Source organism: Aythya fuligula, chromosome 1 (assembly GCF_009819795.1).
Source record: "Aythya fuligula isolate bAytFul2 chromosome 1, bAytFul2.pri, whole genome shotgun sequence".
Classification (NCBI taxonomy): domain Eukaryota; kingdom Metazoa; phylum Chordata; class Aves; order Anseriformes; family Anatidae; genus Aythya; species Aythya fuligula.
The window spans coordinates 133371652-134525084 of NC_045559.1; positions in this window are offsets into that span (position 1 = coordinate 133371652).

The window sequence follows — 1153433 nt, forward strand, 5'->3', positions numbered from 1 at the left end:
ATCAAGAAAAAGGGATTCTCTCAAAAGTTTGCTGCTCCAACTTCCAGCAGACAGTCCTTCAAACACAGAAACGAAGAAGATTCTGACCAGGATTAGGGGGGCCCTGCCTCCAGCCAGGGGGAGGAAAGGGACAATCGAGTTTATTGGACTGTGTGGATTCGATGGCCTGGCACGTCAGACGCACAGAAGTATAAGGCTTTAGTAGACACCGGTGCACAATGTACTATAATGCCATCGAGATATAAAGGACCAGAGCCCACCTATATTTGTGGAGTGACAGGCGGATCTCAGCAGTTGACTGTATTGGAGACTGAAGTGAGTCTGACTGGGAATGAGTGGGAAAAGCACTGCATTGTGACTGGCCCGGATGCTCCATGTATCCTTGGCATAGACTATCTTAGAAGAGGATATTGCAAGGACCCAAAAGGGTTCTGGTGGGCTTTTGGTATAGCTGCCTTAGAGACAGAGGGCATTAAACAATTATCTACCTTGCCTGGTCTCTCAGAGGACCCCTCTGTTGTGTGGTTGCTGAGGGTCGAAGAACAGCGAGTGCCAATCGCTACCACAACTGTGCACCGGCAGCAATATCGCACTAACCGAGACTCCCTGATTCCCATCCATAAGCTAATTCGTCAATTGGAGAGCCAGGGAGTGATCAGCAAGACTCATTCACCTTTCAATAGTCCCATATGGCCAGTGCGAAAGTCTAATGGCGAGTGGAGACTAACAGTGGACTATCGTGGCCTGAACGAAGTGACGCCACCACTGAGTGCTGCAGTGCCGGACATGCTGGAACTTCAGTACGAACTTGAATCGAAGGCAGCCAAGTGGTACGCCACAATTGATATCGCTAATGCATTTTTCTCCATCCCTCTAGCAGCAGAGTGCAGGCCACAATTTGCCTTCACTTGGAGGGGAGTCCAATATACTTGGAATCGGCTGCCCCAGGGGTGGAAACACAGCCCTACCATTTGCCATGGGCTGATCCAGTCTGCGCTAGAGCAGGGGGAAGCTCCTGAACACCTGCAGTACGTCGATGACATTATTGTGTGGGGTGACACAGCAGAGGAAGTTTTTGAGAAAGGGAAGAAAATAGTCCAAATCCTTCTGAAAGCCGGTTTTGCCATAAAATAAAATAAAGTCAAAGGACCTGCATGAGAGATCCAGTTTTTAGGAATAAAATGGCAAGATGGATGTTGTCAAATCCCAATGGATGTGATCAACAAAATAACAGCTATGTCTCCACCAACTAACAAAAAAGAAACACAGACTTTCCTAGGTGTTGTGGGGTTTTGGAGAATGCACATCCCAAATTACAGTCTGATTGTAAACCCGCTCTACCAAGTAACCCGTAAGAAGAATGAGTTTGAATGGAGCCCTGAACAACGACAAGCATTTGAACAAATCAAGCAGGAAATAGTCCATGCAGTAGCCCTTGGGCCAGTTCGAACAGGACCAGATGTAAATAATGTGCTCTACACTGCAGCCGGGGAGAACGGCCCCACCTGGAGCCTCTTGCAGAAAGAACCTGGGGAAACTCGAGGTCGGTCCCTGGGTTTTTGGAGTCGGGGATACAGAGGATCCGAGCCCCGCTATACTCCAACTGAAAAGGAGATATTGGCAGCATATGAAGGAGTTCGATCTGCTTCAGAGGTGGTCGGTACTGAAGCGCAGCTCCTCTTAGCACCCCGACTGCCGATACTAGGATGGATGTTCAAGGGAAGGGTCCCCTCTACGCATCATGCAACTGATGCTATATGGAGCAAGTGGGTTGCACTGATTACTCAGCGGGCTCGAATAGGAAACCCCAGTCGCCCAGGAATATTGGAAGTGATTATGGACTGGCCAGAAGGCAAATACTTTGGGATATCATCCGAGGAGGAGGTGGGTCGTGCTGAAGAAGCCCCACTGTACAACCAGTTACCAGAGAATGAGAAGAAATATGCCCTGTTCACTGATGGGTCCTGTTGTATTGTGGGGAAGCATCGGAGATGGAAGGCTGCTGTATGGAGTCCTACACGACGAGTTGCAGAAGCTGCTGAGGGTTAAGGTGAATCGAGCCAGTTTGCAGAAGTGAAGGCCATTCAGCTGGCTTTAGACATTGCTGAACATCGCTGCCCTTCGTGTCTTGAAAATGGAAATTAAATACAATTACTTTTAAGCATCAAGTCTGACATTTCTTCTGGAACAACAACCTAACCCTTTAGTTCAGAGAATAAGCAAATTAGACTGCTGCTATTAAGCTGCTGCTAGATGCATAAAGTACTTTTCTGAACTTCTAAAATGTTCTTTTTTTTTTTTTTAATGTTGTTTAGTTACTTACATATAAAAATAATTAAATTTATACTCACTGAAAATACTGTTGCAGTAAAATATTTTTATAAGTAGAATACAAAACAATAATAAAATACTTTGAAATAAAATGTGCTTGAAATTTTTATGAAGTGAAACAGAAAACAAATTCTGAATTCTGATTTAAATCTTAATCATATTTACTTCTCAAACATAAAAGTCATCTCTGTCAAATAGCAAAATATTTTTTTGAAATATTAAATAGAAATAAATAAACCCTCAAGTAGGGTTTTTTAAAAAAAAATTAAAAAGAAATAAACCTTCAAAACACAACAGCCAAGCTTCCATACAATTAATAAGGTTTTCTGTGCTTCATATGTGGCTTTACAAGATGATTAACTTATACAAATGTGTTACTTTATAAACATCTAACCTAAGTCCAGACTTTTAACAACTTCATTCAAATTTCTAAAGAGTCAGGAAGGAAGGAATTCTTAATTTAACTATCCTGTTTTAGGTGATTTTCTTTCATAATACCCCATCCTTCCATTTTCATACTGTTACTCTTACACTCATATACGTTTTTTTAATAGATGCTTATTTCATCTTGATACACTTTTTAACTTCAGTTGTAAATCCTACAGTAGAAGTTAGTAGATGTGTATTGTACATTTTTACCTGGTTTGATACTGCAATTATGGTCCGTATGTTGATTAATTTAACTAAGTTTCCTTATTTATTTACTCAGTATTTTTCTGAATTCCAAATACGATTTGAAACAGATTTTCCCATTGTTGTAAAAAAATACCAATTTTCAAAGCATGTTACTGAAAATTATGTTTTGTGCATATTTTCTAAGACAGAACCTTGTGATTCAGCAAATGAAGCTGTGAATGTCTTGCATACCTTAATTTATCTGCTGAATCCCTTTTACTCAGAGGCATAGCTTGGAGCCTATTCTATTAATTTTCCAGAAATCAAAGTTTCCCAGTGTTTTGAGATATACTAGAAACCAAACTCCTTCAGAATTACTAAAGCCTTTTTACTCTCCACTCCAAATAAACAGATTTTAATAAAAAATGAACTGGAGTAGATTTTTTAAACAGTCTTAACTGACCAAGTCAGTTAATAAAGTGTGTGTTTGGGGGGGGGGGGGGGAGGAGGAGGAGGAGGAGGTGATTTAAGACAGCTCTTCTCACTATTGCCTCACCACTGCATCCTTGAGAGCAAAATGATGCTTCCAGGTTTCATTTTATTCAACTCCATGGTATTCTGAATTGCAACAAACCCACCAAACACCTCTATGATTTCTAGGAAGGAACTTATTTCCATAACATCAAAGTTTGTTTTTTTCACAGCTGTCAGCAATCTCTTAATCTCTCAACATGATTTCCCAGCTCCTTACCATAACTTTCCATCTTCTCTTCTACCCAAAGCTCTTCAAATCTTTTCCTGAGCATGCTACATTGTTATTCAAAGAATGACATTCTCCGTGCCCTTCTTTTAAAGGGAATCCAAGTTATTACATCACTTTTCTTCAAGGACCGCTTCTTAAAACCAAAGAATTACTCAGCATCCAGATTGTATTTTAAACAAGAATTCACATAATAGTTGTAACAGGTATTGGTTAAACAAACAAACAAAACAAAAACAAAACAACAACGACAAAAACAACAACAAAAACATGGGGAAAAAATCAGGAATTTTATTTTCTAATGTTCATTTTGCAGTTAATAAATAAATCTTGTTTTACTTAAACTTTATGCAGGTTTACAATAACGTATTTGCAGACAATCAACTTATACAAGCCTATAATGAGTTAACAGATACTCTTTTTTGTTTTTATGTTTCTATAATAAAGGAGTAATTTGACCCCATGGTCTTGATACCACGTACTCATGCCTTAAATAAAATTAACATAAAGTGACATACGTTGTCTTGTCTAGGTTGGAGGACTTAGAACTGCTGTAATTTAAGAGAAGAAACTGAGAAAGTTTTATTTATACCCTCGTCTTTGCTTTTGATGAAATATTTGCGCCATAAGTAAACTGCTAGACTAAACAACGTAGGTCTCTCTAAATCAGAGAAAAACTATTACTTGTGACAAAATATTCCATCATTAGTATAACTGTCACTGAAAGGATCTCAATCACCACCAAATTTATAACAACTGATTAATAGAGGATGTTTTTTAACCCAGACTTAATGAAAATCTCAAAAACACATTATAGAGAATAATAAGGACAAACTTGATATTTTAAGAGTCTACGTGCAGCTAGAAAATGCATCTTATAAAATATACAAAAATATCCTTATTTTCCTGAAGTTATTCCCCCATAACATGAATGCTGTATTCAGATAACATTATTCATTAATGACTACAGAATACAATTTATTTTCATATTTTCAACTCTTACTGTAAGACATGAGAACATTCTGATGTGAAACTGTCATTACCACAGTTTCATTTAATAGATAATAATAAAAACACGTTTTCCTCCTGATGTCTTTTTTCCCATTACACTGTAAGATATTCTATAAAGAAGGAAAGTCCTTTTTTGTGAATCAGATAAGGAAAATACAATTTCTTTTTTTTTTTTTTTTTTCCTATTTGCAATGAGAGTTAACGATGCATATTCCACCTCCCATTGTTTGTCATATACACATTTTTATTATATTAATGCAGAGAAAATCTTTCAATCTTACACTGAATTTTCCATTACAGGATAGTAATTAAAAAAAATAATAATAATAATCCACAAGTTTCTTTATGGGAAAGCCAATTTCCCATTTAACCTAAGGAAATATGTTGATATGCATCTTAGTATATTAATGAAAATACATTAAAGAAAGTAAATATAAAAAAATAATATTCACAGAATCACAGAATTTCTAGGTTGGAAGAGACCTCAAGATCATCGAGTCCAACCTCTGACCTAACGCTAACAGTCCCCACTAAACCATTTCCCTAAGCTCTACATCTAAACGTCTTTTGAAGACTTCCAGGGATGGTGACTCCACCACTTCCCTGGGCAGCCTGTTCCAATGCCTCACAACCCTTTCAGTGAAGAAGTTCTTCCTAACATCTAACCTAAAACTCCCCTGGCGCAACTTTAGCCCATTCCCCCTCGTCCTGTCACCAGGCACGTGGGAGAACAGGCCAACCCCCACCTCGCTACAGCCTCCCTTGAGGTACCTAAAAAGAGCGATAAGGTCACCCCTGAGCCTCCTCTTCTCCAGGCTGAACAAGCCCAGCTCCCTCAGCCGCTCCTCGTAGGACTTGTTCTCCAGGCCCCTCACCAGCTTCGTCGCCCTTCTCTGCACCCGCTCAAGCACCTCAATGTCCTTCTTGTAGCGAGGGGCCCAAAACTGAACACAGTACTCGAGGTGCGGCCTCACCAGAGCTGAGTACAGGGGGACAATCACTTCCCTAGCCCTGCTGGCCACACTGCTTCTTATACTAGCCAGGATGCCTTTGGCCTTCTTGGCCACCTGAGCACACTGCTGGCTCATATTCAGCCGACTATCCACCATCACTCCCAGGTCCTTCTCTGCCTGACAGCTCTCCAACCATTCTTCTCCCAGCCTGAGCTCTCCAACCATTCCTCTCCCAGCCTGTATAATATTCTTATATTTCAAATGAATGCTCTCACAAATATTTTTGTGAACATTAAAACATCCACAGTGTTAAAACTAGTCTTTAAACAAAAACAAGGAGGCAAAATGCCTGAAGTTTATGAATTATATCATACACAAATGAACTTATTAAGGTTAGACTATTCCCCCATTGTCTTTAGCTTTTTAAAGAAGCTCAGGGTTAATTCACTTGTCAAGAGGCACAGTTGTTTTAATGCTTGCAGTTTGTGATAATGCTTTGGCAGCTTCACAGTGATTTCTTAATCCTTTGGGTAGTGGACATGCTAAAAATAGATCAGCTTTTTTTTTTTTTTTTTTCCTTCAGGAAAAGCAAAACAGTAAAAATAAAAATATCCTCAGCAACAGTGCCCAAGTTATGTTAAATAAAACAGTCAGTGAAATCTGTTAAAAAATGAAAACTTTTAGTTGAAACAATGCCAAATTTTAATGAGGTAACGGAACAAAATAAAACAATAATAACAATGTTTTGTTAAGGTTCTGCATAAATTCTGTACCCTTCCCTTCCCTTCCCTTTCCATCCCATTTAAGATGACTTATCAGGCTGGTTAATTAATTTAACAAGCTTTAGAGGGCTTTCTTTATTTTTATTTTTATTTTTATTTTTATTTTTATTTTTATTTTTATTTTTATTTTTATTTTTATTTTTATTTTTATTTTTATTTTTATTTTTATTTTTATTTTTATTTTTATTTTTATTTTTTTTAATTCATTTGTTATCATAGCTCTCTCTTTAAGCAAGCCAATGTACTAACCAACAAATAACTTCTAGATTACTTTTATCACATGAAAATCAAAGTTTTTTATTTTTTGTTTGTTTGTTTTTTTTTTTTTTTTTCTGCTCCCATGTGTCCTCTCTTTTCTGGAGTTCAAGGGGTGTAACATTTCACCATAATTTAGAAAATTATATTTTAGTTTCCTTTCTTCTTATAATTTCTTAGTAACTCTGATGTACAAATTAATTAGGATTGTAGTGGATCTGAGCTTCATAAAAAAGTTCACAGTGTAATTTATATAAGTTTTATAATGAGTAATATCAATTTTATGGTTCATCCTTAAAGAATTACTGTGTTGAAATTGGAGAAAACATTACATGTTATACATGAGATTTAAGAAAAACAAAATCCCTGAGTATACTCTTTTCAGAGAGCATAAAATGTTATTAAAATGAGGTGTAAGTATCCTTGACAATGCTATAGTTAGAAGTTATAGAAAAGAAGAGGAATCAAAGGTTAAACATTGGTTTTCTTCTTTGAATATATCAGTATATTTCTCTAACTAGATTCAACTACCATAACGGACATTTCCATTGGGCATTTTCTATTTTGATACAAACAAAATCCATAACAATATACAGAACATGTGATAACAATACTTCAGAAGTTATTGGAAAGTAGGAAGGTCATTTCTATAAACTCGTAGATAAATATAAAAACTTTTATCACATACCTTTTTAATTATTTTCATTTTTGTCTACTTAAAAAACATTCAGGTGTGTTAAAGAAAATTATATGTTGTTTTGCCACTGTTGTCAACAGTAGAATGAAGTTGCAATTACGTGACTAACATAGACACAGTTAGATTTGACATAGAAAACATACACACCATAGAAGTACATGAAGAAAATTACAGATCTCTGTGGTGGGAATGAAATGCATCAGGACTACTGTTTTAATGTGGTCACACCACTGTCATCTAGACTGTGGTGGCAGGGAAGTTGCTTTTCTCTCTGGGTTTACACAGTATCTGGTAGCTTTGTCTTGTGACAAGATCCTGGGATGGCTAGGGCTTTGAGGTGGCTGTCAGGATGTCCCTCCCCACAGAGCAACACAGGGATTTTAAATAAGAAAAGCTAGGTTTTATTGGGATAAGAATGAGAAACACAACTCTTTAAATATAAAAACCTCAGGGTACGTCTGAGCTGTCTGACCCCTTCAACGGGCACAGACATATTGGAATAAAGAAGCAGATAATCTTGGAACATAGTAATGTTCCATTACTAGGTCTGCTAATGCTACTGTATGAGAGTATTAATGGGACAACAAAGGTAAAATGACCAGCTACAACTTCAAGACAAATCATGAATATTAATTCAATGTAATGGCAACCTGTCTAAAAAAACACCACTGTGCTTATTTAATGTTTTGATCAGTTAATAACATTTTGTAGAGAGATAGTTAATTTAACTACACATTATTAAGACTATAATTTTTCCAATATTTTGGCTATGACATGTATTTTACTTGCATGTATATGTGTTTAAAATCTGTTTAAAAAAAGAAATTTCATGATGTATATAAACAAGTTTCTTTGTGGAAGAAAATTTGTTGACTCCTCTGTGTTGTTATTGATTTGATCTTGCTGCTTGAATAATACGTTAAATGTAAGCATCAGAAGCAAATTATGCACCATAAATAACTTGTCATATCATGTACTATATCACTATAGTGTTACCAAGCAGTCTTGTAAAAAATTGATGAATCAGCAAAAAAGTTTCAAAGAAACTCTTCATTCTATTTATTTACTTTAAAGAAATTACTGAATAAAATATAAAAAAGATCAACACCCGAGTATTTCTGCTTGCACAGAACAGAAATGTAACTAGCTCTTTCAGAGACATAAAAGAATTAAAGGTTTTATTTAAAAAAAAATATATATTCATTTTTTTATTTTAATAATTGCAGAGTGAATTTTAACTGTATTGCCACTTCTACTAATCTAAGGGATGAAGCAGAAAATTTCATCCAAGCAATACCTGTGCTGTCACAGAAGCTTCTAATGCATATTCACATAATACATCTAAATCATAGAAAAAAAAAAAATGAACAGAATGAATATGAATTAACTATGGAGTTTTATGTCACTAAGTAAGAAATTGATAATGCCAAATGGTGTCATAAATCCTTGAGTGAGGACACCTCTACAAAGTACCGTGCCAACATACTTTTCACAGTGTAGATAGTGAATTTTTATTTTATCTGAGTGACTCAGAAGAAAGCTGCCACCACATGTGATTATGGGTGGCATAGCATATACATAGCCCTGTGATGGTGTGTTACTGATATTTTAGCATATAGTGATATACCGGGGAGTATGATTTAATCCTGCCGGCCATAAAGTGTCTGCCATATTGGCCAATTTGCCCAAAGAAATGTTTGAATGCTGTAAATTAGTTAAAGAGAAGAAAGGCTTAAGAAGAGGACTTCTTCCCAAATAGTATTGCCAGGAACATGTAGGTCTTTTGATTACAAAAAAATAGTCCTTTTTTAAGGTACCCTCCTGATGCACACTAAAAGTCCATCTTGTTATCTAGAGAGAGTTCTGCATTGACATAACTTGCTCAAAATTTTAATTAAAATCTATAGAAAATATAGACAATATTTAAGTCTGTTGATCATTGTTTCACCTTTTTTCTTCACTTTGGCTTGCTTTAAGTTTTCATTTCCAAAACAAACAAACAAACAAAAGCCCACCATATTGAAAAAAAAAATTATTAACAGAAGTTTCTTTCAGCTGTTGAAAAAAAAAAAAATATATATATATATTATATATATATTTTTTTTTATTATTATTATTTTTTTTTTTCTGGTGGTTTTGTGTGTGTTTTTGTGTGTATGTGGTTGTTGTTTTTTTTATTTTGTTTTTCCTGTAGTATTAGCATGTGAGCAATCAACAAGCCTTTATGATGGAAGGAGGCTCAGAGAAAATGGGCACAGGTAATGTCTGTGAAGGTAAGTGAAGAATATAGGGAATATACAGCTGCTGTAAAGGAAGCTGAACTTAACATAAAAGGGACCAGAGGGTAACTTTTGCTTTTGATAAAGAGCTGTGTCAGATCAACTGGCTGTGTAAATGTCCTTCCCCAATTAATCTAAAAGATTTGAGTGTCTTCCTGAGGTAGCCAGACCAGCATGGGGGAATTGTACTTGTGGTCAGCCCAACAGAGAATGCAAAAACTAATCAAACACCAAAGTGGATTTTGAAAAGAACAATGTGCTTGAGTTGGCTTCAACTTACATATTCATTCCTGGTGACAGGGAACATACAATGTCATAACAGTAAACATGTAGGGACTGATAATGAGCATCACATTAGTGTTGTGATCCAATGGTACATTGTAATTGCAATTGTATTATGACTGCAGTGTATTGCTCTATCACCCTGATAAATCAAAAACCCATGTGCCATCCAATATCTTCAAATGAGCAAATATGATATTAAAATGTTAAACCTTCCTCATGTTATATATATAAAAGAACCTTGTCAGAAAGTATTGGACACAAACATAGTAGTAAAACAATTGACAGACTTATAAAATGCAGTGCAGGAGGTCTGATTAAAGGACTGACTTTCTCCTGAAGTTGCTGAAAATTGGTTTGCTTTAAAAAGGTCATACAATGGGTTTGCATTAAGGAGTATGATATTTTCAATTATTCCCTGGTAAGACTCCATCTCTGAGGAACTTATTTTTAAACTTCTGAATTCTAATACAGCCCATCATACTGATTAAATTGTATCTGTATTTCCATTTCTCAATTTCAAGGTTTCTTAAAAATTACCATCCTGATCCTGATCATTTTTATTGCCACTTCTCCCACCTACATGTCTGTGTTTAGTGCTGATGCTTATAAGAATATAATTTTTTATCTTTTGTTAAAAAGGCTTTTTCTTTTTAAAATCAAAAAGATCAGATGTACAATTTTTAATGCAATCTCAGAACAGCAGTTCTTCTGGCTGTAACTCCCTTTATGAATGGACAAAAGTAGTAATAATTTCATTGACTTTGATGTTGAAGAATTTGGCTCAATTTCCTATTCACATGGAGTATTAATGTCTTGGCATCAATGACTAGGCCAGCTCTGCAACTCAGAGCCAATACATTAAGTCAGAAAAATAATTGCATTGAGACAAAATCTCTTTTATACCAGATAGAAAATTCAGTACGGGATCTGAGCCCAGGTGGACAGTGCCCAAAAATGCCACCTGTTGGTTTCACTAATTTTTGCTCCCTTACAAGCTGCTTACACAAACAGGAACACAGTAGCTGATCCCTCCACTGTAACTGTTCTACCCTGACCTATTTTCACTCTTGGGAATAGGACAGGAGTCTAAGTGTATCTGTCAGCTCTGTGCTGTCTCTCAGTGAGATCAATATTGTGGAAAGCTGACTTATAGGAAAAGGAAAGAAGCTGATTATTGCATTACTGCATTATATGGCATCAAAGTTTGTGTATGTGTTTGTTGTTGTTATTGTTTGTTTTTTTTTCCAAAAAAAAAAATAAAAAATGTTAGGGGATTATTACCATCCCACACCTACCCAATCTCCAAATCGTAGAAATATATTATTCATAACAAAAAAGGCTATTTGTTATTACATCCTGATTAGTTTATTTTATTGAACGATTTGATTTTATTCCTGAGAAAAGAGTTTACAAACCACCTTGATGACTATTTATGTAATATACAGGCATGTTACTAAGATTATCTGTTTTTATACTCTTAAGTATACCTGTCCATAAAGATACAGGTCTAGAAATGTCAAAACACTTGCAGATGTTATAGGATATGTGTACATAAGAAGATACTTTAAGTTCTGAGACAAATGGAAGGATAGTTTTCAAAGCAGGATCAAGAAAATGCAAATTGAAAAAGTGGAGTCATAAATTACAAATAAATACATAACAACAACAAAAATATTTGGGAACTCCTGCTGATACAGAAATAATATTGGACAGTAGTGCTGTGTATTGCATACTTCTAATAGTATGTATTAGTACTTCTATCTCTTGGAAGATAGGCAGTTTCCACATATCTATAGTTTTAGAACAAATTGGGCTGTGGCAGGACTGGTCAAAGATATTATACAGAACTAGAGACAATTCTGAATTTATTTATTTTTTTCTCTTTCCCCTACGCAACATTAGATGGTGTAGTACATGCCTTTCAATTTTACTAGTTTTGCCAATACATTTTGTATTATCTGGAAATTTAAGAGATTATTAATTTAACCCAGTTGTAGAGTTGTGGAGGATAATTGGTATTTTCAGCATGTATTTTCTGCTTTGTCTATGAAATATATATGAAACACATGCAGTCCCAATGTCACTTTTCAGAGCCCTGTAGTTGGTTGACTGTGAAAGAGAAATGTATTCACATGCACTCATGGCATCCCCCATAATGGAAGGTTTGGGGAATAAGAAACTGTCAGCACAGTTGTGTAATAAACAATTAAAAAAATCCATCTTAATATTCTACAAAATCTTGTTTATATACATAACAAAATGCTGTACTGGGTCTGGCTGGAATGTTAACTTTCCCGGCAGCAGCCCATACAGTGCCGTACTCTGTACTTGTAGCTGGAACAGCAGTGTTATCACACCAGTGTTGTGTCTACTGCTGAGCAGCAGTGGCACAGCATTGGGCCTTTCTCTAACCCTCCTAGGGGGTGGGCAAAAAAGTGAGGAGAGAAACATCACTAGGGCAGCTGACCTAAACCAATCAAAGGGATATTCCATACCATGTGGTGTCACACTCAGCAATAAAAGGTGGAAACAGGAAGAAGAGGGGAGGGGTGGGCTCTCGTTGAGAAGATGTCGGTCCTCCTCTCGAACACCGGCTGCGTGCGTTGAGGCCTTGCTTCAAGGACGTGGTCAATCATCGCTCATTTGTGGGAAGTAGAGAGTAATTTCTTTCCTCTGCACTTCCATATAGCTTTAATTTATTTTGTTTGTTTGTTTTCCTCCCTTTTTCCCCTTTCCCTTTTATTTCCCCTTAGTTAAATTGTTTAGTTCATGGTAGTCTTTATTTAATTATTATAATTATTTCCCTTTAATTAAATTATCCTTATCTCAACCCGTGAGTTGTTCTTTGCTTTACTTCTCCCCCTCCTTATCTAAAGGAGGGGGAGTGAGAGAGCGGTTATGGGGTTTAGCTGCCCAGCACGGTAAAACCACCACAAATGCAAAGAGTAAATGACATTTTATGACAACATTTTAATAAAAGAGATGGGTTCTTGTCTGTACTTTACAGCAATATAGAAAAACAGTACAAAATAAAGGGAAATATGTTACTTGCACAGAAAATACTTTGTTACGAGAAATTATATATACACTTAATGTCTTTCCCTACACTAATTTATGAAACTAAGCATTAAATTTAATAAATGTCCTTGAAGTCATAGATACAAAGCAAAAGCAGCTGATTGTTTGCAGTTGAGAGGGTAGAAGGGACAATTTCTTTATTCTAAGAGAGTATCATCCACAGATGATTAGTAAACTTCCTGTTTTTGGACTAACAGAGGTTAGAGGAAGTAAGGAAAGAGTAATCACTATGAAATGAAAGCAGAGGAATGTAAACTATTTAATAGTTTGCAAGCTAAAGAAGCTATATTAGATAACTAAAAAATAAACAATGATTGAAACAGTAGAAAACTTTTTTCTAATAATGAATGAAAGTTGAAATAGGAAAGAAATCGCTCATTCATAATAAGTATATCAAATAACTTAAATTTTGGTCAGTGTTTGTGAAACAAGAAACAAAGAATCCTGAGTGCCACATCCACAGAACATCTGAATTCTGGAGCCAGTAAACTGATGGCAAAAGAATGTGTTAGCTCTTCCTTGGCCATTGCTTGAGGGAATCTGGTCAATGAATTGAACTACAAAAATGCTATAGAGAAATCTGTACTTCTTTCACTGGAAATGAGCTTTAACATACGTTTTCCCTCTAGGAGAAATGCTCTGCTTAATAGAGGCATGTAATAGCAACAAGAAATCTTATCATTAGAAATACATATGTTTAGTTTGTATTTGGATATAACAACTGTGATTTCCTTGTTGAAACCAAAGCCTGCACTCAGGAACTCTAATGAGAATGGCAGTCTTGTATTACATACTGTAAAAGCATGTACAAAGTCATCCATCAAGAGAACAGATATCAAGTAACATGATTTTTTTTTGTTTCCTTTTTTTCCAGGTTGAAGATTTCTTCATTGTACAGAATTGGCTTCTGTTTCAAGGCTGTAATTTCACATGCAGAAAAACAAACAAAAAAACAGAGCAATAACAGGTAGTTGTGGTATAGTGTTAGCTCTTTGCAAATAAGCTTTGGTCAAAGAAGTCACAAAAACAATCTCATTGGCTCTAAGTCTATATAATTGCATAATTTATGCTCAATATTACAGATTATTGTTGTTTCCTATATTAAAAAAAAAAAAATCTACAAAGACCATGTGCCATATGTACTTGATCTCAATTAATGATTTCCATGACACTTCTCATTCAATTTTTGTTGCATCCTAATTTTCATCTGGAGACTCAGTCTCCACAGTTTTATATTCAAAATGTTGCTATGGGCAAAAAGAAAGCACACTTTATAAACAAACCCAAATAGTTATTGTGCATGATAATAACAGCTAAAATAATTATGCACATAGTTTTATGTCTATGCTTTTTCTGATATTATTCCCAACCTTCCCCTGCCTTTCTGGACTGTAAGGTCTGTACTTTCAGTTGGTGAAAGAGTACTCAGCATCCTGAATCCCTTCTCTGGAGGAAGTATGATGATGACGATTTCTTCCTCCTCACATGATCCACTGATAGGTTCATCTCTATATCTTTGCTAACATTCTCTACATTTTGCAGAGTGGCCTGAAAGTTGATGCTACATCTGAATTTATTGGGCTGTTTTCACACACGTCAGAAATTTGTTCTTTCTTCTTTTTGTTTTGTTTTGTTTTGGTTACCACTAAATCCAGTTTTGCCCAGGTCTACATTTCTTTAGTAGACACTTGTGAGCTATTTATTTCAATGCCAGTCCATATGTCTTCTTAAAAATTTTATTTGTTATCCCATACTTACTGTTCTCTGTAGTAGGCATAGAAGCATATCTGTCTGGATATACAATGAAGGCTGAGGTACTTTCATTATAATCAGGTCACTTGATAGAGAAATTAGTAGATGAAAAGATGACAATATATTTTATAGTCTCTCAGGACATCATGGAAAGTTAAACCACGGCTAAAATACTGTTGTAACATAGCTGGTATAACCTTTAAAGTGACCTTTCTCTATTGTTTAATAAAAAACAATGATGGCTTGATAGAAAACAATATTAACGTTATTATTATTATACAGTAAACAGTATAATAATCTTTAGCTACAGAAACTCCATTAATATCTTGCAAAGAAGATAAAATTTATATTAAAATTTCATATGATTACTCCAAAAAACATTGTCATTACCAGAAAAAAAAAAAAAAAAAAAAACAGACTAAAGGAAACAAATATATTGAGTTTTACCATTGTAGTATTGACATGCATGACATATACTGATATTGTAGTACCAACATACATGAAAAATGAGTTTTTCACAGATCTGTTGAAGGGTGACAGAAGAATACAGGTGCAAATCCTACTCATTTTCATTTGTATTTCAGATATTTGTTCTCATACACAATACAGTTTGCATATTGATTTATAACTTTATCTTAAAGGAATATTCAATGTCTTACAAAATATAAAAACAAGCCTCATATGTTTGAGTTCAGTGTATGCTTATGTGTTTGTGTGACAAGTGCAAGTAAGACTTAAATACATAGCTTATTCCTGTGAGTCAACACATCTGAAACTAAACTCGGTCTTTATTAAGAGAAGGTTTAACTGTGATTCTACAATTTTAGCTAATAGTTTAGACTATTTATACTGACTTACTTTCTGTTACCTTCATTTATGTACTTCATCGTAGTCTCCTTTATTGAAATCCCATGCTATGGAACAGTGAGAAACAAACAACAAAACAACCAAACCAAAAAGAAAAAAAAAATCAAAGCCAACAACAATAACAAAATAAAATAATCAAAACAAACAAAAAACTTAATATTTTTCCATTGACTGCTTGAACAGTAAGTCCTTTGACTAATTCTGCTCATTCTGGCCCACTGCTATAAAATGTAGCAGCAAACTCTTACAGATTCTGTGGGCTTATAGTGGTCTTTAAGTGTCTAGTGGCCAGTACAGTACAGTAAAATACACTCTAGCCAGTAGCTATCTAGATAGACTGTCCATCTAGGTAGACTGTCCTGCATTTGAGAATTATCAGGAAAAAAAAGAAGAGAGAGGAAAAAAAATATTCTGGATAATGCTTCAGGATGACAGAAGTGCCTTTTTTTTTTTTTTTGCTGGTACATGACACCACCTTTCAGAGCTAATTAAGGCTGACCAGTTGAACAACATTTCATCCTCAAGTAAAAAATTACAACAGACTTACAGCTGCTCTGACATTAATTTTCTAATTTTCTAGTCAAAAAAAGCACCTGTTGAGACTAGCACTGGTTATAATAAACTTTAATAAGACTTGTTATAATTGTATTAATAATGGAAAAGATTTTCTGCTTGTACTCGGTTTCTGAACCTTAGCTACTATGACAAAAGACAGCCTGAAAACAAGCCAGTTGCCCTTAACGGTTCTAGTAGTTGCTGATCAGCTGTATAATCTAAATTCAAGCAGGACAGTCAGTAGCAAGATAGAAAGTAGACATTTTTAAGTTTTTTTAGAGAGAACTTGAACCTTCCACACTCCTTAACCTTTCTTCCTCCTGTCTTGTTGTGCCACTTACCCCTACAACACAGTTAAGGGAAAAAAGACAGCAGTTATTCATGATGAAATTATCATTGAGGAGATTGAAATTCAACCCTTTTGATACACAAGATGCACAGGGCTTGATTATTCAAGATATTTTACTTGTAAGACCTGTCATAAATGAAACAGAAGACATTCAAATAATGAAAATAAAGAGAAAATTACCCTTGATTCCATGATGCTGTACATCAAGAGAAAGTTACTTGGAGTAAAAATGGTGATTAACAAAAGGAAGGAGATAAGAGGAGAAGCAGGAAAAGTATTTAGAAGAAATACACAATCCTGTATCTACATATGAGGCAAATTGTGATGGACACAATGACATCAATTGTTTTGATACTGCAAATGGAACCATACTTCATTAGAAACAAAGTGGATATAACAATAATTGTAATTTATTCTTTTCCCATTTTCATAACTCATTTTATTTGGTACAGAGACAACATCCACTTCTATATGTCATCCTATATATGTCAACCTTCTGTATGTCATTACTTGCCATTAGGTGGTACTTTAATGCATTTTTTTTTTTTTTTTTTTTTTTTACTAATGTGCATGCAAATCTCATTTCTAAAAGTTTATTCGTCATTACTGATCTCATAAAAACTTAAGCAAAATTTACAAGTAACCTTCCCCCCCCCACACACACATTAAATATATACCTCATTTAAATATGTATAGCAGTGACCACTTGATATTACATTGATCTGATGAATAAAACACAAATCAATAAAACACAGATCAATAGAACATACAGCAAAAGTATAAGAAAACAAAACACTGGGGTTTGTTCTCCCTGTCCACAGATCTAAATAACCAAAATATTAATACAGAAAATCTGTATCAAAACCATCTCTATCCACAGAAACATCTGTATCTGTGGACACAAGTAATAACTTTCACTTTAAATTTGGAACATCATTACTGTACAGCTTTGGCATTCCATTTTCTACTATACATATATATATATATATATATATATATATAGTCCTTCCAGTCACAGATTTTATGAGAATGCAAAATGCTTCCAAAGAATAATTAATATACAACATTTTTTTTTAAATCCACTTTGTCTTAGTTGTCACTAGTCAGAGTCACAGGCAATTAAATTGAAGAAAAAACACTGATTTATTGAATGTTGCAGACTATTCTGGATACCTGAAATTTAAGTATGATCTTTACTAACTTGTTTCCTTCCAAAGAGCTTCCTAGCTCTCTGACAACTAGAAGCCACTTCTTCTTTACATGTTTTCTCTGATATAACACCCAAAACTGAATATCTTGCTTTGTGTTATGTGGGGTGCTTACATGACAGCTAGACACTTCTTGGAGATTAACTACCCTCATGTCAAATTCACAACTTCATGATAATACACTAACTCAGACCAGATTAAAGGAAAAGGTAAATATCTGAACAGAGAAGGGTGATCACAAACATTTGTAGATGAAGACATGAAAGAAAACCTTTCTTGACCTATTCACATATGGATAAATAGGAAAAAATAGGAAAATTCCATGCCCTTTGATTTAGCTGAGTAGTTAGAGATGTTTTTCTGACACACCCAGTTCCTTTTTTTTTTTTTTTTTTTTTTTTTTTTCTGTAGTGAAATCGTGCACTTAGCACAGTTATTTCTCCTTGGAAATTATTTTTTAAGAACACTTATTCTAGTTCTAATTTGTTTATAACTTTCAATTTCTCACCCAATTCCTTTGATATGATCATTTGTAGGGTGGGTTATATTATCAAATATATTCAGCTAAAAATAAAATCACTATTTATTTTATTTTATTTTATTTTATTTTATTTTATTTTATTTTATTTTATTTTATTTTATTTTATTTTATTTTATTTTAATTTTTCATTTTTATTTTATTTTAATGTTTTTTATCTTAAGGTATTTTATTTTATTTTATTCAATTTAGTTTACTAGAAATGGATTTATTTCACTATATCAATTACCTGTATGAATCAGCAAACATTTTTGATAGCTCCATAGAGATGTGGAACAAGAAAAAGAAATAGAAAAGAAAAAGTAGGGGTGGAAAATTATTTAGTGGAAAAAGGTGGTGAGGGGAATTTGTAAAGTTAATGCTACTGTAAAGGAAAAAGTACACTGGATAATTTTGAGAACACCATTCTAGTGGAACATGAGTTCTTCACCTGGCCCAGTCTACCTCCTTCAAAATAAATTGTACTTGAAATTATTCTCTTAGTTAAACTTTCTTAATGTTGGGATGCAAATATGGTTCAACACACCATGTATCTTCTCTGTACAATAGTGCCTTATTAACTATTTCTGTTTTTGTGGTCCTTCCATATTACTGGATGATTCTACAAATCACTTTCTTCGAACTGGCCCAATAGCTGGAAACTTTAATTTTATACCAACCGGCACACTGACAAATGTTTCTCAGTCACTATGAAACAGATGCATAGAGTTCACTAGGGTCCTGAGTGATGACTAGGTGCAGTGGCAATCGTTACTTTGAGTGATAATGGGTCAAGAGATTGAGTTGAGAGAAGCTCGTTTTCCTGGGCACTGTGACATTATCATTTTTGCAATCTGAATTTAATTTCATCATAGAGTGGCTGACAGAACATTGCTGTAGAGAATCATTACAAACCCAGCTTTGTGGCAGAACAGCCATGTCAGCCTGACACCAGTTTATGTGGGAATCCAAAAAGTGGCTTTGTTGCATATTGCAGCTTGAATTAGCTTTCATAAACCAATAATTATATACATAGAAGTTTCATTTACCTAGATATTTGATGGAGAGAGAAAGAACTTTTTACACTGTCTAGAGAGAAGTCACAGGTATATTCATGTAATTGCTGGCCTGTCATTTTCTATTGTTTCAGTCTGCTATAACATTGTCTATTTTAGGAACTTTTTCAGGATGATCCTAATGACATTCAGCTTTCTAGACATCAGAGTCTCCCAGATTCAGGGTGTCAAGAAGTGCCAAGAAGTTCAAGATGAAGAAAGTAGCAACTAACATAAAAAAAAAAAAAAAAAAAAAAAAAAAAAAAAAAAAAAAAGCTTGCATGAGAGAAATGAGAAATTGTTGGTTATCTCTGTTTAAATAGAATTCTTATCAATATATTTAAAAACAATTTTCTGTTTTCTTGTGAGAAAGTTACTTAAAGAAAACTATGAGTGAATATTTCCACAAACCTGAAACACCCCCAATGTCATACTGTGAAACCACCAGTGTTGTTCTCTGCAACACAACATGATATTCTAGATAATTCATCAGTACCAACCCTCTGCACACACACACTGACAAAAGAGATTAGGCATTTTCAGGGTACGGATCCACATGGGGGCCTGAAAAATGTGAAGCTATGTTCTAGGCAGCACAGAAACCATTCCTTGCTAGATAGAGCTAATGAGGAATTGTCTAGGTTTGTTCCTTTCACAGTGTCTGTGTCAACTAGTTCTGAGTGTATCAAGCCATTTCTCTTTCATTTAGGAACATCAACATATCTTGGGAGTTAATGTCATTAAGCTCATTCTACAAACACTGGCTTCTTCTCTTCAACTCTGAAACTTCACCCATTCTACAGGTGTGTTCTCTACAAATCTGATATTTTCTAACCATACAAGCCTTCTAACAAACTGTTCTCTTGATTTTATGCAGATTTTTTTTTTCTTGTTATGCTGTTACATTGTAATGTAGCTCCTAAGCTATTGAATAGACCTCAAAACAACCAGTAATAATAGACCCATTTACTTTACAAATAAAAAATGGATTGTATTTCTCTTCAAAATTTGCATCACTCTCTATTTTCTGTTGCTGACATTCTTATGTTGTGTTTAATGGAGAGTATTTAATGAGCTTTTGGGTTAAACAAAAGTCCCCAGACTGACATTAGGCTGACGTTTATCCATTTAAAATTTGCTCTCTATGCTGTCTGCATGCAAATATTGCTCCCCTTTCCCCAAAGGGTGGAAAGATATTTTATAACACACAGAAATATAAAAGAAAAAACAACAACAAAAAAAGGTAAGAGGGTTTGTATTTTTTTTTTTTTCCTGTAAGGTACATGTATAAGTTCCCTTATGAACAGGACAATGCAACACATTCTGGCCTATCAGAAGTATACTGTTTGTATGAATATCCAATATCATCAGCTTCTTCTCCCTTTACTGGACTCCTAGGAGTATAGAAGCTAAAATATTCTATGTTAAGAAATGTAAAAAAATATGTAAAATATTCTATCTGCTTTTCATCTTTAGTTATTAATTGATCTGCATCCCATTCTGTTAGGGTATGATGAAATTACTGATAACGTGAAATTCCTGTACAAATGCCTCAAGGAGAGAGTAAATAATAGTCCTTAAATACTAGTAAATTTTGTCTTTGTGTCATGGTATGTATGAATACTAACCTGGTAAAGTATTCAAAGAAAATAATTTCTATAAGTATGAGGAGAGAAAGCTGCTATACTTTTTATTACTTTGTTGTTGAAGTCTCCTACCTCTGGATGTGGGAACTGAAGCAAATTAACCGCCATTCAAGAGTGAAATTTCAGGAAATAGTCATAACTGACTTTAGAATCTGTTTTTCAGACATGAACGGTAATTTGATTCTTAAAATTTGCACTTGATGGAACTGTGGTGTTTTACATGTGTTGCATGCACAAAAAGTATGCTGCAGTTAATATGGAAATGGAAAATGTGAACAAAGTGTGTATGAATATATGAATGTTTACATAACAGATTTTTTATTTTATTATTATTATTTTTTTCTTTAAGGTTTGGGCTCTTTTAAATTCAAAAACAATGACCAAGTGAAAAACCTTATTATGACCTTGCTATAGATTTCAGAAATCATTTTGGGAAATGTTTTACACAAGTACATAATTAAGTTAATGAATCAAATTTACTGTTTTTTTTTGTTTTGTTTTTCCTCAGAGGGACACTGAAAATTTACCCCTGAGTAAGTGAAGATTAAATGCTGTTCTGTTTATAGTTTCTTTATGGACTTAAGGCCAATAAATGAAGCGCCATGATCCCAAATAGCCATTTGACTAACTGTAATATCTAAGGCTTAAAAAGTACAATAATAGAAAGAAAAATAAATATAAAAATGAGAAGCAGACTTTAAAGACAGACAAATTTATTTATTTGTTAATCTAATGTAAACCAGTACTGCCTAGTCTTGAAAATGTAATATTTCAAATAAGTTTATGTCTTAATAGCTGTTAGCCATAACATAGAAATTGTCCTTAAGAATTCAGATTGTCTATTTATAAATTGACCTATATCAGTTTGAAGACAAGATGAAGCTCTGGAGATATTGCACTTAAAGATAACTTTGGGGTCCAAAATTCTGTGGTGAGTTAGCCTTGACTGGTCTCCAGGTGCTCATGCTCACTTTCTCACTCCCCTTCCTCAGAAAGATGATGTACATCATCTACAATTACATTCATGGGCAAAAGAGAATCAACATAAAGGAGATTAATGTAATTTATTGCCAACTATTAACAGACTGGAGAAGAGAGAAACTAAAAGAAAACTCTTTTCCCCCAACCACCCTCTTCTATGTCTTCACCCTGAACAGTCCAGGGGAATGGGGAATGAAGATGTGGTGGTTTTAAACTGCTGGGCAGCTGAATTCCACCACAACTGTTCTTTCACTCCCCCTTCTCAAAAGGAAAGGGGAAGAAAATACAATGGAAGGGGTCCAAGGGTTAACAGGGAGATCACCCACCAACTATAATCACAGGCAAAACAGACAGCATAAGGAGATTAACATGATGTATTACCTATTACTAACAAGCTAGAGCAGTGAGAAACTAAAAACAATTAAAAGCTCCTCCATGGACTGTATATGTGGTACATCTGCTCTGCCATGGTACATTGTGGGCTGTAGGGGGATGGTATGATCCACCATGGACCTCTCCATGGGCTTCAAGGGAAGCCCATTTATGCTCTGGCATCTGGAGCATCTCCTGACCTTCCTTTACTGACCCTTGTACCTGAAGGGTTGTTTATCTCTTCATTTCCCTCACTTCTCTCTCTCTCAGCTGCTGCACAGCATTTTTTCCCTTTCTTAAGTATGTTGTTGGAGAGGCATCGGAGTATGGCTGCCATCGGAGCCATCAGAGTATGTCTGCTGGGCTCAGCTTTAGCCAGTGGCAGATCCTGTTGGGCCCAATGGAGGTGGGCTGCTGGGCAGGCTGGAACCAGCTGTGTCTGGCACTGGAGCAGCCCCTGTTTTTTTTCTCACAGAACAAGGCCAGTTCTCCAGTCCAAAAGCTTGCTACTTAAATGCAATAAAATGTCCTTTCACAAAGTGTTATATTCAGTAAATTCTGAAAGTTTGCTAGACAGAAATAAAAACAGAAGAAATATGTGAACTGAAAAGTATTTGCTGGTTTCAAATGTCTATATTTTATGAAAGTAGATTTTACTTTAAAAACTTTGCATAGAATGGAAATTCTGCATTCAGTAAAGGCAGCTTTTGTCTAGAATACCACAAAGTCTGTGTTAAGTATTGAAAGAATAGAATAGAATAAAATAAAATAAAATAAAATAAAATAAAATAAAATAAAATAAAATAAAATAAAATGAAATAAAATAAAATAAAATAAAATAAAATATAATATAAAAAATTTCTAGGCTGAAAAGCTTATTTGAATGAATTTAACACTTTAAAAATAGGAAACATTCTAGAATGTTTATATTATTTTATTTGGATATTTAAAACTCTTTAAAAATAAGTAGCTTAAAAATAATAAATTATAATACCTTGTTTTATCTTTATCTTTTTTTTTTTTTTTAATTTGAAAATTAATGTCAAAACTATCTACAAGATATATAACACAAGCAATTTAATGGTGACACTGATGACATCTTTACATGAACTGCAGCAGATGTCATTTGTTTGCTTGCTTGTTTTTCTCAAGTTTTAGACTTATTTTCACTGCATTTCATATATGTATTTTCTCAGATTTGCTCTTAATTCTGATTCTGAATTTCTACTAGATGCTTGCCACACCTACATAGCAGCAAAATTACTGCTGGAAGATATTTAAAAATGTTTTTTATTACATTTTCATGTAAGAATATGTATGTATGACAATATATGTGTACGGAACATATATATAGACATGTTCTGCAGCATGATTCAACAAACCTATTCTCCCTATAGAGTCATCAGCTCAGGTCACTAACACTGAGCTCAATTAATAAAGATGTTTGAAGCTAGGATTAATGCAAATACAATAACATTTTGTCTGATTTCATGGATTAAGCCATGTTTTTTTATTTATTAAGCCATGTTTTTCATTATTTTTGAAAAATAAAAAAAGGCTTATTGGCAGAAATATGTAAGTAGTTTATAGTCAAATCTCTTTCTCAAAAGCTACTCAAACACTTGTCACCACTTGTTGAAACCTGTATTTATTCAAAACCAGAAAAAAGTGGATTAAATTTTCTAAATGCACCAATCACTTCAAATATATATATGTATTTTCTCATCAATATATCTAGAAAGTAATTTCCAGAACTACTAATTTAAATTTTCTATTCATGTCAGGTAGCATAATTACATTGTTACTGTTTTATGCAATGTCATGAGGTGAGAACTGTACTGTGCATTGTGCACTTACCAACATTTTAATTTCACTACTTTTTTATTATTCTGTATAACAATAACTTAACTGTAAATAATTTTACATGAATTACAAAACTTTTGCATTTAAAATGAGTTACTAGAATACAAATTAGTAATGTTTTCACTTTTGTTTTAAATAAAATTGTCAACTGGTTTGTTCTCATTCCCCTAACAGACTTAGAGACATGCTTATGACAGTGGGTAATTTCACTGCAAAAGAGCAACACAATGTGACATTACAACATTACTTGTTGCAGGTCTTTCATTTCAATGAGAGACAGATGTTTCATTATTCATGTTTTTCAAATTCAGAATCCAGGAGTCATTACATTCTGAGGGTTTAGCAATACCAGGAGAGTACTTAGGGGGAGCTGGATATTTACTGAGAAGAACATTACAGAAAGTAATGTCCTGCTTTAAATAAGCATAAACAGAAGGAGTTAATAACAGTCTTTAAAAATTGACGTGTGAAGTAGAAAATGGAATTTGGAGATATAATGAAAATGCCAATACATTTAAAGTTTGTGTCATCCAAATAAGCTGATATTGACATTCAGTGTGAATTCATGGGTACTCCATTATCTTCATTATATTCAAAGTTTTTTCTTCCAAGATATTGAAGGTAATGTATGTTATTTATCACCTCTGTTATCATAACATTTTTCACGGATGTGAGACATATAATTCAATTTCCATGCTTCATTAACTAATTTATTCTCATGGCATAGCTATGATTTGGGAAAAATCTATCAAAATCTATTATGAAGAAGGTGAGCGATCTAAGAAAGGTCATGGCCTGAAGTAAGAAAACACATGAAAGAGAATCAAGAGAAGAAATGTAAGAGGGACATAGAAATAAAAGTGTAGTCATATTTCATAATATATTAAGTGAATATATTTTTAATATATCTTCCAGATCTATCCATCACATCACATCTCATGGTGAGAAGATGTGTAGAACCTATAAGTAAATGAACAACAACCACAACAAATGATCTACACTAATTACATATTATATTTCCATGTATTTACAAATATATAGTATTCATAATATACAGATATGATATGATATATGATATATGACATGTTGATATGATGATATGATATGATATGATATGATATGATATGATATGATATGATATGATATGATATGATATAAAATCTAACCTGACAGTGAGATTGCCTGACCTATAGTTCCTTGTGTCTTTCTTCTTCCCTTTTTAAAAATGGGGATTATGTTTCCCCTTTTCCAGTCAGCGGGAACTTCACCGGGCTGCCACAATTTCTCAAATACAACAGACAGTGGCTTTGCAACTTTGATCCACCAATTCCTTCAGGACCTGAAGATATATCTCATCAGGTCTTGTGCACCTTCATGTTCCTTAGTGTCGCGTTAAGGGGTGTAGCTGATTAACCGTTACGGGCCCAGTCGGATTCAGGGTACTGAACAAGTCGGACATTCACCAAAAACACATTAACCGTCTGGGGGTCCAGTCAGACATTCACCAAAAATGCATTAACCGTCTGGGGGTCTGGTTAGATTCAGAACATTGAACTATCACGGATAACCACCCTCACCCTCGTTGCACTTAATGAGAGTTATCACAATACAATCAAGTATGGTTTATTACAGCAACAGATAATCAGGTTCTTTTGGATTGCCGGAGATAGGGACTGTCTGCAAAAGCAAGCTAGTATGCATGAAATACACAGGTGTTATAGGTGTTACAGATGTTACAGGTGTTATAGGTGTTGTAGGTGTTATAGATGTTTGTAGTGGGTTTACGTGGCAAGGTTTTGGTAGCAGGGAGCCATAGGGGTGGTTTCTGTGAGAAAGATCTAGAAGCTGCCCCATGTTTCGGAAGGGCCCCATTGTTTTCCAGATCCGAGCCAATAAGCGATGTTGTTTTGCGCCTCTGTGAGAGCATATTTAAGACAGGGAAAAAACGCTGCGCCACACAGCAGCCGGGAGAGTCAAGGGAGTGAGAGAATAGCCTTGCACCAAGGTCAGTGTAGAAGGAGGGGGAGAGGTGCTCCAGGCGCCGGAGCAGAAGTCCCCTGCGGCCTGTGGTGAGGACCATGGTGAAGCAGGATGTCCCCCTGCAGCCCATGGAGTACCACGGTGGAGCAGGGTTCCACGCTGCAGCCCGTGGAGGAGACCACGGTGGAGAAGGTGGCCCTGCACCGACGGAGGCTGCCGCCTGTGGAAGACCCCTGCCGGAGCAGATTCCGGGCCGGACCTGTAGCCCGTGGAGAGGAGCCCACGCAGGAGCAGGTAACCTGGCAGGAGCTGCTGCCCATAGGGGAGCCAGGTTGGAGCAGTTTTCTCCTGAGGGATGGACCCCATGGTACGGACCCATATCTGGAGCAGTTCTGGAAGAGCTGCTGCCTGTGGGAAGCCCACGCTGGATCAGTTCATCAGGGACTGCATCCCGTGGGTGGGACCCCACAGCACAGGGGACAAGAGTGACCGAGAAGGAGCGGCAGAGAAGAAGTGCTGTAGACTGACCATAACCCCCATTCCCCGTTCCCCTGCGCCGCTCAGGGGGAGGAGGTGGAAGAGGGTGGATGGGGGGGGAAGGTGTTTTTGTTTTTTTTTTTTCCTTTGTTTTCTCACTTCTCTCGCTTGTTAGTTGTAGGCAATAAATCTTACTATCTCCTTATGCCGAGTCTGTTTTGCCCGTTACAATAATTATTGCGTGATTTTCTCGTCCTTATCTCAATCCTTGAGCCCTTTTCACATATTTTCTCCCCATTCCTCTTTGAGGAGGGGGAGTGAGAGAGCGGCTGTGGTGGAGCTCGGCTGCCCACTCGAGCGGAACCACGACAATGTTACAGGTGTTACAGGTATTTACAGGTGTCACAGGTGTCACAGGTGTGCAGCCTAGAAATAAACGCGTTAAAAGGATCAAAGACTCTATAGAGATTTATAAGCAAGTATTCAGATCTCACCCAAAGGCATCCCAATGGGGGGGGAAGAGAGGCTCAGCCCGTCGACTGATCCCAGGAGTCAGGAGGTCCTAAGGATGTTGTATTTCCTCGGGATGGTATCTCCCCTGATGGTGGTATCTTCCCTAACATCCCCTTTCTCTTGGGCCAATTTATATTATTTTCTATCTTTTAGGTGGAGCTTGAATGGCTCTAGTCAAGCATATCTTAGTTATGATTGGTGTAAAGTTTTCCCGTCTCCGTTTAAAGTAGTAGGCTCCGAGAAATTCAGGGCGCATGCTCAGTGAGGGGTGGTCGCACCTTGGAGGCGGGTAGCTTTTGGGATGGAGGTGTGTTTTGGTATTATAATGATATTATAATGAGCAAAAAGTACACTAGGGTACAGCATTTGTCAAAACATGACAGGTCTTTGGCTTAGGGTGGCAAAAAGTGCAGCTTTGTGCACAAGAACAATTGAGGCCCCACTTGATTACAGAGCCTAGCCGTGGTGTCTCCACTCCACTCTACGCTCTGTACTGTTCCTTAGGGCTAGCACACCAAGTTTCCCCAGCGCGATAGCATCTAAGGTTGGGAGCCTAGGAAACGCTCAGGTAATGCAGTTATGCCCTACCCTGAAAGCCTCTTCAATGCTGTACCTTTTCCTTAAAAATGTGAATGTTAGTTTTATTTTGCTAGTTACTTCAGGCATTTACACCACACTTAGATGGTCTCAGACCTGATCTCCTACTGCTAATGGTTCTTCATTCTCCCAGTCCCTGACTTTGCCTTCTGGGGCTTGGGCTATGTAGCTGGAGCTAGTCAGTGAAGAGAGAGGGAAAACAGCCATTGAGTACCTCAGTCTTCTTCATATCCCATGTAACCAGGTCTCCCATTTCATTCCAGAGAGGTCCCAGAGCTTTCCCAGTCTTCCTTTTATTACTGACATACCTATAGAAGCCTTTCTTGCTGTTCTTGATGTCCCTGGCCAAATGTAATTCTAACAGGGCTATGGTTTTCCTAACCCAATCTCCAGCTGCTTGGACGATTTCTCTGTATTCTTCCCAGGCTACCTGTCTTTGCTTCCACCTTCTGTAGGTTTTCTGCTTGAGTTTGGCCAGAAGCTTTTTTTTCATCCATGCAGACCTTCTGGATTTTTTTTGCCCAGCTTCCTCTTTGCTGGGATGCATTACTCTTGAGCTCAGAGGAGGTGATTCTTAGATATTAGCCAGCTTTCTTGGGCTCCTCTTCCCTCCAGGGCTTTGTTCTGTGGGACTCTACCAAGCTGATCTTTGGAGAGGCCAAAGTCTGCTCTTACCAAGTCCAAAGTCCAGAATAGCAAGCTTGCTGTGCTCGCACCTTGCTGCTCTCAGGATCCTAAATTGCAATGTTCTGTGGCTACTGCAGCAAAGGCTGCCCTTGAGCTTCACTTTCTCCACCAGTCCCTCCTTGTTGATGAGAAGAACATCCAGCAGAACACCTCTCCTCCTTGGCTCCTCTATCACCTGGAGAAAGTGTATTTTTCAGGAACTCTTGTATTACCTATGCCCTTCTGTGTTATCCCTACAACAGATATCAGGGTGGTTGAAGTCCTCCATGAGCACCAGGGCTAGTAAACATTAGGATACTTCCATCTGTCTATAGAGGTTCTTATCTGCTTTGTCTTCCTGATCAGGTTGTCTGTAGCAGATTTCTGCTATAATTTCCCCTGTCCCTTCCCTTCCTGTAATCCTGACTGGTAAGGTCTCTGTCAGCTCCTCACCAACCCCTAGGCAGAGCTCCATGCACTCCAGCTGTTCATTGACACACAGGGTGATGCTCTTTCCTTGTCTCCCCTGCCTGTCTTTCCTAAAGGTCATTCCTAAAATTCTTCCATAGCTTTTGGACTAGGTCAAATGCATGTGGATTCATAAGAAAATATACTTCTTAATAATGCTAAAAGATAATATAAAAATAACGGAATAGAATCATAGAATAGAATCATAGAATATCGTGAGTTGGCAGGGAGCCATAAGGATCATGAAGTCCAACTCCTGGCACCGCACAGGTCTGCCCAAAAGTTTAGACCATGTGATTAAGTGCACAGTCCAATCACTTTTTAAATTCAGACAGGCTTGGTGCAGTAACTACGTCCCTGGGGAGCCAGTTCCAGTGTGCAACCACCCTCTCGGTGAAGAACCTCTTCCTGATGTCCAGCCTAAACTTCCCCTGCCTCAGCTTAACACCATTCCCGTGGGTCCTATCACTGGTGTTTGCAGAGAATAGGTCACCTGCCTCTCCACTTCCTCTCGCGAGGAAGTTGTAGACCATGATGAAGTCCCCCCTCAGCCTCCTCTTCTCCAGGCTGAACAGGCCCAATGCCCTCAGCCTCTCCTTGTACATCTTTCCCTCTAGGCCCTCCACCATCTTCGTCACCATCCTCTGGACACTCTCCAACAGTTTAATGTCCTTCTTGTACTGTGGTGCCCAGAACTGTACACAGTACTCCAGGTGAGGCCCGACCAGCGCAGAGCAGAGCGGGACAATCACCTCCCTCGACCAATGAGCGATGCTGTGCTTGATGAATCGCAGGATATGGTTGGCCTTCCTGGCTGCCAGGGCACACTGCTGGCTCATACTCAACTTGCTGTCAACCACAACCCCCGGATCTCTCTCTGCAGGGCTGCTCTCTAGCGTCTCATTGCCCAGTCTATATGTATAGCCAGGGTTGCCCCGTCCCAGGTGTAGGACCAAGCACTTGCCTTTGTTAAACTTCATGTGGTTGGTGATCACCCAGTTCTCCAATCTGTCTAGATATCTCTGCAAGGCCTTTCCACCCTCAACAGAGTCCACAAATCCTCCAAGTTTGGTGTCATGGGAAAATTTGCTCAAAACACCTTCTAGTTTTACATCCAAATCATTTATAAAGACATTGAAGAGGACCAGCCCTAAAATGGAGCCTTGAGGGACCCCACTAGTGACCATCCACCAGCCAGATGTGGCACCATTAACCACAACCCTTTGAACCCTGCCCATCAGCCAACTGCTCACCCATCATACGATGTTTTTATTAAGTTGTATGCTGGACATTTTGTCCAGTAGAATCCTATGGGAAACCATGTGAAAAGCCTTGCTGAAGTCCAAGAAGATCACATCAGCTGGTTTCCCTTGGTCAGCTAGATGGGTGATCTTAAAATATGGAAATAAGAAATTTGAAAAATATGAAAGCGTTAAAGAAATATTAGTTACAATATATTTGAAACTGTTACAGTGTTTGAAAAACAGATCCAAAGCAGAGAACATATTGCTTGTTTGCTTAGGATTACAGTTGCATTTAACTCTAACTACTAAAAAAGAAGTCACCTTTTCCCATGCAACTTGCAGTCCAAGGCTAAACCTAAATGTAGTGTTGCCCATGGGCTTATGGAATTCACTGTAGTTTAAAACTAGGGGTGTAGTTTAAAAGCCAGGGTTCCAAAGCTTGTGCTGAAAATATTTAATCCACTTTAAATAGGAAGTTTAATACTTCCTATTCATAGACACTAATTTTAAAAACACTGAGTTAAAACTTTTTTATCTTTAGGTCCCAGTCCTGAATGCATATCTATGTGGGATGCATTAGTGTCTTGTTTGCAGGATTGGATGAGACTTTGATATAATGAATGGACTACACAGACAAGCCAGTCTTTTATCCTTCACCTTAGTTCTTACTGATTTACAAAAACTTTTCTGCATCACTGGAATGAAGTCAGGAAGGGGGACAGACACAACATTTCTTTCTGTCTACATTATCACTTGCAGTGATAATTTGGGATCTCAGTCAGTACATTTTCTCAGTATTAGTAAGGAAAAGACTAGGCGTCCAATATACACTTCAGGAATAATTTTGTTGTTGTTGTTTGTTTGTTTTTGTATGCCTGAGCTGTCCTTAGAAGTAGAAGACCCAAGCAAATATGCACTTTGAGCTAAAAAAGAATGAAATTCACATGAAATTCACAGTTCATTATTACTGGTTGTCAAATTACACTTCAGAGCACAAACTATTATTTCTTTCCATTTTTAACCCTATTTACAGACCAGGGTCTAAGACACTGAGAAAAATTCCAGAGCTTTTCAAGGAAATGGACAGTTACTTTTTTACTTCAAGAGACAGCAGCTCACCTTATTCACCTGACTTTTAGAACACAGAGCCAAATCTCAAGACTCTGCTCTGTATTTAGTAGCACCCTTTTTCAAAGATTCACTGATCTTACTGTGTTTGTCCTCAAAGTATGATAGATTTCAAAAGCTGCCTCCCTTTTAAGAACCAGAAACATTTCTCTGGTCCCATGTTTGACACATCCTCATATTATTTCAGAGTAAAATTTGAATGCATGACAGCCTTTCCTGTCACCTGGTTTCTGTGAACAGAGAAACTGCTTCTATAGGCTAAAGTGAGCCCAGGGATACTCAAATGTGTTTTTCATCCTTTATTACTGGGGGACTGGATTCTTAGCTTTCATTGTGAGGCACCGTGCTGTAATTTAGTCTCGACACAGCCAATGTGTTGCATCAGACTACCTCAAAGGAAATCGATATTGTTTAAAAATATCCCTATGTGTTAGGAACAAAAATGTTTACATTTCTGTGTGATGTGTGATATTTATTATGTATTAATAATAATAATAATAATAATAATAATAATAATAATAATAATAATACTGTCTTTGTTAAGATAGTTCCTATGATAAGAAAACAACAACAAAAAATGCAACTTTTGTCAATAGAGTAAAATGCAGACAGAAAGACATTAATCTTCCTTCAGTTTTGGTAGGCAGGAGACTGCAGAAAAACTACAAGTCAGTCATAGTGTAATTCACATTTTCTAGTTCAGGGTGAATGGGAGGGGAGTGGGAAGGGGAATAGTAACAGTTGTGTAGTATGATGATCATGTATAAATATTTCATTACTTTAAGTTTTCTTTTCAAAGTAGTCTCCTGCTATTACTTTTGCATGGTAATGTAGTATACTAGTAGGATACTAGTCATGTCAGTGTGGGCATACAGCATTGGAACATTAACTGTCTCTGTAACTCAGTCCTCATTCTTCCCTGTTGAGAGAATAAAGTTGGGTCCAAAAAAGAGCTCCTTTCATACTTTTTGTCTGCCTCTGCCACAAATAAACTTTGCAGATTTCTATCAGTCAGTCTTCCTCTTTTCCCATTTAACTACAGAAAACATCAAATCTTCCTAAATTGGTTCCTACTTAGAATAGCTAACAGAAATTACCTGGACCAACTTTACTTATCAATCGATGGTCTTCTGAGAATTACTAATATTAGTTAGAAAAATAACAATATAGTTAGAAAAAGAAACAAACCAAGAACAATTTCTGAGTTCTGTACAACAGAAAAAAATACAATAAATTAAAATACATTTTTTAGGAAAATAATAACTAGAAATTAATAATGTAATTGGAAAAAATATGAGAATAGTTAATCTGGAAAAATGTACTTTTTACATAAATAATGAAGTTGGGAATAAATGAAGAAATGAAGAAAGGAAGAGGAAATAAACTTATATTACACAAGCTAAACTGGAAAGTAACATGAAGCTCAGCAAGAAAAAGAGATAGAAAGAGGAAAATATCAAATGGAAATGAAATAGAAAATGAAATAGAAAATGAAAAGAGGACAGAAAATGATAAAACCTTAAGCCTTCAAAAAAACTCATAAACCATAAGGAAAAAGCAGGGAAAAATCTTCCAGGAATGTTTATATGGGGTTAATGAAGAAAATAAAGACATAAAAAGAAAGAAAACAAAAATGAAGTATAGGAATAATTAATTGTATTATATTAGTTACATGTGGAATGAGCTTACTTTTGGAGTCATGGAAAGATCTGTGCACTGATCTGTAATATTCACTGTCATAAAAGAGTGAGTAATGGCCAAGTTATACAGATGATAAACATTTTTCCAAGAAATTAAAAAAAAAAAAAAAAAAAAAAAAAAGTGACAGTAAAATATTGCAGAAGCTGATAACAAATAACAGAAATAACTCAACGTTCATAAATTCAAAGCATACATACATAAAATTATTAGCTTAACTATGGAGATGGAATGATAGTCTTCAGACTATTAACTAAAATAATCTCAATATAATATTACATGCATTGTAGCATAATAGTCAAAGGGATTGTGCTAGTTAAAATATGCACGTATCACATTATGGTTTATAAAATGGTAAGCTGAATGTGAACTTGTCATTTAAAAGCTTCCAAATAAAATATAACAAAAATAATAAAAATAGTCCTCCATTATATTTTTCACTGTCTTCATTTAAGTGAACACCTTATTTAATCTGCTTAATTTAATAGCAATATGTCAAATGGATTTCAGCAACTGAAGATCATGCAAATAGGCAACATCAATCTCAACAGTAAACATACCTTGGAAAATAAGTTTCCATCAGTACAGTGAATAAACAAGCTGCCATTAATAAAAAACAAAATACTCTCTGAGCAGAGAGACACGTGTTCATGATTCTGTTTCCAAAGACGGAGGGTCATGTTCCTCTGCATGAGTCATTAAAAATACCAGATGGTTAGGGGTGGTTGGTATAAAGAGTGGGCTTATTACTTCTGTTCATAATAACAAAATTTGATCATTATGCTTAGCAGAATAGATGTGTGAGTTTTTAAAATTTACTTAATAGCATACAAAGGGAAGCATGGAACATGGTTTGGGAAATACTACTCTAAGGATCTGCAATTACAGTTGGGGCAATTTTTGTTTTTGCTGTTTGTTTTTTAAACAAATCCAAAACAACAACAACAACAAACTAGAATATAATATGTTTAACCCCTCTCACATCCAAAGTTAAATGTTTGGAAGTTATTTTTTTTTAATATAACTAATACGCTAGGTTTTGTTTGTTTGCTTGTTTTTGTTTGTTTGTTTGTTTTCATTTTCTCTTCCTTTCTGGGTACTCTAAGTCTGTCCAGAAATAGAGTATTCACATCCTGGAGACTACACAATGAACACTTTTCTTGAGGTTTTCATGTTCTTGTAGTAATGACAATAATTTTAAAATTCTATGCTACAAGAAAGGATAAAGCAAAATAAGGCAACAAATGAAAACAACAATGAAATACAGGAAAACAAACAAACAAACAAACAAACCAAAAACTGTGTTTTCTGTGATCACTACTGACATTGTGATCAATTTTTTAGACATTCTTGTGGAAGCAGTCATAGAATGGCTTGGACTGGAAGGAACCTTAAAGATAATATAACTCCAACCCCTTTGCCAGTAGGTGGGGATACCACCCATTAGATCAGGTTGGCCAAAGCCCCATCCAGCCTGGTCTTGAACAACTCTGGGGATAGGGCATCCACAGCTTCTCTTGGCAACCTGTTACAGTGCCTCACTACCCTTACAGTGAAGAATTTATTCCTAATGTCTAGTCTAAATCTATCCTCTTTTTGTTTAAGATCATTCTCCCTTGTCCTATCATTATTTGCATAAGTAAAGAGTCTTTCTCTACCTTTTCATAAGACCCCTTTAAGTATTGAAAGGCTGCAATGAGGTCTTCCCGGAGCCTTCTCTTCTGTAGGCTGAACAGCTCTCTCAGCTTTTCTTCATAGGAAAGGTGCTCCAGACCTCTGATAATCTTTTTAGCCTTCCTCCTTGCTCTAACAGGTCCACATCTGGGGGGCCCAAGCCTGGAAGCAGTACTCCAGGTATGTCCTTACAAGTGTAGAGTACAGGGGGACAAACACCTCCCTCAACCCTCTTTTGATGTAGTCAAGTGTGCAGTTGGCCTTCTGGACTGCAAACACACACTACTAGCTCACGTTGAGCCTTTCATCCACCAAAAACCCCAAGTCCTTCTCTTCAGGGCTGCTCTCAAGGAGTTCTTCTCCCAGTCTGTACTCCTGTCAGCCCAAGTGCAGCACCTTGCACTTGAACTTGTAGAACCTCATGTGGTTCACTGGGTCCCGATTCTCCAGCCTCTGCAGGTCCATTTAAATGGCACCTCTTCCTTCTTTGGTATCAGCCATACCACTCAGCTTGGTGTCATCTGCAAATTTGTGGAGAGTGCACTCAAAGTTGTTAAGCAGCTCTGCCTTCTATACATACAAATTTTAAATGAAATGTTTGAATGAATCCCATCTCTATAATTGTGATGAATACAATCACAAATGTATGATCAGTATAAAGCAGAAGCACATTTTGTGTATTTCCTGCATCCCAAGAAAACACTTCTGCTGTGTTGGACAACTGCTACTTTAATCAGCTATAACTAGCACAAAAATTAGAACATCATTCTTCCTTTGCTCATGCTATGGAACATCCAAGACAGTGACAGCAGTGGATATTTGGACCACAAACAAATATTTAAAAAAGCACCATTTTTAGACCTTATGTGGTGCATTGAAGTTACTATTTGTCTACATGTTACATTTTTTTTTTTTTAAATAATTTGAATTTTTTTTATGTACATACCTCCTTAACTTCTACTTTTTTCCAAGTTTGTTGTTATGCTATCTTCATAATCCACATTTTTCATAGTTTACCTGGGAAATAATTTTATTAGCTCTATGAATTTCAGTGTTTCTTAAGAACTGAATGCCAGAGAGTATCTCAGCAAACTCCACAGAATTGAGGAACTTATGCATTAAAAAGAGTAGAAAGGAATAGAAACACTTTTAATGTTAACAAAGTAGGTTTCTGTGACCAGATACTTCTACATTACATCTGAGTAGTAATTGCACTGCTATGTGGCAAAAATATGACTTTTACATAGCATTATAAAAACCACATCTTAAATTAACCCCATCAAAATAGGGGCTATAATAGGGATATACACATTATAAACAAACATAAGTTACTTTGTTTGTTTGTTTTATTTGTTTGTTTTTAATGACAATGCACTTCACACTTTTTGTTACCCAGGGAGTGAACATCAAAGCAGTTTGTATAAACAGTTTGAATAAACTTGGGGCTGAGGCGCTTGATTGTGTGAATGTCTTGTTTTTGTTTGTTTTATAATTTGAATTGTCTATGTCTGTAGTAAATTGTTTTCAGCTAATTCCTTGCAGCTGTTACTAAATTACAGGCTCTGCTTTCCAAGGCCACTTAGGGAAAAAAAAACTAGTGCTATTTAACCACTAATCTGACTATGTAATGATCTGAATGAAAAGAGTAAAATCATTTGGTATTTCTAGTTGTACAACAGAGTCTGTGCCAGCTAATCATGTGACTGAATGGTTACAATTTACTTACTGTGAAAAGTAAATAATAATATATTTATTTTTAAATAATAAGATATTAAGAAAGATAAATTTGGTTCTTCGTTCTTTAACAGAAGAGGGGTTAGCCAAACCGTTTTAGTAGTAGCCAGAAGTAGCGAAAACATAATATCTTCAGTAGTAGCTGAAGATATAAAGGTCATGATGTTATAAAAGGCGGAGCATTTACATATATATATATATGTAAATACATATATATTTATATTTATTTATGTATATATAAATGGTGGAGCAGAGACTCCCGGCACACCCAGCGCTGTTTGCTTACCTCTATTCCTTTAATAAATTGTAAACTTTGATTATAGTCCTATTTTGAAGACTGAGCCATTTATAACAATGATCATAAACTGACTTTAGTTACAAGATTCAGTGCAAGCACTAATGTACTCGGATGCATAGAATTCACCTGAGGTCTCTTCCAACCTAGAATTTCTGTGATTCTGTGATCTTCAGATTATTTCAGACTCATTAGCCATGTCTTCTGCAATATTTAAATGTAAGAACTAATAGATTACTTTTAGAAGAGTTTCCAGAATAACAAGGGCTATCAAAGAAATCTTAAAAATAATAGATATTTAGTTTTATGACCTGATAATCTAGACTACAGAAATGTTACTGTTTTTTCTTATTCTACCCAGACCAACTGATTTCACAATCACAAACCATCAGTCCTGTTATCTCTTCCAAAACCACTAATACTTTTGAAAACCATGTGTACTCATTTGATACATATTTTATCTGTGAAGAGAAAGAAGGAATTATATTTATATACATAATATATATACAAGTAAATGTAATGTGTTTTATATATATATGTGTGTGTGTGTATATACATATATATATATATGTATATATATATATGTATATATATATATATATATATATATATAGTGTTATATAATTACCTATGCCTATTATTTTTAAAAATGTCTTTGGGGGCTCAGCTCTTTTGAAGTTGATAGCCAACAATGTTCTTTTCTTTTCCTTTTACATAGTAATGTTGCTGTATGTTCCACTGAATTAACAAAATTACTTTTCTATCAAATGGTTCCAGTAATCTGAAGCATTTAAATAAGATTTGAATATTTTATTCTATATGATTTTATCACAAGGAAGTATGTGTATATTCTTAAAAAAAAATAGAGTTAAAGTTAAATCCTTGATTTTTTGTTTTCTCAGAGGTACTCATTTGCCCTGTTTGGTTTTAAATAAACTGATTTCAAAGACACTTCAACAGTAAAATCTCTGTTAAAAACTCAGTCCTGAGTCTAATGCAAATGGTAATAATAATCAATGGGTACAGAAAATTTCAGAAAATTATGCTACTAATGTTGAATGCATTTCTATACGAGAAGTTTTTCATTCCCTGGCTTTGGTACACGGTAAAATATGTGCAAAGATTAAAACCAATGTAGATGTTTGAAAGATTTTTCTAACTAGAAACATAAAAATTTTGCCTATTTTACCATCTGTTCAAGTCAGAGGAAAGTATTTCTACCTTTCCAGCTTTATAGAGTATGTACAGTCAGTTCAAATCTTCTGAATTTTACCAAAAAATTACTGTAGTGTTTGTTTATGCATTTCAGGAACTTGTTCAGAAGAATACATAAATATATTTCATATATGTTTTTACTAAAATATTCTCAACTTTCTAGTTAATAAGTGAAAGTAAACTGTTCAGTGAGAGCTACTGTATCATGTATTCCAATATCACTTCTTTCCAAAACATAATAAAAAATACTTAGAAAGGAAGACATTTTATACACATGTATTTTTGTATCATGAGAAAGGCATTTTTTTTTTCAATTATCCAGTAAATCAAGACCACATTTTTCTAACTGCAATGCAAGTAAATCTCATTGGATGTTGGAAAAGGAGAAGAAATTAATGAAAGTATTTCAGAAAGGTATCTACAAAGAAAAATAAAATAATATAACCAGCCATTGTATAACCAGAATTCCTGTGCAATAAAAATGTGTGCAACAGTCATAGAATGAATATGACTGAAAGATCAAGAACATCATCCCTATAGTTATCATACACTAGGACATGGAATTTTGTTAATTCAGGAAACCATGTGACATGTGACCTGGATATCTTTAGGTAAGACTAAAGACAGAAATTCCACAACTTAATAAAATAATCTATTTGATTGCAGGGCTTTTGTTTCTTTGATTTTATTTTGTTTTGTTTAGAAAATGCTCTCTAATATTTAACTTGAAGACTCTTGGCTGCAAGGTAATCCTATGAACACCACAATTATTTTTGCAACAGCCTTCTCTATTTGTCCCAAGACTGTCTACTTCAGATTTCTCTGCTCTGAGCAAAAGCAACAAAAACCACATTTCCTTACACTTTTTTGCAAGGCATCATTACTAAATTTCAGATAATTATTTCTCTCTGAGGACAATCTTCAATTTGTTCATTTCTTAACTGAAGGGCAATACCCAAAACTGGACACAACTCCAGATGAGCCTTAGCACTGCTTAGAAAAAAGAAAGGCCTACTTCTCACATCATACATTCTTTACATTTGCTGTTATGTCACAGTGTTATATCTTCCGTGAGAAACTACATATATTATTCATATCCAATATAATATCCACAATACCCTGTGTGCTTTTCTGATAGACCCAATGCCAAGCCAATGGTTTCTAAAGATGTATTTGATCAAGTAATTATTTTTCCATTAAAAAACACCTTTTTTTTTGCTGATGAATTTCATTCAGCTTCCTCTTTGTGTGTATGTGTGTGAAAATGATTTATTTTCTTTTAATTTTTATCCATTTATTGAGGAGATTTTCAGTTTCTTCCTGCTTTATGCCATAGCTAAGCATATTTTCTATACCATCAGTCAAAACATTAATGAAATAATATGAATAGAATCAAGATAGAATCCTGAATGATTCTATCCTGATTCTGTTTACTCACAGAATCAGAGAATAAGAGAATGGCTCAGATTGGAAGGGACATTAAAGAAATTATAGTTCCAAGCACCTTGCCATGGGCAGGGTTGCCACATACTAGATCAAGTTGCCCAGGGCCATATACAGCCTGGTCTGGAACACCTCAATATATGAGGCATCCACAACCTCTCTGGGGTTCCAGTGCCTCACCACCCTCTGAGTGAAGAATTTTCTCCTCATCTCTATTCTAATTCTCCTCTCTTTTAGGTTAAAACCATTCCCTCTTGTCGTATCATTATCTGATTGAACATAAAGTTGCTCTCCATCAAGAACAAGAAGAGAAGAGAAGAGAAGAGAAGAGAAGAGAAGAGAAGAGAAGAGAAGAGAAGAGAAGAGAAGAGAAGAGAAGAGAAGAGAAGAGAAGAGAAGAGAAGAGAAGAGAAGAGAAGAGAAGAGAAGAGAAGGGAAGGGAAGGGAAGGGAAGGGAAGGGAAGGGAAGGGAAGGGAAGGGAAGGGAAGGGAAGGGAAGGGAAGGGAAGGGAAGGGAAGGGAAGGGAAGGGAAGGGAAGGGAAGGGAAGGGAAGGGAAGGGAAGGGAAGGGAAGGGAAGGGAAGGGAAGGGAAGGGAAGGGAAGGGAAGGGAAGGGAAGGGAAGGGAAGGGAAGGGAAGGGAAGGGAAGGGAAGGGAAGGGAAGGGAAGGGAAGGGAAGGGAAGGGAAGGGAAGGGAAGGGAAGGGAAGGGAAGGGAAGGGAAGGGAAGGGAAGGGAAGGGAAGGGAAGGGAAGGGAAGGGAAGGGAAGGGAAGGGAAGGGAAGGGAAGGGAAGGGAAGGGAAGGGAAGGGAAGGGAAGGGAAGGGAAGGGAAGGGAAGGGAAGGGAAGGGAAGGGAAGGGAAGGGAAGGGAAGGGAGAAATGCTTTAACAAGTTTATACTGAATATTATTTAATGTAAAAAAAAAAAACTATGTTAATATTAGTCAATTAAAATTCTATGGGGTTTACTAATAATTTTCTAATATTTATTTTTTATTATTTTTATTATTTAATTCCTTATTATTTTCTGATAGTCTTCATAGTTGTTGATCTTCTCTGGTTAAAAAAAGAAAACACAAACAAACAAAAGGAATGTATATCAGTAAAATTAATACTGATATTCTTACTCAGAATCCTAAACTTAACTTCTGTAGTAGAGGTAGGTGGAGCCAGAGTTCAATAAAGCTGTCTGTCATAGAAAGGAGAATACAGCACAATGACAAATCTTGTTGCAGTTCTGTGTTTACCTTGGCATGTCTTTTTCAGCCTAAGTGCACCTTGGACTCCAAGCTTTGTCACTCTCTGAACCCTAAGCCTAACTGTAATGGTAGAGGTGGGCTGAGCTGGAGGTTATGGGAACAACAACTGGCCTAAAAGAGAAAGCTGTCATGGGACAAAGCTTACACATGCCTTCAGCAGCCCCAGTGTCCATGAAGCTCTAGTATATGTCAGTCTCTGAACCCTAAACCTAAACTTAATGATGGAGGTAAGCTTATCCAGAAATCTCAAGCCATCATGGGTCTGCTGGAGAAAGCTGTGAGGAGATAAACCTTTTTGAAGTCCTGGGGTTACCTTGGCATGCCTTTTCCAGGGAAATACATAAAAATAAAAAATTAAAAAATCCCTGCAGCTCTAGGCTATGCCTCTCTCTAGCCCTAATCTTAACTCTAATGGTAAAGGTGGACTCATCTGGAAATCACAGACATCATCATTAGTTTGGATAGGAAAGCTGTGAGGGGATATATATTGTTGCAGTACTTCCTTTGGCGTGTATTTTTCAGCTCTAGTGTTGGAGCTTTAAGCATTGTCACTTTCTGAATGCTAACCTTAATGGTAGAGGTGGGCTCAGCCAGAACTCACAACAGAGCTCACGTCATTGGCTCAGAGGTCAAAGCTGTTAGGGGACAAAGCTTGCTGTAGTATGGTGCTTACTTTGTCATACCTTTAGCAGCCCCAGTGTCATTGGAACTCTAGGTTATGTCACCCTCTGAATCCTAAGTTTAACCCTAATTGTTTAGGTGGGCTCAGCCAGACCTCTCAAGCATAATCACTTGCCCAGAGCAGAAATATGTGAGGGGACAAGTCTTGTCGTAATTTTTTGCTTCCCTTGCTGTGCCTTTTTCAACCCCAGTGTCCCTGGGGCTATAAGCTTTGTTACAGTCACTTGGATTGTTCAGCCTAGAGAAGTGAAGACTGAGGAGAGGCCTCATGGCAGCCTACATCTTCCTCATGTGGGAAGCAGAGGGGTAGGTACTGATTGATCTCTTTTCTGTGGTGGCAGCGAGAGGACTCAAGCGAATGCAAGGAGCCACAACAGTGGAGCTTCAGGCTGGATTCTTTGGTTGTCCTGTGCAGAGCCAGGCATTGGACTCAATGATTCTTGTGGGTCTCTTTCAATTCAGGATATTCTATGATCCTATGATTCTGTGAACTCTACTCTGAACCCTAACACTAATCATAGAGGTGGGTTAGGCCAAAGTATTAAGGTGCCATCACTAGGAATAGTCTGGGGGGTACAAATCTTGTTGCAGTCCATTATTTCTTTTTGCATGTCTTTAGCAACCCCAGTTCCTCTTGGGTTTTATACATTTTTTCAGCCACATTGTTTTAGGAGTTCTTGTCTATGTCAATTTGTGAGCTGTAACCCTAATGGTAGAGGTGTGGCAATCTAAATATCTCAGGCACAATTCCTGGTCTAAAGGAGAAATTTACAAGGAGACAAATCTTGTTGCAGTCACTTGTTTCATTTGACATGTCTTTATCATCCCCAGTGTTCCTGGAGCTCTAGGTTTTGTCGCTTTCTGAACTCTAATTGTAGACGTTAGCTGAGCTGTGTTAATTGAAGCAGAGAGCACAATAGCCTCCTTCAGCTGTTCTGGCCCAGGACCACTCCTGCACATCCACTGGAGCCTATGCGAATGGTTGTGGATCTGTGGTCTCTGCCCAGCTTGGGGTATGTGTCTGTCCCTTTCCTTTTTACAGAGATAGAATTAAATGATTTAATGAGAAAAGGTATAAGAAGATAAGACATACTATAGCAATGGAGTTGTAACTAGATCTTCTTTGAGGTCCCTTCCAACCCAAGCAATTCTATAATTCTAGGTGTAGATACTGCCTTTCTATATAGCATTACAATGTGGAGCTCTCGGGCACCACAGCTGGTCCAGTGGAAAAAGCTGTGACCAGACAAATCTTGTTGCAGTCCCATGCTTCTCTAGGCATGTCTTTTTCAGCTCCAGTCTCCTTGGAGCTCTAGGCTTTGTCACACCCTGAACCATAAATCTAATCTTAATAGAAGAGGTAGGTTGAAATGCAGCTCTCAGGCACCATCAGATATGGAAGCTGTAAGAAATAAGAAATGACAAGTTTGGGCAATGTTACTGCTTCAGGCCATATGAAGGTAGAACAAGTAGGTAGGTTGTTTACAGACAGATATTTTCATGAGGTACTTCAGCCACTGATGTCTGTTGAAGGGAAAACACAATAGGTCATAAATGGTGGAAAGGTTTAGCTACTGAGTCCTTTCTTTGCTTCAGTTTTTACGAGTAAGACAAGCCCTCTGGAATCCCAGGTACAAGAAACCATAAGGTAAAACTGGAGCAAGAAAGATGTGCCCTTGATGGAAGAGGATCAGGTCAGGGAATGCTTAAACAAATTAGACATGCCTAAGTCCATTGGCCCTGATGGGAGTGGACTGATTTGAGTCCTGATGGGCCCTGATTTCCCTCACAAGTGTTAAGGAAAATGTCATGTGTCATTAGAAGACTACTCTTGATAATCCTTGATTGACTGTGGAAACTAGAAGAAATACCTGAAAGGTTCTCTGAGGAACCTTATTTGGCAGAGGGGCTGGACCCGATGATCTTTCAAGGTCCCTTCCAACCCCTACAGTTCTGTGATTCTGTGATCTGAAGACTGGAGGAAAGCAAATATCAATCCTATCTTTAAAGAGAACAAGAAGAAGGACCTGGGGAACTGCAGGCCAATCAGACTCACCTTGATCCCTAGGAAGGAGATAGAGCAGCTAATTCCAGAAACCATTTCCACACACATGGAAGACAAGAAGAAGAGCAGGAGTAGTCGGCATGGGGAATAGGGGAAAGTCATGCTTGAAAAACTTGATAAGCTTCTATAATGAAACGGCCTGATATAAAAGCAGTGGATGTTTTCAGCCTGGACTTAAAGGCCTTTGAAGTCTTTGACAATGGCTTCCATAAAATTCTCATAGACAAGCTGTTGATGAATGGGTTGGATAGCAGACACTGAGGTGAATCAAAAACTGGTTAAATGAATGGGCCCAGAGGGTATTCATTAGTAATTCAAAGTCTAATAGGAGACCAGCAACCAGAGGTGTACTCCGGGGATTGGTACTGGGTCCAGTCCTTTTTAATGCTACTACATTAATTATTTGGTTGATGGGGCAGAGGGTAGCCTCAGCAAGTTTGCAGATGACGCAAAACTGTGTGGAACCATTGATTCACCAGTTAATTGTTCTGCCATCCAAAAGGACATGGACAGACTGGAGAAATGGACTGAAAGGGTCCTCATCAAGTTCAGCAAGGAAGAATACAAAGTCCTGCACCTGGGAAGGAACAAGCCTATGCACTAACATATGCTAGGGCCTATCCAGCAGGAAAGCATCTTGTCAGAAAAGGACCTGGGGGTCCTGGTAGACACCAAGTTGAACATGAGTCAGCAGTATGCCCCTGCTGCTAAGAAAGCCAGTAACATCCTGAGCTGCATTAGGCAAAGTACTGTTAGCAACTTGAGGAAGGTGATACTTCTCCTTTATTCAGCATCAGTGAGGTCCCATCTAGAGTTCTATGTCCAGTTCTGGGTTCCCCAGTGCAAGAGAGACATGGACATACTGGAAAGAATTCTATGTATGGTCATTAATATGATGAAGGGACTAGAGCACCTCTCCTATGAGGGAAAGCTGAGGGAGCTGGAACTCTTCAGCCTAGAGGAGAGAAGGCACAGGGGGGAATCGTAAGAATATCCATAAACACCTGAAGGGAGGGTGCAAAGAGAACAGAGACAGGCTCTTTTTAGTGTTGCCCAGTGACAGGACAACAGGAAAACTGAAACTCATTCTGACATTCTGACATCAGAAAACACTTTACTATGAGGGTGACTGAGCACTGGAAGAGATTGCCCAGAGAGGTTATGGAGTGTCCCTCCCTGGAGATGTCTAAAAGCTACGTAGACATGGTCCTGGGCAACCAGCCATAGGTGGCCCTGCTTGAGCAGAGAGGTTGAACAAGATGAGCTGCAGAAGAGCTTCAACTTTGATCATTCTGTGATTCAGAGAAGATAGTTGTGAAGTGGGTTAGCAGAAGATATATATGTTGTAATAATAACAATAATAAAGTTATTAAATTATATTGTAAGTACATTTTACCTTCAGCAGATATTTTATTTTATTTTATTTTATTTTATTTTATTTTATTTTATTTTATTTTATTTTACTGACTGCTCTTGTGGGAATTGATTTTGTACAGAAATAATTGAGTAAACATTAGAAAGTGGATTTTTAAAGGAATTTAGAAGGGAATTTAGGATTTCTAAATTTCTGTTTAAGGAATAAATGTATCATATTATAGCAAAATGTTTTTCAATTTTATTTAATTATGAGTGGTTGCATGATTTTTTTCATATTTGTAATAGAAGAATAGGCAATATACCAATATTCTTACTCAAGCAAAGATTCAGTTTGTGTTCTCCTTGCATAAAGACTAGCTAAGCACAGAATTAAGTTATGAAGGTCTCCAGCAGAACTTATACTTGACATTGTAGTTCTATGTCTTACATGATTTTATTTTTTAGTAAGCATTTCATACATATTGTTGTATGTATGTGTAATGTGTATGTATAATGTACATATAATAATATTATATATATGTGTATATATATATAAATCAGTTACTTATCAATGCTTGTATTGTTAGCATTATCTTGCATTTAACTTTATGCATTCTGTGTAGTGACTTAACCATAATTTCTCTCTCTCTTTATTTATTTTTTTTCTTTTAAATTGAAATGGTATTATAGTTTTAAATGGCATTTTAATCTTGCATCATGACTTCTCAAGACTGTAACAACACCACTAATTACTAATCTCTACATCACAGTTTCTAAGATTGTTTCCGTCTCAAATAAAGAGGTTTCTTATTTGTTTAACAGTAATAATAAGTATTATCATTATACAGTTGTTAGCTAATGTATTAGTTAAATTTCTGTTTAAAGTAAGTTTTCATTACATTTTTGATGTTGCGTATGTGCTCGCTGAAGAATATTAAGAAAGAATGAATGTTCGTAATGGGTGTAGAGATGAGAGTATTAAAAAAATGGTTAGATCTTTTTTAGCATTCCATCCACAAGTTCATATTTGTATTCGTATTTGTACTCATTTTGTATGTACGAAATATGTATGAAGTATGAAATGTTTAATAGAAACTGTGTTATATTTTTATCTTCAGATAAAGTTGTTAAAGTTGCTAACAAGAAACCTGTGCACACCTGGATCAGTAGAAGAAGGGTGATAGTATCTTGTACTTTAGAAAAATCAGCTAAATCTTCCTAAGTGTACAGATGATGAATTGTGGTGACTTCACCCTGATGAGCAGCTGAACTTCACCATAATCACTCTCTTACTCTGCCTCCTCAAGGAAGAGAGGGAGAAAAAGGGCTCAAGGATGAATAAAGACAGGGAGATCACTAACCAATTACTGCCATGGGGAAAGCAGAAATTGTAGGGAGATTAATATAACTTGTTTCCTATTAACAGACTAGAGCATTAAGAAACTAAAAGCAAACTAAAAACACCTTTCCCTCCATCCACCCTCTTTTATTGGTCTTTGAGCACCTCCTTCCCCTCCTTCTTTACTAATCTCAGGGCCTGCAGGAGTCTCTCTATTTTTTCTCTTTCCCAGTTGCTGTTTCTCAGCAGTTAGCAGTTTTCCCCTTAAATATGCTCTCATAGAAATGCAAACATTGTCAAACATTGGCTTAGCTTTGGCCAGTTACATGTCACTTTTGGAACTGGCTAGATGTGGCTCTTATCTGACATGGGGAAGCTTCTGGACTCTTCTCACAGAGGCATCCACTGTAGCCTCCCTCACTAAAAAATCTTGACATGTATACCTAATACAGATATACTTCAGGCATATAAGTTTATCAAATGAACAGATGAAAGTGCAGGAAATTTTTAGCAGTTATATCTGCTTGCCTTGTGCCTTACCCTTCCAAATGTTTTGCCAAGCTGTGTTTCCTGTTTGACAGGGCACAGCTTCCAAAAGAGCTGAATAAAGGTCATAATTACATCTTCTAAATTTATATACTTTAAACAATGACATAGAATTGTAAACACTCAGCAAGTTTGCAGATGATACCAACTTGAGTAGTGGTGCAGCTAGTACACCAGAGAGAAGGTGTGCCATAGACCCTGACAGGCTTGAGAAGTGGATCTATGTGAACCTCATGAAGTTCAACAAGGTCAAGTGCATCATCCCGCACCTGGGTTTGGGCAATCCCTAGTATGAGTAGAGACTGGGTGATGAATGGGTTGAGAACAGGCCCACAGAGAAGGCCTTGGAGATACTGATGAATGAAAAATTAGATATGAGCCAGCAATGGGTACTTGCAGCCCAAAAAGCTAAGTTTATCCTGGACTACATAAAAAGAGGTTGAGGGAGGTTATTTACCCCTTCTACTCCATTTTTGTGAGACTCCACCTGAAGTACTTCTAGTTCTTGTGTCTCCATTAGGAAAAAGCCATGGAGCAGTTAGAGTGGGTCCAGAGGAGGGCCACAAATTGACCAGAGGACTGAAACAACTCTCCTATGCAGAAAGGCTCATAGTTGGGGCTGCTCAGCCTGGAGAAAAGAAGGCTTTGGGGAGACCTTACTGCAGCCTTTCAATATATAAAGGGGGCTTATAAGAAAGATCAATAAATACTTTTTTTTTTTTTACCAGGGCAAGTAGTCTTTTACTTTTTAAAGTAAAAGAGGGTAGGTTTAGATTGGATAAAAGGAAGAAATTTCTTATGGTGAGAGGTGTGAAACACTGAAACAGGTTTCCCAGAAAATTTGCTGATGCCCAGAGATTTGTTGATGATTGAATGTGATGAGATTCAAGTTGGCTGGGGCTTTGAGCTACCTCATCTAGTGGAAGATGTTCTTGCCCATGGCAGTGGTTGAACTAGATGATCTTCAAAGGTCCCTTCCAATCCAAACTGATTAATTCTGTTTTCCAAACATTGAAAGTTAATCTATTCTTTCTAAAAGAAGATATTTAGTTAATGGCTCTTAAAAATGTATTTATTTGTTGTTCTTCATGGAAGGAAGGAAAAGTGAAAAACAACCACTAAAGGTTAATTATTTATTTTTTTTTTCTCCCCTTTCTGAATCACTGATGGCATAAAAGCAATAAAGGGCAAAATTCACATGAATTTTGACTTGATTTGATATTTCCACTGACCACACTGGAAATGAAATTTATTTGCAATTATTAATACTAGTCATTTACATACCTCAGTTATGTGACATACAGTAATGGATAAAGGTTCCATTTTAGGCCAGATATATCATAAGTAGAAAATAAGAAAAAGTATTAAAGAGAGAAGTAGTAAATATGTAATAATTTGTACAACATATTCATAGTACTCATCTGTGATTCATGAGATCCATTTAAAGTTACACTGTGGGGAAAAAAATACATATATATATATATGCATGTATGTATATATATCCTCTTTTACTATATTTCCCCTTATTGTTATCATTGTGAAATATATATATTTAAAAATTATTTTTTAAAAGATCCTGCTCACAACTAGAATTTCTCTTGGACCATATAAGCTGGTAGAAGATTTGGTAACGTCAATCAACACTAGCAAAATCTGATAGCGATTAGAAATCTTGGTATATTTTTAATTAGAAACTGCAGGAAGTATGAGAAGTGCATGTTTATAAAAGAACAGTGTATCCTGAGGGCAAAATAATTCTGTATAAAATATTGATATTTTCACTGAGTATTTTGTTGAGAAAAGTGATTTAAGGAAAAAGTAAACTATAACAGAAGTGCTCTAAAAACCTGGAATGCTGAATTGAGTAATATGTACTGAAGAGCTTATGTCCACTAATGTATTGCAATGAAGTTGTTAAACTCACTTATATCACATAAATTCTTTTTGCTGTTGGTGGTGGTGGTGGTGGTGGTCACAATCACAGAACCACAGAATCATCTAGGTTGGAAGATACCTCCAAGATCACGTAGTCCAACCTCTGACCTAACACTAACCAGTCCTCCACTAAACCATATCACTAAGCTCTACATCTAAACATCTTTTAAAGACCTCCAGGGATGGTGACTCCACCATTTCGCTGTGCAGCCCATTGCAATGCCTAACAACCCTTTCGATGAAGTTCTCCCTAATATCCAACCTAAACTTCCCCTGGAGCAATTTTAGCCCATTCCTGTCACTAGGCATGTAGGAGACTAGACAAATCCTCACCTTGCTACAGCCTCCTTTAAGGTACCTAAATAGTGAAAGGTACCACAATGGTGAAATTTCATACCACTCCACATGATAAACAAATTCAATTTTTTTAGAAAAGTTTAAGGAGCACTAAAAAAAAAAAAAAAAAAAAAAAAAAAAAAGCAAGAAGAACACATAGCAATAATTAGTACTGGTCCTGTTGTTTCCCTTATAATTGCAACTCCATAGATTTGTTCTAAAATTAAACCTGGAGCCTCAGATACTCTTTGTATAGGATGCTAGATTCTTATTTATTTATTTTGTTTTTAATTTAGTTTATCAGAGTCCTACGTTATATATGCTTTGCATACAAAATTACCTTTGCATCATTTGTATTCCACCTACCCCCTACTGCACGTTTCATCTGCAAAACACTGAATGAAAATTAGACAATGTTTACCATTTTTTCATGTTAATTTCCTGAGAATCTTCACCTATTAGGTCTTGTACAAGTTGTAACTTATTTTATTGACCCCATAGATCTTTTCAAGGACTCTTCTTTTTCCAGAGTGGAGCTGTATGTTTCTTTGTTTTCTCTTGAAAGGCTGGCACTGCTAATCCTTCAATAAGTAATAATAATTATTTTAAATAATAAATAAATAGGAAATCAGTTTAAATAAATTCTTTGATCCTGGCTATTGCATTGAGTTAAAAAGTGTTTTATAGTCATTGTATAGTCAGTTAATACATCAGGTTTTTACATACCTTAGGTATGTCTATTTTTATTTATTTCTATTATAATATTCTAATTAATCTTTCCTCATTTGAGGTTCTATCTTCCATAAAATTTATTATTTGCTTTCCTGAATATATTAGGATTCATTTCCAGCTTTGCTAACAGTTAAAATGATGTTAAAAAATAATAATAATAATAATAAAGTAGAAACATAAATATATATATATATATAACTTTTTTCATTAACAAAGATTTCCATTAAACATCCTCAATACAAATACACGACCAATGTAATTCATCTTTTTCTTCAAATTTATGTAAGATTTTCTCAGCAATATCATCTTGGCTTGGTCAACAGTTATTCAGAAAGGATTTGATTTTCATGCTCTTAATAGTTAATTTGCTGTTTATTTCAGATATTTTAGATTGCAGCCTCTCAGCACTCATGTATGACCTTTCTGCAAAGTTGCTGTTTTAACCAGAGTTGATTTAATTGCAGCATTGAACTCTAACTTCTGTAGAGTCATAATCCAGTCATTTGATGCATATGCAGTTATCTTTCTTGTACTCTGCAACAAAAGTATCTTATTAATATTCAAAACTGGCTGGTCAGGTTTCTGATCCAAAAGAATATAAAATCTTTTTACAGTGCTGTCTTGCTTTTTATTCTTAAGACATTCTGTGACATTATTACAGAAGTTTTCTAGATCTCTCCTACACATACACACACATAACAGAAGATGTTAAAATTAAATAGAGATACCTCACTAAGTCAAAAGGTCACATTTACATTATCTTTCACTTTAGTAACTCAACACACACACAAAAAAAAAACAAAAACAAAAGCAAAAACAACAACAACAACAACAACAACAACAAAAACAAACAATAAACATGATGTTCTTCACCAGGATCAGAGGACAGTCAGATCTTTCTATATCTCAGTAAAAAATTATTGACAAGCTGCATAACAAAATAGTTGTTCAAATAAGATAGAATGAAAAGAAGAATATAGACAGGAAGTGAATTTAACATCTGTTGAGGCACTGGCATTTCCACTATCAAGCAGCATCAGATGGTCCTGGATAGATTTTGCCCCAGCACTCTGAACAGATTCTGTTCATGGAGAGGTTCCCCCACTGCAGAACACAAGACTGTCTCTTTTAAGCATATATGTATTTTAAAACATCAGTTAAAATATGTGGCACATCAATAAGAGGAACAGGGACCAAAGTTTCCCTAGGATATACATGTATGTCAATGTGTATTGAATGTCAGCTCTGGACAGTAAGCATAGTCAGTGTCTGCAAAGGACATTTAATCATATGTGGTGGGAGCATTCTAATTGAATTGACTGACAAGTTCAGCAACACAAGTTGCTGAATATTAGAAGTTTGATGCAATACATTGACCCAGTGCTAAGAGTTTGCTCAGAAAAAAAAAAAAAAAAAAAAAACAATTATTTTGATAGGAAGGAGTATTGTCTTAAAAAATTGTGTTATTATTTTGTTACACACAGCCATACCATCACTGGGTTTAATCCAATTGCTACAATATTGAATTTGAAATAAAATAAAATGTAAACTACTTTGGGGAATGGAAATGGAACACTCTCCTCTCTGTATGGTGCCACAGAAGTCAAGCATTTAAGAGAGAAATATCTTTTACCTAAACAATGGTATCTTGTGCTTTTCAAGGTATGGAGGCATGGAGGCCTCAACATGGAGCTGAAAGCATCAAACCTATGGGTGTCTTCTGCCATTCTGGAGGGGCAGTTGCTGGTCTGCCCAGGTAATGCACTAAATCAAAAGTGGCATGTTTATGTTTAGAATGAATCTGCTCTTTGCAATTTGATTTAAACCCATTTAAGTTAAAGGGAATCTTTATTTTAACCTCAATAAAATGTTAAGGAATGTTCAGTGAAGGAAGCGACTACTAGAACAGACCAGAAGCATTCCCTGAGACCCTGTCTGCTTCATAACCAATCTTTAAAGATACTCTGACAACATACTGTGAGCTTTAATTATGTATTTTAATTGCCAAATTTTATTTATCTTCCACATGTATGTACTTAATGCAAGCTGACTCAATAAAGATTGAATCTTTGGTTGAAAGCATTAAAACAGGCATATCTATTCCTAAAATACAATTGTTTTTGCTTCTATGAAAATTTCTGATTAATATAAGAGGAGAAAGTCATTGTTTATTGCTTATTCATTTGCAGAAAGAACATTACTATCATTCCCACCAAAATTATCCTGGTTATTTATTGAATTTGTGCATTAAGTAATTTTGCAGCAAGGTAAATGCAAATTGTCATTATATACTACTGGAATTCTAATTGCATTGTGTATAAAGTATTGATATCAACAAAAAGAATAATCTTGTATGTAAGGCCAAATATCTGACTTTCAGAATCATGTAAATCTTAAAAATCTAAACAAAGATTAGTGTGGATTTCTGTAAGAGAAAAAGGGAAAATAAACAATACTATTACAGGAAAAACACAGTAGCAGTAATTGTAGTAACAAGAACAGTAACGTTAAAATTATATTTGATTTTTCTTTCCAGCCTTCTATGATTCTAAACCAAATGACAGCAAAGCTCAAGAAGAGTTCAGAGAAAATGATCCTGACAACCTGCTTTCCAAGGGCCTTGAAAATTTTTCTTCTGGCTTGTTACTAACAATGGTAATATAGTATCACTTTGATACAACACCACTGCTGGTCTCCCTCAAACATGGCTTTGCTAATCGTTGTAATCTGCTTCACATAAGAAATTTTTGGCATTTTACAGGAGTCAGCTGAGAATTTTCCTGGATTTGAACCTTAAAGATTTTGCTGAATACTTTAATCTGTGGACTGTGAATGACTTTATATTTTCCTTTCATTTTGTTTTGTTTTGTTTCTATTTAAAATGTTGTTAGTTTCTAGTGTGTTCTAATGTGTTTCACATGTGTGCACATCTATATTTATTTATAAATGTATGAAAAAAAAAGCCTATCTATCAAATCTATCAATATCTCAAAATCTATCTATCAAAGATTTCACTTCATACTGTGTTCTGTACTGTGAGTCACTTCACAGAATCTATGGTTGTATTTTCTGCCACAGAAAAATAAGAATATGCAAAATAAAGTAGAAATACAACCTGACCTTTTACTTCCTAGGCTTAAGTCTGAAATTCTAACATTCCCTCTAAACATAATCTTTTCAAGCTTCCAGTACATTTTGTCACGCATCTGGCATTTTACATTACTTTACATCATTAAACACTCTTTGTAAACAAAGTAACCATCAAATATCTGTGAGAAGACATTTGGCTTAAACATTGGAGTTCTCTGACAAGCTAAAAGGAATAAAAGGAATTGTGAAAATGAACTGTGATGGAAGGATTCAAGGTGTCAAATTTCATGTGTGTGAAATATAGCTTAAGCTGATGGGTTTGGATAGCTACTTTTTACAAAGATGAGGTAGATTAATTTATTTACTTATTTACTACTTAACTGAATTACATTTTAGGCAAAGGAATGAGAATGACTGGACTTTACAGAAACTGATAAGTTATGTCTTCAAAAATTATTATAAATAGTTTTTTAATACATTTGAACAAATACATACATGCGGATATAAAAACTGAGAAGATTGCCCTAAACTGATCTTTTCCATATACTCAACATTAATGAAATCTTAACGTTTAAGCTGATGATTCATTTTACAATGAATAGGTTCATATTTTTGATTAAATGCAACTTTCTGAATGTTAATTCTGAAGTATTTATTTTTTTAATAAAAATTAAAAAGGAAGAGTGGTTTAGAGTCTGTGAAAGAAAGATGCTTAAAGTGAGTCTTACAATGAATAAAAGCAGTAAGATAAAGCTATTATCACTGTTAATTAATGTTTTTTTGTTTGTTTGTTTGTTTGTTTTTTTTTTTTTCCCAAATCAGGATAATTATAAAGAAAGGTTCTTACATTTTTAATTGAAACAGATTACTGTTTAAGCTTTTAGAAACATGGCACTTGTACAAAAAAAAAATCCCAGGACTGAGTTGGCTTGCATTGCATATTTCCCTTTCTATATCTGAAGTATATTAGAAATGGCTCATTGGAATATAGCCAGGGCATGAACTAACATCTAGGGGTGGTGGCAATCAGTGGTTCTTAATTTTTCTTCTTGGTACTTCACTTTTTAGCAGTATATGCACTCAGCTGGTTGTGGTCCTGGGTTTAATTCATTCCAGAGTCCTGATGAAAGAATAGATGAAAACAGACAACATATTGCTTTCTATACACTGTACAGTTATCCAACTATTATCATATTTTCAATTTCCAGTGTCCTCTTACCTATTTGTACTCTGTGAAATATGTACCCTTAGTACCTCTGCTTTGACAAGCTGCATAAAGAGTTCTATTGTTTCAGAAACTTTGAAATGAAAGAAAAAACACAAAACCTGATAATATATTGTGGGGTCACAGGAGTATCCCACAGGATAACCTAAGCCAATTTGTATGTAGCTTGCACATGCTAACCTGTTCCTGAGGAGTCCAGCCTTAAACTAGCCCTAAAAGAGAATGTAGGACACTTTGTAACTTTTGGAACACACAGAACCAGGTTTATCTCCTTATGATGGAGATAAAACGTGACAGTTAACCATGGAAACATAGACACGGTTTATTCTGCAGAAGTGAGTATCTCTCCTCCACCCTCCAGCTCCCCCACATCCCCATACTACATGACCGTAGTAGAATTTTAAAGGATTCTTTCTTCAAGGAAAGTTCTTAAAAATATTATTCTTCTTTAGAATTACATTAATGTAATGTTGGAAGTAATCAAGCAATGTAATTTCATTTTATTTCTTCATCTTTTACAATAGGAGAACTTGAATTAATTGAAGTGATGCCTGAAACTATCCAAAAACAAGGCAGCAGTTCTGCACATTGTGGGGTGTGAAATCAGAATCCTTTGGTAGTGAAATCACAAACCTGCAAACACATAAGGAGTGATAGATATCGTATCATGATGGGCAATTTGAATCTTTCACTCCTTACTAACAGCTAAGCAATTTATTCTACCAAAAGAAGAAAAAGAGCAGAGTTAAATTATAAGACTGTGGAAAATACCATGAAGAAAAACAAGATCCTGATTTCTTTAGGCTTAAACTAAAACCAGAGGAAAGATAAAATAAAATAAAATAAAATAAAATAAAATAAAATAAAATAAAATAAAATAAAATAAAATAAAATAAAATAAAATAAAATAAAAGTTGCTACAAGGAACTAGGTTCCTTCCCAGCATTCTGAGTTCTCAGATTTTCACTACAGAAGATAAATAAAGTGGAATATTAGATAATATATCTACTTGTCATAAATGGGCAATGAAACTTGTGATTACAGTAAGAAGTTTAAATAGCTAGTCAGGAATATCTACTATTCTATTGGGATAAAGTATATAATGATCTTTTTTCTTTTCTTTTCTTTTTTTTTTTTTTTTTTTCCAGTTACAAAATCCATCAGAAGAATTTGTTTATGTGAAGAAGAGCACACTGACAGATATCTAAAATCAAACTTTATTAACAATGTGATATATATTACATTCTGTGTTTTAAATTAAAAATATTCTTAATCACTTGAATGTATATCATTTAAGGCAATGGTTTTTAATGTAAAACTAAAATTCCTTGTTTCCAATACACTTTTTGCCATAACCTTTAGAAAATTGTGTTTGTCTTAAATTAACTGAACTGGGGTCTTGAGGATAACATTAACCTTCCATATATAAATATAAGGTGTTATATATATATATATATATATATATATATATATATATAAGGTTAATACATATATATTATATATATATTCAAAAAATATATTTTTATATATATTCAAAAGATCCTTAATCATGTATATATATAATCATGTATATATACAATCATGTATATATATAATCATGTATATATATGTATGATAGAACAGGTTCTTCCCTGACCTATTAGTAACCTGAGAGAGGACTGTAAAGGACAGTGACCTGAAATAATTAATTTCTTTTTAGCTAATAATTCCATTTTGAAAATCAGCCTGAAAAAAGAAATGGACACTTTATTATGTATGATATCGATTAATTTCTTAGGTATCTTTAATGATGTGATTTTACAGCAAAGTATTTGTCAAGGAAAAAGTGTTGTAAAAACAGTTAAAAAGTTAAAAATTGAAAAACCCACTCGTTTCTGATGCGTTACTAGTGATAGTGAAAATTTTGTCAATTGGAAGTTCATTTGCAAGAAAGAGATTCTATAAAATAAGAAATGCATCACTGAAATTCCTGATGATTTTCATCTGAATATTCCTTCCATTATTTTCATACATTAGTATGAAATGTATGTTTGTTTGTTTGTTTGTTTGTTTGTTTTTAAAAAAAAAAGCAAAATCTACCTTCCTTCAAAAGAAGATGGGTAGTTAGCCCTTAACTGTAACTTAGGGGAAAAAATAATAATAATAATTAAAGATAAAGATATATACCGTATTTCTGAAACTTAGCCACTTAGAGAAGAAGTAAGCTAAGAAACTTTGAAGTACATTATTATCTTCAATCTATCAACCTTAAAATAATTGTATTTGTTTATCCATCTTCATTAATAAAACAACAGGAGTTATAATATGTAAATTGTAGCCCAAATGCCATCTTATTCATGAGACATCTTCCCATTGCCTATGATCAAAGAGAGCTCTCTGTGGCTACATACATAAATGCAGAGACATAAATGGATTTTTCCACTATCTATAAATAAATAACCCATACTGAAGTTCACAAGCAGAGCCTTCCACATGCCACCACATGCAGAATAGGAAGCTCACTCTCATAGAAGACAGTATGCAGTAACTGGTGGAGCTCTGACAGCAAAGCATGCCAACCAGCATCTCAATTACGTATGACCAGCTGATCCCTTTTATGCCCTTCATTTCCCCAGGCCTGTTCTTTCCGCATTCTTCTTCTATTGATGTCTCTCTTTTTCTACTCTTGTCCATTCTCAGATAAAAAACATACCTCTACCCTCCTACTGTTTTTTCCCTGTTGGTCCTAGTTTTCTACATCTGCATTGAAGATTAGTATTTCTGATACCATTACCTAGATCTTCTCAGCTTTGCATTGCACTAACCTTGCATTACTAATGAGGTTACTTAGGCCCTGCTGGTCCTTCAAGACACTGCTATTCAAAAGATCCTTAATCACATCCTCCAAATATCTGTGATGTTTGATGTCTTTCACAAAATTTTCTTTAACAATCTCTAAAATCCATCTATTCATCACATCATTATCCATAACTTTGTTAGTTTTTTTTTTGTTTGTTTGTTTGTTTTTTTTTTTTTTTTTTTTGTTAGCAACTCTGTCTGAGGTCAGGGAGTATAAACATCTAAACATCTTTGTCCAGTGTATTGACCTAGAGAATATTTTGTAATACTGAAAATTTATACCCTCTGTCGTTGCACTAAAATGCCTTGTCAAGTCTTTAGTGGCATGAAAGGTTGCTCCTTGGATGTACTTATACACCAATAGTATATAATGGCTGCCAGTCAAAGGTTAAACAAATGCTTCTGGAGTATCTCAAAATCCAAAGTGTAGTAAAGTTTTATGTAGCATCCAATCAGTATTACATCTTCTCTATTTCTCTCTGTCTTTATATTTTGAAATTAATCATTAGAGAGATGAACATACATATATGAGACTTTAGAGATTCCAGAAGACTTTAAACAGAACCGTCTTCAACAATTTCTTATCTGTATTTCATGTAATACTGAAAATGAATAATCCTTGTTGATGGTCTCTTGCTTTTGAAGTTTCCTGACAGAATGAAAATAGAGTAATTCCACTGTTGGCTACTTCGTAGTGACAGCTTTGTGAACTCATTGTGAACACTGAACATAACTTTCCATATGGCAAGAATTCCTAAATTTTTGTTTGGTAATCAGCAGTGTATGCTCATTAGTAACCAGAGCTGCATAATCCTACTGGAAGTAATTCTTGGATTAGAAATTCTGTTGTGTTGAATTTCTCCACAATAAGGGTCTAGGTCCTAATTCTTGAATTCTGATAGAGATTCTGATCATTGAAGGTAGAAAATGTATGTATTTGGATCCTTTTCTCCTCTGCTTCCCTTCCAGTCTCCATTCTCATTTAGATATGAAATAAAAAAGTAAATTCTCAGTCAAGCTCATCAGCAGTTGACAGTCAAATAGTGATTTCACCATTTTTGTTTCTTTCTGCTTCATTGAAGTCTTCCAGCACAGGATTACTAGTGTCAAGGGTACCAACTGAAATTCCATATTTTGCAGTTTCTTTCAGACTGTTTTTCCCTGGCTATATTTATATAGCCTGGCTATATTTCAGGCTATATTTATATAGCCTGAATCAAGTTCTCATTTTGAATTTTTAATATTTCATAACAAATAGTGATTGAGGTAATAAGAATAGCTATTTTCCAAAGAGGCTATATTATTGCAACAGGATATGGTTTCTCATCACTACAATACAATTTTATAATATTTTAAATTTCATTAAGATATTAAATAACAGTTTAAAAAGCACTGAGAAAAAAAAAAAAAAAAAGAGAAAAGAGAAAAGAGAAAGTCAGAAGCAAGATATCAAAACTAAATGAATAGCTTTTCTACTGTCATAACTTATTGCTAGTCAATATTCACACTTGAGAAATGAAACAGAACTATTTAATTATTTTACACAAATAATCTCTCAAGATAAATATTTTCTTTTTAGGATTGGCATTGTAAAGTTTCAGAAATACAGCAGAACATTAAATATTCATTGGCTTAAAAAATATTAAGAAACAAAATCTTAATATCTAGTATATGGATTTTTTTATGTATTATCAAATAAGGATATTTCACCAATCCTACAATCTGCAAACAAATGCTTCCCCTTCTTCCCCTATTAAGATAGTAAAAACCTGTATGAAAATCCTGCCTTCTTTTCATTAAGGCACACAGAAAAAAAAACAAATAATTTTTTTTCCAAGTTATATTCAACACATTATAGAAAGGCTTTAAACAGAATTGGCTTAATTAGCATATATTTCATCTCATTCTATGCCACATGCTATACTGAAATTTATATTAGAATTTTCTTATTTTATTGGTAGTAGAATGTTTTGGATTTTCAGGAGACTGAAGAAAAGCTAAATAATTATTCTTCATTATGAAAAATAATTATGCAGTGAAAGTCTTATGTTCTAATTCAGCCTTTTTCCTCTCTATTAATCAAACATCCATAGGATTTTCTTTAACTAGAGATGACATTACTATTCCTAGAATCACAGAAAGACTTTGCTTGGAGGGATCTTAGAAGGTCACCTAATTCAACATCATGTTCAAACCAAAGTTTAGATTAAGCTGCTGAATGCAGCTTGTGTGGCTGAGTTTTAAAGCCTTTTTTTTTTTTTTTTTTTTTTTTTTTTTTTTCGGTATTGTTTGTTTGTTTGTTTTCTTTTAGGGACAGTTCTCTTCAGTGATTTTATAAATTATCTGGATGTAGGACTCAAGCATATACTAAGTTTGTTGATGATACTAAATTAGGAGTAGCTGTTGAGGGTTAAGAAGCTTTTCTGAGAGATCATGGCAAATTAGAAGGTTGGGCAATCACCAACAATTAGCAAGGGCTGGTGCTGGATTCTGCACCTGGGACAGAGCAACCCTGGCTATATGTACAGACTGGGGGAGCAGCCCTGTGGAAAGATATCTGGGAATTCTGAGTCAACAGTGTGCTCTGGAAGACAAAAGGACCTGTGTCCTGGGATGCATCAAGCACAGGATTCCTAGTTGGTTGAAGGAAATGACTGTGTCACTCTACTCTGTGCTGGTGTAGCTTCATCTCAAATTTGGGCACCATAGTAACAAAAAGAGAATAACACTAAGAGAGAATGTCCAGCATAAGGCTACAAAGACAGTGAAGGGTCTAGAGGAGAAAATATATGAGTAGCAGCTGAATCCATTTGGTTTATTCAACCTACAGAACAGACTGAAGGTATAATTCATACAGTTCACAGCTTCCTCACAAGGGGAAGCAGAGGGAAAGGTGCTAATCTCTTCTGTCTGGTGACAAGAAATTGGGCCAAAGGGCCTATTTCAGCATGAAGGGGCTGTTGAATGGCAGGACAGGGGAGGTTCATATGGGATATTAGGAGAAGGTTTTGGTGATTTTATCCTTGTTATGCAGATGAACTCCACTACAATTGCTCTCTCATTTCCTGTCCTCAAAGGAAAAGGGGGAGAAAATGTGATGGAAAGGGCTCAAGAGTTACAGTAAGGACACCGATTCTCATCACAGGAAAAACAGACTCAGCATGGGGAGATGAATATAATTTATTGCCTATTACTAGCAGACGAGCACAGAGAGAAACTAAATGCAAATTTAAAAACCTTCCCCCCATTCATCCTCTTCTATGTCCTCCCCCTGAGCAGTGCAGGAGGATGGGGAATGGGGGCTGCAGTCAGTCCCTAACACTGTCTCCGCCACTCCTTCACAGTCCCTCTCTGACCCTGCTTCACATGGGGTCCCTCCCACAGGATGCCGTCCTTCCTGAACTGAACCTGCAGGGGCTGCCCACAGGCAGCAGCTCTTCAAGAACTGCTTCCACATGGCTCCGTACTACGGGGTCCAGCCTTCATGAATGAACTGCTCTAACATGTATTGCCCATGGGTGGCAAATCCCCCAGATCACCTGCTCCTGCATGGGCTCCTCTCCACGGGCTGCAGCTCTGGCCTGGGTCCTGCCCCTGTGGGGGTTTTCCATGGGCTACAGCCTCATGCAAGCCAGATAGACCTGCTTCACCACGGGCTGCAGCATGGAAATCTTCTTCAGAATGGTACACCACAGGCTGCAGGGCAACTTCTGCTCTGGCACCTGGAACACCTCCTCCCCCTTCTTCACTGACCTTGATCTCTGCAGGCTGGTTTCTCACTCCTCTCTCTCCCAGATGCTCTTGTACAGCAGTTTTTCCCTTTTCTTAAATATGCTCTCACACATATTTAAGCACAACCAACATTGTCCCTTTTGGAGGTGTCTATAACTGGCTCTTACCTGACATGGGTCTGGCTTCTGGACTCTTACAGAGATCACCCCTGCATGTCCCCTGCTGTCAAAGCTGTCAAATCCTTGCCACATAAACCCAAGATAAATTTGTTCAATGTGAGAGAGTGATCAGACACTGGAACAGGCTTCCCAGAGAAGTGGTTGCAGCCCCAAGCCTGCCAGAATTCAAGAAGCATTTAGACAATACCCTCAGATATACAGTTTAATTTTTAGGTAGTCCTGTTTGGAGCCAGAAGTTGGACTCAATGATTCTTGTGGGTCCTTTCCACCTTGTAATATTCTTTGATTCTATAAGTTTCAAAAATCCCCAATGGCAGAGGCTCCTCAGCCTAAATAGGAAAATTTTTCTCAACATAGTCTAAGATTATTTCAGTAATTTTCATATCTTATCTTCATAGTCAAATCTTTCCAGTTTACAGTTAATATTTGCTCTTGTTTTTGAAAATAGGAGGAAATTATGTCATTTTATAAAGATAAAGACTGGCACTTAGGCCACTTAAATATCAGATTAAACAGATTTTAGGCATGACTCTCAGAAGATCTATTTAAGTTTAGTATCATTGCCAAAGAGGAGGCAAGAATGTACATATATGAAGATGATGTAATGAAAGACCAAAACTAGATCAAAAGAAAAAAAAAAAAAATATATATATATATATATTTCTCTCTTCCTTTTTGGATATAGTTTCAATATCCTTTAGCTAAAAAGCTTACTCTGCTTGTTTTCTTTCTATAGCATCACTCTTTATTAACTGGTACATCTCTTGATTCTGCAGAGGACACTGGTGCTCTGGCAGGAGTCACCTTAGGTAAACAAGGAGAACATCTTTACTTCCTGTCTCATGAATTCATCAGTTGAAATGACAATTCCATTAAAAAATCAGTATACAGAAAGCAAGAAAATTTTCAGATTTTCATGTGAGCTCATGAAAACAGACCACTCCATGGTCACAGGGCTAACTGAAAAAGCTGTTTTAGATTTCAGTTGAATCTCCGAAAACAGACATATACACATCCAGTTCTTTGTGTTCTCCATTTTAAATGACCTCTTTTATCAAGTGACCAACATGAACTATTTTTTTTCCAGTTTTTCCTCTTCATTCTATTTCTAACTGCATAATCTGGAGACTATAAATAGATTTAATGCTGCATATCACTATAAAAAGTTTCAAGCTTGTGTATCACTATTGCGTTTATGTATTTTTCCAGGGTTAAGTGTATTTCCTGAATGCTTAAAAAGCAAATTAGATAGACATTATGTATTATTAAAAAATTAAATATTTTTTAAAGAAGTTTTTAGTGTGTGACATGTAGTAGAGTCATTAATAGGTAGGGCCATCAGGGATAATTTCCTTATTAATGAGATTAGCAATGTTGGAGTGAGTCCAGAGGAGTGACACAAGGATAATCAGAGGGCTGGAGCACCTCTCCTATGAAGACAAGCTGGGAGATGTTGTTCAACCTGGAGAAGAGTATTTACAGAAGCTTTCCAGTACTTAAAGGGAGTCAGGGAGCATAGTGATAGGAAAAAGGATAATATTTATCAGGTAATTTATATTTTTCTGGTTATTTTGTGTTTTGTTCCACATCTTGAGGAAAAGCAGACCAGCATAGAAACATTTTCACAAGCCCTGGTCCTCTTGGGGGACTTTAACCACCCTGATATCTATTAGAGGGACAGAACAGTAATGCATAGGCAATTCAGGAGGTTCCTGAAATACACTGATGTTAATAGCTTCCTTCTTCAAGTGATAGAAGAGACAATGAGGAAAGGTGTTATGCATTTTCACCAACAAGGAGGGCCTGGTAGGGAATGTGAAACTCCAGGGCAGCCTTGGTTGCAGTGATCAGGAAATAACATAGTTTTGCATTCAGAGGGCAGCAAGGAAGGTGGAGAGCAAGCTCTCTTAGAAGAGCAGACTTTGGCGTCTTCAGGGATCTGCTTAGTAGAGTACCATGGGACAAAGCCCTGGAAGGATGAGGAGTCCAAGAAAGGTGGTTAATGTATAAGTATCACCTCCTTCAAACTCAGAAGCAATGCATTCCCACCCAAAAAAAAAAAAAAAAAGTCAGGCAAAAATGCCAGGAGTCCTGCATGGATGAGCAAAGAGCTTCTGACCAAGCTTACACAAAAGAATAAGGCATACAAAGACTGAAAGAAAGGACAGATAACTTGGGAGGGACACGAAGACGTTATCTGAGTAGTCAGGGATCAGGTTAGGGAAGCCAAAGCCCTTTTAGAATTAAATTTGGTCAGGGATATCAAGGGCGATAAGAAAAAGTTCTGTATGTACATCAGTGATAAAAGAAAATGGACAAAAAAAAGAGAAAGGTTAGGGAAATTGTGGGCCCTCTTTGGAAGGAAACAGGAGACCTGGTCACCTGGTGTATGGAGAAGGATGAGGTATTAAGGTACTAAATGACTATTTTACTTCAGTCTTCACTGACAAGAGCTCCAACCACATGGCCCCAGCCCCAGAAGGCAAAGACAGGAACTAGAAGAATGATGAATTACCCAATGCAGGAGAAGAGCAGGTTCAAGACCATCTAAGGAACCTGAACGTGCACTAGTCCATGGGACTTTATGAGATACATCTGCGAGTCTTAAGAGAACTGGTGGATGTAGTTGCTAAGCCACTATCCATCATATTTGAGAAGTTGTGGCAGTCCGGTGAAGTTCCCACTCACTGGAAGAGGGAAAACATAACCCCCAGTTTTAAAAAGGGAAAAAAAGATAGATGTGGGGAAGTATAAGTCAGTCTGTTACTGGCAAGATCATTTAGTAGATCCTCCTGGAAACCATGCTAAGGTACACAGAAAATAAGGAGGTGATTTGTGACAGCCAACATGGTTTCAGTAAGGGCAGACTGTGCCTGACAAATCTGGTGGCCTTCTACAGTGAGGTTACAGCACTCATGGACAAGGGAAGAGCAACGGACGTCATCTACCTGGACTTGTGCAAAGCATTTGACCCATGATATTATTGTCTCTAAATTAGAGAGACATGGATTTGACAGATGGACCACTCGGTGGGTAAGGAATTGGCTGGATGGTCACACTCAAAGAATTGCAGTCGATGGCTCAGTGTCCAGGTGGAGATCAGAAACAAGTGGTGCTCCTCAGGGGTCAGTATTGGGCCAGCAATGTATAACATCTTTGTTGGTGACATGGACAGTGAGATTTAGTGCACCCTCATCAAGTTTGCTGACAACACCAAGCTGTGTTGGTACAATCGACATGCTGAAAGGAAGACATGCCACTGTAGTGGTTTAACCTGGCTGGTAGCTAAGCACCCCTCAGCTGTTTGTTCACTCTCCCTTCCCCTGTGGGATGGGGGAAAGAATTGATAAAATAAAATAAGATGAAAGCTTGTGAATTGAGATGGAGACAGTTTATTATAACATAAAAGAAAGGATATGGACTCGATGATCTTGAGGTCTCTTCCAACCTAGAAATTCTGTGATCTGTGTGATCTGTGATAATAATAATAATAATAATAATAATAATAATAATAATAATAATAATAATAATAATAATAATAATGTACAAAACAAGTGATGCACAATGCAATTGCTCACCATCCGTTGATCAATGCCCAGCCTATCCCCAAGCAGCCAGTTCCCCCACCCTGGCAAGCCCCCCCATATTAATTGTTCAACATGATACCATATGGTATGGAATACCCATTTGGCTGGTTTGGGTCAGCTGTCCTGAGACTGTCCCAGCTCCCACTGCACCCCTAGCCTGTCCGCTGGCAGGACAGAGCGAGAACCTGAAAAGTTGTTGACTTAGTGTAAGTACTGCTCTGCCACTATTGAAACATGTTGTGGTTCCGCTCGAGTGGGCAGCAGAGCTCCACCACAGCCGCTCTCTCACTCCCCTCCTCAGAGAGGAATGGGGAGAAAATACGATGAAAAGGGCTCAAAGTTTGAGATAAGGACAAGCAGATCATGCAGTAATTATTGTAATAGGCAAAACAAACTCGGCATAGGGAGATAGTAAGATTTACTGCTTATTACTAACAAGCTAGAGAAGTGAGAAACAAAGGAAAGAAACCAAAAGCACCTTTCCCCCCTGCCATCCACCCTCTTCCACCTTCTCCCCCCGAGCGGCGCAGGAGAACGGGGGAATGGGGGTTATGGTCAGTCTACAGCGTTTCTCTGCCGCTCCTTCTCGGTCACTCTCATCCCCTGTGCTGTGGGGTCCCACCCACGGGATACAGTCCTTGATGAACTGATCCGGCATGGGCTTCCCACAGGCAGCAGCCTCCCTTGGTGCAGGACCACCTGCTCCACTGTGGTCTCCTCCACGGGCTGCAGTGTGGAACCCTGCCCCACTGTGGTACTCTATGGGCTGCAGGGGGACAGCCTGCTTCACCATGGTCCTCACCACAGGCCTCAGGGGACTTCTGCTCTGGCACCTGGAGCACCTGTTCGCCTCCTTCTACACTGACCTTGGTGCCTGCAAGGCTGTTCCTCACTCCTCTCACTCTCCCAACTGCTGTGTGGTGCAGCGTTTTTTTTCCCTGTCTTAAATATGTTCTCACAGAGGCGCCAAACAACATTGGTTATTGGCTCGGCTCTGGTCAGCAGTGGGGCCCTTACCAAACATGGGGCAGCTTCTAGATCCTTCTCACAGAAACCACCCCTATGGCCCCCTGCTACCAAAACCTTGCCATGTAAACCCACTACAAAACATCAGCATCATATCAACATTATTGTCATCCTAAATCCCAAACACTGCACCGTTCCAGCTACTAGAAGGAAAATTAACTCTATTCTAGCCAAAACCAGGACAGCCATCCAGAGGGATCTGGACAGGCTTGAGAGGGGGGCCTCTGAGAACCTCTTGAGGTTCTTGAGAACCTCAACCTCTTGAGAGCTGAACCTCTTGAACCTCTTGAGAACCTCTTGAGGCCAAGTGCAAGGTCCTGTACCTGGCCTGGGGGTGATTCTAAGCACAAATACAAGCTGGGCAAAGAACGGATTGAGAGCAGCCCTGAGGAGAAGGTCTTGGTGTTGTCAAATGAAAAACTAAGCATGAGCCATCAATAGGCACTTACAAACCAGAAAGACAACTGTATCTTGGGCTGCATCTAAAGAAGCATGGCCAGCATGCTGAGGGAGATGATTCTCCTTCTCTGCTCTGCTTTTGTGGGACCTTACCTTGAGTACTGCATTCAGCATTGGGGATGCCAGCATAAGGAGGAAATTGACCAATTACAGTGAGTCCAGATGAGGGCCCTGAAGATGATCAAAGGGCTGGAGTACCTCTCCTACAAAGACAGGCTAAGAGAGCTGGGGATGTTCAGCCCAGTGAAGTTAAGACTTTGGGGAGACCTTCCAGTACTTAAAGGAGGTCTACCAGACAGGGAGGTACTCTGTCAGGGATTGTAGTGACAGGACAAAGAGTGATGGTTTTAAACTAAAAAAGGGTAGATTTAGATTTAGGTGTAAGGAATAAATTCTTTACTCAGAGGGTGGTGAGGCACTAGAACAGGTTGCCCAGAGAAGCTGTGGATACCCCATCCCTGGAAGTGTTCAAGGCCAGGTTGAATGTGTTTTTGGACAAGCTGATCTAGTGGGAGTTGTCCCTGCCCGTGGCAGGGAGGTTGGAACTAGATCAATATATGGTAACATATTTATAACTGTCATACTTATTGTTAGACAGAATTATTTTAACACTATTATATATGTGTTTTTTGTTTGTTTGTTTGTTTGTTTGTTTAATTCTGTTTCTACTTTATTCTCAGTGTTCTCTGTGTTTTCCTACAAAATATTAGTTATTTCTTTATTATTTCTTTATTTTCAGTCTTACCTATAGAATTACTATTTTTTTCCCTCTCAAGGTCAAATCTTTCCTCCCCATGAGTTCTGTGTTGATTTCAGTACAATTGCATCACGTTGTAACATATATTGTTTTTTTGTTTGTTTCATTAGAAACTGAGATCTGAAATCAGTTCTCAGAAAATAACCATGCAAGATGTAGTCTTCTATCTAGACAAAAAAGTGGCGAAAAAACTGTTTAAATCCAAATTTTATATGTATATATGTATAAATTTTATATGTATGTATGTATACATAGAAATTTTATATGTATACATATAAAAATTATGCACATTTCATGTGGCATATCTCATTTATAATAAGGATTAATTATGAAATCATTTACTAGCTACCTTTAAAACAACTTATCAGTACTTCTCCTATCCTATATGTGCATATACAGAGAAAAAATAATATATATTTATAAAGATACCTAACATATAAGTATTTTTACAAAATTATGTCATTAGCATATATTTATGTTAATTTATGTTAAAAATATTATACATAATTTTTATCTGCACTCTCAGGACTAAAATCTATCATTAATTTCAGTTAAACCACATTATGAGAAATTTTTTTCCTTTTTTTATCAGGACTTTTATTCTTGCAGTTAAATGTCAATATAAATGACCTGTGGATATATATATATGTGATATATATATATATATATATATATATATCAGTTTTATGTCTGTATCTTTATTATGTATTTAAAATATAGTACATTGAATAAGCATTATTTACTAGGTATTTTTCCATAAATATTTTAATGAATAAGGCGTAACACAATAAACACTACATTTCATGCATATGTAACAGGAGACTTTATCATAATGTTCAAGCCTAAAAATAAAAACATGAATGCTAATGTTTTAATGCAATTTTAACTTGATCCAAATTAGAACAATATATTCTTTATATATACAAAGATTTCCATGGCATTGTTTGTTTTTTTTTTGTTTGTTTGTTTGTTTTTCACAGCAGATAAAAATAATAATAAAAAATAAAATTTGTTCTATGTAGTTTTGAAGCACTGCTCATAAAAAAAAAAAAAATAGACTTATGCTGTCATTACTGAGCAATGGGATACTTGTATGTCTTTTCCTTCAAACTATGTAAGACTTACATAGAAAGGAGATTCTTCCTCTATATTGTGAATTAGCATTTTTCTTCTGAGAAGTGCTGGATGATCTGCAGGTGGACAATAGGTTTCAGAATGGCTCCAAAAATCAGTTAGACATGAAAATACTGAATATTGGAATGACAATTAGACATGAGAATACTGAAATCTCTACAACTACCTGAAAGAAGGAAGTTGTGGGGAGCTGTTTTTTGTTGTTGTTGTTCCACAATAGAAAAAAGACATGAAAGAAAATGATACAGCCATTTAGCAGAAAAAGAATAAATGTTTTTCTGATGTAATACATAAATAATGACAGCATAATAGCTTGACACTAATGTTAGCCCTTATTGAAAATAATCACTGATTTTTTTTTTTGAAAATTACTGCTTTGTTTTCTCTTATAAAGTGACAGTTTTCAGTTTTCAACAGACAAAACTTGAATTTTGTTAAAAACAGCTCCTTTAACAAGATTAATCAGTAATATTTATTTATTTATTTATTTATTTCAGTTTAATCAGTACTTGAAGTAAATAAGCTGTTGTTGGTCAGTTTGATACCAGTTAATTACCTGCACATTTAACAGAAGAGTACTATCTGTAACACATTATAGTGTGAGTGCAATACCCTACCATAAGTAGGCATTCAATTAATTCAATATTAACATTCTGTTCTATTACAATACCAACAGTTAAAATTAAAGTGTATTAAGGATTCCTACATTTACTTACTCCTAAATAAATGTATTTAGCTGAAATCTGAACTGACTTTGTGGCTACGGTGTGGCTGATATTAAGGAAAGTTTGAAGTGAAGGGTGATCTGAAGCTTTCAGTATAGAATCACAGAATCATAGAATCATTAAGGTTGAAAAAGACCTCCAAGGTCATCTGCTCCAACTGTCCCCCTACCACCAGTACTACCCACTAAGCCATGTCCCTAAGCACCACGTTGAACCTTTCCTTAAACACCTCCAGGGTCGATGACTCCACCATTTCCCTGGGCAACTTGTTCCAATGCCTACCACTCTCTGAGAAGAAATGTCTCCTACTTTCCAGCCTAAACCTCCCCTGGCTCAACTTGAAACCATTCCTTCTCATCCTATTGCTAGTTATCTGCAAGGAGAGACCAACCCCCAGCTCCCCACACCTTTCTTTCAGGTAGCTGTAGAGAGCAATAAGGTTTCCCCTGAGCCTCCTCTTCTCCTTACTGTGAGAATCCCAGTTCCCTCAGCTGCTCCTCATAGGACTTGTGTTCCAAGCCCTTCACCAGCTTTATAGCCCTTCTCTGGACATGCTCCAGGGACTTAATGTCCTTCTTGTAGTGAGGGGCCCAAAACTGAATACCGTATAGAATAGTACCCTCAGCACCCTTGGTTCCTATAGACTTGTAACAGTCCAGGTGGAGTAGCAGGTCTCTAACTGCCTGAATCATGCAGGGGTTTATTCTGCTCCACATCACAGATTTCCAGGTCAGGAGGCTGAGTACCCTGAGGATAACTGATCGGACTATTAAAGACAGATGTAAAGAAGGTATGGAGAATCTCAGCTGTTTCCTTATGCTCAGTAGTCAATATATATATCAGTATAGCTGCACCTTCTCCAGTAACTAGCTCAGAATGATATTCTTTAGATAAAATATGAGATATACAAGGTAAATATTAATCTTTGATCACATGAACAGTTCCTGTGTCTTTGTGTAAATGCTACAAAGTAAGTTTCGTTGCCTGCTTTGATGAAGTGTTTATACAGTAAAAACATTTCATAGCATACTGAGCTCCTATAAATCAATTTGAAATTAGTTTACTGTCAAGTTGATAAATCTAATTTTAGCATTATATTTTGAAGGTGATTTAACAGGTATTTCAGTGTATAATTTATACTATATCAGAGAAAGATAAGAAAACAAGTGTTCCAAACCAATAATTGTTGTCACATTCATTTATAAATTCTGTAAAAGCTTTGAATACAGTTTTGAAAAAAAAAAAAAAAAAAAAAAAAAAACTTAAATATAGTTTATTCATATTCATAATTCTAGTGCATAAACTCTGAAACCTCTTGAGTTATATATAATTATAAGGTACTGTATTTTTTTGTGATGGATATAGCCTTCAGATCTTCAACTTTCCTGAGACTGGAACAAGCTACTTGTCAACAGTCAGTGTAAGTATATATAGCATCCAAACTTATAAAAAGGTCGCACACTAAGAAAGTATTTTTATGTTTCTTTATTTTTTTTTTGTTTGTTTGGTTGGTTGGTTGGTTGTTTTTTTTTGTCTGCAATAATCTAAATAATCTAAACCAATGGAAACACATATGCAAGAGGACATTCTCAGCTAGGCTGAGAAAGTGTGGGATAGATGAGTGGACAGCAAGGTGGGTGGAGAACTGGCTGACTGGTTGAGCACAGAGAGTGGTGATCGGAGGAGCAGAGTCTGGCTGGAGGCCTGTGACTAGCGGTGTTCCTCAGGGGTCGGTGCTGGGTCCAGTCTTGTTCAACATCTTTATCCACAACCTTGATGAAGGAATAGTGTCTGCCCTCAGCAAGTATGCCGATGACACAAAGCTGGGAGGAGTGACTGACATGCCAGAAGGTTGTGCTGCCATTCATCAAGACCTGGACTGGCTGGAGAGATGGGCAGGAAGAAAGCTTTAATAAGAGATTTAATAAGAGCAAGCGTAGAGTCCTGCACCTGGGAAGGAACAACCCGAAGTGTCAGTATAGGCTGGGGAACGACCTGCTGGAGAGAAGCTCTGCGGAGAAGGACCTGGGTGTCCTGGTGGACAACAGGTTGACCATGAGCCAGCACTGTGCCCTTGTGGCCAAGAGGGCTAATGGGATCCTGGCGTGCATTAAAAGGAGCGTGGCCAGCAGATCAAGGGAGGTGATCCTCCCCCTCTACTCTGCCCTGGTCAGGCCTCACCTGGAGTACTGTGCCCAGTTCTGGGCTCCCTGTTACAAAAAAAGACAGGGATCTCCTGGAAAGAGTCCAGTGGAGGGCCCCAAAGATGATATGGGGCCTGGAGCATCTTCCCTATGAAGGAAGGCTGAGAGACCTGGGTCTGTTCAGAGTGGAGAAGACTGAGAGGGGATCTCCTCAATGTATATAAATATCTGAGGGGTGGGGGACAGAAAGATGTAGCCAACCTCTTCTCAGTGGTTTGTGGGGATAGGACAAGGGGCAATGGCTGCAAGTTAGAGCACAGGAAGTTCTGCACTGACATGCGAAAGAACTTCTTCACGGTGAGGGTGACGGAGCATTGGAACATGCTGCCCAGGGAGGTTGTGGAGTCTCCTTCCCTGGAGATATTCAAGGCCTGTCTGGACGCCTACCTGGGCAGCCTGCTCTAAAGAACCTGCTTTGGCAGGGGGGTTGGACCTGATGATCTTTCAAGGCCTCTTCCAACCCCTACAGTTCTGTGATTCTGTGATTCTTATTGGTTTCTCATACCACTATATCTGAAGACATAGATGACAATTTGCTCTTATTATCATGTGTATATATTATTCCAAAATACAGTGTATTTTGAAATAATATATACACATGATAATGACTGGTTCCTGAAGTCTGAGAAGTGTAATGTATGCAGGAAAGTGAAAAAAATATATACAGTTAATCTACAGGTATGGATAAACAGAAGCATGGTATCGCGTATACTTGTGGTTTTTCTGGATTCCAAAAATCAGCAGAACACAGAACGGTGTAATCAAGTTCCAGATCTACCTGCAAAAACTGCAATTATGTTCTCTTTTCTCTGAAGGAAAATGATTTTTTTTAACGGACATTTGGAAGTTATAACTAGTTGATTCCATGAGAGCAGTTATTCCTGCATCTGTAAGTAGATGTGTTACTTTTCACACAGATATATCTTACCACACAATAAAATACAATGCAGAGATTTCTGGGTTCAACTGTCTGAGCTACCTACCAAACCAGCAGTGCTGTCCTAATGCAGAAATTACCCTTACTGATATTTAGTTAGTATTTCTGCATGTTTTTTCATTCAGTACAGAAAAGATCAATTGGTGTTTACTGTGTCATGACACCTTAGTGACCAAGTCCTGCATCACCATTCCTAATAACAGGCAACAGACTAAAATTTTTGAAACTTTCCCTTATGCCTTATTTCCTTATAGTGCTTTGATCTTTTGTAGTCCTCCTTTGGAAGCTCTCTAATAGTTATAAAACTTTCTTATATTGTGGAACCAAGAACTGTACACAGTACTTGAAGTACTCTGCACCACCTTAGAGCAGAGTAGGACCATAACTTTCCTTGACTGGCTAGAAATGCCATGTTTGATGCACCCCAGAATATGGTTGGCCTTCCTGACTGCCAGGGCACACAGCTGACTCATATTCAATTTACTGTCAACCAGAACTCACAGATCTCCAGCCTCTCATCCCTCAGACAGTAGGATTGCCCCATCCCAGGTGCAGAGTATGGCAGCACTACCTCTTTTTAAAACATATCGTTGCTGATTTCCTAGTTCTCTAATTTGATCTAATTTGATCTCCATGATCTCTCTGAAGGGCCTCTCCACCCTGGAGGGAGTCATCAGCTACACCTATTTTAGTATCATCCACAAACTTATTTAGTATGCTTTTGAGTCTTATGTCAAGATAATTTATTATCTGTCTGTGTGAACTGGAGCTTCATACCAGGTATACAAAGTGTAATGTATACAAAGTTTAAGTGTGAAATTGTAGTAAAGGTCTTGAAAATATAGTATACATGTACAAGTTGAAACAAAATCTTACTAATTGACAGTTACTCACCATTCAAGAACTGTTCCTTGAGAGCTGAGATAAAATGTCTTCAAGATTTACAAAGAAAAGAAGTAATAGCCAAGTAAGAATCAATACATATGGTGAAATTTCATTTAAAAAATAAAATTTATGCTAGAAAATAGATACCCACTTAAGATTATAAGTTACTTTGGAACAAATAAACCACATATTTCTTATAATCTTCAATAACAAATTGTTATCCAAACTGTTCAGTACTCTTTTCCTATTTTAAATAGATATAGATATGTGTTCTGTGTTGTATTTTAATAAAGTAAAGTCAGACATAATTAGAAAATTGTTGCTCTCCCTTTCTTTATAATATGTGTAATAGATTAGACAGATAAATACAAGGGCTAAACATCAGTGGGTGAAGTTCCATATGTATTGTGTTTCACTGTTGAAATAATGCAACGTTTAATAAATGGACATTAATTTTAAGAAAATACTGCACCTCAAACCACATTCATTGTTTTATTATGACATCTATTTTTTATTATTATTATGTACTTATATTTTTGATAGAAAACAGCAATATTATCACTAATGGAAATGGGAAAATAACGATAATGATAGAAGATAAAGATAAGGTAAGAGTACAACAGAAGAAGAGAAGAGAAAGATAGAAGAAGAGAAGGGAAAGAGGAGAGGAGAGGAGAGGAGAGGAGAGGAGAGGAGAGGAGAGGAGAGGAGAGGAGAGGAGAGGAGAGGAGAGGAGAGGAGAGGAGAGGAGAGGAGAGGAGAGGAGAGGAGAGGAGAGGAGAGGAGAGGAGAGGAGAGGAGAGGAGAGGAGAGGAGAGAAAAGAGAAGAGAAGAGAAGAGAAGAGAAGAGAAGAGAAGAGAAGAGAAGAGAAGAGAAGAGAAGAGAAGAGAAGAGAAGAGAAGAGAAGAGAAGAGAAGAGAAGAGAAGAGAAGAGAAGAGAAGAGAAGAGAAGAGAAGAGAAGAGAAGAGAAGAGAAGAGAAGAGAAGAGAAGAGAGGTTTGATTTTTCTCTACTTATTTTAAATGTATTTTAGAATGAAAAAAGAGCATTAAACCTCCTTTCATTTCTTAAAAATAAATATATGTTACATTGTTGCTTGTGGTTGTTTTCTCCTCTCATTATTGCCCAAGCATTTAGAATAATATAAAGTCAGTTTTTCACCATAAAAGGTCATAAATGAAATGGAATGCAGCAATGTTGACAACAAATACTTTGCAGATCTATTTGAGACCATTTAAAGGCCATTAGCTTTTTGATGAAAGATTACCTATTAAATCTGAAAAGGTTTTCAAGCTGAATAAATACCATCTAGTAGGGTCACTTCTTCTTATGTGCATGCAATGGAAGGAACAGAAATGTTCTAGGTAGATTGACAAAATATCGGATATATAAATCATACTGAAAGTTTTAGGAGACACTAAGATGAAAGAGCAATAATCAACTTTTTTTTTTTTTTTTTTTTTTTTTTTTTTTTTCCAGCAAGTATACTGTAAAAAAATAAAAAGCATAAGTCTTTAATCATAACAAAGAATTTATAAACTACAGTCTCTTACAGAAGGGGTGAAAGACAACATGTGATAAATAAAGGCAAAACAAATCACGGTGTGTATGTGTAAGCATGTGGCTGTACAAGATTGGTTCATATGATCCTCCTAAGTCATTTCATTGATGTAAGATGAAAAAAAAAAAAAAAAAAAAAAAAAGAATTTGGGGTTCAAAGATTGTTAATCTATATCCTGTGCTATCTACATGGGGAAAAAAGCAGTTCTACAATGAAGGAAGAATGAAAAAAAAAAAAAAAAAAAAAAGGTTTTATATGGATATGGAATTCAAATAAATATATTTGAATAATCCTGGCCAAGAAGGAATATTTGAGAAGTGGTCTGAACAAGGTCTGAGAGGAGCAACTTGCAGAATGTTTGCTGTTTGCTGTGTTTGAATGTTTGCTGTGAGAAACACTCTATCATGTTTATAAATTAAGTCTAGGTTATTGGGTATCTCTTAACTGATGTTTGACTGTCTTTTAAATCTGTTAAATTAATTATCAAAAAGATTTTCCTATATTCTTTATTTGACTTGCAGCATAGAGGTGCAACATTGTAAGTAAACTTGTGTTATCAAGTTATATGTCACTCTTCATCAATACTTAGGGAAGGAAACAATATGCATGTTATTCTGATGTCTCTAACAAATATACATTTTAGAGGGAACAAAATCCAGAGCATAATTACAAGAAATTTAAGTCAGTACCTCAAAAGTATCTGGTTTGTGATTTCATAAGAAAATTATTGGATGGACTTTTAAATATAGCAGACCTTCAACTATCTTATGATACACTATACTGTGGAAAGAATTTACACATGTACAAGCCTACTACTGATATTCTGGTCAGTGCTATAAACAGTACTGGATATACAATGAAAAATATTTGAACTGACCTGTAGATATTTTGCATATTCTTAACCTGATCTTCTAAGGAGATTTTAAAAATTAAATCTTTGCTTTTGCTGTGGGTGCTCATGTGGATGAGTATCTGACTGATAAAGTCAGCAAGAAATAAGATTCTTCGTAAGGTAACACTTTCCTGAAAGCAAGTGTATGATTAATTTACCTTCAGAACTAGATCAATGATGCCAGGTTATTATCCGTTTACACTGTTTCTTGTTTGCTTTCTTTATAAACAGGCTATGCTCAGTGGGAAAATTAATGGTAAATAGAAAATTTATTTTTCCTCACTTTATGCCAAGGGGGTTTAAAATTAGATAATTATGTTAGATTAGGTTGCTGGCATCAAGTCTTAACTCTTTCACTATTCTGTTTGAATGCATTAGAATGTATAACATCAGTGCCCCCTACTAGGACAGGTTTAAAGTGCAAGCCAATATGAACATAATGTTCACGCATTATGAAACAAATTCTTAAACATAATCTAAGAATTTCTATTACTTGACACTTTCAACAGCATCATGAAAGATATTTCATGTGTTTCACCGGATTTGTGTCCACTTGATTTTAACAGATTAAAACATAGTTTATGAAGGATTTTATCCTCAATTCTGTTCCTAAATATCATAATCTATTCATGATTTCCAGATTGCAGAATCAAAGGAGAAAAATAAAATAAAATAAAATAAAATAAAATAAAATAAAATAAAATAAAATAAAATAAAATAAAATAAATAAAATAAAATAAAATAAAAACCTATGTTATGAGTTTTTTTTTCTTTAGCTATGCTCAATGTGCTTTATTTTAAAAATTCTTTTAATTTTACCTTTCTATTTATATTTGTAGATTCATATGTAAATAAGTCAGAATTGCAATCCTCTTCTGTTTATATTTGAATATATTTTTAAATTGGAAAGGTGGGATAATTACTTATTTCTTCCAGTGATGTCAGAACTATTAATCTTTCCTTCAGCTCTGCCACCAATAATAGCCTAAGCTTTAGGCTGCAGTTGATCTCTGTGTTGAGTATATTAATATACATGTTATTGTTTATCATCACATTTACTCAAATGTTTTCAAGATAACCTACTCTTCCAAGAAAAATGGAAAATTATTTTCTTTGTACACGATCAAACTGTGTTTTGTTATTAGAAAATTAAATTTGTTTACGATCTTTAATGATTTTTATATGTCTTCTTGAATGCAGTTTCTCCCTAATCTTGAGTATCAGCCTCTTGTATTGTCACCCATTTGAATATCTTCTTACGTGTTTGTAAATAAAATATTCGTGGTATCCTTTACTTGTTAGTAGAGAAGTTTCTGTTACTTTCATATAAAAAACAAACAAACAAACAAAACCACATCAAATTATGCTGTGCATAATGATGCACAACGTATGTACTAGGTATGTATGTACATGCTGGGTTGTAGGGGTTGACTGACTGGAAAGAGCAATGCAGAAGACATAAGGGTCCTCGTGGACACCAAGCTGGACATGAGCCAGCAATGTGTCTTTGCAACAAAAAAGGTTAACAGACATTAACAAGAGCTACATTAGGCAGAGCATTGCCAACAGACCAAGTGAGGTGATCCTTCCCCTTTCTTCATGCCTGATGAGACACACCTGGAGAGTTGATACGAATTCTGGGCTCCCCAGTACAAGAGACAGAGCTACTGGAGAGAGTACAGCAAAAGAACATGGCAGTGATTGAGGGACTGGAGCATCCAGTGTATGAGAACAGCCTGAGAGAGCTGGAACTGTTCAGCCTAGAGAGAAGATTCAGGAGGATCTCATCCATGTGTTTAAAAGCCTGATGGAGATAAATGAGACTGTTTTATGTGATGCCCAGTGACAGAACAAGAGAGAATAGACACAAATTATAAAACATGAAATTCAACCTGAACACAAGGTATTTATTTGTTTGTTTGTTTGTTTGTTTTTTGTTTGTTTGTTTATGTGTGGGTGGTGAAAATCTGAAGCAGGTTGCCAAGAGAGATTGTGGAAACTCTATCGTTCATGAAGTTCAAAGTTGAATGGGCACAGTCCCAAGCAACATACTCTAACTGACTGTGCTCTGAGCAGGGTTTTGGACCAAATGATTTCAAGATATTGCTTCCAGTCTCTGTCATCCGGTGAGTCTGTGAACTTCTTTGGTAGTAATCTATAAATCATCACTAGCTTCTTAATCGGACTCAATTATACATAATATTTTACAAAGCTTTGAGGTAAAAATAATAATAATAATTAAAAAAAAAAAATCTGTCAGAATTCATTCCATAGAATAAAGCTACTGAAGATAAGATTATTGTATAATTAAATATTAAAGAAAATAGCAAATAATATAGACTGTATGAGCCCAGAGCTGTATTTGTACCTCAGTGATGCATAGTCAGTTTTTGGAACAGTCTGAGAGACTCTCAGTTGTATGAGGGCTCTCCTGGTATAGGCTCTCCTCAGATACTGCCCTTCTCTGGCAGACTAACAATTTCAGGTCAAGAACAACCTGGATATTGAAAGATTTTAAAATGGGTCTTCAGCAGATACTACCATATCCCTGGAGGTATTCCAGAGTTGTGTGTATGTGGCACTAAGGGACATGGTTTAGTAATGGGATTTGGTAGGTCAAGTTGATGATGGGACTTGATGATCTTGGAGGTCTTTTCTAACTTAGATGATTCTATGATTCTATTTTATGATTCTATAGCTTTATGTGTAGACCTATCAAGAGCCCAGTTTTAAACTGCAGATGGTGTTTTTGTTTTGTTTTTGTTTTGTTTTGTTTCTGTTTTGTTTTGTTTGTTTGTTTGTTTGTTTGTTTTTTCACTGGCTTTCTCATATAGCTACCTTTTAGCTCTTTATCAGCCTCATAATACTGCTCCTATGACTGAACTGAGAAATGCGTAAGGTAACTACCTTACAAATGGAACAAAATGAGCTTTTCAGATTTAAGAATTAAAATATGAATTTTCTCCTCTGGAAATAAATTATCTTCTGAGGATGTGTGGTCATATAAATACTCCTTAAATGTTACAGTATCAAAGAATGAAGCATTCCTGTTCATTGACCTACTCCTAGGTATTTTTCACTTGCCTAATTAGAATACCTCTTTCAATAAGCAACCTCATTGTACTGTCTAAGTTTTTTGCCTATGTAGCTAAGTAGCTTTATTTATTTATTTATTTATTTATTTATTTATTTATTTATTTATTTATTTATTTATGTACTTATGACGTGGATTTTGATGATGACTAGTAAATCATAGGAAAAAGAAAATATGTGAATATATATGCCCTAGATAGAAAGTTTAATAATGTAATTCATCTCAATAAATTTGTATTTATTGTTTTCTTTTCTAAAAGAAAAAAAAAAAAAAAGATGAGAAAGTAAACATGAAAAATTCCCTGTTTTTAAATTATTTCATTGTACCTTGTTGAAAGATAACATTGTAATATATCTTTTCATATACAGCAATAATTTACAGATGTTTGCTGTTTTAAATATTAATTACAAAACAACAAAGCCCCGTAAATGCTATGTCGTAGGAAAAAGCCAGGTTCCATGTAACTGAGAGCTTGCATTTAAGTGAGGGGAACAATCTATTTACAGATCATTTCCTTTGAATAGCTCCTGTGCATTAACACTTGGACAGGACTTTAAAGAGAAAAATCAATCCAATAATATAATTTGTTCTTCCTGAGACACTGAATATGGAAAGAATAGAAACCGATAAGAATTCACAGATAGCAGGATTAAAACTTTGTGTCTTCAACCTTAGACTCCCACAAATAAAAGGGTGGGAGAAACTACAACCCACTCACTTAAACGGTCTTTAAGATATTAATATATTTGAATAGATATGTATAAAAATAGCATAAATAGTTCAAGAAAGTGGATGCAATTATAAGTATATACTACTGTTCAGTGTCTGTTTCTGAAATGTGATGGGATCTCAGGCAAAGTGACAGCTTTTATAATCATTACTTTATACATCACCTCAAACTCAACAATTAAGAGCTGTGAATGAATCACCTCAAACTCAGTAATTAAGAGCTATGAATGACTACAAACATCAAAGCTAACTACATGGCATCAGCTTTGTGTTATCCTATACTCACAGCTAACTTAGAACATAAATATATAGCAGTGTTGTATGTGTAGTGATCACAGTTAATAACATGGAAGAATTAACCATTATAAGGAAATGTGTTCTTAGTGTTGTTAATGAATTTTAGTAAAGGTGGTTTTTGAAGTTAAAAACTGGCCTCATTTGGTAGTCATCTAACTAATCCTCCCAGTGACCCCTTCTAGTTCCCTCATGTCTCTAAGTAAATATAGTGTGTATATATATATTTATGTATATAGCATATATAGTATATATATACTATATATATATGCTAGAATATATAATGTGTGTATATATATACATATATATATATATATGCTAGAATACAGACATACAGGCAAGAATACTGTTACGGCAACCAAACTTGTTCATTAATGTATTTACTGAATTCACTCAATTACAAACAAATACATGGAATTCAAATCCTTGATATTATATGACATCTTTGGATGTCTTGACATCTATTCATTTCTGTATGTGTGTGTGAGCTGAATATTTGTTACACTCTTTAAACTGATGTTCTCTCACTGTGACAGCTTTCTATCCCAAAGAAAGGCTCCGTATTATTTCTTTTTAGAGTGTCATATTACAAACATATCATAAGTGTCTGTCCAGACTGTGTGTGATTTAATATTTCTTAAAATTATCATTGTTAAAGAAAAAAAAAAAAAAAAGACACATAGAGTTTAATGTGATCACATACTAGAGTGAACATGTGAATTAACATTTATGTGCTGTCAAAATGAAGACATTCTACTGAGACCTGGAAACTTTATTTTCCCCTGTAAAACCAAAGCCAATGTAAAAGCAAACAAAGATAAAAGAAACAGTGAATCTAGGAATCATAAATGATTGACAGAAATCGTGATGTGATTTTATGTGGTACATTAGGCAAAAAAATAAAACAATTATATTTACAAAAAAAAAAAAAATGAAAATATATAAAAAATAAATTAAATGAAATACTGGTATAAAGAAGCTAAAATACATATCCCCTTACATTAAAAAGTCAGTCTAAGTGAAATATGTGAATACGAACACAGAGTTCTTCCATTGGAGTTTCCTCTAAGCTGTTCAGTCTTAATTTTGTCCTTTCACATTGTTCAGACAAAATTGAATAACCCTCCAAAAATAACAACAATAAATAATAATAATAATAAAGACAATAATCCATGTATTTGTGCAGCTAGACTGTCTTATATCAGCTCTACACTGCTTGAATCTTCTTTGCAGCTGCCAACTTCAAGCTGCACAGAAGAGCCTTAAGCTTCCTCTTACCAATAAAGCTTTCTACTCTCTCATAGTTTTCCCTATTTTACGAAGTTCAAAGCTGAAAAGAATGTAACAATATACAGTATAGGGAATCATAAATCAGGAAAGTTTAAAGAATAAGTTGTGCTACTTAAAGGACTTTTACATATAGGTTATATTCCGCTTGTCAGATTTGTTTGACAATAAATTAAATAGGTAATAGTAATGGAAGCCAACTAAAATGACAATTTTCAAACTTTTTATTATATTCTACCTCCTAGCATATTATGCATGTATTTGTCTGGTTCCTACATTTGCACAAGACTGCATTAAAGTATAGTCTATCTTTTTCTAAACCACTCCATAGTTAGCACTGATTTTTCAGATGAAAACATTCCTCACAAGTTCCTGTTCATTGCCTGCCTTTCAACCACCTACTCATGCCATATTCAATGCACTCTTCATCTTCTACTGGCTGATTCTACATATATTCATGGAGGTGAGCAATCCATCTTTTTCCTTCTTTCCTCATTCCCTTTTCCAAATTATACCTAGATAACATTATCAGAATTTCTTCCACATCTTTTTAGGTTTTCATGTGCCTAACAGTCCATACACTGGACTGCTAGGGTGGGAGTAAAAGCAAGAAGGAGATAATGGAGCGTGCATTTGCAAATACACAGCTTTGGGTAAGCAGAGCAGTGTTTGTGTACATCTTGTAGGGCATGAGAGTCCAGACAGGCTGTATGAATACATGGTTTCACAAATCATGGAGAAGTACCCATTCTGGTCATTCAAAATCCTCCAGTAAATCACTTAGCCAAATGCTGAGGTACTTATGTGTCTTTTACAAACTTGCACAAAACTTTTGTATCCACTTCCTTTCTTGTAGAACTTTGTTTTGCTGCCACAGGATACCTTTCTGCAAGCTCCATGGATTTCCTAAAAGGTTTCACTTCTTTGACCCACTGGCCTTAAATTCCACTCCTTACTTTCCTGCTGCTTTGAGCCCCTCCAGGTATGAGACGAGAGTATTGGAAGGACCTACATGGAAGAGATGAATTCTATGTGGTTGGGTCACTCAGGGTCTGAATATGAAAACAGCTAAGACAGACTGGATAAGACAGACTGGATAGCACAGCACTGTTCTTCTGGCCACAATATCCTCAGCTTAGAAAAGAGGCAGTTTAGGTGTTGTGCTCTTCTGCTTATTTTCAGATGTTTTGATTTCCAGCATATGAAAGTGCCAAGATATTATATACATGATTTAAAATATATACATAATTTAATGTAATTTTCAAGGTGCTCAAGTACTCCACCAAAGATACATTTCCTTAAAGCAACTGCCAATGTCATGATAAATATTTATGTCTCCAGTGCAGGTTAATTTTTAAAACATACTTTCTTAAATGATGCTATTTTGTTTCAGTTGTTATTTTATGATTTTCAGAAGCATTGAGAATCTCAAGAATCTCAGTTTCCCTAGACATCAAAGGTAGTTAAAGATATTTGACATATTCTGAAAAACAGACATAAAATCTATATTGCTAAGTAAAGATATGTTATTTTCAAATGGCAGATTATTGGAAAGAAAGAAAGAAACAAACAAACAAAAAAAACAACAGTTCTATTGATTTCATGTTGAGAAATTTTCATGTGTGACTCTTATATCAGCTAATATCAAAACAGAGAAGGGAAAAAAGAAAACCCAACCAAGTCACACCAACCAAACAACCAAACAACCAAACAACAAAAAAATAGAATGTCCCCCACCCTGCTCCAAATTCCCAAATTGAGGTCACTTGAAAAATAAAGGACAACAACTATTGATGAGAGGAAGTAATTCAATTTTGGCTAGATACCTTTGTCACTGAAAACCATCTCAGTTAAGTAGAAGCTGAAAGAGCTCACTCTCTTACTAGAGCTGCTTGCAGTCTTAGCACTCATTCAGACTGAATACTGAATGAATCATAATCATCATGCCATAGGTAGGGAAGGTTATCAAAAATAAAGTGAGGAAAAAAACATAAGCAACACACTGTGTCTGAAAATTAACAGTGTACACAAAGGTTCAACTGTTATCTGTAAATTACAGTAATGAGATCTTCTGGGAATATTCCTTCAAAAATAGAAGCAGTCAGTCATGTTGTGAGATACCTCTGATGATTTCAAGCTTACTAGCTCATTCTTCTTCCTAAATTGCCACTACGTCTTGGGCATGAAGTATTTGGTCTTGATGGTGACAACATTATGGGCACCTTTTTAAGCTATTTATCAAACACAGTTGATTAGATGAGGTGTCCAGCTGATACTTGGATAACTGAGCAATAAATAACTAAGCAAGTCTCTTCCTTATTGGGAGGAGACACCACATCAACCAACAGAGTACTAGCGTGACCATATGGACTCAGACCCTTGAGTCATATAATCTCCTTTGTGTGGGAGCAGTTTGGCTCCAGTCTTTTGGCCCAAGTGACTCTGGTGTTTATATTTCTTTCTTGACAGAACTGGCTACGCTACTGGTTCTCTCATTTTTTTTTTTTATGATCATTGTATTGTTGTTGTAATGTCATATATCACCTTTCTTGGGCACCTCTTTCCCACTGTTCCCAACTGAACAACAGAATAGTATTTAAAATTATTATACATAAAATTATACACACACACACATACATATAGATAAGGAGACAGAAAAAGTGAGTATTTAGTATTTAAAAATTTATTTTATACACCCCATTGGTGGGGTCACAATCGAGGGTCAGTACTGTTAGTACTTCATCATTTTGCTTCTATCTAATTAATAGAGACAATAGTCAACACATTGGAGGGAAAGGATGCTATCCAAAGGGACCTTGACAGGCTTGAAAGGTTGGCCTATGCAAACCTCATGAAGTTCAACAAGGCCAAGTGCAAAGTCCTGCACCTTGGTTGGGACAGTCCCAAGCAGAAATATAGGGTGGGTGAAGAATGGATGGAGAGCGGTTCTGAGAAGAAAGAGATGGGAGTACTCATGGATGAAAAACTGAATATGAGCTGGCAGTGTGTTGTAAACTGTTGGAGAGTGTCCCGAGGAGGGAGATGAAGATGGTGAAGGGCCTAGAGGGGAAGGACTTATGAGGGGCGGCTGAGGTCACTCAGACCTCATCGCGGTCTACAACTTCCTTGCAAGGGGGAATGGAGAGGCAGATGACCTATTCTCTGTAAACACCAGAGATAGGACCCACGGGAATGGTGTTAAGCTGAGGCAGGGAAGGTTTACGCTGGAAATCAGGAAGAGGTTCTTCACCGAGAGGGTAGTTGCACACTGGAACAGTCTCCCCAGTGAAGTAGTCACTGCACCAAGACTGTCTGAATTTAAAAAGCAATTGGACTGTGCACTTAATCACATGGTCTAAACTCTTGGATAGATGTGTGCAGTGCCAGGAGTTAGACATGATGATCCTTATGGGTCCCTTCCAACTCGGGATATTCTATGATTCTATGATTAGTGTGCACTTACAGCCCAGAGAGCCAACAGTATCCTATGCTGTACAAGAAAAAAAAAAAAAAAAAAAAAAAAAAAAAAAAAAAAAGTGCAGCTAGCAGGTCTAAGGAGGTTGTTTTCTTCCTCTACTCTGTTCTTATGAAACCTCACCTAGAGTATTGCATTGAGCTCTGGGGCACCCAGCATAAGAAAAATATAGATCTGCCTGACCATGTCTAGAGGAAGACCATTAGGACAATCAGAGGGATGGAACACCTCTCCTATGAAGACAGTCTAAGAGAGGTTGAAAAAGTTTAGCCTAGAGAAGGGAAGGTTCCGGAGAAACCTTATAGTGGCCTACCAGTACCTAAAGAGGGCCTTCAGGAAATCTGGGGGAGACTCTTTGTCGAGGAGTGTAGAGATTGGACAACATTAAACAAGAAGGGGGTTGATTTAGATTAGATATAAGGAAGAAATTCTTTACTCAAAGGTTGGTGTGGCACTGGAACAGGTTGTGAAAGAAGCTGTCATTGTCCTGGAGGCGTTCAAAACCAGGCCGGATGGGACATTGAGCAATCTTGTTTAGTGGAAAGTGTCCCTGCCCAATGCAGAGGGGTTGGAAATGGATGATCTTTAAGATCCTTTCCAACCCAAACCATTCTATGGTTATATGCTATATTTTCTCTTTTGCATTTTGTATTGGGTTTATGTGGAAAGGTTATAGTAGTTGGTAGGTGGAAAGGTTATAGTAGTTGGTAGGTGGAAGAAGGGGGCATGAGAGGGGGGAAGGATGCTGCAGGGTTGGTTGCTGTGAGAATGGAGACCAGGACCTGCTTCATGTGCTGCTGGTTGTGCCTCTGTGATAGCATCTTCTAGAAAACATAAAAAATGCAGAGCTGCTGTGAGAGAGGAGTGAGAAACTGTGAGAGAAACAGTCCTTCAGAAGGTTGACTCCCACAAAAGTCAATGAAGAGGGAGAGCGAAGCACTGGAGCAGAAATTCCCCTGTGGCCTGGGGAGAGTCCCATGTTCCCCCTGCAGCCCATGGTGTACCGCTGTGGATCAAATCTCCACGCTGCAGCCCATGGAATGGAGCCCATCATGAATCAGGTGGATGTGGCTTTAAGGAGACGGTAGGCCATGAAGAGTCCCTGCAGAAACAGACACAAGGCCAGAGCTGCAGCCCATGAAGAGGAACCCACACCGGAGCAGGTGATTTGGCAGGAGCTGCCACCCATGGGGGACCTGTGCTGGAGCATTCCGTTCTTGAAGGATTTCACCTCATGGTATAGACCCACATTGAACTAGTTCTTGAAGAGCTGCAGCATGTGGGAAGCCCATGTTGTATCAGCTGGGAAGGATGGCATCCCTTGAGAGGGACCCCATGCTGGAGCAGGGGAATAGTGAGGAGGAAGGATCAGCAGAGACAAAACATTATGGAGTGACCACAACCCCAATTCCTCAGCCATGTGGAGGAATCACATGTGGGAGGAGGTAGTAGAGGGTGTTGGGGGGCTCGAAGCAGAGTATTTTTGCTTGCTTTTATTTCTCCCTGCTCTAATCTGTTAGCAATAGGTACTAAATTGCATTAATCTCTGTTATGCTGAATCTGTCTGGTAAGTGAACTCTGTGTCCTCATCTTAGCCCATGAGTTTTTTTTCATTGTATTTTCTTCCCTTTGCATATTGAGGATTGGGAGTGATAGAGCAGTGTGCTGGCACTTGGCATATACCCAAGGTCAACTCATCACACAAGTATGCGTTACTGTACATAATATAAAGGCAAGGGCAAAAACCTCTAGTACTGCATAATGCATATCTCCAATATAAAGTAAGCTTTTTTACATCACAGAGGTTTTTAACTGAAAGCTGTTGCCACAGAGCACAAGATGAATATGAGAAGAAGCTATTTCAGTACAGCATTAAAAAGTGCCATTGAGCACAGTAATTCACAACTAACATTAAGACCTTTGGGATCTGTTATGGATTCTGAGATAAATTAAGTGTTCACTTGATGTTAATGGCATTCCTGTTTTCAGAAAGTTTTGTATTTAGGGATATATTGCTTATATTTTTTCAGTAACTTCTCTCGTCTTAATTTGTGTAAAACAGTGAAGAATATCATGAAGTATAAATTATTTAGTGCATGAAATCTTCAAAAAATGCATAAACAATCCCATAATATTGCAATAAAGAGTAGTAATTGAGCATTCTAGCTATGCTTGAGTTTGATTCTGCTCTAACATTAGAAACTATTATTTCCACTGATAAATAGGTTGTATGAAATAGGTAAAGATGTCCAATTTTGTTTTTCAGTGATGTTTCCTTTTCCTGAGTTTTAATCTCTGTAATGTGGTAGAGCTGTTTGCATTCAAAACTGAGATATTTTGGATGCCCTGATTAAATTAATGCCCTAAATATTATCACAGATTTAGATCTCTTGAGATACCAAACATTAATAAAGTAAGTCCTTCTTACTAAGCATAGCTAGTTTTTTTAGCAGTTCTTTTAATATCTGGACCATGGGAAAAATTTGTATCAGCAGTTTATCTTATATCCTTTAATCAGTCTCAAAAAAAAAAAAAAAAAAAAAAAAAAAAAAAAAAAAAAAAAAAAATTCATTATTCATTATTAAAATAAAGTATTCATTATTAAAACAAAGCTTATTGGCAAACCTTTTCTGAAGGTTAGATCCTCTATTCTCATTCAAGGAAATGTACGTGTTAAGTGAAATTTAGCCTTTATAAAGGAACCCAGTAACAACTTTTTTACTATGTAGGTATTAGTAGAATATAACACTTAAAAATTATCATTATGAGTAAATAGATTATTATAATTTAATAATAATAATAATAATAGTCTCTGGATTTAAAAAATCAAGAATACAATATTTTGAATACTTAATGAAAAAAATGTATCAAGCTGTGTACTCTGGTAAGAGAACTCTGGAGGTCTGAAAACAACAAAATTGCAAAATTAGAAGCAGGTATTGAGAATCCTTTGAGGAATATGAAACGATATTGTGGTGTAAATGCCTGAAGTAACTAGCAAAATAAAACTAACATTCACATTTTTAAGGAAAAGGTACAGCATTGAAGAGGCTTTCAGGGTAGGGCATAACTGCTTTATCTGAGCGTTCCCTAGGCTCCCAGCCTTAGATGCTATCGCGCTGGGGAAACTTGGTGTGCTAGCTCTAAGGAACAGCACGGAGCATAGAGTGGAGTGGAGACACCACAGCTAGGCTCTGTAATCAGATGGGACCTCGATTGTTCTTGTGCACAAAGCTGCACTTTTTGCCACCCTAAGCCAAAGACCTGTCATGTTTTGACAAATGCTGTACCCTAGTGTACTTTTTGCTCATTATAATATCATTATAATACCAAAACACATCTCCATCCCAAAAGCTACCCGCCTCCAAGGTGCGACCACCCCTCACTGAGCATGCGCTCTGAATTTCTCGGAGCCTATTACTTTAAACGGAGACGGGAAAACTTTACACCAATCATAACTAAGATATGCTTGACTAGAGCCACTCAGGCTCCACCTAAAAGATAGAAAATAATATAAATTGGCCCAAGAGAAAGGGGATGTTAGGGAAGATACCACCGTCAGGGGAGATACCATCCCGAGGACAACATCCTTAGGACCTCCTGACTCCTGGGATCAGTCGACGGGCTGAGCCTCTCTTCCCCCCCCCATTGGGACGCCTTTGGGTGAGATCTGAATACTTGCTTATAAATCTCTATAGAGTCTTTGATCCTTTTAACGCGTTTATTTCTAGGCTGCGCACCTGTAACATCTGTAACACCTGCAACATCTATAACGTCTATAACATCTGTAACATCTATAACACCTGTAACACCTGTAACATCTATAACATCTATAACACCTACAACACCTGTGTATTTTATGCATACTAGCTTGCTTTTGCAGACAGTCACTATCGCCGGCAATCCAAAAGAACCTGATTATCTGTTGCTGTAATAAACCATACTTGATTGCATTGTGATAACTCTCATTGAGTGCAACGAGGGTGAGGGTGGTTATCCGTGATAGTTCAGTGTTCTGAATCTAACCAGACCCCCAGGCGGTTAATGCATTTTTGGTGAATGTCCGAACGGACCCCCAGATGGTTAATGCGTTTTTGGTAAATGTCTGAACGGACCCCCAGGCCGTTAATGCGTTGATGGTGAATGTCTGAACGGACCCCCAGACGGTTAATGTGTTTTTGGTGAATGTCCGACTGGTTCAGTATCCTGAATCTGACCGGGCCCGTAACGGTTAATCAGCTACACCCCTTAACGCGACAGATATATGAAACTATATATATATAAAATATATACAGCATATATTTGTATATATATATAATAGCTCTGCGTGTCCTATGAATAAACTGGCAAAAACATGTAATTTATGAACCCTATGATCAATACTTCAAAGCAAAACTTATTTTTTCTTAAGTTGTAATTTAGTTAAAGTGACACAAAAATTTGAACTTCACTTCGAGTTGTGTGATATTTTATACTGCGGTGATCAAAATGACAATGTTTTTACATTTATGCCATGACTTTCTTTTCTTCCGAGCAGTCAAGTAAAGTCTTGTGCATAAGACTTTGATTTAAAAATGTGTGTAGACAAAACATTCAAATGAAAATACATAAACAAAGAACCCTTGCCCTTTTGTGTCTTCTTTCTGCTCTTTCAGTGAACCTGTATTTTCTATGTGCAAAAAATCATCTAGATGCATCCCCACTAGGGCTGGATGTGTGTGTAATGGTTTTCTTAGAGTAGCTGGAAGGTGAAAATGTCTTGGCAGATTATTTGATATTTACTCAGAGAGCCTGCACAGTTCTTATTTTCAGTGTTGTAGAATATGCACATGTTCCTTCCTTTATCTGGTGTACATTTCTAGTTTGCAGGGGAGTATGTGTGTATATATATGTAGATGTATGTATTTATATAAAAATACACATGTATAATGACAGTGGTCAATAAATGCTGTTTGTACACAAGCTAAGAAACAAGTGTTTTGTTGTTGTTGTTGTTGTTTGTTTTTCTCCAACTCCCTTCTCTATCCTATTTTCCATAATGTTCTGTTATTCCAGAAATATATTACCCAAGTAAGTAAGTTACAAAACCAAGAATAATAAAATCCTTTGTAATATGGAGTATGACTTGCTATAACTGAAGAAATAAATTTCTCCTCTTAATGTTGGTAATTATATATATATACATATATATATATATATTATGTATATATATATATGTATTTTCTTTTGATGACCTTTCTGTGATCTTTCCAATTAACACGCCACATGGTTTAGGCCAAAATAATCTACTGCTATAAGACACTTGCATAAATTTCATTAGATTAATCTGAACACCACTAAATCAGATGCACAAAGTGACCATAGTAGCAGAAGAAGACATAAGCAACAAAAAAGTACAGGGAAAAAGAGTGGTCATTTCTCCTTCCACTTTATGCAGAAACTAAATCTGAGAGTCAGCCACAGATAATATTTAATAATAATAATAATAATAATAATAATAATAATAATAATAATAATAATAATAATAATAATAATAATAATTAAAGTAAAATGGCTAATATAAATTTTAGGAAAACTCTACAGAATATCAGCCAAGATCTTCTCTCAGTTTGGTTTCAGCTCTTATAAAGTCAGGATAATTAACTCTCCAATCATTTCTAGAGGCATAATAAATCTCCACTTCAATGTGCAAAGTTTTTACTGTTGCTTGCTTTTTTGTTTGTTTGCTTGTTTATTTTAAAAATATTTTGTTGTTAGAAAATGCATAACTTGGCCAGAAAAATCATGTTAATTCCCTCTACACCAACTGAACTGGAGGTATGAGGAACTTCAACACTGACCTTATTAGGCCACAGATTTGGTCCTAGTATAGCAAGTAAATCACTATATTGGACAGTCTTTAATAAAAACAACAACATAAAAATAATTTAATACATAATATATAAATTTTTATTCTGTTATTATTTTCTGATAACTGGAAAATAATAGGAAAAAGTAAGATCTGTTTCCTCATTTCCTCTGACCCACCATTCTCTTTATAAACAAACTCCTGCTTCCTTTTTTTTTGTTCCCTTAATTTTGTCTCTCTTGGAATAAGTTGCAAAGCTGCATGAACCTTAATAAAATATTTAAGGGTGAAGAAGAAGTTAGGAAAAACGTGGTGGAAGTGATTTATTGCGATTTCACAGTTAACTTAGTTCTTTATTAATGCATTGTCTATCTACTAATCAACTATCTACTATCAACTAATGATAAAGGGAAATCAAGAAATATAATACAATACAATACAATACAATACAATAAAAGTACATTTAATATAAATAATTAACCTCCCTTGCTCCCCCTCGACATAACAGGGGGACAAAATATGATGAAAAAAAAGATTTATCTGCAGAGATAAGGACAGGGTGATCTCTCACAAATTACTATCATCTCTTAAAACAGAATTAGCATAAGGGAAATTAATGTAATTTATTGCCTAGTGCTAACAGACTAGAGCAGGGAGAACCAAAAGCAAACCAAAAACACCTTCCCCCCATCCAGCCTCTTCTGTCTTCTCCCCGTGAGCAGCACAGAAGTATGAGAAATAGGGGTTATAGTCAGATCATAAAACTTCATCTTCCCCTGCTCCAACACAGGATCCCTTTCACCAGATGATTCTCTGTAGGCTTCTTCCAGACTACAGTTCATCAATAACTGTGCTAATATGGGTCTGTAACACAGGATGCAGTCCTGTGTTTAGAAAGAGACTGCTCCTGCATGGGCTTCCCATGGACAGCAGCACCCACCAAACCTTATGCTCCACTGTGGGCTCTTCATGGGCTGCAGCCTCCTTCAGGCCACCTGTTCCATTGTTGGCACCTTCATGAGCTGCAGATGGAATATCTGCTTTGTCATGGTGTGCCATGGGCTGCTAGGGGACTTCCTGCTCTATCATGGTCCTCTCCTTGAGCTCCAGGGTAATCTCTGCCTTGGTGCCTGGAGCACTTCCTCCCCCTCCTTCTTCATTGACCTTGATGTCTGCAGGATTGTTCACATTTTCTCACTCTTCTCATAGTTGCTGCTGTTGCACAGCCTTTTTTTTTTTTCGCCTTTTTAATAATGGTCTCACAGAGGAGTAACCAGCATTGCTTTTTGGCTCAGATTGGCCAGCAATGTGTTCCTCTTGGAGCTGGCTGGAACTGGCACTTACCTAGCATGGGGCAGCATCCAGGCTCTTCTCGCACGTCACTCCTGAAGCTTCCCCCCCACCAAAACCTTGCTATGTGAGCCTAAAATGGAACCATGTTTTTGAAATGTACCTTGGTCAACTTGACAACAAATCAAAAACAGATAGCTGCTGATAAAATTCTGAGTCATAGACCAAATTGGAATTTCTGGCCATGCATCAACAAAGTGCATATTTACTAGAAATCATGAAAATGACAAATAAATGGTGGGAAAAGAAATAGGGTAAACTTGACTTCAACAGTACATCTCTACTGAAAGTACAATATTAAGAAATGAGGAAAGGCACTCAATATATTTAGATTAATATTTACAGAAATTATTACTTAACCAGAGAAACATTCTTAAATGGCCTATGTCATTTAATATAAACGAAATTTTAATTCATTTTTCTCTTCACTGAATAGGAAATGGTTTTGATCATCTCCTTTAGTGTCTGGGGTAGGTTTTGTTGTTTGTTTGTTTGTTTTCCCCAAGAGAAATGTTTTTTTCTTTTAATTTTTCTTTTATTGGATGGTTTAAATGAAGTAGTGGCTAGAGCTGGAAATACTGTTCTTTAGAGAAAAGAGATTATGTTATAAGACTCAGTTCAAACATTAATCTTCACATGACTCTCCACCTACTTGAATGTTCATCGAACCCAGCAGGAACTTAGAGGAGTTCATCTACCACTGCTTACTCCTTCTGAAAGTGTTCTGGTGTAATTGCACCTTGTTTTAAATAACTTATGACATTGGGTGTCTAAAACTGGATTTCAAATAGGTCAGGTGATTTTCTGATGACCTAAAAATGGACACTATTGGGTCAAACATGAATCTTTCAATTAGCTTCAAATAACGTTGATACAGCTTTTGACAGCCTGGGAGGTCGGAAATGTGTTCTGTCTTTTGTTTAGGTGTTTCATACTTTAAAAATTCAAAATTTGTAGTAGCAAAATAAATAAATGTAATATTTTCTCAATAAAGCTGTTTCTACATGGTAAAGATATGATGAACATTCAGTAAAGGAATATCAAGATTGATATTTTATACGGTGATTTTATATTCTTCAGCACTCATCAATATCCATAATATAGAAAATTGTAATCATTTATTAAATAGCATATGATTAAATTCAACACAGCTCTAGAATATCACTTGACTCTCTCTTCTGCAAGTCTGAACATACCACTTGAATGGAAATAGTTTAGTTTGCTTTTAAGATGTAATATTCTGCTGTCATCACTACTTTTTTTCTCCTTAAAAACACAATGCAATCAATTTCAAATGCAAATCCCGCAAGCCTCCCACCTTATACTGGGAGCCTTTCAGAAGACATTGCATTTGGGGAATCAGTAATCTCACACGGGTCGCATCTGCTTTATTGGGGTTCATATTGCATGTTATTAACATAATCAGTAAGTTATAATATATCTTAGGAAAGGTAAGCCGTATGTAGATCACCAAGTAGAATTCAATGATCCTGACCAGGAGGGTGTTGCCCATGTAGGAGCTGATGTGGTGACCCACATGACAAATAACCTGAGCAGGAACCTGCAAGCTTGTGCTGCCCTGCACATACAGCGTGTTTTTTTCAGGCCCACATGGTGCTGCACAAAACCCTTGTACACAGGATAACTTTTGCATCTCACTGTAACAGAGGATCCTGCAGACAACTCCCACTTCATTACCAATGATTATACCACTTGCATGGCCTTGCCTTTGTCTAAAAGTCCAGTAAGACATTCTCATGTGAACAGCCTTTCAGGACAGTAATTTTCTTGTAAGAGAAGTATATAAAAGCTTGACACGCAAAAAGGGACAGCTTCTTTTCACAGAGAGGATCTGTTCTGGTCTGTGCAGTGCACTGTGGAAAAATCCATCTGGGAGCCACCTGATGCTGTGTGAACATGGGTGCCCAGAATCAGAAAGGATGCAAAATTTACTCACTACTTGTATTCCTGTTCTTATTCTGTCGTATTTAAGCAGTTATCTTACTAAGCCATTTGCTGTTGGGCTTTTTTTTACTGAGATCCAGAAAAAGTCCTGCACCATCTCTCTCACCTCACAAGTTCCACCTCCTTGTGAAGAACATTCTTGCCTCTATTTTAATCTCAGTTCCAGAACAAAAAAAAAAATATATTTGTAACATAATGCTAAATTAAGCAGATGCTAGACGTATTAAACCCGATTAAGACAGAAACTAATTTTTATTTTTTATGATTAAAAACATTATTCTGACCTAGAGTTGTTTGAAGGCAATTTTTCATCCCTCAATAGAAGCAAATTAGTGTAATAACAGAGCCCCTTACATTGCTAATGCTTTTTAGCTCTGTAAATAAACGACCCTTTAATTTTATTTCCCCCAAATAAATTATAATCACCTATGAAATTAAGACTGTACAGTTTTAACAGTCATTGGTTTGCCCTGCCAAGGGGCCAGTGTCAGTGTATTGTTTGGTGACAAAAAACTGATTACAAAGGTAACACAACATAAATTATTTTATCCCGAGGCTTCTCTTGTTTATAACAAGTTTATAACTACCATTAAGTTTTCTATTTATCTATGGCACAATAATTGCTTCATAATAAGATTACTGAGTAAAACAAAGGTACCAGACCACTTACACATCAGCTGCCAGCAGTAAGTTCTTTGTAAGATATTACACATTTTACCCCCAAGTACTTCTCTGGAGGGCTGCTCTCAATGAGTTTTTCTCCCAGTCTGTAGTCATGTCCAGGATTGCCCCAGCTCAAGTGCAGCACACTTGAGGATGCAGTTGCAGTTGCGCCAGGGGAGTTTTAGGTTAGATGTTAGGAAGAACTTCTTTACCGAAAGGGTTGTTGGACACTGGGAAGTGGTGGAGTCACCATCCCTGGAAGTCTTTAAAAGATGTTTAGACATAGAGCTTAGGGATATGGTTTAGTGGGGATTGTTAGCGTTAGGAAGAGGTTGGACTCGATGATCTTGAGGTCTCTTCCAACCTAGAAATTCTGTGATTCTGTGATTCTTTAACAGGCCTGTATTCCTCGAGATCACAAACTCAACCAGTGTGTGTCACTGCAGCCTAGACTGCCTACAGTTTTGACCTCTTTAATGAGCTCTTCCACTTTGGTAAGCATCAGGTCAAGTAACCCTTCTCCTCTGGTTGGTTGTTCTAATACCTGGACCAGGAAGTTATCCTCAGTGTACTCTAGGAATCTTCTGGATTGCTTACTGCCTGCTGTGTAGTTTTCCCAGCAGGCATCCAGGTGATTGAAGTCTCCCATCAGGATGAGAACATGCAAGCGCAATGCTTGCAGTTGAAGCAAAAATGCCTCATCCACTGGCTCCCTTTGATTGGGTGTCCTGTAGTAGACCCTGACCACAAGGTGTCCTTTATTGGTGTGGTCCTTAACTCTCAGACACAAGCTCTCAACCTGTCTGTGGCTGTTTCTGAGAGGCAACTCTTCATACTAATGTAGAGGGCAACACCCCCTCCCTTCCTTCCCTGTCTATCCCTTCTGAAGAATTTGTAGCCCTCTATTCCAATGTTCCAGTTATGTGATCCATCCCACCACGTTTCCATGATAGCAGTCAAGTCATATTTGTCTAATTGTGATATGGTTTCCAACTCTTGCTTTTTTCCCATGCTGTGTGCATTGGTGTAGAGACACTTCAGCATAACTAGAAACCATTTGTCTACTTCATGGTGGAGAATTGTCTTATAACTGAAGTATCTTACAAACTGTATGTGTAGAACATAAGGTTTCCTTTGGCTGATGTTTGTAATTAAGAAACCTTAGAGTGCTTTCAGGCTTTTACAGTCCCATGCATGCCCCAACTGAGTATAACAGCAAGAGAGTCCTTGAGAGATGACAGCTATTCACTGCACTTTTAGTTATCATACAAAAAGCTAAGCACATAGACAGTAATAAGAATGTGAGGACTTAGCTTCAACTCCTAGAAAATAAGTACACATTCATTCTTTGCCAGTGGAGGATTAATTCTTCTTTGGTTCCTCTTCCAGTCTTGTCATCATGGCTTGACATGCTGTAATAGTATTAAGAGCAGCAAAGGAAAGAGCGATTGCATTGGGTTACCTTTTTGCAAACGTAGGTGAAGAAGAAGATGCCCCCAATCTTTTTCAGAATACAACAATATTTGCTGTATGAACAAACATGCAATATTTATTTATTTATTTATTCGTTTGGCTAGATTGTATATTTGAGTGATAGACTTAACAGAGCTTTGCAAAGAAGTTTTTCTGTGTTCAACTTTTTATCTCTATACTGTATTATTACTTCTGCCATTTCAATCATGAATTACAGTTTATTCCCTTACAAACCCTTCAAAATTAAGTGGAAGTCCAGAACCATTGCTTAGAAGCAGAAGCATTGTTGAATCTATAGCTGAACTAAACATGTTGGTGATAACTGTAATCTACTATTAGACTGTAGTATTAAGAAATCATAGAATGTCTCTGTTGGAAGGGGCATTAAAGGTCATTTAGCTCCAACGCCCCTGTCATAGGCAGGGATGCCACCCACTAGATCAGATTGGCCAAGGCCCCATCCAACCTGGGAAATGAATGCCAATCAAGAGTGTAGAAGGTCTTTGCCTGGTTTGAAGTAAATAATACAAAATAAATTGATAAATAGATAAATGCACATTAAAGGAACTTTCTACTTTGAAGAAGATGAACCTTTCCTCACACTAAACTAAACAATATGAGAATGCTATTTTGGTAAGAATGAATGTCTCTCTAATTCAGTATTTTGTCTTCAGCCATAGCTAACAGCATATTCTGGAGGGAACAGTAAATAGGAACACAAGAAGTACATGGTAAAACTACTTACTCTACTCTTAGTCATCTATTGCTTAGGACTTTCTGTATTAGAAGCTTCATCTTTGAACTTGATAGCACTAAGTGGCCTTTTCCTCCATGAATTTGCCTAATGGCTTTTAAAACAATTTTAAATTATTAGCTTCCACAACACCCTTCAATATGTTCCCAATATAATGTTGGCAATATGTTCCAAAACAAAATTACAGTGTCATGGAGTATTGTGTAATGTGAGTAAGGCTCTGTTTTAAGACTGCAGCATAGCAGCAGTTATCACACAGGCAGATATGAGATGGAGTGGGATGATCCCTGCCTTTAAAGCAAAAGCTTAGGGTTGAGACCAGGTTGAAGATCAAGCAGTTACATAGAAGCAGCCTCCCTTCTGTGAGAACAAGAGCATCTGTGAGATATTCACTCAGAACTCAGTAGGGGAAGCCCTGTAAGGCCCGAACTGATGCAGGTAGTTTGTCTCGGCGCAAAAGCTAAGAGTTACTAGAGAAAATATGGCAAACTCATTTTCAACAGGCTTTTGCAATTTGGGTAGTCCAAAAATAATAATAAATGTAATTAGGGAAACAAGTTGTGCAAACAAGCAAACAAAACAAAACAAAACAAAACAAAAATGGTTGCTTCTGGTTATTTCTCAAAACCCACTTCCATGACTTGTAGAGTTGTGTAGACTTTTTTGTTTTTTGTTTTGCTTGTTTTTTGTTTGTTTGTTCTGTTTTTTTTTTTTTGTTTGTTTGTTTGTTTGTTTTGTTTGTTTTTTCACATTTTAACATTTTTATTATATTATGGAAGAAAAACTATAAATAAAAAATGCTGAATGATTATGAAAGATAATTAGGTACAGGTAAGAAGGGGAAAAAACATGGATCTATCTTGCAGTATGTAGATCTCTGAGTATACAACAAAAATCATGTTAATTGCCTTTGTTCTTTAGTTTTCACAGTAAATTTGAACTTGGATGTTTGTTTCTCCATTCTAGATGTATATTGCTATGGTAATCTAAAGAGGTGTTCCTCTATCTTTGTTTGTCATCCTTGGTTAGCCATCCATAACTATTGGTATTAAGCAAAAGCTACTGTCTATCTTGTCTGGAAAGTCTCACAGGGAATGTACTTTATGGTGAATGGTAATTAAAAACAAAATAATTGAGACTTAGATGAACAGAATAAAATAAGAAAATTATAATAAGAGCAGCTTACACGTCAGTGAGGATGTCTTTACTGGCAGATAAACATTTTAAAAAATATAGTTCTTTCATTTTTTAATGGCTTTTTGTAATTTTGAAAAAAAAAAATCCAAGGGAAAGATCAAGATTTCACATTTAAAGTAGTAACCTTTTTTTTTGTGTGTGTGTGTCTATGTGCATGATTTTTTACACAAATGATTTTTTACAGATGTGCCGATTTTATTTAATAACAAATCACTAGATGCATCATTTAGATTTTTATGTAGGAAACACTGCTGTTTCAATTGCTAAGGTTATGAAACCCCCTTCACACAAGATTTAATATTTGAAGACACATCAGCATAAACTTTTATAAACAGACCTGTGCTAAATCAAAAGTTTGCTCATCCAGAATATGTACATCCGTATTAAGTGTGGTGTAACTGGATTTATAACACATTTGAGCTTATAAAACTGAATTTGAAAACACTGATATGCTAATGCATTTGCCTGACCTTGGATTAAATCTGGTCTGGATTTGTTGAAATTAAAAAAAAAAAAAAAAAAAAGTCAGAATTCATAAAAGATAATCATTGAATTTTTGAATTTTTGAATCGAATATTTCCAACTTAAATCATTGCCTGATTTAAGTTGGAAATATCATCTAGTTCCATCCCCTTTGCCTTCCACTAGATCAGGTTGCCCAAAGTCCCATCCAACCTGGCCTTGAACACTTCCAGGTAGGTGGCATCAGCAACTTCTCTGTGCAACATCACTGTCCTCCCTGATAAAGAGTCTCTTCCCTGCTTTCCTGTAAAACCTCTTTAAGCGCTGGAAGGCCACTATAAGGTCTTCCCAAAATCTCCTCTTCTCTAGACTGAAAACAACAATAAAAAACAACTCACAACTCTCTCAGTCTGTTTTTGTAGGAGAGATGCTCCAGCCCTCTGATCATCCTTGTGGTCTGTGTTGGGTCTGTCTGAGCTGGAGTCACCTTTTCCCTGTTGTGGACTGTCATGGACTGTCGTGGTTTTGCTCGAGTGGGCAGCAGAGCTCCACCACAGCCACTCTCTCACTCCCCTTCCTCAAAGAGGAATGGGGAGAAAATATGTGAAAAGGGATCAAAGGTTGAGATAAGGACGAGAAGATCACACAGTAATTATTGTAATGGGCAAAACAGACTCAGCGTAAGGAGATAGTAAGATTTATTGCTCATTACTAACAAGCTAGAGAAGTGAGAAACAAAGGAAAGAAACCAAAAGCACCTTCCACCCCCATCCACCCTCTTCCACCTCCTCCCCCCGAGCGGCGCAGGGGAATGGGTGAATGGGGGTTATGGTCAGTCTACAGCATTTCTCTGCCGCTCCTTCTCGGTCACTCTCATCCCCTGTGCTGTGGGGTCCCACCCACGGGATACAGTCCTTGATGAACTGATCCGGCGTGGGCTTCCCACAGGCAGCAGCTCTTCCAGAACTGCTGCAGATATGGGTCCGTATCACGGGGTCCATCCCTCAGGAGAAAACTGCTCCAACCTGGCTCCCCCACGGGCAGCAGCTCCTGCCAGGTCACCTGCTCCTGCGTGGGCTCCTCTCCACGGGCTACAGGTCCGGCCCAGAATCTGCTCCGACAGGGGTCTTCCACAGTCAGCAGCCTCCGTCGGTGCAGGGCCACCTGCTCCACCGTGGTCTCCTCCACGGGCTGCAGCATGGAACCCTGCTCCACCGTGGTACTCCATGGGCTGCAGGGGGACATCCTGCTTCACCGTGGTCCTCACCACAGGCCTCAGGGGACTTCTGCTCTGGCACCTGGAGCAATTCTGCCCCTCCTTCTACACTGACCTTGGTGCCTGCAAGGCCATTCCTCACTGCTCTCACTCTCCCAGCTGCTGTGTGGCGCAGCATTTTTTTCCCTGTCTTAAATATGCTCTCACAGAGGTGCAAAACAATATCGCTTATTGGCTCAGCTCTGGAAAACAATGGGGCCCTTCCCAAACATGGGGCAGCTTCTAGATCCTTCTCACAGAAACCACCCCTATGGCCCCCTGCTACCAAAACCTTGCCACGTAAACCCACTACATGGTCCTCCTCTGGAAGTGCTCCAACAGGTTTATATCCTTCTTATGTTGCAGGTCCCTGGTCTGGATGCAGCTGGATGCAGGTAGCGGGGGGCACTACCACAACCAGGAGGGGGATCTCATGAATACTGAGTAGAGGTGGATAATCATTTCCTTTGACCTACTATCTACACTTATTTTGATGCACAGAATATGGTTGACTTTTTAGGCTGCAAGAACATACTTCTGGCTCATCAAAAATTTCATTTTGAGCTTTTTGTCTATCAGGACCCCTAAGTCCTTCTCAACAGAGATGTTCTCTATCCACTAGTCATCCAGCCTTGTAGATGTGGACATTATTGTGTGCTTGAAAAAAAAAAAAAGTAATAATGCAAGGGTTCTGCAAATCATTAGAAGAATGAACTGATCCTATACGTATTAGAACTTATGAAGTCCAATGGACAGGTAAGCACCACCACACCATTCTCTCACCCTTCTTCCTCAGTATAACAGAGGGAGAAAAACGATAACAAATAAAAAGATAACAGCTTAGATAACAGGGAGATCATTCACCAATTAACATCATAAGTAAAACAGACTCATCACAATGGAGATTATTCCAATTTAATGTCTATTGCTAACAGACCAGAGCAGTAAGAACTAAAAGCAAACTAGAAACATCTTCTCCCCATTCCACCCATTTCTACCTTCTCTCCCCACCCCTTATCTCCTCCCCCCTTCATCCCCCCACAAGCAGCACAGACACATAAAGAATGGGGTTGTGGTCAGTCCATAATGTTTTGTCTCTGCTGCTCCTTCCTTCTCACTTTTACTCTGCTCTAACATGGAGTCCCTCCCACAGGATGCCATCCTTCCCAAATTGATCCTATGTGGGCTTCCCACAGACAGCAGTTCTTCAAGAACTGCTCCAATACAGGTCCGTACTACAGAGGCAATCCTTCAGGACTGGATTTCTCCTGCGTAGGTCCACCGTGGGCATCAGCTCCCACCAGACCTAATGATCTACTGTGGTCTTCTCTACACAGGCTGCATCTCTGACCTTGTGTCTGTTGTTGTGTAGGCTCTAGATTCCTTCAGCCCACATCCACCTGTTCTTCATGGGCTGCAGAGGACGTATTTGCTTTGGCATGGTGTACTAGGCTGCAAGAGGACAGACAGACAGCTCTACCATGGTCCTCTCCTTGGGACACAGGTTAATGTGGCCCAAGGAGAGGAAGGTGTTCCAGGCATCAAGGCCTGGAACACCTTCTTCCCCTCCTTCTTCACTGACCTTGGTGTCTGAAGAGTTGTTTCTCTCACATTTTCTCTCTCTTCTCATAGTTGCTGTGGTGAAGCATATTTATCTTTTTCTTAAATTTGATCTCACAGTCACACAACCAGTGTCACTCGCTGGCTCAGCTCTGGCCAGCAGCAGTTCATTTTCAGGCCTGGCAGGAACTGGCTCTTACCTAAGTTGGGACAGCTTCGGGAGCCAGAGAGGCCACTCCTGCTACCAAAACCTTATCATATAAACCCAATTCAGCCACTAAGTCAGTCAGGAAGAATCTAAATGCATCCATTATGAATGAGCATTTTTGCAGAAAACTTGTTGACTTAATGAAATCTTTATTCATCAATACTTTAAAGTGACTATGTGATAAACTGATTGGTCCAAATAAATAGGTACTCTCCTGATTTTGTTGAATAAATCAACTCTGAAGATTACTATGCCATGCTAAGTATTATACACGTGTAGAACTCACTGACTTTTCTGGTAGTTCATATGATGAATTGATTTAATGCATCATGATGATTTTACCCTTCCACCAAGCTGAACTCCAACACAACTGTCAAGGCTTCCAATTTGCCATTGGTACTTTCTCGAGCTGGTAAAAGACAAAAAAAAAAAAAAAAAAGACAAAAAACAAAACAAAACAAAACAAAACAAAACATGGCACATTACCACCTTAGACACAGAGTCTCCCACTGCCCACTGTCTGGAACAGAACCTCTAGACATCTTTAAGATTCCCTGCCTTGGTGACAGCTCATGTCTATGTCAACTGCACTCCTGACACTCTCTACTCATCTGCATGTTACAAACTGCTGCTGGCCTTTTTTAAACAGGAAATCCTTTCAGGAAACAGCTAGCAGAAACTGCTGTCTCCAGAAGACCATAGGAATTTCCAGAAGCACCAGAAATCCAGATTTAAGAAAAACATAAACCAGAATTAAAATAAACCAGGAAAATAAAATATAAACAACACCCAAGAAATAATTAAGGAAAAAGATTCTGTAATCTTTTTCTCATCCTCGTCAAGCCATTTATGACTAATTTCAAACTGATTATGTATGTATATCTGTACAACAGCAATTTTGTTTCTTGACTTCTGGTGGAGATAGAAAGAGAAAGCTGTGGGAATTGGAAGAGAAATGGATTTCTGTTGTCCTTTGCCAGGAATGCTGGCAGTAACAGGAGACCATGAAACTTTTACTTCAGTTCCTTTTACTCTTTGCAATTTACTGTGGAGGATAGTTTCAAAATAACAAGTTATTAGAACTTATTCAAAAAAGGATTACTAATAACAGTGGGAAAAAAAAAAATAATAAAGTCATCAGAATTTAGCTGCTTAAACCTTTAGCTCTTCTATGTCAGAAGAGAGAAAAGCAAAGCAAGATCAAAGTCCTGGTCAGATATATTATAGTAACAAGAGTCAGCAGAGAAAGCAGGTTAATAGTCCATTAAAATATTCACATTAGAACAGTTAGTTTCTTTAGACTCCTAACATGTGATCCACACTATATAAAGTCTTGGGTGATCAAAAGTTTAAACTTCCATGCATAGGTTATTATTAATAAAATAAATACACATGATTTTGGAAATTCACAATCTCTCAAATTAGTACAAGTGTTTTAGTAGTTTTAAAATCATTTTATACTGAAGGACCCTAGAATTCTGATTACTTTCAAACACTTATAAAAATTTCTGAAGTACTCCAATAATTTTAAACATTGATAAAAACAACTGGATATATTGAGCTCCAACATTTCTAGAGTAAGATGCATTTTTAACTTTGAAGACTATATCCTGATCTCTCCAAGCACAGAACTCAGAAGCAGAGGAGAAAAACAGAAATATGAAAATGCACTCTGGATTGATTGTCAGTTAGTAAGAAAAATATATAAACTTGTGAAGTTTGCACTCATATCCATCAGGAAGATGATTTTCAGTTAGCATTGTTCACTTGGAATTATGAATAGTTTTTAAAATAGTATAAAATGCTATCACAACACAAAAAGTAAATGCTTGTGATGATGACTAATATTCAGAAAAGAAGAGAAATAAACAAAACAAAACAAAACAAAACAAAACAGTCATATATGTTCATTTAGAAGATGTTTTAGTCAAATAATTCACTTATAAAAACAATGAGCAACAACCTCCATGGAACAGCCCCATTGATGTAGCATAGCTCTCTGATCAAAGACCTATAAACCAAGCTTAACTCAGAAATCCAGAATTTGTGAGCAATAGATTTGACATTGCCATAAAGGGCTCAAAAATAATACAAGTACTGAGCCAGACAAGCAGAAAAAGTCTCTTTCATGTCTCCTCCACATGTAGGTTGCCATTACCATGAAAAAGGATAACCCTCACTGTTCCAGTCATGTCTTGCAAACTGCTATGAGAGATGAAGTCATTAATGCTGTTCATTACCTCCTCTTTAATTACTTGGCAGACAGAAGATGAATAGGAAATAAGGAGAATAACAAGAAAGGTTGCTGTTTGGAGCACTCATGTAACTGAATATTAGAAGAAAGTTTATGGAGTCCCTCTCATGTTAGGTCATGTAATACTCCTTACAATCTGGCCTTTAAAATTAGTTTTTAAATATGTAACCAGAGTTCTATTCCCTGTTGCTCTCACTGATATGCACTGAATGGAAAAATATACGCACATAGTAAATAAGCTGGCGATTTTAACACACTTAAAAATCTTTTTTTATTATTATTTTTTTCTATTTCTCATGTTATAATGATTTTGAAAGCTATCCTGTATACATCAGCTGGAAAAAGGCACTACTCAGATTCAGAATTATCTACTTGAAAAATGATTTCAGATATGGTTCCTTTTACACAGATTCCCATCAGCTTAAATGAAGCAAATTTAATTTCATTACTACAGATGCAAAAGCAGGCAGATACAGTAGGGAAACAACCAGGATTGCTCGTCCATTGTCTACTTCTACTGTAACAACATAACATACTTTAAAACCAGTAAGACTCTTTCAGAGCATGCTTCTAAAGCTAAGTAATTAATAATAAAGAGATTTTTTAACTTGTTCATCACCTATGAAACCTCTATTGGTACTCCTCAAGGCGATTATCTCTGGAGTAGGCACAATCTGCTGCTGAGCAAGGGATCCCTGCACACAGGGCAGTGTTCACGAGTTGAGGAAATCCCAGAGGAGCACAAGGACCTGTCAGCAGGCAGTGGCTCTCACAAGAGTGGTTCAGCAGGCATGGGTAGGGTCACCAGTAATGGCAGCCACTCTCTCACACCTAAAAATAGCAGCCCTAGGAAGCATTAGGAACCAGCATGGGCAAATAGTGTGTCATCATGGTATGGCATGGTGTTGTGCTTTGTGTAGAGGGCACCTACTTTGAAGGAGGACCATTCCACTGTGCGAGTGGGAGCCATGAAGTACATCCCACCAAGGTTATGAGCTCTGGTGCAGGGGCTTTCTGCAGGGGATCGCGGTGTACAGGGGTGTTTCCCAAAAAGTAGCCTTAGGGAGCACTAGTGACTAGAGTGGACTAACAGGCCACAGCACATCAGCCAGGGAGCGGCATGGCAGTTAGCATGGGAGGGTGCACCAAGAGGAAGCTGTCACTATGCCAGTTCAAATGGCAGTATAACCTGCTGGCAAGGAGTTCCAGTCATGGCAGGCACACGGCAGAAAGTTGTGTCCTTGAAGTCCCCTGTGGCCTCTCCAGCCATAGGAAATAATACAGCTACTGAGACAAAGCTCCCAAGGGAACAAGCAGCTGTCAGGGGTGTGCCCAAGTCAGTATCTGGTGACAGCAGTAGAACCTTTCTCAGAGAAGGGAAAGGATTTTTGCACAGGACTTAGCATGGCTGAACATAGGGCTTTAAACTAAATTTAAAGCAGGAATGGGATAAAACCAGGCCCTCTTGTGATAAACTATGGGACTGCATACCAAAATTTGAGGGATGTGTGCTAGTGAGATCTCACTGGCAATGACGCAGTTGAGAGCCTCTGGGTAAGGACTAAGGGACAAGCAAAGTGGATTATACCAAGGAATTATTCTTTAAGGAGCTAAGATCCTCAAGATCAGCTGCACTTGTCCTTTCAGGAGACTGCAGCTTGCCAGATGTATCCTGCGGATACCACACAGCTGATACAAACATGTCCAAGAGTTTCCTAAAACACCTTGATGATAAGGTTCTAAGGGAGCTGATTAGGAAAGGTACCCTCCAAGATGGGTTGCTTGCAAACAACGAACATCTTGTGGGTGAAGTGGTGATAGGTGTCTGTCTTGGCCATTGTGACCATGAATCAGTTGAGTTTAAAATCTTTGGTGATAGGAAGAAAACTGCTGCCAAAAGTTCAACCCTAAATTGGGTAGAGCAAACTTCAGAATGCTCAGGGGCCTAATCAGGCCCCCTGGGAAACTGCTTTTGAAGACCTTGGCATCTATCAGTGCTGATTAATTTTCAAGAACCATTTCTAATAAGCGCATGAACAAGCAATTCCAAAATATTGGAAGTCAAGCATGTGGGGCAGAAAGTTGGCTTGGATGAAGAGGGATCTTCAAGAGCTTTGGAGGAAAAGAAGGTATGACCACTGGAAGTGAGGTCATGAATATACTAGTCTGTCATTTATGCTAAGATACTTCAAAAGGTGCCATTGCTGTTTCCTCAAGACATTTTTTTACACAACAGCTTAGTAGAGACTTTTTTCTTTAGTGGGATATAAAGCAGCTAGAGTGACTTATAGGGTTAGGAAATCAACTTGCCTGGTCTTTGAAAAGTGCAGATTGTCATATTGATTATTCGTATACCTGTCTGATTCTGGAAAATAAATAAATAAGTAAATAAAAATCTTATCTGAAATTAACAACAGACTAAAGGAAAAAAAAAAAAAAACTCTTTAGTTTATTGATGAGAAGGTAGAGAGTTTAATTATTTTCATCTATAAATACCCACCTCCTAACAGCAAATGATCTGACAGGCATAGGCTTAGTAAGATCTAGCAGGAGAAAACTGAGAATATAATATAAAGAGGAAGGTGAGGAGATGCAGTTTCTGAGAGATAAGGTAGGTTCTTCTTCAACAGAAGTCTCTAAATGAAATCGGGTGATTTATCTCAAGGACATAGTGTGGCTTATAAAGACATTGCAGACTTGACATAAGCACCATTGAATGAATTTGTATTGTTTGTTTTTTTCAGGAGGTCAGGAAAGATGATCACAATGGCCTCCTCTGACCTTAAAGCATCAATCTTGTTATCAAAAATCGATTACAGTAAACTATCCCTGAATTTATGAGATAAGAAAGAAAAATATGTTTAGAGATGTTACTGTGCAACACAAGAATTTTCCGTGGAAACCAAGGAATTGTGTAATTTTGCTTTTTGTATGTCTTAGCTAACTGTTTCAGATACTTAATGGGTTTCTCTCTACTGTATTCTGGTAATTTTTGTCTGTCTTGCCATAAGTCTTGTGGGTTTTCATTTTTTATCCATTCCATAAATCTTCAGCAGGATGTCTGTTCAGAAGTAATCTTTTCAATCAAACTCCCATTGCTGAGAACACAAATCAGGGAAAGATTATCAGTATGTGAATTATCCAGCACATGTCCTGGTTTCTATACTCTTTCCCTAAAGCTAGGAGTTCTCACCACAGATCAGAAATAAGACAAAGCTTAAAGAGACCTTGGTTCCTTCATCTTTTACAGCTTCTCTTGTACCATTGAGCAGGGAAGAGTACCTGTGGTATAACCTTTAATAGCCTTTGCCCCTCCTCTTACTTTTGCCCTTACAATTTCTGAAAAGGCAACAAAGATTTTTCAGAAGATGTGGGTTTTATTTATCCATACATACAAGAATAGAGGTGATATGTAGGGAAGATGAAAGTCTAGAAGAAGCAAAGACATAGAGAGGCAAAAGATAATGGGATCAAATAAAAATGAATGAAACAGAATTTTTCAGGGACAACAAACAAACAAAAACCTGAGAGAGGAAAATACCACTGCTCCTCTATGTTTGTTTCACTGAAGAGTGAGATTGTGACCAACACAATTGTGACCAACGTGAGAAAAGTATCAGTAATTTTTTCAGGCAGGATCTTCTGTGAAGCTATTTTATTTGTGATTGCAATGGTGGGTGTCCTGCAAGCAGAAGCACACAGGAAAAGTATATCATAACCTTATATTCTCTATTTCCCAATGCTTGATTCCTCCTCTGTTTCCTTATTGGCTGAGTACTACAGGTTCACAAAATACTTGATGCTTATTACTATACCATATATGTACAATTTCATTTGTCCAACCATTAATTTTTCCTTTTCCTTTTTTTTTTTTTTTTTTTTTTTTTTTTCCTTTCTTTCATGATTTTTGTTTTTACTGATTTTGCACTGCTCATCTTGTTTTTCTTAGCTGTCCTCCTTATTTGGGGACAATAGGGCCTTCTCCTTATCTGCTTGACATATTCCCCACTGCTATGCTACTGTCATGCCCACACAATCACTTGTGAATCTGCAAGGTTAGTGGAATTTTCCACTGCAAAAACACTTTCTACTGCAAAAACACAACTTTGTTTCTCACACCAAGGCAGACATACAATGTTTAACTGACATCTTCATTTATTCATTTACTGGTGACTAATAATACTGTGTGTTTAATATTTTTAACCCATTTTTAAAAGTCAAAGGGACTTTGGTAAGATCTGTTAATTTCAGGCAGTGCCTTGTTAAGAAAAAAAAGTATGAGATACACTTGTGAGACTTAAAAAAATATATAATAATAATAATAATAATAATAATAATAATGTATACCTACAATTTATTTTGATGTTTCTGAAAAGTATTAGACTTGTAATGGAACTAGTTTTCTTTGATCATGCAATGAACACTTCCTAAGACAGATCTACCAGTGCAGGTGAAGACCCTGTTGTACTCCCTAGATCAGGGGAGACATAGGCACCTAAGCCATAGCCACTGCCACTAACCACGGCAACTTTAAAACAGTGTTCAAGATTGTATTGCAAAATCTACTAAAGTATTTCTCTTAGGAAGGATGTTGAAAAAATAGTCCATAGAAACAAAGATTCAAAACTAAGCTGAAACCAATGCACAAATGTAAAGCTTATGGAGGGCTGACAGGGGATGAATATAAGAAAACTTAATTTTTTAGTTTGCAAACATTTTGTGGTCCTGTAGTTTTGTTAAGAAAACAATACCAAAGGAATTTAATTGACAAAATCATATCCCTTGTTCATCTGCATTATTGAATCTAAATCGAATAATGGGGTACTCTAAATAAGTGATATACAGCAATATCATATTTCTGTTTGGATTGGCTTTAAAATCAAGCAACCCATTTCCATCAGGTTGCAGAAATGACAGTGTGACATAATAGTATTCATATCACTTCAGTACCCGTATACACTATTGTATATAACAGCCTTCCACATGCTGCCAAGGCTAGTAAAAAAAGTAACACTTATGAAATGTTTTGACCCAGACATCTTACAGATATGACAAATTCTATCCTTTGCCTTGGCTTGTATTACATACAGTTTCACATTATTTACTTGACTAAAACCTACGGGTCATTGCTGTCTCCATCTTTTAAAATGGCAACTTGTCACAATGCAGTCACAATTCTATCCTCCCTGCTTGCTCCTTCTCATGTCTCTTCCAAAATCCTAGACTAGTTTAGGTTTACTTCAGTGTAGACCCCACCAGAATATTAATAGAGGGGGAAAACAACAACATTGCTTAATAGATGCATATTAGACAGAAAAAAAAAATGTACACTAAAACTGAAGATTTTGGTGTCAGACTCAAGCAAATATACAAGCAAAGAAACTGGCTGCTTCTGCTTCTGGCATCATTGCCTCTGCACTGCAGGTATTCTTTTTATATCTCATTTGTCAGCATACTGACAGACCATAATTTTAAGTGTTGATGAAAAAATAAAATATTGTCAAGAGCATATAAGAGCATATAAGTTTCTTTTAATTACATGCAACTCAGTGTACTACATAGTGCTTTAATTTCTGTGTATGAAGAACAAATTCTCTTTCCTTTTTAAGTTAAAGAAAAAAAGTATTTTGTTATCAAAAGGCCTATATGATTTGGTCCAACTGGATGAAAAGAATAATAGTTTGTACACGGTCTTGTATCAATTGCAGATATACTCCAGTCAAATATATCTAATTGCTTACATTAAATTTGGAAAATATTCAGGGATATTATTTTATCCATATTTCTTTAATTAGATAAATATTTGAGACTGAACCTTTAATTTTTGTGATTCCGACTTTCATATTTAAATTAACATATATTCATAGAATTATAGAATCATAGAACAGTTTGCTTTGGAATGGACCTTAAAACCACCTAGTTCTAACCCCTCTGCCACCTCCCACCAGACCAGGTTGCTCAAAGCCCCATACAATCTGGCCTTGAACACTTCCAGGGATGGAGCATCCACAGCTTCTCTGGGAAACATGCTCCAGTGCCTTACCACCCTCAGAGTAGAGAATTTATTGTATTTCATAAATATTTTTGGTTACCATTGATTATGTGCAAATATAAGCACATATATAATTGTCATAAGTATACACGCTTATCTATATAAGTGAGAATAAGAGTAGGAATGCTGAGTAAGAATACTGTTTCCCACCTGTTACTCCTGAAGAAACTGGCTGCTCAAGGCTTGGACAGGTGTACTCTGTTGGATTAAAAACTGGTTGAATGGCTGGGCCCAAAGAGTTGTGGTGAATGGAGTTAAATCCAGCTGGAAGCTAGTCACTAGTGGTGTCCTCCAATGCTCAGTCCTGTGGCCAGTTCTCGTCTATAGCTTTATCAATCATTTGGACAAAAGGATCAAGTGCACCCTCAGTTCATTCACAGATGACATCAAGTTAGGCACAAGTGTTGATCTGCTTGAGTGTAAGGGGGCTGTGCAGAGGGATCTGGATAGGCTGAAGCAATGGGCTGAGTCCAAGTGTATGAAGTTCAACAAGGGTAAGTAGCAGGTCCTGTGCTTTGGGCACATCAGCTCCATGCAATGCTACAGTCTGGGGGAAGAGTGGCTGGAAAGCTGCCTGATGGAAAGGGACCTGGGAGTGTTAGCAAATGTCTGTTTGAATATGAACCACCAGAGTGTTTAGGCTGCCAAGAATGCCAAGAGCATCCTGGCTTGTACCAGAAATAGAGTGGTCAGCAGGACTGTCATCCTGTACTTGGCTCTGGTGAGGCCATACATTGAATACTGTGTCCAGTTTTGGGCCCCTCAGTATAAGGACACCAATGTGCTAGAACTTGCCCAAAGAAGGACAATGAAGCCGGTGAAGGGTCTAGAGAACAAGTGTTATGGAGATTGGCTGAGGAAAATGGGGTTGTTTAGCTTGAACAAAACAAGTTTCTGGGAATACCTTGCTGTATTATATAATTGCCTTATAGGAGGTTGTAGCATGGTGAGGATGAGGCTCTTCTCCCAAGCACCAAGTGACAAGACATGGGGAAATGTCCTCAAGTTGCACCAAGGGAGATTTAGGTAGGACATTATGAGAAATTTCTGTACTGAAAGAATTGTGTGGCATTGGAATATGCTGCTCAGGGAAGTAGTTGAGTCAGCATCTCTGGAGGTCAGCAAGAAGTAGATGTTGAACTTAATAGCATAGTTTAGTGGTGGACTTTTCAGTGCTAGGCTAAAGGTTGGACTAGATGATCTTAGAGGTCTTTTCCAACCTGAATGATTCTATTATTCTATATGATATGTATTTCATATTGTCGTGGTTCCGCTCGAGTGGGCAGCCGAGCTCCACCACAGCCGCTCTCTCACTCCCCCTCCTCAAAGAGGAATGGGGAGAAAATATGTGAAAAGGGCTCAAGGATTGAGATAAGGACGAGAAAATCACGCAATAATTATTGTAACGGGCAAAACAGACTCGGCATAAGGAGATAGTAAGATTTATTGCCTATTACTAACAAGCGAGAGAAGTGAGAAAACAAAGGAAAAAAAAAAACAAAAGCACCTTCCCCCCATCCACCTTATTCCACCTCCTCCCCCCGAGCGGCGCAGGGGAATGGGGGAATGGAGGTTATGGTCAGTCTACAGCACTTCTTCTCTGCTGCTCCTTCTCGGTCACTCTTGTCCCCTGTGCTGTGGGGTCCCACCCACGGGATTCAGTCCTTGATGAACTGATCCGGCATGGGCTTCCCACAGGCAGCAGCTCTTTCAGAACTGCTCCAGATATGGGTCCGTACCACGAGGTCCATCCCTCAGGAGAAAACTGCTCCAACCTGGCTCCCCTACGGGCAGCAGCTCCTGCCAGGTCACCTGCTCCTGCGTGGGCTCCTCTCCACGGGCTACAGGTCCGGCCCAGAATCTGCTCCGACAGGGGTCTTCCACAGGCGGCAGCCTCCGTCGGTGCAGGGCCACCTGCTCCACCGTGGTCTCCTCCACGGGCTGCAGCATGGAACCCTGCTCCACCGTGGTACTCCATGGGCTGCAGGGGGACATCCTGCTTCACCGTGGTCCTCACCACAGGCCTCAGGGGACTTCTGCTCCGGCGTCTGGAGCACCTCTCCCCCTCCCTTTACACTGACCTTGGCAACTGCAAGGCTGTTTTCTCACTCCCTTGACTCTCCCGGCTGCTGTCTGGCGCAGTGTTTTTTCCCTGTCTTAAATATACTCTCACAGAGGTGCAAAACAACATCGCTTATTGGCTCAGCTCTGGAAAACAATGGGGCCCTTCCCAAACATGGGGCAGCTTCTAGATCTTTCTCACAGAAACCACCCCTATGGCTCCCTGCTACCAAAACCTTGCCACGTAAACCCACTACACATATATATTTCAATGATTTTACACATTTTGGAGAGCTTTTATAAGATTTTTGTGTTTAGATTTCTGACCTCTGAAGGGTAATATTATTAGCAAGCATGCACTACTGAATTCACAATCTTGTTCCACCTTTCAATGAAAGATGTCTCCACGACTCCCTCTTAAATTTCTTAAATAGTTACTGTTGATGGTAATATATTGAGCGTCCATCTAGAAAATACTAAATTGACACTCATTTGCATGTCAAAAGGTGAAAAAGAGCTCCATGTTGACTTATTTTAGTAAAAAAAGTGAAAAGTGATGTATATGAATGGAGTCTATAACAGGTACAGACATTTGTTTTCTGAACTGGTTACCAGAGGAATTCATAAATGTTAGTACCACAGAAGTCAATGAAGGATTCATTTCACTGTTTAGCTGTGATTGCTTTCTATTACAGTATGGATATAAAATTTGCTAGCTTTCTGTTATGCAGATAGCTGGGACAATATAGCTAAAACTCACAGCAGAAGACATCTACTAAATCCAAAATCTGATTAGTAAAGAATAAATTAATAATAGATATTGCTATGGAAGCACTGCAAAGTCAGGCTGGCAACCAGATATCATTATACATTATGCGAGGCTTGTTATGAAAACTGTAGATTTTTTTTTTTTAATTTATTAATTTTTACAGAAAATACAGTTAATGAATGTAGATGAAGGTGAGTATAAACTAACATTTTAGCGTATGTCAAGGCTGCTTTTTAAATGGATCTACCAGTTGTCATTAGTTACTCTGATTTGGTCAAGTCACCGTTTTTTGATGAATGTATTAGATTGTACCTAGTCAAAAGCAAAAATAAATAAATAAATAAATAAATAAGTGAATATATACACATATAAGTCTGTCTGATAGCTGCATGTAGCTGCACAAGGCATGAACCTGGAATTCTATCAGACGTGTGGAGGTTTATGCAAATACTTAACAGCATCTTTGATTGTAAGTGTGCAAGCAGCTTCTCTAACTTCAGTGCAAACCGTAAGTCTGAGTTTCCAAGACTCAGTTTTCATGGAATAGTGAGGATGAAGTACAGAACGAAACTGATCTATGATGCACAATATTCATAGAAAATTGAATTCCCAGTGCAGTTTATGATGCACAGAGTCTGGATATTTGAACAGTTTATGGAAAATGTTTACTTGAGCAAAGAAGTTTTAGTGAGCCACTGCCCACATTGTATAACCGTTTGACAGTTGACAGCATAATGTCTATCAGGACTGGTTATTTCACTTTAGAAATGTCTCAGCATCGGTATTTCCTGAATGCCTCTTGTACTTGAACAAGAAACAATCTGGATTTTTCTATTTCTGGTAGCTTGAAAACCACTTATCCCACTAACAGCAGGGCCATAAGGTCATTATAGGAAAGGCCTACCTTTCCTCAACCACAGAGATTTCAGAGATATTGAAAGTAAGTTCAATAACTAGAAGCAACTAAAGTTTTTATAAAATATTTTTCCCATAAAAATGAAGCTTCAAATAAACTATTATTTTCATAAAACAATATCCTTGGTTTTAGAATTTCTGGGGTGCATTGAATCATTATATCCTGATAACTATCTCTTTTGTAGTTATTTCAGCCATATCAAGTTAAGCTTAAGTACCACCTGGCTCATTTTCTACAGAAGCCAAAAGTGATCACATTGGAGAAGAATATGACTACAAAAATATGGGAAGTGTGTAATGTTAGTAGAAGAAAGTTATTAGATATCATCTCCATTTTAAATTTTACATGTCCAATTTCTTGTAGCATTTCCCTCTGATTTTTGTAGTACTTCCCACCCCCCCAAAACTTGTATCATTCTTCATTTCTTATAACATCTAAAATTGGGCATAATGTTCAGCAGAATCCCATTTAGTACCAAGAATTATCTACTGCATATTACACATAAGACTTTATTTCAGAGAGCCTAGAATACTATTTGTTTTTGTAACATTGTTATATGCTTAACCAGATTTAGTTAGTGACTCATAGTAACCCTGAGATTATTCCTACCTATATCAGTATTCTTCAACACATTTTGATTCTGTTTATGCTAAAATATTCCAAATTATCCCCACTAAATTTTATTTTAACAATTTAAAACCATCAGAAACATTTAGTATGATTCTGAGATTTTCTTCCCAATTCCTTGAATTACTAACAATTTCACCTTGCAATTTAATATGCTTTCCAAGCATTGTAAACTTGTTAACTGCTATACCTTCTAAGTCTATGATGTAAGTAGGTGGAAACAAGTCTAGCATGAGGAGTACCCAGTGGTACTTAATATTCATGTTATACAGCTAATTTGTGTTCTTTTGAAAGAGAGAATAACTTTTGTTAGGCAAGACACGTTCATGAAAACAACAACATGCAAGGATCATATTATGCCTCTGTTAGGCATATAGAAATACATTTTAAATATTGTTTCCAAGAGCCTAAGCAGAGGCTGGAGTTACATGGACAAATCTACAACACCATGTAAACTTTTTTTTTTTTTTTTTTTTCTCCTTTTTAAAAGAAGCTACTGTTTCCCTTTCTTCAATCATATAAAATCTCTTATTCTCTGTAACTCTGGAAAATATAGTCACTAATGATCAAAACTACTACTAGCCAGGTCCTATAATATTTACAAATATTGTTTCCTCAAGATTTACCACAGCAGAACTAATATCCCATGACCTTATTTTTGTAACTGTGATCTAAAGTTTTTTTTCCTTGTTAAAATTAACTTTATGTTACCCTTGGTCATAATTGGTCTTTTATGAAGAGCTATGAAAGCAGTGAATACAACTGCCTTTCTCAAAATCTGCAATTACTTCCTACCCATTAAATAGTCAACCTTATTGTTTGTTACTTTTCTGATTACTAATAATTGCATTGTGTGAACCACAGTTAGTAAGTGCACATCACAAAGCTGTAGGAAGTTTTATTACTCTAACAAGCAAGAGAAAAGTCAGGGAAAACCTTTCTCCAACTAAAATAAATTAGTTCAATGCCATTAATGACTACTGAAAACTACAATTAATTGTGTTGTAGTTTTGTCCATGTTGAAGTAAAAAGCATGTAAACGAAAATAAAACTATTTATTTTGGATGTACAAAATCAGATAAAGTATATACCATAAAGTATATTGAAATGGTTTTGAAGGTACTTATTTAATATTTATGCCTGAAGATGTTAGACAGGATTAGCTAGGCTACAGAATAAAAACTAAAGCTTTCCATGTTGAAGATTCCTTCTAAGTAGAGTCTGAAATGAATGAATGAAATTTAATTCTTTCTAAAAGTCGTAACTTTATCCTCTGCTACGGATTCCTGACAGAGTCAGATGAAGATAATGGAAAGCAAAATTATTCACTTAGTTTCTTCCAGATAGGATTACTTGTTTTGAACAAGTTTTACTATTGCTATACTGATTTTATACCAATTTAATATAAATTTATGTGACCTTATTCCTCATTCCAGATAGCCTAAAGCTGATTAAAGTTAGGATCGATGTACATGTATTGTGAAATTAATTAAAGAAAACAACAGTATAGTTACTATAGGTAATTCACTTCCATTCACTTTATCTGGTCATACAGTTTCCACTGTTTAAAGCAGTGTTTGCTTTCTCCCTTCAGTTGATACTGAGAGGTATATGCTCAGTCTTGACTCATTAAAGTATTCATCCATACAAGGGTGGACTGAATCCTACCAAAGTATCATAATACACATATCCAGGTAAAATAAATTTATATTACATAAACATCCTAAAACTTCCACCTCTCTGTGCTCCTAATTACAGATTGAATATTCTTGTTTTCCAGATATTTTACAGATATTTTATACACGTACTTAGATGCATCTATATATTTTTATTTTATATAAGCAAAGTTAAAAATAGGCAAAATGTATCATTATATCTTATGCTAACTAATATTTATATACAATAGGGTGAGAAGTAGAATGCAACTGTAAGCTGAAATGACGCAGGAAATAAATGTCATGGTTGTACCAAATATTCAAAAAACAACTTGTGGTTGTAATGGGCAGACAAATCTGTCCCTTACAGTATCATTGTCTCTCTCTCTCTTTTTTATTTTATTTTATTTTTTATTATTATTATTTTATTTTATTTTTCTTGCTTGTTTGTTTGTGTTACAGTTCAATATTCCTGAAGCTTTGCAGCTGCATTTCTAAAGTCATTTATAATTATCATCCTGTATGTGTCTTTGCCTCTCAGATGTAGTTTCAAGAAAAGAAAGAGAAAAAAGCAAGGGAGGAAGAGAGGGATAAAAGTAGGGAGAAAGGGAGGGAGGAAGGGAGAGAGGGAGGGAGAGACCCCCCACATTCTTTTCCACTTTTGTTTCCCTATTATTGTCTGACTGACCTGGTTCCAATATTAATGGGATCTCTGTGCATTCTCCCTTCCCCTTCATAATGTTAAACTCTGTAAAGCTTCTTTAACTTAACGTATTTTAATTTAATGCATAATGATAGTATTAGTTTACCTGCCATGTTCTGGTAGTTTAAGGTACACATCGTGGTACACTTATTTCAGTGGTACTGCTGAGTTTAGTCTCTAACCTTGTGAACAACACTGATAAAATTTTTGCATTGAAAGACTGGTTTGCTGTGAGATCATTATTTAACCCAGTTCCCTGAAAAATAGTCAATACAATTATTTGGAGCTTAATTAAAATGTAGGTCCTGATATTGTTCTCCTTTCTAATTCCTTTCTTCATCTTTTTCATGCTTTCCACATTCATTCTACTATGTGACAGTGATATATGACCACCCTGCTGATGAGCTAATGCTCTATACAAAACGAGGCACATAGCAGGTAATTTCTTCAGGCAGTGAACACCTGACCTACATTTTTAAGGAACTGTACAGGTTGACTTTTTATCCTCTTATTGTCTGAATATTTGGATAGTAATGAAACAGCTATAATACGAAATCCAGGTTTATAAACCTAACCAATGTTTTTCGTAGTTTAGTGGTCTTTCAGCTTTAAATAATCTTGGTGGCTGGTAGTTTACTCTTTATGAGATTATAAATACATTATTTATGCATTTCATTTTCTACAGGTAGGAGTAACTGACTTGTAATTTTCTTGCTAAATATTTTAACAATGTGGCTAGAGAACTGTGAAATTGGATTGTTATTTCCTGTCTAGAAATATTTAAAGAAATTTAATCTTTTGTTTGCTATAAAATTCCTTCTAACCAGCAATATTTTCAGAGCCATCAATGACAGTATTTGCAAATAGTAAATGGTTACCTAAGAAGTAAAAATTATAATTCGAGAGGAGTCAGTAAGTGATCTGCAAGGGAAAATTAGTCATTCTAAAGACCCCAGAATACCGATGAAATAGAACTAAATTGTACTAAACTGTACTAAAAGTATTCATAGCCAGCGAAGTATGCATGTCTGTATTAACTTTATGAAGTTCAACAAGGGCAAGTGCCGGGTCCTGCACCTGGGGCGCAACAACCTACAGCCTGGAAGATGAGTAGTTGGAAAGCTGCCTGGTGGGGAAGGACATGGGAGTATTGGTTGATAGTTTGCTGAATATGAGCCAGCAGTGTGCTTAGGTGGTCAAGAAGGCCAACAGCATCCTGGCTTGTATGAGAAGCAGTGTGGCCAGCAGGTCTAGGGAAGTGATTGTCCCCCTTGTACTCGGCTCTGGTGAGGCTGCACCTCTAGTACTGTGTTCAGTTTTGGGCCCCTCACTACAAGAAGGACATGGAGGTGCTCAAGCGAGTCCAGTGAAGGGCAACAAAGCTGGTGAGGGGCCTGGAGAACAAGTCTTATGAGGAGTGGCTGAGGGAGCTGGGTTTGTTCAACCTGGAGAAAAGGAGGCTCAGGGGCGACCTTATTGCTCTTTATAAGTACATTAGAGGAGGCTTTAGAGAGGTGGACGTTGGTCTATTCTCCCACGTGCCTGGTGACAGGACGAGGGGGAACAGGCTAAAGTTGTGCCAGGGGTGTTTTAGGTTGGATATTAGGATATTAGGTTGGATATTAGAACTTCTTTGCTGAGAGGGTTATTAGGCATTGGAATGGGCTGCCCAGGGAAGTGGTGGAGTCACCATCTGTGGAGGTATTTAAAAGATGTTTAGATGTTGAACTTAGTGAAGTGGTTTAGTGGAGGACTTGTTAGTGTTAGGTCAGAGGTTGGACTTGATGATCTTGAGGTCTCTTCCAACCTAGACAGTTCTGGGATTCTGTGATTTTGTGATTTTTAAGTGAAAAAAAAAAAAAAAAAAAAAAAAAAAAAAGTTCAGAAACCTCTAATTTATTTTTCTTTGTTCACTTCTCTTACAAAAATTCTGTCATGATTTTACTTCTCAGATTGTAGTGGTCTTAAATGAAAGACCATCAGGGAGCTAGTGCTCATAACAAGTCAACCTGAGCACATGCACATACTTTGCTATGCCATACTGCTTTATATAATTTGACCTTGAGGACTGTTCTGTGCCATACACATTTTTTGATGTAGGATGAGCAAACCTCACCATGTATTCTGTATCTTGACTGGAGGTCTATCCAGTGCTGTACCATCCTAGGGCTCCTCACATCAGAAACTACATAAGATTTTATGACTTGCTATCACCTTTCTGGGATGTAAATTAAATAATAGTTCCTTCATGAGAGAGTTTTTGTGGGATCCAAAGGAAGCAATGCACCTGTTAGTGCACAGCATTTATGAACTGAAAGATCAGTTATTTGAGAAGGTCTAGTAGCAAGAAATCCAGCCTGAGTACCAGAAATTTCCCCAAACATAGTTTCAACAGTGAATAGTTTTTTCTTTCTCTTTCAACAAATGGAATCGGCAAACAAACAATTAATTGTTCTATAGACATACTGGTAGAATAATACAGAACAGCATTGATAATATTGCTGGAACCTTGACTTGTGCAGCATTAAATGTGCCAGTAGTCCAGGTGCAACACACAGTGGAAAGGCTACCTGACATTTTGGTCCTTTGAGCTCTTAGAGGATTTCTTAAACGAGGAGAACTTCTTGTCAAACCAAAAGGATGTTCACAAGACAACCTGTTGTTGCACTGTTACGTAAAGGCAAGGCACACAAGTGGTACTCACTGATACTCAGGGGGAGCTGCTGCAGGCTCCTCAGTTACAGGGAGCTGCTGAGCTCATCCAGCAGCCAAGATCTTTGTGCAGCACACCATGGAACTGAATTCATGCTGTAGGTGCAGCACAGTACAGACCTGTGCCTGATCAGGTTTGCTGTGATGTGGGTCACCAACTCCTCCATGAACAAGTGCAATCCAGTCAATATTGCTACATCCATGAAGACTGTATGAAAGCAAAAACTCTTCTCTCTATTTGACTACCTTTTTCCATTTGGATTCTCATTAGATGTTCCATTTAAATTTGAAAATTTCCGAAGCATAACACTAAAAAACAGTAAGAGGAAACAACAGTGGAAGGAAGAGGGAAGGTGATCTCCATCCAACCTGGCTGTCTTCATTCTATGTATTTCATATTTTCTGCATCCTCATTTACGTATAATATTTTCCAGTAAAACCAAAAGTTTATCAAAAAGAAAACACAATTTAATAATCAACTCTGTTGAGAATATAATACTTTGCACTGACTTAATCTGAGGAAGATGTTATTCAGCAATCTTGACATTTTGGTTTATAGAACCACAGCATGAATATAGGAAAATAATTATTGATATGCAAGTTTGTAAATTTCAACTATCATTTTGAAGAACCAAATTTGCATAAAATGTTTCCTTTCAAGTGCTTGGTTCTTAAAACAATTTCAAATACCATGTAAACTGTTACTGAAGCAAAATTACATTTCAAAGTGCTACACAATGAACTAGCTGCTCAGCTGTCACTGGCATTAATGAGAGTCACAAGGTTTACGTCCCTGTGCACCACTTTGGAAGTTTACTGCAGTGTTTCTCCAGTAATCACATCACAGAGGAAACATCCCATATCAGCTGTTTTGCTTTTTGTTTGTTTGTTTGTTTTTATTTTTTTTAATTAAAGCTCCATAGGTCCATTTAAATATTTAATCTTATCTAATCATTGTACAGAGACCCTCCCTCAAGCAATTATTTGCTATGAAATTTAATATTTATTCATATTAGCTATGACCTTATTCTTAGTGGAAAGCCCAAGGTAAAATTGTAATGTCACTTGGGACAGTAACTGTAGTTATTTTATGATTTGCTATTTTATGGTAACAGCCATCTGCAGTCTACTTATTTGCTTTTGCAATTCATTTAGTAAAGCAATTTTGTTTTGTTTTCTTTCATTTTGTAGGGTAGCAATGTTTGCCAGGAGAACATCTCTGTTTTTTGGATAGTCAGGATGAATGAGATAGAAGAGTGGAATAGCTGTGCTGATTACAAACAAAAAGGAAATTCTTCAGGTACCCCTTTGGCAACTTTACTTTTTTTTTTTTTTCTTCTCCCCTGGCATTTTCATTTCACATTAAAAGGCAGCAGAAAAATAGTGTATCGAAGTCTATCTACATCTATTAAAGAAAAAATGAAAGCGAGTAAGATCCTATTATCCTATGGCAGAGGGGTTGGAATTAGATGATCTTTGAGGTCCCTTCCAACCCAGGCCATTCTATGATTCATTCTACGATTAATGTACTTAAAGACACTTGAGATGGGTAAGCAACAGTTATTAAATTCTAAGAAAAAAAAAAAAAAAAAAAGGAAAAAAAAGTCACAAGAAAAAAAAAAATCAGAAGAAAAAAAATCACAAGAAACAAACAACACTAAAACTATATCTTTTCCCTCCTTTTACTTATATTATTATATTATGGAAAATGAAACTACAAAGAAAAGATATCATATAGCAGCAGATTAATGATTTTTTTTTCTTGGGGAAAACAATGTTAATTACCTGAATATTTCTGCACCATTATCACCTATATATTTGCACTATATCACCACTGATTTATTTCCTTGCAATGCATGGAAAGTATTTTTAAATATTCACTTTCACAGTATTTGCTAAGCAAATGATGAAGGTATTCTCAGTTTCTTGCAGAATAAACAGTGCATTTATCTTTAATAACTGAGATAAAATCATTTGTTGATATACAACAGTACTAAGTGTAAGTTTTATGTAATTTTCTAAATTTTGGTAAATCTCCCCCATGTTTTCTTACTCTTATTTGTCATTTTAAAACAAATTTTTTAAAACAAGCTTTGTCAAAACAAGTATTTCAATTGACTATGTGATGAAAAGAGGGCTACTCCTCCAGAGACTTAGAAAAAATATAATCCTCTGCTCAGTGAAAGGCTTCAAAATGATTTGGAGATGGATAAGGCTAGAGAATGAAAAATGTTTCAACACAAGTCCAACACTGTTTAATGAAGAAAATGTATGTCTGTAAACTAAATATATTTTTTACAGTAATTCAGAAAAAAAGAAACACTGAGTATAGTAATTATCTATACTGATTTGTTTTGGTGTTAGTTCAATCACTAGTACTGACTATGTGTATGTCCTTATGGCTGAGGTACTTGGATCAATATTTTACTGGCTGTGGGCACTTTTCCAGAAAGTAAATAAATAAATGCAGCATCAGCCCATGTATTAAATAGTATTGAATCATTTATCAATATCTTCTATTATTGGTTGTCAAGACTTTGTCCAGAAAGGGCTTTTTATCACAGAATCACAGAATTGTCTAGGTTGGAAGAGACCTCAAGATCATCATTTACTATTTGCAAACACTTGGCCTTGTTGAACTTCATACAGTTGACCTCATCCCATCAGTGCAGCCTATCAACATCTTCCTGCACAGCCTTCCTACCCTCGAGTAGATCGACACAGGCACCTAACTTAGTGTCATCTGCGGATTTACTGAGGGTGCACTCAATGCCCTCATCCAGATCATCGATGAAGATATTAAAGAGGACTGGCCCCAGTACCGAGCCCTGGGGAACACCACTAGTGACTGGCCTCCAACTGGATTTGACTCCATTCACCACAACTCTTTGGGCCCAACCATCCAGCCAGTTTTCAACCCAATGAAGTCCAAGCCAGAGCAGCCAGTTTCTTGAGGAGAATGTTGTGGGAAACGGTGTCAAAAGCCTTGCTGAAGTCAAGGTAGACCACATCCACAGCCTTTCCCTCATCCACCCAGCATGTAACTTTGTCATAGAAGGAGGTCAGGTTTGTCAAGCAGGACCTGCCTTTCATAAACCCATGCTGACTGGGCCTGATCCCCTGCTTGCCCTGCAAGTGCCACGTGATGACACTCAAAATAATCTGCTCCATGAGCTTCCCTGGCACTGAGGTCAAACTGACAGGCCTATAGTTCCCTGGGTCTACCCTTTGGCCCTTCTTGTAGATGGGCATCATGTTTGCTAGCCTCCAGTCAACTGGGACCTTCCCCGATAGCCAGGATTGTTGATAAATGATGGAAAGTGGCTTGACCGACTCCTCCGTCAGTTCTCTCAATGGGTGGATCCCATCTGGCCCCATCGACTTGCGTACATCCAATGTTGGAAATGTTTCTTCTTTTTAGTTTAATTTGCATCTGGTTGATGAGTTGGTCAATCTGTGTTGGACATTTATTGTGCAAATTTAGGATTGTTTCAACATGTCCCAAATAAGTACTAAAATACATATATATAAAGCCATCAAAGATTTTGTAAAGATTAATCATCACAATCAAAATGTTTGATTCATTAGTTTTAAGTTATTTTACTGGTGTGCAAATTTTACACACACGTAAACATGCATACTTGCACAGGCATGCACACACACACAGAGCATATGTTTTATTCATATTTACTTTAGAGTTATTCTTATATCTTTTTTTTTCATTTCCTATATTTTCCCTACTTAATTACTTGCCACCGAATGTTAACACAAATCTTACTTCTTTAAACAGTAGATCACTTTCTACTAAATTCTTTTTGACTGAAAAGAAAAAAAAATAATCTATGAAACTGAAAAACTGCAAACCAGTATAACTTCTGACTGTTCAGGCTGTGTAAATGCGTAAGCATGGTCAAGAGGTTATGCTGCAATTTCGCACTCTAAAGCAAGTATGCTTAATCTAGTTGTTATTGATATACTTACTCATTTCTGTGATGCAAAGCATAATTTATTTCCGGAATTTTGCTTAAAAAAAAAAAAAAATAAAAATAAAAGAAAGGAATGTGTAATGATAGTCTTTCTGGTTCTCCACATTCTGTTCTCTAATTATTTTATATCTTGTTAGCTGGTTTCAAAAAAATCTCATGGAGAGATAAGTACTCAATAAAATTTAAAATCTTCTTCATTTCTTTTCAGTAGAAAAGAGAAAGGCTGTATAAATGCTGCCGATGTGAGAAAGCTTGTCTGATTACTTGCACTTTCTAACACAACAAAGAAAGACAGAAACCTTGACTTTTGTGGGAAGTGTTTGGGATATATGGGGAAGGTTTAGATTGAAAAAGATGAGAACATGGAAACTGTGATCTCTGTCTGGCCTCAGCTAGACAATCTGTCTGCATCCAACTATCTGACACTATCAGTATCCCTGGCAACCAAATCCTGTTTTTAGAGGCTGATCAGTGGTGTTACTATTGCCTTTTTCAGACAATTCCATCCTTGACTGCTCAGTGTGCCTTTTGGGTACAGTTGCAATCATTCATTTCATTCCTCTCTTGACACATGCTTACTCATCCCTGATTCCTGGTTCCAGCTTTGGCTTGGCTTTCCTACAGCTGTTTATCCTCTGCTTGCTCTACTTTAAAAGGTATAATTAATAGCATATATAAATTCTCTGTTTTCCTCTATGTTAATCAGTTCCTGATTCTGCTGTTGCTTGGAATATGTGATTTACCTAATGACCCTGAAAGTACATCTAATCATATTGCAAGATGAAGAGAATCAAATAAATTGATGTTTAAAAGTTTAATAGTTACCATTTGCTCTACCATAATTAGATATTATGATGTTATTTATCAGCAGTATAAGAATGTAAAAGAATTACTAACATTTATCAGTAGAAATAAATTGTAAAATACTCACATGTACACATTATATATCTTAGTATGTATGTATGTATTTATTTATTTACACTTGTAGCACTGCAATGTAAATTGAATGTCAAAGAAGCCTGAGAAATCTGAGAACCTTACTGCATGCATGACCAAAAATGCATTAAAACTGTAAAATGCCATGTAAGTATGCAAGCAAGTCAATAAATAAATAAAAAAAATAATAATGAAATTAATCTGCAGCTGTAGAAAAATACACCTTGATGGGCAGCAAAAAGATGGCCCTAGAATTACTTACATAATATAAGAAAATGTACTGTTCATGAGATATGAACAAATCATCTGTAAATATTTACATTTATGAATAATATACAGAATGGATGATATCAAATTAAAGAAAACAGAAGCTTTTTGTGGGAAAGCCAGTTAATCTTGTATAGGGATCACAATTTAACCATGTGAGTAATCATAAAAAAGGACTATAAATAATAATACAGGTGAAGTCAGCTCTAGTTATCACTTAGGCTGCAGCAAACTACATTGAAAGGCACAGGAGCAGGCACTCCCTATGTGCCATACGATGAGCTGGAGGGGAAGAAGACCAGCATGGCTGAACAGGGAACTTTTACTGAGTGTCTGGGAGAAAAAGAGAGTTTATGTCTGATGGAAGAAGGGACAGACAACTTGGGGAGAGTACAAGGAAGTTGCCAGCATATGCAGGGAAAAAAAGCAGGAAGGACAAAGCCCAGTATGAGCTCAACCTGGCTACTATGGTTAAGGACAACAAAAAAATGTTTTATAAATATATTAATGGCAAGAGGAGGGACAAGGAGAATCTCCATCCCTTACTGGATGCAGGAGGGGACATGACTACTGAGGATAAGGAAAAGGCTGAGGTTCTTAGTGCCTTCTTTTCATCTGTCTTTACAAGTCAGAACACTTATCCTTGGGATGCTCAGCCTCCAGACCTGGAAGTCTGTGACAGGGAGCAGAGGAAAGCCCCCACGGTTCAGGTGGAAACTGTTAGAAACCTGCTGCTCCACCTGGACTGTCACAAATCCATGAGTCCAGATAGGATCCACCCGAGAGTGCTGAGGGAGTTGGCAGATGTGATTGCTGAGATGCTTTCCATCATCTATCAGCAGTCATGGTCAACCAGAGAGGTTCCAGATGACTGGAGACTTGTTAATGGGACGCCCATTGATAAGAAGGGTCGTAAGGAGGACCTGGGGAACTACAGGCCTGTCAGCATGACCTTGGTGCCATGAAAGGTGATGTAACAAGTTGTCTTGAAAGCAATCTTGCAGTGTATGCAGGACAACTGAGAGATCAGGCACAGCCAGCTTGGTTCTTGAAAGACGAGTCCTGCCTGACCAATCTAATCTCTTTCTATGACCAGGTGACGTGCCTGGTGGATGATGGAAAGTCTGTTGACATTGTCTACCTAGACTTCAGCAAAGCCTTTGACACTACTCATACTACTCTCCTGGAGAAGCTGAATGCCCATGGTTTGGACAAGTACACTCTTTGCTGAATTAAAAAATGGCTAGAAGTCTGGGCCCAGAGAGTGGTGGTGAATGGAGTTTAATCCAGCTGGCAACCAGTCACGAGTGGTGTCCCCCAGGGGTCAGTGTTGGGGCCCATCCTCTTGAATATCTTTATTGATGATTTGGACTTGAAGGGAATTGAGTGTAAGTTTCCAGGTGACATCAAGTTGAGGGTGAGTGTCGATCTGCCACAGGGTAGGAGGGCCCTGCAGAGGGTCCTGTACAGGATGGATCAATGGGCAGAGGCCAGTGGGATGAGGTTGCACATGGCTAAGTGCCAGGTCCTGCACTTTGGTCACAACAACCCCATGCAATGTTACAGGCCTGTGGGAGAATGGCTGTAAAGGTGTGCAGAGGAAAATATCTGGGAGTGCTGATTGATGCTCACCTGAACATGAGACATCAGTGTGCCCAGGTGGCCAGGAAGGCCAATGGCATCCTGGCTTGTATAGGAGTAGTGTAGCTATCAGGACCAGGAAGGTGGTCCTTCCCTTGTACTCTGCTCTGGTGAGGCTGCAACTTGAGTACTGTGTTCAGGTTTGGGCCCCTCACTACAAGAAGGACATCGAGGCCCTGGAACGTGCCCAGAGAAGGGCTACAAAGGGTCTTGTGAAGGGTCAGAGCACACTATGAGGAGCAGCTGAGGGAACTAGGGTTGTTCAGTCCAGAGAAGAGGAGGATCAGAGGAGTCCTTATTGCTCTCTACAACTCCCTGAAAGGAAGGTGTGGGGAGATGGGAGTCACCCTCTTCTTGCAGAAAACTAATAGGACTTGAGGGAATGGCCTCAAGTTGTGCCAGGGGAGGTTCAGGTTGGAAATTAGGAGACATTTCTTCTCAGAAAGAGTATTCACGCATTAGAATTTTTTGCCCAGGGAAGTGGTGGAGTCATCGTTCCTGGGGGTGTTTAAGGAAAGGTTGGACCTGGTGCTTAGGGAACCGGTTTAGTGGGAGACATTGGTGGTAGGGAGATGGTTGGATCAGATGATATTGAAGGTCTGTTTTCCAACCTTAATGATTCTATGAACTTTGCAGATATTCCTGTTCTTCAGAACCAACTATAAAAAAACAGGCATTATTATATGGGAATTTAATGTTAATACATTCTCCAAAGTATCAGTGGTTCTGTTTGATTGATCTCATTACCGGTCTTGAATGTTTGTTGGGGCTAAGTCTGAATGCAACAATGTCTGTAAGCACCTAGGTAAAAGAAGTCCCACTGTGAGCTTATGGGTCTGATCAAATAGTCCCAAAATTTGGAACTAAGCTTCCATCTGATATCAGCTTCCTATTAAAGAAGCATATTGTTTTATTCTTATTTCTCATTCTCTCCAAGACATAAGCAATGCCTCACATTCTTACATCATGTCTTATATCTCCCTGTCAGCAGTATGAACTTCCTCAGGAGTATTAGTATCTGAGGCTCTAGACTTATATTATTAGTGGTGAAATAACTGATTTAAATTATGAAGACTTGTTAATGACTAAACAGGATATTTACATGAATTGCTCAATCTGGACTGTTGTGATAAGGGATAGTCACACTAGGGAAGACTTCCCAGAGGCCTTAATAAATTCTTGGTTATTCCACGTGTCAGTCTCATAAAGTAAATCTATGAGAAAGCAGGTTTAATCACTTTCAGAACTATAGAAGTACCTGCTTAAAAACACCAGTATGCTTTTAGAATTTTATTTTTAAGATTATATGTCAACTTAATTTAAATATATTTATTACATGTAATCAATACTAATGCAATTTGTGTCAGAATAGGGGTCTGTTTCCTCAGAATATTGAAATAGAGAGAGTTACTGTCCAAAACACTTACAACCAAAAACAGATGAGTAATGGTTAGGGAAATAAATAAAATAATAATAATAATAAATATACATAAAGACTGATCACTGAACTATATGCTATTAGACTCATATCAGTTTTCTGATTCTGATTTCTATCTGGTTTTAAAAATCATTTCATCAGAATATATCTTGAATTAAACATATTTCCAGATGCCAGGACATATGCCTCGATCACCTTCAGAGGCTTGCAAAAGAAATATCTGCAGTCTTGGCAAGGTAGTGGCTCTTAGATAACTGTCTGAATATATGCTGTTGTCTGATACAGTGTTTGGATTAATTATTTTTTCCTTTAATTTGGAATGATGTTGTCAACCACTCTAGTCAGAACTAGATATGAAGACAGGAGACAGGGAGTATTTTGGCAGTGAGGAAGCACTTGTGATGCATAGGAGATAATAGAAAGTCCTTAGAGCACTCAGAATGTACATTTTGAAGTAGAAGGACAGCAGCTGTTCAGCTGCTTCTGTCTCTGACTTAACTGTTTTCCATTTGCTTCACCAAAGGTAAAGACAAATGAATAACACTATATGGATTATAAAGTTCAAAGAAGTTTGATCTACTTGCACAAATTAATACAAAAGCTAAGATATAGAAAATTGTTGCCTTGGTAGCATGTTAATTTGTTTCTGTTTCATTTGTTTAGTTGATTTCTTATTCAAATTCTATTTTGAATTATTTGATCATCTGTTTTATCTTTTTGTTTCAATTGTCTTTTTTTTTTTTTTGTCTATGATTGTTCAATTTTTGCTGTTTTTATCAGTAGTTATTGTTCTGTCAAATTGTGATAAAATTATTTGAGCACTTGCAGACAAAACAGATGAAATACAGTCGTTGCATAATTAAATGAACCATGGACTCACTGTATATCAAATTACAAATGAAAATAAACTAGTGAATAAATTATTTTCAAGTTTAAGAAAAATATTAGAGAAAATGCAAATTGTTATTTGACTTCATTTGTGCTGAGTACTGTATTATTGTAGGTGCTATGTTCTCAAGCTACAGAAGTGGTAACACAATGAATCCAGACTATATAGATTTCATATTTGTATACCATACAAGTAGTATTAGGAACACGTTTTCATACTGCCAATTTGTATTTCTTCATATTAGTGATTAAAAAATATAAGGACAAAATTTATATTCCTTATTGCTCATGGAAGAGGCTGGTTACAGAAGAAACAGATAATTTATTAGTAAATAAATTAGTAAATAAATTAGCAGATCTTCCAACGTGTTGTTGTAATTAATATAGTATAGTTATTGTAATTATGACCTCTATTTTTCATGAGTGACAAGTTTCATATTACATTGGGAAAATATAAATTATTTTGCCAAGGTTTAAATATGTCTCAAAATAATGAAAATAATTCTTTTAGGCATTTAGCAAAATGTAAACTCAATTATCAGATTCATGGACCAATGAAGACAGTACATTCTTATTACAATAATTTCCAATCTGAAACAAACAGGTATAAGTGTTCCAACTTAACATGTGTGGGATTTACTGCTCCATGTGAATGCATATAAGTCTACGGAGCCCAATAGGGTTCATCACAGAGTAATCAGAGAGCTGTCTGATGTCATCATGAGACCTCTCATTTTTCAACTGGAGAGGTCCCAGTTGACTGGAAGCTGGCAAATTTTGTTCCAAATGTCAAGAAGGGCAAGAAAGAAGACCCTGGTAATTACAGGTCTGTCAGTCTCACTCCAGGGCCTGATAAAATTATGGAGAAGATAATTCTGGAAGTTGCTGAAAAACACCTGAAAGACAATGTGGTCATAGGTCACAGCCAATATGGGTTCATGAGGGGAAAGTCCTGTTTAGTGAACTTAATTTCCTTTTAAGACAAGGTTACCCACCTAGTTGACCAAGGGAAGCCAGCTGATGAAATCTTTCTGGATTTCAACAAAGCTTTCAATACTGTTTCTTTCAATACAGTATCTTTCTGGACAAAATGTCCAGCATATAGCTAGATAAATACATAATATGATGTATTTATCATGTATTTATGTCTGACCCAGTTTGCTGACAGGTCAGACTCAAAGGGTAAATGGGGAGGCATCAGGATGGCAGCCAGTCACTAGTGGAAATTTAATTCAATGATAATTATAAGTAATTATTAAGAGTCAAACCTGTGCACCTAGAGGAGATGTTACCTAAAGCACCTGATAGGCATATTTGTATACAAGTAGATTTGAAATTTTTATTTGAATATGGCATATGATATTTCATAGTGTTCCATGGCCTTGTTTCTATATATCCTTATGTAAAACAACAGTAGTAAAAAATAAATAAATAAATAAATAAAGTCTTCAGTTCGTTGTTTAGAAAGATCTTGTAAACAGCATTGACTTCACATGATGGAAATGCATACTACATCAGTAGATCAGGTTATATAATAGATCATACAGTGAGTATATATGACAGTGCTTTTTTTCTTCATTTTCTTTAAATTGTCTCTTAATTGTTCAGAAGGGTGAAAACCATCATCTCAACATGAAATCATCAAGGACAGAAAGGTAGCTTCAAGATGAATTGAGGTATGCAGTTTTTCTGCAGATCATAAACGGCTTGTGTTGGAAGGAACCATAAGGACTATCTAGTTCTACCACCCCCCAGCCTAGGCAGGGATGCCACACACTAGATCAGGTTGCCCAGGGCTGCACCCAATTTGGTCTTGAACTCCTCCAGGGATGGAGCATCCACTACTTCTCTGGACAACCTGTTCCAGTGCCTCACCACCCCTTGAGTGAAGAATTTCCTCCTAAAGATAATGTGTATATAGTTTTAAATTAAAATGTATATGTTTTTGAATATAAAGTATTCTGGAGTGTTAGTCAGAATAAAGTTTGTGCAATGAAAACTGTAATGATTTCTAGCCTGGGGGAAATACAGGCAAAGCATACTTTTCTTCAATGTATATTTCCTTTATTTACTTCTTGTTTCAATAAGTTATGTTGCAAAGCTTTATTTTACCATGTGTGCTAGTTTGTCTAGCATGAGGAGAAGAAAACACAGAAAGGCTGTTGATATCTGTAACATTCTGGTGTGGATAAGACCACCATGGCACCAATATTAGGGCCCAGCTCCACATCAGCAAGATACATTGCCAGGCCTCGGCATAGCTGTAATGTGCTCAGCAGGGCAAAGGTGAGGGTCCACACTTAAGTGTAGCATCTAAACAAAAGTAGAAATCCCTCAGCAATAAGTCTTACAGTTCTTTTGCACTGTGTTTTTTTGTTTATTTGTTTGTTTTCTAACAGCTGTTTCATTCAAGGCTAGACAGTAGCAATACATCACAGATGGTCTTGAACACATACAGCTAAATCCCTAGACTTGGGAGGTCTAGGGAGGTGCCCTCAAGGCCCTGACAACAACCGTTCTGGATGTTCTAGATATTAATATAAATTGGTCACATTTTTCCTGTAATTTATATAGTTGTAAAAATTAGGAAATCTAAAGTTTTCCTTGATAAATGTTTTCTAGAGTAATATATATTATTATATCTATATTCTTGAGTATAATTGAGTAAACTCATGGGAAATATTTAGATTTAACAATCTTTACAGCCTGTCATTTTGCTGTGCTTTCTCATTTTAGACAACGTCAGGAATATGAAGAGATCATGTAGGCACTGCTGATTTCAGCTGTGTTTAACAACTAAAGCATCATACACAAGCCCTACTTATTTGTACACAATGTTGTTCTTCTAAAATTTACCATATTTATTTATTTATTTATTTACATACCTTCTAAATGAAAACACTTTAAAATCATCAAGTGATGACACCTACTCAAGGAAATAAATTCCATTGGGAATCTTGCAAATGCATTGTTTTCTCATCTGCTTCAGCTACATGAAAATGTGATTCTGTTCTTTATATATACATATATTTCATATATGTGTATATATATATATATATATATATATACACCAAAGTTACGTCAGGACTTTCTTCACCATCTGTTTGTATTAAATTAACTCATTTTTATTACAATGTATAATCAATATGTGGATTTGTTTATCTAGAGCATCAAGTTAGTTACCTGATTCACTTTAGACCCTGAATAACCATGCTGCTTATACCCCAGGCTACACCACAAACTGAAAAACATCACTCAGAAGGATTATTGGAACAGATTCTTCAAAAGTCCTCTCTTGTTGAGAACAAGAACACTAACATGGACACTTCAGTTTCGTTGGTTTCTGAGCTGTTTTCTGGAGAAAACCAACAGTGTTTGCGACCAGTACAAATGAAGTCTGAATAGAATTCACTCCTGTCATTTCTTAACAGCAGCAAGAATGAAACTACAACAGATTGCCCCTTTCTCTATCTTATCAAGGCTCTCAAATGCAATCCTACAAGCATTGGATCCATCTGTACATTCATATTTTCTCATACAATTCCCTAGAGCAAGAAATGAATGCTACCAAAACAAACAAACAACAACAAAAACCCCACGACTTCTTTAGCAAGCTGATGCATAATTATTGTTAGGATTTTAGCAATGGCACACCATTGTTAGAAAATATATTGGATTTTTACACATTGCCCTCAGTGTGACTGATTAGAAACCCCTACATTCTAACTAAAGGGCAATAATATCCATTGGGGGTTATACTTAACCACTCCAGCAGTACAAACAAGTATACATTGTATGGACTGTACAAATCCACATCTTTTTGAATTGTTCAGGATTCTCCTTATAACTTACAAGCAATTAACATATACCTTGTGCCACTGTTTGGTGATGTTTAACGTTCTAACACCACCAGCAGTGCATAAACTATCACAAATTAAAGAGGTATTAAAACAAGACAACCTTTGGCAGATTACTTATACACATCAAAGACATTTATCCACTTGGTTATATATGTAATACTCTTGTTCTTAAAAATAAACAAACAAGCAAACAACAAAAACAAACAAACTGTGAGACAGTAATTAAAACCTAAAATGATGCATCCAGGCTGCATTAGTTACTGTGACATCTGTGACATGTTGCTGCAGAAAGCTGCAGAAGGTGGGAGTCAGCCTCTTCTCACAGAGAAATCACTAGTTAGGACTAGAGGGAATGACCTCAAGTTGCACCAGGGGAGGTTCAGGTTTGAAATTGGGAGAAATTTCTTCTCAGAAAGTGTGGTTAAGAATTGGAACAGGCTGCCCGGGAAGGTGGTGGAGTCAGCATCCTTGGGGGTGTTTAAGGAAAGGCTGGACATCGTGCTTAGGGACCGTTTAGGGGGTGAAAGGGAGATGGTTGGACCAGATGATCTTGGAGGTCTTTTCCAACCTTAATGATTCTATGACTCTATGTCAGCCCCAAAGTAGTCTAACAGTTGGACTCGGTCTTTGTAGGTTCCTTCTAGCAAGAACTATTCTTTCTATTCTATTCTATTCTATTCTATTCTATTCTATTCTATTCTATTCTATTCTATTCTATTCTATTCTATTCTATTCTATTCTGTTCTGTTCTGTTCTGTTCCGCTCTGTTCTGTTCTGTTCTGTTCCGCTCTGTTCCGCTCTGTTCCACTCTGTTCTGTAAACTTGCCTACAGTGCTTTCAAGGCTCTGCAGAGAGATCTCAGTGTTCAGTTTGGTTTTATCATCAGCAAAATCCTTTCCACAAACAATGAACACTGCAGTTTTCATTGCCAGTGGCACACAACAAAGTCTATTTTTGCTCTAGCCTGAGGTGCTTTACTAGGGCAGATCAACATTTTCTTTTCTATAATTTGTTCTGTCTTGCTGTTTCATTCAGTTATGTGTCAAACCCATCTCTTGATATGGCTGATGGAACTGGGAATGACGTGTCACATCATGCACGGTGATAGCTGACCAAAAGAGAGTTTGCATTTATTTCAAAAATTTCCTGCTTCCAGGCATAGATTTAAGAAGAAGAAAAACAGGTTTCCCCTGTTTATAAGATTTACAAAATATTTTTTGTTCTGTGGCTGTTAGCATCTATATTTTAAATAACAAGAATGTTCAGAGATAGGCAGGGAATTTCTCATACTAGACTCAGTTCAATGATTATACTAATAAATAGGTTGCTAGGTGTGGTTCCTTAATATGAATGTTAGATTCAAAAGACAAGTTTTGGAGGAAACCCTATCTTTTGTGGAAATTAAGATAAATTACTGCAGAACAGTTACTTTTAGGGAAGATCAGTTCTCAGTGGAATTTTGAAATATCAGCAATACAGAAATAAATACAAAACTATCTTCTTTAGTAGATCATTTCTTTATGTAGCACTGGTATAATTATGAGTCTAATGAAACGCTGGGGTTAACGACAAAAAAAATACACAAATTCTCATATACAGGAATCTTTTTACTCATTTCTACTTGCCAACACTGCTTATTCAGAATGTCTTTATTTGTTAGTGACACAGTAACTTTGATATTTTTGATATTAGTTTTTTTTGTTTGTTTGTTTGTTTGTTTTCTTCCTGTAATAAACTGTAGTTTCCAACTATTTATTTCTAGTTTTCCAGGAATGGGGTAATAACACAGATGTTTATATTTAGTAATTTAATTTTATGGTCACTGTCTTTCATCACTTGGTAATAACATTTTTGCCTGAAAACTAGAATATAACCATGTGACTTATGATGTCAAGGATAATCTGAGGACAGAGAGGAAAAAAAGCAATTTATTATTTGTTTTATTTGTGGAAACTGATATGATCTGAAACTTACTGTCCCATAGTCTGAAAATGTAAAAAAAAAAAATCTTGCACACTCATCAGCATAAACATGCCCTCGTGTATTTATCATGTTTATGTCTATGTGTATGCAGAGTAATTCTCAAATCTTAGCCAGATAAGTCTGGCTAGCTAAGAGGCAATATGGACGTTATGAACAGGGCTAGGAATCTTCTGTACAGAATGGGGAAATGAATTGCTAAGAGAGGAAGAAAGTAATCTGGTGATCATAATCTGCATAAACTCCTAAAACACTACAAAATACAAATTACTTTCAGTCAGTGTGTCCAGTAACAAGTTTGGATTACTAAATGATGCATTGCATCACATTATAACCTTGACCAGCTTCATATGTATGAGCATGCCTACATACTGCATATTGAAAGCACAATAATTCATTCAAATAACCTGCATTGCAGCTGAGCAACTGTTAAACTCCTTTGAAATCCTACAGCATTTCATGTTACCTTCAGCCACGTAGAAAGCAAGTTGTCACAGGATCATATAATTCATTTCTTGTGCAGTACACTGGAGACAAAAAATTACTGTCAGTACTCAGTACTGCAGTTTTTATCATCTTCTAGAACAAAAGGCTCTTTTAAATTTATTTATTTATTTTTATTCTCTCCAAGGGAGGAAGACAGTGAGAGCTTTGTCAGCCTTTTTGGTCTTGAACCTTAAAGAACTCACATCCTTAACATCCTTAATATCTTTGCAGCACTATACATTAGGATCTGTTTTCCCAAGGTATATGGCATTTCAGGAGCAGACACAAAAGAGGAATGAAAGAAGAGGGAAAGCAAACAATGATGGTTGAAACTTGGCAATCTCCAAACTATCCCTTTTGACATTGAGGATGTCAGCTTGCTATAAATTATCATTCAATTGAAGAGAATTATATTTCATATACACCAAGGTAGTTTAGATAGAGAAATTGCATAACATCTTTTCTAGCAACACAGGTGACCTTATTTTATCAAGTTATTACAACTTAAAGAAGCCAGACGTGGAGCACCAGCTGTCGGTAGTTGTTCCCCTGCAGTAACTGACACTTCAGAGTGAAATTCACAGGGCAAGTTTTTTGAATTTTCTTACCCCTCACAAAAGGCTACCTACTTTTTATGTAAGTTGAAATATCTTGCACTTTCATTACTGGAAAAATAGATGCCCCTCACAATTTCTTCCATTCCTGTACATCCCTGTACAACATAAGGGCTGATGTGGTCAGCGTGTTCATTTTCACGACCGTGTTTCAACCTCTCTCCCATGAGCTTTGTTGCTTGCTTTCCAGTAGTGATTCCCCTTAGAGCATCAGGGCTTCAATATTGCTTCAGGCTTCCTAACATTACAGCTTTGCAAATGTCAAATGTTATTCTGGTGAAGCCTGCTGGCTCAGTGGTATTCATTTGCTTGGATCTTTCCCCTCAGGGCTCTTTCTAGCTTTCTCTTATTTTTCCCTCTGCCCTCAAGAGCATGATGCTTGGCATATTTCTCAAGTCTGCATTAGTCATGCCAGAAATGGAACCACATATTCTCAATTGAGCTGGTTCCACAAGCTCCTCAATAGCCCTTATGAGGACAGCAGACCATAAGGCTATGATAATTTTGCTAGAAATGTAGTGCTTATGGATGAAGAAGCCGTAATTGTGTATTTCAAGCATTTTTTTGTAGATTTGTTATAGTGACAACTGTAAAGTTTGGTGTAAACAGGAAACTTCAGTTATTGCTTAAATATATTGATTTACATAGACTTCAAACCAGTTTTGGTAGTCTAGGACCTTATATTTTTAAATACAAACCTATTTGTACTTGGCTGTCAACATATGTGCTGTTCCTTTTGTTCCTAAGGAGATGTATTCCAGCTTTTATGCTATATAAATATATATCTGTATTAAAAGTAATAAAAAATCTGGTGGGGAAAACAAACAAACAAACAAATAAATAAATAAATAAATAAATAAATAAATAAATAAATAACCAATCTGAAAATCAGGAATTTTATGTGGAATGTTTAGTGTCCAGAAATAAAGTACATACATAAATGAATAATTTCACCAATTAATTCTTTGCAGAATTTTTTCCTCACATAATTCCTTCTAAAGGCTACTGCTGATAAACTTCAGGGAATGTCAGGGAGATGTATAGCTCTATGCAGATGTCTGATTTACAATCTTGTATCAATATCTGCTGAGTTTGCATAACTATTCTAAATGAAATCGAAATAAATCCACAAGCTTAAAGTCTACCTTCATGAAACAATGGGAAAAAAAAAAAAGAAGGAAAGAGGTTCTGCAGAAGAAAAGTAAGACCAAGAAATACGTTTGTCTATTTAGTAGGCTGGGCAGCTGCATCTGAAAAACATAAAAAGTATTATCATAGTATTTTTTAACCCCTGCTTTGTAAACAGGAAAGAAAAAATGAATATTTATGGTGTGATATTTAGGTAGTGGGAAAAAAATTGTTTCAAGGGTAACCTAGAAAGTTTATGGAAAAAGAAAATATTATGGGAAAGACAAAAGAATCCAGGGCTGTAGGAAGTTGCTGGAGTACATCAAAGATGTTAAAGAAGTCCATCAAAGATGTTAAACACTAGAGTAAGAAACAAGTCTGCTTATGTAGATTAAACACAAGAGACTGCTTACAGACTTGGGTTGAAACTCTTTTGCTATAAAAGGGCTGGTATTAGTTTCTATCTTAAAAATATTTTCCATCTCTTTTCCTAATAGGGGAACAAATAAATAAGTAAATATTTGGAAATATAAGGCAAGGGAAAGAAAATTTTAAGTTTTTATTTTGGTCTGTTCAAAAACCTGCATCTCATCTGTGCAAGATCCTGTATCTCATGATATCTGTTCACGTCACATTAAGTGATGGAAGTGGCACTTGTCATCTGATATGTTTTTTTTAAGCCTTCCCCAAGAGACTATATCCACTACTTTCACTAGATTTGAAAACTGAAGAAATTTGAAAGCTTTTGGGTAGCTTGACTTGAAGTGAGTTTTACAGATTTCAACAAGTTCAGAAAGACTTCGACTAAAAATAAAGAAAAATGGCTATAAAATCAAAGGTCTCAGAGTCTCTGACTGGAATGAGGCACAGTCCCATGATGTAAATTGCAACAAGATCTCTGTTAGTACATAAAGCATAAAGCTGAGAGTTAACAACAATTAACTCTGCATTTCTCATACAGGTTACAAGGAAAATAATAACTATTTAGTCTATTTAAATAATAAAATCATAGAATCATTTAGGTTGCATAAGACCCTTAAGATCAGCAAGTCCAGACATCAATCTAACACTATCAACTCTACCACTAAACCACATTTTTAGTGCCATGTTCACATCTCTAAATAAGTTGTTGATATTGTAAGATTTTTATGGTAATTATTTATGACAATTAAATACAACTAAATGTCAATATGACTTTTTCAGTAAACAAACACTTCGGGCACCACGAATAACACCCCAGTGGCAGCGAAAGCTTTCTAACAATTTACTAGCAGTAAAGCAAGGATGTTCATATGAGAAATGAATGGAACATTTTCCTCAAAATATGTATTTCAACAAGAACTGAAACGTTTCAGTGCTGAATTGATTTTTCTGACCTTTTCAATAAGAATTATTTCAATTGTAAGATACAGAATCAATCACTTTCAGAGAAAGAGAAAGGAGACAGACAGAGACACAAAGAAAAACACTTTCCTTCTCAGTGTGAAAGTAGTCTTTTTTTTTTTTTTGATGTCTATTTTGTTAAAAAAGAAAACTAGGGGGAGAAATTGCAAGATTGTGTTCCCATCTGAGCCTGTAATAAAAATAAATAAATAAATAAATAAATAACAATAAATAAATAAATAAATAAATAACAATAAATAATAGACTCTCCAAAGTACATTTTTTCAGCCTTCTTTATTTGGGAAAATACTATTTAGTACGGACATTTTACCAAAGTATGCTGGTTTTGGCTTCATGGAGTTAATTTTCCTCATAACAACTGTATGGTGTTCTGTTTTAAATATATAACCAAAATGATGTTGATAACACAACCATGTTATAGCTGTTGCTAAACAGCTTGCACAACAATTATTGCACCGACTTTCTCCACTTCTCACTCTGCCCCCAGCCCCAGGCAAGAGGCTAGAGGAGAACGTAGCTGGGACAGCTGACCCAAATTGACCATAGGGAGTCAAGGATCTACAAACTAGTGTAGACACATGTATTTCAGCTGTTTAAGTTAAGCAAAATTAGTACTACTCCAACTTGTCGTCTAGTTTTATCTACAACAGATTTTTTTTTTATTATTTTTTTTTTCCCAGAAAGCCATGTCAATAAAGATATGTATATTTGCCTATCTTGGACTGAGAGCATAGTTTTTCCAGTGTTGTCCAAGACTTCTAACAAAGCCCTGTTCCTGTTTCTAGGAATTCATCCATTCCATTACCTTTTTAATTTCCTGATTATATGTCTTCAAAAAGATTAGAATTGATTGTATATGAGTTAAATATAAATTATTTTAAAATAAAATCCTCTTTTGTTGTTATTCTATTGTGTTGTATTGCAAAAGGTTAATTGCAGAAATTTGTTGGATTACTTAAATCAAAAATGCTTACGTAAATTGCTAACAAATCTTAAACATTTTTTTTTCCTATAAAGTTTTGAGAAAGCAGTCTTTAAATTTAAAATTACCTAATTTTTGTATTTTCAAGATGAAAATTATATCAATCAAAATTATTTTTTTTCTGTATTCATAATTACAATCAGAAGTGAATTATTTTAAAAAAATCTAATTGAAATATTTCATTAACTAAAATTTTTGAAAGCTATTTTCCATTGTAAAATATTTTTAAATATTTTAATATTTTCACAAAGAAAAACAAAATTTTGAATTTTACTTTAGAAAGTATCATAGAACAGGGAATCCCTCTTATCCAATTGCAAGTCAAATAAGTATAATATGTCTACTGTACAAACTTTATAGTGTAATCCTTGGTATTTGAGGAAAAAAAAAAAAGAGATTACATTTTGAAAAATAATTTGTGTCTACAGGGTTTTCATCTAGGCAACTCCTTCTTTAACAACACTTCTTAAAAACACAGCACATCCATCAAGTGCAGTTAATTTTAAAATAATAAAAATAAAAATAAAGTAATAAAAATAAAGACTAAAGAATAAAAATAAAAATAAATTAAAACTAAAACTAAAAATAAAAATAAAAAAGAGCAGTGTGTGTACATATCAGAATACTTAGAGCTGATCCCTAAGCAGAAATTGATGTTAAATCATAACTATAATCAGTTATAAATGGGCATTTTTTATCATGTTTACAAATCATTAAATAAAATATTAATTCCTCAAATTGTACCACTGATATCTTCAAAAATGGATTAATAATAATAATAATAATAGTTCCCTTATTTTTTTTATTATTATTTGTTGTTGTTTTCCCCTTCTGTAATTGTCAGGAAAGGCTTAAAGACAAGGCTTCTTTTTAATACAAGTTATCTTAACACATAGTTAGTTGTCAGGGATGCATATATATATTTATAAATATATATTTATATTTAATATATTTATATTTAATATATTTATATTTTAATATATTTAATTATATATATATTCATATATATATAAATTAATTATTAACTTTCTTTCAATGTTTTGATGTAATTTCCATTTTCATATGTGTTTTTTGAAACAAGGGTTCAGCTCTTACTGCCACTGGACTCTTTTTGAGGACAGAGGACTTTAGGTAACCAAAGGGAGCAAAAGCACCTTTTCCAACAGGCTGGCCAGCAGAGGTGAGAGATGATGACCCACGATTATGGGAAGAAGTGGTGTGCTGGCTAGCAAAGGATGCAGTCTATTGAGGACAAGAAAGATACCGGAACAGAACAGGGAAGAAGGATCCTATGAAGAAAGGCTGAAAGAGTAGGGGATGGTGGTGAGGCTCTGGAACAGGTTGCTCAGAGAAGCTGTGGATGCCACATCACTAGAGGTGTTTAATGCCAGGTTGGATGGGGCTTTGAGCAACCTGCTCAAGTGGTAGGTGTTCCTGCCCATGGCAGAAGGGTTGGAATTAGATGATGCTTAAGGTCCCTTCCAACCAAACAATTCTATGATTCGTTCTATGACAAGAAGAGAAGTCTCCGGGGAGACCTCACTGCAACTTTTCTATACTTAAAGGGGGCTTATAAAAAAGATTGTGAGAAACATCTTGCTCAGACAGATAATGATAAGATGAAGGGGAATGGTTTTAAACTAACAGAGCGGAGATTTAGACTAGATGTTAGGAGGAAATTCTTCACTCAGAGGGTGGTGAGGCACTGGGAAGAGGTTGCCCAGAGAAGTTGCAGATGCCACATCCCTGGAGGTATTCAAGACCAGACTGGATGAAGCCCTGGGCAACCTGATCTAGTATGTGGCATCCCTGCCCATGGCAGGGAGGTTCAAACTAGAATGTCTTTAAGGTCCCTTCCAACCCATGCCATTCTGTGATTCTGTGATATTTTGATTCCACCCCAAGCACCTGCACACAAATAAAATTACCAAGAAACCACTCTTACCTCTACTGGGAAATCAGCATGACTGGATGCCTCTCTGAAACTGAACACTAATGCATGCAGCATGGAAAACAAACAGAGAGTTTTACCTTTTATGTGAAAGAGTAGTGAGACTGTGTGGATCTCTGTGTTGGTATGAGTGACGAACCATCCTACAGCTTGTGAGTCAACATTTGTGTGCTGAATGACATAAGTAACATTAAGCTATGTCTGCTATAGAACTCTTGATCAGGAGGAAGAAATAGCCAAGGCCTTCTTCAGACAACTGTAAGAAGTTGTCCTTGATCCTCACAAGGGATTTTAACTGTCTGATATCTGCTGGAAGAACAGAGCAGCAAAGCACAAGTAATACAAGGAATGGTCTGTTCAGGCATCTTCTTTGATGACTCCCTGGAGAAGAGGGGTCTGGGAGAGCTGGAGAGTTTAAAAGATTACCTCAGTCAAGCTTAAGAACCATCCATACCCACACAGAAAAAAAACAAGCAAAGGTGACAACAAACCTTCATGGATGGAGAAGTTCCTGACTTATTTCAGGCATTACTAGGAAGTGTATAAAGGACAGAAACAAGAGAAGGTAACGCAGGAGGAATGCAGGTCTTCAGCAAGAATTTCAAGCAGTCTCTTATAACACCCTATTTAACAAACTGATGAAACAAGGGATAAATAAATAGACAAACTGATGAAACAAGGGTTGAGTAAATGGACAAATTATGGACTTTGGATGAATGGGATGTGGACAAAAGAAATGAAAAAGAAAATAAAACCTTGAAGGCCTAAGTGGTAGAAAAGATGTGGTTATTAGCATTTTCCAACAACCAGGATCATCTTAGAGCCAGACTACAATGCTGTAGTATTAGAGGCATTCAAGCATACTCAAGGCACAGTGTTCCTCCTGATCTGTGACACAGAAATATAATGTTTTGATGTTTATATTTTTGAGAATTTGATTTTGTGTGTGTGTGGATTCATTATGTTTGGGGTTTTTTGTTTTGTGTTTGCATTTGATGGCAACAAGGAGAATGGAATTTTGACCTTTTAATTTACTTCCGTGTTTCTTTATTTCCTTCCTTCCTTCCTTCCTTCCTTCCTTCCTTCCTTCCTTCCTTCCTTCCTTCCTTCCTTCCTTCCTTCCTTCCCTCCCTCCCTCCCTCCCTCCCTCCCTCCGTTCTTTCTTTCTTTCTTTCTTTCTTTCTTTCTTTCTTTCTTTCTTTCTTTCTTTCTTTCTTTCTTTCTTTCTTTCTTTCTCTCTCTCTCTCTCTCTCTCTCTCTCTCTTCTCTCTTCTCTCTTTCTCTCTTTCTCTCTCTCTTTCTCTCTTTCTCTCTTTCTCTTTCTTTCTCTCTTTCTCTCTTTCTCTCTTTCTCTCTTTCTCTCTTTCTCTCTTTCTCTCTCTCTCTCTCTCTCTCTCTCTCTCTTTCTCTCTCTCTCTTTCTCTCTCTCTCTTTCTTTCTCTCTCTTTCTTTCTCTTGTTTTTTTTTTTGTTTGTTTGTTTTTCTTTTTCTCTTTCTCTCTTTCTTTCTTTTCTTTTTTTCTTTTTTTTTTTTTTCTTGCCTCCTTTCTTTCTTTCCTCCTTTCCTCCTTTCCTCCTTCTTTCCTTCTTTCCTCCTTCCTTTCCTCCCTTCCTGCCTTCCTTCCCTTTTTCCTTCATCTGTATGGATCTTTAATTTTTGGACATTTTTGGCATTTTAATTCAGGATTGGTGTGAAGTAGAAAAAAGAACTATTTAAGAAACATATTTTGAAACATTGTGTTTGAGAAATGATGTCCTTTAACTTCTTTTCTTTTTTGGAAAATATCTTCCTGATGAATTTTCCTCTTCTCCAAAACCTAATCAAATTCTAGAAATGTTTTGTTGTTGTTGTTGTTGATTTTTTTAAATTTTTTTTTAGAGTTTTGGGATTTGTCAAATTCAACTGAGAATGTGAATTAAAGCACATGAAAAAAATCTTAACAGTTAATTTATTTTATATGCTAATGTTTTTGATGTGTCCAAAGAAAAACTTAAAAGTTCAGTAAAAATAAAAACAAATCATCCATCCTCACCGGAAAAAAAAAAAAAAAAATCCCTCTCCACCTATGATATTAGAAAGATGTGGAATGTTTGATGTTCTATAAAGTATATATAAGGTTTGGATGGTATTATGTGTTTCTGTTTTCCTGACCCTCCTACAGCATTTATGCTCTAAGAAGCAGAAAAGAGTAAAGATTTTATAGAACAGAGATAAATCCCAAAGCTCTTTTTTTTTTTTTTTTTTTTTTTTTTCTCACTAAATCTTATTTATTTTCTCTTTTATGTTAAAGTATTTGCAATATTTATTTCTCAAGAAACCATAGCATCATGGAATGGTTTGGTTTGAAAGGAAACTTTAAAGATAATCTATTTCAACTATCCTTCTATGGGTAGGAACATCTTCCACTAGATCAGGATGGTCAAAGCTCTTTCCAACCCAACTTTGAATTCTTCCAATGATGGGGCATCCACAGTTTCTCTGGGCAATCTATTCTAGTGTTTCACCACCCCCATCGTGAAAATTATCTTCCTTATATCCAATCTATATCTACCCTCTTTCTGTTTAAAACTGCTGTCCCTTGTCCTGTCATTTTTTATACCCTGGTAAAAAGTTTTTCTCCATCTTTCTTATCTTTCTGTATCAAAAGGCTGCATTAAGATCTTCCCAGAGCCTTCTATTCTCTAGGCTAAATAACCTCAACTGTCTTTGCTTTTCATTGTAGAAAACGTGTTACAGACTTCCTGATCATTTTTGTGGCCCTCTTCCAGGCCTGGTCTAACAGGTCCATGTTTTTATTACACTGGGAACCCCAGAAATGGTAGCAGTAATGTGGAATAATTGCCTAAGATGACTTGGAAATTAAATTGATATGCACATTTTAAAGAAAATGTACAGCATTGAAGAAGCTTCAAGGTTGAAGTGTAGCTGCACTACCTAAATATTCCTTAGGCCTCCAGCCTTAGATGTTAATCACACTGGGGGAACCTGGTGTGCTGACTCTAAGGAACAGTACAGAGTGTGGAGCAGAATAGAGACACCACGGCTAGTCTCTGTGACAAGATGGGAACTTGATTGTTCTTGTACATACTGACACTAACAAACTGCACATTTGCTACCCTGGGCCAACAGCCTGTCATGTTTTTGACACAATGCTGTACTCTAGTGAGCTTTTTTTGTTATAGTATCATTATAATACAAAACCGCACCTCCATCCCAAAAGCTACCCACCTCCAAGGTGTGACTCACTGAGCACATACCTTTAAATAAAAGCAAGAAATCTTTGCACCAATCATAACCAAGACATGCATGACTAGAGACACTCAAGCACCACCTAAAAGATAGAAAATAAAATAAATTGGCTTAAGAGAGAGGGAAACTTGGGAAAGATACCTTTGTGACTTCTGGGATCAGTCGATGGGCTGAGTCTCTCTTCCCCCCTATTGGGACACTTCTGGGTAAGACCTGAACACCTGGTTATACCAAGTGCCTCCCTGGGAATCTTAAGAAATCTCTATAGAATCTTTGTGCATTTTAATGTGCTTTTACCCATGCTGTTTTACTCATACTTTTAGTATTTAAGTGTGCTTTGCAGACAGTGAAGTTACATGTATCACCAGCAATCCAAAGAACCTGTATACCTGTTGCTTTAATAAATTGCACAGGATTGCATTAAATCTAGCTGTGATAGTTTTCATTGAACACAACTAAACTCTTTAAATGCAGCTGTGGTAGTTCATGGAACATGACTAGAATAAGGGTGCACTATGTTATTTGTGAATTGTGACAGTTCAGTACCCTGAAAACAACTGGACTTATAATGTCTAATTGACTACACCCTTAATGCAATAACTACTCCAGGTAGGGTCTCACAAGAACAGGGAAGAAGACAAAAGTCACCTGCTGGCCATGCTTCTTTTGATGCAGCCCCGGATACAATGGCTTTCTAAGCTGCAAGCACACATTAACAGCTCATATCTAAGCGTTGCTCAATAACATCCTGAAATCTGTCTCCACAGCACTGCTCTCAATCTGTTCCACAGCCATTCTGTACCAATAACTGGGATTTGCCCTGACCCATCCTTGCACATTGTCTCCTCAAACTTCATGAGGTTCACACACGACCACTTCTCAAGCCTGACTAGTTCCCTCTGGATGGCATCCCTTCTCTCTAGTGCATTATCAGCTGTACTACTTAGCTTGGTGTCATCTGTGAACTTGCTGAGAGTGCACTCAATCCCACTGTCCATGTCATCAATGAAGATATTGAACAGTGTTGATCCCAAGATGGACCCCTGAGGGATACCACTTATCAGTAGTTTCCACCTGGGCACTGAGCTGTTGACTGCAAAACTTTGGATGCAGCCACCCAGCCAGTTCCTTATTCATCAAATATCCCATCCATCAAACCTATATCTGTTCAATTTAGAAACAAGGATGTTGTGTGGGACAATATCAAAGGCCCTACAGAAGTCCATGCTCTTCAGTTGCTCTTCCCTTATCCACCAAAGCAATTAATCCATTGTAGGAGGCCACCATATTAGTCAGGGATGATTTATCATATTTGAAGTCATCAGCCATCTGACATTCCATATGCCTTAACATAGCTTTTAGGAGGATCTGTCCCATGATCTTACCCAGCACAGAGGAGAGGCTAACTGGTCTGTTGTTCCCTTGGTTATTTTTAACCTTTTAAAAAATTGAGTCTAATGTTCCCCTTTTCCAGTCACTGGAGACTTTGTATGACTGCCATGACTTTAAGTATAATGGAAAGATGTCATTATACTTTTTCAATCAAGTTAAGTTAATTAATAACAGGTAAGTATTTTTTATATATTTGCATTTTTTGAGGATAAGAATATTTTTAGTTGCAGTCTTTTTTCTAGGTCTTAAATAAAATATCTTAATCATAAGGTGAAAATTTCTTATTTAAAATCTTTTAAATGCAAAATCTTAATATTATATAATTTGTTATAATGTGAAAAATAGGTGGAAAAGTATATATATATAATTTTATTTATTGCTAGTTTAGTAATTATAATTGCTAATCTTTTTATTGCTATAAAGAATTTGTTGAAAAATTAAAACTGTTTAAAAAGGGGGATTTTATTTTGTTTTGATAAAGTAATTCATATTATATACTGGAAGTGAGACAATAATAATAGAAAATACTGATAGTTGTAATGACTAATGTCAATGTCTAATGCATCAGGAAGCATTTTTGTTTCAGATTAGTGTCATTTAATTGTTAATTATATTCTGTGGCAGTATTAGAAGCAGTAACATACCATATATAATAACAATTTGAGAGCCCTACCCTATACTATTTGTACATTTTTATTTCAAATTATGTTGACAGAGAGTTATGTGTGCAGGAAAAGAGAGGAAATATAAGGGGTGCAGGCCTTGTTATTTCACTTTGAAATGATGATGATAGAATTTACTCCAAAATAGTCCCTTCTATTGCCAAACTCAGCTCCAATCTTTGGTATTAAAAGACTCTGCACTAAGGAAGCAAAAGTAGACTCCAGATTTTTGGAGGGAAGTGTGCAGTTTAGAGATCATAGAGTCCTGCATTTATTTATTTTATATGCCTACTCTAGTCTTTACTTCTGTCCAATGTCCAGAACCATTCCTATCTCCTGTTTACTTTCTGCTCTGCTTCCTTTAAGTCTCTGACATGTTCTTTTAGCTTTCAGATTAATTCAACTCTTTGTTTATTGGCAGCTTTTACTGCAAGGACGGCATCCCGTGGGAGGGACCCCACGAGGAGCAGGGGCAGGGAGTGACTGTGAAGGAGCGCCGGAGACGAAGAGTTAGGGTCTGACCACAGCCCCCATTCCCCCTTCCCCTGTGCTGCTTGAGGGGTGGAGGTGTAAGGGGTGGGGTGAGGGGGAAGGTGTTGCAGTTTCTTTCCTTTGTTCCTCACTTCTTTACCTTGTTAGTAATAGGCAATACATTTCTCTACTGTGCCTACTCTGAATCTGTTTTGCCCATTGCAATAATTGTTGAGTGATCTCCCTGTTGTTATCTCTACCTTTGAACCATTTTCATTGTATTTTCTCCCCCTTTCCCTCTGCTGAGGAGGGGGAGTGAGAGTGGTCGTGGTGGAGTTCAGCTGTCCAGTTGAGTAAAACCACCACAGTTATGTAGATTTCTTTCTTTTTAATAGATGGTTTTCCTTTGTATATGAGCTGAATATTCCAGGATATCAAACTTTGAGTCTATGACATGTTTAGGAAGCCTTCTATGTTCCTTTTTTAAGTTTATTTCTGTGTAGCTTCCCATATTTTTTCCTGCTGAGTCTTATAAACCTACCTTCCACAGGTAAAACAGCTCAATACACTGCAGTTTTCTTTTCCTGTACAAAATATGAAATATATAGGCTGAAGGAAAACAAATCTTATTAGTTTTAGTTAGAATGATCTAGCTCAAAAATTACTTTATGTAAATAACAAAGCAATCACAAACACTAACTTACAAAACCATCTTGCAACATCAAATCCAGCTACATTTTCAAGGATCATTTTATAATTTCTAAATAAGAATATCACTGATATCAAATGCTGTAAAATTGTTTTTGAACAATGAAAAATTGTTGTTGTTTTTTTTTTTTCTATAGATTTTTATTTAAATTAGATTTCTCTTGTATTTTTTTTATTATCTAGTGCGTTAGAAATATAAAGAAAGTTTTCGAATAGACACATAACCAGAGCAAAATACATTGATATATAATGGCAGATATAAACATACTTTATTGTGCTTTTTTTTTTTTTTTTTTTTTTTCTCCACTGTCTGGTTGGGAGGTAATTGAATGACTTTTAATATGTTTCATACAAAACATATAATTTTTTTTTCTTGAAGTAGTTCTATTGGTACTTAATTGCAGTTTATTTGCAGTTTTAATTAAAAATTTCAATTACTATATCAGGATATTTAAATATAATAATAATAATAATGATAATGATAATAACAGTAATAAAAATAAATCATCTGAATAGAATTCAAACAAGAGAAACTGAATTCCAGAAGTCCTTACAAAGTTTCACACTCTTTCAAGATATATAAATTAGTGTGTGTCAAAGGGGAACTCTTCCTCTTTGCAGCATTGTTTTTCTGGGCTATTTTCCCAGGATGTAACCATAAAAAATATATTACACGTGTTAGTATATTACTGAGGTTTCTTTTGCATTTTCCACTTTGTGCTTCCAGTCAGGAACTGGTACTTGGCATCACTGAGGGAAAGAGATTTCAAGGATCATTGGATGGACTGTTTGATTTCTAATGCCTGTTAAAAATGAGTAGGAATTGGGTGTCCACATACATTTGTGTTATTCACCCCTCATAAATGCTATTCACTCTGTTTTTCACAAAAAATATAATACTTGCATTACATAGTGAAGGACAAAAATAAATAAAGGACTAAAGAGAGACTGAGATAGAAACAGTTAACATTAGTAACATTCATATTGAAAAGCTGGTTAATACCAATTTTTTGACAAATACTGCATGTTAGTTTTTGCTGATCGATATACAGATACATAAAAATAGCTGAAATTGAAAGGTGTTGAAGGAAAATTGAAGTATATAGTGGAATTCAAATAGAATTTAACTACCAGCTTCTAAGGAACTGTCTTCATAATCTTCATAAAGAGCTTCTGAAATCTTTTTTTTTTTTTTTCAATAATATATATATATTTAATTAGATGCTAATTATTTATGGCAATTAATTTCTTCCTATGTTGATCCTCAGACCTTCACAAATGAGACTTCTGTCTGCATGGTTTGAATCAGCGACATATACTGCAAAGCTGAACTTAGAATGGATACAGTGCTGGTGGTAATGATGTTGTCATGATAATTATGCATGAGTATACTGTGTGACTGATGTATTCACATCAGACTCAAGAGAAATAAGTTCCAAGACCCTTTTTTTTTAAATTCATACAAGCCATTGTATGAATTACATATGCATTTTTTAATTCATACATGAATGTATTTTTTAATTCATACAAGCCACAGATGTTGGAGCAGAGGTAAAGTTGAAGTAAAGGGATGTCTCCTAATAGCTTTGTACATAAAGACAGCTTTGAAAGCTCTCTCATTTCTTTGACTCGGACAAGAAAACTGTAAACCCCAATATTACCCCCTTCATCATATTTTAAAACAAGATACTATGGTATGAACTGAAAGGGAAGACTGAGATTAATGCACTAGTAGTTCAAACTATGAATTTCAGTCTTGGGGTTACATTTAGGAACACATGTATCATTGATGAGGTGTTAGTATAGGCATGCATCCAATAAACATGCTTATTTCCCATTATTTCTCTCCTCTTTTGTTGTTGATCTCTCAGAAAGCACTGAATAAAGAATTTATCTGTTACCTACCATCTCAGCTACATTAAATTCCAGCAACAAAACCCCTGGACTTAATTTTAGAGTCCATTTTTTAGTAATTAGTAATAAATATTCCTGTTAATGGCTGTATATTTGAATTTTGAATACATTAAAATCTTGTGAAACAGAAAGCTCATTCATTTAGTAATTATTCTAAAGTCAAACAAGGCAAGAAGACATACTCTTTCTTTATAAAATTATTGGTCTAAACAAATTGGTTTAAAGAGAGAGAGAGAGGGATAAAGGAGAGAAAAGAAAGAACTATGGATTTACTCAACTTCTTTTGCAAATGTATCCAGACACAACAAGTATTTTCTTTCTTTTTTTTTTTTTTTTTTTTTAATTTTTTATTATTATTAACATTTTCAGTTTTCTAGTACATGTTCCATGTTACATGGATCAATGCCTATGTTTGTATCCTACATGGAAAGAGGATACACAGAGATGGAAACTGCAGGGTAAAAATTGGCTTGGCAAGAAGCAGCTGAGATAATTAAGAAAAAATACATATATGTTTATATATTTTGTTTATATATTTTCAGTTATGACAACACTACAATAAACTGAAGACATCTGAAGTATTTGAGGTGATTTAAAGAAGAAAATTGTCTATAGACTCCTGAATTAGTAATTTATTTTTTTTTTCCACCATAACACACCATTAAAATACTTAATTGAAATAGTTTCCATTATGTTAGCAGTTAAAATCAATAAAATATTTCAGAGGAATATTTTATTTATTGTCAACAAGATTTACAAGTGGAAATACTACATTTTTACTCAAATACTTTTTACTAAACCCAGGAAATTAATCCATGATTTAATTATTTTTGAGGTACTTGAGAGACCAGTCTCATTAACGATAAAGTACATATTTCTCACAAAAAAAAAATTATGTTCCTACTTATATTTATTATCTCCACCTAACTTTGTAGATTTCATAAAAATGACAATAATTAATCGTCCATTAATATCAAAGTATCCAATGTTAATAGGTTTGTCTAAATAATTTTTAAGAAATCTCATGAGAAACTTGGCACATGATATTTTCACCAGCTCCTTCTATAAATCCATAGTTCCCTTTGACTTTGTAGTCTGAGAGATATTCTCCATTAGAACCACCAGTAAAATGGATCTCTCCAGATAAGTACCTACCATCATATCACTCTTTATGTGAGAAGAATTTAACTTGGTTAGTATTTCATAGAATCATATGGTTTGGGTTGGAAAAGACCTTAAAGGTCATCTAGTGCCATGAGCAGGGACACCTTCCACTAGACCAGCTTGATCAAAGCCCTGTCCAACCTGGCCTTGAACATTTCCAGGGATGGGGCATCCACAGTCTCTCTGGGCAAGCTGTTCTAGTGTCTCACTTCCCCCTGGGAAATAATTTCTTCCTTATCTAATCTAGTTTAAAGTCATTACCCCTTGTCCTGTTACTACACTCCCTGATAAAAAGTCTCTATCCAGCTTTCTTGTACCTTCTCTCCTCTAGGCTGTACTGAGAGGTGTGCCAACACTCTGTTCATTCTCATGGCCCTCCTCTTGACACTAACAGTCCATGTCCTTCTTATACCGAGGGCTCAAGAGCTGACTGCAGCTTTATTTATTGACATACAATATTCCATACAGACTAAATCCTAAGAGTCCCAAGAATAGGAATATGATGTTACTATTTACATATTTTTTGACATAAAGAGGGATTAATTTTGTTTGACTGTGTCAGGGTTTTGATGGTACAGTAGCTAAAAAAGAAATAAAATTGACACAATTCTAAAAAGAAAAAAAAAAAAACTTATTCGATTTAAGTTAAAAGTTTAGTTCATACAGTTTTTAATTAAATTGTCCTTTTCTGTCTAGGATCATCATTCTGGTGAGAGGAAATATGTCTTCACATGGGGAAAAAATAAATAAATAAATAAAAATTTAAAAATTCCACTAGTAGAAAGTGGAACTGTAAAACCTCCAATAATTTTAAATAGCTTAGTTTTTGTTTTATCCAGCATCGTGCCATTTGCTTCCAAAGACATTTGACATGGATCAATGCTCTACATTCTTAAATAGATATTGTAACTCCACCATTGTAAATCACTTTTTTCCTCTTCATTGATTATTACTGGTTTTTGTATAAAGTCTTTGCAAAGATCTTATATTGAAGATAACAGGGTCTATTTCTGCCAGACCTTCAAAAAAGAAAAAAAAAGTCTTTTTTTTTTATGTTGACGTTCTTTTTTAGTGACACATACAATACATATACATACAATATAATACAATGGCAGCATAACTCAACTGAGGTATAAGAAAACAGTATCATGTGAAAAAAAAAAAAAAAAAAGAGTACTAATGAGGAAATATTTAGTAAATTTGGCTTAAAAAAATGGCTTGAAGGTCTAGAGGCGGGAAATGATTTAATCTTGCAGACTCCAACACACTTCTTCTCCCCAAAATCACAAAAGTTTTATTAGTCACAATTTGTTCCAACATACCAAAAGTTTCATACTGGTTTTAGTAAGCACACAAGGGAGCTCTCATGCATTTGTTCACTTGCACAGCAGTCCTCAAGTGAAACTTGTTGAACTATTGTCTTGCCATTACTATTTCTAAATTACTATTACTATCAAATAACCTATGCTGAATTTGTTTTGTATACCATTCTTTGAAATCTGCATTAACTTACATAGACACACACACGTGCAAAAACATATATTTGAACTTACTAGTCTTCCAGAAACTCTTCCATTGAGATTTCCTAGCAGCTCAAAATATTAAAGCTGTCACTGATCATCACATCTGCACACAAGGTGTGCAGGCAAGCAAGCATGTCCAGAGTATTGTCTTTCTGACACGTTGTGTTATTTTTTCACCTTCATAAATTATTTTTATTATATTACTTGTCATGTAAATTTATTATATTCTTTGTTTCATCGGCAGTTAATCACATCTTTTTATCCTGTTAGATTAAATTCTTTAAACCTTATCTGTACTTCAAGCTCTATCTCTAACAGTCCATGTCTCTGACATAGATTTCTATAGTATTGATTGTCTTCAGCTGATAACCTTGTACTACCCTCCTGTATCAATTGTAGATTAAGCTGTCTTTTCTGTGGCTTAATATTTTCCACATTTTGACACGTCGCAAACTTACCTCGTCTTAACTTCATTGAATTGTTCATTTCCTTTAATCTTTTCCATCAGAACTGAATTAATTTGATATTTGTCCTTTGACATTTGAGTGGTACAACATAAAAACAAGAAATCTGCATATTTTTATGTGTATTTTCTTCACCTCACAGATTTTAAGATTAGCAGTACACATTTTTACTTCAAATAAAGAGGTGTATGTACATTCCGGTTTCTCATGTCAGTTTCACTGCATTGCAAAGCCAGGTTTAGTAATAAATAACAAGTAGTTCATTGATAACAGAAGCATACTGATTTCTTTACAATTGTGTGGAAGAATTATTAAGTTAATGGACAAGAAAAATATATTTTAGTTTAATGCTCATTTTGATTTAATTTACTGATTTTTTTAAAACTTTTACTTGCTAAGTAACTTCACCGTAAATAAGATCAGAAATGGAGAGAAAGCAGCAGTTCTAGTCTTACAGCTGCTTCTCAGAACCCAGTCCTGATGAGCACATGAAACTAAACACGAGTTACTGATTTTTCAAAATCTTGCATGTTCTACCATATATGAAAGAGTGAGTTTTATAGAGAGTAAAAAGCTAACACATACTGTTAATGATAAATGCAAACATGCATCCAAGAACCTTTGAACCTCATGCCTCTAAAACTAATAGAGAAAAGAAAAAGTCTCTGCCCTGGTTTTGGCTTGCTAGAATTAATTTTCTTCCTAGAAGATGGTGTGCTGCTGTGTTTCAAACTTAGGATAAAAATAATGTTGACAGTTGTAGCTGAGCAGGGCATACACGAAGTCAAGGACTTTTCAGCTTCTCATGTTTCCCTGCCAGCAAGGAGACTGAGGACACACAAGAAGCTAGCAGTGGACTCAAAATGAAGCTGGGAGGGGACAACTGACACAAACCGAACAAAGGACTATTCCATACCATGTGACATCATGTTGAACAATAAAAGTGGGGGAAGTTGGCCATGAGAGCTAACATTGCTCAGGGAGTTGGGCATCAATCTGCTAGTGGTGAGCATTGTGAACCACTTTTTTTTTCTTCTTCTTCCTTTCTTATTAAATTGTCCTTATCCCAACACACAAATTCTCACACTTTTATCTTTCTGGTTTCTCTCCCCTGTCTCACTGGACTGAGGGTGGCTTGAGCAAACTGATGTGCTGAGCTACCTAAGAGGTTAAACCATGACAGTCTCAAACACTGGAAAAACAGGTGTGCCTTCCAGGACTGACAACTGGTAAAATGCGTCTCCACTACAGAGCTACTGTCACACAGGGCAGCAATTTCAAACTGTTCAGAGGCTGCTTTATTTACAGTGAAGTTACTGAGGAGCTGGCAATCACTACCAGTGCAGCTGTGCAGTCTGGCAAGACAGCACACCACTGTGCCCTTGCCTGTCTGGTAGTCAAGGTACATCAGTATTCCTTGAATGTGAAAAGTTCACCCAGAAAGGTTCACCCAAAGTGAGGAATTTTTAATGTAGCATAAAAAAGGAATGCCCACGTCCAAATAGTACTATTAGAAGTGGACCGAATGCTTATAAGGCAATAAAAAATGTAACAGAAGGAAACAGAATGTTTTAAAAATAGTTGATCTTCCTACCCAAATATCTACTACATATAGGTCAGAGCTAATTTTCTGGTCAATAGTTCCTAACACTTAAACAAATAAACAACAAGATCCACTCCCCTTCCCCAACACTGTGCAGGAAACAAAAAAAGGGTGTGGGGGGTGGGGGCAGAATCAGAAGTGAAAGGTAGTCATACCTAATATGATATGGCTTTATTCATACCACTGACATACCGCTGTCTTCAGCTCTCCACTAAGAACTGTATCAGTATGTTTGCTAGAACAGTCCTTAGTTTAGGTTCAGCATTGACCCTGGAGATTAACAGCCATAGTCACCGACTACTCAATTTTTTAGAACTGTTACTTGTTGCAGGAAGCACGGCCAAAAGCACGACAGACACCAGTATGATCAGATCATGCTCCATTTTATTGCCCAAATAGCCTAACTTTTATAGTGAACTTACCAGGGGCGGATAGTGTTTCACACAAGATTATTGGTCAAAAGCACTCAGACAAACAACTACAAGAAAACAACCCCACCTGCAAGAAAACAACCCCCTTGTGATTAGCAGTCATGTAGACCTTGTCCTTGAAGCCAGACTCCCTGCTCCTGCATGGGCTTCTCTCCACAGGCTGCAGCTCTGGTCTGGGCCTGCTCCTGCGGGGGCTTTCCATGGTCCGCAGCCTCCTCCAGGCCACATCCACCTGCTCCACCAGCGGCTCCTCCATGGGCTGAAGCATGGAGATCTGCTCCATGTGGAACCCATGGGCTGAAGCCTGCTCCACCAGGGGCCTGTCTGGAGGCCACAGGGGAACTGCTGCTGCCTGCCTGGAGCACCTCTTGCCCTCCTGCTGCACTGACTGATCTTAGGGCTGTGGTTGTGATTTTTTTTTTCCCCTTTCTTAAATCTGCACTCAAAAAGGCACAAACAACATTGCTTATTGGCTTGGCTCTGGCCAGCGGCAGGTCTCTTTGGAGCCAGTTGAAACTGGCCCATATAAAATGGGTCAGTTTCTGTATTCTTCTCAAAAAGGCCACCCCTGAAGCCTCCAACTACCAAAACCTTTCCACATAAACCACTAGATCTGCAAAAACTTTGAGCCAGCTCTTTGGCAAGCTAAGGAGAATTTATTTTCAAGGTTCACTTTAAAATGACAATAGTAAAAGTCAGAAAAGACAGGAGTTTTTCATGGTGACTAACAATGTTCTCTTACAGCACAGTTGTAGTTTGACCACTATGGCATCATCAGTAACACACAAATCCAATTACTTCTGCATATTTGCAGGGATTTAACAGACTCTAAATTTGTTTCTAATAACAATTTAATATTATTCTACTTTCCTAGTCAAAACATGTATTCAAGAAGTCGTATCATTGTGATTTGTCCCTTAAAATGCAAAGATCTTTAAAAAGAAGTAAATAAAAACAAAAAACCTCCTCTATTACACTCAGAATAAATGTTCTGCTCTTCCTCATACCTTTTTCACAATATATATAATATCAGTGTTAGACATTTAGTTTCCTGAGTCATTTGTAGGGAAATATAATCATCCTCTTTGTTTCTCCATGGGTACATCCATATTAATGTAATGCCTCCAAAGATATCTAATCACAACATTGTAGTATATTATGCTTGATATTTGAGAACTATTTTCATTCAGGTTAATTTAGCCCTTCAAATCTCTTGAGAAAACAACCACACCAAAGACTAACTCCCGAGTGATTATTTGAGTTTAAACCACAGGTACACCAAATCTTTTTATTTTGCCTGCAGAGAAAACTTTGAACATTCCCATATCCATTTCAGCAGCAGTAATTGGTTTATAATAGCAGTCCTGGACAAAATATTCACAAAGTCTTGAAAGCAATCCAAAAATCCAGTTTCTGCTATTTATTGCATAATGTTGTTTAAGAAGAATCCACTGTATTATGAGCTTATGTTATACTAGTTAAAAAACAGAAATTCTGTTTTGCTGCCGTATTAAAATTTGTCTTTGTAGTACAGTCCTGAAGACAATATTTTGTTACTTTTCTTTCCCTTTCATTGACCATCTTGAAAAGGAGTTATCTTTTGCAACACACTAAGAGATACCTAATATTTGGTTTTAGCCTGACTTTAAAAAATAAAAGACAGAGTTAATTAAACCCATTTCTTCAATCATATTGAAATTCAAAACAGTGTCAGATTATTCTTACAGTTTCTCTACAGTCTGAAAAGACTTCCAGAAGGTAAAGAAGGAAAAAAAGATCTGTAGAAGAAGTAAGAAACAAATAAAGAACACTTAGCTCACATTGTTACCAACCTCTTATAGTTGGATAATATAAAATTTTCCATTTGTCATAGAACCATAGATAGCATCATTAAGGTTGAAAAAGACCTTCAGGATCATCTGGTCCAACCGACTCCCTGCCACCAATATCACACATGAAACTAGGTTCCTAAGGACTATTTCCAGCCTTTCCTTAAACACTCCCAGGGATGGTGACTCCACCACATCCCTAGACAGCCTGTTCCAATGCTTAATAACTTTTTCTGAGAATAATTTTTTTCTAATTTCCAACCTGACACAACTTGAGGCCTTTCCGTCTTGTCCTATCACTACCTATCTGCAAGAAGAGGATGACCCCCTGTTTCCCACAACTTCCTTTCAGGTATCTGTGGAGTGTAATAAGGTCTCTCCTGATCCTCCTCTTCCCCAAACTAAACAACTCCAGTTCCCTCAGCCCCTCCTTAAAGGACTTGTGTTCTGGACCCTTCACCAGCTTTGTAGCCCTTCTCTGGACATGCTCCAGGGCCTCGATGTCCTTCTGAGGGGCTGAAAGCTGAACCCATTATTCAAGGTGCAGCCTCACCAGAGCAGAGTATAGGGGGACAACTAGCTCCCTGGTCCTGCTGGCTACACTACTCCTGATACAAGCCAGGATTCCATTGGTCTTCCTGGCCACCTGGGCATACTGATGTTTTACGTTCAAGTGAGCATCAATCAACATTCTCAGATCCTTTTCCTCTGCACAGCTTTCCAGCCACTCTGCCCCAGGTCTGTAACATTGCATGGGGTTGTTGTGACCAAAGTGCAGGACCTGGCACTTAGCCATGTGCAACCTCATCCCACTGGCCTCTGCCCATTGATCCATCCTGTACAGGTTCCTCTGCAAGGCCTTCCTACCCTCTGTCATATCAATCTGTACTCGGCTCTGGTGAGGCCGCACCTCGAGTACTGTGTTCAGTTTTGGGCCCCTCGCTATAAAAAGGACATGGAGGTGCTTGAGCGGGTCCAGAGAAGGGTGACGAAGCTGGTGAGGGGTCTGGAGAACAAGTCCTACGAGGAGCGACTGAGGGAGCTGGGCTTGTTCAGCCTGGAGAAAAGGAGGCTCAGGGGTGACCTTATTGCTCTTTACAGATACCTTAAAGGAGGCTGTAGCGAGGTGGGGGTTGGTCTATTCTCCCATGTGCCTGGTGACAGGACGAGGGGGAATGGGCTTAAGTTGCACCAGGGGAGTTTTAGGCTGGATGTTAGGAAGAACTTCTTTACCGAAAGGGTTGTTAGGCATTGGAACAGGCTGCCCAGGGAAGTGGTGGAGTCACCATCCCTGGAAGTCTTTAAAAGACGTTTAGATGTAGAGCTTAGGGATGTGGTTTAGTGGGGACTGTTAGTGTTATGTCAGAGGTTGGACTCGATGATCTTGAGGTCTCTTCCAACCTAGAAATTCTGTGATTCTGTGAACACTTCCCCCAGCTTGGTGTCATCTGCAAACTTCCTGAGGATGCTCTCAATTCCCTTCAAGTCCAAATCATCAATAAAGATATTCAAGAGGATGGGCCCCAACACTGACCCCTGGGGGACACCACTTGTGACTGGTTGCCAGCTGGATTAAACTCCATTCACCACCATTCTCTGGGCCCAGTCTTCTAGCCATTTTTTAATTCAGCAAAGAGTGTACTTGTCCAAACCATGGGCATCCAGCTTCTCCAGGAGAGTAGTATGAGTAGTGTCAAAGGTTTTGCTGAAGTCTAGGTAGACAATGTCAACAGCCTTTCCATTATCCACCAGGCAGGTGTGGTATAATTGCCTGAAATAACTAGGAAAATAAAACTTAAAGAAAATGTACAGCATTGAAGAGGCTTTCAGGGTAGGGCACAGCTGCATTACCTGAGCGTTTCCTAGGCTTCCAACCTTAGATTTTATCGTGCTGGGGAAACTTAGTGTGCTAGCCCTAAGGAACAGTACGGAGCGTAGAGTGGAGTGGAGACACCATGGCTAGGCCCTGTAACCAGGTGGGGACTCTATTGTTCTTGTGCACACTGAGACTGATAAGCTGCACTTTTGCTACCCTGAGCCAAGAACCTGTCATGTTTTGACAAGCGCTGTACCCTAGTGTACTTTTTGCTCATTATAATATCATTATAATACCAAAACACACCTCCATCCCAAAAGCTACTCGCCTCCAACGTGCGACCACCCCTCACGAGCATGCACTCTGAATTTCTTGGAACCTATTACTTTAAACAGAGACAGGAGAACTTTTCACCAATCATAACTAAGATATGCTTGACTAGAGTCACTCAAGCTCCACCTAAAAGATAGAAAATAATATAAATTGGCCAAAGAGAGAGAGGATATCAGGGAAGATACCACCGTCAGGGGAGATACCATCCCGAGGAAATACAACATCCTTAGGACCTCCTGACTCCTGGGATCAGTCGACAGGCTGAGCCTCTTTTTCCCCACCATTGGGACGCCTTTGGGTGAGATCTGAATACTTGCTTATAAATCTCTCTAGAGTCTTTGATCTTTTTAACACATTTATTTCTAGGCTGCGCACCTGTGACGCCTGTAACACCTGTGTATTTCATGCATGCTAGCTTGCTTTTACAGACAGTCACTATCGCCGGCAATCCAATAGAACCTGGTTATCTGTTGCTGTAATAAACTTTACTTGATTGCATTGTGATAGCTCTCATTAAGTGCAACTCGGGTAAGGGTGGTTATCCGTGAGTGTGATAGTTCAGTGTTCTGAATCCAACCAGACCCCCAGACGGTTAACGCGTTATTGGTGAATGTCCGACTGGTTCAGTACCCTGAATCCGACCGGGCCCGTAACGGTTAATCAGATACACCCATTAACGCGACAGCAGGTCACCCGGTCATAGAAAGAGATCAGATTGGTCAGGCAGGACTCGTCTTTCAAGAACCAAGCTGGCTGTGCCTGACCTCTCAGTTGTCCTGCATACACTTCAAGATTGTTTTCAAGACAACTTGTTTCATCACCTTTCATGGCACCAAGGTCAGGCTGACAGGCCTGTAGTTCCCCAGGTCCTCCTTACGACCCTTCTTATCAATGGGCGTCCCATTAACAAGTCTCCAGTCATCTGGAACCTCTCTGGTTGACCATGACTGCTGATAGATGGTGGAAAGCATCTCAGCAATCACATCTGCCAACTCCCTCAGCACTCTCGGGTGGATCCCATCTGGACTCATGGATTTGTGACAGTCCAGGTGGAGTTCAATCAAGGTTGCTCTTGCATTTCTTGGCCACCAGAGCATGCTACTGGCTCCTGTTCATCTAGTTATCAACCAATACCCTCAAGTCCTTTTCCATCTGACAGCTTTCCAGCCACTCTTCCCTCAGCCTGTAGCACGGGATAGGGTTGTTCCCCTAGTGCGGGACCTGACACTTCCCCTTGTTGAATTTCATACACTTGGCCCCAACCCACTAGATCAGCATATCCAGATCCCTCTTTACAGCCCTCCTACCCTCGAGCAGATCAACACTACCACCCAACTTAGTGTCATGTGCAAACTTACTGAGGATTCACTTGATTCCGTCATCCATATCAGTGATAAAGGCACTGAAGAGAACTGTCCCCAGTACTGAGCCTTGTGGGACACCACTAGTGATTTAAGTCCATTCAACATGATTCCTTGAGCTCAGACACCCAGTGAGCTTTTAATCCAACCAAGCGTACACCAGTACAAGCCTTGAGCAGCCAGCTTCTTCAGGAGAATGCTGTGGGAAATGGTGTCAAAAGCCTTACTGAAGTCTAGATAGACCACATCCACAGCCTTTCCCTCATACACTGATATCATAGTGTTTGGCACAGACCAACTTGCACCTCAAATAGGTTATATGGCAACATATTCTAGAGATGTAGGAAATAAAATATGCGTGGTATAGCTCGAAGGCCATAGTTAATTCTGATAAGAAGATTTTTAGAAAACTTTTTTTTTTTTCTTTTAATGTGAAATCCTTACCTTGTATTAAAGGAAAAAAAATAATTGTAGAGATTAAAAAATCATGTTGCAGTTTTTCATATTATTATTAACTATTTGCACCCTACACATTAAACTGCCTAACTTTCTGTTCTATTTTTATACCTTGTGTAATAGCCTGAAAAGTCCTCTTCTGTAGCATTTCTTTTTAGTTTTTAAACAGTGTCAACAACCTTAACAATTTTTTTGTTTGTTTCTTGAACAAACTGTCCTCTTGGGTCTTTTCTTCACATGCCCACAAATCTTTAATCCTTCCAGTGTCTAGGAAGAAAAAAAAAAGAAAAAAAAAAAAAAAAAAAAAAAAAAAAAGTTAAAAAAAAAGTTTGTGGCTGTATTTGAAGGGTTATTTTTTCCCACAGTAAAGGAATAAATATCTTTAAAAGAACAGTCCCAATCCTTAAGCAGCCTGTTTATTTATAACCATTTATTCAATTTTACCTTTCTCCTCATAATCATCTTCTATGCCTCTTCTATGGGAGAAGGTTGGGGGAGGGAAGGGGGAAGGAGAGAGGGTGGCAGGAGGACTGGGTTGAGGAGACAGCATCTATACAGACTTACCAAAATCCATCCAGCATTATTTTCAAGGCATTTAAATACAGAAAAGACATGCTTATCATTAGCTACCTTAAACTGTTTCTGCCATTTTAAATTTACACTTCAAGAGCCATTGAAATCAGGTGGAAATTTTCGTCAAATGTTGGTTATGCAGTGATGACTATTCCAGGAGATATACATTGTGAAGTCTCTGTTGGCTGTTTTTATCCTAAGCCTGTTTCTGGTTCTTTTTCCTGAGATGCATGTGTGTGATGTCAATCTGAAGAAGGGTTTGGTTTTGCCACAGAAATCTTCATGAATGCAGCTCTGGTTGCAGAACTTCTCTTTAAACTAAGCATATCTTGGTGTTAATTAAAATTTTAATTCTAATTGATTTACATTCTAATTGATTGTCTTTCCTTCATGGAGTTAAAAAAAAAAAAAAAAAAAAGATAATCACAGTAGTTATACCTGCTCTTCATTTTCTATTCCTATCATAATTCAAACAGTAATTTTGAAGAAGAGAGAAGAGTTTAGAAAATTTTTGAAGTAAACAGGTTAATAAACAAATTTATCAACAGATTAACAGATTTCATTCTTGTGTCGAATAATGATGAAATAGTTTAGGGTAACTGAATTAGTTCTGAAAGAATAAGTAAAGATTTTTTTTTCTAATTATTACTTGTGTTTAATATAATTTGGGGGAGATTCTAGAATCTTGGGGTAAGTTTGCTGGCTTTTACCATTCATGATTTTCTTCTCTTTATTCTGGAACTTTAAATAACAATACCACAGCGTGTGAGATGTTTTCTCCATTCTCTGAAAATGGTGGACAACTAAGCTTTTTCAGAAATACTGCATTTTCTGGGTGCTTTTTTTTTGTTGTTGTTTTCAAAATTTGAGTTAACTTATCAACTCTGCTGACAATTTCTCTCAGATTTTCTCAATCGGTCACCAATTGATTCAAATTCAAACTACAATTATGCTGCTCAACAATTTCATCTTAGCATTCAATTCTATAAAATTAAAACTGTTAAAAAAGGGTAAATATCAAGAACATATGATAAGTATATTGTAAATAACCTTTTTCTTTTTCCTACTGAAGAATTTGATGCTAATTTTTCAATTCAGTTCAGAGAATTAGAAAACATATTTCCATATTTCCTTTCAGTCTTAACCTTGTCATTGACCTTGTTTTTTTTGTTTGTTTGTTTGTTTGTTTGTTTGTTTTCCCAATAAATCAAATGCTAAAAACTAAAATACTGTTCTATATTATGTTTGGCTATGATATTCTTCAAGCAACTTGACAACTTTTACTACAGTTCTATAACATGTTCTACATAACAAGAAAGAATTAATTTACAAGTGTCATTTCTCACTAGGAGATGCAGTGGGAAAATCTAAGTCGGATACACTTCTGATAGGCATGATGACTCACATATATTCTATTTTGACAGTGTTTACTCAGATGTTGTAGAAGTTGAATCTTCAGGCTGGCAATAGAAGACAATAAGTGGGTAACAATGTAATGTAACTCACACGACTGAAGTTATGCTGCAAATGTGTTACATAATCTAAATTAAGCTTAATAACAGAAGATATAAGCCTCTGAAATTACATACCTTGTTCTCTTATAAACTGTTTTACTTAAATTGACTGCAACAGATTTACTTGATAGATAAGGTTGGTATAATTCACAGAGATTACTGTCACACACAAAACAAACGAACACACACACAAACAGTTATATTTCCTATATATAGGAAACTTTCAATATGTAAGGCCAGCAAATTCTTTCCTGTCTTTCTCTACCCCTAATCCTTTCGTCATGTTCTTGAAAATTTTTTCATGCCATTATAACCCAGCTGCATATGTAGAAGACCAAACCATGCAAATTAATGTAGGTTCAGAATCATGTCCTTAATTCACTACCATTTATGAAGCTATCTTAAGAGCAAAGCATATACTCAAGTACAGTAACTAAAATGTAGTATCCACTAAATAACTCGGTCATGTGTTCTCTAAATTCACAGTATTGCTTTTGAAGAGTCTGTTATTTTAGAGCCACCTTAAAAAGTGAAGACCTTTGAATTCAGTTTAAAAAATATTGGACTGAGCTTTGTTTAAAATGAATAAGAGATCCAATGTTCAAGAGAACTCTGTTTATGTCATTTAAATTAGTTAACAGGAATAGACTAATAACTTTGGACTTCTTGAGTACTGAGTAGCCAATAATAACAAAACCAAAATGTATTTATCTTCAAATGTTTGTAATTGTAAAGACTAGAAATAACTAGTTGTGGAGATTTAAAAAGCACATTCATAGTTATTATTAACTGTAAACAAATCTTGTTCCTTCATTTCCGAGCTGAATCACATGATTTAAAATCAAACTAGTGGGTAAATCCAAGCCAAATCAAACTAATTCAAACCCAGAATCCTCCATCCTCCATTTTCAAAATGGTATATTATATAAATCACATGAAAAGATTTAGATTTAGAAAAGATTTAGATTTAGTCTCTTGCCTCAGCTTTGCTTTATTTTCCATGTACAAATGAACTTATTAGACATATTTGAATATTATGTTAGCTTCCTATGAAATTGGTTTATTCTTAAAATATCTAACTTAACAGCTTTAATCAAGTTTCACTACAGGATGTTTCTAATTAAATGAAACCTTAGAGACTGTTTCTGAGAAACACTAAACCCTCAAAATGGTTTCTTTATCTGGGATTAAAATTTCTTAGACACCAAAAAACAAAAACAACAACAAAGTTTTGTATCAAGTGTGCATTAGGATATATAAAAGCCAACAGTTTCCATTGACTGGAAATTACCAGTGAATTATGCTTTCTAGTCCTACGAGGAGCGGCTGAGGGAGCTGGGCTTGTTCAGCCTGGAGAAAAGGAGGCTCAGGGGTGACCTTATCGCTCTTTTTAGGTACCTCAAGGGAGGCTGTAGCGAGGTGGGGGTTGGCCTGTTCTCCCACGTGCCTGGTGACAGGACGAGGGGGAATGGGTTTAAGTTGAGCCAGGGGAGTTTTAGGTTAGATGTTAGGAAGAACTTCTTCACTGAAAGGGTTGTGAGGCACTGGAACAGGCTGCCCAGGGAAGTGGTGGAGTCACCATCCCTGGAAGTCTTCAAAAGACGTTTAGATGTAGAGCTTAGGGATATGGTTTAGTGGAGGGCTGTTAGCGTTAGGTTGGAGGTTGGACTCGATGACCTTGAGAAATTCTGTGATTCTGTGTGATTCTATGTTGGTCCTGAGAAGCAACTATCATTTAACAAGCCTTATTTATATATAAGAACATCCTACATTAAAAACTATGTTCTTGAAAACTAAACATAAACAATAAAGCTGAACTGCAAATTCTGCCATTCTGCCTGTTTTTTGTTTTGTTTTGTTTTGTTTTGTTTTTTTGTTTTTTGTTTTTTAACATTTTTCTTTTGAGAAAATAAATTTAATAGCAGTAGAAGACCATTAGTTTTCTACTCCTTGAGAACATAAAGATTGTTTGTCTAAGATTGTTTGTCCAGACTAGACAAAACGCATATTTTTCATTGTTTGCTGCTGTTGAAGGAGGATGAAAATGAAAGCAGAAAAAAAAAAAAAACAACACCACCACCAACAACAACAAAAACACAATACAAACATGTTTACAAAAATGCATCAAAGTAACTGCCTGAGCATTAGTGAAATTAAAATTAAATTAAAATTTCTTTCCATGGATGATGTTAGCAGCTTTTAGAGATAGGCAGGCATGAATTAAAATTCTTTGTAGCTGGGGAAAAAAATGAAAACAATAAAAAACTATCAAAAGTTGTTTTGAACAACTCTAAATATCACTACAATAAACACTTCTTAGATCTTGTATTTATTTAATGAAATATAAAATAAAAGCCCTTGATCGATTTCAGATACATACATGGAGTTTATATGGATTATATTGTCTAGCTGTATTGGGCCTGTATAGCTAGACTATGTGCATTATGTGAGGGATAATGTGCTAGCAAGGTCCTTCAGTATGCTCCACAAGGTGCTGGATATGTTTGAAATGTTTCTACACCAATGCACATAACATGAGGAATAAACAAAAGGATCTTGAAGCTTTGTCTCAGTCCCAGAACTACTACATTATCAGCATAAATGAGAGTTGGTGGGAAGAGTCCTGTGACTGGCGTGCCATGATGGGCAATTATAAGCTCTTCAGAAGGGACAGACAGGACAAGAGAGGTGTGGGGGTGTTGCTGGATGTAATGTTGGGGTTGGACTGCATGGAGCTTGCAACTGGTGATGAAAGAGTTGAGATCCTCTTGGTCAGCATTTAGGAAAAAGCAAGCAAAGCAAATGTTGTGGGATCTAATACAGGACACCTTGCCAGCATGACAATACCAATGAATTATTCTATAAAGAATTAAGATAATCTATATCTTTATCCTTATGGGTGACTTCAACTTCCCAGTCATTAACTGGGAACACAACATAGTCAATATAAACAGATCCAGAAAATTCCTAAAGCATGTTGAAGATAACTTCTTTTTACAGGTACTAGAGGAGCTGACTAGGAATGGTGCCCTCCTAGTTTTGTTGTTTGTAAACAGAGAGAGTCTCATGGGTTAATTGGTGATTGGTAGCCATTTTGGCCACAGCGGTCATGAAGTAGTCAAGTCTAAAATCCATTGTGATATGAGGAAAACTGCCAGCAAAACTTTGACCGTGCATAAGGGGAGAGCAAACTTCAGGTTGCTCAGGGAACTAGTTAGTAAGGTCTCCAGGGAATCTGACTTTGGAGGTACAGAGGTCCATTAGTGCTGCTTAGTTTTCAAGAGACATCTTTATAAGTGCAGGAGCAAGCAATTACAAAGTGTCAAGCAAGCAGGGCATAAAGTCAGCATCTTAAACTGGTCATTTGAGGGATCTTTTTCTACAGTGTAGGCAGAAATGTGTATGGACATTAAAAACAAAGATAAGCAACATAGGAGGACTACAGAAATGCTGTTTGCCATTTTAGGGAGAAAGTTTGAACAGCTAAAGCTCAATTAGAGTTGGAACTGGCCAGTACTGTGTGGGACAACAAAAATGGCTTTTTAAAGTATGTTAACAGCAAAAGGAGGACCAGAGATAACATTGGTCCATTACTTGATGAGGATGGTCACCTCACAAATAGGGATGTAGACAAAGCAGAGACGTTTAATGCCTTATAATCATAGAATCATTTAGGTTGGAAAAGACCTTCAAGATCATCAAATCCAATCATCTACCTAACACTACAAGTTCACTGCTAAACCCTAATCACTACATCCACACAGATATTAAATACCTCCAAGGATGGCGGCTCCACTACCTCCCTGTGCAGCCTGTTCTAATATCTAACTGTCGTGGTTTAACCCGGCTGGCAGCTAAATACCATGCAGCCGTTCACTCACCCTCCCCCTCCCTCTCTGGGATGGGGGAGGGAAATGGAAAGTGAAGCCCGTGAGTTGAGATAAAGACAGTTTAATAAGGCAGGAAAATAATAATAACAAAATAATAATAACAATAATAATAATAATAATACAATGGTGATAATAGGAAAGTAATAATAATATGTACAAACAAGTGATGCACAATGCAATTGCTCACCACCTGCTGACCGATGCCCAGCCTAACCCCAAGCAGTCCGGTCCCCTCCCCCCGGCTAGCCACCCCTATATATTGTTTAGCATGACGTCAGATGGTATGGAATACCCCTTTGGCTAGTTTGGGTCACCTGTCCTGGGTCTGTCCCCTCCCAGCTCTTACTGCACCCCCAGCCTGCCTGTTGGCAGGACAGAGCAAAAGGCTGAGATGTCCTTGGCTTGGTGTAAGCACTGCTCTGCAACAATTAAAACATCATGGTGTTATCAGCACTCTTCTCATCCTAAGCCAAAACACAGCATTCCACCAGCTACTAGGAAGAAAATTAACTCTGCTCTAACTGAAACCAGGACACTAACCACACTTCCCATGAAAAAAAAAAAATCTTCCTGATATCCAGTCCAAACTTTCTGTGGTGCAGTTTGAGGCTGCTGCCTTGTGTTCTATCACTTGTCACCTGAGAAGAGACTGACACTGTCCTTGCTGCATCCTCCTCTCTGGTAGTTGTAGTGGCCAATAATGTCTTCTTTTAACCTCCTGTTCTACAGGCTAAACAGCCACAGTTCCTTCAGCCACTCCTCATCTGTCTGTTTTCAAGTCCCTTCACTAGCTTCATTGCTCTTCTCTGGACACCTTCAAGCAACTCAATATTCATCTTGCAGTGAGGAGCCCAAAACTGAACACAATACTCAAGGTATGGTCTCACCAGTGCTAAGTACAGGGGGACAATCTCCTCCCTAGTCCTACTGACCACACTATTTCTGATACAAGCCAGGATGTCAGTGTTTTTCTTGGCTACCTGGGCACACTACTGGCTCATATTCAGGTAGGTGTTGACAAGCACTCTGAGGTCCCTTTCTGCCAGGCAGCTTTCCAACCACTCTTCCCTCAGCCTCTATCATTGCATGGGGTTATGATTACCCAAGTGCAACACCTGGCATTTAGTCTTGCTGAACATCATGAGAATGGACATGGCCCATTGATCCAGCCTAATCAGATGCCTCTGCAGGATCTTCCTGCCCTCATGAGATCAACATGCCCACCCAACTTAGTGTTGCCTATAAACTTACTTAGGGTGCACTCAGTCCCCTCATCCAGATTATTTATAAGGATATTAAGCAAAACTGTCCCAAATACTGAGCCCTGAAGAACACCACTAGTGACCAGCCTTCAACTGGATTTACATCCATTCACCACAACTCTTTGGGCTTGGCCATCCAGCCAGTTATTTGCTTAGAAAACAGTACATCTTTCCAAGCCATAAGCAGAGAATTTCATAGGCAAAAAGCTATGGGAAACAGTATCAAATGCCTTGATAAAGTTCAGGTAAACAACATTCACAGCCCACTAAGCAGGTCAACTTGTCATAGAAAGAGATCAGGCTAGACAAGCAGGACCTGCCTTTTGTACACACTTGTTAGCTGGACCTGATCACCTCATTGCCCTGTACATGCCATGTGACAGCACTCAAGGTGATCTGCTCAATGACCTTCCCTGGCACCAAGGTCAGATTGTCAAGCCTGTAATTTTCTAGATTGTCCTTCCTGCGCTTCTTGTAGATGGGCATCACATTTACTACTATCCAGTCAAGTGAGACCTCCCCTGATAGTCAGCACTGCTTGTTCATTACTGAAAGTGGCTTTATGAGCATTTCTACCAGCTTCTTCAGCACCTTTCAGTGGATTCCATACAGTGCCATCAATTTGCAGGTATCCACGTGGTGTACTAGGTCACTAATCATTTTTTCCTGCCAGAAGAGAAATAATGAAATCTGTAAAGATACCTGCATTAAGATATAAATTTACAGGGACAGCCTTTTTTGCTTACGCAGTTTTACATAAGTTTTAGTAATGAAAGTCTTCAGGGTTTGTAGTCATAGGTGACTCCCTTCTGAAGGGAATGGAGGGCCCAATATAACATCCAGACTCATAGAGAAGTCTACTGTCTCCCTGGGTCTTGGGTTAGAGACATCATAGAGACATCACCCAGAGAGTCACTCACCTGGTAAGCCCCTCTGATTATTACATTTTATTGCTTTTTTTAAGTTGGCAGCAATGAGCTGGCAAAGAGAAGCCCAAGAGCTATCAAAAGGGACTTTAGGCCTTTGGGTCAATTGGTTGAAAGTTCAGATGCACAGGTAGTGTTTTCCTCCATCCTTCCAGGAACAGGGATCAATATTGAAAGGAACAGGGGAACACAGATGATAAAGGGGAACGCAGATGATAAATATGTGGCTCTGAGGCTGGTTCCACCAACACAGTTTCAGGTTTATAGATCATGGGAAGGTCTATATGACACTGGGCCTACTGGATCCTTATGGGGAGCACTTTTCTGTGAGGGCGAAAAGGATTTTTGCCCAGGAATTAGCAGGGCTGATTGACAGGGCTTTAAACTAGATTTGAAGGGGGAAAGGGACAAAGCCAGTCCCACCAGTGATAAGCTATGGGACTGCGAACCAATTTTTGAGGAAGTAAATGCTGGTGAGGTCCTTCAGTTTGTCCCATGAAGGTCTAAGGTGAATGAAAGACATCTGACATGTTTCTATACATACACAAACAGCATGGAAATAAGCATTTCAGCTCCCTGAACTGCTTGTACACTAATGCGCATGGAATGGGAAACAAACAGGAAGAACTGGAGACCTGTGTGCAGTCGCAAGGCTATGATCTCATCACAATCAGAGAGACATGATGGGATAGCTCACATGACTGCGATGCTGTCATGGAAAGCATTGTAGAAAAGACCAGCCAGGAAGGCGAGGTGGTGGAGTTGCTCTTTATGTGAGAGAGCAACTGGAATGCATGGAGCTCTGCCTACGGGTGGATGAAGAGCAAGCTGAGAGCTTACGGCTAAGGATTAAAGGGCAGGCTACCGTGGCCATGGGTGTTTGCTAGAGGCCACCTGATCAGGAAGAGGAGGTAGATGAAGCCTTCTTCAGACAGCTCGAAGCAGCCTCTCAGTCACAAGCCCTGGTTCTCACGGGGGACTTCAGCTACCCTGCTGTATGCCGGGAGGACCAAGCAGCTAGGGACAAACAGTCCAGGAGGTTTTTGCAGAGCACCGATGACAACTTTTCAACACAGGTGGTGGAGAAGCCAACAAGGAGAGATGTGATGCTGGACTTTGTATTAACGAATAAGGAAGGACGAGTTGGAGATGTGAGGTTCGGGGCCAACCTTGGCTGCAGTGACCATGATATGGTGGAGTTCAGGATCTTGCGAGGAGGAAGCAGGGCAAAAAGTAGGATTGTGACCCTGGACTTGAGGAGAGCAAACTTCGGGGATCTACTTGGAAGAATTACATAGGTTAGGGCCCTAGAGGGAAGGGGGATCCAAGACAGCTGGTCAGTATTCAAGTATCAGTTCCTCCAAGCTCAAGCTCAGTGCATCCCTATGAGTAAGAAGGGGGCAGGAGACCTGCATGGATGAGCCAGGAGCTTCTGGCAAAGCTCAGACAAAAGAAGGAAGTTTACAGCATGTAGAAAAAAGGACAGGCCACTTGGGAGGAATATAGGGTGTCCTGGTTTCAGCTGTCAGAGTATGCAGGGATGTGACAAGGAAGGCCAAGGCCCATTTGGAATTAGATCTAGCAAGAGATGTAAAGGACAAGAAGAAGGACTTGTTCAAATACATCAGTAGAAAAAGGAAGACTGGGGAAAATGTCAGCCTGCTGCTGAATGAGGCAGGTGTCCTAGTGACAAAAGATACAGAGAAGTCAGAGCTGCTGAATGACTTTTTTGCTTCAGTCTTTACTGCTAAGGTCAGCCCTTGGGAATCTCAGATCCTGGAGACAAGAGAGGAAGTCCAGAGAAAGGAGGACTTTCCCTTGGTCAAAGAGGATATGGGCAGAGATCATCTAAGCAAACTTGACAACCACAAATCCATAGGCCCCAATGTAATGCATCCATGATCCTGAGGGATTTGGCCAATGCTATTGCTAGGCTACTCTCCATCATCTTTGAAAAGTCGTGGAGAGCAGGGGAGGTGCCTGAGAAGAGAGGTGCCAATGGGATCTTAGTGTGCCTCAAGGGGATTGTGGACAGCACGTCAAGAGAGGAGGATCCTCCTCCTATACTCAACTCTGGTGAGGCCATACATGGAATATAGCATGCAGTTCTGGGCTCCCCAGTCCAAGAGAGATGTAGAACTTCTAGAAAGGGTCCCGCGTAGAGCCACAAAGATGATTAAGGGATTGGAGCATCTGTCCTATGAGGAAATTATAAGTGATCTGTGCCTTATCAGCCTAGAGAAGAAGAGATTGAGAGAGTATTTTATCGACCTCTATAAGTACCTGAGGATACAATGTAAAGTGGAAGGGGCCAAACTCTTCTCAGTGGTGGAGTGAGAGGACAAGGGATAATGGGTATCAGTTGAACCACAGGAGGTTTCATCGCCAGAAGAGGAAGAATTTATTTACAGTTTGGGTGACAGAGCATTGGAACAGGCTGCCCAGAGAGACTGTGGAGTCACATTCTTTAGAGGTGTTCAAAACCCACCCAGATGCCATCCTGTGTAACATTCTCTAGGTATGCTTGAGCAGGGGGATTGGACTAGATGATCTCTGGAGATCCCTTCCAACCTTCACCATTCTTTGATTCTGTGTAACAATGCAGGTGCCTGAGGACTGGAAGAAAGCTGATGTCATGCTAGTCTTCAAAAAGAAGGAGAGCAGCTCTGCACAGAGAAAGCTGGGAGTCCTGGTGAACAGCAGGCTGACTAAGGAGGAGGGCGATGAAGATGATTAGAGGATTGGAGCATATGTCATATGAGGACAAGATGAGAGAATTGGTCCTGTTTAGCCTGGAAAAGAGAGGACTGAGGGGAGACCTTAGATGGACTCTTTTCAGTTGTGCCCAGCAAGAGGATGAGAGGCAACAAGCACAAACTAGCACAGGAAGTTCCGTCTGAATATGAGGGGCACTTTTTTACTCTGAGGGTGACAGAGCACTGGTGCAGGTTGATCCAAGAAGTTGTGGAGTCTCTTTCTCTAGAGATATTCAAAACCTGCCTGGATGCTATCCTGTGCAATGTGCTTTAGGTGATACTGCTTGGCAGGGGGATTGAAATAAATGATCTTCAGAGGTCTCTTCCAACCGCAGCCATTCTGTGATTCTGTGTCTTTTGATGAATAGACAGTTAAGTATGATAATCTTATTAGTTTTTCTGCTAAAGGGAAATGAGAGTCTGAAAATTCCAAAACTTTATGTAGCGAGTTTATATGAGATGTCTGGAGGTGATGTTCTGACTGTTCCATCCCTGACAGACTCCCTGAAATTCAAACTTATTATTGAAAATATTCCATATGAATAGTGGTGAAAAAGGGAAATAGATCCTGTTCTTTACTGAGAATAAGAAGACATCGCTTTATGCTATCGCTTTGTAAGGTCATGTATAATATCTATCACTTCTTTTGCAATTTGTTTTGCAATACTAAATACTGGGAAAAAAAAAAAAAAAGTTTAATATGATTGAATGATTGTTATTGTTACAAGAATTTTATGTATATGAACTATGTGTGTGCTGATATTAACTGCTATCATAGCAGGTACAAAAGGCAATGGGCATTTAAGAAGCAGTCTATTCAATCTGTTATCTGAAGTTTGTAGTCCACAGACAAATTAAAACTTTGAATGAGATTCTAGAAGAGGTAGGGATCACAAAGACTATAGTTTTCTATCTGAACAATTCCTGTCAGATTTTGCTGAGGATTTTTGCCATTTTTCTCCTTTTCTTGTCATAGGCATGAGGTAGACAACAGAGCCCTAGAATAAATGATGCACTCTCAGTCCCATACCCCGAAGTCTGAAGAAGTAACAATAACAGCCTCCAATAATAACCATCCTGAAGCTATCTTGATTTGATATTGAGAGCCTGGTGTGAGTATAAAGTGGGACAATTGTGTTTAATTCCCTTTTACACTTCAAAACCCATAGTCTTATTTCTTATTTCTTGCAGAGGCTTTCGTCATCCAGTTGAACTGGCTTCATTAAGATTAGTTGCTTTAAAAAAATCATGCTGAGTCAAGAAGTCTTCTTCTAGATGTAAATGTAGATGCCTTAAAATTCAAGGCTTTATCTGACTACAAGAAGAATCTTCCAAATTTTAAACTCATCAAGTCCTGGGCAATCTGCTCTAGGCAGCCTTGAGCCAGATGAACTGCAGAGGTCGCTTCCAATCTTAACCATTATGTGATTTTGTGATTCTGTAAATATATCTTCTGTGTCCTGACTATCATATTCATAATGAATATACATGAAATTTCTTATGTAGTTTCTCTGCAATCAGTCAAATCCTCTTTTACTCCAACAGTCTAGAGCATTTTCTGTACCCTCAAACCATTTTCAAGCCTGGCAGAAGATGTGCTATTCTCTCATAGTCTACCAATTTCAACAAAAACTGTACTTCAGCTTTTCCAGTATAGAATGACCAGAAAGAAATTAATTCAAAAACAATTGTAGTTATAGAAAAAAAAAAAATCTCACATGTTGTGCTGAGAGAGGGGAAAAAAAAATAAAACAAACAAACAAAAAATATTCATCCTTATCATCCTTATCAGTATATCAGTACCCATGTCTGAGATCAACAGGATCAACAAGCAGTTAGGACAAAAATTCTCATTCGTCAGTTAAATAATATTTAGAGATCTTGCCCTTCACATCTCCTTCACAGAATGCTGAGACACTGAAAAGATCCCATTAGTTTTACTGCTGTTCTATTAATAGCCTGAGCATTTTCATGAGTTACTGAATACTCTCTCAAATCACTCTTCTTTAATAGTCATCTTCAGGCACAGATCCGTCCCGGTTCATCAATACAGTCCCCACCTCCTTCATGCAGGCATATCTTTGTTGTATGTTTTAGTGATTTGTACTGCCTTTTAAGTTTGGTGTTTTATTTATTTATTTATTTATTTATTTATTTATTTTGTAGTTAAGCCTTTAATCCTACAACACATCCTCCTGGAATATACATACATATACATATACATGTATATATATATATAACCTTCTGTATCTTATATTTTGCTTTCTTAACTACTTACCCATGTTATTTATGATTTTACTGAAAAGTCTTATTCAAAATAGATGATAATTATAATAATAAATCATGGGACTTCTCCAGAAGTTAATGTGGTTTTTATTTTTTCATTTATTTATTTTCTTTGATTCTCTCCAGCTATCTTTCTCAGTTTCCTTATTTGTTATATTTTAATTACCTTTCAGAGATGCTGATAAATTTATTGTCTTACACAGTAATATATATATAAATGTATATCAGATGATATAAACCCCGAAAAGTTAATCTACATTTTTAATTTCTAAGACATATCTATCTGAGGGTGTTGCTGGACTTGATGGAAAACAGTAGGTACTTGAACTGATCTTCTCATTTATTTTTCTATATGATGTTAACTGAGGTGAAGAGTGTGTCCACTTCCTCCAGCTTTTCTAGCCCAAGACTTCTCCTGCCTGGCAACTTGGGCCCAGACCAGTCCCTGGGAACCCAGAGGTCCCAGGCTGTGGGACATGGCTGCCTCTTTCCTCTTTATGGGTTCATTGAGTGGCAATGCTGAACCTATGTCCCAGAGACACACAGACATAGGCAGAAAAATAAGACAGTGACATGACCTCTCACACAGTAGCACTTCAACAGTACGTACACACAGGGCTCACATAAAAAAAAAAAAAAAAGACACAGACAGGCACATCCTCTTCCTCCTCTCCAGATGGAAGAGGGAAATTCTCTGATGCAGACACACAGCACTCTTCAGGTTCTCAAGCACACACACACATTCATGGATCCCTTGAGCACTGGCACAGCCCCTCTGTCCATCCATCACCTCTTCCTGGATCCCAGCCCCCTTACCTGCTTTGTGGGCTCACACACCTGTCCCTCAGGCACAGCATGTTCTCAAGTCCCCCTGGATGTACCAGAAAGGACACCCTGGACCCAAGGACCCCCACTGCTCGCTGGCTAGTCCCTTTTAGAGTTTGGAAGTGAATACACAGAAGATTAAATGAGGAAATTATATATATACATATAAAAGGACAAGACAGGCTGCAGGCTGTGGTGGTCAAGCACGGGGTTCAGCCAGACAAGCATACTGACCAGCCCCATTTTACATGCAACCAGCCTATTTGTACCTTCTCCTACCTATCCCCCACTTTTTTTCCCTCTGCTCTCCCTTCTCTTGGCACACCCTTTCATGGCTTTGCAGAGCTCTACTGACTCCCACATCCCTCCCAGTTTGCCCTCCTCTGGTTCACAATCTTAGCTGCAAAGTCCAGGTTGATCTTCCTGGATATAGTGCCCGTAGTTTCTTGAAAACCCATTAAGTAGTGACTGACAGGTTTGTTTCTAAACATTCTAAATGTTCATGCTTCTCCATATTTGCTTTATCTAGTCTGTGTCTTGGTGTATTTTAGTTTCTGGCTTCCCTGTTTTTCTCTTGTTTCCCAGTTGCCAAGGTCCCCAATGAAATAACCTCACTGGCATAAACACTGTCACATTTTCATCATCACCTTCATCAATGAATGCGACATCATACCCTCATCAATGAATGCGACTGACCAGACTAGGTTTCTGTCACTGCTTCCCTTATTTGTCAGTCAGGTCTCTCCCATAGGTTCTGAACTATGGCTTATTCCCTTTCTTATTTTTCCTTACTGCATTAGAAAAAATCCTTGACAGATACCCTTAAAGGAGAAGACACTCCCTTTCCAAGTGACCTTACATAGCAATTCACTAAAGTTGGTCTTTTAATAAAAATTCACTAATACTGCAGCTTATTGTCACAAACTGGCTCACAGCCATGCCATTAAGATTTCAGCCCCCAGAAAAGTACGGGTTCATGAAAAACTGTCTGTTGAAACTCATGGCCTGTCTCCCAAACTGTGCAATGGATTTCTGGGGAGAGAAGTTTTAATGAAATAAAAGCCTACAAGGAGTTGCATTTAAAATTTATAGACAATCAAGTGCCAGTGCTAAGAATGTTCCATGGCACTGTTTAATTTATTAATTATGGCATAAACTAAAATTTCAAAAAGTGCCAGAAGCATTCAATTGTCATAAACCACCTAGCAAAGAGAGAATTTATTTATTTTTTGTTAGTGTGTTTCAGACTTAGATGTGATATCTATCTTTTATTCCAGGATTATGCCTAAAAATTGAAGTGAATTTATTTCTTTTTCATTTAATTTTTCAAGTGAATTTGTTTTGCATTATATTTTTTCCAGTTTATTGGTGGTTTTCTTTGTTTTTGTTTTGTTTTATTTTTACATATTCTTTTAGATCAATCAATTTTGGGATGTACCTCTGTATATCAAAATAATTCTGATTATTTAATCATTAATTGTTTTTCTTTCTTTCCAGATGGTCTTGAAGTTTGCTCTTTTAAATGTTCCACATGGATTTTCTTAAACTTAATCATAAAGTGAAAAAATATATATATACTTTTTGTTATACTTTTTGACCTGTTGATATGTCTCTTGGGACACAGTCTCTTTGGACATAGTCCGGAAGGGCAAAGGAGCCCAGGAAGACTGGACAATCTTCAAGAAAATCAGTCTGGCTGAACAGAGAGCAGTGGCTAGAACTCAGGAAGAAAAAGAATCGTTATGACCTTTGGAAGAAGGGGCAGGTACACTCAGGAGAATTACAGATGTGGAGGCTATGCAGGGAGAAAATTATAAGGGCCAAAGCCAGCTGGAATTCAATTTGTTTACTGCCATTAAAGACAATGAAAAAGGCTTCTATAAGGCTTTTAACAGCAAAAAGAAGATAAGGAGAATCTCTATCCTTTATTGGATGTAAAGGGAAGCTGTCGCGGTTCTGCTCGAGTGGTCATCCAAGCTCCACCACCACCAGCTGCTCTCTCACTCCCCCTCCTCAAAGAGGAATGGGGAGAAAATATGTGAAAAGGGCTCAAAGTTTGAGATAAGGACAAGCATATCATGCAGTAATTATTGTAACGGGCAAAACAAACTCAGCATAGGGAGATAGTAAGATTTATTGCTTATTACTAACAAGCTAGAGAAGTGAGAAACAAAGGAAAGAAACCAAAAGCACCTTCCCCCCCATCCACCCTCTTCCACCTCCTTCCCCCGAGCAGCGCAGGAGAACAGGGAAATGGGGGTTATGGTCAGTCTACAGCATTTCTCTGCCGCTCCTTCTTGGTCACTCTCGTCCCCTGTGCTGTGGGGTCCCACCCACGGGATACAGTCCTTGATGAACTGATCTGGCGTGGGCTTCCCACAGGCAGCAGCTCTTCCAGAACTGCTCCAGATATGGGGCCGTACCACGGGGTCCATCCCTCAGGAGAAAACTGCTCCAACCTGGCTCCCCCACGGGCAGCAGCTCCTGCCAGGTCACCTGCTCCTGCATGGGCTCCTCTCCACGGGCTACAGGTCCGGCCCGGAATCTGCTCCAGCAGGGGTCTTCCACAGGCGGCAGCCTCCGTCGGTGCAGGGCCACCTGCTCCACCGTGGTCTCCTCCACGGGCTGCAGCGTGGAACCCTGCTTCACTGTGGTACTCCATGGGCTGCAGGGGGACATCCTGCTTCACCATGGTCCTCACCACAGGCCGCAGGGGACTTCTGCTCTGGTGCCTGGAGCACCTCTTCCCCTCTTTCTTCACTGACCTTGGCAACTGCAAGGTTGTTCCTCACTCCTCTCACTCTCCCAACTGCTGTGTGGTGCAGTGTTTTTTTTCCCTGTCTTAAATATGCTCTCACAGAAGCACAAAACAACATTGCTTATTGGCTCGGCTCTGGTCAGCAGTGGGACCCTTCCCAAACATGGGGCAGCTTCTAGATCCTTCTCACAGAAACCACCCCTATGGCCCCCTGCTACCAAAACCTTGCCACATAAACCCACTACAGAAGCATAGTGACAAAGATGAGGAAAAGGCTGAGGTACTTAATGTCTTCTTTTTCTCAGTTTTTAGTAGTAAGACCAGTTGTTCTCTGGGTACCAAGCCCCCTGTACTAGAAGACAGGGGCGTGGAGCAGATGGGAGACCTTATTGCTCTCTACAACTGCCTGAAAGGAAGTTGTGTGGAGGTAGGTGGCAGCCTCTTCTCACAGAAAACTAGTGACAGGACTAGAGGGAATGTCCTCAAGTTGCACCAGGGGAAATTTACCTTGGAAATGGTGAGACATTTCTTCTCAGAAAGACTCATCAGGCATTGGAACGGGTTGCCCAGGGAGGTGGTGGCGTCACCATCCCTGGGGGTGTTTAAGGAAAGGTTCTATGTGGTGCTTAGGGACATGGTTTAATGAGTGACATTGGTGGTAGGGTGATGGTTGGAACAGATGATCTTGAAGGTCTTTTTCATCCTTAATTATTCTATGATTCTATGAAAGAGGACCCCATAATCTACAAGGAAATGGTTATTGACCTGCTAATTACCAATTAGACACACATAATATGGGGCCAGATGGGATCCAGCCAAGGGTACTGAGGGAGTTGGTGGAAGTACTCACTACAGTTCCCACCATTTACAAGCATTCCTGGTTTTCTGGGGATATCCCTGTTAATTGGATGCTAACAAATGTAATGGCAAGAAATGGCTACAAGAAAGGCCAGAAGAAGAATCTGGAGAACTACAGGCCTGTCAGTCTGATTTCAGTGCTGAGGAAGGTCATGGTAGATCATCTTAAGTTCCATAACACAGCATAAATGGGATAACCAGGCAATCAGGCCCAGTCAGCACAGGTTTACAAAAGGAAGATCTTGCTTGACTAACCTATCTCCATCTATGACAAGGTGACATGTTTAGTGGATAAAGGAAAGTGTGTGTTTTTTTTTTTTTTAGCTGGACTTCAGTAAGGCTTTTAACACTGTTTCATACAGCATTCTCCTGTGGAAACTGGCTGCTCATGGCTTGGATGGGTGCATTTTTCACTGAGTGAAAAACTTTCTGGGTGGACAGGCTTAAAAGGTCATCGGGAATGGAGTTAAATTATATTGGTGGTCAGTCAAAAATGGTGTTTCCCAGTGCTCAGTGTTGTTGATGTTTTTTTTTTTTAATATCTTTATCAATGATACAAATGAGGTGACTGAACCTCAGTAAGTTTGCAGACAAGACTAAGTTGGGTGGGTGTGTTGATCTGCTTGTGGATAGAAAGATTCTGCAGAGGGGTCTGGATAGGCTGGATCAATGGGCTGAGGCCAGCTGTATGAGGTTCAACAGGGATAAATGCCAGTTTTTGCACTTGGGTCATAATAACCCCATACAGTGCTACAGACTGGTCAATAGCCAGCTAAACAGAAGTCAGCAATGTGCTCAGGTGGTCAAGACTGCCAACAGCATCCTGGCTTGTATGAGAAATAGTGCATCCAGTGGTACTAGGGAGGTGATCATCCCCCTGTACTCAGATCTGGTGAGCCTGCATCTCAAATGCTGTGTTCAGTGCTGGACCGCTCACTACAAGAAGGACATCAGCGTGCTGGAGTGTGTCCAAAGAAGGGCAACAAAGCTGTTGAGGGGTCTAGAGAACAAGTCTTATCTTGTTTGTGTTCAGTAATAGGGATGAATTACCAACAAAGTGCTCTGCGTTATGTAGTAAGCTGTTTGCAGTTGATGTTTTCTGAAACAGTTGCATATAAAATTAATGTATAATAAATTTATCTCTGAAACCAGTGGTTTGAAGAGGACTTGTGGAGGACATTAGGTGAATCATCCAAATACAAGCTTCCAGTGTTTTACTATTATCTAAGTAACTGCTTCAGTTCTTGAAATTATGAAAGTTACATAAAAGGGGAAAAATACATTAGAATCATAGAATCATAGAATATCCTGAGTTGAAAGGGATCCATAAGGATCATCAAGTCCAACTCCTGGCACCACACAGGTCTACCCAAAATTTTAGACAATGTGACTAAATGCACAGTATGAACGCTTCTTAAACTCTGGCAGGCTTGGTGCAGTGACTACTTCACTGGGTAGCTTGTTCCAGTGTGCGACCACCCTCTTGGTGAAGAGCCTCTTCCTGATGTCTAGCCTAAAACTCCCTTGCTTCAACTTGACAATATTCCCACGGGTCCTATCCGTGGTCATTAAGGAGAACAGATTGGTGTTTTTTTTTTACATTACATTTGTATATGACCAAAAAGGGATCATTAGTTTTGACTGAAAAATTGAAGATGGCAAGGAACAGTCATAGAAAATACTGCTAGACTGGATTTTTTCCTGAGATTTAAAGCCAATTATTCAGATCTATTTCATTTATTAATAATAATAATAATAATAAATAAATAAAAATAAGAAATAATAATAATAAAAAAAAAAAGTTGCCAGTGGTTTGATCACATTCTTCAAGCACTTAAATTATGTTAATAGGAAAAGGTTAGTCAGGCAGAGAAAATGTAATGGGACTCATTGGCAGGAAACGGAGGTAAACAAATTCAGGCTTTAACAAGATAATGATGATACAAGAACTGTCCTGTAAGTTGTTAAGTGAATGTATGCACTGTACATCATCACAACCTCTAATGAAACAGACCTTCTAAATGCTCAAATTTAATGACATTTTTAGTTCATGATTGGACTGTCAAATGTTATTGCTCAGTTTATGTTTTCTGGGTTACTGGAGACATTCATAGGTGGCCCAGGAAAATTTATTGACCTCCTCTTTAGCTTCCACATATTTAGCTTTTCTATGAGTAGGTTTCCTATACTTATCACTTCGTTAGCTTTTCTGTGAAACTAGAATCTCATAACAAGACTATGCGCACATTCTTCTATTGCCTCAGCTTCCCCAAATTTCTTAGAATTGCTAAGATACATGACCATTCAGAAAGCCCACTCAATGACCGTTCTTGAAGTTACACTGAAAGTGCCCACTCCAAGCTTCTACAGACATATCTTGTCTGTAATGTTCTTATTTAATAGACTGAAGTAGCCTGTTTTAGAGTTTATTCATCATTTGCTATATTGTGCCCTTAGTTTTGTCCCAAGAGGGACAAAGGTTGTCTGCTTATCTGCAGAAAGGTTGTCTAGACCTGTGCAAAAATCAGTGCCATACTGCAGACAATGTAGGACAAGGTATATTGCAGGCAAAACTAAATGTTCACTAAAAGTGAACTAAAGAACTTCAGATCTTGTAAGGATGGTGCAATTATGTTCTTAGCATGAGGAAAATGGAAGCAAGGATGAAGAAATGGTAGTTTACACTGGAAGAGTGTATGAGAAATGTCCTTTTTGCCCCATAATTCTCAGAAAGGATCCTTTTTGAGGAACTAAATTAAATTGCTTAGAATGACAGGCCTGCTTTTAATCTAAAATTGTACATCACACCGACTGCAAAGAGATGGTATAACTATGGGATGACACTGCTTATGCTGTGTATCTGTTGCTGACAGAAAACAATCCAACTTGGTTTAAACCCGTTTGAAAACAATTATTGGTTGTGGCGTGGAAAAAATAAAGGAATATAAAGACAGTCTTCACTAAGTGCAGGAGACACAGTAGAAATCTACCTTTCATAAAGCTCAATTTGATGGGACGCTGTATTTGTTCTCAGTTGATTCAAAAATATTTATAGTAAATACTAGAGCCTTTTATTTGTACATACAATGCTTCTTTAACCTGTAAAGAAATCAAAGAGTGTTTCAAAAGAGAAATTCAATGATGATGAAGGAATCTATGCTACAGATAATTTAAGACTTTCTGATATCTGTATCTGTATTTCACTTTTTTATAGCATCATCTCGGGACTTCAAAGCAACAAAAAAACAGAAATTAAAGTACTGCAGATCATAAACTGCAGACACAATCACTATAAGATTATACAGAAAGGTTTTGATAAAATCACTGATAACATTCCCTGTTCTTTGGTGTTCTGGGATACAAGTAAAGTTACCTCTGTAGATATTATGCCAGTGTAAATTCAGCACATGCATTGCATTGTCAAACAATGGGTCATGATTGCTAGTTTTATGAAATGTCACTGCCATTATTCTTTGACAAAAATATATATATATATATTTAAGGGTTATTAAATAAGACATTTTTATACTAAGACAAATCATTGGAGTCTCTTATTCCCATTAGGACGCATGTAGGGCTTTCTGATAGCTCAAATACAAATTTTACATATATGAAATTGTTTTATTTCATTAGACAGGCAAATTTATTCTTCACATTGAATCATACATTAAATTTCATCTTTAGTAGTAAAAAGTTATTAAATTACTTTCAAACTAGTTCTAAGCCCAAACTGTTGCTTGTAATATCAATAAAAAATCAGCATCCAAGTGGCAAGATCTTTAAAAATTATGATCATATAACTGCTTCAGACTGGTATAGTTTCATGATGTGATCTAAAAATCATAGAATAATAGAAACATAGAATGGTTTGTGTTGGAAGAGACCTTAAATTCCAGCCCTCCCCCTGTGGGCAGGTACACCTTCAGCAAAACCGTGTTTCCCAAAACCCCATGCAACCTGGTCTTGAACACTTCTAGCAATGGGACATCCACTACTTCTCTGGGCAACCTGTTCCAGTGCCTCACCACCCTCACAGTGAGGAATTTCTTCCTGATGTCTAACCTAAACCTATTATTTTTTTAGTTTAAAACTGTTACCTCTTGTCCTACACTCCCTGATAAAGAACATCTCCCCAGTACCAACAGGTACTTTGCTACATACTTAGGGACTTTGCAACATGCTAAGGAAATAGATTTAGTAGATATCACAGGAAATTCTGTACTTACTACATAAAAAAAAAATAACAGGATACATTCCACAGATAAATCACTGTAAATGCCCTAATGGAAACAATGGAATAAATGGAAAAATCACAAACATATCTCCCTTTCCAGTAGACATTATGAAGTATATGGTATTCAAGTATATTTAAGGAAAAACAAAACAATTTTTTTTTCTACTTCTATTTAACTTTAATTTTACAGAGTGGTGGATCCATTAGAAGTGTAAGTGAGGCCTGGCAGGTAGAAAGCTACAAAGCTCACATCTACACTCATCATGAATCTGTTTAAAGACATGATCTCAAATTATGAAAAAGCCAAATCTAAATTTAGACAGCTATAGTGAAAACCTTTCTGCTCTTCCACTAAGGTAAATAACTGCACCACATCTGAGAAATATATGTATGTGTATATATATATATGTATACACAGGTGTATATATTTATTTGTAATATATGTATATATTTATATATTGGGTATCTGTGTATATATTTACATATTTGGGTATAGAAGACTGGTATTTGTTGTTTTTCTCCACACACATTCTGTGTTATCAATTGCATTTGTGTAAGAGTAACCTCTTGGTTGAATGATTCACAGCAGCGTACAAAGAATTGTCTTTCATGCTTGTATTCAGTGTGTGTATGCTGTCTTCAACCATATCCTTGGCTATGTCAACAGAGGTGTGAACAGCAGGTAAAGGGAAGTGTTCTTGTGACACCCTACTTGGAGTACTGCACCCAGATCTGGGGCCTCCAGCACAAGAAGGATATGGACCTGTTAGAGCAGGTCCAGAGGAGGGCCACAAAGACGATCAGAGGGTTGGAGTACCTCTCCTATAAAGAAAGGCTGAGAGAGCTGGGGCTGTTCAGCCTGAAGAAAAGAAGGCTTCAGGGAGACCTCATTGTGGCTGTTCAGTACTTAAAGGGACCTTATAAAAAAGATGGAGAGAGACTCGTTTCTCAGGTAGATAATGATAGGACAAGGGGGAATGGTTTTAAACAAAAAGAGCGGAGATTTAGATTAGACATTAGAAGGAAATTCTTTACTCAGAGAGCAATGAGGCCCAGATAAGTTTTGGATGTGCCATTCCTGGAGGTGTTCAAGGCCAGGTTGGGTGTGGCTTTGGGCAATCTGAGCTAGAGGGTGGCATCTTATTTAATGTAATATCAGGTACAATGTAATACCAAGATTTTTCTGACACTGAGGTGGAAAATATCAACCAGAATACACGCACGTAAGCATACTTGGTTCTTCCAGAGCTTGTGAAGGGGAAAAAAAAAAAAAAAAAAAAAAAAAAGGAATTATCTGTCAGAAAATTTCACTGCCAATGATTTTGTCATAATATCGCCTATATGTTAATTCAGGTCTTGTTTTTATTTTTATTAATTTCAGAATTATCTTGTCACAGACTAAAAAAAATGGAGGAAACGAGTAACTGGGTATATAACACATGGTAACAGTGTACCCTTCACACTGTGTAAATATAAGGTTGCATGGTTTTGCTTGCTTTATTGTTGTTGTTGTTATTATTATTAATCTGTTTTTCCCTTGGGCTTGTACTAGTCATAACAGAGTATTCAAAAGTTTAACTAATACCACATCTTAATTGGTTTTAATGGAGAATGGTTTCCAGTCTCTTTTCAAGCAAACTATCTCTGTAGTAGTCTAAGAGAGACCAGCTTGAAAATAAAACAAAATTTCTGGATGCATTTTCTGCAACATTAGTGAAGGGACAGGAAGAATCAAAAGCTCTTAGAGTTTGTCACTGTACTGTGAGCCTTTGGAGATACTGAAATTGCATCTATACACTCCCAAACTACTAGAAGTTATTCCTTCAAACATGCTTTCTCCTGCTATACCCACTTGTGTTCAACAAGAGTAGTGTTTGTTACCGTGTTACACACCAACTGTGAAATGGCCTTTTTTTTTTTTTTTTTTTTTGTATATTTTAATCTACAAATGGTATATTACTATTGTTTTGTAGACTACCAAACAGAAAGGTTGCTGCATTGTGTTTAATGACATGACTAGGTATTTAAACAAGGTTTCACAGACAGTTTTGCCACTATGCTCCTATATATACTATATATATAGTACATATATATAGTATATAAATATTATATATGTATGTATATATATATTATATGTATGTGTATAAATATATATGTTCCTCTCACAAACCCTAGGAATTTTGTTTCAGTGCAAGAAACTGTTTTCATTTTAGTGTATGTGTGTATGAGTGTGTGTGTGCACGCTTTTTAAAATTGTTTCAGAAAATATTTGGACACTACAACTGTAGAAGCCTATCAGATAAGGTTTATTAGAAAATAAATGTATTAACAATATAACTGTCATCTTCAGATTTAGTTCACGTTTTAAAATGAAATCCTCAGAATTAATTATGTGTATTTTCTCTAATGTGATTATATTTTTCCAAGAGCTGTAGCTGGGAAGATGTTGGTTTTTGTTAAGTTTAACTAATATTGGAAACACTTACTCTTCTTTAGGGGAAACTTGGTATTCCTTATGTTCTTTTATGTTGAAAAGTAAGGTAAAAAAGGTAAAAAACAAACAAAACAAAACAAAACATTACTTATAAAAGCAGAGTTGGTAATATTTAAAACAGTTGTATCATGCCTTAGCTATTGAAAGTTTTTAAGTTTTCACATAAAGGAATGTAACACATTGTAAAATAAAACTAATGCTTAACTTGTCAAGAAGCAATTTTCAAAAATTTATAAATGTCACACAGGTAACATATAATTGTAACCACTAACTTATTAAAGCAACACTGAAAATATGTCAAATAAGTCAATGCAGTGTATGTTGTATTTTCATGTGGCTGAGTTGATAGCAAGTAACACAAGAACAGCACGATATAAATATACTGCTTATTTCAATCCACTTACCGCAATTTTCCTTGTCATAGATAAATTATTTTATGATCCCTTGATTGTATTATTTAGTATACTTCCAAACACTGAAATATATCAAGGCAATATGAAGCAAAAGTTACACTTAAAAAAAAAAAAAAAAAACAAAAAAAAACACAAAAAAAAACACAGAATTTTTTCAGTAAATTGTGTTTCAATGTGAAACATGAATAATCAGTTTGATAGAGCAAGACATACAATGACATACAAAGAAATACAATGATATTCCATGATATTTAGTGTGTATTTAGTTTGTTTTGTGATCACAGATTAGATTTTAAATTAGAAATCTATCAGGAGCTGGCTATATTTCTGTGGTTATTCTTCTGTCTTTTCTTGGGACATAAGTTTATGTATTACTTTTATCTAATTTGTTCAAATAGATAAAGATTTTGTGCAACATCAAAAACTTGCAGCCGAGTTCAAAAGTTATTCTCCAAAGGCTACCGAAAGTAAGCCTTTTAGTTATTTCCTTCACCTATAAGCTACAACCTTCAGAACTCCTCCACAGCTGTATACCATTTGGCACACTATACTAAAATCAAACAGCTACACATTATTAGCTAAAAACTATTGTATGGATTTTTTTTTTCAGATATTGTGATATTATTTATTGCATATTTAATTCTGATAGCAACGTTTTCATCATCAGTCTCTATCTGAAAGGAAATAGATCTTTAACCTTTTTTTGTTGTTGCTGATGAGTGTTTGTTTTTTGAGTGTTCTCTTCTTCAGGCTGAACAGCCCCAACTCTCTCAGTCTTTCCTCATAGGAGAGGTGCTCCAGCCCTCTGATCACCTTTGTGGCCCTCCTCTGGACTTGCAAGGTCCATATCTTCCTTGTGCTGGGGGCCCAGAACCTAGATGCAGTATTCCAGGTGGGGCCTCATGAGGGCAGAGTAGAGGGGGACAATCACCTCCCTTGACCTGCTTATGGTCATGATGTTGTGACATTATGATATTAGAAAAAGGGTGTTTTTGTTTGTTTGTTTGTTTTATCAAAATTCCACCTCAACAACTCTTCTTTTTCCTGCACCACAAGTATTTATACTTGCCTCCTTGTTTTACCCTTTATAAGGAAAGGACTTTTAAGCATCAAAAATGTTCTAGATTGATAAAAATGTTTAATAATAATAATAATAATAATAATAATAATAATAATAATAATAATAATAATAATAATAATAATAATAATAATAAAAACAGCTGAGCAAAATGAGACAGTTTTAATTATTATTTTTTAGTATTCCATACATACTTTATTTTTATTGTATTCATTTGAAGGTCAGGTGCATTTAAGTGCTTAATTTTTAAATGGCAGTTTAACATGTTCATTAAGACATTTACAAGCTTGCAATACTTTTAGTCCATAAAAGAAAGACTGAAACAAATAGAACTTTTTTTTTTATTATTATTATTATTAATAAATCCTTAGTTCTTTTCAGTTGCTTCTCACATATTTGGCTATTTATTTTATTTTTTTTTTTTTTTTTATGGGAATACAAAGTGTTGGTAACTATAAATAAATAATTTTCTCAAATTGACATCCCAAATTATCCAAGATAAATTTCCATGTTTACATTAACCTGAAATAATATTTTTTAATGTCTTTATTGCTGAAATTAGCCACAATTGCAATCCTTCTCTCTCTTTTTTTTTTTTTTTTTTTTTAAATCTGTTATGCACAGTGATTATTGTATATAATAGATTCTGAATGATGACTACTACTGAAAGTTGGATCAGTTTCATTTAAGTGCCATGTATGTTTCTTACCTTCATTAACAACTTCTTCTTGAACTTCAACCATACAATCAAATTCCAGGAGTCTGAAAATTGCATCTGACCAGCATGAATTCAAATGTACTAAATCAGTGAAAAACATACATGTAAGTACTTCTCTTGGCATTCAGAACTATTCATTTGCATATGCTTATACATACACATATTCATATATACATAAGTATATCCATGTGTTTTACAGAAGGAAAAAGAAAAAAAAAAAAAAAAAAAGACGGAAGGAATGAAGGAAGAAGGGAGTGGGAGAGGCAGCAGGAGACGGAGCAGGAGAGCCAGAATGAACAGAGCCAGGTCTCTCAGCCTTTCCTCATAGGGAAGTTGCTCCAGGCCCTGTATCATCTTTCGGGCCCTCCACTGGACTCTTTCCAGGAGATCCCTGTCTTTTTTTGTACTGGGGATCCCAGAACTAGACACAGTACTCCAGGTGAGGCCTGATCAGGGCAGAGTAGAGGGGGAGGATCACCTCCCTTGACCTGCTGGCCACACTCCTTTTAATGCACACCAGGATCGCATTGGCCCTCATCGTCACGAGGGCACAGTGCTGGCTCATGGTCAACCTGTCGTCCACCAGGACCCCCAGGTCCTTCTCCTCAGAGCTCGTATCCAGCAGGTCGTCCCTCAGCCTGTACTAATACTTCAGGTTGTTCCTTCCCAGGTGCAGGACTCTACACTTGCTCTTGTTAAACCTCATTTGGTTACTTCCTCCCATCCTTCCAGCTGGTCCAGGTCTCACTGAATGGCAGCACATCCTTCTGGCATGTCAGCCACTCCTCCCAGCTTTGTGTCATCAGCGTACTTGCTGAGGGCAGACACTACTCCCTCATCAAGGTCATCGATGAAGATGTTGAACAAGACTGGACCCAACACCGACACCTGCGGAACACTGCTAGTCACAGGTCTCCAGCAGGACTCTGCACCGCCAATCACCACCCTCTGAGCTCAGCCAGTCAGCCAGTTCTCAACCCACTTTGCCGTCCACTTCTCTATCCCACACTTTCTCAGCTTTGCTAGTAGGATGTCATGGGAGACACTATTGAAAGCCTTTCTGAAATCAAGGTAGATGGCATCCACTGCTCTCCCTCCACCTACCCAGCTGGTGATGCCATCATAGAAGGCAACGAGGCTGGTCGAGCACCACTTCCCCTTGGTGAATCCATGCTGACTACTCCTCATAACCTTCTTCTCTTCCAATTGCTTGGAGATGGCATCCAGAACAAGCTGTTACAACACCTTTCCAGGGACAGAGGTGAGACTGACTGGCCTGTAGTTTCCCGGATCCTCCATCTTGCCCTTCTTAAAGACCAGAGTGACATTGGCTATCCTCCGATCTTCAGGCACCTCTCCTGTTTTGCAGGACCTTTCAAAGATGATAGAGTGGTTCGGCAGTCAGCTCTGCCAGCTCCCTTAGCCCACGTGGATGCATCCCACTGGGACCCATGGATCTGTGTGTGTTGAGCCCACTCAGATGCTCCCGAACCACTCCCTTGTCAACAAGGGGCGAGCTCCCCACTTCCCAGACTCTTTCTCCTCCCTCCAGGGTCAAGGAGTCCCAGGGGGAGTTCTTGAAGCAAAGACTGAAGCAAAGAAAGCATTCAGTATCTCTGCCTTCTCGGAGTCTCCAGTTACCAGGACACCCCCCTCGTTCAGCAAAGGACCCACATTATCCCTAGTCTTCCTTTTACTGTTTACATACTTAAAAAATAAATAAAAATAAAAATAATTTTAAAATACCTTCTTAGTATCTTTTATCTCTTTTGCAAACCTCATCTCTAGGTGGGCTTTAGCCTTCCTTGTCATGTCCCTGCAGGCCCTGACAACACTTTTATATTCTTCCCAAGAGGACAGGCCCTTTTTCCACATTTCATAGACCTTCCTCTTCCTTTTGATCTTATCAATGAGCTCCTTGCTCATCCAATGCGGGTTTCCTGTCCCCCTTCCCCGATTTCCTACTCTTAGGTATACACCGACCCTGAGCTTGGAAGAAGTGCTGTTTAAATGTAGGCCAGCTCTCACATGCACCCTTGCCTTCTAGCAACCTAGCCCATGAGATACTCCCAAGGAGGTCCCGGAAGAGGTTGAAGTTGGCTCTCCGAAAGTCCAAGGCTGCAATCCTGCTTTTAGCCTTACTTCTTCCACCAAGTTCCATCCTGAACTCCAGCATCTCACGGTTGCAGCATCCCAAGCTGCCCCAGACCTTCACATCCCTAACAAGGCCATCCCTGTTGGCAAGGACAAGCTCCAGGAGCATTCCCCCACCTCGTCAGCTCCTCCACCACCTGTGTCAGAAAATTGTCTTTAACACATTGCAGGAACTGTTTGGACTGGGTGTGTCTGGCTGAGTTGCTTACCCAATAGATGTCTGGATAATTGAAGTCCCACATGAGAACCAGAGCCCGTGATCGTGAGGCTACTACCAGCTGCTTGTAGCAGGCTTCATCGATCTCCTCCTCCTGATCTGGTGACCTGTACTACACCCCCCCCAACAGTGTCCCCCATACCAGCCCACCCCTTAATTCTCACCCACAAGCTCTCCACTTGTCCTTCACCCTCCCCCAGGTGGAGCTGGGTACACTCTAATTGCTCCCTCACTTGAAGAGCAACCCCACCCCCTTGCTTCCCCAGCCTGTCTTTCCTAAAAAGGACATATCCCTCCATGACAGCATTCCAGTCATGCAAGCTGTCCCATCATGTCTCTATGACTGCAATGAGATTGTGGCCCTCTGACCGAACACAGATCTCGAGCTCATCCTGTTTATTTCCCATGCTCCATGCATTGGTGTACAGGCACTTTAGGGAAGCAGCAGGCACAGTTACCCCTGGAGGGAGGCAAGATGAAGAAAATTCCAGACAGGGTATCAGGATCATTACCTTCTCTGAGGAGCCCTTGAACGATCCTATGGGACAACTCAGAGGTTTTTCCCTACTATCTTCAACAGTGACAGCAGTGGCAACTTCACCGAGCTCTCCTCTGTCAATTTTAGCTCCCCTCCCTTCCCCTATCAAACCTAATTTAAAGCCCTGGTAAACAGCCCATACAATATAGTTTAAATAGAAGATCAGAGGAATAAAATAGTGACAGATATTCAATAACTACAGTAGATTTTAATTGAATTTGAATTAAATTGAAGTATGAGCAAATTTGAAGTCTAACTAATGGAAAGACCAGACATGCTCTTTTCAGCTACCATATATCAATAAGAAAACCTAAGGCAATTCTCAGGAAACACATGCTGTCAGCTTAGAAAAGTATTAATAATAATAACGATAATAAAAGGACAAAGAAAATTAGAATTTATATCATGTTAGTATAGAAAATATATATATATATATATATAAAAAAAATAGTAAAGGAAAAATCTAATATGAAAACACAGTGAAATTCAATAAGACTTTCAAGGTAAGAATGCAAAGCTATCTACAGAAGTGAGAGATAAAGCAGAAATCCCAAGAAATAGAGGTAAGCAAGTCAAAAAAAATTTAGTTGTCTTCATTATGGGATGCCTGGAGGGTTGTCTAGGACAGTGTAGTGAGCATAAGGAAAATTCAGTGTATATATATACACAAATACATATACATATATTCTCTTAATGAGAAAATGTGGGTTTTGTTGTTGTTGCTTTGTTTTGTTTTGTTTTCCATATATAAATATAATTAAGAAATAGTTGCTAACTTTAGGTTAATGCAAAGAAGCTGAATAGAAAGATATTCTTTAACTTGCAGGTATGAGATAAAAATAATGATGATGGGAAAAGTAATGGACATTGCTGTCTTTAGTATACTTACCTTGAGCTGACAGTGGACCATTCAGAAAGAAATGTCAGACAGTCAGATATCCAAGACAGTACAAGAGAGCAGATGTCAGATGTGAGATGATATGAAAGAGATATTTTGTTTTAGAGAACACCATGGCAATGAATCTGAAGATGAAAAGCAGAAAGGATGTAAAAATGGCCAAGGGAATGGATGAGTTACATGTATTTTTTAAGCTCATCATTAGAAATTCAGAGCATTTTTGCACTGAACAACAACTACACATCTTCAAAAGAAAAAAAAAATAATTGATTTAAAGGAGTTCTAAGATGGAAAGAGAATTTGGTGGTTTTATTATCATTATGATATTGTATTTGAATTTTGCACTTTCTAATTTTTATTTATGTATTTTCAGAAAAATCACAGACATATGCTCCTATGAGGAATAATTCTTTAAGATAGCTCTCAAATCTATTTCCTGTAACAATATCATTCTGGTTTTCTTTTTCTGTAGTTGAAATTACAGGTCTCTATTAAGTTTGCCTATTAAGAATATACTGGGTCTGGCTGGAATGGAGGTAACTTTCCCTGCAGCAGCCTATACAGTGCTGTGCTCTGCACTTGTAGCTAGAGCAGCACCAGTGTATCACACCAGTGTTTTGTCCATTGCTGAGCAGTGCCAGCACATTATCAGGACTCACTCTAACCCCCAGCAGAGCCAACTGGCTGGGGGTGGGCAAAAGGTGAGAAAGGTACATCAGCAGGGCAGCTAACTTCAACCAACCAAAAGGATATTCCATACCATGTGATGTTACGCGCAGCAATAAAAGGTGGAAAAAGGGAGGAGAAGGGAGGGGTGGGCTGTTGTTGTGATGTCTGTCCTTCTGAACAGTGGCTATGCATGTTGAGTCCCTGCTTCAAGGACATGGTCAAGCACCGCTCGTTGGTGGAAAGTAGAAAGTAATTTCTTTCCTCTGTCCTTCCACACAGCCTTTGCTTTGTTTGTTTGCTTGCTTTTTATTTTTGTTCTGTTTTCCCTTTTTCACTTTCTTTTTTGTCTTTAGTTAAATTATGTAATTAATAATAATATTCCCTTAAGAATATTTTTTCCTTTAATTAAATCATCCTTATCTCAACCCATGAGTTCTTTCTTTCCTTTTCTTCTTCCCCTCCTCTTTTGAGGAGGGGGAGTAAAAGAGCGGTTGTGGTGGAGTTCAGCTACCTAGCCAGGTAAAACCACCACATATTAAAATTGCTGGTAGACATCAGTTACAATGATTTTATTTATTTTTATGTATTTTATTTTATTTTATTTTTTTGAGGGAGTGCGTTGAGGGAAAGAACAAGATTGCAAAAGAAATACAAAGAGAAGACTGGATAAGAAGCATGGGTTTATAGCTTATCTTGGTTTAAGATGAAGATTGATGAAACTGTGAATGGATTGATATATTTATCAGAAATCAACCAGACTATTTGATCCCAGAGATATTTTTTTTTTTTACCACTGTTTGCTATGATCTTATATTTGAGATGACCAAAAGAAGTCAGAAAATGTGCTGGGTCTCTATGGAACAGAGTTAATTTTCCCCACAGCAGCCCATACCATGCTATGCTTTGTACTTTTAGTTAAAACAGCACTGTTATTGCATCAACATTCTAGCTACTGCTGAGCACGACTTAACCTCCACTCTTGTCTTGATGAGGAGGAGTGAGAGGGCAATTGTGTGGTACTTAGCTGTCTACCAAAACAAAACAAAACAAAACAAAGACAAGCAAGCAAGCAAACAAAAGACAGTAAAATTAAAGTAATTGACGTTTTATATTTTCATTACATCTTCCTGTAAGAGATGTCCTTAATTTCTGGCAATCCTTATTTAGCAGCAGACCTTCCTCAGTGCCTAGTCACAGGGGAAAGAAATAATTTAATAGCAGATGAAAGTTCCAAATGAAAATACGTGGTATTTAGAAAGCAAATTAATGATGACCCAAATAGTATTTTTTATAACAAGAGGACCACTGCCCCACGCATTCCTTTACAAAGAACTCCAGTATGAAGGTGCTGAATAATTAAATATACTTTGATTAAACATTTCTGAATTATGAAGAAATATATAAAATGAACAATTTTATTGCTTTATTTCTCTGATTTATGTAGAAAGCATAAATGTTTACATGTTCATATATACATATGTGTATATATATGTTCATATGCACATATGAATAACATACATTCATGCATCATACATCTGTTTTAAAACTAAATGACAAAAACAGTGCCTGATTGAATCCCCATAGATTATCAAAGGTTGAAAGTTTATGCACAGGGAATGACACAACAATTCATGAACCCTTAAATTTTTGTAGTTGGCAAAAAAAAATAAAATATTTCTTTAAAGTGTTGAAATGATGTCTCTTGGACCACTAGAGTTGTATCACAGTTTCCATGTCAACGTCAAAGTAGAAATTTAAAGAAGGAATAGATAAAATCTATCTATCTAATCTATCTATCTATCTATCTATCTATATTTTTTTCACAGCAGATTCCTTATACCTTTATAAGTGTATATTAACTCACCTGACACTTAGAATCATAGAATCATAGAATATCCTGAGTTGGAAGGGACCCTTAAGGATCATCAAGTCCAACTCTTGACACCGCACAGGTCTACCCAAAAGTTCAGACCATGTACCTAAGTTCACAGTCCAATCTCTTCTTAAATTCAGACAGGCTCGGTGCAGTGACCACTTCCCTGGGGAGCCTGTTCCAGTGTGCAACCATCCTCTCTGTGAAGAACCCCCTCCTGACGTCCAGCCTAAATTTCCCCTGCCTCAGCTTAACCCCGTTCCCGCGGGTCCTGTCACTAGTGTTAATGGAGAAAAGGTCTCCTGCCTCTCGACACCCCCTTACGAGGAAGTTGTAGACTGTGATGAGGTCTCCCCTCAGCCTCCTCTTCTCCAGGCTGAACAGGCCCAGTGACCTCAGCCGTTCTTCGTACGTCTTCCCCTCCAGGCCTTTCACCATCTTCGTAGCCCTCCTCTGGACACTTTCCAACAGTTTCATGTCCTTTTTATACTGTGGTGCCCAGAACTGCACACAGTACTCGAGGTGAGGCCGCACCAGCGCAGAGTAGAGCGGGACAATCACCTCCCTTGACCTACTAGCGATGCCGTGCTTGATGCACCCCAGGACACGATTGGCCCTCCTGGCTGCCAGGGCACATTGCTGGCTCATATTCAACTTGCTGTCTACCACAACCCCCAGATCCCTCTCTTCTAGGCTGCTCTCCAGCGTCTCATCGCCCAGTCTGTACGTGCAGCCAGGGTTTCCCCGTCCCAGGTGCAGGACCCGGCACTTGCTCTTATTGAACTTCATGCGGTTGGTGATCGCCCAGCTCTCCAACCTGTCCAGATCCCTCTGTAAGGCCTTTACGCCCTCATTTGAGTCCACAACTCCTCCAAGTTTGGTGTCATCAGCAAACTTGCTCAAAATACCCTCTATTCCTACATCCAGATCGTTTATAAAAATATTGAAAAGTACCGGCCCTAAAATGGAGCCTTGAGGGACCCCACTGGTGACCGCCCGCCAGCCTGACACAGCCCCATTTACCATAACCCTTTGGGCCCTGCCCGTTAGCCAATTGCTCACCCATCGTATGATGTTTTTATTTAGCTGTATGGTGGACATTTTGTCCAGTAGGATCCTATGGGAAACCGTGTCAAAAGCCTTGCTGAAGTCCAAAAAAATCACATCAGCTGGTTTCCCTTGGTCCACCATACGGGTGATCTTATCATAAAAGGAAATCAGGTTAGTTAGGCAGGACCTACCCTTCACAAACCCATGCTGGCTGGGACCAATGACTGCTTTGTCCCCCAGGTGCGCCTCAATAAGTCCGAGAACCAACTTCTCCATGATTTTACCAGGCACTGACGTGAGACTGACAGGCCTGTAATTGCTAGGGTCTTCTTTCTGACCCTTCTTGAAAATTGGCACAACATTTGCCAGCTTCCAGTCTACCGGGACCTCTCCAAATTCCCAGGATCATTGAAAAATAATTGAAAGAGGTTCCGCGATGACTTCCGCCAGCTCTTTCAGCACCCGGGGATGAATCCCATCCGGACCCATGGACTTGTAGGGATCCAGGTGGAGTAGCAAATCCCGCACACGTTCAGGGTCAGTTGGGAGTTTGTCATCCCCACCGTCCCGGCCCTCCAGCTCAGGGCACCCTGGGTCCCAAAGCCCATCATCGGCATTGAAGACAGAGGCAAAGAAGGCGTTAAGCGTCTCTGCTTTGCCTATGTCATCGTCTGTGAGGAGACCTTCCCTATCAAGGAGCGGCCCTATGTATTCTTTAGTTCTCCTTTTTCCATTTACATATCTAAAAAAACCCTTTTTATTTCCTCTCACAGACACAGCCAGCTTCAACTCTAGCTGTGCTTTGGCCAATTATTACTTGTCCATTAATGTCTTTGGATGATAACTCTGGACTGGTATTCAATATCTGGATTGTAGAAATAATCTACATGAGTAGAATAAAAATTTCCTATAATATATTAAAACCAAAAATTGTTATGATGTCTTGTTCCACGTTTGTTTCCAGTCACTAGTGTTACACATGCTAACAAAAATATAAAAGAAAAACAACAACAGCAACAAAAAAGCCTTTCAATGTCCCTTTTTATGTTTTTTTTTTTTGTTTGTTTTGTTTTGTTTTTTTTTTTTTTTTTTTTTTTTTTTTTTGCCAGCTTTTAAGTCTCTCAACCAATTTTATTTACTTATTTATTTATTTATTTTATGCTTTGGTCATCTGAAGAAGATGTAAGACTATAAAGAGTCTGGTAAAAGTCTTACTAGCTGTCTTTCTCTTGATTTTTTCATTTATTTATTTTTTAATGCAGCTCTCTCAATAGATGTGACCTTGAATTTTTTTTTTTTTTTTCTTGGAATGATAGTTGCAAGTCATCACCTGAATTTTTGGTTTTAGGACACAATTAAAATCTTCTGTTAATCATGTATTTAATCCTTTTGAATAGTTGCTTCAATAACTAGGTGCTTTTATGTTTGTTTGTTTCTTATTCTAATTTAGCCTGAAATCTTTTGCAGAAGATTTACTTCTGTTGAATGTGACATAACCACATTTTCCAAAACTATTATTTTGTTCAACTCTTTTATTACAGTTTTGATACTCATCTAAACTGTGTCTAAAATGGTATTGATTTTTACTGTAGCAACTGTCTGTTAAAGAAATACACCACAGTACTGTGGCTTACTGTGGGCCCTACTATTTATTAACAGCATTTATTCTCTAATGTAAAGCTGTGAAACTAGAATTCTGCAATTAAGATAATTTATGACAGCATTTATTTCTCTAGTAAATTCATATGTATTCATTTCTTACACATGGGGATCTATAAGAGCTTTCCACTTCTGTGCAACACCAGCCTTAGGAGGTTTATTCAAGGGAAGCAGTTTTTACTTTTCAAATGACCATGAATTTCTTCAGCACAAATTGCACACAAACCTGAGCATGTTGTAAAAATGAGTTCAGTGACAGCTGAACTAAGGCAAGCTGTGCAAGTCTTTTCATACTTCCTTTCCCTTTGATGAAGAGCTAAACTGTGGAGAATGCAGTAAGAGAATGGCAGATCACTTCTAAATAGTTTTGATCCTTAGTACTGAGTTCTTCTTCTCATCTTAATTTTATCCAGGATAGGTAACTAGTGTTCATCAGTCTAAAATATTTACTTTAGTCCATATTTACAGAATCTTCCAAAAAATCCCATGTGTGATTAGGAGGGCTGTGAAATATTTATCATTTTCTAACTTGCTGCAATAAAAACTGTTTTTTTTTTTCCTTGAAGATAAAACATACTATTTCTGTTTTGCTTCAATATAAGGTCTGCACGTTTGAAACAATAAGATGGACTTTGCTAAATATAAATACAGCAAGGCAGTTATATTTACTTGAAACCAAGTAATTCTAAAATGATAAGTAAGACCATTTGTTGATTGCTGAGAAGGTTTACAGGCAGGATAAATGATAAAATAATGTCCTGCTACTTGTTTGCTAACACAGCTTAAGCAGACCATGTACAAATTATGTGGAGTCTGGGGACCTGGTGTTCTTTTTATAACTATCTCCTGGTTAGCTATATATTAATATGAAGGTCATCTGACTTTTCATTTCGCCTTTATTCAGCCAGTCTGTACACTCTACAGGAAGGGATTTTGTATGAATGAAGGTGTTCATACCACAGCAAGGCACAGTTATAATATACGATCCATAAAATCAAAGTGAATTGTGCTGGAAAAGCTTTAGAGAGATCATATAGTTCACAGGTTACCATATGGTAAACACTGGGCCAGAATCAGACATACAGATAGGCATCTCAGATCTTATTTCTTTTGAAACAACTGTGATGCATTCTATCATTTGAAGATCCAGGTTATTTACTGATTACTTCTCTAAGGACTGTGAAGATTACTTTTTTATGTTCTTTGAACATAGTGTCAAAGCAATGAGTTTAATAGTGTTTGGGTTTTACAAACCAGTAATATATCCATTGACATAAGAGTAGCTATGTAGGAAAATGTAGGAATAACAATGTAGCTGTCAGGATACTGACATGAGCTAAGATTTATTCATTTATTATTTACCCAACATGTTGCTCATATTTTTTAGCATATGATACCTTTTAAAATCCTTTAAATAACATAGGGATTGCAAACCACCAGGCAAGACGAAGCAGTTCCTAAAATCTCAGAGTTCAGAATTAGGAAATTCTTGCTTCAGCAGTGAAAACCAGAGCCTTCCTCTTCTTGCAGCTTTAGATCTGCCCCATCATGTATCAGTTTATGAGAATATTGCTGCTAGCATTTCTTACTGTGTTTTCACACAATTTTGCCAATATCATTATGCTTGGCACTCTTACACTACATATAGTCTGGACTATATATGTATAACTGGGCACTTTAGAAAATGAGTGATTGCATAATTTATGATGATGTTCAAGTCATAGAATGCACAAATCATATGAATGCATAAGACACATCATTTTACATCAGTGGCTGAGATTCCTAAGATGAGCCATGATGTGGCTTCTTATTTGTACATGCTGTGACCTTTTAGAGATGCTTCTTCTGCCATAAGCTAATTAGATCAGCCCAATGATGTGAAGCAAATGTTTTAGGCTATGTAATTGGCACTGGAGTTCCATCTTCTAAAAATAATATTTATCTTTTTTGTTGTTGTTTTTGTTTTTGTTGGGTTTTGTTTTGTTTGTAATTGTTATTGTTGTTTGCTTGTTTATATATTCATTTATTTATTTAAAGTTCTGCAATGAATTTTTCCAAACAAGCTCATATTTTTGCATGAAGTCCAAAATAGCTGAAGTCTTGAAAGAGAAAAGATAAAAAAAAAAACAAATAAAAAATTACAATAATAAAAGCACAAGAATGATGAAGAAACTGTTATCAACAACTGTTATCAACAACAACAACAACAAAAACTGAGACTAGAGACATCTCTAATCTCTTATGTCGATCACTTTCAATCCTTCATAATCCCTAAACACCAGATGTGACAAGGGCAATGCTTTTAGAGAATCATAGAGCAAGGAAGAGAAACTGAAGTAAAATCAAATTCAGACAACATAATGTTAAATGCAACAACAGGTGGTCTATAATGATACTAAGTCTTTCTTATCAATTAACTGTTAACAAGATAATTAAAGAAGAAATATTTTGCAGAAACAAAACTGAGTAAATTAAAAATACTGCAAAATAAACTGGAGAAGAGAAAGCTAAACTGATACCTTCATTTTCAAAATAGTATTATACCAGCATAACATGAAAATCTCATTAAAACATCCATCATAAGCCTTTCCAGAAATAGACCTTTCTAAGATTATGACCCTTTAATAAAAATAGGGTTAAAGAGAAGGCATGAAGAGACACAAACCCATTTACTGCAGTCAATGTAAATTTAGCTGAATGAGACATTTTCAATACAGCTCAATGAGGAGACAGTGTTTTCTAGATTTAGGCAGACCAAATCTTAAAATAAGACCAAAATAATTACTGTAAGTATGATGCTGTTCACCTGAAGATAGACTACATATTTTTACAAAATATTACTGATTTAATGATCTTTGTCAGAGTCTGCAAATCATCTGAAAGATATTTTGGAGGCATGAATGTCTCTGTTTCCTAGAGGAAAAGAAGAGAAGGGGAGAGGAGAGAAGGGGAGGGGAGGAGATTGGATGGGAGGGGGAAGGGAAAGGGGGAAGGGGAAGGGGAAGGGGAAGGGGAAGGGGAAGGGGAAGGGGAAGGGGAAGGGGAAGGGGAAGGGGAAGGGGAAGGGGAAGGGGAAGGGGAAGGGGAAGGGGAAGGGGAAGGGGAAGGGGAAGGGGAAGGGGAAGGGGAAGGGGAAGGGGAAGGGGAAGGGGAAGGGGAAGGGGAAGGGGAAGGGGAAGGGGAAGGGGAAGGGGAAGGGGAAGGGGAAGGGGAAGGGGAAGGGAAGGGAAGGGAAGGGGAAGGGGAAGGGAAGGGGAAGGGAAGGGAAGGGAAGGGAAGGGAAGGGAAGGGAAGGGAAGGGAAGGGAAGGGAAGGGAAGGGAAGGGAAGGGAAGGGAAGGGAAGGGAAGGGAAGGGAAGGGAAGGGAAGGGAAGGGAAGATGTAAGAATGAAAATGTACATAGAAGATACTCACCAAGACCAAGAAGTAGAAGCAAAGCAGAGAAAAAAGATGAAATTAAGATCAAATAAGTATTACTTTCCTTAATAGATTTGGTATCCATAGTTTCTTGACAAGAGAAGTTGAGTTGAATATCGATTGTAGTTGTGAATTGATATGTAGGTTGATAATTTCTATTTATTTATTTATTTATTTATTGGTTTCTGTAAAGCAGAATTATTCTCTAGTTCCTGTGGTAAACACATCTGTAACATTATGAAAGGGTTAAAGAACATATGTCCTGGTCCAATGCTATAGAGTTGAACAAATTATTGGGGAAAATGCTCTACCTTGTACTTCCTTTCTTCTGAGCACATTAGAAGCTTTTGTAGTACAATGCTGTTGTAAATATAGAAGAGGCTTCATAACACAGAAGGACTGAATGTGCTTCATTACAGGGAAATGAGATATCAATTTGCATGCAGATATCTCCTAATTTAGGAGATAAACCTAAGAAACCTAATTTATTTTGTTTCCTAGTAGAAATCTAGCTGCAAGAGCATAGAATTTAGACAGCGAAAACACTAAATGGGGAACTGGTGAAATTTTGAATTAGATCATTCCACCATGACTGTGCTGAAGATTAGTATCTACAGTCACTTCTTTGAACTAAGTATATGAAATATACAATCATATATATTAATATATATGTATATTTAGCAAGGTATTACAGAGTATAAAAATACTCAAAAATGTATTAAAAAATACACACAGTGTAGAAATAATCATCTCTCACCCCAACTTCAAGGTTACCTCCTAATGAAAAAAAATATACTTATTAAGTTAGAGAAAGAAGTAAATTATTTTACTCCCCTCTCCCCCTCCAACACACACACACGCGCACACACACACACACACACACAAACACTTAGGTCAGCTTACCTAAGAAGTACATACAGTATACATGTATGTTGCCAATAGTTAATACATCTAAATATCAGTAGAGCAACTATGCATCGAAACCTGGATAAAGATGATGAAATCTCTATGACTCGGACATATTCTTTAGATAAGTTTAACATCTAGACATAGCTGGGCAAAAAAATACTTGAAAATTGCCCTCATATTCTATGGCTCTTTGCTAACCTTTAAAAAACATGATTTGTTTTCCTGAACAGCAGTTATCTAAGGGAGTCTCTTTCATATGTGTATATTTTGCTGAAAAGAATGAAATGAATCTTAAAAACTACATAGATGTCCTGGTTTCAGTTAGAACAGAATTAATTTTCTTCCTAGTAGCTGGTGGAATGCTGTGTTTTGGCTTAGGATGAGAAGAGTGCTGATAACACCCCGATGTTTTAATTGTTGCAGAGCAGTGCTTATACCAAGCCAAGGACATCTCAGCCTTTTGCTCTGTCCTGCCAACAGGCAGGCTGCGGGTGCAGTAAGAGCTGGGAGGGGACAGGCCCAGGACAGGTGACCCAAACTAGCCAAAGGGGTATTCCATACCATCTGACGTCATGCTAAACAATATATAGGGGTGGCTAGCCAGGGGGAGGGGGCCGGACTGCTCGGGGTTAGTCTGGGCATCGGTCAGCGGGTGGTGAGCAATTGCATTGTGCATCACTTGTTTGTACATATTATTATTACTTTCCTATTATCACCATTGTATCATTATTATTATTATTGTTATTATTATTTTTGTTATTATTATTTTCCTGTCTTATTAAACTGTCTTTATCTCAATTCACGGGCTTCACTTTCCATTTCTCTCCCCCGTCCCAGAGAGGGAGGGGGGAGGGTGAGCGAACGGCTGCGTGGTATTTAGCTGCCGGCCGGGTTAAACCACGACAATAGCATACAGGTAAGTTATTCTAGTCACTTTATTTATGTCATATCTGTGTTTAGTCTGTGTACTGAACTAGAGAGTTTCTCTGAAACATGGACATCTTTTCTCTGAAATAACTTTGGTTTTGTAAATATTGGATAATTAATATTGCCATATTTTGTTGTTGTTGTTGTTGTGTTGATCAATGTACATCTCAGTATTTCTTTTGTTAATGTGTATATAAAATTGATCTCTTTAATCACAAAAATAAAAAAAGAATGGAGGGGACCTTTGGAACTCATCTGGTCCAACCCTCCTGTGCAAAAAAAGACATGTAGAGAAGATTGCCTAGGACCCTGTCTTAGCAGCTTTTGAAGATCTCCAAGGAGAGAGAGACCCCACAACCTCTCTACTCAACCTATTCAAGTGCTCCATCACCTGTACCATAAAGTGATGATGTTTAGGCTCCATTCCTGTGTTTCAGTTTGTGCCCATCACCTCTTGTCCTGTCACTGGGCACCACTGAGAAGGCTCCATCTTCTTTGAACCTTCAGGTGTTCACAGACATTGATAAGATCCCCCCCAGCTGTCTCTTCTCCTGTCTCAACAGTCCCAATTCTTTGTCTCCCCACAGAGATGTGCTCAAGTTCCTTGATCATCTCAGTGGCATTAAGTTTGACTCTTTCCAGCATGTCCATGTCTCTCTTGTACTGAGGGCACCAGAGCTGGGTGCAGTATACCTAGATGTGGCCTCACCAATGTTGAGTAGAGGGGAAGGATCACCTTTCTTGACCTGCTGGTGATACTTTGCCTAATGCAGCCAAGATTACCATTAAGCTTCTTAGTGTCAACGGAATATTGCAGCAATCCTACATTGTTTATATTTTAACAGACACACACACACATACACACACAAACACACACACACAAAATCACTACTCATGGCTGTATCTTTACTGCATAATTGTGGTAGTCTGTTATTCAGAGTCAAGATGTTTTCTCCAAGCTCATTAACCTTTGATTGTAGAAATAATAGATTGTTTATTGTCTGAGTACTTTATTAAGAAATAAAGTAAAATAAGTCAACTTTCCAGTTAGTTGATTTATAACTTCAAATCACTGAAACTTTGAACTGTTAAAAAAGAGATGCATCATCTACAACACAAGCAATGTTAGAGACATTACATTGTGCATTTATTATCAGCAAGACTGTTCTACTGTTCTACTTATGCAAGTAAAATATCTTAGAGCATAAAAGGTTTATGTGCTTCTTTAGTTTCACACAGTGTGCAAGTTTTTACCTAGTAGAGTCTAAATTGTCATTCCCCTGTACGTAATGCTTACATCAAATTTTTTAAAATCAAACCTAAACCAATCAAACAACTAACCAATGTCATGTGATATATTACATTACACATTAAGAAACATTTTTTTTTAACATTTTTTTTCCTTACATACCTTTAATTAGCCCTTCCATTCTCTGACAAGTTGCCTATTGTACTTTATGTTCCTCTGAATTCAGATTTCAGTAAAAAGCTATCAGCCTATGGGAACAAAACCTAATATCGTTGAAGTTTATCAATATTCAAAAACTATGGGATACCTGCCAGATATGTTACTTCACATTTAATTGAGTTATGGAACAGCAATGCATTATTTCAAAATTAGAATCAGAATGGGCTAATCAGCAAATGTCAGATTCTGATCAAAATTCTGATCTCTGTAAAGATAGTACACTCCATGTCTTTGTGGATATTCTCTAAATTAATAAAAGTCTGTAGTCATCTTCATGTCCTCATAGAGTTGAAAAAGTAGCTGCAAGAATGAAACAGACATCTTGTCTTGAATGAGCTGAAGTGTCACCTGAATCACTCCACCACTCACAAGGAACTGAGATCGCTGTATCCTTATCCTGTACACCTTGAAGTATAAATCACCCCTGCACTTATTATGCCTTAGTAAAACACTATTCACACTGTTTACCCAAAGTACAAATGAAGAAGAATTAATACTTTTTTAGTTATCTATTGAATAAAAAATTTAAAAAAAAAAAAAAAAAAAAACAACAACAAACAAACAAAAAAACAGCTAAATGTTTCAATGAAAACATAAAAAGAAATAAGGAAAAAATATAAACCAAATAAAATTTCAAAGTCAAATATCAAGAAATGTTATTATTTAAGATTCTGTAGATTTTCGCAGTCCTGAAGTTACATTCCTCTGAAGGTAACTTTGCAGGACGTTGCATTTTGTAGAATAAAGTGCAGGAGTAAAACAATAGATTGCACTACACAATAAAATATTATTTCCTTCCCAGTCTATGGTGACTGGAAGTTTCCTTCACCTAGGTTGACAAAGAAGAGCAGTTGAACATCTAAGAGACTTCTAATATTTGATCTAAACTTAATTAAATAAGACCTGTGATTGGTTGAAGTAGAAGAATCTTGACAATGACATATTTAGTCAGGGTTCTGTATGTGTTTATTGTTTATATTTGACATTTTAAATTTAACGATGTAATTTTTTGACATTTATTATTTATATTGACATTTTAAATTGTCCTGTAACAGTAAATAAGTACATGTACTTTAAATTGTGTAGATCTTCAGTTCTTTGTTAAATTTATAGAAAGCCTTGATTTTACAAAAAATAAAATAAAAACTAAAATAAAAAGCAAAAATAAAATATGTAATTTTCATATTAAGACAGGCTACTAAACTAAATTAAGAGGTTCTTGGTGTCACAGAAGTGGACACGTCATTTTGGATCAATTTACAACTTCAGGAAGTTAAATTCTGGTCACCTAATGCAGTTTCAATATACAGTAATTATAAAATATTTGATCTGATTTATATTGCAGTTCTTGGTTTATCCACCACTACCTATGGTAGTGATTCAATGTTTAATTATCTTCAGTACTAGAAAATGGTATCTTATGTAAAAGTTAATTTTATCTAACCTCAAATTTAAGATTGGGTCACGCATCATGGTTTTGGCTGGAACAGAGTTAATTTTATTTGTAGACACACAGAATGACAGAATCATCTAGGTTGGAAGAGACCTCCAAGATCATTGAGTCCAACCTGTGACCTAACTAACACTAACAAGCCCTCCACTAAGCCACTAAACCATATCACTAAGCTCTACATCTAAATGTCTTTTAAAGACCTCCAGGGATGGTGACTCAACCACTTCCCTGGGCAGCCCATTCCAATGCCCAACAACCCTTTCCGTAAAGAAGTTCTTCCTAACATCCAACCTAAACCTCCCCTGGTACAACTTTAGCCCATTCCCCATCGCCCTGTCACCAGGCATGTGGGAGAACAGACCAATCCCCACCTCGCTACAGCCTTATTTAAGGTACCTAGAGAGAGTGATAAGGTCACTCCTGAGCCTCCTCGTCTCCAGAAGAGCTCAGCTCTCACCTAAGCGATTGGCTCCCGGGCTGATGCTTTTTGCAGTGGAGCGGGGGATCGAGGTGGGCCGAGCTTTTCATCTAGCACCGAGGCCAATCGAGGCAGCCGCAGACCACCAGGACCCGGCAGCTCTTGCAAGGGAGGCTGAGGAGGCGTGAACGAAGCCAGCAGCATCAGTGGCAAGCCATTTAAATTGGGCGTTGCTGCCATTTTGCAACCATTCGCAGAAAGAATCAGTTTTGGGGCAGGGAAGTTCTGCAGCAGAGTAGAGTGGAGCACAGCAGAGCAGGGGGTCGATGCAGGCAGGGCTTTTTTTTTTCAAAGTATCTAAAGTTATAAAGAAACATGTTATTAATTTCATTTAGGAGATGTGTCTAATACACATACCAAAAAATCTCCTGAAAATTTTCACATGTTCATTTAAAGTAATAGCAGAAACTAAGCAATAATCCATAATCTATGGTAAACTATTCATTCAGGATAAAATCGGGGGCTCCCTAGAAGAACACCTCCCTCTCAACATCTTGTCCAGGGCAGAAAACACACCCTCCAAATATCTTCAAAAACAATTCCAATGTTTCCACAAGAACACCCCGCCTGCTTTTTTTTTTTTTTTTAAACTTTTTGCTCTGATTTGTTACTCTAGTAGCGCCTATTGGAGCATGCTCTAATTTGCAGAAACTGCAGAGTTAAGTTTTAAAGCTTGTGCATGTACATTAATGAGATATGCTTATGGCTCTCTATAAATACCTACTTTAATAATGGTGTCCATTAAGTTCTGTTTATTATCAAGTATAAGATTATAAACTAAAAATTATAAAGTAAGGTGCTTAAAAAGAGGAGGGGAAAGAAGAGACCATTCAAGTGTTAATTGTATTTGTTTCCTTCTAACCCTGTTATAGCTGTCATTACAGCTATAGCAATGTTTTCAGAATATGCCAGTGCAACACTAGAAGAATGAGCACTTTTTTGGAATGTGAGTGTAAAAATTACTTCCTTGGATGTATGTAGGGGTATGTGTGAGGGAAGTTATAAACATAAAGGAAAGACTACAGTGTTGTACAGAGTTTACATGGCTTTTATTTATTTACTTATTTATTTTTGGAGGCGAGTGGGGGCTGTTGCTGCTGCTGCATGGGTGCCATCTGTGAGAATAGTCCAGAAGTTGTCCCATGTTAGATAAGAACCAGTTCCAGCTGGCTCCAAAGGGTACCCGCTGCTGGCCAAAGCTGAGGCCATGAACAATGCTGGTCATGCCTCTGTGAAAGTATATATTAAAAAGAAAAAAAAATATATATAATAATAATAAAAGCTAATGACAAAAACAAAACAGAAGAAAACTAATGCACAACAGCAGCAGGGAGAGAGGAGTAAGAAAATGTGAGAGAACCAGCCCTGCAGACCCCAAGGTCAGTGCAGGAGGGCAGGAGGTGCTCCAGGAGCCAGAACTGAACTTCCCTTGCAGCCTGTGGAGAGGTCCCTGGTGGAGCAGGCTGTCCCCCTGCAGCCCATGGGTCACACATGGAGCAGATTTCCACGCTGCAGCCCATGGAGGAGCCCCCGGTGGAGCCGGTGGATGTGGCCTGGAGGAGGCTTCTGCCCATGGAGAGCCCCCGCAGGAGCAGGCCCCAGACTAGAGCTGCAGCTCATGGAGAGGAGCCCACGTAGGAGCAGGAAGTCTGGGGTTGGGGTGGGGGGGTGAAGGAGGATGCCACCCATGGGGGACATATGCAGGCACAGTCTGTTCCTGAACCGCATGCTACGGGCCCACATCAGAGCAGTTCTTGAAAAACTGCTGTCTGTGAAAAATCTACATGGAATTAGTTTGGGAAGGACAACATCCTGTGGGAGGGATCCCATGCTGGAACAGGGGTAGAGAGTGACTGTGAAGGAGCAGCAGTGACAACATGTTATGGACTGACCAGATTCCCCATTCCACATTCCCCTGTTCCACCTGGGAGGAGGAGGTGGAAGAGGGTGGATGGAGTGAACATGGTTTTAGTTTGCTTTTAGTTATCACAGTTCTAGTCTGTTGTTAGCATTAGGGAATGAATTACACTAACCTCCCTGTGCTAAGCCCATTTTGCCCATGAAAAAATTCTTATACGAACCTACGATTTTATTTATTTTTTTTTCTGGTTTGTTTGTTTTTTCATCATACTTTGTTCCCCTGTCCTTGTGAGAAGGAGGAGTGAGAGAGTAGTGTGGTGGTGTTTAGTTGTGTGAAATCACCACAAACACTATGAGCTAAGGACTTGTAACTGAGAACTCCTTAAGTGAGAGCAGTTTCCAGTAGAAATCTAAGCAATGAGCTTTGATGCAGATCTATTCTTTAGATGCTTGAAGCAAAGGGAGAGAAATACACGTTTCTCTGTTCCTTATTTAGAAAGGATGAGTGTCTTTTTTCTTTCTTTCCACCTTTTCACCTATTCAGGAAGACAGGTTGCCTCAGTCCTTTATTCTAAATTAATGTGTGATAGCTGCAAAATGGAAGTTCTTAACATTTCCATAATAAAATTAATCACGGTTTATTAGCACTATTCTTACTTTTTTTTTTTTTTTTTTTTTTTTTTTTTAAGTTCATAGGACTCATGAGTAGGTATACCTTTTGTCAAGATGTTTCATAATGTCATATACTCAGAAAGAACAGATAATTAGTAAAATCTTGGTCCTTCTGAAGTCAAGAAAACTGTCATTTCAACGTAAAGATGTGAGAATGACAGACATATTAGTAGTTCTCTTAAGTATAAGGAAGAGTGTAATGTATAATATGATTAGCCATATTATGTGAATGTGTGAATTTAAAGAAAGAGGCAGAAAGTCTGAAACTAACAGCTCAAAGTCTCAAACTAACAACAAATATGGAAAACAAACAAAACCTTTAAGTTTCACTGAACCACCAGCTGATTTCTAGCACATTAGAAATCTCAGAGATAAAATTATTTTGATGTTATATTACATTATTTTATTTTATTTTATTTTATTTTATTTTATTTTATTTTATTTTATTTTATTTTATTTATTTTTTTATTATTATTTTATTTTTATAATACATAAAAGCATGCTCAACTTGAAGAGAATGCATCAGAGACTCATCATTCTTTTTACATTTATGGTATGCTTTCTGGAAGCCTTGACTTTGTTTTCACTGTTATTTAAGTATTTCACTGCGGGAAAACTGTTCTTAATAACATCATCAAGAGGCATTGCACAAACAATTTCCCTTTAAATATTTGCAATCCAGAATATGTAATGATAGGATGGTTGTTAAACACATTGCTCAGCACTGTTCAACAAGAGACATAAATGACATTACAAATCTAAATGGCAATTATATCTCAAGAGGCTGACATTTATAGACAGAATAAAAAGATTTGTGTTGACAGAAGTAACCTGAATAAAAATAATTTTGGAGCACATAGATTACCATTCTACTTTGATATCATGCTAGAACATTTTTGATAAAGAAGTCCATTAGATGTTATTGTTACAATAGGCAGAAAAATAGTAGAGATTTAATCTTGTTCTCTATTTCTATTAGTATCTCATACTTTAATTGCTATTGTGACTTAAAAAAAAAACACCACCATATGGTATGTCTTTATACCATATATCAGGCCCTTCTTCTGAGGCAGAGAATGTACTCACCTTACTGCCTGTGATCTTCAGCAGAGTCAGATTAAGTAATTCAGAGGTATAGAGGTATGTTGCTTCGTTGTTCAGCTCCAGGGGAATATGGGCCTGAGATCTTGTTGCTTTTATTATTTGGTATGTTTTGTTTGTTTGTTTGTTTTTCCCCCATCTCTTTTATTTTATATTTTCCCTTCCCTCCCCATTGAGGGAGGGAAGATTTAGGCACAAAAATGGAAAAAGTCTTGTAAGTGCAAAGTGAACAGGTATGTTAAACAAGAAATGCCTGTCTTCACAGTCAATCTTTAGACTGTGAGTACAAATTAAAGTGCGGTTTAAAGCTATTACTTTTTTATTTTTATTTTTTTTTATTAAAATTCTCATTCAGGGTAAAAACAAGTGAACTTAATACTTGACTGTGGAGTGTCTTCTTAGCATTTTACTTTTGGTGTTTTGTACTACAGCCCAAGCTATAGTGCATCTTTTCTGTAGCTAAGATAGGGTAAGTCTATAAAGATAGAAAGTTTAGTTAGTTTCACCAGTTTTCTGTAGCAGCACTCTCAGCTAACATCACTCTCCATCAAATATGTACATGTATTTGCCCTGAAACATGTATTTGAAAGGTTAGCCTTCCTGCAAACACAACCTTACACTTACAGAGGCACTCCATAGAGAGAACAAAATGCTTTGGGGATTTACAGAAAAGCTCTAACTCATATGGATCAAGGATGTATGAACTCATGTGTCTTGAGAAAAGCTCAAAGCCTGACTTTGACTAAGTGAATAGAATTTTTTTGTTGTAAAATAATAGTAACTTCTTTAGCTTTCTGATAGCTGGAAACTGATAGCTGAGTAAAAATGGAAGACAAGAAAAAACATCACAAAAGAGTTATAAAGCAAGAGTTAAACTCAAATAGAAAAAAAAAAAAAAAAAAAAAAAAGGAAGAGATTAGTATAAAGGATGGAGGCAGAGTAAAATGGTAATGGAACAAATTGGTCTAGAAAATTACATTTTATTGGATTATTTATATATTTTTTTTTCATGTAATTGAAGAGAGAATGGTGAAGAGAGAATAAAGCAAAACAGAGTTTCTAAATGGTGAAGGAGATAAAAAAGTGTTTTATTTTCTGTCACTGTGCCAGAATATACATAACACTAATCCATAATAGGAAGGTAAAAGGGATTTCCACATGGTCTATGGAGTCACAGCCAATGCCTTTTAGACTTTTTCTGGTAATTCAGACAATGCCATGACTAGTGAATGACATACTGATCATACACATTAGTTACTTTTGTAAACTGTCCATAGGATTTATTTATCAAAGAGCAACATACTTTAATAACAATATCATGATGGGCTTGATCCGGAGTCTACCAAAATTAATATAATTCAAACAGGAGTTTGCTCACAACATTTTTTTAAAGTTTTTACTGAAAAAGGCGTGGCTGACAGACTTTGAGCTTGACAAGGTTGTTATCTCTAAAAATAATCTGGATATGACTTTTCCTAAATAACTTCATGAAATACTTTATGCCTTGTTTGCTTTTTGGTTTGGTTTGGTTTGTGTGGTTTTTGTTTGTTTGTTTGTTTAATTTGTTGTTGTTTTCACTTGGAAATGCACACTTCTAAAATATTAAAATAACGTTAAAAGGATAACACTAAAAACATTAAAAGGATGTTAATGTCATTTGAAAAAAAATGTCCTTAAAATGTGTGCTTTTCAGTCATCCTAAGCTTATGTTGCAATTCCTCTCTGTTTTAATTACTTGTACAAATAAAAGTAATTATACCCCTCCAAAAAAAAACCAACTATATTTTAAAATATGCTTTAATTTGCCTTTAATATTACTAATAAACCAGAGGATTAGATTCTTTAGCCTTCACAATAAATAAATAAATAAATAAATAAATAAATAAATAAATAAATAAATAAAATGTATTTATAAAATACACATCATGTACATTCTGTTAGGGTACATGAGAAGTTCATCTCCAGACACAGAAAAAACACAGAGGAACAATAGACAGATGATGCCCACATTGCACCCTGCCCCATCCCAACCCACTGCCCCATGAAGGCAGCCCAAAACGCCCCAGGGTGATAAGGAGACTGGGATCCTGAGGCAGCTATTGGGCATATTGAATATAAGAGCCCAGCTGCTCAAGCATGTATGTGTGTGTATATATATATATATATATTTATATATATATATATTTATATATTTATAAGTGTATGCACAACCCATGTTGTGTGTATATACATAATATATGTGCACATATATAAATATGCATTTTTATGAATATACTATTTACATATATATATACCTGTACATATACATGTATGTATACACAGATCAGTGTCTGAGCCCAAATGTATATATGTATGTGTATACATACATATATTCCCACTAACAGCTTCATCCTGACAAGTCCAAGAGGGGAATATGATGTAGCCATCAGAGTTTACAGTATTTGAATGTTGAGTGCATCTGCCAGTGTTCTGTATGGCTGGCTGTCTATATATATATATATATGTATACGTATATTGAGTATCACATCATTTACAATTCACAGGAACTTTAATGAGATAGCATTACACATTTTGGTAATTTGAAAGCATACATATCAGTAATTAAGTTTGTTTTCTTCTGTAATTAAATCTCATTTCACATACTGTTTTTTCTCTAAATAGACATAATTTCATATTTTTAAATTTTAGGTTTAACATCTTCATATGTGTATTTAATATCTATTTTAAATACTTCTGCATATATTAATTTAAGCACTTTTAATTTAATATCAATAATCTTAGTATCCTTTCCTCTGTGAAAGGAAGTTGTGCATTTTTAGTGAATTTCTGAAGGTCTTTACATGATATGACCTTGAGCTTTATATATACTTTTCAATTTGTTGCAGAAATTTTTATATAATAATAAACATTTTGTTTTTTTCACTAATCGATGATAAGCCTATATGACAACAGAAAATAAAGGAAAGCAATTTTGGGGAGAAAACATATTTGAGACATGATTCATTTGCCAAAATTTTGGTACCTACTGTAATTTGAAATAAAGCATTCACATGGAACTGGAAAATAAGGTAATGTTTGAGCAGCCCTTGACCTCTGGAGAATCAGATGAAACTCCTCAGGTCATCATCATAGGATAGCATACAATCTCCATGACAAACCAAGAAATCTACAAGCTCAGGATGCATATAGTTAGACATTCCCCTCTATTCAGCACTGGTGAGGCCACACCAGGAGTACTGAGTTCAGTTCTGGGCTGCCCAGTAGGGCCACAAAAATGATGGAGAGTGTGGAGCATCTCTTCTGAGAGGAGAAGCTGAGGGATCCAGGACTGTTCAGTCTATAAAAGAGATGTCTCAGGGGGTCTCATCAATGTGTATTAATACCTAAAGGTACAGCGAAAAGAGAATAGAGCCAGGTCCTTTTCAGTGATGCCCAGTAACAGGACAAGAAGCAATGGGCACAAACTGAAACATAAGAGGGTTTTTTACTGTGATGGTAGCTGAGCACTGACACAGGTTGCCCAGAGGGGTGGTGCAGTCTCTCTCCTTTGGGAGAGCCTCCTTTGAGAGGCTGTCAAACATGGTCATGGGTAAATGTTCTAAGTGGCATTGCTTGAGCAGGGTGTGTGGATCAGATAAGCTCCAAAGGTCCCTTCCATCCTCAGCCATTATGTGATTCTGTGATTCCACAAACTATCACCAAACTTCTCAAAGGAAATCCTGTATTTCAGTGTTTCTGACTTTTGGCAAATAATTTTTAAAACAATTTAAAGAATAAATATATGAATAAAAGTATTATTTGATTAGGAAATATGCTATATAGAAATTAATTTTTCCAATTTCATTTGCTGTTCTTAAGGACACTGAAAACAAAATTTCATAGCTCATGTTTAAAAGACATTCTGATGGGTTCTGATGGTAAAAACATTTTCATTTTGCATGTCAGATATTGAGCCTAGAGAATTTCAGTGACTGAAGCAGTCTTTTTTTGATGTAAATTTCTGTGGTATTCCTAGAAGAAAAATAATAAATAAAGTAAAGCAAAATAAAGCAAAATAAAGTAAAGCAAAATAAAGTAAAATAATAATTTTAATCTTGCTCTAATTTATTTACCCTAATGAGATTATTTATAAATATGAATTTTTGTTCTTATTTGAAGGACAAACAAACATATTTTTTTTTAAAGCTACAATAACAAAGCAAAACTTCAACATCCAGAGTATGTTCCTGAAAGACTCAGAAGTCCTATGCTTATGTGTATAGCTATAGGATTTCATTCTAATTAATCTTTAGAGCTTTAAGATAAAATAATTTTGAAATAAAAATTACATCTTCTATATTAAGTAATTACCTGAAAAAAATGTATGTATTCAGCTGAAGTGTTATTTACAATTAAATAAGTTAGATAAATTGCTAACACCAGGCCAATTATTTGTTTGACTACTGAATACAGTATCAGTGAATCAGTTTATTAATGACAAGATTTTCTGCACCAGTAGATGATTCCTTTAGATGACTGAAGGAGAAACAATAAAAAAAAAAATAAATAAGAATTTATAATGAACAAGAATCCAGATAGGATTTAGAGGTTGTTTTTTGTTTTGTTTTGTTGTTGTTGTTTTGTTTGGGTTTTAGTTTTATATATATATATTATAATTACATAGACAATTTGTGCAGAATGTAGTCCTATTTTCATCAGATTTTTTTTATTATTATTTCTGAATGCCTTCAGAAATATATATATATATATTTATTTTTTTCTAGCAAAAAGTATGTGAAGTCAATAAATATTTCATATACTTACTAAGGAACAATTGCCACTAAGTAATCACACACTTTTGATATCAAGGATACAAATTACAGCCTGTCATTAATGACAATTGACTGGAAGTTGACAGAACTTTTAAAAATAAATAAATATATAAAGCTTGAACAAAGTGCTTTGACTTAGCAACATTCTTTTAAATTATTTTTTACTGTAAAAGATGCTGGTTTGATATCTTGAAAGAGTATATGACTGGTTTTATTCAGAGAACAAACAGATATTCTAATGCACTAAATTCCCCATGCCACTCTGTATATGGTGCAAAGAGAGACATAATACTTACATGAGCTTTATCTTCTGGGTATCTCAGAAATCGTTGGGGAAAACAAGATGGTTATTCTAGAACAACAAAAACAACAACAAAAAGAGCTTATTGCTAATTTTCACAATACTATCAGTATTCTGGTGGCAGTAATATTAAAACTATCAACACAAATATTATTTAAAACATCTGAAAGACATTATGTATTTATTATTTTTTTAACTGGAGCATCCTGATTCCAGCAAAATTCATAAGCTGACATTACCCACCTTAAAAAAAAAAAAAAAAAAAAAAGCTGTTCTTAAATAAGTACATTAGGATGTGATTCTTTACAATAGAAATGTCAAGGATTTTTTTCCCCAAATTGCAATTAAAATTTAAAATGGCACACTTGGATGTCATTTAAATAATTATACAAATATGTTGAAAAGGCAAGATGCTTAAAAACTCATTTATCTTTTCCAAACATTATGATTTCATGTAATCAGAGATAATAGCACTCCACAGAAACACATTTTTATATCCTTTGACCTGCACAGCCTTGCTGGAAACCAAAGTTTGTGGAAATGTTGTGCAAGTTGAATGGGATAAAAGTTTAAGAGAAGAACTAAGCTGTGATTTATTTTCCAGATTTCTTTATGCTGAGCTACCACCACAGGAAGATCCACACAGATCAGATTCAGACAATACCTTGTTTCAAACTGTAGAATTGTTACTGGAACTAGGCTTTTGGATTTATGTTTTCAGTCTCAATAGTCAGCCTATGCATGTCCATATCCTGTATCAAAACATCATAAAACTGTACATGAGCCCACCTCAGAAGCATTTTTGTTTCAAATGAAGTGGAACTTTATACAGACAAAGTGGAATGAAGCATAATAAGAAGTATGTTCTCTTGCAGCCCAGAAAGCCAATCGTATCCTGGCCTGCGTCACAAGAATCCTGGTTGAGGAAGTTGATTATCTACTCTGCTCTTGTGAAGCCCCACCTGGAGTATTGCATTCAGCTGTGGGGCCCCCAGCACAAGAAAGACGTGGAAATATTAGGATGCATCCAAAGATGATCAAGGGGTTGTAGCACCTCTCCTTTGCCAAGAAGTGTTGTTGATAGGACAAGGAGTAATAGCTTCAGAACTAAGAGAGTATTGATTTAGATTAGAAAAACAAAAAAGGAGGAAATTCTTTACTCTGAGGGTGGTGAGGACAGGTTGCCCAGAGAATTTGTGGATGCCCCATCCCTTGAAGTCTGGAAGTGTTCAGGGCCAGGTTGGATGGGGCTTTGAGCAACCTGATTTAGTGGAAGGTGTCCCTGCCCATGGCATAGGTGTTGGAACTAGATGATCTTTAAGGTCCCTTCCAACTCAGCTGTGATTCTATGATAAGTACCCACAGTTCAAGAGGTACTCAGTGTTTATCATACATTATCCTTGACCCCTTCTCTCAGCCACTCCTTACAGTCTACAGGAGCAAGTTTTGGTGTCCCATACTTTCACTGATGTCTCCTTTGCCAACTTGCCCATGAGAGAGAGAAACTCAGGCTTTTATCTCGTAGCATTGACAATACCACCACAGGTCACCTCCATACATGCCACAACAGCATTTTGATGTGCATTTTGTGCTGATATTTAGTCTAATTCTTGCTTATTCCTAACTTTTTCTGGAGCTTAGCTACTGAACTTCAAACTAATATACAATAACACAATAAATTGTAACTGTGCAAAATAATTCCACTCTCAGTAAACCAAACAAAGACATGTAATACAAAGCTTTCATTTTTAGTTTACAAGACCTGCAGTCAGAGATTTTATTGTAAATATTGTTTTTCCTAATGCTTACAGAAAATGCACTTTTCATACAGTCTCTACTAGAAAGAGAACTTTGGAGGTACAAATTCAAGGTATGGGACTACCATTTAAACACACAACCTCTATTTTTTAATTTTTATGCAAATTAAACATATTTCTCATCTTGAGAGGGTTTTATCAGAAATAAATATGCTTAAATTCAGAATATGTAACAAACAAAGACGCAAAACAAACAAATAAAAACAAAACAAACACTATCAAACATTAATTTACAAACATGCGCATTGGCTTTCTTCTTCAAAGATGTTGGTGAATTTATCAGTAGTGACCTAAATAGATCTAGAAGTGATTTAGGAGTGGAATGTAGAATATAAACAATAATATGAGTAGGTTGAGACATCAAATGAAAAAAACTTAGGGTACAAGCAAATCTTGCTAATCCATCTTGATAAGACATGGCATGAATGACATTACTGTGAATAGTTTTAATTGAGTTGCACTTTTATAATTTATGCTTTCAACTTTAAAATTAGATAATTCAGACTAGCATTTGTACCTCCATGTGTATATAGAACATGAATATCAAATATAAGAAGTTTGATAACTCAGAACTGATAGAACTATTCAATTTTGCTGAAGAATTTATGATTTGTAGTTGCAATCATCATTTTCATGACTGTGTGCCCACGTCAGTGCTCCATCCAGATTTTGAACTTCTAACTTAATGAATGTGACCTTGTATCACAATGTAATGAATGCCTTCATCAATGTCCACACTACTGCATAAATTAGTTTACAATCAATAATACATTACCTATAACTGATTTTTTTTTTCTGCTACATTGAAGAAAACTATTTTGTTATTGGAAAAGGAGTTGTAACATACTAGTTTCCTTTCATATCTGACTACCTGATAATTGCAAAAGGTGAACTGAGAACTTCCTGGATGGCAGAGCACAGAGGGTTGTGCTCTGCATGCAGCAGCATGGTCTAATTGGAGGCTGGAAGCTAGTGGTGTCCCCAGGGGTCAGTAATGGGTCGAGTCATGTTAAATTTATTCATGAACGACCTGGGTGAAGGGACAGAATGCACCCTCAGAAAGCTTGTTGATGATACAAAACTGGCAGGAGTGGCTGATACAACAGAAGGCTGTGCTGCCATTCAGAGAGACCTTTACAGGTTGGAGAGATGGGTAGAGAGGAACTTCATGAAGTTCAACAAAGACAAGTGCAGGGTCTTTCACCTAGGGGGGAATAACCTCATGAACCAATATAAGTTGGAGGCTGACCTGCTGGAAATTAGCTCTGAAGAGAAGGATATGGGAGTCCAGGCGGACAAGAAGTTAACCATGAGTACGCAATGTGCCTTTGTGGCCAAAAAGGACAATAGTATCCGCTAAACTTGGAATTGAGCTCATATTATATAACCTGGAAACATATTTGCATTATATTTTTTTCTGCATGTTCCACTTCTAGCTGAAACCTATGGGATAGCCTGAGCAGAGTAGCTGGACTAGCTGATCTCTTCTGAACACAACCTTTCTGTGACTCTGTAATATTCTGATAGGCCAATGCAGTAGTGGAGAATTTTGAAGACAGAGAGTTGTGGGAAAACCAAGAATGGGTTGAAACATTAAATTGGTATGTCCCAAATGCAATTCTAGTACTCTAACTCCTGAAAAACCTCTCTGCTTGAAGAAATGATTTATCTGTCAGCGTTCCTTATCTGTACTAATGAAAAGTCAACCCATAATGAAGGATCTTGAAAAAAAAATATTTAATTTTTTTTAAACGGGTAGAAAGGAAAACCTGTGGAACTACAGATAGGTGAGCCTCACCTCTGTGTCTGGGAAGATCAAGGAACGAATCTTCCTGAAGGCAAAGTTAGAGCATACGCAGGACAAGAAGGTGATCCGGGACAGCCAGCATGGCTTCACCAAGGGTAAATCTTGCCTAACTAATCTAGTGGCCTTCTATGATAGAGTAATGCATCAGTCAACAGAGGAAGACTGACTGTTGTCTTCTACTTGGACTTCTGTAAGGCATTTGACACAGTCCCACACAATATCCTAATTTCTAAACTGGAAGATACGAATTTGACGGGTAGACCATTCTGTGGATAAGGAATTGGCTCAATGGCCACACCCAGAGAGTGGTGGTCAATGACTCTGTGTCCAAGTGGAGACTGATGATGAGCTGTGCCCCTCAGGGGTCTGTCTTGGAACCGGTGCTTTTCAATATCTTCATCAATGACATAGATGATAGGATTGAGTGCACCCTCAACAAGTTTGCAGATGACACCAAGCTGAGTGGTGCGGTTGATACCAAAGAAGGAAGAGATGCCATTCAAAGTGACAGGCTGGAGAAGTGGGACCCTGTGAACCACATGAGGTTCAACAAGTCCAAATGTAAGGCGCTGCACTTGAGCCGGGGCAATCCCACGCATGAGTAAAGATCAGGAGAAGAACTCATTGAGAGCAGCCCTGCAGAGAAGGGCTTGAGGGTTCTGGTGGCCAAAGTCTCGACATGACCCAGCAGTGCATACTTCCAGCCCAGAAGGCCAACTGCATCCTGAGCTGCATCAAAAGAGGTTGTGGTGGTTTTACTCAGGTGGGCAGCCAAGCTCCACCACAACCACTTTCTCACTCCCCCTCTCTTCAAAGAAGAAGGGGGAGAAAATACAACACAGAGAACTCGAGGTTTGAGATGAGAAAGTTTTAATTAAAGAGAAAGGGAATGGGGAGAAAAAGAAACAAAAGAAAAAGTAAGTCCACATGGAAGCACAGAGAGAAGGAAAAAAAAATATTCTCTACTTCCCATCAATGGGTGATATTCGGCCATGTCCTGGGAAGCAGAGCCTCAAAATGCGTAGAGGTTGTTTGGGAGGAACAGTCCCCCCCCCCCATCGCCCCCACGAGAGGTCCCCCTTTTTATTGCTGAGTGTGACATCAGGTGTTATGGAATATCCCTTTGATTGGTTTAGGTCAGCTGCCCTGGTGATGTCCCCTCCTAATCCCTTGCCCACCCCCAGCCTGCTGGCTCTTGGGGGCTTGGAAGGAGTCCTGATGCTGTGCCAGCACTATGCAGCAATGGACACAACACTGGAGTGATACCAGTGCTGTTCCAGCTATGAGTGCAGAGCACAGCACTGTGTGGGCTCCTGCAGGGAAAGATGACTCCATCCCAGACAGACCCAACACAGAAGTGTGGCCAGCATGTCAAGAGAGGCAATTGTCCCCCTCTACTCTGCTTTCATGAGGCCCCAGATGGAGTACTGTGTCCAGGTTTGGGCCCCCCAGTACAAGAAAAATGTGGACTTGTTTGAGTGAGTCCAGAGGAGGGCTACAAATATGATCAGAGGGTTGAAGCACCTCTCCCACGAAGTAAGACAGACTGCTGGGGATGTTCAACCTAAAGAAGAGAAGGCTCTGTGGAGACCTCATTGTGACCTTTCAATACTTAAAAGGGGCTTATATAAAAGATGGAGAAGAGCTCTTTACTCAGGCAGGTCATGACTGGACAAGGGCAAATGGTCTTCTAAAAGAGGATAGTTTTAAACTAGATGTTAAAAGGAAACTTCACTATAAGGGTAGCAAGACACTGAATAGGTTGCCCAGAGAAGCTGTGGATGTCCCATCCCTGGAGGTGTTCAAGGTCAGGCTGGATGGGACCTTGGCCAACCTGATCTAGTGGGTGTCATCCCTGCCTATGTCAGGGGGTTGGAGTGAGATAATCTTTAAGGTCCTTTCCAATCCAAGCTATTCTATGGTTCTGATTGATTCTATGATTCTATGACCTCACAATTTTTGACTCATTCTTGCAAAGAATATGACAGTGAATTAATTTATACTTAGAATACTTAATTTATAATTAAAACAGCACATGTGAAAGTTAACACATTAATATCAATTGTTATTATTGCAATTAAGAAGACCTCAACATAAGCGATACATAATTTTTAATAACTGTTTTTAAAAATAGATTGTCTATATGTTATATTTTCAGTAATTTGGAAAAAAAGAAATAGCTGCATCTTTAATGATTACTATTTACAACAAATAATTCAGACAGCACTCCTTATCACCATGGCTATTTTAAAATACTTCCTTATATAGAGAGATAACAGAAGGCAAGCTATAGTAGTTAAATGAAAATATACATGATATGATTAGGTCCAAGAATTTTTTAAATGTTCCTATACATGAAAAATCACAAACAAATTGTGATGAATTCTTTTCCTTTTTCATGCATTCTTTTCCATATTTTTTTCTATGATAGTCATATTATATAGTATCTGTTCTTCCTTTGGAGTTTGCGTATGGAGTGATCATATAATCATAGAATGGCTTGGGTTGAAAGGAATCTTAAGCATAATCTAGTTCCAACCTCCCTGCCATAGGCAGAGATGCTACCCACTAAATCAGGGTCTCCTGGGCCTCGTCTAAGCTTGTGTTGAATACCTCCAGGGATGGGGTATCCATACTTTCTCTTGACAACCTGTTCCAGTGACTCACCACCCTCAGAGTGAAGAGTTTCCTCCTAACCTTTGATCTAAATCTCCCCTCTTTTTAGTTTAAGGCCATTCCTCCTTGTCCTGTCACCATCTACCCTATCAAAAAGTGGCTCTCCATCTTTTTTATACACCCCCTTTAAGCATTCGAAAGCTGCAATAAGGTCACCCCTGAGCCATCTCTTCTTCAGGCTGAAAAGCCCCAGCTCTTAGCCTTTCTTCATAGGACAAATGCTCCAGCTCTCTGATCAACTTCACAGCCCTCATTTGTAACTGTTCTAACTTAACATCTTTCTTATGCCCAAAACCTGGATGCAGTACTCCAAATAGGACCTCAAAAGGGCATAGTAGAGTGGGGAGGGGGCAATTTCTTCCCTTGACTTTCTGGCCACTCTTCTAAGATGCAGCCCAGGAAGTAGTTGGCTTTCTGGGCTGCAACCACATGCTGCTGGCTCATGTTTAGCTTTTCACCCACCACAACTCCCTAGTCTTTCTCTACCGGGCTGCTCTCAATGAGTTCTCCCAGTCTTTACTCATGTCAGGTCATGATCATGTTGCAGTCCCATTTTCTACATAAGATCACTTTGAACAACAAATAAAAATCCATCAAGTATCATGCATTGTTATGTCAACCTTCACTATATTTTTTTGTCTTTCTCAGTGATAGACTTATCAAAAACAAACAAACAAAAAAACACATGTTCAGTGTGTCTGCTCTCATATAGCTTGTTCCATACAAAGTTCTGTAAGTGAATTTGGTTTACAGATCTGTTAGTGCTACATGACAGTCTGAAATCACATTAAATCTGCTTTATATTTTTGGTTATGTATTAACGTGGTAGGACATTCAAGCATTGGAATGGGGTACCAAATTAGGTGGAATAGGTTCCCAAATTAGGTCGTGTTGTCCCTGTCCATGGGGAGATGTGTAGATAAGGCACTAAGGGACATGATTTAGTGACTGAACTTGGTGGTTGGTCTTGATGATTTTGAAGGTGTTTTCCAATTCAGATGATTCTATACACCATTCTATGACACCAAATACAAAAATTCATACTTAAAAAAGTAAGACCTTAAATCAAAATCAATGCAGTAATTGATTTAGATTACTATGGTGTTAAAATATATATTTTTTTAAAGCAGAGTATAAAACTTTCACATTCTAAGATTAAGGCATTTTTGCATGATAAAGGACTTGTGTACATGCACACATGTATGTGTCCATATATATACATATATATATATTTGTACAAACATATGAGCACATCGGCATACAAGTATGTATAACTGGTAGAGAAGCTAATGCTTCTACAAAATTGCTGATAAAATTAAGTTATGCCTATAAATTTTTGAGTTCTGTCACTTCTGTAGAACCCAATCAGTGTTCAGGAAACTATATTTTACACTGCAGGTTATTCCAGTGTGCCACTATACCTGTTTGAGACTTCACATACCACATATTTATTTTATAATTCAGAAGTATACATATTGCAAGCATAGACAGTTTAGCAGAGTACCCATATATCCATCCTCACCAGGATGCAAATATCACCAATCCAGATAATTTGGACGTTACCACAGTATTTCTCAAAAATAAAATTAAATTAAAATTCATCAGATAAAGCCATCTGATATGAATTTTATGTCATTGTTGATATTCATAAGGAAACATTATTTTCTATTGCAAATATGTGAAAAGCATCAAAGTGGTTGTATGCTGTAACTGTAATAAGTAAATTCACAGGTTTATGTCATTTCACCCTCTGTTGCAATTCCACTGACTTTGTGATTTCTGATTTTATATATAATTTCTGGTTGTGTAATATGTAATCAATCCTAAGATAATGTTTATAATATAGAGTGAGAAAGTGACTCCAGATAATTCTTATCTTGGTTAAGTGGACAGAGTCCAAAAATATTTGTCTGTCTTAAGTCTGGTGAGGCCACACCTCGAGTACTGTGTTCAGTTTTAGGCCCCTCGCTACAAGAAGGAGATCCAGGTGCTCAGTAAAGTCCAGAGAAGGGCAATGAAGCTGATGAGGGATCTGGAGAACAAGTCTTACGAGGAGTGGCTGAGGGAGCTGGGTTTGTTCAGCCTGGAAAAGAGAAGGAGGGGCCTAAAGGAGTCTGTAGCGAGGTGGGGGTTGGTCTAGTCTCCCACGTGCCTGGTGACAGGACAAGGGGGAACAGGCTAAAGTTGCTCCAGGGGAGTTTTAGGTTAGATGTTAGGAAGAACTTCTTTATGGGAAGGGTTGTTAGGCATTGCAATGGGCTGCCCAGGGAAGTGGTTGAGTCACCATCCCTGGAGGTCTTTAAAAGACATTTAGATGTAGAGCTTAGTGATATGGTTTAGTGGAGGCCTGGTTAGTGTTAGGTCAGAGGTTGGACTAGGTGATCTTGGAGGTCTCTTCCAACCTAGATGATTCTGTGATTCTGTGAAAGTTAGGTTGTACAGCAGCCATATAGCCAAGACTTTTTAACTTTTGGCTTAAGATTCAAAATTTAACGAATAAACAAAAGAAATAAACATAAAAATAACTGCAAAGATGTCAGCTGAATTCTGTGAACTGCAGTCAAGGTATACTTGTTCAAAATAGAGATGATTTGTGAGAATTAATGATAATCAGAATATAAAACATTTTAATTTGAAGGAATAGTAATATTGTTTTCATGTTTACACAATAATAATCTTGTTTGAATGCTGTGTATTAAATTGGAGGCGTGAATTTGAGAAAAACAAGGTTCCTACAGCAGCACATCCCACATTTCCCTTCTTATTTCTATTGAGCTGGCTTTCTGTCACTTCATAAAATTTTCTACATCTTAATCTTGTTTCTCATTAGATTCTTCATTATGTTACATTTGTTTTGAGAGAGTTCACTGTATGGAGGAAAAAAAAATAGGAGGGAAGGGAAGAGAAGAGAAGAGCACATTTAGGAATCAGCTTTGAACTTATGAACAGTATGGTATAAAAAATGGAAGTCTGGCTCAGTGTTTTCACCATCTGGATCTACTATATTCATTCTCACCAGGAATCAGAATGTTTGTACGTTCTTCTCAGTTGGTAAAATGGTATGCCCCGCCTACCTTATCTAAAACTTCTATAATTTGATGTATTCTGGCACCAGAACTAGCAACTATTCTGAGTGTGGGAGATCAGTGAGTTAGGAAATAGAATAAGCAGTGTCCTCCCCACCCTCACACTATAAAATAAAATAAAAATAAAAGCAGTGAGTATAACTGTTACTGTAAGTTTGGACCTGGAGCTTAAGGTCTTTTGCTGCCCCTCTTCATAAGTGGGTCACTGTAAATATAAGATAAACAATATATGCAATGAGAGTATAGAAGATATTTTTATTCCTTTACAAATCTCTTCCTAAAACTGTAAGGCTTTTTATTGGTTTTACTTCCCTAAAACTACAGTCTATAAGAATTAATTAGCCAAACAAAGTACCACAATTGCATACTTGACAGATAACAAACGTGAACTGGTTCTAGTTATTAAAGATTTAGAGGTGAAAAATGCAATTTGTTTTCCATCTCATGGCACTGACCTCTTGAATAATAAATAGATAAATAAAAATTATAATTGCTTGGTTAAATATGAAAGGGAATTAATAGACTCATGATGAGTAGTCTATTTTTTCTTCTTGTAGTAATTGTCTTGGCTACCAAACTTTTGGTAAAGCAGAATTTTAGAATGTTCTTTGCTTTCTGTGGAGCCTTACTAAACATAATACACAATAGAGGCTGAAACTGTAAAAATAAGATTTTTTTTTTTTTTTCTGCTTTCTCTCTCTCTCATGATGACTGCAGAAAGATAAAAATTGAGAATTCTACAGAGGCAAGAAAAACCTGCTTTGATGTGGAAAATAACCCAGCGAGAATACAGAATACAGAAATGGGCACTGGGATGGAAAGAGACTGCTATAGAACATCAAAAGAAACAGGTCCCAAAGCGAACTGGCTGAACAGTAATTGGATGTTTCCTTCTGAAGGGCCTGATTAATGTTAGTAGTATAAATTTACCTTGAAGCTTCTCTTTTGTGAGCTTTACATACACAGAGATGTATATATGCATAAAGTTATTTCAGAGATTTTTAATATAATTTGTGCCATATTACAGAGCTGTTACACTGTATTTATTTATTTATTTATTTTTGTAACAAAAATTCTGCACTGGATAGATATCATACTTCAAGATCACATACAGTATTGCTTCAGAAACTACTGACTACTATGGTAAAAACACTAGGTTTACCTAGATATTGAATTCATAAGAATTCATAATTCTCCCTTATATATAAGGAGTATTAAAACACAGAGATTAGAGTTGCTACAGCACATTTATCCTAACTCATTTACAAAAATTAAAGAAAGCTAAAATTATGATACATTACACTTCTTTAATAATAAAAATGAGTAGGGCTCTGCTAAGTTCAATGATTTTGCAGAAGTTCAGAATGGAAAAGCTTGGATGTTGAACAGGCTCCTTGTAGGATATAATATCCTACATTGAATCACTGTTCTTAGCAAAGGGAAATTTCCCTATATTTTTCCAATTATATCTGCTCTATGTATTTTGAACACAGTTCAAAATAATTTCCCTGAATAGCAGAACTATTTCCAGGCCATTAAGTGTCTTTAAATAGCTACATGTGCCTTGCACTTTATGTGGAATATAAAGGGATCTATTTTAACAAGACACAGTATACTACAGTCTTTATTGACATAACTATTCCGTGTCAGGATGTTTTTCATAACTCTTTGAAAGACAATGCCTAGGGTCAGACTTTGTTTTTTCTTATATTCATTACTTTATTTGCATATTAAACATTTTCCAAAACACAATCCAAATTTATCCAAAACACTACTACATGCCATTTCGTGTTGTTTGCATGCAATGCTGCAGTTATGAATGGCAGTTTTTCTCACATCAGTCACAAGTAACTGTGTAGTGAGTGTTCTTTTAGACTTTTGAGTTGTCTCTTGTGAGATTTTTATCAGAGGTACATAATGATTATGTTCTCCTTGCTTTAGAAATAATGATCAAGGAGGCAAGTTTTGCCTGTGTAGAATCAGTGGGAGATCTATCCATTCCTTGACTTGACTGAAACAGGATTCTGCAGAGTATCATATTGAATACAAAGTATTCAAATCTGCTGTGGGCTCATCTGAGCAGAACAAAGTCCTGCCTTTGTAGCATGAACAGACATTTTCACACAGCAATCAATCTGAAAATTATTTGGTTTACCAAATAAATAATGGCTATTTCTATCATTCATTAATCTGTTGGTTTATTTTTTTTTTTATTTTTTTTGTTGTTGTTCATGTATTTGTTTGATATTTCAACATCTTTGTCAGAAAAAAGGGGAATCAAGCTTTTTGTATGACTTTGAGCACACAATGTCTGTTCCTTCCTATAATTACAGTTTATTATAAACCATTTTCAATATGTTATATTTTAACATGCTTTTGCACATGATAATTAATTTTTTTATTATTATTATTTTTTTTTTTCCCTTTTTAACCTTCAAATATCATTGTTAGTCAGGGAAACTACACAGCTAGAGAATAAAAGAATTCTTCTAGTCTCAAGATGGAGCTTGGTTTCATTTCAATGAATTTCAGCATGCATCATCTGGAACAGCATTTCTCTTTTAGCTGAATACAGACAGGGACAAGTCAACTAGTCTTCTAATTTAAGTATATTGGTTATTGCCATACAACATGCCATCCTCAGGTAATTTATTCTATAATCTACTTTCTCTACTTTTTAAAAAATGTGCTTATGTATAACCTGAACCATGCTTACTGTAGTTTAAACTCATTGCACCTGATACTATTAGATGTTAGCATGTAGAACAGAATTTTTACCTTTATTTTCTAGTAGATATTTATGTTAAATGCTTCCTCATACATACACTTACTCTTCTCTTTTCTAAGCAATGCCAGTTTATAAATTCTTTCATTAAAAAAAAAAAAAAAAAAAAAAAAGCACACTTTCAAGTTTTGTCTAATCTCTGTTATGTTTATCCACATATTTCTGGTAGCACTCCATATTGAATACAGGAATCTAAATAAAAACTTTACTATTGAAAGGAAAGGAGCTGGTTTAATATTCAAGGTAGAGTGTGGTAGTAAAAAGACTCACTAAAGAATATTTTATATACGTTTTCTTCTGTCACAAACCTTTAGGTATTTGAGCAGAACAGATTTCCAATTCAATATTTTTCTAAGTCATTCAATACCAGCATTTTCTTTCATTACCTACTACGTTTCACTCATTACCCAACGCAAGAAATGAGTCTTATTAAAGTATAAGGAGTGTTCTCAAAGGCGGTAATGTTTTGTTTGTTTGTTTGTTGCTGTTGTTTGTTTTTTGCTTGGTTTGGTTTGTAAAAATATAAGCAAAACATGATTAATAATAAACCATGTTAATATATGTTCTCATGGCTTTGAATTTGCTTGAGACAACTTTAACCTTAATAAGTAATCAGTATTTGATTTTCAGCACTTATGCTCTTCTTAAAACAAAAAGTGATTAACTTGGAATTATTTTGTGTGTTGAGGCTGAAATGAATTGACTGCATGAATCAATAATAGTTTTTTTCAACAAATGTAAGTTTAAAAGATCAACGTAAGCCTCATCTGTCTTGCTTAGAGTTGAGCGCTGCTTACTGTTATATCTTGAATAAGAGATTCTAAACTCTTCATCCCCACGCAGCATAATTTAGTCTTGGCAAAATTTTCCACAGAAGGAAAGAAGGAAGGGAGGGAAAGAGGAAAAGAAAAAGGTAAGGAAGGAAGGAAAAGCATTCAGTAGAATTTATTCATTATTATTTGTTAAGCTTCACTTCTTTGTTATGTGACTGCCCAAAGGACAACTTGTATAATGTCTTTAGGTGCCTTCTGCTGTGCCAGGTTATTTAAAGGCAAGCAGAATATTGGTTAATTTGAAAAGGTCTTGAAAAAAATCTGAAAGATGATTGCCTTACCAGGAAGTAAAGATATATCCAAGACATTCAGTTAAGAGGAAATTTATTGACTCAGATTTAATTTTTGTTTTATCTTTTTACTACAGAATCTTAAAGACAGATGAAATGTTTCTCTGGCTTTAATAATTATATAAAATAAGAATAACATTGATCTGCAAACTTGAAACTCTGAACAGGTTCTTAGCTGTCCTCTCACTGATGGGTAAATTCCAGTCTACGGCTGATAAAAAGTGTCATCTGATAGATAATGTTTTGTCGTTGCTCGTTGCTGTTGTTGCTACTGAGTTGTCAAATACATATAGTTACCATTTTACAATTATACTATTTGGCAATGGAATCTAACTGGGCATGGGCATTAAAGGAAAAAGAAAAAGGAGAAAAAGTAATTTATTTTGCTTACGGAACAGTGCAGATGTAATTTATTTTTTTTTTTAAGTTGAATAAAGTATTTATTTTTTCTGTCTGCTGATACCAGTTGGCCTGCATCACTTTTTTGAGATTTTTTCTATTAAAAGTTAATTAGGCCACAGAAGGTAGGGCTGGATCTATGAAGATATTTAGGTGCCATTGAAATTTATTAAAGTCATAGGATTAAATGTTTTGTGGGATTTTTGCTCTCTCTCTCTCTCTCCTTCTCCCTCTCTCAAAATTTTTCTTTGTTTGTTTCTTCTTCTTTTAAGGTATTCAAATTGGATGGCTTACTGCTAAGACTTTAGAAAGGATAATTCTGAGCCGTTAGAAGACAATCCATTACTGCAACAATAGTATTTTTTGCACAGTGATGATGCTGCCAATACGTATCTGTTTGAGGCAAGGAAATGTTCCATAGCTTTTGACCTTTCTTGCTTCCTTTTGGAAACTGGTCATTTTCTCTACAGAAGATATTCACAAACTCTCACTCTGTCTTATTTATTTTCTTCTCATTTAAATTGCGTTGCTTTCCTGAGTCTTAGAAGTTTTTTTTCTGTTACCTCACATACGCTGGTATTGTTCCTTCCATTTTTTTCAGAAAGAATATATATCTTGAAGATTGGAAATTCATTGTATGAAAGAGATTTTTGATGAGATGGCTTAATTTTCATATTTTCTATCTTTTCCATTAAACGTCTGAGTGTTATCATTATCTGCAAATCCTCTTGGATATACTATCTGCTATACTGTGTAGCATGACCAAAGTGCCTCAACAGCCACAGCTGCACAGTGCTTATGCTTTCATTCCTACCTGTATACATTACAACATGAGTTCAGTTACTCAGTAAAGAAATTAATCCAACAAATCTTCTATCTTAATCTTTAATTCCAAATTATTTTATGCATTGCTACATACCATGAGATGTACTGAAGTCTATGTCAATTATATATGCAGCTATGCTATTGTCAGATCTCATTGTCATTTTCTCTGTGAAAATTATATTATTGATGCATGACTATTAATCATATCTGACAGGCTGGCAATCCTTGCCCATATTACACTTGGAGAGCCTTTGTCTTTGGCCTAGTCAAATATTTTCAAACTAGTATGAACAATAAATTTCAGAACTCTCTTTCTAACCATCACCATATTTTATTAACCAGATAGTAGTGCAGATGTCTAAAGCTACCAAATCTGAGAAGTAATCCTTCAGGCTTCAAAATATGTTTTTCAGTAATGGAGTAGCAAATATCTGTGTCAAGGTATCTGAAGGGTTTGAGTAGAAATTATTTGCAGACTTAGTTTAGTTTAGTTTGTTTGATTTTTAATTTTCTTTCTTCCTTTCTTCCTACCTTTTTTTTTCTTTCCTTTCTTTTCTTTTGTTTTATCTGCTTCCCATTTTGGAATAATCAAAAATGGTACTGTGACTCCTAGTGATTTCTAAGTTTTCATCTGTGATGACTGATTTGTTTTATCATTTGTTCCTTCCTCTGGGAGAATTGTAGCTGTTTTCTTCATATTTGCTAGTAAGGATCATGAGAGAGAATTATTTTAAGACACCATAGTTTCTCACAGTGCTAGATTTACCATATATAAGAAATCTTGAACAAGTTAATTCTTTCCTATAAAGACTTAAATGAGAATTACGTGATAAGTAGTCCATGCATTGTGTAAGCATGTATCACTGTAATACAATATCGTTACTGCTAATGATAGGCCATATACTTTGTATGGAATTTGCAAAGCCAGAAGACTGTCTTGTCAGGTTTGCTCTGTCTGAGCTTTTCTTGAACTGTCTGTAAATTTGTTTTACTTGGTTTAGTTGTGATACTGATTTCTCTACTTGACTAAGTATTTATGGCTATTTTGTTTTCAAAAACAAAACATGTGATAAAATTATAGTTTTAAATAGGTAAAATTAATGAGCAGGTTTTCTATGTAGAAAGAGGTATTTACACACAATTTTGTAGTATTCAGAAATACTGTCCTGGTGCCATAGCAGAGGCCTCAAGAAGTGCAGACATGGAGTAGAAATGCAGCTGAAGATGAGCAAAACTGGTTTTGGGGGGTAAAAAAGAAAATGAACAAATAGAAACACACACAAAACTTGTGGTGTCGTATGGAGCTGCATACCAACAAATAAAAAGCATATGTGTAAAACTCCATTAGCAAATATGGAAAAGTGACACCAAGTTGATCCTAAAGTGTGGAAGAAATGACAAATATCAAAATTATATTACTTCTGGTAAAGGACTTCAGAGGCAGATTTTTCCTCTCCAGCAGCTGCAGCTAGTGCCTTTAAGACCTGGAAGAGCAATGGAAAGGAAAGTATGACCACAAGAAAGGTAGTAGTAACTAGAAGTAAGTTACAATGTCGGTTGTATGATTACTGAGATCTTTTCTGCATGGAAATATTATGTGTAAATACCATAATAATATCTAGACTAATAACAATTTTTAATTAGACATTTAACATTTCAATAATAATAATAACCATGAATTCTTGGCTTTATATAAAAGATGTGTTTACTGTTTGCACATAAAGTTTTTGAGCATAATAGGGCAGAGATAAACCTTAAGAATAAACTGGTTTATCTAGTAAAAAACATATTTCACTAAAAACAAATGATATTTGAAGTAGTGAAGGTATATGGAAGTGTATACCTGTATATGCCTGTACACAGGCATATACATATACATATACATATACATATACATATACATATACATATACAGGTATATGCCTGTATCTGTCTTGTGTGGTTACTAGCATCATTACTTTCCAAGCTGCTGTCTCCCACTTATGTTCAAGAGAAATCAATGCTGCTGGCAAAGATCTAATTTAACATATCCCAAGGTGTCAGTGCCTTTGAAACATAGTTTTTCTACATATTTTAAAGATCCCAGTTAACATTGCTATTAATTGATAATGATTGTTAATATTAAAGAAAATGTACTTCCTTTAATGCTTCTTATCTGTCCTAAAAATGATCTTTTTTGTAAAGGCACTCTGAAACAAGCTAAACAATATATATATATATATATATATATATATATATATTTTTTTTCTTTTTCTCTATTAAAATTTCCATGTAAATGACACTACCTTTACAGAAGTAGATTCACTGACCTTGGCTGGACTCAAATGGTTTTTTTTTTTTTTTCATAAACAAAAGGATCTTACCAGGAGACTTAGGTCCACTCTGCATAGCAGCAATTATATACATGTATAGTAAATGACCTGAAAGATGGACTTATTGTGAGAATCCAGATATCTGTTCAGGCTATGGCTGTAAGCATACAGAAATTTATATTTAGTGTTCATAAGCCATGACTAGAAGCAATTTGAATTACATTTGTTAATAGCAGAAAGCCAGGAGTTTATGTTCTTCTAAAGCCATTAGCCCTAAAAGACTCTGATAGATCCACTAGCCAGAATAAATCAACCCAGAATCAAGCCAGAATGAATCAACCCAGAATAAAGTATGTCATTTTTCCAGGGAAGACAGCGAGTCTGCAGAAAGCCTCTCCTGAGGTATGTTATCTAAGATAGCTGCCGCATTGGCATAAACAGCAAACAGAGAGGTTTGTGGAGTATTCTTCCTTTTTGGCTATCTCTAAGGATTTCTAAAAAGATAACACTGATCAGACATTGAACATGTGTTTGCATGCCACCATTTAACAGAAAAAGTCAAATAATTACAAACAGACTTAATATTTCAGAAAATACAACACTAAGGGAAATTCTAGTAAAAGTCCCTACACAAGGTCAATAAATATTGACAGGAAATCCTTACATTTTATGGCTTTGTTTTTCATTGAGAAATGGGATTATGTTGTAATGCTATGTAAGGAATTATATTACAGTATCTTAAAAGTCCTTATAATCTCTATTTAGAAAGAAAATATTCTATGAACACAGTGATGGTTTTCCCAGAAGATTTGTATGTGTATTTGTGTTTGGAGGGGTAAAATTCTTTTGCAACATTCTGAGAAGGAAATAGGAATGATTTCTGTCAGACATACCTGCAGAACCAGAATTCAGACCAAGTAGTCCGTATTAAATTGTACCTATAAAACAATGGACGGAAAATTAAAACTGGAATTTCCAATATCCGGGGGGGGGGGGGGGGGGGGGGGGAAATCCTTTAACTATGCACGACCTTTAAGTATGTTATGGAGAGCAACTTTTTTTTTTTTTTTTTTTTCTCCTACACTATAAACAACTTTTATTGGCCATTTGCCGAGGCGATCGGCTCCGGGGAAGACACGTTCTGCAGCGGAGCAGGGGATCGGGCCAGGCAGGGCTAATTTTTCTGGCATCGAGCCTACTTGAGGGAGCCGCCAGGACCCGCCAGGACCCGGCAGCCCTCGTGAGGGAGGCTGACGAGGCAAAGGCAGAGTCAGCAGCGCCCCCTCCCCCGCCGTTCAAAAGCTGCCCCTAGGGAGCACGAGCGACCAGGAGTGCAGTGAACAGGACGGGCAAACAGGACGTGGCACGTCAGAAGGGAGTGGCGCGGCAGTTAGCGCGGCAGTTCGCGCAGGCAGGGCGCGCAGGCAGGGCAGAGTGCTCCCCCCGCCCACACGAACACCTCCTGAATGACAGCCGTTAGTTAGGTGATAATGGTCTCCACCAGGCACCGTGGGCTCTCCAGGAAGTCGGTACACACCCAGACCGACTACCCGTTAAAAAATGCAGCAGTTCAGGTCACTGGATGCAAGGAGTGTCTGAGCCTGTTGCTGCCATCGGTGGGAGGCAGAGAAACTGCGTGCATGAGGTGCAAGCAGGTGGATGACCTGGTCCGCATGGTGGTGGAGCTCAAGGAGGAGGTGGAGAGGTTGAGGGATATCAGGGAGTGTGAGCGGGAGATAGACTTGTGGAGTAACTCCCTGCAGGGCCTCAAGGAGAGGTACCGGGGTGAGACTCCTCAAATGGGGGTGGACCCCCTGCCCTGTAGCCGTTGGGCAGAGGGAGGGAATCTGGGAGTTGAGGAATGGAAACAGGTCCCTGCTCGACATCGCAGGCGATGCCCTCCCCTTCCGGCCCCACCTTCCCAGGTGCCCTTACCCAACAGGTTTGAGGCCCTGGGGCTTGAGAGACCTGTAGCTGAGGAAGAGGTAGCAAGTGTTCCCCGGAGGATGCCTAGGGCGAGGAGGTCGACTCCACGCCTCAGGACTGCCTCCATCAAGAAAGACAGAAGGGTTATTGTTGTGGGAGACTCTATTCCTAGGGGAACAGAGGGCCCTATTTGTCGGCCTGACCCTACCCGTAAGGAAGTCTGCTGCCTCCCTGGAGCCAGGGTCAGGGATGTTGCCAGGATGCTTCCTGTCCTGGTTTCAGTTAGAACAGAATTAATTTTCTTCCTAGTAGCTGGTGGAATGCTGTGTTTTGGCTTAGGATGAGAAGAGTGCTGATAACACCCCGATGTTTTAATTGTTGCAGAGCAGTGCTTATACCAAGCCAAGGACATCTCAGCCTTTTGCTCTGTCCTGCCAACAGGCAGGCTGGGGGTGCAGTAAGAGCTGGGAGGGGACAGGCCCAGGACAGGTGACCCAAACTAGCCAAAGGGGTATTCCATACCATCTGACGTCATGCTAAACAATATATAGGGGTGGATAGCCGGGGGGAGGGGGCCGGACTGCTCGGTTAGGCTGGGCATCAGTCAGCGGGTGGTGAGCAATTGCATTGTGCATCACTTGTTTGTACATATTATTATTATTTTCCTATTATCACCATTGTATTATTATTATTATTATTATTGTTATTATTACTTTTGTTATTATTATTTTCCTGCCTTATTAAACTGTCTTTATCTCAACTCACGGGCTTCACTTTCCATTTCCCTCCCCCGTCCCAGAGAGGGAGGGGGAGGGGGAGCGAACGGCTGCATGGTGTTTAGCTGCCGGCCGGGTTAAACCACGACAGTCTTTTTGGCGCCCAACGTGGGGCTCGAAAGGTTGAGATAACGGCAGATCTGACCAGAGTGTGTTAAACTAAAATTGGTGTAAGTATTAGACCTGCTTAATAGTCACTTGTCATAATGCTGATTGCTTTAATCTCAACTCTGCTGCGCCTGTTTTCCAAATTGAGTATTATAGTACATTATTTTCCGTATTTGCTCTCTGTCATGTTGTTTATCCTCTCCGGGCCCTGGTTTCAGATCATTATGGTACTGAGTGTTGTAGCAATGGCTTATGAGACGATGAGATATCTGGTCATGACTCTAACTTGGTATTTTTACTCAGTAACATCATCGACTCTGTATTTTAGAAACTGTATCTTGGAAACTATTAGCAATTATACCTATTGTTTTTTTCCATTAGGGAGTCAATCTGTGGAGGGGAAAGGGGAAGATATTTTTTCTTACTTGATTACTCTCCCTTTCTCCTTCACCACCCTCTTATCCTCCGAGTTTGTTACAATAGCTCTCCAAGATATTGAATATTCTTGGGATACTCAGACCAGCATAGTCTTGTTGTTCTGCCTCCTGAATGCACTTCAGATTCTGCTTAAAGTTAAACAACTACTTAGGAAGCTCATCCGGAGATCTGCCCGGAGGCAGTATAGTTGTGGGTGGCAGGGAGTATGGGAGGATATGGGCAGGCATCTAGAGCAGTTGGCACCCCCAGTGTTTTGGAAATTCACCCCTGAACAACTGCAAAATCCTCAAAAACTGGCAGAATGCTTGAGAAAAAGGTGTCATGATTCTGGCAGTTCCAAAGTAACACAAATCATTGTAACATGCTGGGGCCTGGCTCATGCCTATCGAGCTGCCATTGATACTGCTATCAACTTAGTGACAGACCCTGCGGCCATTCCAAGCCCTGTGACAGATCCAACGGCCACTGTGACCCCTACGGTGGACTCTGCAGCCGCTCCAGTCCCATCTCCTGCAGCTGCTCCAGTCCCATCTCCTGCAGCTGCTCCAGTCCCATCTCCTGCAGCTGCTCCAGTTCCATCTCCTGCAGCCGCTACAGTTCCAGCTCCTGCAGCCACTTCAGTTCCAGCTCCTGCAGCTGCTCCAGTCCCAGCTCCTGCAACTGCTCCAACTCCAGTTCCTGCAGCCGCTCCAGCTCCTGTGGCTGGGTCAGAGAAAAGAGCCATAGCAGTGCAAGTTGACCCTGCAAAGGGTATTCCGACCTCTGTGGCAGACCCTGTAACAAGGTCAGAGAAACGAGCAGTAGCAGTGCAAGCTGCCCCTGTAGAGAAGGTGAAAAATTGGTATAGAGATTCAGGTCGTTTAGAACGCAGAGAGTCTTCTGCCAAATCTAGGTATAGAGACAACGGAGACGATGACGACGCTGGGCCATCAAGGATTCAGGAGGAGGAAGATGAGGATGCCGAAAAATCAACAGTAACTACCCGAAGCCTAAACGAGCGTGAGTTACGAGATGTGCGAAAAGATTTTGGTCGCTGTATAGGTGAGCAGCTTGTCACCTGGCTGCTCCGATGCTGGGACACTGGAGCCAATTGCGTGGAATTAGACGGCAGGGAAGCCAAGCGACTGGGATCCCTTGCTAGAGACGCAGGCATTGACAAAGCAATTGCAGATGGAGCACAATCTCACAGCCTCTGGAGGCGTCTCCTCTCAGCTGTGAGGGAAAGGTACCCCTTCAAGGAAGAACTTTTATGTCTACCAGGCAAGTGGACCACTATGGAGAAGGGAATCCAGTACCTGAGGGAATTAGCCATACGGGAAGTGATTTATGAGGATCCAGACCTCAGACAAACATCCAAAGATCCAGATGAAGTCAGGTGTACACGACCCATGTGGCGGAAGTTTGTACGGAGTGCACCATCATCATATGCCAGCTCATTGGCAATAATGGCCTGGAAAGAGGATGAGAAACCCACAGTGGATGAAGTGGCTAAACAACTCCGGCAGTACGAAGAAAGTCTCTCCTCTTCCTTACAGGCCTGCGTCTCAGCTGTGGAGAAACTTTCTGAAAAGGTTCACCAACTTGAAGAGAATCTATCATCCTCCCCACCTGAACCAACCAGTGTCCACCGACCAAAAGAAAACACTTGGGAGAAACTTTCTGAAAAGGTTCACCAACTTGAAGAGAGATTATTCTCCTCCGCACCTGTACAAAGCAGTGTCTCAGCTATCAGGGGTAGGCGTTCACCCGCACAAGGAAGACGATATGGTGGATACTCACCCCGTGCCACCCTGTGGTTTTACTTACGAGACCATGGAGAGAACATGAGAAAATGGGATGGAAAATCTACCGCGACCCTAGAGGCACGGGTACATGAGTTGCAAAAGAAAACAATCAAGAAAAAGGGATTCTCTGAAAAGTTTGCTGCTCCAACTTCCAGCAGACAGTCCTTCAAACACAGAAACGAAGAAGATTCTGACCAGGATTAGGGGGGCCCTGCCTCCAGCCAGGGGGAGGAAAGGGACAATCGAGTTTATTGGACTGTGTGGATTCGATGGCCTGGCACGTCAGACACACAGAAGTATAAGGCTTTAGTAGACACCGGTGAACAATGTACTATAATGCCATTGAGCTATAAAGGACCAGAGCCCATCTGTATTTGTGGAGTGACAGGGGGATCTCAGCAGTTGACTGTATTGGAGGCTGAAGTGAGTCTGACTGGGAATGAGTGGGAAAAGCACCGCATTGCGACTGGCCCAGATGCTCCGTGTATCCTTGGCATAGACTATCTTAGAAGAGGATATTGCAAGGACCCAAAAGGGTTCCGGTGGGCTTTTGGTATAGCTGCCTTAGAGACAGAAGGCATTAAACAATTATCTACCTTGCCTGGTCTCTGAGGACCCCTCTGTTTTGGGGTTGCTGAGGGTCGAAGAACAGCAAGTGCCAATCGCTACCACAACTGTGCACCGGCGGCAATATCGCACTAACTGAGACTCCCTGATTCCCATCCATAAGCTAATTCGTCAATTGGAGAGCCAAGGAGTGATCAGCAAGACTCATTCACCTTTCAATAGTCCCATATGGCCAGTGCGAAGGTCTAATGGCAAGTGGAGACTAACAGTGGACTATCGTGGCCTGAACAGAGTGACGCCACCACTGAGTGCTGCAGTGCCGGACATGCTGGAACTTCAGTACGAACTTGAATCGAAGGCAGCCAAGTGGTACGCCACAACTGATATCGCTAATGCATTTTTCTCCATCCCTCTAGCAGCAGAGTGCAGGCCACAATTTGCCTTCACTTGGAGGGGAGTCCAATATACTTGGAATCGGCTGCCCCAGGGGTGGAAACACAGCCCTACCATTTGCCATGGGCTGATCCAGTCTGCGCTAGAGCAGGGGGAAGCTCCTGAACACCTGCAGTACGTCGATGACATTATTGTGTGGGGTGACACAGCAGAGGAAGTTTTTGAGAAAGGGAAGAAAATAGTCCAAATCCTTCTGAAAGCCGGTTTTGCCATAAAACAAAATAAAGTCAAAGGACCTGCACGAGAGATCCAGTTTTTAGGAATAAAATGGCAAGATGGACGTCGTCAAATCCCAATGGATGTGATCAACAAAATAACAGCTATGTCTCCACCAACTAACAAAAAAGAAACACAGACTTTCCTAGGTGTTGTGGGGTTTTGGAGAATGCACATCCCAAATTACAGTCTGATTGTAAACCCGCTCTACCAAGTAACCCGTAAGAAGAATGAGTTTGAATGGGGCCCTGAACAACAACAAGCCTTTGAACAAATCAAGCAGGAAATAGTCCATGCAGTAGCCCTTGGGCCAGTTCAAACAGGACCAGATGTAAAGAATGTGCTCTACACTGCAGCCGGGGAGAACGGCCCCACCTGGAGCCTTGGCAGAAAGAACCTGGGGAAACTCGAGGTCGGCCCCTGGGTTTTTGGAGTCGGGGATACAGAGGATCCAAGGCCCGTTATACTCCAACTGAAAAGGAGATATTGGCAGCATATGAAGGAGTTCGATCTGCTTCGGAGGTGGTTGGTACTGAAGCGCAGCTCCTCCTAGCACCCCGATTGCCGGTACTAGGCTGGATGTTCAAGGGAAGGGTCTCTTCTACGCATCATGCAACTGATGCTACATGGAGCAAGTGGGTTGCACTGATTACTCAGCGGGCTCGAATAGGAAACCCCAGTCACCCAGGAATATTGGAAGTGATTATGGACTGGCCAGAAGGCAAATACTTCGGGATATCATCAGAGGAGGAGGTGGGTCGTGCTGAAGAAGCCCCACTGTACAACCAGTTACCAGAGAATGAAAAGAAATATGCCCTGTTCATTGATGGGTCCTGTCGTATTGTGGGGAAGCATCTGAGATGGAAGGCTGCTGTATGGAGTCCTACACAAAGAGTTGCAGAAGCTGCTGAGGGAGAAGGTGAATCGAGTCAGTTTGCAGAAGTGAAAGCCATTCAGCTGGCTTTAGACATTGCTGAACAAGAAAAATGGCCAGTTCTCTATCTCTACACCGATTCATGGATGGTAGCAAATGCCCTGTGGGGATGGTTACAGCAATGGAAGCAAAACAACTGGCGGTATAGGGGCAAACCCATATGGGCTGCTGCACTGTGGCAAGATATTGCTGCTCGGGTAGAGAACCTGGCTGTGAAAGTACGCCACGTACTCATGTGCCCAAGAATCGGGCTACTGAAGAACATCAAAACAACCAGGAGGTGGATCAGGCTGCTAAGATTGAAGTAGCTCAGGTGGACCTGGATTGGCAGCATAAAGGTGAATTATTTATAGCCCGATGGGCCCATGACACCTCAGGCCATCAAGGTAGAGATGCAACATACAGATGGGCTCGTGATCGAGGGGTGGACCTGACCATGGACGCTATAGCACAGGTTATTCATGACTGTGAAACATGTGCTGCAATCAAGCAAGCCAAACGGTCAAAGCCTCTTTGGTATGGAGGACGATGGCTGAAATAGAAATATGGAGAGGCCTGGCAGATTGATTACATCACACTCCCTCAAACTCGCAATGGCAAGCGCCACGTACTTACAATGGTGGAAGCAACCACCGGATGGCTGGAAATATATCCTGTGCCTCATGCCACTGCCCGGAACACTATCCTGGGCCTTGAAAAGCAAGTCCTATGGCGACATGGTACCCCAGAAAGAATAGAGTCAGACAATGGAACTCATTTCCGAAATAACCTTATAGACACTTGGGCCAAAGAACATGATATTGAGTGGGTGTATCACATCCCCTATCACACACCAGCCTCCGGGAAAGTTGAATGATACAATGGACTGTTAAAGACTACATTGAAAGCAATGGGCGCTGGGACATTCAAAAATTGGGATACGCATTTGGCAAAGGCCACCTGGTTGGTCAATACTAGGGGATCTGCTAACCGAGCTGGACCTGCCCAATCAAACCTGTTATGTACTGTAGATGTAACCAACCTGGTACACCTCTCTGATTATTATCCTCTTTTGATAGTCCAGGCGGGCAGTGACAACATTGAAGAGAGAAGCCTGAAGGCTATCAAAAGAGACTTTAGGGGGCTGGGTCGGTTAGTGGATGGAGCGGGAGTGCAGGTGGTGTTTTCATCCATCCCTACGGTGGCAGGGAGGGGTACAGAGAGGACACGGAAAGCCCACCTGTTAAACACGTGGCTCCGGGGCTGGTGCCAATGCAGAAATCTTGGATTTTTCGATCATGGGGCACTTTACTCAGCACCTGGCCTGATGGCCGCAGACGGGTCCCTATCTTTTAGGGGAAAAAGGATCCTGGGCCAGGAGCTGGCAGGGCTCATTGAGAGGGATTTAAACTAGGTAAGAAGGGGGATGGGGCTGAAGCAAGGATTGTTGGGGCTGTGCCAGGGGGAGCAATGGCAAGGCCGGGGGATCAGGTAATGGCCCAGCTGAAGTGCATCTACACCAATGCACGCAGCATGGGTAACAAACAGGAGGAACTGGAAGCCATCGTGCAGCAGGCAGGATACGACTTGGTTGCCATCACGGAGACGTGGTGGGACCACTCTCATGACTGGAGTGCTGCAATGCCTGGCTATAAGCTCTTCAGAAGGGACAGGCAGCACAGAAGGGGTGGTGGTGTGGCTCTCTATATTAGAGAGTCTTTCGATGTTGTAGAACTCAAGGCTGGGAATGACAAGGTCGAGTCCCTTTGGGTTAGGATCGGCAGGAACAACAAGGCTAGTGTCCTGGTCGGGGTCTGCTATAGACCGCCGAACCAGGATGAGGAGACGGATAAGGAGTTCTACAGGCAGCTGACAGAAGTTGCGAAATCTTCAGCGCTTGTACTCGTGGGGGACTTCAACTTCCCTGACATATCCTGGAAACACAACACAGCCCAGAGAAAGCAGTCTAGGAGGTTTCTGGAGAGCGTGGAAGATAGCTTCCTGACGCAGCTGGTTAGTGAACCTACCAGGGGTGGTGCCCCGCTTGACCTTCTCTTCACAAACAGAGAAGGACTGGTGGAGGATGTGATTGTCGGGAGCTGTCTTGGGCAGAGTGACCACGAAATGGTGGAGTTCTCTATTCTTGGCGAGGCCAAGAAGGCGACCAGTAAAACCGCTGTACTGGACTTCCGGAGGGCTGACTTTGAGCTGCTCAGGACACTAGTTGGTGGAGTCCCTTGGGAAGCGGTTCTGAAGGGCAGAAGGGTCCAGGAAGGCTGGGCGCTCTTCAAGAGGGAAATCTTAATGGCGCAGGAACGGTCTGTCCCCACGTGCCCAAAGACGAGCTGGTGGGGAAGAAGACCAGCCTGGCTCAACAGAGAATTGTGGCGTGATCTTAGGAGAAAAAAAAGGGTTTATAATCTTTGGAAAAGTGGGCAGGCCACTGAAAAGGACTATAAGGATGTAGCGAGGCTGTGCAGGGACAAAATTAGGAAGGCCAAAGCTCATCTGGAGCTCAATCTGGCTACTGCCGTCAAAGATAACAAAAAATGTTTCTATAAATACATCAACACAAAAAGGAGGACTAAGGAGAATCTCCAGACTTTACTGGATGCGGGGGGAAACTTAGTTACAAGAGATGAGGAAAAGGCAGAGGTGCTCAATGCCTTCTTTGCCTCAGTCTTTAGCGGCAATACCGGTTGTTCTCCAGATACCCAGTACCCTGAGCTGGTGGAAGGGGATGTGGCCCTCACCATCCACGAAGAACTGGTTGGTGACCTGCTACGGCACTTAGATGTGCACAAGTCGATGGGGCCGGATGGGATCCACCCAAGGGTACTGAGAGAACTGGCAGAGGAGCTGGCCAAGCCACTATCCATCATTTGTCAACAGTCCTGGCTATCAGGGGAGGTCCCAGTTGACTGGTGGCTAGCAAACGTGATGCACATTTACAAGAAGGGCCGGAGGGCAGACCCGGGAAACTACAGGCCTGTCAGTTTGACCTCAGTGACAGAGAAGCTCATGGAGCAGATTGTCTTGACAGTCATCACGCAGCACTTGCAGGGCAAGCAGGCGATCAGGCCCAGTCAGCATGGGTTTATGAAAGGCAGGTCCTGCTTGACGAACCTGATCTCCTTCTATGACAGTGACGCGCTGGGTGGATGAGGGAAAGGCTGTGGATGTGGTCTACCTTGACTTCAGCAAGGCTTTTGACACCGTTTCCCACAGCATTCTCCTCAAGAAACTGGCTGCTCTTGGCTTGGACTGGCGTTCGCTTCGTTGGGTTAGAAACTGACTGGATAGCGGGGCCCAAAGAGTCGTGGTAAATGGAGTCAAGTCCAGTTGGAGGCCAGTCACTAGTGGCGTTCCCCAGGGCTCGGTGCTGGGGCCGGTCCTCTTTAATATCTTCATCAATGATCTGGACGAGGGCATTGAGTGCATCCTCAGTAAATCCGCAGATGACACCAAGCTAGGTGCGTGTGTTGATCTGCTTGAGGGTAGGAAGGCTTTGCAGGAGGATCTGGATAGGCTGCATCGATGGGCTGAGGTCAACTGCATGAAGTTTAACAAGGCCAAGTGCCGGGTCCTCCACCTGGGGTGCAATAACCCCAAGCAGAGCTACAGGCTGGGAGATGAGTGGTTGGAGAGCTGCCAGGCAGAGAAGGACCTGGGAGTGATGGTGGATAGTCGGCTGAATATGAGCCGGCAGTGTACTCAGGTGGCCAAGAAGGCCAACAGCATCCTGGCTTGTATAAGAAACAGTGTGACCAGCAGGGCTAGGGAGGTGATCGTCCCCCTGTACTCAGCTCTGGTGAGGCTGCACCTCGAGTACTGTGTTCAGTTTTGGGCCCCTCACTACAAGAAGGACATGGAGGTGCTTGTGCGGGTGCAGAGAAGGGCGACGAAGCTGGTGAGGGGCCTGGAGAACAAGTCCTACAAGGAGCGGCTGAGGGAGCTGGGCTTGTTCAGCCTGGAGAAGAGGAGGCTCAGGGATGACCTTATTGCTCTCTACAGGTACCTTAAAGGAGCCTGTAGCGAGGTGGGGGTTGGTCTGTTCTCCCACATGCCTGGTGACAGGACGAGGGGGAATGGGCTAAAGTTGCGCCAGGGGAGTTTTAGGTTAGATGTTAGGAAGAACTTCTTTACCGAAAGGGTTGTTGGACACTGGAACAGGCTGCCCAGGGAATTGGTGGAGTCACCATCCCTGGAAGTCTTTAAAAGACGTTTAGATGTAGAGCTTAGGGATATGGTTTAGTGGGGATTGTTAGCGTTAGGCAGAGGTTGGACTTGATGATCTTGAGGTCTCTTCCAATCTAGAAATTCTGTGATTCTGTGATTTATTCCTAAGTATGTATTGGAGAACAACTTTTTTGCTTCTTCAGATAATGATTAGACAATGGTTTATGGCTTTAAACTAAAAGAGGAGAGATTTAGATTGGACATTAGGAGGAAATTCTTCAGGTGGCAAGGTGCTGAAGCAGGTTGCCTGGAAAAATTGTGGATGAGCAATCCTTGGAAGTATTCAAGACCATGTTAGATGAGGCCCTGGGCAACCTGACTGAGTGGGTGGCATCCTTTCCCATGGCTGTGGAGTTGGAACTAGATGCTGTTTCATGTTCCAAGACATTCTATGATTCTATAGTTTATAATCTAGTCTTAATACTACAAGAATACATATTTATTTATTTATTTATTTATTTTTATTTTACTTGTCTTTTCTGTATATATAGAATTAATGTTATTACTGATTCATTGATGCAGCTGGCCAAAACTCTGGTTACATGCATCTAAGGAAAAGCACAAAAAAACAAAAATGAAGAAAGATAAAATTGACTAAATTAAGAATTTGTGAAATCCTAATTATTAATGGAGAGTATGTAAATTAATTCCTTTAAATGAGTAAGAATCAAGCACCAAAATTTGTGTTTCTTTAATTATTCCAGGTATAAATGTATCCAGCACTTCATCCAGAAATCTCTTCTCACCTTTTTCCTGACAGTTTTCCTGTCAGTTACGTATTCGCTAGCTCTATTTCTTAACCTTTGCTCCTCTGTGTGACCCTTGTATTTCACACAAAAAGAAATACAATCTGTGCCTCATATTCACATAATTCACATTTAATTTCTAGTAATGAAATCTTAGAAAGATTCTACTGTTCCACTATCCCAGCATGTGACCTGTTCTTTCAGCTAATTAGTTGCTCATAGTGTTCAACTGGTTTTATATTAAAACTGAATGAAAGACTGTTATTATCATGATTAGACTCAAATTTACAATGCCTCTTCAATGCTGTACCTTTTCCTAAAAATGTGAATGTTAGTTTTATTTTCCTAGTTACTTCAGGCATTTACACCACATAATCCACCCCGTGACTATAGTCACTCAAGCTTCACGACAGTTGGAATATGTCGGGGATATCACATACATTCTCAGATTGAGGTTTATCGAGTGTATGTATATTGTGTAGAGATGCTAAGCGTTTCATCATAAACCAGAGTTTAACATACAAACTAATTGTCAGTATAAAACATAATACAGTGAGTATTAGCAGAACAATAACAGGGTGAAGCATCTTGTTGAAGATTCCCTCGGCAGCTGGTGACCATCCAAACAAAGTGTCCCACCAACGGTGTCTCTCATCTCTCTGCACTCTTTCCATCACTCGATGTATTTCTTGTGCATCATGATGGACAGTAATCAGAGTCTTTTGTCCATTTTCTCAGACCTGTGTCATCAGCTGCTTCAGGTCCTCATGTACCAGCAATTTCTTCACCAAGGTAAGGTTCATTCCAATAGGAGTAGGCAGCAGTTCATGAAGCAGAATATAATTAGATGCAATAAGTTGATAAGAAGTGACAAGTGCTGAGTATTTAAAATCACATCCTAGAATTTTGGTAAAATTGCAAACACAAACATTAGAGTGATTACTGGTATCTACCACTGCATTATCTACGACTATAGAATCACAATGAGTTCTCATGCAAACACAACCTTTCCCAATATATACAAGTACAGTTTCAAGGGTTTCATTAGGATGTATCTCAAAGTGGCAAATATTTTGCTCAGTGTCAAGACAAATGTCTTGGGATTCCAGCGTGTTACTTTCGCAGATGAAACCTTTTTGTTCACGCACAATACATGCATTTACATCAATTGTTTGCCACTTTCCTCCCTTTTGATGGGCCCATACTTTATGCTCTTTCGGATAAAGTATAGTTCCATTATGATTGAGTCCTAATGCAATGATTGGATATACATTGTATACGGTGGCATTACTTATAGTAAGTATAAAGGCAACAATTTTATCATTTTCTGCATAATAGGTAAAGTTGACTAATTGCCACTATGCTTGAAATTCTTTTTCAAATTCTGAAGCATTATCCCAAATCAATTTTTGAATTTCAGTGGGCAAAGTTCCTCCTTCTCCCTCTCTAATAATAGCTGCTAGTTATTGTATCCATAACTGTGCTTGGATACAGCTCAAGGCAAGGGAGGTATTGCCTTGGCTTTTTCCAAGGGCATGTACAATTAATTGATGATATAGAAGCCATTGATTTGCTCCTAAAGCCAATAAGGATGATTTTATTGGTTGTTCCAGTTTCCTTAGGTCATCTGTAGTAGCAGTTACTCTACTCATTAAAACCTCAGCATCAATGCTATTTAATATACCTAATCCTGTCCCCAATAACCCAGTTGCATCCCGTGGCATGTGCTGAGATTGTTTTAGAGAACGTCCATGTAACCAGCCGGTGTAGGCAGTTCTCAGAAAGGTGGTACATTTGGGTTAATTTCAGAGATATTAATGTGCAGCGCTAGCTCTACCCTTTTTAGGGACCAACTAGGGTTAAAGAGAATTTGTTGTTGCCCCACATTTTTAATTATGTAAGGACCTGTATTGAAGATGGAGGGAGTTAGACCAATGGGGGGCTGAGTTGGTTCATTTTCAAGTATCTGTGGAGGCAGAGGCTTCTTATCCTTTGTAGTTGATGATGTTTCTGTATTAACCATGAATTCAAATAATATTTCTGTGCCTCTGTAACCCCAAAGACAGTACACAATTATAATTTCAGTCAGCCGATTATAAGTGGATCCATTAGTTATTCGACAACCAATTTGTCTTAAAGTTCAGCCATTCTTAGAGAATCATTCCAACTCCATTCATCTTTTGAAAATATTTTGTTTCCATGTAGAACTAAAGTAGAGAGATTTAGGTCCTTTCTGTTTTGAGATGTTCCAGTGACTGTGCTATACTGTGACAATACATGGTTAAATGCCATGGTGAAACACCTCAGCTCCATGCACAGCCACAGTAGCTAAGTTTCCTTTAAGGTCTGTAATTGCATCAAGGTCAGGGTAAAGCATAGCATCATTAATCCAAACTGTTGATTCGTCATCTTCCAGCTGTCCCTATACAGTTCGCTCAGGGTTCCTGTGAACACAAAAGAAAATAAAATATGCTCGGTTGTATTCAACCGGCAGGGTTAGAAAGAGGGTGAAATAGCAATCTTTGATTTCCCATGCATAGAAATATTTGGGAGTAGTTAGCACTATTACTACTGTTAGATACACAGAGGGCTTTCACTATCTCTGCCATGTTTGGAACTGCGGCAGTCAAAGGTGTAGTGTTAGCATTCAACTGTCTGTAATCCACTGTAAAATGCCATTGCCTGGTTGGTTCCTTTACTGGCCACACTGGTGAATTATAAGGTGAATGGGTCCTTTTAATAATGTCTCTTTTTACCAATTCTGTTACCACCCCGTCAATCCCCATAAGTGCTGCTGCTGACAACAGATATTGTCGATCATTAATGATTTTAGCAGGGGATAAGGGTATGGATGTTTGTAACAGGCTCAGTCTCACGGTGCCTGAATCCCTTTGATGTGTCGCGAAACTCCACACAGTTCCATCAGGGAGTTTCCACATACGACCACGCAGTATGTCAAATCCTAAAATATTAGTATATGCAGCACCAACTAATACTTCTATCCTGGTTAATTTTTGTTCCTCTGGCAACCAGACTGAAATTTTTGCAGTGGGGCATTGTTTTTCCACACCATTGATTCCCGTGAATTTAACCCTGTGTTGACCAGGTGTTATGCTCAGGGTTTGTACTGACATTTGGGTCCTGGTGGTATCAATAAGAAAATTTACCAATATTTTTTGGGGGTTCAACAGGAATGGCAATGATAGGATCAGAGTGTTCATTAGAGAGCCATTGAATTGCTCCGACACCACAACTCACTCTGTTCCCTATTAGGTTTGAACCTCTCTTTGAATTTGGGGTATCTGGGATTTTTAGTGTGGATTTGGCAGACTCGCCGAGAGTGGTCTTGGAATTTAATGCTGGCTGAATTTATCCAGCCCATTCAGTGTCCGTACTTATCTATGTCTTGTACGAATTCACTCCAGGTGGGAATAGGGGAGTTAGGATTTCGCCTACAAGCACTATCAGCATCCCTACAAGCAGCTAGTATGTGATCTTGGGTGTTTTCTACAAACATCTTAAGACAATCAGGGAGTCCACGGATGAGAGGGGTTAATTGAACCGGGTCAATAGGAGCTAACATTGGGGAATTCCTTAATTTTATCTCTTTCATATATCGCCTGAATGCAGGCTGCTTTCTGTACTGCTACAGCCAGGTCAGCTCCTGGTGTGGTGGTTAAAAATACTCCAGGTCTCCAAAAGCCTCCTACTTCTTCCTTACACAACATCATTCGATCTCCTCCTTTAAGAGAAACTCGACACACATACTCAACTTCTGATTCCCCTGACTGCCTTGAGATTTTAACCAACTCTGCTGGTGACAACGGAATCGTTTGCACAGTAGTACAGATTTCATCATTATCAACAGTAGTCTCAGTCTTAACCAAAGGTCTCAAGGAAATCGATTGAGGTTCAGAATCAGAAATCTCTTCAACACCATCATCACTGTCAGACCAGAAATCACTGTCCCAGCTTTCAGGTTCTGCACTATGCAGCACTCCACGAATCTGCTTGACCGGAGCGCAAGGCTGTACTTTATTTAACAGATGACTAACCCTCTCCAGCAATTGTTTAAGATGATTATTTTCACTCACAAGTTTATCATTTTCAGTCACAAGTTTGTCATTCTCAATGGAAAGTTTATTATTTTCATCCAAAAGTTTATCCACTCTGATTCCTAATGTTTTTCCTGTCTCCCTTTCAAAGGCCAATGATGACTTCAGCACCTCAATCTCTGATTTCAAAGCTGTATGTTCCGCATCAGAGATCAGTTTGGGAGCAGGAGTTTCCTTAGCTTCTTGCTGAGCACAAGACAAACAGGCTCCTAACACAGCACAAATCGCACGTTTACCCTTTCTTTGACCAATCTTTCGTGAAGCCTGACAATGCTCAATGTGCTCTACCACTTTCTCCTCATCTTTCCAAAACTTTTGGGAAAACTCCTTCCCTGCCTGGGAAGGGGCACATTTGTATTTTTGCGGTAGTTTATCCATAGCAATCCTGCCGACTATGCCAATTTTACTGTCGCGTTAAGGGGTGTAGCTGATTAACCGTTATGGGCCCGGTCAGATTCAGGGGACTGAACCAGTCGGACATCCACCAAAAACACATTAACGGCCTGGGGGTCCGTTCAGACATTCACCAAAAATGCATTAACCGCCTGGGGGTCTGGTTAGATTCAGAACACTGAACTATCACGGATAACCACCCTCACCCTCGTTGCACTCAATGAGAGTTATCACAATGCAATCAAGTATGGTTTATTACAGCAACAGATAATCAGGTTCTTTTGGATTGCCGGCGATAGTGACTGTCTGCAAAAGCAAGCTAGTATGCATAAAATACACAGGTGTTATAGGTGTTGTAGGTGTTACAGATGTTACAGGTGTGTACAGGTGTCACAGGTGTGCAGCCTAGAAATAAACGCGTTAAAAGGATCAAAGACTCTATAGAGATTTATAAGCAAGTATTCAGATCTCACCCAAAGGCGTCCCAATGGGGGGGGAAGAGAGGCTCAGCCCGTCGACTGATCCCAGGAGTCAGGAGGTCCTAAGGATGTTGTCCTCGGGATGGTATCTCCCCTGACGGTGGTATCTTCCCTAACATCCCCTTTCTCTTCGGCCAATTTATATTATTTTCTATCTTTTAGGTGGAGCTTGAGTGGCTCTAGTCAAGCATATCTTAGTTATGATTGGTGTAAAGTTTTCCCGTCTCCGTTTAAAGCAATAGGCTCCGAGAAATTCAGAGCGCATGCTCAGTGAGGGGTGGTCGCACCTTGGAGGCGGGTAGCTTTTGGGATGGAGGTGTGTTTTGGTATTATAATGATATTATAATGAGCAAAAAGTACACTAGGGTACAGCATTTGTCAAAACATGACAGGTCTTTGGCTTAGGGCGGCAAAAAGTGCAGCTTTGTGCACAAGAACAATCGAGGCCCCATCTGATTACAGAGCCTAGCTGTGGTGTCTCCACTCCACTCTACGCTCCGTGCTGTTCCTTAGAGCTAGCACACCAAGTTTCCCCAGCGCGATAGCATCTAAGGTTGGGAGCCTAGGGAACGCTCAGATAATGCAGTTATGCCCTACCCTGAAAGCCTCTTCAGTGCTTTACCTTTTCCTAAAAATGTGAATGTTAGTTTTTATTTTCCTAGTTACTTCAGGCATTTACACCACAGCTCTAGCTAAAAAGTCCTGCTAAGACCTTAATAGCTTTAGCATATTTTTTAACGCAAAACACCACACTTTGTAGGGTGGAGTTGCCTCATGTCTATCTCAGTGATCTCGATCTGAGGCAGATCATGTGAATAAAACTTTGATAGAGGATTTCAATCATAAATTTGGGCCTAAGTTATGATCTCTGTACCATTTTCCCCACTGATATCTTTAATTACTTGTGAGGCCTGGGTAAGAACTTTAAAAATTAATGCATTTTGACATTATTATGAATGGTTGTAGGAATTACACTGTTGGCATTTTGCCAAATTAATATTACAGGAAGGCTGAAGGCAAAGATGTATACCAGGATTAGGGGAGGAAGGGAATTATCAACACTGACATAAATGCCTTATGGATTGTTCCTAGATAGATTCTTGATTGCCATGAATATTGAGAAAATGCTATAACTGTCTTTCATGTCAGTAAGCTGAAGGGTTATTATTTTCAGTTTAAAATTATACTTTCATAGCCACAATTTCTCTTACTTTTCTCTCAGGAATTTCTCATCACTAGATATTACTGATACCTTTCCTCTAAACCACAAAGCGATACTGCTGTACCTTCTAGAGAAAGAAAATACCATGTCCATAACAAATGTGCCAAGTATTCCAAATACTTTATACCCCTTCCTTCTCTGGAAGTCTGCCTAAGGGCTAAATATATTAGTAGTAGTAGTAGTAGTAGTAGTAGTGGTGGTGGTAGTAGTAATAGTAATATAAATTATTGAACTTTTATTATTACATTGGAATGTTTGTCCTATTATGTCATATATATCACATCATATCATATCATGTCATATTTTGTTAGTTGTACTAATGTATGTTATATTATTTATATAACATAGTAAAAAAGAGCTAAGAAAATTAGTACATATATTTGTACACATACCCTGATTTATACTACCTCACTATATCAGGCCCTTATGCCTGATCCTCAAAAATTATGCAATTCCAGTGAGATTCTTCTCCTGTCATTATTCATATTGTTTCTGAATAATCTGAGGACTAAGTTATCTCAGAGTTTTTCTAATCTTATTTATCTCTATAGCCTGCAAAGCTTTGCTGATGCTTTCTATAAGATAAATATTTATTTGGGAGCAAAAGAGGGTATAAGATTACGTGAATCAGGGTTTGGTTTTATACCATAAAAGAGCAACTGGTTTGATGAAGAATATTTGACAACCCTTAGAAGACAGGCACCATCTTTTTTCCCTCCCACATACATGAAAAAACCTGAAGGACAGCATCCAGCCCAAAGTTAGAAACTAGAGCATTGCTGTTCTCTGCTCAACAAAAAGCAAAACACAGAAATGGAAACAGTGTTGGGAGGGAAATTAGGCACATTTAAGATTCATGTTGTGTGTACGTTTTTTTGTGTTGTATTTTTGTTGTTGTTTTGGGGGCTGTTTGGTTTTGTTTGTTGTTTTCCTTGAATTACATTGTGCTTCAGTATAATAAGACCATTGAAGAAATCGGGGAAATATTAATCTATGTCCCTAAACATGAAATCCAACCTTTCCTTAAACAATCCCAGAGGCAGTGACTCCACCATCTCCCTGGGCAACCTCATCCAATGCCTGACTACTCTTTCTGAGAAGAAAAATCTCCTTATTTCCAACCTGAGATATCTTTGCATGATATAACTTTATGTTCAGGAATTACGTTGTATTCTGAGATAGTATATGCACAACTAAAACTAAGACAGCTATAGTAAATATTCATTCAAGATGAGATTCAATTTCTCCAGACAGAAAAAGGGATTTTGTATTTTTTTATCCATTCATTCAAATTCTGCTCATGCAGTGATCAATAATTTGTTGCTTGTTTTGAGATATAAGAATGTAAGTAACCATTATGGTTGAACTTCAATAGTATGTTCTTGTAAGAGATGGACATTCACTTGTCCATTACCATGCTGGTGGGTTCCTACAAAATTTCCTTTGTATGCTGAATAACTATAGATTGTTGGGCTAGGCTTTGAGAAACACACGCATAATTTGGCAACTTCGGCTATGAAAAATACTGAAAACAGTAAATCATTACAGCCTTCATGTGGGCAAGATAGTAACTATAATAACATCAAAAATAAGTGGCATAGTATCACATATGGCGTTCCGTCTCTCTTTCTTTTTCTCACTAGATTTTTCTCAAAGCATAGGAGGAAGTTCAATGCAAAGGGACAATTCTGGAAGGTCTAAAGGATCCTTGAAGAAAAATGAAGACACCGACCATAAAGAAGGCCAACGGCATCCTTGCTTCTATCAGGATCAGTGTAACCAGCAGGACCAGGGAGGAGATCATTCCCCTGTACTCTGATCTGGTGAGGCCGCACCTCAAGTACTGTGTTCAGTTTTTGTCCCCTCAGTGCAAGAAAGACATCGAGGCCCTGGAACATGACCAGAGAAGGACTACAAAGCAGGTGAAGGACACAAGTCCTACGGGAGCAGCTGAGGGAAACAGGGTTGTTTAGTCTGAAGAAGAGGAGGCTCAGGGGAGAACTTATTGCTCTCTACAACTACCTGAAAGGCAGCTGGGAGCTGGGGGTCAGTCTCTTCTAGCAGAAAACTAGTGATAGCACTCGAGGGAATGCCCTCAAATTGCACCAGGGGAGGTTTAGCTTGGAAATTAGGAGACATTTCACATTTCTTCTCAGAAAGAGTAGTCAGGCATTGGAACAGGTTGCCCAGAGAGGTGGTGGAGTCACTGTCCCTGGAGGTGTTTAAAGAGAGTTTGGACTTGGTGCTTAGGGTCTTTAGTGGGTGACATTGGTAGTAGGGTGATGGTTGGACCAGATTATTTTGGAGGTCTTTTCCAACCCTAAAAATTCTATGATTCTATGTCCAAAGAAAGAACACACAGTCTTCCTGCATCATGGCTTATTTATTCTAAACTTCCTGAGGAAGGATTTGTTTCTCTGCAGTAGCTGACATATAAACTATTGTTGTAAAACAAACTAAGACAATCTTCATTTCCAATTCTTCTATGAATATTCCAAACTTCATGTTTTAAAATCAGAACAACTTAGAACTGGAAAAATGATCAGTGACTAAATGGCTGTATATCTTATTATTAAAAATTACTCATTCTGAGTTTAATGATTGTAAAAATGGTTTTAGAACTCTTAACTATAATTTTGTTTTTACACCTGGATATTTGAAGCTCTTAGGCTCAGACTTATACAGACTACTGCTTTCACAGAATCAAAGAATTTCAAGGTTGGAAGAGACCTCAAGATCATAGAGTCCAACCTCTGACCTAACACTAACAAATCCTCCATTAAACCATAACATTAAGCTCTACATCTATACGTCTTTTAAAGACCTCCAGGGATGGTGACTCCACCACTTCCCTGGGCAGCCCGTTCCAGTGCCTAACAACCCTTTCAGTAAAGAAGTTCTTCCTAATATCTAACCTAAAACTCCCCTGGTTCAACTTCAGGTTGTTCCCCCTCATCCTGTCACCAGGCACGTGGGAGAACAGACCAACCCCCACCTCGCTACAGGCTCCTTTAAGGTACCTGTAGAGAGCAATAAGGTCGCCTCTGAGCCTCCTTTTCTTCAGGCTGAACAATCCCAGCTCCTTCAGTCACTCCTCATAAGACTTATTCTCCAGGCCCCTCAGCAGCTTCGTTGCCCTTCTCTGCACCCGCTCAAGCACCTCAATGTCCTTCTTGTAGCGAGGGGCCCAAAACTGAACACAGTACTCGAGGTGCGGCCTCACCAGAGCCGAGTACAGGGGGACAATCACTTCCCTAGCCCTGCTGGCCACATTGCTGCTTATACAAGCCAGGATGCCATTGGCCTTCTTGGCCACCTGAGCACACTGCTGGCTCATATTCAGCCGACTATCCACCATCACTCCCAGGTCCTTCTCTGCCTGGCAGCTATCCAACCACTCATCTCCCGGTCTGTAGCTCTGCTTGGGGTTATTGCGCCCCAGGTGCAGGACCCAGCATTTGCCCTTGTTGATTTCTAACTCCTTCAGCAATATTTTACAACACCTGCAGTATGGCTGGATATCTGAACGGTACGTGCATCAGAAATATGCTTGCAAGCAACAAGAGTGGAAATAACAACAACAATAATAATAATAATAAAGTCTTCAGACCTATAGAGGTCTTACAAAATTGATTACTGTACGAAAAAATCTGCTATATGCCCTCAGTAAAAAACAAACAAACATATTTTGACATCACCTTTGTATAACATTATTAAATCTTCCCAGGGAAATCCAAGCAATTTAATGAATTTACCTGCAAAATGCAATATGGGAAGATGCATTTATTTAAAAAGGAGGATAATTAGCAATTTCAACCATTTAAATAAGGAGACATTACATTGTGTTCTGTGCTTGCCTGTATCCTAGCTCATCCCAATACAACTATGTTCATTGCAAGAAGTGTTTTCTTTTCTTAAGGCCTTTCTTAAAGAAGAAGTCATTACAGAAAATATCAATACTGAGGTCTGACATTAAAAAACTTGTTTCTTGTATGTGTTGTTTCTTGTATATGGTTAATAATGATCAGATCATAGTACTTTACAGTTAGTGATAATTATTCATAATGACTTGAAAGAAACAATCAAATGCAGCAAGCTGACATATGGTCTGAGTTTTAGGTAGCCCTGTGTGGAGCTGGGAGTTGGACTCCATGATCTTTTTAGATGTATTGGGCTTATGTGGCAAGGTTTTGGTAGTGGGGAGCTGCAGGTGTGGCCTCTGTGAGAAGTATCCAGGAGCTGCCCCATGTTAGATGAGGGCTAGTTTCTGCTGTCTTCAAAGGGACTTGCCACTAGCCGGAGCTGAGCCCATGAGCAACACTGGTTGGGCATCTGTGAGAGCAGTTTTAAGGAAGGAAAAAAAAACTGCTGTGCAACTGCAACTGGGAGAGTAAGGAGTGATAAACAGCCCTCCAGTCACCAAGGTCAGTGAAGAAGGAAGACAGGAGGTGCTCCAGGCACTGGAGCTATAGTTCCCTTGCAGCCTTTGGAGAGGCTCATGGTGGAGCAGGATGTCCCCCTACAGCCCATGGTGTACCATGGTAGAGCAGATCTTGCTACAGCCCATGGAAGAGCGCATGGCAGAGCAGGTGGATCTGACCTGAAGGAGGATGCAGCCTGTAGAGAGCCCTTGCAGGAGCAGGGGATCTGGCAGGAGCTGCTGCCTGTAGGGGACCTGAATTAGAGCAGTTTTCTCCTGATGGATGGACCCTGTGGTACAGACCCATGATGGAGCAGTTCTTGAAGAGCTGCTGCCTGTCAGAAGCCCATGTAGGACCAGTTCAGGGAGGATTGTATCCCATGGGAGGGACCCCACATTGGAGCAGGGGAAGAGAGTGACTGTAAAGGAGTGGCGAAGATAAAGCACAGACTCTAGTCCCTGTTCCCCTGCACCTTGAGGGGAGGATGTAGAAGAAGGTGGACGGGCAGGGAAGGTACACTTCTCACTGCTCTAGCTTGTAAGTAATAGGTAATAAATGTCATTAGTCTCCTTATGCTGAGTCTGTTTTGCCCATTATGGTAATTGCTGAGTGATCTCCCTGTTCTTATCTCAATCCTTGAGCCCTTTGCATTGTATTTTCTCCCCATTTCCCTTTGAGGAGGGGGAGTGAGAGAGCAGTTGTGGTGGAGCTCAGCTGTCCAACTGAGTAAAACCACCAGAGCAGATCTCTTCCAACTTGGGGTATTCTATGACTAGGATTCTTTGAAAATGGAGTTTCTTAGATGTCAAATTGCATGTCAAAGGTTCCCCCTTCCCCACTGATCTTCAGGTTAATTGACTATTTTATTTTCCAGAAATATCACTTTTTTATATGTTGAAGAATCAAAACAAATATATACGAAATCTAAAATTACATTTTTCTGTAACAAGTTTTCTAGCTAATATATGACCTTAATTTGTTTTTAATAATTGTTTTCAGCTCTGATATCCATGATATCACATCCATATATAAAATGGTAATTGAAATAAACTTATGTTGGATTTTGCTAGACAGAACTTTACTAGAGAACAAAAAAAATATGCTTCACTCCTTTCCCTGTGGATTAGAATTACCCAAATGGTACAACTATTTTATTTTATTTTATTATTTTTTTTTTATGATGTAATCAAGATAGAATCTGAGCTACATAAACCTAGACAACATTTTTTAAAGAGGAAAAAATGCCTATTCCTAGATATAAATTGAAGAAATCAAGTGTTAAGAAATCTTTAAAGAAAAAGCTATATAGGAAATGAAGTAAGAAAAAATATCAATTGAATATGGTATATAGATACAACGTTATTCACCTATGTTCTGAGTGTCATAATCCATAAGGTGTACATTCAGAAAATTAAAATACAAAGCTGAGATTTCTTTTGTATCTCAAACAAACCTAACCCTTCATTTTTTCAACCTTCTGTCTCTGGAAATAACATTTTTTTCCTATTTCTTTTCTAACTTGCTTTAGAATTAAGACAAATTTAAGAATGATGAAGATCCTTTAATAGACTTGGTTTAGTGATTGCTTATAGAACATATTTTAAAGTTTTGTGGGGTTCATTGTAATAAATAGATTTATTGCTTCCACTGTTGTTTTTGCCTAGGATCATTTGAAAATGCTTCTGAATGACTAAGAGCAAATATTTGAAGGGCCTCAAACTTAACTGTAATTAAAAATAACCAGATTATTAACACAGATTAATAGCATCTCAATATATATACATCTGTCCTGGTTTTAGCTAGGATAGTTAATTTTCCTCCTAGTAGCTGGTAGGGTGCTATGTTTTGGATTTAGGATGAGAATCATATTGGTAATACACTGATGTTTTAATTGTTGTAGAGCAGTCCTTACACTAAGCCAGCTTCTCGCTCTGTCCTGCCAGTGGGCAGGCTAGGGGTGCAGCAGGAGCTGGGAGGGGACAGACCCAAGACAGCTGACCCAAACTGGCCAAAGGGGTATTCCATACCATCTGATGTCGTGCTAAACAATATATAGGGGTGGCTAGCCAGGGTGGGGGGTGGTCTGCTCGGGGTTAGGCTGGGCATCGGTCATTGGGTGGTGAGCGATTGTATTGTGCATCACTTGTTTTGTACATGTTATTATTATTATTTTATTTTCTGTCCTAATAAACCATCTCTATCTCAACCCACAGGCTTCAGTTTTCTTGTTTCTCTCCCCCATCCCAGAGAGGGAGGGGGGAGGGTGAGTGAACAGCTTTGTGGTGTTTAGCTGCTGGCCAGGTTAAACCACAACAACATCCTTATATATGTGTATGAAAACAGTAGGTCCAAACACTCATATCTAGATAGACAAAAACTAAATAAAAATGGAAGATTAGAGAGTCTATTAAAGAGTGAAAAAAGGAAGAATGAGTGTCATGGAATGCTTGATTCTGATGGAAAACTAACTGAATATCAAGCAAAAATTGAACATTTCAGAGTAACCTACATAAATCAACTTATGTTAAATTTATAGAACTGAGACATATGTTGTATGCCTTAAATATGTAATAGAAGATAATAGTTTTAAATTAAATATATATATATCAGAATAAAATATTTAGAACATCAAATAATTATTTAAACATTGAAGTAACTCAATTCCTATTTCAACTTTTAGGAATATACAGGATGCCAGTAATAACCTTGAAACGAAAATATTTTGAAAGTGTGTGGAATAATTGCTGAAGGTGACTTATTGACACTAAACATATGTCCATATCACAAGAGAAGGATCAGCACTGAGGAAACTTCCAGGGTGAGATTTGGCAGATATGCAAGGAATCTGTTCCATGATAGTCCCCCTGGCAACATAATCTGCACCCTTAGGTAATGGCAACACCAGGGGAGCTTGGTGTGTTGACTCTAAGAGATTCAGCACAGAGGGTGAATTGAGATGAAGACATCATGGCCAGGCTCTGTGTTATTGCTGCAGGGGTGGGGAACCTAATGGTACTGTGAAACTGATAGATTGCATGGCCAGCCCTAAGTCTAACTGATAACCAAATCATGTCCTCTTGGTGAACTTTTCTCATTATACTCTCATTATAGTGCCAAACCACAAATCCCAAAGGCTACCAGCCTCCAAGGGGCAACTACCCCTCACTGAGCATGTGCTCCGAATTCCTCTGAGCACATACCTTCAAAACTAAAGCAAGAAAAACTTATACCAATCACAATGAAGATACATATGACTAGAGTCACTCAAGCTCCACCTAAAAGTGTATAAAAATAGCTCAAGAGATTAAAATGTTAGAGAAGACACCACCACCACAGACAAGTCAGGAGGACATCGCTGACTTCTGGGATCAGTCAACATGCTGAACCTCTCTGCCACCCCATAGGGACTCCTATTGGGTGAGATTCAAACTCCAGTTATACCTGGTGCTTCCCTGAGAAACCTAACATTCTCTATAGAGTTGTTTCATAAGCTAGCACATGTAGTTGGTTATGTTTGTCATATTCTTGGTATTTGCATGTGTTTTGCAGACAGTGAATTTATCACCAGCAATAAAAAGAACCTGTGCTCCCATTGCCTCTATAAACAACACCAGTCATTTACTAGACTGAAAGTGGAGCACAGAGGAAGAACTGGAGATCTGCATGCAGTCGCAATGCTATGATCTCATCACAATCAGAGAGACATGATGGGATAGCTCACATGACTGCGATGCTGTCATGGAAAGCATTGTAGAAAAGACCAGCCAGGAAGGCGAGGTGGTGGAGTTGCTCTTTATGTGAGAGAGCAACTGGAATGCATGGAGCTCTGCCTACGGGTGGATGAAGAACAAGCTGAGAGCTTACGGCTAAGGATTAAAGGGCAGGCTACCGTGGCCATGGGTGTTTGCTAGAGGCCACCTGATCAGGAAGAGGAGGTAGATGAAGCCTTCTTCAGACAGCTCGAAGCAGCCTCTCAGTCACAAGCCCTGGTTCTCACGGGGGACTTCAGCTACCCTGCTGTATGCCGGGAGGACCAAGCAGCTAGGGACAAACAGTCCAGGAGGTTTTTGCAGAGCACCGATGACAACTTTTCAACACAGGTGGTGGAGAAGCCAACAAGGAGAGATGTGATGCTGGACTTTGTATTAACGAATAAGGAAGGACGAGTTGGAGATGTGAGGTTCGGGGCCAACCTTGGCTGCAGTGACCATGATATGGTGGAGTTCAGGATCTTGCGAGGAGGAAGCAGGGCAAAAAGTAGGATTGTGACCCTGGACTTGAGGAGAGCAAACTTCGGGGATCTACTTGGAAGAATTACATAGGTTAGGGCCCTAGAGGGAAGGGGGATCCAAGACAGCTGGTCAGTATTCAAGTATCAGTTCCTCCAAGCTCAAGCTCAGTGCATCCCTATGAGTAAGAATCACAGCACTGTAGGGGTTGGAAGGGATCTTGAAAGATCATCGGGTCCAACCCCCCTGACAAAGCAGGTTCCTCAGAGCAGGCTGCCCAGGTAGGCGTCCAGACAGGCCTTGAATGTCTCCAGAGAAGGAGACTCCACAACCTCCCTAGGCAGCCTTTTCCAATTCTCCGTCACCCACACCGTGAAGAAGTTTTTTTGCATGTCAATGTGGAACTTCCTGTGCTCTAACTTGCAGCCATTGCCCCTTGTCCTATCCCCACAAACCACTGAGAAGAGGTTGGCTACATCTTTCTGTCCCCCACCCCTCAGATATTTATATACACTGAGGAGATCCCCTCTCAGTCTTCTCTTCTCCAGGCTGAACAGACTCAGATCTCTCAGCCTTCCTTCATAGGGAAGATGCTCCAGGCCCTGTATCATCTTTGTGGCCCTCCACTGGACTCTTTCCAGGAGATCCCTGTCTTGCTTGTAGAGAATGTTAAGTCTATCCCAGCTAGACCAAGTACACTCCCTTCGTTGTTGCTGTTTGTTTCTTTCTTTCTTGTTTTTTATTGGTTTGTTTCCAGAACATAGACCTAAAAGCAGGCTGATACTAGTGGCCATTGACTTTTCTACATGTTTTGTAGCTATTGTCATTTTGGTAAAGTGCGTTCTTTTTTTTTTTTTTTTTTTTTTCCTGATGCTGAACTGCTATGTCATGTTTCAGTCAGGTTGGAAGTAATCAGGAGCAAGACAAATAAATGTTTTTGTTACAATGATTTGTTTTGGTAAATGACTTTGAGAAACACTATGTGCAATAATAATGCAAGTCAAAAGGAAAAGCAAAGCAAAGCAGTACAGAAGAATATATATTGACTTAGAGAACAGGGAAAACCAAATATCACCACACGGCACATACCATTCTGTGTTGTTGCTTTTTGCTCTTTTGTAGTTTAGAATCTTTCCTGAAGTTTTCACCTCAAAGTATAAATAGTTGAAAATATTGTGTCTAAAGACAAGCATTCAAGCAAATTTTCCAGCAGTATGGAAAGTATCTCCTGATTTCCCACAGGCAACAATAGCTTGCATTTCAATTTGAAATTGAGTATTTGAAAGAAAAAGATGCAGCTATGAATTTAATAGTTTAAGGAAATCATACATTATTTCTGAAAGTCACTGAAAAAATATAAATATTTCTCAGTTTATAGCACAAAATATTTTCCACAATATAATTAAATTGTAGTCAATTCCCAGATCGTTGAAAATTTCTGAAAATAACAGATATTAAAAAAAAAAAAAAAAAAAACACTATGAATCTGAATGTGTACATACACACATGTTATAAGCAACAGAAAGTTTTCAATACTGAGTATAATCACATCCTTTGACTACCCATTTATTGTGTCCTTGTTTTATATTTTCCAAAGCGTAAGCCATTCTTTAGAAGTTCTGCCATGTACTCAGTTTTCCTTGGAGAAGTTCTGCTGATGAAACTCTTTTATGAATAATGGATCTGATGAAGAGCCTTTAACACTGAAAGTAAAGCTACAGTTGCCTGGCATTCACTTGCTCTGTTCAATTTAATGGCAAGCTGAAATTGCGTGCTATATGAGTAGCAGTAGATGAGCCTGAAAGCTCTGCCAATTAAATTCCTCATATACATGAAATATTTTGGGGTAGTTTTTTTTTTTTTTTTTTTTTTTCCCTTTGGTTTGTTTGTATTTCTTTTTGTTTGGTTTTAGTTTATTATTATTTCCACATCCATAACATATTTTCATGAATATATATGATTTTGGAAATGCAATAAGTAAAGATCACGCTCAACTATATTGAAACTTAGAGCGCCACAACAGAGTCTGGAATCTTTAAAGTGACCCTTCTAATCTTGGGTTCACTGTCATGTTCAGTGCAGGGCAGCAAGACTTCACTTTTTTTTCCTTAGCATTTTCTGACTTCAAATCAGATTTTATTCAAACAGTGAAATTATTTCAAGTATACCTTACTTTTATTCCGAGAAAAAAATAATGTAAATGCTAATTATTATTATTAATAATAAAATTAAACAGAAAAACAAACAAACAAAAAAACATAATTCAGTTTAAGCCCTTCCCAGCTAGGATCATACAATCAGACAACACTTTAGAACTCACTTTAGAAAATAGAACTCTGAAAGCATCTAATCCAACTTCCAGCTGAAACCTCAGAATATTAGAAGAGATTACTCAGGGTCTTGTCTGGTTAAGCACTGAATTTCTCCAAGGACATAGATTCCACACCCTCTTTGAGCAGCAGGTTGCAACACATAATCATTCTCATATAAACCTTTTTCCTCATAGGCAGTCAGGTTTTCACTCCATGTGACCTGTGGCTGTTGCCCATCATCATTTTGCTATGTGCCTCTACCCACCTGAACTTGGCCTCTGAATCTGTCTTGAATTGTGAAAAGCAATCTCTCTTCTTAAAAGAGAGCAAGCACATTTCTCCAACCCTGTCCCTCCTCATATACAGTAAGTGTTAAAACCACATAAATATCTTGGTGTCACTCCACTCTACTTACTCCAATTCATCAACATCTCCCTTTTTACTCGGAGAACAAAGTTGCAGGCAATATTTGGCCTCATCAGCGCTGGATAATTCCCTCATTATGCTAGCAACACTCTTGATAATATAGCTCAGTGCGTGGTTTGCCTTCAGCACCACATTGGCACACAGCTGATTCACATTCACCAGGAACCCAGGTCCCTTCATGAAAAGTAGACACATAGAATCATTTAGGTTGGAAAAGACTTCTAAGATCATCTGGTCCAACCTTTAAACCACCCCTACGAAGTTTACCATTAAGCCATGTCAGTATGCTCTACATTTACATATTTTTGAAGACCTCCAGGGATGTTGACTCAACTACTTCCCAGGGCAGCCTGTTTCTGACAACCATTTAAGTGAATACTTTTTTCCTAATATCTAACCTAAATCTCCCCTGGTGCCCTCTTGTCTTAGCACTTGGGAAAAGAGACTGATCCCCACCTCACTATAGCCTCCTTTAAGATTAATCGTAGAGCAAGATAAGTTCTCTCCTGAGCCTCCTTTTCTCCAGACTAAACAATCCTAGCTCCCTCAGCTGCTCCTCGTAAGACTTGTTCTCTAGACCCTTCAAGAGCTTTATTGCCCTTCTTTGGGCATGATCCAGAACCTCAGAGTTCTTATTGTATTGAGGGGCTCAAAATTCTGTGGGCCCAAAACTGAACACACTACTTGAGGGGTGGCCTCACCAGAGCTGAGTATGGAAGGATAATCACTTCCTGGCCATGCTATTTCAGATACAATCCAGACTACAGTTGGCATTATTGGCCACCTGAGCACACTGCCAGCTCATATTCAGACAGATATTTACTGACACTCTGTCCTGGTTTCATTTAGAACAGAGTTAATTTTCTTCCTAATAACTGGTAGAATGCTATGTTTTGGCTTAGGATGAGAAGAGTGCTGATAACACCTCAATGTTTTAATTGCTGCAGAGCAGTGCTTATACTAAGCCAAGGACACCTCAGCTTCTTGCTCTGTCCTGCCAACGGGCAGGCTGTGGGTGCAGCAAGAGCTGGGAGGGGACAGAATCACACAGAATCACAGAATTTCTAGGTTGGAAAAGACCTCAAGATCATCGAGTCCAACCTCTGACATAACACTAACAGACCCAGGACAGGTGACCCAAACTAGCCAAAGGGGTATTCCATACCATCTGACGTCATGCTAAACAATATATAGGGGTGGCTAGCTGGGGGAGGAGGGCCGGACTGCTTGGGGTTAGGCTGGGCATCAGTCAGTGGGTGGTGAGCAATTGCATTGTGCATCACTTGTTTGTACATATTAGTAGTAGTAGTACTATTATCATCATTGTAATATTATTATTATTGTTATTATTATTTTCCTGTCTTATTAAACTGTCTTTATCTCAACTCATGGGCTTCACTTTCCATTTCTCTCCCCCGTCCCAGAGAGGGAGGGGGGAGGATGAGCGAACGGCTGTGTGGTGTTTAGCTGCCGGCTGGGTTAAACCATGACACACTCCCAGGTCCCTTTCCACCAGGCAGCTTTCCAGCCACTCTTCCCCCAGCCTCTAGCACTGCCTGGGGTTATTGCACCCCAAGTGCAGGACCCAGCAATTAGCCTTGTTGAACTTCATACTGCTGGCCTCAGCCCATTGGTTCAGCCTATCCAGATCCCTCTGTAGAGACTTCCTACCCTCAAACAGATCAACACTCCCACCTAACTTAGTGTTATCTGCAAATGTACAGAGGGTGCACTCGATTCCCTCATCCAGATCACTGATAAAGATATGGAAGAGAACCGACCCCAGTACTGAGCCCTGGGGAACACCACTTGTGTCCGGCCTCCAACTAGGTTTAACTCCCTTCACCATTACCCTTTGGGCCCAGCCACCCAGCCAGTTTTTAACCCAACAAAATATACACCTGTCCAAGCCATGAGCAGCCAGTTTCTCTAAGGGCATGCTGTAGGGAAACAATGCCAAAAGCCTTACTGAAATCAAGGTAGACAGCATGCACAGCCTTTCCCTCACTCACTGAGCAGGTCACCTTGCTGTAGAAGGAGATCAGGTTCATCAAGCAGGACCTGCCTTTCATAAGCCCATGCTGACTGGGTTCAATCACTTGGTTGCCCTGTAGTTGCCACGTGATGGCACTCAATCTGCTCCATGAGCATTCCTGGCACTGAAGTCAGACTGACTGGCCTGTAGTTTCCCAGATCCTCCTTCCATCCCTTTTTGCAGATGGGCATCACATTTGCTAGTGCCAGTCAACAGGAACCTTCCTAGATAGGCAGGGCTTCTGATAAATGATGGAAAGTAGCTTGGTGAATGCTTCTGCTTAAGTCCAGCAGTACCCTTGGGTAGATCCCCTCTGGCCCCATAGACTTCCTTATGTCTAAGTTGTTTAGCAAGTTGCTAACCATTTCCTCATAAATTATGAGAGCTTTATTCCACTCCTCATCCCTCCACCTACCAGCTCAGGGGACTAGGTACCGGAAGAACAACTAGACTTGCTGCTACAGACTGAATCCAAGAAGGCATTAAGTACCTCAACCTTTTTCTCATCTCTCATCACTATGCTTTACCCCACATCCAATAAAGGATGGAGATTCTCCTTAGTCCTCCTTCTGTTGTTTATGTATTTATATATATATAAAAAAAAAAAAAAAAAAGTTTTTAACAGTAGTAGCCAGATTGAGCTCCAGTTGGGCTTTGGCCTTTCTTATTTTCTCCCTGCACAGCCTTATGACATCTTCATATTCCTCCTGAGTTACCCACCTCTTCTTCCAAAGGTCCTAAACTCTCTTTTTCTTCCTGAGCTCTAGCCACAGGTCTCTTTTCAGAAAGCTGGTCTTTTTCCATGTTAGCTCATCTTTCAGAACATGGGGAAGGCCTGCTCCTGCAGCTTTAAGATTTCTTTCTTGAAGAGTGACCAGCCTTTCTGGACTCCTTTGCCCTTCAGGACTGCCTCCCAGGGGACTCAGCCAAATAGTTGCCTAAACAGATGCCAAAGTCCAGGGTGGCACTACTGCTAAGTCCCCTCCTGACTTTTCTGAGAATCTAAAACTCTATTAATTCATGATCACTAGTAGTAGTTTCACTGTCTGCCCCCAGTATGTATTGTTGCACTGCACCCCACATGCAGAACATTATCAAGCTTTTTTGAGTTTGTTTGTTCTCTTCTACAATATTTAATAGCTATCTCCAGCTTAGAGACTAGTTTCGTTTTTTTCATGCCAGTTAACTTTCTTGGCTTTTGAGTGGAGACCCTCTCATATTCTAACTATAACTTGTTTTTCCCAGTGATCCTATTTCAGCAGCATCTTCTACTGGTGGCAGATCTTTGCTCTGCATGTTGTTTTTTTGTCCTGTGACCCATCCTGAATATTTAAATAAAGCTAGAGTAAGGGTTGTTTCAATATAGAATCATAGAATGGCCTGGATTGAAAAGGACCTTAAAGATTTAGGTTGGATGTTAGGAAGAACTTCTTTACCAAAAGGGTTGTTAGGCATTGGAACAGGCTGCCCAGGGAAGTGGTGGAGTCACCATCCCTGGAGGTCTTTAAAAGACGTTTAGATGTTGAACTTAGTGATATGGTTTAGTGGAGGACTGTTAGTGTTAGGTCAGAGGTTGGACTCGATGATCTTGAGGTCTCTTACAACCTAGACAATTCTGTGATTCTGTGATCATATAGTTTCAACCCCTCTGCTCTGGGCAGGGTTGTCAGCCACTAGAGCAGGCTGCACAGAGCCACATCCAGCCTGGCCTTGAATGTCTCCAGGCATGGGACATCCACAGCCTCTCTGGGCAACCTGTTCCAGTGCCTCACCACCCTCTGAGAGAAAATCCTTTCTCCTAATATCTAACCTAAATCTCCCTACTTACTTAAAACCATTCCCCCTTGTCCTATCACTATCAACACATGTAAACAGGCATTCTCCCTCCTGTTTATACACTCCCTTCAAGTACTGAAAGGCTGCAATGAGGTCTCCCCAGAGCGTTCTCTTCTCCAAATATACCTTCTCTTCTTCAATATAACTTTGATAGGAAGGAGTCTCTAAGTTTCCTTAATTTAGCAGTTCATTTGTTATTCATGTGATGATGCAGGCCAGCGCTTATTAATAAAAACAGCCATTAGAATGGAAAGATACTTTCAATTCAACTATCCTTCTTTTCCAAACATCAAACTGCCAGAGCAGTTGACAACTGTTCAGACAAAAATGCCCAAATGAAGTTCATACAGGAACTTGTATTCCCTAATTCATCTTGACTCCAATTATGAATTATTCAATTATCTTTTTAATGAGTTTCATGTTTGTTTCCTATTTTGATATCTGAAGGAGGCTTTTCCATCTAAATAAACTGAAAATCTGCATAGTGTCTTTTCATTTTCCAACTATCACCCAGAAATCTGGGGTTCTGGAGTTTTTGCTTATGTTTCATTTCAGATGCTTGGAGTTTGCCTGCTTGTCATTTTTCACTCTTTTTATTTTATTTCACTAATCAGATAGAAAGAAGGGGAAAAAATACCCTAAAACAAAAACCTAAAGCATAGCCCCTGCTGTGAAATATGCTTTTAGAACATAAGAAAGAGTTTGTACCCATATCCTGAGTGGACTACTGCCATGAATGTTCTTGAAAGCAGGGATTTCATGAGGCTTTGAAGCTGGAATGTATTTATAGTCAGACTGAATACAACCACCAAGTTCAACACTTTCTACTTCAGGTTTAGATTTTACATATGCTCTAGGTTAAAATACACTATATTTTAAAAATAAAATAATGTAGTTGGATAATAGAAGTACCAGTTGACAGTGTCCTGTGTATTCTAATTTTTTATTTTATTTTATTTTTTTATCTCCTTCAAAATATCAAGGAGATGTAAAGGACGTGATTCAGTTGCCTGAACATAAATACCATTTGCGATACTTGTGATACCCAAGTGGTATTTGGATATCCAAGGATATTCAAATGAAAAACATGTGATCCTCAAAAGATACAATAGACCTCAGAAGAGGCCTGAATATTGAAGAGCAACAGGTGGGATGCACTAAGCAGTCATAGGTAACACTGAATATATGGGCCACAGACAGACTACAGGGGATTTGGACTCCAGTTTAAGACAATTTAAGGTTAAAGAAGGTTAAATGTCAATGAAATAAGACCAGTTATTATCTAGGAAGTTTGGTCTCTACCTACCTATCATCCAAATACAATTGTAGTCTTGAATACATGACCTACCTGTTGCTAGGCAAGACCAAGAAACACCAAGCCACATGTGGGCTCTTCAGCAGAATAAAGATCCGGACTCAAATTCATCTGTCTCTGAACTTCCTTTGACTCAGACTGTGAGATGTGAATACTGGGAAGAAATTCCATGCTTTCTGCAAGTGTTGAGGGCTCATAACCCTAGGATTAATTACTCATGAGCTACAACCATATAAAATGCATGGCACTGATGGCATTTAGCTCATATAAATAATTGAAAACACTGAGTAAAATAAGAGTTCTACAGCATCTAAAGAAAGCAATTTTTATTAGCTTGTATGTAACATGAAGAAATGCCTACATGAATTCCCAGATCATGAATAATTAGATTTGTTTCAAGGGCTTGTTCATTTGGATTTTAACTACACTCAGATCTCTGAATATCTTTGTAGGCTTCAGCCTTTGGGCTGGAATGAGGGGAAAAAAATGGCAGAAATTATTTCTACAGAACTGTCCTTTCAGAAAGCCATTTATGTATACAAAAGTTCAGGATTTCAGAACCCTAACTTCTCTTTTTGTTGATGTTATTTTAAGTATCCTGCCTATGAATGTCTTCAGTTCATGTACAAATATGGAAAAGTCAAGAAACTTCATAGTTCTCCCAGTCAAACATCTGAAATTCTAGTATCTTTTTAAAAAAAAAAATATATATATATATATATAAATATATATATATATATAAATATATATATATTATTAAGTTGAGCTGATACTTTACTTCTTTTAATTACAGGAGAGTACAAATCTTATCCATTTCCAAGCAAACAATAAATAGCATGTAATCGTATCTTGCACATGAAGGTTCATGTTCCAAAAATGTCTGTACGGAATCATTTATATTGTAGAAGGCACCCAAAAAGTAACTAATGGTCTTTTAGTTCCCCCATTGCTTTCTCATCAGTATGACTGAATTTAAACTGAAATATCTGAATTAAATAGAAACATTTGTTTCTGGCATAAATATTCAATAGTAACTTCAGAAACTGAAAAAAGGCTCTGCTATTGCTTTATTTATCATATGGGAAAGAACCATTTTAACAGCTTCCTTATTATGAGAATATACACAGATATGGAAACAAATTTTGATACTGAGAAGAAGTGTTACAATCACTAGTTCCCACATATGGGAAACTTCACATTAAACTGGATAGCAAAGTGGAAAATTCATTTATTTTCTGTCAGTAGCAGGGAGACTTTACAAATGTATAGATTATTCTTTTACTCTTTTATACTAAGAAAAGGTCAATTACACTTACTCTCAGTGAGTTAGAAAATATCCTTGAATGGTTATTTTGGCTTTTGGATGGTTATTTTTTGATAATTACAGATTCTTTTCTTCTCCAAAGCTAGAATTTTCTTGTTAAAGATGTGTATTTTTATTATTTCCTTCTACTCCGTTTAGAATTCAAAATTCTATTTGCACGTTAGAAACACTGAAATATGATATTATTACAAAGTCTGTGGTATGTTAAATTAGTTTAACTTTAGGAGGTAAACAGGTGTTTGTAATTAGCCATTTGCTTCACAGTTGCCTCATTATTTGCATTGGTATCAGGAATTTACAAGGTGAAGTCATAGAGAAGTAGCAAATTGAAATTAGGATGTAAATATGGAGTGTCTGAACCCATGCTTCCCTGTAGGTCATATTTAACTGTTGTAGTTCCTCTTAAACAAACTGTTTTACTCATGAAATTGTTTATTTTCCAACACATTATGTTGCACTGTCAATACTAGACTGGAGGCTTACCTACATTACTTTGTACAATTTGGTTTTAAATCACTCAAACAATTCATTTTCTTTAATTTCCCTTGGGAAGCTATTGCATGGTTTAATACATTCAAGTGTTAGCCAGTGTTTCCTCATTCAGTCCTAATTTTATTTTCACATTTTTTCTGATTACAGTTAATTATACTTCCACATAGCAACTTTAAAAAGTCTTCTAATTTCTTGTTTACAACCTATGAATAAATTGAAATAGCTTTATATACTTTTTTTCCCCCTCACTTAGCTAAAGTCAATAATGCATTTTTTTTTCTTACTACCAGAAGAGTTTTTTTTTTTTTTTTTTCCCCCTGAAAGAGAGTGTTTTTAACTATTAAAGGAGTCAAATGCTCAAAAAGTCAACAATTTAAGGTTAATTTTTCGATTGCAAAGCTTTCTGATAAAAAACAGCCACTAATGAAGAAATAGTTTAACATGTCACTTTCTATTTGCCTTCCTGAAAACCCGAGCTTTCTTGATTATCTGTATACAGTCAGTGCCAGAAAATGTATTCATTAAGTGAGATAAAGAGCAAAGTGTGGGGCCACCTCCTCCTGCCGAGGACCAGCCACACATGCCCAGCTAGGTGCATCCAGGGACCTACAATATGCATCTGCTGCTTTCCTCTTTGCAGGTTCATGCAATAGCAAAGCTGAACACGTGTCCCAGAGATACATAAACACACACAGATACTAAGACCAAACACTGACACACAGGTCACCACTGTTACGGGTCTGCCTTTAACAAGACTCAGACACAGACAATCATCCCAATCCTCTTCACTTGATGGTAGTTAGAAATTCACTGTTGCAAGTATGGGTGCACAGAACTCTCTAGGTGCACAAGCACATTCATAGATCATTTGCATACTTGACAATGTCCCTCTGTCCATTCAGCACCTCCCACACAAATCCTTGAGTACCAGCACAGCCTCCCAGCCACCCAGCACCCCTGCCTACTCACCATCTAGTTAAGGGCCCCCTTGTTCACAATCTTATCAGCTGTAAAGTTCGTCCTTCCAGGAAGCAGTGCCTGTACCTTGTTAGCCTGCCAATTAGTATGACTCGGAGATTTGTTTCTTGTGACTGTCTCCCACCTTAGAAATCTTTAAACAAATAATTCTGCTGGAATAAATATCACCAGTCCCACACACCCTAATTGATTAGCATGACTGACGAGACTTAGCTCCCATCACTACCTCCCTTTCTTATTATCCCCTATAGCCTTGGAAAAGGCCCTTGACCAGGTACCATTAAAGGAGCAGGCACTCTTTTTACATACCCTTATGGTATGTTTTTTTACTTGTTAAATTTTGAAATCTGGATGATACTTCTTCAAAACTTCCCTTAAAATTGGTATTATAGCATGTTATTGAATTTTCTGCATATAATCATCTTTAAAAGGTGAAATGTTTATTAATGCTTTGGCTAAGGATAAAAGTGTTTCTGTCTTTCATTATCCTCCTTTTAGTTTTCGAGATTCATGAACGCTAATCTCTTGGTTTTCAACCATTACATACCCTACATTCTCTGAAAATTCTCCCACAGAAACTTTGTTTTTAATGTTAGTTGTTTATTTGTTTTCTAGTTTTGTGGGTAGCAACCCATTTTTACTTAATTTATTTGGTGAGAAGCCCTGAGAATTACCACTTGGAAGCAGCAGGACCCAAGATGGTTTCTTTGTTGGAAGCACACTTCCAGCATAATAGTAATAGCTGTTATGATGGTTACTTTCAAAAAGGAATATAGAGATTTGTTGAGGGATTTTTGAAACAGCAAGGTGGCCATGACTTGCCGCAGCTGAGCAAACCAAGCTAACAGGATGACTGTGAGAAGTTCCCATGACAGTGTCCCCACATTGCCCTACTGAGGAATTTAGAAAAATATTGTTGCCTGCAGCTGCCTTCAAGGATGGGATCTACATGACTGCTAATCACAAGGGGGTTGTTTTCTTGCAGGTGGGGTTGTTTTCTTGCAGTTGTTTGTCTGAGTGCTTTTGACCAATAATCTTGTGTGAGACACTATGCACCCCTGTTAAATTTGCTATAAAAGTCAGGCTATTTGGGTAATAAAAGGGGAGTGTGATCTGACCATACTAGTGTCTGTCATGTTTTCGGCCATTCTTCCTGCAACAGAGATTAAATTTAAATTGAAGACTGGGACACCATTCAGATACCTCTGTGTACATGGCTACATATGAGATTTGTTTTTGAACTTCTCAGATTAGTCAGATTACATATTTAGAGTAATTTAGGACAGTGTCCAGCTGTCTGTACTGGGTCTGGCTGGAATGTTAACTTTCCCTGCAGCAGCCCATACAATGCTGTGCCCTGCACTTCTAGCTGGAACAGCAGTGTTATCATACCAGTGTTGTGTCTACTGCTGAGCAGTGCTAGCACAGCATCGGGACTCTCTCTAACCCTCCTAGGGGGTGGGAAAAAAGTGAGAAGAGAAACATCACCAGGGCAGCTGACGTAACCAACCAAAGGGATATTCCATACCATATGATGTCACACTCAGCAATCAAAGGTGGAAACAGGAAGAAGAGCAGAGGGGTGGGCTCTCGTGAAAACGTTGGTCCTCCTCCCGAACACTGGCTATGTGTGTTGAGGCCCTGCTTCAAAGACATGGTCAAGCATTGTTCATTTGTGGGAAGTAGAGTAATTTCTTTCTGCTGCACTTCCACATAGCCTTTATTTGTTTTGTTTGTTTGTTTTCCTTCTTTTTTTTTTTCCTTTCCCCCTCCCTTTTTCCCTTTCCTTTTTTTTTCCCTTTAGTTAAATTGTTTAGTTCATAATAATCTTTCCTTTATATTATTGTTATTATTAATTATTATTATTATTATTATTATTATTATTATTATTATTATTATTATTATTATTATTATTTCCTTTTAATTAAATTATCCTTATCTCAGCCCATGAGTAGTTCATTGCTTTACTTCTTCCCCTCCTCATCTAAGGAGGGGGAGTGAGAGAGCGGTTGTGGTGTTTAGCTGCCTAGCATGGTAATACCACCACACTGTCACTCCAGAATGGTCAGGCTATCATACAGTATTTCTACCTGTATGTCCTAGTCTCATGCAATATCAGTGTCATGAAACTTTCATAAATAACCTAAGACAGCTCCTTCAGCATTATACATCTAACTTTAAAACTGAATTCTGCTTTTAAGGGCATGGAATAACACTGTAGACTACCCTATGAAAAACTAGTACTCTTGAAATGCTTCAGGGTGCCACAGGGTATCATCTATGACATGAGATTTATGGGAAATGCAAGCCACTTCAAAAGGGCATCTGAATATCAGCTTGGATACATATTTCACATGGCAGTAGACATCTAAACTCAGGCAAATAAATAAATTCTTTATTTGACAATGGGAACTTACCTGTGTAGTTTACGTGTAGGTATCTGCATTGAAGACATCTGAGCTTACTTGTCTTAATCAGAAGTTGAATGTCACTCAAGGGGAAAAAATTAGTTACCTAAAAGCAAGGATTGCAACTTCATTTACCTTATTACTTCTGATCCAGAGCAATGCAGACATAGGGTCACTCCTGTCAGCACAATACAGGTGTTTGAATAACTTAAGGCTATCTTAAAAGACAGAGATACCTTTGCATAGGTTATCAATAGAACTGTGAGTATCCTCACTAGGCAATGGAGAGTAGTAATATCCTTAGTTAGTCAATGGAAATAAATTAATTTCTTTAGGGCACATATCATATCAGTTTCAGATTATGACATCAGAATGAAATTATGTACTAGAAATAAATATTTCTCTCCTTTTGGGACAGGAAGATTCTACAGCTTGGGCCTTGGCAGGCACACTGAGTTTGAGTGGTCACTGCATGGCTTCTAGTAGCTGCCTCTGTTGCAAACCTCCACAAAACATCTTCCTTAGCTGCCCAGGACCCCAAATACAGTTTGGCTGCAGAGAAACTATTCAAGAGCAATTTCCACTGCCTGTTGAGCAGTGTTTTCTGTGTGTCCAATGTACTCAGTCCTGAGGCACCAGCACACATGGGATTTCTGGGACAGGCAGATTATCCAGCTTGGTCCGACGCAGGCATACTGAGAACAATCAGCAGGCCTCAATAAACACAACTCTAGGAGTTTCTCAATAACTCCCAGAATAATTTAATCGATAGTGAAACATGACAATGAAGTGAGAATGACTAGAAGGAATAGCATCAAGTTGCACCAGGGGAGGATTAGGATGGAAATCAGGAGACATTTCTTCTAAGAAAGAGTAGTCAGGCATTGGAATGGGTTGCCAGGGAGGTGGTGGAGTCACCGTCCCTGGGGGTGTTCAAGGAAAGGTTGGATGTGGTGCTTGGGAACACAGTTTAGTGAGAGACATTGGTGGCAGTGTAATGGTTCGACCAGATGATCTTGGAGATAGTTTCCAACCTTCCAAACTAAATAGAGACAGAGTGAAAAGCCATCCGCACGTAGAATAATAAGCTACCCTGAGTTGGAAGGGACCCATGAGGATCATTGAGTGCAACTCCTAGGTCCTCCCAGGACCGTCCAACTGTCAAGCCATACGTCTGAGAGCATTGCCTGAATGCCTCTTGAATTCCAGCAGACTTGGTGCTGTGACCAGTTCCCTTGGAAGCCTTTTCCAGTGCCTGACCACCCTCCCAGAGAAGAACTGTTTCCTCACACCCAGCCCAAACCTCCGCTGTCGCAACTCCATGCCGTTCCCTTGGGTCCTGTTGCTGGTCACCAGAGGAGAAGTCAGCACCACCGCCTTCCGCTCCCATCTTGAGGAAGCAGTAGACGGCGATGAGGTTGCTCCTCAGCCTTCTCTAAGCTCAACAACCCAAATTACCTCTGCTGATCCTCATAATTTTTCCCTTCTAGACCCTTCACCTTCTTTTTTGGCCTCTTTAGTTGTTTTGTACCCTCTGTCTACTGTGGTGCCCAAAACTTCTGATTCCTGTTCAACTTACCATCAACCTGGCACTTAGGGACATGATTTAGTGAGTGAAATTGGTATCAAGGTATTGTTTGGACCAGACGATCTTGGAGGTCTTTTCCAACCGTAATGATTCTATAGTATGAGCATACTCTATGTTCTTTTAGCAATAGGGAATATGTGAGTGACCACATTAGCTGTACATGTGTTACAGCTGTATTTTTTACATGAATTCCAAGTGTCTCTACATGATAGATTGCAGAAGTATATAAACTTGGTGTTGAAGCTGTGCCTTAGCTACTTAAAAATATCTAAAATGAATAGTCAATAAGTACAATTTAATAAAACTCATGGAAGTTAAGAAATATATTTTCAGTGACATACTAGCGTACAACTTGTGCTTCAGACCTGCCAGGTGTGCAGCCAGTTCAGTGACTTAAGCACTCATTAAATAAATCTAATACCAATTTAATGCATACCTTTATCATTAATTCATGTAAATATAAGCTCTAACACTTTTTCTCTTGGGTAAAAACATGCACAAAGTTAAAATCTGGTTGCTGCCCAGATTTATGTGTGAGATTTGATTCCTTAATTAGAAACATATTCTATCATCTGAGACATTCACCAGTCATGAGACCTGCTGGAATCTTGCCCCGTGCACCAACTACTGGAGGTTAGATGATATGCTCAGAATTTTCTCAGAAAGCCCTAGCTGCTGATGTTCAGGATACCATTTTAAGTGCTCTTAAGAGTTGTCTGCTGTATATGGTAAGCCAACAAGAATAGATGTGCCAAACAAGAATAGATGTGTAGTTCATCTGAGCAACTCATTCCTTTTTTTTTTTTTATGCATGTACAAAATGAAACTCTCTCAGCTATGTACGCTAAGAAAATATATTCGTTTAGATGATTACATGTACATGGCAGTCTTTTCTTAAATGGCTACTAATTCCACTCTTGTCTATATGTCTATGGCTGAAACAAAGTCAATATGATTAAGTAAAAGAAAATAAATATTAAGGAATAGTGTAATTAAAAAAAAAAAAAAAAGAAAACAACTAGTCATTCAACAAAATACTCATGTATATTTTGTAAAGGCAAATTGTAAAGGCTGCTGAACAATTAATGCGGTATTAGTTGTAATGTCAAAAAAAAAAAATAGCAGAACAGAAAAAAATTAAAACATGACACTGATATGAAGCACTGTATTATGACTATGAATCTGCCGTGCTTCAAGCTTTCAAGGGAACTCTCAAGTAAAGTTATGATATTATTTCATTACTTATGATATTCTAGACATTTGAACAAATTTAATTTTTCTCCATTTCTACATTTTCTACATGTCTGCATTTCTACATTTTTTTGGTGGACATCAGAATCATTCTGGAGAAGCAGGTGATGGTTAGAACAACTAGTGTCCAAAATGGCACTAATGGTCCCCTCCTTCCCAAGGACTCCTTGACCCTGGAGGGAGGAGAGAGAGTCTGGGAAGTGGAGAGCTCCCCCCTTGTTGACAAGGGACTGGTTCGGGTGCATCTGAGTGGGCTCAGTGCACACAAATCCATGGGTCTCGATGGGATGCATCCACGTGTGCTAAGGGAGTTGGCAGAGCTGACTGCTGAACTGCTCTCTATCATCTTTGAAAGGTCCTGCAGAACAGGAGAGGTGCCTGAAGACTGGAGGATAGCCAATGTCACTCTGGTCTTCAAGAAGGGCAGGAAGGAGTATCTGGAAAACTACAGGCCAGTCAGTCTCACCTCTGTCCCTGGAAAGGTGTTGGAATCTGGATTCTGGATGCCATCTCCAAGCAATTGGAAAAGAAGGTTATGAGGAGTAGTCAGCATGGATTCACCAAGGGGAAGTCGTGCTCAACAAACCTCATTGCCTTCTATGATGGCATCACCAGCTGGGTAGATGAGGGGAGAGCAGTGGATGTCGTCTACCTAGATTTCAGAAAGGCTTTTGATACTGTCTCCCATGACATCCTACTAAAAAGCTGAGAAAGTGTGGGATAGAGGAGTGGACGACAAGGTGGGTTGAGAACTGGCTGACTGGTTGAGCTCAGAGGGTGGTGACTGGTGGAGCAGAGTCCTGCTGGAGACCTGTGACTAGCGGTGTTCCTCAGGGGTTGGTGTTGGGTCCAGTCTTGTTCAACATCTTCATCGATGACCTTGATGAGGGAGTAGTGTCTGCCCTCAGCAAGTACGCTGATGACACAAAGCTGGGAGGAGTGGCTGACATGCCAGAAGGCTGTGCTGCCATTCAGTGAGACCTGGACCAGCTGGAAAGATGGGAGGAAGTAACCAAATGAGGTTTAACAAGAGCAAGTGTAGAGTCCTGCACCTGGAAAGGAACAACCCGAAGTATCAGTACAGTATGGGAGGTGACCTGCTGGATACGAGCTCTGAGGAGAAGGACTTGGGTGTCCTGATGGACGACAGGTTGACCATGAGCCAGCACTGTGCCCTCGTGACCAAGAAGGCCAATGGAATAGTGGTGTGCATTAAAAGGCGTGTGGCCAGCAAGTCAAGGGAGGTGATCCTCCCCCTCTACTCTGCCCTGGTCAGGCCTCACCTGGAGTACTGTGTCTAGTTCTGGGATCCCCAGTACAAAAAAGACAGGGATCTCCTGGAAAGAGTCCAGTGGAGGGCCCGAAAGATGATACAGGGCCTGGAGCAACTTCCCTATGAGGAAAGGCTGAGAGACCTGGCTCTGTTCAGCCTGGAGAAAAGAAGACTGAGAGTGGATCTCATCAATGTATATAAATACCTGAGGTGTGGGAGACAGGGATTTGGCCAACCTCTTTTCAGTCGTTTGTGAGGACAGGACAAAGGGTAATGTCCACAAGAGGAAGTACAGGAAGTTCCACACCAACTTGCAAAAGAACTTCTTAATGGTGAGAGTGACACAGCATTGGAAAAGGCTGCCCAGGGAGATTGTGGAGTCTCCTTCTCTGGAGATATTCAAGGCCCGTCTGAACACCTACCTGGTCAACCTAAGGAACCTGCGTTGGCAGGGGAGTTGGACACGATGATCTCTTGAGGTCCTTTCCAAGCCCTACAATTCTGTGATTCTGTGATATGTCCCTGTTTAGGAGTATTTAGGAATATTATTCTTATGGTAGAATTTGGGTCAAGATTAAGATATATATATATAGGCGTAAATGATGCACTTGTACAAAACTTAGTGAAAGTGTAAATTAAACTATAAATGTGGATAATCTAATTAAATTTTTTATTAAGCTGCCATTATATTCTTAGCAGAACTAAACCTTGACTTAATCATCTAAACATGAGCATCCTGTACTCTTGAGCTAAATGTGAGAGAAACAACCATGCAAACATTAACCTCAGCAAAGAAGGAGGGGGAAGACATGCTCCAGGCACCTGAACAGAGATTCCACTTCAGCTCATGGAGACTATGGTGAAATAGGTTGTGTCCCTGTAAACCAGGGAGGACAACATTGGAGCAGATATCTGTAGTGGGTTTACGTGGCAAGGTTTTGGTAGCAGGGGGCCATAGGGGTGGTTTCTGTGAGAAGGATCTAGAAGCTGCCCCATGTTTGGTAAGGGCCCAACTGTTTTCCAGAGCGGAGCCAATAAGCGATGTTGTTTTGCACCTCTGTGAGAGCATATTTAAGACAGGAAAAAAAAAACGCTGCGCCACACAGCAGCTGGGAGAGTGAGAGGAGTGAGGAACAACCTTGCAGGCACCAAGGTCAGTGCAGAAGGAGGGGAAGAGGTGCTCCAAGCGTCGGAGAAGAAGTCCCCTGTGGCCTGTGGTGAGGACCATGGTGAAGCAGGCTGTCCCCCTGCAGCCCATGGAGTACCACGGTGGAGCAGGTTTCCATGTTGCAGCCCGTGGAGGAGACCACGGTGGAGCAGGTGGCCCTGCACCGATGGAGGCTGCCACCTGTGGAAGACCCCTGCCAGAGCAGATTCCGGGCCGGACCTGTAGCCCGTGGAGAGGAGACCACGCAGGAGCAGGTGACCTGGCAGGAGCTGCTGCCCATGGGGGAGCCAGGTTGGAGCAGTTTTCTCCTGATGAATGGACCCCGTGGTACGGCCCCATATCTGGAGCAGTTCTGGAAGAGCTGCTGCCTGTGGGAAGCCCACGCCAGATCAGTTCATCAAGGACTGTATCCCGTGGGTGGGACCCCACAGCACAGGGGACAAGAGTGACCGAGAAGGAGCGGCAGAGAAGAAGCGTCGTAGACCGACCATAACCCCCATTCCCCTGTTCCCCTGCGCTGCTCGGGGAGGAGGTGGAAGAGGGTGGATGGGGGGGGAAGGTGCTTTTGGTTTCTTTCCTTTGTTTCTCACTTCTCTAGCTTGTTAGTAATAAGCAATAAATCTTACTATCTCCTTATGCCGAGTCTGTTTTGCCCATTACAGTAATTACTGAGTGATCTTCTCGTCCTTATCTCAACCTTTGAGCCCTTTTCATCATATTTTCTTCCCATTCCTCTTTGAGGAGGGGGAGTGAGAGAGCGGCTGTGGTGGAGCTCAGCTGCCCACTCAAGCGGAACCACGACAATATCCACACTGCAGTCTAGCGAGGACCCCATGCTGGAGCAGATGGACATGTCAACTTCCCAGACACATCCTGGAAATGCAATAGAGCTCAGAGGAAGCAGTCTAGGAGGTTTCTGGGGAGCATGGAAGACAGTTTCCTGACTCAGCTGGTTAGTGAGACTACCAGGGGTGGTGCCCCGCTAGACCTGCTGTTCAGAAACAGAGAAGGACTGGTGGGAGATGTGGTGGTTGGGAGCTGTCTTGGGCAGAGTGACCACGAAATGGTAGAGTACTCTGTTCTTGGCAAAGTCAGGAGGGGGCCAGTAAAACTGCTGTCTTGTACTTCCGGAGGGCAGACTTTGAGCTATTCAGGACACTGGTTGGCAGAACCCCTTGGGAGTTGGTTCTGAAGGGCAGAGGAGTCCATGAAGGCTGGGCACTCCTCAAGAAGGAAATCTTAATGGCTCTGGAGCAGTCTGTCCCCATGTGCCCAGAGATGTGCCGTCGTGGAAGAAGACTGGCCTGGCTGAACAGAGAGTTCTGGCTAGAGCTTAGGAAAAAGAAAAGAGGGTTTATGATCTTTGGAAAAGAGGGCAGTCCACTCAGAAGGATTATAAGGATGTTTTAAGAATGTGTAGGGACAAAATTAGAAAGGCCAAAGCTCATCTGGAGCTCAATCTGGAGCTACTGCTGTTACAGATAACAGAAAATGTTTTTATAAATATATTAACACAAAAAGGAGGACTAGGGAGAATATCCATCCTTTACTGGATGCAGGGGGAAACTTAGTGATGAGAGATGAGAAAAAGGCTGAGGTGCTTAATGCCTTTTTTTCCTCAGTGTTTTGCAGCAAAACCAGTTGTTCTCTATATACCCAGTACCCTGAGATGGTGGAAGGGGATGGGGAAAAGATTATGGCCCTCACAATCCACAAGAAAATGGTTGTCGACCTGCTACAGCACTTGGATGTACACAAGTCAATGGGGCCAGATGGGATCCACCTGAGGATGTTGAGAGAACTGGCAGAGGAGCTGGACAAGCCTCTTTCCATCATTTATCAGCAGTCCTGGCTATCAGGGGGAGTCTCAGTTGGCTGGTGGCTAGCAAACGTGATGCCCATATACAAGAAGGCCTGGAGGGTAGACCCAGGGAACTATAGGCCTGTCAGTTTGACCTCAGTGCCAGGGAAGCTCATGGAGTAGATTATCTTGAGTGTCATCCCACAGCACTTGCAAGGCAACCAGGCGATCAGGCCCAGTCAGCATAAGTTTTTGAAAGGCAGGTCCTGCTTGACAAACCTGATCTTCTATGACAAAGTGACATGCTGGGTGGATGAAGGAAAGGCTGTGGATGTGGTCTACCTTGACTTCAGCAAGGCTTTCGACACCATTTCCCACAGCATTCTCCTCAAGAAACTGGCTGCTCTTGGCGTGGACTGGTGTACGCTTGTGGCATGGACTGGCGTATGCCTGGGCTAGGGAAGTGATTGTCCCCATGTACTCAGCTCTGCTGAGACCACACCTTGAGTACTGTGTTCAGTTTTGGGCCCCTCACTACAAGAAGGATATGGAGGTGCTCGAGTGAGTCCAGAAAAGGTCAATGAAGCTGGTGAGGAATATGGAAAACAAGTCTTATGAGGAGCGGCTGAGGGAGCTGGGCTTGTTCAGCCTGGAGAAAAGGAGGCTCAGAGGCGACCTTATTGCTCTCTACAGGTACCTTAAAGGAGGCTGTAGCGAGGTGGGGGTTGGTCTAGTCTCCCACATGCCTGGTGACAGGACGAGGGGAAATGGGCTAAAGTTGTGCCAGAGGAGTTTTAGGTTGGATATTAGGAAGAACTTCTTTACGGAAAGGGTTCTTGGGCATTGGAACAGGCTGTCCAGGGAAGTGGTGGAGTCGCCATCCCTGGAGGTCTTTAAAAGACATTTAGATGTAGAGTTCAGTGATATGGTTTAGTGGAGGACTTGTTAGTGTTAGGTCAGAGATTGGACTGGGTGATCATGGAGGTCTCTTCCATGATTGTGTGTTTCTGTGATTCTGTGAATCTGGAACCTATGGAAAGCCCATGCAGAAACAGTGCATCTGCCCCATGGGAGCACACACTGGAGCAGTCTGTTCCTGAAGTACTGCACCCTGCGGAATTGACTCCTTTTACTCTCTTTTTTGGATTCTTGATGCTTTCATCATCACATTTGTAATGTCTTAATTTAATTTATAAGGCTATGTAGAGAAATCTGTATTTATATTATGCACCTTAATCTCTCTTTTCACCATCTCAGTGGCATCATTTTAATTGCCCTTATTATATCAAGGATATTAATGACTTTCATAGTATTAAGAAGTCATTTCACAACTTGTGGCAGTGGCATATTGGTAGGTATCTATAATGGCACCTATGGCTGCTGCTGGAGGCACTAACTCCTTTACTCAATCTTTCACTTGCGATTTCTGTGGCTCTCGCTTAAATACAACATGATCCAGTCAATATCACATAATTTTGAAAAGATGTTTGCCTGTTTTTTTTTCTGGATATCATATACTTAGTAAGTTTTTTATTAATTAGCTACATTTAAACTTGTTAAACTATTTCCGTCATGCTTATAGTATTTACCTTTTATGAACATATTTTCCTGTTACAGGAGTTTGGATCCTCAGATTCTGATGTCTCTCTGAAAAAAATCTTGCTATAGTTGTTGGTCAGAAACATACTACTAGAAGAATTAACTCATTAAATAAGGTTGCTATATAACTATATTTTGGGATTTTTTTTAACTGTCCCTTCCAAATATATAAAAATCACCTACTTTCTGTTTATGATGACTGTCAGAAACAATAATTTTCACAGACAATCAGATAAAATTATTTTTGCATCAGCAAAAAATAAAAATTTGCCTGTATCAGAAATATCATCCCATGTGATATACCAAGAGTGGAAGGGCAAGAACAGTTATTATTTCCAGAAGCATGTAGCATAAACTAGATACCTGTGAGAAATTTAGGTTTCTAAACATTAAACGTATAATAGCATTTAAGATGTCTTGGATTTTGTGGGAAATTTTATGGGATTGGCAACTGGTGTAGTAGAGCCATGTGAGACTCCATTCTGAAATAGAAACTTTAAGTCAAATTAGAGTGTACAATCTGGAAAACAGTACTAGATGCCTAACTATGGGTATATTAGTCCTGTCTGATGGATTTTAGGGAAAAATAAATAAATCAGTGAACATAGTGCAAACCATTCTCAGGTATCTATTACCAGTTTTGCTAAATAGATTTCAATTTATTCCAACAGATATCTAGCCTACATAGAGATACACAAAATTGAGGTATTTTAATTATGAGACTGCCACTAACTTTCAGTTGATATAATATGGTTAACATGAAAATCAAACAATATTTGAGATCAAAATCTAGTGGTCTTATTTATTGTTAAATACTGTACATTTTCCAACTGTTTTTCTTGAACAGATTTCTCCCCCACTCCCCTTACAGGTAAAACATAGGAATGTCCTGGGCAGAATGGGCTCAGTCTCACTGCACCCATGTAGACCCATTGTCATGTATGATGATACTCATAATAATATTCCTCTGCCTCTCCAAGAGGACCTGGGTTCAGTGTATGTCCTGAGTAGTAAATTAATTCCTCATTTTGTTCTACTTCTACACACAGATTTTACTTTAACTATCAAACTGTCTTTATCTCATCCCATGAATTTTCTCAATTTTACTCTTCCAATTCTCTTCCCCAGGCCCACTGGCAGAGAATGAGCAAGTGGATGTGTGGGGATTAGCTGCCTACCAAGGTTAAACCACAAAATAGATTATTTTTGGTACAGTTAAGAACACATAAAGGTAATTGACACTACTTTCAAATTTGTTTTCTTTATCTAAAAAATATTTAGGAGCTGAAATACAATTGGAAATGTACTGAGATTCCACTGAAATATTCAGAATCTCATTTTTTAAATAATTATAAAAATTAAACATTGAGGGAGGTATACTTAATTTTATGAATTGAAAAATCAATTACAAACATTTTCATTACAAACATTATCATTACACAACAAACCACTGAACTTATGCTTAAGTTAAGCACAAGGAAGACAACACATCTCTTTTTGGTAGAGGAAACTTGAGTTATACCCTTGATTTTGAGAGAAAATCAGATCACTTGTAAAACACCCTTGGGGAAACTAAACTTACAATGAATGTCAAGTGACCTAAGGTGGACTGAGTTGCTCAGCTAAATATTTATATAAAATAAATTAAAAAAAAAAAAAAAAAAAGAAACAAAAAACACTTTGATTCTTACTGCTATTACAAAATAGATTCCATGGCATAAAAATAAGGGAGTATTTCTTTTCATTGCTATTACAGCTAGCCAATAGGAGAGAAAAGATTTTAATCTATTAACATGTATGGAGTTGAAACACATGAAAATAATCTTGAGAAAATGCAAGATTGAGGACAAAAAAAAGCATATATCTCCCAGCAAAGAAGATGGGATGCTGATGACTCACTGTAATAAAATGCAGGAAGGATGAAAATTTAAAATCAAAGAATAACAGCAGATTTTTTTTTCCTGTACTTTATTGTATTAGTAAGGATCCATGGTAGAATCATCTGTTCATACTTTGTCTAGGAAAGAGTGGTTGTTATATTTTCATTAAATTCTTAAAACACTAATTAATTTAGCAACAAATTCTAATTTTTGGATTCCCACATAAGGTATGTTCTTTTGGTTACTTAAAATGAAATTGTGTACCTGACTCTGACCAGTACCCCCTGCTCCTGACTCCTGTCAGGATAGTTAATATAATTAGCAATAAGTTAAATATCCAAAATATGTATGTGGGCTGTTAATGTATATCCCTATATCAAGACCCAAGTGCTGAGCCGAGAGAGTCAGGGGAGCACCTGTTGACAGGGTGGTTTGTGCATTATCAATGCACATGAGCATTATCAATGCTCAGATACTGGGTTGCGAGGAGATAGTGACACCCATCCTGGAACAAGGAAGCATGACAGCACAAAGAGTACTGTCTATAAAAGTATGTACTACAAGCCGTAAGCGGGACTTTGTCCAGAACTGCTACTGGATGGTCAAACATGTGATCCCCAGTGGCCAGGGACACCTCCACCATCAACATCTTCCTCTGAGGACTGAGTGAGTGACTTGTGATCTTTCACGTAAACTGAGTCTAGTTTATGATTGTATCATGTGCTGATAGCTAAGAATTTGACCTGATCTGCAGACATCCATTCCGAGTCCATGCAAGTGGCTGAAAAGCCTGTGCAACTGAAAACACATTCTGTGCTATATGCTAAGTTAAGTGTTAGAAATTGTATAGTAAGATATGCTTTTTTCATAACCATAACCCCTTTTGGCCAGAGTCGTTCTGCCAAGGATCCTTAAAGAGCCTGCCTGTCCTCAGTGTCGAGAGAAACCAGCAAGAGTCCTTCTCTAGGAGAAGAGAACACCAAGCTTTAGTTTTATCTCAAACTACCATAGCCATTCTTCAGTTATTTTTACAACCATGTGAAAAATATTACAGTAGTTTAACACACCATATTGTCAGAAACAAAAAATGGGATAGGGGAGGGAAGGCAAGAAAATCAGGTTTTCTTGAATTCCATATGTTATGAAATTGCAAGCTGGTCATAAATTTATTTTTATTTTTTTATTATTATTTTTTTTTCTTCTTTCTTTAATAATACTTGGCCATACCAGCATCTTTCAAGTCTTCTACACTTAATAGCCAAATATGCACTTAATTTGAGTTTCAGCTGACTCTCAGGTATACATTAATTCCAGGAGAAATATTTTTCAAGTCATACAAGCAGCTAATAGGTTTTTAATAACCAAAGAGGAGGTTAAAATTTATTCATTTGTCTAACTTTCAAATTTCATGGCATGCAGTGATTGGTCAAGTTACTGTAACAATCTGTGGATTCTAACTACATGTTTCTCACTGAAAATCTGACATTATATGCTTCACAAACAACTACCTTATTTTGACATAATTATCAATAGTCTTTTTTTTTTATGTCATGAGAATATTATTCTATTAAAATATATGTTATGGAAAAAAATCCAAAGAAAACAGAGAATAGCTTTAAAATTGCAAATTGAAAAAAAAAAAAAAAAAAACCAAGTGGTTAAATGCTAGACAGGGATGTCAGTCTTTACAGCATAAAGTATTTCAGTGCTTCACAAGGCTTTAAAGTAACTTCATGGACCAATCTCAGATCAACTGTTTTCAAAACAATGAAAATGTCTTTATATAAACCCATGCACATAAACTACTCTATACACATATGACAGCAACGGTAATTTAAAAAGACATTTAGTCTCACAACTGCAAAACTTTGTTTTATAGATCAGGAATCTAGCAATAAATTGCCATTTCTTATGGTGCCCATCAGCTAGGTGGGCTCTTAAAATATTCAAAACATGTATTCTCTTTCCACAAAGACCGTTTTACTTAAAGGAAAACATTGATTTTTGTAAAGAGGTATACAGAAAGACAATCAATCAATGACAGCTTCACAGGAAAGCTACTAGTAAAATTACCCTTGGTTCTCATTTTGTATTCCTTGAGGAAATGCTTCCCCCTCCACTCCCTGCCATCTCACCCTCCACCTTCCCCAATGATTGAGGGACAACCACAATTAGAATCAGTCTTAGTCAATTTTCATTTTTGCACAAACGACATAAAAGAAAAAAGAAAAAGTAATTTTTGAGGAAAACTTTCCATAGACTGAACACTTCCAGTTTGTTGCCTTTAATTGTGTTTTTTCTTCTTTATGCATATTTATATTTCAAGCTATGCTATCTGCTATATCCAATAGTAACTGTTTGAAAAAATTTAACTGCTTATGAAGTTCATCTGAAAAAAATGATACCTCCACTCTTCATAGCTTTTTTTTTTTTTTTTTTTTTTTAAGATGGAGTTATAGAGATTTTAATATCTTTAAACTTTAAACAGAATTTAATGTAAGACTGTAGTAAGAAATAACTATCAAAGTTCTGACTTTTTCTCCTGAGGAAAAATTTAGTTTCAGTATGATACAAATATTTGGATTTGGAAACAGATCTTGCAGACTATGTAATCCAACTGTAAAACATGTTGTCATCCAAAACTAACAGGTTTTTCTCAAAACAAAAACACAAAGGTAAATGGATAAACAAAGCCAACATAAACATCTCCTGACTTTAAGACAGCTGCAAAACTTCAGCACTTTAAATAAATGAATAATAATAATAATAATAATAATAATAATAATAATAATAAAAGGCAAACTTACTTGAAGAGACAACCTACATCTTTAAATAAAAATAAAACAAATTCTGGTCCTCAGATCGTATATAGCATGCTTCAATCATGATTGCTCATGATTGGGAATAACAATAACAGTAACAAACAATAACAGTAATAACAATAACATAACAATATAACAATAAAAAAGCTGGTAATAAATACTCACTGAAATAGAGTAAATTACATAGATCGCAGAATAAATGAATGTAAATAAACAAATATTAACTGTATACATTACACCTGTAATTAGCAGTTACAGATACTATGAAATGGAAAAAAAGTCAGTAAATACATACTGAAGCACTAGTTCTGAAACTTTCTCTAGAGTCAAGTGAAGTCAATGTCTAAAGCATATCAATACACATATGGTAATACTGAATACGGAATCCTGTCCTTTACTTCTTGATAATTCCCCCTAAAACTGTGTTACATATTTTATTATTTTTTTTAGTGATGAGCAGGTATGATTTCACAACTATATCATCCTGCAAAATAAACATATTTTAGAAAAAAATACCAACAAATTTGTGTTTTCCTTAGAAACCATTACTGCATGGAACTATGCTTATTTGAAATCTCTCTCCTCAAAGTTGTCAGACACTTAATTTCATTGTTAATCTGGGTTTATTCTTAACAGCTGGAATATTATTGAGAATTTAATCCAGACCATTTTAGTTTTAAACACCTCAAACACTTAATCTTCCACTCCTTCCCTTAAGAAATTATTCTATAATCTTGTTAAGAGGTGGGTTATACTTATCACTGCCAAACAACAGTGCTTGCAGATAGAACTGCAATGATACTATTTTTTTAAGACCTTAAATGATTTCCACTGAAAGATAATAGAGGTGGAAAAATCCTCTTAAATTTAATCTTTGAAGGTGAGGCAAATAAAGATACTGAGAGTAGAAACTGAAGACATTTGCCATGACTGTCTTTATAGCTCAAGACTGGTCATGGTGCTATTGTGCTTATTTGTTCCTGTTTCAATTTTCAATTTACTTTGCAGGCAACATGCAGGAAACTTGAACAATTTGAAGCTTAAGACCAGCTCAATTATTTCAAGTTATGTTTAGCTTATTTGTAGGTTATGTGAAACATCATTTTATACACTATTTATGAAGGAGTTGCTTCACAGCCATCATGGATTTTGAACAAAGAAGGATATCTTTATGTCACAAGTTACATAACATATGAAAAAGTCCATAGAAAGCGGTTTGTTTTCTTTTCAAATAGCAACATAGGATTGAATCCTGTTTGGCTGCTTGCGCATGTAATATTATTCATAAGTATATGAGTTTGTTGGGTTGGATCCCTGGAAACTAAGTAATGTGTAATGTGTAATGTGCATTTGAATAGCTGGCAGTGAGGGCGAATGTATTTTATACATTTTAGAGATACTCATTTACATGCATTGATTATGGACACTGTAACAAAAAAAATATCTTTTTTAAGATCTTTGTGAAAATTATCACAATCAATGGCTGAAAATTATCAAGAATCAGGGCTTCTGACTCCTTTCAAAGTAGAATAATTCAGAGTTACAGTTTTCTGTCAGTTATGAAGTTAGTTTTTGGTATGATGATATTCAAAGTAAACCTCAAGATCATTTCAGCTTCAGTCCATGGTCTATAGAAATAATAAAAAAAAAAAGTGACAGCTGTTTGACATCTGAAATATTTCCATCTACCCACATCTTTCTTTATGCTCAACAGTATAAAACAAAACAAAACAAAACAAAACAAAAATTTATTGATGAGACAATTCCAAAACCATAGCAAAATTTCATCATTTTTGTGTCATTTATCTGAAGTGTCAGGGTGCTGTAAGGGCTCTGAGTAGGGTCCTGTCCCACAGCACCCAGAGAGAGAGTAGGTCTGAGAGAGTGTTTCGGTGGTGTTTGTTTTTCTTTTTTTTTTTTTTTTTTTTTTTTTTTTTTTCAAAGAATGTGCATGTTTTCAAGCCTGTTTGAATATCAGCTGATGAAATCTAATGATACACCTGAAATCTTATAACACCAGTTTCAAGCACCTTATATTGATTATACTGATATTTTCTACTGCTAATTTGCTTTGATTTAAAATGATGGCCATTTATCCAAGATGAAAGCATTACTTTCTGTGCTATGTGTAATCAGTAATGTTTTTATTAAAATTCTAGGTGATGGATCAGTAAGGTTATTCCAGATTTCCATTACTAAACAAAAAATAAGTAACTAGACTTACATGAGTAAAATCTTTTTTTCTTAAATAACATCATTGCTGTTCTTTGTGTGATGGTGTATGCATTGGTATAAGGCATAGAAACTGATACTTTTTTTACACTCCTTTTATTCATGTGTGTATCATAGAATCATAGAATCATAGAATGGTTTGGGTTGGAAGGGACCTTAAGATTCTCATTAATGGTAGGAAGGATTCTACCATACGAATACGACCATAGAATAAAAAAAAAAAAAAAAAAAAAAAAAAAAAAAAAAAGTTGCTTAATTTTTATCATAGAAAAAAAGAAGTTCTTAATTTTTTTAGGTGCAAAGGAGGCTTTCATGTGTTTTATGTCTTCAGTCAGAAAGTCAGAAGAAAAAGTATTGCACCTGGAGAAAGATAGGATTTTGTTTTGTTTTGTGTTACCTGTGGGAATGTTAACATTGAACCATAACTATGATAACTTAATTAAGGTTATCATTTGGAAAGTATTCATAGCCTTCCTAATATGAGTTATTTCTCTCCCTAAAAATAAATAAATAAATAGATAAATAAATAAATAAATAATAAAAGGAAACAAAAGGCAGCTTAAAACCACCACAACTTCCCCTCCTCAGAGGGAAATGGGGAGAAAATACAATGCAAAGGGCTCAAGGGCTGAGATAAGGACAGGGAGATCACTCAACAGTTACCATTACGGGCAAAGTAGACTCAGCATAGGAAGATTAATGAAATTTATTACATATTACTAACAAGCTAGAGCGGTGAGAAACTTAAAACAAACTAAAAACACCTTCCCTGCCCATCCACCTTCTTCTACATCCTCCCCCTGAGTGGTGCAGGGAATGGGGGCTGCAGCCAGTCCCTAACACTTCGTCTCTGCCACTCTTTCACAGTCAGTCTCTGTCCCTGCTCCAACATGGGGTCCTTCCCGCAGCGTGCCATCTTTCCAAAACTCATCCTATGGGGGCTTCCCAAATGCAGGCAACAGCTCTTCAAGAACTGCTCCCACATGGCTCTGTACCATGGGGTCCATCCCCCAGGAGCAAACTACTCCAGCATGGGTCCCCCACGGGTGGGAGGCAGCTCCCCCCCAGACCCCCTGCTCCTGCCTGCATGGGCTCCTCTCCACGGGCTGCAGCTCTGGCCCAGGGCCTGCTCCTGTGGGGGCTCTCCACGGGCCGTAGCATCTTCCAGGCCACATCCACCTGCTCCATCGGGGGCTCCTCCATGGGTTGCAGTGTGGAGGTCTGCTCCATGTGGGATCCATGGGGATCCATGCAGGGGGACAGTCTACTCCACCAAGGACCTCTCCACAAGCCCACAAGCCGCAGGGGAACTGCTGCTGTGTGACTGGAGCATTTCCTGCCCTCCTGCTGCACTGACCTTGAGGGCTGTAGGGCTGTTTCTCACTCCTCACTCTCCCAGCTGCTGTTGTGCCGAAGTTGTTTTTTGTTGGGGTGGTGGGGGTGCTGTTTCTTTTCTTTTCTTTTCTTTTCTTTTCTTTTCTTTTCTTTTCTTTTCTTTTCTTTTCTTTTCTTTTCTTTTCTTTTCTTTTCTTTTCTTTTCTTTTCTTTTCTTTTCTTTTCTTTTCTTTTCTTTTCTTTTCTTTTCTTAAATCTGCTCTCACAGAGGTGTAAAAAACATTTCTTATCGGCTCGGCTCTGGCCAGCGGTGGGTCCCTTTGGAGCTGGCTGAAATTGGCCCTTATATAATATGAGGCATCTTCTGGATTCTTCTCACAGAAGCCAAACCTGCAGCCCCCCCTCCCTTCCCCCCCCCCGACATACACACACCAAAACCTTATCATGTAAATCTAATACAGTGATACAGTGTTATATCAATGTACCAATCCTTCCAGACAGTTTGGTAGATCATTCTCAAATCATGTGAATGAAGATTGTCATTATCTAACTTTGTGCTCACCAGTCTTTGTTATGAGTCTCTTTGTGCTTAGGCACTCATGTCTCAATACATAACAGTATCATTTTAATTCCAGTTGAAATGAACACTTTGAAAAAAAAAATGTATACACTAAGCACAGTGACAAAGCATTATCTTTTCTTCCTGAACTCTTTCTTTCCTTCCTCTCAAGGACCATATTTCTTCAGTCATAAGTCTTTGCTTTCAAGGACAGGAACTTCCATGAAGCATTTTGACATGATGTTTTTTTTTGTTTGTTTTTGGTTTTGGTTTTAAAAATATCTTGCACTTTTCTATATACATTTTAGTTAGTATTCATATGTGAGCATTATATATTCTTGTTAAATCCAAGTTTCTTTTTAATACCTGATTTCCCCCTTTAAGTAACCTTCCATCTAGTATACATATAGGATTATGGGATAACATCCTGCAGTTTATATTCCCTATGGTCCGATCACTCTTTTCAAAGTAATTATTTTGCATTTTGTGAAACAAAGTATTTGGTGATTTTAACTATTTTTGGTATTATGGGCCTGCACCTTCAAATTAGAGATGCAAATTAAATTATTTAGAAACTTTAAATAACTTGTTTGATTACAGCCACACCCTTTTATTTCCAGCTGATGAATCTCCAGTACATTACTCAGAAAGTGAGACAGCCAAAGGGTAAGTATGAGCAGACAAAAAGTTAGAAACGTGTGATGACTAACAGCTGAAAAAGATTGTTTTTCTACGGATGATGTACACTTATAGAAAAGGTTTAGTGTCCTGGTGACAGCTGAGAAGGAACTATTTCCCCCAGGATAGGCATACAGGCCATCCGAGTCTCATTCATGTATTCTGGCCAGTCCACAAAAAGACATGGTAATATGTCTCAAATGACTTAAGACATGGTAATATGTCTCAAATGACTTAAGTACCAGGGATGAATACAGGTTGCAGAATATCTGACAAGTAGGAATTACACAAAACAGACACATAAACAAACAAATAACAAGTGTAGATCTCTGTTCTGATAAGAATTGTAAGCCAATCAATAACTTATGAATTGAGATGCAAGGACTGACCAATATCAGTGAAATACTGGTGGGTCTCTGCTACAAATCATCTAAAAAACATAAGGAAATTGATTTTTACACAACCAAAAAAAGCCTCACAATCACAGGCTCTGGTATTCACAAAATGCTTTAACCACTTAGATATTTATTGCATGGGGAAAGTAGCTGGGTACAAGCAAAGTGGAAGATTTCTGAATTGTGGTGATTACAGTTTCCTGATAAAGGAAGTCAGTGAGATGACTATGAAAGAACTTCTGGTGGTTAGAAATAGTCATTAATAGCCTGATCTGCAATAACTTTAGCTACAACAAGGTGAACCTCCCCTGAACCTTCCCTGTTGCAGCTTCACACTGTTCCCTCGGGTCCTGTTTCTGTCACCAGAGGAAAGAGATCAGTGCCTGTCCCTCCGTTCCCCTTGTAAGGAAGCTGAAGGCTTCCATAAGGCCTCCTCTCAGTCTCCTCTTCTCTAGGCTGAACAAACCATGCTATTGTCAGTTGTTCCCATATATCTTCTCCTCTAGACCTTTCACCAACTTCATAGCCCTCCTTTGGACACTCTAATAGTTTTAGGTCCTTCTTATATTGTGGTGACCAAAACTACACCCATCACTTGAAGCAACAGCATGGAGTAGAGCAGGACAACTGCTTCCGTTGACTGGATAGCAATTCCATTCTTGATGGACCCCAGGATATGGTTGGGCCTTCTGGCTGCCAGGGTGCACTGTTTACTCATATTTAATGTTCAATAAACCAAAACCTCTGGATCCCTTTCTGTGGGGATGATCTCCAGCCTCTCATCCCCAGTCTGTATATATCTCCAGGGTTACCCCTTCCCAGGTGCAGAATCCAGAACTTATTCTTATTAAACTTCATATGGTAGGAGATTGCCCAGCACTCTAATATGTTGAGATCTCTCTGAAAGGCCTCTCAACTCTCCACAGAATCAACAGCTCCTCCTAATTCAGTATCATCTGCAAACTTTCTTAGTATGCCTTCAAGTCCTGCATCCAAGTCATTTATGAAAACATTAAAGAGAACTGTCCCAAAAATGGAGCCCAGGGTAACACCACTAGTGAATGGCCACCAGCCTGATGCATCCACATTTACAATAACCCTTTGAGTATGACCCATAAGCCAATTATTCACCTATTGCATTATATTTTTATCTAGATGTATGATGGACATTTTGTCTAGAAGGATACTTTGAGAAACAGTAGAAAGCTTTGCTGAAATACAAAATAATAATAATAATAATAAAAAAAAATAAATTACTCTCTTCCTTTGGTGAAGGAAATGGGTAACCTTCTCATAAAGGGATATTAGGTTCATTAAACAGGACTTTATCCTCATGAACCTGTTGGCTGTTACCAATGACTGCATTACCCTTCAAGTGTTTTTGAATATCTCTCAAATTTATCTTCTCCATAATTTTAATACAATTATGGAATCATAAAAAGGTTTGGGTTGGAAGGGAACCCAAAGATCATCTAGTTCCAACTCCCCCTGCATTGGGCAGGAATGCCACCCACTCAATCTGGTTGCCCAAAGCGCCATCCAACTTGGTCTTAAACACTTCCAGGGATGGAGCATCCACAACTTTTCTGGGTAATCTGTTCCAGCACCTCACCACCCTCTGAGTAAAGAATTTCTTCTTAACATCTAATCTAAATCTAATCTCTTTTAGTTTAAAGCTATTATTCCTTGTCCTGTCATTATACTCCCTGATAAAATCCTTCTCCGGCTTTCTTGTAGGCCCCTTTATGTACTGGAAGACCACTGTAAGGTCTCCCTGTAGCCTTCCCTTCTCAAGGCTGAACAACCCCAGCTCTCTCAGCCTCTCTTCATAGAGATGGTGTGCCAGCCATCTGATCATTCTCCTGATCCTCATCTGGACTTGCTCTAATAGCTCCATATCCTTCCTATAGTGGGGGCCACAGAGCTGAACACAATACTCCACATGGGGTCTCATGAGAGCAGAGCAGAGCGTGAGAATCACCTTCCTTGAGTTGCTGATCATACTTCTTTCTGTGCAACCCAGAATATGGCTGGCTTTCTGCGCTGTAAGCACACATTGCTGACTCATATTCAGCTTGTCATCAACCAATACATCCAAGTCCTTCTCTTCAGAGCTGCTTTCAACCCGTTCTCCAGCCAGCCTATTTGTGATTGGGATTGCCCTCACCCAGGTGCATGACCTTGCACTTGACCGTCATAAGGCTCATATGACAAGCATCTCAAGCTTGTCTAGGTCTCTCTGGATGACTTCCCTTCAGTGTGTCAACTGCGCCACACAGTTTGGTGTCATCAGAAAACTTGCTGAGGGTGCATTCAATACTACTGTCCATGTTACTAATGAAGATGTTAAACAGAACTGATCCCAATACCAACCCATTTGTCACTGATCTCCACTTGTCTCCAGCTGGACATTGACTCTTTGATCACAACTCTTGTTGAATGAGACCATCCAGCTGATTCCTTTCCCACTGAACTCTCCATCCAAATCAAATCCATGTCTCTCCAACTAAGAGACAAGGATATCATGCAGTACAGGGTCAGACACTTTTCACAAGTCCAGATAGATGATGCCACTTGCTCTTTCCCTATCTACCGGTGCTGTAACCCTGTTGTAGAAGGCCACTAGATTTGTAAGGCACAATCAACAAAGCCCTGTTGGCTGTCACCAATCACTTCCTTATTTTCCATGTATTGTAGCATAGTTTCCAGGATGATCTACTCCATGATCTTGCTGGGCACAGAGCTGAGACTGACTGGCCTGTAGTACCCTACAACTTCCCTTTTTCCCTTTTTAAAATGGGAGTTATATTAACCCAGTCAGTGGGAACTTCACCAGACTGCCACAGCTGCTCAGTGTGATGGGTGGTGATTTAGCAATTTCATCTACCAGTTCCCTCAGGACCCATGGATGAATCTCATCAGGTCCAATGGACTTGTGCACCTTTCACATTCCTTAGATGGTCTGAAATGTAGTTTTCTCTCCTACAGTGAGCAGTTCTTCATTTTCCCAGTCCCTGATTTTATCTTGTGGGGCCTGGGCTATGTGGTTACAGCACTTGCCTGTAAAGACTGAGGTGAAGAAATCATTGAGTACCTCAGCCTTCTCCATGTCCCAGGTAACCAGGTCTCCCATTTCTTTCCAGAGAGAGCCCACAATTTTCCTACTCTTCCTTTTATCATTGACATACCTATAGAAGCTTTTCTTTTTGCCCTTGATGTACCTGGCCAGATTTAATTCTAACAGTGCTTTAGCTTTCCTAACTCAATCCCTGGCTGCTTAGACAATTTCTCTGTATTCCTCCCAGGCTATCTGTATTTGTTCCCACCCTCTGTAGGATTCTTTTTTCTGCTTGAGTTTGGCAAGAAGCTTCTTGTTCATCTATGCAGGCCTCCTGTTTTTTTTGCCTGACTTCCTCTTTGCTGGGATGCATCACTCTTGAGCTTGGAGGAGGTGATCCTTGAATTCTAACCAGCTTTCTTGGGCCCCTCTTCACTCCAAGGCTTTGCCCCATGGTACTCTACCAAGCAGATCCCTGAAGACACCGAAGTCTGCTCTTCCAAAGTCCTGGTAGTGAGCTTTCTGTGTTCCCACCTTGCTGCTCTCAGGTCTACCATTTCATGGTCACTGCAGCTAAGGATGCACTTGAGCTTCATATTCTCCACTAGCCCCTCATTGGTGGTGAGAATGAGGCCCAGCAAAGCATCTCTCCTCATTGGCTCCTCTATCACTTGGAAAAGGGGTTACCACAAATCCATTTCAAGAATCTCCTGTATTGCCTATACCCTGCTGTGCTGTCCCTCCAACAGATGTCAGGGTGGTCGAAGTCCCCATTATAATGTCACCTGTCCCTGCCTTCTCTTTAACCCTGACTCATAAGCTCTCTGTCAGCTCCTCATCCAACCCCAGGAAGAGCTCCATGCACTACAGCTAGTCATATTGACATAGATGACAATGCCTCCCTGTCTCCTTTGCCTGTTCTTCCTAAAGAGCCTATATGTTTCCGTTCCAACACTCCAGTCATGGGAGACATCCCACCACGTCTCCATAATGCCAATGAGGTCATAGCCCTACAGGCATGTGTACATGCAAGCATCTCTAACTCCTCATTTATTCACCATACTACACATTAGCAGAGATATTGAGTTGGGCCCCTGATGAAGCTGACTTACTGGCTGGAGTAGCTGGAATTCCTTTGTGCTGCTCTTCAGGTGCTCTCCTGCTGACCTGTTACCCTTCTCCAGGCTCTGGACATCTATTACTGAAACTGGCATCAAAATGGAAAGAACAAGGTGGACTGAGGTTCCCCTCTCCTGGCAACTCTGGTTTAAAGCCCTTTTCACCCTCTTGGCAAACCTATGACTGCTCTTCCCCTTCCGTGACAGAAGGACCCTAGCAGTCCTAAGCGGACCAGGCTTCTCAAAGCAAGTCCCATAGTCTAAGTAGCTGAACCCCTGTCTGTGGCACCAGTCCTGCAACCATCTGTCGATTTCTGAGACTTGATCGGCCCTTTCTATCCCCTTCCCTTTGACTGAAGGGACTGATGAAAAACAACTACCTGCATTCCTGAGTCCTTTACTGCTGTTCCCAGGGCTCTGTAATCTTTCTTTATATTCCTCTGACTGCTTCTGGCTTCACCACTAGTGCCCACATGAAACAGCAATGGGTAACAGACATTAGACTGGACTTGGTAGTCTCTTGGTGACCTTCCTGATATGAGCTCTGTGTAAGCATCAGACTACTCTCAAGAGCAAGTTGAGCCTTCTTTCCTAGAATCTGTTGCTTTTGCATCCAAGTTTTGTTTTGTTTTGTTTTGTAGCTGTAATATGTAAGTAATTGTGATATACTTTGTCATTCTAATATGAAATTAGTTTCTTATTTTGCTGTCTGAATGGAAAGGTTGCTATATTTTAATAGAAATATATTTTTTTCTGATTAAAACAAAAAAAAAGGAAAAAAAAGGAAAAGAAAAAGAAAAAGAAAAAGAAAAAGAAAAAGAAAAAGAAAAAGAAAAAGAAAAAGAAAAAGAAAAAGAAAAAGAAAAAGAAAAAGAAAAAGAAAAAGAAAAAGAAAAAGAAAAAGGAAAAGGAAAAGGAAAAGGAAAAGAAAAAGAAAACATATGTTGTCTCACAGTGATAGAATAGAGTCTATTCTTCTCCTTTTTCAGATACATCTTCACTGACATTAATGGCAGGCCCTTAACATAGCAAAGTCAAATCTTTTAGATCTTTTTAAACAATTAGTGGTGGTGAAGTCAACTTTACACTCTAAGCTATTTGAATAGTCTCTCTTTTGTTCATGGTATTTTGGAAGCAAAAGCAATTTATAAATTAATGCCGAAATCACTGAACCATTTAAGGGTTTCAGAGTCCTGGTGAATTCCATTTGCATCTCTTACAGAAACTTATTTCATAGTTAATAGTATGGGGGCAGCACAGAGAAGTTCACTGCAATTTCAGTAGGACAGGGTTCATCTTTGTATATCTTCATTATTTATAAGTTATACAAATGCATTTGACTGTAATGTTTGTGGGAAGGGTTGCTAAAGTATTTGAAATATGTAACAATTTTCAGGCTAAGATTCTGAAATATATCTGAGGAAATGGAGAGGGAGCTTTATAAAGCCTAGAAAGGTGAATGTATAATATCAAATTTAGAAAACTTTTCTTTGATAATAACATTGGTGTATATCTTGTAGATAAATAATTATTTTATTGTAAATGACCCCAATCTCCTTTCAGTAACATGACCTTCATTGTTGTGGTAATCTGAGAAGACATTCTGTTGTTTTTTAATTATACTATTTTTCTGCCCTAAGACCTCAGAAGATGGAAAAAAAAATATATAAAATACTACAACTAATAATAATACTACTAATAAAAGCATAAACAATCCCAACCTTTATGGTTATTTTGTGCTACAGAGTCCTGTTTGTAATAATTTCTCTGTGGAAATCCTCACACTGAAGGCCATTTATAGACGTATTACTTAAAGGATGGATATACTGAACTGAATCTCCTTGTATTTGACTGAAATCAAACTTCTGAGGGGAGGTCTTCAAGGGAAAGAAGAAAAAGCACAGCACTGTCAGGTAAAGAAAGAAGACAATGAATTTCATTCAATAGAATTGTTTTATGGTTCTCACAATACGTATATGAAATGTATGAGAAGCTTGTTTTTACACAAACAGAGACAATGTGCTTTGTCTTGAGCTACAAATATCTATATTTCATTTATTTATTTATTTATTTATTTTCATATACTAATGAGCATAATGAGGAGAGTAAGTCATTAAATTAAATGTTAACTTATTGGGCACTTCAAAATAAAACAGTGCTCTGCTGCTGAAAACAGTATAACATATCACTCACAGTGCACAAGTCCTGCAATTAAAATACTAATTAACACTTTTATTTATAAAGAACAAGGTTATTTGATTATAATCCCATTCCCCCTGCTCCCTTCAGCAATATGAATTGCTCAACCAGAATAACAACAACCCATCCCCGTTGCCTGAGGAATGATTTTACTTTTTCTCTCTCCATAGAGATCTAATATACACCACAAGGAAAACATTAGACAAATTAGTCAGAAACAACTTAGAAGAAGTTTCTTTCTTTCTTAGTGTTTTCTCCGTATATAAACTGCAGTTGAATTTGACATTTGCTCAGTACAACCTGCAGAGAGCTTAACTGGAGACAGACCCATTGGTTAGTTACTGAAATCATAGAGTATATGTCTTTCCTGACCAAAAGCAAGTAAATAGTAATTTATCAGGTCCATGGGACCTAACAAGATGCATCCACAGGTCCTGAGGAAACAGGCAGATGATGCTGCTAAACCACTATCTGACATATTTAAGAAGTCACAGTGGTCTTGTGAAGTTCCCACTGATGGGAAGAAAGGAAACATAACCTTCATTTAAAAAAATCTTTCTTTTTGATCTTTCTTCATACATACTTAAGGCATCTAGTACAGCTTTATGAATTCCATATGTTATAGACACAATAGAATACTCTTTCCTTATGCCCTGTAGGAAAAGATCTTGTTTCCTACAGGGAAATACAAATAAAAAAATAAAACACTGGTGTGTGGCTTTTTTTGTTGTTTGTTTCTTTGTTTTGTTTTGTTTTCCTCTTCTGGAATGTACTGTACCTCCAATTTAGAATGTATGGGTAAACAGAATCTTTACTTGATCCTTAATGTAATGAGCACAACTCATTAAATATTCAAATGTTGTCATCATTTTCTTTTTACGTCACTGTTTTGCTTAGCTTATATATGCAAAAATAAGTTCTGTAGTGATGGAGTTGCAGAATGGGACTTCCTGCTTTACTTATTTCCATCAGAGTAGCTAAAAACAAACAAACAAACAAACAAAAACTGAATAAATAGAAAGGCGGGGAAAAATTGTGACTGGCTCCTACAGTTTTCTCACGCACCTCGTAACCAATTGTAGCCTTTCTGTTTTAATAACGGCTGACTTCCTAAGGTGAAGTTATGAATATAAGAGAATATTGGACTAGACCACTACAAAAATTAAAAAAAAAAAAAAAAAAAGTAGAAGAAATTCCAGCAGATACTATCTTCTGTTCGTAGTCCCTGAATCCCTTAAATACAAGGGAAACATCTTACCCACTGTTAGATTCAGCAATTTCATATATAGAATAGATGTATCTGTATGCATATATATGTATATCACAGGATAATTACTTTTCATAAGGGGCTGATAGGTTTCTTTACAAAGGAGGGGAAATTTACAATTTCCAATGGAAGTGAGATATATTTGTGGCATTTTTGTTTGTTTTGTTTTGCTTTGCTTTTCTATCTATTTTTTGTGCTTTTTGAAAACTGGGTTAAGTGGAAAGATGAAGTTTTGTGTTTTTATTAGTACTGCTGAAGCTGAACTTTTTACATCTATAACTTTGAATATTTATGCATAATTAACCATTGTAATATGGTATTGTTGACTGCTGTGCTTTATTATTCATGCTCCAGTCACTACTGCATGTAGATGGAACATATATAAGGGTAGAAGCCAGACCTTAAATATTTTTTATAATTATTTTTATTTCAAAAACAATTCATCCTATTATCTATGTAATTTCCATAGAAAGTTTCATGAGTGGCAAATACAACATCCAGGTGAAATGGTTGTCTCTTTTACTCATAAAGCTGTGTTTTCTAATATTCTTCCGATACTGCCTCCCCTCATTCCCTTTGTACATAATAATATTTACTTTGAATGCAAATAGTTATTAAATGCTATTATATTAAGATAGAGACTAACATGAATCAAGATGAATTCATAAAACTAAAAAGCACAATTGTAACTGGCTATGATTCAGCTGTCTTTGAAACCTTTTTGAAACCTTCACTGACTTCAGTGCTATCACAGATATCACAGAATTTCTAGGTTGGAAGAGACCTCAAGATCATTGAATCCAACCTCTCACCTAACACTAACAGTCTCCACTAAACCATATCCCTAAGCTCTACATCTAAACGTCTTTTAAAGACTTCCAGGGATGGTGACTCCACCACTTCCCTGGGCAGCCTGTTCCAATGCCTAACAACCCTTTTGGTAAAGAAGTTCTTCCTAAGATCCAGCCTAAAACTCCCCTGGCGCAACTTAAGCCCATTCCCCCTCGTCCTGTCACCAGGCACGTGGGAGAACAGGCCAACCCCCACCTCACTACAGCCTCCTTTGAGGTACCTATAGAGAGCAATAAGGTCACCCCTGAACCTTCTCTTCTCCAGGCTGAACAAGCCCAGCTCCCTCAGCCGCTCTTTGTAGGACTTGTTCTCCAGGCCCCTCAGCAACTTCGTCGCCCTTCTCTGCACCCACTCAAGCACCTCCATGTCCTTCTTGTAGCAAGGGGCCCAAAACTGAACACAGTACTCGAGGTGCGGCCTCACCAGTGCTGAGTACAGGGGGACGATCACCTCCCTAGCCCTGCTGGCCACACTGTTTCTTATACAAGCCAGGATGCCGTTGGCCTTCTTGGCCACCTGAGCACACTGCTGGCTCATATTCAGCTGACTATCCACCATCACTCCCAGGTCCTTCTCTGCCTGGCAGCTCTCCAACCACTCATCTCCCAGCCTATGGGAGTGTGCTTTTTGCTATGAGTTTTGGATATCAAGTAATATCACACAATATAAATAAATAATATCAAATAATAATTAGAGTGGTTTGGGTTTTGTGTAATTTCATATTTTCAGTTTCTCCTAAATTTTTATTAGCAAAGAACCCCGGATATAGTTCAGAGGGAAATAAATAAATAAAATTATATGAAAATAAATTCTCAGAAATTTGGCAACGTCTGTAGCCAGATGATACTCTCTTCTTGACTGAAGTGTCAAGAAAGCATAGTGGTGAATAATTCTGTCTGGGCAGCTGAAGGAATTTCCTTGAGAACAGAATATATGTATGTATATACCAGATAGGATGTATCTGAAGGGAGCTACATGCTATCATTTTTTTCTGTCTGTTCTGAAAGGTCAAGGATGACAGAGGAGCTTCCCAATGACTTCAGGTAGACAAACATTGTACTTCAGAAAAAAGATGAGGTCAGCTCAGGGAATTAAACATTGGTTGGTTTAACTTCAGTCCCTGGTAAAAATATAGAGAAAGTCCTCTTGGAGCATGTTTCTGAGCACATAAATGAGAAGGTGACTAGGAAGAATCACCATGGATTAATTAAGGATAAAAAACCTGACCAGCCTGACTGACTTCTATGATGAAGTGACTGGATCTGTGGATAAAGGGATAGCTGCGGTTGTAATTTACCTTACCTTGTCTTTGGCAACAAGTTTGAAAGTCTTTTACAAGAATCCTTCTATCCAAGGCTGGACATTCCAGTCTGTATTGGTAAACTAATAGATGGGTGAAAAACTGGATGTATCATCAGGCTCAATGTCTAGTGGCTAGCAGTTCATATTCTAGCTACAGTCTAGTTACAAATGGAGTTTCTCTGAGGATTATTCTGTGGCCTATTCTGTTACCTACATCAGTGATCTGGAAGAAAAAGAAAAAAATAAAAAGAAAAAAGAAAAAAAAAAAAGTGCATGTTCATTAAGTCTGGCTAACACCAGTTTGGGAGCAGCACTTTATGCAAGACTGGGATTGTCTTTCAGAGACACTCAGACAAGTTGGAGCAATGAACCAACAGACAACTTAGAAAAGTCAGCGAGAAGACATAAGAAGTTCTGAATCAGGGATGGACTAATTCTTTGTAGTGCGACTGGCTGAGTACTGATTGACTGGAGAGAAGTTCTGCTGAAAAGGATTTTGTGGTTAAAGTATCAACAGGACCTGCAGGGCATGTAGGACTTGTTAGTTCTGGAGTAATAGTCCCCAGCTGTGCAATATGCATACTGGATAACAATTCATCATCTTGATACCCGGACAATGAGAACAACTGAATTTATCTTGGATTTAAATGTATCAGCTGGAGAGATGTTACAAGCTATGTGCAGAGCTGAAAAGAACAAGTTGCTGCTCTTGACAAGGGAAGCATTTCCCACCTGAGAGGCAGAACCTGGGAGCTCCTGTCTCTTTATTCCTCTAGAAGCATCTGCAGACAGATCTTCACAATATATTCTAACAGATATATATATCTATGTGTTTGTTTGTTTGCTTGTTTGTTTGTTTGTTTTCTACTCTTATGGGTACAGACAAGGCAAGCTATCCTTCTGCAAATCAATCCCAAAGGCATTCTGAAAAATACTGGGAAGTAGAGAAGCCAACCTGATACTTGTTAGTAATTTTAAAGCATCTGGGAAAACTCTGTATTAAGGAAAGTGGTAACTGAAAAATTGATACGCGTTTCTTGTAGGGAAGTTGAGTGTTGAAGTTATGGCATTTTGTCCTGTGTAATATCTGTGAAAAAGATATTGATTTCTAATGATTTGCTGGGAATCCTTCATTTGTTAGTTGTTTCATGATATATCCATGAAGATGCTTTAGAACACATCTTTGCAAATAGTAGCTTATCTACTAAATACATTCTAAAAATATTGACTACATTTTATATTTATTACTATTTTTAAAACAATTTTAATGTCTGTTTTGAAAATAAAACACACCGGATCCCTTTAACCTCTGCCAAATATTTTACATTCTTACACAATTCCTGTTAAAAACAAATCTGGGTAAGACCTTTATCTGCTATGAATTGTTGTGTATCTTTGTAATCAGTAGCACTTTATTCATTTTCTCAAGTTTAGGAACAGACCTAGACATTTTCTCCACAGTCATGAGAATATTTTAAAATAAATAATTGAATTTTAACAACACTACCTGCTTATTACCAGCTAAATAATGAAAATTAATAGCTTATAAATAGGTAAATATTAGGTCACTGATTACAGAATGTGACTATAAGTAGAATATCAATTTAAATAAATACTAAAGAGTCACTTGATTGACAGAATTTTGTCATTGTCTTTCTTCTTTTTGAAGGTAAAACTGATTTTGCAATGAATGATTTAACAGTTCTAATATGCTTATCCTGCTGGAGGCTGCAAGTCACGTAAATGGCATCTTTTTCAATACATTATGTAAATGTAACACAAAGTTTGGTCTGCCTTGACATGTCTTGGATAGCTACTTAGTGTGCAAGACAAATCACAATTTGGCCCCAGAAAATTAAAGCACTGTGTCATTTTGGACAGAAAACTCAGCCTCCCAGAAGGTATCTCCAACATCATACTCCTGCTTCAGAACCTAAAATCCATGTTCTGAGAACAAATATTTTATCTTATTACAGGAAATGAAAATAAATAAATAAAATAAAATAAAATAAAATAAAATAAAATAAAATAAAATAAAATAAAATAAAATATACAAAATTTGGTTAAATAATAATTAGTATTTATACATTTATTTCAATACTTAAAAATATATATAAAAATATATAAATATATTTTCTACATGAAAATATATTTAAATAAAAATATAATCTCTTTTGTTTATTTCAAGTTGATCCAGATGCAAAAAAAAAAAAAAAAAAAAAAAGTCAGAGCTTTCCACAATCTGTAATCTATTAATTTTAGCCACACTTGTAGTGAGGTTTGACTCACCGGCCTGGATTGTACAGCTTCTTTTTGCTGACATTTGGATGATGATTTGAGCCTGCATTCATTAACCACACACTTTAATAATCTTCACTTATTCTAATTCACATTGTATTCTGGATTTAAACCTGGCATTTGGGGGGGGTGGGGGATGGGGAGGGAGTTACTGTGGAATGATTACTGAAATTTGATGATACAATGTACAGCACCCCTTGCACACACACATACCAGGTTTTGTGGACCTGCTGGACTTAAGGGTCTGTTTTGCTGACAGTTATGTGTGCAGACCTTTATTAGCCCTTAGAACACATTTCAGAACCAACACTGAGTAGACTCATTGCCTCCAGCCAGATGGAGCTACTGAAGGAAGAGTCTGTTGTGCAGACCTAGGCCTTCCTCCTGGGGTGAGTGGCTGATCTGCCTGTAAAAAGCCTGCCCAGGTGGGAAACCTGCAGCAGGTGTCTGAGCAGGAGGCACAGAAACATTGCTGAGAGAAGTAAAATATTGACTGTATCTGTCCAGCTCTAACTCGTTAGATGATCCTGATGTGTGCTGGGAAAATAAACAATACTCAGAGAAATATCACAATTAGACTATTTATTTATTTATTTGTTTATTTTTCTGTGACAGTTTATGCATGCACAGGAATAAAGCAAAGAAGCATGGGATAATGAATTACTTTAAACCTTATAAAACATTTGGCATTGGAAAGCAGAAGGTGGTAGTAAACTCTATAATGACAGATTATATATATATATTTATATAGAGAGAAAAGAGATTAGTCTCGGCGGACATAAATAAAAAGGCCATTGGTGGCTTTTGATAATAATGTAAGTTAGAAAGCAATAGTGAGATCAAGAATCCCTTGGAAAACTTACCTACAAATGTTGGAACTGCTGTGTGTAAAAAGCAGGTGGCCAGCCAGCACATGGACACTTAGGAACACAAAATCCAGTGCAGGGTCACTGAAATGATTAAGGGTCTGGAACATCTATCCAATAAGGAAAGGCTTAAGGAGCTTAATAAGGAGTTGGGACTTTTTAGCCTAGAAGAGAAGGTTTGGGTCAGGGGGGATCTCATCAATGTATGTAAATACCTGAAGAGAGGATGCAATGAAGGTTCTTTTCAGAGGTTCCCTGTGATAAGGACAGGAGGCAATGGGTACAAACCAAAACACAGGAGATTCTATGTAAACATCAGGAGGCATGTCTTCACTGTATGGGTGATGGAGCACTGGCAAAGGTTGCCCAAAGAGGTTTTGGAGCCTCACTCCTTTGAGATCTTCAAAATCAGCCAGGACATATTCCTAGGCAATCAGCTCTAGGTGGGCCCTGCTTGCACAGGTTGATTGGATGGGATGAGTTCCAGAGGTCCCTTCAACATACCCACTCAATTCTGCATGCTCCCCCATGACTCACATACATGCAAGTCCACCTAGAATTACTGAAGTTATTATTTATTCCAGTCATACTACTTCATTTAATACACCATATCTATGGACATATTATAATAAACTCATATCAATTGTTAACCTAGTCAAAATGTTACAGTGACCAGTTGAATAGACATCCTTTGTTTGAAAAACACTTTTTATTTAAATGCAGGAAAAACAGTTATGGAGTTAGGAATTACATCTATTTTCTATAAAAATGTATACACAAAATGATCACTCTAGTTATGGTCTACTTACTGTTTTATTAAAATACACAAGGAAATAGATGTCATTGTGTATTTGTATTGACAGTCATCTCTTCTTTATCTTAATTTATCAACTGTGCTTATGGAATCAAAGAACAGCTCTTAGAACCTAGCACAGCAACATGCTTGTTTTCTTTTCTCCTTAATAGAAGGAATTTTATGTAAAGTACAGCAACAGATTTAGGCCTTAAGCATTTTCATCCTGGCTCCAGTCCTCATCATTACTTATCTGTCCTACACACACTCCTGAACTTCCGACACAGTGTTTAGGCAGAATTACATGTCAATGACTGGCCACGATATACCATTATCATTTTACGAGTTGAACTGGTAGGCTGATCAACATAAAAATATCCTGACAGCTTTCAGAGAAGCTAGTCATTTCTTCTGAGCTTTATCAATACCAGAGAATGTCTCCTTTCTGACAGGATGTACTATAGGATGTTAGTATACTAGTGATAGGACAAGCGGGACAGGTTGTGCCAGGGGAGAATTAGGATGGAAATCAGGAGACATTTCTTCTAAGAAAGAGTAGTCAGGCATTGGAATGGGTTGCCAGGGAGGTGGTGGAGTCACTGTCCCTAGTTCAAGGAAAGGTTGGACGTGGTGCATAGGGACATGGTTTAGTGAGTGACATTGGTGGCAGGGTAATGGTTCGACCAGATGATCTTGGAGATGGTTTCCAACCTTAATGATTCTATGATGTGAACACATTCTATGATGTAATTGCCACATCTTGGGCACAGTCTTGGACAGGCTGCTCTAGGTGGCCTTACTTGAGCCAGGGGAATGTTCCCCCACAAAGTGCTGCAAAGACAGTCACGGACAGTGTATGTTAACATGAGCAAATTATTGGCATCTGCATAGGCTGAAGCTCCTGGATGGAATGGAGTCTCTTCACTCATCTGGGTGGTCACTGCCCGGCTGCTAACAGGTGTCTCTTATGCTGCTGGTGTCGTGCAGCTGCGCCGTGCTGCTGGTGAAGCTGTCCATGGCCTACTCCAGGCTCAGAAAGGTGTCTGAGTCATCTAGCTGCACCCCAAGCATGATCTCAATAGAGAAGGTGCTCTTGGAGGCACTGGCCAGACTGAGCTTGCAGGAGCAGTGGGAGGGCAGCACCGTCAGGCAGCAGTGATGTGACTGTGGCAGAAGTTCCCAGGCTGCTTTCACCAAGGCCGGGAACCAGCGGGTGGTTTCCTCCACATTCAGATAGGAGCCAGTGCAGAGGGTATGTGTGTGTAACAGGCTGGTCTCCTGTTCTCTCCTCAGCTTCTCCTCGGAGTGGTGGAGGAAGCACAGCATGTACCATAACCAGCCGCTCCCTCGCACAGGTGCACTCCAGCTCCACGCGCAGGCAGGAGTTCCTCGCAGTCTTCTCCCCTGTGGCACCCAGCTCCAGGTGGAAGGCGTGCTACAAATTATGCATGTAAGTTATGTATCATATATTTGAATTCTCTTTTCTTAATTATGATTCATAAACACCTTAGAATTATTTCATGTGTACTTAGAAGTTTCCAAACCACAGGAAGAAAACAACTGAGGGGTGACCTGTGGAAAATAAGATAGCTTCTTCCCATTGCTACAAAATGATCTTGTAGTTTGAAAGCATTCTTAGGTTCTCACAAAAGAAAAAAGTGTGAATGTGACACTAAACTAGACCCTTGTGCTGAAGGCACTTATCTATGAAGAAAACTGTTCACATTTATAGAATGGTTTCTGTAAAGATATTAATAAAATAATAAGAACAATGGCATCAACAATAATAATATTAAGCCATTAAAATACAGAACATTTTTGGAAAAGAAGTGACTGAAATTAAGATTACTTCAGCCTCTAATTGGTGGTCCCAACATGCACCACTTTTTATGATATAATATAAAACAAAATAATGCCAGAAGGAAGCTGCAAATGCTTCATTTAAAAGTATTGGAATATCTAAGGTTTTTGTACATTGGACAGAAATGTCCCAGCTGCATGTCCACCTAGGCATTCAGTGTCAACTGTATTCTTAATACACATATGCTTGTGCCTGTAATTGTTTGTGCCTGTACAGGCTTCCTTCCTTCCTTCCTTCCTTCCTTCCTTCCTTCCTTCCTTCCTTCCTTCCTTCCTTCCTTCCTTCCTTCCTTCCTTCCTTCCTTCCTTCCTTCCTTCCTTCTTTCAACTAACAATCTTACTTTGTTTTGTTTTGATTCATTTTGTTATTTATGTGGCACCTAGCAAAGTTTTTGAGGCTTACAGTTCTAAAGATAATTCTTTCCTTTTATGACACTTTGGTGTCTTCAAGATACTGTCTTTACCTCTTGTTTCTTGTGGAGCATTATTTTTGATTTGCCTCATTTTATGTGGAAATTATTTTTTGATTTATGAAAAGTAATAGGTTGTCTTAAAACAGTGAAGCTTACTATTTGACATCAGTGTATCTTTTGTCCCATAATATCTCCCTATGTTCTTGAAGAAAACGTCTTTTTTCCCTAGAACCTTTCTAGGATGGATTAGCATCTGATCAGTATTCATGTGTTTCTGTTTCTGAAAATATAAAAGGAGTTGTATTAAGTTTGGCCTTTTCCAAAATCCTTTAGATTTTTGTCCTCTAATGAGAAGCCATTTCTAATTGAGGGAAGAGGGAACTGAAATGCATTGCAAAATGATTTCTGGTATGTTCCAAATTTTCTTAGGGAAACATTTCTATAGAATAACTGGAAAACAGGTAAAATGCAGCCACTTAAGAAATATAATATATGGATATATAGTTTTTGTTTGGTTGTTTGGTTGTTTGGTTAATCTTCTGAAGTATACTCAAGATAAAAATAAAAAAAAAAAAAAAAGAACAAAACAAATCTAAAAATTATTTTTTTTATTATTATTTATTTATTTATTTGTTTGTTTGTTGTTGTTGCCAGAAATAAATATTCCCCACAATTCCACATTTCATGTGAAGAAGAAAAAAAAAAAAAAAAAAAAGTAGTATTGCTCAAACACAAGCAGCCTTGCAGTGAGAATACCTGAGATATACTGTAAATTTAGGTTCTGAAGACAACCACTTGAAGAAATTTGACTTTTTTACTCTGCCAGAAATATCCTGATAGTAAATCTTTAGTAACCTCATTCCTAATATACGTCCTAATATCCTATATTCCTAATATCCTATCCTAAATAGAGAGTAGGGGGAGGGGGGGGGAGGGGTATTATTAAGTTTTCCAAAATAAATGTAGCTATGATTTTTTCAGATCCACTGATGTTTAAAACATGGGCAACCAGCTATCATAAACGTCATCAACTTTGCAGATATAAACAAGGAATGAAAAAATGTTGGCTTGTTTCTCTATTCCTATAGTTTTCAGTTGCTTTAAATTGTAAATTTCAAATAAACAGAACATGCATGTAGGACATCATTGCCTCTTCCAAGTCTACAACAAATTATGATATGTTGCTCACTGAGCACTTGTTTATTCACAGTTTAATTAGAAATTGGCTGCTATCTGTGTGATCTGTTTTGTAAATTATGTTTCTTAAAGAAGAATCGCTATAGGATTTGACATCATTACTTTTATCTGTTAAAATGCAAAGCAATCAGTGTTGCAGTCAGCTTATAAACTTCAAAGGCTGTTGTACACTTTATAGTCTGAGACTGACCAGTTGGTTCAATAATGAGTTCAAAATAGCCTTTGAACCCTATGACAAAATCTCCAGTTTGAAAAGCTAGACAGAGTAGTTTGTAGTCAGAACAAGTACAGAATTCAAAGGTACTTATATTATTTTCAGAGGTCTTCAGAAAAGACAGTGGAAAAGCATATCAGAAATTCTTATTATTTCTCTCTATGTCTCTTCATCTGCTGGAGAAAACAGTTACTGTGTTGTCACAAATACAACCTACAGAGTTTAAATGTAGGAGGTGCCATTATGCTTATCAAAAAGTGTTTGCTGTTTTTGTTTGTTTAAAATATAACAAATGTGATAGAGAACACATTTAGGTACTGTATAAAAATCATGAAGTTCCCTTGAAAACTACCTCGCTTCAAATGTCTAGTTAGTTTCGACATTTCAGCTTCTTTTTTTTTCTTTTTTTTTTTTTTCTTATGGTCAATGAAGAAATAGGCTCCTGTGAAACAGGCATGATTTCATGAATCATGCCTGAAAATACATAGTTTATCTTCATGAACTACAATAAAATACTAAGCTAATTGTCTCAGAGGTAGATATAGACTCACTATAGGATTCTGGGCATGATTCAGTTGCCAAAATACAAGAAACTAAGACCATATATGTAGCCTTATGTTACGCTATGTTGCCTCTAGCCACATGCCCTGGGGTGTTGGCTTTGTGGATGAGCAGATATTACACAGAACCTAGGATAAATCCACTTTCATCTTGAGGAAGCTAGGCAGACCCTGCAGTACGTAAAATGCCAATGGCAACAAAACCTTTTTAAGGATATAAGAAACCTGCAAATATTTTTACACAAGACATGTGATTCAGTACTAGTATTTCATCCTCTGCCAGCAGCATCCTCTCTGCTTTGCAGATCACAGAAAACAGGCAGATAACAGGTACTTTCAAGATAGAAAGGCAACTGTTTTGTTTGTTTGGTTTCCTGATTTTTGGTATGAGTTTTTTATTATTATTATTATTATTTTTTTAAGCTTTTTGTGTTTCTTCCTTTGGCTTTCTGGAAGTATGAAAGCCATTTGTCTAATTTGTTTTCTTTTATTGTTGTCGTTGTTGTTGTTGTTTTGTTGATGTCATTTTGTTGTTGTTGTTGTTTTTCATTTTATAATTATCTCCCTTTTTATTTTGTAGTTTTTGAGGGGTTGTGATATTAGAATTAGATGATATTTAGGGCTCCTTCCACCCCAAACCAGTCTAAAATTCTATGTTTCTTTCCTTTTCAAGTTTTTATATGCTTATTTAGACAATGGTGTGGTTTTGTTTTTTTGTTTGCTTGTTTTTGAGGGGGGATAGGTAGGTGTGGTTTTCTTTTCCCCTCTTCTAGGAGTTACTTGTGGGGAGATATTTATTTACCTACTTAGTTTATTATTATTATTGTTATTTTTAATGGGATTTATTTATTTAGTTAGAGAGGTTACAGCATTTTTGTTGTTGTTGTTGTTTATATCTTCATTTATTTCCAATGGCTTAACAATTTTTATTCATATATCAATTTTTGTGGTGTGTATTCCTTTGTGTGTTTCTTCTTGTTGATTCTAATTGATTCTTTAAATTGATTCTTTAAAAAAAAAAAAAATCTTTAAAAAAAAAAAAGAAATTCTCCTCCCCCCAACATAACTCCCCTCCCTAGATGTGTAGTCAGTCCTCTAGTTCACCAGAACCTGAAATCAAAGTCTCCCTAGATTCCTGACCTCAGTTATTTTGTAGAAATGTACACAACACACATGCAGATTTCTAAACTCATATATCTTTGCCGGTTTATCTTAAGATTTATCTTTATCATGTTCCATGATCATTTGAGTGGAAACAGGCTACTAAATGAAAATCATCATCAGCTGATAATAATATCTTAGCATCCTTTGTACAAATTAAAATGAAAAAAATACTTTTGATACAGATCCTGATCAAAATTCAGGACCCTAAATTATCTGTTTAAAACCAGAGGAAGTTGAAAGAAGAGTTTAAATTCCTTAGATGATCTTTGATACATTTTGACTTTATTCTAACATTACTAAATGAATAGCACTTTAAACCATTTAATCTTCAGAATAATTCATTGTGCTTTTGCTGACCTCAGTGTAAAACAAGCAAAAAAAAAAAAAAAAAAAAAAGCACAAGTTTTTGTATTTGTTCCTGTTCATAGTTATTGCTTTAATGTGTGAGGTTATGTTTACAAATTTGTGCTGCCTTATCATGAATTTTTTATAAAGCCACAAACACACATGCATATAAGTATGTGCACAGACATACAAACGTGTGCTAGTCAAATGCTGAATGTTTTTGAAAGGTGCTACATTCTTTCTGAGTATTTCTGAAGATAATACAATGCCGTATCATTTACTTTTTCCTTTAAACGAATCAACTCATCAGAAAAAAGAAAAAAAAAATCTTTTCAAACTTTTCTAATGGTGTGAATTCTAATTTACACCATTGTTCTCAGAGCATGAATCGACACAGTTTGTTGGTGGTTTGTTTTTTTTTTTTTAGTTTAGGGTTTTTTTTGTTTGTTTTGTTTGTTTGTTTGTTTTAACTCTCTAACTGAAGCTCTCCCTCACTCCTTCTTTATTACATAGCAGAAACATTCACAGGCACAAAATGTGGTATTCAACTGAAAATTGCACCTAAATCTGCCACCCTAGATTATGTTTATGTAAAAAGGGAAGAATATGGACTTCAACAGAGATTTCATCTTACCTACTTTATGCATCTACTTTAAAATCAGAAGAATTAATACCTTAAATACCTATTATTTTAATTAGTTTTAAAAGTATTGTAGTATGACCAATTCAGGTCGGGACTGTAATTTTCTCTAATGCGTGTATCTCCAGAAAAACAAGATGGTTCCTCTAAAAGAAAAATGATTCTATGATCCAACAGTTAAAAAGGAAGTACTAAAAAAGTATGATAGCTGTTGTCTACATTCAAATGAACATCTGAGTTCATGCTTCTGGGCTTTGAGTCTAACCTAGAAGAGGTAGCTATAAATATGTTATTTATTCCTATTGCATAGGAACTGAGAATAGTATCACACATAGCAGGTTTTAGCATTTTCCATTGACAGTTGCAGCATTCCTGTTTCACACAGGAGTTTGCAGTGCACCCATTTTCAACAAAATTGTCAGCACTAACTATACACAATATAGGTATCTTATGTACTCCAACACAGACCAAGAAATCTAACTTTTAGGCATATGATATGGGGCATCACAGTGACAAATTTACTTCACTTAATTTGTCTCCAAGTAAATCTATGGAGTTAGAGTTAAAATAGCTTTTTTAACATAAGCCATGTGTTAAAAATGTTGTTAGTATAACAGAAATGAGTGCATGAATCTCTCTCTCTCTCATTTTCTTTCTCAAAAGCCAAATACTTGTTAAGAGAAAAAAAATAAAAAATAAAAATAAAAGGGGGGGGGAGAAAGGAGGGGGGGGAGAAAAAGAAAAAAAAAAAAAAAAGAAACAGTCCCAAGGGAATTAGAAGAAAACAAACAAACAGGTAAATAAATAAATTTGAAGGCAAAGGCATTCAATGTGTGAACAGAAGGAAAACGAATTGGTCAGAAGTCATTTATCAGCAGAAGAAAGTATGTTGGTAAGGCTAAAATTCCCTGAAACTATCCATGTCAAACTGATTAACTGATTTGGCATTAGAAACTGAACTGTGTTCAGGAACAAGAAATCCGGCTATAGTGAGAAAAATGTCAACAGGAAGTGATTTTGCCTGCTATTATTGATCTTGGTAATGACTGAATATAGTCATTTGCTGTTCAGGCTCATGCAAAGTGGATGAAAACAGTAAGGTAAGTCTTGAAACAGACAGCAGAAGAAATATCCTGCATGCTGAGCTGTTTTAGTTTGTACTTTCTGATCCAATTCTCTACAGTAAAATTCAACTTTCACAGGGACTGAAATGAACTTTTCTAATGCTTCCAGCAAGTGGAAGCATTCCCTGTCATTGTCTCATACATGTAGATTAAATCAAACCTGCTGCCTACTAAATGAGATTATTTTTTTTGCCAGGTTAGTGCCACTTTACATTAAAGTAAAACAAAACAAACAAAATATAACATTACAGAAATTTTAAGTTAGAGTAATAGCTGTGTCAATAGTTTCATAGCTAAACAACCTCTTTCAAGGGCTGGTTCAATGTAGTAGTCTTTTTTTCTTTTTTTGTCTTGGTACATGAAAGGCAAAATCCCAGAGCATTTTTCCCAGTGCATCAACACAATAAATTGTATGGTTATAGATATTCCTTTAACAAACATTACATGTTATTGCTTCCATTTATTTTTTTTTCTCAATCTAATCTTATTCACTGTAATTACGCTTTAAAGCAAATATCAGTAAAGCAAATATCACTATCAGTATCAGTTCAAATACCTATTTGAATACTAGTTCTAGTTTATACTAATTATTTCACACAAACAAAGAAAAAAAATGGAGCAAATGAATTTGTCTGCTGCCATTTAAATATGCTACTCATAATATAGTAGAATTTTAATATTTTACAGATTATTAATTTCATTTCATTCTACAAATATAATTTGTTTCAAGAGACCTAGTGAACAAGAATAATAATAGGGAAAAATGACTTAAGTGGAATTTCATATGATTTTTCTTTCAATTTAGTTAATTTTTGTCATATTCAGATTATTAATATTTATAATCTTCTACTGATCTGTTTCTATTATTTCTGTGCTTCATGTAAATAGATATCTATCTGAAAATTACAGGAACACACATTATTCAGTATCTCAATGAGAAATGACATTAAACTATTTCTGATCATGTGGTTTATGTTTCTTATCAGAAAAAAAAAAAAAAAAAAAAAAAAAAAAAAACAAACAATTTGAGGTCATTTTGGCAATGCACAAATACCTAATGGTCATGCAATTAAAAAATCAAAAATAAATTCAGCACCTAAAAAGTTCAGACCTGGGTTAGGTCCCTAAGCTCTAGAAAGCACTAGAGTTTAAATTTATCTCTGTACCATGTCTGCTAGGATGGAGTTAATTTTCTTCATAGCAGCTCATATGGTGTTGTATGGTTTAGCTTTTCAACCAAAACAATTATGATAACACTCTACTAGCTGTGTTAACACACCACTGTGTCAGTGGTAATAACACAACACTGTGGCTGAATGGTGTTAGTACAAATTCAAACTCTTTTCTGTTTCACACTCTACACTCCACCCAGACTCAAGAGTGAATAGATTGGGGGTGCATAAGAGGTTGATTGGGCTGATGACAAAACTAACAAAATAGAAAACCCATGCCCCATTCAACATTAAAAATGGAAAAGAGAGTATTTAGGTGTGAGCCATATTTTACTTCAGAATTGTCTGGGCATTGGTCTATTTGGTCTACCCATGGGATGTGGTAAGTGGAGTGATTGTGTTTACATCCATCCCTTGCTTTGCTTTTTTTTTTTTTTTTCCTCTCTCTTCTTCTTCTTCATTTATTAAACTTTATGTATTTCTATGTATTTTCTGTGTATGTGCTTCTGCAAAGTAAAAACAAAAACAAAAAAATATATATCCATTGTTATGACATTTTGATCTTTCATAACCTTCCGGTTTAAATTATCAGGCAGCTACACATCACACAACCATTCACTCACCATCCCTGGCCCCTCCATTGGGATGGGGGAGAGAATTAGGAGGAAAAAAAAGTAAGAGCTAATTGAGATAAAGACAGCTTAATAGGACAGAAAAGGAAGGGAAATAATGATAACAACAACGATGACGTTTATGATAGAATGTAAAAAGCAAGTGGTAGACAATGCAATTGCTCACCACCTGCTGACTGACGCCCAGCCCAACCCCAAGCATCCAGTAACACCCAACCCAGCCAGGCACCCCATTTTAATTGTTCAGCATGATATCATATGGTGTGGAATACCCCCTTGGCCAGTTTGGGTCAACTGTTCTGGTTCTGTCCCCTCCCAACTCCTTACACATCCCCAGCATTGTCGCTGGCAGAGCATCAAGAGAAGTTGAAAAGCCCTTGGCTCTGTGTAAGCACTGCTCTGCAACAATTAAAACGTCAGTGTGTTACCAGTGTTATTCTCAATCTAAATCCAAAACACAGCACTGTATCAGCTACTAGGAGGAAAATTAACTCTATCCCAGCTGAAACCAGGACACTGGACATAAGTATTTGGCTCATTATGCAACATCCAACCTTTTAGTAGCAAATTATAGCTTGGAAATACCCTGTGTTGAACAGCCATTCCATCTGGGTCACGTGTACTATAAAAAGAAAGTCATTGTGTAAAAGCCTAATGAAGCTTAGCAGTCTGAAAAAAAGCAGAAATGAGGGAGGAAATTATTTTTGTTTTTCTCATACAGAAATAAATTATTTAATTGTGAAATCCACTGCTAGGGATGTTTCCATAGGTATCTAGTAGGCAATTTACTATGATTTTCTTTAAATGATTCCTATACAGAACAAAATAAAAATGTTTTTAAGTGACTTAAAGGGAAAAGGAGAGATTAAGGAGGAAAATGTAATAAAGCAGCAAATATATTAACACTGAAGAAGCACTTTTGTGCTGTTGCACCTCTTTCACAGACAGTGTGCCTATGTATCAATAAATCCACTTTGATTAGAAAAGCTGGAGCACATCCTAATTGCATGTGAAATGAATCTGAGCAAAAATCTAGAGATCATTCCTGGTGACAAGAGCAAGACAACATCATACTTGAATATTTTCAAATAGAAATGGAAGTTAAGACTTTAATACAGGAGAGGAATTCTTTAGAAAGTCTGACCATATTTGTTTCTGGGTCATCATAGAATTATAGAATCAAAGAATATCCTAAGCTGGAAGGGACATAGAAGGATCATCAAGTCCAACTCCTGGTTCTGCACAGGACTACCCCAAAATCAGACCATGTGTCTGAGAGTGCTGACCAAACACTTCTTGAACTCCAGCAGGCCCAGTGACATGACCATTTCCCCAGGGAGCCTCTTGCAGAGCCTGACCACCCTCTTAGTGAAGTAACTTTTCCTAATATCTAACCTGAACTTCTCCTGATGCAGATTCATGTAATTCTCTCGGGTACTATGGTTGGTCACCAGAGAGATGAGATCAGTTCTTGTCTATCCACTCTCCTCATGAGGAATCTATAGGCCATCATGAGGTCTCCCCTCATTCTCTTTTTTCTTTCTTTTTTTTTTTTTTACTTTATATTTTTTAATTGATCTTAGTAAATATTTACACCTAAGTATAACATTATGGGGGATGGTAACAACAGATGCATATTTTTTATTTTACTTAGTTTTACTTTATTGTGAATAGGGTGAGAGAAAGAGAAAAAGAGAAAGAGAAAGAGAAAGAGAAAGAGAAAGAGAAAGAGAAAGAGAAAGAGAAAGAGAAAGAGAAAGAGAAAGAGAAAGAGAAAGAGACAAAATAGAAAACAGAAAGTGTCATTTCCATTTGCTAAAAGGAACTAATGTCATAACTAACCAGACAGGCCCAGAACCTTTTTAAGCCTCTGAGGATCTGATTTATACATTCTCCAGTTTCTCACTAGTATTTTCAAAATAATTATGAAAATCAACTAAACACATGGCAAATTATGTTTTTGCATGGAACTGCACTAACTTCAGGCAAAGGCATCTTCAGGAACATAACAGTCCAAATAAAATGAGATTTAAATCTCAGAAGTTGAGTTTTGTCATAGTACTCTAGTTTAAAGTAGATATCACTCTGAACCAACTTTGTCACATTTAACCCCACATGAAACAAAGTTGTGCTTCTGTGAGGTATTCGAGATCCTATTAGCTCTCCTGGACTTCAGTCAGAGCTGGCAGTGTCCCACTGAAGTAATTATCCTTACTCAGCTGAGAGAACAGAAGCAACTGACTGGGGAGAAATGCTGCTGCCGAGGCTCAGCATTTCTCACACAGCAGGGGTGCTGATGAAAGGCACCAGGCCACATCACAGAATGCAGTCAGCCACTGGGTCATGGATAAGAAAAGAAAAAACATTGCCAGCAATTCCACCTTTCCATTAGGAAAGGAATAAAAGAGCAGCCCTAGATAGCTCTCAGGAATAATGGCAAAAAATGGAGAACAGGAGAACTGCAGGGCACTTGCACTCAAGCCATGGAGAAATGGAAATGGAAAAACTAAATATATATTCACACCAGAGTGATAATCTGCTCTCTTTCGGTGTCAAGCTTGTAAAGTGTACAATAAAAGTGTTAGGTACTTATATATTTTCTTTTAAAGACAATATAAAAGAAAGGTTACAATGAGATAGCCATGCTGTATATAGACTAAGGGATAACCATAATTCTAGGAAATATGATCTAAAATGTGGGTTAAAACATCAACGATAGTTTACAAATATTTCCAGGTTTATAAAAAGGATGTACTTTTTAATACTTTTTTTTTTTAATTCAAATTCCATAAAAGTTATATGTCATTGTTATAGAGATATTTTACAATTAAATCAACATTTAATTACATTTCTGTTAAATTAATAACATTTCTATAACATTAATATAATGTAACATTAATAACATTTCTGATTAGGTAACACTGAACTGAAAACATATCAGTACAATAAATTTTATAGTTAACTATGTTTTTTAATAGTTAACTAACATAACAAACTATGAAAGAATAAAAGGCCTGTAATCTAGTAAAGAACAAAACAAAGTGAAAAAACTCACGACTCCTCAGTACAAAAATTGTGTGAAGCATCACTACTGACATGGAGTTTTGCAAGGGAAGTATAATGATGTAATAATGACTGTGAAGGGTAACGCCAAGTACTGCCTATAGGAAGGAATAATCCCTTGCTCTAGCACAAGATGAAGGCTGATTCCCTGGAAAGGAGTTCTGCAAAGAAGGATCTGGGGCTCATGGTGGACAAACTGAACATAACCCAGTGATCTGCCCTTGTGGCAAAGAAAGTCAACAGCCTCTGTGGCTGCATTAGGAATAATATTGCCAGCAGGTCACAGGAGGTGATCTTTTCCCTCTGCTCAGCACTGATGAGACACACCTGGAGTGCTGGGTTCAGTGAAGGACTCACCAGTGCAAGAAGGACATGGACAAACTGAAGTGAGTCCAGGAAAAGGCCACAATGATGGTTAAGGAGCTGGAGCATCTGATATAAGGAGAAACTGAGAGAGCTGGGACTGCTCAGTTTCCTCTGAAAAGGAATATAATCAGTTTGAACCAAAACCAATCTGCAAATCCATGGTAACTAGAAATTGCAGATGAATTTGTGCCAAAACCAAGCTACATTTCTAAACTAAAATAATAATATAGATGCAACTTGATGTTGTTCAGTTTATACTATGATCCATGAGTGAATGTCAACATTTAATAGTCCTTGAAAAACACAAAACATGAAGACCATTTGTAACAGAAAATTTGTCTCTGCCAGAAAATGACATTATTGAACAGTCCAAAATCATCTGAACATCTTCAGAGAAATCTTAGTTCCAAACAACAACAACAACAAAGTGACATTTTCACTAAAGATAATCAAATAAAGTTTAATTTCTCATATGGGAAGACAGAACTGGAGCATATGTGTATCCTATACCATGAAGTGTGGTACAAAGATGATGAAGTTGGCAGCATGGTAGGACTAAATAGGCAAATCATAGCATCATGCTGACAATGAGCTAACTTTGGGTCAAAACACTCCCACCAGTTATCGTGGCATTACCAATGAATAACTGACTAATTGACTAATTAACTGACACACAATGTGGCTTGCAGAGCTAAAGCTAGTTGACAGCCAAATAAGAGAAAACTGTTCCTTCCTTACATTTGGCCCTTCTCAGTCTTTAGCTGTGCCTGAGAGCAGTAGCATATTGAATCCACAGAGGAAGCTCCAACTCCTGCTCCCACGTACCATCCATCTACACCCCCTTTACTGGGATGGTTGTACACATTTACCCAGGAGATGAGGGTGAAGCCAGTTGCAAAGACGGTCTGGGGCTATCAGACAAAGAAGTAATTCTGCTGCTACATCAGTCAGTCTACTACCAAAGACAACATGGTATAGAATTCCAGTGATGATGTCAAACTTACACATGACAGTCACGAGTACAGCATGTGCTGATCACTGCTGATAATTAATTATGCTTGGGCACTGTGAATAAAGCAAGTTACATTAGAATAGGTTCATACACCTTTGTTGATCCTCCACCTGTGTCTTAAAGCTGAGGCTGTAAAAGTCTTTGAGGCTGCAGCCATATTTTATTACACTTCTACGTAATGCTAAGCACAGTCACGTTTCAGCTATCTAGGAGCTTCAGCAATGATGATTATAAGTTAAAAGACACTCCTTTATTCCACCCTGTCCACCAACAGGGCTGAATTTGGTCCTAATGTTAAAGAATGAAGTAGAGTGAAAGCAGCAGGAAGCAAGCAGCAGCTACTTTCTATCCCACTGACTGTTTTAGTGGCAGACCTGTTAGATGTTACTTTATTTCTCCCACCCTCATGATCGTGAATAGGAAGCATCAAGAGGAGCAGAGGGCATAAAGAATTTACTAACAGACATACAAGCCATTATGAGTCCTTCATCTCCATCATTTCCTCCAGAAGTAACAACTCCAGAAAAAAAGTAAACATATATATATATTCCACCTGTGGTTTTATTTTCACCTTTTTCTTCTTTCTTTTCAGTTCCTAAAGCTGCCTTTTGAATGCATTTCTCAACCTTTTGAAGGATTGAAGTGATGTTGAATATAAGCCTCACAAAGGAAAAGTGCATGGAGCTGCACAGGAAAATTACTAGGCAAAATTAATAAGGACTATATGAAGAAAAGAAAGCACCAGGGAAGAATGACAAGGCAAAGGACAAAGGATGACTAAAATACAAAACCTGAAAAGGAAGACAATGATATTCAGTCTTCATTTAAAAGGAGAAAAATTGGTTTCAATGTCCTTTTAGGCTTCCAGGATCCTTCCACCAGCTATCAGATCGTTTAGATCCAGGGAAGGGAAGGGAAGGGAAGGGAAGGGAAGGGAAGGGAAGGGAAGGGAAGGGAAGGGAAGGGAAGGGAAGGGAAGGGAAGGGAAGGGAAGGGAAGGGAAGGGAAGGGAAGGGAAGGGAAGGGAAGGGAAGGGAAGGGAAGGGAAGGGATGTATGAAAATAGGACCCAAACCCCATCCGCTACCCTGGGGAAAAAAAAAAATGCATTGTACTCTTGTAAGAACAGAATCTCAAGACACTCAAATGCTATGAAATTAGTTATAATGTCACAGTAGACAGTTAAAGGCAGACCACATGCAAACTATAGGAAGTCCATAATGTTATTAGTTGCTTGAATTACTTCTGTGAAATTTAATCTATTTACCTTGAAATTTTGATCCTTCTGTGTACACCTATATTCATAAGTACAAATGCAGTTGAAATTGAGTATAGTATACTCAGTTATTTATTTTCTAGATAATCAAGGGAAAATTTCAGTGTAGCTATTTTATTTTTAAACATTAGAAACTGGTCTTGTCTTGACAGAATGTGGGTTTGAACAAAAAGTTTCATTTGTTTGATTTTACTTTATTTTTAATTTAAAACTAATGAATCTGAACATCCCTCCATTTTGTTGAACTGAAGTAACTGAAGAAATTGAGGTAAGTTGGAGAGGGGACAAAATGCTCTCTCTCTCTCTCTCCCTCCTACCTCCGTAGCTTTTCTCTTCTAGGAAGAATTCTAGCCAAGAAGCCAGTACCCTGGCCTGAAAGCAGTAGAAAATATTCTGCCTGTGTTCAATAAGGACAGTTATCTAATCCGGTTTGTGGGTTCCAAGAACCCACAAACTGTAAACATCAGAACTACTTCTAGAAGCCAGGAAAAACAATTTGTTGTTTTTGTTTGTTTGTTTGTTTTTGCCAGTTTTGCTTGTTCTTTTTTTCTGTCAAGAATGAAGTGTACAACATAGCTCAAACATCAGCCCATTGCAAACACAAATTCAGTGTCTTTTGCCAGTCTAAGGAACTACATTGCTTTTGACACACCATCAAAGTCTGCTACCAAAGATACTCCAGTATTGTCTCGTACAGCCCCAAGGAACTTAAACAAATCCCTCAATACCACGGAGAAAATGTTAGAGTGAGTTGATGGGCCACAGCTATTTCAATGCTTCTTAAGATTTACCTGTCATACATTTAGGTAATCACAAATTTTATTATAATTGAAACTAGAAAAAATTAACTGCATGCATTTGTATATTGCCTTTTTTTTTTCCCATAAATATTTAATATTTATCATCTTTCTGACACAATGAATTTATTTAAAGGTCATTAAAATTAAAGTTCATAAAAGTTATTTATTAAAGGTCATTTTCCTTACTCAGAATGTTCACTTCATAGAATGACAGTGCTCAAGGCATACCTGATGTGTGTTGGATAATACAAAATCAAGAAGATGCTGTGGATTTTTTCAAGCTTATTTCCTTTAGGCAGTGGCTGATCTTTACTGTTAAGTCTGAAATCCTTTCTCGATAAGAATCCTTATACAAAAGCTCAGCTGCCAATTTGGTGTTTCAGCTTGGGGTGTACAAAACCTTGTATGCAAATCCTTGGACATTTTTACTGTCATTCATTGACTTTCTTTCCTTGGCACCATTATCACTAAAACAAATTTTCTCATCTATTGTCTGGTTTCACCTACCAGATTGAAACAATCTCTTTTAAACACAAAGCTACCTGAATGCTACAGGAGTCATTCAGCAGGAGCACAATGGCTGGATATGGATCTCTGCCTTACTCAAGACAGTTAATTTCATCCCACTATTTACATTTACCAGACAGTGTAGTAAGGAAAGAACTTTCAATAGAAATGTTAAAGTCCTGAAATTGGTGAACTTGAAATACATCTTAAAATTGCAGATTTTGCAAATTTGCAAAATTGTGATATATATATTATGTATATTACATATACATATGTAAACAAGAAAAAGTTCAGAATGTCTCTTATGGCAGTGTTTCTACCTATATCTAAAGGAAGATAAGTTTTAAAAATCTAATTTGTTTTTCAGATTATTCGTGATAGATATGAAACCTTTTTATTTTCATATATTAATTTTATATTGATTTTTCTTTATGCAGTAATTGTGACAACTACACTTTTTAATTTACAGTAGCCTTTTACAGTTCAGCTCTCCTGAAATGATCATCAGTGGTAAAAGTACTCTTAAGGAAGATTCTGTGCTGCTTTGGAAGACATCATGCTGAGATAATACTTGTCTACTGACCTATAGTCAAAGTTAGAACTGAAAACTGTATTTTAGATTTTCTGATTCATTTCCCTCCACTCCATAAACTCTACAGGCATGGCTGGAGATTGATGTGAGTTCCCACTAATGCTTCCTAGGGTATTAAAGATCTGACAACTTCCAAATCTTTTACTCTAAGGGAATCAGGATTTGGTAAGAGATCTTCAGAAATGCCAGACTGTGAGGTACATAATCTTTTCTTTCCTAAGTGACTTCAGTATCTTTAAACCATCTTCTTACTCAACAGGACCATCATGAAAGCCTATTATTCTTTTCATGAAAGCCCATTCCATCTCATTGCATGTGCTTGAACTGAACTGCTCTCATATTTATTTATTTATTTATTTATTTACATTGTGTCATCCCTTTTCCTGTCACCTATGTGGTGCAAAAAGTTATCATCCACCATGATATTATGTATATTCTTTAATCGTTTTATGTATATTCTTTAATCGTTTTATATTTCCATTAAAGTGTAGCATCTTATGTTTGTGCTGCAGACATTACCAATAAAGGTTGTGCAGAGTTTCTAACTGGAGATGTTCCTTGACCTTGAAGAAACAGACAATAGTGAAGTGTTTTGCCTCTACAAATTAGTGTTGTGTGGTGGTGCTCTACATATCAGTTTATGTTCTGGGTGGGAGTGTAATTGGTGATTGTTTCTTTTTTGTTTTGTTTGTTTTGGTTTTGTTTCTGTTGTGTTTGTTTGTTTTCCTTCTTAATGTTCCTTTAGAATCACTTTTTAGAAATAGCCACTGTACCCAATCCACTTGTGTTTATTATTGTTCCAATCATTCGGTTGTGTTGGTGCAATTATTTGTTATGCAGCAGTACTGGAATCTAAACCAGGAAAATGAGAAGGCCTCTGTGGCTTATGGAAAGGCCCCTGGTGGAGCAGGCTGTCCTGCTCCCCTGGAACCCATGGTGTATACCATGGTAGAGCAGATTTCCACACTGTGGCCTGTGGAGGAGCCCACAGTGAAGCAGTGGGATTTGACTTCCTGAAGGAGGCTGCGGCCCATGGAGAACCCCTATTGGAGCAGACTCCAGGCCACACTTGTGGCCTGGTGGAGAGGAGCCCATGCAGGAGCAGGTGATCTAGCAGGAGCTGCTGCCTGCAGGAGACCCATATTTGCTCTGGACAGATGAACCCCCTGGTAATTGCTCCATATGTGGAGCAATTCTTGAAGATCTACTGCCTGTGGGCAGCCCCTGCAGGACCAGTTCAGCAGTTCAGGAAGGACGGTATCCCATGGGAGGGACCCCACGTGGAGCAGGGGCAGGGAGCGACCATGAAGGAGCAACAGAGACAAAGTGCTAGGGACTGACCACAGCCCCCATTCCCCATTCCCCTGCAGTGCTCTGGGGGGTGGGGGAGGAGGACGCAGAAGAGGGTGGTTGGGAGGAAGGTTTTTTTAGTATGTTTTTTAGTTTCTCACTGCTCTAGCTTTTAAGTAATAGGTAATAGATTTTATTAATCTCCTTACTCTGAGTCTGTTTTGCCTGTGATGATAATTCTTGAGTGATCTTCTTGTCCTTATCTCAACCCCTGAGCCCTTTTCAATGTATTTTCTCCCCCATTTCTTTGAGGAGGGAGAGTGAGCGAGTGGCTGTGGTGGAGCTCAGCTGCCCAGCAGAGTAAAACCACAGCACAGATGATCCTAAAGATCTTCAAACATAAAACTTCAGGAACTTAAACTTAGATAAATACCAGGATTCCTGGATTTTAAAATTATTTTTGAGGATCCAGATTTTGAATGTAAGTACCTAAAGGATTACTAGGTTCTTTAATATCACTTAAATTTCTTTGTGGATCAAAACATTTTCTTCAATGCTTCTAAACTTAGAAATTCTGTAAAGACTGTAATCTCAAAAACTGAACCTACCAAAATGATTAATGAAGGAGATAAATTTCAAAAGCTACTGGACAAATTACACTGAAGTAATAAAAAAGTAATTGAACAAGGTGAAAAATAGCATCACTATTGTAGAATATCCACTAACTGAATGAAAATAGAAACTGGGTTTTTAAATCCTTGTCTCCGTAGAATAAGGAGAAGAAACCACTATCTTCCCTGAAAAAGTAAGGTCTTTTATTGGACTGGTGTCTGACTGCCATTTTCAAGATTTGCTTAAAATTTCAGAAATAAATTTATGGGGTGACTGTTTTGATGTTAATTACCTGTTATATGACTTATGGTTAATAAAACAGAAACTGTGAATGCACTAGGGTTCAATGCATATGGGAAAACAATTAAAACAAGTGTAATTGCAATTCCAGTCAACATATTTTATAATTAATTTGTTATATATTTTTGTCCTTTGGATATTGATTAATATCAGCATACTGAATCTACCTATGATTATAGAGATAAGATATTAATTTAGATGCCTTATTTTATCTATTACCATATATGAACAAATAATGAAGAGGTGAATTGGATGGAAAAGAATATTATTTATTTTCTAGGGATTAAATGGAATCAGTGATATGGAGAAAAATAATGAAAGACTTTAAACATTTTAGTCACAGTTAATTGAAACACATTATAGTCTGCCCCAAATTTTTTAGTTCTCAAAAGCTCAGCAAAATTTTAACAGTAAGTTCTGAGTTAATCGACCACCATATTCTTATCAGTTATGTAACATTTTATTTTCTGAAGTCTATTTATATTTATGCTTTTACAAATGCTATGTAATATATTCTAGTAATAAAATATACTGATCCACAGATAACAGGTATTTGTATTTTTATATATATTACATATATATTTATATATAAAAATTATATATATATATATATATTTCATTTAGCTTCCCTTATCTGCTGATCAGCTATTGTGGGTCTAATTTTATGAACAGCATGATAAAGCACTGAGATATATCTACCTAGCCATTCATATAAATTTCATAATCAGATACTTACATGTTGTAATGTATATTCTCAGTAATATTCTCAGTTTCTTAATTCCAAAAAATGGAGAAACTTATAATAGGATTTAATGTTAAAATAATAATAATAATAATCTAAACCACCTATCTTTTCATTTATGAAACAAAAAAGCAGAAGACACAGCCTCCATCATTAACAATAAATATGTCAGTACTAGCGTGAAATTAGCTTTGTTACAATTGACTGTAATTTGTATAATGATCTGCACCGCTACATGTGTCTAACAAACTCCATCTACTCCTATAAAATCTGTTATCTCCAATGAGTCCTTTCTTAATAGGTTACATGGAATACTAGTAAGATTTCTAATAGCCCAAACAACTTTTTATACTTTTTTTTTCTTCTCTGACTAGTATTCTGAAAGAATAAAATTTAATATTGGATAGGGTAAAAATACAGATTTATGTTTAAACATTTGTAAGGTGTCAGTTGTACGCAGAAATACAGGTGAGGACTAATATCTGGCCTTTTAAAAGTCTGCTGACATTGAGGTTAATAAGGTTAATAAGGTTAATAAGGTTTCATGGTTTAGACCAGAAGACAGAAGTATACAAAAATTGCAAGCATAATACTGAAATGCTATGTATTTCAAGGATTTTTCATAGCAGTATATACAAGTGGGGATGCACCCGAAAGTATGACAGTTTAATACTGACTATCAGTATCAATATTAGTCATTGCAATCTCATGTAAATCTTTACTGCTGAATCACAAACAGTTTAACAGTTTTGCACATGTTTAAAGGATTAGAAATTTCAAATAAATTCATAAAGCTAGATTTTTTTATTATTTTTTTACATGCTTTCTCCCATTGAGTTAACAGCACTAACAGCAGGCAATTTTTAGGTTTCTTTTTACTTTAGTTGGTAAATCTAGGAATAATGCATAGTTATAGGGCGTTCTTTTGGGGAGTTCTTGCATATATGTTTACTTGGGGATAAGCATACAGGAGAATTCACAAGTTAGATTTTCACGAGTAAATAAATTCACAAGTAATATTTTGACATGATTGGTGTTTCAAAACCTTTCCTCAGGTATCTAAGACAGCAGTCAATTTGATGCTAGGTGCTCTGCTATTTTACATAAACTTTTTTTTTTTTTTTTTTTTTTGCATTCTATAATTGTTATCTGTGCATTCACTGTACAGATAGGATAGGCTTTTTGCTCATGAATAATATTCTATATATGCACCATATCTGTGGATTAGAAGTAAATTGTGGAAAATGTTTTTTGCCCTCAGGGTACAATGGAAGAGTAATGGAGATGCCTAAACATAGTCACCTAGTGAGATTTTAGATGGTGAAAGGCATCCAAGACATGCTAAGGTCCGGTGGGTGAGACACAGCACCTGTACCTTTATAGAGTTGCATTTCAAGACCAAACAGGATACTTTCAGTGTAGCTTAACTGTTACTAAATACATAGACATCTGAATTCCACAGAATGTTTGTCTGTGGCTTAGAGGCAGTAGCTTCTTTTTTTGTTGTTTGTTTGAAACGTGTGAGTCAAAGGTGACTTATAAAAATTATGGGTGTATTATATTTCTGTTCCCCAAATCATGGGCCTTTGACAGCAGCTAGCTGTAAACAGGTATAAATGAGCTTTTAATGCTCCAGTTGCCAACACCTGACCCTTCAGACAGTTGTATAATATGTTTTCAAATAATCTCCATGGGGCTATCATTTGAAAGGGAGGTTTTCCATGGACTGATAGCAACCTGTGATTTATGAATTTATCTGAACACGATTTGCAAGGAAATTGGATATCATTAAGAAGCATCTGTTTTTACCAGGTCTGACCTAGGTCAAAGTGGCTTCAGAGTGTTAATGATTATGTTTGCCTGTCTCAAGTAAATTGCTTGTAAATGACTTGGCGAGGCAAGATTGCTTTAAATAGACACTGGCAATAGCATGCTGCAAGTTGTTAGCATATTTGCTGACCACAAAATTATATAAAGTGTTTAATGTAGTCCCTGAAGGAGAGGAGAAGAGAGGAATCTATATAACACATAAATTGTTTTTTTCTCATATGCAATATAAAGAGAAAAATATCAATATGTATGAGAATAACTGAGTATTTAATTACTTTACAGACAAAGTCTAAACAATGAAATTAATATAGATAATAGAAATGAAAAATAAAAAATATACATGACACAGTGGAAGTCTTTATTTTCTGATGGATTGATAACCTAATCTCACGTAATGGTCAAAATAAACACAATGAATATATTTATCAATATGTTAAAGCTTTGGTTTCAGGCAAGATTTTTTTCACAATAGGTAATTTCTATCACATGTAAATGTTAAATACAAAACTTCTATATTTATAAAAATCAAGCGGGGTTGTTTTGATTTAGAATGAGTAGTTCAGTAAAAAATGGAAGTTTATCTTTTTTCTTTTTTCTTTTTTTTTTTTTTTTAATGTGAGATATATGTGTGTGTGTGATGTATATAGTCAAATATATGTCTGTGGTGGTTTTACTCAGGTGGGCAGCCGAGCTCCACCGCAACCGCTCTCTCACTCCCCCTCTCCTCAAAGAGGAAGGGGGAGAAAATACAACACAGAGAACTCGAGGTTTTGAGATAAGAAAGGTTTAATTAAAGGGAAAGGGAATGGGAGGAAAAAAACAGAGACAAAAGAAGCAATCAGTCCGCGCGGAAGCACAGAGAGAGGAAAAATTATTCTCTACTTCCCATCAGCGAGCGGTGTTCGGCCACGTCCTGGGAAGCAGGGCCCCAAACGTGTAGTGGTTGTTCAGGAGGAACAGCCCCCTCCCCCACGAGAGCCCCCCCTTTTATTGCTGAGTGTGATGTCAGGTGTTATGGAATATCCCTTTGGTTGGTTTAGGTCAGCTGCCCCAGCAATGTCCCCTCCCCATCACTTGCCCACCCCCAGTCTGCTGGCTCTTGGGGGCTTGGAAGGAGTCCTGATGCTGTGCCAGCACTATGCAGCAATAGACACAACACTGGAGTGATATCAGTGCTGTTCCAGCTACGAGTGCAGAGTACAGCACTGTGTGGGCTGCTGCAGGGAAAAGGTGACTCCAGCTCAGACAGACCCAACACAATGTCACAGCTTTAGTTTCCATGTAGATGGAGCTTGATTTTAAAAACAGCTGAAACCTTTATTGGGCAGCAAAAAGTTGTACCACAATCTACTGTAATAAAACGTATCTCAGTACTAGATGTTTCAGGACATGATTATTTAATATGATGTTTCCTTCAAAGGAATACTTTGCAAACTCTCACAGTTGTCTAGCAAATCTGTTCTCTACTGAAAGGTATTAATTTAATTGATGGTAGTCTCTATATAACAAAATTTAGGTGTTGCACACCCCCACGCACACCCTTTTTTTTTTTTTTGCTTTGTCACTACTGAAGGACATTGAACTATATTCAACCGCCTGAGCATCCAGTTTATCTGTCAGAGCCAAAGCTTTACTTCCTTCTATAATTTCTTTCACTGTGATGGCTAAATTGCATAAAATAGTGGCAACTGCCTAAGAATATCATTATTCCATTCGTATACTACCAGAGAGATATTATACTCAGTTAGTAGAAACCATGTAATAATCTAATCTTCAAGTCACTGCTGGTCTTATGAGAGAGGTGGAACTTGAGGTCAGTAAAGATTTAAGGATCTCTATGGAGACCCAGTGTTCTGTAGGATTATCATTTCTTCATTTAATTCTTGAACTTCCACGTACATGAACTTGAAGCATCCACTGAATGCTTCCTTGAATTAAGACACTCAAACCTTAAAATGCACTCAAAGTGTTGTATTTATATATCATCTATTGTAACTTAATATGTAGTTTGGGCTAAGATTGGAGTTTCATTTTCAGCTGCAATTTTTCTGGCATTTACACTCTAAGCCAAATTCAAATTCAACTAAATCAGAACAGTTGCTTTGATTTAGCCTGCTCTGTGCTAATTTCTAGTTGGAATAAATACAGCTTTATGTTATGTTTGCCCTGGGCAAACCCTTTCCCATGAAAATTTATGGGCCAGATTATTGTGTACCTGCTGTGATTAACATGCTTTCCACCACTTTCTGGTGAAACCTTATGCCACAAACAAACTGAAATATTACTCATCCCAAATAATAATGAAAATTCAACTTATTTTATTTCTCTACCTGCAATTTGTAGGAGGTTACAATAAATGAAAAAAAAAAAAAAAAAAAAAAAACACAAACAAACAAAAAAACAACTTAATTTTCTTCAACCTTTCTTCCTAATAAATTCAGTTCTAAATTGTCTTATGTTATATATTAACTGAACTAGTTAAATAGGTGGGAAAAGATTCGCATAGACTCTATGGTCCTAATATAAAACTCCTCAAAATCAAAATAATTCTTTTCATCGGGCCTCTAGAATTTTTGTTTGAGACCTTGTCTGAAGGTTTTAAAGCAATTTCATGTTCAGTTAAACATTACTAGCACCCCTTGTTATTTTTGTCATGTATTATTTCCTTTTCTTACTTCACCTTCAACCACAGTTATGTAGTTTCTGTATTGTTTCTCACAGCTTCTCTTTCCCCTGAGGCATGTGTCCCTCTGTTCACTGTTATTTACATAATTTCTAATTAAACACTCAATATAATATTTTCAAACAATTTCATTGATAATTATGTTTCTTCTTACAATAAACTTGTCAAAAGGAAAAGGCATGTAGTCAAGAATCAAGAGTCACCATAGAATAGCTAATTAGTCAAAAGAAGAGATTCTCCAAATATACTTAGTGTTGGTGCATATTGTGTGGAGTTCTTGGATCCACAATGTATAAAGGACTTAAAGATACCTGAATGCATTCAGATGAGAGAACAAAGCTGGTAAAAGGGCAGGAAGACATGTCCTATGAGGAGTGGCTGAGGACACTTGGGTTGTCTAGTCTGAAGAAAAGGGAGCTAAGAGGCAATCTCATTGCTCTACAAATTCTTGAGGAGGTGAAAAGGGAGGCACTGTAAAATAGGACTCGGGGAAATGGCACAAAGCTGCACCAAGGAAGGTTCAGATGGGGCATTAGTAAAATTTCTTTACCATGAGGGTGGTCAAACAAGGTGTGTAAAGAGGTGATTTATGCCCCATGCCTGTCTGTGTTCAAAAGGATAATGGACAGTGCCCTCAATAATACACTTTAACTTTTGGTTAGCCCTGAAGTATTCAAGTAATTGGACTTGATCTTTTCTGATTTCTTTCAACTGATCTGTTTTCTAAGTGTCACATGCAAACTCAGGTGCTTATCTCCCATAATGCAATGCTCTTCATTCCCTTTCCCAACAGCTGGTAGGAGGCACTGATTTTGGGTGTCTCGCTGCTTTCCCCTCTTTTTTTAGGCAGTGTTACTTCTTCAGTTACTGAGATTTCTAGTCAATGTCTACTGGCAACTTAAATATATTTTCTTTTTCTGACATGGGGGAAAAAATAGTGTTATATTATTTGAATTTTCTGTTGTTTTCCCGTGTTTCTTTGCAGCAACTGCAAAGAAGCAAGAGAGATGGCTATTGTAAATGTTATGGTTCTTATCTAACTTTGTATTAGTAGGAGTTCACTATGGAGTTTAAGGACAAATTGACTAATAATTGCTTTTAAAAATGGAAAGCAATTAATTGTGAGCAATGTTACAAAGATATGGGACAGAGAATGTAAAACAATATTCTTCCTTTCTCTGTTTCAGTGCTTTCCTATTCTTGTATTCTCAAGTATCATTTTTCACACAATGAGATAATGCATTATTAGATTAACAATCCTAAAGCACTTTGATCTTTTTTTGTTGTTGATGTGCAAAATTGTAGTCTTTCTAATGATTTAATCTGAAATAATGCATCACTGAAAAGACTATTTTTTCAAGCAAGTGCTTTTTTTTTTTTTTTTTTTTTTTAGATTGTGTATTTATACAGTTTATGTTTTCTTTCTATAGTACTATATACTTTCTTTCCATATAGTGCTATATACTACTGGAAATTAATGTTCCATATTCTTACCATGGTCTAAATTATATAAAAAAAAATACTATACTAGCCATAGGAGGACAATTTACACTTTAAAAATGTGTCACTATTGTTAATAGGAGCATTTTCAAAAGAAACATTGCTGGCACTTTGTAGTGTCAAAGCAAATAGTATTTTTGTCATAAAAGGTAGAAAAAAATCACTGGGACAAACCACTGTACAAGACAGTGCAGACCTCTCCATCCGCTGCATCAATTTCTGTTGCCAGCCGAGGCAAAGCCACTGATCTATCCATCACTCATTCACAGGGCTGCTCTGGAGGAATAACATCAGAAAGTCTTCTATAGAGAGTAACAAATATTCCTGTGTCTTTGCCTTTTTGTAATGATACTTAAATGAGAGTTGTTAGAAATATTAGGAAATGTGAATGCATAGTTCAAATAAGCAGTGAAAAGCCAGTCCCTCATATTTTCTTTTCATGTGTTTTTCTTCAAAGAGTGCTTTTAAAATACTTCCAGCCTAGTATGTGGTATTGTTTGTTCATTTTTCAGGAAAACCGGGCAATATGTAAAATTACCTTCTGTTTAAATAATAGGTGTTTTGAATAGTTATAACTCCTTATATTTCAGCCTTCCCCTATCCATAAAAACCTGTGTAGTACCCAGCAGTTATAGATACAATAATTTCATCTACTTATTTTTAGATAGCCATGCACAATGGCAAGAGCAATTTGGCTACATGACAGAGAATACTATTCTGTGTTACTGAATTTTTTGTAAAGAGAAGTAAAGCTATTAGGTCATGCAGAAAACTATATATTTATTAGAAATAGGTTTATGATTGTAACAACTGTCTAACAAACCGTCTGTTGTATCAAAGTCTTTTTTTTTTCTGCTTAGAGATTTTCATTGATAAAAGTAATGCAAGGGATTGTTTTTATAAAGACAGTATTTCAAGTTACTTAAATCACTCCATATCAGTTGAATTCACAAAGGGAATAAAAAATCTGTATGGATAAAAAATAGTAGCTTGCTTTTGAATTAAATTGACATTTGAGCATAAGCTATACCTTATTAAGAAACAGATCAAGAACATATAAATTATTTTGCATATGTTTTTCTTTAAACACAAATACAGCAATAAAAAAAAAAAAAAAGAGTTCCATAGGAATGTTGGTGACAAAAGCAACACTTGGGAAATTGTGGGCCCTCTCCATAAGGAGAGGGAGACTTTGTTAACTGGGATATGGAGAAGACTGAGCTACTCAATGACTTCTTTGCCTCAGTCTTCACTGGCAAGAGCTCTAGCCACACTGACCAAGTCCCAGAAGGCAAAGTCAGAGACTAGGAGAATGAAGAACTGCTTACTGTAGGAGAAGATCAGGTATGAGACCATCTAAGGACAGGGAAGGTGCACAAGTCCATGGGAACTGATGAGATGCATCCACAGGTCCTGAGGGAACTGGTAGATGAAGTTGGTAAGCCACCATCCAACATACTGAGAAATTGTGGCAGTCCAGTGAAGTTCGTATTCACTATGAGCAGATCCTCCTGGAAACTATGATAAGGCATATGGAAAATAAGATGATTGGTGACATCCAACATGGCTTCATTAAGGGCAAATCATGCCTGACGAATCTGGTGGCCTTCTATGATGGGGAGCAGTTGACAGGGGAAGAGCAACTGACATAATCTACCTGGACTTGTGCAAAGCATTTGACCCTGTGTCCCATTATACCCTTGTCTCTACATTGGAGAGACATGGATTTGATGGTTGGATCTCTTGGTGTATAAGAAATTGGCTGCATGGTTAAGACCTCAACAAAGCGTTGAGGTCAACAGCTCAATGTCCAAGTAGAGACATCCTTTCAGTAAGGATGACAGTGTAGAAAGTGACATTCCTCAGGGGTTGGTACCAGTGCTGTTTAACATCTTTCTTGGTGACATGGGCAATGGGGTTGAATGCACCCTCAGCAAGTTTGCAGATGACACCAAGCTATGTGGATTTAATAGTCTGATCAACATGCTGGAGAGAAGGGCTGCCATCCAGAGGAATGGAAAAGGCTTGAGAGGTGGGCTCTGTGAAAACCTCAGGAAGTTCAACAAGGCCTGAAAACCTCAGGAAGTTCAACAAGGCCAAGTGCCTGATCTAGTGGAAGGTGTTTCTGCCCATGGCAGGGGGTGCCTTAGATGATCTTAGAATTAGAATTAGATGATCTTTGAGGTCCTTTCCAATCCAAACCATCCTATGAAGTGTAAGGTCCGGCACCTGGGTCAGAGCAATCCTAATAAGAAATACAGGCTGGGGGGAGAGTGGTTTGAAAGCATCCTGGATGAAAAGGACTTGGGGATGTTTGTTGATAAGATACTCAGTGAGCTGGCAATGTGTGCTTGCAATCCAGAAAACCAAACGTATCCTGGGCTGCATCAAAAGAAGTGTGGCCAGCAGGTTGAGGGAGGAGATTCTCCCCCTCTGCTTTTGTGAAACTCCACCTGGAGTACTGTGTTCAGCTCTGTGGCCCCCAGCACAAGAAGGACATGGAAGTATTAGAATGAGTCCAGAAGAGGGTCACAATGACCAGCAGAGCAACTGTCCTACAAAGAGAGGCTGAAGGAGTTGGACTTGTTCAGCCTGGAGAAGACAAGACTCCAGGGAGACCTTATAGTGGTCTTCCAGTAACTAAAGGGGGCCTACAAGAAAGCTGGAGGGGGACTCTTTATCGGGGAATGTAGTGTTAGGATAAAGAGTAATGGTTTTAAATTAAAATAAGGTAATATTAGATTACATATTCAGAATAAATTATTTGCTAAGATGGTGGTGAAGCATTGGAACAGGTTGATCAGAGAAGTTGTGGATGCCTCAACCTCAGAAGTGTTCAAAGCCAGGTTGCATGGGGCTTTGAGCAACCTTGTCTAGTGGAAGGAATTTGTCCTTGCCCAATGCAGGGGTGTTGGGACCTGATGATCTTTAAGGTCCCTTCCAACACAAACCATTTTATGATTTTATAATTCCATGACTTAGATAGCTGTTTTGATGCATACATTAGTTTGGTATAGTGGATAGATCTGTATAAATTAGTTTAGATTAATCAGAGGAGCAACATGTAGGAAGTTTATCTTATGTAAACTGTAATATGATGCTTATGATCTGTCACATGCTGGTTTTATGCTATTTCAATTTTTCTTTCCTAGTTTTCTTAGCTGTCATCAAACTATTAAATGCAATGGATAAGCCTACAACTTAAGATGAACATTCAAATATTAAAACAAGAAGGAGATATTCAGGGAGGAAATGTATTCCTTTAATGTTCGGGATATTCTCCTGATAATTTTATTATTGCTAGCCAGAGTTAGAAAATAAAAAAATGAACACAAAAACATTTAATTATCCACAAAACCAATGTTATAATGCTAAGATCAGTTTTAATCAGTGAAATGAAGTCTGCTGTTTAACTTGAAAAACTGTAACAACTTTCATGCTTTCTTCTGTTCCATCAATTTTTCTTTTATGTAATGTTCTTCCATTGTCCTTTATCTAAACCCTATTATAAATATGGGGTATATAATTCTGTAGAATACGTGGAAAATTATTTATCTGTTCATCAGTTTGTCTTTTCTGACCAAACTATTGGAGACAATTCATATTTCTCATCATAGATTAACCTCTTTAGGAATGTTACTTTGGTTCCCTCTATATTTTCTTCCGTCTACTAACATTTTATACATTAATATTCAAAATTTTACAATCAAATTGATTAAATACAATCTGATCAATGCCATACAAGCAGGAACTACCTCTTGTATGCATCAGGTTTGGATTTTCAGAGGAGACAAGTTTGTATTATGATATCTTGTATAAAACATATAGTCTTCAATTGTTTTTGCTATCATGTTTCTACCAATAGCAGCACTTAAATCTTAGTGCCTCTACAAATCCTATAGATTTGAATATCTCATAGCTACTTACATCTACACAGGCCTTTTACTCAAAATGTCTTAAGTTTCATGACTTTAATAAATGCTGTAAAATCAATTGCTTGATTAAGAAGGAATGTTGATTGGATACAGTAAAAGAGTTTCAGAGAAGACCTGAAGATATTTCCCTTTCTTTCTTATTTCTTGGCTTCCAGCTTTCTGAGGGGGCTTTTTAAGATTTAACTCTAACTATTAGAGTGTGTGACATTTTCACATGGATGCAGTAGTTTTAATCTAACTGCATATTTGTCACCATTTTCATTTACTACATCCCAATTCTATGGCAGGCCTTAAAGCTGTCTCCATTCTGTTTGCTATACGATCGATTCTTAATCGCTTCAGGCCTAGAGAGCTGTGAAAAATAGTTAGAGGTGTTTATGAGTTGTATTAATCTTTATTTGTGCTTCTGGCTATATTACTTAATACAGATTTGTTTTTTACTAAGACCTGGTTCATTTAGACACAAAGAACAATTACTCTTTCGGTAGCTCCTAATGCAAAATAAGATGTGCAATATATACTCTGCAGTACAAAACTGGATTTATTACCCAAAGGAATATCTTATCAAAAGATCTAGCAATGAATTATAGGAAAAAGAAAGTCTTGGTAAGACTAAAATAAAGAGCTTCTATTCTGACAACAGTATCTTGACAAAGAGCAGAAAGGCAGCAGGTTAGGACACACAAGCAGAATCATTGTCTTGTAATCATGTTCTAGATTAAGCTGTTGCCTGATCTTAACTGCAAGAAAAAAATGAGATATTTAACTCATCTGACTGAGTTCCATTTGACTAAAAGTCTAGGGTGGAGGTCCAGCCTTTCAGAGCAGTCAGAAAATGTAGATAGATTCCTTCAAAGTGTACTTGTTCTCATCTGCGAGTATTACATACTGTCTATCTTAGCTACCCATGCTAAGATTGAATAATTTTTCTATGGAAGGTTCCTCACTCTTGTTTACAGACAGAACTTAGATCAGAAGCTCAGTCTAAACCCTTAACAACCAAAGTTTGGCAAGCTAAAAAGCAGGAAGTGGTACAAAACAGATCATTGTTTTCCGGTGTCCATTTTTTTTTTTTTTTTTTTTTTTTTGGTACCATTTCCATTGCATATGCTTTTATTATTAGAAGCACTTAAATACATATATATATATAAACCAAAATAAAACAAACAAAACAACAACAACAAAAAATGACAAACAATATAAGGCAGTTCATTAATGACATTGAGTTTATGCATATTTCTCTGAAATACTTAAGGAAAATTGCTATTATAATGTTCACTTCTTAGCATTAAAGACTGCATTTATTTATAAGGCTTTTTATTTTTATCATCAACTGAAATTTCATTATGTGGTAAATACATAAACACATTTCACTATATTTAAATACCATGAAAGCTAACAATAATGGTTGGAAAAATGGTTTTAGGATTTTGAAGCTGACAAATGCTATAAATGTATGTGCAATCTTTTTTTCTTTTTCTTTTTCTTTTTTTTTTTTTTTCTTCAAAAATCAGGACTAATAACTGGTTGTTTATTTGATTCCTGGTGTATCTATGTAAATTCAACATTTCAAATATTCTTTCACGCTAGCAGATTCTAAAAATAGCCAGTATTCTGCACCTGCATCATTTCACATCCTTAAAAGATTTCTGGAATGAACTACGTACCTGATTCAAAAATCCACTGATTCTCACAAACACTAAATCATATGCTACCTATTTCTTTCCTTATATGATATTTTCTTGCTGATGAAATGTCAGTACCTATAGAGAGAAAATAATTATCTTGCTGCCACCTGCTTAACAGAACGATAAGAAAAACAGTATGTTTTCTTTCATTGTGTGAGAAATACAAGCAGAAAAAAAATGTTTTAAAAGTGGGAGATATGAAATATGCCTTTGAGGCTTTGTATTTTGCCTGATACACAGCTAAAGTAGAAATGAAGCAAAGGAGTTTTTCTGTTGCCTCATCTACTTTTCTCCGAACACAAACTAAATCCTCCTCACAGAAAAGATGAACTTCAAGTTCATCTTTAGAAGGAAGAAAAGGAAGGAAGGAAGGAAGGAAGGAAGGAAAGAAGGAAGGAAGGAAGGAAGGAAGGAAGGAAGGAAGGAAGGAAGGAAGGAAGGAAGGAAGGAAGGAAGGAAGGAAGGAGGGAAGGAGGGAAGGAGGGAAGGAGGGAAGGAGGGAAGGAGGGAAGGAGGGAAGGAGGGAAGGAGGGAAGGAAGGAAGGAAGGAAGGAAGGAAGGAAGGAAGGAAGGAAGGAAGGAAGGAAGGAAGGAAGGAAGGAAGGAAGGAAGGAGAAGCAAAAAGCAACAATGAAAACAAAAACCAAAAGCTAATAAACAAAAATGAAAACAATCAAAACACGAAAACAAATCAAAACAAACAAAAAACCCCACACACGTATAAGAACTACACACACACACACAACAGAGCACAGAGAGACCAGCAATAATTCATAAATAACCCTGGTAGTGGTTGTCATGCTGGAAATATGAAGAACACTGGTACATATAGACATGTCAGCCTAGGTAACCTGATTGCCTTTAGGCCTTCAGCTCTGTGAGCATAGGAAAACAATGGGCTGGATTTATGCAGCCAAATATACATACCTGTACTTCATCTGTACATGTGATCCAGATATCTTATATTTCTTTAGTCAATGCAGATACATTCAAAATAAATCAAACGCTGTGTTTGCATTCCTGTGAACGTTTAGCTCATATTTATATGAGATACAAATAAGATTAAAAGAATGGGTAACTTTACTGAAATGTGTAGTGAACATAGGTGTGACAATTCATTTCCTACTTTCTCAGGTAAGTAGCACTTTCTACAATCATTTCCCCATAAAAATCATTGAAACATTTATTTTATTTTATTTTCTGTGAAACTGTGGGTATCCACTCCAGTGTGTTATACCATGGGCTGCAATAGGACATCTTGCTCTACGATGATCCTCTTCACCTGCTTTAGATGAACTTCTGCTCTTGCACCTGGAGCACCTCCTGCTATTCTTCCTTCACTGATCTTGGTATCTGCAGGGTTGTTTCACTCTACATTTTCTCAACCCTATCTCCCAGCTGCTGTTGCAAAGCAGATTTTTTCTTTCTTAAAAATGGTCTCCCAAAGGCTCAACCAGTGTCATTCATTGGTTCAGCTTTGGCCAGAAGCAAGTCTTTTTTGAAGCAGACTGGACTCATCTATCTTATCTATCTATCTCCTAGACTCTTTTCATAGAGGCCACCCCTGTAGACCCCCTGCTACTAAAACCTTGTCACAGAAACCCAATATAAAAAGTTTGCTATGGTTTTTGTTTGTTTGTTTGTTTTTGTTTTGTTTTGTTTTTACAAAAGCTATTTTGTAGCTTTAATTGTTTTGCCAAAATTTAAAATATGGAATGTCTTTACATAAATCAGGTATTTGATCCAGTGAGTGTTTTAATGCTTGTCATAAAAGATTAACTCAATGGACACTACATCAGTTACAGTTATGCCTCATACTCACTCCATCTTGGTAGCACGGAATTTGTACCGGCACTTCTTAGTGTTCAGTATCTCCCTATTCACTTGATCCTATCATATGTTCTTTATTCATAAAAGTCTCCCTAAGAAAAGAGTTAGGAAGAGATGAGTCGCTACTATGTCCATTAGAAAAACACTTGTGAAACACTGTTATCACATGGTTTTCTACTCTGTAAGAGATAAATAATTGTTTGACAAACTTCTGAAAACCATGATCTCAGAATATAAGGTACAAGATCTTTTGCAGATGCTAAGTCTTGGAGGAATAGTGAAGAGGGTGTAGTTCCATGAAGAACTCAGCCAATCTTTTATGAGTTTTATGCTTCCGAATTAAGAAATTATATTAGCTCTCCTAGCTTTTCTTTCTAACTTTACAGTTGTTTTTTTGTTTGCTTGTTTGCTTGTTTGTTTTTCTTTACACTTCTGTGGTTGTTGTTTGTTTATTTTCCATAAAGATCTGTGGTCTTCCTTGTGCTGTCTCATTGTATGAGTAAATTCACCCCCACTAACCCATGAAAACTGATTTTCTATTTTCGGCTAGGATAGATTTCTGCAAGGACTGCAATCAAATCAACACACACCAGTACCCCACAAGAGCCAAGAGTGACTCTAGCAATAAAGTGGAACCAAAATCAAGGAAGAGAATGATGATGAGAGAGTGGGGCCCTTCTCTTTGGACAGTGTCAAGCTCTGCAAACCAGCTTCATCTTGTGAAGATAGACCACAACAACTGCAAACTACAAGACCAAACTACAGCTGAAAGACCATGGATGCAATAGAAGAACTTAAACCATATGAGCAAGCATTTATTTTATACACTGTATCAGTAGCATCAGTAGCATAATGGGAGAAATATCAGGTAGAATTTAGAAATGCATAACTGTAGAGTACTCTAAAGAAACTTAATAGCATTTTGACTTAAGTTCCACAATGTTCTCATGAGCCTAGTAAGAACACTTAAAACTTTGAAAAATCTACAGTTTGACAGATTTGAATTGGTAAAAGTGATTTTGAATTTCAGTTTGAATTTACATTTCTTTCTATTTTATGCATACAGATGATTTTGCATATATACTTAAAAAAGAAAAAAAGGAGAAAAAAAGAGATTAAAAACAAATTCTGCTTGAAGAGTGAGAAAGATATGGTCTTTCTGCAAGGGTTGCAGCTGTCATTTTCTGTCAAAAAATGCTTTTATAAATATTCATGAATTTTCCACTTATTTTATGCCAATGCAAATATCTTGAACTTTTAAAAGTCATACTTTATCCCCATCACATTTTTTATAATTCAATATGATTATAATAATAAATCCATAGCTGGATGTAAAGATATACAAACCATTCTTTAGATCTTAAATTCAGTATGTGAATAGGTGGTTAAAAGTTGCAGACATATGAAAAGCCTGTGAAATGAGCCTTGAGAAGGGTAAGTCTGTCCTCCAAAGAGAAATTTATTCCATTTTTTTCAGGCTGTTGTTGTAAAAATCCCCTTGCTGAAAGGCTCAATTCTTGCATATCTTTATGATTCTGCCTACACACAAGCAAATCAACTAATTCAAGGCTCTCTTTCAACTATCAAGCCTCAGCCCATGTGTTTGCATGTACATTTTAATGTTGTTACTTTCTTTCAATTTTATTTCCCGTTCTCAGTTTGGAGAATTCAAAAAAAAAAAAAAAAAAAAAAAGTTTGCACGTGTTAACCCAGGAAAGGGTTAACTGTTCTGCCTAGAAGTTAGGAACTGCTTTATTTGTCTCTGCCCAGAGCTCTAGCATCTCTACGTACTTCCCAAGATGTATGAGGAGCAACAAACCACAATGTGACAAAAAACACCAAAAATCCTGTTCTGAGACAACTTCAGATTTGGAGAAGAGCAAAGTCTTGGAGATACAAACACAAGACTAGAGCCAAACTAAAGCCTGCACCTGACCCACACCAGGAGCTCTGCTGTGCATGGAAATGAGAGAAGGTAATTTTCAGAATTAGGACTGATGTATTAATATAACTGAATGTGTTTGCATAGCATTTTGTTGGAAATTATATATGAGCTACTGCAAATTTTAATTGGGGGTGTTCTCTCCCTCCTATCCGCTTAATGGAGTAGGGTTCTCATGATTGTGACTAAACTTTAGTAAAAAACTTTGTTTCCTCTTCAGCCATAGAAGTTCTGAGTCACTTTTGTGTAACACAGGGTTAAAAATATATTGACGGTAGTTATATCAGAGTCTCAAGATCTGAAAATGAGCAGCTATTTGAAATGAGAAACTCCTTCACTGAGCTAAGGCAGTGGAGCTTCAAATAGCTCCAGATTGTAAACTCAGTGCTAATTGCTGTTTTATTTCACTATAAAATTATTCACTAAAGGGATTATACAATGGTTATACCACACAAAGGAATGAAAAATACCAAAATACCAAACACTACTTTTTATTTTTTTTTATTCAGTTAAAAAAATGCTATATGTTGCAGTACTTGCATGTAGTAAAATATTCATAATATTAAAATGCTGGACTTTGTTACTTAAATACAATGTTTTTATAGACATCTTTTTGTTATATTGATTATGTCTGTACTATTTTCCTGATGATAAAGCAATCTATTACGCAGAATGTTACTTTGAAAACAGACAATCCAAAGAGTTTGTCTGTTTGCCAGAGATAGGAAAAGTAAACCAACAAGATTAATATCAACAAAACATTAACATCAACAAAACATTAACATCTACAAAAAGATTAACATCTACAAAACATTGTAGAAATACATGGAATTACAAGGAAACATAATTTTAAAAATCCCTGTATGTCTCATTATCCCAAATTTCTAAAAAAGAAAAAAAAAAGTATGAAGTTTCCCTAGTGTCGTAGTTTAACCCAGCTGGCAGCTAAACACCACACAGCCGTTCGCTCACCCTCCCCCCTCCCTCTCTGGGATGGGGGAGAGAAACGGGAAAGTGAAGCCCGTAAATTGAGATAAAGACAGTTTATTAAGACAGGAAAATAATAATAACAATAATAACAATAACAATAATAATAATAATAATAGTACTACCACTAATAATGTGAACAAACAAGTGATGCACAATGCAATTGCTCACCACCTGCTGACTGATGCCCAGCCTAACCCCGAGCAGTCCGGCTCCCCTCCCCCAGCTAGCCACCCCTATATATTGTTTAGCATGACGTCAGATGGTATGGAATACCCTTTTGGCTAGTTTGGGTCACCTGCCCTAGGTCTGTCCCCTCCCAGCTCTTGCTGTACCCCCAGCCTGCCCGTTGGCAGGACAGAGCAAGAAGCTGAGATGTCCTTGGCTTGGTGTAAGCACTGCTCTTCAACAATTAAAACATCGGGGTGTTATCAGCACTCTTCTCATCCTAAGGCAAAACATAGCATTCCACCAGCTACTAGGAAGAAAATAAACTCTGTCCTAACTGAAATCAGGACATTTATTTTGCATCATAAAGTGATACTGTGATATTTATTATTGTTTTAAGAAATTATGTGGTTCTGTACCTTATTTTATCTCAGCATGGACTGTAACATATAAGCTTTAACCAAAATAATCCATACATAAATTTTCAATGTCAAAAAGAGTGTGACTTGCTTATTCTGAGTACAGCATTCACTGATAAAATTTTATGTGGATAGAAAAATATACCTTATTGTGTATGAACTCGTGTTGTTTATGCCTACAAACACATCTTTAATGGCACTTTAATTTAAAAGCACTATTCACCACCATCTCTGTCAGTGGATGGCATTCTCTTTACATTTTAGTCATAGACATCATGAACAAATACTCGCCTTCCTTACTATTTTTTGAGAGAGTGTTAAAATACGTATGAAAGGGAACGGGGCAGGGGGAAATGAGACTCAATAGAGATGAGCCTGGGGGAGCAGTCCCAGAGCTGGGGGTGAGGGCAATGGTATGACTCAAGTTCATCTACACCAATGTACACAGCATTGGCAACACATAGGAGGACAGGAAGCCATTGTGTGGCAGGCAAACTATGACCTAGTCACCATCACAGAAACACGTTGGGACCACTCCCATGAGTGAAGTGCTGCAACAGATGGCTACAAGTTCTTCAGAAGGGAGAGGCAACTAAGGATGAGCAGTGGCATGGCTTTCTACATTAGAGAGTATTTCAATGCTGTTGAGATCGGGGTTGGGAACAGTAAGGTCCCTGTGGATAAGGACTGATGCTCACTTGAACATAAGCCAGCAGTGTGCCCAGGTGGCCAAGAAGGCCAACAGCATTCTGGCTAGTATCAGGAACAGTGTAGCGGGCAGGACCAAGGAGGTGATTGTCCACCTGTACTCAGTTCTGCTGAGGCCACATCTCAAGTACTGTGTTCAGGTTTGGGCCTGTCACTACAAGACGGACATTGCAGCCCTGGAACATGTCTAGAGAAAGACTACAAATATGGTGAAGGACCTGGAACACAAGTCCTGTGAGGAGCATCTGAAGGAACAGGGGCCGTTTAGTTTAGGGAAGAAGAGGCTTCAGGAGAGACCTTATTGATCTCTACAACAACATGAAAGGAAGGTGTGGGGAGCTGGGGGTTGGCCTCTTCTCCTATGTGATAAGACTAGAGGGAATGGCCTCAAGTTACACCAAGGGAGGTTCAGGTTGGAAATTAGGAGACATTTCTTCTGAGAAAGAGTAGTCAGGCATTGGAACAGGTTGCCCAGGGAAGTGGTGGTGTCACCGTCCTTAGGGGTGTCCAAGGGAAGGTTGGACAAGGTGATTAGGGACATGGTTTAGTGGGTGACATTGTTGGCTGGACCAGATGATCTTGAAGGTCTTTTCCAACCTTAATTATTCTGTGATTCTATGATCAGTGTATCATATATACAAATTTCCATGGTCTGAATCCTCTCTTAAATGCAGTTATCACAAAGAAAAATAAGGCTTCCTACTTGGGTTAGAACTACATGTGATTAAAATAAATAAATCAATAGCACTTTTTTAGTTCAGAAGCTTTATGTATATATAATTAAATAACTAAATAACATTTAATTAAATTAAATAATTAATTAATGTGAATAAAAAATCAATGTTTTAAGTCATATGCCAAATATTGTTTTGTTTATTTGTTTTTGTTGTTTCTAGATGTATTTTTTAGAAAAGAATGGACTTACGTCTGGAAAGCAGCCTTATACTTTGTGCTTTAAAATCTATAAAGTGATTCCAGATTAAAACTGATCATAGAGTGAACAAACAGTAAGTTGTTTAGGGGGTGTGCTGGTTCCGCTCAAGTGGGCAGCTGAGCTCCACCACAACCACTCTCTCACTCCCTCTCCTCAAAGAGGAATGGGGAGAAAATATGATGAAAAGGGCTCAGAGGTTGAGATAAGGACAAGGAGATCACGCAGTAATTATTGTTACGGACAAAACAGACTCGGCATAGGGAGATAGTAAGATTTATTGCTTAGATTCTAACAAGCTAGAGAAGTGAGAAACAAAGGAAAGAATCCAAAAGCACCTTCCTCCCCCCGCCCCCCCCCCATCCATACTCTTTTCTGGGTGGGGAGGAAACTGAGTTAATGCTTTTCATGAGCAAGGCAAAGAGTTGCAATGACTATTCTAAAACTTAAAACTTAAAATTGCTAGTTTGATGCCTCAGGGACTTCATGTTGTGCTAGATTTCATTAGGTGTAAGCCTGTGTCAGCACTCCAGCAGCTTTGCAAATGCCAGCTATCAACAGTGGAGAAGTCTGCCAGGTGAAGTGACAGTAAAGCTGTTTTAGAAAGTAGCACTGATTTCTAACGCAGGACCTTAGGCATTCTGCAGATCCCCATAGATCTAAATACACAACTATGTAAATTTGCTATCTTAATTCAAATTAATCTGAAGGATTTTCTTTCAACTACATGTAATCTTTGGTTTAGTATAATAATTTCCTGAACTAAAACAAAACAAAACAAAACACTACGTATATGTATATATGTATATGTGTATATATATGTATGTATACATATATGTATGTAGCGTTTTGTTTTGTATATGTATGTATAGGTATTAGGTATTATTATTGTATAGGTATGTATAGGAATACTCAAAAGGTACTCAAAAGGTATTGAGTATTCCTGTATTCTGAAGAACTGATGTTCTTCTTAATATCTACATTCTTCTTAAACTCTATGTTTAAACTAAATTAAGTCAACTGCAAAGAAATTTCTTTTTAAAAGTACTGAGCTACAAGGTATGATATCTTAACACATTTAATATTTTTGATTAGACAGGTGTTTGTAGGGAACAGTAATTGTCTACATATAATTAAGGCTTTTTTTTTTTCTTTTTCTTTTTTTTTTTTTTTTATGGAAGTGGATGAGTCTTCCAGTACATGAATTACTTCATGTTGTTATTCACCTTGGCACAATGAGTGAAGATTTATGTAGGCATGTGACTATCTTGTGGTATATTTTTACTGTGACAAGGTAAAAAATTACTTTTTCTATATCGGATTCAGTTTTCATGCTTGATGGATTGTGTTTCTCCAATGGAAACTGTATCTGGCTTTAACCTTCTCAAGGTAAATGACAAAGACTTTTTGATCTTGAGAATAAGTTTCAGTATTAACAAAACCTTTATTTTTTTATTTATTTATGTATTTATTTTGCTAACTAGCAATGGAAGTAGAGCTTTGGAAAAGAATTCAAACCATGTATTAATTGATATAAAGGTGAGAGAGAGAAATAAAAACTACTGTGAAAAACACGATAAATAAGGATTCTAGTTTCAGGGTCGAATTTGTAGAATAGCAGAATGTTACTAAATGACAGAATGTTACTAAATAACTTTCGAACTGATGTGTAATATGAGAATTAGAACAGAATTAAAATACAAACTAAAATCAACACCAAAGAAATACACCCAATAAAGGCAAATACCCAAGCAGTAGAAAAGAGGACTTCCTATAAGAAAAAAAAAATATATATATTTATACATATATATAAATAAATAAAATATACATATATATTTGTATATATGCAAATTTACATTTGAAAAATGAAAGCTGAAAAATTTCCAAATTCCAAAAGTTTTGTTTGTTTGTTTGTTTGTTTGTTTTTAATTCACATTTTAAAACAAGTTACAAATAAATTATGTAGAGGGCCTAGGGGACCATTGATTAGATAATTGTACTGTTAAATTCATTACTTTTTTCTGTATGGATGCATGGATGACAAAGAAGAAGGTCAAGACACCTTATTTTACCACTTCTATGCTCTCCATCACAGAGGTTCTTGAATGTAGTCTCTGTTGTTTATATCTAATGGGTAAAGAAAGACACCATAAGGGTAAACTGTTGATTTCTCTTTTTTTTTTTTTGTTTTTTTTTTTTTTCCTTTTTTTTTCTTTTCTTTGCCTTTTTCTCTTCTTCTTTGTCTTTCTTGACATGCAGTTGACTCCTTGATGAAAAATTAAGAAAGGAAAAATGAGTACCCAAAGAAAGGATGGTTTATTAAATGAACTAACAATAACAATAACAATAATAATAGGAAAAGCCTCATGATGAATGATCCAAATGATCTATGTTCCTCCTTAGTGATAGTCCCATCAAAGTGACTTACTAAAATAAATTAATTAGAAAAGGTGTGAATCATGTAAATGTTGCTTATTTTAAGCCTGTTCTACAAAGTTGATTGCTGTTCTGATTTATTTATTTTTTTAATATTTTTAATGCAAATAGTTGCATCAGTACAATGATTGTAGTAGCAGGTAAACTTGCCTGCTAATATAGGCAATGATGCTATATACTTTTTATGTTTAGCAGCAGACTGAACCCTCTCTCTTTATATTGATACTCTCTACAGTTGCAATGAGATAATCATAGTGGTGCAACATGTACAGACAAAGCCATTTAAATAGTGGTAATTTAAAGCTGAAAATGCTTATATTAGTTAATAGCTGAACTTCTGGGTTATTGAAAAATGAAAGAAAGTAAAATATATATTTTAATTAGAACTATTTTTCTCCCTGTCTAAAAATGCATTTATCAGTTTTTAGTTACAGCTGATCCAATAGATCTTTCTTAATATTTTTATTAAAAGTGTGTCTAATGCAGAAATTGAAATGTAATCAAAAACTAATTTGTATGATGAGAAGTTCATCCCTGGAAGTCTTCAAAAGACGTTTAGATGTAGACCTTAGGGATATGGTTTAGTGGGGACTGCTAGTGTTAGGTCAGAGGTTGGACTCGATGATCTTGAGGTCTCTTCCAACCTAGAAATTCTGTGATTCTGTGATTCTGTTAAATTCTGAAGAATTCAAAACAAGACATACACACACACACAATGACTCTCCAGTATTGAATTATATCTATTTGGCTTTTTAAAATATTCTGTTTTGGTTTCCTCAAAGGATCTTTATTCTACATGTGAGAAAGTCCAGACACATGGTATCTTCCACAATTTCTAGAGTTATAGGACTCCAGACATACGTAATATTCCAATATTCTGCAGGGAGGGAGATAGAGGGAGAGAGTGAAAGATGGAGATGGAAGAGAGGAGAGACAGAGACTATTACATTTATCAGATAATTGGTTAACTTGGAATTTTGATCTACACAGCAAATGAATGGCATGTTGAAATCAGAACTGTAATTCTGTAACATAGACTGAAGGCAAATACAGGTTAGCAGAGGACTGAGCTGAAAATTCCGTTCTGTAAGTGAATTGTTATTTTTTGTATTATTCTGTGCAGGAATTAAAATATTATTTCAGTTATTCCAGTGGATATTCTTTCTGATTGTTGTTATTACTAAAATTGCTTAATGGTCAAACCCTGAAGATTCCAGAGAAGATTTTCTCATTGTTAAGAACCTCATCTTCTCTAAAAAGGAATAATAATAAATAACAGAAAGTTGTTTTTGTTTTGTTTTGTTTTGTTTTATTTTGTTTTAACAATATTTTTTTGTGATTGTAATTGTTCTTTAAAATAGGACAAATTTTAGATTTACCTCTATTATGTATTGAGCGTCAGAATCTAACTACATTCCAGCCCTTCTTGATACAAGCATGTCAGTCTTGCACAGGTATTTCCTCTTTCTTCTAATTGTCTTAACGCTCCACAATGCAGTCATTAAAATGACAAATAGCGGCAACTATAGAAGTTATGCTTTGGAATCAAAAAGCAACCACAGAAGAGAGAGAGAAGAAAATAATCTAGCACTTTACTAGAGATATATGTAATTTATAAATGTAACTGTATGTAGTAGCCAAGTCTGCAATGCAGATATTCCTTCTCCAAGAGACAGAAATGTAACTTTTTCCTAGCCTCTCTAGGGATTGTAATTATATTGGGGTTTTTAGAACTTCATTTTTACTACAGGTAAGTCTTTTGTCTGCAGAGAGCACACAGAAACCAAAATTTCTTTTTACCATACAGAGCCTTTTCCATCCACAGAATGTGAGTCTTAGGCTGTACTTTGATCACCATTTTGATAATTCAAAAGTTAGAGATTTGATACATGATAGCTTGTATCAGTTCATGTCATCACCTACTTTAATTTTAAAAACAATTTTAAAAACAGGCCATTCCAAACAGGCAGAGGTCTCTGGTAGGTTTTCTGCCTACAGAGTTAGGCAGTTAACTCCACAACTACATGAAATTTCAAACAGCCCTGCGTACCTAAATTTAAGCTGAATAAAGACCCACTGATGACATTGACAAGATTTCTATTGATCATTGTGAGAGCTCAATTGAACAGCTGGGGTTTCATTTAAACATAATCACCTGGTGCCATTTAAAAAGCCCTGATCTAATATAGCTCGACAATATCTGAGTGTCTTATCATTCAGTCTTTTTTATCACTGAATGTCTCAAATGGAACAGCAACCATGCTCTCTGTTGCTGCAACTGTACATGAATCGTACGTTTATTACTAAAATTTCTCACACCATTAGATTTCTGTATGTTAAGACAGCTTTCACTGTGCTACTTTGCGGTTCTGTAGTCCAACGGAAGGAAATGGCAGAGCCGTCCTGCATCCATCTTCTCAGAAAGTTATACTTCATTTTGCTGTGTCTCTGCTTCAAGATCATATATAAAGATCATAATTTAATTTCATATATTTATCCATATTTTGAAATTAATAAAAACTGTAAGCCTATGTTTAAAACGTTTGTGCTTCCCTAAACATGTGTGCCATCCTGCACATTAATGCCTGCATGCGTGTGGTTTTCATAGGCATTAGTTCAGTTTACTTCTATGAAAAATAAATAAATCTTCCTGATCAACCAAAGAGTGATGTGGCATTACAATAAAGACATGGACTTATAATTGAAAAAAATACCTGTACGTGAGATTTTGCTGGAACTACAATTTCTTGTATCCCACAAAATCAAAGGTGACAAAATATTTGTTTCAAAGTTGTAAAAATATCCAAGACAAAATCTCTATTCTTTGCAAGGCCAGGAAGGGGACCAGTAAAACCGCTGTATTGGACTTCCGGAGGGCTGACTTTGAGCTGCTCAGGACACTGGTTGGTGGAGTCCCTTGGGAGGCGGTTCTGAAGGGCAGAGGAGTCCAGGAAGGCTGGGCACCCTTCAAAAGGGAAATCTTAATGGCGCAGGAATGGTCTGTCCCCACGTGCCCAAAGACGAGCTGGCGGGGAAGAAGACCAGCCTGGCTCAACAGAGAATTGTGGCTTGAGCTTAGGAGAAAAAAGAGGGCTTATAATCTTTGGAAAAGTGGACAGACCACTAGGGAGGACTATAAGGATGTAGCGAGGCTGTGCAGGGAGAAAATTAGAAAGGCCAAAGCTCATCTGGAGCTCAATCTGGCTACTGCCATTAAAGATAACAAAAAATGTTTTTATAAATACATCAACACAAAAAGGAGGACTAAGGAGAATCTCCATCCACTACTGGATGCGGGGGGAAACTTAGTTACAAGAGATGAGGAAAAGGCAGAGGTGCTTAATGCCTTCTTTGCCTCAGTCGTTAGCGGCAATACCAGTTGTTCTCTGGATACCCAGTACCCTGAGCTGGCGGAAGGGGATGGGGAGCAGGATGTGGCCCTCACTATCCACGAAGAACTGTTTGGTGACCTGGTACAGCACTTGGATGTGCACAAGTCGATGGGGCCGGATGGGATCCACCCAAGGGTACAGAGAGAACTGGCAGAGGAGCTGGCCAAGCCACTATCCATCATTTATCAGCAGTCCTGGCTATCAGGGGAGGTCCCAGTTGACTGGCGGCTAGCAAACGTGACACCCATCTACAAGAAGTGCTGGAGGGCAGACCCAGGGAACTATAGGCCTGTCAGTTTGACCTCAGTGCCAGGGAAGCTCATGGAGCAGATTCTCTTCAGAGTCATCATGCTGCACTTGCAGGGCAAGCAGGTGATCAGGCCCAGTCAGCATGGGTTTATGAAAGGTAGGTCCTGCTTGATGATCCTGATCTCCTTCTATGACAAAGTGACGCGCTGGGTGGATGAGGGAAAGGCTGTGGATGTGGTCTACCTCGACTTCAGCAAGGCTTTTGACACCGTTTCCGACAGCATTCTCCTCAAGAAACTGGCTGCTCTTGGCTTGGACTGGCGTACGCTTTGTTGGGTTAGAAACTGGCTGGATAGCCGTGCCCAAAGAGTCGTGGTGAATGGAGTCAAATCCAGCTGGAGGCCAGTCACTAGTGGCGTTCCCCAGGGCTCAGTGCTGGGCCCGGTCCTCTTTAATATCTTCATCAATGATCTGGACGAGGGCATTGAGTGCATCCTCAGTAAGTCCGCAGATGACACCAAGCTATGCGTGTGTGTCGATCTGCTTGAGGGTAGGAAGGCTCTGCAGGAGGATCTGGATAGGCTGCACCGATGGGCTGAGGTCAACTGCATGAAGTTTAACAAGGCCAAGTGCCGGGTCCTCCACCTGGGGCGCAATAACCCCAAGCAGAGCTACAGGCTGGGAGATGAGTGGTTGGAGAACTGCCAGGCAAAGAAGGACCTGGGAGTGATGGTTGATAGTCAGCTGAATATGAGCCAGCAGTGTGCTCAGGTGGCCAAGAAGGCCAACAGCATCCTGGCTTGTATAAGAAACAGTGTGACCAGCAGGGCTAGGGAGGTGATCGTCCCCCTGTACTCAGCTCTGGTGAGGCTGCACCTCGAGTACTGTGTTCAGTTTTGGGCCCCTCGCTACAAGAAGGACATGGAGGTGCTTGAGCGGGTGCAGAGAAGGGCAACGAAGCTGCTGAGGGGCCTGGAGAACAAGTCCTACAAGGAGCGGCTGAGGGAGCTGGGCTTGTTCAGCCTGGAGAAGAGGAGGCTCAGGGGCGACCTTATCGCTCTCTATAGGTACCTTAAAGGAGGCTGTAGCAAGGTGGGGGTTGGTCTGTTCTCCCACGTGCCTGGTGACAGGACGAGGGGGAATGGGCTTAAGTTGCACCAGGGGAGTTTTAGGTTGGATCTTAAGAAGAACTTCTTTACTGAAAGGGTTGTGAGGCACTGGAAAAGGCTGCCCAGGGAATTGGTGGAGTCACCATCCCTGGAAGTCTTTAAAAGACGTTTAGATGTAGAGCTTAGGGATATGGTTTAGTGGGGACTGTTAGTGTTAGGTCAGAGGTTGGACTCGATGATCTTGAGGTCTCTTCCAACCTAGAAATTCTGTGATTCTGTGATTCTGTGAAAAACAGGAATTTTCTACGGTGAAGTATGCATCATTCTATCAATTATTTGTATAATCTTTTTCATTAAAGGCTGCTCTTAACTGTTCTTTAAACGTATTCAAAGGTCTTCATCTTTTTTATGGGTAACAAAAGTACCATGGGTGATTAGTCAAAATAACAATAGAATCTATTTAAGCAAAATAATTCCCTCATTTTTTTTTCCTGTTGATGTTTTCTGACATAATAAATGTCATGTCAAGAATGTATTATGATGACAATAATTGCACATTGAATTACTTCTGCACCACATGCCACTCACATGAAAACAAAACATCAACAGTGATTTTTGCTTAGCAAGATTTTCAACATGTATGGTAAGCTATTTGTGTAAAAAATATTTTAACTATTAATGAATTTAACAATATTTTCATTTCAAGAGAGGAAAAAGATCTTTTTATATACTGATATATTTCCTTTCACACACTGAATTTCAGTATATTTTCCTATACTGACATGCTGTTCTCCCTCATGATTCCTTTAAATTTATACTAAGAACATAATCACAGCCTTAGTGGTATTTTATAAAAGAATAGACACAAAGCCCAACATAAAGGAAATCAGGCAGTGTGTGCTTGTTCTATTAACCTTAGGCTTAGACTGGGAAAACATTCTTTCCTTTCCCATTATGAAAGATATTTAAAATTTAAAATTTAAAAATTGAATTAAATTAATTAATTAAAATTAATTAATTTTAATTTAAATTAATTACCAGTAATGCAAAAAATAAATGTCTACAGTTTCCCAGTTATTGGGGTTCAAGACAGGTATACTCACTAGAATACTGGTGGAATGAAAGACTAATATATATGTATATATTAATGTATCCTTCCAATGGACTCCAAATTATCCACTATTTCACCAGAAGAACAGATTTATAATAAAAAATGAAATTATTTAGATGACATTAAAGTGCTTTTAGAATTGAGTCTATTAGAGAGATAAATAAAATTCAAATTAGATTCATATAAGTAATAACATTTTTTTAATATATATCTTACCGTATCAAGCACTGTATCAAAATCTCAAAAGTAAGAAGAAAACATATCAGTTAGATTCCTTCCAAGGGAAGTCTCACAGACCTGCAAGCAAGCAACTTCAAAGCACTGACCTTCTTCCTGAGATCACCCTACTTTGAACTAGGGGCCACAGATACTGTTCTTGATTCAGGTTTGCTACTGTGGCCAGGAGAAGCCCTTTTCTGAAATCAACACACTGAAAATTAAACATTTTATACTCCCTGAGCATTCTAACATCTCTGTCCACACTGTCTACCCAAGATGGACAGTTATAATGGTGTCAGATAAAACATTTCAGGAAAACATTGTTGAAATTATAGAATCATAGAATCATAGAATATCCTGAGTTGGAAGGGACCCTTAAGGATCATCAAGTCCAACTCTTGACACCGCACAGGTCTACCCAAAAGTTCACATTAATTAGGAGTCTGGGTATTTGGTTTACTCTTCATCTCATTATAATTATAATTTTTATCTTTACATCCATTTTTTGTTAGGGAATTATTAGGAAAAATGCTGTGGAAATACAAATCTTCTTGGTGAACAAACGATGTGATTTAGCCATAAAAATTTCTTTCATAAGCAATTTGGGTATATATAATGAACGGGTTAGCAGTCAGAAAGCAGGGCAGACAGCTGAAGTTTCATATAAAATATTTGAATCGTGTAACTGGTGTTTCTCTCACAGGTTTAAGAACCACAGCTAAAATGACTAGATAGGAACAATTTTTATATATATATATATATATATATATATATATATATATATATATATATATATATATATACATATATATATATATATATAAGTGGTTTAATTTTTCATTCTGATTGCTGCAAAGTGTATATCTGAAATAGCTGCTGCTATAAAATTATCACTAGATATTATCTTTTTCCTTCTGTTTTTAACAAAAGACACATTTACATTATAGTGGAACCATGATGAGATGATGAGTACAACTATATGATTGCTTCATGATATCTCATCTCCTTTATGGTCAGTTATTACTTAACTTCTGATATATCTGGATATTTTTTACCAGATTTACAGGATTCATAACATTCATAACATAGGATTCTAACATATCGTTATCCTTGGAATCAATATCAGAATTTGTGTTCCTCTGATTAGAAAATGATCACGCTTGTATCCATGATTCTTCTTCTCCCCCACATTATGCTGTATCTGTTAGAACTAATAATATATATTAATATTAATATATAAAATATTATATATAATTAATATTAATATATTAATATAATAACATATATTATGTACTATTTATATAATATTTATATATTATATATATTTATATAATATTATAATTTTATTCATTTATTTATTTATTTATAATAATGATATATTATATATTATTATACATATGTTATAATAATATATTATAATATATTAATAAATTAATATATAATAATAGATTTCTTCTTTCTTTCCTTTTGGATATACAGGCTACTGTTATTGAGCATTCAATTTGATGGCATTTATCCTGTACCTATCTTGAATTCTTCTGCCGTCTGTTGCTTTTCCGTCTAGTAATATGATTGATTTATTTCAATTTATTTTTCTTTTATTTCTCTTGTAATTTAGTTCATTCTTGAGGTACCTGTTGCTTTATTTATATCCTTCCTAACCAGTTACAGTCATGGAAGTTACAGGTTTTTGTTGTTGTTTTCCACGTATAACATTATTTTCTTGACCTTTATTTTCTTAGCACTTTGTTTCTTGAAATATCCAGCTTTGGATTTATATATATTTTAGCACCACTAAAGATACAGAATGGTTTGTAAGCACGAAATACTTCTCAGCATTATTGATTTATCTTGGCTTCTATACAGCTGTTTGTCCAACTGCTGCTGAATGAAGCATGCATTTCAAGTCAAAGCAAAGTTTAGAAAGATGAAGTATAAATATCTGTGTCTTTTGCCTCATATCTCAAAATTTGGGGTTATAAATGCAAATAGTATTTTTAGTCAATGTTCAAATGTCTGAATGATTTTATGTGCTTTAAGTCTTATTTCCTAATTGATAAACGAGTAGAGACATGTAGGAAGAATAGTATTTCTTTAAGTCATGGCATTTATTTATTTAGGTGATTATTTAGACAGCAAGGTGAAGTTATAAATTAAATATACTAGTCCCCAAACTTTTTTTTTTTTCTTTTCAACCACATTGATTCACCATAGCCTAGATCTAGCTAACCACTGCTAAGATCTGAACTAGGCAAACATTTCAGTGGAGTGGGCCTAACATAAAAAGCACAACTGAATGATTGGTACTAAGAATATTTAAGCTAATGTCAAAACTTGGAGAAATTTTGAGTCAAGTTATTCATATATTTGAGTTACCTTTCAAATATATAATAGTCCGGAAATTTGATCTTCAAAAAAGGGGTTAAGTGTGCAGTTTCTGAGTATAAACATACGAATGCTCTTGGTAAATGCTTCTTCAATGAGCCATTAGTTTAAATATAATTAATTGGTTTGTAATCCTATTTTTGCCATCTTTATCAGAATTGCTGTAACACTGTGAAGATGATACATTTTTCCCATGTTACTATCACCATATTATCCTGCTTCTCAGTTTATTGTATATTTGTTGAAAGTAATTATATTCTTTTTAATTTCTACAGCTCTGTATAAATTATATGGTTAAAATTAGTAACATTTTGAATGAGGCAATATAAAACACTAAGATTTTTAAAAAGAACAGTTATTAAACTGGTAACATTCTACAAATATATATTTTTTCTAGTCTGCTATACTCAATATACTTAGGTAAAGACATAATTTATTGCTCGTATTGCAGCAAAGTAAAAGACAAGACAAAATCAGGGCTTGATGCTTTGTATATTTGATGCTTGATGCTTTGTATATTTGTATTGTGTTGTTCTAATGGTATATTTTTTTATAATTTTGCTCATCTGTGTCTCCTAAGCTGTTATCCTTATTAGAGCTTCTTTTTAATAAACTGTTTTTGTTGATGATGTTCTTGGTTTGTGTGTTTTTTTGTTGTTGTTGCATCCTTTACTCGAGCAGAACGTCTTATAGTGACATATAGTGACATTATTGATCCCCAAAAGGAAGGAAAATTTTTGATTATTTCAAAACCTTTACCTTTTTCCTTTGTTAGTTAGATCAGAAGTTCTATCTAAGAGACCACTATATGTGGATCTATTTCATGTAGTATAGCTGAAAGAGGAAAAGGTCTACATATGTTGCTTAATACGCTCAGGGTACAAAGAATAGCATGACCTTCAAGTAAAAGTTGCCTTATTTCATCAATCACTTTGCATATTAGAATCTGTCAGTGCAACATGATCTTGTTCTTGAAGGGAATTAGATACTTCTGTAATCATTGCAGATGCATTATGTCAATTCACAAACAGCTGGGCTCACTATACAAAGAACATTCTGTTTTAAGTGGGTGCTCATTCCACAAAAGTACTCAAAACAGCAGTAATGTTTTCATTATTCTGTATGTATCACTTTAAATGAATTGCTGTTTTTTGTTGTTGTTTTATTATTATTATTAATAATCATTAATAATAATCATATAATTTGCATTATTATTCAGTTTTGTAATTCAGTGTGTGTTAAGTTCTGATATTCCAAAGCTTGGCTTCAGAATCTAGAAAAGTTTTTTGAAAAGACAAGAGTTTCAGTATATCTATTACACACTTCTTCCAATAGATTGTCCCAGTAGATTTTGATATTTATATTTGCATGTTATTTACATGCTAGTAATAACCATTTCTATTTACACTCAAAAAAACAAACAAACAAACAAACAAAAAAGCAAACAAAAAAACAACCACCACCACCAACAACAATAACAACAAAAGCAGGCTAATGTCATGATTAATATTTCTTTGAAGGTTTGTTTTTTTTTTTTCTTAATTTTCATTACACATCCAGTTCATACTCATAAGAAATCATAAAACAAGGTTAATAGAGCAAGATTTAATTACATTACATGTAAGGATGGTTACCTAATAAAATATTCTGTAAGAAAGTATTGTCTGCAAAGGTGAAAAGGAAAGAGATGATTAAAACATGTATTTTGTATCCACACAGTGGAAGCCACCCAGGTGCCAGCACCTTTTGATTGGCTTTACAGGACCTAATGATCTTTCTAGGGCATTTTGAACCCAAAGACTAGCTTTTAAGCCTTATAATGCCAGAGTTAAATTCAAAGCTCCTCTGGACTAAATACAACCCTATCAACTTCTGGCTGAAGGTTTCAAATTTCCATGTATTTTAGAAGGGAAATTTTATGAGGACATTGATACATTCTCATAAAGCTGCAATATGGGGGAGACATCTCCAGATACACTTTAAATTCAGGGTGAATCACCAAAAACAGCATTTGTAGTTAAAGACTATTTAGACTCTTTTCTAGTCCCAGTAAAATCTTAATCAATCAGAATGGAATAAGTTAGTACAGAACAATCGAGCACTGAAAAGAGGTGTTGAGTTATATCGTCCTAGTTAAAAAGAATCAAAGACAATTACAAGCTCTCCCGATTCATCTCTATTCTCCCTGTTATTCATTTAATTCTGATTTTTTCATTAGAAGTAACGTGATTTGAATAGAACTATATAAATGTAAATGAAATACTTATTTTTAGGGCTAATTGACCTTCCCATGAGAAAGTGTAATATGTTGACCTTATAGAAACTTTCAGGATGGTACAAGAGCAGTTGGTTTGGCTCAGAAGCAGTGCAGATTAGGTATTAAGGAAGTATTAAATGCAGATTACATGAAGTATCCTGATAATGTCAGCAAATAAAAAGAATATTTTCTTTTGAGGAAAAAGACAAAAAGACTGTTTTAATGAAAAACAAGTCTATGGTGTTTCAACATTAGTTATGTAATTTTCAATAAAACATACTAACCACATTTCCTTTTCAAATGGGATAGAAATTCCTTTAAGTCTTTGAGCATGTGGTGTAATCACTGCCTATTTGTATCATGGTTTAATCTTGTGTCACATCAGAAATAATGTAGTCCACGGTGAACTGGACTATCCACCTGATGATGTAATATGATTTTCCTTTTCAGAGACCTTAGATGAAAGATTAGAACGTTCTTCATGTTTGATGCCTGAAATTGCATTTACAATATTGTCATATATTCAGTAGATAAATATTGAGAAAACTTATGATAGTATATTGATTATCCTTACTTTGATATACCAGGTATAGGAAAAATTGATATTTCTTATTTTAATAAACCTTTACTATTTGCTCCTATAATTTAAGTTTGAATGTACGAATTTTAAAAACACATCTACAATGTCATCCTCTATTTTCACAGAATGGAGAACATTCAAACTTAAGTTCCTCATGCCAACAATAGCGTGCAACAAAACTTCATAATTCTTCAGTTGTTACTGGATTTCCAGCTATTCCACAGGTAGATCTTAAGCTCTGGTTTCAGAAAGCAGGCAAGAGCTATAATAAATATGGAGCAGAATAAAACAAATAAAAGGATTATCTTATTCTTTTTTATTATTATTATTTTATTATTTCCTCTTTCCTTTTCCTTTGTCATCTTTTGTCTTCCTTGTTTTGTTTCTTTATTTTTTTTCATTTTACTGTTTTTATTATTTTATTTATTTATTTTTCCACCTTACAAAAGGTAGCAGCAAATATCAAGTGTGAGTCTTAAAGAAGAACTGAGGAAAAATACTCTAAACATGTCAGCAAAAGCCATTTGTCATCAAGTACTATGATAGAGAGACCATTTGAGACCATTTTTGCCTTTGATTCCAAAACATTTTTCTTTCTGTTGTTTTATGAATATCTAGACACATATAAGTTCAATTAGAATTTTTATTAAAGTATGCTAAAGCATGTAAAAACAAAAATTTAGTGTGCAATCTTGCAGATATGGTATCTGAAATTAATTATTGAGAAAAATATGTTTTCTGTCTTCTCAAATTCAAGTATGCAGTTTCTCTGTTTTGTATTTTGTATTTGTGCAACAAGTTCCTTTGAATTAATATTTTTTTCTGATATATTGCAACTTGAAACAATTAAGTTACAGATATATTTTGTGCTTTGTATGTTCATCATCAGAATGTGTATTTTTCTGCTACAGAAGCAGAATGTACAATATTGTACATTATTTTGTACAGTATTTTTTCTTGCCTTTAAGGATATAAAAAGTCTTTCTGATGTAAACTGACAAAACCGCACCTCTATCCATTCAGTTTTGCAAAATCATCACAGAATTATCATAAACAACAGACATTGGTTTCAGCAGATCTGCACCAAAATCAACCTACTGATTACATACATAAAAAAAAAAAAAAAAAAAAAAAATGTTCCCACACTGAATTGGAGAATTTTCTAACCAAGATTTCTGTACTGAACCATGTTAAAAGTGTCACTCTTCTTGAAGGGAGATATGAAACAATAGTTATGTTTAAAATATAGAAGACTTAACAGAGATCTTTTTCAACCTTGGTTCCAAAACTACACCTATTTATGTTACTGGTTGTCGTGGTTTAACCGGGCCGGCAGCTAAACACCACGCAGCCGTTCGCTCACCCTCCCCCTCCCTCTCTGGGACGGGGGAGAGAAATGGAAAGTGAAGCCCGTGAGTTGAGATAAAGACAGTTTAATAAGACAGGAAAATAATAATAACAAAAGTAATAATAACAATAATAATAATAATAACACAATGGTGATAATAGGAAAGTAATAATAATATGTACAAACAAGTGATGCACAATGCAATTGCTCACCACCCGCTGACTGATGCCCAGCCTAACCCCGAGCAGTCCGGTCCCCTCCCCCCGGCTAGCCACCCCTATATATTGTTTAGCATGACGTCAGATGGTATGGAATACCCCTTTGGCTAGTTTGGGTCACCTGTCCTGGGTCTGTCCCCTCCCAGCTCTTACTGCACCCGCAGCCTGCCTGTTGGCAGGACAGAGCAAAAGGCTGAGATGTCCTTGGCTTGGTATAAGCACTGCTCTGCAGCAATTAAAACATCGGGGTGTTATCAGCACTCTTCTCATCCTAAGCCAAAACACAGCATTCCACCAGCTACTAGGAAGAAAATTAATTCTGTTCTAACTGAAACCAGGACACTGGTTTATTAAATAATAACAACAACAACATATGCCACTTCCTAGAAAAAAAAGAAAATTATATATATATATATATATTTAGCAGCTACATTTTCTCAATACACTGTTTACAAGTGTATAAATGCTTACATATCAACTTGTGTTGTCAAAATGTTGTTTGTTTGTTTGTTTGTTTGTTTGTTTTTATGGGCAAAAGGAACTGTAATGTATATACAAAGCCCAGAATTTACTGTAAGCCTAATTAAAGTTTGTACCGTCTAGTACAATGAACATTTTTATTAGAACAGCTTCAATTCTCATTCCTTATCCAGTTAAATAAATATTGTTTTGGTTAGATGAATAAAGACTTCACTGAACAACTTCAGTGCTGTAGGATTTCACAAAGATTTTGTAAGAGCTCTCTGAGCAATATTTCTTCTCCAGATCCAAGCTGTTATGAAATAAGGACTGACTGATAACAGTTAGCTACTGTTAGCCACAAGAAGATCTTCCCTGACTAAAGAGTAGCATTAATGATCCTCCTTCACTGTGAAAAGGAAGCTATCCCTATCACAGCAGAGAGTGATATACAAAGGAAGAAGGAGAGGTCCTGTGTGAGACATTAGTTTGATCTGAAAAATGGGCAAACTATACAGTTAGGAAGCTGTGAAAAGTAAAAATGTAAAGATGTTCAAGTCTAAAACTAACTGAAGGTTTGGAAACTGATCTAGTAATACCGATTTATGGAGAAAAAAAATAAGCCAATGAAAGATAACTTGGAAATTATCAGACACCAGATTTAAAAGAAGTGGAAATAAAAACAAATCCTTTTCACAAAGGAGATAGTCAAAACCCACCTGGATGCCATTCTGCGCAATGTGCTTTAGCTGATCCTGTTTGGCAGGGGGGTTGGATTAGATGATCTTCAGAGGTCCCTTCCAACCTTGTCCATTCTGTGATTCTGTGATCTCTGCTGCTCCTCCACCCTCACTCTCTTTCCCTGCTCCAGTGTGAGGTCTATCCCATGGGATGTAGTCCTTCCCAAACTCATCCTATGTGGGATTCCCAAAGGCAGGCAACAGATCTTTGAGAACTGCTCCAATATGTGTTCATAACACAGGGTCCACCCTTCAGAAACAGACTGTGCCAGCACAGGTCTCCTATGCGTGGCAGCACCACCCAGATCCCCTGCTCCACCATGGGCTCCTCTCCAAAGGGTACAGCTCCAGCTTGGAGCCTGCTCCTGCTGTGGATCTCCATGGTCCACAGCCTCCTCCAGGCCACATCCACCTACACCACTGTGGGCTCCTCTATGGGATGCAGGATGGCTATCTGTTCTGCCCACCAAGGTCCTCTCCACAGGCTGCAGGGGAACTTCTGCTCCAGCACCTGGGGCACCTCCTGCCCTCTTTCTTCACTGACATTGATGTTTGCAGGGTTGTATCTCTCTACATTTTTCTCAGTCTTCTCTTCCAGCTGCTGTTGCATATGTTTTTCCCTTTATTAAAACTGCTCTCCCAGAGGTGCAAGCAGTGTCACTCGCTTAGCTTTGGCCAACAGCAGGTCCCTTTTGGAGCTTGCTGGAAGTGACTCTTATCTGACATGGGGTATCTTCTGCACTCTTATCACAGAGGCCACCCCTGCAGGTCCTTCCCCTCCCCTCAGTAGCTTACCTCATAAGACCCACACAGTCTCATTTTATATTCTGATAGATCCTGGCAAACAGCCTCTAAAGAAAGTCAATTTTTTTGCATCTTCTGGTCACTGACAGAAAACCTTCAGTCATTCAGTTGGGAACTTCACAGGGATCAGCTGCAGCGAGGGCTCCTGGCAGGGAGATGAACGAAGCCAACCCCAAACGCCCCAGTAACACAGAACAGAGCCGCAGCCCTAGCCTCCACCCGCCCCCCAAGCAGGCAGGAGCTGTGCTTGTGCTGCCGTCGGTGCTGACGTGCTGAGGATGGAGCCAGGGGTGACAACAGCCCACCCACCCCCGGCGCTGTAAAAGTTGTCCCTAGGGAGTGCTGCAAACAGGAAGTGCTAATAGGACTGGCTTGGCAGTTAGTGCAGGCAGTTTGCACAGGGCAGTTCAAGCGGGGCAGGGAGGAGAACCTAGACCTCACCATGGTGGGCACCCGTCGCAGCGGCTGGTCCGAGGTGGCAACCCAAACGGAGGAGATGCTGCCTCTCTGGGCTCATGTGGGCACCCAGATGGATCCCCTGAGGGGGGAGGTGGCAGTCCAGACAGGTGACTGTGGGGAACTCCGGAATCTGGAGGCCCATCTGGGCCATGAGGGAGGAGAGCGCTGTCACAGGTGCAGGTGTGCCCTGCGTCAGGGACTCCTTGAGCAGGTGTCTGGGCTGCAGCGAGAAACCAGCAGCCTGAGGGAGTCTCTGAAGGTGACAGAGAGGAGGGGTTTCCGTGCCCCTGCTGTTGCTCTGCAGCCCTCTCCTATGTCCCGACAAAGGGTAGAGGCTGCCCCCATTGAACACATGCAGAACAGAGGGCTAGACTGTCCGCAAGAGACAAGGGGCTGGACCCTTGTCTTGGCTCAGAGCAGAAAGAGATGTCTTCCCCCAACACCCACAGTGCCACCTACCCCCACGGTGTCCCTGGGAAATAGATTTGAGTCTCTCAGGGAGGTTGCGGAAGAGTCTGAGGGTCTGGACAGTAGTATGAACCCAGGAAGCAACCCCGAGAAGAGAGTCAAGATTGGGGGAAGTGCAAAACATAAGGATCAGGGCCAGATGGAGCACGGCATTGTAACCTGTGCCACAAAAAAAGAGTGGAGAGTCCTGGTGATTGGGGACTCCTTGCTGAGGGGCACTGAGGCTCCTATCTGCCGCCCAAATAACCTTGCCAGAGAAGTGTGCTGGGGGCATACGTCAGAGACATTAGGAAGGCTCTGCCACGACTCATTAAACCGGAGGACTACTATCCTCTCATAGTCATTCAGGTTGGATCCCAGGAAGCTGCTATTAGAAAAATGAAGAATTTTAAGAAGGACTTTGCATCCCTGGGGAGGTTGTTGGGAGGGTTGGAGGTGCAGGTAGTGTTCTCCTCTGTCCTCCCGCTGGGTGACTGGGATTCAGATAGAAGGAGCAGAACAGGACAGGTAAATGACTAGCTGAAGGGCTGGTGTCTGGACCAGGGATTTGGGTATTTTGATCTTGGGCCATCCTTTGAGAGGTCGGGTATGTAGGCTATGGACAGACACCAACTGAGCAAGTGGGGCACAAGTGTGTTGGGGAGCAAGCTCTCTGGGCTGATTACCAGGGCTTTAAACTAGGTTTGATGGGATAAGGAAGGGGAGGTAAAGGTGACAGAGAAGGGCTGGGGGAAGTCATCACTACTGTCACTGTTGAAGACAAGGAAAAGCTTCTGAGCTCTCCCACAGGATTGTCTGAGGGCTTCTCAGAGGAGGTCGCGTTCCCGATCCCCTGTCCAGTACCTTCCTTTTGCATCCCCCCAGGGGTAACTGCACCTGCTGCTTCCCTAAAGTGCCTGTACACCAATGCACAGAGCATGGGAATGAGCTTGAGATCTGTGTTCAGTCACAGGGCCACGATCTCGTTGCAATCACTGAGACGTGGTGGGACAGCTCACATGACTGGAACGCTGTCATTGAGAGCTATGTCCTCTTTAGGAAAGACAGGCTGGGGAAGCAAGGGGGTGGGGTTGCCCTTTATGTGAGGGAGCAATAAGAGTGTACCCAGCTCCAGCTGGGGGAGGGTGAAGGACAAGTGGAGAGCTTGTGGGTAAGAATTAAGGGGTGGGCTGGTATGGGAGACAAAGTGGTGGGGGTCTACTACAGGTCTCCAGATCAGGAGGAGGAAGTCGATGAGGCCTTCTACGAGCAGCTGCTAGTAGCCTCACGATCACGAGCGCTGCTCCTCATGGGGGACTTCAATTACCCAGACATCTGCCAGGCACAAGCAGTCCAAACGGTTCCTAAAATGCGTTGAGGAAAATTTTCTGACACATGTGGTGGAGGAGCCGACGAGGTGGGAGGTGCTCCTGGACCTCATTCTTACCAACAGGAATGGCCTTGTTAGGGATCACAGAATCACAGAATCACAGAATTTCTAGGATGGAAGACACCTCAAGATCATCAAGTCCAACCTCTGACCTAACACTAACAGTCCTCCACTAAATCATATCCCTAAGCTCTACATCTAAACGTCTTTTGAAGACTTCCAGGGATGGTGACTCCACCACTTCCCTGGGCAGCCTGTTCCAATGTCTAACAATCCTTTCGGTAAAGAAGCTCTTCCTAAGATCCAACCTAAAACTCCCCTGGCTCAACTTAAGCCCATTCCCCCTCGTCCTGTCACCAGGCACGTGGGAGAACAGACCAACCCCCACCTTGCTACAGCCTCCTTTAAGGTACCTATAGAGAGCGATAAGGTCGCCCCTGAGCCTCCTTTTCTCCAGACTGAACAAGCCCAGCTCCCTCAGCTGCTCCTCGTAGGACTTGTTCTCCAGGCCCCTCACCAGCTTCGTCACCCTTCTCTGCACCCGCTCAAGCACCTCCATGTCCTTCTTGTAACAAGGGGCTCAAAACTGAACACAGTACTCGAGGTGCAGCCTCACCAGAGCTGAGTACAGGGGGACGATCACCTCCCTAGCCCTGCTGGTCACACTGTTTCTTATGCAAGCCAGGATGCCGTTGGCCTTCTTGGCCACCTGAGCACACTGCTGGCTCATATTCAGCTGACTATCAACCATCACTCCCAGGTCCTTCTTTGCCTGGCAGTTCTCCAACCATGCTGACTGGGCCTGATCACCTGCTTGCCCTGCAAGTGCCACGTGATAACTCTCAAGAGTATCTGCTCCATGAGCTTCCCTGGTACTGAGGTCAAACTGACAGGCCTGTAGTTTCCCGGGTCTGCCCTCCAGCCCTTCTTGTAGATGGGCGTCACGTTTGCTAGCTGCCAGTCAACTGGGACCTCCCCTGATAGCCAGGACTGCTGATAAATGATGGATAGTGGCTTGGCCAGCTCCTCTGCCAGTTCTCTCTGTACCCTTGGGTGGATCCCATCCGGCCCCATCGACTTGTGCACATCCAAGTGCTGTACCAGGTCACCAAACAGTTCTTCGTGGATAGTGAGGGCCACATCCTGCTCCCCATCCCCTTCCGCCAGCTCAGGGTACTGGGTATCCAGAGAACAACTGGTACTGCCGCTAAAGACTGAGGCAAAGAAGGCATTAAGCACCTCTGCCTTTTCCTCATCTTTTGTAACTAGGTTTCCCCCTGCATCCACGAAAGGATGGAGATTTTCTTTAGTCCTCTGTTTTGCACTGATGTATTTGTAAAAAGATATTTTGTTGTCTTTAACAGCAGTAGCTTTAACGGTACAGCCTCGTAACATCCTTATAGTCCTCTTCAGTGGCCCACCCTTTCTTCCAAAGATTATAAACCCTCTTTTTTCTCCTAAGCTCAAGCTGCAACTCTCTGCTGAGCCAGGTCAGTCTTCTTCCACGCCGGCTCGTCTTTGGGCACGTGGGGACAGACAGCTCCTGCACCATTAAGATTTCCTTCTTGAAGAGCGCCCAGCCTTCCTGGACTCCTCTGCCCTTCAGAACTGCCTCCCAAGAGACTCTACCAACCAGTGTCCTGAGCAGCTCAAAGTCAGCCCTCCGGAAGTCCAATACAGCGGCTTTGCTGGTCCCCTTCCTGGCCTCACCAGGAATAGAGAACTCCACCATTTCGTAGTCACTCTGTCCAAGACAGTTGCAACCACCACATCTCCCACCAGTCCTTCTCTGTTTGTGAAGAGAAGTTCAAGCGGGGCACCACCCCTGGTAGGTTCACTAACCAGCTGCGTCAGGAAGCTATCTTCCACGCTCTCCAGAAACCTCCTAGACTGCTTTCTCAGGGCTGTGTTGTGCTTCCAGGATATGTCAGGGAAGTTGAAGTCCCCCACAAGAACAAGCGAGAACACAAGAGTCCCCCACGAGAACACAACTTCTGTCAGCTGCCTGTAGAACTCCTCATCAGTCTCCTCATCCTGGTTTGGCGGTCTATAGCAGACCCCGACCAGGACGCTAGCCTTGTTGGCTTTCCCACCAATCCTAACCCAAAGGGACTCGACCTTGTCATTCCCAGCCTCGAGTTCTACAACATCGAAAGATTCTCTAATATAGAGAGCCACACCACCACCCCTTCTGTGCTGCCTGTCCCTTCTGAAGAGCTTATAGCCAGGCATTGAAGCACTCCAGTCATGAGAGTGGTCCCACCACGTCTCCGTGATGGCAACCAAGTCATAGCCTGTCTGCCGCACGATGGCTTCCAGCTCCTCCTGTTTGTTACCCATGCTGCGTGCATTAGTGTAGATGCACTTCAGCTGGGCCATTGCCTTATCCCCCGGCCTTGTCATTGTTCCCCCTGGCACAGCCCCAACAATCCTTGCTTCAGCCCCATCCCCCATCTTACCTAGTTTAAAGATTAAGTTTGAGGGATGTGAAGGTTGGGGGCAGCTTGGGATGCAGCAACCATGAGATGGTGGAGTTCCAGATGGAACTAAGCAAAGGAAGTAAGGCTAAAAGCAGGATTGCTACCCTGGACTTTCGAAGAGCCAACTTCAACTTCTTCCGGGACCTGCTTGGGAGTATCTCATGGGATAGGTTGCTAAAAGGCAAGGGTACTTGTGAGAGCTGGGCTACATTCAAGCAGCACTTCTTCCATGCTCACGATCGGTGCATTCTGAAGAATAGGAAATAAGGGAAGGGGGGCAGGAAACCCACGTGGATGAGCAAGGAGCTCATCAATAAGATCAAAAGGAAGAGGAAGGTCTATGAAATGTGGAAAAAGGGCCTGTCCTCTTGGGAGGAGTATAGATGTGTTGTCAGGGCCTGCAGGGACACGACGAGGAAGGCTGAAGCCCACCTAGAAATGAGGCTTGTGAAAGAGATAAAGGATAATAAGAAGTTTTTTTCAAGTATGTAAACAGCAAGAGGAAGACTAAGGATAATGTGGGTCCCTTGCAGAATGAGGGGGGTGTCTTGGTCATGGGAGATGCTGAGAAGGCAGAGATATGGAATGCTTTCTTTGCTTCAGTCTTTGTTTCAAGGACTCCTCCAGGACTCCTTGCCCCTGGCAATAGGACAAAGGGTCTGGGAAATGGAGGGCTCCCCCCTAGTGGATGTGGGAGTGGTTTGGGAGCGACTGAGTGAGCTCAACACACACAGATCCATGGGTCCCGATGGGATGCATCCACATGTGCTAAGGGAGCTGGCAGATGTGATCACCGAACCGCTCTCTATCATCTTTGAAGGGTCCTGGAGAATGGGTGAGGTGCCTGAAGACTGGAGGATAGCCAATGTCACTCCAGTCTTCAAGAAGGGCAGGAAGGAGAAAACTGGAAATCTGGAAAACTACTGGCCAGTCAGTCTCACCTCTGTCCCTGGAAAGGTATAGGAGCAGCTTGTTCCAGAGGCCATCTCCAAGCAATTGGAAGAGAAGAAGGTTATGAGGAGTAGTCAGCATGGATTCACCAAGGGGAAGTCGTGCTCGACAAACCTCATTGCCTTCTATGATGGCATCACCAGCTGGGTAGATGGGGGGAGAGCGGTGGATGTCATCTACCTGGACTTTAGAAAGGCTTTTGATACTGTCTCCCATGACATCCTACTAGCAAAGCTGAGAAAGTGTGGGATAGAGGAGTGGACGACAAGGTGGGTTGAGAACTGGCTGACTGGCTCAGCTCAGAGGGTGGTGATCAGCAGAGCAGAGTCTGGCTGGAGGCCTGTGACTAGCGGTGTTCCTCAGGGATTGGTGCTGGGTCCGGTCTTGTTCAACATCTTCATCGATGACCTTGATGAGGGAATAGCGTCTGCCCTCAGCAAGTACGCTGATGACACAAAGCTGGGAGGAGTGGCTGACATGCCAGAAGGCTGGGCTGCCATTCAGTGGGACCTGGACCAGCTGGAGAGATGGGAAGGAAGAAAGCAAATGAGATTTAATAAGAGCAAGTGTAGAGTCCTGCACCTGGAAAGGAACAACCCGAAGTATCAGTACAGGCTGAGGGATGACCTGCTGGAGAGGAGCTCTGCGGAGAAGGCCTTGGGTGTCCTGATGGACGACAGGTTGACCATGAGCCAGCACTGTGCTCTTGTGGCCAAGAGGGCTAATGGGAGGACGTGCATTAAAAGGAGCGTGGCCAGCAGGTCAAGGGAGGTGATCCTCCCTCTCTACTCTGCCCTGGTCAGGCCTCACCTGGAGTACTGTGCCCAGTTCTGGGCTCCCTGTTACAAAAAAAGACAGGGATCTCCTGGAAAGAATCCAGCAGAGGGCCACAAAGAAGATATGGGGCCTGGAGCATCTTCCCTATGAAGAAAGGCTGAGAGACCTGGGTCTGTTCAGCCTGGAGAAGAGAAGACTGAGAGGGGATCTCCTCAATGTATATAAATATCTGAGGGGTGGGGGACAGAAGGATGTAGCCAACATCTTCTCAGTGGTTTGTGGGGTTAGGACAAGGGGCAATGGCTGCAAGTTAGAGCGCAGGAAGTTCCGCACCAATATGCAAAAGAACTTTTTAACGGTGAGGGTGACGGAGAACTGGAACAGGCTGCCCAGGGAGGTTGTGGAGTCTCCTTCTCTGGAGACATTCAAGGCCTGTCTGGACAGCCTGCTCTGAGGAACCTGCTTTAGCAGGGGGTTGGACCTGATGATCTTTCAAGGTCACTTCCAACCCCTACAGTTTTATGATAATTATTTTTTTTTCTGTGATATCATATGAGTCCTTCATTTTGTGTAAATCAAAGGATTTGATTTCTTTTATATATGCGTCTAGTCTGTGAATGAAGGCCTTAAATATGTAACCACGAATTTCAGGTTGACTGTTTCACTTGGCTAAAAAGCAGTTGTGACACTATACATGGGTTTTGAAATAAAAAGACCTTGTGTAGAAAAAAGGGATCGTGAAGATAAAGAGTGACCAGAGAATATGTGGGACTCTGTCCCTAAGCCCCCAGCACAAATTCATGCATTTTCACCTCTAATAGTTTTGCATTTTTTATCTGATATACATTCAAACATTCAAAATGCTTCACTTTTTTACTATAATCATCCATACTAAGATCTGAATGTAAAAGTTTTTTTGATAGTGCAAAAACATATTGAGGACTTAATAGCAGACATTCACATATAAAGAAAAATAATATTAATAAAAAGTACTCTTAAAGCAAATATATCTAATATATATAGAAAATATGTCTGAGCTTACAGCTCAGGCAGTGTTGACGCCAAAGTCAAGTTATTTCTTTTCTTGACGGAATAGTTCTGCACAAATTTTATCAGAATTATCTGGACAGGATCACCAGTAAAGCCTAAACAGTAAAATGGACAGTGTATTTATATTTTTGTTTAACCATCCAGATCTGCAGACAATTAATATTGGTGAACATTTCATTTAAACAGTATATAACTCCCTAATTGGGCAATATTAAGAATGCTGTAATGCTGGAGGGTTTTCTTCAAGGCAGAATGTCAAAACTGGCAGTTCACCTAACACTTTCTCTGATAAGTGGTGGTTGGTTGTCTTCAAACTACCCTTCATTCTTTTTTCTTTTCTCCATGGATCAGCAATATGCTAGAGCAACACCCTTTCTGAGCATTCTTTTCTAATGTGTAAAGTCCTTGAATCCTCCCAGAAGACAATTTTCAAAGTATTTTCTTTGTTGAGTTCATTGTTTGGACTCAAGTCCTAAGATACTCAGACATTATATTTGTTTATTCATTTCCTTGCTTTTTTTTTTTTTTTTTTTTTTTTTTTCTCACAGAAAGGTAAATCAATTGGAAAGATATTAAAATAAACAAGAATTAGAAATAGTAAGTCCAAAAACATATTCCTTTCACACAAAATCTATGCTATTACATCAACCTGATTAAGGACTTACTAAGTCACACATAACTCATTTGTATTACACTGTACTGGAGGCTTGCTGCTCGTATTAGTGGCCTATAGCTCCACCATATTCCTTTAAGAGCTTCTCAACCTCTAAAAAAATACTCCTTTCACAGACAGCTTGCATTACTCTCAGAGCAATCCATAAAAAATACTTTTCCAATTGCCATTTGTCTGCTGTTGTAAATTTCCACATTTTCAAGGGACACGTAATTGTTTCAAGGATTTCAAGAGATACATAATCCTTCATCTTAGTTTGTCATGGGCTTGGTCTGCACTTACAAAATTTTACTTATACAACTATGTGAGCTTGTGCATTTCTTTTAAAACTTTCTATTATAACTACAGTAACAAAAATCTTTGTACGGTGGCATTTATCCTTGTAAAAACATGCTTCAAACAGTATTTGTCTAAACAAGAAGCCTTAATCCTTACTGTTACAAAAATGAATGAAATAGGTGTTTAGAAGAACTTACCTAGCAATACTCCTGCACTGACCAATGGGTCAAAGCATTCAGGATTTTTTCTGCTGAAGCTGTATCCACAGAAACATGAAAAAAAGCCTCTTAAAACAGAAATCTAGGATCATAAAGACCAAGTAGGACACCAGAATGTTCACTGACAAATTAAAAAATAAAAGTATGTAAAGAAAATTTCTCTTTGGCTTTCAGTCTTGTACAGAATGTATTTCCATTCCCTTTTCCAGCATTCTCTTTCCATGGGACTGAAAAGCATTCTCCAATACCTGTTTTGTCCCCCACTTCCATTTGTCCATTATACTTCAGATGCTTTATCAGTACTCCTGCTTTTGAACAACACTCCTGTTTGTTGAACTGTGGTTGTTCCAGAGCACTCCCAAATGCTCAGTCATCATCACCTGCCCATAATAACCCTAACATACATGGTGAAAAATAGCAAAATTACACTGGAACTCCATATTGAGAAAGCAGAAATTGAGTGGTTGATTATTCATTTAAATTTATGACTGACGTGACTAGCCATTTACCTGTGTCTCTACTGTTTCATGCTGGTGCAAACTGTTCCCATCACCATTTAAGGACCACTGTCATCCAGGAAACAGGTGTGTGGTGGTTTTACTCAGGTGGGCAGCTGAGCTTCCACCACAACTGTTCTCCAACTTCCTCTTCTCAAAGGGAAAGGGGGAGATAATATGATGAAAAGGGCTCAAAGGTTGAGGTAAGTACAGGGAGGTCAACAATTATCATAATGGGCAAAACAAACTCAGCATAGGGAGATTAAAGAAATGTATTACCTATTATTAACAAGCTAGAGAAGTGAGAAACAAAGAAAACAAACTAAAAACACTTTCCTCCCATCTACTTTCTTCCACCTCCTTCCCTCGAATTGGAGCGGGAGAGCAGGGAATGGGGTCTGTGATCAGTCCCTAATGCATCATCTCAGCTACTCCTTCACTCTGCCCCTTCTCTACATGGGGTCCTTCCCACAGGATGCCATCCTTCCAGAACTGATCCTGAGGGGCTTCCCACAGGCAGAACCTCTTCAGGAACTGCTCCCACATGGCTCCGTACCATGGGGTCCATCCATCAGGAGCAAACTGGTCCAGCACGGGTCCCCCATGGCCAGCAGCTCCCCCCAGGTCCTCTGCTCCTGCGTGGGCTCCTCTCCACAGGCTGCAGCTCTGGCCCAGGGTCTGCACCTGCAGGGGCTCTCCATGGGCCGCAGCCTCCTCCAGACCACATCCACGTGCTCCACTGGGGGCTCCTCCACGGGCTGCAGCGTGGAGATCTGCTCCATGTGGGACCCATGGGCTGCAGGGGGACAACGTGCTCCACCATGGGCCTCTCCACAGGCCGCAGGGGAACTGCTACTGTGTGCCTGGAGCACCTCGTGCCCTCCTGCTGCACTGACATTGGTGTCTGCAGGTCTGTTTCTCACTACTTACACTCCCAGTTGTTGTTACACATCAGGTTTGTTTGTTTTTGCCTTTCTTAAATCAGCTCTCATTGAGGCGCAAACATTGCTTATTGGCTCAGCCCATCCAGAGGTGGGTCCCTTTGGAGCTGGCTGTAACTAACCCTTATATAACATGGTGTGCCTTCTGGATCCTTCTCACAGAGGTCATTCATGCTGCACCTGCTACCAAAAGCTTGCCACAAAAAACACTAATAGTGAAAAGCCATGGCAGCAAAAGGGGACAAGAGAACAGTAGCTGCCCTTTACTCTTTTCTTAGTGTGTTGTACTCATTATAGATAGGGACATTCCTCATCATGGACATGACAGGTTCAGAAAATTGGCTACATTCCACCTTCCTCTTGTAGGTAGGACTATGTTGACTTTGCCAGCCCTGTGACAGCCAATGCAGAGATAAAAGAACACAGCAACAGACAGAGATTTGGAACAATTCAAATCCTTCTGTGGAGCAGAAGAAAGCTAGAGAGGATGTTATGAATCAGGTGTTTGTAAACTACTCTAAGCATGTTTCACAATATGAATAGGAAAAAGTCAAATTTTACTACACTATGTGCTAAATGAAAGTTCATTGCCTATAACATTTGAAGAGCAATATCACGTCTTTCATATTATGTGTGAAGCAGCTGAGTATTATAAAATAATAACAATAATAAGAATAGACGTGATAAATTACTTTCATCCGTTGGATAAGAATAAATTGTTATTTGCTATTCTGTGTTATTTCCTATTCAGTTATATTCAAAAATCATAGAATCATAGAATCATTAAGGTTGGAAAAGACCTCCAAGATCATCTGGTCCAACCATCACCCTACCAACGTCACCCACTAAATGATGTCCCTAAATACACATCCAACCTTTCCTTGAACACCCTCAGGGACAGGAACTCCACCACCTCCCTGGGCAACCTGTTCCAATGCCTGACTACTCTTTCTGCAAAGAAATGTCTCCTAATTTCCAACCTGAAATGTCTCCTAATTTCCAGCTTGAGGCCATTCCGTCTAGTCCTATCACTAGTTATCTGCAAGAAAAGGCTGACAGCCAGCTCCCTACAACTTCCTTTCAGTCAGTTGTAGAGAGCAATAAGGTCTCCACTGAGCATCCTCTTCTCCAGACTAAACAACCCCAGTTCCCTCAACTGCTCCTCATAAGACTCATGTTCCTGGTCTTTCACCAGCTTCGTAGCCCTTCTCTGGACACTCTCCAGGGCCTTGATGTCTTTCGTGTACTGAGGGGCCCAAAGCTGAACACAGTACTTGAGGTGTGGTCTCACCAGAGCAGAGTAGAGGAGGACAGTCACCTCTCTGGTCCTGCTGGCTACACTACTCCTGATACAAGCCATGCTGTTGGCCTTCTTGACCACCTGGGCACACTGCTGGCTCATGTTCAGGCAAGCATCAATCAGCAACCCCAGATCCTTTTCCTCTGCACAGCTTTCCAGCCACTCTCCCACAAGCTTGTAGCATTGCATGGGGTTGTTGTGGCCAAAGTGTAGGACCCAGGACTTAGCCATGTTGAACCTCATGCCATTGGCCTGTTCCCATCGATCCAACCTGTCTTGGTCCCTCTGCAGGGCCTTCCTACTCTTCACCTTCATGGTGGATAGTCGGCTGAATATGAGCCAGCAGTGTGCTCAGGTGGCCAAGAAGGCCGACGGCATCCTGGCTTGTATCAGGAACGGTGTGACCAGCAGGGCTAGGGAGGTGATCGTCCCCCTGTACTCAGCTCTGGTGAGGCCGCACCTCGAGTACTATATTTAGATTTGGGCCCCTCGCTACAAGAAGGACATCGAGGTGCTTGAGCGGGTGCAGAGAAGGGCGACAAAGCTGGTGAGGGGCCTGGAGAACAAGTCCTACGAGGAGCGGCTGAGGGAGCTGGGCTTGTTCAGTCTGGAGAAGAGGAGGCTCAGGGGCGACCTTATCGCTCTTTATAGGTACCTCAAGGGAGGCTGTAGTGAGGTGGGAGTTGGCCTGTTCTCCCATGTGCCTGGTGACAGGACGAGGGGGAATGGGCTTAAGTTGAGCCAGGGGAGTTTTAGGTTAGATGTTAGGAAGAACTTCTTCACTGAAAGGGTTGTGAGGCACTGGAACAGGCTGCCCAGGGAAGTGGTGGAGTCACCATCCCTGGAGGTCTTTAAAAGACGTTTAGATGTAGAGCTTAGGGAAATGGTTTAGTGGGGACTGTTAGCGTTAGGTCAGAGGTTGGACTCGATGACCTTGAGGTCTCTTCCAACCTAGAAAATTCTGTGATTCTGTGATTCTGTGATACTCTCTAGCAGATCAAAAACCCCAAGTTGGTGTCATCTGCAAACTGACTGGGGGAACACTCAATTCCCTCATCCAAACCATCAATAAAGGTATTAAAGAGGATATACTCCAAATGTAACTTTCATCATGTGTGTACATGATGAATATTTATGAAGACATATTTAGATGTCTTTTTCCTTCCTCCAAGAAAAGAATTGCAGTTGCCACATTTGAAATATAAAAGCTTTATTTTATCTTAGATGCTATTTTTCTTACAGATATTGTTCAGGAGTCATATTATGATCCTCTTAAAACATTTTAACTAAAGCAGCTGAGGCTCACTCATGGCAGGAGCTGGGCAAAATGTTTATAGTGGCTCATATATTTGGCATATATAGTTTGCTGTTTTGTTTTGTTTTTCTTTTATTTGCAAATTAGTTTTGAGCAGCATTTGAATTTTGTTCCATATGCAGAATTGTTCAATTATACCTTGACTCATTGGCTGCTCCTAAACTGTCCATGTAAAATCTTTGAGTATTCTTTGGTGCATGATGCAATACTTACACAGATCTGATGGTTTTCTGTCTTTTGCTGTAGTGGATAATCATAGTGTGTTTAAAAAGTCATTTAATCTAAAGGAGGAAGAAGAAGATAGCCAGATTTACCACAGCCATGAATCACAGAATCACAGAATGGCTGAAATTGTAAGGGACCTATGGAGGACATGTGGTCCAGACCCCAGATCTAGCTGAGCCACATGTGCAATAGTACAAATGTTCACTAAAATAGTACTTTTTTAGTCTAATAGCCTAGGTTCAACTAATTCTTCTTTCCCTTAATATTAATTATTTGCAGTAGGATTTTCTGAATGGAAATACTGCCAAAACTACTTTTTTTTTTTTCTTTTTTTTTTTTTTTTTCCAAATATATTCCCAGCCTAAACTTTTAAAATTTATACTTACTAATAAGTTTTGTTGTTTGTTTGTTTGTTTGTTTTTTAAACAACAACAGCAAAAGACTGTAAGGTAACATAAAGAACAAAAATCTTTTGATTACAATTGTAATTATGCTTACAAGATTTCCATTGCCATTTAATAAACATGGGATTTTTTTTTATGTTTCTCTTTTTACTCACTCCCTAGTTTAGTTACATCAAAGCTAGAACATCATATTTTTTAAACATGAACCAAACTACTCTTTATTTCCTGTAAGCTGGATTCCTAGTTAAACAAATGAAATAAACGTTTTGTCAGTGACCTCTGTGAATACTGATAACTTGTTTTTAAAAGGAAAATAAATTGCAAGATCACAGTAAGCAAAATTACCTTTGAGTCTACAAAACTCAAATGCTTATGCTTATTGCAGATCTCAAATAATTTCCTCAGTGATACTGTAGCAATTTATTTATTCTAAAATTTTTTATATATTTGTTTTCTGTACCTGAAGCAATTCAATTAGATGTATTTTTAACAGCTATCCCAATAGAAAGTGTTGTAAGGTGTAGTGTAGAAGCAGGAACAAATGGTGTGGGGTAGAAATTGATGAACCTGATTACACAGGTAAATAAAGTATAATGTGTGGCTATATTCTTAGAAAATCCAGACTTGAATCTTTCTTAGTCATAGGAGACTTTAACTTTCTGTCTGCTAAGCCTGCTCTAGGGAAACTGTTTTGGTAGGGGGGATGGACCCAATGATCTCTTGAGGTCCCTTCCAACCCCTACAATTCTGTGATTCTGTGATACGGGTGAGTTGTTCCTACCTCTCTTTTCACCATTCTTAATGGAAAGACATAGGTGACATCAGATCATTCCTTTCCTCAGGTCTCCAAAACAGAATCTATAGATTTATTATTATTATTAATGTTATTATTTTCCTAGTCTTGAAAATACCCTTTTCATCAATATTCCGGTGATGAAGGAAAGCTAACTAAGAACAATAATTTTACAGGAATTTGGACCCAACAAGGTACTGTTCCTTGGAAGTCCTGACTTTAAGGGTCATTTTGATTGATCTGGTGTGCTTTGTGGATGCATTTTTAAATTAATAAAAATGAAATGTCTCTGGCTTGCTGAGTATTTGCAATGAGATTTTCCTGGAGCAGCAGCTGCCTTTCTGTATGCCACTTACTCTGCTTTAATGGGTCTTTTTTTATAGTTGACAGTTTGAGAAATGGTGGGTTTATTTCTGCTGTTTTCTGTTTCATCTTTTATTTACAGGTTATATCATTCTAGAAGAAACACTATAGTGTTTGTATTGCATCTATAATGATAAGAAGCTATTCATTCTTGCTTTCTAAGTTTCAGAAAGGGGGCCATTAAAGAAAAATCAAAGATGTTTGAAAATATCAGTCTTTTAAGATGTAAATGTAGGTGCAAACCTCATGCTGTTAACCATCAGTCATATTGACTTCAAAAACTGTTCAGTTGCAATGTTGTGCTTTAATAAATTTAACTTTGATGGACAGTCAAGATTGATTTATAGTTATTCCCCAGATACAAGGCAGAAAATAAGCATGTTTATTCGCTTTTGATAGAACAGGTTTTTGATATGAGCTGGTTCAATCATGCTGCCACCTTCAAGGCTTCTCTTTGTTGCCGTGGCAGCCAAAAAGGCTAGATACATACACCTAGGACCATCTTAAAATTATCAAACATTTGAAGCACAATCTCTAAGCTCATAAACTGGAAAAAAAAAATCGTTATGGTATCCTTAATAAACAAAGTTTGCTATGATGTGCAAGTGCGTATAAGGAGAGAGAGGGTATGAGAAAAAAAAAAATAAAAACACAAAACTGTCTATATGAAGAAAACATGACAAAACAACAACTACTATCAACTAGATTGTAATAATTGAATAGCTGAAATTGTCACCTTTTTGCCCTTGATATTTTTTATTTTTATCCTTGGACCAAGTCATTATTCAGAGTAAATGAAAAATATACAAATATACAAAATATACAAAAGTATCTTTAGCATAGCACTTATGTATCTTCAGAAGTTATGTCTTAATCTTTGTTTGGTAACAGAAAGACCACATAACTATCAATTGTTAATTTTCTAAACATACTGCAACACTTCTCTGGAATAAAATAAATAATAATAATAATAATAATAATAATAATAATAATAAGCCCTTAAAAATGCACTACCATTATCATTAAATATATTTTAAAAATAGATAGTGAAAATTTAAATTTTAAGAAGTATACATATTTTCTGCATTCTTCTGTCAGTTTGAAGGAATTTCAAAAATTGAAAACAATTTCAAAAATTGACATAGCAAGATTTTCACATGTGGGGTACAAGTCTTTAAAAAAAGATAACTTTAGGTTTTGAGGATTTGTTTCAAATAACTAGGGTTTTCTGATGTTTTTTTTTTTTTCACTTATATCTCAATGATTCACTAGGAAGTTCCCTTTATGATTAAAGAATAGAAGCATGAACTCCAAAGGCAGAATTCATCTCATTCGTGTTGGACATTTACCTTAGGATGAAATTAAACTCTCAATAGTCGACAAGCAATAAGGCAATCTTGTCAAAAAATAATATAAAAATATAGTTAATATATAGGTTATAATCTAAAGTTTCCTTCTCATACTTTCAGTTCTGTGCTAAAAACCCTAAAACCAACTTCATAATGCAAAATTACATTTTCAGGTGGGACAAATCAAATCTGTGCTACTTACTGTTTCAAAGTATTTTCATAGTATAACTAGGTCAATTTATGGCTGCTTCCATCAAGCTCTTAAACAGAAAGATATGATCACTAAAGGAATTCTGTTATTATCAGTACTACTCTATTTAGCTGAGACAGAAATGGAAAATAGAACACGTTTATTTTACTGCTTAGCATAAAACAATTCAATAAAGACAAAAGTTCATTCAATATTCCAGGATGGGAATGCTGAAAAAAATGTATTTCCCTGCATAATACATTAGGATTCAGGTACTTTATTCCTGAAGCTTCTTCTAAGTAGTCTATGGTGCTAACCAGTACTACATGCAGGACTCTTATCAGGAGAAGCCTCCTAACCTCTTGCTGTCTTCTGCCAGTAAGAAGGAACAACCTGTTCAATGTCTGCAATGGCAAGAGACCCCTTCTGAAAAATAAATAAAATAGCAAGAGAAATACACAGCAGAAGGAAGAACCCAGAGATTTCACTTAGCAGGAAATGGCAGGTGAGAAATAACATCTTGTATTCCATTATCCAGACTCATGCTTTCTGATGGCATAATTTACTTTCCAATATAGCTTTTGAATACACAGTTGAATAAAGATGACAAATGCAACTTAATTTAAATTCATATCAATTATATATTTTATTATTTGTTTTAGGAGAAAGAAAAAAAAAAAAAAAGGTTTTCTAGCAAAATGGCACATTTCAAGATTTTTTAAACAATACAATACTATGTTAAGTACTGGAAAATAAATTTCCAGTAATTAGAATATTAATGATTAAAAAAAAATAAAAAAAATATGTTAATTCCTGGTTTTAGAGCCTTAGCCTGAGTTTTTATTGATGTTATTGCATTTTGTTGATCTCAACAGACTTTGGATAACTTTCCTACAATTAATACTTAAACAACAAACATCAGACTTTTGTATACCAAACAAGATTATCCTGTGAAATGTAACAATAAAAAGAAAAGAATAGGGAAATTTAAGTCTGAAATATTGAGGAGGAAAAAAAAAAATAACACATTTGTTTATGATAAATCGAATCTTTTCCCCTTTTCCCATCAAGTAAAATAAACTAACCGATCCAGTTTCATGCATATATATATGGTGAATCTATATGGTAGAAAAGTCTCTATTTGATCAGATAAATATAATATTTTCTTGGTGCTGGAGAAAATATTCCACGTAGGAACAAGAAGAAACTTATACTAAAAACATTCTTTTTGTTTTAGAATCACAGAATAGAATTGTAGAATGGCTTGGGTTGGAAGGGACTTTAAAGATCCACCCCACCACCTGCCATGGGCTTAGACAACTTTCACTAGATCAGGTTGCTCATCAGGTGGTTTTGACATCAGTACCTGCTTTTTTTAAGTTACTCACAATTTCTCATATTTATTTTAGAGCAATTAAAAACTGAAAGTTAAATTTGAAGAGAGAAGAGAGAAGTGTTTCAGATTAAGATAAAAAACTATTTGTTTCATGTTCCTTCCCAAACTGAGCAGTTCACAGCATTATACAGATAAATATCTGCAATGAACCAAGCCAAATAATGTGCATTAATCATGGTGTTGAACTAAATTAAACACATCTGGTTTTCATGAAAGCTGCTAACACATCAATCAAACAGCTGTATTTAAGAAACTAGGGATTAGGTAAGAAATGATCTAGAATAAGTGGTAAAGAAGAAGTAAAAAGAGAAAAATTATAAATTGAGATGAAAACTATCAGAATGTTTTTCAAGCACAAGTTTTATGGAGCGTATTATTTAACATTTTCAGTGATGTACAAAAACAGCAAAGGGAAATTTTAAAATAAAATCAAAATACAATCTGTTGATTACATGAGATTAGAAGTCATAAATCTGAAGGAGGAACTGCATATTCTTAGAAGAAGGGGATGACCATGAGGTCTGCAGAATTGGAAATGAGAACACAAAATAAGGACCAGGCAAACAGATATTTCTGTAAAACAGATATTTCTCTAAAACTTGAGGTCCATATGATAGGATGACAGAAAAGATAATCCAATGGATTATCGGGGGGGGGGGGGGAAGAATCTGAAATAAATTCTACTTTCCCATTAAAGAAATGGCAAGGAAGAGTCAGGTTTACTCTCATCTGAAATACCACAAATAAGTAAGGATAAATTAACTGAATAAAATTAGAATATATGTGAAAGACTAATTCAGAATTTAGGAATTAGCAGAAGAAGATCTAGCAAATGACAAATTTATTTTAAAATAGAGGAATTCTAATCTTCAGATAAGTGAATTTCTTCAACTTTTTGTAGATGCCAGATAGCCAGAGTTTAAAATGAGTTCATGGCAGCAATTTCATCAAAAAATGTCCCTGAAATAAAAGAACCAGTGATTTAATGGGTCCTTTATAATCCCATGTTTCAAGTTCTATTGAAACTATTTTCCTTTATCTGTGTGCTGGATTTTCTTCTTGTTCTTTTCTTTTGTTTGCTTGTTTGTTTTTGTTCCATTTCAGGGTTTTTACTTTTTAATGTACAGAAACTATGACTCCGAAGCCTGGTATCACACTAGAATATCTCTACTAGTCTACTGAGTTACTGACTCTCCTTCTTCGCAAGTTCTTGGTTACTTCTTCACAGAATCAGAAAGACAGTGACTTCTTTTAACTGCTTACTAAAACCTGGAGGGATACTCTATGCAAACTAATGAACACAAGAGCTTGTGGAAAATATGTTTTAAATAGAATGATCAAGCATTTAAAAACAAATGTATTTGACAAAAAAAAATATATATTACTAAAAATTCATCAGTAAAAATTGAATCACCTGAACCTGATTTGACATTTTGATGTATTTGCACTTCCTTTGCCAAGAAATATTGTTCCTGAACATTTATATTTAAAATTAGCATATTAAGTGTGCTTTATTGTTTTTTTGTTTGTCTGTTTAGTTTTATGACAAGTTTTTTGATGAAATCTTATTCTCTATTACACTATAGAATACTACACAGAAGATAAGAATCATTTATTCATTAAGAAAGATATTACAGCTCCGTAGAATCTCTGTATCCCTTTATGGAGACTTTTGTTTTTTTTTCAACAGACTATGGAGACTGTTGATTTTTATTTTTATTTTTTTCCCTGTTGGTCTGTACTGTCAATCAGGCAATCACAGAATATTATTTATTTTTATTTCAGTTAGTTCTAAGGATAAAAACTGTGGCTAGTCACTGGGGGAGGTATAGAATCATAGAATCATAGAATATCCTGAGTTCGAAGGGACCCTTAAGGATCATCAAGTCCAACTCTCGACACCGCACAGGTCTACCCAAAAGTTCAGACCATGTGACTAAGTGCACAGTCCAATCTCTTCTTAAATTCAGACAGGCTCGGTGCAGTGACCACTTCCCTGGGGAGCCTGTTCCAGTGTGCAACCACCCTCTCTGTGAAGAACCCCCTCCTGACGTCCAGCCTAAATTTCCCCTGCCTCAGCTTAACCCCGTTCCCGCGGGTCCTGTCACTAGTGTTAATGGAGAAAAGGTCTCCTGCCTCTTGACAACCCCTTACGAGGAAGTTGTAGACTGTGATGAGGTCTCCCCTCAGCCTCCTCTTCTCCAGGCTGAACAGGCCCAGTGACCTCAGCCATTCCTCGTATGTCTTCCCCTCCAGGCCTTTCACCATCTTCGTAGCCCTCCTCTGGACACTTTCCAACAGTTTCATGTCCTTTTTATACTGTGGTGCCCAGAACTGCACACAGTACTCGAGGTGAGGCCGCACCAGCGCAGAGTAGAGCGGGACAATCACCTCCCTTGACCTACTAGCGATGCCGTTCTTGATGCACCCCAGGATACGATTGGCCCTCCTGGCTGCCAGGGCACACTGCTGGCTCATATTCAACTTGCTGTCTATCACGACCCCCAGATCCCTCTCTTCTAGGCTGCTCTCCAGCGTCTCATCGCCCAGTCTGTACATGCAGCCAGGGTTTCCCCGTCCCAGGTGCAGGACCCGGCACTTGCTCTTATTGAACTTCATGCGGTTGGTGATCGCCCAGCTCTCCAACCTGTCCAGATCCCTCTGCAAGGCCTTTACGCCCTCATTTGAGTCCACAACTCCTCCAAGTTTGGTGTCATCAGCAAACTTGCTCAAAATACCCTCTATTCCTACATCCAGATCATTTATAAAAATATTGAAAAGTACCGGCCCTAAAATGGAGCCTTGAGGGACCCCACTGGTGACCGCCCGCCAGCCTGACGCAGCTCCATTTACCATAACCCTTTGGGCCCTGCCCGTTAGCCAATTGCTCACCCATCGTATGATGTTTTTATTTAGCTGTATGGTGGACATTTTGTCCAGTAGGATCCTATGGGAAACCGTGTCAAAAGCCTTGTTGAAGTCCAAAAAAATCACATCAGCTGGTTTCCCTTGGTCCACCATACGGGTGATCTTATCATAAAAGGAAATCAGGTTAGTTAGGCAGGACCTACCCTTCACAAACCCATGCTGGCTGGGACCAATGACTGCTTTGTCCCCCAGGTGCGCCTCAATGAGTCCGAGAACCAACTTCTCCATGATTTTACCAGGCACTGACGTGAGACTGACAGGCCTGTAATTGCTAGGGTCTTCTTTCTGACCCTTCTTGAAAATTGGCACAACATTTGCCAGCTTCCAGTCTACCGGGACCTCTCCAAATTCCCAGGATCGTTGAAAAATAATTGAAAGAGGTTCCGCGATGACATCCGCCAGCTCTTTCAGCACCCGGGGATGAATCCCATCCGGACCCATGGACTTGTAGGGATCCAGGTGGAGTAGCAAATCCCGCACACGTTCAGGGTCAGTTGGGAGTTTGTCATCCCCACCGTCCCGGTCCTCCAGCTCAGGGCACCCTGGGTCCCGAAGCCCATCATCGGCATTGAAGACAGAGGCAAAGAAGGCGTTAAGCGTCTCTGCTTTGCCTACGTCATCGTCTGTGAGGAGACCTTCCCTATCAAGGAGCGGCCCTATGTTTTCTTTAGTTCTCCTTTTTCCATTTACATATCTAAAAAAACCCTTTTTATTTTCTCTCACAGACACAGCCAGCTTCAACTCTAGCTGTGCTTTGGCCACTCGAACTTTCTCCCTACAAACACGAACAGCATCCCTGTATTCTTTCCATGACGCCTGGCCCTCCTTCCAGTAGCAAAACACTCTCTGTTTCCGCCTAATCTCCATTAGAACATTCCTGGTCAGCCACGCCGGCCTCCTGCCCCGCCTGCCTGACTTGCGATATTTTGGAATTGCCTTATCTTGTGCTTCTAGGAGGCATCGCTTAAAGAGTGACCAGCACTGGTGGACATCGAGGCCTTCAAGAGCAGTTTCCCAGGGGACCTTACTGACTAGTTCCCTGAGCAGCCTGAAGTCCGCTTTCCCCATACCTAGGGATGAGGTTTTGGTGGCACTTTTCCTTCTGTCACCATAAATTTTGAACTCAACCACTTCATGGTCGCTATGACCGAGGCGGCCACCAATCACCACATCTCCCACCAGACCCTCTCTGTTTTCTAGCAACAGGTCTAGGAGGGCACCTTTCCTAGTTGGCTCCGTTAGCACCTGTACCAAGAAGTTATCATCTAGGTGCTTCATGAACCTCCTGGACTTGCTCGTGTCAGCCGTGTGGCACTCCCAGTTAACGTCCGGCAAGTTGAAGTCCCCCATAAGGACAAGGGGAGTTAATCTCGAGGCCTCTCTTAGTTCTGTAAAGAATAATTTATCGGCGCTATCGTCCTGGCCAGGCGGTCTGTAATAGACTCCCACAACGACATCCCCTTTATTCGTTCGTCCCTTGATCCTTACCCAGAGGCTCTCAACTTTGCCATCGCCGACCTGAAGTTCCACACAGTCCAGCCCCTGCTTCACATACATCGCCACCCCACCACCTCGCCTACCCTGCCTGTCCCTCCTGAAGAGCCTGTAACCATCTATCGCAACACCCCAGTCACAGGACTCATCCCACCAGGTTTCGCTTATGCCGATGATGTCGTAGTTGCGGGACTGGGCCAGGACTTCTAGCTCATCTATTTTATTCCTCATACTGCGTGCGTTTGTGTAAAAGCACTTCAGGTGCGTCTCCTTACACTCAGCACCTTGTGGATCTGACCAAAGGACCCCACTGGCACACAGCCCCTCTGATTCTAGCGTACCATCCCTTAGGTCTTCACCGGCTCGCCTGGTTTTAGCCCCTTCCCCCTTCGACTCTAGTTTAAAGCCCTATCTATCAGCCCTGCCAACTCCTGACCTAAGATCCTTACCCCTCTCCGAGAGAGGCGCATCCCATCCGGTGCCATCAGGCCCGGTGTAGCATAGACCTTCCCATGATCAAAGAAACCAAAATTCTGCTGGTCACACCAGTCTCGAAGCCACGAGTTTATGCGAACAGCACGCCTTTCAGCTTCGATCCCCCCTATCGGAAGGACAGAGGCAAACACCACCTGCGCCCCTGATCCTCTAAGTAGTCGCCCCAAATCCCTAAAGTCTCTTTTGATCGCCTTCGGACTTCTCGTTGCTACTTCATCGCTACCAGCCTGAAAGACCAGTAGCGGGTAGTAGTCAGTGGGCCGTACCAGGCGCTTGACTTTCTTGGCAAAGTCTCTCACCCGAGCCCCAGGGAGGCAACAGACTTCTCTGCGGGTTGGGTCCGGTCGGCATATCGGTCCCTCTGTCCCTTTCAGGAGGGAGCCCCCCATAACAATAGCCCTTCTTTCTTTTTTGAAGGATGATGTGGCAATGCAACGTGTAGGTCGCATTGTCTTAGGCGCCCCCTCCAACTGGGACGGGTGTTTGTCTACTTTGTCATTTAGATTGTCTTGCTCTAGTCCTTCATATCGATTATTTAAGGGTAGATGAGAAGGTGAGGTGGGCAGAGAGAGGGCTCGCCTACCACCCCGAATAGGCACCTGCCTCCATTCCCCCCCTTGATCTAGGTCTCCTCCCGCTGCCTGGCTGGAGGAGTGAACCTCCGTCTTCTGCGTAACAGGAGACGCCTGTGCCGTGGCAGTCTCGTGAACCTGCCTCAGAGAGGGTAGAGCGCACCTCCACCAGTCAATTTCCCTCTCTGATTCCCTGATGCTCCTGAGCCTGTTCACCTCCTCCCGGAGCTCCGCTACCTGGCCGAGCAGTTCTTCAACCTGGGCACATCTCCCACAGGCATACCCACCACTGCTGTCAGAGACCGACAGAAGGCTGGGGCACACTCTGCAGCCCAGGACCTGGACGGCTGCGTGTTTCCCCGAGCCCTCCGTCTGAGTAGCCACACTGGTGACCGTGGCTGGAGATGCCTCACGAGATGCGGAGGCCACGGTTTTCTGCCTGGTCGATACCATGGTCAGGTTCTACGCAAGCAGGTTACAAGCACCGAAGGGAGAGGCAGCTGCAAAAGAGCGACGATGAGCCCCCCGCTCGCCCTGCCCGCGCGAACTGCCGCGCAAACTGCCACGCCCTTCGACGTGCCACGCCCTGTTTGCCCGTCCTGTTCGCCGCGCTCCTGGTCGCTCGCGCTCCCTAGGGGCAGCTTTTAACAGCCTGGGAGGGGGCGCTGCTGGCTCCGCCCTCGCCTCGTCAGCCTCCCTCGCGAGGACAGCCGGGTTCCGGCGGCTCCCCCGAGTGGCCTCGATGCCGGACAAAAAGCCCTGCCCGCCTCGGTCCCCTGCTCCGCTGCAGAACACGTCTGCCCCGGAGCCAATCGCCTCAGCGTATCACCACATATGTAATGAGTTGTTCACAAAATATATGCTAGCTGTAAGTCAGTGCTTTCAACTTGTGGGTTTTACAAAACCAATTTGAAAATGTACACTTATCTAGTATTCCTGAGGCTTGAAACAGCTCCTAGACTGAGAGAGCACAGTTAACTTTGACCTTAATATGGGCCCCAACAATGTTATTTAGTTCAATTTTGGTTTATTATGTTATCAAGTCCTTACATTACCTAATTCATTTTAAATCTGCTTTAGTCTGATAGCAGCTTTCAAAGTCTAAAACATATCCAATTTATGCATATGTACACAAAACAAGTTCAAATATACCATTATTGTGTTAGAAGCTTGCACATATTCTGAAAACCTAAAAGCTTTTTCAGAACTTTCTAGTTGCTTCCAGCTAAAACACGTAGCATTTATTTTTCCACCTTGTGCCATAAGTATTTAGTGAGGTATTAAGTTTATCAGTTTCCCTTTATACTTCATGTAAAAATTACTGAGTCATCGATTCTAATATTTAATGAAGAATACTTGATTATTTTATGAGTCATTCCACTAAGATCATGCAAATTAGTTACCTAACAAGAGACTCTTCAGAGTACCTAAAAGTGGCAAAACCCTGCCTGAACACTACAAAAACAAAAATGTATGCACCGATGGCATATCGCTAGGTTTTTATTTCTTGTAAAGTATTTTGTGGTGGGGCACAAAATATGTAAAGGCCTTCCTTCTGTCGTTGTTGCAGTGATTTCAAATTAGCTGCAATAAGTAACTGAACTAAGACAAAATAAATTATACATGTACATTATAAGTAGTATATGTTTTGGTTTTACTGTTGGTGCATTCCTACTTCAGTTGGTGAAAGAGATCTAAGTTTTAAGTAGCTTATAACTGAAACATGCTTACTGTCTGAGATCATGCCTACATTACTCAATGTAGGTCTGTGGAAATGTGTGACTTAACATGCCGTTCACCTTGTGTTGTAAATGCAAAGTGGTGTATGCAAAGTGAATAGCTAAAGGTAATCTAGGCAGCTAATCAAACATCTTTAAAGCCTGAATTTTATCTGATTGGATCAACATTCATAGAAAAGAGTTTGGCAGGTGAAAATTAGGGAGAATAGCTAGCTGTCCAAAGAAAATTGGTTTTTCAATTCTCTGTAAATTGTACTTTAGAACAGTACTAGAATCAGATGTTCCAGCTGAATATAAAAGAGATTGAGTTAAAAAATAGGGCAAGAAAGTGAGTGGAAAAAAAAAATAAGAGCGTCTTCATACACTGTTATTATATACTACTAAATCAGCTATCTCATGAAAACCACTACAGAAATAAGATATATAATATACATTGATTATATCAATTTTACAAGTGTAAGAAGTGTAATGTGTAGGTCTTTTCTTTAAAATAAATACCTTTTTGCTTTTTATTGTATGTCTTCCTGTACCCTTATTTATGCAATCCAAGTAGTTAAGCATTTATTGACAACCTTAACTGTGCAAAATCATTTCTATAAAGTTTGTAACATAATATATACCTGTCAACATTATTTCATGTCATCTTCAACTGGAATAAATCATCAAAACTTCAATAAGTAAATGGAGCTGTAGAAGTTGACCGTCTAACTTCACCATACACTCAGACTGAGAATACTTGTACGGCAAGGGCTTGAGACACTTTTGCTTTTTTCTTCTTTTCTTTCTTCTTTTTTCTTTTTGCTTTTCTCTTTTCTTTCCTCTCTCCTCTCCTCTCTCTTCTCTTTTCTCTCTTTTTTTTTTTTTTTTCTTTTTTTCTTTTTTTCCCAGTTTTCTTATTAGTCCCAGAGTATTAAATAAAGGTCAAACACAAAACAAGAAATTTAGCAGTGGTGATTCCATTCACAGTCTTTTATACTTATTTATTCTTTCTTCTTCACATTTACTATTACACTCTAGGGTTCTTGACCAATGTCTTTGGGAGTGAATCAACAAAGTACTGTCTGTAGAGATTCATTTGTAGCACAAGTCATTATGTTATGATAAGGTAAGTGAAATTCTGAAAGAGGTTTCTGTTGCTAAAGCATCTGCCTTAAGGCCTGAAAATCTGATGAATATATATGTATATTTGTGTATATATGTGTATGCACATGTCTATGTGTATGCATTTGTATGTATATATATCTTTGGAAAACCATTCTTCAACTCTCAAATTATATCAGGTAAGTCACTTGAACAGAAGTTATCACACACTTAAAAACTGTGTACCTTATTTTCTGATTCAAAATCTAAGGTCTGTTTACAGAGCATTGCAAAACACATCTGAAGTTAAGGGAAGCAGTGGCTTGAGAATAAAATGCTATTTAATACTAAATACATTAAAAGTGAACTTCCAAAAAACAATAGCTGGCCGTACTCTCAATAATTTTGAGCTTCAGTTGTCTGTATAGAATAGGACTGATACACTCCTTAAAAGAATTGATGCAAAAGCAATCTTTTAATGGATTGCTTCTGAATAATTCAAGTGCCGCAAGTTAAGAATACCATAGAAAAATGCAAACAGTAGTTAATTTTATCTCCATAGCATAAAGACTCTCTCATACAACAAGCAATAAAAAGAAAACAAAACATCAAATAGCTCATCAGTATATTAATAGTGCCTATGTTGTGCCTAATAGTACCTAATAGTGCCTATGTACATGTATAAGGCTAGAGTCCTGGAGGTAAGATCTGCACAGGATCAATTGTAAATAAAGACTGTAATAATTTAAACTTGCAAACCTATCTAGTTACTATTTTGAGTAGCTACAATTAAGTTAGTCATAATTTAATGCTAGCTTGTCATTCAGCCCAATTTTTGTCTAAGAAGCAAAACATTGCATAAATTAAAAATAACAATCTTCAAACACATAAGGAATACCTTTCAAGAAAACCATATCTCTTGCCTAGTAAGAAAAGCAATGGTTCTTTCCTTTATTTTCAGTCTGGGCATCATCACACTGGGTTATGATCTTTTTTCTTTTTTCTTTTTTTTTTCTTTTTTTCCAGATTTCACCCTAGCTTAACCCTTACTTGCATTTCTGTGCAGGGATCTTTTAATTGGAGAAAATTATAACACTTGGGAAGGTGTTATTCATCTCGTCTGTTTGCTATTCCATGTGAAAAAAATACCACTGTGGATAATGTTGACAATTACATGTTGCAGTGATCATACAGTCTTGCCTTGCCAGCTAGTGTTGTGTGTTACACATGTAAAGTGACTACTACAAAGGACAAGAAAAATGAAAAAAATCAGTCTTTTTTTGTGTGCTTTTTGAAGTTCATAGTTATAGATCTGCTACCTAGTGTTCATTCTGCTGATGTACCTAGACAGCATAAGTCTGTGAAAGTCTGTTCAGACACCCTGCACAGAAATGCAAGTAAGGGTTAAGCTAGGGTGAAATCTGGAAGAAAAAAAGAAAAAAAAAAAAAAAAAAAAAAAAAAAGATACAAAAATACAAGGAAAAAAAAAAAAAAGTCCTGAACAATTATTTTAAAAATCTTACATGACTATATGAATGTTTTGCATGTGTGGTTTTGTTTTGTTTTGAACTGATATACAGTTATACAAAATCCAGTAGGAATAGGAGATACTGGTCCAGTAAAGAGCCCTGAACAATTCTTTTGGTACTCCCTCAGCTTATACTAATTTAGATTCTACTTTGATTAAGATTATTCTCCTCTCACTATATTCTATTAAATAAAGTATCATGTGAGAGATGCCTACCCAAAATATATTAAAAAATAACTAAAACAATAAAGAAAACATAATGATGATAATAATAAAAAGTTGTTGGATCCACTCTGTAGCTTTATCAATACAGATACAAATGCAAATTTGGGTAATTAGGTAAATTCTTAGAAAAATAAAAAATTGAATTATTAGGATTGTTGCCATATTATGCAGGTTTCTTAGTGTGTCCTGCAAGACCTGAAGGGCTTAGGCAAGAACAATCTCTTGAAAAGGCTGTTAATATCTTTGGCTTGTAAAGGATACATACTTGTGTTTCAGAGCTGTGTTATGTTAAAGGCAAGGGTATGTGTGGTAACGATATGAGTTTAACATTCAAATGTCCTTGTGAATCTAATAAGACTCATATAATGAATGGATTAGTTTTACTTATTTATATATTTACTTGACCAAATTCAAGAGTAGAGACAATGTTGATATATGTTTAGGATTTAAGAAAGAAGAGGATGAAAAGTTAGATTTATTGCTGATTCCAGAAATAATGTAAAATAAAATGAGGACACAGAGCCTAACTCATGTCAGATTGGTGATGAGTAAGACTACCGGGAGCTACTATATTTTGAAAGACAGTAAGTGGGTTCTTCCCTCTAGCCTAAGCAATGATTGTAGCCTTAGGATATATATACATTTGCTGAAGAATCAGAAGGTGTGCTGGTGGGAGTTTGAAATAATTTCTTCTGACAAGTGTTTGAGCTGCAAAAACAGAGATTTGTATTAGAGTGAGGTTGTGCTGGATTTCAGGATAGGCTTGTTCTTTGCAGCAGTTGTAACTGAGCAGCAGGATCTGTTCATAGGTCTGGTAAAACCTAGAAGAGCATAGAAAAATCACAAAAATATTCTAAAATTATGTATACTACTAAGATACAAAAAGACTGAAGAGATAGTGTTTGTTTGTTTGTTTGTTTGTTTTTCCTTTATTCAGTAAAAATTCAGCAAGCTAGGAAAATGTTTGCTGCTAGAAAAGGTTTCTGTAGGTTTATGAGAAATAGAGAAATATTTGCAATCCAGGATAGATTTCCAGCTAGTTCTTTCTCAAAGGGAGCTTGAAAAAGTAGGAAATGATAAACGAGATGAATGCTCATTCCTTAAAGATTCACTATGGACATTGAGATAAAGGTGTGGATCATAAGAAAGAATGTGATTAAGGGCAATGAGCTAAGACAGAAGGTAGGGTTCCCTGAGGATGCTAAGTATAATTTAAACTCAGAAAATAGAAAGTAAAAAATAATAATATATAGGTGTTTTCATCTGTCCCTATGGTAAAAGGAAAGGAGATTGTAGTCAAATCTGGCAAATCAACAGATGGCAACAGGATTGATGCCACAGACATGGCTTCAGATATTTAGACCACGGGACTTGCTGTGAGAAACCTGGTTTGCTGGCAGCTAATGGGATCCACCTGTCAGAGAAGGGGAGGAGCAACTTTGGTTATAGGCTTGCCAAGCTGGTGAAGAGGGCTTTAAATTAAAATTGTTGGGGCAGGAGAACCTCAATCTACCCTGTTCCTCCCAGTTTGATGCGAGTGTCAGTGATAGATGATCAGAGCCTGGAGAAGGTTCATAGGTGGGTCAGCAGGAGGGCACCTGAAGAGCAGCACAAAGGAATTCCAGCCAGTAAGTCAGCTTCATCAGGGGCCCAACTCAAATGCTACTAATGCATGTAGCATGGGGATAAATCAAGAGGAGTTAGAGATGCTTGCATGTACATGTGCCTGTAGGTCTATGACCTCATTGGCATTATGGAGATATGGTGGGATGTCTCCCATGACTGGCATGTTGGAGTGGAAGGATACAGGGTCTTTAGAAAGGATAGGCAGGAGAGACAAGGAGAGGTCATCTTCCTCTATGTCAATGAGCAACTGGATTGCATGGAGATCTTCCTGGGGATGGATAAGGAGCTTACAGAGAGCTTATGGGAGAGAAGGCAGGGACAGGTGACATTGTAGTTGGAGTCTGCCAAGCTCAAGAGTAACACATCCAAGCAAAGAGAAAGTCAGACAAAGATACATCAAGGTCTGCATAGATGAACAGGGAGCTCCTGACCAAACTCAAACACAAAAAGGAGGCCTACAGAGGGTAGAAACAAGAACAGATAGCCTGGGAAGAACATAGAGAAATCATCCAAGCAGCCAGGGATCAGGATAGGAAAGCTAAAGCCCTGTTAGAATTAAATTTGACCAGGAATGTCAAGGGCAAAATAGAGGCTTCTATAGGTACATTGGGTATAAAAGGAAGAGTAGGGAAATTATAGTTCCTCTCTGGAAGGAAACAGGACACCTGGTTATCTAGGTTATGGAGAAGGCTGAGGTACTCTAAGACTTCTTCATCTTAGTATTCACGAGCAAGAGCTCTAGCCACATAGACCAAGACCCAGAAGGCAAAGTTTGGAAATGTGAGAACAAAAAACAGCCTTACTTTTGCCCCTATCCCTACCCTACCCTTACCCTTCACCTTTTCCTTTCCCCTGCCCATGCCCACTTCTTTCTCATATATTCACATTTATATTTAAAATAATTAAATATGTATATTTTAATAATTATTTATATTCATATTTATAATGACTAAATTTTTGCATACAAGGCCCTCTGATACCAAACAATCTTTAAATGATAATGATTTCCTGGTTTTACTTTAGAAATGTTGTCTCCATCTTCCTAGCAAATAATTGAGTCACATATCTAGCATGCCAGAGAAGCTGTAACCCTTGCCTTCACAATTACATTGAAATCTGAGTTTTAATTGGGTCTATCTGTTTGCATGAAAATTTACTTATCTTTCCTGTGGCCTTTTTCACAATTTGTTCCATTTTAATATCTTGTTTTTCAATGTCATTGTTTTTTGTTTAAAATGCACAAATGCACATCTGTCAACACCAATACATGTTTTGAGTCACTTTTTTAATTCCTTTCATTCATCTTCAGTAAACGCTATAGGTAGGCAAAGGCACACACACAAAAAAAAAGGCTGCCTGAAATATAGCCATCTCTACTCTACAAATAACTATACTAAATAAAGATTACAGTCAGCTAAAGAAAATCTGAAAAAATGAGGGCTTCAAGAATACAGAAAGCCACAAAAGCCAAAATGTCCAGCCAATCCAGGGTGCCCTGAGCTCTTCCTAATGTCCATGACTCAATAGAATTCAAGGATGAGCCCAGTAGACCAGAGGCTTCCTAAAACTTAACTTATCAACTTGTCAAAGCCCATTTGTCTTTCAAGCAACGGTGTTTTAAAGGATACGTAAATCTACCAACACCAAGAAAACATCTATAGTTTTACATGTATTTATTTGACTTTGCCCTTTTCTGAGTGCAATATTATGTTCAACTCATAATTAGGTAATTTGACCCTGGAAGGCCAGACTGATTGTATGCATCAGCACTTCTAAATACTCTACAGCTGTTCCTGTGCTGTATTCTGAGTGTTGACTAAAGCTCTGCTAAAAGAGAAGAAACAACCTGAACTTCTAATGAACACATCTTCAGAATGGATTCACCACTCATCTTGGCTCTGATGGCTATCAGATAGAGAATGATTAAAATAAAATAAAATAAAATAAAATAAAATAAAATAAAATAAAATAAAATAAAATAAAATAAAATAAAATAAAATAAAATAAATAAAATAAAGGTAGATGTTTTCACAGTCAGGGTAGCACATTGGGAAATATTGTTCATCCCCTTCTACTGCTATCAATTCCCTATACCATTCTTCTGCCACAGGTGCTTCTTGGCAGAAGCAGTGGGACATGACATGCAGCCCACTGATGTTTCTAATTTACTGTACCTGATTGGCTAAATGTTGACAGATAACCACAAAACTTAACCCTAAAATAAAGAAAGTTTTCTTGAAATACATTTCCCTCTGGCTGTGAAACACGAGTGTCTCAGAGCTTCTCCGTGTTAAAAATAGTATCTCTCATAGCCACTCATCACAATTGTGTTCCAAAAAGTTCTTTTACATGTTTTCAGATGTTGGGCAGCTGCTGGTGCTTCCAGGTGTGGGATGGGTCCTACCATGAGACCCCAGGATGCTCAGTCCACCTGTCCAGTGCCCCCCCACCATCTGTGGATAGCCCCTTCCCTGTCCACCTTGTTCCTTAAGGATCAGCTACAGCAAGTTGCTCAGGGCCATGCCCAGTCACGTTGTGAGTATCTGCACAGACGGAGACTTTACATCTGTTTCTGACAATCTGTTCCAGTGTTAGACCATCCTCACAACAGAAGTGGGCTTTATGTTTAATCAGAATTTCCTGCATTTTAGCTCGTGTCTTCCTACTGAGCACCACTGAACAGAGTCTGGCTCCATCTTCTTTACACGCTCATGTCAGATATTTAAACACATCAGTAAGATCTCCTCTAAGCCATCTCCTCTCCAGGTTGAACAGTCCTAGCTCTCTTCTAGTCCTCTGCCCACCCTTGTGGCCTTTTGTTGAACTCTGTCCTGTATGTTCAGGTTGGTGTTCAGCAGGATTCCCAGGTCCTCTTCTGCAAAGCTGTTCTCCAGCATGTGTGGGTTCATGGGGTCCTTCTTTTCCTAGGCAATGCCCTCCAACCAAGATCATATTCCCCAAAGGGTCTCCCATGTTTCTCTCTGTTTATCTACAGAGCTTATCTGTTTCTCACATAACTCCCCTTTAGGTCTGTGAGATCCAGTCCACCCTCATAGAGTTATCTGCAACTTTTGCGAGCTTGTTATTCAGTTGTTGTTCAACATAATGACATTTAGCTTTTTAAATTATGTATTTATTTATGTATTTTGTCTGTCTCCTGAACATTTTTTTTCATACCCTATTCAGTTATCTTAACCTCAGGCAAGGGCCTAATCGACAGAGTAATCATTTGCCAGCAGTCCTAATCTTAGCGCTCTCCAAAAATGCACACAACACACATTTCAAATTCCTGTGTTTTTCTACACACAGTGTTTTAAACTTTGATATATTTAACCATCTCACAGTGACAAAAGGAAAAAAACAATTCTTATCTCAACTCTGAAGATTTCCATGTTATTGGATTAATAATAATAATAATAATGATAAAGAAATTATGAATATTTGGAGGGCATTCTGTTCTGTTGTGTTCTGTTCCGTTCTGTTCTTTTCAAAGCCATCTCACAGAACACCAAATGAAGTATACCCGAATGATCAATAATACATGTAAATTATTGTGATGGAATGCATTGTTTTTGCTTTAACGTGGTATTATTTATTTTCTAAACACAATATCGTTATTGATTAAATGTGGAATTGATTTTACTCTTTTAAATTTAAATTCTTTCTGATTAAACATGGCATATAAGAAAACCTATTGGATTTTTTTAAACAATCTTAAGACATTATTCCCTTCTAGAAACAACCCACTACTAGCAGTATACAGGGAATGATTTAAATACCAATTGCATACTATTTCCATCAAAGTAGTATGTGGGAGGTAAATCAACATTCTGATCACAGAATTGGCTATGTAAACGCAAAAGGAAATGCAATAGTCAACCATAGTTAGCATTACATTAAGTTTTCATGTTTTGTTGTTGTTTGAGTTATTATTTCTTTATATATTTTATTATTTTATTTTATTTTATTTTATTTTATTTTATTTTATTTTATTTTATTTTATTTTATTTTATTTTATTTTATTTTATTATTTTATTTTAATTTGCCTCCTGAGTCGGGAAAACCTACTTCAAATTGCTGAACTTCTGGGTATAGAATTAGGCTGAAAAATTATGAATTTGCATCAAAACAAGCAAAAAGGGAAAAAAATGGAATATAATCACACAGAAGCAGTTATTGTGGCAGTGGTTATAATAGGTCTAAATCAAATCTTCTATTTTGAAGAATATTTATTTATTTCACAGAATCACAGAGTTGGAGAAAAGTGAGTTTGGAAGGGACCTGAGTAGGTCATTTTGTCCAACCCTCCCTGATCAAGCAGGGACATGTAGAACAGATCGTCCAGGACCACATCCAGGTGGCTTTTGAAAATCTCCAAGAAGGCAGACTCCCCAAACTCTCTGACAACCTGTACTCAGTCACCCTCACAATTAAGAAGTGCTTTCTGATGTTCAGAGAACAAAGTGTTTCCTGATGTTTCAGTTTGTGCCCATTGCTTCTTGTCCCATCATGAGACACTATTGAAAAGAGCCTGGCCAGAGGGTGCACATCTTTGCACCCTCTGTCCAGTTATTTATATACATTGATAATAAACTCCCTAACCTGTCTCTTCCCTAGGCTGCAGTTGCAGATCTTTCCTCTTAGGAAAGATGACTTCAGAGAAACCAGTTGTGATTTTTACCATACAAATGAACTAGAACTAAACAGAAACATGTAGACATTCTTTTTCAATAATATATTTTTTAGCCTAATCAAAGAAAGAGTATCAATAAATTATGCAAACCTTTCACAGAAAATTTGTTGCAGTTCAAAACATTTGAAAAAAATAGCATATTATGAACTGTTATAGAAATAGAAAATAGTTTTATATCTATAAAACTTTGTGACTAGAAAATTATGTTTGTTTATCAGATTTTTTTTTCTTTCTTTCTTTCTTTCTTTCTTTCTTTCTTTCTTTCTTTCTTTTTTTTTTTTTTTTTGTTTTTCTTTTAGAAGAAGGAAGTTGTTATATTATTTGAACCTTTTTTATAATAAGTATTTTTTTCCTAATTATGAAAAATGCATACTACTAGCAGAAACATATACTCAAAGATGTTAAGTACATGTTGCACAGAAATTATGTTCTTTGACAGAAGAGAAGTTTAAGAAGTTTCAGTAATTTCAGTAAAACGAGAACATTTGTTTAAAACCTGCGAAAGGTTCTCATTCATGTGCATACCCAACAATCTAGAAAATATAAAGAAAAATCAGTCAGTTGACTACTGCTATATGTGTGAGAGAGTTGTGTGAAACAGCACCACACATTTCCAATATAATGAAAAGAGTAAGCTTCAAAAATCGTTATGAGAACAGAAAAGAAACTTTTTGTTTTTCTTGTAGTTTAATGGGCCATGACAGAATTCACATTTATTCGGACCATAGTTACTGTGGATCTTTCATTCCTTTGAGAAGGGCAATAATCTGTAATAGTTTAGAAAGTTTAGAAAAAATCCTTATATCTTATTTTACAATTACCAAAGTATGTCTCAATGCTCTAATTGTTGTGGGGGGTTTTGTTTGTTTGTTTGTTTGGTTGGTTGGTTTTGTTTGTTTGTTTGTTTGTTTTAAGACCAAAGTTATTTTTATGAAGCTTATGAAAAATAAAACTCTTTCCTGAAAACAAACAAACAAACAAACAAAACACAGAAGTTTTGATAGCTTGTATTACAGATTTTTTTCATTAATATCTGAATTCTATTAATATTAACATCTCCAAAAGAGATTTATTTTTCTATGAAGAGATAACTAATTATTGGTTGTTGCTAATGTTGAAAGGGTGCTATAGGTTGTAAAAACTTGACAGCCACTTTTTAACTTGCTCCATCAAATGTTGTGAGGGGAAAGTTGCTGCAACTGTAATTGGTTTTGTCAGGATGAAAACAGAAAGACACAATTCCTTCATTCACCACTGTTCCAATCACTAACATTTAACTTTGAGGTGTTTTAAATGTTTGTCTCTTAATTTATTTATATCCATTCATTGGAAAGTATGTTATTGGCACAGAAAGGTACTGTACACTTTCTTTTCTGGAAACTCTGTTTTTTTTTTTTTTTTTTTTTTTTTTTTTTTCTGCCATTGTTACTTCCAGACAGACACGGAAAAACTAAGATATTGTAAATGTTCTACAGGAATAACAGAGACATTGTGTGTCTTCACATCAGATGATTATTAGTCATGGCTCATATAATTTGATCGTTTCTTGTTTAAGAGATGCTTCAAAGTAATTAGAGAGATTAGCTCAATTACTGGTTTCCAATTAACTACTTCAAGCAGAATTTGAGACAAAAGTTTTGCAGGATATGGCACAGTTATGTTAATTCTTCTATTTCCCAACAGCAGGTTCCTTAACTTGAGCGTGCAACACAAAATAATTAAGGAAAAGAAACAACTTTAGTATTGATATTGAAACATTTTAGTCATATATTTATATAGTCATTTTAGTCATATATAAATAAAGAAAACATGATTCTTCATGGGAGGGCTGATTATCTCCATTCTCATATTCAACTTGATATATGTTTTTGCAGAAAACATATATTTACAGAAACCCTGTACTCTCTGAACTCTATTCCTTATCCGTAGAAAAAGGTGCAGGCAGAGACTCAAGACCAAAAAAATAAAAATCATCCTATAATAATGCCAGTAGAATATTCATTACATGGGTATAACTTAATAGTATATTTAGCCAGTTCTGCAGAAATTTATGTACTTCTTCTAAAAACTTAGAAAACTTAAAAACTTAAAAACTTTTGTCTTTTACTTTGTTCTCTTGGACCAAATTAGAGAAAAATTGTACCTCAGGAAGACAGGAATGGAGAATATCATCAGGTTGAGCACAGAGTCTCATTTCAATGGTTGGAATATAATGAAAGATTTATATGGTAACATTATCAGCTTAACAATAACAATATCAGCATAACAATAGTTAATGTAGTTGAAAGCAGACATTGCTCCTGTAATAACTTTTCAAGATAAACAATCAGGCTCAGATTGATACTAGTGATTACTATTGACATTTTTACAATATATAGTTGTTAACAAACAATTTCAGATTACACGTACATCTGAAAAACAGCAATAAGTAAAATTCAGTTACTGTTCATGTTACAATCACTCAATCATTAAAAATTTGTTACAGTCATCATTTTTTAATTGCATTAATTTTCCTGGTGGCAAACACTAAGTAATTAAAATGTAACTACTTAAAGCTAGTTTCAGGATTAATTCTGACTCTATACATTTTACATTGCATGAAAACAGATGCCAGGTGGTATACCAATTGACATCTACAATCAATATCTAATTACCTACAGCACATTCCAGCAATTCAGCATAGATGAGAACCTGACATACTTTTTTTCTAAGTAAATCCCAAGGGGAAATTCAATAATGGTTTGAAAATTACTTCAGTAAGTCATTAACATGCTTGTAATAAAAATTCTCTACTCTGGTAACATTTTTATTTTTTTTGGAGGTCTGTTTTCTCAAAGTTGCATTTAACCTTGCGGTAAAAATCGTGACTGGTTTCTCTGAAATCAGCTCTTGAAATTTTTATATTCTGTACACAACTATATATAAAAGTTACTGACTGAAATGATCACAGTCTTTATTTTGAGCTCTGACTTGTAAAACAATTTACTGAGGTGAAAAACATCTATACAAGATTACTACAGGTATAAAAGTTACAGTACCTGTCCAAGAATGACACAAGTGGAAGAGTGCAGATAAACCACTGACATATTTTCAGCTTCTTACCAGAGCTTTTTATTTTTTGCTACGTTGTTTCCCAAGCCCAAAAGAGGTTACTTATAACCAGCTAATAGTTCTCCTCCTAAAATACACATACAGAAGTGATGTCAATGAAGAAACAGTCTAAAACAGAACTTTTTAGGCATGACCCACAGAACAGATAAAGCGCGTAAAACTTCAGAATGTTTATCCTGGAAAGTTTTTGATTACAACACTGCTTTATTTGATTTATTTTGCTTGAAAATGTTACTGTAAATTCTAATCTGATCTTTCTCCAATTAAATAGTATTCAATGAAAGTCCATCGTTAATACACTCATATGTTCTTTTTATTTGAATAAATTATTCAACAACTAGAATTAGAACTAGAATATATATATATATATATATATATATATATATATTCATATTATGGGAACTATTTATTTCACAGAATCACAGAATGCTTGAGATTGGAAGGGACCTCCAGAAAAAATCTTGTCCAAACCCCCTGCTTAAGCAGGGTCACCTAGAGCACGTTGCACAGGATTGCATCCAGGTGGGTTTTCAATATATCCAAAGAAGGAGACTTCACAACCTCTCTGGGAAACCTCTCTTATTTCTTTGGAAGAAAATACTCTCTCAAAATTTCTGATATTTTAAATCAATAAATGGATACAACATTTTTCCCTCATGGAAGTTCTTGTCAGTTTTGTTCTTTTCCTGTCAGTTATCCAAGAAGTTATTGATACTACAACCAAGATGCTTCTGTGGCAGCTATACAGATAGAGAGAAAAAACTTGGGCATCAAGGTCTCTAGCAATGTTTCAAGAAACTGATAGACATATCCCACATGCATAGATGGCAAACTCAAAAAATTATGGAAAAGCTATTAAAAAAATCCCTGTAAACAAATCATAGTGACAGTGTAGAAAATTCTTAAAAGCAATTCATTAATACTGTTCTTCCCTGCAAACTTTGAGAATAAACAAAAAAAGATTTAATGTGTTTAATTAAATGAGGAGTTCAATTAGACCTCATTAAAAAAAAAAAAAAATCTAAAATACAACAAAATCGGAAAGGCTTTTTGCTGGACACCATCTGGAAATCTTACAAAAAACAGTCTAGTTTCAGCACAAATGACAAATACTACACACCTCTCTTCTATTTTTCCTGTATTTTATTTATATGATTTCCCATCTGGTATTGAGTTATGATATAAAATAAAATCTAATTCTGTTATTTTGAGTTTAGATTAAACGAATGCCAAAATAGCTTTAAAAAATAAAAGTAATGCCTAATGCTAGAACATTGTTTCTTTGTAAGACTTGTCAAACTACACATAATCTCAGGCATAAATTCTTTTTCCCTGCTCAGTACAGTGTGCCTGTCATTCCTCACCGTACAGAGGATAACTTCCTACAGAGTTGTGTAGATTCCACACCATTCTTATTTAATAGAACTGAAGAGTCTTCATTTACAATAGGTTCATTTTCACAGCAAATAAATTTACTCTGTTGGTTTTTAACTCAGTAAACTAAGGAGTGATACACCACACAGCAGTTTGCTAATTCTCCTCCCCACCAATGGTATGGAGCATAGGATTGGGAGAAAAAGTAAAATTCATGGGATGAGATAAGGACTGTTTACTAGTAAAAGTGTGTGTGTGAGGGGATGGAGGTGTGGGGAAGAGAGAGAGAGTACATAAAACTAGCGATGCACAATGCAATTGCTCACTACCAGGTGACTTATGCCTGACCAGTCCCTGAGCTATGGCAGCCCCCCTGGCCAAGTCACCTCCATTTTATTAAGTATGATGTCATATGTTATGGGATATCCCTTTGGCCACTCTGTGTCAGCTGTCCTGGCTGTGTCCCTTCCCATATACTTGTGCACCCCAGCCTCCTCGCTGGCAGGGCAGCACAAGAAACTGAAAAGTCCTTGGCACTGCTTATCAGCAACTGTGTGCTATCAACACTATCTTCCTTCTAAATACAAAACATAGCACCATATCAGATACTATAAGGATTAACTCTATCCCAGCCAATATGTCCTGTCCCTCAGGACACTCATCTAAGAAATATTAATTCCTTGATTGCTTAGAACTGAAATTAATTTACTACGTCACTGCTTGTGTAGTCAAGTTCTTGGAAAGAACTTTCCAGTAACATGAATTCACTATATATATCAAATTCATAATATGATGAATTTATATTGTTCATATTATTAAAAACATTTATAATATTTTAAACTAGCTAACTAATAAAGTGATGGTTTTTTTATGCAGATGCTAGGTAGGACTCAGACAAGACTAGCAGCAGCTTATTCAACATGGAATGTTTCTTTTGTATTTAAAATATTTTATTAAAACAAAAAGAAGGGTCAAGGAAGACTATTACAGAGCAACAGATTCACTCATCTTTAAGAGGTTATTTAATTAAAAAAAAAATCCCTTGAAATGTATTTTGTCATTACTTTATAAATAAATAAAATAAAACTTTAGAAATATTATATAGTTTTCATTTAATAAATTCTCTTGTATTTTTTCCAATTAAAAAGTGTCATTATTTATACACTTTCTATTTTTAGAGAAGCCATCCTTTTTTGTAGTTAATATAAAACCAACTCTGTCATTCTTTGTAATAGCATAGTCTTTTTTGCATTTGCATATAATCATGCTAATTATATAGCAAATTATATAGCAGAGATATGTGCATACGACACAAATAAATAGATGAATAAATTTATATAAATAAAAAAGATCAGATTTTTTTGTTTGTTTTTCAAAAATATAGGATATTTTTTACCCAAGAAGTACCATAAATTTGTTTTGGCTCCATAACTAATAATATATATAATCCCTACTTTAATTTGTCACTGTTTTGCTAGATACTAGCTTGGTCTAAATTTTCATTTTTCAATTTAAATGTGGATACAAGTCTTAATAGTAATAGTCTCTCCCTATTTATGATCAGATAACTATTTCTATGGAAAACAGTGACACCAGACCTTTTACTTCTCTTGTTCTTTAGCCTTAGCTTAATTAATGCCCCCACTAAATACACAAAAAAGACTGACATGAAAAACTATGGTATTTTCCTAGCTTTCTGTGATTTCACAGTCCTGTCAGTTTATGTTTCCTTTGTACTGTTTATACAGGGCAAAATGAACTTGACATATTGGAGTATGCTGCCAAGGACCTCTAGCTTTCTATACGATGTCTACTAATTCCAGTATAAGTAAGCTGGGCTCAAGATAATAGAAATTTGTATGGACTAACCTCTGCAATTTTTAGCTGCAATTATGAACAGATACATCCTGATTTATGTACTTTCCTATGACAAAAGAAAATATATGAAAGAGAGAAAAGAGAAGGAAGGAAGGAAGGAAGGAAGGAAGGAAGGAAGGAAGGAAGGAAGGAAGGAAGGAAGGAAGGGAGGGAGGGAGGGAGGGAGGGAGGGAGGGAGGGAGGGAGGGAGAGTGCTTTTGGCTGCTGTGTAGACTGATCTTCAGTTATGCCTCAGTAGTACTGATGTGCTGGCAAAGGCAAATAGCTATAGCATTACTCTCCATTCTCCAAGTCCCATTTGGATTTGGTGCAACCAGGCTTCACAGGAGCTTGCCAATACAAGGTGTCGCAGAGAGGCAGTGAATGAGCTCATCTTCCACATATTGCCTATGTGCTGTCCTGGACAACTCCACATTCTTTCTGGGCAGCATAAACAGGATGTAATCCTTCTGGAGGAATCAGGATAGCAAAGGAAATTGCTTGAACAATTATAATCATGATGTTCTTCATGTGCTTTCTGCCACTATGTCTCTTCAACTCTGGTTTAGTAGAATCTATGTAAAAGAATCACAGAATTTCTAGGTTGGAAGAGACCTCAAGATCATCAAGTCCAACCTCTGACTTAACACTAACAGTCCCCACTAAACCACATACCTAAGCTCTGCATCTAAACGTCTTTTAAAGGCTTCCAGGGATGGTGACTTCACCACTTCCCTGGGCAGCCTGTTCCAATGCCTAACAACCCTTTTGGTAAAGAAGTTCTTCCTAAGATCCAGCCTAAAACTCCCCTGGTGCAACATAAGCCCATTCCCCCTCGTCCTGTCACCAGGCACGTGGAAGAATAGACCAACCTGCACTTCGCTACAGCCTCCTTTAAGGTATCTGTAAAGAGCAATAAGGTCAGCCCTGAGCCTCCTTTTCTCCAGGCTGAACAAGCCCAGCTCCCTCAGCCGCTTCTCATAAGATTTGTTCTCCAGGCCCCTAACCAGCTTCGTCGCCCATAGCTTAGTGTCATCTGCAAACTTACTGAGGGTGCACTCAATGCCCTCGTCCAGATCATCGATGAAGATATTAAAGAGGACTGGCCGCAGTACCGAGCCCTGGGGAACACCACTAGTGACTGGCCTCCAACTGGATTTGACTCCATTCACCATGACTCTTTGGGCCCGGCTATCCAGCCAGTTTCTAACCCAATGAAGCATACGCCAGTCCAAGCCATGAGCAGCCAGTTTCTTGAGGAGAATGCTGTGGGAAACAGTGACAAAAGCCTTGCTGAAGTCAAGGTAGACCACATCCACAGCCTTTCCCTCGTCCACCCAGCGCATCACTTTGTCATAGAAGGAGATCAGGTTTGTCAAGCAGGACCTGACTTTCATAAACCCATGCTGACTGGGCCTGATCGCCTGCTTCCCCTGCAAGTGCTGCGTGATGACTCTCAAGAGTATCTGCTCCATGAGCTTCCCTGGTACTGAGGTCAAACTGACAGGCCTGTAGTTTCCCGGGTCTGCCCTCCAGCCCTTCTTGTAGATGGGCGTCACGTTTGCTAGCTGCCAGTCAACTGGGACCTCCCCTGATAGCCAGGACTGCTGATAAATGATGGATAGTGGCTTGGCCAGCTCCTCTGCCAGTTCTCTCTGTACCCTTGGGTGGATCCCATCCGGCCCCATCGACTTGTGCACATCCAAGTGCTGTACCAGGTCACCAAACAGTTCTTCGTGGATAGTGAGGGCCACATCCTGCTCCCCATCCCCTTCCACCAGCTCAGGGTACTGGGTATCCGGAGAACAACCGGTATTGCCACTAAAGACTGAGGCAAAGAAGGCATTAAGCACCTCTGCCTTTTCCTCATCTCTTGTAACTAAGTTTCCCCCCGCATCCAGTAAAGGTTGGAGATTTTCTTAATTCTCCTTTTTGTGTTGATGTATTTATAAAAACATTGTTTGTTATCTTTAACGGCAGTAGCCAGATTGAGCTCCAGATGAGCTTTGGCCTTTCTAATTTTCTCCCTGCACAGCCTCGCTACATCCTTATAGTCCTTTTCAGTGGCCTGCCCACTTTTCCAAAGATTATAAGCCCTCTTTTTTCTCTTAAGATCAAGCCACAATTCTCTGTTGAGCCAGGCTGGTCTTCTTCCCCGCCAGCTCGTCTTTGGGCACGTGGGGACAGACCGTTCCTGAGCCATTAAGATTTCCCTCTTGAAGAGCGCCCAGCCTTCCTGGACCCCTCTGCCCTTCAGAACCGCCTCCCAAGGGACTCTACCAACTAGTGTCCTGAGCAGCTCAAAGTCAGCCCTCCGGAAGTCCAGTACAGCGGTTTTACTGGTCGCCTTCATGGCCTCGCCAAGAATAGAGAACTCCTCCATTTTGTGGTCACTCTGCCCAAGACAGCTCCCGACAATCACATCCTCCACCAGTCCTTCTCTGTTTGTGAAGAGAAGGTCTAGCGGGGCACCACCCCTGGTAGGTTCACTAACCAGCTGCGTCAGGAAGCTATCTTCCACGCTCTCCAGAAACCTCCTAGACTGCTTTCTCTGGGCTGTGTTGTGTTTCCAGGATATGTCAGGGAAGTTGAAGTCCCCCACGAGTACAAGCGCTGAAGATTTCGCAACTTCTGTCAGTTGCCTGTAGAACTCCTCATCTGTCTCCTCATCCTGGTTCGGCGGTCTATAGCAGACCCCGACCAGGACACTAGCCTTGTTTTCCCTGCCGATCCTAACCCAAAGGGACTCGACCTTGTCATTCCCAGCCTCGAGTTCTACAACATTGAAAGATTCTCTAATATAGAGAGCCACACCACCACCCCTTCTGTGCTGCCTGTCCCTTCTGAAGAGCTTGTAGCCAGGCATTGCAGCACTCCAGTCATGAGAGTGGTCCCACCATGTCTCCGTGATGGCAACCAAGTCGTAGCCTGCCTGCTGCACGATGGCTTCCAGTTCCTCCTGTTTGTTACCCATGCTGCGTGCATTGGTGTAGATGCACTTCAGCTGGGCCATTGCCTTATCCCCCGGCCTTGCCATTGCTCCCCCTGGCACAGCCCCAACAATCCTTGCTTCAGCCCCATCCCCCTTCTTACCTAGTTTAAAGCCCTCTCAATGAGCCCTGCCAGCTCCTGGCCCAGGATCATTTTTCCCCTAAAAGATAGGGACCCGTCTGCGGCCATCAGGCCAGGTGCTGAGTAAAGTGCCCCATGGTCGAAAAATCCAAGATTTCTGCGTTGGCACCAGCCCCGGAGCCACGTGTTTAACAGGTGGGCTTTCCGTGTCCTCTCTGTACCTCTCCCTGCCACTGCAGGGATGGATGAAAACACCACCTGCACTCCCGCTCCATCCACTAACCATCCCAGCCCCCTAAAGTCTCTTTTGATAGCCTTCAGGCTTCTCTCTTCAATGTTGTCACTGCCCGCCTGGACTATCAAACGAGGATAATAATCAGAGGGGCGTACCAGGTTGGGAAGCTTCCTGGCAACAATCCATAAACATTAGAGTTATATTCTTCTGTACAAAAAAATAAAATAAAATAAAATAAAATAAAAGGAATAAAAAATAATAAAAAAATAAAACAAAACAAAATAAAATAAAGTAAAATAAAATAAAATAAAATTTATTTTTCATATTTATATATATATTGTTTATCTATTTAATAATTTTAAATACACTACAATACAATACAATACAATAAAATACAATACAATACAATAAAATATCCTAGTAATAGGATTTAAAACAGATTTATTTGTTTTCTCATTCAGGAGTTAGTTTGTTTCAAAATTAATAAATTCCCTAAGAGTTTTAACATTCTCAAGTTCTTCATTAGTCCAACTGACTGGGTCTGAGGCATGCATTTAATTGCAAAGTAAACACTTTTTATGAACTGGTATTATTAATTTGAGATTCCCAGAGGATTTTATTTATTAGAGTACTATGCTCTAGCAATACATTCTGAAAGAATTACACCTATAGAGCAAAAAAGGCCTAAGGTGAACCCATACAAATTCTCTCCTCTCCTCTCCTCTCCTCTCCTCTCCTCTCCTCTCCTCTCCTCTCCTCTCCTCTCCTCTCCTCTCCTCTCCTCTCCTCTCCTCTCCTCTCCTCTCCTCTCCTCTCCTCTCCTCTCCTCTCCTCTCCTCTCCTCTCCTCTCCTCTCTAAAAACTAAATCTTAAAACTGAAATATTAAGATTAGCCTACAAATATGCCAGAAGCCAACATTAAAGTTAACATAATGCTGTTTATTGCAACAATGACATAGCAGTTAAGAGTGCTTACTGTATCATTGCTGAACCATAATACTAATTAAAATATTAATAAAAGAGATTGCTTTGTGCAGGGTTCGGGAGTTTGAACAAATTTTACATGTTATACATCTATTTACATAGAAACATCGTGCCATCTCTCTCAATTCAATGAACCTTCATGGTATCAGACTAATATATTATTTTTTTTTGAGTTCAGATGTTCAATCCACTCCTTTCATTTGATAATCCAGTCATCTCAATTTCTTAATGAATTACTCATTTCATATTCTTAATGAGTTATTTCTTTAATAGCAAATAGCAAGTGCTGATCTAAAAGCCTTCTTTTTTATTTTAATTTTAATAAATATACAACATTACCATTTTAACAACATAATAAGTGAAAACAAACAAACAAAACAACAAAAAAAGACTCAGCTGTTTGTGAGATTGAATAGTTTTAGCACTGGTTTTCTTTACTATTTTCTCTTCCTATTTTCTGTTCTCAGATAGGGTGACTTCCATACGGCTGGTAGAAGGTGTCATTCATCTCATTAATTGTACTTCTACACATTTTATCCTGAGCAGACTGCAACTCTGTAAGCAGGCAGAGGAGGATAAATTAATAGAGAGAGAGAGAGAGAGGGATAGACAGATAAAACGGAGGGAAAGGGAAAGGGAAAGGGAAAGGGAAAGGGAAAGGGAAAGGGAAAGGGAAAGGGAAAGGGAAAGGGAAAGGGAAAGGGAAAGGGAAAGGGAAAGGGAAAGGGAAAGGGAAAGGGAAAGGGAATCTTGAAAAGAACTGGCCTTAGAATTGAGCCCTGGGGCTCGACAACTAATCGTTGCCTTTGCTTTTTGTTTGGCCTCCATTATGTTGTGTGCAGCTTCTGCAATTTACCAGAATCTGAGACTAGGCCACAGGTTTTTAAGGGATGCCATGAGAACTGCCATTTACTGAAGGAAGATGTTTAGTTTAGGTCTTGTATGTGGCTAATATCACTAGATTCCCAGAGAGTATGGGAAATGAAGATCTCCCCCCTGGTTGATGAGGGAGTGGTTTGGGAGTGTCTGAGAGAACTGGCTACCTGGCCAAGCTCAGAGGGTGGTGATCGGTGATGCAGAGTACGGCTGGAGACCTACGACTAGCGGTGTTCCCCACAGGTCAGTGTTGGGTTCAGTCTTGTTCAACATCTTCATCGATGACCTTGATGAGGGAATAGCGTCTGCCCTCAGCAAGTACGCTGATGACACAAAGCTGGGAGGAGTGGCTGACATGCCAGAAGGCTGGGCTGCCATTCAGTGGGACCTGGACCAGCTGGAGAGATGGGAAGGAAGAAAGCAAATGAGATTTAATAAGAGCAAGTGTAGAGTCCTGCACCTGGAAAGGAACAACCCGAAGTATCAGTACAGGCTGAGGGATGACCTGCTGGAGAGGAGCTCTGCGGAGAAGGCCTTGGGTGTCCTGATGGACGACAGGTTGACCATGAGCCAGCACTGTGCTCTTGTGGCCAAGAGGGCTAATGGGAGGACGTGCATTAAAAGGAGCGTGGCCAGCAGGTCAAGGGAGGTGATCCTCCCTCTCTACTCTGCCCTGGTCAGGCCTCACCTGGAGTACTGTGCCCAGTTCTGGGCTCCCTGTTACAAAAAAAGACAGGGATCTCCTGGAAAGAATCCAGCAGAGGGCCACAAAGAAGATATGGGGCCTGGAGCATCTTCCCTATGAAGAAAGGCTGAGAGACCTGGGTCTGTTCAGCCTGGAGAAGAGAAGACTGAGAGGGGATCTCCTCAATGTATATAAATATCTGAGGGGTGGGGGACAGAAGGATGTAGCCAACATCTTCTCAGTGGTTTGTGGGGTTAGGACAAGGGGCAATGGCTGCAAGTTAGAGCGCAGGAAGTTCCGCACCAATATGCAAAAGAACTTTTTAACGGTGAGGGTGACGGAGAACTGGAACAGGCTGCCCAGGGAGGTTGTGGAGTCTCCTTCTCTGGAGATATTCAAGCTGGAGATATTCAAGACCCGTCTGGATGCCTACCTGAGTAACCTGCTCTAGGGAACCTGCTTTGGCAGAGGGGTTGGACACAATGATCTCTTGAAGTCCCTTCCAACCCCTACAATTCTGTGATTCTGTGATTCTGTGATTAATAAATACCTGAAAGTCGCATTTTATATCCACTGTCCTTGAAAAGACCAAACGGATCATCTGTTTGAAGATACACTTACTGAGACCTTGTGGGGAAAAATAAATAAATAATTACAAATAAAAATGAAAATGAAAATGAAAATGAAAATAAAAATAAAAATAAAAATAAAAATAAAAATAAAAATAAAAATAAAAATAAAAATAAAAATAAAAATAAAAATAAAAATAAAAATAAAGTATAATTCAGCCATATATATTAGAAAAAGTAATTACTAGATAGCAAAAATAGCAAAACTCATGGGTAAACAGCTATATCAAGCTAACTTTGAACTCTCACAGTAATTGGCAGGATTTTTCTTTCAATATTTCATGTTTCCAGAATCCAACCACTAGTTCACATGACTGTCAAACACATCAGTGAGGCTTTATAAAGCAACATAGTAAGTTTTGCACTTTATTAAATTCAAAGAAGCAGTGACTGTATATAGGCACTGGCAGATGTTTTCCACACAGTTACAATATAATCTGGCTGTACCTGTATGTTACAATGGATACATATGTTCCTTTTTGGCCTATAAATTTTCAAAGTCATTCTTGGAATCTTGAATTCTACTTCCATGTCTGGTATGAGTTTTTATTAGATGATAGACAACTCGCTTAAATCAGACTTTTTTTCAGGTAACAATTAATTGTGTTTTTCATACTTTTCAGGTACCTGTGTTGAGGTTCCAAAGCATAATTTGTGGACATGAGGAATACTTGCATATGCAGCCCAGAGAAAAAAGATGTGTTTGAATATATAAAGTGATATGCACTGTTAAGTCACATGGGAAAATAACTACTAGTGAATACCTAGAATTAATGGAAGTGTTTGGCTGCAATCTGTCTGTCAATTTCCCACTTAAAAAAATTGAGTTAGTAATTTTTCTTTCACAAGATTGAAATAATTTCAGTACAGCAGAGTTTAAGAAAACATTTGGAGAATATACTGGGACTGCACAAAATACTGCATTTTGCATTTCAAAGCAAAATGACTTTTTTTTTTTTTTTAATTTAAACCAGAAACATATGAAATTAAATGCCTTTAGAATTGGACCATCATACTCTGAAAATGTTGAAACAGAATTTTTACATATTTGCCTTTTTATCCTTTGTTGTCAGGGACAACCATTCAATTATTTGATGCATATTGTAATATATTTTGTTGGAATGAATCATTAAAAAAAAAATCTTTTTATTGATGCCTTTATTAGCATGGTAATATTAAAAAAAAAAAAAAAAAAAAAAAAAAGATAGATTTTTTTTTTTTAATTATTATTATTATCATTTAAATAAAGATTTAAGCAGTCTATACTAAATACTACTTTTAGTAACATTCTGAAACAGAGATAAAATATTGGTGGTCTAGATATATCTTGGACTTCATCAGATTTGTCCATTATATGTCAGGAAACCTCAAAAGCAACTCTAACCTTCCTTAAATAAGTGCATTTGCAACTTAAGTATATGTATTCAAAATAGGATATAGGGGTGTTTGTGTCTCTACGATTACAGTAATTCATAAATAAAAGATTTAGTGACCAAAGAAATAAGATTTTAAAAGTGGTCGAGATAGTCATCAATGAAAAGATACTAAAACAGTGATTTATACCTCCCATATTCTTTATTATTCTTCTAGATCTTATTATTAATTATGATTATTATTACTATTATAGTTTAGTTTTTAGATTTTTAGGACATTTTACTGGTGTATTTCTTTTAGCACTTTTCCTACTTTGAATTTGAAAAAAAAATCCACTTTAAACAAAAGCATTTAAACAAAAACTTTTGAGCTCTTTTATTATTATTATTTATTTATTTGTTTGTTTGTTTGTAAATCAATTTGAATTGACAACCTTCTGGCATTTCAGTTATTTCTCTGTATGAATGCAAATCAGACCCCAGTGTCTTCTGAACGCACTTTACTACTGGAACAGCCATAGTAAATATATAACAAATTTTGCTATGTGGTTTTTGCATACAAGGAATAGAGCTGTTTGGAAAACACAATAAATTTATTGTATTCTGTAGATGTAATAATTGTTTCATAGGGCAAAGGGGTCGAGGGTGGCTGGATGTTTCTCAAGAAGGAAGTCTGAAAGGCACAGGAACAGGCTACTCTGTGTGCTGTAAGATGAACTGGTGGTGAAGAAGACTGGTACGGCTGAACAGGGAACTTTCGCTGAGAATCCAGGAGAAAAAGAAATTCTACCTCCTATATAAGAATGGACAATCACCTTGGTGAGACAGAAAGGAAGTTGCTAGCACATGCAGGGAGAAAATCAGAAAAAAATAAAGCCCAGTATGAGCTCAACCTGACCACTGTGGTAAAAGACAACAAAAATGTTTTTATAAATATATTAACAGTAAGAGGAGGACCAAGGAGAATCTCCATCCTTTACTGTATGTGGCAGGGAGCATGACTACTGAGGACAAGAAAAAGGCTAAGATTCTTAATCTCAGATTCTTTACATCTGTCTCTAATAGTCAGACCAGTTATCTTCAGCCTCCTGATCTGGAAGTCTAAGATGGCAAGCATAATAACACCCCCCCCACACACACACAGTTCAGGTGGAAACAGTTAGAGACCTGCTGCTCCTCCTGGACTGTCACAAGTACATTGGGCCAGATAGGATCCACCTGATGGAGCTGAGGGAGTTGGCATATGTGATTGCTGGACCACTTTCCATCATCCATCAGTGGTCATAGTCGACCAGAGAGGTCCCAGATGACTGGACACTTGCTAATGTGATGCCCATCTATAAGAAGGGTCATAAGGAGGACCCATGGAATTACAGGACTGTCAGCCTGACCTCAGTGCCGGGAGAGGTGATGGAACAGATCATCTTGAGTACAGTCGCACAGCATGTTCAAGACAACCAGGGGATCAGGCCCAGCCAGCATGGATTCATGAAAGGCAAGTCCTGCCTGACCAACCTCATCTCCTTCTATGACCAAGTGACCTGCCTGGTGGATGTGAGAAAGACTGTTGACATCATCTACCTAGCCTTCAGAAAGGCCTTTGACATGGTCTCCCACATTATTCTCCTGAGAAGCTGGCGGCACATGGCTTAGACAGGTACACTCTTTGCTGAGTTAAAATGGCTGGATGGCCAGGCCCAGAGAATGGTGGTGAACAGAGTGAAATCCAGCTGGTGACTGGTCACAAGCAGTGTTTTCCAAGGGTAAGTGTTGGGGCCTATCCTCTTTAATATTGTTACTGATGATTTGGATGAGGAAATTGAGTTCATCCTCAGTAAGTTTGCAGATGGCGCCAAGCTGGGGAGAAGTGTCTACCTATTGGAGGGTAAGGCGGCCCTTCAGAAGGATTTGGAGAGGATGGGTCAATGGGCAGAGGCCAACAGGATGAGGTTCAAGATGGCTAAGTGCCAGGTCCTGCACTTTGGCCACAACAACCCCATGCAACACTACAGGCTTGGTACAAAGTGGCTTGAAAGCTGTACAGGGAAAAAGGATCTAAGTGTCTTGGTCGATGCTCACCTGAACATGAGCCAGCAGTGTGGCCAGGTGGCTAAGAAGGCCAATGGCATCCTTGTTTCTGTCAGGACCAGTGTAGCCAGCAGGACCAGGGAGGTGATCGTATCCCTGTACTCAGCTCTGGTGAAGCCACACCTCAAGTACTGTGTTCAGCTTTGGGCCCCTCAGTACAAGAAGGATATAGAGGCCCTTGGGCATGTCTAGAGAAGAACTACAAATATGGTGAAGGACCTGGAACACAAGTCCTATGAGGAGCAGCTGAGGAAACTGCGGTCATTTAGTTTAGGGAAGAAGAGGCTTCAGGAGAGACCTTATTGATCTCTACAACAACATGAAAGGAAGGTGTGGGGAGCTGGGGGTTGGCCTCTTCTCCTAGGTGATAAGACTAGAGGGAATGGTGTCAAGTTGCACCAGGGGAGGTTCAGGTTAGAAATTAGGAGATGTTTCTTCTTGGAAAGAGTAATCATTGGAACAGGTTGCCCAGGGATGTGGTGGAGTCTCTGTCCCTAGGGGTTTTCAAGGAAAAGTTGGGCAAGGTGCTTAGGGACATGGTTTAGTGGGCTATATTGGTGGTAGGTAGACAGTTGGTCTAGATGATCTTGGAGATCTTTTCCAACCTTAATGATTCTATATAGAATTTTAATGTTGTTGTAGAATTATATAACCAGATATGTAATATGTAGGAAAAGTCCATAAGGGTACTAGGATACTAGTCCTTAGGTCACTAGGAAGCTTTTCCAGAAAGAGCATTTTATTTGTTTGTTTGTTTGTTTGTTTGTTTTCTGTTTATTTATTTATTGTGCTGACAATTAATTAATTCAATACATTAATTTTAGAGGGAAGCATTTCCTGGCATATCTAAGATCATATGATAAGGGAAGTATTTTTTTTTTTCCATGTGTCTTGCAAGAATAAATAAACACTGGAACAATTTATATTTTATACCATCATATGAAACTATTTTAACTTACTCTGGACCTCATTTTGCTGAGGTGAAGGCATTCTGTTTAGTTACTTTCCTTTTAAGCTCAGTGAGCTTCTTGCAGGTGTTTATTTTTAAGCTAGCTGAGTACAAGGATTTATATAAACTAAATAGCTCTCTTCAAGGAAGCCTTCATATTTCCAGTTTCTAAATCCAGTTCTGCTCTTCTGCTCTCTTTCTTTGTGCTGAAAGACACAATTAGCATTCCTGTGCAGTAAAATAACTTCTCAGTAAGCCTAAGAGAGAAAGAATCAACGTCTTGAAAGAACACATTTATTCCTATATGGAAAGAATAGCCTATAGTTCATTACATTAGTTCATTAGTGTGCTTGTAAATGCAGTTAAATGCACAGGGTCACAATTGCAGTTCTCCCTTGCCCCCTCCCTTTTTTTTTTTTTTTTTTCCAGACTGCTCTTGAAAAAGAAATATATATTCCTTCTGCCATTCCCCAGTTTCCACTAGGATTAGATAGCTAGATAGTGCAAATCTACTCAGTTCCTTTTCTCCATTCTAGAAATTCCTATCTGGGGCTTAAAGACACTGAGAATGGCAGTGCAGGAGACTGTTATTTTCCACTATAGACACATCTGGGAAAATTAAAACGACACAATAAAATAGAAAAGTTCCCTCTTCCACAACCCTGAAATAGAGATATTTCAGAATACTTTTCTTTTCTTCTGGTAAAGAGACATGTCTGAAAGAAGTAATAGATTCCTTTGTCATTACAGTTTAGGTGCCCATCAGATGTATGAACAATCTGGAGAGAATTCTTTCCCAAAAACTTCAGAAGTTGATTTAATAGTTTTTTGCTTTTTCTTGTACTGCAGAGCTGAAAGGATATATTATAGATATCATTCTTGTAAGCATGTCTGTCCTTAAAGACAGAGCTAAATTAACTTTTCATTCCACTTTAAAATTCTTAGATTATAATATGAAGTTGTACTACACGTACCTTAAAAGATCCTGATATAAAATAAATAATTAAATTTATTCTTAAATATTTTGTTTCTTAACTCTTTTTTTCCTTACCCTCACCCTCCTCCATAGATGCACAAGTGTGTTCAGCAAAAAGAGTATATAATTTTATACAAGAAACTTCATGGAGTTTGTATTTGTCTAGCTCAACTTCATGTCCTTAAATAACATGGAAAATGAATTGGTGAATATATTTGGCTACCGAATAAAGTTACGGCTAACTGTTCATTAGGCCTGCCAGTTCCTGAAAGAGGTGTCTATAGCTGGTATACCTACTGGTTTGCAAATTCACCATTGTTATATTCTCTAAGTTACATGATAGTTACATGAATAACCAACAGTGCTGTTATGTGGAAGATATATGACTTATATATAAAACTCTGACAGCTATGTATCTTATATCTACTATAAATGAAATGCCTTCAGGATTGTTTTTTTTATTTTTTTAACTTGATCTTTACTAAGACTTTTTATTTTTCTCACAACTGAAAGTGCAGTCATACTCTAAATGCAAACTTGCTTTTATTACATTGTTTTTATTGGCTCAAGGTCATATTAAATGTTAGTCATTTTTCTTTTCTCATATTTCAAAGTGTGCAAGTGCTTATATGGTGAAACATTATTGAGGATTTATATTTGGAACTAAAAAACAGTAAGAGATGTTTTATAAAGTTATTATTATTATTATTATTATTATTATTATTATTATTATTATTATTTATCTAGAATCATTCTGGTTAACGGTTTATTATAATATGATGACCTGATCATGAAATTTCGCTGGCAAAATTTGATATTTTTGGCATAATTCTGCTTCTTTTCAAAATGTTATCAATTATCAGATAAAACGCAGCTCAATACATTCCTACATCATCTTTAAAATAAAATACTCATTAATTCAAGATTCTGTAGAAATTTGGAATCTCAGGAGTACAAGATTCTCAAACTAAATATTAATATTTCTTGAAACTTCTGCACATTTGTTAACCTTTGTCCGCATAAGAAGGCTGTCATCTCAAAAATACATTTTAAATTAATTTCCAAAACCATGAAAGAATTGACATAGGTGGCCTTCTACAATAGTTTTACAGCATTGGTAGATTAGCAAAGAGCAATGGACATCATCTACCTGGATTTATGTAAAACATTTGACACTGTCCCACTTGAAATCCTTGTCTCTAAATTGGAGAGAAATGGATTTGGATGGATGGACCACTCAGTGAGAAAGGAATCAGCTGCATGGTCACACTCAAGTCAAGGACTCAATGTCCAAGTACAGAACAGCGACGAGTGAACTGACCCCATCAGGGGTCACTATTGGGATGAGCTCTGTTTAACATCTTTGTCAGTGATGTGGACAGTGGGATCGAGTGCTCCCTCAGCAAGTTTCCCAATGACACCAAGCTGTGTGGTATGGTCAACACCTTGGAGGGAAGGGATGCCATCCAGAGGGAAACAGGCTTGAGAGGTGGGCCTGTACAAACCTCATGAGCTTCATAAAGGCCATCTAGGTCAAAGCAACCCAATCTCAAATACAGGCTGGACAGAGAATGGTTTGAGAGCGACCCTGAGGAAAAGTACTTAGGGGTCTTGGTGGATCAGAAGGACAATGTAACCCAGCACTGTGCACCTGCAGCCCAGAAAGCCAACCATATCCTGGGTTACATTTAAAGAAATATGACTCAGTGAAGCAGCTTCCCCGCTGCTCCACTCTTGTGAGACCCTACCTGGCATACTGTACTGGAGTACTCAGAGGAGGACCACAAAGAGGATCAAAAGGCTGGAACACCTCTCCTATGAAGGCAGGCTGAGGGAGCTGGGGCTGTTCAGCCTGGAGAGGAGAAGGCTGAGAAGGAGACCATATAATGGTCCTCGAGTACCTAAAGTGGGCCTCCAGGAAAGTTGGAGAGAGACTCTTAATCAGGGAGTGTCATAGGACAAGGGATAATATTGTTGATAACACACCAATGTTTCTGTTGCTGAGCAGTGCTTACACTAAGTCATGGATTTTTCTGCTTCTTATACTGCCCTGCTAGCCATACTGGGTCTTGAAAGTTAACTGGAGTTAACTTTTCCTGCAGCAGCCCATACAGTGCTGTGCTCTGCACTGGTATCACACTAATGTTTTGGCTATTGCTAATCAGTGCTGGCACAGCATCAAGACTCTCTCCAAACCCCCAATGCCAGTAGGTTGGAGGTGGGCAAGAGTTGGGGAGGTGACATCTCCAGAACAGCTGACCTAAATCAACCAAAGCGATATCACATAGCCTATGATGTTGCAGTCAGCAATAAAAGGTGGGAAAGGGGAAGGGGGAGAAGAGGTTGTGGGGGGGGAGATCTTTTCTTATAATAACATCTGTCTTCCCAAACAACTGCTACGCATATTGAGGCTCTGCTTCCCAGGACTTGGCCAAACATCACTCATTGATGGGAAGTAGAGAATATTTTTTCTTCTTCTCTCTATGCATCTGCATGGTCTCTTATTTTTATTTTTTTCTTTCTGTCTGTCTTTCTTTTCCCTTTAATTAAATTAACATTAGCTCGATCCATGAGCATTTTTTTTTATTTTTATTTTTTTAATTTTTTTCCTTTACAACATACTTGCTTCTCCCTGCTTCTTCTTTTCTACTTTTGAAGAGGGGGAGTGTGAGAGTTGCTATGGTGGAATTTAGCTGCCCAGCTGGGTAAAAACACCATAGTATTTTTAGTGCCTGATATGGTGCTCAAAGGGTTAAGATAACAACAGATTTGATCAGAGTGCTTTGGAGGGAACTTACAGTTATCATACTTAGTTAACAGTTGCCAGTTGCTAGACACAATATTGTCTGGTTTGATCTTAATATTTTTCTGCGTGATCCTGTTTTACATAATCCATGCCATGTTCTCCCTTTTTACTATACATCAGATCTAAGAGATTGTTATAGACTGTGGTTTTGTTTGTTTGTTTTGTTTTGGGTTTGTTTTTTTTGTTTGTTTGTTTTTCACTTCTCTGTGTGGTAAAGCATTGACCTTGAGCCTAATCTGGTATTTGGGCCCTGCATTGCTATCATCTCTGTCCTTCAGGAACTGTCTCTTGGAGAATATTAACTACACTCTCTTTTTTTCTCCTCTGGAAGTCAGTTTATAGATGATATCAGGAATGATACCTCTCCACCTCTCTCTTCTTTCCCAATGGGATATTTACAATAGCTTTTGAGCATTTTGAACATCCTGGATAACCAACATTCTTCTATCACTAAGTCTCCAGAATTTGGTTCTGTTTTTTGTTTTGTTTTGTTTTGTTTTGTTTTGTTTTGTTTTGTTTTGTTTTTTCCTAAGATTAAACAATTAGTTAAGAATACCACCCAGGAATCTGCCCTGAGACAGTGTGGTGGTGGGTGGCAAGGTGTATGGGCAGGTGCCTGTCATGGTTGTCTTCTCCAATGGTTTTGAACTTCACCCCTGAACAAATGTGGAATCCTAAAATACTGATTGAATGTTTGAAAGACATATGTCCTGATCCTGGCAAAGCTGGAGAACTTCAGCTTGCTGCACTATACTGGGGCCTTACCTGCACCTATTACATGTCAGTTAATGCTACCCAGTACCCTCAAGGGAAGGAGGTCTCTGAATCCAACAACTATATAACAGACACTGTAGCTAAACCACAGGGTCAACAGTTGGTGGAAGTGGAAGTCAGCTCATTTAGTAAGGGAAGAAGTTCCTCCTAAGAAGTTCTGGGAGGGAGAAGTGAAAGGCACAAGCAGATCTAAAGCAGAGCCATCACAAAATCAGGAGAAAGAAGGGACAGTGATCATAAACAAGTCATAAACCACACAAACCCTATTCCTGAGCAAGTTGCAAGATATACAAAGGAATTTCATCCATCACCCAGGTAAGTATATCCTCACCTGGCAGCTCTGATGGATGCTGAAGGTTGTAGCCAAGAAGGCCAGAAAGCCAAACAGCTGGGATCCCTCTCTAGGGAAAGGGTCACTGACAGAGAAATTGGGAGAGAGGCACACTCCTGTGAGGTGTGAAGAAAACATATCCCTTCAAGGAAGATATTGTATGTATATCAGATAGGCAAACGTACCACCAAGAAAAAGAGTCTCCATGACCTGATGGAATTAGCCATGCTGAAGATGGTTTATAGTGATTTGGACAATTACCAGACACCCAAAGATCCTGATGAAATCCAGTGCACATTGTCCACGTGGCAGAAGTTTGTATGGAGTGCACCATCATCACACGCCAGCATGGTGGCAGCAATGAATTGGATAGATGGCAAACCCACTTCAAACCTAGTAGCTCAGGTATGTGAACTGCAAGGAAATACAATAGCAAAAAGGAGGTCTCCTAGGAAAATTAATGCTCCAGTTTCTGTTGGACAGTCCTGCAGGGGGAGTAGAAGAGCTAATGTTACTTCTGACCATTATGAAGGGACTTCTGCTTCGCGTTTCCACAAATTAAATGATAGATATTCAAACCAGGACTAGAGGGGCCTTGGCTCTGGCCAGGCAGAAGAAAGGGACAAACAGATTTACTGGACTGTATGGATCCAATGGCCTGGCACATTTGACCTGCCAGGAGTACAGGGCTCTAGGAGACCCTGGCACACAGTGTACCCTAATGCCATCAAGCTACCAAGGGGCAAAACCCATCTCTGTTTCTGGAGTGACAGGGGGATCCCAACAGTTAACTCTGCTGGAGGCTGAAGTGAGCCTAATGGGGAATGAGTGGCAAATGCACCCCATTGTGACTGGCCCAGAGGCTCTATGAACTCCATGAATCCTTGGCATAGACTACCTCAGGAGAGAGTACTTCAAGAACCCAAAAGGGCACTGATGGGCTTTTAGCATAACTGCCTTAAGTATGGAGAAGATTAAGCAGCTGTCTACCTTGCCCAGCCTCTCAGAAGACCCTTCTGTCATGGGATTGCTGAGCACTGAGCAACAGCAGGTGCCAGTTGCTACCACAACAGTGCACCAGTGGCAATATTGCACCAACCAACACTCCCTGATTTCAGTCCACAAGCTGATTCATTGACTGGAGAACCAAGGAGTGGTCAGCAAGATTCACCTTTTTATAGTCACACATGGCCAGTGCAAAAGTCTAATGGAGAGTGGAGAGTAACAGTGGACTATCATGACCTGAATGAAATCACACCACGACTGAGTGCTGCCATGCCAGACATGCTAGAACTACAAGACGAACTGAAGTCAAAAGCAGTCAAGTGGTATGCCACACACACTAATGCACTTTTCTCCATCCCTTTGGCAGTGGAGTGCAGGCCACAGTTTGTTTCACTTGGAGAGGCATCCAGTACACCTGGAATCAACAGCCCCAGGGGTTGAAACACAGCCCTACCATTTGCTGTGGACTGGTCAAGACTTCATTGGAACAGGGAGATGCTCCTGAACACCTGCAATACATCAATAACTTCATCATGTCGGGCAACACAGCAGAAGAAGTTTCTGAGGAAGGGAAGAAAATAATCCAAATTCTCCTCAAAGTTGGTTTTGCCATTAAACAGTGTAAGGTCAAGAGACCCGCATAGGAAACCCAGTTCTTGGGGGTAAAATGATAGGATGGATATGATCAGCAAAATAACTGCTATCTCTCCACCAACTAGCAAAAAGGAAGGCCCTGTGGGATTCTGGAGAATGCATGTTCCAGACTATCATCAGCATGTGAGCCCTCTATATTGAGTGACCTGAAAGAAGAACTATTTCAAGTGGGGCCCTAAGCAACAACAAACCTTTGAACAGATTGAACTGGAACACCACACTAGCGAGGAGACTTGGGCTGAACAAAAATCTGGGAGGGGACACAACTAAGACAGCTGACCAAAACTAACTAAAGAGACGTTCCATATCATTGCTGTCGTGGTCAATAAAACTGGGAGGAGTTGGCCAGAGGGCTGCCGTTGTGCGGTGACTGGCTTGGCATCAGTCAATTGGTAGTAAGCAACTGCATTGTGCAGTTTGTCCTTATCTCAACCCACTAGTTCCTGCAATTTTCTTTTCAGTTTTCTTCTCCATACTATTGGCAGGAGGCGGGGGCAGTGAGTAAATGGCTGTGTGGTTTTCAGCTGCCTGCTGGTTTAAACCACAACAAAGGGGAGGAACTCTTTATCAGGAAGTGTAGTGACAGGACAAGGGGCAGCATTTTTAAAGTAGAAAATGGTAGGTTTAGATTAGATATTAGAAAGATTTTTTTTTCATGTGGGTGAAAAGAAGGTGGTGAAGCACTAGAACAGGTTGCCCAGAGAGGTTAGAACTTGATGACATGATATTTAAGGTCCTCTTCAACATTCTCTCCCCACTCCCCACTCTCCACCCCAGCCCCTGCCCCCCCCCCCCCCCCCAAAAAAAAAAAAAAAAAAAAAAGGCTGAATTGTATGTTTGATCCTCTGTATAGTGGACATGAAATTACCTTTAAGCATAACCAATACAGGATGTGATTACCACCAATAAAATTACTCCCCCAGTGATGTAGCTCTTAGCAACACAACAGAACAGTCATGGCCACTGGGACAAACTCTCCATCTTTATTTCTGTATGGTTTGTCAAAATCAGCAAGAAACAAACATGTTTTTGAGCTATCAGTGTTGTTAACAGATAAGATCTCCGATGATTAATCTGCAATGCTTTAGCAATGGCCCTGATATTTTCTTTTTTTTAGAAATTATTGACAATGTTCAAATGGTCTCTTGAACTGAAACTTCTATTTGCTTCATTGATACAAATAAGAGCAAACACACACACATACATAGACACAAAAATATTTTTCTTTTATTTTTAAATTGAATCAGCAAACAATTGTTTGAATCTTTTTTTTTTTTTTTTTTTTTTTTTTTTTTGAGATTTTGAGAGAGGGGTTTTTTGTTTGTTAGTTTTTGTTTTTTAAGATCTTCTTGCTCTTTCCCAAAATTAAGGGCAGCAAAATTGTCATCTTCCATGTTCTTTAGCATCAGATACATGTATTTATCTTGAAACACCCTTTAACTATGTACAAACTCAGTCATAGCCAATCATCGGCTTTTATCAAACATGTAGGCTTCGACATATCTGACATGAACCTTGATTTCCCAGGTGATGCTAGGACACTACAAGATTTCAAATCATCGACAAACATGCTGCAACAGCATGTGAATGAGAAAGCTAGCTCCCTTGCCACAGACTCATGAATACTTCAGAAAACAGAAAATGCAGATTGGTGTTACATTTTTTTCCTTGAGAATCTAAAACATAATTCTTTTAATAAGACAACAGTTGGAAAATATATATATTTTTTTTCATTCCACAATGGCGTAGGACAATACAAACTGAATTTGCACAGAGAGGATAAAACAGTTGCAATGCACTGGGCTATAATGAAGAAGCTTCATTTTTAATTCATCAGATGCTTTCATTCAAGCAAATCTTCTTTTAGCAAATTCAGTAAATATGCTGATTCATATTCAGTGCAGGAGTAATTTAATATTAATTCACAGAGCTTGTACTCATCATCAGTGTTGGAATATATTTACCAGAGATGCTCCTGAAAAGAGAAATAAGCTTGTTCTACAACTTTGCAGGCACACAGGTTACCTTTCTGGAGACTGCATTCTTAGTCAGTGGTATATTTGCTTAGAGAATAAAGAAGAAAGAGGCATATGTTCCCCATGTTTTGCTTAATTTAAAGGTTGTATTCAGTGTTGCTCAATGAGTAGCAATAGAATTTTTCTTTGCAAAACTTCTTTAGCTTTATGATGTAGTCTGCATAAGTGAGGGATGGCTTTCCCATAAGAGTTGTCTGTCTGCACTTGCAAACACACACAAGTACACAGCTTGCAAAATAAAGTACATCATGCACTTGTATTTTTAATGTCTTGCTACAGATATCTGTGCAAGAGTGTTTCTTCTCTGACTGAAAAGTGAGTGATGGAGTTCTATCCTAAGCATGAAATGAATAATTTTAGTCCTTTAGGTTCTTACATGACCTAGCATTATTCTAGGTTATTCTAGACTCTCTTACCTCTACCTCTCTTTCCAATCGCTGAAAACTTTTTCACAAAATGCTAAAAAAAAAAAAAAAAAAGCAAAGAAAAACAAAAACTACATATTCAACTCTCTGTGAAAGATTTAAAAAGACAAGACAGACAAGACAAGACAAGACAAGACAAGACAAGAAAAGAACAACAAACAATTGTGAAAATCAAATTAATAATTTAACAACATTCCCCTAAATACCTAAATCTGATTTGAAGCTCCAAAACACAATGCCCTGGACAAGTTTCAGAGGCAAATGCTTAGACAGAGAATATTCCTGTACTTTTAAATCTTGTGCCCCACTTCATCAGTTTACACCTGCAAAACTCTAGATCTGTCAAAGAGTCTGTTGCAGAAAATATATAACGTTTTCCTCATTTGTGAAATTATCGTTGAATAGATTTTCCTAATTCTGTCTGCAGACTGGTTGATGAAAATATTATGAATGTAGGTATGTAGCCAAGCTGACACTGAGAAGATGAAAATATTCCTGACAGTGCTGAATATCTGGGAAATAAAATGCAGATGAAATTCAACAAAAATGTAAAAGATATAATATTCTTCTATAATATTTCACACAAGATATAATATTCTTAGTTTTATAGCTATGACAATAGTTTTGAGCTAACAATAATTATTCAATAATGATGTCCTGAAGTTATTACAGAAAGCAGAAAAAACATCAGCTTGTTGTTTAAATGTTCAAAAAAAGGGCAGAGGGAATAACTAAATGATGTAAAATATTAAGAAACAGAGAAAAAATGAAATATCATTGAGAAACTATACGTTTTGGTCTCAGTTTGAATACTTTGACTCATACCCCTATGTCACAACGTATATAACACAGCTGGGTTAGGTACTCACAAGAACAGCTAGAACAATAAAAGGCAGAGCTACTATAAAGGAGTGAGTATACAGAAAAGCATACTTCATCATTGAGAGAGAGAGAGAGAAGGTATGACAATGAAATATATGATGACGTGTCAGGAAGAAAATGAGCACTCTCAATTGTTCACTCTCATCTTAAATAAAGGAACAAAGAATTCCACAAAGACTTTAGCAGGCTGTAGATTCAAATCAGGAACTTCTTCAAACAATAAGCAGTTAGACTGTGAATTACATGCCAAAATCATTACAGACTCCATCATTTTAGTGTTCAAAAAGCTATTAATTTTAAAATACAGTATATCAATCCACTCAGGGATATAGGATGGAAGTACGTTGCATTAGCAAATACAAACATAATTGGCTCAAGAGGTCCCAGACCAGCAGAATACCATAGACTTGATAATATCCTTTTTTGTTTGTTTGTTTGTTTGTTTGCTTGTTTTTACTATATTCTTCATTAGGCTTTAACTATTGAATGATGTTGGAATGACATTGGGCTAGATGAATCTTCTGTCTGACCCACTACAGCCATTCTTGTCATATGGAAATTAATATGAAGCTTAGTTAACTTTTTTGTTTAGATTTTGACAAAAAAAAAAAAAAAAAAAAAAAAGCTGCACTTCATTCTGCCTAATTTTATAAGTAGGTTTTCTTTAGAGGTTGCTAAAAATAAAATTTTGAATAAAACATAAATAATATAATTTGCCTAATTTGCTTTCCATTCAAATACTCTGCTATAAATAGAAGAAAGTTGTTTATGAAACATGTTAGACTTATATGTTGAGCTTAGTTTCTGCTTGTCTGCATAGAGCTCCTTGACAAGTGCAGAAGTGAAAATGTTAATTTGATCGTCAGTGAATGGTGGGGGGTGTCAGTCATAGATATATTGAGTTTAGTAAGGCAAAATAATTTGGCAGATGATTGTTATGGCCAGCAAGCAACTCTCTGTTATACTGGAAAACCAGAACATTTCTCTAAGCTTTTAAAAATAGTTTATTGTTCACATATAAAGTTATTAAAAACAAACAAACAAACGAAAACAAAAAAATGCATAGGTATGTACTATAATCCATCTACGTTTGTAGAGATTTCCTGAAATTAGCATTAGAATATTTATTTTTTGTTTTTATTTTTTTAACTTTTTTTTTTTCTTTTTCTTCTCTGTTATTTCCAATTAGTCTTACTAAATGGAAATGATCCTTTGTAGGTCCAAAACAATCTAAATAGTAACAGGGCTCTGAGAGCAACACAAGGCTTGCCAGCCCCTGCACAGCCCCTAGGGCTCCCCATACCCTGCTCAGGGCCCAGGGCCTTATTTCAGCCTAGCCCAAGACTACCTGTCCCTGTCTCAACAAGGCCAAAGCAGGGCTGGTCTTCGGCATGGTCTTAGGTATGGGCTCCTCTTGACCTGTCTAGAGCCCCAGCCTGCAACTGCAATGGGCCATTGCTTGCTATACCTGCAAGGACCCAGCACCGAGTGCTGCCCAGGTGATAAAGGGTACATGGCTACTATTACCCTGTTGCTAGTGTTGCAGACTGTTTTCTGGTACTATCCTTTCACAGACAGTCAGATTGGCCTCTGGACTTCTTGTTTCAAGAGATAAATCCAAATGGAATTTCTTCACATATTCTTAAACTAATCAAAATCAAAGTTTTATTTTTTCAAGGCATATTAGCTAAGGATCTTATCAGTTTACCATGTCTGATGATCATACACAACTCAGTTCTGTTTCAAACAGAATTGCTTGATATTTTCTCTATTTAGTAAGGGGAGAGTAGGGAGTGGGGGGGGGGGGGCAGAGAGGGAAGGTGAAAATAAAAGCACTTGTTTAAGAAAATGGAACTCTATTTCAGGAAGAGAAATTTGAAAGAAAAAGTGTTATTTGAACAAGCCTGAATAACTGAAATCATAATCATCGAGTTCTACAAACTTAAAAGATTATTCTAGTTTCGCGGTGAACAGGTCAAACAAAAATAAAAGTAAGGGTCATATATACTGACAGACAATAGAGAACATCAGATCCAGCATTTAATCAGGAGCAGTATTGTAAGCAGTTGTGCTTAAGCTCAAAATAACATTGTAAAATGTAGCTAAGGCAGATATATTATCAAAAAAATACAGAAGCATGAGTCTGAAATAAGCAGATTATATGAGGAACAGATACAATGAGACTCCAAATGTAAACCTGGGTCTAGATCTAGGGAGATAATTCAGAAAACATACTGAAAAGCTGAAGAAAGAAAAAAAAAAGAAAAAGAAAAAAAAAAAAAGCTCTGAAAAGAGCTACAATAATAACTTTCGCCTTTGGAAGCTCAGTGTGATATTTATGCTTGAAAATACTATAGCATACATTAATCATATATTGTAATTATATAGAGTAGAAAAAAAAAAAAAAAAAGAAATCAGAGAACTATATTTTCAAAGTCTACCAATGGTGAGATGCCAAACCAATCAAAAACAATCTGTCAATAGAGCACACCTTTATTTTATTGTAACAGTGATAGCACTATGGAAATTTCCTAAAATATATATATATATATACACCCTAAGGAAATTTCCTAAATATGGTAGATTTCTAGTCACAGAATCCTCATAGGACCTGTGTTCCAGACCCTTCACCAGCTTTGTAGACCTTCTCTGAACATGTTCCAGGGCCTCAATGTCTTTCTTGTAGTGAGGGGCCCAAAACTGAACACAGTACTTGAGATCCTTAATTGAAGTGGATAGGTTGAGCTCATACCAGGCTTTGTCATTCCTGATTTTTTCTATGCATATGCTGTCAGCTTCCTTGTACTCTCCCTGAGTTGCCTGTACCTTCTTTCACTGGACATAAACTCTCTTTTTCTCCAGAATATTCAGGAAAAGTTCTCTGTTCACACATGCCCGTCTTCTTCCCCAACGGCTCATCTTACGGCAGAAGGGGACTGCTTCTGTGCCTAGCAGACTTCATTCATGAAGAGCGTCCAGCCTTCCTGGACCCCTCTGCCCTTTAGGATTGACTCCCAAGGGACCCTCCCTACCAATGTCTTGAACAATTTAAAGGCAGCCCTCTGGAAGTCCAAGGTAGCAGTTTTACTGACCCCAGAGAACTCTACCATGTCATGGCCACTCTGCCAAAGACAACTCCCTACCACCACATCTCCCACCAGTCCTTCTCTGTTCGTGAATAGCAGGTCTAGCAGGGCACCTCCTCTGGTAAGCTCACTAACCAGCTGAGTCAGGAAGAAGTCTTCCATGCACTCCAGGAACCTTCTAGATTACTTCCTCTGGGCTGTATTGTATTTCCAGCTTATGTCCAGGAAGTTGAAGTCCCCCCAAGAACAAGCACTGGCAATTGAGTAACTTCTGCCAGCTGCTTATAGAATGCCTTATCCAAGTCAGGAGCAGATGTTTCTCTTATTGCCTTAAACAGCAGGTTGCAGAAGTTACTTGCTGAGGTTCTCTGGAACAAGTAACAGAAATGGAGGTCAGGTAGTTGAAAAGAACAGTTGCTTTATTGTTTATAGAGTTTATAAACCCTCTGTGGCCAATATTACCAGTGATTTAGGAAGCAGAAATCTATTTTTTGAGAATGCGACTAGGAAAAAAAAAAAAGATTGTTGAAGGTAATTACTTCTGTAAATGCTAATTTATATATACAAATATACGTTTGGGGAAATTTTGCATCAATTCCCTGTGTAAAACATGATCAAATTAAAAATAAATAAATAAATAAACAGATCATAGAATCATAGAATCATAGAATATCCTGAGTTGGAAGGGACCCTTAAGGATCATCAAGTCCAACTCTCGACACCGCACAGGTCTACCCAAAAGTTCAGACCATGTGCCTAAGTTCACAGTCCAATCTCTTCTTAAATTCAGACAGGCTCGGTGCAGTGACCACTTCCCTGGGGAGCCTGTTCCAGTGTGCAACCACCCTCTCTGTGAAGAACCCCCTCCTGACGTCCAGCCTAAATTTCCCCTGCCTCAGCTTAACCCCGTTCCCGCGGGTCCTGTCACTAGTGTTAATGGAGAAAAGGTCTCCTGCCTCTTGACAACCCCTTACGAGGAAGTTGTAGACTGCGATGAGGTCTCCCCTCAGCCTCCTCTTCTCCAGGCTGAACAGGCCCAGTGACCTCAGCCGTTCCTTGTACGTCTTCCCCTCAAGGCCTTTCACCATCTTTGTAGCCCTCCTCTGGACACTTTCCAACAGTTTCATGTCCTTTTTATACTGTGGTGCCCAGAACTGCACACAGTACTCGAGGTGAGGCCGCACCAGCGCAGAGTAGAGCGGGACAATCACCTCCCTTGACCTACTAGCGATGCCGTTCTTGATGCACCCCAGGATACGATTGGCCCTCCTGGCTGCCAGGGCACACTGCTGGCTCATATTCAACTTGCTGTCTATCACGACCCCCAGATCCCTCTCTTCTAGGCTGCTCTCCAGCGTCTCATCGCCCAGTCTGTACATGCAGCCAGGGTTTCCCCGTCCCAGGTGCAGGACCCGGCACTTGCTCTTATTGAACTTCATGCGGTTGGTGATCGCCCAGCTCTCCAACCTGTCCAGATCCCTCTGCAAGGCCTTTACGCCCTCATTTGAGTCCACAACTCCTCCAAGTTTGGTGTCATCAGCAAACTTGCTCAAAATACCCTCTATTCCTACATCCAGATCGTTTATAAAAATATTGAAAAGTACCGGCCCTAAAATGGAGCCTTGAGGGACCCCACTGGTGACCGCCCGCCAGCCTGACGCAGCTCCATTTACCATAACCCTTTGGGCCCTGCCCGTTAGCCAATTGCTCACCCATCGTATGATGTTTTTATTTAGCTGTATGGTGGACATTTTGTCCAGTAGGATCCTATGGGAAACCGTGTCAAAAGCCTTGCTGAAGTCCAAAAAAATCACATCAGCTGGTTTCCCTTGGTCCACCATACGGGTGATCTTATCATAAAAGGAAATCAGGTTAGTTAGGCAGGACCTACCCTTCACAAACCCATGCTGGCTGGGACCAATGACTGCTTTGTCCCCCAGGTGCGCCTCAATGAGTCCGAGAACCAACTTCTCCATGATTTTACCAGGCACTGACGTGAGACTGACAGGCCTGTAATTGCTAGGGTCTTCTTTCTGACCCTTCTTGAAAATTGGCACAACATTTGCCAGCTTCCAGTCTACAGGGACCTCTCCAAATTCCCAGGATCGTTGAAAAATAATTGAAAGAGGTTCCGCGATGACATCCGCCAGCTCTTTCAGCACCCGGGGATGAATCCCATCTGGACCCATGGACTTGTAGGGATCCAGGTGGAGTAGCAAATCCCGCACACGTTCAGGGTCAGTTGGGAGTTTGTCATCCCCACCGTCCCGGTCCTCCAGCTCAGGGCACCCTGGGTCCCGAAGCCCATCATCGGCATTGAAGACAGAGGCAAAGAAGGCGTTAAGCGTCTCTGCTTTGCCTACGTCATCGTCTGTGAGGAGACCTTCCCTATCAAGGAGCGGCCCTATGTTTTCTTTAGTTCTCCTTTTTCCATTTACATATCTAAAAAAAACCCTTTTTATTTTCTCTCACAGACACAGCCAGCTTCAACTCTAGCTGTGCTTTGGCCACTCGAACTTTCTCCCTACAAACACGAACAGCATCCCTGTATTCTTTCCATGACGCCTGGCCCTCCTTCCAGTAGCAAAACACTCTCTGTTTCCGCCTAATCTCCATTAGAACATTCCTGGTCAGCCACGCCGGCCTCCTGCCCCGCCTGCCTGACTTGCGATATTTTGGAATTGCCTTATCTTGTGCTTCTAGGAGGCATCGCTTAAAGAGTGACCAGCACTGGTGGACATCGAGGCCTTCAAGAGCAGTTTCCCAGGGGACCTTACTGACTAGTTCCCTGAGCAGCCTGAAGTCCGCTTTCCCCATATCTAGGGATGAGGTTTTGGTGGCACTTTTCCTTCTGTCACCATAAATTTTGAACTCAACCACTTCATGGTCGCTATGACCGAGGCGGCCACCAATCACCACATCTCCCACCAGACCCTCTCTGTTTTCTAGCAACAGGTCTAGGAGGGCACCTTTCCTAGTTGGCTCCGTTAGCACCTGTACCAAGAAGTTATCATCTAGGTGCTTCATGAACCTCCTGGACTTGCTCGTGTCAGCCGTGTGGCACTCCCAGTTAACGTCCGGCAAGTTGAAGTCCCCCATAAGGACAAGGGGAGTTAATCTCGAGGCCTCTCTTAGTTCTGTAAAGAATAATTTATCGGTGCTATCGTCCTGGCCAGGCGGTCTGTAATAGACTCCCACAACGACATCCCCTTTATTCGTTCGTCCCTTGATCCTTACCCAGAGGCTCTCAACTTTGCCATCGCCGACCTGAAGTTCCACACAGTCCAGCCCCTGCTTCACATACATCGCCACCCCACCACCTCGCCTACCCTGCCTGTCCCTCCTGAAGAGCCTGTAACCATCTATCGCAACACCCCAGTCACAGGACTCATCCCACCAGGTTTCGCTTATGCCGATGATGTCGTAGTTGCGGGACTGGGCCAGGACTTCTAGCTCATCTATTTTATTCCTCATACTGCGTGCGTTTGTGTAAAAGCACTTCAGGTGCGTCTCCTTACACTCAGCACCTTGTGGATCTGACCAAAGGACCCCACTGGCACACAGCCCCTCTGATTCTAGCGTACCATCCCTTAGGTCTTCACCGGCTCGCCTGGTTTTAGCCCCTTCCCCCTTCGACTCTAGTTTAAAGCCCTATCTATCAGCCCTGCCAACTCCTGACCTAAGATCCTTACCCCTCTCCGAGAGAGGCGCATCCCATCCGGTGCCATCAGGCCCAGTGTAGCATAGACCTTCCCATGATCAAAGAAACCAAAATTCTGCTGGTCACACCAGTCTCGAAGCCACGAGTTTATGCGAACAGTACGTCTTTCAGCTTCGATCCCCCCTATCGGAAGGACAGAGGCAAACACCACCTGCGCCCCTGATCCTCTAAGTAGTCGCCCCAAATCCCTAAAGTCTCTTTTGATCGCCTTCGGACTTCTCGTTGCTACTTCATCGCTACCAGCCTGAAAGACCAGTAGCGGGTAGTAGTCAGTGGGCCGTACCAGGCGCTTGACTTTCTTGGCAAAGTCTCTCACCCGAGCCCCAGGGAGGCAACAGACTTCTCTGCGGGTTGGGTCTGGTCGGCATATCGGTCCCTCTGTCCCTTTCAGGAGGGAGCCCCCCATAACAATAGCCCTTCTTTCTTTTTTGAAGGATGATGTGGCAATGCGACGTGTAGGTCGCATTGTCTTAGGCGCCCCCTCCAACTGGGACGGGTGTTTGTCTACTTTGTCATTTAGATTGTCTTGCTCTAGTCCTTCATATCGATTATTTAAGGGTAGATGAGAAGGTGAGGTGGGCAGAGAGAGGGCTCGCCTACCACCCCGAATAGGCACCTGCCTCCATTCCCCCCCTTGATCTAGGTCTCCTCCCGCTGCCTGGCTGGAGGAGTGAACCTCCGTCTTCTGCGTAACAGGAGACGCCTGTGCCGTGGCAGTCTCGTGAACCTGCCTCAGAGAGGGTAGAGCGCACCTCCACCAGTCAATTTCCCTCTCTGATTCCCTGATGCTCCTGAGCCTGTTCACCTCCTCCCGGAGCTCCGCTACCTGGCCGAGCAGTTCTTCAACCTGGGCACACCTCCCACAGGCATACCCACCACTGCTGTCGGAGACCGACAGAAGGCTGGGGCACACTCTGCAGCCCAGGACCTGGACGGCTGCGTGTTTCCCCGAGCCCTCCGTCTGAGTAGCCACACTGGTGACCGTGGCTGGAGATGCCTCACGAGATGCGGAGGCCACGGTTTTCTGCCTGGTCGATACCATGGTCAGGTTCTACGCAAGCAGGTTACAAGCACCGAAGGGAGAGGCAGCTGCAAAAGAGCGACGATGAGCCCCCCGCTCGCCCTGCCCGCGCGAACTGCCACGCCCTTCGACGTGCCACGCCCTGTTTGCCCGTCCTGTTCGCCGCGCTCCTGGTCGCTCGCGCTCCCTAGGGGCAGCTTTTAACAGCCTGGGAGGGGGCGCTGCTGGCTCCGCCCTCGCCTCGTCAGCCTCCCTCGCGAGGACAGCCGGGTTCCGGCGGCTCCCCCGAGTGGCCTCGATGCCGGACAAAAAGCCCTGCCCGCCTCGGTCCCCTGCTCCGCTGCAGAACACGTCTGCCCCGGAGCCGATCGCCTCAGCAAATGGCTCTAAAACGGTGGAAACGCCTGATTTAAATAGCCCGCCACTGACGTTGCTGGCTCCGCCCTCGCCTCGTCAGCCTCCCTCGCGAGGACAGCCGGGTCCCGGCGGCTCCCCCGAGTGGCCTCGATGCCGGACAAAAAGCCCTGCCCGCCTCGGTCCCCTGCTCCGCTGCAGAACACGTCTGCCCCGGAGCCGATCGCCTCAGCAAAAAAAAAAAAAAAAAAAAAAAAAAAAAAAAAAAAAAATGGTTAATTCAGTAGCTACAAACCTAGACAGGATATGCCACATTGTTCCTTTTATTAAATATGAAAGTTTTTTCATCAACCAGTTCCTCCAGATCCTTCTTCCCTGAGCTGCTCTCAGTCCGTTCTCTGTCTAGCCTGTATTTGTGCTTGGGGTTCCTTTGACTCAGGTGCAGGACCTTGCACTTGCCCTTGTTGAACCTCATGAAGTTCACATGGGATCACCTCTCAAACCTTTCTGGCTCCTCTTGATGGCATCCCTTCCCTCCAAGGTGTTGACCATACCACACAGCTTGGTGTCATTGGGAAACTTGCTGAGGGAGCACTCGATCCCACTGTCCATGTCACTGACAAAGATGTTAAACAGAGCTCATCCCAATACTGACCCCTGAGGGGGGTCGGTCCACTCTTCACTGCTCTCTACTTGGACATTGAGTCATTGACTGCAACCCTTTGAGTGTGACCATGCAGCTGATTCCTTTTTTCACTGAGTGGTCCATCCATCCAAATCCACATCTCTCCAATTTAGAGACAAGGATTTCAAGTGGGACAGTGTCAAATGCTTTGCGTAAGTTCAGGTGGATGACGTTTGTTGCTCTTCCCTTTTCCACCAATACTGTAACCCGTCATATATCGGCACCAGATTTGTTAGGCATGATCTGCCCTTAGTGAAGCCATGTTGGTTGTCACCAACCACCTCCTTATTTTCCTTGTGCCTTAGCACAGCTTCCAGGAAGGTCTTTTCCATTATCTTGTTGGGCACAGAGAAAGAGTTTCACTGGCTGGCCTGTAGTTCCCTGGGTTTTCCTTTTTCCCCTTTTTATAATTGGGGGTTATGCCTCCCCTCTTCAAGTCAGTGGGAACTTCACCAGACTGCCACAAGTTCTCAGATATGATGGGCAGAGGCTTAGAAGTGGTCCAGCATCAACGTGGACATCTTATTTCCTATAAGATGGTGGGGGAGGCCTCTGTGAGCAGAGCCCAGCAGCTGTCCCATGTCACTTCAGAGCAGCTCCATCTGGCTCCAAAAGGGACCTACCTCTGGCCAGAGCCAAGCCAGGGAGCAACACTCATTGTGCCTGTGGGAAAGCAGATTTAAGAAAGGGGGAAAATAATGCTGTGCAACAGCAGCTGGGAGACAAGAGTGAGAAAATGTAAAAGAACCAGCCCTGCAGACACCAAGGTCGGTGCAGAAGGAGGGCAGGAGGTGCTCCAGGCATGGAGCAGAAACTCCCCTGCGGCCTGTGGTGAGGACCATGGTGGAGCAGGCTGTCCCCTGATTCCACGAGTGTAACAGGGTGGAGCAGGTGGATGTGGCCTGGAGGAGGCTGCAGACCATGGAAAGGAGCCTGTGGTGGAGCAGGAGGTGGCTCCAGTACATGCAGGAGCAATTGCTGAAGAACTGAAGTCTATGGAAAGCCCACACAGGATCATTTTCAGAAGGATGGCATCCTGTGGAAGGGATCCCACAATGGAGCTTGGGAAGAGAGTGAGGAAGAAGGAGAGGTAACAACAAAGTGTTGTGCTCTGACCACAACCTCTATTCCTTGTTCCCCTGTGCCATTCAGGGGGAGGAGGTAGAAGAAGGTGGATTCAGGGAAGGTGTTTTTAGGTTGCTTTAAGTTCTTGCTTCTCTAGTATGTTAATAATAGGCAATAAATTATACTAATTATAATAATGTTTTTTTATAATAATGTTTAATGTTAAGTACGTTATTATTGGTGTTAATTATTTACTATAATAGTGTTATAATACTAGTTATATATGCTTTATAATATTTACATTGTTTAGTGATTATTTTATTATTATAAATATCTAGATTTAGGGCTTATGAGTTTACAAGTTCATCTAGCTAGGATCTAAATATATAAATCTTCTAAAATTTATCTTCTAATATACACACTTGTTTACTCAAATATAAAGTAACATCTGAATCCTGAAACAGAAGGAATAATAAAACATATATTTTTCTGTGCCAGGAGGAACTTTAGATTCCATTGGGAGAAGGGTGTTAGTGTGAAGGCATGTATAAGGTCTTATAAGGATGGAGTCAAAGCAGACTAAGGTACTCCAAAGACCATTATCAAATATGGATCACAGAATGGTTAGGTTAGAAGGGAACTCAGGACGTAATCTGGTCGAATCCCCTGTACAAGCAGGGCCACCAGCTGTGCAGGACCATGGTTAGGCAGCTTTTGAACATCTCCAAGGAGGGAGACTCCATCACCTGTCTGTACAACCTGTGCCGGTGCTCAGTCACGATCACAGTAAAGAAGTGTTTGCTAATTTTCAGGGGGAATATTCTGTGCTTTGTCTTGTGCCCATTGCCTCTTGTCTGGGTAACACTGAAAAAAAGCCTGGCTCTGTCCTCTTCGCATCCTCCCTTCAGGTATTTATAGACATCGTGATTGGTGATTAGAGACAGCCAGCATGGTTTGGGTAAAATCGTGCCTGACTCGCTTGGTGATCTTCTATGACAGAGTGACAGTATTTGTAGGCAAAGGAAGAGCAACTGATGTCATCTCCCTTTACTTGTAGAAAGCCTTTGATACACAACATCCTTGTCTGTAAATTGAAGAGACATTGTTTTGATGTATGGATTGTTCAGTGGATAACAAATTGGCTGCATGGTCACATCCAAAGAGTTGCGGTCAATGGCTGAATGTCCAGATGGAGATGAATGATCAATGATGAATGGTGTCCCTCAGAGGTCACACTGGGATTGGTATTATTTAACATATTTGTTAAACAATATGATATAGACAGTGGGATCAAATGCACCCTCTGCAGTTTTGCAGATGACACCAAGTTGACTAGTACAGTTGATACTCTAGGAGGAAGGGATACTTTTCAGAGGAACCTTGATAAGCTTGAGAGGTGGGCCCATATGAAACTCATGAAGTTCCACATGCTTCGTAGAAATATGAAAATGTCAGCATCTAAAATAACTAGCATCTACAATGTACTGTTATATACTTAAACATTTCCATTTAAGGACAAAAAATAAATAAAAAGCCTTACTCAACATTTTTGTATATCCAGCTTTGCAAAAGCACAGATTGTTTTCAAATGTATCTGTATTAAAATCTACATATGTAGAGAATAGAGTATCGAATCCCAAGTTTGTCAACTATCAGACTGAACTACCAGTCCTTCAAGGGCATTTGTACCAAAACCATAATATACATGCACAAAACTGTTTCTCTTTCCAAAAGATTTTTCTCATGAAAAGTCAAATGAATCTTGAAAAATATTGTGTCATGCAAGTCTTATGGTCATATTTCAGAAAACTGGTCTCTAATATCCATAAAATAGCAAAGCCTAATAGCTGACAAAAAATACATTTTATGTTTATAGATTTTTTTATAGGTTAACAAAAATCTGCTAGGATACAATATCATCTTAACTATGCAGACATAGTGACTGATTTTTTTAATATATTATATTATTAGCTTGAAGCATCACTGATTGAATTGAAATGATTCAGCCAAAATTTATTTAGAAAGACATAAAAGAAGAGCTTCTATGGCCCTTTATAATGCCAAGAGAAATACAGGCATTTATTACTTTGAGAGATAATGCTGAACATTACTGATGGCTACTGTCAGAGGACAATTGACTTAATGGAACATTCTAGTTGAAATAACAGATTACTATATGACTTAAATATTTACAAAGATTGATTACATTCTTACAGTTGAATCATATTGCAGATATCACTGCTTAATCATGAAAAAGTACTTGTAAAAACAGCCATTCAGGTCTGTCAGGTAAATAGATTGTACACCAGTTCTGGAAGTGACTACTTTCAAGACTTTTGAAAAACACGTTTTGGGGGAGAATTTCTTCCTCATTAGTGCATAGAAAAACAACACTAAGCACAGCATTTATCAACTCAGTGTCTGATGAATTATCAAGTACAAACAGTACAATAAAATATCATATTTATATTTTCCAAGGGGAGCACTTGCTGTGTTCATTCAGTTAAATTGGGTAATATATGGAAGTGGAGTGCTGCATTTCTAGTAGAGTGTAAAGTACTATGGAATAATCTGGATTTGAATTTATGACAACATTATTTGGAAAGTGCTAACCTTTATGTAATTCCTGTATCTTGTATATAGTAACTCTCTCTTTGGTTAAATTTTCAACTCTGTGTATCACTTCCCTCTAAAATCTTCAAATAATCTCTGTTCAAAGACATGTTGTAATACATCAGAATGTCTGAAAAAGAAAAGAAGGCAGGGCAGGGCAGAGCAGGGCAGGGCAGGGAAGGGAAGAGGGAAGGGGAAAGGGGAAAGAGGGAAGGTGAAATGGAAGGGGAAGGGGGAGGGGAAAAAGTAGGAAAAGGGGGAAAATTTAGTGTTTTGCTCCACTCTACTCTTATGTATGACTGGGCATTTGTGTGCAACATTTCTGTGTTGCAATCTCTTTATAATCTTCATTTGCTTAATGTTTCTTAAATGATTATGCTTCTCTCACGTGCCCACTCAGACTTAGTGGATATGAAAGGTAAAATTATTGTTCCATTATTGGGATATTGGGATAAGGACACTGTATTATCTCACAGTAAAGCATGGGTGATTCAACTTTAGAACTTCCTTATTTTTCAGATGTTTGTTAACATAGCTTTCAAAATAATTATTTCTGATATTTATGCTATGCATCAATAAATAATGATATCAATGATAAAAAAAAAAAAATTATACTGTATTATCAGATCTATTATGACAGTCTCACAGATAGGTATTGTTACATGAACTCACCAATTTCATTCTTGAATTTAACCATGAAGTTTATATGTTGCATATCTAAACCCCTCCTTTTCAGAGACTATATTTTGTCAGAAGTGTCCTAAGTGTTGAGTACTCCAACACAAGGTTCATGATGAAACCCAAGTTATTACTATAAGTAATGTAAGAATTAACATGTGGCATACGTAGCAATTGTCTGAAAAAATGTCACTTCCACATGCATTTTAGGAGCTGCCAAAGCTCATTTAGAACTCGGGAACTTGGAATTAACTCACTTCTCAGCATCATGATTTCTTGTTGAACATCATTTTAAAATTTAAGAATTTTGGTCTGTTACAAGCTCTTCCCTGGGTCAGTTTGTACTTTAGTGATTTTCAAGGGGGACATGTACTGTCATCTTTATCTTTGGCATTAATTAAATGGTATTTCTTAGTTGGTTTTTGTTTATGAAGTAAAAAGCAGTTTGAATATACTTTCTGAGGATTGTTTGTAGCAAAAACTGAGTTTGTAAAAGAGGAAAAACACATCTGTAAAAATTCCACAATGCAAAATGTTGAGTACAGTGGCAATAATACTTAAGTAATTTAAAGAAAATATAAACCCGAATAGAGTAGAAAACAACACAATTACTAGGTATGAAAGAAATATCTACAGCGTAGAAACATTAAGGTTGGAAAAGACTTCCAAGTCTTAATTTCCAACCTGAACCTCCCCGGCTCAACTTGAGGCCATTCCCTCTAGTCCTATCACTAGTTATCTGCGAGAACAGACCAACCCTCAGCTCCCTACAACTTACTTTCAGGTAGTTGTAGAGAGCAATAAGGTCTCCACTGAGCATCCTTTTCTCCAGACTAAACAACCCCAGTTCCCTCAGCTGTTTCTAATAAGACTCGTGTTCCAGACCCTTCACCAGCTTCACAGCCCTTCTCTGGACATGTTCCAGGGCCTCAGTGCCCTTCTCGTACTGAGGGGCCCAAAGCTGAACACAGTACTTGAGGTATGGCTTCACCAGAGCTGAGTACAGGGATACGATCACCTCCCTGGTCCTGCTGGCTACACTGGTCCTGATACAAGCCAGGATGCCATTGGCCTTCTTAGCCACCTGGCCACACTGCTGGCTTATGTTCATGTGAGCATCGATCAGAACCCCCAGATCCTTTTCCTCTGCACAGCTTTCAAGCCATACTCCCCCAAGCATGTAGTGTTGCATGGGGTTGTTGTGGCCAAAGTGCAGGACTCGGCACTTAGCCATGTTGAACTTCATCCCATTGGCCTCTGCCCATCAACACATCCACAATTCCCTCATCCAAATAGTCAATAAAGGTATTAAAGAACACTGGAGGTGTTCCACTGTAAAAAGGCCTTCCACTGTACAAAATACAGAAGAAAAAAAAGGTAAATCATCAGGTAAGAAAAATACTTGCCTTAGAAAATTAAACTATTTTTAATAATATAGCTGATAATTATAATATAGATTTTGATTTAAGTATCTCCAAAATAAAACAATGAAATAAATAAAATAAAAATACTCTTCATAAATCATCAAATTTATGTAGGACTATAGTAAAAATATATTTTTCACTCCTTTATTCAGCAAAAATAATCCCACTAAAATTGACTTTGAAGGTTAATATAAGTAATCCACATCTATTTATGACATGTATAGGATGACCTAATGAATACAGGAACACAGAGATGACTTGGATAGCTTTGTCACTCAAATTCTAACTGAATGAGATTTAGGCAAGCTGTATCCTAGTTTTTTAGTTTTGTCAAAGCTTGAAAGAGAACTTGTCTCTTCATGTTGCTTAGGACATTAAAGACAAAAACTTAAGTCACAATATTAATCACAATAAATTTTTTTTTTCCTATTTTAACTCAACATTTTGAGATTATTTATGTATTTTAACAATAAGAAAATAAACTCAATGAAATTAAATTCTTAATGTGAGGCTAAGAAAATATTTTTCATCAGTGATTAAGCTAAAGAGTTGAAAGTAATATTTACTTAAATTTCACCATTCTGTTTTTTATTGTTTTCTTCTTTATTTCTTGCAGATTAACTCTTTAATTTCATTTGCGTATGAAGAGGTGTTTTGTATCACGAAGTGTATCAGATTAGATCAGGCTTATATAAAATACACATCCAAAGATGTAACTAGAAAGGGAAAATAATGATAGTGTGTGCATAATTCAGCTTCAGAATGACTCTGTAATTTGGTTAGTCATCTGAAATGTTACTTATGTATACTATCAGTCTTACGCTTGTTGCACAATGACATAAGTAGTTGATAAACTCACTATCATGCTGTGCATGGGTAATGGTTGCTATATTTCTTATTAATTCTTGACAGTAAATTATTAGAAACTGCCATTTAAATTAAAAGTATATTAAGAAGCATAGCAGGTCTCAAATATGACCATTTAACCATTTCTTTATTAGCACAGAAAATTGTTCCTACTAGAGTTACGTGAACTCATTAGCACATTGTAGTAGGTTTACGTGGCAAGGTTTTGGTAGCCAAGGGCCATAGGAGTGGCTTCTGTGATCCAGAAGCTGCCCCATGTTAGATAAGGGCCCCACTGCTGGCTAGAGCCAAGCTAATAAGCGATGTTTGTGCCTCTGTGAGAACAAATTTAAGAAAGGGAAAACAAAACAAAACAAAAAACAAAACAAAACAAAACAAAACAAAAAAAAACAAACAAACAAAAAAAAAAAGCAACAACAACAAAACATGCTGGGAAACAGCATCTGGGAGAGAGAGGAGTGAGAAACATCCTTGTGGACACCAAGGTCAGTGAAGAAGGAGGGCAGAAAGTCTCCCAGGTGCCAGAGCAGAAGTCCCTTGGGGCCTGTGGAGAGGCCCCTGGTGGAGCAAGTTGTCTCCCTGCAGCCCATGGTATACCATGGTGGAGCAGATCTCCACACTGCAGCCCATCGAGGAGCCCCTGATGGAGCAGGCGAACCTGCACTGAAGGAAGCTGTGGCCTGTGGAGGACTCTGACTGGAGCATATTCTGGGCTTGAGCTGTAGCCCGTGGAGAGGAACCCACGCAGGAGCAGGTAACATGGCAGGAGCCGCTGCCAGTGGGGGACCCATATTGGAGCAGTTTGTTCCTGGGGTTTGGACTCCATGATATGAAGCCATGTGGGAGCAGTTCTTGAAGAGCTGCTGCTGCCTGTGGGCAGCCCCCACAGGATCAGTTTGGGAAGGATGGCATCCTGTAGGAGGGACCCCATGTGGAGCAGGGACAGGGAGTGACCGTGAAGGACCATTGGAGGCAAAGTGCTATAGACTGACTAAACCCCCATTGCCCTGTGCCGCTCGAGGGGAGGAGAAGGTGGGTGGAGTGAAGGTGCTTTTTGGTTTCTTTCCTTCATTTCTCACTTCTCTAAGGTTGTTAGTAATAGACAATAAATCTTGCTGTCTTCCAACTCTTAGTCTGTTTTGCCTATCATGATAATTGTTGAGCAATGTCTCTATCTTTATCTCAATCCTTGAGCCCTTTGCATTGTATTTTCTCTCCCTGTCTCTTTGAGGAGGGTGAGTGAGAAAGTGGCTGTGGTGGAGCTCAGCTGCCCACCTGAGTAAAAGCACCACGCATGCTCATTAAATAATTCCATAATTAACATATAGCAAAGAATGGTTGTTTTACCTCATATGCAAATGTGAGTTCTGTAAAGTTCTGGGATTCATTCTTCAGAATGTGTAAATTTTAATTCATTATTTTATGTACGTTTCTTTTGTTCTGTAGTTTATTCAAGCCATAAGACAGAGCTTTAGCTGATAAAAAAACTAATAAATAAATGAAAATAAATAAATTAAGGTTTTGTGCTTCTTGAATGACTGTTCAATGAAACAGAGTTTATAGTGGGAAAAAAAAAAAAAAAAAAAAAAAAAAAAAAAAAAGTTGTCTCAGCTTTCTAGATGGCTTCTGGAATTAAATAGTAAAAAATCTCTGGCTACAGCCTTCCAAAGGACATTGGCCTCCCCAGGTAGGGTGTTCTTGGTACTTGAACATACTCTTCCACATTGGTTACTAAATGTGTCCAAAGTGGAGGTGCTTATCTAGGTACTCTGGATAGTATAAACCTGGGCATGGACCTTTGGTAGGAACACCAACAATGCTGCCAAAAATGGAGGCCATTTTTAAAATTCAGTTGGCTGCTAGAGGCTGCTTTATCCAACATCTCAGTAGCTGAGAGGCTGCTCTAGCTCCATATCTGCAGGTCTAACTAGCAATGAGACTGAACATGGGTTCCCAGTAAATACACACACACACAGACATGCACACACAGCAACACAAGCTGGCATAGACAAAAGGTACAGCATTTTCACAGACGTGATGGTATGGTCAGCCTGATCTGGTTCCTCCCTTTCTAGCTGATCAGGATGGAAGCCACGTATGAAAAAATGCACACACATACCCATGGCTTGGATTCTCCAGTATTGTTCTTCCAGTCTCCTCAGTAGCTGCCCTTGGGTCCCAGTCTCCCCATTGCTGGCAACAGGGTGATGCAAACCCCTGAGACCACAGCCCCACTCCTGCTGCTGTATAAACTTGTTCTTGTCATACACACAAACACAAACAACTCCCTCCAGGAGCTGCTCCAGACCTACAGTCTCTACAACAGCAGACCCTGAAGACCCTAGTTTCTCCAGTGGCAGCTCAGACATATGGTTTCTGTGGTACTTGACCCAGAGAGCCCTGCTCTCTATATCACCTCTTCTCCCAGACCTACAGCCTCCCCTATAGCTGGATCCCACACCTGCCACCAACTCCTGCTTAAAGTGACACACACATACACACACAAGTGTGCATGTGCACATGCAGGATTGAAGTTTCCCAGAGAAAAATGTACATTCCCTAGTGCCTTCAAGTGTCAGCACCCTGTTCCCAGCCTTAGGACCTGCTCAACACTCCCAGGCATGGACACAGGGGACAGGGAGCCCTCACCAAGAAAAAACATCAGAAACAGAGGTTAGTGAGGAGACAGGAGACAGGCATAGCCATGTGGACTGACTGGCCTATGCTTACAAGCCACTGGCCACTTTTGTCCCCTTTTCCTTTGTTTCTCCCACTCTTACGCTCCCTTCTCTTCAGTCCCTCCCCTAACTATGCCAGGATGAACCTTGCACAATCCCCTTAGAAACATCCCGTTATAAGTTTTACACAATTCCTAAATGCTTTGTTGTTGTTGTTTGTTCTCCAGTACCTTGTGAGGCAATAATATGAAGGTTGCAAGACATTTCAAGTAGTATTTCATTGGCTGACTCTTCATGGTGGGTTTCACAGATGGGTAGAGGGCTGATCACCCCCCTTTGACAACAGCAGGAACAGCCAAGTCAGGGTGCTCCAATAGCACAACCTGGGTTATTGGGGTCCCTATGCCAGGTGCTGCTCTGCTGACCCTTACCAGACCTTTATGTTTATGGTGCATAGCCTTTAATTGAACAACCTAAGAACAACTGCTGGCTGTAGCTTTTGAATCACAATTTTTGACTAAAGAACCTCAAAATTACTTAATATTTTCTTGGATGAGCACCATTGAGAACCCTGCCTCACTCCCCATGGCTGGGGCTGAACAATGAATTAAGCCAATTGCTCTCAGCTCTCAGCAGGACCACCATAGGTGGGCCTTGGAGGTGCAGGGGGTTGGGTGGTTTCCTGGGCCAGCAGGGGAACACCCAAATGGGCAGATCCTGGCATCACTGCATGGCTTCAGCCCTCCTTCAGCACCCAGGTTCCCTGTCTGCAGCAACAGGGCTTGGATGGGCCTCTGATGACATCCAAGGGAGGCTCCAAAAAAAGACCCCCAACCACTGAGTGCAGTTTAGTATTCTGGTACACAGCATATACTATATAATGAGATGTCATAGACTACTCATTTATTTAAGTAATATTATTGCCATCAGTAGATGAATAACTACGTTTTTCTTGCATTTTTAACATATTGCTTACCTTTATGTTAAATATCTTATTTACTTTGTATAAAATGCCTTTTCTGTTGTATAGAATTTGTTACCCTGTTAAAGCTTAAGAGTATACACCTACTCTGACTAAATAGATTTTCTGAAATACCATAATTGTACTAAGCACTGCAGTAGACTTAGTAATCAGGAGATCAGGCAAAATGAAATGGTAAAAATAAATGCAGACCATGGTATTAATTATTTTTCTATGTTTTTATAGGAAACATTGTGGTGGTTTTACTTGGGTGGGCAGCTGAGCTCCACCACAACTGCTCTCTTACTCCCCCGCTCCTCAAAGAGGAAGGGGGAGAAAATACAAAACAAAGAGCTTGAGGTTTCAGATGAGAATGGTTTAATTAAAGGGAAAGGGGAGAAAAAGAAACAAAAGAAACAATAAGGCCATGTGGAAGCACAGAGAGAAGGAAAAAAAATAAATCTCTATTTCCCATCAATGAGCGACGTTCGGCCATGTCCTGGGAAGCAGAGCCTCAAAATGCACAGTGGTTGTTCGGGAGGAACAACCCCCTCCCCCCACCCCCCCAAGAGACCCCCTTTTTATTGCTGAGTGTGATGTCAGGTGTTATGGAATATCCCTTTGATTGGTTTAGGTCAGCTGCCCTGGTGATGTCCCCTCCCCATCCTGCCCACCCCCAGCCTGCTGGCTCTTGGGGGCTTGGAAGGAGTCCTGATGCTGTGCCAGCACTACGCAGCAATGGACACAACACTGGAGTGATACCAGTGCTGTTCCAGCTACGAGTGCAGAGCACAGCACTGTGTGGGCTGCTTCAGGGAAAGGTGACTCCATCCCAGACAGACCCAATGCAAATGTAGAGAACCAATAATGAATGATTTTAGAGTGTCATGGAAAGTATACTACATGGTGATTTCAGATATTAAAATGTGTGGTAGGGATCATGGTGAAGAAAAGTTTGAATTTGCAGGCACACATCTACCAACATAATGAAAAACAAAACAAAACAAAACAAAACAAAACAAAACAAATTGTTTGTATTTACACCATGACATTTCTAATTGGACAGTCGATTCCATGAAAAAAAAAAAAAAAAAAAAAAAAAAAAAAAAAGAAAAAAAAAAAATATCTGGATGCTATCTGTTTATTGTTGTTGTTGTTATAGTTTTTTATTGTTTAAGTCCACAATCAAATATTGTTCTCTGGCTCTGTGATGTGAAACAGTGGGGAAACAGGACTAATAGACTGGTTTGTCTTCCAGGAAACATAAAGAAGAAAACAAAACAAAACAAAACAAAACACCTTTTCTGTGATATCATGAGAGAATATTCCCAGTGTAACATTTAGCTGAGAAATATTTGAAAGGAAGTAGAGAAAAGCATCCAGTTACATTTTCCTTATTCACATGTGTGAATTACCTTTATGAGATGAAGAATATATTAATTCATTGAAATAAGTGGAATAGGGAAAATATACAAAGGATATATGAAAACATAAACTTTGCTGTCAGTTACAGAGGTGTAAATATGCAAACCTTCACTGAACTCAAATGTGCCACAGAGGATTTAGGTAAGAAAAATAAAGGCAGAACGCAACAAAACTTCACAAAAACAATAAGCTTTATTTTCAGTCTCAAAAGGGTTTGCGGTGTTCAAAACATTAAAATAAAATTGAAAATTGGAAAGTAGTGATTTTCATTTTCAAAATATGACAAAAAATATAGAAAGGAATTCTTTCTTTGTCTTCTTCCTCCTACCCACCTCCTCCCCATTTCTCCCATCTTCTGAATGGTATATAGGCCTAGTTTAATGAAATACCAAAGTTTCCTGATCTGATGTACTAGTTGTACTAGTTAGATTGCAGCCAGCTTGGTAAATCTGCATTAAAGAACACAGACATGAAAGTCACATTAGATTTCAACCACAGAATGAAGATAAATAGCTTGGTGCATTTCAGAAGGAACCTACTGTAGGATGTGAATGTGAAATGCATTGATGATAAGCATAGCTATGGTATGTGATCAATATAAAAAAAAATGATGGAAAATAAATCTTCATGCTGGCTTTCTTCAGGATACATGAGATGGGCTGTGTGATATCAGGCAGACTGGAAATAAAGAATTCTAAGAAAAATGAGTTGTCTAAAGATATCCCTTTCAGAAGAGAGTAAAAATCATAAAGCTGTACATTAGTAAAAGCACATGCTAAGTCAAGCACAATTGTACAATGGATCTAAATGGAGACCCAAAAAAAATATATATTTATCTAAGGGCTTGCATATAAAAGACTGCACAATGGCAGTCATGTGCTGAGACATAGGTTCTTTGTTAAAGTCAGACAATGTGCCTATTTGATACTGTCTCTGCATCTAGGCCTGCTTCAAAATATAGGGTGACTGTAGGAAAATAAAGAAAATAAAGAGTTATGCCATGTAATTTAGCTTGCAGAACTCAAAACAACTGGGAAAAAAATATATTAGAAGTTAATAGAAGTTAATTTCTACTCATGAATGATGGACAGACTTCTGTAATTTCTAAATTATTCCTGCTTTATTAAAGAAATGTTCTTTACATTACCTTAACCCATGTCACAGTACATGCAGCACTACTCAGCAAGCTCCTATGCTTATATTACAATACATTTACTATTTAAATGACTGATTTAAAATCAATTCCTTACTTTAAAAAGGGCTGCATAAATTGGAGAATAACGCCTTTTTTTTTTTTTTGCTATATACGAGCAAATATCTTGAGTATAGCTTTGAAAAAGTAACAGAATGGTTTTCCTTGAAGTACAGTTTTATTTAAGTGTGTAAACATATTTGTACAATGTATCTTGCACAGAAACACAAACAAAATCATTTCATAGAACAGGCATAATTCATATCTATTTGTTTGTTTTCCATTCACTCTTTGATTGTTTTCAAAATCTACCATTTCTTTTTCTTTTATTATTGCTATTATTTATTTATTTATTTATTTATTCAGAATGAACTAGGTCACTTGCAAAGTCTTTTCCTAATATATCTAACCTTCTGCAAATGGAAAACGTTGGCACAGCTTCCAGAATAGTTATTGTAAATCATGGTTCACAAACTGTCATTGCCAGAACAAGATTTGAATTTTTTGAGTTCAAATATTTTAAAGTAATTTAGAAGGCAGGAACCCCAGTGATATCTGCATTATATGAGTGACCAATTCTATTATTGATATCTTATAGCTGATATCTTTTTTTTTTTTTCTTCTGCTATGAAACTGTTCCCATTTTTCTCACTTCTAATTTGTTTTCTCTTTTAGTTTTCTTTCATATGTATGTATGTATGTATATGTGTAGATATATATATATATGTTTGACCAATGTGTTTTTTTCTATTTTATTATCTGAAACACTTAAGGGAAAAACAAAATAAAACAAAACAAAACAATAATGTACCTCAACCTGGGGAAAACTGCATTGAAATATTCTTTAAATCAGATTTTTTCCTCTGGTGTATAAACTGATTGGCAAAATATATTAGCAATAGAATTAACATATATATATATAAATGTATTTCATGACTCCAGTGACATATATCAGCCAAAGAGGTGACTGTAAGCCAGGTGATTCAAGATAAGGAAGTGGTGTAACATGGTTTATCTAAGGAGAAAAACAAACAAAGAAAAAACAAAACAACAAAAACAAACAAACAAAACACCACCACCACCAAAACCCAACTTAATTTCAATCAGCTGTGCTCTTACTGCCTTATTCCTCCTTCTGAGTTCCTCTTCAAACTTTGTTCCCATTTGACCATTTTCCATGAGAATTCTGCAAAAGATGGGAGGGTGTTTTTGTTTTGTTTTGTTTTGTTTTGTTAAAGAACACAGTCTTAAACTTTTAACTCCAAGTTATGTTTGGTTAGTGAATTCTAGCTCCAGTCTGAGCTAGAATCACATTTCACCACAGTTAGATTTGAACCACCCAGCGTGTCCTGTTGTAAATTACATTTCCACATCCTAGCACTTACAATACAGAGACTGCATCTGAAATTTCATTTTTCCATTCTCTTAACTCTGCAGTCCATCTTTCCTCTTAAGCCACTATTAATTTTACAGTACGCTTGTCTGAAATATGGTAGTAAAGTGGTGTACCAAGCTCAAACACTGGCTATACATTTCCAGTTTACTGATATTCAAATTACTGTTTGGCAGCATCTCTGGAAGATTAATAACTGCAGTTAAGCATGACAGCATTACTTCTACAATCTGCAACTGACATAATATATAAAAAACAAACAAACAGACATATTTAATAAAGTACAGTTTACAGTTGGTTCAAAGTTGCTGTCAGAACTTTTTTTTTCTTTTAACAGTTCCTGTACTATTTATAGTTGTTTCTTATGAAAATGTAATAACAGATGAGAAGTCTAAAAATAAATAAATAAATAAATAAATAAATAAATAAATAAATAAATAAAAGGACTAAAGTTTTTAAAGGTATATTTAGATCTCTTTCACCTCTCCTTACTTAAAAAATCATCTAAATATTTGGGATGGTCTTTCTAGATATTTTTTCTCTGTTGTAATAAGGACAAGCAGCACAGATGCCAGCACTAAGCCCAGTACTATAACACATCAGAACTAGAAGTGAGCGCTATGACAAAAAGCATGCTCATTGTTTGTGTATGACCTTCACTCTTGAGTGGATCTGCAATTTAATGAAAACTCCAGCTACTACTTACAATCTAATCAGGACAATTTCTCAAACATTACTACCGTGTAAAAACTGATTAAAAAATCTTGAGTATGACAATAATGTAAAAAGTTAAATGAGTTTGAATTCTTGCTTTCAGATTTAGTATAAAACACATAGGAATTTTGGAGCTAATGCTTGGAGTCTCTGTTGTGGTTTCCTATCACATAGGTGATGAAATTAAATTTGCACAGGAATGATATTAGGACTAAATTCTGAGTAACTTTTAAAAGGCCCAACTGTTTGCTCCTAGAGACAGTCAAGAAGAAAAGTATGTTAGGAATTATTAGAAAATAAAAAAATAAAAAGAGAGTATCATCATGTTATTATGTAAGATCATTATCTGCATCTGCCTACCTCTTTAAAAATGTGTCCAGTTCTGGTTAGCTTCTCTCAGAAAGGATGCAACAGAATCATAAACACAGAAGATAATGACAAATATTAGAAGTGACATAGAATGACATCTATAGGTAGAAAGATTCAAACTCTTCAGGTAGGAATAAAGATATCTTACGGACATTAACAAAAGCGAATGAAATGAAATTCATGATTGCTCAAAAAAAAAAAAAAAAGATTAATAAATATAAAAGGAAGTTTACCTTGAATCCTATTAAAAAGTGATAATATACTATATCTAATATAATTATATATGTATTTTGTAACATCTTGATGAGATAGGGTGGTGGTTTTACCCTACTGGGCAGCTAAAGTCCACTGCAACCACTTTCTCACTCCTCTCTCCCAGCTGCTGTTGCCCAGCAGTTTTTCCCCTTCCTTAAATCAGCTCTCCCAAAGGCCCAACCAACGTCGCTCCCTGGCTCAGATTATTAATATGGAGAATCTGAAAATCTGAAAGCCTTGCTTCAACAGGAAGCTTCCAGGCACTTTCAAAACACCAGACACTGTAGAAATAAGCTGAAAACTTGAACTTCCCAAATTTCAAAGGTCCATGTCATCTATATTATTATCTGGCAGTTCTTAAAATATATGCCAGTGAGACATTTTAAAATTTAAAGCTTGCTTCATATTATTGTTTTGTCTGGAAAAAAATAAAAATAAAAAAATTGTTTTAACAAGCAAGTACATAAGAACCTGTAGCAATGAGATACAGATACCTCATTGAAATACATGCATCTCATTAGATAAACTTAATTATGTATCTTGTCATATCAAATGAACCTTATGCAGTTACTTTGTGTTTATAAAGTATATACACCATTTTGAAAGACTTTCAAAAAGTTCTTTTGAATTTGTTGGAACACTGTATTGATACCCTTATATTTATTTTTTTTCTACTGGGCTTAATGGCAAGGTTTTGATAGAAGGGAGGGGGAAGCTGTAGGGGTGGTCTCTGTGAGAATCCAGAAGCTGACCCACGTTAGATAAGAGTCTGCTACAGCCGAATCCAAGAGACTTGCAGCGGGTCAGAGCTGAGCCAATGAGTGACACTGGTTGGCGTGTCTGGGAGAAGAGATTTAGGAGAGGAAAAAACATCTGTGCAACAGCAGCAGTAAGAGAGTAGTTAGAAAATGTATGAGAAACAGACCTGCAGACACTAAGGCCTGCAGAAGGAGGGCAGGAGGTGCTCCAGATCCCTGGTGGAGCAGGCTGTCCCCCTGCAGCCCACGGGTCCCACATGGAGCAGATCTCCACACTGCAGCTTACGTGGAGGAGCCCCCAGTGGAGCAGGTAGATGTGGTCTGGAGGAGACTGCAGCCCATGGAGAGCCCCTGCAGGAACAGGCCCAGCTGCAGTCCATGGAGAGAAGCCCACGCAAGAGCAGAGGGTCTGGGGAGAGCTGCCACCTGTGGCGGACCTGTGCTGGAGTAATTTGCTCCTAGGGGATGGACCCTGTGGTACAGACCCATGTGGGAACAGTTCCTGAAGAGCTGCTGCCTGTGGGCAGCCCACGCAGGACCTGTCTGAGAAGGACAGCATCCTGTGGGAGAGTCCCCACACTGGAGCTGCGGCAGAAACTAACTGTGAAGGTGTGGTTGAAACAGCAGTTCCCATTCCCCAACCACCTGTGTCACTCAGTGGGAAGAGATTGAAGAGGGATGGGAGGAAGATGTTTTTAGTTTGGTTTTAGTTTATTACTGCTCTAGTCTGTTAGTAATACATAATTAATTACATCAAATTCCTTGTGCTGAGTCTGTTTTGCCCATGATAATAAGTGGTAGGTAATCTCCCTGTCTTTATCTCTATCCTTGAGCCATTTTTTTTAATGTCACTTTACCCCCTTTTTGTTTGAAGAGGGGTAGTGATGGAGCAGTGTGTTGGACTTTACTAGCCATCAGTGTGAAGCCATCACAATTTTGCGAGTCTTTCCAACAGAAATGCTATTTACTGTATTTTTCCAAGATCTCACACAGCACTATTGTTTGTAGCAATCTTTGAAAATCAGCTGAGGGAATGGTATAGCAAAACAACTGTTTTATTTGGCAAAAATTCTGTTCTCTTTTTCCTTAATGTACAACCTGTCACTGGTTTACAAATTTGACTTTTCCTCTTTGGGGAAATTTTGGAAGGATGGTAATGGAAACAAAATAAAAACAGGCTCATTTCACTGCCAGTGTACCCACCCTCCCCCCCACACCCCCCATGCACATGGGTATACATGATAGAAATACTTGGCAGTTGTAAAGAGTGATGGAAGAAAAAAGTAGAAAAAAATACTTTAATAGAGGGTAGAAAGGAGAACCTGAGGAACTACAGAGCGGTGATCCTTACCTCTATGCCGGGCAAGATAATGGAACAGCTCCTCCTGTGAGCAGTGTCAAGGCACATGCAAGACAAAGAGGTGATACAAGACAGCCAGGATGGCTTAACCAAGGGCAAATCATGCCTGATCAATCTGGTAACCTTCTGTGATGGAGTAACTGAATCAGTTGACAAGGGAAGACTGACTGTGGTCATCTACCTGGATATCTGTAAGGCCTTTGACACAGTCTCACATGACATCCTGATCTCCAAATTGGATAGAGATGGACTTCATGGTTGGACCATTCAGTGGATAAGGAATTGGCTTGAAGGTCGCACCTAGAGAGTGGTAGTCAATGGCTCTATGCCCAGGTAGAGGCTGGTGATGAGTGGGGTATCCCTCAGGCATTTGTCCTGGAACTGGTACTGTTTAGTATCTTTATCAACAACATAGACGATGGGATTGAATGCACTCTCAGCAACTTTGAAGATGACACCAAGCTGAGTGGTGCAGTTGATACAACAGAAGGAATGAATGCCATCCAAAGACACCAGGCCTATGGCAGAAGGATTGGAATTATATGATCTTTAAGATCCCTTCCAACCCAAGCCATTCTATGATTTTACAACTCTGAGAAGTGAACTCTATTGCCAGGTAATAGGTCTCTTACTAGAGACCAAAGTGGCATATCACATCGAGGAGTTACTCCCTAGTTTTCTTTGCAGGGTAGTGAGAGTTCATCTTCAAAGAGGAACAGCAGTATCTAGTAGTCCACACATATGGACTAGCAGCCATTGGAGGCTGAGACCTTGAATTCTGACAATGTGATGAAGGACAGTTCTAATTACATAAATGAGCCCTCACCTTAGAGAAGAACATCTAGCAAACTTCAAGCAAAGCAAACAAAAACTGGTTAAAATCTCCTTTTTTTTTTTTTTTTCCTTTTTCTTATTATTTAATACAATTTATTATTTCAACCTGTTAAAGTAGAAAATTTAAAAGTAAGAAATGGAGGAAATACTTTTATGTGATAACCTCGGACTTCTGCATTTCAATACAATGTTTCAAACAGAAGGTGTCATATACCTTTCCCAAAATAACTTGGCTTCATTCAGTTGTGATTTGACACCAGTAGGTATCTTAGTTCAACCACACCACTGTGTCACTCCCTCGCCTCAGAAGGACAGGGGAAGAAAATATGAAAAACAAACATTTGTGGGTTGAGACAAGGACAGAGAGATTATTCAACCAATTACCGTCAAGGGTGGAACAGACACAGCATAGCAGGGATTAGTGTAATTTACTGCCAACAGTATCAGACTAGAAAAGTGAGAAAATAAAAACAAGCTAAAAGCATCTTCCCCCCATCTACCCTCTTCTATCTCCTCCCACTGAGTGGCACAGGGGAATGTGGAATGGGGACTGTATTTTCCACTACACCTTCACGATCACTCTCTGCCACAGCTCCAGTGTGGGGTCCCTCCCACAGGATACCATCCCTCCCACAGGATGCCAAACTGATCCTGCAGGGGCTGCCCACAGGCAGTAGCTCTTCAAGCACTGTTCCCACATGGCTCCATACCACAGGGTCCATCCCCCAGGAGCAAACTTCTCCAGCACAGGTCCGCCACAGGTGGCAGCTCCCCCCAGATCCCCTGCTCTTGCATGGGCTCCTCTCCACAGCCTGCAACTGTGGCTCAGGGCCTGCTCCTGCAGGGGCTCTCCATGGGCTGCAGCCTCCTCCAGACCACATCTACCTGCTCCACCGGAGGCTCCTCCACGTAAGCTGCAGTGTGGAGATCTGCTCCATGTGGGACCCGTGGGCTGCAGGGGGACAGCCTGCTCCACTAGAGGCCTCTCCACAGGCCACAGGGGAACTGCTGCTGTGTGCCTGGAGCACCTGCTCTCCTGCTGCACTGACCCTGGCATCTGCAGGGCTGTTTCTCACTCCTCACTCTCCCAGCTGCTGTCGCACAGCAGTTTTTTCCTTCCCTAAATCTCTTCTCCTAGAGGCTCACCCAGCATCTCTCCTTGGCTCAGCTCTGGCCAGCAGCAGGTCCCTTTTGGAGCTGTCTGGAGCTGACTTTGATCTGACATGGGGCAGCTGCTGGGTCCTGCCACAGCAGAAACCTAATACATCTAATACATCGGTATATATTACTGCATGTATAAAGAGATAAAATTAAGATTATATAGACAACTAAATATCTGGGTGTTGCTGTTTTTTTGTTTGTTTGTTCATTTTTGTTTTTTCTTGTCTGTAAGCAAATATTTAATATTTAAAACAAAAGTGGGTTGTGGCCTTCAGGGTCATATCCAAGGAGATTTTATCCATGCTGTTATGATAGGATACTGCAACAAATGATTCTTTCTAGTTGTATTCCATAATGGGAAAGAAATACACAGTGAGAGACTGCTATTACATATTAAAACACAAAATCCATGCCAATGATCACCCCGTGATGTACAATATGTTCCACAGAATCTCTATTAATCATGTGCAACTTAAAAATAGTTCTTCAAAGGCACAGTTGCAATATTAACATGATTTATGTGAAAATATTTTTAAAATACTTCTATGATGAATTTTAACTCTATGTAATTAATCATCAAAGTGAACAACTCTGGTTTTAAATTGCTGAGAAGCCAAAATGTTTTATTTGCAAAGGGTAATTAAGAAAATTTGCCACTGATAAACTCAGCTCTAAGAACATGAATTATGAAGTTTAAACTGTTATGGGAATTGATGCATTTAAAATATATGGTGCAAATTCATGAAAAATTAAAAATTACTCCATGATAGGTTAGAAATATTTTTAATTATGTATGAAGCAAACATTAAAAGAAATTTTCATTTATTTTTCTTTACTAATTTTAAATTATTATGGAAAAATATTCAATACCTTAATTTAAATCATTATTTGAAATGCTAGTATGTTAAGCTGAGATCTAGTGAGAAAAGTATTTTTCTGGATTCAAAAAAAAGGACTGAGCAAGCAACTTCTCTCTATTTTATTGTGGTTTCTATGTACATAAACCAGCACAATATTATTCATTTTGCTCTGTAGACGCATTAGAGTTTGCTGGTTAAAATGTCTGGAGTGCACTTGTTAGCTATCAAACATTTCTGATAATGTCTTTAATAAAATGTGTCAGATGAAACTGGTTTCCAGCTTGCAAATCATGCAGTCAAAATTACCTGGTAATAATCCATTGCAACTGTGACTGCAGTCTTTGACACAGCTTATTCTTGTTAATATCTGTCAGAATTTTGTAAATAAATAGATATATGTATACATGTATGTTTATACAGTTATATATGTATTATAAAATGTACTCTGCATTTTGCCAGTATGGTCAGAATTTGGAGATGGAGAAAGGAAGGAACCAATTCCCTTTGCAAAGTAGAATTCACAACAAATAGATTTTATTTCTATCACTGTTATCTTTCATTCACAGCCTGTTCTGTCATTGCAAATTCAATTCAAGAATAAACATAGCAAAAGAAACATAGACAAAGATTTGTGCCAATAGATCCAAACTCAACAGTGGCTCTCATTTTGTTTTTCATACATGTTGCATATCAGATTGCTTTTTGTTTTGTTTTGTTTTCAATTGATTTGGCCCAGTGTTTACAGTAGTCATTGAAAATGCCCTCTGGTCACAAAATAAATTCCTGAATAAATGAAAATGATACTATGAGAATCAACATGTATGTATACATTCTTAGAATGTTTTCTTTTATATTTATCTTAGAACCATTGTACACTCTTCTGGAGCCTTTCCAAATGTCATGGAAAACAAGACATTACAGATGTTCAAGTTATCTGCTGAAGAGAAAGAGTTTTTGTTGTTGTTGTTGTTGTTGTTTTTAACATCACCAAGAAAAGGACAACCACCAAGTTTCTCTGATATGGGGAGTTTCTCACTTCTCTGATATTCCCCTTTATATAATTTTCATCCATTTCCAGGCTATTCTACTTGCTTTGATCATCAGTGTCTTCACTAAGAATGTAAAAGAGAACTTGTAGCCTCTGATTTATAGTTGTGAATTAAATGTTATTTAACACAAACAAAACATGTTTAGATTCTCTGTATTTTAAAACAGTAATTCTCCTTTTGTACATTTAAACCATAGGTAGTTTTGACTTCTACAAATCCAAGAAAGCTGTTTTAAAATACTTTATAGAAGGTACTTCTCATTTCCACTCTTCAGTGAATTCACCAGGAGTAAGGAAGTATGGTTATTTCATAACAGCTGAAATTTCTTGACATACAACACGGTTGTAATATGTAGTTCTAAATCTGAAATATAATGCAGTTATATTACATTAACTTTTCACGTGTTTATTTATTTATTTATTTATTTTTAATACATCAATCTGAGTGTCGCTTTTCAAAACAAAGACATGAAGATATGACTATTCTTTCTACTAATTGTTTCCCATTGACATTGGAAATTGTTTCTGTCCAAGGAGATAGTGAACTAAATTTGTGTATGTCTAGTTTAAGTATTAATATAACTATATAACTATTTATAACTATGTTACAATGCCATCCCTCTGATTATTTCTACCAGTTTATTCTCCTATCTGTTGAATATTGCAATCCACTAGGATTTTAGACCCTATGGAATTTTTTATGCTACTTGCTTATACAAATTCTAGTGCCAAATTGGACTTCTAGACACAGCCACCATATATGATCTTGTCTGGAGAAATTGCACTCATCTTTTTAGGTGGCTGAGGAAACAACTCTGCCTTTAAAAGTAGGAATCATCCAGCTATTCTGTCCTGAGAGGATTACTGCTGGGGAAAGGCAAAATTCATCCAGGGATACTGATGAGGTTCTGCATCCTCTGCTGAACTGCTACTTTGCAGTTTGTTTTGTACTTTCTAGATAGGAAGCAACACTGGCTAAAATGTAGAAGAAATAAAGTGAAGGAATGTTTCGTGTATTGAATGGTGCATTCGATCTGTACAATGAATGGTGGAAGACTGAGATAATCTTGGGAGAAAGGTGTGTAACAAGGCATGGAAAAGGCACTGGTAGGGATAAAACCATTCCTTTATGTAGCAACTTTCTGTGGTAAAGATTCTTCATATTCCTTGACACTTCTGTCTCACAGGAATCAGAACAATTATGTGATTTTCAACATATTTCTTTGCATTTGGAGATTATTACTGCAGCTACAAGGAAAGCAGAAATCAGTCCACTGATTGGAAGGACGGGCTGGAAAGACGAGTAGGGGGTGTCATCCTCGATGTCAGTGAGCAGCTGGAGTGCATGGAGCTCTGACTGGGAATGAATAAAGAGATGACCAAGAGTTTACAGGTCAAGATTAAAGGGAGGGAAAAACAGGTGATGGCAGTCTGCTACAGGCCACCCAACCAGAAAGATGGAGCAGATGAGGCCCTGTACAGATAGGAGCAGCCTCATGTTCACAGGCCATGATCCTCATGGGGGACTTTAATCAGGGTGGATATCTGTAGAGGGACAGCACAGCAGGGCATAGACAGTCAAGGAGATTCCTGGAGAACATTGATGCACTTCCTTCTCCAAGGGAAAAAGAAGCCAATGAGGGGAAGTGTTGTGCTGGACCTCATTTTCACGAACAAAGAGAGGCTGATGGAGAATATGAAGCTCAGATGCAGTCTTGGCTGCAGTGACTGTGAACTGGTGGAGTTCAAGATACTTAGGGCAGAGTGGAGGGCACATAGAAAACTCATTATTATGGACTTTAGGAGAGCAAACTTTGTCTTCTTAAGGGATATGCTTGCTAGAGCACAATAGGACAAAGTCCTGGAGGGAAGAGGGGCCCAAAAAAAGCTGGTTAGAATTCAAGGATCACCTCCTCCAAGCTCAAGAGCGATGCATACCAGCAAAGAGGAAGTCAGGCAAAAAAAGCCAGGAGGCCTGCATAGATGAACAAGGAACTTCTGGCCCAACTTAAGAAGGAAAAGATCTTAAAGATTATCTAATTCCAACCCCTCTGCCATGGGCAGGGACACCTCCTACTAGACCAGGTTGCTCAAAGCCTCATCCAACCTGGCCGGAAACAATTCCAGGGATGGGACATCCACAGCTTCTCTGGGCAACCCTGGGTGCCTCACCACCCTCAGAGTAAAGAATTTCTTCCTTATATCAAATCTAACTCTACCCCCTTTAAGTTTAAAGCCATTACCCCATGTCCCATCACTACATGCCCTTGTAAATAGTCTCTCTGTAGTCTTCTTGTAGGCCCTCTTTAGGTACTGGAAGGCTGCTATAAGGTTTCCTTGGAACCTTATCTTCTCCAAGCTGAACAACTCCAGCTCTCTCAGCCTGTCTTCATAAAAGAGGTTTCCCAGTGCTCTGATCAGCCTCATGGCCCTCTTCTGCACTTGTTATAATAAGTCCATGTCCTTCCTATAGTGGGAGCACCAGAGCTGAATACAGCACTAGAACAAGTTTCCCAGAGAAGTTGTGAATACCCCATCCCTGGAATTGTTTCAGGCCATGTTGGATGGCACTTTGCACAAAGTGGGATGTGTCCCTGCCATGGTGGGGGGGATGAAGGGGAGGGAGTTTAGATGAATTTTAAGTTCTATTCCAGTCCAAACCATTCTATTTTCTAAGATTCTATTAAACCTGTAAGTGTCGAGCTTTGCAGTTGAGTTGAAAGGTTGACTTTCTCTTTAAAAACTGTATTACAGAATCACAGAATCACAGAATTTTCTAGGTTGGAAGAGACCTCAAGATCATCGAGTCCAACCTCTGACCTAACGCTAACAGTCCCCACTAAACCATTTCCCTAAGCTCTACATCTAAACGTCTTTTGAAGACTTCCAGGGATGGTGACTCCACCACTTCCCTGGGCAGCCTGTTCCAGTGCCTCACAACCCTTTCAGTGAAGAAGTTCTTCCTAACATCTAACCTAAAACTCCCCTGGCTCAACTTAAGCCCATTCCCCCTCGTCCTGTCACCAGGCACATGGGAGAACAGGCCAACTCCCACCTCACTACAGCCTCCCTTGAGGTACCTATAAAGAGCGATAAGGTCGCCCCTGAGCCTCCTCTTCTCCAGGCTGAACAAGCCCAGCTCCCTCAGCCGCTCCTCATAGGACTTGTTCTCCAGGCCCCTCACCAGCTTCGTCGCCCTTCTCTGGACCCGCTCAAGCACCTCGATGTCCTTCTTGTAGCGAGGGGCCCAAAACTGAACACAGTACTCGAGGTGCGGCCTCACCAGAGCTGAGTACAGGGGGACGATCACCTCCCTAGCCCTGCTGGTCACACTGTTTCTGATACAAGCCAGGATGCCGTTGGCCTTCTTGGCCACCTGAGCGCACTGCTGGCTCATATTCAGCTGACTATCCACCATCACTCCCAGGTCCTTCTCTGCCTGGCAGCTCTCCAACCATTCCTCTCCCAGCCTGTAGCTCTGCTTGGGGTTATTGCGCCCCAGGTGCAGGACCCGGCACTTGACCTTGTTGAACTTCATGCAGTTGACCTCAGCCCATCGGTCCAGCCTATCCAGATCCTCCTGCAGAGCTTTCCTACCCTCAAGCAGATCGACACATGCACCTAACTTGGTGTCATCTGCGAACTTACTGAGGGTGCACTCGATGCCCTCGTCCAGATCATTGATGAAGATATTAAAGAGGACCGGCCCCAGCACCGAGCCCTGGGGGACGCCACTAGTGACTGGCCTCCAACTGGACTTGGCTCCATTCACCATGACTCTTTGGGCCCGGCTATCCAGCCAGTTTCTAACCCAACGAAGCGTGCGCCAGTCCAAGCCAAGAGCAGCCAGTTTCTTGAGGAGAATGCTGTGTGAGACGTTGTCAAAAGCCTTGCTGAAGTCAAGGTAGACCACATCCACAGCCTTTCCCTCATCCACCCAGCGCGTCACTTTGTCATAGAAGGAGATCAGGTTCGTCAGGCATGACCTGCCTTTCATAAACCCATGCTGACTGGGCCTGATCGCCTGCTTCCCCTGCAAGTGCTGCGTGATGACTCTCAGGAGGATCTGCTCCATGAGCTTCCCTGGCACTGAGGTCAAACTGACAGGCCTGTAATTTCCCGGGTCTGCCCTCCGGCCCTTCTTGTAGATGGGCGTCATGTTTGTTAGCATCCAGTCAATTGGGACCTCCCCCGATAGCCAGGACTGCTGATAAATGATGGATAGTGGCTTGGCCAGCTCCTCTGCCAGTTCCCTCAGTACCCTTGGGTGGATCCCATCCGACCCCATCGACTTGTGCACATCTAAGTGCCGTAGCAGGTCACCAACCAGTTCTTCATGGATAATGAGGGCCACATCCTGCTCCCCATCCCCTTCCACCAGCTCAGGGTACTGAGTATCCAGAGAACATCCGGTATTGCCGCTAAAGACTGAGGCAAAGAAGGCATTGAGCAAACAATTTGCCAAACAACTTGGCAAAGTGTCAGTTTTGTTTTGGTGGTGGTGGCAACGGTGTTGGTGGTATTTTATTTTTATTTTTTTTGGTTTGGTTTGTTCTTTTCACTACTGCCTATATGATATCACTTATATTTTTGAGACTTGTTGGGATTAGTTCTACAATTGGACTTCTGGGATGGAGGGCTATTGGAGGGGTAGGCAAGGTGGAGCTCTTGCACTGTACATAAGGGAGAGATTCAACTGTATAGCCCTTGCCATTAGGGCCAACAGAGCTGGAACCTTTGGGTGAGGTTTAAGGGAATGGATAGCAAAGCAGATATCATTGTGAGTGTCTGCTATCAACTACCCACCCAGGACAATGTCAATCAGGAGCTATTCTTTAGGCAATTAGGGGAAGTCTTGGGATCATTCACCCTTGTCCTTATGGAATACTTCAATTTGACAAGTAAAAATTGGAAATATCATACTGCTGTATCATGTATGTCTGAGAAATTCCTAAAATATGTTGACGATAACTTTCTGTCACAGGTACTAAGTGTGACAACTAGGAAAGGTGTCATCTGTTTGAGAGTAGGGAAGGCCTTTTGGGAGAAATGATGGTAGGTGGCTGTCTTGGCCACTGTGATCATGAATTACTTGAGTTCAGAGGATATGGTGTTAGAAGAAAAAAGTTAACCAGAGTTGCCACCCTGGACATTAAAAGAGCAAACTTTAAGCTTCTCAGGGAGCTAGTTAGCAATGCTCCCTAGAAATCAACTCTAGACAGTCCATTAGAGCTGGTTTCTTTTCTAAAACCACCTTTTAAAAGCCCAGCATCAGGGAATCCCACTGTGCTTTGAGTCAAGGAAGCAGGGCAGAAGGCCAGGTTGACTGAACAGGGAGCTCTGTCTGGAACCTGTGTAGAAAATATATTTCCTCTGGAAGAAAGGTCAGGCTTCACAGGGAGAGTATAGAGCTGGAGTTTGAATCTGCAGGGAGAAAACAAGAAAAGCCAAAGCTCAACTTGAGTTGACACTGGCCAGTGAGGTGTCAGACAGCAAAAAAAAGATTTTTCAAGTATGTCAGAAGCAAGAGGAGGTCAAAGGAAAACATCAGACTGAAGTCTGAAGCAGATGGTAACCTAAGAAGTAGGGATGAGGAAACAGCAGAGGTATTTAATACCTTCCCCCCCCCCCCCCCCCCCCCCCCCCCTTCGGTATGTAATAGTAACGACAGATATTTGGCTTCCTGGACCTCAGAGTTGCAGAACCATGACTAGGGGAGCAGTGACTTTCCATCTGTGCTAACTGGTCACTAAAATTCTGAAAACTGGTCTAAAAACTGGTCACTAAGGAAACATTTATATCTGCTCTATGGTCATAAATCCTTGGGGCATAACAGGATTCACTCCAGAATTCGCCACTCAGTACCTGGAAAAAAAAAAAAAAATTGTCCTTGGGGACATTGAAAGGTATTTAAAGAACAAAGCTATTATCATGCATAGTCAACATGGGTTCAAGGAAAAGTCCTACCTTAGTAATTTGATCTCCTTCTATGAAAAGGTCACCTGCTTAGTGGATGAAGGGAAGGCAGTGGAAGTAATCTTTTCGGAGTTTAGTAAGACATTTAATACTGCCCCTCCCTTCATCCCTCTAGACAATTTGTCTAACTGTGAGATAAACAGGTTTGTGTTGCTGAGTGATGAACTGGTTCAACAGTTGAAATCAAAGATTTGTAGTAAAGGGGGGTGCATCGTGCTGGCAACCGGTCACTAGTGGTGTTCCCCAGTGCTCAATTAGAGGGCCAGTTCTTTTCAATGTTTTTATGAATGATTTGGATGCAGAAGTGGAATGTATCCTGAGCATGTTTGCTGCTGTCACTCTAACTGCGAGGTGCTGTTGACTCCCTGGGGGGACAAGAGCCCTTGCAGAGGGATCTATATCGATTGGAATATTAGGCAATCAGCAACAGCCTGAAGATCAACAGAAGAAAATGCCAGGTTCAGCACCTTTGAAGGTGCACATCATAGACACAGTAATGCAGTAATACCAGACGCAGGTATAAACTGTGAGATGAGTGGCTTGAGAGTAGCTCGACAGAAAGGGTTCTGGTTGACAGGAGGCTCAGCATAAGTCAGCAGTGTGCAATAGCAACCAAGAAGGCAAACCATATTTTGGGTTACATTAAACACAAAATACCAAGCTGGTCAAAAGAGGTGATTCTCATACTGTGTAGAATTGGTGTGAGTGCTCTCGTGTTGAATATTGTGTGCAGTTCTAGTCTCCATAATAAAAAAAATAAAATAAAAAAAAAAAAATAAATAAAAACTTGAAAGTGTCCAGAGGAGGGCAGCAAATCTGGTAGAAAGGCTGGAAGTCATGCCTTATGAGGAGAGGCTGAGGGTACTTAGGTTGTCTAGTCTGGAGAAAAAGAGGCTAAGAGGAGCCTCATTGCTCTCTATAGCTTCCTGTGGAGGGGAAACAGAGAAGGAGATGCTGGTCTCTTCTCCCTTGTAGCTAATAGCGAGATGTGCAAAAACAGCACAAAGCTGTGCCAGGTGAGGTGCAGACTGGACATTTGGAAAATTTTCTTTACAGTGAGGGTGGTCAAACACTGTAACAGATTTCCTAGACAACTGATCCCCATGCCTATGATTGTTCAAGAGGCAATTGGATAATGCCTTCAATATGCTTTAACTTTTAGTTAGCTTTGAAGTGACAGTTGGACTGCCACTTTGTGATGGACTGTTAAAGTCCCCTCCAAGTGAACGATCCTATTCTATCATCTTACTCCTGTATAGCCTGCAGCTTTTGTAAAATTTCATAAAGGAGAAGAGAAAAAAAGAAAGCACTACAAGCACAGAGGAAAAAAAAAATAAAATTAAAAAAAAATGGCTTACTGCTATATGGAAACCATAAGGGATTATCATAGAATCATATTATAACATAATGGTTTGGGTTGGAATGGACCTTAAAGATCATCCAATTCCAATCTCCTTGCCATGGGTAGGGGCACTACTTCCACACCAAGCTGACTAAGGCCTCATCCGTCCTGGCCTTGAACATCTCCAATGATGGGAGGGCAGCCTGTTCCAGTGCTTCACTGCCCTCTGAGTGAAGAATTTCCTTCTAATATTTAATCTAAATCTCCCCTCTTTGTAGAGGGTATTTACCCTCAATATAGCAATAACCCAATTGCCAAATTGAACTTTTGACTGCCATCATGTTGGTGACAGGGAAAGGGAAGATGGCAAAGAATAAAACTAATGATGAAGACAGATAGAAGGAGAAAATCCAATTTAATAAAACTAACATTTTCAGATATAAATTTTTTTATATCTATTTTTATTTTATATAAATTTATGACATTTTCAGTCATAAATTGCTTTTCTAGTTCAAAGCATTAGTTACAAAAGGTCACTAGAGCTTTGGGCCAAAAATAAAACCTGCTTGTCTTATGCAGCCTCTTCCTGCATGAAGACCTTGTGCTACCATATTAGTGACAGTCTGCCTGCCTGTTTCCAGTACGATTGTATTACAAATACATATATATTTACTTTTACTAGATGAATCAAACTATTTTCAAAATATGTGCACACTTTTTTTTTTTTTTTTTTTTTTTTTTACATATTGACACAGGAAATTATCTATCTATCTATATAAACATGTGTATATGCATATATTTAATATTTTATGAATTTATGAAATATTTAATTTCAGAATGTGAAAAATTTCATTCAGAGTGAGCTGTAATATTTGTGCTTGTGTGGTGGTACTAGATATAAACAAATATAGGCAAATAAATTTGTCTCCAGGGAGTATTTTAAGATCTAATTATTTAATTCTGCAAAGATATGAACAAGTGTTGTTATTTTCCATTTCATTTCACTTTGTACAATATGTAAGTTTAAATACATAACATGTTGACCTCTGATTTAAATTCTGAGAGCATGGTACTTGCCAAAATACTTTTATTAAGTTCATCTAACTTTACTTATCTTTTGCAATTCTTACTTTCACTGTTATTTCATAAATTGCCAGTAAAATGTCTGCTTTTTACTTTAGTGGTAATACTTGCATGATCAAAATTTCTTTGGTGTTCAGAATTAACCTGTCATTTTGTTCTGCATCTAGAATGTAGTCTGATAAATGAGTGATTACTGGGCAAAAAGGCTGGGTTTTGTTTTGGTTTGTTTTGTTTGTTTTGTTTTTGACCTCAGGGATATGTTGGAAAAATATTGAGTTGAGTAATATTTTCTCCAGATTTCTTCATCTTATCTGATAGGAAACTGAACTGGCCAGCAGCTATTAAAATAAAAAAAAAAAAAAAAAAAAAAAACATATTTTAAAGTGACAAGTCTAATTTGTAAATAAACCCTCTGGGTTCTCCTTGACATTCCTATATTTTGAGGACTTGACCTTCCACTGAGATTCCCTGTAATCAAATATTTCTCAACAGATTTTTCATTTCCTCAGAAACAGGATGAAAACTTGATGAGAAACCGTAGTGGCTGCCTTGACTAAATGAAGTGTTGAAGTGGAAGCAGGTGTAGAAAGAAGTAATTTTAGTGAAACCTTCAAGTTGTATACATTTTTGAACCACTGAGTGTTAATATTGAAGATTTCTGGAGTATCTAACCTCTAAGCCCAGGTCTACTGTACTATAAGGATTTACAATTACCTTGTTGACATTGGAAATATTATATACTTGACATACTGTAGTGGGTTTACGTGGCAAGGTTTTGGTAGCAGGGGGCCATAGGGGTGGTTTCTGTGAGAAAGATCTAGAAGCTGCCCCATGTTTGGGAAGGGCCCCATTGTTTTCCAGAACTGAGCCAATAAGTGATGTTGTTTTGCGCCTCTGTGAGAGCATATTTAAGAGGGAAAAAAACGCTGCGCCACACAGCAGCCGGGAGAGTGAAGGGAGTGAGGAATGGCACCAAGGTCAGTGTAGAAGGAGGAGGAGAGGTGCTCCAGGCGCCGAAGTCCCCTGCGGCCTGTGGTGAGGACCATGGTGAAGCAGGATGTCCCCCTGCAGCCCATGGAGTACCACGGTGGAGCAGGTGGCCCTGCACCGATGGAGGCTGCCGCCTGTGGAAGACCCCTGCCGGAGCAGATTCTGGGCCGGACCTGTAGCCCGTGAAGAGGAGCCCACGCAGGAGCAGGTGACCTGGCAGGAGCTGCTGCCCGTAGGGGAGCCAGGTTGGAGCAGTTTTCTCCTGAGGGATGGACCCCTTGGTACGGCCCCATATCTGGAGCAGTTCTGAAAGAGCTGCTGCCTGTGGGAAGCCCACGCCGGATCAGTTCATCAAGGACTGCATCCCGTGGGTGGGACCCCACAGCACAGGGGACGAGAGTGACCGAGAAGGAGCGGCAGAGAAGAAGTGCTGTACACTGACCATAACCCCCATTCTCCCGTTCCCCTGCGCCGCTCGGGGGGAGGAGGTGGAAGAGGGTGGATGGGAGGGGAAGGTGCTTTCGGTTTCTTTCCTTTGTTTCTCACTTCTCTAGCTTGTTAGTAATGAGCAATAAGTCTTACTATCTTCTTATGCTGAGTCTGTTTTGCCTGTTACAATAATTATTGCATGATTTTCTCGTCCTTATCTCAACCCTTGAGCCCTTTTCACATATTTTCTCCCCATTCCTCTTTGAGGAGGGGGAGTGAGAGAGCAGCTGTGGTGGAGCTCGGCTGCCCACTCGAGCGGAACCATGACACATACTCAGAGCTGTGAAGACTTTTTCTTTTTGTTGGTGGTGATGTTTTTGTTTTGTTTTGTTTTGTTGTCGTTGTTTGTTTGTTTTTCCATGCCTAGAATATCATACACTCATCTTGTTTGGGCATGATTATGTGTTTTAACCATAATTCCAAGCTGACACTCTCATCATCTTGACTTAATTCTCACCAATCAGGGGAGAAAGAGATAGTACTGAGTTATTCCAAAAGTTCATACTAAATGGTTTATGTTCCATTAATCTTGAGCTTTGTTCTTCTCTCTTCACCTTTAAGGTTGTAATCTATTATTTGTTGTTTGTTGCACATTATGTAAATTATTTTAATGCCTCTTAGTTTTAATTTCACTGTGCAACATAACATTTTATTTTCTGAGATTGAAGATTAAGTTTACTTCTAACTTTTCTTTTAATGTGAAATCAAATTATATTACACAACACTGGGTTCTCCATCTTACCCTGATCTCAAAGTCAAGCTCCTTTCTGTAAGCTCTCACTTTCACAAAAATTTTATGCATATTACCTACTAATAATTTTTTTTTTAGAAATGGAGCTTCAACTCGTTCTGTCTTCCAGCATAAATAGCCTATAGGTTTGGGATGAAAACCTTCCTTGAAATGTGAAAAGAATTATTCCTTGCCCCCTCAGGCTGAGAGCACCCTGGTCACAAAAGCCTTGGATGTGTATTAGCCACTATGCAATTCCATAAGGAATGGTTACCGCCTCATCCAGAAATAAACAAAACAAAACAAGACAACTGTTAATGCTCAGTTATTTGGTACACTAGCTTTGAAACTAGTGTTTTAATTACAAAGCATTTGCTGGAAAAAATCTGTAGACTCTTCATTATTGTGCCTTCTTTCTTCAGAGCTCTCTCTCCTATTTCTGTATTATTCATCTCTTTTCATAGCTACTGTCTCTAGACTTTGAAGCAGAAGTTCTCTACACTTGTCCATGTTAGATTCTTAATCCCTGGTCTAAGTCAATGTCCCCACTTACTATATATCAAACTGATCTATTTTAAAGGATTACTATGAACATTGAGAGGTATTGTGAATCAGCAATTGCTGATGCTCAAAGATATTAATATGAAAATGCTATGAAAATGCTGAAATATCAACTGAGCTAGGCATCTCAATATACAGCAGTCACTGAGGGTCTTGTTTTTGTTGTTGTTATTTCTTATAATCACATTTTATAGTAAAGCACCTGAATGTCTATATTTAAGGATCTATGTCTATATTTAAGGATCTGACCACCTAATCTGATCTGGCCTGGTTGGCCACCAAAGACCTCAAACTTTATGTCATGACCTTTCATGATTTTTGTGCTCTTTAGACATCAGCTCATAAAAACCTACAGCTATCCAAGAAAGACAGTTCAGAAAACAACACTCTAAGTAAACTACTTTATTATGATTTGCAACTAACAACTGAAAATTTTTAAACAACAACAAAATATGCATTGTTAATGTTGCCTTTAGAATGTTTCCAATAACAATGAGCAAGTGGATTAAATAAAAATGTATTTTTCAAATAGGAATTTCAGCATAATACGTATGATGTATCCAAATTTTTTATCATTCCATATTATATGCAATCGGTTTTATAACACTTTTTGAAGACTATTTATTAGCATGGGTAGAGATTTAAAAACAAAAACAAAACAAAACAAAACAAAACAAAAACAAACAAACAAAAAAACCTTGAGCTGAACTGTTAACTATTTCATTTCCCAAATGGAATCAGTTTAGGAGCTGATATAGAATATCAGCTTTAGGAGCTGATATAGAATATTTTCTAGGACATGTGTATGGAACCTAATTCAATCAGTAACAGGTCAGATTCTGTTGACATAGAGGAAGGAAAAGCTAACTGGACTCCATAAGAATCCATTCTACCAAATCTCAAGGTGATAGTAGAATATTTTAAAAAATAAAATAAAAAAATCCCAACTTTCAGATTAGTTTTAAATATAGGTCTTATAAAATTAGTTATGTTCCTTCTAAGGTTAGAACTAAGCATTCACTAGAGATGCATCATTTTACTGACAGAGGTTGTAGACAGTTGCAGCTATTGGGTTCTGTCTTCTATTTGACTGGTTTTATATAGATATTTTAAAATATTTTCGTAGATTTTAAAACTTGATTAAGATGGTTGTAAGGTTTTACTGTGGAGATAAGTGTTTATGGGGAGATAAGTGTTGCTTTCCGTGCTACCAGAGCTGCATAGTATCTAAAAACAAGACACAGTACTTTTAGTAATGCTGAAAGAATTCCAGGCAAGAACCATATCTTATAAGCTGATAAAATTTATCTTTCCCTGCTTCTAAAAGCAGCCAATTTTATCTCCAGCTAATAGCTCAAACTTGAAGAAGACTCTTGTTCTACATCTTTAACAAGAATACTTTCTCTTTGATATAGAATTATAGCATATACTTTACTGTCACAAAATGAACCAGAACAGAAAGCTAGTAAAAAGCCTCCTGAATGCTAAAAAGAAGCATAAAAATATTTACATTGAAATGTTCTCAGATGCTTTAAAAGTGCAGCATGTGTTGTTATTACCTATTTACCTTAAAAGTAAGTCCAGGTTGAAATAAAATTTGGACTTTCTTTTCCTTTCTTGCAAATTGATGTAAGTGATCTAGCATCTCTCTGTCTTGTAGGGGAGTGTGAATAGTGGATGAATATAATTAAACCCATGAAACTACTTTTTTTGGGAAAAAAAAAAAATAATCTGAATAGCAGAACCATAATTTATCAAGAAAAAAAGAATTTTCACATGATAAAAGTTTTACATCTATAACCAATTATGTGAAGTTATAGTAAGCTTATATATTCTGGATATACTACATATTGAGACTGGGATCTAAGCTTTGTGACAAAAGTCTGTTTTCTTTAGAGCTGTAGTTCTGTCTGATGAATAGCATAAGCTTCTATTACAACAGATATTTCCAGTTTATTTATTTATAGCCTATAAAAATACATTCCTTGTAGAATCACTCTCTGTGTTCTCCTACAGACTGTCTCCCACAAATCACTTTTATATTAGTTTCTCGTTGAAGTTTCCATACTGGAGAACATGCCTTCTTTACACTTCCCTTCTGTCACTTGCTGTCCCTTTCCCTCTTCCTTGTTCACATGTCAGCTACTGGGACAATATGAAAATGTACAGAGAAGAACACTGCTCATTGTAATTTCACAGGTAATATTCGTAAAAGAGATCATTTCAAGCTTTTGACCATTTCTCTGTCTATGCTTAAGTAGCTCTGCTGTATTTAACAACCTGTAATCATACAGAAAAACAAACAAACAAACAAACAAACAAACAAAAACATAATAACTCAGCAAACTGATGTACAAAGCCTTTATTTCTGCATGCGTTTTACTTGGCAAAATGAGCAGCAAATCACATCTTTCATTTGTATGCAATGTTTCTACATCAAGTTTTATGTTTTATGAGCATGAATGAGTGACTGTATAAAATGTATTTATTCCTGAGGCTTATAAAAGGTTCTTTCTGAGGTCTTGAATCATATATTGCCATTGTGTTGTAATGATACTTGTTTCACCTGAACATCACCTCCTTCCTGCATCCTATTAGTCAGATCATGTTATTAATAATATCCACTGAGGGAACAATCACTCTCTAAGATCAAAAATAGTTGATACATAATGATGAAACTAAAGAATTTGGAGGGATCAACTTTTTAAATATCAGAATCAAATAATGTTTTGAGTTGTTCAGTTATAAAACCATAAATTATTCTTAATAAATTTTGTTGAGTGTATTTATTAATACTTCAGGTAGATATGTGCTTTCATTTATAGTTTTACATGGAGAATTGGAATCTCAGAGGAAAAAGATGGATATTTATATTCTCTGTTACACTGCAGGCAATTTCCCATAGCAGTCACCAAAGAAAAATTCCCCCGAGTACAGTGAAAAACATAAGTTGCATTTTAACCTTGATATTCATACATAATTTTAATCTTCAGTGTCATGCTGACATAGGCATGTAGTAGAAATTTGCTCTGACCTGGCTAAGAATACTTACCAAAGGTTATTATATGACATAGTACTCAATTTATGTCAACAATCCTCTAAAAACATGAATTCTAAAGAACACATAAACTATTACAAATTATTATTTTTAACACTGATTAACTATGCTGCATCATCTGTGTCTGACTTTCAAATATACACCTGCCTAGAATGTGTGCATCTCTTCTATAGTGTATGGGCATAGCTAGCAGTCAAATGAAGCAATCCACAAAGACAAGCTAGAAGAAAAGGAAATAGAACAATGAAGTCAAATGCAGAATAAATGGTTAATTCCTTGCTGAAATGGAAGATCTATGAGAGAAAATTACTCATAAGTAGTTGTCTTGAGATTCTGGACAACAAACTGTACTTTGGATTTGAGTTCTTGTTCTTATTTATCATGTTACAAAATTCAAGGAAGACAGATCACTACAGTAGTTAACAACTTGATATCCCAAGTACTTTACAGGATTAGATTAACAATTTCAAACTCACGTGTCCTGGGAAAATACAGTGGCTAACAAAATATTGGGATAAAACTTCATCTGATTGAATTACATTTTATGTAACAAGGACAGTGGTTAACTCACTGATTAAGCCACCAACTGATATACTGATTTCTCACAGATTAAAGTTGACTTAGTATCTTATATATAAACTAAACTCATATATTAAACTAAAGGTTCCAGTGAAATGATTAAAAGTTCCCACAAGATCCGTGGGAACTTCTACGTAAGTTAAAGTGTTCTGAGTGTCCCGATGACAAGGATGTGTATTTTCTGGTCATGATTTAAGGAAAGGACTCTGGCTCAAGAGGTGCCTGGTTGTGAGCAATTTATTGACAGCATTAGGACTTTATTAACTGCATGCCACCAGTTGGCAACCACATGGTTGCCTAAAGGACATGTAATAGTTGAAGGAATATTGGAACAATTAAAAGACATACATAAGCACACAAATCCTTCTGAGTTTCTGGGCAAGACTTCTCACCAACTTCTACAGGATATCAGTTGTGGAAAAGCAACTGAATCAGTTCTTCTTGGCCTCTGACTAACATCTGACAAGTAGATCATTCTTTCATCTGTGCTTTCTGGATTCTAATGTCTTGGTAATTTTCTGTTTCTCTCAGAAATGCAAAAGAGATGACTGAAACTGAAGAAGGAGCCTGGCCTCCGAAGGACAGTGAAAAAATTATACAGATAATAATATCTTTACTTTTCTAAATCTCAAAGAGAAATGCAAGCTACAATATTTGTATATTTGTATAGCATATACTTGCAACCTAGCATGACTCTTATGGTAAAAAAAAAAAAAAAAAAAAAAGGAGAAAAAAATAAAGAAATAAAAACTATGTGATTTCACACACAGTAATGAGACTGAACCAACTCAAAATCATTGTTGAGAAACTGTGTTTAAAATTATCATCCAGAACTTCTGCAAAATCACTTTCCAGTCTCACAGACTACAAATAAGCTTGATACAGTGCATGTTTGCCAAAATGGCAAGTGTTTGATTGATAGAAAAGTTGACTACCAATTTCTGCAACTCAGAAATTAATTCCAGAAATTTGAAAATGATATGAAAAATATCTCATAATGGAGAATAGGTATCACACGGGAAGTTCAGTAAAAAGGGTTAATTGTAGACTCCCTCTAGAATATTCTTTTATTCTAATCACTGTTGTTAATAAATCAAGTTTGTTAAGAAAATTACATGTTTATCAAGTTTGTTTTGGTTCCTATGACATGTTATTGATTTATTTGCATTCAAAATATTCATTTTAGACATTTTCTTGTACAGATAAATGTCCAGTTTTGACATCTGTTAGGCATCTCTTGCATAACTTCATATATCTAAGTGGCCAGAAAATAAAAAGCAATGGGAATAAAATGCACATACATATTTTTATACTCAAATGTTTTTGTTAAAAGTTAATTTGCAACTTCACGTGGGATATATGCACTAGTATTATTTTTGTTATGAAAGAATAATTAAAAACAAAATGCAATGTAATACATACAGCACCAGCACACTTAAGGAATCAAGGTGAAACTTCACAGAACAAAACCTATGTCTCAAGGCTAAAGTTCTTGTTAATCCTGTATCCTCAAATTTTCCTCAAAGCACATAAGCATGCATGGTGTCAACTTCAGTGGCTTCTTGCAAAAGTAATAATCCTACAATTAAGCATCCGAGAGGTAATAGTTATAAGAGAGAGTAATAGCATGTTCCATGTAACCTGAGGAATCAATATACATTACTGATATACATCAGTATACATTCCACAGATTAGATTATAATAATAATCTAATAATCTAATAATAATATACCCCATAATAATAAAACTTCTCTGCTTTCTTTGTTTCTTATATATTGAACTGTAAAGTGTCTCTCATCTAAGTATTGCTGCCAAATAAAAAGGGAGATTCTAGGAATAATCCATTGTGCACAATTTAAAGTCAGTAGTAAGTGTCTTTTATCATCATTTGCTTGTTCCATCACCACAAAATAACCTTCACCTTTGTTTTTTAGCTTTTGTGAGCAGTGGCCTGCCTGAGCTAAATTCACTAATTCAGTGCAGAGGGGAGTGGATTAGCTATTGTTAGAGGAGCCAATAGTCTTTGCTTTCATACAACACTGCAGTGCTTTTCTTATGATGGAAGACTAATTAAACAATAATAGAGTACAACTGCTATGAGCAAATGTCCTTGCATATTAGTTTCTGAAATGCAAATTATAATTGGCAGCAGCATAACTACTCAAATATCGAAACTGTCTTCCTACCATCAGTTCCATCAGTTCAGAGTTTACCTTCTTTTCTTTTCTCTTCTCCTTTCCTTTCCTTTCCTTTCCTTTCCTTTCCTTTCCTTTCCTTTCCTTTCCTTTCCTTTCCTTTCCTTTCCTTTCCTTTCCTTTCCTTTCCTTTCCTTTCCTTTCCTTTCCTTTCCTTTCCTTTCCTTTCCTTTCCTTTCCTTTCCTTTCCTTTCCTTTCCTTTCCTTTCCTTTCCTTTCCTTTCCTTTCCTTTCCTTTCCTTTCCTTTCCTTCCTTTCCTTTCCTTTCCTTTCCTTTCCTTTCCTTTCCTTTCCTTTCCTTTCCTTTCCTTTCCTTTCCTTTCCTTTCCTTTCCTTTCCTTTCCTTTCCTTTCCTTTCCTTTCCTTTCCTTTCCTTTCCTTTCCTTTCCTTTCCTTTCCTTCCCTTCCCTTCCCTTCCCTTCCCTTCCCTTCCCTTCCCTTCCCTTCCCTTCCCTTCCCTTCCCTTCCCTTCCCTTCCCTTCCCTTCCCTTCCCTTCCCTTCCCTTCCCTTCCCTTCCCTTCCCTTCCCTTCCCTTCCCTTCCCTTCCCTTCCCTTCCCTTCCCTTCCCTTCCCTTCCCTTCCCTTCCCTTTTTTCCATCAAAAATATATTGCTGCTTCCCTTGATACATCTGCTGCATAAATTCCTGGTGCTAAGAGTAATGAGTGGTTTGCAATGTCAGTTAGAGATGAGAGGGTACAAAGTCAAATGGAAGCCTGTGAACACAAATCTCATGATACCCTGGCAACACTTAGAAGTCCTGTCCCTCTTGAATCCTGACAGGAAGATTAATGATTAAAAGATCAGTTGTGGCATTCATTTATTACAAAGCCTGTATGCATTCACACATATACACACTAGAAACTTGCACCCAGAAATGTTAAATTGCGCTTTTCCATTTCAGCCTTTCTTAGTAAAGTTCTATAAACCACAGACATTTTTACTTATTTAGCATTAAGACAAATTGTGAGGATTAGAAATTGTGTACTGTCTTTTTCCCTTTAAATTCTGTTGCCAGTTTTACCTAACTAATCTTAATGGTTAATATTGAAACAGTTTTTGTGACAACACTTTGCTATATTCTCATGTATAGAACAAAATAAAATAGTTCAGTTGGAAGGGACCTTATAAGATCATCCAGTGCAACTTCCTGACCAATTTAGGGCTAAACAAAAGTTAAAGCGTATTAAGGTCATTATCCAGTTGTTTCCTGAACACTCACAGACACAGGGCATCATCAATCTCTCTAGAAAGCCTGTTCCAGTGTTTGACCACCCTCATGGTGAATAAATTTTTTGTAATGTCCAGTCTGAAGCTCTCCTAGTGCATCTTAGTGCTCTTTTTGTGCATCCTGTCATCAGTTACAAAGGAAAAGAGACCAACACCTTCTTCTCCACTTCTCATCCACAGGAAGTGGTACACTAAAAACGAAACAAAAAACAAACAAACAAAAAACCATAAACATTGACAAATTTATAACCTTTGAAATTAATTGTGGATGGTACATAAAAATGCATAAAATATTATAGGATTAATATAAATATATTAATTTTCTAATAATGTTTCAAAATCAGTAATGTTTGCATTGTGGTTTAACCTGGAAGGCAGCTAAGTACCACACAGCCACTCGCTAAGTCCACTTCCCCCTACAGTGGAACGGGAGAGAGAATGGGTGGGGAAAAAAAGCAAAAACTTATGGGTTGAAATAAAGATAGTTTAACAGGACAGAAAAGACATTAAAGTATATTAATATTAATGATGATGATAAAAGAATTTTCAAAGCAAGTGATGCATAATGCAGTTGCACACCACCTGCTGACCAAATGCTCAGCCTGTCCTTGAGAAGGAGCTCCCTCCATATATGAATTTGAGCCAAGCCCCCAGATTTGTTTTCAGCATGACACCATATTGTATGGAATTCCCTTTGGCCAATTTTGGTCAGCTGTTTGGGTCTGGTTCTGGCCCCTCTCTACATCTGTGCTTCTATTAAAGGGTGAACAAATCTTGCTGATCACTCCTTGGTGCTCCAGTCAACAAATCCGCTTATGAATGGGAATAAGGGAGTCGAGTTTGTACAATGTTGCCGTTGGTGCACTGTTGTGGCTATTGGCACCAGCTGTTCTTCAGTCCTCAGAAATCCCACAACAGAAGAGTCGATCCTCTGAGAAACCTGGCAAGGTAGACAACTTTAATTTCCTCCATCTCCAAAGCAGCTATGCCAAAAGCCTGCTGGTACCATTTTGGGTCCTTGAAATACCCTTTCCTGATGTAGTCTGTAGCAAGGATATATGGAGCCTCCATGCCAGTAAAAGTGCCACTAATTCCCTGTTAGACTCACTTTAGCCTCCAATACAGTTAACTGTTAGGATCCCCCTGTCACTCCAGAAATACAAAAGAGTTCTGCCCCTGTCTTGGTTTCAGCTAGGATAGAAATATTTTTCTTCCTAGTAGCTGGTAGTGTGTTGTGTTTTGGATTTAGAATGAAAATAATGCTAATAATACACTGATGTTTTAATTGTTGCAGTGCAGTGCTCACAGTCAAGGACTTTTCAGATTCTTCTGCTGACATACAAGGAGGCTGGGGGTGCACAAGAAGCTGGGAGGGGAGAGAACCAGGACAGCTGACCCAAGCCGACCAAAGGGAAATTCCATGCCATATGACATCATGCTGAAAAATAAATATGGAGTGACTGTCCAGGGCTGGAGGGGACTGCTGCTTGGAGATGGGATAGGCATTTGTCAGTGGCTGGTGAGCAATTGCTTTGTGCATCACTTCCTTTATACATGTATATTCTTGTATCATTATTTTCCCTTCTTTTCATGTCCTTTTAAACTATCTTAATCTCAACCCACAATTTTTATTTATATATATTGGTTTGTTTGTTTTGTATTTTTTCCCACTTTTTCCCCCACTGCAGGGAAATTGGAGAGTGAGCAAACATCTGTGTGGTGCTTATCTGCCCGTTGGGTTAAACCACAACAGCCCCTTTATAACTTGATGGCATTAGGGTACACTGTGCACCAATTTCCATGACAGCCTTATACTTCTGAGGGTCTGATGTGCTAGGCTATCAAATCTACATAGTCCAATAAACCCAGATGTTCCTTTCCTCCCCTTAGCAGGAGGTAGGACCCCTCTGGTCCTGGTTATAGCAGTCATTACTTTGGGGAACTACCTGCTGGAAACTAGAGCAGCAGTTTTCCTGGAAGAACCCCCTTTTTCACTTGTTTTTCCTTGCAACTCACGTACCCATGTCTTTAAGGTCAAGATAGATTTCCCATCCTATTTCCTCATTTCCTCTCTGTGATCACACAGATAAAACCACAGGGTGGCATGTAGTGTGTACACACTATATCTTTCTTGAACAGAGGGATGCTTACTCCTGATAGCTGAGATACTGGTTTGTAGAGGTAGGAAGGAAAATATATTCTCTTTATGCTGATTGACCTCTTGAGAAAGCTTCTCCACAGCTGACATGCAGGCCTGTAGGGAAGAAGAGAGACTTTCTTTGTACTGCTTCAGTTGACCAGTCAAATTAATGCGCTTCTCTCCGTCTTTCCAGGTAATTATTGCCAATGAGATGGCATATTGTGATGGTGTGCTCCATACAAACTTCTACCACATGGGTCAGATGCACTTCACTTCATCTGGATCTTTGGATAGCTGGTCATTGTCTATGTCATTGTAAGTAACCTCCAGCATGGCTAATTCTTTAGGTACTGTATGCCCTTCTCCACAGTGCTTCACTTGCCTGGTTGACATACAAGATCTTCACTACAGGAATACCTTTTCTTCATGCCTGACAGGAGTCACCTCCAGAAGGTAAGGACTTGTGTCCCTTTTTGTCAGTGTTCCATTCCCAAGAGAAGGAACCCAGCTTCAGGGCTTCCCTGCCCTCTAATTCCAGGCTACTGGGCCCATTATCCCAGAATCAGGGTAGCCAGATGACAATGTGCTTGCCTGGACAAGGACTGAAAATTTTTTCATGTCTTGTAAGCTCAGACAAGGAGAGAAATCAGGTAATTACTGCCTCTTTTGTGATATCTTCCTTTTCTTCCTCCTATTCCCATGATGGCCCTGCTGTGGAGTAGCCTGCCTTGTCTTCTTATTCCTCCTTCTTTGTCTGAGTAGATGTTTCTTTCCTTACTAAATGAGGTGACTTTAACATCCATTGTTTCACCTATTATAAAGGTCAACTGATACTGGCATGAGTTGGTTCTCTGCCTTTGTGCCTGTCAAGTTTTGGGGTGGCTTCAGGGCCTGCTGCAGGGTTGGAATATCTGGAGGGCCTGTCCCAGGATTTGGAGAGGCTAAAAGGCCTGTCACAGGGGTTGGAGTAGCCCTGTTATTTGTTATAGGATTTGGAGTAACCATGAGACCCATGGCAGTGGTTGGAGTTAAGTTAATAGGGGCCAATAACAGGCCAAGTCCCAACACGTTGCAGTGATCTGTGTCTCTTTGGTGATGACACAGTTTTTTCAAGCATTCTGCAAGTTTTTTTTAAGATTCTGCACTTGTTCAGGGGTGGAGTTCCAAAGCATTGGAGGTATCCCCTGCTTTAAGTTTCTACCCATATCCTCCTAAACTTCTTGGCTCTCATAACTATCCTCCCTTGGGACAGATCTCTAAATAGCATTCTTAGGTAGTTGTTTAATCTTAAACAAAACCTGAAGTGAATATGCAGGAGACATAACAATAGAAACACCCTAGTTTGAGTTTACAGTATGTAGCAGAAAAGTAGCAAAACAGAATTATTAAAGAGAAATATTCAAATAATCCCGCTTTTTCAGGAAAAAAAAAAAAAAAAAAAAAAAAAAAGAGAGAGAGAGAAATGTTTGTACATAAAATTAAGCAATATACACTCTAATATAAAATAAACATCTCTATGGTAACTAATTGCTACCCTCTCTTTGACTGATAACTAGTTTTCTGTCATAGGTATTTCTTAGTTTTACTTTTAACTAATATTCTGAAAGATCAATATTGCATGCATGCTTCTAATCACTTATACATTTGTACAGATATAATATAAAAACAAGCATCAAAGAGTTTTCTTCTCATTCTATATCCAGTTAATATAGCAGATCTGAAAATCTGTATTTTTTTTACATTTGTACTGTTGATTGCAGTAATAATAAAACTAATTGCCTGTAATCCAGTAAAGTATAATTATACCTAGCTTGATTTAGACAAAGATGTGGATATCTCAGAATTAGATACCACAAAGTATTGTATGAATAATTCATAAGGAAAATGATTAATGAAACCATTTCATAGACTTAGTCTGAACAAATATTCCAACTGAGTTGTGGGCACATTGTGTGGGATTCATCTTATCTCACTTTATCTGTTTAACAAACAGTAATCTAAGTCTAAATTGGTGCCTTAAAGTGTCTCATCAGAAATGAAGAATAACCAACAACACAAAAGGCAGGGGAAATTACTGCTGAGGTTTTATAGGTAGCCTTTATATGAGAGCATTAATTGCCACCTGAAAACATCTAGACTATAAAAATACTCTGGCAATACTTGGCATCAGATATTAAATAATATTTTCCAACACCTTTGGAATGTTTTTTAAGACCTGAAAAAGCATCTCTTGACTAGCATACAGGTGTTTTAGATCCATCAGTTTTGTAATAGTAAGTACTTGGTATCACAATTATGATTAAATGAAAGAAACATCAGTTAGACAGGTCCTGAATTTGAATCTGATAACTGATAGTGGTGGTAATAGTTAAGACTTGAAAGAATCAATTATTTTAGAAGGAGCCATTGCTTCTAAGCAAAGATGCTCTATATTGGATATACATTGTAAGATAATTTGATACAAAATTTGTAAAACTCAATTGTTTAAGCACATTCTAATTTTAATATTCTAAGTAAAGAAAGAATTGGTTTGCTTAATTATTTTCATGGCATTTGAAAAATTCTGAATGAAAATAGTTGTAAAATCTATCATTAAAAAAAAAAAAAACTTTCTTAATAAAACAGATTATTAAATATATATGTATATTTTAAAGTCAGCAGACTTCTAATTTTGTCATCTTTGCATGGCTTAAGGAATTAGTTCCTAGGGCTACTAAAAGGCAAGAAGAGTTTATGTAAATATGCTAAGACCATGAAAGCATAATAAACGTTAGGCACAGAGAAAATGTGCAAAGATAAAATAAGAACAACATAATGTTAGCAAATGGGTCAGTGTAGAGGGGAGTTCTTAACCACCCAGTCTATCCAGCAGCTGGACCCTTGGCTGTGGTCTCTCCATCGCCTCATAAACAAAGACGCACAGACATGCACATGGGTTTTGCTGGTAGCTCCTCCAGACTACAACCTTCACATAAACTGACCCTAGGCACTGTTCACACTGGTGGCTAGGCTGGGTTCCCAGTGCCCCAGGGACCAGCTGGCCGAGCTCTGCCATGTGGCAGCCCAACATCCAACCCCAAGCCTTCCACATCCCCACTGGCTTCTCCAGCTGGTACTCACCTCCAGCCACACTACCATACACACACACACACTCCACACACCCTCAGTCTCTTCCAGCTTGGCCCTAGCCTTGGCCTCAGATTTAGACCTGTCCCTGTCCCTGGCTCTTTGGCAGGGCCATGCTTGTCTCTGCTAGTCACAACTCACAGGCAGCCATTGCTCAGAAGAGCCTGAGGCACCAGGAGGGTTCAGGCCAGGGGCTTCACTGCCCCTATAAATCTTCTGCGGCCCCCACCGCTGGTCCTCTCTGCACCTATCAGTGTATGTGGGGATCAGCCTTTTGTCATTCAACCTAACACTCACCTCTGAACACTACTGAACACTACTATGTGAACTACATGTGTGACTGTCAGGGAACTGCTGCCTGTTCAAGGATCAATCTCACAGGAGCTGCACAATCACGAAGAGAAACCAGGACAAGTAAAGAATTGGGGGAGGGTGAATGCATTAGGGCTGTTTATTTGTTTGTGTGTTTCCTACCATAAGGATTTTTATTTTATTTTATTTTATTTTATTTTATTTTATTTTATTTTATTTTATTTTATTTTATTTTATTTTATTTTATTTTATTTTATTTCATTTCATTTCATTTCATTTCATTTTAATTTTAATTTATTTTTTCTCCTAAGAGGAGACTATATATTAAGACTTTGAGAAATATTTGTTAATGGGATTATTCAGTTTTCAAATGAGTTTCTTGGGTCACCAAGACCTCCTTCTGACAAACATCCATGCACAGCTTTTGTTCACATTATTCATGACTGTTGATTTGGTTCCTTTACATACTGTACAATCAGCAGATACCTCCTTCAGGAAATGTCATAGAGAAAATCCTGTAGCTAGTTGTGTTAAGCCAACACCTGCTTTGAGGTTTGGTTCTACTAAGATGTAAACCATATTTAGGAGGCTTAATATGAGATCAGCAGAAGCAGCTTACATTCTTGTCTCCCTCCCCTTCCACTTCCAAGTTTCCAAAATAGGTGTGTGTGCTTTTTCTATGGTCTTTTTGTGGTATCTATTGAAAATTAATCATCTAGAGTTTAACTGCCTTTCTTTTACCTCTTTGACACAGTCTTCAGTAGGCTCCAATTTATGTTCAATACATTGAAGGGATTAACATAACAGCTTTAGCCTGTATCAAATATTTTAAACATTCTAAGTGAATATTTTAGAGAGAAAAAAAGTCACACTCATCCGTATGAAAAACAAACATCATAATTAGGGTACAATGAAAGTAATATTTTCCAGTTTTGTAGTTACATATACATGATCACAATTTCATTTTTCAATGAAAATTTCCTGTTTTGCTTTTCATGGGTGTTCAGCTGTTTAGAAAGTGTGAGCAAAAATAGGTCTGTAAATTTTGAATGCAGAATGAAGAAAATATGCTATTACCATCACAGGGCTAGAAGGGGATGGAAGAAGCCTCTAACTTTTTTATGAACAGCCTTCGAGCTAAAATGGATGAGAACTGCAAGCTGAAATTTGGCATGAAAATAGCTCTCATTTAAAAGAAGTAACATTGCTTTCAAAGAAAAATGGTTTTCACTTTTCCAAGGTATGAGTTTTTGAATATTGAATACTGACTACAGTTATAAGGCTTTGAGCCTCTTTTCCCTTTTTCTATTCTCTTCCTTCTCTCAGTTAATTTTTGTTCCATGTACATGGAACATGTAATTTTTGTTCCATGTACATGTTTAAAGTAAATTTTTGTTCCATGTGAACATTAAAAAGTATACAATACCAGTCCAACAAATAGTGAACTAACATATATTGCTGCACATTGGTAGTATCCTGTTTATTTCAGATATGAAAATCTTTTAAACTCTCTGGTGTTTTTGTTTGTTTTGTTATAGCACTTACAAATTATACTCTTTTCACTGCCTTCTCCCTCATCTAGAAACCACTGACATTTATCTGAAATGGCTTTTCAGTTCAGAAACTTGTCAATCCTATATCACATGTATCTAATTTGCAGAGGTGTGAGTATGGTTTTATTCACAAAATTGAAACTCCTATCAGTATGGTTGTGACAGAAAAACCTCTTTCTGCAAGAGACCTTTATTTATCTCACATAATCTTGGATTGGATTCCAATTATCCTTTTAATAAATATAGCTATTTCAGCAAACTCCAGCCTTGGTTAACTGGTAGTCATTAAGAATAGAACACTCCTATTAAGTGATTTCATAACCGATGACAGTCTTGCCATGCTGGAGACAGTCTGGATTCAAATTGTTTTCAGGCTGCTGAAAAGGTCAATTTTCCTGTTCATTCTTTATTCTTGCATGACCCCTCTATCTGAATTGGGTAGGAAGGTTACTCTGGGGGTTTTCTTGCATGAGAAAAGTCTTTGGGAACATCTTTCTATGTTGAGAGCCCAAGATTACTTCATATTGACTGGACCTATTATTTTCTTCCTAAACCAATCTACTGTTTCTCAAGAACTTTCAGAACTTTTACCTTCATTGATCCTTTCAAAGGAGCTATCATTATTTTTTAGGAATGCAACATTTTTCTAGCTGCTACATCCACAAAGCACACCACGTTTTACACATTTACTGAAGTATTTGTTTATTATAAAATGAATTTTCATTTGAATAAACATGTACATTAATATCTTTTTAGTAGTTCAGGATAATATGCAGAAATAGGCAAGTGAGGACTTTCAAATAAAAATTAAATTATGTGGACTGTATCACAATTCAGAAAATAGATCCAGAATTTCTGTCAGTAAATGGGATTTTTTTAATGAAATTCATAATACCATGTCAAACTGACACCAATTTCTGTCTTTAATTTTTTAAAACATAAACCCTTTAAAACCTTTAAAAACATAAATCCAATTTCATTGCAAAATATGGATATCAGGATATTTTTTCAAAGGATCAAGTGACATTAAAGTCTGAGGCTAAACTCTAAAAGACTTTCAAAGAACAAGCAAACTTTGGATCGCTGAAAATCTCTCCCAAAGTTTTCTTTCAACTGTGCTTGTTCAAAACGTGTTTGTTCAATTGCAAGACAATTAGTGCAGCTAATAAATTAGAGCTTTTCTCCTAAAAGAACTTGTTCAGATAGTCAAGAATAAATGGTGATTAGACATTCTTCTCTCTTTGATTTAGACCACTAGGCTACAAATATGGTTGTTGCAGTTCAGTATATATATAATACTGAGGCAGAGTAAAACAGTTCCACATCAGGCTATATCCTCATCTGACAATAAACAGATTATGCTTCTTGAGGAAGCATGGGTCCTTTTTGGTCCAACAGAAATTCAAAGAGCAGAACACGGAAACTAGAAAATATTTTTCTCTCCTGGTGTGAAGTGTCAAGATTCATACAAGATTTGCTAATAACATTACTTTTTTTTTTAACCTAAGATTGTTTAATAAAAAAGTCTGACAAATCATTTCTTGGCAAATATAAGAATTGACATTGCAACTTCCCTCTCTATTTACCAGCTGTACATTTTTTTTGTTGTTTGGTTTGGTTGCTTTTTGTTTGTTCATGGCTTTTTGTTGTGTTTTGTTTGTTTGTTTGTTTGTTTGTTTTAGCTGTCATAACCTTCAAAATCACATAGGTGTTTATTTCACTTAGTAGTGGAACAAAGACATACATCTGGGCTATCCAATCCAAATCTTGTTTCTTTTTCCTTAATCTTACACTGTATTTCATACTGTCACTCTGAAATTTTATCTGCATTGTAAAATTGCAGACACCTCTGATACAAAAATAAATGGTTGGATTTTTACCTTTATAACTTCTATCATGTCTTAAATAAATTTAGTTAAATAATTTAAGCAAGTTAGTGGAAAGAGGTTGTACCTTTCATAAGACTATTATAGCTGGAAATATACAATTTTTCTACATCAAAGAAGTTCATGGGCATATTATTATTCCATAGGCATTGGAATAGGCTCCCCAGGGAAGTGGTTGAGACCATTCCTGGAGGTCTTTAAAAGACGTTTAGATTTAGAGCTTAGTAATTGGTTTAGTGGAGGACTTGTTAGTGTTAGGTCAGAGGTTAGACTAGATGATCTTGGAGGTCTCTTCCAACCTAGATGGTTCTGTGATTCTGTGATAGTGTAGTATGCTCTCATTAGTTGTTACTTTCATAAAACTACCTAGTTAAATACTATATCTTTCATGGTCATCAAAAGTCTGAAGTTTACTAGCTCATTGACTTCTGGAAAAACTCCCTGTACTCTTCATAAATTTTTCTCTTGTGCTTTGTGAAGACAAGGGGGCTCTGAAAATAATTGACAGATTTGCATTGCTAACATATTGACAGTTAAATGCAGCAGAAAGTCATTTTTTGATACAGCCTCACTTAGACATTTTTAATATTTCCTGCCAACATCTAACAGTAAGAAATTATTCCTATGTCTTGGTGCAGTAATAGCAGGTGTGCCTAAGGTAGCTTTGGTTAAATGTAGATTTCTGTTCTATCTGACTTTGGAAAAGTGGGCAGGCCACTCAGAAGGATTATAAGGATGTTGTAAGGATTTGTAGGGACAAAATCAGAAAGGCCAAAGCTCATCTGGAGCTCAATCTGACTACTGCTGGTAAAGACAACAGAAAATGTTTTACAAATACATTAACATAAAAAGGAGAACTAAGGAGAAACTCCATTACTTTACTGGATGCAGGGGGGAAACTGATGAGAGAAAATTTACTGGATGTTGGGGGAAAGTGATGAGAGATGAGGAAAAGGCTGAGGTGCTTAATGCCTTCTTTGCCTCAGTCTTTAGCAGCAAGGCCCATTGTTCTCTAGATAGCCAGTACCCTGAGCTGGTGGAAGGGGATGGGGAGCAGGATGTGGCCCTCACAATCCACGAGGAAATGGTTGGTGACCTGCTACAGCACTTGGATATATGCAAGTCAATGGGGCCAGATAGAATCCACACGAGGGTGCTGAGAGATCTGGCGGAAGAACTGGCCAAGCTGCTTTCCATCATTTATCAACAGTCCTGGCTATCAGGGGAGGTCCCAGTCGACTGGCAGGTAGCAAATGTGATGCCCATCTACAAGAAGGGCTGGAAGGTAGACCCAGGGAACGATAGGCCTGTTAGTTTGACCTCAGTGCCAGGGAAGCTCACGGAGTAGATAATCTCTAGTGTCATCACGCGGCACTTACAAGAAAACCGGGTGATTAGCCCCAGTCAGCATAGGTTTTTGAAAGGCAGTTCCTGCTTGACGAACCTGATCTCCTTCTATGACAAAGTGACATGCTGGGTGGATGAGGGAAAGGCTGTGGATGTGGTTTACCTTGACTTCAGTAAGGCTTTTGTCACTGTTTCCCACGGCATTCTCCTCAAGAAACTGACTGCTCTTAGCTTGGACTGGCATATGCTTCATTGGGTTAGAAACTGGCTGGATAGCCAACCCAAAGAGTTGTGGTAAATGGAGTTAAATCCAGCTGGAGGCCAATCACAAGTGGAGTCCCCCAGGGCTCAGTAATAGGGTCAGTTCCCTTTAACATCTTTATCGATGATCTGGATGAGAGGATCGAGTGCACCCTCAGTACGTTTGCAGATGACACCAAGTTAGGTATGTGTGTCAATGTTCTCGAGGGTAGGAAGGTTCTGCAGGTGGATCTGGATAGGCTGGACTGATGGGCTGAGGCCAACTGCATGAAGTTCAACAAGGGTAAATGCTGGGTCCTGCACCTGGGGCACAACAACCCCAAGCAGAGCTACAGGCTGGGAGATGAGTGGTTGGAAAGCTGCCTGACAGAGAAGGACCAGGAGTATTAGTTGATAGTCGGCTGAATATGAGCCAGCAGTGTGCTCAGGTGGCCAAGAAGGCCAACAGCATCCTGGCTTGCATAAGAAGCAGTGTGGCCAGCAGGGATAGGGAAGTGATTGTCCCCCTTTACTTGGCTCTGGTGAGGCCGCACCTCGAGTACTGTGTTCAGTTTTGGGCCTCTTACTACAAGAAGGACATGGAGGTGCTTGAAAGAGTCCAGAGTTGGGCAATGAAGCTGGTGAGGGGTCTGGAGAACACGTCTTACAAGGAGCGGCTGAGGGAGCTGGGCTTGTTCAGCCTGGAGAAAAGGAGGCTCAGGGGTGACCATATTGCTCTTTATAAGTACCTTAAAGGAGGCTGTAGCGAGGTGGGGGTTGGTCTATTCTCCCACGTGCCTGGTGACAGGACAAGGGGGAACGGGCTAAAGTTGCACCAGGGCTGTTTTAGGTTGGATATTAGGAAGAACTTCTTTACTGAGAGGGTTGTTAGGCATTGGAATGGGCTGCCAAGGGAAGTGGTTGAGTCACCATCCCTGGAAGTCTTTAAAAGACATTTAGATGTAGAGCTTAGTGGTATGGCTTAGTGGAGGACTGGTTAATGTTAGGTCAGAGGTTGGACTAGGTGATCTTGGAGGTCTCTTTCAACCTAGATGATTTTGTGATTTTGTGACATACACTATTCACACTAATTTCAGCAGAAGCAAAGTAAATTAAAGGTTGTTGTTACCACACTTATTGACAAGAAGGACAGAGGGTTTTTTACTTTGATCTGTGATATCAGAGGAGCTGAAACATGGTTCCTCACAGCAAAAACTTATGCTTAGTTCTTTCTATCCTGTAGGGGAAGAAAAAAAAAAAAAATAAAATAAATAAAAAAAAAATAAAGGAAATGAAAAAGATTGAAATCTATGTTTTATGTAATTCTATTTCTTAACACTTTCTTAGTAAATGGCAATGCAAATTCTTTAGAAAAGCAGAGTAGTTCAGCCTATCAAGATTCACAGATCCCTTCAGTATATAAATATGTGGTTTAGGGTATAAGCATAAATGATGATATTCAGGACAAACAAATATTCTGTACCTCTTGTAGTGGACAGCAAGGTTAGATGGGTCTTTGGTATCCCCCCAGAAGTCTGCCTGTTGATGCAAATAGAATTATTTGTTTGCTCCTCTGAGTCGTCTGCTGCCTTATGTAATTAACTGTGCTTTCTATACAACCTTCAGTTATATAGGGAGAAAGAGGGGAAAGAGTGTCTGAAAGAAATATAAAAAAAGGAGGCATAGAGAGAAGTGAAAGAATGATGTCTGAAAGAGCAAAAAACTCTAAAAGATGAGAGGGAGTTTTATACTTTGAAGTATGAAGTTGTGGCACCCTCAAAAGTTCACTGTAGGTAATGGAAAGATTCTTATTGACTTTATTGGTCTTTGAATTCAGCAGTCTAAAGTGTCACAACAAACCTTCCTCCTTTTTGCCATCATCTCCTTAGTTGCATTCTCTCGTTCTTTCCAGAAACAGTCATACTAAATAGACAAGACAGTGTTAGGTGTAAAGTTAGAAACATTTAGTTCTATTTGAAAAATGAGAAAAATGAATTTATTTTGAAAATTATATGTGTCATTTTGTTCCAGTGAATTTAGTGGTGATAGATATTTTAGGTACTGTTTCAAATGTCTACGTAGTATTTTTTTTTCCCCTCTGGAAAAATGTGGAACAGCTCTTGTACACATATTTTGTAGAGATAACACAGATTTTCAAAACAATAGAACACTTAGTTTCTTTACTATATTTTGTCTCTTTATTCTTTCTAAGGCACTTCTAGTGCCTAACTAACTTTTTTTAACTAACAAAATATTTTAATTTTAATTGCAAAGAATCTGAATCTCAAATAACCAACCCGATTTATTTCATGGACCAACTTTCCAATTCTTTTGGAGAATTTCTGAATGAGGCCTTTTAAAGATAACAAGCAGCTATAATGTCATTGTACCTATTCTACATCTGTAGTGTCCCATTACCTTTCAAAGTTTTAAAGAGACTTTTAGTTCAAGTAGCATTTATCTACAAATAATAAAGACTGCAAAGTAACTTGGTACCACAACTGAGCCATCAGATAACTTTGGTTTTATTAGTTCAGATGCAAATAAGACTAATTGACTGTGCATTCCCCTTACTTCTACACACAAAGGCTTAAAAATCTTTTTGAGTTAAACAGTCTTCAAATCATGCCCATAGCTGAGTTTCTGAATTAGTCAAATCTGGAGTCCTTTTGCTCATTTGTTTTGTTTTGTTTGCTTGTTTTGTTAGCTTTTATTTATTTATTTATTTATTCCTGAGTGTGTGGGGGTGTGTGTGTTGATGTTTCTGTCTTTAACAGACATTAATAGTATGAGAGGTCTCCATCAGTTGAAACAATTTCATTACTACAAAATAACTATGGGTGGTAGCATTCCTGCGTTCCTCAGCAAGGACTTAAAGAAACCACCACAATAAAAGGATTACTTTATATAAACAGTAAGTATGAGGTAAAGACAGATTATATTTGCCCAGAGTATCACTTCCCATTACAGCATACCTAGCTGAGACACTTCTGTGAAACTTTCCTTCAGCATTTTAATTACATCAGCATTTGAATTATTTTTTTCAGTTTTTAAAGTCAATAATTATCATCAATAGTGGTATTTATAAAAGAAGGACCTAGAGTTAATTCTGTTTTGTAATCATACACTTTGGATAAGTGCCCCTCAGTATGCCCCTAGAATTACTCTGATGTGTACAAGGGAATATTTGTACATCTCTGCACATACAGAAGATGACTGCAGTTCCCAGGTGAGACTTATTACTCAGTTTTCCTTGCATGGAAACTGTAGCATAATATAAGCAACCTTTTTTAGTCTCCAAAAGAGCAGCAAGCTTTGTTCTTTCTGCTCTTCTAGCAAAGATTATATATATTTTAAAAAAACATCTGTGAAAAAATAGGGCATTTAAGTGTTATAAATGAAGTCTTGTCTCAATTTGAATTTAATAATATTTATAAAATAATATTTCTAAAATGTATAAAAGGCAAGTAAACAGCACTGGGTGTGCAGGGAGTCTACGCTCCACCAACATGCACACACAAACATCAGACATTCTAAATATACAGATCATTGCTTTTACATACTAAACCTGAGTATGCCTATACAATCAGAAAAGGTAACAAACAATCCTTTAAGTTCCATGACTTAACAGTCTCCATTTTCCATTCCTTTTGAACAATATGTCTCGCTTTAAGTTGTCAAGCAACTTGGTCTTTGGGCCTTATGTATCCCGTTCCTCCCCAATCAAAGAAAAGCATATCCATCTCGTTTTCAAGGCCAATAGGGCCTGGGTCAAAAGGCACGTCCAGGTCACTAGGGGGCGTAACAGCAAAAGCCTTCGATGACAGTAGTGGCGGAGGGGCCAATGGCGTAGCAGTCGGATCAGTAAAGGAGCCCGCAGCTCCCTCACTGTGGTAAACCACAGGTTTGTGATTGTGGCCCTACGTGGCTCTTTAAGGCCTCAGAGACTGCTCACCAGGTGCTGAGCAATCCCGCAGCTACCTTGTTGGTTTTAGTAGCAGAGTCCCACACCTTGACCTCAACTTTTCATTGGTCAAACAACTTTGAATATAACAACAGCAAACACCCGGAAACTTCCATGCCTTAATGGCTGGAGAACAAGCAACCCAGACTGCATGGAGTCTCCTGAATCACCTTTCTTTGTTCCCTCTAAACTCTTTTACACTCCTGATGGCCTCATCATTAAGAGTCTGATGTTATCATCGACCACATGGCTTTCCTACCCCCATGGCCACACTCCCACATCTCCCACTTCTTTATTAGAAGAGCAAGTGCCGGGTCCTGCACCTGGGACGGGGAAACCCTGGCTGCACGTACAGACTGGGTGATGAGACGCTGGAGAGCAGCCTAGAAGAGAGGGATCTGGGGGTCGTGATAGACAGCAAGTTGAATATGAGCCAGCAGTGTGCCCTGGCAGCCAGGAGGGCCAACCGTGTCCTGGGGTGCATCAAGCACGGCATCGCTAGTAGGTCAAGGGAGGTGATTGTCCCGCTCTACTCTGCACTGGTGCGGCCTCACCTCGAGTACTGTGTGCAGTTCTGGGCACCACAGTATAAAAAGGACATGAAACTGTTGGAGAGTGTCCAGACAAGGGCTACTAAGATGGTGAAAGGCCTGGAGGGGAAGACGTACGAAGAACGGCTGAGGTCACTGGGCCTGTTCAGCCTGGAGAAGAGGAGGCTGAGGGGAGACCTCATCACAGTCTACAACTTCCTCGTAAGGGGGTGTCGAGAGGCAGGAGACCTTTTCTCCATTAACACCAGTGACAGGACCCGCGGGAACGGGGTTAAGCTGAGGCAGGGGAAATTTAGGCTTGACATCAGGAGGGGGTTCTTCACAGAGAGGGTGGTTGCACACTGGAACAGGCTCCCCAGGGAAGTGGTCACTGCACCGAGCCTGTCTGAATTTAAGAAGAGATTGGACTGTGCACTTAGTCACATGGTCTGAACTTTTGGGTAGACCTGTGCGGTGTCAAGAGTTGGACTTGATGATCCTTAAGGGTCCCTTCCAACTCAGGATATTCTATGATTCTATGATTCTATGATTAATATCAACTATTTTTTTGACACAAATTACCACTCCATATATAACATAAGTGAAATGAAGGAGCTAACTATTCTAAATATGAACCCAGCTAAAGGCTAATGGACAAACAGAATGAACCTTTTCATAAGTTGTCCCCCTCCCCAAAAGGAAACAAACAAACAAACAAACAAACCAGTTTTCCTAGTGTGGAATTCAAAATAGTCCTGAAGGAACCTCTCATTGTGAATCTTCTCTTCAGACTCATGAGGTGGGATTTAGCTCTGCATTCTGACACCTCTGTTCAGGTGCCTAAATTTAAATATCACCCTAAGCAGAAAATTATTTATTGTTAACTGACATCTCTGTGACATCTCTGGGGTCTGTTTAGTGAACTGGTAATCTTTCCATTAAGTAATAATAGTGGTTTGGAGACCTAGCTTATATAAAAAGGTGACACTAAGAGGTAAATTTGCTGAATCTGGAGCTGAATCTTTCCAAATTGCCTCCCAAGTTCTTCTGCAAGGATGTCATAATGACCATTACCATGTGTTATAAGTTAGACCACACAATTTACTGGTCTATTGAAATTATTTTATTAATCATGTAAGCAGACACAAGCAAAACAGCGCTGGGCGGCCTGGGAGTCTCCGCTCCACCATGGCACGCAACTTCCCCTTTCCAGTGTCGCTGTTTTATAGCACTGAAGTTCCGGCTTGTTGAGACTTGTCGAGACCTGTCGAGACCTGTCGACTTGTCGAGACTTGTCGATTTGTCGACTTGTCGAGACCTGTTGACTTGTCAAGACCTGTCAGCTTGTCGAGACCTGTCCTGAGACTGCGCAGTCTGTTGTTGGGGGTCGTTATTCTTCCTCTGGTGATCATGCGTTGTGCTTGTGTTCAGGTGGGGGCAAAACAGGATGTCTTGTGGTGGGTGGGTGGTATCTTACAAAATCTTTGTTTTAACAAGGATGTTCACCCAACCCCACTTCCCCATTTGTCCCCATGTTACAATGCCGTGAGTTGTGAAACCTTATCTCCTCAGTAGATTCTTTAAATTCTCAAGGACAATGAACAAACCCCTACTAATTTATCACACCATGTACATTTTCTCGGGTAAATTGTGAGGGTTTTCTAGGTCTGCTACAAGTTCAGACCTAAACCTTTGCATTTTCAAGTAGCTAAACACCAAACATCTCTGAAGATTCAGAAGCTACAGTTTATAAATTAGTTTTACTTTTGTGGTTTGTTCAGCAGGCTTCCTGTCCTTCACTGAACTCAGAAGCAACATCCCATGTATTCCGAAAATTCTAATTGTGAAAACATGCATTCTGAGTGCCAGGTGCTCATATTATTCCCTTTCCTATCTGAGCACATCAAATATGCACTCCAGAAGGCCAACTGTATCCTGGGCTGCATCAACAGAGGCATTGCCAGCAGGTCATGGGAGGTGATTGTCCCCCTCTACTCTGCCCCCGTGAAGCACAACTTGAAGTACTGCATCCAAGTCTGGGGCCTCCAGCACAAGAAAGATGTGGACCTGTTATTGTGGGTCTAGAGGAGGGCCAGAAGGAGTTTCCCTGTGCATGCTGATAGAAGTAAAGGCATCAAATTGTGCATCTATAGTTTATAACAGGAAAAATATAATCTGTAATTTAGGCTTGGCAACAATTGGTGTGAAAGTGTGTAGTTCTGTTAAACTATGCTTTTACCCTAGTAAGGCCTAAAATAATCTATTAAAGGTGGTCTAATCATTTCTAGCTACATGGGATCTTGTAGCTTAATCTAAAGAAAGTTATTTTGTTTTTGTTTTTGTTTTTTTAATAATTAAGTTTATTTGGGGAATTTTGTTACTAGTGACAAAATAATTTCTTAATATATCAGTATCCCTGATACCAAGAGAAACTGTGTACCCAGGACTTGTTTTCAGGCTTATTCAGGTAGGCTGGTTTTCATTTCTTTTCCATTTTGTCTCTTTTGATTGAGAATTATGTTGTAATTCCTCTGATTATTAATCTACTTATTTTCCATTCTGTCTCTTTTCATTAAGAATTAAGTTCAAACTACTCCATTTCTGAATCCAGTAGCAAGAATAAATATGATTTTTCCAGTCTGTAAGTTTTCCAAAGCTTAAAGCTTGTGTTTGTTTTTATTTGTTTGTTTGTTTGTTTTTAGTATACAGTGTTTATTGTTTGTTTGCTTTATTGTTTTGTTTGTTTTTATAAGTAAATGAAGTATAATTTTATTTTTTCCCTTCTCCTCCTCCCTTCCTTCTTTATCTTCAGATATGGAAACATGTGATCATGCTGTTTTCAGCCAATTAGTTTCTTCTCCTGTGCTCAGTACTTTGTTAACTCATTGACTGTTTCAACTTGATACAAATGATGATTGAGGGTTTGCATGTGTGTTTACTTCTCAAGATGTTTTGTAAAAAATGAATTTACATGTATATTGTGGGAGGAGAGAGGACAGAAATTGATCTAACAGAACTAAAATCCTAGTCTTAAACTCATACCTTGGAAGGCTTCAGATAATTCATATGACAAAAAGGAAGGTGTCTCAGTCATGAGAAAACTCTTCACTCAGAGTTTATATATATCATGCAACAGGGAACACAAGTGAAAAGAAAATAAAATGTATGGCAAACATCACTTGGGGCTTCAGTTGCATGAAGCATTGAATGTGGCAGTTGTCAGTCCATGTCAGGTCTGGGCGACTGAGCTTTACTTAGCTGCCTTATAAGAGTCAAGCAAGAGGCTAGGAACCATCCTGTTAGCCTGGTGGTTTCTTTCTTTGTAAAATCTATCACTTGTTTTTATTTTTCCCGTCTGTCACTTGATGATAGTTGTACTAAATCTCACTCATGCTGCTGTCTTAGTTTTGATTTATTTTACCTCATTATTGCAAAGTGTATCCATAGGTTCTGACTCCTGCCTCTGCTCTTTGTCCTTACCATAATCTTGCTTGCTCCTTGTCCTGATTGCTACTGATTTCTTACCTTTCTGTTCCAGGAATGTGGACAGCTGTTCCAACAATGTTGTCTTTTCCTTCAGTTCAATATGTGTCGATGGTTTTTTTTTGTTGTTGTTTTTTGTTTTGTTTTGTTTTGTTTGTTTTCCTGGTTGGCTGGTTGTTTTTTGTTTGTTTGCTTGGTTGGTTTGCTTGTTTTGGTTTGTTTTGGTTTTGTTTGTTTGTTTGCTTGCTTGTTTGTTTTCCTAGGATCTTGCAGCTTTTCCCATACTGTTTTCTGTTTTATTGTTCCCATACTGCTTTCCCATACTGTACATAACTGTTGGCTTGGCATAACCCTTGGTTTCTTTGGGTTGTTATCTCATCTGCTGCATTATACCAGACTCTCATCCCCTCTCTTAATTCCAGTCTGTCCATAATAGCTTGGAACGACGGCCTGCATCCTGCTGATCTCTGCTTAACAGAAGTAATTCTCTGCTGTCCAGATACCATGCTAACAGAAGGTTGTAAGGGTAAGGAAGAGAAGAAGATGAGAAAGTGAACAGTTGTAGTTTGGTACTAGAGGTGTTTGACTCTGATGAAGAGTATGCCCTGAGGAAGTGACCTGTTAAAGTTGAGGAGCTAACATTACACAATTGTTAATAACTGAATAGTTTGTTCACTTAATAAGCTTTAAATAGATTACATATACTCAGTGGTCTAGCAAATGATTTGGTTACAGCAGTATAAAATGAATATGGCATCATAAAGGTAATAAACTCATGAGGCACAAATTCATAAAGCCAAGCTTCAGAATTTCAAGTTAATATGTCCTTTCTCTGTGGATTTCTCAGAGAAAGATCTCTGTGGATCTTTTTAACTTATTCTTGAGTGAAAAGAAGCTGCCTCTGAGATACAAAAATTGGTAATCTTCTGTGTGTGAAGATTATCCTCATCAGATATAGGATCCTCTGTGTTGTCTAATTCAGTGTTGAGACTGAATTAGAAATTAATTATTTAGCTTCATAGTTTTCATGGTTATTTTTTACCAGAAACCAGGGATGTCGCAGATCAGAAAATGTGTTTAATAGGGAACTTCTGGTTTGTTTTTGTTTACTTGTTTTCTAACTTACAGTTAAAAATTTTGCATCTACTTTAATAATATAGTGTCCTCGTTTCAGATAGGATAGAGTTCCTCCTGTAGTTGCTATGGTGCTGTGTTTTGGATTTAGGGTGAGGATAATGTTAATAACATCCTGATGTTTTAATTTTTGCAGAGCAGTGCTTAGACTAAGCCAAGGACTTTTCAGCATCTCACACTGCCCTGCCAGTGAGCAGGCTGGGGTTTCACAAGGAGCTAGGAGAGGACAGACCTAGGACAGCTGACTCAAACTGGCCAAAGGGGTGTTCCATACCATATGGTGTCATGCTGAACAATTAATATGGGGGGGCTGGCCGGGGTGGGGGGACCAGCTGCTCAGAGATAGGCTGGTCAGCAGGTGGTAAGCAATTGCATTGTGCATCACTTGCTTCATACATATTGCTACTACTATATTATTATTGTTGTTGTTGTTGTTATTATTATTATTATTATTATTATTATTTCTCTTTCTTTTCTGTCTTATTAAACTGTCTTTATCTCAACCCACAAGCTTTTACTTTTTTTTCCCTGATTCTCTCCCCCATCCCACTGTGGGGAGGGGAGGGTAAGCAAACAGCTGTGTGGTGCTTAGCCTTTGACTGTGTTAAACCACAACATATAGTCAACAAATGTAGGTAAGATGTATACACTAATGAAATGATCCAATAATTTGATAACTCGTGGCCAGACATCTTATTTTTATTTTTATTTTTATTTTTATTTTTATTTTTATTTTTATTTTTATTTTTATTTTTATTTGTTTACTTTTTTTTTATGACTGGAGTCCAGGAGCTTGGACTGGATTAAGAACAAGAGATTGAGCATGTTGGTCATTTCCTCACTCATATATATATAAATATATATATCTACAGTTACTAGCAACTGCATACTGAATTTAAGAGCTACTTTTCTTTTATCTGCCTTTCTCCTGGACATTCTGTGAAAATTTTTTATAGCAGCAGAGAAAAAAAAAAAGAAGTAGGAAAGTCAATTATTTGCTTAAAGAAAGTAAAAAGTAGGTAAAGGATACACCTAGATGTTTTTACGAACCATATTAATGTGGTAGTTTTACCCTGCTGGGCAGCTAAACTCCACCACAATTGCTTTCTCACTCCCCATCCTCAGAAGAAGAGGGGAAGAAGAAAGTAAGCTGGAAAGAAAAGAAAAAAGAAAAGGCTCACAGACTGAGATAAGGGTAATTTAATTAAATGGGAATTAAAGGGGAAAAACAAGCAAACAAAACAAAAACAAACAAACAAACAAAAAAGAAGGCCATACAGAAGCACAGAGAGAGGGAAAAAATATTCTCTACCTCCCATCCATGAGCAATGTTCAGCCACATTCTAGGAAACTGCCTTGATCCACGTAGCAGTTGTCTGTGAGATGTCTTCATAGCAACAGGCACCCTCTCCTTCCCCTTTCCCACCTTTTATTACCATCATAAGGCATGGAATATTTCCGTTGGTTTGTTTAGGTCAGCTTCCCTGGTGATGTGCCCCCCTGCCCTGGCATGTCTTGCGCACCCCAAGCCTACTGGTTCCTGGGAGGGTTGTTGGAGGGAGTCCTGATGCTGTGTCAGCACTGCTCAACAATAGACAAAACACTGGTGTCATACCAGTGCTGTTCTAGCTGCAAGTGCAGAGCACAGCATTATATGGGCTGCTGCAGGGAAAGTTAACTCCATCCCAGGTGTGCTGGGTACAATTAAGAAGGAAAACAAAATGACACAGAATGAAAGAGGCAGAGTTACTCAATAGTAAGCAAAAATATTTATATACAAATTTAAATAACTTACTTTAAAATACTAAGTGTGTTTATAATACATAAAGTTATAACATATGGTTTAAATTTGGTCTACTTGATTTAATAAATAATATATACACAAGTATTCTGTAATATATGGATATGATATACACATCTCTTCAAACATGGAAAAAAATCAGCATTCTCTGCAGTAGAATATGATTATAAGACTAATAATAATAATCATAACCTAATTTAGGCTATGATTACACGATAATCATGCCCAGGCGAAGACCATGTATCTGCTTAACATTTACTTTTCATTGCTTATATATGTCACTGTTTAATAGATATTTTCTCATATAAGTCTGAATTAAAGCCAGAGTTTTTAATAACAGAGTTATGGATAAATACTTAGTAGCATGTATGCATTAAACATAGCAAGTGAAAATAGAGATATTAACACAAATATCAAGGTTTGGAAACAAGATTTTTATGGACCATTTCAACTCTGAAATAGAAGTCTTAGAAAGAGTATTAATATTTACAGGTTATCTTTAGGTGTTTTTAAGGTAAAAATTTCATAGTTTAGGGAAAACAGATTTTAAGTAGCTATTTTGTGGAGTGGAACATTGAACCTAATGGTACTCGTTCAATGACAACAATACCTGTCACTAGAATAAATACAAAGTAGTTGCACAATTTACAATAAAATACAATATTTCTTATGTTATCAACATTTTCCTTGCTTATCCTTTACATAGAATATGGTTATAGGGAAACCCTGTTACACACAGGCTGTCTAGGAAGTAAGGGAATCTGTTTTGATTTGTATATAAGGTACACATTAAAGTACTTATTCATGATAGCTTGATATTGAATTGTATTGAAAGAACAGCTTAGAAACAACTTGATAAAACTAAAAAGATTTGCTGCATAAAAAGCACATCAACAAACAGACAAAAAACAAACAAACAAACAAACAAAACTAAACTAAACTAAACAAACAAAAAAAATGACAAAAAGGAGAGGGAAAAGGAAAGGGAAAAGAAAAAACAGAGAAAAAAAAAAGGAAACGGAAACAGAAAAATGAAAGGGAAAGGGAAAGGGATAGGGAGAGGGAGAGGGAGAGGGAGAGGGAGAGGGAGAGGAAGAGGAAGAGGAAGAGGAAGAGGATGTCTTAGTCACTATAAATAACTGTGTTTATATACAGCCAGTATTTCTTAGCGTTTATTATTAGCAAAGCTAAGGAATTGGTAATTAACCACCTCCCCCTCCCCCCCCCCCCAGTTAGTAAATGCAACTAACCATTAAATGTAAACATCTATGACATAATAAAATTCATAGAACCTTAATGTCCCCTATCTGTACATTGAAAATATTGTCTTCATTAACTCAAAGCACATTCTGTAAAATCACTGGTTTTTCTTTCTTAACATATGGCCTTTGGATGACTATACATTCATTTTACAAGCTTAACTCTTTGCTGAGGGACAGGCAATAACAACTCATTTGTGGATAGCCCTCCCACTTTTTCCTCTACTAAACCAGTAAGTAGAATTCTTTTTTCTTCTGCCCAGATTTCAACTGACTTATTCTAATTTACTCATTCGTTCTTCAGGAGTCTGTATTAGGACCAGTGCTATTTAACATCTTTGTTGGCAGCAGGGACAGTGGGATTAAGCACACCCTTGACAAATTCACAGATGACACCAAGCTGAGTCATGCAGTTGACATACTGCATGTGCAGCATGAAAGGATGCCATCCCATCAGGAAGGACCCTGACACAGTGGGCCCATGGACTCTCATGAAGTTCAACATGGCCAATGTTCTGCACCTGGGTCAGGGTAATCCCAAAGACAAACACAGTCTCATGAGACAGGATGAGAAGACTGAGAGCATTCCTGCAGTGAAGGCTTTGGGGGTGTAGTATTGGTGGATGAAAAGATTGACATGAGACAGCAATGTGCACTTGCAGCCCAGAAAACTGTCTGTATCCTGTGCTGCATCAAAAGAAACGTGTCCAGCAGGTCAAGGGGGGTGATTGTTCCACTCTGCTCTTGTGAGACTCCTGGAGTACTATGTTCAGCTCCGGGGCCTCATTGCAAGAGAGACCTCGAGTTATTAGAGCAGGTCCAGAGGAGGTCCATGAGGATGATCAGAGGTTAGAGCACCTCTCTCCTATGAACAAAGGCTGAGAGATTTGGGGTTGTTTAACCTGGAGAAGAGATGGGTCCAAGGAGACCTTATGGTGGGGGCCTTTGGGTAAGAGGGGGAAGTCTTTATCAGGGAATGTAATGATAGAACAAAGGGTAACAGTTTTAAACTGAAAGAAGGTAGATAGATGTAGAGCTTAGGGATATGGTTTAGTGGGGACTGTTAGCGTTAGGTCAGAGGTTGGACTCGATGATCTTGAGGTCTCTTCCAACCTAGAAATTCTGTGATTCTGTGATTTAGATTAGACATTAAGAAGCAATTCTTCACTCTCAGGGTAGTTGAGTGACTGGAACAGGTTACCCAGAGAAGGTGTGGGTGCCCCATCTGAGAAAGTGTTCAAGACCTGGTTGGCTGAGGTTAAACAACCTGGTCTAGTGTTAGGTGTCCCTGCCCATGTCAAAGTGGTTGGAACTGGATGTTCTTTAAGGTCCCTTCCAACCCATTCTATGATTCTACTTCAGTAGAATATAGAGGGTATTTTTTACTTTATTTTTTTCCTGTCCAAAACCAGAGAAATTTCATTCTATTTCATTCACAACTTTATGCTTTTCATTCCCCCATTGTGTTTCATTTCCTAAGTAAGATAAATGAGTTCTTGCTTTAATTTCTAAGTCATTCCCAATATTAACACCTGATTAATTAAAGTTTATAGTATCTAAGCAATGAGGAAAATAACAGAACTGTTAACTCATCTGAGTTTTGATTTGTGCTACAGGTGTCTAAGAAAGCAGCAACATTTTCATAACTGAGAAAAATTCGTGTTTGCTGTTCTGTTATAGCCTTTGCCAGATTTCAGTGTTGACTTGCTAACTTTTTACAAACTTATAATCTACATATTTTGAATGAACAGTTCTGTCACTAAACTACTTGACAGGCTATTTCTAGTATTTATTTATTCAAGTTAGTTTAAATTAATTTGTCTTAGAGAACAATTCTATCATGTCTATGACATTCCTGATCTTTGTTTTCTGTTCTCCCAAAGGGTTGTATGGAATTTCCCCATGTGAATCTTATTTCGGAAGGAGGGGAAAAATTGTTTCTCCACATTATTTCCTTTCTTCTATTTCTATATTTCTATTTCTATTTCTATTTTCTATTAATTTTTCTATTTAATTAATAAATTTTCTATTCTTTCTATTTCTCCACTGCCTTTCTGTTCTCTCAGCTGAAGTTGCGAGCAGGAAGGAACAAAAGAATTTTCATGATTCCAGCATACTTGATGAAATGTGGCAGTTTAACCAAACAAAATTGCTTCAGTACCAAATGCTCCAGGTACTGCCACTCACATACTAAGGGCTTCAGCAGTGATTCCACTAGAAACACCAACAAATTCAGCTACAGAAAATAGTATTAAAAAAAAAAAAAAAAGTTATATTTTGAAAAGACTACTTAAATTGCTATAATATTAAACGATAAATTTCATTTTTTTTTCTCTCAGGAATAATGCTTCATTCACTTGACCTTTTTTTTCTGATTTTTTCTCCTGAGAAAGGACAGTTTACAGCAGATTCAATTTCTTTATATTAAGCAACAATCTTGTGTAATCAGTTTTTACGGTCTTGTTTTTCTAGACAGCAGCTTAATTTAGTGAAAGATTAATTTCTTTAATAGCATTGTACCAATACCATTTAGTTGTAAAACTGATACATTTATAAGTATTGGATAGGATAGCAATTCTGTAATACATCAGTGACAAAGAGACTTGCTATAAAGAACATAAGCTTTCCAAGTTCAGTGCTGGAAGTATAAGTGACACTTCTTGGCACAGTGCAAAAGCCCCATGGATTTTTGATGCCACAACCTAATTTCCTTTCCCTTTTTTCTCTACCTTCCACAGAAGCGTCTCTTTTTCTCCTTTTCACTGCATTCACTAATTGGACCCAGACACCTAGAAAACGGTTAAATGCCAGTCTTATAAGTGGCAGTGTCTTTCTAATAAAGATACAGGAATTTAGAAGTGATGCTCGTTTAAATGTTTTCATATCAAGTGACAAGAATAATTTAATTGTTTACAATTGTTTACAGGTAGAAAAATGCAGGTATAAATCAGCATTGTCAGAAACAAGTAAATACACATAACACATTTGTGTTTGTGATATATTCACTTGACAACTTCAGAAGTGAATGTACAAGTTTGAGTATGTTTACTAATGTCTCATGCAAGAATGATTTATATTTGTTTATTTTTGTGAAATAATTACATCAGGACTGATAATTGGTTCTTTTAGTTAACCATACTTGGACTTTCAACACTGCCTGGTTTTGTTCCTTATAGAAGTTCTTCTATATCAATTATAGGGGCTGAGACTGTAAAAATTCTGCTTTGTTCTCAGTTAAGATGATCAGCTATTTATCATTATCCTTGATTTAAAAAATAAGAATGACATGGAAGCAAGGGTAAGGTTTATCAGGTAAGAGAAACTCATTCTTCCCTCTTACACCATCCCAAAAAAAAGAGAGGAAACTGGCAGACTTCATCTCCAATAATCAGGCTAAAGAGGCATAAGGGTAATGAACTGCCAAGACTATTTTTCTGGCCTTTCATCTATCCACAGTAAAAGATATAGAAATTATAGAATTTTGTTTCAATGTAATATAGCTACCTGATGCACTTCCAATTACATATTGTTGACATACTAGTGTAAAATTATGAAATTAATACCATATAAAATTTAGGATCTGTCACATTTAATTTGTTTTGTGACTCAAAATGAGAATCATTTAACATTATTTTAGCCCTTCTGAAAACTAGTCATCTTAAGGACATGTTGTTAATTAGATTGCTTCTCTCTTCATGCAAAGGAAATAAGCTTTTTCAGAAAGTAATTTATCTTATCCTAAAAATTTTCTAATCAGTGCATTGAGGCTTCTCTTCAGTGTCTGTTGGGGGAACCTAGCCATCCTAGCTTAAGTGAGACCTTTAATTTTTAGATAACAGGTGGGAAGTGAATCTCATTCTCAAATGCAACATTCATATTTATAATATTCTTTTAGTGTTTCTAATATAATGTCACCATCCCAAGTCAAATACATGTTAAAAACACTGGAATCTACCTGAAAAAAAAAATAAAAAATAAAAAAATCCCATATTGATTTATAAATAATCTTAAAAATTATATGATTTTTTCTTGGTAACACTCAGGACCAGCAACTTAATACAATAATATCTTCTTTCATTCTAAGCCATATTACACAAGTAAAATAAGTTTTATGATGTACCTTCACAAGAAATTCAGTTTTTCTTTTATAAGAAAGAAAAAAGACAACCTCACACACCTTCAATTTGAACAAGTCTATAATCAGTCAGCAAAAATGATTGCTAGATCAGACCTAGAAAAATGGCTGAGTGAATAGTTATGACTGTAGTGAAACCCATTCAGGGAATTTTCACTGGCTAGGGCCAGTGATGAGAGAAAGCAGATGAAAAAGTTTCTCATGAGTACAATTTTATAGTGTTTCAGTTTGTTGCTGGCCTGACTGGAGGGGAAAATGAGGCATAAAACATACAGGTCTGCCCACAAAATGTTAATATTAAATGCCTGCACTGAGAAATAACATCTGTCAAAGAAAGAAGTGTGTTTAAATTAGAGTCAAAGACCTCTACAATTATAAAGAGTAAACATAGCAAAATGCAATTTCCAATAAGCCTGAGCTCAAATGCAGTATTTTTTGTAGATCTATATGAAATGTGAATGTTTCGAAATGTGAAAGTATATCACATACTTATCCCATAAGCTAAAATTTAGATAACATTCAAGTCTCATGAAAACAGATTGATACTCATAGCAAATCTTTATATTACCTAGAAGAGTATTCCAGTTAAAAAAAAAAAAAAAGTCAAAGAAAGAACAGCTACACAGAAAAAAAAAAAAAAAAAAAAAAAAAGTTTTGTATTTATTAGTAGAGCTACATTTCAGAACTCTTAATTTCTGTTCCCTGCTGAAACCTAGCTCAGCATGGTTCTGATCTATTTAAAGGCATGTGCCAATACATTATTTTTTTGTGAGTAGTACAGTACAGTACTACATCAGAACTTAGCTAATAATTGGAAATTAAGATATTCTGCTATGCATAAATGCAAATCAGAAAACAATTAAAATATATCAGTTTTGCTTTTTTAAAAATTCATATGAAGTGTAAGAACTGAGGAAAAATTCAAGAACATTAATATGGCAACTCAATAAAAACTTTGGCTCAATAGGCAGAAGTTTTCAAAATTTAAAGAGATGTTGAGCTGTATTGAATGGAGAATGTATTATAATGTTCTTATACTAATGGCATCTCATCGTACTCATGCAGGATTGAAGTACAGAAAAATCTAAGGAAGCACATGCAGCATTGATCTGAAGAGATTCTCTTAGGAGAACTAAAAGGGTTGAATCAAAAAAAAAAAAAAAAGGTGAAAATAGGAGTTGACATGAAAAAAGATATTTTTTTAAAGTAAAATATGTCAATCCCTTTTATCTTGCTAATTTCTGTTCAAAAGAAAAACCAGAAATGATACTTAGGAGTTGGACATGGATTTTGATTGGATTAAGTAGAATTAAAGAGCTTTCCTTGCTCTTTACTTTATTCTTTTATACATTGCAACTTACTGTGTTTATTTCCAGTTTGCCTCTCCAGTCATTGTATTTCATCTGACAAAAAGTGACTCAGGACTTTTCAAGACAGAGGAGGAAACAGGACCCAAGGGTAGATTTACATTTTTTTTTACTAGTTTAGTCATGATCATTGGACCCCCTCCACTAGAAACATGAGAGGTGGAGAGCCTCCCATTAAAATTTGCAGAAGTTTACATGCAGTTTGCAATAAAACACTAAGCAAACACATCCAGTCATATTATCACACCATTCCTAACTCTGTAAATCATCTTCTCTCATTTACATACATAGCTGAACTCCCAACGTGGAACAGGTAAGGTTTTTAGGTTGCTTCTAGTCCTCTGTGTTTCCCTGAGACTTTGCTTTTATCAGAAGCTGAAGTAATCTCAGAACAGGATTTTTAGTACTTTAGTCATATAGTGGTTTGTTGCTCCTAGTACATTCTGGAAAGTGCTTGGGATCAACAATCTGGACAGCCACAAAGAAAGCATTTATTAATTTATATGAAGAACAGTTAAACCTTTGGTTAACTGTTAACACTTTCCTCACACTATTACAGTTATTTTCACTTCAGTTTAATCTGAAATCTCTCAGAGACAACAGTGATACTCCCATCAATTTTTTATTTGATTATATACAAGTATATCTAATATATTTTAAGCGAATGCACCACAAAGAGAAAAAAAATTGACTGACATCAGAGTTTTCTAGGAGATAATAGTAAGTGGTAACATACAAGACCATATTTTCCTCTATTGTTGGGAAAGCTCATCAGAATAACTTCCAATTACCTTAGAATTGCACAGTTTAGGAAAGGGAAAACCTTTCAGCATAGAGAGTTTAAAATAATTTATTGCATAATACTAATAGTATTATTAGTATTATGCAATGATAATTTAGCAGTGATAAATTGAAAGCAAACCTTCCCTCCAACCACCCTCTTCCACCTCCTTCTCTTAAGCGGTGCAGGGGAATGGGGAAAGGGGGCTGTGGTCAGTCCCTAATGCTTTGTCTCTGCCACTCCTTCATGGTCACTCTGCCCCTGCTCCATGTGGGCTCTCACAGGATGCCGTCCTTTCCAAACTGAGCCTGCAGGGCTGCCCACAGGCAGCAGCTCTTCAAGAACTGCTCCCACATGGCTCCATACCACTGGGTCCATCCATCAGGAGCAAACTTCTCTAGCACGGGTCCTCCACGGGTGGCAGCTCCCCCCAGACCTCCTGTGTGGGCTCTCTCCACAGGCTGCAGCTGCGGCCCGGGACCTGCTCCTGTGGGGGCTCTCCATTGGCTGCAGCCTCCTCCAGGCCACATCCACCTGCTCCACCAGAGGATCCTCCACAGGCTGCAGCGTGGGGATCTGCTCCATGTGGGACCCATGGGCTGCAGGGGGACAGCCGGCTCCATCAGGGGCCTCTCCACATGCCGCAGGGGAACTGCTGCTCCAGCACCTTACAACTACGAATGAAAGGAGTTACATCACTATTAAAAACTATTAAAAATAGTTTATTGCATTGTGTCTCTCATTTAAAAAAAAAATAAAATAAAAATCAAGAACTTAAAAATTTCATAGCTGATAGTAGTAATGAGCTTTGTTGTTAATTGGTATTGAAGAACTAGTTATGCCCATAAGAATATATTGTAAGTATTAGGAAAAATGCCATCTGGAGGCCCCCTTTTAGACAATCTTTCAAGGCAAACTATAAATAGCTTTACAAAGGTGGTGAAATAATAAGTAAATAAATACATAAAAAAAAAAAAAAAAAAAAAAAAAGAATAAATTTTATTTGTAGTGATAGCTTGGATTGAGTTAGTGGCCCAGAGCAAGATGTTTCTCTGTTATCTAATTATGCCAAATTGTTTACACATTACCACTACATACATACATTTTCTTGGGTTTGATTCAGTGGTATGCTGGTCAATACACATTTGCTATCTTGTAAGAATAGAGTAATAAAGAAAGAGGGACAAAAATGTAACCAAGAATAACCATAACACCATACACCCTGTCAGACTACTATTAATTAGCATTTATCTTTGAACTATAACTTCTCTCTAAACTAGATAGACCCAGGCTTGTGGTGAGAAGTTGTTACACTGCTCCAGAAAATCTAGTTTCTTGTGTTCCTTTGTTACTTGAACCCTGAACTGCAAGAAAGACTTGACAAGACTGATCACAAAGTTAATGAAGAGCAGCATAAAATTAAATTCTGTAATTGTACATTTCTATGATAAACTTTATGATAAACTTTAAAAAAAATAATAAAATTAGTTTTTAGATCTTCTCTTGCATAGAATTCAAACAATTCTCTTCACATCAACTAGACCCATGGAGGCATATTCATTTGTTAGTATGGATATCTCTGTTAAGATGCAGAATATATTAAGAATAGTAAGATCAGTGTGACTTTCAAGTTTATAACATTTTATATGAACTACAGTTAAGTACTTTGTTGTCATAACTCCCTTGCAATATTGCAGTGTGTGTATTAGATGAAGATGTAATGCTGAAAGATTTTATTTTAAGGCTAGTTTAAGAGTCTGTAAATATCATTACATGTTTTTTATTTTAATTCTTCAGCAAGTATAGGCCCATACCTCAGCAAGTTTTGCTCTTAAATTTCATAAATCTGTAGATGTTTCATATACAGTTAGTACTACTGAGGAAGCACATCTAAAATCTGTCAAAACAAATCACTTTGACAATATAAGCACATACTACATGAAAAGTTACAATTTCAGTTTTATTGCCCTGCAGAAATCTTCTTCTGTAGAACATTATGGAAAATGGAAGGGAGAAATAAAAGTCATTAGAGAGCCTAAGAGGGGGCTTATGCCCACCAGAAAGGTTTATTGAGGCACTAAATAGAAACTAACAAAACCAAAACAACAACAACAATGAAACAGAAACTAAGGCAGAAATAATAAATTAGGCAATATGCCCATGAATATATATATATATATATATACATGTATATATACATATATATATTCATACCTTCCTGCAGGAAACAGTTCATTAGTTACAAGTTTGCTGTAGCCATGATGCAGAATCAGGTCAGAAGAAGAGAATTACTTGTCAGCTTGGTGGTCTACATGTCCTCCAGCACAAAGGGTCAGCAATAAGCTCAGAATTTGTCAAAATAACCTTTTGACATTTGAAAATTTCACTTTTGGTATTTGCTTACAGTGATTTATAATATGCACTACTGTATCTGAGAATCTTCACTAAGTCCTTAAAAGAAAAAAATGAAATGTTAGTTTTAAATTTTAATTTTTACCAGGAAGTTTGTTGGTATGGTTACCTATGTTACTGAGTATTTGTTCTTTAGAACAGAATATAAGACTAAATGACTGGCAAGGTGGCAGGCCCTGAAGTATTTTCCCTCCTCTAAAAATGAAATATGTATTGACAGACTGTGAAGAATATACCTTAACAATTATCTATGAGATTTAACTCCCAGACTGAAATGTACTCATCTGTTAGTCCAGACTGCTAGTCCACAACTAATAAATAAGGAAGGACAAAATATACCCTTTTCAAAGTTCAGATTGTTGAGATAATATTCCATGAACACTCTATAATCACTTTTCAACATTGCAGATAAAAAATATGTTAGTTTTAAAATATACTAGTTTTAAAACAGTGTTTTCATTTGTGTTTCTATAAAAAATTACAGGTTACAAATGATTAGCAGTCTTTATCAGTTACTACATTGTATACATGATGAATTATAAACTTAACTAAAAATATAAGAATAAAAAATAAACAAAGAATTCTTACTTGTCTTTGGGGTCTTCACAGAATCACAGAACCATCTAGGTTGGAAGAGACCTCCAAGATCACCTAGTCCAACCTCTGACCTAACACTAACAAGTCCTCCACTAAACCATATCACTAAGTTCTACATTTAAACATCTTTTAAAGACCTCCAGGGATGGTGACTCCACCACTTTCCTGGGCAGCCTATTCCAATGCCCAAGAACCCTTCCGGTAAAGAAGTTCTTCCTAATATCCAACCTAAACCTCCCCTGGCACAACTTTAGCCCATTTCCCCTTGTCCTAACTTACATTAAAAAGAAGTCTTATTGTGTACATTCTCATTTACAGAACCTTAACTGTGCTTCCAATCTGATATGTAAAATATTTAAATATTTCTGCTTAAATATTTCTGAGGTGTTGGATTTAGAAACTAATAGATAATTTAAAATTATCTCTTTAATATTAGATTTTATTAGAACGTTAGCAAAATTATGGCTTTTTTTTTTTTTTTTTTTTAAATGTAGCTGTAGTATCAATTTTTATATATCAATGTTCAATTGTTTTGAAGCACGGTTACAAACAATATGGACAAAGTGCAATCATCTCCCTCATTGTTCCTTGTGCAACAGCTGCCTTAGGTTACTTTCAAGTTTACAAAAAGAGGCTAAGTCTGCAATATGACTATACAAAAGTAGAGATTTTTTAGAAAGAACAGCCAGTAAATGATAAGAAATCTTCCCTTGGAAATGAAATGCAAAAGTTGGAAAGACAGAGACCTGTTCAAATTTATCTATGTATTGATAATAAAGAGAAACAAACAACGACAGCAACAACCCACTTCTGTCTATAATCTCTGTAGAGTATTTCTGTAAAGTCTGGATGTACAACACATCAGAAATAAGAAAGTACATGAAGCCATTTATTTAACACAAATGAGTACTAAGGCAAATTAAAAAAAAAAAAAAAAAAAAAAAGCTCTTAATTGAAAGTTAAGATGCTCTTAATTGAAAGTCTGGTTTTGGTAGCATGAGGGCTATAGGGGTGGCCTCTGTGAGCCAAGCCCAGCAGCTGTCCCCTGTCAGATCAGAGCCAGCTCCATCTGGTTCCAAAAGGGACCCACTGCTGACAAGAGCCAAGAACGTGAGTAACATTGGTTGGGCCTCTGGGAGAGCAGATTTAAGGAAGGAATAAAACTGCTGTGCAACAGCATCTGGGAGTGAGAAGTGAGAAACAGCCCTGCAGACACCAAGGTCAGGTTGTAATAAATGGCTCAGTCTTCAAAATAGGACTATAATCAAAGTTTACAATTTATTAAAGGAATAGAGGTAAGCAAACAGTGCTGGATGCTCCGGGAGTCTTTGCTCCACCAAGACGCCCCCCAGTTACATAAAGCAGCTGATTTTTATGCTCCTAGGCTAATACATATTCATTACTACTTCTAAAAAAACAGGGTTATTTTAATTAGTTTCCAGAATCCAAACCCTCCTACTGGAGCATGCGTATCAGTCTCCAGTGGTCCCTCTGGTGGTCTCTCGTGCTGAAGGCTCATAGTCTTCCTCCCTTTTGTCCTTTTCCTTTGTCCAACTTAGCTGTATGTCAGAGACTTGTGCAATGTCCCCTGCAAGCTTTGTCTTTTAGTCATTCTTCAGCTCTCCCCGTCTCCTTAATCTCCTGGCCAGATATCAGAGACTTGCATAGTGTCCCATGCAATAGTCAAAATAGTTAGCAGTTATCTGAAACCCCACAGATATCAGAGACTTCAAGGAAAAGCCTACAAATATATTTCCCTTCAAGCTCTCTATTGACATTGTTATAAATGGCTCAGGATTCAAATTAGGATTAAATAAAAAAATAAGATTTATTAAAAGAATATAAAGGAATAGAGGTAAGCAAACAGCGCTGGGTGCACCGGGAGTCTCCGCTCCACCAGGACACACACCAGTTACATCAAGCAGCTGATTTTTATTCTCCTAGACTAATACATATTCATTACTACTTCTAAAAAAATAGATTATTATAATTAGCTTCCGGGGTCCAGTCCCTCCTACTGGAGCATGCGCAGTCTCCTCTGGGGGTCTCTTCTGGGGGTCTCTAGGGGTCTTTCATGCTGAAGGCTCGTAGTCTTCCTCTCCCCCTTTGTACTTACTTGGCACCATGCCAAGTTTATAGAACATTCTCTGCAAGTCTTGTCTCCCAGCCGTCCTTCAGCTTCTTTTTCCTTCCTCTTAATCTCTCGGCCCCCCTAACCAGATACCAAAGATCCGCATAGTATCCCATAACAGTCACTAGTTGTTATCAGTTGTTCTGAAACTCCCAGACATCAAACACAAACAGCTTTCTTATTTGACGCTTCACAAGTAATTAAAACATTCTTCCCCAGCCATTCACAGACACATCTATAGCAGTGTTAAGTTAATCTCGAAGAAGACAGGAAAAAAAAAGGCTGTAACTGTTAGAAATAGAAGTCCGGAATAACAAAAGCAAACAGGTTCATAAATTTAAGGAGTATTTTCTGAAGACTTGATAAATTTACTAGAATGAGGGGGAGACTGGGACACACTGCATCTGTGGTTCAAGAATTAAATTGCCAGTGCAGGGCCCAGAAGCAGACAGGATTCAAACAGAATTGTTCTTTATGGACACGAATTGTTAAAACATTCCTCACAACATGAATTGCTAAAACATTCCTTTGCAAGATACAAGAGCTATATACATTAACCACTCTGTTTTTCTTAGACTTGTAGTTATACAAGGGTATGTAAGACAGAAGGTCACATTCATCATACCATGCGGCCCTAGCATTGTTCCATACTGACACGAATCAGATGAACATATTTCACAAGGTGTCTCCTAACAAAGGTTTCTGAAAAAAGTTTCTACCCTTTCTCTTTGAGGAGGGGGAGTTAGAGAGTGGTTATGGTAGATTTCAGCAGTGCAGCAGAGTAAAACAACTACAGACAGGAAAGCATAATAAAACCAAGATATTTTTAAGAAAGTTGTGTAATCTTTATTGTTGGAAGTGTAAGAAAAATGTTGGCTAAAATCCATCCAGCAACTCTATGCTGTTGCACTACTTAACTTTGATGTAGAGATGAAGACTCTCTGAGTTCTCTTCTAGTCCTATTTTTGTGTTTATAGGATTAGTGATTTCTACAGAGAAACACTGTAGACTCGACTAGAATTCTTATTGACATGTTTCCAGGTTGTGAGGCTTCACAAATTGGGATCAGTCTGGCAGCAGTCGTTTTAGGTGGTTGCACACTTTTTCTGTGAATTATGTCCTTGGGGTACTAGGCATACTTGTTCTTTCCGGACAAAATGGCACTTTATTTTCTTTGTAGTGTTTTTCATAAAGCTTTTCAGACTTAATGACAAATTCACTGATTTTCCTCATTTCTATATCATTCTGTTATTTATAGACAGATCTGTTTAAAGGATGCACTTAATGTTATCAAGTGTCAATCAAGAATACTATATCTGAAAGCTGATTTTTCAGTTACAGTTAGCAAAAGGTTATAATGTCCAATTCTGTTCTCTGAATTGGAGGCTTCCATGTCAAAGTAAAACTGTTAACATATTTTTTTGTTGCTTGAAAAAAAAATATGTATTATATAAATATATATTATATGTATATACAAATATTATAGCACTTGTTCATGAATCACAGAATCACAGAAATGTAGGGGTTAGAAGGGACCTTGAAAGATCATCAGATCCAACCCCCCTGCCAAAGCAGGTTCCTTAGAGCAGGCTGCCCAGATAGGTGTCCAGACGGGCCTTGAATATCTCTAGAGAAGGAGACTCCACAACCTCCCTGGGCAGCCTGTTCCAGTGCTCTGTCACCCTCACCGTGAAGAAGTTCTTGTGACCATTACCCCTTGTCCTGTCTCCACAAACCACTGAAAAGAGGTTGGCCAAATCCCTCTGTCTCCCACACCTCAGATATTTATACACATTAATGAGATCCCCTCTCAGTCTTCTTTTCTCCAGGCTGAACACACACAGGTCTCTTAGCCTTTCTTCATAGGGAAGATGCTCCAGGTCCTGTATCTTCTTTGTGGCCCTCTGCTGGACTCTTTCCAGGAGATCCCTGTTTTTGTTTTTTTTGTACCGGGGAGCCCAGAACTGGACACAGTACACCAGGTGAGGCCTGACCAGGGCAGAGTAGAGAGGGAGGATCACCTCCCTTGACCTGCTGGCCACACTCCTTTTAATGCACACCATGATCCCATTGGCCCTCTTGGCCACAAGGGCACAATGCTTGCTCACGGTCAACCTGTTGTCCACCAGAACCCCCAGGTCCTTCTCCGCAGAGTTCCTCTCCAGCAGGTCACCCTGCAGCCTGTACTGATACGTTTGATTGTTCCTTCCCAGGTGCAGGACTCTACATCTCACAGAATCACAGAATTTCTAGGTTGGAAGAGACCTCAAGATCATCGAGTCCAACCTCTGACCTAACACTAACAGTCCCCACTAAACCATATCCCTAAGCTCTACATCTAAATGTCTTTTAAAGACTTCCAGGGATGGTGACTCCACCACTTCCCTGGGCAGCCTGTTCCAGTGTCTAACAACCCTTTCAGTAAAGAAGTTCTTCCTAAGATCCAACCTAAAACTCCCCTGGCGCAACTTAAGCCCATTCCCCCTCGTCCTGTCACCAGGCACGTGGGAGAATAGACCAACCCCCACCTCGCTACAGCCTTCTTTAAGGTATCTGTATTTGCTCTTATTAAACCTCATTTGGTTTCTTCCTTCCCATCTCTCCAGCTGGTCCAGGTCTTGCTAAATAGCAGCACAGCCTTCTGGCATGTCAGCCACTCCTTCCAGCTTTGTGTCATCAGCATACTTGCTGAGGGCAGACACTATTCCCTCATCAAGGTCGTCAATGAAGATGTTGAACAGGACTGGACCCAGCACCGACCCTTGAGGAACACCGCTAGTCACAGGTTTCCAGCTGTACTCTGTGCTGCTTATAACCACCCTCTGAGCTTGGCCAGTCAGCCAGTTCTCAACCCACCTTACTGTCCACTCCTCTATCCCACAATGGTTCTACAAAACACATTTCTCAACAAAACAAAAACTGATAGACTTTTAATCTTCTATATAGTTTGCAGTTTGCAAAGCTTTCTCAAGAGACCCCAAACTTTACTGATTCATGTCATAGACTGTACTTACCCTGAGCTGATTACATTCTGCTTTATAGTTGCCAATTAAAGTAACCAATTACACTTCCAAACTATATTAACAGAGATTGACCTAATTTGATCCTTGTTAATCAGTTACATAAAAAAATTCTGTTTATATAACAAATTGATTTTGAGTTAAAAAATATACATTACACACTATAAATTTCAGTCTGTAATTTAGCTATAAGAAATGTAATAAAATGTGTTATTTAGAATGATATCACAGTGCAAAGAGGTGCCCTGAAAAGAAAGCATGCTTTGAGAATTACAAAGCTTAATACGGTAGCTGTTATTATCTCCTGAGAATCATTTTCATTGAGCTGTTTTCTAAGAAATAATAAACTATAACTTAAGCTCCTTTTTCTGTTGTTGTTATCCAAAGAGATTTAGGAATATAGTTTTAAAATAGTATTTTGAAAGTTTATTTTATTATTAGAATTAGTAAGGGAATGGGCACCCATCTGCCAAATATGGAAGCTATTTAGCAACTTTGGATTTTTTTTTTTTTTAAAGAGCATTATACTGTGACTGGCCTATGGTATTTTGGAATTCTCAGCAGCTGGTGGCATTCACAAAGAGCATAAGTTTAGAGTGACATATAAAATGTAAAAAGTCCACATACTTTGTTTCTATTGGATAGCAAAAGTTAGATATCAACTCAAACACAGTACCAAACTTGGGCAACAAACAAACAGGAACAACTACCCCTGGAACCACTGGAGACAGAGCCTGATGGCAGAGGAAGAGATGCTACCCAAGCCTTCTTTCACAGTTAGTAAACTGTGATCCTAACAGTTAGTTAGGATCACAGTTAGTAAAGCTTCTGTTTTAAGCTTAAAACTTCTGTCTTGACCTGTCTTAAATTGAACTTTCCGTGTCACATGCTTGGGGTCCCAATATTCTCTGACAGCTGTAATCAGAATAATTTAGACATACTTACTCTGGGCATAACCAATATATTTGAAAATATATATCATACAAGAAATTGTCACAGTGCATTATTTTTTTCTAGATTCTTTGCTTGACCACGATCAAAAATCAATGATAGAATTTGCACTTACATTAAAGATGGAAGTATACTTAAGCGAACTATGTACATAAATGTCTCTACTAGTAATTTAAACTGGATGTACTCCTTGGCAGTGACACAAGCCAGTACCAAACAGCCTGAATTCACATAGGTAAAACAGGCATTTGATTGGCTCTGTACCACCTGCATCCTGGAAACTACTATCCCCAATAGCAATACGTCCAGGGATCTGATCTCCCATATATGATGGAGACCAAGTGAGCAAGCTGTATGCTCTCAGAAAAGACAACTATACCCCACCTAGATAATATATTGGGTCAACTTGAGAGAATAAACACCATTTTAGTGTTCCAGTCTGAATATATAGGTTTAAATGGGTGGATGAATCATACTTATAAACAAACTTTCAGGAGATCCCAGATACCCATTTAGGTCTAATGAAATAAATTCTAGAGTTTCATTAAATAATGTCTCTCTATGTGTTCTTTTGTTTATAATTCTTATTACTGATAGTTAGAATTTTTTTTTTACAAAGTACAGACCATATTTATCTTACTTGATTTATCTACCTATCTTGTGTTGGCTGTGGGATGATGATAAAATATGTGAGTTTGGTCTCCATAGCAATGATGATATTTCAGTAAGTTTAACTTTAACATCTGTGTTTTCTATGCGTAAATTCTATCTTTACTGCATTGGTTGGTTCATGTTGTCACACTTGGTTTACTGAAACTGGATAATAAATAAATAAATAAATAAATAAATAAATAAATAAAAACATACTGAGGGATAAGTTTTGCTTTGTTCTTCTATGAATTATTACCCTAAGCATCAGAAACATTCACTTTACCACTACCAATCAAATTAGCTCAACTCTGAAGAATTCCTTCAATTAAACAGGTGATTTCAGTACATGGATTGAAGTAGTAAAGACAAAATATAGAGGAAAGCCAAACATGCAGTTGCAATGTTTTATGGTTATTTACGAAAGAGGCCAGTAAGAATTCATGGCAAGTATTGCAATCATCCTGATTTATTTGGCTTACATTCCTATAACCATCTCTAGACTTCATTTTTCAGAGTAGAAGGCATTTAAGAGTAACAACTTGAAAGGATTAAAGACTTTGCACTGCTTTCTGTCTACTAGAGACAATGCTGAGCCTAGTTTCTATGCCAACAGATGATTGAATTGTATATGAGACACAGGATGATTTATTAGGTGATATTTTTCTGAGATGGGTCATGTAAATTTTCTCGACTATATAATAGAGGTGAAGATTTATCTACCACATCTGCAACCTTAAGTTTAGAATTAAATATTAAATTTTCTATGGTAAAAGCTCTTCTCTATTCAGAAAGATTACAGCCAAAATCAAATTTCCATATGCAAAGTAAAGTATGAAATTGCCTTTCTTATTATCTGCCAGATTAATGAAGTTTGCAATTTTACAGAAAATTGATTGTATCTGTAAACTTTCACAAACAAATATGAAGACAGGTAAAATAACTACTTTGCATTACCAAAATTAAGATGTTAAATCCTGCTATGCTAAAAAAACTTACCATGGTAAATTTATGATTTTTACTTAAGTCAGATATAAGCACCCACAGTTCAAAATTGTTCTGAATTTGCTGGAATAGAGATTAATGAGATCAGCAGAGTGCTGAATTATGCAAGTTTTTGTTTGTTTGTTGGTTTGTTTTTGAAAAATGTGGTAAGTTACTCCATTCAGTATCATACAATTTGGAAAGTAAGAATTATATTTTTTAAGATACACACACTGTAGACAAGTAAACGAAGAGGTACAATTTTCATTCATCATATGTGGATTCTGATTATACTCCGTTATTGTGCACTTCTATTAATAGACACACTGATAACCCAAATATCAAAAGTATTAGTTTAAAGCCTTATTCTTCCTAACAGGGACTAAGATTTGTATCTGGGCTGCATCACATGTGACATCAATAATATTTAAGCAGTACTTCCTAAATGTAGCTATCTAAAATTAGCATAGGTGTTATGAGCGGCTGACTTGGCCTTTATAACTTGGCTTCTTACAAATAAGTGAAGATTTCTGGCAAACTGCGGTATAGAACACAAGGAAATGGTCTCAAGTTGTGCCAGAGGAGGTTTAGATTGGACATTAGGTATAATTTCTTCATGGAGAGTGTGGTCAAGCATTGGAACAGCTTCCCAATGAAGTGGTATTCCCCGGAGGTATTTAAGAGATATGTGGATGTGGCACTAAAGAATGTGATTTAGTAAAGACTTGGTAGGTCAGGTTGATGGCTGGACTTCATAATCATGAAGGTCTCTTCCAACTTAGATGATTTTACATGGTCCAGCCTAAATGAGTTGGTAGAGTCACTGTCCATGGGGGTGTTCAAGGAAAGACTGGACGTGGTGCTTGGGAACATGGTTTAGTGGGTGACATTGGTGGTAGGGTGATGGTTGGAACAGATAATCTCGAAGGCCTTTGACAACCTTAATGATTCTATGATTCTATAATTTTATATCTGACAAATGTATATATTCTTTGGCATCCTAAAGCAGGTCAAATAGCAATATGCACCCCTATTTATGCATGTTGAATCTACCCCTCAGAGTTTGATTCACACAAAGCCATTTAGTGCTATTTCTATGACTTTTGCAGATATGGCCTATAGCCCTTTACCTCCTGTACTGCTCTGGATGACCACGTGTATCCCCTTTGTCTGTCTTTCCTGACAGAGGCCTTGGATACTTTTGGCATTTCAAATGGCACCTGACACTTAAGCACGATCAAATTATTTGACTCACAGCACTATAAATTTATTGGATATAAACAAGAACCATTTGAGACAACCTACAGAAGGACATAACCTTCCATCAGCAGATGGAAGTGGAGGGAGGATACTTTAGCATATCTACTTATTGTTAAGTAAGCATATTGAGTCCTATTTGTTAAGCATAGGCTTGTGTCTACGAAGTGTCTGAACTAGCATTGCAGTTATGCACATCTAACCAATACAGATAACAGAACTAGAGAGCTGATTCAGTTCCGAACAGACACATTTATTTTGCAGAATAGCATTCAAAATGTTATTAAAATATTAATTTTGTTTACTATGAGTTTTGTTTACTATGCTTTGGTAACTGATGAAAAAGTCTAAATTTACCTAAATGCTGATGATATTAGATATACAAAGTGTTGATATACAAATATATAACAATAATATATATTATACAATATTATACACACACATATATATAATTCCTTATCTTACTCCCCATTTGTTAATAAAGTTTGACATTGCTCAGTCTCTATTAGTAGTTTAAATGGATTATAACCAAGACCAAAGATTACTTGCTGATAGCTTCCTTTTAACTTACTGTTAATTAAATATTGAATTATTAGTAATCATATGAGAAGAAAATAAGTTTGGGGAAATTGCTATAATATAGTGAAGGTGTGAAACAGAAGAATTAGGAAAATCTTGCCTCATGTGTGATGTGTGGTGGTTTTACACAGCTGGGCAGCTGAGCTCAACAACTATTCTCTAACTCCCCCTTCTCAAAGGGAAAGGGTGAGAAAATGTGATGTAAAGGGCTCAGAGATTGAGATAAGGACAGGAAAATCACTCAACAATTATTGTCGCAGGCAAAACAGACTCAGTATAGGGATATTAAAATAATTTATTTTCTGTTACTAATGGACTAGAGCAGTGAGGAGCAAAGAAAATAAAATATCTTTCCTCCATCCACTCTCTTCCACCTCCTGTCCTCAAGAGGCACAGCAGAACAGGGGGATGGGGGCTGCAGTCAGTCTATAGCACCTGTCAGTCTATTTCACCTCTGCAGCTCCTTCATGGTCGCTCTCTGCCCCTGCTCCACATGTGGTCCCTCCCACGGGATGCCATCATTCCCAAAATGAGCCTGTGGGGGCTGCCTACAGTCAGCAGCTCTTCAAGAACTGCTCCAACATGGGTCTGTACCATGGGGTCCATCTGTCTGGAGCAAACTGCTCCAACATTGTATGCCACAAGCTGCAGCTGTGGCCCAGGGCCTGCTCCTGCAGGGACTCTCCATGGGCCAGAGCCTCATCCAAGCCACATCCACCTGCTCCACCCAGGGCTCCTCCACGCAAGCTGCAGTGTGGAGATCTGCTCCATGGGGGACCCGTGTGCTTCATGGGGACAGCCTGCTGCACCAAGGTCCTCTTCACAGGCTGCAAGGGAACTTTTGCTCCGTGCCTGGAGTACTTCCTGCCTTCCTTCTTCAATAACCTTGTTGTCTGCAGGGCTGTTTCTCACTCCTATCTCTTCCAGCTGCTGTTTTGCAGCATTTTTTTTTTTCCTCTTTCTTAAATACGCCCTCACAGAAGGCAAAAACAATATCACTTAGTGGCTCAGCACTGGCCAGGAGCAGGTCCCTTTGGAGCCAGCTACAAATTGCTGTTATCTAAAATGGGGCACCTTCTGGATTCTTCTCACAGAGGTCATGTCTACAGTCCCCCCACTACCAAAACCTTGCCACAGGGAATCAGATTATTATTTAAAACAATTCTACTTCTATACAACCAACACCCAAATAATATACTAAATGACATTAGCAGTCAAAAAGCAAATACTATTGTTAGCAAGCAATAAAAGGAAAATTTCTCTCTATCACCAACACACTCGAGGTTGTTTGCAGAACAGGATTCTTCCTATTAGTATGTTATGACATTATCACAGACTAGCAACAGTCTTTTCGTCAGTTAATAGACTTGAGTTTAGAATGACTCATTCATTCCACAAATATCCCATAATGAACCCAAAAAAATCACCACATTGAAATACAATTATGTTTGAGAGTTTCTGCATTAATTTCAGCACGTATCTTTAGAACCTGAAGTATGTTCACACTACAAATATAGCTACCTAAATTAATCACCTCACTCAGATACCTTGCTGTTCTAAGCTTCTACTATAATCACTGAAGAAAGAGATCAGTCTTCTGATCTCTGCCAGTGACTAATTTAATCTCTTACTACTTCTGGAGTCTAAAATGCATATTGAAAACACTTTTATCTGTTTTTCTTTATGGTACAAATTTCACAAACACTTACATAGCTTGACTTGAATATGAAACCTACAGGCATGGAGTGTTGCTCTAATCCCACTAACAACTCCTGGATCTCCTAGTATCTCCCAGGATTTAGCCTCCAGTGTGGAAAACATATTTCCCAGAATTTTAGAAGTCAGATTTATCTGGTGAGAATTCTTTATGGCCAACTGCAAGGTGACTGACAATAATGGGTGAATGCTTGGCTGTTATAAATTAGTGTAATTCTTTTATGTTCAGTGGAATTTATTTAACTGAGCCTGTAGTGGTAACAGGGTAATAAGGATACTGAAACATGACGTGGTAATTCTGTGACTTTCATGTAGAAGAGAAAGAACATTTTCCATCATATCACTTTGTAAGAAATGCGTTTCCCAAAAATCAGATTTTAATCTGCATTACTGCATAGCCCAAAGAAATATATCTAACTTGGTTTTGAAAAATAATACATATTGAAACCCTACAATCTAAGAAGCATTTTTATTAAAAGCAAAATATAATCACATATTATCACAAATAACACTAAAATTTCAAGAAACAATGTTCAGATTATTCCAAAATTCAGTTCCAATTAAGACATCCCCTAACGTAATTTTATTAGAAATACAGATATTTGTAAAAAAAAAAAAAAAGCCCATTTTGTTGCAATAATCATAAAAATAAATCATTGCAAAATTCCCCTTTGAAAATGAAAAAAAAAATGTGCTACAGAATACAATATGATGATAGACATTAATTCTGTTTTGAGCAAGGAATCATTTCTATGTGGTGCAGAGTAGTACCATGCATGCTTTTTTATGATTCAGTCCCAGTAATACTATATCCCTGTTTGCATGATTAATCAGGCCAAACAGAATACTGCTTGGATTTAACTACCCTGCTGGTTGCTACAAACCTGAATCAGTCAGGGCCAGTTAAGGAAATCTGCACTTTCTTCTGCTTCACAGTATGGGCATGACCTGCAACTCTCTGCTACGATGCTATAATATTATTTCCAAGACACTATCTAATTACCTTTCACACAGACCATTTTTTTGTTCACAGCAGAGGGTGTTGCAATGTAAGAATGTGTAGTGCATATCTGTTGGTTTTACTGTTGCTCCAGCTCACCAACTGAAATCCAGATGTTTTTGATGATAATAGTTTTCTTTCTGAATACCTGTTCTAGACAAGCAACAGACATAGATAGACAGACCTCTGGGGTCTTTTGTCATCACAAACTGTCTGAGAGTATTTGCTTTTAAACATAATATTTAAACAAATTACTCTAGGTCTAATACAAGAAAGAGCTGTGGGGGTTGCTTTGTTTTGATTTTCCTTTGTTTTGATTAACAATATCTGTGGGACTTGAACAGGTATGTAATCCTGGAGAAAAAGAGGCTCAGGGGCGACCTTATCACTCTCTACAGGTACCTCAAAGGAGGCTGTAGCGAGGTGGGGGTTGGCCTGTTCTCCCACGTGCCTGGTGACAGGACAAGGGGGAATGGGCTTAAGTTGCGCCAGGGGAGTTTTAGGCTGGATTTTAGGAAGAACTTCTTTACCGAAAGGGTTGTTAGACATTGGAACAGGCTGCCCAGGGAAGCGGTTGAGTCACCATCCCTGGAAGTCCTTAAAAGACTGTCCTGGTTTCAGTTAGAACAGAGTTTTTTCCAATTATGCCTATTTTTCTATCTTGCAGGCATCAAATATAATCTGCATATAATATATTAAGGAATAGAACATAGAACATCTATTCCAGTATCTCTGACTGTCACACATGCCTATTATATGTGGGCCGGCCATGCATTGTCTAGTAGCCAAGATTAACATGAAGAGTACTTAGAGATGAGAGTTAAGAGGCAGGATTCCAAGAGAAATTGTCTGAAACTCCCTGTGTTTAATGTTAATTGTCTACATAGCAATCTCATAATATATTTCTACATGCTCTAAGTTAAAGCAAACACAAAGTAGTATTAAAGCTCTTTTTAATTTTTCCGTACTTAACATGACAGATCAGGAAGTGTTGATTTAAAAAGGTTTTCTCAATATAAATGTCTTCAAATTCAGCTGTATCTCCCCTTTAAAACAGTGGAACTGAAGTATTTTGATTTTTTTTTGTAAATGTCTGAATGTTATATCCACCTGTAGATTTGTAGATTTCCATTTCCTTTTTTTTTTTTTTTTTTTCTCTTTAACATTCGTGAGCTGTTCTTTAACACCAGCATCTGAGTTTAAGATCAGTTAACACCAAATTCATTGTCATTCTGATGTCATTTGTTTTTGTTAAGATTAGCCATGTGAAATTATGTGAGAAACACTTCGTAGCCAATAATTTAGGCTCAGGCAAGGATCTCAGTGAAGTAGTAATTTATTCACGACTGCAATGGCGGTAGCCCCACAAGCAGGAGAGAGCACATCTACTAGTTCCAAAACACAGTTTATATACTTTTTGATGACAGGACCCTCCCCTGTTTCCCCACTGAGTGGGTAATCCAAGTTCACAATCTATCTGATGCTTCACAAACAATGCATGGCCTTCAGTTGCCGGCCTGTTAAATTTCAAATTTCTTTTGACATTTTTACTGTTTGAAGTGGTAATGTTTCTTCACTTATCTGACTTGACTTAACACTGTGATTTTCACCTAATTGTCCTAAGGAGTCTGGTTGTCTGCATTTTACAAGGTCACCTGCTTAAGCTTTCTTATCACTGTAAGCATATCTCAGCACCACATTCCTTCCTTCTAAACAATGTAACTCTGCAAAAACAACATTTCTATTCCCACAATTAGTAAACTGTATGTGTTATTCTCCTCTGAGTTTTTGAACAAAATGTAATTGTCCGTGCTTTTGTATTAAATACTTGTTCAGTCTATAAGGAGTTACATATTGAGAATTAAATATCAATCTCTGATTGCATGAACAGCATCATTAGTAGAAGACATGTTTGAAGAGACCAAGTGTTAGGCCAATACATAAAGTTATATTTACTGTTCAGGTAGGAGATGGATCTGCCAAATATAGTTGGAGGAGATCCTGTGTAGTAGCAGTCAATATTTCCTTAGAAGATATGACAAAAACAAATAGCTTGATTAAGTATCAAACATATGAATAATGCAAGACCTTCAGAGAGAAGCGTCAATAGTGTTTATTCCACATGTGATTTAAGGCTACCTGGAAAGTCACAGGCTCTCTCTCCATTTCCAAGGTTCCACAAAACCATGAGAACCACTCTCCTCTCACAAGGGCTGCAGATCCAACAAAAAATTGCTGAGGCAATGGTAGGTTCCCAGCAATACCTCACACAGATTAATCCTAGGAGGAAATGTGTAATGTCAGTTTACTAAGATGTTTCTTCACAATGACTATTATTAGAATATTTTTGATATACACTGCAAGGGTGAAGAACTACCCAAAATTATTTCCTCCTGAATTTTATAACTATATACATTCCTAACTCAATTGTTTAGATAGCATTTCTTTTTATTTAGTAGCTCATAAATAGTTAATGTCCTTGTATGGTTTGCCCCCAAATATTATGTTAGTGCATCTTTATAAATAGAGAATGCACTGAGTGTCACTTCAAAAGACACACATGCTTCTTTCTAAAGGAAAGCCATTCTGATGATAAATCATAAATTTTCTTGTATTAGTTCAGGGGGCTGTTCTAGATTATAACTACTAGGGTTTCTGTTACTGAAGATCAGAATTTATTTAGGAAGAAATATAAAAGCCTTTTTGCATAAAATAATATAAAAAGTCAAAAGAAATATAAAGGTCTTTTTGCATATTTTTGCGTAAAATAATTACAGACAACCCAGTCAGCTGCACAGTCTGCCTACATCTCCAGCATGCTCCAAATATGACTTGACCGTGAAAGGGGGCAACAGAGAGTTTCTGTGTCCTTTATATTATCTATACTCTGATTTTATATAAATTCCCTTTAGTTGATACAATGGTTTAAAGGAATGACAAGGCTATGTGATGTATAACATCTGATTTCATTGCCATTTCTTCCAGAAAGCATCTGTAAATCACCTGGCTGGAAAGCTCCCCAGGTATCCTAGAAAGGAAAACACTTTGATTAGAGTGTAATAGGAGATGTGATACAAGAAAAGAAATTACACTGTTTACAAGTTACAAGACTCTATTTACATAGCAAGGATATAATGAGTTATGACTTAATATAAGTACAATTGTTAGTCATCTGTTAATGCTAGTACTTTTATTTAAAATACAAAAAAAAAAAAAGTTTAAATTATAACTTCAGCCCTCTTTTCCTCTTTTAACCCATTCTGTCACATCCTCATACATTTTGTTCAACCATATAAATGACTTACTCTTCTAACATTGCTTCTAATATTTACCAAAAGCCTGTTGATCATTTTTTGCTTCTCCAACTTAATATACTTGCAAATATTTTATATTTGTCAGCCTGTATATAGCAAGTAAAATCACAAAGTGTATCCACTTCAGGAGCTTTCTCTCCATGGACAGGTCCATGATGTCTCACAGTTCATGATTTACAAATTCTGTCATTACAAGGGTATATAAATTCACTGAGGGTAAAGCTTTCAGGATCTTTATGGACTGCCTGTGAAAGGCACAATGTACAACCAAATACCCATGTATCATTAGTATTTTTTGAAAAAATAATTCCCTGCATGGAACAGGAGCTAGGAGGCAAGGATTATCTTTAGCTGACAATCTCCCAGAACTATCAGTGTGAAATGGTGGAAGAACTGAAGTTAGGTAAAACTGATGTGAATGCCAATATCTTGTTTCATGACTGAAGTGCTGCTGATTGTCAGAAGACCTCTATAACCACCTTAACATGCATTGCATACCTTCTGCTGAATGAGTGTTAAAGGATGGAAGACAAATCACAGAATCACAGAATTGTCTAGGTTGGAAGAGACCTCAAGATCATCAAGTCCAACCTCTGACCTAACACTAACAAGTCCTCCACTAAACCATATTGCTAAGTTCAACATCTAAACGTCTTTTAAAGACCTCCAGGGATGGTGACTCCACCACATCCCTGGGCAGCCTATTCCAATGTCCAAGAACCCTTTCCATAAAGAAGTTCTTCCTAATATCCAACCTAAAATAACCCTGGCGCAATTTTAGCCCTTTCCCCCTCGTTCTGTCACCAGGCATGTGGGAGAGTAGACCAACCTCCACCTCTCTAAAGCCTCCTTTAAGGTACCTATAGAGAGCGATAAGGTTGCCCCTGAGCCTCTTTTTCTCAAGGCTGAACAATCCCAGCTCCCTCAGCCGCTCCTCATAAGACTTGTTCTCCAGACCCCTCACCAGCTTTGTTGCCCTTCTCTGGACTCTTTTGAGAACCTCCATGTTCTTCTTGTAGCGAGGGGCCCAAAACTGAACACAGTACTTGAGGTGTGGCCAAGTACTAGAGCCAAGTACAGAGTGACAATCACTTCCCTAGCCCTGCTGGTCACACTGTTTCTGATACAAACCAGGATGCTGTTGGTCTTCTTGGCCACCTGAGCACACTGCTGGCTCATATTCAGCTGACTATCCACCAATACTCCCAGGTCGTTCTCCACCTGGCAGCTTTCCAACCACTCATCAGCCCATCAGTCTAGCCTATCCAGATACTCCTGCAGAGCCTTTCTACCCTCAAGCATATTGATATATGCACCTAACTTGGTGTCATCTGCAAACTTAATGAGGGTGTACTTGATCCACTCATCCAGATCATTGATAAAGATATTAAAGAGGACTGGCCCCAGTACTGAGCCCTGAGGAACACGACTAGTGACCGGCCTCCAACTGGATTTAAAAGTGACATTGGAATTCCCAACTCTTTTTAATAATGTCTTTCAAAGGAGCAGGAATAGTTGGGGGAAATCATGGATATCAATAATGGAAATCAGGAATTTGAAAATATATATGTATAATTGATACTTATATAAGACACTAATTGTTTTTGAGTATCTTAATAAAACTTAGAAATAAGTAGACTTTGCAGCACTTTAAAATAAATATCTAAATGGTCTTTTTGAGAGTGGCAGGCCCAAAGAAAAAGACTTTTTTTCTCTTTTAATTGGTTTTCTTTTTTTCTCAAGAGAAAAGAAAACCAATTAAAAATACTTTTAATTAGTTAAATTTACAATACTAGAAGAAAATCTATATAGTTCCTTTTATACCAAAATAGATGTTTTCAGTGGACTGATAGATGCAGTTTCACTTCAACATAAAAAGAAAAAAAAATGTAATAGCTGAAATTAAAAAAAAATAAATAAATAAAATATTTATTAGTGTATTCTCCAGAGGTGGTAAATTACTCAAGCATAAAGCACTTGAACAAAGGCTTTTATCCCATTAGGTTGAGTCAAGCCATTATCACTTAAAGTGAATATATGAAAAATAACATTTTCTCTATATCATCTGCAAACCTATTTCATAAAAAGATTAAATAATTTATGGTTTAAAAATAAAAATAAATAAACAATAGCCCCCCAAATCTTTGTTTGTTCACTTTGAGAAACTAACAAACAAACAAAACTGCCTTTCAGTATGATTGTCCATTTGTCTGCTTCCATTTGTTGTGAAGCTCAAAGACTAAATGGTTTGCTTTCAGAATTTATTACCTAGACATTTTATAGTTTTTCTTCAGGTCTCTCCTTAGTTACACTGTTAGGACCATAATGGAGATGAATTAAACTATTTTATCAAAAATGCAAGCTGCTGCTCAACTGAATCTGTGTTAAAAGGTAAGAAGAATTAGTGAATGATGGTTATAAGCAAGAGTGTTGTGCTAAAAATATATCCTTTTCTGTAGAAAAAGAAAAAATAATATTTTGGAACTGTAGAGATTTGTGTGCATTATATGTATATACACATATACATGCTCACATTTGGATGCCTGTTTTAAATGTACATATGTAAATGTACGTATGTATGTTTTAAATACAAATTTATGTATCTTTATGATATAGAAACTCTGTTAGGCAGCTAAACACCAACTTAGTTGCTCACTTACTCTCTCCTTCCTCTTGGTGTGATGAGGGAGATAATAGGAAGAGTGAAAGTGGAAAAACAACAACAACAAAACTATGGGTTGAGATAAAGACAGTTAAAGACAAGGGTGATGGAATGATAATCACTCACCACCACAAGCAGATTTATGCCCTGCAGTTTTCTGAACAATAGCTACCTTGGAAGACATTCACCCCTCACATTTTTTATTGCTGAGCATGGCAATATCCATTTGGCTAATTCAGTGACCTATCTTGGCTCTGTCCTCTCAACTTCTTGCCTACATACTGTAGGGTGACTACAGTGGGAAAAAGAGAAAGCCTTGACGTTGTGGAAGTGCAGTTCAGCAACAGACAAAACATTGGTGTGTTATCACCACTGTCTTATTCACATGTCCAAAACACAGCACCATAGGTGCTGCAATGAAAAAAGTTATCTGCATCCCAGTCAGATCCAATAAAACTGTGGTTGATAGAAAAATATTATTTAGACGAAAAATACTTGGGCCATAAAGTGGAAGAAAGAGCTTTCCCTGAGTACATGAAAATGAATGACATCAAATATAGAATCATAGAATCATAGAATATCCTGAGTTGGAAGGGACCCTTAAGGATCATCAAGTCCAACTCTTGACACCGCACAAGTCTACCCAAAAGTTCAGACCATGTGACTAAGTGCACAGTCCAATCTCTTCTTGAATTCAGACAGGCTCGGTGCAGTGACCACTTCCCTGGGGAGCCTGTTCCAGTGTGCAACCACCCTCTCTGTGAAGAACCCCCTCCTGATGTCAAGCCTAAATTTCCCCTGCCTCAGCTTAACCCCGTTCCCGCGGGTCCTGTCACTGGTGTTAATGGAGAAAAGGTCTCCTGCCTCTCGACACCCCCTTACGAGGAAGTTGTAGACTGTGATGAGGTCTCCCCTCAGCCTCCTCTTCTCCAGGCTGAACAGGCCCAGTGACCTCAGCCGTTCTTCGTACGTCTTCCCCTCCAGGCCTTTCACCATCTTAGTAGCCCTTGTCTGGACACTCTCCAACAGTTTCATGTCCTTTTTGTACTGTGGTGCCTAGAATTGCACACAGTACTCGAGGTGAGGCCGCACCAGCGCAGAGTAGAGCGGGACAATCACCTCCCTTGACCTACTAGCGATGCCGTGCTTGATGCACCCCAGGACACGGTTGGCCCTCCTGGCTGCCAGGGCACACTGCTGGCTCATATTCAACTTGCTGTCTATCACGACCCCCAGATCCCTCTCTTCTAGGCTGCTCTCCAGCGTCTCATCGCCCAGTCTGTACGTGCAGTCAGGGTTTCCCCGTCCCAGGTGCAGGACCCGGCACTTGCTCTTATTGAACTTCATGCGGTTGGTGATCGCCCAGCTCTCCAACCTATCCAGATCCCTCTGCAAGGCCTTTCCACCGTCATTCGAGTCCACAACTCCTCCAAGTTTGGTGTCATCAGCAAACTTGCTCAAAATACCTTCTATTCCTACATCCAGATCGTTTATAAAAATATTGAAAAGTACCGGCCCTAAAATGGAGCCTTGAGGGACCCCACTGGTGACCGCCCGCCAGCCTGACACAGCCCCATTTACCATAACCCTTTGGGCCCTGCCCGTTAGCCAATTGCTCACCCATCGTATGATGTTTTTATTTAGCTGTATGGTGGACATTTTGTCCAGTAGGATCCTATGGGAAACCGTGTCAAAAGTGTCAGTGTCGTATGAAAAGATGTATGATAGGCAGTTCTTCAAGAGTAAATCTTGTGACTAATCTTGTTGAGTAACCTAGTAACAGTCTTGAAACACATAAAGATTGACAATCTTTCAGAAGGATGAATATAAGACAAAAAATAAATAAATAAAATCCAACTATTTTTGAGAAGGGTTCTGTAAATTTCAGCAAAGACTGCATAATGTGCATAATTTTAACAACTGAGGAACAGCAAATGGTTAGAAGTCTTCTTCCAGAACCCTATTCACAAATATTACAAATAAATATGTTAGGTAATGTTAACTAACATACATAAATTGCTGTGTAAATCAAAGGAACTACTTGCAGTGCCTACATCAACAAAATCTGATGAAAGATAGCTTTATTAATGAAAAGAAAGCTGAAAAATCACCCTTCCAAAAATCTGCTTTTCTTTTTTTTTGCTCATTGAGGTTGAAACAGTGATCATTTCCTGCTGTTTAGAACCTGACTGCATCAGTATCACTACACGTTTCAGTTCCTAATTGAGTTCATTTATTTTTTGCTCTTAAAACAACAGAGTGCTCACATTGCTTAATATAGCAACTGATTTCCTGGATGATTTTGTTCTGGCTGCAAGCACAAATTCTTTATCAATGGCATCTACAATACTATAACTCCATATGGGAAGATCTTCACATTGTAAACGAGAAATTAATTTAAGTCAGCTTGTTTTGTATCATTTTTACCAGTTTTTGTTCCTTAACTGAGACATATCACTTTTTTATTGTGCTCATGTAATAATATTAATGCTGTTAGGTGTGATAAAACAAATATACTGCATTGCATGTAATTTATGATCAAGAAAGTATAAATAAATATTTCTGTAACAAACAAACAAACAACAACAAACCATTTAGCTACAAGAAGTGGTTATAACATCTGACTAAATATGCTGGCAAAATATCACTATTTGTTTAAAACAATTTGTTACTATTTATGATTAGTAGAAGTTCATCGATCAAGTTTAAATAAATGCTTAGAGATTAAATTGTTTCTTAATCTGATCCAGCTCTTCAGAGAGTCTACTCATTTGGTGCTTCACTGTCTGCAAAAGCCACAAAGGTATTAAGACTGATATAAAACTTCTCCTGTTCTGTTAGATACAGATCAAAATAGCAGCAGTACTGAGGTTTTGTTTCGTGAGAAACAATCTCCAGCCAATAACACAGGCTTGGGAGAGGATCTCAGAGAAGCAGCATTTTAATTTGTGATTGCAATGGCAGGCATTCTGCAAGCAGGAGCGCACAGCAAAAGTATATCATAACTATATATTCCCTATTACCGACACTTAATTCCTCTCATTTCCATATTGGCTGAGTAGTACAGATTCACAAACTTATTACTATGTAGAATTTTTAGAATTATTCTATTCTATGTAGAATTATTACATGTAGAATTTTATTTGACCAACTATTAATATCTTTTTTTTTTTTTTGTCTTCTCTCATGACTAGGGGGACTGTGATTTTTTGTTTTTTACTGACTTTACACTGCTTGTCTTGTTTTTCTTAGCTATCCTCATTATTTTGGGACAGTGGGACTATCTGCTTAATACATTCCCCACTGTTATGCTACTGTATGCTTGCACAATCACTTTTGAATATGCAAGGTTAGTGGAATTTTCCACTGCAAAAAACATAACTTTATTTCTCACAGTTTGGTAAACAAAAAGTGATTTTCTCTAAAGTAAATCTGTTCCAATATTTTTATTTATGAAGTTATACCTTGAAAACATTTACAATCATACATACATTTCATTATTCTTAGATTTTCTTCAAAAAAAAAAAAAAAAGTGACAATTAAAAATATTTCAGAAAGTACTAACATTAAAATAATGTGATTAATTATGTGAAATGCCTAAACAAATTGCAAAACTCACTAAGGATTTGTGCAGTGTTGCAGCTGAACAACAAGCTTCGTAAAACATACAAACCACTGAAATAAGTAAATGAGAGTAAGCATTTTTTCCTGATAATAATTTATGTCAAATCAGATTCAAAAAATGTGGAGCCCTGACTAATGTTGGATGGGTTAGAAATCTAGCAAGAGCATTAACTAATTTTTCTGTTAACTTACATGAAACATTAATATAGGAGTTAATAAAAAAGTTTCTCCATGCTCTCTGTAGGCTTCAGATCTACTCTTCTCCTATGTCATATGATTTTTACACTAAAATCAAGTGAAGATAAGTTTATCTGTGAAGATAAGTTTACCTCATTTTTCTGTTCTCTATATGAAACATTTTAAAATATATTTTTAATTACTGTTTCATTTGTTACATTTTTTATTCTTGTTATTATTATATATTTGTTAGAGAATATTAATTATATCATTCATTTAAAACACTTTTTCAGTGAATTTAATTCACAGTCTAATCAAATCAGGACCTAAATCTTCAAAATAGTTCCAACTTTAAAATCCATGGACTACCAGTTTTGACAAATGTAATCATCTGTTTATTGCTACATAGAATCAAGTGTTAAAGAGTAGTAACTATCTAAAACAAAAAAGCTATGAAAAGATATTTGTCTTTCAAGCAAACATTAGACAGTCTTCACAATATTTTCAGAAATTGAATATAATTACATGAAATTGTCCCTTTTGTGTCAGAAAGAAACATTATGTCAATTATGTCAAGATATTCATCAATTCACCTTGCTTCTAAATGCATGTGCTATGTGAAGCTAAGTTTTTTCTAATACTTTATTAGAATTTATTAGAATTGCTTTGGACCTAAAAGATGTAGAACAACATGTTCATTAGCTTACTTCATCATTCAAATGTCATTCATCTGAGATACCCTATTTTTGGTTAAATTCTGTTAAATCTTTTGAATAGTTGGTATGTAGCTTATTTCATTTGTAGGAAATACCTATAGAATGTGATCTGTTCTTTTGAACTCACATCCTGTACTTCCTTCCCCCTGTACTCAGCTCTGGTGAGGCCGCACCTCGAGTACTGTGTTCAGTTTTGGGCCCCTCGCTACAAGAAGGACATCGAGGTGCTTGAGCGGGTGCAGAGAAGGGCAACGAAGCTGGTGAGGGGCCTGGAGAACAAGTCCTATGAGGAGCGGCTGAGGGAGCTGGGCTTGTTCAGCCTGGAGAAGAGGAGGCTCAGGGGTGACCTTATCGCTCTTTTTAGGTACCTCAAGGGAGGCTGTAGCGAGGTGGGGGTTGGCCTGTTCTCCCACGTGCCTGGTGACAGGACGAGGGGGAATGGGTTTAAGTTGAGCCAGGGGAGTTTTAGGTTAGATGTTAGGAAGAACTTCTTCACTGAAAGGGTTGTGAGGCACTGGAACAGGCTGCCCAGGGAAGTGGTGGAGTCACCATCCCTGGAAGTCTTCAAAAGCCGTTTAGATGTAGAGCTTAGGGATATGGTTTAGTGGAGGGCTGTTAGCGTTAGGTTGGAGGTTGGACTCGATGACCTTGAGGTCTCTTCCAACCTAGGAAATTCTGTGATTCTGTGATTCTGTGATTCCTAAGTCTTTAAACCCTTCCTAATTGTCCTCCATCTCTTAACTCTTTTAACTCTTTTTTTTTTTTTTTAATAAAAAATAAATAAATAAAACACAAATAATAATAAAAAAAAACTAGATTGTTTCTTTGATGGCTATTTATGTTGTGCCAGTCTTGCTTGAGACTTTAGCCCTGTACAGTAGAGGAGTGTTTGGTGGATAATTCCTTGCCTGAACCTGATAATTACACTGAATAAAATAAGTATTTGAACTCTATATTTTGACACATTAAATTCAAGTAGGCTCAATCTAATTACTTTGAGTATTATACTGTCAAATTTATTTCATCACTTAATCTTTAAAAAATAAACGTATAGATAAAATATGCATACATGTACGCATACACATATATATACATACATACATGTTTGTTTTTATTATATACATATGTTTGTATTTTGATCCTGCCTGTCTTTTCATAAATACCTGATCCATGTACCCCCCATCCTTATTTTTCTGTATTGTTTCTCTTCTATTAATGAATTAGTTTTCCTTGTTTGTATCTCTCATTTTTAAGTAGCTCATTAAATAATTTATCTGTGATTGCATACCTTGGAAGATAAAATATTTCCTCTTTAAATATATGTATATAATCAGTATAATGGAACTCTTTGCTGTATTCATAGTTCCTCTACTGCTTCCAGCGGAATATTGCTATCATGAAGTATTTTCTTAACAGAACTACAGAACTACTCTCTTTAGTGCTGTGTATATTTTATCTCATTACCTAGCATGAAAAAAAAAATCTTCTTTGCTGATAGCAAATAACATACATTATACATATAATCAAAGAGTTGTTATTAGTTTGTTTATTTATTTATTTATCAGTTTTCAACAATTGATCCTAATTTTTACCTTTTTATCATTTGTGGTGTATTTCAGTATGTCCCTGATCCAGATTAGATGAACAGAGGCAACAGCCTCAATAGATTGCTCAGAGAGGTCATGGAGTTTCCATCCTCAGAGGTACTCAAAAGCTGTCTGTACATGGTCCTGGGAAACCCGCTGTAGGTGTCCCTGCTGGAGTAGAGGGGTTGGACCAGATGACCTGCAGAAGCCCCTTCCAACCTTAACCATTCAGTGATTCTGTGAACAGCATGTTACAGATGCAGAAATTGTCTTCTCTAGTACTGCAGTTATCTGGATCAATGCTGAAAACACATTTTAGAAACCTAGCACATGCAGCTTCTTCACAGTGCACCTTGTATTTTTGCTTCCACATTTTCACTGTGAGAACACAAGGAAAAAAAAATATGTCTACTTATCTCCAGAGAATAATAATTGAGATCATTTTAACCTAAACAAATACTTTATTTACCCCAAATTGTTTGATGTCAAATACACTGTTATGGTACATTTACTTATAGGATAGTCTGGATAATGACAACAAAGCAATCAAAATTTAAGATAAATTACATTAGCATGTAGTGCCTTAGTTAAGGCTAGTGTTATGTGCTAAGTCTTAGTTTTTAATCTTAGAAGTCTCAGCGCTTTTATACTTGTTTTAAATTTGTATCTATCTCATCACTGTCCCTGTTTACATCTGAAAGGAGGTGAAATTTGAAGCATCTCATTCAAGTCTTTTTGTCTGTTATACAGATCGGTTATGTTCAAATATCCAAAAGGATATGAATAATGTTTTCCTAGGGAATAGAAGGTATTTTGTTGTTCATCTAGATCTCTGTATTTCCTGTTAAATAAAAGTTAAATCCCAAGAAAATACCAGTTGATTTCAGATCACTTTACAAAGCCTAAGTGTGTTTGCTTTTCCTAGGCTGTATCTTTGAAGAGGTAGAAGAGGTAAACTTTAAATTAGATCAAACAGATCTCAATAAAGATTGTGCTCAAGAAGTTATTGTATGCTCAATCAGATTTGCAAGTTACTAAAGCACATAATTTTATAAAGCAAAGACTCTGAACAAAGAATATTTAAAGAGCTAGAGGAAAGAATGGCATTTCAATACAGGTGAAGAAACAACTGGAATCACTTATCTCCATTAACCATAGGACCACAGCCTCTTAAAGTTGTAGAGGTACCCAAGATGACTGCGTGAAAGCAAGCATGAATCAATATGGGCTGATTTCATATTTCCATATGTATTGATGTGTTGATTCCAGTGTGATTCCTATGTTCCTAAACCTTCATAATATGTGATTCATTTTCCCAGTTCTACAAGCAAACAAACATGCAAAGGAAACAAAAAATAATCTTTATAAAATTGTAATTTTAAGTTTTTGTCAGCACACTGACAAAGGTAACTCTTTTCCACTCTCAATCCCAAAATGATTCAGTAATAGCTATGTGCCTAGCCCTACTATATTATATTATGCAATATTGAGGAACAAGGTTTTCTTTGTTGTTCCTAGAAATCTTTAAGTTAAAGGTTAAAACACAGAGATTAGGAAATCAGAAAATAATAAATTTGTACTTTTAGTGGGTTCTCAAGTTTTATTTCAATATTGCTATGGTAGTTATTGCATTATGTATGTGTTTCTTTCTTTTTGATGTTATACTACTCATAACTGAAATAAATTATTACCAGTCAAAACTTTAGAGGCTTAGAGATTATATTTATTAAAGGGACAGGGGGTACAGACTTTGCTGGAGCTTGCTTCTTTTGTTTTAAAATGTCACCTGCTGTTTTTAAGTTACAGTTTCACAAATGCACTACATTGTATGTTCTCTGGTCAAACAAATTGAAAGGACTATGGGTTGCTATAGAAACAACATCAGGGCACGTCAGTGATCATGTTAAAAGAAAGCAATAGCTGAAAAAATCAGCTAGTGCTTGAATCACAAAAACAGATGAAATGCTGAAGAATTCATTCACTTTAGAAAGGGCAAGTGTTTAAGGATTAGTCAGTGAGCTGCTCATCAGAGATTCATACTGTGGCAAATAGGTCCCTTCAGACTCTCTCACAAAGCTTCCAAGCACATGCCAAAATTTATTTGTAAGGTACACAGAGGTCTAGACTGGAAAGAATACATTCCAAGGTATTGACTCTGCATGGTGGGGCAAGTAAGTTAAGGGTGAAAAAAAAGCGTACAGTAGCCTAAGTCATGACTGCAAAAACAGAATGGGCATAACAAAAAAGAGAAAAGGAATCATGAGACTGACGAAACTGAAAAAGGGAATAAAAATTGATACATTTGTAGAATATGGTCAGATGAGAAAATGAAGCAAGACTGTTGTCCAAATATTTAATAGCATTCCTACTTCAGAAAAGATTGGGGAGAAATGATGGAGAAGACTTATCCATCGGAATATATCCTATAATATGTAAATTGTGAATTAGGTAAAACAAACAGTAAAGGAAAGCAACTGAAGGAAAAGGGAAGGGGATTGGGAAAAGGAAGGAAAAAGAGGAAGGGGGAAGAGGAAAAGCAAAAATGACTTATTCTACTCTTAGTAGTCTTCAAAGGAAAGCATAATTGGAATTAAGAACTATTTCTCAGCTTCTTTTTCAAGTATGAGTTGATCTGCCCTCACTGTAACCTCTACTATAGACAGAAGAAGGATCAGCACAGTGCAGAAGGCCTGAGACTGCATTCAGTAAAATATTACTAATAATAATCAAAAAAGCTCCAAAATATTCATGTCTATTTTATTTGACTGAACACATGGGCACTTAGAATACTCTTGAGAGCTGCATGTAAGTTTGTTTATAGGTCAGTATATAACCTTTAAAGTTTCTTCCATGTGTGAATCTGAATAAATCATTTATTAAGTATAAATTTGCTATCCCGCAACAAAAAAAATGTTTTGTAATATCAGAAGCTGTAACGATATATCAGGCTCTGTACATGCTAAGAAGTGTTCACTCACGGTGATAGTCTGACATTCTCACTTATCTTTCTTTTTAGCTTTAATGTACCCAGAGTCCACATTGGTTTCTGATGTTCTTTGGACAAGACGTTGTGATTACTCCTGACATGAAAAGTTTTCTGTGTGTTATTCTTCAAAGTGATACTCTTACAAAAAAGGAAGTAATAAACTGCTTTAAGGAAGATGAAGGTTAACATCAAATAGATGACTACATTGATACCACCTCTTCAAATTTTCCTAAATTATTGTTATAAAATATATGTCAAAATACTTCATACATGTTTAAAATATTCAGAATTTCTATTTAGATGACCACTGTATGGTATCTCCATGGCCTTCTCTTCTCTAGGCTAAACAACCCCAACATCTGTCAGCCTGTTTTCACAGGAGAAATATTTCCGTCATCTTCACAGCACTCCTCTGGACCTGGTGTAATAGGTCTAGGTCTCTCCTATGTTGGGGGGGCCCTCAGAGCTAGATTCAGTACTCCAGGTGGGGTTTAATGGCAGGGGAGTAGAGGGAAAGAGCCATTTCCTCAAACAGCTGGCCATGCTTATTTTGATATAGTCCAGGATACAATTATTTTTCTGGGCTGCAAGGACACATTGCAAACTCATAATTAGCTTTTCATCTAGCAGTATCAAGTCTTTCTCCACAGGGTTTCTCTCAATCTGTTCATTGCCCAGTCTATATTGGTGTTTGGAATTGTCCTGACCCAGGTGCAAGACTTTGCACCTGGCCTTGTTGAACTTCATGAGGTTTGCATAGACCTGCCTCTTAAGCCTTCATGGTATCCCTTCTCTCCAAAGTCAACCAACTCTCCAAACTCTCAGAGAGAGTCAACTCTCTCTAAACTCAATCCCACAGTCCATATCACCAATGAAGATATTAAACAGTACTGCTCCCAGCACGGATCTCTGAGGGACTATTCATAACTGGCCTCCGTCTGGACATTCATCCATTGACCACAACTTTTTGGATGTAAAACACCAGCCAATCCCTTATCCACCAAGCAGTCCATCCATCAACTCCGTATTTCTCCAATTTACAGACAAGGATGTTGTGTGGGATTATCCAAAGGCTTTGCACAAGTAAAGGCAGATGACATCAGTTGCTCTTTCCTTGACCACAAATGGTGCTACTCTGTCATAGAAGGCCACCAAGTTAGTCAGGCATGGTTGTCTTTTGCAAAGTCATATTGACTCTCTCCAGTCACCTTTCTGTCTTCTGTGTGCCTTAACATGGTTTCCTCTCCTGATCTTATCAGTCACAGAGTTGAGGTCAATTGGTCTGTAGTTTGCCAGGTCCTATTTTTAATCATTTTAAGAAATGAGTTGTATTTTCCCTTTTCCAGTAACTGGGGACTTAATCTCACTTCCATGCCTTTTCAAATATAATGGATAGTAAAAATATATAAACCTGATGTAAATATGTATTTTTTCCTGTCCCATGGAGAAGCCTAAAAAATAGTTTTTAGCCTTTGAAGGAAGGAATTAAATATATATATATATATATATATATATATAAATATATATATATATATAATAAATATTTATGTGGGAGAAACATCTCTTCATTAGATTTCTATTTCAAAGGAAGGATTTCTTTAAATGATGTCTTTGGTCAGATACATAAATAGCTATACTTTAAAAGTTTCTGAAAATAAAGAGCGTATTATCCAACAAAACAACTTAAATTATTAAAAGAGGATGTAATAATTTACTATATTGCTAACGCATAATCCTAAATTAAAGCATCTGCTTCCACTTCAGTTAAGATTAAATGTTTAGAATTAATTTGTAAAAAGTAGGTAGCAGTCTAAGTGTCTCATCATCAAGAACCTGATTACTATTTCTTTCTAACACTGATATTAAAAGACTCATTTGCAATTCCTGTGGTGATCTCATTTATTTTTACTGTTCTTCAGTCTAAAAGCTTCCATGGTGTAATATATATTTGTAATTTTGCAACATTCTTTAATAATGCAACTCAATAATATTGGTACTATTCCCTGATTGTCTTCAGATTCTGCTTAGAGAAACAACATGTTGCCTATGCACCAGATTCTTATCTGTAAAATGGAAAAGGTTTGTTTTGAGGACTGTTTTTTTGTTGTTGTTGTTGCTGTTCTTCTTTGTTTGTTTTTAATATATATTAGCTAAGGATTGACCTATATAATTGCATCAATCTGTATACTTTTTTATACCTTTCAATAAGAATGAAACAATTAAAAGATAACTTTACTGGAAAATGGAAACAAATAAACAAGCAAACAAATAAGTGGGTTATTAAAATGTATGCTTTCACTCCGCAGTCTAGGTGCGGCATTTTAAGAAGAAAGAGGAGGGATGTGTCTCTTGTAGGAGAGATTCATTAGATTAAAAAAACAAACAAACAAACAAACACTATACGCTAAAGCTTATAGGTTACATATTGTTGCATACAAACTAAAACCAAGTTTTAAAAATAGAATATAAGTAGAATATAAGAACACAAGATCAGGTGCAAGCAATAGATGTAAATGTCCTTTTAATGATAACATAGCAACTCTTACATACATAGTGCTCCAATATAAAGTTTACAAGAGATCACTTCTACCCGTTTGTAAATAATCTGCCAATTTCATTCTGAAGAAAAGAGAGAAACTGCACATCTCTGCATGGTTAGCTACATACAGTCTTATATACCTGAGGCAGCTCCATCTGTGTTAAGTTACAGCCAACTTTGTGGCTCCTCTATGTTCTAAAAACATATGGTCCCTAAACAAAGTTAACTGGTCTTTCCCCTGAACACTCCTGCTTTCTTAAATTTGGTAACATATACATTCTGATAACATTATGATAACCTGTTTATTTCTGAGTAATATATATATATATATATATATATTTTATTTTTTTTTCTAGCTAGCATGCTTATCTGTGGACTGCAGAAATAATCAGTCTTAAACCACGAGGCAAGATAGTGTTTTTCCAAGTGTTCAATACAGCTGTAGCACATTTTTAAATACATTCTTGCTTTACGTTCTTACTTTAATATTTTCAGATTTCCAAGGAGGAGGCCTTCAAAGTCAGTTTACACACCCATACTAAGAAAATAAAAAAAAAAATACATGTTTATATATGTACATACAAAACATTGTTCTATTACTTACACCTGAATGTTTGCCTGATTGGTCTGCAAACTCTTTACTTTTAAGCCCATTTAATTCTCTTCAGGCTACAGTAGTACTCTTGAACGCCTTTTGTTTAAACATGCTAGAACCTAGTATTTATTTTGACACCTAGCACATTCATACTAATCCACAATTTTCACAGTGTGTTATACAGTGCTAAAGAATTCAGCATTATACTCAAACCATGTTGGAATGAAGGCTAGTATAATGTCTGTTAGGACTAAGTTACTTCTAACCCTTTTGTTTCAGACCAAAGTTACAATATTCTCTGATACCCAGTTTAGGTCTTTGAAATACCTTGATTATCTAAGCAATTCAGTTGACAGTGTGGCACCAACAGAACTGAAGAGGTGATGATTTGTAGAATGTGTAAAAAGATGGAAGACGTTGAATCTTAATAGAATTCAGGATTTTGGTAATGAAGACAGAGGGAGGGCAAGAAACAACAGTGATGAATACTTTACAGAAGTTGATTCCCCTACCCAGTATTGTATTTGCATAAACATTCCTCTGACTGCATCCTGGACTATATGTTAGATTTAGGTTGTTTTGTAGTTGTCACTGCAGAAGTAAGACTCTGCAGTGACAGATCTGAAGGTTCAACTCCTGGGTAGATCTGAAGCTTTGACTCATCCCAGAGAAATCTTACCTTTGAGAAAACCTGGGGAGCAAATGGCATCTGGTCCCAAGATGGCAATGACACAGAAAAGAGAATTTTAGGCACTACCTTGAAGTAAAGTTTACACTTCTAAGAGAATACCCACTATTACAGTCTCTCTGTGCATAAAGGCAACAATAGCCTTTCTTTTGTTAATATTCATAAAGCTACTTTCACGATTAATATTCTAAACCACTTTCATTACTTTTAACAAAGCATCTGATTTTAAATTACAATTCTGAAACACCACATCTGAAAACCAACCAAGAAATTTCACTCATATTCTGTGTACTAAGCTGAAGGGCTAGAATAAGGTCTATAATGTTCCTCTTTTGAAAAATAAATTAATAAATCTAAATTATTTGAATCATCAGTGGTTAGATTCTTTTTTATATATATTGAAGTATTCTTTCTGAATTCTTAACTGCTTTATTTTCCATTATATTTATTTTCAATTTTTTAATTTCTTGACAAATGCATTCTGTTAATATTTTTCAGGGTTGTTATGTTTTAAGAACTAAAGCCTTTGCTGGTGTGCTGAACCTGCCATACATACTTACAGTTTCTCATGGAAGGATGGAAGTGATCATTGGATCTGTGCCACATTTCAATCTGAACAAACACTGTATGTAGGAGTTCAATCAAAGAGATAAGCTTTTATGTTAATAATCTGTGCATGGATAGCTTATAATGTTTACTACATACATTCCACATTGACATTTATGCTCTAAGCTAACTACAGCAGTAGTAACCTGTCTTTGGATTAGTTTGTAGGCATAGCGAGTGTTAGATGATCTGAACTAAAACTGTGTTCTAGTTTTGATTGAATGCATAGGTAGTTTCTTCTACAGTATAACTGCATAAATTTATTTATTTATTTATTTATTTCTCAGACCTAGATTTCCTATGTAAATGCTGCAATGAGTAAAAATTCACTTCCATTAATATTTGCTTTTGTGGAAACCTCATCTCCAGTTGACACATTCAATATAATATCCACTGAAAGCCATTAGATCTGGTACATAAAAACAGTAAAGCAAACTGAAAATTTTATTTCAGGAAATGTTTGTCTAACATTTGTTTAAAGCCTCACTTAATCCCACAAAGACCAAATTTATCTTTCCACAAAGTTATAAAATACCAGCGATGCTCATTGACTTACTTATATTGACTTTGGCAAGTCTGCTTTCTCACACTTATTCCACAGCATTCCAGAGCCCCTATTTTTACATGCAGCAATATTCCCTTAAAGCAAGCAAGCAAACAAACAAACAAACAAGCTTTGTTCTGTTTTGCTCTCCAGTGAATCTGTTCAGGAGTTAGTACAGCCTTAGTTTCTCATACAGTGGTAAGTATAATTTAGTCTTTAGTCTTTTAAAGGTTTTGATTTGCCTGATAGCCAAATCAGTCTAATAGCTATAAGCACATACATAGGTTTATTGCAAAACTGAAGAGGCTTTAGTCTTCCTCTTAGCACTGCCTTCTGCGTCCATGGTCCAAGTAGTTCTTGGTATTTGTGGATGATGTGGGAATGGCATCATTCATCTAGGGGTTTTGGATTGTACCTCTATGGAACCTATGTACCTCTGCTGGAACAGGAACTCCAGCTGTCTGCCTGGTGCCCAGAAAGCACAAAGAGCCAGTGTACAAGCACAGCTCACGTTTGACTCTGACCTACCCACAACATGCTCTGTATACACTGACCAAATGCTCCCTTATTCAGCTGTCATATTACTGTGGACATCAATAGTAGATAGTGGGTGTTACAGATCTGCCCACAACAAATACAAATGCCACACACCTGTGTAGAGTATGTACCTGAATTTATTGTAAATGGAGCCATGCAACACAGCAGCCTCTCTCTTTATTTTGAGAGACCATCTTTGATCATCATCTCTGGGGTGATTATGAGCCAAAATGGTGCCTGTCTACCACAGGTTGCTCATTCTGTCACAGTGCCCGTGATACTTACTGTCTTCAATCTGTTCGTCTTCTCAGAGAGACGATTGGCTCCAGAGCAGACACATTTTGCAGCGGAATGGAGGATTGTGGCATGAAGGGGTTTCCTGCACTGAGGCACCTTGAAGCAGCTGAGAGAGCCACCAGGGGCTGACAGCCCACATCAGAGCAGCTGACAAGGCTTGAGCAAGCCAGGAGTGGCCACCCCACCCTTCACATTCAAAGGCAGCCCCTACAGAGCATGGCAACAAGAAGTGCAGGGATCAGAGCAAACAAAGAAAGCATGGTGTGGTAATTTACATGACAGTTTGCACAGGAAGGCATGCACAGAGAGTGTGGAAGCTTGGCCAGCTTGATCAGGGAGCAATGGTTTCCAGTAGGCAGAAGGCCATGGACTCTTGGAGCTTGGCATCCCCCACAGGAAATACAGCTTCCCAGAGCTCTGAGGGAACATGCTACTACCCAGGCATCAGGCTGCAATATGTGCCCTGGTCTTATGCAAGCACAGGCTGGCAGGAGTGAGCACACCTGTGGGAGATACACCCAGATGGAGGCACTCCTCCACTTAGTGACAGAGCTCCAGGTAGAGGTCAGAGAATCAAAGAATCATAGAATATCCCAAGTTGGAAGGGACCCACAAGGACCGAGTCCAACTCCTGGCACCACACATGTCTACCCAAAAATTCATACCATATGACTATGAGCATAGTCCAAGTGCTTCTTAAACTCTGACAGGCTTGGTGCTGTGACTACGTCCCTGGGGAGCCTGCTCGAGTGTGAGACAACCCTCTAGGTGAAGAACCTCTTCCTGATATCCAGCCCAAACCTTCCCTGTTGCAGTCTGACACCATTCCCTCGGGTCCTGTCACTGGTCATTAAAGAGAATAGATCAGTGCCTGCCCCTTCACTCCCCCTCGTGAGGAAGCTGTAGACTGCGATGAGGTCTCCCTTAGCCTCCTCTTTCCCAGGCTGAACAGGCATAGTGACCTCAGCTGCTCATTGTACATCTTCCCCTCTACGCCCTTCACCATCTTAGTAGCCCTTGTCTGGACACTCTCCAACAGTTTCATGTCCTTTTTGTACTGTGGTGCCTAGAATTGCACACAGTACTCGAGGTGAGGCCACACCAGCGCAGAGTAAAGCAGGACAACCACTTCCCTTGACTGACTAGCAATACCATGCTTGATGTACTCCAGGATACAGTTGGCCCTCCTAGCTTCCACAGCATGTTGCTGGCTCATATTCAGCTTGTTATTAACTCGCTATCAAATCAGCTTGCTAGGTGAATAGTCTGAGTATCAAGGAGTCAGAGAGGGAGATAAGACTCCTGGAGTCATTCCCTACCTTCCTTGGGACAAGCTCAACAGGCTAAAGGGACACACAATATGGAGGACTCCTCATCCTCTCTCCACTCAGTTAAATATATTATCCTAGTGGAAAAGAGGCAGGGGCAAAAAGTCCCTGCCCAGCATAGCATGTGGATCCGCTCACATACTTCCTCACATTCCCAGGTTCCTGTGCATAATAGGTATGAAGCTTTGAAGGCTGATCTCAATAATATTGAGGAGCACAGTACATCTGGCTAAGAGGTGTCACTGAGGTCATGTCAACCTCCACCCTGCATTAAAACAGCTCCCACCAAAAATAAAAGATGGGTTGTTGTTGTGGGATACTCCCTTCTGAAGGCCCAACATGCAGACCAGACCCACTTCATAGGGAGGTCTGCTGCCTCCCTTGGGCCTGGGTTAGGAACATGAAGAGAAAGCTTCCTGCCCTGGTTTGGTCCTTGGATTAGTACCTGGGTTTGTTTTTTTCAACTAGGCAGTGATGAGGCCAAAGACAATCAAAAGAGGCTTAAGGTCCCTTTCAGGGACAACTGGGAAAGGGATCAGGAGCACAAGTAGTGTTCTCATCTATCCCTCTGTGAAAACTATGACATAGTTGCCATCACAGAAACTTTGTGGGATAGTTTGCACAACTGGAGTGCTGCAATGGATGTCTATATCCCTTCAGAAGGGATAGGGAGGTGGGAAGGAGAGGTGGTGAATCTTTAGCAGCAGGACCTGTTTTTCTCCGGGTACCCAGACTCCTGAGCTGGTAGATAGAGACAGGAAGCAGAATGAATCCCTCATAATTCACAAGAAATTGTTTAGTGACCTGCTAGACAACTTAAATATATGCAAGTTTATGCATGTATCATCTGGATGGGATCCACCCAAGAGTACTGAGGGAGTTGGCAGAAGTGCTTATCAAGTAACTTTTCATCATTTATCAGCAGTCCTGGTTATCAGGGAAGGTGCCAGCCAACTGGAGGCTAACAGATGTGATGCCCATCTACAAGAAGGGCAAGAAGGAGGAACCAGGAAACTACAGGCCTGTCAGTTTGACTTTAGCAACAGGCAAGCTCATAGGGCAGATTACCTTGAGTGCCATCATGTGGCACCTACAGGAGAACCAGGTAATTAGGCCCAGTCAACCAAAGTAAACTTGAGATAATTTCTTGAATATTTTTTTGGCCAAGTTTTATGTTTTAAAAGTTCCCTTGAAAATTTCAGTTTTTGAGAATTACTTTCTGGATGCCTCTTCTAAGAAAAGATGAAGCTTTCCATTTAGCCAACAGTCGGCTGCTTCCAGCTCCAAAGAGGTGATTTACTTCTGGCAGGCAGTAAGTCCAGTTTTGGTTTTGTGTTTCAGGTACATAGCATGGTTACTGAGACAAAATGTGAGGCTGGTGTTCTTGATAGAATATAAAGTACCTGGCTTGTTTTTTTTTTGTTTGTTTGTTTGTTTTTTTTAAAAAAAAAAAAAAAGTTCATTTTAATGTACCAATTATATGGTCTTAAAATATTTGTACTGTCTCAAAGTTAATCACTTTCAGTAAAATCAATATTTTCTGTCTGCATGTAATGGCAGCCAGTTTACCCTGAAAACTCTTATTTCCAAAGAATCAGTAAATGTTCCTGTACAATGGATATTTATAAACAGCTTTGTCTGCTTTATACACTGTTTGCTTTACTCACTCAAAAATAAAACAAATGTTAAGAGTAAGCACACCATGATCTTTTAATTCTCAAAAGCGGAACACTTTTCCCATTTCTGTCTGTCTATTTGTTTATTTATCTATCTACCCATTGACAAGAAAGACAATGCTGTGACAGTCCAAAAACCTACAGATATTTATTGTGTGAAGTTTTTCCCATTTCTTTCCTCAAGATACAGATGCCTTATCAATCTATTCTTTTCCATTGCTGCTTCTTGTGCCTAGTCCAAATCCTCTGCTTTCAGGCAGTTATTCTCCTTCCCATCTCCTCTCTTCATGTCTTGTTAGCTTTCAGTGCTGTATGAAGAACATAAGGACAGTATTTCATCAGTTTATGAATTCATCTGAGATTACAGGCTCTTCATGCACAGTCATGTGATAGGATTAAATTGCAGCTATATTAAGATAAATGCTTAATGATAGATTCATAAAAACACACACTCTGATCTGAATATTTATGATCCCTGCAGACACTTTCTTTCAAGTTCTGGGAAAGTAACTGTGTGTTCTTGTTTACTAATTCCAGTTGTTGTTATTATTGTATGTTTTTTTGCATGCATTTGCCAACTTAATTTAGAAGTTGCTTATATGATTAATAGCCAACCCTAGGGACAGAGCACTTAACCACCATCTCATTAAAGCCTGCTCACATAAGAGCTCTTCAGTTGTTCCAGTCTTTGGAATAATCTAATCTACAACTATCCAAATTGTGAAATATAATAAATAATTTGAAGGAAGAAAGAAATCTCTATAAATTAAAAACAATATTTAGTGGAAAGAATTTAGTGTTTTTTAAACAATCTCATTTATACTTTATAGTAACTTCAGATCATTAGTGATATTTAAGTGATATTTAGTGATTTATTTAATGATATTAAAGATATTAATATAAATAAATATATTAATAATTATTCAGAATAAGTAAAAAAAATATATAGACCATTATCTTACTTGATAACAGTGTTTTCCCTTTCCCTATGTTCCTGTCAAAATGAAGTATTCACTCAACTTGAACAAGCAAATGGATTTTCCAGTAGTTTCCAGAGTTTTCTGGTGTCTTTTGCTATTCACAACAGCAATAAATCTGGAGAGTGCTCTCTGTGGATCTACCCTTGTGTAACTGAGACTGAGGGAATACCTCTTTATGGCCCGATGCTGTTTTTATTTATTCATTTATTTATTTGTTTAAACTGCTCCCCTTCTTATCTCTTGCCAGCCCAGTGAAATATTTGGTGTGAATCACCCTTTAAACAGAGGTGTTGGTACTTACGAATTTTCGCCTAGCTCTTCTCTGCTCCATTCACTGCTCCTTGGGGAAGTACTGTGGTGCAGATAATGCTTCTACCAAAATATTGGTACTGTGTCACAGTAGTTTCATGACACATGACAGCTGCCAACATATATGAATTTTCTGGGTTCAGACTACTCCTTAAATTGAGAATATACTGTTTCCTCATTATCTGTACTACAGTTTAATATTCATCCTTCACTGTTGTCAGTTTTTTTCTTTAGTGATTAAAATACAAGGCACTATTACCATGTGGTCCTGTAATATGGTGTTGCCATAACTAGTAACATGCTTTGCACTGAATTTACAAGGCCCACGGACTGAATTTTGTCAGTTTTGTCCTGTCTGAACCTTACTTTACCTGCCTGAAGCTTTGTTTTACTTGGTTTAACTGTAACAGCAATTTCTCTACTTGATCAGGTGCCTATGGCTCATATGTTTTACTCTTGTTTATCTTTGAAAGGTACAACCACAGTTTTATACATATAGCAGCAGTAAGCAGTTATTCTTCTGCTTGCTTATTCTACATAGAATGAGGTATTTACCACTCTAACACACTGATGCAGTGAAGAGGAAAACAGTCCTGGTATGACAGTGGGGGCCTCGACAAGCAGAGACACAGGATGCAGAGTGGAGAGGTACCTGCATGGGTAAGGTCGTGCCTTTGGGGATCACCAAATATAAGTAAATGACTCACGGTCAGCTAAAGAAATACAGACCTGGAGCCAAGCAAAACTGTTTTGGGGGTAACAAAGGAAACAAAAAAAAAGTATCTAAAAACACACATAAAAGACACCACATATAATCAGCTTGGATGTAACAGTGAGCTGAAGATGAGTGATGAAAGAGAAAGGCATAACTGTACTAACAAACATACCAAAATAATCCCCAAAATGATCCCCAAAATGATCTTCTCCCTACAATAAAGAAACTATTGATGTGAACATCATATTCCACCCAGTGAAGGAATTCAGATACCAAAAATTGTCTGTAACACAACATGTTATGACCCATAACTGTCAAACCTACCCTAACACTAGAATACAACAAGAGGAGCCAGAGGAGCAAGAAAAATACATGCATAACATGAGGAAAAGGGGTAGAAAACTAATATTGTGTCTGTTACAATTTTAAGTGTATTGTTAGTATTGTTGAGATTTTTCTATATTGAAGTATTGTTTTATTGGTCTTTTTTTCCTTTGTCTGTAATACTTTGATTTGTATTAGTAATGACTCTTGAACTAGACTTTTAAGATTTTAGTTATTCTATCAATTAATAGTTGGCTTTATACATTTGTGTGTGATATGAATATGCATATATGTGTATATATGTGAATGAATATATATATATGCATGCATGCATATATTCATCTAAGGTGTGCTTCATCTCTGACCCCAAAAAAAGATTTTAAGCATAAAAACATAGATTCACAGAAGGAAATGTACATACAAGATTTTTTCTTAGGCAAGGTATTTTGAGATGTTTTTCTTTAGGTACAAACATGACAGCATGCATCTCTTATATTTCTATCACTGAATTCTGGGAATATGCTTTAAAAAGAAAGGCCTAGACTTTATTAATGTTCCTATTGTAAAATATCAGGTTCACAGCAATATGATGTAGCACTTAAATTTTGTCCAAGATCCTCCATCTGCTTTATATTTCTATATGTTGATCGTTTTTTTGCATGCTTAAAGCACTATCTGTCCCATGAGCACGCTTAGGTTAGCATATTTTCTTTACCTCTGTCATAGGGAATAATGTCTCTGAGATACCCTTTTTAGGATATTCTTCCTCATACTCCCTTCCCTGGCAAGTATATTTGGTATCCAGGAAATAGAAAGCTCAAAATGAGAATAATTACAATGAACATGGGATCAGTTGCTGGTATGTTGAGATATAAGAACACTCTAGATTCAGTTTTACACAAAAGAAGACTTGTTATGCTAAGTTATTGTTGGTAAGATATACAAGCAATAACATATATGTATATTTTTTATTATTATTATTTTTATTATTTTTTTTGAGGCTTCTGCTTTAAGCTATATGGTCAAGAACTGGAAATGTCAGTAGAGTAAAAAAAGTCTGATGTGTTAACTGATGATAAGGAAAAAACTGAAATAGGGTATGTGTGTAGGTTATTTATCTTCTGGTCATTCTAGAACAAATTTGCCCTCATTTCACTTAGGGTATATACCACATTGCACATCCTTTTGTTTACTTCAGGATGAGGATGTGCAAAAAGGCTGTTGCTAATACACAATAATTTGTTATCCCAGGATATCTTGTTTATAGCCACAACCTCAATTAGCTGTTCCACAAATCTAAGTCACGTCTACCTAATTACTATTGTAATGTGAGTAAAGTTCTGCAACCATTGGGACACATTTAAGTACTCTTGTATAATACTTCACTCTCTGAACAAACCCATTGGTTTCACTGTAAAGGCTCTCAAAGACTTCAATGAGCTGTGAAATTAAGCTCTACCCTTGTACTCTGTTCAATCTGAATTTCATCACAGACATTTGTGCAGCTGTTTTGTTGTATGAATGTTTGTGGAAGAGCTTTTAATTTACCTGAATCCCTGATATTCACACATGAATGACAATATTCAGAATACCACCGTATAAACATGAAATTACTAGAAGAGCTAGATGAGGCAAAGTTGAATGAAGGTTGTGCAGGAAATACAGATGTCATGATTAACTTTCACTATTTTTTAGTTTATTAGAATATTTATATCTGATATATATCAGAATGTCATGTTTTTGTCTTTATAAATAATGAATATTTTGGAAATATTGCTGAAATTAATGAAGTTGTGTTAGTTTATTGTGGTTTAGAATTTTCTCCAGGTTAAGGAAATGAACACTATTTGAATGGATTTAACCTAAAAACTAGAAAATCCAGGAAATAAACATTGAATATTGAAGAAATTCCTTCTGGAGAAATACCTTATTTTAGGTCAGTATTACGAATTTCATGGGACCTAGTTGTGATTTTCAATGATTCTTAGTAACAATGCAGAATTTGAAGGCTGGGGACTGGCACTGCAGCACTTTATGATGTTCACCTCACCATCTCAGTGTCCTTCTGGGTAGTAATCAACAGCCCTGCAGAGGAAAGTGGGTATTAGTTCTTTAAAGAAATAATGGATTTAAACCCAACAGGATTTGCAATAGAAACATATGGGTGAGGGAAGAGGAAAGAGGAGTAGGTTGTGTTAATGTTATGAAAAAACAGTGAAGAAGAAACCTCTGTAATAGCAGGTTCTTTCTTTCCATATTCTCCACAATCTACTACTTACAGCTATTGTGCTCAAGGAGGGTTACTGGATTACATCCAGAAAGATAGTCTTACCATGTGACTAAACAGCAGTACACATGAGGTGACCCAGTTTGATACAATAATAAATCCTCTCAGTCTGTGTTGTGTATATTAGATACCCTTTGAGCAATTACAGACAATGAGAAAATAATTACAGATCACAACTGCCCCATAAGGAAAATGAACAGGGAGAAAAAAGGAACACCTATAATAAATAGATTCTTTGGTCAACTAAGAGACGTGATGCTCTTAGAATCACCTGTCCCTGTTAAAATGCGAGATTCTTCATGAAAGTGAACAAAAGAAAATCTAAGATGCAAGGACTTTCTCTTGAAAATTCTGATAAAGATAGATTTCTGTAGACAGAAATAGCAAATTTTGACTGCCATAGATCTGTCTGGTGATCCATATAACTTTTTAGCATGTATGCCTGAACAAAGATTAGGCTAAAGTATGAAGGTTGATGAAAAAGCTACATAAGTTTCTTTCAGCTAATTTTTGCCTCATTGGAGCCAGAATTCTCTGCCCCTCCCCTCCCCGCCCCCCCCCCCAAGATGTAAAACTCTTCAGAACAAGGTCAGTAGAGTTCAGTAGAGTTGCTAATAATCTTGACAGAAGTGGATGATTCTTACAGCCATACTTAAAAGAACATTTTTTATGGGAACTTGATGATCCTTTTCTAGTGTCTTCACAGTCTATAACAAAGACTGAACCTGAACAGAACATACTTTTACAGTATATGCTCATTACGGTACCTTTTATTTGTCTCAGTTTCAGATTCAATGCTCTATGTTGCACATGTTCTATCATCTGGTATGACACAGGATGCAGGCATTGCTGAACTCAAAATAATTGTACTGAAACACTAGCTGCTGAGTGACTTTTCTGAGGAAGACATATTCAAAAAACAATATGACATTTGAACATTAAGCTTTTTCATATTGGCAAACTGTGGATGAGGGCATCAGTTATAAAACAGAATATTGGAGATATTTGTGCTGAATATTCAATTTATCATTAGGTGATATTGATGGTTAATACTTTTCCTCGTTGAATTGCTAAATATATGTGTGTATATATATATATAATAACAACCAAAAATATCAGTTTATTATTAGGAAGCATCATCTGAAATTATGAGAAAGTGACATATCTGTTGTGAATGCATTGCTCCCTGTAATCTGAGGAGCCAAACTGTCATCACAATTCTTTGCTGCGTCTCATTCTTGAATACAGATTTGAAGGGGTGATCCTAGAATGTTTGTCCATCTGCCTATCTGTGCATGAACATTATAAAATATATGAAGGCATTTTTTACAACTGTTAAATTTAATTAAATACTCTCAGAACACCAGGAGATAATACATGCATGTCACTTGTCCTAAAATATTGGCTGGCTTTTCCTAGCAGCATGCATGACTACAGTGGGTATTAACAACACTGCCAGCCTGACACCTGCACTAAGCTACAAACTCTTAATGTAATTTAATAAGATGTCTTTTGTTAATAAACAAAGAATTGAATGTTGCCAGCTAAGGAGGAAGATAGGTCCCAGAGGTTGTTCTCCCTTATTCCATCTGCAGTTATATTTAGGGAGCTTTAATATTTAAAAGTCTATTACTAATTTCAGTGTTGCCCGCACAGACTTGCTTTGTAGTTCCATTGCCAAATTATCCCTTGAAGGCAAGTGCTGTAAATAATTCCTCAGTTCTGTTCCTAGACACTTGCCAAGGTCATTATCTAGTTTTCCCACAATTCCTCTATTCTGATTTTGATTGTGAGTGGTAACTAAGAAACAGTTATGAGATGCAATCACAAGCTGTGGCAGTCTTATCAAAAGCTGAAGATGGTCCCAGAGCACTCTGATGAAGCCAGTGGCTCAGCTGTTCTTGCTTTCTTAATACTTCATTTATCTTTCCATTTGGTCAACCAACAGAGCAACAAGAGTAAACATAAAACAGTCTCTGTGAAGCAGACATGACAGGTAGAGAGAAAGGAGACTCCAGAAAAACAGCTGGCTGAAAATGATTATAAAATTTCAACATTTAACTTGTGACTGTCAATAATGCATTCGTATGTTCCCACACTTTCCTTCCCTTCTCTCTCACTTTATCATGACATCATCTTTTAAAATCTAAATAATTATTCCATGAAGAGTTTTTCTTGAGGTGTAGAAACTGGCTGGGTAGCCGGGCCAAAAGAGTCGTGGTGAATGGAATTAAATCCAGTCAGAGGCTGGTCACTAGTGGAGTCTGCCAGGGATCAGTACTAGGGCCACTTAATATCTTTATGGATGATCTGGATGAGGGCATGGAGTGCACCCTCAGTAAGTTTGCAGATGACACCAAATTAGGTGCGTGTGTCAATCTGCTTGAGGGTAGGAAGGCTCTGCAGGAGGATCTGGATAGGCTGCACTGATGGGCTGAGGCCAACTATATGAAGTTCAACAATGTCAAGTGCCGGGTCCTCCACCTGGGGCGCAATAACCCCAAGCAGAGCTACAGACTGGGAGATGAGTGGTTGGAAATCTGCCTGGCAGAGAAAGACCTGGGAGTATTGGTTGATAGTCAGCTGAATATGAGCCAGCGGTGTGCTCAGGTGGCCAAGGCCAACAGCTTCCTGGCTTGTATAAGAAGCAGTGTGGCCAGCAGGATGAGGGAACTGATTGTCCCCCCTGTACTCGGCTCTGATGAGGCCGCACCTCGAGTACTATATTTAGATTTGGGCCCCTCGCTACAAGAAGGACAGGGAGGCGCTCGAGAGAATCCAGAGAAGGGCAATGAAGCTGGTGAGGGGCCTGGAGGACAAGTCTTACGAGGAGCGGCTGAGGGAGCTGGGATTGTTCAGCCTGGAGAAAAGGAGGCTCAGGGGTGACCTTATTGCTCTTTACAGATACTTAAAGGAGGCTGTAGCGAGGTGGAGGTTGGTCTGTTCTCCCACATGCCTGGTGACAGGACGAGGGTAATGGGCTAAAGTTGCACCAGGGGAGTTTTAGGTTGGATCTTAGGAAGAACTTCTTTACCAAAAGGGTTGTTAAAGCATTGGAATAGGCTGCTCAGGGAAGTGGTTGAGTCACCATCCCTGGAGGTCTTTAAAAGACATTTAGATATAGAACTTAGGGATATGGTTTAGTGGAGGACTTGTTAGTGTTAGGTCAGGGGCTGGACTAGGTGATCTTGGAGGTCTCTTCCAACCTAGATGATTCTGTTGCAGTCTCCAAGCTCAGAGCCAGTCCCCTATTAGTCTGGCACAACGGATTTTTGTGTTCCTTGAACTAGATGTTCCTTTACCTCCTCTTCAGATACAAGGAAGAGAAGGGGCAATTGACAAGGGGCTGACAAGGGGCTTAGTAGTTAGAGTTGACCTAATGAATTGGCTGCAAAAGGTGCATTAAGGGTCATATTTCTGTTAGTCATTCTGTGAGGAAAATTAGTACAGAGCCTGTTAAAATAAGATAAATTAACATAAATAAAAGAAAAAAGAAAATGACCTTAAAGGCAAAATTGCTGTCATAGATTTTCATCTGTCTAGTCATGACCGATAAACAATATAGCAATCAGAATGACTTTTCTTGACATTAATGTTATTTAAATTTTCTTTTCTGAGATCTCTTCTTTATGCAGGACTTTTCAAAATCTAGCACCATGACCTCTGACTGCAGTATTTACTTTGGCTGCATATAAACTACTATGTATAAATGACAGGATCCGAATCCTCACTCCCTATTTAGGTCAAAAACTGGGCTGAAAGTTTTGGCTTTAATTTGGTTACATGACTACATTGTTGTTGTGGTGGTTTCCCCCGGCTGGCAGCTAAGCACCACAAAGCCGTTTGCTCACCCTCCCCCCTCCCTGTATGGGATGGAGGAGAGAAATAGGAAAATGAAGCCTGTGGGTTGAGACAGAGACAGCTTATTAAGACACGTAAAAAAAAATAATAACAACAATAGTACTGCTACTACTAATGTGTACGGAATAAGTGATGCACAATACAATTGTTCACCACCCACTGACTGATGCCCAGCCTATCCCCGAGTAGACGGCTCCCCCATCCCAGCTAGCCACCTCTACCTATTGTTTAACATGACATCAGATGGTATGGAATAACACCCTTTGGCCAGTTGGGATCAGCTGTCCTGGGTCTGTCCCCTCCCAGTTCCTGCTGCACCCCTAGCCTGCCTGCTGGCAGGACAGAGTGAGAAGCTGACCATTCCTGGAGGTTTTTAAAAGACATTTAGATGTAGAGCTTAGTGGTGTGTTTTAGTGGAGGACTTGTTAGTGTTAGGTCAGAGGTTGGTTAGGTGATCTTGGAGGTCTCTTCCAACCTAGATAGTTCTGTGATTCTGTGATTTTGTGATAAGTACTGCAATGCAAAGTTCTCATTTTGTACAGCCCTATGATAAAAAATGAAATGAAATAAAATAAAATAAAAATAGAATTGCAGTATGACAAATTGTTTATTTGTGAAAGTCACAGGTTTACGTGTGTTAAACATAGGACAAAAACAAAAACAAAACAAAACAAAAAAAGCTAGGTTGATGTGCAGATACAGACATAGTTTTATATGGAAATATAATCTTAAATGCTCTTGTGCAGTTTAGGTCTTTAAGTTTATGAACCACATGAAGACTGCAGTTCATAGAATCATAGAATCAAGTTCACGTAGTAACTAAATGGCAGAAACTTTAGTAGAATCCAGCTTCCACATCTTGGCATTACTCAACCTCTCTGACTTTGAGTAATACTATTTTTTCTAACACTAGGCATTTGGCCTCCACAGATTGACAAGCTGAAAATTAAAATGCTTTACAAGCTCCTGGCATTTCAGGGTGAAATCTAGTCCCAGCAGAGTTAAAAATAGGAAGAATGTTTACCACACTTCAACTTTTCACTTCAAGGAGAGATGAAAAGAAAGGGAAAAAAAAAAAAAAAAAGAAAAAAGAGGAGATCAAGAGGACATCAAGAGAAAGAGAAAAAGAAAGGAAGGAAGGAAGGAAGGAAGGAAGGAAGGAAGGAAGGAAGGAAGGAAGGAAGGAAGGAAGGAAGGAAGGAAGGAAGGAAGGAAGGAAGGAAGGAAGGGAGGAAGGAGGGAAGAAAAAGAAAGAAAGAAAGAAAGAAAGAAAGAAAGAAAGAAAGAAAGAAAGAAAGAAAGAAAGAAAGAAAGAAAGAAAGAAAGAAAGAAAGAAAGAAGAAAAGAATGAAAGAAAAATGGAAAAAATAAATCTGTTAGGCTTTGAAAGTTTCAATTCTGACACGAAATGCATTGCTTTCTCTTACATTTTCAGTGAATAAATTATGTATATAGTATTTTAGTCATAGGCTTCTTTAAATTCAAATGCTATATCTCTACTAGTAAATTAAATACAGTAAGGTTCCTAGGGTGGAACTCAAATGTGCATATTGTAAGGTAGTGCCTTAAACAGTTTTTGTCTAGAATTATTTTCATGCATCTAAGCATGTCCTGGCCAAAGTCTGATATTTTCTGTGGTAAAGAGGGCTCTCTACCTCCCAGTAAGCATTTTTAATGAAAACAACACCTTTAGGAGATGAGAGAGATTCACAGGATGAAAGCAGTATGTTTGTATTGATTGAATGCTAGACAATAATCCTAACCAGTTTTAATTTGTTTAGATAGACACAACAACACTGCATTATTTTAAATACAGAATGCAATTACATTACATAAATTAAATTATTCTATGCAATAAGGTTGTATTCAGTCTTAATTACTATATTTTTGAGAATTTCATTCTGAATAAAAAATAATCTAAAGTTTTCTTTTAGTTTAAGCCATGCAAAACAAGACCAGAATCTTTCACAGAATTTCACAGAATTTCTACGTTGGAAGAGACCTCAAGATCATCGAGTCCAACCTCTGACTTAACACTAACAAGTCCTCCACTAAACCATATCCCTAAGCTCTACATCTAAACGTCTTTTAAAGACCTCCAGGGATGGTGACTCCACCACTTCCCTGGGCAGCCTGTTCCAGTGTCTAACAACCCTTTCGGTAAAGAAGTTCTTCCTAAGATCCAACCTAAAACTCCCCTGGCGCAACTTAAGCCCATTCCCCCTCGTCCTGTCACCAGGCACATGGGAGAACAGACCATCCCCCACCTCTCTACAGCCTCCTTTGAGGTACCTGTAGAGAGTGATAAGGTTCCCCTGAGCCTCCTCTTCTCCAGGCTGAACAAGCCCAGCTCCCTCAGCCGCTCCTCGTAGGACTTGTTCTCCAGGCCCCTCACCAGCTTCGTCGCCCTTCTCTGGACCCGCTCAAGCACCTCCATGTCCTTCTTGTAGCGAGGGGCCCAAAACTGAACACAGTACTCGAGGTGCGGCCTCACCAGAGCCGAGTACAGGGGGATGATCACCTCCCTAGCCCTGCTTGCCACACTGCTTCTTATACAAGCCAGGATGCTGTTGGCCTTCTTGGCTACCTGAGCACACTGCTGGCTCATATTCAGCCGACTATCAACCAATACTCCCAGGTCCTTCTTTGCCTGGCAGCTCTCCAACCACTCATCTCCCAGCCTGTAGCTCTGCTTGGGGTTATTGCACCCCAGGTGGAGGACCCGGCACTTGGCCTTGTTGAACTTCATGCAGTTGACCTCAGCCCATCGGTGCAGCCTATCCAGACCCTCCTGCAGAGCCTTCCTACCCTCAAGCAGATTGACACACGCACCTAACTTGGTGTCATCTGCAAACTTACTGAGGGTGCACTCCATGCCCTCGTCCAGATCATCAATGAAGATATTAAAGAGGACTGGCCCCAGCACTGAGCCCTGGGGAATGCCACTAGTGACTGGCCTCCAACTGGATTTGACTCTGTTTACCACAACTATTTGGGCTCGGCTATCCAGCCAGTTTCTAACCCAACCAAGCGTGTGCCAGTCCAAACCAAGAGCAGCCAGTTCTGCATAGGTTTTGGTCATACTAACTTACCCCTAAAAAAATATAGTTCTTTTAATGACAATTTTTGTTGTTCAGACCAGAATAAAAGATAAGAAAATAGATTGTACTTTCTGCTTCAGTTTGTATCTTCTGCTTCATGACCTGGACTCTCACCGTTATATTATTGCATAGGTTCAGTCTTTAACTCCATTGCTAGTAATTCAGCAAACTTTCAGATGCCTCAGTGGTTGTATCAGGATGAGAAAATCAGTGTTCCTTCAACTCTGATAACTCCATCTTGTCACTGCGATACCTTCTTCCTAAGATATGCCTATACTTGTACCATGCCTTTAGCTGAGGCATAACAGCCTCAGCCTCAAAGGCATTAGACTGCATTGAACAATATTAATGATCTGTTTTCACTAGGGATTAATTTCACTGAGAGTGTTGAGTTTTCTTTGACATGCAGTATTCTAAAGCAATAATGGCTCCCAGTTCTGTACTCAAAGATCCCATGTCTGTTTCCATCTGTTTCCATCTCCCAGACAAATGATAGTGTTGGTGAATGTCCTAAACCCAAAGCTCCCGAAAGAAAAACTTGCTTTTGCTATTCTGTAATAACACAAAATTAGTGTCTAGCACAAAAGCAAAAAATCAAAAAGCCCAAAAGCACTGTAGCAAAAGTATAGCCAGAAAACTGTTTCAATGAATGATTCAAATTTTTGCCTGAAGCAAGAAAGAATAACGTTTTGTGATTCCACAAAAGCGGTAAAACAAGAATACAACACTATAACAGAGATATTTGTGGTAAGTTGCAAGATAAGTCTGACTAGATATCACTTTAGGAACAAGATAAAATCCTCAGTGGATGTATGAAAGAGGATAAAATTCAGAATGTACACATACCCATTTTATGAAGAGCTGGACTGCTTACACTGAACAGTTCAATGAATGCAAATGCCTGTATGAAGCATGTTATTACCTTTATTCCCCAAACATAGTAGGTAGAATACAAAATTATCAGCTGTGAAAAATTATCTCATAGAAAGCATGACCCATATCATAACATTTCTTTGGCAATTGTCTGCACAATAGAGAGAATCACAGAAAAAAAAAAAAAAAAAAAAAAAAAAGTAATAATACTAGAAATTTGCATAGCATATAGAGTGCTTATAAAAAATTATAAACATTTCAGCAAAAACCCTAAGAATCTTTACCACAAAATGCCTGGAACTATGAAACTATCACATGCCCTCTCCACAGAATAATGGCCACTTGGTTAGAAACCTTTTTATTATTTATTTTATTTTATTTTATTTTTTAATTGATTTTTTTTTTTCCAGGAGCAATAAGATGGAGTGCTGTTTCCTAAGGAATCCCAAGGTACTTGTACCTACATTCCTCCTTACACACTCTTAAGATACATTTTCTAGCCCTTTTCCAATATATGATACAAAAAGAGTTTTTTCTCTTATAGCCAGAAAAACAAACAAATAATCAAACAACAACAACTAAAAAGTAGGATCTGCAATATGATTTCATTACCTGAAAGCCATACAGGCCAGTTTGAAAGTAAGTCTCACTGCTATTCTGTTCCTTCAGTAGAAGAACATATGGAAAAAACAAACAAACAAACAAACAAAAAAAAACAGTGACAATTTAGGTAAATGTGGCTCAACATGGTTTTTAAAGAAATATTCTTGAACTAAAGATGGGATTTATCAGATGTAAAATCTGCCTCTTATGGGAAATATATGAGAATTTTTATACATGTTAAAGTTTTAAAGGCAAATTTTACCTAAGTTTGTACATAAATGACATGAACTTATGATGTTATTCAGAACATTGAAATAGCTTGCCTTTTTTAGAGCAGTTCTTGACAGTATGGTAAAAACCTGAAAAGCATGTTATGTATTTTTCTATGTTTTTAGCTGTGGAACTTTTATAAGCCAAGCTGTACAGACATTATTTGCTCCCAGTCTGTGGATGAGTGGAGACCTATCTACACAACTAGATACTTTTTTTTTTTATTATTATTATTTTTTTTCCCATGGCACAATTGAAATTTGCACCTCTATTTAACATGCTAGAAAACCAAATATAATCTTTTCAGAAGTGGCCTGAAGTAGCTACATACTCTTTTACTTTAATCCTGAAGCAGGCACCTAATATTTGTCTACCACTATTATGATCAGTTCCTACTTTAGCTTGACTCTACTGTTCTCTCCACAACCTCTTTATAAAATTTCAGGAGTGTCTTGTTCTGAGAACAAGTATGTCATCTCTTTGGGTGTCCAATTTCTGCCATCTTCATCCTAATTACAGCAAGAGCTACCTCTGCATTTGCATTTCATCTGTTATATTCTTTATTGGATGTGAACATCTGTAAGAATGTCCATTGGCCACTGTCCAATTAATTTTAACTTTTCATTGTGAATTCATTTTATTTGTCATCTTCCCATATCTTTCTAACTTTACACATATGCAGAAGTATACATGCACAGACACACTTGTATTCACACACATGCACATATGTTTACTCACAGCTTCTTCTCTTCAATTATGTTTGACTTTTCTGAAAAGACTTACAGTCACAAGACCATGAAAATACTCTTATGTATTGTCCTTCCCACTTGTCCCTCCCATGCAGCTTTTCTGTTTGTTAAGTGCCAGTAAAACTTAACATATTTTTCTTTCTACAATGTCAATAAAACTACATGGGACAGAAAGCAGATAGCTTTCTGAGTGTGTGACAGCACACACTCAGCTCCTGTTCACAATGGCTGTGTGAATGGACTGTTGGGTAAATTATGCTGTAGCCAGCTATCTGCTCCTTGAAAAGAAGAAAATCAGATGGCAAGAAAAGAGCTGGTTGTTCATTTAAACACTCCTGCAATAGCTGGAGACCTAGTTCAAGAGATATAAATCTATCTGGAACATGATGGAATTAGAGAAGCAGAGTGCAGAAAAATGGAAAGAGAGCCAGAAAGAAATTATCACTCTTTTGATAAGAGCCAAAAATAGCCATCAGAGAAGATTCTCACTGTGTGATACAACTGTACAAACCTTCCTAGAAAGGTTTTGAATTCACCTAGAAAATATTTATCACAAGATTCGGCACATCTGAATTGAGCAACCATATTACTTATATATATATTACTTATATATTACTGATATTACTTAGCATCTGAAAAGATACAGAAGTATGCACAAACTCTGCCAGCCACTCCCTAAACCAAATTTTTAGTAGGAAAAAATATAATATCTGGAGACTCCATATTAAACTCCAGCAGTTGTATAGAGAATATTTCTTCTTCTTCTATTTATTTATTTATTTTTAATTAAGACTTTTCATCTTTTTTTTTTTTCATCTTTTTATCTTTTTTTTTTTTTTTAAAGGAAGTTGGGAATTTTTAAGTAGGCACTCTCGAAACATACTTATTATCAGTCTTTTTCTAGAACATTGCTTCTTCTAGATGTCAGAATCTAGTGGACCTCAAAGTCCTTCATTTCAAATATTTCTTCAATGCCACACACATAGCAGAAGGGGCAAAATCTCCAAATTGGCAAGCTGAAGAGAGACTATTTGAGCAGCTATAAAAAAATACAAGATATTAAATTTTCAATCAAAACATCTGGACAATTAATTTTTAAGGAAGTGTGTCCTAGTAAATCAAGACATCTGGTAGCCTGAGTCCCAAATGAAACTTTAGTAAATCTTCAGGGTGTTTATGATCTCACATAGCAACAAGAGAAGTGAATCTTAATTTCCTAGACAACTTTTGCTTTCTACATGGAAACTTCTGCCGATGAGTTGGCACTGCTAGAAATATTCACAGATGTATTAGAAATTTTACTTGTGCAAAAACAGAGACATGAGTGCCGTACAGTAATTGCAAATGTTTTGTAAATTGTTCCACTGGAAAACAAAGTACTAAAGTAATAAAATATAACAAATAATATATCATAATAATATATAATATAGAAAATAATATATATAATATATACATATAAGATAAAATATTTTTTCAGCAACTATTAGCATTATAACAAAACAGTGTTGGCTTTATGTGGATATATGGTGTGAGATGAAAACAATACTCTGCTGTTCTAAAATTATTAGGGGAAGCACCTTCCATTTTCTGTCACAACAAAATAATAAAACAAAACAAAACAAAACAAAACAAAGCAAAACAAAACAAAATAAAATAAAATAAAATAAATAAAATAAAATATGTTGAGTAATATAAAATAAAATAAAACAAAAAAAACATAAATCTAAATCAATGCCAAACTTCCCATATTTGAGATTGTTATGTTATGTTGTTATGTAACCATTGAGATGGTTATGTTGCAAAGAGGTAACAGCATCCAGATTTTAAGGCAAAATCTTTATTCTTAAATACATTTACAAAGCAATATTTTTCATGAGTTTTTAAGGATGGAATTAAGAATACTGCATCTCCCAGTTCCTACTGATCAGGGAATAAAGTTTAGGGAAAAACAAAAACAAATTTACAAATTTCAACTAAAACAAAGTTCTAGCATATCCAGATGTTGCAGTCATCAGTGAAAATAAACTCTAGTTCTGTCAACTGGTTGATCCAATGTGAGTTTGATTTAAAACAGGTACAATAAGGAAACAACCTTTTTAAGGTCTCCTTCAAATATTTACTGAACCCTGTGTATGTGGCACTAAGGGACGTGGTTAACAATGGGACTCAGTATGTCAGGCTGATGGCTGGACTTGATCATCTTGAAGGTCTTTTCAGATGATTCAGGTGATTCTGTGACTCTATGGCTGTGACTATCAACTCAGAGGAGAATATTTTTCAGACCTTAAATAGAAAAGTATATATATTTACCACATCTCAGAAGCAGGTCAATTTGCTGCCCATTCTCCCTCTGTCTCACTCTGTATTTTCCAGCAGCTGGGTAGAAGACTGAAGTCTTCATGCTGTGATGTCTCTCCTTACTACCTATGATCCAAATGGCATGAAGGTAACTTTAAAATAATAACAGATAATAATATAACAGATAATAACAACAACATGCTATTGTTCCAACAGATAACCATTGACAAAATGCAAAAGCATGTTACAACATTAATTTTTTATTATTATTATTATTTATTTAATTATTTATTTATTTATTTATTAATGAAGCTCAAACTCATTACAGCTTTTTAGTTGGTTGGTTTTTAATTAAGTGCCCATGCATAACCCCCAAGCTCACAAAAGGGTATTCAGGCTAAGCATGGAAGGGATGCAGAAGAGAAAATTACAGTCATTTACAAAGTAATGGCCATTTTTTACTTTCCAGTGTACAACAATTATATAGTCTCATTTCATTAGTATTGCCTAGAAAATTAATCTCTCTCTGTATATACATTATAATGTTCTCTTAACCCCTTGTAGGTACTACATGACTGCTTGTCACTATTAAAATACAATGTCAAAGAAGAATTTCACCGAACAGTAGAAAACTGTGATAGGAATGACCCCACGCTCCCCAAGGAAGAATATGCTTCTGAATCAGGGAAAGTAATACAATAGAGTGAAAGATAAGAGTGACTTATGAGCAATTATGAACAATATTATTAGAACATGTTGACTGAGAGGTTGTTTTATTTTTTCCTGAAATTTCTCTTCCAGTAACTGCTAGGAGCCAAGGATTTCTTTTTTTTCTTTCTTTCTTATCTTTATCTATCTTTATCTTTATCTTTATCTTTATCTTTATCTTTATCTTTATCTTTATCTTTATCTTTATCTTTATCTTTATCTATCTTTTCCTTTTTTCTTTTCCCTTTCCTTTTCCTTTTCCTTTCTTTTTTCTTTCTCCTTTGTTTTTATTAGTGGATTTTAGCTCTAGTGGAATTAAGGAATAACTTTTTTTGAACACAAATTTAAAATTTATAATTAATACATGAAAAATAGGAAAAAAAAAAATAGGATAAACCTGTTATTGACAGGTTTAGTTGCCACAAAGGGCAAATTCTGTGCCATGTGAAATATTGTCATATCCCACCCATCTATGAAGTCCCAAAAGGTGCAGAAGGGTACACATTTCTCAAAGGTCCTGCACCAGCTTCGTGTGAATATTTAGTTTAGGCATATTAATTAATATTACATGCAAAAATGTATTGAGGGAAATCCTAATCTGCATTCCAGTGTTGATTAGAATTTAATTTATTTAACTAGCATTTACTTGTAAATGTAAACATTTGACTGTAGATGCTTAAGTTTACATATAAGTACTTCAGACTACCTCCAACAGCTTGGGCTCTGTTCAGTTTCAAAAGCAAGTGTAGGCAACTGGTGTCATTTGAAGTGGTTTTGGACAGAGGTTGATAGGTATGCCATGGGTTGTACATGAGACCTGTACTTTTTAAGACTGGCTGAAGGAAGATGGGCAGAATTTGCTAGGGCATCTCAAATGACATGAGTGTGCTACCAGATGGATCCTTTTGTGCTTGTATGTGTGTGCACTTCCCTAGGAACACTGAAAAATGCAAAGCTGTACTAGTAAAGCTCAAATTCTTTCTCCCATCCTGAATCTGTCTATAACTTTATTCCACATGTAGTTGAACTGATTACAGTGGGACTATTTGTTAACTAAGTTGGGGTGAGAAAAAGTCACTGAATGCTTACCTATGCCATATGAAACACTTCAGATTTTCTTTCCAAATATTGAATGAAAAAGATTGCTTAGGTCTCTAAAAATAAAACCTTGAAAAATGAGTTCCTCCTTACTATTATTATTCATAATACTTTTAAAATGTAAAAGACTAATCCCATCTTACTTTGTATAATGTCCTAAAATTCTAAAATTTCTTAATTTGCATTTGGTACTTTATTTTTTATTTAGCTATGGATTCATTATGATAGCCTTTTTTTTTTTTTTTTCCAAATTTTTACAAAATATTTGAAAGGCAGTGTAATCTTTTAATGGATCTGAGGAACATGGTCTGTTTTGTTTATTTCTGCTGTGAGTGTATGGGATTCAGTACCCTGTAGAACTATACATTTTGAATTTAATTTCTCACATCTTGTAAACTTACAAGTTTAATTCCTGATGTTCCTTTTAAAAGATCCTTGTAGATCTGCACCCTCAGTAAGTTTGCAGATGTCACCAAGCTATGCGCATGTGTCGATCTGCTTGAGGGTAGGAAAGCTCTGCAGGAGGATCTGGATAGGCTGCACTGATGGGCTGAGGTCAACTGCATGAAGTTCAACAAGGCCAAGTGCCGGGTCCTCCACCTGGGGCGCAATAACCCCAAGCAGAGCTACAGGCTGGGAGAGGAATGGTTGGAGAGCTGCCAGGCAGAGAAGGACCTGGGAGTGATGGTTGATAGTCGGCTGAATATGAGCCAGCAGTGTGCTCAGGTGGCCAAGAAGGCCAACGGCATCCTGGCTTGTATCAGGAACAGTGTGACCAGCAGGGCTAGGGAGGTGATCGTCCCCCTGTACTCAGCTCTGGTGAGGCCGCACCTCGAGTACTGTGTTCAGTTTTGGGCCCCTCGCTACAAGAAGGACATGGAGGTGCTTGAGCGGGTGCAGAGAAGGGCGACGAAGCTGGTGAGGGGCCTGGAGAACAAGTCCTACGAGGAGCGGCTGAGGGAGCTGGGCTTGTTCAGCCTGGAGAAGAGGAAGCTCAGGGGCGACCTTATTGCTCTCTATAGGTACCTCAAGGGAGGCTGTAGCGAGGTGGGGGTTGGCCTGTTCTCCCACATGCCTGGTGACAGGACGAGGGGGAATGGGCTTAAGTTGAGCCAGGGGAGTTTTAGGTTAGATGTTAGGAAGAACTTCTTTACCGAAAGGGTTGTTAGACACTGGAACAGGCTGCCCAGGGAAGTGGTGGAGTCACCATCCCTGGAAGTCTTCAAAAGACGTTTAGATGTAGAGCTTAGGGATATGGTTTAGTGGGGACTGCTAGCGTTAGGTCAGAGGTTGGACTCGATGATCTTGAGGTCTCTTCCAACCTAGAAATTCTGTGATTCTGTGATCTCCTCCAGGATCGAATTATTTGAAGGTAGAGAGTACATTTTTTAAACATATTTCCTCTTTCCAACTACATCCCCAGTAACTTGTCTGTTTTGTCCTTTATTAATTGCTCACATGAAATGGTTTGGTTTCACTCCTAAATAAGTGTCTGGTGACACTTATTTATTAACTGATGGAAAGTCTGGGAAAGATCAGCATTTCATCATCAACAAGGCCTTCTGCGACATTTCTGAACCCTTCAATGTTCATCTTCAAGACAGATAAATAAGCATGTTACAAACTAGCCTCTCCAAGCAACACAGGGCTATGGTAAAATTGTTGTCCTTAAATACACCATACTGCTAAAATTGAGCTTTCTAGAAAGCAGTACATACAGATCACAGAATTATATTCCAAGTTGGAAGGAACCCACAAGAATCACTGAGTCCAACTCCTGGCTCCAGACAGGACAACCCAAAACTGAGACTGTGTCTGATAGCATTGTCCAACAGTTCCTTGTTGAACTCCGTCACGCTCACTGCCATGACCACTACCCTGGGGAGCTTGTTCCAGTGCCTGACCATCCTCTCAGTGAAGAACTGATAATCAGCCTGAACCTGCCCTAACACAGCTCCCTGTGTTCATATTCAAAGTGTTTTATTGAATAAGTGCCCTTTAAATTCCATGGCTTATTTTACAAAAAAATCATACTATTTTATAAGACAATAAATATTAATTAAATAGGTCTTACAACTATTATTTTATTTTATTTTATTTTATTTTATTTTATTTTATTTTATTTTATTTTATTTTATTTATTTTATTTAGATAATAGATTGCATATCATTAAGAGCATAACAATAATTTTGTCTAACTAAATTCTATAGCCTCTATTTTTTCCTTTTTGACCAAAGACCATACAAACTTATATTTATGGCACAGTAATAGATGATTCACAGTTAGAGAGAAAGATGGACCCAGGGCATTTTTTACCTTCCTGTGACTTCTTAGGTGTACTTCTTATCTTTAAATGTATTCAGTATTACTACAACTAGCTTAAGCAGTAATAGTTGTTGCAGCAGCAGCAGCAGCAGCAGCAATAGCAGTAGAAGCAGTATTATTATTTTTCTTAAGTCAGCACTGATGCAACCCAAAGTGTCTGTATTTTAATATAATAATGTCATGCTTTTGGCCGCTGATAAAATCCAGATGCCTGTGCTGACTTTTGGAAATTTGGTATTTGCATTACCAAATTATTTTAAATTGGTCATTTCTAGGGAAAGCTGAAGGGAAGACGTAATTTCTCCATTCTTCAATACTTGTATGTATATTTCTTATAGTACTTTCAGTAATCATGTGTACTGCAACAACAACCTGACAGTTGATAGAAGCATAAAAATCTATCTTCTGGGTTAGTAAAATTCTGTAAATATTAACAATACATTATTAACTTGTTAATTATCTGGACACAGTTTTTCTATCAAGAATGAATCCTTACAACTTTGTTTGCTGTCATAATTACCTAGAATACAGTGGCTTTCTCTTGAGCTAATTAGTGAGATAGGGAAATGGAAGATTTCAGTTCTGTCATAGCTCATTTGCACTGAAAGAAAAGTGAGGAAATCTCAAAAGTAATATAAACAGTTGTGTCCACAGTTTTATGTGACATGCCTTGAGGATGAAGCAGTTATTTGAGAATGTGGCCCACAGCCATACATACTGTTTTGACAGTATCTTATGTAAAGCTTTACTTGCACAGAATACTTGATTTTTTAATTATTATTCTTTGTCTAAGAAAAATCTTAGATGTTGTTGAGTTTATTTTTACATTTCACATGTACAAACAATATTCATATTTATTTCATTTTTATTAGCTTGTTACCGAAGATTGTAAACCTTATTTAAACAATTAAATTAAACTTACTATTTACAGTATGAATTTGTTAATATAGATGATATATAGATGATCTCTGCAGGAAGGTCACATAGACAATTCACTCTTTTGTGCACAAGACATCTACAGGGAAAAAAAAGAAAAGAAAAAAAAAAAAAAAGTGGAGTGTTGTCTTTGGAAAAATTAAGCCCTCTGACACAAATTATTTTTCTAAAACTGAAACACTAATGTAAAGGCTGTTCTGAGAAACTGTGATATCAGCTATAAAAATAAATTTCTAATGGAAGTTCTGGCCATGAAATAGGCCATGCATAGGTTTCTAGAGATTTTGAATGTTAACAGTATTTGGAAGATTTAAAGCTGTTTTGTCCCATAAGTAAAGAGTATATACCAACAGAACGTGGCAAGCTCTGCTATGGCTGTATCAAAATTAATATTCACTGAAAGAGACAGAAGCTGCTGGCAAAAATGTTATCTGATTGTGTATGCAAAGACTGTATCAAATTGTATTTGCACAGGCAGCCAGATCAAAAATGCTGTCATCCTTAATTCTCAAATCCCTAACTTTTGAATATGCTTTTAACATATTTTTTCACTACAGTGTGTAATGTATCATACATATATGCAGAAAAGCTGGTTTTGACAGTAGCAAATTCTCACTTTATCTGCTTTTACCTACTCTTTTCTAGGAAAACTAGCCAAACTCAGTAACATTTCGTAATTTGCAACAGAATTGACTTCTTGTTATTTTGTGTGTGTTTTTTTTTTTTGTGTGTGTTTTTTTTATTTTTTTTTTTTTTCTTTTTTTTTTTTTTTCATTAATTCAAGCTGGCATAGCTAGGTTTTCTTTTGCTGTTAATTTTACTTTGACATTAATTTATATACTATATTCCTGTTTTGAATTGTCTGAAAGGAAAGAGAAATCAAATACATAAAAGTGTTCTGTCATTCTCTGTCTATTCTGGGCTCACAGATATGGTAAAAAGGTAATGCTTTTAAAAGATCTTTTCCTCCTACCAAGGTAATCTATACTATCAGGACAAAACTGCGCTAAATATAATACATAATAAATATATAATAAATATATATAATAATATATATATAATATATAAAATACATATAATAAAATATATAATAAATAAGTAACTAACTAAATAAAGCAACCTCTAGGAGTAACAATCAGCATTGCCACTTAATCTGTATTCCATCAGATTTCAACATGTCATTTTATTTTAGCAAGCAGATGGTGCAATCTTCAGCTGTTGGGAATGTTGATGGACTCATGCTCTTTGGCATAGTTTGTGCTGTACTTTTTAAAGAATAACACTTTACACTGATTGACAGCAATTATACATTTCAGTTATGCATATAATACTCAGCACAGAGTGATTGTAAAAATTTGATGTTTCACCAATTATAGAATGGTAGGAGGAGGTAAGAGGCTGTCTCATATCTTTGTCTCATAAACTTTAGCTATAACTTCGATTTTCTGACAGTCTGGGAGCTTTCAGGTTACAGTAAAGAGAAGCTATTAGTCATTTCATGGACTTGATTTACTTGACCTTTGCCTGTTTAACACTAAAAAGTCTGAAATTTTTAAAATATCTAAGATGTGAAGAGTGGTCAGGCAGATTTGGGAATTTACCTTCCCTAAGGGAGTACTAGAGTTTGATATACAGATCAATAAGAACGTATTGTAGTTTTAGAAAAAAAAAAAAAAAAAAGTAATTTACTGTGTCTTTAGTAAGAGTGATTTTAGAAACTGTAGAAATGGTAAGTTACAAAAGAACTATTTTTTTTTTTTATAACCCCACTTTTGAGACTTTAGGTCCCATTTTATCGTTTCTTCGATTCAATTGTCCATGACATCTCATATTTGTAGTTTTCATTATAAAAAAAAAAAAAAAAAAAAAAAAAAAAAAAAGAATCTTGCTCAAAGTACAGCATGAACCACTTCCAATGGAAAAACCTTCTCAATGGTAAATTAAATCCTACTTTCTTCAAACTACATGCCTGAAGAATACAATTTGGTATAAAAGGGGTTTAAATCACTTGTCCAGAAAGAGTCACAGGTAAGGTCTATTTTAAAAAATGTTGATTTTACATACAAGATTTTCAGCTGAGACAGCAGAGTTGAAATACTAATCCATAAAATACAAAATTGTACTAAACAAAATGAGAAAAATGGTGATAAAATGAGGTTATGTTACTGCTTTGTGACATGCAAAGATTCACTGACTCAGAAAGATGATGTAGGGTACAATGTCAAGATCTTTGTAAGTGAAAATTTAGTTTTGAAGGGAGTAACTATCTATTGGAAGTTAACTCTGAGGGTTCTTATTGAACAGTTCAAACCATGTTGCATTACCTGCTCATCATGTAACAATTTAGATACATTTTTTAAATTATTATTGTTATTTTTTTTATATATACATATGCACTTAACTATAGGATAGATCTGTGTTCATTTCAGTGGAAGTGTCTTTACTGGAAATAATAGGCTGAATATTAACTCTTCAGCATGTAACTTCTAGACCTGTATCAATTAGTCTTTACAAATCTAAGATACTTATTCTGCAGCAATAGACATAAGTTTTGGCCAAAAAATAGAATAAAATATTATCTGAAAATCTATGTGTCTTCTTCAGGAGATGATCTATATTGAATACTGTGAAAGTTCTCACTGAAAAGGAACATTGTGCTTAGGTTGCCAGGTTTTCAGCCACCTGAATGGTATTTTATTTTTTTTAAGAAGAGGTATTTTTAAGATGTTTTTTTAAGAAGAGGTATTTGGTAAGTCAAATCTAATCAGGCTAGAAAAAAAAAGAAGATCTGGAAGAAAAAAAAATAAAACAACAACAAAAAAGCCCTTTGAGATTCAAAACTATTTGCACCAAATTTAAAAAAAAAAAAAAAAAAAAAAAAAAAAAAAAAAAGCATTTTTTTCTATGTAGATAGCCTGCTAGGGAGAACACAGCTACTCCTTTACAACCTCTTCCTAAACTTTTTTTTTTTTCTTTTGTGTGTGTGTGTGTGTGTGTAGCATTACTGCTTCTAAATGGCTACCACGTTTATAATTCAAAGAAATGCAGATGTTGTTGGAATTCAACAATGTAGTGAAGCAGACCCTCCACTCACCCTGCTGCTGCTGCAAATGAAAGGTTCTTCATAAATGGAAGGTAATATTCCAGTTGATATTTGACGTGGGTTTGCATAATGAACTATTTAAATATGGTAACAAAAACTGGAGACAAAAATTTGCTTTGTAATACCTATCGAGGAATATTGCAAAACATTTAGTCAACATTAAAGATGTATCTTCCTACAGTTATATTATAGAAAAAGATGCCTTAAAATGTCTTTCTACTTGCTAAGTCACTAAGAGTGTATCAAATACACCTCTCTCTCTATGCTTAAATCAAAAATTGGACCTGGTAGAGTTCAGGATCCTCCAGAGAGAGCACAGCTAAAAGCAGGATTATTCCCCAGGCTTCAGGAGAGAAGACTGATCCTTTCAGCAGTCTGCTTGGAATAATCCTGTGGATACAACCCTGAAGAGAAAAGGGTCCAAGAAGTCTGGATGATATTCATGGATCACCTTCTCCAAGCTCAAGGACCATCCATCTCAAAGACCACGAAGTCAAGCTAAGGCAGCAGGAGGCGTGTATGGACAAGGAGTTGCTGACTGGACTCAGGCGTGAAAAGGAAGTACACAGGAGGTGGAAGCAGGGTCAGACAACCTAGGATGAATATATAAGCATTGTCTGAGTGTGCAGAAATTGAGTCAGGAAAGCCAAAGCCCTGAATCTCTCCCTATCAAAGCCCTGAATGGAGCTGAATCTGGCAAGGGATGGGAAGTGCAACAAGAATAGCTTCAAGCTTCAAGAGGCAGATCAGCTCCCAACTAAATAAAGCAAAACAACACCAAACGAAACAAACAAAAAACCCACACACATACCCCTCCTCCGTCTCCCCTCCTCTAATAAACAACCAACCAAACAAACAAACACCAAGAAAACAAATAAACACAAAAGTAATTTAGGGAAACATGGGCCTACTGCTGAACACGGAAGAGCTTTGGTGACAGAGGACACAGAAAAGGCCAATGTACTCTGTCTTCTTTGCCTCAGTGTCTCCTCATAACACCTGCCCTTCAAGAATCTCAAGCCTCAGAGATCAGAGAGAAAGTCTAGAGCAAAGAAGACTTAGTTTATAGAGAAAGATCAGCTTAGGGAATATCCAAACAAGCTGGGCATAAACAAGTCTCATGGACTTGACAGGATGCACCCAAGAATGCTGAGGATAATGGTGATTTCATTGTGAGTCCACTCTCAATTGTTTTTGAAAGGTCATGGTGATTTTAAAAGGTTCCTGAAAACTCGTATAAAGCAAACTGATCTTCAAGAAGAAGGATCTGGGAATCTCACAGCGACACGCTCCAGGATACCCAACCCCAAACGAACGGATCACCGGCCTATACTTACTCACTCCTGAGTCTTCGTTTGGTCTTTGTGCACAAAGATTACTAGGGGTTGCTGGCTTTATTTGCTTGCTGCCGAATTTAGGGTTCGTCGGTGAAGGATTTGAATGAAAGCAGTCCTACCAAAGGCTGCTGAAATCAGCGGAGCGCCCCCTCCGAAGGTCTTTCAATCAGATTGCCTTCATCCGAGTCACGGCACCAAATTTGTTATAAGTTGCCCCCTTAATTAATTTTCAGAGAGCATTGCATTAATAATAGAAAGGAATTTATTGAGTAAGCAACAGCAAGCAAAACGGCGCTGGGCGGCCGGGGAGTCTCGGCTCCGCCAACAGCGCGCACCTCACCCCTGCCAAGGTCCCTTTTTTATATCTTGGTAATTCTGGGATTACACAGCACATCCTGGGATTACACAGCACATTCTGTGACCGCGCGCACTGTTGCTAGGGGGTCGTCTCTGTCCCTCTGGTGGTCGTGAAGATGAAGGCAGTAGTCTTCCTCAGTGTTGTGGTTCAACTTCTTTTTTTATTTGGTCATGTTGGCCCAGCGTGAGACAGGAAGGCAGGATGTTGATACACTAGTTTAGCAACTTATCAGGAGATGGTTACATGAGCTTTGCAGCAGTGTTTTTGAACAAAAGAGGCAACTGAGATGCAGAAGGAGAGAAGGGGAGGGAGTTCTCTTTTTTGTTACATTAAGCAAAAGAATTTTCATAGTGTCTAGCCAAGTATTATACAGCTCCTTACTTCAGCAGGGAGCTTCCGCAACTCCCGCTCCTCAAACGGAACTCCTTGTTTTTATAATACAAAAGACAATGAACAAACATTTATTGTGTATTACAGCTGACAGCAGAGCTTAGTGGGTGAGGACAGAGCCATAGACATAGTTTATCTCAACTTTAGCAAGGATTTGACTCTCTCTCCCATAGTATCCTCACAGACAAATTGATGAAATGTGGTTTAGATAAGAGAGCTTATCTAAGTACAAGGAGAGCTTGGACTGTTCAGCCTGGAGAGAAGGAGGCTCAGGGTGTTCTTATCCATGTGTGTAAAAAACTATGGAGTGTTGTAGAGAAGATGGAGCCAGACTCTTCTCAGTGGCGCTTATGACAGGATGAAAGGCAATGGTCATACATTGAAATTCTACTTGAACATAGGTGTGGTTCACCCATACATGAGGGTGGTTGAAAACTGTAACAGGTTGCCCAAAGAGGTTGTGGAGTCTCTGTCCTTGGTGATGTTCTCGGAACTTGACTGGGCATAGTCGTGGCCAACCTGCTTTATCTGACTCTGCTGTAAGCAGGGTTGAATGGTCTAGGTGATTTCCAGAGGCGCCTTCCAGTTTCAGACATTCTGTGGTTCTGTGACTCCGAACATTGAAGTTGACTCTGCTTTGAGCAGTAGGTTCAATCAGATGAACTGTAGAGATCCTTTTCTGCCACCTTTATTTTGTGATTCTCGAAACACATTTGTTCAACAATAATTTTGATAATAAATAATTACAAAATGAATAAAAATAATAGATCAAATATACTTACATTTTAGTTAGGAGGTTTCATTTGTTTGTTTGTTTGCTTGCTTTTGTGTGATTGTTCATTTCTTCTCTCTGTTTTTGAATCCTGGAATTGTGTAAAATAATCTGTGCTTTTTTGAGATTTTTATTTTAACATATTGGCTATCAGTCATTTCCAAATGGAGCTTGAAGAGGTCAGTCACTGTTCCAAGTACCAAATGGGATAAGACTCCATTATACATTGGAAAGCTTATTTCTTCTAATGGTTAATAATTCATTTTAATGATTACTTTCTCATATATTATCCAACACTTTATTCTTTTTTTTTTTTTTTTTTTTTTTTCCCTTTGGCTGCAGGAGCCACCTTCAGAGTAAATACTAATGTAAAACAAAACAAAACAAAACAAAACAAAACAAAAAAAAAAAAAAAGCATGTTCCATACATTTAGTTATATTATTTGACCTTGAAATCATTTTTTTGTCTTTATTTTCATAGTGTCCTAAGAATATTAATTTGATGTTTTAATGCATTTTCAATTGAAAACATTAAATAATTTACTATTCTGATACTGACAGCATTTATTGCATTCTGATCTTGTACTAGATTTTAAGTGTCTCAAAAAAAGCAAAAATAAGAAGTCTTTACAAGGGAAAAAAATCACAAAATCAGCAGGTGCTTCAAATTTTGCAGACACAAATTACATTCTGCAAAGGATGATTAGAAACCTAAGTGTTCTCTGAAAGACTCTTTCCTAGAATGTTTTTTGTTTCAACTAAGAGTTTTAATTTCTTCTATTTTTTTTTCTGCTGTAATGTTAGTGCTTGAGGTTATCTTCATTTATTTATTTATTCCTTTATTAACTAATAACCTAACAGATCCCTCTTCTCTCTCCTCCCAGCCTGCTGTTCCACAGGTTAATTAATTTTAGGCTATAACTGTATAAAGACATAATCTCTCTCATTATTCATCAATTGTTTGATGAGCTTTCACAACCAGATACTTAAAGGAGTAGCTAATGTTCACGTAACTATTCCTTATGACCTCCAAAGCCCTTTTAAAGTCACAGGTTTCCACAATTAACTGACAACAATGTCTTTATTTATTTATTTATTTATTTATTTATTTATTTTATTTATTTAACTTATTAATAGGTATATTGAATAACTCTGAACTAAAAAGTGATTGTTGTATGACCCCAGCCACAGGACAGAAGTTTTTATATTTAAATAGCCTAACCAAAGAAGCCTAAACTTTTGCCAATGAGGAATTTGTAAAACAGCATTTACTGTCTCAAAATCTGTATTTCCTGGGAGCACTGCTACTGATGATTACTAATGATAAAATTATATATAGATACATTAACTTCCTCGTTACAAAACACAGTTTTAACCATGCAGCTACACAGTAGATTTGGGCTACCTCTAGTCTAGTTTTACCTCTAGTAAAAATACCCCTACTTCTATTCTATTTTACCTCTAGTCTGTATTTTATTTTTATTTATTATTTTTTTCCCAGATTTAAAAGCTGTATCTTGGCATCTATAATGTCCATATGAAAGTAATAAGGTTATATGCACCGAATGGTACTTGGAAGAAGAATATCTAAGTATATCTGGAAATTTGTATGTAGCAGTAAATATCATCAGTGCTTCAGTTATGTTGTTCAGAATTCATATTAATTAAAACCAAAGAAAAAATATTGGTTATTATGAAAAACAAAATAATTTTCACATATATAGGATTCTGGTGCCATGGCTACCCTGGTGTCCCCAACTGCCTGGTGGTAGGATGGACCTGGCTGCGAGGGCCTCCCCTGATCTCCTGGGAGCTGCTGCATGGCACTCTGAGAGTTAGCTTGGGCTGTACTGAGACCTGACTCAAGCACTACAGGGCAGTGCCCACAGCCATGCAGGGCTTTGTCACTTTGACTCCTAATAGAATGGCCTGGCCCTGAGATCTTACCTCCCCACAGTGCCCAGTCTCAGGTTTCTGAGTGACTCCCATCATGTCAGAGCTGCCTGGTCAGTCTCTGGAGGCCCCGTCAGACCCTAAAGAGGTCCAGCCACCCAGGAGCCATGGCTTGTCAGGGCAAGATTTATGCTTGTCCTTTCCTTAAGCATGTCCTGCTTCCAAGTATTTATATGCTATAGATAGTTTAATAGGAAAGAAAAAGGAGAAATAATTAAAAATAATAATAATAATAAAAAAAAACACCATCAGCAAAAGAAAACAGACAAAAACAGTATGACTCTATATGGTATGGAATATTTCTTTGGCCAATCTGGGTCACCTGTCCAGCTTCTTGTGTACCCAGAGCATCCTTGCTAGGAGGGCGGCATGAGAAGCTGAAAAGTCCTTGATTTTCCTTTAATGAATACTGCAGAGCAACAACTAAAACATCAGTGTGTTATCAGCATTATTCTTATCCTGAATCCAAAACACAGCACCATACCAGCTACTAGGAAGAAAATTATCCCAGCCAAAACCATGACAGATATTAAGGAAGAATGCAGAAACAAGATACAACATTTCAAACAGTTGACATTTAAATTAGGAAAATCATTAATTTGTGTTTTGCAATTTGTTGTGGGAAAAAAAAAAAAAAGAAAAAAAAAGAAAAAGTGAAAACTTCTAAAAAGTCATATTCCTACTCTCTCCCCCCCACCCCTATCTAATTCATGTTATTATTAAATAAGATTTATTTAATATAACTCTAATGTATACTTCAGGAAGGACCAACAGTGTCCCTTCCTGTGAGTTGTGGGATCCACTGTGATAATATTTTTCCCTTACATTTACCAATGTGACTATCAATTTAATGTAAAAGAAGCAGAATTACCATGATACCTCTTGTACTTCATGTTTCTGCAAATGCAACCATAGACAGTATTATAATCATATCCTGTTGCACTCACGTTCATAAATACTAAGGTCCCATTTTATGGGTAAGTGGAACAGGTTAAAATTTTCTGTGTACCCAAGGGCAAAGAAAATGCTTATTGTTGAAAAAGAAGAAGAGTTTTGAAGATGTGTGATCAATTCAAGCTTTTAGAAAAAGAGAACAAGTGGAATACATTTTTTGTTCTTTGTTTGTTTCGTGGTTTGCAGCTCTCACTATAGATAAGTTTCATTAGAAGTTACAACTATTTTGCATGTATGTTTTTTGAGTATGATTTTCTTCAATGTACAAAGTCCCTGTTTGTATCAATGAGAAGGCATCAATGACATACAGGATTTTTGGCTTCTTAGATGCTAGAAGATCTGCCCAGTTCAGGCTTGTAGATGTAATGAGGTACTTTTCCTGCAATTAAGATGGAGCACATCTCTTTTAACAGTGGTTGGAAGTTGAAAGTAATTGTTTTTATGGATTTTTCCCAGTTTTATGAGACATAATTTAGCCCCTAAAGTGCATTACAGTTTTCATAGTTTCATATTCTTCTTGTTCAGCATGACAAGTTCTGACAGTATGACATTTTGGATATTAATCTATCTTATTTCTTTATATGATTTGCAATGTGCGGAAGCCATAAATCTCTGCTTTCCACATTTACAAACTTTTTTCAGGCAGTGTTTTTCAGCCCACATCTATTTAAGTATTGCTCAGAGTTTTATTAAAAAAAAAAAAGATATGCATGTATAATAAATCAAAAATGCCATATTTCTTCTGTGCATTTGGTGTAGTAATAATGAATAATAATAAGAGTTACGGGTATAATTCAATTTGTAAATATTGTCATATATAACATATTAGGTTGTACAAATTGATTAACACAAATACTCCAGTCTTACAAATATATTTAGGACTGAAAGAAGTCTTGCAAGCCTCCAATACAAACAAGAGCAATGTAAGAGAGCTGGCTAAAACCCACACAGGCCTGGAAATCTGCCTGACATAATTTTTAAATTGCTTTGCCAAGGATTGCTGGATCACTGGCAAAATTGCCCCATTTCTGCTAAATGTCATAACTTCATAATAAATAATTATTTCTTGTAACACAAATGACACTCCCTAAGTTAATTAGAATTAAATTTTAGCAAATTTTGTAAGAATACAGTGCTTATCCAATAACATTTTTTGCTTTTAGATTCCTCTTTCATTTATAAGATTTTTCATCTGTAAGACGAGCTGAAGTTTTAAAGAGAATTAAATTTCTACAATCTGTGTCTAAAGACACAGGTTGGTGCTTCCACTGAAGGAAAAATAAATAAATAAAAGAACAAATGAAATTTATATGTATTCTTTCTGGCAATGTCTAAAGGACAAATTCATTGCCCTGGATAGCCAAATGCCACAACTCCGGCCAAGATGATTCATCTGTTGTCTTTTCTTTGGTGGAAAAATTAATTGGTGACATGAGTAGGAAGAAATAGTGTTAACCTTGTTGTGAGAAAATGTGACAGGAGCAAATGTGACAGTCTGGTTGGTGTGTTGAAATTTGCTGACTAGGTCAGCAAATTGGACTTGTCTGCAGCACAGGAAGTAGAAATTCAAGTAGTCTAATAATTCAAATCACACCATTATGACTACTTTCAGTCCTTCTCTTTCTTATAAATGAAAAATGAAATGTTCAGTGACTTTGCACCTTTTACAGCCAGTGAAAGATCTCTCTGAGTCCTTAGTCTCGGGCTATGCTGAGCAGATGGAAAGATCTTTCTTTGTTTTTGGTCAAAAGTGGTCTTGTCAAAACTAACATGTTATGTTTTTGTGAAATGTTATTATTTGGACATCAAAGGCCATGATCCTGGACCACTACTTGTTAAGATTTCTACATAAAGAATGAATTGCATAAATTCATATAGTATACTGACATTGGGTTAGTGTTGAAGTCACTCCCACTCCAGCTAATTAACCTTTTGTGAATTTCTTGTAAACTGTTTTTTTTTTTGTTTGTTTGTTTTTTCTGAAACAACAATAGAGAGAAATGGCTGATGTGTTTTTCCCTCTATTTCTTCCAGAAATTAAAATGAACTTTTGTTTTGCAGTGAAAGTCTCATTTGACTTGATAGATTCTTGTTACCCTGTACATTTTCTCTTCTCAGGAGAATGTATTCATACACAAGACTTCAGTAATGTAACATGTCATGTGGGGGGGAAAAGCCACTTTTTCAGGAAAAAAAAAAAAAAAAAAAAAAAAAAGCCTGAGCTTAGCTGTGGAGGGAATTCTTTTCAGTACTATTGCTTCATAAAATATATTGACTATATCGACTTCAGAGCTGCAATCTATTCCAAGGAGAATACTTCACAGGATCTTGTTCTGCTTCTGTCCTCCCCAGTGCCACTAGCAGAATGTGTTACATTTGTTCATGGCACATAGTCAAGGAAAGAAAGAAAGAGGAAATAGACAGCTAGTAAAATTCATTGCTACTGCAAATCACTCTGCAACAAAGGAGAAGCAGTGAATGGGGAATAGAGAACCAGCAAACATAAAATGATTTGTAAATAGAATTCAACAGACATAACAACTGAAATCAAAGCTGAGACTTCTGGGGAAAGATTGTTTAAAATATCTGGATTACACCTGCTGGAAAAGGTATGTTTAGGGATCAAATTAGGCTACAGTAAAACATTACTCACGTTAGCAAGATGAGAGCAAAAGTATGTTGCTATCTCACGGTTACATTTTTGTTTGTTTTTTAAAGACCATCCTCAGTGTCCACAATACAGAAGCCTACATCTCAGTCAGGCCCTTTGCATTTATGCTCAATAGGCACCAACCATGGATTAATCTTGACTATTTCAGACATCTACTTCAGTGTAAAATGAATGGAGTTTGCCAATTACTTCCTTTTCTTTAATATCCAGAAAAAGAAAAATCTTAGCATATGTAGTTCTGGTATGTGTATGTGGTTTTGGTCAAATTATTCTCTGACTCCAAGCAACAGGAACCGACTTTCTTGTTGTGGTTTTCCTTACCCTAGGGATACTGTAATCAGCAGCTTCCTGTAAAGATGGAGGAATACAGAGGAACACAAAGATGTATTAAATAACTAGTTTAATAAACTGCATCTTACTGTCCTACAACTTTGAGAGTAGATGGCCAGGTTTCAGCTACAATAATTTTCCTCCTAGTAGCTGGTATGGTGCTATGTTTGGGATTTAAGATTTTACTGGGATTTAGGTTTTACTCGGGTGGGTGGCTGAGCTCCACCTCAGCCGCTCTCACTCCCTCTCCTCAAAGGGAAAGGGGGAGAAAATACGATGCAAAGGGCTCAAGGGTTGAGATAAGGACTGGAAGATCGCTCAACAACTATTGTGATGGGCAAAACAGACTCAGAGTAGGGAGACAGTAAGATTCATTGCCTATTACTAACAAGCTACAGAAGTGAGAAACAAAGGAAAGAAACGAAAAACAATCTCCCAATCTGCCCTCTTCCACTTCCTTCCCCTGATCAGTGCAGGGGAATGGGGGAATGAGGGCTGCAGTCAGTCCCTAATGTTTCACCTCTGGCAGTGCTCCTTCATGGTCACTCTCTGCCCCTGCTCCACATGGGGTCCCTCCCAAGGGATGCCGTTCTTCCCGAACTGATCCTGTGGGGGCTGCCCACAGGCAGCAGCTCTTCAAGCACTGCTCCCACACGGCTCCGTACCACGGGGTCCATCCATCCCCCAGGAGCAAACTGCTCCAGCACGGGTCCCCCACGGGTGGGCGGCAGCTCCCCCCAGACACCCTGCTCCTGCGTGGGCTCCTCTCCACGGGCTGCAGCCGTGGCCTGGGACCTGCTCCTGCAGGGGCTCTCCATGGGCCGCAGCCTCCTCCAGGCCACATCCCCCTGCTCCACCAGGGGCTCCTCCACAGGCTGCAGCATGGAGATCTGCTCCATGTGGGACCCATGGGCTGCAGGGGGACAGCCTGCTCCACCAGGGGCCTCACTACAGACTTCTCTCCAGCACCTGGAGCACCTCCTGCCCTCCTTCTGCACTGACTTTGGTACCTGCAAGGCTGTTTCTCACTCCTCACACTCTCCCAGATGCAAGTTTTTTTTCCCCCTTTCTTAAATATGCTCTCACAGAGCTGCAAACAACATCACTTATTGGCTCGGCTCTGGGTAGTGACAGGGCCTGTATCTATCCAGATTCTTTTCTAAGAAGTCATCCCTATGGCCCCCTGCTACCAAAACCTTGCCATGTGTTATAAATGAGGTCTGAATTCAATCTGAATTTTGTAATATTTATAAAACAAATATTTCTAAAATGTATAAAAGGCAAGTAAACAGCGCTGGGTGTGCGTGGAGTCTATGCTCCACCAACACGCACACACGAACATCAAACATTCTAAATATACAGAACATTGCTTTACATACTAAAATCGAATATGCCTGTCCATATGTAAAATCATAAAAGGTAACAAACAATCCTTTAAGTTCCATGACTTAACAGTGTCCATTTTCCATTCCTTTTCTTGATTACTAATGTTATAAATGAGATCTCAACTCAATCTGAATTTTGTAATATTTATAAAGCAAATATTTCTAAAAGGTATAAAAGCTATAAAAGCTATAAAAGGCAAGTAGACAGCGCTGGGTGTGCGGGGAGTCTACGCTCCACCAACACGCAAACACCAATCATTCTAAATATACAGAACATTGCTTTACATACTAAACCCGATTATGCCTATACATACGTACAATCAGGAAAGGTAACAAACAATCCTTTAAGTTCCATAACTTACTAAAATCGAGTACGCCTATATATATTCACTATCAGAAAAGGTAACAAACAATCCTTTAAGTTCCATGACTTAACAGTCTCCATTTTCCATTCCTTTTCTTGCCAATTGTTAATAAGGAGAATAAGCTGTAAGGTTATCAGGACAGTCTTTGTTCCTAAGGACGTATGATTCCCCATAATGCGCAACTGCTTACCAGCGAGAGGCAGTTGTGTGCACGGCTCTGCTTGTCTCAGCTCAAGCTTCTCTCCAGCTCCAGTGCGCCTATTCCCAGCAACTTTCTGTACGGGCTTCTCTGAGCGATTTGCTGAGTCTGGCCGAACCTATCTTCATGAGGCAATCAAAGTGCCTGTTCCTGTCCTGGTCTCCGTTCTGCCGACTTGTTCCTCTTAACTTCTTTTTCCTGCTTCTTTATTGATGTAACTTCATCGTGTTGCCTTTTTTATTTTGAGGGCAGGCTCCCCTCTTATACCCTTCTCTCCACAGCAGTTCTTTTCAAAACAACTTTTCATTGGTCAAACAACTTTGAATGTAACAACAACAGCAAACACCCGGAAACATCCATGCCTTAACGGCTGGAGAACAAGAGAACCAGCTGGAGAACAAGCAACCAGAGACTGCATGGAGTCTCCTGAATCACCCTTCTTTGTTCCCTCTAAACTCTTTTACATTCCTGATGGCCTCGTCGTTAAGAGTCTAATGTTATCTCAATCATGGGGCTTTCCAACGGCCCACATTCCCAAATCTCCCCCTTCTTTATTAATATCAACCATTTTCTCGACACGAATTACCACTCCATCTATAACACCATGTAAACCCACTACAGAATACTGTTGATAACACACTGAAGTTTTGGTTGTTGCAGAGCAGTGCTTACACAAAGCCAAGGACTTTTCAGCTTCTCACACTGTCCTGCCAGCAGGCTGGCTTGGGGTGGAACAGGAGCTGGGAGGGGACAGACCCCAGCTGACCCCAACTGGCCAAAGGGGTATTCCATACTGTATGGAGTCATGCTGAACAATTAATCTGGGGGGGGGGGGTGACGGCCGGGGTGGGGGGACCGGCTGCTCGGAGATAGGCTGGGCATCGGTCATCGGGTGGTGAGCAATTGCATTGTGCATCACTTGTTTTGTACACATTATTAGTTGTAGTACTATTATCATTATTATTATTTTCCTTTATTTTCTGTCCTAATAAACTGTCATTATCTCAACCCGCAGGCTTTCATTTCTCTGATTCTCTCCCACATCCCAGAGAGGGAGGGGTGAGGGTCAGCAAACAGCTGTGTGGTGCTTAGCTGCCAGCCAGGTTAGACCACAACAAAGGCTTTCTGGTTTTGACAAAAAATGTAAATAATCCACTTGAAATTAAACTTCAGGATGATTTAAAATAGCTTCTATGTTCTGTGCAATATCTTTAATATCTTTTTATTTTTTTTTCTTCTTCTTTTTTTTTTTTTTTCGTTTTAATGCAACAATATTTATTTAGTAATAATTTATTCATAATTTTAAACTGTGCAACTAATGTTATTGCCTCTTTGTATAATAAACATCAACTATTCTTTGAAAAAAAAAATAAATAATTTATTAGACATAAAACAAGAGATTAAAAAGAAAATTCACATATTTCTGTGCAGAGCCTGTCTCAGCTTGGGACCAGGAGACTGAAGTTCATTCCAGCACAGATTGCCATAAGCAGCATTGAAAGACACTTTGAAAGAAAATAAAGAGAAGTATTAAATATGAAGCTAATGAACAATCTGTCCTCACAAAACATTAGAGTGTCATCCTTTGAGGTACTATTTTTCTTTTCCTTTATTTTTTGATTATTTTTGTGCTCTGAAAAGTAACTGATTTACCCCCCCCCCCCATCCAAACAAAAGAAAAAGAAAAAATATGAGAAAAGAAAAAGTCAACACCTTCTGTATCTAGAAATACATAAGCTAAAACAAAAAAGGAATGTGCTCATGAGAGCTACACAACATAAAATTTTACATCAGTAACGATTATGAATTAAAATTGTGTCACTACATTTTGTGCTATAATCTTGTCTCATAATTGACATTACAAGGAAGGGATTTTCTGGTTCTTCATGCATTCTGGCAGTGACAAGGCTATAAACATGCACACTGGTGAAGTACAATGAGATTCCTGGCAGAAAATTGCTAATGCAATACTTTACTATGAACACATGCAATAAATATGAAGCAACATAATAAGTTTTTAAATACATAAGTTCATTTAGTTCCAAAACAACAGTGTTCCTGAGTGTAACAGAAAAAAAAATAATAATAATCCTATTTTAATTAATGGCTTTAATTGCTCTTTATTTCAGCTATATGACACTTTTTATTATGTAATCGTCTGTGGAAATATTTAATGAATTGCAGTTGCTTACCACGTCCACAGAATGTTTTTCTTCATACCAGTTTTAAAAATACCTTTTGTCCCAGGGAGTTTATGATTTGCATATGAAACAGGGCACACACTTATAATGACAGGCAGCTAGATGGGGTATCTCACTAGCAAACAGTCCTATGTTATGCTCTTATGGCACTTCTGAACTTTCATGCTCATCTTAATACACTGTATTTATATAATTCATTTCAGTATATGGAATCTGTACTTATGAAGTAGTTTGATTATCCTCTGTTGTGTCTTATAAGAAAATAGAAGAGTTTGAGAGAATGTTGCTGGAAAAATAAATGCCTTAAATACTTTTGTAATTCCTTCATTTCTCTTAATATAATTGAATAACAAAAACACATTTTCACAAAAGCAAGTGTCACCTTTACAGAATCTCTTATTTTATTCTCTGTTCTACTGGTTGGTTATTTAAGTACTAGTGAAAAAATATTATAAATATGCTGTTTGATGAATATCTTATTGACCGACAACATGTTGAATTTTTAATATAACAGCCTAAACTCTCAGCAATCAATTGGCCAACAAAAATACCAATATTTCAGATAATTGCATTGAAGTTCAAATAACTACACTGACACAGACAAGTGATGAGCATCTCAGAAGACAAATCTGTGTGAGCAAAGAGCTTAAATTTAGATATCGAAGAACATATCTTTATTCATATCTATGTTCTGTTTTCCAAGTTTTCTACAGGTGTCCTGTGCTCTGAATGGAAGAAACTCATACAACCATAAAAAACATTAGAGATTATCTCACAGGTAATGTGCTCAGTCAAGCTACCAAGACTAGCCAAAATGACTACCAAAAAAACACTTTGATCCCCAGCACTTAATTTGTGCCTGTAATTTTACCATTCAGCTTTTCAAGGCAATTATGTAGAAACCATAATTTACAGGGTGTTAGAAAAACAAACAAACAAGCCACCTTGTAATAGAAAAAAAAAAATAAATATGGTATTATGAGCATAACTTTCCAATACATTATGATGTCTTGATATGATGGTCCAATATTTAAAAATTTTCAAAGTCGTAAGCCAAAGCTGTGTATTATTAGCAAGGACAATTTAATAGTCTTCACTCATATAAAACACTGTCGTACTCTACACACAATTCCATATGCAAAGCAACAAAATTGAAATCAAAGGAAAACTTTTACAAATGTAAAAAATTGAAAAGTTTTGTACATTTGAAAAAATGTAAAAAATTGTAAAATCACTATAATTGGAATGCATACCTGGATACATGTGACAAATATGGATTTGATATTGAAAGGCTATTCTACTGTGAATCCAACCTCTTTCACTCAAATTTCCTGAAGACCAGATTTTCCCAAGTATTTTATGGATTTAGCTCTATCCATGCCCTGGGTGGTACGTAGACTTTCAGTTGTCTTCAACTAATAACTTAAAATATTTTTAAGCTAAGCAATTCATTGTGCACTTCAAATTTCATCACAAGATCAATATTGTTTTTGTATGTTATATCCTAGAATGAGTTTTAAAAATGAAATCAAAGTTTCAAGTTACATAAGGATAAAACCAGATGCCTTTACAGAGGAAAGATATTTCTTCACACCCATCTGTTTTCTGAATAAAATTTGCAGCAAAGTGCTAAACTTTAATGTGTTTAAAGTATATACTTCTCTTTCTATAATGGATGGGAAAAATAGAAATAGTATTAAAAATTAAAGAAACTGTTTGTTTGGTTGACTGGTTTGGTTAAATAGTAGTTTTAGAGGAAATTACACCTTATTGTTGTAGCACTGAAAACTGAGTGGTGTAAGGGAGCCTCTATAATAATGTACTTGAGCTTTTTAATTTGTATAAATCTTCATGGGACTGGGATCCAAGTTCAAATGAAATAAAACACATAATTCTAAAACTAATAATTCAGACTTAATTACAACTGCAACTACTATTCCATAAAATGAACAAACAATCAAACAAAACAAACAAAAATATGGCTAAATGAAAGAAAATATATATATTGCAGATTTAGTTTTATATGTTCTGGGGATAAATTCTTTGGTGCTAAAATTACATACCGTAAGGAGATCCATGTTTTCTTCCACTCTGATAAGGAAAGAGAATATTGGCTGTGTCACTTTGTGTCAGTTCCTTACTGTTTATCATGTACCAAGGAAGTTGTAGACAATATGGATACAGGCTGGGGGTTGACATGCTGGAGAGCAGCTCTGCAGAGAGACCTGGGCGTCCTGGTGGACAGCAGGCTGACCATGAGCTAGTAATGTGCCCTTGTGGCCAAGAAGGCCAACAGTATCCTGGGCTATATTTGGAAGAGTGTTGCCAGCAGTACAAGGGAGGTGATCCTCCCTCGCTACTCAGCCCTGGTGAGGTAACACCTGGATTGCTGTGTCCAGTTCTGGGCTCCCCAGTACAAGAGGGACATCACTGGAGTGAGTCCAGAGGAGGGCTATGAAGATGATTCATAGGACTGGAGCAGAGGACTGGAGCACCTGTCATACGAGGACAGTCTGAGAGATCTGGGCCTGTTTAGCCTGGAAAAGAGAAGACTGAAGGGATACCTCCTCAATTTGTATAAATATCTGAGGGAAGGGTGTCTAGAGGGTGGAGATGGTCTCTTTTCAGTTGTGCCCAGTGACAGCATGAGAGGAAATAGGCACAAATATGAGAGGACATTTCTTTACTGTGAGGATGACAGAGTACTGGAACAGGTGGCCCAGACAGATTCTCTGGAGGCAGTCAAAACCTGCCTGGAGACCATCCTGCACAATGTGCTCTAAATGATCCTGCTTGGCAGAGGGTTTGGACTAGATGATTTTCAGAGCTCCCTTCCAATCTGAACCATTCTGTGATTCCGTGTTTCTGTGAAATGTAGCAAATGTAGCAAATAAGGCCATAACGCTACACCTGTGCATAGTTCTGCCCACCCCCCAGCCCTCCCCCTCCCCACCCCCCAGTACAAGAGAGACAAGGACATACTGGAAGGAGTCCAGCTTGGGGGCCACCAAGATGATCAAGAGCGTGGAACACCTCTCCACTGACTCTGAGGAGGGGCTGAGAGAGCTGGGATTATTCAGCCTGGAAAAGAGTAGGAGTGGGGGGACCTTATCAATGTGTAGAAACACTCAAAATAAGTTTGCAAAGAGGATTTATCCATGCTATTTTCAGTGGTGACCAGTGCCAGGACAAGAGGCAATGGGCACAAACTGGGACACAAGAGGTTTTGTGTAAACATCAGAAAACACATTGTACTGTGCTGACATTGTACTGTACTGTACTGTGGTGACTGAGCACTGGCACAGATTGTCCAAAGAGGTTGTGGAGTCTCCCTCCTAGAAGAGCCATCAAGACACGGTCCTCCGTGTGCAGGGTTGTAGGACCACATGGCCTCCAGAGGTTCCTTCCAACCTTGACCATTCTGTGATTCTGTGAATGCTATCATAGCATTGTCTCTCTGTTTTAGAGTAGCTCTTGTTACAAATTTGATACACCTTCACCACTGAAGAGTTTAGAAATAACTTTGATAAATATATCTAAGACAGTCAACACCACAACAACATTCAGTTAAATGAGAGAAAAATTCCCCCAAATATGCAGAATAATCACAGTTCAGAAGAGCAGGGAACTAAGGTCACAAAAGATAATTCAGCCATGCAATTGCTTCTGTGAGTACAGCTGTAGTTAAAATGTAATTAAAAAGATGGTCTTGAGAGTGCGTTAACCTCCTCAATGATGTATGAATAACTTGGTTTAAAGAGGAGCAATAATTCTGCTTAACTATCTACAGCCTTATTTTTTATTTTTATATTTATTTTAAAACTATCTAGCTCCATAATAATAGTGATCAAAACCTTTCTCAACAACTCATCAGCAACGTCTACAGGTTTTACCTGGTCTTTCAAACTCTGGATAGCAACTGCTGTCTGCATACACATTTTATTATTTATAAACAGATATCAACAACCCTATTCAGAAATAGTCTGCATATATGGAGAAATAAACCCGAGGGATGGACAAGATCAGATCTTGGAGAAATGATTTTTGCTGAACTTGTATAACATGGAAAAGATAGTTCTATAGTGTATGATCTATAGGGTCTGTAATTTATACCTCTGTACTTAGTGTAGTTGAGTGCTGCAGGAATCCATGATGTTCATAATGCATAGCACTAAAAAAAACATGCACAGGAAGTTTATAACCATTCAGATATAACTAAGTGAAATAACAAAGGTGTCTCAGAGGTAAACCAACATATTAATTTTGTTGGAAGGACAATTTTTAAAGGATTAGTTTGGGGAGGGAGGTGGGTATATTCCAATTCAATTAAGTACTGGAAGCATAGATTTAACCTCTACGTTTCAAACAAAAAGCCTGAGTAAGCAGAATGTGTCCATTATTACAACAATGATAAAATTAATGTACAGAAAATGTTGACAATCTTTTGAATTCTGGCCCTAGTATGTAAAGAATATTGTCACATAAAGGTTATGCTCATTTTTATGTGTTAATGTGTTTTATAAACATGCTAAATGAACTACATATTTTTGTTATGTAATCTGAAAGGAAAAGAGCAGAAAAATGTCACACAAAAATATTAATAATAAAATCTGAGAGGTTAGCTACTATTCCAAATGCATTCCTCTAAAGAAAATTATGTAACATTATCCACATATTCTTTTAGTCCTCCAGTTTAGGAAAATTTCAGGGTTTAAATTCCCTAATGTATTTTCACTACTGTTATGATCTTCCCTATTTATGGAATTGGAGAAGTACAAGATAACAACTAGGTTACAGTTATATTTAAATTGTCAGGAGAATAGATTAGGCTCATAGGATTTTCTGTTCTCATTAAAGTCATTGTCATAAGAATGTAGAATCAGAATTTTAATGCCTCGTATATTTTAGTAAACATGAATGTAAAATATACTTCTGTGACCTTCCCAGTGTTTATTCTCTGATTTATTAACCCATTTTATGATTCCCTGCCTAGAGCTTCCGAAATACATCAGGAAATGTCCGAGTGGTCCACCTATGTAAGTACTGCAGTATTTAAAGGCTTATGTATTATAAGCAGTTTATAGCAGAGGGTATCATAGAATCATTAAGGCTAGTAAAGACTTTTAAGATTATCTGGGCCAACCGTCCCCCTACCACCAATATTATCCAGCAAACCATGTCCCTGAGTACCACATGCAACCTTTCCTTAAACATCCCCAGGGACAGTGACTCCACCATCTCCCTGGGCAACATATTCCAATGCCTAACCCCTCTTCCTGAGAAGAAATTTCTCCTAGTTTCCAACCTAAGCAGGCTAGCACATCACTTAACATGAGGATGATGCTCATTTGAGGTGTAACCTCAATAAGATATTATCTCATTAAATAAGGTTCTCTCATCTAAAATATGTCACATAGTATAACAATAGTTATATATATATTATATATATTCTATATTTTCGAGAGGCAGGAGACCTTTTCTCCATTAACACCAGTGACAGGACCCGCGGGAATGGGGTTAAGCTGAGGCAGGGGAAATTTAGGCTTGACATCAGGAGGGGGTTCTTCACAGAGAGGGTGGTTGCACACTGGAACAGGCTCCCCAGGGAAGTGGTCACTGCACCGAGCCTGCCTGAATTTAAGAAGAGATTGGACTGTGCACTTAGTCACATGGTCTAAACTTTTGGGTAGACCTGTGCGGTGTCAAGAGTTGGACTTGATGATCCTTAAGGGTCCCTTCCAACTCAGAATATTCTATGATTCTATGATTCTATAATAGTGTTAATTTTAATTCAGTGCACTTATTTTTTGAAACATAAACATTTTATAACATAATCTTATATTAATAAATTTATGTGTAACTAATTGAGGTATTAAATTCTAAATGCAGAAATCTACACTAAAAACTTTAAAGAAAAATGTTTATAAAACATGACTTTATTTTGCATTGATTTAAAAACAAATAAGCAAATAAAGAAATCTCATATCTCAAATGGCCATATACATATACTTTTGTTTACTATGACTAATAATTACATGTAGAAATTAACACCAAGATGCAAAACATCTTAATAAATTTTTTTTTAGTATTGGTCTAGAACCAATTTAAAAATAATGAGAATACACTGATGAATTTTCATTTTACTCACTAGCACACACAATTTCCTTATTGTTGCAATCTACAGATGACATTAACAACAAGAAACACATTGGAGAGATACATCTCTCTCGGTGTCAGACTATGAAGAATATTTAAATGAAATTAAGTAAGATTAAAAATGGTAAATTTTGTAGTTACTTAGCAATTTTTGCTTCACAATGATATCTTGAAACTATATGACAAATAGATACAAATAGTATCATAAGTATAGTATCAAGGTTTAAACAAATTCTGCATTTGATTACATCAATATTTCATGTCATATCTTCAATATTTTTAAATTAAATTAGTATAACCAAACTTCAGGTAAGGTAGAAAAAAATGTTTTATCAATACAAAATTTTAACAGAACAATGAAGAAAAAAAACAGTGCAAAATACTCAATATTTTGGTTACTGTCTGACTGTATTGGAGGAGGAGTAAGCTTAAAAATATCCTAGCAGTCTCTACATTTAGAATTTCAAAACATTACCTAGAACTTTTGTTTTGATGGATAATTTTGTCCTTTATTTTGAGAGAAAAGAAAAAAAAAAGTAAAAAAAAAAAAAAAGGTAAAAAAAAAAAAGTTCTCTTTTCATGGCCAAATTAAAGATAGAGAAGGGAAAATATTTATAATGTGAATCTTCCGAAGTCTGACAGCAGAGTGAATAACCCCAAGTTATAGAGTGGGATAAGAATTCTTTAATCTGTACTAGGAATTTCTAAATGAAGAACAACTGTGTGCAAGGACATTTTGAAGATGAGATTATGTTTTAGGCACAAGTGCAATGAAGACAATTAAAACTTTGTTTAACAAAGACTTCATCATTAGTGCATATTACATAATAGACTGTGTTTTTATACACACTGCAGTCTGGAGGAAGGCTCCAAAGTTCATGAAGCTAGCTAAAAAATAACAGGCACTATCTTTTGTTGAGAAATTGTCTGGAAGGAAATTTGATCAATGCAGTTAGAGGTAGTTGAAACACAGTATTAAAAAAATGGTTTTGTTATTATTATTATTTCTGTGATGTATTTTATGCATAAATTAAGGACCAATTTTGTCTGTTAGACATAATTGTCAAAATGATTAGCATTTTATAGTTTCTTATCACAGCTGGTGTCCAGATGATTTGTTAGCACAGGTTTCCTGCTTTTCTGATGCCAATAATATCTCCGGAAAAGATTTTCAGGCAAATGTGAGTGTATATGCTGTATCAAACTTTTGTTTTTACATGCAAGTCTAGTATACCTTCACTTACAAGAGACAGTATAGTTATGGGGAGACAGTATAGTTATGGTAGTAAGGTTAGTGTAATCTAACACACACACACACACACACACAAAATGTGTTAAAATAATCCCTACAGCAAATATGAGGAAGCCCAGAAATTCATAAATAAGTCCAAAGTTAACAGATATGTTGGTGTGTTTTTGAAATGGAAGCAAATGCTTGCACACATAAATTTCACTTACTTAACTGAATAGAGTAGAAAAAATAAGAACAAATATTGACAGCACAGCAATGACATCATGTTTTTTTGTTGTTGTTACGTTGATCATGTGAATTCCAGCTATACAAACTGGCCTGTAGACCTCAGATGTGTGTCATTACACAGGATTACACATGATAAGCAGAAAATCTTGAAAAGAATCACAGGCCTTACATCTCTCATTCTTTTCTTCTTTGGTTCTGATGTTAACATTAGTATAACACTCAAACCATTATTTTTTCTTTCTTCCCAGCATCATTCCTTTTCTCATGTTAGCTATCATATTTTCTTTGTCTGCTTCAGAGTAATTTCCTCCTTATTTATTTTTATCAATACCATTTCAAGTGAAAGAGATGACTGGAAATAGCTGTTCTGGTCATGACAGGAAGAGGGCTTCTTATTCTAGTTCAATGTGAGCTGTTGTCATGTCATTACTGGTGCCCCAACACAAAAGGTATTTTCAAAAATGACCAAAGAAGGCACAAGGTATTTCCAGCAGTAAAGAATTTTGTCAAATTTTTACTAGCTGGACAGAAAATGGAAGAACAAGGAGATCTTAATGATTATATCTTGAAAGAATTAATCCAGAAAATAGTTGCAATAAAAACCTTGTTATCTCAGAAGTGAATATTACACTAAAATATTACAGCTTTCTTCCAAGTTCAGTAGGCCAGTAGATGAGTTTAGTTCAAATATAGCAGGAAAAAGTACTTATGACTGTTACATTACTGCCAAACCAAATGGTCCCAGACTGATAAACATTTTAAGAATTAATTTTCTTGGTAAAAATAAAATTGTGGCTAAATAAAAAAATGTTTAAATGAATAAATAAGAACTCTCTTCTTTACAACTGAAAATAGTAAAGAAGAAATTACAAAACAAAATTTAAAAGAAAATTTTATATTGCATAAAATGATAATCACTTATGGGATGTTTGGAAATGAAAGTAGTGAATCCTTACAAATATTCTGTTCTTCTGTAATGATTTAATAACTTTTATTGATGAAAGCTTTCTGTGCATCTGAGACATTTGAGCTTTATCTGAGATAAAGCTCAGAATTTCTGGCTAAGTTGGTAAAAGGGCAAGAGAATATTCTGAAAAATCATCTTATTTAAATTTAAATAAGAATTGGTAACGTAACATAAGGGTTCAGATGCTGTGTCTAAAATCTCCATGAAGGTGAAACATTGGAATTTGCAGTTCTGCAGAAGCTGTCCAAAATCTCTTTAGGTGTGGGATATTTAAGATTTACTATGAAGCTGTGATTCAGACCTGATCTGCATAAATGCAGAGTCATATGAATACATTTAGAATAACAAACTATCACAACTGCATTGGACAAGAATTGCTAGTAGTGATTTTTCCCCCATTTTTTCCTAAAATTTGAATGAATTAAAAACCAATAACTAAAAATAATAACAACAAGCACAAATATTTTAAATGCATCAACAATATAATATCAACCTTGAAAGCATATGTTTTGTATGTGAAGATCCCAACAGTGTCTGTTTTCATTCCAGATTCAGGCATGTTTTCTAATCCCTAGGGCAACAGTGAAATTATAGATTTTGATAATAAAACTTAAAATGTAAATAACATTTTGGTGTAGTCTCTTACTATGCTATGTTTATAGCATCAGCCATTCTCTAAAATGACATAAAAGGAAACGACTGGCTCAGAATTATCAGTAACTTTTATGAACCATTGTCATTTTAACCTATTGAACTTACTCTCATAACAAGTAAGGTACTTATTATGTTTAGAAGTAAATAAGAGCTAGTTTTGAAATTTTCTTGTCTTCCAGTAAGAAGGTATGTGTAGATTACAACTTCAATGTAGATCAATGCAATTTCTAAATTTTAGAGCCACCCTATTTCTTTTGTCAGACTTTTAGTTGTGTGCTGTACTACAAAAACCTCCTGGAGCCCAAACTTCATTTATTGGTAAGTATTAGATTTCCCAGGATGAAAAAATAATACTTTTTCAGCTAACTTCATTAAGTGCAATGGCACAGTAATGGTACATTGCAAGGCTATGTTAATCAGATGTATCTGTTCTCAGGGAATACCAGCAGGCAGACAGATTCAATTCCTTATTTGAAAATGGCAGTCTGGATTCAGATCACATATTATGGAGTTTCCAGTTTCAGCATCTATCTAGTTTTATCAGAGTGTCTATCTGAGATAATAAAGATCTGAAACAACAGCAACAACAAAACCAACAAACAAATAAATAAAAAATTGAACATTTGTGTTGAGGGATTTTTGAAACAGCAAAGATCCCATGACTTGCTGCAGCTGAGCAAACCAAGCTACCAGGATGACTATAAGAAGTTCCCATGACAGTGTTCCCACATCACCTGATTGAGGAATTTAGAAAAATATTGTTGCCAGCAGCTGGCTTCAAGGACAGGATCTACGTGACTGCTAATCACAAGGGGGTTGTTCTCTTGCAGGTGGGGTTGTTTTCTTGCAGTTGTTTGTCTGAGTGCTTTTGACCAATAATCTTGTGTGAGACACTATGTGCCCCTGTTAAGTTTGCTATAACAGTCAGGCTATTCGGGTAATAAAGGGAGAGCATGATCTGACCATACTAGTGTCTGTCATGTTTTCGGCCGTTCTTCCAGCAACACATTTGCATTGGACCACATGGTAATTTCCTGTGTATTTTATTTCCTTTTTCAGGAATATAACAAATTGTTTGTTTTCCCATAATACTTTCCACTTTTAATCAAATAGTTTAATATCTACTGTATGGACAATTGTCTGGACAAGTATCTTGACTATCGCATTTTGACCCATTACTTACTGACCATTTTATTTTTGGTGCATTTAATTGCATGGACATGTAGAAACAATGTATTTTGCTATTTTTGATTGCATATAGCCATAACACTAACTTCTGCAAAGTACAAAAACATAATATATAGCATATAGCATATAGCATATAGCATATAGCATATAATATATAATATATAATATATAATATATAATATATATAATAATATTTTATATATATATATACATATATATATTGAAGTCTGTGTCCATTCCTGCTATTTGATGCTTACCTATTGCACAGACAGGAGTGCTGTATCCATGAAGTGAAAGAGAAATAAATGGGAAGGAACATCACTCTGCAGTGAGGCACTCGTTAATGAAATAGCCATACAATCACATTAACACAGAACACGCTGCTCAGTCTTTTGACTTTCAGGATGTGATATAGCCTTTAAAAACTATTCTAAGTTCCATATAGATCTCATATGATAAATTAATCAATACAATATATGGAGTCTAGAGACCTCTTCATCTCTTCCTCAGTGATGCTTACATTTGGATAGGTGGCAAAACTTCTAAACTCAAACCAGAGCTACATAAACACATATGCCCAAAGAGAGCACCAGCCTCACACAGAGACATCTTCACACTTATGTGTCTGAATGCAGAGCTGAGTCTCACTCTGTAATTTTCAACATCTATCTTGCATATACTTAAGTCAGTTTCTTAGGTCTAGCATTAACAGCTACTTACTTGATTCAGACAGTTTGCAATGCTTATAAGTGTATTTTGGTATTACAATGATATTATAATGAGCAAGGCTCACTAGAGTACAGCATTTTGTCAAAAACATGACAGGTCATTGGTTCAGGGTAGCAAATGTGCATCTTACTGGTCTCAGTGTGCACAAGAACAATCTAGTCCTCCTCTTGTCACACAGCCTAGCCATGGTGTCCATGCCACTCTGCACTCCGTACTGTTCCTTAGAGTCAGCACACCAGGTTCCCCTTGTGCGATAGCATCTAGGATTGGAGGCCTAGGGAATGTTTAGGTAGTACAGCTACTACTCCACCTTGTTGAAAGCTTCTTCTACTCTGCACATTTTCTTTAAAATGTGAATATCACTCTAATTTTCCAAGTCACCTTAGGAAATTATTCTACACAGATCTATAGTATATCTATAATTTATGAAAAAAAACAAAACAAAACAAAACATACGTAAGCCACTGCTGGGTATGCTTTGTCAAGAAGACATTGGAATTTGGGTGATCCAAAATTCTCAAATGCACAGGAAACCTTTGTATTATGAAATCCCCATTCCAAAACAGCAAAGGGGACAGCTTTTTCCTGGATAGTGGTGAACAATATCACTGCTCCCATCAAATCATTAAGAAGTCATTTGAATGAAGAAATGAAGGGATTGTGTAGGGATTGAAGGGCTTCCAAAGCTGTCATACAGATACAACAGTTAGCCTTATTGAACAGAGAAAAATTTCATGAGGTGTTGCTTGACTGTAGGACCACCACAACTTTGTTAATCCTGGCACATGTGATAAAGGCAGACACCAGAGAAGGATATGAATAAAGTTGGCTGTAGGAAACTAGGGACCTTGGCGTGGTCTCTAGAAAGTCTGAGTAGCATTTGTTCCAACAAATTTCAGGTACCTAACATGGCCAGCTAGATTAGGAAATTCATCTTCCCATACTCCTTATACTGTCAGGGAAAAAAAGAGTTCTCCCTGGGAGTATTTCAGGTTTGGGCAGGTAATTTCCTGAAAAGTCAATTTACTCACAGATATCTGTGATCCTCACCCTAAAACAAAGGTTGGCAAAATAGCAACTTAACAGGGTAAAATCACCACTACACAGAAATAATCAGAATACTTTCTAGTTTTCCAGCATCATTGACTAAATTTTCCTATGTGGTGACTTCATACTATTGAGCTATTAAAAATAGTTAAAATTACATCAAAACACGTATTATGGATAAATTTATTTTTAATAGTATATTATCAAGTTTAAATTGCAAAATGAATGAAAATGTGACAGGCTGTTACTAAAAGTGGCATTTCTGTAGTCTACGCTGTAACAAGCCTTTAACCTTGACAAAGAACCATTGAGATTAACCTCTAGAGAAACTGGTATCATATGTAGCATCTTTAGCCTCAGGTTAATAGGATAAATAATTGAGGCAAGTATGCTGGGTAATGAGGTGAATTTTAACATTTTAATGTCATAATCAGATCTAACCAATTGTCAAATCTCTCTACAGGCTTTGTCTATTCTGGGACTTGCTATTTTTAGAAAAAAAAAGACTGTAGTCATGAATGTAAATTACTGAAGTAAGACTGAGATAGGGCTGAAAAAGAACAAAGCATATACATGTACCTAGAGAAAACAAATACGTCCTTCTGAAATCTGCAACTATCTTTTCAAACCTGTATCTACCAGAGTAAATTGCGTAAAGAGCATCTGTTTCATCCTACTGGCTAACAATTTCTAATTAACACACCTGTAAAATTCATAGTCTCTCCTTTGTTTGCAACCTTACTAACATGAAACTTCAGATATACTAAACAGAAACCAACATATTTTTAGCTATTTTCCTGGTCCTGGTAAAAGAGGAATTATATTTCTTTTGCTTATAATGGTTGGCATGTAGCTAAATTTTTCATTGTGTGAAAATAAGGAGTTTCATTCTGCAAAGAGTTTCTAAAAATATTGTAATAACTAAAATCACAAAGTTTCAGTCTGTATGCTCTTGCTGTTGGTACTTTTTTCCTCGGTGTTTCAGAAGAAGATCAGAAAAGTAAACTGCATTGCTCCAAGTCCTCTTAAATATTTGTCTCCCAAAGAGGACTCAGGTGAAGATGTTTCTGAATCTTTGACAACACAGAGCAATGATCTGTAATTTCTGCATGTTGAATACAGGAGACCTGTACAGTTACTTAAAAACAGAACAACAAAAATAAAGCTGCTTCTAAAGGTCTGATCAGAAAAAGATATACTGAGAATTGCAAGTAGCCTTTGAATTTCCCTTAATACAGATATTATTCGCAAGACGAGAGTAAAAGAAAGATCTGGGAATCTGTTTGTCTGTGTTTTAACTAAAACATACTAACCTTTTACTTTTCATAGGATATTAAAGTCATTGTAGAACTAGACAAGAAAAAACAAAACAAAAGCAACAAAAAAAAAAAAAAAAAAACAACACACAACTAGGACTAAGTCATGTTCCAATTTGTATGTATAAATATTAAGGCACCTTACAAGTTGCTCTGTTGAAGCTGTAGAATCATGAACCTGTATTGCTACTTCTGCATTGCATTGAGCATCTGTAAGAGTACTCTGAATTACAGCACAGAAATCCATGCATCAGCCATGACATCACTCCCTGCAGTGTGAAATGAATACATGCACTGTGATTCCAGTAGGTCTAGGAAAGACTTCAGTTGCTTGAAAATGCTTAAATACTCCTGAAATTTCCACATCTCTCTTTTCATTTCCTACTCCTCTACTGCCCATTTGAAATCATCCTCCCATACCTAATATTTCTAGTATATAAATTAATGTAAGGCACTTACATTAATTCATACAAGACAATACTGTCTTGTACAACTCTACTTTTTCATCATGCTTTGTCATTTTTGCAATTTGGCTTTGTAGCTATCACCTCCTTGCCTACAGATGTGACTATAATTTTCTTACAGTATCAGAAACATAGCTCTATGCCATAGGACCCCTACATCTGACATCCTTTTTATCTGTCTTTCAAAGACAATAATTAGTGTTTGCAACTTAATCAGTCTTATTTTTCTTTAAGCTCCCAAATGCTATTCCTTTCATCTTTCTTGATCGGTTGTGTTTTCTAAATCTATCATTGCTTTCTCTGTGTTCAGCTCTCCCAGGTGTACTTATGTATATGCATGTGCACATTTATGATTTCTTTTGTCTTTTATTTTATGCATTAAGCTGCATACAGTATTAAAGGACAAGTAGAATAGAATATTCCCTCCCCTACATTTTATATAATTCCCCTCATTTTTACATTTGAAGCAAATTCTGTTTTTCATAAGAGTATCCTGCTAGTTCCTAACAATGTGTTACTTTACATTTTGTTTTTCTATAGTTCTGCTGCTTTCAGTTTTTCTGCAGCTGTTCTCCACTTGTTATTGTGCTGTAATTCATCTATGTAGTAATAATTCTATTCCACTTTTACTTGCTATGATAAAATAGCATGAAGTGGATTTTGAGATTTGTATTTGTATTTTATTTACATAAAATACAGATTTTACAAGAAACTCAGTGTTTGCATTATAAAGTTAAAAAACTTTCATCGGTAGAGCTGTTTGAAATTTCCTGAATTTTATCTTTTTGTTGTAAGTTTTAACAAAATATATTTTTACTTCAATTCTTATGTAAGGAGGATATTTAAAGAAAAATTCTATTTGAATTTAATTTTATGTATGTGTGACTCAATTTCTTCTTGATAATTTTGTCCTTTAAAATATATTCTGAACCCATGTGTTGGAAAGTCTAACTTGATAATTTGAAGAAAAAAAAAAAAGAAACATTATGATGAAAGAAAGAGTGAGAATTTCTGTTTGTCTGAAGTTTGGAATTTAGAGGGATATAATTTCCATTATTGGGAAACAAATAGTAAATAACAAATATAGCATATCACACATAGTAGTAGTCAATTTATCTTAGAACTGAGCTGAGTTCTATTTTTTGTTACACTGTAGGGAGGTAAAATCTAGTTTTATATTTACATTTAGGTGGATTTGGGTATCTGTTTTTAAAGAAATATTTATTTATTTTTGTTAAATATTGAAACCATGCATTGAAAACTATGTATAAGGTTCAACTCTTTGATTTAAGGCATTGTTATGTTTAGTTTCTACTTCAGAATCTAGACAGAAAGAGAACTGAGTCTCATTCTGTCCTGTTGATTCCTATTAGATTAATCACCTTAGACATAAACTGTGATTGGAAATCTAATTCATTATTTAGATTTGCAGAATCACAGAATCACAGAATTTCTAGGTTGGAAGAGACCTCAAGATCATCGAGTCCAACCTCTGACCTAACGCTAACAGTCCCCACTAAACCATTTCCCTAAGCTCTACATCTAAACGTCTTTTGAAGACTTCCAGGGATGGTGACTCCACCACTTCCCTGGGCAGCCTGTTCCAATGCCTCACAACCCTTTCAGTGAAGAAGTTCTTCCTAACATCTAACCTAAAACTCCCCTGGCTCAACTTAAGCCCATTCCCCCTCGTCCTGTCACCAGGCACGTGGGAGAACAGGCCAACCCCCACCTCGCTACAGCCTCCCTTGAGGTACCTAAAAAGAGCGATAAGGTCACCCCTGAGCCTCCTCTTCTCCAGGCTGAACAAGCCCAGCTCCCTCAGCCGCTCCTCGTAGGACTTGTTCTCCAGGCCCCTCACCAGCTTCGTCGCCCTTCTCTGCACCCGCTCAAGCACCTCCATGTCCTTCTTGTAGCGAGGGGCCCAAAACTGAACACAGTACTCGAGGTGCGGCCTCACCAGAGCTGAGTACAGGGGGACGATCACCTCCCTAGCCCTGCTGGTCACACTGTTTCTGATACAAGCCAGGATGCCATTGGCCTTCTTGGCCACCTGAGCACACTGCTGGCTCATATTCAGCTGACTATCCACCATCACTCCCAGGTCCTTCTCTGCCTGGCAGCTCTCCAACCACTCATCTCCCAGCCTGTAGCTCTGCTTGGGGTTATTGCGCCCCAGGTGCAGGACCCGACACTTGGCCTTGTTGAACTTCATGCAGTTGACCTCAGCCCATCGGTCCAGCCTATCCAGATCCTCCTGCAGAGCTTTCCTACCCTCAAGCAGATCGACACATGCACCTAACTTGGTGTCATCTGCGAACTTACTGAGGGTGCACTCGATGCCCTCGTCCAGATCATCGATGAAGATATTAAAGAGGACCGGCCCCAGCACCGAGCCCTGGGGGACGCCACTAGTGACTGGCCTCCAACTGGACTTGACTCCATTTACCACGACTCTTTGGGCCCGGCTATCCAGCCAGTTTCTAACCCAACGAAGCGTGCGCCAGTCCAAGCTAAGAGCAGTCAGTTTCTTGAGGAGAATGCTGTGGGAGACGGTGTCAAAAGCCTTGCTGAAGTCAAGGTAGACCACATCCACAGCCTTTCCCTCATCCACCCAGCGCGTCACTTTGTCATAGAAGGAGATCAGGTTCGTCAAGCAGGACCTGCCTTTCATAAACCCATGCTGACTGGGCCTGATCGCCTGCTTGCCCTGCAAGTGCTGCGTAATGACTCTCAGGAGGATCTGCTCCATGAGCTTCCCTGGCACTGAGGTCAAACTGACAGGCCTGTAATTTCCCGGGTCTGCCCTCCGGCCCTTCTTGTAGATGGGCGTCACATTTGCTAGCCGCCAGTCAACTGGGACCTCCCCCGATAGCCAGGACTGCTGACAAATGATGGATAGTGGCTTGGCCAGCTCCTCTGCCAGTTCTCTCAGTACCCTTGGGTGGATCCCATCTGGCCCCATCGACTTGTGCACATCTAAGTGCCGTAGCAGGTCACCAACCAGTTCTTCATGGATAGTGAGGGCCACATCCTGCTCCCCATCCCCTTCCACCAGCTCAGGGTACTGAGTATCCAGAGAACAACCGGTAAAAAAAACAGTAAACCGGTAAAAAAAACAGCTCACAAGGATTATTTTTTCCTAACTTTAGTACTATTGTATAATATTCAAAGTAACCAAATTATTTACCATTCTGCAATAGACAATCAAAGATATAAGGACTAAGGTGGTTAATACAAACTCCGAAATATTTAGGTTTTAGTTCAGCCTACACATCTGGAGGCCTGACCTCCAGATACTACGCCAGGAATTCCCCAGAGGTCCTGCTTCACAGCCAGACATCACACAATCAGCAGCATCTTAAATGTCTCTAGGTGTCTGCATATGGGCACCTGAGTCAAACTAACACTTTAGGAAGGGTTGATCACCACTGCAATGATTTAAGATGACTAAGTTAAAGTACATTTTTAAGTGGTTAACATCTGAGGTAATTAACTTTATTATGAGAAAGACTTGGCATGATAAATAATCATTCAGTAGCAGTGTGATGGTATAATTTGTAGTATAAACATTTCATTAACTCCAGAATACCTGACACTATTTTCTTGAGAATTTCACTTAATGTTTGTGTCCCTAGTTTAAAAACCTAAAACAAAACCAAAAGCAAACAAAGCAAAACAAAATATCTAACCAAACAAAAACAATACAATTAAGCCTTCGTCTTCTCCCTAAGAAGGCAGATTTTAATGTACATAAATTATTTGTTGAAGGGATATTTGCACAAAGAATAGATCTAGCAATTTCCTGTCATAGTCCTAGCAAGCTTTTTTTCTGATTTTTTTTTTTTTAAATCTGAAATCACATTTCTACTACTCTTTTATCTTATCATGTAAAACGTATTTTGATATGTACATACACAAACGTACACAAAAAATTTATGTAAATAAATATATGTAATGGAACTTTCTCAATCCAATTTGTAATCTGCATTTAGATTACCTATTTATCTATTTATTTATTTTTAAGGTGAAGTGAATTAATGCTTCCAGTTTTGTTTTGCCTTAGTTCTCTTTTGAATGCTGTGATTGAAGAAACATCAGCATACTACAGACAGAAAAAGCATTAATCAACTTAATTATACACTGATAGATAATCACATGCATTGAATTCAAGCCTTGAGATACATGGAAGACTTTTTCACAAACTGAAACATATGCCATAATGCAGAAGGTTACAAAAGAAATCAAATAATATGTGAAGCTATAAATGTGACAGAAACAGCCATTTTACTGCTTTCCTTAAAAGCCTCAGAGGAAAATACCTGAAGACCTTCGGGAGATGAATGTAAAAATGATGCTGGGGTACCCCTAAAGGAAGCTAAATGGACCTTTATTTATTTTTTATTTTCCTTGATAGGGAAAGTCAGCTCACTCTTCCTCTCATGTCAAATAAAATGAAAGAAATGGCAACATTTTAATATTGTTTGTCAAACAGAAAAAATCTTTAAACAGCAGTTTAGAATTTCCTTCTGATTGTTTTAATAGGAGGGTAATAGAGCTGAACCTCTGGACCTCTCTGAATGTGAAGAACATAGAATAAGATTCAGCTAGTAATGAACTGAATTTGTACTGTAATGCCTACTATTCCTTCAGTATCACTGGACTTACATGCATATCTATATAGATTGCAAAATTGAAGAATTAAATTGCTAAAATATTTTTGGAAATAATAGTTTGGATGACAGGCTAGTGAACTATAAGAATGTAGGCTAAGTTGTTATCTGGACAAAGCAAGCAGAGACATGTTGTAGGAATGAGTCGGCATGGAGTGGGACTGTACATACAACAGCGTACCCAGTTTATTCCTTAGTTTCTTTTTCTATTTTCTATGAACAGCTCTTTTGTAGTATCCTCAGTGCTTCAAAAACTTTTTAAAATAAAATTATACTTCTTGTCTCAGGAGGTGAAAATATACACTAATTGGGATTATTATGCATGCAACTTCTATAGCTGTCACACAGTTCCACATTTGAGCTTGCTTTGCTTGAAGAATCAGGCAGCAAAACTATCTCAGCAAACATCCACATCTGTAATGTAAAACATTATTTTAAGCAAAGCTATACTTATCAGTACCACCATACTTCAGAAATAAGGTAAGTTAAGTGCTAAGGAACAGTTTGATACACTGAACTCAATACTGTGGCAAATAAGTCACTGGAAAACTGTTTATTATTCACTCTCTTTTGGATGTGAACAATTCAGATCTTAAGCCTACTTTATGCTGAAAATGATCTTGAGTGTATGGATTATTTAAATGGAAACTTAATGCCCTGGAAGCGAATAATTTTAAATTTCTTTGTTATCTTGTACAAACGGCTTCTTAAAAAAGAAAATATACATTTAAACTAAAAATAGGAAAGAAACAAGATAGAATAGGATAACAAAACCATGAATCATAGAATCATAGAATGGCCTGGGTTGAAAAGGATCTTAAAGATTATCTAGTTTCAACACCTCTGCTCTGGGCAGGGTTGCCAACTAGCAGGCTTCCCAGAGCCTCATCCAGCCTCCGGGGTGAGGGGCATCCACAGCCTCTCTGGGCAACTTGTTCCAGTGCCTCACCAACTTCTGAGTGAAAAACGTTCTCCTAATATCTAACCTAACTCTCCCCTGTCTTAGTTTAAAACCATTCTCCCTTGTCCTAAATGACATTCCATGAATGTCTGGAATAAATTCTGAAATCTTCCTTCTTAACAGATCTAATTGGAAGAAAAAGGAGTAAGCATTCAATTAGTATTTCTAACCTCCTATAAGTACTGTCCAATCATCAGAAAGGAACGGGCTGTTTGCTTTTCCCCTTCCCCTTTAGTAAAAGACCAAATAAAATAACAGACTATACTGAAAGAAAACATGGCTATGAACTTGATAAAACCTAAGAGTAATAAATTGATAACATCATTGCTATCAGACAAAGTTGTATCTACAGAAAGGTGTTCCTAGAAAGTGATTGCAAGATGTTAACCTACATAAGCTTCTTAAACAGAAAAACCTCCACAATGCTTGTTTGCACTATTCAAAATGAACAGAACTACAAATCTATTTTGCTATTTTATATCATCCATTTGTTCTTCTTCCTCTTGTATTCAGCATTATCATTTAAAAAAGAGGGAGGAAGTAGACTGGGATTTTTGTTGTTGAGAGCTATTCTGTCTTCAGTTAAGTGTAAGGTTGTTGACACCTTGCAAAACATTTTTTTGGTGTCAGCTATTAGGTAGAATTCCTCATATATTAGTTTGGACAGGTAATAATATACTGGAAACAAAGAAACAAACAAAGGCAGCTCCTATAAAAAAATAGAGAGCTCCTAAATGCTTTTCTTTTATTTATTTTATTTTTTTTTTCAAATACTTAAATATGGGTGTTTGTTTCTTTTGTTTGTTTTTTCACCTACAGAGATATGATTTCCAAAGAAAGTACTTGGTTTATAATTCAGTTGCACAAGCATGTTACTATATGGTCATCTCTAGAACTTGCTAAAGGAATTAAAATGTTGTGGGGTTTGTTGTTGTTCAAGCTAACAGTTTTCTCAGAAAGAAAGGAAAAAAAATAATAAAAAACACAAACAAACAGTTATACAAACCCACCACAATGATTATGATTGGTCTTCTTATTACCAAAGCAAGCTACACTGTAAATTATTATTATTTTTGTCTGTTACCATACATGTTTATAAAATGTTGTCTAACTTACCTAGTGGTGCGTTTCCACCTGGAACATAAATCTTTATTTTAGGCTTAAAAAGTAGTGTAAGTTACTTGGTAAAACAAAGTTTTTAAAGGCCAATAGAAAAGACAGGAGTGAGTCTTGCAGGAAACTCAACAGGTGATGTCTTGATCTTGACTTGTGCAAAGGATTTGACGCTGTCCTGCACAACATTCTTGTCTCTAAATTGGAGAGACATGGATTTGACAGCTGGACCACTCAGTGTATAAAGAATTGTCTGGATGGTCACACTTAAAGAGTTTCAGTCAGTGGCTTGATGTCTGGGGGAGACCAGTGATGAGCGTTCCTCAGGGGCTGGTATTGGAACTGGAGCTGTTTAACATCTTTGTTGCTGACATGGGCAGAGGGATTGATTGCACCCTTAGCAAGTCTGCCAGAAACATCAAGGTGTGTGGTGCAGTTGACAAAGGATGCCATCCAGAGGGACCAAAACAGGCTTGAGAGGTGGGCCTGTGCGAACCTCATGAAGTCCAACAAGGCCAAGAGCAAGGTCCTGCATTTGGATCAAGGCAATCCCAAGCACAAATACAGGCTGGGCAGAGAATGGATTGAGAACATTCCTGAGGAAAATGACCTGGGGATGCTGGTGGATGAGAAACTCAACATGAGCTGGCAACATGTACTTGCAACCCAGAAAGCCAACCTTGGCTGCATCAAAAGAAGTATGTCCAACGGGTCAAGTGAGATAATTCTACCCCTCTGTTCTTGCAAGACCCCCCACCTGGAGTACTGCATTTAGCCCCACTCCAAAATACGGGGTTAAAGTGAGGTTGGCTACGATAATGAGCAGAGGGCTGGAGCACCTCTTCTATGAAGACAGACTGAGACAGTTGGCATTGTTCAACATGGAGAACAGAAGGCTCTTGGAAGACCTTATAACAGCTTTTCAGGACTTGAAGAGGTACTGGAAACTACAGAAAAGCTGGAGAGGAACTTTTTACAAGGGCATGTAGTGATAGGACAATAGGTAATGGTTTTAAACTAAAAGAGAGTAGATTTAGATTAAACATAAGGAAGAAATTATTCACTATGAGAGTGGTGAGGCACTGGAGCATGTTGCCCAGAGAAGCTGTGGATGCCCCATCCCTGGTAGTGTTTAAGGCCAGGCTGGATGGGGCTTTTAGCAAGCTGATCTAGTGGGTGGCATCGCAGACCATGGCAGTGAGGTTGGAACTAGATCCTCTTTGAGGTCCCTTCCAACCCAAACCATTCTATAATTCTATGCAGCCTTATAGTATAATGTTAAATTTGCGTCCTTCTCTTCCTGAAGAGAATTTCTTGCTACGTATATGTTGGAAGTCTCTTAAATAATTAACTTTAAAAATAAATTCAACAAAAAATGAACTTTAAGGCTCAATTTTTGAAGGAAATGGCATACACTCTGCTGAAGAAAGAGTTAGGAATGCTTTATGGAGCAGAAGCAATCTGCTGCTTTAAGAAAGGAGAACTCCAACCCAACACAATCAAAGCCATGTCCCCACAGTCCCTATGGAGAATGCCCTGGTGAGTGAGTTGATATGCTGTACTGGCCAATTCTAATGCTTCTTACCTTTTGATTAATCCTAAAACACTTGCATGTTTAACTCTTGTATCTGAAAATAAATAAATAAATAAATAAAAATCAGTGATACTATTGTAAGATACGATTTCTCAATGATCATTGAAAGGTTGACTATTTTAAAGCACCAGCAGCGGAAGTATACGTAGTGTTACTGATGTAAATTTAAGGTTTTTGTACTTAATCATCTCTAAAACAGCTGAATAAAGGAACACAGTTTAATTATGGGAAGAAAATAAAGTTTCTTAATTGGAAACTATGCTAAAAGAATGTGGATCTCATAATTGTGAACTATGCAATTTTAATTTGGTTTTCCACTTGACTAGGGAGGCAACTTCTTTGCTAACCGCAACTGTAGACCATGATAAATAAGTCATTAGAAGAATGTCTGACTTCAGTATGAAATACAATTGTTATAGATTAAATATAGTGTAAAGAACTACTTTTAAGAAGAGGCAAATTCACTTTGAAATTACAATTAGGATTTCTCCTACAGAAGCCAATACTGAATCTAAAACCAAATAAAAAGTCAAACTAAATAAACAATGTCAGCTACTTAATGTAATAATGTACTAAACGTGCATAGAATGACAGAATTGCTAATCTAAACTGGAATTGCAGTCATCAAGGGAGAGGAGAAACAATGAAAACTTTGTTAAAAAGGACTTGTTTGAATCATTCATATTTGGAGCATTCATGGTGAAGAACGGGGTACTGTAAATGTTCCTCTATTGCATGATATTGCTTCCATTCAACTTGCTCAGACTGTGCTCTGTCTGCCTTCAGTTGGGGTAGTTTGTGGTGGCAATTTTATGATGTTATTTAAGTAGAATCTTTGCTTTGCTTCATTCCATTCTAGATCAAAATATTTCATTGATTCTGTGATTTAATGTCTTCCTCATGTTTACCTAATAGCTTTGAAACTATATTTATTCTATTTGTGACTGCTCTACTATCCAGAAGTTTTGTATGCTGATTGCTATTGCAATTAAGAAGTTATTAAGTGTAGTTTGTGAAATTAGAAAATGGAAAAAGGGATGGAGTTGAACTTCAGAACCTTTCTATCAAATCTCAATTACTTGATTTTCTGGTTTTATTTTGCTACTTCATTCCCTATCTTATTTATTTATTTATCATTTACTTATTATTTTTAATTGGTCTGTAGACAGCTCAATGCAACTTATGCCATGGGTACAAATTTGAAGACTACCATATGTTCTTTCCATCTTTATTTTCCATTACTTAAATAAAGACCTTGGTGTTTATTTTGCAATTGGGAATTAGGCAAATATCTCCCAGTCTTCTCTTGTATATTACTTTAAATTTCTTTTTTTTTTTCTTTAATCACTGTTCTAGTTTATCCAAGAAGTAGAAATCAATGTCTGTGAAACTCATGTTCCCATTAATAAACAAGACTTAACTTCTAGACATACAAACATATACAAAACATTTCCATATACAATTTGAATAAATATTTAATTTTGATTCTTGGAAATATAAAGAATTCTAGAATCATTAAGGTTGGAAAAGACCTTCCAGATCATCTGGTCCAGCCATCCCCCTACCACCAATATCACCCACTAAACAATGTCCCTAAGCACCACATGCAACCTTTCCTTAAACACCCCTAGGGACAGTGACTCCACCACCTCCCTGGGCAACCCATTCCAATAACTGACTGGTCTTTCTAAGAAGAAATTTTTCCTAATTTCTAACTTAAACCTCCTCTGGCACAAGTTGAGGCCATTCCCTCTAGTTCTATCACTAGACTATCAGCTGAGAGAAGAGGCTGACCCCCAACTCCCCACAACTTCCTTTCAGGTAGCTGTAGAATGCAATAAGGTCTCTCCTGAGCCTCCTCTTCTCCAGATTAAACAAAACCAGTTCCTTCAAATATTTCTCATAAGAGGATCCTTCTAGATCCTTCACCAGCTTTGTAGCCCTTCTCTGGACATGTTCCAGGACCTTGATGTCTTTCTTGTAGTGAGGATCCCAAAACTGAACACAGTCCTCAAGGTGCAGCCTCACCAGGACAGTGTACAGATCACCTGCTAGCTACACTACTCCTGATACGAACCAGGATGCCTTTGGCCTTCTTGGTGACCTGGGCATACTGATCAGGTTCACCTGATGTTCAGGTGAGAGTTGACCAACACCCCCAGATCCTTTTCCTCTGCATAGCTTTCCAGCCACTCTGCCTCAGGCCTGTGGTGTTACATGGGGTTGTTGTGACCAAAGTGCATGACCTGTCACTTAGCCATGTTGAACCTCCCATCTGCCTCTGCCCATCAATCCAACCTGTCCAGGTCCCTCTGCAGGGCCTTCCTACCCTCTGGCATATCGACACTCCCCCCCCCAACTTGGCATTGTCTGCAAACTTACTGAGGGTGCACTCAATTCCCTCATTGAAATCATCAATAAAGATATTAAAGAGGATGGCGACCCGTGGAGAACACCACTCTTGACTGGTTGCCAGCTGGATTTCACTCTGTTCATCACTATTCTCTGGGCCCAGCTGTCCAGCCAGTTTTTAGCAGAGTGTACCTGCCCAAGCCACGGGCCTCCAGCTTCTCTGGGATAACAGTGTGGAAGACTGTGTCAAAAGCCTTGCTGAAGTCTAGGTAGACTACATCAACAGCTTTTCATGAACCCATGCTGACTGGGCCTGATCCCCCATTTGTCCCACATATGCTGTGTGATTGCTTTCAAGATCACCTTTCCTGGCACTGAGGTCTGTAGGTCCTGACAGGCCTGTTGTTTCCCAGGTCCTCCTTACAACCCTTCTTGTTGATGGTGTGTTGGGTCTGTTTGGGATGAAGTCACCTTTCCCTGCAGCAGCCCACACAGTGCTGTGCTCTGCACTCGTAGCTGGAACAGCACTGATATCTCTCCAGTGTCGTGTCCATTGCTGCATAGTGCTGGTACAGCATCAGGACTCCTTCCAAGCCCCCAAGAGCCAGCAGGCTAGGGGTGGCCAAGTGATGGGGAGGGGACATCACCAGGGCAGCTGACCTAAACCAATCAAAGGGATATTCCTTAACACCTGATATCACACTCAGCAATAAAAAGGGGGGCTCTTGTGGGGGAGGGGGCTGTTCTTCCTGAACAACCACTATGTGTTTTGAGGCCCTGCTTCCCAGGATGTGTCTGAACATTGCTCATCGATGGGAAATAGAGAATTTTTTTTTCCTTCTCTCCGTGCTTCCATGCTGACTTATTGTTTCTTTTTCTCCCCATTCCCTTTCCCTTTAATTAAACCATTCTCATCTCAAACCTCAAGTTCTCTGTGTTGTATTTTCTCCCCCTTCCTCTTAGAGGAGCGGGGGAGTGAAAGAGTAGTTGTGGTGGAGCTCAGCTGCCCACCCGAGTAAAACCACCACAGATGGGCACCACATTAGTAAGTCTCCAGTCATTTGGGACCTCTCCAGATGACGATGACTGCTGATAGATGATGGAAAGAGGCCCAGCAATCACATCTACCAACTCTCACAGCACCCTCGGGTGCATCCCATTGTGGCCCATAGATTTGTGGGTGTCTAGCTTGCCTAAATAACCTCTAACCCAATTCTCTTTAACCTCTACAGGTTTTCCTCTTCCTCTCCTTTCCAAGTCTTTCTCTCTCCAGGAGCAGTAGCACATGAAGGGTAGTCTTAGCAGTGAAGACTGAAGCAAAGAAGGCATTCAATAACTCCACCTCCTCTGTCATCAAGGTACCCACCTCAATTTAGTGGTGCACCCACATTTTTCTTAGTCTTCCTTTTGCCGCTGATGTATTTGAAAAAGCTCTTCTGTTTTCCCTTGATGTTTCTTGCTAAATTTAATTCTAACTGGGCCTTGGCCTTCCTCATTGCATCCTTGCATTCTCTGACAATGTCCCTAGATTCCACCCAACTAGTCTGTCCCTTCCTCCACATCACGTATGCTTTCTTCTTCTGTTTAAGTTTTCCCAAGAGCTCCTTGCCCATCCACACAGGTCTCTTGCCCCCCTTGCTCAAATTCTTTCTCATAGGGATGCACTGATCCTGAGCTTGGAGGAAGTGGTGCTTGAATATAACTCTCCTGGGCCCCTTTCCCGCTAAGGCCTTGACCACGGGATTAGATCCCTGAAGAGGCCAAAGTGAGCTCTCTTGAAATCCAGGGCTGTGGTCCTACTTTTTGTCCTGCTTTCTCCTTGCAGGATCATGAACTGCAACATCTCGTGATCACTGCAGCTGAGACTGCCCTCAACCTTCACTTTTCCAACTAGACCATCTCTGTTTGTACCAAGTCCAGCAGCACCCCTCTCCTTTTTGGATCACCTACCTCCTGATCAAGAAGTTATTCTCAATGTTCTAAAGTAACCTCCTGGACTGTTTGTTCTGAGCCATGTTGTCTTCACAGCAAATATTGTGGGGGTTAAAGTCCCCCATAAGAACCTGGGCCTGTGAATGTGAGGCAATTTGCAGTTGCCTGAAGGCCTCATCCACTTCCTCTTCCTGATGCAGTGGCCTATAGTAAACACCCACCACAATGTCACCCCTGTTGGCCTACCCTTTAATCCTCCCCCACAGGCTCTCAATTTATACTTCATCACTTCATGTCGTGTCCTCCCCCCCCCACACACACCCTGGCACCCCCCATGCATAGATTCCAGTTGCACAAACTGCAAAGCCATCCATCATGGCCACATTCCAGTCATGAGAGCTGTCCCACCATGTCTCAGGAACTGGAAGACCATAGCCCTGCAATTGCACGCGCACCTCCAGTTCCCCTTGTTTTATTCCCCATGCTGTGTACATTTACATAAAGGCCTTTGAGTTTGCTTCCCAGTGTGTCTGCCTTTCTGGATGGGGCAACTGTAACTCATCCATGTGGGCCTACAGTAGCTCTCCTGTTAAGCTCTGTTCCCTCTCCAGGCTCTGGGCATCCTTTGCTGGCTCTGGTGTTGTGCCGGCATGAGTGGGATGGCATGTCATCCCATACCTTATCACCAGCATCCCTGATGATATCCCCCTACCCCATGGAATCTAGTTTAAAGCCTGATCAGTGAGCCCCACCAGCTCATGACCAAAGACCTCTTTCCCCCTTTGGGAAAGATGAATCCCATCCAATGCCAGTAAGCCTGGTGCCATGTAAGGCTTCCTGTTGCCAAAGAACATGAAATTTGGGTGATGACACCAGCCACAGAGCCACATGCTAACAGGCACTGTCCTTCTGTTCCTGTCGCTGTCAGTAGAATGGAGGGAGAATGTCAGGAGAATGGAGGAGATGACAACTTGAGCACCCAAGTTCTTAATCATCTGCCCTAATTCCCTGAATTCCCTTTTAACTGCTCTCGGGCTACTCATTGTCACTTCTTCTCCTCCCAGGTGTAGGACCAGCAATAGGTAATAGTTTAAGAATTGAACCAAGGTGGGAAGTCTCCTGGTGAGACAAGGTGGTTAAGTCTCCTTAACCCAGGCTCCGGGAAGGCATCAGACTTCCATTAGAGTACGGTCCCTTCTACATATTGGACCCTCTGTTCCCCCTATTGTGGAATCACCCACAACTGAAACCTACCTTTTTTTTCCTTCTGTTAGTGGTCGCAATACAAGGTTGGCCTTTCTGACCCTGGCAATATCTCTGATGGAGAGGGCTCGTTGCCTTCTCCATGTATAATGCATAATATATAATACATATATCCTGCATATTGCATTTGGAATGGCAATATTTTTTTCAGTATCTGTAATATTCAAATGTTTCACATAGCCAAAACAAGAACTTGATTATGAGGTCCTATGTATGATCAAAATTCCTTTATCTGGGACAACAGCATTTAGATAAATTTTGCCCTCTGTTTGAGGACTTGGGATAGGTCACAGGAGTCATACTAGTAACCTAATACAAAGATACCTACATTCTACCTTCTACCTTGTTTAAAGAAGGACAAGAAGGACTTTGTCTTTGAAGAGAGACTGCCCCAAATAAGTCTCTATTGATAGTGCCAATAACAAATCAGGGAAAAAGTCAGTCTCTTGCCAAAAAAAAAAAAAAAACTGTTGCGTGGATTCTTTTGTGTCCACCCTTCTGGGAAAAAATGTCTTTTACAGCAAGTTTATATTTAAGACACATAGGCAGAATGGCCCTAAGTAGTGTCAGTTAGAGAGAATCAGCACTGGTTTGACTTTTATGAACTTGCACAGTCACAGACAGGGTTTTTTAAACAGAGGATTCATTGATATAACACAATGCTATATTCAAAATCTATTAATGGGCAAAAAGTGAACACTTTGCAAACAAAGAGCTAAGAATATGTTACTACAAAAATACAACAGACTATTAGTATCACTTGTCCAGTGACAAAGATACCAAGTCTCATTGTCCACCTTACCTAATTGATACTGCTCAGTCTTAGTAGCAATGCTATAAAATTTGTTACTTATAAAATTTCTAATGTCTACCCTTTTTCCTGCAGTGGTAAGCTCACACTTCAGTGTCCCTTTAGGTACCACTCCTCAAGAGCAATGAGGCACTATTTTGTGTCACAGAACCGACATCCATGCTTCATATGAAGTAAAATAAAATAACATGACAGATTACATGGCATTACTGAAATTTTTTTGTCTTAAGATTGCCTACAACTTGTTAGACATCCAGCAGAGTTTGTGCTTGTAGCTACACAGATGCCAACACTCAAAAAACTCTTTTAAACTTGACAATAAAATATTGTAAAATGTGAGGGAGACTTTAGAGTCTAAACTTAAGCACTTGTTTTCATTATTAGATTGTTTCTCGGGACCCATAATCTTTTATTTTCTATTGACCAACTGAGAATCATTAGCTTCTAACATTGGGAACTAAGAATTGCCTTTAAGTTGGATGCTAAAAGAAAGACAGTATGTGAACAAGTCACAAAATGAATTTTGTGTCAATATGTGCTTAAAATGCATTTGTCTTTGCAGTTAGGCAGTTTGACCTAAACATTACAAGTATTGCATTATTCTCCTTGTTAGGAACAGCTCACAACAACTATGACTTTTCTTAAAGCATATGTAAATGATTATGTGATGCTTTCTGGACAATACTGAACAGCATTAAAAAGATTAGTTTATCTATGATATTAACAACCTTTGTTTTTTAAACTAATAATGCACACAATACTGTATTACTTAATTAGTTAGTTCATACATCTTTGACCAAGAAACTATAAGGCAAATGCTAAAAACATTAAACTAAAAACTGCAGGATTCTAAGATTGTGAACAGAGTGGACACCTATGCATTTGCTTTTGTCTCCACATGCATTTGTCCCTGTTTGAGTGATACTTGTGGTGGGTGACTGGAAAATGTAGGAAAGACCACAACAAAAATCACCTGTACAGGAGGTTTTCAATTATCTTTATGGAATTCAAGTCAATAAATGGTGCTTCAGAGTTAAGTTGCATTGTCTTTTTGCTCACTTAAGAGGATTTCTATCACATTAGGAAGAAAAATAAATCGATATGAAGTCCATATTTATGTTACTAACTTTCATTTTTTACGCTATACATTTATTTCAATATTTTAGCAGTTTCAAAACAACAGTAATGAACAGATGCATTTTCACATGAAATTAATGTTTTAAATGGATAACACCATGTGGCATAACAAATGTAGTTGAAAACGGTAAAAAAAGGGTCCTAACCCTGATATTGGAGGAATACAAGCAGCTCTGTTATCAGTTTCAGCAGTGAAGAGCTCTTTCATTTGCCAATAAGAACAGACATCTTAGTCAATATTAAATCTTGAGAATCGACCCTACTTGTTAAATGAGAAAGTACCATAAACGTGCAAAGTGACTTGAATAAGGTTAATGACAGCTCTTGTTACCTACCAGAAGAAAGGTATTTAACACTGTGTACTTGAGAATTTGATTTATTTATTTTCTGGTCATTATTTATTAGCTTTACTTGATTTCAGCATTGTGTCATTCATGTTTTACTGTGCTACTGATTAAAATAATGATGCCCAAATACATTATTTATTATCAATGTAACAACAGGAAATTATTCTTCTGTGTTATGTAAATCAACAAGTAAATGCAAGAATACATTAGAAATGAAAGGTTTAGGTGAAACAGAAAACCAGCAATATTGCACACCTAAAATGCCTATTTCATAATCAAATCAATTCATCATTGTATCTCAGAGCAAATTAAAAATATTTGAAACATGGGAGTCCTTGAATAAATTCATATAGATTTCATTATTATTAAAGAGGTACAAACAAATGAAACAAAAGGTCTTGACTTCAAAATTGTTCTTTTTTTTTTTTTTTTTTTTTTTTTGAGAACCTTGAACTTTAACTGCTTCCAGATTCTTTCATGGCAATTCAAACCCTAGAGTTAGTATTCATATATTGATTCCTAATTATTAATTGGAATCATAAATCATTAATATTCCAATATTAATTGGAATCTAAATCATAATCACAATGCTTTATGATTCTATAAGGGTAAATTCTGTAGTAGAGATTTCAGATTGAAATTTAAAACAGTTTTAGGACAAAAATTCTGTTTTGTATGCATAGAACAATTATATTTGGAATGAACAAGATGTATAGATCTCAGTATCTTTTCTCTGCTACTTGCCAATGACAGAAGACTATGTCCCCCTCTACAAAGTCCTTCGTTTCAGAACTGAAATTTATACATCAGTTCACATATAGGCCTCAGCTGAATGCTTCTTCTATTCTTTGACTGCTGGATGAAAGAGAAAAAGAAACAAAAGTAAGTAATTGGCAAAATGCAAATAAACAGAAATACTAACCAAACAGTTTGTCTTTTTAATATATGAAGCATAAGTTATTTGGACATTAAAATCTTGGTATGAAAATATATATAAAATAAGTTCAGACTGGAGGTTACTTTTGTTCAATGTATGAATATGATATTGACTTTGTGGTGTGGGACTGGTTAACTGTGTCAGATGATATTGATATGTCATTGTGTTTATTTTTACGAGCTTATGCTACATTTATCATCAGAGTCATGTTTCCCAAGATAGTTTTATGGACTGTGTTTTTAGTAGAGCATCCAATAGCAATAAAACATTTAAATGTTTTCCACAAGGAAGCACCCTAGTTTAAAATAGATCATGGAGTAAGTACATCATTTAACTGCTCAAAGGCAGAGTCTTTCAAATATGAAGCAGACTGACAGTTCTAGCATTTAGTCTTTACATTTCCTTCTTTCTATGACTGAAAAAATCTTTCTGTATGTATGTGTGTTGCGAAGCACGGACGAAAGCACGACAGACACCAGCAGAGTCAGATCATGCTTCACCCTTTTATTGCCTGAATAGTCCAACTTTTATAGTGAATTTTACAGGGGTGGACAGTGTTTCACACAAGATTATTGGTCAAAAGCACTCAGACAAACCGTTAAGAAAATAACACCACCTGCAAGAAAAGAACCCCCCTTTTGATTAGAAGTTAGGAAAACAACCCCCTTTGTGCTTTACGGCCATGTAGGCCTAGTCCTTGAGGCCAGCTGCTGATAACAATATTTTCTGAGTTCCTTAATTGGGTGATGTGGGAGTCATTGCCGTGGGAGCTTCTCACAGTTACTCTGGCAGCCTGGTTTGCTCAGCTACAGCAGGCCCTGAGATTTCTAAGGCCTACCCTGGTTGCTTAAAGCAAGCTTAGATCGAACAATTATGCCAATTCCCAACATATGTGTGCGCATGTGTGTGTGCGCGTGTGTGTGTGTGTGCGCAAATGTGCAGTAGCATTTGTAAATAGTTCATGATGTATAGAGCAAGAGATTTTAATGATATCAGTGTCAGACATCTGGTCAAGGGAGTTGAGGAAATGGTTTGCACTTAAAAGTTCTGTTTTTGCCAGATTGTTGTGGTTTAACCTGGCCGGCAGCTAAACACCACACAGCTCACCATCCTCTCTGGGATGGGGGAGAGAAACGGGAAAGTAAAGCCTGTGACTTGAGATAAAGACAGTTTATTAAGACAGGAAAATAATAATAACAATAATAATAACAATACTGATTATAATAGTGCTACTAATAATAATGTGTACAAACATGTGTTGCAAAATGCAATTGCTCACCATCTGCTGACCGATGCCCAGCCTAACCCCGAGCAGCCAGCCCCCACACCCCGACTAGCCACCCCTATATATATTGTTCAGCATAACGTCAGATGCTATGGAATACCCCTTTGGCCAGCTTGGGTCAGCTGTCCTGGGTCTGTCCCCTCCCAGCTCTTGCTGCACCCCTAGCCTGCCCGCTGGCAGGACAGCGCGAGAAGCTGAAAAGTCTTAATGTAAGCACTTCTCTGCAACAATTAAAACATCAGCATGCTGATGTTTTATGATTTGAAATATTGTATGTATGAAATATTGTATGTATGTATTGTATGTATGTTATTACTCTTTTCATCCTAAGCCAAAACACAGCACCCTACCAGCTACTAGGAGGAAAATTAACTCTGTCCTAACTGAAACCAGGACACAAATATACATAAAGGACTGCATTTGTGTATGAAATAGGTTAGCTGAATTCACAGAAAGAATGGGACAACACTTGGAGAAGGTTATTTCTGTTCACCTATCTCATGGTATTTTTTAATACTGTTGCTTTTTAAGAAAAAGTCTGTAGTATCTACCAAAAATGATCTCCAGAAATGTAATGAAAACATCAAATAAAATAATCCATACGTAAACAAATAAATAAATAAATATTCCTGTGAAGTCATCAGGAGTTTTAAAAAAGAATATGAACCTTATGAACATGAAAACTAAGAAGAAGATAAAATAATTTTTGATATGTCGCATATCTGTGATAAATGAATCTTTAAGACAGTTTTCAGGAAAAGTGCATTAAAAACCCTGTGCAGTCACTGGTCATGGGGGCCTTAACTGGGAAAATAATTTTGCTCGTTACTGGCACTGAAGCCACCTGGATGGGAACTGTCCAAGTTTATGCTTCTAAATGCTCTTTGTCCTCTAAAGCAGCCTACTTATCTTCAAACCTCATATCAGGAATGCTTATGCCAAATCCTGAACCATGTCCACAAAGCCATGGTCTGCAAGAAAACCATACCAGGGACTTTCCTTACAATGTAATGGTATAGCAAATCGTGTTTTTTATCAATATAGCCATCAAATTCTCTCGTTGTGTAACATATCACATGGCTGCTGACACAATGGGAAGCAGTATATCTGCGTGTGTTTATGAAGTCCATTTAGTGATTTCGGGACATGAATGAGTATATTTTTACTCAGAAACACTGCAAAAGCTGGTGCTGTTTACACCTGACATCCAGGTATTTCAGAGGAGACTTTGTTTAGAATTGTCTCCATGGGCTGTTGTTCTTGCACCGTAGACTGAATGTCCATTTATTCTCTATGTACATCACAGTTTAAACCCCATCACTTACTAAACTGGATTTGAGCAGATCCACTGGTTAACACAACACAAAAGGGTAGTATTCCCACCCCATTCCTCACTATCTCCCTGCATGTGTTTATATTAGGAGTTAAAAACAAGGTCTTATATTTCTGACCTTGGTCTTATATTTCTTATAATTCTTACACTTACACAATCATTATTTCCAAATACATTGGCAAATAAAAAGTTCTTAGAGCGTAATTAAATTCATTTGCTGTTCCTATTTTTTTTGTCAATGCATCTTTAATTTTCTTCATATATCTCTATATTCATATGAAAGAACAGAGAGATGCTGTAAATATGAAACAGATATTCTGATTTTTCTTCCTCTATTAGTTGACAATTACTGTTACATAGAAATTACATTATTAAGTACATAGAAATTATAGACTTCAAATAGATAAATGTAATCTAACTTTCTTAAATTTCTTTGCAGTGGACGTAATTAGAGACAAAGGATATTTGAAAGCCTATGGAATGCACACATATTTTATGTAATTATAAATCAAGAAATCTGGCATGAAATATCACATAAAAGGACAAATGAACACAACTTGCCAAATAAATGATTTCTATATTAAACTATAGTGTTTTTATATAGAAATTTATATATATTTGTGTGTATATATGTATATATGGGTTTTTCTCCTTTGTTTTTGTCCTTTGTTACAGATCTACTCAGTTAAAACTTCTTTGTAAAAGACCTTAATAGATGTGATCCTGATATTATGTCTAGGCTTAAATAAATCACAGAAGTTATATACACAGACATTTCATGATACTTTCGTTACGTTTTCATGAGTGTTATACAAAACATGTGAACACTAGGTTGTAATTCATATGCTTCTTAATGTGCAGAAAAGGTTGGATCAGAAATGTATTTTTAATGTATAAGAAAAAAAAGTCTGAGAAAAATCCAAATGAGAAATTATGCATCACTGTCAGGAATAAGTACTGGGAAAAAAAAAAAATAATTACTGTCAAAACTGATGGATTTTTCCTGATGCCCTTCAGTCAATAAGAATGTCTTTTAGGAAGACAGCAATTATTGCTCTCTCCTGAATCTAAATCATATACATGTATTTCATGAATACAGAAGCAAACTGTTGTATATAAAAATAAATTAAACATTGTCCTGGTTTCAGTTAGAACAGAATTAATTTTCTTCCTAGTAGTTGGTAGAATGCTATGTTTTACCTTAGGATGAGAAGAGTGCTGATAACATCCCGATGTTTTAATTGTTGAAGAGCAGTGCTTATACTAAGCCAAGGACGTTTCAGCTTCTTGCTCTGTCCTGCCAACGGGCAGGCTGGGGGTACAGCAAAAGCTGGGAGGGGACAGACCCAGGACAGGTGACCCAAACTAGCCAAAGGGGTATTCCATACCATCTGATGTCATGCTAAACAATATATAGGGGTGGCTAGTCGGGGGAGGGGGCCGGACTGCTCGGGGTTAGGCTGGGCATCAGTCAGCGGGTGGTGAGCAATTGCATTGTGCATCACTTGTTTGTACACATTATTAGTAGTAGTGCTATTATCATCATTGTTGTTGTTGTTGTTATTATTATTATTATTATTATTATTATTATTATTATTATTATTATTATTATTATTACTATTATTATTTTCCTGTCTTATTAAACTGTCTTTATCTCAACTCATGGGCTTCACTTTCCATTTCTCTCTTCCGTCCCAAAGAGGGAGGGAGGAGGGTGAGCGAACGGCTGTGTAGTGTTTAGCTGCCGGCCGGGTTAAACCACAACAAACATCAAGGCATTACAGCCTCCTGAGTCTCACTAACAGTGAGTAGGTTCAGCAGGGAAGATAATCACAGGGGGTTGGTCTGTTCTGGGAGGAGATTTTGCACTTAGGGAGACTGTACAAAACAGCTGCAAATTACCGACATTCAAGTCTGTCTTTTTCCAGCAACAGAACTTCTTGTCATCATCTTCTCTTATGGTTATTAACCTCATAAAAATTTCTGGCTACAGAAGCTGTGATATTCAAGACAAAACAGTAGTTGAAACATACAATTAAAGAATATGCAAGAATATGCTCAATGTATTCAGTGATTTTATTTAACTCAGTTGGAAGCTCTTTTTTTTTGTTTTGTTTTGTTTTGTTTTTTGTTGTTGTTGTTGCTGTTGCTGTTTTTTCTCCAAAAGCAAAACAAGGATTTTAATTCAGAGATAGAGTCTTTTTGTTTAGTTGTTTGTTTTGTTATTAATTTAATCTTATATTTTAATATAACTTTACTCTGTTTTTAATTTACTCTTCTATTCTTAAGGGAAATTGCATACTTACAAACCTAAAAGCTGTTTTGGTGATTTCAGTACATTTGGCAACTCATAATGTCAAATTTATAATTATTATTAATTATTATTTATAATGCTTTCTTTCCTCTGTTTTGGAGGTAGGATAAGTCTTTCAGGTCATTTGCCTCTGTTTCTTCATGTAAAAGAATACATAAAGGAAGCTCCAGTCTTTCTCCTGCTGTGACCATTTGGAAAAAAAGTAACTGTGATCATTGTAGCCCACCTGATCTGCTCTCCAACTTTGTGACACATGGCACATACTGAGCACTGGACTCACTGAAGCTGTTATTATCTTTAGTAAAGAGTTGTCAGATCTGTCTAAAACAATCAGAAATTACTGAAGCTGTACTGAGCACTATCTGAATCTGCCATATGGCAGTACTATGGAAACAATCCAGACATACTAGCTAAGGAGTTACTTATTTTTTAGCTTCTTCCTCACCCTAATAAAACATGATTGCTTTTTGTTTTTCTGGTTGTTGTTTTAGTTGTTATGTAGATATAGTGTAAAAAACTAATGTGTTTTATAAATTATATCTGCTGTAAAGCAAGAGTTCTGATTTTAACTAAAGTTGTATGGGGATGTAACTTTTCTTTTTATTGGAATTTTTATTTCTTATGTTTCTGAGATATATCTTGCACTGGACCATGGCATAATTCTTATTTGATTTATCCCAGCACATTACTTTTTTATTATTATTATTTATTTTTATTTATTTTTTGTCTCAAAAGCACTGGCATACTTCTGCTGTAGTGTCTTATGATCATGTGTTCTTAATACAAAGGCATTATGCCTGCAAAGGCAGGAGTGCCTTTGCAAAGGAAAAGCTTTATTCCTTTATCACTTAGCTCTGTTGAACATGTTGTCATGCCCAGTGGGTTATTATGCGTTTGTTCTGTTCAGACAGATTGCCAGATAAGCTTGTTAAGCATGTGAACGATACCTCTTTACCACACATGGAAACACTTCTGGAACTTCTGCATTTTGGAAACAATGTAGAGCCCAATTATAGGCACCATGAAATTTTCTTTATATTCTTTCTGCCACTTGTATTTAAAGTGATTGCTATCAAATGTTAATTACCATATTCAGTACCTATTTTAGTTTCATTAAAATGCATTTGAAACAGGTACAAATTTTAAATAAAAATTTTACCTTATAGAACAAACTTCTTCATTCATATAGTTCAGATATTTTAGAAACTCTCTTACTGTTTCTATTAAAGATGCTAAGAATGTTCATCAGTTGCTGATATCAACTGAATAATCACACATTATAAACTATAACAGAATTTTATATTAAAGAAAAGTGGATGAGAACTGCATAACTATTTTGAATATGGGAAGGGGCAATTCTTATCACTTTTATTTAATCTGCTTTGCTAGAAATCTAGTTGCCATTGTTGAAGTTAATGGAGATAAACAGAAGCACAATACCTTTCTAATATATTTTTTATTATTATTTAATATATACATTATATATATATATACTATGTTTACTTAGTATGTCTTTTATAGAAAAATGTAAAAATTCTTATTTTAAAACATTTCTAACAATTAGGAATTGAATTCCATTGCTGGGATGAAAAGGCATAGTACTTCCCTCCCTCTCTGCCTGCCTGCCTTCCTTCCTTCCTTCCTTCCTTCCTTCCTTTCTTCCTTCCTTTCTTCCTTCCTTCCTTCCTCTCTCCTTCTCTTCCTCTCTCTCTCTCTCTCTCTCACCCCCCCATTCTCTCAACTTCTCCCTCTCTTTCATATCCCCCTCCCTCTCCCCCCTCTCCCCCCTTTCTTGGTAGGGTTGGTAGTTCAGGAAACTTTGCATTCACAGCATTTAAATAAATCCAAATTTACATCTTTTTTCCATGTTCCTTCTACAAGCAGATCAGTCACTTTAAAAAATTCTATTTTTATACAATTTCAGTCAGTGAAGATGTTCAGCTAAAGGAGAAAATAGCCCAGGTATCACCTTTCTGGCTTTTATATTTTGTTGGTTTTGATTTTTTTAGTACTAATCAGATTTCCTATGTATGTCACTCTATGTGACGGAGTACTGGAGTACTCTAATAAAGAGAAAGCTATTTGTCCAGAGAAGGCTATTTATGATGTGTTTGTTTTGAGATACAAGAAAATATGAAATAAAACAGTTTTTGACACTTTCAGATCTGGCACAGAATTCTTCAAGAGCAATGTGTCACTTACTTAGAAAAATTAAGTTGTCAGTGTATGCAGAAACCCAACACTACAAAATCTTCCATACATTTGTCTTTTGAAATTGATTTTGCTCAGGAAAAAGAAAAAAAAAAAATCAATTGTTTTTCAGATGGTGTTTACAGTAATGGTACCAGCTTGGTACCTTCACATTCAGTTGACATTTTAGGTATCTTGTTTAGGATAAATATATACTAAATTTACATTTTTTGTCTATTGGGGCCTGTTTTATTTGGCATTTAATTCAAAATTTGAAACCTGTAACGTTATCATGAGAAAAGAGTCAAGGTAAAGTAAGTAAATAAATAAATAAATAAAATGAATTAAATTGCTAACAAATTTGGTAACACTTCACAAAATAAAATGCATTCACATGAAATGCTGATTGCTCGGTATTATTCATTTTTACATAGGTGGTCTGACCCAAAATGCATTGAAGTAAAAAGCTACTTACTGAACTTGCTGGGCTTTAGATCAAGCCATGAAGCCATTTCACCTGCAGAGTTTAAAGTGCCTTCTAAAGAAATGTATTCATCATCATTTTCTTCTATTAAAAAAGAAGAAATACATAAAGAGAAGCACCTCATCCAGACACACAGAAGTTCCTGTTGAGAACTAATAGTGGAACTGAACCTTTTCATGTATAGTGAAAACAGTAATAGGAGAAGTAGTAAGGACTATATTGAAAAATGGTAGAGCACTGCATAATACAGAGGCACTAGAAACTTGTGCCATGTTGTTCCTGAAGCTGTATTCAAATGAACAAATAAATCATACTGCATTTTTATATGTGACAGTGTCTTGGATTCTGCCATTTTTCTCACTGGAATTCTGTTTCATGTTTGTAAAATAAGTGGATGAATTCTAACCCATTTTTACAGCAATTTTTTTTTTTTTCCCTATATTTTAATCAAAGGCATTGCAAAACAAGGTTTATTTGCACTGTGCTCATGTATTCATTAATGCCATGTAAATAACAGTGTTTCTTATTATATTTGTTAAAACAACCTAGAAAAATACACATTGTAACTTTAGTATTTGTTACCTCTATTCCAACTCAATTTTTTCATGCATAAGTGCATCACCATGCATCACCCACTGATCCTTCAAAGCTTTAATTCTCAGATCTTATACTTCCTCACAGCTGGAGTCTTCTTGCTGTAGATGTTATAGAATGGTGAAATCTTATATACCTAAGATTTAGAGAAAATTCAAATCTGAAATTTCTGCAATTCAGAAAGGACCACAGCTAAATTTTGCACAGACTTTGACATATTCTCATGTGGAGATTTGCTTTGGAAATCCACGTGATCATTTATAACAAAACTGCTTTTCTGAATAGTGGGGTCTTAAATAAATGTGTAAATATTTTATACGAAGTTCAACAGCTTCAAGTGGAGAACGGATAACAGATGAGTGCATCCTATCCAAGTATATTCTAGAATATAATTATATAAAGAGTCACAAAAGGTTTCTCAGGACTTGGTTTTCTGAAGCACATATTCTTTAGCACACTAGATGAGGAACACTGTTAGCTCAGTTGGGCTAGCAAACCGAAAACATATTTTTGGACTAGTTACTAATAGGTTAAATAGACAATAGATTTGATCAGTAAGCCCTAATCCCTGTGCTGAAGATAAATAGGTATAATGACCTACACTCCCTCTTCAAAGCCCGAATAAGTTAAAAATACTATATAACCCAAGGTCTGACTTTAGTACTAATACATAAAGTTGACTCTATATTATTACTGATAAGCAAAGCTGTGACTGAGATTTTCTCAGATCTTATGTAATTATCTAAGGGGTTCTGGGTTTCTGGTGGTGTTCCTTGGGTCCTGTTGCTATTTCTTGATGGATTTAAGTCAAGTCTTTATTTTCCTAAATATCATGCAAAAGTTATATTTTCTATAGAGCAGGGCCCTTACCTAACATGGGGCAGCTTCTAGATTCTTCTCACAGAAGCCACCCCTATGGCCTCCTGCTACTAAAACCTTGCCACATAAACCCACTACAGATGTGGAAGAATTACACGTAACCATGCATTTACCTGTAATCGGGTAGTCCATGAATTTGATCTCATGAGTGAATATCCTTAAACCAGGCTGGTATTGATAAGGTTCTATGGGTTGTTTCTGAGAAAAGAGCAGACGTAGGACTGCTGTTTGCTACATGTCAGATAAAGTACATTTAGATTCAGACATTATTTCATATTTTCTAGTTTCTTTCTTATTCTACATGAATGAGAATTTTATGGTTGGAGAAAAAGAAAAGTCAAAACAGTCTGTACATTAATTTTGAATTAAGATTGCTACTTAGTGTCACAAATCTTCCTTGGATGTAGTAATACTGCTATTCAATTCAGCTTTTTTAAACTAGTATTCATTTTGTTTTGGTTCCCTCTACAAAGTGTCTGCTAACATGTTATGACCTTTTCATTTTGAAATTTCAAATAATGTTTTCACAAGACTGCAAGTGACATTTCTGCCAAATACTTCATATAAATTGGAACTTGCCCTTCTACTGAATGTGCAGAATATGTTAGAAGGACCACTACAGCCATCTTTGAATATATTCATAAAAAATGCAGTAAACAATTAGGCCAAACTAAATTTTTCATGAAAATTCATGAAGATCAAGTTTAATACAAGCTACCCAGAAACACAATTGTACGTGACAGCCATGCGATATATACTATATATACACTCACATTCCTAATCAAAGTAGTGGAAAATGCCAGCCACAGTTTTAACTTTAAGAAAATAATAATAATAATAATAATAATAATAATAATAATAATAATAATAATAATAATAATAATAATAATAATAATAATAAGGCCTATAAACTAGGTAAACTCTTAAGACTTCAGGATGACAGCTGAACTTGTTTCCTGTTGACTTGTGCATTCACTTCATTTTAATGAGCATTATAGCTGTTCTTTCCATCTGCACACAAGGTGGAAGTATCTTACTTAACTCAGTGGTTCCAGACAAACTTTCTAGTTGCTTATCCTAAAGAGTTCTTGTCACACACTCCTATATTACTAGACAATTATTCTTACAGATATAATGAAAAGCAGTTTTAAATGTATATATATAGATATTATTTATTGTAATTTATAATTTTATTTTATTTTATTTTATTTTATTTTATTTTATTTTATTTTACATTTCAGAGACTAATGCTTTCCACTGACAATGTATTTTACTGAGGTCCTATAATGGCAATTCATGCTCTTTTCTAATGATGTGGGGTCTTTGTATATAGAGGCTTACAATTAGGTGATGAAATTTATCTGGATGGAAGATTATTCAGGATTTTATCAGAAGTTCTACAACAGCTACAAAAATTGAGTTATATCTTTGATCTAAATATTGCCTGCCTCATCTGAAAGGTCTAGTGGAACTAACATTAGTGGAAGTATTCTGTGAGTAACAAAATACAAAATTAATTCCTAAATTAAATTGTTATTAACCTCTAATATCATGAAGTATGCATGTGATATATGGTGTTTGTAGGGCTTCTATCTATTTTAAAGTATGTTATTATTTTAGAAGTTTTGGCTGATACTTTTGTGATGTTAACAGCTTGTTCCTATACAAAACTCACTGTCTAAGCCCTTTGATATACTGAAGAAATGGATATGAAATGATAGGAAGCAGGATTTTGAGTTTTGCGGGGAATTCTTTAGGTTTACACATTTATATTTTGTGTTCCCCTTCAGAACAGAAGAAAATCAAACAAATAATAAATTAACAAACAATTAAGTAAAAAAAAAAAAAAAAAAAAAAAAAAAAGATATCATAAACAAGAAACTAACCAAACAAACAAGCAAAACAAAACAAAACCAACCAAGTCAAAATAATCAACTGGAATATATATATTTTTGGTCTCTCAGAAAGATCATTCAAGAAAAATCCAACTGTATTGTCTGATCTGGCTTTTTAAAGTCAACAACTATAATGTTACTAGGAGATCATTCCAAAATATATTATTTGAGAGAATTGGTAGAACTATTTCTACCAAGAATGACCACTTATTCAAATTAATTTGTACAGAAGGAACATTTCAAAGTTCACAGAATTTCTATATATTAAAAAAAAAAAAAAAAAAAGTGATCTGAAACATTTTTATAATGTTGAAGAAATTAATTTTTAATATTTTCAGAATAGAATGGTCTGATTTATAGTTTCATAATGGCTTTTCATTTTAAAATCTATTACATTATATGTAAAAATTTTATTCTGACATCACTGTTCTTGCCTCAGCAACAGTGTTTCACTTTCAGTGTTTACCACTTTCTGGTATATAAGACACCAAAATACAAATTTAAGACACCCAAAAACATTTGATATATTTGCTGCTCTGTTCTAAGTTTTTGTTTATATGTTTGTTTTTTTTTTTTAAGCCCATGATATCAGCTATATAACTGTGGCAAATGTACAAATACCAGAAAATGAATCCCATTGAGTTCTAGAGATAACAGTCAGAAGGAATGTTTCTGTTTTTTTTTTTTTTTCAAATAGAGCGGAGCTAAAATTAAGCTAAGTCTCTATGAATACCCGAATATGTCATTTGCTAAGTTTAAAACATGACAGTGTCATATAACAGTGAACTAAAATTCACACCTCATCTAAAACTTGATCTTTATATGGTAATGAATTAATATGATAACTACACTGATAGAACTTACACAGAGATAAATAGAAAACTACATATATCAGGACCAGTCTGGATAATTATGGCTAAAAATCAAAATTATATACACTTTTCACTAAAAGAAATGACTCTAATTTTTTAATGCATTGATTCCATTTAAGATCTGATAAGTAATTCAAATCCATGTAAAAATACTAGAGAATGTCCCATCTAAAATAAGGATATACTTACATAAAATATACAAGAAAAGAAGTAAAAAAATAAATAAATCAAAACTTTCAGACTGTAATAGCCATTTAGGATAATAATTAACTTATGATCTTTATGATGCAACATAGCATAAAATAGTGTAAGGAAAAGATTTTATGTTAAAACTTTCCATAGAACACAGAAATAACTACAGCTTAAATTAAAAAAAAAAAAAAAAAAAAAAAAAAAAAAAAAAAAAAAAAAAAAGATATCAAATGTCAACAGATAGGAATATAAAGAAAATACAAGACAAATTGTAATGTTTTAGTGGGCAGGGCATCTCTTTGTAGCACAGTCTTATGTCAAAGGAGAGTTAGTTAACTTAGAAGGGGGAAATTTACTCCAAAGATACAAACCAGATCTGCATTATGCAACTGTACAGTATGCTTCTCCAGCAGCCATAAGGCTGATTAACTCCATTCATTCAGATAGTTTGTGACATAAACTGTAGTTTTTTGGCAGCATTCCTCTCTCTTATCACAAAATTACATTTATTTATTTATTTATTTATTTATTAAGACCTTTTTTGCTACATTATTTTCTGGTCTACCTATTATGTTTTTCCTAACCTTTTGACAACAGTTTTATTTGCATTTTCTTTCTGCATAATTCCTTTAAATTACAGACCACAACACAAATGCTGATCTCCATCAAAAATACAGTAAAACTACTAAAGTTAATAAAAATCCATTAGATTCAGACTGTGTGATTCTGATAAAAAATAGACCTATTGCCTTTTTAGTATTCCAGTTTGTATGTCAGGAAAAGCACAATGGGCCAGGGTCATTTCTAGTGGAACTACAAAAGTGCTGCTGAGAAAAATAAAAGAAAATAAAAGAAATCAGACGTTGTCTTCAAAAATGTTAATTAATAGATGTTTAGATTTTTGTTTGTTTATTTGTTTTTCACCTAATGTTTATTTTTTTATTTACTTACTTTTCTTCCGTGTGATAAGTGGGGTGAAGAGCATGACCACCCCCTCCAGACGCTGGGGCCCAGGGCAGCTCCTGCTGGGTGACTGGGATCCCATTTGGTGGGATCAGGGTCTCTGCCCAAGCTGTGGGATGAGGCTGCTGCTTTACCTTTTGCAGGTTTAATGAGCAGCAAAGCTGAGCACATACTCCAGAGAGACAAAGACAAGACACTGACATGACCAGAGGGCTTGAAATTAAGTAAGAAAGGGGACTCTTGGGCAGAGTGAACATGAGATGGTAGAGTTCTCCATTCTTGGCAAAGTCAGGAGGGGGATCAGTAAAACTGCAATCCTGGACTTCCGTAGGGCTGACTTTGAGCTGTTTAGGACACTGGTTGGTAGAGGCCCTTCGGAGGTGGTTGTGAAGGACAGAAGAGTCCAGGAAGGCTTGGCACTCTTCAAGAAGGAAATCTTAATGGCTCAGGAGCGGTCTGTCCCCAAGTGCCCAAAGATGAGCCAGTGGGAAACAAGATCGACCTGGCTGAACAGAGAGTTGTGGCTTGAGCTTAGGAGAAAAAAGAGGGTTTATAATCTTTGGAAAAGAGAGTGGGCCACTCAGGAGGACTATAAGGATGTTGCAAGGCAGTGCAGAGACAAAATTAGAAAGGCCAAAGCTCTTCTGGAGCTCAAACTGGCTACTGCTGTTAAAGATAACAAAAATGTTTTTATAAATACATTAACACAAAAGGAAGAGTAGGGAGAATCTCCATACTTTACTGGATGTGGAGGGAAACTTAGTTACAAGAGATGAGGAAAAGGCAGAGGTGCTTAATGTCTTCTTTGCCTCAGTCTTTAGTGGCAAGAGTAGTTGTTCTCTGGATACCCAGCACCCTGAGCTGGTGGAAGGGGATGGGGAGCAGAATGTGGCCCTCACTGTCCATGAGGAAATGGTTGGCGACCTGCTACAGCACTTGGATGTGCACAAGTCAATGGGGCTGGATGGGATCCACCCAAGGGTGCTGAGAGAACTGGCAGAGAAGCTGGCAAGCCACTTACCATCATTTATCAGCAGTCCTGTCTATGGGGGAGGTCCCAGTATACTGGCGGCTAGCAAACATGACACTCATCTACAAGAAGGGCTGGAGGGTAGATCCGGGGAACTATAGGCCTGTTAGTTTGACCTCAGTGCCAGGGAAGCTCATGGAGCAAATGTTAAGTGCCATCACGCGGCACTTACAAGGCAAGCAGGCGATCAGGCCCAGTCAGCATGGGTTTATGAAAGGCAGGTCCTGCTTGACGAACCTGATCTCCTTCTATGATAAAGAATCCATGCAGGGTGGATGAGGGAAAGTCTGTGGATGTGGTCTACCTTGACTTCAGTAAGGCTTTTGATACCATTCCCCACAACATTCTCCTCGAGAAACTGGCTGCTCACAGCTTGGACTGGCGTATGCTTCGTTGGGTCAAAAACTGGCTGGATAGCTAGGCCCAAAGAGTTGTGGTGAATGGAGTCAAATCCAGCTGGAGGCCAGTCACTAGTGGTGTCCTCCAGGGCTCAGTACTGGGGTCAGTCCTTCTCTAATATCTTTATTGATGATCTGGATGAGGGGATCGAGTGCACCCTCAGTAAGTTTGCAGATGACACCAAGTTAGGTGCGTGTGTCGATCTGCTTGAGGGTAGGAAGGCTCTGCAGGAGGATCTGGATAGGCTAGACCAATGGGCAGAGGCCAACCGTATGAAGTTGAACAAGGCCAAGTGCCGGGTCCTGCATCTGGGGCACAACAACCCAAAGCAGAGCTACAGGCTGGGAGATGAGTGGTTGGAAAGCTGCCTGGGAGAGAAAGATCTGGGGTTGATAGTTGGCTGAATACTGAGTACTGTGTTCAGTTTTGGGCCCTTTGCCACAAGAAGTACATGGATGTGCTTGAGAGAGTCCAGAGAAGGGCAACCAAGCTGGTGAGGGGTCTGGAGAACAAGTCTTACGAGGAGTGACTGAAGGAGCTGGGATTGTTCAGCCTGGAGAAGAGGAGGCTCAGGGGTGACCTTATTGCTCTCTACAGATACCTTAATGGAGGCTGTAGCGAGGTGGGGGTTGGCCTGTTCTCCCACGTGCCTGGTGACAGGACAAGGAGGAATGGGCTTAAGTTGAGCCAGGGGAGGTTTAGATTGGATATTAGGAAAAACTTCTTTACTGAATGGTTTGTTAGGCATTGGAATGGGCTGCCCAGGGAAGAGGTTGAGTCACCATCCCTGGAGGTCTTTAAAAGACATGTAGATGTAGTTCTTACTGATATGGTTTAGTGGAGGACTGGTTAATGTTAGGTCAGAGGTTGTACTAGGTGATCTTGGAGGTCTCTTCCAACCTAGACGATTCTGTGATTCTGTGACCAGTCACACAGGCTGCCTCACATACTGCCTGCCTTCACAGGACTTCAGGGTTCACTAACACACAGGACTCACATAAAACAGATGCAGACAGCCGAGTCCGCTGTCTCTCTGTCTGGAAGATGTATAAATTCACTGGTGCAGGCACACATTCAGCACTCTCTAGGTTCACAAGAACACATACATTTGCAAATCCCTTGGGCACTGTCACAGCCCCTCTCCCACCCAGCACTCCTGCCCAGTTCCCAAGCACCTTACCTGCCTCATAGGCTGTTTGCTGGCTGGTCCAGCTTGAAGTTCTCTGCACTTCACAGCACTGACCCATTCATCCCTCAGGCACACTCATTTGCAAGTGTCCCTGGGCATACCAACATGGACCCCCACCCACCTGATACGCCAGCCCAGACCTGAGCACCCCACCCCCACTGGTCCAGCTTAATGTTTGCTGGTAAATACACATACACACACACATATGCATGCATCAAGTTTTGGGAAGACAGAGACACTCATCCGCTCCAGCAGCCAGCACCAGGTACACGGGCTGTGACTTGTGACCTGTGACCTGAGACCCATCAGTGTGTAGTCCCATGCTCACCTCACTCCCCCAGAGTAGATGGTTTGTGAACACAAACCGCTCCTGATCCATGGCTGGGAGCAGAAGACCCACCTTCCCTGGCCTGACAGCAGTAGCTGGCACCAACCTTCACTTACACGCACAGAGGTTTCATCAGTAGCTGGCACATAGTCCTTTCAGTACAGGTACACATAGGGGAGAAAGAGTTAAGAATTAACACAGAGAAAGAGTTAAGAATTCATGAGAAAAGATATAAGATAGGTCAGACTGCAAGATCAAACACAAGGCTCAGCCAGACAAGAGTAATTACAAGCTGTGTTTTAGATGCAATTGTGCCTTTTATACCCTTTTCTGTGTATACCCCCAGCACATTCCTCCTGCTTCCTTCCCCGTGCGTATCTCCCCATAGGTTTGCAAAGACCTACCAACTCCTGAATCCCTCACAATCTAGGGGAGTCCTCACTGTCTTATCGGTTGCAAAGTCCAGGTTGATCTTCCTGGAAATGGTATTTGTGGTTTGATAGCCCATCAACTAATATGACTGGGAGGTTTTTTTTTTTTTTTTTTTTTTTTTTCTTCTTGAAATTGTTTCCATATTTGCTTTGTCAGGTCTGTGTTTCTGCATTTTGCTTATTGTTCCCCCTTCTCTTTTTCTTATCATCCCAATCCAGAAATCCTTGCTCAGACAACCTTTCTTAAATCAACATTCCCACATTCTCACATACCCACATCAGTCAGTTACTGTGACTGACCAGACTTGGTTCCCATCACTGCCTCCCTTATCTTTTTGCAAGTCAGGCAAACCTGTGTCCCACAGATTCTTGTTTATGGCTTCCTCCCTATCCTATTATCCCTTGTTGCAGTGGAAAAGGTCCTTGACCAGATATTCTTAAAGGAGCAGACACGCTGCTTCTACTCCAAAACTTAAAATCTTAAAGTCTAAAACAGAATCCCAAGATATTGATGTTGTTTACTGTCACAAGTCTGCCAGGAAGTCTTAGACTCTTTTTTGACTGTGGGTATGTGCACACAATTGTATCCCAAGCTTTGGTTCCCAATCCACCTAGTTCATGGGACCTACTGTACAGGAAAATATTCCAAATAATCTGAAATTTTAACATCCCTGTAGACATTTTTGGGGTCAATATTCTTTCTACATAAGGTTTCAATCAAAATTGTTTGGATATTATCTGCAAAGAATTCTAAAATAGATAACTGTAATATCATGGCTTGAAATGTATACATATACACATAAATATATATATATATTTTAATTGGATCTTATCAAGCCTCTCTTTTTTTTCTTTTTTTTTTTTTTTTCTTTTTTTCTGAGATCATGACTTAATCTTAATCCACGCTGGTTGGAAAGTCTCTCAGAAGATGCAAGCTGTGCTATCTTTTCTGAGGAGAACTGCATCAATGCTCAATGCTTGGAGCACAGACATAGGCATAGGCTTTCCTGACACCTTTCACATGGAAAACCCTGGAAGTACTAAAAAAAGTCTTTCTTACAAGAACATGACTTAAAGGTGTCCCTGCCCATGGCAGGGGGGTTGGAACTGGATGGTCTTTAAGGTCCCTTCCAACCAGAGCTATTCTATGGTTCTATAATTCTATGATTCTGTGATTCTAATGGGAACTTTCTCAGGGGGAGAAATTTTGTCTTAGGTAAAAATCAGGCTCGTTTTCTATCATAGGTGGTAAGAAACCACCACTTAGGGAACCCATTGTGCTGTCCATTTTGCTCTTCTTCCTGAGACAGACAATAGATGGATGATGGTTCTTGTTTTCGTTTATTTTATTTAATCAAAAATGTTATTTCTCACACAAATTTCTATTTTCTCAGGTGATAAGCTGTCCCTTAGTTTCTTACTTTGTTTCTATCAATGGTATTTTAAGGGTGCCTGTGGTATGAGGTATTCAGCCATATTTCAAGAATGTCCCTGGTTCCCAGGCAAAGTTCCTAGGCTGAAGGTCAGGTACCTGGTTTCTGAGTTTTCAGGATGGTGGGTAGTCAGCAGTCATTTTATGTCAAAACTTTCCTCATTACAGCTAGGTTACCTTTTTAACTGCTCTCATCAACTTGTTAAGGTGGTTTAGATCAACACTGCTGTTTCCATAGATGTGTTTCCTACTAAACCTTTCTAGAGAAATCCAACCTATGCAAACTGTATGCTTACAGTGGTAATCCATTACTTACCCACAATAAACAAATAGCTCCAGGAAATTACTCATCAAAGTTATATTTATAACTATAAGAAACCTGCTGACAGATTTCTTATAGATAGATTCATAGATATAAATAGATTCTATAGAGATCAGCCTTTGGCATTTTTTCTGATAATAAAACATTTAGGGTGATTTTTATTTGTTTTGTTTTGTTTTATTTTCCCCATGGCTCTTCTTTTCAGACAGCTATGTATCACAGAAAGCCAATCATCTGTTATGTTCAGTATTTGGACTTTATATTTCCTAAAATGAAATTTATTTTCCAATCCTAAAACTTCTCACTGAACTGAAACAGCAAAAACCATTGCTTCAGGCTAAAACAGACTTTTTAACTCTTCTCAGTAGAACAAGAATACAAATGATGTATCAGAATCACATGCAGAGTCCAGCAGATGCTGTAACATCATTTAAAAATAAAATGTTGCCAAAACCATTAACATTTGTTTATGCAGAAAATGTTAAAGTAAATATATATTTGAATACTTAGAGAAAATTACTGCATTAGTACTTTTTTTTTAATATATAGAGACACTACATTTCTATTGATTTTTCCAGCTTCTAGCCAGCATTGTTTCTTTTCAAATGTTCATTGTGTCATTTCAACATCTGTATGATAACTGGTTTTATAGCCATAGGGCCAGCTTCCAAAGTGCCTTGAATTCATGGATTGTACAATTTAGGAGTGTACTTTGCAGGAAAACTGACTTAAATAGTCAACAGAGGAGAGAATCAGTCACCAAAGTGGGAGCAGCCAATAAGATTTATATGAGCTGTTGCTGGTTAGCTGGGCTTATTTCATGCTAAAATGCCTTGTGAACACACAGCATTTTCTTTCATGATGTCTGACATTTTGACCTGTGTTACAAAAAAAAAAACAATTTGGGAGCAGGTTTGCTGGAATGTAGGAATGAGATCCCTTGAAGAAAAACCTATGTGCTGAATTGCCAGGCTGAAAAAAACAGTTCTATATCTGGCAGTCTTTTCTCTGCTGTCTATTGACTGTCTACACTAATAAATCTACAAGTGTGCTTGTGTACCTCAACTGCAGTAGCATCATCTTGACAACTTGTTCTATTCCCATTTATCATAATCAAGTGTCATGCTTTGCAATTGCCCAAGGCAAGTTCACATAGTTGAGCTCAAAACATGATTATTCAGCAGATGTGTCTCTTGTTCTATGTGGTTCACGCTGAGGTCTTAGATTTTAATGAATCACAGAGATTAAAAAGAGTCCAGTCCCATCTGGAGAGAACTCACTCTAATGCACAAGCATCTGTGAGGGCAAATGAAGGGAAAGGGGGTGCTTAGCACTGATCCAGCACCACAACAGAGGTTGAGATGAGTTACACCAGTGCTAGAAAAAGTAAAATTGACAACCTACCATAGTCTGAGGCACTGAATAACATTTTAGGCAGAGTTATCATTACCAAACCATATCCTGTAAAAGTCATACAATTCTTTCAGAACATTTCGCATATGTTGAAAACCTACAGCACCTTTCAAGAGTAGACATGCTTTAAACCTTCACCAGTTGTTCTTATTAGACCAAATGTATAAATAAAATAAATTTTAAAAAAAGGTTCTTTGTTGTGCATTGTTTCTATGCAAATGATACCGTATGACAGAAAACAAACTGTCATAGACAGATACTAAATAAATATTTTTATTAAATATAAAAATATTGTATATGCACATTATATATATTGGATGAACATCACATGGTGTAGTGGGTTTACGTGGCAAGATTTTTGTAGCAGGGGGCCATAGGGGTGGTTTCTCTGAGAAGGATCTAGAAGCTGCCCCATGTTTGGTAAGGGCCCCATTGTTTTCCAGAGCTGAGCCAATAAGCGATGTTGTTTTGCACTTGTGTGAGAGCATATTTAAGACAGGGAAAAAAACGCTGCACCACACAGCAGCCGGGAGTGAGAGAACAGCCTTGCAGGTGCCAAGGTCAGTGTAGAAGGAGGGGGAGAGGTGCTCCAGGCGCCGGAGCAGAAGTCCCCTGCGGCCTGTGGTGAGGACCATGGTGAAGCAGGATGTCCCCCTGCAGCCCATGGAGTACCACGGTGGAGCAGGGTTCCACGCTGCAGCCCGTGGAGGAGACCACGGTGGAGCAGGTGGCCCTGCACCGACGGAGGCTGCCGCCTGTGGAAGACCCCTGCCGGAGCAGATTCCAGGCCGGACCTGTAGCCTGTGGAGAGGAGACCACACAGGAGCAGGTGACCTGGCAGGAGCTGCTGCCCATGGGGGAACCAGGTTGGAGCAGTTTTCTCCCGAGGGATGGACCCCGTGGTACAGACCCATATCTGGAGCAGTTCTGGAAGAGATGCTGCCTGTGGGAAGCCCATGCCAGATCAGTTCATCAAGGACTGTATCCTGTGGGTGGGACCCCACAGCACAGGGGACGAGAGTGACCGAGGAGCGGCAGAAAAGAAGCACTGTAGACTGACCATAATCCCCATTCCCCCATTCCCCTCCTCCATTCAGGGGGAGGAGGTGGAAGAGGGTGGATGGGGGGGAAGGTGCTTTTGGTTTCTTTCCTTTGTTTCTCACTTCTCTAGCTTGTTAGTAATAAGCAATAAATCTTACTATCTCCTTATGCCGAGTCTGTTTTGCCCATTACAATAATTATTGCGTGATCTTCTCGTCCTTATCTCAACCTTTGAGCCCTTTTCATCATATTTTCTCCCCATTCCACTTTGAGGAGGGGGAGTGAGAGAGTGGCTGTGGTGGAGCTCAGCTGCCCACTCGAGTGGAACCACGACACATGGATGTGTCTTCAAAAAGAGAACATGGTAAAAAGACAAGTTAAGAACTTTAAGGAGGATATTTTATCTTCCTTGTAATTTTATTGTCCTTAAAATGTTAATTTCTCAGGTGAATTCTCAGATACTTCTATAGGGTGGATTTTTGATCAAAGAAGATCAGATTTCCAGCTAAGACACTGAATTCAGTTTTGTAAGTCAAATGCAAAATAATAATAATAATAATAATACTTTTCTAATTGTTGAGACAAAAAAACTGTTATTTTCTAACTTTTGTTCATAAGTTAAAAGAAAAAGCAAAACCAAATATCAGTTACATACAACATTTTATTTGGTCATTTATTCAAATTAAAGCATTCAATGGGAACATTGCGAAAAGTTGCTGTGGAAATCTTGGAAAAACTTAGTGGTCACTAATCAGTCTAGCTCTTGAGCTATGACACTTTCAGACTGCTGAGCTTTATGGAATTTCTTGTAGCAAAGAAAAATACTTGAAAATCTTGGGCACCAGGATTTCACTGAGCTACTAAGCTCAGTGAAATGTAATGTAATGTAATATGATGTTTAATAAGAAGTAGATGTAACTTGTCACACATGCATAGACCTCAACAATTCTGATTTAAAAAGTTTGGAGGGTTTTTTTTAATGTGAAAATATGGAATACTCTTCCCAATGGAAATTTATTTTGTATGATTTTTTCTTTTGTTTGCTATTGAAATGGTGACATATTGAATGGGCCGAGTTTTGAAAGAGTCCATGTCTGGACCTTGGTTAATATATGTTCTGGATATCTTTTATTTCTGACAAACAAGTAGAATAAGAGAAGCTTCTGTTATGAATGAGGAGTCTTAATTAATGAATTAATTAATTAAAATCTGATTTAATTAAAATTTATTTATTTAATTAAAATTTTTATTTTCAAATTTTTTAATTAATTATTTTTAAAATTAATTATTTATATATAATTATAATATAGATTAAAAAAAAACACAATTACTTAGAATTAATTAATTAAAAATACCTTGGAGTCTTACAACAAACAAAAAAACACCATAGTTTATTAACTCAAGGATGCATTAGCAATAACTTTTCTGGCTTTCAAAAAAAAATGTCTAGCTTATTTAAGGGAAAATGGAAAGGAAAAGCAATACCTGTTTAATAATTAAATAAATACATACATAAGGAAAGAAAAGTGAGGCAAATATTCCATCTGTAAAACATTATGCAAGATGAAACATTAATGGATGGCTGGTGAATACGAATAATTAGTCTCCACTATATCATTTCCTCAAATTGTGGAATTTGTTTTCCTTGCAGCTTTATAGACTATATATAACAAAATGTTATGTCCCTTTCCTCATTAAAAAAAATAATAAAATAATAAAAAAGTAAAAAAAAAAAAAGCAAAAAAAATGTTGTTCTTGTATGCAAGAAGAGAAACACATTTTCTCACATTTCTTTCACCTGTAATTCATTGATGGTGTCTGATGCTCACAGACTCAATGTGGTATTTAATTACATTCATGTAAGTTGTATTATCCCCATGCTGACTAGGTGAATGTCTCTTTTATTAGTAAAGGTAACAATAGAGGTTTGCACTCTTTTAAACCTGGAAGTCCTCATTATGCTGTTTGAAGTCAAAATTCTTCTGTTTATTACTGAAATCTATCTCAAAAAAAGAGGTCAGGCAAAAGAGTAGAAAGGCAGCATCAGTAAAAGTTTAGATTTCATGTAAAATGATACATGCACAGCTCTGAAGAAATAGCTCTAAGCCATGGAAGAAGCTGCTAGAAGTTGATAGTTACACAGGATAGACTAGAGTTGTGTGGTAAGGAGGTTAAACTGTCTTTTCTGGTATAATTTAGTTTGTTTCTCATATTAAAGAAATATAGACATTGAAAGTTAGTTGAGGAGTTCTTTCATTAATTACAAACAAAACATGGATTTTTTTCTTACCATTACAGAATGGATGGAGGCAGTTGTACAAGTCTACAAATATATCTGTGGGATCTGTAGCTGATACCAAACATCACATCTAATAGCCTTGGTTACTCTTACCACTCCCTCCCAGTCATCACATGCACATGTGCGTATGCCTCCTCACACACACACACACAGAACCCCTAAAACTCAAAATAGAGAAGTAGAAGGGAAAAAATAAATCAATGTGCAGTGTCCAGCTGCTCTGGCTTATTATGTTGATGGCAGTGGCTGGAGCCTGCTTTAAGTGGATGCAGACTTTGTATACTGTAACTGGCTATTAAGTTATGCGCACAAAGTTTATGTGAACAATTCTTATTAGTTTTTTAATCTTACTGGCTATTTAGATTATTTGTAATTGCTAATGTTATACACTGAGCTTTATGCAATCTCAGGGCCATGAGGATCTGAGCATTTTGCAGCATAAAGCAGTGCCATAGCAGCCACAGAGAAGGAGGGTGTAAGTTTGTTTACAAATTAAAAGGCATTCTGCAGTATTTCCAGTGACAAGCTACAGAACTGCAGGTGGGAAGTCCTTTGTCTTACAAAGGTCAAGTTAGTGTGCAACAAGACCTTCTTTACAAAGGCATAGAGGCATCTTACAGATATAGTTATTAATATTTGCAAAGTACTTTGGGCTGCTCAGCAATCTTCCCTTAGAGATTTGGAACTGCTGATAGAGAATACTGATGTTGTCTATCACATAAGAGGCTGACTACTTCCTTTAAAAGGTACTCTGAAATATATAGGTAGCTTAGATTTGTTCTATAGCTAGGATTTTTTTTTTTTTTTAATCCCCTCAAGAAATTGTATTTCTTACATTTCTTTCTTTTAAATTGTGTAATACCTTAGTCTTCACAGTTTGTTTGAGTCTTCACCTTTTTTCCCTTGTGCTTTTGACTTCTTTTCATTCGTTTCAGAGAAACACATCCAAATTTAGTTTGGGAGAGACCTTTGGAAGCCAAAGCAGTCACAGCTTTCAAGTCAGTTCCAGATGCAGAGATGGACAAGGCTTCTTACTGACTGATTCTGCTCCATGGTGGGGATTCAGTATCCCATCTGAGCAGGTCATTCCACTATTTAATCATCCTCATGGTGAAGATTAATTTATTTATATTGGAACAGAATTTCTCACTTTTGCCTTTCCTATTCCCTTCCCCAGCCTGCTAAGAAGAAGTGAGCATGCAGCTGTGTGTTACTTAGCTGTCCTTAAATCACAACAACATGCTAATATTTTAAACAAAAGTGAGAACCATCACCTGTCACAGAAGACTTGGCAGGATCACCACTTCCAATGTTCTCCAGAGTAATTAGGATGAGTTCAGGTTATATATATATATGCCGAGGCAATCGGCTCCAGGGCAGACACATTCTGCAGCAGAGCAGGGGATCGAGACAGGCAGGGCTTTTTTTTGGCATCAAGGTCACTCGAGGCAGCCGAAAGAGCCGCCAGGGCCCAGCAGCCCTCGTGAGGGAGGCTGATGAGGCGTAGGCGGAGCCAGCAGCACCCCCTCCCCGGCTGTTCAAAAGCTGCCCCTAGGGAGCACGGTGAACACGGCGGGCAAACTGACTTCTGACTTTTGGCGCTTTAGAAAAGTGACGCATCAGAAAGGAGTGGTGAAGCAGTAAGCGCGGCAGTTTGCGCAGGCAGGGCGAGCAGGGAGGGCCCCTTGCCACTCTCTTGCAGTGGTCATTCCCTTCGGTACTGGTACTGGTAGCCTGCTTGTGAGAAATGTGGCCATGGTATCAACCTGGCAGAAAACCATGGCCTCCACATCTCTTGCGGCCTCTCCAGCCACAGTCACTGATGTGGCTACTCAGATGGAGGGCTTGGGGAAACACACCACCGTCTAGGTCTTGGGCTGCAGGGTGTTCCCAAGTCTTCTGTCCATATCCAACAGCAGCAGCGAGGGGTATGCCTGTGGGAGGTGTGCCCAGGTTGAAGAGCTGCTCAAACAGCAGAGCTTTGGAAGGAGGTGAGCAGGCTCAGGAGCGTAAGGGAGTCAGAGAGGGAAATTGACTGGTAGAGATGTACTCTACCCTCTCTGAGACAGACTCAGGAGCCTGCTACAGCACAGATGCCTCCTGATGTGCAGAAGACAAAAGTCCCCTCATCCCACCAGGCAGTAAGAGGGGACCTAGGGCATGTGGGGATATGGAGGCAGGTTCCTGTTTGGGGTGGTAGGCAAGCCCTGTCCCAGCCCACCTCACCTTCCCATCTACCCTTATGTAACAGGAACAAGGCTCTAGAACACCATAGTCAGAACAATGAAGTAGACGAAAGCCCATCCCAGTTGGAGAGGGTGCCTAAGGTAAGACAGCCTACCCCCCGCATTGCTCCATCATCTGTCAAGAAAGACAGAAGGGTTATTGTCATGGGGGGCTCCCTTTTGAAAGGGACATAGGGTCCGATATGCCGACTGGACCCAACCGACAGGGAAGTCTGTTGTCTCCCTGGGGCTCGGGTGAGAGATTTAGCTAAGAAAGTCAAGCGCCTGGTATGGCCCACTGACTACTACCTGCTACTGGTCTTTCAGGCTGGTTATGACGAGGCAGAAATGAGAAGTTCTAGAGTGATCAAAAGGGAATTTAGGGCTTTGGGGCAACTACTTAAAGGATCAGGGGCACAGGTTGTGTTTGCCTCTGTCCTTCCGATAGGGGGGATCGATGCTGACAAGCGGGCTCACCACATTAACACGTGGCTTCGGGACTGGTGCAACTGACAGAACTTCAGGTTTTTCAATCATGGGAAGGTCTACATGACGCCAGGCCTGCTGTCACCAGATTGGATGCACCTCTCTCAGAGAGGGGTAAGCATTTTGGCTCAGGAATTGGCATGGCTGATAGACAGGGCTTTAAACTAGAGTTGAAGGGGGAAGGGGATAAAATCAGGCACACCGGTGATGAGCTAAGGGATGGAAGGGATGGTGTCCTAGAATCAGAGGGACTGTGTGCCGGTGAGGTCCTTCGGTCGGCTCCACAAGGTGCTGTGTGCAGGGAAGCGCATTTGAAGTGCTTCTACACAAACGCACGCAGTATGAGGAATAAAATGGATGAGCTAGAAGTCTTGGCCCAGTTCCACAGCTACGACATCATCGGCATAAGCGAAACCTGGTGGGATGAGTCCTGTGGCTGGTGTGCTGCAATAGATGGTTACAGGCTCTTCAGGAGAGACAGGCTGGGTAGGCGACATGGCGGGGTGGCAATGTATGTGAAGCATGGGCTGGACTGCATGGAACTTCAAGTTGGCGATGGCAAAGTTGAGAGCCTCTGTGTAAGGATTAAAGGATAAACAAATAAAGGGGATGTCGTTGTGGGAGTCTATTACAGACCACCCGGCCAGGACGACAAGGCCGATGAATTATTCTTTGCAGAACTATGAGATGCCTTGAGATCAATTCCCCTTGTCCTTATGGGAGGTTTCAACTTGCCAGATGTCAACTGGGATCACCACACAGCTGACAAGAGCAAGTCCAGGAGGTTCATAAAACACCTACATGATAACTTCTTGGTGCAGGTGCTAAGGGAGCTAAATAGGAAAGTTGCCCTCCTAGATCTGTTGCTGGAGAACAGAGAGGATCTTGTGGGAGACATGGCAGTTGGCAGCCGTCTCAGTCATAGTGACCATGAAGTGGTTGAGTTTAGAATTTACAGTGACAGAAGGAAAACTGCCACCAAAACTTCAGCCCTGGATATGGGGAAAGCAGAATTCAGGTTGCTCAGGGTCAGCAAGGTCCCCTGGGAAACTGCTTTTGAAGGCATTGGCGTCCATCAGTGCTGGTCAGCCTTTAAGCACTGCCTCCTAAAAGCACAAGATCAGGCAATTCCAAAATATTGGAAGTCAGGCAGGCAGGGCAGAACGCCAGCCTGGCTGACCAGGGACCTTCTACTGGAGCTTAGGCGAAAAAAATAAAGTGTACAGCTGCTGGAAGGAGGGTCAGGTGATGATACAAGGATGCTGTTCATGTTTGTAGGGAGAAAATTTGTGGGGCCAAAGCCCAACTAGAGTTGAAGCTGGCCATGTCTGTGAGAGACAGTAAAAGAACCAAAGAAAACATAGGTCCATTACTTGATGGGGAAGGTCTCCCCACAGACAATGACATAGGCAAAGCAGAGACGTTTAATGCCTGCTTCACCTCTATCTTCAGTGCTGATGATGGGCTTTGGGACCCAGGGTGCCCTGAGCGGGAGGACCGTGACGGTGGGAATGACAAACTCCCAACTGACCCTGAACGTGTGCGGGATTTGATGCTCCACCTGGATCCATACAAGTCCATGGGTTCGGATAGGATCCATCCCAGGGTGCTTAAAGAGCTGGCTCATGTCATCGCAGGACCTCTCTCAATTATTTTTCAATGATCTTGTGAACCTGGAGAAGTCCCAGTAGACTGGAAGCTGGCAAATGTTGTGCCAATTTTCAAGAAGGGTAAGAAAGAAGACCCTGGCAATTACAGGCCTGTCAGTCTCACGTCAGTGCCTGGTAAAATTATGGAGAACATGATTCTTGAAGTTATTGAGGCGCACCTGGGGGACAATGCAGTCATTAGTCCCAGCCAACATGGGTTCATGAGGGATAGGTCCTGCCTAACAAATTTGATTTCCTTTTATGATAAGATCACCATCTAGTTGACCAAGGGAAACCAGCTGATGTAATCTTTTTGGACTTCAGCAAGGCTTTTGACACAGTTTCTCATAGGATCCTACTGGACAAAATATCCAGCGTACAACTTAACAAAAACATCATACAATGGGTCAGCAATTGGATGATGGGCAGGGCTCAAAGGGTTGTGGTAAATGGGGCCACATCTGGCTGGTGGATGGTCACTAGTGGGGTTCCTCAAGGCTCCATTTTAGGGCCAGTCCTCTTCAATGTCCTTATAAATTATTTGGAAGTAGGGCTAGAAAGTGTTCTGAGCAAATCTGCCGACAACACCAAACTTGGAGGAGTTGTGGACTCAGATGAGGGTGGACCTGAACAGACTGGAGAGCTGGGCAATCACCAACCACATGAAGTTTAACAAAGGTAAATTTTGGGTCCTGCACCTGGGACGCGGCAACCTTGGCTATATGTACAGACTGGGCGGTGAGATGCTGGAGAGCAGCCCCGCAGAGAGAGATCTGGGGGTTGTGGTTGACAGCAAGTTGAATATGAGCCAGCAGTGTGCCCTGGCAGCCAGGAAGGCCAACTGTATACTGAGATGCATCAAGCACAGCATCACTAGCCTGTTGAGGGAGGTGATTGTCCCACTCTGCTCTGCACTGGTCCAGCCTCGCCTTGAGTACTGTGTGCAGTTCTGGGCACCACAGTTCAAGAAGGACATTAAACTGTTGTAGAGTGTCCAGAGGAGGGTGACAAAGATGGTGAAGGGCCTAGAGGGGAAGACGTATGAGGAGCAGCTGAGGGCACTGGGCCTGTTCAGCTTGTAGAAGAGGAGGCTGAGGGGGGACCTCATCGCGGTCTACAACTTCCTCGCGAGGGGGAGTGGAGAGGCAGGTGACCTATTCTCTGTAAACACCAATGATAGGACCCATAGGAATGGTGTTAAGCTGAGGCAGGGGAAGTTTAGGCTGGACATCAGGAAGAGATTCTTCATCGAGAGGGTGGTTGCACACTGGAACAGGCTCCCCAGAGACGTAGTCACTGCACCAAGCCTGTCTGAGTTTAAAAAGTGATTGGACTGTGCTCTTAGTCACGTGGTCTAAACTTCTGGGCAGACCTATGTGGTGCCTGGAGTTGGACTTGATGATCCTTATGGGTCCCTTCCAACTCAGTATATTTTATGATTCTCTCTATATATAAAATACATAATGTTAGCTGGGAAGCTAGCTCCTGTCCAGGAGAAGTGGGTTTTAGTACATAAAATTAAGTATTCAAAGAAATTTCAGAGTGAAAGAGATGCACACAACGAATTTTGATAATTGACATGGTTAAGCAATTCTGGAAAGCAGAACATCTGACTTAATCCGGATCATATGTGACTCTTTGTCATCTCATTTTAAATGCAAATAAATTTCAGCTGCAGTAAGCCAGCACTTTGTAAGGATTGCCATATTTTATCCATATCTTCACACAGAGTTCCAGCATCTTTCCACCCCTCCCCCTCCCTCTCCCCCCCGGAGAAATGATGAAAATACAATCATTTTTGACAAGTCAGAATGTTGCGTGCATTTTCAGAATTGCAAGGCAGTTTCTAAAAAAAAAAAAAAAAAAAGAAAGAAAGTAGTTCACTTTTGCAATACTGGTTTATAATTAAGTAAGATCATCTATAGAGACTGTTTTGGGGGATTATCTATGTTTGTTTTGGGGGATTGTCTATGTTATTGCTTTTCTTTAGCACTAACTAAAAAGAATTGTTTCACTTTTTTGAAATAAACATAACAGAGAAGTCCGGTCGAGGCCCTCTCACTCAGCAGTCAATACCCATAGGTGTTGCCTCCCTTGGTAGACCATACACACCACAGTGGAGGGTCCTGCCCCGGTCTTGCCTTCTCCCTTTCCTCCCTTCAGGCTTGTCCCCTTTATCTGGTGCCCTTAATTCATGCAGAGCCTTGTTGCCAGAATATTAGTCCCTCTTTAGCCTTAGTTTCAGTTCCCCAGGATTGGACTCAACCCTCCAAGCTTCGTTAGTTATCGGTCCCTTTACTCTGGGTGAGTGGGCCCAACCCCTTTCTGTTGTTCTCACAGCTGTTTCAGTAGTAAGTAAAACAAGGCATGGTTCCTCCTATCAGGGGTTCAATGATTTTTCCCTCCAGGTTTTTATTAAGACCTTGTCTCCTGGTTGTATCTTATAAACAGCAAACCCCAGTAGGGAGTTTTGTGCTAAAATTCCCTTTTCCCTGAATTGTTGTAGTTGTTTCCCTATCATGATCACAGATTTCTGGCTTTCATAATTCTCTGTCAAAGAATAATCCATTGGCATTCCTTGGGAATATGGCATTCGATATAACATCTCATAAGGTGAAATACCTGTTTCACTATGGGGCATAGTCCTAACATTCAATAATGCCAATGGCAAACATTTTATCCAAGACAGTTGGGTTTCAATCATTAATTTAGCCAATTGTTGTTTAATCATTTGATTCATTCTCTCAACTCGTCCTGAACTTTCTGGATGTCATGGAGTATGGTATTCCCATTTAATGCCTAGGGCTGTGGTTAAGTCACGTAACACCTTAGATGTGAAATGTGTCCCCTGATCAGACTCAATACTCCCTACCAACCCAAAATGCAGTATTATATTTTCCATCAAAATTTTAGCTACCATAGCAACAGTTGCCCTTGCCACAGGGTAGGCCTCTACCCAATGGGTTAGTTGATCCACTATCACCAACAAATATTTCTATTGTCCTGTTTTCGGTAGCTCGGTGAAATCAGCCCGTACTCTTTCGAATGGCCTATATGCGATCCTCCATCCCCCAGTAGGTGCTTGCCTCATGCTTTTCTTACTTATCTTCTGACATGTTAGATACCCTTGAGTAATTTGCTGAGCAATCTCATATATCCCAATGCACCCATAAAATTTTAAAAGCTGATCACTCAATGCTTTAGTTCCCCAGTGGGTTTGCAGATGCATCTGAAATAGCAGCTTCTTTTCTCAACTTTTAGGCAGTATCTCTCTGCCATCTGGCAGGATCCACTTTCTCCCTCCTGCTCAAAGGATTGTAATAATTTTTCCAAAGTTTGTTCAAACAGGTTAGGAGACTCAGTAAACCCATGTGATAGTACTGTCCATCATAACTGCTGTCTCCTTCCTGTTTCTGGGTCCTCTCATTCAAAAGAAAAATAATCCCTAGATTTTTCTTCTAATGGACATGCCCAAAAAACATCCTTCAGGTCTTACTTCGGTCCTTCACCAGCCAAGTCCCTCATGAGATATCGGAACCGCGGTCAGAAGACCTCCGCACTTGCTTCAGAACTGAGTTCTGTCTCAATCACACCCTTACACACAGTCACACAACCGAATCCACACAACCGAATCCACCCAACCAAACAGCATACTCACAAAACGATAAATCTTCATTTGGATCTTTGCACACAGAATTACAGGTTTAAACCAGAGGAGGGGAGAGCTCTTTGTTCTTTACTTGCCTCTTATATTTGTAATTCTGCTGGGCTCCATACTGCTCCCAGCAAAGGGCCACAACAAAACAAGAGTGGGGGTGCCTCCCTTAGCCGTTCACAGCCTTGGGACTCAAGAGGATAACATCGGGGTCACCAAATTGTTATAATTTCCGAGTCAATTTAGCTTTATAAGATTTATTTATGGGGTTAATAAAAGTCAAGTAAACAGCGCTGGGTGTGCAGGAAGTCTGGGCTCCTCCAACATACACACACACGTTATATCAGGTGGCTGTTTTTTATGCTCCTAGGCTAATACACATTCATTACTACTTCTAGAAAAGGCAGGGTTATTATAACTAGTTCCCGGAATCCGAACCCTCCCACTGGTGCATGCGTATCAGTCTCCAGTAGTCCCTCTGGGGGTCTCCCATGCTGAAGGCTCATAGTCTTCCTGCCAGGCTTTTTCCTTGTCCTTCTCCTTTGTCCATGTTGGCTGGATGTCAGAGACTTGTACAGCGTCCCATGCAAGCTTTGTCTTTTAGTCGTCCTTCAGCTTTCCCCTTTTCCTTAATCTCTTGGCCAGATATCAGAGACTTGCATAGTGTCCCATGGAATAGTCACAATACTTAGCAGCTATTCTGAAACTCTCCCAGATATCAGAGACTCAAGGTTTACCCTTCAAGCCCTCTATTGACATGAATTGCTGAAACATTCCTTACAATAGGGGCCAGAACAGACTAGAGAAACAGACTGTCAGGAACCTCATGAGTGTGAAACTGGGATGGGACAATCCTATACAACAATATAAACTTGGGGGGCCAACTGTCTAGGCAGCAACTCTGGGGAAAAAAATAAATAAATAAATAAAATAAAAAAGGCCCAGTGATCCTAGTGGACAAGTAGGCTTTATGTTAACAAATATGGTGACTAGCATCCTGGGATGCGTTAGCATGAGACTAGCCAGAAGTACCATGGAAAATGTAATAAATCTGTAACAGTTTACTGACAAAGATCATGGGATATATACATCCTTGGAATTGTTCATGATTCAGTTGTACATGGACCTGAGCAACATTAATTGATTAGACCTGCTTTGAGCATGGGTTTGGACTAGGTCACTGTATTGGTTTTATGTGGCTAAGTTCTGGTGGCAGGGAGGAGGGTAGGGCTGCAGAGGTGGCCTCTGTGAGAGACCAGGTTCTGCCTCCATGTCAGGCAGTCAGTTCCAAATGGCTTAAAAAAGGACATGCTGCTGGCCAAAAGCAGCAGTGATGCTGGTGATAACATATTTAAGAAAAGTTTAAAAACTATGTTCAGAAGCTGAGAGAGAGATGAGTGACAAAATGTGAGAGACATGGCCCCACAGATGCCAAGGTGAGTGAAGGACAGGGAGAAGGTGCTCCAGACATAGCATTAGATTTCTTGTTCCCTTGCAGCCCATGGTGTACCACTCTGATGCAGTTGTCCCCGCCGTAGCCCACGGAGGATCCTTCTCTGGAGCAGGTGCCTGTATCTTATAGGAAGCTGAAGGCTGTGGAGATGCCGCAAAGGAGCAGGTTCCTGGCAGGGACTGTGACCCACAGAGAGGAGCAGGTGTAAAAAAAAAAAAAAAGCAAAACAAACAAACAAACAACAACAAACACACACACACACAAAAATGAACTTGAAAACATTGCAGCAATTTTCTTTTAGTTCCTGGAAATCTGAAAACTCTACAGAAAATAAGGTATTTTAGACGATTCCTTGTTGTTTTAAGCATGTGATACCCAAATATTATGCTAAGATAACCATATAAAAACATGTCACGATGTGTGTTTATATACCCCTTTAAAGATAGTATATATAGGCTGTACTGGGTCTGGCTGGGATGTTAACTTTCCCTGCAGCAGCCCATACAGTGCTGTGCTCTGCACTTGTAGCTAGAACAGCACTGGTATCACACCAGTGTTGTGTCTGCTGCCGAGCAGTGGTGGCGCAGCATTGGGACTCTCTCTAACCCTCCAAGGGGGTGGGCAAAAAGTGAGAAAAGAAACATCACTAGGGCAGCTGACCTAAACCAACTAAAGGGATATTCCATACCATATGATGTCACACTCAGCAATAAAAGGTGGAAACAGGAAGAATAGGGGAGGGGTGGGCTCTCATTGGGAAAACATCTGTCCTGAAAAATGGCTACGCGCATTGAGGCCCTGCTTCAAGGATGTGGTCGAGCATCGCTCATTTGTGGGAAGTAGAGAGTAATTTCTTTCCTCTGCATTTCCACATAGCCTTTTTTGTTGTTGTTGTTGTTGTTTGTTTGTTTGTTTTTGTTTTTGTTTGTTTTGTTTGTTTTGTTGTTTTTTGTTTTTTATTTTTCCCTTTCCCCCTCTCTTTTCTCCTTTCCCTTTTTTCCCTTCAGTTAAAGTTAATATTAATCTTTCCTTAATAATAAATTAATAAATTATCCTTATCTCAACCTGTGAGTTGTTACTTACTTTATTTCTTCCCCTCCTCATCTAAGGAGGGGGAGTGAGAGAGCGGTTGTGGTGTTTAGCTGCCTAGCATGGTAAAACCCCCACAAGGCAAAATGTAGACTTATGTCTCACTTAAAGATGCAGATAAATGTATAGGATATACACTTTAAGGTCACATGCAAATTGCAGTTTTGTTGCATATGCTTTTAAAAGTTACATCCACATTATTGTTTCATTAAGTTTCATTAAAAGGTCAGTAAGTATATATTTTCCTCGCAAAATTAATAATTGTATTGGAATACAGACTACTGTGTCATGGAATAGAAAATATACTCTTTGCTGGGGATGTTGTTTTAACTTCAAGACTAAATTTAGAATAATAGAATCATTAAGGTTGGAAAAGACTCCAAGATCATCTGGTCCAACCATCCCTCTACCATCAATATCACCCACTAAAGCATGTCCCTAAGCAGCATATCCAACCTCTCCTTGAACACCTCCAGGGATGGTGATACCACCATTTCCCTGGGCAACTCTTTACAATGCCTGACTACTCTTTCTGAGAAGAAATATCTCCTAATTTCCAACCTAAACCTCCCCTGATGCAACTTGAGGCCATTCCCTCCAGTCCTATCACTACTTACCTGCAAGAAGATGCCAAACCCCAGCTCCCCAGAACTTCCTTTCAGGTCTCTCCTGATCCTCCTCTTCTCCAGAGTAAACAACCCCAGTGCTCTCAGACGCTTCTCATAGGACTTGTGTTCCAGGCCCTTCACCAGCTTCGTAGCCCTTCTCTGGACGTGTTCCAGGGCCTTGATGTCTTTCTTGTACTGAGGGGCCCAAAACTGAACACAGTACTCGAAGTGTGGCCTTTAAAATAATGAAAATACATTTAGTGTAAATAGACTAATTAAAAAAAAAAAAAAAAAAGTGAGAGAGAATGTCATATCAATATTCCTTAATATTGCAAAATAAAAGTTTCATTTTTACAAGTATTTTCAAAAGACTGAATTCAGGACCACAAGTGAGATTGAGTTGATAAGAAAATAGCATTTCTTTGATGATTAAGTGGAATTCCTCTGCAGAAGGTGAGGTCATCTAAGAAACAATTGCACAACAGGTGGTCCAGGTGGCCAATTACAGAATTAAATGTCAAATCATGAATAACTGTGCAAAAGTACTACCAAAATGAGTACTTTTTGATCAAGCCATGTGGCAGTATAAATCAGGATCTCTATAACTTCTTCACAAACAAATCTAAAATGATTAGTTCTTTTTTTATAGGAAATGATATAAGTAGGTATAGAAATGCCTGAATATTAATTGGTAGTATGGAGTTGAAAATAAGGATTATAATGAAAGTGTAATATAAACTTTACTATAGATACATACAAAATTTAATGCAGTAGATACTGATAAGATAGAATTTGGTTTTAGAAAAACTTAATCTACATTTCATTAAAAGATACTTTCTTAAAAGATATACTGTGAGCAAAAGTATTGTTTCTTTCTGATTTAATCTTATTCTTTATATGCCTACTCTCTATTGAAGTAGTTTAGCAACAGTTGCAAGACTTTACATTGGCAACAAGTCCCTTGTTTGTACAAAAGAACATCTGAAATAACTTCTGCTGTAAGTGATTTGGATTAAGGAATGTCTTCGTTTTGGGCAGAGCTACTATTCCTTTCTCAAACCTGAAGCCTTCTTCTATCTTTCACAAGACAAGAAATTTCAGCATAGAGAGTCTCTGAACCATGAGAAGTACTAAAAGAGAAGAAAACAAACAAGCAAGAAACACACACACAAATAACCAGTGATATATTCCTTACTAGGAAGAGCAATATCAACGGTTGATTGGGAAAACCTAGTGTCTTATTTGAGTATTCTATATATTTATGTCTCCTGAAAAACAAAATGTAGCATGGTTTACTTAGTGGGAAAATCTATCCCTGAGAACATCTCCACATATTCTTAAAAAGATAGAAAATGGTGGAGTCTCATTGAACATTCTTTGTATACTTTGCATAAAATCAGCGTGCAAGGTAAAACACTGTTGATCTTTCAAAGCAGACTTTACAACCTGCTCACATTTATTTTCAAGAAATAAATCAGGAAAATAAATAACTGTGCTGTTAGCCACTTCTTGACACTATAGGTACAATTCACCCAGTTTGCTTTGTTACACATGGATATTCTTACAAAAACAAACAAACAAACAAACAAAACAGGGATATGTTGTTTTTCTCCAACTGTGTTTACCTAGTAGCTGATGCCAATTGCCTTTGAGGGCAAGATCTAGTCCTACCACTGTCAGAAAATCTTTGATGCACATAAAAGGATTTTATAAACTTAGAGCTGACCCTTGAATGTTTTTTTTTCTATGTGGAGATGAATTGCTGAAGCTGCAGGGAACCAGCACTATAACAAACCATTCTTCCTATTATATATTGTTTTTCTTCAACAGACTCACACACCAGTGTTTATTGCTTCTTAGGAATTTCAGTTCTGTCAGGAGAATATGAATTACTGTCATTACATGTCTAGAAAAAAAAAAAATGGTACTCCTTGTTGATGATGGATAGGATAACAAAAATTAAGAGACCCTAAAGCATATACCCATATTGGCCTAACGTGCTAATGGTTTGGTAGCAGGGGGGGCTGCAAGGGTGGCCTCTGTGAGAAAACTACAGAAGCCCCATGTTAGACCAGAGCCAGCTCCAGCTGGCTCCGAAGAGACCCACCATTGGCTGGAGACAAGCTGGTGAAAGGCACTGGTTCTGCCTCAGTGAAAGCATGCTTAAGAAAGCAGCAAAAACAGTGCTGCACAACAGCAGCTGTGAGAAAGAAGAGTGAGAAAATGTGAGAGAAGCAGCACTTCAGACCCCAAGGTCAGTGTAGCAGGAGGGCAGGAGGTGCTCCAGGCACGCAGCAGCAGTTCCCCTGCGGCCTGTGGAGAGGTCCCTGGTGGAGCAGGCTGTCCCCCTGCAGCCCATGGGTCCCACATGGAGCAGATCTCCACGCTGCAGCCCGTGGAGGAGCCTCTGGTGGAGAGGTGGATGTGGCCCAGAGGAGGCTGTGGCCCATGGAGAGCCCCCGCAGGAGCAGCCCCTGGGCCTGCAGCCTGTGGAGAGGAGCCCACACAGGAGCGGAGGACATGGGAAGAGCTGCCGCCCGTGGGGGACCTGTGTTGGAATGGTGTGCTCCTGACACGGTGGTACGAACCCATATGGGAGCAGTTCTTGAAGAGCTGCTGCCTATGGGAAGACCACGTAGGATCAGTTTGGGTAGGACAGCATCCTGTGGGGGTGGAGCAGGGACAGAGAGTGACTTTGTAGGAGCAGCAGAGATGAAGCATTAAAGACTGTCTACAGCCCCCATTCCCTGTTCTCCTGCACTCAGGGGCAGGAGTTAAAAGGGGGTAGATGGGGAAAAGGTGTGTTTAGTTTGCTTTTATTTTCTCACTGTTCTAGTCTGCTAATTGTAATAAACTGTATTAATCTCCCTGTGCTGAATCTGTTTTGCCCCTGAGGATAATTGGTGAGTGATCCCTGTTGTTATCTCAACCCTTGAACCTTCTTTCATCATATATTCTCCCCTGGCAGAGGAAGGGGAGTGAAAGGGCAATATGGTGAAGCTTAGCTATCTATCAATGTGAAGCTACAACAATACCCCAGCAAAGCACAAACCAAAATGAATGAAAATATAGGTATAAATTATAGACATATTTGGTGCTGATAAATTACTTACGTAGCCTTTTCAGAATTGCAAAAATGTCACGTTCTGTGAACCATCTCCCTTAGAGTAGTCTCACTGTTTGAAAGTTTGTCAACTTTGCTCTTGATTTAACTGAGAATTTCAGCCTAATTTATCCCAAACTTAATGAACTACGAAATTCAAGCCATGCTGGTATGATTTTTCTGGTAGTCATTTCTCTTGTCTATGAGAAAATGCCTCCTGTTTTTATCAGGTATATTCAAAACTAGTATTCTTTTTCTTACATCGCTTAAACCTTCACATATGCTTCCACTTATGTAAATTACATTCACAAGAGTTCAGAGAGGGGGTGTATTTTATTTATTATTTGTAGTGCATTTGTACAATACTTCTGTGTTTCAATAACCTATTGTGCTGTTCACAATATAAATATGAAATTGGAATTTTCCTCTGTTGCCCAAAACTTACAGTGTAAGCACATGATAAGCAATAACAGATAAAGAAATGCAAACAAAATAACAATGAGATTATCATATACATGTGACACATACATGAAAATCTAACCATGAGTTGTTGCAGAAAAGCTGCAAGAGCTGAATTTAATAGACGTCTTGGAGATTTCTTTGAACACGTTTAGAACAGGCAGTACAGACTCACTAATAAACATGCTATTTTAGAACTATTGCAGAAGCTATCCTGCCAAGAATAAGTAGAGAGATTCATCACTGTAAGATGACCTGTCAACATGCTTAAATCCTATGTATATATAGATAGAGTGGATGTTTTGCATGCTGTGGCTAATCCTAGGGGGGCAAAATAAAATAAAATTAAATTAAATTAAATAAGAAAGGGTAATGATAAATAAGTTCCTGTTGAATTTGAATATACCATGTCTTCTAAAGTGCAACTGCAGCATCTGAGAGAATAAAAATCTAAACCACTTAAAGCTGGGAAAAGGAAGAAACAACAATCCTACCCCACCCATGGTGAATAGATTTTTTGTTGTTTGTTTTTCAACATCATAGCACATACATTTCTTCTTTGGCAGTGATAGCCAGAAATTTCCCCTTCCAGTCTGACAGAAGAAAATATGAATGGTAAAGGGTCTAAAAATCAAATAACATGCATGAAATTTTTTTCAGGAATACCTTTTTCTGTTTGGGAATCACAGAGAAGAATTTCAGGGGTTTTCGTCTATTTCTGATGCGTGTCTAAGATCTTGGTCCTAAATTTTAAAGATATTGATGGATACAACTCCCACTGTTGTTGCTTGCAATAAATGCTGAACTTTAAAATACAAATTAATAAATGGGTATAGCATTCCTTGAACAAATTGCTGTCACTGAAGTTAGGGACTCAGGGTAGGAACCTCAAAAAAAATGTGACAGCAGGGGACATACACCTCATTTCCTCCTTTCCAAACGTCTAAAAAAAAAAAAAGAGCATTCACCTTCCAAAAGGAGAAGCATTTATAGAAACCTGGACCAGTCAGAAAGTCATGGAGTTTCATACCAAATTATTGGTTTTAAAATGGAATTAAAATGTTATCATTTATTCATCCTCTGAATCAAGTATATTCATTTTTCTGGCCATGAAATACCAACAGTAGGAAGTCAGGCAATATTTTTCTCCAGAATGTCCTAGCAGAGGAGCTAGGCAAGCAGCACAGATGTCACTCCAGATTTCTTTACTAAGGACCAAGAGACATTGCCATCTCATTACCAAGCCAAATTTTATTGCTAATAGTCTATGTTTGCTACTCAGGCTACTTGATTACTATGAGAAGAATTGATCATAATTAGAATTACAAGTGAATTTCTGGGGTTTGTTTGTAAGATCCTTCCCAGAGGCTTGCTTTCTCTTTAGATGTTTATCCAGCCAAGGTACCTTCTTAGTGAAGTTCCAGAAAGCACAGATATCTATCATCCAAAAAGTAATAGTGCAATAACAGAACAAAATTAAGGGTTTATAAACTGAACATTAGACACCATGTGCCAAAACATTCTCTGGCTTAACTTTATGCAAATTCAAGATGGATGCTGATGACTATAGATAAATCTACTCTTACTCCTTAGTTGATAAAAGTTACAAATGTTCTAACAGTAACAATCTCTAAAATATTTTCCTGCTTCATCTGAGTTTTAAAATAAATAGATAAACTATTTCAAATTATATTAAATTCATTTTTATCTTTAGATTAAAAGCTATTCTTCACTAGCACAGCGTGTTTTTGTTTGTCTTAAGATTTTTTTAACAATTATTATATTATAAATCCAAGAGTATTTTCATAAATTTCCTCTAAGGTTTTTACTAGAAAAATGAGGAATATAAGAAAGGACTTTTCATCCCTGGGAAGGTTGTTGAAGGGATCAGGGGCGCAGGTAGTGTTCTCCTCTGTTCTCCCTCCGGGTGACCCGGACCCAGAAAGAAGAAGGAGAATGGGACAAGTGAACGACTGGCTGAGGGGGTGGTGTCTGGACCAAGGATTTGGGTACTTCGATCTTGGGCAGCCCTTTGAGAATCCGGGTATTTGGGCTGATAACCAACTTCAACTCAGCAAATGGGGCACGAGTGTGTTGGGGAGCAAGCTCTCTGGTCTGATTACCAGGGCTTTAAACTAGGTTTGATGGGGGAAGGGAGGGGAGCTAACAGTGACAGAGAAGGGCTGGGGGAAATTGTCACTGCTGTTACTGTTGAAGATAGTAGGAAAAAACTCTGAGTTGTCCCATAGGATCGTCTGAGGACTCCTCAGAGAAGGTAATGATCCCAATACTCTGTCCAGAATCTTCTTGCATCTCTTCAGGGGTCACTGTGCCTGCTGCTTCCCTAAAGCGCCTGTATACCTGACTATAGGAAATAAACGGGATGAGCTCGAGATCTGTATTCAGTTGCAGGACTCGTTGCAATCATAGAGATGCAGTGGGACAGCTCGCATGACTGGAATGCTATCATGGAGGGATATGTCCTTTTTAGGAAAGACAGGCTGGGGAAGCGAGGGGGTGGGGTTGCCCTTTAGAGTGTACACTCTTACCAATTAGAGTGTACCCAGCTCCACCTGGGGGAGGGTGAAGGACAAGTGGAGATCTTGTGGGTGAGAATTAAGGGGTGGGCTGGTATGGGGGACACTGTTCTGGGGGTGTACTACAGGTCACCAGATCAGGAAGAGGAGGTCGATGAGACCTTCTACAGGCAGCTGGTAGTAGCCTCATGATCACAGGCACTGGTTCTCATGGGGGACTTCAATTATCCAGACATCTGTTGGGTAAGCAACTTGGCCAGGCACGTGCAGTCCAAATGGTTCCTACAATACGTTGAAGACAATTTTCTGACACATGTGGTGGAGGAGCCGATGAGGTGGGGGGGTGCTCCTTGTCCTTACCAACAGGGATGGGCTTGTTAGGGATGTGAAGGTCGGGGGCAGTTTGGGATGCAGCGACCATGAGATGGTGGAGTTCAAGCTGGAACTTGGTGGAAGAAGTAAGGCTAAAAGCAGGATTGCAACCCTGGACTTTCAGAGAGCCAACTTCGACCTCTTCCGGGACCTGCTTGGGAGTATTTCATGGGATAGGTTGCTAAAAGGAAGGGTGCATGTGAGAGCTGGCCTACGTTTAAACAGCACTTCTTCCAAGCTCAGGATCAATGCATCCCTTAGAGTGGGAAATCGGGGAAGGGGGGCAGTAAATCTGCGTGGATGAGCAAGGAGATAATCAATAAGATTAAAATGAAGAGGAAGGTTTATGAAATGTGGAAAAAAGGACTGTCCTCTTGGGAGGAGTATAGAAATGTTGTCAGGGACTGCAGGGACGCGACAAGGAAGGCTAAAGTCCACCTAGAGATGAGGCTTGTAAAAGAGATAAAAGATAATAATAAGAGTTTTTTTTTTTTTTTTTTTTTTTTTTTTTTTTTTTTTTAAGTATGTAAACAGCAAGAGGAAGACTAGGGATAATGTGGGACCCTTGCTGAACGAGGGGGGTGCCCTGGTAATAGAAGACGTTGAGAAGGCAGAGATACTGAATGCTTTCTTTGCTTCAGTCTTTGCTTCAAAGACTCCCCTCTGGGACTCCTCAACCCTGGAGGGAGGAGAAATAGTCTGGGAAGTGGAGGTCTCCCAACTTGCTGACAAAGGAGTGGTTCGGGAGTATCTCAGTGGGCTCAACCCACACAAATCCATGGGTCCCGATGGGATGCATCCACATGTGCTAAGGGAGTTGGCAGAGGTGATTGCCTAACTGCTCTCTATCATCTTTGAAAGGTCCTGGAGAACAGGAGAGGTGCCTGAAGATTGGAGGATAGCCAATGTCACTCCGGTCTTCAAGAGGGGCAAGAAGGAGGATCTAAGAAACTACAGGCCAGTCAGTCTCACCTCTGTCCCTGGAAAAGGCTTTTGATACTGTCTCCCATGACATCCTGATAGCAAAGCTGAGAAAGTGTGGGATAGAGGAGTGGACAGTAAGGTGGGTTGAGAACTGGCTGACTGGCCGAGCTCAGAAGGTGGTGATTGGCGGCACAGAGTCTGGCTGGAGGCCTGTGACTAGTGGTGTTCCACAGGGGTCCATGCTGGGTCCGGTCTTGTTCAACATCTTCATTGACGACCTTGATGAGGGAATAGTGTCTGCCCTCAGCAAGTATGCTGATGACACAAAACTGGGAGGAGTGGCTGACACGCCAGAAGGCTATGCTGCCATGCAGCAAGACCTGGACAGGCTGGAGAGATGGGAAGGAAGAAACCAAATGAGGTTTAATAAGAGCAAGTGTAGAGTCCTGCACCTGGGAAGGAACAACCCGAAATATCAGTACAGGTTGGGGGTGACCCAACCTTGGGAGAGGAGCTCTGCGGAGAAGGACCTGGGGGTCCTGGTGGATGACAGGTTGACCATGACTGTGCCCTCATGGCCAAGGGGGCTAATGGGATTCTAGCATGCATTAAAAAGAGTGTGGACATGAGGTCAACGGAGGTGATCCTCCTCCTCTACTCTGCCCTGGTCAGGCCTCACCTAGAGTACTGTGTCCAGTTCTGGGCTCCAAAAAAAGACAGGGATCTCCTGGAAAGAGTCCAGTGGAGGGCCCCAAAGATGATACAGGGCCTAGAGCATCTTCCCTGTGAGGAAAGGCTGAGAGACCTGGGTCTGTTCAGCCTGGAGAAAAGAAGACTGAGAGGGGATCTTATCAATGTCTGTAAAAGGTGTGAGAGACAGACGGATTTGACCAACCTCTTTTCAGTGGTTTGTGGGGACAGGACAAGGGGTAATGGCCACAAAATGGAGCACAGGAATCATAGAATCATAGAATATCCTGAGTTGGAAGGGACCCTTAAGGATCATCAAGTCCAACTCTTGACACCGCACAGGTCTACCCAAAAGTTCAGACCATGTGCCTAAGTGCACAGTCCAATCTCTTCTTAAATTCAGACAGGCTCGGTGCAGTGACCACTTCCCTGGGGAGCCTGTTCCAGTGTGCAACCACCCTCTCTGTGAAGAACCCCCTCCTGACGTCCAGCCTAAATTTCCCCTGCCTCAGCTTAACCCCGTTCCCGCGGGTCCTGTCACTAGTGTTAATGGAGAAAAGGTCTCCTGCCTCTCGACATCCCCTTACGAGGAAGTTGTAGACTGTGATGAGGTCTCCCCTCAGCCTCCTCTTCTCCAGGCTGAACAGGCCCAGTGACCTCAGCCGTTCCTCGTATGTCTTCCCCTCCAGGCCTTTCACCATCTTAGTAGCCCTTGTCTGGACACTCTCCAACAGTTTCATGTCCTTTTTATACTGTGGTGCCCAGAACTGCACACAGTACTCGAGGTGAGGCCGCACCAGCGCAGAGTAGAGCGGGACAATCACCTCCCTTGACCTACTAGCGATGCCGTGCTTGATGCACCCCAGGACACGATTGGCCCTCCTGGCTGCCAGGGCACACTGCTGGCTCATATTCAACTTGCTGTCTATCACGACCCCCAGATCCCTCTCTTCTAGGCTGCTCTCCAGCGTCTCATCGCCCAGTCTGTACATGCAGCCAGGGTTTCCCCGTCCCAGGTGCAGGACCTGGCACTTGCTCTTATTGAACTTCATGCGGTTGGTGATCGCCCAGCTCTCCAACCTGTCCAGATCCCTCTGCAAGGAAGTTCTGCACCAACATGCGAAAGAACTTCTTCGCGGTGAGGGTGACAGAGCACTGGAACAGGCTGCTCTGGGAGGTTGTGGAGTCTCCTTCTCTGGAGACATTCAAGGCCCGTCTGGACGCCTACCTGGGCAGCCTGCTCTAAGGAACCTGCTTTATCCGGGGGGTTGGACCCGATGATCTTTTGAGGTCCCTTCCAACTCCTTCAATTCTGTGATTCTCCGATTTTGTTTCAGTTTGATCTTAAGAGCTGTATAACTTGATTAAATAATTTAGAAAGTAGCTATAAATAACACAGTTATTTAAAATCTGAAAAGAAAACCTGTTCCTAAACTTTAAATTACAGTTATGCTCAGCTACATATTAAGCATACAGTGCAGATTTAAAAAGTAGTAATAATTTCACAAGGACATATATAACTACCATTTTTGGTTTTTTTTGCTCGCTTTGATGTTACTGGAACAGTTTCTGAAGTATATTACTTTTTTATACAAATAAGACTAGGAATATCTGATCTATAAAAATTAAGTGATGCTTTTTGTTATAGACTAAGTGCCAGCTATGTACATTATAGACTATGTGTCAGCTGAACAATATCTAGCTACCTATTAATAGCGATATTTACTAGCACAAGTTACCCTAGTAACCAAGTTCTAGTATTTAATCTGGATAATTTGAGAAACTCATAAATACCAGAGTTAGGTGATAAATAAATTTTCATGCAACCTAGGGATCTTTGGGCTAGCACAATGCCCCTAAAAGGTTTCTTAATACTTATTTATTGACATTGCCAGAACATAGTTCCTAATGTCTAAGAAGTATTCCTAGCTTAACATCTTCCTAACATCTTTAATACCTATAGCTTTAAGTATTGGAACAGATGGCATCACTGGGAACAGTTTATATATATTTAGAAGAAGAATAGCATGCTTCAGGTGGTGGAATGTACTGACGAGCTGTTCTTTATTTCATTCAAGCCTTTCATTAATCATGGAATATATAACCTTATAGTACTAAAAAAAAAAAAGTATATTTTAAATAACATTAAAGCTATTTTTTACAAAGGGCTGTGGATAATGAGTTCACTTTAGAATGAGTTTTCCTAACCTATACAATCTCAGTTTCACTGATGTTAGAGGCAAGTTGTCTTGTGTGAAGAAATAAGCACAGAGCCACATTTCCTTCTCTGGAGTTGGACTTACTGTAAATAACGGTTTAACCTATCATATTCTGAAGAAGAAAATGTCTACTCCTCACCATTCTTAATCACTTAAAAATAAGCCTTGATTTTGGAAATAGGCAAATTTCTTATTTAGCAATCAAATATGTTGACATAGTTAGCATTTTTTTCTGCTTGTTCAAGTGCTGGGACATTTTGAATGTCAACAAAATGTTCATCTCTCACTGGGTAAATACTTTCTTTGCATACAGGAAACAGAGATTGTGCATTTGATTTATTAAGGTATATACTTTAAAAATTTATTATGCATACCCTTTGGTGTCCCCATTATTTGTTCAGGTATATAAATAGCAATGTCAAATGTAAACATCTACATTTAAATGTACAATTGCTCCTCTCATACTCCAAGGCAATGAGGAATAATGGGAGAAAAACTTAAGGAATTAAAATTATTGGTGAAATAAAGCATATGAAGGATTTTGCATTTGCCTTCACTGAACGCATAAATAATTGTGCTAACTCGTTTTATTTTATTTTATTTTATTTTATTTTATTTTATTTTATTTTATTTTATTTTATTTTATTTTATTTTATTTTATTTTATTTTATTTTATTTTAATATGGAAATGCTCTAATATTATTTTCAAATTTTATCACTTTCCTAATCTGTTATTGCTTGCATTATCTATCTTTAAAAATATATTTATTTTTGTGAAGAATTTTTGTTTTCCATGTTATGTGCACACTTTATTGTGTGCTAAATGCATTTGTGAATTTAAAAAATCTTAGCTTCAGAAAAAACGTGTGGTGATATCATAGAATCATAATCATAGAGTCATAGTATGGCTTTGGTTGGAATCGACCTTAAAGACAAGCTAGTTCCAACCCCCCTGACATGGGCAGGGATGTCACCCAATTAGATCAGGTTGCTCACGGCCCCATCAACCTGGTCTTGAACAATTCCAGGGATGGGGCTTCCACAGCTTCTCTGAGCAACCTGTTCCAGTGCCTCACCACCCTTTGGGTGAAGAATTTCTTCTTAATGACTAATCTAAATCTACTCTATTTTACTTTATAACTGTTACCCCTAGTCTTACCTCTACACTCCCAGATAGAGAGTTCCTCTCCAGCTTCTTTGTAGGCCCCCTTTAGGCACTGGCAGATTACTCTGAGGCGTCATCTGCAAGTTTGCTGAGGGTTCACTCAATCTGACTGTCCATGTCACTGAAAAAGATGTCAAACCATGCCAGTTCCAAGATGGACCCCAGTATAGAAAAGTTAATTTCTTTCCTAATCTGGTAGGACCACATGTACTACATCCTATCAAATTATTAGCATAGTTACTTCCTTCACAGTTGTGGTTAATAATCTACAGGTAAGCACCAAAAATCTGAGGGTGATGAGTCTTGCCACACTACATTATCAACGTGGAAGTTCACAAGCTGATCAGGAGAGACCAGCAGAGAAGATAAGGTGGGTACAGGGCTTGCTGTGTGTGTGAAAGAGCAGCTCAATTGCAGGGATCTCTTTGATGGGATGGATGACAGACCAGTGGAGAGCCTGTTAGTTAGGGTCAAGGGAAAAGGCTTTAAGGGGAGCATCAAGGTGTCCATCTGAACAGGGTGGGAAAGAGGACAAGCAACTGAAAGAAGTGTCTGGGTAGCAGATGGTAACATTCATGCCAGAGGAGCAGCACAGCAGGACACAAGCAATCAAAAATCTCTGGAGGGTGTAAGGAATAAGTTACTGAAACAGTTATCAGATGGGCCAACTAGGTGCCAAGTATGACACACAGCTGGATCTGCTGTTTATTGACAACGAAGAAATATTTGGGGATATGGTAATCATCAGCAGCCATGGTGGTAGTCAACTTCAAATGGTGGTCATCCTTAGGACAGTGAGGAAGGACAGTAGCAGACCCTGGATTTTAGGAGAGCAGATTTCAGCTTACTCAGAGACTTGAATCTGTCAATATTTATGATTTATTTTTAAATCAGTTAAATCATTGTGAAGATATAGTTTGTTAATTGTATATCTCATAAGACATGAGCCGTTCCAGAGAAGAGCTGAAACACAGTCTGAAAGAATTCTTAGTAAATAGTCCTTAATGGGGAAGTCACTGGACAAAAGGAAGCAAATGGCAATTAGGCTTAGGGTGAAAACAGATCTGAAGGAGTCAGTTTTCAAGTACCTTTTCATTCTTTCTGTTTTCCATTATTTAGCAAGTAACTGGAGAGGAATGTAGCATGTATAATCTACCTTTTTAAAAAAATATATAGTATTTGTGTGTATCATTTGAATATTCAAAAGATACCAAATTACCATTTAATAGCACAAATAATAGAATTAATAGAACTACAAATTAATAGAATTATAATAGTACTTGAACTTATTACTAGTAGTACAGTATCTGCTTTCAGAGAATATTGTCTTTCCTCAACGTATCAACACAGTATTATACAGTGCAGTATAACACACTATAAAATACTATTAACACACTATAAAATACTAATTCTGTCCTTCCTTAAAAACTAGAAGTATCTCTCTGACAGTCTTCCAATTTGAATTCCAGTTGTTCTGCACCCAATTGGTAGTGAATCCTGATATACAGATTGTGGTAAGTGGTAATCATACGTTATGTGCCACAGCTGACACTTAAGCTTTTATAGAAAGAGTAGTAGTATTTTGAAAAAATAAGACAAACAGGCTCTGTCAGTTTCCTCTAAATAATTCTGCATATATATATATATATACTTCTGAAAAAGTGTGCTAAGATATGTTCTCTTTGAGAACACCTGAAAATGCAGTGGAAAAAAGTGATAGTAATTTCCTTTTATATTCAGTGAGCAGATTATTTTAAACAGAAAATCAAATACCATATGTGTTTACTTTTAAATGTACAACCACACAATGACTTTTATGAAAAGATTCTAGTCATTGTCTTAGGAAAAGTTCTGAGATAGCTGCTCTTCAGTTTTGTTTGTTTGTTTGGTTGGTTGGTTTTTGTTTTTGTTTTTTTTCTGAGGACAATTTGCTCTGTGACAAGAGTGGTTAAATTTTCTTTGAGTTAAGGCTAAAATCTGAATCTTCCCGGGGAATGTCCTGCTTGCTTAGATTATATATCAAATCCTATTCAGAACAAAAGCAAATATTAAAATATTAAATGACTTCCACCAACAGATCTGAGAGAAAAACGTTTATTTATGTTTGTAGACAGAAGGTCACAGACAAAAACTAGAGAAGCTTTTTTTTTTTTTTTTTTTTTTTCTTTTTCTTTTTTCTTTTATCCATTGCTCAATTTCTGATAAGGGTAAATGAAAAACCTTGGATAGACATAATCTATCATTTTATGGAATGGTCAATTTTATGGGATAGATTATAGAAAACTGCAGTATGTTGTGCATAAAGATAATCCATCTTTTAGGGACTATTTATGAAAATTTTGAACTATAGTTGTAAAATCTCCATTTTGCATGAATGGCAGGAAAACAAGCCATTATAAAAATCAATCTGACATGCAATTTCATGACAAATTGTTTTTGTACTGCAAATTTTAGAACTGTTTCTCTTAGAAAATTGAAAAAAAAAAATCAAAAACAAAACAAAACAAAACAAAAAATAAGCAAACCCTAAGCACAATCTACTAGAGTTCTGGAAGAAAAAACAAAAGAGTTTGTTGGTTTTTGTTTTGTTTTGTTTTTCCCTTCTACCATTTTCTCTCATTGTACTATTTTAATTAAAAAAACAGTTTAATAAAAAGGGCAGGATACAAACCAGCAAAATGCTAGTCTTATTCATTTTGCTCTACCTGTCAAGTCTTACATTTTGCGTGAACAATTTTAAAATCTCATTGTTCTCTGCCTTGCAAGTGCTTAAAAGTTGCAGTCACCCTCAGAATTATGTTATGTAAATGTAAATGATCCAGATAGTCAGTGAAGCATGACATTCAATAGATTAACTTTGCTAGTATTCTCACATGGACAAAGGAACATTAACTGATATGAATTTAAATAGGACATCAGACCTTGTGGTTTTAGCACCTGAATCTCAACGTGCTGTATCACAAATATGTTTCAATGGCATATCACAAGAAATTTAATATATAACAGTAGCTGTTTCATCTCTTTTCAACTATTTAAAATGAATATTTTCTTGTTAAATATCTGGTGACATAGATTAATAAAAGGAGGACAGTAATTGGAAGCTCATTGTAAATTTGATTGGTAGAACTATCTGAGTCAACCCTAGCTCCCTGTGGTCAGAGGCACTGTAAAGAGGATCTTTAGTCCAGAAGGCCTCATACTGTGATCCACAAAACATTTTCTACTTGTTACCACAAAATGAAGTTTTACTATGCTGGAACTATAGCTGCTGCAAAGAAGAAAGCAAGACATCAAAAACACCACTAATATCTTAATTCTCTGTTATAGCAAGTTAAAATATATTACATATCATATGAAATATATGTCTTATAAATAGTAGGGAAGGACACTTGCACAATCTAAATCATATATGTAGCTTCTTGATATCATTCATTTCTCTTACACAGAAATAGGAAATAATTTTTTAACACATTTTACAAATAGTTTTTACTAAAATAGGTGTTTAAAACCAACTTTTATCCCGATAAGTAAGAGGTGCTCTTGAATATGTAATAAATTTTTCCTCCTTCAAAAAAAAAAAAAAATCCTTATCAGGAAATATTTAATTAACATAGCTATTTGATTGAAACAGCTGCTAGATATTTGTCTCCTGCTATTGAAATTCCAGAGTTCAGAACCTCATGAATTTTACTATACGTGTTATGATATTTTACATGAATTTTAAAAATATGTACATAAAAAGTAGCCAACACTGCAAGAATATCATGCTGGAATATATGTTTAAATGGTAAGCTCAAACATTCAGCAGTTAAGAAACTCAAGGATCAAAGGGCATCTGTGCCAAGGAAAACATACAGAGTGAAACATTTAATGGGTACTCTCAGACAGGTATAAGTATATTTCTTCTCTGATTAGACCACACATCAGCTAAAATTAGACATTAAAGAGAACTTCTGGGGGAATGTATATATACAATAAAGGAATAATTTAAATATTAACCAGAGAAATCATTTAGTAAGCTAAGACAAACATAATTTAAATATTAACCAGAGAAATCATTTAGTAAGCTAAGACAAACAGGTGAACGTATATTACAATACAATACTTCAGAGCTCAAGGCCGTGAAAGTCTAAGAATATGATTTTGTCATTGAATTTAGGTAGCAAGTAAAAATACTCAGGTTGAAAATGGGTGGAAATTCGGATTGGTTAATTTAACATTTTCAGCTGTCTGCAAAGTTTTATGTGATTTTCTGATCCTTATGGATTTGCCTGAAATGGAATTTTAACTATTCAGCTGACACATCAGCACCATTGCAATTATTTAATATGACAACACTCAAACCATGACAATACTATTTGCATCAAGATTTCCTGCATAATGTCAATTAGACCTATATTAAATATAGCTATCAACACAATGCAGTGGAGAATTTAGCTATGGACAGAAATACTACTTTCTTTAGAGAGAAATAGACATTAAAGAATCTCCCAATTCACAAAACAATCTTATATGGCATCAGTTGTGAGCATCATTTTACATGCCATTGTGCCAGTACAGTTTTTCTTCAAGTGTTCCTATAGTAAAACAAAAACATGAAATGTGTGAAACGTTTTCTACTGTTTTTCTCAGAGGCCTTTGCAGCCCTTCTTGGAGGCCTCAGGTTGTTAAGTCTAGAGAAGAGGAGGCTCAGGGGAGACCTTATTGCTCTCTGCAACAACCTGAAAGGAAGGTGTGGGGAGCTGGGGGTCGGCCTTTTGTGGATAACTAGTGATAGGACTAGAGGGAATGGCCTCAAGTTGCACTGCACCAAGGAAGGTTTATGTTGTAAATTAGGAGACATTTCTTCTCAGAAAGAGCAGTCAGACATTGGAACGGGTTGCCCAGGTAAGTGGTAGAGTCACCGTCCCTGGGGGTATTTAACGAAAGGTTAGACATGGTGCTTAGAGACATGGTTTAGTGAGTCATGGTTGGACCAGATGATCTTGAAGGTCTTTTCCAACCTTAATGATTCTATGATTCTAAGCAAAAGTTGGTCTTATAAGATCCATTTGTAGTAGTAAATTTATTTTGATCAAACCTCTTTTGATCAAAAACAGGTTTGATCCAAATATTTGATCAAAATTTGTTCTTGTTACCAAAAATGGTAATTTTCACCAATTTTTCATCACCCCTGTGGTGGTTGCTACCTGTTATGGTAGCAAATATGAAATAGATGTTCAAGGATCATGCCAAAAATAAAATGAGATTTCTTAAACAGTAGATTAAGCACAATGGATCTGATAAAATTGAAACACAAGTAGCTATCAAATATATATAACCTAAAATACGGAAAGAGGTGTATGTAAGAAAACTGAAGCAAAATCATCAATGCCTAGGTAAGGCACTTTTACTTAAACAATTTTCTTATTCTGTGTGAGTAGTAAAAATTTCAGAGGTTGCTTTGAAGTTGATTTTTAAAATTTGTCTAGAGAATAAATGGGTTGCCTCACTATTGTCCCTAGCAATATATTATTCATTATTCATCACCAATTTTATTTAATCATAATGAATATTATTCTTTCAACCTTTTATATTTATTCTGACATTCTGGAATTCAGTTGCCAAAATCTTTTTTCATGAGTCTCAGTTATCATATACCTATTCATATGCAAAAACTCTGCTGGGTTTGATGCTTCTTGATTGCTTTTTATCAAGCTGCTCAATCAGGAAATGCTATGCTTAGAACAGCATTTTACACAGAGAGTAGAAAAATCAATGTCAGGTTTCCAGCTGAAAAACAAAGTTGTGAGTTAGTGATCAGAGGACCTGTGAAAAAAAATAGCATCTATTTAGCCTAAATACAAGAAATCAGATGGGCTGAAGGATTGAGTGGTGAGCAAGGAAAGAAGACGTTAACTGATTTCAAATAGACAAAGATTGCTGTAGTTAAGATCACAAACTTTTCCACAAGTTTACAATGAATTGCCTAATAGTTTAAAGCTGAAGCAAGTTTACATTAGGAACATGTTCTAATACTAATAATGATGTGCAATGGAAAAAAATGCCCTAGATGACCGTGCAATCTTTGTTCCCATACTTTAAGAACAAATTAAAAGTATCTATCAAGATACTTTAAGTGTAGGCAATTCTGCTCTGGACCAGAAGGATCAACTAGAAGGCCACCTGAGAACTTTCAGCCTTCGAGTTACATGACTTCAAGAGGCAAGGCATGGATATAATCTGAATGTTAGAACTCGGTCTTGCATAACTTTATGAAACAGTATTAGAGTCTGAATTTATTTATTTTTATGAGAATATTTGTTTACAATACTTCAAAAAAGTTTATTTTGATACTCCTATAAATTTGTGTGGCAATTTTGACAACATTTTATATATTATTATATTATATATTATTTTATATATTATATTAACATTTATATATTAAATGTTAAGATTTCAGTGCTGCTGATAGCATTGTGTTGTTTTGATATATTCAACTTGCTTTAAAATGATTATTATATTTTAGGTATTTATATATGTATATTTCCACATTTACTGGAATTTTCATATAAAGATATTTTTCCCTGCCAACTTTGTAAGTTTTTCTCATTTAAGAATGTTTTGTATAGGGAGAAAATAAAACCAAATAAAATACTGTCATCTATTTCCATTGCTTTATTTCTACTTTGAAGAGACATAAATATAGCACCTACTTCTCTGATATCTGGACAATAATTCATTTTACAGAAATAAGCCAAGGCACATCTCTCTGGAGTTTCTCTTTTTCCAGCCAATAAATATTTTATTATTAAAATTTTTAAAGTGCTTCAATGGAAGTTGTATAAAAATCTTATTGACAAGAACAAAGCTGTTTCAAAGAAAAAGAGCTGTTTACTTCTTCTGAGTTAAATACGTAACCTATTTAAAGAAAATGTCCCAAGTGAATGCTCAATAAAGAAAATGAGAACTCATAGCAGTGAATAACATATGCTGCCTGTACTTTACTATAACCTCATGAACAATATACAGCTATAACCTCATAACCTGTTACATATACATTTATATATAAATATATTATTTATATATATAAATCATTTTTCATGTGAGGCAAAAATAAATAAATAATTCTGTATATGCAACATCTATCAGGATTGCATAACAGGGGATTTAATAGAATTCCCTGAGTCACTGAAATCACATGCCCAATGCATTTTTAAGGAAATGATTGAGGTGATTTAATAATAACAATAACAATAACAATAACAATAACAATAATAACAAATGACTTATTCCCACCATGTCTCTTGACTCATGACTCTTTCCAGAACTATCATTTCAAAGAAAGGAAAACTTGTAACCAAATTTTGTTTCATTTATTTACACTCCTATGTTTTTCTTTCAACATTGTCATATTAAATCAAATGGCTTTTTGTTACTTCATCTTGGTTTAAATAGCTCTTTTATCTCCTTTATGAATACCTCTCTATCTCCTCCCTTAGTGAATTTAAACAACAATTGCATGCAATTGTTGTATAAATTGTTGAAAGAAAAATATTTCTTTCCAGATAACACTTGACATTCCAGTTACCAGTTGTCGTAATGGCATTTTATCTAGCTGGTTTAGTCTGAATTCATGTTTCTCATTGTTAAACAGAATTATAAATTTTACTTCAGGTAAGATCTCACCTATCTGATATTCCTTATTCCTCAACTTTCTTGATACAGCCCTTGCTTTTTCACAGCTTCAGTATACATTAATAATACAATTCCTCCTCATTCTAAAGAATTTTTGTTACCAGCACTGAACTTCCAGCAGAAATTCATATCTGTTACAAAGTATATCCCCAGCTTAAATATGAAAGATGAAGGAATACTATTAACTATTATTGAGAATGCATTCTGCATGTCCTGAATTTTTTTGCTTGAAAAAATGTACTTCCCAGTGCTACATTTTTCTGGGAAACTGGCAGAGAGACAGAGAAAAGCCAGACAAACTGGATCCAATCTCACCTGTGTTTCCATTGGACTGTTCTGTCACTGACTATCTCAGAGCCACAACTGTTTTTTGTTCACAGGGAACTTTACTCTAAAAGGAGAAGAGGACTAACATGGACCAAGATCTAGGAAGGAAAGGTGTATCGCAAAACAATATTATATTCTAATAACCTTACTCTTTGTTCTTTGGGCTTTAATTTTGCTGAGTCATTAGCAATATGTTTCATTCACATGGAATGATTTACATTTTTTCTCCCCTTCTTTCCAATTTTATCTTTCATCTTCTTCTCTATTTTTTTTTTTTTTTTTCCTTTCTTTCTGGTTTGTATCTTGAAGCTCATTACCTTTCTTGTAAAAGCTAAATTCTTCAGTTTATCCATCATGATTTCTCAAACCTCCTAATTTTCTGTTACAGCTGTTTCATTTTAGTTCCTTTTTGTTTGTTTGTTTCTTCCTCTCATTTTTTACTTACAAAGAAAGACCTTCAGATATATAACTAGACTGACAAAAATATTTGTTATTTATCCTGTCACAGATTTTATTAATTTAATTAAAACAGGAAGGTTTTTAGGATGTTTGTTTCATTTTTCTACAGAAAATTAACCCTTATACGGAAGGGTTAGAAAGTAATTTTTAGAAATTCTTTGTGTTAAAAATCTTTGCTAAATTGGTTTGCAATAATCTTTAGGTGGCAACATTCACACATTAATTTCAAAGAAGGATATTTACATATATTTATAGAAATCCAAACATTATAGATTTAACATTTTAACAATAAATTGCAGACTAAAACTTCAAATGTAAAACTATTGCTTATATTCAATTTATATAATATATTAAGTTTCCCACATCACATGTATATTTTATTATATTTTTGATATACTGTTGCATTATATGTAAGAAATTCCCAGTAATTTCTTATAAAAGAATAGTCACAAACTCACACAAAAACAGTTCAGAAATACATGGATTTTCACTTTAGAGATGTATTTCAAAAGTTTTTAATTGATTTGCAATAGTAAGGGATATTAAATATTGTTTCAACTTCCCTGTGCTTTGAGGTCCACTGGAATATGGAAGATATTGGGAACAAATCTGCTAGAATTACTCCAAGTTAATTAACAAATAATTAGATCTAAAAATGTCAAAAGAAAAGACAAAAATGCCAAATCGTTTTCAACTATCTTATCCTAATGTAATTAGAAAACTAATAATGTCACTTTGAGATTCAGGATCCTACACGATCCTCACGAGCATTTTCCTCACAAGGAGGAGTGAAGGGGAAGGCGCCAATCTATTCTTCTGAGTCACCAGTGACAGGACCCGTCAAGCTGAGGCAGGGGAGATTTAGGCTAGACACCAGGAAGAGGTTCTTCTCTGAGAGGGTTGTTGCACCCTGGAACAGGCTCCCCAGGGAAGCAGTCACTGCAACAAGCCTGTTGGAGTTTAAGAAGCATTTGTATTGTGCACTTAGTCACGTGGACTGAAAATTTGGGGACCTGTGTGGTGCCAGAAGCTGGACTCAATGATCCTTATGGGTCCCTTCCAACTCGGGATATTCTATGATTCTATAGACAAAATTATCCAACGTCCAATATCTTTCCTACTTTTTATTTGGCACAGTGCTTCATCTTCCTCTCCCTTACTCTTACTTCTCTGAGATAATTTAAATTATTCCAAAATAATCTCAAAAACTTTAAATATGATTAAAATGTTTTTGTTTTTGTTTTGGTGTTTTTTTTTTTTTTTTTTTTTTGGAACAAAATATTTTCAAATAAAGTTAGTGAGCAGAATAGGGATCTGAAATTCAAGCACAGGATAAACAAGACATCTTTAAAATATTCTGGTATCGAGAGTATTTCTTACCATGCACAAATTAGCCTGATTAGTAAAATTTTCATTTTCTCAGAATGGAGGAAAACTTCAACAAAATTAGAGCAACATCTATATTTCTTGGTAAAGAAATAGAGAAATAGAGAGGAAAGGGGAGGGGAGGGGAGGGGAGGGAATCAGATTATTATTTAAAACAATTCTACTTCTATACAACCAACACCCAAATAATATACTGAATGAAATTACCAGTCAAAAATATTTACTCACCAAAAAGCAAATAATATTGTTAGCAAACAATAAAAGGAAAATTTCTCTCTATCACCAAGACACGCAAGGTATTAGAAAACTTCTTCTGAAAATACTGGTTTAGGTCAAAAAATAATTACACTAATTTAACAAGCTAGTAGTAAGAATAATCACGACTTTTTCAATTGTTTACTTATATCAAGGGATGTCTTCTTTCTTTCTTTTTCTCCTGTTCCACTGTTCTTTTCATCCTCAATGAAAAGAAACTGGAAAATTTTATCGTTTTATATTGATTCATACGTACTTCCTATAAACTTCATCTTTGAAGGTCTTTTGCCCAGAGTGCTTCCAATTTGTTTATATCAGTGCATTGCACTTTGCTCATTAGCTTCTTCAATTAATTCAAATATAATTTCCTTAAATTGAATGTGCTATAATTCTTGTATTATATTATTTATGGTGATGTATGGCAGTCAATGCTTTCAAGCTTATTTTTGAATTTAAGTCCTTTTTTTTTGTTGTTGAAAACCAATGACCCCCTGATTTCTTTTAGTTACATTTTTCAACTGCTCGGATTATTTTATATTAATTTCCTTTCACTGAAGTCCCTGGTATGATATGTAATCAGTTTTTGTAATGAAGTTTCCTTTGTTTTCCTAAGCCTTCCATTCTGGTTCTGAAATCAAAGAAGTTATTAAAACAGCGGAACTGAGAAAATTATTTTAATTTTATAATGTCACTGATGAGGAGATGAAAACTGCATGCGTTGTTTCTTGATGTTACTGATAAGAGACAAAAAATATATGTGTTCACAACAATTCAGATGTTGCTGACTGAGCCTATTTGTATATTTACTTTGTGACAAAAATACAACTTTTTCCCCACACATGCTGACTTGAAGACTACATGACAATTTGACTACGAAAGTTTGAAAGAAAGGAAATTAAAAAAATAATAATAATAAAAATGGAATTTCCAAATTTCAGGTTTTTGTCTTGCTATTTGGAATAGATTTTAAATTCTCCATTGATGATGAATTAACTCACAATTCACTGTTTGACAAAATCTTCCCTCTGTCAGACAAATTTGATTTTAAGTAAGACTAGTAAGTAGAACTCTGCAGCAGTCAAGTTTCTAGGGATCCATTTTTAGTGCAAGAGGCAGCTGGAAGAGATTGTTGGAGCTTGGATAAAAAAGGCACAGAAAATAGCTGGCACATGGTATTTTAAATAATTCTACCATCCAGCTGGCATTTCACTTTTGACCTAAAGTGCTATGTATTCTCTCCCTGCAGAGACGTTCAGCTAGAATCTACTGGTTCCCTGGTGATGAAAAAATAAAATTAAAAAAAAATAATTAAAATCACATTTCATGTACTCTTTCTGGCAGTGCCTAGCATTGCTTGCTTTTATCTTGCAAGACTTCTACAGGGGTGTACTCTGATAGATTATTCCAGGTCCAGTATGCTGCAGATGTGTACAGCCTACAGTAAGAGCCTCCAGAGCTGCAAGGGTCAAGGCTAGACCTAGCACGGCAGGAGTTCCTGAGACAGTGAGATCAGTTGAATATCTTGATGCTACTGATATTTTGGTCTTTTGAAACAGTGAGAACAGTGCTGTTCTATGGGGGAGCTTCATATATAGTCCTTTGCACTAGCTCTAGTATGCAGCTGACCCCTTTTTAGCCCAGAGAATAAAAATTTAACTAGAAAGAGAGGGAAAGAGATGGGGAGAGAGAGTCAGGAAAGAAGGGACAGAGGAAGGGAAGGAGGAAAAGACAAAAAGAGGAAAAGAAGGAAGGAAAACAGGCAAACTAAGGGGGGAAATCATTGCTTTTCTAACAGTACAGTTAGCTGAGCTGACTCACTGAGGATTAGAAGAACATGATATATGGTACAGAAACAAAATGGGTTGGGACGAGTAAGAGTACAGTAGTGTCAGGGTGTGCTCACATGCACACACTCCCCACTCCAGTACTGATAGATGTATTGGTACTATATCTCTGACCCTAACCAAAACTCATGGCCCACTTTTATAATAGAATTAGTGCATGATGGATTTTTACTTCTTTTTAACACGGTAAATTGTTCTGAATTTCCTCACAGAAACAAGACTTTATTTTTCTCTTACAACGCTCTGCAAAATGACAGACAGAAATGTTGTGTTTATGTTATTATTCCAAACCTTAATAATGCTACTCCTCCCAACCTGTCTTCAAAGAACCTTGCAGTGTCCATGGTCTCAAGTTTGTACTAAGTATGCTGGGAGTATAGATGTACACTCTAGTAAGGGAGATTTAAATCTTTCTACTGTCATCATGTATGGAACCGAACTATACTTAGAAAATGAATGGATCTGGGGTAACACTGAAGTTGATAATAAAGTTCCCCAATTTTGGGGAATGTCGGGAAGAAATTAAAATAGGATGCCAGATGATCAGTGGGGCTACCCATGAGAGGTCATCTCAGATTTCTGTGAACAACACTACACCAAAGACTACAGCAAAACTTACAAAATCTTGTGCCTCTGAAAGATTGGACTACAATCAGTTTTTGTTGTCTGTATCTGGGCTTGCCATAGTTTGGGACTATAATTTACATTTAAAAAAATATATTAGTAAGCTTAATACAACAACAAGATATACCCCAACTAAGAATAAAAAAATAAATATATCTATCCCCTCAAATTTTTGAAATTGGACCACATGTAATCAGCTGTAATCAAACCTCAAGTACCGTGTTCAGTTTTGGGCCCCTCACTACAAGAAAGACATTGAGGTCCTGGAGTGTGTCCAGAGAAAGGCTATGAAGCTGGTAGAGGTTCTGGAACACAAGTCCTATGATAAGCTGCTGAGGGAATTGGGGTTGTTTAGTCAGTAGAAGAGAAGGCTCAGGGAAGACTTTATTGCTTTCTACAACTTCCTGAAAAGAAGTTGTGGGGAGCTGGGGGTCAGTCTCTTCTCGTTTATTGGTGGTAGGGGGATGGTTAGACCAGATGATCTTGGAGGATTTCCAACCTTAATGATTCTATGATTCTATACATGCCTACAAGTGCTTTTTAATCAAGATCACTCTTAAATGAGTAAAACTATCAATGCAAACTAATATCTCTGCAATCAAAAAAATCTGTTCACCATCCCTAAGTAAGTCGTATGTAGGATAATTACACAGGTGAACCCTCACCTCTCCAGAATGAACAAAGAGAGCTGCCACTGGTATTATAGGGACAAGATTAGGAGTCTTAAATAGTATAGATGCTGAAATACTCATAAATAAACTAAGCACAACAAGTGATTTAAACAAATTAGAGCATCCACTGAAGTCTTCTCTATTAGCATTGGAAACTAATCAATTCGTCTTACCAGATAGATCACCTCAATGGGAAAGAATTAATAAAAGATACCATAAACTGATTGTAGATACACTTGGCATACCCTAAGGTGATGTTTCTCTAGGTATTAATTGTATCCTAGCAATAGATGAAATCTATGGTAGCAACAATTTTAAGAGAAATTGAAGGGGGCACCTTGCCCACTGAAATTCAAAAGGTAATTTGGCCTAATGCAACTAAACTGGAATGGAAATTCCAATCCTTGTGACATTTAGTTGATTTTACCACCGCCAATAAGGCCTCCATTTTTATCTTAATGACATGTAATTCTTCAGTATATACCTTATACTTAGTCATTGCATTAGGATTAAATCACAATTGAACTATATCCATTGCAACAAAGAGCGTGGGCTGGATGAAACAGAAACAAATGGCAAACTATGTTAATGAATGCATTGTATGGGAACCAGGATTTATTTATGAGAGCAATACCATCAAGCCCATGACATTTGTCTTGATATGGAACAAAATATCTGTTCTTTTCAAATACATCCCAATGAATCCTCTGAAACTGTACTTGTGTATATTGGAAAAAGGATGTTCTTGTGCAAGAAACCTTTGTGGTATTAATTTAATGGATAACATTATTATAAATACAAGCAATCACTCAAGTATTCGTGTTTATAACTTTCCTAAAAATATATGATGCAACTTTAATTATTAAGCTCCTGTTACATCTTATCAATTACTACAATCAATATATTGAATCAAGATTTATTGCCTAACCCCATGAGAATGAATCTTACAGTAGCGAAGAAACTACTACAACACAAAGTCCTGTGCCAACTGCTAGAATACATCTGAAACAATGGACCCAAAATTCCAATCACACAATAACCCAAATCACCCCAAATATGTAAATAACCCAACTCCAACCACCAAAAATATAAGAATTAGTATGTAATCAACATAAATATTTTATGCTAAAACTGCTTGCCTTTGACAGCAATATCTCCCTTGCCACATTATTATTGTTAATAATAATAATAATAATAATAATTTTCTATCTCCAACAGAAAAAAAAAAAAAAATAATAATGATAAAAAAGCCTATGACGGTACAATACATAAGAGTGAAATTAAGGAAATAACTTCATGATCTGGTCTCCACAAAGTCATTACCACGCAAACTGATAATTCTCCAGAAACTCAACAGTTGGCAAAGATTGTTTATCCAGAATTTAAATATAATGAGCCCTACATTTACAGCAAAGTTTACTGCCTGACATAGATTAACTGCTTGAACTGAATTCATAAGTACTACAAATCATTATTGTCACCATAATTATCACTATCATAATCTTCAGAAGAAAATATATGTTTGTTTGTTCTCTGATGGTCTGTCAGGGATATGAAATGAAGGGGGCTTCTGTTATGTCCTATGATCAACAGCTGGGGAAAGAAGTTGCATTTCTCATTCCATTTGGTTTTGATGAATCACGGTTCTTTCTTTTTATACACAAGCTTGCATAAGCTTACCGGGCAGTATTTAATAATTGTTTTCTTTCTAGTCTTGCTGCTTTGCTGACATGCTACCTTGTAAGTCAATTTGAAAATAAAAAGGAATTATTTCAAATTATCATATATGTCTAAGTGTCAGAACGACACACCCATACAAATTGAAAAAGTAAAATGTTTATATGTTACTATTTACAGTCAGCTTTCATAGGTTTAAAAATTTTCCTCATTAACTAATTTTCCATTGAATTTTGAACATATTTTCATTGGAAAGAATGTAAAATATTTAAATCCCATTAGCATTCATTCTGCGTGGGTGATATAGCTCTTTAAAGCAGTAAAAGGAATTTAAGTATTAAATGTTTGCTTTCTGAAGATCAACCCTTCTTTCTCCCTCCCATGACCACAGAATGGAGAACACTTTTGGCCAACACAAGCACTAATTTTCACATAAAAGAAAGACACAAAACATCCCCATACTGTCCCCAGACACAAAACAGACCCATACTGTTTTAGGAAATGGGTAAAATGGGTAAAACTAGGCAAAATGACTACCCGTTGACTTGTTTATAGTATTCTAGTTGGGGAGGATATTAAAGTAACTGTCCATTATATATTATAGCTTTTAACAGCTATAATCTCATAGAGTGCTATTCACCAAATGGTTCTGTGCTCCTGTAATAGCATTGGGTAGGGTTCTGTGGCTCAGCTCAATTAAAACTACTCTGACATGGCAAGGCCATTTTGGCAGATGCTACTATTGCTTTCACATAAAAGAGCTCTGGGAACACAATAAGCAATCTCTGCACCATAATTGATGAAATAGAGCTAATGTTCACTGATGCAGTATGGATTTACAAAGCTAATGGCAGTTGACTGTGCTTTGACACAGAATCATAGAATGGTTTGGGTTGGAAAGGAACTTAAAAATCATCTGATTCCACCCTCCCTGCCATGGGCAGGAACATATTTCGCTAGACATACTATACACAGCTTTCTAGAAACAGGCTTGAATTTTAATACCATGCAGCCTAGATGACAGTTTTGCTTCTTCAGACCTGTAGTGTGTGTGAAACAGATTCCAAGACAAGATGCTTACCAGAGATTTAAAACAAAATAAACTTTGTTTTAAAATAACAAAATTTCAGCAAATATATTCAATATTATTTCTCTTGTTTTCTACTGAACTTGTGAATTTGTGATTTATTTTTTATTTTATTTTCCTCCCTTTTTTTTTCTTTTTCAAGTTTTGTTCTGGGTTGTTTTTCTACATGCATTTTTCAGAAGATTGGAATCTTTATCACTGTGCATGATATAAAATGCATACACACAAAAAAGGTCATTTATGCCCATAATCATGTGTCGATATCATCTCTGTCTATTTCTGTTTATATTAACAACTTTATATACAAATATATGTCTGTAAGTGTACATATACAATTTATTTATTTATTTGTGATTTATGCGTTCAGATTATTCCTGATAGTCTCAACTGGATTTTACTAACATTCATTTTGTCACTCCAAGGTCCAAGTAACCAACCCAGAAACATCGTCCATGTCCAGGCCTGAGCCCTGCTCCTGCAAGGGCTCTCCATAGGCTTCAGGCCACATCTGCCTGTTACACTGTGGGCTCCACCATGAAGCCTGCTGTGGTACACCATGGGCTACAGGAGGACAGCCTGCTCCACCGTGGATGTCTCCACAGGCCACAAAGGAACTTCTGCTCCAGTGCATGGAGCACCTGCTCCCCCTTCATCTTCACTGACCTTGGTGTCTGCAGGACTGTTTCTCTCACATTTTCTCTCTCCCCTCCCCCAGCTGCTGTTGTGCAGCAGTTTTTTTTCCCTTCCTTAAATCTGCTCTTCCAGAGGCACAAGCAGCACCAGTGGCTGACTCAGTTCTGGTCACTGTGGTCAGTGGCAGAGTGGCAGGTCCCTTTTGGAGCTGGCTGGAGCTGGCTCTGATCTGACATGGGGAAGCTGCTGGGTTCTGCTCACAGAGGCCAGCCCTGCAGCAACGCCACCTCCCCCTTCCCCCAACCCCACTAAAACCAACCCCTCCCCCCCCCCCAAACTGAACAAAACCAACCAACCAACCAAGAAAAACAAAACAAACAAACAAAAAATACCAGAAAACACATCCTACACTAAAATATATCAAGCAACAAGGAGATCTTTTGTCTCTCTTTGAAAGAAAACATTGTAATATTAAGGGCAGGGAATCATTTTTAGATCTTTGCTTTTATAGCCACTATAAAAGACCCTAAGTATCTATCTACCTACCAATCCAGCTTCTGCTGCATCAGAATTGTCTCCTGGAAGTTCTTGGTCATATCTGCTGTCTATTTGTGTACATCATGGGTGTGTCTGAAACACTACTGGATGATTAGCAAGCGTTTAAATTGTTCCCTAATTCTAGTTAAAAACATCACAAAATACTACCCCACCCCCTCACCCCCAAACAAAAATTATTCTCTAAGAAAGGGGAAAAATAAATTTCAATTAAAAGAATAACAAAACTATCTCCTAGATAAGAAGAAATAGGATGAATTTTGAGTGAGGAATCAAGCATTTCTGGATACTTGAGACATTCAAGATATAGTAAATTGATGTAATGATCTATCTTAATGCATATCTTATGTATATCTCATGAATATCTTAATGCAGCAAGTGTTCCATACAGTTTCCTCTTGTAGTTCTGCAGAAGCTCTTATACGCAAGGTCAAATGTGTAAGCTGATGCTTATGTTTAACCTGCTCATAAGATATGCAGAAAACATTGAAGCTTTTATCATCTTTACAAGGGAAAGATGGTAATTCAGGGACTTAAAATCCAGTAATCTTAATTTAAGCATACTTATTCATTAATTGTTTCACTATTTTGTTGTTTTTGTTTAGTGGTGGTGGGGTTTTGTTTGTTTGCTCGTTTGTGTTAATGTTTGTAACTGTGTAGTTTATTTTTCATGTTATGGTATGCTTTTTTATTATAATTTGGCATCAGCTAAATGTATTTTAAGATAAATAAATAAGAGCAAAATGTTTCTATGTTTGCTGTCAAATCTATAAGCCCCAAGAAACAGAAAGAGAGATGGTGTCATAATGTCAGGGGAGGAAGACATTTTTGCTGGTCATCATTGGTAACTCTATGGGAGGCAAGATGATAATACAGTAAATCTCAGCCAAATGATCATGACAAAGTGAAGACTAAAATTGGAATTTATCATAATTAATAGATTTGCAAAAGAAATTAAAATTATTTATGTCATATTTCCCTAAAATGCATTTTTTCTTCTTTTATTTTTATTTATTTATTTATTTATTTTTAAATCTCATAAGGACATTCCATGGATTCGTCATCTCAGTATTCCAAAATCTCTAAGGAAATGACAGCATTTGTTGGCCTCCCCAAACAACTCTCCTAAAACATGCTGAACCAACCTAACACTAAGCAACAGTTATCATTACTCAGTGCTGTTTTCTCTGGTTCTATGAAGTTGCAAAATAGCTTTATATTTTTGCTACTCTATTGATCTGAAAAAGAACAAAATCGAATTATTAATTAAGTTAAATGTTCTTAAACAACAGTTGTTTTTCTATACATACCTACAAGTTATTTGACTTCCTTCACACACATAAACGATTATAAAAATTGATTTTTTTGGATTATAATCCCACATTTCCAGGAGTCAACATGTTAGTCTTTGTCAAATTGTGTATATAATTTTCATTTCAAATCCATTATGTAAATCATTTTCAATGCATTTGCAACAAACCAATGAATTGGTTTAAAATGAGAAAAAAAAAAAACAAACAACAACAACAAAAAAAAACAACTATCTGTATACTCCACTAATATTTGATAATATCATAGTCATCCTTCAATAACTCTAAAATGTAAAGTAAAACTATTATTATATTCTAATACATCTTTAAGTTTTATGAAATAAGTATTTAATTATAAATAAAGCCTGAAATAAATGAAGTAACAAATGAAATTTCTTCAAAACATCAGTTAATGACAATTTCATTATAATTTAATTTTTCTGTTTTGGAAGTATACCAAGTCTGATTATGAACCTTTTAAAAACAAAGCAAAACTAATAATAATAATAATAATAATAATAATAATATATTAATATTATTAACAGTAGTAATAATAATAATAGTAGTAGTAGTAGAAAAAAACACGCATTATATTAGGAATCAGCTTGGTGTCTTTTAGACAGAATAATTTTTAAATAGGCTTATTTTTTGTCTAATATTGTAAGTATTTTTAAGTATTTTTTTTTCTCTTTGTTGAGAGGTGTTTTCTGTTTTTTTTTTTTTTTTTTTTTTTTTTTTCCCAGTACCCTTTAAAGACAGAACAGTGACTAGACTTCAGCATGCACGTAGAAGTGGTAGAACTCTTAGTCCAGCTCTTCTTTAGTAATTCATCCTTCTCACTGTGTCCCCCAGGGTAGCAGAACTGTGGATGAACCAGAAAACTTTCACCATGCATTAGGAAAATAAAAGCACATGTACGTCTTTATCAACATCAATAAGAGCGCATTTGTGTTCACAGCCAAGATTTTAATGCCCCGAAGAGATCATTGTTCCTAAAAATAAATGTAACCTTATATCAACACAATTGAAGTAACTCATCATGAATTTTTTAGCCTAGAGCTTGCAGAGGATAAAATACTCGTGCAAGCACATTGCACTGTGCTTAGAAAAGAAAATTCTAACATTGTTGTAGTTGTATGTATTTTTGGTATTTCTCAAAAATTCAGATTTAATTTCCCACTTACTGAATATAATGAAGTAGAAGATATTTCAATTTGCAGAATTTTTAAAAGTCTCTACTAATCTTTATCTAAAAAGACATATATTTCATAACAAATATATATATATATACATTTCTTACAAATAAAAAGCCCATAAACAGAACAGTTCTGAAGTATAGTGAACAAGGGAGAAAAAGAGTGTGTGCAACCATTTCCCAATGGGGAATGTCATGGCATTTTCAGGGAGCTACTGTTCCCTAACACAGTTTTGATGTGGATAGCGGAATGTACACCATGATGTTCTGACATCAGTTTGAATGAGATAAGGATTCCTGAAGTTTCTAATCAAATAAATCTACAGATTTATTTTTCCCCTCCCCCAAGATAATCTGTTAAATTCTTAACATTACTTATGAAGTGAAGAGTAAAGAAAAGAAATACATATTATATGCATTCAAATGCATTCTCCCTCCCTCCCTCCCTCCCTCCCTCCCTCCCTCCCTCCCTTCCTTCCTCCTTTATTCTCTCCCTCCCTCCCCTCGCTTAGGCTGAGGGAGCTGGGATTGTTCAGCCTGGAGAAAAGGAGGCTCAGGGGCGATGTTATTGCTCTCTATAGGTACCTTAAAGGAGGCTGTAGCGAGGTGGGGATTAGTCTATTCTCCCACGTGCCTGGTGACAGGACGTGTGGGAATGGGCTAAAGTTGCACCAGGGGAGGTTTAGATTGGATATTAGGAAAAACTTCTTTACCGAAAGGGTTGTTAGGCATTGTAATGGGCTGCCCAGGGAAGTGGTTGAGTCTCCATCCCTGGAAGTCTTTAAAAGACATTTAGATGTAGAGCTTAGTGATATGGTTTAGTGGAGGACTGGTTAATGTAAGGTCAGGGGCTGGACTAGGTGATCTTGGAGGTCTCTTCCAACCTAGATGATTCTGTTTTCTTTCTCTTTCTCTCTTTCTCTCTCTCTCTTTCTTTCTCACTTTCTCTCTTTCTCTCTTTCTCTCTTTCTCACTTTCTCTCTATCTCTCTCTCTTTCTTTCTTGAATCATGATATGCAGATGAGTGTTATCCATTCTTTAACGTATATTGCAAAACATAGATTCCTTAACATGCATTTCGGAGGGAGACTTTATGTCTGTTTTGTTGATTTCTCCTGAGCCTATACAAAGCACAGTATTTTTTACATGGATTACTATTAGCCCAAAAGTTTGGGTCTTTTGAGATACAGGGTTTATATACGTTATACGTATATAAATATATACTTTATATGTATTATTATACGTTATACGTATATAAATATATATATATAATATATATATATACAAACCTTATATATATTTAAAGTTTACAAGATATTTCAAGATGTGTAGAAATAAACTTTGCACTAACAAGTAAAATACTAATAAACAAAACCACCTAAAATTAATGGTTTCAATCCAAGAATTCATGAATGATGGTTGTTTCTAGATGGTTCAAACAGTTTTGACATCTGAAATATCTAGATTATTAGAAAAGTCATATTACCATGAAAGATGCACAAAATATATATCTATATGAACCTTTTAGAAGTGTTTATATATTTCAGGTTTGTTTGCAGGTGTCTCCATTAAAAAGTTGCTTTACCCTTGATTGGCCTGAGTGTGAAAATCTAACCAGTTTGTCATGGTATATTGTCGAAATTTACCAGTATTCACTCTGTACTTTACAAAAAAAAAAAAATAGATATTTAAATAGGAGGTAACAAAGCTGTACTGAGAACTGCAACACACTTCTGTATTCTAATTGGCTATATACGTTCTTGTATAATTTTCAAGTATCATTTTCATTTGTACCAGACAGAATGTAACCTTGATGGAGATCTAGTTCCTTATTAAGATTAAAATTGATTTTTTTGTGTGTTTTCACATCTACATTTCCAGTATTATAATTATCTGCTTAAGGCCAACTTTAAATATTAATATCAAATTACTGTTTAAGAGAAATTCTATAAAAATTCAATGATAGGATGAAATTTTGAACACAGAGGTAAAGTTCTTCAAAAGTACTATTAAATGAGAAATGCCTCTGTATGAACAAATAATATTCCCAAATTTGACAGAGGTTATTGCTCCTCTCTAGTAAATTCTCAGTGCTTCTTAATAATTTTTGGTGTATGTGACTCAATTTTATGTATTTTATCCTAGTGTTATGGCTGTTGTTAGTCCCTGTACTGCACTTAGCATTCAAAACATTTGCAAGCAAGACAGAGTGTACCACAAGTGGACAATTCCCAGTGAGAGAAATAGAAGCCAAAACAACAAGGGTGCCACTGAAATAGGACATATGATCAAAAACATTGGGAAAAACAAAACAAAATAAAACAAAAAAAGATTACAGATCTCTCCCGAGATACTTCTCAGAGCAAATTGATGTTACTTTCTAACGGTAAAATAATATATATATATTATGAAGATAACGTTAAATGTAATTTCTAATATTTAATCAATGTGATGGTTAATATTCCAATGTAAATTACATAGAACTGTGTCGCTTTGGTAAAAAAAAAAAAAAAAAAAAAAAAGTGATACTTTTTTTTTTTCATTCTTAATGTCTTTGTATATAAAAGTCCCCTATCCCCCTTCCCCTTCCCCAAAAAAATACATAAATCTTAATATCATGTTATCTTGATATTTCATATATTTCATATAGTGAGCATATTTCAATGAGGAACTGAAGACAATACTCAAGGGAGAGAACAGAAACAGATGGAAAGAGATCTGACTAGATGTGTAAACAAATAAAGACATGTTTACAATGTTTAATAAACTAGGTACTTTAAGAGACCCAAAAAAGAGTCAGAGTAACCTATAGTGTGAATCTGTTCTTTAAAATGACTAGTCAGCCTTGAGCCATGATTACTCCTGCAATAGATATATAATCATTGCCAGATGTAAAGCCAAAGATATTTATAACTGTTATAACCAGCATCATCCTGATTGTTTCTAAATAGGGTTAAAAGAGGTTTCTTTTCTCTAATAGCCTCTACTTCCATAAGTACATAATGTCTTTCCCTTAATGAAAGACTAACAGAAAAGTTGTTATATGACACTTTGAAGCAGCTACTTAAAATGGAGTTGGCATAATCAGAATTTCAAGCTAATTAGAATAAAACAGGAACACAGTGTATCGTGACTCCTTTGCAATCACTTATAAATCAATTATAAATAGCTATATTTGCATTAAGCAGGTATTTTCTCATGTTCTATGACTAATTAGGTCCCCCAAATGTTGAACAGAATGAATATCTGTGTTAGGAAAGAAATGGTATGTACGTACACAATAACAGTTTTGCTTGTTATTATTAAACTTAAAATCTTTTAATATCTGAAACTCTAGTGATTAGAGCAAAATAATTACATACATGTCCAGACCCATGACTTCTTTAAAGAAACCATTGACGTTTATACAATTTATCTTAGAAAAGTGTTCTGTGGCCTATAGTAGATTTTACTGTATCAAAATTTATTCAGGTCATCTATCTTTAGCCTCTAAATCAAGACTGAAAATAAATGAATCTGGCAGTTTAATAAAGACTATATCGAACAAATAGAATGGAGTTGTATACATGTGCATAAAAAATGTCATCTGAGCAGATACTCAAAACAAGGGTAATGCAGTACTGAGTTAACAGAATACAAAAACAGAAGTCAGACACTAAAATAAAATAAAATAAAATAAAATAAAATAAAATAAAATAAAATAAAATAAAATAAAATAAAATAAAATAAAATAAAATAAAATAAAATAAAATAATGGCATGAGGTAGAAAAGCATGAATTAACCAAAAGAATTAATACCAACAGCAAACAACATTTTGAGTTACTTATTTTCTGAAAGTTTAAACCTTAGGGTGATGCTCCAAACTGTTCTTAAAAATTTTGACTGTTGAAACATTAATATTTTTATATAAGGCTTTGGACAAATGGCATCAGGAGCAACAAGTTAAATCTCTAGAAGAGCATGAAACTACAAAATTTTGAAACAATAATAGTAAAGATTAAAAACAAAAACAAAAACAAAAACAAAAAACAAACAAACAAAAAAACACTGTTCATTTTACCACATTTTTTATTTATTTCAGTATCTTTTTATCCTTGTTAGCTTCCCTATATGCAGCATAAAATTTAATGTTACAAAGACCATTCCAAGAAGCCAGGCGTTTGCATTTAGAATCTCCTATGATTAGACCGACACTTCTTAAAAGTAAGACGCTAAATTTGTGATCTTAGTGACGTGGATGAATAGGGATCCTCTACAAAGAAATAGTAAGGAGCAAAGGAAATACAAATGTGGAGAGAACAAAAAACTGTGTTCTCCCTTGTTTTCAAGAGCATGCATGTTTTGTTAAAACACATTTCTTCTGGCAAAACAGGGAAATGTGTGAAATTTTCTGAATTTTCACTGATTCATCTGCTCTTGCAGCAGTATGTCTAGGCACTGTCCCATTCTTAGCTAAATTATTTGCTGTTCTATGAAGCTTAACATGCATTCAAGTCAGGCTGAAAATCAGGCAGTAATGGTAATGACACAAGAAAACAATAATAAGGCTTAAGACCTTCCCGTATACATTAATTTGATAATTTCTTAGCTAGATTAAAGGCTCAGGGCTCTGAACAGACCTCTAATTCCTATCTAAGTTGTGCTACATTTCAATCATTTCATGACATATTTAGAGAGAGAGAAATCATCTAACACAAGCTTCACTGAAAGTTGTGTATGTGAGCATGTGTGCACATGCATTTATATATGTGCAAACAATGAAAATATGTTCAAAGTCAAATGTATTATTACATATTAATGTTTTATTATGTTTGTTGTTTTTTTAAAGTCAATGCACTTGCAGTTTCATAGAATTGCATAATTAGGTTGAATTGAATACCTGGAAATTATTTAATCTAGTCTCCCACTCAAAGCAAGGTTAATGTCAAGGTTAGATCTAGTCACTCAAGACCTCATCCAATCCAGCTTTGAAATATTTAAAGACAGAGATTTCACAGCCTTTCTGAATAATTGGTTCCAACATTCAACAACTTGTACTGTGAAGATTTTTTTCCTTATGGATTATTAATGCCATTCTTGTTGTAAATTTACTGCGACCTTTGGATGAAGTTTCATTATAGACTTCCAAGAAAAGTTTAGATGTCAAGAAACCACTTTTATTTAATAAAACATCCAAACTTAATCTTCTGTTTTTCAGGCTAAACAAACTTCAGAAGTATTTCTGTATCTTGTAAGTCATACATTCTAGCTTTTAAATGGCTTTGTAAACCTTCACAGAAATCTCTCCAGTTTTTCAAAATGGCTTGTATGAGGGGTTGGGGGTGGGTAGAGGAGGGAAAGAAGGGAGAAGAATTGGATGCAGTAGTCTAGTTGTGGCCTCATGTTTGCTGAGTAAGGGGTAATAATTGCTTTCCTTGATTTATCGTTTTTGGTCTTGTTCATGCTGTATGCAGTCCTTCTCCACAAGGGCACACAACTGACTGAAATTGAACTTGTTCACCAAGACTCAGGTACATATATCAAAAGTGATAAAGTTGACACTTAGGACCTCTTACACTTCCACAGACGGAAAAGAAATCCCAACTATTGGGTTGCATTAAAGACATAAAGCATTGCTAGCTTAGGCAAAGCTTGAAGAACTTGCCAAAGTACAATTTACACAAAATGTAGCAATACAAAACCTGTTATTTACTGAAACTGGCTTGGTCCTTAGATGCACTGAAACTGTTTTTCAATGGAAATGTATGATGAAGTTATGAAAAAGCTGTTGGTTGCCCTTGGTCAGCAGGCAGTTGCCAACCTAATTGCTCTTTCACTCCTGCTCCTCAGAAGGGCAGGTGGAGAAAATAAGATGAAAAATCTCATGAGTCAAGATAAATACAGGAAGACCACTCAGCAGTTACTGTCACAGGCAAAATAGTCTCAACCCGAAGAAAACTAATTTAATTTATTACCACTTAGATTGAGAGAAACAAACACAAAACAAAGAAACAAACAAACAAACAAAAACCAAAACACTTTTCCACACACACACCCTTTCTCAGTATCAAATTCACCTTCTTTCTTAACTCTTTCTTCTACCTCTCTCCCTATTCCCCAGTAGTGCTAGGAGAATGGGGAATGGGACTTGCAGTCAGTCCATAGCAGATCCTTTCTGATACTCCTTCCTCTTCACCCTGTTCTGCTTCAGAATGGTATCTCCACAGACCACAGTTATTTCAGGAAGTACCCACCTGCTCCACTGTGGGGTCCTCCATGGGCTGCAGTGTAGATATCTACTTCGGCATGTTCCAGCCCTGTTCCAGCTTCAGGAACACCTCCTCCCCTTCCTTCTTTACTGATCTCAGTGTCTGTAGGGCTTTCTCTCACACATTTTTTCTCATTTCTATTTCTGCTGTGCAGTGTTTTGTTCTTTCTGAAATACCTGTTCCCCATTTTGTACCACCATTTTGGCTGCTGGGCCCAGACATACCCTGTGTTGGGGCCACTGGAGCTGGCTCAAAGTGGCTGTATCTGTCACGGGACAGCCCCAGCATCTCCTCGCAGAGGAGCTCTGCAGTCCCCCATTGCCAGCACCTAGGCACCTGCACCCAGTAGAGCAAGAAAAAGAAATGTTAAAAAAAAAAAAAAAAGTTATCAGGATAACATACTTTCTCTGTAGGAAACCACAAACTAATATTGCTGTTTATTAGTGTTGCTTGCCTGTAACGCTTGAGCTCAGTGTTTTAGCCTTTACCTGGTCTGCAATGGAAATTGCAGCAAAATCTAGAATAGCTTTTGCATATTCTTCCCTCCCATTTCACACGTGTTTTATCCCATTCTGACCTTTTGGTAAACTGCCTCACAGTGAGTAAGTCAAGGACAAACAATCATTTTGCCATTTGCTGAGGCGATCGGCTCTGGGGCAGACGCGTTCTGCAGCGGAGCGGGGGATCGGGCCAGGCAGGGATAATTTTTCCAGCATCGAGCCTACTTGAGGGAGCCGCCAGGACCCGGCAGCCCTCATGAGGGAGGCTGACGAGGCGATGGTGGAGCCAGCAGCACCCCTCCACAGCCATTCAAAAGCTGCCCCTAGGGAATGCGAGCGACCAGGAGCGCAGTGAACAGGACGGGCAAACAGGGCGTGGCGTGTCAGAAGGGAGTCGCGCTGCAGTTAGCGCGGCAGTTCGCGCAGGCAGGGCACGCAGGAAGGGCAGAGTGCTCCCCCCGCCCATACGAACACCTCCTTAATGACAGCCGTTAGCTAGGCGATAATGGTCTCCAGCAGGCATGGTGGGCTCTCCAGGAAGTCGGTACACATCCAGACCGACTACCCGTTAAAAAATGCAGCAGTTCAGGTCACCGGATGCAGGGAGTGTCTGAGCCTGTTGCTGCCATCGGCGGGAGGCAGAGAAACTGCGTGCGTGAGGTGCGAGCAGGTGGATGACCTGATCCACATGGTGGCGGAGCTCAAGGAGGAGGTGGAGAGGTTGAGGGATATCAGGGAGTGTGAGCGGGAGATAGACTTGTGGAGTAACTCCCTGCAGGGCCTCAAGGAGAGGTACCGGGGTGAGACAGCCCATATGGGGGTGGACCCCCTGCCCTGTCTCCATCGGGCAGAGGAAGGGGATCTGGGAGTTGAGGAGGAATGGAAACAGGTCCCTGCTCGACATCGCAGGCGATGCCCTCCCCTTCTGGCCCCACCTTCCCAGGTGCCCTTATGCAACAGGTTTGAGGCCCTGGAGCTCGACAGACCAGTAGCTGAGGAAGAGGTAGCAAGTGTTCCCAGGAGGATGCCTAGGGCGAGGAAGTCAACTCCATGCCTCAGGACTGCCTCCATCAAGAAAGACAGAAGGGTTATTGTTGTGGGAGACTCTGTTCTTAGGGGAACAGAGGGCCCTATTTGTCAGCCTGACCCTACCCGTAGGGAAGTCTGCTGCCTCCCTGGGGCCAGGGTCACGGACGTTGCCAGGAAGCTTCCCAACCTGGTACGCCCCTCTGACTATTATCCTCTTTTGATAGTCCAGGCGGGCAGTGACAACATTGAAGAGAGAAGCCTGAAAGCTATCAAAAGAGACTTTAGGGGACTGGGACGGTTAGTGGATGGAGCGGGAGTGCAGGTGGTGTTTTCATCCATCCCTATGGTGGCAGGGAGGGGTACAGAGAGGACACGGAAAGCCCACCTGTTAAACACGTGGCTCCGGGGCTGGTGCCAACGCAGAAATCTTGGGTTTTTCGATCATGGGGCACTTTACTCAGCACCTGGCCTGATGGCCGCAGACGGGTCCCTATCTTTTAGGGGAAAAAGGATCCTGGGCCAGGAGCTGGCAGGGCTCATTGAGAGGGCTTTAAAGTAGGTAAGAAGGGGGATGGGGCTGAAGCAAGGATTGTTGGAGGTGTGCCAGGGGGAACAATGGCAAGGCCGGAGAATAAGGTAATGGCCCAGCTGAAGTGCATCTACACCAATGCACGCAGCATGGGTAACAAACAGGAGGAGCTGGAAGCCATTGTGCAGCAGGCAGGCTATGACTTGGTTGCCATCACGCAGACATGGTGGGACCAGTCTCATGACTGGAGTACTGCAATGCCTGGCTATAAGTTCTTCAGTAGGGACAGGCAGCACAGAAGGGGTGGTGGTGTGGCTCTCTATATTAGAGAATCTTTCGATGTTGTAGAACTCGAGGCTGGGAATGACAAGGTCGAGTCCCTTTGGGTTAGGATCGGCAGGGACAACAAGGCTAGTGTCCTGGTCGGGGTCTGCTATAGACCGCCGAACCAGGATGAGGAGACGGATGAGGAGTTCTACAGGCAACTGACAGAAGTTGCGAAATCTTCAGCACTTGTTCTCGTGGGGGACATCAACTTCCCTGACATATCCTGGAAGCACAACACAGCCCTGAGAAAGCAGTCTAGGAGGTTTCTGGAGAGCGTGGAAGATAGCTTCCTGAAGCAGCTGGTTAGTGAACCTACCAGGGGTGGTGCCCCGTTAGACCTTCTCTTCACAAACAGAGAAGGACTGGTGGAGGATGTGTTTGTCAGGAGCTGTCTTGGGCAGAGTGACCACGAAATGGTGGAGTTCACTATTTTTGGCGAGGCCAGGAAGGGGACAAGTAAAACCGCTGTATTGGACTTCCGGAGGGCTGACTTTGAGCTGCTCAGGACACTAGTTGGTGGAGTCCCTTGGGAAGCGGTTCTGAAGGGCAGAAGGGTCCAGGAAGGCTGGGCGCTCTTCAAGAAGGAAATCTTAATGGCACAGGAACGGTCTGTCCCCACGTGCCCAAAGACGAGCTGGCGGGGAAGAAGACCAGCCTGGCTCAACAGAGAATTGTGGCTTGATCTTAGGAGAAAAAAGAGGGTTTATAATCTTTGGAAAAGTGGGCAGGCCACTAGGGAGGACTATAAGGATGTAGCGAGGCTGTGCAGGGACAAAATTAGAAAGGCCAAAGCTCATCTGGAGCTCAATCTGGCTACTGCCATTAAAGATAACAAAAAACGTTTTTATAAATACATCAACACAAAAAGGAGGACTAAGGAGAATCTCCAGACTTTACTGGATGCGGGGGGAAACTTAGTTACAAGAGATGAGGAAAAGGCGGAGGTGCTCAATGCCTTCTTTGCCTCAGTCTTTAGCGGCAATACCGGTTGTTCTCTGGATACCCAGTACCCTGAGCTGGTGGAAGGGGATGGGGAGCAGGATGTGGCACTCACTATCCATGAAGAACTGGTTGGTGACCTGCTACGGCACTTGGATGTGCACAAGTCGATGGGGCTGGATGGGATCCACCCGAGGGTACTGAGAGAACTGGCAGAGGAGCTGGCCAAGCCACTATCCATCATTTGTCAGCAGTCCTGGCTATCAGGAGAGGTCCCAGTTGACTGGCGGCTAGCAAATGTGACGCCCATCTACAAGAAGGGCTGGAGGGCAGACCCGGGAAACTACAGGCCTGTCAGTTTGACCTCAGTGACAGGGAAGCTCATGGAGCAGATCCTCCTGAGAGTCATTACGCAGCACTTGCAGGGCAAGCAGGCGATCAGGCCCAGTCAGCATGGGTTTATGAAAGGCAGGTCCTGCTTGACGAACCTGATCTCCTTCTATGACAAAGTGACGCGCTGGGTGGATGAGGGAAAGGCTGTGGATGTGGTCTACCTTGACTTCAGCAAGGCTTTTGACACCGTCTCCCACAGCATTCTCCTCAAGAAACTGGCTGCTCTTGACTTGGACTGGCGCACGCTTCGTTGGGTTAGAAACTGGCTGGATAGCCAGGCCCAGAGTCGTGGTAAATGGAGTCAAGTCCAGTTGGAGGCCAGTCACTAGTGGCGTCCCCCAGGGCTCGGTGCTGGGGCCGGTCCTCTTTAATATCTTCATCGATGATCTGGACAAGGGCATTGAGTGTACCCTCAGTAAGTTTGCAGATGACACCAAGCTATGCGCGTGTGTCGATCTGCTTGAGGGTAGGAAAGCTCTGCAGGAGGATCTGGATAGGCTGCACCGATGGGCTGAGGTCAACTGCATGAAGTTCAACAAGGTCAAGTGCCGGGTCCTGCACCTGGGGCGCAATAACCCCAAGCAGAGCTACAGGCTGGGAGATGAGTGGTTGGAGAGCTGCCAGGCAGAGAATGACCTGGGAGTGATGGTGGATAGTCAGCTGAATATGAGCCAGCAGTGTGCCTAGATGGCCAAGAAGGCCAACGGCATCCTGGTTTGTATCAGAAACAGTGTGACCAGCAGGGCTAGGGAGGTGATCGTCCCCCTGTACTCGGCTCTGGTGAGGCCGCACCTCGAGTACTGTGTTCAGTTTTAGGCCCCTCGCTACAAGAAGGACATGGAGGTGCTTGAGCAGGTGCAGAGAAGGGCGACGAAGCTGGTGAAGGCCCTGGAGAACAAGTCCTATGAGGAGCGGCTGAGGGAGCTGGGCTTGTTCAGCCTGGAGAAGAGGAGGCTCAGGGGCGACCTTATTGCTCTTTACAGATACCTTAAAGGAGGCTGTAGAGAGGTGGGGGTTGGCCTGTTCTCCCACGCGCCTGGTGACAGGACGAGGGGGAATGGGCTTAAGTTGCACCAGGGGAGTTTTAGATTAGATGTTAGGAAGAACTTTACTGAAAGGGTTGTTAGACATTGGAACGGGCTACCCAGGGAAGTGGTGGAGTCACCATCCCTGGAAGTCTTTAAAAGACGTTTAGATGTAGAGCTTAGGGATATGGTTTAGTGGGGACTGTTAGTGTTAGGTCAGAGGTTGGACTTGATGATCTTGAGGTCTCTTCCAACCTAGAAATTCTGTGGTTCTGTGATTCTGTGATCTATGCAACACTGGGCACACAAAAAAGATCCTCTAGTTGATAGGAAAGCATAACTGTGTTAGTATGTTAGATGTCAGATTCATCACTTCACAGATGACAACATAAAAACTACAAAAATATTGTGACATTCCTGTTGCTTCTTTGCTTAGAAAGCAAGAAATAAAACAATACTTGTATTTCCTTACTGCTGGATAGAAGACTTCAAAGTGGAGCTCAGTACAAAGCCTGACATTTCTGTAATTTCACTGGAGGAGTAAATGAAACTATTAAAAATTATAGAAGAAACATTGACATCCCAGATGTTTCTGAAAATATATCTGTAAAGTTCTTGTTGTCCAGAATGCAATTACAACTTAAATATTTTTGAAATCTAGAAATCATTTTATATTAGGTCTTTATTAGTATATTGGCAAGATACGCACATGGTGTTCAGGTCCAAACTTTAATTTTGATTTTGTTTTACATTTTAAAAGTCACTTATCTGAGTCCTATCTTTCCTGGTAAAGTGCTTTAAAACACAAATATGCACAGGAGATCCAACTTTTCTCAGTTCTTTGTGCAATTCATGTAGGCTAACATAATATTAATCTGATTCACAAACTCTTTTTGTTAGGTTACTTCTTTCACTAATTCTGCTATAGCTGACCTGTGAAAACAGTTCTTAGCCACTTTAGCATTCACTGACCAATTTATAACCTCTGAAGTCACTGCTCAAGCACTAAAAGCCACACCTGAAGACTTTTAAATGATGTATTATTGGAAAGTTGAAAGTTAGTGATACTTTGCTTATCTATGTTTATGCAAAGCACTGATAATTACTGATTTCTCAGAAAAGCTTTCATAGTTGCCCATTCTGCCCTTTTGCTCATCAGCCTCTTCAGCTTGCTGGCTTGACTGGCTTCAGCTCTCTGACTTTTTCAACTCAGGATTTCACTGGCAGAGCAACAGATCATAGAATCATAGAATCATTTCAACTGGAAAAGACCTCTAGGTTCATCTAGTCCACCAGTTAAATGTTACTGGACCTGGTGCTCATCCATGCAGATCAACTCATTAAAGAAGTCAAGACTGGAGGCAGTCTGGGCTGCAGTGACCACACCCTGGTTGAGTTTGTTGTCTCAAGGAGTATGGGCCTGGCAAAGAGCAAAGTTGGGACTTTGGGTTCTATAGGGATTTTTTATTTTTTTTTTTTGGCCAGAAAAGAAAGACCAAGGAGAGCATACCCCCTCTGATAAACAAGAAGGGAGAACTGGTAACAACAGAAATGGAGAAGGCTGAGGCACTCAACAACTTATTTGCCCTAGGCTTTACTGCCATTCAGGCTTCCCACACCTCTCATTTCCCTGAACATGAAGATGAGGGCTGAGGGGAGCAAAGTCCCTTCCACTGTAAGCAAAGAGAAGGTTCCAGACCACCTGGTGAAACTAAACAGGTACAAGTCTAAGTCTATGGGGCCCGATGACCTACATCCAAGTGTCCTAGCTGATAGAGTTGCCAAGCCTCTCTCCATTATATTTGAAAAGTCCTGGCAGTTAGGCAAAGTTCCTTGTGACTGGAAAAAGGGAAACATCACTCCCATTTATAAAAAGGGTAGAAAGGAGGTTCCAGGGAACTACAGACTAGTGAGCCTCACCACTGTGCTTGGCAAGATCATGGAGAAGATCCTCCTGGAAGCAATGCCAAGGCACGTGCAGGACAAAGAGGTGATCCAAGACAGCCAGCATGGCTTCACCAAAGGATGAGGTGGATGAGGAATTGTCTTGAAGGCCATACTCAGAGAGTGGTGGTCAATGGCTCTATGCCTACATGGAGGCTGATGATGTGTGGTGTCCCTCAGGGGTCTGTCTTGGGACAGACACCGGACATATCTGTTGATACAACAGAAGTAAGGGATGCCATGCAAAAGGATGTAGACAATCTTGAGAAGTGAGTCCCTGTGAACCTAATGAGGTTCAACAAGTCAGAGTGCAAGGTACTGCAAGTGGGCCAGGGCAATCTCAGACATGAATATAGACTGGGAGAAGAAATGATTTAGAGCAGCTCTGCGGAGAAGGACTTGAGGGTTCTGGTAGATTAAAAGCTTGACATGAGACAGTAGCACACACTTCCAACCCAGAAGGCTAACTGCATCCTGGGATATGTCAACAGAAAATTGGCCATCAGGTTGAGGGTGGTGACTGACCCCCTCTACTTTGCCCTTGTGAGGCCCCACTTGGAGTTCTGCATCCAGATTTGGGGCTCACAGCACAATAAGTATGTGAATCCATTAGGGTGGGTCCAGAGGAGGGCTGTGAAGATGATCAGAGATCTGGAGCACCTCTCCTATGAAGAAAGGCTGAGAGAGATGGGAATGTTCAGCCTGAAGAAGAGAAGGCTCTGGCCTGACCTAATTGAAGCTTTCTAATACTTAAAAGGGGTTTATAAAAAAAGATGGAGAACAACTTTTTGCTCAGATAAATAATGATAGGATAAGCACAGATGTTTTTTAAACATAAAGAGGGGAGAATTGAAACACAGGTTAGGAGGAAATTTTTCAGTCAGAGGGTGATGAGGCACTGGAACAGATTGCCTAAAGAAGACACTAGAACAGATTGCCTAGAGAAGTAGTGGATGCCCCCTCCCTGGAGGTGTTCAAGATCAGGTTGGATGAGACACTGGGCAACTTGATCTTGTGGGTAGTATTCTTACCCATGGCAGGGGCTTTGGAACTGGATGATCATTGAGGTCCCTTCTGTTGCAAGCTGTTCTATGATTTTTTGCTCCTGTGAATAACCTAACACTGCCAAGACCACCATTTCACTAAGCTCTACATCTACACATTTTTGTACACGATGTATGAAGACTCAACTACTTCACTGGGCAGCCTGTTACAATACTTCACAACCCTTTCAGTAAGGAAATTTCTCATAATATCTGACTTTAACCTTTACTGGTGCAATTTAAAGCCATTTCCTCTTATTCTATCACTTGGTGCTGAGGAGAATGGAATGACCCCCACCATACTATAACCTCCCTTAAAGGTAACTATAGAGCATGATAAGGTCTCTCCTGAGCCTCCTTTTCTCCAGCTTAAACAACCCCAGCTCCCTCAGCCACTCTTCCTAAAACTTGCTGTCTAGACACTTCACCAGCTTCATTACCCTTCTTTGGACACTCTCCTGAACCTCGATGTCTTTCTTGTGATGAAGAACCCAAAACTGATCACAGTATTCCAGGTTCAGCTTCACAAGAGCCAAGTATAGGGGGAAAATCACCTCCCTAGTCCTGCTGGCCACTTTATTTCTGATACAAGCCAGGATATTGTTGGCCTTCTTGGCGGCCTCAGCACACCGCTGGCTCATATTCAGCTGGCTACCAACCAATACCCCCACATCCCTTTCTGCTTGGCAGCTTTTGAGCCACTCTATCCCCCTGGTAGCACCGCACAGGGTTGTTGTGCTCCTAGTGCAGGACCCAGCAGTTATTGTTGAACTTCATACAGCTGGTCTTGGATCATCTGTCCAGCCTATCCAGATCCCTCTGCAGAGCCCTCCTACCCTCCAGCAGATCAACACTTGCATCTAACTTGGTGTCGTCAGGGAACTTACTGAGGGTGCACTTGATCCTTTTTTCCTGATCATTGATGAAGATATGGAAGAGAACTGGCTCCATTACTGAGCCCTTGGGGATTCTGTTAGTGACCAGCTTCCAGCTGGATTTAATTCCATGGGCTCTTTGGGCCTGGCCACCCAGACAGTTTTTAACTCAATGAAGTGTATACCCATCCGAGCCATGAGCAGCCGGTTTCTTCAGGAGACTGCTGTGGGAAACAGTGTGAAAAACCTTTTTGAAGCCTAGATAGAGCACATTCAAAGCCTTTCCCTCATCTACTGAGTATATCACCTTGTCATAGAAGAAGATCGAGTTCATCAAGCAAGATCTACCTTTCATAAACCCTTGCTGAGTAGGCCTGATCACCTGGTTGCCCTGTAGGTGCTGTGTGGTGGCACTCTAGATAATCTACTCCAAGATTCCCTGACACTGAAGTCAGACTAACAGTCCTGTACTTTCATGGATCCTCCTTGCAGCCTTTCTTGCAGATGGGCATCACATTTGCAAGCCACCAGTCAACTGGGACCTCCCCTGATAGCCAGGACTGCTCAGAAATGATGGAAACAAACACACTCAAACACACCTACCTGGGCAACCTGCTCTAGGAAATCTGCTTTGGCAGGGGGGTTGGACCTGATGATCTCTTGAGGTCCCTTCCAACCCCTACAATTCTGTGATTCTGTGAAAATGGCTTGGTAAACACTTCTGCTACCTCCATCAATACCCTTGGCTGGATCCCATCTGTCACCATAGACTTGCATACATCTAAGTTGTTTAACAGTCGCTGAACATTTCCTCATAGATCATGAGTGCTTCATTCTGTTGACCATCCCTATCTACCATCTCAGGGGACTAGGTACACAGGAAACAATTGTACTTTCTTGCTAAAGACTGAGTCCAAGAATCATAGAATCATAGAATGGCCTGAGTTGTAAAGGACCTTAAAGATTATCTAGTTTCAACCCCCCTGCTCTGGGCAGGGTTGCCAACCACTAGAGCAGGCTGCCCAGAGCCACATCCAGCCTGGCCTTGAATGCCTCCAGGCATGGGACATCCTCAACCTCTCTAGGCAACCTGTTCCAGTGCCTCGCCACCCTCTGGGTGAAAAATTTTCTCCTACTTTCTAACCTAAATCTCCCCTGTTTTAATTTTAGTTTAAAACCATTCCCCTATCCTATCCCTATCAACACAAGAAAACAGATGATCTCTCTCTTGTTTATACATTCCCTTCAAATACTGGAAGGCTGCAATGAAGCCAAAGCCTTCTCTTCTCCAAGATAAACAAGCCCAGTTCCCTCAACCTTTCTTCATAGGAGAGGTGTTCCAGCCCTCTGATTGTCTTAGTGGCCCTCCTCTGGAACTGTTCCAAGAGCTCCACATCCTTCTTGTGCTGGGGGCCCCAGGCCAGCACACTGTATTCCAGGGGGGGTCTCACAAAAGCAAGGTAGAGGGGGACAATAACCTCTCTCTCCCTGCTGGCTACCCCTTTTTTAATACAGCCCAATGCATTATGCGTTAAATACAGCCCAATGCATTAAGTATCTCAGCCTTTTCCTCATCTCTTATCACTATGTTTCCCCACATCCAATAAAGGATGGAGATATTCTCAAGTCCTCCTTTTCTTTTTTATGTATTTATAAAAACAATTTTTATTGTCTTTAATAGCAATAGCCAGATTGAGCTCAAATTGGGTTTTGGTCCTTCAAGTTTTCTCCCTGCACAGATTCATGACATCTTTGTAGTCCTCTGAGTTGCCTACCCCTTCTTCCAAATGTCATAAACCTTTTTCTTCCTGAGCTCTAGACACGGCTCTCTGTTCAGCCAAGCCAGTCTTCTGCCATGCTGGCTTGTCTCTTGGCATGTGGGGACGGCCTGCTTCTGTACCCTTAGGATTTCTTTCTTGAAGGGTGTCTAGCCTTCCTGGACTCTTTTGCACTTCAGAAGTATCTCCCAAGGGACTCCATCAACCAGTTTCCTAAATAGGCCAAAGTCTGCCCTCCAGAACTTCAGGGTGGCAGTTCTGTTAACAAGATGGAGGGCTGGAAGTGCAGTCCACACTGTGTTCTTTGTAGCAACACACTGAGTGTTTGTTTCCAGCATATGGAATAGCTTTGCCAAGTCTGTAATTTCTTTGTCTCCAAACAGAAGTCTGAGCTACAAATGTACACAGAAGGTATGTTTCAGCTCAGCCAGCCATCTAAAAGTTAAATGGCTACTCAAGGCTAGCAGTGTAGTCTCCACATATACACAGTTACTCAAGAGGAATAGGCAACTCCCAGAAGGTAATTCATCCCCTCTTGGTTGTATGTCTGAGACTGCAGGGATGAATTGCCTGTGGCAGTATCTATTTCTCTCAATTGACTAAAACAGGAGGGGAAAGAGCCTAGACAAATAGCTTTGACTAGATGCTCATTTTTCAGGCAACTAGAGTTAGGTGAGATGAATTCCACCCAGAGTGCCCATCTTTCTTATGCCAATAGGTCAGTGTTCCTCTTTCAAATGCATATGCAGAAATAAAAGTATGCCTTTGATCATGCAGAAATGCAAAACACCCAGCTTCACATGACACTAATACCCACAGTGGCTTTTAGCAGCTTGTCAGAATGTAATTCCCAGCCTTCAAGGCACTGAAATATTATTTGCGAACCCTGATAATTGCCCAGACATGAACACTTGGCTTTCTACACCTCTTAAAAAATTAACACAGAATAAGTTTCAGATATGTTTCTTCTATCTTTTCAACTCATGACTGAACAGCATTAATGACCACATAAATAAATAAATAAGTAAATATCTACTAGATAAAGCAGTCTAAAGACAGACTTTTAATTCCAAGATTGAAAAGGGGGAAAAGAAAACAGAAAAGATGAACATTTTGGGAAAGAGAATGCCTGCTTATCAGTGAGGGGAAAATATTTTTTAAATATTATACAAATTTTCTTACACTTTTAAAATGAAAACCAATATAACTTGGCTTTTGTACAATGTGTTGTCACACACTATACTCATAGGTAAGTAGTATGTAAATACTGCCAAGAAAAAAATAAAAATTAAAAAAAAAGTGTTGGACTATATCAAAGCTTATTTCAAGCTTTCCATTAACCCAACATAGTTAAAAATATACATTTCTTTTAGTTAACCAGCATTTCTCAAGTATGAAACTAGGTTCTGAGATGGGGAAGACACTAAAACATATCTGAATTAATATTTAGCTAAATATATGGTAAAGTATCCTAATTATCGGAGATGTAGATGAGAACCTAAAAATATCCTGGATGTAGATGAGAACCTTAGGAGGAGCAGATGTAAAAATGAAGATATCGCACAAGGCAATGGATGAGTGAAGAATGAACAACTCGTTAGGGAAGGATAAACAACTTGATGGCAGTCAAAGATAAGCAAAAAAGGCCTAAATACTGTCCAACAGAAGGTCAAGTCCAAAAAGGTAAAAAGTTTAACCTCCTCTTCCTTGTTGCCTTCATCCTAAAAGACCCCTGCCCATGACCAGCAGGCTACATTGCGCAGGAGCAACCGGGAGGAGCTAAGGGCAGGGAGTATGGAAATGATTACTTGGAAGAGGTCCACTTTTTTGTGGAAAATAATGAATATGTATTAGAGCTCATGTAATATGTAACAGTATTCGTGTATAAAACTGTGAGAGATGACCAGGCAGGTGCACACTTTTTGAGGGAAGCTATTCCCAGTGCGTCTGGTGCACCGTGATAAATATACCTACTTGACAACCCTGTGGTTGTGGAGTCTTTTCCGCACATCAGTTCTTCCACTCTCCTTTCCAGTGGAATAACAAGAATAACTTTAGAACTAGTCTGTACAAGGAACTTGTTTCAATACAGCAAGCATGTACAACTAATTTAGAAAGAGACTGCACGTATGTGAAAGCAAGCCAAGGACTAGTAGTATTCCTGGTGCTATATGTTTCTCAGAGGAAAAACGAACAAATAAACAAACAAAAAACTGCTTGTGTAATATAAAGTAAAGGACTTGTTGCAAAGCTTTTAAAGACCTACAAGGTTGTCTGAGGCTACCTTAGAAATAAAGTATGAATATTTATGAAAACAAGTTATGAAAACATAAGTTATGAAAAACATTATGAAAACAGGTGGTCAGTCAATATGCTTTGTGAAAACACCAAGAAATATTTGCAGCCACCCTTAGGACAGCTGTGAAATATGTTGGTATGTGGGAATACTTATGGAGATGGTCAATATTACTACAGTGCAGAAAAAAAAAGAAACCACAACAATGTTAAGTCCTTTGAATAAAATAGTATAGAAAGAAAGAAGTGAAATAGTGTTTATCACAGAATCACAGAATCACAGAATTTCTAGGTTGGAAGAGACCTCAAGATCATCGAGTTCAACCTCTGACCTAACGCTAGCAGTCCCCACTAAACCATATCCCTAAGCTCTACATCTAAACGTCTTTTGAAGACTTCCAGGGATGGTGACTCCACCACTTCCCTGGGCAGCCTTTTCCAATGCCTCACAACCAGTAAAGAAGTTCTTCCTAACATCTAACCTAAAACTCCCCTGGCTCAACTTAAGCCCATTCCCCCTCGTCCTGTCACCGGGCACGTGGGAGAACAGACCAACCCCCACCTCACTACAGCCTCCTTTAATGTACTTATAAAGAGCGATAAGGTCGCCCCTTATCTACAAATGTTTTGTTCTCATTACACTTTAGTGTATCATGTCTTCTGGTGTTTATAATGCAAATAAAAGGTAGTAATGTGTCATGGAGTGGCTGATAACTTAAAAAGACTTATCTCTTAGTATACGTGTTATTACTTGTTATGAGTTTAGATTAATATCCAAGGTATGTCTTGCCTCAGCAAAAAGAAATTATGCCTAATTGATATCCATATCACAAAGTGACTACAATAGGTCAAATGATCCCAGTCTTACATCTAATGCATGTAAGATAAATGCTACAAATTAGGCCAGGCACAATCATTTTTCCTGATGTTTCTCTGATGCTTACAGTACACTACAAAGACAACAGCCATAAACTATATCTCAAGTTTCACTTAAAACTCTTTGTTCATACTGACTACAATTTTGACAGTAAAACATACTTTATGTCTATATACTCTGCTAAAGGCAAAAGAATATGTCGTGTTTATGAAAAGACTGTATGCATTTATAAGGCTTGGGAGACCTCTGTTGGACATCCTTATCTTCTACAGCAAAAGCTGTAGGAGTCCTTGCTGCTATAGGGCACCCAAGTTAAGAAAGCTTGTTTTCTTTCATATAGCTGAGGAATGCATCTGGAGGAAAACCAGCTGTGCAGGTTGTGGTGCAGAAGAATGACTGTATACACATGCCAGGGCAAAAGGCAGTTATGGGAATAATGTTAGGAGACATACTTTATAGGATAGAGTGATTTCCTTCAATCAAATGACAGAAAGCATTTATGGGTTGGGGAACAAGAGAAAGGCCTTACACCTTTATATATATAAATACATACTACTTGTAGTGCATTGTAGTTCATTAGCTGAAAACCTGAAAGTAGCGACAGATGCCCTAAGATCTTCCTCATATTCAAGGAAGGTCTTCTTTCTGGGCATAATTTGAGAGCAGATGTTTAGTAAGCATGAAAAATCTAACCTGTTTCCTATGGAATTCTTTCCCATTGTTATCCCATATTATCCCATAATTGCATGTTAATCTCTCTGCAGCATCTGGTAGTGGTAAACCCAGGCACACAAATACTTTCCTCAGAAAACACAAAAAGTAGTGCATAAGCAGTCAATTCCAGATACCACAGAAGATGTCAACAAACCAATTCTACAAAACTCACAATTCAACAGATTTTTTACTTCACTCCTCTCACTCACTTTCACAGATCTTTGTTACTAAGGGTAAATTACTCAAACTTTGGACAAGGTCTTCTTTATCCTTTTTGCTGACATGACATAGAGAAGCTATGTAATTGCAAGTGTGTTGCAGAACATGGAAGGGTCCTTGGGAGATGTCTAGTCCACTTCCCTGCCAGAAGCAGGGGCAATTTTGAGGTCAGATAGTTATCCATAAGTTTGTGCCTAGTGGACCTGACCAATAAACACAGAGTCAGAATCCACAGGAAGGTTTTTACTTAAATAATTAATTATATAATGCTGCAGAATCAGGTGCTTGGCAATCTTTTGCAAAGCAAGCACACCTCTGACATGAAGCACCATTATTTATACACAGCTAACTTGGAAAACTCTCTCTAGCTACCTGTGATTAGTTTTTTTAGCTCAACTAATTTATCTCTATTGAACATCCGTGTTAGTGAGACTAGCAGGGAGGAACACCAAATGTCATATTTCCATTCATTTTCTTTTTGATGGGTGTGTATTTTTTTTTAATATGCTAATGAACCTTAATGAGAAAAATGAGGTTATCGTGGGTCAGTCTGGAATCTTCCTTTCAGCTTCTTTCAGTTTTCTTGTTTTCTGTCTTTCATCTTTTGTCTCCCTTTCTTTTGCTAGCTGAAGGTTACCAGCCTCCCTGTTTTTTTTTTTTTTTTTCAAGGTCTCCCTGTTTTCTCCAGCTTAAGACTCTAAGATAAGTCTGTTCAAAGGCTGGTCCAGTTTGGGTTTTCAACTTGGCCTGAAACCCTCCACAGAGATGGCACAGTGTCTTGTGGCAATCTGCTTTACTACTGACTGTCCTCAACTAGGAAATACAGTTTTTTATTGTTTGTTTGTTTGTTTGTTTGTTTGTTTTGTACTAACCTATAAAATATGGATAATAATTTGAGAAGATTTTTAAAAATAAATAACTTTTCAACATTTGTATGTTTATTAACATTTTTAGGTAAACATAAGGGTAATAGGACTGAAACAAAAACAGAAGTGATATCAGGATCTTAGGTGTTTGAGGTCCAGTTTCAAAACTGAAAGATAAATGTCTGAAATGAAGGAAATAAATTTTTAAAAATGTCATTTGCACATACTGTCTGTTTATACAGCAGCTGACTATATTTCTGTTACACTGGTTTGAAAGGCAAAGAAAATATTAATATTCCTAACTTCTGCCAGAAGCTGATATCTGCTAGGTGCCCTGTTCCCTCTGTTGCCTTAAGTTCTCTCTCAGGATAATTAGTAAAGTGAAATGAATAGAAAAAATGTATGAAATTAAAAACCCAACTTTAATTTTGAAACCCAGTGGAGTGTTTACACTTTTCAGAATAGTATTTGAAGTTGATTAGCCAGCTAGAATTAGATCCAGAGTCTAAAATGTCTTTATTTACAAATACGCATAGGTTTATAATGAATCATAAGAGCTATTTAACTTATGCAAATATGGATTAATTTCAAACAATCTAATACTTATTCATGTGGAGATTTGATACCGTCCTTTCTGTTTATCCATAAACATTGAGTTGAGATATTAATTTATCATAATTAGTATAATTCCCCTTACATTATCAATCAAACAAGTATACCAAGTGCTATTTTTTCATTATGATGCTATGCTTGTACAAATGTAGTTATAGAGAGAAAAAAAAAAAAAAGAAAAGAAAAGAAAAGAAAAGAAAAGAAAAGAAAAGAAAAGAAAAGAAAAGAAAAGAAAAGAAAAGAAAAGAAAAGAAAAGAAAAGAAAAGAAAAGAAAAGAAAAGAAAAGAAAAGAAAAGAAAAAAAAACCTTTAATTATCAGCTTCTGTTTTCAGACTGTTGAATTTCATTATATACGTATTATTGAATTGATCTAAATTATTATGTTTGAATCCAGAATTTTGCTTCATGTTGGTTTTAATTTTGATGAAGTCTTTATGATTGATACTGAAATACAATTACAGAAAAGAAAAATGTGAATATAAGATTTATTTATTTTTTTTCCCCAGAGTGGCTTTCCCTAATGCTTACATGTAATTACAAGCTTCTCTAAACCAAATGCTGTTTGTGCTTTTATTTACAAAAGTCACAAATAAATCTTTACAAAAACAAATTTCTTTAAAATTTCTTGTTTCTTTTTATTTCTTTTAGGATAAGAGGAAATGGCCTCAAGTTGTGCGGGGGGGGGGGGGTGGGGGGGGGGGGGGCGGGGCTCAGTTGGATATTAGGAGAAAAATTCTTCACTTGAAGAAGGTTGTGAGGCATTGGTACAGGCTGGCCAGTGAAGTAGTTGAGTTCCCACTGTGGGAACCTTTATAACAGCTGAATGCTTGTGCAGAAAACTGTTTCAACTTAATGGCTATAGCTTCCTTCATTAATGGAATTCTCCTTTTACACACTGGCCATAGTTTAGGTGTTTTGTTGTTGATATTGATATTACTGTATTTTATTTTATCTTATTTTATTAATATATTCTATTAATTTATATATTTTTATTTTATTTTATTTTATTTTATTTTATTTTATTTTATTTATTTATTGTATTGTATTTATTTTATATTATTAACCTTTCCTTATTTCTCGTTTCTTGTTTCTAGTGTATTTTTCCTGGTTAAAATATCTTTCATAATTTTGTTCTACAAAATTTTCTGTTTATTTGTGGTTATCCCTTATCTTGTCAGTTTCCTAATTTCTTCCTTATAAAGGAAATTTTGTAGGGTGTCTCCTAATAGATAGTATGCATTAAATATGACCTTTTACTCCTTTCTAAAATAAACAAACAAAACAAAAAACCCTTCCCCCAAACAAAAATGTTCTTGCCTTTTATGATATACTTGTTTTGAAGTTAAGTGATACTGGGTGATTTATTTACTTGTTTGTTTGTTTGTTTATTTATTTTTAGGTCTTTTTTTTTTTTTTTTTTTTTTTCAGTAAATTTGGATTCATTATTACAGAATGCAGTAGTCACTTTTGAACCATGTACCAGGTACTCCTCAGGAGAAAAAACAAAAAACACGATATCTATAAATCTTGATCTAGATATAGATGTAGATATATTTAGGTTTTCTTTTATATGCATTTTCTGAATAATTACTCCAGAAGGAACATTGATTTAGAATCATTGTTTTCATTATCATGTTATCTCAGACTACCAATAGATTTATAAAAGGTGATGATTTCTGTCCTTACTGTGCAGTTTTTCACAGTGCCTATTGTACTTCAGATGGTACATTAATACCATACATTTTCTTTATTTTTTCTTTTCTTTTTTTTTCTTTTTATATCACTTCTTGATAATTTACATCAGCAATTTTTATCATATTACACTTCTTCAATAGTTTACCTGCTTTGCCTTTCCTGTAAAATATGCGCCATGACATATACATGTATGTATTTATGGGCTATACCATGAGTTGTATTCCTATGAACTGCTTTCCTTCCACTGGATTTCTGAAATCTCTATTGTGTCTGAATCTTAGTTAAAAACAAAGCATTCACTACTCTAGTATCTCAGCTGGTTATCACTTGGGTAAAACATACATGCTTTTTCTACATTTTTTCCTTGCATCTAATTTTAACTTAAAGCAGAATTTGAGCTATTGAATATGCCCTCCTCTGTTTCTGACCACAATTTTGTCTTTTCAGAAGTCATTTCTTTTGGGCGGTTTTGAGGATGTCTATATCTTTGTCTTTAATGGGTGCATTCAAACTTGGGTGCATTTCTGTATTATTCTGTTTCTCTTTTATTATTATTATTATTTTTTCCAAAATATGTAATCATAAACACTCTGAGGGCCATAGGGCTCAAAGGGGGCTTCTAACTGTCTTATCAAAAGTCAGGTTTTCAAGCTTCCACTAGCCTTCAGAAGACAGTGTAAATGTGAATCATCTGTAATTAACTGATATACTGTACTATAGTAGAACCATGTAATTTATAGGAAGCAGAAATATTTCTTCTTCTCTTCCTAATGATTGAGAGCTCAGTCCTATAGATTTTATTTATTTATTTATTTATTTTTCTTTACTTCTTATAAAAGGAGACCAGGATGACCATTTCAGAGGCACATATCTGCAGTGCATATTTAAACCTAAACTTAGGTGAGACACTAAATGTAGGTGGAACACTTTCCTCATGTGAAATTCAGCTTATTTATGGAAAAATATGTTGTTTTTGATCATGTTTGAAATTCTATATTGAGTTGAATGTACAACTAAGCTAATGTCCACCTTATTTTAACTTTCTTAATTTCTGAATTTAAAATAAAATAATAAAAAAAAAAAATCAATGAAATATGATTTTGTGGATCTTGTTTCTTTTTGTTTTATAACATGGAAGGGAAATTGCAGAAAAGATTACCTCTTTCTGTGCAAGCTTTCCTACAATTCCCTAATTGTGTTTACACTTATACGACTTCATATTGACAATATGAGTCACCCTGAGTAGACAGCTCTTTTAAATCATTTAGTGCGGAAACCATCTTAAGACCCCAAATTATAAAACTTTTGGTGTTGTGTGTGATTCATTTCTGGAATACTGTAATTTATTTCAATATTTTTCATAAACATTTCCACTGTATACTTTAATTAGCACATTTCTCAATTCAGTGTGGTTGTCTGACACATTTGTCTGTCTGTATGTAATACATACAGACAGACAAATAACAAATAACAATGTATTTGTACATTGTTATTCATAGAATCACACAATCATAGAATCAAAGAATGGTTTGCATTGGAAGAGACATTAAAGATCACTTAGTTCCAACCCCCACGCCATGGGCAGGAACACCAGGTTCCTCAACTAGACCAGGTTGCTCCAAGTCTGTCCTTGAACACTTGCAAACAGTTCCAGGGATGGGGCATCCACAACTTCTCTGGAGGATTATTAAGACACAGTATTTTGAGAAACTTTATATACACAGTACTCTTACTGGTGAGTTTATTGTAATCTTCAACAGTTTTTTTCTTTATATTTGTGTGGAAATTTTATAAAGATCCAACATGATTCCACGGCAAGCAAAAATGGAAAGAGGGAAATTATTATGAATAATGTCTTCCAATGTGATATATATTTTTGGTTTTAATGTAAAATCTTTCACATTAGAGCTAGAGATATTATTATACAATATATTTCTTGGTGTTTGTGTGTGTATTTGGAGGGATCATTTCAATTAACCCATTTGTTTCTTAACAACTTTGTTCTGATTTTTAAGAATCCTGTCATCATCAGGAGATGAATAATAGTATTCATGAATATTCTGCCGTTTCAGCAGATAAAACCAATAAGAATCTAATGTGTCAATTAGTAATAAATATATATGTACATATATATTTATTTAAAGTATTGAAAAGGTGACTAATGAGAATTGGAACTCACACAATAGTGACAAATGTTAAATTCTAGATATAGGGAGGTTTGTTTATTTCATTATTCAGACCAAATAAATAGACAGAAATTTAGGCCCTGAACTGCTAAGACTTACATTTCCAACTCTGTGGCATTAATTCCATTCTCTTAAATATGTTTGTTTTGAACAAAATATTAAATATGTATAAGCTTTGGTAGGATGAAAGATTAGAAACTTACTTCCTTGATTCACTAAGTCCCATTTTTTTTCTCCTGAAATCATTCAAAAATGGCTGGTAAATATTAGAAATACACAATTAATCCCTCAAAACTTTTTTTTTTTTCATTTTTCATTTTTCTTTTTTTTTTTTCATTTTTCTTTTTTCTTTTCTTTTTTTCTTTTTTCCCCTGTAAACTCCCTGTGATTTAGAGAAGAAATGAGGAAAAAATAAACAGTTTCAGAAGATATACTGAGCAGAAGGCAAACAGCAAAATGATTAAGTGAAGACAATAACAGTTATAAGAGTCTCACTGGCGTAATAATATAACAGCACTTGCCTCTTCTTTCTTTGTGTACTAGATTTTTTGAATATGTGTAAATTTCCTTCCGTTGCAATAATTTCATCCAATATGTGAGCAGCAATTACTAATTATTCTGGACTTGAGTGTTTTTGGGGAAACAGAATTTAAGTGGGGTAGAATTTGATGGGAAATATTTTTGAAGGAGTTATCTAACTTAAAGAACAGCAACTTTTTTTTAGTCAATGGAAAGAAGTAAACAGCAACCTTTTTTTAGTCAGTGGAAAAAAGTACTTATTTTTCCTGATGTGTTCAAGAGCTTAAGATAATTTTGTACCTAATATAGCTGCATCTGTTCAGTGTCAAACATCGGGTCGGATAAATTTGCACCAGGAAGAGTAAAAACACCACCTTTGTTGCTGAAGGGAAAAAAAAAAAAAAAAAGAAAAAAAAAAAAAAAGATTAAAATGCAACTGCTTCTTAATCTGTAGATGATTCTCTTTTCTTTCTCAAAGTTTTTGTTTGTTTCTTTGTTTGTTTTCCCTCTGTTCAGAACTTGTACTATATATGCACATGCATAAGTGTTTGTCTGGATGAGTGGCAATGTGCATAAAATAACATCATAATATTGTAGGAAAATCACCTTTAACTTGAAGTGGTATTAATTGACGCACAGGTATATGACTTTTCTTCACTCTGATCAGCCCTGAATGCACAGGAACACTGCTATTCTTTGTGTATGTGCTCTCATTCAGAGAGGATTTTAGTGCCTTTAGAAGCTCCTGAAAGTGTAAGCAGAAACCAGGAAATTGCTCAATGATCTGTTTTAGAAAGAGAATTTACAGAGCATGAGATAATTCTGTCAGAAAGACAGCCAGTGGCTATCAAAAGCTTTTCTTCTTCTTTGTTGCAGTTACTTTCTATTCAATGTGAGGATAGCAAACACCTTTAATATAAATTAATAGGTACAGTCTACCTATAAAGAGTCTATTAGCTCTAAGGACACCTCTATTAGATCAATGTTACACCTTGGTATTAGGGTGAATCTTAAATGACCTGTAGCAAATGAATAGTGAAAATCATCTAGTGCCTACAATACATGGCAGGAATCTTTTATTGATTGAATATCTCTCTATGATGTTTGAAAATTAAAGGATCTGAGCTGAGTCTATTGCAAGCTATTGCCAGTTACAGCCAAGATTCATAATTTCCTTGTGACCCTTGTTGTACTATATGATTAATTCAAGTAACAGTTTCTGTAGACCAGCAATTATCTGAGAATGTCAAGCAAAAGTGTATATATACACATATATATTATATATATAAATGCATACATATGCACATAAATAATACTTCAGCTTTTAACACTGCAAGGAAAGGCCTGAAAATATAACCTAGTTTCAACCTCTAGTCTCAATATCCACCCTCCCCCTCAAAAAATAAAATAAAATAAAATAAAAAATCATTCATCATTCTTTTAAGGACGGCTACATTCTGTCAGGAGACACTACACAGATTACAGAAATATAGAGACAGGGTCTGCCACCCCATTTTGGAAAATGGAGACCAGGAGAGCAATGGAAGTGGAATTACCTGGGCTGTACAGTGTGTTTGGTGATGCTCATGTTTGAATTAGTCTCTGACACATGCCTACTGGTGTTGACCTCAGCTACCCAGTTCTTCAAGTGTTTGGCACAGGGACAAGTGAGAATTATGTGAGGATATGGCTTTAACTTTCAGGGTCCTGACACCCACATCTCCTTGTTTACTATATCTAAAGGTGGCACCAGAGAGATATACTTCTGAGTTATTGTGAATAATAAATGCTATATGCCTATACAAAATAATAAAAAATGTGATAACCGAAGACCATTTAATTAATCAGTAATTTAAAAAACTGTACTAGACAGCATTATCTGCCTCAAAAAAACATTTCAGATCCTTTGTGTGCTTGTACATAACAATGATCTGTCCTAACTATATAATGGCTGTACAGCTACAACTTTCATTCTGATTATTGCAGATATATCACAGAGAGAAAAGTGCATAATTTATACAATTTGTATCAGCAAAATGAAGAAGTGAAACATTTAATATGATTGGTTTTATAGGTTTGATAAGCTCTATCTATGCCTTCCACATTTTCAGTATTTCTTTTCATAGGCTGCCTTTATTCTCATTTACACAATTTAAAAACAATTTGGATATCTGAGTGATTTGTTTGTATTTCAATAGTGAAGCTGCTTTTGTACACTGCAAAGATTTAAATATTGAATTATCCATAAGACCCAACCTAACTATTATATTTTATAATTTGACTTCAGCAGCAACCATTTTCTCCTGTTATAGTAGTGATTAAGGAGGCATCTGTCAGTGATATAAATAAAGTTCTAGGCTAAGCTTAAAATAAGAATTCCATTCTGCCTAAAATATAACCAGAAAAATTTTAAACAAGTATTTGCAACTTCATTATTTTCCATGGAGTTTCTGATTTTTTTTTTTTTCTTTTTAATCCTCTTATAAATCTTTAACATTTTGTTTGTTTGTTTGTTTTTACCATTAGGCTAAAAATTGCCTTAGACAAAGTATATTTTCTATTGGGAATGTCACTTTTTTTGAAAATCTTTTTCTTTAACTATAGAAAATGTAAATAAAAAGATGTCTTAAAATTCATATGACATAGTCTTTTGATGTTAAGAGTCCTGTATTTATTTTTTTCCTCCAAATTATTTTGTCAAATAAAATGTCCATGAAACTTCATTGGAGTTTACCTGCACCTTGGGAAATACAGCCTCTAGAATCATAGAATGGTTTAGGTTGGAAGGGACATTTCAGATCACATAGTTCCAACCACCCCACCCCAACCCCCCCGTAATTAACAGGGACACTTTCCACTAGACCAGGTTGCTCAAAGCCCCTTCCAACCTCAACGCCTTAAACACCTCCAGGGATGAGGCATCCACAACTTCTCTTGGCAATTTGTTCCAGTGCCTCACCACCGTCTGAGTAAAAAATTTCTTCCTCATATCTAATCTAAATCTACACTCTTTTAATTTAAAACCATTATCCTGTGTACTATCACCACACCACCTGATAGAGTCCCTCCCCAGCTTTCCTGTAGTCCCCCTTTAGGTACTGGAAGTCTGCCATAAGGTCTTCCTGGAGCCTTCTCTTCTCCAGGCTGCAAAACCCCAACTTCCTCAACCTCTTTTCATAGGAGAGGTGCTCCAGCCCCTTGATCATCTTCATGACACTTCTCTGGACTTGTGCCCTTCTTGTACTGGAGGCCCCAAATCAGAACACAGCACTCAGGTGAGGTCTCACAAGAGCAAAGAGAAATAATCCCTTCCCTTGACCTGCTGGCCATGCAGCCAGGATGTGGGTGGTTTTCTGGGCTGCAAATTCACATTGCTGGTTCATGTCATGCTTCTTGTCAACCATCACTCCCAGGTTCTTCTCTTCAGAGCGGCTTTCAATTCATTCTCTGCCTATCTTGTATTTGTACTTGGCCCAGATTCAGGACCTTGCACTTGGTCTTGTTGAACCTTAAGAGGTTTGCACAGGCCCACCTCTTAAACCTTACAAGGTCCCTCTGGATGGCATCCCTTCTCTCCACTATGTTGACCGCACCACACAGCTTGGTGTTATTGGCAAACTTGCTGAGGGTGCACTCAATCCCACTGTCCATGTCACCAACAAAGGTGTTAAACAGCAACAGTCAAAATACTGTCCCCTGAGAAACACTGGTTTTCTAGACATCGAGCCATTGACCACTAATTTTTGAGTGTGACCAGCCAACCAAATTCTTACCCACCAAGTGGCCCATCCATCAAATCTTTATCTCTCCAATGTAGAGACAAAGATGTCATGTGGGACAGCATCAAATGCCTTGCACAAGTCCAAGTAAATGATATCAGTTGTTCTTCCCCTATCCACCAATACCGTAACCCTGTCATAGAAGGCCACCAGATTTGCCAAGCATGATCTGGTCTTAGTGAAGCCATGTTGGATATCAGTAATCATATCCTTATTTTTTCTGTGCTTTAGCATCGTTTCTAGGAGGATCTGCTCCATTACCTTGTTGGGCACAAAGGTGAGACCAGGTTCCAAGTTCCCTTGGTCTTCCTTTTCTCCCTTTTTAAAAATGGGGGTTATGTTTCCACTCTTCCTGTTGGTTGGAAGCTCACTGGACTGCTATGACTTCTCAAATATGATGGTGTAGTGGGCTTACGTGGCAATATGTTGGTAGCAGGGGGCCATTGGGGTTGCTTCTGTGAGAAGAATCTAGAAGATGCCCCATGCCAGGTAAGGGCCCCACTGCTGACCTGAGCTCAGACAATAAGCAATGCTGTTTGTGCTTCTGTGAGAGTATATTTAAGAAGGGAGAAAAACAAAACAAAACAAAACAAACAACAACAAAAAAGAAAGAAAGAAACAAACAAACCAATAAAAAACACTGAACCACACAGCAGTTGGGAGAGTGAGAGGAGTAAGAAACAGCCTTGCAGGTGCCAAGGTCAGTGAAGAAGGAGGGGGAGAGGTGCTGCAGGTGTTGGAGCAGAAGTTCCCTGTGTCCTGTGGTGAAGACCATGGTGAAGCAGGCTGTCCCCCTGCAGTCCATGGAGTACCACGGTGGAGCAGGGTTCCATGCTGCAGTTTGTGGAGGAGACCATGATGGAGCAGGTGGACCTGCACTGACAGAGGCTGCCGCCTGTGGAGGACCCCCACTTGAGAAGATTCTGGGCTGGACCTGTAGGTCGTGGAGAGAAGCCCACGCAGGAGCAGGTGGTCTGGGGGGAGCCTCTGCCCATGGGAGACCTAGGTTGGAGCAGTTTGCTGGGATGGACCCCGTGGTATGGACCCATATCTGGAGCAGTTCTTGAAGAGCCGCTGCCTGTGGGCAGCCCCCACAGGATCAGTTTGGGAAGAACGGCATCCCATGGGAGGGACCGCAGAGCACAGGGGATGAGAGTGACTGAGAAGGAGTGGTGGAGATGAAATGCTATAGACTGACTGCAACACCCATTCCCCCATTACCCTGAACCACTCGGGAGGAGGAGGTAGAAGAGTGCAGATGGGGAAGGTGGTTTTGGTTTCTTTCCTTCATTTCTCACTTCTGTAGCTTGTTAGTAATAAGCAACAAATTTCACTGTCTCCCTACTCTGAGTCTGTTTTGCTCCTTGAGCAATTGTTGAGTGATCTCCCCATCCTTATCTCAACCCTTGAGCCATTTGCATCGTATTTTCTCTCCCTTTGCCTTTGAGGTGGGGGAGTGAGAGAGCAGTTGTGGTGAAGCTTGTAAAGTAAAACCACCACAGACGGTCAGTGGCTTTGCACCTTCATCTGCCAGTTCTCTCAGGACCTGAAGATGTATCTCATCAGATCCCATGGATCTGTGCACTTTCAGGTTCATTAGCTGGTCTCAAACCTTCTTCTACAGTTCATCATTCTCCCAGTCCCTGCTTTTGCCTTGTGGGGCTTGGGCTATATGTCTATAAGACAAAATCAAGTGTCTAAATATTTATATATAAAGAAAAAATATTGACACATATTTTGACACTCTTATATACCTACTTAGTCTCACATTCACACTTTATTCAAGTTTTTATTATTTATTTATAAGGTAATATGTAGTATGCTAATGGGAAATTATATCAGTATTGTCAAGAAAAAATGTTAGTATTGAGAAAACACACTCATATTATTATTAATAGCCACTTACTTCAAAATATGGTGGTTTGACCAGTAAGAAAAACAGTTCATCTTATTCAACAAGAAAATTCAACTCAACACAGGAAAAATCCTCAAGGTATCGATGATTAATGAAACGTTATAGAAAAATTAAAGCTGTATGGCACTTTTTGAATGGTATTTTAAACCACCTTTTTTTTTTTCAGCCATCAGCAGTAATTGTAATGGGTTTAATATTTTATTGGTGATTGTAGAAATAACTACATTAAGAGGGAAATACATTTTTCTTTTAGTATATTTGTCATATAATAATACTATTGTTGACTGTGCTTAAATTTCAAGAAGAAATATACATTAATGTTACAGAAAATTTCCTCCCTATGTTAACATTTACCTTTCCCACCCCCACCCCCACCTCAGATATGTGTTGGTTTTCAACACATTGAATGCCAAATAGTTCTCAAAAGGTTAGGTAGTAATACTGAGATGGTGACTAGTACATGTCATAAGTAAAGTATATATGTCAGGAACAGCAGGTGAACTTTAGGAAAATAATACTACCATAAGTCACAATTAAGACTATAGTTTTCATCATAATGAAGTAATTTTTGGATTCCATGGAGATATAAGGAGATTGTTCAAAGGGTAAACAAACACTTTCATTTGCAGAATAACTCAGTTATACTATTAGACAGGATTTAAGCTATTTTTTCCAGTCTTCAGATAAAATAGTCCCCCTGTGTAGAGCAGTAACACAGATATTACACAGTGCAGCAGTCTGAGTCTGAGTTGGAATCATTATGTGTAGGGCCTGGGACCCCAGATTGGACCTGGAACATTGACTAGTCAAATGGAGCACCTAGTTCTCAGGACTTCATGGAGTTCTGGAGGGGTAGGAGCCAACACTGGTGTGCTTGTGTTTGTACATGCACCTGTGTGCATGTTGAAATAGAAATCTTTGAACACTGAGCAGTCAAAACATCCATACTGCTGCATAGATAAATGTTAGGTTATGTAACACTGAAGGTGTGTTTCTGGTCTTCTTGCTGCCTCGACTGAAGTCTACCTTGGTAAACAGTGCTACATTAAAGACTAACAAACATAGTCAGATACAACCCATTATGTCCTGCTGTACAACACAAATAATTTAACAACTTCCATAGTGCTCTTATGAATAGTAAATATAGGGTTGTGTTTATATGGCATAATTTAGATGCTTGAAGGAAGTACAACTGCCACTATATTAGACAGAGAGTTATAAAATCTGAATCTTCATGAAATAGTAATTGGACCATGCTGATTTAATTATTGGTCTTTGTTCGGAGTGATAGATACACTAATCAAAATGTACTTTACTGCTGACAAAGCACCATTCTTCCTTGAACCAGAGATTACTTTTAATGTTCTGAAGTGCAGCTGGCTTAACACATCTATGCAATTACTTTTTTAAAAATAAGGGTAGTAAACATTTCATAGACTGTATGATAAGCATATCAATGAGCTTTTCTAAATAACAACTAGAAAAGAAAGACAAGCTTTGGGTTAAAAGCTGAATAGACCTGGTATAACAATGGTTATTATTCAAACAAATGGAAACAAATGGGAAATGCTTTTGTTCAAGTGCAACTGCACTTTTGTGAAATCTGAAGATTTCACAAACTGTGTGCTCAAAGCAGAACTAGAACATAGCCCATAAGATCATCTGCAATGTTTTGATGTAGATACTTCAGGATATTTGAAAAACATAAAAGCCATGACTATGCTGCTTATGAAGCAAAACTGAATTAATTAGACATGGGTAGGAGCCTACATCTTAACGTGTTCTAGGAAAGCCTGTGTTCCAAACCATGCTTTCCAAGCACTTTGCATTGTAGATTTTCTTCTTCTTTTTCATTCAATTAAGAAAAGATGAAAATTCAAGTGGGTGGCTTAGATTCCTTCTGAGATATATTAATATACTAAAAATGAAGACTAAAGGAACCAAATGCAGTTAGACAGCATGACAGGTGAAAGGACAGAGTACCTTCTCAGCTCAGAGTACATTTTTAAGTCTCTTTTTTTCATCCTTCTAAATTATCTTCAGGCAACTTGTGAGTTTTTATACCTGCTTCTCATAAAGTGAATTTTGTATATTTTCAATAATAATAATGACAGTAACAACAACAACAACATAGTACAATAGCAATATTCTTTAGGGAAATACAGGTAATTTCTGCTCTTCTGTGTGATCTTCAAGGCCAGATATCTATGTTTATATGTTTGTTTAGAAATAAAGAGGTAAAGCAAAATAAATCTCCATTCAGTGAGCTAAAATAAGCTACTTCTATTTAAATGGTTTTCACTTCTTTGGGACTTATCAGCCAAAGCAAACACCGTGCAATAAAATACACCAAGCATTCCAAATTGCCTCCTGAATCTTGCATAGTGCCATGGAAACACTTAAATGTAATGAGTGAGTAAGGTTAGTAATGTGAGTAAACTAAACACACCTTTGGTGATCTGTAACAGGAAGAACACTAAACACTTAAGCAATGTTTAAATTCCATTCTCAAATCTACATAGTGATAAATAAATCATCAGAGGAAAAAAAAAAAAAATACTTGGAAATTATTTCCTAGCCAGGCTAAAGCCTAACCATTACTGCATTTTAAAAAGCCCTTGTAATAAAGTATGGAACTTTATTTGTTTACCTTATTAAGTCAATTGCATCAAATATTTATTGCAATCTCAGTATAATTTGCTGACTAGTATGAAATAAATCAGAGAAGTAACCCAATTCTTAGGAAAAAGCTATGAAATCTGTCTATTTTGAAGACTTTGAGGAGGGATTTTTTCTTTTTCCTAAGCATAAAGTCAAAACTCTTATGTATCTATTAGATGCCATTGAAAAAGAATTTTTCACTAAATTGTATCTATATGAAAAGGTTTTTATCTCTTTCTTCTCCATAGTTTCAAAATGAATACAGATGAGAAAAACTTAATATCATGAAAAAAAATCATATATGTTCTGAAAATATAATTAATTTATTTATACATGTGTGTATCTTCTGTTTGTTTTTTTTTTTTTTTTTAAAGGAGACAATCTGTTTTGAAAGTTACCGTATGGTACTGCATTACAAATACTAATTAGTGTTTAAAAAAAAAAAAAAAAAAGTAAAAATACATCATCTTTGTGGCTTTTAAGAGCCTTTTATTCATATAAAATTCTGACATGCAATCCGAGTTGCACTATTTGCACTATACAGTATTTAACAGCATGTTTTTTGTTGTTGTTTGTTTTGTTTTGTGGAATTAAAATGTGGAGATAATTTATATTAACACTGCAGAGCTTATGTATCTGGTTTTGTCTGGGATAGTCTTAACTTTCTTTGTAGAGGCTCATATGATGCTTTACTTTTTTTTATTTTTTTATTTTTTTTTAATGAAAATTATGGTGTTAACACACTAATGCTTTTAGTTATTGCAGAGTGGTGCTTACACAGAGTCAAGTATTTTTCTGCTTCTTGCACTGTCCTGCCAGCAAGGGACCTGGGGATGCACAAGAATCTGGGAGAGGACACAGCCAGGAATGCTCACCCAGACTGGCCAAAGGTATATCCCATACCATAAGGCATCATTCTCAGTAATTAAAAGCTGAACAATTAAAAGAAGAAGGAAGAGGGAGATGTTCAGAGTGATGCCGTTTGTCTTACACACAATGAGTCTTGTTCTGTTGGAAAAACGTGAACTTCTGCCTCCCAGTGGGAGGAGTAAATGAACTCCTTATATTGCTCTGCTTTTGCATTCAGTTTTTGCTTTACCTAGTAATCTGTCTATCTCAACTCATGATTTCTTGGACTTTTACCTTTCTGATTCTCTCCCCCTTTACACCTAGGGACAGTGAGTGAATGGCTGTGTGGTCCTGAGCTGCCTGCTGGGGTTAAACTACAACAAATAGTTAATATAGTCTTCACTGATACACAAACAAGTTTGCCTAATGATCCAAACTATCACATCCATTACCTACCAAACTATCAGCTATCTTTCTATGTTGTATCCTACAAGAAATATATAACAGGTCACCCTTCTTTCACTACTAATGTCTTTTAAATCACACTATATCTGCCAATGGTCTGCATATAGGCAACTATTGTGAAGCAGCAGGCTTGTATCTCTATGTGTGTGCACATTTTTTACTGTACTTTTAGCACAGGGGACTGATGACATAGTATACATTATCATATCATGCCAGAAGTCATTAAATCTATCTTGTCCCATTGTGGAAAGTAGTTCATATATTTTTATCTACAATTACAAGACACCTAATATATCCAAAACAGTCCGAAAGGTCAATCACTCTTCTTGAAAGGACATCAATGCCTAAAATAGTAGAATACCCAAGCATTTAAAAACTGAGAGATAAGAAGAAGCTGCAGTACCTTTGCCAATATCCTTTCAGCTTTTCTTATGAAAAAGAAAGCATTGAAAAGCAAATCACAGCACAGAATGTTTGCACTGCTGGATCAACAAATTAGAAATTCTCATAGGGCAGAGAGGCCAAATCAAGTGTGAGCCTGTTATATAGATAATTACACTGTGGTAAATGCTCACAAGGCAAACAGTATCTCAGAGGGATGTCACACAGGGACAGGTAACAACAACTCTGATGAAGATCTGCAGCTAAATCACAGAGCTGAAAGCAGACCATTTCGGCTTTGCTGTTTCTGATGTACCTAAATGTGCATTCTCACCATTGTTGAACATACAAAAGCACTACTTATAATGCTCTCAGGTGTCTCTGTATGTGACACTGTGCATAAACACAGCTATTGGTGCAACTCAACGCAATATTGCACATCTATAATTTCAGAAATATGCCAAGTTAGGAAAAACAAAAAACAACAACAACAACAACAAAACAAACACAAAAACAAAATAAAAAACAAAAACAAAAACACGTACAGAAGCCTGCTATTCTTCAGCCCAAAAAACTGAGCTAAAGTAAAATACGTCTTCATGTACAGAATCAAAGAATTACAGAACTGTAGGGGTTGGAAGGGACCTCGAAAGATCAGTGGGTCCAACCCCCTGGACAAAGCAGGTTCCTTAGAGCAGGCTGCCCAGGTAGGCGTCCAGACGGGCCTTGAATATCTCCAGAGAAGGAGACTGGATATTCAGCCTGTTCCAGTGCTCCGTCAACCTCACTGTGAAGAAGTTCTTTTGCATGTTGGTGCAAAACTTCGTGTGCTCCATTTTGTGGCCATTACCCCTTGTCCTGTCCCCACAAACCACTGAAAAGAGGTTGGCCAAATCCTTCTGTCTCCCACACCTCAGGTATTTATACAAATTGGTAAGATCCCCTCTCAGTCTTCTTTTCTCCAGGCTGAACAGGCCCAGGTCTCTCAGCCTTTCCTCACAGGGAAGATGCTCTAGGCCCTGTATCATCTTTGTGGCCCTCCGCTGGACTCTTTCCAGGAGATCCCTGTCTTTTTTTTTGTACCGGGGAGCCCAGAACTGGACACTGTACTCTAGGTGAGGCCTGACCAGGGCAGAGTAGAGGGGGAGGATCACCTCCCTTGACCTCATGGCCACACTCCTTTTAATGCACACCAGGATCCAATTGGCCCTCTTGGCCACAAGGGCACAGTGCTGGCTCATGGTCAACCTGTCGTCCACCAGGACCCCCAGGTCCTTCTCCACAGAGCTCCTCTCCACCAGGCCACCCCCCAGCCTGTGCTGATACATTTGGTTGTTCCTTCCCAGGTGCAGGACTCTACACTTGCTCTTATTAAACCTCATTTGGTTTCTTCCTTCCCATCTCTCCAGCTGGTCCAGGTCTCACTGAATGGCAGCACAGCCTTCTGGCATGTCAGCCACTCCTCCCAGCTTTGTGTCATCAGCATACTTGCTGAGGGCAGACACTATTCCCTCATCAAGGTCGTCAATGAAGATGTTGAACAAGACCGGACCCAGCATGGACCCCTGCGGAACACCACTAGTCACAGGCCTCCAGCCAGACTCTGTGCTGCCAATCACCACCTTCTGAGCTCGGCCAATCAGCCAGTTCTCAACACACCTTACTGTCCACTCCTCTATCCCACACTTTCTCAGCTTTGCTATCAGGATGTCATGGGAGACAGTATCAAAAGCCTTGCTAAAGTCAAGGTAGATGGCATCTACTGCTCTCCTTCCATCTACCCAGCTGGCGATGTCATCATAGAAGGCAACAAGGTTGGTTGAGTATGACTTCCCCTTGGTGGATCCATGCTGACTACTCCTCATAACCTTCTTCTCTTCCAATTGCTTGGAGATGGCATCCAGAACAAGCTGTTCAAATTTGAAACTACTGGCCTGTTGTTTCCCGGATCTTCCTTCTTGCCCTTCTTGAAGACTGGACTATCCTCCAATCTTCAGGCACCTCTCCTGTTCTTCAGGACCTTTCAAAGATGATAGAGAGAGGTTTGGCGATCACCTCTGCCAACTCCCGTAGCACACGTGGATGCATCCCATCAGTACTCATGGATCCGTGTGATCATTGATCATTGATCACACTCAGATGTTCCCAAACCACGCCCTCATCAACCAGGGGGGAGAAAATTAAATCTATTCTTATAAATTTACACTGGAATATGACATTTGAAAAGCTTAATTTGAAAACCCTCCAGTATTGTGCCATGAAATTCTTCATGTAACCATTTTTCAGATCCCTTCTGTAGAGTTCTCACTCTAACACACAAAAGGTGAAATTATGCTTAGTGTTAAGGCAGGAGTCAATCTTTCATTTGGTAGTTTAATCTGATGGTGCTGACAAAAACATTGGAAAAGGAATGATGTGGCTGTTAAGACAGCCAGAACTAGTGGAAAAGTATATACTTTGCAAACTTTTCTAAATGGCAACCCCATGCCCAAGTGACATACTGTAATCTTGAGTCCCTGGAACCTCTTCTGTTGATTTCACATGACAGTATGTCAGCCCCTGAAAGGTTCAAGATAGCCTTTTGTTACATGTATGTTCTCACTAAGAATAAAGCTGAGAACATCAGACACTTTTCCATATGGGGCCAAAAAGTATTCCAAAAAGTATTCCCTCAAAAAGTATTCCCTCCTTTTTCCTAAAAGAAAACTACCGCATTAGTCCATTCCTACAATTTAATTTAAATATTAAATACTATAAAGAGAGTATTAAATAGGTTCACTCTTTTCCTTCACTCTTTTAGGAAGGAAAGGGATTTGAAATAGGTAACCTATTACAGTCTTTCCTCACGTTTCATGGTAAAAGAGACTATAAAGAATCAATCACCATAGAGCAGCTGTCATTTGACATCCTGTTACTACATCCTGGTACTACATTCTGTTACTACTTCCTCAGTCTGAATGTATTTGCTGTCACAAACACCAACTTCCTTCTAAACAGTCTATGACTTTTGCTGGATTTTAAACTCCCACAAAGATCATTTTGTACTCAGAAAAGTGCAGTGTTACAAAAATATTTTATTTGGAAGAAGATTTATATATAAAAGGTTCTTTTATTAAATATATATAGTTTCAGAGTACATTAAAAAAGGTTTTCTGGCATGTCAAGTAGATTCCAAAATCAAATTTCATACAAAACCCTGTACATTCTCAATTGCAGAGTATACTAGCAGCATATAAACAGTCACTATAGTATGTGTGAGCAGCATGTGAAATGTAGGTGATATTTAAGAATATTTTTCAACTATACAACATTTCATAGCTTTCTTGAAACACCTCTTACCCTTTGCAATACCTTTTAAATAGTGAGAAATGCTTAAAGCATTTCATTCCTGATGCACTGGGATAGATATATTTTATGGCACTTGCTCAAAACTTTTGAACTCACTGTTTTGTTGCTTTCTATATGGACTATCATAGCTGGTATTGTTTGATACGCTGTGAAGATCATCTAACAAAATAATAAAACCTCGAATATTCCAGGAAGTTGTCATAACAGAGCATTTGAAAGCAGGAAGATGAAAGCAGATAACTATTTGGGGTCAGAGTAAACGTTAGGTTAGTATTCACAATATAAAGTTTCTTGATTCTCACAGCGCTTTCAAAAAACAGAAAAATTATGACAATTTAAAAGCACCTTTTTGTTTTTTTGTTTGTGGGAAAACTAATCTCAACAACAGAAAGAAAGGAGTGTGACAGAGCATGTATATCAACATATATATGTTGATATGCTTTCTAAACTTAACAATTTTCTGAATAAAAGTTGTCTGAGGTCACATAGCACAACTGCGCCAAGCTAAGCATTGGGTCATGGATAGCTGAAATCTGGGCTGCAGTAGTGTTGGAGAAGGGCAGTGGTTTCAGTTGTTTAGGTAGAGTAACCGTGGACCAGCAATTCAGGGCTGCTTATGACTTCACACTTCAAAGACCCATCAGAAACATTTTTTTTTTTACTAAGTGGCTACTGGTTGCTAGTTATGATGGATCTGTATAGTAAGATATGGGTATACTTGTCTAAAAAATGTTCATGTATTACTGAAGTCATTTAGAAGTTAACAATTTCAATAAAACAGCCAGTGATAATCATCCTGCACCCCTGTAAAAATCAGCCATACTGTTGTATCACCTTTTTATTTGTTGTATCACTTTTTGGGTAGCTAACTTCACAAGTGAGTCTAGAATCTTAGTTTCATCATTGAATAATTCATTTGCTACAAGATGTAGTTTCAGACAACATGAAGCTGTACATGAGAAACAGCTGTAAAACACTGAAAAAATAATATATCGTATATAATAAATAAAATAAATAATATATAAATAATAAATATAGTAAATAATATAGTAAATATAGTAATATAGTAAATAATATACTTTATACTTTATATACTTAATATACTTTACTATATATATTATAGTAAATAATATACATAAATAATAAATATAGTAAATAATATAATGTTTTATGAGAGAAGACAAGAAGAGTTTAACATAGTAACTGAAGCTTAGAGAAAACATAATTTTCTAAATACCTGAGCATCTACTTAAAATAAAAGAAAATGCTGTCACACTAATGAATATTTAGTGAGGAATATCTAACTAATTAGGAATAACTGTAGATTAATGTGGGAAAAAACACAGTTAGAAACGAGCATCAGAAAACTGAAGTTCCAAGCTATGCATAGCTTCTATTAAGTGTTGAGTCATTACAAATTTTTAGTAATTTGACAGAGATATACAGAATTATACAACATGATTATATGACTCAAAATATTTTTACTGCTTGTCTGTGTAAACTCTAATGTACAACCAGATGAAACAGAATTTATTGAATTTTTAAAATGAAGTAGTATGATTTTCAAACCATATTCCCTATAAGGAATCTACAGAAAAACACTGAAATGTGTTTCCTCAGTGCCTATTCTCTCTTTAACAAGACAGCGAGGAAAAAGTTGACTTGATAAATTCTGATTTACTTTGAACTGTCATGTCTTTGTCAGGAACATATTGGCTATCTAGAACATTTAAAGGATGCTGAAGCACGTCTGAGTCATAACTAATAATTCATAAATTAGTTATTGTAAAAATAAAAGTATCAGAATAATATAAGAATAAATGAAAATAATTTAATGTGAAATAAAACAGCATCTTTTTATATTATGAAATCTCATTTAATAACAACAATAAAAGATGTATCCCAAAGGTAAATAAAAGTTAATTTTAAAAACACAAACCCTATACAAGTTGCTAAAGGATGAAGTTTCTGCCTTAGGCTAAGAAATGATGTGGAAGCAGTAAACAAAATATATGGATTAGTTATTGTATCATTAACCAATATACCTATGTTCAGTACCAAGCTTTATACATATGATTTTAATTGGGTAAAAGGCCAAGGAAGAGAAAACAGAGAAAACAATTTACCTTAATCAGTGCTTATAGAAATTATTCTTTTCTCTGGACTAACACATAAATGAGAGAAGAAAATTGGAAAAAGTATATTCATTTAACAAATATTGATTCTTTTATATTAGGTATTTCAAGGTAAATCACAGAATCATGCAGGTTGGAAGAGACCTTCAAGATCGCTGAGTCCAACCTCTTACCTAACACTAACAAGCCCTCCACTATATCACTAAGCTCTACATCTAAATGTCTTAGTTTACCTCTCATTATGATGTATTTGTTTCTTTGCAGCCTATCAGCTCTATGCACACTCATCACTGACATTTCTAGGATTATCAGCGAGTGTTTTTCACAGTAAAAAGGAATTTTGACTTTCAAAAGACAACTTTTCTAGGACCTGGGAATTACACCTAAAATTACTAAATATAAATCTAGAAAATTGGGGACAATATCTGTGCAACATCTCTTCTACTACGATGCAGAAGGTACTCAAGTTAGATATGGGCACAGATGTCAAGAGGTAAAAATAAATAAATAAATAATGATAATAACAATTAAATGTTTGTGATTTATCTAAGAAAGATGAGGAGGTCTTTGTGCTAGATATGGCAGCAAGCCAAAAGATTTAGAATTTAGCAATAGCATACTCTAAAATAAGGCATACTGTACGAAAGGGGGTGGGGTGGAATTACATGATTAGATGGCAAGGGGGGTGGAGTTAGATGATCTTTAAGGTCTTTTCCAACCCAATGCATTCTAAAATAACAACAACAATGAAACTGGTCACTTTGGTCACCAACCTTCACCAACCTGGAGGTGAGTTATAAGCAAAAGGATTTCCCAGGACTATCCAAAACCTTAGTTTCGATTGCAGATATCAACAGAATGCTTAGATCATGCAAAACCATCATACTATTATTTTAGTAGAGGATGAGACCAAAACTAGGGCTGGGATTTCAGTGTTTCTTCATTCCTTACTCAATATTTTTCTGTTATATTAACAAGAATTTCATTGCCATGCTGTTTTGTTTGTTCTACTTGAAATCAAATAAAGTCCTGATCTTCATTGCCTTTTCCACAAATGAGTATATAACGCTTAATATGGTTGTGTCACTAGATATAATTTTGCTCATTTATTTCATACACTGTAGAGTTAAAATATTTACATGGATCATAATTAAATATAAGGTAATAAGGTACAAGTTCAGAGGGCATACTTGTTATCAGGGACTGGAAGAAGATGGGAATGAAGACTGCTAATAATAATGAAACCTATAATAGTTTCTACTAAAATCTCAGTTTAAACTTGGCCTTTCTCAGGCCGAGCAAAATCTAAATGAAATCAAAATATGCTACTTTTTTTTTTTTTTTTTTTTTTTTTTTTTTGAGGGGGAAATGTGTGGGAAGTGTTTGTTACCTTTATTTCAGAGTGGTTTACAGAATTATTTGTCTTAATTTCAGTTCTGTATATTTTTGTATTTAATGTAGGTTCTTTGACATGCTAGTTTCATACAGTTTTCAGAGTATAACAAATGTATGATGTCACTAATAGCATGACTACATAAAAACACTGATACCAAAGCAGAATTGTTTGACCTGTTAAGACATAAACCATGTCTATTATGCCATGGTAAACTGAAGATAAATCTAAAAGGTCATGTAGAGGTTATAAAAATCCACTGATTTGACCATCTGAGAGTCCTTGTATCTACACTTGACTTATAATATTTTATTCCCTGATAAAAGATGAGAAAATAACTGCACACATTATCTCCTTAAGAGAACAGAACTGAACTGGTGTCCAAAAAGGAACTGCAGGCACTGAGATGTTCCATTCGCTGATATTCTAGAATAGGCATAGAATTTACAAAAATGAAATAAATTTCCTCTATGCTTTCCCTACTGCTTTTTGCTTAAGAAAATATGGCTTCACTGTAGTCAGCATAATTTATAAATAATATAAATTTATATATTTATGTTTGTTAACATAAAATTTAAAGAAAAGTTTGTTTCTGAAATTCTGCTTTCAAAACAAACTCTGGTATTCCAGATTTCTCTTGTTGCCTTGTCTTCACCAAAAAGAGTAGATCTTCATTACAGTGTATTGGAGCAGGCACAAACATATAGTTCATTAAAGGTGAAGGAGAGTATGGATCTTACCTGCTGTTTGTCTTCTGAGAAATCAAAAGAAAGGTTCTGAATGTCAGCTTTGTTGACAGCATGCAGTTGAACTGTGATGGTTTATACCATCATATAAGGTAGGACTAAACGGAAATACTTTTCTGATGCTTCATCATTCTATGTGTGAGCTACTGCTGAAATCGAATTTGTTTAAAGATGCACTGGAACAGTATAGGATCTTTCACACTGTTGCTTACAAACTCTGAGAGGACAGGCTGTAATTAATAGATGAATACAAGAAAGAAATTACTTCTTAACATCTCCCTGCTGCACTGTTTCACCTTTGTTAAGGAATAAAGTGATCAAAGTTGAAAAGTTCTGGTCAAGACAGAACATGAATGAATGTTTTCCAGGCCAACAAAAACAAATGATTAATATAGAGTGGCAGAATAGCTGCCCTTACCAGACCTGAATCTAGGGTGAGAGAAAAGGAGAAGACGTCAGTGATAGAAACAAGGTAGTTCTTTCTACAGAAAGAACAGAAGTGGAAACTTAACGCAATCAAATTTGGACTTTAGTAGTAACCATACCCAAACACAGATAAAGACTGAAATATTTAATTCTAACATTTCCTTGCAAGTTAACAGAGCTCATGTGAACCTGATTGCAAGCTAATTCTAAACATAATGATAATCTGTTTGAGATGAAGGTTTCATGATAGGTAAACATAGAATAGTAAGATAAAAAGTACTATTTTTATGTGCAGATAGGCTTTGAGCTTCAAAACAGACAAGACAGAACAGTTGATATAAGTCCAGTGCTGATATACATTCAGTGCCCTCACTGGCCACTGGACAATCTGGCTTTCACCCTTATTTGAAGACACCCACTAGAATAATGCAGGCCCTGGAGTACTCAGAGATTTTTTAATATTATTTTTAATATTATTTATTTTTCTAATATTTTATATATTAGAAATAATACAAGTTATGTATTTATCTATATTATATATTATAATATTTTACATATTATAAATATTAAATTGTATATATTTTTCTCATGTTTTCAAATAGTCATTTTGCATTTACCAAGTGAACCACATTCATAAGACTGAAACATCACTGAAATTTGGTATTTGTCTTTGATTTTTTTTTTGTTTGTTATGTTCTGTTTTGTTTGTTTTGTTTTGTTTCATATAATGATGAAACACACATCAGTGTATAATTTAAACATAGAGTAGAAAGCTCTAAATGAATTTGGTACATTTTCCATAAGTCACTTGAGACACATGAGAAGTTAATCTGGACTTGAAGCTTAATGCATGAAAAAGGGATGCCAAATCTAAGTAAGATATATGTCTCAAAGGAAGCAATTAGATAAAAAAGAGTGTTCTTGAAATCCTATAGGGGATTTCTATATGCATCCCTATCTGAGTGCATGCTGACTGCCAATGACTCACAGCTCTCTTTTTTTGGGAAAAAAAAAATAATAATAATATAAATAATAATAACAATAAGCTTGCCATTTCTTGGTATCTTGCTCCAGCAATACATTTTACTGAGAATCTTATTATTTTTTTCTCCCTGAATGGCATATAACTTTCATTGTGTTCTTTACTAATTTTTGAATGTTCAGTACTCCTTGAATAAAATACAAAAAAAAAACCAAACAAACAACAACAACAACAACAACAACAAAAAATAGAAATTTCAGTGATGTAAACATAGCACACACATATTGAAAATATTTATAAATTGAAGGAAAAATATTTTTCTATCATTTTTAACTTTGGAATTTATCCCAAATATACTCCTCATATTGAGATCTTTTTTTTTTTTTTTTTTTTTTTTTTTTTTTTTTTGTTTGTTAGAATGGAAACAGGAGAATTTCAAAATTCAAACCTATATTAAAAATCCTTAAACCTTCCTCCTTGATAACAACTTCAAAGTACAAATTACAAAAAAAAAAAATAAAGGCACAACAATCCCCATTTTGTATTCACATGTTAATTCATATTCAGCAAAGTTAAACAAAGAATTAAAAGAATTAAGTGTAATTAAGGTAACAAATCAGTAGTTAGCATAACTCTTGTGAACTTATTGGTTCTGCATCTGGGAGGAGACAAAGTGGCAATGTGTAGCCCGAGAGCAATGAAAAGGGACTTCAAGGAACTGGGGCAGATGATCAGCCACTCGGTTGTGCAAGTTGTCTTTTCCTTCTTTCTCCCCAGTACTGACAGTGACAGGAACAGAAGGACAGTGCCTGTTAGCATGTGGCTCTGTGGCTGGTGTCATCACCCAAATTTCATGTTCTTTGGCAACAGGAAGCCTTACATGGCACCAGGCTTACTGGCATTGGATGGGATTCATCTTTCCCAAAGGGGGAAAGAGGTCTTTGGTCATGAGCTGGTGGGGCTCACTGATCAGGCTTTAAACTAGATTCCATGGGGTAGGGGGATATCATCAGGGATGCTGGTGATAAGGTATGGGATGACATGCCATCCCACTCATGCCGGCACAACACCAGAGCCAGCAAAGGATGCCCAGAGCCTGGAGAGGGAACAGAGCTTAACAGGAGAGCTACTGTAGGCCCACATGGATGAGTTACAGTTGCCCCATCCAGAAAGGCAGACACACTGGGAAGCAAACTCAAAGGCCTTTATGTAAATGTACACAGCATGGGGAATAAAACAAGGGGAACTGGAGGTGCGCGTGCAATTGCAGGGCTATGGTCTTCCAGTTCCTGAGACATGGTGGGACAGCTCTCATGACTGGAATGTGGCCATGATGGATGGCTTTGCAGTTTGTGCAACTGGAATCTATGCATGGGGGGTGCCAGGGTGTGTGTGTGGGGGGAGGACACGACATGAAGTGATGAAGTATAAATTGAGAGCCTGTGGGGGAGGATTAAAGGGTAGGCCAACAGGGGTGACATTGTGGTGGGTGTTTACTATAGGCCACTGCATCAGGAAGAGGGAGTGGATGAGGCCTTCAGGCAACTGCAAGTTGCCTCACGTTCACAGGCCCAGGTTCTTATGGGGGACTTTAACCCCCACAATATTTGCTGTGAAGACAACATGGCTCAGAACAAACAGTCCAGGAGGTTACTTTAGAACATTGAGAATAACTTCTTGATCAGGAGGTAGGTGATCCAAAAAGGAGAGGGGTGCTGCTGGACTTGGTACAAACAGAGATGGTCTAGTTGGAAAAGTGAGGGTTGAGGGCAGTCTCAGCTGCAGTGATCACGAGATGTTGGAGTTCATGATCCTGCAAGGAGAAAGCAGGACAAAGTAGGACCACAGCCCTGGATTTCAAGAGAGCTCACTTTGGCCTCTTCAGGGACCTAACTGCAGGAATCCCCTGGTCGAGGCCCTAGAGGGAAAGGGGGCCCAAGAGGGTTAGCTAATATTCAAGCACCACTTCCTCCAAGCTCAGGATCAGTGCATCACTATGAGAAAGAAGTGGAGCAAGGGGGACAGGAGACCTGTGTGGCAAGGAGCTCTTGGGAAAACCCGTATGACAAATGCAGGATGAGGTCACGGAGTCAACTTCTTGCCTGAAGTGGGTCTATCACCACTCTTGTACAAGAGATTCCTTACAGAGTATCAGAAAGACAAAGTCAAGTAAAAAAAGATAGGAGTGATTTAATTTGTCCCTATGTACGTACAGATTATATGCACACAAAATATATTCAAAATGTACAAATTTTTGTTGTTTTTGTTTGTGTTTCATTGAAGATTTCATCAAAAGATTTCTAAGAGCTTTAAAAAATGCTATTTGGATATCAACCTACCAGTGGCAGGAATAATGGGATTATCATTCAGATCCTTATGACACTCTCTAACAGCTTGGGTTCAGATTTTGAAACATTTTTTATTTTATCATCTTTTAGAATAAATAAGCAAAGCTAAATTATTTGTGATGCTCATTCACTGTAATTGAAATGATTGTGAACTGTTTCCATTGATGATTGCTGATGGAAATCCAATATTTTGAGGGAGTTTTTCAAATGTAACTTAAATGTTTACCAATTTTGAAAGCCCATGAGAGGTACATTTTTTTTTTAATTTAGTCAGTGATCTAAAAATGCATTTTGAATGAGTAATTATTATATTAAATGTCATTAAAATAAATGTAAAAAGAACTAATGAGACGCGTAATTATCTTTATGAATTACATGCAAGTTTGGCTCAAAGTTTTAATTTTCATTCATATTTTAAGCTGGAAATCAGGAGAGCCTAAGAAGCTCTATTCTTGTACATTTTCTCTCTTTCATCATGTGCATTTGTTTGCATAATATAGAAGAGCAGCAGGGCAGAGTAATTACGGCAATCAGTCTCTGAACACATTAATCTGCTCTAAACTGCAGGGAGTAAATGGAGCAGAAAGAAATCCAGTAGAGAAATATTTCTTTTGTTTGTGGCAAATTTCATACCAAGTTTAAATCATACAAGGGCAGCTTGCAATTTACTTCATGGCTGCCTAGCTATCAGCAATTAAAATACCTGGTGAAAATGTTTGATTTGAAGAGGCTTATAAAGCAGGTTTATAAATAAACCTTAAAAACCTTAAAATAAACCTTATAAAGGTTATAAAGATTTATTTTAGCTAATGAACATGCTATTGTAAACAATAACAAACACTCTTCTTTGTTTACTCTTATGGAGAATAATTGTTAATCACCATAGTCTTCCAATAGACTGTAACTAATGTGTTTCAATAGCAAATAAGAAAAAATAATTGATTTTTTCTCATTTCCTTTTATTTAAGTTTTTATTTTGATTCTTACTCTCTTTTACTCTGGGTGCTCCCCATTTAAAAATAATATAATTAAAAAAATCAGAAATCATTAAGAGAAAAGCTAAATAAATAATCTGATAGTGCTCATACTGAGCTAGTTATACATACAGTGCATGTACAGAATTATGTGTATAGAAAACCTTTTATAATAAGTGGCTTAAAGGATACTAAGAGCTGCATATCCTCTCCTAACAAATCAGAATTTTCATGCTTACTTAATTAATACATAGTATATTACTACATATTAATACATAGTATATCACTATTTTGTTGTTGTTGTTGTTGTTTTTCCTTAGTGTTAAGAACCTATATAAAGTACCATATGGTTTTCATTGTTTTGAAACAATCACCTGATTTCACCTATCCCTCCCAAAGTAAATTGAAACAAACAGAATAAGCAATATGCTAACAAAGGAAGACTGTGTCACACTAAACTGGTATGTCACTTTGATGAAAGAGCTGATTTCATAAACAAATGAATAGTAATAGTCTCATCTGCCCTTTACTAAAACATTTGATTCAGTACTGAATGTTAGACTAGAAAGCATGAGGATTAGTGTAAGAGTAATAATGTATAAAGGGAACTATTAGGGAAGAAAACAGGGAAAGATAAGGCTGAAAAGAGGTTGCTAGAAGAATTCCTCAAAAAAATATAAGCCTTCAAAATACTTTTAAACAATTTGTAATGAGCATGACACTGAAAAATAACATTATGTTACTACACTTGCTGCTGTCACAAATTTAAAGGAAAAGTTGCCACTGGAGAATGATGCTAGAATATGGAAAGGGGAAAGTTGCATAATTGGATGGAGAAATGATTATATAAATTAAAATTCTTTTAACAACAGAAAAAGCAAACTAATAAATAATATGCTGCTAAACAGAGGAATTCTTATTTAGAAAGAACAGAAAAGAAAGTTTTAAGTATATTAATTAATTTTAGAATAACTTTGTATAACCAATGTAATTTATCTGTAACTGAGAAAAAAATGAAACTATGTCATATCTGGCATAGTACTTCCAGTAGTGAATAAGAGGGCATTAATCATCTGTAATATTTCATTACCTACATTACCTATGCAAATACTGTTGTATTAAAAGAAGCACCAAAATTTTAACCCAAACCACACTCCATAGAATCATTATAATGGTTCAGTAAAGTACAGAATTAGGGGATGAGGAAAGTTCCCTATGCAAGCAGAACTGTGTTATTACTGACTTTATAAGACAGGATTAATTTGGTTGTGATTAAAAACATTGTTCAAAGATGCTGTTGGACTCAAAACCCTGCAGACCTCCATGATATAAACTCATGGATATCACTGACTGTGTCACCAATGCTTGCTGTACCAGAATGTGACACATGAGCTGTTAGCTCAATCAGTTTACTGGATGGCACAGTCTCAGCTCTAAAAACAGCAGAGGCAGAAGAGTGCTCACCAGAGCTTACTCATCACATGGTAAAACAGTGAGATGAGAGGTTGTTCGCTGGATACCCAGTACCCTGAGCTGGTGGAAGGGGATGGGCAGCAGGATGTGGCCCTCACTATCCACGAAGAACTGGCTGGTGACCTGGTACGGCACTTGGATGTGCACAAGTCGATGGGGCCGGATGGGATCCACCCAAGGGTACTGAGGGAACTAGCAGAGGAGCTGGCCAAGCCACTACCCATCATTTGTCAGCAGTCCTGGCTATCAGGAGAGGTCCCAGTTGACTGGCGGCTAGCAAATGTGACGCCCATCTACAAGAAGGGCCAGAGGGCAGACCCGGGAAACTGCAGGCCTGTCAGTTTGACCTCAGTGCCAGGGAAGCTCATGGAGCAGATCCTCCTGAGAGTCATCACGCAGCACTTGCAGGGCAAGCAGGCGATCAGGCCCAGTCAGCATGGGTTTATGAAAGGCAGGTCCTGCTTGACGAACCTGATCTCCTTCTATGACAAAGTGACGCGCTGGGTGGATGAGGGAAAGGCTGTGGATGTGGTCTACCTTGACTTCAGCAAGGCTTTTGACACCGTCTCCGACAGCATTCTCCTCAAGAAACTGGCTGCTCTTGACGTGGACTGGTACACGCTTCATTGGGTTAGAAACTGGCTGGATAGCCGGGCCCAAAGAGTCGTGGTGAATGGAGTCAAGTCCAGCTGGAGGCCAGTCACTAGTGGCGTCCCCCAGGGCTCGGTGCTGGGGCCGGTCCTCTTTAATATCTTCATCAATGATCTGGACGAGGGCATCGAGTGCACCCTCAGTAAGTTTGCAGATGACACCAAGCTATGCGCATGTGTCGATCTGCTTGAGGGTAGGAAGGCTCTGCAGGAGGATCTGGATAGGCTGCACCGATGGGCTGAGGTCAACTGCATGAAGTTGAACAAGGCCAAGTGCCGGGTCCTCCACCTGGGGCGCAATAACCCCAAGCAGAGCTACAGGCTGGGAGAGGAGTGGTTGGAGAGCTGCCAGGCAGAGAAGGACCTGGGAGTGATGGTGGATAGTCGGCTGAATATGAGCCAGCAGTGTGCTCAGGTGGCCAAGGAGGCCAACAGCATCCTGGCTTGCATAAGAAACAGTGTGGCCAGCAGGGCTAGGGAGGTAATCATTCCCCTGTACTCGGCTCTGGTGAGGCCGCACCTCGAGTACTGTGTTCAGTTTTGGGCCCCTCGCTACAAGAAGGACATGGAGGTGCTTGAGCGGGTCCAGAGAAGGGTGATGAAGCTGGTGAGGGGCCTGGAGAACAAGTCCTATGAGGAGTGGCTGAGGGAGCTGGGCTTGTTCAGCCTGGAGAAGAGGAGGCTCAGGGGCGACCTTATTGCTCTCTATAGGTACCTCAAGGGAGGCTGTAGCGAGGTGCAGGTTGGCCTGTTCTCCCACGTGCCTGGTGACAGGACGAGGGGGAATGGGCTTAAGTTGAGCCAGGGGAGTTTTAGGTTGGATCTTAGGAAGAACTTCTTTACTGAAAGGGTTGTTAGGCATTGGAACAGGCTGCCCAGGGAAGTGGTGGAGTCACCATCCCTGGAAGTCTTTAAAAGACGTTTAGATGTAGAGCTTAGGGATATGGTTTAGTGGGGACTGTTAGTGTTAGGTCAGAGGTTGGACTCGATGATCTTGAGGTCTCTTCCAACCTAGAAATTCTGTGATTCTGTGATTCTGTGAAGCATCAGACCCATGCTTCAAGTATACAACCAAACTCGTGCTGATGAACTGAATGGGTGAACTGAAGTGGATCTTAGGAGATGCTACACAAAATGCTCCAGGAAGGTTTTGTGTATGTGTATGGGTTTTTGTTTGTTTGTTTGTTTTGTTTTGTTTTGTTTTGTTTTAATTTCAGCCAAGAGCTACATTCGGGGACAGTGTGGTAAAATGGTTGGATTACAAATTGTTGTTAATGGAAAAAATCATCGAGACAATATCAACAATTGTAACTGTTTAGCATACGGTTCAACAATAAAAGAGTAACAGACAGTAGAAAGGGAAATATTAAACAAAAATTGAATCTTATACAATCTGTATAAGAATGTTTATATGTTAGTCTGAAACAGTCTATGGCCTTAAGATCGGGAATGCTCCATCTTCTTATACTAAAAGTAGCAATAGGATGTTAATTGAACAAAAATGATTGGATCTCAAGCACAAACATTTCAAGAGTGCATTAAACATCTGTTTGCTATATCTAAGGAAGTATTAAATAAAAATCTATGTTTCCCACATACAGCAGCTGGTAGAAACAACTAGATATACTTCAGTGTTTTACATTTCCTGTGTGAATATTTTGGGAATGGCATCAAAGTCTTTAAACATACTTGCTGAAATATTGATAGATGAATTTGCTGTGGAAACTGACCTTTCACAGTTTACCAGAGAGGTACCTTAATATTCTCATTGATGGCATACTAGAATAGAATGTTATATCTGTAAATATTTATCTCATAGAATTAAAACAATAATAATAATAAAAGATTGTTGACTCTTATCTTATTTGTATAATAAATGTGTTTTTTTTTCCCCGTTCTACTGTGTCCAGTTCTGGGCTCCCCGGTACAAGAAAGACAGGGATCTCCTGGAAAGAATCCAGCAGAGGGCCACAAAGATGATACAGGGCCTGGAGCATTTTCCTTATGAGGAAAGGCTGAGAGACCTGGGTCTGTTCAGCCTGGAGAAGAGAAGACTGAGAGGGGATCTCCTCAATGTATATAAATATCTGAGGTGTGGGAGACAGAAGGATGTAGCCAACCTCTTCTCAGTGGTTTGTGGGGACAGGACAAGGGGCAATGGCTGCAAGTTAGAGCACAGGAAGTTCCGCACTGACATGCGAAAGAACTTCTTCACTATGAGGGTGACGGAACATTGGAACAGGCTGCCTAGGGAGGTTGTGGAGTCTCCTTCTCTGGAGATATTCAAGGCCTGTCTGGATGCCTACCTGGGCAGCCTGCTCTGAGGAAAAGAGGTTGGACCCGATGATCTTTCGAGGTCCCTTCCAACCCCTACAGTTCTGTGATTCTATGTGTCTTTTTATGTGCTTATATTAAGAAATAAGATCACTCAGGAAACTGTACAAAACTGTATGGCTCTATGGTTATGAGGATACCAACACCTGCACTATTTGCAGTTCAGTAGTAAGTTTTGAGAATCAATCTGCAGCCAGGTCCTGCACTTTGATCACAACAACCCCATGCAATGCTACGGGTTTGGAGCAGAGTGGCTGGCAAGCTGTGCAGACGAAAAGGATCTGGGGGTGCTGATTGATGCTTGCCTTAACATGAGCTAGCAGTGTGCCTAGATGGCCAAGAAGGCCAATAGCATCCTGGCTTGTATCAGGAACAGTGTAACCAGCAAGACCAGGGAGGTGATCGTATCCCTGTGCTCAGCTCTGGTGAGGCCGCACCTTGAGTGCTGTGTTCAGTTTTGGACCCCTCAGTACAAGCAGGACATTGAGACGCTGGAGAGTGTCCAGAGAAGGGCTACAAAGTTGCTGAAAAGCCTGGAACACAAGTCCTGTGAGGAGTGGCTGAGGGAACTGGGGTTGCTTAGTCTGGAAAAGTGGAGGCTCAGCAATAAGAGACCTTATTGATCTTTACAACTGACTGAAAGGAAGTTGTGGGGAGCTGGGGATTAGCCTCTTATCACAGAAAACTAGCAATAGGACAAGGGGGAATGGCCTTGAGTTGCACCAGGGGAGGTTCAGGTTGGAAATTAGGAGACGTTTCTCCTTAGCAAGAGCAGTCCGGCATTGGAAGGGATTTCCTAGGTAGGTGGTGGAGTCCCTGGGGATGTTTAAGGAAAGGTTGGATATGGTGCTTAGGGACATGGTTTAGTGGGTGATATTGGTGGCAGGGTGTTGGTGAACCATATGATCTTGGGGTTCTTTTCCAACCTTAATGATTCTATGAAGTGCATGAAGTTTAAAATTAGGACATCTACTAGTAGAAGTAGCACACTGAAGTCTATTTCTCTTTGGGGGAAGTGCAACATACCTCATTGCAATACCTTGCTATTCTCACCCCTTTTGGATCTATATTTTCAAATTGGAGGACAGATTTGATAGATTTATTTTCCCTGGAGGAAAAAAAAAAAAGTAAGATGGACCAGTGTAAAGATAGAATAAAATTGCAACTGGAAAAGAAACATCAGTTATCAATTAGCAAATGAAGAAAGTGAAGGGAGCTCTGCTTTAGAAAGGAAAAAATAAAAGAATCTCATATATGAGAGAAGAGTGGCCGTTGAGAAAACCAGGGATAGGAAAGTTGAGTTCTGAAGATTTAAAATGTATCAGCTGTCTTCCTAGTGACCTTTTAACTGGACTTTACAAGTACAAGTTTTCAGGTACTGCAGATACAGCTGTACTTTGTAAAGCTTTGAATGTTTTCTATTCACATTTTGAAGAATGGGGATATTGTCTGTTACAGGGAAATGAAACCTGGCTTTCAATACAAATGTCCACTGGAAAGCTTATGTACTGGATGGGGCAGAATTACAATTTCCATCCTATTTTCCAAAAGAACAGATAAGAAAACATATTTCAACTACAGAGCAAAGAACAGAGGTTTCTACTGCTTTGTGCTTTCTGTCATAAGAAACTGTCCAGAGCAGCAATGCTTCAAGCTGAGATGTTCTGTTTTTTTTTTTTTTTTTCTGTTGTTCTTCTGTAGCTTTTCCTCATATATAAAAATGCACGTAAGCACCTAATTCCTTTTGATTTTTAACCTGTAGTTGTGAGTAGTAAGAGTAGTTTGTTGTGGCTGAAATTAGTTATTTATTTGTTTATGATGGAATAGGAATCAGTTTTAGAGAAAAAAAATGGCTTAACAAAATCTTGCAAAGAGATGAGAAGCATTACTAAACTTTGTTTCAGACTAAATTTATGCTGTTTATTTTTTTCCACTATTCAAATGTTTAACAGTTTGAGAATTAAAGGCAGAAGACTTTTAAGCATAATTATTTTTCATGTCTGCTATCAGCATTTAAATTCTTAAGGCTCTACCACAATAACAAAGAGTTATAAAACTGTTTTAGATATTGGCCTACGGACTTTTGAGCAATTTATCATTTCACTTTGTCTGGGTGTGCAGCCCTACCAGGTGGGCAACATCTCAAAAACACCGTCCTTAAGAAATATGAGAATAAACCTTCTTTACCTTCACTTAAAGGAATCTTCTGCTTTAAAGTTATCGTAAAACATCTATCACACTTGGTCCAGTCATGCATAATATTTACAAATAATATTGCTTATCATGGGGACCACATATCACCTTTGAGGAAATTACCTACTACTGTTAATTTGTTTCTTATTAGGGAATTAATGGCTTAGCATTCCTCTTCATGTGTTTTAGTAAATTGAGTTCAGTGTGCCGAATTGCTTCCTTGGAGCATACTGGCCAGAAATCAATGAAAAATGAATGACTGGAGAGATGTGAGATATAGCCTATTTTTAAGAACAGGAGTCAATGAATTAACAGTACTACAGAATGCCTTAGGTCTACCTCACTAATTACTCCTTTAATGGGAAATAGTCATGTAGATCCCCTAAATTATACTGGTCTTGATGGAGCAGTGCAGTAATGCAAGAAATGATAATTAATTTTGAGATAATGATATGACTTGTGGTGGAGACTAATCACCTTCACACAGTTAACTGTCTACCGCCATGTCCCTATATGCCTTATAACATTAATTAATTTGTTTTCTGTTAACTAATTATTTTCTGTCTATGCATTCTTTCTTGGAGGCACTGTGTGCACATGGTATGCTTTTATGCTTTTTAGGTATGTTTTACTTTGTTCAGGCCATCACGATAACCAGTCATGGGTCTCATGTAAATTTACATAGCGCTTAAAAATAAAGCAGAAGTCACTGTTCTAGTCCAACTCATTGAATTGCTGAATCTTAGGCATAAAATGTATTAGATTTAGAAGACAGATCCTGTTCTTGGCCAGGAATCGCAGAGGCTCGATGCCAGCTCATTATTCCTATCATTCAATCATAAAACTGGTATGTGCTATTAATATGCTATTCACAGATACTGAATGCCAGAAATAATCCTGGTGTTAAATCAGACTTCTTGCATTATTCATGATGTCCTCTGTTAAATTATTTTTGTGACTCAGAGAGAAACAAGTAGTATTGCTATCTTGGGAAATAAGAAACATGCGATAGTATTTGTCTTTTATGGCCATCTTACGAGATTTCTAAGCTCCAATGTAATTAAAGGAAAATATCTATGTTACTGCAATGTTGAGACTAAATTTTATGTGAAGAAACTAATTAAAACTAAAAAAAAAAAAAAAAAAAGTATAATATTTCCTTCTTTAAGATCTCCTTTTTAAGGCCCTTGGTCCTTAAAGAAACATATACCAAGCTATACCATGAAGAAAAAAAATTGCAGGATATATTGCACAGATTTGAAAGATGCAAAATAACATCTGATTAGGTGTGATGAATCAGTTGGCTAGTGTAATTAAAAACTTGCAGTCAACAACACTGGAACAACATGACTAGCATGAAATCTAATCTTTGACTCTTCTGTCCATATGATCCACAATTAATTTCTGATTAAATATGCACTGTTACTTTTATATTCTCCTGGATGTCAGAACCCCAATTTATCCATCAGTATGTACCGTAACTTGAGTATTATCTTATGCAAGAATGCATTTCTAATGTGCTAAATATGAAAACTCATTAGCATTCTCAGTGGGACTGAAAATAGAGTATATAAGACCTGTATTATTAGTAGCAGTATTTTTGGCCAAGAAAAGTATGATTATTTAGTTTACCTTGCTGTTACTGAAATCAAAATCAGACTTATTGCAAATATACATCACTGTTTGGATATGCATAGGAAGGTTAAGTGTTAGAGTCTAATTATTTTTAAATCAAAGCATCAAGGAAATTTCATCATGGGAAGTATTTTTTATTTGATTCTCTTTTCCTCCAGAAAGACTGTATTCATTAAGCAGAAAAGAAAATAATAATAACTGAAAGGCATTGGTGCAGAAAAATGAAAAAAGGGCTTCTAAAATGTAGCTTTCACGCTGTGAACAAGTTCTCTGTTTCAATTTCTTTTCCTCCCCTCCCTCCCATTTTCAAATTACTGGAAGGATAAGGTTATTTGTGGTGTTATCAAATCTTTCCTGCCATACTGACTGTGATGTATTTCTTAACCTTTACACTGGCTTTGACTGGGTGATCCCAGCAACTGCATCAAGGGAATGGATCTTCTGCAGCAAAATTAAATTTTGTCATAGCCAGTTGTTTGGTTCCACATTGTGATAAACTAATCAAAAAGTTTATGCATTTTTAATATGTCAGGAAACAGTCAAAATCATTGAATCAAAGAAAATTTAAAATATAAAAAGAACACTGAATATTTGCCAATATTTTGTTTTTCCTATCACAGCTGTTGACTCGTTCTAATATATTCCTAACATAACCTTTGCATAGACTCTAATGTTTTGTTTGTTTGTTTGTTTGTTTTTGTGACACCTACTGTGCAATTACATCAAGTAAAATGCTCCTGGGTATTTAAAAAGCTGAGCAATGAGTCAATGAGTGAAAAAAAAAAAAAAAAAAAGATAAAGATGGTCAGCTCTAGATGGTAAGCTCTATATGAAGCAAGAAGTTGACATATATATATATATATATATATATATATATATATATATATGAAGCAAGGAATTTGACAGTTCCTCATCAAGCTACAAATAAACCACACTGCATAAGCAAAACTATCATTAGCACTAAAAAAAAAAAAAAAAAAAAAAAAAAGGAAAAAGAAAGATATTATCATCATTGTACTCCATAAACACCTTTTTTCAACTTTTTTTCAAATTTTTTTTAACTGTAATTCCAGATTTTATCATTTACGACACCTTCAAAAACATAGGGAAAGACTAAAGTATTAGATTAAAGACATTAAGATAGAATTGTTGTTGACGGAAGGAAGACAGGGACACTCAATATGAGTCATCAGCAAGCTTCATTTTATTGCCCGAATAGCCTAACTTTTATAGTGAACTTAACAGGGGCGGACAGTGTTTCACACAAGATTATTGGTCAAAAGCACTCAGACAAACAACTACAAGAAAACAACCCCACCTGCAAGAAAACAACCCCCTTGTGATTAGCAGTCACGTAGACCTTGTCCTTGAAGCCAGCTACTGGTAACAATATTTTCCTGAATTCCTCAATTGGGCGATGTGGGAACACTGTCATGGGAACTTCTCATAGTTGCCCTGGTAGCTTGGTTTGTTCAGCTACAGCAGGCCATGGGATTCTTGCTGTTTCAAAAATCCCTCAACATAGAATGAAAGCCATCAAAAATAAAATAATAATAACATTTAATAATTAAAAAAATGATAACAATATAGGAGAAGATTTGCTTTCTGTCTTTTAGAGGAAAGGCATCTCACAAATGTCTTTTTGTACCAACGCATTTAACAACTGAATTTTCCTGAAAACTGTATTCCCATTTCCTTTCAGACTGGATGAAGTCAACAGTCATCTATTAATGACTGAAAAGTCTTTTATTTCTCTGTCGTTTGCAGCTAATAGATGGACATATAAATAACGGACAAATGTATCTCTGTTTAAGAAAAGAAAAAAAAAAAAAAAGAAAAAGGAAATTCTACTAAAGAAACATTAAGTTCTCAGTTGTATTCATGCTGATAATCACCTTATTCCATGCCTGACATAAGTGACTGTGATTATATTGGTGCCTATGGTGATTGCCATAGAAGAGTACAAATGCCTTCTGAAGTTGAGCACAACCTATTTTCTTGCTCTAGATGCCTAAAAGTCTGTATAGAGTCCAACAACAGTGTCGACACTATGCTCCAGTGTCCATTCCAAGTATTTTAGTGCTTTCCAGTTAAATTCTCCCACTTGTCTTCTGCATACCCAGCAGAAGGGTAGCTGTCATGCAACTCCTACACTGACTACTAGTGTTTGGTCTGAATTTATGCAGAGACATGTTTAAGAAAGCTTGTGGTCAAGAGGAGGTATATCTCAGAACCATCTACATTTTCTACAAGGAAAGTAACTCCTTGGCATTAACCCAAGCAATACCTAAACTCTTATTCACTCTCAGATAAATCTGAGTAAAGAGATAAGTAAAGCAATTGGAAAGATATAAAAAAAGTGATACTAAGTATCTGGAGTATAGAGCAGTTAGCTGTATGATACTGAGATAAATGGTAACCAACATCAAATTTTTCCAAGTATGCATTTAGATATCTAAGTGAAACTTTTTTACCACATAGTTTTGCATTAGAAACTTGTTGCATTCCTCCTTGTGTTGGTCTGTGTCTGGGATACAATGTTTTAAAACACTTCAATAAAATCCTGTAAAAGCCTTTTATGTGAAAGTTTGCAATGTTGTTTCTACCATAGTCAGAACTCATTTGGCTTCCTTGTGCTAGACCTTGACCAAGGTCTAGACCTGGATTAATTGATGTGGGTCTCTCAGTTTTAGGGCTCTGGCAGATGATATAACATGGCTGCTTGCACCCAGAGACAGTGGTAGTTTTTGACAGAAGTTCAATGTATACTTTTGTAATGTGGGAAGACTTTACATTTGTCTTGTACATTTGATACAGTAAGAAATAACCCAAATTCGTCTTTTTAAAATTTAACAGTGTTGGCCCCAGTGGAGCTGGAGACAGCCTGGAATATCTACTGTCCAATGGCAGCAAACTGCTAAAGAAAAAAAAAAACAAAAAAAAAAAAACAAAAAAAAAAACTCTGAAAGGTTGCAAAAGGAGTTCTCTGAAATGAAGGTATTTTTCTTTGTTTGCCAAATACTACCTTTTACAGCAAAATGCTCCTGTTGTGCTCTTGTGGTTTAGCAGGCAGCTAAGCACCATACAGACATTTGCTCCCCCTCGCTTCCACCCCCCCCCCCCCAGTTCCTTCCCCTTGGGATGGGGGAAAGAATAAGGGGGAAAAAAAAGTAAAACCTCATGGGTTGAGATAAAGACAGTATAATAGGACAGATAAGGAAGAGAAATAATAACGGTGATGATGATATAACAATTATTATTATTATTATTATTATTATTATTATTATTATTATTATTATTATTATTATTATTATTATTATAAATAGAATGTACAAAGCAAGTGAAGTGCAATGCAATTGCTCACCACCCACTGATTGATGCTCAGCCAGACCCCAAGCAGAGGTTTCCCCTACCCTGGCTAGCCACCCCATGTTAACTGTTCAGCATGACATCATATGGCAAGAAATACCCCTTTGACCAGTTTGGGTCAGCATTTCTGATTCTGTCCCCTCCCATCTCTTTGTGCACCCCCAGCCTCCTCACTGTCAGGGCAGCATGAGAAGCTGAAAAGTTCTTCACTTAGTGTAAGCACTGCTCAGTAACAATTAAAACATTGGTGTGTTATCAACTTTATTTTCCTCCTAAATACAAAACACAGCACCATACCAGCTACTAGGAGGAAAATTAACTCTATCCTAGCTGAAACCAGGAGTGCTACAAAATGTACATTTCAACATTAAAGCATGCTATGTTGTACATATGTATATATGTATGTTATGTTGTATATATTTCATACATGTATGTTATGTTTTATATACTGTATACATGTATGTTGTATATATATATGTATTAGTATGTTATGTTTTATATATGTATAGCATGTTATGATAACATGGCAGCGTATGTAAAGTTTCATGGCTGCAGGGAAGACTGCAAATGATTGTGAGCAAATGAATGGGAAGCAGTCATGGAAGAGGTATCTCCATCAGGTATTGGTCAAAGATTAGGACTTAGCACTCACCCACTTCTGTCACTGAGCATTTTTTGTCACAGAAACATTGAATTTGCAGCAGTTTGTGCCAACATGTAAACAGTGCAACAAGTAGAGAATTAAAACATACATGTAGTCAGGAAAGGAAGAATGTGGTATGGACAAAGCTACAGTGCCAGCTGTCAAGGGAGGCTGAATGTGGTCATCTTTGGGACCAGGGGATTGCTCCTTCCAGCCCTACCGGAGCCAAAATTGCTCACCTCTGAAGTCCAGGGGTGTGTTCCCACTCCAGTCCCACAGCCAGGCTGCTGCAGTTCCCTTTCCCTAAATCCTGCCAGAGACAAGGCTAAATGTGTATTAGCAACAGGTATAGAAACACAGACACACACACAGAAAATACAGATGAAGCTGACTGCACAGACCAGCACACAAAGCAATGCCTTTAATGGCACTGAAGAAAGGTCTTGGCACGCCTGCAACATGTCTGAGGCAGGACTTGAGGCCTTAGGCTGGGGCAGAGTAGGAGAGCCCTGAGCCTACCTGGGCAGGGTAGGGAGACTGAGCCAGAGCAGTCAGGCTTACTGGTGCCATCAGCATCCTGACACGTATAAAATGATAACACTTGTTTCTCTGAAGTCTTATATATGTGTGTGTATATATATTTATTTATTTATATATGCTTAATGGTTGTTTGCTCTTTTACTGGAGAGGTAGAAGATGTAAATAGTATCAGTAATTTATTAATTTTTTCTTTCTCCCTCTATTAACTAAATAGGGTAATAATAAATGTTTACAATAAGACTTACAGGACAGTAAATCAACTCTTAAAGTGTACATGCATGATTAAGTTTTTATGCTTAACACATATAATTTATATAACACCTGTATAGAGAAAAAATATATTACAGCACCCACCATCACAATATAAGATGACTACTCTTTATTCTGCTATGAAAAGTGAGACTCTAATGGCATTCATTTGACATTAAATACAATCCACTCATCGGCTAATAAAGGTATTCTCAGTATTAATTAAACTAATCCAACTCTACACATTTCTGTCTGCTCATTACAATAATTTATTCATAAACTGTTCAGTTGTTCATGTGAGACCCTGGTGGAAAGTTGTACCTAGCAGAGACAGATATAACATCACATCTAAAATGGTCTCCAGGTTCTCTCAGGCATTTTCCCATGTAGTCCCTGCTAAGGTTCCTCAAGAAGCCAAAATATGTAAACATCAGCCTGCTATATCATTTCCTAAAACAAGTCCATGATCTGTGGGGCTGCAAACTACTAATTCTTCATGTTTATGTGCTTTCCATTTAGCATTTCTCTGGCTGCTGTACAGATTGTAAGACAGGGTGAAGAAATACACTCATAGAACAAATAATAAAACTAAAAAAGGAAAATAAGCAATAAAGCCTTTATTTATTAGTATTGGAAAGATTTGTTAAGACGGTTCAAAAGAATTCACTTGCCCTTCCTGTCCAAAGAAATAATAGCATTAGTCTTACACAAAAATCTTCTACAATTAAGGATCATCAGTGATTTATAGTTTTGATTAACACAGATTACTTCTATACTCAGTGAAGTAGTCTTTCAGACAAACCTAACTGGCTTGATGATATGCTACTTTAAGTTTCTTCTTCTTTTTTTATTTTTTTTTTATTTTTATTTTTTTTAGGAGCATACCCAGTTTTGGATTGCTCAATACTATGTCACTCTCCACTGTTACATCTTTCATCTCCTAACAATATCCAGGCTCCCTCACTTGACCTTAAGAATTTCCAGTGCCCAAGGCAATCATTTTCCTCCCATGAATTTAAGAGGAATTATAGCCGTATAGATTGAAGTTAGAGATTAGAAATAGTCAATTATTCTGCTCAACATCTTTGAATTTTAATATAAATGTAAATTTATTTTATCTTACTCTACCTGCAGTTCATATTTGTCTGCTTGCTACAAAATTAACTTTAGGGGTCTGAGGGTCTCCTATGAAGAAGTCTGCTGTTGGTGTTTCAGTTTACTGTCCAAATTAAGCGGAATGGACTAAGGCTTAATAGCTGTCTTTTTGTTTGTCATACTTCTGACACACCTTAATCTGTAAAATTTGGGAATATCTATTTCCATTTTGAGCTGTCTCAGAACACAGTAAGGTAAGTAGTTATGAAAAATAGTATACTTCTCAGAAATTGCCAAAGAAGTGATCTTTTATAAACAGAAAGACAAAACAATAGGACAAAACACTGTGCTTCATATCCAGAAAAGCATCGTAAATGCAGTTTATGAGGAAATGGATCTTTAACTAAGGACCACATTTTAAAAAACAAACACACAAACACACACACACACACACATACACACACAAAAAGCAAACAAAAACAATCACAGAAATGAAAGATTAAGTTAAATGAGGGTTCCTTCCTTCCTTCCTTCCTTCCTTCCTTCCTTCCTTCCTTCCTTCCTTCCTTCCTTCCTTCCTTCCTTCCTTCCTTCCTTCCTTCCTTCCTTCCTTTCTTTTTCTTTCTTCCTTGTTTCTTTTTATTTCTATCCTTCTTTCTTTCTTTCTTTCTTTCTTTCTTTCTTTCTTTCTTTCTTTCTTTCTTTCTTTCTTTCTTTCTTTCTTTCTTTCTTTCTTTCTTTCTTTCTTTCTTTCTTTCTTTCCTTCTTTCCTTCTTTCCTTCTTTCCTTCTTTCCTTCTTTCCTTCTTTCCTTCTTTCCTTCTTTCCTTCTTTCCTTCTTTTCTTCTTTCTTTCCTAGTCCATAGTGCTTCATCTCTGCCACTCTTTCATGGTCACCCTCTGCCCTTCCTTCCTTCTTTCCCTTCCTCCCTCCCTCCCTTCCAGAGCAGAATACTTCAGGAAAAGATTGCTGCAAAGTAAATTCCAAGGAAGACTTTTTAGTGTGTTCTCTGAGTTCCTTTTAACTAGGGAGTTACTTCCAGAATCACTGCTAGCCGTCTGTTCAGGGGCTTTGTCTTTTATTCATGTTTGATTTTTTTAATTATTATTATTATTATTTTTTCCTATGAACAGTACTGCTGTTAATTATTTGGGAGTTAATAACTTTATTCAGCTTTGCAGGACTGCTATGTCATAATTCATTCCAAACTGTAGGCACCTGTTTTATTTCTTAATTTGTATAGATGACCTTTTGTGTTCTAAAATGAGTTCGTTGTTAAACAGTGCACAATTCATTAAAGATCTGCAAATATAGACCTAAAACACACATTATTTGCAGTCTTTCTTGAATGTAAAGCATTTTGCTGCATAATGTTCAAAGAAGCAAAGGTATACCCTCAGCAATTATATTTTAAATAGATTCCTGGATGTCTGTCACTGATGACAATTTTAAGAAAAGGCATGCATTGATTAGTTCCCCAGTAAAAGCATCTATAAATTGATTTAAACAGCAATGAGTGCTTTCTCTTCAACATTTCCACTTGTTATTTGAATAGATCCTGTTGCTAGAAAGCCAATGGCAGATGATACTTTTTAACTACAACAAGCAAAACCTCACTTCTCTTTGCAGTACTTGCTATATCCCCTTTAAGCTTCCAGCAGATTTCTAATAAGCTTTATCAAATCTGTATCTTCAAAAAATTAAATCATCTATATATTAAAGAAATACTGCCTAAAACTGTAAGTTCTTATAGAAGGATAAATAAATGTTTCCTTTTGTGCTTTTTCATTCACTGTATCATATATACTTTTTTATTTAAAAAAAAAAGAGAATAAAAATTTCTGGTGATTTTCAGTGTAATCTCTGAATTCACATAATCTTATAGTAATACATTTACTTTTAAAATATTTTAAAGTAGTTAATTATTTGTTAAATATTTTTTCACAGACACAACTATAGTTCCAGCAGTATACAAGCAGTTCTAAAATATAAGGTATCTGTTTCCATCTATACATATATATTCTATTTCTGATATTGTATTGCTATACAACCATGCACTGTAAACAACTGACTTTAGAAATCATACAGCATAGAGCACTCAGTGCCCCAATTTTAGCATTATGCTTCCTCAAAAAAAAAAAAAAAAAAAAAAAAAAAAAAAAAAAGCAGCTTATAAAATTTACCTTCATTGGACTGTAAGCTGTAATCTTTATAGTGTAGGGTATACATTGCAGGAATACAAGAGATACTAAAGCTAAGGAATTTGTAACTTTCTCAGGCATTGGAATCAGTATATTCATATTAGTTGCTGTTCCATCTAGGTTGTTGCATCTGGACTGTTTTCCCTTATAGTAAATTAGCAAGAGGGCATCACTGCTGACCTGACCATGAGGTAGTTCAGGTAGTTCACACTTCGCGCAGTGTGAAATATCATTGGTATTCTACCACACATATTAAATAATATCACGTGTATATCTCATGAAGTATGGAGATGAACACAGTCTAATCTCTAATGTTGTGACATATAAAAATGGAGATCCCCACAGGTCCTGAAAAGAACATGAGAAAACAGGATGTATTCATACTGGAGAATTTTTATTTATATCAATAAATCTAAAATTATTGCTTATTCTATTCAAATCTTTATCATCGTTAAAACTGTAAATGTGTCATTCTCTTCCACAGATACTTTTAAGGTATATCTTGGTGGATTAAGAATAACTCCTAAAAAAAAAAAAAAGTATCTGATAATAGAAAATAAATCTCTTTTACAAATATATGCACAGTCTAATATATTTAAGTACATAAAAGACAATAAATCTCTCAAACATGGAATAACATAATTGTATGTTATTCTGTATTCTGTATGCCACAGATACAGTGGATCACAGAACTGTATGCCACATATACCTGACATACAGGGCCACAATATTATAAAGTATATTACATATATATTATATACAATATTACAAAGTATACTTATGTAGTGTGTAGGGACATTTTGTCTACAAACTCAAATATAATTCCAGCAGAATTATCAGCATGAGCCAGCTGTTTTTTCCCCTGCCATCTGCAGCATATACAAACACATTGCAAGAAAAACACAAATCACCCACTGAGGTAATTTTTCTTTTTATCTCCTGCTTGCTTAGTGATACATAACCTATCACCAGGTAGCATAATAGAGTGTCTCTAATTCTGTGGTATTTTGCCTTTTATTTTTGGCAACAGGCAATAAATCAAAGAGCTATTTTAACTACTAATTATTAATCAGATCAGTGAAGATCAGATCAGATCAGAAGTGAAGACTTCTGTAAATATGTTAATTGTCCAACAGCCACAGATGCACTCAGAACAACAAAAATCAGTAACACTTTCTTCCTGGAGGGAGATGACATTGCTTCATTTTTTCCTAAGTGATACCTTGTTTCAGCATTAAGTGGCAAGTTCTACATCCATAACAAATCCATTAAATGAATAAGACATCCCTTGAACATACTAGTTAGTGTGTCTTTAGATAATAATCCCTGTCACTTCATGAGGCATCATTATGTTTGTCGTAAGTGTAGAAATCTGCAAGATATTTTCATGCTTACTACAGGAATATTAGAATTAAACCACAAGATACTGTGATGTTTCTTGGTAGATATTACTGCAAAATTCAATTTTCTATTTTGATGCTGAATGTATTTAACATGTATATATTTCATACTTGTATATTTAGACTCTAGTGCTGTCTCTAGTGCTGAATCCATTTACATGCTGAAAGTCAGCTGTAATGCTTACTTTTGTTGACAGAAGAACTGACACTGAATGCAGGAGAGATCTTGCCAGCTGAGTACCTTTAAGTACTTTTCTAGTATGTGGAGATGCATACTTGTTTTTCTAGACTTACACTAATCAGGCATTTTTATCTTGTAGGTAGATTTTCCATTCTTTAAATCCTCTGTTCTCTGAGAGGCAGACCTTATTCCTTTCTCGCTGTTTTCTTGTAGAGTGGTAGCACTGGCAGTAGCCTAATGTGGAGGAGTCCATGAAGCAGGGCTAATCAGACTGTTACTGTGGAAGCTCCTCATAGGAGTAATTGAATTTTTTTTTTTGAAATTTTTTTGAAATTACATATTCTTGTGAAACACTGTCTTTATAATTCCTTTTCTACATCAAGTTCTACTTGCACTTTAAAACACGGAAAGCCATAAATATCAAATGTCTCTCTAATAGTAAAACCATCCCCAGCAGTTGCCAGGAACAGTTTGTACCAAGGAAACACTGGGGATATGTTGACTTGACACCCACTGGCAGGGCTTGGTTGCATATGTTGCACTTTCAAAACACCTTTTCACCTTTTTAACTACCTCAGAGGGACCGTTCAGTTTCTTTCTCATTTTGTAGTAAAATATGAAAAATATATTTGTTTCTGCAAAGTTTCAAATAGATATTTTTATTCAGAAGCTAATCTTTGTGAGTTTTAGTATCTTTGTTCCTTTGAGATCTGTCTTAATTCATTTCGTGGCAAAATATTAAACTTTACAATTATATAATAATTTTATTATAACTACAGATTGATTGTCCTGGTTTTAGTTAGAACAGAATTAATTTTCTTCCTAGTAGCTGGTGGAATGCTGTGTTTTGGCTTAGGATGAGAAGAGTGCTGATAACACCCCGATGTTTTAATTGTTGCAGAGCAGTGCTTACACCAAGCGAAGGACACCTCAGACTTTTGCTCTGTCCTGCCAACAGGCAGGCTGGGGGTGCAGTAAGAGCTGGGAGGGGACAAACCCAGGACAGGTGACCCGAACTAGCCAAAGGGGTATTCCATCCCATCTGACGTCATGCTAAACAATATATAGGGGTGGCTAGCCGGGGGGAGGGGGCCGGACTGCTCGGGGTTAGGCTGGGCATCGGTCAGCGGGTGGTGAGCAATTGCATTGTGCATCACTTGTTTGTACATATTATTATTACTTTCCTATTATCACCATTGTAACATTATTATTATTATTGTTATTATTATTTTGTTATTATTATTTTCCTGTCTTATTAAACTGTCTTTATCTCAACTCACGGGCTTCACTTTCCATTTCTCTCCCCCGTCCCAGAGAGGGAGGGGGGAGGGTGAGCGAACGGCTGCGTGGTGTTTAGCTGCCAGCTGGGTTAAACCACGACAGTCTTTTTGGCGCCCAACGTGGGGCTCGAAAGGTTGAGATAACGGCAGATCTGACCACAGTGTGTTAAACTAAAATTTGTGTAAGTATTAGACCTGCTTAATAGTCACTTGTCATAATGCTGATTGCTTTAATCTCAACTCTGCTGCGCCTGTTTTCCAAATTGAGTATTATAGTACATTATTTTCCGTATTTGCTCTCTGTCATGTTGTTTATCCTCTCCGGGCCCTGGTTTCAGATCATTATGGTACTGAGTGTTGTAGCAATGGCTTATGAGACGATGAGATATCTGGTCATGACTCTAACTTGGTATTTGTACTCAGTAACATCGTCGACTCTGTATTTTGGAAACTGTATCTTGGAAACTATTAGCAATTATACCTATTGCTTTTTTCCGTTAGGAAGTCAATCTGTGGAGGGGAAAGGGGAAGATATTTTTTCTTACTTGATTACTCTCCCTTTCTCCTTCACCACCCCTGTATCCTCCTGGATCACTATGCCTTCCTCCTTCACCACCCTCTTACCCTCCGAGTTTGCTACAATAGCTCTCCAAGATATTGAATATCCTTGGGATACTCAGACCAGCATAGTCTTGTTGTTCTGCCTCCTGAATGCACTTCAGGTTCTGCTTAAAGTTAAACAACTACTTAGGAAGCTCATCCGGAGATCTGCCTGGAGGCAGTATAGTTGTGGGTGGCAGGGAGTATGGGAGGACATGGGCAGGCATCTAGAGCAGTTGGCACCCCCAGTGTTTTGGAAATTCACCCCTGAACAACTGCAAAATCCTCAAAAACTGGCAGAATGCTTGAGAAAAAGGTGTCATGATTCTGGCAGTTCCAAAGTAACACAAATCATTGTAACATGCTGGGGCCTGGCTCATGCCTATCGAGCTGCCATTGATACTGCTATCAACTTAGTGACAGACCCTGCGGCCACTCCAAGCCCTGTGACAGATCCAACGGCCACTGTGACCCCTACGGTGGACTCTGCAGCCACTCCAGTCCCAGCTCCTGCAGATGCTCCAGTCCCAGCTCCTGCAGCCGCTCCAATCCCAGCTCCTGCAGCCACTCCAGTTCCAGCTCCTGCAGCCACTCCAGTTCCAGCTCCTGCAGCCACTCCAGTCCCAGCTCCTGCAGCCACTCCAGTCCCAGCTCCTGCAGATGCTCCAGTCCCAGTTCCTGCAGATGCTCCTGTTCCAGCTCCTGCAGCCACTCCAGTCCCAGCTCCTGCAGCCGCTCCAGTCCCAGCTCCTGCAGCCGCTCCAGTCCCAGCTCCTGCAGCCGCTCCAGTTCCAGCTCCTGCTGCTACTCCAGTCCCAGCTCCTGCAACTGCTCCAACTCCAGTTCCTGCAGCCACTCCAGCTCCGGTTCCTGCAGCTGCTCCAGCTCCGGTTCCTGCAGCTGCTCCAGCTCCTGCAGCCGCTCCAGCTCCTGTGGCTGGGTCAGAGAAAAGAGCTGTAGCAGTGCAAGTTGACCCTGCAGAGGGTATTCCAACCCCTGTGGCAGACCCTGTAACGGGGTCAGAGAAACGAGCTGTAGCAGTGCAAGTTGACCCTGCAGAGGGTATTCCAACTTCTGTGGCAGACCCTGTAACAAGGTCAGAGAAACGAGCTGTAGCAGTGCAAGTCAACCCTGCAGAGGGTATTCCAACCTCTGTGGCAGACCCTGTAACAAAGTCAGAGAAACGAGCAGTAGCAGTGCAAGCTGCCCCTGTAGAGAAGGTGAAAAAATGGTATAGAGATTCAGGTCGTTTAGAACGCAGAGAGTCTTCTGCCAAATCTAGGTATAGAGACGACGGAGATGACGACGATGCTGGGCCATCAAGGGTTCAGGAGGAGGAAGATGAGGATGCCGAAAAATCAACAGTAACTACCCGAAGCCTAAACGAGCGTGAGTTACGAGATGTGCGAAAAGATTTTGGTCGCTGTATAGGTGAGCAGCTTGTCACCTGGCTGCTCCGATGCTGGGACTCTGGAGCCAATTGTGTGGAATTAGACGGCAGGGAAGCCAAGCGACTGGGATCCCTTGCTAGAGACGCAGGCATTGACAAAGCAATTACAGATGGAGCACAATCTCACAGCCTCTGGAGGCGTCTCCTCTCAGCTGTGAGGGAAAGGTATCCCTTCAAGGAAGAACTTTTATGTCTACCAGGCAAGTGGACCACTATGGAGAAGGGAATCCAGTACCTGAGGGAATTAGCCGTACGGGAAGTGATTTATGAGGATCCAGACCTCAGACAAACATCCAAAGATCCAGATGAAGTCAGGTGTACACGACCCATGTGGCGGAAGTTCGTACGGAGTGCACCATCATCATATGCCAGCTCATTGGCAATAATGGCCTGGAAAGAGGATGAGGAACCCACAGTGGATGAAGCGGCTAAACAACTTCGGCAGTACGAAGAAAGTCTCTCTTCTTCCTTACAGGCCTGCGTCTCAGCTGTGGAGAAACTTTCTGAAAAGGTTCAACAACTTGAAGAGAATCTATCATCCTCCCCACCTGAACCAACCAGTGTCCACCGACCAAAAGAGAACACTTGGGAGAAACTTTCTGAAAAGGTTCACCAACTTGAAGAGAGATTATTCTCCTCCGCACCTGCACAAAGCAGTGTCGCAGCTATCAGGGGTAGGCGTTCATCCACACAAGGAAGACGATATGGTGGGTACTCACCCCGTGCCACTCTGTGGTTTTACTTACGAGACCATGGAGAGGACATGAGAAAATGGGATGGAAAATCTACTGCGACCCTAGAGGCACGGGTACGTGAGTTGCAAAAGAAAACAATCAAGAAAAAGGGATTCTCTGAAAAGTTTGCTGCTCCAACTTCCAGCAGACAGTCCTTCAAACACAGAAATGAAGAAGATTCTGACCAGGATTAGGGGAGCCCTGCCTCCAGCCAGGGGGAGGAAAGGGACAATCGAGTTTATTGGACTGTGTGGATTCGATGGCCTGGCACGTCAGACGCACAGAAGTATAAGGCTTTAGTAGACACCGGTGCACAATGTACTATAATGCCATCGAGCTATAAAGGACCAGAGCCCATCTATATTTGTGGAGTGACAGGCGGATCTCAGCAGTTGACTGTATTGGAGGCTGAAGTGAGTCTGACTGGGAATGAGTGGGAAAAGCACCGCATTGTGACTGGCCCGGATGCTCCATGTATCCTTGGCATAGACTATCTTAGAAGAGGATATTGCAAGGACCCAAAAGGGTTCCGATGGGCTTTTGGTATAGCTGCCTTAGAGACAGAAGGCATTAAACAATTATCTACCTTGCCTGGTCTCTCAGAGGACCCCTCTGTTGTGGGGTTGCTGAGGGTCAAAGAACAGCAAGTGCCAATCGCTACCACAACTGTGCACCGGCGGCAATATCGCACTAACCGAGACTCCCTGATTCCCATCCATAAGCTAATTCGTCAATTGGAGAGCCAAGGAGTGATCAGCAAGACTCATTCACCTTTCAATAGTCCCATATGGCCAGTGCAAAAGTCTAATGGCGAGTGGAGACTAACAGTGGACTATCGTGGCCTGAACGAAGTGACGCCACCACTGAGTGCTGCAGTGCCGGACATGCTGGAACTTCAGTATGAACTTGAATCGAAGGCAGCCAAGTGGTACGCCACAATTGATATCGCTAATGCATTTTTCTCCATCCCTCTAGCAGCAGAGTGCAGGCCACAGTTTGCTTTCACTTGGAGGGGAGTCCAATATACTTGGAATCGACTGCCCCAGGGGTGGAAACACAGCCCTACCATTTGCCATGGGCTGATCCAGTCTGCACTGGAGCAGGGGGAAGCTCCTGAACACCTGCAGTACATCGATGACATTATTGTGTGGGGTGACACAGCAGAGGAAGTTTTTGAGAAAGGGAAGAAAATAGTCCAAATCCTTCTGAAAGCCGGTTTTGCCATAAAACAAAATAAAGTCAAAGGACCTGCACGAGAGATCCAGTTTTTAGGAATAAAATGGCAAGATGGGCGTCGTCAAATCCCAATGGATGTGATCAACAAAATAACAGCTATGTCTCCACCAACTAACAAAAAAGAAACACAGACTTTCCTAGGTGTTGTGGGGTTTTGGAGAATGCACATCCCAAATTACAGTCTGATTGTAAACCCGCTCTACCAAGTAACCCGTAAGAAGAATGAGTTTGAATGGGGCCCCGAACAACGACAAGCGTTTGAACAAATCAAGCAGGAAATAGTCCATGCAGTAGCCCTTGGGCCAGTTCGAACAGGACCAGATGTAAAGAATGTGCTCTACACTGCAGCCGGGGAGAACGGCCCCACCTGGAGCCTCTGGCAGAAAGAACCTGGGGAAACTCGAGGTCGGCCCCTGGGGTTTTGGAGTCGGGGATACAGAGGATCTGAGGCCCGCTATACTCCAACTGAAAAGGAGATATTGGCAGCATATGAAGGAGTTCAATCTGCTTCAGAGGTGGTCGGTACTGAAGCGCAGCTCCTCCTAGCACCCCGATTGCCAGTACTAGGCTGGATGTTCAAGGGAAGGGTCCCTTCTACGCATCATGCAACTGATGCTACGTGGAGCAAGTGGGTTGCACTGATTACTCAGCGGGCTCGAATAGGAAACCCCAATCGCCCAGGAATATTGGAAGTGATTATGGACTGGCCAGAAGGCAAATACTTTGGGATGTCATCCGAGGAAGAGGTGGGTCGTGCTGAAGAAGCCCCACTGTACAACCAGTTACCAGAGAATGAAAAGAAATATGCCCTGTTCATTGATGGGTCCTGTCGTATTGTGGGGAAGCATCGGAGATGGAAGGCTGCTGTATGGAGCCCTACACGACGAGTTGCAGAAGCTGCTGAGGGAGAAGGTGAATCGAGTCAGTTTGCAGAAGTGAAAGCCATTCAGCTGGCTTTAGACATTGCTGAACGAGAAAAATGGCCAGTTCTCTATCTCTACACCGATTCATGGATGGTAGCAAATGCCCTGTGGGGATGGTTACAGCAATGGAAGCAAAACAACTGGCAGCGTAGGGGCAAACCCATCTGGGCTGCTGCATTGTGGCAAGATATTGCTGCTCGGGTAGAGAACCTGGCTGTGAAAGTACGTCACGTAGATGCTCATGTGCCCAAGAATCGGGCTACTGAAGAACATCAGAACAACCAGCAGGTGGATCAGGCTGCTAAAATTGAAGTAGCTCAGGTGGATCTGGATTGGCAGCATAAAGGTGAATTATTTATAGCCCGATGGGCCCATGACACCTCAGGCCATCAAGGTAGAGATGCAACATACAGATGGGCTCGTGATCGAGGGGTGGACCTGACCATGGATGCTATAGCACAGGTTATTCATGACTGTGAAACATGTGCTGCAATCAAGCAAGCCAAACGGTCAAAGCCTCTGTGGTATGGAGGACGATGGCTGAAATATAAATATGGAGAGGCCTGGCAGATTGATTACATCACACTCCCTCAAACTCGCAATGGCAAGCGCCACGTACTTACAATGGTGGAAGCAACCACCGGATGGCTGGAAACATATCCTGTGCCTCATGCCACCGCCCGGAACACTATCCTGGGCCTTGAAAAGCAAGTCCTATGGCGACATGGTACCCCAGAAAGAATAGAGTCAGACAATGGAACTCATTTCCGAAACAACCTTATAGACAGTTGGGCCAAAGAACATGGTATTGAGTGGGTGTATCACATCCCCTATCATGCACCAGCCTCCGGGAAAGTTGAATGATACAACGGACTGTTAAAGACTACATTGAAAGCAATGGGCGCTGGAACATTCAAAAATTGGGATACGCATTTGGCAAAGGCCACCTGGTTAGTCAATACTAGGGGATCTGCCAACCGAGCTGGACCTGCCCAATCAAACCTGTTACGTACTGTAGATGGGGATAAAGTTCCTGTAGTGCATGTAAAAAATATGCTGGGTAAAACAGTCTGGGCTACTCCTGCCTCAGGAAAAGGCAAACCTATTCGTGGAATTGTTTTCGCTCAGGGACCTGGATACACTTGGTGGGTGATGCAAAAGAACGGAGAGGTCCGGTGTGTACCTCAAGGAGATTTAATACTGGGTGAGAATAGCCCATGAACTGAATTGTACCATGTTAATTACTATATAATACTGTATGTTATCACTACTATGACTACTGTAGGTGACTAATTAGAATGTATGGAAAAGAGTGTAACCTGAGCATGACATAAATGGTATGGAATAGATGTCCTGGTGGATAGATGTCCTGGTTTTAGTTAGAACAGAATTAATTTTCTTCCTAGTAGCTGGTGGAATGCTGTGTTTTGGCTTAGGATGAGAAGAGTGCTGATAACACCCCGATGTTTTAATTGTTGCAGAGCAGTGCTTACACCAAGCGAAGGACACCTCAGACTTTTGCTCTGTCCTGCCAACAGGCAGGCTGGGGGTGCAGTAAGAGCTGGGAGGGGACAAACCCAGGACAGGTGACCCGAACTAGCCAAAGGGGTATTCCATCCCATCTGACGTCATGCTAAACAATATATAGGGGTGGCTAGCCGGGGGGAGGGGGCCGGACTGCTCGGGGTTAGGCTGGGCATCGGTCAGCGGGTGGTGAGCAATTGCATTGTGCATCACTTGTTTGTACATATTATTATTACTTTCCTATTATCACCATTGTAACATTATTATTATTATTGTTATTATTATTTTGTTATTATTATTTTCCTGTCTTATTAAACTGTCTTTATCTCAACTCACGGGCTTCACTTTCCATTTCTCTCCCCCGTCCCAGAGAGGGAGGGGGGAGGGTGAGCGAACGGCTGCGTGGTGTTTAGCTGCCAGCTGGGTTAAACCACGACATTGATGCAATGGATGACTAAAATGATTATCATAGAATCACAGAATGGCTTGGGTTGAAAGGGACCTTAAAGATCATGTAGTTCCAACCCCCCTGCCATAGGCATGGATGCCACCCACTAGATCAGGTTTGCCAGGGCCCCATCCAGACTGGCCTTGAACACCTCCAGGGATGGGGCATCCACAGCTTCTCTGGGCAACCTGTTCCAGTGCCTCACCACCCTCAGAGTAAAGAATTTCTTCCTAACATCTAACCTAAATCTCCCTTCTTTCAGTTTAAAACCATTCTCCCTTGTCCTATCATTACCTCCACAAGTAAAGCATCTGTCTCCATCCTTCTAATAAGAACCATTTTAGTATTGAAAGGCTGCAATGAGGTCTCCATAGAGCTGTCTCTTCTCCAGGCTGAACATCCCCAGCTCTCTCAGCCTTTCTTCAAAGGAGAGGTGCTCCAGACAGAGGTGCTCCAGATCATCTTTGTGGCCCTCCTCTGTGTGATTGGGTGTTCCATAAGTTTAAATACATTTAATTCATTATAGATAAACAGAAAAACTCAGAGTACTTTCATTCCTATAATAAAGATTTAGACAATTTATGTGTTTGCTAGTTATGTATGTACTACCCTGTGTGTGTTTGTATAAGTGTATACTTACACAAACACATTGAATGTTTATAATTCTCTGTAACCCACATCACCCTAACTAATGAAACTGAAAATAAACCCACTAGATTTCCTCTTGAAGATATTTTCTCATTTGTTCTTGAATTAAAACAAAAAAAAAATGCAGACCCAATCTTTGAAAACACTTAATATTTCCAAAACTCTTGGAATAGAGATGAGTTCAGCAATCAACCAAAGTCACCCAAATCACACAATCACAGAAAGGCTGAGATTAGAAGAGACCTCTGGAGACCTTCTAGTCCAACTCTCCTGCTCAAGCAGGGTCTCTTAGAGCACATTAGCTGGGATCGTGTCCAAATGGCTTTTGACTATCTCCAGGTAAGGAGACTCAACAACCTCCCTGGGAAACGCTCAGTCACCCTCACAGTAAGGAGGTTTTTCCACATATTCAGATGGAACTTCCTGTGTTTCAGTTTGTGACTGTTGGTTCTCATCATGCTGTTGGACACTACTGAGAAGAGTCTAGCCCCATCCTCTTTATGCCCTCGCTTCAGATACTTACACACATTGATCAGATGCCCCCTGAGCTTCCTCTTTTCCAGGCTGAACAGGCCCAGTTTTCTCAGCCTATCCTCATATGAGAGATGCTTCTATTTCTTAATCATTTTATTAGTCCTTTGCTGGACTGGATCCAAGAGCTCCATATCTCCCTTGTAGTGGGGAGCCTAGAACTGGTCACAGTACTCCAGGTTACTAACAAGGTGGAGGAGAGGGGAGGATTACCTCCCTAAACCTTCAAGCAATGCTCTTCCTACTGCAGCCCAGGATACATTGGCATTTTCGGCCATAAGAGCACATTGCTGGTTCATGGTCAGCTTGTTGTCCACTAGGACCTCCTCTGCAGGAGCTAATTTCCAACAGGTCAGCCTTCAGTTTGTACTGCTGCATTGGTTTATTCCTACCCAAGTGCAGGACTATGCACTTGCCTTTGTCAAGAGGTTCTCTCTGTCCTTCTCTCCAGTCTGTCAAGACTCTTCTGAACAACAGCACAGCAGTCTGGTGTGTCAGGCACTCCGCTCAGTTTTGTATCATCAGCAAACTTGCTGAGGAGGCACTCTATCCCTTCCTCCAAGATACTGAGGGATAAGCTAAATAACACTTGAACCCAGTATTGATCTCTGGGGGTAACTGCTAGCTACAGGCCTCCTCTGTGCACTCTGTGCCACTGATCACAACACTCTGAGACCTGTCATCCAGTCACTTCTCAATCTACTTCACTGCCCACTTCTCCAGCTTCCTTTCTTCCTAATCTTCTTGGTCACATATTCCTGAGAGCTGACCTCGGCAGTGAAGAATGAAGCAAAGAAGGCATGCATTTTCCACATTTCCCTTAGTTTTTCTTTTGTTATTGATGCATTTGAAGAAGCCCTTCTTATTGTCCTTGACATCCCTAGTCAGATACAATTCCAAATGGGTCTTGGCTTTTCTTGTCAGATTTCTGCATACTCTGACTATATTCATCCCAAGTGGTCTGCTCTGTTTCCACCTCCTGTACCCCTCCTGTTTATGTTTGAATTTTGTTATAAGTTTCTTGTTCATCCATGCAGGTCTCCTTCCCCCTTTCCACAATTTATTGCCTATACTAATGCACAATTCCTGAGCCTGGAGGAAGTGATTCTTGAATATGAAACAGCTCTCTTGTACCCCTCTTCCCTCCAGGGCCCATTCCCATTGGATTCTTCCAAGTAGATCCCTGAAGAAGCCGAAGTTATCTGTCCTGAAGTCCAATCTTACTCATTGCCCTGCTTCCTTCCTCCTTGCACGATACTAAACTCCATGATCTTGTGGTCATTGTAGATAAGGCTGGTCCAACCTTCATACCTCCAACCAGTCCTTCCTTGTTTGTTAGTACAAGGTCCATCAGCACACCTTTCCTCATTGGCTTCTCCATCACCTCTGTCAGAAAGTTACCATCAATGCTTTCCATTTTTGCTCCTGAATTGTTTGTGCCTACCTGTGTTGCTACTCCAGCAAATGTCAAGGTAGTTGAAATCTCTCCTGAGAATGAGAGCTTGTGAATATGAAGCTACTTTCGGTCATCTGTAAAAGGCCTCATCTACCTCTTCCTGATCAGATGGCAAACACCAACATTGTCAACCTTATTAGTCTGTCCTTTAATTCTTACCCATAAGCTCTCAATCTGCTCATCACCCACTCTGAGGCAGAGCTCCAGGTATTCTCACACATAAATGTCAAGTCCATCCCCTCACCTTTCTGGTCTGTCTTTCCTAAAAAGCATGTAGCTATTCATGACAACATGCCAGTCATGTGAGCTATCCCACTGTATTTCAGTGATTGCAATGAGATCAAACCCTGTGACTTCACACAGATCTTTAATTCTTCCTGTTTGTTCCTCATGTTATATTCATTGGTGTACAGGCACTTCAAAAATATATTTGTGCATGCCAATTACCTTGGAAGAGTGCAGGAGGATACCCATATTCATGTCTTGTAGGCACTTCTTTTGCTGCATCCAATTGCAGAAGATATGCCCTCTTGAGCCTTGTTTTGCTGACTGGGTGGTGTCTGTAACTCTCTTCTTCCCCTATCTTTCCTGTTTAAAGATGTCCTTATTAATGTCCAGTCTGCTGGAAAAGACATGCATGCCCCAATTAGTGAGGTGGATCCTATGTCTCCCAATCAGCTGTAAATATTCAAAGTCCCTTGGTTATAGAAATCAAAACCCTATTGCCAACACCAATGACACAGCCAGTTCTTTACTTGGAGAATCTGTATACTTCTCATTCTTTACCCTAATGTGAAGGATTGAGGAGAAGATGACCTGAGCCCCCAGACTCTTGACTACTGTCTCCAGAGCTCTGAAATCCCATTTGATAGTTTCCAAATTGCCCTTTTTATCAATGATGCCCACATGGAAGAGCAGCAGATGGTAATAGTTGGATGTGTGGACAAGATTCAGCAGTCTTTCCATGACATTTCTGATTCAAGCCCCTGTCAGGCAACATATCCCTCCAAGTCAGACCAGCAGATGGGTTTTCGTACTAAGAGTGACCTAGTATGAGATGGGTTCTCATACTTGGAGTGACCAGTTTCCAGTCTTCATCTTCTACAGACTTTTGGCTTTCTGTTTTACATATCACAGAGCCCAGTTGCCTCTCCACTGCAATGGGTGTCGAGACTCCTGAAGTTTTACATTCTCAGAGAATATTCCCTTGCTCATCCTCATGAATGCTACACAGCCTGCTTACTTCCTCCTGTAACTCCTTGACCTGCCAAAATAACTCCTCAACAACAACACACCTGCAGAAGAGATGACTGTTGGCCCCAGATTCACCCCAGGTACTCTCTGCAACCTGAAACCTGCAGAGCAACATCCACTGTCAGGAGGTCAAATGACAAAGGACTTCATCCAAATCCTATTAGAATCAGAGAGATTCTTTCCTTTAAATAAAATAGGCTATGCGTGAGGCCCATGGCACACATTTTAAAGGATTTGTACCAAAAAGTTGAAAGCAATTATAGCAACATATTAAAGTGACATACTGAAAATGTGCCTTTGTGCTATACTAAAAACAGTTGCTAGATATCTTTAAAGAGAGAGCTCACAAAGGTTATTGAATAACCAAAGCAATAACTGTCCAGATGCCACAATGAAATTTATGTAAATATTGATTGGGCAGAAATTATAATTGCTTTTTTTTTGTTGTTGTCACAGATGAGAAGATTTAATTTTTCAATCTCCAGTTTGTGAAGTTCATTTATCAGGCAGAGATTACAGTCCAGGTTATCAGTACCTATATGGCAAATGCATATATAAAAATTGTATGCACATCTGGTAGCAAAACCTCCAAGTCATAGCCTATTGTAAGATGATGCAAATATTTTTGTGATTTTCAGTGTGAGACTCAGGGCTTATGAATACTAAATGAATTTATGTTTTAAGCTTTATATTTGAGACAAATGATACTGCTTCTCAATATTTTTATATTTATAATTTTAAAATTCATCTGAAAGATAACACTTTAATTAAAATGAATATTCTTGACAGATGTCTGAAAAGAATTACCTAACTATACCGAACTGATAGTGAGATCATGTATAACATGAAGGGAAAAAAAAATAAATAGCACAGGCATAGTGTTTTATACTAGCTGTGCACATCCTTACAGAACCTGGACAGTTCTTGTAAAGAAGGGATACATACAAATTATGAGGTAGGTCTCAGACTGGTTTCTTTAGGATGCTCTCAGATGCATTCTGTTTTATCATGGAGATGTCTTGGCTTCACTTCAGTCCTCCTGCAGTCTCTATTACTATTTGTATTTGAAAACTGCAGATTACTTTACATTATAGTTGAAACTAATGTCTATCTGACCTGTAGTATCTTTTAAAGGCATCCTTACACAACCATTGTGGTCACTTATTTAATCACTGTGGTTGCAAGCCTAAAGAATAAACCATTTATTTGAAAAAATGAATAATAATAATAATTTTTGAAAAGTACAACCTTAGATACACAGTAGAGAAATTTGCATACAAAGCAATGCATCATACAAAAAGAGAAGGATTAAAAGGGCTACCACTGCTGAGGTAGAAGATGAACTTCCACTTACAAAGCTTTAAAGCTGTTTACTTTTTAAATGTGTACATTTTTATTCACTTTGGATACATCACCCAATCTTAGGATTAAAAAAAAAAAAAAAAAAAAAAAAAAAATGTTTTTAAAAAAACATCTGGTGCAACAACATTGCTGTAGCACAGGCAGACCAGCAGGATTTAACAGCTGAATCTGAAAGAAGTAGGAAGGTTAGAACTCTTGGATGCACAAAATGCTATGGTAGGGCTGGGCTATATTATTGCTTATTACTGAAGCCTTTTAACTTTAGTACTGTAGTAAGTATGTGTTGCTGCTGTCTACATGAGTGTTTTTACATTTATGCTTTTGTCGTTGTTGTTTTGTTTTGTTTTGTTTTGGTGGTGGTAGTGGTGGCACTTTTTTTTTTTTTTATGCATTACCAATAGAATTATGAATGGATATCCATGAATGATGCTACCGAATTCTGTACTGATTAACTTTCATATAAATCCATTGTGAACAGTTACAAAGATTACTTCATATCACAGAGTTTGCATGTAGAGGGCATATGTTGCTATTTGATCCTTGTAATCATCTTTCTGATGGCACTGCATGAGGAAGAAGAAGTGAGATGGGGATAAGAAAGGGAGAGGAAGAGAAAGAAGACAGGAGGGCTGGGAGGGTGGAAAGGCAGAAGGAAGAAAGGGAGGGAGGGAGGGAGGAAGGGAGAAAGGAAGAGAGGGAGGGAGGGAGGGAGAAAGGAAGAGAGGGAGGGAATAATGGAGTGAGGGAAAGGGAAGATTTTCTGAAGGTCTTCTATGAATTGTATTGTATGGATGACAGGCAATTAAAAAATATTTACCAGAATGGTGGACAGTTTTCTGATACAATTGCAATAATTGCAATTGGATGAAGTGTTGGGTAACAGCAACAGGGGCAAGTGTGATGGAGAGAGAAAATATTATTACAGATCATTGAAGGTCTCTGTAGTGGTTAGATTTCTGAGTTCAGTTAACTTGTACTATTCAGAAGAGTTTAAGATGCAGTGCAGTTATAATCATCATCAAAAAGTCTGTTGCTGAAAGCTTCATACTTTAGTATACCATTATATATAGTTATTACGTTATTTATGTTGCAAACACATTTAAAAATGAAGTCAAAATTCACAAAGAGCAGTGAAGCTTAATGGCAGTACTGTTAATGTTTTGCTATCTATATTGTAGCAGTTTTCCCCAGTCCATTCCCCAGTCCATATCTTGCAGCCCATTCAGGGAAATTGTATTTTAAATGATAGTTCTTGCTAAAATATCTTATATTTTTACCATATCAGAGTACAGTTGAGCTTTGTCTTAAATCTAAATAACAGGAAGAAAAATAATATTATTCTAACAAATAAATAAAATTATAATATTGATCTCTGAAAAAAATATTTTCAAATTTTGTTGAAGTTTTTCAGAATGTCCATCCAAACTAAAAGTGATGAATCTCTCTTTTCTGAGAGCAGTACTTTAAAATTCCTTTTTGCCAATCGTGACCATGCATAGGACGTTTGTTAGGAAGAAATATCTATGTTCAGGGCAAAAGCAGAAAACATGATGCTAGCAAAAAAAACCCTTAAATTCATGGGATAAAAATCTACTTGCAATAGGTTATGAAGATATGTCAATTTATTTATTATCTTAATTTAATGAAGAAATAGATTTCAGGACGCTCTGCTTGCAGTTCTCAAAAATGTGCTTCAAAAATTAACCAGTAGGGAACCCTTGAATTGAATCCCATAAACAGCATTGGAAATTACATTTTCAGACTGCTCAGCAACAAATTCTTTTTAATTGTTTATATTGACCTTGCTTTTCCAATAAGAAATTCTCTTACAATGTGTAATGTTTCCCTGAACAGAAAAGACTTAATTAGGCTTAATTTGCGCAATCAGGGATCATAAACAGATTATAATTAGCATTGCAAAACTGTGGAGCATCATTAAGATTACATTTGGTATGGTACTTATAAGAAATTGTATTGAATAAATATCTGTAGCCTAAGGTCAAACAGTATAATGAAAATATAAAACCTTATCTGAAAACATACTTTTTTTTTTTTTTTTTTTTTTTTTTTTTTTTTTCTGGGTATTATTGTCCATTGTAGAAAGGCTGTACTGAAGTGGCTAGGTCCAAGTATATATGATAGATATTTCAGTCTGTTTTTACATAATCATTTCAATTGAAATCTTTTTTATAGTTTGTTATATAGAATCATTAAAAGTCCTCAATCACTTTAGGTGGAAGAAAGGATTAAGGAAGAAAAAAAAATATTTATTGTGAGTAAAAGCTAACATGAAATCCACTTCTTTCTTCACAGCTGTCACCGTTCTTGTCTTACTGTATTTTCTACTGCCATATAACTTTTTTAAGCAGCATGAAAGCATTTTTGATAAACAATATGTTTAGGAAATGCCCTCTTTCTAATTATGTTGCATATACTTAGAATGGTCCTTAGAGAGTGAATGAAGGGGAAAATATGTATCATCAAACATGAATGTGTAACCAACAGAAATGTAAGTGGCACAGCACCTTAGTCTGAAAAAGTATTGATATTTGCCTTTCTTCCAATCAGAAGAATGGAAAAAGCTTTGACAGTACATAGAGCTATGATAATAACTGAAGGAATAAAGACAGAGTATTAACAGAAGTGTTCATGCATGAACTTTACCTCCTTACATCCTATTATTTATTTTGAAGGACTTTTTTTGATATTAAACCTATAATAAATAAATAAATAAATAAATATCCGTGATTGCATTTGGGTAAAGGTTTTCTTTCATAGTCTAAGTGCAAATAAATAGGATACCTATTCATTCTTTCTGGATTTGTACCCAAAAGAACATTTTTTCTCCCATTAATAAATAACAGACTTATCAAGTAAGGAACAAATAGAAATTTCAGGGGTTTGGCCTCTAACGTCTTCTGTCCTTCACTTGTCAGTCCTAAAAACTGGAGACTACAGTCCCAGAAGCAATACTTCTTGGGCTATGATAACTCATTTTCCCATCACTTCTGAAAGTTGTTTCACTTGCAACTTTTAGTTTCACAAATACCTGGATGGATATTCAGCTAGATGTAAGTTTTGTCCAGCAAAACTGTGGCTATTCAATATGTAGAGGTTTCTGCATTCAGCAGAAGATGAAAAATAAATGACAAAATCTTGGTTTCAGTTATGCCATGCTGATTTAATGCAAACTATGATGACTTCAGATATGGTATTTTCAATAACATACGTTCAATTTCACAGAAGTATGTAAGATTTATTCATAGCAGAATAGCAGATTCTGCTGTATTGCATTAGCTTGGATGGATATGAGTACTACAGAAATAGGCATCGAATGGGCAAATACTTCTCACTGGAAAAAGCTAGACCTGAGAGATGAATGCATTGATGTAAATGAAAGGGTATTGGCTTTGACAAGAAGTTACTGGCTTCTATAAATATGTTTTGAAAGAAAATCTATTTATATATAAAAATATAATTCTATCAGTTGGAAGGTACTGCTATTGATTTCAGAAGCAATTGGCAATTTATTAGATCCAGCAAAATCACATTCGGTTTTGTGTGTCTTGTATGTATTTCCTTGAAATTTTATTGTGTTGAAAAATGAAACAGGCACAAATTCAACTCTGGCTTTTCCATTCTTAAACCTTTGTGGTAACAGATGAACCCTGACAGTCTTTAATAAAGCTTAAGGTTTTATTTTATATTCTTTTAGTTTTCTTTACTTACATTTTTGAGATTTTTATTTTAGTAACAGATCAGCTACCACTCATCTTGTGGATCACCAGTGATCATCAAAGATCACTGATCATTTTTAAAATTAATTAATTTATTCCATTAGTTATGCTTTTGCTTGAATAACTTCATAAACAATGTATTCAAGACACTTCAAACTTACGGCCTTCAGTTTTTGGTATGGAGACGAAGTGAAAAGTGTACTTCTCCCCCAGCACTCCCAGTTATGTTCCTTATTGTTATTCCTGGTGGGGTGGAAGCAAGAGGTATCATTCCATGTTTTGTTGTTGTTGTTGTTTGTTTGTTTCTGAGGAGTAAAGAGTGGCTTTCAGGTTGACTGCCATTCCTTAATGTTCACTAGAATCTGAGTAAATTTAATCTTTCTTGGAAGCCAGCAGAATTCATACAGAAATATTGCTGTCTACTGTTTCAAGTTTAGATTTTATAATTTTCTAAATAAGATACAGATTTTACTTTTTTTTTTTTTTTTTTTTTTTTTTTTTTTCCCAGTGAGAGCTTTATCTCTTCATATAGATTTAACCACTAGGAAAACATGATAACAGTAACAAATAACATCTTACTTTTTCCTAAGCCAATGATATGTATGATTCAGTAGGATTTCTATGACTATTCTCTGAATTCTAAACAAACAAACAAACAAAACATAATTTAAGGTATTTCATTTTGAATAACATTTTCATATAAATATTTACATGTACAACATTTGAAAGTATTTTAATACTAGATTTTAAGATCCTATTTGCAAGGTACTTCCAGAACACTTTTAAAAACAGAGAGGCAGCAGTTCTTTGCATTGAAGTGGCTCAGTTCATGGAAAAACATCCTAAAAAAATAAACGGGAGCACTCAGCTTCACTGTATTTCATTCTTTTCTGGTTAGCGTTCCCTGCCAGTAAGGAAGACTCTCAAATATTAGTAGATTATTCATATTTTTAGCTTCAGTGGCAGATTTGATGTATGTACCATAAGGAACAGCAAAAGTTGTTGAAGACAATCCTAATCACTGTGCAATACACAGAGAAACAGAACAGCAGAACTAAAATGTAACATTAGTTGCATCTACTTAGAAGATCTTGCCACTAAGATCACCATCTTTGCTTAGTCCTGTTCCTGGTACTCAGCAGTCACTGGCTACTAACTACTGTCAAGAGGTCAAAAGAACAAATCAAGCTTGTACTTTGAGCTAAAAAAGCACCGAAATAATAAATAAATAAATAAATATTTCAGATTATATTTGTGTAATTAAAATGTGCTGTATTAGAAAGTTAAGGCAGAAGTTTCACTGTGTTGCTGTTGCAGACTTGGGTAGACTCTCCTCAAGCACAAATATCAAGAAAAGACTGGAATGTTAGTTTTGGAGTTGTGAATTGGTAGAAGTAGAGTGGTCAAAACTGTTCATTCTTTAATTTAAAACTACAGAGAAAAAAAAAATATATATATATATATATTCTTTTGTTAGCATGTTAATTTGTTGTTGTAAAAAAAGCAATACAAAAGAATAGTGCTTGACGGTGAAAAAAAAATCTCATAAAAGCTTTCTGCACCTTCTGTTACAAGTAAAAATGGCACGCTAAGCATGTTTTGATAGCACAATGAAAAAGTAGTACTAGTGAAGACAGAGGAAAGCAAAATATTGAATACTGGGGACCACTGTCACTTATGTATGTAGCTAAATAAAATTATTTACATATCAGTTACATTAAATGAAATGACAGTTACATTAAAATAATTATATAAATGATAAGAAGATATTATGAAATATATAACAATATGCAAACAGGTATCTATATCAAACAGCTAAACAAACAAATCAGCTAGTCATAGATTGTTCAGTTAACTATAAATATTTAAACAAGAAAAAGAGGATGCTACTGACAAGAGGTGAAGATGAGAAAAGCTTTTCCTTTACGATCAAACAGAGACAATACAAATAATTTCAAGCTTTTCTGGAACCTTTAAAATAGTCGTGCTGTTCTGTTTTTTAAAAGTGACCATAACTACCACTGTACTGGTGATGTTACTCAGATTGGAAGTGTGAAAGGGTATGATTCCAATGAAGGACTTCAAAGTGAAACTATTTATGTCAGATTTATGTCAGAAGCTTTGACCTGTAGAGACACCTTTTGTTCCCATTCTCCCAAAGACTATTTATATGAAATAGAGCAGTTCCAATGGGAAAGATTGAAAGTCCATAATTTCTTCTTCAGAAAAGATATAGGGCTCACCACTAGCAGGAAGACTAAGTTCAGGTACCATTTCTGACTGAGGCAGATACATAATTTAAGACTGAATTTATCACTTTGTTACTGTATTTGGTTAAAAAATGCTGGAACTGAGTTCCTTTCACCAATTAAAATTATGCTCAAACTAGTATGTTCCCATGAAAAGAGTACTTTGGGGTTACTGTTATTTTCCATCAGTGTATAACATAACAGAATAATTTCCAGTGAGTTCTGATGGAGATAATAAAAATTTGGTAACAGTGTCCTCTGGTTAATTCATACGGAATGAAGTTTATGAGTGCACCTTCAGAGCTACCACTGTTCATCCTACAAAGGACAAACATCCACATTTCTTACTTTTATTAGGGTTCTCTCTATGACTTAAAACAGAATAGCCTGGAATTAACATTTATTAGTATTTTCAAAAGGGTTTATGAATTGTGGTTTACAGTGTTTGGAAAAATGAAAAGACTTTACTTCAGCAAAATGGGAGATATTTTACAGAAGAAAACCGTCTGTTCATATGATAGTGTGCTGCATATATGAATTTAAAATCTTCATCCTAGGTTATCCATTTAAAAATGTGTTAATTCACAAAGAAATGTGAAAAACAGAAGGAATAAAAGGGAAGGAAGGAAGGAAGGAAGGAAGGAAGGAAGGAAGGAAGGAAGGAAGGAAGGAAGGAAGGAAGGAAGGAAGGAAGGAAGGAAGGAAGGAAGGAAGGAAGGAAGGAGAGGCCATGAAAGAGTGGCAGAGATGAAGCAGTATGGACTGACAGCAGCCCCATTCCCCATTCCTCTGCACCACTCAGAGGGAAAATTCTGAATTACTTAATTCTGAATTACTTAAAACATAACAAGACAATGTGTATCATTGGTTGTTCAGATTTTTTTATTATTTTTAGATTTAGGTAGAATAAAATACCAATGAGAAGGATAACTTCAGATGATCTTGGAGGTCTTTTCCAACCTTAATAATTCTATGATTCAGTAAAAATAACTTTATTAGGTTCAAAAAGAGAATCCCTGTGAGATTTTTGTAGAATATGCAATACACTTTTTTTTTTTTTTATCAGCCAAATGAGGATCTGTACTGGAACGTAATGGTAATAATTGATGAAGGAAAATCAAATATTAGCAACAGAAGTACAAATGGAACAGAGATACCATGGTGGTTAATACCACAGCACTCCAATTTTCTGAATGTTGGAGAGAAACTTGTATGTACCAAGGCTTGCTATGGTATCCTAATAAAACTTTGACTCATACCTGATTAAGATGCAAAAATCCCTTTCTAGAAGAAATAAGCAAGTTCTAGATATGTGTTTCACTTCTCCCAGTGCCCTAAAATATTAAAAAGCCCAGGTAACTGAGAGTTCTCTAAGGATCTGTTAATATGGTAACTTTTCTGATTGCGTAGACATTCTGTGCACTAATAACTTTTGAGATTGTGTGTTGCTATGAAGCCTTGGTTGTTACAGAACAAGACGTGACACATTTTCTTCAATATAAATGTATGGTCCTGCAACTTCTGAGCAATCTGTGGAATGTAAATATAAGCATATGACTTCTGGGGAAGTTTCTATTTATTATGTTGGACTTCCACAACTGTAGCAGGTAATTTATAGGGAGTCAGCAGACTTAAAGATGTCAAAAATCACTGTCCTAAATTTAAGCTTCAGAAGATTAATGACTTGGAGTAAAAGGAAGTGCAATGCTTTGTTGTTGTTGTTTGATGAAAAGGCTGGATGTCCGCCAGTATTTGTGAGTACTCCTAAGTAATACTGCTTTGATTTAATCAGTTCTTTTCACAATGCCTGTTGCCAGTAAAGTAAATTCCTATACACTGAGGGCTTATACTACGATGATATAAAATATTTTTGTGAAGTCCAAACAACATCCTGTTATTTTCTATAAGAATCTGTTCCCCAAAATTTTTACATTTCTGGTTCCTTCAATTAAAAAAAAAAAAAAAAAAGTAAAATAAAATAAAGTAAATGAAAACGTACAACAACAAAACAGAACAAAATGTCTGTAGAACATAAAGTGAAGGAAGAAAATAAAAAAGTCAGTTAAGTTTTCAAAAGAGCAAAGAAACAAAGGGCAAAATTTTGAATAAGAATAGTCACTGGCATTGATAAAAGTAAGGTGGACATTCACCATCTGTTTTATTCCACTGTATTTTGGTTTGGGTAGGTAATGATCTGAATTTTTGCACCACTCATTACAAAACTGAAAACCAAAACCCCCAAAGATACATACATATATGTATACACACACACACACATATATATATAAATAAAAATAAATATATATTTTATACATATATATATATATAAAAATCTAGTGTTCCCTGTAACTTAGTGGTGAGCAGGCTAAAATGTTTATAATGCAGCTGTCCTGGAAAGTTGTTCCTGCTGCATTTTTTGCCTAGAAGACATCTGTTCAGTAATTATATGGCCAGCAGTACATTAGCAGCATTTCCTGCTGGATTGCAGGTGTTTGAGTCTATAGGGAGACAGTCATTATATTGCCATTTCTCTCCATCTGGCCCTAAAAAAGCAAACTGTATATGGGCCACTGAGACTGCTCACTTCAGAGAATGTCTCTCTGTCCATTTATCATTGAACAGCACATGCCAGGTTTCCCGAATTTTTAAGATGCCAGCCCTTATGAATTTATGTTTATGAGGCTTATTAAACGTACCAACAATAAACAAATACACAACATATATAAACATATACATATACAACATTATACTACAGCTAAAACACTGTTCCAAGCAAATCATTTTTATTCATGTATGTAGATACACGCTAATAAAACTGCCTCCAAATTCCTTTGTATACATTCCATTGTTTTGACTGTTCTTACTGTACTTTAACAAACAATGCTCCCTGGAGAAATGGTGTTTGAACTTGGAGTTTTTTACATTGCCTCCCAAAGTTAGTTACAGAGTAGAATGGTTGACAGAAGATACTTCTGTGTAGACAACTGTGAGGTTGTAGAGGATGAAATTATACACGTAACTTGTAAGAGAGAAGCCACGATATATTTATTGATATAATCCAGTAATCTAACAAAGCTTAATCATAAATAAGACAGCAATTTAACAATATTTGATATGGCAAGATACACTTGATTATTTGCTGCACAGGGTAAGTCTGAGGCACTGGGGAGACCTTCACATTAACATGAGATTCAGAGCAGACCTCTGTGCTTTCTAAATTCTTTGAGCCAAAGAGGTAAAAAAACTAGGTGTAGCTGAATCCACTTCTACTCCCAAACTTGGTCAAAAACTTATGTCTAAGGATTATATGTGTCTAATCAATCAAAGATACAATCTTAGTGAAGTTTACAAAGTTTAGCAAGCTATTAATCACTTACCAAAGATCTGCTGCCACAAGGAATCTCTCATGAGGAGCAAGGGATCTCTGCAGCAGGCGTGACCTGCAGAGGTGCCCCTGCTCAAAGGGAGATCCTCTTGTGCAGCCAGCTGCCATGCACAAGAGCTCAAATGGCCCTTGGCCTTCTCAATATCTAATGGGTAAGACAATGGACTAATATCCATATTGGTTTTTGGTCCATGCTCCATTGGCCCTCAGCTTCTGAACAAGACATCTGTCAGTTTCTCCAGCATCCAGCTTGAGCCAATATTGTGGTTGCTTCCACATGAGCAAGGCCTCAGGCATAGCCAGAACACTGGTCACTATCTGACTGAGCAAGGCCATCACAGGGGCACTCGATGTGATATTCCTAGATACTGTCCTATAAATATACATGGATGGGGATATTTCTGCATTATTATTATTATTTAATGCTGAATTGTCTTGTTTGTTATATATATTGACAAGGAGGGTAAAAACAGAGGAAATGTGTTTTAACTTCACCAGACCATGTTAGTGTGTCATTATTTCTATATATTCATTAAGAAGGAATCATTAAGGGGCAAGGAAAACTACTTAAGCAACAGCTTTCTTACTGGAAGTCTGCTGGCAGCTTGCCACGGGCCAATCCAGCAGTGAGCCTGAAAGCTTTTTATAATGCTTACAGCTGCCCGAGAATCTCCTGCTGTTTCTATGCAAATTCAGATAAGTAGCTAAGCAGACTTCTATTCTATGCCTTGTGTGAACAGAATGGAGAAAATTACCTATCAGAAGAAGTAGAACCGCCCCAATTTACAAGGAAATAATCATTTTTAATGAGTTTTCTTAGCTGAAAATCAGATTAATATTTTTGTCCCTTTAAGCAGCAAAATACCGAAGCCATTTGCAAAGATGTTGGGGTGATTATATTCAAATTACGATACATAAGACATAACTGTATGACATATTTGGATAGGGACTTGAACCCAATGATCCAAAACATCTTTTGCAGTCTTATCTTCTTACTTATAGTCAGTAAAACAAAAGAGAATCATTTCACTGGTACTGCTGCTCTCAAAGGGAAAGGTCTGGTCTTCGGATTTGGATTTTCTGTTATCGGGTTTTGATTTTGCAGGAATACAGAATAATTGAAGTTGGAATTAACATATTCAGGACCACCCCCAAGCAGGGCCACCTAGAGCAGGTTACTCAGGACCATGGTGACTTTTGAATATCTCCAAGAAGGAAGACTTGCTCTTTGGGCAAACTGTCAGCTTCACAGAAAAATAGTGTTGCTTTATGTTCAAAAAGAACCTCCTGTGTCTTTCGTACCCATTGTCCCCTATACTGCCACTAGTGATTGTTCAAACACACAAAATAGTAACAAGGAATATTTAAGTAAAATATTTATCTCATGTAAAGCTACTTTCAAAGCATTTTTCCTTCTTGTTTTTTTGTATCTCTATGGAAATGTAAAAACTGATTTTACAAGTATATGGATAAAATTGTAAGTTCTTTTCTTGGATATGAATTTTAGCATTAAAGAAATTGATATATAAAAATGATTTGCTGTTGATATGTTTCAATAAAACAAAATGTTCAACTGTGCAATGAAACCAGAAAGTGCTTATCAAAACTTGTCTATGGTCTTCTTTTCCCAACAGAATAAATATTGCCTTTTTCTCTCTCTTTCTCTTTTTTTTTTTTTCCCCCTTTTCTCATCTTTTTTTTTGTTTTGTTTTGTTTTGTTTTCTGTATTTATCTTGTTCATTTTTTCTCCCTCCCTTTTTATTTTTTTTTCCCTGTTTAATTTTTCTTTTCCCTTTTTTCCTTTTACCTTTTCCCTTTTTTTCTTTCTTCTTCTTTCCTTTATCTTTTGTTTCCATTTTTTTCTGCTTTAACATAAGAAATCATAGAATCATAGAATGGTTGGAAGGGGCCTTAAAGATCAATTCCACCCCCACTGCTGTGGGCAGGGACACCTTTCACTAGATTAGGCTGATCAAAGCCCCATCCAACCTGGACTTAAACACTTCCAAGAATGGGGCATCCATAGTTTCTCTGGGCAACCAGTGCCTCACCACCCTCAGACTAAAGAATCTCTTCCTCTAAATCTACTCTGTTAATTTAAAACCATTACTCCTTGTCCTATCACTACACTTCCAGACAGAGTCCCTCCTCAGCTTTCTGGTAGGCCCCCTTTAGATAATGGTGTCCATTATCTAAAGGGGGCCTATATGTTATCTAAAGGGGACACTATATGGTGTCCCTGGAGCTTCTCTTCTCCAGAATGAACAACCCCAACCATCTCAGTCTGTCTTCACAGGAGAGGTGCTTCAGCCCCTTGATCATCTTTGAGGTGTTCCTCTGGACTCATCTTCATGCTTCCTTGTCTTTCTTGTGCTGGGTACCCCAAAGCTGAACACTGTACTTCAGTTGGGGTCTCACAAGAGCAGAGTAGAGGTGGGGAATCATTTCCCTTAACCTACTGGCCATGTCTCTTTTGATATAGCCCAGAATACTGTCAGCTTTTGGGGCTGCAAGCACATATTGCTGGCTTATGTCATGCTTCTTGTCAACCAACAGACCCCAGATCCTTCTCCTCAGGACTTCTTTTAATCCATTCTCTATGCAGCCTGTGTTTGTTCTTGGGATTGTCCCTGCCCAGATGCAGGACCTTGCACTTGGCCTTGTTGTACCTCGTGAAATTCACACAGGACCACCTCTCAAGCCTGTCAAGGTCCATCTGGATAGCATGTCTTCCCTCCAGCCTATCACCACGCATCTTGGAGTCATCAGTAAACTTTCTGAAGGTGCACTCAATATTGCAGTCCATGTCACTGACAAAGATGTTAAGCAATGCCAGTCCCAGTACTGACCCCTGAGGAACACCACTTGTTACTGATCTCCACCCAAATATTGAGCTGCAGACCACAACACTTTGAGTGCAAGCATCCAGCCAAGTCATTACCCATCAAGTGGTCCATCTGTCATGTCCATGTCTCTCCAATTTAAAGACAAGGATAACATGTGGGACGGTGTCAAATGCTTTGCACAAGTCCAAGTAGATGATGTTGGCTGTTCTTCCCCTATGCATCAAAGTTGTAACCCTGTCATAGAAGGTCATCAGATTTGTCAGGCATGATCTGCCCTTAGTGAAGCCATGATGGATGTCACTAATCATCTTATTTTCCTTGTGCTTTAGCATAGTTTCTAGAAAGATCTGCTTCATGATCTTGTTGGGCACAGAGGTGAGACTGACTGACCTGTAGTTCCCTTGGTCTTCCTTTTTTTTTTTTTCCTTTTTAAAAATGGCTGTTATGTTTTCCCTCTTCTAGTCAGTGGGAAGTTCACCAGACTGCCACAACTTCTCAAATATGGTCAGTGGCTTAGCAACTTCATGTGCCAGTTCCCTCAGGACCTGAAGATGTATCTCATCAGATCCCATGGACTTGTGCATCTTTAGTTTCCTTAAAAAGGAAAGTCTAAAACCTGATCTTCTCCTACAGTTCATAATTCAGCCAGTCCCTGCCTTTGCCCTCTGGGGACTGGGCTATGTGGCTGGAGCTCTTGTTGGTGAAGACTGGGGCAAGCATGTCTCTTGTTTCCTTCTGGAGAGGGACCACAATTTCCGTAGTCTTCCTTTTATCACCAATACCTATAGAAGCCTTTCTTATTGCCCTTGATGTCCCAGGCCAAATTTAATTCTAAAAGGGCTTTAGTTTTCCTAACCTGATCCCTATCTGCTTGGACAATGTCTATGTATCTCTCCCAGGCTATCTGTCCTTGCTTCCACTCTCTGTAGGACTTATTTTTCCATTCAAGATTGGTCAGGAGCTCCTTGTTCATGCAGGCCTCCTGTCATTTTTGCCTGACTTCCTTTTTGTTGGGATGCATTGCTCCTGAGTTTGAGGGAGGTGATCCTTGAATATTAACCAGCTTTCTTGGGTCCTTATTTCCTCCAGGGCCAGAGCCCCATAGTACTCTAACAAACAAATCCCTGAAGAGGCTAAAGCCTGTTCTCCCAAAGTCCCAGGTAGCAAGTTTGCTGTGCTCCCTCCTCACTGCCCTCTGAATCCAAAACTGTCCTATTTCATGATCACTGCAGCCAAGGCTACTCTTGAGATTTCCATTCCCCATCAGCCCGTCTTTGTTGGTGAGAATGGGGTCCAGCATAGCACCTCTCCTCATTAGGTCCTAAATCACTTGGAGAAGGAAGTTGTCATCGATGCAAATATAGTGTTTTATCCTTGCTAGGAGATATGTAGACCAACTGAGATTTTTCAAAATGAGTTATTCTAAATAAAATGTCAGGTCATTTGCTACAAGACATGTAAAAATGGAATATTGTAATATTCTTATTGTTATATTCTATGTATACTCTTTCAAAGTCTGGGGATGTAAAGACTCAGTTAAATCTTAAAGTGAGGTGTAATAAACCCAGAACCATTTTATGGTTCCAACATTTCAATCTAATAAGATCTTGAGGGATACTTAAGATGATATAGCTCTTCGAATCATAAATAGTTTATGTAAAATAGCTCATTTGTCATATTGATTTTGATTTTTTATTTCCAAACTATACATCTCTTGTTTTTCTCTATACAATTAATAAGTATAATACTCATAATAATATACATTAATGATGTTGCAAAAATTTGTAGAATATAAATGCTTTCTTCCAAAAAGAACCAATACACAACAAACTACTATTTTTGAAAACGTGATGGGAAACACAAGACAAACCAGAGGTTTAGCTGTTTATCTGTTATGATTGTAAAATAAATAAATAAATAATAATTTAAAAAATACTCCATTTACCAAGTATTTTCTTGATATGTCTTTCTACTATGTTTGGGTATTAGGTTCATGTGATGGGAATTTATGTAAAATCAGCCTGGCATCTGTGTACCACTAAGTGCAGTCAATACTGAATCCACCTTGGGAAGTAGTGGAATGATAACAGAAAAAAAATATACAAACTTTACTTTACATAGTAATGTAACCTCATGCCAAAAGACAATCTCTCAGCTTAAGGGTTTTTAGCTCTATAGAAAGTATGTATTAGTAAGGGTACTACTTTTTTTTTTTTTCTAACTTTTAGTAAGTAAAATATTACATCTCTTTTTTCTTCTTTTATATTTGACTATAAAAATATATAAATTGAACAATTAATATCCATACCCATTATTTAAGATAAAGTTTCTGATTTAAACTTGTCGGATGACCTCAAGACTGTTAGTTTTAAAGGTGTTCAAATCTTATTTTACAAAATTCTATGTGAGATTAATATGAGATTGAGTTCTGATTTTTCTTACAATTAAGATTCTTATGTAAATTTACTACAGCTTTCTTATTTATAAACCCAGTGTCTGCAGAAAATTCCAGTAAGCATAGAATATATCGGAATTATGAAGAGATTGGAAGAGGGTAGAAAGAAACATGTTGCATGGGAAGAGCAGAAAACTATAGTTTCCTTAAAACAAAACAAACAAACAAATAAATAAATAAATCAGCTTTCATCAATTACTGAATGGATGGAAGAAAAGTACCTGCTGTGGAATGGATTGATATATTTTGCTTATGTTTTGAATGTTTCATGAAGGATGTAAAAATAAACAAATGAGCATAGCTTAAGTATGGACAGGAAAACAGAAAGTGGTAAAGGATCAGTTGGGATCATGTGAAAAACAGACAAACATTTTTTTTATGTCTTTCAAGAAAACTACTGCTTTAGAAATATTTATTTAGTCAACTCTTTGCAAGAAATAGCAAGAAATAGGTCATGAATCAATTTCTAATAAGAAACGACTTCATTCAGAACTTTCAAACCTAGGCGGGGAAGAAAAAGGGAACATATAATTAGATAATACAGTGATTTTGTGATTATATTACGTACTTTATGAGTGTCTGTCAAACTCCTAATGTTCAGAACATAGCCAAAATGAATGAATGAATGGAATAAAAAAACATATATATATTAATTAAAAATAAAAATAAAAATAAAATAAAAATAAAAATAAAAATAAAAAATAAAAATAAAAATAAAAATAAAAATAAAAATAAAAATAAAAATCTCTGTGTTATAGCTTCATTTGCCCTTTATAACACTTATACTGAATTTCAAGGTATGAAGTCTGAGTAGAACAGGCTTACATATGACAGAGACTTAAAATTTTATCATATTTTTACCAGCTTGCAGCTTCTACCTCTTTAAATGGAAGGACCAATTCAGCCATGAGAAAACTGAGAGCTTAATTTATACTTCAGTTGCTACTCCAGCCTCCTTTACTTGATCAGGGCAGGCAGAAGGCAGGAAAGGAGGGTGAGGGAATCAAAGCAGGGAGAGATAGTGAGACAAAAACTTCTTAATATGACTATCTCTCAGAGGCTGTCTAGTAAAACAGGTCTTCATAGGTCTAAAAGGAGACAAAGGTATATTTTTCACTCATCTTAAACTGACAAAATTAGTGGCTTTATGCTTATTTTAATAACTAATATAAATACATGATTGTGCTTACTGGAGTAAAATGTGAAATGAGCTACACTGGTATTTGTAATGAGTTCACTTCTAAAAGTATACGAAAATACATATTCCTTAACCTGTACAAATACTCCTAAATCTCTGCTTCTTTCAGTATCTTCAACTTCTACTTAATGCAGAGAACAGCTGAAACAGTTGATGTTTCGTACAATTTTATGGCATTTATAATCTTGTCCAACTGTCTATTTATTGGATTCAATATAAGCTGTCAAGTACTGTACTGAATCAAAATAAACAAACAAATCACATTGTGATTTATTACTTTAATCTTGAATTCTTATTTGGTCTATTTGTTGCAACTATTTATAATTTGTGAAACCTTTACCTAGTTTTAAAAGTTTACTTTTTAATTTTTTTTTTTTTTTTTTTTTTTTTTGAGAGCAATTGTACAAAAACACATCATAGCACTAGAAATCTTGTACAAAAACATACTGTGGCACTAGAATCTTTTGATTTGAATTTTGAATCTTTTGACTGATTTGAATCTTTTGCAACATTTTGCAACAAAGACATTGCAACAGTCTTTGCTGATTAGCTCTTCAAACATACTTGTCAATTTTTCATTGATGAAATCTTAAAACCAGTCCTATGTACTCTTCTGATATCTGATCCAACTATAGACTGTTAAAAATATCTGAAACTTTTTCCAAGCATTTTTGTCCCGTTAGTTGGCTCTGTGCCCAGTATAGTAAAATCCAAATATTTCAGTAGGAATAGACTAGACTAGATTAGACTAATTCAGTTGTAATGCACCTTCATGGATCATCTAGTCTAACTACCTGACCTATTCAAGGCTAACAAAAACATAACCAGTTTATCTTTGTAATAAATGGCTCAGTCTTCAAAATAGGACTATAATCAAAGTTTACAATTTATTAAAGGAATAAAAGTAAGCAAACAGTGCTGGGTGCGCAGGGAGTCTCTGCTCCACCAAGGCGCACACCAGTTACATCAAGCAGCTGATTTTTATGCTCCTAGGCTGATACATATTCATTACTACTTCTAAAAAAAACAGGGTTATTATAATTAGTTTCCAGAATCCAAACCCTCCTACTGGAGCATGCTTATCAGTCTCCGGTGGTCCCTTTGGGGGTCTCTTGTGCTGAAGGCTCATAGTCTTCCTCCCTCTTGTCCTTCTCCTTTGTCCAACTTGGCTTTATGTCAGAGACTTGTGCAACATCCCCTGCAAGCTTTGTCTTTCAGTTGTTTTTCAGCTCTCCCCGTCTCCTTAATCTCCTGGCCAGATATCAGAGACTTGCATAATGTCCCATGCAATGGTCATAATAGTTAGCAGTTATTCTGAACCAACCCCAGATATCAGAGACTCCAAGGAAAAGTCTACAAATATATTTCCTGTCAAGCTCTCTATTGTCACAAATTGCTAAAACATTCCTTTGCAAGATACAAGAATTATATACATTAACCACTCTGTTTTTCTTAGACTCGTTGTTATACAAGGGTATGTAAGACAAAAGGTCACATTCATCATACCATGCAGCCCTAGCATTGTTCCATACTAACACGAATCAGATGAACATATCTCACATCTTGTTGTCTAATAGTTACACATCAACAGAAACTGGAATTCTGAATCTTGTCAAACTGAAGAGAAAGCTGAAGTCTCCTATGCCTTAAGTGATTGCTATATACTTGCTATTTAAGAAAACAAGAATAACACTCCTTAAAAAATGTATGCTTAAAAGGCATATATTTTATAAATACATGTAGTCCGTATTATTATAAACTTTAAATCATGCATTGCACTGAATTACTTTATTACTTACATTACACTACTTGCATTAATTACTTTATCTCCTGTGATTTTGATGAGATCCTGGTGTGGTGCAAGGTCAATTCTTGGTCAAGCATTTTGGATAGAGAAATATATTAGATTTATTGGTTGGTTTGACAAACTATGACCCTTTAGATAACACAATAGTTGAGAGATTTCACTACAGTGAATTAGAATAACTTAACTTATTCAAATTTTAAATAGCAAAAAATCTAAACTTTTTTTCTAAATATTTATTGATAAACAAGTGCATTTTTAAATTAGCTTTAAGATTTTTTTAATGAATTTCATTACATAAATAGAACGACATCTAGTCCTTCATGAACTGTGTAGAAGAAATATTCAAAATATTGCATATTTTACACAGGCTGTTGAACAATTATACCTCCAGTTAGCAAAAGAAATTGGTGTTTTAGCTACTGAATTTCATGAATTTCTCAACAAAAATATAATTATTTTTTTCTGTATTGTATATAAAGTAAATGTAAAATGACATGTTATTTATTTCTACTTTGTCAATCTAATAAATAGTATTTTTGTAATATCAAAAGGTAACTGAAAGATTCAGGTGAGAAAAGCACAGTAAAATTGTGAATAACAATTTTTGTACTTAATGTGTACTTAATGTTATTTCATAGTCTTCTATGATCTGGCCAGAACTATTAAAAACAAACAAACAAACAAACAAACAAACAAATAAATAAGTCCATCTGAAGATGGACTTTATTTTTAATTAGACCACACATTTCACTTGATACCTTTTCCCTACTGTGTCCATTCTTGTTTCTTCCCCTCTTCTAACTAACCTTCCCCTCTTCCTCTCTACTAACTAAAGGAATTGCCATATTTAAAATAAAATGTATCAGACTTGTGTTTTTCTTCACCAAAATGTATTTCAAAGCATGGATTGCATCAGTACCTTAGGCTTCTTGCTTGTTCTGATATTTATATTTGACTGGAACAATTCAAAACTCATCTGTGAATGGTTTAGGTGACTAAATTATAGATTTTCTTAGTGAACGATCTTATGTTACTTACTACTTACTTAGACTTGGCCCTCAACTGCTACAATCAGAAATAACTCTGACAGCTTTTTTACGTGAGAGAGGATTGTTGTTGTTGTTGTTGTTGTTATTACTATTATTATTGTTGTTGTTGTTGTTGTTGTTAACGTTTGTAATGAATAATTTACTTTAATAGCTTGCTTCCATTTCTATTATTTTGTCTGTCACCTTCCCAATATCTGGCAAAGATAAATGCTATGCATTTCAGAGACAGACGTAGTATCTAAGAAGCACAACCCTTGGCTTGGGTTGTCTGAGGAAGAGTTTCATCCATATGCCATTTTGTCATATGCCAAAACAGGCCCTCAAAACAGGGCTTCAGGTTATGTGCCATTAAGCAGCGCAGGTGAGTGGCATTCATAAGGTCTGAAGAACGCTGTATAAATGTTCTTGGAAGAGCTGAAATGCCAGGACTGAGACCAAAGCAGGGGAGGACACTGGTATGGGAAATAAAGCTTCATAAACACATCCAGTGGATCTATTTCTTGAATCTGTTTTGATCTGTAACAGGTGTATGTAATTCAAGTGAGACTGGGCTACAGGAGCCCTTGAATCATTTCCTTGGCTATCTGGAGATCATTGGAGAGCTGGGAGATCACCAGCCACATGAAGTTTAACAAAGGCAAGTGCCGGGTCCTGCACCTGGGATGAGACAGCCCTGGCTATATGTACAGACTGGGCGATGAGACACTGGAGAGCAGCCCCACAGAGAGAGATCTGGGGGTTCTGGTTGACAGCAAGTTGAATAAGAGCCAGCAATGTGCCCTGGCAGCCAGGAGGGCCAACAGTATCCTGGGGTGCATCAAGCACAGCATCGCTAGTTGGTTGAGGGAGGTGATTGTCCCGCTCTGCTCTGCACTGGTCCAGCCTCACCTTGAGTACTGTGTGCAGTTCTGGGCACCACAGTACAAGAAGGACATTAAACTGTTGGAGAGTGTCCAGAGGAGGGCGGCAAAGATGGGGAAGGGTCTAGAGGAGACGACGTATGAGGAGCGGCTGAGGGCACTGGGCTTGTTCAGCCTGGAGAAGAGGAGGCTGAGGGGGGACCTCATCGCAGTTTACAACTTCCTCACGAGGGGGAGTGGAAAGTCAGGTGACCTGTTCTCTGTAAACACCAGTGATAGGACCCATGGGAATGGTGTTAAGCTGAGGCAGGGAAGGTTTAGGCTGGACATCAGGAAGGGGTTCTTCACCAAGAGGAGGGTGGTTGCACGCTGGAACAGGCTCCCCAGGGAACTAGTCACTGCACCAAGCCTGTCTGAATTTAAGACGTGATTGGACTGTGCACTTAGTCACATGGTCTAAACTTTTGGGCAGACCTGTGCGGTACCAGGAGTTGGACTTGATGATCCTTATGGGTCCCTTCCAACTCAGGATATTCTATGATTCTATGATACCTGATTTCAGTCACCTTTCTCCCTCAGAGGAACCTCTCATTCATTAGGTTAAGGTGGCTGCATAAATAGTTGTTCTTTGTACAACTAGAGAAAAGGAAGGTCTTCAAACAGCAAGTCATCTACCTGTACATTTAGTATTGTGTAAGCTTCCCTGGGAGTGCTATGGTATCGTCTAATATAAACAAACTGTATAAACAGAGTTGCAATCTCATATGCCTCTAGATGGCTGAATCATCTAGTTCCTTGGAGCCTCCAAAGAGTTGAAGTAGTCATTACAGAGCTGAGTGAACCAGGTTGTGAGGCATATGAGGTCACATCCATTGGTTCTCTCACTTTTCTCTCTGATATTTTTGCCAATGAGCTGAAGAAGACCTCAATGCAACCTGAGCAGAGTGATGAGGTCCAGGGAGGTACTGGCAGAACTATCAGGATATATTGGTTCAGTTTTCCTTTTAGTAGTAAAAGAGGTCACTTAAAAGTATGTACAAAAATAGCAACCAGGCTGGTTGTAAAGCACCAGAAATGTGCTAGAGAATGTTTTACACATTTGTTCATCAGCAGATTGGTAAGAGTATCCTAATAAAGATTTATCTACTTGATACTCTTCAAAGTAACTTTAAATACAGGACAGAACAGCTCAAATGGCAGTTATTAAAGCTCAAATGTTGGCTTCTAAAAAAAAAAAAAAAAAAAAAAAAAAAAAAAAAAAACAACAACAACATATAAAACATTATTTTTTTTTATATGAAAGGATATATTATTCTCAGTTCTGTTCATCAGATAATTACCTAGCAGTTTCCAAAGGGATAATTAAAAACACCAACAAATTCCCCATTATTTGCTAAGGTAAGAACTGGGTTTGAACTTTCTACACACTTAAGCAAGTGTCTTCAATGTATGTTCTGGGAATGTGTTGATATGTTCAGAGTAGTTCATAGCTGTCATTTTTTTTGATTCCAGAAACACAAAGGATCACTATTATTTGTACCATTGCAGCAAAAAGCTAGTTAGCAAACTGGCATAATTGTATCTCATGTTAAGAGTCATAGGATAACAGAATGATAGACTCATTTAGGTTGGAAAAAACCTTCAAGATCATCAAGTCCAACCATCAACCTGACTGACCAAGTCCCATCACTAAACTATGTCCCTTAAGTACCTCCAGGGATGGGAACTCCCTTACCTTCTTGGGAAGCCTGTTCCAATGCTTGACCATGCTATAGGTGAAGGAATTCTTCCTAATATCCAATATAAGCCTCCCCTGGCGCAACTTGAGACCATGTCCTGGTGTCCTATCACTTGTTACCTGAGAAAAGACAGACAACCTCCTTGCTATAACTTCCTTTCTGGTAGTTGTAGAGACCGATGAGAGTGCTGTGGAAAAACAATGTCAAACACTTTACTGGAACCCAGGTAACCAACATACACAGCTTTGCCCTCATTTCCTAATTGTGTCTCTTTGTCATAGAAAAAGATCAGGTTAATCAGGCAAGACCTACACATAAACCCATGTTGGCTGCTTCTGATCACTTGATTGTTCTGTTATGTGCCATGTGGTGGCAATCAAGATGATCTCCTCCATAACCTTCCCTGATAATGAGGTCAGACTGACAGGACTGTAAATCCCCAGACCCTCCTCCCTGTCCTTCCTGTAGATTGGATTCACATTTACCAACCTCCAGTCAACTGAGACCTCTCCACGCAGCCATAATAGCTGGTAAATTCTTCAAAGTGGATTGGCAAGCACTTCCACCAGCTCCTCAGTACCATACTGTCTGGTCCTCTAGACTTGTAAACATTCAAAACATGTAGAAGGTCACTTACAGTTTCCCATCTACCCCAGCACTCCAGCCACATGAGTTATCCCACCATATCTCACTGAGGCTAATGTTATGAAAGCACTAAGACTGGCCTAAAACTTCCAGTTCCACTTGTCTGTTTCCCATGATGTGTGCATTCATATAGAGTCATTTCAGTTTGATCCCTAATTTTGTTGAACTAATTGGCTGGAATTCCTTTATGCTGTCCTTCAGGTGCTCTCTTGCTGATATCTGATCCTCTTCCTGACTCTGGGCATCTGTTGCTGGTGTGGGAATCAAACCAATAAGAGTCGGCTAAGTCAACAACTGCATCTCCCCAGACATGATGGGTCCCTCCTCTGAAGTCCCCAGAGAAGTGAAGAAGTTCTGCAAGGGCACCTCAGGCAATGAGGGAAGTCTTTCTGCTGATCCTTGCTGTAACAAACTTCCATTCCTCTGTGTTTTCAGTATTAGTCCCTTCTTTGTGGTCTTGATAGGGAGTTTCTGTCTGTGAGTGCAAAGCAGACATTGAAGCACCTAACTCCACTTCAGCTTTCTTGACACCGTGCAGACTTCTCACCAGTTCCTGCAGCTCAGCCACCTGGTGGAGGAGGTCATCCACCTGGGCACACTTTTTGCAATCAGGTTTGCTCTCTGTTTGCTCAGGTTTGCCACAAGAGAAAGGTCTAGGAATTTCCCGCTGTCCAAGGTCTGCACTGAAGCCTCTCCCTTCAGCAGCTCTGTCTGTGTGGAAGTGTCAGACAGCACTTGGGTAGATAGAGGAGACACCCCACCTGGTGCTGCAGCCTTTACTCAAAGACAAGTGCCCAACATCTTGTCTAGGCAACTGTTATTAGAGTTTGAAGGGTGAATGTGCAGAGCGGATGGCCTTTCTGATGTGTCTTTCTGCATGAACTGGTGTGCAAACTGCTGCACCCTCCATGTCCCTGTTTGCACATCCTGGCCACCAGCACTCCTGGCCACCAGGACTCCATTAGGGCTGCATTTCTGTAACTGGGGTTGGCCACCCAAGCTTTGTCAGCTACTCTCATGCTCTTCAGGCTACTGGTGGGTCTCTCTACTATCCTGGGATTTTCCTGGCTTAGAAAACCACCCTGTACACTAGCTGCTGAACAGAGCAGTGTGCCTCTCTGTGTGATGTGTTCTCAGTACTGATTCAGTACACAATTATGTAAATGGAATAAAAGACTGGAAAAGTGATTATCATATTTACAATCTACCTATTTTTTCTAACTAAAACCCAAACATTTTTAGCTAATTATAGGAGCTCATACATGTAAGTTATGAGTGCAAGGGATAGGTACAATGCCCCTAGATTTCTTAGCCAGAGTATATCGTCAAATTTGCATTAATTCTTATCCTGAAAAGTCTCAAGCATATCAGAATGAATGAATAAATAAATGTTTGCGTAAAGTACATCCTCCAACTTTGCTCCTGCTAAAATGAATTTGTGCCTTCAGTCAGATAGTGATGTCATTATGCAGATAAGCAATCACACATAAATTACACTTGCAAATTGTATTGCAAAAAAGATGGGCACTCAACTGAAAATTCACTCGGGTAGTTTTAGCTAGCTATTATAGCCTCTTCAGTTCTTCATGGCAGTTTGTTACATGAAATGTCATAGTCTTGTATATATGACAGCCTCCATATTAAGGGTACCTAACACCAATATAAAGAAACATGAAGCTGCTTTATTGTTCTTTTTCCTCACAATGAGCATTGACTTCAAATATGACACCAGGATTTTAAACATGAAATTTGTAGCAGAAAAATTACTTTTTCTATTCCATGAAAATCCATTTCAGTTCTGACGAGTTACTAACTGCCAGAAACTTTTTTTTTTTTTTTTTTTTTTTAATAAACAAAGAAGTCCCAGCGCTGATTACAGGCTGGTCCCATAGCATCTCACATTAGTATTTTTGACAGGCCAAACTGTAGACAAAAAACAGTCTTCTCATCAAAGAGAAGGAGAAGTTACATGAGCTGTGGATAGAGCTCACATATGGACATTAAATACTTCCAGAAAAAATCCAGGCTTTCTCAATGAATAAACCTTAAAATAACCATTTTTAATCTCAGAATGTATGGTCCTCTAGCTGGGAAGAAGGTGTTTTCATTGTCATGTCCCACACATGATAATCTATCCATCAGTTAATAGAAAGCTCTGTGAAGCTCTCTAGTATCATTATTATAGATATGGGGAAAGTGGCCTACACAAAGAATCAAGAGATGTTGACATTTTCAGACTTTCAACCGAAAAATTACATAACATAGGGATCAAATAAAATGAGCCTCTATGAGGAAAACCATCATCTCTGCCAGTGATTTCTCAGAACCATCATCTTTGCCAGTTTTAGTCTGCAGAAATACTCTTCAGGTTTTACATAAGCACTGCTTTAGTGTGTAGTGTGTAGTTTCCAAGGACAGCTTCATGCAGGACAAACAATACAAGACTGTTTTAAAGGTTAGAGATTGAGATGGTGAGGTAAAAAAATTGATGTAAACAATAACTATATTATCTACTTATTCTTAACGAAACCTCAGAAGTTTTATATATAAGAAAATAAGTATGTAAGTCTAAAGTTACCCCCCTCATTAACAGGCCATAATAGAAAGAATATTGCTAGTGCTTTGGTCGTGTATGCATTTAGGCAGATAAAATTCCATACTCTTTTGCCTCAGTCACATGCTCCCAGCCTCATTTAGTGCAAAGAATAAACTAAATCAAGGAGTAAATCAATGTTTTATAAATGAAACTACTACATACAGGAGATGTGCACTGGAAACTGTAAAGTGTGAAGAAAAAGTAAGAAGAGAAATGTGGAGAAGAAAAAGAATGAATAGCTTAATTGACCAGATATTCCCATTATGACCTATATTTATCCTGAGCTTGCTAGCACGTTCTCCTTAAATGTTAGCTAAGTCACTTAAGTCTAGACATTTGCAGATGGCTAATAACTGGATTTTGGTTTCAAAAACACTAATTAGAACTGAGGAAAAAATGGAACTGCTTTCATAAGAGACATCAAGATTTTGATTTTTTTTTTTCACTGACCCACATTAAGAATGAAATTTAAATATGGAAAATTAGCCAAAGAAATGTTGACAAGTGATTTAAGGTGAAGCAAAATATGTGTTTTTCTCACTCTGTACTTAATATGTTGTTGTTATTTTTGTTGCATCTGAAAGGATTATACAATGATTTCTATAACAGAAAAATATCTTTCAGATACTTTGCCAGCTTGCTGCAAATTAACAGCTGAATTCTAGGGCAAGCGTCATATCCAGCTGCTTAAGAGGCATCGTAGTGTAGAAAATGAAGACACTGACTTCCTTATGAGGAAAGGCTGAGAGACCTGGGTCTGTTCAGCCTGGAGAAAAGAAGACTGAGAGGGAATCTCATCAATGTGTATAAATACCTGAGGTGTGGGAGACAGAAGGATTTGGCCAACCTCTTTTCAATGGTTTGTGGGGACAGGACAAGGGTAATGGCCACAAAATGGAGCACAGGAAGTTCTACACCAACATGCGAAAGAACTTCTTCACAGTGAGGGTGACGGAGCACTGGAACAGGCTGCCCAGGGAGGTTGTGGAGTCTCCTTCTCTGGAGATATTCAAGGCCTGTCTGGACACCTACCTGGGGAGCCTCCTCTAAAGAACCTGCTTTGGCGGGGGGGTTGGATCCAATGATCTTTTGAGGTCCCCTCCAACCCCTTCAATTCTGTGATTCTGTGACTTGGGGATGGGGGAAGGGTTGTTTTTTGTCTGTTTGTTTGTTTGATTGATTTTTAAATCACAGCTTTTATGTGTGGAGTTACATTTACCAGCTAACATTGAGAATTAAAGTTATTGGGCATTATACACATTTCAGTTCCAAAACTTTGCAAGTATGGACATCTTTTAAGAAAGTATTATAATACTTTGTGCACTATTCTGTTACACAATAACAGACACTTAAAACAAGTCATTGAATTCAACTGGAGTTTACTTCTGAAGATCATTTCTGATTGTGATGCCCCCACTCCTCATCTATCCTTCCTTCCTTCCTTCCTTCCTTCCTGCCTGCCTGCCTGCCTTCCTGCCTTCCTGCCTTCCTTCCTTCCTTCCTTCCTCCCTCCCTCCCTCCCTCCCTCCCTCCCTCCTTCCCTCCCTCCCTTCCTTCTTACCTTTCTCCTTCCCTCCCTCCCTTCCTTCTTACCTTTCTCCCTCCCTCCCTCCCTTCCTCTGACTTTTTCTTCAGCTACATCTTAATACAAATATCCTACCAGGTATTTTACAGCAATCTGTAAATGTCAGTAAAATCATTAAATTAACTGGAGCATCTGTCTCTTTTTTCACAGTTGTTATTCTTGTTTTTATGGGACTCCACATTGGGGCCTTCAGGTCACTGGTCTCCTTGGAGATATTCCTCATAACCCCCTCATAACCATAGAGCCATACAGTTTTGTACAGTTTCTTGAGTGATCTTATTCAAAACCATCTGGACGTGGTCATGGGCAATTGCCTCTAGATGGCCCTGCTTAAGCAGGGGGCTTGAACCAGATGACCTCAAAAAGTCCCTTCCAACCTCAACCATTCAATGATCTAGTGATCCTGTGAAACTGAAAGGTAATTGAATATCCAGAACAGATAAAGATATGTGAGCTTCAGATTGCCTATAAAGATTTATAATTTTATAAATTTATCAGAGGTGGTGCACAAGAATGAATATAGAAAAATCTTTTCCTAAAGAGATAAGAAATGATTCGGGATGTCAGGACCTGGACTCACCAAACACTGACAAATGAAAGAAGTGTTTTTTGAATTAAAAAAGAAGAAAGAACAACTGAACTGAGGTCAGACATAGGGTAAAAGAGACAAAATTTTCAGGATAAATGCTCAGTGCAAGTCTAATGTATAGCAATTTGGAAAGAAATTAATGACAGTAAATTGAAATGACTACTTTACATTTTGTATTTGTATGGACTAAAAGTCTGCTTTACCTGTGTGTTGTTAGATTTCAAAGCACTCAGTAAAAATCGTTCCAAACCATGAGTGCGTCAGAGCTGCTCATGCACTGGAGCAAGTAGAATTTTTTGCTTGTCATCTGTAAATTTTTCTCAGAGCAAGGCTCTCAGCAAAACAGCTGAATCTTTCATTTGTGTGAATGAGTGAGTCTATTTGAGATTCCAGGAGATTAAATAAATAAATAAAAATAAATAGACCATTGACAACTGTATGAAGCCAGTATTTCAGATAGATTACATCTGTATTTGAAGGTTGAGTATTTCTATTCAGAAGAATAAGATAAAATCTCTGCTGCGAATTTGTGTAAAGTTATTGAGGGAGAAAAGAAAGAGTGAAAGATAGATGTCCACAAAAGCAACCTGAAAAAAAAAAAATGCATATGCAGTAGTCTTCAGGTGTTGTGTTTTGTAGTTTTTTTAGCATCATTCAGGATCTAACTGTTACTGGCAGCAGTAGTAGGGGGAAGGTAACAGATCTCACAGCCCAGAACCAAACAACTTCAAAATAAATATTTGTTGTTGTTGTTGTTTTAACAGTATTTATGAATAATTTATCCTGAAAAATAATATAATAGTACCTATATAAATAGTTAAAAACAAACAAACAAACAAACAAACTGATTTTAAATTACATTTCTAGGAAACTATGTTTAAATTGTGCATATAGGTAGTATATATACAGAAGATACGCAGATTTTCTTTTTTACTCTATCTGGATGTCTGATTGATGAGTATCTATTTTTTTCTATATTTTTTTCTGCTTCCCTTCCATGACTCTGGGGGCCTTTTTTTCTCCTACATAGTGTAAAAGTAGTCAGGGAAATGCTGTACAGAGACTTCAGAGACTTTTTGTTTGTTTCTTTGTTTTTTGGTTGTTTTTTTCTTCTGTCAACCTTTGTGGTAAGGAAAGTATAGAAATTGCTATTGGCTTTCTCTTAACACTTAGCCTCCTGAAGATGTCATTTTTAAAGATTTCCTAATGACATGTCTAGTATGCTACCAGACAATTACTAAGTTTAATACTATAAAAAATGCAGTATTGTCCTTCAGCAAACAAAGGAAAGATAAATATCTACAGCTGAGGAAAAAGCTAAAATAGAAATAATGCATATCAATGAAAATGTGTAAAACCATAGCTTATTATCTGATAAGCATTCTGTCTTCAGAGCTCAGAACAGGTGTCTCCAATGTGAGATATGTGCAACTGAACTGAACTGAAACAAAAAAGCTTTACTGAAGTTAATTATAAGTAATATACATGTAAGTATAAGAAGTTAGTTATAAGTATTACAAATGTAAATGAAACACCTTTCAAGAACACCAAAACCAAGGATACACCATTTCCCCCTCCCCACTTACCTTTGTCTTCAGTACATTGAAAAACAGAATGAAAAGAAGAACATACATAAATAAATAAATATGTACATAAAATCTACCTCCAAAATTACAACAATAACAATAATAGTTATTTTTCCGGTTTTCTAACTTGCCTTCAGGAGCACCTTTTACTGAACAGATTTGAGTGTTTACATAAAAATGGAATGTAAGCTCATTTATAAAATATTCTATTATTTGTTTGTATGCATATATCTACGTATATAAATATAGATACTAATCTTTCTTGGAATCCTTTAATCCCATATAAATTCTTGCATACTGAATTACAGGATATTGCTTCTTGATGTTTAGAAGACAATGGAGGATGCTAGATGTGATGGTGAACATCCCAGGTGAGACTAGTAGTGATTAAATGAAGCAAGCCATACAGCCAGGACTTTAGAGAAAACACAAGAAAACAGACTTACTCCGTATCTCAGACTATTGAAGGTCATGCTTCATGTAAGACATTAGTGTCTCACAGAATATGAGTGGACAAATACAGCCGTAAAAATTTTCTTTTTTTTTAAAAAAAAAAGAAACAATCAAGAAAATCAGTAAAAATAAACAAGTGCTTGATCTGCTTACTAAGTGCTTACTCATCTACCATGTTAAATATCTGAGAGTTTATTTTATTTCCAAGAACTTTCTTGAGGGGTTAGCTTAATGAACTACACAGTACTTATTTTCATAAAAACACACACACATGGATAGGATTATCTGATATAATGAAAGTTCATATTCTAGTTTTCTTCAAACGCCTTTATTTTTGTTCTGAATCTCTTTCCCACAACTGGTATAGCCAAATACATATAAATATGCAGAATTCCTTAATTGTGTAATGCTGTTACTAGCATGTACTGAATAAATTACTGTATTAAAATCCAACCTTTTAATTATGTCATGAAATAAACTTTGTTCTACTATGTTATTAAACAAATTAGCAAAATCTGCCCACTCACTAAATGAATCAGGCAGTATAATTAAACATAAAAAGCTTCTGGTACTAACCTAATCTGTTGAGATATAAAATGGTTTTTTTTTTTTTTTTTTTTTTTTTTCATTTCTCTTGTTAAGCAGATATCTCTGGCAGTTCAGGAAAGGGTTTGGCATCTTATTCCTTATCGTTGGAAATTTATATCAGTTATCTGAAAAGATCATATATACTCCAGGTGTACTAGAGGTGGAGAATCACTTCTCTTGACTTGCTGACCATGCTTCTTTTGATGAAGCCCTGTTATGGGAAAATTTCTGATTATAGGAAATGTTAGTATTTCTAGTAGGAAAATATTATCTTACTGTCTTTTTCTAGAAAACAAAACAAAACAAAACAAAACAAAAACAAATAAACAAACAAACAAAAAAAACACAAACAGAAAAACCAGTAAGTCTTTCATAACCTTACAGAATAAAAAATCTGAACACTTTTCAGATTTCATTCAAATATGGAGAATTGAATGAAGAATTTCTTCTTCACACACACAGGGGTATACATCTTCCCTTTTCTCTGCATAGGGTACTTGCCTATCTACATTGCTGCATGTGGTCTTATTAAAGTCAAAATTATTTTTGTGTATGAAATTATCCCGATTTTTTTCAAACGAGCAAATACATAAACTCCTTGATTTCTACTAAAAATAAACTCTTAAAAAATGTCTTGCTCTCTTAGTTTTTATTCCTTTCAAAATTCTAGAAACACCATTTGTTTGTTTGTGTGTTTGTTTGTTTTTGTTTCCCTTTCAAACTGTTACTCATGTTTGTGGTTGTAGCTAATATGTACAGCTCAATACTGGAAAACATATTTTCCCCAGATAACTGATGTTCAATAAAAAAAAAAAAAAAGTCCATGTTTGTGGTCTACAGGAGCACTCACATTCACATTGTGATTTATGCTGGCATGAGTATGTGTGGCTTTAGAAATAATCTGCTTTGCAATGAACAGCAAATCCTCCGCTGTGTAATTCTGTCTCTGCAAAGTGCTGGACTATCAAAGCTTGCAGCATAGCTTATATTAATGCCTTATGTCTATGGCACAAACTAGTCTATGCAAGCCTTTCAATTACCTTCCCTCTAGGATTATTGCAGCCTTAATTCAGTGAAAATATTTCTCCTCCATGAACAATGATTTCCATTGTCCCACCTTTTGTTTACCTGTGGGCAATACCTATTTCTCAAACTTTTCAATGTGTCAAATGACTACACAGGCCCCAACACCACTCTCTGTCAAGGTCTCTAGGGAGTCTGAAGTTACCAAGTAGTTAAGAAGAGAGAGAATGTGATTACTCAGATCTGTGTAGAAATAAGTCTTATGTTCTATTTCCTACAACAAAAAACTATGTCTAAAATGTTCTGAGTTGCCACCCAGAGCAATAGATACTAAGGTAACTGTTAGTCTTAGTAATGGCTGGATCTTTGAATTCATCTACAAATCTATTCATATGGCAATGACTTGCATAGCACAGCTGTAAAAAACATTTTACTTTCTGAGTGTTTTATTTACTTTACTTTCTAAGTGTTTTATTAGTTTTTAATTAAAAAAAAAAAAAAAAAAACTAAATATTTATATTATTTTTTATATTATTTATATTTATATTATTATTTATAAATACCGAGTATTGTCTAAAATGTTGTTGCTTCAAAAAACAAATGAAAATTCGGACAAGGCATATCTGTAGCAGCAATTTGATGGGTCAATGTACAGTATTTCTGCTCTTCTCCCACAGTTGCCTTCTGTTTACCTTTCAATTTGAAATCACATTATGGGAAAAATAAAAAAAAAAAAAAAAAAAGGAAAGAAAGAAAGAAAAAAAGCTCCTTGTGCTGTTAGAAGATGTTGATCTCACCATGACTAAGATGACTAACATGATGCTAACACTACATTTCTGTGCAATTATATCAGCCTTCTCTTTTACAAGCTTCTTTTCCTAGATTTACACAAATATTCAAAAATATCTCAAAGGCTGACTTTCTAAAGTTCTCCAGGAATCTTATTATTTTACTGTCTTTGCTTCCAAATTGCTTTCATGTGTCTTTGTCCACATTTATACTTTATAAGATTAAGGGAAATCTTATAATATTCCCAGTAATTGCTGATGCTAATATATGAGAAGACCCAAGAACAGTAAAAAATTGACATAAATGAGGGAAAAAAAAAAAAAGAAAAAGAAAAAGAAAAAAAAAAGTTCAAATGAAAGATAAGTAAAAATTAGCTAATTAGCTTTAATATTGTGGTTCACATACCACACATAGTTAGCAGACATAAAAGTCTGTTAAATAGTAACACAGTCGATGATCACCATAATATATTACAGAGTAAGTTTGACATTGTGATTTGCTGTGAACCACAAAATCTTCAGACTTCTTTAACATCCTGAGAAAATGAGTGCACCAATCACAGACGAGCAGAATACGGGTGGAGCAGAAGAGAAGGACTGACCAAGATAGAACATTTCCTCCCTTTCCCCCGACACTCCACCCATTGGGAGCTCTTTCTTTCTTTTATTTCTTTTTTTTTTTTTTTCTAAAGTGAAGGAAAAAAAAATAATATATATATATATATATACACATATATGAAACTAAATTCTCATGAGTCTTGCTTAAATGGTTATAGAATTAGACATTATTTAGAGACTGGGGCAAACTGAAGGCTGTTGATGTCTTTCGTTTGATTTAAGGAAGTGTTAGTTTGGAGCAATTAATTATTACTTAATTATGTGGGCTATGGAAAGGTTCCTAATGAAATAAAATTTCTCCATTAAGCAGATTAATAAATAAAATTTAAGAGCGCAGTTTGCATTATTTTGAGGCTTTCTTTCTACCATAGATTTTTCTGTATGTATTGTTTGAATTTACAAACGTCATAGAAGAATCATTGTATATAATAGTTACACCTAACTAAAAATAAAATATAATCAGCAATAAAAATACTTAATCTTTAAAAGGAATTTTACCATATTTGGTGACTGTTTTATAACTTTTGACAGAGGTTAGGTGGCTAAGCAAAGACACTCCTGGCAAATATTGCTAAGAGACAAATTGGTTCTCAATTACTTTTAAGCAAAGCAGTTCTGAAGGCAAACAAAATAATTGCTTAAATGCCCAGGTGACAGTGCTTGCATTGGACACCAACATAATTATGGTAATTATTATATTAGGTCTAGGGAAGTGATTTAGGTCTAGGGAAGTGATTGTCCCTCTGTACTCGGCTCTGGTGAGGCCGCACCTCGAGTACCATTTTCAGTTTTGGGCCCCTCGCTACAAGAAGGACATGGAGGTGTTCAAAAGAGTCCAGAGAAGGGCAACAAAGCTGGTAAGGGGTCTGGAGAACAAGTCCTACGAGGAGCGGCTGAGGGGGCTGGGTTTGTTCAGGCTGGAGAAAAGGAGGCTCAGGGGCGACCATATTGCTCTTTATAAGTACCTTAAAAGAGGCTGTATCGAGGTGGGGGTTGGTCTATTCTCCCACGTGCCTGGTGACAGGACAAGGGGGAATGGGCTTAAGTTGCACCAGGGGTGTTTTAGGTTGGGTATTAGGAAGAACTTCTTTACTGATAGGGTTGTTAGGCATTGGAATGGGCTGCCCAGGGAAGTGGTTGAGCCACCATCCCTTGAGGTCTTTAAAAGACATTTAGATGTAGAGCTTAGTGGTATGGCTTAGTGGAGGACTGGTTAATGTTAGGTCAGAGGTTGGACTAGGTGATCTTAGAGGTCTCTTCCAACCTAGATGATTCTGTGATTCTGTGATTCTGTGTGTGACACATACCCAACATACTATGATAAAACCAGGTCCTGCATCTGGGCCTAGGGAATGCCAAGCACAAATACAGATAGGTGGAGAATGGATTGAAAGGAGCCCTGATGAGAAGTACCTGGTGGTATTGGTTGACGAGAAGCTCAACACGTGCTGGCAACATGTGCTTGAAGTTCAAAAAGCCAACTGTATCCTGTGTGGTGGGTTTATGTGGCCAGGTTTTGTTAGGGGGGGCTGGAGGGGTGGCTTCTCTGAGAAGAATCCAGAAGCTTCCTCATGTTAGATACAGGCCTGTTTCAGCAGGCTACAAAAAAACCCACTGACCAGAGCTGAGCCAATAAACAACGAGTGAAAGCAATAAAAAAGAGCAATAAAAGAGCAAGCGCGTGCAGGGAAAGAGAAATTGTCTTCTCTTTGTCTCAGCATACAAGAATAGATTCTGGGAATAGGACTATGTTGTTTTATCATAATGTGTTTAGGCATCACTGTCAAAAGTTAGTTTAGTAAATGTAGGGGGAAAAAAATCCTGATAAGAATAGTTAAAGAATTAACGTAGAAAATTGATTTATATGTTTACATAAGAATGACTATATTATCTGTAGAAAACTTAAAACAAAAACTTATTTATTTATTTATTTATTTTCCCTAGGAGCCAATATGCTTTAAGTAAGGAACTCCCAGTGCATGCATAATAGCAGTTCCTAAGCATCAATTATATTTATGCATGGATGCAAAGAGGGATGTTGGTATGTTTTTTCTTTTTTGTTGTTGTTGTTTGTTTTTTTTTGTTTGTTTGTTTTTCATCTTAAAAGTACATAATTTTCAGAAGAGAAAGGAAGGCAAAAAGGAAATAGAAGGAAATTAAAATATTAACGTGCATGTCACTTCTACTAACATCCTGTGTCATCAGCAAATTTGCTGATGTTCTACATCAGCAAATGGTAGATTTGTGGCATAAATATTCTAGCTCGTGATAAAGTAGAGAGAAATATACAGTGTGCTTGTGCATTTTTCTAAAATGGTGGTTTATATGCCTTGTAAAGACTTCTCACCCTATCTGATATTTGTCTGATGGTATGCAAAGTAATTGTCATAAACTCAAAAATTGAAAACTTTGATGTTACTCAGGTGCAGAAATGAGATAAATTTAACAAAACACAAAAGTAGCTTTTTAAATGCACTAATGTACATGTCCACCAAATACCCTACCCTCTGGCTAAAAGTCCATGTGTTATGTATTAAACCTAGCTGAATCTGCTTAGGCAACTTGATATAGAGTAGTCTTCTATCACTTAAAAGCTGTTTTCAAAGAATACAAAACAAACAGGGGAAGTAGGTTTAGTCAAATAGACTAAAATCAGTTACACTTTGTTGAAACAGCAACAACAGCAAGAAGCATTTTTGTATCCTTTAAGTCACGGAGTTGTCTACTAAAGTTTTAAGGCATACATAAGTTAAAGAGGGTTGTATTTGTAATCGTAAATATTCTGATATTTTTATTTATTTATTTATTTATTTTCCGTAAAAGAGAAAGAATATGTTGGATCCTACATTGTAATATATACCAAGTGTAAGGAATGTTTCAGCAATTCATGTCAATAGAGGACTTTAAGGGTAAACCTTGAGTCTCTGATATCTGGGACAGTTTCAGAATAACTGCTAAGTATTGTGACTATTGCATGGGATACTATGCTAGTCTCTGATATCTGGCCAAGAGATTAAGGAGAAGGGGAAAGCTGAAGGACAACTAAAAGACAAAGCCTGCATGGGACGCTGCACAAGTCTCTGACATTTGGCCAAGAGGGACGAAGGAGAAGGACAAGCAAAAAACCTGGGAAGAAGACTACAAGCTTTCAGCAGAAGAGACCCCCAGAGGGACCACCGGAGACTGATATGCATGCACCAGTGGGAGGTTTGGATTCTGGGAACTAATTATAATAACCCTGCCTTTTCTAGAAGTAGTAATGAATATGTATTAGCCTGGGAGCATAAAAACCAGCCACCTGATGTAACTTGTATGCGTCTTGGTGGAGCAGAGACTCCCGGTGCACCCAGCGCTGTTTGCTTACCTCTATTCCTTTAATAAATTGTAAACTTTGATTGGAATCCTATTTGGGACTCAGTCAATTATTACACAAAGGATTTAGGACCTCACTCACAAATTTCTTATACTTTACCAATAATGTAATTATTCCCTGGTGCCTATTGACTTATTGACTTCAAGAGTTTCATGTTTCTGGACCAATGTCTACATTCTTTTTCCAGTAAAGAAAGAACTTCAAATTTCCTGTCAAATTTTATAGAAACAATGAACAAGGCAATTTTGAAACTGAGTGAAGAACTCATTGAGAGCAGCCCAGCAGAGAAGGATTGGGAGTTGTAGTTCATGAAACGCTTTATGTGAGCCATTAGTGTGCACTTGAAGCCCGGAAGGCCAATTGCATCCTGGGCTGCATCAAAAGAGGAGTGGACAGCAGGTCAAGGGAGGTGATTGTGCCCCTTTACTCTGCCGTTGTGACACCCCACTTGGAGTACTGCAACCAGGTCTGGAGTCCCCAGAACAAGAAGGATGTGGACCTGTTAGAGTGGGTCCAGAGGAGGGTCATGAAATTGATCAAAGGGCTGAAGGACCTCTCCTACAAAGAATCTCTGAGAGAGATGGGGATGTTCAGCCTGAAGAAGAGAAGGCTCTGGGGTGACCTTATTGCAGCTTTCCAATACTTAAAGGGGGCTTATAAAAGATAGAGAACAACTTTTTACTCAGGTAAATAATGATAGGACAAGAGGGTTGATTTTAAATTAAAAGAGGGGAGATTTAGATTACAGGCTAGGAGAAAATTCTTCACTCAGAGGGTGCTGAGGCACTGGAACAGGTTTCCCAGAGAGGTTGTGGATGACCCATCCCTGGAGGTGTTCAAGACCAGGTTGGACAAGACCCTATGTAGTGGATGGCTTCCCTTCCCATGACAGGAAGGTTGGAACTGGATGGTCTTTATGGTGCTTCCAACCCAATCAATTCTGTGATTTTGTGATAGTTCTTGGCAGCTATCTTGTAATGTTTATAATCCTAGTGATATCATCAACAGTAAAGCCAGAATTCAATCAAGCAACAAATGTGCAGTCTGTATCAGACTAAGCAGATTAGATGACTGCTCCATTATGATGGTTGCTGGACACGAACAACATCAAAAGCAGTTCCTGCTTTCTGAATTTTCATCCAGATTCAGTGGTTCTCAAAAAGTAAGATCCGGCTAAACAGCAAATCTCTATTTATATTATGTAATGGGATTTTTAGGAAAGTGTCTAATGTATATTATATGGACAAAAATACGTCTTGCCTTTGTCTTCATATTCTAAGTCAGAATGTCCAATGCAGTCAGAGTGCAGTATAAATTTAAAGGTGAATTCAGGAAAAGTGACTGAAAGAAACAAATATTTTCTGAGAAGCTTTGATATACCATAATCTGCTATCATTATAATGAAGACATACACACAGTATATGTGAGGTTTGCAATAAAGGTGTCATAGTATGATGGGGACATTGCTTGGAAGGAAGTTGTTGAGATGTGGAAAGCATGCAACGTTATAAGCAAAATTAGGGGCTAAGGGTTGCATAGCAGGAGTAGAAGAGTTCTGGAACTAGACGATCTTTAAGATCCCTTCCAACCCAAGCCATGTTATGATTCTATGATTCAGTTCTTATAACCAGTTGGCCCATAACCTGATGTGACTACTCTGGTTTATGGAGGATCTGTTTCTGTTGATTAGCCTAAACTACATGCAAACCATATCCTAATTACTCCATAGCCTAATGTATCTTAAATACTACAGCAGACTATCCTGTGTGTCCACTCCTGACTATTTACAGGTAAATTAAATTTATGCACAATTTAGTCAATTCTGCAGCAGAAACAACCTCCAGAAGTCTCATGAACAGCCAAATCCTCCTTCCAGGATATAAATCAACATATTTAAGTATATCGATAAAGTCTATCAATGAGTCTATTCAGAGCAGGGAATGCCTCCAAGAAGTCTCCAGGACTGACTGAAAATCCCACCCTGAGAGTTCCTGTAACAGTAAGTCAAATTCTTAGGACAAATTCCACTAAACCAGGTTGCTCAAAGCCCCACCTAACCTTGCTTTAAACATTTCCAGGGTTGGAGCATCCACAAGATAAAAAAAAAGATCTAGGATTTTATTCAAGAAAAAATGTATTGCATTTATATTTCTTCCCCTATAATTTAGTATAAATTTAAACAGAAATATTTACTGACTAAAAAGTGAAAAACAATGGATATTTTTCTCTGCCTGGCACTGACTGTGTTCTCTAAAAGAGCAAATAGCTGCAATGAAAAAAAAAAATCTAGATAAGTGTTAAGTAAAATTTTAATTTTATCTGTGTAAATTATGAAGGGGAAAAAACAGTCATATAAAGAACATTGCTTGATGTTTTGGGTTCACATTCCCTCTCCTCTCCTCTCCTCTCCTCTCCTCTCCTCTCCTCTCCTCTCCTCTCCTCTCCTCTCCTCTCCTCTCCTCTCCTCTCCTCTCCTCTCCTCTCCTCTCCTCTCCTCTCCTCTCCTCTCCTCTCCTCTCCTCTCCTCTCCTCTCCTCTCCCTTCTCTCTCATTTTCTTTTTGTTTGTTTGTTTGTTTGTTTTTTTCCTGCTTCCCCCTCTTCTTTTTTTACTTTTTTTTTTTTTTTTTTTTTTTTTTCTAGGAGTTTATTCAGCCATGCTGGGTAGTGCATGATCATCCCCTGCTGGAACATTTTAGCCCATGATGATTTTTCTTTTTCTTTTTCTTTCTTTCTTTTTTTTTTTTTTTTCCTTATGTTAATTTGTATTCATCTTGTGTTGTGCACAGTAATTGTGTCTAGAGAATTAGAGAGGGATAGCTATTGAGTGCTAATAGAATTACTATCAGTGTTCTAAGCTGGTAAAGTATTGTGAGTTTCAGTCAGAGGATTTAAAAACATGCTGAAATGTATATCAGGATGCCTTTACTGAAATACAACTTATAGATGTATTTTTCTTTGGGTTTATAATTTTTTTTTAAAGCTAGCAAATATTGCTAAGAACGCTGACAGAACTCTGAAAAAGCACCTTTATGTTTGTACATGATAACAGCACATAAATGTACTCACAAGCACATATGTATTCTGTAGTGATTGAGCAGTCCTATCATGTGTCCTTGCATTCAGTGGGAACTTTGATTCAATGAGCACAAAAGTAGTGTCTCATTCCTATTTCATAGAACTACTTTTTTTTTTTTTCTTTTCAATAACATGTGCTTTCTAACTTAATCTCCTCAACTTTTTTTACATGATAGCAAAAAGAGGAAGGGTATCATCATTAAATGGCAACAAAATATCTGACCCATTTATTGCTTCAATAAGTGACTGTATAAAAATACAGTAAATATGTACAACAATTTTCAAGTACTGATACAAGGGCTATAGCAAACAAAAACACCTATTAATTTTATAACAATCTGAGGGTAATGTTTACATTATCACAAACATATTATTAAAAGTTTTAGTAGTGCATTTATAGTATTGAATTCATCAGTGAAAACCAGACAAATTATATCTTTTGTTCTTTGGTGGTATTATCAATCATTATTATCAGTTGTACGTATAAGAAGGGTATGTATAACAACTTTAAATCTATAGAGCCTCTTTCAAGATGCATTTTTTATTAATTTTGTTTTAAGTTATTCACCTTATTTCTGTGGAAAGATCCATTTTCCCAATCTAAGTGAAACTTGTGAACTCTTGTGAAATTTGTGCTTGTGAAAATATCACAAAATAATAATAATTTGTTGATATTTATTTATTTATTTCAATAAGGAGTAGTTAACTCTGGAGTGGGGTATCTTTGTTTCCAGGAAATACCAGATGTCTGCTTTTCCCTCATATCATCTGGAATTTTAAATGGAATTGAACTAAGTCTATACTATTGATATTTTATTTTATTTTATTTTATTTTATTTTATTTTATTTTATTTTATTTTATTTTATTTTATTTTATTTTATTTTATTTTATTTTACTTTGTTTTACTTTGTTTTGTTTTGTGTCACTTTATATTTAAATAAGAAATAAGGACCTCTGTATGTCATGCAGCTCTTCTTTGTTCTGTTAACCTGGCTTTTTATTCATTCTCCTTTGATGAGCTGGCATCATCCCATGAAGACACCCATTTGTATGATCTTTTTAAGAAGCAAAAATTCATCCATTCCCCTGCATATGGCTGGTAGTAGTTGGGGGCAAGTCCATCCCTTGCCCGTTTTTAGTTCATTAACATTTTCTGCACATAGGTTTGAAACCCTACATGAAGAAGAGTTGTTTGAACTTCCCATGACAAACATCTGTTATGGTTTTGGCTGGAATAAAGTTAATTTTCTTCACTGAGGCTTGCATGATGCTGTGATTGGGATTTTTGATGAAAATAGTGTCAATAACACATAGATATTTTAGTTGCTGATGAGTAGTGCTTGCACAGACTCAAGGACTTCTCTGTTTCTCATACTGCCTTGTCAATAAGGAAGCTGGGGTACACAAGGAGATGGGAGGTGATAGAACGTGGACAGATGACCCAAACCAGCCAAAGGGATATCCCATACCATATGATGCCACGGATAGTCAGAACTGTATGTAGAAATACACATGAACTCTCCTTAAGCTGCTGCAGTCCTCAGTTCCATGAAGATATGATTTCATGGTATGTCCCAGCATTGTTATTTTGGGGGTCATGTGTAATTCGTTTTCATTTGTTAGCCTCTTCCATTGAGAAAATTGCCTAGCAACATTATTGTTGTTATGTGCTATAACAACTTTAAATAATTTAGCAGTAGAATGTTTACCTGCTGAATCTATCCAAAAGTTAATCTGCTTAACCGTCTCAGAGGCTTTTCATTTCAAAAGTTAAAATGGGACTTGCTACATTATGATGTATGGCTTTCACATTAAATTCAATATTTACATCTTCTCTTTGTATGCTTTTTCAGCTTTTTATTGACACAAATTCTGTATTATGCTTTCGCTTTGTGCTGCATTAATTGCAGAGGGCTTCAGAGGCTAAATGTAGGTGACTTGCCATTTCAATACCCAAGAGTATCTAAAATACACAATCTGTGGAAGAAACTTTCTGGCATGGCAGCTTGAGGTCAGCAGTCATACTTTACAGTGTCCACAGCAGAAACAAAGGTTTTAATATTTAAGAATGTAACAATGTAAATATTTAATTTAATTCAACCGATTATCTTGGCTCTGGCAGTGACTGAAAATGGATGACTAGGGAAGATAAGGGAGGTGGGGTAATACATTCTTACTCAGTCTACCTTCGGTACACTTTAGTGGTTTGCAAATCAAGGGCTTCTAGGGCAAAAATGGATGATATTTTTATTCTGTAGGCACTGATTTTATTTCCATATATCTGATTGGTTGCATGGAAATAGTTAATATCTACCAAAGCAAACAAAAACAAACAAACTAAAACCAACCATCACCACCAAAAAAAAAAAAAAATACAAACCTTGGTAGCAACTGCTGCATTGGCCTTTTGTAGCAGACACATTCAGCAGGAAAATACACTCCTTGGAAACGATGTCTAAATGTGATTGAAATTGGACAAGTCACTGTGGAGAATATGACAGTAGCATAATTTTTTTTCTAAGACATGTTTAGCAAGAGTTTTAATACCATTTTGTACAGCCTCAAAAGAAAGAAAGAGAAAGAGAAAGAGAAAGAGAAAGAGAAAGAGAAAGAGAAAGAGAAAGAGAAAGAGAAAGAGAAAGAGAAAGAGAAAGAGAAAGAGAAAGAGAAAGAGAAAGAGAAAGAGAAAGAGAAAGAAAGAAAAAAGAAAAAGGAAAAGAAAAAGGAAAAGAAAGAAAAAGAAAAAGAAAAAGAAAAAGAAAAAGAAAAAGAAAAAGAAAAAGAAAAAGAAAAAGAAAAAGAAAAAGAAAAAGAAAAAAGAAAAAAAGAAAATTAAAAAAAAAAAGGATTGTACAGCTGTACTTTGGAGGGATATTTTCTAGTTTGAGAGACAGGTAGTCCTAGCCATATGACAGATACAAGTTGCTATTTCTGAAGCTCTTCGGGATTACAGGGCCCTGTAGCACATTAGAAATCCACAGGTGTAAATGCACCTTTTTCTAGCAGTAAGTTGTTGAGATCAGATACATGTCACTGATCTAGACAATGTTGTCAGTTCCAAACCTTAAACAAGAACCCTTGTTCTGCTGAAGAAGAGAAGAAATTGTTTCATGCTGAAAAAATATCCAGCATTTTACTGACGGGGGTTTATTTTGCTTTGCCTTTGCCTTCTTAAAACTATTCAGAGGCTTACAATCTACAAAATGATTTCAGGGAGAATGGCTTACTGAAGGGTGCTGAAATACATTTTTAAGTTGTTATTGTTATTTTTTCCTGTAGATATCACCACAATACAGAAATAAACACCACCAGAAATTAACTTATAAATATATTAATAAATAACAACAACAAAACCCTACATCCAAACCTGTCATAAAGATGAAGATCCAAACCAGTATTTTAATTTAAAATGTATCAATTGTGTGTTTCAAAAATAGCTGAGTTTCAGAAATAATGTGTCTGATTTCACTGGTTTAACTGAAGAATTTTGTGTCTTGGACCTTCAGGAATAGTGACAAAGCTTTTAGAAGTCTCAGGACAGGGCTCTTAAATTTTGTTTTTAGGTGATTAGTCAAGTGCAGTAACAACTGTTTCTTAGACATCTATCAGCTGTTAATACTATTGATTGAATATGGTTCATTAAAGTGGTTTATAGGGTAAAATGCTGATGCCTCTAATATTTTTGATGGCAGGCACATTAACTAGGAATTCACTTGGCTCCAGGGTTTTTTTCTTTTTTTTTTTTTTTTCTTTAAATACTGAACTATTGTGGAGGAAAATCTCTCCTGTGATAAGAATATACAGTAACAGATTTTGCATTTAATTGAAAGGCAGTATAAAGGATTTATTTCTGTCATTTTAGGAATGGAAAAACTAGCATATTTTAATCTAAATGATACACTTTCTTTTCACTCTCTCAGTAAAATCTGACTAGTTACTGACTAGCCTTCTGAATGCTAATTTTGATATGTATCAAATACATAAACATATATATGAATAAATATACAAATAAATAAATGTACACACACTATATATACACATACATATTATGTATGTAATAATGTCCTGCAATATATGTCTTCCTCAATGGCCTGTAATTATTTCTGTACATATAATCTATCAAGTCTCACACATAGAAACTTACTTAGAAACTTACATAGAAACCACATCAGAGATCTTTATACTTTGGTGTTATACTGGAGCTTCACTCCCACTCTTGCACCCTTTTTGCTGAGACCAGAAATACTTCAGCTTTCAGCAGCAAGGTAAGTCAACTGTTCCTGCTTTGTGCTTTGGTCAGGATGTTAATGTTGCTATTGTGCTACAGATGCTGAGGCTAGCTCCAAGCAGGCCGACATATTTATAGGGCCTTAAATTACAACTGCACTACAGCTAATCAGCCGTATATGTTAACTAGTTCAATTTCTATGCAAGTAATAGAGAGAGATAATACTTTTTTTTTTTTTTTTCCTCCCATCCTTTCCTGGTTTTGTTCATTTATATTTGCTACCCACTCTGTGCTGTAGACCATCACATCTATCTTTGGCTGGGCTCACTAAACAAGATAGTTCTTCATTCATCTCAACTAGAGCCATAAAACTGGGTGTGAATATATCAAAATAAAAATTGTCATGTGTTTTGTTTGTTCGTTTGTTTAAGACTGTTGATAGAATATGAATCTTTGTATAAAAAGGCATTATAACTGAAGAATAAGTGGCACACTTTTCTGTAATCTTAACTTCATTAGCTTGTTTTAAAATGAGTTTTAGAAAGTGTCATACATAAAATAACATTTTAAAATGTAATCATAGAATACCTTTCAAAATATATTAATAGTAAGTAAATCTTACTATAAGTAAATTGGAACCGAGCCTTTTTTTTTTTTTTTTTTTTTTTTACATCATTAATTGGTAATAAATTCTAGTACATGCACTAAAGCCAACTGCTGAAATAAATGTATTGGAAGCAGTACTTGTATTATAAAGTAACTGGCACTAAAGTACCTACAAATTATAAAGTATTTAAAAATAAAATATACTTTATTAGCATACATTAGAAACCCAAGGACAGAATCATCAAGGATATATTGAAATATGGTTAATAACTTATAGATTTTTTTCTTATGTCTAGCTCTTTATGATTCCAGGGCAAGGTCTATATTATGATTATCATTTATTTGTATGTCATATAATTAGGTAATCATTTTTAAGCCACTAGAACTATTTAATGTGAGCTTGAGTATTGTAATTTATCTACAGGTAATGATATTCTATGTTCCTCTGATGTATAGATCTGTCATATCAAGTTGTCGTGGTGGAGCAACAAGTATTTTATTCAAGGAAAAAAATCACCACCTTTTCATGAACCGCTGGATAAAATGGTGATTTTTGTCCCTTGAAATATTTCTATCCCATATTAGTCATTCCAGAAAATCATTATGAGCTAAACAGTCTTTCCTTGATTTATCTGTCCTAAAAAACTTAAATGATTTGGAAAAGTGTAACAGAAAATGTCAAGAAAATATTAGTCTTATGGGGTAATACTTTCTATAGGTAATGCTCTTATCAACATCTTATGTACCATTTATTTTTAACAAATTGACTTTCTTCTGACAACACTATGGACAACCATGATTGTGATATATAATGAGAACCTTCAAGGATGAAATATTGTGCTGCTGTCTTTCAAGTATGTAGCAAGATGTTTTATTCAGGGAGTTGCTAAGCAACTTTCCTGATTACTTTACAGTCTCCACTGAAATGAAATCAAATATGTTCATAAGGCAAAAAAAAAAAAAAAAAATCATCATATTACAGTATATCCCATTAACAACAATGTTATTCAAAATCTCCAGATTATTAAGTAAGTTTTCAGGTTAGGTAGAGAAAGAACAAGATACATCTTGCTTCGTAAAGTTGTTTTTCTAAAGTAAGAAGGTAGAAGATTAATTTCTGAAGCTCAGAAGCATAAGATAGAACTTTACAAATAAGTTGTCTGTTTCTGAATCTTGCAAAGAGACATTTCTGCATGCACACAAGTCTCTATGCAGTGTCTTAAGTCTTTAAATTCATATTCAATTCATATTTAATTCATATTAAATTCTATATTAAACAGATCTTCGGCATGTTTAATATTGGGTAACATGTTTTCTGTTAGAATATGAAATATTAGTATCAGGATAAGTAACAGAAAACTTTTAAAATGTTGATTATTTTCAATAAATCACCTTCTGATGATAAAATGAAAAAGAAAAAAAAAAGAAAAAAAAAGTCGTGTTTATAGAGAGAACCATGCCTGGGAAGTACAAAGACTTTGAGATATTAATTCTTTCTTCATAGCTCCTACCAAGTAAATATAGTAATAGTCTACATTAATCCAGTTTTCCAAAATAAAAGAGGTATCTGCAATTAAATAGCAATAACTGTGATATAATTTAGCTTGCTCTATATCACACTTCATGTATCTAGTCAGCATACAGAATCAATTAGATATATTAAACTAATACTATGAAACTAATAGAAAAAAATAATAATGAAAAGCTTATATAGATGTATATTTATATATATACTTTTTTTTTTTTTTTTTTTTTTTTTTTTTTTTTTTTCTTCTGTACAAGTATGTCTTTTATAAAACTGGGGAAGAAGGAGTTTGGTTTGTCTTAAATGTATCTGTTTACAGCATAGACATGTCCTAAACTAGCTATCTAGAGATGGTTTATAACAAAAGAAAAGAAACAACCATTCAGGCATTCAGGCTGTAATTTGTTTTATCCTAATATTCCAGCCTAAAATAGTTCATATTAGATACACACTAGATATTCTTATTTCCTTCCATTGACCACTGTCTGGGACAGAGAGCAAGATCAGTTACATATGTTTATATTTGAGATGTGTAAAACAATCTTTAAGTCACACTATTTCACTCAAAGGTATCTCTGTTAATTTTTCACCAACAACCTTGTAAAGACTTCAGAATAGAAACTTTTATACATGTATATATTTTTCTGTAAATATATGTAGTTTACAGATCAGTTTATATTACCAACAAGACTGCATCAATAACTAACCTTCTGTGTTTTCATCCACACTAGCTATCATAAGCTTATGCACAAAAACATACATGCAGTCTAGAGAAGGCTATATACACAATAGTAATTCAATGTTCTACTTTTCTGAGTATTTTGTAGTAATGTGAACTCATTATTCATGACAGGTTTCTAAGTAGAGATTTTTTAGTACATAGCATACATCTGCTTTATTTATTTATTTATTTATTTATTTTAAATCGATGTATTCACATGATAATGAATGAGGACTCTCTATATATATATTGTAATGAAATATGTATATATCCAATGTATCATTAGCTACAACTTTTCAAGCAGTGAATGTGCAGAGACACCAAATGCAGTTTAATAAAAGATTTTTTTTTTTTAAGTTTCCAGAATGTTTTGTTTCAGAAATTGCTGAAAGACGTATTGCTTTCATTAATGTAGCAGAAAAGTACTTCTTTTCCATTACGGACAATGCCCTAGGGTTATGTGAAACATAGTGTCAAGTTACTCCTTATTAGCCTGATTTAGAACTGGGCTTCAAGTACCTGTAAATGACATCCAAACTACCTCAGCTACTGGAAGTTAAAGGACAGGCTGGAGCTATTCCACTTCATATAAATAACAGTTGGAGCCACAGCTGGAATGTAACCCATATTTCCCAAGCAAGAGCCTTAATCACTGGTGTATAGAGGTAATCACTCATTTCTTCTGGCCCAGTGGATATTTATTTATTTTAAATGGAACAGCTCCAACAAGAGAGACAGAGAGACTGATGCAGTGTGTTTAGTAGCATGGTAATTACATAACAGAATTTATGTTAGTCAATAAATCTCTGCAACAGGGAATCACAGAATAAAACTATTACAAAAAGTCTCAGTCATAGTGTTCAACAGTTCTGAGAAATGGCACTTTAGCTGGAAAATATTTCTCTTAAACACTCCACCACAAATGAAGGAACAGCTTTGTTCATACTAGTGTTTTGGGTATAGAAGTACTGCCTCTTTCCATGATCCCTAACCCACAAAGTGAAGACAGGATAGGGCTCCTGGACAGTAGTAGCAGGAGTGAGATTTCTAATCCTGAAAACAATTAATTAATTTATCTTTTATTCAAACTTTGCCTTATGTATTGGACAATTAGCTCTTGAGGAGATGTTGTGGTTTAACCCAGCAGGCAACTAAACACCACACAGCTGTTCGCTCACTCCCCCAAAACCCACTATGTGGAGAAAAAACAAAAAAACAAAAAAACAAAAAAAAAAACACCCTCATGGGCATGGGTTGAGATCAAGACAGATTGATAGAACAGAAAAGGAAGTTATAATAATAATTATGATAATTATAATAATAATGTTAATAATAAATAAATAAATAAAGCAAGTGATGCACAGTGAAATTGCTCACTACCCACTGACTGATGCTTAACTAGACCCCAAGCATTGGCACCTGCTCCCATGCCAACCCCCCCAGTTTTATTGTTCAGCATGATGCCACATGGTATGGGATATTCCTTTGGCCAGTTTGGGTCAGCTGTCCCAGTTCTATCACCTCCCAGCTCCTGGTGTACCCCAACCTCCTCACTGTCAGAGCAGCATGAGAAACAGAAAAATCCTTGACTCTGTGCAAGCACTATTCAGCAGCAACTAAAACATCTGTGTGCTATAAACATTATTTTCATCAAAATAAATAAATAAATAAATAAATAAATAAATAAATAAAATCATAGCACCATGCAAACCTCAATGAAGAAAATCAATTCTATCGCTGCTAAAAACAGGACAGGATGTGACTGTCATTTTCTTTTTCTATTTTTATAAGCGTGTATAATAATATAATATGTGCTAGCATATATTTATGTAGGACTGCCATAAATACATATAATAAATAAATAAATCCATGAACTGCATGTTCATGGAGAAAGGACAAATAAATTAACTGATCACAAAAAAAAGTTTAATCTGACTCGAGAGTGATAAATATACATTTCACGAAGGAGAGGACCCCACAAAAGAAAAATGGTTATCATATTTAGAAATCTTAGCTCGCATCAAAAACAAACAACAAAAAAACAAGTAGACATATTAAATGTGTTCTAATGTATGATTAGACCTTTCATCCGAGTATTTTGACACATTTTATTTGTATTACAAAAGCCAGTTTAGAGGATTATTAAATCATTTCCATTTTTAGATCTCCTAATCAGAGAGTAAATTCACATACAATTTAAAGTATTTTACATGCTGCTGAGAGCTTAAAAATGCCAGAAGATGAAATACATTCACGTAAGATAGAATTTTGCTCCTATCATGCAGTATACCTGTTATATACCTTTTATATGTATTGAGAGAGGTGTCAGAAATAGCAAATCCCCATTAAGGCTCCGAAAATAAGTTTACATTGTATGATTTTCAGAAATGTAGCAGTTAAGGTGATAATACTTTTAGGAACTACTTCAAATAGGTTGAACTTACAACACATTTATCAAGTCATTTAAATATCTAGGTAGGTTGAACAGAAGAAAGTATGCTAAGAAATTTAAGCTGTGTGCAGAAAACCATGCAATAAGATAAGAAAAAAGTGCAGTAGTTTTAGTGTAGGCATGTTTGTTCTTGAAAACTACTGCAGTATTTGATGTTGTCAGAATGTGAAAATTATTTCAGATGAATAAAAGATACAAGACTGAATTATGCCTTGAAGAGTAAAGGAAATTAAATACATTAACTCTTGCATCACCATGTTTCACTGCATCCTATGTATAATATTGAGAACTTAAAGAAAAGCTACCTAATACAGCTAATTTTACCTACCTAATAGGCTAATTTTAAGTTTCTCTCTACAAGCAAGTTTTTCACATGACATAGAAACACGTGATTTATGCAGGGTTTCAAGATTGCAAGATGACCCATCAGTTTATTCCACGACAGTTTAAGCTGACAGTTATGAAAATATATTAAAGATACATTTAGAGATATGTCAGATGGATCACAGCTGTGGGCTAAAGTCTAGTTAACTGAATGACAATTTAAAATTGAAGAAATGATACTGTGAGCGGTACAAAGCAATATTAGCACTAGAATTGCTGTGCCATTTTGTGTTGCAATTCCTCATTTACAGTTAAGTAGAACGTGTATTTATGGCTGTATTTGTAGGTTTAATGACATCTCCAGTGGTTTATTCCTCCCTTCCAGTGCTACAGATCCAATTTCCTTGCTACATATGCTGACAGTGACCCAACGTGTGTTCTTAACTTTCCATCGAACTTTGGCAATTGAGGGCACTGACCTAGTCTGAGCACTCAGATCCACTTTAATTTCCTATTAAAAAGCTTTAAAGGAGCTTGATCTTTTTGACTGCAAATCAGTCTGAGAGGAGGATGGAAGCTGTTGGAGACCATGGAATGCTGCAGATATGAGTCATTCATCTGAGGTGCTTTTTACAAAAGTTGTTGCCAGTCAGGAAACAACATTTGAGATGCTACTAATGCTCACAGGCCATCAGTCCAATGCTCAGGTTTATCTACAAGAGCCTCTCTGCCTTGCTCTGTGTAATTTTCTGGCAGCCACCTGGATGCTTGCTTTGCTAGCTAACTATCTTAATGTTAGTTTCTCAGACCGTGAGGCTTTTCTCCCAGTCAGCTCTCTAACGGGAACCTTACTAGCCAGGGGCAGATATTTCATTCATGTGTTTATGATGAGGGTAGGAATATAACTAAAATAAAAACAAATGAAAAGCATTCAAGCATCAAAATCGAGACTGTTCTTAATTGAGTTACAGGCAGCTAAGCCTGGTTGCACACTTTCCAAATTTAGTCACTGTTACGAGAATTATAATAGTGACTTAACAGTGACTTGTAGAAACAAGGAGATCAACGGGTAGAATCAGTAGGTGAATCAGATCTTTGGAGTTCCCTGTATTCTGCTGAATGTTTATGAAAACGGGGCAATGACGGTCCTGACTACAGCACATCGTTTTGTTGCAGAGATGTGTGATGAATCTGTGTCACATCTGTCTCTGTGTCGAAGAAAAACTACCCTTTCTTTCTTCATCTTCCTGTGCTTCTATGAAAATGTAAAAATGAAGTTGAAGGGCAGAAAGGAAAGGAAAAATATATTAATAGCATACATTTTTAATTCAGAATATTTAGCTCTAAAAAGTACTCCGGTATTCTTCCAGTCTATTTTGCATCATCTTATATTTCATAAATTTCCTCAATGTGTTTCTGGACTGCTTACGTGTGAATTAAATAACATATTTAAGGGAAAAAAATACATAAGCATGTATTAAATATTCCCATTAATGTGGTACTTGACAAACATGCTATCTATACAGACAATTTCCTAATGATACAGCTTGTGATTGTGTATGGCAAAGGTCATATCTTAGATATACTTGATTCCTGAAGGTCAGTCTTACCTTGGGAAGTCTGACATAAAGAAGGTAGTAAGTACCTCAGACTTCTCAATGTCCAGTGTCACCAGGTCCCTTTCCCCCTTCAACACCTGGCCCGCATTTTCCTTAATCTTCCTGTTACTGCTGCAGTACCTGTAGAAGTACTTCTTGTTGATCTTCATATCACAAATAAGGAATCATCGAGCCTTCATCTGACAAATCTGTCATTAATCAGCCTCTACAATTATAAATTGCACGTCTCAATTCCTAAGAGAGAATTTTTTGTGTTGGAGTGGAGTGTGTGGGGGGGAGGGTGTCCCTCAGTTCTTTAGTTTCTGTTATTATTAAGTGCTTTCTGCCTTCCAATTTACAGAAGTATCATAATGACAAATACTTCCTTTTTGCACATCATAATCCTAAAGTGAGAGGATAGACTATCCCTTATTCAGATAGAACAATAGGAAACTTTTAAGTTATATTTTGTTTCTTTTGATGTGAAGTTGAGGTCATGATAGTTATGAGACCTAACAATTATATTAACACTACAGAACAGACATTTTTTACCAGATGACTTGGAAAAATGTACTATATGCAATATCTGTCCCTTCACTTCACAAGGATACAGATCTGGTATTACACATAGTTTTCTCTTAAATTAAAGGCTTCCTGCTTTAGGTAGCCTCAGAACAACATGTTTAGAACTCACTTCTTTTTCTTTTTCTTTTTCTTTTTCTTTTTCTTTTTCTTTTTCTTTTTCTTTTTCTTTTTCTTTTTCTTTTTCTTTTTCTTTTTCTTTTTCTTTTTCTTTTTCTTTTTTTCGTTTTCTTTTTCTTTTTCTTTTTCTTTTTCTTTTTCTTTTTCTTTTTCTTTTTCTTTTTCTTTTTCTTTTTCTTTCTTTTTCTTTTTCTTTTTCTTTTTCTTTTTCTTTTTCTTTTTCTTTTTCTTTTTCTTCTTATTTTTCTTCTTATTTTTTAACAGTTAAAGCATGATCTGGAAAATGAATGTAAATGACAACCCATCTCAATTTGCTTTCATTTACATTACTACATAGAACAGTTTGGAGAGCATTTAAAATCAAGGAATTATTGACTAACTGACAAATCAAGGGAAAGATTAGCTGTGATACATTGGCTCTTCATTGTTGCATTTCAGAATAAAATTCTTAAGTCAACAAATAGTAAAATCTGTCTGAAAAACAACAAAGAAAAACCTTTAATTTTATCTGCTGCTTTCTTTCTCTTTACATGAATAGTGCAACTTTTCCAGTAGCCTTTTCATATTCTTCCACAGTTTCAAGAAATTATTTTTCTCTTCAGAGAATTTACTCCTTTCCTATTTCAACTTTCCTCATCTTTTTTATTATTGTAATTCCATATGTAAGATAGGAAAAACCAATATTTTCCCCAGCATTACAGATATATTTTCCAATTAGTTTGCATACTACTGATCATCTCAAATTAACATTAGATAAATCAGTTAAGCATTTTGAAATACAGAATTGAAATAGTAGGAAAATATATCTCATATGAATGACCAATAAAACCCTGAAGAAACATTTTAATCAGCTAACTGGTCATGCATGGCCAATTAAAATACTGCAAATCAAGCATCTTCGCTCCTTTGAAGTGAGACAAAAACTTGGTCTTCAGGATTTTCCCACATAAGACTAAGATCAGTGGCCTGTAGAAAAAGACGGAAACCTGAGGCCTTGTACCATGGATTTTATATAATGAATCTACTGTTACCAGAAGTCAGATTCAGATGATTTGATGCTAGAAAGTTGATCCAGTAGGAACAAAAGAAACCTTCAATTCATCTGTCTTGGGAAAGAAGTGTCAGTTCAAACCATCTTTTGTGGTGAAGCTGAAACTGATTTTTCACTCTATATGAAATAAAAAAAAAAAAGGATGAGAGAGGAAAGAGAGGAAAGAAACACCTATCACAGATTTAGATTTGTCCTTGTCTATCTCTTGCTGTTTGGATTCAGCTTTTACAGTTCACAGTGTTCAACATCAAAGTTCAGACCTTTTTTCCCCCTTTCTTTTCTGTGCAATTTAGGGGAAAATGAACAAAATAAAAAGCCTTTTTAATGTTTAACAGTGACTCTAGGCAGATAGTCATGGATGAGACACAGTCATTTCTAAAGAGTTACTCAGCCCGCCAGAATCTGAGTTATTCCCTAAAGTCATTTACCTCAAACAGACTTCTAACTTTGTCTTGTGCCTAATGCAAGTGGGATGAATCCAGGCCATTACATTTATTTTGAGGTTCTTTGCTTCAAAATTATTGTAAGGTCTTTCCTTCTACACAGACATAAGCAATGGACTATAACATTAGTTATGTACATGAGCAAGAAAAGGAAAATGCCCTAACCTGGGTATAGGCTGCAGAAATATTAACACAGGAGGAAAAAGAGAGAAGGACCCTCTTTTAACCCAGCTCAAGCCACTAATCTGTCTAAAAGCATGACTGCTATATCAACAGATGTTCCTGCTCTGGAAGAACCTCTTTAACCCACTTGCTGTTGCTAATATTGCACTGAACACTAAATTGGAAATTAACATTACTTTGTATTTCATAGAATCACAGAATCATAGAATAGCCCAAGCTCCACGCAGGACTCATCCAAAAATCAGAGCATGTGTCTGAGAGCTTTGTCCAAATGCTTCTTGAATTCCAGTAGGCTTGGGACCATGACCATTTCCCTGGGGAGCCTGTTCCAGTGCTCAGCCACCCTCCTGGTGAAGATTATTTTCCTAACATCCAACTTGAACCTCCTCTGTCCCAGCTCCATGCTGTTCCCTCGGTCCTGTCACTGTCACCAGAGAGCAGAGATCAGCACCTTCTTCTCTGCTCCTGTTGTAAGGAAGCTGTAGGCCTTTGCTGCTAATGTTCTTGAATATTCACATAATGTTGTTGAATAATCTTTAGATATACCTTTGGAGATATATCCAAAATCTATGACATTTCTTTGTCATTACTTCATTAAGAGTGTCTTTTGCATTTATTTTTATCATTCTGTCATTTTTAATGTATCCTATGTATACTAAAATATGTAACTTTAGAAGGAAATTCATTGTACCAGCTGCACCTGAGGTAAGATTAAATGGTATATACATTGTTCTCATGCAAACTACATTAGAGCTTAAACAAAATTTTCCAGCTGAAAAACTCCTGATTGATTTACAATGAATGTTTAGGAAATGGTGGAGCAGGGTGTGGTGGTTTTACTCAGGTGGGCAGCTGAGCTCCACCACAACTGCTCTCTCACTTCCCCTCTCCTCAAAGAGGAAGGGGGAGAAAATACAACACAGAGAACTTGAGGTTTGAGATGAGAAAGGTTTAATTAAAGGGAAAGGGAATGGGGAGGAAAAACAGAAACAAAAGAAACTATCAGTCCGCGCAGAAGCACAGAGAGAGAAAAAATTATTCTCTACTTCCCATCAGCGAGTGGTGTTCGGCCACGTCCTGGGAAGCAGGGCCTCAGACGCGTAGTGGTTGCTCAAGAGGAACAGCCCCCTCCCCATGAGAGCCCCCCTTTTGATTGCTGAGTGTGACATCAGGTGTTATGGAATATCCCTTTGGTTGGTTCAGGTCAGCTGCCCCGGCAATGTCCCCTCCCCATCACTGGCCCACCCCCAGCCTGCTGGCTCTTGGGGGCTTGGAAGGAGTCCTGATGCTGTGCCAGCACTATGCAGCAATAGACACAACACTGGAGTGATATCAGTGCTGTTCCAGCTACGAGTGCAGAGTACAGCACTGTGCGGGCTGCTGCAGGGAAAAGGTGACTCCAGCTCAGACAGACCCAACACACAGGGCTATAATAAAAATTATTTAGTGTGCTTTGTATATAAAACGAAACAGGTATTTTAGTTTCAACGTGACATTAAGTATAAAAAGCAGGAAAATTTTAATTACACTCTCATATTAAAAAATAATTTTCATTTTTCTTATAAAACTTACCTACCTACAAGTATACATGTATTCTGCAACCTTCCAAACATTATCTTACATTCAAGTCAGTGATTAATTGTCTGAGTGTCTGACAGATCATTAAAAGTAGAGCTTGTAGCAAAAGCTGATTAGTGGCTTATGCCAGTTAGCATTTTGCCCATTAGGGCTGTGAAACTATAGAATTTTCACTGTTTGTCAGAAAAGCAGGCAAAGCAGGCATTGAGGATGTTGGTGTTTTCTCTTTCTACGTACTTCTATTTAAATTTTTAATTTTTAGTTTGAATAGCATGTTGAGGCTACAGTGTCCACGTGCAACCTAACATCTACGGAAAGTTTGTTTAAATGTGCCTCCTGTGCATGACATGGATGTTACAAAGAACCAAAGCAGGACGGATAATGTTTCTTACAGATTTTGTATGGATGATTTCTGACATCCAATTATTACTTTTCACACTATGGATATATTTTCATAAATTATTCTTTGGGCAATTCACAGTAATTAAGTTTTATATATGTTAAAATATGAAATATCTATAATCTTTCTTCAATTAATAAATCAAATTATATTCTGTAGATAAACTGCTTGATTGTCTCCTGATTTACAGATCTCTTACAATGGATAGAATTAATGAGACCAGATGTAAGGGCAGTGTCTCTTACCCCTTGTCACGGTCAAAGCAGACTTAAAGAGAGATGGGGGTGGCTCTAGATACTATGGTCTATTTTCGAACAAAAATTAGAGATTTAGGGCCTGTGCAAACCTCATGAAGTCCAAGATCAAATGTAAGGTCCTGCACCCAGGATGGGGAAATCACAAGGACAAATACAGAATGGGTGGAGAATGGATTGAGAGCTGCTCTGAGAAGCACCTGGGGGTGTTTCTTGACACAATGCTCAACATGAGCCGTCAATATATGCTTGCAGTCAACCATATCCTGGGCTGCCTCAAAAGTGTGGCCAGCAGGTCAAGAGAGGTGATTGTCCCCTTCTGCTATGCTCTCGTGAGACCCCACATGAACTACTGTGTTCAGCTCTGGGGCTCCCAGAAAAAGAAGGGCATGGACATATTAGAACAAGTCCAGGGGAGGGCCAGGAAGATGATCAAGGGGCTGGAACACCTCCCCTATGAAGACAGGCTGAGATAGTTGGGGTTGTTCACTCTGGAGAAAAGAAGGCTCCAGGGAGACCTTTAGGTACTGGAGACCAGTCTTCCAGTACCTAAAGGGGGCCTGCAGGAAATCTGGAGAGGGAGTATAGTGATAGGACAAGGAGTAATAGTTTTAAACTAAAATAGGGTAGGTTTAGATTAGATATGAGGAAGAAATTATTTACTCTGAGGGTGGTGAGGTACTGGAACAGGTTGCCCAGAGAAGATGTGAATGGCCTAGCCCTGGAAGTGTTGAAGGACAGCTTAGAAGGGGTTTTGAGCAACCTGATCTAGTGGAAGGTGTCCCTGCCCATGGCAGGGGGGTTGGAATTACATGACCTTTAACATCCCTTCTGTGTTGGGTCTGTCTGAGCTGGAGTCACCTTTTCCCTGCAGCAGCCCGCACAGTGCTGTGCTCTGCACTCGTAGCTGGAACAGCACTGATATCACTCCAGTGTTGTGTCTATTGCTGCGTAGTGCTGGCACAGCATCAGGACTCCTTCCAAGCCCCCAAGAGCCAGCAGGCTGGGGGTGGGCCAGTGATGGGGAGGGGACATTGCCGGGGCAGCTGACCTGAACCAACCAAAGGGATATTCCATAACACCTGATGTCACACTCAGCAATCAAAAGGGGGGCTCTCATGGGGAGGGGGCTGTTCCTCTTGAACAACCACTATGCATTTTGAGGCCCTGCTTCCCAGGACATGGCCGAACATCGCTCATTGATGGGAAGTAGAGAATTTTTTTTTTCCCTCTCTCTGTGCTTCCGTGCGGACTTATTGTTTCTTTTGTTTCTGTTTTTCCTCCCCATTCCCTTTCCCTTTAATTAAACCTTTCTCATCTCAAACCTCAAGTTCTCTGTGTTGTATTTTCTCCCCCTTCCTCTTTGAGGAGAGGGGAAGTGAGAGAGCAGTTGTGGTGGAGCTCAGCTGCCCACCTGAGTAAAACCACCACACCTTCCAACCTAAAGGATTCTATGATTCTATGATTTTACCCTACTTGATTCTAAAACACTCACTTGTTCTACTCATGCCTGCCTGCTCACCCACAGAAAACATATTGTATTCTGGGTCTTGCATTCTTTTTCCAGCAGGGAGATATTTGCAAGTCCAAGGGGTCAGGAGAAATATATTCATGGTGTGCAGCTGCTCGTAGCTACTAGTCTTACGCATTACTGGACAAGGTCTCTGGACACCCTCTAGCATTTGTTTCCATCCTCCTCCTACTCCACACACTTGTTCCACTTCCAAGATCTTTCCTCCAGCTGGGATCTTCACCTTCATCTTCCTGGACCCACATCTTACTGAGCTCATTTATTTTTCGGAACCCATATTTTTAGCACCAGTTCTTCTTTCGGAGTCCCTAAGTACCTCATTTTCCTAAACTAAATAGTCCATGTGCAGCAGCAAAATATGTAATCAACCTCCTGTGGTGCTGTTTCATATCTGTTTGTTAACTGGAGGATTCAGGGCATGCATCTTTTGTTTAATTCAGGTGTTATCAAAACATGCAACCTAGCTAATACCAACTGTGTCAAGTTTCTCCTTGAGAGTTCAAAAGTTCAGTCTAGGGCACTCATCAACATCTATGCATATTACCCATTTCTGCTGCTTGTTTACATTCCCTTTGTTTTCATCTATAACATCTGGGTCTTTTGTCTATGACATCCTATGATCCAGGATAAGTAATTTAGAATTAGGTATCTACATTTCATCATCCCATCTTAAACATATGTATGATAATATTTGGAATTGAGAGCCTTCAGTTTATTCTGTAAAACAATAAAGAAAACAACAATTAACTTCAAGTAGGAAAGGTAAAATATATCTTGTATGGAAAATTTGGAATGCAAAGTACATTGCAGTTTCAGAAACAGTCTGGGCTGAAGAATGGTGCCAATAGCAAGATGAAAGAAATATGCAGAGAAACAAAAAAGGTCTGAAAATTGAAGAAAAGTACAGCAAATATTAAGCTTACGGTATCAAAGAAATAAATGAAAATATAATTTCTTTAGTCTCACACAACAATTTCTGAGGTTTCTTTTGTATTGAAAACTACAATATTCCCTACAAAAATTAATAGGCAATATGGAAGCACAGTCAGGGTGACTGACCTGTAGTTTCCTGGGTCCTTCTTGCCCTTTTTGAAGACTAGAGTGACAGTGGCTTTTCTCCAGTCCTCAGGCACCTCTCCTGTTCTCCATGACCTTTCAAAGATAATGGAGAGTGGCCCATGGATTTGTGGATGTCAAGTTTACCTAAATGATCTCTAATCTGAACCTTCTTGATGAAGAGAAAGTCCTCTTTTCTCCAGACTTCCTCTCGTGCCTTTAGGGTCTGAGATTCCTGAGGGCTGGTCTTAGCAGTGAAGACAGAAGCAGAGAAGGCATTCAGCATCTTTGTCTTCTCTGTATCCTTCGTCAACAGGGCACCTGCCCCATTCAGCAGTGGGCCTACATTTTTCCGTCTTCTTTTTGATATTGATATATTTGAAGAAGTCCTTATTATTCTTTACATCCCTTGCCAGATTTAATTCCAAATGGGCCTTGGCATTCCTTGTTGCATCTCTGCATATTTTGACTATGTCCCTATAGTCCCTCCCGAGTGGCCTGGCCCCTTTTCCACATGCCATTCATTTCCTTCTTCTGTTTGAGTGTTGCGAGGAGCTCCCTGCTCATCTATGCGGGTGTTCTGCTCCCTTTTTGTGCCTTCTTGCTCAAAGGAATCCATCGATCTTGAGCTTGGAGGAAGTGATGATTGAATAATGACCAGCTCTCCTGGACCCCAGTTCCTTCTAGGGCCCTAACCCATGGGATTCCTCCAAGCAGGTCCCTGAAGAGGTCAAAGTTTGCTCTCTTGAAGTCCAGGGTTGTGATGCTACTTTTTACCCTGTTTCTTCCTTGCAGGATCCTGAACTCTACCATCTCATGGTCACTGCAGCCAAGGCTGCCCCCAGTCTTCACATCTGCAACCAGCCCTTCTTTGTTTGTTAATATAAGATCCAGCAGCACATCTCTCTTCAACCACCCATGTCAAAAACTTAGCATCAATGCTCTGCAGAAACCTCTTGGACTTTTTGTGTCTAGTTGCGTGGTCTTTCCAGCAGATATCAGGATGGTTCAAGTCCTCCTCCCCCTTCCCCCCCTCCCCCCCCCCCCCCGAGAAGCAGGGCCTGTGACTGTGAGGCTACTTCCAAATGTCTGTAGAAGGCTTCACCTATCTCCTCTTCCTGATCAGGTGGCCTGTAGTATACACCCACAGTTATCAGCCATGGGGCCTGTCCTCTAATCCTTACACATAAACTCTCAAATTGCTCTTCATCGACCCCTAGGTAGAACTTGATGTGTTCCAGTTGCTCTCTCGCATAAAGAGAAACTCCACCACCTTGCCATCCTGGCCCATCCTTTCCAAAAAGCACATATCCTTCCATGGCAGCATTCCAGTCATGTGAGCTATCCCACCATATTTCTGTAATTGCAATGAGATCATAGCCTTGCAACCGCACACACATCTCCAGTTCTTCCTGTTTATTTCCTGTGCTTCATGCATTGTCATACAAGCATTTCAGGGAGGTGATAGAGCATACAGGTTTCCCAGGAGGGGTGCAAGAGGATCCTCCATAGTCATGTCCTGCACTCACTTCCCCAGCTGCATGCACTTGCTGGAGGCATCTCGATTAGCTGTTTTTTGCTGTCTACCCCATCCCTGTAACTCTTCCCTTCCCCCATCTTTCTTAGTTTAAAGCCCTCCTCACCAGGTTGGCCATTCCGTTAGCAAAGACACATGCACCTCTTAGTGAGGTGTATCCCACCTTTCCCCATCAGTTCTTGATCTTCAAATCGGGCTCCATGGTCACAGAAACCAAAACTTTGTTGTCAACACAACAGCACAGCCAGTCATTAACTTGCAATATCTGTCTCTTCCTCCTCTTCCCATCCTCCCCTTCACAGGAAGTACTGAGGAAAGTATGACCTGGACTCACAGTCCCTTGACAACCATGCTCAGAACTCTGAAGTCCTGTTTGATTGTTTCTAATTTACCCTTGGTGTCATTAACACCCACGTGGAAAAAGCAGCAGAGGTTAATAGTCTGACTCATGGATAAGCTTTAGTAGTCTTTCCATGACATTTGCTATCCAAGCCTGTGGCAGGCAACAAACATCTCTAAACAAGAGGTGCCTGCAGCAGGGAGTCACCCACAACAATCACCCACTGCTTCTTCCAAGTATTCCCGCAAGGAGCAGGGTTTGTTGGACCAGTTGTGTCCTTTGAACTCTTGCTCAGCTCTTCCTCAGCCCAGAGAATCTGTTCCTCAATTGCAGTTTCAGGAGGAGTAAGAGCCTTTCTTCTCCTATGAGAAATGACACCAGCTTCCAGCTTCCAGCCCTCTTCTGTAGTGTTGTGATGTACTGTTTCATGCAGCACAGAGCCCTCCAGACAACTCCACTGCTGTAAGTGGTTGGGACTGCTGGAGCTGTATGGTCTACATGAACACTCTGTCTATGTCTTTTCAGATGCTTCGCAACCTGTTGGATTCCTCTTGTAAATCCATTACCTGATGACACAACTTGTGGACAACAGCACACCTACAGAAGAGATGACTGTCAGCACAGACCTCCCGGAGAGGTCCCAAGCACTCCCTTCAGCCTGAGACCTGAAGAGATGCATCTGCTGTCAGAGGTTCTGTCTGGGTTGACAATTCCAACATAGCTGATGAAGTGACTGCAGCAGCTATTGGGGAATAAGCTCTGCAGTGTGTCATGACCATATCTGAGGAAGTGTACACTGTGAGGACTGAAAACAAAGGTGCTTTCTTGTGCCCTTTTCTGCAAACAGCATGTTGCTGTGCAAGCTGCTTTTTTCAACTGCTGTTTGCCGCCTCTGATAGCTGTGTCCTTGGCTTATGCAGATCTAGCTGTGGGGTTAAGGCATACTTGGTGGCTCTTGCTTGTCCCGTGAAATGGGCCTCCCTCAAGGGGCGCCCTCCCTGCTCCTCCTGAGCTGCACCAACAGCTGCACAATGCCCTGATTCTTCGCTCTGTCTGCTGTGCTCTTGGTTGCTCAAGCTTCCTAGGGGCTGCTTATGGAGTAGTGGAGGGTGAACACCATTACTGCTGGCCCTGGCCACACCCCATCACACACTCTAATGCCAGCCACTGGCCCTGGTGGGTCTCTGCACACTCTGGGAGCTTTCCAGGCTCAGGAACCCCCACTGCACCCTGTGAACCCCCATGACCTGTCCTCGTGAGTCAGGTGCCTAACCCCTGGCACAGGAGAAACAAAATTCAGTCAACAGGAGATGAACTATTTCATATCATTAATCGGTACTCTACCATGGTGACTGCCATGCTAGTCCTGGTAAAGAAGTAATTATTGAAGAGATAAAATTTAGGATCACAAGAGAAAATGCAGTCAAGGCATAAGGCATAGGTTTATTTTTCAGTAAATGATTGACATGATTGCACAGGAGGGTAATTAAACCTTGCTTTCTGAAGTGTCACACTACATGCAAGGACAAGCGTCCACCTGTACCTTAGTGCTTTTTATTAAGATGTATACAAGAACATGCTCTTTTACTGAGTTTAACATGGATACAAGAACTACAGATTTAAGATGAAGCCCATCAGTATTTCTCAAACACCTCCTTTGGGACATCTCTTCTCAGCACATGCACTTATGGAAATTGAACTGAAATTTTCAGTATTATGATGAACATCAATACAATTGGAATTTTTATTTATTTATTTATTTATATTTCTTCAAAAGAGCCTTAGGTTTTATCTGAAAGCATTTAATGAAGTAGTAGTAGTAATTATTCTCAGAATTTCTAATTAGTATTATCTTAAAATCTATGAACATACCCAATCAACATACTTTCTTTATTTAAGGTATTACAGAGTAGGATCATAAATTATAATGTAGATTTTAATTTATGATGCTTATTTACAGAGACAGAGGTTATATCCACTGAACAGTTGGTAAAAACATAGAACAATATGTCAGCTTATAAAACTGAATTGCTAAGACATATATATAAAATGGATAAAATAATAAATAATAATGAATAAAATACCTTTAATTGTTCCCCATCCACTGTATGGGCTGCTGCAGCGAAAGTTAACATCCCAGCCAGACCCAGTACAATTATATCTAACTTTATTTATCTTTATATGTTCTTAAATATTTAGTCTAAGCCAAGACTTCTCTATAGTTAAAGGAAATATGCCTCTGGAGACTGATCCATCCCAAGTGTCCTAAGATAGGATGAAATCTCTACTGGAGATGCCTTTGCCTTTCCATTGACAGTGATAGGAACTGTGGGACCAGGACTACAGCAGAAGATGTCTTCAATTAAATATTTGTGACCTTTTGATTGATAGGATAAATAAATTCTACCTTTAGTGTCTGAACTATCACAATAGAAATAACTATTTAAGCTGGTATAATTTTTTTATTAGTACCCATATGGGCATTCATTGCTAAGTAATATTGAAGGTGGACTATAATCATGGAATATATATAGCACAGCTGACAAAGGCTTTCTAGGGTTTTATCACTGTCAGGAGGACTTTTGTCTGTTATCACACAACCTGAGCAGAAGGAAAACCTTAAAACAGGCACAGAGCAGAGACAAACTACTAACAATTAAGTGAGCTTGGGAAGCACCGATAAACGGTCTCTGCTTTTATAATTTAGTTTTATTTTATTTTATTTTAGGCCTTCCCTTCAGGCATTTCAAATATATGTATGCGTGGCTTCATTCTTGCCAGGTTTTAAGACTGGCACAGTGTCTATTTTGAGCAAGGTAGTCCAAGCAGCAAATGGGTACTAAGGCTGTTTCCATCATGCCAATCAGGAAAGAGCTGTGGGGAAACAAACAAACAAACAAACAAACAGGGGGAGCAGGAACTGAATGGGGCGGGGAGAGGAGGGAGGGGGAAGTGCGATGATGACAACATCTTCTTTGTGACACTGGCTAAAAATAAAAATTGCAACATTCAAACACTAATGATGGTATGATAGCAAGGAACTCTGTTCTCTGCTGCTGAAGCAACTTTGAGGAAGAAGTGGAGAATAATGGAAAGAGAGATGTATCCAAAGAAACCTGTTCTAGTTTGTCATCAGCATGGCATGACAATTCTATGAGAGAGTCCCAGGTCTCATATCTCTTAGTAAGAGAAGTCTCCTTTTTCTTTTCTCCCTTCTCATTCACAGCCATCAGTACCCACACAGCCCTCTTCCCAAGGACAACTACCCAGATCACCTCCAGAGAGTATCAATGTTATGTACCACAGGGTACATAACAAAACACGGGGCAAAGGACAGGAAGCTGGGTATGGTACAGTATAATCTATGACAGCTGTAAACATTGTGTTGTCAGAAAAATCATTGATCCTGAGCTTTTCTGACTCAGTATCAAGCTGAATTCCTTAAAAATATGCCCATGTATATACATGAGGTGTCTCAAATCTACACTATTAAAGTATTCCTTTAATGCATAATTTAATATTACTCACTGTGTACCAATGTCTCAAATAATGTAATTATTAGAAGGGAAATACAAATGAAAGATTACATGTATAAGATCTGGAAGAAGAAACAAAAACATTTTTACAGGACTAAGGGGATAAATGTAGCCAAATGAAATAATTGCCATGAATAGGAAGAAAATGGAGAAAGAGGGAGGATGATTAATGGAAAGTCACAAAACATCTACAAGTAGAACTGTATTTAAAAAACAAACAAACAAACAAACAAAAAAACACTTGCATGTGACAAGAGAAATTATGAACTAGGAGTGGTGCTGTGAGTTAGAAACTGGAAATGCATGCAAGGTCCTCAATATGTTCCTCCATCAGTGAATCTGTTTAAGTTGAGAGCAAAATAAAGGATACAGAGAACACCTAATGAAAGACAAATACAGGGATTGTTACAGTCCAAGAGAAGTATGCAATGTTCTTAAACAGATCTCATGACATGGATAACAAAATGAAAGAATATGAAATAAAAAGAGTAAGGAACTGAGTATACAAATCTCATCTTTTGTGGAAGCTAAATGGAGTTTTCAGGAAATCTTTAAAACAGAAAGGGATGGGATACTCACGAAAATGACCATGTTAAAGATGTGAAAAATATATTATAGAAATGCAAGATCTATGTCTGTGTAAAATGGCTCAGCCACCTTAGGAGTTGGACTTGACGATCCTTGTGGGTCTCTTCCAACTCAGAATATTCTATGATTCACCTTTTAAATAGTAATATACTGCAGCATGTAATATTTTAGGGCATTCTGCTTTTCTAATTTTCACATCATTTCACATCAGTTATTAAAATTAGCAGTAAGATGTCTTGGTGAGCCAAGACATCTTGTTTTCTGCAACAGCTGCCAATGAAACAGCACTTGCTGTCACAGGTGGAAATGATATGCACTTCACTCAGAAGAGAGAGAAGCATCAATATGTTTTATGGATATAAAGGAATAATTTAACAAAGCTTATGTGACTTAATAAAGATGATGGTAAGGTACACCTGATCAGAAGATACACTTAATTACACATTATATAAAAGATGCTGTATACTTTTCAAATACAGTAAATGAAAGACATTATGTACTACATAGAGGCTGCATATCTGGGTTAGGCAACTTTACATCAATAAGACCCTTCCATTGAATCATAAATCAAAGTGGACACCCTTGCTTTCTAAAGTCCTTGAGCTGAAGAAGTAAAGAGCCTAGGTGTGACTGAATCCAGTCCTAGTCCCAGATTTGTTCAATGGTTTATATCTAAAAGATTATATATATCATGTGAAACATGTATGCTAGGTAGCAAAGATTATAAAGTGAGATCACAAAGCACCATTACAGAATGTTAGCATACTGTTATTTCCTGATCTACTTACCAACTATCTGTAGCAATAAGGGTCCTTTCACTCTGCAGAAGTAATCTTGAGAGGTGAACCTGCCCAAGGGGAAGTCCTGGTGTGCAGCCCACTGTCATGTCAGGAGAGCTCAAAGGGTTCTTGGGTTGCTCACTGTTTATGAGATAAGATGATTGACTTATGGTCATGCTTTCATGCAGATGTTAGTTTTGTCAAGTGTGTCTTGAGAAAGACTTTCTGCCAAATTTGGCCAGCACTATGGGGAGGGATGTGTGTCCTTTCTCAAATTAGCCTTCAGCTATTCATCATCTTGTTTCCCCAAATCCATTTTTAGTTGGATGCAGCCATTATGACTGGAGCATCCATCATGTTGTTACTGATGGCTATCTGTTTAAGCAGGATGCAAGCATCACAGCCCCAACTGATGGTATCCTGCCATCCTGCTTAAGCAGGGGATGGTGAGACTACAACATTAACATTTCCCAAGGTTTGGTACATTCACTTTGCATCATGACAGAAAGCCACAATGTGTTCAGCCTACTAGAAACATTAGAGTCCAACACAAACTAAAAAGAGGAAACAACAACAAAAAAGAATAAAAATAATTTATTTAGAAATATTTAAGACAAGTAAATATAAACTGAGGTAAGACTTAACATACAACTTAGTTGGAACTCATGCCATGTGTTTAGAAGGATAAAAAAAAAAAAGGCAGCAAATGAATTAAATAATAACAATAATAATATATATATATATATATAAAAGTCTAAGAAAGTTAATGGCACCAAAAAGGGGACAGAGAAAGAGGCTAATTAAATTATCTTAGCACAGCCATGTATTCTGTTCTGTTGAAGATTTTTATTTGCTTATCAAGAAATGGAAATCCAAAAGGCTTTTGTGAGCAAATGTTTTAATAGCAGATAAGTAGTAAATCACTGCTATTATGGATTCACTGAGTTTTAAAAATATGGAAAGTGTTGCCAGTAAAAGTATTAAACTGTCAAGAGGTTTTATTTACATCTGCTCCCTACTTACTTAAGGGCTAAGGCTCTTAAAGGTGACATTTCTGCATCCTCCTTCCAACAGTCCAATCAAGGACTATGAACAGAATCATATCAAGCTCAACCTCAGAAGGCAATTAGAACCCAGATTCAAGGCACCATGTCTGTTGTGTCTTCTTGCTTCAGCAGGAGTGAATACAATAGAATTAAAAGCCACAGAATAGTTGAAGTTGGAAGAGACCTCTGGAAATCACCTGCTCAACCAGGGTGTCATGGTTTTGTGTGGGACAGAGTTTATTTTCTTCATTGCGGCTAACAATGTTGTGTTTTGGATTTTTTATGAAAATTCCAGTGATAATACAATGATGTTTTAGTTGTTCCAGAGCAGTGCTTGCACAAAAACAAGGACTATTTTTGCTTATGCTGCCCTGCCAGCGAGGAGACTGGAGGTGCACAAGAAGCTGGGAGTAGACACAGCCAGAACAGCTGACCCAGACTGGCCAAAGAGGTGTTCCATTCCATATAACATCAAGGTCAGTGACAAAAGTTGGAGTAAAGAAGAAGGAAGAAGGGGATGTTCAGAGTCATAGTGTTTGTCTTCCCAAGAAACTGTTACATGTGATGAGCCCTGCTTTCCTGGAAGTGTCTGAACACCAGCCTGTCAATAGGAAGTAGTGAATGAATCCCTTGTTTGGTTTTGCTTACACACATGGCTTTTGCTTTGCCTAGTAAACTGTATTTCAACCCAGTTCTTGTGCTTTTACTTTTCTGATTCTCCCCACCTTTCCACCTAGGGACAGTGAGCCAGCAGCTGTGTGGTGCAGAGCTGCCTACTGAAGCTAAACCACAATATAGGAACACCTACAGTAGTTTGCTCTAGACCAGGTCCAGGTAGCTTTTGAAGGTGTCCAAGGAGGGAAGCTCTACAACCTCTCTGGGCTATCTCTACCATTGCTCAGTGCACAATAAAGAAAAGCCTCCTGATGTTCAGACAAAACCTTCCTTAACCTCTTGGTGACAGTCCTCTTAATGCAACTCAGTTTGCAATTAGATTTCTTTGGCAAGGGCACATTGGTTTCTCATGTTCAACTTAGTGTCCACCAGGGCCCCTGGATCTTTTTCTGCCAAGCTGTTTTCCAGCTGGGTTGCACTAGCTTGGTTCCTGGGATTGTTTCTCTTGAGGTGTGGGATTTTGCATTTGTCATTTTTGTCCTTCTTGAAGTGCATGTCAGCCCATTTCTCCAACCTGTCCTGGTCTCTGTGGATGGCAGCATAATCTCCTGGCATATTAACCACTTCTCCCAGTTCCATGTCACTTGCAAAGTCATTGCTGCTCACAAGCTCTTAAATTGTCTGCCACCATTAGCTCACTAAGATCAATTGTGAATGCAACACTGGCAGCTATGAAGAAGGTTTGGAAGCTGTGATTTTCATGTAAACAGAACAAATAAATTTAGAGGTGGTCATATGAGAATGATATGAGAAACAAATATGTTCCTTTAGTTATTCAAGTTCATGAAAATAAAGTAAATGATTTTTTTAAGTGTCTTCCCCAAATATTATGTTAAACATTAATACTATTTATTTATTTATTCATATTGCACTCCTTTCTTATGTTTCTTTATGTATTTTTCCCCCAATTTCATAGATTAGCAAAGTTTTTCTCTCTTTTCCTAATGCATCTTTGTTACTTTAAGGCTTTCTGTGGTAAATGCCTAAATAATGAATTTCTGGAGATTTCTCCCATTTTGTAACTCATATCAGCAGATTTTTTATTGTCTCCTCTCAGAAAGTAAATCAAACCCACAGCTTCTGCACGTCAGTTTTGAAAGAGGATTCACTCTCTCTGTGCCTGCAGGTTGGAGTTGTAATTCAGATTCAGTTTGACAAATGTGTCAGAAAACATGCTTTATTAGTACATAAAGCATACTGTTAAGTCTTAATGCAAACTGTTATTATATTATTCAGCAAGTCAGGAATATACTTGATCATAGGTTTCTGGTTTGAGAAAAGAGTAAACACTACCAATTAATCTTGGTCAATAGGGCTTTCCTTCTTCCTTCCTTCCTTCCTTCCTTCCTTCCTTCCTTCCTTCCTTCCTTCCTTCCTTCCTTCCTTCCTTCCTTCCTTCCTTCCTTCCTTCCTTCCTTCCTTCCTTCCTTCTTTCTTTCTTTTCTTTCTTTTCTTTCTTTTCTTTCTTTTCTTTCTTTCTTTTCCAGAAAAAAATATTAACACTATCTCAACCCTTGAGCCCTTTGCATCGTATTTTTCCCTTTATCCCTTTCTCTTTGAGGAGACGGAATGAGATAGTGGCTGAGGTTGAGCTTGGCCACCCACCCGAGTAAAACCACCACAGCTCCTACCAGTTCAGTGCCCATAAGGTGCTGGTCCTGATAGACAGTGTAGGCCATGCCAGCATGCTTAGCTCTTCATTCAGGGATACATGAGCTTGATTAAAACTGAGAATTTTGACTGGCAGCATGGTAGCACAAATTGCAGCATGTTAATTTAAATACCCAAGAAGATGTACAAATTATTTGCAAATTTTGTCTGTCTGTGCAGCTGTGGCTACATAGCAAACATTAGTTATGTTAATGATTGCTACAGTGATAAAAGATCAAATACAACCTACTTGGTATAGTTAAGCAGAATTTAGGATTAATAGCATAATCTTTTTCCTCAAAGACATAGCTGGATCTTTTACAAAATCTATGTTTTAAAATGTTAGTGCACCTTTCTACATTTCTTGCAAAGTTCATAAGAAATTGCTAAATTTATTTTCATATATTTCAAATGATGAACCTCAGGGGAAAATATAGCTTAAAAGTAAACTTAATTGATCTGTTTGATCTGTTTTTCTTTTTGATTGCATTTTGGATCAAAAATGATGGCTTGTTTACAAGTATCATAAACTTCAATCTGTCTAAAACATTCAATCTGTCTAAAAATGCCATCATGATTAAAGGTCATCAAAGTATTTAAATAGGAGGATGATAAATATGCTAAAAAAAAAAAAAAAAAAAAGATAAACAGTCAAACACCAGAAGTGTTTTGTAAAGAAAGTGTCTAACGGTTGTTCTCCGGAACTTTCTTGACTCTAAAATACTTATTACTGTCCTTTTTTTTTTTTTTTTTTTTTTTTTTTGTCACATTTACATTTGTGTATCATATATAATGACACTTTCTTCTCCTGGAGAGTGGATTTATCTAGAGACACTTGTTCCAGTGATCTACAGTGTGATCAACACTTGCTGTGAAGTGGCAGTCACAATGCCTGCTGAGAGGATGCCCACAGCTGTGAGGAGGACCTCTCTGCTGATGCAGATAATGTCCTTTCCCTGTGCAACCAGCTTACCTATATAAACAATGAAATGAGAAACACAGCTATGTATAATATCCTACCTATACATTAGACTATCACCTCTAATTGAAAGATCATTTGCCATGAAACCAGAATTTCATTCTGCTAATTATTTTTTTCCCCAATACTTCACTAAGTCAAAGTAGGGAAAGAGATGTTTGCATAAAGCCAAGGGCTTGTAAGAGGGAGGACTGGAAGAGTGGAGATGGTCAGTATCAAAAAACTGTCAGTGCCTCAACAGGTTTTGGCAATTTTCTGTTTGTTTAACATCCATCAAAAGGAAACAGCATTGTTATACCTAAAGCACTGACTTGGAACTCAGAACTTCATATCCAGTTCCCGTCTCTGACGATGTCTCTCTATCCAGCTGATTAGGAGGTTTGCATCAAGTTTTTATTTCATTTTATTTTGTTTGTGTCTTTGCTGGTTTTATTTTAATTTTTTTTTTTCTGTTTGTTAGGTTGCTTGTTTTTTAGTGGGTTGGTTATTTTAAAAAATAAAATGGAATGAAATCTTAATAGAAATGCAATTTTTTGAGCAAACTTCTTATGAGAAAATTTAAGAATTCTGAGAGTAACTGGTACCTCTTTCTCAAGGTCACTGGAGAAGTTGTCAGTTTCAAAGTCAGTGGTTGCAAGACAGCACCAATATTTGAAAGTCCACAGCTTTAGGCGTGGTATATGGAGGGTGTGCTGCAAGGAAGGTGTCCCTCCAAAGTTGGTAGGGAGAAGCCCCAGAAACATGGCTGGGTCTGAGATGGGTCACAGCTATGCATTGGCTCACTAGGAGCCACAAATGGGAGCTGCCATTTGACATCAGAGATACACAGTCTCACCTTGGGCCATTCTGAAAATATTAGAACTTCCTTGTGTCGTGGTTCTGCTCGAGTGGGCAGCTGAGCTCCACCACAGCCACTCTCTCACTCCCCCTCCTCAAAGTGGAATGGGGAGAAAATATGATGAAAAGGGCTCAAAGGTTGAGATAAGGACGAGAAGATCACGCAATAATTATTGTAATGGGCAAAACAGACTCGGCATAGGGAGATAGTAAGATTTATTGCTTATTACTAACAAGCTAGAGAAGTGAGAAACAAAGGAAAGAAACCAAAAGCACCTTCCCCCCCATCCACCCTCTTCCACCTCCTCCCCCTGAATGGAGGAGGGGAATGGGGGAATGGGGATTATGGTCAGTCTACAGTGCTTCTTTTCTGCCGCTCCTCGGTCACTCTCGTCCCCTGTGCTGTGGGGTCCCACCCACGGGATGCAGTCCTTGATGAACTGATCTGGCGTGGGCTTCCCACAGGCAGCAGCTCTTCCAGAACTGCTCCAGATATGGGTCTGTACCACGGGGTCCATCCCTCAGGAGAAAACTGTTCCACCCTGGTTCCCCCATGGGCAGCAGCTCCTGCCAGGTCACCTGCTCCTGTGTGGTCTCCTCTCCACAGGCTACAGGTCCGGCCCGGAATCTGCTCCGGCAGGGGTCTTCCACAGGCGGCAGCCTCCGTCGGTGCAGGGCCACCTGCTCCACCGTGGTCTCCTCCACAGGCTGCAGCGTGGAACCGTGCTCCACCGTGGTACTCCATGGGCTGCAGAGGGACATCCTGCTTCACCATGGTCCTCACCACAGAATGCAGGGGACTTCTCCAGCACCTGGAGCACCTCTTCCCCTCCTTCTTCACTGACCTCGGTGCCTGCAAGGCTGTTCCTCACTCCTCTCACTCTCCCAGCTGCTGTGTGGCGCAGAGTTTTTTTTCCCTGTCTTAAATATGCTCTCACAGGGGTGCAAAACAGCATCACTTATTGGCTCGGCTCTGGTCAGCAGTGGGGCCCTTACCAAACATGGGGCAGCTTCTAGATCCTTCTCAGAGAAACCACCCCTATGGTCCCCTGCTACCAAAACCTTGCCACGTAAACCCACTACACCTTGTTCCTGTCCTGGGGGACCAGCTGGACATAGCTAATGTGTGACACTCAAAGCTGCTTAGTCCTAACTTCCTGACAAACCACTCTTCTTCCAGGGTGAAAATGAAAACATGCATGAAACTTACACATACAAGTGTGTATAAATATATTCAATTTTAAAAATTAAATGCAGTTCTTAGAATTTTAAGATTTCCTAAAAGATCTGAAACAAGGTATCTCATCATCCCTGGGACTTCATCAAGTCATCATTTCATTTATGAAGGAATGCTTTCTTATGATTATGATTTAATTTTCTCATTCTTGGTCTGTCCATGTATTTTGATTATGAATTTCTTGCTACAGGTATGAACTCTTCCTTCAAGTACTCTTCCTAGCTCCTAGAGAGCTATTTTTTCCTTGAAACCTTAAAATGTTATGCTTTAAATAAAGGAGATTTGATGTATTAAATAAGAAACTTTGCCTAATCATTATTTTTTTCTTAAAATTAGAAGTTTTAAGAGGTCTTCATAAGTATATATTTGTATGAAAATGCCCTTTCCATAGTTCACTTAAGTGCAAACCAACTGCAGCATATTTAGTCAAATATTTTCCTATTTTAAAAGGTGATATTCAAGCAGAAAAGAGTTAATCTTTCGATTTATGAAAGAAGTAAAGTAATTTGTTTCAGGTCATGTAGTCTCTACTGGAAGTCTAATGAGCACACAAATTCTTCTGTTCAGAAAACAACCAAATGTAACAAGTAGTGAATCTAGTATTGGGTTGAAATAAATTTTCATTAGGAAAGATGAGGGTAACCAGCAGCTGAGTTCCAAAATGAAATGATTTACCTTGAATATCCTTCAACGGCACTCCTAAGGAACTAAGGATTTAATAAGAAGTTATTAGATTAAGCTTTCTCTGAAAACAGCTATTGAATTACTTGGGACTTTGATTATAATCATCTGTTAAAAAGACATGTCAAGAGAATCAGCTTCCTGCAAGAAATGTAAGAACAGAGGCAGACTTGCTGTATAGGAAGGAGGCAGATTATAATACTGCAGATATGAAATAATTTTTGTGAAGAAAGAAAGAAGCTGTCATTTTCTGTGTTTGTAAAACTGGTTACAATACGTTTAGTATGTGAGCTACCGATTTTCTTTGTTTGGGTCTATGCTTTTCAAGGGGATTTTCCACTGTTTTTATCTATTTTTGTGTTTTATTATGACTCTTGAGTTTATATTTATATTCTGCTATATTTATATGCTTGAACAATATAATGCACTTTATCTTAGAGATGAGCATGGAACTTTTGCTACAAGTTCACACAATGCAAGAATTAGTACTTGAGTACTTTAAAAAAACAAACAAACACATTTTTTCAAGAAGTCAGCATAGATTCCCCCTTAGATTCTAACAGATTTCTTGAATAACCATTTGTCTTCTGATTAAAATTGCTATAATTTAATAAAAATGAAGGACAGTCTGAATTCAGTTTGCTAGTCTAAATGATGATAAAACTAGCATTTGTATTGTTACCGTTCTGTTATTTTATTAATGTCAGATAATTGAAGGAACCAGAAAATATATATATATATATTTAAAATTTGTATTACAAAGTACCTTTTTAATGCAATGGAAAATTGAGACACCGGAGGTTTTGTTTCAAAAATTAAATCCCTCTCATTCTTCAGAGAAATCCTATGAAAACTGAATTTTTGAAAAGAGAAATAAAAGGAAAGAAGGAAGAAACAAAACTTTCTTCTGTAGTTAGGTGCTGAAATTAATTTCCTGTGGATTTTATGGACTTTGCATTAAAGAAATAATAATAATAATTAATAATAATAATAATTTAAAAAAAAAAAAAAAAACTTCAAATGTGCAACTCACAGTTCCCAAAGACAGCCCATCACCTCTGTTTTCTATTATTCTGGGACAATTGAATGGAAAATATGGATTCTGCCAACAAGATATGTTTAAATGCATGTCAGGATCAGATATATATAAAATTAAATTAATACTGAGATTTAAAATACAAGCAAACAAACAAACAAACAAACAAAAAAACCAGTTTTCTAAAATCTCAGTGATGAATACATTCTGTTTTCTATCAGTCCGGCTACAATTCATGGCTTCTCTTATTAAGACAATTTTTTTCAGAGTCTTGATTTAAGGCTATGAGCTTCCTCAGAAGAGCTGGTACATTGACAGGAATATACAGGAAATCTGATGGGAAGAAAGTGTCTCCTTTCTAGAGCCACTGCAATATTTTCTATTCATGGAAACTAAGATGCATGGGTGAAAAATCCAGCTCAAAATCGAGCTGCCAAAACCATAGAATGACAGATGAAAGAACTTGCTAGGCTTTGACAGATAATAACTTATTTGAAAGTAAGTATCAAACACATGGGGAAAAAAAAAATCTATCAAAGAACACACAGGATCTTTAGTGTTCTGTCCTATTTCATGTCTCACAACTTAAAATTGTGAGAGCTGGGTGATCACCAGCTACATGTTTAACAAAGGCAAGTGTCAGGTCCTGGACCTGGGATGAGACAGCCCTGGCTATATGTACAGACTGGGCGATGAGACACTGGAGAGCAGCCCCACAGAGAGAGATCTGGGGGTTCTGGTTGACAGCAAGTTGAATAAGAGCCAGCAATGTGCCCTGGCAGCCAGGAAGGCCAACCGTATCCTGGGATGCATCATGCACAGCATCACTAGTCAGTCGAGGGAGGTGATTGTCCCATTCTGCTCTGCACTGGTCCAGCCTCACCTGGAGTACTGTGTGCAGTTCTGGGCACCACAGTACAAGAAGGACATTAAACTGTTGGAGAGTGTCCAGAGGAGGGTGGCAAAGATGGGGAAGGGCCTAGAAGGGAAGACGTATGAGGAGCGGCTGAGGGCACTGGGCTTGTTCAGCCTGGCGAAAAGGAGGCTGAGGGGGGACCTCATCGCAGTTTACAACTTCCTCACAAGGGGGAGTGGAGAATCAGGTGACCTATTCTCTGTAAACACCAGTGATAGGACCCATGGGAATGGTGTTGCTTAACGCTGAGGCAGGGGAAGTTTAGGCTGGACATCAGGAAGAGGTTCTTCACTGAAAGGGTGGTTGCATGTTGGAACAGGCTCCCTAGCGATGTGGTCACTGCACCAAGCCTGTCTGAATTTAAAAAGAGATTGGACTGTGCTCTTAGTCACATGGTCTAAACTTTTGGGCAGACCTGTGCAGTGCCAGGAGTTGGACTTGACGATCCCTTCCAACTCGGGATATTCTATGATTCTATGAAAATATCATGAGTCAGTGGCAGAAGAATGTCCATTGTCAAATGCAATAATCACTGCATATGTTCTCTAGTATACATCAAGGTCTTGTATCTAAATAATTAATAATTATTGCATGGTTTATTTTGACATTGCCCTGCCAGCACAGATTAGTTTGTTCACTAGTGTGATGATATTTACCCATTGGGTAATCTGGGAAACTATTAACATAGCCTAAGTATGCATAGCTTTAGAGCACAATTATTTATCCCTTTTATTGTCAGAGAACCTGACTGTGAAGTGACAATGCAGGACAATGGACAATTGGGAGAATCCAGTGGATTAAGTTCTATTTTGCAATTTAGCAAAAATAAATAAATAAATAAATAAATAAAATAATAAAATAAAAATGTGGTTACAACAGCTAGCCTCCTAGAGTTCAAGATGTGTTTGGACAATGCTCTCATATGATTTGATTTTTGGATGATCTTGTATTCACCCAGGAGCTGGACTCAATGATTCTTGTGGGTCTCTTCCAACTCAGAATATTCTATTATTCTGTTATAATTTCATGAACACAAAACAGACTAGGAATATATTGAATATTGATTCAATGCAAAACATGAATTCTTTACACCGAGGAAAGTTTTAGTTATTGTTATTTTGGGGTTTTTATTATTATTATTATTTATTAATTATCTGCATTGTAAAGAATGTATCTTGTAAATAAACACTATTATTTATTAATTGTTAATTAATTAAGAACTATCTGTGAGGAGAACATGGATAATTTTGCTTTTTGTTTTTGGTTTTGTTTTTAGTCTGACAGATAGCCATAGAAATGATGTGCTTGATTCTAAGAATGAGTCTAAAATAATTCTATGAATGGAGCAAGTAAGCTACCCATTGTATGGAACCTATATAAGGAAGGTTTAACACTGCATTTGTATTGTTCATATTCACTGACATCCATAAAAATACCTGGCACAATGTATATATATATTTTTAATAAAATAATTCATTTAGAATTGTTATGCTTAGCAGTTATCAGCAGATCATTAATGATCTCTTCCTCCCATGGTTAACCAATAAATTTATTTAACAAATATTAGGACTATTAAAGGAATACCAACAAAGTGTGGAAGTTTCCCAGGAGTTATTTACAATGTTAACCCACGCTTTTATGTTGTGTTGTGCCATACTCTGGGCTGATAAGATGTAGAGATATAGACCCCTAAAAATCCACGGTACTTGCAAAGAGATATGCCTCCACCGTCCGGAGAGTATCAGAAAACTCCAACAAGATGACACATTGGTTGACAAAATAATATTTTACAGAAGTGTCACAAAAGCAGTTAAGGAAGAATTGTACATATTTTTAGGTTTGTTTTCTTAGACATATTTGTGTTTCAAATACTATTTTCCATCTAATGTGTGACTCAAACACTGTTCAACACCTTCCTGGTCACCATGGGGACACAATTTCAAAGATACTGCATCAAACTTCTCATAAGTCATGGTTAACATAATAGAATATAGAACTGAGTTCCTAACCTGAAATGCATATGTATTCATATGCAATATGTACTCAGATATGTAGTGAGACACTACACATGAGTGTAAGAGAAAGCATAGAAATTCTCAGAGAAGAAAATGAAATATGGGAATGTCCTGGTTTCAGTTAGGACAGAGTTAATTTTCTTCTTAGTAGCTGGTAGAATGCTATGTTTTGCCTTAGGATGAGAAGAGTGCTGATAACATGCTGATGTTTTAATTCTTGCAGAGCAGTGCTTATACCAAATCAAGGATGTATCACCTTCTTGCTCTGTCCTGCCAGTGGGCAGGCTGGGGGTGCAGCAGGAGCTGCGAGGGGACAGATCCAGGACAGGTGACCCAAACTAGCCAAAGGGGTATTCCATACCATCTGACGTCATGCTAAACAATATATAGGGGTGGCTAGCTGGGGGAGGGAGGCCGGACTGCTTGGGGTTAGGCTGGGCATTGGTCAGCAGGTGATAAGCAATTGCATTGTGTATCACTTGTTTGTACACATTATTAGTAGTAGTACTATTATCATCATTATTGTTATTATTATTATTGTTATTATTATTTTCCTGTCTTAATAAACTGTCTTTATCTCAACTCACAGGCTTCACTTTCCCGTTTCTCTCCCCCATCCCAGAGAAGGAGGGAGGAGGGTGAGCGAACAGCTGTGTGGTGTTTAGCTGCTGGACAGGTTAAACCACTACAGGAAAGAATCCGGATAGTTTTACTGGCTCCTTTACCAACTAAATATTGAAAATAAGATATAAAAATAATAATAATAATAATTAAAAAAAAATAATAATAATATCACCAAATGCCTGCTTCAGCTCGCTTCTAACTGAATTTGGAGTTAAATCCAGCTGGTGACTGGTCACAAGTCATGTTCCCCATGGGTTGGTGTTGGGGTCTATCCTCTTGAATATCTTTATTGATGATTTGGATGAGGGAATTTATTGCATCCTTGGTATGTTTGCAGACAACACCAAGCTGGGATGAAGTGTTGATCTGCCAGAGGGTAGAAAGGCCCTGCAGAGGAACCTGGACAGGATAGATCAATTGGCAGAGGCCAATGGGTTGAGGTTCAACATGGCTGAGTGCCAGGTCCTGCACTTTGGCCCAACAACCCCACACAGTGTTCAAGGCTTGGGGGAGAGTGGCTCGAAAGCTGTACAGAGGAAAAAGATCTGGGGGTGCTGATTGATGCTCACCTGAACATGAGCCAGCTGTGTGCCCAGGTGGCCAAGAAGGCCAACAGCATCCTACCTTGTATCAGGAATACAAGGCAGGACCAGGGAGGTGATTGTCTCTGTGTACTCTGCTCTCTCTGGTGAGGCCGTACCTCAAGTACTGTGTTCATTTTTGGGTCCCTCACTACAAGAAGGACATCAAGACCCTGGAGTGTGCCCAGAGAAGGGATACAAAGTTGGTGAAGGGTCTAGAACACAAGCAGAGCGGACAAGGGAACTGGGGCTGTTTAGTCCAGAGAAGAGGAGGCATTATTGCTCTCTACAACTACTGGAAGAAAGGTGTGGAGAGCTAGGGGTTGGCCTCTTCTCACAGGTGGCTATCGATACAAGAAGGAATGGCCTCAAGTTGCACCAGGGGAAGTTCATGTTGGAAATTAGGAGAAATTTAATCACAGAAAGAGCAGTCAAGCATTGGAAGGGAGGTGGTGGAATCACTGTCCCTGGGAGCGTTTAAAGAAAGGTTGGATGTGGTGCTTAGGAACATGTTTTATTGGGTGACATTGGTGTTAGGGTTATGGTTGGACAAGATGATCTTGGAGGTGTTTTCCAATCTTAATGATTCTATGTTTCTATGATTTTTTTAATATTTATTTATACACATATACATGTATTTGTTTGGATTTATTTACTATACATTTACTATATTACTATATATATTATATATAACATATATAATATATATTATGTATAATATATACATTTATTTATACAATTGATTTTATAGGAAGTATAAATAGGTGTCTTTTTTTGCTGAAGATATAATTGATATATAATTTTTGTTCCATTATATGTTGTAGTCATGGAATTTGTGTTAGAAGCTTTCTACTGACATCACAGTTGAGAGAAATGTGGACAGTTACAAGAAATGAATGTTTGTAAAGAAACACCTACCATCATAAATTGAGGTAAAACTGATACAGAAGGAAAGGGATGTAATTTGTACAGATATAGGTTACTGCAATAGAAAAAAAATATTCTCAGTGATTAGCACAAAATACAAAATTGATTTAAGGTCCAACTTATTTACCAACCAGGGGATATTACAGGAAGCTCATCCAAGAAAACTTAAAATCTAAATTTTTACATAACAAACAGTTCCAAAAGGATATTAGGGTGTCATGTAAATGAATAAAAGGTTTACTTGTTTGTTTTCTTGTAGATCAATATAATTATTATTTTAATTATTAATAAAAATAAGTTTGAAAAGTGAACCTCCCCTGTACTCTACCACTCTGCAAGAAAAAATATAGCACTGTTAGTCCCTGCCTTCATCCTCAGAATTAAAGAGGACAGAAAGTAGGATTTACAATTAACCTTCCATGGTCACCACCAACTAAATTTGGACTACCTCAGGGATGTTTCCACTCTTGCCAGTTCTGAGATGGGTTCTGACAGCTTCTTTAATCTCTGAGCTGAAAGGATTTCTGTGGGGAAAAATAAGTAAATAAATAAATAAATAAAGTATTTTTGTTATTCTGGCATTTTAATGAAAACATTTGAAGTTTTACCTTGTTCTGTTAAACACTATGTTGAGGCAATTTAACTTAAATATTATTTCATTAATATTCAGATAATTCATAATTTAGTTCTACCTCAGTAATGGTGTTCTACAAAGATATGAAAAAAATTACTTTGTCTCTCAGAAATCTTGTGGCAGTTTACCATAGATCATCGTGAATTACAGAAAACAACCAATTTTCATTCTTTCCTCCAGCTTCCCTTTTCTCTAATGCCGTGTTCTCTAATCTCATCATCCTTCATGTTACTCTGAACAAGTGAATATACAACAATATACTCTGTGAATATATCTTTGACTTGGCTCAAAGATCCTTAGGTCCTCAGTTCCGTGCTTGCTGATTCTTCATAGACCAGTCTTTTCTTTCCAACAGCATACCCAACTTTCTTCCTGGCTCTTGTCAACTTGTCAGTTACTTTTTGCTCTGTTTGTGACAAGGGCAGTCTCACACAGCTTTCCACCATTTCAAATGAAGCTGCAGAGGTTTTCTCTACCTTGTCACTTTGATAGTGTCACCCTTCTTGATGCTTCTGTCTGCTGGTTCCCACTTCTCCACAAGATCAAGCAAACGACTTCTTATATTTGAAGCACATCATTGATTACGCCCAAACTACCAAACATTTCTTTCTTAAACCTTTTACATTTGGAATTATCCTCTGACTCAGTTCTTTCTATCACCTTGTTTCACTCACTTACCTTTGGCACCTTTATGTTTTCCCTTATCCCGAGAATACTATCCTACAGATTTTTTGCTAGGGTGATTCTTTTTTCTCCTTGTATTTTTTGTCCTCTTTTTGTATAAGACCTAATAGTTTTCTATAACCCCTAACAGTTCTTCAGAGCTATTGTGCTTAAACAGTTGCTTGCCATAGCCATATGTTTTTATACTTTGCAAATTACCTTGGATAGAAAAGTTTTATTCTCAGCTTTATTGCTATACTCTGAACTGTATGGTGACACCTTGGCCTATAGAAGCTAAGATGATACAAAAGTTAACATGAAAGCTAGTGATTTATTTATTTTTATTATTATTATTATTTTATTTTTCCACTTCTAGTAAAAATATAATGCTCAAAAGCTTTATGTTGAAACTGAGTGTAAAGAGAAGCAAGATGTTCTCTATTTTTTTAACAAATACTTCTTTTTTTCAAAGGTGTTTTTTTGTTTGTTTTGTTTTGTTTGTTTGTTTGATTGTTTGTTTGTTTCTAAGATACATATTTTGGAATTTAGAGTTCCCCCTTGGATTTCTGACAAAAATGTACATGGAGATCTAAGACTGGGGTCTTATTAATTCATTAAGGTGGAGTGTAAAGCAACCATGTGCTGGCAATAGATGTGAGAGCAAACTGTCACATACAGTTTCTTTCCCTGATTGTTTTCTGGCTGTGCTGTTCCTACTGAACTTTCATTCTTGCCCACAGGCTGTTACTCTGTTTGAATGGCACAGGTACTGTAAAGCTTCCAAACACCTTGGAACTCAGACCAATTACTGGTTGAATAATCAATTCACAGTTCAGTTTTCCATTTTTGTCTATGTCGAAAATACACAAATTACTACCTTTGTATGTCTTAGAAGTTGACAACATGAATAAGAATGTCAGTACTGTCTCTAAACTCTACAACACTATGAATAGAGATGCAATTATTATGGTCTCATTCAGAGCCATGCACACAGATGCAATGAGCTTTCTGCTGCATTTCCTTAACATATAGGAAATGTTATAAATAACGTTCATCAATAAACTCCAGTATTTCCTTTCTAAGAAAACAAAACAAAACAAACAAACAAAGAAACCACAATATTTTATCAAAGCCCCAGATTTTATGATTTATTGGACACCAGCATTAAGTCTTACATCACAGGGGACAAAGAAGATTAATTCCTACTCCTTGCTGCAAACAGTATTCTATCAAACATACAGAAGATCATTGGAACCAGAAAGACAATGGGAAAACAGAGATTAAAATAAAATAAAATAAAATAAAATAAAATAAAATAAAATAAAATAAAATAAAATAAAATATAAAATAAAATAAATAAAAAAATAAAATAAAGTAAAATAAAGTAAAATAAAATAAAATAAAATAAAATAAAATAAAATAAAATAAAATAAAATAAAATAAAATAAAATAAAATAAAATAAAATAAAATAAAATAAAATAATAAACAGCAAATGCATGGCCAATGCATATTATGTACCTAAGGTACATAAGTACAAGTACACTCACTTTCTAAATGAGTGATCCATAAATCACTGAAGTTCAGCATATTGAGAAGTTAAAAAGAGAATTGTTTGAATAATGAAGAGATATTTCATTAACTTTATCAGTACAGAGTCTGGCTGGAATGGACTTCAGTTTCCTTTCTGGCTGAAATGGACTTCAATTTCCTTGCAGGAGCACATATAGTGCTGTGCTCTGCACTTGTAACTAAAACAGCCCTGATTTCACACCAGTGTTTTATTTGTTGCTGAGCAGTGATGGCTCATCAAGACTCCCTCCAAATCCCCCAAAGCCAGTAGGCTAGGGGTAGGCAAGAGGTGGAGAGGGGACATTACCAGGACATCTGACCTAAATCAACCAAAGAGGCATAGCCTAAAACGTCACACTCAGCAATAAAGAGTGGGAAAGGGGAAGGAGTGTGTGTGTGTGTGTGTGGAAGGGGGGGGGGAGAGAGGGGGCTCTTGTTATAAAGATGTCTGTCCTCCAAAACAACTGCTATGTGTATTGATGCGCTACTTCCCAGAATGTGACTGAACATCACTCATTGATGGGAAGTAGGAAATATTTTTTTTTTCTTTCTCTGTGCTTCTGCATGGCCTGTGCTTGTTTTTTCTCTCTTTCTTTTACCTTTAACTAAATTATCCTTATCTCAACCCCTGAGCCTTTTTTTTTTCTTTCTAGCATAATTTCTTTTTCACCCCAGCCCTCCCTTCTTCTGAGGAGGGGAAGAGAGAGAGAGCAGTTGTGGTGGAGTTCAGCTGCACAACTTGGTTAAACTACCACATTAACATACCAGAGTAATTAATGAGAATTCAGTAGTGAAAAAAAAAAAAAAAAAAAAAAAAAAAGTGGGGAGGAGGGGAGAATTATGTTCTAGAGTTTACTGAGGACCCTATCAGCCTAAGAACAGCCAGGAGTCATTCTAGTAACTTCTGCATTAAAAAATGGACAGACTATTAATGAGCACATACATTAAGAAAGACAAACTTAGATTACTTCTAAGGACTTTCTGTCAATCTCTGTCATTCTGAATTTCATAACAACTTTTAGTAATGAAAATGAAAACAGTACATCCGCAATATGGTAAGAATCTTCTCTGTACATGGTATAAAGCTGTAGTTTCTGTTCTTGAAGATTAGAACTAAAGTCTAAGAAAAGGTAAGAACTGTATATGTGATAAATATATGGAGAAAAATGGATTTTTAGGAGACTTATGGCAGTACTTGTACTGTGAATTCAACAGGGCCATTTAGAATCTAATGTGTTTTCGTGGTTCCGCTCGAGTGGGCAGCCGAGCTCCACCACAGCCACTCTCTCACTCCCCCTCCTCAAAGAGGAATGGGGAGAAAATATGTGAAAAGGGCTCAAGGGTTGAGATAAGGACGAGAAAATCATGCAATAATTATTGTAACGGGCAAAACAGACTCAGCATAAGAAGATAGTAAGATTTATTGCCTATTACTAACAAGCTAGAGCAGTGAGAAACAAAGGAAAGAAACCAAAAGCACCTTCCCCCCCCCATCCACCCTCTTCCACCTCCTCCCCATGAGCGGCGCAGGAGAACGGGGAAATGGGGGTTATGGTCAGTCTACAGCACTTCTTCTCTGCCACTCCTTCTTGGTCACTCTCGTCCCCTGTGCTGTGGGGTCCCACCCACGGGATGCAGTCCTTGATGAACTGATCCAGCGTGGGCTTCCCACAGGCAGCAGCTCTTCCAGAACTGCTCCAGATATGGGTCCGTACCACGGGGTCCATCCCTCAGGAGCAAACTGCTCCAACCTGGCTCCCCTACGGGCAGCAGCTCCTGCCAGGTCACCTGCTCCTGCGTGGGCTCCTCTCCACGGGCTACAGGTCCGGCCCAGAATCTGCTCCGGCAGGGGTCTTCCACAGGCGGCAGCCTCCGTCGGTGCAGGGCCACCTGCTCCACCGTGGTCTCCTCCACGGGCTGCAGCGTGGAACCGTGCTCCACCGTGGTACTCCATGGGCTGCAGGGGGACATCCTGCTTCACCATGGTCCTCACCACAGGCCGCAAGGGACTTCTGCTCCGGCGCCTGGAGCACCTCTCCCCCTCCTTCTACACTGACCTTGGTGCAAGGCTGTTCTCTCACTCCCTTGACTCTCCCGGCTGCTGTGTGGCGCAGCGTTTTTTTTTCCTGTCTTAAATATGCTCTCACAGAGGCGCAAACAACATCGCTTATTGGCTCAGCTCTGGAAAACAATGGGGCCCTTCCCAAACATGGGGCAGCTTCTAGATCTTTCTCACAGAAACCACCCCTATGTTCCCCTGCTACCAAAACCTTGCCACGTAAACCCACTACATGGGGTTATTCAATTAGTTCGGCACGTGCTGTGGGTTCAGCTTACTGAGAACATATTGGTAAAGCATTCCCATGCTGGTTGTCTGCTCACTAGATTCACAGCACAAGAATTTTACAACGTATACACACATATTCCCATGATTTCCCAGACGGAGATATGGAAACTGTAAAACAGTATTATACTAAAGTCATTTCACATGTTAGGGTTGGGAGTTTCTTAAATAAATAAATAAATATTCTAATATTACTGTGAACAACAATATCTGTCTTCCATGGGATTTTTTTTCTTCCATTAATTTTAATAGTAACATAAGTAAATACATCTTTATGAAAATAATGTTTAAGATATGCAAATTAGTGTCTTAGCAATGGGGTAAGCAAATAGGGAAATTTTGCCAAAATCATGCAGATTCCATTAGCTACTCTTTGACCTCAGTAACAGCATCCTACGTTAAATACAGAATGCCCCATAATGTTATAAGACTGCAAAGAAAGCTGAGATAAGGAAAGATACTTCTGAAAATAGAGTAATTATATGGTTCTCTACATATTAATGGCCAGTTCTTTGGTACCAAAAAAAAAAAAAAAAAAAAAAAAAAAAAAAAAAAAAAAGTTAAAATTACTATAATTAAGGACACAAAGCAGTTATAATGATTGTAAAGAACAAAATTGTATATTTTATGAAAATACTGAATTTCGGTTTCACAGGTGAAACCTTAGCAGAATCTTAAAGTGTGTACCTTCTTTGTCTTATTTATTTAAAGCTTGTACTTCAAGCAGTCATGGAGGTCCCTAAAGCTCACCCTTCTCACTTAAAAATCCATTTGACATGTAAATTTTGGTATCTAGTACATTTTTGCTAGATATATAGGGTGAATATTTAGCACTGAAAATTAGGCTTCTGGGTTTGGAAATTGTAAGTGTAATTTTCATATGTTAAAAGTAGACATAATTAGTAAAAATGTCAGGAAAGGGGAAGAAATTTAAATATGTTTGTGAATAAAACATTACAATTCTCTATATTTTACTTGTTGTGAACATTACTGTGACAATAAGCTATTAAGAAAGCTATTTACTTTTATCATAAATTATCTTGTAAGTGAAATGTTAGCAGATTTTTTTTGTGTTTATTTTATGAAATTAAGAAATGTTCCAGAGAAAGAATTCTATAAACAATGCTCAAATTTTGAGAAATCCTAGGTAATATTTCCAGATAAAGCAAAACTATTCATAAATGAATTAGAACAGCTTCCTGTTCTAAATAGATATCACATTCTTTACATTCTCTCTCTTTTTTATTTTTTTTTTCTTTTTCTTTCTCACTGCATATGAAATTCATTTCCATACAAAGGAAACTTGTCAGCACAATGCAATTTATTGTGCAAACTGTAGTTTATAAGATATTGATTTATTCTAAAACATGATAAATATTTATACATTAACATTTCATAAAGTGAAAGTAATTTTGTAAGTAAACCTTTTAATTGAGGGGAAACGGGACTCAAAAAATAAATCTGATGTATTAACTTTTGCTAGCTGTTCTACTTAAATTTACTCAGGCTAAAATACATTCTTCACATAGATCAACAAGTAATAATTCAGATTTATATTATCCTTTCTTCTGCTCAGGTTTTTTCTTCACTTTGTAATATAATCTTACAGAATCCACTCAGTGTTTTGCCATTAGCTGCAAAAAAAACCCTTTATGTCATTGCCTATATGTCAAGCCCTTTATGTCATACGCCTTTGAGGTGACATAAAGAAACACACTCAAAAAAAATGTTATTCTTTGATTTTAATGAAGCTTTTGTGTGTTGTTTGGTTGTTTTGTTTTGCTTTGTTTTCAGTTTTGAACAACTATTCAGTTTTGAGATATGCTTTGCATCCACATCTGATCACTATTGTCCCACAAACCTGTATCTACCTGAGGTTAGCTCATTGCTACTGTACTTCAGTACTGCACGTCAACTTAAAGGTTGGAGTAGATTAGTAGAGTTCTTTTCCAAACTAAATGATACTTTGATTCTATTATTCTCTGATTCAAGGGACAAAAAAAGCTTGAAATTATAAAGAAATTAATAGGTTGATAAAATCCTCCTTTCACTAATTCCTATCATATAACCATTGCTACTTTGGTCCGGGAAACAGACAATCAAAAAATCTTACTAGTAGAGTGCTGTTGAAACTTTTGTTAAATTATTTTGCGGAGCATTTCTATTTATTCTGACTTAATTATCAGGACACCTCAAAGCCTAGAAGCATTCAAAATCTATTAAAATGTAAATGTTACATGGTAATAAATGAAGACTATTAAAGACTTAAAACTTCTTCTATACTGAATTTAATTTTGGAGTAATACTTAAAAATACTCATAATTCTCTACCAAATGTCATGTCAATTAGTAGAAAAATTATATATTTATTCCTTTCATAATAATTCTCTCATAAGGATTGAAAGAATTGTCAAATTCTGAATGGTCAAATGAGGACTGATGTACTTTCCCAGTCCTCAAAAAAATATTCTTATCGTGGTGTCTAGAGCTTGTACAGAAAAAAAAAATAATATATATATATATATATAAAATATGTATGTCATATATATATAGTATATATATACATATATAAAAGACAGAGGAAGAAGAAATGACTGAATTGAATGACTGGAAAAAAATTATGAAATTGCATGTGAGAAGGTATTTCATACAGACTATTGTCTCAAGTTTTTCTCTACAATTACCCCCAGCTACAAAAATCTTCATACCACCTAAACAAAAACAAACAAACAAACAAAAAAAGAACAAAACAAAACAAAAATCAAGTAACAGAGTTAAGCATTATCTAATTGCTCATTATTTCTGTAGTTATTCTTACTGATCTTTGACTGATTTAACTGAAGAAAATTGGTACAAAAAGAAGGTATTGTCACAGGATGGAATCCTACAATGATATAGGAGAGTTTGGTTATTTACTAAAGTGAAAAGTACTATTTACAAATACAAATTTGAATTAATCTGTTTATCCATTTACAGCTACATACCTTTTTAGCTACGTGCTTTGGAAAAAGATCATGCAACTAAATTTTATATATATATAAAAAAAAACAACTTCCTACAGGTTTTAGGAAAGTAAAAAGTTTTCATTCTGAATCATGACACTGTAAGAAAAGAGCTTTGTCTTTCACCAAACCAAACAGATTTAATCTGCATGTTCAAAATATCATTAAGATTTTGGTGAGAAAAATTAACATACACTAGGAGCTGGGGATAAAACAAAACAAAACGCCATATGTCTTGAAGAACTGTCAAAAGGAAACCCTTTAAGAACATAAATATTAGAAAGACATAACAGAAATTGTGGTTGAATGACTTAATATTTTCAGGAAGAATTGAAACAGCTAATGTTACTTGGCTTTGCTAAAGTTGGACAGAAGGCTGGGCCTAGATGACCTCCAGCCTAGGCTGGTTTGCCTAGATGACCTCCAGAGATCCCCTCCAACCCACATAATTCTGTGATTCTAGATAAGTCATAAAATAAAATAAAATAAATAAATAAATAATAATAAAAAAAAAAAATTAGAGAGTCAAAGAAATGAGAAACAAACATTTTAGAAGACATTTAGATGAATCGGAATGCTATATCAAATATTTTGGAGGTACTGCTGTGACCAATAAACAATTCATTCATACAGAAATACATTGGAAAGAAACTGTCTTTAGTCTTCTCTAAATTCTGAAGACTTTCCTAAGTGCTTAGACTTCTCTCCAAAATATATTTTAAACTCAGATGTATACATTTGCACATTTAAAGTCTAGCTTCAACCCAATATGCAGTCAAGACATCTGGCTTGTTTCTTAACACTGCACTAAAAGATTTTGAAGAACACAGCTTTAAAGACAGTAGATTTTAACATTATGTCTTGAAAGGATTTCAAGTGCAGGGACTTATAGACAGTGTGTTAGAATTTTTCTGAAGAGAGTCTAAAAATAAAGAGGGGAGCAGATTTGTAATTTCAGGAAAGAGTACCATGTCTTGATGGAAAAATTTGGATCTTCCTGGAGTTGCTGGGCATTTTATTTGTATTTGCCCACTATGTGAAGTGCAGTAATTGTGAGAAATCTAGCATTAATGAAGATCTATACTGTTCTCAAATTTCTAACAATATGAAGTACAGAAATTAGTAAAAAAACACTGGGGAGAAAAAAACACAGACCACATGCCAATACTAAACAAAAAAGAAGACATTTTCTCCTGTGTTGTTTCTTTTTTTTTTTTTTTTTTTTTTTTTTTTCCTCTTTCCTCAGAGTCTTAGTAAAATTTCATACATACCTAAAAGCGCTGAAAGCAACTTATATGTCTGTCATGGTCTTTCAAACATAATTGTTCCACAGCTTCAAAAACCTGACCTAGAAAGCCGTATCTCTGCTAGCTTAAATAGTACTGTACATTGAAACTAATGAATGAATTTTAATTCACCATTTGTTTTAAAAATAAATTAATAATAATAATAATAAAAGTGTTTAAATATAATGAGTGACACTTTAGGCAGTACTGATTCCTATCTTATTTTGTTACAAAGCTTGAAAATTGCTGTTCCAATTTATGCATGGAGATGCTTTTCTTAGGAAAAAAAAAAAAAAAATGTTATAACTTTATATCTGTGAAAAGGAAACACTTCAAAAGCATGACAGATTATACCTGAGGTTTGTTAAATACGATCAAAGTCAAGTAATGTGCCTAACAAAGAATGGAAGGGAATGACATCCTGAATATTCTCACTGAAAAAATATGCTCAGAAAACCTTATCCACAGTCTTTCTCTCCTATCTGTTTATCCACATTTGCAATTGAAATGCTCAAGCTACATTTGAAAAACAACATTTTTGGAGAGAGATAGCTAAAAATATGTAAACGAAATGGAATGGAATGAATCTGCTCAATGACAAAAACATAGATGCAATCAAATGGAGCTGTGAAGAAAAGTTGATAAGGCCAGCTTCCAAAATTTATTTCACTTTTTTTTTTTTTTTTTTTTTTTAATTATGGCTCATATATCTATGTGTAGAGTTTCCTTAGTATCTCCACAGAAATCATTTGTGACATTATCAGCTTCTACGAGGACATAAGGAATTTTATAACTTCACCGTTCATTCAATAAAATCAAAGATTGCCCTCAATAAAAGTTATGTAGACTTGTAATCAATTTGTAAAGGTAAAACTTGGATTCAGAAAAATGGAGCCAGTATTCAGAACTGAGGCCACTTATCATAAAACATTCATTACCATGCAAAGGGTGAAACAGTCATCTTCCCCTACCCTAAAGGAAAGGGTAATCAAGGAAATTACTTTTCATTACATTGCACAGAATATGTTTCTAAAAACAAACAAACAAACAAAAAAATAATAATTGGCAACAAAAGGGTTTTGTTGTAGTTGTTGTTGTTTGTTTGTTTTGTTTTCTTAATTTTTCTGCAGAACAGAGAAAAATGTAAATTGTCAACCAGGAAGAATATTCTTGGTCTTAAGGAATTGATAGACTTCTGATAAAGATATAAATAATTACAGAAAGCTCTAACATCCCTCAGCCTTAAAAAGAAAATACCAAATTCAAATGCACTTAAGAGCTACTGAATGTGTAAAGCAGTGATAATAAACTGTTACCAGGATATGTCAAGGCACACACTGGAAAACAAGAAAAATTTCTACTGACCTAACTTCTGTTAATATTGGCTTAATGACTCAGTATAATCATGATAAGGTCCCACACGACTGGAGAATAGCTAACGTGGTGCCCACCTATAAGAAGGGTCGTAAAGAGCACATAGGAACTACAGGCCTGCCAGCCTGACCTTGGTACCAGGAAAGGTGATGGAACAGGTCATCTTGAATGCAATCACACAGAATATGCAGGACAAATGAGGGATCAGCATGGGTTCATGAAAGGCAAGTCCTGCCTAACCAACCTCATCTCCTATGACCACATGACCTGTCTGGTGGCTGAAGAAAAGTAGTCTACCTAGCCTTCAGCAAGACCTTTGACACAGTTTCCCACAGTATTCTCCTGGAGAATCTGGCAGCCCATGGCTTGGATGGGTACACACTTAACCAGTAGGATTAAAAACTGGCTGGAAGGCTGGTCTCAGAGAGTGGTGGTGAATGGAGTGAAATCCAGATAGCTACAAATTACGAGCTATGTTCCCCAGGAGTTGGTGTTGGGGCCCATCCTTTTTAATATTTTTATTGATGATTTGGATGAGAGAATTGAGTGCACCTTCCGTAAGTTTGCAGACAACACCAAGTTGGAGGAAGGTGTCAATGGATGCCTTCAGCATATGTAGGTGCACTAGAGGGAATGGCCTTAAGTTGCACCAGGGAAGGTTCAGGTTGGAAATAAGAGACATTTCTTCTCAGCAAGTAGCTGGGCGTTGGCAGGGGTTGCCCAGGGAGGTGGTAGAATCACTGTCCCAGGGCGTGTTTAAGGAAAGCTTGTACATGGCACTTAGGGACATAGTTTAGTGGGTGATATTGGTGATAGGGATGGTGAATGGATGGACCAGGTGATCTTGGAGGTGTTTTCCAACCTTTATGATTATATTCTATGATTCTATGATATCTAATTAAAACAATGATTCCCCTTGTAAAGAGCAATCCAATTGTTTCTAGTACTCAGTGTGGAACAAAATAACTAATAGCATAACTGTGTTTTAACCCTGTGTTATTTGACAGACCAAATTCAAAACACAAAGTGACTTTACTTCTGTATATATATATGAACTATTTTGAAGACAAAATAAATGAATCCTTACTTAACAAATAGAGCTCATGTGATTCTTTGTAAAATATATTCCTGTTTTGCAAGCATAAAAATGTATTTTTTTGTAATTTCAACGTATGTTTTCATCAAAGAACTGGTAGTGACTAGAATACATTTAGCTGCATGGATTTCTTGTCAGAATCAGTTATTTTTGCTGCATAACACAAACTGGATATGAGTAGGAATAGGATAGGTAGGTTTAAAGAAAGAAGTACTTAATACATTCTGACATTTATATGCATGTAGCATATCTCAGTGAGAGGATGGAAGGTGAAAGACTTTTAATTTATGAAAAATGAATTCATGTCAATGACAAAAATTCTATTAATTAGGTAATATATTCTAATTTATATCATTTATTTTTGTTAGTAGTAGTATTACAACTAACATTTTGCATAAATGTTGTGCTTTGTCCTTATATATAATATATGGTCAGATATTTCATTATTCTGTAAAGATTACATTTTATTTAAAATACTTAACAAAGAATAAAGACTTTATCTGTTATATGAAATAAGCTTTTAATGTCTTCATTTACTGAAGTTCATTTTCAAAAGCAATTTTTCTCCATTAATAATTCACACACAATTTATGTGTATTTTGACATGTGGTCTATTTCTCTTCTTTCTTTCACTCTTCATCTAATCTATATTGTGTGGTGGGTTTTCTTTTTATTTTTATTTGAACCAAATAAAAACAAGCATATTTTCCTTTCTGTTTTTTTTTTTTTTTTTTTTTTTTTTTTTTTTTTTCAGAAAAACCACATACTTTTAATATTTACAGGTGGATTTTTCATAGGTTATTTCTAGTGTATGAGCATTGTTACAGTCAGTTTCTCATTAGTTCCATGAACATACCATACATGCTTTAACAAAATAAAATAGCTTGATATGCAATTCTCCTATCATCACTCAATCTCTACTCTGATTCAAGTAAAACATTGACTCATAAGAAACTATGATGATCCTTTGAGCATTCTATATTATGTCATTTTAGCAATATTTGATTTACTCTTATACATGTCTATTTCTGAAGAGGCCTGGTTACTGCTCTGTGGTGAATTTTGCCTCAGAGAAACAAACTGAGTTCATTAGTGAACACATCTCATACAGGTACGATCAGTGAAGCACACTGCATTAACAGTTTCTTTCTTTCATGTTGCCTTATATTTATTTGAAATCCATTTTGTATAATACATTATTGCAAATAAATCATATCTAGCTATAATCTTCTCTATTCAGTACTGGCAGTACAAATACAGAATAAACCTGTATGGCATTATGAAGTCTGTTTAATATGTAATAAAACAGAAAAGGAGTTTAAACAATGAGCTCAGAAGATTACTAGCATGTAAACTAGCATGAACATAATGCAAATACTGATATGATGAAAAGACAAAGTACCATAATCAGCCATGTTGATATTCTTCAGCCTTCTAATTTTTGTGGATTTGTGGACAATATCTACTGGTCACCCTTCCAAATTTTCAGTCTGTGTGTGTGGGGAAAAAAAAAAAAAAAAAAAAAAAAAAAAAGTACAACAAACCATACACTATTAAATGTTATCTAGTCTTGAAAACACTGAGTCTCAAATGAAAATAGCTTTTGATAAAGATGTCCTGGAGGTGCCAGAACAAAACAATTTTAGAAGGGGTTAGGCTCCCTGATTTGGTTGGATGTTGTGTCTGCAGTGACAGACAGTCAGCACAAGCCAAAATGAAACACTGCTTAATGCTCTGAGCTAAGGAAATGGACAGTTAAAAATCAATCTCTATCTCACATTCCTAGCTCTGAGCCTGAAAATGACAGCTATTATACAGATTTACATTTTATCCCAGCTAGAATAAAGCCAATAAATCACTGGGCTTTTGGCTGCTCAGATAATTACAAAGTGAGTGGATGGTATAAGATGTACCAAGGGGAGATGCTTTCAGAGGGTTAGGATACAGAGTGGAAAGAACGACAGTGAAAAATGGGCTTGATTTCCATGTGGAGATGAGAGCTTATGACATGCAAATTATTGAACAGTAACCTACACCAAGAACCATCAGCCCCCCTCATCAAATACCCATGGAAATTTGCTTCTGTGTAGCGCAACATCTTTCCAGAGGAAACAGCTAAGGTGAACAACCATTTTTTTTAAAGGTGGCTGGGGAGGGCAGGGGGAGAAGATGTATGTTAATGGTGTAATAAAAATATCCCCTTGTGTCCTTGCCAGAAGTTATTTCATTATTGTCACGACCTTCAAAGTAGCTGACCAGTTTGCTTCTGTTAAGACAGAAACACTGACATTTGCTTCATTCTCAGTAAGATCAGCTTACTTCCAATACGCATCTGATCATAAAAGTACGTGAGATTAGATGCAAAAAATTAATTTATACAGAATTGTGGAACGTATTTGAATAAAGATTTCATCCAGTAGCAGTTTATTTCTTTAAAGTGCTTTCAGTTATTTGGATTATTCAAAAAACAAATCACAGTTCTGTCATACAACATATGTATCACATATGCTTCATGCCTCCTTCTTGTAATTATCTTTTTTCCCAAAGTAAACTATATCTTCCATGCTGCCTTCCTGCATGAGGCCCCCTTTGGACTCTGACAAAAATGTTGATGAAAGAATTAGTGGATATTTTCTTCATGAATCTCTAATTTATATTTTAAAACTCCAAGAATATATCATCATCCTATATATATATACATATATATATATATAAAAGAAAATGTAAATACATGTAAATTTCTAAGCCAATTTTTCAATGACTCTGCTGCTATCCTTTGACAAACTGCCTAAAATATATGCAAAAATAAAATTTAAAAAATCAATTTTTTTTTTACTGACAACTTGAAAAAACTACCTGACATATAGCTGATCATTCATGTAATTGAAGTTTTCTTTGGAAGTCACAACACTTACTTGTCTTTATTTTCACAGCTGGGAGATCTTATTGCCAAGAGACTGTGATTATTACATGTTTTTGATCACATATTTCATCAACTTTTTTTTCATCTTGATGTTTTAATTTTTATTCATTTCTGCATTACACAAGACCGTATTTTTTCTGCTTTCATAATTAAAAATAATAATAATAATCTGGGAGTGGCTCTGCAGATAAAGCTATTTATTCTTACCATATTTCTTCCTGCCTTAGGAAAGGAAAACAACAACTCTCCAACCGACTTGGTATCAAGCAGCCACTGAACTGGAAAACAAAACAAACTAAACTAAACTAAACTAATAGGAGTCAGTTCTTCTAAACTAATACAAGTCAGTTCTTTCTTATTTTAGGTCTGAGCATTAGGGTCTCCTAATGAAGGGGGACAAGATGATTCTATATCACTGTCTGACGTGATAAAAGTAACCTTATAATTATCACAAAATCATTCTTTTTCATCTATGCATTAAATTGGGGAAAAAAAAAATCCTTTCTATAAAAAACTTCCCAAGGTTATCATTTTATCTAAATACATGCTCCTTTTTTTATATGAAGATTTACTCACACCTTTTACACTCTATGCATGTGCAGGCATGGGAAAAATTCCTTTATTGCTAGTTTCTCTATAATACCCTTGGGAACATGCAGTAGCAGAATTTCCTGCTGCTTTTAAATAAAAATAAAAATATATGTATTTTTAAAAATGAACAGTAGTGTTCTAGTGTACATATTTCCCTCACAATGAATAAGCAAGAAAAAAAATCATGGAACTATAATCAATTATTTTGACTACCAATTTCCTTGAGTGTTGTTGAGCTTAGTGGGTAATTTGCAGTGAATCAATCATGGGATTCATTTGTCTCTTTCTTTACTCATGGAACATCCATGAGCCATTCCTAATTTATTTGAATTTATTTCTGTGTAGAACAGAATCTCTCTGAAGCACACAAAGTTATTTTCACTGAAAACAACAAGCTTTCTGCTAGAAGGGTTGTATCTGAGAATCACCTAGGTTTTCAAATACATATGAATTGACAACGCACAGTCAAAATTAAATCTCAGTTCTCATAAGATCACTAGTAATTTTATCTACATTAATATGTAAAATTCAACTGAAGCACTCATGCAAAAAGTTTACTGTGTGCATAAAAATATGCAGGAACAACACTCACAGTCTGCACCTTGCAACACTGTGTAATAAAGCATGATTTCTCCTCTGCTCCTTTGCAATCCACTTTCCACCAGGAAAACTATCTACAATTACTAGAACTAGGTTCCTATGAACCATTCTATAAATGCCTTTTTAATAAAGAGAATCCAGGTGTACTGGTAAAATACTGTGACTGAGTACCTTTAATGTCCAAGCTTAATTAGGCAATGACAGGCTGTCATGCTCTTTTCATAGTTACCCTGCTTGAGTTGCCAGCCTTTTCCTGTGGTTATTAATGATGACAGATCGTTTATTACTCTATGAGAATACAAATACATTTACATCATTTTCTTATGTATTTTCCCAAACTCACAGATTATTAATTTTGAAATTTACATGTACATGCACTCTTGAAAAAGATGCATACCTATACTTTTTCCCTGTAACTGGAACACTCTGTGCAAATGCATGTTTCATCTTCTTTTTTTTAAGATCTTTAACGACTTGATACAAACCTTACTGATAGAAAGTGGTAAACTAAAATTTCACCTTTTATCTCACATTGCACTAGATTATGTTTGACTTTTCTACTGTAAATAAATATGTGAACATGGGAACAAAAAGTCTCATTTACAGCAATGTTACTTAACAGCCAAAGATTTATAGTGGGATATTCCTATTTAGATAAAATAAACCTTCATCACAGAGCCTACAATATTATACATTAATCTTTGTAGGTACTGTTTCAGTAATGAGTGGTAAATCTGAAATTTCTAGAAGATAATTTCAGTAAGGAGGGATATTATACATGTATGTCTTCTTTACAAAAAGGAAAATGCTTGTTTAGGATATTGGAATCATCTACTGCAGGACAGAGCATTGTGGTTTAACCCAGCAGTCAACTAAGCACCGCACAGCTGTTCACTCTGCAACTCTCTCCACCCCATGGGATAGCTGAGAGGAACAAGCAAAAAAAAAAGGTTAAAATCTCATGGGTTAAAATCTCACTCTCTCATAAAGAAAGTTTAATAGGACAGAAAATATAAATAACAACAACAACAGTAATAATAGTAATAGTAACAATAATAATAACAATAATAATAATATAATATTAATAACGATGATAATAATAATAGTAATAAGCAAGTGATGCACAATGAAATTGCTCACCATGCACTGACCAATGCCCAGCCCCTCCATGACAAGTCCCAGTTCCCCACCACCACCCTGAAGACTGTGTTCCAAGAGTGTCATCTTCCACTAAGTTTTAAGTAGCTGGATATTCACTCGTTGGAAATTTGGGGTCCTGACTTGTTCATCATAAGGTTCATATTCCTTGAGATCACAAATTGGATCCAGTGTTCCAGTTATGTGATCCATCCCACCACGTTTCCATGATAACAATCATGTTATAGTTTTCCAATTGTACCATGTTTTTCAACTCCTCCTACTTGTTTCCCATGTTGCGTGCACTGGTGCAGTGTTGTGGTTTTACTCAGGTGAGCAGCCGAGCTCCACCAAAACCATTCTCTCACTCCCCTTCCTCAAAGGGAAAGAGGGAGCAAATAGGATGCAAAGGGTTCAAGGTTTGAGCTAAGGGCAGGGAAATCACTCAACAATTACCATGACAGGCAAAACAGACTTGGAATAGGGAGATTCTGAAATTTTATATATATATATATATATATATATATATATGTATATATATGTATGTATGTATGTATGTATATATATGTGTGTGTGTGTATGTATATATGTAATATATATACATATATTTTACATATATATATTTATATAATATGTATATATATATTCATACATATATATATATATATGTAAGAATTTCCTTTTTTCCAGGTGAAAAGCCCTTAAAGTCCCTTATAACTCTTGCATACCAGTGAAACAAAAATCTTTCTGGTACACTTCATGCCAAATGCTTTTCATAGTTTCAGACTGAAGATATATTAACAGCTTTGTGGCTAGGTTCATTTGTATGTTTCAGGTAGAAACATAAATATCCTTAGAAATTTTCCTTATAATGTCAATGATACTGATGGGCTTTACACATTTCAGTACTGGAATTCAATCCTTAAAGTCTCAAATGTTTTGCATATTGCACATTGTATTGCCTCCTATCAAGTTGTTGCCCTGCCAGGAAGTGAATGACAAACTTGTTCCCCTGAACACTGCATTTTGAAAAAATGCAGAGACTTTCCAGCCAAGGTGAAATGAGAATCAAAAATAAATAAATAAGATAAAGTCCATGTCATGATTTTCAGAGCAATTTTGAGCAAGTGTGTCTATACTGTATCTCTTTGGAATCTTCTTTTTTTCTTTTTCTTTTTTTTTTTTTTTTTTTTTTTTCCTTTAGAAGTGCAACATGTTATGTTTTGTGTCTAGTGTGAGCTCCATTTGACTTACTTTGAAGCTATAAAGTTGCTGTCCAACTGAGAGCACACACTAGGGATGGAAGCCAGTGAGGGCAATTAGGAAATTTCAGTGGTGTGCAGTATACACAATACCTTTCCTCAGGAAACCAGTTTTCAGGGCATATAATGAACTTCTTTTGAAAACCTGAGAGCATCTATCTAATTATTTGCAAATGGAAGAACTATTAATTACAGTAGTTTCTGTGCTTGACTTTTTACCTATTAAATGAAACAACTGGTAAAATTAGAACTGATTTTAATGTGTGGGCAAGTTTAAAATTGTATCCCTCCATAAACTATTATTTTGCATAAACACTTCCTTGTGTTAAGACTCCAACTATCTGTTTATGTCCAAACCAACCAGATTTATCTTCCACTTTTGGATAGGAAGAAGAAAAGGCCAAGCATAAGAAAAAGCTCACTTTTAAAGTTGGACAAATGCATTTTGCATTACAATCGAATGTGGTGGTTTTGTATTAGTTCCCAGATATTTTCTGCTTTTCATTCACGCTTTTCTCTGCTAGACCGTGCCTTCTCATCACCCTTTATATTATCAAGATTTTACCAAAGGACCAGTATTAATTTGACTGACAGAATCCATAAGTAATAGTTCTCTTTGTAATCCTTCTTGACAGTAACCCTGCTATTGTACTCTACATCATATTCTGCATGTTGAGATAGAAATAGCCAAATTATTGACCCTCACAGAATGCAAATAGTGTTTTCTCAGCTTGGATCTATCTCTTACTGTCCCAGTAGCTAAATCAGGAAGCTTTACATTAGTTACAACTATTTATATGCTTCCCTTTTACTGGCTGATAAATAGAAAGGAGAAAAAAAAAAAAAAAAAAAAAAAAAAGGATGTTTTTTACTTGATTTTTAGCCACAATTAGAAATCCAATTAGTCATTACATTTTCCCCTTTGTTTGCCTAAATCTTTTACTGGAAATAGATTAGTCCCATAGCATCACAGAATCACAGAATGGACGAGGTTGGAAGGAACCTCTGAAGATCATCTAGTCCAACCCCCCTGCCAAGCAGGATCACCTAGCACAGGATGGCATCCAGGCGTGTTTTAAGTATCTCCAGAGAAGGAGACTCCACAACCTCTCTGGGCAACCTGTTCCAGTGCTCTGTCACCCTCACAGAAAAGAAGTGCCCCCTCATATTCAGCTGGAACCTCTTGTGCTTCAGTTTGTGTCCATTGCCTCTCGTCCTGTCGCTAGGCACAACTGCAAAGAGACTGGCTCCATCTTCTCAACTCCCTCCTCTCAGATATTTATATGCACTGTGATCTCCCCTCAGTCTTCTCTTTTCCAGGTTAAACAAGCCCAGTTCTCTCAGCCAGTCCTTGTACAACAGACGCTCCAGTCCTCTAATTATCTTAGTAGACCTCCTCTGGACTTGCTCCAGTAGTTCTATGTCCCTCTTGTACTGGGGAGCACAGAAATGAACACAATACTGCAGGTGTGGCCCCAGCAGGGCTGAGTAGAGGGGGAAGATCACCTCCCTTGACCTGCTGGCAGCATTCTTCCAAATGCACCCCAGGACACTGTTGGCCTTCTTTACTACAAGGGCACATTACTGACTCATGGTCAGCCTGCTGTCCACCAGGACCCCCAGGACCCTGCAGAGTTGCTTTCCAACATGCCAGCCCTCAGTCTGTACTGGTACTTGGGGTTATTCCTCCCTAGGTGCAGGACCCTGCACTTGCCTTTGTTGAACTTCATGAGGTTCCTCTCGGCCCAACTCTTCACCCTGTCGAGGTCTCTCTGAATGCAGTGCAGCCCTCTGGGGTACCAGCCACTCCTCTGAGATTTGTATTGTCAGCAAACTTTCTGAGGGTGCATTCCATTCCATCATGTGAGTAAACTATTAGCAGTCCCCCACCACCACCTTTTTCTTTTTTTTTTTTTTTTTTTTTTTTTTTTTTCCTCCAAATTGCAAATTGGTAAAGGATTCCTAAAAGCCACAGAAAAGAAAAAAAAAAAAAAGAGAGAGAGAAAACTGGTGAAGTTCATTGTTAGTCTCCAGTTTAATCTAGCACATTAGCCAAAGAGATGATTATATTTTAAAATGTTATTTTCTATTATTATTATTTTATTGAAATAATCAGCAATAAAACAAAAAGAATGTCTGTGCACATTTCACACAACCACTGTTTCTAGTTGCCTTTAATTAGACCAAGCAAATCCAGTGCTACACTATTTCCTCCAGCTTTGTAAATCCCAAAATATTGTGTACCATTGACGAGAGGAATTGAACTGAATAGGAAAATTAAAGGATAAATCTTGGGGATATTCTAAAGCTCAAATGAGACTGAATGACAACAGATAGAAAAAAAAAATGATATTTTATTTTCTTCAGGCTGTGAAGTTAAATTGTACTTTGTGGAAAGAAATACTGTGATGGTAAGAAACCAGATTTAAATAACACATTCCTTCAGCAATATAATCTTCCAAAGAAATTACAGTGGCAGACAGTGTTTTTGTAGCACTTCAATTGCTTTCTCAGGTGAATATGTAATTCCCGTGTTTTCTGATAGTAGGAGGGAAACAGATGGCATAAATGAGATGCATTTCACTTGACAGTGACCTTTCAATGGACAACATAGGACATCCATCTGCCAACCTGCTCTTAAAATCCCCGTATCACATCTGAAACATACAGTTATAATCCCATAAATATTTCATGATTCCTTGCAAAGACGACATGTTGGTTTTGAATTAAAATGTATCCAGATAACACCAGGAAATGTTATGATATGGATGAAGAAAATCCAGTGATAGTACAAGAAAAAGCATGAAAACAGTCTGTTCTTTCCTGACAGTGGACTGTCAGCAAGACCAGTTTTTTAAACTGAAGGTATGCAGTTTGTTTTTATTCCTAACCTTTTCCTGAATGCTCTGCTTATGACAGTAAAGGACATATTAGACCCCTGGAATGACAGCACACACCCCTAGTTAGTTTCATTTAGTTTCACCAAGCATTTCTGTAGACCATACAAAATGATTTCATTTATTCTACTGTGTTGGGTGAATGCATGGAACAAAATGTGCTTCTTCAGTAAAGACCACAAGAAAGAATATTTACTGCAAGTAAAATCAAAACATCCTCCTCCTCCCTTTCCTGCTACTGTCAAATGACCAGTACTCTTCTGTCACTTCTTCCTGTTTGCTCTTTCTGTTTTTATTTCCCTGGGTTCTATTTTGTGATTCATGAGTTAGGAGGAGGCTTGTATGCGTGTTTCCTCTTTTAATGCCAACAACTTTTAAAGTGCTTCTACAAAAGTAGATCTTGTTAATTTCGTGATAGCTTTACCCCAGGACTGAGACAGTGAGTATAACTCAGGTTGCCCCTCAGATAAAGAAGAAAAAAAAATAATAAAAAATAATGGTATACTTTTATCACTGAAACTGGTGAATAGCCTCTCAAATCTGAGTACATCCAGACCACATAAACATACCTAGTCATTTTACTTACTTAGTCACTGTGTTTTTCTTCACCTGTTTTACTTACAGTTCTTTTTTCTTGATTATGGACAGTCTAGATGTGATAAAATCCCAGGCATTTAAAATTCCTTTCACACTAGCTAGTATTTTTTACAAATTAGTTTTTCTTTCTTTGTTTATTTGTATCTATACTACACTGGTGTCTGTTGGTTTTTTTGTTTGTTTGTTTTGTTTTGTTTGTTTGTTGTTTTGTTTGGTTTGGTTTGGTTTGGTTTGGTTTCTTTTTGTGTGTGTGTGTGTGTGATAGAATCATAGAATCATTAGGTTGGAAGAGACCTTTGAGATCATCTGGTCCAGCCATCATCCTACTACCAACATCTTTTTGTTTGTTTGTTTATCTGTTTTTCTCTCTACAGTAATTTTCAGCTAATGAACTCTCAGATCATAACTAACTAACTAGCTAACTAACTAACTAACTAACTAAATATATAGATGTACCACGGTGGACTTTTCATGACTGCATTTATTTCCAGTATTAGAATTCCAAACCTCAGGGTGCCTCAGCTTCTTTCTGATTTTTCTGAATTGATAATCCTTCTTGGTGGTATAATCAGTACATTTTATGAGCATGTATATTTTTCAAGTCATAGTCACTTTTGAAAATATAGCAATATAAAATTTATTAACCCATCCTTTCATTGTTAATGGAGTGATCATTCACCAGTTACCATCGTGGGCAAAACAATTCAACATAAGGAAGATTAATGTAATTTATTGCCTATTACTAACAGAGTGAGAAGTAAACTGAATAAAAACAATAACAATATCAATATCAATAACAATAAAAAACAACTTTTCTTCTATCTCCCACCTTCTTCCCAGGCTCAGCTTCACTCCCAACTCTTTGACCTCTTCCCTCTCAAGTGACAGATGAAGATGGGGAACAGGGTCTGTGGTCAGTTTTTAACTCTTCATCTCACTTGCTCCCTCTTCTACTCCAGCATGGGGTTTGTCCTATGGGATGCAGTCCTTCACTACTTGCTCCAGTGTGGGTCCTTCCCATGGGCTGCAGGGAATTTTCTGCTCTGGAGCCTGGAAAACTTCTTCCCCCTCCTTCTTCACTGACCTTGGTGTCTGAGGGGCTCTTTCTCTCAGCTTTTCTCACTCATCTCTCCCTCACAACTGCTGCACAGTGGTATTTTTGAACTTAGATTTGTTACAGAGAGGTACCACCATCATAGTTAATTGGTTCAGACTCGTCTCTTCTGGAGTAGTAGGTCTCTTCTGGAACCATCAGGGGGCTGAATATGGGGGAGCTTATGGCATCTTCTCACAGCCCTGCAGTTCTTCCATTATCAAAAACTTGCCACCTAAATGCAATGTAGCAAGTTTCTCAAAAAGCAATATATCAAATACTTTAGTAAAATAACTGGAGGCTGATAAAATGTCTATTTCCTTTTTTTTTTTTTTTTTTTTTTTTTTTAAAGAAAATCAATTTATTAGAGGAAGACAGTTTATTTCAGTGTAATCCATGTTGCATTTAACCTCTTTTTCCGTTTACATAAGTGTCTTTTGCTAATCTTTATTCTCATTACAGCCTCCCATTCCACATTTTCATACCCTTTAGATCATATGACTGTTTTATCTCAGTTTTTCTTTTCTTTCTTCTTCCCCTCCTTCTCTTTTCAAAAGAGATGCTCCAGTCATCACTTCCAGTTGTTAAGTATCATCCTACAGTTGATAGATTTATTAAAGATAGCTGCTATCAGACCTGAGCTTTCATTTGTCTGCTCTGGTGCAAAGCTTATCTGGGTTTCCCACTCTGTGTATACTAAGCAATGAAAGATTAGTTCCCACCTCTGTTGTTATTTCTGTTTCCTTGCCTCTGTTCTCATGAGCCTTCCTGCCTTTCTCCTACATTCAATATCATCATTTTTATCAGAAAATAGGGCAAAGTATTTGTTCAGTTTGGGAGCCACCTTTAGCTTTTATCTGTATTTCATTCTCCCTCCTTTTTCTCTTTGTTATTTATATGGCAGAAAAATCTTTTGTTACTTGATGAAATATTCTTTGGATACCATGACTACAAAAGTATAGAGATATAAAAGAGGTTAGGTGGATTGGAAAGAAAGACAGATTTCTTGATGTTAGAACTATGCTTATGTTCATTTCTTCTCCCTGGTGCTAGTAAAAAAGGATCAGACTCTCAGAGAGGAAAGAAAGGCCTTTTCTTTAGCCTTAATTTAGCACTGAATGTGAACACAGAATGTGATTAAATAAAGCTGTACAAAATACAAAACCATGGGCTCATGTGAATTGAACAGTCAGCCCACCACAAACATAGCATGAGTTTGAGAATAATTACTTTTCTGCAGAGAAGCATCTGTTCATTTTGAAGCAGGTGGGGGTGATGCTATGAATGATGTTAAGTATTAAAAGCTACTGTGAGTTGAAGTTCCATAATGTATCACAACCTCAGGAAGCCTTCATTTTCTCAATGCCAACATCTCTTTTCTTAAAAATAAATAAATAAATAAAATAAATTTGTTAAGGCATTATTCATTTAGATTAATCTTTAATTAGTGTCCATATTCTTCCCTTGTCATCTGTTCCTAGATGTGTTTGAAATATTCTGAATGCCTTTGAGTTATATCTCTTCATCACAAACAGTTTTTGACCCAAATACCTATTGGTGTTTCTCAGTAAATTAAACACAAACAAGCAAACAAACAAAAACATATAAAACTCTTAAGTGTATTTGGGTTAAAGATTTTTGAGATGATTTTGAAACACTGTTATTAAAATTCATTCATTCCAGTAATGAGAATATACTGGCAAGAGAAAAACAGAGTCACTAATCATGGGCAGGGAATGTGCAGTATGAGATAGGAACAGGGATCTGTATTTCCAGGTGAGTTTGTACAATCTTCTGTTTAAGCTTTACAGAACACAAGAGCATTAGTAAAGGAAAAAGCTGAAAAAAAAAAATATATATATATATATATGTATATATATATATATATATATGGCAATTCAGGAGGTCAGTGCCTTTTTTTCTTTTCTTTTTTTTTTTTTTTTTTAAATTTAATATATACACCAAAAGTGACCAGTCATTTTAATGTTAGATCACACTTTCAAACATCATGCTTTCTACATTGCAGATATATTTCTGTTGATTATTCTTTACTGTATCAGGCTTCGCTTCACAAAATGAGGTCATATCAGGAATCGACTGACCTTTTCTACCATAGCAGGAAGGACAGTCTTTGACTAAACAACATAGGGTAATATAAGATACCTAGACACGATAACTCAGAATTAAACTAGGTGCATTTTATTGTCTTTCAGTTAACGAATAACAAATACACAGTTTCAAATGCAATAGGACAAAGAAAGAGATATTCTAAATCACATTTTAAAATACTCTTGGTTTCCTTTTTTCATTAAAATAAACAAACAAATCAATAAATACAAAAAAATGTATTTTTCAGTTTTGTCTTTAGGTTGAGAAATCTGTACATGATTTCCTCTGTGAATATGAAAACAGAAGGAACAGAAGAAAACTTAAGGAACAGGGACAGAAGAGGGAAAGGAAGGGAAACATATTCCAGTTAATCAGCTGGGACAGGGAAACTGGCTGATTGTTTCTATGCAATTCCTTTTTATTATCTTTGAATAATCTCACTGTTGGTACTACTTTATCAGCTTTTCCTGAATTTCAATTATTTTTGATAGAACTGTGTATCTCTAGTGGGTCTCATAGAATATTTATTTTTTTATTTTTTTCCTTTGGGAGTCTAAATTCCTGGTATCTAAAGCTCTCTGAAACAAATTTATTTTATTATTTTATTTTATTTTGTTTTGTTTTGTTTTGTTTTGCTTAAAGGAAGAAATGTCGGTCAGTAATGGAGGACTGTTTATTTTTTTCTCTTGGCCCATGGGAATTTTGCACTTCAGATTAACTCCAACCATAAAGACACTGTGTGATATGTCTTTCAGGAAAAGATCTCTATAAAAGAGGACTTTCAGAATACTGTTTTGTAAGTGTAAATCTAAAGTATTTCCATACAAATGTCTCCCTTAAAACCTTAAAACCTTTTACCTTGCCATTGTAAGGAAGGTGAAACAATTCAAAAAAAAAAAAAAAAAAAAAAAAAAAAAAAAAAAAAAGGAGAAAAGTCCTACAGTTCGAAAAGATATATTTTTATAAAATAAAAAATAAATGAATTTAATAATAAATTAATAGAAAGCATAAAGTAATGCTTATATAGCGTATCTATAACAGTAACTGAAGTTAGAAGTCTGGAGTGTGAGAACAGAGGGATTTATGGCACCTATTAGGTTAATAAACAGATCTATGCTGGTCTTATATTGGTTTCTGTATTATGATTAGTAACTAAGAATTAAAATATCACACACAAAAGAAGAATAAATAAGTTATATTTCAAATAATAATTTTAATGTTATTTAAGGACTATTTTTGGCAATAGTAAAGACCTTATTGCATGTATTAGTTTATGCTGAATGTTGTAGATGTTAATATATTATACATCTAATGCTTTCATTCCCATAAAGTTTGGATCACAGGATGGCATTTGTTACAAGTCAGCTGCAAGAAAATTTGACTAAATGCTGACTTTCAAAGCCAAGAAAATTTAATGTATAACTGCAGCAATATCCTCAACAATTAGAGAGCTCAACATCTCTATTTATTGGAAAGTATTATAGTAGCTGTACTGAGGTAGTTCAATAAAATGGTTGTGTTTATTTAAAGGAAAAAAAAAAAAATAAAGATGTAACTCACTAAATACCCCTGAATTTCACTCTAAGCAGCGATACTTACTTAAGATGTCAGTGCTAGAATTAACCTGTTAAAACATCCCTGCAAAGGTATTTGAGGAAAGTTAATATACCAGGCATTTCAGCTCATTAATCTGCAGTGCCATTGTTGCAATGAGCGTTATAGATTTTTCTTTAGTGCCTCAGTTATTTTTCATTTTTTGTTTTGTTTTGTTTGTTTGTTTTCCTCACAACACACTGAAGTACTAAAAGACACTAAACATTCCTGAAACACACAGCAGTTTACCATAAATATTTGCCTTTTTCCCCAGTTCTTCTTCATCTTTACAAATACTGGAGATGCTCAGCTGCAAAACAGAATTAAAATAAAAAGCTGAAAAGTCATTCTGTCTGTCATTCTTCTGTCATCCTGAAAAGAGACAAATAGCTCTCTGCACATTTTCTGCTTCCATTAAATAATATGGGATCTGAATCAAAAAATAATAATAATAATAACAACAAACAAACAAACAAAAACTTTTAAAGTGATGCTTGAATGAACAAGCTGATTGCTAATACAGGGACATCTACAAGTCTCCTCCAGATGTTCTGGGACTGGGTTAGTGAGGCTGAACTCACAAACTCACAGAAGAGGAGCAGCTCTCTTTATAAGATCCAGGAGCAGCCTCTTAGCCTGCAAAGCTTTCAGCCAGACAGAACTGAAGGAATCTCATTGTATTTTCGTATTTTCTGTATCACAGTTGCTCCCTAAGCAGGGAAAAAAAAAATAATAAAAATATCATGTGACATGTACAGACACATGACTTATCTCCTGCCTACTCTCCAGTCTATTCTTGAGTGTCCCTGCAAGAACAAAGCTTTAGAAATCCTTATATATCTTCTTATTGCTTTTTTTAAAGCTTATTGCTTTTTCTTCAGTGGCTGAAGGAAAAAAAAACACAACCCAAGGCAGCTGAAGCCAATGCCTGGACTAGTAGCAGAGCAGTGATAGAAGAGGTCTTGGTACAAGGAATAAAATTGCTGTTCTACCAACCTCCTTTTGCTATTTGGAGGTGTTATTTTCCCAGCTTCTATCCTATCTGCACCCTCATGATAGACCATTTCAACTCTTTCCATGAGCATTTGATTTCACAATATAACACTATCCTCAAGATTAGTAAATCTTTACTACTGAAACAGGTAATAGGTGATTAGCCTATAGTACTGAAAGTTCAACATGAAGAAGGTAAAATCACATATGATGGAAGCTCAGCTTCTCTTTGAAGACTATTGCTAACAACAAGGGAAAAAGCTCAAAAGTCTAATAGACGAAAACAGAACAAAAAGATGCATGAATAATTTAGAGTCAAAGCAGCTATAAATCTTGAGAAATATACAGAAGAGTTTTTCAGAGTGGCCTCTCACAGAAGAATTAATTTGTCTGATATCCAGTGTTAGCCACAGCCCTGTCTTAAATGATCACATCATGAAAAAGTCCTAACTTCCTGTTCCTAAAGAGGCACTGAAACACATAAGCTATCCAACATTTGTGGATATGAGTTTGCCATCAGAATAGTGTTAAACCATTTGCTAGTACAGGGTCAAGCAATGCTTTGATGCAATGCTTCAATGCATTCAATGGGGACAAGCATGCTTCAAATGGCAAAATCAGGTGGGATTTCTGGTTATGGAGATCACATACACAAGGGAAAGCAAGGACTTCTAAGTTGAAGTATGTGGTGTGGAGCACCTTACATCGAGCTGTCAGCAATCATCATGAAAATACTGGACCTGTTGGAAGCAATTTTTCGAACCATTCTACTCCACAAGATTGAGCAGCACACAGTCTACTTCAAGCAGACTGAAATGTCCCATGTCTCTGGGGACAAATATATCATGTCTTTGTGAGCTGTAGTAAAATGCCTTCTGCCTTTGGCTGTACCCAGACCAGTAGTCTACACAGGTTTAACTAAGAACACTATAATTGCTTATACATCAAAGAAAAGTCAGATGTAACATTCAAGAAAAAGTCTGCCAACTACAGAGAAAAATTATCCTAAGAAGCTAGAATTAGAAATGTTTATCCACACAGACCTGTGAGAGGCCATTTTGGTGTTACTTTCTGCAGCCTATTTGTGGAAGACTAGAAGGACTCATTGTACATTATTAATACCAGACAATGCATGCAGTCTTTTGTATTGCATTAAAAATTTACACAACTAGTATGTTGTACAAGTAAAATCTTACCTCCCTTTCCAGCAAAAAGGCTCTGGTCTACATGCTTGTTTGATAGGTATGTATTATAAGACACACAAATCATCCTTTGTTTCATCCATCGTTTTGCAGTATATGAAAATTGATATGGGCACCGGGGTCTTTCATATGAAAAGTGATAGTGATAAATATATATTATTGGAGACAAACATAATTAAAATTCTACTAAATCAGAATCCTAATGTTGAAATGTAGTCATAAACAAGACAATCTATTATACAACCACAAACTCGGACATAAAAAGTATGTGACAACTTTGTAATTTAGGACAATTTTTTTTTGTAAAAAAAAAAAAAATACAAAATTTTTGTAAAAAAAATTGTAAATTGTTAACCTATTTGAGGGCTCATTTATTTACTTCAGCAAACCTGGAATGATTTAAACATATTTTCAGCAAACGTTACTGGGAATTGTAATCCTCCTTTGCAAGGATGTATTTCAGCCATATATTCATACATTCATACTAAAATATATATGTATATATTTTAATAATATACATAATTTAGCAGATTAATTTGTCATTTTACTTTCTATTTTGCTTTCTATGTCTTTACCTACCTACAGTTTTTAATATTGATGTGTTTAGTGTTTGTTTATTTATTCATTGATTTTAAACTATATTGATATAATATTTATAAAGATTTTTCGTTATTGTTGAATCTTAATTTACACATCAGTTGTACAACATTTACCAATCTTAACCAGATTCTGATCTCACTCATTGTAAATGAAAAAAAAAATAAATTAAAAATTACTTCCATGTTCTACTTCAGTGAGCATATGCATACAGATTAATTTTTGCCATAGTTGTGGTCTATCATCTCATATCGGTGAGCCATATCGGTAGCACTCTGACTTCAATGGAGCTATGCTAGATACAATCTAAAGATCTGGACTTATGAGTACAAGTGATAGAAGTAAAAGCTTTAGCATTAGATCATTTACACTGTAGATTTTCAAAGGAATCTTGCTTGGTTCTTGTGACAAATCAAAGATCTCAAACAGAGTGTGTAACATACACTTTAAACAAGCTTTCATGTTCTTCTGAACTGGTGAGAGAATGGGAACGTATTTGATATGTGTCATTTCTACATTTCCACAGAGAAAAGTCTGGAGCAATCAAGAACCTATGAAAGATTAGCCATACAATTTTCCCCAACGCAACGACTACCATAAAACTGATATGAGAAATATGATTTCTGAATACTTGAAAATATGTAGAACAGCTTGTAAGAGAAGTATACATTATTTAATAGTGGGTTGGCTTTCATTTGTGGCCTAGTGGTTTTGTGAAAAAAAATATACTTGTGGCACCATTAATTCCAAAAAATGGCAAAAGACAGTATCAACATAGATGTGGCACTGGAAATGTAAGATTTTTCATTTTCTGCAGGACATTTCTGTGAAAATTTAACTGACATAAGTATGAACTGAGTCCTGTTTAAGGCCTTCTGAAGAGAACTACAAACTTCAGTTTTACTCATCTGTTTCTATTAATTCACATATTCAGCAGAACCGTTAAGATCTCTAGCACAAGTAAACATCATCTATGATCTTTAAAAACAATTTTGCAGTATTGTTAATCCATTTTCATCTGCTTCTATCTCTGTATATCCCAGATAATTGTTTTGTTGATTTTTCTCTCTTAGGTGGTACACTATCACTTTTTTTTTTAAGTCTGGATGAATACCTCATTTTTTAAAATTAATGTGTTAGTGAAGCATTCAACATCCAGCTTTCAACACCAACAGCATTAAATAAATCATAGCTTCCTATCTGGCAATAAACCCATGAAACTGTATTTCTTGTTTCTTGTATTAGCAGATGGCAGCCTCCAGGATTATCATAGCTGTCCATTTTACAACAATTGGAAAATCTCAGAGATTTAGATTTTTTTTTTTTTTATTTTATTTTAGATGTTGCTTTGAATTTCATGTTTAATTCACATATTCTGATTAAACAGATTGTTCCTCTACCTTGTTTAAGTTGTCAGTCAAAATCATCATTATTTTCTTTAAAACTTAGGAAGATTTCCGATTGAATGAAGTCTTATTTATATGAATTAAAGAAAAGCTAAGGAAATTGAAACTTACTGTATGTGAACATAAGTATGGTAATAAAGACTGGTAAAATTTCATTAAAACTCATATCACTAAAAAACACCACTGCTATAATATTGAATTAAAACTTTCTAATTCATAGTTTGTTTTTGTTATTATTATTATTATTTTATTTATTTATTCTCTTAGATGAGATAGAACAGATTTCCTATAGGAAACTGATTTACTGGACATAAAATGGATGACTTTTCAGCCAAATATTGCCACTTGAAGATTTATTTTCAGAATACTTCCCTATTTTATTTAATTATTTATTGTTCTGTTTTATTTGTTTTGCTTTATTTTGCTTATTTTATTTTATTTTATTTTTTATTTCATTTCATTGCATTTTACTGTTCTTTAGCATTCAAGACTCCACTGTCTTATTCAGCATGTACTGGATTGAAATTATACAATCCTATGAAAATGCAAAAATAAACATAGTGTAAACTATCAATGTTTTTAATATAGTTTGCCACTTTTTTTTTTCCTCCCAATAGTTATTTATTAGGGAGTATCAGTGTAATAATGCAACTTTCCACAACCTCCTAACGACATCTATCTTCTGGTGAAAAACTACTGCTAAAGAGCACATAACGATTTATCAGCATTAATACAACATTGCTTTGTGATGCCATTATCAGCTTAACAATGTCCATGTTTGATGTACCTAGCTAATTTCCAATGCAAAAAATGAGTACTGTAGCAGGAAGACCGCTGCATTTACATAGGAGCACTAGTCTCTTGTGAGAGATAAAATTTAGAGATTTTTGTGCTTTTGCTAGTAGCACTATCACAATAAAATAGATAACATATGGACACATAATTAAAATTCCCTCCAAAATTTCAGATGTACCAAATTAAAATTTACAGGTATCAACTTTCTGAAAGATTTATGCTAAGATAAAGCACACCATAAGCTTATTATTCTTCACAGTAGTACTATCCAATTCTGAAAACTCAGAGGGAGTACTTTTCAGTTAGTAAGTTCATTGGTGTGCATTCTGGTAGCAAGAAAATATTGACATTATCCTTAATTAATAAATTAATTAACTAGTTAAAAACAAACAAACAAACAAACAATAATTAAAAAACTGCCTTCTAATTTAAAATTACTTTTTAATAATTTTTTCCTTCCATATCATGTTTTTAACACACATCAATGACCACATGGATGGAATCCAATCAAGCCAGTTATTGTCACCGATCTTCCTCAACTCAAAAACTTCACTGACCTGAAGTTTCTGACCAACTTCATTGCTTTCTGTGATGGCATCACCAGCTGGGTAGATGGGGGGAGAGCGGTGGATGTCATCTACCTTGACTTTAGCAAGGCTTTCGATACTGTCTCCCATGATATCCTACTAGCAAAGCTGAGAAAATGTGGGATAGATGAGTGGATGGCAAGGTGTGTTGAAAACTGGCTGACTGGTTGAACTCAGAGGGTGGTGATCGGCGGAGCAGAGTCTGGCTGGAGGCCTGTGACTAGTGCTGTTCCCCAGGGGTCAGTGCTGGTCTTGTTCAACATCTTCGTTGACGACCTTGATGTTAATAGTGTCTGCCCTCAGCAAGTATGCCAATGACAAAAAGCTGGGAGGAGTGGTTAACATGCCAGAAGGCTGTGCTGCCATTCAGTGAGACCTGGACCTGCTGGAGAGATGGGAAGGAAGAAACCAAATGAGATTTAATAAGAACAAGTGTAGAGTCCTGCACCTGGGAAGGAACAATCCGAAATATCAGTACAGGCTGGAAGACGACCTGCTGGAGAGGAGCTCTGCGGAGAAGGACCTGGGGGTCCTGGTGGATGACAGGTTGACCATGAGCCAGCACTGTGCCCTTGTGGCCAAGAGGGCTAATGGGATCCTAGCGTGCATTAAAAGGAGCTTGGCCAGCAAGTCAAGGGAGGTGATCCTCCCCCTCTACTCTGCCCTGGTCAGGCCTCACCTGGAGTACTGTGTCCAGTTCTGGGCTCCCCGGTACAAAAAAGACAGGGATCTCCTGGAAAGAGTCCAGCAGAGGGCCACAAAAATGATAAGGGGCCTGGAGCATCTTCCCTATGAAGAAAGGCTGAGAGACCTGCGTCTGTTCAGCCTGGAGAAGAGAAGACTGAGAGGGGAAGACTGAGATGGGTCTGTTCAGCCTGGAGAAGAGAAGACTGAGATGGGCGTCACGTTTGCTAGCCGCAAACGTGACGCCCATCTCAGTCTTCTCTTCTCCAGGCTGAACAAGAGAAGGGCTGGAGGGCAGACCCGGGGAACTATAGGCCTGTCAGTTTGACCTCAGTGCCAGGGAAGCTCATGGAGCAGATCCTCCTGAGAGTCATCACGCAGCACTTGCAGGGCAAGCAGGTGATCAGGCCCAGTCAGCATGGGTTTATGAAAGGCAGGTCCTGCTTAACGAACCTGGTCTCCTTCTATGACAAAGTGACACGCTGGGTGGACGAGGGAAAGGCTGTGGATGTGGTCTACCTTGACTTCAGCAAGGCTTTTGACACCGTCTCCCACAGCATTCTCCTCAAGAAACTGGCTGCTCTTGGCTTGGACTGGTGTTTGCTTCGTTGGGTTAGAAACTGGCTGGATAGCCGGGCCCAAAGAGTCATGGTGAATGGAGTCAAGTCCAGTTGGAGGCCAGTCACTAGTGGCATCCCCCAGGGCTCAGTGCTGGGGCCGGTCTTCTTTAATATCTTCATCGATGATCTGGACGAGGGCATCGAGTGCACCCTCAGTAAGTCCGCAGATGACACCAAGTTAGGGGCATGTGTTGATCTGCTCGAGGGTAGGAAGGTTCTGCAGGAGGATCTGGATAGGCTGCATCGATGGGCTGAGGTCAACTGCATGAAGTTCAACAAGGCCAAGTGCCGGGTCCTCCACCTGGGGCGCAATAACCCCAAGCAGAGCTACAGGCTGGGAGAGGAATGGTTGGAGAGCTGCCAGGCAGAGAAGGACGTGGGAGTGATGGTGGATAGTCAGCTGAATATGAGCCAGCAGTGTGCTCAGGTGGCCAAGAAGGCCAACGGCATCCTGGCTTGTATCAGAAACAGTGTGGCCAGCAGGGCTAGGGAGGTGATCGTCCCCCTGTACTCAGCTCTGGTGAGGCCGCACCTCGAGTACTGTGTTCAGTTTTGGGCCCCTCGCTACAAGAAGGACATGGAGGTGCTTGAGCGGATCCAGAGAAGGGCGATGAAGCTGGTGAGGGGCCTGGAGAACAAGTCCTACGAGGAGCGGCTGAGGGAGCTGGGCTTGTTCAGCCTGGAGAAAAGGAGGCTCAGGGGCGACCTTATTGCTCTCTATAGGTACCTCAAGGGAGGCTGTAGCAAGGTGGGGGTTGGCCTGTTCTCCCACGTGCCTGGTGACAGGACGAGGGGGAATGGGCTTAAGTTGAGCCAGGGGAGTTTTAGGTTAGATGTTAGGAAGAACTTCTTCACTGAAAGGGTTGTGAGGCATTGGAACAGGCTGCCCAGGGAAGTGGTGGAGTCACCATCCCTGGAAGTCTTCAAAAGACGTTTAGATGTAGAGCTTAGGGATATGGTTTAGTGGGGACTGCTAGCGTTAGGTCAGAGGTTGGACTCGATGATCTTGAGGTCTCTTCCAACCTAGAAATTCTGTGATTCTGTGATTCTGGGATCTCCTCAGTGTATATAAATATCTGAGGGGTGGGGGACAGAAGGATGTAGCCAACCTCTTCTCAGTGGTTTGTGGGGATAGGACAAGGGGCAATGGCTGCAAGTTAGAGCACAGGAAGTTCCGCACTGACATGCAAAAGAACTTCTTCACGGTGAGGGTGATGGAGCATTGGAACAGGCTGCCTAGGGAGGCTGTGGAGTCTCCTTCTCTGGAGACATTCAAGGCTTTTCTGGACACCTAACTTGGCAGCCTGCTCTGAGGAACCTGCTTTAGCAGGGGGGATGGACCCGATGATCTTCTGAGGTCCCTTCCAACCCTTACAGTTCTGTGATTCTGTGATTCTGTGAAAAAGGAACAGAGAGAAGTCCATTTCCAGGGCACTGTTACAACTCTTGAGGCAGCAGTTACAGCAATGACAATTTAGTCTTACTTTCAATATTCTGTATAACCTGTAGCAGCAGATCCAGACTGTGTAAGGAACACCTGCTCACAGATTTAAATTCACCAAAGGAGAATTTTCCAAATTCCTAAAAACGGCTTTAATTTTCAAATTGCTTTCAAACAGATTCATAAAAACAGCTGACATTAGATGATGTGAGTACTTCCTGAAACTTAAAATGCTATTCAAAACTGACCATTTAAGGCTTGCTTAAGAGATCAGATCCCCCAAATGTTAACTAGAATTTGAACCATCCTTCTATATCTTATGAAATTCAATTTTTCCATCCTTATTTTGAAAAATCTTGTCCCCTTCATTGACATTCACATTATTGCTTTGAGGATCTTCTGGGCTTATCATTTTAATTGATTTACATCTCTTTGTCTCTCAGATCAACCACTACTTACCTGTTTTCAGTTTCATAGCCTACTGCTATTCTGTCATCTTTCATTTATCACTGCAAGATTAATTTGCCACTCAGTCAGCTCAGAATCTCTTTTCACCTACTCAGCTGATTTCTCATCCAACGTCTTCATTTCCTTGTTCATTTAGTCCATCATATTTTTCAGGAAGTTGAAAGCAATTAAATTGCCACCCTAAAGCACATATTATCCATCAAGCTGCTAGCATACTGTTCATTGGTTTTCCTCTCTTTCTGTTCTAGTTTTACATTTAAAGCTTCATGGAGCAGTTGCCATCACTTCTGGTTGTATTTGTAAAGCTAGTCCTATGAGTCGAACTCTTCAGCAGTACTGAAAATTATATACAAATAGTAATAACAAAAATAATTAAAATACAATAACAATAATAATAAGATGCAAATCAAAACCCTGTTTTTTAAATTATATGCAAGTTATGTCTCTGCATATGATAGAAAAAATATTTATGATATGGTAGTCATACTGCTCTAATACGAACAATCTCTTAGTTGTCGTTTACTGGAAAATCTCTTTTGACATTTTTCTGCCTATTTGAGAAGCTTGGTGAATTGGCTACTCAAGACTCATCTACAAAACTGATTGATTAGACAATACAATGAAACCTATTTGAATGATATTCATTCAAATACCAGGGATTCACACTCTGAGTAAGACTTCTATTGTTACCATTTTCATTGATTGAAAACACGTAGGACTTGAGGCTTTTGGCTGAGCACTTTGGTCTGCTTCTTCTTACTGAAGAAATTTAATAACGAAAGTATCAAAGCCAAAGAATTTGACAAGGCAGACTATTATCTGCCAATCTAACCAATGTAGCAACAAAAGTTAATCTTCTGTGGAAAGAAAAGGAAATTTGGAAACATGATTCATATTTTATTGAGATATTTTATTGCTTATGCAGTATTACAGTAGAACTCACTGACACACTGAGGTCATAGAATGTATTTCAAACATTTTGACTGAAAATGCCTGTTATGTTTTTTTTTGTATGCCATTCCTATGGTGTTAAATTGAAATTTTATTGAATTGTTCTGCCCATGAGGTCTAACTGAGATATCTTAGACTTGGAAAGTGGTATTTTTTCAAATAATTGGGAAAAAAAAAAAATATATATGTATATTTCAAATTGTGGCCAATTTGTATTGTTTTAGCAATTTTTCCCCATTGTTTGAAGATGCCAAAAGATAAAAAGGTCTCAAAAAAATAAACATTTTGTTTAAATAAAAATAAGAACAGATATAAAATTGACAATTTTTTTTTTTTAATAAAAAAATGCTTTTTAAAAATTAGTTCATTAACAGACAAAACAAACAAACAAACAAACAAACAAAAAAAACACTTTAGCCATAACAAATTTGCACGGTGTGATTTGGAGAAAAAAAAATGTATTGAAAAGTATTTTGAATGATTCACTCATGAACTAAATTCTGCTAATGAGCTGATGCCAGAGTATAACAGATTAACAGATTTCAGATTGCTGATCAGCCTTCAGATTGCTGTGGCAGGAGGAAGAGGGACAGTACTTTTTATTTTCTTGTACATTGGTGTGAGAATGAGCGTTTCAAGAAAGTGTTATGAGGTACTTAATAGAAACTGTTATGAATCCACAATACTTGATAGCAACATATGGCACTATGAATGGAATAATAAATCAATAGGAAAAAGGGAGATTCATTAAAATTTTATGTACAGAGCTCACCATAGGCAACAATCTTGTCACCATCTAGAACCTATCTTATTTGCCTGTTTGCTTGTTTCATCTGAGGGTTTTGAATAATAGCATATAATGAAACTATTTTAGATATACCTATCTCTATTTATATACCCCAGTTTGCAATAGGAGATATTCATAGTTCCAAAACAACAGCAGTCTACTTCTTCAGCTCAAGAGCTCTTTACATCCTTGTCATTTTAAAAGCAAATGAACAATTTCCTATACTTTTGAAAGGAGTTAGAACCAGTGTTTCAGCCAAAGTTACAGAACAATATAATTGATTTCATAGAGGAAATAGTGGAGAGCAATAAAAGTATGTAACACATTGTCTCTCCTGGTAATGGCTTATTTAATGAAGCCATACCAAGAATAAAACTTCTGCTAGATACATCCACCCCACTGATAATCCCCAGCAATGCTCTATCTACAATTTTGTATTTAAGTGTGTTTTTTTTTTTTTTGGGGGGGAGGGGGGGGGAAATGTCTATAATGCTTTATTGCAAGACAAAAATGATGACTGCATTAAAAAGGCATCACTATGTTAATCCAAATGCTGCCTATTTCATTAATCTTCAGTAGTCAGACAGATAATTTTAGAAGAACTTTGAATTGCTTTAAAAAATAATCCCTAAAACAAAGCATTTAAAATATATTGACAATATCTTATGGCTGGCAGAAAAATCCATTCTCTCACATGTTGTCTCTAATACTGATTGACATCTGCACAGAAATGTAAGAGGGAGCTGTTTATATATTTCAGCAGTATTCTTTCAATAATGCACACTGTTATTGGGCATCTGAAAACTAAAACTGTATGTTGTACATTTCTGAAAAAAAAAAAATCATTATTTTCATTCACTGGATATTTTTGTTGTTGTTTTACCATGAATAATCTGTTTTACGGCACATGTTGCTGACCTTCTCCACAGTTCAATTTCATTTTTGCAAAATATTTAGCAATGAGTTTGCGTCAGTTATATGTAACTACATATATCATATTATATATATATATATCATATCATATATATATATATGATATATATGATATATGATATATACGATATATATATATATGATATATATATATCATTCCTTCATGTCAGGAGAGGGGTAACTCAAACTATTAAGATGCCAAGTCCTTATACCATATATTTGTGAACTGGTCCTAAAGGAAATTCAAAATGAAACATGCACTGGCACACCTAACTGTCTAGGTGTTATAAATGGCTCAGTCTTCAAAATAGGATTATAATCAAAGTTTACAATTTATTAAAGGAATAGAGGTAAGCAAACAGCGCTGGGTGTGCCGGGAGTCTCCACTCCACCAGAACATACACCAGCCACATCAAGTAGCTGATTTTTATACTCCTAGACTAATACATATTCATTACTAATTCTTAAAAATATAGGTTATTATAATTAGCTTCCGGGGTCCAGTCCCTCCTACTGGAGCATGCGCATCAGTCTCCGGTGGTCCCTCTGGGGGTCTCTAGGGGTCTTTCATGCTGAAGGCTTGTAGTCTTCCTCTCCAAGTTTTTTTCTTGTCCTTCCCCTTTGTACTCCTTGGCAGCGTGTCAAGTTTACACAGCATCCCCTGCAGGTCTTGTCTCCTAGCCGTCCTTCAGCTTCTTTTTTTTTCTTCTTAATCTCCTGGCCACCTGGCCAGATATCAGAGGCTTGCATAGTGTCCCATTCAGAAGCCATAACAGTCACTAGTTGTTAGCAGTTGTTCTGAAACCCCCAGACTTCAAAGAATGAACATACAAACACAAATAGCTCTCTTATTGACACTTCACGAGTAGTTAAAACATTCCTCACAGGCCATTCTAAGGGACAGTCACATTTAGATGTAGAGCTTAGGGATATGGTTTAGTGGAGGACTGGTTAGGTCAGAGGTTGGACTCGATGATCTTGAGGTCTCTTCCAACCTAGAAATTGTGTGCGTGTGTGTGTGTGTGTGTGTATCTATAGCAGTGCTAAATCAACCACAAAGAACAGAGAAAAGGCTGTAACTGTTAGAAATAAGAGTTCGGAATAACAAAAGCAAATAGGTTCATAGATTTGAGGAATATTTTCTGACACAAATTCCTTTGCAAGGTACAAGAACTATAAACATTAACCGTTCTGTTTTTCTTAGACTTGTGGTTATACAAAGGTATGTAAGACAGAAGGTCACATTCATCATACCATGCGGCCCTAGCACTGTTCCATACTGACACGAATCAAATGAACATATGTAACATAGGGAAGCAATTCCACTGAAAGTAGCTTAAGGGGATATTTAAGTAAACGGGACATGGCTCTCATGGGATATAGCCACAAGTGCTTGTGGTGGTTTTACCGTGCTGGGCAGCTAAACCCCACAACCGCTCTCTCACTCCCCCTCCTTTAGATGAGGAGGGGGAGAAGTAAAGCAAAGAACAACTCACGGGTTGAGATAAGGATAATTAAATTAAAGGGAAATAATAATAATAATCATTAAAGAAAGATTATTATGAAATAAACAATTTAACTAAAGGGAAAAAAAAAATGAAAGAGGGAAAGAGAGGGGGAAAGGGAAAAAAAAAAAGAGAGGAAAGCAAACAAATAAAACAAATGAAGGCTATGTCGAAGTGTCAAAACCACTCTTGTCTTCAAGAAGGGCGAGAAAGAGGACCTGGCGATCTACAGATTGATCAGCTTCACACCAGTCCCCAGAACAGCTAATACTGGAGGCCATTTCTAGGCACACAAAGGACAAGAAAATCATCAGGAGTAGTCAACATGGTTTCAACAAGGGTAAACTATTCTTGACAAAACTGGTAAGTTTTGATGATGAAATGACTGGCCTGATGTATGAGGGGAGAGCACTGGATATTGTCTACTTGGATTTCAGTAAGGCTTTTGACACTATTTCCCATAAAATCCTCATAGACCAGTGGTAGTGAGCAGGACTAAGGAAGTGATTGTCCCATTATATGCAGCACTTGTGAGACCGCACTTTAAATATGTTCAGTTTTAGGCCACTTGCTACAAGAAGGATAATATGAGTTGCTTGAGCCTGTGCAAAGAAGAGCAACAAAACTGGTGAATGGATTAGAAAACAAGACATATGATGAGGTTCTTCTAAGGGAATTTGGGTTTGTTTAGTCTGGAGAAAAGGAGGTTGAGAGGAGACCTGACCACCCTCTACTATTACCTGTCATTCTCTTTTCTCAGGTGACAAATACTAGAAAGTGAGGAAATGGTCTCAAGTTGTGCCAGGGGATGTTTAAACTGGATATTAGGAAGAATTTCTACATGGAAAGAAAGTAGTCAAACATTGAAACAAGCTGCTTAGTGGTGAATACCTCCCCATCCCTGGAGGTATTTAAGAGATGTGTAGATGTGTCACTAAGGGATGTGGTTTAGCGATGGGACTCAGTTTGATGGTTGGATGTGACGATCTTGAAGGTCTTCTCCAACCTAGATGATTCTATGACTCTATGTTTCTATGAAGATTGACTGAACAGCTAGGCCTGGAGTGTGGTGATCAGTCTGATGCAAAATTTAGTTGGAGGCCAGGAACTAATGGGGTCAATACCGGGTCCAGTCCTGAGTAACATTCTCATTAATGATTTGGATGATGGGGCAGAGTGTACCCTCAGCAAGTCTGCATACAACACAAAACTGGGAGGACTGACACACCAGAGGGTTGTTCTGCCATCCAGGGGGACATGCACAGGCTGGAGAAATTGTCTGACAGGAGCCTCAAGGAGGTCAGCTATGAGAAATGCAATGTCCCACACCAGAGGAGGAGCAGTCCCAAGCACAAATGTATGCTGGGAGCCACCCAACCTTGCAGAGAAGGAGCTAGGGGCCCTGGACTACTATATGAGCCAGCAATGTACCCTTGCCAGAAAAAAGGCTAATGGTATCCTGGGTTATGTTAAGTAAAACATTGCCAGAAGGTTAAGAGATGTGATCCTTCCCATTTATTCATCATAAGGCTCCTGATGCATCAGTCTTGATGGGTGCACTCAAAAAGTACCTGATACTTACTGTACAAAGAATGTACTGATAGAGGATTATTTAATTTCGCTAAGAGGGATGCAATTCTAAATGATAATTTAATTAAAGTGGATATCAAAACATGTGCTAATGATATGGTTTCAATTATTTCAGTTCTCATGAATCCTCAGGGATACAAGCCACTTTCAGTCACAAAAATATAGATTAATATATAGAGTAGTTCAGTAGTTCCACTGATTAAGCTTCTTTCCTTCCATTTAACATTAAAAGAAATATAGAGTAGGTCTAGGATAAGAAACTGTGCTTTTGTAGCCAATGGGCTAAAACACAATGCTAATGGCAGGAGCTCTGGGTGCCAATCTCTGCTCCTTGGACTCTTTATGCATGAAGGTAGGAAAGAGGCATTTGGATCTTCTCAGGGTGAAGGAGGCTTGGATCCTCATATCTTGTATGTTTTCAGTTATTTTATTCTGGGAAGGACAGCAGGGTGGTTTGCCCACTAAATCAGTAATATGCCTTTCTTCAGGGGGAGATTTCAAAGTGAAAGAAAATGCTTTCCTTGAAACCATTTCATTCTTTCTCTCTCTCTCTCTCTCTTTTTTCTTTTTTTTTTTTTTTTTTTTCTTTCTCTCATTTTTCATTGATGTGGACTTTCAGCATGGCGTCTTTGCACTGGTTTTGGTTTTCAGACTCAGCCAATTAGGTACAGTGTGCACACTCCCTAGGACACCTCAATGTTTACCCCTGGTCCAAGATTCTGGTGGGGATCAAGTGTCGAAGCTCAAGTCTAGGAACGATAGATAGATTTGTTTCACCTGGCTTTTGACATTCCACCTACACTCCTTAACAAGTTGTGGTAAGAAAGAAAACATCCAGAGCACAGTTCATCTTATCCTCATGTAAACCAGCAAAATGTTTTTGACAAAGTATTATTTAGAAAGATCATTTCTTACTATAGATAGCAAATGGAGCCTACAGTGACTGGCAAAAATTTAGACAAAACATTAGGAAGAATGAATCTCAAAGGCCCTAAAATTTGCCTGCTGCTGTATCTGGCTTTTAGATATCTAAAAACTCTATTTGAGCTAGACATTTGAAGCCTTTTGTGACTTGCTGGCTTTGAATTCTAGTTCTACAGCATTTGTCAGTATTATTAAAGTTTATCAGAATTTGATGAAAGATCCTTGATCCTTTTTTTTTCTTTTTTTCTTTTTTTTTTTTCCGTTGGGGGTGGGGGGGCAACAACTAATTTCTTAGGGCTATATCATTCACACAAAACCTTCTGTTCCAAATAAAACTTTGCTTCATCAGTATTATTTAGGTAGTAACTGCACTCAAGTATACACTAGAAGATCAAAATGGCTATTGGTCTTTCTAACAGCACTGAAAGATTAAAGCTGCTGGTGGTCTAAAGCAGGAAGCTTCATTTAAGCAGTTAAGAATATTTTCTTTAGTCTGTCCATCTGATATTTCTATGCTGCTTTTCCCTCATTACCAAGGTATCAGACTGCTTCAAATCCTCCATGCATTTATCAATTCAGCATGGTTGTGAGGTAGGAAACTCAGAGGAGCAATTAAAGGAGGCTTAGAATGCTGTGTTAAAGGTACGTAGGCAGGTAAAGATGAAGGTAAGTGCCTAGTGGGATTTTGAAAACTGCTTATGGGTTAGAATTATAGAGGTACTTTGTGTCTGAAAGACTAGATATCTAGCTGTTATTTTAGGTACTGCTGTCCAAAACACAAAAACAATTTGAAACTTTTTTTTTTTTTTTTTAAGAAAAAGTTTTTTGTAGGTGGATATTTCTTTTCTCTTTTATTTTCTCCGCTCTACTTTCCTTCTGCTTTTCCTCAATTTGCAGTTCCTTGTCTTGTCTTCCCGTTAAGAAATAGTCTAACTGCTCCTCTCCCTGCTTCCTACTCCGGCTGTTACTTCCAAGAGGCAATTCTAGACCCTTTTCCCTCAGCAATAGAGGTTTGATAAATTGACTTTTTTCTACAGTCCAAATAAGCACAAGGACCATAGCTGTGGAGTTGTCTTTGTTAGTCTACTAGGTTTTTAGTCTATTAGCCTATTATTCAGTTTGTTTACCCTGAGTAAATCCCAGCTAGGGGGCACTGGGTGGCTCAGACCAATGTCATTCTTAAATCTACTGAGGTTTATTTAGCCTATTTTGTAGTAATATTTCTGTCACCTAGTTTTCAAGTTCTATCAACTTTTCTTCTTTTCCTGCTTAGATATTAATTTATTTTTATACTTATCTGACTGCTTGGAAGACAATGGTGTTTGATAATGACTGAATTTATGTGATAAACAAATCAGTAATGCTATTGTGAAGTCTATGATCTGCCCATGGTTCTTGAAAATCAAGTAAGTGATCGCAGTCATTAATTGATTTTTAATTAAATAAAATTAAAGACTGATTCTGGAAGTACAAACGTAGTCTTAAATACCATGGGTTATCAATCAAATAACAACAAAAAATAGATTTTAAAAGTAGTCAAGAAGTCAGAAACAATAATTTCTCTTCTTATCATTGAGTTATGATCAGTATGAACTTGGAAAAGTAAAAGTTTAGTAGTAGCAAAACTGTCTTCAGTTGCAAAGAGATGTTGCAAGGTCTATAATTAAAAATTTCACATGATTTACATCACCATTGTGTTTCATTTGTATTTGTAATGGTAAAAGAAGATAAAAGTTTCATCCTGTTATGAAACTTTCAGATCATATTAAAGAATGACAGCTAACCCAGTGTGGTGCAGAATTAAGACATGATAAAAAGTTATTGGTATAAGACTTTCATATCACATTAGTCCAGGAAAGCTACTACTTCATGTTTTGATCACACTCGACACTGCAACTTGTTAGTTGTTTTCACTAAATGCAAAAACCTTGCATTTTTAAATAGTGCATTATTATCATTATTATTATTTTTTTTCTTTACTAGTATTCTCTTCTTTAGTATATTTTTATTCTTTTTTTTTTTTTTTTAATAATTAATTCTGGAGTAATAATCAATCTTTGACTAGACTTCTGAGATTTCAATTGTATTAAGAATAAACTCTTGTACTTAAAAACAAAGGTATATCCCTTTTGCCCTTAAAAAGATTTTGAGCGTATCAGGCTGAGTATTGAGCCTAAGCTCAATACTTCACAGTTTGTGAAGAGTCATAGGTGAAAAATGAGAATTAATTCCCACCATATGAAAGACGATCCATAAAAAATGGATTGTCTCCTACCACACTGTCTTTCCTTGTGTTGGCAGACTTGGTCTATTCTGAGCAGGAAACCCTTGGTTATTGGATGACCCAGAGTGCTTGAAGCTACTTTATTTCCTTTGGCATTTTAACTCGGGGAAATTCATTATACTATATGTATTCTGTAGAATATGAATATAACAAAGAGTAATTGAAACAACATCTTGAAGATGTTGTAACAAGGCAGTCTAGATATGGCTATACTTACTACACTGTTTATATGTTTATAAGGTAATTTGAATGCAATATTGTAATTACTGCTAAGCATATACAACATGAGGTTTTCATTGTTCTTTTTTTGCATCCTTTCTTTGTTCTTTCCTTCTTAAACAGAAGAAATTAATCAGCCATATCAACATATTAATTTAATTATCAGTTTACAATTCTAGGGCATTAAGTATGTATAGCTATCTCCAATGTCTCCTAAACATTAATCTTGTATTTAAAATGTTTTGCTACTATAAATATGCATTTAATTATGTAAATATGCATTTAGTTATGTAAAAAGCTATTCTTCTCATTTTGTGCATATGTAATTCAGAACCTCATACAAAAAGCAAAATGAACTTATTTCCTACTGATTTCCTTCAGAACCACTAAAATTAAATGTCATCTGCATTTTTGAATGATGACAAGAGATGACAGAGCTGAGTGTATTTGAATAAATAATTATATTTTTGATAATGATAATAATAAAAATATTTATATTAATTTTGCCTAGCTCTGTAGCAGCTCTTTAGCTTTTAGATTCAGGATGCTTACCACTTCATAAAGTTGCAATTACAATGTTAAGAAATTTCAGTTAATTTTCCATACTTAAATGATTATAAAAATGATCATGAGACTTATTGTTTGGTTCCTTGCCATGTTCCTTCCCAAGCAATCACCTCATTAAGATTATTGCTGTAGTTTATAATCATAAAGTAATTCTTAATTTTAAATGTTCCTTTAAAGTTGCCACTGTGAAACTGTCACTGCATTATCTTTGAAACATTTCTCATCTATCGAGCTGATTATTGCTGCAGGATGATGGAACTGAGATACAGTTTTGCTATTTCCCTGATGGATTTGGATTTTTCTTTTGCTTATTTTGATTTTGGCACCTGTTTATCTTATGGTTTTAAATATCATTGATCAAGCATCTTCTGCTTATTGGGGTGTGAACCAGTGGACAACTTATTCCAATTTCACTGTGTTGAGTGGATGATGATGAATGAATAGATTGAATGAAATTTCATTTGATTTTGGACTGTTCCTGCTGGCAATTTTTGCTACTATTTACATATTTGATGTAGAAAGAAAGAAAGAAAAAAATATTTTTTTATCTCTTGCTGCTTTTTCTCCAGTGCCCCAAATTGGCACTGATCAATGCTGAATTTTATCTGTTTTAGTGTAAGTTAAATATATTAATTATTAGCTCCTTACATCTTTCAAGAATATTTATCCTTTACATACAAAGAAACATTGGGGTCTGACCTCTAAGTTAAAGGTTCAGTTGCTGAAGCTCTCACTATAGAAACCAGTTTTGAACTGTTCTAAATTGCATATATACACTATCTGTTGCTGATACGTTTATTAAAATAGCTGTTTCACTGAATGTAAGCAATCAGGCATATTTTTTTTTCTAGTCTGAAAAGTGCTTACTGGATTCTGTTCTACTCCTTACGAATGCTCAGATGAATATCAGAGTCCTCCTGTTCAGACAGAACTAATGACTTCTGCCTTACATCTGCAAATTTGAATGCAAAAAATTGTCTACCTTTCTACAGTGCTAGACTGAAGCTGTCACCCAAACATCTGTTTCTCTTATTTGATGACACCTAGTTGGCTCATTAACTTTTAGGGACACTATCTTCCCTATTAAGTATGTGAAGGAAGAGAGAAATACTTACAATTAAGATAATTTGATCTTGATCAAAGTCACAGAAACATGTGAGTGGGAGGGACTGTCTGGAGGTCACCTAGTCCACTGTCTTGTTCAAAACAGGACTAACTTCAAAGTTAAATCAGGACCTTGTTCAGGTTAATTCTGAAAAGCTCTAAGTGTTCAGTATCTTCTCTGGGCAACCTGTTCCAGGGTTAAACCACCCTCACCTGGAAAAACATTTTCTATATGTCCAACCTGAATATTCTTTTCTGCAAGTTGTATCTCTACTCTTCCACTTTCCGTGTACTGGTCCTATAACTTTCCAGAGACTAAGACAATGCTGGTCAGTTTAAAATAATCAAGATTAGATTGATTTGCCAAGGCGATTGGCCCCAGGGCAGACACGTTCTGCAGCGGAGCGGAGAATCGGGACAGGCAGGGCTTTTTTTTCCGTCATCAAGGCCACTCCAGGCAGCCAAGGGAGCCACCAGGGTCCGGCAGCCCTCACAGGGGAGGCTGACAAGGCGTAGGCAGAGCCAGCAACACCCCTCTACCCTGACATTCAAAAGTAGCCCTTAGGGAGCGCGAGCGACCAGTAGAGCAGCGACCAGGATGGGCAAACAGGGCGGGGTGCGTCAGAAGGGCGGGGCACAGCAGTTTTTGTTGCAGTTTGATCAGGGAGGACAGAGCAATCCCCCCGCCCATAAGAACAAATCCTCTAACAACTGTCTTCCACTAGATAGGCCACAATGGTCTACACTAGGCAGAGAGCTCTCTCTAGGAAGTCTGCATCCACCAAGACTGACTGGCGCTCAAAAATGTGGCAGTTCAGATCTCCGGATGCAGGGAGTGCCTGAGCCTGTTGCCACCCTCTGAGGGCGGCAGAGACACCATGTGTGTGAGGTGCGAGCAGGTGGATGACCTGGTCAGCCTCGTGGCAGAGCTCAAGGAGGAGATGGAGAGGTTGAGAGCCATCAGGGAGTGTGAGCAGGAGATAGACTGGTGGAGCAACTCCCTGCCAGGCCTGAAGGAGAGGTACCGGGGTGAGACACCCCAAATGGGGGTGGACCCTCTGCCCTGTCACAGTCAGACAGAGGCAGGGGACCTGGGAGTTGAGGAGGAATAGAGACAGGTCCCTGCTTGACCTCGCAAGCAACGCTCTCCTATACCAGCCCTACCGGCCCCAACCTTCCCAGGTGCCCTTACATAACACATTTGAGGCCCTGGAGCTTGAGAGACCAGTGGGTGAGGTTGAGGTAGAAAGTGTACCCAGGAGGATGCCTAGGGCAAGGAAGTTGACTCCATGCCTCAAGACTGCCTCCACCAAGAAAGACAGAAGGGTAATCATTGTAGGCGACTCCCTTCTCAAGGAAATTATTTGTCGGCCTGACCCTACCCATAGGGAAGTCTGCTGCCTCCCTGGGGCCAGGGTCAGGGACATTGCCAGAAAGCTTCCCAACCTGGTTCGCCCCTCTGTTTACTATCCTCTTTTGATAGTCCAGGCTGGCAGTGATAACATTGAAGAGAGAAACCTGAAGACTATCAAACTGGACTTTAGGGGACTGGGACAGTTAGTGGATGGAGCGGGAGTACAGGTGGTGTTTTCATCCATCCCTACAGTGGTAGGGCAGGGTACAGAGAGGACACGGAAAGCCCACCTGATAAACACATGGCTCAGAGGCTGGTGCCAACACAGAATTTATTTTTTTTTGACCATGGGGCGCTTTACTTAGCACCCGGCCTGATGGCTGCAGACGGGTCCCACCTATCTTTAAGGGGAAAATGGATCCTAGACCAGGAGCTGGCAGGGCTCATTAAGAGGGCTCTAAACTAGGCAGAAAGGGGGACGGGGCTGAAATAAGGCTTGTTGGAGGTGTGCCAGGGGGAATAATGGCTAGGGCAGAGGGGAAGGCAATGGCTCAACTGAAGTGCATCTACACTAATGCACACAGCATGGGTAACAAAGAAGAGGAGCTGGAAGCCATCGTGCAGCAGGCAGGCTATGACTTGGTTGCTATCATGGAAATGCGGTGGGACCACTCTCATGACTGGAATGCTACAATGTCTGGCTATAGGCTCTTCAGAAGGGACAGGCAGCATGGAAGGGGTGGTGGTGTGGCTCTCTATATCAGAGAGTGTTTTGATGTTGAGGAACTTGAGGCTGGGAATGATAAGGTTGAGTCACTGTGGCTTAGGATCAGCGGGAAGGCCAACAAGGCAAGCATCCTGGTCGGGGTCTGTTATAGACCACCAAACCAGGATGAGGAGATGGATGAGGCAGCTGGCAGAAGTTGTGAAATTGTCAGTGTTTGTTCTCGCGGGGGGCTTCAACTTTCCAGACATATTCTGGAAGCACAACACAGCCCTGAGAAAGCAGTCTAGGAGCTTTCTGAAGAGCATGGAAGATGGTTTCCAAAAGATGTTTCTCCAGAAGCATCTTCTCCAGAAGATGCTTCTCCAGAAGTCCTGACACAGCTGGTCAGTGAGTCTATCTGGAGAGGTGCCCACTAGACCTGCTGTTCACAAACAGAGAAGGACTGGTGGGAGATATGGTGGTTGGGAGCTGTCTTGGTCAGAGTGACCACGAGACGGTAGAGTTCTCTATTCTTGGCGAAGTCAGGAGTGGGAACAGTAAAACCGCAGTCTTGGACTTCCGTAGGGCTGACGTTGAGCTGTTCAGGATACTGGTAGGTAGAGTCCCTTCGGAGGTGGTTCTGAAGGGCAGAGGAGTCCAGGAAGGCTGGGCACTCTTCAAGAAGGAAATCTTAATGGAGTGGTCAGTCCCCATGTGCCCAGAGATGTGCCGGCGTGGAAGAAGACCGGCCTGGCTGAACAGAGTTGTAGCTTGAGCTTAGGAGAAAAAAGAAGGTTTATAATCTTTGGAAAAGAGGGCAGGCCACTCAGGAGGACTATATGGATGTTGCAAGGCAGTGCAGGGACAAAATTAGAAAGGCCAAAGCTCATCTGGAGCTCAAACTAGCTACTGTCATTATAGATAACAAAAAATGTCTTTACAAATACATCAGCACAAAAAGGAGGACTAAGGAGAATCTCCATCCTTTACTGGATGCAGGGGGAAAATTAGTTACAAGAGATGAGGAAAAGGCGGAGGTGCTTAATGCATTCTTTGCCTCAGTCTTTAGCAGCAAGAGTTGCTCTCTGAATACCCAGTACCCTGAGCTGGTGGAAGGTGATGGGGAGCAGAATGTGGCCCTCATAATTCATGAGGATGGTTGGGGACCTGTTATGGCACTTGGATGTACGCAAGTCAATGGGGCCAGATGGGATTCACACGAGAGTGCTGAGATAACTGGTGGAGGATCTGGCCAAGCCACTTACCATCATTTATTGGCAGTCCTGGCTACCAGGGGAGGTCCCATTTGACTAGAGGCTAGCAAATGTGAAGCCCATCTATAAGAAGGGCTGGAGGGTAGACCCGGGGAACTATAGGCCTGTCAGTTTGACCTCAGTGCCAGGGAAGCTCATGGAGCAGATACTCTTGAGTGTCATCACGCAGCACTTGCAAGGCAAGCAGGCGATCAGGCCCAGTCAGCATGGGTTTATGAAAGGCAGGTCCTGCTTGATGAACCTGGTCTCCTTCTATGACAAAGTGACATGCTGGGTGGATGGGGGAAAGGCTGTGGATGTGGTCTACCTTGACTTCAGCAAGGCTTTTGACACTGTTCCCCACAGCATTCTCCAACTGGCTGTTCAGAGCTTGGACTGGCATACACTTCATTGAGTTAAACACTGGCTGGATAGCCAGGCCCAAAGAGTTGTGGTGAATGGAGTTAAATCCAGTTGGAGGCCGGTCACTAATGGCATTCCCCAGGGCTCAGTACTAGGGCCAGTCCTCTTTAATATCTTTATCAATGATCTGGATGAGGGGATTGAGTGCAACCTCAGTAAGTTTGCAGAGAACACCAAGTTAGGTGCATGTGTCTATCTGCTCAAGGGTAGAAAGGTTCTGCAGGAGGATCTGGATAGGCTGGACCAATAGGCTGAGGCCAACTATATGAAGTTCAACAAGGCCAAGTGCCAGGTCCTGCACGTGGAGCATAACAACCCCAGGCAGAGCTACAGGCTGGGAGATGAGTGGTTGGAAAGCTGCCTGACAGAGAAGGACTTGGGAGCAGTGGTGGATAGTCAGCTGAATATGAGCCAGCAGTGTGCTCAGGTGTCCAAGAAGGCCAACAGCATCCTGGCTTGTAGTGTGGCCAGCAGTGTGGCCAGCAGGTCGAGGGAACTGATTGTTCCCCTGTATTCAGCTCTGCTGAGGCTGCAACTCGAGTAGTGTGTTCAGTTTTGGGCCCCTCACTACACGAAGGACATGGAGGTGCTTGAGAGAGTCCAGAGAAGGGCAATGAAGCTGGTGAGAGGTCTGGAGAACGAGTCTTATGAGGAGCGGCTGAGGGAGCTGGGATTGTTCAGCTTGGAGAAAAGGAGGCTCAGGGGTGACCTTATTGATCTCTGTAGGTACCTTAAAGGAGGCTGTAGCGAGGTGGGGGTTGGTCTATTCTCCCTCATGCCTGGCAACAGGACAAGGGAGAATGGGCTAAAGGCCCATTCTTAATGGACCTAATGGCTAGGGGAGGTTTAGGTTGGATATTAGGAAGAACTTCTTTACCAAAATGGTTGTTAGTCATTGGAATGGGTGAATGGGCTGCCCAGGGAAGTGGTTGAGTCACTGTCCCTGGAAGTCTTTAAAATACACTTAGATGTAGAGCTTACTGATATGGTTAAGTGGAGGACTTGTTAGTGTTAGGTCAGAGGTTGGACTAGGTGTATCTTGGAGGCCTCCTCCAACCTAGACGATTCTGTGAAGATCCTTTTTCTCCTTGAAGACAATCTTCCAGATAAGGAAGAGCTCATCCTTTTATCTGTTCATCCCAAATATGTGTCAAAACTGAACGGCATTTCAGTCTCCTAGATTGCTTTTGCTTTACCTTGTTGTCCTCCCAGCAGATATTATGATTGCTAAAGTCCTTTGTGAGGACAAAGGACTGCAACTTTGTTCAATTCTTTTTCTTGATTGATCTGCCTGTAGCAGATACCCGCCATGCATGATACTCCCTTTTCTTCTTGGCTGATACTAACACTAAGACTCTGCAAAGGTCTGTTGTCGATTCAGTAGCAAATTTCAATGAATGACAACTTCACTTTTGTTTTTACTGTTTTCCTACTCATCTTCCTTATCATTCTTTCCTAGAGAACTTATGCCCATGTGCTGCAGTTCTCCAGTCATGCAAGCTCTTCCATAATATCTCTAATTCCAGTGGTGCATGGCTCTGAGTCTTCATACAGGCTTACAGTTTCCCACTTCTCCCATTTGTTTTTCTTGGTCCATGTTTTAGTACTGAAGTAATGACCTAGGTCCTCAGTCATAAAGCCTATTTAGAGGAATCTGAGAGTCTTACCCATTCTCCTGATGCATGCACAGTTTTTCTCCAACCACTCTCAAAGAGTTCTATATTCCCCCTTAAAAATAAATATATAAATAGATAATAATAATAATAAACAAACTGAAATGTTCTCCTTTTACTGTACACTGTGTGTGATGTGATAGGTGCATAAAAGTGGGTGACTGCATATGTGAATAAAAAACTAGGATGTACTCAAATAAAAGAAAAAAATAGTTCCAACTCAAAATTGACTTCAAATACTACTTTTAAACAGTTAGAAGACTTCATCAATCAATCACTGTATTATGAGGAAATCCGAATTTCTCACTTCACTAAAGCAGCCACCACATAAAGAAAAATCTGAAAACCATGGGATTAGTTGAATGCTTTAATAGATTATTTCTTACTAACTCTTGAAATGGGAAAAAAAGTGAGTGATAAATAGTTGCAACTAAAAGGAAAATATCTGGCATTGTGTGAAAAATGAGGTGGAAGTGCACTTAAAAAGGAGTGCTGGCTAGAATAAGGAATTATAGGCAGTGATGAAGGTAAAGCTGAGCATACTATTCCCATGGCATATTCCTGAGAGCATAAATTAATGCCAGCTCTTCTTCTAATATCCTAGATTAAAAGTGTTGTCAGGCATATTTCTTTAAGAGACCTATGTGTAAAACTATCAAAGGACAAGAAGTTATTTTCTGTCCTTGTCCACTGAGTGGACTTTTCTACAGTACAGTAGGACATTTCCCTCTAGGATAGAGATTAGGACTTTTCTGGTGCAGTGGACAACTTCTTATTTATATAGTTTCATATGTGCAAATATATCCTATAAGGAGTATCAAGTGACACAGAAGCCAACTAAGCTGTAGCTACTGTTGTGAAAGCATTTTTGAGAGATGGCTATCAAGGCTCAATGTGACAAGGTCTTTCAGGTCTAGAGTAGTGTTCTGAAAATATAAAAGAGTTGGCTTGTCTACATGGTAAGCAAAAGAAGAAGCTTAGAGAAATGATCCATTCTTGTTTTATAACATACATGTAATAATATCTTTGTGAATTAATAACTGAAGTCCAATATGACCTTTATGTCAGCATCATAAGATGAGCTGTGGATAGCAGTGCAACAGCTGACATTTAAAGCTTGACCTCTTTTTGGAAATACATATGTATATATTTATGCTCTATCTTCCATTTTCCAGTAATAATACATTATCTATGAGATTTGAGTAAAAGACTCTTTCAAAAAAAAAAAAAAAAAAAGAAATATTGGAAGTATGTTAGGTGTTAGATATTAAAATTATATTGTTCATCACTTTAAATACTTAAATATGAAACTGGTTGTTCTCATCAATGTTCCAGTGTCTGAGGGTAAATCTCATTTAGTTTCCTTTTAGAGTATTATAACTTCACTGACATCATAGTAGACTTTTGTTTACACTTTTGCAAACTTGTTTAAGACAGATTTCATTTATATTTAGATTCTCAGTTTAGATTTAAATTTAGATCTCAAATTTATTCTGTGCACAAGTTTTTTCTGATTGCTAAAATGGCTGCAAATGGATCTTTACATTAAAGTTAGTGTCTCACAATGAAAGAAATCTTGCCAGCTTAAAAACTCCAGGCAGTAGAATAGTGTGGAAAATACTTTTAAACTGTGAAAATTGAAATAATTGAAATAGAATCCAGCTGTGTCATTTCTAATGCTTAAAAAAGAATCGCAAGCACAATTACTGAAAAAATCCGGGAAAATAAGAAAAGACAATAAGGTGTGCTATTCTCCTTATTCAGTTTCAACTCATTCAATTTGCTGATGCTTAAACATGGGTTTTAACAACACAGCAATTTTTGTTGAAGAAAATAGTAAGGTCTGTTGAAATTTTAATAACTACTATAGGTTAAGACATCAGCTTTCATTAAATAAAGAAAATAAAAACAAAAGCAAACAAAAAACAATTTTTCCAATCAATATTTCTAAGCCACCTAACAAATTTGTAAAAAAAAAAAATCAGAGGAAAGCCTCAATGCTCACGAATTTTGACATGTCTTTTTGCATGTATCTGTATGAGCAGTCTCAACAACCAGGAAAATATGCAAATGCAGAGTAGTGATAAGAACCTAATTCTTTAAAATGCAATTTGAGTTGATTTGCAGTGCCTGTTGTTCCAGTAATCACAGTCTGCTTTGTTTCTTCACATTACTACTTTAGGTTTAGGTGTCATTTCTGGTTCTTTTAATTCAGTCCCAGTGTCATCTTCAAATTTCTTTTAGAAGAAAGACTGCTAAGGACTTTATCTCTGGCTTTGAACTAATGAAGTCTGTCAGAAAGGGTGATAAGAGTCCAGTCACGCAGCAAGAACTTTCTCTGAAAGTCAGAGTCAGAGACAAGTGGGTTAAGCATTTGAAGGCAAACTTGCTAGTGGATGACTCCTTGCATTTCATTTTTCCACTGCAACCAGCCCCATATTGTTTGTTAGACAACAGCCATTGCATTAGTGACAAACAGGGCTTCAAACATAATGTCTTATTACTAATCAGCTTTCAAAAGTGTCCTAAGTATGTGCAAAAGCAGCAGTATGCCAAACTTTTGACTTCTGATCAAGTAGACTTCATGGAAATGATAGTATGAGCAGTACTGTGTATGAGCAAATCCTGAACTTTTTTTTTTTAATTATTATTATTTTTATTTTTTTTAACCCCATTAAAAAAGCTTTGCAGTAAGGGAAAAATGAAGAAAAAAATGCAAGGTAAAATGGCAGTACGATGACATTGGGCTTGAGGTCTTGTCCTTACTATAGAACTGTTCTGTGGAGTATTTGTGACTATCCTTCACCTTTCTGGATTCCTATCAAGCAAAATAAGAGAATTGTTAATTAAGACCCTGTTTATCATGGAAAGGGTAACCTAACATGCCGGAATATTTATAAAAATCTAAGGGTCAAGTTTTCTTCTGATTAACTAGCTGTCTGCTGAGAGTTGACCTCCAAAATGCACATTCCCATCCACTTTCTTGCAGTATTGATAAAGGATTGTGAAGTAAAACTCAGGAGAGGCAACATCAAACAACCAAACTTGTCAATTATTTATAGCTGTGAGATATCCTTGACAGCAGGGCTGGGAATATATAGGGATCAAATGAACCCCAGAGTTATTTTTCCATGATACACTTTGTTGGAATTCACATCAGAACCATCACAATGGTGATCCATAACACACAACATACTGCTGGTGAAGCCCATGCCTGGAAGCTTCATCAGTAGCTTTTTACATGAGCCTTTGGTGCTCACTCACCGTGCTAGTGTGAAAATGAGAATTGTGGGGTAAATCCTAATTCATCAGGCCTCTTAGGACAAGTGTTTGTATGACTGCACTGGCTTCTCATTTATCCTTGCTATCACCACCTATTTATCTCCCTCTTGGCTTTGAAATCTTCTCCTTCATCAGAGCTGACAGCAGCATCAAAGGTTTCTCTCTTATCACACACAGAATCACAGAATTTCTAGGTTGGAAGAGACCTCAAGATCGTTGAGTCCGACCTCTGACCTAACACTAACAGTCCCCACTAAACCATATCCCTAAGCTCTACATCTAAACGTCTTTTAAAGATTTCCAGGGATGGTGACTCCACCACTTCCCTGGGCAGCCTGTTCCAATGTCTAACAACCCTTTCAGTAAAGAAGTTCTTCCTAAGATCCAACCTAAAACACCCCTGGCGCAACTTATGTTACAAAACTTTCTATTCCAAAGCACTGAAATATTATTTCCTCAGGAAAAACAGAGCTTTATTTATATTTTTTTTTTTTATTTTTTTTTTTTTTTCTCCTAGGAACGCTATTTTCTTTTCTGTTGATTTGACTTGACATGGACATAAATGTTCACACTTATGTTTACTTTACCTGGAAAAATTGCAAGAGAAAACAAATGGTTTATGATTTATGGACTCGTTTATCCAAAGCTACATCAAATTTTCATCAGTAAGAACTGCTCTATTTCAAGGAATCATAGAATATCCAAGTTGAAAGGGATTCACAGGGATCATCGAGTCAAACTCCTAAACTCCTGGATCCCCAAAGGACCACCCTCTCACCCTCTGCCTCCCCTCCTGTAAAAAAAAAAAAAAAAAAAAAAAAAAAAAAAAAGTTATGTGTCTGAGAGTACTGTCATTGTCCAAATTCCAAATACTTTTTGACCTCCAGAAGGCTTGGTGCCATGACCACTTCAGAAAGAAGTACGACATACTTAACAATCTTATTGTATAGAGATGATCAGATTAGATGACAGTTGTGGTTACCTTTTGGACTTTCAATCTTTGAATCAGTGTACTCTGGGAGGAACTGCTTATATTTCTGGGACACAAATCGTTTTCTGCTTGACATCCTTTGTGAAAGGCAATGTTTGTGCCATTGTTCATACAGTGTGGATCCTTTCCATTCTCCTTCACCACATAAATAACCCCAACAACCTTAGCAACTTCATAGGAGAGGTGTTTGTTGATCATCCTTGAGGCTCTCCTCTGGACTCATTCTAATAGATCAATGTCTTTTTTGTGCTGAGGGCCCCAGAGCCGAACACAGTAGTCCAGGTGGGGTCTCGCAAGAGCAGAGAAGAGTAGGAGAATCACTTTCCTCAACCTTCTGGCCACGTTTCTTTTGATGCAGCCCAGGATATGCTTGGCTTTTTGGGCTGCAAGAACACATTGCCAGCTCACGTTGATCAACCAAAACCCTCAGGTCCTTCTCCTCAGGGCTGCTCTCAATCCACTCCACCCAGACTGTATTTGTGCTTGGGATTTCCCCAGTCCAGATGCATGACCTTGCACTTGGCCTTGTTGAACTTCATGAGGTTCATGCAGGTCCACCTCTCAAGCCTGTCAAAGTTCCTCTGGATGGCATCCATTTTCTCCATCATGTCAGTTGCACCACACAGATGGCGTCATTGGCAAACTTGCTGAGGGTGCACTCAATCCCATTATCTATGCCATTGATAAAGATGTTAAATATCTTTATCTTTAGTCCCAATACTGACTCTCAAAGAACACCACTTTTTACTGATCTCCACTTTGATTATTTGACACTAAGCTGTTGACTGCAACTCTTTGAGTATGACCATCAAGCCAATTCATTATGCGCTGCATGATCTACCCATTAAATCCATGTCTTTCCAATTTAGAGATCAGGATATCATGTGGGACAGTGCCAAATACTTTGCACAAGTCCAGGTAGAAGATGTCAGTTGCTCTTTCCCCATTTGCCAATGTTGTAATCCTGTTGTAGAAGGCCACCAAATCAATCAGGCATGATCTGCCCTTAGAAAAGCCACGTCATCTGTCACCAATCACCTCCATATTTTCCATGTGCCTTAGCATAGTTTCCAGGAGGATCTGCGCCATAATCTTGTTGGTCACATAGGTGAGAATGATTGGCACATAGTGTCCTGTGTCTTTTTTTTTTTTTTCCCTTTTTAAAAATGGGAGTTATTCTTTCTCTCTTCCAGTCTGTGGGAACTTCACAGGACTGCCATGACTTGATTTCCCCAGGGACTATAGTGAGGCTGACTGGCTTGTAGCTCTCCAAATAATTCTTCTTGCCCTTAAAAAAGCTTAATAAAAGCCTTTTGACCATTATCAGGGATTTTCCCTAGTCTCCATAATCTCCACTGACAGTAATAAGAATTTGGATACTTATACTGGGATTCTCATTGCTAAAATTTTGTATTTAGTGTTATTGTGTGCCCCGTATGATATCCTGCTTGCCTTCCATCACCATCTCATTGCTGTTGTCTGCTGCTCCTGTGCACATGTTCCAGGTGTCCCATGCATCTCAAATGACACTTAGGACCTGGGTTTGGGCAACTTAAAAGAGTCCATAAAATCTTTTTTATAACATTCAATAACTGTGCTCAGACATACTGTGACCTAACGGTTTTAAGCAGATGAATACTTAAGCTCTTTTCATACATACAAAGAAAAGATTTTTCCTAAGTTTCCTAGCAGCTATATTCAGCATGAGATTTACATTTATTCATTGAGATTTATGCTGGACACAGCCAAGCTTCACAAAGTATGTTGTTGAAGTACACATCTGTAAGAAGATATACTTTAATACTAGTTTCTGCCTCAGTGATTACGTAATATAAAAGAAGTATGGTGTTGAATCAGTTCTCTATTTTCTTAGATGAATGCTCTTAACAGTAAACTATACAATTATAGCCACAGTAATCAAAAATATTATCCTATAACTTATTATTATTATTATTTATGCTCCACTATCTGCTTTTCAGTCTAACATTGACATGAAAAAGCAATTTTGCTTTGGATCATTCTGTATTAAAAGTTTACCTAAAATTTCAACCCACTATCTTTTTGTGGGGTTTTGGAATCTATTTGCAGCAGTAGTCTCTTTCAAGATATTTTTCCTTCTTTTATCTTATCATTCTTGGCTCATGATTCTGCACACTGCACATCAGTGTCTCCTAAACATTGCTGATGTATGTTAATGTTAATAAACGAAATTCACCATACTCTGTGGACTGTCAGGTCCCCCTGGTCCACACTATGGAATATCAGGTCCCCTTACCTAGCTCTCTAATTTGTCAACATCTCTCTAAAAGACCTCTCTGCCCTTGACAGAGTCATCAACTCCTCCAGCACCTTACACTTGCACTTAGACCTGTTCATGTGGGTCCACTTATCCAGCTTGTCCAGATCCCTTTGGATGGTATCCCTTCCTTATATTATATCAATTGTACCCCTCAGCTTGGTGTCATCTGCAAACTTGACAAGAATGCACTTGATCCCAATGTCTATGTCATTAATAAAGATATTAATCATTTCCACATTTCCTCACACTTCTCAAAAACAAACAAACAAACAAACAAACAAACTTGTCTTCCTTCTTGTTCTTTGGAAAGAATTTTCTTTCCAATTCTTCTTTCAGTATAGATGAAAATGTCAATACCTAGTCTGAGGATCACTAAGACACAAGCAAAGTGGCAAAGTGTTTAAGGCTTAGCTTCCCAATGTGATTTCCCACAATGAAATAATATTTTATGCATCATTCATATTTCTTATCTAGGAACAAAAAAAAACACAACAAAAAGAAAGTAAAACACCACACTGTAAAATGCTTCTGAGTTTGGTCATTGAGCTCATATTCTCTTTGTCACTGTTTGCATTTCCTAGAGGCCATACATCACCCACAAACAGTATATATGATAGACATGTTATATATATAAAATACTTATTCTAAATTCAACTTTTATAAATCCTTATAACTTTTCATAAGTTTTGGATTTCTGCCCTATACCACGTTCTTAAACAATTCTTTGAACTACTTGGCTAGAATGCAAAATCTTCATTTCTCAAAATAGTATATTCTATAAGAATTCTTTAAGAATTATTGATCTTGTTATTGATCTCCCTAGTTTGCACAGCCCCTCATGTGTGCTTACTTACACAGATGCACAAACAAGGTGTGCATTCTCTGTCTTCTGACTGATACATTTGCTTTTATCACCAGTCTGCATCTTTCTGTTATTCTCTGTCATCTGTGGACCTTGGCTTTTTACAATGCTTTACTTCAGGACAGGCATACACATAGATACTTAAAGAGAATGCTTCTGGGAAAAGATCTTCTATTGTCAAGGCTTTCATCTCTATGCAGAGCAGGATCAGATGATCTAGAAATTATTTATTTTATTTCTCTTCTTCCAAGCCTGGTAGTTTTTCAGGCTTTTTGCCTGCCAATAAAAACCCAACTGTGCTTGTATGCTCACAATTAATGGGAAAGGTCACCATCTGTCAAAACAGAGGAAACCTCTTCTATGACTTTACAGATTTTTATGAAGATGACAAGAAACTTAAACAGTTTGTTTTGATTTCCATTTGACATGGCAATCATCGATTAACAGCGATTGCATCTTATTTAATGAGCTACAAGTCCCAACCATCATATAACGTAATTCAATAATCATGATAAGCTAAGAAAGCATTGATACTACCACTTTCCAGAAAAAGTTATAAAACAAATATGCTGCCACAGAGAACTACTCCACCAGTCAAGAGTAGATGTCTTTTATCCTGAAAAATCACAGACATAAGGCCATCTCTCATTAGTGAACCTAATGCAAGACATTGTTTAAAGTTTTCAAATACTCAGGTATCTGCTTCTGTGAGAATATTCCTAAGGAACACAAAACCTTGAAAGTCAACGAGCATTTAAAATAAATAAATTAATAAATAAAATCAGTCACTGGAGGAGTATCAGTACTTAGATAAATGTCTTTTAAATTGAATAAGAAATATGCAATTCTTAGGGTAGAGCATATGCTAGATGTTTAAATGAGGTCTTGAACTCATTCAGAGAGCATAGTACAACTGATCACTACTATGAAAAAAGTACTGGCTTGTACATTGCAGTGAAAGAAAATGGTACATTTTATTAAGCAAATCTAAAATGCTTGCAGGAAATCTGGGAATGTAATGAGTATTTAGACACAGTCCTCTACTGCCACTGTTTTACTGAGTACATTCCTTAATCAGTAATTGAATTTAACTATTTAACTGCACAACTTTTTTTTTTTTTTTTAGGGTGGGAACTGCAAACTGCCTATAATATTTGCTTTCAAAGAGGCAGTTAGTGAATTTTCTATGTAGTTCAAGTCAACTCTATGTTGTGGCTTTATCCTGCTCGGCAGCTAAACGCCATCACAACTGCTCTCTCACTCCCTCTCCTCAAAAGAAGAGGAGGAGAAGAAAGTATGCTGGAAAGAAAAAGGATACTTTAATTTAAGGAAGAAAAAAAAAAAAAAAAAAAAAAAGGAAAGGAAAGAGGGAGAAAGTGAAAGAAGAAAAGACAATGTGGAGGTAAAGAGATTAAAAATTATTCCTTACTTTGCATCAACATGTGATGTTCAGCTATGTCCCAGAAAGCAGGACCTCAATACAAGGGCCTCAATACAAAGGCCTCAAAGACATTTTCATAACAAGAGCCCTGCCCAGCTCAGCCCAGCCCAGCCCTGCCCTGTCCCCCTTCTCCTTCCCCTTTCCCACCTTTTATTGCTGAGTGTGAGACATTATGCTATGCAATATCCCTTTGGTTGGTTTAGGACAGCTACCCTGGCAATGTCCCCTCTCGGTTCTTGTCCACCCCCAGCCTACTGGCTTTCAGGGGTTTGGAGAAAGTCTGTGCCAGGTGATGTTGATGCTGTGCCAGCACTGTTCAGAAACAGACAAAAATTGGTGTGATATTGATGCTGTTCTAGCTACATTGTCAGAGAACAACAGTGTATGGGCTGCTGCAGGGAAAGTTAGCTCCATCCCAGCCAGACCCAGTACAGTGTGAAACTGCGAAGTCAAACATCTTATTTAGGTACAGGAACCATGCAGATCCAACCCAGTGCTTCTCAGAAGAATGGGAAAATTTTAAAGTTGCCTTCCTATAGCAGAAAATGCCCATTTAATGCAAAACAAAACAGCGTCCAGCAAAAGCACCTTGTCTGGAAAGGGGATGACAGAATCACGAAGACCCATTTGAACTTCTGAGGCTATCTTCAAACAAAGGCAGCAATGGAGAATAAATTTTCTGTAAAAGCCATTTTCGTCATAAGCTTTTGAAGCAGTAAGAGAGGCCCTTGCAGAGATGAAAAAATCAGCAGTGCCATGGTGCAGAACATTGCACCCAGGTAACTTTGTTTGTGCTTACATTCATCATTAACTTGACTAGTCTTAATACTTCCCACTCTCTTTGGGCAGTATCCAGCTGTGACACACACACAGACTCCCATGCCAATGGTGTACAATTCCATAAGGCTGGACCTGCAAAGAAGAATGCAAAAAGGGTATTTAAAAATCACTATTTCCATATTTTATATGAAGTATCCACATGCTTTTTAAGAGGATGTATGATAGATAAAATTAAAGAACACTTCTAAAATCAAGACCCAAAGTTACAGTCTGCCCAGCCCAATTTCCACTATTTTAAATAAACTGTTAGTAATGCAGGTTCTTCTAAAACCAACTACTTCAGTGCTAATTGTTGAAGGAAGATGTAAGTTACAGGATTTCTAAGGAATGGTAAGTAAACACTTCCATAGCCTTTTATTTTTTCCTTGCTTCTCAGTTTCCTTAGTGAAAAGATAACCGTAGGATTATTTTGTGAATTTGTCACATAAATCTACACTCTGACCTAATGTCCACAGATACTAATATGTTTGACCTTTATTAAATAGTTCTCTCTTACTAAGGCAAAGGTGATGAGAAAGACAGTAATGAGATAGGCTGTCATTCTTCTGAAGAAAAAAGTAAGAAAGAAATTAGATGAAAAGCTGCTTAAGTGTTAAAGGTTCTAAATCTTTTAATGTCATTCCTGTAGCTCATAACAAACAATTTAATGTAGTTTGACATGACCTGTACATTTGTTCTTTGCTAGGTCCAAACACAGTAACACTGTTTGTAAAACTGAGTGTCTTCCAAGAACATATTTCTTACACCAAAGTAGAAAATATTTTAAATCAATTATTTTAAATGAATTGTTTTTAATTTTAAACTATTGTTTATTTTATTTATTTTACTTTTGATTTTTTTTTCCCCATTATTTACTTATGATTTTTTTTCTCATACATACAGACCAATAATGCACACAAGGAATGTTTGAATGTGTGATACATGATGACACATATTTTCCATCTGTTTAACCGAAAAGACCTAAGAGAACAGTAATTCTTTCAAAACCACAAATGAACTTTAAAATGGACTTTTTGATTTCCAGTTTTTGGTTTGCTTTGGTTTTCAAAATGGAACAGTTGGATCCTCAGCCATTGTTTAGATATATCACTATTGGACATTCACTTTTCCCCGCTTGAATGAGCTACTTAGGAAGATATTTAAAGGCATGTATTCAACTCTTGCACTGAACAAGTGTTTAACAGTCTCAAGTTGTGCCAGGGGAGTTTAGATTGGACATTAGGGAGAATTTATTCATGAGGAGGGGGTGGTCAGGCACTGGAACTGTCTGGAACAGGGAAGTGGTGAACACCCTGTCCCTGGAGGTATTCCAGAGACATATTACACTAAGAGACATTGTTTAGTGTTGGGACCTAGGAGGTCAGGTTGATAGTTGGACTTGATATTCTTGGTCTTTTTCAACCTAGGTGATACTATGATTCTATTATTTTGTGTGTTAGAGTCTATTGAGAGTCACATACTGAAGATGATACAGTTATGTATATTCACAGACACAGGCATATGCCTTATATATGCCTTATTTCTGTAAAGCATGATTTGCCACATTGTTTTTTGATTCAGAAAAACTCAGCTCTTTCTATCCCTAGTCTTTCCTTTCATCTTTCTGGAATATAATGACCATATCTTTGAACACATTTGTGAATGTGGCAAGTACATATGAAAAACAGATAGTTAAGAGATATGAATATGAATAGAATTAGGTAAAATAGCTGGACATTCATATAAATATTATAATGTAATTGTTCTACTTGTTACATTTAAAAACTGTACAGTAATATGCATGCAAACTTTTGTGTTGCTCATATATTATAGAATCACAGAATGGTTTGGGTTGGAAGGGTCCCTAAAGATCATCTAATTCCAACTGCATCCTTACACCAGGTTGGTCAATGCCCCATCCAACCTGGCCTTAAATGTTTCCAGGGATGGGACATCCACAGATTCTCTGGGCAACCTGTTCCAGTGCCTCACCACCCTCAGAGTAAAGAATTTCCTCATAAGTAATCTAAGTCTACTCTCTTTTAGTTTAAAACTATTACTCCTTGCCATATCACTATATTCCCTAACAGTCTGTCGTGGTTTAACCCGGCCAGCAGCTAAAACACCACGCAGCAGTTCGCTCACCCTCCCCCCTCCCTCTCTGGGACGGGGGAGAGAAATGGAGAGTGAAGCCCGTGAGTTGAGATAAAGACAGTTTAATAAGACAGGAAAATAATAATAACAATAATAACAATAACAATAACAATAATAATAATAATAATAATAATAATAATAATAATACAATGATGATACTACTAATAATAATAATAATGTGTACAAACAAGTGATGCACAATGCAATTGCTCACCACCCGCTGACCGATGCCCAGCCTAACCCCGAGCAGTCCGGCCCCCTCCCCCGGCTAGCCACCCCTATATATTGTTTAGCATGACATCAGATGGTATGGAATACCCCTTTGGCTAGTTTGGGTCAGCTGTCCTGGGTCTGTCCCCTCCCAGCTCTTACTGCACCCCCAGCCTGCCTGTTGGCAGGACAGAGCAAGAAGCTGAGATGTCCTTGGTTTAGTATAAGCACTGCTCTGCAACAATTAAAACATCGGGGTGTTATCAGCACTCTTCTCATCCTAAGCCAAAACACAGCATTCCACCAGCTACTAGGAAGAAAATTAATTCTGTTCTAACTGAAACCAGGACACAGTCCCTCTCCAGCTTTCCTGTAGACATCTTTTGGGTCACTGTGAGTTCTCCCCAGAACCTTATCTTCTTCAGACTGAATAAATCCCAACTCCCTCAGCCTGTCTTCATAGGAGAGGTGTTTGTTAATCATCCCTGTGCCCCTCCTCTGGACTCATTCTAATATGTCTGTGTCCTTGTGCTGGGGGCCCCAGAGCTGAACACAGTATGCCAGGTGGGGTCTCACAAGAGCGGAGTAGAGGGGCAGAATCACCTCCCTTGCTTTGCTGGCCACACTTCTTTTGATGCAGCCTTTGTTGGCCTTCTGGGCTGCAAGCACACATTGCTGGCTCACGTTGAGCTACTTATTAACCAACACCCTCAGGTCCTTCCCCTCAGAGCTGTTCTCAATCCACTCTCCTCTCCCAACCTTTATTTGTGCTTGGGGTTCCTTAGAAATTGCTTCTTTACTAGTTACTAAAGAGAACAGAATCACTTGTAATAATCTTCTATTCACTTTCCAGTAAATTAGTTCAGTAAATCCAATTCAGCAAGTAAATCAGTAGAACCCACAATAATAGCATGTAAATGAGAAGAACCAACATTAATCATGCCTAGTCTGAGGAATTTAACTGCGGCCCTTTAAGGAGAGGATCAACTATCCCGGAGTCTATGGAAAGGTATCCTTGAACCCTTCATAGGGATGGGCAGGCATATCCAGAGAGCAGTTCAGACTTCAGACCAGGTTGGGCTGGCCTCTGAAAATACATTTTTTTTCCCCTTTTTCAGCTTAAATTATGAGAATGAAATAGGCCTAAACCTAGACTTCATGTGTTATCAGGTTGTATGACTAGTAGGAGATGCTCATTTATTTGACTCTGTGTAAATGAGTAACATCTCCAAACCTTTCTTCCCTCAAGTAAAGTGTTTAATTTTATGGAAGTTTCTTTTTTTTTCTCTGATCAATTAAAATTTATTTTTTGAATAGCTGACTGTTTACTAAACCTATGCATTTTGTCTATACAAATACTGGCATTAACTTCAGAAAGATTATCTGTGGACTGAAATCTTACACAATGTCAGGAAATATATCAGCACTTGCAAATCAGTAAACTATATAAATTGAATTTACAACCCTGTGCTGAGGAAAAATAATAATAATAATAAAACAGCAACTTTAAATTTAAATTATATCAGAATGAAATATGAGTAACTCATTGAAATCATGATATCAATATCAGAGCAACAATTGGAGATCATTCTTTAGATTTTTTCTGTCTGACAAATGATTTTTAAATGGCTTAAGTTGATAAACAGCTTAAGTAGAACAACAGCTTTGTATCACAGAAAGTAAAACAAGTATTTCTGGGCAAGTCAAGCAGGAGAATATTCTCTTATCTAGTTAAATTACGAGGAAAATGATTACATTTTTTTTAATGTTATTTATTTAATAATGAATATTAATAAAAGATCAGGTTTGGGATTTTTAAAACCTGACATTCTTTTCCCATGAAAGGATAGAGAAATATAACATAATTAACACTTGATATTATTACTCTGCATCTAATGTAAAATTGTTCCAAAAATAGATTAAACTTAATTATGATTCTCTCAACAAAGACATGCCTGCTGTTCAAGTAAAGTTCAAATTAAGCATTTTAAAGTCATTATTTATCTTAAATTGAATATATTCTATCTTGATACGTTGGTGAAACTGATTTCTATTCATTTTAAATCTCTTTCTCCTAATGGAATGAACATTAATTTTGAGTCTTTATTTATTTTTTTTTCTCTCTAAATGCATTTGCTTTAACTAAACTAGTTTATATTCCCCTGTAGAATAATAAAATGTGAATTTTCACTGTATTTTAGCATTCAATCAAGTGCAGATTTTGTTAAAAACAAAGCTAAACCCTTGATACAATTTCTGTTTCTATCACAGCCATTTAACATAATTTAAATGAATAAATTAAAGATTTTCTGTATACTATATAATTTATCTTAAGTATGATCTTATGATTTCTAACTGAATTTATTTTATTTAATTGCAGTAAGTGATAATGTTTTCCAAATGGAAAAGACTGTGCCATTTCCTACAAAAAGCAAGCACTGTGTTTTACTGTTTCATTACAGACAGATTTTTTTTCATTTTTTTATTCTTTATTTTCTTTTTGGCTAACAAGGGAATCACTAGGAAAACCGTAGTCATTAAAATTTTCTTAAAAACAAAATTTAACATGTTACCTGGGTAAATATAATTGTTATGTGGCTTCCTACATAATTTGAATTTCTGGATTCAAATACTTTTTTTAGTAGATAATCTTATCAAAAGAAATAATTCAGTCATTTTCTACCATTCACATTAATTCTAGGATTACATTAATTAGCCTAAATTAGTTTAGATTTCAACCTGAATTATTTCATAAATCTATTATTATTACTTTTCTGAAATTTACTTCTTATTTCTTCTTAACCGAGTGGCAGTTTGAAATCATTATTTTAGTCTTAAATGTTTTAGGTGAAGTTAGGTAAAGTAGAAGAATTATTGGCAAATAAACAAAGAAAACTTAAAGAAAAGTAGTTGGTGATTAACAGAAACCAGAGGTCTATTAATTCCTATGATCTGTAAAGCTTTATTCATGTTACTTAAGAAATAACTGTGACAAGTTAATTCAAAAAGTTAATGACATAATACCTATGAAAAGACTAACCAATAGGTATGGAGCTAGAAAGTAGGCTATTTCTTCTATTGCTTTTACTACTTATTCAGTGCACTGAAAATTTCCAGATCACTGGAAATCAAAGTTCATCAAAGTGAAACCTATGGCAACTATTGAAATTACTTAAAAACTACAGAAACTTTCACCAATGAAAATATCTAATTGTCAAAAATAATTTGTATGTAGGAGTCACACTAATATGAAAACTGAAAATGGAGCACAATGCTTAACAAAAAGAAATTATGTTTAATTATATTGTGATGTGGTGGTAAAATTATTAATACCTAAGATTTGATGCAACTGACTAGGAAGCTTTTCCTCTCAACCAGTCTGATTATTCCATCTCCCACTTCACTTTCAAGTTAAGGTAATACAGGCTCCACAAAGAGCATATTGCCGACTGGAGCAGTTAGCTAATTATTTGAGTCCATCTCCATGCATCAGTATTTGCCCTTATTAACACATAAATGATCGTCTGAAGTTCCTTCTCTCTAAAGAATGCATATCCAACTTCGTTAACATTAGATTTTCCTTACTTACTTTCCTTACTTTCCTTTTCCTTTTCTTTCATTTGAAACAGTATGTTAGTTCTGTCTTTGTAACCATTAGAAGGGAACACAGGGGCAGAGGGACTGCAGGAGCATTCTCTTACTATGGTCACAGTTAATAAAGCTTCTGTCTGACCTGTCTTAAATTGTAATTGTGTTACTATACACTTGGAGTCCTGACATTCCCGACAGTATCACAACATAAGACCAAATCTACATAAATCTTTTTCTGTGTCAGATACCCTCTCATTTTAAAGATTTAACAGTCCGTTGACCTGGTTTCACAAAAACAAACAAAATACAACGTACCCAATCTGAAGAGCTGTGTACTTTAATACCAAAAACAAGAACAAAAAGGTTTGTTTTTGTTTTTGTTTTTTCATGAAGAAAGCAAGTGAAGTGGTAATACCATGTGTAATTGCCTGTTTCAGTGAGTGAATAAGACAATTAGTTAATCTCTATATATCATTGGTATGTGGGAATGTTATATTGTTTTGGGAAAGATTTAAGATTCTCCAAGGATATAGCTCATACAGTCAAACAGGCTTCCCACTGAAGGTTGTCACCTCTTTTTCTCCACCACACCCCCTTCCCTTTTAAGATTTCCTCCCACCTATAAAAGTGATGCTCAAAAGAGTGGTGCAACTATACTACTTTTAGATAAGGAATACAATGCCTTTACAGAGTTTCAAATTTAAGCCAATGAGTTCACTTGCATACGAAATCATACGAACACTAGAAAGCATGAAATGGTGAGATGCTTTAAATTTATATTTAATTTTCTTTAAACACAAAATATTGTGTTATAGTCAAAACCAACATAAAGCAGACATTCAAGTCCAATGTAACATTAATTCAAATGTTCATGAAGTTCAAACTGGAACCTTAAACAGTTTCAGATGCATTTGATTCCTACTTTATGTATTCAGTTTTTGTGAAGCCCAAGATAAACGTTCAGGAATATAAACAGAGAGAAAAAAATGATGAAAAAAGTCTTCAAATATTTTCCACTAAGATACAAATTTCACTGAAACTCTCATAACGTTTTGGAGCTTGTATATATGTATATTATTTATAATTGTATATTTATTTATAAATTATATTATTTTATTTATATTTGTTTTAACTACAGCTGTCCAGGTTTACGTTCAGAACTACTATTCTTTGTGATTCTTTGCTGATTTTCAGAAATGTTGAGCATTTAAAAATATAACATACTCAACCTGTGGCTATGCATTATTCAGAATACAATGATTCCAGAAATCTAAAAGCTAGCTAGATAAGTAAATAAGTTCATTGTCTGGTGAACTCACATTGCTTTTCCATAATTTAAATGATGTTTGCTTTCTACTCACCCATGACACATTTTATCCAGATAATCTGGATAATGAAAAGTTAACTTTGAAATAACTGCCAACATTGAAAGCAATTGCACATATAATCTCTAATTTAAAGCACACATAAATTTATGTAAACATATGTCAGACTAGTAATGGCAAATTATCAATGTCATTCTCATCAATGCCCTTGATTTGCTCCATTAATCAAAAGGGATGGTCTAAATCCAAGCCTAATCTCTGGTTTGAAAATCTGCACTCTTTCTTGACAGAGGGTCAGATTTCCTTCCCAGTCTATCAATCCGCTATTGCAATCCTCATATGACCTATGATGGAAGTGCAGTATAGTTTGGAAGTTAACCACAAAAGAAAAGAAATAATGTCACCTAAAGTCAAGATTAAGTCACTTCTGAACATCTGAAAAGAGGATCTCATAATACATACAATATTACATTTGCAATTTGTCATCCTTTGATCTGTCATTAAATGATGTATTACAGCTAACCTTTACATGCCTTCAATAAAGCTGTGGAGGGATGTTTAATTACTTCTTATAACAGGGACTGAGCTGTAAAATGGAAAGAATGCATAGCAAAAAGTGAATGTTAATAGTGAGAATCTCAATCACTATACAGGAAGTCTGCAAGGTAAACATTGATCCCAGCTAATGTAATGGAGATTTTGAGGAGATAAGATTGCCACTGCTGTCCTGCCAACACTTTAATGATTTAAGTTGCAGTGAATGACCTGTCTCTCCAGGTATTTCCAGGTCATGGCAACTCTTAAAGTTTTCACTCCATCTGAAAACAACCACAGCACACACACAAAACAAAACAAAACAAAACAAAAAAGATGAAAAAGGAAAAAAAAAAAAGGGGGGGGGGAAACTAATCAGTTTAAATACTTCAGTCTAGAATAACTGAACAGTAACTATTTAATTAAGGAAAAGATTGTGATTAAACTATAGTTTTAGGGACAGCATTTCAAATATAGGTACCTATCCATCTTCTGTAAGTGTTAATATTGAAAGCATCTGTGTTATCTCAGAGCTAGAGTCAATAATTTTTAGAACATTGCAACATAATGGCCCAGGCTTACAAATAAAAACAATTATTAACCCTGAAATACATTCCTGAACCAAGTAATGTACATGACAGATTAATGTCTGGCAGACTTGTGATAACACAGCCACTGGTTTTTAATAGTGTTAGTGCTCCGTTACTCAGATCTTATCCATATTGATAGATTCATACATCTAAAAGAAAATAATGCTTCGGTTTCTTTATTGAAAGAAAATGGAAGTCAGATAAAAGACATTACAGCTATTGAATCTCAGGGGTTTGGCAGAAATTACACAGCATCTTCTGAATACTAACATCACAGTACAAATAACACTTTGAGGTAATTCTATTTGCAGGTCTGGGAGTGTCAGGTACTGAAAATTGCAATTATTCTAGCTAATGTGTTTGATTAAAGGAAGGCTTCTCTGGAGTGGATTCCAAAAAACTGTTAATGTTCTAGAACAGTTAAAAACATGGAGCAATATTTCAGTGAGAGAGAGAGAGAGAGAGAGAGAGAGAAAGAGAGAAAAGAGAGAAGAGAGAGAAGAGAGACTTATACATGTATATACATATACGTATACACATATATGTACATATATACCTACACATATATATGTACATATATACCTACACATGCCCATGTATAAAAAGGTCACAAGGAGGAAACAGGAACTACAGGCCTGTCAGCCTGACCTCAGTGCCAGGAAAGGTGATGGAATAGGTCATCTTGAATGCAGTCACAGAGCATATGGGGGATTAATGGGGGATCAGGCCCAGTCATGGGTTCATGAAAGGCAAGTCCTGCCTGACCAACCTCATCTCCTTCTATGACTGGCTAACCCGCCCAGTGGATGAGGGAAAGGCTATTGATGTAGTCTACCTAAACTTCAGCAAGGCCTTTGACATGGTCTCCCATACTATTCTCCTGGAGAAGCTGGCAGCCAATGGCTTGGACAGGTACACTCTTCACTGGGTTAAAAATGGGCTGGACGGCCAGGCCGAGAGAGTGGTGGTAAATGGAGTGAAATCCAGCTGGCGACTGGTGTCGCCAGGGGTTGGTGTTGGGGCCCACCATCTTTAATATCTTTATTGATGGTTTGGATGAGGGAATTGAGTGCACCCTCAGTAAGTTTGCAGACGACACCAAGTTGGGGGGAGGTGTCGATCTGCTAGAGGGTAGGAAGGCCCTGCAGAGGAACCTGAACACGATGGGTCGATGGGCAGAGGCCAATGGGATGAGGTTCAACATGGCCAAGCACCAGGTCCTGCACTTTGGCCACAACAACCCCATGAAGTTCTACAACTGTGGGGCAGAGTAGCTGGAAAGCTGTGCAGAGGAAAAAGATCTGGGGATGCTGAATAATACTCACCTGAACATGAGCTGGAAGTGTGCCCAGGTGGCCAAGAAGGCCAGTGTCATCCTGGCTTGTATCAGGAAGTATAGTATAGTATAACCAGCAGGATCAAGGAGGTGATCCTCCCCTTGTACTCTGCTCCTGTGAGGCTGTATCTCGAGTGCTGTGTTCGGGTTTGGGCCCCTCAGTGCAAAAAGAACATCGAGGCCCTGGAGAGTGTCCAGAGAAGGGTTACAAAGATGGTGAAGGGTCTGGAACACAAGTCCTGTGAGGAGTGGCTGAGGTCACTGGGGTTGTTTAGTCTGGAAAAGAGGAGTCTCAGGGGAGACATTATTGCTTTCTACAACTACCTGAAAGGAAGGTGGGTGGAGCTGGGGGTCAGCATCTTGTTGCAGATAACCAGCAATAGGAAATGGCCTTAAGTTGCACCAGGGGAAGTTTAGTTTGGAAATTAGGAGACATTTAATCTCAGAAAGAGTAGTCAGACATTGAAATGGGTTTCTCAGGGAGGTGGTGGCGTCACCGTCCCTGGGGGTGTTTAAAGAAATATTGGATGTGGTGCTTAGAGATATGGTTTAGTGGGTGACATTGGTAGAATGGTTCAACCAGATGATCTTGGAGGTCTTTTCCAACCTTAATGATTCTATGATTCCATTATAAGTTTAGCTTTGGCACTTTTTCCCCTATGATATACTTGTGGGAATTTTTCTTTGTTTTTAGAAATCACTATCACTTAGTGTTTTTGGACACATTAGCAGCAGTTGAGATGCATTTTGAGAAATTTTCATATCTGTGACGTTATCACAAAAAAAAAAAAAAAAAGCCCTTCTCTCATAAGAGAGAACTAGCAATATGTTTACTGATGAAAATACTGATTTAGCAAAGCTAAATCATGAATAAAACAGTGGAAGGTGTCTGTAGCCATGGCAGATCAGTTGGAACTAGATGATCTTTAAGGTCCTATCCAACCAAAACCATTCTGTGATTCTATGATTCTATATGTCCCCCTGGTGCCAACAACTGGGGAGACTGCAGCTTCTGGGCAGACTGGGTGTCAGCTGTGAGAGGGATCCACATTGTAAATACATGTATATACATACAATATAATATGCATAATATAGAATCATAGAATGGCTCAGGCTGGAAGTGACCTTAAAGATCATCTAACTCCAACACCCCTGCCATAGGCAGGGATGCCACTCACTAGATCAGTTTGGCCAAGGCCCCATCCAGACTGGTCTTTAACACCTCCAGAGATGGGACATCCACAAGTTCTCTTGGCAATCTGCTCCAGTGCCTTACTACCCTTACGGTGAAGAATTTCCTCTTATGTCTAGTCTAAAACTACCTGCTTTTAGTTTAAAACCATTCCTCCTTGTCCTGTCATTATCTACCCAAGTAAAGAGTCAGTCTCCATCTTTTTTATAAGACCTGTTAAAATATTGAAAGGCTGCAGTGAGGTCCTCCCTGGAGACTCTCTTCTGTAGACTGAACATCCCTAGCTCTCTCAGCCTTTCTTCATAGGTGAGGTACTCCAGCATTCTGATCTTTGTAGCCCTCCTCTGGACTCACTCTAACAGATCAATATCCTTCTTGTTCTGGGGGCCCCAACCCTGGGCACAGTACTTCAGGTGGGGCCTCATGAGGGCAGAGTAGAGGGAGACAATCACCTCCCTCGACCTGCTGGTCACACCTCTTTTGATGCAGCCCAGAAAGCAGTTGGCCTTCTGGGCTGAAAATGCACACTGCTGGCTCATGTCAAGACTTTCATCTACTAGAACCCCCAAGTTTTTCTCTGCAGGGCTGCTCTCAAGGAGTTCTTCTCTCAGTCTGTACTCCTGTCCGGGGTTGCCCTGACCCAGGTGCAGCACCCTGATCTTGGTCTTCTTCAACCTCATGCGGTTCATGTGGGCCCAATTATCCAGCCAGTTTAGATCCCTTTGAATGGCATCTCTTCCTTCTGTTGTATCAACTGCACTACTCAGCTTTGTGTCATCTGCAAACTTGCTGAGGGTGCAATCAAACCAATCGTCTATGTTATTGATGAAGATACTGAAAAGCACCTGTCCTAAGACAGACCCTGAGGGACACTGCTCATCACTGGTCTTCACTGGGGCATAGAACAATTCACCACTATCCTCTGGGTGTGGCCATCGAGCCAATTCCTTATCCACCAGATGGTATACTCCTCAAATCCATATCCTTCCAATTTAGAGATTAGGATGTCATGTGGGAGTTTGTCAAAGGCCTTACAAAAGTCTAGGTAATAGCAATCGGTCTTCTCTTGTTGACTGATGCAGTCACTCCATCATAGAAGGCCACCAGATTGGTCAGGCATGATTTACCATTGGTGAAGCCACACTGGCTGTCCTGGATCACCTCCTTGTCCTGCATGTGTCTTAACATTGCCCCCAAGAGGATTCATTCCATGATCTTGCCAGCCACAGAGGTGAGGTTCACCAGTCTGTAGTTTCCCAGGTCTTCCTTTCTATACTTCTAAAAAAATAGGAGTGATGTTTCCCTTTTTTCAGTCACTGGGGACTTCACCTGACTCCCACAATTTTTCAAACATGATGGAGAGTGTCTTGGCAATTACATCAGTCAATTCTCTCAAGACCCTGGGATGCATATCATCAGGTCCCATAGACTTGTAGTTGTTAAGTTGCAGATAAAATTGTTGCTAGTTATTAAATTACGGGTGTGATGCTCTGGGGCCCATAAAAGGAGAGTGTGCCAACAACAACAATGGTAATGGTCAAGACCAAGGAAAGGGCAACTGTAAAAGGTAGACTAGCAAACCACTTCTTTAAGAACCAGTTCTACAAAAAAAGCACAGAGGGTGTTGGCAATTGGAGATTCCTCCCTGAGAGGTACTGAGGTACACATTTGACACCCAGACAATCTCTCAAGAGAGGTTTGCTGCCTACCGTGGGCCTGCATTCATGACATCACAAAGAGGCTACCGAGCTTGGTCAAGCTGGATGACTTGCCAACTCCTGCTCCTTCTGTCCCCTAGAGGGACAACTGAGATTATTACAAGGAGACTCAGAAACATCAAAAGGGACTTTACATCTATTGGAAAATGCTGAAGGGATCAGGCGCACAAGTCGTGTTCTCTTCAGTCCTCCCAGCTGGAGACTGGGACCCAAAGAGGAGGCAGCATATAGGTAAGGTGAATGATTGGCTGTGTAGCTGGTGCCATGATCAAGGTTTCCTGTTCTACGATCTTGGGAGTAATTTAGAGAGACTGGGCATGCTGACACAGGATGGAGCACACCTGACCAAGTGGGCCAAGAGTGTTTTGGGCAGCAAGCTGGCCAGATTCATTAGCAAGTCTTTAAACTAGATTTGTTGGGGGAAGGGAATGTACCTGTAAGTGACTCAAAGGAACTCCTGAATGCCAATACTTTAAGTAGCAGGGTAACATCTGTGAATCATCCTTTTGGAATTAGGAAGGACTCCTCTAAAAAGGCATCATAGCCCACAGACCAGCTGAAATGCCTCTACACCAATGCACACAGCATGGGAAACAAGCAGGAGGAGGTGGAAGCTACAGTGCAATTAGAAAACTATGATCTAATTGCTATCATGGAAACATGGTGGGATGACTCACACAGCTGGAACATTGGAATAGAGGGCTACAAGCTTTACAGGAGAGACAGGCAGGGATAGAAGGGTGGGGGTGTTGCCCCTGTATGTTAAGAAATCAATAGATTGTGAAGTTACCTCTAAGAAACTGCCAAGACCAGGTTGAGAGCCTGTGGGTAAAAATTAAGGAGTGGACCAACAAAGGATGTCTTGTGGTTGGGGTCTACTACAGGTCACCCAATCAAGAGGCCTGTTGATGATGTCTTCTTGCTCCAACTACAGAAAGCATCGCACTCAGGGTCTCTCAACCTCCTGAGGGATTTCAACCACCCCAGTGTCTGCTGGGAAAGCCATGTGGTGGGAAGTAAGCAATCCAGGAGACTCCTGGAGTGCATTGAGGATATCTTCCTCATCCACATATTAGACAAACCAACCAGAGGAGAAGTGTTACTGGACCTGGTGCTCACTAATGCAGAAGAGCTCATTATAATATGTATGTGTTCTGGCTGAGGTGGCTGAAGATCCTCGACTGAGTCTCAGAGAGGGGAGCAGGATGAGGCCGCTGGTGCTATCTGTTTTTGTTTGAGTGCTCTGTATGTGTACATGTGTTATTTGTGTAGCCAAACATATATATATGTATATGTTGCATACAGTGTAAACTTCCTATCAGTAATACACACTCAACCTTGACACCAGAAAGATCATCTATTGAATCAGACTAGAATGAACTAGAGACAGAAAGAGGAGGCCTGGCAGACATGAGAACAGGAAACTTACGTTTCCAAGTTTGCCAGACCAGGCAGTGCTAACAGATGTTAAAGCCAGAGCTGCCTCTGCCTATTCTCCTTTCACAAAAGTAGCAGACCACTACACCCAAATTAGAGAATCCCTACCCACAAATCAACATGAACATTTTTGAAAGCAAGAAGTGGATGCTGAGCTGTAATGAAGGCAATTCAGACTAAGCAGTATGTTAGTCCATCTTCTAAACTTTGCCAACTCTAGTGAAGAATAGCAGAACCCCCCTTTACACTTATTGTGTAAAGACCTCATGACCATTAACACAATTTAGACTGAGAGTTTTGCCACCAGCGTTCCAGCTGACTTCCTTCCTCCTTCATCGGATGCATACCATCTGTGCATGACCATGCAGTACAAAAATGGAGGGAAGGAAATGCAGAAGTGGCAGTACTGAAAAGGAAGAGTAAGTGTTGAAGTAAAATTCACTGCATAATATCATTACAGTGATCTGCCAGCTGCACAGTAATGCTACGATACAGCTGATGACAGCATAATTCTGAAAAACAGTCAGAGACTTCATTAAGCTAAATAAAAGCACTAAAGATTTCTTTATTTTTAAGGGATATAACAGTAAGAGCAGAGAATTCCATCACATGAGGAAGAAAGAAGGGCTACAAATCTGAGCAGCTGAATTTGGGGTACTGTCCAGTTACTAAGCATTTCATTCTCAGACATGGCTGTGGCCATAGTGAGGACAGCCCTAGGGGACAGGGCTGGGCAAGGACAGTCAAGGCTCTTGGTGCCCTAAGGGACCTGACAATGAAGAAGTTTCATGATTGCTATAAGGACCACACTATGAACTAATTCAGAAGTGTCATCATTTATATGGATGCTGAAGTGAATGAAAAATATTTTTTTCATCTAGAAAAATATGCATTTCTTTCCTATTAATTGTTTTATAATGAATACTGCAGAAAAAAAAAAAAAAAAAAAAAAAAAAAAAAAAAAGATTCTAATTATAGAACCTCTTTAATTTGGATAGATTTCATACATTTTTCCATCTTATTAACCCCAGTACTTACCTCCTTTGCTGATAAGGGAGGATAATTTATATTCATTCCCTTGTTTAATTGTGCCATTTGCACAATAGGTGCTCTCTGTGGTAGTTCATATAATGTTCAGATCAAAGCTGTGACACTGTTACACATAGTCTGTATTTAAATTCTTAATCATATATACTCCCTTTCTACATTAAAATGTCTGCAAGTGGGAAGATCAAAAAGGTTGATAAGATTTGGTCACATGACACTTCTTTTCTCACAGGTCATGGACACTTTAGACATCATCTCAGGATGCCCAAAAAGCTAGGATTATGCCTTGAATAGTGAACAAGTGAATTTCAAATTGTCCAGTCCAGGAAGACAATATTCCCTCATACCATTGTACTTTGTTTTCCACAGGGAGAAAGTAGAGATGTGCCATCCGCAAAGGAATATTGTCTTGGAGGACCAGAAGTCCTGGGAATGCAGTGCTTCCAGCCATTGCTCAGAATCACCTCTGCCTTTGATCCCAAAATTCCCCTATATCCATCTCCTTGGTGTGACCAACACCACTACAGATAGTCATAATGATTACTCTGTGAGACTGATGGACTTAGCTGCTTAATTGTAACAAGGAAACCCGCAAGCAGCTTCCACTTGGCAACAGGCCATTATGCCACCTGCCTGAGTCTTTTGAACTTGATGTTAAGCAATGTATTTATGAGTAATGTTCCTCTGCTTGACAGTAGAAATGATGAATAGAGCTGTTTACTAATGAGAAAATCCTATAAAGCTCTAAAAACTACAATGCTGGCAAACCTCACCACAGACAGGATCTACACGCTGACAGTACTCCTGACTAGAGTACTGTCCGATGCTGTAAAACTTGGGGTTCCCACCATCTGGAGAGATATAAGATTAGATTATCTATGCTATCATATATTCTTCCTTCTCCTGTTAAGTCACATAAATGGTATGTTAATCAATATCTGACAGTCTGAGTATCTTTCTTACTGGAATCCAAAATGAACATTAACACCAGTGCATTACATTGTTTGCTGCATGTGCAAGTCCAGTACCACTGCCAGAAGCTGCTTCCCAGATTCAGCAGTCTGGTGGTAAAAGGTGACTAGAAATAGATAGTAATGTCTCTGGTGTCAATGTTCACTGCAGAAATCAACATGTACATAGGTTGTCTTCGGAAACTTTTTCCATAGAAGCAGAACTGCCTAATGCTGTAAGTACTAATTTGATCTTTCTATCAAATAAATCTTATGATACACCATATTCTGGTGCTATGCCACAAAACAACCCACCAAGGGAACAGAAGTGAACAAGGGGAAATGGCACCTGACCAAATAGTCTAGCTATGAAAAAGGGATGAGTGCTTTCTCCAAACAATTCTTCATAAGATAACGAGAATGTTATTATCCTCATGTTATCTTTTTTGTGTTTCTAACCAAAACTGACTAGCATTTGAAAAATGGGAGTAAGCAAGCAATTGTGGTGGAGCTCAGCTGCCCAGCTGAGTAAAACCATTACACATTGCTTAATAGTAAACTTAAAATTATTAGGAAAATGGAAAAGATACGACAACTGACACATAAATACTAGCATTTACTTCATTAACAAATTCTTGCTATGTGAAGCTAAAAATTCCTTGCTATTATCAAAAGGAAACTTAAAATTCTGGATTGGCTTATGGGAAAAATATCTTATTACTGTAATCTTTAATTCAACACTTTATTTATTATTCAAAGTAATGGTCACCAAGAGTTATGTTAAAGTTAAAATAAAGTTTATTTTCAGAAAGATCTAGTAGAGTTATTTTCAGTCTTTGAGTAGCTCACTGATTTCAAAATCACTATCTGATAACAACTGTCTAATATCTTACTAGCCCAAAATTCACATGCTTTAAAATAATCTAAGATTTTTTTCATGGCTTTGTGTAGTTACTAACCTAACTGGTTCTAATATTCTTAGTATGTTTTTCTTTCTTTTTTCCCTGTTTATGAAGTTTCTTCTCTATTTGCAAGCTGATAATTCATAAATGTACTGCCAAAGGAACATCAAATATTTACAAGAAGGCTGAAGAGCAGGAATACAAAGATAAAGAAATGCTAAGAAGGTAGAACTCAGCAAGGATTGTCAACCCTCTCCACAGAACAGCTTCCCGTGGTTGATACAGTATCTATATGGGATTTTGTCAACCTTAAACAAACATTCTTAAGCACACTTGTGCACATAAGACTGAGGCAGACTGACAAGTACAGATTTATTACTGGGGTCCACAGCTGATTGTATACTATTAGTGTGTACAACACTAATAATGGAAGTTACTCTTGGGGAAGAATTACAAAAGGAAAGAGACAAAGGGAAGGGGAAAAGAAAAAGAAAGGTAGAAGAAAATGGGTGATGGAAATGACACCTGTGAACTATCCATGGTGGCTGGCATGAAAAAGCTAAGATAGTGTCCCAGCCAAGCTCTGATGGGGGCTCTCTCCAGAACAAGAGATGAGGAAGAGGATGACAACCATGGCGATGTTTTCTTTGCTTTGCTTTTGTTTCCTAAGACTAATCATGACCTTCTCAAATTCCTTTTTAATTTTTTCCTGTTTGTGATGCTTTTAGTACTACTTGGCAGAGGTGAGAGCATTGCATACAGATTTTCTGTTAAGTTTCTGTGCATATATATTATTGGATAGTGTTGGTCAAATATTTAAAAAAACTATTGCCTATTTTATCGTGCACTATGTTTGGTTTTCTCTAGACTCAAGGAAATTAAAAAGAACCTCACATTGTGGTGGTTTTACCGTGCTGGGCAGCTAAACCCCACAACCGCTCTCTCACTCCCCCTCCTTTAGATGAGGAGGGGGAGAAGTAAAGCAAAGAACAACTCACGGGTTGAGATAAGGATAATTTAATTAAAGGGAAATAATTATAATAATTAAATAAAGACTACCATGAACTAAACAATTTAACTAAGGGGAAGTAAAAGGGAAAAGGGGAAAAAGGGAGGAAAACAAACAAACAAAATAAATTAAAGCTATATGGAAGTGCAGAGGAAAGAAATTACTCTCTACTTCCCACAAATGAGCGATGATTGACCACGTCCTTGAAGCAAGGCCTCAACGCACGCAGCCGGTGTTCGAGAGGAGGACCGACGTCTTCTCAACGAGAGCCCACCCCTCCCCTCTTCTTCCTGTTTCCACCTTTTATTGCTGAGTGTGACACCACATGGTATGGAATATCCCTTTGATTGGTTTAGGTCAGCTGCCCTAGTGATGTTTCTCTCCTCACTTTTTGCCCACCCCCTAGGAGGGTTAGAGAAAGGCCCAATGCTGTGCCACTGCTGCTCAGCAGTAGACACAACACTGGTGTGATAACACTGCTGTTCCAGCTACAAGTACAGAGTACGGCACTGTATGGGCTGCTGCCGGGAAAGTTAACATTCCAGCCAGACCCAGTACACACATCTAAAAGCTGCAAAACAAGAGAAAATAAGACAGTTGTAAAGAGGAGATATTGTCATGCCAGTAGTAGTCACTTCCCATGAGAATGTGCTGTACCCAATACTATTCGGGTTAGCAGGTGAAAGCCCCTGAAATAAACATCATGAGAACAATATCATGAGAAGAGCACTGGGTTAAAAAAAAATAAATAAATAAAAATAAAAATAAAAAAAAAACAAAAGCTTTGGGAAAGCATTTCTAAAGCAGCTTAGGTGAAAAATAGCAGATAGCACGCCCTTAACATTATTAAGGCTAACATACTAAGACACTTCAGGCACTGTGCAACAGCACTTGCTATTCTAAAATCTTGTTCACAATTATGCTTTGAAGAAAAAGACTTTCTGTGTCTATATTTACTGTGTCTTCATAGATTTTGTTCTTCATGATGAAAACATATTTAGCTTTCTCTTTTAAAGCCATTATTTCTCAAGCTTTACATGAAACTAATACAGAAGTATACAGAAATGGCTACTGTTCTTTTTAGTCAGTGAATTAATTATAATTCAACTGTACATCAATGAAATCTATGAAATCTAAACAGGTATCATCTCTATGTGTCCAGAGTATTAAATTTTACATACATGTACTATTTGTAGTTCTGATTTCAGCTTTTCTTTAAATTGGCTGTGGATTAAATCAGTATATTAATCTAATATACTGAAACAAATAATATAAACATGACAGCTGGTACATTGCATTGCATATTAATTCCAGAGTAATCACAGTAACCAAACATCTTGTTCAAAGGCTTTGAAAAATGAATTGCAAGACAATGATTAAAATCAATTTTTTTAAGTCAGAAGAATACTTTGAAATGCAATATTTGTGCAGGCAACTGTTCACTTTAAGGTATTGATTAAGATGTTTCCCTTGAGTGTGTAATGAGAAAACATTGACATTTACAGTTCAGTTGTTTGAGAGGTTAAAATAACAAACCAACAAGATGCTACAGTTCTGAAATTGTTTTCTTTGCTTGGTTTACCAGATCCATTATTAAGAACCACTGTTTACATTTTCGTCTTTTCTCTTTTGATGCTCAATATGATAAGAAATAAACTTAATTTCAGTGATCAGTTGATCAGTGACAGTTTGTACCTTAAGTACCAATGCCAATATTTATTTTAAATAAATCTGATCTTTGTGTATGAATTTAGGTAATTATGATCTTAATTGAATCATAATGTTCTTTGAATTTTCATTTAATGTTATTCAGATTCTGTGTGCAACATAAGCTTTTAATCTTAAACATAAGATATGCTTATTTATTTGTTTGTTTGTTTGTTTTAAACAGATGTCTCTTGCCTATTTTTTGTGTATATTTGTGTTGTTCAGATATGTACTTTTTATCGGTAGCAGTGGAAATAGGGATCTCATGACCCTGTCAGTTGTTTTCTGCAACAGAGGTTGGTAAAATACTTGTTGAACTCTACAAAAACAACTATCGATTTACTCTGACTTAGTAGATTTTCTTGGATGGCAGGATGCACTGGGCTATGTCAAATAACTGTCTACCATGCTGAAGCTATAGCTGAGGTCTGAGGACTTACAGGCAGCATAAACTCATTATATACAGATGACAAAATTAGGTTTATGGGATATGTTATTTTTACACACAATACAGAGTACGTAGATTTTATCAAAAAGAGTGTTTAAAGATAGTAATGTTTCTTTTCCTTCCTTCCTTCCTTCCTTCCTTCCTTCCTTCCTTCCTTCCTTTCTTCCTTCCTTCTCTTTTTCTTCTTTCTTTCTTCTTTTTTTTTTTTCCTTCTTTCTTCCTTCCTTTCTTCCTTCCTTTCTTTCTTCCTTTCATCCTCACCTTCCTATGCTGACAGTAAGCACTGGGAATAAGAGTCTTTGTAAAAGAGGATCACCATTATCAATTTCAGTAACACATGATAAAATCCATCCCTGTAAAAAGGACATGTTCTGGTATATGAGATTGCCTAAGCTGAGATTTGATTAAAAAAAAAAAAAAAAAAAAAGACCATCAAGTCTAAGAACGTATGGAGAATCTCAGATTTCATTGGAGAAAATTACGATCATAGTCTTCAAAAGAGAAAATAAAAACAAAACAAAAAACAAAACAAAAAAAAAAAAAAACGACAACAACTTGAAGACACTAAGCAGCAAAACTGATACAGGTCAAAACTGTAGTTCTCAGAAAACTGACTTCTCCATACTTAATATCATATTGCTAGCTCCAAAGACCACCATCATTCTCACTGGAACCTCTATGTTCAGGTTGCAGTTCTTACTGCAGCCATTGTGGTTTAGCTGGTACAAGCTTCAGGCAGAGGAGGCCTAGACAATCTCAAACAGTATATTCTCCAAGCTACTGTGCTTTGTAACTGTCTTCAAAAAAGAAAGAGGCAAACCAAAACAAAACAAAATTAGCTCTATTGCTACAAAGCATGCCCTTTTTCTGAACACTCCTGACCTGACCTCCTTCTTACAGAGGAAATAATTAAAACAAGAATAGGAAAATAGAATAGGAAAGGTGGAAAAAAGACACACTCTTCTTCCAGTAAAAATTCTGCACTAAAGGAACAGCTTTCAGCAGCTTCTTCTTCCCACATCCTACACGACAGTGAACCTCAGAACAACCTAGGAAACATAGCTAAATTACTTGAGAAATACAAGAAAGACACACATCATTGTGAAAATAATCATGTCAAATAATATGTGTAGAAAGATTCAAAGAAATAAGTGTCTTTAAACCTGTAACCCAGGACTTACTCAGTCTTTCGGTCTCACAAAGGTACAACATTCAGTGATAAGGGTCTCAGGGGAAAAACAAAACAAAAAAAACGACAACAACAAAAAAGTGGATTTTGCGAATTGGAATGATTCTTTTCCTTTTTTTTTTTTTTTTTTTTTCTTCACAATATTCAAGTCCATCATATATGTTCTCATGAGAATCAGTCATCCCCCATGAGGTTTCCTTATGTGAATGTGATTTTTTTCATCCATATGCCTCAGCTTTCTCTAGTTTGGTGCTTAAAATAAAATAAAAAACTAAAACTCATGAAAATGCATGTCTTTGCCTTTCTACAGGCTTGTAAATACATGAACGGATTTCACCTTTGAAAATCCATTATACAACCTTCATCTTCTGCAAAGATGATTTTAAGGACTCAGTGTTATAGTATATTGTCTTTTTGCTAACTGGCTGCTAGGCTAAAAGCCTTCCTAAAATGCAGTGAGATTTTCAAAAAAAGGATGCTTTATAATGGGGAATCAGAAGTCATGGTGTTCTATGCATTTTAAAGCATCTGAAAAAGACTGTGATTGATGCTTGGCATCATGATAGATTTTTGATGAAATGCTGTGGCTTGTGTTTCTCTATTTTTTTTTTTTTATTTTTTTTTTTTTCAGATGCACTCACTACTCTATATGGAAGTCTTTAATACTTATGTTTGTACCTAGTATTAATATGATATATGAAGTAAAATGTTAACATTTCTATTCTAAAATAATACTATTTTTTCTTGTTTTAAGGCTTTACAGAATAAACATATTCTGAAAATCCATACTTTCTTGAGAAAGCCTTACTTTCTAGGACCATTTTGAGTATCATCTTAAAGGCAATTAATAGACATGCAAGAGACTAGAAGAATACAGTCAGATCAGGTTCTTTATTTGCAATATTTAACAAAAGGGAAAAAAAAAAAAAAAAAAAATAGCAAGTGTTTTATCTTACTGCATATTTAAACAACTGAAACCAAACTTTCTGGCAGTGTAATAACTTTTCCCATTCTTGTATGTCCCTATTCAGTTTTATATGAATTTAGACATGGAAAAACAACAATTGGTGAGAAAAATGAGTTTCAGGAATATCAGTTGGTATCTTTAAAATGTTCACATTTATTCAGTCATTTAGTAACAAAATTCAGTAATTCTTCGACTTCTCAGGACCAGAATTATTGTCTCTTCATGCTCTTTTCACAACATTACTGAGTAAATATAAACAGATTTTTAATATAAATATGTTTTCTTTCCGTATTTCATCAGTGAAAAGATCACCACTATGAGACAGGGTTTAAACCAAACTTGGCTTTAGCCAAACTTGATATAAGAATGATAATGACTTTCTTATGAGCAGCTCAATATTGTCAATGGAGTCAGATAATGAGCTAAAACATACTAAAACATTTTTACTGGTCCACTTTTTAAAAGTGCTATGTTGTCACCACTTCACTCCTCAGTCTTGGATACCAGTTTGAGAAGATGTGTTACATATTCATTGGAAAAAAAGAAACTCACCATGAATCTCTGTGCTTTTCCTTTTTGGAGTACTGTTTTGCTTTAAATTTCCTGTATTTTGAGGTTTGCTTCCCCACATACTCACCAAACATTGTTAATTCGTATTCTATATACAGTGTTATACTCTAATATACTTTTACAAATCAGAATTGATAAGCAGCAAATAATGAATTTGTGCCAAAAGCATGGGGTGCTATCTCATCATCATCATTCTGAGTCCTTCACAGTTGAGAGTGACTGTCATAGATCATTTAAGCCTGGTTGATATGCTGTAGTTAGGTATATAAAGCTGGTTAATGTAAAACAGCTTCTCTCCCAGGCCAGAGAATTCAATTACCTTTTTCTTTGCACTAGCTCACTGTATAGGTGCTGACTGACTTACTCATGTAAGCTATCTCTACCATATGTCTCACTCACCGTGCATGAGTTTAACTTGCAATCAGTAAATTTCAAGCCCTCATCCCTGGCTAATTTGACATATAACTTCAGTAAAAGTATGGCATAAAAATGCCTTCAGTGGAATTTATCCAGGTGACAGTTATGACTTCATTACAGTCTCCAGCTCTGTAGGCCTTTATGAACTGTCAAAATGAATGTCAGATTTCTTTCACAGGCATGTATAAAGATGCCAATTCAGAGTGTAAATTCTATAGATCTAGATAAAAACGATATTCAAGAACAGATGTATATACTCATATTTGTTGATTAAAACACATTTGAACATTTCAGCTTCTTCTCACAGCAGATATCACAGATTTTCCAGAAACTGTGAAAGACTGTTAGATCAATCCTTTTACTCTGATCAGACCCAATGATTGACTTGTCTAGCATTTCCTGATTGTAAAAGAAAATGTCTACAGCAGGTAACATTAAAGTTCTATCATTTTAAAATCACAAGCTAAAATCAGTGGATGAGCCTCTGAAGAAGTAGCCAGTGATGTTGTAAAGAATTCTGAGAAAAGAAAAAGAACCTGGAATTGAGGGAAACAGAAATAAAAGGTATGTGTGAAGTGATATCGAAGGTTCATGTTTGACAAACTCTTTGCCCCCCCAGAACATGCATACCTTTTGGTACTTGATGTTATAATGAGAGCCATACCTTTTTTACTGGCATATTACTGCTCCATAACCCAAAGCAACAACTTAAGAACAATTTATTTATGTATTGTGCTTCATTCCCATTCTAATAGTGATTATTTTGCTGAATTTTCTAAATTTGAGTGCTTGTGAACTTTTTAGTTTATGACTTTTCCAGCTAATTTTTGTAGAAATTACTGATGAAGATGTTATTGATCTTCCTCTGTTGTATAATCTCTAAAAATCAATATTAAAACATTTAAAACTTCAATTATTTTTACCCATAATGCTGTTAGCTTCGAACATACAAATTGTACATGACATCTCATCTTTCAACCTAGTAAATCAAATCCTTTCCTTCACAATTTCATTTGGAAATAAAATGCAATCTGTGGTCCAATAAAATCTGCATTAGTTTGTTCCAAATTCAATTTGAATGTGCGTACACATACACACAAACTGCCGCAAGCAATCACTTTATTAATCAGATTAATCTCAATTGCTCCAGTGTACCAGTGGCTGTACTGAGAAAACTGCTGCTGAAGCAATCAACATGCAAGTGCTAAGTCTGAAACTGATATGCTTAAGCTTTTATGGTGCTTGTTTTGTTGTTTTGTTTTGTTTTTGTTGTTGTTGTTGTTGTTTTTCTTTTTTTTTTTTTAATGATTCCTGCTTAATACAAAACAAAATAAAATTTTATTCATATTTGAGTGTGAATATACAACACAGACACATGGATTTAAATCTAGTTTTCACTGTCAAAAAAAAATGTCATCTTACTTTGTTTATAGGTATTACTTTCTTTAAGTATATATGGTTGTTTGAAGCCAGCAATAGAAAATAAAATGGAAAGAAATACAGGAATATTTAATAATATTAATTAATAAAAAAACAAATATTTTACAAAGAAAGTAACTCAGATTTGGATGACCTCAAGGTATGTTCAAAGTCTAAAGCTGGAATCAGAGTGGATGATTTTCTTCTATTTACTCCACTCTTCCCTTTTTATTTATTTATTTGTTGTTGTTGTTTGTTTGTTTTAATAAGTCCTATGAAATCTCCAAACTCATTGTTATTTAACCTTTCTGCTATGCTCTCAAGACTGAGTACTACAGCAGTGCCTAACAAAACCTAATCAATAAAGTCTTCTTAACATTAACTTTAATTCGGTCTTTTTTTTTTTTTTTTTTACTCTATCTTATTTTGTTGACAATGTAATTTACTGCTCAGATTTACATATTGAAATAACCATTACCTCATTCTTAATTTCTTCCAATGTAAAAGCTGCAGGGGCAGTCTCTGTGAGAAGAGACCAGGTGCTGTTCCCATGTAGGGGACAAGCAGTTCCAGCTGGCTCCAAAATCGACCCACTGCTGGCCAGAGCTGAGCCCATTATGTCTTTCATCTCTATGATAACATATTTAAGAAAGAGCCAAAAATGCATCAGTTGTGAGAGACAGAAATGAGAAAAGTGTAAGAGAAACAACCCTGCAGACACCAAGGTCAGTGCAGAAATGCAAGAGGTACTCCAGGAGGTACTCCAGGCACCAGAGCAGAAGTTTTCCTGTGGCCTGTGGAGAGGACCATTGACCAGACTGCTCCCCTGCAGCCCATGGAGGACAAAGTTGGAACTCTATGGATATTTGTAGAGCAGATAGTCAAACTGCAGCCTGTGGAGAAGCCCATGGTGAGCAGGTGGGTCTGACCTGAAACAGGCTGCAGCCTACAGAAAGGTGCCCACACTGGAGCAGGAGAAGAGAAGAAAGATGAAGGAGCAGCAGAGAAAAAGCATTACTTTACATGGGGAATTACTTATTCCCCATGGCTGCTCAGGGAAAAGAGTTAGAAGAGTCAGGAGTGAATTTAAGCCTCTGAAGAAGGGGGATGGGGAGAAGGTGAGGCTTGTTTTTAATTCTCATTGTCCTACTCTGTTATCAATTGACAATAAATTAAATTAGTCTTCCCCAAGCTAAGTCTGTTTTGCCTGTGGCAACCCGTGAATTTTTTTCATCATATTTTCCTCTGTTTATCCTTCTGAGGAGGGGTGAGAGAAGCCTGATGGGCATTTGTTAACCAGCCAAAATTGCCCTACCACAGATAGACAATGTATCATTGGATGAAACTGATAACTAAAAGTAACTTTTAGGACCGAGCAGCATTTTTATATAATTAAAAATATATATATATACTATTATACATTGATTGAACGAGCATGTACATTTTTTCTTCTTTCTACGTAAATGTGGATAGGTACAATATCCTTGAAAGGCAATTTGACTATTTTCTTTCTAGTATGATGATGTACTCGACAAGTATGGATGTTTGCTTAAGATGTCAAGGATAAACTTTAACTTACAAAATGCAATCAGCTTTTACTAACTTTTTGTTTGTTTTTTTTATATTACAGAAATAAAATTATCAGTAAACTTAGTTACAGTCGTCAAGGTTAGCAAAGACCTATGCAAACTGACTGAGCTGATTTCTATAATTCCTGTTGAAGTGGTCTATATAATACTTCATAGCTTTTGCGTCAATAGATCTAAGTGATAAAAATATTTGGATAGGGGACACAGATGAGCCATAAGTGGAAAAGTAGGTAACCTGATTAATAAACTTTGGTAAGTCAGAAAGTTTATTCTAGTCCAGTTAATTTGGATTGCATCATTTCCTTTTGGGTTTTGTCATGTCTGTTCACCTGAGTTTGATATTTATGGCCTGAGGTCCTGCAAGATTGCTTTTATCTAGCCAGTAGTCTACCTGTAGAAAACAGAAGTTGCTGGTGAATATGTGCCATAAGTAAACAAGAAACGTAATGATATTTTTAAAATTTGATATCTCAAATGCTAAAGCAAAAATACAATTCAAAAATACAGACATACTGAGATAAATCGATAAAGAATATTTTTTACTATATTTTGTTTCATTTGATCAAAATTACTCAGTTCATTATAACTAAAATAATTTATCTATCAGTTGTACCTATCTTTAAAATCTCAATAGTGAAGGAATTATATTAGCAAAAGAGGTAAATACACTCTAGTTTTGTTTTGTTTTCTTTCAGGAATTCTGAAGGTGAGCTTCTTGTAGTTGAAACTGTCTAGACTTGTAAAAGCACAGAAACATTAGAGAAATGGCATAGAAAAAAATACAGTGGTTATAAACAGGCTTGATAGTTCATGTCAGATTGCAGTTCAGAAATTTGACATTAAGCTTTTACTTTGATCATGTCATGAACTGCTGATCAATTAGAAAGTAAGCTCTAAAGATACATATAGCTTAAACCATCAGGCAGCTAAGCACCACACAGCCATTTGTTTATTTCACCCTGTTGTCTCTCAGTGCTACCCCAGCCCAAGAGACAGCATTTATTGGCTGCCTGGATGTCTGCTCCCCGAACAGGAACACCAGAAACGGACACACACATGTCTAGCTCAAGTGCCAATTTACTGCTGCGTAGCATAGCTTCTTATACTCGTACACACGACTGGCCTGGATCCCTGTGACCCTTTGCACCACCCACGGTCCCTCCCAATCCTCCCCCCACACACCCCACCTCTTCCCACAATGAAATGAGTGAGAAACTCAGTAAAAAAGGCAAAACAGACATTAAATCCAAATGCCCATCTCTAATTAGAATATTCATATGATGCACACTGCCATACTACGAATATGTATATGAGCAAGAAGAGGAAAAAAATAAATGGCAATGATGAAGCCTGTAGTAGTCCAATCTAATTCTGCAGAACTTGCAAAGTACCATATTGTACTAAGAGGTCCCTCTAAAAGTAATGAAATCAACCACCTGCTAGTACCTTCTGGGCATTTTTCTTCTAGATACTCAAAAATAATTGTTTCTAGAAGAAAAGTAAAAAATTTCAGAAAAAAGATTGCCAGGTAAATGTTGTCTGCATGACATGCATTTGTTCATTAAAATCTGTTAAAAATATACATGTATATATATATTTAAATTTCAAACAATCTAATAATTAAAGGAAACAGCAACTGTCCACTGTTAAAATAATGATACAGAAATCCTGGAGTATCTAAAACTCCAACTGTTTTACCACTCATTCCCTGCAAGTTACCTTTTGGCCTGAACTTGCTCTAATATGTTGCCCCTCTGTCAGTTAAGTAGGAATATGAGGATTGAGTCATTTCTGACTACCAGTAAACCCATTTCATCTCTTATATCTTAAAAAAAAAAAAAAAAAAAAAAAAAAACAACAACAAAAAAAAAAAAACAGATCCTAAACAGCAGCGACGTCTGGAGAATAACATCTTTGACTTTAAATCCACAAAGAGTATCACACATAGATTGTCTTAATAAAATGGATGACAACTGAGAAATTTGAGTCACTGTATAGATTTGTTTGTTTGTTATTAAAGTCTATAGGCATATTTTCTCTGAATGTGTACTATTTTTTTATCTGATCATATGATTAAATACCTCTCAGGGTATAATTGAAATGTTACAATGACCTGAATAGTCAGTTTTGCTGCACTGTATCTTTTAGATGAGCATAAAAATAGTTATCATTTATATAAAAAGTATAAAAGCATATGAATTATGCCCTTCACTCATAAGAGAGAAGTAGCTGTATGTTTACTGATGAAAATACTGATGTGGCAAACTTTAATAATGAATAAGACAGTGATTTAACAAAATTCTAATGGCAAATGTGACATTAACAAGATTCATGATGGCAAGGTCTCTTGATTACTTACTGCACAGAGGACAGGGTCAGACTAACAGAATCAGGGAGTCCCCAACATTAAGTCATAAGATTCAAAATGGAGTCCCTTGTACTGTCCATGCTCTGAGCAGTCTAGGTACAAACAGATCCTATCCCAATACTAGATTTAATGATTTATGCTTTAAGGATTATATGCATAACCAATACGTGATAATCACTTAGCTAAGATTACAAAGTTTCAGCATGCTTAGCAAATTACTCACAAAGTTTCAACAAGCTAGCTATTGGTCAATTACCAAATACCTGTCACAGGTAAGGAATCTCAGCCTGAAGGAGTAACCTTGAGAGGCATCCATACTCAAGGGTAGGATCTTAGAATCCTAGAATGGTTAGGATTGGAAGGGACCTTAAAGATCATCTAGTTCCAACCTTCCTGCCATGGGCAGGCACACCTACCATGTTGCTCAAAGCCCTATCCTTGCCTGGCCTTAAACAATTCCAGGGATGGGGCATCTACAACTTCTCTGGGCAGCCTATTTCAGGGCCTCACCACCCTCAGAGTAAAGAATTTCTTCTTCATATCTAATCTAAATCTACCCTGTCTTAGATTAAAACTATTATTTCTCATTCTATCATGACACTACCTGACAAAAAAACCCTTCCCAGTTTTCCTGTAGGCCTTCTTTAAGGACTGGAAGGCCACTGTGAGGTCTCCTTGGAGCCTTCTCTTCTCCAGGCTGAACAACCCCATCTCCTTCAGCCTGTCTTCATAGCAGAGATGCTCCAACCCTTTGATCATCTTTGTGGCAGTCCTCTGGACCTGCTCTAACAGATCCACATCTTTCTTATGTTGGAGGGCCTGAAGCTGAATGCAGTACTCCAGAGCAGAATAGAGAGGGAGAATCACTTCCCTTCAGTTGTTGGCCATGCTTCTTTTGATGCCGTCCAGGATACGGTTGCCTTTCTGGGCTGCAAACACATATTGACAGCTCATGTTGAGCCTCTTTTCAACCAACACCCCCAGCTCCCAATCCTCAGGGCTGCTCTCAATCCATTCTCTGCTCAGCCTGTATTTGTGCTTAGGATTGGCCCAGACCAGGTGCAGGACCTTGCATTTGGCATTGTTGAATCTTTTGAGGTTCACACAGGCCCACCTCTCAAGTCTGTCAGTCCCTCTGGATGGCATCCCTTCCCTTCAGAGTGTCGACTGCACCACACATCTTGGTGTAATCAACAAACCTTCTGAGGGTGCCCTTAATCCCACTGTTCACGTCACTGACAAAGATGTTAAACAGCGCTGGTCTCAATACTGACCCATGAAGAACACCACTCATTTCTGATCTCCATTTGGACACTGAGCTGTTGACTGCAATTCTTCGAGTGTGACCACCCAGCCAATTCCTTGCCCACCGAGTGGTCCATCCAACAAATCCTTGTCTCTCCAATTTAGAGACAAGGATATCATGGGGGACAGTGTCAAATGCTTTGCACAAGTCCAGGTAGATGGTGCCCGTTGCTCTTCCCTTGCCCACCAATGCTGTAACTCCACAGTGTGCTTTGGCATATTTTCCAGGACGATGTGCTCCACAATCTTGTTGGGCATAGAGGTGAGACTGGCTGGCCTGTAGTTCCCCAGGTCTTCCTTTATTTCCTTTTTAAAAATGGATAGTGGCTTAGCAACTTCATCCACCAGTACCCTCAGAACCCTCATATGTATCTCATCAGGTCCCATGGACTTGTACATCCTGGCATGCAGTGCACCACCCCTATTTATGGGGAAAAATTATAAACTACTATTCATATTTGCATACCAGCCATATTTTCTTGGTGTGTGCTCTGCTAGCCCTTGGATCTATCTCCCCCAAATCCACCTTGAGCACAGTTCAGCTATCACAACCAGACACATAAATCACAGCTACCACTGATGGTTATTACCTGGGAAGTGTCATGGGTACAAGGTCAAGTTGGGAGGGGGGAGGCGCAGGGGAAGTACACTACCACAACATGTCAAGACAACTAAATTGAGTGTTATTCTATATATACACTCAGAAGAAGAGGAAAAATAAGGGGTGGGGTGGGAGGTGGGTGAGTGGGTGTAAAAAGGGGAAGAACCCAGACAGGATAGCATTGGATTTCTGTAAAGAATTAAATTGTTCAGATTCACTGATATTCAGTGACTGTATTTAGTTACTTACATATTACCATGGTATCTCATACCTAACATACTCTGAAGATTATACTTATGTCATAGCTCACTGATTATTTACCTCACGTTGAATATGTGTTAAGAAGAATGGGGAACATTCAGAGTAGAGAAATAATATAAAGATTATTAACATGGAGCAGAAATCCTGCTTCCATCAGTTCTTTGTGAGCTGTTGTTATGGCCTAATTCTCCCATAAGAGCTTTGATTGGTTTATTATTTCAAAGTACTTTGACAATTAAAAAGATCCCTAGTGCTCAGCACTTCACTCTTAAGCGATTAGCTGCCTATATCCAACAGTTTAATTGACGCATGTAACTTACTATCACAAGTGCCTTTTGATGTAAAACAGAAGATTTACGACCCTCCTGGGACTCATAAGATCCAGACTGGAAAATAGTGACATAAATTGACTGGAAACACACAAAATTTTAAGTCTGAAGACTACCTGCATAGGATTGCAACTACTTGTATTAATCTCCACTGGTTTATAGCCAAAAATGCAAGATTCCTGAGCACAAAAGAGAATTTGGCAGTGGCATAATCAGGAAGTTTAGCTAGAGAGAGCCATTTGCATTAGTAAATTAATCATGTCTGTTCTCCGGCATTGAGATTAGCTGGCATTGCATGGCCTGCTTCCACGCTCTTAAACCCTTGTATGCTCTAAAGTTAGGTGTCTGACTGCAAATTGCCTATAGGAATAGTATTCAAACTATACTATCACCAGGAAATGTTTGAGAATGCTAGACAGCCTGGGCCAAAAAGGCACGATAGAGACTCCTCTAATTATTTAATAGTTTCAGAAATTGAATTTCAGGATTTGAAAAAGTTAGCTATCACTGTTACCTTCTGAAAACAAACAGGCATAGGGTTCCACATAACATCCCTGTAAATTTTTAAGGCCAGGTTGGATGGGGCTTTGAGCAACATGATCTAGTGGGATGTATCCCTGCCCATGGCAGGGAAGTTGGAACAAGATGATCTTTAAGGTCCCTTCCAACCCAAACCATTTTGTGATTCCAAGATTCTGTGATTCTCTTTCCCTTATTCAAAAATGTATTTTGACAGCCTTACAATGAGCAAGGCAAATTCAGGTATCAGGAAACTATATCCATGTATCTCCCCCAATTCAACCACACAGCTTAGAGTTAGGATTTCCAAGATGCAGGGGTAAGGCATTCAGACTTACTTCAAATATTAGGTAGGGCACCCTTTACAGTGGAAAGAACTGTAGGTTAAACTCTTTCACTTGATGATAGGGATGCTGTAGCTGTCAGCCTGAGAACTAGGTAGTGTAACATCTTCCCAAAGCACCAGCCAAAAACGGAGCCTTACTATGCTACCCCAGAAAGTTAATACAACAGACCTTTGTTTTGCATAACTCAAGGAAAATGCATGTAGTTGGAATAGTTCTAAAGAATGACAGTGGAGAAGCTAGTATCTATAGCAGTTATTTGCAAATGCTGTATTTCAATGATTAAGGCAGAACATGTTTCACAGGTGAGAAGAATTAAAACTGTGGGTAAAAACAAAAAAATACAAGTAGATTGGAGCTTTTTATAAATATTCTTTATATCTTTATTTGCCATGAAGTAATTCCTTACATGTCTGTTGCTGGTAGACTTCTCCAAAACCTGCTATTATGGAGAAAAGCATTCAATAATGATGTACATTTTCTATGTGCACTAGAAGGTGAGAACAAAAGCTAGGGAAGAGCAATAATTGAAGCCTTGTTTATCCAAAAAAAAAAAAAAAAGTCAAAAATAAGAAAGAAGCAAGAAGGAAATAGGCAAGTCTTTTCTTTGTAGCTATTACAAATAGATATATTAAAGAAAACATGATCAATACAAGCAAAAAAACTGATGAAACCTATTTTTGAAAACATATGGAAATACAGATTTTAATGTCAGTACTCTCATCTATGTTATCTATGTCATTTATGGCTTTCAAATATTGCTGGCATATATCTTGTTTTTCCTACTAAGTAAGAAATGAAGTGGAAAAAGACATTAAATGCAGTATAAAATGCATGACATTTAATTTTTGAAATTAACCTATGTGCCATACTGTAAGTAGAGACCAGAAAACCTGTCTTAATATTTGTTTCCACTTAATATTTGTTGGTGTGGTGGTTTTACTCAGAAATATCTCCTTCCCCATATTAGGTCAATGGGTTATGGCAATTTTTAACATGTCACAATCTGGGATTAAATATTAAATCTAAGTAGTCCATGATGCAACGATAATAGTAATACTAAAATCCACATAAAGACAACTTAATTAATTCATGTCCTTTTTCAAATTCTTTGCTGGAAAAGAATAATATTAAAAAACTGATATGTATCCAACTTTCGATCAGCTGAATAAATTAATACTGTGCTGCCTAAACTAATTATACATGAACACCTGTATCTCAGACAAATAAGATAATATATTCCAACAAATTTGAGTGGCTCAATAATTTGCTTTTTTTAAAAGAGAACTACAAAGACATTTCCATTATTTATTTTATTATTAGCTGACCCTTAAGGTTTAAAAGAGTTTCATGCTTCATATGTAACTCACCAGACTTTGAACTCTATCTTCGTTCTTTCACCTGATACTGTTAGATTGCCTTTTTCATCTTCAGAGGTAACTCAATTCATTTAACTGAAACACACTTTTGCAAATAATCCCTAGAACTTCAGGAAAAGCTTTGAAAATGGGAGGAAAGATCAGAGGTGATTAAAATATCTTTGTGTACATTAAGATGTATTTCCAGTTCACATATTAAAAGGTAGAGTTTTACATACCTTTTCAAAAGGAAAACCTGACAAGTAAATTAAGGCAAATTTTGCTCCAGCTAGAGGACAACATGCAGTCTCTCTTAATGTCAAAAGTAATATACTACACATCTACCGTAGATTTGAAGGACATTTAAGCAAGAAATGTTTTGTTGTTTGTTTGTTGTTGTTTGTTTGTGTTTTTTTTTTTTTTTTTTCAATCACAATATAAAACATAGTATATAAGTATTGACTTTCTCAAGCACTTTTCTCAAAACACCTAGAGCCACCTCAAGGTATTTCACCAATAGTCTGAATAGTCTGATGTATATATCTCTCTTTAGAAAGTGTGTAGTTAAGAAATTACGCATTCCAAACTTGCCAATAATCTCAAAATCAGAAATAAAGGCATGGTAAAATCTCAGCAAATTATTTTCAAAGAGCAAAGCAACAATTGGCTAGTGCCTAGAGCCAGAAAGCTCTCACATATATAATATTCAGCTGCCAGTGACACATTTTAGTGTATACACATAGAGACTGCATATCTAGTGACTATAATATAGTGAATTTCAGAACCCAGTGATCAATTCTCTATTTGCAGCTAATCCAGCTGAAATGATCTCTATTTTCACTTCCACCTGACTCAGCCAGATGGGTAAAACAGGCAAATACTTGTTCATTTTCTGCTGCTGTATCCTTAATTCTCTGTTTTATTAGTAACTGATGATATCTTTGCAAATGCAGTAGGGAAAAAAAATTCTCCAGACCCAAGACCCTATTTTAGATTGCTAATATATTTTTTTTCCCATAAAATTAATGATATCGTGTACAACACTCCACAGAAGACATTTCATATGTGACAGAAAAAAATGCTTAGTAGGATTGAAAAACTGTTGGTTTGATGTCTAGATGATAGCACATCTCATGCATTTTGTAGGCTAACACAAGGCCATTCTGTCTGCATTGTAAGCAAACAAATGCAGCTTACTGTTAGTCTAAGTCCACCAGGAACCTTAGGATTTTGAGTTGAATAATACAACACCTGAGCTAGTAGTTATGAACTGGGACATTAATATATCCCAATATATCCAGTAGTTATGCATTGGGACATTAATATATCCCAATTCATTTATTTGAAATTTGCATTACAGTTGTTTCTAAAGAGGGCTTGATTCTGCTCACAAACACACCCAATAGATATATATATACACACACATATATATGCATATATTTCCTTTTTTAATTTCCTGTTGTAAACTAAGTGAGCAGAACAGTAACTTTTCTAAATTTCATATAAAAGAAAGAACAAAAACAAAAGCCTTTTACAGGCAAGTCTTAAGCAAAATGTGCAAAAAAAAAAAAAAAATAAAACTCAAAGGTTATTTGAGTGGCTAAAGAAAGGCTTATAAAACAAATTTAACAGGAGGAAATCTAAGTTTTTGTAATGTAGGAAAAAGTCACCATGCTCCTTAATTTTTCATTTTATATTTTTTTCTTAAAGTTATAAATGTGTGTCATGGTTTTGGCTGGGACAGAGTTAATTTTCTTTGTAGAGGCTTGCACAGTGTTGTGTTTTGGATCTTTGATGAAACAGTAAACTGATGTTTCAGTTGTTGCAGAGTAGTGCTTACACAGAGCCAAGGACTTTTCGACTTCTTGTGCTGCCCTGCCAGCGAGGAGGCTGGGGGTGCACAAGCAGCTGGGAGGGGACACAGCCAGGAAAGGGATATTCCATACCATATGATGTCTTACTCAGCAATAAATGCAGTGATAAAGGGAGAGAAAGAAGGGGACATTTGGCGTTTGCCTTCCAAAGAAACTATTACATGTGATGAACCCTACTTTCCTAGAAGTAGCTGAACACCTGCCTGCTGATGGGAAGTAGAGATTGAATTCCTTGTTTTGCTTTGCTTACACACACAGTTTTTGCTTTACCTAGTAAGCTGTCTTTATTTCAACCCAATAGTTGAAATAAATAACAAGAAACAAACACACAAACAAAAAAAAAAAAACAAAAAAAAAACATGAGCACTTTTACCTTTCTGGTTCTCTCCTTCATCCCATCTGGGCAGGGTGAACAAGCAGCTTTGTGACACATTAGCTACCTGCTGGGGCTAAACTATAATAATGCAATAAAAATGAAGCAGGATAAGAACCAAAAGAATTAACATTCTACATTTGCTGAAGTTGTTCTACAAAAGAATAAACCGTGATAGCTTTTTCAAAACAGGTAATACGTTTCAAAAAGTAATATTATCATTTAATATACTGTCGTGGTTCTGCTCAAGTGGGCAGCCGAGCTCCACCACAGCCGCTCTCTCACTCCCCCTCCTCAAAGAGGAATGGGGAGAAAATATGTGAAAAGGGGCTCAAGGATTGAGATAAGGACGAGAAAATCATGCAATAATTATTGTAACGGGCAAAACAGACTCAGCATAAGAAGATAGTAAGATTTATTGCTCATTACTAACAGGCTACAGAAGTGAGAAACAAAGGAAAGAAACCAAAAGCACCTTCTCCCCCCATCCACCCCCTTCTCACCTCCTCCCCCCGAGCGGCGCAGGGGAACGGGGGAATGGGGGTTATGGTCAGTCTACAGCACTTCTTCTCTGCCACTCCTTCTTGGTCACTCTCGTCACCTGTGCTGTGGGGTCCCACCCACGGGACGCAGTCCTTGATGAACTGATCCAGCGTGGGCTTCCCACAGGCAGCAGCTCTTCCAGAACTGCTCCAGATATGGGTCCGTACCACGGGGTCCATCCCTCAGGAGCAAACTGCTCCAACCTGGCTCCCCTACGGGCAGCAGCTCCTGCCAGGTCACCTGCTCCTGCGTGGGCTCCTCTCCACGGGCTACAGGTCCGGCCCAGAATCTGCTCCGGCAGGGGTCTTCCACAGGCGGCAGCCTCCGTCGGTGCAGGGCCACCTGCTCCACCGTGGTCTCCTCCACGGGCTGCAGCGTGGAACCGTGCTCCACCGTGGTACTCCATGGGCTGCAGGGGGACATCCTGCTTCACCATGGTCCTCACCACAGGCCGCAGGGGATTTCTGCTCTGGCGCCTGGAGCACCTCTCCCCCTCCTTCTACACTGACCTTTGTGCCTGCAAGGCTGTTCCTCACTCCCTTCATTCTTCCAGCTGCTGTCTGGCGCAGCGTTTTTTTCCCTGTCTTAAATATGCTCTCACAGAGGTGCAAAATGACATCGCTTATTGGCTCAGCTCTGGAAAACAATGGGGCCCTTCCCAAACATGGGGCAGCTTCTAGATCTTTCTCACAGAAACCACCCCTATGGCCCCCTGCTACCAAAACCTTGCCACGTAAACCCACTACATATACCTACTAAATGGTTGGACCCCCACACATGGAAAAAGAATATAAATCACATAATTGGAAAATTCAGTGTACCATCATATGTGATTCAACCAAACTGAAACACAGCAACATATACACAATGATCAGATAAAAATGCTAAGACTATTATAAAAAGGAAAATAATACCCAGCCAACAGTATCAGACAACTATCATTAATCAAGTAATAAAGCCAGTAACAATTGTATAATATATTTAAAAGGTTTATTTTCAGAAACATTTTATATTCCTTAATGTAGAGTAGAACATGACTTCCAATGGCTAGACTTCAGTGACTTTTTATAGCAAGCTAGTGAATTATAAAATAAGTAAAAGATGGGAATAGTTTTAAAATGCTAAAACAGGAGGAAGGAAAAGATTCTGTATTTATGCTTAACATTATTTTGAACTCTACATGTTTGTAGCTTTGTTTAGGTCTTAATGTGTATGTGGAGACTGGTCCTGTGCAATGAAACAAGTCTTAAGTTTTAGCTATATATCTGTATAAACTTGTATGCATAACAGAAAGAGAAATTCAGATTTTAGCTACTCTCTAATACTCGCCAGGTTTCCTCAACTGACCTACTGTTGAGAGAAGAAAAAGAAATAACATAGATGTCTGGCTTTGTTCAACCTTATGTATAAATAAACATCTTTTGTCTATGTAGGGAAGATTTTTATCCCAAAAATTGTTCATTTGATTCAAAACTCCACTCTTGACATTTTGCACAGAATTTTTGTTAAAAACAGAGAGGTGTACATGGCTGTAGTATCACTATTTCAAAACTGTTTCCCAAATCTTACATAATTTGATGTTTCTATCCAATGACTTTATACTGCTTTCAGACTGAGTATTACTCAGATTATTGCATCTGACTTTCCCATATTGCAAAAGAAGATGTCTATAAAGTAATAGAGAGCTATAAAAATGTGAATACGATTGTTCTATCTGCGTGAGCAAGTTTTTTTATGAAGGCTGTCTGTTATACAGACTTTAAACTCTGGCATCAGACACACTGGATGATGTACTTCACCTGTAATGGTTGGCTGATACAGTATGTTTCCTTCTGAAGTGTGAAGGATTAATGAGATATGAAAATCTTCTATTTTCATCAAGTAAAATATGTGCCATCACCCTTCACAGACAAAGCAGACAACGATGCCTTTTCTTTCAGGTAAAAATAAAGTGTTTAATTTTCACTGTATGCTTTTATAGAGGGAAAATTAAATTGGTAGTGTTAAGGATTATTAAGCTTACCCTCAGAATCCAGTCCTGTTACATAAGTACTCTATTTGCTTTCAGTACCTCTCTATTTTGATACAGTACAACAAGGAGATTTTGGATGCATGTTGGGTTATAGGATTAAGAATAAAATTATAACACTATAACAAGACAAAACTCTTTTTTTTTTTCGTTATCTACCATGCTGCTGAAGTCTAGACCGTTAATTCCTAGTTTTAAAAGGTAATTACCACATTGTCGATCAGGTTCTCTTGGCTCAGTCTTCTTCTTATCAGCCTTTTCACTCTGCTGTCTATGCTTTCTTCCATTTGTATCATCTCTTCAACAGAGCAGACACCTGTTTAACATGAATTTCATATTGCTCATATAACTACGAAATTTCTAGTTTCGTTTTATTCTTTCTGGTCTCTCTTTTTTTTTTTTTCTTCTTCCAAAGTAGTTCTAAGTACATCTATAAAATGAATCAGTCTTAGAGGCTAAACAGTTTAATTATTCATCCATTCACTGAAATGGATATGACTCCTTGCCAATAAGACCTGAATCCATAGATGTTATATTCAGGCTAATAACTATAAATAAATAAATAAATTTTCACTAATGCACTGTTTTTTTTAAAACTGCAAGCTTGCTTCTTGATTTTTAAAATAATCATTATAAATGGGCTTAGGAACCCAAGGAGTCATTATACAGAAAGAAGTACATACTCCCCTTGGCATTTCTGAGAGCAAACTTCTTTATTCAACTCCCCTCATTTATTTAAAGGAAAAGACAAAAAGAAAATATTTAAATATTTCAGTCTTACATTATGCTAACTCAAGAGTAAAGCTCGGTTCATTTATGGAAAGGTTTTGCAATGCATGGCAATTATAATAGAAGCAATATAGTTAAAATGTATTGCAAGATTGGCAAACACTTATCATCTAAATCCGAGGCTTTTGTAAACTGCAAGTGTGAACAAATTTTCATCAAAACTGACATCTATAACATAACACTTTAAAGATGAGGGCAAGGGGCTCTGTTTGTAACTCAGTAACTCCTTCCTTTCTTCCTCTAGACAAACCTGGTTACCTTTGCTGTACATTTGCTGGAGAACTACTACTTAGGGTTCTTCAGCTAGCATGAGCACAGACAGCATATCTTTCTCTTCATCATGCTCCACTGAGCAGTGCAGAAATGTCAATAACTGGCAGTGACTAGGTTAGTAACCTGTTGGGAAACATACTGTTTTGGATGCAGTATTAGATGCTATTTCTTCTGTTGCCTTCATATACACTCAAATAAATCAAAATCCTACTTGTTACATAAATTGATTTTCCTCCCAAGTCACATTTTGTAACTGGGCTTCATGCTGCAGCATCTCAAAAAGATCCATTAAAGATATATATATTTGTGTATGTAGGAAGAGAGAGAGAACAAGAGACAGTAGCAGAGAGTGTCAGACTAACAAAATGAAAAGGATCCTGTATTTCTCTGCTACTTCTCCTGAGAAAACAGTGAATTAATGCTTAGCAATTTCTCAGTTGAGTTAATGAATTGTCCTACTGTCCTCAGATCACTTCTGCTCTCATTTCATTCATGTTATATCACAGGAAATCACCAACTCCACACTTCAAAACTTACCTGTCTAACCATGTGTAGTATCTACTATAAAAATCACCACTTTTTTGAACACACTGAAAAAGGAAAACAGTCAAATCTGTGTAAAATTTTTCTCTATTTCCAACCATCCCAGAAGTGATATGAAAAACATAGGCCGTTGCTAATCTCACCAAAGATAGAAAATGGGAAAAATCAACACAATTTAAATTTGAAACTCTAAACTAATAACAAAATAAATGCCCCTTTCCAAGGTCCTCTCTCATAGCTATATGAAAGCACATTAAGTGCTTATTAATGCATGATAGCCCACATACCAAATAAATGCCGTCTCTTTTGCTTGTCTGCCTGCTACTGTGGTGGCTTTACCCAAATGGGCAGCTGAGCTCCACCACAGCTGCTCTCTCAGTCCCCCTCCTTAAAGAGAAAGGAGGAGAAAACACAATGCAAAGGGCTCAAGGGTTGAGAAAAGGACAGGGAGGTCACTCCACAATTATTGTGATAGGCAAAACAGAGTAGGGAGACAGTAAAATGTATTACCTATTACTAACAAGCTAGAGAAGTGAGAAACAAAGGAAAGAAACCAAAACAACCTTCTCCCTATCCACCCTCTTCCACCTCCTCCCCTGAGAGACACAAGGGAACAGGGAATGCAGTCAGTCCCTCACACTTTGTTTCTGACTCTCTGCCCCTGTTCCACATGGGGTCCCTCCCATGGGATGCCATCCATCCTGAACTGAGCATGCAAGGGCTGCCCACAGGCAGGTGTTCTTCAAGAACTGCTCCCATGTGGCTCTGTACCACAGGGTCCATCCCCCAGGAGCAAACTGCTCCAGCACGGGTCCCCCATGGGCAGCAGCTCCCCCCAGACCCTCTGCTCCTGCATATGCTCTTCTCCATGGGCTGCAGCTCCGGCCCAGGGCCTGCTCCTATGGGGGCTCTCCATGGGCCACAGCCTCCTCCAGGCCACATCCACCTGCTCCACTGGGGGCTCCTCCACGGGCTGCAGCGTGGAGATCTGCTCCACGTGGGCTGCAGGGGGACAGCCTGCTCCACCAGGGGCCTCTCCACAGGCCACAGGGGAACTACTGCTGCATGCCTGGAGTACCTCCTGCCCTCCTGCTGCACTCACCTTGGGGGCTGCAGGACTGTTTCTCACTCCCTCTCTCCCAGCTGCTGTTCAGCAGCAGTTTATTTTAATTTTAATTTTAATTTTATTTTATTTTATTTTATTTTATTTTATTTTATTTTATTTTATTTTATTTTATTTTATTCCTTTTCTTAAATATGCTCTCACAGAGGCGCAAACAACATCGCTCAGTGGCTCAGCTCTGGCCAGCAGCAGGGCCCTTACCTAACGTAGGACAGCTTCCAGATTCTTCTCCCAGTAGCCACCCCTATGGCCCTGGGCTACCAAAACCTTGCCACATAAACCCATAAACCCACTATAGCTATTTGTTTACAAGTCTATTTATTGACCTAAGTAATAATTTTTCTTCCTATGACCAGTGAAAAAACTTTTTTTTTTTTTTTTTTTTTTTTTTTAATACAAGCTAGCTGAGCAATGCAATGTATACTGATTGTGCCCTGATAAACTACATATTTTTGAGGGTTCTTCTTTCTTTTTGAAAAATAAAACCTACCTCAGTGCCAAAATGGATATTCCTATTAAATGATAACTCATTTAATAGAGCAATATACAAGATTTTGTTGATCTCCAGGGGGTATCTTCACTGCCAAACTGCAGTGAGAAGTATTAGTGGTGTGGGTTTTGTTGTTGTTGATGATGACGATTTTTTTTTTCCATTAGAATAACTTTTTCCTCAGAAATAGCATATAAAAATTGGAACTTCCCTTCAAAGATAGTGCACTCTATACAAAAGTATCTCACCATTCATTTGGCTAAAGTATTGACTCTATATTTACTCTCTCTGTGCCCTTTAAACAAATCAGAAAGTAGAGAGCAAAAAAGACAACTGTGGATATACCAATGAGAACAGTTCCATAGAAATACATATATATTGGAGATAAAAGACTTCCATATCTTAAAAGATGAGAAAGGTCTGTTCTTTTCATGAGGAGACCATTGCTGTGTATCCAGTAAGCCTTAGGAAAACTCAGAAGCCGTGTTCTTCTCCTATAGCTGACAATAGCAAGGAATGGCAAAATGGGCCCAATGAAATGCATTTCTGTGAAACTGGAAGAAACTGACTTGCAAAGAGAAACAACTGTAGTAAATAGACAACCATTGGGTGAACAAGCATCATGATTTGCTCTTAATGCCAAACATTAAGAGCAAATGTTCTCGCTGCATCCAGACGAAGGCATTGAAGCTGGTAAAAGGGCTGGAAGGCATGTCCCATGAGGAGAGGCTGAGGGCTCTTAGTTTATGTAGTCTGGAGAAAAGGCGGCTGAGAGGTGACCTTTCTGCTATCTGCAACATCCTGAGGGGAAGTGGAGAGGGAGGTGCTGGTCTCTGCTCCCTGGTAAACAATGATAGACTGTGTGTGAACAGCACAAAACTGCATCACAGGAAGTTCAGACAGGGCATTCGGAAAAAATTCTTTACCGTTAGGCTGGTCAAACACTGGAACACGCTTCCTAGCGAGATGTTGATGCCCCATGCCTGTCAGTGTTCAAGAAGCATGTGGATAGTACCCTTAACAATACGCTTTATTTTTTGTTTAGCTAACAAGTAGTCCGGCAGTTGGACTCTTGTAGGACCTACAATACTTGTAGGTCCTTTCCAACTGAATTATTCTAACTCTAATTCTAATTCTAATTTTTAAATATATGCATTTATACTTCAGGAAATCTGGTTGTTAAGCAAACTCTTAAAGATCTAAAAATGTTCTTTCTATTAGCTTCTGCCAATTAAATTATGTTGGATTCCTGGCTGATTATTTCTTGCAGATATTAGAAACTTTATTTTACTTAAGTAACTGAAGTTTACATAAAATAGTTGAAAAATTATGTTTTGATTAGGTAGGAAGAATTTGTCTATAAATTTTTAATTATACAAAGAAAAACAAAAAGAAAGTCATATATGATGAGGACTTCAATGTATTTTGTTTTATGAAGGCAACTATGTACTGAGTTCCTTCATGAGCAGCCTTTCACTTTTTTAGAATGATAAATGTACACATACAAGCACGTGCAAAATGTTTCAAAATGCAAAATTTTGTGAAAAATGGTCTGAGTTAGATTGTTTTGGGGAATTTATCATAGAATCATAGAACAGTTTGTGTTGGAAGAAACCTCAAAAATCATCTAGTTCCAACTCCCCTGTGACAGGAATGTTCAGGTTACTCAGGGCCTCATCTAACCTGGCCCTGAACACCTCCATGGGGCATCCACAACTTCTCTGGGCAACCTGTTACATTGCCCACCTATCCTCTGAGTGAAGAATTTCCTCCTAATCTCTAATTTAAATCTCCTCTCTTCTAGTTTAAAACCATTCCTCATTGTCCTGCCATTATCTGATTAAGAAAAGAGTCTCTCTACAACTTCTCCAATTTCTAAGAGTTAACTACAGATAATAAACAAACAAACAAACAAATAAATAAGCCATAGCCACTAAACCATATCCATAGGCAGGAGGTACAAATGCAAAGTCATTAATTGTGGATTAATCAAATCAAGATGTTCCCACAGTACCAATGCAGATATTTAGCAATAAAATGTGTGATACCTATACTGACCTTTCTGGATGGATTTGAAATTAAGTATATACTTCAGTGTGCTTATATACTTATCTACATCAATACATTTTTATTTCAATAAATGCATACATACATGCTTACATAGACATATACCTCCAGAACAAAAGTTGCAGCTGTTTTATCTTTGAGGTTGTTTAATATGAGATAAAGTTGCCCAGTAAGGGAGATGATTCTTTTCTGTAAAAAATCATTTAAATTTCAATGATGTCATGTAAATATTTTGGGATTACCAAACTTTATTTCAAGAACATACGCAGGTTTGGCATTGTATTTTTTCTTATAAAATCTCTGAGCAATTTAGAAGATAAATACAAAACCTACTTTTATAAAGGAGGAAGAAGGAGGGGAGAGATTAAATTTCTAAATCTCTAAAATAGTGTTAATTCACTAATCCCAAATGCCCTCATGAAGGCACACACCCCAAAATAAATTTTATACCTGAAATCACAGATCAACACACTGTTTGCAAAAGCTTCACAAAAGAGATATAGGAATAAAGACTGTCAAGAAGGAAAACAAAACAAAGAAAAAAAAAAAAGCAAATAGTGGTTTCTGCAGGTAGTGAAATGAAAGATCTTCCCAAATGTAAACTAAGGTTACAGACCTACAAAGATTTGTAAGTTCAGATTTTATTTGAGGGAGATAAATTTTGTGAAGATTTTATTATTATTATTATTATTATTATTATTATTATTATTATTATTATTATTATTATTATTATTATTTTCCATAGATTTCCATAGTTTTCCATATATTTCTTTGAGAATCTCTAGTATTTCAAGTGATAGCTGTGGGCCTCTTGCTTTTAATTTTAACTGGCACGTAGCAGCTTATCGTAGTTTTACCAAAATTTAATGATCCAAGCTGTCATTTTTTTATGTCATGACATTTAATGGCATCCAAGTAGCAAAGAGGAAAACACAAGCTATATTTTGAATCTATCCATACTGATAAAAAAAGGTGACAATCTAATTTAGCATACTTTATGTGCATTCACATTCAGCCTTTAGTCACTGATATGGTATTTTTATCTAGATTGTGTGTCTTGTAGTGCACAAAGTAGATGCTACAAAAACAAAATAGGACTGTGTGGGAAATTAAGCTCTTTCTCTCAGCCTCCACAGAAGCTGCTTTGTGTGTAGTAAATGAGTTACATTTAAAATGAAGACATTGCAGAAGGGAAAGGATCTTTGCCCAGACCATGCAGATGAATAATACTCAGGTGAATTCAGTTCAGGTCTGCCTCTATGAGGTCAGGCAACTCATGTAAAGGAACATTTTCACAGGTGCACAATAGCAGTAAATTTTCCATGTTCTAAATACTGCTGAGAAATGAGGATCAAATTAACAGACATGCTAAATGTTTAATAGCTACAACTCTTATTTAACAGGGAAGTACTTTGGGAAGAAAAAGTGACATAAACTGCTAAAATCAGAAACTGGACATTCAAACTTAATAAAGAGTTTTCTTGTCAATATTTTTGAGCTTTGTACCTTACTAATTTTATCTCCTTATTCATTGTGAAAATCACTTTACTAAATGCTTATGAAGCTATGAAATTCCATAGTGACATCACAGAAGAGAAGCTCATAAGTTAATTATTGGTTCTCTATTTTATGGCTGAACAGTATGAAATAAAATAGGACAAGGGCTATACGCTGAGTGAAAAAGATTGCGAAGGGATTTGGAATAGCTCTTATGAGATGCATTTCTGTGGAAATAATGTGGTAGCTTTAATGAAGTAAAATCTGAAATTAAACTTCCCTGAATCCATTTTTAATAGAGTTTCATGTTTCAAATGAGAACCTCAATGAAAACTTCAGTCCTTTTTGTTGATCATCACATCATCATACAGTCAATGCCTCTACTCTCAGGCATTTTCCATTGTTATCTCAGGGTTAAGGTGAATCACTGGGGAGCAAAAAATTGGAATGCTGCAAGTTCCTGTTCTCTGTTCCACTGCAGTCTATTCCACACCTCAAAGGCCCTATGGAACAAAGTAAAAATGATAATGCATTTATTCCACTCTCCACAGGGAGGAATAGTAAGGATAGACTGAGGTTTCTAAATTTGGAAGAACTCATCATGTCAAACACTGCCGGTAACCTCAGTGAATATTTCCAGTATTTTTGACATCAGCATGCAAACATCAATGAGTTTACAATTATCTTTTAAAGTATCAGTTTTACAATGCAATTGAGCATAAACTTTGAATTACAGGATTTTTGTTTGTTTGTTTTCTGTATGTGTGTGTGTGTGTAAGATACAGCCCAAGCTGTTACTTGCAGTTTTATGCCAGACGTCAATGAATCAACATTTGTAATGATATGTGCTTCTTTTTACTGGTATATACTAGAAGCAATTCTCTGTTCCTTCAGCGCTTGTTTCTGCATGTCCTTCAAGACTATATAAGAGAAGGGATATTCTGTCCAATGTTCCAGATAGAATTGGGTTGTTGAGGACCGTGGTGGTAGTGCAGTGGCTCACCACATTTTCAAGTATATGAGCATTGACCATTCCCCGTAGAAAAATTTTGCTAACTTCAGATGTAATGCAGACCCTGAGTCCAAGCAGTAAAGTTGCTGAAACATCTTGATTAACTTTGAATAAATTTATCAATATAGGGAAACACATAATATAATTCAAAGTAAACTGATATCTTCCCTTCATCCCAGTTCCATTTTCAGCTTTGGTAGAATTTCAGATCTAAATTAAGAATCTTAGCTTGCATTTTAATCTGACAATTCAAAGGCATGTGTATGTGAACTAGGTGTCTAAGCTGACATTCTAGTCTATGGAGATACATAATTCAATCCAGTTGCCCCAGCTATATTTCATGTTATTTTCAGTGTCCTACATTATCTTGCCAGCTTCCAGCTGCTGTCCGGAAGAATATGGATCATTTGTAAGTAGTGTGTCATATCTGACAACTCCATGTCTCCTACACCTGTAGATATAAAAAGGTATGTATAAACCAATATGACTAGAAGTAAGAGAGAAATACTTATTCTACATTTCTAGAAGGTAGTAAAAGATTTTTATGCAGTTGCCAGATGCATGGGAAATACATGTATATAGAGGGCTGTCTCCTCCATCTCTGCTGAACAACCTCTCTATTTTTTTTTTATTTTTTTTACTTGTTTCTTCTTTGAAACAACTAAATTGAACCCTTTATTCTAAGCTATTTGTCAGAAAGAGGTTCTACACTGGTCAGACTTCTGCAAAAAGCATATAATCAGTAACTTTTGTTTTACCTGCTATCTTTATGATTTATGTGATCAGATAAAATTCATAGCATTTGTTTTTAAGTCATCTTACAAATCCAAACATTTTCTAGGCTGTATACATAAAGCAGTTAATAAATTCAGCATGAATAGTGAAGCTGTGAGTTATGCAGTTCATGCCAAACCTGAATCTTTATACCGCAGATTCTATAGAAAAGATCCCACATACTATAAAGTAAAGCTAATATAGAAATGTTTCAGAGAGTTTTTTAGAAATGTTATTGGTGCTGTCTTCTGAAAATAGTCATCTGTAAAACAAAGCTGTCTTGCAAAAAAAAAAACCAAAAACATCCCCAGCTACAGGACTCCAAAGAAGAAAAAAATATAAATTAACTCTTAAGTTACGATGTTGTACCATGGGCACAAATAATGCAGTTGATTGTGTAAGGGCAGGAAACTAGGAAATGAAGGTTATGGACTGGTCTGTCTCTTCACAGATTCACTCTGTCTCTTTGGAAAATCAGTTACAAATTTGTGACTTAATACACATCTATAGAAGGAGCACACATATATACTTTTTTTTTTTTTTCTTTTTTTTTTTTTATCATTTTTTATACCTTAGGTGATGTTGATGTTATTTCTATATTGCATGTGTGCATGCATGTGTGTATATAAGTAACAAATACCTGTCTGAGTGTTTGTGGTTTATTTTTAATCAGTTCTACAGTGAACTAATATCCAGAAAGCTGTAGCTTCAAGTTCAAAACAAGTATTGACATGATAAATTATAGACTAAAAAGATCTAAGACAAAATATAAACAAATAAAAATTGAAATACTATTGAAATACTATTCTGTTCAGGGTCAAGATCCAGGGAAATTCCTGAACAAGCAGCTGAGATGCTCTGGATAAGTATGTGTTCTAGAAGATGAGTACTAACAGTTGTGCTAGTGGGCAAGCTCAGCATCATTGTGATATTTGCTGATCTAAATGTATGATAACCTTTCATCTACAGACATTTGCTTTTCCAAAAAAAAAAAAAAAAAAATCTCAAAATTTTAATTTGAGAGACATAATCAGAATCAACCACAATTCATTTAGTTCATTCAGATGTATAACTTTAAGGAGTTAGAACACTGGCACAGAAATACAGATAATTCCAAGGTTACAGCCTTAACCTGAGAGTACAGAGTATCCTGAGGAAGACTTCTGTTTAATTAAATGTCCATAGACAAGACAAGAGTACAAGATTATTTCAGGGGTCTATACAAAGCATAATAACAGTATAGAAATGGTATAGAAAGTAGAGCAGACATAATCAAATATAAAATTAATTCTAAAGAAAAATTGTTTGCATGTTACATTTGTCTTTGTGTTAGTCAGCTTTGCAGAAGTATTCTAAGATACCAATCCAAATAACATAACATTTGTATAATTTGCTAAATCCACAGTTACAAATTTTACTTGTGTGAACTTGATTTTGTTATTGAAATCTTAATGCATTGTATGAAAAGTTAAAAATTTATAATCAACAAAGAACCCACTCCTTATGCATTTAACAATTCATATGAAATTAAAACATAGCAAGTTCATTCACAGTATCTCTCATATTCTCGTGCTTAATGTCTTATTACAGATTCAAAAACCAAAATATAGGTATTTACATATAGATGCCAATTTATGAGAAAGATCTTCTCATTGTGGTCAATAAAGATCTCGACAACCTACCCAAAGAAGGATTCAGACAAGCAAATGTAGGTTTTTGATGTAGTTTTCTAAACAGACTCCTCTAATGTCATGTACTATCTATCTATACTATACTATACTATACTATACTATACTATACTATACTATACTATACTATACTATACTACACTACACTACACTACACTACACTACACTACACTACACTACACTACACTACACTATACTATACTATACTATCTAATTGTCTAACATTGCTGATCCAGATGGCTTGAGGTGTCTTGCTCTGTCTGTCATATCTGTCATCTCTGTAAGAAGGTATGTTCGGTTGTATTCAAGATTACTGCTGGTCACGTGTATTGGGAAACCAAAGCAAGCACTGTGCATCCACATCACGATAAATTGAAGAGCTCTCTGTACACTGCTGGCTGCCTTGATTCAATTTTCAGTAACTGTAACAGAAAATTTGACAACTTGTGTTTAGACACCAAATTTACCAGGATTTGCTGCATTCACACAAGCAGATCCATTCTGTGCAGATATGACAAAGAATACAAAAGATAGTTGTGGCAGTTATTGCAGCATATTATGATACTATACGGTATCTTAAATAGCATCAACTGCCTGTGTTGAGACCACTGAATCAAGGTTCAGCATCTGAAGCTGTTGTGGTTAAAGATCAAATTGGTATGTCAGAGACTGTGTGGACTTAGTTTCCAAAATGCTTTGATCATAGACATTGCAATTGAACTGCATGACTTCCCTGTCAATCAGGGAATCAAATTGGTCAAGAAGAAAATCTAAGCAAGTGATCCTGGGGCTTCACTGTGCCTGCTCCCTTGATTAGCTGAAGCATATGGACTCAGCTGTGGCTGACAATGGGCAGGTCATCCTCCTCCTGCTCTGGGCACCCTGCTAGTCAAACACTGCATCCACTAGTCAAACACTGCCAGTGTTTTACTGCTAATGTAAAATTCAACCTGGAACCCACATTTGTTTACACTTTAAAGTATTTCTAGTTCATGGAAATACTCTGAATAAATAAATGCTTATATAGTTTAACTTAAAGAAAATTGATCTTTTTTTAAAGTTCTGTAAACTTGTGTGCATATACTGTATCATTCCACTACGTACACGTAAAGCCAAAGGGACTTAATAGAAACATGTCTGCATCTCAGAACATGTAGGACCTGGAATCAGTCTTGACTTGCAGTAAAGACTGCAAGTTCAACCCCAATTGCAGATCCAAAGGGAAAATACATTCATCTTCAGTATCATAAATCAGATTGTATCTGGAAGTTAGGCAAGTGATATATAATCTTCCGTCTCTAAGATCACTCTTATACAAAAAAGAACAACAAAAAAAAAAAAAAAGAGCAAACATGAGAAAAATCAACAGTAAAGGCTTTTTCTTATGCTGATGACATTTTACACCAAGTAATTGTTTCTGACACACATATAAAACAAGACAGAGCTGATTTTCCTACACAGGATTGTGCATCTACAACATTTTTCAGTCTTTGATACCTAGGACTGACTTATAAGACTGATGGCCTTATAAGATCTCCTTTTATTTGCAATTCATTGTTAGTTCTAGAAAGCAGTGCACTACTAAAGCAGCTTAGTTACAAATAACAATTTAAAATAATTAATGAAAGCAAGATTTCCAAAATAATGAAAGTTTTGTCTGTCAAAGCAGACTTCTCAAGGATCTTTGATGTACATGTAAACATATAGTGTTAAAAGACTATATCTTTGTATAATACATAGCATATTGCGTCATGCTCTAGCTAAACCATCAAGGTCATACTGCAATATAAAAGTGTCATATGAGAAATAACTGTAATTAAGTAAACCCCTGAGACATATAAAGTGTTAGAAAGACTACACAAAACTGATAATCAGGTCACGCATAAATAGCATTGGCTAAGAGAATTCACAGAATCACATAATCATCTAGGTTGGAAGAGACCTCCAAGATCACCAAGTCCAACCTTTGACCTAACACTAACAAGTCCTCCACTAAACCATATCACTAAGCTCTATATCTAAAGGTCTTTTAAAGACCTCTATGGTCTTTAAAATGGATGGTGACTCAACCACTTCTCTGGGCAGCCCATTCCAATGTCTAACATCCCTTTCAGTAAAGAAGTTCTTCCTAATATGCAACCTAAAACTACCCTGGAACAACATTAGCCCATTCCCCCTCATCCTGTTGCCAGGCATGTGGGAGAATACACCAACCCCCACCTCGCTACAGCCTCCTTTAAGGTACCTATAGAGAGTGATAAGGTTGCCCGAGCCTCATTTTCTCCAGGCTGAACAAGCCCAGCTCCCTCAGCTGCATCCTCATAAGATTTGTTCTCCAGACCCCTCACCAGCTTCATTGCCCTTCTCTGGACTCATTCGAGCACTTCTATGTCCTTGTAGTGAGGGGCCCAAAACTGAACACACTACTCGAGGTGTGGCCTCACCAAAGCCGAGTACATGGGGACAACCACTTCCCTAGCCCTGCTGGCCACACTGTTTCTTATGCAAGCCAGGATGCTGTTGGCCTTCTTGGCCACCTGAGCGCACTGCTGGCTCATATTCAGCTGACTATCCACCAATACTCCCAGGTCCTTCTCTGTCAGGCAGATTTCCAACCACTGGAAACCAGCCTGTAGCTCTGCTTGGGGTTGTTGCACCCCAGGTGGAGGACCCGGCACTTGGCCTTGTTGAACTTCATACAGTTGGCCTCAGCACATTGGTCCAGCCTATCCAGATCCTCCTGTAGAGCCTTCCTACCCTCGAGCAGATAGACACATGCACCTAACTTGGTGTCCTCTGCAAACTTACTGAGGGTGCACTCAATCCCCTCATCCAGAACATCGATAAAGATGCTAAAGAGGACTGGCCCTAGTACTGAGCCCTGGGGAATGCCACTAGTGACCTCCAACTAGTGGCCTCCAACTGGATTTAACTCCATTCACCATGACTCTTTGGGCCCAGCTACCCAGCCAGTTTCTAACCCAATGAAGCATATGCCAGTCCAAGCCAAGAGCAGTCAGTTTCTTGAGGAGAATGCTGTGGGAAACAGTGACAAAAGCCTTACTGAAGTCAAGGTAGACCACATCCACAGCCTTTCCCTCATCCACCCAGCATGTCACTTTGTCATAGAAGGAGATCAGGTTCGTCAAGCAGGACCTGCCTTTCATAAACCCATGCTGACTGGGCCTGATCGCCTGCTTGCCTTGCAAGTGCTGCGTGATGACACTCAAGAGAATCTGCTCCATGAGCTTCCCTGGCACTGAGGTCAAACTGACAGGCCTATAGTTCCCCGGGTCTACCCTCCAGCCCTTCTTGTAGATGGGCGTCACGTTTGCTAGCCACCAGTTGACTGGGACCTCCCCTGATAGCCAGGACTGCTGATAAATGATGGAAAGTGGCTTGGCCAGGTCTTCCACCAGTTCTCTCAGCACCCTCGGGTAGATCCCATCTGGCCCCATTGACCTGCATACATCCAACTGCTGTAGCAGGTCGCCAACCATTTTGTTGTGGATTGTGAGGGCCACATCCTGCTCCCTATCCCCTTCCACCAGCTCAGGGTATTTGATATCTAGAGAACAACTGGTTTTGCCGTTAAAGACTGAGGCAAAGAAGGCATTAAGCTCCTCAGCCTTTTCCTCGTCTCTCGTCACTAAATTCCCCCCCGCGTCCAGTAAAGGATGGAGATTCTCCTTTTTGTTTAATGTATTTATAGAACATTTTCTGTTGTCTTTAACAGCAGTAGACAGATTGAGCTCCAGATGAGCTTTGGCCTTTCTATTTTTTTTTTCCCTACACATCCTTACAGCATCCTTATAATCCATCTGAGTGGCCTGCCCTCTTTTCGATCTATAACACTTCATCATTAAGAAGGTCTGTTCTTCAGTTGTCAGACTGGTCTTCAGAGCTAGAATTCTCTGCATCTTCTCAAAGATGCAGAGAAACAAGAGACTAAAAACAACACAAAACAAAATAAAAACACTATGACTTACATCTGGTGTCAAAGAGTGTACTTGCTTTTGAAATGAAGATGTAAATTTTCAATAGTGAAGGTATGTTCACCACAGAACATTTTATTTAAAGTTTTATTGAATTGTCTCCTTCTTCAGATTTACAGAGCAAATCATATGGTCTACACTAGCTACACTAGAAATTATAAATCTTATTCCTAATCTCTTATGTGAAATTCCAGTCTTTATGGTGCAGATGCTATAATGATCCAGTATTCTGCTTTTTTTGGAAGTTAGTTATAATGAATGGAGTGTCTGTGGTCAGACAAGTAAAGACTAAAACACTACACTAAGGGATGTAACTGGTGGCATTTATCTGCTTTTAGCTACCTTAGGTCAGAACATGTTAGTCAGTCACAACACAATACTTTTTGAGAAGAGACAATTATGCTGCCTTCACTTTCTATATTGTTAAAATCCACACAACTCAAAGAGTGGAAAGATTTGAGAAGCATTAATACTTTAGGTCCATAGTACAGATATCTTAACAGATACACAGTATATTGATATTATATTGGTTGTAGGCTAACACTACAGCTAAACATATTATTTAACACTTCATATGGAGGTCTGGCTCAGTTTCTATTAGTCTCATCCGTTTTCGCCACATTTTCTTTCCATTTTATTAACAAGTTTCACTCTCAAGTTAGGGTAATAGTAGTGGCAGCTTTCTCAGTGTCTTTTCAGTGTCTTTTTTTTTTTTTTTTTTTTTTTTTTTTTTCCTTTGAGGGGTAGATTTAAAGAATTCAATTTAAACTGCATTTTAGGTTTCTCCTTATTTTGGAAACTACTGCGGTTTATCTGCAATCTATCACAACTCTCTTGCTCTCACAGTGACAATTATTCAATACTCCATCTTAATCCAAACATCATTTAAGAAAAGTTAGGTACATCTACCCAGCCTGGTGTTTAGGCTACTGGTAGGAATAGGGAAAATGCAGCCAAAACAAAACATCATTAGCACAGCAGACCAAATGTGATTAAGAGGTTCTGAAGTTCTTTGACCTATATCTGGGTCTAAATCCTATATATCTTCCTATCAAAGGGGGAAAAGATAAACTGTTTATGATACTCAGGGGTGTCACATCCTGAGTTACGGAAGCATCCTTTGGGAAGTCATATGAAACATGGTGCTCATCTGAAGACTTTCATTGTGATGCACAAGGTTTTCTCATCTTTTTGTTTGTTGGTTTCTTTTCCTTTTATTTTTTTATTCTACTTCCTCTCATGTGCTATATTAGTTTTCCCCATTCATTAGTTCTTCGATACAAAGCAGTTTCCCTCTGATACTGAAACTCTGTTCTGTTTTGTGTTACTTCTACCCTAAAAATAGGGAAACGATTAACTTAAGTGAAAGAAGCAAGTGAAGGAGTCATTGATGATTTTCCTGCTCTTTCTTTCCAGAAAGGTTTGTTCCTTTTGTCATTTGGGGAGTTGGTCAGACAAAGAGAAGAAGCTTCAAACATATAATCTTTGGCTGAAACTATCCTGAATTCCTGTTACTGCTTGGAGTTTTCTGCAATAAATTATAGGTAGGGAATAAGCCTATCTTAGATATTTATAGTCAAATAACTTTGAATGGGGGGTCCGTTCTGCCTCAGGATAGAGTTTCATGATATATTGTATGTTGCTACACATTAGCACTATATTAGAAAGAGAGAGAGATGAGCAATGTTATTTACCTGTTATTTATTCCTTTCCCTGTTCCCAACAAATATTTGGAAAAATCTCAGTCATATTATGACAACAATTCAATAAGAATGAAAACTGAACAAACTGAACACAAGAAACTCCTTTTATTCATTACTGATTTCATTATTTATCTATTAATGAGAAGGTTTGTTGTCCAAATTCTGAAGGAAGTCAAGCAGAATTCAGAACGTAAAACATAGCATAAGCAAGTATAGTGAAAAAGATTAGGGACTGTCTTTTCTCTTCTCAGTAAACAAGTCACTTTGACTGTAATGTATTCATAAAATGACTCAGCAGTCAAGGTCTTTTTTGTTTGTTTGGTTGGTTTTGTTTTGTTTTATTTTTTTACATTTGTTCCATTTGATTATCTGCTCATCCAAGTAACATACCCAAATATGACTGGAAGATACATTCTATTAAACCCCTTGAATCTTGACAAAGTGGGATGTTTCAACCTTCATTTCTTTTCTGTCAACATGAGATAGCAAATCACTTGTAAATGAGAGAGTGTTAAAGATAAAAACTATAGATAATAAAGTAATTCTACATATTTTGCCTTTATTTATTTAATTTATTTTCTCACGGATCTGATCTGTTGATGTTTTCTTTCTTTTATGTATTCATCTCTTTTAACCTTTTAGTGTAACCCAGGGGTACATGCAAAAAAAGGCAGAGTTATTCATATATTTTTTTATGAATAATGACAGCTAAAGGGCTTAACCTGAAGGACTAGCTTTGGCATCTCACCATGCTAGATGGGCACACAGTCATGAAAATAATGTTAAAGGACAAACTTAGGAATGATCAAACGAAAACTGTAACAAGAGTGTAGTCAGAGCTACAGACAGTCTTCTGTAGCTCTGACTAAGTCTTCTTAGAAGAAGACTTCTAAGGCAGTCTTCTAATATAGATGGTCAGGCAGAATGTGAGAGGACAGCCTCAGGATAATGTCACAGAAGCTGAAGTTCAGGGAATAATTATATTCAGTAAATACAGCTTCTTCTATGTCTGCATATAACAAGAAACTACAACTTCCTGTTAAGAAACTGCTTTGCTATACAAAGAAACAGTGCAATGGAGTTCTAGAAGCTACTTACCAGTCTTTAAGGAGCTGATTACTAATATTTTCTACTCATCGAGGTTCAGTGTCACACCTTCCTTTGCATTCCTGGGCACATTTCAAAGCTAGTAATCTTATTTCCATTTCTATTCCTAAATTTCAGAGTTACATCAGAGTCATGATCTCTAGTTTGTGAACAGGTACCTTACAGCTTCTCCTAGCTGCTGCCCTGTTTACCTGTGTCCTGTCCAAAGTAAAAGAAAACAGGAATAATAAAAATGATTAGATTACTCTATCATTAGGATGTAATTTCCTTTGAAATTTCATTGTCGTGTTTTCCACTTGAACTTTCATTGGCTGATGGCTCTGAATCAGGTCTCCATAAAATAATTGAAGTTCTATTCACATTTCTTTCATCATTGCCTTTGAAAGAACTCCATCTGTACAAACTTTCAGAGGTAAAAAAAAATAATTATGATGGACTTACACAGTAGCCAACGTGGATCTAAAGAGTGTAATAAAATGTAAGAGGAATAGTTTTTGTCTATGTTTATTTTTCTGTTCCCCAGATAATTTGTCATTTTTGCATGCAAAATACATAGAAATTAAAATAATAAGTAAATAAATAAATAAAAAATTTTACAGTGTGGAAATAAGAAGGGATCAAATAACGTGCAAATATGCAGAAATGTCATTTAAACACATTTGGGAATGAAATCATGCAATTCAGTATTTGTCAGGGCAATATAAGCAAAAAAGAAAAGTGTTGTTTCCTTTCAGCTATATTTGTTTGAAATAATACTTAAAAAACAATGATAAAACTCTTCCTAGTAGGAACCTGGTATTTTACTATATAAATGTAAGAAACAGCAAGACACCAAAATATCATCTATCATTAATAGGATATATTTTTTCATATGAAAATGCTTTTGAAGCCACTAAACCATTTCCCTTGGGCAATTCAGTATATATGTATATGCCTGTTTAATTCTTGATCCAATGTTCTATGACTGTAAGCCAGCATAAAATGTAAGAGAAAATAAAGCTGTTTCAGATCTTAACCATTTATGCATGTATCAGAAATATATCTATCTATAAAGTGACCAAGTAGAAGTAACAATTTGAGCTATAGATACACAAAGCAACCCTTTTTGCTACGTTTACTATATATGCTAATACGTATATATTTATGTAATATTATTTATTTTTATATTTTATTATTTATTTTATTATTATTGTTATTTATTTCTTTATTTATTATATTTATGTAATATTTATTTTTGCAGAATTTCTGCAGAATGAAACTGCAGTCTGGTGATTTTAATTTAGATCTCCACGTTGCTATTTGAGATTTTGCACACAGCATGGATTAACTTGAGAAATACACAAAACAAACAGGTCTCTAGTAGATAACTTCAAATTTTTAGAGTACTTGAAGAACAAAAATGTTAATTTATTTTTCTTCTTCCAGAAAGAGTTTCTTATGTACCTCTACATGCTCAATATTCAAGAAGTTTACATACTACCATTCCAGTGGTATTCTCGATATCTGCCATTATATCTATGCTTCAGACATGCATTCTGTCTGAGACAGAGGACAATCATTTATCAATATGGATTTTCTTCTTTCTCTTTGTTTTTTAACCTTTTTTTTTTTAATTATTATTATTATTCTATGTGCAGCAGCACCACTTGCTGTCCAGAATATTAAATACCTTTCAAAAATGTGTTGTTTTTTTTTTTTTTTTTCTCTTCTGTAAGCTTATATTCAAGTGTGGTGAGAGATCCTGTCAAAAGAATAATAATAAAAATAAACAGACTCTGGATTTCAGTTAAGAGCATATTTTCAAAAAAGTTTCATATACTTATAACTTTAAAATAACTTTGATGAGTTTTTACTCATCATAAAGTATCATGAAGTATCATGAGTCATAGTGTTTACAAGATGCAGCAAAACAGTTATAACCTTGAAACTCCTTAGCCCTCAATTATTCTTTATCTCCATAAAAGCAACTTAGTAGTCATATTCTTACTTTTTGACAAAAACAAAAAGCAAAAAATGAAAACAACAACAACAACAACAAAACACTTATCCAAAAACCTTGGAATTATATAAGACGTTGCAACTTGACATTTTTTTCCAATACTAGGTCAAAGAACTTGTAAATGGCTAGACCACAGTGTATCTGTCAAAAAGACAATTATTTTTACAGGTATAAATTTTCACATTTCACAGTCCAACCCACATTTTAGCCCAACAACTAATCACAGTCAATGATACTTCTGTGACAAGGGATCTTTTTACTTTGGTATGAAAATAAAACCCTTGAAATTTAGGGGAATAGAATGTGTTTTGTTTTTATTGTTTTGGTTTTGGTTTTGTTTTTGTTTGTGTGGTGGTTTTATAGTGCTGGGCAGCTAAACACCACAACTGATCTCTCACTCCCCCTCCTTAGATGAGGAGGGGAAGAAGTAAAGCAATGAACAACTCACAGGTTGAGATAAGGGTAATTTAATTAAAGGGAAATAATAATAATCATCATTAAAGAAAGATTATTATGAAATAAACAATTTAACTAAAGGGAAAAAAATGAAAGAGGGAAAGAGAGGGGGAAAGGGAAAAAAAAGGGGAGGAAAGCAAGCAAATAAAACAAATGAAGGCTATGTGGAAGTGCAGAGGAAGGAAATTACTCTCTACTTCCCACAAATGATTGTGATTGACCACATCCTTGAAGCAGGGCCTCAACACACGTAACCGGTGTTCGGGAGGAGGACCGATGTTTTCCCAACGAGAGCCCACACCTCCCCTCTTCTTCCTGTTTCCACCTTTTATTGCTGAGTGTGACATCACATGATATGGAATATCCCTTTGATTGGTTTAGTCAGCTGCCCTGGTGATGTTTCTCTTCTCACTTTTTGCCCGCTCCCTAGGAGGGTTAGAGAGAGTCCAGACGTTGTGCCAGAACTGCTCAGCAGTAGACACAACACTGGTGTGATACCAGTGCTGTTCCAGCTACAAGTGCAGGGCACTGCACTGTATGGGCTGCTGCAGGGAAAGTTAACATTCCAGCCAGACCCAGTACAGATTGTTGTTTTTTGGTTGGTTAGTTGTTCTTTTTGTAGATTTTTTCTTTCTTTTTTGGGGGTATGAGGAGTTTTTAGTGTCTTAGGGCTCTGTGAGCAGCAAAGAGAATTTGATGTTGACTTTTTTTTTTTTTTTTTCCCAGATGTATCACTTTTTCTAATAAAATACTTTTTTTTTTTTTTTTTCCCTTCAAACCTGTCCTGTTTACATAATTTTATCTTATGAAATGGCATTACTAATCACATTAAATTAATATCCCACAGCTGTATTTATTATGCCACTGCTTCTGTTCATACCTCTATTGGTACAATTAGTACTTTTTGCCAGTCCATTGCTCTAAGTTCACTGTTAGCTATACTTTTGCAGTCACCCTGCAGGTATGATTTGTGCACCTTCCTTCCCGTGCATTTTATCAATATTGATTTATATTTATCGATGTCATCAATGAAAATGTTGAAAAGAACCATGCCCAATACTAATTTCTACAAAACACCATATGCAAGAAAATTCAGTAATAACTCACCTGTCTATTAGCCAGTTTGTGATCTACTTGTTGTATGATTCAATGCTTTCATTAGAGTGTCATATGGTATTAAGTCAAATACTTTATGAAATTTCAGCTCTATTTACCAAATCCGTAATCTTATCAAGGCTGACAGTAAAATCTGATTTGCTTGACAAGATTTATATTCCAGTAAATCATGTTGACTACCAATAATTATATTTTCACCATTTAATTCATTATGATTTAAATCCTGTATCAGTTTATCTCCAATATTGTCCAAGACTTATTCCAAGACTGTTTCAGACAACTCCCAGAGCTCTTGTATGGAATTGGTCCAGACTTGCTGGTTTAAGTTCATATGTAAGCTATGTCTTTACACTCAAAGTTTGCTAACGATGCTCAGTGAAAAAGAACACAAAGTAATTTTTTTGAAAAAAGCAGTGGAATAAGTTGTTCATTGCTCCTTCCAGAGGAGTTTTCTTCTAGGCACCAGCTGCTAAGTAATATAGACTACAAACAGATTTCAGGACTGCTGTAATTCAAAAGATGGTCAGAGAATTTGAGTCACATGAAGCATTTCATGACACAGTCATTTACTATTGTCCGAAAATTGTAGCTTTTGTAAATTACCTTTTCCTTGGGAATGAAGATGGGGGAGTCGTAGGTCACAATCAATATTCTTTGGAACATCTTGCATATATTAAGCTATTATTACCAATAGAATCCAGCTTTTATAACGAATCATAATCATTTATGTACAAGTCTAATTCATTCAGTAGAAAAAATAATTAAAAAAAAAAATCTGAATACAATTCCCTTTGAACCTGTCAGAACCATCTGTAACACTCCCAAAGTCTTGCCACAGATCTACATTGGCTTCCAAGGGCAAGCTGCTCCAATGAAATGCTATGTTGTTCTAACCCATTCTGTTATAACCAGTAAAGCTAAGGAAACTGTTTTTTCCATCAAGATCAGAAGGTGTCCTCTGAATAGGACACACCACAAATGATTCATCAGCAAAAAATCATGCACCCTAAACAGAAGCAGGATGACAGCAACTTTATGGTTTACCATGTATTTTATGTTTTCCTTTTTGTTGACCAGAAAAACAAGCTATAATTATAGATGTGTATAGATATGATATAGATATTCCAAGCCTCTACTCAAAAAGAAAAACAAAAATATAAACAAAATAAAAACCCTTTCTAAGATTTATGAAGGCTGAAATGAGTAAGATACTGAAGGAAAGGACCACCCCAGAAAAACTGCAGACTAAAAAAAAAAGTTCATTTTTGTCAACCAAGGAGAACCACAAGGCAAAATGCTCTAAAACATACAAGTGATCTTGGCCAGACCACTTGGACATGTATATATTGGACATGTACATCTAATGAGTGTATAGGTGTAAAAATATGGATGGACAAAATCTAAGTGAGAAGTACTGGGACTGGGAAAAATCATCTGACTTGAAGATTTTGTAAATAAATATTAGTGCTCTAAGATCTCAAACTGCATTTCTACATTAATTTCCTATATTGATTAAATTGATATGAAAAGCTTTGATTCAAAGCCAGGATAAGGTGATATTGACCAGGACAAGATAATTTAATTGTCTTGCCTGTCATGCATGAATTCAAGAAGAATTTGGACAACACTCTCAAAAATATTATTTGTTTTTTGGGTGGTCCTGTGTGAGGCCAGGAGCTGGACTTGATCATCCTTGTGGGTCCTTCCAGCTCTGGATGAACTAGCTATTTGGAAGATGAGGAGAATAGACAATTAGAAAGGATAGTAGCAACTCAGACATACACTTTACAATGAGATTGTCAGGACTAGGAGGAACAAGCACTTAGTTTCTCTTCTCCCACTAAAAAGACATCCAGGACAGCACCTGGATGATTACTTGTTCCATTTAGGTTAATCAGCGAATAACTATATTAATGTGCCATGTCAATCTGCTACATCTTGTAAAGTTTTGTTCTGTGTGATACGTGTTCATTAGTAATAGTTTTAGTGTTATTGCTTCTATTTTTGATGGTCATCTTAATCCTATAAAATAACCCTTGTGACACTTTTTACATAGATTATGCTTTTAAATGTCAGGTTACTGACTTTTGCCTTCTGTCTAGAACTCCTTTCTTAAGTTCTTAATTACTTTGACTAGTCACTGTGCACACATTGAAATGTCTTTACGTTTGCACACATTGTTGATGCCTTTCAGTCAGTACATGCACCAATTATGCATCTCGGACACTATACTGAATATCTTCATAGAATGGCTCAAGTTTGAAGGGACATTAAAGACCATCTAATTCCAACCCCTCTGCCATAGGCAAGGATGCCACCCACTAGATCATGTTGATCAGGGCCTCATCTAACCTGGCCTTGAACACCTCCAGGGATGGGCCATCCACAACATTTCTGGGCCACCTGTTCCAGTGCCTCACCACCCTCTAAGAGAAAAATTCCTCTGGATCAATTCTAACAGGTCCACATCCTTCTCGTGCTGGGAGCCCCAGACCTGAATGCAGTACTCCAGGTGAGGCCTCATAAGGGCAGAGCAGAGCGGCACAATCACCTCCCTCAACCTGCTGGGCACTCCTCTGTTGATGCAGCCCAAAATTCAGTTGACTTTCTGGGCTGCTCATGTTGAGCTTTTCATCCAGCAGAACTCCCATGTCCTTCTCTGCAGGAATTCTCTCAATTTCTTCTCCCACTCATGTCCAGGATTGCCCCAGCCCAGGTGCAGCACTTCATTAGGTTCACATTGGCCTGATTCTCAAGCTTTTCCAGGTCCCTTTAGCTGGCATCCTTTCCTTCTATTATACTGACTGTACCAAGTTTGCAGCTTGGTGTCATCTGCAAACTTGCTGAGGGTAGACTCGATCCCACTGTCTATGTCTTTGATTAAGATATTAAACAGTACCAGTCCCAATGATTCAACTGTTCTCATGGTGAATTATGCTTCATGTAACTGATGTGAGACCACAAATATCCTGTTGTGATTCATCTAGGATCAACTGTTTCAGTTACCCCAGCCCTCTATAACCTGATTGTAAGCAGTTAATCACATGTTCTTCTCAGCCCTAAGAAGCCCTGTAAGAAAATATCTTACATTAACTTTCTAATACAATTGGATCAGAGTTGCTGAGTTTCAGGGAAACAGTTTCTGTTTTCCCTATGTGTAAAACTAACACACCACTTTGAAAGTAAGCTTTAACTTCACAACAGCATTTGGCTTAAATGAGGAAGGAAAAAAAATAGTGCACTTGCAAGTATAATCTTTACATGTTCATAGTGTACCTTCATCAACTGAAGGTTAAACATGATATCGGTAATATCTAGCATACAGGAATAATAGAAGGACAACAACATCAAAAAAACAGGCTGTTTCTGACTCACAAGATGGCAAATGGACTCCCAGCTGAGCTAAAATTTTCACTGAAGCTCATTCTATTTCTATCTTTCTTTATTAAATACTTCACTATCTTCAGCTTTTCCTCTTCATCTTGTGGGATTTCCCTGTGTAAGACCATTCCTGCTCTTCTTAAACATGGGTACATGGACGTGTAACTGTCAGAAGGTTTAGAACTGAAACTGACAAACCGAGGTTTTGCAGAAGTTGTATATTCAGAAAATTAATTATTCCTCTGTGAACTCAGTAGAGCTACATAGGAATATATGTAAGTTGCCGAGTTACTACCAGATGGACCAAAGCCCAGGACTGTAACAAAATTATTATAGTATATGTGGACTTAGAACTCTTCAGAAGAGCACTTCAGTGACATGGCACAGATATCAGTGCTTATACGGTCAAATATAGTCAAGCTCAGTGTATAAATATGTATATATATACATAAAAGGAAGGAAGGGGGAAATATTATCACTTGTTTAAAATACAAGTTTTTTTTACTTTTGCTTAGATAGGTGAACACTGCATTTAGCAGCATTTTTGAATTTCTGCATAATTTATTTACTTATATTTGCAACCTGACTCCTTTTCAAATTTTAATTTAAATACTACAGGCTGATATAGCTAGAATATATTTATATTCCGTGGGAAAAAAAAAAAAAATGTAAAAAGACTGTCAGAATTATATAAGAATCTCAGAAGTTTTGATCTTTTATCTGTATTAAACAAGAAAAGCCTTGCAAGATTTAAACTGGAAATTTCATTTCCAAATGAGCCTCCAAATTCAGAAAGTTCATGTTTAAGTCTGCTAGCTTGGAACTGTTAATTTTTTCAGAAAAAATTAGATGCTGGTGATGTTTCTTATTTTTCCAGTTCCTGAGCACAAGCATTGCAGTGTGCTAGCTCAGAATGATTCCTTTTGTACATGGTTAATTAAAAATAAATAAATTATTAAATATTGTCATATAAAAGTGGTTATTTCTTCAAGGAGTTACATGTGTCAAAGTTTTGCAAGAACCAGAGACAGCATAGCTCATCAGAAAGCATTATGCCTAAACTAGTGAACCTCATTTAGTATGCCAAACAGCAGATTAGCAGAAACCTAAAGAATTTTTCAGCCAGCACACTACATCCTTTCGTGAGCAGCAGTGCACACTGGATCTTCTGAACTTCATGTGTTTACCTCTTTATTTTTCGGTAATTTTCAGTGGTTGCCACAGAAAGTTTTGTGTTCCTTCAGGGGAAAAATAATTTATTACTTCTATCTTCTATCCTTTGCATTTCCTTATGCTACTCTGGTATTATAGGAGAATGTCCTGGTTTTGGCTAGGATAGAGTTAATTTTCCTCCTAGAAGCTAGTATGGTGCTGTGTTTGGGATTCAGTGATATCACACTGATGTTTTAATAGTTGCAGAGCAGTGCTTACACTAAGCCAAGGACTTTTCAGCTTCTCACACTGCCCTGCCAGCGGGCAGGCTGGGCGTGCAGTAGGAGCTGAGTGGGGATAGACCCAGGACAGCTGACCCCAACTGGTCAAAGGGGTATTCAATACCATCTGACATCATGCTGGATATGGGGTGGCTAGCTGGGGTGGGGGGACCAACTGCTCGGTGACAGCCTGGGCATCAGTCAGCAGGTGGTAAGCAATTGCATTGTGCATCATTTGTTTTGTACACATTAGTAGTAGTAGTATCATTATTATTATTATTTCTCTTTCTTTTCTGTCCTAATAAACTGTCTTTATCTCAACCTGCAATCTTTCAATTTTTTTTACCCAGTTGTCTCCCCAACCCACTGAGGGGAGTGAGGAGTGGGGGGGGGAGTGAACGGCTATGTGGTGCTTAGCTGCCAGGTGGGTTAAACCACAACAGGGATACAGATGAACAGGAGTGACAGTAGCTAGGTCTTTCTTAACCCAGCTGTATTTTGAGGTCAGAAGGCCAATAGGAACTGTGGCAACTGACCCTACTAGCTGAACTATATTGATCTTCTGATGGCCAAAATATGAATCTGTTTATACAGAATGCTCGTATAGAAGTTGTATACAGCTCTTTATTCAGCTAGCTGAATCATATCTATACAGCTCTGAATATAACAGTTAAATAAAAATGTAGTCACTTCATGTTGAAGTGCACTCTCATGTATAATATGACAATTATTAAAGAACTCTGAGATGAAAGTCTGGAATTCAAAACCCATTTTTCTACCTGAAATTAAGAGATATTAATACTGACCAAGTTTTGTTAAAATGCCTATGCATAAATTAAAACTTAGCTTTTGCATTAATGATTTAATCATAGTTATGTTTTGGTTTTGTTGTTTTTTGTTTGTTTGTTTGTTTGTTTGTTTGTTTGTTTTATGTTTTCTTTTGTTTTGTTTTGTTTTAATAATGCTGCTGTATTTTAGGTGTTTGAGATTTCACTTTAAGTTGAAATGTTATATATCAATCTGAACAATGTTCTGTTCAAGCAAAGATTGAACAGTTTAAGAGTTCCATATCCTGCAGTAATCTCTCAGAAAAAGGCACTCAAACTCCTTTTAAAAGACACAGAAGTCAATAGACTCTTTAAAAAGTCAGTGAATTTTGGATCATGGCATACAAATAAAATTTTTATCAGCTTAGTCACAACAGCTCTTTTAATTGATTAAGAATTCTCCTTGATATTCTTTCATGTGAACTGTGACCAAGTTTATATTTTCCATTGTGTCTTTCATGTGTGAATAACTGAGACTGTCAGGCAGCAGTTTTTAAAGAGTCTAAAGGACACTTCTTTGTTCTGAGTGGTATTATGTATCTGTATCCTGCATCAAGCTTACTGTATTGCACAAAGTCTCAGGCATAGAAAATGTTTAGCATTTTAGTTTTATATAGAATTTTCTGAGTTAGTCTAGCAAACTGCTTTCATAAAAGTCTGGTATTTTACTAATTTTCAAATTGTGCTGCATAGAAACTATATTATACTCTTTCTATCCTCATGCTCCTTGTCTTCATAAAAGTTGTTTTTTGTCAGAGGAATTAATTTATGTTACAGAAAATCTATAAAAAAATATACAAATCTGTCTAATTTGCAAAGTCTTGAAAAACAGTATTTCCTGTGCTTGATAAAGGTTTTCCTAAACTCATTCATACATTTGAAAGGATTCATTTGCACTTTGCAGGTTTCACCTATGGTTTCTTTTTTTTTTTGTTCTGATCTTAAAGATTTGGAATCCAGCATCAGACAAAGCAACTAAAAGTAATGTTAATACCATGTTTTCACAACAGGCATCTGTAGTGGGTTTACGTGGCAAGGTTTTGGTAGCAGGGGGCTATAGGAGTGGTTTCTGTGAGAAAGATCTAGAAGCTGCCCCATGTTTGGGAAGGGCCCCATTGTTTTCCAGAGCTGAGCCAATAAGCGATGTTGTTTGCGCCTCTGTGAGAGCATATTTAAGACAGGAAAAAAAACGCTGCGCCACACAGCAGCCGGGAGAGTCAAGGGAGTGAGAGAACAGCCTTGCACCAAGGTCAGTGTAGAAGGAGGGGGAGAGGTGCTCCAGGCGCCGGAGCAGAAGTCCCTTGCGGCCTGTGGTGAGGACCATGGTGAAGCAGGATGTCCCCCTGCAGCCCATGGAGTACCACGGTGGAGCACGGTTCCACGCTGCAGCCCGTGGAGGAGACCACGGTGGAGCAGGTGGCCCTGCACCGACGGAGGCTGCCGCCTGTGGAAGACCCCTGCCGGAGCAGATTCTGGGCCGGACCTGTAGCCCGTGGAGAGGAGCCCACGCAGGAGCAGATGACCTGGCAGGAGCTGCTGCCCGTAGGGGAGCCAGGTTGGAGCAGTTTTCTCCTGAGGGATGGACCCCGTGGTACGGACCCATATCTGGAGCAGTTCTGAAAGAGCTGCTGCCTGTGGGAAGCCCACGCTGGATCAATTCATCAAGGACTGCATCCCGTGGGTGGGACCCCACAGCACAGGGGACGAGAGTGACCGAGAAGGAGCGGCAGAGAAGAAGTGCTGTAGACTGACCATAACCCCCATTCCCCATTCCCCTGCGCCGCTCGGGGGGAGGAGGTGGAAGAGGGTGGATGGGGGGGAAGGTGCTTTTGTTTTTTTTTTTCCTTTGTTTTCTCACTTCTCTCACTTGTTAGTTGTAGGTAATAAATCTTATTATCTCCTTATGCCGAGTCTGTTTTGCCCGTTACAATAATTATTGCGTGATTTTCTCGTCCTTATCTCAATCCTTGAGCCCTTTTTACATATTTTCTCCCCATTCCTCTTTGAGGAGGGGGAGTGAGAGAGCGGCTGTGGTGGAGCTCGGCTGCCCACTCGAGCGGAACCACGACAGCATCATTCTGTGGAGGGACTCCACGTGGAGCAGGGGCAGAGAGTGACTGTGAACGAGAGGTGGAGATGAAGCGTTAGGGACTGACCACAGCCCCTATGACCCTGATGAGAACCCTGACCACAGGATTTAGCAGAAGACTTGTGAAAAACTAAAGAAATGCTGATAGATTGAAAAGGAATATAGAGATTAGTTTAAAACTAGAAGGCAGTGAGAAAAAATACATATTTGGAATTGATGTCATATGGAACACCAGGAGAAAGAAAATGGATTTCTCTAGGAATAAGACTGGGAAAATGGGAATGACATCAGAAGTGGAGACTGGGTTAGGAATGATGAGTCAGTCTGGGGAAATTAGGACAGGTAGGACAAAGAACCAAGGACCAGGATAAAAAGTGCAAGGAACAGAAAGAAAGACTGATCATATGACAATAGTGATGTCGGAAGTTATAATGGTATTTGATGACGTTCTTAGCAGATACTGAAGTCACAGCCACACAAAGTGGAAGGAAAAAATGGAATCATCTATGGAGCAAAAACTACATGGAAATTTCCAACAAGTGTATCATGGGATGGTATGACACGATTAATCCAGAACTGAATTAAATTAATTGATAGAGTTTCTCTCTGACATTATATAGGTTTGAATTAGATATTTAATAGGTTTGAAGACTGAAGTGACTACATTGACTAGATGATTGATATCATTTGCTTGAACATTGTTGCCTAGTGGCATCTGCAGCACGATACTGCATCCACAGTGGGCTGGTAGAAACAGAACCTCTGTGAGACCTGCTCTCACTCTGAAACAGCAGTTGAAGACCAGCAAAAATATGCTAGAGCCTGTTAAATGGAACCTGTTGTCAATATTTTATTTTGTACTCTATTGGACACCCAGTTTTACTAAGGCAAGAAATTAATGTGCAAAGTTAATTAAAATTAATTTATATTTTGAAAAAAAAAAAAAAAAAAAAAAAAAAAAAAAGAACTGTATACTGCTCTATCATTTTATAATAAAAAATAATTCTGTTGAGTAATTAGTTGTACTAGTTGTGGGCACTAAAGGAAAATGTATTAAGCAAAGAGTTAATTTTATACAGTTAACAGGTTTTAATGGTCATCAGTAACTTATACCTGAGTAACTTACACATGGAGTGATTAGGAAGAACCAGGAATGTGAACATCTGCTCATTAGTGAGCACTGTTCTTTCTGGGCCATGAATAAGGTGTGTAAATGTGATTATGCAATTAAGATAGGGATGCAATAAAGAGACCTAAATGCAGACTGCACATACAACTTGCTTTCTGCCATTTATTCTTTCTGAGTTTCTTGTGTTTTATAATTTTGTGAAAAGTAATGGGTTCTGATTTTTTCCATAATTATTTTACATAATTGTCTGTATATTAAGCTTCCTTCAGTGACTACAATAAGAAAACTAACAAGAATTCATCTTCAACCAAAATGGAATAGAGAACAGCACTATGTGAAATTCATCTAATAAAGATGGATACTTGTATAACAAAGAAATATACTGTACTCCTCTATCACAATATATTGAGCTTGGGTTAGCCATTTCTTACCAAATCAGCAGAATAATCTTGCTTATTTAGTTTTATTTTCAATTGATAAAATATACTTATGGGCTTTAAGCACTATTACAAATAAATTCATAATTGAGGAAAAAAAAAAAAAAGACAAAGAAGATTCAAAAGGTAGCTCTCTGCCAAAAATAAGAAAGGAACAAGGAACAGTGAAGACGTACTTCATCTAAACAGATGCTTCAAGACCATCGAGCAGAAAGAGATGCACATTGACTGCTAAAATACGCAAACTTAAGAAAGAGAAGTGCTGTAGCTATATCCTATCAAATGTGGCATAACAATGCTGGTTTAACCAAGCAAACAATCAAAGGCTCTCATTTGAAAATGTGCAGATACTTCAAAAGTTAAATTATTAAAGATATCATACATTTATTTTTTTTCAGTTGACTTTGATCAGGATCTGGCTAACAAAAATTTTTGCAGTTGTATGAAGGCTAAGGTGAGCAAGTAAAGAATGTGCTTAAAGTTTTCAAGTGGTAATAATGGTAAGTGAACATGGGTTTACAGAATTGTTTTTGAGGCTCAGGAGTTCACAAAGATGAAAAAGTCAAGAAAATATGAAACAGAGTTAATTTACATAAAGAATTTCTCATCCTTTTTATTCCAGGCTTGACTTTGGTTGAACTTACATCTGGCTGTAAAAGAACACAGGAAACAAAATGTGTCATCAGTTTCCCGCTGCTTGTTGGCATCGTGACTCCATGTTGGCATCATGGCATCATCATTTGCAGAAGCTAGATTTTAAATGAGCATAGCAGGTCAAACATTCTTCTCAGGGAAAGACAAGGCTCATTTGGGTACAAGAAAATTATATTTGTTCTAAAACAAGAAAAAAAGTCATACATCTTCAGTCAAAATTACAGTGTGCTTAGAGGAGGTCATCTGGGGAGTGGTGAATGAACAGAGCATGATGGATAATTCCTCACACACAAGCATGAGCACAAAAGAGTAGTGAAAAATTGAGATTACCTACTTTGAGTTTGTGATGATACCACCAACACAATGGAAAATCTGAGCCTTTGTCTTATTTTAACACTTATAAAATTGTGTTCACCTGAGGAGAACTCAAAAAAGACAGAAGAAACTATTGTTGGAGAGTACTCATGAAGAAAAATCCCAGTAATTTTCCCATTTAATAAGTTCAAAGTATTTATTTTCTCACCATATTTGCTGTTAAACTCATCTCTCTAAACATTCATAAATATATAAATATCTTTCTAAGTGCTTTTAAAAATTCATACTATGAGCTATGATACTTTATTCTTTATTAAAAGAATCAAAATCTTATCATTCAGGCAGGTGCCAGGATCAAAACAACAATGATAAGATCACCTGTTGGAAATAAGATGAGAACCAAGCAGGAGACAATGTCAGTTCAGGAATCTGTCCTTGTCTTTTTCAACAATTAATGTATTTTTTTGAGACTACTTTTTTTCTTTTTTTTCTTTTTTTCTTTTTTTTTTTTTTTTTGGGGGGGGGGGACAGGAGGGGGTTGTTTGTTTGCTTGCTTGTTTGTTTTCAGACAAGCTAAGTTCATTCCATTTAGGCTATTTATTTATTTTAAGCCAGTCCCTCACTCTGTGGTAGGCTTACAGGAAACATAGGAAAAAAGTTGAACATTGGAATGCACATGACAAAAATCTCAAACTTTAAAAAGTTACAAAAGCTTTAGTAACCAGAAAACACAATTTCCATTATATATTACTCTTCCTATCAAAATATTGCACTTAGTTTTGCGGGTCACATTACATGTGACAAAGCAAAAGATCTTAGCATGCTATAACACTTCAAATTGTTTTTGTTTTTAGCCCTGTAATACTTCCATCATGTGGACTATCAGAGATAGTCTTCCCCCAGAAGAATCACAGAATCACAGAATTGTCTAGGTGGGAAGAGACCTCAAGATCATCAAGTCCAACCTCTGACCTAACACTAACAAGTCCTCCACTAAACCATATCACTAAGTTCAACATCTAAACATCTTTTAAAGACCTTCAGGGATGGTGACTCCACCACTTCCCTGGGCAGCCTGTTCCAATGTCTAACAACCCTCTCAGTAAAGAAGTTCTTCCTAATATCCAACCTAAAACTCCCCTGGTGCGACTTTAGCCCACTCCCCCTCGTCCTCTCACCAGGCACGTGGGAGAATAGACCAACCCCCACCTCATTACAGCCTCCTTTAAGGTACCTATAGAGAGTGATAAGGTTGCCCCTGAGCCTCATTTTCTCCAGGCTGAACAAGCCCAGCTCCCTCAGCTGCATCCTCATAAGATTTGTTCTCCAGACCCCTCACCAGCTTCATTGCCCTTCTCTGGACTCGTTCGAGCACTTCTATGTCCTTGTAGCGAGGGGCCCAAAACTGAACACACTACTCAAGGTGCAGCCTCACCAGAGCTGAGTACATGGGGACAATCACTTCCCTAGCCCTGCTGGCCATGCTGTTTCTTATGCAAGCCAGAATGCTGTTGGCCTTCTTGGCCACCTGAGCGCATTGCTGGCTCATATTCAGCTGACTATCCACCAATACTCCCAGGTCCTTCTCTGTCAGGCAGATTTCCAACCACTCATCTCCCAGCCTGTAGCTCTGCTTGGGGTTGTTGCACCCCAGGTGGAGGACCCGGCACTTGGCCTTGTTGAACTTCATACAGTTAAATGAAGAACATGATTAATGTCTCCCAATCCTGCCCATCTATTTTCTTTGTGAGATTTTTATTTATTTTTTTTCAGGGTAAGTTTCCTTCCTCCTATGGATCCAATCTTTTGAGATGGCATAGAAGAGGAATCAAGGATCAGGTTGTAGGCAAGAAGGGGTAGAAAAAATGACAGTGAGGCTGGCCACAGACAGAGATCAAGCTGGATTAAATAGAAACACAGAATGATAGAACGGTTTGGGTTGGAAGGGATCTTAAAGACTGTACAATTCCAACCGTTCTGCCATGGGCAGGGATCCGTTCTACTAAATGAGTTTAGTCAAATCCCCATCCAGCTGGGACTTGAACACTTCCAGGGATGGGGAATCCACAGCTTCTCTGGGCAACCTATTTCATTACCTCTCCCTCCTCAGAGTAAAGAGTTTCTTCCTCGTATCTAATCTAAATCTATCGTCTTTTACTTTGAAAACATTACTTCTTTTCTTATAACTACACTCCCTGACAAAGAGTCCCCTCCCCAACTTTCTTGTCATCCCCCTTTAGGTACTAGCAGACTGCTATAAGGTCTGCCCCAAATCCTCCTCTTCTCCATACTGAACAACCCTCTCAGACTGTCTTCATAGGAGAGGTGCTCCAGCCCTCTGATCATCTTTGTGGCCCTCCTCTGGACTTGTTACAATAGGTTCATATCCTTCTTGTGCTGGGGGCTCCAGAGCTACTCCAGGTGGGATCTCAGAAGAGCAGAACAGAGAGGGAGGATCACTTATCTTCAGTTGCTGGACACTTTTGATAGCCTAGAATATAGTTGGCTTTCTGGGCTGCAAGCACACATTGACAGCTCATGTTGAGCTTCTCATTAACCAATACCCTCAGGTCCTTCTGCTCAGAGCTGCTCTCAATCCATTCTCCAAACAGCCCGTGTTTTTGCTTGGCATTGCCCCAGCTCAGGTGCAGAACCTTGCACTTGGCATTGTTGAACCTCATGAGTTCCTGTCAAAGTCCCTCTGAATGGGATCCCTTCCCTCTAGTGTGTCAAATGCACTACACAGCTTCATGTCCTTGATAGGGAAGGTCTCCTCACAGACGATGACGTAGGCAAAGCAGAGACGCTTAACGCCTTCTTTGCCTCTGTCTTCAATGCCGATGATGGGCTTCGGGACCCAGGGTGCCCTGAGCTGGAGGGCCGGGACGGTGGGGATGACAAACTCCCAACTGACCCTGAACGTGTGCGGGATTTGCTACTCCACCTGGATCCCTACAAGTCCATGGGTCCGGATGGGATTCATCCCCGGGTGCTGAAAGAGCTGGCGGATGTCATCGCGGAACCTCTTTCAATTATTTTTCAATGATCCTGGGAATTTGGAGAGGTCCCGGTAGACTGGAAGCTGGCAAATGTTGTGCCAATTTTCAAGAAGGGTCAGAAAGAAGACCCTAGCAATTACAGGCCTGTCAGTCTCACGTCAGTGCCTGGTAAAATCATGGAGAAGTTGGTTCTCGGACTTATTGAGGCGCACCTGGGGGACAAAGCAGTCATTGGTCCCAGCCAGCATGGGTTTGTGAAGGGTAGGTCCTGCCTAACTAACCTGATTTCCTTTTATGATAAGATCACCCGTATGGTGGACCAAGGGAAACCAGCTGATGTGATTTTTTTGGACTTCAGCAAGGCTTTTGACACGGTTTCCCATAGGATCCTACTGGACAAAATGTCCACCATACAGCTAAATAAAAACATCATACGATGGGTGAGCAATTGGCTAACGGGCAGGGCCCAAAGGGTTATGGTAAATGGGGCTGTGTCAGGCTGGCGGGCGGTCACCAGTGGGGTCCCTCAAGGCTCCATTTTAGGGCCGGTACTTTTCAATATTTTTATAAACGATCTGGATGTAGGAATAGAGGGTATTTTGAGCAAGTTTGCTGATGACACCAAACTTGGAGGAGTTGTGGACTCAAATGAGGGCGTAAAGGCCTTACAGAGGGATCTGGACAGGTTGGAGAGCTGGGCGATCACCAACCGCATGAAGTTCAATAAGAGCAAGTGCCGGGTCCTGCACCTGGGACGGGGAAACCCTGGCTGCATGTACAGACTGGGCGATGAGACGCTGGAGAGCAGCCTAGAAGAGAGGGATCTGGGGGTCGTGGTAGACAGCAAGTTGAATATGAGCCAGCAGTGTGCCCTGGCAGCCAGGAGGGCCAATCGTGTCCTGGGGTGCATCAAGCACGGCATCGCTAGTAGGTCAAGGGAGGTGATTGTCCCGCTCTACTCTGCGCTGGTGCGGCCTCTCCTCGAGTACTGTGTGCAGTTCTGGGCTCCACAGTATAAAAAGGACATGAAACTGTTGGAAAGTGTCCAGAGGAGGGCTACGAAGATGGTGAAAGGCCTGGAGGGGAAGACGTACGAGGAACGGCTGAGGTCACTGGGCCTGTTCAGCCTGGAGAAGAGGAGGCTGAGGGGAGACCTCATCACAGTCTACAACTTCCTCGTAAGGGGGTGTCGAGAGGCAGGAGACCTTTTCTCCATCAACACTAGTGACAGGACCCGCGGGAACGGGGTTAAGCTGAGGCAGGGGAAATTTAGGCTGGACGTCAGGAGGGGGTTCTTCACAGAGAGGGTGGTTGCACAGTGGAACAGGCTCCCCAGGGAAGTGGTCACTGCACCGAGCCTGTCTGAATTTAAGAAGAGATTGGACTGTGAACTTAGGCACATGGTCTGAACTTTTGGGTAGACCTGTGCGGTGTCAAGAGTTGGACTTGATGATCCTTAAGGGTCCCTTCCAACTCAGGATATTCTATGATTCTATGATTCTATTCTATGTCATCAGCAAAATTGCTAAGGGTGCCCTTGATCCCACTGTCTATGTCACTAATAAAGATATTAAACAGTGTCGGTCCCAGTACTGGCCCCTGAGTTGTTACTGATTTCCACTTGGACACTGAGCCATTCACCACAACACTCTGAGTGTGACAATCCTGGTAATTCCTTACCCACTGATTAGTCCATCCATCAAATCCACATCTCTCCTATTTAGAGACGATGATATCATGGGGGACAGTATAAAATGTTTTGCACAAGTTCAGGTAGATGATGCCAGTTGCTCTTCCTCTATCTACCAATGCCAAATAACCACAAAACCTGCAAGTTGGTTTAAGGATTAACCTGGGGCTGCCCAGAAACACCATGATAAAGGAAATATATCTACTTGCAGTATAACTATTAAATCAGTTTTATGTTAGAAATTGCACAGCAGGAGATGAGCTCTCTCCTGGAAAAGTATTCTGGTATTGAACTTTGAATGAGGTTCCCAGATGCAGCTGCAATGAGATCTTCCTATTCCTCCAACTCAGTAGCTGAATCTTGTGAACAGCTAGCCTCAGGAGTCAAGCCATCTCTTAATATTTCTTAACATTTTGAAAACTAAGAGAATTTCAGTCTTCAGACTTTTTTATTTCTACTATATTTATAAGGTTATATACTCCTGTATTACTCTTGTATTACTTTCAGGTAGCTACATCATTATGGATATTTCTTAGTATTCATTGACTAGTATTTTCAGTAAAATTATTTTAAAGTCAATTCTCTGGAACACTTTGATTTCTCTGGATTGAGACCTTGGCTTCCTTTTGTACTCAGCTCATACTTTGGGGTCTACATGGGTTTCTTATTTTAATGCACCTCTATGCATTATATAAAGACTTAAGCCTTTAATGCTATAAATGTAATCAAAGGGTGCATTCCCATAAGAACATCATTAGGAATTAAATCATCTGTTATTTTTCTTCTTATGGTGATCAATGCATTAACTCTAAATTTCAGTCCCTATTTTTACAAGAACTGTTGTGAAGACAAAATCAGTTCTCTAAAAACCACTGAGAAGGAAGAGTCAAAAATTAACCTTTCTGCCCAATTCCTTCTTTGCATGAATACACTGGAGATGGGTCTGTACACTTCCAAAAAAAGAATTCCTTGCTTGCACAATTTCAGATGACTTGAATGGTAAAATTTATCTATTGCTTTCTTCTCTCCAGTAACTTTAATTTGCAAAAGAGTGGACCTTGTCTGTAGTTTGGTTACAACCCATTGCATTTGTGACACAGACTATGTACAGGATTTGCATAGGCTAATTGCATTCCCAGATCTCCGGCCTCCTAGGTATTCTCTCTCTAAAATTTGTTAAAATAAGTTTTTGCTTTAGTTTTGGATTTATGTAATTTAGTAGCTACAAGTGCACCTGATTCAGAAATTTACATAGTATTTGCATAATGCTTTACCTCCCTTATCTGAGAGCACTAGTATTCCACAGGCTCTGGCACCTCTATACTTCAACCTATTGTTACCTTAAAGGGAGTTTCTGGAAGTAGCTGTGGAGTTTTGAAAAACTGTGAGAACTAAGGGACTATTACTATAATCCCAATTATTCCTTTGTCATCTGGTAACCTCCTCAGTATTTTTTTATTCATCTATTTCATTTTTTCTACTATGCCTGGTGGCTGAGTTCATACAAAATGTATTTTATTTGTTGTTGTTGTCTCTGAACTCTTAACATCTTTGAATATTCTCAGAACAGCTGTCAGATTCAATATTAGCTGGGACTACCTAGAGAGAAAAAAGGTTATTCCACCATGGCTGCAGATGTTGCTAGCGCAGCAGTCCACTGGAAAATAAATGTTTCAACCTTACTTTAGAGTACAGGGAAGGGAATATACAATTACAAGTCAAAATTAATTTCCTTGATGATTTTCTACCAGTAGACCCACAAATAAATTTGAAAGCATTCCATCATTTCATATTTCTGAGAGCCTGAGGGAACTTTAAATTCAATGGTTTACTTGGAGAAACAACCAAGCATGCCTTTACACTTATCCTATTCAAATCAGAAGCCCAAGATAGAAAGCTTTTGATAAGTCTTTGTTTTCCTAAACATTCTCCAGTGAAGGCATCATCAGCATAATACTGTGTTTCCTTTCTAAAATGAGTTGATATTATCCATACAGAAATCTCACTTCCTTCATACAACAGTAACTCACAATATATTTGCATTTCACCTAAAGAAACTCTTTACCAAGTCCTTTTCCTTGGTTATCATTTTCAAATATACAAGAAAACGTTTTTTGTTGTTGTTGTTGTTGTTTGTTTGTTTGTTTGTTTGTTTCTCAGTCTTTGAGTAAAGCACTTCATTTTTGTCTGATTCCTTCATGAGATCTTTGAACAATACAGACTCTTCTTATGCTGCTATTTTACATATATATATATATACATAAAAAAATGTTTTACCAGTTGATATGTCATCTATTTTAAGAAGGCTAAAGCAAAATGAGTTTTTAACTTTTTCACTTTGTGATGATTTCTTAATTTAATAAGGTTACAAATACACTGCAATGAAGTAACAAATTTATAGACGTGACTCACCAGAAGTGTTCTCATGAGCACCCTGTGTTGACAAGAATACTGTGAGAGAATTGTATTTCCAAGCACAGCCTGAAAACAAAGTAGGCATTCAACTGCTATGAGCACATTCAAGTGCAGGTGATGGAAAGCAATTCAATAGTGATCTGAGTGAGAGACAGCTGAGTAACGCATGCCTCAAGTGCTTCCAGATGTGTGGATGAAATTGTGTGGCTGTCAAATCCAATATATCTTTTCTTGATTGCCATAACTAGAACCATTACAAAACCTTAGCTTGCAGGCACATCTGTATGTGAGAGCAGTGATTTAAAGTACCGGTTCACTAAAACTTTTGTTCTCTCATCTAGCCTTTGGGAGTGCTGCAGAATTTGTGAAGGTGCTGTGTCAATTGGCACTACAGTAAAAGCTTCTTGCTAGAGTTAATGAACAGTACACCAGACAGGAGTTTGACTCTTCTCCATACTTCCTTTGGTAGCAAAAAACTGCATGGCTGTGTGGGTATTATGTTGTACAGTCTGACTTGGACCAGTCAGAAATGCAAAATGTTTGATGATTATTTGTGTTTCTTCCAAACTGAGAATATTTACTTGCCACAGTGGTCAACAAGCATAGAGACTTAACTTTAAGTCTCTGAATTTTCATGGCAGTCTTATGCTGCATCTGATGCTGAAATCATTTAGAGTACTTGTGTGCCTCCCATTCCCTAGCCATTTAATCTGCTTTTCCTGTAATCAGTTCAACTGAGACAGAGCTATTGGGAATTAATACTTGATAATACCTATTAGCATCCAAAAAGAGTGTGCTGGCTGTTGAATGAAAGGTTTTTCATCATGTTTTCTCATGCAGGATTGTTGTTTTGGCTGCCTTTACAAGGTGCGACACCTAAAAATACCCCTTCATTATCAGCTGCACTTTTGACATATTATACTTGAGGTCTAATTCTTTTATGGAACCTGATAGTTTTTAGTTTCTTTAAGTATTCTTTGACGGTTAAGCTTCATGAATTTTGGCAATTTTGTTTGTGTTTGTTTAATTTCACAATGAAAGTGGAAGAAACGTTCTGTGATCCCCTGGGTAAACACATAAAACAAGTACTCAGTACCCACAGAAGCAGATGTACAGTTTTACAAGCACCTTTGTACAGTGGAGTGCGAGAGAAAGGTTGTTACCTGTGTGTAGGAGTGAAAGCAACTCAACAGTGAGATCTAAAAATGTATTTAGATCAGGTATCTTTGCTGGCTAGTAGGTATGACTTGGTTCAATTTTCTGTAACCATCAGTAAGACACTACAAAATGTCTGCTTTTCCTATTAGCTAGACAGTAAAATTAGTGACTGAAAAACGTTCTCAATTTTTTGGTTAGAAGTTGCCAAATTGGGAAGGGTGACAGAGGCAAGGTTGGTATGGCTCCATGCCCCAGGTCCTGCTAGCCGCAAGGCTGGGCACAGGTTGCCAGCAGGCACAGGCACACACACAGTGCAATGCATGTATGTACATACATGGCCAGCTGCACAGAGCAGCACCAGCAGGAGTACCCACAGCCTCATCCTGCACATGCACACATACATGGGTCTCCACAGTCATTGGATTCAACCTCCCAGTGCTGTGCAGCTCCTGACACCCGGTCCCAAGCTCTCCACCTCCCCACTAGCAGCTCTGGCCTGTGCTCGGCCTGGACTTTAACACACCCACACCCTGCACTCGCTACAGATTACAGTCTTTCTGGCCCCAGCCCCTGGCCTCATAGCAGAACCACATTTGGCCTTGCCAAGCATGTGCACAGGGAGCCCTGGCCTAGGAAAATTGTCAGAAATTGAGTTTAGTGATGAGGCAGGAGAGGCTGGTGCAGGAATGGCTGGGTACAACGCACCACGCCACTAGTCACTTTTATTTCCTTTTCCTTGTATTTTCCCACTCTTGTTCCTACCCAGACCTCCCTGGTCTCTCCTTTTCCTGCCTCCAGTACTTAACTTAAGCACTCATAAAGATCCTGGCCTGAGCCCCAGGATGTCCCTCTTCTTTACAAACAACACTGCTACTACACAGTAGTACCATAACTCTGCATGATTCCTGCCTGCCCTGATACATTTTCCCTTATGGCTCCTCTTTTTGTACTCCTTCTCTCTTTTGGTGGTTGGTTGGATTTCCAGCATGTAGACTGAATTTGAGCTTGGTGACCCAAACCACATTTCTTCTACGTCCGAGTTTTTTTCTGTGTGTTTTTGGAGCTGTTGTTGAGGAGGAGGAGGCATAAATTCAAAAAGACACTGGAAAGGAAAACCCAAAGCTGCACTTGTGGAGACGTTGGTGATGGATTGATATTGTTCTCTAGGAGACTACTGGTGCTTAGGGAATATAAGCTTCTGTGGAAGATTGCAAAGCTTACTTTGCTGACAGTATCACTATGCACAATTATTCACTGGATCTCTCTTACTATCTGTGGTAATGGTTCTGTCTGGTTGTCGTGGTTCCGCTCAAGTGGGCAGCCGAGCTCCACCACAGCTGCTCTCTCACTCCCCCTCCTCAAAGAGGAACGGGGAGAAAATATGTGAAAAGGGGCTCAAGGGTTGACATAAGGACGAGAAAATCACGTAATAATTATTGTAACGGGCAAAACAGACTCGGCATAAGGAGATAGTAAGATTTATTGCCTATTACTAACAAGCGAGAGAAGTGAGAAAACAAAGGAAAAGAAAAAAAAAACAAAAGCACCTTCCCCCCCATCCACCCCCTTCTCACCTCCTCCCCCCGAGCGGCGCAGGGGAACGGGGGAATGGGGGTTATGGTCAGTCTACAGCACTTTTTCTCTGCCGCTCCTTCTCAGTCACTCTCGTCCCCTGTGCTGTGGGGTCCCACCCACAGGATGCAGTCCTTGATGAACTGATCCGGCGTGGGCTTCCCACAGGCAGCAGCTCTTCCAGAACTGCTCCAGATATGGGTCCGTACCACGGGGTCCATCCCTCAGGAGAAAACTGCTCCAACCTGGCTCCCCTACGGGCAGCAGCTCCTGCCAGGTCATCTGCTCCTGCGTGGGCTCCTCTCCACGGGCTACAGGTCCGGCCCGGAATCTGCTCCAGCAGGGGTCTTCCACAGGCAGCAGCCTCCGTCGGTGCAGGGCCACCTGCTCCACCGTGGTCTCCTCCACAGACTGCAGCGTGGACACCTGCTCCACCATGGTACTCCATGGGCTGCAGGGGGACATCCTGCTTCACCATGGTCCTCACCACAGGCCGCAGGGGACTTCTGCTCCGGCGCCTGGAGCACCTCTCCCCCTCCTTCTACACTGACCTTGGCACCTGCAAGGCTGTTCTCTCACTCCCGGCTGCTGTGTGGCGCAGCATTTTTTTCCCTGTCTTAAATATGCTCTCACAGAGGCGCAAAACAACATCGCTTATTGGCTCAGCTCTGGAAAACAATGGGGCCCTTCCCAAACATGGGGCAGCTTCTAGATCTTTCTCACAGAAACCACACCTATGGCTCCCTGCTACCAAAACCTTGCCACGTAAACCCACTACACTGGTCCAGAATATTTGAGCAACTGTTAGGATTAAAGAGCTAGGAGAGTAGTAAACTTCCTTTCACATGTTGATAGTACTTCTGAAGCAAGGGCTCTCAATTTCTGATCCTTATGGGGAAAAGAACCATACGTTTTATTGTGCCACTGCCTCTTCAATGTGAAAAAGTCAGTCAAGTACTTAATCAAGACACTCAGGAACAGTTCTTCCTTTCCTCTTTTGTTAAGATAGTTGTTAACAAATAGATTAATATACCCAGCATTTCCAGAAGTACCATTACTCAAAACTCCACATCTACTGCCATGGCCAGTGGCTCATAGCTAGGCACTGCATTTTTTTTTTTTTTTTCTAATTTTTTTTTTTTTTTTTTTTTTTTTTTTTTACAGTGGGCTTTTAAAGCTCCTCATGAAAACCAGAAGGGTGAGAACTCAGTAAACACTGATGAACTGTCAAATGAAGCAATTTAATCAAAGCATCAGTGTCAACAATAACATGAAAACACAGACAAAGTTTTAACAAGTACCACTTGTTCAGCTATTAGATCATTTTTCTTCACAGCCTCTGTACTTTAGTTTGAATATAAAAAATCTCGTTACCAGTCATAATTGCAACTGGAGGCTTAAGAATTTTGTTAAAGAGGAGTGAAGCTGATGAGTAGGAGGACTCATTCTCTGTAATCAGAGAAATTATTCTTTGATGAGGAAGGAAAACTCTTTATGATTCAAGGAATGAGGAAAAGAAATGATGCTAAGACTACAGATGTGATATCAGCTAGAAAATTCTAGTGCCATCTGAGAAGAGTGCCTAGATTGCTAATAGCATCTTAACAAGCTGTATTAGTGGTATGAGCATCATGTAAGGATCATGCTATAGCAGAAACTGTTAGTGAATAACAGTCACTTTAGGTGTGCTGAGTGTCTCAAAATAGTAGTGTTTGCAGCAGAATACAGTGCCTCTTACTTCTGAATTTTATGTCTTTACTAACATTTGATGAGTAACTGCAGGGGAAAAGTATCCCAAGGGTTGGTAAAGCATGACCATTACCTCAGTTTGCCAGTTCTGTATTAAAGACTGTAGATCAGATTATTCCTCTGTGGATGAACTTTGGTATCTATCAAGTTTTGGAGTGAAATAAGGACCTGTTTCTATGAGGCAGTCTCAGGCAACATGCTGCAGTATGCAGAGTGACATAACATTTTGTAACTTTCACATGTGCCAGGTAAATCATATAATAACAAAGAAATTTTATCAACTAATTCATTTGGTGAAAATAAAATCATTTAAGTGCAAGTCTGAAATACATTGTTCTTTGTCATGACTTTGGTTGGATGATAGTTAATTTTCTTTGCAGAGGCTTGTATGATGCTGTGCTGGGATTTTTTATTAAAATAGCATCATGCTATATACACCGATGTATTTGGTTCTTGCAGAGAACCAAGGCCAAGGACGTTTCAGCTTCTCATGCTGCCCTGCCAGCGAGGATGCTGGGGGTGCACAAGCACCTGGGAGGGACACAGCCAGGACAGCTGTCTAAATTGGCCTTGGGGATGTCCCATACCATATGGCATTGTGCTCAGCAATAAAAGCTGCAATATAAAAAGAGAAAGGAAGGATATGTTTGGAGTGAGGGTGTTTGCCTTCCCAAGAAACCATTACACGTGATGAGCCCTGTTTTCCTGAAAGTGGCTGAACATCTACCTGTTGATGGGAAGTAGCAAATGAATTTTTGTTTTGCTTTGCTTGCACACACAGCTTTTGCTTTAACTAGTATACCATCTTTGTCTTAACTCCAGGTGCTCACACTTTTACCTTTCTGATTCTCTCCTTCATCCAACCTAAGGAGAGTGGGTGATACTGAGCTGTCTGCTGGGGATAAACAACAGTTCTTGTCCTATACTCCAGAGAACCGTTTCTGGTTACTATGAACTTGTTGGTATTGGTAATGCAGTTTGTGTTTCAAAGTAATGCAGCCAATTAACAACAGTTGCTTTCCAAAGTTTATGCTTTCAACAGGCTTTGTGCTCTAATACAGTACTTCAAATATCAGGCAAATATATTTCCTTGTATCTCAATGGCTTAAAGCCTTAATTGCTGTTATTGGTATGACAATCAACAAAGTGACAGATGCTTCCACTGCAGATTTCACAAGTAGCAAAGAAATAGCAAATGAAGGTTATAGTCTGAGATGACACAGTAGAGATAGTTACAGGAGATCACAAGGAAAACAGTTTGGTTGTACAAGAACTGAGCTCCACTACAAACATAAAAGTCCATCTCAGAAATGATGTGAAAGTAAAAACTCACTTCATCAGCTAGCATAAGGAAAAACAACCACCACCAAACTAAACAAAACAAAACAAACAAACAAACAAACAAACAAAAACAGCCCTCAAATCTCAGTGAGTAATGTAACAAGAAAAACAAGTCACGAATAGCTGACATTCTGTTCAAGAAGAAACTGTCTCAATCTTTTGACTGAAAAGCAAACACGGTTGGTCATGTGATGCAACTGTTAAATATTTAATAAAAACTCACAAATATAAATTATGTGTATTGAAACTCCTATCCAAATTTCTCAATTTTCAAATGCACTTAAAGGAACCAATGAGTCAGGAAGAAAAAAATGTCTAGGAAGGACAATGTTGAATGGAATTTGTCTTAGATCAAAACACAGTCACAATTACATTACTAGTTTGTATCTTTTTGGTAAAAAAAAAATGTCTTTTATTTTATTCTGATTTTATTGTCAACATTATTCTACATATATGTATTTGAATAAAACTGAACAAATTCTAAATTATAATTCCCTATTAAAGATTACTTCTCTGAAGGACAGGTTTCAAGCTCAAAATAGCTATGTGTCAGAAATGAGATGAAAGCTGGCAAGATGCAGCGTCACCTTGGGAATCAATCCAAAAAGTTATTCTGTAGCACCCTTTTATCTTACAGTAGCCAATTCATATACTCATTAATTATAACTATACGTGATGCATATACCTGACTGACAGGCTGGGGAGCATAGCTACTGAGAAGAGCTTGGGGTTCCTAGTGGACTGTAGGCTGAACATGAGTCAGCTGTGTGCTGTGGCAGAAAAGATCTTCTACATATATCCTGGGATGTATTAGGAGTACAGTACTCTATACATGTATACTGCCTACAGTTTTGGACCCCCAGCACAGGAAAGTCATGGAGGGATCCTGGAGGGATCTCAGTGAAGACCTCCCAAGAGTGGCACTTGCTCTGTGATGTACAGCTGTGGAAGCTGGTCTGGGTCAACCTGGATACAGGATAGCTTGGGGGCACCCCACAGCTCCCCTGTGCCTACAAGAGGTTTTTAAAGGAGATAACAGCCAAGCTTCTCACAGCCATTCACAAAACGGTGCATATACATGTATATGTCCTTATCCATGTACCTGGAAAGATACCATCATATGGTATCTTGACCCATTGTCTTTTAAAAAGAAAATAAACCTCACTTTCACTATCATTTGCTTCAGTCAGTTAAAAAAGTCTCTTTCTGTGTACCTTTCTTCAGACTTACTCATAAGCTTGACAAGACAGTTGCATCATTTACAGTCAAGGGACAAATTCCTGTGAAATTAATGAAGCTGTTTAGTTTATCCCCATGTACTATCTAGTATATTTTGAATTTCAGTAATGTGTTGTCAAAGCAGGGACCCCACACGACTCTCAGGAGGAGAACTTCTGTCTTGAAAACCCTTTCAGATCTTCTTACCAGCACAACTTCTTGTTCCCTTTCCTGATCCCATTCCCAATATGTTCTGATCCTAAAAAGACATTATACCTCTGGTTTAAAAATCTTATGGAATATATTTTAATACCTGATCTTATAATCCTATAGGATCTGTTATTTTGAAGTTAGGTTCAACAAAGACATGAGAAATAGACCTGGGAAGTTGTTGATAAGTGCATGATTTGTTGTTAACAAATTATTTGGTGGTGGTGGTGGTGGTTTGTTGTTGTTGTTGTTGTTGCTTTGTTTTGTTTTGTTTTTCTTTTTTATCTTAATCAGTGATTCCTATCACTCCACTGTTAATTGCCCTGCTACTCTTTCCTTCTCCTTCCCCTCCGCCCCCACTTCAAAAAACTGCAAACACTAACATAGAAATGACTTTTCAGTTTGTTTGTAGTTAGATTGCTTTTTCTTTTAATTATATTCAATAAATCTACTCAGAGAGAAAAACATGTATTGTAATTAAAAGAAAAATAAACACATTTTATTGTTAATATAAAGATGGTCTTACTAATTACTCCTAAATAGGGAAAGTTTTCAGACACAGCACCAGTCAACATATTTTAAATATCAAAGTGCTGCAAACACGGAAATTCCATAATCACAAAGATAAGGTGAGAGGTCCTAGGGTATGCAGTACAAACAATAAAAATAAGTTAATTACATAATACACTAGCACTGATCAAAAAAAAAAAAAATCTAAATAAAAGAATATTTGCAGATGTGAAAATGAGTGCCTGTAAAATAAAGATGCAGAACAAACAAGCTTCCAACTGAAGAAACAGAAAAGGAGGCAAGTTCTGGATATATAAGAAATGTACTAATATTGTTATTCTTGAAGATCTGATGTTAGGAAAACATATGCTGTTAGTGCCAGCAACAGGAAAATGAGGTTGTTTGGATTCCAGTCCTGCTCTCACTAAGTGCCACTAATGACACAGATAAAAAAATCATACTTGGTATTGTTAAAAATTAAAGAAGCATAGGAAAAAGGTGGTAAGTCAAGAAAATTTAAATGGTCACTACTTGCAGGTTTATCTTGCTCATTTTAATTCTATGTTCTATATGTTTAATTCATTCTATGTTCTATAATCCATTTATGGTAAATGTTAAAAAATGTTGGTGGTATTTTAATTAAATTTATATGCTAAAAAAGTAAAAATTGGAAAAAAAAAAATCTCCTGTGCAGAAAAGACATTTTATTTTTAATGAAAAACACTGTTGTTGTCTTGTGGAAAGTGCTGCTATCCACTCTTACTGTTTGTATTATTATCACATGCTAATTAAATACTGAGGTATGAAAAATGAGTATGCTGCTTATGCATAGAAAATTCATTTAGCAAGGTATTCTTGATGTCCTGAAACATTTATATAAGGGCTTCTAAGGCTTCATATCCTTGTTTGTTTGCTTGTTTATTTGTTTTAATTCCGTTTGTTTTTTGAAGTAATCTGGAAAAAAAAAAAAAAATCAAATAACCCCCTACCTGTCATGGGTACAATTTGCATACAGCTACACAGCAGTTTTTAATCTGATCATTCTGGTCATTCAAACTGATATCTCATATAGAATAGATAATGTAAGGTAAATAATATTAATAAGACATGATTATTGCCAAGCTGAATATTAAGCCAATTTCTTTATCCATACCCTTCTTTCTGCCCCCAGACAGCAATCTCACAATTGAGCTTAATAAAGTAATTAGGAACTGTAGATGGAGAGTAAAAGAAAGAGTATGTTAACTATGGACACATACAATTCCCTCAAATCTTATTATCAGTACTCTTGTAAAGTATTCAGTCCACCATTTTAATTTGCAAGCTTTTAAATGTGCACCTCAATTTTCTTTTTGAAAATCTATAAAACATAGTAACAGCCTGTGGGGGAAAAAAAAAAAAAAAAAAAGATTCATTACTATGGAATAACATTCTGTGAAACTGCTTTGCAGGAAGAAGGTATGAATTCTTTTAACAGGATTACTTTAGTCAATTTAATTTGTTTAATACAGTTATGTAGTTACCTGACTCCAGACATTCTAGAACATTTTTTCCTTCATACTCTGCAAAGACTAATGGAGTTTCTGTAAGCAATAATTCAAATTTAGGATATTTCATTAAGCACAAATTCGGGGAAAAAAATATCTAAATTAATCAGATGTAATTGCTAAGACATTGGGTGGTGTAAGAATGTAGAAATGAGGCTTTCTAGATTATCAGCTGCAACCACCATCTGACTGAATTCAATATTTCTGTTTACAAAACTCAACAAAATTTTATGATCTTGTTGGTCAGACATACTTTAAATATTCAAATTAAATGTATTCCTGACAAGCTATTTAGAATCATAGAATCAAATAGTGGTTTTGGTTGGAAGAGATCTTAAAGACCATCTAGTTCCAATCCCCCTATCATGTGAAGAGACACCTTCTGCTAGACCAAGTTGATCAAAGCCCCATCCAACCTGGCCTTGAACACCACTAGGGCATCCACAGCTTCCATGGGCAACCTGTTGCAGGGCATCTCCACCCTCAGCATACAGAATTTCTTCCCTATATCTAATCTAAATCTCTCTGTTAGTTTAAAATAATTATTTATTGTCGTATCAATACAATCCATGATAAAGTGTCCCTCCCCATCTTCCTGGAAGCCTCCTTTAAGGTACTGGAAGGCCACTAAAAGGTCTCTCTAGAGCTTTCTTCAGGTCTCTCTTCTCCAGACTGAACATCCCCAACTTTCTCAGTGTGTCTTCATAGGAGAGATGTTTCATTCCTTTGATCATTTTTTCACTTGTTTGTTTTTCTGGTAGGTGGTGAAGAAACTGGGGAAGACCTGCCTATGGAAAAGAATCTGGAGAAATCTCAATTTAGATCTTTTCTGATTACCATAAATTATAAAAATAAGAATGCAATAAACATTTGCAGTTCCATAAAGGTCAACTTTAAGAGACAATTGAAACCAGACTGAAGCTCTCAGGGTCTGTATATAAGATTTATTACTTTCTTATCCAGAGGTGACAAATATGAATCCTACACTGAAGTTTAAATTATACCAAATAAGGCTTCAGAGGCAAAACAAAGAACAAGCATTTCAGATGGTCAGTAGGAAGGACAAAGGAACGGTTAAAAGGATATGTCAGCAAATTAAGGGTTGATAGGCAGATCTTACATAATATTTGTGCATGTGTGCTTACTTTCCAGATCTCATAAACAATAGAGAAGATGAAAATTAATTTTAATAAACTGCTTTAATAAAACCAGTTGGGATATGCTACAAATTGAATCTATCAATGAATGAAAAGTAAATAAGTATTTGCCTTAATTCTTAAAAAAAGAAAAAAAAAAAAAAAAGTGGAACAATGAAGTGAAATACAAGAGAAACAGACTTAAACACAATAAAGAATACCTTCTGAAAGTCAAATAACTAGGGGAGGAGGGGCAGTATTGGGAAAGTTATGAGGCAGCATGTCATTATACATTTTTAATGAAGCATTTTTTTCCTAAATATAATTCTATTGATATTTACTAATTTTTTTAATTATTTTTTTATTATTATAAATATTTACAAAGTATCTCAACTTATGTGTATTTACCACTACTTTAAACAGCAATAACATAAAAAGTATGTTGACTTATAACAGATGTCTAGGGAAGACTGTAAGAGCCGAATAAGTGTAGGCATTAGAATCCATTTCTCCAGCCTCCCTGGGTCTGGATGACAGCCCTGCCCTTGTTCAAATAATGAAAGTGACTTTCAAAAGAAAACAGTGTAACTAGCTGAACAGAGTGCATTCACAAGCTTTCTCGGATAGTCCTAGTTAACAAAGTCATGAATTACCTATTCAATAAAATGTGCAAGTATAAACATTTACCTTGTAGAAATTATAATCAACTTCCATTTTCTTCCTCCCTTCTTCCCTCTCAAATAGACAAATGGTATACAAATCATAATTTAAAATATATTATTTTTGTGAGATTTACGTACTCCTGTCTGTGCTGGTGTTTTCCACTATACCTTAGCTAGAGATCTTCTCCATTATGATTGATTTCTTAATGACTTGGTAAACTTTCTTAAAAGTATAAAAAATTTCTGTCATATTTTTCTATACCATTTTTGGTAGCATACTCTCAGTTGTGTATCAATTTTATCATTCTGCTAATAGATTTTCTTTATTTTTCAATTTGATGAGTATGCAACCAGAATTTGCAAGTTATATTTTCATGAGACTATATGTGAGCTAAGCATTCTATAGGGTTAAAAATTAAGAGACGCTACATGGCATTTAATATATGACAAGACCTCTTTTCAGACCTTTTTTTTTTTTTTTCTGATGTGACAGACTGAGTCTTCATAGTACTGATGGAAAGTTTACGAGTAAGAAGTTGAAATCAATCAGGTTGAAGTTTATGAGCCAGCCATGTGCCCTTGCTGCAAAGGCTGATGGTAAGCTGGGCTACATAAAATAAAGTATTGCCAGCAGGTCAAGGGAGGTGATCCTTCCTCTCTAATCATCACTGGTGAGGCCACACCTGTGTCCAGTTATGGACTACCTAGTACAAAACAGTACATGGACATACTGGAGACAGTCCAGCAAATAGACACAAAGATGATGAAGGAACTGGAGCACATCTCCTATATTGAAAGGCTGAGAGAGCTGGGACTTTTTAGAAGAGTTCAGGAGTGATCTGAAGTATCATCAAAGTATGAAGGGAGAGTGCAAAGCAGACAGAGCCAGGCTGTGCTCAGTGTTGCCCAGTGGCAGGACAAGAGGCAATGGTACTCTTGAATCACAGGAGGTTCAAACGAATATGTTTAATGTCAAATTTATAGAACTCATACCTAAGGTGTTCTTTTTTTCCTTCTTGAGTGTAAATACAAATCTAGTCTCCATTGCCACCATTTATGTAGTCAGTTCTTGATGCAAGACCTCTGCTTCATGTGTTCCTTTTTTTCAAAATTCTTTGAAGATTGGTGAGAACCAAAGATATTATATATTATTAGTTTTTTTCATTACTGTTTTTCCCTCAAAAGGAAAAGTACATGGCCTCATTCTGTCTCCTCCATCCTTACTTTGTTTCTGGGAATAATAACACAATCCAAATAAACGGAGAATAAGAATCAAAAACTATTACTTACCAGGTTAAAAGACGTGATAAATCCACTTGACAAGAATATTGTGAAAGAAATAAATTTTGTTCAACATAAACGGAGAAAAAAAAAAAAGTGCTAATTGGCATGTTAACTGACAATACACATTATCTCTGAGGCTCAGAATAGAAATTGTGATAAAGCTCTTGAAAAATCTCTAGGTAATTCTGGAAGAATTATATTGGAAAATATATTGCTGGATTCCATTTTAAGCATTCTCAGCAAGAAAGATGTGGATCATTTGAAAGAGCACACCACTGAGAATTATAAGAAGGCTTGATAAAATGAACTTTAATAAAAGAAGGAAAAATTGGGAAGATAAGTGTGCAGAAATAAAACTGGGAGAATACGTGATAAAAGACTTCATAGTTCTAAAGTATGCAACTATTATAAATACTTCATATATCAAACAGATCAAAATGAAAATAAATTATTCTCTCAGCCCACTGCAGATAGGAGATAAAGTAACAGGTTAAAAATACAGGAAGAAATGCAATCTAGTTGTAGGAGCTGTTAATTACAGATGCTTCATGAAAAGGTCACAGAATCACTGTCATCATAATGGCTGTTCTGGTTGTTCTGTTTTGATTTGGTTTCAAAAAGAGGGTGGACAATTGCCTATCACTGATCAAGATGTAGTTATTGCTGATCATAACTTCTATTAAGGAGGGGATCTTAAGATATCTTCCAATCCCTTCCAGTCTGTTTTCTATGGCTTCATGGATCGCCTTAATAAAAACTGAGATAAACAGCTAACATTGTTTTTCAGCCATATTTCTGTCTTTATTGACCCAAACCCACAATATCAAGTGCCACTCTTTTTTACTGAAATATAGTATTCTTACTGTTTCTCTTAGCCTTCCTCCCAAAGCCTAACTTAACCTTCCAGCTGGCAATTCCTATTTTATCCTGAAATTAGAAAACAAGATTTTCTTTTCTTATCAATGGTTCTGTAAGTATATTTACCACTGCATTTACTTTGATGTCTTTCTGGTGTTGTTTATTAATCTATAAGGTTGATAGGCTTTTTATAGTGTTTTTGTTGTTGTTGTTGTTGTTGTTGTTCTGTTTTGTTTTGTTTTCCTAGAGATAAAACTAAACATAGATCTTTGACAACTAGGTTACATTAGCTTGTAAAAGTCATGCAAGATTTTAACTAAGATGAAAAGATTAAAATGATTATAATCATTATAGAGCATGTTATAAATGAAGTCTCAACTCAATCTGAATTTAGTAATATTTATAAAAGGAATATTTATAAAAGGCAAGTAAACAGTGCTGGGTACGTGGGGAGTCTATGCTCTACCAACGTGCACATACGAACATCAAACATTCTAAATATACAGAACATAGCTTTTACATAATAAACCCGAGTATGCCTATACATAAGTACAATCAGAAAAGGTAACAAACAATCCTTTAAGTTCCATGACTTAACAGTCTCCATTTTCCATTCCTTTTCTTGATTACAGACACCGGAGAATTCCAGGGCTAGTCGTGGAAACAATATGCCTTGCTTTAAGTTGTTAAGCAACCTGGTCTTCAGGCCTTATGTATACACTAATCTTCCTGGATCGAAGAAAAACATATCCATCTCATTTTCAAGACCAAGAGGGCCCAAGAGGGTCAAAAGGCACGTCCAGGTCACCAGCGGGCGTAACAGCAAAAGCCTTTGATGGCTGTAGCAGCAGAGGGGCCCATGGCGTAGCAGTTCGATCAGTAAAGGAGCCCACAGCTCCCTCAATGTCTGGCAAACCACATATTTGTGGTCCCACATGGCTGTTTAAGACATCAGAGATTGCTCGCCAGGTGCCGAGCAATCCCACTGCAACCTTGCCGTTTTTAGTTGCAGAGTCCCACACCTTGACATCAATTTGGTCCCATATTTCAGGATCATAAACCGTCTAATTGTTAATAAAGGGAATAAGTTGTAAGGTTACCAGGACAGTCTTTGTTTCTAAGGACGTATGATTCCCCATAATGCGCAACTGCTTACCAGCGAGGGGCAGTTGCGTGCGCAGGTCCACTTCTCTCAGCTTGACCTTCTTTCCAGCTCTGGTGTGCCTATTTCCAGTGACTTCCTGTACGAGCTTCTTTGAGCGGTTTGCTGAGTTTGGCCGAACCTGTCTACATGAGGCGATCAATGTTCATGTTCCCATCCTGGTGTCATGGTTCCGCTCAAGTGGGCAGCCGAGCTCCACCACAGCCGCTCTCTCACTCCCCCTTCTCAAAGAGGAATGGGGAGAAAATATGTGAAAAGGGCTCAAGGGTTGAGATAAGGACGAGAAAATCATGCAATAATTATTGTAACGGGCAAAACAGACTCAGCATAAGAAGATAGTAAGATTTATTGCCTATTACTAACAAGCTAGAGCAGTGAGAAACAAAGGAAAGAAACCAAAAGCAACTTCCCCCCCCATCCACCCTCTTCCACCTCCTCCCCCCGAGCGGCGCAGGGGAACGGGGGAATGGGGGTTATGGTCAGTCTACAGCACTTCTTCTCTGCTGCTCCTTCTCGGTCACTCTCGTCCCCTGTGCTGTGGGGTCCCACCCACGGGATGCAGTCCTTGATGAACTGATCCGGCGTGGGCTTCCCACAGGCAGCAGCTCTTCCAGAACTGCTCCAGATATGGGTCCGTACCACGGGGTCCATCCCTCAGGAGCAAACTGCTCCAACCTGGCTCCCCTACGGGCAGCAGCTCCTGCCAGGTCATCTGCTCCTGTGTGGTCTCCTCTCCACGGGCTACAGGTCCGGCCCGGAATCTGCTCCAGCAGGGGTCTTCCATAGGCGGCAGCCTCCATCGGTGCAGGGCCACCTGCTCCACCGTGGTCTCCTCCACAGGCTGCAGCGTGGAACCCTGCTCCACCATGGTACTCCATGGGCTGCAGGGGGACATCCTGCTTCACCATGGTCCTCACCACAGGCCGCAGGGGACTTCTGCTCCGGCGCCTGGAGCACCTCTCCCCCTCCTTCTACACTGGCCTTGGTGCCGTTCCTCACTCCCTTCACTCTCCCAGCAGCTGTGTGGCGCAGCGTTTTTTTCCCTGTCTTAAATATGCTCTCACAGAGGCGCAAAACAACATCGCTTATTGGCTCAGCTCTGGAAAACAATGGGGCCCTTCCCAAACATGGGGCAGCTTCTAGATCTTTCTCACAGAAACCACCCCTATGGCCCCCTGCTACCAAAACCTTGCCACATAAACCCAGTACACCTGGTTTCCGTTCTGCTAGCCTGTCCCTATTAATTGCTTTTTCCTGCTTCTTTATTGATGACATAACTTCATTGTGTTGCCTTTTTTTATCTTGAAGGCAGGCTCCCCTCTTACACCCTTCACCCTATAGCAGTCCTTTTCAAAACAACTTTTCATTGGTCAAACAACTTTGCATATAATAGCAACAGGAAACACCCAGCAACTTCCATGTCTTAATGGCTGGAGAACAAGCCACCAGAAACTGCATGGAGTCTCCTGAATCACTCTTCTTTGTTCCCTCTAAACTCTTTTACATTCCTGATGGCCTCATATTTAAGAGTCTAGCGTTATCATTAACCACGGTGTTTGCCGACCCCCATGGCTACAGTCCCACATCTCCCCCTTCTTTATTAATATCAAGTATCTTCTCGACACGAATTACCACTCCATATATAACAGTTCCCAGGTGCAACTTGCTTTTGTTAACCCTCATCTGGTTTCTTTCTGCCCAGCTCTCCAGACTGTCCAGGTCTCGCTGAATGGCAGCACAGCCTTCTGATGTGCCAGCCACTCCTCCCAGCTTTGTATCATCAGCGTACTTGCTGAGGGTGGACACTGTTCCCTCGTCAGAGTCGCTGATGAAGCTGTCGAACAAGACGGGACCCAGCACCGACCCCTGAGCTTGTCACAGGTCTCCAACCAGTCTCTGTGCTGCCGATCACCACCCTCTGAACTCGGCCAGTCAGCCAGTTCTCAAGCCACCTTACTGTCCGTTCTTCTGTCCCATGCTTTGTCAGCTTTGTTAGCAGGATATCATGGGAGACAGCAGCAAGAGCCTTTCATTTTTGTTGTGTTGTTGTTGCTTGGTTTTGGAGATTCACATCACACTCTGTGATAGAAAAGTTTAGCGCATCAGCATCCAACTGGGAAGACACAAAATGCACTCCCAAAGTCTTTCCCTGTCTCCTTAGCACTGGAGGTGCCTTAAGAGGAGAGCAGTCATGGCTGGGCCCCTGCAACGCTAGCAAATTCTATGAAAAGTTGCATTCGGCTGAAAAGTGAATGACATGAACATGATCTCACTATTTAAACTAAGGAGTTAAATATCCACTCCTGCAAAAATACTCTAAGAAACAATCCAATAGGTTATGTGTAGTTAGGCAATCACAGCTGAAACTTCAACAAAGTGCCGATGGTGAGAAACAAACAACAAAGCTGTTTCCTTCTCTGACAGCGGAACACCTTGCTCAGGGAAGACCCCCATGTGTCAGCTTCAGAAAGCCTGCGACACCCTCCACCTCGTGTTCCCATCAGCAGGTTGAAGAAGGTGAGAGGGAGCAGCTGATGGAAGACTGCTCTATCCAGAGTGTGGGGTCTACTGTGAAATTTTCCACTGAAATCCATTTCTGAGGATTGTATTTCAAGGAACACACACACCAAGCAGAAAGCATCCAAGGAACGCAGGAAGTGATGCTAAGAACGACCCTTCTTAGGATCAGACTTTTAGGAAACATGGTCTCTAAGGATAGATTAAACACTGGATTAATGGACTAAGACTTTAATATCAAGAGAAGGCAGAACCAAGATGTGGAGAAGGATGCTGCAAATAAAAAGCGAGCAAACTTCTCCCCGGGCCGTAGATTTAGGACAAGGAAGAAGGACTTCAGATGCAAAGGGACTTTAGTTTAGGTGTTACAGTGTGGTGCTTTTACTCGGGTGGGCAGCCGAGTTCCACCACAGCCACTCTCTCACTCCCCCTCCTGAAAGGGAAAGGGAGAGAAAATACGATGCCAAGGGCTCAAGGGCTGAGATAAGGACGGGGAGATCACTCAGCAGGTATCGTGATGGGCAAAGCAGACTCAGAGTATGGAAACAGTATGATTTTTCCCCCCCCAATCCACCCTCTCCCACCTCCTCCCCCACAAGCAGCTCAGGGGAGCGGGGCAATGGGGTCTGCGGTCAGTATGTAGCGCTTTGTCTCCACCGCTCCTCCTTGGTCGCTCTCTGCCCCTGCTCCACTGGGGTCTCCTCCGCGGGCTGCAGCATGGAACCCTGCTGCACCGTGGTACACCATGGGCTGCAGGGGGACAGCCTGCTTCTCCGTGGTCCTCACCACAGGCTGCAGGCTCCAGTGACTGGAGCACCTCTCCCCCACCCTCTTCACCAACCTTGGCGTCTGCAAGGCTGTTTCTCATTCCTCCCTCTCTCCCAGCTGCTCTTCCGCAGCAATTTTTGTTTGTTTGTTTGTTTTTGTTCTTGTTTTTTGTTTCTTTTAACCTTTCTTAAATCTGGCCTCACAGAGGCACAAACAACAGTGCTTCTTAGCCTGGCTGTGGCCAGCAGTGGGCCCTTCTCTAACATGGCGCAGTTTCTGGATTCTTCTCACAGAACCCACCCTGATGGCCCCCCCACTACCAAAACCTTGCCACATAAACCCAGTACATGAGGCAAGAGAACTTGGAAATTGTTTGAAAGAGATTTATAGCAGAATGACAGAACATGGCACGCCCTAGTACAAAAAAGACAGCACTACATGAAAGGATTGATTGGCAGATTGAAAACAACAGAAGAATGTGCTTCTTCACACATCAGTCACAGAGCTGTTGGTCTGGCTGCAGACATGGTAGATGCCAAAAAATGTCTCATTGTAGAAAACACCAAAAGCTGCACGATGCAGAACTCCTTAGCACTGACTAGAAGAAAACACCAAAAGCTGCATGATGAAGAAGTCCTCAAGGGCCATAGTGAAGAAAGCACCCAAAGCTGCACGATGAAAAACTTCTCAGGGCCTGAAATGAGGAAAAAAAAAAAAAAAAATGCTAGAAGATGAAGCACTTCTCAGGGGCTGGAAGGTGAAAACAACACCAAAAGCGGCATGATGAAGCTCTCATCAAGGAAAACATGGCGAAAAACCCCAAAGGCTGGATGGTGCAGAATTCCTCAGGGCTGATTAGAAGAAAACACCACAAGCTGCACGATCAGCTCCTCAGGGCTGTAGTGAAGAAAACACCAAAATCTGCACGATGATGCATTCCTCCAGAGTCCCAAAGTGAAGAGAACCCCAAAAGCTGTGCGATGAAGAACTCCTCAGGGACCACAAGGTGAACAAAACATAAAAAGCTCCATGAAGAATTACTCTTCAAGTGCCACAGTGAAGAAAACACAAAAAGCTGAATGATGAAGCCCTACTCAGGGGAAACAGGGTGTGGTGAAAACCTCCAAAAGCTGCACGATGAAGAGCCCCTCAGTGACATAGTGAAGAAAACACCAAAAGCTGCCCAAGAAGGCACTCCTCAGAGGCTGCAGTGGAGAAACACCAAAAGCTGGACGATGAAGCTCTCCTCAGAAGAAACATGGTGAAGAGATCCTGAAAAGCTGAACAACGAAGAACTCCTCATGGACGACAATGAAGAATACGCCAGAAGCCACACACAGAAGCACTTCTCAGGGCCTAGAATGAGAAAAGAAAAGAAAAGAAAAGAAAAGAAAAGAAAAGAAAAGAAAAGAAAAGAAAAGAAAAGAAAAGAAAAGAAAAGAAAAGAAAAGAAAAGAAAAGAAAAGAAAAGAAAAGAAAAGAAAAGAAAAGAAAAGAAAAGAAAAGAAAAGAAAAGAAAAGAAAAGAAAAGAAAAGAAAAGAGAAAAGAAAAGAAAAGAAAGAACACCAAATGTTAGAAGATGAAGCACTTCTCAGGGGCTGGGAGGTAAAAACAACACCAAAAGTGGCATGATGAAGCTCTCCTCATGGAAAACACGGTGAGGAGAACACCAAAGGCTGGATGGTACAGAACTCCTCAGGGCCAAGTAGAAGAAAACACCACAAGATGCACGATCAGCTCCTCAGGGCTGTAGTGAAGAAAACACCAAAATCTGCACTATGATGCATTCCTCCAGAGTCCCAAAGTGAAGAGAACCCCAAAAGCTGTGCGATGAAGAACTCCTCAGGGACCACAAGGTGAACAAAACACAAAAAGCTCCATGAAGAATTACTCCTCAAGCGCCACAGTGAAGAAAACACAAAAAGCTGAATGATGAAGCCCTCCTCAGGGGAAAAGTGGTGTGAAGAACCCCAAAATCTGCACAATGAAGGCATCCTCAGTGGAAACACAGTGAAGGAAACACAAAAGCTGGACGCAGAAGCACTCCTCAAGTTGCAGTGAAGAAAATGCCAAAAGCTGCTCAAGAAAGCACTCCTCAGAGGCTGCAGTGGAGAACCACCAAAAGCCGAACGATGCAGAACTACTCAGGGCTGCCGTGATAAGAACACTGAAAGCTGCACGACGACACCCTCCTGCGGGGTCACACAGTGAAGACAACACCAAGAGCTGCACACAGGAGCACTCCTCAGGGGCCACAAGCAGCCCAAAGGCCATGCCTCGCCTGTGTGCCACCATAGCCGGAGTGCCGCAGCCCCAGCACACCCAGCATCATATCACCCACCCTGCCCTGTGACACCTCTGCTCCATTATGGCCAGGCACCAACCCATTGGCCGCCTGCCTTGGCGCCTCTGGGCACAGCCAATAGCGAGGCTGCTGGTGCTTGTTGCTAGGCAGCATGGAGCTGTGGCAGCCAATGGATGCCAGGAGGCCGCAGGGCGGGGCTGGCCTCTCAGGGCTGAGGCCTGGTGCAGTGCCTGGCAGGAGCCATGAGGCTTTGCTGACACCACCTCCAGCTCTGCCTCACCTTGCCCCCAGCCCTCCAAGAGGCACGTTTTGGTGCTAGGAGCACGCAAACTGCTCCAGCAAGGTGGCAGCAGCATTGTGCAGGGCACACTGACACTGCCCATCAGTCAATCCCTCCTCTGTCCCCGGTGACACAGAGTACACTGCCCACTTAGCCGTGCTGCCCAAAGACATGAAATTGGGTCCTCAGTGTCCTGAAAGGGTACAAACCTTAGCCAGTTCTGTTGACACAGCCCACAGGACTAAACTTGGTTAAACCATGTACCATGAGAATGCCATTCTCTTTCTTCCTCACCCAAACTGCCCATTGCCATGTAGCTTTTGCATCAGCTTCTTGCAGAACTGGATCTTCAGTGTTTGTACAGCTCTGCAAAGCTTCCGCTCTGCAAACTTTTGAGTCTGTGGACTGTGGAAGGATCAAAGCCCCACTATGCAACTCGCTGTTCGATGTTGTCTTCAAAACCAGGGATTCTTATCGATGCAAGCCAGGTCTAGAAAGACTGCATCTTCCTCTTTTCAATTGTTAGGGGTAATCCAGGTGTTAGAAGACTGTGGAAACATTGTATTAATGGAGCTGTTACGGGAGATGCTCCCGTATCCTGTCTGTGAGCCTCAGCTGGACTCTTTCCAGGAGATCCCTGTCTTTTTTGTACCGGGGAGCCCAGAACTGGACACAGTACTCCAGGTGAGGCCTGACCAGGGCAGAGTAGAGGGGGAGGATCACCTCTCTTGACCTGCTGGCCACACTCCTTTTAATGCACCCCAGGATCCCGTTGGCCTTCTTGGCCACCAGGGCACAGTGCTGGCTCATGGCCAACCTGTTGTCCACCAGGACCCCCAGGTCCTTCTCCACAGAGCTTCTCTCCAGCAGGTCACCCCCCAGCCTGTACTGATACATGCGGTTGTTCCTTCTGTTATAAATGAAGTCTCAACTCAATCTGAATATAGTAATATTTATAAAACAAATATTTCTAAAAGGTATAAAAGGCAAGTAAACAGCACTGGGTGTGTGGGGAGTCTACAGTCCACCAAAATGCACACACGGACATCAAACATTCTAAACATACAGAACATAGCTTTTACATACTAAACCCGAGTCTGCCTATACATATGTACAATCAGAAAAGGTAACAAACAATCCTTTAAGTTCCATGGCTTAACGGTCTCCATTTTCCCATTCCTTTTCTTGATTACAGACAAGTCTCCATTTTCCATTCCTTTTGAACAATATGTCTTGCTTTAAGTTGTCAACCAACTCGGTCTTCAGGCCTTATGTATCCCATTCTTCCCAGATCAAAGAAAAGCATATCCATCTCTCTTTTCAAGTCCAATGAGGCCTGGGTCAAAAGGCACGTTCAGGTCAACAAGGGGTGTAACAGCAAAAGCCTTCGATGGCTGTAGCAGCAGAGGGGCCCATGGCGTAGCAGTCGGATCAGTAAAGGAGCCCACAGCTCCCTCACTGTCTGGCAAACTACACGTTTCTGATTGTGGCTCCACATGGTTCTTTAAGGCCTCAGAGGCTGCTCGCCAGGTGCCGAGCAATTCCACCGCAACCTTGCCGTTTTTAGTTGCAGAGTCCCACACCTTGACATCAGTCCCATATTTCAGTATCTCATAAACTGATTGTTAAGAAGGAGAATAAGCTGTAAGGTTACCAGGACAGTCTTTGTTCCTGAGGATGTATGATTCCCCATAATGCGCAACTGCTTACCAGCAAGGGGCAGTTGTGTGCGCAGGTCCGCTTATCTCAGCTCAAGATTTTTCCCAGCTCTGGTGCGCCCATTTCCAGTGACTTTCTCTATGAGCTTCTGAGTGGTTTGCTGGGTCTGGCCGAACATACCTTCATGAGGCAATCAATGTTCCTGTTCCTGTCCTGGTCTCCGTTCTGCTAGCCTGTTCCTTTTCATTCCTTCTTTCTGCTTCTTTACTGATGACATAACTTCATCGCATTGTGTTGCCCAGAAACTTCCATGCCTTAAGGTCTGGAGAACAAGCAACCTGAGACTGCATGGAGTCTCCTGAATCACCCTTCTTTGTTCCCTCTAAACTCTTTTACATTCCTGATGGCCTCATCGTTAAGAGTCTAATGTTATCTCAACCATGGGGCTTTCCAACCCCCATGGCTACATTCCCAAATCTCCCCCTTCTTTATTAATTTCAACCATTTTCTTGACATGAATTACTACTCCATATATAACAATAATCTAACATTTTATATAAACCAGGTTGACTCTTTACCTGTTTGGATAAAACTGGTATAATCTAATATCCAATCCATCCTCCTTCAGATGATTCTTGATCTCTGTCTACAGGATAAAATTCTCCAAAGCTTACAAGGAAGGTTAAGATTTGGAGCAAGACGGATTAGATATGATATCCAAAAACCTGTGATTCTTGCAATATTTCCAAAATATCATTCAACATCTATTTAAGGTGAATAATGGAACAGTGATTAACATTTATTGCTGAGTCATGTAATTTTTTAAAACACCATAGTTCATTTCAGTCAAGCTTTGTAAGTTTAAAAATGGGATCTGATTCCTTGTGTTTATGGCTAATGCTGGTGAATTTATCTTTCCTGTTAAAAGGAACTAAGCAAGTTTACTCCTTGGAATTTGGTGTTCATGATGAAATGCAAAAAAATACCCTATGTTTCATGAGGGCATGAAAGAGAAAGGCAATACACTGAAGGGAAATTCAGAGTGGAACAGAAATACAGTAGTAGCACAAGTTTTACTGCAAATTATGGGAAAAGCTCTCAAACAGCCATGCAAAACACACCAAAAAAAAAAAAAAAAATCAATTTTTGTCAGATATGTGCAAATATAGCAAGTTAAATGTGCCAAAGTCAGCTAGGATCCAATTCACTCTGGACTGGAGATTTAATTAGATTTTCCTAATTTTTGAAAGCTATTCCCAAAGCAATTTGACAGTTTCAGTGTTTGCAACAAGTAATTAGGAATGACACAGGACTGTCCAAATTCCATCTATTCCATTCTTCTTCAGTAGGGATCATGAGTAAGCATAAAGCAGTATAATTAAGAATATGTTTGTTTTATGGTTCAGTGGGAGTTGAATTGATTAAGCCCCTTAACATGTTTTTATTCTTATGCGTATTTTAAACCGAATCCTGTTAAGGAATACCAGCCATAAAACAAAAGAAAACCAAGCTCTTCTTCAAAGTGAAGAAAATACTTATTTACCTAATATATACTTATGTTCTCATTTGATAAATATTGTTTAAGCTAAGAGAAATTGCAGGCTGCAGAAATCTTTCTGTGTGGCACAGAAGAGAGAGACTGCAAGTCAGTTTTCAAGTCCTTATCTAAAAGGGAAAGAGATGATTGCCTCAAACTGTGTTATCAGTATGAGACCTACTTTAATGCTCATAAGGCTTGAAAGGGCTTATGAAGTGGTAAAAGGCTGAGCTAGGTGGGCTGCATCTTGTTGACAAGCAGCTGACTCTTCAATAGAGGAACCTGTGCTGGGGTAGCTCATGTTCCAGGGCAGTGAAATGCTGCCTCTCACAGGTGCAGTCTCAAAAATCACTTTCTTTCCTATGGTGATTTAGATTCAAAAGATGTGATTAACAACAGCATGCAAAACTCACAAATAAATGAAGTCAGCAGCAGGTCAAAACTTGTCATTGGTCTGCTTTCCCATCCACATATAGCCATACTGAAAAGATTCCTCTTTCCTGACTCTTGAATGCTATTATTTTTAGTCCACCTAAAGACATTCTTCAATTATTAATTAGACTTTGCTGTTTTGATTTTGCTTGAAATATCACATTCTTTTATTCTCCACCATATAGTACTATGGTACAATAAAACATTAAACAAAAAACTCACCAACTTTTTTGTTCATAATGATTTCAACACTTCTTTTCTGTCCTAAAATCCCATAAAATTAGGTTACAGTTAGAATTTCTTTGTACATTCTGAAAAAGAAAAGTCTTTATATATAGCAGCAAACAGCCTTGAAACTGTGCCAATTTTCCTCTTTTATTCTGTCTTTACTATAGCTGTATTTTGGGTAACTTTTGCAGAGTTTCTGCAATATATTTAGGCTTCTAACTTTTATTATTGCACATATGAAATATTAACAGGATTGGAGACCTATTTAATGCCTGAATAGTTTTGTGCTAACTCTCCATTCTCAAACAGTAATTTCAAAGTTTTTCACAAGTACCACATTTCAAAGTCCAGGAATGTAGAAGCAAGATGAAAATTGTGTATTTTATAAAAGTCATCTTTCATAATACGTAGTTTCTTATTTATTATTTACTATCCTTTCCCTGTGAAAGACTTCATTTCCTTTTAGCCTAAGAATTAGATGCAACTGCTATGAGATCAGCAAATATAATGCCCCAGGTACCATATTTTAAGAACACAGTTCATAATATTTTGGGAAGATGATACAGGACTTGGAGCTGTGAATGTCTGATTTGTACCTTATTCTCAGAAAGGCTAGCTAAAATATTTGCAAATATTTTGCAAAGCTTTCTTAAGCTTGAAAAATGTAGATTAACTATTAAAAAATTTCCTGAAATTCAGAGATAAAAGCCAGTCTACTCCTATGAAGAAGGAGAGATAGAAAATTTGAAATTAGAAACAAGAATGAGAGAAAAGGAGAAACATCTCATGCTTGTGATTTTTTTTTTTATTATTATTTATTTTTATTTTTTCCTCTTCTACTGTGTCTGTTCTAACCTATTTCACATACAATGTGCACAACACTCATACAGACCTTATCTACATATCTTATTACAGGTAGAAAATTTAAAGACATGGGCAACAACTTTATCTTATTTTCACTTCCTTCTTCTGATGTGGGAGAGTGGGCAGATGTGACAACCAGTATCTCCACATATGTAAAAGGTCTTAGAAGTGAATTTACCACTCTTGGAAGAACAGAAGCAACTGATCTTTAAAGTGGAATTACTTGCTTGCAACCCTTCAAAAGGTTATGAAAACTAGGTACTGCTTGTCCAGGTCTATTAAAACAGGGAGTGAATGCAAGCAGTATATTTCTAAAGTCACTTGGGAAGTATCTGGGAAGTGGATATAAAATATGATAATGTATCAACTGTCATCCATGAAAATATAAATTTGACTCTTCCAGCAAAAATAAAAAAAAAGCTTCATATGCATTTTATCCTCCTATTTTATCCTTCTAATTTCCTACTTAGTCTCTCTAGTTTCCTGTTTATATCCTGTGTCATTTCAAAACATTTATATATATATATATACATATACATGCATATATATATTCTCAAGGATCTATATTATGGACAGGCACTGGTAGAAGGGCATTAAAGATATTTCCTTGACATATGCACAAGTGTCTTTTGACAGCATTGCCTAGATATGAGCTGGGCACATAGAAAAACCTCCAAACTGATTTACTCATACCCAAGACCAGAGGTGGACTATGGAAGATATTAACAAGTCATTTTAGACGACTCATTGAGAATTAAGAAATGCTTAAGAAGAGAAACTTCTTAATTTTCATAAATAGATAAAGAAACCAAACTCCGTTTGTGACCTAACTACAAACAAAACTATTTCTATTGTGGAAATATATTTGGCAGTTCTGTTTTGGTCCCTGTCTGGATCAAAATTCTAGTGTTTTGGTTCATCCCAATTCTGGAATTGACTTTGTTGGAATGTTGGATTCAGACTTATTTGTTGTTGTTGTTCTGTGTTATGCCTTCATGTATATTTATTTTATTTTGTTTACTCTTCCCAATTAGAAAACAATAAATGGAAAATTCCTTATGTAGATCTGAACTCCTTTTTCTTGTAAGAAAAAAAATAATAATTTATAGATTTTTTACTAAAAGCATTTTAAATCTGTAAACTAGCAGTATTCAGATTTTCAACTCCCTCTTCATACATTTTTTCCCTAAGGCATCTATATCTGCTTCTCTTAATACCCCAAAATAGACCCTTATTCTGCTTCCCTACAGACATATGCATTGCCAATTCTCTTGGCTCCCTTTTTAACAAGTTTGGGATATTTCAAAAAGGCATGGAATCTATTTTTGGATTACGTACAGGGAGAAAAAGGAAATTAAAAAGAAATGAATAATATAAGAGTATGAATCATTTATCATAGTCAATATGAATCTTTCTCTTCACTATTAACTGTATTTTTCTTTAAAATATATTTAGTGTTTCTAAATACCAGCTTATAAACCATCATTATGGTTTACACTTGCAGCTGGTCAGTGAGCCTATCAGGGGAGGTGCCCCGCTAGACCTTCTCTTCACAAACAGAGAAGGACTGGTGGGAGATGGGGTGGCTGGAAACTGTCTTGGGCAGAGTGACCATGAAATGGTAGAGTTCTCCATTCTTGGAGAAGATGGGAAGGGGACCAGTAAAACTGCTGTATTGGACTTCCAGAGGGCTGACTTTGAACTGTTCAGGACACTGGTTGGTAGAGTCCCTTGAGAGGCAGTTCTGAAGGGCAGAGGAGTCCAGGAAGGCTGGGTGCTCTTCAAGAGGGAAATCTTAATAGCACAGGAGCAGTAGATCCCCACGTGCCCAAAGAAGAGCCAGTGGGGAAGAATACCAGCCTGGCTGAACAGAGAATTGTGGCTTTAGTTTAGGAGAAAAAAGAGGGTTTACAATATTTGGAAAAGAGGGCAGGCCACTCAGGAGGACTATAAGGATGTTGCAAGGCAGTGCAGGGACAAAATTAGAAAGGCCAAAGCTCATCTGGAGCTCAGTCTGGCTACTGCCGTCAAAGACAACAAAAAATGTTTTTACAAATACATCAGTGCAAAACGGAGGACTAAGGAGAATCTCCATCCTTCACTGGATGTGGGGAGGAACTTAGTTACAAAGGATGATGAAAAGGCGGAGGTGCTTAATGCCTTCTTTGCCTCAGTCTTTAACAGCAAAACCAGTTGTTCTCTGGATACCCAGTACCCTGAGCTGGTGGAAGGGGATGGGGAGCAGAACGTGGCCCTTGCAATTTACAAGGAAATGTTTGGCAACCTGCTACAGCAGTTGGATGTATGCAAGTCAATGGGGCCAGATGGGATCCACCCGAGGGTGCCGAGAGATCTGGAGGAAGACCTGGCCAAGCCGCTTTCCATCATTTATCAGCAGTCCTGGCTATCAGGGGAAGTCCCAGTCAACTGGCAGATAGTAAATGTGACACCTGTCTACAAGAAGGGCTGGAGGGTAGACCCAGGGAACTATAGGCCTGTCAGTTTGACCTCAGTGCCAGGGAAGCTCGTGGAGCAGATTCTCTTGAGTGTCATCACGCAGCACTTGCAAGGCAAGCAGGCGATCAGGCCCAGTCAGCATGGGTTTATGAAAGGCAGGTCCTGCTTGACGAACCTGATCTCCTTCTATGACAAAGTGACACACTGGGTGGACGAGGGAAAGGCTGTGGATGTGGTCTACCTTGACTTCAGCAAGGCTTTTGACACACAGCATTCTCCTCAAGAAACTGGCTGCTCGTGGCTTGGACTGGTGTACGCTTCATTGGGTCAGAAACTGACTGGATAGCCGGGCCCAAAGAGTTGTGGTGAATGGAGTCAAGTCCAGTTGGAGGCCAGTCACTAGTGGTGTCCCCCAGGGCTCGGTGCTGGGGCCGGTCCTCTTTAATATCTTCATCGATGATCTGGACGAGGGCATCGAGTGCACCCTCAGTAAGTCCGCAGATGACACCAAGTTAGGTGCGTGTGTCGATCTGCTTGAGGGTAGGAAGGCTCTGCAGGAGGATCTGGATAGGCTGGACCAATGGGTTGAGGTCAACTGCATGAAGTTCAACAAGGCCAAGTACCGGGTCCTCTATCTGGGATGCAATAACCCCAAGCAGAGCTACAAGCTGGGAGATGAGTGGTTGGAAATCTGCCTGACAGAGAGGGGCCTGGGAGTATTGGTTGATAGTCAACTGAATATGAGCCAGCAGTGCGCTCAGGTGGCCAAGAAGGCCAACAGCATCCTGGCTTGTAGTGTGGCCAGCAGGGATAGGGAAGTGATTGTCCCCCTGTACTCGGCTCTGGTGAGGCCACACCTTGAGTAGTGTGTTTGGTTTTGGGCGCCTCGCTACAAGAAGGACATTGAGGTGCTTGAGTGAGTCCAGAGAAGGGCAATGAAGCTGGTGAGGGGTCTGGAGAACAAGTCTTAGAGGAGCGGCTGAGGGAGCTGTGATTGTTCAGCCTGAAGAAAGTGAGGCTCAGGGGCGACCTTATCGCTCTTTATAAGTACCTTAAAGGAAGCTGTGATTCTGTGATTATTTCTTCTTAACATATGGTAGCATTTGTACTTGAACATATTTTATTCCAGTTGCATTCAGAATATCTGACACTTTTGTTATTTATTAAAGGACTAAATTTTATGATGATGAGACAGAACAGGTATGTTCCGATGAATTCAACATCACTTCTAGGCTTTCATCAATAGCTATCTATAATGAATCAAAAATCTTCTGAAGTAAAAAAAATCACATTAACTTCCATGTCTTGACTGAATTTCTGTTCATGTGCAAAATATTGAAGCCTTAATATGCTTGCACATATTTGATCACTAATTCATGAATCAACTTGTAAAGATTCTCATTTTTCCTAGCATCACTTTGTATTTATGAAGAACTTATGCACTGATCTTCACAGAATGAGAACAGCTAACATCTTTCTCCATTTTTTTAAAAACATTAAGGCCATGTAAAAGGTTCATATTTTTGGTCTCTTTAAAACCTCTTGGACTATCCCCAAGTGTACTGGGTTTACATGGCAAAGTTTTGGTAGCTGAGGGCCATAGGGGTGGCTTTTGTGATAAGGATCTAGAAGCTGCCCCATGTTGGTTAGAGCCCCACTGCTGACCAGAGCTGAGCCAATAAGTGTTGTTGTTTTGTACCTCTGTGAGAGCATATTTAAGACAGGAAAAAAAAAAAATGCTGTGCCACACAGCAGCTGGGAGAGTGAGACAAGTGAGGAACAGCCTTGCAGGCGCCAAGGTCACTGAAGAAGGAGGGGGAGAGGTGCTCCAGGTGCCAGAGCAGAAGTCCACTGCAACCTGTGGTGAGGACCATGATGAAGCAGGCTGTATCCCTGCAGCCCATGGAGTACCACAGTGGAGCACGGTTCCATGCTGCAGCCCGTGGAGGAGACCACGGTGGAGCAGGTGGACCTGCACCGACGGAGGCTGCAGTCTATAGAAGACCTCTGCCAGAGCAGATTCCAGGTCGGACCTGTAGCCTGTGGAGTGGAGACTACACAGAAGTATGTGACCTGGCAGAGCTGCTGCCCATGGTGGGTCCAGGTTGGAGCAGTTTGCTCCTGAGGGATGGACCCCATGGTATGGACCCATATCTGGAGCAGTTCTGGAAGAGCTGCTGCCAGTGGGAAGCCCACACTGGATCAGTTCATCAAGGACTGCATCCCATGGGAGGGACTGCACAGTACAGGGGACAAGAGTGATCGAGAAGAAGCAGCGGAGAAGCAGAATTATAGACTGACCATAACTCCTGTTTCCCCATTTCCCTGCACCGCTTGGGGGGAAGGAGGTGGATGAGGGTGCTTTTGGTTTCTTTCCTTTGTTTCTCACTTCTCTAGCTTGTTAGCAATAAGCAATAAATCTTACGATCTCCCTGTGCTGAATCTGTTTTGCCTGTCATGATAATTACTAAGTGATCTCCCTGTCCTTATCTCAACCCTTGAACCCTTTTCATCATATTTTCTCCCTGTTCCTCTTTGAGGAGGGGGGGAGTGAGAGAGCGGTTGTGGTGGAGCTCAGCTGCCCAACCAAGTAAAACCACCACACCAAGGTCATTCATAGGAAAATGATTATATTTAAAGCATACATAAAAAACATAATCCAAGAGCTGGTTTTAGTCATTGTTTTCAGCTTGAAGATACTTTCATTACTGACATTCTCATATAAATACAGATGTAGATATTATATCTACATATATCTACATATCTACATAGATATTATATCTACATAGATGTGGATACATATACACATGCAAAGAGAGAGAGAAAAAATATGGAATGCAAATATCATAGAAAATTAATCTAAGTAACAGGGATCATATATTTCAAACAGGAAAATACAAATTATGTCCAGACCATCACTACAGAGAGTGTTCTGTAGAACAGCCATTGCTGTCCACGCACTCTACCTGACACATCAAGTAAATTTTATTTTACATGATTAATTCTAACTTTTTTAAAGGTTTCAGGCTCCCATAAACACCCCAGAAATAAAACTAATCATGGATGAACTGACATGCTAGCTAATCTTACACCTGTATTTCATAGTTGTGGAGAGCTTCAGATGGTTTGGATTTCTGTATTATTATTATTATTATTATTATTATTATTATTATTATTATTATTATTATTATTATTATTATTATTATTATTATTATTTCAGTTTGTGTCTATTCAGCTGTTGTTTTCCTTTTTCTTCTACATCAAACTGACCTTTTAATTTTCATTTGCACCACAAAGAGATACTTTTTTATGACCATGAGGAAAGGTCACCTCTTGACCTAAAACCACACTCAAAAGAATTTGAATTATCTTTAGCTATGTTGTTAAATTTCTAGGTATATCAATGTTTAGACACCACCGAGGGATCTTTTTTTTTTTTTTTTGCCTTTTTTTGCCTGTCAGAGTTCAGTAAAAATAAATACATGATCTGATAAAGCAAGCAATGGAAAATTAGTGGGCTTATTCAGCATGAATAAATCACCATTATTTGTGTTACAGGTCCTTAGAAGTGGTAGATTGTGCCTGCATCTCTAGTGTCATCTTCCACAAGAAGAGAGCCTTGGTCTTAAGAATAAAAAGGGTGAAGTGATTTATATCTCAGTTGTAGTGGCTGTATCCATACTGCACAGCATTACTTTGCATGATAATCTCTGTGACTTCATGACAAAATTACTACTTTACATGCATTTTTCTCAGTTGAAAGTTTCTTAAGTAACACTAAGGTTTGTTAAGATCACTTGTGTCGTATTGTATACAACATGGAAATGTGAGCATACTTCTTGTGCTCTGGAATGTGAGATGAAGATGCTTGTCATCATTTGAAGGTACAGGCCTACTGAGAGATTGATAGGTGATTGCAGGAGGAAGAAACTTTGTTTGCAGTCTCTCCACGTTCATATGCCAGTGGCTATTGCCTTACTTGGGGGCATCACCAAGGCCGGTGATACCTAGCTGTTTCTGTGCATCTCAGATTGCCAAAATTAATCTGGAATTATCTGGATAACAAAGGTAACACTTCTTCTTTCTGTACCATTTTTGTCTGGGGCTAGAGGATGATGAAAACTGCAATGGAAACTTCTGATTGATGTGAGGCTATATAAATAAAGAATCCATGTGTCTTGTTCTGAAAAACTAATAAAGAAAACAAGGAAGAGTTAAAACAGTAAACCACCCTGTAAGAACATCAAATGTAGAGCATTTTTTAGAAGCTAGAGCCCAAGGAGAAGCTATTATGTGTAGTGGCCAAGCTGTTGGATGCAGACCTGACATATCAACAGGTCTGCAGCAAGTGTTCTGTTCGCCTGGGTCTACCTTGCTGTAGTTTGAGCTAGTAGGGCTGGGCTCTTTTTTGGGTGCACCATTGTGGTTTTTAGGACAGGAATAACTATCAACCCAATTATCTGTCATGACAAGTAGATAAATTTTAGGTCATATGTCACTGCATGGGGTTGCTGTTACAACCACCCTATTTCATTGCTTTTGGCATCCTGGGAGTGAACAATCAGTCACAATGAGCTGTGTTTCCAGGAGAACCTAGGAATATGAGGACACTTATACAGTGTTGATAGCAAGGGTACAGTGGTCCCAACCTGTCTAACAGTGTAAGTCCACTTATGACAATACCTGCAGGAGAGAATTTGTATTTTCCATCTCTAATTGTCTGTATATTACAACACGCAAATTAGCTCCACAGCTGCTCTTAGGCCCTCTGAGTGAAACTCAGGTGTCTATTTCTGACTTTTGAGACAGTATGAAACTAACAAACAAACCAATTTTATTGGTTGTTTAATGACTTTTTCCTCTTTTTCTGCTGCCTGTGTCTGTCAACGTATTAATATCTATTGCTATGCTGTGTTGCAAAGACAAAGAAAAAAAAAAAAAACTAATTTCACTCATTTTTCTCTGTCTTTGCATTGCTTTCTTTTTTTTTTTTTTCTTTTTTTTATTATTATTTTGGGGTGGGGAGGGGAGGGGGGAAGGAATTGTCCCTGCTAACAGAAACACAGTTATAACTAAGGGTAGAATTCATCTTTTAGTCAACAACTCATCTCTCTCCTTCTTCCGTCCATAGCCCAAAATTAAATTTCAGAAGGGTTCAGTTTTATATCGCTTTGCACTCAGGCATTCATGAGACAGAAACCTGTTTGTGTTTATCTAAGAACTTCAACTGATGTACACTGCATTTGGAGGCTTTGTTGATTCTGACTTGATTAACATGCAAATAGCTCTTGATGTCTCTACACAAATTAACATTCCTATCACCTTTATCTCTCAAGATAACTGTTTCTCCTGGCTAAACATGAAAGCTGGATGTCAGTATTTCCCAAGATCTCAAATTTAAAAAGACAGAGTCCATATTTACCAATAATTTCTCCATTTCTAAAATGAATCCCCTGCAGATGAGGCTCCATCTGGTGTGGTTATTAACTACTTTATCCATGCTCTATAATCACATTGAGATTCTGTAGTGGTCCACTGAAAAGATTGCATTTCTCTACTGATAAACCTCCATAAAGCAATAGGTGATGACTTGCAGTTTTCTGTCTTTTTCTTTCTTTCTTTCCCTTTCTTTCCTGCTGGCAACATTTGATTGTAAGGAAAGTAAATATTGCTACATCCAAATTTCCCTGAAGAGACACATTTGAAATTTCATTTCACTTATTTATTTATATATATTTTTTAGCCACTGCTGCCCATTGCTCCTGCTTACCCATGTCCAGCACATAGCCACTGCTATGTGGCTATTGGGCACTGTTCTTTCTGGACAACAGCTACCAGAACCTGTATTTTCCTTCCATTAAGTACCAATCTCCCCTCTGATGCTGTGGTTGTCATACTGTCTACGTCTTGATTTCTCTCCCAAAGCTGCAGGATCTCTCTGACGGAAATAAAGACTCTTAGAGGTGGCCCTTAAAATACAAACTTGATGAATGGAGCCTTTAAAAATTGACCATTGCAGCCACCATTGTTTTTTTTTCACAAGGAATAGAATGTATCAATCTGTATTTGTTAACACTGTAGGACAGAAACATGAAGTAATAGCTATGGTAATGGATGTGAGTTTTTTATTTGTTTGGTTTGTTGCCATTGTTCTTTTTGGTTTTGTTTAGTTTGTTTTTGTTGTTGTTTGTTATTTCAGTGTACTGGTAAGATTTGCAATATAATTTTATGACTTCCATGACTTGCTAGCCCCTTTTTAATAACTAAATTATGTACCTAATTTCTCCTTTTTTTTTTTTTTTTTTTTTTTTTTTTTCCTGTGGTTTCCGTGTATATTTTATCCTGAAGGAAATACTTAAAAGCCTTTTCTAAACTGAAAATTTCTGATCTATAAGTTCTCCACAGGATCATATTTCATTTGGAGGCATTCATCTCTTTTTTTCCCAAGGCTTTTAGCTCATTTTCATCAGATCAATAAGAGTGGTTGTGATCAATAAATATATATAAGGGTTGTGCCTACACCACCATGTCTGCAGCATTGTGTCAATGTATCCAAGATAATGTCAGACTACCAGCTCTGTTTTCAATGTCTGTAAAGTGAAAATTTGTTATTTGAGAGCTTTTAGTGTAAAGGTATCATGGGTATGTCTAAACTACCCTTCCATCATAATCATCTCACAGCAGTAACTGTAGCAGTGGTATAAACATGAATGGAAAATAATGAAGTTTTATATTCAGTTCTGTTTGATTGCCTATAAGTGCATGTAGCAAGGTAAGAGAAGTACCTATGATGACGTTTTGTTTTCTTAGATTTGAAGATTGCCCTCTCTCACTACTTAAACTGTAAGTACATAATAGAGAGTCTTTTAATGTGTAAATATGTTATCTGTTGGCTCCTTTTGGATGCAAGAGGCTCAAAATTTCTTTATTTCAAAAAATACAATAAGAGGCAAATGATGCGGGACACACAGATGTTTATATTTACCTACTTTCTGCATGTGTTAACTCAAAACTAGAAGTCAGGGTACGGGTAGCAGTAAAATCACAGCAACTGCTGCATGCATGCCTGCGGTCCTGAGTTTGTGCCAAGATTTGTTTGGAGGCTTGTGAGGTCTACACGGAAGGCCCATCTGCTCTGTCTTTGTTGTGATTGTTTCTTCGCTGCTGTTGTTGCTTTCTGAAATAATGCCACCATGGTAAGAGCTACACAGGCTGCGTTCAATGTGCTCAAGTCTTTGGACAGGTGTTTTACACAACCTCACTATATATATATCCTGGGAATTAATATTTGTAGTGTAAAATCGGTTCTGTACTTTTCAAAAAGTGTCTCTGATTCTTGCTACCTGTTACATTTTAGTTCGTAGAATGAGGAATCAAAAGTGTCAAATCAATTTTAAAGCTCTGTCAGCATGTAAGTGAAAAAAAGGCAGGAATCTATTAACATTTAGCCTAGCCCACTGAAACTAAGGTATAGGAAAGCAATGAGTAGTAATACCGAGAGATTTAGTTCGCATCTATTTTTTGGTTATTAATATACTTTTCTGTAAATGGTACTTTAGGACTGCAACAAATACTCTAGAAGTATTAGTTCTTAATGACACAAATCATAACACTGCTTAAATCTATTAAGATGGTCCTAAATATATTTTAAGTCCAAGAAGTTTGAAATTCTCTACTAAATATTAAAGGAAATGCATTGCAGAATTTGTCTGAAGAACAATACTGTGAATTTTGATTCATTAGATGTTTTTCATTCAACATTTGTCCAAAACATCTGTCAAAACACATTAACTTAAATGTGTTCACTCACAAAAAAAAAAAAATCCTGATACAAAAGAGAAATATACGATTTCATGCATATGCACATACACACGCGTATGTACACTATAACTTGTGTATTTCATAAAAAACTGACTCCTAAATATGATTTATAACAATTTTGAATGTAAATGCATACATTACAGAATTGCATTCTTCAGAGTGAAAGCAGAAAGAACCATAAGTTCATTCCATGGAATAAATTCCAAATTTAAAATTCCAAATTCAAATTTCAAATAAATCAAAATAATTCAGATGCATCTCCTTTGAATTAGTTCCTAGCAATGCAAGCTAACATATTTTTTGCTGTCTTTACTGTATTTGTTCCTATGTTTAAGGGTGTGGTTTTTTTTTTTTTTTTTTTTTTTTTTTTTTTTTTTTTTTACAGCAGGATGAATGCCAAAATATTCTCTTTGTGGACTAGGAAGCTCTTACTTCATCAGCATTTGAACTGTGATCAAACTATTCTGAGCATCTCTGAGAAGAGCTCTTCTCCCTAATGACCTCTTGTACTGAATTGAAGCATTAAATCATATATCCAAAATGAAAATGTGAAATTAAAATTTAAATGGGAAAAAAAAAAAATCCCCCCTTTCATTTTCCTTTCCCCTTATTTGTGGGTTGTTGCTGTTGTTTTCTTGGAAAAGTAATGCTTTTTCCTGAGTGAAGATGATGAATCATATAAGCTTTTCCATCTGGAGAGGCTTTACTGTTTCAAATCTCCAGACTTGCATTGCTCTTCTCCATTATATTAAAGGCACAAAACCATTTTAACAGACACTGTAGGTTTATTTCAGTTAAGGGGGATTCTCTGATGATGGAGATCTGCCATAGTAATGTGTTTGCCTCCCGACATCCTTTTGGCGTAGATGATGCACATGTGAAAAAGGATGTAATTCTGACTTCCCTCTATTTCACTAGCAAATGGATGCTAAAATGCATTGTTGAAGTAATTGGCTAAGGGCAAAAAAGTGAAAATGCACAAGAGCTGTTCTAACTGAAGACAAGAACTAACATTTGTGTAGACTTAGAAGACATTCAAAAATGTGGTACAATTTTTTTTTTTTATTTTTTTTTTTCCCCCATAAATGATTGCAACTCTTCCTTGGACAAACTCTACAGTGAAATATAATGCAGAAATCAAGATGGAATAAGGATGAAAGATATTTCCTTACTACACCCTGAGACTTCAAAACAAGGACAAAGAAGCAGAGAAGCAGCTGAAAGGCTTGAGTTCCTGAGATTTGGCTTGTACTAAGATATAATATGATGGTTCCCTGCACTATAATCCCACTGCTGGAAGTATTTCTGTTATGTTTTTGTTGAAACTGTAATTAATTCATTACAGGCTTGACAACCAATTTTTTTTTTCTGTCTTTTAGACACATCATTGTCCTGTACAGGGACAGGTGGAGAAAATTAAATGGGAGAAAATAATATGTAAAAATTATTTAGATAGAGAATGATTATCCATCATATATTTAATACAATCATCTTTTTTTTTTTTTTTTTTAAGGCACCTTTTAACTGAAATCTGTTAGAGAGTTCCTTACAGAGATGTGAAACTCAAAATGAGCCATTACGGTGCTGTTACTACCTGGTATTTATTATTACTTCTGCAATTTCCATCTTACATTTGTTTAAACATTTTTTTTTTTTTAAGGAAAAAAAAATGATAAAAAAAAAATAATAGTTGATGGGGTTGATGGGTAAATGGCCCAGAAAATTTCTAGCTATCTGTCCCAAATGATACTAGTGACAGAGATGTGGAAGAACAACCCCCAGTGTGTCTTAACAACTGAAGTGTTTTCCAAGTTATTCCAACTATTTTTGCAATCAATAACTTCTGGACTGTACTGCTGAAGCACAGCACATAAGCTTACATGGTTTACATCTGTTTCAAGCAGGTTTAGCCTTAGAGGTTGAAAAAGAGAGCAATAAAAGCCCCAGTCTTGCAATTACAACTCTGATAGCAGATTCATAGGCCTGGTCTGAACCCATTATCTCTACAATCCTAGAAAGCACCAGAAATTCCAGCACAGTGCTACACAAAAGTGGAACCTGTTCACACAGAACCAGTTGCAGAGTAAAGGCTATAAATATCTTCAAGGAAGCATGCCTAACAGCCTGCTTATCAGGTTGCTCAGTAAAAGAGGTAGCTGCCTGTCAATTTTCTATTTTTTGTTGCATTTTTCCAGTAAGGGAAAGTCTGTCTAAAAGAAAAGGATTTTGGTTGGTGGATTTTCAACAACAAAAAAGAATGTTTGGTTTTAGTTTTGCTTCTCTTCCAAGGGATAATGGCATGGTAAATCAAGGGGTTTGAAGATAATACCCTTGCCTACACCATTTTTCAAACTACACATTAAAAATAAGATCATTTAGAATCTATCAGATTTAATTAAGTGGGATTTGTTTTATTAAATCTAATACAAACCAGAACATAATATATAGCTCTACTGCTGAAAACAAACAAACAAATGAACAAAAAAGCCCTCAGTTGAGTGTTTTACTGAGATTTGGATATTATGCATGACAATTTACTTCACTAATCTCTAAAATAGCCCTAGCCTTATTCTGTAGTCCCTAGAGCAAACAGACAAATGCATACAGTTAGCTATGTGGGTACTTATTGTTTCAGGAAACTTCTGTTAGTAAAATATCTTTGCATCTATTTTCATTGTCTCTACTCCAGTTCAAATTCAACCCAAGTCAATGGTACTTGTTACTTTCTAGATAAATTGGAAATCTTTTTCAACTCATTTGGCAACTCTGAAGGAAGTCTAATCATATGAGACCAAGAACGGAGCCAAAAAAAATTCAGCCAAATATTCACCAAAAGAAACCATTCTTCCATATTTAATTCAAATGTCAATTACATTCCAGAACATTTATTACTCTGGAATTAATTATATTTCAGGGCCTTTCATCTTTTTCAGCTTACTTGTGGTACTATGGTCCGCTGAAGCAATTTCTTGTAGCCTTTGCATGAGACTTATTCCAGAGTCTCAGATGCACGTGTAAGCGAATCATTATGGCTGGACCACAGATGTTCAGATGGCTGGTAGACATCTGATTTTATTGTTTGTTTGTTTGTTTGTTTTATTGCAAACAGAGCTAGCAGAAATTCACAGTCTCAAAACAGTATTGACTGATGCGTGTTGCAGAGTGCAAGCCACTTAGTCCAGAACCTGATAGAAATGCATTGATAACTACTGTGACATGACCAAAGGTAGAAAAGAGGTTCATGAATGAGAAGATAATGGTGGTGTTTTTCAATTTGATAGGGATTTCTTAGATGAACAGCTTTTTAATGTCACGTTACTAAAATCATTTTACTGCAACATATCTGATGAAATAAGTTGTTTCATTAAAAAAGGCCGTGGTGTGTGTGATTTAGCAGTTATGATAAACTTCCCAACAGGATATTGAGCCCAAGGAAATTAAGTACTAAGAAAGAGAAAATGATATCAGAAAGGAGGAAAGAAAAGGGCGGGGAGGGGTGGGGGGCGTCTTTTTGTAGTGATCTGGGTCATGCTCCCAAATCTACCTGCTTCTACTTCATGTCATATCAATGAATTAAAAAATCATAGTATGTATCTTAGTCTCTGTGGGGACAGTGTAGCCACAGTCTACACTCAGGGCCTTGCTTCAAGAGTAGTGAGGCAAGTACTAAGATAGCTATTAAAGTACAGTTTGCAGAGCAGTCCAGATAGACTGACCATATCCTGTGTAATCATGCACAGTGACCAGTGTGACCAGTACATGACTTGTTGACAGCAAGCTCTGAACTAGGCTCAGGAAGGAAAGCCTAAGAAAGAATTGAGCATGCTTCCTAAAAACATCAGATCTTTAACTTTTAACGCTGAACGTTTCAAGGGAATGTTGTGATAGAGAAAAACAAGGTAGATTCTTTACAGTTCCCGTAAAAAAAAAAAAAAAATCTTTCTTTGTTGATAGAGCTTCCTAGAATACAATTCTAAATGTTTTACTGAAATTTTCTGCTCCAAATGATGCTGTTTGCAAAAATCATGTTATTTACTTATCAATTTTTAACTCAAGAGGTTAATATACAAAAATGTGTGATTGGATTACCTTTGCATGAAACTTAATCAACAGTTCTTATGTATCACTATATCAATTTCTTTTCTGGACTATGACAAGGACAGTGAGACACAGATCTTGCCTTTGTGAGGATGACATATTTACCCTCCACAAATATGAGTTACTTGCTTGTTTTTTTTTTTTTGTTTTTTTTTTTTTTTTTTTAATTAGAATTCTGTTGAGTTGAATCACTACTACAAGATTATTTTCTTAGAAAATCCTTGTTAGTTTTTACCCTCTCAGCAATGCTAGAGTGTTTGATACTGTATCAAATTGACAGTGCTTAGAGCAAATTAAATATTTTGAGAGTTAAGAGAGGACTGTACAGGTCAGCAAAATGATCAACAGCCCTATCAACCTGATCTATCTCTATGGTGTTTCTTCTGAAAGTAATTCTTTGATGCCAAGGACAGTCCTTCTCTGACAAGGAGAAGTTTAAATTCACTGTTATAAATGTCTGTCCTTCCCCTGTTCCTAACCTCTCACAATGCCAAGCATCAGTTATGGAAGGCAACAGATTTTACATGCACCTTTCCCTGGTAGGAAAGACGGAAAAAAAAAAAAAAAAGAGATATTGTAGGCAGTACTTAATTTATCACAATTCTCAAGTGTTTTGAAGCAATGAGTTTGAGAAAAACTGGGACATTCCAACCTAAATGGGCAATTATGGGCATAAAGATTTGCAATGTCACAAATACCAGGATAATACAGACATGGCACTGGTATGCACAGAGTTATAGTTATGAATGGTCTTTCCATTTCACCATTTCTATGGACAGAATTACTGAAATATGATAGAAAAATGCACTTAAGTATAGCAAATATTTTATATCTCCTATGTCCAAGATAAAAGCTAACATATCAAATAAACTGCTCCACATACTATATACCCTCTTTAAAAAAAAAAAAAAAAAAAAAGTGAAAGAAGATAAAAAAATCACACTCTAGGCAGTTGTTTTGAAGCATTTTTAATCATCAGTATAGTATTAATATCAGTGTGATCACTCTATGAATGTTGAAAATAGTCAAAAACAATTCTTACTGGTTTTGTGTCTACCCGTATGTCACATACCGGTTTGGTTTGACATAGTTTTGCCCATGTGTGCCTTTTGGAATGGCTTTGATTGACTATCAGAGAGGAATGGGCAAAATTTTAAACACTGTAAATGAAATTAAATTTAGAATTAAATTTAGCAAGAGACATCAAGGATAACAAGAAGAGCTCCTTCAAATACATCAGTAGCAAAAGAAAGACTATGTGGAAAATGCAGGTCCACTGCTATATGAGGTGGGTCCCTTGGTGACAGCGGATACAGAAAAGGTGGAGTTACTGAATGCCTTCTTTGCTTCAGTCTTCACTGCTAAGGCTAGCCCCCACACAAAACCAAGCCCAGAAACAAAAGAGACAACCTGGAGAGAGGAGGACTTCTGCCTGGTTGAAGAGGATTGGGTTAGAAGTTATTTGGGCAAGCTAGACACCCACAGATCTATGAGCCCTGATGGAATGCACCTGCGGGTGCTGAGGGAACTGGTGGGCATTATTGCTGAGCCACTCTCTATCATCTTTAAAAGGTCTTGTAGAGGTGCCTGAGGACTGGAAGAAAGTTAACATTATGCCAGTCTTCAAGAAGGGCAAGAAGAAAGACCCAGGAAACTACAGGCCTGTCAGCCTCACCTCCATCAACAGAAATGTGATGGAGCAGCTCATCCTTGAGAACACCTCTAAACATGTAGAAGAAAAGAAGGTGATCAGGAGCAATTACAATGAGCTCATCAAGGGAAATTCATGTTTAACCAACCTGATAGCCTTCTATGATGAGATGACTGGCTGGATGGATGAGGGGAGAGCAGTGGATGTTGTCTACCTTGACTTCAGCAAGGCTTTTGACACTATCTCCCATAACATCCTCCTGGGTAAGAGTGTGGGATCTCTGTGGACAGAGGGGAGAACTGGCTGGATAGAAGAGCTCAGAGGATTGTGTTCAACTGTGCCAGGTCTAGTTGGAGGCCTGTGGGTAGTGGTGTCCCCCAGGGGTCAGTACTGGATCCAGTGCTATTCAACTTATTCATCGGTGACCTGGATGAAGGCACAGAGTGCACTCTCAGCAAGTTTGCAGATGATACAAAGCCTGGCAGAATGGCTGACACACCAGAGTCCTGTGTGGCCATTCAGAGGGACCTGGACAGGCTGGAGAGTTGGGAGGAGAAGAACCTCATGAGGTTCAGCAAGGGCAAGTGCAAGATCCTGCTCTAGGTGACCCTGCTTGAGCAGGGGAGTTGGACTAGATAATCTCTGGAGGTCCCTTCCAACCTCATCCATTCTGTGAGTCAGTGATTCTGTGAAATGTGTTTAAAGTCTGAGGGAGAGGAAAAATATATGCATGTATATAATGAAGTTTTTCATTCTGGCAGTTCATGAAAACATTATAAATAATCACTTTTACCTATCTATTGTTGCTTTTAACCATGTTTACCTGTTTCCAAGGGAGTGAATTAAACATGCCTATTAGAAGAAAAAAAACGTATATAATAATAAAAGTGCTAATTATAAGATTAAAGCAGTATTGAAATCAGTAGCCAGCAAGTAGACATGAATACATTTATATTTCAAATGAGCCCTGTGTCCCTTTGCATTAACTGGGAAATGTAGGCTATTCAACGATAAAACAACAGTAAGAGCAAGGGAGGAAATAGGGTCATGTTATATTTACTAAGCCTTGCAATGTACCCTGATCAAAATAATTTTCTGTAATTCTGTACATATTCTCAAATTTAACCAAAATTCTCCAATGTCAGAACTGATCAATATATTTATTTTTCTTATGCAATTCCACTTAGTAATTTATGCCAATTGCACTCATGCACATTATAAGATGCATTGTTGGTTTTGTTTGTTTGTTTTCTTTTTCAGTAATAGTACATATATTTGAACTGTCTTTTACATCTTACCTGTTTTTTCAACAGGATCTGTATAAATTCTTTCAACACAGAAACTGAGAGCCAAAATAAAGCCTTCACTGGACTCCTTGAATGGCTTCTGGTATCGCTTGTAGTCTTTTTTCAGGGGAGAGAGAAAGTGAGAGTCACAACGTAGTATATGAAGTAAAAAATAATAATAATAATAATAATATAAATTTTACTTCTGTCTAGGAAGAACATTAAGTAGGTCCCTACAATTTTGTAGAGCAGAACAAAGTTCAACACAGTTTATACAGTTCAACACAGTTCAACATACATGTAGTTTAACACAGTTTATCCAGTGTCTTCCAAATAGATAATATGTTAAGCTACTGCAGGGAGCGCTAAAGTGGAATATGTCCTCCTTCTAATTATAGATCTAGGTTTGAAGACTGAAAGTCAATAAAGAATTAGGACTTATTCTAACATTTCAGAGACTAAATGTTTTAGAAAACCAGTAGAGGAAGACTATTCTCAAAGACCACTGCTTGGCTCAGCTATAATAATGAAACAATAGTCACGTAAATATTTGATATGTCTCTATCATCTCTAAAACCTAACTAAGGGTCATTTACCATAAGGGCTAAGCAAAATGGCAAAATGATGGGGGGAAGGGAGGGAGAAAGAGGAGGGGCAATTAGCCCCTTTCTCTTTTACACTTATTTATTTCTAGTTTTGAGAAGGAGTAATGGGGGGAAAAAATAGAGATGAATAAATATAAAGGTATATAAATGTTGTTACTTTGTGAAAATTCACTTGGGTGACATATCTTTCTCAAAGAATCACTGTCAAGTACCCTGCAGTGTCAAATATGTTGACAGCAAGCCTCATCATGACTATAATTTGTGAGTCAGTCTGCCAGCTCCTGTCTGGTAAAAGCAAACTGTCCTTGAACACTGAATATTTTTTCTCCTGCAAAGTGGCCAGTGACTCTCCCTTCAGCATAACATCCCTGAGAGATGCAAGAAATAAGGCTTACTTTACTATGACATGATAAACTATTTTCTTGTCATCCAGGATAATCTACAGATAATTCAATATCCAAATCAGGTCTGATCTGGATACTTTACAACCCAAATGTGACTGTTTTTCCTACCGTTGTACTGATTCAGTACAGCAGTGATTGTTATGCTGTTGAAGAAAAAAAAAAAAAAAAAAAAGCGTTAGCCTGAATAAAAATGAAGTCAAAATAGATTTATTGATTTCAAATAAGGTAGTATCTTGGGGAATTTAAAGGCCTATTCACTGCACTTAGCGCTCTCAAATGCTACCTTTCACAGTTTGGTAACACATATTAAAACACATAACAAACACATGCTGAATTATTGAATCATATCTGTAGTTCCACTCCCATTGCTGTGTATTTTCAGTCTGCTACATTTGGAAATAAGATATGAATCACAATTGTGTTAATTAGATGTGCATACAAAGTTTTATGTTTAGGCAGAACTCATACTCTGGGAAAATATGTCAACCAAACTGAAAATATAACATTGGCAGATCCCATAGAGTTTCCCATGTCTTGCATGCAATTCCCAGTAATGATCAGAATGATTGTAGGGGACATAAACAGTCCACCTCTTAGACTCAGTAAAATATAGCCAAATATATCCTAAATACAGATTTAGTATAATCCATTTCTACTATTATTTTGATAATAGTTAAACCATGTACTATAAACAGTTAAACAAAAAGTACTATAGAGTACTATATAACCTGTAAGCTGCCAAGCCTATATTTTGGTTTTGGTTTTAGTTTTGGTTTGGACTGGTTTGGACAGTAATCATTCTATTTTTATGGTGCATAGTTTTTTAGGTGTTTTTTTGTTTGTTTGTTTGTTTGTTTCAAACTTTATTCTCTAAAGATATCACCTGATACAAATAGAAATGGTATTATGTGTGTAACATAGTTTTCAAAGGTTAATAGCTATTTCTCAGTGTTAGTTTGAGAGATGCTCCCCATCTTGGCCATTGTAACAGCTGTGTCTCAAGGATCACTGATGATATTAATCTGTGCTGAATGGGAAGGTTATATTTCCTGTCATCATGCAACAACATAACAACATCAGGGGAAAAGTAAAAAGAAAAAGGAAATAAAAATTGCTGATCCACAGCTTAGGTTGAAATAGTTAACATCTATTTCAACCTTGTAAGAATTTTTGTTTAAATCTTGAGTAAAAAGTATGGAGTTAATATAAGTCCTGTGATGAAAACCCAGGAGACAAAGTACAAATATGCCCCTTTTCTACTCTTCCTTCCTCCCAAGAAATACAGATGTGTGCTCAGGTGATATCCCCTGGAAAGGAGGGCAAATACACTGAAAGAGAAAAAAGGGTAGGGCTGAAACTATTTTACATTTGTTCTTTTATTGTATTTGAAGGTATTTTTGTTAAAAATGAAAGTATATTATAAAGTACAAAAAAAAAATTGTAATTATCTTTGTGTCTTTGTGTATGAAAGTTTGTGTTTATTTGTGTCTGAGGCCTTCAAATATAAAATAGCAGCTTATTCTATGGAATTGAAAAGTTAGAGTCTTGAGCAGAAAGAATGTTTTCTTTGGAGACTTTTTTAGAGGTCTTGGTGAGCTCTGTAGTGGGACTGGCATTTAGTTTCCTTTGAGCTACAATACAGTCAAGTCTGCTAATATTCTCTTTCCAAGAAGCTGTGTTAGTCATAAATAATACATTTATTGTAACCTAAGAAAAAGCACAAGAAAGATGGTTAGGAACATTGTAGCAGTGAGCTAGTAAGAATGCAGCAAATACTGAGCAGCTAGTCAAAGTGGATGAGGACCAGGACAAGGTCAGGGGAAGGTCTGGTGGGGCAAGCAAAGGAGGGGCAGGCGAGGGAAACAGCTCTTATCTCAGCAGCACGGTCAGTCTGGATCAGGCTTTATTGCCTTTAAAGATCTGTCAGTCCCTGGCCAATGGGGTGGGGGGTGGGGCTTGTTTGGTTTTGCCTCTTTTTTTTTTTTTTCTTTAATTTTTATTAAAATATCATTATACCAACTGGTTGGCATTTGTGAGTGGGAGAAAAAGAAAAAGAGATAGAGCTCACTAAACACTATTTAATATCTTTTTCTTACCAAATTTTCAGGTTCCTTTGTGGAGTGGTGTTTTATTAGCAATCAATTTTAATTCAAATACAACCCTTGTTTGTGTGATCTGGCAGAAAAATTACAATCATGTTATATTTGATGAAAATATTTAAAGAACTAATGATGTGTGAGTTCAAAAATATTGGATCACTGATAGAATTTAGATCATCTTTAAGGACCTTAAAGATGATAAATAAAGGGAGGAAGGAAGGGAAGGAAGGAAGGAAGGAAGGAAGGAAGGAAGGAAGGAAGGAAGGAAGGAAGGAAGGAAGGAAGGAAGGAAGGAAGGAAGGAAAAGATACAAAGTAAGCAGCATTATATCAAATCTAACAAAGGAAATCAAGAGGACTGCTATGTTTAAATCAGATGAAAACAACTCTATAAATTCCTGTCATTGTAATATATTGTAATTGTAATTTTGTCAATTGTATTATTGTAAATAGTGACTATATAGAGTGAAAGAGCCTTTGAACATAAAAGAATTTATTCTTCTTTAAAGATGTTTAGATAAAATTTTATTTAGCAAAATATGTAAAGAAATACATATATGAGTGGGGGAAAAAGAATAGCTTAAAGTAAGCTGAAAGTTAAGTTAGGTAAGTTGAAAACCTTTTATTGCTGGACTTGATTAGAATTTGTCCATGATGGGGTTTACATAGCCAAATTATCCATATAGCAAAAGACTACTAAAAATGGAAACAATGTACTGTAAGGAAAAGATTTCAATTGAGCGATCCCCAAAATGTAGAAATATTCAAAGATATTTTTAAATTTAAAATTACCAGCTGGTTAATTTATATAAAACTGAACACAATAAATTTAATGTTATATTACACTAAATCTACTGGAAAAGATTGATAGAATTTTTTAGCTAATTTAGGAATACTAGTTGATAATAAAACAAGTAGAAGAGATGTATTCATCTCGTGAACGATTGCACTAAAATATGAAAATCTTCCACTTCGAAGTTGGACAAAGATCTCATTTTCAAACTGAAAGGTGCTTGGAATTCCTCCAGCTATGCAGCTATTCATCAGTTATGAAATAATTGATAAGAATGATCAAGTATATATAACGTTTGCTACACTACATGGTGTAAAAGAGGCATATAGTCAATACAAAAAGCAGACACAAGTAATTTATTACATATGCTTCAAATGAAAACAATAAAATATTTTCACATGCAAAGCTTTGACATACCATTTCATAGATGTACAATTTTACACTGTTATAAGCACACAAAAATATATTAGTTGCTGAAGTGAAGCTGAACAGTATAAAGGAACGATTTGCAACACTCTTCCCATGGGATTTTGATAACCTAGGCAGTTCTGAAACAGTATGGCTCAATTCAAAACACTGTAAAGAATGAAAAAAAGACAACAACTACTGTTGGCAGTAGGCCAAAGCAATTTGCTAATATTGATAATTGGAAAGCTAAGCAATTAGTTAACAATATTACTAGGCACTTTGCTAGGTTGGTTCTTCTAGAAAGAGAAAGACATTCTGAAAAAGACAGGTATTCCTTAGATACAATTCAGTTCATTCACAGAGAATGTCTATACCTTCTTGTTTCTACTGAATAGATTTCATTCATAATTGTTTATTCCTCATGGCTAGCTAAACATTCCTGACATTTTTGCTGGTGCGATTCAAGTGAAAAATTGCAATTTTGACTGTCTTACCTGATGACTAATTCATCACTCTGAGCATATTGTAATACAGCTAAAGATGAGCAGCATTATTCAGCCACTTTTGGGGTTATATCAATCTGTCAAAAAATGTGTCCTCCAACACTGCAATTTCCCCCTCAAAATTGCTCTGCTCCAATGTATGTCAAGTAGACGTTATCTATCCTACAGTAGTTGTAAAATGCTGGAGACCCAGTAAATTATGTACTAGCAAAGCAATTTTCATAGGAAAAGCATGCTTGCATCATTTTTTTTTTTATTATTATTTTTTATTTTTTGGTAGGAAATGTCCTTGCATTATGTCATATCTTAATGTCATACAGCCAGATGGATATTTTGGGGCAAAGTTTTTTTCAGTTTACTCTTTTACATATAGACTCTTATTCCAACTCCGTCTAAATCCTAAAATAACAACCTGCTATGTCTTTCCTGTTACATCCTATGACTTTCTTTTAAATAAGGGCAGAATAAGTGGAAATATTGCCTAACATCATAAAGCTAGTCTGAAATTCTGAAACTTGAAGATATAGTTCTAAAAAAATCACAACAGATGATTCTTAAAATAACTACCTTCAAAACCAAGGCTTAAAAGGTGCCAACTGTTCTGATTTGAACTGTATTTTAAAGTAAAATTATAATGACTAAAAATAAATAAAGAGATCTCAATAAAGGTCAAACATTAAACAAGACAAAACATAACATTAACTGATGAAGGGTAACAGTTTACCTAACAGCTGGTTACAAGTCATCTTTAGTATATAAGTCCCATTTGGACTCGGACTCGGACATGCAGAATAGCTTTAAAAAAAGAAGTAACTGAAACAAGCAACAACCATTAAGGAGAGTTTATTTAATCCCTTGCAAAGCGTACATAGGAGAATAAGCTTATTAAATAACATCATCAACAACAACAACAACAACAAAAAGTAAGGAAATAGAAAAGAACATTGCTAGTCAGGACTGAAGGCAAGAGACATTCATTTTCACAGGATTTCTTTGCTAAATTTGCTCTTCATTCTCTTTCTCACCATATTCACTATACCATTGCAAATGGTTGGCCTGAGTCCTTTTCAGATAATTTTCTGAGGTGACCATTTTCAGGAAGTTTCCCAGAAATCAAAGCAGCCAACAGGTACTTATATAAAAGGGCACTCTACAAAAGCAACACTTACTATGCTAGATAGAACTGGTCCAGTGGGGTTTGAACTTGGAAGTTAAGCACCAAGTAGGACACAATAAACATGGAACTTGAAGGGACTTCAAGAGGCCATTAGTGCATTGTTTACGCTTGGAAAGTACAACTATATCTATGTCATTTCTAACAGACACTTGTCTAATCTGTTTCTCAATGCTCTTGCAAGTGAGATTTCACAACTTCCCCAGGCAACCTAATCCATTGCTTCACTAATCTTAGAATTAGAAAAGGTTCTGTGATATCTAAACTAAATCTTAATGTTTTAAGACAGTTTAAGCAGCTTACTGTTTGTTCTGTATTCTATGAATGTTACTTCTTTATTTGGAGATATTGTTGCATATCCCTTCTATATCTCCTCTATTTCAGCCTAAACAGCTCAATTATTTTAATCTTTTTTATATGATTTTATTTTCTAAACCTCTAAATATTAGCATGCATATAAAAGATAATAGAGGTATCTGTATTTAAACCAAAGACATACTATTGCACATTACATTGATAAAAACATTCATCTGCAAATATCTCAGACTAGGTTTATTGTCTCCAGAAATTACATACATTTCATGAATTCAGTCATAGTAATAACATATGTGTTATATTCAGGAATGTATCATTCAAGATACATCATAAGGAGTTTGAGGTCTGTGGATAGGACAGGAGATAAAGCGAGAAGAAAAAGGTAAATATATAGATTTGGCTTAACTGGTTATGACAAACTCTGAAGAAGCCTGAGGTAAGACACTAAAGCAAGAGACAAAGAAGCAGAATTAATCTCATGTAGTGTATTAGCCACTTATAGAAATTTAATTGGCAAGGTCACTTTAGTAGAGATCTCTGTGAAGTAAGCAATGCAGAGGAGACAAGGAAGTTGTGGTCCATACACGCAAGCACATAAAAATAACCCCATTTCACTTCTCTTGTATTTCTTCTCTTCAACCATTAGTTATACAACTTTAATATCACCTCTTAGATTTAGAGGAACCCTTCCTATATCTTTCCAAGGTTACTCAGGATGTGAAGAGTGATGTTTGCCAATTTCTGTTCTGAATAGTAAATAAGGTTTTGTCAAAAAAAAAAAAAAAAAAAAAAAAAAAAAAAAAAAAAAAAGTTAAGGTCTCTGTTATATATACTTCTGTGGCAAAGAATATAGTGAAGAGTGATAATTTTGATGGTACTTAATGCTTCTGAAGTTAGGGAAGGTATTTGAAAAAGTTATAGAGGACAAAAGGATAGAAAAAAAAAAAAAAAAGAATAAATCAGGAAGGCAGGAAATTGAAGTCATGCTATCAGATTTTTTTCTTATTAATATTTTATTTTGCATTTGGTTGTAGAAAGGAAATAAAAGGGAATATCTAAAAACAAAATCAGATTTGGATTAAAAAAAATCAAAAGGTACTTAAAAGATAAACATAGATCCAGTTTTAGAGCAAGAATCAGTGACATGAGTTGCAGAGCTTTTGTTGTTGATGATGATGTTTTTAATTAATAAAAAGAGTGCTTCTTGTGAATCTTCTTCACATGCTCTGCCTACTCAAAGCTTTTACATCTTTCTGTACTCACTTCCTCAGGAGTAACAAATTTCTGCAATCAGCTCCCTTTGTCTTGAACTATTTTTTCTTCTTTTCTGACTGTGTGCCATATCTTCTTGATTGAGTAGAGCTTTCTTTTCTCTTCTGGCATAAAATGAGACATAAAAGAAGTTTTGCTTACTGCAAATAAGAAAAGGCAATCTGTCAATTTCTTCACTGAAAGCAACACTGAAGGTAAAAGTTCAAGGCAACACTGAAGGTAAAAGTTCCTTTAAAAATAAGCTTTCTGATTTTTTGCCCAAGTGATCTAATTATCATGCAGACAATGAGACCAGGAGACAGAAATTCCTCTTCCCTCTGTCACAGGTTTTATGTGTTATTTACCCATTTATATGTTGAAGCAGATAGAGGAACCTACTCAGGTTCTCATGTCCTGTCAAAACTTATTGAATATTGGATGTTAACATGCTAGAACATAGCAAGATGAAAGTTGTGGGGATTTTCAGATGTTTTCAATTGAATATAATTTATTAGAACAAGTGGAAATCATCATTCTGTATCAAACATTGTTTAATATTGATTTCCATCATATTCATATCATATGATGAACTGGGGTGGAAAGAAGGCAGTTTATACTGGTTTTATATATGAATATATAAATAAGCCAAGTCAGTGCTTCTACAATACAGACCTCAAGACCTGGTGGCAGAGGTGGGTTACAGAACAGGAGATGCAAGAAACGTTGCATCTCTGCATGTAATCTGAGGCACTTCTAAGATTTCTTATGCCCTGTCACTTAAGTTTCCAGATGTTTCTGGAAATGTTTCCTAAAAAGATACTTCCTAAAAAATATTTCCTAAAAGATGTTTCCTAAACCTTTGCCTTTAGGAAAGTCAGAACAACACTCTATAAGCAATCCCACACAATTCTTTGTGGAAGCCACATTGCGTTCTTTACATTGTCTAAGCTTATATATGGATAATGCCTGTATTAAAGCTAAATTTGCTGGTGTAATTTATTTGGCCAAACTCTTAGCTTTTAGTTTAGTAAGCTCTAATGTTTACTGTGAGGTTCATTTAATTAACCACTTTTTCAATTAGTTATATATTAACGTCATGATAGAAGTGGTTTGTGAAATCAATTAGCTTGGTTTTCCTTGAGGCAGAGATCAATATTGTACTGTAATGGCGTACGGATTCTCCAAAAAGAAAAAACAGACAAATGAACAAACAAAAACAACAACAACAAAAAATGCTAGTCAATATTGTTAACTGTTATTCCCATATATTGACATTTATATGCAGGGGAAATCAAATCGGATTTTGAAATTGATGATTTTACCAGGGATGTGTGGGGCAGAGGGAGGATATTGTTTTCTTGGTGGTGCATATTATTCTCATTATGATGTGATTCCAGACAGACCATCTCTATTAAGATGTTAAACACAGTTGTTCAGAAACTACTTGTTATTGAGAAATTCCAGTTTTCCAAATGTCAAGAGAAGGTCCAACAATCATAAATGAAAGGGAAAGATTAGAAAAAAAAAAAAACCTTTATCTTCCAAATAAATTAGGGATATCCTTCTCATTAAGTCACAATTATTAGCAATTATTATTGCTAAATGGATGAACCTTTTAAAGCAAATAAATACAACTTTATATTATTGGTACTCTTCCCTTCCCAATAAAATTTGGCCCATTTCTTCTTAAGGGTAAAAAATATGAAATATTTACAGAATCACAGAATCGTTTAGGTTGGAAGAGACCTCCAAGATCACCGAGTCCAACCTCTGACCTAACACTAACAAGTCCTCCACTAAACCATATCACTAAACTCTGCATTAAACTTCTTTTAAAGGCTTCCATGGATGGTGACTCCACCACTTCCCTGGGCAGCCCATTCCAATACCTAACAATCCTTTCAATAAAGACGTTTTTCCTAATATCCAACCTAAAGATCCCCTGGCACAACTTTAGCCCATTCCCCTTCGTCCTGTCACCAGGCACATGGGAGAATAGACCAATCCCCACCTCACTGTATTGAAACTTTCTGTGTAGTGGTTTAACCTGGCAGGCATCTAAGCCTGTGGGTTGAGATAGATACAGTTTATTAAGAAAGAAAAGAAAGGATAATAATAATAATAATAATAATAATAATAATAATAATAATAATAACAACAACACTGTGTACAAAACAAGTGATGCACAATGTAATTGCTCACCACCCACTAACTGATGCCCAACATATCCCTCCCTGAGCAGCCAGTTCCTTCTCCCTCAACCCCCCCCCCCAGTCCTAGCCAGCTCCCTCATATTAATTGTTCATCATGACATCAGATGGTATGGAATACCCTTTTGGACAGTTGGGTTCAGCTGTCCTGGGTCTGTCCCCTCGCAGCTCCTGCTGCACCACCATCCTGCCCGCTGGCAGGGCAGTGTGAGAAGCTGAAAAGTCCTTGGCTTAGTGTAAGCATTGCTCTGCAACAATTAAAACATCAGCATGTTATCAACATTCTTCTTATCCTAAATCCCAAACACAGCACCATACTAGCTTCTAGGAGGAAAATTTACTCTATCCTAGCCAAAACCAGGACTTTCTCCTATAATGCCAGAGGGAATGCAAAGGATAGAAGTAATAAATTATTTTTTTTCCCCTGAAGAAACACAAAACTTCCTGTGGCAACCACTGAAAATAACCTAAAAATAAACTTCATGTAATTATTTCAGTCTATATTCATAAAGTTATTAAGCACAGAACTTCTGTTTGGTTACTCCTTTGAGAAAAAGCTGTGTTAGGAGAATAAATAAGAATTTACTGAATTAATACTTTTGTTTGCTTGAGTAATCTGGTTTCCTCAGTGATACAGATAATGAATCAGTAAATGATCAGTAAAACCCTATGGGAAGTGAAAATATGACAATTGTCATCAAGTCTTTTTAACTGATATACAATTACGAAAAACACTGTAATTTTCCTGTACAAACACAGATATTGTCTAAAGAGTTTAAGAATAGAGACATTATCTCTTTAAAATATATATTATCAAAGGTGAGGATGAAAAAATCACCATGCCTTAAACGACAGTCCTGGTCTCCAGTCCTGGTCCACAGTTGTCCTGGTTTCACCTAGGATAGAGTTAATTTTCCTCCTAGGAGCTGGTAGAATGCTATGTCGTGGATTAGGATGAAAAGAGTGTTGATACCACGCTGATGTTTTAATTGTTGCAGAGCAGTGCTTACACTAAGCCAAGGACTTTTCAGCTTCTCACACTGCCCTGCCAGCGGGCAGGATGGTGGTGCAGCAGGAGCTCAGAGGGGACAGATCCAGAGCAGCTGACCCAAACTCGCCAAAGGGTTATTTTGTACCCTCTGATGTCATGCTAAACAATAGATAGGGGTGGCTAGCTGGGATGGGGGGGCCATCTGCTCAGGGATAGGCTGGGCATCGGTCAGCGGATGGTGAGCAATTGCATTGTGCATCACTTATTCCATACACAGTAGTAGTAGCAGTACTATTATCATTATTATTTTTTTTTCCTGTCTTAATAAACTGTCTCTGTCTCGACCCACAGCCTTCATTTTCCTATTTCTCTCCCCCATCCCAGAGAGGGAGGGGGGAGCGTGAGCGAATGGCTGTGTGGTGCTTAGCTGCCAGCCGGAGGAAACCACAACAACAACAATGTAGTCATGTAACCAAATTAAAGACAAAACTTTCAGCCCGGTCCTTGACCTGAATAGGGAGTGAGGATCCGGATCCTGGCATTTATACATGATAGTTTATATGCAGTCAAAGTAAATACTGCAGTCAGAGGTCATGGCACTAGATTTTGAAAAGTCCTGCATAAAGAAGAGATCTCAGAAAAGCAAATTTAAATAACATTAATGTCAAGAAAAGTCATTCTGATTGCTATATTCTTTATCTGTCGTGACTAGACAGATGAAAATCTATGACAGCAATTTTGCCTGGTCCCCAGTAGCCCTGGTCCCCCTATCTTAAACGATTACCAATATTTATTCTTATTTTTTCATACTTTTTTTTTTTCTACATTGTTTTGCAATCAAACGGTAAAAAGAAAGAGTAGACTAGAGCAGTCAGAGGTCAATAAATGAACTAAGACATTCATAAATGGGACTATATAGACACTAAAATCTTGTCTTATGACCAATGGGAGGAGAGATGCTTTATACAGATAGCTATCTTAAATTAACCTCCCTTCCCAGTCAAAGAAACTTGTTAAAGATACAATGAATCAGGCGTAGATTGGTATGAGCAAACATTTCCTGCTTTACATTTTTCCCCATTACTTTACATTTTACATCTGGGCACCTCAGTAACATTTTAATACTTAGTAATATTGATGTTTTTTCTACATATGAATAATTTCCATTTGAATAACAGTCTGTGTCTGACAAATGTAGTATGATAATGTTGCTTTGTCACTGGAGGCAGTGGAGTTCACATCTCCAAAGAAAGAAATTATCATTGGACAGGAAACATAATGAAGTAAAAGTTATTCCTGAATTCCTGCAGGACACTTCTATCTGATACAATCATGACATTTTAACTGAAAATGTGTAGTGCTAATTAGTAAAAAGTAGAAGTGTAATTAATACTGAGCTATGAATACTTCCCAAGTGTAACACTGCCTGTTTGGACAGAATAAATTGTTACTGCTATCATTTCATCTCTGTAATTCCTTAGCGTTCTTTGTTCATAAAAATAAAGCTCTATTTTATTCAAACTAAAAATTTCCAAGTACACTTTGCTCTGAAACACATTTTTTCCACATGTGTATATACAGAAGCTTATGGTTGTTTTGGGGCCAGGAAACTCTGGGCTCTGGAGTCTTACATAAGAGGAATGAATCCAGAGCGACTCCTGACTGAAGATTGCTTCTGATGTTATGAAAATTAATGCTAGCTACTTGCCAGTTGTTCATCTGTTCCTTTACAGATTAGTTTGTGTGATCTCTAGCCCCAAGCAAGCCTGAGAGTATTATAAGCATCACAGTCTGGTAGTCTGGCATCTTTTTGAAAATCAGATATTTCTAACCATTTTAATTGCCATCCCCTTGACCTTTTCCATTTCTGCCATAGGTGTCTTTAAAAACCCCAATCTTTAATCAATATTTCATGTGCTGATACATCTTTTTTTTTTTTTTTTTTTTTTTCTTTTTCCCTGTCATTTCCTTATTGATAACTTGATTTATTTTTCTGCTTAAAGCATGGAAGGCTTCTATTTATACAATTTTGTGACTGTGCCAGAATGATCACTGGTGTCTAAATGGCTTTGCCTGAGTTATTACCACACAAGATGGATCATGCTACCAATAAAGAGCATCTGTAAGGAGGAGGTCAGAAGATGACTACAGTTTGCTACATTAGAAATATAAAGAGATTTTTATACACACAAGGCCATTACCAAGAGTAAATTTTTCTTCAGGTCTGTATGTCGGGTAAGATTTAGTAAAAAATATTCAATTTTTCAGTGAATGATAAATTCACTTGCCTTTTATCACTTTTACTCCATCTGATCCTCCTAAAGACTGGGAGGACTACTAACTAATTTTGGGATGCTGTGATCTTTAAATTTAGTCTTCAGTGGAATGGAAATATCTATGAAAACACTTCCTAGTTATATATTTGGAGAAGAGGAAAAAAAACCATCCCAAATACCTGCCAAATTATTTGTGTCAGTAAAAGTGATCGATCGAACAGTTTCTGTTCTGTAGATGTCATGGCTTTGGTACATGGCTGTGCTCTCTGAAAATATTGCTGTGTCTCTATGTTACTCAATCAGTCAGAGGACTTTCCTCCTTAACCTCTAGCAAGTAAATATGAAGGTACTCTAGGTCTTTAGGACCATACTTCTGTCTCCAGTAGCTACTTATGACATCTTTTCATATCATGATTAACCTGAGAAAATCCTTTTTTTTTTTCTTTTTTTTTCTTCTCCCCATATTACTAAGAAAGAACAGAAAAGGGTGTTAATTTCTTCTGTGACAAGAGTGTCTTTACTTTGAGATAAGACATGGAGAGCCTTAATGTAATTGTGTTCATTGCTTCATTTATATCTCTATTTCTATCTTACTCACTGCTGTGGGTTAACCTGTATTATGTGTATTTAGCAAGGTTTTGGTACTAGAGAAGGTAGTGCAGTAGTGGCCTCTCTGAGAAGAGCTGAAAAACAGTCCTATGTCAGACAGAAGCCAGCTCCATCCAGCTCCAAATGGAGCTGGCCAAAGCTGAGCCAATGAGTAATGCTTGTGTAGTGGGTTTATGTGGCAAGGTTTTGGTAGCGGGGGGCTGCAGGAATGGCTTCTGTGGGAAGAATTCAGAAGCTGCACCAAGTTAGATAAGGGCCAGTTTCAGCCAGCTCCAAAGGGACCCGCTGCTGCCCACAGATCTGGGCCAATAAGCAATGTTGTTGGCACCTCTGTGAGGGCATATTTAAGAAAGAAGGAGGAAAAAAGAAAAAAAAAAAAAAAAAGAAAGAAAGAAAAACCTGCTGTGCAACAGCAGCTGGGAGAGCAAGGAGTGAGAAACAGACATACAGACACCAAGGTCCCTGAAGGAGGGCAGGAGGTGTTCCAGGCACCCAGCAGCAGTTCCCCTGTGGCCTTTGGAGAGGCCCCTGGTGGAGCAGCCCATGGGTCCCACATGGAGCAGATCTCCATGCTGCAGCCCGTGGAGGAGCCTCTCGTGGAGCAGGTGGATGTGACCTGGAGGAGGCTGTGGCCCATGGAGAGCCCCTGCAGGAGCAGACTCAGTTGGACTCATGTTCCTAAATTATAAATGTACTTCAAAATTCTCACTGCTGTTTATACTTTCTATTATTTATAGCTCAAGGGTTTTGAGAGCTATAAATGAACAATCATATGCTTAATTCTAGAAATAGCACTAATGCAGAAAGAGATAAAGATGTTTGTGGGTGGGATGGTGAAGAAGGTGAAAGCTTTTACTGCAGATTGTATTTTAGAATAGAGATTGTAGAATCTTAGACTTGTTTGAGTTACAAAGGACCTTAAAGCTTAACTAATTCCACCCCCTCCCCACTCCACCCCTTGCCATGGGCAGGGACACCTCCCACTAGACCAGGTTGCCCAACGCCCAATCCAGACTGGCCTTCAACGCTTCTAGGGTAACGCTTCTGAGTAAAAAAATTCTTTCTAATATCTAATCTACCCTCTTTTAGTTTAAAACCGTTACTCCTTGTCCTATCACTAGTCCCTGACAGAGTTCCTCCCCAGCTTTATAATAAGTCTCTTTTAGGTACTGGGAGGCTGCTACGAGGTACTGGAAGGCTCCCCAGAGACTTCTCCTCTCCAAACTGAACAACCCCAGTTCCCTCAGCCTGTCTTCATAGGAGAGGTGCTCCAGCCCTTTGATCATCTTCATGGCCCTCCTCTGGTCTTGTTTTAATACTTCCATGTCCTTCTTGTGCTGGTAGCCCCAGAGCTGAACTCAGTGGGGTTATGAGACCCCACTCCAGGTGGGGTCTCATAAAGGCAGAGCAGAAGTGGAGAATCACCTCCATTGACATGCTATACGAGCTTCTTTTGATGCAGCCGAGGGTACAGCTGGTGTTCTGGACTCCAAGTTCAAGTGCATTGCTAGCTCATGTCATGCTTCTTGTCAACCCTGAGGTGCTTCTCCTCAGGGCTGCTCTCAATCCATTCTCCACCCAGCCTGTGTTTTTGCTTGGAATCGACCCAGCCGAGGGGCAGGTCCTTGTATTTGGAATACTTAAATTGGCTTGAAATATCAGTATCCAAAAAAAAAAAAACAAAAAAAAAAAAACAAAAAAAAAAAAACATACATAGCCTTGAAGACAATGAATGGAAATATTACTACATTTAATAGAGTTGTTATTGGAATAAAAAATAAAGGAATGCAACAATGTCTTCACTATTAGAATCATTTTTTTTTCTGTTTGTTAGTTGCTTTTTTTTGCTTTTAACATGAAAGCTAGGTGAAGCCACATTACTGAGATAATGAGTTAGCTGAAGGGAGACCTCATGGGCAGTTGCATAGAAAGCAGAGACATGAATGATGAGAAAAGTGATCCAGACCTTAAGACAGTGTTGTTATCAGTTCTTCATGGTTCAGTTTGACAGGTAATGGAATTTTTATTTTACCTTTTCCAGCTTCTCTTAAAACAGTAGACCAGAATATTCTGATTTTGCTTGTGCCAGTACCTTCTTTTTAGAACACCCTATCACAGAATGAATTCTGTGAAAATCTAACACAGAATGATATTAGCATATGAAAGTGTGTAGTATATGTATTGTATGTAGATTGATATATTTGCAGAATAACATTCTGTCTGTATTAATGTCATGTTAAAAACAAGCAAAAAGTTTGTAATGGTAGTAATAACTTCAGCATTTTCCCATACTGTGTGATATCATCTGTAGACATCATTATCAGGTTGAATTAAGAAAAAGACTGGATAGAAATGCAAATGGATTTAAGTTGCATTCTGATTTTGTGACAGGAATGAATGTAAATTGTACTCAGGTAGGAAGGTGGTACAAACAGAAGAATTTCTTCTCAGCAAGAAGGAAAGCTAAAGAGAATTTACAAATATATTCAGAAAGCATTCTCACCCTGACTGACACTGCAAAACCTTTGCTTTCTGAACTTTGATTATCATTTTTTTTCAGAATGTATGAGAAGTTATCATACATTCAGTCATAAATTCAAAATGCCTTGGAAGGTTTTTAACCAAGATATTTCATTCTAGATATTTTTAAAGACTGAATTTGCAGAACATTTTCATAGGGAAAAAAAAATAAAAATAATTAAAAAAAACGATTACTTATCTTAAAAATAATCATCAAATATTTCTTACAAGATTACATTATGAAATATTTCTCTTGAGAAGGAGTGGAATAAAATTTCTAAAGTGGAAGACAATGACTTTTAGACAACCTGTATCTCCAAGAATACTAAACAAGGTCACTGAAGTCTACAGTTCCTCTCTTAAGACTGGTAGACATAAGAGTTTTGATATGTGTGATGAAGAATTCAGATGACTTTGCCATTCTTTCCTTGGAGAAAACCTTTCCCAAATTTGGAATGCATCACCTACCTTCACTTGGATCCAGGTACACTGGTAAATTACAGCATTTTTTCTGCAAATAAAACAGAATAGTTCATAACATAAATGTCATCAACTTGAATTTGGTAAAATTGAGGATTTCTCTGGCACAAAAATTTTCTTTCTATTTATAGAGATTTAGGATTTTATGGTTTTTTTTTTGTTGTTGTTGTTGTTTTTTTTTTTTTTTTTTAATTTAAACCCTTCTAATATAACTTTAGCCTTTAAAATATGTAGCTTTTTTTTTTTGCTTTTTTTTTTTTCTTTTCCCAGTGGAAACACACAGATAGTTGGATGAACTTAATGGTATAAATCAAAAAAAAAAAAAAAAAAAAAACACACACACAAAAAAAAAAAAAAACAGACTGTCTGATTAACTAAGCCTCCTTCTGTATGTGATAATTACTTCTACAGACATCTGTGAAAAATAATCTGAGGCAGAGTAATTTAGGGATATATTTGTAAAATATAAGAATAGCAACGGAACATATTATGTCCTGTTTAGTCTGAGAAAATCAAAACACAGTCTCTAAAAATGCTAAAATATGAACAGTGGAGCACGAATAAGAGGTTACAGTGTAATAATGGAGGATAATGGAAAATACTATATACGGACCAGTCAACGCAGAAGCAGTTAGGATCTGCAGCTACTCCAAAACTGAAAGGGGTTAGAATGGTAAAATCTAATGATTACTAAATCCAAAAAGACAGAAGTTGAGCTGTACGTTTGAGGTTGTCTTTCTTGTTATTCTGTCACTTTACTAGTGGCAACAAGTTATCATTGTTCAAACTGATTGCTGTTTCATGCACAATAAACCGCAGCTTGTGTTTCAAACTTGCTGATGTACCATAATAATTTAATTTTTATGACCACAAGGCTGTGACCTCTCACACATTAGCTATTAGTTTTTTCTGATTCTCATACACTTAAACATGAGCTCTTAGCTTTAAGAAAATATTATTCTTCTCTCTTATTTTCAGGTGGAAATATGAAATGTATCTGGATATGAGTTACATGATAAAAATGCCTGAAAAAAGATGTGAAGGCTATTTTGTCTTAGCAGCTGTAAGGAAGAGAATGTCCTGCTCAACCCATCTCTCCTCATCCCCCCACTCCCCACCCCCACCTCTTTTTTATTTTTTGTCATATATACATATATATATGTATATATATATATATACACTCACCATTTCACAACATCGTACACCTACTAGAGAATCTTGTCTTTTAGCGTAAGTCACTCCCTGTACACTGTTCTAAACCATCATGAATGTATCAAAACTACCATGGCCTAGATATGAAGAGACTCACTCAAACTTCTTATATTATTGTGTGTCCTCTTGTGGAGACTTCTGACTGCAGCAAGTATGTTTTTGCTATAAGAAGAACAAACATGTCACTAAATTAGATGATATTTGTGATGTATTGTGATGGCATTTTTGTACTTGTGAGAGTATTGTATTTTGATTGCCATTGTGTAAAGCAGTAGAAATGAAGTGATTTGCAAAGCAAAGAACCATAGATTTATATATTAGTAAATCTCCAGATATTTCAAATGAAGAAAACTAGCTTTGTATGTGTGGTGGTTTCACACCAATGGGCTGTTAGGTTCCACCACGTTGCTCTTTCACACCCCATCCTCAACAGAACAGGGGGAGAAAATATGATGGAAAAAAAGCGCATAGATTGAGATAAGGACAGGGAAATCATTCACCAGTTACAATCACAGGCAAAACAGACTCAGCACAGGCAGATTAATGTAATTTCTTGCCTATTACTAGAAACAGACTAGAATAATGAGAAACTAAAAGCAAACTAAAAACACCTTCCAAACTAAATCCACCCTCTTCTATCTCCACCCCTCAAGCAGCTCAAGGCAACGGGGTGCCAGGAGAGACCTCTACTACTAAAACCAATCCACATAAACCCAATACAGTATGAAAATAAATTTACTTAAACAAGCTTTCTAGTTTTGCCAAATTACTATGTCAGGGAATTTGCTTCATAATCCAGCAGAGCACCTTTAAAGGGTTTAAAGTAAAACATACAACTATATATAGATATACATGTATATATTTTTTTCCCTTGGAACATAGTACAAAAATTTATCTGGACTTTTTTTTTTCTTTTCATTTTTTTAATTTTTTTAAGCATAGCAACAAAATCAATAGTTCTTGTGTTTCACTGGAGTCATCTCAATAATTCCCTTAGATTCCTTCAGGAAAATAATAAAAATAAATCAATATATATTGTTTTTTAATTACAGTATAAGATCATTGAAATATTAGAGTAACATTTTTCTTCTATTTTTAAAATACTAGATGGACTTTTCAGTACTTAGATTATTTAAAACAGAATATGTGCTTCATGGTTTTCCACTTACACTAATGAGAAGATTGCACAAAGATAAAGAATAATGAGATCAACAGGATGGATGATATCCTGACTTGACTATTTGAAATTATAATTTTCTGTAGGTGATCTTTCTTGGTAGGATCATGGTCTCTTAAATGAGCATTGTAACTTGTGTGGAAAAACAAAACAAAACAAGAAAAATCTTAAGACAGAATCTTGAGATTTTTCAGGGAAATGTGATCATTTTAGGCAAGTTGCACTGAGGGGGGTTGTACCTTGTTCAAAGCTATGAGCCAAATAACATGCTTAGTGTTCTGTGCTTCCTTTGCTCAAGCCTATATTAAAATTACCACTTAAAAAATACAAAAAATATAAAATAAAAATAAAAAGGCAAAGCTCTTCATGAAGAAGAAATGGTTTCCTGGTCCTCAATAGAGAGGATGGTATGTATGGTATCCTTTGATGACTGACTGCCGTAAATAGCTATAATGTCATGGGAAGTCATGCTGATAAGAGAAGTGATGAGGATACAATGCACAGTCCACTTCTACATGGTGTTGCTTTCCCTGCTACCTCTGATTCTACTGAGAATACTGGACATGTGGGCAGTGGCAACACCAAACAGTGGTAGCTACAGAGATTCCAAGATGCTATAACATGCATGTCAACTCACTGTGAGCTCTTTTGTAGCCAGTAACTTTAAAATGGCTAATTCTGTGCTGTGGAAAGAGACATATCTCTGCTCGGCGCAGACAGTGAAAAGTCCTGTATCCACCGGAGTTGTCTTTTTCCATTCTGCTTCTTAGTCTTCTTGCACCCAAAACAGTTGCAACCAAGAGAACCATAAGACCATATTTTGATAGCATTATTTATTAATCTTTGCTTTGACATAACTTTTGGGGGACTTCTCTGAGGAAAACAACACATACATGCATATGTCCAGGGTTTATTGTCTGAAAAACGCAACTTCAGCTAAGTGAATTATAACTGATGTCCTGCAGAGAGAACATTTGCTGCAGACGAATAGGCTTTAAAATTTTTATACTTAGAAAGCATTATTCAAGGAGAAAAGTAGGTTTACACTTTGAAATGCTTCTGGTTTATCTTATATATTTAATTACGTAAATCTCTCTGCTAAGAAAGTATTTTAAAATGTTTTTGATAACAGTCTTCTCAAAAATCATAGCCAGATGAAGGTACTACGTTTTTAATGAATTATAAAATATGGAAGGAAAGGGAAAAAGAAACAAACCCTCATGAAGCCTGTCAGTTATAGCACATTTTGTTAGTGTGATATCTGTGTCCAAAAATCAAAGTCTCACTGTATAAAGGTAAAAGTCATTTAACTGACAAAAGTTCTGAGTGACTGAAAACTGGCATCTGTGAGGTTCTAACTTTGTAGGTTCTCTCTTTATAGGTTCTTTTTTTTGAGAATTCTCACTATAGGACAGCAGTTGAAAAGATTATCTTATAGTGGTACTAAATAATAGAGTGTTCTGTGACATTCAAAGGTCTGGAGCTCCCTGTGGAACCAGTGACATTTGTACAGCAAGTTAGACTGCTTCTGCAAAGGGGAGTGGTGGGAACAGGAAAATGATAGCTTTTTGACAGAATGTTAACCTCAAGTTGTCAGCTTTTCTGAAAGATAACTATATAAAAACACACACACACACACACATACACACCCAAAAAAAAACAACACACCACTCTAATAATACTTTCAACAAAGGGCCAGATTCTTACATGAATTTTAAACTGACACACATCTACCGCTTTTGAAGGTCCCAACTGATGCTCTATCCCTGACAAATTTCAGAGAGGAAATAAATGCCATGTTGGTATGCTGTGGTGACAGATCAGTTGGGTATACTTTCCCAGATAGTATAATGCAGCATTTTATTAAGGGCAGCTCCTTTTTCTTGTCATTGCAACATTTGAAATGGTTTCTGTCTTCTTTTTTTTCTTTTTTTTTTTTTTTTCTGGTTGACTTACATGAAAGTTTAAAAGCTTTCTCCAAACATATTTGAAGTAAATATGTCTAGCTCAGCCAGTAAGCAGGGTCACTGCCTCCAAATGCCTCTTCCTATATTTATTCCACTACTGTAGTGGAAAAACATTAACAGAGAATTAACATTAACATTAACAGAGAATTTCTTCACAAATGAAGTGATTTGATCTTATGCATCATGCATGCCTTTAATAGCAGGCTGTAACACATGCAGAAAAAAAAAATTAAAAAAAAAAAATGGAGAAGCCACTTCATCCCTCCTGTTGAATGTGGACAAAATTGCAGCTAGACAGTTAGGAGTCATTGGGAAAGAAAGCAGGCAGGCAAGGAGAACCTGTTTTTCTCCTGGAAGAAAGTAGAACTTGGTTGCAGACCTGGATATTTTACATCTACATCTCTTTAGCTAGCTCTCCTTACTTGTGACTTTATTCATTGTATGATAATGCAATTTCAACATGAGGATTGAGAATTTACATATCTATGAAATTTCATAATCCTGATGCTGAGACCTTTCCCTGGGTCATGGGAGTAAAATTCATTCAGACCAAGAAGGGTCTGCTTGGGAAAAATGACACTGGGTTATTGGGTTATCCATAAAAGTCACTTTGTTCTGTTACTTGCTACCACCCACAGGCTGATACAGTTAGCTGTATGGATCAGTGAAGTGACCTGCTTTGCAGATTTCCTTAGGGATTTAAGCTGAATTGGGCAGTTCTGTATCTAAAATTATATAGCAACAGAACTTAGCTGGAATACAAACATTATCCCCTCAACAGGGCAGCTAAATCCATGTTTGATCACTCAGGCAATTTCTGTTTCTAGGAGCTGGAGACCAAGGCAGTTTTAGAAGTAGACACTTGATTACTGTGTGAACCTTAAATTGAGAGCCCTAATTCCAAATTGAGATGGGTTTTCCACGGTTGCATTTAGCCCCATGGGATGCCTGCCAGCATCTGCTGGGTTTCTGCGTCCATTTGCTTTGTCCTCAAAATGTGCTCAGGCTTTCCCACTGTGGGCATAACTAAGTGGAGAATACAAGCCTCACATCATAGAGGATCTTAAACCTTACTGTACTGATACTGTTTCTAAACAGAATTACAAAAGAGATAATGAGCAGGATTTATTGTATATTAGTAAGTATTTGGCACTTCAGACTTAGCCAGTCCTCCAAAACATTTTTTATGTAATACTGCTCATTGTGAAGCTAATACAGTAACACTGTGTATGGACTAGGTCCAGGCAATTCAACTGAACTGGCTGTTTAATCTCTCCAGCTGTACATTCATGTTATTTGTGTTAGCCAAAATATAGTCTGAGATTCAAAGCTCCCCTGAGACATGATATGTTATGTGTATATTTAATCATATATTTCTGTGGTGGTTTTACCTTCCTATGCAGCTGAACTCTACCACAACCACTCCTTCACCACCTTTCTCAAAGGAAAAGAGGAAGGAATAATGGAAAAGGCTTAAGGGTTGAGATAAAAACAGTAAAAACAGGGAGATCACTCAACAATTATTGTCATGGGCAAAAAAAGCCTCAGCATAGGGAGATTAGTATAGTTTATATCACTAGCAGATTAGAGCAATGAGAAACTAAAAGCAAACTAGAGGGTGCACCTTCTCCCCATGCACCCTCTTCTATCTCTTCCCCACAAGCAGTTCAAGGGAATGGGGACTGCCTTAAGTCTTTACCTCAACCAATCCTTCATTTAGACTCTCTGCCCCTTCTCCAGCCTGAGGTCCCCCCCAGTGGATGTTGTCCTTCGCAAACTGATCCTGTGTGGGCTTCCCACAGGCAGCAGCTCTTCAAAACTTGCTCCCATATGAGCCCATACATCTGGGACCATCCATCAAGAGCAGATTGCTCCAACATGGGTCCACCACAGGCGGTAGCTCCCCCCAGATCCCCTGCTCCTGCGTGGGCTCCTCTCCATGGGCTGCAGCCTCCTCCAGGTCACATCCACCTGCTCCACCGGGGGCTCCTCCACGGGCTGCAGCGTGGAGATCTGCTCCACATGGGACCAATGGGCTGCAGGGAGACAGCCTGCTCCACCAGGGGCCTTTCCACAGGCCACAGGGGAACTGCTGCTGGGTGCCTGGAACACCTCCTGCCCTCCTTCAGGGACCTTGGTGTCTGAATGTCTGTTTCTCACTCCTTGCTCTCCCAACTACTGTTGCACAGCATTTTTTTTTTCCCCGTTTCTTAAATCTGCTCTCCCAGAGGCCCACCAGCATTGCTTCCTGGCTCAGCTCTGGCCAGCAGCGGGTCCCTTTTGGAGCCGGCTAGAGCTGGCTCTGATCTGACATGGGGCTTTGCTCACAGACGCCACCTCTGCAGCCTCCCCCACTACCAAAACCTTGCCACATATGCACAATACACTTCCTAACTATTTACATGCTTGAAATATTTGCTGTAAACAAACAGCTTGTCAGAGATACCACCCTAAGTGATTTCCTATGCTGACTTCATCCACTTCCCTCTTCTTTCAACTGCCATATGCAAACATGGTTTCATAGAGAAAACTTGAAATCTTAACTTTTTGTCTCCTACAACAGAGAGAAGTAGAATGTCAGCAATGCCTTGTACCACTTACGTTTTCCAGGCTATTTTTAAACTTCCCTCCTGTACTGGGTCTGGCTGGAATGTTAACTTTCCCGGCAGCAGCCCATACAGTTCTGTTCTCTGCACTTGTAGTTGGAACAGCAGTGTTATCACACCAGCGTTGTGTCTACTGTGCAGTGCTGGCACAGCATCGGGCCTCTCTCTAACCCTCCTAGGGGGTGGGCAAAAAAAGTGAGAAGAGAAACATCACCAGGGCAGCTGACGTAAACCAACCAAAGGGATATTCCATACCATATGATGTCACACTCAGCAATAGAAGGTGGAAACAGGAAGAAGAGGGGAGGGGAGGGGAGGGGAGGGGAGGGGAGGGGAGGGGAGGGTTCTCGTTACGAAAACATTGGTCCTCCTCCCGAACACTGGCTACGTGTGTTGAGGCCCTGCTTAAAGGACGTGGTCAATCATCATTTGTGGGAAGTAGAGAGTAATTTCTTTCCTCTGCACTTCCACATAGCCTTTATTTGTTTTGTTTGTTTGTTTTCCTCCCTTTTTTTCCTTTCCCCCTCCCTTTTCCCCTTTCCCTTTTTTTTTCCCTTTAGTTAAATTGTTTATTTCATAATAATCTTTTATTATTATTATTATTATTATTATTATTATTATTATTATTATTATTATTATTATTATTATTATTATTATTATTATTATTTCCCTTTAATTAAATTATCCTTATCTTAACCCGTGAGTTGTTCTTTGCTTTACTTCTTTCCCTCCTCATCTAAGGAGGGGGAGTGAGAGAGCAGTTGTGGTGTTTAGCTGCCTGGAACAGTAAAACCACCACACCTTCCTTTCTCCTTGTGATTTCAGGTAGACGGATGGAGTTCTGTCTGAGTTATGGAGATATTTAAAATAATATTTGGTCAGAATATTTAAATTTTAAGACTAGCCAACCCCAAACCTTCTGCCCTCTATGTCTGTTCTTTTATTAGTTAAAAGAAAGGGATCTTTTAACATGGCAATGTCTAGGGAAAAATAAATAAATAAATAAATAAATAAAATCTCCTTTCCTGAAGAACAAATACTGTTCTTGTATTGCTTCTTTCATGGGTAATCTAACTGAAGTATAAAAGGCAGGTTAAAAAAATAATAATTCTTATTAAATTTTGAAAGTCTTGTTTCTTCTCTCTCAGCCAACAAATCTAGCATCTAACATTATGCAAGGCAAAGAAAAAGGCAGCAAAGTGAATCCACCCACCTTCATTTGTATTATAACCACATTTTCTTTAAAAAGTACGTATGGTTTCAGTGTCCAACCTGGAAGGTAGATGATCACAATGACAAAGCCTTATTAAAATTATTCTGCATCTCTGACGTTATGATGAATTTGTGTTTTCCTTAACTTATGCCAGTGTTTACCAGATTTCCATTAGTCTGCATTGCCTGAATTTACCATATGAGTACAGAAAAAGTGGAAACACAGAGGCTCTTTTCACTTCAGATCACATCATTAGGTCCTGTAAAATCACTAGTACCCCCCAATTCTAATGGTTCAGCACTGATTTCTGTTTAATAAAGAACAGCAATGTTTTTTATTTGTTTGTTTGTTTGTTTGTTTTTGTTTCTGTTTGCTTGTTTTAGCTTGGTAAGTAGAAATGAGACTTGATGAAATATAACCCAACATCTGAAAAGTTCTTTTAAGCAAATTTCCTTAGTCTATGTTGACTTCCTAGCTTCCATAAAGCCCTTTGAAACTGTTAATCTCAAAGTTTTGTTTTCCTTTATCTCTTTATAAATAACTGTGTCAAAACTTCTCCATGTAGGACAAACAGTTCTTCTGTTCTTGAGTGATTTTGTTTGATTTTAACAGTTTCTCTGTTTAGTCTGACAGCAGGCCCATGATCTATCCAGCAGTGTGCAATATTTAATTCTTCTCTCTCCAGCTTCCCTGCCTCTGTTTTTCTGTCATAGCTGGGCTTTTATGCCAGTGGGCAGAGATCCCAGATCCAGAGCCTTAATCAGCTCCAAATTTCAGATCCTTAGTGAACAACAAAAAATAAATTAATAAATACATAAGTAAAGCTCTGAATTTCAATTCCCAAATAGCTTCAGCATAAAACACTGCATTAACTATTTCCCTTTTCCACTAGTCTTTTCCCTTTACCCCCCTCAAACAAATCACTCACATCCACAGACTTTCTAACTGCAGCATACTACTGCTAATTAATTGTTAATCAAGCAAACAGAAAATGGCACCATATTCTGCATAGCTTTAAAATTATAACTTATTTGTATTACAGCAGAATCTGATAGGCCCTGCTGAAACCAAGGTCTTATATTGCGTAGTGCTGTATGAACACAGAGGAAGCATCAATCTCATCCTTAAAGAGCTAATAGCTGTGGCAGGAAAAAAAAACTATTCTACCTTGTTTAACAGATAAGGTATGAAAGTGCAGATATTAAACAATTTGCTCAAAGAGATCGATGGCAGAAGTGAACCCAGGTCTCTTAAATCTGATCCAGATGTCCAGTTCATAAGGCCATCTTTTTTTCTGTTAATTCAAATTCTGTAAATATCTGTGGACCACAGTTCAACAGCAATTTCCTATTGCTATCAATAAGAAAATATTTAATTTCTTCTCTCTTTCCTTCCTAAAAACTTTGAAATATCAGGATACTAAAATATGTTGGGTGCTATTTGTAAAAAATGCAGGCTATTTCCATTGCCAAGGCCAGTGCTTCATGACTCCCAGAATAACTGGCTCAAACACAATTCATGTGCATTGCTGTAAACAAGATGTAATGGAGCAGCATAGCAGCAGCCACAACTGCCACTTATTATCATTGCTCTAGTTGCATATAATTAATCCCTGGTGAAAGACACCATTATAATAAAACAATTCAAAACAATCTCTCAAGCAGTGTTTCTGCCCTGGAAATGACATATCACAGTCAGGAGAATGGTTTGGGCTAACAACATTCCTCTTGTTCTGTACCAGAGCCAATAAACTCCATATCTATCAGTGCTGCAACCAACCAACCCACAATAATGAGCTTATTGGAAGCATCTAGTGGAAACTGAACCTATCATTTAAAGATATTTTAATAATTAAGCAAGGAAAGACCAACATAAACTGGAGAATAGAATATTTGTGACAAAGATTCTTGTGGGATGCTCTGTATCTCTCTGTGATTAAAATAAATAAATACATAAATAAAATCAGTTTCTCAACTCTTATGAGGGATGACATCAGACTGTAATACTGTTATGAAACGCTAGATGCTTTTAAACAATAGCCGCGGTATTAACAAATTAATACAGTTAAAAATGGAGCATTCTTTAAAGTTTGCAATTACTTCACTTATGCAGGTTCCATGACATGCAGGAAAAGACAAGGGAAATCACCACCAAAAGGCTTTGGCTATAAAATATTCAGTGCCTTCTATATGAAGGTGATATTTCAAAATATCATTACAAAAGGAAAAACAAAAAAACAAAAAAAAAAAAACAAAAAACAAACAAACAAACAAACAAACAAACAAAAAAAAACTGAACTGATTCCTGCCAAAAGTTGTTTTACCATGTCTTGCTAACCCCACTGTCCTTTTGAATTAACTTGGTACTAGATTCAAAGCTGATAAGCCATTCTCCTTTAGGACAGACTGAAGAATGTTTGTTGCCTGTTGGTGGTTTCTGACATTATCTGTAATACAGTATGTGGTCTGTTCCCTTGGACTACTTGAGAATTGAAGTTTTCTGGACTGCATTAACCAATTGGCCATATGTAATCCTGAACAAAGAACATTCTTGGACATTGTGGGCATCCAAGTATTTTTAAGAAAAACTTGAGACTATTTTCTGCATCTGTGCTATCTGGAAAGTAAGATCTTCAGAGACAAGAAAGTCAATATTTTCAATTTGGTTATGTTACTTGGATAAAAACTTCTTTGATAACTGAATTGTAACCAGGAATAACGTGAAATATTTTTGTGTTTGACAGTACTATTTTAAAAATAGCTTGGACAGTAATAACATCAATATAGCAATCTATATTGCTTCTTCTACAAGTAGCAGTGTTTGTTTTTGTTTTGTTTTGTTTTGTTTTGTTTTGTTTTGTTTTGTTTTTCCATGCCCACTGTTATACTAAACCACAAACACATCCTAAAAGGATCTGGCATGTCAGAGGGCTGATGAATATGGTCAGGTAGGTCAATCCTTTCCTTTGCAAGTTGCAGAACAGGAAAAATGATGTTTGCAGCCCTGTAGAGTTTGGAGCAGAATTTCTAAATTGAAGTGTAGCAAATCATATTTTAATCCTTCTTGTGTGAAGCATCCCAAGCCCCCATGTCATCCAGGATGACTGCAAGTCATTTTAGAGTGTGGCATTTAAGGGCAAGTATACCTGGAAGAAGTAAAATACTCAGTGGGCAGAAAAGCAAAGAGGTACAAGCATGACACTGTAGATTGTTTTGTCAGCCATAAGGAAGAAGAGAAGGAAATATACTTCTGCTACAATTAAGCAAAAGTATCCTCCACAAAATTAAGTTACTTTAAAGATAGATTTAGAGCATATTTATATTTCACATTGCAAAGGCACATTGGCAAGGGGTCCAAGTAGCTCAGAAAATAATAGTGTACCTAATTGTGTTTTTCAGTGTTTTTCAGCTTTGGTACTAGCCATGACATGGCCCCAGTGACTAGAGGGTTTTGAAATCTCTGCAGGTCTTTCTAATAGCCCAAGCAGGCCATCCCAAATGTCAAAAAAAGCTATTCTGTAAGGTGGAAGTGAGCTTTAAGCAGAAGCTGGTTTTGAACCCCAGTTTCCCCAGCTCATGCTCCCACTGTGATCCATTTGGGAAGGAGTCCTATGCTGTTGTGTCTCCCACCTCTCCATAACACATGAAGAAAATGTTTTAAAAGATTGTGCTCTAACACTGACATTTGCTTTATAATTAATACTCTTCTTTTTGTTTTATTCTTTCCCCAGCACCTCTTAACTGTAGCTAGAACTGGAAACAGAGCTACTTATCTTGAGAGAGGTTGCACTTAATAAAAAGAGTTAGAAAAGTAGAAATTTCTAAAAAAGAGCTGTCCAGTTAAGGTCCATAAAGATCGTATAGGTAGTGCATAACTCATCATCCATATTTCAGATGATTTTTCCATCTCACAAGATATTCACGAGTAATCTACTCCCTTCCTGCTTTCTTAATTAATAAAATTAAATCCGGGCTCACAAGAGCCAAGTGATCACCCCCCACCTTATCCCAATATTTCTGTTCTTTGTAGCAACAGTAAAACAGGTTTCTGATTCTTTCCTATACTGTGATATCTAGGATTCCTTCACTGTGTAGGGTCCAGCCAGAAACACCGCACATTTAGTGTCATGGAAAGCAAGGTTGTGATTCTCACACCTGTTTTTAACTTCATAGAAAAGGATGATTCAAGAAAAATAATAATTGTTATCATTTCTAGTTTATAACTGGATTTCACTAGTAGACTTTTTTACACTGGTAATGCTAGTTAAATTGAAATATGCTTATGTGTTTTGGTAATTTGGAAATCATGGTCCAGCATATTTCTCTGTATCAAGTCTGTATAAGAGACTTTAAAAGTCTCTGCAGGAAATCAGGCACTAAATACAGAGTGCCTAACATTTAAAGTTATAGTCAGTATCAAAATCTGTGCTTTAAAATGCTGCATATAACTCCATGTAATATTAAGGTCAATATATCTTAAATGAAAGAGCATGAGTAAAGAGCAACATTATTGAAATATTTTCAATTTCTGAAATGAAAATTAGCATCAATTAGTGAGGCATCATCAGTGAGGCACTGGAACAGGTTGCCCAGAGAAGTTGTGGATGATCCATCCCTGAAGATGTTCAAGGTCAGGTTGGATGGGGCCTTGGCCAACCTGTCATCCCTGTCTACAGCAGGGGAGTTGGAACTAGGTGATCTTTAATGTCACTTCCAACCCAAGCCATTCTGTGATTCTATGATTAACTTGATGCTATATTAACTTGTAGCCATAAAGCCCTTACAGAATGTAGACAGAGTAAGGTAAACATCTTACTAGATGGTTAAGAGTTTGTAAACAAGATCTGAGAAGACTGTAAAGATAGATGAATAATTTGTGGAGAGAAGATGAATAATTTTTTCACTAAATATTAAATTTACAGTAATTGATTATGTACAAAGTATATACAATTACTAAAACTAGTTAGTCCCAAAAGCATTTCATAGATTTTAATATTTATATGGTTTTATATAGTTTTTGATATTCTTTTCTTTGCCTTAACACCAGTTAGACAGTTACATGGGAATAAAAGGATATTAAAGTGGAATAGGACTAATCTATCAGTACTAAATAGAACTAAAAGACCAAACTGCTTTTTTTCAACATCTTTGTTCTCTCCACTACTCATATCCTCTTGCTTTTGAGAAGAAATTTATCCCACTCCACAGTGAGAAATAGGAGTAGATATTATACCTTTGCAATAGCATTTTCTCTTTGCCTTTTTTTTTTTTTTTTTTTTTTTGTTCTTGTTCTTTATTTTCATGTTTTTATTTTTCTTCCCATGGTTATTCTTCTGGTCAACATGTAGTCCTTCACGCCACATTCCTTTTAACTTAATGTCTTACCTTTTCCGGTCATATTAAGTCTCTATGAATTCTTGTATTTAATAACAAGAGACAAAGAAAATACAATGCATATGTTAGCTGGGTTGCAATTTCCTGAAGACTCATCATTGTCCATGCTCACTTAAAGACAGGACAAGTACAGCAGAAGGAAGTGCTTCATTTCTTACTATCTTACTGGATTGTTGTTTGTGTTGATAAAGCTGACTAATTTCACTTTCCATCATTATTCAGCCTTTGCATTTAATACTCTGGTTAATTAATATCAATGTTTATTGCAAATTTTTTATTGCAGTGGTCAGGGCATGTTCATGTTTATCACCAAATTCTTGTCAGAAAATTCACTGAAAAGCCAGGAAGTTGAATGCCTCTACTAAGTTTAAAGCAAAGGATTCCAGATTTTATTACCATGTTCTAAAATCATTCATTTTTCTGCTATGCAGCTTCTTAAACTAGCCATCCCTGTCATTCACTATTTTATTTTATTTTGTGAATGCATATATACAGAAAAGGCTAGCCTGAAAGTAAAGTTATGCCATAGATAAACAGCAATACCTACATTAGTAAATACTGAAGAATAATCAAAGCAGTTCTGTAAAACTAACCAGTTTACGTCAAGGACCCAATATGCACACCACCTGTATTTCAAGCATGTTGCATCAGACTGGCTGCAGTTTGGTCCTGTGTACATGTTCTCATTAAGTCTCATCTGAAAGGAGTCCATTTTGCAGATTTTAAGATTATATGGAGCCAAACTCTGTTAGAGAATCTCCAAAATCAGCAGATTTGCTGTAAAAGTATAATTTTAATCTGAACCAAAACAGTAATGCAGATGGACCCAATTTCATTTTATTTTCCTGAATGATGTGGCTTTTTATAGCAAATTTGGTGACTAATATTGCACTGCTAGCACTCCCTAAAAAGTGAGGATCGGGGGGGAGGGAGGACAATACACTGAAATATTTTCCTATAGCAAAGAAAAAATACTGATAAACATTGTCAAGGAAATTATTACTTCTCAAAATTAGAGTAATGTTTTCCTTTTTTGTTTATTACTATTTCCAAATCTATCTTTTCTCCCATCAGACATAATTATCACATGTTTTTGAACACTTAAATGAAAAAAAATATATATAATAAGTATGTTTGCCCAGTAAAATATATTTGCAATGAGCTAATGCTGGAAACAGCCAAACTACTCCAAAATTCAACTTTACTTTGTTTATCTCTAAAATTCATGCTTTTTTGGTTTCTACACAAATCATGAATTTCTAAGATGCTCAGAAAAAAATAGTTCTGACAAATTTTACAAGTTTATAGAAATGTGGAGAATGTTAAGGAAATCAAAAAAATAAACCAATTGGTTTAATGTCACCAAGTTTTCCAAGTTTTTGCTTCTTTGATTTTGATGCTAAACTGAGTACAATGTAAACTTTGATTAACTGTTTTCTGAGTTTTTGGATTCCCATATATTTTGGCAGAACTATTAAAATAATAATATATATAGAGAGAATATATAGATATAGAATAATAATAATGTTTACTAATGTTTATGTCCCTGGGGAGCCTGTTCCAGTGCGCGACAACCCTCAGTGAAGAACCTCTTCCTGATATCCAGCCTGAACCTCCTCTGTCACAGCTTGATACCAGTCCTATCACTGGTCACTAAAGAGAATAGATCAGCACCTGTCCCTCCATTCCCCTTTGTGAGGAAGCTGTAGACTGTGATGAGGTCTCCGCTCAGCCTCCTCTTTTCCAGGCTGAATAGGACATGTGACCTCAGCCACTCCTCATATGTCTTCCCCTCTAGGCCCTTCACCATCTTTGTAGCCCTTCTCGGGACACTCCAAGAGTTTCACGTCCTTTTTGTACTGTGGTGCCCAGAACTACACACAATACTCGAGGTAAGGCCACACCAGCACATAGTAGAGCGGGACAATCACTTTCCTTGACTGACTCGCAATCCTGTCTAGGGCACACTCCTGGCTCATATTCAGCTTGCTATCAACCACAACCCCTGAATCTCTCTCTGTGGGACTGCTCTTCAGCATCTCATTGCCCAGTCTGTACATCTGAGTAACCAAAGCTTTTGAATCAGATGCAGGAAAAATGTAAGAGAACAGGGAGGTTAACTTGAGGATGACACCTACAGAAGAGGAAGGAAAGGTATGCATCTCTTGACCATCTGGACTCTTAACAAACAAAAGCTGTTCTGAACAAGAAATCTTCAAGAACTGTATATTTCAACCTGCTTGCTCTACTAACTTTATTAAAACTGCCTGACAAATAGGATGTCTCACAATTGGCTCTTCCTCCTCAATTAATTTCTAAATTCAATTTAAAAGAAAAAAAAATATTAAAAAAAAAATATATAATGCATTGATATATTTGTCTTTGAAATGTAAAGGGTCTTTATCAATGTTCTTTTACACACACGTATACACAAGATTAAATTAATAAGTGAAAAAAATATTATTATTTTATGTTTTCATGTTAGTATTAATACTGTTGTGGGTGGTTACATGAATTGCAGAAACTTCACTTGTCACTCTTGGAAACTGTGACTAATATGTCTAATGTGTAAGCTTTAAAGAAGCTGTTCTATCTCTTAAAGAATTCTTAATTTGAACAAAGTTTCAATTAAACTTTGTGAAGTGTAACTTTTTAAAAACTAACCCTAGAATTTAATATATTTTGGGGTATATCATACATTGATCATTATTTAATATCAGACCAATTTAAGCCTTGGAATATATTAATTTATGGCATTAGATTTCTTCCCGTGTCACTGAACCATGACAGTAGAGCAAAAGCAATTCTCAGATTGGCATTGTTCCAAATTGTGGTTTAACCCAGCAGTCAGATAAGCACCATGCTGCCTTTTGCTTACTATCCCTACCTGAGTGGGATATTGGGGATTGGGAAAAAAAAAAAAAAAAAAGAGGTAAAGCTTGTGGACTGAGATAAAGACACCTTAACAGGTGTCCAGAAAAGGAAGGGGAAATAATTAATAGTAATAATAATATATACAAAACAAGTGATGCAAAGTGCATTTGCTCACCACCCACTGACTGATGCCTGGCCAGTCTCTGAGCAGCAGCAGCCCCCTCGGCCAGCTCTCTGCAGTTTTACTGTTCAGCATGATGCCATGTAGTATGGGATATACCTTTGGCTAGTTTGGGTCAGCTGTCCTGGTTGTGTCCCCTCCCTTAGCTCCTCTCCCCAGCCTCCTTGCTCTGCACAAGAAGCAGAAAAGTCCTTGTGTCTGTGTAAGCACTGCTCTGCAACAATTAAAAGATCAATGTGTTATCAGAATTATTCTCATCTTAAATGAAGAACACAGCGCCATTGCAGCTACTAGGAAAAAAAAAAAAAAAAAAAAAAAAAAAAAAAAAAAAAAAACAACTATCCCAGCCAAAAACAGGAAACAAGGCCATGCTTTGATTTTTGAATATTGAACATTATTTTAGTGATGAATGCATGTTTAGGATTATCATGGGAAAAAAAAAAATAGCAGGAGGAAGCTCATTTTCATGGATTTTCTCTCTCTCTCTTTTTTTTTTTTTTTTTAAAGTTATAAATAAAATGCACTGGTTTCTTTATCGTCATCCCTCAAGCATCCCTCAAGCATCAATCCAATTACATTAATTCTTATCTGAATTATTATTTTCCACCCCTAACACCTATTTCTGTTTGCAACCTAAGTACAAGTTAGTTCTAAGTTTAATGCAGTGCTTAATGACCAACATAACACAAGTATCTGGTTTGAAACAGTGAAAAAAAAATATAGTATAGACTAATTGCTAGACAAAATGGGGGCGGAGGGGAAGACAATTTTATATATGGTTAGAAGCAAGTGAACAGAGATCTAGTTCAAATTGAAGAACTACATAGTAATAACACTATTAACCTGAGCATAATTCCAGACCGTACAGGCAACAGAATGTAGTCTTTGTTACTGTTTGTCACTACAGAGTATGAAATATGAGTGCCTGACTAGGAGATCACCAGGTTTTGTTATTATTTCTTTATCCACAGTCAGAGAGTTTCCAAGTCCATTCTTCATAAAAAGTGGAAGTCTGATCGTGTTGCTAAACCTCCAGCATATTTGTCCACCTAGTAGACAAATCTCCTGTAAAGTCATGAACTGAGAAAAAAAAAACAGCAGTATGTGTGTATGACTATACTTGTCATCTCATATCTGATTCCTCTGAGAGAGACAATAGTGGATGTAAGACAGACAAAACCTGTCTTAAAATATATATGGAAATAGTACATTAGAACCTAAGCACCATACAAAACTACACAGCCAGCACAATACATATTTTACTTGTTAATTCACTCATCAATCCTTTGGCAACAGTTTAAAATTTCTGAAATATAGTGTAGATAACACAGCTGGAAAGTTTAATTAAAATATTTTTGGCTTTGGTGAAACAATTTTCTACTAAATTATATTAAGAAATATCTCCTTTGCTGAGAAACAATCATCAAAAGCTGGCATTACAAGTGTACTTCCTCTTCCACATACCTAAGAAAACTATCTCAGTTTAATTGTCAGCAAATACTACCATAGAAACATAGGACTTCAAAGCAGAAAGATCAGGAAACCTATTTCTTTTCTCATGAGCCTCCTTCAGAAGGACATGCTTAAATCATTGTAGAATCTTCAGTCAGTTCCCCAAACACCAGTGTAGTGAGAATGGAAGAATAAATCACCTGTTAGACATGTTAAAAGAACGAGAAAATCTCAGTAACATAACTTGGGTAACTAAGAGAACTGCAAGACCAGAAGTCACCGTGAAGTCACTCAGACCACCAAAAATATTCCAGACTCATAATTCATTAATTGCTAGCATGCACAAACAGATTTGTTGCACAAAGAGTTGAATGTGACCTTTTGAAGAAATCTGATGAGAGTAGAAAATACCACCTACATAAACTGACTGTTCCTTGCATATCAACAAGCAGAACAGACATTGGTTCCTGAACAATCTACAGGGCAGACTTTAATCATTCAAAAAGCAACTAGCACAGAGTTCAACCCCTTCCAGAAATGATTTTGTCCTCCTGGCAATGAAAAAATCAGTCATCTCCTGATGAGATAGAAAGACAAATGATGCACTAGAAGTCCAGAAACATCAAAAGCCAATGAAATTTGGAGCCCTTGTAAGATCAAACAATGTTCTACCATCTCACATTAATATTTGTGTGAAAGGTTTCTCAAAATTTAATAAAAAATGAGTTTAAAGTTTCTTTAAACTTTCTTGCTACCCCCATCTTAGTATCATGATTCTAGATTCTGTGCAAAGTTTATAGCAAGGTAACAAAAATATTTTAAAAACACATTTTTTTAAATGCATTTAAAATGCTATTTTAAAAATATGACCTTTAAAATGACCTTGCAACTAATTTCATTACCAGCCTGTGAATAGAAAGCAGCTTACAATCCATCACCAGACCTTCAAAAATAAAAACATGCAACAGTGCAAGTAATGTGCAAATTTGAAAAATTAAATAAAAATCACAGCTATATAATTAGATATTTTGTTGCCTAGTTGTGAGGCTCAATGAACATGTGAAAAAGAAAAGGGTAGCACAGACATAAGAGTACAGCTGTAGGAATATATTTCTCATAGTGAATATGTGGTCCCAGTAGTTGCCTTTAACATTCAGAGAGTTATACAGTCAGGAAGATATAAACAGTTAGAGAGATATCCAATTGGAGAGATATATGTAGATATACGCATTCTTCAAGCATGACAATTCAAGGAGAAACACTAAATTAGCTAGATTTGGCAAGCATGCATGAAATGTGAAAACAGCTAAGTGCAGCCTTAACAATATGTTTCTGATAGCTTTGTCCCAATATTGGGTATGTATGTTTGAAATAAAGATACTCTGATCCTTAAGTTTTGTTTAGTGATGAAATGATTGTGAGAAATCACTTATAAGCTAGTAAATTCTATCTCTATAGGAAGAGTCATTCTTAAAAGGGAAATAATTTGTTCTTGTCCTTCAGCAACCAGCATCCAAACACACATTTCCTATATTCGATAGAATGCATATTTCTGAACAGCAGTGGGTAATGTAGGAGCTAGTTGAACAGCCTGATGCTTACAACCTGAACAAGTTAATATAGCATCTTACCATGCAGAAGAAAGCAATAGGTTAAACACTTAGATATGTATAATTAAATAGTATATGACAAAACATATGAGGATGCAATTTTATTTTTCAGTGGGTATCAAAAAATAATATATTTTTTCTTCTGAGCTAAAGCAGAGAGAAAAGAAACTAATGGAGTTTTCTGGTCTTCTGCAAGCCATCATGCAAGTTGGCAGCAAAAAACAACTTGATCATTTCAGTCACTTGAATATCTTACTTTCCATCTGCCATTAAATAGAGATGTAGATCATCTCTTTGTATATGCATTTATTCTTCTATGTTACTTTAAGATTCTCTTTGTTTCCTTTAATCTCCTTTGTCTCTACAGTAAAAACAAAAGTATCTACATGCAGATTATGGATGTCCACACACATCAGTATGTGGACATGTACCTTTCCTCCTTTCTTCAAGAAAAAAAAATAATCTTGATCTGAATAAAATTAAATGAAATGTTTAAACACTATTAGAAACCACTGAAACATGTCAGAAAAGAGAAGCATATTCAAGACAATATGTGGCAGACAAGAACCTACCTTGTACATTACAACCTCTAGAAAATACTGATTCTGTTGCTTAAAATAAAATAAACAAACAAACAAACAAACAAATAAATAAATAATCAAAGAATGTGAAGTCCTTGATCAAATTTATTTTGCTCCTATTAGCAGGAATGCTCTACAGAAACTGCAAGTCCCTTCTCTTTCTCCTTCACCAACCACTTTGTCATTTGTTGACTGAAATAAATTTCCTACTAGCAAGTTTTGTAGGTGAATAACTGTCAACCATAGCATGAAGATGTTTGAAGAATAATCAGCATAAGCAACAATCTTTATAATAGACAAAAGTGTTTCAGAAGACCCATATATGTCCTGACAAACTATACTAGAAATTTTGTATGCACTGTCTACACTATAATGCTTTATCCTTCCATCAAATGGCTACAACTTTAAAAAGTATTCATCCTTAATCTGTCACATAACAACAAACTTGAAATAACATTCATTTTGCAGTTTCTGTACAAGGTGGATACACAGGGGAAGGAGCAAATGGCAGTTACAACACAGTTTTTATGATGATGCATTAGCACAAGAAACTTAGAAACAACAACAAAAAATCAGATGGAAGGGAGCTACAAAAACCATCGAGTCTAACTGCCTGATCACTTCAAGGCTATCCAAAGGTTAGCACATTACTGACAGCATTATCCAAACATCTCTTGAACACTGGCAAGCATGAGATAGCAAGCACCTATCTAGAAAGCCTGTTCTAGTATTTGACCACCCTCATGTGAAAGAGATTTCCTTAATATACAGTCTGAACCCCCCAACACAGCTTTGTGCCACTCCCATGTGTCCTGTCACTGGTGCCCAGGGAGCAGAGACCGGCACCTCCCTCTGCACTTCCCCTCCTCAGGATGCTGCAGGTCACCTCTCAGCCTCCTCTTCTCCAGGCTGGACAGCCCAGATGTCCTCAGCCTCTCCTCATAGGACTTGCCTTCCAGCCCTTTTACCAACTTTGTTGCCCTCCTCTGGATGGTTTTAATATTAACATCTTTTTTATATTGCTGAGACCAGAGCTGCACTAAATATTCAAGGTGAGGTTGCACTAAAGCTAAGAATCACTATCTAGATTCACTGCTAGTGACTGGCTGCCAGCCAGATGTAGCCCAGTTCACTGAAACTCTTTGAGCTTTACTGCTGAGCCAGTTCATCACCCAACATAGAGTAAACGTGTTTATCTTACAGTTGGACAAATTGTCTAGAAGGATGCTGTGAGGGATGGTATCAAAAGCCTTATTGAAATCTAGAATGATTACATCCAGTGCCTTCCTTCCCTTCATTCACCAAGCAGGTCTCCTTATCATAGAAGGAGATCAAATTATTAAGGCAGAACCCATGTTGACTTTATGAAAACATGTTGACTACACCCAATAATAGCTTTTTCCTTTAATTTCCTTTCTATATCCTCCAAGAAAATTTTCTCTGTGACTTTTCAAGGACTAAGAAAGAAAGACAAATTCCAGAACTAGTTTTTGAAAGGAAAGAGAAGCTGAGATTTGGAGATGATGGAACATGGAAAAAGGAGGGATGCAATCTTTTAAATCTAAAACTAGATTTCAAGTTCACTATTGGGTAAGGAGGATAATTTGACATGCAGTCTCTGCAGAAATCAAATGAACCTTGCAGTAATGCAGAATAGCAAAGAGACTGATGTGAAACAAATGGAAAATGCTTTGAGTTAGGCTGAATAGATGGCAGAAGTAGGACTGATTAAAAGGGAGGGTGGTGGGGGTGGTAGGAAAAGAATCTCAAACAGAGATTGGCCAAACAAACATTGGCCACCACACCAATCTTGCCAACACAGAATAAAGAACTTAAATCCTACAAGCCCTATTAACTTAAGTTGTACTCAAGGATGATTTCTGTACAAAGTCTAGATCTGTAACAGAATAGCACATTTTAGTTTTCCCATAACTCCTTATGTTGATCTGTATTGTCTCTATATTGGAAATACTGGAATCATACATAATCTTCAGTCATTAAATTAGTCTACTGTTGATGTGATCATTGGTGGATCACATCATGTAATATCAGTCCTGTACAGCAGATGCAATCATTTCCCTTTTTTTTTTTTTTTTTTTTTTTTTTTAAGAGATATTAAACTATCTATTTTTTTTTTTCCTGAAACATTTTGAAATCATTTATATAAAATATTGTGGGGTTTTTTTTGTTTGTTTGTTGTTGGCTTTGTTTGTTGGTGGTTTTGTTTGTTTGTTTTTCCTAGTGCTCATTAAATAGTGGTTCATTTCTTCTTAGACTTTTATAGTTACCCCAATTACCTAGATTTTCTACAGTACAGTTTGAGAACTACCTATCTTAAAAGTTCAAAGAATGTAGGAATATACCAGTCTTCTTGGCTAATTTGGAATGATTCCAGATTCTTATTTTATTAAGAGTACAGATTTGCAGACAGGTGTTTTTTCACTGTACCCAAAATGTAAAAAGTTGAAATGTCTGTTTAACAAGGGTGCATTCAAATTCAATAACCAGTTTTAGGGGAACAACAACAAAAACTTAAACTTCACTTTCTATTTATTGCTTACTGAGAATACCGTAGCATAAGAGTTAATCAATTATTACTCCTAAAGTAAAACATAATCTTTGATTTTTCTAACAGAGGAATGCAAACTATTCTAATTTCTGTGTTTTAATCTTAAGCTCTTGCACCTTAACTGAGAAAGACCCTAACACTGCTGGGGTTTCTGAGGGCAAGATAGGTATATCACCTTTCCTGAGAATGGAGGACTCAAATTCTAATTGGTTACAAACAACTTTATTAATAGAAAATAATTATTTTTATTATTATTATTCAGGTAAGAGGTAAAAAAAAAAAAAAAAAAAAAAAAAAAAGTATAACTCAGAAATGGGAGCAATTGTAGAAGGAAAACATAAGACAAAAAATATAAATTTTAGTTTATGAGATTTTTCTATGTTGAGTTCTGAAACTGAGTTTCTTTTTTATCTTGAGATTGGCATTAAGCTTTTTCATCTCCACCCTGGACTGACTGCTTCAGAGAAATCAAAAAAAAATAATAATAAAAATTCACACATTATCAAAAGATGGATACACCTTCTGTAGTGGAGGGAAGTGATGAGAACATTACCTGTTTGTTCCATCCATGCACAGGAACTTCCATTTTTTCTTTAATCGTCATTTCTAAAAGTTCTAAAATCTTCCACAACTGATGACAGTCTATCACATAACATTGTGATTTAAAGTAATATGATTCCCTTTCCCAAGACTCTGAGATACACATTTTTGTTGGGTGGATAAACTTTACGATTCCTTTTCTTGAAACGCACGGCAATAAAGCTTTAAGTCGTGTTACTTGAAATTCTTGTAGTTCTATAATGACATGGCTAAACTCATTTCATTATTTGTGCTATAAGTCTGTGCAAAGCAATGAAGTGGCAGATTGCAAAATTGTGAAAGAAGTCTTTAGAAGAACTGACCTTCTTTCTTTGCATGTGTTTTAGGGGAACTTATCACAACACTGTTTCTGAAAACACCAACTATTCAAATTATTCCCAACTGAAATTGTTGGCTTTTCTTGACCTCATTTTCTGGCAATAAACAAGCATCATATCAAGAAAACTAAACTGTTCACTGAAATGAAATAATTTTTTCTGGAACTGTAACATGAATAAGTAAACTGATTCAAAAGAATTTTATTAGAAATGCTGGGTTTGCAAATATAAACATTGGCTGAAACATTAAATGACACTTCCTCATTAATAGTATGGTTTTATTTTAGATAAACTAAGTAGTTTTAATTAATAAACATAATACTTGAAGACATTCAAATGAAGATTTTATTGGAATAATTACAAAAACAGCATTCAGTATGCCGGTTTTCAGAAAAGTGCTACTCATACTGAATAGCAACAGAATAATTACAGGCCATGGCTTATGAGAATTTCTGCAAAGGATGAAGAAAAACATGACTGGATCAGTTCTGTGCAAAACCTGATATAGACAGGTCTGGAGTGAATGTTTAGTTTCAACTCATTTATGGATTTAATTGTTTAAATGAGAGGATACCAGACTTAAGTTTAAAATCTAGATGTAATGGGGAAAACAGCTAGCATATTCACAGAACTGAAACCCCCCAATTGATCGGAATATGCAGCATCTTCTCTTTGAACTTCCCATTTGGTGAACTGTTAAAGAGGATCAGTACATGTTAGCTCTCAAAGTGAGATTCAAGACAGCAATCTCAAACAGCTCTTTAGGGATTATCTTTGAATTTGTTGTAAGTTCATTGCTACCCTGCTCATTTTGCTGGTATATGCATTCCATTTCCTTTTACCTGATGTACTGGGTAAAACCACCATACCTGATCTCTGTATTTTCAGAGGACAGAATCATTTATGGAATAGACAAGCAACTGTAAGATGCCTAGAATGCTCTGCAGAACCTGACAAGTAACAGCTGATGCTCAGCATCCTCCTGCTTTATCTGAATTAGAACTACTGACACAGCTCTAATAATTTGCTTATTCACACAGTTTCTCATCACCTAGCTGAACAAAAGGATTCTAGTAACATGAACAATTTAATCCTTACGGACAAAGAAGCTGCAGCATTGCATTAATAATTTTGAAATAGAAAATAGCCTTAATAAAAAATCAGTCAGCTATCCATCCCCCAGAGATGCATCACAGCTTCTCTCATTCTTGACTTTGCTATTACTGTAGAATATTGAAAAGAAATTCTTTTACTTTTCCCACTGCAGAACTATAAAGCTAAGTAGTCATGTGTGATGACTTTCCTGTCAAACAACCAAAGAAGCAAAATCAATACTAGGATTGCAAAAGATTATGTACATCCTTTCCCTGAAAGGGGATAAGATCAGCTAGCATAGCCAGCTTTCTGCATACCTGAACAGACACAGAAAGAAAAATATAAAATTAAAACAATAAAAAATATATAAATAAAAATTTAAAAAGAAGAGGGAGAAGAAGAGGGAGAAGAAGACGAAGAAGACGAAGAAGACGAAGGAGCAGAAGGAGAAGGAGAAGGAGAAGGAGAAGGAGAAGGAGAAGGAGAAGGAGAAGGAGAAGGAGAAGGAGAAGGAGAAGGAGAAGGAGAAGGAGAAGGAGAAGGAGAAGGAGAAGGAGAAGGAGAAGGAGAAGGAGAAGGAGAAGGAGAAGGAGAAGGAGAAGAAAATGTTTTACCTCATATCCATCTATTTTTCACTGTCTTGGCAAATAGACTGTATGTCATTGCAGTGCAGTATTCTTCTTTGGTCCACAAGAGAAAAGGATGTCTGAGAAATGTAAAAAGGGGATGTATAGGGAATAACAAGGAAGCAAATGAGGAAATAAGGGAGGAAAACTGGAAAATAAGAGGGTATTAGGGGAAGATAGAGATGGTAGTCAGAAGTAAACCAGAAACCATGTCAGACCAGCAGCTAAAGAGCCTTGCAGAAGCAAAACCATGCTGAGATATTCTCAGCTTGGACATTCTAGGTCAGGGAATTTAGCCAAGCACAAATTTGTCAGGAATCTTGTAAGATAACATGTCTTGATCTTTATCTCCAGCCTGTGAGTTGCTGGAGATAAAAAGAAAGAATGTGAAACAATTATCCCGTTTCTAGGCAAAACAGAATTGTATTTTCCCCTGAGAAGAGGACAGCACTTTGCAAGGCTATAAGTACATTTTTACAAAGACCTAGATGACCCTGCCCTACTCATTTGTTCAAAATCCTTAAATCAAAGTCTGAATCTAGATTTATAGAGAGTAGGTAATTTAGAATATAATTATGCTCCCACTGTGACTATGAGAAAAATGTTGCCCATTCGACTAAATCATTAATCTCTCCATCGCCAAAAGTATTTTTCTCCATAATTAAATTACATATGTTAGAGTAAAATAATGTTCAAATTCTGCCAGAAGTCAGATATCTTCTCTGTTTCCACACATCTGTCTAGTATTGGTTCTTAAATGTCCCTGCTTCAATTTTTTGGCTTTGATATTATAACTGGCTTACTGTATCATTCACCGTTGTTCAAAATTAGACTCTCAAGTAAACTTTACATGAGCAAATTCATAATTTATGAATAAATTATATAAAGTGATTATAAAAATCTCTGTAACAGAAAGAATGCCTATAGGCTCTTGTAGAAAGATGCTGTTTTTCTGATCAAATGCCAAGTGTTTAAGAACAGACATACAGTTTGTTTGTTTGTTTTTATTTTGACATCAAAGGCATATTGTTGCAAACCATATAAAATAATTTATTTTAAGAATTTGCTTTCAGATGATAATTAGTACCAGACAAGTATTTAATCCTCTTTTTCTGTTTCATCCCTCCCTCCCCCCCCCGCATTTTCATCTTCATCAGAAAGGTTTGGAAATGGGAACTGAAAGATGGCTGCTATTTTCTGCAGAGACATGAGAGCAAGAATATATTTTCAATTGCTGTATTACCTTAGGCACTTACCACATAGACACCCTTCTAATAGCAACATCCTGGTGCCCAAGCAGTTCAGCAGCTATCAATACTGTGACAATTGCCACTGCTTTGTTAGAGATGAAAAAGAATAAAAAGAAGGAGAAGAAAAGCAGGCCTGTAAGTTGATGAAAACAATTTTCAAGGTAAAACAAATAAATATTATCTAAAATACATGAAAAACACCATATAATGTGGAGCTATAGACCTATGGATAGTGAAGTATAAAAGCTTGCTAGGAAAAATAGAAGTGACCCCAAGTAGACACTATAGAGAGAAAGAAAAACAACAACAACAACAAACAAACAGCAACCTCTACATCTTGTTCTCCAGAGCAAATTACTCCAGAAGCTGTCAGCTTACAGTGTTGCCCTCTCCAGAATTCTGAAGCTACCAACTGCTTAAATAAGCTATCTTTTCAAGATTATTAATATGTTTTATTTTTATTCTTGTGTTTGTCAGTATTCTCATTTCAGTGTAATCAATACTGTTGTCCTATTAAAAATTTTATCTCCGGTTTTAACTTTGTATTCGATTCAGCTCAAATCAGCAGGTTGGCACTCGTTTGGGATCTTATGTAACTATACTGGGGCAGTGGGGTTGAAATCACCAAATTAAAAAGTTCCAAGATTTCAAATCCCTAGAGGGAAATTATCTTTGTATAAAGTTATTTTTCTTCCAGCTATGCTATTGTGTATGCATTCACCAAAACAAAAAAAAAAAAAAAAAAAACAAAACAAACAAACAAAAAAACCCTGCATTTTCTTTTTAAAGAAAGTGGCTTGTTCATTCTGATCAGTGAGAGAAAATACCTTGATACCCAACTGATATTAACTGAATGTTTCCTGACTTCAGACACATGTATAAGCTGAAGCAAGAGAAGAGAAACTTCACAATATACCTGTGTTTCAGTTTGTGCTCATTGCCTCTTGTCCTGTCCTTGGACATCCCTGAAAAGAGGCTCAGTCCTCTGGGCACCCTCCCTTTAGATAGTTATAGACATTGATAAGATGTCCCCTGAGCCTTCTCTTCTGTAGGCTGAAGAGTCCCAACTCCTTCAGACTTTCCTCACAGAGAATATGCTCCAGTCCCTTAATCATCTCTGTGACATTTGTTGGACTCTTTCCAGTATGTCCAGTATAAGTGTCTTTTATACTCCAGGTGCAGCCTCACCAGTGCTGCAGAGTAGAGGAGAAGGATAACTTCTCTTGACCTCCTGGCAATACTTAGCCTGATGCAGTCAAGGAAACTTCTTAGTGGCAAGGGCACATTACTGACTCACTTTCAACTTGATGTCTGCCAAGGCCTCCCAAGTCCTTTTCTGCAAAGCTGCTTTCCATCCACAGGGCTTCCAGCATGTACCTAGAAGCCCTGCAGGTGCCTGGGGTAGTTCCTTCCCAGGTGCAGGACTTTGCACTTTCCCTGCTGAACTTTGTGATATCCTTGTACTGATATTAATTCTCTAAGCTATTCTTCATGTAACAATTTTTCTATTCAAAAAATAAATCAATATCTCATAAAAGCTTTCAAGAAATAGTATCTTGACCATTTCCGTATGAATGTCTCTACCACGAATAAAGACATCTTAAAATGATCATTTTAGTGCATTCTGATACACTAAAATGTAGCTCAGCAGCACCCAGTGCAGTAATTCAGGTAAAGCCTATGGTGATGGGGGTATAACTTACATGTATAATAACTATCAAGACCTTCAGAGGCCACTGTCAATACAAGAGACTTCATGGATCAAATAATTACCAGAGATACAAAATTTGTCCTATCTTTGTAAGTTCCCCCTCTCTCCCAGAGAATGTAGTGTGTTACTCTAAGATATCTCTATGTTCAGTTTGTCTCACTGTATTAAATAATAACATAAAAATCAGAGAAATAAATTTTTCTAGTGACAGTGCATTATTCAGCCTTGATATAGGTTTGAGTAGAATTCAGTTAGGAATGAAATTGAGCTATTGATCACAACTTGCTTATTTTCTACTCTCCAGAATTCTTCTACTTTCTATCTAATTTACCCCACTCATGCAAAGCACTACTCCCTAGAAATTTTTCTGGTCTCATAAATATCACAAGTGATGACTCCTTTTCTTCATCACTCAACAACATGTTTAACAGATTCCAGGCCATAAATAATTTTTGAAATTATTTATCACCTTTTTCTTTTTCATTTGCTTTCTCTTTCTCACACTTGTTCTTCTTTTTGCCTTTAAATAATTTGTTTTTGCTATTTATACTGTCCTATGATTTCGAATTGCTACTACCTATCTTTTGGTTTGTCATTATTTAGACAATTCTGACAAAATTTGAAAAGCAACTCTTAATGTCTTCAGATTATTATTTTTTTTATGTTTGCCAATATTCTTGCCTAAACATCATACCTGCTCTCAAAGGATCAATGAAACTCTTCTAGTGTAGAAGTTGTCTTGATGATTTTAGAACTGTAACTTCCAGAAAGGAATACATCCCTATAATGCAAAAATTATAGTTCTGTAAGATATCAATCACAAATATGAAATCTTGAATAAATTATGCACAAAACCATTTTTAATGATATAATCAAGCACTTTTATCAATTGATAAAACAATTATCATGAAGTGTTCTATCTGTGTTTCTCTGCTCATCAAGAAATGCAAGTTACAAACACAGCTTTACTTTTTTTTTTTGGGGGGGGGGGCAGATGGAGGACTGTCTATTTCTGAAATTGTTTGAATATTAACAGCAGTAGAAACCAAAACCACCTAAACTTTCTCAGACAACAGTTAAACTTTTAGAACTATTTTGCTTCTAAACACATTAAAAAAAAATAATGTTAGAACAAAGGCAATTTTACCTTCCCACCTTTATTTTACTTTTATGGCCAGATATCGGTTTGTCCTGGTTTCAGTTAGGACAGAGTTAATTTTCCTCCTAGTACCTGGTAGGGTGCTATGTTTTGGATTAGGATGAGAAGAGTGCTGATGTTTTAATTGTTGCAGAGCAGCGCTTACACCAAACCAAGGACATTTCAGCTTCTCACTCTGTCCTGCCAGCAGGCAGGCTAGGGGTGCAGCAAGAGCTGAGAGGGGACAAATCCAGGACAGCTGACCCAAATTGGCCAAAGGGCTATTCCATACCATATGGTGTCATGCTAAACAATATATAGGCTGGTATGGGGGGGGGCATCTGCTCAGGGATAGGTTGGGCATCGGTCAGCGGATGGTGAGCAGGCATTGTTCATCACTTGTTTCGTACATATTAGTAGTAGTAGTACTATTATTATTATTATTATTATTATTATTATTATTATTATTATTATTATTATTATCCTGTTTTAATAAACTGTCTTTATCTCAACTCACAGGCTTCACTTTCCTGTTTCTCTCCCCCATCCCAGAGAGGGAGGGGGGAGGGTGAGCGAATGGCTGTGTGGTGTTTAGCTGCCGGCCAGGTTAAACCACAACAAGGTTTCAGGTTGAAATTTGTAAACTATGTAGACTATGTCTCCAGTGTGTCACAAGGAAGACTCAGAAGAACATTACCCTATAATTTATACAAAGCTTCCATTATTCTATGTTACCATAAATTTCACCTTTTTTGTGTTTTGTGCATGACTAGATAATTACACTTAGTACTAACAGTGTTTCTAGCTTGAATAAAAATGTCTATTATATGGACTTCAGAAAAACCTGAAAATGTATTTTCTTAGTAATTGTTCAAGTTACAATATTTTTGTCCTCTATATTTAGCATTGGACTCCACAAACTCAAAAATTTAGTTACATAGTCACTTAGCTTTCCTGTATATATTTTCTACCCCAGATAGGCAAGGGTCATCAGTTTCTGTGTCACAACAAAACTTCAGTTTATCTTCTATTACACACAACAGCTGTTATTCAGGGTTTAAATTCTTCAAAGGCATAGTTAGTCTCCAACTCTTAGTCAGTTAATTTGGCATAACATCTGTTCTTGTTGAAAAAAAAAAATAAAAGAGAAAGAAAAAGAAAAAAAAAATTTCCCTTACTTCATTCTGAACTACCAAGCTTTTATTTGTTGTCCTGTGCTATCCTCCCATCTCCTTTCTTCTGCCCCATTCTCACATTGTGAATTCAACACTTCCAGTCAGCTTCACTTTTTTTTTTTTTTTCTTGTGTTAGATTGGCTTTCCATACAGGACTGAAAGTAAATTGTCTGCTTTGACAGATCAGTTCTATGTCCTTTAATGTTCAGAATTCCTTTGGATGATGGAGGTGCTATATATTCTATTGCCTAGATTATATTCCCTTTTATTGTGAGAAGGACACTTCCCACTCACCCCCCTCAAAAAAAAAAAAAAATAATATATATATATATATATACACACACATATATATGTATATATCAGTAACTGAGTAACTGATTAGGGCAGTACAAAATGTTATGGTTATGCTATATTTTTATGTTACTTATACTACATATTTGATAGTCACACTATTTCTGTCCTTACTGTTTTTCACTCATGCTGATACTGATGGAAGAATTTCCAGAAATTTCAATAGAAGTAGGATTCAATTTTGTTAATTTACTGAAGCTAAAACAGGCTAGGCAATAGTTACTTGACTGTTAGATGACTGTTAGTATAGGCTAAGACCATTTCAGGCTACAGCAAAATCAGACAAGTCATGAGACTCCTGACATGAGACCACAACAGAAATTCTGTTTAGGCCTTCACTAGTAATGACAAAAGCTTATTTACTGTTCCACAGGTTCCTAATATAGATCTCATACAGAATTAGAAATACATTAGTGTTAGCTATAGAGTTTTATAAAGCTCTTTCTTAACCGTAACTTCTTCTGAAAATTGAGCTATACAAACACAACAATATTCTTCATGAGAATCTATGGGAAGTTCTGGGGAAAAGAAACAAACAAAAGAAAACATAACAAAATTAGTATATTTGGATTTATTTTTGTTTTCCAAAATATTAGAGATGACCCTTTTGTTGTTGTTTCTATGTTAGCAGCAATAATTTAGCAGAATGGCCTGTAGATAAAGAGCTGGGATACATTCCTTTGATTCTAGAGCTATTGTGGACACTTTTCAGAAAGCATAATATCCTTATCAGCCACATGTCTATGGTTCTATTGAGGAGAGTGATGGACAAATGATTTAAGATTGAATCTCTATGGAGTTCCCTTGAAAAGGCAGTAAAGGTTAATTCCTAAGGACAACATGGCGGGGAAGCATAATTGTTCTGCAGAGTCTATGGTATTCAGCTCTGTTTTACAATATACAAGATATACAAATTATTACTTAGCTAGTAAACCAACTAGCTAAGATAAACTATCCTCTAAGACTTGCAAGACAATCTAGCTTTTTAGATTGGTCACTACTATGAGGGTGTGGTTTTACACACCCTCATAGTGTGCAAAACCTCCTGATTGTGTCAAAATTACAACAAACAGACAAACAAACAAAACCCTGCTGTTTATTGGCAAAAGTATTAAGAAAAAAAAAAAAAGTTATTTTCCTTGCAGTGGTTGCCATGATCTTGTTGCTTGCTAGCATGTCAACATCAAATACCATCTTGTCCTTCATTTGCATGGATCTGCCAGCTGTAATAAATCAACCCAGACATTTTAGAGCATAATGAAGCACATTAGATAAATTATGGAAAAACTTTTTGTCTTCTTTTGCCAAGTTTTGATCAATAGGATTGGTACTAAGAAAAGTAACATTGCTGCAGGGAGTTCTCAAGACCAAAATACCTTATTTCATGTTCATTAAGGTTCCAAGTTCATTTTCCCTTTGCTTTCATAATAATTATATCTATATACTACAGAAACCCTTTTTTGGAGTGTGTTTGGATTTGAATCCAATCTACGATTGGATTCAAATGAAAAACTGCCTCTCTCTGTGGGCTGATTTCTTTTGCCTGTCTAATCAGCACCATGGTCTGAATCTTTATTACAGGTTAGGGACTTAGTGAATGAACTTCAAGAATATTAAGTTAGTGCTTGAAACACCAGTAAATAGAGTGATTTTTTTTTTTTTTATTTGGGTCTTGGTTCATGAAGTCTCTTTTTGAATAATATTAGAATATAAGGTTTAAAATGAGAGGATGTTGAAAAAAAAAATAATTAATCATCAACAATAAGTTAGTAGAGACTTAAAGAAATAAGGATATATATGAAAGGAAAAAAAAAATGAGGGAAGCTTTAATAAAATGATCATTTTAAAATTAGTGATTCCACACACTTTAAAAAACTTTTACCTACAGCAGTAAAATTTCAGGCACAACAACATGTATCTGTGATCACTTTTCAGTTGAAATTCATGATTGGAGTGGATTTAAGTTCACATTTATTGAACAGCCAACTTACACCTACAGTCTTGGTGTCTACTGAGGGATTTGGGTTTTATTCTAGAGTGTTGTAGTACCTGTACAGCTGATTGAAAGAGACTAGTGGTTGTGAACACCTCCAGAAAATTCTGTGTGTTTATCTAGTTTGGGTTTGAAACTTAGGTGGATATCTCCCTCTAGGAGCATTCAGAAACATTCATTGGGCTATATTGCTGCCTGAAGTACTCAGGAGCAGAGTTTTTCTCAGCACCTAGGAGAAAAACGGTCAATCCTAGATCAATTTCTTCTCCAACATGCATCTTCCTATTCTGCCATTCAAGACCAAGTCTGCAAACACAGACCTTTTACACAAAAGACAATGTACTGTCCTCCTTACTGAGCTTTTTTTGTTTCTTTAACAGGAGTCTGAGAAAAAAAATAAAATAAACAAAAAGTAAGATATCTTCATACAGCGCCTTTCTGTTGTTTCCTTTAAATGCTGGTATAAGATCTTCATTCACTTTTTTTTTTTTTTTTTTTTCCCCTATGGATTTTTTACAATGCCAAGGAGATAAAGAGGAAAGAAAGCTTCCTTGGTTTTATGTTGTTTTATGATTAAAAAATAAATAAGAGAGGTAATCTGGTCCATCAGGACCTGGTTAACACCGGCTTTAGAACTTGAACAGACACCAATAGGATCGGGTCCTGGAGCTGAGACAGAAGTTTTTCAAGTGCTTTTTGTTAATAATCCTCAGCAAATGGATCTGTTTCTCTCTTGGAGAACTAACTGTTCACCATAAAAAACCCTCTCTTGCTTCTTTAATATTGGAAAATATTCAAATTTTAAATAAATACATAAGGAGGGGAGAAGCACATTTTTTATTATTATTGAAATAGGACTTTTTTTTGTTGATTTTTGTTTTGTTTTATTTTAAGGAAAAAATATATTGTTACACAGTACCAGAGATATGAGGTTGTTCATTTGTACATAGTCAATGCACAAAGACCTAAGAATGTCTAGATGGAAAGCTTAGAATTAAATGAATGTTTACCCTATAAAGTTCACGATTATAGAACCCAAACATATTCATTGGCTAAACTGAGTTAACACAGACTCAAATTGTGAATCTGCTCTACAGAGAAACTTCAGTTCCATGTGTTTCATTTAGTTAACACAATTCCTTCTTTGCTGTTGAAGAATAGGGAGGACTTTTATTTTACTCTAATGGGTTTACTTCTACATTCATTCTACAGGCTGAAGGAAGAAAAAATAAAACTCTTAACATTTTCCATCATTCCTATCAATATGCAAATTTAAACTTTCTCACAGCTGTGTCCTTCCAGTGCCACAGTGGAGTTTAAGCCTTGACTGGATTAACTAAACCCATCAAGTTAGATTTCCATTCTACTTTTTCCTAAATTTCTGTCCTTTCTCAATTCAATTGTCCCATACCTTTGACACTGTTTAAGTACTCAAAGACTATTATCAATACCATACAAAAGACGTCTGTAGCTTTTGTTGTATTGAGCTGCCTTTGACCTCTCAATATAGTCAGGTAACTATTTCTAGATAAGTTGAAGGACAACATTCAGTGTGAGTCCATAGATTTATACAAGAAAGCTGAGGATGAACATTAAGACATGTTAAACAAAGCCATGATAAAATTTAATTTTAACTATATCAGTCACACTGTCTTCAGAAATTGTGTACATTTGCTTCTTTCAGGTGAAACTGATTTTTTTCTCCTTGTTTAAAGTTCTTCACATTGGGCTTTTCTCAATGAAACCTTTTACTTCTTTATCCTCTCTAGAAAATAATATCCATACTTTAAAGTCAATGGGCCCTCCAAAATTGTTTCTTATTACACAAAATTGAAAATAACTTTTATTGCAATTGACTGAAATTGAAACATTTTATTCATGGTTATCTAAGTTAGGAGAGTGAAAATATAGGTTGAGTTAATAAATAGCTAATATGGTACTTTTGAAAAGCATTATGACTTCAAGCATCCACAGAATCTTATACAAAACAGCTGTTGAAAAGACTAACCATAAAACTATCTATGTTTACAAGATTTTATTATACAAACCTAATGGCTCCCATAGTTTTAACACACTGCAAAATAGAGTCTTTCCTATTTCTTATGAACACAAAGCACATCTCCCTAAAGGGACTTTTCTTCCTACAAGCTATCAATGCAATCAAAACTAGTGATGCATTTTATTGCATTACTACTTCTTGAAGAAACACATTTTTATTGTAATATTTCATAAAGATCTCCTGCTGGCAATGTAAAAAGTAACTATCTAATAAAATTTAGCAATGTACTCTTGCAAACCCATTTAAAAAATGTATAATAGGCTAGTGAATAGAGTTTCTGTTTCTAAATCTACCACTTAAAAATAATATCTTAAGGCTGATCTATTGCATGCAGTTTCTACCATCCAGTTTTCTCCTTGCACATCTCGTTTCTTCACCAGGAAAAAAAAAAAAAAAAAAAAAAAGGAGCAGCATCTTCCTGCTGAAAAGTCAAAAAGTGCTGGAAAGTCTTGCATGGTCTAAAATAAGCTTGGTGTGTCTGATATACTGGATATATACACAACGTATATATTTAAAAACATATTATTGTAACAATGCATCTTACCACACAAGAATATTTGGTTTTAAAAACAAATGTGAAAAGAGATAAAAATTTCTAAAACATAGAAGTATATTGTTAAGAATAAATAAACAACTGGGAGTACTCACAAAATTAATTCTAGCCTGTTGAAGTTTATATCCCTATATTGTATCTACTCTTTAGAAAAATAAAATATTACTCTAGAGGACAATTCAGGACAGGAACCCAATACAGTACCTCTAATGCTATGTATACATTAGCAAATAACAACATTATTTGCTCTTGTAAATACAAGTAGATTTGCAGAGGGAAAAGAAAAAAAATAAAAGGTAAAAAGTTACTGAGGATGTAATGGTCACTTCATACACATTTATAAGGGTTTTCTTTTACAGCATCTCCACTCTGGTCCTGCAGGTTGAATGCCTGCCACAGGAAGGCCTTAAGCACAATTCTCTAATTCATTTAGTTTACTCAGAAATATACTGTCTGCATGCTGTGAGAATGCTCCACAACGTATGCCAAAGTGTTATAAGAAGGAACAATCAGGATATTCACTTCATAAACCTGCTCTTAACTCTCACTAAAATGGTGATGTAAATTCACTTAGAAGTTCTCAAAAGTGAACTTTGGGTTTGATAGTTAAGGGTATAGTTTAATAGGATCACATGCAGAATGAAAAACTGACCTACCCTATACACAATGGTTTAGGAAAGGTGGAAGGAAAAAAAAAAGAGGGAGAGGGGGAGGGGCAGGGGTAGAGAGGAAGGAAGGGAAAGAGAGAGAGGAAGATTTTACTGTAACTAAAAAAATAAAAAATAATAAAAGAATCTGTCAACGTGAGAGCATTCACCCAGTATAACAGTCTGGAATCTATTCTTAAACACAGACCTTTTACAACTGGCTCTGAACACTAACTTTCCCAGCTGTCCTCCCTAGGATAATTGGGCAATTAGCCTTTGTCTCTTAGACTAATTACCAACTCAGCCTACCTGGCTGTTTCTCAGAGAAACCCAGGCAACCACAGGCAGAGAAAACAGGAAAATATAGACTTTTATGGACACCAAATATATCCATTTCATTCACTGGGCTACACTCTCACAGCCCACAATTCAGAGACCTTGACCTGATGGGTCTACTGGGTAGTTAAAAACAATTACTTGAGAAGATGTAGCTTTCTTCTGTTTGCAAATAGTAGTAGTAGCTCCTCAACCTGCTCTGACTCTGACTAGAACAATTCATAGCTCTGGTAGGAATGCATATGAGAGTGTTCTTGGAGGTAGTGAAGTGACTTTAGAGTAATAGAGCATTACTCTGGCAAGAGGGAATAAAAATGAAAGTAAATAAATCCATAAATAATAGAGCAGAAGAGGTTATTTTCTTTCATCTATGTATATGTGATGTTCCCTGTGGAGACATTCACATGTATATGTGACTTTCCCTATTACCACTGGGTGGGGGGGAAATTGAGGTCCTTCTCTTTCTCCCTATCTCTCTGCACTTGCCCCACTAAAGACATGATATGAGAATCATTAGAAAATTGAGAGAACAGCCAAATAAATTATGTCAGAAGTGAAGGTTTTATGTTGTACTGGTTATGGCTGGTATGGAGTTAACTTTCCCTGCAGCAGTCCATGCAGCGTTGTGCTCAACACTTGCAACGAGAACAGCAAAGTTTTGTCTATTGCTAAGCAGTGCTAGCACAGCATCAAGACTCTCTCCAAATCCTTCCAGAGCCACCAGGCTGGAGGTGGATAAGAGGTAGGAAGGGTACATTACCAGGGCAGCAGACCTAGACCAAACAAAGGGATATTGCATAGCCTATGACATCACACTCAGCAATAAAAGGGGGGAAAGGGGAAGGAAAAGTGGGGATCTTGTTACAAAGACATCTGTCATCCCAAATGTGTATTGAGGCCCTGCTTCCCAGGACATGGCTGAATATCTCTTTTTGATGGGAAGTAGAAAATAATTGTTTTTATTTTCTCTCTCTGCTTCTGCATGGCCTTTGCTTTGTTGTTGTTGTTGTTGTTTTGTTTTGTTTTCTTTTTTTCTTTTTTTTTTTTTTCTTCTTCTCCTGTTTCTTTTCTGTTTAATTAAAATATCCTTATCTCAACCTGTAAGCCTTTTTCCTTCCATCAGTCTTTCTTCCACTCCCTCCCTTTGAGGAGGGGGAGTGAGAGAGTGGTTGTGGTGGAGTTTAGTTTTAAGGTAAAACCACCACAGTCCATTTTGTTATCCAACAAGGGGTTCAGAGGGTTGAGATAACAATAGATTGGATCAGAGTGCGTTATAGAGAGTGTACAGTTATCATACTTAATTAACAGTTACTAGCCACAGTCCTGTCTGGTTTGCTCCTAATATTGTGCTATGTGATCCTGTTTTATGTGATCCATGTCACGTTCTCCCTTTTGAAATACATAGATTGTTAAAGGCTGTGTTTTGTTTTGTTTTGTTTTGTTTCAGTTCACTATGCTGTACAGCACTGGTCTAATATCTGGTATTTGGGCCCTGCATTTCTATCATCTCTGTCTTTCAGGAAATATCTCTTGGAGAATATTAACAACTACACTCTTTTTCTCCTCTGAAAGTCAGTTGTTGGAGGATATCAGGAATGGTACCTCCTCTTTATATATTCTACCGTTCTTTATAGATTAATTACAATAGATTCTGAGCATTTTGAACATCACAACCAACATATTCCTATTGCTAGGAAAACTGAGCATGTCAATCACCAGTATAGACAACCATTTGGAATGACACAATAAAAATTAGTTAATATTACAAAGATGAGGGTGGAGACACTGGCCACAGCAGGAGTTAACTCAATTAACTTTTTTTTTTTTTTTTTTTTTTTCCTTTAGAAAAAAATGAACTTCTTTGTATGAACATTTTTCTTCTTCCATTGACTATATGGGGATTTTACTCCCTGCATAATTTATTGTATAAGTGCCATGCAAAAATAAGTCAACTCAGCCTAAAGCTTTCTGAATGAAGGGATTTTTTTTTCTTTATTGTTGCACTTTAGACCTTCAAAATGCTCCACTACACAATAGAGGTTCGATAGCATCATAAACATCTGCAGAGTAGAGCAGGTTGCACGCTTCAACAAGTAGGATGGAGAACAGTTCTCATGGAGAGCACTGTAGAGTTCATCAAGTGGCTAAAGACAGAGTTCAGTAACCCTTACACTCCTTGAGGAATACATTTCAGAAACTGATGAGATATTCTATAAATTTTATAGGTTGCTGAGGTGAGAGTAGAGAAGAAAAGGTCAGCTTTTCTAATGCTCTTCATGCTGTTTTCCCATTGAGATTGCATTTGATTACTTGGATTGCTCATTGTTAGCCAATGGGTTGAAATATGGGTGAAGTCACAGTTTGAAATATTATATGGATCAAGGCTTGTCGTTTAGGAACTAGAAAAATTGGGTTGTAATGTGGTACAAAGTATGTGTGAGGAAAACAGAGACAGCATGTGTGCTTTTTTTTTCTCTGATATCAATTAAGTGAACTTTTGGGGTGGGAGGGAGGGAGAGTAGCAGTGCAATACAAATGGAACCAACTAATAGTATATAATAAGTAAGTCAATTTAGCATAGATACAATAAATAGCTTCTTAATGGACCTGTATTATTTGGTCTAACTAAATTGGCATAATAGACTGCAGGTAAAATTTGTTGTTTTGTGTCATGCTGGTCAAGCTTAACGTTTGCTTAACCAAGACAGAGTTCACATCTGAGCAATCAGTTTAGACCCTCACCAAATTGCCATGCTAGTCAGTCCAGCGGGATCCATATGTAGTAAGGTCACAGTTCTCTATGAACAGAAGCAGGCTTCATGTCAGTAGGTTTACTCTTTAGACATGAATCCTCCATCTAGCACTGTTTCCTAAGAACTTGCATATTGAAAATGAGTTTTACTTTCCAGAACTCTCAAAGATAAGCCACCCAGGCCTGTGTGTTCCACACTTGAGACACTTTTTTTCTTTTTTTTTTTTTTTTTAAAGGCAAATACTGCATGCAGTTCTTAACCTATGTTTTAATATTGTTTCTGGATTACTATTCTGAGTGAGGGATTTAGGTTCTCTGGCCAATTGGGCTTTTCATTAATCTTATGACTAATCTTCTCAATTCTAGAGACTTTCTTGTTCAGCTCACCATACTGGGTTTATGTGGCAGGGATTTGGTAGCAGGAAGGCTGTAGGGATGACCTCTGTGAGCAGACCCAGCAGCTGCCCCATGTCATACCAGAGCCAGCTCCAGCCAGCTCCAAAGGGGACCTACCACTGACACCACTGGACAGAGCTGAGCCACTGAGTGACACTGAGTGTGCCTCTGGGAGAGCTGAGTTAAAGAAGAGAAAAAAAATATGCTGTGTGACAGCATATTGGAGAGACGATAGAGAAAATGTGAGAAAAACAACCCTGCAGACACCAAGGTCAGTACAGGAGGACAGGAGGTGCTCCAGGCATGCAGCAGCAGTTCCCCTGTGGCCTGTGGAAAGGCCCCTGGTGGAGCAGGCTGTCCCCCTGCAGCCCATGGGTCCCACATGGAGCAGATCTCCATGCTGCAGCCCTCCCATGGGTGGAGGAGCCCCTGGTGGAGCAGGTGGATGTGGCCTGGGGGAGGCTGCGGCCCATGGAGAGCCCCCACAGGAGTAGGCCCTGGGCCGGAGCTGCAGCCCGTGGAGAGGAGCCCATGCAGGAGCAAGGGGCCTGGGGGGAGCTGCTGCCCACCTGTGGGGGACCCATGCTGGAGCAGTTTGCTCCTGGGGGATGGGCTCCCCGGTACGGAGCCATGAAGCAGTTCTTGAAGAGCTGCTGCCTGTGGGCAGCTCCCGCAGGCTCAGTGCAGGAAGGATAGCATCCTGTGGAAGGGACCCCACATGGAGCAGGGGCAGAGAGTGGAGTCCATGAAGGAGTGGTGGAGATGAAGTTTTAGGGATTGACCACAGCCCCCATTACGTTTCTCCTATGGCTGCTCAGTGTGGATGGGGAGGTGGGGGGGGGGGGGAGGGGGGAGAGGGAGAGAATGTGTTTTTAGTGTATTTTTGTTGTTGTTGTTGCTTTTTTTTTTTTTTTTTAGTTTCTCGCTGCTCTAATCTGCTAGTTGTAGGCAATACATTTTATGAATCTCCTTATGTTGAGTCTGTTTTGCCCATGACAATTGTTGAGTGATCTCCCCGTCCTTATCTCAGCCGTTGAGCTCTTTCCACCATCTTTCCTTCCCCTTTTTCTTTGAGGAGGGAGAATGAGAGAGTGGTTATAGTGGAGTTCAGCTGCCCAGCAGGATAAAAACACCACACTCACATCTTTGATTTTCTCTGCAAGTGTACTAATGGATGTTGTCTTCTTTCCTTCCACAAACCTCTACAGTCCTTTCTTTCTATTTCCATCCCCTAACTGTGTCATGTTGGCTTCCATGACCAATATGATTTTCCCATTCCCTGAATTCTTTGTATATGGCAATTTCCATCATTCCAAGCCACTTAGCAAACTAGAAAAACAAACAAACAAACAAACAAAATTTGAAGGTTTTCAGTTGTACCAAACTCCCAGCTTTCCCTAAATATAGTATCCATTAATTTTAGTCAGCAGTCTAGGTCCTTGCCAGAAAAGGTGACTTCCCATTCAGCCTTTTGTATTTAGCAATAAAAAAAAAAAAAAAAAGACAATCAAAGCAAACAAATGAAATTTTAAATACTCTTACTGTTATAATGTTAATAGATATCTTTTTATATAGGCATAGTAATGTAAGGTGATTTGTTGTATGCAAAATACTAGTCTTTATAACCCAGAGTCCTCTTCTAGGTGACTTGAAATGTTGTTTCTCTGACAATCAGTGTGTCATAAAAGAATACATGAACAAACTGATCTTTACCGTCTTAAAATTTCCCATAGTTGGTAGTTTAGATCCTGCCTGAGCCAGAAATTGTTCAGTCTACTTAATAGCTACATATCTTCTAATTTGCCTAATCCCTTTTTGTAGCTGCTTTGGTCCCCACAGAATCCTATTGCAAGGAAGTCTACAATTAAATTATGAATTGTATGAAAAAAAAAAGAAATACTGCTTGGTGTTTGTATTGAATCTGCTACCCAAGAAATATGCAGTGTACCAAGCTACTCCTACTTGAACAATTCCATGCTATCAATGGCTGTAGTACTATTCATGGCACTTTAACCTTCCCTCTGTTTTCTATGCTGAAAAGGGCTCTTCAATTGTCACAGTAGATGTGATTCTGATCAGCATATTTCTCTGTTTTATTCCTTTTCACATTTTGTTGCATCTTCTCAAGGACCACATACAATGGGGAAGGAAATGGTATACCATGCATTTATACAGGAGCAGCATTTTCTATTTATCTGTTCCTTTCCTAATAACATCTCATAATCTATTTGGCGTTTTGACTGCCATGCAACACTAAGCTGATGTTTTCAGAGATCTAACAGCAGCATAATTGAGAGTACATCACTGCATAGATCTACTTAGAATGCATTTATTCAAGTACACTTCTTAACACTGAATGTTGTCTGTTCATTTTGCTACTCGGTATCACAAGATTCTTCTAAAAATCTTCAGTCAGCTTTAGATTTGACTATCCTGAATAATACCATATCCTTTGTAAGATTTTTCATCACTCCATAGTCTCACTCTAACATACATCTATCAATACATCTATTAATGTATTGAACTGCTCTAGTGCAAATTTCACAAACCCTCATAGCTAGTGTGTAACACAGTGTCGCATTCTCTTGATTTTACTTATCACAAGGGAGCTACATTTGGTGATCAAGATTATTACAAAAAAGGTAGCTTATTATTCACAAGAAGTCTTCACATTTACTACTGTAAATATAATCCTCTAATGTATTCAGATATGCTGTTAGTAAGCTGGACCTCTGCAGTCTCTCAAAATGTCCATGGAAAGGACACTATTAAAACATAATACAAAAACATAAATATATTTCAATGTTGTGAATATTATGCATATAATGTGGTTATTTTACACATTTGAAAAGAAGATTCTCCATAACCATAATCAAATATAAACATGTTGTCTTGATTTATGGCAAATTAACTGTAAATCTCTTTGAGCCTGATTCAAGACTTGTGCTGGTTTAATCATTTTAATTGCAGTGAGTTGGTTTAGGTTCAGGTATTTCTGTGTCAGGCTTCTGAACATAAGAGCCAAAGCAAACCTTCTGATGCTGTTGCTCACTATAGAATAGTACATGGTCCTCCCAGTCATGGTGACAGAGATGACAACCTGTTTATATTTAGAAAAATTCAGACACAATTTAGAAAATTTCAGACACAATTTCAGACTTCTTTCTGAGTTTCTTGGTAAGATTTTCAAATGTGTGATTTTTTATATTATTTTTATTTTCCCAATCAGTGGTGGAACTATGAAAATTCAGAACTGTTTCAGCTGTTCAATATAGTATTACTATAAAATCTAACTGTTTTGCCTCTGGAACATTCAGTAAATTCATAGGTCTGTGTTTTGCATACCATCCCTCTCTATCACCTGCCCCTCTATTTTGTAAAAGTTGTCAACATCCCCAGGCTATTCAGTACCTAGAATTCAAATGCCTCACTGAGGAAGATTTTCAAGAAAACCATGTCAGATATTCTGAAATTGATATTCTTTTTGCTTGCTTGAAAAAAAGTCATTAAGTAAAAAAATATTCATAACTGTCTGAACTACAACTGCTTTTTAAGCCAGTAAGTTGTTTAATTAACAAAATTGTACCAATACCCATTTCAGAGTCAGTATACTAGTCCTTACTCATTTATATGCAAAAGTGTTCTCAGATTACTAAATGACACAGAATGAGAGTTCTGCAGATTGAATTCATTTCATCTAAAAAACTGGTGAAAATCAAGACTCATTTCACTGGAATCAGTGGAGCTAGATTTGATTGCTATAGTATTTTGATAAATTAAATAAATAAATAGAAAAGATTGAAATCTTTCTTTCTTTACCTCCTCAGATTTAGGTTTATGTTAGAGTATTGCAACCCCATTAGTCATAGTGGGATTGCACAAGAGTAGTTCATAGCAGAAATTTATCCAGCATATCAATGATCCATTAAGGATAAATGTTTTAAAATGCTAAAATTCTGTACAGTCTTCCTATTTGAAACACAGTAATGTGTGATGCTATTTACCTTCTTAAATTTTAATAATCTTTTACTGTTCCAGCACTACATTGTATCCTTGCAAGCTTGAATCCATTTACCTTATAGCAGTGCTACATCAGTCCATTCTGGTATGTTCTTTGTAGCATGCCAAATTACAACACGTTGTTTATCACTGCTCTAGAAGGCAGCAAAAGTGTGCAAATCATAATTTTCCATTTTTCTGAACAGTTGAGTAGTTTTCTGCTGTTTAGTGGCAGGAGCAATGGTCTCAGAGTTTTAATGCTTTCTAAGAAATGTAAAATCAGAAGCTCCATACAAGCTTTCAAAGAAACTACAGTGCTTCCATGACACTGAAAGGAAAAAAAAAAAAAAAAAAAGAGAGAGAGGAAAGAGAGTAAAGAGATTAACTGTAAAACTGAAACAGTGGTGTCTAACAACAATGCAACAGCCAAAGTTTGCTTTGTGCCCTATTCTTTTCCTTTTCTGTTTTGTTTCTCTTATCATCCTTTTATTAGTGCAGAACAAAAGGCAGTGTTTCCTTCAGGGTACTTTGATTACATGAAAAATAAAGCATGAAAAAGACTGTTACAATCTGATAAAATACTTATTAAACTGAGGGGCCATTTATATCATGTGGTGTTATCTCTTGGCACTTGAACTTTCTCATCCTCAAACCAAGACTTGGCAGCAATCCTTATTTTTAATAGTATCAAGAATGATACTAAAAATCATAGCTCCTGGTTTCTTCTACTGGCATTTAGACTGTTTTTCAACATACCAGAGAAATTACCTGAATTGTTTGGGGGCACATAGATATTTCAAATGGGAAGGAAAATGTGTAATATAAAAATGAAGGGGAAAGAAAAATGACATCTGAACAGAAGAAGATATTTACAGGCTAAGAAATAAATACGTAATAGGAAATGCAAAGTCATTCCTAACAGTCATTCCAATCTGAAAAGTGCAGTGAGATGAGATGATTAGAACTCCATGGATTTCTTAGTAAACATTTGACAAAATCTCAGAACAATGCAGTTTTGAATAATAAAAAAAAAAAAAAAAAAAAAAAAAAAAGCTGAATCCTCCATTTTCTCAGAATTTTATCAAACAAACAAACAAATAAAAAAACTCATACTATGCCATTCAATGTGCTGATTATTTTCTCTGGCCTTCATTTCAAGACTAGTTTATACCATTGTTATCAATTCAGGTTTTAAAGATGTTCTTAAGTATTCCACTCAAGTTCAGAGATCTTACTCCTGCTGAAGTTATTTGCTATTTCAGGGGCCAAATAACTGATCCATATTTAAAATTCCAATTATATTTTAAGTGAACTCAGTAATGGGCTAGACTGGTAATGTTGTTAAAGTGACTAAAGATGTCTCACAAACTCAGTAATATGTAAAAATTGGATATTGTTCTTACCAAGTTTACATCTTTCAGGTTAATAATATTTATGCTGGGTTTCCACAGTCCAAGCAAAATCAGAAGAATAATTTAAATGAAATATTTCATATGTTCAGGAAAGGAATTAGAGAACAGTACAATTGCTAAAATTAAGTAAAACAAAAACTTTCCATAACCTTTCCAAAGCAATTTTCTGTCATTTATTTTGGGCTTTAGAATATGGCAGAGAGGTGATTTACAACAGATATCTCTGCCTAAATCTGACTATTTTAATTCTTGAAAAATGTATTTGCACATTTGACAGAGATTTATCAATCTGCAGCTATATTCTCTGTTTAGAATGTGATAGCTGATAATATAAGAAAATGGCTATCTGTCAATAGCCAATGGTGAAATAAGATTTATGAAGTGACGTGATATCTTACAGCCTCCATTGCATTTAAATTTAAAAATGCCCAAGATGATAAAGATTGCTTAGACAGATCATTCTCCAGTACTCAACATTCCTTCTATTTCACTGCTGTGACAAAGTCATCCAGTGTAAGGTACAGCTGCATGGGAACTGTCTAGATTTGAGTGCAGTATGATACAGTACCAGATCATATCACCCACATCTTATATTATTCTTGGGGAAAACACGTTTGTTTACCATAAAAGTTGATGTTCTGTTCATGCCCTTTATTTGTCTTTGACAGATTATTCTGTTAAGACAGACTTTAACTCTTTCACATACTCAATGAATTCACTCACATGTTTTGAAGAATATGAGAAAAACAGAAACCGTAATGAACACCTCTTCATATGATATTTTTCTACAAGTCCTGCTGACTAGCAATGTTCGATTCAGTATTTATTTAAGACAAATATATGGTAGATGTAAGAGATGGTTCTTCAAAACTGTATTTCTGTTAAGAGGTTTTTATTTCCTGTGAATCATCTTTCACTGCAGTGTTCACTCAACATTGTTCCATGTCTGCTTTTAGAAATAAATGTTTGTGAATTAGTTGAAGCAAACTCTGAGATACGTCTTCAGTACTCACAGAATACCACAGTCAAAGAATGAGGCAGGTTTACCTTGAAAATAACCCTGGACTGCTCCACTAAGTACTGAAAGCAGAGGCTGGTGAACATCCAGCAGTTAGAAAGCCTGCTCTTAAATATTAAAAGTCAGTCCAGAAGGAACAATGAAAAGAAAGATTTTCACAGAGACCTAGGATATTGGAGGAAGTGAGAGAAGTGAGGAAATAAGGGACAGAAAGGGAGAAGGAGGGAGAAAGATAGAGGGAAACAAGTGGAAATCAGTGTGGGAAGAGGACTAAAAACATTCTAGGAGTGAGAAGGAGACTATAGAGAAAAAATATGCAAATAAAAAATACGGTTCATACCTTTGGGAAAAATACTGCAGGAAACTATAATCTGTCTATTATCTGATATCTTGAATCCAGATTGGATGCTATTATGACAGACATTTTCTAGCAATAAATAAAGAAATCTCTCTCTCTCTATATATATATATAGGTAAACCCACTGAGTAATATGTTCTGTCCAATGTAATTCTTTACTTTTCCTTGTGATCTCTGTTTAAATTTTTTAAATTTCTCTGAAAATATCAGAACACCTATTGGATGTCATGTCATTCATAGTCCTGAATGTGTGAAATTAAAGTTTCAAAGTTATGGGATTCAACATTTTACATAGAAGGCTGTATTTGGGCATTCTACTATTCCCAATTTACTTTAAAACAGTATACATCTGTGAATATAGGTTAGTATCACTAAAGCCATCAACACATGTAAGATGACTTTTTGAAATGCAATGTGTACATTGGGGCACTTTAGCTAAGATAACATTCTTATAGATTCTTTTTATAAAGCATATATATATGTATATATCATATACATACATATGCTTTGTAAAAACACACATCCACACATATTAAGGACCTAATTCTTTTTTAAAGTATGTGTTTCATTACAAGTTAGTTCAATGAAATCAAAGGATTTGTATCAATACAAGCAAGAGATGGATTGAAACTTTTATATCCAGTTTGAGATCTATATTCAGAAAAATACTTATGCAATTTCAGAAAAGTAGGTAGAAAGCAGCTTTGCAGAAAAGGACCTGGGAGGCCCTAGTAGACATCAAGTTGAAAGTGAGTCAGCAATGTGCCCTTGCCACTAAGAAGTTTCCTTGACTGCATCAGGCTAAGTATTGCCAGCAGGTCAAGAGAAGTTATCCTTCTCCTCTACTCTGCAGCACTGGTGAGGCTGCACCTGGAGTATAAGAGAGACCTGGACATACTGGAAAGAGTCCAACAAAAGGTCACAGAGATGATTAAGGGACTGGAGCATCTTCTCTGTGAAGAAAGTCTGAAGGAGTTGGGACTCTTCAGCCTACAGAAGAGAAGGCTCAAGGGACATCTTATCAATGTCTATAACTATCTAAAGGGAGGGTGCCCAGAGGACTGAGCCTCTTTTCAGGGATGTCCAAGGACAGGACAAGAGGCAATGAGCACAAACTGAAACACAGGCGGTTCGGTCTGAACATCAGGAAACACATATTTATCATGCGGGTGGTGGAGTACGGTGCAGGTTGCCTAGATAGTTTGTGGAGTCTGCCTCTCTGAAGACCTTCAAAAGCCACATAGATGTGGTCCTGGGCAACCTGCTATAGGTGGCCCTGCTTGAGTAGGGAGGCTGGATCAGATGTGCTCCAGAGGTCCCTTGCAATCTCAGTGTTTCTCTGATTCTGTGAATCTCTATGTAGTTAAAGCCTAAGTTAAAAATCCATTGAAAACTGTACTAACAATAGATCACCCTTCGGCATGAATAGGATTACCTTCCCTACTGTGGTCTTCAAAAATAGCTCTTGAGAGACTCCAGACCCTTCATAACTCATCTCACAGAGATATTCTTTTCATCAAGGTAGTTGAACCAGATGTACTCCAGAGGTCTCCTCCATTTCAACCAGTCTGATCCTGTGAGTCTGTGAATCTGGTCTGTTTCTGAGAGGAAATAGATATATTATATTATATAGATATAATAGATATAATAGATATTTTATTAGATAAATGTAGATAAATTTTGACAGATGGTAACTTTTCAGTAAAGCTGAATTTCTCATATTATCCAATTTAGAAAACAATATGTTTGGGAATCTGAAGGAAGACTGGAGACTACTTTTGATCATTTATGTTATTAAATTGTCTTTTTTTTTTTTTAGGTCTTAAAGTGAAGGTACAATATTTTGCTCAAAATATAATACTTTGGTTTACTGTAATACTTCACAAATGGCTTGTACTGTTTTTTAGGTTTTTAGTTTGTTTGTTTTTCTAGAAAGTTAGCTCCACATATAAAATAAACCTGCAGATATAAACAAATCTAACTGTAAGTCCTATTGGTTGAAGATTTCAATGTTATTTTTTTCACCAAAAGATATATGTCCCAGTTTTTTATGTGAAGAAGATTCACACTCGACAGAAATGAACTTTTTTTCCATTGCTTACCTGATTCACAGTCCTCTGTTCTCAATAAGATAAATAAATAAATAAACAAAGCTTATTAATATTTCATATGTATAGCAGCCTACTGCATTCAAATTAGCACAGGATTGTAAGGCTATATTTCCCAATATTTACTTGAATATTTACTTGAATTTTATGACCAGTTACTAAAAATATGCATATATAATTCTCAAATGCTCTTATAACGCTTGCTGTTTGGTTCTTTAAAATGTTAAATGAGTGTACAGCAAGGAAATATAATTTCTATTTAATGAAATAATAAGTACTGAAAGGAGCCCATTGTGTCTGAAACAGAGAGCATAGGAGTTGAGAACTGACTGATAAGTCTCATTCTGTTTTCCATCAAATATATTTTCTTTAACCTGTTAAACTGAAGTCCATAGTTATATTTTGGAAATCTGGCAAAATCATGTGTCTTTTGAAATCAGAACAAGCATTTCCTCAGAAGCTTGTAGTCAGCCTCTGGTATGCTACTTGGCCTAAGAAAAGTGAAGTTGATCAGAAACAGTTGCAACAAATACACACTCATGTTTGTTGAGGGTGTCGGATCTGTATGTAACTGACAGTTTTAATCCAACGTTTATCACCAAGAAGTTTCTCATTTAAGAGAGTCACACCTAGAGCATAAATAACTGCTCATCAGGTTTGATATATGTAAAATCCTCTTATTCTGCTTATTCAAATGTGGGGTTTATAATTTTAAGGAGATTAATGTTTATATTTTACTGTACCATTTTATTAATGAAGGTTGCTTCTGCAGAATATGATGTGCAGAAACACTCAAGCTACATTTGGTAGCATGGTGTGTCATAAGAATTATTTTAAGGTTACTTTCTAGCCTGACAGAAAACAATGTTCTTTTTTATCATGTAAACTGACCTAGAAAAGTCAGTCACAATCTACCCATTTGTTGTGCTTGCTGTGCATAGCCGTGATTAGAGCCACCACATCTGAACATCCCTGGAAACTTGGTATTCTTCCTGCTTTTGGCAGTTCACACAGCTAGTTTGCTTTCAGATTGTATGAAACAGATCTCTTGATAATTTATTTTGTCTGTTGCAGGAATGTGAATAAAAATAACCTGCTTTGTATGTTTGCAGCACATTATTGTGCCAGCATCACTACCTTGTACACATTACTAATCCTTAAGTAACGCTGAATTAGAGAATGAATGCATAAATGCAGAGATCATGGTTTTCTTGTAAGATGCCTGTGGTGGAACTTGGATGGGCATGACAAACTATTACCTCTATTGTCTTCCCTCTATCAGCTTCAGAAGTCTTCAACTAGAAATCTTCAATCTCCATAGTGCTTCAATTATAATTATTAAGTAACCTTGCCACTACAAGCCCTTACTAGTGTCACAGAGTGAAGGCTATGCTCTGTATGCTTTATCTGTTCCATGTGCATATTTAATGGTGTAATTAAAACAAGCTATTAAGCTGTGTATTGTCCAGTGCCCAGCCTTCACATAAATACTGTCCCTTGCCAACACAGTCAGCTTTAATAGAGCAGGGATCAGTCAACTGTATTTAAATGTGTCCTGGCTGTGCAAAATGACTAAGTAGCATATGATAAAGATCTTATTTTCAGTCTGTGGTTCCATAACATGTTAAGATCAATGGAATGCAATGAACCACCATACAAAGACAATGAAGAAAGGGATAAATAGCAGAAATAAGCTTAGAGTGTTATTAAAGGTTACATAAATCAATAAAGTAGCTGAAAGATATAACATCTTTTTCTCTCAGCCCTCTTCCAACCTTTTTTTTTCTTTTTTTTCTTCTAATTGCACAATACAATTAAGACAAATCCATTTTCTACCCAAAATAGAAAGAAAATTATATCAGTTCCAGTGGCATTTCAGAAGAGCTTCTCAGAATAGGAATACAGCATTTACAATATAGTACATATCATTAGAATTGCTGAGCAGAATGACTTCATAATAATTTGAAAAATAAAAAGCTGTTTATTTCTATGCTACTGTTCCAGCTGCTTTAAACAATTTTGTGATAATGGATTATTAATTACACTGTACTTGCATGTAATTTCACATGAAGGAAATGTTTATATTGCTAAAAGATTTGTATATACAAGTGGTTATGCAAACTGAGTACTTTAGAACTGGAAGTCCCAGACATTTAATGAACATTAAAATAAAATAATACCAAAATAAAATAAAATACAATAAAATACAATACAATGCAATACAATACAATACAATACAATACAATACAATAATCAAAACGAGGGAGAATTATAAACAGATAGACCTACAATGATATATATAGGCTGTGGTTCACCTTTGGTAATATTATAAATCTTCAACCTCTTCTATGTTAGCTTTTTATGTTATATCCTTTTCCCAGGAGGCTGTTCCATTAAACTATTGTTCTGGATTTGGAATAAACTAAAGAGCAAAAGGAAATGAGACCTTATTTCCTGTAAATGAGACCCTATTTCATGTTCTCACAGGGCACTGATAATCCACCATCTGTTTCCAAAGTCCTAAGTCAATAAAATAAATTAAAAATATATACATGCGAAGAAGTTAAGAAGTTTAGTCTGCCCATGCGTTTTATACTGCATACTCTAAAGAGACTAATTGTTACTGAAACTTTTTTTTTTTTTTTTTTTTTTTTTGAGTGGCAAGGAGGAAAAAGAACAGCTTGAGACAGAGATAAAAGGCAGAGTATTTTATCATGACTGGCAAGCTTTGCCAAAAATATAAGATACTGATAGCTAAGATATGAGAGTTTTTAATGAAAAGCATCAGGTGACCTTAATATAAATGTCACTATCACTTAGTTGCTAGAAGGAGAGATGAAGCAGTAGTGAATTGTCAGAATTCATTTCAGTCTGAAAACTAATTTCAAATAGAACTTGTTTGAGATTCTTTTGGGATCACTTTCCATGAACAGTTAATGTTAAGTAGTCAAAATACATGAATGTAAGGCCTAATTCTCCTCTCATTTGTATCATCCTTGTGATTTAATTAGCTTCACACAAAATCATCCTAGTCTAACACAGGAGAAATGGGAAAATCAACTTCAAAATGAAATCATGTGTATGGATGTTAAACATCTGTTTATACCAGTTATGAGCAACATTTTATATTATGTTATTATGTTAGTGTCATTGGGATCTTTTCAATGAATCCACCTATACATGCTTATGCCTAGTCATGAGGAATCTCTTCCTTTCCTGAGATAATATGTTGTAAACTATTTAGCAGAAATCCAATGTGTAGTCAGGCATTGGAATGGGTTGCCCAGGGAGATGGTGGGGTCACTGTCCCTGGGAGTGTTTAAGGAAAAGTTGAAGGTTGGACCTGGAGCTTGGCTTACTGGGTGACATCAGTAGTACGGTGATGGTTGGACCAGATGATCTTGAAGGTCTTTTCCAACCTTAATGATTCTATGAACTAGTCAGCCAGTGCTTTCTGGTCCTGCATTTGCACTGACTGCTCCAATTCATTCAGTTACAACTGGTCATTAGGTGAAGCCAGGCACTAGCTTCTAAACCCATTTGTGTCTGTTTTTTTTTTATTATTATTATTTTTTATTTTCTAAATTTCAATTCAGCTCTTCAAAACAAGGATACATATATTAACACAATCCAGGGGAAAAAAACTTCCAATTCAAGTACATAAGGATTTTTCCTTGCCCTTTCCCAGATAATGTTTCATTTCATCAAACTGTCATAGTGAAAGCTAAAGACACGTTGCACCAGAGCTGAAAAAAAGAATGTTTATATGAATATTAAAAATGTTATTTCCACTTCCATATCTGCCTCAAGTTCTTTCACTTCTAATTTTTTGAACTCATGCCAAGACTGGCCAAACAGCTAATATCTCAAGCACTGAAAAGCACACTGTTCTGTACCAAAATCAATATTTAAAAAGTGGAGAAGAAAGACAGATAAAGTCACTTTTGAATAATCAGAAAGCACAATATCATGAACAGCTGGCCAAAACAGAAAGGGGTTATTACTGACTGTTAAGCTTTAGTGTGTAAAATACTCCCTACACAAAACCATATTCAATGGCAGAAGTTCCAAATTCCAGTTCCAAATACTTCTATAAATCAACTAAATCCCATGAACTGCTGGAATGTTAATGGGGAAGTTGTCATGAATTACTGTCTAACAAGAATACCGAATCCTTAAATGAACTGTACGCTCACATTTTTTAATGGCAGAAAGCTGAAGCCAGGCATAATAAAAATAATTGAAAGGAGTTTTTGAATGCATTAATCTAGATGATAAGTGCTTTAAAGAACAAGTGAAGCAGAAAAACAGCCAGAATGTATACAGCATTTACTTGTAGACATCATTTACTTCTGATATTAGCAGTTACCATTAGTAAAATGCGGAAAAGTAGAAGAAAAAATCTTGTAAAATATTTTTAAGATGCAGCAATTAAGGAAGAAAATCATGAATGTATTTGTATTAGACTTCAGGTAATCTCATTCTGTCACAGCTGAGTCAGCCATACAGAAATAAGCAAGGGGAAGAAATGATCAAATGCCAAAAGGGGGGGAACTGGCAAACCATTAAGCTTTCTGAAAGATAGCTACAAAGTAACTATCTACAAGAGACTGCAGGAAAAATGTGAAAAGCGAGTCTGGTCTCAGTACTGAAAGGAGTACTGAGGATTTTCTCAGTTCATAAGCACCAGCATAAGAGACCCTTTATAGATTGCTACTGTCACCGGTTGTAAAGTCACTGATGACCACACTGAAAACAAGGAACCAATGATATCATTCAAGACCAGCAAGATCATCTAACAAGCCAAGAATCGTTGTTGAACATTGCAAGAGTAGGTGGATTTCAGGACTTAATACTTGTACTACATTGCATGTTTTTTTCAAAGCATTTCAGTTCTTTTCAGGCTCAGTGGAGAAGCTGTTGAAAAGCCATACTATAGCAAAAGGGCTCACTCCATGTGCTCAGAGGCCTGTGTGTATATATGTATATACATACTTTTCTATATCTTAAATTTGTCCTGCCTAGAAGACATTGTCAAGGGCAAGATTTCCTTTGTAAATTTATACATTTCTTCTTTCATTTTTGCTCTATGAGTAGCTTAAACCTCAGCGGCTCTTAGTCTCTGTTCTTAGAATAGCTGGTAGCTACATTATGAGAAAATCAGAATGTCAATATGTGTATTTCTTAGAAGCACTCCTGCCAGACATGATTTCTAATATAAGGCCAGCATGCTCTTAAAATAGAAATCTCCTCAAGCTGTGCCAAATCTGAATAAGTGAATTGTTCAATTCAGTTATTTCTAGGCTGACCTGAGAAAGTCGGATATTTTAAGAGTAGCAAGGAAGGAACAAAAATTGTAAAAGTCCTCTAAAACCCCCTGTGATTCTACAGCACTGCATTGTGGGCTTATAGCACTTCACATCAGAGCGTTATTGAAAGTTCATTAAACTAACAGGATTTTATATATATATATATATATATATATGTATATATATGTATATTTAATATATATATATAACAATATGTCCAGCAGTGAAGTTAGTCTCAGAGTTAAAACTAAAAACTGAGAACAGAAGTCAGGAAGGACATCTGCTGTGACTCTGATACTAGGGATGAACAAGACAAGAAATGAAGGAAAAGGAAGTCAGAAAACCTGAAAGGGTTAGGAACTAAAAGAGCTAGTCTGAAGCATTAATAAGATGTGAAGCAAGTAGGGTATCTCATGATTCTAAAGGAGACTAAAGGGAAGATGTTTGCTTCTGTTACAGGAGCAACCTAGAAGAAAACCCTTCTTTATATGTTACTAGAACACAACAGAGTACTGTTTTAGAAGTAATGGTGTTAAACCCATACAAAAACAAAATGGAAAAGGCAAAGTTTAAAGCAAGAAGTAATCACTCCTACTGAACCAAATGGAAAAACAGTAGTTTAAGGATTAGACACAGAGGAGTCTTTCATGAAAGGTCTACATGTCCAAAAGCTGTCTGTTTTTCCTTGCTCTATCAGCTGTAAAGGATGCTACATTTCCCTATAGACTTTATCTTTGTAGCATTCTTTTATGAGCATCCTTGAATATGTATGCTTGAGAATTTTCATGTACAACTATCAATTCTTCAAGACACATCTTTAACAATGGTACATCAATGTTTGTGTTATTAAGCAATAATAACAATATTTTTTATATAAAAAAAACAAAAAACAACAACAACAAACACTCTGTTTTTCAAGGCCTAATGTGATCTGTAACTATATTCCTATGCTCCTTGGAATATTTTTAGATAAATCAAGGAATTTCAGAAATTCTTAGAAAATGCACATTAAAATGCATCTCTTAAGCTCACTTTGCTGAAATGTTTCATCACTGGCTGTGCGTATTATCATTTAATATCCCAAACTATAACAAGTTCTGAAACAATGTTTGGCAGAGAGAAGGAAGGTTAAATATTAATTGTAAATGCCTCAGCTTAATAACCGTTTTCCAGGTTTTTATTTACATATGTGGGTTATGAACAACAGTTTTAAAGCAAAGAATCACCTAGCTCCCTTCAAATATTACCTCAGACAATATCTAACCATCTTTTCTCAATTAGAAGTTCAAATATATCATAGAAAATGAATGTTTTAAAACTTTTCTAGTTTATAGTCTGTACTGTTCACCAGTTGAGATAGACAACTGTGTGTACGTTGAAATGTTTAGTTGTAAGATATGCTGAAGTATGCTAATTTGTTATTGCAAATTTGCCATTTTGAAAAAGAATTGGAACACAGAATTGCCAGTGGAAACCTTTTGGTGCTTCTACTCTGGCAATTACTGCCATAAGCAAAGACAGATCTGTTTGTTTCTGCCTTCATCTGCTGCTTGGAAATCTGTTTCTGTTTTTACTCACATATTTATAGATCTTTAGCTAAGTAGTTATTCTGAGTTTCCATAGTGATAACTGAAATATGTATTAACACTAAACTTCAAAGCATATTTACTGTTGGCATTGCTTCATAAATTACTTTTTCAAGTGCAGCTTCTCAAAACGTATTTCCTCAGTTCAGCTCCCCACTTGATTTGTGATAGATACTTTTGATATAGCCGTAATTATCTAGAAAAGACATTTTTCTCTTTGCAAGATTCAGTATATAGAGTTTATTTTTATTATTATTATTTTTTAATCTTTACTATCAAATGGCCTGAAGAGATGAAGCTTCTGAATTCAGGGTATCTTTAAAATAGAAACGGACATAAATTGGCCTTATCTTCAATTAAGATTTCATTAAGTGAAGCACCATTAATAAAATAGGCAGTATAAAATAATAGAGATAGCTTATCTGTATTCATAATCATGAGTATTTGTATGAGGAATTTGTCTTTCTGGTTACCATCAGATTAGAAAAGGATCACCCATTCATATGATCTTATTTAATCAGAAAAGCTGAATTTCAGCTCATCAAATATGTCCAATGCATCACTTCTTGAAAAAAAAAAAAAAACTGGCACAATGTTTTTCTAAACATTCTGTTCATGTTTCCCATTGTGCTTGTCAGAAGATTATTCCAGCCTGTTCTGGGATGCCATAATGTCATGGATAAAGAGGCAACACTAATTCAAAACTAATTTGTATCACCTTCCATCAAAAAGAAAATGTTTGTGTATTTCTCATTTTGTTTTGTTTTTAATAAGAGTTTGAATGTTAAACACATTTGGGAGACAAAGATAAATGTTTTCACTAAATATCTGAAGGAATGACTAAACAAATTTCCTCTTCATTTCTGTTAATTTCTTCTATAAATGTAAATGAATCACAGATTATTGGATGAAAATCTTTCACTGTTTACATCAAACATACCCATGGCTGGATTCTGTTCTGTACTAAACAGAACTGTCATGCATATAAATGCAAGGTGACAAGTAATGACAAGAGACAAAGCCTAGACAGTGATTTGAGCCTGAATTAATGAAAGTGCTTGCCTGGCTCCTATTTTACCATGTTTTCAAGCAGACATGCTTTAATCTCTAATTTGCCTACTTAGCCTGCTTTTTACTTAAAGAAGGGAGTGCTTACATATGACAAATTGCACTCTCTATTTGGGTGTTTTGGCAATCTAAAGCAGTAGGAAGCAGTCTCATTAACTGCAGCTGCCTGTTGTGTGCCATAATACTGCTGTCCTCATAATCCTTCTTATCCTCTATAATCATCACACCTATGCTCACATGGCAACAAGTATGAAACAATACTCTCCAACTGTTATCTCAGCAAACCAATATCTCTAGGTTACAACTCCTGAGCATCCTTTTTCATTAACCTTACCTTAAACAACAATTTGTATTATTTTAGCCTTTCAGGGTTCACAGCAGTTCAGATGTTTGGGTTCTGAACAGTGTCTCTCTCTCCTTTCGCTGGCTAACAGTGGAGACTCCTGCACAAGGAGGATGCCCTCAGCAGTCATGTCTTGTGTTTTATGCAGCTCTGGTCATCAGTCATCATCACTAGGACTAAGGGATAAAATGTATGACTCTCCATCTTGTTCCCTGCCATCCATGGTAGCTGTCAGAGTCCTGAAGCTTGAAGGCTTTGCCTGCAGAGCTGTATTTAAACTCAGGCCTTTGGTCCTTGGTTGCACTATGTTATAGGTATGCCCCTACTAGGCCACAGACCTTGCTGGCCCTGACCTAGTGTGAATAGGATGCAGCCAAGCTGTTCATGATGGTCCAAGCTCTGCACAGTGCCTTCACAATTTCAGTGTAACCAGAAGCTGAGCAAACCTTTTGCTAGCAGTATCCCGTGTCTGATGTGGTGACTCCTAGGTCCCACTTCTAGGTTAGTAGGGGGACACGAATGTGGAGAAGCAGCTGCTCTCTGGAGATTGCAGCAGCTGGCCCTGGGCCCTGCTGAGCTGGTCATGTGCCATGAGAGTCACTGACCTGCCACAAGCATGCAAAAGCAAGCACATTGCACCCTCAACATCTGCCTTTGAGATGTGTGCCAAAGCAAGACTTAAATGTCTGTTGTATAACAACTAGTACTGTCTCAGTGATTTTCCAACACAATTGCCAGGGCTTCACAAAGTAGAGTATAAATGAGATTACTGAGTGAAGCATGTTGCATAAACTTGCATTTAATCCATGGCTTTTTTCATTCCAGCCTATTCTCCGTAAAACTGGAGATTTACCTTCAGTACTGAAAAAATAAGCTTGCATGCGTTCACACATATGTAGTTGTGTGAGGAACAATATGCTCCCATATATTAGCTATTCTCTGATACCTGCCTGTTTGTAAACTTTTTCTTTCACTGAAAATATGAGGTACATTGCTATTTTCCCATTAATGGACAAGGTACATAAGTTTATTTTTTGATTGATAAAGGATTGCATGTTTCCTGCTATCAACCTTCAGCAACTTGTTAGCTAGTAACTTTCTACTGTGCCTTCAGTCTTCATAAATTGCATTTTCTTCACAGTAGCCCATATGGTGCTGTATTTTGGATTTTTGGCTAAAACAGTGTTGATAATGCACCGATGTTTTAGTTTTTGCTGAATAGTGCTTGCATAGCACCAAGGTTTTCTCTGGTTCTCATTCTCCCACCCCAGCAAGTAGCCTGGAAATGGACAGGAGGAAAAGAGGGGACACAGCCAGGACAGCTCTCACCTTAATTGACCAAAGAGATATTCCACACCATGTAACACCATGCTCAACAATAAAAAAAAAATATGGTGGTTTTGTCTTTCAAAAATAGACATTTCTTTAAGACTGGCTGGGCATCAATCTACTTCTGGGTGAGGTGGTGAGTGATTACCTCTGCATCACTTTTTTATTTTGTTTCTTTTTCCTTCACTTATTAGAGTTCACTTTGACTCACAAGTTTCCTTGCTTTTGCTCTTCCTGTTCTCTCCCCAACCTTGCTAGGAGGAGAGTCAACAAGGAAGTTGCTGGCCAGAGTCAGCTCACCATAAAGGGATAGTTGCTATTTCTTCTAAACTAACTGAAACACTCTTACTTTTTTTCCTATAAGTTGACTCAATGGCAGGAAGGCAAAGCCAAAAAAAAAAAAGGAAAATAATGGGAAAGCTCATTAGCATCTCCACTTTTTCCTGAGAAGAATGGACAATTCATAAAGAGAAGAGAGAGAAATGATTACTTTAACCTGCAATAGTTTTACCTTATTTAAATTATTTTTTGCAAAAGTTCCATGCCTCCAAATATAGGCAACAAAGCTGAGTATTTCTTGGAAATTAGAACATTTATCATTTCCTGAACCAACAGTTTTGCTCTCATTATTATAAAGGAACAATTTGCCACTAGACATCCATTTCATTTTCAGTTCTTAATTCACACAGTCTTTTTAAGCCTGCAGGTTCAGGAAGGTCAGGCTACTTAGTATAAGTGAGAGCAGGAAAGTAGAAAATCTCCACCATTTCTAAAATAAATCTCTGCAAATATATTACAGAACAAGATTTCTGCTGAAAATATCTTATTTCAAAATAGAGACAGTTTAGCCAAAATGCTCTGCTATGTAAATGAGTTCCTGAAATAAAAGGAGGTAGTGTTATAAGGGTATATTTTTACTCAGTTATGTTTTATAACAATTTTGTTGTACATTGACATCCAATGACATTCTCCCTCTGATGTACAGAATAACTTCAAGATAAGCTTCAGCATTTAAATAATGATACAGCATCAATGATTTCACAGAAACAACATATGATAACCAAGTAATTGACTTTTATTTAATCAAATTATCAGGACCATATATTTATGTGTTTTTTTTTCACTTTTAGTCCCATTATAATATGTACATGTGCATATGTGTGTTTGTGGATGAGGTTTACCCTTAAGAAAGAATGAATTGCCACAATTTATGCATATGTGACTATCATTTATTTAAGAAACAAAACCATTTCTTTTGGTGTTTTTTTGTTTGTTTGTTTGTTTGTTTTTGTTTTTAAATTAAATTAATGGAAAAAAAGCAAGTTAATTTCCAGATATGGTTCAGAACAAACATGCTGCAGAGCCTGCCTCACCTCTGGATAAAATCTTCTATTACTATCTTTTGAAATTATTCAGGGAAACAGTAATAGCCATTATCTATTATTAAAATAACATTCACCAAGTCATAACCAGAGGCATGATCTACATTATTTTCAAGGAATATGTTGAAAATATATGTCCAATTGATGACAGAAGTCTCAGCAGCAAATTATTCTTACGCTTATTTCAATATAGTATCCTGGGATGATGGAGAGTTTTATAATTAACGGCAGTTATTCTGGACATACTCTGATAAGAAATGATGGGCTTGCCATTTACAAACATCAAATTTTATGAGCTGGAAATGAAATGCAGTCATAACAGGCCAACAGACCAAGAAGTGATATAAGCTGTAATTTCATGATAGTGTATCTTCTGCTAGCTAAGCAAAAATAGTTCCCACATGAGCTGAATAATGCTGTGGGGTTGGCTAAGAAATGACAAAACCATTGCAGTAATTTTCAGCTGGTTTATGGTTATACACTTCTTATCTGGAAAACAAATTTTTTTTTTTTATTTTTTTTTTATAGATGGAGGAAATATTCACCAAAATTCCCCTTTCAGTGAAACAGAAAGTTTCACTGAATTTCTGTGGAAAAAGACCATAAAAAGAAACAGCAGATGCTTCTATAAGAACACATTGACAGTGAACAGAAGGAAAGTAATGGAAAAAATAATACAGATTTTCAGCATTAAATTTACAGATTTTTTTTTTTTAATATTGTATAAACTATAGAGCAGCAGCACATTTTCTGCTTCCACATTTTCCATTGGAACTGAGGAAAAAATAGTTTATTTTGCCAAGAATGAAAAATGGTAATGAGATAATGATGCCCACATCAAATGTGTTTCATCAGAATAAAAAACACAAGAAAAAATCAGGAATGTTATTTATCATCACCACATTACTAGGAAAAAAAAAAAAAAACACATACAAGTGTAAATTTGCTCCTCAGTGTTTGCAACTTAAACATTACAAAATGCAGTATTTTCATTTCAAAGATTTTCATAGATTGTTACATTAAAAATATATTTTTCCAAGGTTAAAAAATTTTGAATGTCATCAATGTTGTTATGAAGATGAGTATTTTTACATTAAACAAACATTCACACAAAAAAAAAAAATAGTAATAATAATAATAACCATGGGGGGAGGAAAGAAAAAAAAAAAAAAGTGAGCTCAAAAATGGCCATATCATCTCCTGAAGTGCTCTTTTCAGCACTTTCTCTGTTGCCTTTTAAGTTTGTAATAAATGGCTAAGTACCAAATAGGGTTACAATCAAAGTTTACAATTTATTAAATGAATAGAGGTAAGCAAACAGCACTAGGTGCACCGGGAGTCTCTGCTCCACCAAGATGCACACCAGTTACATCAAGCAGCTGATTTTTATGCTCCTAGGCTAATACATATTCATTATTACTTCTAGAAAAGGCAGGGTTACTATTATTAGTTTCCGGAATCCGAACCCTCCTACTGGTGCATGTGTATCAGTCTCCATTGGTCCCTCTGGGGGTATCTCATGCTGAAGGCTTGTAGTCTTCCTCCCAGGCTTTTTTCTTGTCCTTTGTCCATCTTGGCTGGATGTCAGAGACTTGTGCAGCGTCCCCTGCAAGCTTTGTCTTTTATTCATCCTTCAGCTTTCCCTTTCTCCTTAATCTCTTGGCCAGATATCAGAGACTTGCATAGTGTCCTGTGCAATAGTCATAATAGTTAGCAGTTATTCTGAAACCCCTTTGTTCTCTTATCCCTTATTGACACAAATTGCTGGACTATTCCTTTGCAAGATACAAGAACTATATACATTAACCACTCTGTTTTTCTTAGACTTGTGGTTATACAAGGGTATGTAAGACAGAAGGTCACGTTCATAACACCATGTGGCCCTAGCATTGTTCCATATTGACACGAATCAGATGAACACATTTCACAAAGTTCTTATTATAACTTGAAACTCAAACTCGTCCAGAAAGCCATTAATACATTGTTTGCCTTAAAATAAGTTATTTATTCCCATGTCCCTGCAGAAAAGTTACATAAGTTTTGAACACAGTTTTTGCTATACTCTATCAGTGTTCCTCCTCTTCTCAATAAATTTAGTGCGGATGGAAATTCTTGACTTATGACTAACAAGGTATTCTAATATGTTTCCTCATATCTGTATTTTGAAACCAAAATGTCACATACTTAAATTCTCTCACTGAAAGAGAGCATTGTGTTTTAGGCACAGTACATATTCTGTGCACATGATCCACTTCTCTGCTTTGTAAAGCATGGTACTAAACCCAACCCTTACATGGAAATTATAAGTAATGAAAAATAAAATTAAATAAAATAAATTCTGCCACTTTAAAATAATAAAAAGAAAAAGACATTTGCATGCAAGCTTAAGATCATTTAGATATTCTGCAGGCAATAGAGTTGTAGTTGGGAATTCTTAAATCTTTTTTACCTAATCACTGAAAGACTTGGCACTGAAACAGAGGTTATCAGGACTCAGAAGAAAAAATATGTCTCATGGTCTGATAATCTTCTGAGCTACATCCTAGCATAACAATGAAGAGGGTGGAAATTATATCCTATAAAGAATTTTTCAGATAAATATGGATTTCCATGAAATATGTGGTCAGAAACTTACTGTTACAATTTTTGTATTGTTCTTTTTATTTTATTTTATTTTTATTTTTATTTTATTACCAGAAGCAAATAGATCTTAGTAAGGATGTAGTAAACTTCTGGAACTTGTTGCTACAGGCAACTGTGGAGGCAGACATTTCAGCATGTTCACAAAAAAGGATTAAACAAATTCATGGGCAAAAAGTCATTTAATGGAAAAGCCCACAGGAGAATATAGCCTCTGTTATACAATAATCAACAGGTTTGTAAAGGACAAAGGGAATAGAGTTTTTTAGAGCCATTATCAAAAGCAAAATCCTGGACCATTGATCTGACTAAATAGAGCATTTCTTTTGCCTTTATGCTCAACAAATACTATACATGCTGCTTGCAAATTTTATTGTACAGTAGATTAATTTAGGTAAATCAAATAGGAATAGATCTAGATTAATATGCCTTCTAAAAACAAAACTAGATTTTAAGATGATGAAACAGGTATTTCAAATGTAATTCTGTTGTACTCATGACTCCAAACAAAAGTAGTCAAATGTAAGTGTTTATTTGTTGGTAGAAAGTTAAAAAAATTACCATTAATAAAGAATCATAGAATGGCTTGGGTTGGAAAGGACCACTTCTAAGATCACAGATGACACAACCCGACAACCCTTACATAAATTAACACAAGTAGTGTGATAACCTTGACAAACATATGAACTCCCATTCAGCTGCTCTCTTGCTCCCCTCCTCAGCAGAACAGAAAAAGAAAATAGGATGTGAAACCTCATGGGTCAAGATAAACTGCCTCAACTTTAGGAAAAATAATTTAATTTCTTGGCAGTTGCAGTAGGTTTGGGCAGCTAACATAAAAGAAAACTTTTAAACAGCACCTTTCCTTGTCCCTCTCCCCTTCCCTTGGGTCAGCTCCATGCCTTCAGTCCTGATTTCTCTCCCTACCCTGGGCTGCGCAGCAGCCTCCCACACTTTCCCCCTGCTCCAACATGGGATCTCCACAGGCTGCTGTCTTCCAGGATAAACCTGCTCCCCCATGGGCTCCCCACGAGCCATAATGGATATCTGCTTCAATGCCATGGAGTACCTCCTCCTCATCATCCTCCAGCTGTGGTGTTCTGTCTCAGCTGTTTCTCACACTTTAGTTCCCTTCTCTCTCTCTCTGGCATATTTTTCCCCTTTCTTAAAGATATTTCTCACAGGCACCCCAAGGTGGCTGCTGGGCACATTGGTGTCCTGCAGCAGGGCTGTTGGAGCCATCTGGAACTGGCTGTGTCCTGCACATCGCCTCAGAGAGCAGCCCTGCAGTCCTCCAAAGACACCTGCATCCAGTACAAAGAATTAGTGATATTTCTTAAAAAAAGTGGCATAACGCTCTGATAATGCCAATCTTTTAACTAGGACCTGAATGTCTTTAAACTTTTGATGTGGACTACTTTTTTAAAAAGTGAAAGACTTTGAATGAGCTGCTCTTGCATCCTTAATAGTCTTGAACTCTACTTCACCATGACTTTGCAGATAAGCTTGGCATAGATGTATAATGCAGAAGAAACAGAAAAAAAATATATATATTTGTACACTGTAAGAGAAAAAAAAAAAGTCAATATATTAAGAAGCAAAGTGAATATTCCTCAAAAGCCTAATGGTATAATGTAAGTGCTGCAAGAGGATAAGAGGAATTGCTGGATACTGAGCACTGAAGGTGAGGGAATTCCTGCTTTGCCTGCACTTTTTCAGATCCATTTTTCTTCTAATCTCAGATATATTACCCTGCCTTATGACTTTTGGATTGTCTGACTGCCTGACTTACCAAACCAAACTGCAGTGTCATCTTCTATGACATATAATTTCACATTGATAAGATAAGCATATTTCCACCATACTGAAAGTAAACACAACTTCAATTTCTAAGAATCTTATTTGCTTACTTAATTTAGGGGTCTTGTTTCATCATGTTGAGATTTTCTTTCATTCAGCCAAATCTTTGTGATCATTACAGGCCTTTCAAAGTTAGATTTCAATTTGTGTCATTTCCCTTATGATCATGCATCAGTTCATAAATGTGATGCACAGCTGTATTATACAAGGATATGAATATAGAATTGGGATATATGACAGGATTTAGGGGCATAGAAGCATTCAGTACAGAGGAGTTAAACACAGAAACAGAGAAGGTTTTCTTAAGAGTTCGGGTGACAACCATCACTTTTAGGCTGTCTTTTATTACAGATATATGTCCTTTTCCTGCTTTCCTGGGTGGAGAAAATGTGACTTTTCTGCATAAACATATTCTGAGTCAAAGTGTCATGCTGTCAGTGCATTTAGATTTGTTTCAATGGTCTATGCAGTTATTCATAGGCTATAGCATTCATCTTGTCTAACTTCTTAGACTTAGATATTTAGGTTACAGATATTTCATCACCTAAATCTTTCACAGCTGGGTTCATTAGGCCAGATATAAGTGTTTACATCAAGGAAATTATTTAGCTTGCTTCTGCAATCAGAGGAGAGGAACAAACACTTCCAGAGGTACATTCATCCCATCATTACTTCCTGGGGAAAATAGGTGAGATAAATCCCATCCTTAATTTTTGACATTCACATTTGACTTAATTACCCTAAAGTCTCTAGCCTGAGTGTAACAGCTAAGGCAAGTCAATTAAGTCTTGCCCTTGGTTTATATCCAGGCAGGGGATTTGTTGTTTGTTTGTATTTTAATTGAATCATAAAAACATAGGTCCATAGAGGGTGATCTAGAGCCTCCTAGAACTAGCCTTACAACTAACATTTCATCTTATATATGATTTTTTTTCCAACTGCTGTAAGAAACTTTGAAACAGCAGATGGAATTACCTTGAAGCATTTTTTTTTTGTATATACAGAAGTGGAACACAGCTGAGTAGCTGATATTTTTGCACTTTTATAAGTAGTGCACAACATAATTATACTCTATTATATATTCTGACATGTTGCCATAGTGGAAAAAAATGATAGTTCAAAAGCAGTTTAAAGGTGTAAAGACTTTTGAGTGTAGAAGTGTTCTTAAAAATTGACATCAGCATACAATATGGAAAAAAAAAATAATCCAAGAAGACCTTGATTCTTTTAGGGCTTGTTTTTTCTGCTAAGTATGCAAGAAAGAGCACTTGCAATCCCTGTAGTGGTGCTAACTTTCTAAACATTTTGTTATAGGTCATTACAAAGAACTGAGGAAGACTAAACCAGAAAAGGGATGTTTCATGTAGCCTATTAAATAAGGTATTACCTTTGTTAATAATAATAGGCTACAAGCATTTTACTCACTTTGCAAATCTTCAGGACTGGAGCCTGTCAGATTTTCTTAGCCTGGACTTTGCAAAAGCTTGCCTGGAGCTTGCTTATTTTATCTGCAGTATCTGTTGTCCAATGGCAAAGAGATTACCAAATATTTTTAGTCTTGCTTAGCTTTGTATAACTGTAAGACACAATGCCAATTGTTACAATAATTCTAATATATTTCTGTAAGTAATAGATGGTGATAACATGTAGTTATATAAAGCATGAACCACTGATGACCCTAGAATAAGGGTGTGGCATAGAGAAATACAAATGTGCCATGCTAACAAAGGCCTTGGAAGTGTAAACGCAGGACAATATCAGAGGTACAAGGTGTATAACCAAAACACCAATTGTCAATTACTGATCATTAAATGAATGCATCCTTGGGACCTGGGTAAAAGCAGTATTAACAGTAAGAAATAAACCAAAGAGGTACCCACTGTATGTTATGGGCACCATATGTAGCAAATTTGGACGTAAAATTGAGTTGGAGACCAATGAAGAGGAAAAAAAAAAAAAAAAAAAAAAAAAAGTATAAAGACTGTTAGAACTGTTAGAGAATGTATAAAAAATAGCCATGGGTGTGAAGAGGAAGTAGCGCAGCATCATGCTCCTCTCAGCAAAGATGAAGAAACTCCTCAGTTTAAAGTCATACTTCTCTAGGTGAGGGACTTGGGACTCTGATAGATTTCCATAACCCCTTCACCTAGAACAAAGCCATCAACCTTATGACTCAAAAGAGTAAGAATATCAGAGTAAAGGTTAATACATTTGGTGTAACTATTTTAATAATATTGTTAGACTTTTCTATATTTCTTAGATAATTAATGTTATGATTGGTAGTGTGATTGTCAATGAAAAAATAGTAACTCTTGCAGTTATTATTCTTAATTATAACTAATTCTTATATTATTCTAAAATATTTCATTTGGACTAATACTGAATTCTGTGTTTCACCTATAAAGTAGATTTCTTTGACCCATATAAACTACACAATATATTTCTGCAGCAATGTCACGTTATTGTTTTCAACAGTGGTGGCAGATGGGAAGGCTTTGCTCTGAGTGAATTTTCTTGTTGAACTTGAAACAGGTTCATAAACACAATATTTTATAAGGGAATCTATGATATTAAACTGTTCTCTGGACAGACAAGCTCTACATGGTCAAAACAGAAGAATCCTAACCACACAATTCAGCATCCTGATTCAACATCATTTTATCTTGCTCTGCTGCTGGTAAAGTGGCAGCTTTTATCCAGCTTTTCTCGCGGTCTCCTGGGTGAAGCCTTAGTCAGGACTGGATCCCGATAACTGCACATATCAACTTAAATGATCTCTTAATATTTATCTCTGTTATAAATGAAGTCTCAACTCAATCTGAATTTTGTAATATTTATAAAAGAAATATTTATAAAAGGTATAAAAGGCAAGTAAACAGCACTGGGTGTGCGGGGAGTCTACAGTCCACCAACACATACACACAAACATCAAACTTCCTAAATATACAGAACATTGCTTCTACATACTAAACCCGAGCATGCCTATACATATGTACAATCAGAAAAGGTAACAAACAATCCTTTAAGTTCCATGACTTAACAGTCTCCATTTTTCATTCATTTTCTTGATTACAAACAAGTCTCCATTTTCCATTCCTTTTGAACAATATGTCTTGCTTTAAGTTGTCAAGCAACTCAGCCTTCGGGCCTTATCTATCCCGTTCTTCCCAGACTGAAGAAAAGCATATACATCTCCTTTTCAAGGCCAATAGGGCCTGGGTCAAAAGGCACATCCAGGTCACCAGGGGGTGCAACAGCAAAGGCCTGTGATGGCTGTAGTGGTGGGGGGGCCGGTAGTGTAGCAGAATGATGGGTGGACGAGCCCGCAGTTCCCTCCCGGTCTGGCAAACCACACATTTCTGGCTGTGGTCCCACACGGCTCTTTAAGGCCTCAGAGATTGCTCGCCAGGTGCCTTGTTGTTTTTCATAGCGGAGTACCACACCTTGACATCAATTTGGTCCCATATTTCAGGACCATAAACTGTCTGATTGTTAAGAAGGAGAATAAGCTGTAAGGTTACCAGGACAGTCTTTGTTTCTAAGGACGTATGATTCCCCATAATGCGCAACTGGTTACCAGCGAGGGGCAGTTGTGTGCGCAGGTCGGCTTCTCTCAGCTTGAGCTTCTTTCCAGCTCTGGTGCTGTAGTGGGTTTACGTGGCAAGGTTTTGGCAGCAGGGGGCCATAGGGGTGGTTTCTGTGAGAAGGATCTAGAAGCTGCCCCATGTTTGGTAAGGGCCCCATTGTTTTCCAGAGCTGAGCCAATAAGCGATGTTGTTTTGCGCTTGTGTGAGAGCAGATTTAAGACAGGGAAAAAAACGCTGCGCCACACAGCAGCTGGGAGAGTAGAGGAGTGAGAAAACAACCTTGCAGGCACAAAGGTCAGTGCAGAAGGAGGGGGAGAGGTGCTCCAGGCTCCGGAGCACAAGTTCCCTGCAGCCTGTGGTGAGGACCATGGTGAAGCAGGATATCCCCCTGCAGCCCATGGAGTACCACGGTGGAGCAGGGTTCCACGCTGCAGCCCGTGGAGGAGACCACGGTGGAGCAGGTGGCCCTGCACCGATGGAGGCTGCCGCCTATGGAAGACCCCTGCCGGAGCAGATTCCGGGCCGGACCTGTAGCCTGTGGAGAGGAGCCCACGCAGGAGCAGGTGACCTGGCAGGAGCTGCTGCCCGTAGGGGAGCCAGGTTGGAGCAGTTTTCTCCTGAGGGATGGACCCCGTGGTACGGACCCGTATCTGGAGCAGCTCTGGAAGAGCTGCTGCCTGTGGGAAGCCCACGCCGGATCAGTTCATCAAGGACTGTATCCCGTGGGTGGGACCCCACAGCACAGGGGACGAGAGTGACTGAGAAGGAGCAGCAGAGAAGCGCTGTAGACTGACCATAACCCCCATTCCCCCGTTCCCCTGCACCGCTCGGGGGGAGGAGGTGGAGGAGGGTGGATGGGGGGTGTAATAAGTTAGACCACACAATTTACTGGTCTATTGAAATTATTTTATTAATCAAGTAAGCAGACACAAGCAAAACAGCGCTGGGCAGCTGGGGAGTCTCCGCTCCACCACGGCACGCAACTTCCCCTTTCCAGTGTCGCTGTTTTATAGCATTGAAGTTCTGGCTTGTCGAGACTTGTCGAGACCTGTCAAGACCTGTCGACTTGTCGAGACTTGTCGATTTGTCGACTTCTTGAGACCTGTCGACTTGTCAAGACCTGTCCTGAGACTGCGCAGTCTGTTGTTGGGGGTCGTTATTCTTCCTCCGGTGATCATGCGTTGTGCTTGTGTTCAGGTGGGGGCAAAACAGGATGTCTTGCGGTGGGTGGGTGGTATCTTACAAAATCTTTGTTTTAACAAGGATGTTCACCCAACCCCCCTTCCCCATTTGTTCCCATGTTACAATGCCGTGAGTTGTGAAACCTTATCTCCTCAGTAGATTCTTTAAATTCTCAAGGACAATGAACAAACCCCTACTAATTTATCACAGGGGGGAAGGTGCTTTTGGTTTCTTTCCTTTGTTTCTCACTTCTCTAGCTTGTTAGTGATGAGCAATAAATCTTACTATCTCCTTATGCTGAGTCTGTTTTGCCCGTTTCAATAATTATTGCATGATTTTCTCATCCTTATCTCAACCCTTGAGCCCTTTTCACATATTTTCTCCCCGTTCCTCTTTGAGGAGGGGGAGTGAGAGAGCAGCTGTGGTAGAGATCGGCTGTCCACTTGAGTGGAACCATGACAGGTGCACCTATTTCCAGTGACTTCCTGTACGAGCTTCTTTGAGCAGTGTGCTGAGTCTGGCCGAACCTATCTTCATGAGGCAATCAATGTGCCTGTTCCTGTTCTGGTCTCCGTTCTGCTAGCCTGTTCCTTTTAATTCCTTCTTTCTGCTTCTTTATTGATGACATAACTTCATCGTGTTGCCCTTTTTTTATCTTGAGGACAGGCTCCCCTCTTATACCCTTCTCCCCACAGCAGTCCTTTTCAAAATAACTTTTCATTGGTCAAACAACTTTGAATATAACAACAACAGCAAACACCCAGAAACTTTCATGACTTAATGGCTGGAGAACAAGCAACAGGAGATGGCATAGCATCTCCTGAATCACCCTTCTTTGTTCCCTCTAAACTCTTTTACATTCCTGATGGCCTCATCCTTAAGAGTCTGATGTTATCATCAACCAAGGGGCTTGCCGACCCCCATGGCCACACTCCCATGTCTCCTCCTTCTTTATTAATATCAACCATTTTCTCGACACGAATTACCAGTCCATATATAACACCTCCTTAGTTAATTTTTTTCACCACCAATGGTTACAAGGGAAAGGCATTTGGTATTTTGAATAATTGAGGTCTTTGTAAAAGAAACACTTTAACACTTTTTTCCAATTCTTCTTGACACAGAATAGTCCTGGAATCATTGAATCATAGAATCATTTAAGATGGAAAAGATCAAGTCCAACCATCAACCTAAAACTACTAAGTCCACCACTAAGCCATGTCTCTAAGTACCAAAATAATGAATAATTATGTGTTTAAGCAGAGGATTAAATAATAATAAAGATTATGAATTTTCACAGTATGTTGCATTACGACCATCATTATTAGATTGCAATGTCTTACTGTGAAGCAGTATCTTAGGTACAGGTAATTTGTTAGCCATTATTTTGAACAATAATCAGTCTCTTGCTGTGATAAATCCTTTTGTTGTTGTTTGTGGTTTTTTTTTGTCTGTTTGTTTGTTTCCCACACCACATATTTAACCCTGTTTATTTCCTTTCTGCAAGTGACTTTCTACTGTTAGTTTTTGCATAACTAGAGAACATTTTTGGGAAAAGGTGATTCACAACACCTTCATTTTAGGGAAACAGAATAATTATTTGCAATGGAGAATGACTGGGAGAGGAAAAGTATATGAAAGTATGCTTCAAGCTTTTCTTTGAAATTGAACAGAAATATTGAAAAAGAGCTATGCCAGAAAAAACATGGTGTGTTGTGAGAGAGTTTATTAAAGAACATAAAGGCATTAAAAGTGACTTTTTTTTTTCTTTTAAGAATAAAATGTAAATTTAACAAGACTAAAACACTGCTTGCCATGGTGTTTGGCAACAGAAGGTACTGTTTAAAATTATATTTTAGAGTGACAACCTGGTGCTCTGGAGAGCTGGAACTGTAAGTGACACTGAAAATATGTCAATAAAACTATTATATGTAGACATCCTAAATGCTAAAGCAATGAGCTTCTGAATGAAAGGAATTTCTCTCCTTCAAAAGAAATACATTAGCAAGATTAAAATTCTAGGAGGCTGAATAATAGTTTTTTCTTCTCCTCCCAGGGCAGACTACCTTGAGACTGATGGACTCATACCTCCCTTCTTCAGTGTCACATGGACAGTTACTTTTGTGCGACCATGGAAGCTTTTGAAGGTTTAGAATCCTACCAGATAGACCTAAACTGACAGCTAGGGTAGGATAATGCAGGGATAGGAGTCTCTGGCCAGGACTATGAATCTCAAAATGCCACTTTAGAATCAGGCCCCCACCCAAGGGAGGGAACCAGATGGCAGAAATAATCTAAGAAATTCCTGCTTTTGGGCAAGACCTCACTAGAGACTGAAGGTCTGCTCTTTTTCCTTAGTCTGACTTTGGTTGGTCTGTGATTTCCCTTTATTACTTTTCCTTCAATGTCTAGCACGTTTCACCAGTATATTTCACTGTCTGAGTACATGGCATATCATTAACCCTGGATCAGTCATACTTTTGCCTTTCCCAATCTCCATGAAATCCACAAGCAAATATTTGGTAATTGTGTTTTTTGTTGTTTTGTTTTGTAGCGATACACTGTACTCAGAAAATAAAATCTTTCAAAAAATCAGCCTTTAGATGAATCCAGCACAAATGTCATTTAGGGTACAATATATTTACTTGAAAAATAATCAGTTACAGTCTATATGTAGTCAATAAAAAGCCTCAAGAAGAATTACCAAAGTGCAAACTGTTATCCTAACACAGACAATTTGTAGTAGATCAGATGAATCAAACTTCAGGAGCATTTGCAAAGGCTGCCTAGGCTGACTGGCTCAGATGTTAATATCCACCATCAGAAGAGTTCCACCTTTTGGTCTACAAGTACATTTCTGCAAAGATGTTTCCTCATGACTTCAGGGGAAACCAAGATGATCTATTCAGATTTAGTGTCTAAAATTTAGATGTGTTGATTTAGGCAAATAAACCACACCAAACTAGGTTTCGGAAGGTGGTGAACTGTATTCTTTCAGGCCAAATAGTATGTAGTTCTTCTTTATTGTCACGTAATAAAGTATTCCATGGCACAAAAGAACTAATCTGGCTACTGACTGCAACACAGAATTTCACATAGATAGACAAGTATCGCAGATGTACATGTGAACTGGAAGATGTTTGGCTTCACTGTCTCAAATACCTTTTCTCTGATGAATCACATGAATGAATCATGAGACTTACTGTCAAATCTTTTTTGAAATATACCTCTACTCTATACACTTTCAGCAAGGCAGGGGTAATAATATTACTGTAGATGTTTCCACCTGCTGGTCAGTGTTTCATTTGTTTCTATAAATTCCATTGTTTGAGAGAAAAACAATAATAGTATATCTGCATTTATTTCTGTTGCTATAATACTTTATTGTGTGATATTATTTTCTGCTATTCCAAAAAGGTGGTAAATTACTAGCATCTAAAATTCCATGGTAGTCAACAGCAAGAATAATGTATATTGATTTTGATTATTGAATAATAATGATTATATTATTGGTCACAGTAGTAATTATAGTGATTACTGGAAAACAAACAAAAAACAAACAAACAAATGTAGCCTGTGGAATACTAGAGTAATCCTTGCTACTGTTTTCTCTTGGTTTCAAACACATTCTGACATAATCTTAGTTCAAAGAATCTATTAGTCCTACATCTCTCACATAATTTCACAATATTATAATATACTTGAGGCGTCACTTGTTGAAGATCATGATTTTCCAGATCTACCCAGAGCAAATGAGCTATGAACAATCAAAATCACAGTGATGAAAATAAAGACCAAAATACTTCTAAGTGAGAAACAGAGGAGACTACATGTATCAAAAGAACAATTGGAACAAATTCATAGGAATTTAATTAATTTCTCTTAGAACTGAACACACTTGTATTCAGTATCTCCTCCTCACTTCATTGTTCAGGGAAGTTCAGGATCCTCAGAAACTCATGAATGATTTTCCAGTGATCTGGAATTTCCCACTGGTGTCAAGTTTTCATCTTGCCTAAAGCCGCATTTCACAACTACTCTCAACCAAGTTACACAAACAAAATATTTCCTATAAGGACTGCAGTTACACTTCCTGCATTTTTCTCCCTGCAGTCTCATGTGTGTCTCAAACAGACACCCTAGCCATAGCAGTACATAGAAGTCATGTAAAACAAGCTGTAATAAGGAAGACTAATACGATAGGAAGAATTTTATGTAGTGCCAACCAGATCATTGTCTACAAAGTGAGACAGGCAAGGTGAAAAGGGACACATAATGGGGTAATTAATATAGCATTATTTGAGAAAAAATCAGCTAGGGAATAGATGAAGTAACCTATTGTCCTGAAACCAGGACACCTATATCAGGAAGGATGTAGTTATGTCAACGTAGAAGGAGATCCCCTGTAGATAGAATACAGAGGTCAGAAAGTAAGCTTCAGGCACTGCCTACCTCTCTTTCTACTAGAAGAAGACAAACCTAAGCAGCAAGTCAGACAGCTTTGGGGTTTAAAATGGTCCTTATTTCTGCTAGCAATTTCATAACTGTAAGGTATTTCAGGTGGTTTGTATTCAGCAATATATATGTCTAATAACTTTAGTCTACTAGAGATACAATGAAGTTATCCCTATCTACCTATTCAAATTTATATATGAAGCTTCACAAATGGATTATGTTATCTGGTTATGCATGTCCAACTTCTTTTGAATATACTTCAGCAACATGGTGATTATGAAATGAGTGTTTGACCTGCATTAAGCCCAAGTGGTTTTTGATATATGCTCAAAACTGTTAGGTAATAAGAACTTGTATCTACCAGACAGAACTGCCTGAAAATAAGCACATGCAGAACCCTGTAAGAAAACAGGGACTTAGATCACTCAGAAGACCTTCTATGCACATCATATAATTTTCTTTCTTACGTTTTGAAATTCACCTATTTCACTCAGTCTTATCTGATGACGCAGTGTGAAAGAAGATGATAGGAAAATGTTTTTTCAGTCTCTTCGAGTTGTTCCATTCCAAACCAATTCACCCCATTCACCCAAAGATTTATCTAAACCTCACATTTGGTTAAAAGCATTTTGTGCTTTGTGCTTTATCCCTTATCAGAAGGGAATACAAAGGAGATGAAAAAATAAGATCAAGGTAGGGTTCCTACTTCAGAGAATCACTGTTGAATACAGCTCCAGACATTCATGCAATTTGTTTCCAGAAGTGCTGAGCAAAATGAGCTCAATTTCAGTGAGTGTTTGCTTAGAGATGAAGACAAAGTTGCTTCCCCAGACCACCAGCAATGAGACTGGGTCTTTTCTATTTGGTCTCCTAATATTTCTGGCAGAAGTGGGAGGGTAGGGCTAATGAGGTCAGCTACACTGGATTAATCTTACATTTCCTACTTACTGTTTGAACATGCCTGGCAACAATCTACTCCAGCAAAGGTGAAGAAATAAATACAAGTAAATAAAAGACATTTCTTCCATGCACCTAATGAAATTCTCAGATGTATCTCAGGCATCGTAATGACTATTAGAATACAAATTTTCTAACAACTAACAGAGGCCCATAGTTCAATGTAACATGCAATGAGCACCTTCTTAGTAGGAAACACATGAAAGTTAGAACTGTCTGGAGCGACATCTATACAATGCAGAAAAAAAAAAAAAAAAAAAAAAAAAAAAAAAAGTGAAAAAGTGACCTGAAATGATGTGTGACTCTTTCTGTAATAACTTCCAGTCCATTCTCATTAGCATTTGTATTAAAAAAAAATAAAATAAAATAAAAGCTATTTAATATACAAAGATAAAGATAAACTTGGCTATGATGTAGTTTTGCATTATTTCATTTCCTAAATTCTAGAAAAATACAGATTATGGAAGTGAATAGTATAGAATGCCATCATGTTAAAGAAAGATACTGTTCTTAATATCATATTCAATTTCTAATTAAATTTTGCTATATAAAAATTAGTATATAAAAACATATAATGCATCGCATAGGTATTGTGATACCAGCAAAGTAAAAAATCACAGTTAAAAAAATTCAGGCAATCAGAATCATAGAATCATTAAGGTTGGAAAAGACCTCCAAGATTATCTAATTCAACTGTCGTCCCCCCCCCCCCCCCCAATATGACCCACTAAATCATGTCCCTAAGTAACACGTTCAACCTTTCCTTAAACACCCCAAGGGACAGTGACTCCACCATTTCCCTGCACAACCCATTCCAATGCTTGACTGCTCTTTCTAAGAAATTTCTCCTAATTTCCAACCTGAACTTCCCCTGGCACAACCTGAGGCCATTCCAATGTTGTATCTTTATCAGAGACATTGATATGGGCCTTCTTTGAATACCAAAAAAGGTATACTTAAACATTCTGGTTTTCAGATATTTTAAGATTTGGTTTGAATAAGTTTCTTTCATGTATTTAACAGTGTCATAAATGCAGCTACTGACACATTTTTACAGAGAGAATACAAAATTAAGCAACCTGCTTACTATGTGCAGAGATATTAAATCTGGGAGATAATTCAAAATAGAGTGATTTGCAGAGTGAGACTTTGTGTTCTTCCTCCAAAGGTTTTATTTCAGTATTTTTACCTCTTTTTTTTTTTTTTTTCTTTTTTTTTCTTTTTTTGTTTTCGTAAAACAGACAAGCAAAAGTCATTGTAGGCCAGTTCTTATCTGAAATTCATTCTGAAAGCCTATATAACTAAGAAGCACACCCTTGAGGATAGAATGTAATTGTTAGTCACTGTGATGTAGGGATGGAAACACTGTTTTCTGTCTTATTTTCTGTCCTGTGTGCAGGACAGCTGCCGCTCTGAGATAAAGGAATTTTCTGTAGTTCCTTATCTATTATTGTTTCTAAGACTTCAATATATCTTGAAGTTTTCCAGAACTATGATGCTACTGCTAAGCAATCCCAGTTCTACAGCGTCTTTTGTCTCAAAATGTAAGCTGTGGGAGTGTGAGAGCATAAGAGTTGTGGGAATGTCTCTAACATAACAGAAAAATAAATGTACACCAAGAGAACAAGTGTAGTTAAAAGCCACATTTTACAATATAAATAAATTCCAAACTATAAAACCATATTCTGTGAATATGAAAATATTGATAGTAAACATAAAGGAAAAATCTCAGTTCATAACTGAAACAATGTAACAAAAAATAGGGAAAAAAATAAATAGATAATGGACCATTTACCAAAATATGAGATTTAATTCATCTCAGCCTACCAAATGTGTCCTCTTGGTTTTCCACTAAATAATGCCCCAAACCAGGAAAAAAAAAAAAAATAATAATAATAATAATAGTAGTAGTAGTTGTAGTAGTAGTAGTAGTAGTAGAGGTAGAGATCCCTACAGTGCTTCATAAATTACTGTTTTTAAAGGAAAGAGAAACCAAAATCACAAACACGTGGAACATAAAATTGACTTCCTTTACTGCTATCTAATGAGATCCAATTTCATAGAAAGTTTTCCTGTACTAAAAATATCACTCTTTCAGTTCCACCGAAAACTAACTGTGGAGTCTGCTAAACATCTGTGAGAAGAGACTAGGCACTGCTCCCATGTTGGACAGAGCCAGTTCCAGACAGCTCGGAAAGGTACTCACTGCTGACCAAAGCTGTGCCCATCAGCATTTCTGGTTGCACTTCTGTGGGAACAGATTTCAGAAAGGGAAAAAAAATGCTCTGCAGCAGCTTTGAGAGAGAAAAGTGAGAAAAGGAACAGATTCCAGGCCAGAGCTGTAGCCCCCAACAGGAGCAAGGGGTCTAGGGGGAGCTGCCGCCCGTGGGGGACCCTTGCTGGAGCAGTTTGCTCCTGGGGGATGGATGGACCCCATGGTACAGAGCCGTGTGGGAGCAGTTCTTGAAGAGCTGCTGCCTGTGAGCAGACCCAGCAGGCTCAGTTGAGGAAGGACGGACCACACGTGGAGTGACTGAGAGTGACTGTAAAGTATCAGATGGTGAAGTGTTATGCACTTGACCACAATCCCCATTCTCCGTTCTTTTGCTCCGCTCAGGAGGAGAAGGTAGAAGAGTCAGTAGAGAAGTATAACCTGGGAAGAAGGTGCATGGGGGGAAGGTCTTTTTGATTTTGTTTTTGTTTCTCACTATCCTACTCTAGTTTTAAAAGGTAATAAATTAAATTAATATTCCATAAACTGAGTCTGTTTTGCCCATGAGGGCAAAGGCCAGGTTGGATGGGTCTCTGATTAATCTGATCTAATGGAAGTTGTCCCTGCCCATGGCATGGGGATTGGAATTAGATGATCTTTAAGGTCCCTTCCAAACCAAACCATTCTATGATTCTATGACGTAAATTTTTAAACAATCTCCCTATATGTACCCTTAAACCCATGAGTTTTTACATCATATTTTCTGCCCCTGTCCTACTGAAGAGGGGGAGGGGCAGAGTGGTGGGCACCTGGCAACCAGCCAAGGTTAACCCACAACATCTTGCAAGAGACCAAGAACAAAGTTTTGCTTTTTGTGTGCATGAAAGAGAAAGAAATGATCAGATTTATGGCATTTTAGTAAGTGATAATAAAGCCCTGTTACTCCAAAAAATCTCTTCCACTCTTTTCTCATGAGTGTTTGCATCCTTTGAAATCAGATCCGCTGCCCAGAGTAATATGGCATACAGAAAGAAAAATACAGGGACACAATGTCTGTTAGGTGACACCATTTTATTTTTGAGTGCTGATTGTCCAGGTGAGGTTACCCAAATGACACTCAGCCTTTCTCTCTCATGGGTACACACTTTCCCCCACCATGAACAGTGCAAGTTTTATTCTTTGAACTAATGAATGAACCCAAAGGATGCTCTGTCAAACCATGCAAAATTAATTAGGTCAAGGACATGAGTGAGTGTATGGTGACTGTTACATTTTAAACCAACTGTCTATAGCACAGTAGCCCTGATGTGCTGATATTCCAAATATCATCATTATGGGATGTGCTCATCAAATCACTGAGCATAATCATATTTCTTTTTATGACTGTCAAGGTTTCTTTCCTACTTGCTCCATCCCCTTCCTTTTTCTTCTACATTATATTTATTAATGTTGTTTTGCCTATAAGAAAGGAATGGTTGCTGAAATACTGCTCTCTGCTTATTTTTTTTCTTCTGTGCAACAGCTCCCTCTAATGTTATCTTTCTTTTTTCCCTCTATTTCTTGATGGAATAAAATACTTTTTTTCAATCTGTATTTATGATTTGATGAAAGTGTTTTCTTTGGTCATTCTTCTGTGTTGTGAATACATGAATACTCGTTCGACCTGACAGGAATTATGTATATATTAGAGAATTTACATTCCTTCACTGAATAGGTTTTATCAACACTACCAAACAATTACAACATGATTAAAAAGACTGTAACTATTACTGAAATTGGCTGCCTTTGAACAGACTGCTTTGGAGCTTTTCAATGATTCAAAGATTTAGATATGATTTGATGATACAGACTGATTTACTGATAATTTATTTATTTGTTTCATTCCAATAATAGCCATCTCTGAGTGCATAAACATCTAAGATGACTAAATGTTGCTTGACCAGTTTGGTTCATGGTTATGCAGATGTGCTGCTTTGACCTCTTTTTGAGAAGCATGTGAATAGCAGAGTATTGGATCCAAGAAAAGCATAATGCCAGGCACAAACTTAGCAATTATTGGAGCCATTGAATAATGCCAAATGGAGAGAGAAAATCTACCTAAATGAACAGTAGAGTAACAGAAACAAGACAGTCTTTACAGATATGGGAAAATTAATTTAGAAAGAATTGTAAAAGAGAAGAAAAAAGACAATAAATTGGATTAGGGAATGGCTGGACAATTAGATAAATAGATTTTAAAATCAAGGAACCCACTGCCATTATACCAGTCAGTGTACACGCCTGCACAGTGTAAGTCCTATATCTGTGTGAGATGTATTTCTTCTTTCTAGATACAGAGCTCCCAAATGCTGGGGTTGTGGTCATTTTCAAACTGCAGTTGCCTGAAAACCTGTGGTTGTGCATGCCCAAAGTAATAGTTTCTAGTCTCCTATTTTAGGGTGACAAAGCTTTTCATTAAATACTGTTAGTTTTCAGCTATTCAGGTTACAACATTTAATAATTAATTAACGTTCTTGTTAAAAAACTTGATACAAATACTTAAAGTTTGTTGGACCTAGAAGATCAAGTTTTAAATTACTTTGTTTCAATTAAAATTTCATCCTTTGTTTTCTTTTTCTTTTAATTTTTTCATTTTTTTATTTACTTTTCAAGTTTTTAAAATATAAAATAATATTTGAAAATTTAAGAAGTACATCGTATTCACTGGGAGCCTGTGTTTATGAATTATGGCCAAAATTTCTTACTGGTTATTTTAGTGGTAATTTTTAGGAATCTTAATTTGAAACATCAAGGATATAAAATAACTAGATTTAATTGTGTAAAATAGCACCCTTTTTATTAAATTAATACCACCAGAAGTGGTATTTAAAAGTTCCTCAATTGTCAGTCTAAGCAACGGCTTGTTTTTACTGACTCTACTAATCTACTCTACTCTAACTTTTACTAAGCTTATATGCTGACATCTTTATTCATGTGAATGTTGTCAGATATCATGATGTTAACATGACCTTTTAATGTTAACCTGTACAAAAATGCACTGAGCTTTCAGAGACAGCTATGTGAGAGTCTTTGAATCTAAATTTCTGGCCTTTGTGCATCTGTAAACATGACTAAATCTTAGAGATGCAAGATCTCCAAAATCAATTATTTAAACTGCACGTCAGGACAGTCATTTACAGTACATACAACCATAAACTAGAAAGTAAAAACAAACAAGATGCCCTGAAACATGGGGAAAAAATCATTTAGAAAACATAAAGAGAGAAAATCCTAACTGTGGACACAACCACATTTCTGGAATTTGTTAGCACCTGTCTTCTAGAGCACTTTGCTGGAGCACCAGGTCTTTGGTTAGTGACAGGTTGGTCAGTTTCTGGTTTGAAACAGTGAAAAAAGGGAAGTTGATTATGTTCAAATGTACATAAGCTCTATGGCAAAAGATGGAAAATCAAGTTTTTGTGAGAAGGAATCCACTTGCAGTATGGGGGCTCTTGTTTTTTTAAATCCCATCTCCTTCAGTTATATAGCCAGCTCTGCAGCCTGTAGCAAGGTGCTGCAACACCATGTAGTGTGGGTGGGGCAGGTGGTTGACTGCCTGCAGCCTTGAGATGAGGCTTAGCAGTGAGTTGAATTGCTTCTTCTGCCTTGCCAAGGTCCACATAAGGAATATACACCAGGGTGAGAGTTGATAGTTACTAAAATCTTAAATTTAGAACTCAGTTTGAGGCCATAGAAAAGACACAGGTATTTGTAGCCAAATTAGAGCAGTGACTAAAAACCCATGGGAAAAAAAAAATAATATATATATATATATATATATACACACATATATATACACATATATATATTGGTAGTTGTATTTTAGTAGCAAACAGAAATAAATAAATAAATATATGTATGTATGTATATATATATCCTCTATACATTCTGTGCCATCTTCCCCGGTGATATTTCTGTACCAGTCAGCTCTGAGCTCTCACATGGGGACAAACATGCTTCTTCGTTCCTGTTCATATCTTCAGGCTTCTCACCTCTTTACCCACATGCTGTAAACATAACTTTAGATCACACCTTTTAATTGCACAGAAAGCCAATTCCCTCAGCACCTCGCATTGCATCTGTCGGGCTGCCCAACAAAAAGACAACCCCACTGCAGAGTGGTAGGAGCAGGAAGGACCAAGGGGGACCAAGGCAGTGGAGCCCCTGCCCAACAAAAAGACAACCCCACTGCAGAGTGGTAGGAGCAGGGAGGACCAAGGGGGACCAAGGCAGTGGAGCCCCTGCCTGCTGGGCATTTGTGCTCAGCCTGCATGTTGGCTGGACCTCTGACTGCTGGCGTCAGCATCTCCTTAACAGTACACCATGTTTCACATCCTTAAAGCTTCAGTATGTTCCTGTTCAGAAGAGTGCATCTTGTTTGGTGGCGTGATAGGCTCTGAAGGTTCACCAGGCAGTATTGCTTGTATTTTTTTTTTTTCACAGAGCTGCCTTGGTATTTACTATATATGCTGTAACACTAAGATTAGCTATAGGAGTGAAATAAACTACTTACGCACTTATTTTGTACATATATATATATTTTTTTCTTTTCTCTTTTCCCATACTGGGCTAGAAAAAAAAACAATATTAATCCTATGCAAATATGTGAAAATGAGACATAGAATAAGATACAAGATGTCTGAACAAGTTAACAGATGATAAGACATTTACTTCTTTATGCAATGCTTAATCTGTCAGCCAGCAATAATCCTGCAGTGAAGGAAAGAGATCTATGTTGGAGTTCAACAAGAACCAATTTTTTCTTAATTTCTTTAAATGAATTACACTTTTTTTCTTGACTTTCAGTGAACTTTTGTACAATCTCTTTATGAATCAGCATTTTCTTCAGTGGGAAAAATGTTCCACTATTAAATTTAAAACCAGCTGCAGCCAGCATAAGTGCCACAGCAGACAGCTGACGTAAGTAAGAGTCTCAGGCCACTTAAGCAAACCAAGACAACAGGCGTGCTTGCTTGGAAGAGTGTTCTAGCTACCAGCAGCATTGTACAAAATGCTGCCAGAAGGAGTTGTAGGAAAGTTTGTGGAGAAAACCAGGATTCAAGAGAGCCTGATTGTTGTAAACAGTGTGCTACTGCTAGAGAAATGCACTAAGTATATTGATTAACACTTGTCTCCGCAAACAGCCTCTCAGGAAGTGAGTAACCATGAAGTAGCTCTTTGAAATCTGGTTTCAGAGTGATACTGGATTTCTCTAAACTCAGCCACACAGGTTCAGTTCTAGTGGTACTGCAGGTTTCTTTGCCACTGTGAGCTCATGGGGGTCTTTACAGTGAACAACATCAGGCAGCTATCTTAGCTGGCTCTGCAACAGCAAGCAGAGGAGCACAACAGAAAATGATCTGGAGAGCAAATGTATTAGTTTCCAGCATCCAGACCACCTACAGTTCAGAGGCTTTACTTCAGGCCATTTCTTGTGCGTTTGTGCAGACTGAAAACTTCACAGCAGCTGGAGTATTTCTGTACTCCAGCCACATTTTGTGTTAATCTCAATAGAAACCCCAAGTCCTCTCCATTCTGCCAAAGCATGGTAAGAAGGAGTAATAAGGAAATGTGTTTCAAAGCACTGTGCTGATCCAAAGTACAGTGCTAATGTAGACACCAGATTAAATGATCAGATTAGAGACCTATACAGGAAAGGAAAACAGGAAGACATTATTCTGACTCTTGGTCCAATTGGAGAAAAATATAGACTGAATCTCTTAATTTAAAAACTTAAACTAGATGCCAAAAGATGATGTTCCCCAGCTCTCTCTGAGGGATCTACTGTTCAGTTAGGATGAAAATACTGTGTTTTTGTTTGTATGTTTGTTTTTGTGTGTTTTCTTTTTTTCCCCTCTCTTTATCCTTGCAATTTATTGACTTATTGTTGGCATTGTACTCTGCAGCTTCGAGATAATATTGTCACGCATAAATATACCTAAAACATAAGCGAGCTATTCTCTCTCTTACATTGTAGATACATTCTCATATCTGATCATGGATATCTACATTAGCTGTCAGCTGGAAGCTTTTCTGTCTTCAGCATCACACCAAATCAGCTATGGTCCAAATCTGATATTAACAAAATCCCGGTAACTTTGCTGTTCTCTGAACGTGTTATTCTCCTCTAAATCCCACTTCAGACCGTATCGAGGATGAGCTGAACAGAGGCTTTAGACAGTTGGCTAATGCTGCTGCTAGAATAAAGGTGATGTTATCATCAGATGGGGCTTTGTGCTGTGCAGCTCCTTTCTAGCTGCTTGAGTTTAATTGTAGACGTTCCCATGGAGGTCAAAGCAGCAAAAAGCTCCCACTTCTGATTCTCAAACACATTATTTCTTCAGGCAGGCACATGATTGTCTGTACCTTAGCAATTTGTGCAGCTCTGGGTACATTCACTGCGTTGTCTTCACCATAATAAAAAATAATTATTGTCACATTTAAATAAGAAGCTTTACATTTACAAGCTACCTTTAATATTTTCTGAAGACAGCACTCATTGTACTACACATACGAAATGGGCTACTGTAAGACAATAGATGAGATAAGCCAGTACACACTGAAAATTTGTGACACCAAGGCACAGCCACACACTTCACGCAGATGCATGATTTTCCCTAAATCTCATAGTAGTTAAGCATGTTGTGGGAGTATCAGATTCAGTGCAGACAAGAAAAATGATACCTACAAAAAACATCATCTTTTAAAGAAGACATAAATATACGCACAAGTATCTAATATACAATATGCCAGTGGAAGTAGCATCAGAATATTCTGCATTCACTTTAAGTTTTGTATTTTTAATAGTTTTGGGATATATTTCAAATTGGTTTTGAGTGCCTATTATCAACAGTATAAAAATTGGGATATATACAGGAAAAATATGATATTCATATAGGTAATTTCATATGCAGCTGAAGAACAAAGATAACTGTCTCAGCTTATGAATTATGAAAAGGTAAGGGGAAAAGTCTACATCAGATATAAGTGTTTTGTTCCATCTAGAGAAATTGAACAGCAGCTGTCGCAAGACAAATATCAGACAGATGTCTCTAGGATCTTCCTGAACTTGTTGATAAATTTGGCAGAACCAATAAAAATCAGGCATAACCAATGAGTAGATATTTACCCTCAGAGAGCAGGAAAAGACATAGTTGATTAATATAATTGTCTCATACCTCATTAGATAGCTAACCCTTGCTGTGCATTAAAGACTTTCTACTAGGTATATTATGGCACCACATAAGAGAATTAGTTTAAAAAAAATAAAATAATGCAGCATGTAAAAAAAGTTACTTTTATTTTTATTGCTTCTCACATCAGTGTTCCTCCACAAAATAACAGGGAGTCATGGGACTTTACATCTGCCCCTCTACTTGATATTTGCTCCCCTAAACATAAAATTTAGGAATAAATGAAAAATAAAGGACATGTTGAGTTTAAAATTTAAAAAATATTGTTTATGTCCTGGATAAAAGAGGACACATTTAGTCTCAACACAAAGGTACTTATTAAACCAAAAAATTTTATAACTAAAATTTTAAAATTTACAAATGCTAAGTTTTTGGGTTTTGGGGTTTTTGTTTTTGTTTTTAATAAGAAGAAGAAGAAGAAGAAGAAGCATATTATGAGTGTTCTCTTTCTTTAGAACAGGTTATTCATAAGCCTTTGTACAGCTCTGTCAAATAGCTTTTGGAAAACGATATGGATCAAAGCCATGCATCTGTATGAAAGAAAGAACTAGAACACAGGTGACTTGGAACATTGATGGTTAGTCAAACCAAGATTACTTTTATCAACTCAACTTTTCAAAAATAAAATAAAAATAAAAATAAAAATGCTGAAGTAAGGTTTTGCTGAGAAAATTTAGATTGTTGACATTACTTTTTTTTTTTTTTTTTTTTCTTTTTGATGGCTAGTTTGCAATAGATGAAGCTGAGTAATCAGTGGATCTTGTCTAAAATAAGAAACCATAAATTTGAAATATATCTCAAGCTTATGTTTTTTTAAAATTTTAATAGTTAAGTATTCTCATAATCTTCACTGTTTTTTAGCTTTTTGTTCAAATTTAGCTGAATATTGAGCATCAAAAATCAGTTCCTTTTGTACAGATGCAAAAATCTTTTCCTGAATTTGCATAAGTAGGTTTATTCTTTCTGCATACTTTTCTTGGAAACTTTCCTTCTAAGTGAAATAAAATACCTAAAATAAATAAATAACAAAAAGAGAAAAAGGCTCCATAGTATATGTAATTCAGGCCCAAATTTTCCCACAAAGGAAATGGTTGCTTGTACCAGAAGAGGTTTAGGTTGTATATTAGGAAAAAAATATCCACTGAAAGATCTGTGAAGTGATGGAACAGGCTGCCTGGTGGAGTTGTTAAGTCACCATCCCTGGAGGTATTCAAAAGACTTATAGATGTGATGCTTAGGGACATGGTTTAGTGGTAGATGTGCAGTGCCAGGTTAATGGTTGGACTTGATGACCTTAGAGTTCTTTTCCAAACTAAATGTTTCTACAATTCCACAATTCTCTATAGTGAAAAATTAATATATTGGACATAAATGCTGCTAAAAATATTTCTAAAAAGATTGAGTAGTCATGCAAAGTTATTATTTTATTATTGTTATTATTTTTCTCATCTTTCTTCAGCCCTCTAAAATAGTAAATTCTAAATCTTCTTCAGTACACTGTCACCTTTCAGTCAGGTGCATGAGTCTACTGCAACTTCTTTTCACTTAGCTATTGTAGGTAGCCTATACTGCTCCACAGGGACACAAAGAACACTGCTTAGTAAATTTAAGAATTTCTGTAGGAAATTAAAACTTCCTTCAAAACAGTAAATTTCATTACAAGAACCTATAATGCTCCAGATTATATTTGCAACAATAAATAATAAAATAATAAACAAATGCCTTTACAGACAATGGGTTCAAACTGAAACAATAGAAATTCCTTTTAAATATTAGAAATATATATATGTGTGTGTGTGTGTGTATATATAAATATATAAACTTTAAGAGTAGTCAAATACTGCCTGTGAAGTCTCCATCTTTGTAGATACTGGACACAGGCAGACACAGGCAAACTGCTGTAGCTGACCTTGCACTGAGCAGAGGATGAGACTTGGGACTTCTGAGTCATACCACCTCAGCCTTATTGTGATTCCCAAACAATGAGAAAAAAATCAGACAATTAACCTGTTAAAATTAGCCACTTTAAAGAACAGAAGTACAGGAAAATAAATAAATAAATAAATAAATAAATAAATAAATAAATAAATAAATAAATATATATATTTAATTTACCACTACAAAATGCAGGGTGATAAAAAAAAAAAAAAACTCCACCATAAATAATATAGTGTTGACATACTTAAAAATAAAGAATTATTCCCCTTTAATAAAGATATACTTTAAAAGAAATTTAACTATATACTTTTAAAATAAGCAATAAAATAGAAATTGCTGCATGAAAATAGTAGATAAATTATTTAATATTAATAACAAAAATGATAAAAAATGTGCTTACACTCTTTGGTAAGATCTGCTATAAGTCCCTTTCAGGCACCGTTAGGAAAAATAAATAGATAAAGATTTGAAGCTTTCTGTGTAAAATCTCCCCTCAGTCTTCTGTTTTTAAGGCTAAACAGGCCAGGTTCTCTCAGCCTGTCCTTGTATGACAAGTGCTTCAGTCCTCCCATCAACTTCGTAGCCCCCTTCCATGTCCCTCTTGTACTGGGGAGCCCAGAACTGGACACAATACTTCAGGTGAGGCCTCACCAGGGCTGAGCAGAGGGGGAGGATCACCTCCCTTGACCTGTTGGCAACACTCTTCCAAATGTACTCCAGGATACCATTGACCTTCTTGACCATAAGGGCACATTGCTGACTCATGGTCAGCCTGCTGCCCACCAGGACTCCCAGGTCTATCTCTGCAAAGCTGCTCTCCAGCATGTCAGCCTCCAGCCTCTACTGGTGCTTGAGGTTATTCCTCCCTAGGTGCAGGACCCTGCAACCTGCCTTTGTTGAACTTCATGAGGTTCCTCTTGGTCCAACCCTCCAGCGCGTCAAGGTCTCTGTGAATGGCAGCACAGCCCTCTGGGGTATCAGTCTCTCCTCTGAGTTTTGTGTCATCAGCAACCTTGCTGAGGGTGCACTCAGTTCCATCATCCAGTCTCTTTGACCAAGGGAAAGTCCTCCTTTCTCTGGACTTCCTCTCTTGTCTGTGGGGTCTGAGATTCCTAAGGGCTGATGTTAGCAGTAAAGACTGAAGAAAAAAAGGCATTCAGCAACTCTGACTTCTCCATATCCTTTGTCACTAGGGCACCCACCCCATACAGCAGCAGGCCAATGTTTTCCCCAGTCTTCCTTTTTCTATTGATGTATTTGAAGAAGCCCTTCTTGTTGTCCTTTACTTCCCTTGCCAGATCTAATTCCAAATGGGCCTTGGCCTTTCTTGTCACATCCCTGTGTACTCTGACAGTGCTGCTATATTCCTGAGCAGCCTGTCCCTTTTTCCACATGCTGTAAACTTCCTTCTTTTGTCTGAGCTTTGCCAGGAACTCCTGGCTCATCCATGCAGGTCTCCTGCCTCCCTTACTTGCCTTCTTACTCACAGGTATGCACTGATCTTGAGCTTGGAGGAAGCAATGCTTGAATACTGACCAGCTGTCTTGTGCCCCCCTTCCCTCTAGGTCCCTAACCCATAGAATTCTTCCAAGTAGATCGCTGAACAGACCAAAATTTGCTCTCCTGAAGTCCAGGGTCACAATCCTACTTTTTGCCGTTTCCTCCTCACAAGGTCCTGAACTCCACCATATCATGGTCACTGCAGCCAAGGCTGGCTTCAGCCCTCACATCTCCAACTCATCCTTCCTTGTGTGTTAATACAAGCTCCGGCAACACACTTCTCCTTGTTGGCTTCTCCAACACCTGTGTCAAAAAGTTGTCATCAATGCACTGCAGAAGCCTCCTAGACTGTTTATGCCTAGCTGTGTGGTCCTCCCAGCAGACAGCAGGGTGGTTGAAGACCCCCATGAGAATCAGGACTTGTGACTGAAAGGCTGCTTCGAGCTGTCTGAAGAAGGCTTCATCTACCTCCTCTTCCTGATCAAGTGGCCTATAGGAAACACCCACAGCCATGGTAGCCTGCCCTTTAATCCTTACCCATAAGCTCTCAACTCGCTCTTCATCCACCCCTAGGCAGAGTTCCATGCATTCCAGTTGCTCTCTCACATGAAGAGCAACTCCACCACCTTGCCTTCCTGGCCAGTCTTTTCCTAAATGCTTTCCATGACAGCATTCCAGTCATGTGCACTATCCCATCATGTCTCTCTGATTGCAATGAGATCATAGCCTTGTGACTCCATGGAGATCTCCAGTTCTTCCTATTTGTTTCCCATTCTATATACATTAGTGTACAAACATTTCAGGGAGCTGAATTGCTTCTCTCTCATGCTGTGTGTGTTCATATAGAAACACTTCAGATATCTTTCATTTAACCAAGCCGCTTGTGGGGCAGACTAAAGAGCCTCACCAGCATTCAGTTCCTCAATTGATATATTAAATTACATTTCCATTTAAAGATTTTGTCTGTGTCCATATATCTGTTTATATAAAACATAGAATTTTGTTCTATTTTGTAATAATCAAATAGGATAAATTCATGAACTAGATCATTTCCGCATCCAGAGCTTTGCCATATGTTTCCATCAAACTAAGATCCAAAGGCAGTATTTCAATTCTTTAAAGATCTTATTGTCTTGTTGATCAAGAGGTATTTGCTTCCTCTTTTATTCTGTTGTCATTTTCTGTGTCTAGAGAGGAGTAATTCTGGTACTTACTTTCTACTGGTTTCAAAGTGCTGTGAAAATTGCTCAATAAACTTCTTTATTTTTGCCCCACAGAAAGGGATCTGGGGGTTGTGGTTGACAGCAAATTGAATATGAGCCATCAGTGTGCCCTGGCAGCCAGGAGGACCAACCATATCCTGGGATGCATCAAGCATGGCATTGCTAGTTGGTTGACAGGAGTGATTGTCCCTCTCTGCTCTGCGCTGGTGTGGCCTCACCCCAAGTACTGTGTGCAGTTCAGGGCACCACAGTGTAAGAAAGATATAAAGGTTTAGAGTGACCAAAGGAGAGCAACAAAAATGGTAAAGGGTCTAGAGGGTAAGATGTATGAGGAGCGGTTGAAGTCACTTGGATTCTTCATCCTGGAGAAGAGGAGACTGAGGGGAGACCTCATCATGGTCTACAGCTTCCTCACAAGGAGAGAAGAGCAGACACTGAGCTCTGCTCTCTGGTGACAGTGACAGGACCCAAGGTAATGGCTTAAAGCTGCAACAGGGGTGATTCAGGCTGGACATTACAAAAAGGTTCTTCACCAAGAAGGTGGTTGGGCACTTGGACAGGCTCTCCAGATAAATTGTCACAGCACTGAGCCTGATGGGTTCAAGAAGCATTTGGACAACACTCTCAGACACATGATTTGTGGGTTTTTTTTTTTTTTAATAATAATAATAACAAATTTATTTGAATTTTTGACTTTCTTGTGCTGAAGTCCTCAAAGTTCTCATTGCATTATATATCGTTTCTTATTATATTCTTAGATATAGCCTACCCAGATACTCCAGAGCCTAATTATTCAAAATTTAAAATGTACTCAACAACAAAATATAACAAGACTTTTTTTTTTTTTCTCCTAAATTTAAGCATGATTTTCTTTCCCTCTATTAGATCTGTCACAAACATGTTTGTCATCAGAAAAATATTTTACAATATATGAAAAAACACATATAAGGAAATGGTGCTAAAATGTTGCTGGCATTGCTACTACAGCCTGAATTCATGAAAGAGATATAAAAATAACCGTGATACACATTTAAATTCAGGCTTCAGTGAAAACACAAATATTAGTGACCTAAATTCTTACTTGCCATTACTGTTTGTTGCATTTTTCTCTTGTATAAATAAAGGCAACCATAAAAGAGAGAGTCTACTGATGCTATTTAGCAGCTCTCTTCACAGCTTCTATTTTGCTAGTTTGGAAGCAGAAGGGATCTGTTGTGGCATTATTTCAGTAAAAACCCTTATGGCTGACAGCTGTTATCTGTGTGATCAGCCTTTCTGTGGGCAAGAGAAGTTTCTCTGGTCCTGTAGTCAGAGGTGGACCTGTAACACTGTGTACCTCTGTACACCTGACAATTTTGCTCCCATGGGGAGCAATATTTCCTGAAAATAATCCAGTCAGACAGAGCAAGTAACTCCTGTATAAATCAAATTTCTTTATATCATCACACACTCAAGAAAGACTGAAGACATCATACTGCAGCTTTCAGTCTATAGAGTCAAAATATTTTATTACAGATGAGTTTTGACCAACTTAAAATTCCAACCTTGATAAATTATCAGCTACCTTTCGGTGTTTGTAACAATAGACCTGCAGAAATTGTGAAAAACAGAAACTGAAATATTCTGAGAGTTGTTATATTTTGAAGCAGACAGGGTTTATTTTTATTATTATTATTTCTATTTTTTTATTATATTTTTTAAGAAATGTCACAGCATTTGGTGACCTCTAGTGGACACAGTTACATTTGCGTGTCTTCTGGATGAAATTCTCTATTTTTTTCTATGTATTTTCAGGAAAGAGTGCAACGGAGTTACTGAATTCTGATCATTTGTCTAACTATTTAGAAAAGTAATCCTAACCGCCAAAATTTTCATGTGTCCTAGTAATTGAGAATATGCTTAACCTGAATTACTCTTTATACATATGCAAGATCAAAAAATCTTAAGATACAACCATTGGCAGGTGTAAGAACAAAAACAGATCAAACACATTAAAACAGCATAAAACCACAGATGTCCATTTCCTGTCCATTTCCCAGCTTTTTAAATTTGAATTTTGTGAGGTTGCAAAAATCGTGATCAAAATTTCTAAAATATTTGTTCCTTCAACAGGGTAAATCATGCCATTTTCTAAGGAAGTTCACCTTAAGAACTATAGTCATCAATTACCCTGTCACAGTTCCAAGTGCACCTTTCTCTTGTTTTAACACTAGCTGTAATATAAACACTCATGTCAGCACAGGATATGAATAAATTATCCAGTTTCTTTCAGATTATTTCACTAGATACTACAGCTGTTTCCTTTCTCACTCTGTATATGGTAAATCCTTCTTTTCCTCCATACCACCTCCTGTTCCTTGATGGAGCTTCTCTTTTTTTCCTACGAGGAAAAAAAATATATATATTTTACCTTCATCTGTGTTCCCCTGGGGAGCTCAGGATTGAAGGATCAGGAAATTCTCTTCTCTTACTTTGTTATTATACCATAACCATTATTTTATTTTTTGATTATTCAGGGTGAAAATAATTATACAGTTTCCATAGCTGATATCAGAAAGTCAGTTTTCTTACTGTGTGTCATTTATTGCTTTATTACAGCAGCCTGTGGCAAATCACAGAGAGGATGGATAACAGCTGGATTCAAGTCTAAGTAGGAGCTGTAACTCTGAGGGGAAAAAAACAGCATTCACTCTTCGTAATATAAATATCAGTGACAGTTAAATAATAAGTATCCCAAGCATTCCTAAATTACCACTGTATTTCCTTAAGAAGAAAAAGTAGGACAGAGCAGAAGAGTAGATCAAAAATGTCTGTACATTCTTCAGTTGCGATAAGATAGTTGTAAAGGCAATAGACTGTATACAACATGCAGCAGCAATAAAGCATAATGTCTTCACAGTCAGTGAAGTCTGACTCAGACTGTCTTCTTCATCATGCAATTCATTGCATAGGCACAGTCCTGAGCACTTCAATCCAATTCAGCCATGGTTAAGATCCTTCTCAGCTAGCTCTAGTAATTTAGCTTTTTTTTTTTTTTTTTTTTTTTCCCTAAAATTAAAACAATTATAATTAATCAATCTCTAATCTACTGCTTGACTGTAGCATTTCCTGCCATGTTCCATGAAGGAACATAAACTCCTTTGATGGGCAATAATCCAATCCAGTTTTTTACTCCATCAAGGATAGATATTTTGTCACACTTCCAGTGAAATATGGAAATACGTAAGGATGCATCATTGTTCTTAATTATTTAATTAAGATACCAATATGATGCAGAAAAGTGGTGCAAACTTAAAAGGTGAACCTTGAGATACACTGAACACAATACTGCTGCTATTGCTATTGCAGCTTCTGGAGGATTACTCTGGTGAAATAAAGAGTTGTTGTGAGAGCCTCCGTCTTCTGGGTATCTTGCATCAGACCAGTTGCTTGTGTCTCTGCCATGTGTTTAGTACTTTGAACTGTCCTCACCTTTTATAAATTTTCTGCTAAGCTGCTTCAAAGTTGAGATGTTTTACACTTTGAATGTAACGCTAATGCAAGCAGTTCCCCTGCCAACACAGCATTATGCTGCTGTGACACTGAACCCTGCTACAACCTCTACAACTCTGTTTTTTCCCCAACAAACTCAGTCCTGTCACTGAGGAAGCTATCTTCATACATACTTAATCTACCCAAGCATTTATTTAGAGACTATCCCATGTTTAAAAGCCCCTAAAAACAGCATCACACAGGAAGATTAATCTACCCCTGTGATAGTCTCAAGTGAAGGTGATGTGCAGCAGCAATATCAAATTTGCTTCATTAGCAGTAGTGTGGAAAAAAAAATGCAGTCTAACTGATATTTCTTCTCCCCACCTTGTAATCTCTGTAGGTATACAGAGAAATACACTTAGTGCATAGAACAGATTACAAGTCTCTTTCTGATCTTTTGTACCTGAAATTGCCCCAAACCTGAAGAAGGACAATCAGTTGTCATTCCAAAGTTTCCCATATTTATAAATAATATAAATTACATTCACCACTGCCTAGGACTTACCTATCCTTCTGTGTAGGTAGCTCGTTCAGCGGTCAATCAGTGACCTATATTAGTTTTTATTTGTTTATTTCACCATTATTCTGTATTTCATTCCATATTCTGTGTCATTACCCTTTCTCCCCTTTACTGTAGGGAGCACTGGCTTTGCTCCTACTGAGTCAGGCTTGCTAGTTAACTTTCTGGTCCTGTACATAGAAACTCTAAACCACATGAATTTGTATCGACATTTGCTCCACTCAATATGGTTGAAGGCTTCTTGAGAAAAGACATGCTTGAGCAGACACACAGCAAATCACTAGGATGGCTACCAGATAGCATTATTCCATCTCTGGCAGGAGATAACAACAGGTGCAAAGCTTATCTTGCTGGGCTGTTTTGTTAACAGAGTTGACATCCACTCTAAAAAAAAAAAGACTTAGAAAAGAAATCTGAGTATTCATTAAAATGGATCTAATGTATGGCCTCTTAGCAGCTGTTAGTATAGCTGGACAAAACACATTTTCAGTCTGCTTAACATAAAGAAATCTGAAGGATAATAACCTATCAACACTGATGTTTAACAGTTACTGGAACAAACATATCCACTACAAAGAGTTAGGAAATGCAAATGAAAGTGTGATAGTTATTTTCAGCACAGTAATTATGCCTGGTAAATGCATGTTTACATTTTTTGATTAGACACTTAAGAGACTTGCAACAATCTACCCTTCTGTGAGCTGTTCAAAATTACTTTTGGGATTGTGCAGAATATGGTGAATTTTAATTACTGTGACATTTGCTTGTGCAGATATTACAGAGCACTAAGACCTTTTACTTTTTAATGAATTATTGTGGAGGCAGTGGGAATTAATGGATAGACCATGGGACCAAGACTCTGCATTCCCTTCCCAGCTCTACCTCTCCATCCCCTCTTTATGTGGTCCTAGACAATTTCCCTTACTTTTCTGTCATTTATTTTCTTTGATTATAGAAGAGACATAATATTTACCTCCTCTGAAATGTATCTATATATATATATTCTATGGAAGAGTGTCACAAAAAGCTAAACATTATTTGTTATTGAAGTATAACTTAACAGACATTACTATATAAACATAGTAGATCATGCCTTCCACCTACAACAGAGCAGGCAATCTTCCTGAGAGCCCTGTATGCAGTCCAACAATGGAAGGCTGCATTAGCGTGTTGACAAGAATAATTTTGTATTCATTCACACAAATAAATTCAGACTTATCCAGGCACAAGGTTCAGAAGTTCCGTCTGTATCAAGCAGCTTGTCTGAAAATTAAAGAAATATGAAGAAATCATAAGTGCTTAGAGTTTGAAAGAGTTGTAAAAATGCTGAGTGATCTTAAAAAATCAACACAAACAACAACAACAACAACAACAACAAAATTTTATTTTACAAGCAGTCTCTTTCTTTTATTATTTCCTACATAACACTTGTAATGTAATGGCCCATGTAGAGACACCTGCTGTGGTTTAAGCCAGCAGGTGGCTCAGCACCACACAGCTGCTCACTCACTCTCCCCAGGTGGGATGAAAGGGAGAATCAGAAACATAAAAGTGCAAGAACTCCTGGGTTGAGATTAGGACAATTTATCAGGTAAAGCAAAAGCCACATGCACAAGCAAAGCATAACAAGGAATTTGTTCACTACTTCCCATCAACAGGCAGGTGTTCAGCCATGTCCAGGAAAGCAGGGCTCATCACATGTAACAGTTTCTTGGGAAGACAAACACCATCACTCCAAATGTCCCCCCTTCTTCCTCCTCTACACCAGTTTTATTGCTGAGTATGATGCCGTATGATATGGGATATCCCTCTGGCCAATGTAGGTCAGATGTGTTCCCCTCCCTTGTGCCCAGCCTCCTCACTGGAAGGGCAGCACAAGAAGTAGAACAGTTCTTGGCTCTGTGTGAGCACTGCTCTGCAGCAACTAAAAACATCAGTGGCTTATCACCATTATTTTTATCTAAAATCCTAAACACAGCATCATACAAGCCACTACAAAGAAAATTGACTCTATCCAAGCCAAAACCATGACAACACCCAAGGGCATATTTTTGAAAGATTAAAAAAAAAAAAAAAAAAAAAAAAAAAAAAGCATATCAGTCTTACAGTACTGCAACTATATGGAGATGCTGAATTGGAAATAAGTAAAAATAGTTTATGAGCAACAATAACGTGAAGAGTTGACAGGTCTTCTGAGGACAACCCTGAGAAACAGATTTTGTTTATGCATTCAGAAAGCATTATCATGGAATGCTATTTGTGTGGCCCAGTGCCATCAGGTCACCTTTGGCCATGATTTCCGATCACACGCACAACATCTGGAGAGAGCCCACTTAGGTATAACATATAGATCTCTGGAACAACTGTTATATTCTGACAATCTACAAAAATGTTTTTGCATTTCCTGTGAAATCTAAATCTAATAAAATCTAATAAAAGTGTTGGATAGTGCAGGCTTCTGTAGACATTAAAATAACATATGTTCCCTGGATAATCCAAACACAAGAAAAAGGTGCCACAGGACACCTGCTACAGCTGTCTGTAAATGGTAAGGTTTTATTTAAAGGAAAGGCAGCAGTTATTCCAATAGATTCAAGGTGTGATATCATGAGCAAATATTATTGCAGCTAACTTCAGATGTTAAGATGGAAGTAATATGCACATTAAAAGTCCAATGGATCTGAATCTGCCTATGCCAGCAGAGATGAGATGAGATGAGATGAAGTGCACTTTACTTTAATTGCTACTAAAGTAGGTGGCTTGCTCAGACACATCAATCTGTATAAAAGACACATGAATATAATTGGGTAAATCCCACCCTATTAGACTGAATTTTGAGTAAAAAAAGGCCGAAGTCAAGAGAGTCCAGGCAGGTGCAAGAACACAATCCAAAAGAAACATTAAACAATGCAAAAGGTACAAATCATGTAGTCAGATATAACAGATTTACTTTTCAGCCACCTTGATGTAAGAGCTAAACACTGGAAAAAGCTTAATGAGAAGAACTGTATGATGACAGTAGATCAGTACTCTTCTACATGTGTTAGATAGGTTTTCGGATGGATAGATAGGTGAAAGGTGGAAATAGGAGATAAATTTTTAAGACTACTGTACAGTAACACTCTGCTCAGTGAACAGTTCATATGTATAAAGACAAAGAAGTAAAATTATCAAGTAACATATTAATGTTGGTGTATTAAAAATAAGTCACCTTTATTTTAGTGAGACATCTCTTTTGCTTCTCTTTCAGTAAAACATTGTTACCTATAAAAACATCCAAAAGATGATTGATAAAATGAGACATTTCATTCTAGAAATGTTTGGCCACAATACCAAAACATTTGGCCACAATGTTTTGGCCACACCACTAGGCTGAATTAAGGGCTCGAGTCAGCTACAGAGAAAAATCAAAACAGCAGAGCACTAAGCAGCAAGAGTGAGAAGGAGTTAAAATAATCCCAGAGTAAGCAGCTCCTCACCCACACCCAAAATTAAATAAATAAATAAATAAGTAAAATAAAATAAATTTAAAAGGGAAGTATCAGAGATCAGAGGCTATATTCAGATCAGCAAGTGTGGGTCTAACCAACAAGTAGATCTATAAATATAAAAGACAAAGCCTTTTTGAGGTATCTTGTATGTGGCAGCTTCAGCAGCATGAAGAGTAATGGAAATAAAATCAAAGATTTAATAGATAGATATCTAGTGTGTATGGATAAACAAAGCTAAAACTAGAACTGTTAGAACATAGGTAAAGCCATTGACTAGCTGGAATGATAGGAGACAGAAAGAGTATGCACATAAAGGAGCAATGGCAGGCATCCCCCATATACGAAGCAACCACTGTCCTCCCAAAGGTAACTAATTACTTGGAAACAAAGCTTACTGAAACAAACAAATAAACAAACAACAACACAGGCAGCTACTACTCTGAAATGGATCATGAAGAACCAAACATCGTGATGTTCAAACAACAGATTCCAGATAGTAGAAAGAAAGCATTCAGAAGAGAAAGCAAGTAGCCATTCTGCATACATTGGAATAGTCCATGGCACCAACAATATTCCTGAAGAAGAAATGTGTGTGCTTTTTCAGCATTGCCTTGCTTCTTGCTTTTACCCAGAACACATAGGTAAACCACTTTATACTGTTCATGAGACACAGTATAAAGCTTGTAGATTGAACAGCCATGAATGTTTTCAGTATCTAAACAACAAAAGGTTTGACATTTCTTCCAAAAAAGGAAAAAAAAAAAAAAAAAAAAAAAAAAAGAGAAATTTGAATGGAAGTCTCCTGGATGATCTGTTAAACTATGGAGCTTATGGTTTGGAGAGATCTGGAAGTCATCATCAGTTTAGATCATCCAGAAGAGAGGAATGAAAACTGGCCACAACTACTGGCTAAAAGTGTTTAAATCAATCAGATAATTACTAATTATATTTTATTCCTGGCAGCAGTGCATTTCCCTCAGGGAAAATTGAGTACTTAAACCTGTAGCGAGTAATTACAGCCGGTTTTCATTGTCTTGCATTGAACAAAAAAAAACACAATGAGTCTTTTCTAGGAGTTTGCAACTCCCTGATAATGTTTTTGCAATCTCCCTTAGGGAAGTCATGATACTGCTCAAGATAATTAAAATCATCTTCTCCCTTCAAGTTACATCTTTTGAAAAGACATTTTACTGTAACCGTCTTTTCCTTTTGGGAATCTAACCAAGAAGGAGCAAACATGACATAAGGAAAAAAAAAAAAAAAAGAGAGAGAGGGATGCCCCTGCCACCCTCACAGGCTTGGATAGGCTCAGAACAGGCAGTAACTTCATGTAAAACTTTTATTTACAAAGAGTAGCATATGCCACTCCCGATCACCAGATCAAATAAACAATGATGGATTGGTAAAGACACATTAACTGTCATTTCTCTGCAATGACTCCTCACTAGATGGTAGCACAAGTTGGACAGGCAGCCAAGAAACACGTGGACAGACAGACCAGCTCTAAATCTCTTAAAGTCGGGGCCATAGAACACGCTCATGCCCATGATCTTTTGTAGCTTCTGACTATGTATCTGCTGGGTTCTACATGAGGTCCACACACTCTTTTCTCATCTTAACCAGCTTCTTTTTTCATGGTCCTAGCTCATTCCTTTAAATTTACATAAAGGAAACTGAAGACCTCCCCTGTAACAGTTGTCTGAGCAATGACGTTTTAAGGAGCTGCTTCTCTTCCTGCCATGAGATGCTTGCTTATCTTGTGATCTGGTAGGGCCTGAGAAATAGATTTCCAGAAAATGATACAGGAAAATTGTTGGGAATTGGCACAAAGGGCGTGGACATGAGTCCGTGGAACAATTGTTCGATCTAAGCTTGCTTTAAACAACCAGGAGTAGGCCTTAGCAAATCCCATGGCCTGCTGTAGCTGAGCAAACCAAGCTACCAGGGCAACTAGAAGAAGTTCCCACGACAGTGTTCCCACGTTGCCCAATTGAGGAATTCAGAAAAATATTGTTACCAGCAGCTGGCTTCAAGGACAAGGTCTACGTGACTGCTAATCACAAGAGTGTTGTTTTCTTGCAGGTGGGGTTGTTTTCTTGTAGTTGTTTGTCTGAGTGCTTTTGACCAATAATCGTGTGTGAAACACTGTCCACCCCTGTTAAGTTCACTATAAAAGTTAGGCTATTCGGGCAATAAAATGGAGGATGATCTGACCATACTGGTGTCTGTCGTGCTTTCGGCCGTGCTTCCTCTAACAGAAAATAAAGTCTCTGGACTAGCAGAGAAATTCCCCAGCACTGGGAATTTTAAAGAATCCCACTATTTCACCTTTTGTAGCTTGTGTACTGAACATACAAAGGTTTCCTTGAGGCCTCACCCGTATTTTGTAGCAAAACTGTCCTACTATTTTCATACAGAAATGGTTATGTCTCTTCAGAATACAAGCAATTTGCCAATTGCCTTCATTTTAAGTTGACTATCTGGGCAGAAAAATTGCATGCCCCTAATAATTTTATCAGCAGGAGGCCTGGTGTCTCAGTAATATTAGTCTTTCATATCTAATAGTAATCCACAGTCAGGTAAATAGTCAGGTAAAATATGGGGGGAAAGCTACATGTTTAAAATAAATTCATTTGGGTTTATTGTTAAAATTGCTAGAAGGCTGCAAATGGTATGTAGACAGTTGACATTATTGTCAAGGGCCCACTCAGAAAAACAATACAAATGTGTTTAAAGTGGGACTTCTCTTTTCTTCCAGCTTCTGAATTGACCTACAATATGAATTAAGCTACTGTTCTAATGAAGCTATTCTTCCCAGAATATGTTTACCTTTCACTTACATTGAGCCCATTGACCGCAGTGCTCTAATATCTAAACCACTGCAGTGCTTCAAGAGTGACAAGTTGACTGTGAGTTCATGCTTGAAACACCTGCAGTGCTTCTCTCTTGGGTGACCCAGACATACAGAAAGTCTAGAGAATCACAGCACTTCCAGCAGCAGGGTCAGTTTGCTGAGATTTGCAGCCATCTAGTGTGTCAGGATGCTCTCTTCTGATCTTCTGGTCTCATCTGCTGAGAAGAAAGAAATAGCAAAAACAAACAAACAACAAAACAAACAAGCAAACAAAAAACAATCCACCACCACTTTATAGAAAGAAGTGCCAAAATTCCTATTATCAAGTTACTTGACATGGTGACCTGAGAGAGTATGAAATTGATGTATAACTCTCTCTCTGTGCAGTTGATATATTTTCATATATATATGTATATATTTAAAGGTAAACAGTTTATGCATCATGATAAATGATCTGCTGACTAGTGGACATAAATAACCAGCCACCTATTCTATGAAACACTTGTACTATTTTATTAAATGCATAATCAAGATGAAAAATCCATCTTTGGCTGAAGTTCTCTCTTTTCAATGGTAAAGGAAGTATTCAAGCTACAGTTCTCTCAGGTGTTGTAGCCAACAGTCCAAAATATCCTTTAGAAGTCAGACTAGTGCAATTATCAAAAATTGCCTCCCAGAAAAAATAAATAAATAAATAAATAAATCCTCCACAAATGTCCTCCAACAGAGACTTCTGAAAAAGCAAATGCCAAAAACATTAGAAGATGATTTCCAAACTTTGAGCTGTTTCCTTTATGTGTGTTTTTTATGCAGTGACTTGCTTAGGAATAGACAGCTTTTGAAGGTCAGGGTTGGAAAGTGGAACCTTTCTTTTTATTAGTGAACATTTACTCAGTGAAACACTGTCTTTGACTCATTGGTTTTTCATCAATGTGAATAAGCAATTTACAGTTTGATCTCAACTGAATGAGCCACAGATCTTCCATGAAATAAAAGCCTTATGAAATAAACCACTTCAGGAAATTTCACACATTATCATAGACTGAAGTGTACCAGTTGCACTAGTCATATATCTGAAATTTGCCAAAAAGGTGGTTCTGCAATTGCTGAAGGTTATCCATCTGTGTTCAAATGGATATTTATAGGATATTGATCAAAACCACTTTTTAGTGAACAGATGACACGTTGTACATGTATTCCTGATAAGTACATGTTATTCTGCTTGTAAGTGCTATTATAGTTTTCTGTTATTTCTTGGATATTTTTTCCTAGATAGGCTTTAATAATACCAAATGGGAATTCTTTTGTAATTTTTTGTGATATCTTATGCTATCTTATGAATTCTATTCAATACCTGTTATTATACTTTAACTTCTTTTTTCTTTAATATATTTTTCTTGTCTTCATACACTAGTATGCATCTTTCTAGTATCAAATCAAGTGTGTCACCTGCAAGACCCTGTTTCCAACACTGAGACACTCTTCCTCCAATGTGTCTAACTCCCATTTATGACTGAATCAGTATTCTGTGCACATGGTGGTTTTATGCTGTCTTTCCCACAGTAGTAATAAATGATATTCATGCCTAGTCAGACTTTGAGCATACCTTCTCAGAGCTAGATTTAGAAAAGCTTCACTTGCTTGTGAATGTGCAGCTTTATGAAATGTAGTTTCCTTTTCCTAAGGTATTTGGGAATTGATCAAGAAATAGGCTTTTTTGACTGATTTTTAGATGCTGAAGACTGAAAAGTCCCACCTAAACCAAAAGAATTGTTGGTGTTCAGCATCTCTGATGGTCACTGAATAAACTTTTTGCCATCCTCTCAGTTCATCCCTTCTAAGGCCTGGTGTTCTGTCATAAATAATGGCTGTCTTCAAGCCATTTATGCCATTGAGTCAAAATTTTTCCTATACCAATTCCCAACTTCTTTTCCTTTGACTACTTTTTGTTTCTCCAGGCACTCATTTTAACTTCATCCCTCGTTCCATATATCAGCTGCAAGTCTGGACTCCACTCATCACAGTTACAAACACCTCTGCCAAGACTGAGAGAAGCTCACATTGAATCTTGACTTCAGATTCCCTCTTTCTTGGTTGTCATGGTCTTAAGCTGGGTGGAAGTATATATATTTGCAATGTAACTGAATTTCATTATTTTAGAATTAATTAATTAATTTAGAATTTCTTTCAAATTTTTAAAAGCCTTATCTCTGCTTTCACAACATCCATCATCCCCTTTTTTTAATCCTCCATGAAAATTCTAAGTGTTCGATATTATACAGAGAAGTAACCTTTTAGATTCAGTTCCATCCTGCTTGATTTTCTTTTTACGTGGGATATATAGTGTCCAAAAGACCCTTAGAAAAATAAATAAACAAATAAATAAAGACTTTCAAGGTCATTCTTAGTACACATCTTCCTCTGAGGTTTGCTCTTTCTTTCTCTGAGTCTTCCTACAGAAAAGCCATTGACTTTCTCCAAAATTTTACCAGGCACCAAAATGAGACTGACAGGCCTGTAATTACCAGGGTCTTCTTTCTTGCCCTTCTTGAAAACTGGAGCACAGCTTTCCAACTTCCAGTCATCTGGGGCTTCTCCATGTTCCCAAGACCATTGAAAAGTAATTGGCATGCCTTGTGTTGACATTATTCCAGGGTACATCTCTGAGTACCCTGAAATGAATCTCATCGGGCCCCATAGACATACATGCATCCAGGTAAAGTTGCAAATCCCAAGAACAAGGATGCACGTAAGAGAAAATGTCAACCTTTTAGAAAGAAGTCCTCTCTAAAGGTTTTCTTTACACTTTAAGACCCCAAACCCGACTCATATCTTAACCCAGCAGAGGGTGCTGTTGCTCCTAAAGAGCCATGGGATGTAGCAGCCTGAGGACAGCTGGGAACACTGCCTTTGCAGCGGGAATCCAAGATTTAGATACATAGAGCCAACTGCTAGAGGCACTGGGCAGAGTTGCAGCATGGCATGCTAGAAGTCACGTCTTTAATAACAGCAAAAAAAAAAAAAAAAAAAAAAAAAAAAAAAAAAAAAAAAAGGATGGAGGGGTGGGGAGAAACAACAGAGCAAGATAGACTGAAATAAACAGATAAAAAGGTATTAAAATGGAATACAAAGGGGAAGCAAATAATGAAAGAGAATGACAGAAAATATTTTGTTAAGCTATGCTATTTTTTTTTTTTAAGAACCAAAACAACAACAACAACAACAAACTCAGATTGCAGAAGAGAGATAAATGGGCGTCTTTATGGCCCACATTTCTATGGATGTGATTCCAGCAATTCGGAGTGGGCATTAAAAATCACAGAATCACAGAATCATCTAGGTTGGAAGATACCTTCAAGATCACCTAGTCCAATCTCTGACCTATCACTAACTCATCCTCCACTAAACCATATCACTAAGTTCTACATCTAAATGTCTTTTAAAAACCTTCAAGGATGGTGACTCAACCACTTCCCTCTGCAGCCCATTCCAATGCCTAGCAACCCTTTTGGTAAAGAAGTTCTTCCTAAGATACAACCTAAAACACCCCTGGCACAACTTTAGCCCATTTCCCCTCGTCCTGTCACCAGGCACGTGGGAGAACAGACCATCCCCCACCTCGCTACAGCCTCCTTTAAGGTACCTATAGAGAGCAATAAGGTCGCCCCGAGACTCCTTTCCTCCAGCCTGAACAAATCCAGCTCCCTCAGCCGCTCCTCGTAGGACTTGTTCTCCAGACCCCTCACCAGCTTCATTGCCCTTCTCTGGACTCACTTGAGCACCTCGATGTTCTTGTAGCAAGGGGCCCAAAACTTAACACAGTACTCGAGGTGCAGCCTCACCAGAGCCGAGTACAGGGGGACAATCACTTCCCTAGCCCTGCTGGCCACACTGTTTCTTATACAAGCCTATTGGCCTTCTTGGCTACCTGAGCACAGTGCTGGCTCATATTCAGCCAACTATCAACCAATACTCCCAGGTCCTTCTCTGTCAAGCAGCTTTCCAACCACTCATCTCCCAGCCTGTAGCTCTGCTTGGGGTTGTTGTGCCCCAGGTGCAGGACCCAGCACTTGGCCCTGTTGAACTTCATACGGTTGACCTCAGCCCATTGGTACAGCCTATCCAGATCCTCCTGCAGAGCCTTCCTACCCTTGAGCAGATCAACACACGCACCTAACTTGGTGTCATCTGCAAACTTACTGAGGGTGCACTCAATCCCCTCATCCAGATCATCGATAAAGATGTTAAAGAGGACTGGCCCTAGTACTGAGCCCTGGAGAATGCCACTAGTGACTGGCCTCCAGCTGGATTTGACTCTATTCACCACAACTCTTTGGGCTCGGCTATCCAGCTAGTTTTTAACCCAACAAAGTGTACGCCAGTCCAAGACATTAGCAGCCAGTTTCTTGAGGAGAATGTTGTAGGGAATGGTGTCAAAGGCCTTACTGAAGTCAAGGTAGACCACATCAACAAGGTAGACCACATTCACACAAATAAAGTATTTGTGAGTACATGATGAGCTTAAAGCTCAAAATAAACTAGAGCTTTCTATACAGACAGATTTCAACTAAATGTAACAGGTTAAATGGCCTTCTGCAGATAATTCACAATAACATAAGAATAATCAGATTTTTTTGTTGTTTGTTTGGTTGGTTTGGTTTGGTTTGGTTTTGTATGTATTTTGAATGAGAAGATACATAATTACACATCAGCATTCTCTTCCCTCATGTGAAGACACAGAGCAACTGAGATACAAAAATGGAAAACAACTATCACTCAGGAAGCTGTTGTCAGAAACAAGACACTGTATCCTCCTAAATCAAGCCCCAAGTCTCTAATTCACTTGGCATGCTGGAGAAGGCTGGCAAATTGCTTCTGCGCAAAACTCTTTTCTGGGATTTTTAAGTGGAATAAGCTCAGGTAAACAGTAGTGCTAGTTAGGTTTGGGATTTTGCATATTTGCTTCCTCACCTCCTCATAACAAAAGTACAGGAGTTATCTATCACGATCACAGAATCACAGAATTGAAGGGGTTGGAATGAACCTCGAAAGACCATCGGGTCCAACCCCCCTGCCAAAGCAGGTTCCTTACAGCAGGCTGCCCAGGTAGGCATCAATATATCAGACCAAAAATCCATCTGGCCCAGTACCATTTTTCCAACAATATACAACAATGAACAGTAACATATGCCAAAATATTAAATAATAATTATAATACACAGTAAGTACAGAGAGGTCTTTCTTCAATTTGTCTACCACTTTAGACCAGCCAACTGTTCAGGAAATCTCTGAGCCAGGGGCAGTGACAGGAATGTTGTATTAAAAAGCCACTGATGAACCTATTCTTTGCAAATTTTTCTAACACCTTTTAAGCTTTTGGACTCCACAAAATCCAGTGGTGATCAGGGTATTAGGCTTATGTGGCAAGGTTTTCATAGTCGGTGTCTGCAGGAGGGGCCTCTGTGAGCAGCTGGTGAGCAGAGGCCTCTGTGAGCCCAGAAGCTGCCCCATGTCAGATCAGAGCCAGCTCCAGCCAGCTCCAAAAGGGACCTGCTGCTGGCCAGAGCTGAGCCATGGAGCGATGCTGGGTAGGCCTCCGGGAGAGGAAGGGAAGAACAGCTGCACAACAGCATCTGGTAGAGAGGAGTGTGAAAATGCAAGAGAATCAGCCCTGCAGACCCCAAGGTCAGTGCAGCAGGAGGGCAGGAGGTGCTCTAGGCATGCAGCAGCAGTTCCCCTGTGGCCTGTGGAAAGGCACCTGGTGGAGCAGGCTGTCCCCCTGCAGCCCATGGGTCCCCACATGGAGCAGATCTCCACGCTGCAGCCCATGGAGGAGCCCCCGGTGGAGCAGGTGGATGTGGCCTGGAGGAGGCTGCAGCCCATGGAGAGCCCCTGCAGGAGCAGGCCCTGGGCTGGAGCTGCAGCCCATGGCGAAGAGCTGCCGCCCACCCGTGGGGGACCCATGCTGGAGCAGTTTGCTCTTGGGGAATGGACCCCATGGTACAGCGCTATGTGGGAGCAGTTCTTGAAGTCTGCCTGCCTTTGGGAAGCCCCCACAAGATGAGTTTGGGAAAGATGGCATGCCGTGGGAGGGACCCCACATTGGAGCAAGGACAGAGAGTGACTGAGAAGGAGTAGAGGAGATGCCAATATGGTTACTGATTGACCGTAACCTCCATTCCCCATTCCTCTACCCCAGTTGAGGATAGGTAGATAAGGGCGGAAAGGTGTTTTTAGTTTGCTTTTAGTTTCTCACTTCTCTAGTCTGTTGATAATAGGCGATAAATTATGTTAATCTCCCCTTGTTGTGTCAATTTTGCCTGTGACAGTAATTGTTGAGTGATCTCCTTGTCCTTATCTAAACCAAGTTGCCCCTTGCAACTAAAAATACAAAGGTGATCAGACTATTTTTGATTTAGGAGCAGTTATTTTTCTGTTTTGGGGTGAAATATCTGGCATTAACCATTTAGAGAAAGAGCCTATCACCATATTCTAATTTTTATTTGTTTTGCTATGTTGTTGTTTGTTTGTTTTAATCAGAAACTGTATACATTAAATGCACAGCTCATCATGGACAAAACATAATTGTCCTCAGGATGGATGCTATAGTTTTAATCAGCTGTTGCCTGCAACCTCCTTCACCCGTGTGCTGGTATCAAAACAAAAGAACTACATTTAAAAAAGTAGCTACACAAAAAGATCAGTGGCTTTTAGACAATCTTGATATTTATTTATTTTTTTTAGTATTTCCCTACCATTACATTATATTATGTAGTTCAAAGAACTTTCCCAGTCCTGGCCCTTTATGGTGTTATCCCTTTCCGCATACAGCATCACCAACACCGCAACACCATCACCCAAAGAAAATTCTTCTCTCATTTTTCCTAGCTTTGTAATTGCAGAGAAAGCAATACCGTGCTTTGTAACTAAAATAACAATAATAATAACAACAGTAAAAGACTATATTTCAGAATTGCATCATACTCTTGACTTGTCAAACAATAAAACTATTCATTAACATCAGTTGATACTTCTCTGTAACAACTGTGCTGCATGAGTGAATCAAGGGCTAAAATAATACAGATGACTTTGATAATTAACTCTCTTGAGAACCTCATTGTCATCTGGGGACAGTGACACTTGTTCTCCAAAAGGAAGAAAAAAGTCTATTTTTCCTTTACAATTCCCTGATGATGCAGGTCAAATTTGCAATTATTCCATACAAGAAATAAACATGATTTTAAGGAATGGATTATGTTTCTTTGTGTTACTTTTATTCTGACACCAAAAAGGCAAATCAAAATTCCTAGACTCTTTAACATTATTGACATTAGTAAAATAAATAAATAAATAGATAGATAGATAGATAGAGAGAGAGAGAGAGAGAGAGGTAGTAGTGCTTTGACTTGAGTAGCATGTAACAGTGTCTGATGTGACACAGCCATTGCAAAATTTAAAATAAAACAAAGCTTTAGTTCATGATTATGCAGGATGGATTACGGGAAAGACTATGCAAATGTGAAGTCTTTATTATGAAACTCCATGCAATTCAGCTGGTGGGAGTTCTCCTTAGAAAACAAGTGGTTATGTTCAGAGTTGTGAAACTTGGGTGGGGCTATAAATGAATTATTAAGCCAGATGATATGCTTGGTAGTTAGTGGCTTAGAATATTCCAAGGAAGTGAATCTACTCTAATTGCAAGAGGAAAAGAAAAGTTCAGCCTTGGCTCCCTGCAAAGGGGGTAATACTGTCTGAAAAGTAACACAATAAATGGAAAAGACCTTGTAGGCTCACAGGGTTTATCTTTCCAGTATCTTTACAGACTGCTCAGCAGGCTCTACCGCACCTACAGTGGAAAATGGTTTTTGCTACTGCACTCAACAGCCAGTGCATAGCCATTTCCTCATGCCTATACAACAAGTTCCTCAAAATAAGAAACTACTGTAGCAAAAACCTTTCTACAGCTAGCAGTTGAACATTACCCAGAAAAATATATGATGATGATTTTCATCAGGCACTAGTTTTTTATGGATCCTCCTCTTCCTCTTTCTGGCCATCTGACAGCTGCTTGGCCTTTTAAACCACTCATATCTCACACATCAAAATTGATCCTCTTTTAGCATATGCTGTCAGCACAGTTTTGGGGCTCACTACCTCACTTATTTCTTAGCCATAGGTTTAGAAGTCAACATGCATCACCTGAATCCTCATTGATCCCGGTGCTAGGTTTAGCTTATACCTAATATCAGCTTGCCAAAATGATGGGAATATCTTAAATTGCAGTAAACAGGGTCTTATTGTTATAGAATGTTGATCAAAAAGGCTAAAACTGGTCTCACTCTCTCTGCCCAAAGGATATCTTCCTGCAGAGTCAGGCTACCCTTCTTTCCCCATCAGCTATCACTCTTTCCCTCTTCCCCTTCAAACCTCTTTTCTGCTCATTCCTTGTTCTTTCTCACTGGAGAGTACTAAGTTCTTCCATATGCTGAAGGTTGCTGACTTTATTAAATGAAGAGAATGCTGAGAGGAGGAACCAAGTGTAACTGGGAGTTCTGCCCCTCTAGTGAATGTGAGGAGCAGAACAGGTTTCAGGGCCTTCAGTGCAGCACTCCATGATTGCCCCAGTGCCTGCAGGAGCAGAATTTCCCAGGAGGACCACTTTAGGGTTATCTGTGCATATGAATGTTGTTTGTAATGCTATGTTTTTTTTTGAGAAATATTGCATTTATCTACGTGTATAAAAGAAGAGTTTTGCTTTGAATTGTTCAGTCAAATTGTACAAGCCAATGGGATATTTCCTAGGACCATGCCAACATTCTATCATCAATATTCTCATTAACTTTCTGGTAGAATTGAATGAATAAGATAAATCAAATTTTGCATAAGGAAAAAAAAAAAAAAGCCACTATGGATACTTTTTTTTTTTTTTCTTTCAGTTTCACTCATCCTGGGAAACATTTTATGAGTACACCTGAAAAATATTTGTATAGTTTTCAATTATATATATATATTTTTTCATTTTGGACAAACTGCACAAGGATATATTACTTTTATTTTTCTTCTTACCCGAGTCTATAAAAAAAAAAAAAAGAAAAGTGATTAGGTTTTGCCTAAATCTGTCAAAGCCCTGCTAAATGTGTTTTTGTTTTGTTTTATTAATCTTTCTTGCCTTTATAATTCTGTACTTTTTTATTATTTTTTATTTTTATTTCTTATTTTACGTCTGATGCCTTTGGAGGATGTCATTTTTGTTCACTGTAAAAATTCACTTTCAAAACAATCCTTTTGGCAACAAAGGGAAAAAAATGCTATCAGTGGTAGAAGAACACTGTATCACATTACAAATGTTCGCTCTCATTAAGCTTTTTACTGTTGAGAACAAGAGACACTCACAAATTGTCAGAAAAGATACAGAAACACATTTGATATACCTAGCAGAACTAACAAGCTTGGGTGGCTTCATAACCATCTGTAAAATTATGTGGAAAGTCAAACCAACCTCCTCATTCTGGGTGAGTTTGTGAGAGAGTTTCTTTCAAATTACCTGCAAGTCTTTATATGTTGGCTCCATTAAGTTTCTAGTGATTCTCCTGGGAGTCAAAAGACAAAACTATAATGTCAAATAAAAACTCTGAGCTGGAAGTGGCATTAATACAATATAGAATATATTCAAAAACAAAACAAAACAAAAAAAGGAGGAAGGAAAGAGAGAGAAGGGAAAAAGGGAAGCCATTATGACACAGAATACAACAAAACAAAACAAAACAATATCTGTTTCCCTCTCCTTTTTCAGAACCACTCTATATGGGTAGACTGGTGTTCAGAGCAGTCTATATTCTTAAGTGTCTTCCAAAGTAAGGTCTAACAGCTTGTTTCCAAGGGCAGATAAAAGCAGTTGTAGAGGCTTACAACCAACAGGAGCACAGAAAGTGTAAAATAAAGTGGTGGTATCTCTTACAGGATAGGTGAAAAAATATCTGAAGAAGTTTTCGGATAGCAACAACTGAGGAGAAAACGCTGGTGTGAAGGGTTGACCCTTCCAGGAACTTGAGGTTTGCTCAGGTATGGATAGGAAGGAAAGATGCTTAGGGACAATTTGGAAAAACTTTGTGGGCAGGTGAACATGGCACAAATAAGGGGTCTCTGGGTGGAAGGGTAAAGAGGATGAGAAATAGTTCTGGGGGGGAGGGCTTGAGATACAGGGGAGTTGTTCTTGGGGAGCAACCCGTATGAACATTCACACAGGTACACATGTAACTTTAAGTGGAACCTGCATTTTGGGGTTCTAGTCCACAAGGCCACTCTTCCTCTCTACATCCTTGGTAATGAGAACATTTGTGTGCCCCCAAATGAACACAGCTCAGGGTTCGAGTTTTTATCCCACACATCCTAATGGAGCAGTCCCTATAAATGAGCTTCTTAAAAGGAAAGGAGTGGGAGAGTTGAAGACTCCAGGGTATTATACATAAGGCATAAAGAACATTAATACCAAATAGAAAATGAGAGGAACTTTTGTTTATTTGTTTGTTTTATTTTTAAAAAGTCTAAAATATTGGAATAGTTAAAAAGAAATTTTGACAAGAGAGAGGAGGAGCAGCAGAAATCTGAAGGAGATTAAGAGAGGGACATCTGTTTGGGAGGGTGCTATAATTCAGTAATCACAAGAAGGGAGTGGAGATAGAGGCTGGAGACCAGTTATTCTCCTCATTTTTCATGAACAGGTAGTCAGCACATAGACATTACAGGCTGTCCTTTTTATAAGAGCAATGAAACTCCTTATATCCTTCACCTGAAACACAGCTAACCTCATGGGTGGTGATACTGGGGTTCTCAGAGCAATTTTCACTGCAGCATACATGTATGTGCATCTTCTTTGCATTGTAAAGTCAGAGAAAATAGAGGTGGAAGAAATTGCAGGTGGAAATACAGGGAAAATTAGGCTGTCAGGCACAAGATTTAGGAGAGGAATCATTTTACATTTAGAACAAACTTGAGTTAATTGACTGCTTGATGGGTAAAGAGAACTAATTCCTATTCATTATGCTTTCCATTTAATGTGGAAAAAAAAAAAAAAAAAAAAAAAAAAAAAAAAGCTAAATTTATACCAGCATACTTTTCTTTTACTTAAGCAAGAAAATCATGCAACTTGCCAGTTCTTTAAAGACGAAGACAAAAGCAAACAGATAAAGCAATGTAGGGAAAGAACAGATGTGTGGCTATTTGTGTGAGACATGTAGGCCTAAAGTTCAGTCATTTGCCATATTTGCCATGCAATTCTTAGACCAGCACCTACTATCAGGTGATCTGACCTGCATTTCAACATGCATACTGTGAGACACAAGATAATACTCCAGTTATGTGGTCCAAAACACAACTTGGATGGATGTAGGAACAGGTATTTTTCCAGGTGTATTTGGACAGACCACCCATTGGGCTTTAGCCTAATCTACTCAGGGAGGAAATGGGGAAGATATTTTGCTCCTGAGAACTGAGAATTGAAAGCTGAAATCCCCTTCGCCTCAGCCAGTAAATCTGTGCATCTGTAAAATGTGCAGTAATATGAATTTATCTACACGATGTATCACCTGAGAAACTGATTCTCTTTATGAAATATAATTAAGCAAAATAGATAGCAGAGGAAAAGTGTTAGTGTAGATCATTTCGAAGACTTCCTGTTTCAGGATGCAAACAATTTTATTAGACCTTGAGTTTTTGTTTTGCATTTTTCCCTGCTTTCTGCCTAGGGTAGTAGGGGTGTAAGTATTAAAAGCAGAACTCAGATATGAGAAGTCAGTTAACAAAATTAAAATGACTTTGCTTAAACTCTATTGCCTTAACCAAAGAGCAGAGGAACAAAAAAAAAAAAAATCCCCTACTTGTCCCATCTGTAACTCGAGGCAGGCTAAGGCTAGAAGTGCCATCTTTAGGCAGAAGCAGATGGACAAACTGTCAGACACACAAAACAGCCATGTCTCCTCGGCTGACCTTGCTTGTGCTGTGTTACTAGAAAATGATGCTGGCTCCTGTCTTGCCACCTCTTGTGAAAGACATGAGTTTGCGATTCTTGACAGGAGCATGACCCCAAGAGAAGCATTCTTTGCTGGAACTGCTGCTCTTGCAGAATCCACCAGCCTAGTTCCCCAGAGCTTTGTAGGTGGTTTCCACTCAGCTTGGTTCTTGCCTAGAACTCTCCTCCCCCAGCATACCTCTGGGTGACACCATTCCTTTTTGCGTCCATGGATGAGAATTCCTCAGCTTCGTTGTATCCCATTGCCAGAGGCATAGTGAATTCAGGGAAAACCCTTACCGGTTTGCTAGGCAGAAGAGCTTACTAGACACAAAGGAAAAGATGTAGCTTCACAATGACTTTTTCCTCTTCTCTGCAAAATAGGGATAGGAAAATCATTGAATTACTAATTTATTTATTTATTTTTCCTTGAAAAGACATCTTAGTATCTGTGTGTATTCCACCTGACACATACAGTTTTGAAATACAAGATTTGCACCTCTGGCAACAGCTTAAGGGAGTTGATGTAGACTGGTTCATCATCTGAAGAAAATACTGTTGTCTGAGTCTCCTCTGGGCATTCACAGCACTGTAACTGATATTTATAACTTGACATTGTATATACTTAAACAAGTATAAAAGCACCTTTAATGTATGGCAGCTTTGGAATTTTTAAGCTTTCATTTTTAATGAATCTTTTTAACTGAAACTCTACATAAGACAAGTATGAAGAATGTAACAGAAAATAAAGAATTAACTATAGATTTGAATAGAAATACAATGATTTATGAAATAAGGCTCCTACCTTTTAATAGTCATCCTAGGTGTTTATTACAATTATTGAGAAACAACTAGCAGTAGATGTAGTTAAATTAGGGTTACATAAAAACATAGACAGAAGTAGCATGAAATCGATAATGCTTCTAAACATATTTAGTACTTTTTCTCTCTCTCAGCTTGTCATGAGTCAATGACCACATCTTTTTTTAAGCAGCTGTTGCTGTTTGCAGTGATTTTGATTTGATCTGATTTCCAGCTATTATCAGATCGCGTAGCAGCTGCAGAAGTATGAGAAGTATGGTTTCTTCAGCAAGATATCAATGAGGTTTCTCTGGTTTCTTTATAATAGAGAATTTACAGATGTAATTCATATACTGCATTTCCAGATAGAAGACTGTAACATGATCTATGGAAATCCATCTGAACTACATCTGGACTACATTTTATCTCAACTAATATCTAAAAATTGTAAAATATTTAACAGCTTGTCTTGGCATGTTTTACAATATGTTTTACTATATGATTTATGCTATTTTTTTCTTGACGTATCCTTTGACTTTGCCTCTGGTCTTCTGAAAGAAAAGAAAAAAAAGTAAATTTTCAGGGAATTCTTTTGACTTCTACAATTCTGAATTGCCTGAGTGACTCACCTAAAACCATCCTGATAATTATGATCACAAAGAGGCTTGCTTTAGAAACTCTGATTTTTTTATATGGCATTTCAGCTTTTGTGGAGGTTTTCTATCATCAGCCATCTCATCTACATAATTGACTGAAGACTTAGTTAAGAAACTCCAAGTACTGCTGCAAGACCAGCTAGGTTTCCGTTAGCATGGATGGATTATGATATAGATCTTCATTGCTTGTAGTTTCTGCAGCATGAGATTTCTATTTCATGGCTGTTTATTTAAGGATTTACAAAGAAGAGTTAAGGATTGACAGAGCAGAGTTAAGATGTTTTCCTGAGTTGATGGAACCCAAGTAAGCATATATAAAAGAAAGATTTGTTCAAAGAAGTGTGGCTAGGTTATAAGCTCTAGCACTCAAAAGCTATAGAATGGCAAAATACTGTATCCTGTGAAAATCTTGAACTACATTGCAGTTTTTACTTCTCTGGCCTTATGTGCTTTTTTCCTTCACACTAAATTTCTGTCTTTTTCAGTGCACTGACCGAACCATTTTACATCTTGTGCTCCTGCTCTACCAACCTCTACCTTCCAAGTAGATGAGCCAGGATCCTCTTACCTGCCAAAATCAGATGCAGCCAACATATGATACCTGATGCCACTGTTGATCTGTTCTCTTTGCACATCTTGTTAATTATTCATTGTCCAAAACTTAGTCAACACCCTGTATAATGCACGTGACTCAAGGCCTTCCCTAGATACAAAATTATTACTTATCTCCTGGGCTTTTCTGTAGCCAGCTCTAGTAGCCTAGTGATGCACAAACATTAATTAAGTTATTTTCACAACATACCTGTGAGACAACAAGTATTATTATACTCAGCTTAAACATGGAGACTAAGGTATGAGAAACTGTGGTTTACATGTAGGATATCAATACCTTTAACTACACAAGCTTGGACCATTCTTGGAACAAAGAATGGTCCAAGGAAGAGGATTGAGGAAGGGTTGATGTAGAAAAAATATTACATGATCATGTAATTAAAGAGTAGGTCATAGCAAAAGTGCCTGGTAGGGTCAAAAAAAGGCTACTCAATCAGCTGTCATTTTGACATTTCCTAGTTTTCAAGCTTAATTTATGGTCCTTAATTATTTTATTTTAATACAGTTAATATTAGTAAATTGCAGGACTACCCCCACACACACACAAAAAAATAATAATAAATAAATAGATAAATAAATAAATAAATAAAATAAAATCATTTTATCTCATTACCCTGAATTTCATGTGAGTCACCAGAAAGGTTGTGAACCTGCAAGCTCATGGTATAGTCCTGCTACACCTGAGTTCCTACAGGCTGTGCTTCTCTGGAGGTCTAGACTGACCTGCTGTTAGCTAAAAAGCAATTTTCAGAGGAAAAGAACAGTACAGTTTATTTTCTGAATTATCAGGGAAGGGTCAATTAACACTCACAGTAGACAGATGCTATGAGAAGCATAAGAGAACAAAATTTCTTCACAGATAGGATGGTCAGTTATTGGAATGAACTTCCTATTTGTAATAGCTTCTTAATTAAACACTGCAGGCTACATTCTTTACTTGTAATTCATTAAACTGAAAAGCAGAATTCTCTGGTAATGCATACAGGTAGGAGAGGTAAGGTGGTTAGGTTTGGCCTTAAACTTCTAACACTTTCATTGAGAAACAATTCATAAAGCCTTTTAATTTGAAGAACTGGCCTGATTCTACTGGACTGGTCTACTGGGTTTTCAAAGGATTAAATGTCCTTTTCAAAAGTTGCAGCATATCATGACAAGACATTCAGTTGTGGAGAGGTATAATGTGGGAAATACCAAAATGTAAAAAGAAGGTTTGGGGCTCTTATATGTGTGAGATCAATACACAGAAAATAAGTTATCTTAAAAAATAAATAAAAATAAAATTCTCCTTCTACTTTAGTTATATTTATAGTACAGTGAAAACAACAGTATATTTCCCGCAGCCTCCGAAATGAAAAATTGACATCTTTCACATTATCAGATTTACTAGGCAATCACAATTAGTATACAACTAGTGTACTCCAGATCCTGGTCTAAAATAGAAGAATCATGAGATCTCACTGTACAAGAGGTAAAGACATTTTTTTTCAGGAGACTGAAGAAAAACAGCTAAAAATACACACAGAAACACACACAAAAAAAGCACATATAAATGTAGTTATATGCTACACAGTGTCCCATCAGAGTACTGATTCCCCTAATTTTAGTTTGCTCCCATTCCAATTGCCTTTTCCTTGACCTTTATTCCTTCTGCAGGTACTTGCCCTTAATACGTTTGTCCACCCATATTCAAGTGTTCACATTTGGTAGTCACTCACCAGCCTACATTTCTCCAGGTTACTGTATTTCAGTTGCAATCTCACTCCCTTAACTTTTTATCCAGTGTTATTTTCACCTGTTCTAGCAAGTTTTATTTTCTTCCTGATTTTGGTATAGATCTTTCTTATCTACTGTCTCTTCCATCCAGCCTTTCAATTTTTTTTACCCTTCCTTGATCACTGATTTATCAGCTCCCATCTTCAATTCATTGTGTACTCCTTTCCTAACCTATCCATTCCTGTGGACTGCATTCATACCCTTTTCTCAGGTACTTTATCATAATCTCTATTGTCCTCAGCCTCCTCACTCACACCTTTCCTCAACCACATCATTCCTTATTACACCTCAACACTCTCAACCACAGACTAGACAGGGTCTGATTCCCATTCCACTTTCTTTACACTATTTCTTCTTACACAGGTCCTGCATCTACTTCAGAGGTTAGGCGAAACATACGATATTCTTTCCTCCATTTCAAGTATCCAGACCAGGACAGCTTAAGAAAACCTAAAGCCATATCTAAAGTGGGGCTAAGCCTATGCGTTTGCCACATATGCAGCATTCAAGGAAGTACACATAGGAGAGAAAAATAAATAAATAAATAAATAAGATCTCCATTGCCCAATCCACTTTTTTTCATAGGTTTTGAACATGGCCAAGTGCCCACAGATTTTAACCTGAGTTTCAAAAACATGCCCGTAGCAATGTCGTATGTTCAGTTCTCATACTCAATTCATTCTTCAAGCATAGGGAAGAAAGACCAACAACATTTATTGTTGTATGAACAACTATAATACTAATACATGATACATGAAGGACTTTGAGTAGTATGTCCCCCACACAGACTGGGGGGCATATTTTGTTTCTTAGCTTTAGTCTTAATAATGACCAAAGTGTATGTGCTCCAATTTAAAAATAATCCCATTCCAGAATTAAGACAGCTTCAGAAATTTACACCCAAATGATTCATATTTGGCAAATTTAGAGAAAACATAGAAAAATTGCTAAGCTTTCCTGTGATAAATCAGTTCATTAATCTTAATTAATCTTCTTGTAAAGATGGAAGTTGTTCACTGAAGTGAGTAATTTATAGGATTAATACATTGCTTACAGGCAAAATTAATTCATTTATGAAGCACTTGGAACTTTTGAGAAAAGAAGTCCTTTGTATTTGTTGAATTATGGAAAGCTGTTGTACTTTAGGACAAATTGCATGTTTCTCAAGAATTTGGTACCTGCTGTACATTCTGCAAAGCACACACATTACCCAATGTTCTATGTACTTAGGAATTAACATTATGGGAATACTTTTGAACAAACTTCTACAGACAAAGAAATATATGCTCAGGTAAGAAAAATTAAGTGCTTGTCAGAAATCTGCTGATGAAAAGCAAGTTCAAAAATTCAGTGTTTTATGATATGCAGTATCATTGTAGCATGTACTCTAGTAATACAAATGGAATTAATCTTCTCTTTTTTTCTTAATTTCCAGATAATACCATGCTAATGAAGCAATGGTATAGGGCTAGTCTAAAACTAATTGCAATGACACCTACCTGAATATAAAAATCTGCATTTGTTTTGTGAACTGAAATATATTTTGTTTATAGATTTATAGTAGTCTTTTATTTAAAAAGCATTCACAAAAGAAATAATTATCATATAATAAAAAATAAGCGTTTCTGATTATCTGCTCCAATTTGTTCTTCAAGAAAATTCTTTCATTCTTTATCACCACTCTTATCTTTAACAACTCCTATGATTTGTGGTTTTGGTTTATCATGTAGGCAAGTGCCTACAGGTGGAGTCCAGTCCTTCAGTCTGCAAGAATTTATTTTCATTTTTATATTGTTAAAAGACAATGAAATCAATGAGTTCTGTCTGAATTAGCAATTTATTCTATCTTTTAGTTTGAAAGCTGCAATCCACTAATTTCTCCAGGCAGCCTGGCACACAAATTAATCAGAAGAGTTTAACGATATAGTAAGTATCATTATATACATAGCTTGTGACTCAGCCTATCAACCTAGTCTGTGAGTCTAACCAAGCTAGTAATACATCCTGTTGATACGTTGGTTGCATTATGCAAGGATGACCCTGAAAAGAGAACTGGATGGTCTCTAAGCCTATGGGAGACTAGGAAAAATTAGAAATATTTATTAAATTTATTTATTTATTACTGGTGGGGTTTTTTTGTTTGTTTGTTTATTTGTTTGTTTGTTTTCTATGCAGAAAATGATGTTTTCTTATTGCTCTCTCACCTTCATGTTCTCTCCTACTTGTATGGTTAAGAAAATCATGGAAAATCTGCCAGCATCTGGAGTTGTAGGTTTTTGCAGTAGTTTACACAGTAAAAACCCAGATATGAAGGTTTTATTCTAAAATAGCTTTTTCAAAACTATAGTCTTACAACTTTGAAAAAGAAATTATGTAAAACATAATTAAGACTAAATCTTAAAAGAATTACTTTAAAGAGATTAGCTAAGAATGGTTTTCCCCTTAAATTTGCTTTGTTTGTAGACAGTGACTGTCTCTTCCATGGCAATATCTGTCTTAAGAGAATACGGTTCTCAAGGGTTTATCAGGAGTGCTCCCTGACTAGCGCAGGTGCTGACGTACATGTGTTCTGAAGATAAAAGGGAAACACATTTACTGGCATCCAGAGACAACATCTGATTGTTTCAAGTTCCTCTTCTGAAAGAATGACCACCTCTTTGCTATTCTGAGAAACCACCTCTTACATAAGCAATATATGGGCTTGGTCTTTTTGTGGTACTGTGCATGCCTTTAAAATGCTCAATGCTCTCAAGTTCTGCTGAAGTAAATGAGAACTGAAATGCACATTGCTTTTCAGTGTGATCAAAATCTTGCCAAAGGGAGGCCCAAACTGATGTTCAGAGTCATTATTAAGGAACAGACATAGGCAAGTGCTTAAATTTAGGCAAATGAATATTCTCACTCAAATCACACTGAAATGACTACAATTACTGATACTTATTTTTAAGGGTTGTTTTCTTCTTTAGCCTTTCATAGCTAAGTTCTCCTTCCTCTTCCCTGAGATCCAGAGAAAAATCTTTGAAAAAGTCCTTAGAAGGATTTCCAGACCGAGAACTCTCAGGAATGTTAGTCTCTATTTCTAGCTGTATGCCTCTTGTAAACATTCTCATAAATAAGGTCTTACTCACCTGATTGGAGTGTGTGTATATGTTCAGGAATCTGACAAGCTACATTTTCCCACTTTACTCTTTTCCCCCCACCCCCTCCCCCCACCCTCCCCGTATTATCTCAGATCAAGTCTCCTACCTCCTACAATTATTCTATTCCATTTTTACCTGATTTTTTTTTCAAGCCCTACTGCTTAATTCTGCTACAGGCCATTAGGCTATTGTAATACTATTTTGATTTTCATGTAGCAATAGAAATCAATAGCAAACTGGATATTTGACTCATGAGAGCATCTTAATTACTACCCTAGATCTTTTAATTACCGTATTTACACATTATTTTTTATGTGGAGAAAAAAAAATCTCTGTTTTGTCTCTAGGAGGATTCTGTAGCTTTTCAATTAATTTGCAATCTTAAAAAGTTCAACTTCAAGCCCTTGGGGTGCTCTGATCTTCCACCAAACAGAGCAGACTTTCCAAAATAAGCTTGCTAACGTCACAACTTCTTGTCGCTAAGAGAAAAAGAGAGTGTAGCCTTCTAAAAGGCTACAAAAGGCTGTTTCAACAAAACCATTTGAACTGGCAGCCAACCTGTCTAAGGACAATGGAACTAGTTTTAAGCAGTACATATCAGATTGTTACATCAGCCTGTTTTACTGGAGCAAGGAAAAAGTCCAAGGGTACTGAGGGTACTGAGGAAAATACCGGGTGGGGGAGGGGAAAGAACACGTCCTTTACTTACAGAGATGGTAGAATTTAAATGTCTTCCATCAGTCACAAAACTAATGGAGGTGAGAATGACCTACCTTAGGCTAATAATGTACAGTACAGAAAAGTTCTTAGAAGAATTTCCAATTAAGCTTCTTTTTATTACCATCCTAACGAAAGACTCCACTACTGCATGGTACATTACTTTTAAGAATTGGACATTAATTTAGATTAGAGGTAGGTATTCCCATCCTGACTATGAGGAATGTGATGCAGTATTGGCCCTCGTACAATTCACAATCAGCAACTGATGACTTGGATGGGTCTCTGTACCATGATCTTTTATTTCTCATCAATTACCAGCCTACTAAAAATCAAACATACTACAATCTTGAATTCTGACCTTCTTAAAGACACATATAAACATGCACATGCTCCTGAGAAGCTGAGGACAGAGTAATTTACAGGATGATCCTCAGCTTTCATGGGTTATAAAATGACCCATATTACTGGTTGTATTAGTGAGAATTACAAACTTGTCACCTTTCAGCAGGTTCACAAGCTCTGCATATAAACTGTAGCTATCATGTGCTTAACAAATGGTGGTGGAACACAGCTTGTTAATCTATCCTCGATCATGGGAGAAGCCAGAACTGGTTCCCCAGAATAAAAACCTCCAGTGAGTTGCAGAGTGAGATATCTGCCTTAACAGCCAAAACACTGCATAGGTATGTTTGATTCATTTTTGCCTGTCATATAGAAATCATATCTCAGTGGGATTGCTTTGTTTTTCTTTGCAAAATTATTGTATCTTAAAAATATTAAATGTTCAAAAGGATGAGCAAAACTCATTCTGATAGTCTGTGTAGCCTACATTTGCATCATTTTTTATAACTTTTTGCATTTTAATTCCCTGTAAAATCACTGCAGTATGAAATGCCATGTTTTAAGGATGATTTCTAGATCTTGTGGAAAAACATATATCCAAAACTGTTCTGTTTTCAAACCCTAAAGAAGTTACTATTTGTGCTCAAAAGAGATGTTCCTGATTTTGGAAAATAGGTCTTGATTAAAAATCTTACACTTTAAAGTTCTTTTTGTTGGCTTATGAGAATTTTGAATCAAGTCATTGATTAATGCCCCTGTCTTGAGAGTTATGGAGAACACACAGCTCACGCTAGCTTCAGGGAAATATTTTGAGTTCAGGGTAACTGTGCCTAGTTTATATATGTGATTGTATTCACTACTATGAAGAAAAGCCTTTTAAATAATGTATATTTGATCTAATTTTCCTGGGATTCAGTAGGAAGGAAGTCTTGGGAGTTCATGGTGGTCTTCCTTTTGACTGTAATAGAAATAGTACTTTCTGCTTTCTGGACTACATTTGTGTTCCTACTCACTGTGTGGCTCTGCTGATTTTAACATTTGGCACCAAACTCTTCCTTGATTTTCTGAATTATCATTAAGTTAATTAGCTGGCATTAACTCTCTGAGGTCCTGTGGTGGAAGACTCCATGTCAGCATGTACTGTTACTGTTATTATTTTGTCCTAGCAACTGGAAAATAATTAAATATAAGTTTAATTTGGCCATTATCTTTTAATCACAGAATCACAGAATCACGGAATTGTCTAGGTTGGGAGAGACCTCAAGATCATCGAGTCCAACCTCTGACCTAACACTAACAGTCCCCACTAAACCATATCCCTAAGCTCTACATCTAAACGTCTTTTAAAGACTTCCAGGGATGGTGACTCCACCACTTCCCTGGGTATCCCGTTCCGTTAAGATCACTTGCAGAATATATCTCTATATACACTATATATATCTGTTCCATAGGCAATTTTTTCAAAGTTTATTTAAATTCCTCATATATTGCTCTCTATAAGTACATTAAAGGAGGCTGTAGCGAGATGGGGGTTGGTCTATTCTCCCACGTGCCTGGTGACAGGACAAGGGAGAATGGGCTTAAGTTGCACCAGGGATGTTTTAGGTTGGATATTAGGAAGAACTGCTTTACCGAAAAGGTTGTTAGGTATTGGAATGGGCTGCCCAGGATAGTGGTTGAGTCACCATCCCTGGAGGTCTTTAAAAGACGTTTAGATATAGAACTTAGTGATATGGTTTAGTGGAGGACTTGTTAGTGTTAGATCAGAGGTTGGACTCGATGATCTTGAGGTCTCTTCCAACCTAGACAATTCTGTGATTCTGTGATATATAAGACCTTGAAGGTGAATTGAACACTTACTCAATCACAAGGCAAAGATTTAATGTCCCTCTAACTAGAAACGTGACCAGCCCTGTTAAATTAACTGAAGGAGGAAAGGCTATGCAATGGAGTGAGTATTAATCTGAGCCTCAGGAGCATGCCACTCACTTCCTTGTTTTTCCAGGTACCTCTTCTGTGACTTTGTATGAATCACATATACTCAGATCCTGAAAGTCATTATGTTATCTGTCATTAAAATCTCATTCATTCTCAGTCAGCTGCCTAACTAACAGAACTAAAAATAACCATATGAAAAGAACCAAGGACTTAAGATATCTCAAAATATTTCCTACTCCACTTAAACAGACCATTTATCTCTATTGTCAGATTTCACACCTGGGAAAAGGCAACCCTGGCTGTATGTACAGACTGGGAAACATGAGGCTGGAGAGCAGCCCTTTGGAGAGGGATCTGAGGGCTGATGATAAGTTGAACATAAGCCAGCAGTGTGCCCTGGCAGCCAGGAGGGCCAGCCATACCCTGGGGTGCATCAGGCACGACACTGCTAGCTGGTCAAGCACTGCTCTGTTTTGTGCTGGTGTGGCGTCACCTCAAGTACTGTGTGCGGTTCTGGGTGCCACAATATAAGGACATAAAACTATCAGAGAGCATCCAAAGGATGGCTACAAAGTTGGTGAAGGTCTAGAGGGCAAGAAGTATGAGGAGCAGGTGAGGCCACTTGGTTTGTTCAGCCCAGAGCAGAGGAGACTGAGGGGAGGCCTTATGGCAGCCTGCAGCTTCCTCAAGGAATACGTTTCTCAGGGCAGTGGTCACAGCACCGAGCCTACCAGAGTTCAAGAAGCATTTGGACAATGTTCTCAGAGAGATGGTCTAATTTTTGGGTAGTCCTGTTTGAGTCAGGAGCTGGACTCAATGATCCTTGTGGGTCCCTTCCAACTTGGGATTGGGATATGATTCTGTGATTCTAATGGACTCCTTATAGATTCCTGCCTGATATTACCACTTGTTTGACCTAATTTTATAAATATTTCATTAAGGAAAATTTTTGACTTCCCTCAGAAAATTAGTCCAGTACCTACTCTTCCTTAAAAGGGTTTATTTTTATCAGAACTGAAAACCTTCCATGCCTCAGATCTTCACTTAGAAAACATGGTGACTTTTATTATTTAATGGAACTGTTGCAAGAATAAATATATTTTCATCTGAGTAATCAAGTTTAGCTTCTGAAAATAAAGCAGTACATATTTAAACAACTTAATCAAATAACTAATAAATCTAAGCATGGCAATTTGGCAAATTTAAAAACAGTCTACACAAAATAGGCATCTGCAACATTCAAATACAGAAAACTAAATAGGTTTTTGAGTAAATCAAATTCTGTTTCTTTGTGTTATCTTCACCAAATGCTATTGGTGAAATTTGAAATTGAATGTCAAAATACTACATGGAAAGAGTACATCCCAAAGGAATTACACTCTCCCTACTCATCAAAGCACACTGATAGCATTCTTTTCAAAACTGATCCCCATGTAAAAGTAATACAGATAATGCTGAGCATAAGGGATCAAAAGAAGTTGTATGTCCACCTTTTCTGAATGTTATAATTCAGAATTCATGTCTTCAATTTTATATCCTCAATAAAAAAAAAAAAAAAGTAATGTGATTTTAAAGAGATTTTCTGATTTGAAATATGATCTTAAATGTTAACTTTATTTCTATTAAAATAGATATCAAAATTGGAATTCAGTATTTTCAGATAATTAAAATTAATTTTTTAATTGGTCAATTAGTAATGTGTTTGATTACTGGGTCAAAAAAATGTTTGGAGCTCCATTTTATTGTCTCAATGGAAACATTTTTCTCAGTCTTCAAAACTCAAATACAAGATTTTCTAATAATAGGTAAAGTTAATTCCCCCCCCCCCCCCCCCCCCCCCCCCGGAAGTATTAGGTTGGATTTGTTGGGCACCTAGCATTCAAAAGGCAATTTAATCTTAAGAAATATATTGCACAATTTTTTGAAAAATAATCTCTTTCTCTTCATCAACATTTCCTTTCCCACAACACATTTTAAAATCTGACACTTTTTTCCTATGGGCAAGTTAACAACAAAGGCTTTTCTCTGATTCCAGTCTGGAAACCTTGTCAGAGTTTTATAGTAGAATAACGATTACTGATTTCTAAGACCTATAATTAAACATGTTCTCTGGAGTCAATCTGTTCAGCTGTGACTGAATCATTTAAAGGAGAAGAATCAGGACCCTTTTATCATTTTATGTTACAAAACATTGAATTGCACTCTGTCTTGGTTTCCAATCACCTCTGTAAGTACCATCTGTGCTCCTTATTTATGTTCACCTGCTTTCTAATTAACACCTTGCAAAACTGCACACCTGCAGCAGGTCTATTCTCACCTCACTGCACATTACCCATTAAGTCTCCTCAGCACAGCCTACACAGGAATAATTTTGTCACTACATCATTTTACCTCACCCTCTTCAAGGGAATACAGGCAAAAATCAACTGTTTATGTTATATTTGGGGAGAAATAGATATTCCCTTTCTTTCATATCTTTACACATTTCACATAAAGTAAAAATCTAGCACATCCAATGTCTGCATTGCATTGGCTCTGTTGAGACCAAGGTGAGGAGTTGAAAACAAAAACAGAAAACCAGAGTTTTCCCTTTGACGTGGAGACTGGATCTAATTAACAAGTATGCCAATCCACAGCCAAATATTTTCAAATGCTCTCATCAGTGAAACATATACTTCTTCATTAGGTACATTTCTTGCAAAGTTAGACTGTCCCAACTTTCTTTGTTAGGAGTCTTGCACTGGTTGCACTTCATAGGGGTGGTTTCATTTTTCTGTTTTGCATCATGTTCTGTGTAACTCGTGTATATACAAACACAAACCACACCACACAAACCCAGTTGCTCGTGAATGACTTAATTGTGAAGTTATTCAGCAAATCCTGGATACCACAGGGACAAAAAGCACCATTGACCCTGACACTTGGTCAAATTATAGAATATAGCAAGAAATGTTTCCTTATGCATTCTCATACTGTAGAAGAATGATAACCCTCTGAGCCTCTTCTGTATGATCAATGCACTCTGTCATAGCCTATATTTTCCTCAGATTCTCAAACTGGTGTGCATATGTATATTTGGAGTATATGTATACAAGGAATAGAGTGATGATCTGGCCTAATAGCATTTAAATCATCATTGTACAGTTGTGATTATTAATGATAAATTCCATATATAATAGATTTTTTAATGTTACAGCAACTTTATTTTTCCTGTCCACCTATTAGGCTTAAGTCTTATTTGAGAACAACAACAAAAAAAAAAAAACAAAACAAACAAAAAAAAAAAACACTGTAATTTTTTTAACTCCCTAGTGCCTTTTGGCCTGTTCCTATGTGACCAATTTTGCCTCTTTGTAGCAGGTGGAATAGGATGCTAAATGCTACCCAAGCAGAATTATCATGAATCACTCTCATTTTGCGGTTGTGTTGCAGAGTTGTAAATGACTTCACCAAAGCCAGTAAGCCCCGCTCAGGCAGTCATACAGTCTCTTAAACTCTGAGAGGATTGCAGACTTCACAAAACACAGAATTACAGAACACACTCATAGAAAATAATAGCTGGAAATAAACTCTAATCTGCATTAATAAAATTGGTATGTTTACAAAAAAAAAGGAGTAGATGTGTGGTTACAACGCTTTTGACATGGACCATGTCCTTTGCTTATCTGGGTCTGTATGTGCCTCCAAAGTGGTAGATCACTCTTCTGTCAGCCAAGGACTGGCCTGACAGCTCTGTGCTGGTGACTTTCACATGCCTACATCTGGTATACTTTGTTGGAAGCAGTGCTGAAATGATTTTGGATTACAGCTAAGGATTTTAATATATAAGGGTAAAAACCTGCATGAGGGAGCATTAAGAGCTCTTTTCAGTTTTGGTACAAAATATAGGTCAATAATAGGTCAAAATATATAGGCAGATGGATGCAATACTTTTACTGTTTTATAGAAGTGATTATTGTTAAACTGATCTACTGAACCTTGTATTTTCTGTTATTTTCAAGAAAAGGCTATACAAGTGATTGAAGAAAACAGTCAACACATTGACTTCAATAGCAAAACAGAATTAGGACTAAGAACACATGCAAACAATTGAATAGCAAAAACATTTCAAGGAAATTGCAGATGGTATTTGAGATCAGAATTTTCAACAATGAAAAATACTTCATAAAATTAAAATATATATATATTCAAGGATGGAAATATGCTCTACAATGTAAATGCCATATAATTATACAGAAAAAAAAAAGACATTTGCAATGTCGAGATGTTGTTTCATCTATGCAACTCAACAATAATCAAATGCTGGCTTTAAAATATGCCTTTTTTAAATAATGCTCTACAGATTAGTTTTAAAGTATTTCTGCCAATGTATAGTTAATGTAAAGCTCAAGTTGGTCTTACAACACGAAAATGGCTAAGAATCTAATTTTAAATATATTAAAAAAAAAAATAAAAAAAGAATGAAAATAAATATAGACTGGAAAAATCTCATGAATCTGGAACTTACTTGTTGGAAAACCATTCCTCTGCCACACCTTTGGAAGGGAAAAACCCCATCCCTTTTCCTGTCCTTATCTCTGCTCCAACTTGCCCAGCATATTTAGTTCCAAAGATTGCACTATGTAGCAGACTCTTTCATTCCCAAGAAACCCAGCCAAGTGTTGAGATTATATCTTTATTTAAATTATGAGATAAAAATAGTGTCACTTGCCTATTTTGGGGTATTTCCCTCTACCCCATAGTCTTAAGGACTAAATATCAATCTCTGTAATAATGATTCAGTGAAACAAACCATAACTCTAAAATCGAGCTGAGAAAACACACATCATAAAGTCACAGAATCAGAATTGTTGAGGTTGAAAGGGACCTATAGAAGTCATCCGCTCCAACCTCCTGCTCAGGCTGGCCCACATAGAGCAGGTTGACCAGAAACATGTCCAGACAGCTTTTGATCTCCAAACTCAACAGCCTCTCTGGGCAACGTGTTCCAGTGTTTCATTACCCACACAGTAAAGACATGTTTCCTGATGTTCAGACAGAACCTCCTGTGTTCCAGTTTCTGTACATTGCCTCTTGTCTCGTCATGGGCACCACTGAAAAGAGCCTGGCTCCATTCTCTTCACATCTTCCCTTCAGGTGCAAACGTGGATACATGTGTACATGCATACATGGATAAGATGCCTCAAAAGTCCCAGTTCAAATTCATACATCAGAAAATTAGCTCAAACCTGTTTCAGTTTTGGGTCAAAGTCTGAATGGTTGCAATAGGCAATTACTGCAATATCTACTCAGCAAGGTAAGTCTTGGTTAAACATGTAGGACTTTTTTACATTTATGTAAGTTTTTTTGTTTGGTTGATTTTTTATTTATTTATTTTATTTATTTTATTACAAGTAATCCTGAGAGCCTGGTAATTGCTTTCTGAGTTTAGTCAGTAGAAAAGCTGGCTACTGGTCTAGACATGGGCCTGTCCTTATGTGTGTTCTTACACTCCAGAGGGGGAACAAAGTAGCTTGACTATGTCAAAGTAGCTTGACTATGTCAAGCTACTTTGTGGAAAGGAAAGGAAAGGAAAGGAAAGGAAAGGAAAGGAAAGGAAAGGAAAGGAAAGGAAAGGAAAGGAAAGGAAAGGAAAGGAAAGGAAAGGAAAGGAAAGGAAAGGAAAGGAAAGGAAAGGAAAGGAAAGGAAAGGAAAGGAAAGGAAAGGAAAGGAAAGGAAAGGAAAGGAAAGGAAAGGAAAGGAAAGGAAAGGAAAGGAAAGGAAAGGAAAGGAAAGGAAAGGAAAGGAGAGGAAAGGAAAGGAGAGGAGAGGAGAGGAGAGGAGAGGAGAGGAGAGGAGAGGAGAGGAGAGGAGAGGAGAGGAGAGGAGAGGAGAGGAGAGGAGAGGAGAGGAGAGGAGAGGAGAGGAGAGGAGAGGAGAGGAGAGGAGAGGAGAGGAGAGGAGAGGAGAGGAGAGGAGAGGAGAGGAGAGGAGAGGAGAGGAGAGGAGAGGAGAGGAGAGGAGAGGAGAGGAGAGGAGAGGAGAGGAGAGGAGAGGAGAGGAGAGGAGAGGAGAGGAGAGGAGAGGAGAGGAGAGGAGAGGAGAGGAGAGGAGAGGAGAGGAGAGGAGAGGAGAGGAGAGGAGAGGAGAGGAGAGGAGAGGAGAGGAGAGGAGAGGAGAGGAGAGGAGAGGAGAGGAGAGGAGAGGAGAGGAGAGGAGAGGAGAGGAGAGGAGAGGAGAGGAGAGGAGAGGAGAGGAGAGGAGAGGAAAGGAAAGGAAAGGAAAGGAAAGGAAAGGAAAGGAAAGGAAAGGAAAGGAAAGGAAAGGAAAGGAAAGGAAAGGAAAGGAAAGGAAAGGAAAGGAAAGGAAAGGAAAGGAAAGGAAAGGAAAGGAAAGGAAAGGAAAGGAAAGGAAAGGAAAGGAAAGGAAAGGAAAGGAAAGGAAAGGAAAGGAAAGGAAAGGAAAGGAAAGGAAAATAGACATTTCATCACTCTAGAAAAGAAGCCTGAAGCTGCTCAGTAAGACACATTAAACCTTTTTGGGGATTCAAACCAGAATCATCTCTTGGCCTTCACCTCCAAATTAGCAGAGGTCCTGCTTTGTAAAACAGAATAAGGAAGATGTCATTTTGCCATGCATGTCACCATCCAGCCTTTATAATGCCCTAGTGTTTAACATATTCAGATGAGGTATGAGATTCTAGTCTTTTCTCAACAATACCTTCTTGTGGTAAAGTGTTTTGCTACCTCAGTATAGCATAGACTAGGAGGAACAAAATTCACCTCTGCGCTGTAGCCAGACCACTGTATAGCTGAGAGATAAATGTAGAAACTATTCTTCACAAATATATATATTTCTTCACAGTTATTCAGTTATTATTCATAATGAAAATATATCAAGTTTTGAGTACATTAATCATGTGTAAATAAGCTTAAATCTACTAGTCAATCTGCCTCTATCCTTTTCCCTCTATTCACTAAATGTCTATTCACTAAATGTAGCACTATGCAGTCAGAGGAAAAATGCTTATCGTATGTCAACTAAATGAGTCCTATAAAAGATATAATTCAAAAAAACATGTCTTACACACAAATGCTGAAAAGAATGTGCTTATTTTGCAGTGCCAATGCAATCAAGTCCTATCATTTTTGTATACAGCCTTGGGAATCACAGCATTAATTATCATTAATCAGAGAAAAAGATAAAATAAATTCTAATCTGTATAAATAAAAATAATCTTTTCTCACCATTTCCAAAATAAGACACAGTGGGAACGCAAGTCATTTATATTTATATGACTTATATATTTAGATATCCAGATAATTTAGTATTTTTACTAGACATAGACTAATTAAAGATAATGCCCCAGTGCTAGGCAAAGACCTATATTCTGAAAAATCATTCATGCCAGGGATATAAAATATTTTAGTATCACTACTGGGAGACTAACTCTTAATAAGCCATTTCTCCAAAGAATGCTGTTATTTATGAAATATGCATCAGATTCTGAAAAGACGTTTTTTATTATTATCATTTTACTGCTTCCTATCATTTCAGTTGGTGTTGGAGGGATAGGAATTAGATCTTGGCAGTTCTTGGAATTGTCTGTGAAAACTTCAGTGGAAGCACTCACTATTCAATCTGCATAACATGGTTTATGTGTTGTGAGTGGACTTCATGGAACTTTTTTCTTGAATTCTTATACCTTCAGAATTAAGAGTCTTTGAATATCAGTACAATTTTAAGTTTTGCAATTATCTCACCTGATTACCCAGGTATTCACACAAATAATAGAATTTTTCTGTCAAATACCCAGCAAACAGTTCTGCGGTACAGTAACACTTGTATCTATTAAGCAAACTCATAATGTGAAGTTTCTTCCAAGTTTTCTCTGAAATCTCTGAACAATTTGTGAAATAAAATATGTACAGAGCCTGTGTTCTGTATAAAAATTGATAATTCTGATCTCTGAATGATCACTTTCATATAATAAGAATGAGCTATGAACGACATGAGCTATGAACGACAAAATAAATAAATAAGAGACACTCTCTCTCATTGCTGCAAAGAAATGTCAATATGATTCCAGTTGGTCTCAAAGTATGGTAATATATCCAGACTTCTTTTAAAGATAAATATGGTTTTGGCTTTAATAACTTTTAAACAAGTGTTTTACAGTTTCCTCATGGAAAGTGCTGTAGAGTTTGTTTCATATATTAGTTCTGCAGAGTCATGAACAGAGAAGGAAAAATCAACCTATGAGAAAACAGGGATTATGAATATATTCCTATGAACTTTCTGCTAGTTGGTAGCCAAGCTGACTTCTACTGTTAGCAGAATACGGGCATAGTTTCGTCAACTACTCAAAATGGTGTATTTGCACTCTCTCTGTATAAAATCAAATTTTCTGTATAAAGATTCTCTGTATTCAGATTCTCTGTATAAAATCAGTTTTAAAACTGATAACTTAGCCAAAGTACAAGGAAACTTACTTCCATTAACACAGAGTTTCACAATGAAAAATAACTTGCAAATGTCTACAAGAAATGCTAAAATCTGCAAACTCATCTCCTAGCCTCCTAAAGGACTGTTGATGGGCAAATAAGTTATCCAAATATGAGAGATTCCTCTGTTTTACAATATATCAGGCTATCCCATTAATTTCTCAGGTTCTGCCATTGTCAAAGTCTTAAGTTATTTGGATAAGAGGAACAGGAAAAAATTGTCTTCCTTAAAGTATTTCCTCATCTATGGAACTGTTTAGCTAGCTTATTCAAGAAGAGCACATTTTATCTCTCCCTGCTTAAATTCTTGTTATTAGTAGTTGTCTGATCAGCTAAATACATGATTGCATAATGCACACAGTTACCCAAAGTTTTATAGCTTTGTAGTTATCAAAAAATCAAATACACCTTCATTAGTAGTACCAAACCAGTGTAGATTAATTTTATGTACAAAACAGCCTTTTGAAGAGGTGTAAGTAAGCTGCATTGTGTCTTTGCACAAAAGTGCAAAGCATTTGCATATTTCAAATCTGTGAAGCTTCATCAATGATCAAAGAAAAATAATCACTGCCGCACATATTTTGTGTCAGACAGCATTATGGATATATATTTATACTGCTGAAATCTTCAATTTTTATGTTCCCAATTATTAAAGCACACAGAATATAAAGTATATGAATTCATATCCAGTAAACTAAAATAAAAGTACTCTAATTGTGACTTTTATTTCCACATAAAGGCTTGTTTGTGGGCTTTTTTAGCTGCTTAAATACAGTTCCAACCACAAATATTTATGTGTGTAAAAGCTATTTTAAAGCAACTCTTACGGAAATAAATTTGCATATTAGCACAAGAACAGCTAAACAGATTTAGAAGAAGTTGCTTTTAGGAGTAGGTTAGTTGAAAACTATTTTGAAGTATGAAGACCACCATTTTCTTTGCATTAAAAACAAACAAGAAACACAGAAGGTTCC